This window comes from Rhinoderma darwinii, chromosome 3 (assembly GCF_050947455.1).
Source record: "Rhinoderma darwinii isolate aRhiDar2 chromosome 3, aRhiDar2.hap1, whole genome shotgun sequence".
NCBI lineage: Eukaryota > Metazoa > Chordata > Amphibia > Anura > Rhinodermatidae > Rhinoderma > Rhinoderma darwinii.
The window spans coordinates 51854920-53008352 of NC_134689.1; the positions used below are offsets into that span (position 1 = coordinate 51854920).

General features: G+C 40.3%; 1 protein-coding gene and 1 long non-coding RNA gene across 3 annotated transcripts; one reads left to right on the forward strand and one right to left on the reverse strand.

Annotated features, from left to right (window-relative positions):
• Window positions 1-21201: 21201 nt before the first annotated feature.
• On the forward strand, window positions 21202-938382 carry FSTL4 (follistatin like 4). 2 transcript variants are annotated; one of them, XM_075859960.1, is made up of 16 exons: window positions 21202-21474; window positions 44627-44765; window positions 173428-173461; window positions 388623-388871; window positions 627631-627821; window positions 644647-644767; window positions 814942-815108; window positions 845867-845987; window positions 891202-891363; window positions 892081-892215; window positions 894296-894322; window positions 901035-901153; window positions 907314-907463; window positions 907883-907990; window positions 934285-934394; window positions 936274-938382. In XM_075859960.1, exons 2-16 carry the CDS (start codon window positions 44640-44642, stop codon window positions 936974-936976), a joined length of 2523 nt encoding a protein of 840 aa, XP_075716075.1. In that variant the 5' UTR covers window positions 21202-21474; window positions 44627-44639; the 3' UTR covers window positions 936977-938382. The 2 variants fall into 2 exon arrangements, with proteins under 2 accessions (XP_075716075.1, XP_075716076.1); XM_075859961.1 differs by having other exon boundaries at window positions 44630-44765.
• Window positions 938383-1104505: 166123 nt separating this feature from the next.
• Window positions 1104506-1123902, reverse strand: LOC142750987 (uncharacterized). The gene is made up of 3 exons (XR_012882665.1): window positions 1123102-1123902; window positions 1106992-1107121; window positions 1104506-1104607 (listed from the first exon to the last, which is right to left on the reverse strand). It is a non-coding gene; the product is annotated as an uncharacterized LOC142750987 (long non-coding RNA).
• Window positions 1123903-1153433: the final 29531 nt, after the last annotated feature.

The window sequence follows — 1153433 nt, forward strand, 5'->3', positions numbered from 1 at the left end:
ATGACACAACAGCTAGGGGCGATAGCTGCTTCCGCCTCTGCTCCTGTTCCAGTTTCCCCCACTGATCCTCCTGCTACACCTCCTGTCAGCACAAGTTTTGATCCCCGGTTCTCGCTGCCACTACCGCCGCGTTTTAACAGAGATGCAAGTGCATGCAGGGGATTTCTCAACCAGTGTCATATTCACTTCACTTTGCATGCCAGAGCATTTCCCTCGGACAGCACCAGGATCGACTTCATTGTTGCCCTGCTTGCCGGCAAGGCCCTGGCGTGGGCGAACCCTATCTTGGAACAACAGGGACCTGAGACCCGTGACTTCCAGGGGTTCCTGCGGTTATTCCGCACTGTGTATGAGGAGCTTGGAGGAGTCTCGTCGGCAGCTACCTCCCTACTGAACCTTCGCCAGGAGGACACCACCGTGGGAGAGTACACCACCCAGTTCCGGACCCTGGCAGGTGAGCTGTCCTGGAACAACAAAGCGTTAGTAGCTTCCTTCTGGCATGGACTGTCATCTGAAATCAAAGACGAACTGGCTGCCTGTGATCTACCACCTACCTTGGATGACCTCATTATACTTGCTACCCAGGTTGATATGAGGCTCAGGGAAAGATCCCAAGAGATTCGTCGAGAGAGAAGACTTCCTAGGTTGGCTCCCAACTTCCAGAAACCCCTCTTGTCCTCATCTGTTGCACCATCTGAGGTACCTATGCAGGTGGATCGACTTAAACTATCTGTCCAGGAGAATCAGCGCAGGCGCACCTCCGGACTTTGTCTATATTGCGGCCTCGGTGGTCATGTCGTGCGCCTGTGTCCCCAGAAGCCAAAAAACTCCAATGCCTAGGATTGGTTGGGGAGACAACCCTGGGCGACACAGCATTTGACAGAAAACTTTCTTCCAAGCTGTCTATCCCTGTGAATATTATTGCTGGCGAGAGGACCCACCTGGCATCTGCCTATCTGGACTCTGGCTCTGCAGCCAATTTTATACACAGAGACCTAGTGGATTTCCTTCACTTGCCTACAACCCTTCTGGAGAGGCCATTGATCGTTGCCTCAGTAAATGGACTGCTGCTGCCCGACCCAATATTGTCTGTGACCAAACCGCTGAGGCTTCAAGTGGGAGCCCTTCATTCCGAGCTGATCTCCTTTTTTGTCCTGCCCAGGGCCGCCAACCCCATGCTGCTGGGTTTACCTTGGCTCCGTCTACACGCCACAGTCCTGGATTGGAACTCCGGAGAGGTCCTCCAGTGGGGCCCCAAGTGTCTCAACCGCTGCCTGGGGCATATCCATCTGGTTCAGCCTCCTCCGCATCAGTCATTGGCAGGGTTGCCCCCTTGCTACTCTCAGTTCTCGGATGTCTTCAGCAAAAAGGAGGCAGAGATGTTGCCTCCACACTGGGCATATGATTGTTCTATTGACTTAATTCCTTATTCGCCTCCTCCCCGCGGTAGAGTATAACCTCTCTCTTTACCTGAAACCCAGCCTATGTCCGCCTATATCAAGTAGAAATTAGAGTGGGGCTTCATATGCAAATCCTCATCCCCAGAGTTTTTCTTTGTTAAAAAGAAGGACGGCTCTCTCCGACCCTGCATTGACTACCGAGGCCTCAACCAGATCACAGTAAAGAACAGATACCTGTTGCCTTTGATTTCAGAACTGTTTGATCGCATACGGGGAGAATTTTTTTTTTTTTCAAACTAGACATGCGGGGAGCCTACAATCTAATCCGAATTTGTCGGGGTGACGAATGGGAGACGGCATTTAATACTCGAGATGGGCACTACGAATACCTGGTTATGCCCTTCGGCCTGTGAAACGCTCCCGCGGTCTTCCAATAGTTCGTCAATGACATCTTCCATGATCTACTCTATGTCTGTGTTGTGGTGTATCTCAATGACATTTTGATTTTTTCCCAAGATCCAGCGACTCATCAAAGACATGCTTTGCTTCGATTGAGGGAAAATCGCCTATATGCCAAGCTGGAGAAGTGCGTGTTCAAGAGAAAGTCTCTACCCTTCCTGGGCTACATCATCTTTGATCAAGATCTCAAGATGGATGCTGAGAAGGTAACGGCTGTCCTGGAATGGCCACGCCCTCAAGGCTTAAGGGGCATATAGCGCTTCTTGGGATTCCCCAACTTCTACTGGCTCATCATCCCCAACTTCTCCTCATTGACAGCTACTATCTCTACCCTCACCAAAAAGGGCATGAACGCTAAGGTGTGGACTCCAGAAGCAGAGGCCGTATTCAAGAGCCTAAAGAAGGACTTCACATCAACCTCAATCTTCCATCATCCTGATGTGTCTCTACAGTTTTCATTGGAGGTGGACGCCTCCTCTGTTGGTGCTGGCGCACTTTTGTTCCAGAGAGGCTCCAAAGGCAAGACAGTGGTATGTGGCTAATACTCTGAGCTTTTTTTCTCCCGCAGAGCGCAACTACTCGATTGGGGATCGGGAGTTACTGGCCCTCAAGCTGGCTCTGCAGGAGTGGAGACACCTATTAGAGGGCGCAGCTCATCCAATCCTAATATTCACAGACCACAAGAACCTGACCTATCTCCAGACGGCTCAGCGGCTGAACCCCCTGTCAGGCCAGGTGGTCGCTGTTATTTGCTCGGTTCCAGTTTGAGCTCCACTACCGCCCTTCTGAGAAGAATGTGAGGGCCGATGCCTTCTCCAGGTCGTTCGAGACGGAGGACACTATGGAGTCCCCACAGAATATCATTGATCCATCCTGCATCATCCCTGTCAAGCCTCTGCAAGTTAGAGACATTCCCCTGGGAAGGACTTTTGTGCGTCTGGCAGACAGAAGAAGAATCCTCCGCTGGGGACACAGTTCCAAACAGGCAGGTCACACGGGTGGCCGTAAGACCCGAGACCTGATTGGCCATCAGTTCTGGTGGCCCACTCTGACATCACAGACTTTGTCTCCTCCTGCACATTATGCGCAGCAAATAAAGTTGCCCACTGCAAACCGGCTGGCCTGCTCCAGCCACTGCCTGTGCACGATGCCCCCTGGCAACATATTGCTATGGACTTTGTCACGGACCTGCCTCCCTCTGCTGGATGCAGTACGGTTTTGGTGGTGGTGGAACGATTCTCCAAGATGGCTCATTTTGTTCCACTGGCCGGCCTACCTTCTGCTTCCCGACTGGCCAATCTCTTCATCCAACACATCTTTGGTTTGCACGGTTGGCCTCTGCATATTGTGTGGTATCGGGGGGTTCAGTTAACCTCAAAGTTCTGGAGAGCTCTCTGCGGACTCCTCGGTGTGAAGTTGGAATTTTCCTCAGCCTACCATCCCCAGTCCAATGGTCAAGTTGAGAGAATTAATCGGAATATGGAGAACTATCTACGACGCTTTATCTCCAGGCAGCATGATGACTGGGTGCAGCTGCTGCCTTGGGATGAGTTCTCTTACAACAACCACACTAGTGAGTTCACCGCCTGAAGCCCATTCTTCATTATCTATGGCCAACACCCACAAATGCCTCTCCCTGTTTCCACTACGTCCCAAATGCCTGCAGCTGACTCTACATTCCGGGACTTTCTACAAATCTGGCAGCAGACCCGATCTTCTATTCTGCTGGCGGTCGACCGCCTGAAAAGAAAGGCAGACACAAGTGGACGAGAGCCTCCCCAGTTTCTTCCAGGTACTAAGGTCTGGCTGTCCTTTAAGAATATCTGGCTGAGGGTGCCGTCTTGCAAGTTTGCTCCCAGGTTCCTTGGACCCTTTGAGACCCTGCTGCAGATCAACCATGTCTCCTACAAGCTTCGGCTGCCACCCACCCTCAATATCCCAAACTCCTTTCACGTCTCTCTGTTGAAGCCTGTGTTTCTGAACCGCTATACCAAGACTCCTAGTCCCGCAGTGTCCCCTAGTGGTTCGTCAGAGACATTCGAGGTGAAGGAGATCTTGGACACCAAGAGAGTAGGAGGAAGAACCTTTTATTTGGTGGATTGGAGGGGATTTGGTCCAGAGGAGAGGTCCTGGGAGCCAGAGGAAAACATCAATGCTCCTGCCATCGTGAAGAAGTTTCTCTCCCGCTCTGGCTTCAAGAAGAGGGAGCGTAGGAGGGGGTAACGTCTATGGCCGCGGATCATCATCCTGACTTAGCCTCAGACCCCCGCGGCCATGGACGAGTGAGTGCCGGGCAGCATCTCCCTCCTGGGAGACGCCGGCATTCACTTCCGCATCATGGTACTGGCTCCCACAGGGTGCGCACGCACGTCTTAAAGGGCCAGTTCGTGCACTTACAGAAATCTGCAAATTAGCCCAGAATGCCTCTGGACTATAAAAAGGGCTCTGCCCTTCCAGTCATTCCCTGAGCATTGTTGTGTTAACTTAGTTTGTCTTTGCAAATGGTCTCCTAGTGTTTTCCAGTTCCCATTGTTTCCCGTGCTACTGTGCCCCTGTGCCTTGAAGTGTTGGAGTAGTGTTGTGCTCTCTGCTGCATATGCTGCATTGAATCCCGCCAGGTGTCTGTCTACTGCCGGAGCCTCATCTCAGCCTGAAACCACCGCTACTGTCTATGTTGCCTCAGGTACCCTTTCCAGAACTATAGACATTGCCTATACCTGTTTGGTCAGCTATTCCGCTACCCGGTACGGCCCAGTGGGTCCACACCCCGTGCCATGACACTGACGTATGAGTAAATAAACCTTTTTTTCACTTAATTGGAGTCCTATGTAGTGCTGCCTGTTCGTTTGGAAATATCTATCTATCTATCTATCTATCTATCTATCTATCTATCTATCTATCTATCTTTCTGTCTGTCTGTCTATCTATCGCTGGTGTAAAATACAGTTTGTAGCGTCCATGGCCGCGGGCCGTCGGGTTCACTCACCTCCCGACGCCCGCAGCCATGGATCTGTGAGCGCTGGTCCCCGTCTCCCTCCTAGGAGACCCCAGCGCTCACTTCTGCTCCGTTCGGCTGTGTCCCGTAGGGCCAAGTCCTCAAGGCTTAAGGGCAATACAGCGGTTCATGGGATTCGCTAATTTCTACCGGCAGTTTATTCCTAACTTCTCTTCTCTGACGGCCCCCATCTCGTCCCTTACCAAGAAGGGTGTGAACGCCAAAGTGTGGACTCCAGAGGCAGAGTACGCATTTATTAGCCTCAAGAGAGCCTTCACTTCAGCCTCGATCCTCCATCATCCTGACGTATCTCGGCAGTTCTCTCTGGAAGTGGACGCTTCCTCTGTTGGTGCAGGTGCACTTCTGTTCCAGAGGAGCTCCAAAGGAAAGGCAGTGGTATGTGGCTACTACTCAAGACTGTTTTCTTCTGCTGAGCGCAATTACTCCATTGGAGATCGGGAGCTACTGGCCATCAAATTGGTCCAGGAGGAGTGGAGACATCTTCCAGAGGGCGCTGCTCACCCCATACTGACCTTCACCGACCACAAGAATCTCACCTACCTTCAGTCTGCACAACGACTGAATCCCCGTCAAGCCAGGTGGTCGCTGTTTTTCACCCGTTTCCAATTTCTGCTCCACTACCGTCCCGCGGACAAGAATGTGATGGCCGACGCCCTGTCCAGATCGTTTGAGACGGAAGACACGGTGGAGTCCCTTCAGACTATCATAGACCCGTCCTGCGTTGTCACTGCTTATCCTCTGCATATTAGAGACATCGCTCCTGGGAGGACGTTTGTTTGGTTGGCAGACAGGAGAAGAATTCTCCGCTGGGGACACAGTTATAAACTGGCTGGGCACGCTGGTGTCCGTAAAACCCGAGACCTGATTGCTCGTCACTTCTGGTGGCCCACGCTACCTAAAGATGTTCTGGACTTTGTCGCTGCTTGCACGGTGTGTGCCTCTAACAAAGTGACTCACTCCAAGCCTGCCGGCCTGCTTCAACCTCTGCCTGTAACCAGTACCCCCTGGCAGCACATCGCAATGGACTTCGTCACAGACCTTCCTCCCTCAGCAGGATGCAACACCATCTGGGTGGTGGTGGACCGGTTCTCTAAGATGGCACATTTTATCCTGCTGACCGGCCTACCTTCTGCTCCTCGTCTGGCGAGTCTCTTCATTCTACACATCTTTCGCTTGCATGGCCTGCCTCTTCACATCGTGTCAGATCGGGGTGTTCAGTTTACGTCAAAGTTCTGGAGAGCCCTCTGTAAACTCCTGGATGTGAGTTTGAACTTTTCCTCAGTCTTTCACCCCCAGTCCAATGAGCAAGTTGAAAGGATCAATCAAATCATGGAGAATTATCTCCGCCACTTCATCTCTTCACAGCACGATAACTGGGTACAGCTTCTTCCATGGGCCGAGTTTTCATACAACAACCACACAAATGAGTCCACCACCTCCACTCCGTTTCACATCGTGTACAGTCAACATCCCAGAGTCCCTCTTCCTGTGTCGACTTCATCTCAGGTACCCGCAGCTGACTCTGCATATGGGGACTTCCTGCAAATCTGGGAACAGACCCGGTTCTCTATTTTGCTGGCGGTAGATCGCATGAAGCGAAAGGCGGATACTAGGAGAAGAGAGCCGCCTCAGTATCTTCCAGGGACTAAAGTTTGGCTGTCCTCTCGGAACATTCGCTTGAGGGTGCCTTCATACAAGTTTGCTCCCAGGTTCCTTGGTCCTTTCGAGATCCTGCAACAGATCAACCCTGCCTCCTATAAGCTGCGGCTGCCTCCTACCCTCAGAATCCCTAACTCCTTCCATGTGTCCCTCCTGAAACCAGTGGTCCTGAACCGCTACAGCAAGACTTCTAGTTCCACAGTAGCCCCCAGCAGTCCTTCTGATGTATTCGAGGTAAAAGAGATCCTGGGCTGCAAAAGGGTAGGAGGAAGGACTTTCTATTTGGTGGACTGGAGAGGGTTTGGTCCTGAGGAGTGGTCCTGGGAGCCAGAAGAGAACCTCAGCGCTCCTGCTCTTATTAAAAAAATCCTCTCTCGCTCTGGCCCCAAGAAGAGGGGGCGTAAGAGGGGGGATACTGTAGCGTCCATGGCCGTGGGCCGTCGGGTTCACTCACCTCCCGACGCCCGCAGCCATAGATCCGTGAGCGCTGGTGCCCGTCTCCCTCCTAGGAGACGCCAGCGCTCACTTCCGCTCTGTTCGGCTGTGTCCCGTAGGGTGTGCGCGCACGCTCGCGCCCGGCCTTGAATGGCCAGCGCGCGCAAATAGGAAATCGGCATCATCATCAACTGCCACGATTTCCTGGTCTATAAGAAGGCCCCTGGCCTTCTAATCCTTGTCTGAGCGTTGTTAGTTTTCCCAGTCTGTCTTGCAAATTGTCCCTTAGTGTTTCCCATTCCAATTGTTACCCGTGCCTTGTTACCCGTTCCTGTTTCCCGTGCCGTGCCTTAGTATCGAGTCGTGCCACATCCTGTGTCATCTGCCACGTCCGGAGGAATCCGCCACGTCCTGTGTCATCTGCCACGTCCGGAGGAATCCACCACGTCCTGTGTCATCTGCCACGTCCGGAGGAATCCGCCACGTCCTGTGTCATCTGCCACGTCCGGAGGAATCCGCCACGTCCTGTGTCATCTGCCATGTCTGGAGGAATCCGCCACGTCCTGTGTCTTCTGCCACGCCCGGAGGAGTCCGCCACGTCTGCGGCCACCATCTGGACTATTCAGGTACACTTGTGCGGGACATTGTATTTCTGGTGTGTCCTGTTGTTTGGCCAGCTGCCTCCCCGCTGCGGCAGTACGGCCTAGTGGGTCCACTAACCCGCTTCGTGACACAGTTTGAGTACATATTAAATATTTTCTACTTATTTTGTTTGCTCTGATATTATTTACTCACATCAGTACCTGTCATTCATCTCAAACACCATACAGTTACGGCAGTTGTAGCCTACGCGTCCGATTTATCACGTATTCTCAGTCACCTTGGAAAGTAGCAGTGAACAACTATCGGTGAAACCTGCCATTGCTCAACAGTTTGGGCTTTATTCCCCAACAGGTGTGCTATTCTCCAATAGGTCATCAATGCTTGATACAGTAAAATGCCTTTCTGTGAATAGAATCTTATCTACATCATCCTTTACTCTTTAACCGATGACAACCTAGTATGCTCATCATGATCAGCAGACAGTGACAAGCATACACTTCATTCTGATTTCATGAGCTCTGACGATTTACTCACATGATAAAGAGCATAACAATGACCAAGATACACAGTCCCAGCCATGTTCTAACAGTGAAGACCTGAGAAACCTCTAAAACTGTTGTTTAACCCTTGTATGCCCTAAACAATGATAACAGCAGCATTCAAGACCATAAAGAGAGGGGGTGGGGCGGCATTGATTGTATCCCAGAGACTATGTGTACTGCAATAGTTGCCCATACCTTTTAATGGCAAACAGCCCATGGCCCCCACATTTCCTGTTTGTTAGGGCAATCTTAGGAATTCCCTAACAACTGCCTGCATACTATTAGTACACAGGCTAATGTACAGACATATAGATATTCACCACTACATTGTAATAAAAATATAGATTAGTATATAAATTTACCCAATTTGCATGAAAAAAAATTTAAAACAAGCGATGAAAATAAATTTTTGAATAAAATCAGTAAATAAACAGTACACAACACACATCTTTTTATGAAGTAAAAAATAATAATACTAATAATAATAAAAACTTTACTAGTGTTTCTGTTTTCTGCATTTTTCTCCTAAATAGATGTTAATATAAATTAAATGCTATTGTATATGCATGATGAAGTGACAGCTTAAGAAAGTACAACTTGTCCCCCAAAAAAACAAAGGCCTTATATAGCTAACTGGGCCTAAAACTACGATAGTTATGACAATGGAATGCAAAGGGGCAAAATCTACAAAATTTTTGCCAGGTCCTCTGGCAGATGATGCTGTGGCTATTTACAGACTTTTGTGATCTTTTTCATCTCACATCATTTTGTTTCCATACATGAACATTTTGTGAAAGACATAATCAATTTTAAAAATATGCACATATGCAATTTTCATAGTTTTTTTATTACTTTCCTGGAAAAAAAAGCTTTTATCTGTACCGTACAAAACTTGTTTATCTGTCCCATACATATAAATGGGATGTTTCTGCTGCATGTGCGTGTGATTTTTACAAACCCCGTTCCGATATACAAGGACAATCACTAACATTTCTGCCCTAAATCTTGTAGTCTTGTAAAAATTGCAGTCTTTTTTACACATGCAGTACCATAAAACACCTTTTGTCTCGGATTTCTGATGTATTAAAAATGAAACAGCTGGTTTGGTGTCACTCCCAGGAGTCAATCTAGTTACTTTGCTGCTTGTGGGGAAATGTAAACCTCTCCACCTTTCCCAATAAGTGCATATTTATGGACCAGGGTACGTTCATTGCCTTTATACACTGCCATAATGCAGACCTAGGAAAAGTAGGGACAGGATACACCATGTTTATATATGTGTTATTTTACAGTGATATGCACTGTAAAAACCTGTAGGTTTGTCCCTTTCATGTCCGAGGATTTTCTTTAGGTTCTAATGAGTTGGTTGTATAATTTTCATTCATATCCCTGCAGGAAGAAGACAGGTCAAATAATGCATTACACACTGGCCAAGTAACATTACCCTTCTGATAAATTTACTATGCACACCAGTAGGAGTAATTATCAACGGTGATTTTAATTATTTAGCCAGTATCAGTGCAACGTTTTGGTCATATCCTTGACCTTCCTCAGGCACTATAAAATTCATGAGTGAGTATATATTAAACTCCATATAACATAACATAGTGTCAATAATCAGGTAAAGTTACTTATATTGAGAATTAACATGTGAAATCATACAAAGAGCTTCACTAGAAGCAATATGCAATATTGATAGCTATGAGTAGTACAAAAATATATAATCATCACAATATACATAAAATCCAAACAATATATGTAAAGTAGCACTGATCGTATGGTCTCACTATAGATGATATCTTACTGTCATGTAAAACTGCTGGTTTCGTATTCCCTGTTGAGTCCTTTTGTATGAAGTGTCTGTAGAGTATGAATCCAATAAGCCTCTCTACATTTTAGTGTTAGTATTTTGATACCCCCTCTTCTTGGAACCGATATGTGTTAACGTAACTGTGAGATGTTATGTTTCTGTTCTATAAAGAGGGCGTGAATTAGGGAGGAGGGTATTTCCACATTGTATGGTGGATTTATGTTGCTTGATGCAATGGCCGATAAGTTGGGTTGTCTCTCCAACATATGCTAAGCCACATGGGCATCTGATGATGTATACCATGTAGTTGCTATCGCAAGTGAGAAAATCATGTATTTGGATACCTCGTCCTGTATGGGGGTGGTAAACTTTGTCTCTCTAAGCCCCTTCCCTCCGCAGCCATTTTTCGGATTTTCACTTTTGTTTTTTCCTTCCCACCATCCAAAAGCCATAACTTTTTTATTTCTCGTCAATATTGCCGTATGAGGGCTTGTCTTTTGCGGGACGAGTTGTAGATTTTCACAGCACCATTTTTTGTACCATATAATGTAGTAGGAAACGAGAAAAAATATATATGTGGGGTGGAATAGGAAAACAGAAGTGATTCCTGAATCTTTTGAGTGGTTTTGCTTTTTTGATGTTCACCGTGCGGTAAAAACTGCATGTTAGCTTTTATATACAGGTCAATACTATTACAGCAATACCAAATTTATATAGCTTTATTTATGTTTTACTACTTTTACAAGGAAAAAACTGAGTTTTGTCGCCATATGCTGAGAGCCATAACTTTTTGATTTTGCCATCGATTTAGCGGTATGGGAGCTTAGTTTTTGCGGGGTAAGCTGTAGTTTATATTGGTACCATTTTGGGGTATGTGAGACTTTTTTTATCACTTTTTATTTCATTTTTTGGGGGAGATGAAGGGACCAAAAAACAGCAATTCTGATGTTTTTGTTGTCGTTTTTTACGGCACTCACCGTGTGGACTAAATAATGATATATTGTAATAGTACAGACTTTTTTGGATGCGTCGATGCCAGTTATGTAAGCTTTTTATTTTATTTACATTGTGCTTGAGGGAAAATGGGAAAAGTGGAGTTTTTTTAACTTCAAATTTTTTTATTATTTTTTATTTATTAAAAAAACTTTATTTTACAGTTTTTAACTTTTTTTACTTGTCCCCCTAGGGAACTTTAACCGGCGATCATTAGATCGCTTGCACGATATACTGCAATACTAATGTATTGCAGTATATTGTGATTCTGACAGTCCCCTATGAAGCCCTGCCGGAAGCAGGACCTGGGGGACTTCATCAGACCCCCAGGCTGTCATGTCAACCAACGTCACCCCCGATCTCACCACGGGGGGGCCGTTGGGACATTACAGGGGGTCATTCCCCTGTTTTTAGTCATTCAAATGTCACGATCACTATTGACCGCGGCATTAAACGGGTTAAAAAAGCGGGATCGCGCTCCAACGGGATCCCGCTCATTACCCAGAAGTGTTGGCTGTAGCACACAGTCAACACACTCGCTCTATGGAGCAGGCTCAGCCCGTGAGCCCGCTTCATATTCATATTCCCCCACCCGGCATGCGCCGTATATATATATATACATACGGTGAATGTCGGGAAAGGGTTAGTTATGTGTGAACACTTTTAACACGTTAAACATGGAAATGTTCCCTTTTTGGGGGTGCTCAGGAATTGTTGTCTAGGAATTTTCTTGGCAGAGCCAATGTTGGCTCGTACCAGTTTGTCCCTTAAGTTCTGGGGCTTCCTAACGCATGACAAAAATGGCGATTTAAATTCCTTAATTGAGGGATATACTTCCTGAGGAGTGACCAATGTTTCCTGATGATGTGGTATATTTTGAAGGAACAGGGATGATATGTGTGAACAAATGTAATGTGTTTGGTTTTTTCATTCCTGATTCTATGTTTGACCCTCACCTGTGCTTGTTGTATGACTTTTTCTGCATAACCTTTATTTCTAAATTTGGTTGCCATTTCTTCCGTTCTGATTTCTCTCATGCCAGCATCATCAACTATCCTTGTAACCCTATTGAACTGTGAGTTAGGGAGGGAAGTTTTGGTAGCCTGTGAAAGGCAACTGGTGAAGTGTAACAGAATATTTCTGTCCGTTTCTTTAGTGTAGAGTTCTGTGCGAATGTTGCCTACCTTGTCCTTGATGACCATAGTGTCAAGGAAGTTAATGGATGTAAGACTATAGTTCAAAGTGAACTGTAGTTATGGCCAGATAGAGTTGATATAGAGGGAAAATTCTCGTAACGTATTGGGTGAACCATTCCACAGACAGAAAATGTTGTCTATGTACCGCTTCCAGACAAGTACATGTGTTTTGTAGAGATCATTGGTATAAATGTATCGGTCCTCAAATTAGGCCATATAGCAATTGGCACAAGGTGGTGCCAGGTTCGAACCCATTGCTGTGCCCTGTTTTTGTACATAATAGGAATCCTCAAAGAGGAAGAAGTTCTCAGTTAAAACAATGCATAATAAGTCTCTGCTTAAATCAATTATTTGAGGACCCTTTTCATTCTAGGTCATTATGTCATATACTGCTTGTATGCCTTTATCATGTCTGATAGAAGTATAAAGACTGCAAACGTCCCATGTGGCTAGAATAGTCCCTATAGTATGTATACTAGGTACGAATGGTATTAAGGAAGGCAGTGGTATCAAGCAAGAAGGATATGGGGTCCTTGATTAGGGGTGTAAGGATCTTTTCCAAAAAGATGGAAAGTGGGGAAAGTATAGAGTCAGTAGATGCCACTATAGGACGGCCTGGTTGTTTATCTAGTCTCTTGTGGATTTTGGAAAGGATGTAAAAAACTGGTGTTATGGGATATTGATTAATCAAAAAAGTGTCCGTATCCTGATCTATTATGTTTAGGCATTTGTATCTGTTAATGGTTGCCCCTATCTTTAGTGCAATCCGACTTATCGGATCATGGTCAATACGTGTGTATCTTCCTCCTCTCACATCTGTACAACAATTAACAAGTCTTTTATATATTTCACATATTTTTTTATTATACCCCTGGACCATTGGGTCTTAGTCGTATCCAATATACTATACTTTCCCTTGGTCCCTCCTGTATGGTGATACAAATATATCATCTACACCCAAGGAATTATCCAGCTGGAAATTTGCCTCCAAAGTTAATTAGCCATGTTCTAACATTATACAATAACATTATACACTCATTGAACGATACTTTGTTACGAAGATCAAAACTCCTTCTATGCAAATTAGCCATGTGCTGGCTCTAACACTCACAATATTAATCTCCGCAGTAGTGACCACTTCCAGTTCACCACTACATCCGGTTCCTCATTGCTCTATGTTCCTGTCTTCTCTCCACTCTGTATCGCTACGCCGCCGCCAGGACACACCACATACTATGCACTGACTACAGAACTGACGTTAGTGCTATCGATGTGATCCACGCCACGCTCATAGTGGTTTATAATGGAGGGTCAAGGGCCATGCTGGCAGTGCCTCCTCATGCGGCCAGCCACCATTCTAAAAGCACCATTTCATAGGATCCAGCATACTTCAGGTAGTAGACAGACAATTTATGTTTTAACTCAATATGTTTTGAAAATGCAATGCATATTAATATCTAAGTTCGATAATACTATATATATATGCATAACTTTGTACAAAGGTGCATATTCCAATGTGTTTGATTAGATCAGCCACCAAAGCTTAATGATAGCATATTTACTGATTATATAACACAATACGTACCCATCTAGTACACTCTAATCCACATAACAATGTATATATTTCCTATACATACTATCCTAGGCTGCTTCATCTACATCATATGTTTCACATATCTCTGAATACATCATCCCCTCTTTCTCTCTTCCGTAACAATTATCAGTAGATACCACTTCTTCTCATTAGAAGCTATTGTGGCCTGATAATGACTTCACACAGAATACTATCTGATATATACTATGTACTATTATGTTTGCAATTTTTTTTCTTCTGTATTATATGTAGTGCATTAAATGTATTGTATGTACCACTTTACATATATTGTTTGGACTTTATGTATATTGTGACGATTAGATCTGTTTGTACTACTCACAACTATCAATATTGCATATTGCTTTTAATGAAGCTCTTTGTATGATTTCATATGTTCATTCTTGATATAAGTAACTTCACATGATTATTGACACTATGTTATATGGAATTTAATAAATATTCATTCATGAATTTTATAGTGCCTGAGGAAGGTCAAGGATATGACTAAAATGTTGCACTGATACTGGCAAATAATTAAAATCACCTTTTATAATTAATCCTACTGGTGTGCATAGTCCCTTCTTTTATCATATCGGGTTGGGCCCCTACGTATGCACCCACACGAAAACGTATTGCGGTCTGAACACTTTCAAATTGCCCTTCTGGTATTGACATGGCATTAGCATACATGTAATTAACATTAGAGTAATACAGAACAGATAAAGAAATTAGGGACAGTTAAAGAAATATTAAAAAAAACAAGTAAACATTAATTGCCACACAGTTGCCATTTTTTCTGATTATAGCTGTTTTCTCTCCCTTTCTTCTCTATCAGACTCTGACCCTCATGAAGGCTTTTTCCAGGTAGAGTTTGCCACATGGATATTTTTGGCTCCTCTCTACCCTCTTTTGCAAATCAAACTCCATCTCTCTAGAAGTGCATAAAAACACATTATTTTAGATGCCACGGTAACTCATCCTTTGTATCTGATAACATATAATTTTATAATGATATAGTTAAAATAAGCGACGGCCAGAGTCTCAAAGCTAGGGAGGAGTGAGCAGCTGCAGAGTGAGAGAGAGACAGAGAGAGAGGCACAGACAGATACTGATGCAGCTTCTAGTTAGTGTTTTTCTAGAATCCAGCATTGGGAGAGACAGAAAAACACTTACTAGAAGCACTAGTAGCATAAAGGACATTACACAGCAGTACTGAGCAGTTTAGCTGTGAATCCAGTACTGGAGTGAGAGATAACACATACTAGAAGCAACAGCAGCGTCTCTGTGTGTTTTTTTTGTATCTCTCTTACTCTGCTTCTGCTCTTCTCCTCCTCTTCTTCCTCTCCATAAACTTCTATGGGCAGCTCTAACCTGATTTCTAAGTGAGTTGATAATCTTCCTTCATCTCACCCTCACTGAATACAGATACTGATACAGTAAATAGAGAGTGAATGATCAGTTCAGGAAGCAGGGGAAGTAGGAGACGAGTCTGATAAGTAGAGAAAAAAGGAATTTTTTTGTAAAAAGATTTACAGTATTATAAAGTTTGTTATAATCACTTGTACTATTGATTTATAGGGGGAAAAAAATTAACAACGGTTACACTTTAACCCCTTTCGAATCAAAGCCATTTATTGCTTTTTCATTTTTGTCTTTCAATCCCTGCCTTCCAAGAGCCATAACCTTTTTATTTTTTCCGTCAATGGAGTGGTGTGAGGGTTTATTTTTTGCGGGAAAAATGTTAAATTTGTACTGGCACTATTAAAATACCATATAATGTAGTGGGAAACTTAAAATAATGACTTTCACTGTGTGGTAAAAACAACAACTTAACTATATTCTGCGGCTCAATATGATTATGGTGATACCAAATTTATGTCGTTTTTTTTTCATATTTTACTACTTTCACAAAGAAAAAAATATTTGTTAAAAAAAATATTTTTTGTTTCACTACATTCTGAGAGTCATAACTTTTTTATTTTTTTTATCTATTGAGTGAAGGCTTATTTTGTGCAGGACTAGCTGTAGCTTTTATTGTTACCATTTTTTGGTGCATACAACTATTTCATCCGTTTTTATTATATATATTTTTTTAAATAAAGAGACCATACTGTAATGTTGGTGTTTTCATTTTTTTGTTACGGCATTCACTGTGCGAGTTAAATAATGTTATATTGTAATACTTTGGACTTTGACAGATGTGGTAATACTAATTTTGTTTATTTTTACATTGACTTCTTGCTATTACCTAAATGTTTTTTCAAACAAAGTAGTAATTAACGCTAGTTACTGTTTTTAAAATCCTGTTCACTTCTTTAACAACATCATTTAAAGATTCAGTCTACTGCCCTGTAAAGAAATGAAAACCAGAACATTACAGTGTGATTTCTCTCATTTAACAAACTTGTAAAAGAGATAGTAATTACTTCAGTCTTCTGTGCTAATTGCACCCAATTCAGGTTTGTCTTGTTGATATTTGTTAATATTTTGGCAAAATGTAATTTACTTTTATTACAAAAAAAAAAGGAAACTGCTAAGTTATTTGATATATCATTACAATAATCTCTCCAGTTAGTTGGGTAAGCATGCCAAATCCACTCTGGGGGACATTCAAATTCCCTGTGAATTCCCTGCCATTCTGTCAATAGAATAACCATATTTAATAAAAATGCAGGATCCAATGGGCACTGTCATAAAACAGTTAGACAAATAAATTGAGATGTAGTTAAAATGTTTAATAAGAAGCTAAAACCGTACAACACGTTTTGAAGTTGATCCAACTTCTTCCCTTAGGTACAAACACACAACAGTATCCAGGTTTATACCATGTCATAACACAGGGGATACAACGTAATGCAAGGATATGTGATTAACATTATGCATACACTATAGAATAATATAATAATGGAAAAATTAAAAAAAAAACATTCTCCATATAGCTAAATTTAGTGCATATAATAAAGTGCAGGTGCAAATATTAGTAAATATATATCATATTCTTCTTAAATAGCCACAGGATGTGTGCAATACAAAATCTAACTTTATGCTGAATTAATAAATAAAATGAACAATCTGACAACATATATAAATTAACAATATCAAATATATATATACATATATATACATATATATATATGTGTGTATATTTATAAATTAAAGAGTGTGTTCAATAGACTTATTAGGAGCCTCAGGAATTTAAATGCAAAGCTTAAAAATCCAATGTGATTCTCTGCTAATCCATGTACGATATCTATTAGATACATCAACCAGAATGTGTTCTAAAGTCGTCAATTTTAAGTCAGATGGATCCTTGTTATGTACTAAGAGGTAATGCCTAGATGAGCTGTGGTTTCTTACAGCATTACCAATATTAAAATGATGGCTATTCATGTGGCCTCGTAGTGGCTGTGTTGTTCTGCCAACATATTGCAGTCTTCTCCTGTAGTATTGGAGCACAACTGTTTACATCCATGTTGTATCATACAGCACACGCCTTACCATTACCACAGTGGTACGTACCTACCAGATTTGGAAACAGGGAATTTGTTTGCAATTTCTTCTTATTTTCAACTGGCTTTAAATGACTAGGGGCTAGTAAATGTTATATTGGTTTTTTCTGGTACAATCTCCTTTAGTATGAGGGACAGTAGATGGCTTTAAAAAAGGCTTAGATAATTTCTTAGGACAAAAAAATATTACCTCCAATATGTAGAATTTTTTACCTTCCCCTTTCCCAACCCTTGGTTGAACTTGATGGACATGTGTCTTTTTTAAACCGTACAAACTATGTAACTATGTAGCTATGTAACTAAAAACAGTTTTCTGAAGTAGGATTCACAAGACGCTAATCACAATCTGTGGAACACAAATTAAGGAGCCAATTTAAATGGGTCGTTCAGAATTAGAAAAAGGGTTTGCTGTTTTTAAGAAGAAACTGTCCCACGTCTGTCTATCGACAATGTCTGATATTGCAGCTCGTCCCCAATGAAGTGAATGGGGCGATAGCAGACATAGCACATGGACAAAGATGGCTCTGTTTCTAGAAGAAATTAACCATGCTTTTAAAATAAATCTTATACAATGTCTTAAATTCCTACCTGTGATCTCTGTCACAGGTAGGAAGATTAAGTATTGACAAATTTGTTGGCTAGTAACTGGGCCAGAAGAAACCATTGTAGAAAGACAAGGCAGGAAGTTTATACAAATGAAAAGCTTATGATGAACCTGGATTATCAGATCTTTATTGGCTTCCTTTTTTATCCACCTTTGTGAGATAATGGGTAAAGGAACATCAGTAAATCTGAGAAGTTTTGAGATTTTCCATGTCAACATTAGAGGTTAATAAAAAAAACTGGATTTTACTTCAGTGAGTTTACAAGCCCTAAACCTCACTCTCTTTGGTAAGAGAATAAGGGCATGACTAGACATGGCGGAATTGCTTTGGAATTCCGCTGCGCACAGTCCGCTGCTGAAATCCGCAGCGTACACGTTTCTCCATTGCTTTCCACATCTTTTTAGTTAGGTTTATTTACAGGTTGCGGAAAACTCCGCTGCGGACCATAGGCTGCGGTGCGGAATTTGGTGCACTGGCTGTTGCGGATGTGTAGCGGACTTGTTGCGGACTCATTGCGGAATTTCTCCATTGACTTCAATGGAGAGTCAAAATTCCGCGATGAAGTCCGCAGATGTTATGTGTGTTGCGTAGCGTATTGGTTTTACTAACATGACATTTCTTCATTCTGGCTGGACCTATGTATTTCTAGGTCTACAGCGAGACTGAGGCCCCATGCACACTAACGTAAAAACGCCCGTAATCATGGGCCGTTATTATGACACGGGCAGGCCCATAGAAGTCAATGGGGCTCCTGTAATTACGGGTGACTACGTGTGTGCACCCGTAATTACGGGAGCGTTGCTGGGCGACGTCAGGAGATAGTCACTGTCCAGGGTGCTGAAAGAGTTAAACGATCGGCAGTAACTGTTTCAGCACCCTGGACAGTGACTATCACAATATACATCAACCTGTAAAAAAATAGAAGTTCCTACTTACCGAGAACTCCCTGCTTCTTCCTCCAGTCCGGCCTCCCGGGATGACGTTTCAGTCCAAGTGACGGCTGCAGCCAATCACAGGCTGCAGCGGTCACATGGACTGCCGCGTCATCCAGGGAGGTCGGGCTGGATGTTGAAAGAGGGACGCGTCACCAAGACAACGGCCGGGTAACTATGAATTTCTTTTAATTTTACTAGGGAAAGGGTTGCCCCTTCTCTCTATCCTACACTGATAGAGAGAAGGGAAGCACTCTTCACCTGAATAAGCAACGGCTAGTCCGCATCAATTTAATGCCCATTTTAGGCAGAGCCGCAACAGAACCTGCAACGCAGATTATGTGCGGCATTGTTGCGGACAGTGGCGGAAGAAATACGCCAGGTCTGGTCATGCCCTAAACATAAAGGGGTAGAGATTGCAAATAAAATGTGCTGAGTGAAGAACACATGCCATTATGGAAGACACTTGCACCTGAATTCCACTTAGAAGGGTGCCCGCACCTTAGATCCTGGGGTCCGACATCAGCAGGACTACATGCTTTGATACCATGAAAATGTAAAGAACATTTGAGTAAACATCAGAAACCAATGATTACCAGGGCACAGACAGGCAGATTTATGATAAATTTGGGGCATCTAGCTAGATTTTCTAGACACTTTTCCCCTCCTTATACCACCATTTATTTGGCGTATTTTGTGACAGAATTGTGTGTCAGATCTTTGGCGCATTTTGACACATTCGAAGTCACGCACACTTTTCCACTAAGCCCCGCCCATTTTTCTGGAGATGTGCAAACATTTATTCTAAAATGAAACGCGGAATTGCACCCAAACTTGCCAAATTGTGGCACATTTTTCAACACACTCTAGGCTCAGACCCAATAATTAATCTGTACCAGCGTGTTCTATATAAAAAGCCTACAAGTGAAACATATAGTTCAGGTAACGGACCAAGGTGTCATCCACAGGTTCAAACCAGATCTACAAAAGTACCTTTGTAAGGAGAGTGATTAATTGTAGCCCAAGTGCATGAGATTGCAGCAACAGCCATTGTACTTGTAAAGAAATGTGTGAGTCTCCAAATCGTCATTCTTGCAGAAAATACAGCCTTTGTGTGAAAAGATTCATCTGAGGAGCTTGTTCTTGAATAACATCTTCTTCAATAATCTTTCCACGTAGGAAACTGACACACCTGCTTCTCAAGATGCAGGCGTTTAATGGAAGACTCTGATTAGCTGTACAGCTTAAATATCCATATCATTTCTTTGGAAAATTTGATGTGTTTTATGAAATAATTTGTCCAATAACTCCATAAATTGTATATAAGTACAATAAATATCACAGGCCTGGCAACTGGGGTAAATTAAATATATTATGCGACTATCCTGAACCATTTTAATCTTAAAATAAATTTTAAGCTAATCTGGGTAGAATTAAACTTTTACTGAAATGTACCATAAAGCGAAGCTTGACTTTTTGAGCTACTTATGGATTACATTAGGTAATCAGTCCCCGCAGCATAAACATTTAGTTCCAGCATAATGATTTATCATTCATGCTGGAACTATTTGCCTTTCATGGCCTTAAACAATTATATTGGGGAATGGTATAAAAAGCAAATTTCCCAAATTTGTTGTAATTATACAAGCAAAATGTGTCTAATACTAACCTATGCAGGAATTCAGATTCCTTTCACATGCACTGCAGTCCACATTAACAGAATACAGGCTGCAGAATTGAGAAATAAACAGCTTGCCTTAGTGATATTGAAAGGAATTAGAATTTTCTTGCAATCCTTGAAATTATTATTGGAAACCCCCTAATTATATAGGGAATACTTGTGATATAATAACTTTACATTCATCAATTATATGTGCATTCCCTAAAAGTGGAGCAAGCAGTGACCCCTAATCAAAGCTTCACTTTAATGTGACTGAAGTCAAATTAACATTTTGTAGCACTTGATAATGTTTACCTGCAAAAGGAAGGTATTTATAATGCACCACTTATTGTTTATTAAATAACAATAATAATAATAATAATACTAATAATAATAATAATAATAATAATAATAATAATAATAATCAAGCATAACAGACAATGATAAATGAGACTTTTGATACACAACCGAAGAATCAGGATCACTATACATACACATATATATATATATATATATATATATATATATATGTATATATATATTAGCTATAATGTCTGAATATGATAGACCAGGAACAATTCTAGCACTGTATCTTTTAAGGATTGCCTTACGAATAATAAAATGTCATTGAACCTGACACTATACAGCATTGGTCGCTTGGTACTCTACTACATGCAGTCATCTGCTCACTAGAGCCAGCAGCCTCCTTGTACTCATCCTGCATTGAACACACAGGTATCAGCTATTGGGTGGAATATGCAGATCTCACTGTGACGTGAAGGAGCTTAGATCCTGACAGCAGAAATAGGGCAGGCAACAGCAAGCAGCACTTAGAGCTCTTATGCTTTGGATTGTGACTGAGCCCTCTACTAAGATTCCTTCTTCTTGGCACACTCTGCTTCTTATCAGCTGTGAGATAAATAAATAAATAACCCACATTCGGCAGATTTTCCTTCTTTTCCCAGGAGATTGTATTTCCAACAAAGTAAATAGTTCTCCCTGCAGAGGCTTTACCATCTTTCACTCTTGCATTTCCCCTGGTCCTCTGTGGTACAGCACAGGTAAGTGCATTCTGAATATTTCTATATCTTGCATAGGAAGAAAGGGTGTTCTACTGCTAAAGTGCTATATTTGCCGCTGTACACAGCTCTAATCTTGTCATTATTGGTAGAGAATATTATACCTTGCAGGCAAAATGCATGTACTGTATATGAGATGGAGAAAATCTTAAAGTCAGCAATTGCAAGGCACAGGGTGAGCCTCTGCTAGAGCTGCTGTGAAATGCAGGGTAAGGGATATGATGAGGATGTTTGCTCACAGGCTCCCTGGCAATGCCACTTTGCTCCTTCATTAGTGGGCTGAGAGTAAATGAATGAGATCTCCAGCTGTCTTTCTCACTGGACCACAATGAAAGAATCTGCAGCGTCCAGCTGAATGCCTTATGTGGCTGCTGATAGCATTGAGCCTCTCTAGTTTGCTTCAGGTTCCAAGTGCCTTTCTATGCAGGCTACATGTAAAGCTATTGATCCTGGCAGTTTTCATCTTAAAAAATGAGATTATAGTCACCTCTATTCTAAGTTAGGACAGAGAGCCTACAGGGAGCTAAGTCTTTTCAAATTTATTGCAAAGTACTGTAGTTAAAGAAATGCTGCACATCTACATATTAGTGCAATGCTTTTCTCAATGGGTATGCAAATCTTGCATTTATGAAGAAGTAGAGGTTCGGAAGACATAACTATCTTCAACATTAGCATGATGAAATACAGTTAGAAAGAGGCTTGTGACAGAGCCCGTAGGGGGATAAAATATTTAATGATAGCAGTATGTGCATAGAGTATATACTGTAGTATGTAACGTGTACAGAGTATATACTGTAGTCTGTCAGGTGCATAGAGTATATACTGTAGTCTGTCATATGAATAGAGTATAAACTGTAGTAAGTCATGTGCATAGGGTATATACTGTAGTTTTCATGTCTACAGAGTATATACTGCAGTATGTCATGTGCAAAGAGTATATACTGTAGTATATCATGTGCATAGTGTATATACTGTAGGATGTCATATGTACAGAGTATATACTATAGTATGTCATATGTACAGAGTATATACTATAGTACGTCATGTGTACAGATTATATACTGTAGTATGTCATGTACATAGAGTATATACCTTAGTATGTTATGTGCAAAGAGTACATACTATAGTATGTCATGTGCATAGAGTATATACAGTAGTATGTCATGTGTACAGGGTACATACTGTAGTATATCATGTGTACAAAGTATATACTGTAGTGTGTTATGTGCCTAGAGTATATACTATAGTATTTCATGTGCATAGAGTATAAACTGTAGTTTCAAGTGCATAGATTATATACTGTAGTATGTCATGTGTACATAGTATATACTGTAGTATGCCATGTGTACAGGGTATATACTGTAGTATATCATGTGCATAGAGTATATACTGTAATATGTCATGTGTACAGAGTATATGCTATAGAATTTCATGTGCATAGAGTATATACTGTAGTATGTAATGTGCATAGAGTATATACTGTAATATGTCATGTGTACAGAGTATATGCTATAGAATTTCATGTGCATAGAGTATATACTGTAGTATGTCATGTGTACATAGTATATACTGTAGTATGTCATGTGTACAGAGTATATACTGTAGTATGCCATGTATACAGAGTATATACTATAGAATTTCATGTGTGTAGAGAATATACTGTAGTATGTCATGTGTATAGAGTATATACTGTAGTATATCATGTGTACAGAGTATATACTATAGTATTTCATGTGCAAAGTGTATATACTGTAATATGTCATGTGTACAGAGTATATACTGTAGTATGTCATGTGTATAGAGCATATATTATAGTATTTCATGTGCATAGAGTATATACTGTAATATGTCATGTGTACAGAGTATATACTGTAGTATGTCATGTGTATAGAGCATATATTATAGTATTTCATGTGCATAGAGTATATACTGTAATATGTCATGTGTACATAGTATATACTGTAGTATGTCATGTGCATAGAGTATATACTGTAGTATGTCATGTGTACAGGGTACATACTGTAGTATATCATGTGTACAGAGTATATACTGTAGTATGGCATGTGCATAGAGTATATACTGTAGTATGTCATGTGTACAGAGTATATGCTATAGTGTTTTATGTGCATAGAGTATAACCTGTAGTAGGTCATGATTACAGATTTTATACTGTAGTATATCATGTGTACAGAGTATATACTGTAATATGTCATGTGTACAGAGAATATACTGTAGTATGTCATATGTATAGAGTATATACTATAGTATTTAATGTGCATAGAGTATATACTGTAGTATGTCATGGGTACAGAGTATATACTGTAGTATGTCATGTGCAGAGTATATACTGTAGTTTTTATGTGCATAGAGTATAACCTGTAGTATGGCATGTGTACAGAGTATATACTGTAGTATGTCATGTGTACAGAGTATACAGTATAGAAAGCCTCAATTTATTGATAAGTGTGAATATACTCATTTTAATCTTCTAATCATGTCTGTTTTCAAAATAATGAGTATATTGAGATCTCAGGACTCAATTATTAGTGGGAATTCCATATCTAGACACTTCACAATCCACTTTCCATACATAATGCCCATGCACTGCCATTATGGCTGTTAAAATACAATTTTTGCTAAAACTTTCTGCCAATTAGTTACATTATGTTTTATTTTATATACTGTTTAATCAGACATTTATATAATATAAACTAACTGAGGGTAAATACTTCTTGAACCTTCTTAATTTTCACGTAAAAACTACCATCAAGTATTGCAAAAATATCCCCCAACATTAGGGAAGGTCAACACAAGGCAAAGTTTTTTTTTCAGTAATCTATGCTGCACCCCATCCCCCAGTCTCTCTGTTTTAAAGTAATTTACCCAAAAGCCTTATTCTGCAGTTTAATAAAATAGCACATGATGGCTGGTCAAATGCATTGATCAGCATTGATCTCTTACTTACCTTTGATGTCACATATTAGCAATGAAGCATTTCAGTAAATAAACAAGTTAACAGCCCAAGAGTGGGATTATCAAGGGAGAGTGTCAGATGAATAGTACAGCTCAGATGTTCTTTCACTGATGTACATCAGACAAGCAAATTATAACCTGGCCTTAGAAACAGATGTATTAAATATCTGGTTGTTTCATAGCACCTGCATTTACCTGTGCACAAGATGATGCTCTAAATGTAATTGTATCATTAACACTTACAAGGAGAATGATTCTGCAGTCTAGTGCACTTACTGTATACACCAGTCATTAAATTATGTTAACCCCCTATATCAACACATTACAGTGTACATTTAACATACCTGAATCAGGAGAACTGTAGTTTGGTATATTGGTACTGTCCAAGGTGCTGATGGCAATCTCATTTAGCCTGCATTATCAAAGTGACCTCTAGGTGTCGCCTCAAGTGTGATTCTAGCTTTTTACTCCTGTGCAGCTTATGTTGCCACAAATGGAACGTAAAAAAGTTCATCAAAGGCAGATACAGGACTGAAATAGTTTTAGCGTTTCTTCTACTGTCACACTTCAAGGGATCAGTGCTCTGTAGTGTTAAATAAGCATATTCACTTTACAAAAACTAGAAACGGAACAGCAGCGTACAGCTGTCAAATAGAAAGAAAAATAAATGGATAACAGCTCTAATTAAACAAGAGAATGACAGGGAGGAATGCAGAGCTTCCATGTGTCTTCATGAAAAGACTGTCATATTCATGAAACAACCAACATGTGTTAGCACACAATCTTTGTGTACTACATCTTTAAAGAAATATTGCCTTTATTATTTAGACAATAATGGGTTAATATTTTGCTAATAAACTACCTGTCTGGTAAATAATTATATATAAGTCATAAATACTAAGGATGCAAAAAATGTACTAGGATGCTCTAATAGGTCCAAGGCGCTGTATTCTTCGTGTATTCTGTACACACCTATGGGTAGAGGTCATTTTGTCAAAGGAAATGTGATCTACAAGGTCAGCAATAGTGTCAGAGCTGGTTATCTCATACAGTATATGTAGTTCTTTATGTGACTATGTAAGTGAATTCTTGAAGGTTAAACTTCAAAAGTGGGAATTATCCTAATTTGCTGCTCTCATTTATGATTCGGTCTAGTATTAATAATCTAAAAAGGGTATAGTAAATATACAGAAATCAACAAGTCAGTATAGATAAACTTTATATAACATAAACACAGTCTCTAATAGTGAAATGCTGGACTTGCCGCACAGTCCCTAAGGGTATGTTCACACGCACTGTTTTCAGACGTAATTCGGGCATTTTACGCCTCGAATTACGCCTGAAAAAACGGCTCCATTACGCCTACAAACATCTGCCCATTGCTTTCAATGGGTTTTACGATGTTCTGTTCCCACGAGGTGTTATTTTACGCGTCGCTGTCAAAAGACGGCGCATAAAAAGACGCCCGCGAAAAAGAAGTGCATGACATTTTTGGAGATGTTTTTCAATGACTCCATTCATAAAAAGCTCCAATAACATCTGTAAAATATGCAGCGAAAAACGCGAATTGCTATAAAAACATCTGAAAATCAGGAGCTGTTTTCGCCTGAAAACAGCTCCGTAATTTCAGACGTATTTTGCTAAGCCGTGTGAACATACCCTAATAGTGAAATTCTGGACTTGCCATAATATTATATGCTTTTATCAGAAAATAAATTCTATATAAGAGTTTGATTTCATTTTTCTGCAATATATTCACCAATCTCATCTATCAGACAGCACTGTCCATATTAGCCTCATGGCTTCCGATTATAATGAAGTTATAAGAGAAATGACAGATCTGTTTTGAATGAATACCAGCGAATTATGAATGATCCCTTTTGACTTTCATGGGGTGCATCAGGTTTCTGTTGGGGTTCTGGTATTTTGGACGTAAACCAACAATACACATATGAACAAAGCCTTACAGACATGTTAGAAAAGTCAACATTGCATATGGAACAGTGTATTACGTCACAAGGGTTCTTATACTTTTCATTCTTCCAATAGTGACCTCTGTGCTTGTAGCATTTATGTTCAATAGTTTATTACGTCACAAAGGTTCTTCTTCTTTCATTCTTCCAATAGTGACCTCCCTGCTAGCAGCATTTATTTTAAATAGTGAATTACATCACAAGGGTTCTTATACTTTTCATTCTTCACATACCGTGCTAGTAGCATTTATATTGACATTGTATTACGTCACAAGGGTATTATACTTTTCATTCTTCACATACCGTGCTTGTAGCATTTATATTTGACATTGTATTACGTCACAAGGGTTCTTATACTTTTCATTCTCCTCATGCTGTGCTTGTAGCATTTAAATTGGACATTGTATTACGTCACAAGGGTTCTTATACTTTTCATTCTTCTCATGCTGTGCTTGTAGCATTTATATTGGACATTGTATTACGTCACAAGGGTTCTTATACTTTTCATTCTCCTCATATTGTGCTAGTAGCATTTATATTTGACATTGTATTACGTCACAAGGGTTCTTATACTTTTCATTCTTCACATACTGTGCTAGTAGCATTTATATTGGACATTGTATTACATCACAAGGGTTCTTATACTTTTCATTCTTCTCATACCGTGCTTGTAGCATTTAAATTGGACATTGTATTACGTCACAAGGGTTCTTATACTTTTCATTCTTCACATACTGTGCTAGTAGCATTTATATTGGACATTGTATTACATCACAAGGGTTCTTATACTTTTCATTCTTCTCATACCGTGCTAGTAGCATTTATATTGGACATTGTATTACGTCACAAGGGTTCTTATACTTTTCATTCTCCTCATATTGTGCTAGTAGCATTTATATTTGACATTGTATTACGTCACAAGGGTTCTTATACTTTTCATTCTTCACATACTGTGCTAGTAGCATTTATATTGGACATTGTATTACATCACAAGGGTTCTTATACTTTTCATTCTTCTCATACCGTGCTTGTAGCATTTAAATTGGACATTGTATTACGTCACAAGGGTTCTTATACTTTTCATTCTTCACATACTGTGCTAGTAGCATTTATATTGGACATTGTATTACATCACAAGGGTTCTTATACTTTTCATTCTTCTCATACCGTGCTAGTAGCATTTATATTGGGCATTGTATTACGCCACAAGGGTTCTTATACTTTTCATTCTTCACATACTGTGCTTGTAGCATTTATATTGGACATTGTATTACGCCACAAGGGTTCTTATACTTTTCATTCTACTCATACTGTGCTTGTAGCATTTATATTGGACATTGTATTACATCACAAGGGTTCTTATACTTCTCATTCTTCTCATACCGTGCTTGTAGCATTTATATTGGACATTGTATTACATCATAAGGATTCTTATACTTTTCATTCTTCACATACTGTGCTAGTAGCATTTATATTTGACATTGTATTACGTCACAAGGGTTCTTATACTTTTCATTCTTCTCATAATGTGCTAGTAGCATTTATATTGGACATTGTATTACGTCACAAGGGTTCTTATACTTTTCATTCTTCTCATACCGTGCTTGTAGCATTTATATTGGACATTGTATTACACCACAAGGGTTCTTATACGTTTCATTCTTCTCATACTGTGCTTTTAGCATTTATATTGGACATTGTAATACGTCACAAGGTTTCTTATACTTTTCATTCTTCTCATACTGTGCTTTTAGCATTTATATTGGACATTGTATTACGCCACAAGGGTTCTTATACTCTTCATTCTTCTCATACTGTGCTTGTAGCATTTATATTGGACATTGTATTACGTCACAAGGGTTCTTATACTCTTCATTCTTCTCATACTGTGCTTGTAGCATTTATATTGGACATTGTATTACGCCACTAGGGTTATTATACTTTTCATTCTTCTCATACCGTGCCAGTAGCATTTATATTGGACATTATATTACGTCACAAGGGTTCTTATACTTTTCATTCTTCTCATACAGTGCTAGTAGCATTTATATTGGACATTGTATTACGTCACAAGGGTTCTTATACTTTTCATTCTCCTCATACTGTGCTTGTAGCATTTATATTGGACATTGTATTACGCCACAAGGGTTCTTATACTTTTCATTCTTCTCATACTGTGCTTGTAGCATTTATATTGGACATTGTATTACGTCACAAGGGTTCTTATACTTTTCATTCTTCTCATACCGTGCCAGTAGCATTTATATTGGACCTTGTATTACGTCACAAGGGTTCTTATACTTTTCATTCTTCTCATACTGTGCTTGTAGCATTTATATTGGACCTTGTATTACGTCACAAGGGTTCTTATACTTTTCATTCTTCTCATACTGTGCTTGTAGCATTTATATTGGACATTATATTACGCCACAAGGGTTCTTATACTTTTCATTCTTCTCATACCATGCTAGTAGCATTTATATTGGACATTGCATTACGTCACAAGGGTACTATACGTTTCATTCTTCTCATACCGTGCTAGTAGCATTTATGTTTGACATTGTATTACGTCACAAGGGTATTATACTTTTCATTCTTCTCATACCGTGCTAGTAGCATTTATATTGGACATTGCATTACGTCACAAGGTTTCTTATACTTTTCATTCTTCTCATACCGTGCTTGTAGCATTTATATTGGACATTGCATTACGTCACAAGGGTTCTTATACGTTTCATTTTTCTCATACTATGCTTGTAGCATTTATATTGGACATTGTATTACATCACAAGGGTTCTTATACTTCTCATTCTTCTCATACCGTGCTAGTAGCATTTATATTGGAAATTACATTACGTCACAAGGGTTCTTATACTTTTCATTCTTCTCATACTGTGCTTGTAGCATTTATGTTGGACATTGTATTACGTCACAAGGGTTCTTATACTTTTCATCCTTCTCATACTGTGCTTGTAGCATTTATGTTGGACATTGTATTACTCCACAAGGGTTCTTATACTTTTCATTCTTCTCATACCGTGCCAGTAGCATTTATATTGGACATTGTATTACGTCACAAGGGTTCTTATACTTTTCATTCTTCACATACTGTGCTAGTAGCATTTATATTGGACATTATATTACGTCACAAGGGTTCTTTTACTTTTCATTCTTCTCATACTGTGCTTGTAGCATTTATATTGGACCTTGTATTACGTCACAAGGGTTCTTATACTTTTCATTCTCCTCATGCTGTGCTTGTAGCATTTATATTGGACATTGTATTACGTCACAAGGGTTCTTATACTTTTCATTCTTCACATACTGTGCTAGTAGCATTTATATTGGACATTGCATTACGTCACAAGGGTATTATACGTTTCATTCTTCTCATACCGTGCTAGTAGCATTTATGTTTGACATTGTATTACGTCACAAGGGTATTATACTTTTCATTCTTCTCATACCGTGCTAGTAGCATTTATATTGGACATTGCATTACGTCACAAGGTTTCTTATACTTTTCATTCTTCTCATACCGTGCTTGTAGCATTTATATTGGACATTGCATTACGTCACAAGGGTTCTTATACGTTTCATTTTTCTCATACTGTGCTTGTAGCATTTATATTGGACATTGTATTACATCACAAGGGTTCTTATACTTTTCATTCTTCTCATACCGTGCTAGTAGCATTTATATTGGACATTACATTACGTCACAAGGGTTCTTATACTTTTCATTCTTCTCATACTGTGCTTGTAGCATTTATGTTGGACATTGTATTATGTCACAAGGGTTCTTATACTTTTCATTCTTCTCATACTGTGCTTGTAGCATTTATATTGGACATTGTATTACGTCACAAGGGTTCTTATACTTTTCATTCTCCTCATGCTGTGCTTGTTGCATTTATATTGGACATTGTATTACGCCACAAGGGTTCTTATACTTTTCATTCTTCTCATACAGTGCTAGTAGCATTTATATTGGACATTGTATTACGTCACAAGGGTTCTTATACTTTTCATTCTCCTCATATTGTGCTAGTAGCATTTATATTGGACATTGTATTACGTCACAAGGGTATTATACTTTTCATTCTTCTCATACCGTGCTAGTAGCATTTAGATTGGACATTGCATTACGTCACAAGGGTTCTTATACTTTTCATTCTTCTCATACAGTGCTAGTAGCATTTATATTGGACATTGTATTACGTCACAAGGGTTCTTATACTTTTCATTCTCCTCATATTGTGCTAGTAGCATTTATATTGGACATTGTATTACGTCACAAGAGTTCTTATACTTTTCATTCTTCTCATACCGTGCTAGTAGCATTTATATTGGACATTGTATTACGTCACAAGGGTTCTTATACTTTTCATTCTTCTCATACTGTGCTTGTAGCATTTATGTTGGACATTGTATTACGCCACAAGGGTTCTTATACTTTTCATTCTTCTCATACTGTGCTTGTAGCATTTATATTGGACATTGCATTACTTCACAAGGGTTCTTATACTTTTCACTCTTCTCATACTGTGCTTGTAGCATTTATGTTGGACATTGTATTACGCCACAAGGGTTCTTATACTTTTCATTCTTCTCATACTGTGCTAGTAGCATTTATATTGGACATTGTATTACGTCACAAGGGTATTATACTTTTCATTCTTCTCATACCGTGCTAGTAGCATTTAGATTGGACATTGCATTACGTCACAAGGGTTCTTATACTTTTCATTCTTCTCATACAGTGCTAGTAGCATTTATATTGGACATTGTATTACGTCACAAGGGTTCTTATACTTTTCATTCTCCTCATATTGTGCTAGTAGCATTTATATTGGACATTGTATTACATCACAAGGGTTCTTATACTTTTCATTCTCCTCATATTGTGCTAGTAGCATTTATATTGGACATTGTATTACGTCACAAGAGTTCTTATACTTTTCATTCTTCTCATACCGTGCTAGTAGCATTTATATTGGACATTGTATTACGTCACAAGGGTTCTTATACTTTTCATTCTTCTCATACTGTGCTTGTAGCATTTATGTTGGACATTGTATTACGCCACAAGGGTTCTTATACTTTTCATTCTTCTCATACTGTGCTTGTAGCATTTAGGCTATGTTCACACGGGGTCTTTTGCCGAGTTTTTTGACGCGGAAACCGCGTCGCAAAACTCGGCAGAAACGGCCCGAGAACGCCTCCCATTGATTTCAATGGGAGGCGTCGGCGTCTTTTTCCCGCGAGCAGTAAAACTGCCTCGCGGGAAAAAGAAGCGACATGCCCTATCTTCGGGCGCTTCCGCCTCCGACCTCCCATTGACTTCAATGGGAGGCAGGAGAAAGCGTGTTTTCTGCCCGCGGCGCTCAATGGCCGCGGGCGAAAAACGGCGCGATCATTGCTATTCACGCGGAGTATTTTGGGGGAGGAATATCTGCCTCAAAATTCAGTTTGGAGCTTTGAGGCAGATATTCCTCCCCCAAAATACTCCGTGTGAACATAGCCTTATATTGGACATTGCATTACTTCACAAGGGTTCTTATACTTTTCATTCTTCTCATACTGTGCTTGTAGCATTTATGTTGGACATTGTATTACGCCACAAGGGTTCTTATACTTTTCATTCTTCTCATACTGTGCTTGTAGCATTTATATTGGACATTGCATTACTTCACAAGGGTTCTTATACTTTTCATTCTTCTCATACTGTGCTTGTAGCATTTATGTTGGACATTGTATTACGCCACAAGGGTTCTTATACTTTTCATTCTTCTCATACTGTGCTTGTAGCATTTATATTGGACATTGCATTACTTCACAAGGGTTCTTATACTTTTCATTCTTCTCATACTGTGCTTGTAGCATTTATGTTGGACATTGTATTACGCCACAAGGGTTCTTATACTTTTCATTCTTCTCATACTGTGCTAGTAGCATTTATATTGGACATTGTATTACGTCACAAGGGTATTATACTTTTCATTCTTCTCATACCGTGCTAGTAGCATTTAGATTGGACATTGCATTACGTCACAAGGGTTCTTATACTTTTCATTCTTCTCATACAGTGCTAGTAGCATTTATATTGGACATTGTATTACGTCACAAGGGTTCTTATACTTTTCATTCTCCTCATATTGTGCTAGTAGCATTTATATTGGACATTGTATTACATCACAAGGGTTCTTATACTTTTCATTCTCCTCATATTGTGCTAGTAGCATTTATATTGGACATTGTATTACGTCACAAGAGTTCTTATACTTTTCATTCTTCTCATACCGTGCTAGTAGCATTTATATTGGACATTGTATTACGTCACAAGGGTTCTTATACTTTTCATTCTTCTCATACTGTGCTTGTAGCATTTATGTTGGACATTGTATTACGCCACAAGGGTTCTTATACTTTTCATTCTTCTCATACTGTGCTTGTAGCATTTAGGCTATGTTCACACGGGGTCTTTTGCCGAGTTTTTTGACGCGGAAACCGCGTCGCAAAACTCGGCAGAAACGGCCCGAGAACGCCTCCCATTGATTTCAATGGGAGGCGTCAGCGTCTTTTTCCCGCGAGCAGTAAAACTGCCTCGCGGGAAAAAGAAGCGACATGCCCTATCTTCGGGCGCTTCCGCCTCCGACCTCCCATTGACTTCAATGGGAGGCAGGAGAAAGCGTGTTTTCTGCCCGCGGCGCTCAATGGCCGCGGGTGAAAAACGGCGCGATCATTGCTATTCACGCGGAGTATTTTGGGGGAGGAATATCTGCCTCAAAATTCCGTTTGGAGCTTTGAGGCAGATATTCCTCCCCCAAAATACTCCGTGTGAACATAGCCTTATATTGGACATTGCATTACTTCACAAGGGTTCTTATACTTTTCATTCTTCTCATACTGTGCTTGTAGCATTTATGTTGGACATTGTATTACGCCACAAGGGTTCTTATACTTTTCATTCTTCTCATACTGTGCTTGTAGCATTTATATTGGACATTGCATTACTTCACAAGGGTTCTTATACTTTTCATTCTTCTCATACTGTGCTTGTAGCATTTATGTTGGACATTGTATTACGCCACAAGGGTTCTTATACTTTTCATTCTTCTCATACTGTGCTTGTAGCATTTATGTTGGACATTGTATTACGCCACAAGGGTTCTTATACTTTTCATTCTTCTCATACTGTGCTTGTAGCATTTATGTTGGACAGTGTTTCTGCATCACAATGGTTCTTATACTTTTCATTTTTGACATAATGACCTCCTTTCTTGTAGCATTTAGATTTTATTTGTTTAAGTTTAAATCAAATAAATTTATATTTAAATTAAACGTGAAAAAATACAAAAACACAGACATATTTGTATATTCTAGGGGACATGTAATTAAACATGTTGAAAGTGAATATACTTAACTGTTAGGCCCTGTTCACACTGAGTTTTTTGCTGGCAGAAAATTCTGCCTGGAAAAATCAGCTCTGTTTTTTTTTTAAGTGGCTTTCACCACACTTTTTTTACGCGTTTATTTGCCGCGTTGTTTGAGGTTTTTTTTTAGCTATTTCTTCAACAGACACAGGGAATAGCTGTGAGCGTTTTTTTGTTGAAAAAATCACGGCAAAAAAAGACGCGTCAAAAAACACGTTTTTTTTCTGTCTCCCATTGATTTCAATGGGGTTTTTGAGGCGGAAAACGCCTCAAGATAGGGCATGTCACGTCTTTTTTCCGCGAGTGTTTTATTTTGCTCACGGGAAAAAACACGCCTCCACCTCCCATTGAAATCAATAGGAGGCGATTTCGGCCGTTTTTTGCCGCGGTTTTTGCCACGGTTTCTGCGGCAAAAACCACGGCAAAAATCTCAGTGTGAACAGGGCCTTAGAGCTACATGGTTAACATCTCACCAAGCATCAACCATTAAATATAGATACAAAATATGAAATCACTGATATGCTAATCTGGCCATAGATTGTTAGATTTCTCTGCTCATATGTTTCACTATTGGAAGCTCACTGATAAATAAGTATACTTTGACAGACATTTCTGAAACAAAGAAAATTATTTCTCCATGTAGAAAACTGTTCATACTATGGCAAGTATCATATAGCCATCATGAATGGCCCCCAAAAAATTATTCCAGGTATAATAATAATCCAACCAATGAAAATTTGATTGTTTGAACACCAGATGGTTAATATTAATGTTCATCAGTAAAGATCCAATTGTTAATGATTATGGTTACATCTATGGCTAGCTTTAAGGACTGAAACCCTTCATCTTCAGATTTACTTTGTGAGACGGCATTTCATAAGGATTTAGAATTAGCAACTACTGTACCTATTACACTTTAGAGGTGATTCCACTTTTGTAGATCACATTTCATTTCTAAAAACTCTAGTTTTCCACAGATACCACATAGGCATTGACAATACACTTTTGTCACCTGATCTAGTCCATTTTGGCAGGATCAGGCAGCAGTTTTCATGTCTATTGGTTCCATCACACTGCAAATAGCGGATTAAGGGATTATATTGATAAAATGAAGACTAGCATTTTCTCCCTTTTCTCTTGCATTGTTATTGTACATGCTTATGGCAAGTTCTTTTAAATGGGAAATTAGTATTTAGACCCCCGATGTCTAACCATTTCCTAACATAGAAGCCACCACCCTTTTGTACCTTGTGAGCCCATTAAACTGGTAACATTCGTTACTGGTATTTTACCATCCAAAATGAAACAATTGGAAGTTTGGAATATATTTTTAACGTGTATGTTTTATTGTAGCCAGTGCATATTGTCATAACTCTGGCTTGCAATAAATGTATTTTACCATTCTGAAGCGTACAAAAGATATATTGAGACATGAGATGGTAACAATAATATGCATAGTTATCCATAGACCCTTTCGTTCAATACAAACTGTAGCCACCTGTCCCATTAGTATAAAGCTAGGAAATAAATCAATTGGCCTTTATATATATTTATCTTTTTGCTATTGAACCAAGTGCAGATATCCTCATGTCTGAAACAATTGGTGATATGGGATTAAATAGCTATTAATGGGAGAAACTTGTGTTTTATACAGTAGTCATTGTCTCAGCATTGCTACAGTAATTAGACACAAGGATAACAGCAGTGGAGATTGTGTCTAGCCTTGTTCACCAGATTGGAGGTAAATGTTAGTAAATCAGTCAGTGTAACTAGCAGACTGCTCTTCATTTCTCATGTAAAGATAAATGATACGTTTACAGTGACTGTTTGAGCATATCCACAAGGTAGGCATACTGTATATAGCACGTATACAGCCAATTACACCATATATACAGTATATATCTTGAATCCTCTACAAAAGACCACCTTTTTGAGAAGACCAATTTCGGTGGTCATCTCAAAGAGGTTTCACTATATACAGTAGATATAGATAGAATATGAATACATACATAAATAAAGAGAGATAGATAGATAGATAGATAGATAGATAGATAGATAGATAGATAGATAGATAGATAGATAGATAGATAGATAGATAGATAGATAGATAGATAGAATATGAATAGATACATGCATAGAGAGATAGATAGAATGAATATGAATAGATAGATAGATAGATAGATAGATAGATAGATAGATAGATAGATAGATAGATGATAGATAGATAGAAAGATAGATAGATAGATAGATAGATAGATACATACATAGATAGTCGTCCAAAGACAGGCATGCTTGAAAAAGGCTCCATACGCTGAGCCGAAACGTTGCACAAGGGCTAAATAAAAGCCATTTTTTCACTAAAACTTGGAGTGCTGCCTGTCTTTGGACGACTATACTTGGATTTGGAGCAGTGATCAAGCTCCCAGGGCGTGCACCCATCCACAACTTTGACTGGTGCTGCTGGATTGTGGACTTTCTAGATAGATAGATAGATAGATAGATAGATAGATAGATAGAGAGAGAGAGAGAGAGAGAGAGAGAGAGAGAGATAGATAGATAGATAGATAGATAGATAGATAGATAGATAGATAGATAGATAGATAGATAGATAGATAGATAGATAGATAGATAGATAGATAGAATATGAATAGATACATGCATAGAGAGATAGATAGAATGAATATGAATAGATAACAGACAGACAGAATATGAATAGATAGATAGATAGATAGATAGATAGATAGATAGATAGATAGATAGATAGATAGATAGATAGATAGATAGATAGATAGATAGATAGATAGATAGATAGATAGATAGATAGATGTGTAGATAGATAGATAGATAGAGAGAGAGAGATAGATAGATAGATAGATAGATAGATGATAGATAGATAGATAGATAGATAGATAGATAGATAGATAGATAGATAGATAGATAGATAGATAGATAGATAGATAGATAGATAGATAGATAGATAGAATATGAATAGATAGATAGATAGATAGATAGATAGATAGATAGATAGATGATAGATAGATAGATAGATAGATAGATAGATAGATAGATAGATAGATAGATAGATAGATAGATAGATAGATAGATAGATAGATAGATAGATAGATAGATAGAATATGAATAGATAGATAGATAGATAGATAGATAGATAGATAGATACAGAGGCGTAGCTAGGTTCTCCAGCACCCGGGGCAAAGATTCAGTTTGGCGCCCCCCCTGTTAGGGATCTGCCAGGTACTACGTCTAGGTATACTCCTGGGATTAATCAATCCACACCTGAGGCCAGACCTGTTCGACTGACACCATCTCCCACCAACCAGGGTGGCAGGCTCAGGAGTGGGAGAGCCTATCGCGGCCTGGTCAGTCGGAGTTAGCTCCGCCCCCTGTCCTTTATTACCTGCCGTGTTCTCTTCCTCAGTGCTTGTAATTCTTCTGGATTCCTGGCCTCACTGCTGCTTGCTCCAGCCTGCTCCTGCCGTGCTTCTGCCTTGCTGCAGTTCCGCTTAACCTGCTTTGCTTTGCCCCTGGCTTGCTTCCTTCTCCGTGCTCACTTTGGTATACTCCACTTCATCCTGGTCCTGACTACTCATTCACCGCTCCGTTTCCTCGCGGCGTTCCGTGGCTACTGCCCCTTCCCTTGCGTGTTCCCTGTTTGTTCTCCCGTGCACTTAGACAGCGTAGGGACCGCCGCCCAGTTGTACCCCGTCGCCTAGGGCGGGTCGTTGCAAGTAGGCAGGGACAGGGCAGTGGGTAGATTAGGGCTCACTTTCCCTTCACCTCCTTCCTGCCATTACACCCCCAACCTCTTTCCCAACATCTCCTTCCCCCTCGCCGTGTTTGTTTTCTCTACCAATCGACGTGTCATTTCTTTTCCACATTTCTTTTTATGTAACGCGAGCATAAAAAACATTTGTACATTTTACAAGCAATATAGTTCTCTACACAACACCAGAATAGTGCTCAGTACATAAATACAGCCCCAGAACCAAGTTCATTACATATGTACAGCACCAGCACAAATACAGCTCAATTTAGTGCAACCCCTGCTGTACAGGTTTGTACGGTGTAAAACTACAGCTCCCAGCATGGCCCGAACAATGGTAAGGATATGCTGGGAGTTGCTGTTTCACAAAAAATAAATCCTATCATAATTATATCACCCATCGACTCGCTGCAGATCATACAGTGACTACATTACTGATTAGAGGCAGAATAAACATTTACATTAAGTGACTCACCGGTGACATCTCAGATTCTAGTTCTTTTTCTCCATCCGGTCCAGACATCTATGATGACTTCTCCCGGTCACAGACCATTTCTGCAGTTTGCCGCTCAGATGTCTTCAGCTTCTCACTTTTCCAACATTTCTACACCTATAAATAAAGATAAAGTTATCATTATACCACACACTACGACTAAATATAATAGCGCCATACACTGCACTTCTAATTATAATAGCACCATACACTGTGTCCCACACACACACACTGTGCCCCCTGTAGATAGTGCCTGTCATAGAGCCCCCTGTAGATAGTGCCCCCATAGAGCCCCGTGTAGATAGTGCCCCCATAAAGCCAACCCCTGCATATAGTGCCCCACAAATAACTCCCCCTATAGTGCTCTACAGATAGCCCATCCCTGTATATAGCCCCCTGTAGATATAGCCCACCCCTGAATATAGTGCTCCACAGATAGCCCACGCCTGTATATAGCCCCCCTGTAGATATAGCTCACCCCTGTTTATAGTGCTCCACATATAGTCCACCCCTGTATATAGTGTTTCACAGATAGGCCACCCCTGTATATAGCCTCTCTGTACATATAGTCCACCCCTGTACATAGTGCTCCACTAGATAGTCCACCCCTGTATATAGTGCTCCACAGATAGCCCACCCCTGTATATACTATATATAGTGGTGGGCTATCTGTGGAGCACTATATACAGGGGTGGACTATATGTACAGGGGGGCTATATACAGGGGTGGGCTTTCTGTGGGGCACTATAGGGGTGGGCTATATCTACAGGGGGACAATATACAGGGGTGGGCGATCTATGGAGCACTATATACAGGGGTGGGCTATATCTACAGGGGGGCTATATTAAGGTGTGGGCGATCTATGGAGCACTATATACAGGGGTGGGCTATATCTACAGGGGGCTATATGCTATATAGCTCCCCTGTATATATAGCCCACCCCTATATATAGTTCTCCATAGATCGCCCACCCCTGTATATAGTGCCCCTTTAGCTATAGCCCACCCCCGTATATGGTGCTCCATAGATAGCCCACCCCAGTATATAGCCCCCCTGTAGATAGACACCTCCCCCCGTAGATAAAGCCCCCCGCGTGTAGATAAAGCCCCCCCGTAGATAAAATCCCCCCGTAGATAAAGTCCCCCTTGTAGATAAAGGCCCCCCCCGTGTAGACAAAGTCCCCCCTCCCTAAATAAAGTCCCCCTTGTAGATACAGCCACACACTTTTTTATTACAATTAAAAAAAACAAAAAAACAATTCAAACTCACCTTAATCCCGTTCCCATGCCGGCCGGCAGCAATGGAGACCTGCTCTCTTCTGCGCAGGTCTCCTGGGGGTTGAACGAAGCGTCTATGAAAGGCGCTGATTGGCTGGGCAGGATGACTTTCCCTGTCAATCAGCGCCTTTCATCGACAGAAGCTTCACTGGTACAAAAGGTACCAGTAGCTTCATTGGTGCAAAAGCGCTGAATAGCTTCTAATTGTACCTGTGTCCTATAGAGACAGGTACAATTATAGTGCAGGAGGAGGTGGCGCTGGCACCCCCCTCTAAGTTGCTAAGTTGCGCCCGGGGCACATGCCCCGCCTGCCCCCCCCCTAGCTACGCCCCTGGATAGATGGATAGATAGATAGAATATGAATAGATAGATAGATAGATAGATAGATAGATAGATAGATAGACAGACAGACAGACAGACAGACAGACAGACAGACAGACAGATAGATAGATAGATAGATAGATAGATAGATAGATAGATAGATAGATAGATAGATAGATCGATAGATCGATAGATCGATAGATAGATAGATAGATAGATAGATAGATAGATAGATAGATAGATAGATAGATAGATAGATAGATAGATAGATAGATAGATAGATAGATAGATAGATAGATAGATAGATAGACCTTAGGCTACTTAGGTCCTGGCTCCCGACTGTTGGAGAATTGTATAACGCAGACAATTCAGAGATCCCTTAAATTGCTTTATTCTAGTGTTGGCAGCAGGTACACAAAAGAAGATGGCGAATAACTGTCCAGGCACACAACATTAATGGCCCAAGACACTAAGTATATTGCACCAGCTATATTGCAGTAGTGCCAACAGAGTGATCAGTAGTAGCGGTAGTTTACAAAACTAACTATTAAAAGTAACATTCAATGCACACACATTAAAAGCCTACTTAAGGCCTAACTGCTTTAAGTGGAGTTAAACTTTAATGCCTAGTTCCACTTGAAAAAACACTTCTTTTCAGCTAATAGCAGTGAATTCCCATATATCCCTCTGTTATTTATTTACCTTCTCCGATTCCCCCTTCTTAATATCTCCTCCTCACCAGTTGATAATACTCTTGGCATCAGTGACCACACTATCTATACATGTAATAAGCACAATATCCATGGCCACTGGTAGTATTTTATTTGTTAGTTAGACTTATAGTTAGACTTTTATGTCATGTGTCTGCTTTGAATTTTACTTATTTTAAGGTTCAATGTGACTTCAATTAACCCCAATATCATTTCACACTCACGGAGGCCCAGCTAGCTGAGATATTGTTTTATTGGATTCTAACACTGGTGATCTGGTGTCGCTGTTGACTTTTTTTTTTGTTTGACTGGTAAAATAGTGACTACGCATGGTTGTGGAGTAATTTGTTTTAACCCTAAAAACCACATTTATTTTTAGGGTATGTAGAAAATCATGTGTAACCATCACCTCCAGTGTTAGTACCTGACCAAACAGCTCTTAGCATCCAGGACCTTTGGTAGTAAGACACAGGAGAAAAGTATTGTTGGGGTCATACCTGAATTTTTACATTTTAAAAACAGTTAGACTTTAAGGAAATGGAAGAAATATATCGCTTTAACTGCTCCCTGCTTTGTGACACACACATACTTCATTACTTGTGGCTACCAGTAGTGCTACAATTCTATATCTATACTCATCACCATACTATATGCATACATTAAAGCTCCTGGGGCTCTATGCAAAACTTATAACAGTGCCCCCGGCTATTATGTGTAATTTATAGCACAAGTCTAATAATATTGGGCAGAGGGAACATTTGTTCCTACAAAGGCTCCAGAGCCCCAGGGCAAGCACAACTTATGCAACCATTAATAGTTCCACCCCTGATATGTACATCTTAATGTTTCTTGATGCATGGGTTTGTTCCTACTTTATGGACATATTAGACTGCAGTGTTTAACAAAAGAGGTTTTTATCATGGAAACTTGATCACAGATCACAGAGGCTGTCAGACATATCATGCCCTGAAACCTAGAGACCCAGATAGGCTGCCGCTTCATTGCTAATTCTGGTTTCCCATTGTGATTATTCATTAGGGAATCATGTAATAATGAATAAAATAAGCCAAGCTTGCTAAATAGCTCATGGATTTTGCCGACTTCACAGCACTATGCCCAATTACCAGGTAACTGTTGATGGATCTCAATGCTCTTCTGAAGGCTCATGTGGCCCCATCTATATTATGGCATTGCTGGTACAGTGCATTGATGCATCACCAGTACTTGCCACCTTGAAAGAAGAGATGCAAGCCGTTCATACACAGCTCTAGCGGGATGAAAAAAGAAAGTTTTGGGTTATTTTCCGTATTGTTGATGAAGGAGAAGTAAAGGAAGTCTAGAAGGAGAGTCACTTTCTGTCTACCGCAGGTTTCATATAATACTTTACTACCACGATAAAAAGCATACATGGACTAAGTGCCCTTATAACCTACACAGTTCATTTATTCAGGGCTTGCCACTAAACTGCTTGTGGCAGAACAATGTTGGATTTTTTTTTTGTTTAAGCTATTTGTCTTTTAACCAAATTTCATGCAATGTCAATGTGTGTCAAAGTTCTTCATAAAAAAAAACTGTACTGAAGTATAAGACTAAAAAAATAACTGCAGAAAGACCAGTAGCAATGATGAAAAAAATTTAATTGGTGCAGTGCTAAAACGTAAAATCAACCCTATCATTAAGGGGTTAATACAGAACTGGAATGTTGTTCTTTCTACTATTATTAGAGAAGTTGTTCACCTTAGGGCATATGCACATGGCAGAGCTATGGGCATGCAGCTTACACAGCAGTGTACGGAGGCAGCACATCTCTTTAGTACGGTGCCACAAAGCCGCCATGCACTGCCGTACAGGATCCCATGGGCGCCATATGTATAGAAATATTCTCTGTACATACAGAGTTCCATGAAGCATGCCACAAAAATGTATCTTTCGGATTCAGACAGAATGCAATAGAAAAAACTGTTGTACCTCTAAGGCAGCCCTATTATGGCTCCATACAAAACGGAGACATGATGCGGCCATGCACATGAGCCCTTTTACTATTTTATTCCAGAATTTTCTATAAATAGAAAATGTCTGATATATCAAAATTATTGGAATTGCTCTCTTTTGGAAACTGAGTATTTTAATAGTATGGCAGGGAAAGGATTGTTTGCTGGTATAAAAAAAATAAAAAAAATAATATATATATATATATATATATATGCGTGTATCCAAATATATACTGTATATATATATATATATATATATATATATATATATATACAGTATATGTGTATACATATATTGGCTTACACGAGTCTGTGTCTGCTGCTCCATAGACAGAATACAGGCTGCTGTCAATTGCAGTTTGTACTCTTCTGTGTTTCACAGAGTATTTTTGTCTTTCATATGTACTTTATTATTATAATATATACCATACTACGGAACGTATGTACGTATGTTAGTCAATTGAGTAATGCATACACCCAAATGTTTTTTATGCCATATTTTCATACAGAGTCTGCAGTATGCTCCATCAACTGTAATCTCCTCATAGAAGCCAATGCATCCAGAAATCCAGATGCATCTTTTACATTCACATGACATCTATATTATCATTTCTGGAATCTGGAATAAAATAACAATGAAAATAGACATAAAATTATAAAAGAAAATACTGAAACAAGCTCAACCAATAGAATGCCGGCATTTTTACTGAACTAGATTTGACTCGCTTATTATAAGAACACTACCCCTTGTAAATGGAGCGATTCTGATGATAACAATGTTTATAGAATAATGTCTCCATAATGTAGATGATAGGAATATTAGAAGTCACAGAGGAGTTATGTGATCATTTATAAACATGAGGACTACAGACTGTGTGCATTTAAACAGGCCATGAAATTCCAAGGTGACTCACACTTAAAGGGGTTTTCCAAGTTATTAAAAAAAAAAAGAAGAAAGAACCATTGCACCCCGCTGTTCCAGTGCCGCTGCTTCCATTCCTCGCAGCTGCTGGGTATTGACATAGCTGCAGCGACGATATGCTTGTATACCCACGTGATCGCTGCAGCCAATCACTGGTCTCAGTGGGTATACGGCACAAGATCGCTAAGGCGATTGCTTGGCTGCAGCGATCACGTGGGTATACGGGGACGTCATCGCTGCAGCTATGTCAATAAACAGCGGCGGGAAGCAACGGAGCAGGGGCGCTGGAAAAGCAGGGATCTGTGAGGTAAGTAATGGCTCTTTTTTTTTTTTTGCATCCCTCCTACATTGGCCAATTTTTTAAATAACTCGGAAAACTTCTTTGAAGATTTATAATAGGGAGTACATTTTTCTCTAAAACATACGCCTGAGCTGCCCCAGAACCAGCCCCCCCCATTGATTGACTGAAATGATTCATTGTTTTGATGATGTTCTTAAACAGCTAGGACAGTCCTGTATAATACACACTGCAGGTGCAGAACCTCTTTTCTTAACAAAGAGAGGGAGCGCCACATGCCAGTCAATCAGTAGTTGGCACAGGAGAAGAAATCTGCAATAGAAGCCTGTGACGGACGGCTCTTGCAGGAAAAGATTAGTAGTGTCCTCATCTCTGCTTTATCATTGGGCACTCACATCAGTATGTGAACATTTTCATCGACATGTTTTATATTAGGGTATTGATAGCTATGTATTTCTATAAACGCTGTGAGAATCTGGGAGATTATGGATGTGACCCTGTTAATGGTTTTCTCCTGTGGATTTTTATATAACAGTTTATATGAAAACTTAAATAGAATCACCGAGCTCTTGAAATTTCTCTGATCAGAAAATAAAGAATACGGATTGTCCTATTTTCAGAGCTTTTGGCATGGGTACAAGGTCTCCAAGTCAAGAATAGAATTAGAGGGTCACATTTATTTTCTACTTATCTGTTACCCCAAGGCGTTGAAAAGTGAGTCAGAAGTCAATAGAGTCCATTAATGAAATACGAGTTTTACTTGGTTTCAGTACAATTTTCTGGGAACATGTCTTTTCAAACATACTACAGAATAAGCCATCAAGTCTATAAAAATGTATATATAGCTGCGAGGTGTTACCAATGACCCGGAGAAGAGAGCCGGATCGAGCTTACAGTGCATGATCTGTTTAGTGCACTTTTAAAATGATGAGGTCTTATGATTCTATGTTTGTTCTCAGCAGACTGCCTATAATGAAGTCAAGAAGCTTGTGGCTGTTTTTGCTGCTGCTCAGGGTCTTTCTGTCGGCCACATGGGGATGGATGGATTCAGATGGGAGCAGAAGGTTAAATTCCGCTACGGGGAGGTTGCAACTGGAGGTAAATCATCTATTGAAATGCTTTTCACCCCGGGCGCTCATATAATACGCCTTCATTAAAATAAACTTTTTTATTTTCTCATAAAAGAACTGCTGTTTTATTCTCGTTGCAGTAAACTTGACTTTTTTCAAAAAGATATTGTCAGGCAGACACTGGGTTAATTCATGTTGACAGCAGATCATGTTAGGAAGAGAATTTATGATATTTGACAAAACTTTGACAGAGAATAACGTTAGATTATTTACCAAAAGAAGAACAAGATGTATCCTATAAAAAGCACAAATATACAGCGGCAATAAATCTTACATCACAATAGATACCTGTCAATACTAATGTTCATATTATTAAGAGTATCACTTTTTGTTGCTGTGGTTGTTATTATTGTTGTTATTATTATTAGTAGCAGTATTTTTGATGTTAATCCTAATTATAATGATATGTCAGAACCAATGCTGCTTGCTTTTGCTCTTCTATAGTAATAAATTGCATATGGTTAAGCCTAAAATTAGGCTAAAGTTACTAGTTCCTGTCATTTTATGTTGTCTTACTATAAATGACAAAAACTTTAAATTAGTTAATTTCTGAATAAATTCTAGTAATAAGTGACTATCGATGTTTCCTAAAATGATCACTAATTATTGAAATAAGGCATGATTGGATAAAATAACTGTATTGGATGCAAATATGGACAGATATTTAGATTAGATAGATAGATAGATAGATAGATAGATAGATAGATAGATAGATAGATAGATAGATAGATAGATAGATAGATAGATAGATAGATAGATAGATAGATAGAAAGATAGAAGATGAATAGACAGATAGATAGACAGACGATAGATAGATAGATAGATAGATAGATAGATAGATAGATAGATAGATAGATAGATAGATAGATAGATAGATAGATAGATAGATAGATAGATAGATAGATTAATAGATAGATAGATAGATAGATAGGTAGATAGATAGATAGATAGATAGATAGATAGATAGATAGATAGATAGATAGATAGATAGATAGATAGATAGATAGATGATAGATAGATAGATTAATAAATAGATAGATGATAGATAGATAGATTGATAGATAGATAGATAGATAGATAGATAGATAGATAGATAATAGATAGATAGATAGATAGATAGATAGAAGATGAATAGACAGATAGATAGATAGACAGACAGACGATAGATAGATAGATAGATAGATAGATAGATAGATAGATAGATAGATAGATAGATAGATAGATAGATAGATAGATAGATAGATAGATAGATAGATAGATAGATAGATAGATAGATAGATTATTAAATAGATAGATGATAGATAGATGATAGATAGATAGATAGATAGATAGATAGATAGATAGATAGATAGATAGATAGATAGATAGATAGATAGATAGATAGATAGATAGATAGATAATAGATAGATAGATAGATAGATAGATAGATAGATAGATAGATAGATAGATAGATAGATGATAGATAGATAGATTAATAAATAGATAGATGATAGATAGATAGATTGATAGATAGATAGATAGATAGATAGATAGATAGATAGATAGATAGATAGATAATAGATAGATAGATAGATAGATAGATAGATAGATAGATAGATAGATAGATAGATAGATAGATAGATAGATAGATAGATAGAAGATGAATAGACAGATAGATAGATAGACAGACAGACGATAGATAGATAGATAGATAGATAGATAGATAGATAGATAGATAGATAGATAGATTATTAAATAGATAGATGATAGATAGATAGATGATAGATAGATAGATAGATAGATAGATAGATAGATAGATAGATAGATAGATAGATAGATAGATAGATAGATAGATAGATAGATAGATAGATAGATAGATAGATAGATAATAGATAGATAGATAGATAGATAGATAGATAGATAGATAGATAGATAGATAGATAGATGATAGATAAAAAGCCATAGCTTCTTTACCAGCAGGAGTTCAATAATAACTGCAGGGCTGTCAGCAAAGTCAAATTACATATGTTTTGTTCTGCAGGACCCTCCATCACAATATTACCTATCATTTATGGCAACCTGTATTCTCACAAAACACTAAAGACAAAGGTTATAACAAAACCGGCCACTAGATCAGCAGAGCCTTTACCTGCAGTGCATTGAATGCTAATTCCCAGCAATGACATTTTTTGCAGAGTAAATTCGCAATGTATGTATAGCAGAGGCAAGCTTGTCAATACAGCAGAGCTGGTCTGCTGAAAAAAACATTGTTTATGTATGTTACCTGTGATATCTTATTGCACAAAAGAAACAGTTTAATTACAAAATGAGTTGTACTTTCTCTGTATATATATATATATATATATATATATATATATATATATATATATATATATATATATATATATATATATATATATATATATGAAATGGCTTTATTTACTCTTCGTGCTCTACTTTTGATTTTACTACACTTATTCGAATGCATCTGAGCGAGTGTTTTCTTTTAATTAGATGTTCGCTCCGTTACATGGATTTTATATTCAAAATTACCTATTAAAAATTATTCTATATGAATTGCATTGAGAAATCTGGATGATTTATATGCTGACAATTTCTAATGAAGGAGCTAGGAATAAACTGCAAGGATGTGGAAAGGTCATGTCTAATCTCAATGATCCTGTTAGAATATTAACTGACGTATAAGCAAAGCTGTGATATCTTGGAAATAAACTATGTATTTGTCTATGTGTGAAATAATGTGACATACACCTTAATAACACTGGCAATGTGAAGAGGCAGCCAATTGCAATATCGGAGTTCCAGTTTACCTGTCTTCTTTATCTGCTTCGATTGCAGCTTCTGGTAATAGACATGTATAATTCAGTGCAACGGGAGCGCTTTACAATTGAGATAATATATTAGTGTGAGATGTGGGATATTATAGTTGAGGGGCATGTTATTTACCGATAAGGTAATTTTAAGACTTCAGTAAAAGTAGACATTTTTTATGGGCAGTGATTATTTTTATTATATCTCATTTATACATTGTTATTATTTGAATTCAGGGAAATTATGTAATGATGCCGTAGATGAGAAGAGTTCCTGCTTAAAAATATACTTTGAAGTGAAGGTTTAATTTTACACTCAAACCCTCTATTTTTGATAGGTTATAGAGTGCCTGTACCTTTAAAAGATGCATACTTATTTATTTTGAAATCTTGATGTGACTTTTACTTTTAACTTTTCAGGATGGCCTATGTAAATTAATAAGTAGAGCCCAGTGAGCATTTACTTTCAGTGATATGTGACTCAAACTTTCCCCTCCTCTCCCTTGCTGTGTGAGGTTGTTCTCTCCAACACTGAGGCTAAAGGCCCTTTTTACACTGGGCGATTATCGGGCAGACAAGGGTTCATAGAACGCTCGTTGACAATAATTGCCCTGTGTAAACAGGGCAGCGATCAGCAGATGAACGAGCAAACACTTCTCAGTCACTGTAGACTGCTGTGTGACAAAGAGAGAAGGTGGAGTGACAGGAAAATTCACTGGAGAGTCTAAAGATAACTTCTACCGATCCTGACTACGGAGGAGACTGTTTGTCATCAGAATCCACTAGTTAGGAACAGAACAATAGAAAATAAACCCAGGAGTAAAACAGGGCTAAAGGTGGCCTATATATTAAAGAACTGTTGGCTGAACGCCTGTTTGGCCGGCAGTTATTTCTCCCGACTCCTCCATAAACATGCACGATTGGCTCGAACGAGCGTGCATCTTTATTTCAATGAGGAGAGTGGAATAAGCTGCTGCCAGACACCTCTGGCAACCTGTTATCTCCATTGGAATAACAGATCGAGCATGTTGAAATCCAATATGCAGATCCTTCTTTCCCCTATCGGGAAATCACACCAGACAGTGAGTTTCATCTAATGGGCATGAGCACTTTAAAGAAGGCAAAATAGGTCATTAATAGCTATTGGCCCAAACTTGTCTAGAGGTGAACTTGCCCTTGAAGGTTTTGCAGGGGAAGTTTAACTAGCCTCATACAAATGTCAATCTCTCAATGTTCATTGTGGACATAAAGTTGTGATCTGAAAGGGAAGATAACGTCTTACATTATGCATAGACATCTGAGTGGTTAAACATTGCAAAAACCAAATCAATCGTTTGTACAGATGGTTTTTATGATCACAATGACTCAATCAGATGTCTGAGAATATTAGAAGTTCAACATTTGTCTTTCACTGTAAATAAAAGACTTGGCAAATTATTTAACATTATAGATTAAAAAGAAAACACATCCAATATATTTCTGAATTATTATTTTTTACTACAGACTGAAAGACTACAAGAATTAATGTTCATTGGCAGCCGTGGGAACAAATTATCTGTGCTCATATCTTCTTTAATATCTTATTCCCAATATTCATTAGTAAAGATATCCTTAGCCAAGTGCCTTACACCTCAATAAAAGCAGATAAACAAAAAAACATAAAAAAAACTATACATATTTGATATTGCTGTAATCATATTGACCAATAGAATAATGTTACATTTTTTTTATCCCACACGGTGAATGGTGCAAAATTTATAACACAAAAAAATCAATTGTGAAATTGCGTTTTTCTCATTCCTCCTTAAAGAGTTAATATAAGTCAATCCCCTTCAAAGACATTGGGGGGATTTAACAATGTTTCTACACCAGTGTTCTGGCATAGAAAAGTTGCAAACTCCTGATAAGCGTAGACTTCATTCAGTGGAGCACGGAAAGTCTAAGATGTGACAAAGTTATTAAGAGGCATTCACCTTAGGCTACATTCACATGAACGTCGGTAAACTTGGACGATAAAAACGTGACCTTATCACGTCCAAGGTGCTCCTGTGCGAGTTCCATTTTCAAGGATCCTCATAGACTTGAGTCCATGGAGGAATCCGTGTAAATGGAACAAAAAAGGACATGTTCTATTTTTCAATGGACCCTTCACATTGTCAGTTGAAACAACAGCCATGTGAACGGCCCCATTGAATTACATAGGCCCATGTGGCGGCCGTTGTTTTAACGGACGTAAAATACGCTCGTGTGAATCAGGCCTTACTCAAACTTGTTTTCTTATTAAGACTCACATATCATAGGCCAATCTTAATAAATCTTCCCTAAAGTTTTAAAAGATAACAAGCTGGCTGCCTGCAGCAACCACTAGAGGGAGCTTAAGAGCTTACTGAATACTGTCTCATTGACTTCAATATGTAACACTATGCTGTAAGATTCTAAGCTCCCGCTAGTAGTGCCTGCAGGCAACCAAAGCTTTTAACTCTATGTCTATGCAGAGGATTTGTAGCTCTGTATCAGAAAAACATAGCTCTGACTGCTATAAAGATATATTAGGAAATTAATCAGCACACAATTGTGAACTTATTTAAAAAAATGGTGTTTAAAGAGGCTCTGTCACCACATTATAAGTGCCCTATCTCCTACATGATGTGATTGGCGCTGTAATGTAGATAACAGCAGTGGTTTTTATTTAGAAAAACAATACATTTTGACCAAGTTATGACCTATTTTAGATTTATTCTAATGACTTTCTTAATACCCAAATGGGTGTTTTTTAGCTTTTGACCAAGTGGGTGTTGTGGAAAGAAGTGTATGACGCTGACCCATCAGCGTCATACACTTCTTTCCATACATGGACTTAGCACATAGTGATCTTGCGTTGTTCACGATGTGCTGTCACTTACTCATACATTACCGTTACTGAAGTATCTTGAGAGTGAATAGACATCACCTCCAGCCAGGACACAATGTCTATTTAAAGTCCTGACACTTCGGTAACGTTTGTGTGGGACTTAATGACAGCAAGCATGATCTCGAGAGATGGAGAGAAGTGTATGATGCTGATTGGTCACAACGCTCACTTGGTCAAAAGCTAAAAAACGCCCAGTTGGGCATTAGGAAAGTCATTAGCATAAATCTAAAAAAGGTCATAACTTGGTCAAAATTAATCGTTTTTTTTTTAATAAAAAAACCTGTTGTTAGCTACATTACATTACAGCGCCAATAACATTATGTAGAATATAGGTCACTTATAATGTGGTGACAGAGCCTCTTTAAAGGTGAATATTTTCTTAAAGGCTAGCAATATGGCCACTACATTAACCCCTTCCCACATTTTCACATTATGGGAAGGGTCACTTTCCCGCATTGGGACTCGCCTGTATGTGATGGTGATCGCGTGGGCACAGAAGCTGTGACGGACAATGGCTGAGATTGGAGAAACCATCAATCTCAGCCGTTTAACTCCTTAAATACTGTAGTCAATAGCGACCGTGGCATTTAAACGTTTTGACAGAAGGAGGGGAGCTCCCTCTGTCACCCATTGGCAGCCCGCAAACATCATCGCCAACTGCCAACGGGTTGCCATGGCAGCCAGGGGCCTAACAAGGGTGCCCTGGCTATATGCCTATTAGGCCATGCTAGAGGCATGGCCTAATATATTGCCTGTTATTTTACACCAACAGGCAAAAATGCTTTGGTATGCTAAGTAAACCAAAGCATTATATCTTCGATTAGAAGATTGCATGGTGAAGTACCCTAGTGGAACTAAAAAAAAGACAACTACCACTACGCTAATGTTTCCGCTAAAAAACCAGAAACATTATGGAATGGAAAACAAACGGAAAACAATTGCAACAGAAGCATTACCATTGAAAACAATGGTAATGCAAACGGAAGCTATGCTTCCCGTTTGGCCTTCCGTACATTGGTTCCTCCGATGGAAAAGTTGAACAGAACCCATGAACAGAAACCCCACACTGATGTGAACAGGCCCTTAGACAGCAGAAATAATTGAAGGGTCCCTGAACAACGCCAAAGTTCATAGCCTATATTATTTTACAGGTTTTTTTTTATTAGGATCCACATTAAATGCTGGACAATACTGATTTTTTTTGTATTCTATCTTCACTATGAATTCCTGAAATACGGTATGTTTTATGCATTTACATTTTATACGTAAACAGTAAAAGTGCTCTAAAATAAGAATTCTGATGAAATTGCTTTAAAAATTCTGGTGAATAAAAAGCTTTTAAAAAATATTCAGAGTGAGGCAAAAATAAACAATACATAAATGTTGAGTCAGTAGTTAATGCTAAAATGAAAAATGACTGCTGGCGGCTGAGTCCCTGGCTGTTGGATACAGCATTTTGCCAGCTGTATGTTTGCCCTACATATTACAGTGACTTTTGCTAGTTTTTCATCAGTAATAAAACACAGCTTGATCTTTAAACAGTCCAGTATAATTGTTAACAAATGTAGTAAACATTCCCCTTAAAACTGCATTATGAATATATTTCTCTTTTCTGTAAAGAACCCAAGGATGTGACCATTAAAGATAAAATATACTGGAAACATTTTGGAAAAGTTAATGTGAATTGCATTGATCTTTAAAAGTCCACCATAAATTAGAGACAGCATGAAGGTCCTGCACTTTTCCCTAATAAGTCAAACAGTAGCACGAGTAGCATAACCCCTTGTATCTGATCTTGTAATTGTATCACCGCGGGTGCTCTGGAATCATCAATTATTCTGTATAATGTTAATATACATCAAATAAGCAACCAATCCAGCCCACTAAGGAAGTTGTGGGGTAGAGTATGTTGTGCCTGCGAGGAGACAATTCATTGTATGTTCTAACCCTATAAATTACATAATGTATATTCCCTATATCATGGGTGGTGAACATTCAAGCTGGATGTATCACATGTGAGAATTTTGGGTGGCTGGAACAGGAGGGTTGTGAGGTGGAGAGGTTGTGTAGCTCTTGTGCCGATGAGTGACATCCAGAGCACAACTGTCTAGACTGGTCTTTTCCTGTCCCTTCCACCAGACCAACGTCACAGTGGTTACATTCTTCCAATAAGGGCCAGCACAACTCAAGGTATTTTTTCATTATCCCTGTTATGTGGGTTCTGTGGTTGTTACTGTTATGCAGGTCCTGTGGCCGGCATTGTATTTGGGGTCACTGTCGTGGTGGTCGTTGGCTCTTTGTCTTGTAGCAATCTTGATGTTCAGGAGCCTAAAAAATGGCTGTGCTCAAATAACTCAAATAATTTAGCACGAATGCAAAGTTTGAGATCACTAAGTAGATTTCAACTTTTTTTTTTAACAAGGTAACTAATTTTTAGGGTATGTAGTGCACTGCAAAAATATAACTGCTTTATCAAGAAAAATATTACCCTTATATCCAAAAAAACTTTGGATTTTCTACAAAGGTGTCAAGTACTGTTTTGAGAAAAAAAGGCAACCTGAATCTAATCCGGGTGAAAAAAAGAAAAAGACCCAGATGCAGAAATGCTTAAGACGATGAGCAGTTTAAGGGTATGTGCACACACACTAATTACGTCCGTAATTGACGGACGTATTTCGGCCGGAAGACCCGGACCGAACACAGTGCAGGGAGCCGGGCTCCTAGCATCATACTTATGTACGATGCTAGGAGTCCCTGCCTCTCTGCAGGACGACTGTCCCGTACTGAAAACATGATTACAGTACGGGACAGTTGTCCTGCAGCGAGGCAGGGACTCCTAGCATCGTACATAAGTATGATGCTAGGAGCCCGGCTCCCTGCACTGTGTTCGGTCCACTACTTGCGGCCGAAATACGTCCGTCAATCACGGACGTAATTAGTGTGTGTGCACATACCCTAAGAAACAAATGTCCTGAGTTGGGGCTTCCAAATATCACTGTCGTATGCACAATTACGACCAGGATTTGCCTGACGTACAGGCTGATTTGCAAAAGAAATGCCAAATTTAAAACCAACAAATAAACAAGAAAAATTTGAAATGGAAAAAAGGACACATTTTATTGTGGGTGAGTGGTAAAGAGTATTATGGATGGAAAAGTCTAAGCTTGAGGCTTTTGTTTCAAAAAAGAAAAGCAGATTATAAGATTACAGTATGCCAGAGGAGTGCTTGATGTCTTCTGTCCAGAATGGTGGAAGAAATTTATTGGGTTAGGGTTGCTTTGGGCTTGTAAGGTGGAAGAGCGGTTACCACTCTATTTTACCATGTTACACCATCCCTGAGTTCAGAGCTTGATTGGGGCAGATTTTATAATGCAAAAGGGCAATTAAATAAGGTGTACAAAAGATATTTGGTGTAGAAACAGGGAACTGGAGCCCTGTCTGCACAATTGTCAAATCTCACTTGTGGGATGAGCTTCAACATGAGGTCAGGGAAAAATCTCCCACCAGCCCGATGCACCTCTGGATAAGTTGCAGCTTAAAAGTAGCCCTGCAAATCTCCAAAAACTGACACCTAGAATGCCAAAAGCATGCACAGCTGTTACTGCTGCAAATAAATGATTATTTGAGGAATGTAACATCTGATAACTAGAACAGTTATATAAAATAGAAAATAAACTATGGCAATCTGTAATTCCTGATCAATTTAATCACACCTTGATAAAAAAAAAATGTATAAATCCTTTAATCCCTTAATGACCAAGCTTGTTTGGACCTTAATGACCAAGTCAGATTTGTCAAATCTGGTATGTCCGACTTTATCAGAGAATAACTCCCCAATAGTTTTACATATCCAAGTAATTTTTTTTTCGTCACATGTTGTACTTTATTTTAGTGGTAAAAGTAGACTGATACAATTTGCGTAAATTAATTAAAACATACAAAAATGTATGAAATTTTGTAAACATATTTTTTTTCTCTATTTTCAACTGCAATATGTCACATATGTACATACATACTGTATATTTTTTTAAAATTAAATATATATATTCATTTCTCTATTCCATTTACTCTATTTTGGAAGCACTTTTGAAAAAATAAAATACATTTTGAGAAATTTAGAAGACTTACAAATTTAATAATAATTTTATAAATTTTGAAGTACGTTTTGTTTTCCTGCACCAAGCCAGGTTTTTAGAGGCTCATAGGTGTCAGAAGGATGGAAACTCCCACAAATGACCCCATTTTGAAAACTACACCCCATAAAGTATTTATCTATGGGTGTAGTAAGTATTTTGAGCCCACACTTTTTTGTAAGAATTCATGCAAAGCAGGTGAAAGAAAATAAAATTCCACTTTTTTCACAAATGTGTCATTTTAATGATAGATTTCTTTCTAAAGCAAACATGAGAATGAAGAAACACACCCCAAAATTCCTCACCCTGTTTCTCCTGTTTTCAAAAATACCCGATTGGGGCCCTAATGCGTTGCCTGGACATACGGCAGGTCCAAAAAGGAAGGGGCTTTCAGGACACATATTTTGCTTGAAAATGTTTTGGGCCCCACTGCACATTCAGAGAGGCTTTGAGCTGCCAGAACGATAGAAACTCCACATTAATGACCCCATTCAGAAAACTAGACCCCTTAAGGTATTTATCTAGGGGTGTAGTGAGTATTTTAACCCCACAGTTTTTTTGCTGAATTGTATGCAAATAGGTGAAAAAAATACACTTTTTTTCACAAGTGTATCATTTTAAAGACAGAATTATTTGTAAAGTGAACATGAGAATGAAGAAACACACCCCAAAACCTAATGTGCTGCCTAGACACATGGCGGGGCCCGAAAGGAAGGGAGCACCCGGAGGCTTTCAGGACATATATTTTGTTTGAAAATGTTTTAGACCCACTGCACGTTTGGAGAGGCTTTGAGCTGCCAGAACGATAGAAACTCCCCATAAACTACCCCATTTAGAAAACTAGCCCCCTTAAGGTATTTATCTAGGATGTAGTGAGCATTTTTACCCCACAGTTTTTTGCTAAATTTAATGCAGAGCAGGTAAAAAAAAAATTACACTTTTTTTTTCACAAGTGTGTCATTTTAAAGACAGATTTCTTTGTAAAGCGAACAAGAGAATGAAGAAACACACCCCAAAATTTATCACCCTGTTTCTCCTGTGTTCAAAAATACCCCCATTGTGGCCCTAATGTGCTGCCTGGACACACGGCAGAGCCCAAAAAAAGGGAGCACCTGGTGATTTTTAGGACACATATTTTGCTTGAAAATCTTTTAGGCCCCACTGCACATTCGCAGAGACTTTGATCTGTCAGAATGATTGAAACTCCCCATAAATGAGCCCATTTAGAAAAATAGACCCCTTAAGGGAGTTATGTAGGAGTGTAGTGAGCATGCTGAAGGCAACATTTTTATAGGAGGAATTAATGGGAATTATCTCAGGCAGTGGCATCACTAGCACCGCGCATCCGGGGCCCAAGCCCCGGATTTTTGGCTCAGTGCCCGGAATCCCCAGGGACTGCCACATGTAATTGTATATGCGTCCTCAGGATGCAGATACAATTCATTTCTATGGCGGAGCAGGGAGCTATCAGCTGAGCCCACTGCTCTGAAATTCACTAGGGGCGAGGAAGCATTTGCCCCCAGGCCGATTCTATATTATTTTAGGACCGTGGGGAGATTAGCGTAGCGCAGGGGAGCGTTGGAGAGAATCCCTGCTGTGATGCTCCTGCACAGAACATGCGACCTCTGCCCGGGGGGCTGCATTATATGACATCACTTCTGATGTATAATGCAGCTGCCCCGGGTCACACTCTGCAATAAAATATGGGACCCTGCAGTTTGCTGCACTGCACAGCCCCATCTAGTTTCCAAGCAGGGAGGATGGAGGAAGAAGAAAGGGCTGGAGAGGAGCAGTGACAGACAGCTTTCCTCCCCTCCTGCCTGAAACTTCTACCAGGCAGCTGATGAAGATTCCGCTCAGTACAGGTAAGAGGGAACTGTAATGTTATGTGTGGGGGAGGGGATTCTGTGTAAAACGTTTTTTGTGGGGGAGTGAGGGCTTAACTGCAAATATGTGTGGGGGAGGGGATTATGTGTAAAATGTTTTTTTTTGTGGGGGAGGGGGGACTTTACTGTAAATATTATGTGTGGGAGGAGGGCATTCTGTGTAAAACGTTCTTGTGAGGGTGGGGTGACTTGGCTGTGAATGTTGTGTGGGGAGGGGGAACTTGACTGTAAGTGCAGTTGCACACAACCGAGTTCAGGGTGTGAAAAATGGTCCGAGTGTCAGCCGTATTTCCCGGCCCGACCACGGCACAGGTGAACAGGACTCCTGCCATCATAGACATTTTAGGAGTCTCTGCCTCCTGCTATTTCATACTGTATCATTTTGTTCAGTACGGAACAGCAGTTCCGTGGTCGGGCTGGGAACTGCACACATTTAGAGGCGATTTACAGGTATTGCAGCCTTTTCTCCAATTGAAGTGAATTGTAGAAAAGGCTTCAAAACCTGTGAATCGCCGCTGCATGTCGACGATTCACAGTGAGCAAGAAGAAATGATGGGGAAGCAGCACTCGTATGAGCGCTGCATCCCTTTCAAAACAGCTGATCGTCGGGGGTCCCGGGAGTCGGACCCTGACCCATCAGCTATTGATGGCCCATCCTGAGGATATGCCATCAATTTTTACTGCCTGGAAAACCACTTTAAACGATTGTTGGCCCTTTGTGTCTCTGACACGCAGGTTTCAGCTAATATCGATCATATCTACATTCATGAACTTAGACGTCATCGATAATAACATAATTCTTTCCAATAATTTACCTATGTAATCAGGGCAACGATCAGCTGATGAATGAACAAGCGCTCATTCATCGGCTAATCGACTTGTTTACTCGGCAAATAAAATGGTCACTACTCAGCAGCACATCTTCCTGTGTAAACAGGGAGTTGTGCTGCCGACATGATGGAAATGTATGGGGACGAGTGATCGTAGTAATGAGCGCTTGTCCACATACATAACCAATCACAGCTCCTTATGCAAAAGAGAGCAGATCGACGAGCTGTTTCGTGGATCAGCACTCATTTTCATGGCCCTTGTCGGGCCGTGTAAAAGGACCATAGAGAAATTCAAGGGGTTTCTATAGTTATTTTTATTATAAAGCTTGTCATATGATACACTTACGTTTCTGTTTCTTGGTTATTCCACCACTGTTGGTTTTCTGGGTCACCTGATGCTCCTTTATTTATAATCTGGGGTCATGTCTGTCATCTATAACAATGTCGCATCACGCTGTGGTAATGTCAGGTTGTTATGGGCGATACTCAATGGCACTAAGTTATAAACGAAAAGAAGCATCAGGGGACCCAGAAAATCATCAGGGGTGGAACAGCCAAGAATCGGCAACGTAAGTGTATGACTGACAATGTTTCTTATGTTTTCATGTTCTCTTAATATGGGCTTTAAAAAATAAAACATGATTTCAGCATGAGAACATCACCACCAGCTGCTGTCGTCTTTTGATGACAGCTGTTTTCTAAGCCCAGTTACCCTGCCACCTTTATACGGCAGGTGGAGGTAAACAGATTAAGGATAGGCCGCTACGTATGGGCCAGTTCAGTATGCTTACCCCCAGGCTAAAATTTGCCAGTCAGCCACTGCCTGCAGCCCATAAGACGCTGGCACAGGATCCCTGCAGAGGCTGACACGAATATGTCACTGAATCATGCCGGGCTATGCAAGGATCCCATCTCGGCGTGTGGCACCATCTACAAAGGGGTAATTGTGTGGCACCATCTACAGGGAGCACGGAGCAGGGAGCAGGGGGCAGGGAGCACTATCTACATTGTGCATATTTCTACATAGCACTTTCTACAGGGGGTAACTATAGGGGCCATATTTTTATATATATATCTCGGAGATATCTATATAGCCCAAAGGGGTAAAATATTTTCTGAAAATATAAACCCTACTACCTCTCCCGAAAGAATTCCTCCCCACTTGCTCGCAAACTAAAATGAAAATATAAATCAAAATTGACTTCCTAAAAAGACCCCCCTCCCCTATTTTGGAATTCCCTAAATAAAATTAATAATTGTAAACTGTGTGGTACATTTCAAAACAGGGGTAGTTGCAGAGTTCTGGTTGAGATGGGCAGATCGGGCAGTAAAATTGACTATCCCTCCCCCTTCCATGCTTAATGCAAACCCGGCACCATTTTTGGGGATACCTTTGCGTCTTGGTGGAAGGGACGGGGTGAAGAAAGTGGCGCTCTGCAAGTCTTCGCACATCCTCAGACTTGTAGGGTTGTGCAGGGGCATTGGAGTCAAATAGGAGTCGCTTAACCTCTTCCCAACATCCGTCATATATATATGGCGTTGTCGGGTAGGTGTTCCCGCAAACCGCAGTACAGTTATGTCGCAGTGATGGTGCGGGCTCAGAAGCAGAGCCGGCACCATCACCGCGGGGTGACAACTGTAGTATACAGCTGGCACAATCCTGTAACTGCCAGTACCGGAGCTATTCTCCAATCCGGCTGATTAACCCCTCAGATGCTGCGCTCATTAGAGCGCAGCATCTGATGGGTTTTGACCCGACCGGCAACTTAGCGACGCAATCGCTGGGTTGCTATGGCAATCGGAGGCCAAATAATGGCGTCTGAATCTGCCTTGTACGGGAGCCGATGAGGACCCGCCTGTGGCTGGTTCTCATAGGCTTGCTGTCAGTGAATAACTGACAGCGCTAATACACTGCACTACGTATGTAGTGCAGTGTATTAGGGAGCAGCGATCGGGGCATCAGGCCCTCAAGTCCTCTAGTGGGACAAGTCCAAAAAGTTAAAAAAAAGTTAATAAAAATTTTGTAAAATTTCAGTTATTTCTGTCCCCCTTTTCATAATATTCAGAGAATCTCTATTGACTGGTATAGTGCCAAGGGACTGGCACAGGGCAAATGTGGTGCCTATTTTCAAAAAGGGCTCTAGGTCTTCCCCGGGTAATTATAGACCAGTAAGCTTAACATCCATCATGGGGAAAATGTTTGAGGGGCTATTGAGGGACTATATACAGGATTATGTGACAATAAATAGCATTATAAGTGACAGCCAGCACGGTTTTACTAAGGACAGAAGTTGTCAAACTAACCTAATCTGTTTTTATGAAGAGGTGAGCAGAAGCCTAGACAGAGGGGCCGCTGTGGATTTAGTGTTTTTGGACTTTGCAAAGGCATTTGACACTGTCCCTCATAGACGTCTAATGGGTAAATTAAGGACTATAGGTTTAGAAAATATAGTTTGTAATTGGATTGAGAATTGGCTCAAGGACCGTATCCAGAGAGTTGTGGTCAATGATTCCTACTCTGAATGGTCCCCGGTAATAAGTGGTGTACCCCAGGGTTCAGTGCTGGGACCACTATTATTCAACTTATTTATTAATGATATAGAAGATGGGATTAATAGCACTATTTCTATTTTTGCAGATGACACCAAGCTATGTAATATAGTTCAGTCTATGGAAGATGTTCATGAATTGCAGGCAGATTTAAACAAACTAAGTGTTTGGGCGTCCACTTGGCAGATGAAGTTTAATGTAGATAAATGTAAAGTTATGCATCTGGGTACCAACAACCTGCATGCATCATATGTCCTAGGGGGAGCTACACTGGCGGATTCACTTGTTGAGAAGGATCTGGGTGTTCTTGTAAATCATAAACTCAATAACAGCATGCCGTGTCAATCAGCTGCTTCAAAGACCAGCAGGATATTGTCGTGTATTAAAAGAGGCATGGACTCACAGGACAGGGATGTAATATTGCCACTTTACAAAGCATTAGTGAGGCCTCATCTAGAATATGCAGTTCAGTTCTGGGCTCCAGGTCATAGAAAGTATGCCCTGGAGTTGGAAAAAATACAAAGAAGAGCAACAAAACTAATTAGGGGCTTGGAGAATTTAAGTTATGAGGAAAGATTGAAAGAATTAAACCTATTTAGCCTTGAAAAAAGACGACTAAGGGGGGACATGATTAACTTATATAAATATATTAATGGCACATACAAAAAATATGGTGAAATCCTGTTCCTTGTAAAACCCCCTCAAAAAACAAGGGGGCACTCCCTCCGTCTGGAGAAAAAAAGGTTCAAGCTGCAGAGGCGACAAGGCTTCTTTACCGTGAGAACTGTGAATCTATGGAATAGCCTACCGCAGGAGCTGGTCACAGCAGGGACAGTAGATGGCTTTAAAAAAGGGTTAGATAATTTCCTAGAACAAAAAAATATTAGCTCCTATGTGTAGAAATTTTTCCTTCCCTTTTCCCGTCCCTTGGTTGAACTTGATGGACATGTGTCTTCTTTCAGCCGTACTAACTATGTACTATGTAACTATGTAACATGGAACCCTTGGTGCAGGAATGGCGCCATTAGGTCCCACACAATTTTTCCCGATGTGCCAATTGTCTTTGGTCAGCCTCAGGGATTAATTTGGTGGTCTTTGCCTTCATAAATCAAAAAACCACAGGTGAAACCAGTTGTGCTCTCGCATACCTTATATAGTTTGACACCATATTTGGCACATTTGGAGGGCATGAACTGCCGGAATAAAAGACGCCCTTTGTAGCTCACCAGAGATTCATCACTGAAACAATTTTATCTGGGGTGTAGGATCTTAGAAAAGATTTTGTAGGAGGGAAATTAAAGGTCTCAATTGATTAAAACGATCGAAGCCTGGGTCATTTCTTTGGGGGACTTGGGAGTTATCTGTAAAATGCATGAAGCGCATTATGGATTCATATGGGTGTCGAGACATAACTGCTGCAAATACAGGGGTAGCATGGACACCTTTTGATGCCCAGTAGGAGCGGATAGTTGTTTTTTTTTTATCAACCCCATATTTAGAGTTAGGCCTAAAAAAAAAATTCAACTCAGGGACACTAGTGGGGGTCCATGATGAGTAGAGGGATGTGGGTTTCTGTGAAATGAATTGTCTTACATAGATATTTGTCTGTTGGACAATTAACTCCAGGACTTGGTTACTGTTAAATATGTGGAAGAAGTCCAAAGGTGTATAATTAGCAACATCCACTTTTATTCCTGTGTTTGCTGACAATTAAATTGCGGGATCCCAAAACACGGGAGGGACTGCACAACTAGGCCCTTCACCACTAGCCCCTGCAACACTAGGCCCTGCACCACTAGCCCCTGCACCTGGGGATTCGACAGCGACGACTGATTCCACCATCATAGGGCTATGTGGTCAAGAGATAGAGGTAGAACTTGAGTCGTCACTGTCTGAAAAAAGTTCTACCTCTAAAGCAGAGTCAGTGTCACCACCTGAACTGCCGGAGCACAGCAAGGTGTACGCTTGCTCTGCAGTTAACATTCTCCGGGCCATTATTTAGGCAGAACGGTAACCATTAGGCTACTAACTTTTTTTGAAGGTTTTTAAAAAAGAAAAAAATTCAAGCCAAGAAAAAAATAAAAAGATACCCTGCCTATCATTAGGTAAATAAATAAATTCCTAAACCAGCACAAAAAAAACTTACGTGAAAACGTACTGATTACTTGTGCTCACACATTGGATGAGGGGGCACAAACGGGGTGATCAGGGGGCACAGACTTGAAAAGTTTGTGTTTTTTCACTTCACTACACTTCTACAGCTCAGGATTTAGTTATAATGTCTCTCTCTCCTCTCACAGATCAACTACAGTGAGAGGAGAGGAAGACACAGCCCATGACCTGGCTGTATTTTGTAAATATACTGACATAGATCACTGTAATAGGTATATCACAGTGACCATGTCAGCAGGGACCACTCAGATTGTTCCCTGGCTGTTACTATTTGCCATATGCTGCCACATAGGAGAGAGAGAACTAACCACTGCTGTTTTGCCGGTGATCGCCGTTATTTAGCGTATAACGGCAATCACGTGACCTGGACCAGTTTAGACGGTCCCCGGTCTGTGCTCCGAGTACACAGGGTTTAAGCGCCTCCTGGGGGCGCTATCTTATGCCAAAGCGCTGCTGTGAAAAGGCAGCGCTCTGGCATATGTACCCTTAATGGCCGCCGTGAAAATTGTATGGGCGGTCATTAAGGGGTTAAAAAACAAATACATTTCGATATTCTAAACTTTTGGACACTTAAAAGAGTATTTTTATGGACACTGAGAAAACTAGGGAACAGGCAACGATGTTGCTACTAAGGGCCTAACATGAGTATTGTTCTAAAGCTAAGCATGTTCAGCATTTAAGTCTCATATCTTCACATCAACGGATTTTAGGTGGTGAGCTTTAAGCCCTATACATCTTAAAGAGTAACTGTCCCCTCTCCTGACTTGTCTATTTTAATAATTACTTGTATTCTCTATAAAATAACAATTCTGGATAATTTTTTCTTAGAACCTAGTGTTTAATTGTTTCTCTGTTATTACTTTTGGAAATGTTTTCATAAATTGACAACTGGATTTTACCATTCCTCTGGTAGGGTTTGTGTGTCTATATACAGTCTGAGACTGTGAGCACCGATTGGACAGTGTCACACTGCGTAGGGACACCCCCCCCCCCCAATAGTATCCAAGTTGTGAATTTATTAATATGTTTTTAGGTGGAACGGAACAATGTAGAGTTTTAAGAAAAGATGCTCCAGAATCTTTATTTTATGTGGAATACAATAATATATTAAAACAGATATGTCAGGACATGTGACAGATCCTTTTTTTAGCTTCAGATATTGACACTACCTTTCTTTTATACCATTATATTAACTGACAATGGGATTACTCACACTGAGGACTGAGTTTCTTTTTAATTGTTTCACAAGGGGATATTATTTTTTTTATGAGGTATTTTGTGGCTCATATATATGGTTTTATAGGGGCAACCCAGGAGATTTGGGGCAAGCTAGCTGGGATCTAAAGCAAACGCATTGGGGGCCCAGCCTATTAACATAAATGTAAATATTACTGATTGTATATTATGATTATTATATCATCTTTTTTAATGTGGAATATATCAAATACCTAAGTGGCATACTTTAAAAACAAACACATAGGATGAAACTAATACTACTCCAGCTAGCAATGTGAACCTTTTGATCTAGATAGCAGTGAAATGCTGAGCACAGCTGAGACTCCTGGAATGCTCTGATATAATTACCATCACATGAATAAAGATGTTCCTAGTGTAATACTCTGTATAAAATAATGTAGAAGACATCTGATTACTATAATTTCTAATGAATGTAGATTACTTACACAAAAAGGAGAAAACTGATGTGACTTCTATACCATATCTGTTAAGATAGAAATTATTTTTAATTTGTTTGGTTAACAAACTAAAAATACTGCTAACTAAACCTTGTTGATCCAGAGGAAGACATAAAAACGTATAAATCTTTCTTAAAGAAATTTACTGTTTTTTGTTCATGTAATCAGTTTATAGTATGGATTGTTAATGTTTCATCATTACTGAGATGTTTCATATCCCTTATCAACTACAGAATTGTGTGTATGCCCATTTTAATATAAAAGCTCACCTCCAAGGATATCTGATTAATGGTTATTATAGCCCCTAGAATCTCCTGGAATTTAATTTCTCATGTAGCTGCATAATCAGTTTGGGAAAACTTGTAATATCCTCTGCAAAGACAAACCAGTATCAATAATCTTATGTTTTATGTAAAGTATAAATTAGTTAAATAACAACAGTTGACTTTGGACCTATCAGAGTAGAAATCAAACACTGCAAATATCTAAATAAGGTGCTGGCGGTTGCCTCACAAGCATAACACCTTTTTAAAATGTAGCCAGCATGGGGATCAGCTGATCACAATGGGTCCGACTTCTCTAACCACCAGTGATCAGCTGACAGAGGGGATTTGACCTTTAAGACGTTCATATGCCTAAAAAAAAATAGGGCCAATGGACAGTGGCTGTTGTCATAAAACAAGCCCTTTAGGCCAGCTTTCAATTTAAATAAGAAAAAAAAACATATAAACCAAGGGACTTGAATTTACACTGCCTGTAAGTATTTTAGCAAAGTTAAAATCCATACTCAAAAACTACCCTTTCCACTTTGCTCTTTATATAAAAAAAGAAAAAGGCAATTTGTTTGTAAACTTTTTCTTTTAGAAATCAATTACATAATTGGTATTGCTGCATTTGTCATGACCCATACTATAAAACAAATGTGTTATTTATCCCGTATGGTGAACGCTGTAGAAACAAAACAAAAACTACAAAACAATGGGAATTGCTGTTTTTTTGTTCATCCTGCCTCCCAAAAAAATAAAAAAATAAAAAGGAATAAAGAAGTTATATTTATCCCAAAATGGTATGAATAAAAACTATAACTTGTCCAGCAAAAATCTATCCCCCATAAAATGTAGTCGATGGAAAACTAAAAATGTTATGGCTCTTGGAATGTTGTGACAAAAAAACAAACATTTTCTAAGAAAAAATGTTTTTATTGTGCAAAAGTAGTAAAACATTAAAAAAAACTATATCATTTTGCTATTGTTGTAATCATACTGACCCATAGTATAAAGTTAATAATTGATATCAATCGGTGAACGCTTTAGAAACGAAACCCTAAAATTTTCTGAATTGCTGTTTTTTTTCTATACTCACACAAAAAAAGACAAAATACATACAAGTTTTCAAATACATTACATGTACCTCAAAATTGTTCTATTAACCCCTTCCTGCTCCATGATGTACTATGATATCATGCTGAGCGCATTGTTCACGCTCAGTGACCTAATAGTACGTCATGGGGATACTGCCATTCTGCCTCCCCTCCTGTCACATCTATGAACTGTAACAGTTGCTTTCAAGTACAGCAGTTGTCACAGCTCCTTCCACAGGTACTGATCGTGGTGGTCCCTGCCGATTAACCGCTCAGGAGCTGTGTTCAATAGCGATTGTGACTTCTTAAGGGGTTAGAAGACCATCCATGGCCCCGCGATGTGATCGCGGGCTGCCACTAGTTGTTATGGAAACCGGAGGCCTAACAATGGTCTCCGGGTCTACCATCTACAAAAGCCTAGTAGGTCCTGCCAAAGGCAGAACCCACTAGGCTTGCTGGCAGTGAGTAACTGACAGCTCTAATACACTGCACTATGCAAGTAGTGCAGAGTACTAGAATAACGATCAGGGCTTCATGCCTTCCATTCCCCTAGTAGAACAAAAAAAAGTTGAAACATTTTTTAAAAAGTTGTATAAAAAATAAATAAAATGTTTTAAAGTAAGAAAAGTAAAAATCGCCCTTTTACCCTTATCAAGTCCTTCATTTTTAAATCAATGAATAAAAAAGATAAACTATACATAATTAGTATCACCACGTCTGTAGCGGCCTTAACCATAACAAAAATAATAATAAACCATATCAGAATCTCTGTTTTTTGGTCACTTCACCTCCCAAAAAATGAAATAAAAAGAGATCAAAATGTCGCATGTACCCAAAAATGGTTCTAATCAAGACTACAGTTTGTTACGCAAAAAAAAACAAGTCCTCACACAGCTTTCTTGATCGAAAAATAAAAAAAGTTATGGCTCTTAGAATATGGCAACCCAAAAAGTAAATGATTTTTTTTTTAAAGTATTTTATTGTGCAAACGCCATAAAACATAAAAAAAGATATACATTTGCATTTACATCGCCGTAATTGTATCGACCCGCACAATAAAGTGAACGCACAGTGAACGCTGTAAAAAAATTAATAAAGAACAATAATAGTACGATTTCTTTTTTTCAGTCACCACGCCTCTTAAAAATAGAATAAAAACTGATCATAAAGTTGCATATACCCCATATTGGTACCAATTAAAACGACAGATTGTCCCCCAAAAAATAAGCCCTCACACAGCTCAGTGGAAAAGATAAAAAAGTTCTGGCCCTCAGAGTATGGCGACACAAAAGGTGCAGAATGTGTTCCAAAAGGGGATTAGATCTGGCACCATTTATCAGTGCGACACTGGCCACATATCTGCAGATTATTATTTATTTACCGCATTATTATACCCTCTTACTATACCCTGATGTACTCCTCACAGCTTACATATGCAGATTATTATTTATTTACCGCATTATTATACCCTCTTACTATACCCTGATGTACTCCTCACAGTTTACATTATAAACTGAAATACCAGCAAAAACCCCAAAGAACTCCTACCAAGCTAAATATGCGCTCCAAAATCCATAGGGTGCTCCCTCCCTTATGAACCCTACAGCGTGCCCAAACAGCAATTTATGTCCACATATATGGCATTTCCATACCCGGGAGAACCCACTTAACAGTTTATAAGCTATTTGTCTTCAGTAGCGCAAGTTGGGCACAACATATTGCGAACTAAAGTGGCATATCAGTGGAAAATCCACTGCACATTATTTATTTTTATTATTAAAGAATATCTTTTGGGTCAAAATACTCATTTCACACCCTAACAAATGCCTTAACCCCTTAAGGACGCAGCCTAGTTTTGGCCTTAAGGCTCAGAGTCCATTTTTCAAATCTGACATATTTCACTTTATGTGGTAATAACGTCAGAATGCTTAAACCTATCCAAGCGATTCTGAGATTGTTTTCTCATGACACATTGGGCTTCATGGTCGTAGTAAAATTTGGTCGATATATTCAGTGTTTATTGGTGAAAAATTGCAAAATTTTGAGAAAATTTTGAAAAAATTGAATTTTTCAGAATTTAAACGCCTCTGCTTGTAAAACAGACGGTTATACCACCCAAAATAGTTACTATTTCACATTTCCCATATGTCTACTTTAGATTGGCATCGTTTTTTTAATATTCTTTTATTTTTCTTGGACGTTACAAGGCTTAGAACATACACAGCAATTTCTCATATTTTTAAGAAAATGTCAAATGCCTTTTATTTAAGGTACCTGTTCAGTTCTGAAGTGGCTTTGAGGGGACTATGTATTAGAAACCCTGATAAAACACCCCATTTAAAAAACTAGACCCCTCAAAGTATTCAAAACAGCATTTGGAAAGTTTTTTTAACCCTTCAGGCATTTCACAGGAATTAAAGCAAAGTGGAGGTGAAATTTGCAAATTTCATTTTTCTTGCTGAATTTCAATTTTATTCAATTTTCTTTCTGTAACACAGAAGGTTTTACCAGAGAAACACTACTAAATATGTATTGTCCAGATTCTGCAGTTTTTAGAAATATCCCACATGTGGCTCTACTGTGCTCGTGGATTAAAACACAAGCCCTAGAAGCAAGGAAGCACCTAGTGTATTTTGAGGCCTCTTTTTTATTAGAATATATTTTAGGCAGCATGCCAGGTTTGAAAAGGTGTTGAGGTGCCAAAACAGTAGGAATCCCCCAATAGTGACCACATTTTGGAAACTACACCCCTCAAGGAATTTATTTATGGTTGTTGTTACCATTTTGAGCGCACAGTTTTTTCACAGCACGTATTCAAATTGGGCTGTGAAATGAAAAAAATTTCATTTTTTTCCAATAAAATGTAATTTGTGATCAAAATTTCTTATTTTCACAAGGAAAAAAATACCCCATTTTGTTGCCCAATTTGTCCTTAGTGCGGCAATACCCCATTTGTGGTGATAAACTGCCGTTTGGGCCCATGGGAGGGCTCAGAAGTAAATGAGCGCTATGTGTTTGTTGGAGTCCAGATTTTGCTGGATTGGTTTTCGGGTGCCATGTCGCATTTCAGAGCCTCAGAGGTATCAAAGCAATGGAAACCCACCAGAAGTGACCCCATTTTGGAAACTACACCCCTCAAGGAATTTATTCATGGTTGTTGTTACCATTTTGACCGCACAGTTTTTTCACAGCACGTATTTGAATTGTGCTGTGAAATGAAAAAAATGTAATTTTTTTCCAATAAAATGTAATTTGTGATCAAAATTTCTTATTTTCACAGGGAACAAAAGACCCCATTTTGTTGCCCAATTTGTCCTTAGTGCGGCAATACCCCATTTGTGGTGATAAACTGCCGTTTGGGCCCATGGGAGGGCTCAGAAGGAAAGGAGCGCTATGTGTTTGTTGGAGTCCAGATTTTGCTGGATTGGTTTTCGGGTGCCATGTCGCATTTGCAGAGCCTCAGAGGTATCAAAGAAATGGAAACCCACCAGAAGTGACCCCATTTTGGAAACTACACCCCTCAAGGAATTTATTCATGGTTGTTGTTACCATTTTGACCGCACAGTTTTTTCACAGCACGTATTTGAATTGTGCTGTGAAATGAAAAAAATTTAATTTTTTCCAATAAAATGTCATTTGTGATCAAAATTTCTTATTTTCACAGGGAACAAAATACCCCATTGTGTTGCCCAATTTCTCCTGAGTGCAGCAATACCCCATTTGTGGCGATAAACTGCCGTTTGGGCCAATGGGAGGCCTCAGAAGGGAAGGAGCACTGTGTGTTCTTTGGAGTGCAGATTTTGCTGGTTTGGTTTTCGGGTGCCGTGTCGCATTTGCAGAGCCCCAGAGGTATCAAAGCAATGGAAACCCACCAGAAGTGACCCCATTTTGGAAGCTACACCCCTCAAGGAATTCATTTATGGGTAATGTGACCATTTAGAGCCCATAGTTTCTTCACAGAACGTATTTGAATTGGGCTGGGAATTAAAACAAAATTATTTTTTTCAAATAATATGTAGTTTTGGCTGAAAATTTCTTATTTTCACAAGAAACAAAATACCCCATTCTGTTGCGCAATTTGCTCTGAGTGCCGCAATACCCCCTTTGTGGTGATAAACTGCCGTTTGGGCCCATGGGAGGGCTCAGAAGGAAAGAACCACCATTTGGCCTACTGGGGATTTTCTAGTGCAAAGTCATGTATGCAGAAGCCCCTGAGGTACCAGTACAGTTGAAACCTGCAAGAAGTGACCCCGTTTTAAAAATGACACCCTTAAGGCATTCATCTAGAGGTGTAGTGAGCATTTTGACCGGAGACCTACTCCCCATAAATTGTAATGTGGGTTCTCCCGGGTATGGCAATACCCTACATGTGGCTGTTATCAGCTGCCTGGGCACACAGCAGGGCCTAGAGGGGAAAGACGAAGGGGGATAAGCTGTGCGGAGTGCATCAGGGTAAGTAAAATTGGGGTAAATTATAAACCAAGGGATGTATGATAAATTTTAAAACACTCTTTCGTACAGAGCTCCGTTTATTCGGGACACGTGTCACATAGATATATTGTGTCATCCCTTATCGCCCTCTTATAGCAGACTTTGCACCTCTTTTGACTTTTTCCCTTCTTGCCAGTTTGGGGAACTTCTCCTGGAAAGTGTTGCCGCCCTGGTACGATGCGTGTGGCCCCGCTTCCAGAAGTACTGGGTGCCTCCCCTTCTTGGTCCCTAAAGATTAGGTTCTTTATAATCACCTCTTGAAATTCCAGGAAAGTTCCCCTCTGGTCTGCACATCGATTTTGCATGTACGCATTGTACAATGCCATCTGTATGATGTGCACGGCCAGCTTCTTATGCCAGACCGCATGGCGCTGTAGGGCTTCAGGACTTGATCTGACAAGTCCATCCCTCCCATGTACCTATTGTAGTCCAGGATGCAGTCTGGTTTGCGGGTGGCCTTTCCTTCATATATCCTAAATCTGTAGGTATACCCTGATGCACTCTCGCACAGCTTATACATCTTCACACCATACCTTGCCCTCTTACCCGGCAGGTACTTGCGGAATTTAACTTTTAAAATGTACCAGGGACTCATCAATAAAAATACACTTCTCGGGGGTGTATGCTTGGGAAAACCGGGCACTGAAACGGTCTAATAGGGGTCTCCGTTTATACAAACGGTCAAAACTGGGGTCATCTCGGGGTGGGCACGGCTCATTATCAGCATAATGGAAGAAGCGAAGTATTGCCTAATTTATTTATTTTTTTAGGTTACAGTTCAGTTCTGAAGTTGCTTTGAGGTGCCCATATATTAGAAACCCCTATCAAACACCCCATTTTAGAAACTAGACCCCTCAAAGTATTCACAACAGCATTAAGAAAGTTTATGAACCCTTTAGGTGTTTCACAGAAATTTAGAGCAAAGTAGAGGTGAAATTTACATATTTTTTTTGTCAGAAAATCCTCTTTATACCATTTTTTTTATAACACAAAAGGATTTACCAGAGAAACACAACTTAATACGTATTGCCCAGATTCTGCAGTTTTGAGAAATATCCCACATGTGGCCCTAGTGCGGTAATGGACTGAAGCACCGGCCTCCGAATCAAAGGAGCACCTAGTGGATTTTGAGGCCTCTTTTTTATTAGGCACCATGTCCGGTTTGAAGAGGTCTTGTGGTGCCAAAACATTGGAAACCCCTCAAAAGTGACCCCAATTTGGAAACTAGACCCCTTAAGGAATCCATTGTAGTTTTCTTTGGGTGCATGCGGCTTTTTGATCAGTTTTTATTCTATTTTTAGGTGGCGTGGTGACTAAAAAACAGCAATTCTACTATTGTTTTTTTATTAAATTTTTTTTACAGCGTTCACCGTGCGCTATAAATGACATATTCACTTTATTCTGCGGGGCGATACGATTTCGGCGATACCATATGTTTATAGTTTTTTTATGTCTTATGGCGTTTGCACAATAAAACACGTTTTGTAAAAAATCATTCACTTTTTGTGTTACCTTATTCGATCATTACTATTTTTAGGTACATGCGACTTTTTGATCTCTTTTTATTCCATTTTTTGGGGGGTGAAGTGACCAAACAATTGTGAATCTGGTACGGTTTATTATTATTTTCTTTTACGGAGGGGGCTATATGGCGTTATCTACAGAGGGGGCTGTATGGCGTTATCAACAGGGGGGCTGTATGGCGTTATCTACAGAGGGGGCTGTATGGCATTATCTACAGGGGGATGTATGGCACTATCTACAGAGGGGTTTGTATGGTGTTATCTACAGGGGGGCTGTTTGGCGTTATCTACAGGGGGCTGTAAAAAAGGCACTATCTACAAGGGGGGGTTGTGTGACACCCAGGGGAGGGGGGCCCCAGTCAAAAGTTTGCTATGGGGCCCAGTCTTTCCTAGTTACGACCCTGGGTACAAGCTAGAGCTGTAATTGCTCACTGCCTTCACATACAACACGGATCTGCTGAGACACTGCTCTGCTGTTCTGCTGCTCACTGACTCTGCTACCCATCAAAAGAAACACTCCACGTGTCCAGTGTATGGGAAACCACTCAAGCAGGAGATAAACACCAGGATCCTGGTCATGTGATTGCCTGTGATACTGGCTTAGGCTTCATTCACATCTGCGCTAGGGCTTCCATCGGAACGGAGCCCTGACAGAAAAAATACATAGGTTTCTGTTTCCATCACCATTGATTTCATTGGTGACGGATCCGATGCCAATGGTTTCCGCTTGTCTCCGTTGTGCAAGGATTCCGTAGTTTTTGATGGAATCAATAGCGTAGTCGTGAACGAAGCCTAACAGAGACATTTCAACTATAGACAGTCCATCAGTACGTGACTATTCTTAATGCAGTTAAACTATTTGCCCTCAATTTTTAAAGTCTATGTACACCTTTGAAGACCAATTTATAAATTTTTTTAATAAAAAGGTTAGTCATTGTGATTAGTGCAACTTTCTAAATAGTTTTTTATTAAAAATTTGTTTTACTTATTGAAATACAGCTGCTCTGTATTCTCTATACAGTGCAGCTGTATCATTCGCTATGACCTGAATCCCTCAGTCTCACGGACCTGACGGGTTCAGAGTCAGCGGGTCCTGCTTGTTTCTGACACGCAGGATTCATCTGTAATATATCACATCTAAGTTATGAAGACGCATGATTGGAGCAAGATTTAATGCTACGTACAGCTGCTATGTATAGAGAATACAGAGCAGCTGTATCTCAAAAAGAAAGACATTTAGAAATTTGCACTAATCACACTGACTGACTTTTTTATTAAAAAAAAAATGCTGTTAAAAGGTTTACATACCCTTTAAATATCAGAAAACTCCTTTAATTAAGGTCTTCAGATGTATCATATGCATTATGGCCTGGTTGTTGGCAAACCAATTCTCACGGAGAAAGCTCTGGTACATTTTTTGAAGTATGAAATTTAAAGAGTGTGAAGACTTTATCATTATTTAATGTAATTGTACACCAGCTCTATTTGATGTAAGATGTTATTATAATAACATAAAGATTAATATAAAGAGGGGGCGTGGCTTGCCAGTAAACGGGGCGGATGCTCCTTCTCGAGCCAATCTCGTGCAAATCCAGGACCAGCCTCACCAGAACTGTCCCCTGTCCCCTTCCTACCCAGGGGAGTGTTTTGTGTTCATGACTCAGGCATCTGGACTTTTGCGGCCTATACCAGGCCCCAGACACGGACTCAATTTTGACCGCCCCATACACACAGCGACAAATTGTGGACCTCTGTGGATGCGTTTGTGGGTTATCCATTGTACCTGGTGGGCTCTAGTGGGTGCCTTGCCTGCCTCCCCAGTGCCCAAGGCCAAGATTTTTGGGTGGGCCAAAGCTTCAGGTCCAGGCGGCAGTCCTACAGAAGGAAACCTCAGTCTTCCCACAACCAGAAAATGGACAGGGCTCCTGACCTTTTCTGGATCTGGAACAGAGGAGATTAGCGGAAACAGAGGCACAGGACTTCACACAGCTTGAGGGACATAGCCACCCCTGAAGCCGTGAGTACAGTAAATGACCTAGGTGAGTTGGTCAGGGCTGCTTCCTGATTTGAACACCCAATTAGCATACATCATATTGTAGCGTGTGGCATACGTAGCTGACTTTGTCCTGCAAGCGATTAGACTTTGCCAGAAGTTGTATTTCTCTCATGTATCAGCCAGTTCTGCATTGCTACAATGGGTTATTCATTTATTACAACTGAACACCCCCAGGACTATGCAAGCCTGAGCAACAATTCTTCTGCTATCCTATCACATATCATTACTGACAATAGTGGACAATGGTCAAATTTGGCAAAAACACTTCCAAAGATTTGAGTGTCATCCCTAAACAAATTAACAAGAAAGGGGACTTGGACAAAAATACTTTCCAGACACCTAAAGCCTAAGATTCAACCTGTTGTGAAACTCACCCCCTCACTCTAGAGAGGAGTCCGCAGATGAGGATACCAACAATGAAAAGGGGAAACTTATAAACAATAATTTACCAATTTCCCATTCTTTCCTCCAAAGAGTACTGACAAAGGCTCTGCACTCATTTACAAAAGACGTCCAAGATATCAAACATGAAATGTGCCAAATTGGTTCCAGAGTGGAGGTTTACAAGCAGTGATTAGCGGTCATGCAGAGGTCATGGCTCAGCGCTTCCAGACATGCCAGAATTATCTTAACTCTTTGTATGACTACCTGGAGGACCAGGATAATAGAAGAATGAGAAATAACCTCAGAATAAAGGGTATTCATAAATTTGTAGCCCATGAATCAATTCCGGCAACGGGAAAACTGATCTTCTCCAGCATTTTTGGCATCAATTCTCCTGAATTGAAAGAGTGCATAGGTTACTCCGGAACCGGCCTAAAGCTTCAGAGTCCCCCAGAGATGTTATATGTCGACTGCTTGACTTCAGGGTGAATGAAGCTATATTGAGAAATTCCAGAGACACTGGTCCCCACGATTTCATCTCCTATAACACACTAACATTATCACTAAGACCCCTTATTGAAAATGTAGGTAAAAAATTACCTAAATTCTTGTTTGAGACTGTAATACTTCAGGTTAGGCCTCCCTAGAAATTGATATCTACTGTATATAAAAACTGTAATGCTCTCTCTCATATAGCCGCCTCAGAAAAATATCTGCTAATAATATTTACGCAAGCGACCATGTCCTGCATACTAACTGCTCCAAAACTTGCTTCCAGATGTATACTTATTGAGGATAATAGTTTCAAGTTTTTTTTAGATGTTATATCACCGTGTGAAAATTACATAAAATGGACAGTACTGTACTGGACCTCTGCTGCAAGTGCCAAAATGAAATAGGCATCTATTTTTAAATGGGTTGGACGTGTCCTATGGTCCAATCTTCTGTTCATAGGTTGCATATTTAATTGATAAAGTATGCAGTGTATTAATGCACCGCACCCCAGTGTTTTTCTTGTTGCACCTTATTCCCGGCGGTATTTCACCCTTTTTTTTAACCCTTAAATAGACCTCATCTGGCTACTGCCAGATTACTTCTTGCAGCGTCTTGGGAATCTAATGTTAGCCCATTAATTTCTTAATGGACTAACAAAGTGGAACAGATTTCTCAATTGGAAGCCCTTTCTTTTTGGGAGACCAGAAACAATTCCAAATACGTAAACATCTTGTCCCTTTGGATCAAATTCAGACACTTTGACGATATGCTTTAATAAGCCATTTTACTTCACTATATCTCTATTATTTGTCCCGGTGGTCGTACTTAAGAGGTGCACTTTGATGTTGCATTTTCCTTCAGTTCTCGGCTTATTGGTATTATAGCTATTTCTTCTCCCTACCTTCCCTCCTACCTTTAATTTATTTTGTTTACTGCCGATATATTAGACAGCAATGTTTATTTTATGTCTAGCATCGCCTTTTATGCTGGATGTCGTCTAAATTTACCTTGACTTTGGAAGCCTTCTCTCCACTTTCTCATGTTAAAATGTCCACTTACTTCCTCTGAAAAAATTTGCAATGGGATCAGAATTGGCTTTTAACAGGAATTAACCGTATCTGGGGCGTGCTGTTTTTCATAACTTGTATATCTCTTGCTAGACGCGTTTTGAAGCTTACATTGGATCTTTCCTCACAAGCAAGATAGTTATTTTTTTATACTACAGATATTGATTTTGTTAAAGGTGTATACACTACCGTTCAAAAGTTTAGGGTCACTTAGAAATTTCCTTATTTTTGAAAGAACAGCACAGTTTTTTTCAATGAAGATAACATTAAATTAATCAGAAATACACTCTATACATTGTTAATGTGTTAAATGACTATTCTAGCTGCAAACGTCTTGTTTTTAATGCAATATCTACATAGGTGTATAGAGGCCCATTTTCTACAACCATCACTCCAGTGTTCTAATGATACATTGTGTTTGCTAACTGTGTTAGAAGGCTAATGGATGAATAGAAAACACTTGAAAACCCTTGTGCAGTTATGTTAGCACCGCTGTAAACAGTTTTGCTGTTTAGAGGAACTAAAAAAAACTGACCTTCCTTTGAGCTAGTTGAGAATCTGGAGCATTACATTTGTGGGTTCGATTAAACTCTCCAAATGGCTAGAAAAAGAGAGCTTTCATGTGAAACTCGACCGTCTATTCTTGTTCTTAGAAATTAAGGCTATTCCATGTGAGAAATTGCCAAGAAACTGAAGATTTCCTACAACGGTGTGTACTACTCCCTTCAGAGGACAGCACACACAGGCTCTAACCAGAGTAGAAAGAGAAGTGGGAGGCCCCGCTGCACAACTGAGCAGCAAGACAAGTACATTAGAGTATCTAGTTTGAGAAATAGACGCCTCACAGGTCCTCAACTGGCAGCTTCATTAAATAGTACCCGCAAAACGCCAGTGTCAACGTCTACAGTGAAGATGCTACTCCGGGATGCTGGCCTTCAGGGCAGAGTGGCAAAGAAAAAGACATATCTAAGACTGGCTAATAAAAGGAAAAGATTAATATGGGCAAAAGCACACAGACATTGGACAGAGGAAGATTGGAAGAAAGTGTTATGGACAGACGAATCGAAGTTTGAGGTGTTTGGATCACACAGAAGAACATTTGTGAGACGCAGAACAACTGAAAAGATGCTGGAAGAGTGCCTGACGCCATCTGTCAAGCATGGTGGAGGTAATGTGATGGTCTGGGTTTGCTTTGGTGATGGTAAAGTGGGAGATTTGTACAAGGTAAAAGGGATTTTTAATAAGGAAGGCTATCACTCCATTTTGCAACGCCATGCCATACCCTGTGGACAGCACTTGATTGGAGCCAATTTCATCCTACAACAGGACAATGACCCAAAGCACACCTCCAAATTATGCAAGAACTATTTAGGGAAGAAGCAGGCAGCTGGTATTCTATCTGTAATGGAGTGGCCAGCGCAGTCACCAGATCTCAACCCCATAGAGCTGTTGTGGGAGTAGCTTGACCGTATGGTACACAAGAAGTGCCCATCAAGCCAATCCAACTTGTGGGAGGGCCTTCTGGAAGCATGGGGTGAAATTTCTCCCGATTACCTCAGCAAATTAATTGCTAGAATGCCAAAGGTCTGCAATGCTGTAATTGCTGCAAATGGAGCATTATTTGACGAAAGTAAAGTTTGAAGGAGAAAATTATTATTTCAAATAAAAATCATTATTTCTAACCTTGTCAATGTCTTGACTATATTTTCTAGTCATTTTGCAACTCATTTGATAAATATAAGTGTGAGTTTTCATGGAAAACACAAAATTGTCTGGGTGACCCCAAACTTTTGAACAGCAGTGTATATTTTCAGAAAATCCAATGCAATACAACAGCACTCAAAAATTTTAATCATAAAGAACTTTAAAAAAGTTATTCTATTAAATGTGCGCCATTTCTCAGTATAAAGTGAGGTAAACATATTTATTAATTATTTGCAATTTGCATTTTTAATGCAATGAAATTAAAATGACGCTAAATTAATTCAAAATAAATTGTGTTTTGGATAAAGAATACATGCAGTAAGATGATTATTTATATATGTAGATTGCTTCATTAAATATCTTACGCACCTGCTCAGGAAGCTCTAATGCTAATTCAGCCTTTGCTTGATAAACATAGCAGAAGCTGACAACATTTGAAAGGGTTAAAACTTATATATGTTGTCCTGTTCACAGCATATGGAAATAAAAAGCATAGACTTACATTTATGAATGATGGCGTATTTTGCACCAATGAAACGGGAGAGGACTGATAGCGAAAATTGGAGCAAAAAAAGGAATTTGAGGCAGCACAGTCAAATAAGTGAAAAAATGTTCCTGTTAATTCCACACACAACGTTTCAGTGTGAGCCTTTCTCAAGCATAACAGTGTAACAGAGTGGCCATATACAGTATGTTCAACCATGATCAATCTCATGAAAGACATATCATGTAAAAAGCGATAAAAAAGTACAACATTTCATATATAATAAAATTCAATGTGATCATATGAAAATACATATACGTATGTGAATAGGTATTGAATAAAATATAATTATATATATATATATATATATATATATATATATATATATATATACACACAGTGAAGGAAATAAGTATTTGATCCCTTGCTGATTTTGTAAGTTTGCCCACTGTCAAAGACATGAACAGTCTGGAATTTTTAGGCTAGGTTAATTTTACCAGTGAGAGATAGATTATATATAAAAAAAAAAAAAAAGAAAATCACATAGTCAAAATTAAATATATTTATTTGCATTGTGCACAGAGAAATAAGTATTTGATCCCTTTGGCAAACAAGACTTAATACTTGGTGGCAAAACCTTGTTGGCAAGCACAGCAGTCAGACGTTTTTTGTAGTTGATGATGAGGTTTGCACACATGTTAGATGGAATTTTGGCCCACTCCTCTTTGCAGATCATCTGTAAATCATTAAGATTTCGAGGCTGTCGCTTGGCAACTCGCATCTTCAGCTTCCTCCATAAGTTTTCGATGGGGTTAAGGTCTGGAGACTGGCTAGGCCACTCCATGACCTTAATGTGCTTCTTTTTGAGCCACTCCTTTGTTGCCTTGGCTGTATGTTTCGGTTAAAAAAAAAAGAAAATCACATAGTCAAAATTATATATATTTATTTGCATTGTGCACAGAGAAATAAGTATTTGATCCCCTACCAACCATTAAGAGTTCAGCCTCCTCCAGACCAGTTACACGCTCCAAATCAACTTGGTGCCTGCATTAAAGACAGCTGTCTTAAATGGTCACCTGTATAAAAGACTCCTGTCCACAGACTCAATTAATCAGTCTGACTCTAACCTCTACAACATGGGCAAGACCAAAGAGCTTTCTAAGGATGTCAGGGACAAGATCATAGACCTGCACAAGGCTGGAATGGGCTACAAAACCATAAGTAAGACGCTGGGTGAGAAGGGGACAACTGTTAGTGCAATAGTAAGAAAATGGAAGACATACAAAATGATTGTCAATCGACATCGATCTGGGGCTCCATGCAAAATCTCACCTTGTGGGGTATCCTTGATCCTGAGGAAGGTGAGAGCTCAGCCGAAAACTACACGGGGGGAACTTGTTAATGATCTCAAGGCAGCTGGGACCACAGTCACCAAGAAAACCATTGGTAACACATTACGCCGTAATGGATTCAAATCCTGCAGTGCCCGCAAGGTCCCCCTGCTCAAGAAGGCACATGTACAGGCCCGTCTGAAGTTTGCAAATGAACATCTGGATGATTCTGAGAGTGATTGGGAGAAGGTGCTGTGGTCAGATGAGACTAAAATTTAGCTCTTTGGCATTAACTCAACTCGCCGTGTTTGGAGGAAGAGAAATGCTGCCTATGACCCAAAGAACACCGTCCCCACTGTCAAGCATGGAGGTGGAAACATTATGTTTTGGGGGTGTTTCTCTGCTAAGGACTACTTCACCGCATCAATGGGAGAATGGATGGAGCCATGTACCGTCAAATCCCGAGTGACAACCTCCTTCCCTCCACCAGGACATTAAAAATGGCTCGTGGCTGGGTCTTCCAGCATGACAATGAGCCGAAACATACAGCCAAGGCAACAAAGGAGTGGCTCAAAAAGAAGCACATTAAGGTCATGGAGTGGCCTAGCCAGTCTCCAGACCTTAATCCCATCGAAAACTTATGGAGGGAGCTGAAGATCCGAGTTGCCAAGCGACAGCCTCAAAATCTTAATGATTTACAGATGATCTGCAAAGAGGAGTGGGCCAAAATTCCATCTAACATGTGTGCGAACCTCATCATCAACTACAAAAAACGTCTGACTGCTGTGCTTGCCAACAAGGGTTTTGCCACCAAGTATTAAGTCTTGTTTGCCGAAGGGATCAAATACTTATTTCTCTGTGTACAATGCAATCAAATATATATAATTTTGACTATGTGATTTTCAGTTTTTTTTTTAAATATAATCTATCTCTCACTGGTAAAATTAACCTAGCCTAAAAATTCTAGACTGTTCATGTCTTTGACAGTGGGCAAACTTACAAAATCAGCAAGGGATCAAATACTTATTTCCTTCACTGTATATATATATATATATATATATATATATATATATATATATATATATATATATATATATATATATATATATATTTATATATATATAGTGTTATCATTTTATTGTGTAAATAAAGTCCATCAATAAGTCAATAAGATCGACAACACATGTAAAGACAAACGTGAATAACTTAAAGTCAGGTGTATAAGATATACGTGATTTAAAAAGCGTTATTTCGCCATCACTGGGAGAGATGTCCGCATCCTATACTGTCTACTAAGAATGTCTATTGATTATAATATGTCTAGTATAACATCTGTGTACGTCTTGACGTAATACGTCATTACGCGCATACGTTCTTACATCCCTGGATATATTGGGTGCCATCGTAATTAAGGGCATTGCCACTGGTTTTATTATCCAACAATACAGCACAGTAGCACTCATTTTACATTTTATGAACCAAAAATACTTACAGTAACTTCTATCCCAGGCAGCCATCCGTGCAGAATACAGCAACAAGTCAACAACTGCTTCATGTGACATGGTGGCAGGACTCCACTGTACTACAGTATGGATGTGGTATTTATACCCCTAAAAAGGCAGACATCTTAGCTAATTTTAAATTAATGTTGTACTTCCATCTCCTTAATCCATTTCATATGGCAGCCAACCTAAATATATGTATATATATATATATATATATATATATATATATATATATATATACATCAACACCACAAAAGTTTGAAAAGCACATTCCAACAAAATGATATAAAATGTGTATGCAGGTGCAAGAACACCTGTGACTGCAAATATACAGCAGACAAAGAATGCGACAGCACACTGCGAACACCAATGCAACCTAAACCACTAAATATAAATAAATATGCATTACTGCTAAATCTACTTATAATAGGGAGGTTCTTAGTGCACATTTTGATCAAAAAGTGTTTGCCCACCTGCCACGACCAGGCGACCTCTGTAAGGTGGGGACGTACTCTGCACATACACCCAGAACTGGGACTAAGCCTACATATATATCTGGGGATGGTAGGAAAAATGTTTTTCTGGTTACTACCATCCCCAGATATATATGTAGTCTTAGTCCCAGTTCTGGGTGTATGTGCAGGGTAGGTCCCCACCTTACAGAGGTCGCCTTATCGTGGCAGGTGGGCAAACACTTTTTGATCAAAATGTGCACTAAGAACCTTCCTATTGTAAGTATATTTAGCAGTAATGCATATTTATTTATATTTAGTGGTTTAGGTTGCATTGGTGTTCGCAGTGTGCTGTCGCCATTCTTTGTCTGCTGTATATTTGCAGTCACAAGTGGTCTTGCACCTGCATACACATTTTATATAATTTTTTAGGAATGTGCTGTTCAAACTTTTGTGTTGTTTATGTGATTCATATATGTGGGGTTAGTGACTGCCTCCATTTTTTGTTCTTGCACTACTCCCATTCTGCCCTGGGTGATTTTAATTAGTTTAATGCTGGTTCCCACCATCCCCAGATATATATGTAGGCTTAGTCCCAGTTCTGGGTGTATGTGCAGAGTAGGTCCCGACCTTAGAGAGGTCGCCTTGTCATGGCAGGTGGGCAAACACTTTTTGATAAAAATGTGTACTAAGAACCTCCCTATTATAAGTAGATTTAGCAGTAATGCATATTTATTTATATTTAGTGGTTTTGGTTGCATTGGTGTTCGCAGTGTGCTGTCGCCATTCTTTGTCTGCTATATATATATATATTTCCTAAATACTTAGATTTTTTCAAAGTGTCCCCTTTGCCAGATGTTACTCCACTTCCAGCCTGGGTCCCCCTCTTTGTTGGTTGCTCATGGTCTAGGGTTATATCCACCTCTGCAGTCCTTCTCTTTTTCCTTTAGTGTAGGGGATGGCCGGGGTTTAGCGAGAGTTCGCCTTCAGGCGCAAGTGCCTTCACTCCCGATCCGGTCACCTCTCAGCAGCTCTATCAAAGTGTATGGATGGCTCCAGGGCATATGCAGCACACCACACTGAGCTTGCACGTTCAGGGCATCATCACATCACTGCTGCCCTGAACTACCATTTCAACTGAGGCAAGTGGTGGCAAGCAACTATGGACATGGAGTGCAGGTAAACGAGGAGATGGGAATACCCCTTTAAAACCAGCTAATAATATTAAATGGCACATATCTAAATTACTTCGTGTTCCTCTTGCTAGATAAAATGTCTGTGTAAAAACCACATCTTGTCTTCTGTCTTAAACGAATCCAAAAGAAAGTAACCAAAAAATTCTCTTCAAAACAATACTGGTGACCAGTGGCGTAACTACCACTGTAACAGCCATAGCGGCTGCTACGGGGCCCGCAGCATGAGGGGGCCCATGCCACCAGCCGGCATGGCCCCCCCATGCCCGTAGGCTCCGCTAGCAGCCGCTATGGCTGCTACAGCGGTAGAGACGCCACATTCAATAGTGTCTGCGTCCTTCGGATGCAGATACTATTAAACACTATGACAGAGCAGGGAGGTATCTCCCCGCTCTGCCGTAGACTACTGTATACAGTGGCATAGTTCTAGGGGTTGCAAAGGTCGCAATTGTGACCGGGAACTAAACCTGGGGGGCCCACAGGGCCCCTGTAGCCACACAGCGCTGTGCCCGCTTCCTGAATGCATTCACTCTGCTGTGAGTGGCTCGGCACAGGCAGGCGCGATGTAGTGACATCATTGCCTGTCTGCATCGAGTCACTCACAGCACAGACCGGAGGAGAAGGATCCACCACCCATCGTGGGAACGGGGATAGGTAAGTAATTATGTTATTATTTTTCTATTAGGCACTATACTGGGTAGGAAAGGGGGACTGATATAGTGGCAGCTATAGGAGCATTTTACTATATGGGGCGGCATTATACTGTATGGGGCATTATACTGTCGGGGCAGCTATAGGGGGCATTATACTGTGGGGACAGCTATGGGAGGCATTATACTGTGGGGACAGCTATGGGGGGCATTATATTGTGGGGGCAACTATGTGGGCTTTATACTGTGTGGGGGCAGCTATGGGGGCATTATATTGTATGGGGCATTATACTGTGAGGACAGCTATGGGGCATTATACTGTGGGGGCAGCTATGTGGGTATTATACTGTGGGGATAGCTATGGGTACATTATACTGTGGGACAGCTATGGGGGGCATTATACTGTATGGGGGCATTATACTGTGGGAACAGCTATGGGTGGCCTTATACTGTGGGGGCAGCTATGGGGGCATTATATTGTGGGGGCAACTATGGGGGGCATTACACCATGTGGGGGCAGCTATTGGGGCATTATACTGTGGGGCAGCTATGGGGTGGCATTATACTGTATGGGGGGCATTATACTGTGGAGGCAGCTATGGGAGGCATTATACTGTGTGGGGCAGCTATGGAGAGCATTATACTGTGTGGGAGCAGTATGGGGGGCATTATAATGTGTGGGGGCAGCTATTGGGGGCATGATACTGTGGGCAGAGCTATGGGGGTATTATGCTGCCTGGGGGCAGCTATGGGGCATTATGCTGTATGGGGGAATTTGTTTGGGCATTTTACTGCATGAGGGAATCTGTGTGGGCATTATACTGCATGGGGCATCTGTGTGGGCATTATATTGTATGGGTCATCTGTGTGGGCATTATATTATATGGGATATCTGTGTGGGTATTATACTGTATAGGGCATCTGTATGGGCATTATACTGTATGGGGGCATCTGTGTGGCCATTATACTGTATGGGGCATTATACTGTATGGTGACATCTATGGGGGAATTATTCTGTTTGGGCTGAACTGCGTGTGTATAAACAGGGATTGGGTGGGATTAGAGGTGTGGCTTAAAAGAAAAAAAAATCCTGCTGCGCGCCACATCGATTGTTCCTCTTTGTAATACTTGAAATTATATCACAGGCTACCGAGAGGGCTATATAGCACTGTACGGGGAGGGTGTATAGCAATGTCTACAGGGGGGCTGTATAGCCCTGTATGGGGAGGCTGAATAGCACTGTCTACAGGGGGGGCTGTATAGCACTGTATGGGGAGGCTGTAGAGCACGGTCTACAGGGGGGCTGTATAGCACTGTCTACAGGGTTGGCTGTATAGCACTGTCTACAGGAGGGGCTGTATAGCACTGTCTACAGGGTGGTTGTATAGCACTGTCTACAGGGGGGCTGTATAGCACTGTCTACAGGGGTGGCTGTATAGCACTGTCTAAAGGAGGGGGCTGTATGGCAATATTTACAGGGGGCACTATCTACAATGCCAGGCTGTGTGTGGCACCCAGGGGATGGGGACCCAGTCAAAAGTTTGCTATGGGGCACAGTTTTTCCTAGTTACGCCCCTGCTGGTGACTGAAAACAGCGAACTATACCGTAGCTTGTTGTGGGTGCATTAAGCAGTTTGCAGTTTACGTACATAATAAAAGCATAATAATAGAATAAGAAATGGTACTAGTCACACCCTTGGTATACTCCATAATATCTGACTATAGGGGGTGCTTCGCACAGCTTTCAGCATATACAGCGAGAGGATTTAGTTTTACTATTTTCAGAAATGGTGGTAACATAATTGTTTTTACTCATGTATGTTCTGTTCAAGGCTAGCTCATAGGGAGCTTTGATTTACTGTGTAACAATTTACCATTGCTTCCATGAAACAGTTAAGGACAAGAGAAGTCCTGGAAGAATTTTGATTGATGTGTCTAATTTGTAGTTTCTACATAGCAATGTGCAGCTCCTTTTAAAATCACAATTGCAGCAACATTTGTTCTGTTTTGATGTTTTTGCGATGACTGGAGAAAGGTCGCAATGGTGTCGTTAAATAGAAATGCTCCATTTTCTTGCAACAATCTTGAAATGTTTTACCAATCGGCTTAAAAACTTCAGATGTTTTATTTAATCTCAGTTTTATGTCCATACTAATCAATGAACTGAAAAGCCCAGCCGGGGTATTATTTATCTCTGTAGCCCCAGTCAGTAGACTTGTCTTACATATTCAGTGTTAGGGCATGACCAGATGTGGCGTATTTCTTCCGCCACTGTCCGCATCAATGCCGCACATAATCTGCGTTGCAGATTCTGTTGCGGCTTTGCCTAAAATGGGCATTAAATTGATGCGGACTAGCCGTTGCGTATTCAGGTGAAGAGTGCTTCCCTTCTCTCTATCAGTGCAGGATAGAGAAAAGGGACAACCCTTTCCCTAGTAAAAGTAAAAGAAATTCATAGTTACCCGGCCGTTGTCTTGGTGACGCGTCCCTCTTTCAACATCCAGCCCGACCTCCCTGGATGACGCGGCAGTCCATGTGACCGCTGCAGCCTGTGATTGGCTGCAGCCGTCACTTGGACTGAAACGTCATCCCAGGAGGCTGGACTGGAGGAAGAAGCAGGGAGTTCTCGGTAAGTAGGAACTTCTATTTTTTTTACAGGTTGATGTATATTGTGATCGGAAGTCACTGTCCAGGGTGCTGAAACAGTTACTGCCGATCGTTTAACTCTTTCAGCACTCTGGACAGTGACTATCTCCTGACGTCGCCTAGCAACGCTCCCGTAATTACGGGAGCCCCATTGACTGCTATGGGCCTGCCCGTGCCGTAATAGCGTTTTTACGTTAGTATGCATGGAGCCTCAGTCTGGCTGTAGACCTAGAAATACATAGGTCCAGCCAGAATGAAGAAATGTCATGTTCGTAAAACAAATACACTACGCAACACACATAACATTCTTCATTGCAGAATTTTAACTCTCCATTGAAGACAATGGAGAAATTCCGCAATGAGTCCGCAACAAGTCCGCTACACGTCCGCAACAGCCAGTGTATGCTGCGGACACCAAATTCCGCACCGCAGCCTATGGTCCGCACCAGAGTTTTCCGCAACATGTAAACGAAACTAGCTAAAAAGCTGTGGAAAGCAATGGAGAAATGTGTACGCTGCGGATTTCCGCAGCGGACTGTCCGCAGCGGAATTCCAGAGCAATTCCGCCATGTCTGGTCATGCCCTTAGTATATCTATTAGATGTAGTATATTTCTTCAGCTTTGTTACTTGCAAAAAAGTTACATCAAATTTAGCATTTCAGTATAATTATGTATTTTTTTGTAAGTTTTTGTCATTTAAATGAAACTATTTACTGTAGTACTTTTTGAATAAATATATGATTTTCTTTCTTACTAATTCAAAGGAAAATTCTGGTTGAAATGAAAAATTAGCCAGCAGAAGGGCCAGATTTACTAAGACTTTCTTGTCACACACCAGTCTCAGCTTTCAGCTCCGCTAGAGCAAGATGCGACAGACTTATTAAGAGGTGCACGCCTAAACTCTAAATTTGTTGCCATCTTTTAGCTGGTCGTGGCGTAATAACAGCGGTCGTGCGCCAACCATTTCTGCCCCCCCCAACCGGACATAATATAAAAAATTATCCTCATCTCATCATTTTGGGCTCCTTTTTGCTTTTCGCTTCCGGTTCCTCTCACCGTGCTGTGGCACATGCAAGGTCCTGGCGCCGAGCAGTGTCAGGGCCTAATATGCGATGCAGCACTCAATGCCTTGATAGGTTTTTGTACATGTAAACATCTACTAAGCCCCATCATCACTGGTGTCCTATTAGTATCTTGCATAGGAGTAGTCGGCATTGTGAAATGAAGTGTTTCTGTTTGGGTATATTTCCCATATTAGCTCACAAGCGGCTCAGGACAGCACTGCTCTACTGTTAAGGCTTCTGCTGCAGACTAGTAGAGCACATTAGGGGATGTGTGTAACTGCTCAATTCAGGTACATGAAACATCAGGGGTTTGTAGAGCTTTGGCCTTAGATTTCCAGAGCACAAGTTGCTGTTATTGCTAAGGTCAGCAAGGTTGAGCCCACCTAAGAAGAATCAAAAAGTAAAACTTTAGGATTGGACCAAGAAAAATCTTTAAACTGAGTATTCAAAGATATTTTGTAGCGCTGAAATGGGAGATGCACTAGCCAATTTAAAGTGTCAGAGCTGCAGTGAAAAGCATGAAGACATAACAGTTATCTTTTGCCTCTTTTACACATCGTAATGCAGCAGTTGTTTAATTTGTCGTCGCTGACTTATTTTCTTTTCTTTTATGCTACTTTATTGAATATGTCTATATTGCCCATTACTGTGTGCTAAAACAAAATAATCACAAATATAGAAAACTTTTATCACTTTCCACTTTCTGCAGCATTTACATGAATGTTAGATGTAATTATATAGACAACGTAATGTTCATATAAAGTATTCCCAGAAAATTTTTTAAAATGACATGGGTCGAACTTAATCACATCTTTCCTATAACTTGTTGGTTGATTTATTTTACATCTACTATAATTCACTGAAGATGAGCAGAAGATTGCTTTTATCTGCGCAAATCTTCTGTCAAGTGTTTAAACAATTTAGTATGTGAAATAATGAATAAGACCCTGAACTGAAAACACATAATCAGCTTTCTAACATCGAGTGGTTACAATTTGATACCGTCATGTAATGTTACTTTTTTTGTTGATCTATTTTTCTTGTAGAATTTTAAAGTGCTTTCCCTGCACTAAGAAAAACAAACCACTAAAACCACAAAACATTTTCTGTTCTTTTCTACTTCTCCTGCCGACTGCCCGCTGTATATGTATGGCGGATGGTCCAGGTTCGCACTATACTTTATTTAAGGCTCAGGTTTAAGCTTGCTGCCGAAAACAGTCTCTGACTGATGTGGGTCCTGTCTTCTCTATACTTACGTAGACAGCGCTGAAGAAGCGCAGCTGCCTCTAATGGTCCCAGTGGTCATGCGACAGGTCGGAGGCTGCTGCTGGCTCTTTCTAGACCCAGCATAGCCCTATCAATGACAATAGTTACTATAAGGGTATGTTCCCACACACAGGATATGCAGCAACACGGGCGTAGGATCTCCCAGGAGACCGCTTCAGGCTGTCATTGGCTGTGGTGGCGGTCACATGGGATGAAGCATCATCCAAGGAGGCTGGCCTTCTGACGTCACCCAGACCAGCCTCCTGGGATGACGTTTCATCCCATGTGATTGCCGCTATAGCCTGTGATTGGCTGCAGCGGTCACATGGGATGAAACGTCATCCTAGGAGGCCATGCTGGAGGGAGGAACACAGACTTCTGGGTATCAGACTTTTTTTTTACAAAGTTGTGTTTTTTGCGGCGGGATCGCTGCAAACCCGGCACACAAAACGCAACAACTAATATTGGTTGCAGGATTTAGCTCCCTTTTGAATTCAATGGGGAAAGCGCGCAACAAATTAGCAGCGTTTACACAAATACAATTGACATGCTGTGGAATAAAACTCTGCACCGCAGGTCAATTTCCGCTCAGTATTTATGCAGCGTGTGGATGAGATTTTTTTCACATCTCATCCACTTTGTTGCTACTGTGTTATGCTACGGATTTTCTGCAACAAATTCCATTGCGGAAAATCCGCAGTATTTACGCTACGTGTGAACTCGGCCAAACGCTGGTAAATCTGTCACAGAAATCTGCACCAAATAGTGCATTTTTCCTGCTCATATTGCTGCGGAGAGGCTGCGTTTTTTTCCGCAGCGGTTTTACCTGCGGATATAGTGTTATAGCAAAGTATATGCTGCGTTTCCGCTGCGTAAATGTTTTAAATACAGCAACAACATAAATCTGTTGCAGAATTTCTGCTCCCCATTGAAGTCTATGGGCCAAACACGCAGCATCTCTACACAAAACACGCAGCATAAATTGAGATTTTGCGGAATTGAAAAATGCACCACAGCACACTTTCCGCACGACTTTTGTGTGTTTATTTTCTGCAGCGTGGACATGAGATTTTCTAAATCTCATTCACTGTGCTGCCACTGTAAATGCTGCGGAACTTCCGCAGTGTTTACACTACGTGGGAACCCAGCCTAACAGTAACTGGGATTTTGTTACAGTAGAAAATTATAGTTTAAAAAAATTCCCCCTATGGTATTTTCAGACTGAAAATAAGCCGTGTGAACATACCCTAACACTATATTATAACCAGAAAGAATGAGCTAAAAATGTGGTCTTACGATGTTCTGTGCAGACGAGCTGTCATTTTACGCGTCGCTGTCAAAATACGGCGCGTAAAATGACGGCTCGTCAAAAGAAGTGCAGGACACTTCTTGGGACATTTTTGGATCCGTTTTCTCATAGACTCCAATGAAAACAGCTCAAAGAACGGCCGTAAAAAACGCAGCGAAAACACAGCGAAAAACTCCACGAAATACGCGAGTTGCTCAAAAAACGTCTGAAAATCAGGGGCTGTTTGCCCTTGAAAACAGCTCTGTATTTTGAGATGTTTTTGACTCTGCGTGTGCACATACCCTTAGTCTAAAAAAGTAAAAAATGTATGTGTATAAAAATTATAAGTAAAGAAACTTGAGGTGTTCATGAAACTTATTTTCAAAACTTGCTGACCACATTTTTTTAAAAGTTATAGCTGTTTAACTAATGTGTTCTAAAAATGGTTTAACGGTGTCTAGTCAGGAAGACATAGCCTGGAATTGAAACAGTTAATATGAGTTGGGTAGCAGAAAAAGAGTAGACTTCACAGCACATCTCAGCAGTAATTTACAAACAAATGGGAATATTCAATTAACATTTAAAATGGCTAAAACACCACAAGGAGATCACTGGTCCATACCATGGTGAAATTATTCTGCTTAATTAAAATGACAGGGGATGGCTGCGAAATGTCAAACTATATACTCTGATAGTCAAGCTTGTAATGCTTTTAGACAGAGGCAAAAGATCATTTAGAAAGGTTTCAGACGTCACAAAAATACAAATACATTTAATGGGAAGATGTAGGTTAAGACTTAATTTACAGCTGAATACATGTGTAAGTCATTGTTCTATAATGTACGCAAAAGGCAAACTGTAAGCAAACAAATCAATTATAATCTAAATTAATTTTATGAATTTTAAAGCATTGCTGTTCTAGAAAATTTTCAGATTGAAAAAAATAGGTGGTCTCTTTCTTCACAATGTCATCTAGATTGAAATCACACATTTTTTGATTCATATTATTTTTTTTTGGCCAAAGCTATGGGTATGTTCACACGCAGTGACCAAAAACGTCTGAAAATACGGATCTGTTTTCAGGCGAAAACAGCTCCTGATTTTCAGATGTTTTTGTAGCAACTCGCATTTTTCACTGCGTTTTTTACGAACGTAATTGGAGCTGTTTTTCAATGGAGTCAATGAAAAACGCCTCCAAAAACGTCCCAAGAAGTGACATGCACTTCTTTTTCGCGGGCGTCTTTTTACGCGCCGTATTTTGACAGCGATGCATAAAATTAAGCCTCATGGGAACAGAACATCGTAATTCCCATTGCAAACAATGGGCAGATGTTTGTAGGCGTAATGGAGCCGTTTTTCAGGCGTAATTCGAGGCGTAAGATGACCAAATTACGTCTGAAAACACTGCATGTGAACATATCCTATGAGGGAATACAATATTAAAGAAAGTTATATTAAAAAGACTGAGGGTATGTTCACACGCAGTGGTTTCAGATGTAATTCGGGCGTTTTACGCCTCGAATTATGCCTTAAAAAAATGGCTCCATTATGCCTACAATTAACATCTGGCCATTGCTTGCAATGGGTTTTACGGTGTTCTGTTCCCACAGGGTGTAATTTTACACGTCGCTGTCAAAATACGGCGCGTAAAAAGACGCCCTCGAAAAAGAAATGCATGTCACTTCTTGGGACGTTTTTGGAGGCGTTTTTCATTGACTCCATTAAAAAACAGCTCCAATAACGGGCGGAAAATACGCAGTGAAAAACGCGAGTTGCTACAAAAACGACTGAAAATCAGAAGCTTTTTTCGCCTGAAAACAGCTCTGTATTTTCAGACATTTTTGGTCACTGCGTGTGAACATACCCTAATACTTATCCTATGTTTTGTATCCACCACTGTAGTTGACTAAAAAAAAAACTGCATCAAAATCTGCATCAAAGACAGAATGCGTACCAGGTATAGCCACACATAATACAAAATTGCTCTAACTGGATAAACAATTAAGGCTCCCTGGAGCACCAAAGTCTCTTTAATCTGTTAATAGGTGAGGACCTCAGTGGTCAGACCCCACAGATAGGCCATCAAGTCCAATACACCCATGAGTGAGCACAAAGGAAACAGCAGATATCATAATGATGCCGATTTATGCCGCTTTCCTATGTGTCTTCCCATCCTGGAACACGAGAGACATGAGATTATATTTCCACTTCTTAAACCTTGAAAGTGAGCAAGGTCTACCTGCCTTATTTGCTAACATTGTGGTGGCTATGCAGAAGAAAAACCCAACACAAGTTTTTATTAACTATTGAAAACGGGGATGATATCAACTTGAGCTTCCCCACTAATTCTTCCATTGGCCAGAACTAGAGCTGTCCTAGGCTGGTCTCTTACAAAATATGGGACTGGGCAAAATTGAAATCAAGCCGCGTATGGTAAATCAACGTTGAGGCCATGCATTGGATTTCTGTACTGTAGCCCAGTAATTAAGTGCAATTGCAGGTTTGCTTTAGAATAATTTTACCTATGCAAAAAAGGGAGTCATACACTATCACTATATTATAAAATATTCCCAAACTTCATTTGTAATAATTAAAAAAGCCTTAACCTCTTAGAAACATCCAACTTACAGTTATGTCAGATGTGTGCTACCCCAATATAGCGCAGGTTTAGGAGCTGATTCTGAGTCATATGCGGCAGATGCTGGCTGTTTTAAACTCCGATCCCATGCATTTAACCCCTTAGAGCCAGTTCACACTGGCGCTAAGTTTTTTGACACATTTTTTTACGCGAAAAACCGTCTTGCGGGAAAAAGATGGGACATGCCCTATCTTCAGGCGTTTACGCTTCTGACCTCTCATTGACATCAATGGGAGGCAGAAAAGCATATTTTGCGGTGTTTTTTGCCCGCGGCGCTCAATGACTGCGGCCAAAAACCGCAGTGAAAATCGGCATGCAGGCAGAGCAAAATCTGGTTCAAAATTCCAAATGGAATTTTGAGGCAGATTTTCCTACCACAAAAAACTCTGTGTCAACCCAGCCTTAGATGACTCAGTCAATTGTGACCGCAGCATCTGAGTGGTTAGACAGTGTTAAAGAGGCCCTGTCACCACATTATAAGTGGCATATATTGTACATAATATAATGTAGATTACAGCAGTGTTTTTTATTTAGAAAAACGATAATTTTTGACGGAGTTATGATCTATATTAGCTTTATGCTAATGACTTTCTTAATGGACAACTGGGCGAGTTTTACTTATTGGCCAAGTGGGCGTTGTGGAGAGAAGTGTATGACGCTGGCCAATCAGTGACCAATCAGCGTCATACATTTCTCCGATTGTATTCATTTACACACCACATAGCGATATAGCTATATCGCTATGTACAGCCACATAAACACACATTAACGTTAATCAAGTGTCCTGACAATGAATAGACATTACCTCCAGCCAGGACGGGATGTGTATTCAGAATCCTGACCACTTCTGTAGCGTCTGTGTGAGACTACAGCACAGCACAGCGAGATCTCGCTGTAAATGACAGCTTACAGCGTAATCTCGCGAGACTACGCCTGCTATGCTGTAACTCACAGAGAAGTGCAGAGAAGTGTCAGAATTCTGAATACACATCACATCCTGGCTGGAGGTAATGTCTATTCATTCTCAGGACACTTGATTAACATTAATGTGTGTGTATGTGGCTGCACATCGTGTTCTAGTAAGAACACGATGCTGCTGTGTAAATGAATGGGGAGAAGTGTATGATGCTGATTGGTCACTGATTGGTCAGCGTCATACAATCCTCTGTACAACGCTCACTTGGTCAAAAAGTAAAACACACCCAGTCTTTCATTAAGAAACTCATTATCATAAAGCTAAAATAGGTAATAACTCTGTCAAAAATTATCGTTTTTCTAAATAAAAAACACTGCTGTAATCTACATTACAGCACCGATCACATTATATACAAGATAGGGCATTTATAATGTGGTGACAGAGCCTCTTTAACTCTCTAACAATTCTCTCTGATCCCAGATCGCCCCCCTCTGTTTCCCGATTGGCCCCCTGCATCAAAATCGCTGATCGATTTTCATGACAGCCATAAGCTTATTAACCCCTTCAGGACACAGCCTGTTTTGGCCTTGTGGACGAAGCCGATTTTTTCAAATCTGACATGTCACTTTATGTGGTATTAACTTAAGAATGCTTTTACCTATCCAAGAGTTTCTGAAATTGTTTTCTCGTGACATATTGTACTTTATGTTAGTGGAAAAATTTGTAAAAAACACCAAAATTTAGAGAAAATGTGCAAAAATTAGCATTTTTCTAAATTTAAATGTATCTGCTTGTAAGACAGATTGTAATACCACACAAAATAGTTTCTAATTAACATTTACCATGTGTCTACTTTATGTTGGTATCGTCTTTTGAACATCCTTTTATTTTTCCAAGACGTTACAAGACTTAGAACTTTACCAGAAATTTCTCCCATTTTCAAGAAAATTTAAAAAACCTATTTTTTTCGTGGACCAGTTCAGTTCTGAAGTGGCTTTAAGGGCCTTATATATTAGAAACCCCCATAAATCACCCAATTTTGAAAACTGCACCCCTTAAAGCTTTCAAATCAGCATTTAGAAAGTTTCTTAACCCTTTAGGTGTTTCACAGGAATAACAGCAATGTGGTGGTGAAATTCACAAATGTATTTATTTTTTTTTTAGAAAATCCATTTAATCCTTTTTTTTTCTGTAACACAAAAGGTTTTACCAGAGAAATGCAACTCAATATATATTTCCCAGATTCTGCTGTTTTTATAAATATCCCACATGTGGCCCTAGTGTCCTAATGGACTGAAAAAAAAGGCCTCAGAAGCAAAGGATCAGCTAGAGGATTTTGTGGCATCCTTTTTATTAGAATATATTTTAGGCACCATGTCTGGTATTAAGAGGTCTTGTGGTGCCAAAACAGTGCAAACCCCCAAAAACTCACCTTTTGACAAAGGAAAATACCTCAAGGAATTTATCTAGGGGTATAGTGAGCATTTTTAACCCACAGTTTTTTTGCTGAACTGGAATTAGAACGAGAATTATGAAAATATTATTTTTTTCCAATAAAACAGAAATTATAAATTTTTACAAGGCATAAAAAAGAACTAAACACCCCAACATTGGTAAAGCAATTTCTCTTAATTATGGAAATACCCTATATGTGGCAATAAACGGCTGTTTGGACACATGGCAGGATGAAAGGATGGAGAGTTATTTGGTTTTCAGAGCTCAAGAATAGTTTTCGGGTGCCATGTCACTTTTGCAAAGCACCTGAGATACCAAAACATTGGAGACGCCACCAAAAGAGACCCCATTTGGGAAACAAAAGCCTTAAAAATAATTTATCTAGGGGTATAGTGAGCATTTTGATCCCACAGGTTTTTTGCTGAATTTAGTGGAATTAGGCCGTGAAAACTTCTATTGTTTTTAATATTTTTTTTTATGGTGTTCACCGCGCGCTATAAATTACATATTTAATTTATTCTGCGGGTCAATGCGATTACGGCGATACCATATTTATATAGTTTTTTTTATGTTTTACAGTGTTTGAACGAAAAGAATCCCGGTTTTAAAGCAACTATTTTGTTTATGTGTTGCCATATTCTAAGAGCCATATTTTTTTTTTAGTACATGCGAATCTTTGATCCTTATTTATCCAATTTTTGGGGGCTGAAGTGGCTAAAAATAGCGATTCTGGTATTGTTTTTTTATTTTATTACAGCGTTTACCGTGCGGGATAAATAACATTATATTTTTATAGCCTAGGCCGTTATTTTTTTTCTAATAATAAAGGACTTTATAGGGGGAAAAAGGACGATTTTTAATTTTATTACTTGGAACTTTTACTTTTTTTATTTTTATAAAAAATAAATGTAATTAATTTTTTTTAGTCCCACTATGGACTTGAAGATCTAACTGTTGGATCGTTGTTATAATACCCTGCAATACTTATGTATTGCAGGGTATTATACCTGTCAGTTTGGCTCTGACAGGCATTGTATTGCGTCCTGCCTCTGGCAAGACCTAATTGCCTTCCGTAGATGGCAGACCCAGAGGCCTTTGTTAGGCTTCTGGTTGCCATAGCAACCATCGGCACACCACAATCTCGTAGCGGGGTGCCGATGTTGTTGTAATTTCTTAAATGCGGCGGTCGCTATTGACCGCCGCATTTGAGGGGTTAATCGGTGGGGTTCACGGCTATGTCTTCCCTCAGTACCAAGGCTGCTAGTAGCAGCCAGTACTGAAAGATCCCAGTGCAAAGAGGAATGTATGTAGCTCACAGAATATGGTGACACAAAACAATTTTTTTAAACAAATAGTTTTTTCTTTGTAAAAGTAGTAAAACATTTAAAAAAAACTATATAAATTTGGTAATTGTATTGACCAGCTGATTAAAGTTAGGTTGATGTTTTTACTGCACAGTGAAAGCCGTAAAAACGTAACCCAAAAAGCGATGGAGGAATCACAGATTTTTCCAATTCCACCCCACATAGATTTTTTTTTTCGTTTCCCAGTACATTTTATGGTACTTTAAATGGTGCCAATGAAAACTACAACTCCGCTTTCAAAAAATAAGCCTTTAAACCGCTCCATTGACATAAAAATTTAAAAAGTTATGGTTCTTGGGACGAGGGAGTGAAGAATAAAAAAATTAAAAGTAAATGCTTTGGACTTTAAGTGGTTAAGCACATTGAGTAAACATCTACAGTGCAGGGAGAAAATGTAAGTGAACCCTCAAATTTAATAACTTGTAGATCCTCCTATAACCGCAATTACCAAAGAACCGCAAGAACCAAACATTTCATGCAGTTGCAAATTAGATTTGCGCAAGGTTGAGGTGGAATTTCAGACCATTCCTACCTGCACATGTGTTTCAGTTCATAAATATTTCTTGGATTCCTTGCATGGAAGCACTCTTTAGGTAAAGCCACAGCATCTTGATAGGGTTATGGTCAGGACTCTAGATTGGCCATTTCAAAACACAAATGTTCGTCTTTTTCAACCATTCTTTAGTTGATTTACTTGTGTGCTTTGGGTCATTGTCTTGTTACATCACCCAACGTATCCTCAGCTTCTGGACATGGACTACTGCCCTTACATTCTTCTGTAAAATGTTTTAATGCACCTGAAACTATTGTTCCCTCAATGATGGAAAGGCGTCCAGACCCTAAGGCAGCAAAGCAGTCCAAAACCATGATGCTCCCTCCACCATGCTTCACAGTTTGGATGAGGTGTTGGTGTGCTGTGTTATTTTTCCTCCAAACATAGCGTTGTGCATTTGTACTAAAAAGTTTTACTTTTGTCTCATCTGTTCATAGAACATTTCACCAGAAGCATTTTGGAACATCCAGGGGGTAACAAGCAAACTTGAGACAGGTTGCAATGTTTTTGGACAGCAGCAGCTTCCTTTGTGATGTCCTTCCATGAGCACCATTCTTGTTCAGTGTTTTTCTCATAGTAGACACATGAACAGAGATTTCTGCCGTTTCAGTAGAAGACTGACTAAGGGCTGAGCATTTCATTGAATTCAGTCTTCTACTGCTTGTCTGTATGTTCATTACCCTGCACATAAACCAATCACGTTCTCCGAATATTCACAGCGCAACCAATCTGAAAGTTTACAGTGCTTGGGAATAAGTGACTGGGGCAGGAGAGGATGGAGGCGCAGCCTTATATAGTGGATCGAGCGGGTTCCCCAGCAGCATTTAAAAGAAACAGGATCCTGACCAGTCAACAGAGTTTAAGGCAGCACAGAGTATTTCAGGAGATGAGCGTGCGGTTCTTGTGCGGGGTGGTGACTTGCCAATCATGTGAAGGTGTTATTGAGGACAGGAGTGGAGGAGAGGTAACAGACTGAGAGCTACGTAATGGTAAGAGCAGAGTTCACAGCAGCACAGAGTATTTCAGGAGAGGAGCGTGCAGATGTTGAGGAGTGTATGACGCTGACTGGTCACTGATTGGTCAGTGTCATATACATAAACACGCCAAGTTAAAAACACAATACACGCCCAGTTGGACATAACGAGAAAAAAAACGCTCAGTTGTCCATTTCAAAGCTCATTTGCATATATGCACACGACCGTAAAAACTCCCGTTATTACGGGTCGTATTTACGACCCGTAATAACGGGCTCATAGACTTCTATTGGCCACGGGTACCTTCCCGTTTTCTTACGGGAAGGTGCCCGTGCCGTTGAAAAAGATAGAACATGTCCGGCACGGGCAGCCCATAGAAGTCTATGAAGCTGCCGTAATGACGGGTGGCTACATGTGTGCACCCGTCATTACGGCAGCGTTGCTAGACGACGTCAGTAAATAGTCACTGTCCAGGGTGCTGAAAGAGTTAACTGATCGGCAGTAACTGTTTCAGCACCCTGGACAGTAAATTCCGATCAGAATATAGAGTAACCTGTAAAAAAAAAAGGACGTTCATACTTACCGAGAACTTCCTGCTTCCTCCAGTCCGGTCTCCCGGCCGTTGCCTTAGTGACGCGTCCCTCTCGACATCCGGCCCGACATTCCTGGATGACAATTCAGTCCAAGTGACCGCTGCAGCCAATCACAGGCCATTCACAGGCTGCAGCCAATCACAGGCCAATTCCAGGCTGCAGCGGTCACATGGACTGCCGCGTCATCCCGGGAGGTCGGACTGGATGTCGAGAGGGAAGTGTCACCAAGGCAACGGTGACGCGTCCCTCTCTTGACATCCAGCCCGACCTCCCTGGATGTTGCGGCAGTCCATGTGACCGCATGCAGCGGTCACTTGGACTGAATCGTCATCACGGGAGGTCGGACTGGAGGAAGAAGCAGGGAGTTATCGGTAAGTAGGAACTTCTATTTTTTTTACACGTTGATGTATATTGTGATCAGAAGTCACTGTCCAGGGTGCTGAAACAGTTACTGCCGATCGTTTAACTCTTTCAGCACCCTGGACAGTGACTATCTCCGCCGGGTTCAGTCAAAACGTGTTCGGCCGAACCCGGTGAAGTTCGGATTCGCTGTGAACTGAACTTTTCCCGATGTTCGGACCGAAACCGGGTTCGGTTGTCCCGGTTCGCTCATCTCTACTTCTTATATTTCATATTGCATCTTCAATATTTATTGAGAAAATAACATATTTTCCATTAACCAGGCTATGTATGTTTTTATTTAATGGGCAAAGCACTTGTGAAACCCACACTTCCAATCTAATTTCTTAAATTGAAACACTTTGTCTGCCTGGCTAAGTTCATTAGCTAAGCCAGCCCTCTTCTCCTTCACGGCCGTCTCCATATAATTCAAAGAGGAGGAGGCTGGCTTAGGTAATGAATATGAGGAAAGTCTACACTGGCCAGGAAGCCACGTCCTCACAGAAAATTGAAAAACAGACCGGTTTCATATTGACAAATGAGTTAGACAAGGCTGCATACTATCACCATACTTATTTAACCTGTATACCGAAAACATAATGAGAGGGGCAAGACTGAAGGAAGACGGTCGAGGATTTAAGATTGGCAGAACAAACATCAACAAACTTCGATATGCCGATGACACCTCACTCATAGTTGAAGATAAGGAAGACCTAAAGACCCTTATAGGGAAATTAACTTAAAATAAGAGTTATAAGATGGGCCTGCAGCTAAGTATGAAGAAAATAAAGGTTATGTCGACAGGCAACACAGCTAACTTTATAGTTAATGGAGAATACCTAGAAGTACAGTACTAAATAGATTTTGCCCACTAGGATCAATTATTAACAAGAAGAGATCCAGCCGCCAAGAAATAAGACAGAGACTGGCCATTGCAAGAACAAGGATGAAAGGCCTAGATTAGATCCTTAAATGTAATGATGTGTCTTTAAATACGAAGATCAGTATTGTCCAGGCCATTTTATTCTCGGTGGCTCTCCATGGTTGTAAAAGACAATGAAAAAAAGGTTGGCAAAGACTTCTAAGAGTACCATAGACAGAAAAGCAAGCAAACACATGGATCATCAATAATATCAGGCCTAACCATTCACTCAAAGATCAATGGTCCAGACTAAAGTTTTCTTATTTTGGATATATAATGAGAAGACCACCTTCACTAGAAAAGATAATTATGCTTAGAAAAGTTGAAGGGAAAGAGGAGGAGGACAACCAGTAACAAGGGGATTGAATACAATAACAGGAATTATAAACAGGTCGCTAAAAAGACTCAAGACTCAAACAGAAGACATTTTTGAAAAACACTAGCCATACAGTACAGCCAGAAGTGGAAAATGACTAAACGGCACTTAATATTTTTTGTCAGTTGAAATAGAGAGGGAACAGCTATGAATACAGACCCTGAATAACTTACATGCGGGGAAGTGAAGTCTTTACACCAGACACTTTACAGTGTACTTTGACATACTTGCAGACTGTTTGCATTAGCAACCAGCAGAATTATACAGATTAAGACTATAGTGCAAGCTGTATATCAGGATCATTATAAAATAAGTAAAACTATGTACTTTTTATGCAGGTTAGGTCTATAAAATGTAAAACGAGGTTCAAATGTGAGTAAACATTTTCAATTCTTGGATATATTACAGAACATTATCTTTCACTTGTCTATCATCAATGCATAGAGTTTTAGCTTGAAGGTCCTGGGCCCCAATGCAAAATTTGTAACAAGGTCCTCAACTACCATGTGCTTTTTAGAATATTGGTGTCTTCTTATGTGTCAAAGGGGCCTTCAGGCCCATTCAGGCAGGAGGGTCCTGGTGTGACTGCTACATCAGCACCTAATTTAGCTACGCCCATGTTTATGCAGATTTTGCATGTTGCGTTAATCTGGTCATGTCTTAAAATGGTATATTATCATCTATTAACTTGAGTCAAAAAGTAAATTAGAAATATTACACTATTACAGAAACTTTGCAAGTTGTGACAATAATGACACTATTATAGAGTAATCATAATATGTAGAGGAAGAATATCATAGAGAACCCTCTCTATGCAACAGAGAAAAGCCAGAGTTTCTTTTAAAGAAAATCATTACAAATTAAAAATTGCTGTGTTATCTTCAAGTCTAGTGATTATCTGGGCTTTGATGTAAGAAAATGATCTGGGTACCAGAGAGACTGAATCAAAACAATCTTATTCATGGTTGTAGACAAATGTAAAATTATTATTTTGGCTTGTACTTATCTCGTAGCATTAATTATTGATAACACCAGCTCTACAAAAATATAAGCGACCCTAAAAATGTGTATATATTTTTACAGTTTCAAAACTGTACGACAGAAAGACAAAATAATATGACTTTGCATTGGTTTAGTCATAATTCTAGAGGAAAAGTAGCATGTCAATTTAATTAAAGTAAATTTTTTAAAATTCAATACTAATCATTTTAATATAAATGTTAAAAAGATAAAAATGTTATAAAAAAAAAGATATAAATGTAAATATATTCATAAAAAAATTAATAATAATAATTACTGCATTGGCAGTTGTAGGTGAATGTTAAATCCTGTTCAACCAGAAAATGTGTGTCTAACCTGTGTTTTGGGGTCTTTTTCCATCACTCTGTATGCTTTTTGAAAATGTCTTCTTAGTGGGAAGGCTCTTCTCGGTATAAAATTACAATGCTCTGTGCTTTGAACCAATCAGATGTCCCCTGCTCCTTTCTACCCCTCATATTTCACAAAACCATGAAAAGAAAGATAAACTGCAGCTTCATCCCCCTCCTCTCATCCCCTTTTTGTTGCGTTACTGTTAACACATTTTTTGGTGATTAACATTTACAGAGAGCCAATTAGCAGGGAAATGGGGGTTATAAGCTGTGTGAAGGTGATACATTTTTAATCATAATATATTTTAAAATACAACATAAGATGAACATTGTAAAAACTGGTATAAAAGCAGTGCCTGAATTTGATAGTGTACTGTATCTTATAAGCAAATCCACACAAGCAGATAATTAATTGTGGTAGATAACATTTTTTTTATTGTTGGTGTAGTAGAAAGTTTAGAGACATCCCTGCTCTCCAGCAGCTTAAGATAATTTTCCTTGGAACTCACTATGTGTGAGGTGCCATTGAATCTTACAATCAGTTAAATGGGAATTTTCCATTTATACTTGATTTGATCTCTACGTCAAGATGTGGTCAATGTAGAGAACTTCTGATATTTAGCTCAACTGATCCAGAGGTGCGTCTTTCCGAGCAGCCATGGCTGAGACAAAAAATGAAAAACACTTTTTCCCCTTACAAAACACTTTATTATTAAAAAAAAAAGTTAAAAAGTTACACATATTTCGTATTTCCGCGTCCGTAACAACCCCAACTATAAAGTAATTACATTATTTAAGCTGCACGGTGAACGCCGTAAAACATAAAATAAAAAAACAATGCAAAAATTGCTGTTTTCTGTGAATCTTGTCTTAAAAAAATGTGACAAAAAGTGATCAAAAAGTCGCATCCACTCCAAAATGGTATCAATAGCAACTACAAGTCGTCCCACAAAACAAAAGCCCTCATACAACTGCATCAGTGGGAAAATAAAAAAGTTATGGCTCATGAAATATGGAGACACAAAAACAAATAATTTTGAAAAAAAGTGTTTTTACTGTGTAAAAGTAGTAAAACATACAAAATCTATATAAATTTTGTATCATTGGAATCATATCAACCCGCTGATTCAATTTTTAGTGTTATTTATACCACACGGTAAATGGCGTAAATTTAGGACGGAAAAAAGTTTGGCGAAATTGCTGTTTTTTTTCTATTCCCGCCAAAAGAAAAGTTGACAAAAGTCAATCAATAAACTCTATGTAGCCCAAAATGGTGCTATTATAAAATACAAATTTTCCCGCAAAAAACAAGACCTTATACAGCTATGTTGACGGAAAAATACAAAAGTTATAGCTCTTTGAATGAGACGATGGAAAAAACGTAAAAACTTGCTTGGTCATTAAGGCCTAATATATGCTGGTCACTGAGGGGTTAAACATTGAACTATGCTGATTCCGGAAGTTAAGTAAACAGCATAGATTCTTGTGCTACGCTGCTTTCGCAACTACCAATCACCTCTATAGAAGTCCTAGAAACATCGTAGCGCAGCGAGCTTGGCTGTTTTCGTAATCCTGGCCACCGCTCCACTGATTCTCAACCTGGAATGAGATGACTGGCGGCTCTGGGAAAAGGTACGATCCACATCTATCAGACATTTATTGCATATTCTGCATACTGTAAGCTTAGGAAATAGTGAAATATGTTTTAGTAGTGTTTTAGAACAATTTTCTGCACCCTATATATAATTTATTATTAATAGGATAGAATGAAATTTTAGCTAGTACAGTAAGTTTCATGGAGCTTTCTCCAGGTAACTAGTAATAGTTTTTCTGTAGATAAAGTAGCATCAGGGTAGTACTTGACGCAGGGTCATCGGATGCTAGAAAATATCAATCATTCTATAGTAGAAGAGTCCCATGTGTTATCAAGGATACGGGGCCCCTTTTAAAGTCCGTTGCCAGAAGAATAACCATTTTTATAAGAAGGATGAAGTGTTATGTTTGTGTCACTCCCTGATTTCTGGAACCTCCAAAGAATCTTTGCCCAAGTTAGCTGAAGCAGAGCTGAACCATGGTGAGCAATTTCAACCATACCCTTCATTATTTTCTTCGATTGTTTCTAAGGTGCAAGAGCTGTACTGCGGATCAGCACCATCTTAGAAAGGCAACACATGTGTCGAGGAAAGAAATCCATGAGACTTCTCAGTACTGGTGTCGTCATATGGCACTGGGTATAAGCTGTGAGCCACTAGAAAACCCGGACATGTTAACACAAGCCCCCATAGCACACTCTCTAAGACTCCTTTAAAGAAGAGTCCTGATGAATGTTGCATGGTCACTTTTGTCCTTGCTTGTTGGTCAAAATGACTCAATGAGTCAAGAGGAGCAACCTCCTGGTATGCTCATTCAAATACATAGTACATTTTATTTTGGCAGCATTACAGGATTCTTCATGGTTACATCCCCTATAAATAATGAAAACCTTTAAGAAAGACAAAACTTTTTCAGCTATATGTCTTTAGTGTCTTTATAAAAGTCTGGAGGGTTATCAGTTACAATTTTTATGCCATGTTCCAGTGAAAAATATGAACAAATATATCTAAATATTAACCCCTCATTTAGATAATTTGATATTTGCAGTGTTTAGGAATCATTTTTCTTTATTAACTTTTTATACAGTATATTTAATTGTAAACTAGTATCAATATCAAAATCTTGCTAAAAACTTAATGTGCTTTTCACTTCAGGAGCAAAGCTTCTCTGAACTTATAAGGAGCCCCAAGAGATTGTAAGCTACATTAAACATTTTGAACCACATCAAATAGGAGTGTTAGGCAATGTAGAATACTTAGCAAACATGGATTCTAAATGTTCAAAATGAGCATTAAAAACACAATTCCCTGTGTGTTTAGTAATTTAGCATTTTGTAATTTTAAGAAAACTGACAATTTCTCAGTAAGATGTAATCCTAAAATGTCTGACAAACAAAATAAACAAAATTTTTATTTTAGGAAAACAGATGTTCCTTGCAGGGTTAATCTTGCTTTCTCTGATAGAAAAAGGGTTGAATAACCAGGGTTTATCTAAAAGTTCAGGAACATTAGAGGGTTTGTTTCATAAAGATATAACAGAGACCAAGAAAAGCACTTTCACAAATCATAGATTATTATAGTCAGCAAAAATGAAAAATGTCAGCAGTAGCTCTGTGCAAGGCTAGCCTTCGGCTAAATACCACCTCATGTGGGACTTTTTGCTGGTGCCCCCCATAGTGTATCTGTAGCATTTAATACCAAAATAATATTACAATGCAGTGCTTGGAAAAAAATGAAAATAGTTCTAGCCAGTGCCAATATTACAGTCCACATTTGAAGTGCTATATGGTACTAAAGGAGCACTGCCCAAAGACTATATTGTGAAGGGATCAAAGTAAAAATGCTATGCAATGCTTAGTGTGATTTAGCTGCATATGGAAACTTCACATGGGGACTGTGCCCACATAACAGTGTCATGCAATGCCGACAAAATGGCAGCCTATAGTTAAAAACTGGTTGAACATGGTTAGTCGGTATCAGAGTAATCTTGTTCCTCTTTCTTACCTGCCCTATAATTAAGATATATAGTCTATTTAAGTAAGTACACACAGGTTGGGAAATTAACAACTTTTCTATGCCAGTTTCCTGGAGTGGGAAAGTTGTAAACAGGTTAAAAATTACGAAACTAGCGATTTTTGGAATGTTTCCTCATTTATCAACACTTTTCTAAAAAGTGGGTGGAGCTTAGCAAAAGGGGTGGTGCCACCGACACATTTACTATAATTTACACAAGAATCTGGCACACGGATAGTCAAAGATGTGATTAATTTATTAACAGGCGTGTGCCTCTTAATAAACTTGTTGAATCTTACTCCAATTTGTTTCCTATTAAGACTGGCATAACTTAAAAGGATGTTTAAGCAGGTTGATACATTTATAGTACTCTAACTCTAGAGGATCTCAGTCTCCTAAGAATCTTATGAGTTTGAATTACCTTGCTGCAAACCGGTGCTCCATCAACTATTAGAGGCGGTGGATGTTTAGAAATTCAGTTTCCATGTTTTTGCAATGAAGAATTCTAGCTGCACCTATTGTCTGAGCGATAAGTGTTCAGTGGGCAGGCAGAAATCTTTCTAGTCCTGTTTGGTGTGCTAATGCTGGGTCTATTTTGATAGGATAGTTAAGTATCAAGGATAAGAACTTATAGAGGACCTGTCAGCTCTCCTGACCTGTCTGTTTTATTTAATAATTGCATTCCCAATGAAAAATCAATTCTGGAACATACTTTCTTATAACCCTGCATTCAGCCATTTACCTGTATATGAATAAATTGACAACTGGTTGTTTCTATTCCCCTTGTCAAAGAGGTGTGTCTCTTTAACAGTCAACCAACTGCATAGGAGAGGGGAGGGGTTGGAGCGCTAGATGCCGTACTCTTTCTGGTTTGGCGGCCACGGCGCGCGGCAGGATAAAACTTATTTTCTTTACTAATGCAAACAGTAACAGCAGGAACCCAGTTATGTGTCAGCCATTTGGTAGCGTAAACTCTACTGACAAACTCCCTTTCAGGACCAAGCGATTTTATTTTTTTAATGTTTTTATCGATGCATTTTAAGAGTAGTAACTTTTTTATTTTTCAGTCAACAAAGTTGAATGAGGGCTTGTTTTTTTGCAGGAAAAGTTTTCAATGGCACCATTTTAAAGTACATATAATTTATTTATCAATTTCCTTTTTTTGGGGGGGAAGTTTTTTCTGTTTTACTACTGTGCTAAATAAATGCTTTTTTTTATGGAAAAAAAAATTGGGGAAGCACATTGTGAAACCCATGACTTTTAAATGTTTCTGTCGGTGTAGTTGTATGGATAAATAGATTTTTGTGGGATGAGTTATATTTTATCTTGGCACCATTTTGGGATGCATATCACTTATTTTTTGTTTTAAAAAAAATGTTTATAGGGAAGGATAGGAAAAATAGCCATGCCTCTGATCATGCTTTTGTTAGGCCATTGAAATTTATTGGCACCCTGTGATCGTGTTGCAGGGTGCCAATAGACTGGCAGAGGAAGCCTCCTCTCTCTGTCAAACTCCTTAGATGCTGTGTTTGTTATTGAGTGTGACATCTTAGAAGCTAACCCAGCCAGCTTACTCCACATCACTGTATCCATACTCACGGTTGGGAGTGAGCAATATTAAATAGAGGGAGCACGTAGTGGACCCTTGTTCACATCCTAATGGAAAGCATTTTCGATTAGGACGTGAAAAGACAGCACTGTGATGGGAAATAATTACTGTCCAAAGTGAAATTTGTTAAAGTCTGTTTTCTAGAAAGAATGTGGGCATAGAGTCAGTTTGGAAGACCATCTTGACCGTCGCTGGGAAAATGGACACAATAGGGGTTGACAAATTCCAAAATATATATATAATTCTGTATTTGGTAAGCCATGGTGTGAAAGGTACAAGTATGTTACTTATACAGTATATAATTGCCCAATCTGTAGGATTCCGTGTGAAAACTAAGAGGATGAGAGGGAAACCTAAGGAGGAGTTTGATGGATTATGAAGGCATTCCAGAATCTAAAGGTGGTTTTACATGACCAGATATACGGCCAAATTACCACCTTTAAATGAGCGCCGATCGACAATACAGCTTGTCAAGTGGCGCTCGTTTGGTCCATTTACCCAGAGCAATAATCGTTAGTATGTGGATGAACGAATGTTACTACGATAGTTTGTCCCCATGCATTTGCATGATCTCCACAGCAGATCTCCCTATTAACACAGGAAGATGTGATGCTAACTAGCAATCATTTTTTTGCAGCATAAAAGATTAAAACCGTTTGCTTATTCTTTGCACCGATTTACAGAGGGCGAAGATCGTATAAACACTTGTTCACCAGATCATTGGCAGGTGTAGGAGCGCCTTTAGAGTTGCTTGCATTCTTAGTTGTCGTCTTAGGCTGCCCTGAAGAGATAAGAGTCATATCAGAGCTATTATGAGTGGTCATTTGTGATAAAAGGTCTCTATATCCACCCAATGTTTGTTTATATACAGTTTCCACTACAACTTAGCTTGATCCAGTATCACTGCTTTATAATAAGACTTAATATCTGGGGCCTTCAATCCACCATGGTACCAGGGAGGCCCTTTAAATATCGTCAAGACACGAACCTAATAAATGCCTTCTTGCAGTTTCCATGAGGCACTATTTAATTTTTTTTTAAAAATGGAATTGGGCCAGCACATTCCTTGGAGCTGTGTCCAGCAGAGATTTTGATTTTGATAGTCTATGGGACCTATTGTGAGCTCTATGTGTGTCAAGGCAGGTAATCCGGTAATAGCAAGAGAATCACTGAAAAAGTTCATGTAGTATTACGGTATCGGCGCCTGGCTGGAAAGTAAAGATGAGAAGTTGATGATAAAAGTATTTCTTTATTCATGTAGACTACATGAATATATGAATAAAGAAATACTTTTATGATCTACTTCTCATCTTTACTTACCACCCAGGTACCAGTCCCGCAACAAGGATTATTCCTTCTAGGGATCGCAGTGGGTGGCAGTCGGCAAAACCGCAACAAACGCACGGACCCACAGATGCAAGTTTTTTCTTGGTAGTGTGCCCACTACTAAAGAAAGGCATTTAATTGAGTCTATTTTACAAACTATTTATAGAAAAACAGCACCTCTGAGAAGCGCCACCTCTATATATTTTTTCTTCACCTTGGTATCTTCAAAGCAGGTAATAGGCATTTGCAAAGCTTTTGGAGGTAATCCTGCAGCTCTACTGAGATTACATCCTCAGATATTCCCCTCAATTTGATGTTATTCCTCCTAGACTTATCTTTAAGGTCTGTAAGGTCTGTGACCTTGGCCGTGAGAGCTAGCAAGATCCTCAATAAAGCCCTGAAGGTGGGATAAATTTGGCGAAAATTATTTTTGAATAGATTTATGCAGGGTTATGAGCAAATTTTTTAAGGTATTTTCAGGTACCAGTTTTTTGGTGGACTGAATTACTTGGAGCTCTACAAACCTGGGCCCATTAGCATGATTACTGTGCCGTCGCTAGGTCCCCTCTTAGGCGCCGGGCCTTTGGAATTGGATGATGCTGCAAGGGAGTTCTGAGTGTCCTGTTTGTAGGTAGATGCTTGTTATGCTTGGTGATCAGATTTTTGGTGAAAGTAAGTTGCGAAGGCCGCTGCTCTGTCTGCATGTGCCTGCTATTTGGGAGCAGGCTGTAGAAGAAGTCCCATTGCAGCCATTACGGTGATGCATGGACTGTGAAGGGCAGGAAAAAATACAACATTTTTATTTCTTAAAATATATTTAGAAACATAGAATTCCAAAGACAAAAAATGTCATTGCTTATACAGTATCATAATATTAACACAGATCATCAGTGTTTAATAGCATATAATCCCATAATATTGTGACAGGAAGTGGCTTTGGGCTACTTGTAGATTGGTGGTGCGGAGGAGCTCACAGGAAAGTAGCCATTTCAGTCAGCGACCAGACTCCACCTCCTCAATCTGTATGTATTATTGATATAACTGGTCTCTAACAGTTTTGTGCCTGTTCTCTGAATTTGTTCTTTTTGTTATAAGCAGGTTTTCATTTCTCTTTTGACCTATTTATTTGATCGTTTTATCAGCTCAACGGCTAGAGCATTTACCAAATCTCAGAGGAATAAGTAGGAATCCACTACTCCTATTACAGGTCTTAAACCTGAGATTGTGAACCAGGAATTATTCCTAAGATTAAAAAAAGATTTAATATTGCCTACCATACACTGCAGATAAAATTAATTATGTTGACAAATGTAGTGTCACACCATGTTCTCTCCCAGTCCCATGAGAACGACTCTAATTAAATTGCTATGCCAGTACAAATAGCAAAGCCTAGTGTATATAAGGAATTGTAGACATTACTCACTGCAAAAATAGTAAGCTCTTTAGGTCAGTAACCTCTTTCCTATTGCATATTCACTGAACATTCTTTAGTCCTTTGCAACGTGTCCTGCTTTGGTTTTTAGTTTAAATTACACATTTCTTGGACTCTGAACTGTGGGGAATCAGGTTTACTTTTATTAGGTTAAGGGCACTTGATGGCATACTTAAACATATAAATATTAAAATGAACACTATTTTATTCATAAATGCCATGTTATCAAAGGAAGTCAGTCACAAAAAGGTTGAAGGGAATTTGTCACCAGACAGAACCCTTTATTAAAGATCATCTCTATAAGTTGCTCTTTATAATGTGATTCAGCTGGTACTATCACACAACTTGAAAAGTGTCCAGAACTCTTATTGAATGTGCCATTCAAATGTGCAAATAATAATAATTATGGTGCCTCCTGGCCTGATTAGCCGTGAGGCACCATGTGGTCATGTCTTTTCAATACAGGTGGAGTTGTGGGATCCCGCCATATGTTGGCCAAACATATGCTAAAAGGACACGCTGTCAATATGTTAACATATACCCACAAATTTAGTCTTATCAATACATTTCAGGTTGTATGGACACATTTATTTGTGTGTGTGTGCATGTAGTGTGTGTGTGTGTGTGTGTGTGTGTGTGTGTGTGTGTATGTAGCGTGTGTGTGTGTGTGTATGCAGTGTGTGTGTGTTTATGTAGTGTGTGTGTGTGTGTGTGTGTAGCATGTGTGTGTGTGTGTGTGCTCCTAGCAGATATTAAGGGGAGTAACCACAGCATATTGCACATTTATGTATAGGACTTTTTTTTCCCTTAGACGGTTTTTTGTTGTTTTTCTTTTGCTGTACTCTGCTGATTTCATAATTTTGATGCAAGGTGTTTTCCCCCAAGTTGAATTCTTACCTTAGTGGAAGTTGATTTAATAAAGTAATTGCTTGCACATGGTAATGAGAAAAAAAGTTGTGTAGTTGTACAGGCTACGTTATCAGCAGGTAGGCTTATATGGTATAGAGTTGCTGCAGAATTGTAGAGTACAGTTAACATTCAAAAATAACATATAGTCAAACATAAAATTGTCACGCAAAGGGTGTCAGTAACCAGTCATCAGATACCAAAGATATGTCAGAGGAGAAGTCAAGTCAGGTCAAAAGGTTGCCAAAAGAGTGGTACACTCACATGCTCTAGAAGCAGTAAAAACTCCTAAAGCGACAAAAGAGAACCTACAGTATATGGAGGACCCTGAGTTCTGATTGGTTAGAATGCTACTGGAATGTGGCCAGGTAAATTTATTTGATCTATACGAAAAAACTAGAAAATATGTCTGCAGGTATGAAATCTCTACACTATTTTTTTTAGAGACTATGTACATTAATTGCAGTCATTGTAAACATTCACATTAGATATATTGCAATCACACCCCATATATTTTAGGTACCAGCAGACTCAGATTTCTGGTTTTCGGAATGATTTCTTCTACATCTTGAAATGTCTTAAACATATTAAACATATATTTAAATTGATGCCCATTAGAGAACAATTATAAGGAGAGGTTAAGGCACAGGTTAAATATGGCCTTTCCATAAAATAAATTGTGCAGCATACTCTGGCTGATCCATCTCGGTGGTATTAAGGTCAGTTCTCAGTTTGACCTTTGACAGGAAACATAAAAGTATTTGTAGAGAAGAACAAAAAATTCATATAAAGATAAATCTATCTGTAAATCTATGGCGCTGCACAGATATATTGTATCATGGCAAAAGCTCTCTCCAGTATTGAAATACAGCAGATGAAAGACGAGGGCCCAATTATTCCGCTTTTGTCCTCTGCCAAGTGCGATATATTTCTATTGTGTAGTACAGTTCAACATATACTTGCCCAATACAATAGTTATCATTCAGACACTCCTAAAAGGAAAATTGCTTGCCTTTCTATAACTTTCATCAACTCATATGGTACAGTAAAAAATTGTGTAGTACCGTGTTAGTCAGAAACAATATGCAATGTTAAATACTTTTGTGTCAAAAAAGACAAAACTATAGTAGGTATGATACCTTTATTGGCTAGCCATAAAAGTTCTATATGCGGCTTTCAGAGTGCAGAGGCCCCATCGTCAGGCAATTTACAAAAAAAGCAAATCATATGGAATTGTAACATTGCACCCGCTGTTTGCGTAGCCTGGATTTACCACATTGGGATATTTGGGTAGTGAACAATAAAGTGTCCTGGCTTATTACACATATTGCAATTACTTTTGTTATTATTACTGCTATTAGCAATATCATAAGCAGGCTGGTAAATCACAGGCTTCTTCAGTGATGTATCTACCATAGCGACGCTACTACACCAGGCTGTGACTAACTGGTATACGGCTGATAGATCATCATGCAGGAGCAGGGACATTGCAATAGTGGAGCAGAGGTAGCAGTTGCACCCAGGTCCTGGTGTCTAAGGAAGCCTTGAGGCCCTTTGCCACATGAGAAAACACCAGTGTTATAAATGACAAGGTAGGTGGGGGGACCCTGTTAAAGACTTTCCATTGGGGCCCAGGATCCACAAGATGCGGCTTTGTGTAGGAGTGTAATCAAAGATGTAGCAGGTGGCCCAAACAGCTGCAGTGAAGGCACGGTGAGGAATTATAAGCTTATTGAGAATTGTATTATTTTAGCATTTTGGCCAAATTTTAAAAAAAAAGTTTTATTCCCTTAAAACCTTTTTACCCATTCTATACAAGTATTTATGTATTCATGAGCACACAAAGCATACCTTCTAACAGTACTGTTTTTCACAGTACAATCCTGAGAATGGGACCTCAATAAGGTCATATCTATATGGGATGCAGACGTTGGAATTGCATGAGGGAGCCCAAAAGCCTTTGACCCTAGAAAGGACATGAGTATCATAAATAATGGCTTGCCCTGGGGTGTCCTGTGAGAGATTTTGTATCCGCATCCAGCAGCTTTAAGTTACATCTCTGGACCTTAAAGAGAAGAGGTTATACAGATTTGCCTAAAAGGTGTAATTTGAGGGTGTTTTGATGGTGTTTAAAGGTAAAGCAGTGGAGGGGCTTAAAATATTTGGAGGTAAGCTAAAAGTACTAGATAGAGACACTTAAGAATAACTAGATCCATAAACAGTGGAAAAATGAAAATAACAAGAAATTGAAACTATAATTAAGATATCTCACATAGAGAACATTTGCTATCTGTTGCTTATATGAAAATAAACAATTATGCCCATAGTAAAGTTAATAAAAGCCAAAAATACAACATCTTTGTAAATGCTAAATTCTGTGACTGAAAATAGTCTTTATGTACTGAGTGTGTGATTGACTTATTAGCCATGATGGTGACCCTATAAATAATTAACCGGCTTTATGGCTTTGATTATGTAAATCTACACCTAGTCATAGAGTTCTGTTTTGATGGCAATTGCATTTAATTGACAAGTAATGACAATGGCAGCTAATGAAAATAGGCAATTCCAAACAGAAAAAAAAGTGTTTTTTTTTTTTTCTGTCAATTTTACAATTTGCAGAATACAAATCTAAGTACTAAGAAAATAACATGAATACAAAAAAGAAAAGAAAAGTTTTCCATTTGACCATTGATTAGTCATGGTCCATTTCGAAAACATTCTACTGTCAATAGGTATCTATTGATTTCCTATATTAACCATTCTATTGAAAAAGTTTTCGTTGTAGGTTGCAATCACAATTAGAGGTAAAAGAATTTCCAAAATGAAAAGTGCCTCGATTGCCCTGAAAATTTGTGTTAGACTCTCTGATGTCGGGATCCTCTGATGTCTTCTAGAACTGTATTCAAGTTAAATCCAACCCCTTTCGAGCTCTTTATCACCAAGTTAGCCTAGTTCACATAATGTTAAATAGCCTATCTTTGAATTATACTCGGAGAACAGCTCCCGACATATACATTAAACTTAGACTTTGACGACCACCATAACAGTGGCATACGTCACCATTAAATCGATACGTCATGAACACGGTAAATAAGAATACATGACATATCCATGGAACAGATGCTATTATAGTTAGAGATGAGCGAATTGATTGCATACAAATCAAATTCGGTTAAAATTTCCCAAATGTTCGAATTGCCGGCAGCCGCCATTTTGCAGGTTCTGGGTGAAAGTCCATACCAAATCGTGTGCACTGGTCTCTCGTATGGATGTGTCCCTGGCTGGTGTCTCCAAACATGACGTTTTGTCGCATGTGACCCCTGCAGCCAATCTTTTAAAATTATGCATTAAGCTATGTTTTAGCTTGAATTATAAATACTCAAGAATGTGTCACTTTTGAATACAGATAAACTCATTGTCTGAGCTTCATTGTACGTTTTTTTATTTTTAACTTTTTCAATCTTTTATACTATTGTAGAGTGGATGTATTAAACTTCCTCACTACTAGAGATGAGCGAACCGGGACAACCGAACCCGGTTTCGGTCCGAACTTCCGGTAAAGTTCGGTTCGCAGCGAATCCGAACTTCACCGGGTTCGGCCGAACCCGTTTTGACCGAACCCGGTCAAAAACATTATACAAATCGGGAGCCACTTATCTCTATCAATCACTGATAGAGAAAAGAGGCTGCTGATTAAAAATAAAATAAAAAGCATTTCATACGTACCCGGTCGTTGTCTTGTTGACGAGTCCCTCTTCTTCCTCCAGTCCGACCTTTTCTGACGCGGCAGCCTGTGATTGGCTGCAGAGGCCTCTGCAGCCTGTGATTGGCTGCAGAGGCCGCGGCAGCCTGTGATTGGCTGCAGCGCTCACAAGGCTGCATCGTCATCAAGGAATGTCGGGCCGGATGTCGAGAGGGACGCGTCACCAAGGCAACGGCCAGGAGACCGGACTGGAGGAAGCAGAAAGTTCTCGGTAAGTATGAACGTCTTTTTTTTTACAGGTACTGTGATCGGTAGTCACTGTCCAGGGTACTGAAACAGTTACTGCCGATCAGTTAACTCTTTCAGCACCCTGAACAGTGACTATTTAGTGTATGTGCACACACACTAATTACGTCCGTAAATGACGGACGTATTTCGGCCGCAAGTACCGGACCGAACACAGTGCAGGGAGCCGGGCTCCTAGCATCATACTTATGTACGATGCTAGGAGTCCCTGCCTCTCTGCAGGACAACTGTCCCGTACTGTAATCATGTTTTCAGTACGGGACAGTAGTTCCACGGAGAGGCAGGGACTCCTAGCATCGTACATAAATATGATGCTAGGAGCCCGGCTCCCTGCAGGGTGTTCGGTCCGGTACTTGCGGCCGAAATACGTCCGTCAATTACGGACGTAATTAGTGTGTGTGCACATACCCTTACTGACGTCGCCTAGCAACGCTGCCGTAATGACGGGTGCACACCTGTAGCCACCCATCATTACGGGGCCTCATGCACACGACCATAAAAACACCCGTTATCACGGGTCGTAATTACGACCCGAAATAGCGGGCCCATAGACTTCTGTTAGCCACGGGTACCTTCCCGTTTTCTCACGGGAAGGTGCCCGTGCCGTTAAAAAGATAGAACATGTTCTATTTTTTTATTTTACGGGCCGTGCTCGTAATTACGACTCGTAAGTACGAGCACGGCCGGCCGGCCACGGGCAGCTGGCCGCTTTTGCGAACCGTGCTGTCATTATAATTATAGCAGCACGGCCCGTAAAATAGAACATGTTCTATTTTTTTAACGGCACGGGCACCTTCCCGTGAGAATACGGAAAGGTACCCGTGGGTAACAGAAGTCTATGAGCCCGTTATTGCGGGTCGTAATTACGACCCGCAATAACGGGTGTTTTTACGGTCGTGTGCATGATGGGAGCACGGCTCGGAAAAACGAACGGCTGCCCGTGCTCATCTCCTGAAATAATCTGTGCTGCCTTAAACTCTGTGGACAGGTCAGGATCCTGTTTCTTTTAAATGCTGCTAGGGAACCCGCTCGATCCACTATATAAGGCTACGCTACAGTGCAGCATTTAAAAGAAACAGGATCCTGACCTGTCCACAGAGTTTAAGGCAGCACAGAGTATTTCAGGAGATGAGCGTGCAGATTCAGTGCTGTTGTGAACTCTGCTCTTACCATTACGTAGCTCTCAGTCTGTTATCTCTCCTCCACTCCTGTCCTCAAGAACACCTTCACATGATTGGCAAGTCACCACGTAATGGTAAGAGCAGAGTTCACAGCAGCACAGAGTATTTCAGGAGATGAGCGTGCGGATCTTGTGCGTGGTGGTGACTTGCCAATCATGTGAACGTGTTATAGAGGACAGGAGTGGAGGAGATGTAACAGACTGAGCTACGTAATGGTAAGAACAGAGTTCACAGCAGCACAGAGTATTTCAGGAGAGGAGCGTGCAGATTCAGTGCTGCTGTGAACTCTGCTCTTACCATTACGTAGCTCAGTCTGTTACCTCTCCTCCACTCCTGTCCTCAATAACACCTTCACGTGATTGGCAAGTCACCACCCCGCACAAGATCCGCACGCTCATCTCCTGAAATACTCTGTGCTGCTGTGAACTCTGCTCTTACCATTACGTGGTGACTTGCCAATCATGTGAAGGTGTTCTGGAGGACAGGAGTGGAGGAGAGGTAACAGACTGAGAGCTACGTAATGGTAAGAGCAGAGTTCGCAGCAGCACTGAATCTGCACGCTCATCTCCTGAAATACTCTGTGCTGCCTTAAACTCTATGGACAGGTCAGGATCCTGTTTCTTTTAAATGCTGCACTGTAGCGCAGCCGTATATAGTGGATCGAGCGGGTTCCCCAGCAGCATTTAAAAGAAACCGTGTTTGTGTATGTGTGTGTTTGTGTATATATGTGTGTTTGGGTATGTGACTTTGTCTGTTTTTGTTTTTATATGTGTGTGTGTATATATGGGTGTGTTTGTGTATATGTGTTTTGTGTATATGTTTGTGTATATATGGGTGTATTTGTGTATATGTTTGTGTGTAGATGTTTGTGTGTGTTTTTGTATATGTGTATATGTGTGTATATGGGTGTGTGTTTGTGTGTATATATGGGTGTGTTTGTGTATATGTGTTTGTGTATATGGGTGTGTGTTTGTGTGTATATATGGGTGTGTTTGTGTATATGTGTTTGTGTATATGTGTGTTTGGGTATGTGTGTTTTTGTTTGTATATGTGTTCGTGTATGTGTGTATAACTGTGTGTGTGTGTGTTTGGATATGTGTGTTTTTGTTTGTATATGTGTGAGTTCGTGTATATGTGTGTGTTTGTCTGTTTATGTGTGTGTGTATATCTTGTTGTGTTTGTGTATATATGTGTGTGTCTGTGTATGGTTGTTTGTTTGTGTGTGCGTGTATATATGTGTGTAGGTGAGTAGAAGTATTGGTATTGTTCACATTGATAACTGTTTTTTTATGTTGTTGCAGATTTTGATGTACCGATTGGACTACATCTACGATTCGTTGGACTACTGCGTAGATCTGCGTTTTTTCAAATTTTAATAAAATGGTTAACGAGGGTTTTGTTGGGGATTTCTTATTTCAATAAAAAAGAATTGTCTTTGTGTTTTTTTTTTCAAACTTTATTAGTGCCTAGATAATGGCAGTTGGCTGATTGACAGCGTCCATTATTAAGGCGGTACTTAGTGTTAGCCGGTGCAGAGGCTAGCACTAACCACCCATTATTACCCCGGTACCCACCACCACCAGGGGTGCCGGGAAGAGCTTGGTACGATCCAGTACCCAACCATCTGTTGTGATGGTCGGGTACTGGGGCGGCCGTAGGCTGGTATTATGAGGCTGGGAAGGGCCAAAATCAGTGGACCTTCCCACCCTTGTAATGCTAGGCTGCTGCTGCTGTGTTGTATCGGGCTGGTTATAAAAATGGGGGGGACCCCCACGTCGTTTTTTTTTGGAATTTAACAAATTTAGCAATAGACGGGTCCCCCACATTTTTAATAACCAGCCATATACAAGGCCGCAGCAGTCTGGCATTACATGGGTGGGAAGGGCCACTGGTTTTGTCCATTCCCAGGCTAATAACACTGTGTTGTATGTGGCTGGTTATGATAAATTGGGTGGAACCCCATGTCTTTTTTAAAAAAAAAATGTAAATAAATAAATAATTTAAAAAAATGACGTGGGGTCCCCCCCCACTTTTATAACCAGCCAGATACAACACAGCAGCAGCAGCCTAGCATTACAAGGGTGGGAAGGTCCACTGTTTTTGGCCCTTCCCAGCCTCATAATACCAGCCTGCGGCCGCCCCAGGGCCCGACCATCACAACAGATGGTCGGGTACTGGATGGTACCTGGCTCTTCCCGGCACCCCTGGTGGTTTTGGGTACCGGGGTAATAATGGTGGTTAGTGTTAGCCTCTGCACCGGCTAACACTAAGCCTCGCATTAGTAATGGATGTTGTCACTCAGACAGCGGCCATTACTAAAGTGGTAATAATAAAATTTGAAAAGAAAAAGACAAAGATATAGATAAAATATTTTATTGAAATAAAGCACCCCCAACACAACCCTCATTAACCATTTTATTGTAGAAAAAAAACCGTCATCGAAGTAGTCCTCGAAACCGACGTAGTCCAAACACCAAACCTGTAAAAAAATAAAATAATGAAATAAAACATGTTGTAGGCTTAGATTCAGTTTAATGTGTGATACTGACTGTTATACCATGTATAGAAGCCTGCCGCGAAGTTGACTTAGATACAGGGCGCCAGCAGACAGTATCATACATGGCCATACAGACATATATACATGCAAACTATCATACATACATGCATACACACACACATGAAAACATACATACATACAAACAAACATGCAAAGATACATACATACATATATACAAGCATGCACAAATATACATGCAAACATAAATACATGCAAACATAATTACATACATGCACATATATAAACATACATGCAAACATACATGCAAAAATAAAAACATGCAAACATACATACATGCACATATATACATACATACATGACAACATACATACAAACATACATGACAACATACATACATGCAAACATACATACATGCAAACATACATACACACATGCAAACATATATACATGCAAATATACATACAAACATGCACATGTATACATACATGCCAACATACATGCAAACATACATGCACATATATACATACATACATGACAACATACATACATGCAAATATACATACATACACACATGCACATATATACATACCAACATACATGCACATATATACATACATGACAACATACATACATACATGACAACATACATACATATATATATATATATATACACACATGCAAATATACATACATTCATGCAAACATACATGCAAACATACATACAAATATACATACACACATGCACATATATACATACATGACTACATACATACATACATACATGACAACATACATGCAAAAATACATACATGCAAATATATACATGCAAATATACATACAAACATGCACATATATACATACATGCCAACATACATGCAAACATACATGCACAGATATACATACATACATACATGCCAACATACATACATGCCAAAAAATAATAATAATACGTTCATACTTACTTTCCTCCTGTCCGGCCTCCAGCGATGACGTTTCATTCATGTCGCCGCTGCAGCCTGTGATTGGCTGCAGAGGCGGTCACGTGGGATGAAGCGTCATCCTGACGTGCGTGACCGCCACTACAGCCTGTGATTGGCTGCAGCGGCGAAAGGGATGAAACGTCATCGCTGGAGGCCGGACAGGAGGAAAGTAAGTACGAACGTATAATTTTTATTTTTTTATTACATTTAAATGGTATTTTCCGCGCGCCGAGCATGTACTGTGAAGGTTGCTGAAAGAGTTAGTGCAGCCCATTAACTCTATCAGCACCCTGGACAGTAGCATGCTCGGCGCACGTAAGTGACAGGTTCGGTCAGAACTAGTTCGGTCCGAACCGAACTTTTTTGTGAAATTCGGCGAACTAGCCGAACCGAACTTTTGATAAGTTCGCTCATCTCTACTCACTACCTTCTATAAGAGAAATATTCACATTACTTTTTGAGGTTTTGACAGCTGAATAACTGGAAGCTCAAGGGAGCAGTCAGAAATCACACCTTGCATAGCAAATTCATAAACAAATCTGCGGCTGAATAGAGATGCTACAGATTTTAAAATCCACAGTATTCTCTGCACAACTTTGGGATTTTCTAAACCCCATTTATATATATATTGAACTGTATTTTGTTGAGGATTTTAGGTGTGGAAGTCGCACAAAAAATCAACAGCAAATATGTCACGTGTGAATGTAGCCTGCAGGGAGTTCATTTATAAAGACAGCACATATACTTTAAAATGGCATATACACACACACACACACACACACACACACACATATGAACATATATATATATATATATATATATATATATATATATAAAATTACAAAGTGTTTTTGCACATATTTGACAATACAGCTTATGCACATGATATTTAGTTAGCAATTACATTTCATGCTATCTAATCCTGTAATTGCAGTCACTACATCAGCCTGGAGTTAAAGACTTTCAATGACCAGAGCCAGAACCGACCTGAGGGAGAACATGATAAATTGAAACCCTATATATATAATGGAAACTGACGCTCACATTTCTCTGCAGGAAAACAGCTCAAAGCTCAGCCACTTGAATACAATTTAATGTTTCTCAGATAAGACAAATTATTTTCCAAGCATGCTGAATAGGAGCCACACAAGACAGCAATTTAAATAATTGTAAAAAAGAAATCTACACAAAAATGTGTAAAAATGATTAGCTGCAGAGCAATCTCAGCTTCTTCTTCTGCAAATGACATTGAAGTCTGAAGTAAACCCTAAGGGGACAAAATCTTTCTGTGGAAGACCTTTATATGACTGTTACAAATCCCTTTTTTTCATGCCCATTAAAAAAAAGGAGTGAACTGCTACTGAAACAAATATACAGTGCATTCGGAAAGTATTCAGTTTCACATTCACTTTTTTCACATTTTGTTAAGTTGAGGCCTTGTGCTAAAATTCAAAAAAATTCCCCATCATTCTGCAATCAATACCCCATAATGACAAAGTAAAAACAGAATTTTAGAAATTTTTACAAATTTAGTCAAAGTTAAAATCTCAAATTTTGCAAGGACATACATATTCAGACCCTTTGATCTTAGATGTGACGTGAACTTAGATGTGATTGAACTTGTTATGAACTTAGATGTGATGGATAACAGGAGGATCCACGCAGGACCGGCTGACACTGAACCCTTCAATCATGCGAACCTGGCAGGTACAGGATTTAGCATAAGATACAGCTGTATACAGAATACAGAGCAGCTGTATATCAAGAAGTAAAAATATTTTTTTAGTAAAAACTAATTATGAAGTTGCACAAAACACACTGATTGAACTTTTTATTAAAAACAAATTGCCTCCAAAGGTTTACATAGCCTTTAAATATTTTTAGTCTTGTAAAGAGAAAAGAGACTTCTTAGGGGGAACATGATTAACTTGTATATTAATTGCCCGTACAAAAAAATATGGTGAAAAGCTATATCGTGTTAAATCTCGTTAAAATTAAGGGGCACTCCCTCCATCTGGAGAAAAAAAGGTTCAATCTCCAAAGGCGACAAGTCTTCTTTACTGTGAGAACTGTGAATCTATGGAATAGTCACCGCAGGAGCTGGTCACAGCAGGGACAGTAGATGGCTTTAAAAAAGGCTTAGATCATTTCCTAGAACAAAAAAATATCTGCTCCTATGTCAACGTGTAGAATTCTTGTTTGAATGTTGATCCAGTCTGATCGCCACTTGGGATCAGGGGGTACATTTTTCGTTTTTAGGGCAAATTGTTTCATGTTTTACGTTTTGTTTTTTAAACTTCCTATGAATCAATATGTGTAAAAAGTTCTGTTATTGTCTTTTTTCTATGTGTCTAGTAAATTATTGTCAATCTGTTAAGATTAGAGGTAAGGATTCGGAACCTCAACATTCTTAAAGTAAGTAAAAATAATAAAAGCTACATATTTTTCCAGTACAATGATTTGTAGCTTCACAGGAGCCATGATACTAGACATAGGCATTTTATTTTTATAGAGGTATTCCATAAGATTGTGATGCCTGCAGGGTTACCATCTATTCACAGTCATCTTACAGTAAGACCACACTAACCATATTGATAAGTATAGTATACGATCAGTAAACTGATATAGAGCAAGCCTAACTACACAGAATAGCAACTCATTTACTCTAAAAATAAGGCAATGCTTAATACCTTATTCTCACAGTAAAATTATATATTTATTATTTGTTGGGGCCATTTTTACTTATCTATTAGTTTTCTAAAAGGGTTTCTGCAATCCAAGTCGCATGCTATGTCCTTCATGCAAATTATATATTGAATTATTTTTAATGTGAATAGTATATAGCCATCACTATCATTCACTATTTCCATCAATGTTTATAGCTGCTGCTCTGAAAGCAAAGCCTTAGGCTCAATGCACACAATGCGTATTACGTGTGGTTTTGCCGTGCGTATTTGCGTGCGGCAAATCCGCAGTGTAATACGGTACCTGGAAAGTAAATAAGATTTCAAGAAATCTCATGTACACACTGCGGTTCTTTTTCGGCACGTAAATTGACCTGCAGTGCATATTTTAAAATCTGCAGCATGTCAATTTATCTTGCGTTTCCGCTTGCGAATTGTATACACATACACTACCGTTCAAAAGTTTGGGGGTCACCCAGACAATTTTGTGTTTTCCATGAAAACTCACACTTATATTTATCGGTAGGAGAGAGAGCAAAAACCACGGCGCCACATAGTGCAGGTCAATAAGTTAGGCAGGTGAAGGAATGAAAAAACCATGCTCACCATTTAGCCATAGACAAAACGCAATAAGGTCCACAAGTGCTGCTGCGAGATCCGAGCCGGTTTACACAGGTAACCGCTTGGTAGGATAAATGGATGAATGAAGAAGTAGGATCTGTGATGGCGCTGCTGCGTGGTAGGAATGAGGAGAATATACGAGGAATCGGTTCTATGTCAATGGATTTTATTTGTACAAGGTGGCATGTATCATGATACCTGATGAAGACGCCAGTTCGGCGTTGAAATGCGTTGCCACCTTGTACAAATAAAATCCTTTGACATAGAACCGATTCCTCGTATATTCTCCTCATTCCTACCACGCAGCAGCGTCATCACAGATCCTACTTCTTCATTCATCCATTTATACTTATATTTATCAAATGAGTTGCAAAATGACTAGAAAATATAGTCAAGACATTGACAAGGTTAGAAATAATGATTTTTATTTGAAATAATAATTTTCTCCAGCAAACTTTGCTTTCGTCAAAGAATGCTCTATTTGCAGCAATTACAGCATTGCAGACCTTTGGCATTCTAGCTGTTAATTTCCTGAGGTAATCGGGAGAAATTTCACCCCATGCATCCAGAAGCCCCTCCCACAAGTTGGATTGGCTTGATGGGCACTTCTTGCGTACCATACGGTCAAGCTGCTCCCACAACAGCTCTATGGGGTTGAGAACTGGTGACTGCGCTGGCCACTCCATTACAGAGAGAATACCAGCTGCCTGCTTCTTCCCTAAATAGTTCTTGCATAATTTGGAGGTGTGCTTTGGGTCATTGTCCTGTTGTAGGATGAAATTGGCTCCAATCAAGAGCTGTCCACAGGGTATGGCATGGCGTTGCAAAATGGAGTGATAGCCTTCCTTATTCAAAATCCCTTTTACCTTGTACAAATCTGCCACTTTACCAGCGCCAAAGCAAGCCCAGACCATCACATTACCTCCACCATGCTTGACAGATGGCATCAGGCACTCTTTCAGCATCTTTTCAGTTGTTCTGCGTCTCACAAATGTTGTTCTGTGTGATTCAAACACCTCAAACTTCGATTCGTCTGTCCATAACACTTTTTTCCAATCTTCCTCTGTCCAATGTCTGTGTGCTTTTGCCCATATTAATCTTTTCCTTTTATTAGCCAGTCTTAGATATGGCTTTTTCTTTGCCACTCTGCCCTGAAGGTCAGCATCCCGGAGTCGCCTCTTCACTGTAGACGTTGACACTGGTGTTTTCCTATGAAGGGAGTAGTACACACCGTTGTAGGGAATCTTCAGTTTCTTGGCTATTTCTCGCATGGAATAGCCTTCATTTCTAAGAACAAGAATAGACTGTGGAGTTTCACATGAAAGCTCTCTTTTTCTAGTCATTTGGAGAGTTTAATCGAACCCACAAATGTAATGCTCCAGATTCTCAACTAGCTCAAAGGAAGGTCAGTTGTATAGCTCCTCTAAACAGCAAAACTGTTTACAGCGGTGCTAACATAATTGCACAAGGGTTTTCAAGTGTTTTCTAATTATCCATTAGCCTTCTAACACAGTTAGCAAACACAATGTACCGTTAGAACACTGGAGTGATGGTTGCTGGAAATGGGCCTCTATACACCTATGTAGATATTGCATTAAAAACCAGACGTTTGCAGCTAGAATAGTAATTTAGCACATTAACAATGTATAGAGTGTATTTCTGATTAATTTAATGTTATCTTCATTGAAAAAAAACTGTGGTTTTCTTTCAAAAATAAGGAAATTTCTACGTGACCCTAAACTTTTGAACGGTAGTGTAGTTCTAAGAAAAAACACACCAAATCCCACAGCATGAAAACCGCAAAGAAAAACGCATCGAACATAGGCAATTAGGTGGGGTTTTTACTTGCAAACTCCCTGCGTTCTCCTACAGTTTAATGCTTATTTTCCACAGCAATATGCGCAACGTGTGCATGTAGCCTTAGGGTCCTTTTACACCGGCCAATATGGGTCATAACAATGAGCGTCGACAAGGCTCGTTGATCGACGCTTTTTTGCTCCTTTCACAAAGAGCTATGATCAGTAATAACCGTGCATTTCCATCATGACGGCAGCACATCGATCTGTTTACACAGGGAGATGTGCTGCCGACAACGATAATATTTTCAGCTGCATAAACTATACAATCAGCCGATAAGCTAGTGTTTGCTCGTTCATCGGCTGATCGTTGCCTTGTTTACACAGGACAATGATCGAGAACGAGCGTTCTGTGAATGCTCATTTTCCTGATAATTGGCCCGTGTAAAAAGGTCTTTAGTCCTCAACGTTGATATATTGAGTAGCGCCCATCCTGTTACTCATTGTATTATGATTGGACCAAAGAAGAAATTTATCACAACTACCATAAAGGAAAACTTAAGGGGTTTCCAATAACAACAAATAAGGTTTCTTTTATAATTTTCCAAAAGTCTTAGGCCTAATGGAAATTGGAGGAACAGAGAGGGGCAGTATGGCCCCATTAAGTTCTATGGGTGCTGTATTATAGATCTGGACAATGCAAATGCGAACTAACGGGTTACTGTGTTAGCCGAGCACTTTTGCCCTTTAGTTCTAGCAAACTTTGAAGAAAGAAGGATCCACATATAAAAAATATATATAAATATATATTTTAAATTAAGTGTACAATTTAATCCTGCTGTGTATGATATTCCTAGAAACTTGTAAGTAAGTTATTCAGTTCTGGGCAGAGGCAAATCTCCTGTTTCACAATGAAAAATCTGCAGGGCCCACTACCAATCATGTGGCATTTATAATACCGGTATCTTCTTATGTGGCAGAGGGGCTTTCAGCTCCCCCAGGTACCAGGGCCCAGTTGTGAGTGCTACCTCTGCACCCTCTATAGCTATGCCCCTGGTTCTGGTTCTAAAGGTTTATGATTTCTAATCTCTAAAATCTCATAATATGTATGAAAGGAGGTAATAATACAAAGCACTGTAATCTATGTATCTATGCTTAGTTCTAATTGCTAACAGTGTAGATGTGGTGGCCATTGTCCAAACTTCCTAACCTTGTGCCATGTACGGTGTATAGTCAAATTTACTCTACAGTCAAAGTGTAAAGCCCATGGCCACAGACCATCGGGATTACTCACCCCCGACGGCCGCAGTCATGGATCCATAAGCGCTGGCCCGCATCTCCTCCTCAGGAGACGACAGCGCTCACTTCCACTTCGTTCTACTGTGTCCCATAGGGTGCGCGCGCTCGTGCCCGACTTTAAAGGGACAGTGCATGCACATGAAGAGAATCATTAATAAGCCCATACTCACCCTGGACTATAAGAAGGGACCTGCCCCTTTCTTCATTGTCTGAGCGTTGTTGTGTTTACCTGTGTTAGTCTTTGCAAATGGTCCCTTACTGTTTTACAGTTCCCCGTGTTCGTGTACCTGCTTCCTGTATCCCGAGCTACCTTGTTCCTGTGCCTTAGAGAGTTGGAGTCATGTTGTGCCACCGATCACGTCTGCTGTGTTACACCATGCCTGGTGTCTCCTGCCAAGGTCCCATCCGAGCCTAACCATCTCTACTGTCTGAGCTACCACAAGTACCCTTACTCGGACTATAGACATTGACTTTGTACCCTGTTTGGCCAGCTGCTATCCCGCTACGGCAGTATGGCCCACTGGCTCCACATACCCACACATTATGACACAAAGATTACAGTCCACTTCTTCTATATATTCAATGTGGTGTAAATATGTATGTATAGCTCTTTAACCCCTTCCCGACATTTGACGTATCCATACGCCAAAGTCGGGTAGGGGAAGTATGTAGCGCGCTCACGGAGTGAACTCGCTCCATACGATGCGGATGTCGGTAAGTACGATGCAAATGTAAGTAATGAGCGGCATCGCACTCGAGCGTGATCTCACTCGTTTAACTCGTTAAATGCTGCGGTCTATAGCGACCGCAGCATTTAAATCGTTAGAAAGAGGGGGCGACCCCATCTAACAGCTCATCGCGCCCCCGCAAAGCAATTGTGGGGGGCGATGGTTGCTATGGCTGCCTGGAGGCCTAATGAAGGCCCCCAGGTCCACCATCTTTGTGCACCTAAATAAGCCACTAATAAAAAAAGTAAAAATGAGTTAAATAAAGGGTTTTTTTGTGTAAAAAAATAAATAAATATATTAAAAGTTCAAAAAACCCCCCTTTTCCCATTTTCCCCCTAGAGCATAGTAAAAAAATAAATAAATAAATAAACATAATTGGTATCGCCACGTCCGTAAAAGTCTGAACGTAAAGAAAAAAAAATTTAAACGCCAGAATCTCTATTTTTGGGTCACATCATCTCCCACAAAAAATGAAATAAAAAGTGATCAAACTGTCGCATGTACACCAAAATGATATTCTTAAAAATTACAGCTTATCCCGCAAAGAATAAGCCCTCATACCACTTAATTGACGGAAAAATAAAAAAGTTATGGCTCTCGGAATTTGGCGACACAAAATAAATTTTCTTTTTTACACTTAGGTTTTTACTTGTAAAAACTATATATATTTGGTATCGCCATAATCGTATTGACCCACAGAATAAATTTAACATTGAATTCCATAAAAACGGCACGCAAAAATCATGGAGGAATCGCTGTTTTTTACATTTTCTACCCCACAAATAATTTTTTTCCTGTTTCCTAGTACATTATATGGCAAAATAAATGGTGCTACGAAAAACTACAACTCGTCCCGCAAAAATCAAGCCCCCATAGTACTATATCGATGGAAAAATAAAGACGTTATGGCTTTTGGAAGGTGGGGAGGAAAAAACTAAAATTAAAATCTGAAAAAGGGCTCCAGCGGGAAGGGGTTAAAGCAGCAGTGTGTGGATATAGTTAACCTTCTGTCTTTAGTCATCACGTCGTGTAACATAACCAACCTGATATTTTGAATACAAATATAATTGCACAATCTATTTGCTAATAGTCTTGTTCAGCTGTTTTTACTTGTCAGTCGATTGTTAGCCATTTTTCTCCAAGCAAAAAACAAAAATAAAAAGTTCAATATCAAAATGGATTGATCGTAACATCAGCACTGCTGCCTTGTATTACATTTTTTGAGTTGTTTAATATAACAAATGCTGCTTTTAGTGTTGCCTTCCTTTCATGGAAGAAAAAGTTCTTACCACAATGTATATTTCCTTTGCCTGTGAAATATATGGCTCACTAGAAAACATTGATGAGTTAAAGAATAAACTGCAATTTCCTATTGGAAATCTGACACGTTAAAATGGTTGCCAGAGATCTGACACTAATGATTCTATTCACAGTGATTTGAAGGTAATTTTACCTTATTGATGTCGGAAACCAACACGTCTCTGGGCTTTTTTCAGAAACAACCATAAAAATATACTGTATGAGAATGAAATGTAAGACTTTAGTTTTTCAAGAAACCATGTAAAGCTACAGCGCTGTGAAAGTATTTTCTCTCTTCCAAGTCTCCCCTATATTTGATTCACTTTTTGATTCACCTCTGCTGCTATTCTATGTTATCCAAACATTTTTTGCTCATAATACGAGTATATTGGGGAATTACTGATAACGCCATTCTATAATAATTTTGTTAGAGTGGCACCAAGGTTAAGCTTCACTAAAGGCCTATTACACGGGACAATTATCAGCCAAATGAGCATTCATATGAACGCTCGGTCCCGATCATTGCCGCGTGTAAACCGGGCGACGATCAGCCGAGGAATGACCAAATGCTTATTCATCGGCTGATCATATCATTTATGCAGCAGAAAATATTATTGTTGTTGGCAGCACATCTCCCTGTGTAAATAGGTAGATGTGCTGCCAACATGATGGAAATGTTTGGTGACGAGCGATTGTATTAACGAGCGATTGTAGTAACGAGCAATTGTAGTCCCCATTCATTGTTCCTTGTGAAAGGAGCAAACGAGCATTGATCAACGAGCTGTCTTGTTGATCGGCGCTCGATTACATGGCCCATGTCGGGCCGTGTAAGATGACCCTTAGTCATCTAGTCTTATCTAAATTAATCTTCGCATTTTATAATGAAAAGTTGTACAACTTTCTAATTAACTTTGTGTAACAATTCCTCAAATTTTTTCCAAATTCTGCACTTACTCTCAGTGAATGGAAACATTGCTGTTTTTATCCATAGCCTGAACACAGACCTAATGCGTCCCACAGCTGAGGTTTTGCTACAATATATCCAATATGATCAATCCTCTGTGGGCTAAATAGTCTTAATTCCAGTCTTTACCTACACTGATACTGATGTGTGTACTGTATTTCACAGAGGACTGCCTGAACTGGATATAGATGTGAGAAGTATAAGGTCTGTAGGGGTTTCAACTCTGAATATAAACAATAAATGTTTCCATTCCGTTACAGCAAGCAGGGATTTTAAAAATGGCAATGAATCTATACGTAAAGAGGTAAGTCTATCAATAGTGTCATAGATTGCATGCACTCCGTCAGCATAAAATGCTGAAACTTGTGCCAAATTGATCACAATACCACACATGGCAAGGAGGTACAAGCGGAAGGCTGCAGATGGTGCTCGATATTGTGAGAACTGCACCAAAATGTTCTCCTTTATTTTCTAAGAGCAGACAAACATTTTACAAGCATACATGACTTAAGGTGTAGTCTACATATTACAGCCTCCTGAAATGTAAATCCGGTACTGAGAATATAAAAAGTTTTAACTTCCCATTCAGAGCCATAACTTATGATTCAAGTGAGATGCTTGATTTACATATTTTACGGATTTATGGTGTAAAATACATTTTGTACGTGTTTAGGATACAGTTCGGCACAGTCCACCGCATTAGACAAGGACCTATAAAATAAAGTTTCTATACCAAATATTTACATGTTATATGTAGTAGCATATATCTGGAGCAGTGCAAAGACTGGACTTCTGAGTATATAAGAATATTGTAATTCACCAGAAAAAGCATTTACAGTTAAAAAATCGACTTAAAACTAAAAATAAAGCTTCTTTATGCACCTGCATAAAAAGCTATATAAAAGCATATGTTATAGACAATGTAAAATGTGTAGGTTAAAATTAAATCCCTCCAATAATAAATTTCTTTTAAACAACATCTTTGCCTCCAGCTATGTAACAGTCTTTAATTTTAACGCTCCACAAAGGACACACTATATTTATGTTTTATTCATAATTCATACGAACAGATTAAGCAAATATCTTGAGAGGCAACTAAACCAGTGCCACCCTAGCACCAGTTGTTCAGCGTTGATAAGAAAATTCAATTTTACATGAAAGTTTTAGATTAAAATGATGCAGTTATCTAATAGTCCATGTAGAAGGTAGTCATAAATTACGTCATGAAAATATGACAGAAGGAAAATGAACACTGTTGAACATGGCAGCACACGGAGGAAGAACCTATAAAGCCTATGTGGCACGCATTAATTCACCTTGAAAAGTTCATTTTTATCGAGGTTTCTCATTTTCCTCTGTGCTTTAATATGCATATATCAAATTATGCTTTTACTGCACTATTAAGTTCCAACAAGTTAGTCATATAAAGCCTGTCTTCAATATAGGTGTGTTTTACAGTCCAGAGCATGACCATGAATAACGCTGTTCTGCTATATACATACAAAGCTCCATCTCATACATGTATGACCTTTGTGCCGGTGAACTCATTGTACCTCTACTCTTTTATCATTTATTTTGTTCTAGACAACAGAGACGTAACTTAAAATCTCTTGGGCACCAACGCACAATCTGTAAAGAGTCCATAACTATAATGTGTTATTTATAGAACTGGACTGCTCATATCGAACAGACGGACCTTTTGGGCTCCCTCAGGCCCCAGACGAGATTGCAGTCTCTGCACCCCATATAGTTACGGCCCCACTAGGCAGTAGCCATCATGTGCTTCATTTTTTAAGAACAAATTGACAAAGCACCAGAATTCCACATCAGTGTTTTTATTGCTATGTTTAACCAGATTTTATAAGACACCAATAGCCTTATGTGCTGTCCTTATGTGATGTCTACAATACAATACAATACAATGCAATGCTAATCTGCTAAAACATCAACATAATAAACTGAAGAGGTTGTTTAGTAAAATTACACCCATTAAACGTGTCTTTGAACATTCTAAGTCTTTCCTAGTTCTACAGGGTCGGAGCAGTGACATCAGTACACCTGATACTGAGAAATCCCGTGAGAGGCTAAGCTTCACCACCACTTGAGCATCCAAGTTATCAGGGGCATGGAAAGTAATTTGCCCTACAGATAGATTCGGAATTCTGATACTGAGCTTCAAATCCCCTGCATAGATATTGAGTTAAATGATACAATTCTGATTGACTGCAGATACCACTAGTGGGTGGTCATGCACTTACTGTTCATTTATTGAACTTATTAATAACACAGTATACAGTAAGCTCCCCCTAGTGGTGACTGAAGGCATCCAAAATATTTTCCTTTAACTCTATGTCTTTGCAAGGCATTTGTATCTCTGTATTAAAAAAAATTAAAAAAAATTACTATAAAGATATTTGTTAAGAAATCAATCAGCACTGAATTCTGGACTTCAAAATAATAATGTGATAGAAGAAGACACATGTTGAAGAAACATATCTACCGTGACTATAGTAAGATTAATTAACCCCTTAATGACGCAGCCTAGTTTGGGCCTTAAAGGGGTTGGCCAGGAATACACTTTATTTTTATTTTAACCTAATGTGACATGTACAATAACTTTTCTAGTATAATGTTTGTTTGTATATGGCAGCATTATCTACTTATAATTTGTGGGCACGTGACCGCACCCAGAGTCAATTTTTATTTTCCGGTGACATTCCGTGTCCGACTGAACAAAGGCACAGCACGTCATCAACTACATGTACAGGCAGTGGGCCGGGCGGATGTTTTATGAGATCTTCAGAGCTCCTCCTCTGGTCCCACTGCCTGTAGATGTAGTTGTTGACGCGCCGTGCCTCTGTTGAGTCGGAAGTGCTAGCTGAGCAAAGACATGGAGCGTCATCAATCATAGTACACTCCCCCTCCTCCTCCTGTCTCGTCATCCACAACTCCTCCTTTACTCTTGCAGCTCCCGCACTGCCTGTAAAGGTAGTTGATGACGCGTCGTGCCTCTGTGCAGCCGGAAGTGCTGGCTGATCAAAGACACGGAGCGTCGTCTCTCCTAGTATATGCCCCCTGCTCCTTTTACTCTCTGATGTAGAAGGAGGAGGGGGCAGCATTGTTATTCCTCACTCTCCACACGCCCCATGGTTACATGAATACAGGGCTGATGGGGTTACATGACCCCATCATCCCTGTATGTGACCCCCATCATCCCTGTGTCCTACCCTCAACATCCCTGTGTATTACCCTCAACATCCCTGTCCATTACCTTCAACATCCCTGTCTATTATCCTCAATATCCCTGTCTATTACCTCCAACATCCCTGTCTATTACCCCCAACATCCCTGTCTATTACCCCCATCATTCCTGTATATAACTGCCATCATCCCAGTATATGATGATGGTGGAAATACACAGGGATGATAGGGGTTTTAGACAGGGATGTTGGGGGTAATTTACAGGGATGATGGCGGTTATATACAGGCATGTTGGGCTAATACATAGGGATGATGACAGTTATATGCAGGGATGATGGGGGTTATATACAGGGATCATAAGGTTTATATACAGGGATGATGGAGTTATATCATCCCTGTGTATTACCCCATCATCAATGCATATACCCTGAAATCCCTGTGTATTACCGCATCATCCCTGTGTTTTACCCCCAACATCCCTGTGTATTACCCCCACATTCCTGTATATAAACCCCATAACCCTGTGTGGTTATTACTGGGTGTGTGTGAGAGTTCAGGGAGCTGGGTGACTGTAATTGGAGCAGGGAATGACCTGTGAACATAAAGGGGAGTGGCAGTTTGCAAATAGCTGAGATTCTGTGGAGGGAGGAAAGGGGATGTAAGCTGTCTACTCAGATGCAGCAAGGGATCATGGGTATAATAGGTTACAAGACAGGAAACAACCAGGACCAGAAGCAAGGGATGTAAACAGATGCCCCCTCCTCCTCCTGTCTCGTCGTCCACAGAGCAACAGTGATGATGGAGATAAAACATAAACTAGTTAGAAAGTATGTAGGGGGTTTTAAGGAAGGAAAACCAAGGCTGGGGGCCACTTTTTAGAAAATATTTTTTTCCTGGCCAAGCCGTTTAAGGCTCATAGCCCATTTTTCAAATCAAGTCCCTTTGTGTGGTAATAACTTTGGAATGTCTTTATTAATCCAAGCGATTCTGAGATTATTTTCTCGTGATACATTGGGCTTTATGTTAGTGGTAAAATTTGGTCGATACATTCAGTGTTTATTTGTGAAAAATTTACAGAAATGTTTTTAAAAATTGCAGTTTTCTGAATTTAAATGTATCTGTTTATAAAGCAGATGGTTATAGCACCCAAGTTACTAATTAACATTTCCCATATGTCTACATTATGTTGGCATTTCTTGAACATTCTTTTATTTTTCTAGGATGTTACAAGGCTTAGAACAAAAGCAGCAATTTCTAATATTTTCAAGAAAATGTCAAAAGCCATTTTTTTTAGGTATCAGTTCAGTTCTGAAGTGGCTTTGAGGGGCCTATATATTATAAACCCCCATAAAATACCCCATTTGCAAATTTAATTTTTCTCACAGAAATTCAATTTTATTCCATTTTTTTTTCTGCAACACAGCAGGTATTTACCAGAGAAACACAACTAAATATTAAATGCCCGGATTCTCCAGTTTTTAGAAATGTCCCACATGTGGCCCTGGTGTGCTACTCGACTGAAAGACAGGCCTCGGAAGCAAAAGAGCACCTAGTGGATTTTGGCGCCTCTTTTTATTAGAATATATTTTAGGCACCATGTCAGGTTTGAAGAGGTTTTGTGGTACCAAAACAAAGGAAACACCCCAAAAAGAATTCATTTTGAAAACGACACCCCTCAAGGAATTAATTTATGGGTGTTGTGACCATTTTGACCCCACAGTTTTTTCTCAGAACGTAATTGAATTGGGCTTTGGAATAAAAAAAAATGAATTTCTTTTCAATAATATGTCATTTTTGCCCAAAATTTCTTATTATCACAAGAAATAAACTAGCCCATTTTGTTGTGCAATTTCTCCTGAGTGTGGCAATTCCTCATTTGTGATGATAAACTACTGATAACGTTTATATCCATGCGATGGCTCAGAAGGAAAGGAGCGCTATGTGTTCTTTGGAGTCCAAATTTTGCTGGATTGGTTTTCGGGTGCCATGTCAAATTTGCAGAGCCCCAGAGATATCAAAGCAATAGAGACCCATCAGAAGTGACCCCATTTTGGAAACTACACCCCTTATGGCATTTATTAAGGGGTGCAGTGAGTATTTTGACCCAAATGGTGTTTTTTACTAGAAAATAATGTGCAGTGGATTTTCCACTGATATGCCATTTTAGTGCACAATATGTTATACCGAGCTTGTGCCACTAAAAATAAATATCTCATAAACTGTGTTAAGGGGATTCTCCTGGGTATGGCGATGCCATATATGTGGACGTAAACTGCTGTTTGGGCCTGCTGTAGGGCTTAGAAGGGAGGGAGCGCCACTTGGCTTTTGGAGCGTAGATTTTGCTTGGTAGTTGTTCTGTTTGGGGTTTTACTGGTGTTTCAATTTATAATTTGGGGGCATATGTAATCTGTGTGGAGTTCAGCAGGCCATATGTAATCTGTGTGGAGTACATCAGGGTATATGTAATCTGTGCGGAGTACATCAGGGTATATGTAAGCTGTGTGGAGTACATCAGGGTATATGTAAGCTGTGTGGTGTACATCAGGGTATATGTAAGCTGTGTGGAGTACATCAGGGCATATGTAAACTGTGTGGAATTCATCAGGATATATGTAAGCTGTGCGGAGTACATCAGGGTATATGTAAGCTGTGCGGAGTACATCAGGGTATATGTTATCTGTGAGGAATACATCAGGGTATTTGTAAGCTGTGAGGAATACATCAGGGTATTTGTAAGCTGTGAGGAATACATCAGGGTATATGTAAACTGGGCGGAGTACATTGGTATATCTAATATGTGAGAAGTACATAAGGGTATATGTAAGCTGGGTAAAGGACATCAGGGTATATGTAAGCTGTGCAGAGTACATCAGGGTATATGTAAGCTGTGCGGAGTACATTAGGGCATAATAAGAGGGTATAATAATGTGGTAAATAAATAATAATCTGCAGATATGTGGTCAGTGTCGCACTGATAAATGGTGCCAGATCTTATCCTCTTTTGAAACACATTCTGCACATTTTGTGTCTCCATATTTTTTCCACTGGAGCTGTGTGAGGGCTTATATTTTGCAGGACAATCTGTAGTTTTCATTGGTACCAATTTGATGTACAATTTTACTTTTTGATCACTTTTTATTCTATTTTATAAGAGGCATGGTGATTAAAAAACAGCAATTTTAATATTAGTGTTTTCTACATTCTTTTTACAGCGTTCATCATGCTCTATAAATGGCATATTCACTTTATTGTACGGGTTGATACGATTTTAGCGATAACAAATGTATATCGTTTTTTTTTAGGTTTTTTGGCGGAATAAAATACTTAAAAAAAAAATATCATTTACTTTTGTGTTGCCATATTCTAAGAGCCACAACTGTTTTATTTTTCCATTAAAAAAGCCATGTGAGGGCCTGTTTTGTGAGTAACAAACTGTAGTTTTGATTAGTATCATTTTTGGGTACATGCAACTTTTTTATCTCTTTTTATTCCATTTTTGGGGAGGTGAAGTGATAAAAAAATAGCGATTCTGGTATGGTTTATTATTATTATTATTATTATTTTTACGCCGTTCACCGCGTGGGATAAATAACAAAATACTTTTTATAATTTAGGCCGTTACGGACGTGGCGATACTACTTAAGTATAGTTTATTTTTTATTTTCCCCACTAGGTGACTTGAAGGCAGGAAGCCCTGATTGCTATTCTAATACACTGCACTACAGTGCAGTGTATTACAGCTGTTGTTTACTCACTAACAGCAAATATAGTGGGTCATGTCTTTGGCAGGACCTACTAGGCTCCTGGTAGATGGCAGACCCGGAGGCCATTCTTAGGCCTCTGGTTGCCATAGCAACCATTGGCAGCCTGCATTTGCGTTGCGGGACCGCCGATGGAGTTGTAACCCCTTAGAAGCCGTGATCGCTATTGAGTGTGGCTTCTAAGGGGTTAATCAGGGGGGACCATCACGATCGTTCCCTGCACACTGAGCTGTGATAGCCTGCTGTCGCAAACAGCAGATATCACAGCTCAAACACGCCCCAGGTAGAAGTGGTGCTGTGCTAAATCAGTTCAGTACTATAACTTTGCTGAACGAACGATGCACTCAGCCCAACGTAATAGTACTGAGCTGAACGGGTTGGTGTTAATATAAAATGTAAAATAATAATAATGGGATACAAGGTAGACACTCACGTAAAAGACTTAAAATCTGAAATAAATCAAAGAGAGAAGCGCCTCATGGTGCAGAATCCCAAAACAATGTTGAATAGGAAAACAGGTGTAAAAATTATCCTCACCTGGGAAAGTTGTGCAGTATCCAGGCACAACGCTGTTAAAAGGCATTCAATGGATAAAGTTCTTGCTGCTTCCTAGCCAATGGGACCAAAAAGTTCCACCGCGTAGTAATGGATCAGTGCGAAAAAAATATTATATATGTATGAGATATATATATTTAAGGAAGTCAAAAAGCGCTACTTCTTCCGGAGGTGGAAAAGAAAATATGTTAGGTATTTGAACAGTATTTATTAAGGTAACGCATTTCAGCGCCGGACTGGCGTCTTCATCAGACCTAATACATTAAAAGCCACAAACAATGTGTTTTATCTATATAAAAAAAAACGCCAGAATGCCCCCTGAGTGACAGTTGAAATGGCCAATCAGAAGAGAACAAGGGTATACAAACAATTAACAAAAAAAAAACAATCACAAAACTTTAAAAAAAAAAACATATGACAAAGGGTACAATAGACTGGCTTATTCCTATGTTAGTGTTGATTTGCTATATTTATTTGATTAAAAAACTAATAAGGGATGTGTGTATGAGGGTATCGAGAGGAGTGGACATAGACGGAGGAACCGAGGGATCAAAGCCAGAGGGTTAGAAGTTAGGGCATAATAGATGACAAGCCGAGGCAAAGGAGTGAGGGGAGTGGAAATGCACTACATCCCCAATACAAACATATCCCCAAATTATAACACTCAGTAAACCGTGAGCGCAAGGACGAGAAGATTACAATCATTGGCGGCAGTGTGACGGGAGGCGGCCAATCAGAGTTCAGCATTCGGCCAGCCCCCAGTTATCATGGAGACCAGAGACTCCCCTGGTAGGCTGGGGAAGCAGCCAACCAGAGGAGAGAGAAGGGACGAGCCCCCAGTGGAACGAACGGCCAATGAGAGAAGGGAGCTAGGAATGAAAAAGAACAGAGAACAAGGTACAGAAGGGGGGAATAGTAGGGAAATAGATGTTCCAAGGAATAAAGAGATAGAATTGCAATAAATTAAAAAGCTACAGTTATGTATAGATACAATAGGTAGTATAGGAACATTGCTAGAGATTGTAGATAGTTGTATTTTATGGAACAATACGTAAATAAAAAAGTTAAGTAGACTCATGAGGTGAAGGCATATAATGATATGATTCATAATTTTATTGTAGAATTAATTTTAAAATGATATGATTCTTTGGTACAGATAATGTTCGGGGTCCTCTAGGTCAGATAGTTTTCACTGTGATAGAACACTTCTTTCTACGCATGTATTTCACATTGATACTATTTGCAAATGTTGAAACTCTACGGCATCTCCCGTTGTAGACATTTTTTTCATGGCTGGCGCCTTAAAATCTTAAATCTGGTACGTAATTGTGACTGAGGCATTTCATATACATAAGATATTGAGATACAGGACTAAAACATGAAACTAGGAAATTCTCTTTATAAATGTCACTATAAAACAGCATTCCATAGAGTAAAGGTGTTTTATATAAAAATATATGTTATATGGTTTTCAAATGTTATAAGTAGTACGACTAAAGACTTGTTCAAATAGATATACTGTTGTGCAGTGATCTGTTCTGAATATGACATGTAGCTAAGCAGAAAAGGAAGATCAAAATTGTACATACACAATGGACCACATAGGGACATAAAACACCTATGTCAGTTGGCTTTTGGAATGGCTGAATACATTTATATTCTTTTGTCATTGTACTAAGCATTCTTCTGAGATGAGACATTTTCAGGTGCTGAAGAGATGCTCATGCATACCGGCTCTTCCCTCACTCCATGGTGTCTTGTGTCATATCTCTAACAAGCTGCTATTGCCAGCCAGATATCAAACATGCACACAATGAGATAGACACATATGTACAGTATATTGCTGGAAATCTTAGATCTAGTTAATGTAATACATTCGGAAATGTAGAAACAACCGTGGCAGTATAGGCATGGCTTTAAATAATACATGGCCTTAGTTTATAGATACATTGTATTAAAAAGAATCGACTGTGTTGTCAGGAAATTACCTATTGTTTAAATTAAGTTCTTAAGTTAAACAAACCTAATAAGACGAGGGTGTTTTTCTAATTTTACATGTCCCTGTCTATATAAAAAAAAATGGTCTGATACTCAGCACTCGTTACATTGTCATCAGAGGACAGGATTACAAAGAAAGACCTGAAGGCAGATAACAATGGAGCACATCAATGATAATAAGTGATGGACACAGTTCTCTACACAATGTCAAAGAGCATGCGTATAACACAACGTACAAGTCAATAAGTCATACTCTGACTCAAAATCTTTAAATGGTCAGTAACTTCCTAACAAACTTTGCATAAATCAATAGTACATACGAATATAAGAAACTTTGTAATATATCTTACTAGAGAAAAATGTCTCTTTCTCCACTTAACAGGCCCCTATCCTCCCCTCCTCCTAAATATTCACTCACCCTGAATTTACTGCTAAATCTAGCTCCTCAAAATGAGACGGACTATCAGCTTATTGACGGAACAGGTTGCAGCTGCCCTCACTTTCCCCTTCGTGTTTCTTTCTCCCTCTTTTTTATTTGAGTTTAGGCTCAATTCACACCATGTATTTACAAACAATTGGCAATATTCATAAAAACAAAAACAAAACGTATCCTGATATATTTTACAGTATCCAAAAACGTTTATGGGGCTGATGCCAAAAGTGTGTTCTTTTTTTCCGCTAGGTTTATGTCTTGAGAGCTTTACTGTATTGAAAAACTTGGACCTGCAGAACTTTTCAAAACAACAGGCCACCACAAGTGCTACGTATACGTTTTTTAATGGCAGACACATAAAATTGTCAGGGTATCCATTTTCAGAAATTTTTACAGTATACATTTGATTCCGTTTGAAGATAAAAAGGACAAAACAATGTTCTGTTTTGCGATAATAAGAAATAAAGGATCTATTAAACAGAAAAGCAACTGTATACCTTTTTTTACAAATACGTTTGTTGGATATTTCCGATAGCAGAGAAATGCTTATTTTGAAGAATTACTTGACAGTATATGTTCATTTGTTTTAATTGACCAAATGTAATGTGAACCAAGCCATACGATAACTTCAACGGCCAAGTTGTGGAACGAGTCGTACCATGGTATGTGTTCAGGTTGTACACCATCGAGTACAACAAAGACATTCATGCATTTGCTCTCTCAATTAAAGTAGTTATCCATTTTTTACAATCCCTGCTTGTTAGAAGTGTAATTCAACCACCAGTGGGCAGCTTTAATCTGCGGTGTAATCTGGCAGTAAGTGTTCAATTTCCCTTCAATGCCACCACAGGGGAAATTAAAGAGGATATTTCACTAGTTTAGTAATGCCCTATCTCCTAGCTAATCTAATAGGCGCTGGCATGCTGATAATGCTAGTGAAAATTGTGTCCCAAAATGTTTATTTTAAAAGTTATGAGCTTTTTTCTAAATATGTAAATGAACCTTTATTATACAAGTGGGAGGTAACAGCAGCGTTTCTCCTGAGGTGGAGCTACCGAGCAGCCTCTGACAACATCCTATCAGCATGTAGCTGCTTCACACAGTGTGAGAGACTGAGGCTGGAGGGAAGGGAGATCACTTCAAACAGCCATATCTCACCAGGATCACAGTTCTAGCTGTGACACAACCGGAGATATCACCAGTTGAATACACAGTCGGGAATGGAAGCTGTATACTATATGATCACACTGTGTTGCTGGGCAGGTAAGGGAGAGAATTTGTTTTGGGATTGGACAGCGTCATACAGAAAACATTACACAGCCCAGAGTGAAAAGAGTAACCTCCTATTTGGTAAGTCTAGACAAATTAGCATACTTAGAAAAATGCTCATAATTTTGCAAATAATAAAAGTTTTTGAAAAAAAATGTAGTTATCAGCACTCGGCCAGCCCCCAGTTATCATGGAGACCAGAGACTCCCCTGGTAGGCTGGGGAAGCAGCCAACCAGAGGAGAGAGAAGGGATGAGCCCCCAGTGGAACGAACGGCCAATGAGAGAAGGGAGCTAGGAATGAAAAAGAACAGAGAACAAGGTACAGAAGGGGGGAATAGTAGGGAAATAGATGTTCCAAGGAATAAAGAGATAGAATTGCAATAAATTAAAAAGCTACAGTTATGTATAGATGCAATAGGTAGTTTAGGAACATTGCTAGAGATTGTAGATAGTTGTATTTTATGGAACAATACGTAAATAAAAAAGTTAAGTAGACTCATGAGGTGAAGGCATATAATGACATGATTCATAATTTTATTGTAGAATTAATTTTAAAATGATATGATTCTTTGGTACAGATAACACTGTAGTTATCAGCATCATAGCGCCTATTAGATTAGTTAGGAAATAGGTCATTAATAAACTAGTGACAGATCCTCTTTAAGCATTATGCAGTGCATATTCAAAGAATGTGTTGTCTGTGCAACGTAGAACAGGTCTTTCAGAGCAAGAGAAACTTTTTTGTAGCCGCTCTTCACTAGGGTGAAGAGATGAGGATCCTAAACAGACCCCTCTATTTTTTCCAAGTTCCCTAATAGGGTATATGTACAGATGTAGCCATCTTTATCTTGATTCTTAACACATTAAATACACCGTGGCAAGTAACTTTAACTTGACCTTTTCAGTGACTTTTTAATGACTTTTGCTGTGTTCTATCACGCTGCAGCAAGTTAACGGAGTTAAGGTAAACTTGGCTACAACTGTAAATGGGTTTTCTAAGTTGAAAAAACGCTTTCAATCATATAGTTACATGACTCCTCTGTAATATATGTTTTTTCATACTTGTGTAATATTAGACATATTTATTATTACTATTCAATGTGGTTGTTATAATATGCTCTTTTTATTTTGTTGTATTTGTAATATGTCTCGATAAAAATAATCACAAAACAAACAAACAAAAAAAAACTGATGTGGTCTGGTAGTATGTACAAGATAATTATATCCAATTAAGACAAAGTGTAAAAAAATTGTGCCATTACCATATCTATCATAAATCACAGTACAGACATTACATGAATCAAAAAGTGACTAGTGCAATAAAGTGACTGTGCAATATAAAATTTATAATATCCAAGTTACAATACATGAAAAACATATAATTAATCAGTCTATCTTACTTACATCTGTTGATATCTAAGACTCCCTATCAAGTATCCATATATCACCCATTGTATTTTATATTAAGCGCCATATTCCGTTGTCTAAACATCCCTATTGCGCATGTCCATGTAGAAACAGTCCCATTCATTCTGAAACTATGCATTGCACATGTCTAAAGGACTCGCACATGCACATTAACAAAGAAAAGTCTAATGCAGTCATAGCAAATAAGGCTAACACCTGCCTAGGAGATCAGGACTTTACTGTGCATGCTCTCGGGAGCAGCGTACGCGCACATAAGTAGGCATTGCTACGGTGGCCATGGTATAAAAGGGCAAAAAAGCCTAACTACCTTTTAAATCTAGAAATGAGGGGATAGTATTTATAAGTATATATATTTATATATCTCACAACTTTCATGGCCGAGCCCTTGGACATCTATAACAGGCTTCTGTATACAAACCTGGGGGCACCCACATCTAGTTGATCTGTCCCCTGTCACGGGAACACGGTCTCCTAGGGAACCAAAATGCTATATCAACCATGACGTGCACATAGCAGACCATGGTGAAGTAAATATATGAGGGAAGGGAAAAGAGAACAGATGTGGTCTAGACTAAATTAATTAATAAGTAACTTTTATTGATTTGCATTAAAATGAATATAAAAGTCCATTGGTGCAAACCGGTATGTGTGAGTGACCCCCAAATTCACATACCTTGGCCTGAATTGAAAATAGATATTATATTGGGAGATGCCACTACATGCAATATCAAGTGATTCCACTACCGCTGGTGCACACACAGCTTTTGTGCTGCGTTATAATAGGCAGCTATCTTGACTTGAATGGAATGAGTGTAATGTAGGTGATTTCACTGTATATGATGTTAGGTGATTTCTCTGAAATTCCATTATAATAAACACATCGCTGGACTGTGAATGATGAAATGATTTGATAGTATTAATTGTAGTGGCTCCAAATAAATTGAATTGGAGTCCGATTCCCAATTGAAGCAATATATAAGCTAAAGGAGTTTATTGTGTTGGAAAGTATTAGCTGCGCTGATGAAACAGCGAGCAGCTGTAGGGAGTTTGTTGTGCTGGGAAGTAGTGTTGATTCTAGCTGCGCTGTTAAAACAGCAAACAGTTAATATGGCTCAAAATTGACCCTACTTAATGGCCATGACCATGGTGAAGTGCATCAGGTATATTAAATGCCTAAACCAGGTGTGCTGATTTTACCACACTTATGGACTCACTTAGCCTAATCCATATTGTTTTGGCCACATATAACTGTTATTTCACATATACCACATGCGAGAATGTCAATGCCCAAAAGTGCTGTCCAGAAGAAGAATCAAACTGTTATGTCTACTAGACATATTTTGATATGAACCTATTGGATACATTTATAAACTGATAGATAGATAGATAGGTAGATAGATAGATAGATAGATAGATAGATAGATAGATAGATAGATAGATAGATAGATAGATAGATAGATAGATATCCCCAAAAAATTAATCTTGCAGCACTCCAATAGAGTAAATGAAAAACTGTGGTTTTTATTCAAGCCAACATAGAAAAAAGTGCGACGTTTCAGTCCAACATTAGGACTTTTTTCAAGCATGGTGATACATACACAATCCAAGGTTTATAAAGCATGTGCAAAAAACAGAACAATCAATCTCATTAGAATAATTTAAATAATTAAAAGAATATAAAGCATGTAGCTAAGTGTAAAATCATATTTAAGGTATCAAAACATTAAAACATTGATACAGAATTGTAAAGTGACATATTCAAAAATTAAAATGATAATAAATGTTAAAAAAAGACATAATACTGACATAATTACATGATAACCAGATATTCAGAAAGCTGGTTTTTTTTCAAATTAGCTATGTAGGACCACTACCCAATCGGAACCATGATAAGCAATTCATATGTTTAAATATTTAAATAATGCTCACTGTTCACGGCGTCCATGAACTTCAAGCGCGTACTCAGCCGGCTGGCAGAAGCTGGAAGTGACACGTATAATCAGTCGCTAGGATACCTAATGCTGGTACGAAAGCGTCACCAACCCTCAACACGCATGCGTCGAGCAGACGAGAGCCAGAAGCGGCATTAGCTGGTCGTTGCCAGGTTACAGGTAACAAATAATATATAATTAGCGTTACAAGCTTTTGTATATGTAAATTGCGAACTAGCACAATCTAATTGAACCCCCATTGGATAGAAGAGTGAAATGAGAAACCCAAATGCGGGTATATATAATATATATATGTAAATTCAAAAATGTCCTGGATCCGTATCAAAAGAAGGTAAATAAACCTATAGAATATAATGAATGTACAAGTGAGAAGCAGCAAAAGACGAGTAAAGACTACAGTCTAAATACATTAAGTTAATCTTCCTACAGAGAACAAATTTTTTTTGATATATTTTAAGTTAGTATCATGATGATTTATGGGTGGACATAAAAAGGAGTTCACACGAGGGGGAAGATTCAAGGTCACTATTATATGACCAATGACATCCAACACGAAGGTTGGTGAGACTACCATATCACACTCCCGTGTGTACCGTCTCCCACTACAACCAGCAATCGTGTATCGAAATCCAAAGGATAATTCCACAGCAGTATGTAAGCACAAGGATTGTACAGTAGTATTGGAATTTTACTGCAGCTCAATCTCACTCAATAAACAATACAATCTCGGGAATAAATACAAAAATACTCGTCACAGGACATAGTGAAATAGGGTAAGTATAGCTTCCATCTTCTATTTCATAAGGGTCGAATTGATCGTGAATGGTCTGTAGTGGTCTTGCAATCACAATATGATCTAGAAAGAGAAGAAAACTATCATGAGAAATATGCAAACGTGGACGCATCACATAACACATAGATATAAGAAGAGGAGGACATCGCTAGAAGAACGAATGAGAACTAAAAGGACGAAGTCAGAGAGTAGCTCTAGCCACATTAAACTCCACATTGAGACCCTTGGGTCTCAATGTATCAAGTAAAAAAATCCACTTCAATTCGCATTTGTTTAGCAGTGTATGTTTATTCCCACCGCTGTAAGGTGGTGGAATATGTTCCAAAGTCATGAACTTTAAGTCCTTTTCAGTATGGCCTTGTTCCAAAAAATGTTTTGCTACTGGCAAATCACGTTTCTTTTTTCAAATGAAATATCGATGATTATTTAATCTGGTTTTAAAGTCGCAAGTCGTTTCACCCACATATAATAGGTGACAAGGAAACTATAAGACATAGATGACCCAATCCGATTCACAGATAAAATGTTGTCTAATATTGTCTGTGTGTAAAAGGATGATTAAATGTACAACCCCTGTGCATAAGTGGACAATTTATAAATTTATAGCAAGGAAAATTGCCTGGCTTCAGTGATCTGAGTAAAATTTGTTTACCCCTAGATGGAGGTTTGCTCATCCTTGACTTGACCAGTTTATCACGTAAACTATGTGGTCGTCTATATGACATCAATGGCGGACTGTTAAGTTCACTAATCTGATCGTAGCTATTGCTAATAATTGCCCAATGTTTATTTAGAATTCTTGAAATATCTCTACTAAGATCGTTATAGGTGGACATAAAAGGAATCAGTTTTTTGCCTGCGCGTTTAGCACTTTTTACTAATTTTTCTCTAGGTATGCTATCAATCTTATTCCTATGTGTTAGCAACAGCAACAGCTGTTTGGGGTAACCTCTCTGTAAAAAAATAGTAATCATCATATCCAGGGATGAATCAAGTTCAATGGGATCATCAACTATACGCTTGATTCTTACCATCTGACTGTATGGTAACGATCATAACATATTCTTAGGGTGGCTACTCTCGAATCTTAAGAGTGTACTCCGGTCAGTATCTTTAGTGTACAACCCTGTAGTCAAAGAATTACCAACCAACTTCACATTAACATCAATAAATTGAATATTATCTGTTGAAAAATACATCATATGCTGTATATTCTCATAAATTGAATTAAGAAACTGATTTAAGGACTTCAAAGAATCTTCTGTATCTGTCCAGATGAGGAAGATGTCATCTATGTATCGCCACCACCCCAAGACATGGGTGAGTGGTGGGACACATAGACGAACATCTCCTCCATCATGTCCATGAAAATATTGGCATAGGTAGGGGCCATATTAGACCCCATTGCCGTGCCTTTAAGCTGGATATAATATTTGTCATCAAAGGTAAAATAATTAGATGTCAAAATAAGATCAAGTAAGGATATAATAAATTCGCAGCTATGAGCATCATAGTGCAAATTCATAAGCTTTCGTCTAACTGCCTCTATACCCTCACTATGTCCAATGGAGGTATAGAGGGACACAACATCAAAAGACACCAGCAAAGCCTGGAGGTGGGGTCAACAATTTCAATTTATGCAAGAAATCACACGTGTCCCTAATATATGACCTAGTCTCCAGGACAAAATCTCTAGGTGCTTTATCCACAAATATGGAGATGTTGCTCAATAAGGAGCCCCTCCCCGATACGATTGGACGACACGGTAGATTCACCAGGCTCTTGTGTATTTTAGGGAGTAAATACAAACTAGGGGTTTTAGGGTGAATAACAGTGAAAAACGTTTGCAATGAAGTATCTATAATATCCTCCTCAAGAGCACTAGTCAAACACGCATGAATCCTTTTCTCAATGTCAGACCTAGGATCATGATCTAAAAGTCTATAGACTTCGGTATCATAGATAGATAGATGGATGGATGGATAGATAGATAGATAGATAGATATGAGATAGAAAATTCTATATGCATTTTCATCTTTTACATATGTATATAGTTCCTTATAGTTTGTACTCTTAAATAGCCTAACTGAACAGAACAAAAACATATAGCGTTAAGGGGCTACACATAGTAAACTTGTATCTTATTTTCAAGTTTAATAGATAAGTACAATAAAGAAGAAATATATTTAAAATTTATTTATGTATATTCATTATGACTGTATCCACATATTCACTATGCAGCCTGAAGTGTTAAATGTGTTGGTCTGCTAAAAATCTTCCAGCAGACAATAATTCTGTTACAACATTTGATTCTTATCAGAGTCATTTCATGCTATTTCTCAGTGTGCTGCAAGAACATATCAAGGACCCCTAAGGCTTCTTATTTCCTTACCCTTAGGAGGACACAAGAAAGAATTATTTACAATTTAGAACTTTCTTTAGCATTGAAATCCAATCAAATGCATGGGGGTCTGAGTCAATAGAACTTGAAAATAAGATTTCACACTATGTTGGCGGACAAAACACTAGGTAAAGATACCAAATATAATTAAGATAAACATATAAATGTAATAGTGCATACCTTTAAGAGATTGGGAAGTAAAACGGTGTGCTTCAATGAAATTCAAATGACTCAATATATTAAAGGAATAGGACTTTCTTGTGCGTATTTTATCATGAAACTCCATCAGCTGATGAAAATTTCCGCCAGCCAGAGAAGGCAGCATATGATTAGCATAATCGCATCAGTAAAGGACACTTCTTGAGTCTTTTCCACAATAGAGTAAACTAAATGTAACTACAGATTTCTATTCAAGGTTTATCAATTACAGTGTGGTAAAAAGTATTTACCCCCCATTCCAGATGTTCCCTGTTGCCAGATAAGCAAAAAAATATATAATATTTAACAAAAAGTATCAGAGATATCACGTAATGCAGTATTTTAATTATTAAAATTTAAATGAATTATTATTGTACAAATTAAATGTAATTATTATTGTACAGTTTATTAAAGGAACTATTACAGTCATATTCCCTGTGTGCAAAATGAATTGCTTCCTTAACCCCTTTCCTCTTTAGCCACTTTTGACCTTCCTGACCGAGCCTCATTTTTCAAATCTGACATGTGTCACTTTATGTGGTAATAACTCCGGAATGCTTTCACCTATCCAAGCGATTCTGAGATTGTTTTCTCGTGACACATTGGACTTTAAGTTACTGGCAAAATTTGCTCGATATGTTCAGTATTTAATTGTGAAAAACACCAAAATTTAGCGAAAAATTGCAAAAATTAAAATTTTTCTCAATTTAAATGTATCTGCTTGTAAGACAGGCAGATATACCACACAAAATTGTTGCTAATTAACATCCCCCATATGTCTACTTTAGATTGGCATCGTTTTTTGAACATCCTTTTATTTTTCTAGGACGTTACAAGGCTTAGAACTTTAGCAGCAATTTCTCACATTTTCAAGAAAATTTCAAAAGGCTATTTTTGCAGGGGCCAGTTCAGTTGTGAAGTGCCTTTGAGGGGCTTATATATTAGAAACCCCCAAAAAGTCACCCCATTTTAAAAACTTCACCCCTCAAAGTATTCAAAACAACATTTAGAAAATGTCTTAACCCTTTACACATGTCACAGGAATTAAAGCAAAGTAGAGGTGAAATTTACAAATTTCATATTTTTTTGCAGAAATAAATTTTTAGTACAATTTTTTTTATAACACAGAAGGTTTTACCAGAGAAATGCAACTCAATATTTGTTGCCCAGTTTCTGCAGTTTTAGGAAATATCCCACATGTGGCCGTAGCGTGCTACTGGACTGAAGCACCGGCCTCACAAGCAAAGGAGCACCTAGAGGATTTTGGGGCCTTATTTTTGTTAGAATATATTTTAGGCATCATGTCAGGTTTGAAGGGCTCTTGCGGTGCCAAAACAGTCAAAATCCCCCAAAAGTGACCCCATTTGGGAAACGACACACTTCAAGGAAATTATCTAGGGGTATAGTGAGCATTTTGACCGCACAGGTTTTTTACAGAAATTATTGGAAGTAGGCCGTGAAAATTGAAATCAACATTTCTTCAAAGAAAATGTAGGATTAGCGATTTTTTTTCTCATTTCCACAAGGACTAAAGGAGAAAAAGCACCATAAAATTTGTAAAGCAATTTCTCCCGAGTAAAACAATACCCCACATGTGGTAATAAACGGTTGTTTGGAGACACGGCGAGGCTGAGAAGGGAAAGAGCGCTATTTGGCTTTTGGAGCTCAAGTTTAGCAGGAATGGTTTGCGGAGGCCATGTCACATTTACAAAGTCCCTGAGGAGACAAAACAGTGGAAACCCCCCACAAGTGACCCCATTTTGGAGACTACACCCATTGAGGAAATTATCTAGGGGTATAGTGAGCTCTTTGACCCCACAGGTTTTTTGCAGAAATTATTGGAAGTAGGCCCTGAAAATAAAAATCAACATTTTTTCAAAGAAAATGTAGGTTTAGCTTATTTTTACTCATTTCCACAAGGACTGAAGGAGAAAAAGCACCACAAAATTTGTAAAGCAATTTCTCCCGAGTAAAACAATGCCCCACATGTGGTAATAAACGGCTGTTTGGAGACACGGCTTGGCTTAGAAGGGAAAGAGCGCTATTTGGCTTTTGGAGATCACATTGAGCAGGAATGGTTTGCGGCGGCCATATCACATTTGCAAAGCCCCTGAGGGGAAAAAACAATGAAAACGCCCAAAAAGTGACACCATTTAGGAAACTACACCTCTTGAGGAATTCATTTAGGGGCGTAGTGAGCATTTTGACCCCACAGATGTTTCATAGAATTTATTAGAATTGGGCAGTGAAAATAAAAACAATCCTTTTTCTTCAATAAGACGTAGCTTTAGCGCAAATTTTTTCATTTTCACAACAAATAAAGGAAAAAAAAGAACCCAACATTTGTAAAGCAATTTCTACCGAGTACGGCAATACCCCATATGTGGTCATAAACTGCTGTTTGGGCACACGGCAGGGCTCAGAAGGGAAGGACCGCCATTTGGAGTGCAGATGTTGCTGGATTGGTTTCTGGGCGCCTGCGGGCCCAAAACTGTGGAAACCCCCCAGAAGTGAACAAATTTTGGAAACTACACCCCTCAATGCATTTACCTAGGGGTGTAGTGAGCATGTTAACCCTGCAGGTGTTTTGTAGAAATTAGTGTGAACTCGATGTTGCAGAGTGAAAATGGGATTTTTTTCCATAGATATGCCAATATGTGGTGCCCAGCTTGTGCCACCATAACAAGACAGCTCTCTAATTATTATGCTGGGTTTCCTGGTTTTAGAAACACCCTACATGTGGCCCTAATCTCGTGCCTGGACAGTCGACCAGGCTCAGGAGTGAAAGCGTACCATGTAAAATTGAGGCCTAATTTGGCGATTTACAAAGTATTGGTTCACAACTGCAGAGGCTCAGATGTGAAATAATAAAAATAAACCCCTGGGAAGTGACCCCATTATGGAAACTGCACCCCTCAAGGCATTTATTAAGGGGTGTAGTGAGCATTTTCACCCCACAGGTCTTTTCCATAAATGAATGCGCTGTGGATGGTGCAAATTAAAAATTTATATTTTTCCCTAGATATGCCATTCAGTGGCAAATATGTCGTGCCCAGCTTATGCCACTGGAGACACACACCCCAAAAATTGCTAAAAGGGTTCTCCCGGGTATGACGTTGCCATATATGTGGAAGGAAACTGCTGTTTGGGCACACTGTAGAGTTCAGATGGGAGGAAATGCCATTTGGCTTTTGGAGCGTGGATTTTGCTTGGTAGTAGTTTTGTTTGGAGTCTTACTGGTGTTTCCGTTTATAATGTAGGGCATATGTAAGCCGGGCGGAGTATATAAGGGGCATAGTCAGGTGGTATAATAATGGGGTAAAAAAAAACAATAAAATAATCAATAGATGTGTGTTACGCTGTGAAGCAATCCTTTCTGCACAGGCCGGTGTCGCACTGATATATGGCGTCCTTTATTATCCCCCTTTTGATCCACACTCCGCGCCTTTGTAGTTTGGGGAATTTTGCTAGGAAGTGTTCTCCTGGTATAATACGGGCACCGTCGCTTCCAGCGGATATGTTTGGGCCCTCCCTTTCCTGGTTCCCTAATTTTAGGTCCTTGATAAATCGCCTCTTCAAACAGAAGAAATGTTCCCCTCGGGCACAACTGCATATTTTTTTATTTCCTGACTTATTGGAGCCATAACTAATTTTATTTTTCATAGACGTAGCGGTATGAGGGCTGGTTTGTTGCGGGATGAGCTGTAGTTATTATTGGTACCATTTTGGGGTACATGTGACTTTTTGATCACCTTTTATCCTATTTTTTGGGATGCCAGGTAAACAAAAAAACGCAATTCTGGCACAGCTTTTTTCGTTTTTTTTATACAGCGTTCACCATGCGTTATAAATTACATGTTAACTTTATTCTGTGGGTCAGTACGATTCTGGCGATACCTAATTTATAGAACTTTTTCATGTTTTACAACTTTTTTCACAATAAAATTACTTTTGTAAAACGAATGTATTTTTTCTGTCGCCAAGTTGTGAGAACCATAACTTTTTAATTTTTTTGTCGACGGAGCTGTATGAGGGCTTGTTTTTTGCGGGACGAGCTATAGTTTTTATAGGTACCATTTTTGGATACGTGCGACTTTTTGATCACTTTTTATTCTAATATTTGTAGGGCAAAGTGACCAAAAAACAGAAACTCTGGTAAAGTTTTTTACGTTTTTTTTTTACGCTGTTGACCGCGTGCAATAAATAATATAATATTTTGATACCTCCGGTCGTTACGGTCGTGGCGATACCAAATACATATGGTTTATTATTATTTTTCAATAATAAAGGACTTGATAAGAGTAAAAGGGGGATTGTGTTTTATTTGATTACTTGAAACTTTTACTGTTTTCAAACTTTTATTTTTTGCACTTTTTTTTTACACTTTTTTATACTTTTTTTACACTTTTCTTCAAGTCCCACTAGGGGACTTGAAGGTCCAACGGTCAGATTTTTTTTTTTCTAATACATTGCACTACCTATGTAGTGCAATGTATTAGATCTGTCAGTCATTCACTGACAGCAAGCCGATTAGGCTTCGCCTCCCGGCGGGGGCCTAAATCGGCTTCCGTAATGGCAGAGCAGGAGACCATTGTGTCTCCTGTTGCCATAACAGCAGTCGCCAGTCCCGATTGCCTGTCAGGGCTGGCGATCTGCTAGTAACCGCTACGATGCAGCAATCGCTTTCGATTGCTGCATCGAAGGGGTTAATGGCAGGGATCGGAGCTAGCTCCGGTTCCTGCCATTACAGGTGGATGTCAGCTGTACAGTACAGCTGACTTCCACCGCTGATGACGCCGGATCAGCTCCTGACCCGGCGCCATCTTGCCGGCAGCTACGGAAGCCGATCAGGCTCCGCCGCCGGGCGGATCTTGACCGGCTTCGGTGCTAGGCAGACCGGGAGGCCAGTATTAGGCCTCCGGTTGCCATTGCAGCCACCGGAACCCCGGCAATTTCATTACTGGGGTTCCGATGAGCTGCAAACACCTTAAGTGCAGCGATCGCGTTTGAGCACTGCACTTAAGGGGTTAATGGCGGGGATCGAAGCTAATTTCGGTTCCCGCCGTTACAGCCGGATGTCAGCTGTAAGATACAGCTGAGATCCGGTAATGATGGCACCGGCTCAGCTTCTGAGCCGGTCCCAAACATTCGGCGTACATGTACGGCAAGATGCGGGAAGTCAATGCTTTCCATGACGTACATGTACGGCAAATGTCGGTAATGGGTTAAAGTATGGAAGTATGTCCACCAATGCTACATATTTGTTTTGCTCCTGTGCATCACAAAGAAAAAAAAATTAAGCAGTTTCATATAATCTTGCAATTTTGTGTATACAGCTCCTATGTATACCTATGTAAACAGGGAGGTGTGTTGCTGATATGATAGAAATGTATGGGGACGAGCGTTTAAACTAACGAGCACTCGTCCCCATACATAGCTCCTTGTTAAACAAGTAAATGAGCGCCGATCAACGAGCTGTCTCGTTGATCAGCGCTCATTTACACGGGCCACATCGGGCCTTGTAAAAGGACCATTAGTCAAGAAAACATGTATCATTATGTAGTAAACAATATATGTAAATTTGACCCCTCTAACTAGCATTATACACACAAAGATTTGCCAATTACCATTTAAAGAAGATTGGATACATTTTCAGACCAATGGGATTTTCTCACATCAACCCCAACTGATCAAATTGGCTAGTTACCAGTTTGTATATCTCTACATTCAAGAGCAGTAGACATGCAAGAAACAGGATGGCTTTGTTGATACTTTACTGAATATTTGTTGCAAATAGAGTGCTGACCTTAATTCTATACATATTAAATAATATAAATAAAATATGTTACTAGATATGAGAATCAATCAGGCTCTATACCATTTGTAGTTACACATAATGACCCTATGATCACAGAAGTTCAAGTTTATTAGAGAGAAATAAAAATATATTTCCTGATTAAATATTCAATAAAAATGTAGGGACATTGGGTCTGCATGTTGTATAAAACCACATGGAATTTTATATTTTTAAATTTTTATAATCTCTCTTTATGTATTACTGACTCCAAATTAGCAAATTAACAGAATTTAAAATACATATTAGACAGTGGTTTTCTTAAACTAGTGTGACCGCACACAAATATGCATTTATTTTGTATTTGCTATTTCTATGCAATAATATTTTACATACATCAAGCAAAATAACAAGAGAAGATTCATAAACAATAATGATTCTTCTTTCCATTTACCTCCTTTACCTCTTTTCCAATCACCCTATTTTTTTATTTATTATTTTCCCCATTTTTTTTCTTTTTAACATTACTGTGGATTTACAATTTAATACTATAACAAACAAATGAAGAAATAAATCTCCAAAATAACATCTCCAGAATATTTCCGACATATGTGGCTATTTACAACAAATGTGGAAAGTGATATGCCATAGTGTATGCGCAAAGTTCAGATATTTACAGTACAACTAATAAAAGGGGCAATGAGCTTGTGAAAACATGAAGTCCGCCATATATGTGAATCTTGCTATGTATTTAAATTAAAAATTAATACAAATTTGGCCAGAGTTTTATATAGCATTATATCAGTGGCATACCCCACATAGCTGGCTGCTATTATGAAATGCACTTTATTACATGGGCCATTCCTGCCGGTAAATCAATATCTGATACTGCTTGTCATAGCCAGCCTTAAAATCACTATAGTCGACTGGGCAATTAGCAGAGCCAGCCCACAAGTGCCGCAGTTCAGCCTAAAGGAAGTAGTGCCTCTTTCTTTTGGAGATTCTGACAGGCTCCGCATTGCACCTCCATATCAATCGCATCCCTCATTGCACCTCTTGCTTACCTCCAATAGAAGAATAAGTAAGAGTTTGGAACTCACTTCAGACTACAGCATAGCACAGTGAGGGGGAGCCCAATACTGAGTTTTACTATGAGGCTCCGTGATTTGTATGTACATTCCTGATTGGTATAGTATTAATAGAAGCCGATAGTAAACAAGCAGAGATACAGCCACATTTACATCGGTTCCAGTCACTATGAAACACGGGACATATGGTACTAGAATTACTGTAAGTGGCATAATTTAGTATCAAAGGCAAATAAAGAGCAGGCGCAGCCAACTAGCGCAACAGTTTAGGACTTGTGGCAATCATCAGCAATGCTTTGTTTTGAAAGACTCAAGCTTACATAATTCCCAAACATGTTTCTTTTATTATAGTTTTTGCATAATATGATGGCTTTAGGACTGAGACAGGACATCACTTGCTCTCAGTCATACCATTATTTGGAAAGGCATTGTTAAAGAAATGCTAAAATATGCTGAACAATTCAATGCAATCATCCAACCTTTCATTAAACTACTAAAAACCCAAACTTTAATTTTATGCAAGACAAACTTCACTCAATCTGCCGAAAAGAAATTGCACTCATTGGGGATACTGTGCAGCCTTAATATTCATTTTCACCAATTAACAACAGACGGCTTGCAATAAACCACAGCAACATCTGCGGACTTAAAAACGTAAAGTTAATTTAATTACATTCCAAGAACATAAGAACAGGAAGGTAGTTCTCTGCTTGGGAATGACACTAGTACTTCACTACTGATAGAGGAATCATGGATTCTGCCAGGCTCTTCACACTAGTGAAGAACTCATAATTGGATATGATTTTCATGTAAGAATAATTGATTATACTGAGATCACTATTGTTTCTGCAGAGACAAGCAGATGTTTTGAATGTTTTGAATCCTGCAACAAACCTGATCTTGGCTAAAATGACAATAATAATTATTTTAAAAAATCCTGGCAAAAAAAGATACTGTCCTTTATAGTCTACCTCTCGTGAAAAATAAAAATGTCATAGTGCTCTCAATTACAGCACCTATTTAAAAAAATGTCTTCAAAACATCTTCCTCATTCCCTAACAGGAAGTTATCATTTTATGTATTACTGATATAGTGGAGCTGCAGCCCGGTCACTGTCATTATGTCTACATGCCTGTTAGTTCACAATACAATTGCCACTCCTCTCTCCCTTCACACTGCTGTACGTGAAGTGCAAATACAAATTGTGGAGGCTGCTGTAATCACAGGACTTTAGTAACTAGCAAATTCTTTCAAAAGACACAAAGACAACCTGAAATGTTCAGTTTGGATATTCATGTAATTTTTGCTATATGCATTGACGGGCTGACATCAGAAAGAAAAAGGCCGCAGTAATCAAGTCTGCCCCTGCCTCTGCAGAAAACAACAGAATGAAGCTGCCAAATGGTACAGAGCGCTCAATGTATAGTACTAGATTAAAACTTGAATTTAAAATTTCTTCCAGAGACGTGCTAGTATACTGGATAATCTAAGAATTACAGCTGTACACTAATTGTGAGTTAATAAAGCCATTCCAATATTGTCTCCAGTTTACAGTCAACTGATTTACGAGTACTTTTCCGGTGTTGCAATGAATAGAGGTAAAGGCTTCAGTGAAATTCAATTATATTTAATTGTACACAACATTTAATCTTGCACAATTTCTAAAAAAAATAATTATGGATTTCTTTTAATTTTGGGAGTCAGCAATTGCATACAAATTTGTAATTAAGTTCTTTTATGGGCACTGAGTAGACAGCTCAGTAGACAGACTGTTGCAGGAAAGTTTATGTTATATGTTAAACATCCTCCAATTTATTATGAGGACAATTGTGAATTTTATATTCTGAAACAAAAAACATTTTGCCTGCAGTTTGGCTACAATGAGAGATCCAGATGGACAATTAACCCAGTCTGTTTTGTCTGTGAATTGTTGGTTCACATGTACAGTAGTTGATTGTTTTTGTTGAAGGCTAATGTACCCTTCATTATTCTACGAAAATTTGAACCAATTTATATGGAGCACTGATAGTTTGCAATAAACATGGAAATGATTGGTGTTTTATAACACTGATGACTGCCAACTGTTAGTACAAGGGTGGATCATGGTGCTATTAAATTGTATACCAGTTGTTTCATTTAAGAATATGAAATTTCTTTGGAAAACAACTACCATGCAAGAAAAAAACCTCAAACAATGAAAAAGTATAAAATGAGATACAGGTATTTAAAAAATATAATAATTTATGTATACTTTCCTTTCCTGACATTATTTTTCTGCCGTATCTTCTGGCAAAATACCTGAATCCCTTAGTTCCCTTCAAACAACCATAGAGCTAATTGATCAAATTCTGGCTGCCAATAATCACCACTAGGAGAACGTAGGAGCTTATTGAAAACAGATTTATTATTGGGTTCAATGGAAAACATATACCTCTATCTTCAGTAAGCTCTCTTAGTGGGGGCTGCCAGCAGCAAGAATGAACTCTATAGCTATGCAAAAGAAAGAGGTACATTTAGGGCTGTGTATCAGAACGTGGAGTTCCAGTCCCAATAAATATAAATTATGAATTAAACAGAGTATATTACATTGGCTATATTATCTGACACCTAACTAACCACAGGTCTTGAATGCTAAAATATCTTCAATCTTCCACTACTGTGTAGTGTATCACTGAAGGTCCAGAAAAGGTAAATGAGGTATAACAGAGGAAAGGAGGATGGATGTGGATTTTTAAGTATTTTTGAGGAAGAGAGTTGCAGAGGATAGGAGCAGCACATGGGAAGTCCTGAAGTCATGCATGAGAGGAAGTTATAAAAGAGTAAGACACATTTAGGTCAGAAGGAGAAATAGTGGAATATTTATGAGTGAATTCCAACAAATGGAGAAGGAGTAAAATTATTTGAAGGCAAAACATGAGGGTTTTAATATAGTTTGGTTAAAAGCCCGTACAAGTTCTGTCAGAGAGGGTCAGCAGATGAAGACTAGTAATATAGATAGATGAGTTCATAATGGAGTGTAGAAGTCAGGGTCTATTTAGTGGAGGTCTATATACAACAGTAATGCAAACTAACACTGTAACTGAAAAAGGTTTCACACACAAATAGGATGTTTGAGACTGCAGATGGGCATGAAATATGGGAGGATAGATAAAAAGATAAAACAGACAGACAGACAGATAGATAGATAGATAGATAGATAGATAGATAGATAGATAGATAGATAGATAGATAGATAGATAGATAGATAGACAGACAGCCAGCCAGACAGACAGACAGACAGACAGACAGACAGACAGACAGATAGATAGATAGATAGATAGATAGATAGATAGATAGATAGATAGATAGATAGATAGATAGATAGATCGATAGATAGATAGATAGATAGATAGATAGATAGATAGATAGATAGATAGATAGATAGATAGATAGATAGATAGATAGATAGATAGATAGATATTAGATAGATAGATAGATAGATAGATAGATAGATAGATAGATAGATAGATAGATAGATAGATAGATAGATACATAGATAGATAGATAGATAGATAGATAGATAATAGATAGATAGATTGATAGATAGATGATAGATAGATAGATAGATAGATAGATAGATAGATAGATAGATAGATAGATAGATAGATAGATAGATAGATAGATAGATAGATAGATGATAGATAGATAGATAGATAGATAGATAGATAGATAGATAGATAGATAGATAGATAGATAGATAGATAGATAGATGTTAGATAGATGTTAGATAGATAGATAGATAGATAGATAGATAGATAGATAGATAGATAGATAGATAGATAGATAGATAGATAGATGTTAGATAGATAGATATGAGATAGATAGATAGATAGATAGATAGATAGATAGATAGATAGATAGATAGATAGATAGATAGATAGATAGATAGATAGATAGATAGATAGATAGATAGATAGATAGATAGATAGATAGATAGATAGATAGATAGATAAATAGAGATAGATAGATAGATAGATAGATATTTGATAGATAGATAGATAGATAGATAGATAGATAGATAGATAGATAGATAGATAGATAGATAGATAGATAGATAGATAGATAGATAGATAGATAGATAGATAGATGATAGATAGATAGATAGATAGATAGATAGATAGATAGATAGATAGATAGATAGATAGATAGATAGATAGGCAATGCATCATTAGGTAATTTAGTATCTATGGGGACTTGAATGTATTTACAGTTTGGTCATTTTAATATTTATTTCTAAATAATAGTTGAATTTTCCTATTGCTTGTAAAACTAGTTAAGACTTTTATCATACATATGAATGTAACATGCAGGAGTGAATCTTCATTACCTTTGGAAAGTAAAAAATAAAACATGGCTGGATAAATTACATCACAAATGAATAGCTTTCTCTATTAAATCATAAAAGGCTTTTACTCCTTTTCCACTTTTATATACAGTAGTATTTTACTTGTCTTCTTCCCTTTGCTAAATGCTTCATAAAGCAGTGAGGATGATCCTGCTGTGCAGTGATGTAATGCATACATGAAGAAACACTTTTGGAGTGGAAAAAAATAAATGACTTCAATGATTTCATCAGTTTGAAATTGAATAAAATAAAGCAGACTTTATTACTATTACTTGACCTTGAATTTCTTGCACTTGCTATAAAATCATTTCTCATGTTATCGTGTAAGTTTGAGTTACATCTGTATGTGTCACTTTGTATTATAACATATGGAAATGCCAGATCTACTTTCTTCAACTCTAAATGCAAGTTGACGTTGGTAAAAGAAAACAAATACATTTCACATGATGTGGATCAAATAAAATGAGAATTTTTTTTAATATGTATGTTTAAAAATGTGTATTTGATAGCAGCTTTCCATTTGTTATCTAGATAATGCAATTAAAAAATACACCTGTGAGGTACTAGAAATTTAGGGATTGCCCCACAATAACACCTTTTTTACTTGTACGGCATAACCCAAACAGGTCATTCAAGTAAAAGTTAGGAGTTTGTCCGTCCTCTGGGACCTTATGATTTGCAATGAATTGCAACCATTGCAAATCCTCATTTCCCACTGGAAAGCAGGAGGAGCAACGTTCTTTTCCATAGAGATGACAGAGTGTAAGAACACGTTGTTTTTTTTTAATAAGAGTACCTTTTATAGACCTACACAAACATGAGGAGAACATAGAAATTGCTCTAGTCACATCTGAACAATGATCCCAGAACAGCAAGGCCGCATTTGTAAAATCGGCATCACCAAGTTGTAGAAAACTGGAAAAGAATGAGCAGCCTGGAGAAGATCATCTAATACAATGACGTTTGCATAAAAGCAGGTGTCTTCTGAGCCTTACATGTATATCGGGTAGTTGATAGCTTTAAACCTTGAAACTGCAACTGCATCCCCCTCCTCCCTGTTTTTCATTTTACTGGCTTCCATTAGGCAGGCTTTTTTTTTTTTTGGGGGGGGGGGTTGACTGAGAACATTTCTAAGGATTTGCATAGAGTTTGCAGGCAGGGAAAACGGAACTACAGGCTTGATATCTGTGAATAGGTATGAGTGAATGGCTAAATATTCTTTGCTCCAGGCGATTCAACCTATTTATTGTGAATGTTAACTTCAGTGAGTTGATTCAAACATCTTTCATGTAAATGAGTCTATAATTAGTCTATAAAATTAAGAGTGTTGAATCTAGAAAATCAATTTGCCATCACTAATTATGAGTTGACCTATTGAGACAAACTCTTTTCTAGACTTTGCTTGAATCAAAACAAATAAAAAAAAACTCTAGCTTAGGAAAACATGTATTTATAACTAATAAGAATTTGAAGAAAACAGATTTATTTTCGTTCTTATGTTAAAGAGATTGTCTCAGGTCTCCAACCCCCTATCAAAAGCAAGTTGCTCCAGCATTCAGCTTATTGCTACGAGTCTGGTCAATACTGCCAGGGGTAGGTGGGGGCGGCCACACATTTTCCCCACATTGGCCACTGCAGGGGAAAGTTAGTATGTGTTGCACCCATTCAAGGTATTATATTTTTACTTTGAGTCCGCCTATACTGAAGCTGTTTTTAAAGCAGCTTTCCTTTATGGCTAATAGATGGGAGACCCAATGCCCTAAAAGAGCCTATGAATTCTTTAAATATTGGTTATCTTATTTCTAATGTAATTACCTTCCAAATCCCTATCTGTAACAGAATGATACAGAAGCTTTTATACCCCATGAAGCCAACCATTTGCAGTCGATCGTAAATCTTTTAGAAGAGCAAGCATGCTTATAAATACAGATAAAGAGAAGATCAGAAGATCCATTTCTTTAGTTATGTCCAATCCAACTATTCATCTGCAGCTGTCAAAATAAATGGTAATGTGCTGTATAGGATATGGATGTTTTTATAAAATGTATTGAGTATTTGACCTCCTAGAGGTGAGAAATGCCGTTTTTTTCCCCCGAAAAATTAATCCTTATAGATCACTTTGAAAATTCGAAACAATTTTTCTAACATGATGAATTAAAGAACACACATTAGAGCACCTTAGCATGTCCTACGTTACTTCATCCATGATCTCTCAGCAGTTTTCTTGTATGCATTAGCATTCCCATGCCATGAATCACTGCGTGCCTTATTCTGGTCCTGTTTTTTTTTAAAGCATTTGTTTAAGGGTGATAATGTGCTAAAAAATTAAGGCAAAACATAGTGAGTCTATAATAAATTGATAACAGGCACTTTTGCATAGTTTGATCATGGTGCTAGAAATAACCTGCATAGCTGAGACCTTTGTCATTACTTAACCCCTTAACAACCACCGTATAGTGATTTTACTGCGGCCGTTCAGGGCAGTTGTTCTGAAGTGCCGCTTTTTCACGGTGGCACTTCAGAAGATGTTTCACTCAAATCGGGGCTCTCTAGTCGTGAAGCCCAGGCTGTTGCTAACAGCCTCGGGCTTCAGGGAACTGATTAGAGACCAATAGCAAATGATTGCACAGTAAAGTTCCCTAATGGGACTAAAAAAAAGATTTCAAAAGTTTAACCCCTTAAGGACACAGCCTAGTTTTGGCCTTAAGGCTCAGAGCCCATTTTTCAAATCTGACATATTTCACTTTATGTGGTAATAACGTCGGAATGCTTAAACCTACCCAAGCGATTCTGAGATTGTTTTCTTGTGACACATTGGGCTTCATGTTCGTGGTAACATTTGGTCGATATATTCAGTGTTTATTGGTGAAAAATTGCAAAATTTAGAGAAAATTTTGAAAAAATTGCATTTTTCAGAATTGATATGCATCTGCTTGTAAAACAGACAGTTATACCACCCAAACTATTTACTAGTTCACATTTCCCATATGTCTACTTTAGATTGGCATCGTTTTTTGAACATTATTTTATTTTTCTTGGACGTTACAAGGCTTAGAACATAAACAGCAATTTCTCATATTTTTAAGAAAATTTCAAAAGCCTTTTTTTTAAGGTAGCTCTTGAGTTCTGAAGTGGCTTTGTGGGGCCTATGTATTAGAAACCCTGATAAAACACCCCATTTTAAAAACTAGACCCCTCAAAGTATTCAAAACAGCATTTAGAAAGTTTTTTAACCCTTCAGGCATTTCACAGGAATTAAAGCAAAGTGGAGGTGAAATTTGCAAATTTCATTTTTCTTGCTGAATTTCAATTTTATTAATTTTTTTTCTGTAACACAGAAGGTTTTACCAGAGAAACACTACTAAATATGTATTGTCCAGATTCTGCAGTTTTTAGAAATTTCCCACATGTGGCCCTACTGCGCTCGTGGACTAAAACACAAGCCCTAGAAGCAAAGAAGCACCTAGTGCATTTTAAGTCCTCTTTTTTATTAGAATATATTTTAGGCAGCATGCCAGGTTTGAAGAGGTGTTGAGGTGCCAAAACAGTAGGAATCCCCCAATAGTGACCCCATTTTGGAAACTACACCCCTCAAGGAATTCATTTATGGTTGTTGTTACCATTTTGACCGCACAGTTTTTTCACAGCACGTATTTGAATTGGGCTGTGAAATGAAAAAAATGATATTTTTTCCAATAAAATGTAATTTGTGATCAAAATTTCTTATTTTCACAGGAAACAAAATACCCCATTTTGTTGCCCAATTTGTCCTTAGTGTGGCAATACCCCATTTGTGGTGATAAACTGCCGTTTGGGCCCATGGGAGGGCTCAGAAGGAAAGGAGCGCTATATGTTTGTTGGAGTACAGATTTTGCTGGATTGGTTTTCGGGTGCCATGTCGCATTTGCAGAGCCTCAGAGGTATCAAAGCAATGGAAACCCACCAAAAGTGACCCCATTTTGGAAACTACACCCCTCAAGGAATTCATTTATGGTTGTTGTTAGCATTTTGATTACACAGTTTTTTCACAGCACCTATTTCAATTGGGCTGTGACATTAAAAAAATGACATTTTTTCCAATAAGATGTAATTTTTTATCAAAATTTCTTATTTTCACAGGGAACAAAATACTCAATTTTGTTGCCCAATTTCTCCTGGGTGCAGCAATACCCCATTTGTGGCAATAAACTGCCGTTTGGGCCCATGGGAGGCCTCAGAAGGGAAGGAGCGCTGTGTTCTTTGGAGTACAGATTTTGCTGGTTTGGTTTTCGGGTGCCATGTCGCATTTGCAGAGCCCCAGAGGTATCAAAGCAACGGAAACCCATCAGAAGTGACCCCATTTTGGAAACTATACCCCTCAAGGAATTCATTTATGGGTAATGTGACCTTTTAGACCCCATAGTTTCTTCACAGAACTTATTTGAATTGGGCTGGGAATTTAAAAAAAAGATATTTTTTCCTATAATATGTCATTTTAGCTAAAAAATTCTTATTTTCACAAGAAATAAAATACTCCATTTTGTTGCCCAATTTGTCCTGAGTGCGGCAATACCCCATTTGTGGTGATAAACTGCCGTTTGGGCCCATGGGAGGGCTCAGAAGGAAAGGAGCGCTGTGTGTTCTTTGGAGTCCTGATTTTGCTGGATTGGTTTTCGGGTGGCATGTCGCATTTGCAGAGCCCCAGAGGTATCAAAGCAATAGAAACCAACCACAAATGACCCCATTTTGGAAACTACACCCCTCAAGGAATTCATTTATGGGTGTTGTGACCATTTTGACCCCAAAGTTTTTTCACAGAACTTATTTGAATTGGGCTGGGAATGAAAACAAAATTATTTTTTTCAAATAATATGTAGTTTTGGCTGAAAATTTCTTATTTTCACAAGAAACAAAATACCCCATTCTGTTGCGCAATTTGTTCTGAGTGCCGCAATACCCCATTTGTTGTGATAAACTGCCGTTTGGGCCCATGGGAGGGCTCAGAAGGAAAGGACCACCATTTGGCCTACTGGGGATTTTCTAGTGCGAAGTCATGTATGCAGAAGCACCTGAGGTACCAGTACAGTTGAAACCCACAAGAAGTGACCCCGTTTTAATAACTACACCCTTAAGGCATTCATCTAGAGGTGTAGTGAGCATTTTGACCAGAGACCTACACCCCATAAACTGTAATGTGGGTTCTCCCGGGTATGGCAATACCCTACATGTGGCTGTTATCAGCTGCCTGGACGCACAGCAGGGCTCAGAGGGGAAAGACGAGGGGGGATAAGCTGTGCGCAGTGCATCAGGGTAAGTAAAATTGGGGTAAATTATAAACCAAGGGATGTATGATAAATTTTAAAACTGACTTTTATACAGAGCTCTGGTTATTCGGGACACGTGTCACATTGATATATTGTGTCATCCCTTATAGCAGACTTTGCACCTCTTTTGACTTTTTCCCTTCTTGCCAGTTTGGGGAACTTCTCCTGGAAAGTGTTGCCGCCTTGGTGTGGCCCCGCTTCCAGAAGTACTGGGTGCCCCCCCTTCTTGGTCCCTAAAGATTAGGTTCTTGATAATCACCTCTTGAAATTCCAGGAAAGTTCCCGTCTGGCCTGCACATCGATGTAGCACGTACACATTGTACAATGCCATCTGTATGATGTGCCCGGCCAGCTTCTTATACCACACCGCATGGTGCTGTAGGGCTTCAGGATTTGATCTGACAAGTCCACACCTCCCATGTACCTATTGTAGTCCAGGATGCAGTCTGGTTTGGGGGTGGCCTTTCCTTCATATAGCCTAAACCTGTAGGTATACCCGGATGCACTCTCGCAGCTTATACATCTTCACGCCATACCTTGCCCTCTTACCCGGCAGGTACTCGCGGAATTTAACCCTCCCTTTAAAATGTACCAGGGACTCATCAATAGAAATACACTTCTCGGGGGTGAATGCTTGGGAAAACCGGGCACTGGAACAGTCTAATAGGGGTCTCCGTTTATACAAATGGTCAAAACTGGGGTCATCTCGGGGTGGGCACGGCTCATTATCAGTATAATGTAAGAAGCGAAGTATTGCCTCATTTATTTATTTTTTTAGGTTCCAGTTCAGTTCTGAAGTTGCTTTGAGGGGCCCATATATTAAAAACCCCTATCAAATATGCCATTTTAGAAACTAGACCCCTCAAAGTATTCACAACAGCATTTAGAAAGTTTATGAACCCTTTAGGTGTTTCACAGAAATTTAGAGCAAAGTAGAGGTGAAATTTACATTTTTTTTTTTGTCAGAAAATCCTCTTTATACCATTTTTTTTATAACACAAAAGGATTTATCACAGAAACGCAACTTAATACGTATTGCCCAGATTCTGCAGTTTTGAGAAATATCCCACATGTGGCCCTAGTGCGGTAATGGACTGAAGCACCGGCCTCCGAAGCAAAGGAGCACCTAGTGGATTTTGAGGCCTCTTTTTTATTAGGCACCATGTCCGGTTTGAAGAGGTCTTGTGGTGCCAAAACATTGGGAACCCCCCAAAAGTGACCCCAATTTGGAAACTAGACCCCTTGAGGAATGCATTGTAGTTTTCTTGGGGTGCATGCGGCTTTTTGATCAGTTTTTATTCCATGTTTAGGTGGCGTGGTGACTAAAAAACAGCAATTCTACTATTGTTTTTTTATTCTTTTTTTTTTACTGCGTGCACCGTGCACTATAAATGACATATTCACTTTATTCTGCGGGGCGATACGATTACGTCGATACCAGATGTTTATAGTTTTTTTTTATGTCTTATGGCGTTTGCACAATAAAATACGTTTTGTAAACAATCATTTACTTTTTGTGTTGCCTTAACGTTTTTATTTTTCAATCAATAAAGCCGTGGGACTTATTTTTTGCGTAACGAACTGTAGTTTCGATCAGTACCATTTTTCGGTACATGCGACATTTTGATCTCTTTTTATTCCATTTTTTGGGAGGTGAAGTGACTAAACAATTGTGATTGTGGTTCGGTTTATTATTATTTTCCTTTACGGCGTTCACCATGCAGGATAAATAACGAAATAATTTTGTAGTTCAGGCCGTTACGGACGCGGCGATACCAATTATGTACAGTTTATTTGTTTGTTTATATATTTTTATTAATAATAAATTACTGATAAGGGAAAAAGGGGGATTTTTACTTTTAAAACTTTTATTTTCTTATTTTTACACAACTTCTTTAAACTTTTTTTTTACTGTATTACTTTGTCCCACTAGGGGATTTGAGGGCAGGAGGCCCTGATCGCAATTCTAATACACTGCACTACATGCGTAGTGCAGTGTATTAGAACTGTCAGCTACTCACTGACAGCAAGCATAGTGGGTCCTGACGTTGTCAGGACCCACTAGGCTTCCGTCTATGGCATAGCCGGACGCCATTGTTTGGTGTCCGGTTGCCATAGTCACCATCGCCGGCCGCTATCGCGTAGCAGGCCGGCGATGGCAGCTTAACCCCTAAAAAGCCACGATCTCTATAGAACGCGGCTTTTAAGGGGTTAATCAGCGGGGACACAGCGATCGGTCCCCGCTGTAGGAGCTGTGACAGCTGCTGAACAAGACAGCAGCTGTCACAGCTCCTGTATGTGTCGGGAGGACGGCCGAAACGGCCGTTACTCCCGAGACGTACTATTCCATCATGGAGCGCGAACGATACAGCTGCCATGGCGTAATAGTACGTCCAGGAGCGGGAAGGGGTTAATAGACTTTATAATAAATGAAAATCACAAGTAAAAAAAATAAATGAAAAATCCACTTTTTCCCCTTACAAAATGCTTTATTATGAAAAAAAAGTAAATAAGTTACACATATTTGATATCACCACATTCGTAACGACCTCAACTCTAAAACAATTACATTATTTAACCTGCGTGGTGAACGCCGTAAAAATAAAATAAAAACCTATGCCAGAATTGCCATTTTCTGTTCACCCTGCCTTCAAAAAAATGCCATAAAAACTGATCAAAAAGTTGCATGTTCTCCAAAATGTACCAATAAAAACTGCAAGTCGTCCTGCAAAAAAAATCCCTCCTACAGCTGCATCGGTGGAAAAATAAAAAAGTTATGGCTCTTAAAATATGGCGACACAAAAACTAATAATTTTGAAAGAAAAGTGTTTATACTGTGTAAAAGTAGTAAAACATAAAAAAACTAGATGAATATGGTATCACCACAATCATAACAACCCGCTGAATAAAGTTATTATGTTATTTATACCACACGGTGAACTGCGTCAATTTAAGACGCAAAAAAATAATGCAGAAATTTCAGGTTTTTTATTTCATTACCACACCCAAAAAATTTATAAAAGTTAATTCATAAATTATAGGTACCCCAAACTGCTTCTATTAAAAAATACCTGTAAAAAACTAGACCTTATACAGGTATGTCGACGGAAAAATAAAAAAGTTATAGCTCTTTGAATGCGACGATGGAAAAACGTAAAAAATTGGTTGGTCAATGGTCAATTGCTTGCATGGTTAAAAAACATACAATGCCATAATCTATAGGAACAAAAACTCAAGATTATTTCTTAGTAAATAATGATAGAATATAGCATGTAGGTCTATAAATTATAGCAACATGTGATATTTAACAGATACAGTGTCTTCTTTTCCTTTAGACGAGACTTTCAGAGGACATTGCCATGATTTGAGCATATCACTGGTTTGATGCTTCTATGAAATTAATTACATCTTTGAGGTGAGATAGGGAAAGGACAAGGACAGGGAGTAAGAGGCAAGCCCCTGGCGGTCTATGCAGCAGACACGGTACACCAGGACATACTTATTATCAAGAGAATGGAATTTCATTATATGCTAGAGCTAGCATCACTGGACAGTGATTTTTAGATTCACTATAAAATATCTAAAAATAAAAAAATTCACAAAATCAGCACCTCATATTCACATTAGACACTTAAAGAAATTAGATTTTTTTTAATGTCGAAAAAGATGTTATTAAAGTAAATGTCCTGACAAAAAATTTAAATCCACCTATAGCCAGATCAATGAAGCTTAACATGTCCCCAAAAAATACCTTACCTGAACTCCACCATTCCAAAGATTTCATAGGACTTGTCCACACGTAACAGAATTGCTGCGTATTTTCCGTCCGGAATTGCAGACGGAAAATACGCCGCAGAATACAGTAGCATCAAAGTGGGTGCAAAATAACAAATCTTATCCACACGCCGTGTAAGATTTCCGACCAGAAATTCACCTGTGGTGCATATTTTTTGTACCGAAGCTAAAGTGGACTGAATTGCTGCGTTTATCACTATTTCCCAGCATTGAAAAAAAACGCAGCAAAATCGGCACCATGTTCTTCAGTAAAAACACAGAAAATGGTGGAGTATTTCCGCAGCGGAATTTCTGCTACTTTCTGCGGAATTGCTGTAGAAATTCACTGCAGCAATTCTGTTACATGTGGAAAAGACCTTATGGTCTTCTAATAAGCCGCAGCTAACAACTTTACTGTACAGGACAACATGGCAACTGGGCAGCACTGGCAGGAGATGTTTGGCAGGCAGCATAGGAAATATAACAACAGCCAACTGCAGTGGTAGGTTGTTGGAGTATTTCCTCTGCTACCAGCCACAGACCAGTGCTGCTCAGTTCTGTAGTTGTCAGGGCCAGCGCAGGCTTCATCTGCAGCCTAATAGAACACACTAGGATATCTTTGGATAGTTGTGGTTCAGGTAAAAAAAAATCAGAATATGTTGAGCTCCATTGGTTTGGCCTAAAGCTGGATTTTTTAATTTTGCTCAGACTTACACTTTAATGCTATTGTCCCTACTAAGGCGAAACTCAAAAAGTAAATGCTGAACAAACACACAACCTAAAATGACACCCCCCCCCCCAATGTAAGGAAAACAGTGTCCTTTTTGCATATATTTAGGCACTTTTGAACACAAAAGGAGTTAATGGGCAATGTATGAACCTAGATGGTTTATAGTTGTACACATTGGGGCCATATGTAAGTTAGGAGATTTTTCCAGCCTATCTGGTGAATGTATGCCACAAGAGAACCTAAACATCCCAGAAATATAAAAATATTGACGTGCTTTCCATGAAATATTAGGTAATATTATTATTAACAGTTTCCTAATATACTGGCATTGGCCAAAACGCTCCTTCTGAAAGCAGTAGGCACTAAGTATTTACTGTAAATTCCCATAGCTTCCACACTTTGAATTGGCTAATACCAGTGCAAAATCACCTAAAAAAAAACACAAAGCTACTCTTTGTTTACAATGCCCCACATATACCAATGTTGTCTAATAGTTAGACAGCGTAAACTTAGACCAGGCAGTCACAAAATGCACTAAATGTATTACAGTAATGCATGCTGTATGATCGTTTTAGCGGATCTTGCATGGACTGTTAGGCTGGGTTCACACGACCTATTTTCAGACGTAAACGAGGCGTATTATGCCTCGTTTTACGTCTGAAAATAGGGCTACAATACGTCGGCAAACATCTGCCCATTCATTTGAATGGGTTTGCCGACGTACTGTGCAGACGACCTGTCATTTACGCGTCGTCGTTTGACAGCTGTCAAACGACGACGCATAAAATTACTGCCTCGGCAAAGAAGTGCAAGACACTTCTTTGCAACGTAATTTGAGCCGTTCTTCATTGAAGTCAATGAAGAGCAGCTCAAGATTTACGAGCGTCAAAGACGCCTCGCATAATGCGAGGAGGAGCTTTTACGTCTGAAACGACGCAGCTGTTTTCTCCTGAAAACAGTCTGTCTTTTCAGACGTAAAAGGTAGCTAGCGTGTGTGCACATACCCTTAGACACTTTTTTCTTCCTTATACCAATGTTGCTTTGGCTTATTTTGCGGCAGAATTTTAAGCCAGTTTTTTGGCGCACATTTCTGGCACACCTGATTTTATGCACATTACACCCCTTTCCAGCTAATGCTTTTAAAAAGTGTCTAATGAGATACAAACATCAAAATTGCTCTAAACTGCATCAATTTTCTCCAAAATGTGGTGATTTTTTTTTTACACTTCCTAGACCCAGAAGTAAATCTGCCCCAATTTGAATAACTTTGCTTCTCCTTCAGCATTATGTACTAACACTACAGCAAGGATCAGATGAATCTCGTGCTATGAATAAAATAAGCCCACAGGGATGTTAGCTCACTTTAGGATTATGTCAGACGGTCATGTCATGGTGTTAGACCAATCTTATGTAAAATGAATGCAAGAAATTGTAGCATTTAACCAAGTTTAACATTATGTGAGAATAACAGAATAATAGTGGTAAGAAAACACAGCATAAACATTCCCATTTCCCGTGCTATTCATGCACTGTGTTTGCTTTTCACAAATTCAGGTCTAGATGAGGCAAGCTAGTAAATTAGTACTCCATACAATAAATAGATAAAACATTGCGAGGCAATATGGTGGGAATGAACTACTCTGCTAGTCACACCGCTGTTTCCTTGCCATTTTTATTCTGAAATGTCACCCAAATCTTTCTCCCAATGCGCCATTTATAGCTAAGGCAAAACATTTAAAAAAAAAAAAGAATTTCGTTTAGATACAAGGACAGATTTATATTATAATTTGTCATATAAGGTCTGGACCTAAGTGCCCCATACATTAAAATATTTACTAATAGTTAGCTCTAGAAAATGCGATTTTTATTGTAATTTTTTTTTAAATCAAATTTTGTTATAGGGGTTAGAGCTCTGTGTTTCCAGTATAGAGCTCCAAATCCTCTGTTTATTCTACATAGCCTGAGCTCAATGGAATCTGTAAAATGTCACTGTCTTCAGTTAGCTCCCGTGGCTTCAGGAAGATTTGTATTTAACCAAAGAGAAAGTGCAGAATGTGCAGAACGAGCTGAGTAATCAGAGCTCTATCTGAAAAAACAACAACGCTATGACCCCCTATAACAATATATTAATAATACAATGATCTATTTAATAACATTTAATGTATGTTACTAAGTTTTGGAAAGGACTTGTATATTTTATATTTATTGAATTGTTTTTACAAGTAATTGGTGGTGGCTTGAGATCTGTAGGAGGGAGAAGTAGGATTGTGAATGCTCCAGTGCAGGCAATGATTTTGCTGACAAGTCATATTTCACCTTTGCCTATTTACTTCAAACACTCGTTTACTCATTATGGTCAGTGAGCTGTAGCAATGCCATTACTCCCAATGTCCAATCAACTCTCTATGCAACTGACAGAATGATATCAGTGTAGAAAGGTTAAATGATCAGATTACTGTCAGTAATAATCTTCAGTGGATTCTACACAACATATCTAAAAATATACAACGGGGAGGGTGAGCGTGAAATGTCATTACAAGAGAATGCCATGCCCTCAATAATTCTTTAACATAGGGTGATTCATTTATGTATAGAGATGGAAACGTTACCATTTGTACTGTACAGGTTCTACCTTGTTATGCACCTCTGCTCTTCCTCTGAATGATGGGAACTTACAAGTTTACTGAGGCTTATGGATCATTATGGACATATGTTATGTTTGTGCAAGTGTAACTTTTGATGGGGCAACTGTTCCTAATCTCTGTAAAATGTGGTCATATTTGCTGCACTCATACATGAATGATGTACATACCCAAATACTCAATGGGAAAGATTTGCTAAGTTTTAGACAGTCATAAAATGTGCCAGTTTTTTTTAAAGTAAGGCATGCTGTTTGATAAATTTAATGCATCGAGTCACGCGCGACACTTTTTCCTTCCTTATATCACCTATTATTTGGCTTAGTTTATGGCAGTTTTTGCAACCAAATTTTAGCGCATTTTTAGCCCCTTTTTTGCTAGACCATGCCCTCACCCATTTAGCCACATCGCCTTGTCTAACGTGTCAAAAATCATGTCTGAAACAGTTAATAATTTCAATAATAAATCTGCCCCAATGTCTATTAATATATGTGCTCATTTAAAAAAAAAAAATGTCACGGAGCCTGAAGGCTGCCATCATGACAGTACAAGGTGGTATGTAGTCAGGGGTCAAATGCTAATAAGCTAAAAATAAGAGCACATATTCACCTGCCAGCAGCGTTCTGTAACGTCCACGGCCGCGGACCGTCAATCTGACTTACTCGATGGCCGTGGCCATGGATCTGTGAGTGCTGGCTGCATCTCCTCCCCAGGAGACACCAGCACTCACTTCCGCTGCACTCTGCAGTATCACGAATGGTGCACGCGCACATGAAAATATGGTTTTAATTACCCCTAATCACCCTAGACTATAAAAGGGCCCCTGCCCTTTTACTCCTTGCCTGAGCGTTGTTTGTATTACTCTGTTAGTCTTGCAAATGGTCCCTTAGTCGTATCCTGTTCCCTGTGTTCCCGTGTCCTGCTACCTGTATCCTGTATCCTGTGCTGTATTTGTTCCTGTGGCATCTCAAGTGTTGGAGTCATGTTGTGCCGTCTACTAGGTCTGCTGACTTGCACCACGTCTTGTGTCATCTGCCACAATTTGCATCACCTGCCGCCAAAGTTCCATCTGTGTCTAAGCCATTGCTACGGTCTGGACTATTACAGGTACCCTTGTGCTCTGACTTTATATTGACTTGGTACACTGTTGTTTGGACAGCTGCTACGGCGGTGCAGCCTAGTGGGTCCACATACCCACAGATCGTGACACACCGCATGAAATTCACACAGTTACACTTATACTAAATGGACAGGTCCCATTTAAGAGGCATTAACATGCAAACATGAGGTCAATTCATTTCCCAGGATCTAGTAATTATATTGTTCCCCTCTTAAGAGACACACCAAATGAATAGTGTGGGTCTAAAAAGGTGCTTTAAAATCAGAGAGTAGGAGACTTAATCTCTCCACAGTAGGTGTTGCCTCCTGCATCACTGTGCCCCTGTCCAATCAAAGTGGGTCTCCCGCATCACTGTGAGGCTTTCTGCTCTCATTGGACAGACTCTCAGTGATGCAGGAGGCAACACCTACTGAGGAGAGATAAGGTCTCCTCCTCTCTGTACCTTTATTCAAAATTTGCATATTAGGCGCCAAGTAGAGCAGGGGCCATAGCGGGACAACGGGAGGGCAAATTAAAAAAAATGACAGCACTATTATTCGAGAGGATGCCAGGAATAAGGGGAAGTATGTGGTTTGAAAAAAGAAAACCCATGACAGGTCCTCTTTAACTCGCTAAATGTAAATATGGGTTGCTAAATAAAGGATTGGAGACATGGACGGTATCTTAGAGGCCCTTGCCATTTGACTGTTTAAAATTGTGGCTCAGCTGAGCCCCATTGTGACATAATTGTCCATCATCTTTATCTTGCAGCAAAATCACTTTACTACATGTGCCGCTTTGTATTGACCCTTGTGTAGTACAATAGCCATATACAGTAAAAGTATACATCATGCAAAATAATAATGATTAACGTAGGCGCAATTTCATCAATACGCCTTGCCTATATGAATTACATCATACAGGTTTATAACCTGCGTCATGCTGTTCACATATGATTAAACAGCTGCACGCTGTCTCTTCACAGGTACTGCAACCGGTATACTGCTGTGCTCCTATTAGACAGCTGTAATAAGTGCTATACCCATATGATAAGCTTCAGCACTGTAAGCAATGGGCATCTGTGCTGTCTGACCACATTCTATATCTATATATCTTTCCCTTTCTGCCTCATTATCATGTTGTGAAAGGAAAAGGAAAGAAACTAACAACATTGTCCTATAGCATTCTTACCTTGTACCATTACCTTCTGTTGTATGAAGCTGAAGGTCATTTCACATAATGTCCTCTGTGCACGTGAAAAGATAATACATCATATAGAAAGTCTCTTTCTTGTACACGTGTCATGCTGTCTTATTTACAGATTTTTTTCTCTTTTTATTCATTGAAAAAAAAAGCTTAAAAAAGTAAAATTTCTGATATTTCCATACAACTAGTTTGTGTCAATAGTTGAAAATGAATACAAGAATCTAATATACCAATTTTGCTGTCAACTAACATTCATTTGAAACCATCATATTGCGTTGACCACTGTTAAAGCGGTAGCCCATTCAAGACCACTGTCCATGTGCCGAATTCAGACATATGGATATTATAGAGGTACAGGAATGCTCCTCTCACATAGGACTCTCCCGTCTATTATCCAGAGTGAAGAACCATTGCAGTGAGCAGCTTTCACTCCAGAGGTCTCAGAAGCAACATATTTCCCTGGACTTTAACAATTAGCCCTCCATTGGGGAAGATGCCTAGGGAACAGGGGTTATCCTAGATAGATATAACTGGCATGTGTATTAATGCTATGTTTTGTTTTTTACCAAATTTTTGGAACAGTCTGTTTTTGTATTATTTATCAAATACATTTATCAGTAGTGGGTAAAATACAATTCTACAACATACAATCTCAGATTAGAGGGCTGAAACATAGCATGCTATAAATACCTATCCCCTGTGTAGGTCCTCTTACCCATTCAGCAGAAATTATAAGGGTCAAGCAGTCCAGGGCAGGACTTGCTCATACCTTGCTGGTGCTTTTAGAGTGTAATTGCTCCCACTTTAAAGGAAAACTATAAAAATCCCTAATATAAAGGAGCATTGTCCTGGTCATAGGTTTGCTTTAAAGTGGCTTTTATTCAACAATTAGGAATCCAGATGCAATAGTTAGAGGTTGGAATAATGCTACAAGTCTAGGACATCAGTCCAGATCTCAAGAACCAGGAGCTAATATAGCAACAACCATTAGGGGCAGGAGAAGACCTTTGAGTTCAGGCAGGGATAAATAGGAGAACGTTTTTATTGTGGAAGACAAAAAGGACATTCTGTTCGCAGATCCTATAGTAAACATGCATAAGCTACCAGGATTTATCTGTTTTTGCAATGTGGTGCCTTTTTTTTATTATTGGGTAAATGCTAGCATTCTTTTTTTCTTCACATCCAATTCAATGAGAAATCCCAATTTTCTGTTTGTGAGTTATTTTTCCTGATAGAAAATGGATTGGTATAGGGGTTGCAAATGAACGTCAATCCTGTTCAATCCACTTATATTGACCTATGTTGAAAATAGAGCAATCATATTGAAGTAGTACAGCAAAACAGACTATTTAGTCTTAAAAAAGAGAGTGTAATGAATTGATTTAAAAAAAAAAAACACATGATAAACCTGCAGAAATGAATGGGTCTATCATTGGACTTGTGCATGAGACCTGAATCACACCATAATAGGCTGTCAAACTAGTGAGGTTATTGATCTTCTTCCGTAGCTGTCAAAACTGTGGAAAAAAATGTAGCGCATAAACTGATGGATTTCTGCTGCTAATTAACCATACGTTGACTCTCAACATAGAGGCTTTACATTAAGTGAGAACATGTCTTTACATTTAGTATTATAGTTCAAGCTTGATAAACACAGTTACTACTTGCTGAAGGCAACACAAATAATTCCTACAACTTTGACTGTGAGATCTTGCAATGAATTGTCAAAATAATGTGTCAAGGCCAAAAAAGAAAATATTTCAGCTGCATTAGCATTTTAATTCAACTGCAGATTGAAGGTTATGAGGGATTAATAATACCATTGACAACTACATCAATAGCAGCTGACAAAAGAATCAGATAGGTGATGAAATCAGATATTAAGTGACCCTGCCACAGTAAGTATGGCACAATGGTTAAATTGTCTTTATTTCATAACCTTTGGTGCATTGTGTCTATGCTTCAATAAAGCTTTTGATTTTATTGCTATGTTTATTTTATTATACATTTCTACTTCTAATCTCCAGATAAAACTGCTCATATATACTGTATGATTTTATATCATTTAAATTGTCCATATATTCTATATTGACATATGGAAAGTTTTGAGGATTGGCAAACCATATCTGAATTTCCTTTTTCTTTTTTAACCCTCCAGGCACATAGACACTTTCAACTGACACGGAGACAAGGTAGGCAATGCTGTGTACCATATGCTACAAAAAATTAAACGGTCTTCAGAAATTGATGTCTGATCTTCTAAAAGTGGCTTTAGAGGATATGTCAGCTTTGCAATTGAAAGACAGAAAAAGTGAAACATATATTGTTTGCTGTATTTTCTAGATAATTCCTCTAAAAAAAAAAAACAACCTCGTTTGAATGTAACTTCTTATCCATAAAAGCCTGTTGTGTAATCATTGTTGTTCATACGGCTTGTAAATATTGCTAGGATTGCGGCTGAAGTCTGGAAATATATATAATTTTTGTTTAAATGCTTTAATGGAACAATATTTGAGAGGTTTCTGCAAAGTATAATTTGTATTTTTGATTCAATTAACTTAGATGTTTATTATATCAGGATAAAGTAGTGATGACATCTTGCAGCAAAACTATTTGTATTTTTCCTTTTAATACCCCCTCCTAACCACTGGTTGTGATATAGAGTAAATGAACCACACAGAGCACTAGACACTTGTATTCTGGTTATTTACAGTATATAATATAATAACCGTAAACTGTAATCTAGTGGTAGAAATGTTAAGTGCAATCATTTATACAATTTTACTCTTTTAAATGGAATGTTATATGTATGTTATGTATGTTAAACATATTTTTTTTAAAATTGGGTGGTAAATAGTTAAATTTTTAGGTTACTCTCTGTATAAAATAGACTGCTCTCATTCTCCCCTCCCTGGACAGTGACCTATGCATAGGGCACAGTAAACTATCCCATAGAAGTTGATGAGTCATCTCCAGACTCCAGTTTTATGTCCATTTGGCTGCTGAAAATCTCAGCAGCACTCACAATGCAATTCCGAGATGGTCTCAGGGGCAAGCAGGTAATCCCGATCCAGGGGATATAGGATATAGCACTCCGTGTTAGTGAAAAAAATGGTGGTTTATTAAGCCAGCACAAGCTGCAACGTTTCCGTCCTGCTATAGGGCCATTATCAAGCATGCTTAATGCGGAGTGCTGTGGGACTTTCTTCAATATATACAGTATATGTTGGATGAGTAAATTCACTTTATTTGACTGCTGGTTCACATTCTCTTTTTTTGTATATATATATATATATATATATATATATATATATATATACATATATATATATATATATCCAAAAAAGAGAATGTGAAGCAGCAGTCAAATAAAGTGAATTTACTCATCCAACATGGAACCACAACGTTTCACCTCCTCTATGAAGGCATTTACAAGTGTGTATATATATATATATATATATATATATATATATATGTGTATATATATGTGTATATATATGTGTATATATATATATATATATATATATATATATATATATATATATATATGTGTGTACATGTCCAGTCAGGAAATAAAAAAAACTGATTAGAAAAAGGAATAGTTTGCTGTGTTTGGTTTTAATTAGTACAGATATAGGTCATACATTTTCTTTAACAACATGTCTCATGTGCGACAACACTGAATATAAATATATCCCAGTGCTAGCTGATAATTTGATACATGCTACATGTGTAACTATCATAGCAGAGCTTATCAATAAGGTATGCATGCAGCATATGAATATGAATATAAATATGCATCTGAATATGGCAGTAGATGTCCTGGATTGTCAATGTCATTGTATTATATGTGTTGCTATAAATTTTGGAATTGTTGTAATTATTGTAAAAATAAATATAGCAGTTTTACTACTGTAATATCCGCAGGTTATTGGCCACAAAAATCAATAAAGTGTAGAGGGAGATCCCTAAATTGGCATTTTATCCTATGGACCAAAAAGGCGCTGCTAATCCCAAGGTTCATTTAAATGAACATTGTTCATAATTTAATAATTAAATAGTACAGTCTGCTACGCGTTTTGACACCGAACAGGCGTCTTCATCAGGCCTGATGAAAACGCCTGTTCGGTGTCGAAACGCGTAGCACACTGTACTATTTAATGATAAACAATGTTCATTTAAATTAACCTTGAGATTAGCAGCGCCTTTTTGGTCCTTATTCTTTTTCCTCCTAATTATTTATTCTAATTGGCAACAATTATTGTTGTGTTGTATGGACCTGGCAGCAGCTTTATCCCGGATCTAACCGTTTTAAGGCAATTTCTCAGTGTTGTACCTGCCTGTACAACACTACAAGGTGAGCACAATCCTGTCTCTCCTATCTTTATTCCAAACTCCTTGGGTAATTTGCACTATCTGGTGTCGTGTTGTGGTTTTCCTCTTTTAGTTCATTTTATCCTATGGACCACCTCCCATGTTACAAAAATACAATCTTCCTTTATATACAAATATTTAAAACTTAGTCTTTATTATCATTTTCCTAATTTTTGTAATGCGGTTACTTTATTATATTAAATATTTACAGTGGAGGATAAAACAGTGCTTCTAAAACTATTATACACTGTCACCTGTGGCTGACATTCTTGCCATAGCAAAGGCTTTATCAGTGGTATTACAAGTGCTACAAAAAAAATGTCTGTGTCATCAATCATATGGCATTCAGGAACATGTAGGTTTCCAGCCTTTAGAATATGCTATTTTTGTGCTTTTTTTCATAGCATTTAGATTGTAAATCAGATACACTATGTTTTATGCGATTGCCAAAATTCTAAACGCTGATTAATTTACAAAGTTTGCTTATAAGATACAGAGCAGAACTCTACAAATACAGTTGAAAATACATATTTTTGAGTTTGCTGGAAGAGCAGAAAACTATTAATACCAACAAGAAAGGAAACATATTCTTCTGACATTCTCCAAATCTCCACTATGTGCGTTCTTCATAATTTTTATCAATTCAGACACGTTTCCACTAGAAATTCAAACTTTGATGAAAACTCCCTAAATTCTATCATGTATGGTTCTGTTATGTAGTCCTACTTGTAGAATAGAAGCAACACCACATTTATTTAGAACACCGTGATGGAAAGATAGACGTTCTTTGCAGCACCAATGAATGTTAGTAAGAATCTTTATTAATATGCTACAAAAGTGATCATAGATGCATTAATATGCACTAAAAATACAAGTGGCTATCACAGTTCTAAAAAATTAAGGCTATCTTTCTCTCTCTCTCTCTCTCTCTCTCTCTCTCTATGAACAGGGTCACCTCTACATGTACATTTAATTATTAATTCCGATATCTGTTTATACCTGGTGATGGGACGGATTGAATGCCTTTTTGTAAAACAAACTAATCACGTAAAGAGTGTAAATAGTAAAGTTACACAAATAAGCCTTCTTCTATCATTAGATCCCTATGATTTCTAACAAATGTAATGGATCATTTTAAACACACTGCAAGACACTTTACTATTATTTGATATTTTCTTTTTTTATTGAATGAGTAATACTTACTGTATGAATGTTAGTGCTCGAACAAAAAGAGCTAATGAATTTAATAAAATATCAAAAATATATATATATATGTATATATATGTATACATATATATATTTGTATATATATATATATATATATATCTATATCTATATCTATATCTATATCTATATATATATATATATATATATATATATATATATACAGTGAAGGAAATAAGTATTTGATCCCTTGCTGATTTTGTAAGTTTGCCCACTGTGAAACACATGAACAGTCTAGAATTTTTAGGCTAGGTTAATTTTACCAGTGAGAGATAGATTATATTTTAAAAAAAAAACAGAAAATCACATAGTCAAAATTATATATATTTATTTGCATTGTGCACAGAGAAATAAGTATTTGATCCCTTTGGCAAACAAGACTTAATACTTGGTGGCAAAACCCTTGTTGGCAAGCACATCAGTCAGACGTTTTTTGTAGTTGATGATGAGGTTTGCACACATGTTAGATGGAATTTTGGCCCACTCCTCTTTGCAGATCATCTGTAAATCATTAAGATTTCGAGGCTGTCGCTTGGCAACTCGGATCTTCAGCTCCCTCCATAAGTTTTCGATGGGATTAAGGTCAGGAGACTGGCTAGGCCACTCCATGACCTTAATGTGCTTCTTTTTGAGCCACTCCTTTGTTGCCTTGGCTGTATGTTTCGGGTCATTGTCGTGCTGGAAGGCCCAGCCACGAGCCATTTTTAATGTCCTGGTGGAGGGAAGGAGGTTGTCACTCAGGATTTGACGGTACATGGCTCCATCCATTCTCCCATTGATGCGGTGAAGTAGTCCTGTGCCCTTAGCAGAGAAACACAGCAAAACATAATGTTTCCACCTCCATGCTTAACAGTGGGGACAGTGTTCTTTGGGTCATAGGCAGCATTTCTCTTCCTCCAAACACGGCGAGTTGAGTTAATGCCAAAGAGCTCAATTTTAGTCTCATCTGACCACAGCACCTTCTTCCAATCACTCTCAGAATCATCCAGATGTTCATTTGCAAACTTCAGACGGGCCTGTACATGTGCCTTCTTGAGCAGGGGGACCTTGCGGGCACTGCAGGATTTGAATCCATTACGGCGTAATGTGTTACCAATGGTTTTCTTGGTGACCGTGGTCCCAGCTGCCTTGAGATCATTAACAAGTTCCCCCCGTGTAGTTTTCGGCTGAGCTCTCACCTTCCTCAGGATCAAGGATACCCCATGAGGTGAGATTTTGCATGGAGCCCCAGATCGATGTCGATTGACAGTCATTTTGTGTGTCTTCCATTTTCTTACTATTGCACCAACAGTTGTCTCCTTCTCACCCAGTGTCTTACTTATGGTTTTGTAGCCCATTCCAGCCTTGTGCAGGTCTATGATCTTGTCCCTGACATCCTTAGAAAGCTCTTTGGTCTTACCCATGTTGTAGAGGTTAGAGTCAGACTGATTAATTGAGTCTGTGGACAGGAGTCTTTTATACAGGTGACCATTTAAGACAGCTGTCTTTAATGCAGGCACCAAGTTGATTTGGAGCGTGTAACTGGTCTGGAGGACGCTGAACTCTTAATGGTTGGTAGGGGATCAAATACTTATTTCTCTGTGCAGAATGCAAATAAATATATATAATTTTGACTCTGTGATTTTCTAGATTTTTTTTAATATCTATCTCTCACTGGTAAAATTAACCTAGCCTAAAAATTCTAGACTCTTCATGACTTTGACAGTGGGCAAACTTACAAAATCAGCAAGGGATCAAATACTTATTTCCTTCACTGTACCTCATAACCAATTTAAAAGATTTAAAAAGAATTGTAGCTCCAATAAAATCTACCGCCATCAAGAGATTTGAAGAAAAAAAGTATCCAAAATAAATCATTAAAACAGCATACTTATCCTCCCTGACTACCACACAAAAAACCCTTTTATATAAACCCAAACAGGCAGTATGTGGCCTCACAAACGATTAAACGCAAACACAACTTCATCACCGACTTTAATAGTGGCAATAACACACTAAGGATGATTCTAGCCAAACATTGGAACATTCTACATAGGACCCTGTCTTAAAATCTATCCTACCTGTTAAACCAGGCTTTACTTACAGAAAAGGGCGCAGCATAAAAAATATGGTCACACCTAGTCGCTTAAAAGACAACAGTACAAAACCTGTAATAAGTTTTATGCCTAAAATAGTGGGCTCCTATAAATGCAACTCAGTAAGGTGTCTATGTTGTGACAGCATATGTCACAGAAAAACCACATCCACCTGCAACATTACAAAAGAAATCTTTCCAATTAAAGATTTCATGAACTGTTCCAACAGTTATGTAATATACCTTTTGGAATGCAACTGTGGGCTTCAGTACATAGGTAGAACCATACAGCCCCTAAGAACGAGAATAAATAAACATAGATCTAATACCATCAATCATTTTCTGAAACACAGTGTTTCTAGACACCTCCACTTTGAACATGAGGGAGTTTTTTCAGTAAAAGTAACACCACTAGAACACATACCCAATACCTCCAATAATAGGTTCTCCTCCCTAAAAAATCGGGAGGCGTACCGGATCTATAAATATTATAGTTTAAATCCGGAAAAATTGAATGAAACCATAGAGAATACTAATGACTTTTAAAAATCTACCCTGAAACATGTGTCATTCAAACACAACACATAGGTTTTACTGTATAGGTAAGAAGGGAAAGTATGAATATAGTACTATGATCAATATTAATATTCAATGTAAACTGTACATATGGTATACACTCCACTTGACAAGTTTTTGATATAATATACAAAACGAATATAATGAAACTGATTGAAATTGTAAAACTTATCTTATAGCAACAATTTTTTATGAGTTATTTGTATGGAGAAATTCAAACGTTTTTATACATTTTTTCTGATATGATCAAAAAACCAGTGCTTCAAGTAATACAAAAAAACGGCTTTTGACATAGGCATTTTTTCAAAAGTATTATAAACATCTTTTTATGCCATCTAATCACAAATAATGAAAATCTTAATCTCTATCCTAAAATGTTCCCCTATCAAGGGATAACTTGGTGAAAAGAGGATCACTATGGAAAGAGACACAGATGTACCGCAACTAAACAGCAGGTTGCATCCTGCAGATCATGTACAAATAAATAAAATGTCTTTATTTGTTAAAATACTTTTTGCTCACATATGTGAATGAATACAAACATCATGATACTATGGCAAAACTTTAAAGCCTTATAGTATAATAGCTCAAAAACGGCTTTGAGAAAAAGGTACATGAGAATCTATGTGAAAAACATGATGCTAGAACAGAATGTACACAATCATGAATAAATGTATAAGAACACATGTGAATATGTGTGAATAACATATATTATCTGTATAAACCATGATGTTTTAAACTTTGAAGCCACAAAGCATCTGTCATCCTGTAACGGCTCTTGCTAATTTGTATGTTAATTGAAGTGTTGTGCACCGGTGTGTTCCCGGTCTTTTTACTGCATATATATGTGCACACTACACGTGCAACTATTGTATACTGACCTGACGAAGGGACCAGTCCGGTCCAGAAACGCGTCGTCTTCTCATTAAAAGTTCTCCTAGATCCTATGCACTTGACTCCGTTTCTGATCCTCTTCAGCCTGGCGCCGATACCCGTAATTACACTGCATTTTTTTTCTCTTCACCTTCTGAATCCATTTCAGACACTGTAAAACAGATATCCATTCCTACCTTAGACGATTAAAACCCTGAGCCTATCATCCGAGTGAGAGCTCACAGATCACTCCGGTTCACGACTCAAAGTTTCCGATCCTTCCAGGGATATCATCTGGTGACTGCTTGATTTAGAGTAAAGGAAGCTATTCTAAGGGCCTCCAGAGATACTGGTCATCACAAATTTGAAGGTCACACCATTTCCATTTTCCAAGACCTTGCTCCCATTACTCTAAGAAAGAGACGTCTACTATAACCGCTAATGGATGCCTTACATTCTAGAAACTGTCCCTACAGATTACTGTTTTCCTTTGGTCTGGCGACCACTGTGAATGGCACCAGATACGTTATTTGTTCCAAAAATGATATGATGGAGCTTCTTCAGAGACTGGATTTACAATCGGATGCTATCCAGGACTGGTTTATGGTTCAAGATCTCTCTGATCTTCTAATAATAAATCCCTAAACTCCTTTGGAAACACTGTAGTCAGAGAAGAGCTTGAAGACAAAACGGAGATCTGGAAAATTTACCCGAACTGCATTCTACATGACGGTAGTTGATTTGCTCACGGGGCCCTTGTGCTGTATCCTTCATTTTTTCAGTATACTGCTTTAACACAACACTATTTAATTTATATTATTGTATTTCAAATTGCATGTTCTCTTATAAATAGCTCGGAACACAGTTGTTTTACTTAGATAGGGTAGATTATTACATGTGCTTTGACATATACCCCTGTATAATACTTATATGGATGTCCATGCTGTCTTTTTTAATACTTGCTAGTTTTTCTACCTACCTACTATCCCCCCCCCCCCCCCAACATACTCCTTCTCTAATGATAGGCCTATACTGAACATTTGTCCTTATTGGCTATATTATGTATCTAGAATGCAATTTTCTTTGTGCTCCAAAACGCTCTATGGCTGCATTTAAAATTATCTCATACAATGCGAGAGTTATTAACGTCCCTTCTAAGAGAGGACAACTTATTGGATTTCTAAAATATGGTAAAACTGCTATTTGTTTACTACAAGAAACCTATTTTAAATGTAACCATATTCTCTCAATATCAAAGGGGTATTTCTCTCAATGATTCCATGGAATATCTCCCTCCCAGGCTTCAAAGTGAGTTAATATTGGTATGAGTAAATTTACTCCCTTTATACATACGGACCAACTCATCAATCCTGAGGGTAGATATATTTTTATTAAAGGTAATTTAGCTAACCAGTTGATTACAATTGGTGATGTGTATGCTCCGAATCAAGTTTCTTGGCTACTCTCCACCCTGAAAAAATTTGCGAACTATCAAGAAGGGATACCTATACAAGGAGGTGAGTTCAACTTAGCTTTAGACACTAACCTAGATTCCTCTACAGGACGCTCACACAATTCTTCTCCTGCATTAGCTTAACTAAAAATGGTTATCCATTTAAATAATCTCAGAGATGTATGGCACTTTTTAATTCAAGTTGTAAAGATTATACCCATTATTCTGGTCCTCATAACTCATATAGAAGACTAGACTATTTTTTCACAGATACCAAGTCTCTCCAGCAATGCAGCCAAATCTACATAGACTCAGACATCTTCTCTGACCATTCACCTCTCAGTATGCTCTTTCGACTTCAGTCCTTCCCCCCGAGAAGTGCAACCTGGTGATTGAATGAAGCACTGTTTAAATCGCTGTGCAGTCTCCGACAACTTACAAACAAACTAACAGAATTTGTCACCATGAATGATGAGGGTTCTGTTTGCATGGGAATGTTATGGGAAGTACGTAAGGCAATTTTTAGGGTTAAATGTATTGCCCTCACGTGACATGTTAAAAAAGAAAGAGAGGCTACACTAACTCTGCTCCTTAATAAGATCTCTGAGAGTGAGGGCATCAGGAAGCAGTGTCTCTAGTTGATTCTCATGCTCAACCGCTTTTAGATCTTAGATCTGAGGTGAAAAATATCCTTAATTTGAAATCTGCTAAAGTTTATCTTTCATCCCAATTTAAACACTATGCCCATGGAGACAAGCCCACCAAATTCGTGATTGCCCAGGTTAAATGCAGAATGGACAAATTTTACATTCCAATTACTACTTCCCCAAACAGTCAGAGATTATATGGCACAACGTCTATTGCTGAGGAATTCTTCAAAATTTACTCTGATCTATATAATCTTAACACAGCTGATTCTTCTGAAACACTTATTCTGAAAGCTTAGTTGACTCAGACTTTTGTAGACTCCATTAACCTCCCGGCTATTTCGTCAACACAAACCAAGACTTTATGTTGCCCATTCACAGAATTAGAAATACAACAAGACCTTTATAATACCCCAAAAAATAAATGTACTGGCCCGGATGGTTTACCTCCCTTTTATTACGTAGCATTTAAATCTATCCTTTAGCCATAACGTATGAGAATCTACAACGAAGCTTTTATGGGTAACCCATTTCCGCTACAAACTTGATGGCCCACGTCTCGATTATACACAAGGAAGGGAAAGATTCCTCTCTATGTGGGAGCTATAGACCTATATCATAATTCAATTCTGGTCTAAAATTATATGCTAGGCTTTTAGCAAATAGATGAAAACTTATTTTACCAACTCTTATAGACCCTGATCAGGTAGGTTTTGTTCCACAGAGAGAGGGAAAAGAGAATACCTATAAAATTTACAATTAATCCAATATGCCCACTTAACTCATAATCCAGCTCTCCCTCTTGGCACTAATGTCTAAAAGGCATTTGACAGAATAAATAGGTCCTCTACAAAAGCTTAAACTTCTTGATAGTTTTATAGATGCTATTTTTACAATGTATCATCACTTTATCGCCAAAATTGCTGTTAATAGTATTTTTTCCTCCCATTTCCAGTTAGCAATGTAACCAGACAGGGATGCTCACTGTCTCCCTTATTATTTGTACTCACTATAGAGACGCTACTGCAAAAAAATAAGAGAAGACGTCAACATTCTGGGTTTGTTCTGTGGTGGCAGAGTGCATAAGATAGCAGCAATCACTGGCGATCTTTTAATATTTTTGACAAATCCACAAAATGCCCTGCCACTTCTACAGTCAATGGGGTTAATGGCAGGAATCGGAGCTAGCTCCAGTTCCTGCCGATAGATCGGGGTGTCCGCTGTAACATACAGCGGACACCCACTGCTGATGACGCCGGCTCAACTTCTGAGCCGGAAGCTGAGCCGGTGCCATCTTGCCGATGGTACCGGAAGCGTCCTGCGCCCCGCCGACGACGGGGCATAGGAGTATTCCGTTACTGGCAGACCGGGAGGTAAGTATCAGCCCTCCGATGACCTTTGCAGCCACTGGCAACCCAGCAATCATGTTGCTGGAGTGCCGGTGGCTATAAACTCCTCACATGCTGCGATCTCTATTGAACACAGCATGTGTGGTGTTAATTGGTCGGTACCTCAGGGTGCCAGCTGTAACATACAACTGTCACCCGGCGGTGATGTCGCTGGCTCAGCTCCTGAGCCAGCTCCATCTGTTTCACGTACAGTTACGTGGAGTTGCGGGAAAACACCATCTCCCATCACGTAACTGTACGTGAAATTGCAGGAAGGGGTTAAAGTTTTCTGTGTATTTAATGCACTGAAAGTCAAGATAAAGATGGCTACATCTGTAGTCTATGAGTATTTTATTTAAGATAAATTATTTTAATGTTTGAGGCTTATTCTATCAGTAATTTATTTGAGATTTTATTTCATTCTATTTTTGTAAGCAATATTAAAGAGTATATAAGTTTATTTTAAGGCTCTGTTCATGTATGCGTCAGAGGCTCTGTTGCAGATTCCATCAGATTCAGAGAGAAGAATAGCACTGCATGTAGTTCTATTGTTTCCCATCAACAACTTGGAGATCGTCGGACACCGCTGGTATCTGTAATACCATCAATCCGGCAATGCAGCATGGCTTTCATTGTAAATGGAAACCACCACCCGAATGTGAACATAGCCGAATAATTGCATTAATGGGTATCTTTTGTTTGTAAGTAAATACAGATTTGCTAATATTTAGAAGAAGCATTATCACAGACTAGACTGCATCTCTGTCTAATTTAACATTACTGAAGGATTACTGATACTAGGCTATAGCAATAGGCAATTTCAACTGCACAATAAAAATGCAATTTATTCTGTTTCTCTAAACTGTTTGGGTATACAGAATAATACCAGTAAATATAAAATTAAATGGTTTTCACTTTCCTAAATGCTCAGTAAATTGTTCAGTTTTAACAACTTAAGTGAACACTTTAGCAACATTCTCCTCAATGAATATAAAAAAACCTTCTCTATGGATGTCTATGGTATATTTAAGTTTACTTATTGCAGGCCTATTACTGTATATAGCAAAGGTTTTTTGTTTTGTACAACATAAGATGTGGTAAGTTTTAAACAAAAGTACTAAAGTTTAATTCCACAACAATCTCTGCTTTACTTTCAATACTTTTTTTAATTGGTAGCGGTCGGTAATAGCATTTTATGGCTGTATTCAGCTGGATCAAAGTCAGTCATTAAAAGAAGTCATTCTGTTTATCATTAATTTTGATTTTCTCGAGCAGATGTTATTTGGTGGCACATAATCCTTCTCCATTTGTCTCTTTGAGAGGCAAATTCAATTAAACAGATTAATAAATACGGTGTCCTGTTAATTATTTTAATATCTTAAGCACATTTTCGGTGAATGTGGGTAATTCTTTTATTTGTTTTTATTTTTTAGTACTATCCAAAATTATAGAAATTGGTTGTAGCAATATAGAAGTATAAGAAGTGGGCAGATTTTACCAATAAAATTAGATTCAAGTAGTAGAATATTTTTGATCAGAAGTATTGTGTTTCTATCAAAACAAAATAGATAAATAAATACATTAAAATTATATTGTCACTTTTTATTTGGGTTGAATCTATATTTTATTTACATCCATACTAGATTATGATCATAGGTGTAATTTGTTTCTGGACTTCATTGCAAAATCTATACATGGTCCTATACAATGCAATGAATGCATTCATAGCCTGATGTGGGAGAAGTGCCACCTCGGGTACCAGGACGAGGTGCTGAAAGTTTTACTAGACTTTATTCAGTCAGCTGACTTTTACCGAAACAACCATCTGAATTTATGGCCTTTCCAAACAATGGTATTTTAAAACATATTAGTGATGCTCATTGTCTGTGTGATTTGCTATTTTCTCCAACACCCAAATGTAACATCAGAGGATACTTACAGAAGTGATTATATCAATTACAAGTACAAAGGAAGATGATTATTTTTATATAGAATTTGTATGCTTTGGCTTTATACACACAGTCTATCTATCTATCTATCTATCTATCTATCTATCTATCTATCTATCTATCTATCTATCTATCTATCTATCTATCTATCTAATCTATCTATCTATCTATCTATCTATCTATCTATCTATCTATCTATCTATCTATCTATCTATCTATCTATCTATCTATCTATCTATCTATCTATCTATCTATCTATCTATCTGTCTGTCTGTCTGTCTGTCTGTCTGTCTGTCTATCTATCTATCTATCTATCTATCTATCTATCTATATTTATAAAAGAAATCCCACAGCACTCCGATGTAGCAAAAAAAGTGGTTTATCTAGGCAACACACAGGTGTTTGTTGACTGAATAAACCACAATTTTTGCTACATCTCAGTGGTTTGTGATTTCTTCTATATTTATCTACAATCCTTGGATCGGGATTACCTGCTTGCACCCATTACGATTGTGGATTTGGATATAGAGTGCTGCTTATTTCTGTTTGTGTATATATATATATATATATATATACAGGGTGGGCCATTTATATGGATACACCTAAATAAAATGGGAATGGTTGGTGATATTAACTTCCTGTTTGTGGCACATTAGTATATGGGAGGGGGGAAACTTTTCAAGCTGGGTGTTGACCATGGCGGCCATTTTGAAGTCGGCCATTTTGTATCCAACTTTAGTTTTTTCAATGGGAAGAGGGTCATATGACACATCAAACTTATCGAGAATTTCACAAGAAAAACAATGGTGTGCTTGGTTTTAACGTTACTTTATTCTTTCATGAGTTATTTACAAGTTTCTGACCACTTATAAAATGTGTTCAAAGTGCTGCCCATTGTGTTGGATTGTCAATGCAACCCTCTTCTCCCACTCTTCACACACTGATAGCAACACCGCAGAAGAAATGCTAGCACAGGCTTCCAGTATCCGTAGTTTCAGTTGCTGCACATCTCATATCTTCACAGCATAGACAATTGCCTTCAGATGACCCCAAAGATAAAATTCTAAGGGGGTCAGATCGGGAGACGTAGGGGGCCATTCAACTGGCCCACGACGACCAATCCACTTTCCAGGAAACTGTTCATCTAGGAATGCTCGGACCTGACACCCATAATGACATAAATAACTCATGAAAGAATAAAGTAACGTTAAAACCAGGCACACCATTGTTTTTCTTGTGAAATTCTCGATAAGTTTGATGTGTCACATGACCCTCTTCCCATTGAAAAAACTAAAGTTGGATACAAAATGGCCGACTTCAAAATGGCCGCCATGGTCAATACCCAGCTTGAAAAGTTTCCCCCCTCCCATATACTAATGTGCCACAAACAGGAAGTTAATATCACCAACCATTCCCATTTTATTTAGGTGTATCCATATAAATGGCACACCCTGTATTTATATATACTTATACACAAACAGAAATAAGCAGCACTCTATGTCCAAACCACAAACATGTAAATTATAAAAATTATAAACCCATTATGTAGTGTCTGCACTGTGGCACTGTAGTTCACACGGCATATGTGTAAAGCCAAAAAATGCAAGTCTGATTTTAAGAAAAAACTGCTTCTGAATCTAAGCATTTTTTGAGCTGATTTTTAAAGCGTATTCGATTTTTTTAAGCGATTTTGAAGCATGTTCAATGCATATTTTGAGGTGTATTTTTGAAGCGTTTTTGCTGTGTCAATTAAAGATCAGCTTGTAAAACGTTTAACAAAGTTACATGTCACATATTTTTAGGAAGCGTATTTGAGAGGTATTTTTTAATTCAACAGCATAAAAATACGCCTCATATGAACTACACAGCATTTTACCATTGACATCAATGGGAAGCTGTTTTCAAGCGCAACTTAAGTGTATTTTGAGGCTTAATACAAGCGTTTTACTGTTGAAATATGGCTGAAAAAAAGCCATGTGAACGTGTTCTTAAATTCTGAGTAGAGGGAGTAGAAGCCAGGTAAAAGGTTAGGCAAAGACCAGAATATATATGCCAGGAAAGAAGACTAGAACACTTGTAAGACTATAGAAAGGCAGAATTAATAGGCAAGGCACATGAACTGGATCGTAGAAGAAGAGCAAAGGTTCCGGCCTACATCAAGACAGTTTATTTTGTAATGAAGTATGGGAATCTCTCAAGAATTCTGTTAAGATTCCTCCAGCTATTTATCATCTACACCATCTGCATGAATAGCTTTTTGGTGTGACTTAATTTACGTAAAATAATTATTTTCATTTTAAAAGAACATGAATAAATATTCTGAGAAATGCACAAAAAAACAATTTTTTTCTTTTTTTTTTTTTAAAACAAAGCTAACTGCCACTTACAGAATTAAATGACCATTAAAAGACATTTCCCTGTTTGTTCAAATTCTATTAACTTTCCCTTCATACAGAGGAAGGTGAAGAGATTACCTCGGCACCAGAAATCACAGTAATTAATGCCAGCTCCGAGCTGCTAATTGAAATATGCTTTATCCTATTCATTCCACAGCAGCGCTGCATGGAGGGTGCTAATGATTGTGCTAGCTCATGACAATTTCACATTATAGAATAAAACTTTTTTTTTTTTTTTTTTTTAATGTATCTCCAAAAAATATTTTATCAAGCTTTAAAAGTCAATGTAGTATGAATTGCAAAAAGCTATGAATAAAAATGACTGCTTATTTTATTACTTCACACCATACAGTATTAGCTTTCTTTACAATGCATAATAATTGTGTCCTGCAAATTATGTTTTAATCATTATAATAAGCATGGGTAATGTTAAAATACTAATTTTATAATATATTATCCATTGTTATTCTCAAGCTGAGCTAAAGAACAAATGTTTAAATCCGAATGAAAACATAACCTAATAGCCTCACCGTGTTATTTAATTCTTGTTAATAGTGCAGATGTTCTAATACGGGGCAAATATTCTGTGGCGCTTTAGATTATTCCGATATTGTTTATACTAAAACTATATTGTACTTTTTTTTTATTATTCTAGTTATTAATAATTGCTCATTAATGCTCACTATTCTTTAGTGCATTGAGGGATGAGATTCTACATAATAGCCTTGGTGCAACCCTGAAATTGGGTTTACCAAAGCATTAAAGCCTGTCAGTGTAAATCTATTAAGCCATGCATCTGGACATATAGCCATAGCAGGCCTAGGGGAGTTTGTTAGGCAACCCATCGGGTGATAGAGGGAGCCCCCTTTGTCAAAATCCTTAAATTCCACAGCTGCAATTGACCGCATAATTTAGGGGTCAAATGGACGCAAACAGCGTTTTTTTCCATTACAGCCGTTGTAGCGTGAACCCGGCTGTCAGTTACAGTCAGTTACAGCCGAGCTCCGGCAGTGATTGTGCAGGCTCTGCTTATGTGCCCATGTGATCGCCCATGTGAATATTCCCGTAAAGTGAATGTACGTGATAATGCGTTTTGGGTTAAACACTCAATGAGTCAATGAAAAATGGCTCCAAAAACGTCTCAAAAAGTGACATGAACTTCTTTTTTGCAGCCGTTTTTTTATGCGCCCGTTTTTCAAATCAGTGGGCAGATCTTTGGAGGCGTTCTGCTTCTGATTTTTCGGCCATTTTTTGGGCGTTTACGGCCCAGAAAAAGTCCGAAAATAAGCCGTGTGAAGATACCCTTACACACTATAAAGTATTTCAATACATTTATTTATTTCCCAGTGCTTATATAGAGCCAACATATTCATCAATGCTGTACATAGATCCATTCACCACAGTCTCCATCCACAATAGGGCTCACAATCTAAGTTCCCTATTACAATCACAAACACTTGGACTCATTTCATAGAAAGCTAATTGACCTTTGGAGTGTGGAAGGAAACTGGAGTACCTGGTGCAAACATGGGAAGAACATGCAAATTTCATGCAGATGTTTCCCTTGGTTGGTTTCAAAGCAGGGACCCCAATTCAACATAATTCTATGAAATTGTTTAACATGAAGAACATTATATTTCACATGAGTAAGGGTTTATTTACACTGTGTTTTCAGTGTCTGTTTGGCATATATGCCCGGAAAGCCCCTGGCGCATACATCAAACATATTCATAGGCTCCAATTCACCCGACGGATGCCAAAAGAGTGTTCTTTTGTCATCCCTCAGCCTGGCATATGTCGGTATACCTTCTTTTTCTCTGTATGGAATTACAGAACCATCTGCACTGTTCCATACAGAGGTATCCAGTAAAAAAATATATATATACTGCGGTCTATTTTTTTTTTTTACAATGCAAGCCTGCAGGTGACGTATTCCACTGTATGCCTATACAACAGGGCCAGCGTCACCACCCGGTGAACCTGGGCAAATACCGGGGCCTACCATCCCATTGTGGGGCCCACCCGGCCCATATAAGGATCCATCTCCATATATGGACAGTGACATCAGGAGCTCCTACTTGAGCGGAATCTCTATCTAGAACTGTTCCGGGGATTCCGATCCTAGAGGGAGCCCCTGATGTCACTGTCTATACAGATGTAGCCATCTTCAACTTGACTTTTAACGAATTAAATAAACAATGGCTAGATCTCTTATCTTGACTTTTTCAATGGCTTTTGTTGTGTGATATCACGCAGCAGCAAGTTATAAGAATCAAGTTAAAGATGGCTACATCTGTATATGGACAGTGAAGTCAGGGGCTCCTCCTGGAACGGAATCCCCATCCAGAGCATTGCCGACGCCCTGACCGGGCATTCCGCTCCTGGAGAAGCCCCAGACGTCACTGTCCATATGAGGAATACCCGGCCAGAGAGTCAACAATAGACTGGCTGGGGATTCCACTCCTAGAATGGTGCTGTCTACAGGGAGGGGGTGTAGCGCTATCTACAGGGGTGTGTGTGGCGCTATCTACAAGGGGGTGTGTGGGAATTTTTTCCAAGGGGGTGTATGGTACTGTCTACAAGGGAGGGTATGTTAGGCACTATCTACAATGGAGGGTGTGTGACACTATCTACAAGGGTGTGTGTGTGTGGCACAATCTACAAGGGAGGGTGTGTGTAGAACTATCTATAAGGGAGAGTTTGGGGCACTATCTACAAGGGGGTGTGCGTGGCACTATCTACAAGGGGGTGTGTGTGCCACTATCTACAGCATGTGTGTGTGTGGCACTATCTACAGGTGGTGTATGTTTCACTATCTACAAGGGGTGAGTGTGGCACTATCTACAGAGGACTATGTGTCACTACACCGTGTTCCAAATTATTATGCACATTGGATTTAAGTGTCATAAACATTAAATTATTCGTTTTTCAATTAAATTCATGGATGGTATTGTGACTTAGGGCTCTTTGGATCATTGTAATCAATCTCAGACACCTATGATAATTAGTTTGCCAGGTGTGCCCAATCAAAGGAAAACTACTTAAGAAGGACATTCCACATTATTAAGCAGGCCACAGGTTTCAAGCAATATGGGAAAGAAAAATGATCTCTCTGCTGCCGAAAAGCGTGAAATAGTGCAATACCTTGGACAAGGTATGAAAACATTGGATATTTCAAGAAAACTTAAGCGTGATCATCGTACTGTGAAAAGATTTGTGGCTGATTCAGAGCACAGACGGGTTCGTTCAGATAAAGGCATAATGAGCAAGGTTTCTGCCAGACAAATTAATAGGATTAGGAGAGCAGCTGCTAAAATTCCATTGCAAAGCAGCAAACAGGTATTTGAAGCCGCTGGTGCCTCTGGAGTCCCACGAACCTCAAGGTGTAGGATTCTCCAGAGGTTTGCAAGTGTGCATAAAGCTATTATTCGGCCACCCCTAAACAATGCTCACAAGCAGAAACGGTTGCAGTGGGCTCAGAAATACATGAAGACTAATTTTGAAACCGTGTTGTTTACTGATGAGTGCCGTGCAACCCTGGATGGTCCAGATGGATGGAGTAGTGGATGGTTGGTGAATGGCCACCATGTCCCAACAAGGCTGCGACGTCAGCAAGGAGGTGCTGGAATCATGGGGAGAGAGCTGGTAGGCCCCTTTAGGGTCACTGACGGTGTGAAAATTACCTCTGCAAAGTACGTAGAGTTTATGACTGACCACTTTCTTCCGTGGTACAAAAAGAAGAACCGTGCCTTCCGTCGCAAAATTATCTTCATGCATGACAATGCACCATTTAATGCTGAAAAGAATACCTCTGTGTCATTGGCTGCTATGGGCATAAAAGGAGAGAAACTCATGGTGTGGCCCCCCTGTTCCCCTGACCTCAACTCTATTGAGAGAACCTTTGGAGCATCCTCAAGCAAAATATCTAAGAGGGTGGGAGGCAGTTCACATCAAAACAGAAGCTCTGGGAGGCTATTCTGACATCCTGCAAAGATATTCAAGCAGAAACTGTCCAAATACTCACAAATTCAATGGATGCAAGAATTGTGAAGGTGATATCAAAGAAGGGGTCCTATGTTAACATGTAACTTGGCCTGTTGTTTTTTTTTTTTATTGAAAGAGCTTCTGATTTCTGTAAATATGACCTCCTGATGCTGCAAATTCAACAAATTACCATTTTAGTTCTCTTTACAACCTTTAAAATGTTTTGATCTCTGTTGTGCATAATTTTTAGAAACAGTGCATTTTCAGTTTTTTATCTGTTATCAGTTGGAGATTTGTTCAATAAAATTTGCATTATACTCCAACGGTTGATGGCTTGAAGATTTTACTGACTGTCATTTGCATCGACTATTTAGGAAAATCAGCGAAAAATAACATTTGCATAATAATTTGGAACGCGGTGTCTCTACAGAGGGCACTGTGGCTTTATCTACTGGGAGTGTGTGCAGCACTATTTACAGAGGGAACTGTGGCATTATCTTCAGAGGAAACTGTGGCATTATATACAGAGGACACTGTAAATATGGGGGAACAAAGTAGGGGCCTAACTTCTATATATGGACATAGGGTGTTTAACTTTTATATGGGGGCACAAGCTAGGGGCGTAACTACTGTATGGGGGCATAAATAGGGCTTAACTTCTATACTAGCGCATAAAATGCAGTTTTCTGCCGTTTTACTGGCGCCGTGAATTCCCCCGCAAAGGGGCCCACTAAGTTTGTGACGCCCAAAGTCCAAACTAAACCATAGCGCCGACCCTGCTATACAGTAATATATGTCAGAGGCTTGCGTCACAGGTATACATCAGACATATACATGCCCTAAACATAAAAATATAGGAGACATATAAATTGTCGGCTCTTCGAAAATATTAGAATTTGACAGCAAAAAAGAATTTACAGATCCATCCAGTCTGCGCTTTTTTTGTGTATACTGTTATACATATAGGCATCAAATTTTTTTATATATAATAATGTATATCTACCATGTTTTTTTTTTTTCATGTTTAATATTATTGACAATAGCCATATGTCTTGTCAACAGCTTTCCTGAAAACTTTAACTGTATGTGTCTCCACAACACCTGTGCCATGGATTCACCCCTCTTTCTGAAAATTATTTTTCCCTTGTGTTACTTTTCAGCCTTCCTCCCTCCAATTTTAATGTGTTCTCTTTTATTCTAGAAACCATCTTATTTTTAAAAATATTGCTATCCTAAAGTGGTTACCCTGTTTAGACAACTCATTTTATATGGCAGGATTTCCTGTAGAAGTCCATCATGATTAGATTCCTCTGCTGGAAGCCCTCTTATCAGCTGTTTGTGGCAGGAAAATCTCTCTGGTAGGGCAAGGTCATGTACTGAAACTAACAGATGACAATGACAGCAATTGATTTTATTAAGTTAGTGTCCTCGCCGTTCTCAAGATCCTTGCTAAGAGATGAGGTCTGGCACAGGGGACCCAATAGTTAGTTATTTCCTAATTGGCCATAATGCATATGAAAAAGAGTTGCTTAACTACAGACATGCCTAGATCATTAAAATTAGGTTGTGCTATTTTACATCACATGTTATTTAACTGTTCGTCATCATTATCTGTAATACATACTAATGCTTTGTATATAAAATAAATTTACATTGAAACACTGGAGTTGCTTGCACCCTAGAAATACTATACAATACCTTTATATATATATATATATATATATATATATATATATATATATATATATATCTATATATATACATCTATATATATATATATACATATATATATATATACACATATATATATATATATATATATATATATGTTTATAGTTACGTACCATCTTATACCCATAAATCACAACTTTTAGAGCGTTGCCTGGTTTATCCATTTGAAAGGGCTCCGGATGATAAACTGATCATGGGGGTCCTGCTGCCTGGACCCACCTCAATCAACTTGGTAGCATGTGAAATGGAATAGTCTAATGCAGAAAATCCCTTTTTTTGTCCTATTAGGACAACCCCTGTCCAAATTATTTTTTTATGGCATATGGATGACATGGCAGGAAGTCCACTGCTCCTAACCCTTTCTATTAGCCAAAGCAGAAAGCCACTGGGATAAGCAGCACCTGCTCTGGAGGTCTCAGCAAAATCCACATTGTAATACCACATTTCTCCTGCAGAGGCTGTTGCTGGAAAAATGTGCAGCCACCAACAGATTCCCATAGAGATTAAACAGCTAATTGCTGGTGGGTTTAGCTGCCATACCTGCGTTGGGGCAGTTTTACTAATGTAATTGTGCCTAGAACTTGTCGTAAAATGCTCCAAAATGTGGCACATTTCTGGCACATAATGTTAACTTTATTATATTTATTACTTAAAGAGGCTCTGTCACCAGATTTTGCAGCCCCTATCTGCTATTGCAGCAGATAGGCGCTGCAATGTAGATTACAGTAACGTTTTTATTTTTAAAAAACGAGCATTTTTGGCCAAGTTATGACCATTTTTGTAGTTATGCAAATGAGGCTTGCAGAAGTCCAAGTGGGTGTGTTTAAAAGTAAAAGTCCAAGTGGGCGTGTATTATGTGCGTACATCGGGGCGTTTTTAATACTTTTACTAGCTGGGCGCTCTGACGAGAAGTATCATCCACTTCTCTTCAGATCGCCCAGCTTCTGGCAGTGCAGATCTGTGACGTCACTCACAGGTCCTGCATCGTGTCGGACACATCGGCACCAGAGGCTTCAGTTGATTCTGCAGCAGCATCGGCGTTAGCAGGTAAGTCGATGTAGCTACTTACCTGCAAACGCCGATGCTGCTGCAGAATCATCTGTAGCCTCTGGTGCCGATGTGTCCCCGCTCGTCTGACACGATGCAGGACCTGTGAGTGACGACACAGCGTGATCTCTCGAGAACACGCTGTGTCTGCACTGCCAGAAGCTGGGCGTTCTGAAGAGAAGTGGATGATACTTCTCATCAGAACGGCCAGCTAGTAAAAGTATTAAAAACGCCCCGATGTACGCACATAATACACGCCCGCTTGGACTTTTACTTTTAAACACACCCACTTGGACTTTTGCAAGCCTCATTTGCATAACTACAAAAATGGTCATAACTTGGCCAAAAATGCTCGTTTTTTAAAAATAAAAACGTTACTGTAATCTACATTGCAGCGCCTATCTGCTGCAATAGCAGATAGGGGTTGCAAAATCTGGTGACAGAGCCTCTTTAAGTATGAAGCAAATGTGCCAATAAGAACAGATGTTTGTGCCTCATTAGACAATTTTCAAGAGTACCTCAAAAGGGAGGGGGTAAGGCTTAGAAAAAAGGGGCATGGTTTAAAATGCGCTAAAGCATGCCAAAGTTTGCTGCCCAACATTTTTTTTAGTAAACTAAGCCAACAAAGAGGTTATATAAGTAAGATAAAAGTGTCTAACATGTCTAGCAAGAAGAGCCAAATTTACTATACAGCGTGTGCCAAATTTGTTGCATCTTTGGCCTGAGTATACGCTGTCTAAATCTTAGACAGTATTAGAAAATCTGCCCCAGTGTGTACCACTAGAGGGAGCTGTGTAGATTTGGGTCTTGATGTTCTCGATTATTTGTGTCACGGTTGTCTGTGTGTCTCTATGTTTAACTGACCAAAAGGAGGGGAACCTACCAGCCAGATACTAAACCTAACAACCTACTTAAAAAATTTTCTCCTGTTGTATACAAACTGTATGTTGAATAAAAGCAACATTTAATATTGTCTATTGTTTGCTATTGCACAACCTCCACTTAGCAACCAACAATAGGCACGCATAGTATGGGTCATGGATATTAAAACATATATGCTTTATGCAGATTTGTTGTTGTTTTTCATTTTTCTGTGCTTACACATCATTTATTTTCTTTAGGAAAGTGCATTGCTGCATTACAAAACAAAATCAATTGGCTTTGCTATCAGCAAGTAGATCCAGTGACAAAGGTGTAATGTATTTCTATGCGCATTAAACGATAAGCAGTTGTGTTTGCTTTAGATAATAGTGGAGAGAACACATAAAATCGCTTTACATTTGTATTCAATATAATGACATACAAAGGAAATATTAATTTGTTTCTGTTGCATTTCTTGTCTACTTAGCTAATCCTTCATAACATATTTCAAAATTAGAATAAGAAAAGAGATATTCTATTTGTTTTTGGAAGGAATTACAAGTATGTACTTTATCTTCTCCAAATAACCACTTAAACTATTGGCATGTGTTTGTATAAATACATTGGGGTATATTGTTCAGATGGAGTGGATTATATGAGTGCTTAGTGTAAATCATGCTCACAGCCAAACACATGATTATTTTTTGACTGACCAGACACACAGACAAAGACTAATCAGAATTTCTACCAAAAATATATAAAAAACACTGCTAAAACCTTCAGTTCTCTAATTCTATTTGGTTCCTAGAAATTCATTTCAGCTGTTGCTGGGAAATCTGAGTGGCAACAAGCATGGCTACCATTAGACTGTGTTCACATGTCGTGGTCAAATTGCGGAAATACCTCAATATTTTGCTGCGACATGATAACACAGTCTTACAGTTCCCACATCAGTTATTACTCTGCTTTCTTTAACCAGATTCCAGAATGTCAAATCTACCTAGAAATATAATGAAACTTCTCCCTTTCTTAAATCACTTATTTCATATCCTTGCATAATGAACCATTGAGAAGTCTTGAGTAGAAGCCTTAGTGGTGGCCTAAATGGTTGATACATAGATTTTCCATTTAAAAAAAACATGGCTAAAAAGCATTTTAATAAGTTGTAATAGGATTTTCTGTTTAATATTAGAAATGTTATTTACCTAGTATGAATACAGCTATCTATATCTATTTGCCATAGGTGTTCCTACATGACAAATAGGCAAGAGGACACCATATTATTTTTAGGTCCAACATCCCTTGCTGATAGATTTCTCAATATATCTTTATAGTTGTCGGAGGTTCATTCTTTTAAAACAGAGCTCCAAATCTAATGCTTAGACATACAGTTAAAGGAACAGTGTCGCCACAAATTTTTTTTTTATATCAGTTTGATGTTAGTGTTTTATTAAAAACGTTTGTATTTATTTGTGTGTTTGTGTGTTACTTTTTTTTATTTTTACACTTTTTCTTCCCTATGGGGGCTGCCATTTTTTTTTCCATTTCTGTATGTGTCGATTAACGACACATACAGACATGGAATACGGCAGCTCCAATCCCATAGGGACTGCGAACGGGGGCCCGTTCCATCCACTATGGTGTACGCCGTCTGTGTGGGAACGGCGCATGCGCCGCTCCCACACAGTCCAATTTGAAATCCGCGCCGTCCGGCGCCATTTTCCTGTGGACCAGAAGTCGCGGCCGGACAGTAAGATTACTAATTCCGGTCGCGGCTTCCGGACTTGTGCACATGGAGCAGCGGCGACGGTCCGGAGGGAGCGGCGGCGACTGGAGCAGGTAAGTGATTTCTATGTATGTTCGTGTTTTACTGTGTTTACACTAGTGTATGTTAACCTACTACACTGTGTGTTAGCTCAAAAAATGGCGACACACAGTGTAGGAGGTTAGACCGTTCAATCCCCTCGTTTCTCCCGGCACTAGCCAGGATAAAGGAGGGGGGGATTCTGAGAGCTCACTAGAGCGAGGGATTTTTTCCAAATTTTGCAGCATAAAGCTATGTGGTTGCTTTACCACATGCAATGCTGCAATTTTGGGAATTGCTCCATCTAGTGACCAGCAATGGGAAATATTATAAATTAGAATCCAATTGAATCCAATTTATAATATTTCCTGACTCGTGAAAAAAATAAAAAAAATGAGAACAATGTTTAATCACCCACACACTAATTGTTTAACTAAAAAAAAACAAAACATTTTTTGCTAACAACACATTCCCTTTAAGGGATACAATCCTGGCAGCCTGCGGTCACCACTAGAGGGAGCTCACAACCTTGCTGCATACTGATTTATTATTTAGATCAAAATAAGAACAATATGTAGTAAGCTATTAAGCTCCCACTAGTGGAGCCCAGAGGTAGCCATAAATGTACCATTTAACTTCATGTTTATGCAGTGGGGGTGCAACTACTTATAAAAAAAAGGAAGCTCTACATTAGGAAATGAACCAGTATTAGGGGGCGTGGCAAGCAGCGGGACTGGGCGGACGCATCTACAAGGAGCTCCTGATCACCGAGCCCCGTCCAGGATAATCCAAGCTTCTCCCACCTCAAACTCAGGTTTTCATCGGCGGCGCGGTCCTCCGAGCCTCCCGCTGGTCATTCTGAAACCGGTCTCAGCCGCCTCGGCCGACTCTCAGAATTGCGGCCTACCAACGAGACTGAAGCCTCAATTTGCGCTGCAGCCGCGGCCTGGATCTGTGCTGCAGTCGGACGGACAGCTGCGGGCCTGACGGGCGGCCGGAATCTTGAGGATTGCAGCGTTCCTTCCTGGTCCCCTCCTCCTGCCCTCAGCCGCGGGAGAACGTGTCCCTGTCAAGCTGAGACCCGGGAACTTGACTGAGATGGCTGGGGCTGAGACGTGACCGCCATCTTGGATGCCATCTTAGATTCCTCTCAGCCTTCACGTGCAGATGTCTTTGGGGGTTGGTGAGTAGCCTCAGGGAGGCAATTGATTTGTGCACACTTCAATTGAGACATATGCTGCACTAGCCTCACCCCACCCCAGCCCCAACCTCACCTACCATAACTGTCTGTCACACCAGCCTTCTCCGCCTGAACATTGGTGCTAGCCCGGAGTCATTGCTATTTTACATTTAAAGGGCCCTCGACCCAATTTTTTTTCTGCTGCTGATCGGTTGATCAGTACCGCCTGTACCTGCTGGAACTCGCTTAGTCCCTACCCCCTCCCCCTCTACAGAGACATTGTGGTGTCGAGGGACATTTCGATTTCTCCGGTGTCAAGTTGAGATTACCGCAGTGATACCAATCGCTTCTCCTGCACATGCTTTAAGTCCGCCTATTATTATGTAATACACTTACAACAGTGGCGAGCTTAAATAGAGAAAATACTTCCGCTGCAATATTTTCTTAGTTAATATGGTGAAAATAGGTCTGAAACAAACAGCTACGGTCTCGAGCCCACACCCACAACCTCCACAAGCAGAGATGGACAAATTTGTAAAAAAAACAAGGGGGGAAGTCGGAGCACTCCAAACCACTCTCACCCATAAAGGACACTCAAAAACGTAGAGACCCCAAGCTGGAGCAAATGAGCGACGACGACCAAAATACAGAGGATAAGGAACTTCCAGTCTCTAGGTCCTTTATGAAGCAAATATTGTCTGAAGCACTTGAACCGCTTGCCAACGATCTTTCTGATATCAAACAAGAGCTCTTACAAGTTGGTAATAGAGTTGACGCGCTGTAAAAGACGCAAACGACCTTGCTCTCCTCCTTTTCTGATCTCACAACCTGTCTACAGTCGCAAGAAGGACACATTAATAAACTGTATTCCAAACTAGAAGACCACGAAAACAGGGATAGGAGAAACAACCTGCGAATCAAGTCAATTGCCAACGAAGATATTCTTACCGCTCTGTCCGAGACGTTCCAGAAATTCCTAGACCCCGAAGATCACCCAAACCTAGTTATTGAGAGGGCTCACAGGTCACTCCGCCCAAAGCCATCCCCTTCTGATCCCCCAAGGGACATTATTTGCAGAATTTTGGATTACAGAATTAAAGATCGCATCATTCAGAAAAGCAGACTCTCAAACATTCTCTATGGAGAGTCCAAAATTGCTATCTTCCAGGATTTGGCATCCACCACTCTATACAAACGTCGGCTCCTGAAACCCTTTACGTCTGCACTGAGACAGAGGCAGATTCCATTTCGCTGGCTCTTCCCGTTTGGTCAATCCTTCTCTGTAAATGGAAAGAGATTCACAGCTAGATCCTCGTCAGACATCAGAAATATCTGCTCTGAACTTGACATATCTCTGGAGGCTTATCCCGACCTGGAAATGGTTCATGACGCAGCTCGTCTCCAACATATCCCTCAATTACCCCAATGGGAAACCGTACAGGCACCCAAAGGTCAAAGGGCACGACGCCGATCTCACAAGGCTCCAAGATCCCCTTCATTGTCGGACCCTTCTTAAATACGAAGTATTTGGAGTCTACTGCTTCAATCAACAGATCACACCCAGAAACGGGCGGTTATATCCTTTCAAAGTACTGAACTGAGTGTGAACAGAGACTAGCTATTATTTCTGTTGTTGTTATTTTGCATAGCTAGTTTAGATTGAATCTGAGTCTTAGTCTTTTTTTTTTCATATATCTCCGGGTTTCTGGACTACCTATATGTGATGCTATATTGAGATGTTTACTTGATGCAATTCATACATGTGGTGTTTATGTAATATTGATGTCGACTATGTTGCATTTTTTTTTCATATATCTCCGGGTTTCTGGACTACCTATATGTGATGCTATATTGAGATGTTTACTTGATGCAATTCATACATGTGGTGTTTATGTAATATTGATGTCGACTATGTTGCATTTTATTTCTCCTATTTGGGTTTATTTTTGAGGGGAGTATTATCATCCATAGTCAGAACATTTTTCACATAACACATAGACATCTTTATTTCACCCAGCTTGGGAGCCTCAAAAAGTCCAAGGTACACTCTGTTCAACTCTGCTCAATCAAGTGCCTATACCTGCTTAAATACCTCCACTTTGATAACATTCACCTAACATTTTCTCTATTGCTCTGCTACGTCAAATGACGATTGTTTACTTGCAACATTTGTTCATGGTGACACGATTCACCGATGATTCATTTACAGTATTGTTACAAAATGTCCTAGTTATGGTTATGTTCCTTGTTCCCCTTTCCCATTCTATAAGACACATCCTTGAGAGAGATTCCGTGCCTAACGGTTCTGATTTGCAACGTCACTATGACTAATTCTCATACAACATGGTCAATAGTTTCTTACAATGTTAGAGGCCTGAATTCTCCGGTCAAACGCTCACAAATCCTTCAATATCTAAAAAACGCAAAAGCAGACATTATACTGTTTCAAGAAACCCACTTACGGGCTCATAAATCCCCATCTTTCCATAGATCACATTACAACACATGGTTTCACTCGCATTCCCCGACCAAAAACCCCTGTGGAGTCGCAATAGCCCTCGCTAAGCATGTACCCTTTGTCTTACAAGATTCACTCTCTGACAGCGAAGGCAGATATATATTCATAAAGGGTTTCTTAGCGGGGTCCCTAGTTACGTTGAGTAATCTATATGTAACTAATACCAATCAGGCTTCATGGATCCCATCTGTACTTGACAAAGTTAGGCCCTTTATTTAAGGTATATGTTTGATGAGTGGGGACCTAAACGTGGCTCTGGAACCGGACCTTGACTCTTCTACAAAGAAATCCTCGCTGTCACACAGAGCCCTTTCACGAATTAAAAAATCACTGCAATTCTTCCCCTTAATTGATACCTGGTGATATATGCACCCAAATGCGACGGATTATACGCATTTCTCATCTCCGCATAATTCATATCAGAGACTAGACTATCTCATTCTTCCTCTTTCGTTATTGCCTAACATTGCGGAAGTACGTATTCTAACCACTATACACTCCGATCACTCTCCTCTACTGCTCCGCACCTCGCTAATACATAGACCGGCTGGACATAAGACATGGTCGCTGAACGAAAGTTTACTCAACTCTGAATCGAACAGGGATCGTGTTGCTTCATCTATACTTTCTAACTTCAAAGTTAATACCACAGAGCAATGTCCTATGCCGGTGATCTGGGAGGCCCATAAGGCAGTGATTAGAGGTGAATTCATCTCTATTGGTTCGTATCATAATAGCATTAGAAGGCGGAAACTTTTGGAGTTGTATGAGGAAATCTCTAAGCTGGAGAGACAACATAAAAATATACAAACACTGGACGTCCTTACCTCATTCACGGTCAAAAGACAGGCCCTAAAATACTTACTCAATAAGCAGTCTGCCAAATTTTATTTTAACTGGAAAAATCAAATATTCATACATGGAGATAAAGTCTCCAAACTCATGATTTTGTTGATAAAAAAAGAGGAAATCCAGGTCTTATATTCACTCCCTGAAATTGCCTAATGGATTGACAACTAGTGACACAGACCTGATTTCAGAGGCTTTTGTAAATTATTACTCCTCCCTCTATCAAATTCGGTCTCAAGAGACTGATGGCGAGCGGAGCAATAGGAAACAAACCATTAACTCATTTCTTGTGTCCCTAACTTTGCCTCAACTCTCCCCTACATAACAAACCATTCTGCAGAAATCGGTCACGGAGTCTGAGCTCCAGTCTATCCTGTCGAAGTGCCCATCGGGAAAAAGTCCAGGTCCAGACGGCCTTCCCATACACTACTATAAAGTATTTCAGAAAGAACTGCTACTTCATCTCCTTAGCTTGAGTAACTCTATACTACAAGGTTCTAGCTTTCCTAGACAGACACTAGAAGCACATATTACACTGATTCACAAAGACGGCAAGAACCCTGACCTATGTAGTAACTATAGACCTAGCTCCCTCTTAAATACTGACTTGAAAATATTCGCAAAACTTTTAGCTAATCGCTTAAGTACGATGCTACCGGACTTGATTGCTCCTGAACAAGTGGGATTTGTTTCTGCCAGGGAAGGGAAAGATAACTCTCTACGTCTTTTGCATTTATTACAGTTAGCAAAGGAGAAGAGCAGATCTATGACATTCCTGAGCACTGATGCAGAGAAGGTCTTCGACATAACAAACCTTACATTTAAAAATGCTCTTACCAAGCTGACAGTAAAATCCCTCTCTCTCTATCGACCTGCTGGTCTCCACACCGTCCCCACTGACACGTATCTAATACTTGATAGATTTATACCAAGAGGGATTGGGAAGCCACACTAGCAACCCCTCAGTCAAGTTGACTGATACTCTAGACTCCATATTAGAAGATGGGATGATTATATCCTTTCAGACTTGGTCTGAGAACCCAAACCTACCGAATCTTCATTTAATGCACTATATGTCCCTTAAACAAGCAATCCTACCATACCTTACAGCAGGGTCCTTAGAAAGACCTTTGACTATCTTTGAGTCCCTTCTGGGGCAAGTAAAATATCCACGGAAATATATTTCTCAGTTATATAAATTGTTAATCACTAGAAATGTCCCTTTTAAAAGATCGTATGTCGCGCTCTGGGAAAAGGATCTTTCCATTACCTTAAACAAAAAGGACACAAACATTCTTTACAGGAATTTTCATGGTCCCTCCCAGTGTATCAAAACACAAGAAAACTCTTATAAGATAGTGTCTCGGTGGTATACCACACCGGATAAAACCCATCTTTGGTACCCATCCATTCCAGACACATGCTAGAGATGTTTGAGGGAAACCGGTTCCTACATACATATTTGGTGGTCATGCGCTAAGCTCCAATGTTATTGGATACCTGTACAAGATCATATAGCGAAAATTTGTGACATCTCAATCCAAATACCCCCGGCTACCATTTTTCTTAATCTACCACTGGCAAAATTAAGTAAATCCACAAATCTTCTTGTTAAGCACCTCTTATCGGGGGCCAAACTTCTCATCCCCCCAAACTGGAGATCGACGCAAGTTCCCACACTCTCTCAATGGATAAACAAAGTGGAGCAAATTTACTATATAGAAGAAATAGCTGCACATTCTAACCGCTCATACATTAAATTTACAGAGATCTGGAGACCCTGGACAACGTTCCGTTTCTCAGCTCAGTTCATGGAAATAGCCTTGAGTACACATTAGCCAGATTCTTTGAGCCGCATTGCAGGAACTGCTAGTTCGCGAATAAGTTGTTTAACTGTAACTTACACTTCTTGTTTCAGATAAAATTTTCTTGTAAATCTCTCTCAATCCTTCCCTTCCTCCCTCTCCTTCTCCCCCTTGCTCCATTTTCCCCTTTCCTATCCCTTCCTGTTCTCCTTAATATTTGTGTACTTACATTATATCTTTCTAAGGTATTGTTCTAATTTTTGCATCTTAACCTGAATGTTAAGGCATAGCTGCATATGCAAGGTTACAGTATCTCTATTGACACTTCTATTCTGTTTGATTGTGCCTTCATATGCTGTAAAAAATAACTGTTCGCAATTCAGTTGTATGATTTAATTTTGTTAAAAAAAAAGAAAATTTAAAAGAAAAAGGAAATTAACCAGTATTAAATGTTATATATATGTATGTATGTATATATATACATATATATATGTGTGTATATATATATATATGTATATATATATATATATATATATAGATATATAGATATATATATATATATATATATATATATATCTATATATATATATCTATATATTAATATATATATATATATATATATAAATATATATATATATGTATGTATATATCTATATATATATATCTATATATATAGATATATATATATAAATATCTATATATATAGAGATATATATATATGTATATAGATATAGATATATATCTATATATATATATATATATATATATATATATATATATATACATACATACTCTTTTCTTTTTAGGGTCCTGTTAAGATCTTTCTCCCTAGTCACTGCCACCTAGATTTTTATTTTATTTTTTGTAACAGTTTGGATTGTGTTGTATTCAAATAAACCACTTTTATTTACTATCTACAAAAGAGCATACTGCTCAGCACATACAGTATGATAGCAACAAAATTGAGCCATCTATTCTTTGATATTTTATATAATTCAGACATTTTGTATACAGTGAGTATATAGAGAACTGAAAACGCAAATAGGAAAGATAAGGAAGAAAGAGGCAATAAATGAAAAAAATTATTTCATTTTGAAAACCAATAAATGATTATAAATGGAACCCACATTTCTCCAACACAGCTGACACTGAGGTTTCAAGTAACATAGTTTACCATTAAAGGAAAAGGAATAGGGTTGTTAGGCTCAAAAGGAAAAACATTCTACTTTAGAGACATTGGGGAACATATAAGGGTATGTTCACACGTAGTCAACAAAAACGTCTGAAAATCCAGAGCTGTTTTCAAGGGAAAACAGACCCTGCTTTTCAGACGTTTTTTTACCAACTCACATTTTTCGCGGCGTTTTCACGTCCGTTTTTGGAGCTGTTTTCACTGGAGTCTATGAGAAAACAGCTCCAAAAACGTCCAAAGAAGTGTCCTGCACTTCTTTTGACGAGGCTGTATTTTTACGCGTCGTCGTTTGACAGCTGTCAAACGACGACGTGTAAATAACAGGTCGTCTGCACAGTACGTCGGCAAACCCATTCAAATGAATGGGCAGATGTTTGCCGACGTATTTGAGACGTATTTCCAGACGTAAAACGAGGCAAAATACGCCTCGTATACGTCTGAAATTTGGCCGTGTGAACATACCCTAAATGACATGTTCATGGGTGGAATATGAGCATCTGGGCCCCTTGGGCATTAAAGGTCTTGGGCCCATTACCAACCAATATGGATTACAATACATGGATTTTATGACTACTCATCACTTGCATTTCTGTTTTGCAGAGTTGTAATTGACCAAGAGGGGGATAATTCACAAATCCCTGGGCAGGTTTTTGTCTGCAAAAAATGTTCAAAAATTACCTGATGTACTTCTATTTCCAAAAATTGTCACACAGGTGTATGTAAATTTGGTGTAATTATGATTAGCTCTTGTTTTTGGATAATGCCCACTGGATTATAAAATGCTGCACAACTATCAATATTAAATATTAAATATATGTCTCATCACTGTATATGAGGAAAACCTTTAAAAACAGGTATCCCATATATTTTAAGCATGGCAAATATATCAGCTCAATTTAGAATTTTAAATTTACACTAGAACTTTTATCTGAAAATACAGGCTCTTGTATTTTAAAATGTAAGTAATTATCTTTGCGATAAAAAAAATAACAGTTGCAAAAAAATGATGTATTTAAGAGTCCTAAGTGCTGTTCCACATATGACTAACCGGTCCGTGCCAGAAGCATTAAGGGTTTCTAAATGAAGTTCTAAATTAAGAATGTGAAACAACAGCTTTTTTAATCAACAGATGAAGTTGCACTTTTGAATTGAATCCATCGGCACTAGAAATAATGTTTGCAGCAACATTACTTTGTGCCAGCTGGCTCTATGTAAAATATAATTGACTCAATTCTTCTTTAACCCTGCTGAATATCGTAAGCAGTCATTCTTAATTTACTCACTGGCAGCGGCAGCTTGCTAATGTTTTGATACTGTATATTCCAGTAGGTATTTACAGTATTTCTATATTAAATACATATGCATGTAGATGCCGAGGACCAGACATACTTAGGGTTGTTTAAATAATGTTTAGTTAAACTTTATTTATGTACTACTCTCGTTTTATAAACAACTATATTTTTTCTAGTGAAACTGCTATGAATATTATTACTTCTGCTTTATGTTTATGATGATGATGACGATGATGATTATTATTATTATTATTATTATTATTATTATTATTATTATTATTATTATTACTATTGCGATTATCATTGCTATTGTTAGTTCTGGGCAGTAGGGACTTCTGCCCCTGATTCTAGACTCAGTACCCGAATCTAATTGTTGACTATTACTCCACAGAGCAGGTTTTTTTTTCTTGCATAATACTGGCTACTGCCAGCATAGTGTTGGTATAATGCTGGTAAGGGAATGCTGAGCTGCATGTGATTTTGATGCAAGATACAAGAAAATGTCAGGCTTCAGACCTGTGTGACCACAAAATTTGTGTGATGCTAGGATACAATACAGAAGCATTGAGGCTTTATGTGAAGGGATAGCAAGTTATATGCTTCTGCGCTTTCAGACCTGAGTGCCCAGCACACAAGTAAATTTAGTATATACTTAGAACTTTAGCACTAGGAACATATTTGCAGAAGACCACCCCCCCCCCCTCCACAAATACAGATTTGCAATTATATTATAGTCTATTTACAGTGGCCTTCTTTAAAAAGATCATTTGTTTTTCATTCTGACCAGAGACTTCCCTTTTTTTAAGAGCTTTTTTGGTTGGACCACTCTGTAAAGACCACGTGTCACTTGCTCCACACTGGTGTGTCACATGACATGTAATGCAGCATGGGACGTTATGGACCCGCGGGAGATAGGAGGGAGCCAGAGGAGTGGAGGGAGCTGCTACACTTTAAATCTCTTATTTTTCTTCTATTTTTCCCAGTGCAGAAGTATTCCCTGAATAAATTCAGTACAGGGAAGCAAGGAGCCACTTAATGAAGGGTGGCAGGGAGCCAGAGGAGGGGAATTATCAAGCTCTGTGTGCATCTGACGTTATGCTACATGTGAACAGAGTTTAACCTGTGCAATAAGCTGCAGTGCAGCCTGCCACCCCTCAAGGAAGGCGCCATCGTTTGGAGAAAAACAAGTTAGCCATGAATGATGGGTACAATGGGAACGAGAGGGGAGGCTATGCTGTGGACTCAGGGATAAACTGTAAATTGCTGTGCAGTGTTTATCAACCTGTTGCTCTCCAGCTGTTATAAAACGAAAACTGACATAATTTCATGATTTTGGTGGTTTCATTTCTGTGTTCATTCATGTACTTGACATGTTTGTTGACTGCATTGAAAATTTTTAACTAGCATTCTGTGAAGTTTTTTTCTTTGAGAGGATTCCACTCCCCAGTAAGCATTGTTTAGCTATTATATAGTGGTACTATGCAGATATTCTATATTCGTATGTTCAAAGCAATGACTGCATGTATGTGCTTTTTGGCCAGTGCATGGCATCTCTACAATTTGCATATGTGACCCATGTTCTGCTGAGTTTAGCTCTGGGTGATCACATTCATTTAGTTTCTCCTGAATATATATATTGGGCGAGGACGTGGTGTCCGAGGCACAGTTCAGTTTTTTTTACTTAGCCGCTTTTCTCTCTCTTACCTAATACAACCAAACTCTATGATACGCGCCAAACCTAATTTCACTCCTTCTTTCCAACTCCTTATTATTATTTCATTTTGATGATAGAAGCAACAACAACAGGTAAGTGTTACTGGACGTGGTGGACAATCGAGTTGAAGCGCAGTATTTTTAAGTGGGAGTGGTGGACAATCGAGTTGGAGCGTAGGATTTTCGAGTGGGAGTGGTCGAGTGGTGGATATTCGAGTAGGAGTGGTGGGAGTGGTCGTGTGGTGGATAAGAGCTGGAGGGGGGGAAAGCCCGAAGAGGCTAGTAAACGCCCAAAGAGGCTAATAAACGTACAAATAAGCTAATAAAAGCCCAAATAGGGTAATAGATTCCCAAAGAGGTGTAACCACCTTAAGTGGCGTAACTGCTCTAAGGAGCGAAACAACCTTAAAAGGCTTAATTGTTTTAAAGTTTAATTGCCTTAAAGGTTGTAATTGCACTTCCTTTTGCTAGCAAACCCGTTTTCTGTACCAGTAAGTAGTATGTTTTTCTTTATTTTTTTTTATATAATATTTGTTTTTTCTTTCAATATGTTAAATATTATATAGATTTTGTCTTAAAAAATTTGTGCTTTTAATATTACACTTGGTCTAGATATTCTCAAAATGGCTGACTAACATCTGAATTCAAAAACATTATAATTTTGCAGTCCACTACTTTACACATGGAATGTACCTTTATTCAATGAATATACAGTATATGGCATACCTGAGTACAGCTAATAAATTTAGCAATTTAACTTTACAAATAAGACAAATTTGGAGTTCCTATTTGATGTAATGTTCCAGGTTCCTGGTTTATTAGTTGCCAATGAAATATTCAGATAAAACTACAGTAACATAAACAAAATGATAAAAAGCCATTTTGAAAAAATATGTTTTTCTGGTGCTAGTTAAGGTTAACCTTAACTAGCATGTCTATTTTAGTAAATCTTTGTATTCCTCATGATATAACAATTCTGGAGCATCTTATCTCAGGACTGTGTTGTGCTGTTCCCCTATTAACCCTCTTAACAATTTATAAATAAATTACTGGGTGTCACCACTGCCCTTGTCAAACTGCTACACAGTCTGAAACTGTAAGGCTGGATTCACACGAGCATGTTAAGTCCATAATGGATGGAACGTATTTCTGCCGCAACTCCCGGACCGAACACACTGCAGGGAGCCGGGCTCCTAGCATCATAGTTATGTACGACGCTAGGAGTCCTTCCTCTCCCTGGAACTACTGTCCCGTAATGAAAACATGATTACAGTACGGGAGAGTTGTCCTACAGCGAGGCAGGGACTCCTAGCATCGTACATAACTATGATGCTAGGAGCCCGGCTCCCTGCAGTGTGTTCGGTCCGGGACTTGCGAACGAAATACGTTCCGTCCATTATGGACGTAATGTTCTCGTATGAATGCAGCCTAACCCTGATTGGACACTGTGAGTCTGTGTGGAAACCCACTCCAACTGGTTTCACCCAGTTGTTAATTTATTCATACATTTCAGGGAGAATTAACAGAGGAATGGCACAACATGGCATTTTAAGAAAATATGTTCCAGAATTGTTTTTTTTCATGGGGAATACAATTATTTACTAAAACAGACATGTCAGGAGAGGTGATAGGTCCTCTTTAAACTTAAAGATTGGTAGTCAGTGATACTTAACCCACTAAATAACTTTCAGACTTAACCTGATAACAATGGTATCATATGGGGGAGACATTTCTGGAGACTTAAGGCAGAAAATTATTTTATTGCACAAAAGAGCACATGGGTACATGAAGATTAGTAAATCACTGTTGTTAAGTAAAAAAAAACCTGTAGAAAACAGTAGAAAAGTAATAAAGAAATTCCAAAAAGATGGTCTTATGACAAGTTCCCTGAAAAGTTCATGGCATTGCTGCAAACTTTTACTCGTGATGAGCGAAAAGTGCAAAGAGAATCACCGAGCAAATGATCCAGAGCTCGAAAAAGCTGTGGCAAATCAATCTTGGGTGACTGAGCGTACTCAGTAAGACACTTCCTACATAAAAGTGGAATGCCTGCTTATCAACCACGCAAGAAGCCACTGCTAAAGCCAAAGCACAAGAAAGCACATTTAGCGTTGTTAAAGGTCAATACTCTGGTCTGATGAGACCAAATTCAATATTCTTGGATCTGATGGCATCCGAAAGGTATGGTGTCGATAGGGGCAGGAATTTGGTGAGAAGTGCATGATTCCCACAGTAACGTATGGCGGTGGTAAAGTTTTTATATGGGGATGTATGAGTGCTAGAGGTGTGAAGGAATTGTGCTATATTGATGGCATTATGAATTCCTGCATGCACTACAAAATCTTGAAGAGAAGATGCCACCCTCTCTACAGAAGAACATCATTCAGGAGTGGAACAGGATAGACGTCACAATATGTTGTAAACTCTTCTTTTTTTGCAGTCCTGGTTTAGCGTAAAGTTGCCCTGTTTTTTATTTTAAAGATATTAATGACATATCTTTCTATGTTGTTATTAATGTATATTTTTAATAAATTACAACTTTATCATCTTTGCATGACTTGTAGTCATTGTGATAATTTCGAAATATATCTTGAGTGGGGTGTACTCATTTATGCAGTGTACTGTATATATGTCGTATGATTACTTTGAACAAATAGACCTTATTTAACTATAAGCTTTGCAAGCACATGGGACAATTCATGTTATCAGTTCACACAGGTCATTTCTATACATCTTTCATTGATAGCTAAGGAATGCTGGACTCTTTAAGCAAGGAAGAACATCCATGAGGAAGTTATTACTAAAAATTTTTCGTAAAAAGTATATAAATTGTAATATTAACAGTAGATAACCAGATAACATATAGTCATATACAGTATATCGCCTGGTTTCATATGCCATTTGACAAACTGTCAGGAAAACACCTGTTCCCTTAAGGTTACCATGACAATGGCTCTGGCTTCTGGACATGTCTGTTTTACCTTGAGCCTATCCCTTTTGTCTGTATTTCTGCCTTCAGGTGTAGATTAATAATTAAACCTGCCTCCTCCACATGTCAGTGCTTGTGAATTTTCCTGTCTTCTGGTGTCTGATCAAGCTTCCTACATTCCCTGCACTCCTGACTTCTGGACCTTTTGGAAACTGACTTGTCTCATGTTAACCCCTTTTATGCTGATTTTGAATTATCAGGCGGTTTTGACCTTTGATATTCCTGATATCCGCTAGCCTTCTGATTTAGACTTTCTGTTTATACCCTGGCTGTCTGGTTTCCTGCTCAGGTTAGCCTGAATTGCAGCAAAGAAAAGGTATGATCCAGCACTTTATGAAGAAATTTCAGGACTTTATTTTATAAACATTAAAATTCTGCATCCAACGCTGAACCATGCTAAGACAGCCTGGGCCTTAATCAGCAAATTCCATCCCACCTTGCGGTCAGCTCTGGCGAACACCTTGGAGTCGCCATAGACACTGTCAATCAGAGTTGTGACGGATTCGAGGCTGCGGTTTTATGTGCTCGCGCTCCCTCCTGGCACTCTCCAGCAGCCTTTAGGGAATCGCTTAAATTGCAATTCCATAACACAAACACTATGATGACTATATTTATATAGATTTTACTCCCAAAAAAATGTTAACTTAATAAATGTTTGCCGGACCTATTAATAATTATGAGCTAGATCATAACTCATAACACTAGGTTATAACAATTCTTGCTCTCTCAGTCAGTGATGTCATAACAATTCAGAGTCTGGTTGTTGAGGACAGAGCACTCTAACAACCTAGGGGAACATTAGGACTCAGATGTGACTTCTAACTCTGGACCCACTATAGCTACACCCTGAAATTTTGACACTACAAACTTCTCCTGGCATTGTCAGCAATAGCTTAATGATCGTGGTCCCTCTGTGACCACGCCTAGGACCAGAGAGGAAGGGGGCCCACAATCGGGTATGCCTACTCCATTCAGGCTGCCACATCAGGTCCCGGCATAGGTCTGCACTGCGGCGAATACATATAACACCCTGTCGCTGCCCGTTGTCAGGACCTTTTATGCTTGATGTGGCAGCTCAAGGGCATCTGGGATGGGCCCCTTGCATGCAAGAGAAGAGAAAAAGTGAGTAAATTATTTTTTTTCTGTCCGTTTAATCGGGACAGGGAGTTCAGTTGTGGGGGTATTCGGTATCTTGTTACACTCCTGGATGAAAGTATCAGTCCAGTAGAAAATCTCCAACTGTTTGGTCCTACATGTGCAAAAGGAAAGTCAGATACTATCAGTTTATAGAAAGATGGACATCTTCCATAACGGTTTTTTGTTTTTTTTATAAAATAGGCCACATATATCAAAACTGTCATAGGAAATTTGTTGTATTATTGCTTAAAGCAACCAATTAGAGTTTAGATTTTATTTTCTAAACTACATTGAAAAAATAAATGTTTGCGTTTTGCGATAATGCTTCATTTTCATTTTATATACATGAGGTACATTTTCCCAAAATTAGTACTGATTATACAGTACACTGTTATTTTCTTTAGTTTTTTTAGACTTTACTATAGCGATACCTTTTTTTTTGTGAATTGATTGATGAGATTATTAATACCAACCTCACAGAATCTTTTCTTTGTACCAGTATATTGCTAAATACAGATTTTACATTTTGAAAATAAACTAAGCCAAACTCATGTCCAATTGTAAATAGTCGACTGGCACAATGTTTTACCTTTTAGAATAAAATCATTTTGTGTTATGACTTAATAAGCTTGGAACGGTTCTCAGGAATGCCTGCAGCACTACAATTTTCAGTTCATGCTAATGGACCTGGAATAGTTTTAGAGCTTAGTACCTGCATAACGCAATGTTTTCCATCATGTCAAATGAACATCCACAGCCAGTATAAAGCAAATGACAGTTTTAGCATGCTTACATACTTGTGCTAGGCTCCATCATATGTGTGTGCTGGAAAAAGTAATTTCTACTTTTTCATACAATTTATTGAAAAAAAATTATACCATGACAACATGCCTTTCGGTTCTTTTTTTTTTCAGAATGTGGTTCAGAAGTTGACATATGACATATCCCTAGTGATTTATGGGGTCTGCCTACTGACCCAATTATCACTATAACACTTCATTCTGCAGGTTTTCATTGCCCCCTTTCCTTTAGCTGCCAATTGCGTCCTGTATTCGTGACCACACTGTCTAGTCATGTAATAGACAAAATACTGTCTATCAGTGACAATACTGTCTACTAGTAACAATCAGTGGCGTAACTACCGCTGTAGCAGCCATAGCAGCTGCTACGGGGCCCGCAGCATGAGGGTACCCATGCCGCCCACCGGCACAGCCCACCCCATGTCAGGTGGTGCCGCTAGCAGCCGCTTAGGACACAGATACTATTAAACGCTATTACAGAGCAGGGAGCCATCTCCCTTGCCTGCCATTGGCTACAAGCCATTTGGCCTGCAGGCTATCAGGCACAGGGACGGGATCCCTGCGCAGGCCATCGTGATGAAGTCACTGAATCATGCCAGTCTACGCAAGGATCCCATCAGCATTGAGGCTTGTGTAGAAGCTCCGTTCGTGACGGGAACCGGACCTGGTTGAGTAACTTTTTTTTGAGGATGCTATCTACAGGGGGGCTGTATAGTGCTATCTACAGGGGGGCTGCATGGCACTGTCTTCAAGGGGGGCATATCCACAAGGGGGGTGTTACACTGTTTACAGGAGGGCTGTATGGCACCAAGTGGAGGGGGTCCCAGTCAAATGTGTGCTATGGGGCCCAGTCTTTCCTAGTTACGCCCCTGGTATCAATAGTTACTCTGTACAGCAGAGTGGACTGTCTATGATACAGACAGAAAGTAGCAAGATGGTGCTTATTGAGTAAACTGATATGACAGGCTTTGAAGACAGAAAATGTTAGGTAAAAAATAATGCAGATACATGGCATAGTGCTAGAGCTATTAATGTAAGTTTGGTAAAAACTATGTACTGGGGTGAAATTACAGTTGTCTGATATTCTGGCAGTAAGAGTCATCGGCATGGACATGATTCACAATTTTATTTTATTTTATTAAAATTACAGCTTCTATACAACTGGAATCTGCCATGTTACAGAAGTATAGGATGTTCTTGGACTTGTCAGCAGGAAAACCTTTGCCATTTTAATTTACTATTAAAACCTTCCAACTGCAGAAGTAATTGAACTGTGTGATTCCTAATGCAAAATGGTTTAAAACTAGGCCCAGGATGATAAACTTCAAACACTGAGACAATTTGCTTCACCAAGTTGATTTGTTTTATTTCAGCTCAAACATAACCATATTTGAACAGTTAAATGGAATATTTTATGGATTAGTAACATGAACCTTGTTTTTAAACTTAGTGAAGTTTGAAATCTGTGGAATTGTTTAGTATTTTAGAATAGTTTTAAAGTGCAAGATACAACACAACCCATAGGACTGGAGTCGTGTCGGATTAAAAGATTTTCCAGATCACTGGAAGTCTCTTAAGTAAATGTTAAAATATACATTGGACTACAGACTTAAAGATATTTACATTCATTTCAGTTTTTACAGTGTTTACACATTTAATTTATTATGTACTTTGCATATTTCTTATAAAGCTTCTAGTGACAGTCTATGAAGTCATATCAGGAACAAACATTTCAGATCAGTTTGTTTATAAGGGCCAGAAGTGCCTTATCTCCTATGCGTATAGTGAGTGCAGGCACAGGACAACATACAAATGTTGAAAAGTTCCTTTTCTAGGAATCTAAAGCCCATAAAACATTGGAAGAGCAGTAGCCCGTTTAGTCTCCAACAGTCCAACAATCACAGTGCAGCACAACACATCAATCACATTTACCAGTCTTCTCCAGCAAGCAGATGTCAGGAAAAGTCATACCCATGACCTGCACAATGCTCCCATGACCAACTTACTTCTCCAGTGCACCAATGCGCCAGTGGACGACATGAATATTTCTTGAAACAATGCACAAATTGATTCAATGATTTGGGGGCCTAAGCCTATTTTTAAATACAGACTGCTGCTGAGACTCTCTAGTTGGAATGAGGCACAGTCATGAGACAAGGTGCACTGTGGGAAGGAAGAGGAGTAGCCAATGGGGACTGGATAAATTGGAAGAGGGAGAGTCTGGGCAGCCATTTTACAGTCTGATTTCTCCCATTCCCCCCCTTTTTCTGGGGAAATGCTGGACCATTGTTTCACAACACATCATGATGGAAATTACTTGACTGACCATTTCACGAAAGCTTCATCATAGGTTAATCCCATATTTTCAGACTGGCTACATTCTACCTGCATGTCCTTCAACTATTGTGATACAACTAGTTCAATCTTCTGGCTTTACATCCTCGTATATAGAAATGATTGTGTTTTTAAGATTATTTGTCCAGTACCATTAAGGATCTTTTACACTGGCTGATTATCGAGACATAGTTGATTGGCGCTTGTTTGCTCCCGTCACACGGAGCTATGGATGGGGACGAGTGGCCGTTACACCGATCGCTCGTCCCCATACATTATTATTATGTTGGCAGCACATCTCCCTGTTTACAAAGGAAGATGTGCTGCCGACAACAATAATATTTAACGTTCTTAAAACAATAGCGTTTGCTCGTTCATCTGCTGATCACTGCCCTGTTTACGCAGGGAAATTATCGGCAAAAAGCATTTTATGAACACTCATCTGCCCGATAATTGCTCAGTGTAAAACCCCCTTTAGTTCAGTTTATTCATTGGATAGTGAGAAGGACGGATTGTTTGACTCAATGTTCAATGGTCAATGTTTTAAACTATAACTAGACACTCACTAATTTACATGATGGTTTAAGCTACTGTAAAAGTAATCAACCAACTATTGGTCCTTAATTTCTACCAATCAGCATTCGACAAAAATATTACGGTGCTGGGACTTGCATTAGATTATTTGGGAGCTTGGGTTTCTTTATGTTTATTATGCTGTGCTGAGATATTCCACTTTTGCTACCTTGTAACTAGTGTTTACTAAATCTTCAAAAACTGTATTCTCCATTGATTCTCCAAAATGCATATCACTCTGATTCGCTTCTAATCTCGAACCTAGTAAATCGATTTCTACCATCACTACTAGTAACCCTATCCTCCACATCTACCAATAGACAAAGATCTAAAGAACATAGTTTTACTGACTTAGGGTAATTTTGATGCAGGAACCTTATCTGAATCAGCAACAAAAAACTTCCAAAATTGCTCCCCATTGATTTTAGGTGTTGTTTTCCTGGGCGGCTTTTGCCCATTCCACGGTTTCTACTTTTGACCTCCTATTGAGTTTTTTGCCCGCGGTTCTTGCATTAGCTTCAATGGCCGCGGACAAAAATAAATGCAGAAAAATACGTGCAGAAAAAATCTGTGTGAACAGGGCCTTACAATCAATGTTTTATTATAATGGGAGGATTCATATAAAATTATGTCTATCATGTTTAGTGTTCTGTTGTCATTGTTCAAAGAATTCATCCGTTGGGTTTGCTTGTCTTTGGTTGAGTCTCTGCACTTTTGTTCAGCAGTGAATGGAACATCACATGACAGACAAGTCAGCTGCTGCATGCAGAAGATGCTACTAAATGATGAATTATAAGATGGCTTAACAGGGTCAGAACCCCTAATGAATATGCATGAGAAGTCATCTAGACAGACGGAATTCAGGAGGATCACAGGGTAAATTACATGAAGAAATGAGTGAAGAATATATTTAGCTGAATTGCTGGTAGAGGTCAACACCAGTTTTCTAGAATACTACAAGGGTCAACATCAGATACATTTTATATCAGCATTCCTAACATTGGTATAACTATAGCCGTATCAGCTGTTATGGAGCCCAGAGGTTGAGGTGGCCCACGCAGGTGCAAGATCATTGTTGCTATTTATGGGGAATAACGAATGGGTGGCTTTCTGCTATCGAGCTCCACAGTGTTGGTTCTCTGATATAGGGTGCTATTATCCATACCTTAAATTATTGTTGCTGTTTCAGTTTTCTTTTTCACTAGGTGGTGAGGGACCATTTCATTTTGCACTATGCATTCTATTTACGCCTCTGATCATGAAGTCTATACTTGGCCTTTTTATAGTCACTTTACCAGAGTTTTTTTGTGCCTTACGGCATACAGGAGATTATATTAAACTAGAGACACATTATTGGTAAATGTTTCTGAATTTCCACTGAATTGGTTCTTTATATATTCTGAGCATGCCAGATTATCAGAATGTCACTGTACTTGCCTCATATTATATGATACAAACTGCTCAAATATTTGTCTAGTTTTAGCTGAAATAGCTGTCAGTGCTTTTCACCTTTAACTAGGTTAAATAATAAAATAGTATTATGCTATATAACCTGTTTGAGTCTCAACATACCTTTTAACATTTCTTTTTCTTTTATTTTTTTTTAAATGATTTTTATTTATTTTACTATTTTGGTTACTTTTATAAACGGCAGACTATAGTTTTGTTGGCCATTTGATGGATGTTTCATTTTGCCTTTTTGGTTTGGGAATGTTTGTGTTAGACAGGATTAGTCTTACTTTGTAGTTTTATGTCTTGCCTTAAATACATTGCAATTGTTTGGCAGATTGTGTCTGGCTTCAGTTCAAAATGCTTCTGAAGTCTTGTAAACATTAACATATTAATTATGTGAACACTGTATTAATACTATTCAAGTAAAGTTTACAATGATCAATTTACCATGTTTACCATGTGAATTTTTTTTCTTTTTAACTTGATACGAAGGTGCACTGTGAAAAGAATTTCAAAAATTTTACTGGTAACTATTTTGCATGGCCATTACATGTGTGAATTTATAAATTTTTAGGTGATTGTAACAGTCCTGTAAGGAACTAACCATATTGCACTCCGGAAGCATGTTTAGGGATGGTTGAATCCACCGCCCTGTATTACACAGTGAATAAGGCTGGATGATTACAATAGCATGGCATTTAGCACAACCAATCATACTTTAGAAGGTAATGTCATAGTATTTAGATGCCAAAACTAGCTTTTGCCCTAGTTGGGGACTCTACCTTGGGTGACCTGATTTTCATTCTACTTGTTATTTCCCCATTCTCTCACCTACCATCTCTTTCATAAAAATGCTTCTTTGATGCCACCGCCAGCCTTGTTCATAATACTTGCTCTTTAAATTTCTACACTAACCTCCGCTGCTAACCTTGTAGCTATAGCTTGACCATACCTTTTCAAACATCTTGGTGACTCCTGATTACATCATGTTATTTGTAATTATTTATTAGAAGGATTGCAGTAAATGTGGGCTGTTTTACTAAGCATGGTAAAATATTTGTGAGCCAATCCCATTGCTATGGTTTACATGCTATAGGTAAAAGGCAACATGAACAAGTCTTGTGAAGATCAACCCTTTCATGACCAAGGGTCATCGACACCCCTGTGTCTAGGTCAAATTTTCCATTCTCTTCTTTAAACAATAATATCTTTGCAACTGCTTTGAATATCCTAACAATTTTTACTTTGTCTTTTTTACAAGACTTATGAGGCTTTCATTTTCTAGATTAGTATAATTAATTCTGTTTTTAATTTTATTATGAGCAGACAAATCACTAAAAATGTGAAAAAACACTTTTGTAACTTTTTAATATATATATCTGTTATCTATCTATCTATCTATCTATCTATCTATCTATCTATCTATCTATCTATCTATCTATCTATCTATCTATCTATCTATCTATAGAGAGAGAGAGAGAAAGACATAGAACGCAGTAACGGCACCAGGACTCCAAGATAGATGAAAACAGGGTGGATTTGGTTCAACAGGAACCTTTCTCAAGCTATGTTGAACCGAAAAGTCACTGTTTTGAGGTGAATAAATCCACCCTGTCTTCGTCTATCTTGGAATCCTGGTGGCGTTACTGCGTTCTATGTCTTCTCTATCTAAAAAAAGGGAAATTGATTCATCCCCTGGTGACGAGCACATGGCCTGATTTTCTGTATTCGTGGAGTGCTGTGTTCATTTGTATTTGGACTGTATATATATATATACTGTTGCAGCTCTGTAACAATTAGTTTTCTTCCCTCTCCTGGATCCCGTGTGAGGGGATAGTGAAAAGGCTAAGAATTAAAACAAACTTTTCTATGACCACCATGAGACAGTGACGGTGATCATCAGCTCGTCATCTGCCCAGATAACGAGCACACTGGCTCCGTTATCTCTGGGCAGAAGCCGTGGATGGTGGGAGAGGGAGGGCGGAGATACCGACACATGGGGAGAGAGCAGGGAGAGAGAGAAAAGTGCAGACTGCTTCATGGTGAGCAGCGCTGCGCTTGTAAGCTTAGTTTCATTTAAAAAAACACATGTTTGTTTTATGAAACTAAGTCAAAGAGGTGTCGGCACTTGAAGAGAGAACCGACACATAGATTAGTGCAGAGCTGCTCACGCTGAAGCAGCTCTGCACTCATTCAACCCCGATGCACACTGCACAAATCTATATACGTGACAACTGCACAGGGCATCGGCAGTTGGAATGTATATAGCCGTATGGCAGTCGTGAAGGGGTTAAGCAGTCTTCCACCATCCAGAAGAAGGGTTAAATGCTCATATTCATATGTGCTTCAGAGATGGAAAGCATAGGAAACATTGCTGCCTTTTTCCTAAGACAGCACCACACCTGTTGATGGGTTTGTGTCTCTTAATACAACTCAGCTCCATTGAAGTGAAATGGTCCTGAGCTGCAATACTACACACAACCTGTAGATAAGTGCGGCACTATTTTTGGAAAAAAGCAGCCAGGTTTTTCTAACCTTGTACAAGTCCTTTAACACAGTTTCTTATATGAAATCTAGTAGACAATGAGGCTACTTTTTAGGGTACGCTCTGGCCCCTTAGGGGCGGTACTAGTTGTGTTGGTGTCCAAGGCAGTGGTTTTAGATGGCGGCCCACCCTCAGTTCTTCAAGTTCAGCATGATTGCTGTCAATTGCTAATTTTTTATAAGGTGCCCCTAAGCCCTGGCATCTGTGGTGGCCCATATATGACACATTGTATGTGGGTTGGCCCTGTTACAGTTATTGTATTGGGGTCCATAAACTTCAAGTTGTGTTTTTGGTAGATGCTCAGACTGCACATATGATATGTCTTTGCCTGCATGGATGTATACACAGACCTCTTAAACTGCTTTTCGCAATGTAAAAATTTATTGCACTAAATGTACTGGAGTTAGAAACCCTCTTCTTCCATAAATTATTTATTAAAATATGATAAAGTAACAAGTATCTGTATACAAGCTGGGAGAAACAGTACCAATAAAAACATCATAAAAGTCAATTCTTGAATATTTTTAATTTAAAAACAAGTATAAGTTAATACATATCACTTATAATTTTAGATATAAAATAATGATTCCTGCTCATTCACCACATTTTCAAAACTATTTTAATAACCTTCAAATATTAATTGTACTGTTTTATCTACAAATTAAGCAATTACAGAATCACATTTCCAAATTCTCATTAAGCCAGGGGGCTGCGTCAATGCCTTGTACATTGAAGATGTGGCTTATTTAGCTTGATGCTTCTATAGTTATTAGTCTAAATCACTTTCAAGACAGCAGGTTGTAATATGAATAGATTGGATCGTCAGGCTAATGCAAAACTGAGCAAAGTAATAAATAAATGGATGCAGCCATTACAGTGTGTAATGATCTTTAAATATGGGGTGATGGGAGTAAAAGTGCTAGGAGATGTTTAATTATATGGGAATGGGATGCTGTAAAAGACTCGCTACGACTGTAAGAATGGAGATATGAACTTCCACTGTCTGCACATTTTTTTATGTATAAAAAATCGTACTGTATATATCTATGTCTGCCTTGATAAATGCTTCAATACCCATTGCAGGCCACTGTCAAGGACAATGTAACTTTCATTGTCTCAATACCTCCATAGTTAATAATGTCATGCATTTTATTTTCAGTATATAGAACAGAAAGATAAGTTCTTCCATTAAAATAAAATTATTCTGAATTGGAAATGGTGTGGGCAGCAGTTGCCAAAGGGAAAAAAGACTTATGTGTTTGCTTTATTTAAAATATAATTGAGAACAAGAAAAGGTGCACTAAAATTGAAAGTTTATGACAATGAGCCTCCATAAAAGTGATTGATACTATCCTTCTCCCAACATTATTTTTTATTTTATTATTAGTTCTTTTTAGATGTTGTCTTTCACCAACACATTTGTCTGCGTAACGGCCTGATCAATACTGTTTGCTAGAACAAGGAGCATTCTCGGGAAACAAAGCCTCGTGCTAAACCACATTTTCATGGGAAAACAATTTGAACAAATTTTGGCGATAAAGGATGTTTATTGGCTGTTTGTCTAACTCCATACTTATGGGAGGTTGTCACCACCTGAAAAATGTGCAATGGAAACAAAGAAGTACTAAAAAAAAATGTGTAGCTATGAATAGTTGAGCAAGATTTTATCCTTGCTTGGTTGAGACAAACCCTTATTATTATATGTCTTATGTTTAGTAGATTTAGGCCAGTTTCACACACACATCACTTAGCAGTTTTTATTGTGGCATTTTTTGTGGCAGTTTATTTGGTGTTTTTGAGGGGGACTAAAACGCTGTGGCCAGATGTGAGTAGAAAGTCTATAGTAGAATATGAAAATGTCTACATATACAGTGTTCTAGTTTGTGATGTTTTACTGACATTTTTAGGGTCAGTGGAGTTGTTCTCAAAACACAACAGTGAAGGTATTGTGTTTTTTACTCCATGGGGTTTTTAATATAACTAAAAAAAATGCCTGGAAAAATACTTGCACAAAATGTCACAAATAATAAAACATCATTGAAAACTACAAACTTAAAAACAAATATGATATAAACATATCATAAAATATTATTGAAACTACAGGCATTTTTTATATGCATATAAAAATGTCACACAAAACCCGGCCTTTGAGTTCCTCAATTAAAATCCATTCTTTTAGCAGGCATCCACAATCTGAAATCAATAGAAACCGATTAAATTCAATGAACATCAGGTCATTCTTTGTTTTACATGGAAAGCTTTTGAACAATGAGAAATAATATGGAAGCTCTTCCAGCAATATCAACAGTATCAGATGATCACAGCGCTTTCAGTAACAAGATCCCCTCCCCCAATGATTAAGGACATAAAGTATAACATGAAAAGAGGTTGTGTATACCAGATAAGCCAAAAAAACCATTTTTTCTCAAAAATGGTGAAGTAAAAAGTGAAGCCCATACACGCCAACCTTATTTGGCTTTAGTAGTGCTTTTGGCAATTTCCTTGCAAGTCCACAATAGTTTATACTATCATACTAAAACATCGTATTATTGAGCACTGTGTATATTTCACCCACCATAGTGGATTCTTCTTTGGTGTCTGAAAAAACTTTTAGTTGTTATTTTATTTGTTAATTTTCTATTGTGGTTTCATAAGCAGTAATTCATATTCTCTGGTTTATCATTTTTTGTATTGTTAGGCTGGGTTCACACGACCTATTTTCAGACGTAAACGAGGCGTATTATGCCTCGTTTTACGCCTGAAAATAGGGCTGCAATACGTCGGCAAACATCTGCCCATTCATTTGAATGGGTTTGCCGACGTATTGTGCAGACGACCTGTAATTTACGCGTCGTCGTTTGACAGCTGTCAAACGACGACGCGTAAATGGACTGCCTCAGCAAAGAAGTGCAGGGCACTTCTTTGCCACGTAATTTGAGCTGTTCTTCATTGAACTCAATGAAGTACAGCTCAAGATTTACGAGCGTCTCAGACGGCTCGCAAAATGCGAGGAGGAGCATTTACATGTGAAACGAGGCAGCTGTTTTCTCTTGAAAACAGTCTGTCTGTTCACACGTAAATGACAGCTAGCGTGTGAACATACCCTTACAATACCAAAAATCTCCCAATATGGGATCATACACACAAAAAATCTATCCATACTGCATCTCCATGTGCCTCCAATTTCATACATAGGGATATGACCATTAGCATTTAAAATGATACATATTCAATACATTAGTAAGGCACATGTTTTCCAAAACTACTGTAATACCCTTCAATTATTAATTGTGCTGTATCGATAAAAATGTTACTCATTTTTTCATGAATAAAAATATATTGAATGATTAATGATGATAAACATCAACATAAAAATATGAGCTGAGATAAATTAGAAGGAAAGAGTGGAAAATATTCTTCTGCAATCTAGATATGTCAAACAGTAAACAGCTGATTTTCCCTTTGCAGTCACCAGTACAATCTATTATTTGTACAATCTGAATACAAGAGATTAAAGCTTACTGCAAACATTAAATAACTCATACGGCCTACAGTTATTTCAGGTGACTCCCCTTTATTTTTTGGGGCGAAGTTAGGAGTTCTCTAGATAATCTCATTTGAGAGGTTACAGATTTTAGATATTTCTAGGCCATCTTTGTTCTGAAAAGTTGTATATCAGGGCAGGTCTACTTAGTGTGGGGTGCAGAAAGTACTATCCACTATACTACTTTACACTCCTGCACCTCAGTAGGTTTACATAGTTACATAGTTGATAATGTTGAAAAAAGACACAGATCCATCAAGTCCAACCTATAATTAATTTTTAATCCAGAGAAAGGCAAAACCCCCATGAAGTTGATGCCAATTGCCATAGGATAAAAATTCCTCCCTCACTCCAAAGATGGCAACCAGAATAAATCCCGGGATCAACGTCCCATCCCCAGAATTTAGTACTCATAACCTGTAATATTATACTTTTCAAGAAATAAATCAAGGCCCTTCTTGAACTTGTTCAAATAATCAACCATCACAACATCCTATGGCAGAGAGTTCTAAAGTCTTACTGATCCCACAGTAAAGAATCCCCGTCTGTGATAGTGGTAAAACTTTTTTTCCTACAGACGTAGAGGATGCCCCCTTGTCCTTGTTACAGACCTAGGTATGAAAAGATCATTAGAAAGATCTCTGTACTGTCCAGTTATATATTTGTACATTGTAATTAGATCGCCCCTAAGCTGCCTTTTTTCTAAACTGAATTAGCCTAAGTTTGATAACCTTTCTTGGTACTGAAATCCGCCCATTCCCCTAATTACCTTGGTCTCCCTTCTTTGCACACGTTCTAGTTCAGCCATGTCCTTCTTATACAAAAGTGTCACGTTGGGTACATGGACCCACTGGGCCGTACCCCCTTGACGGTATGGCAGCTGGCCAACAGGACGCAGGTCACAGCCTATAGTTCATATAGTGTACCTGTGGCAGCTCGGACAGTAGCAAGACAGGCTTGGCTGGGACTAGACAGCCGGCAGACGTCAGGTGTGGTGTAGCAGGAAAGGCGTGGTATACAGCACAGCACGACTTCTGCTCAGCGCGTCACTTAACCGGGATAGCACGGGATACATGTACAGGAACGGGGAACACTGGGAACTGGGAAAAACTAGGAGAACATTTGATAGACAAACTTTGGGTATGACAACAACGCTCAGGCATAGTAGGAAGGGGCTGGGCCCTTCTTATAGTCTAGGGTGCTCATGGGCTAATTTAGTACTAATTTCAGGTGTGGGCGCTGGCCCTTTAAGAGCGGGCACGAGCCAGGAGAAGCGAAAGTGAGGAGGAGATGGGGACCAGCGCTCACAGTTCCAAGACTGCGGGCGTCAGGAGGTGAATGACCATGGGCATGACAACAAGTACCCAAAATTGCACACAATCTTCCATATGTGGTCTGACTAGTGATTTGTATGGAAGCAAAACCATGTTCTTGTCATGAGCATCTATGCCTCTTTTGATTCACCACATGGTTTTATTTTCCATGGCAGCAGCTTCCTGGCACTGGTTGCTAAAGGTAAATGTACTGTCCACCAATATCCCCAAATCTTTTTCAGTAGTAGTTTTACCCAGTGTTTTACCATTTAATGCATAATTGTAAAAAAATTTCCTCTGACGAGTGCATAACCTTTACATTTATCCACATTAAACTGCATTTGCCATTTCTCTACCCAAACCTCCAGCTTCCACAAATCCCTCTGTACAGTAGTATAACATTATTCTCCTCTATACTGAAATTATGCTCTGTAAACCCTCTACAAGGTCATTAATAAACACATAAAAAAACAGAGGTCCCAATACTGACCCCTGTGGAACTCCACTGGTAACTGTGACCCACTCTGAGGATGTACCATTAATAACCACCCTCTGTTTTCTATCACTGAGACAGTTGTTGACCCAATTACACATATTTTCATTTTATATCCCAAACTTTTATGTGGCACAGTATCAAACACCTTTGAAAAGTCTAGATACACCAGGTCTAGCCTTACCCAGGTCTAGTCTAGAACTTACCTCCTCATAGAAGCTGATCAGATTGGTTCAGATTGGTATCTGCGTAATTATGTTGCCTAACATTGGATTTTCAAATAAATATGGTAGAGTAAAAGGCGTTTAATAGATTAGACTTTTCCTCATCCTCCTCCACTATTATACCCAGATTACTTTTGAAAGGGCCAACACTTTCAGTTTCATATTATTTATGTATTTGAAAATATTTTTAGGTTATTTCTACTTTCTTTGGCAACGAGTCTCTCTGTTTCAATCTTTGCTGCCTTTATTTGTCTTTTACACAACTTATTTTTTCTTTATAATTATTTAATGCCTTGTCACTACCATCCTGCTTTAGTAGTTTGAATGCTTTATTTTATCATTTATTTCTCCCCTTACTGTTTTATTTAACCACATTGGTTTCATCCTGTTTCTAGCTTGTTTATTCTCATAAGGTATATATTTTTTCACAGGACCTATTTAAGAGACTTTTAAAAATGGCCCATTTAGTTTGTGTATTTTTATTTTTGATTACATTGTCCCAGTTTATGCCCTTAAGTTCAACCCTTAGCCCATGAAAATTGGCCTCTCTAAAGTTTAGTGATTTTGTAGGTACTTCTCCAAACATCTTATTAAGGGATACATGAAAACGTATGATGTGTAGGTCAATATTAACTAGGAGATCCCCAAACTGTATTTTGATATCCTGTCCGGCCTGTTGGTTAAAATTAAGTCTAGAAGTGCCCCTCTCTTGTTCGGTCTGGCACCAGTTGTGAGAGTTAATGGTCTTTAATTATTGTAAAAAACTTGTTTCCCTTCAAGGACCTGCAGGTTTTTGACTCCCAGTTTATATCAGGGTAGTTAAAGTCCACCATAATAATGGCTACATTATGATTTGCTGATTCATCTATTTGCTTTATTAGTTAATTTTTTGGCTTCTTCCATTATACTTATAACAAACTCAGTAGTATGTTTGTCATTTTTCCAAAAATAAAATGTTATGACAATTTTCAAGCATAGTGACACATTTTTTTAAAAAAGTTCAAAATTAATAAACAGTGTCCTGAGACAGATATACCTGTAATGTTTCAGAAAAAAAGCATTGACAAGTCCAAATAATTTCCGCCATTATTTTTTTAAGTTGTATCTGAGGTGTGTATTAAAATTGCTAACCCATACAAATATATATAGAGAGTTTCGCCGCAATCATAATTGGTAGAGTAAAGATAAGAAATTATTTTTACCACACAGCGCATGGCTGGAATTTGTTTAAATAGGATTTCTGAAGCAAATTAGAAAGCATACTTCTAGCTAGTGGCTTGGTAGCCTATTTTGCACAAACTACTTTTCGTGCGTTTCAAAAATGCCATGCATTTTAGGCAGTTTTTGTGTTTTTTTTTTTAAGTTACATAGAGAAACCTATGGAGAAAAACGTCAGAAAAAAACGCATACACATACCATGCTGCATTTTGATAAAAACATCACTGACCCCGCCCCCCCCCCCAAAAAAAAAAGTGCAAAAACTCCAGTACACTTACTTTTGGTCTCATTTATCAAAGGCAAAGGTTAAAAGGGCATGTATGGCTGCTCATAGCAGGTGTAAAATATTTTTTTTTAGGTCATTGCTTTGTGGCTGGCTCAATTTTATGGGCAATTCTGTGTGGTCGACACAATGATAAAAGCGTTTACGTATGAATGTTCTATTAACACTGCTATTTGGCCAACACTATTATACGGATGTAGCCATCTTTATGTTGACTCTGATAACTTGCTTCAGCGTGATATCACACAACAAAAGCCATTGAAAAGTAATTGAAAAAGTTAAGAGAAAGGATCTTGCCACTGTGTATTTAAAGAGGCTCTGTCACCAGATTTTCAATCCCCTATCTCCTATTGCAGCAGATCGGCTCTGCAATGTAGATAACAGTAACGTTTTTTTTTTCTCTTCGTTACCACCCAGCTTCTGGCAGTGCACAGACACACAGCGTGTCCTCGCGAGATCACGCTGTGACATCACTCATTTCCTCCCACAGGAACTTCATCGCGTCGGATGAGCGAGGACACGCTGTGTGTCTGTGAACTGCCAGAAGCTGGGTGGTAACGAAGAGAAGTGGATGATGCTGATTCGTCAGCATCATACACTTCTATTCACAACGCCCAGCTAGTAAAACAAGTAAAATGCCCAGATGTACACACACAATACACGCCCAGTTGGACATAACTTTAAACACGCCCAGTTGTACATAAGAAAGGCTCATTTGCATAAATATAAAAATGGTCATAACTTGGCCAAAAATGCTTGTTTTTGAAAAAAAAAACTGTTACTGTTATCTACATTGCAGCGCCGATCTGCTGCAATAGGAGATAGGGGTTTGAGAATCTGGTGACAGAGCCTCTTTAATACGTTAAAAGTCAACATAAATACGGCTAAATCTGTATGGACACTGCAGTATGGAGCATCTACAAGGTGGCACCATTGCAAAGATACTATATTGCCCAAGTGTGGAGACAGTTTGCTGTGAACATTCAGGGGCTTTAGTGACGTCACTGGGTCTGAGCACTTCAGGTCAGTGTTATGTGTAATACCACTTCCATCTGAAAACATCTATGTGCTTTTATGTTTTTGTGATTGAGGATCCTTAACCCCTTAGAGACTCAGACAGTTTTGGTCTTGTGGATACAGCCTATTTTTTCAAATCTGACGTGTCAATTTATGTGGTAATAACTTGGGAATGCTTTAACTTATAAAAGCAATTCTGAGAATGTTTTCTCGTGACATATTGTACTTCATGTTAGTGAAAACATTTGATCGATAAATTCAATATTTATTTGTGAAAAACACCAAAATTTGGAGAAAATGTTGAAAAATTAGCTTTTTTAGAAATTTAAATGTATCTGCTTGTAAGACAGATAGTAATACAAAACAAAATAGTTACTAGTTAACATTTCTTATATGTCTACTGTATGTTTGCATTATTTTTCTAGGATGTTACAAGGCTTAGAACTTTAGCAGCAATTTCTCACATTATCAAGAAAATTTCAAAAGGCAATTTTTTCAGGGACCAGTTCAGTTCTGAAGTCGCTTTGAGGGCCTTATATATTAGAAATTCCCATATATTACCCCATTTTAAAAACTGCACCCCTCAAAGTATTTGAAACAGCATTTAGAAAGTGTCTTAACTTTTAGGTGTTTCACGGGAATTAAAAGGAAAGTGGAGGCGAAATTTAGAAATGTAATTTTTTATATGTAATAAATTTTTTCCTGTAACACAGAAGGTTTTACCAGAGAAACGCAACTTAGCATTTATTACCCAGATTCTGCCGTTTTTAGAAATAGCCCACATGTGGCCCTAGTGTGCTAATAGACTGAAGCACAGGCCTCCGAATCAAAGGAGCACCTAGTAGATTTTCAGGCCTCCTTTCTATTAGAAAATATTTTAGGCACCATTTCAGGTTTGAAAAGGTCTTGTGGTGCCAAAACATAAGGAAAACCATCAAAAAGACACTATTAAGCAAACTACACCCCCAAGGAATTAATGTAGGGGTATAGTGAGCATTTGATCCCATAATTTTTTGATAAATTTCTTTGAATTAAACCATAAAAAGTAAAATCTACATTTTTTCAAATAAAACATACGTTTTCATTGTTACAAGGAATAAAGGAGAAAGTGCACCCCAACATTCATAAAGCAATTTCTCCAGAGTACGGAAATACCCCATATGTGGTCATAAACTTATGTTTGAACACACGGCAGCCCTCAGAAGGGAAGGAGCGCCATTTGGCTTTTAGAGCTCAAATTTTGCTATAATGGTTTTCGGTGCCATCTCACATTTGCAAAGACCCTGAGGGATAAAAACAGTGGAAACCCCCCAAAAGTGACCCCATTTTAGGGGTATAGTGAGCATTTTTACTCCACAGATTTTTTTGTGAAACTGAAACTCTACATTTTTTCCCATAAAATATAGTTTTGACTGAGATTTTTTTATTTTAACAAGAGCTAAAGGAGAAAAAGCACGCCAATATTTGTAAAGCAATTTCTCCTGTGGACGGCAATACCCCATATGTGGACATAAATTGATTTTCGTACCCACGGCAGGGATTAGAAGAGAAGGAGCGTAATTTGGCTATTGGAGCTCAAATTTTGCTGGAATTGTTTGCGGTGCCATGTCACATTTGCAAAACCCCTGCAGGACCAAATCAGTGGATACCCCCCAAAAGTGACCACATTTGGGAAACTACACTCCAGAAGGAATTTATTAAGGGGTATAGTGAGATTTTTGAATCCACTGTTTTTTTGCTGAATTTAGTGACATTATGCTGTGAAATTCAAAATTTAATTTTTTCGGATAAAACGCGGAAATTTTCAATTTTGTACAAGGGATAAAGGAGAAAATGCACCCCAACATTTGAAAAGCAATTTCTCCCGATTACGGCAATACCCCATATGTGGTAATAAACTGCTTTTTTGAGAAACGGCAGGGCTCAAGAGGGAAGGAGCGACATTTGGCTTTTGAAGCTCAAATTTTGCTAGAATAGTTTTTGTGTGTCATGTCGCATTTGCAAAGGCCCTGAAGCACCAAAGCAGTGGAACCTCCCCCCCCCCAAGTGACCCCATTTGGAAACTAAAGCCCTCAAGGAATTTATCAAGGGGTACAATGAGCATTTAGACCCCACATGTTTTTTTGCTGAACTTAGTGGAATTAGGCCGTGAAAATGAATATCAACATTTTTTACACTAAAATGTTGAATTTTTTCATTTCCACAAGGAATAAAGGAGAAAATGTTTCCCAAGTACGGCAATACCCCACATGTGGTCATAAACCGCTGTTTGGACACACGGCAGGGCTCAGAAAGGCAGGAGAGCTGTTTGGGATGCAGATCTTGCTGATTTGATTTTTGGGCGCTATGTCGCATTTGCAAAACCCTGAGGTACCAGAGTGCAGTGGAAGCCCCAAGAAGTGACCCCATTTTATTAACTACACACCTCAAGGCATTTATCATTTGCCTGGACAAATGACAGGGCTCAGAATTGAAGAGGACCATGCACATATGGGGCCTATTTTGGTGAATTTTATAGCATTGGCCCACAATTGCAGGGCTCTAAGGTAAAATAGTAAAACAAACCCACAAGTAGTGACACCTATCTTGGAAACAGCACCCCGTAGGGCATAATAAGTCATGTAGTGAGCATTTTGACCCCACGTGTTATTTCATTAGAAATGAATGCGTAGCAAATGGTGCAAAGTAAAAATTTCAATTTTCCACTGATATGCCATTTTAGTGCACAATATGTTGTGCCCAGTTTGTGCCACTGAAGACAAATACCTCATAAAATGTTAAGCGGATTCTTCTTGGGTATCGGGATGCCATATATGTGGATGTAAACTGCTGTTTGGGCACACTGTAGGGCTCAGAAGGGATGGAGCACCATTTGGCTTTTGGAGTGCAGAGTTAGCTTGGTAGTAGTTCTGCTTGGGGTTTTGCTGGTATTTCAGTTTATAATGTGGGGGCATATGTAAGCTGTGCAGAGTACATCAGGGCATAATATGGTGGTATAAAATTGTGGTAAATAAATAATAATTCATAGATGTGTGGCCAGTGTGGCACTGATATATAGTTCCCAATCTTATTTGCTTTTGGAACACTCTGCACATTTTGCGTCGCCAAATTCTGAGCGCCAGAATTTTTTTATTTTTTCTGCACCGGAGCTGTGTGAGGGCTTATTTGTTGTGGGACAATCTGCAGTTTTCATTGGTACCATTTTGGGGTACATGCAAATTTTTTTTTATCACTTTTTATTCCAAATTGTGTCAGGCAAGGTGACCAAAAACAAGCAATTCTGACAATGTTTGTTTTTCTTTTTTTTTTTACAGTGTTCACCATGCACTATAAATGACATTTTACTCTATTTTGCAGATTGATACGATGACGGCGATACCATATGTATATAGTTTTTTTTATATTTTAAATGTTTGCACAATAAAATCGCTTTTTTCTTTAAATAATAATTTTTTTGTGTCACCATATTCTGAAAGACATAACTTTTTTATTTTTGATCCAAAAGGCTGTGTAAGGGCTTGTTTTTTTGCGGGACGGGTTGCAGTTTTTATTGGTACTCTTCTTGGGTAAATGCAACTCTTTGATAACTTTTTATTCTATGTTTTGTGAGGGGTGGTGAGCAAAAAAAAAATCGGGATTCTGGCATTGTTTTTTATTTTTTGCGGTGTTCACCGTACGGGAAAAATAAGATTATAAGGCCGTGTTTTGTTTTTTAACTTGAAACTTTTATTTTTACACTTTTATTCAACATTTTTATTAACTTTTTGTTTTGTCCCACTAGGGAACTTGAAGGCCTGCAATTCTGCAATGCATTAGAGCTGTCAGCTATTCACTGACAGAAAGCCTAATGGGCTTCCATACGTGGCAGACCAGGAGGCCATTGTTAGACCTCTGGTTGCCATAGCAACGATCGGCAACCCTGCAATCACATTGCAGAGATACCGATCGGCTTCAAACCACTAAGGTGTCGCAATCGCTTTTTATCGTGGCATCTAGGGTGTTAATTGCATGGATCGGAGCTAGCTAGCGGTGGCTGATGTAGCAGGTTTAGCTTCTGATCCTGCGCCATCTTGTTTCTGGGGATGGAAGCCTTTTAGGCCCCGCCTCCGAGCGGGACCTTACAGGCTTCTGTACTTGGCACACAGGAGGCCATTGTTAGACCTACGGTCTGCCAAAGCAGCTATCAAAACCTCCGCGATTACATCGCTGGGTTCTGAGCTGCTAGTAAAGCCCCATAGACGCAGCGCTCGCTTTTGAGCGCTGCATTTAAGGTATTAATCGGTCGGATTGGAGGCTAGCACCGGTCCTGGCCATGCAGCAGGGTGTCAGCTGTAATATACAGCTGACACCCGCTGGCGATGGTGCAGGCTCAGCTACTATTACGTTGCTATGCCTTAAGACCTTGGCGACAGAAACGTTATAGTACGTGACATGTCGCCAAGGGGTTAATGTCAACTACCAATTGTGGCTCCATAAAGGCAGCTAGCGTGCCCCGGTCTTTAGTATTAAGAAGTAAAGGTACAGAAAAAGTTTCTACAGAAAGATCTGCTATGGACTACAGCAGCTTGTTGCATGTGTCTTCTTAAAAGCGGACCCATCAGATCAGTAGACAGTGGTCTATTTGTATCTCTAGTAGATGATATGTAGTACAAAATAAATAAATAAAACATTATACTTTTAACATTCTATGCCTATTCAATTATATCTCTGCAAAGAAATTTAATTTGTCAAGCTTTAGAGGATTATATCCTTTCAAGCTTTGTGCACAGAGAGAAATCAACATGAAGTTCTTCATCAATAAGTAATTGGACATTTCATGTCTCTCAACCTTTTAAGACACTAATGAGGGTGATTTTGTGCTTTTTGTGACATTTTACTTTTGTAATGGCCTCATTCTGATATTCATTAGGAATGCTTTTGAAGTGTATAGAAGAAAATGAAGAGTATGTGGAGGTGACAGACTTCAAAACACGGGCTTACTTCACAATGAGCGAGCATACAAGTGCATTGTGAAAAAGCACTGCCTATGGTAATTAGTATAATTAAAATGATCTTAACCAAATACAGGTACCTTCTTTTTCTGTGTCAGTCATGTACTTTATGCATGTACTCAATATAGTTTCCAGCCACAATAGAAAAAAGATGATAATGAATAGCCTGAATTAAAATAAAAATTTAAAATGTTATGTATTTGGTGTTACTTTAGAATTGAGACTATACTTATCATCGTATCTTAGAGAGCCCCTTTCATCTGGGATCCACCAATGCGTTCAGCTACGGTAATTGCCCTAGGTCCAGCCCCTGAGACTCCTTGCAAACAGCTGATTTTACCTAAAGAGTGGGGAAGACTTAGTATGGTCTGACAGTAGTGGCTGCAGGGGAAGTGTAGTATAACATGGCGACCATTCAGATGAATGGTGATCTATGTAATACATGGACCACCCGAGTGGCTCTCCATTTTGGTTTATTTGTACAGTATGAAAGTACATGAAAGATTCACCCTCCATTTGGCCATACATATACTTTTTGCCATCCCTGTAAGCGAAACAATTCCAGCATCCCTCTTTTTAAAAAAAAAAAAAAAAAAAAAAAAAATTGCTGAAAACTGCTGACAGTGGCATACGTACCACAGAGGTAGGACATGCATCTGCTATTTGGCCCATAGTTAGATTTGGCCCAGCACTGAACTGCTTCCCTTATTTGACTTGTCACTGTCACAGCGGCTGCCTACCCAGGGGTATCTAACTGCATACAGGTTTATTCAGCTTCCATTGAGTACAGTACCAGCTGTATAAAACCCTATTCAGCTCAGCTTCCTCTATTGGTGGCTGAATGTAGTCTAAATTATTCAATATATGAATTCAGAAAACAATTATTCTACTAAATTATTATATTACATTATATTATTAATTAGAAAATAATTTTAGACCTAAGCATGGAATGGTGCAGTATGCAGGAGGCTTCTCAGCTCCCCCTAGTGGTAACTGCAGACAGCCCAAATTTTATCATTGAACTAATTAATGAAGGGTATTTGGAGCTCTGTATCAGAAAAACAAAGCTGCAACAACTATTAAAATATAATAAAAAATGAACCAGCACAGAATTTTTTATTAAAAGTGACATGGTGTGAAAAAAGATTTGATGCTGCACTATGCTCAGGAATACTGTATCCATTTTAAGCTAAAGACAATTTGTGCAGATAAAACTAGTTCACGTTTTTTTTATTGGGGAGAAAGGTAAAACTATAATTGGACCATTTTAAATGCTGATACAATATTTGCAAGCACTGCATTTATGTGTAATAAATATAAAGTATTGCTATTATCTTAAACTATTGTTTTACAATATGATTTTATTTCAAAGTTCTGGTAGAATTACATAGACATATTTACACAAATGTTGACCAACATAATTATAATATAATTACAAGTCCATTACCATTTAAGCAAATTGTTACCGTATTATTGGGCTTACACCATTCACCCACAAAATCCAATTTCATAAGGTTTGCTAGAGGCAGATTACTTTAGAATATACAGAGATTGCTTAAACCAATTTCCTGTTATTATGACCATCTTCAATAAATGGATAATATTACTGTCACTAAAGTTGTAACAACTGAATTTAGTAGTTTGTTTAAATTGAGATCACACTGAACTTTTAATTTACATAAGTTCTAGATGTTCATTTTTAGTAATTGCAAAGTCGTATAATATTTCTGAAAAAGTAGACCAGTTCGGAAAAAAAGGAATATTGATACAAAATAACATACATCTTTGTTTTATTCTTTTTTTAATTCTTTATTTCGAATTTTCAAAATTAACAACATAACTTTTGTTTGCGGTTCAAGTTAATCCAGTTGAATAGGCAAAATAACATAAGTGGTTGGTGTATGGTCCCTCACTACAATAACAAGGGGTCTGCAAAATCATCACAAATAGGCGGGAACTGTCAATACCACTACACAATAACAAGGTGGGGAAAATGTGAGAAACAAACCAACCAAAACATGGAGGACATACAGGACAAAACACAAGAGCGAGGGATATGAGACGGGAAATGGGGAGATAAAAAAATAAAGATGAAGGATAGGCAAGCACTATAGTAATTCCACCCATTCACAGTTAGTAGGGTCTTATACTGAAATTTGATACATAAACCACGGAGACGAGGTAGCGTGAAATATAGATTTTGCATTTGGCAGTGAGTTACTAAACTCCTCCATCTGCATGATATTGTCTGCTTTTTGTATTCAGTGTGTGTCAGAATGTCGGGGTGCTATTTAAAATATATATTTATATTGTTATTTTACTTATCTATAATTTCTTTACTAGAGTATATTTATCATTCCATATCTGTAATGAGTAAGGTTCTATTCCAAAATCTCCTGTTTCCCAATGTATGCAGCTGTATGCTATGTAGTTGCATATGTCATTCATAGATCCCTATGGCAACAAAAAAACAACATGTTGCGAAATCCACACTAATTAAAAGTGACGCATAATACTTGAATGTAAAACAAAAAGGCACCCTTTAGCCTATGGACACGTCCAGTGCATAAGTCGGGAGATTTTCCTGGTGTACATGTCTAATATACTATAGTCTTAGTGATACTCTTACTTTATGCAACTTGAACTGAACTCAAAAGTACTGTTCTCAGTCCTACTGTTATGATGGTGACCTTTGGGTCACTATCATAACAATTTCCTTTATTTTTTATTTCTCTGTCATTCAAATTAATACTTTCAATAGCAGCCATGCTCTCTGCTGCCAAACGACTGAAATGCTGAATCAGAAGACACACTTTATGCAAACTCACACACTCACACATAGGACTTATGCTACACACCAATCACACGTAAGACACACGCCACTCACACATGCTGCGTTACTGCGTACATAACACACACATAGAACACATGCTGCACACAAATCACATATACATAGGACACATTCTGTAGATGTCACATACACACCAATTAGACATCTTGTAAATGCTGCACACATGCCACTTATACATAGGATGCATGTTGTAAATAGAGTAATTCATTATTTAGTCAATTCATTCATTTCTGAGTCAGCACATAAGTCATAGTTGTCTTGTGAGCTGACTCAGATATTTCTTACCACTTCCTCTGGTAGCCCTTTCTCCATAAAATTAATTACTCTTTTCTTTAAATCGACAGTAACTTTTCAAACAACTTATGCTAATCTAATAATACTTATATATATATCTATATATATTTATATATAGATATATATACATATATGAACTTTGTATTTTACTTACTGTTAAATCATAGTTGTTTTGTTCATGCAAATTCTGTGTGAAGTTAATGCCACTAGGTGTCTCCCTTCTTGTAATCTGCTGTCCACCCCCTGTTGTCAAGCAAAATCCATCCCTAGTTACAGACAGACTGCAGAAGGTGGGGATGTGTCTCTTCACTTCCTCTCTATACAAGTCTATGGAGAGAAATGGGGGGAGCAAGAGGAAGAAGCAGAGAGAGAGAGAGACGCAGACGCTGCCCATACCAGTTTATGGAGAGGGGATGGGGAGCAGGGGCAGAGTGAGAAAGACACAGAAGGACGTGGTGCAGCTTCCTAGAAAGTGTTAGGCCTCATGCACATGACTGCAGTCTTTTGACTATGCGGTACTCGCAATTTTGCGGATAGCACACAGACCAATTCATTTCTACGGCTCCATGCACACACCGTGATGTTCACGGATCCATGTGGGGGCAACAAATCCAGGCCGCAAAAACTCAGGACAAGTCATTTTATGGTTTGGATTTGCGACTTGACAAACTGGTGACAATTTGTTTTTGTTGAGGTTCCGTGAATACTGATGACACACGGATGCACAATGGAAGTTTTTTTCACAAACTAATGGACTGCAATTGAGTTGTTGTTTTGCGGCCCGCAAAACCACTACGGTTGTGTGCATTGGGCCTTACTGTCTCACTCCAGTGCTGTATTCTCAGCTATGTTGCTCATTATTGCTGTATATTCTCTTCCATGCTGCTGCAGCTTCTATATATGTGATAGATAGATAGATAGATAGATAGATAGATAGATAGATAGATAGATAGATAGATAGATAGATAGATAGATAGATAGATAGATAGATAGATAGATAGATAGAGGAGAGCAGGGTTTCCTCTTCTCTGTGTGCAATGTATAGAAGACATGATAGCATTAGGCTCTGCACACTTTCTCAGGGAGAACTGAGAATTACAGATGGAGCCTTCAGAGGGAAAAACTGTTGATAAATGCCATATACAATTCAGAAATACTGTTATTCCCCATGTACACATACATGACAGCTTATTCTGAAAAGTCACCTGCAAAGTTAGGTATGCTTTAACATTCCTTGCAAATACCTTTGCTAATACTTTTCTTGGCCACAGAGGATATAGGAGTTCTAGCTCAATAATGATTCATCAAAGCAGAACCAGAATCTACTGCCAAAAATCAGAGGCATAACCAAAATTTTTGGATCTTCAAACACCTCTGATTCTGTGTGGCAGGCACAATTGTTTGGGCACTTCTGTTTAGGTGGTGTTGTTATTGTGCTACTACTAGCTGCTACTAGTGTACTAGTATTTAGAATATGTCACGATCTGTGAGTATGTGGACCCGCTGGGCCACACCGCCGTAGCGGGATAGCAGCTGGCCAAACAGTGTACCACGTCAATGTATAAATGTAGTCCAAGCACAAGGGTACCTGTAGTAGTTCAGACAGTAGCAACGGCCAGCCTCAGATGGGACCTTGGCAGCAGACACCAGGCGTGGTGTAACACAGCAGGCATAACCGGTGGCACAACATGACTCCAAATTTCTAAGGCACAGAAACAAGGTAGCAAGGGATACAGGATACAGGTAGAAGGTACAGGAACACTGGGAACAGAATAACACTAAGGGACCATTTGCAAGACTAACGTGGGTAAACATAACAATGCTCAGGCAAGGAGTAAAGGGGCAGGACCCTTCTTATAGTCCAGGGTGATCATGGGCTAATTGATGATTATTTTCATGTGCACCCTACGGGACACAGCAGAACAGAGCGGCAGTGAGAGCTGGCGTCTCCTAAGGAGGAGATGCCGGCCAGCATTCACAGATCCATGGCTGCGGTAATCAGGGGGTGAGTAATCCCGATGGTCCGTGGCCGTGGACACTACAGAATACACTACTACATGGACTTAACAGTCGGAAAAGCTGTAATGTAGCACCACTGTTTAGGTACTACAGTATGTGGCCTTAGTGGTGGGACAGTCTGGTGTGTGCACTGCAATGTGAAACAACATAGGGACATCAATTGTTTTACAACTCAGAGTTAAAAACATATTGAGCAGAAATAATAACTTTTCTAAGCCAGTTTTCTGGCTTAGATAAGCCGCAAAAGGCAAAAAATTCTCAATTTGTGATAAAAATTATAACATTTTGAAGAAGGTGAGTGGAGCTAATGGCTGGCGTGGATTTCTCTCACATCCGGACGGCCAGAGATGCAACTAATTTATTAAGTGGCATGCGCCTCTTAATAAATTAAGCACATTTTACTCTTATTTTCTTTATACCCCTTAACTGTCAAAGCTGCCAAGGAGGAGTACCGAGCAGGCTCACGGCCTTTCCATACTCAGTAGGGGGTTGGCTTTATGTTTTTGTTTAACTACTTAGATGCCATGATCAAAAGTGACTGTGGCAACTAATTAAGAGGGGGCAACCCACACTGTCAGCGCATAGCACCCCCACCAAACTAAAAACATTTTCCTATTTTTCCCAAAAGTAATGTAAAAAAAATTAACATAATTGGTATTACCGCAAAACTGACAGTCCAAAATGTTCTAATCTTTATTCAATGCGGAGAGTGAACACCATTAAAAAATACACCAAAATGACTGTTTTTTAGGTCACCTTAGGACCTTTAAAAAAATGTAATAAAAAAAAGAAAAGTCCATTTATCCCAAAATAATACCAATTAAAACTACAGCTCGCCCTGCAAAAAATAAGCCCACACAACACTCAATCGATAGAAAAATAAAAAAGTTATGTCTCTCAGAATAAGGCGACACAAAATAAATTTATATGACTTTGGTATCGGCGTAATTGTATCAACCCACAGAATAAAGTTAAAATGTTTTTTTATTATTACACGGTGAACACTGTAAAAAAAAAAAAAAAAGGCAATGGAAGAATCACAGTTTTTTTCTTGTTCCAACCCACACTTTTTTTTTTTCAGTTTCCCATTACATTATATGATACATTGAAACTCGTTCCACAAAAAAACAAGCCCTTATACAGCTATGTCGATAGACAAATAAAAGGTTATAGCTTTCGGAATGCGGGTAAAAAGAATTTAAATGAAAAACTGAAAAATGGCTGTGGCGCCAAGGGGTTAATACTGGCATATGAAGCGCAATCTCAATAAATTCTTCCCAATAGGACTGGTTATGGTGGTGCTTGCAGGAAAATAAGAGATAGGGCTAGTTAGGGCAGATACCAAAAAAATTGGTTTCAGCACCCGCTCTTTTGCTTTCATGTTCATATTGTGGCTACCGAAAAGCAAGCAAACGTAAGGAGCTAGCTCAATATTTTGTTTTCAAAAGGAAACTAGAAGTGTTTCATTATATTTATTTTTATATCAAAATCTATTAATTTGTGATTTCCTTAATCTTCTGCTTGCATTTTAACTATAAAAATAGTTACCAGAGATTGAATGGATAGTAGCAAACAATTTAATGAAAAAAAAAAAAAAGATTTCAAGTGAAGGCTATAAGATGAATTCAGAATGAGCAGCAGACACGGCATCCCATCAGTATACAGGATTAAAATTTCCCCTTTCGTGAAAGCTATAAATATGTTTGTTAAGGAAGAAGATAATTGAAAAAAGACAACATGCATGCATAATGCCTGGCTTAAATCTACTCATGCTTAACACATTTAGGGATGTGTTATTTCATTTACCAAATGACCTCTGCGATGCTTTCAAGGGCAACAAATCCATCAGTCGCTTCCATGTAATATAGTTTTAAAATAAATCTGTGTTGCTTATAGGTTTTGGCTTCTTTTCTCCTCCTGTTAAAGTAAATGTTGATCATAAGCCGTAGCTTGTCCACTTCTGTCCATATCACTATCAATAATAAGAATATGTTTAATGATCTTGTGGTTTGAGTAGGCGGCAGTCATTTTTATGCCACTTTTGAAAGGACAATCTAATTTTTGACATAGCAGTCTCATACCTGATATATTCTTCAGAAACGGAACAGGATTACGGTCATAAAAGGTAATGCATTTAATGGAATTAGTTTTACATTTTTATATCAAGATGTCAGTTCTAAAAACTCTGTTGCTAGAATATTTTATATTATGTAATGCTGTGAGATTCATCTAAGATCATAAAGAGACCGGCGAAATTTCCTTAGATTTCTGACATCATCTAGATATACACAGCACAGGATAAACTGTAATTTTTCTTTTCTTTCACATTATCAATTGTATTTTTAGTTTAGTTTAAGTCTGCAGCACTTTTGCTTCCGTGAAAAAAAAAAATGAAAGGAAACCTAGCGAACGGAGGCAAACTCAACGCAACTGAAACAAAAGAATTACCATTGTAATCAATGGTAATTTAAACGGAAACTATGCTTTCCCTTTAAGCTGTCGGTCCTCTCTTCCTCTGACTGAAGAGAGCTAAACGGAAGATGACGGTATTGTAAACTTAGCCTTATGTGTAAGAAAATAATATATATTTCCAGTGTTTCTAATAAAGCTGTAATACAATTCTGTATATAAGCCCTTATGGCACATTTATATTTCTTAACATAATATAAATACATTTACTTAAAGTTGGATTCCCACCATATTATATGGCCTATTGATAAGGTTGATCATAATAATTAGTGGGGATCTGACCTTTAGGCCCCCACAAATCCAGAGAAAGAACCGGTTATAGCGGTTTGCTTATAGTGATTACTGTCTCACGCCCTACTTTCTAGGTTACATACATTGTACTGCAGGCATGATGTACAGGATCTGTCGACTAGAGAGTTGAAGACCTAAAAAACTTTGCCTGATCTGACCATTCATGTGAATGATAGGGTACCAATTTGATGTAAACTATGTGAATGAATATATTTACAAATCTTGTGTCAAATGGTAAAGGGATTATATGCCAGGTGACAAGACTATAGTACATCTCAAACTGGTTCCAACAAGATGACATTGACTTCAGTGTAACCCCAATAGCCTGCAGAGTTGGCTTGTACAAGATCAATATTAGATATGAAAAAAATAAATAGAAGATAGATAGATAGATAGATAGATAGATAGATAGATAGATAGATAGATAGATAGATAGATAGATAGATAGATAGATAGATAGATGATAGATAGATAGATAGATGATAGATAGATAGATAGATAGATAGATAGATAGATAGATAGATAGATAGATAGATAGATAGATAGATAGATAGATAGATAGATAGATAGATGGGAGATAGATGATAGGGAGATAGATAGATAGATAGATAGATAGATAGATAGATAGATAGATAGATAGATAGATAGATAGATAGATAGATAGATAGGTAGATAGATAGATAGATAGATAGATAGATAGATAGATAGATAGATAGATAGATAGATAGATAGATAGATAGATAGATAGATAGATAGATAGATGATAGATAGATAGATAGATAGATAGATAGATAGATAGATAGATAGATAGATAGATAGATAGATGGGAGATAGATGATAGGGAGATAGATAGATAGATAGATAGATAGATAGATAGATAGATAGATAGATAGATAGATAGATAGATAGATGATAGATAGATAGATAGATAGATAGATAGATAGATAGATAGATAGATAGATAGATAGATAGATGATAGATAGATAGATAGATAGATAGATAGATAGATAGATAGATAGATAGATAGATAGATAGATAGATAGATAGATAGGCAGGTAGATAGATAGATAGATAGATAGATAGATAGATAGATAGATAGATAGATAGATAGATAGATGGGAGATAGATGATAGATAGAGAGATAGATAGTATCTATAAGTAGGAATACCTTTCATAATTGAGACATTACGAATACAGTTCCCTTTTTTGATGATATCCAATTTAATGTAGTAATGTACATGGGTTACATAGTGTATTGTGTATTCTCATGTAGGTGTCTGATCCATAATTGCACTGCGTTAAAAATTCTTAATATTATTTGTTAATAGATTTAGACTTGCAATGTGCCAGCGTGATGTTCTTGCTGGATTTATGGATTTAGAGGGGCAGAAATGGGAATGCGTTTAACACGGACTATGAAAAGCAATTATTGTGATATTAAAATAACGTGTTTAACATATATGCAAATGAAGCATTCATCAAGTCAAGAAGAAGCAAGAGCAGTGATTATATCATAGAATTCATTATTATCATTAGTAGCCACACTTATTATACACCGGTCCATTAAAATAATAGTTCATATAATCATACTTGGAGAATTTATTTCTACTTGTCATTACATAAATTAAGAAATAGAGCTAAACTTTACTGATAATGATGTAAATGAAATATATAATGCTAAACTCTTAGGCTGGGTTCACATTGTTCATTTCTGTTGCATTTTTAAAATACTGGACACATCCTAAAAAAGCAAACATTTTTAAATACCTGTACATTTTTACAAAGCGTTTAACCTCTTAACGCACAATCACGTACATGCACGGCAAAGAAATGCAACCATTTGTGCATTCCGCCATGCATGTACGGACTTGTGATCATATGTGATCTTATGGACAGAAGTGGACAAGCTACGGCTTGTGATCACCACGGAAGCCCGGATGTGAATAACAGTTGGGCTCCCATTGCAATGTCTAGAATTGGAGAAACCTCCAATCCCTGCGACTTTTTTACCCTTAAATGCCGCTGTCAATAGCGACTGCGGCATTTAAGTGGCTTGATAGAGGGAGGGAGCTCCTTCTGTCACCAATCGGCGGCTCGGAAAGGCCAACCGATGATGGGTTTCCATGGCAAGCGGGGGCCTAACAAAGGCCCCCAGGCCTGCAATGGCTATATGCCTATTAGGACTTCCCGAATTCATGGCCTAATATACAGTATTGCCTGTCAGTTTTGCACTGACAGGTAATAATTCTTTGGAATAGTGAGTAAACCAAAGCATTATATCTGCGATCAGAAGATCACATTGTAAAGTCCCCTAGTGGGACTAAAAAAATATAAACAGCTAAATAAAGTTTATAAAAAAAATAAATAAGATAAATGTAAAAATGTAAATAAAAATACTTTTTTCCATAAAAGGGGTTTTATTTACTAGAAGTGTAAAAAAACAAACAAACTACAAACCCATATATGGTATCGCTGTGATCGTAATGACCCGAGTAATAAAGTTAACACATTAATTAAACTGCCAGATGAGCACTGTGAAAAAAAATACACAAAAACAACGTCGAAAATGCTTTTTTTTTTCTATTCCCCCCAACAAAATTTTTTATTAAATGTAATCAATAACTTCCATGTACCCAAAAATGATACCAATAAAAACGACATCTCGTCCCACAAAAAACAAGCCCACATATGGCTGCATCGACTGAAAAAATAAAAAGTTACGACCCTACGGCTATGTTCACACAGAGTTTTTTTGCAGGCGGAAATACTGGGTCAAAATTCCGTTTGGAAGTTTGAGGCAGATTTTCCTCTCCCTGCACGCCGATTTTCACTGCGTTTTTTGCAGCGTTTTTCGCCCACGGCCATTGAGCGCCGCGGGCATAAAACGCTGCAAAATACGCTTTCTCTGCCTCCCATTGAAGTCAATGGGAGGTCAGAGGCATGAACGCTCGAAGATAGGGCATGTCCCTTCTTTCTCCCGCGAGGCGGTTTTACTGCTCGCGGGAGAAAACTGCCCCCGCCTCCCATTGAAATTAATGGGAGGCATTTTAGGGCCGTTTTTGACGAGTTTTGCGGCGCGGTTTCTGCGTCAAAAAACTCGTCAAAAAACTCTGTGTGAACATAGCCTTTGGGTATGTTCACACGCTTAACAAAAAATGTCTGAAAATACGGAGCTGATTTCAGAGAAAACAGCCTCTGATTTTCAGGCATTTTTGAAGCTGAAAATGAAATTTGGAGCTTCTTTTGAGGCTTCTTTTCAGGCGTTTTTTGAGGCGTTTTTCATAGTGTTCAATGGAAAATGAGCTCCAAAATATGCCTCAAGAAGTGACATGCTACTTCTTTTTACGGAGAGTCTTTTTATGCTCCGTTTTTTAAAACAGAGGCGTAAAAAGACGCCCCATATGAACTAAGGGTATGTGCACACGATGAGAGGCTTTTACGGCTGAAATGACAGACTGTTTTCAGGAGAAAAAAGCTGCCTTGTTTCAGCCGTAATTCCTCCTCCTCGCATTTTGCGAGGCTTCTCTGACAGCCGTAAATTTTGAGCTGTGCTTCATTGAGTTCAATGAAGAACGGCTCAAATTACGTCTGAAAGAAGTGTCCTGCACTTCTTTTGACGAGGCTGTATTTTTACGCGTCGTCGTTTGACAGCTGTCAAACGACGACGCGTAAATTACAGGTCGCCTGCACAGTACGTCGGCAAACCCATTCAAATGAATGGGCAGATGTTTGCCGACGTATTGTAGCCTATTTTCAGACGTAAAACGAGGCATAATACGCCTCGTTTACGTCTGAAAATAGGTCGTGTGAACCCAGCCTAAATGGTGTTTTTCCCTTTGGTTTCAATAGGCAGATGTTTGTAGGCATTCAGGTTCCGTTTTTTCAGGCGTTTTTCAAGGTGTAAACGCCCTGAAATACGCCTGAAAACACTGCATGTGAACATGCAATTAGGGTATGTTTACACGGCAGCGTCCATTACGGCTGAAATTACGGAGCTGTTTTCAGGAGAAAACAGCTCCTGAATTTCAGACGTAATTGCTCGTACTCGCGTTTTTCGCGGCGGCAATTACGGACATCAATGAAAAACGGCTCCATTTACGTCTCAAGAAGTGACATGCACTTCTTTGATGCGGGTGTCTTTGTACGCGCCGTCTTTTGAAATCGACGCGTAAAAAAAATGCCTGTGTGCACAGAACATCGTAACCCCATTGATTTCAATGGGCAGATGTTTTCCGGCGGTTTGCAGCCGTATTTTCGGACATAATTATAGACGTAAAACACCCTAATTACGTCCGTAAATAGGGTGTGTGAACATACCCTTAGAAAGCGGCAATGAAAAAACAAATAATTTTTGTTTAAAACTGTTTTAATTTTGCAAAAGTAGTAAAACATGAGAAACCTATACATATTTGTCATCGCTCTAATCGTACTGACCCATAGAATAAAGTTAACATGTTATTTACACCGCAGAGTGAATGGCGTCAATTTGAAACGTGAAAAACAATGCCCTGCGAACACGGCTTAATGTAGAGTCACTTATATAACAACAGATATCCAGCAAGCACATATTAAGAAAGACAATAAATAACCAGTAGCAAATAACACACTATAGGGAAATGATTACTCAGGGCACTACTGAACACCAACTCATGTCTCTAGAAGAAGGTGACTATATTGAAAAGTAGTTCCTTATTACCAATATACAGTCAAAGACCATGAGGAAACACATGGGTCAAAGGACAATGGCATACCGTAAGTACAATAAGCAGCCACTAAAAAAGACCTGTAGACTTTAAAGCCCAATGGAAAAATAGCGTTACCTAATATACGTACCTCAGCTATAAAAAAAAATAAAAAAAATAAATTAGGCCACTGTTAAAATAATAACCACAACATAGAAATCTAGAAAGGATCCCAACACTTTTTCCTTAAAAATGGTACAACAGTTTCATCAGGGTTTTAGAAATACATAATTTTTTATTCCTGTTATTTATTTAGCGCCAATATATTCTATAGGATAAATTTTATAGGAAGCGAATGAAGCTTAGCATGCTTTTAGAGTGTGGGTACATAGCATTGTAGATGAAAAACCATGAAAACATGGGAAAACCCCATCTGTAAACATGGTAAGAGCAAGCTCCATGCAGATGCTGCTCAAGTTAGACTCAAATCCGGAATGTTACTGCTGGAGGTGACAGTTCTAGGCACTGTACAATTCTAGGTACAATATTATATGGGTCTCCCCCAATCCTCAGATTTACAAATCAGTCGTAATGAGATAACCCACCCACCCCCTCAATGTGCAGGGACATGTATGATTGAATCTCTTCCTGTAGAGTATAAGAAATGGTCTCTTATCAGTGATGACGTGATGCTTAGACCATAGACCAGGGTCTTCACCCTCATCTTTAGCCTATAAGGTTACAACATTTTGCTTTTTAACAGCTAAAATAACAAAGAATATTGTGAAGTGTGATTCAATGATAAAATCAGTGAGGGAGGAAGTAACCAGCTTTTCCAGTACAAATCAATATAGCTGGAGTCAAAATGCATGAAAGGAAGGTTAATCCTGGCATTTTTGTAGCTGAACTTTATAATAACACATATTATTACTGTTGAGAGAGATATAGTAGCAATTCTTAATTTGCATGTGTAGCAACGGTAATAACATATAAATTCAAAGCTCAGAAAACATGAACAGCGTCGGCCTGGGGTTTCTTTGCACCCACCAGAGGAAAAAAAATTAGTTGGAGGGCCCATCCTCCACCCATACAGAACATGTGCACGTCCACTCTTAATCACATCAGTGCACAAACCAGACATATCATCAATAAAGTCTAATTGGTTAATGGTAACCTAACCCATAAGAAATAAAGCCTAGTGAAAAGATATTGACTCTAAAGTCAGCTTCTAATGGGGGGGGGGGTCCTTCAACTGGACCTTTGGGACCCTGTTGTATTAGAGGTCTATGATTGTATCAGAGCCTAGGCCCACCAAAGGATCCTCTGGTACTCTGATGGGCCAGCCAGATCCTGAAATGGAAGATTTATTGGTAAGCTCAGCACCTTTTTTCTTTATTTAAAAAACTATTCTGGTTTTAGCAAATAAATATTATTCATGAATAAAAAATTTCTAATAGACTTTCCTTTTTCAGTTCCTCAGAGTTCTGAAGATGCTTGCAGTCATTTAATAGGAACTTTCACTGTTTACTTCCAGGGGATTGAATTCTGTCCTGGTCATGTGATGGGCAGACAGGTGCATGGCTCAACCACAATGGAACGGTTTTCCGAACCAGATGTTCCTTAATGAGTTATTGACACATATCAATAAATCATACGAAGCAGTTACATGTTATTTGTCTACTCCTTGTTTGGTACACTGGTTTCTTCATTTGCTTTACGCCATTCAGATACCGGTCCAGCTCACTCTCTGTACGCTGTTTCCCTTCTGAAAACTAAAGTTCCCAGAAGTTCCTTGTGGTGTCTAGAGCCGCCATGCACAGTCCTGTACATTTGCCACTGGTCTGCTATTCCTACTGGAGAGTCAGTGGCAACGTGTACACTATATAAACAAAAACAGTATAACACATGCCTCAAGAATCAGAGCCATTGGCACTGAAGATACCACCTCACATGCCCATGAATTTTCAGGATGGGCAAGTGCGCACACGCGGTACTGCAAAGCTGCACTGCCCACATACAATAACCAGAACATCTCTGCTCATGCTTGTACTGTAAAATAGGGACTACAGCAGGATGTTACCAGTGGCCACTTTATCCAAACATTGGTAAGATTTAGGGGACTTGGGGGAAAGATTTATTTTGAAAGATGGAATTTAAATAATTGATGTAAATTATAGATAGTATTCATTTTTTTAAGTGCTATATTTAGGACTTGATCTTCAATGTGGGAAAATCCTTAAAAAGACAGATCTCTGATTCACATACTGTATCTCATTCCTGCACCTGTGTGTTCATCACATGACCAGGAAATATATTTAATGACTGGAAGTAAATAGTGAAGGTTCCAATTGAATGAAAGCAGAGCTCTTGAACGCATTTAGAAAAATTTTAAACATTTTCAATATAAAAAGAATACCACTTTAATAATTATAATTAGTAAGAAAATCTTTAATCCTGCTTTATGTTCATTAGAATCTCTAATTTGTACTGGTTGAGACAAGTTATTGTAATGTTGCAAACACAGTTTGAAATGTCATTAATTAAAAATGGCCTAATAAAAGACTTGTTAGGTGTAATACAAAGCAGTCAAAAATATTCGTATGTTTTTATGTAGAATGTATAAAATTAATTTGACATGTTCTGATGTGGAGAAAAAAACAAATGGACACGAGTTAATTAATTTCTACAAAAGAAACATCCAAGAAACAGACCTTGACTGCAAAAAAAAGTGCATTGATCTATATTTAGCTTTATGTTCAAGGCAATACAATATGTATAAATTACGGTGATACAGTTATTTAGCAAAGATCAATGAGGATTTATCTAAAGGACTACTTCTACAGTACTAAACAACCTGCAAAAAAACAGTTCCCACCGACACATACAGTGGGTATATCATTACACAAGTCAACCTACATGACATAAAATGAGACAAAATGTTCAAACTGCAAATATAGAAAATGCAGTACATTTTTATTTATGTATAAAAAAAGAAGGCAATAGCAAAACAGTTAAAATGTCCCCATACCCATTAAAAAAAACAAAAAAAACAGAAGATTGTGGCAAATGATCTCATACTTATGTATGAAAACTAAGAGTATACAAAACAAAAACAATTATCAGACTTGGTCACAATAAGAAGAGTACTAAAAGATTATTTCTTGATAAGAGGCATGCAATTGGAGCTTTTAGCAATCTGACTTGTAAAACTTCCTTTTCTGGAGTAATTTTACAAAAAAACTGAGATGTTTCTTGTATGATGATTGAATGTTACATGAGCTTCTGAGCTTTTTGGGTACAAAGCTCATTGAAAGTGGAACCTTTAGAACAGAATAGCCAAATGTCAGTACCAAGAAGGCGGTTGGATTCTTGCAGAAGTACCAGGAAGGATACAAAGCGGAATCAGAAGACTAAGCCAAGGTCAATATGAGGAAGTGCCAGAAAGTAAATCCAAAGGAACGTATGTGAGAACATAACAAAAGTTTGTACTTATGAAGCAGATAATACTATAGCAATTAAATAAGAATGCTGCTAACAGTAAGGCTGCCTGGTCGTATGTTCTGGCGAAGTTCCGGGCCAGGGTAAATTAAAATAGGCCACCTGTGATGACATTATTGGCTGGGAGAAGAGAGCAGAGAGATCCCGGCAGGAAGCTGGACCATGGTGAGAAGGGTAACAATAATTAAATATTTACAGCTCCTTGTTGATGTTCTTAATCTAATCTTCAGAGATTTCCTGTCGGTGTAAATGGCACTCTCGATCAATGAAATAGCTTTTTATGGGTACACTTTGCTTTGCAAAAGACCACACTGTAAAATACTTTGGTTGTAGGTGACAAAAATAACACGACCGGCTGCTCACTTTAAATATTGATCTCTGCATTACTGCTTGAAACGTAAAAAATTAAATATTGAATGTAGACTTCAGATGTTGGAAATCCCCCTTGAACCATATATATTTCATGAGCATAACTGCCAATAGCGCTGACAACAAAAGGACATCCAGAATCCGAACTGTTTTTAAACTAAGTGATTTCTGAAAATAATGGAGCAATAAATAGGTTGCTGCTTGGCACTTTTTTGTTCTATCCATACTAAGACAACATTATCAAGAACATCTGATCCTTCTACATGACTTTGACTTGACACTTCATCTGTTTATGTGACAGTGGTTACTCCTTTATGTGCATTTTCAATGTCTTCAATGTTCGTGGTGTCCTGGAGATAACAGATCTGTGGACTGTGATACAAGTAAAGTCTCCAAAGGGCCTCATAAAATGGAGGTTTAATACTGGCGTGCACATACTGTGGCTATTTCTCTCCTGATATAGCGATTGTCTAGCCAGGCGAAAGGAATACTTCACTAGTCACAAAAGAAATTAAGACACGTTTCCTGTTCTATACAACAAACTCAAAAACTTGGTTAACTTTAACCTGTACTTCCCTTTCTTACCTATTCTATAAAATAATTTTCAATGTAACGTCTAGAATTCCTTGAGTAGTGAATGTAATGGTGGATCAATTATTTATCTATATACGTTGAATAAAGCTCTTTATGGCAAGAGTGAATTATAAAGCTCTACATCTTTTTCTACAGCTGAAAAAAAACATGGTTGTCATTCCTTTAAGTTTGTGACCTTAATATAAATTCTTTATAGCAGAACATTAAATGCATTTTTGGATGTGTGCTTTTAAATTTGACAACACTTAAATATTTTAAGCGTGAATGTAAACATTTAAATGCATTTCTAAGGGTAAAAAGCAGAAGCTATCAACCAGTATAAGATGCAATCACATGCCGATATCTAGGGATGGGGAGTCATAGGCTTCATTGCAGCGTATGAAACATCTATAAGTAGATGGTGCAGAGGTGGGCTGGCATGTTGTACAATTTGGACAATGTTATTTCTCTTGACTTTCAATAATGCATGTAGATGTTGTACACTGTGATGTCACCAAAGATTGTGGTACATGAAGTGGTCATCAGTTAGTCATCCCAGGTATTTAATGCCCCACATTATTTCCTTGTTCCCGTTTCTGGCTAGTAACAGAAAGAAAACAGCAAAGAAGCGCTGAGGAAGAAACTTGAAGAATACTTAGTAATGTAAATGACATCATGGATCTCATCTGTTTCTCTAGTATCATGCTGTATTATAAAATATTATATGTAATAATAATCAACTACTTGTTGTCCTGTCATGACTATTGCGATAACATAGGAATAACTGATTTGTATATAGTTAGATTGGACCCCAAATGTGTCAAATACATTTAACATACTCCATTAACATATCTACTGTATGGCCAAAGGTATGTGGACACCCCTCCTTATTATTGATTTCAGGTGCTTCATCCACACACATAAAATCAAGCACACAGCCATGCAATCTTCATAGACACACACTGGTAGTACGGGTTGTACTGAAGAGTTCAGTGACTTTAACCGGTTAAGGACTAGGCTGTTTTACAGCTAAATGACCAGAGCAAATTTCACAATTTTGCTATGCGCTTCTTTACATGACTATAACTCAGCAGGTGAATAAAGTTCATCTTTGAATTTTACACTCTTTTTAAAGGACAGATAGGGCTTTGTTTTAGTGGCATTTGTCAGTATATATCATTTTTTTTTTTTTCACTAAAGTGGGCAAAATTGGAAAAAAATGCAAGAATTTAACAATTGCGTCGGTTTATGCTAGCATTTTTCACACACGGTATGAACCACGGCCAAAATTAATCTCCTTTCACATTCTTCCACTTCTCCCGTGCATGGGGATACCAAATATGTGAGCCTTATTCACTGTGCGGGCATGTGCCAGGGCTTGGCATAAAAGGAGGCTTTTTGGCCTTTTCGGTCCAGGAATTTTGCATTTGATTTTATAGCCGCATACTGTTTTCTGGGGGGTGTAATGCTGCTGAAACATTAGAATCACCCCATAAATGACTTCATTCGCACAAGTAGACCCCACAAGGTTTCCTTCAAGGGGTTTATCATATTTTTAGCAAGTCCAGTTTTCTTCTGAAAGTTTCTTGAATAAGATGGAACAAAATAAAATCAGCACTTTTTTAGCAAATGCGTCAGTTTAGGCTAGTATTTTTCACACACGGTATAGACCACGGCCAAAATTCATCTCCTTTCACGTTCTTCCACTTCTCCCGTGCATGGGGATACCAAATATGTGTGCCTTATTCGCTGTGCGGGCATGTGCCAGGGCTTGGCATAAAAGGAGGCTTTTTGGCATTTTCGGTCCAGGAATTTTGCATTTGATTTTAGAGCCGCATACTGTTTTCTGGGGGGCCTAATGCTGCTGAAACATTAGAAACACCCCATAAATGACTTCATTCACACAAGTAGACCCCACAAGGTTTCCTTCAAGGGGTTTATCATATTTTTAGCAAGTCCAGTTATCTTCTGAAAGTTTCTTGAATAAGATGGAACAAAATAAAATCAGCACTTTTTTAGCAAATGCGTCAGTTTAGGCTAGTATTTTTCACACACGGTATAGACCACGGACAAAATTCATCTCCTTTCACATTCTTCCACTTCTCCCGTGCATGGGGATACCAAATATGTGAGCCTTATTCACTGTGCGGGCATGTGCCAGGGCTTGGCATAAAAGGAGGCTTTTTGGCCTTTTCGGTCCAGGAATTTTGCATTTGATTTTATAGCCGCATACTGTTTTCTGGGGGGTGTAATGCTGCTGAAACATTAGAATCACCCCATAAATGACTTCATTCGCACAAGTAGACCCCACAAGGTTTCCTTCAAGGGGTTTATCATATTTTTAGCAAGTCCAGTTTTCTTCTGAAAGTTTCTTGAATAAGATGGAACAAAATAAAATCAGCACTTTTTTAGCAAATGCGTCAGTTTAGGCTAGTATTTTTCACACACGGTATAGACCACGGCCAAAATTCATCTCCTTTCACGTTCTTCCACTTCTCCCGTGCATGGGGATACCAAATATGTGTGCCTTATTCGCTGTGCGGGCATGTGCCAGGGCTTGGCATAAAAGGAGGCTTTTTGGCATTTTCGGTCCAGGAATTTTGCATTTGATTTTAGAGCCGCATACTGTTTTCTGGGGGGCCTAATGCTGCTGAAACATTAGAAACACCCCATAAATGACTTCATTCACACAAGTAGACCCCACAAGGTTTCCTTCAAGGGGTTTATCATATTTTTAGCAAGTCCAGTTATCTTCTGAAAGTTTCTTGAATAAGATGGAACAAAATAAAATCAGCACTTTTTTAGCAAATGCGTCAGTTTAGGCTAGTATTTTTCACACACGGTATAGACCACGGACAAAATTCATCTCCTTTCACGTTCTTCCACTTCTCCCGTGCATGGGGATACCAAATATGTGTGCCTTATTCACTGTGCGGGCATGTGCCAGGGCTTGGCATAAAAGGAGGCTTTTTGGCCTTTTCGGTCCAGGAATTTTGCATTTGATTTTAGAGCCGCATACTGTTTTCTGGGGGGCCTAATGCTGCTGAAACATTAGAATCACCCCATAAATGACTTCATTCACACAAGTAGACCCCACAAGGTTTCCTTCAAGGGGTTTATCATATTTTTAGCAAGTCCAGTTATCTTCTGAAAGTTTCTTGAATAAGATGGAACAAAATAAAATCAGCACTTTTTTAGCAAATGCGTCAGTTTAGGCTAGTATTTTTCACACACGGTATAGACCACGGCCAAAATTCATCTCCTTTCACGTTCTTCCACTTCTCCCGTGCATGGGGATACCAAATATGTGTGCCTTATTCGCTGTGCGGGCATGTGCCAGGGCTTGGCATAAAAGGAGGCTTTTTGGTCCAGGAATTTTGCATTTGATTTTATAGCAGCATACTGTTTTCTGGGGGGTGTAATGCTGCTGAAACATTAGAATCACCCCATAAATGACTTAATTCACACAAGTAGACCCCACAAGGTTTCCTTCAAGGGGTTTATCATATTTTTAGACAGTCCAGTTTTCTTCTGAAAGTTTCTTGAATAAGATGGAACAAAATAAAATTACCTTTTTTTTTTAACAATTGCGCCAGTTTATGCTAGCTTTTTCACACACAAAATGGACCACGGACAAAATTCATCGCATTTCACATTCTTCCACTTCTCCCGTGCATGGGGATACCAAATATGTGTGCTTTATTCACGGGCATGTGCCAGGGCTTGGCATAAAAGGAGGCTTTTTGGCCTTTTCGGTCCAGGAATTCTGCACTTGATTTTATAGCAGCATACTGTTTTCTGGGGGGCCTAATGCTGCTGAAACATTAGAAACACCCCATAAATGACTTCATTCACACAAGTAGACCCCACAAGGTTTCCTTCAAGGGGTTTATCATATTTTTAGACAGTCCCGTTTTCTTCTGAAAGTTTCTTGAATAAGATGGATCAAAATAAAATTAGCAATTTTTTAGCAAATGCGTCAGTTTATACCAGCATTTTTCACACACGGTATAGACCACGGTCAAAATTAATCTCCGTTCACATTCTGCCACTTCTCCCGTGCATGGGGATACCAAATATGTGGGCTTTATTTATCACATAGAGATGTAGGAGGGCGGACGATAGAAGAAGATTATTTCACAAATCGCTTTTTTTCAAAGCTGGTTTTACAAAACTCAACAGAGTTTCTATAACACTTCCAAAATATCTGCTCTCGAAGCAGAAATCCCAAAATATTCATCTAGGGGTATAATGGGAATTTATTTTTTGGGGTTTTCTAAAATAAGAAATTTCAGGTTAATGCAAATGGAGCTCTCCAGCAGATGAACTTTAGAAAACATCAAACATGACATCCACCCCCCACCCATTCCCTCCCTCACCCTTGGAGTAAAATCAGGGGAAAAATAAAAACGTAATGTAGGGCAAATATATTTTCAACAAATTAACTAAAATCTAATAATTCAGAACAGTGTGGTATTTTTTAAAACATGGCTCAATGCACAGGCCTGGTTGCGAGGGACATGAGGGACAGAAATATCGGGAATCTTTGCGGTGCCCGTCTTTTCTGCAGACGCGGCACTTTTTCTGGGGGTTGCTTCTGGTTGCTGTTGGGGGAATCCGACTGACGAAGTGTCTTTCAGTCAGTCGCGTGACATCCTCAGACTGGGGGCATTCTCGGGTGTCCTGAACATCAAAAATGAGGCCTTCAATAATTTTCTCCTGGAAATCCAGGTATGTGTCTCTGCCTCTGTTTTTTTTATAGAGCACAAATGAGTTGTGGATGGCCACCTGTAACAAATAAATGGCCACCTTTTTGTACCAGGTTTTAGTTTTGCGTTTTACTAAATAGGGCTGTAAAACCTGGTCGCTTAAATCCACCCCCCCCATGTACTTGTTATATTCGGACACGCTCACTGGTTTGTGCTTGTCCGATGTTGCCCCTCTTTCCCTCACTGCCACTGTTCCTGCGGTATGAATCGTGCTTAGCACATACACATCTTTGCGATCCCTGAACTTGACCGCCAGCAATTCCTCAGATGCATAAGCACAGGAGTCCCCCTTTACCATGCGCTTCCCCACTAATTGCTGTGGAAAACCAATTCTGTTTTTGCGCATGGTACCACATGCCCCAGTCCTTGCAGCATGCAAATGCCTAAACAGGGGCACACTGGAATAAAAATTATCACAGTACAGGTGGTACCCCTTGTGAAGCAGAGGCTGCATTATCTCCCACACGATCTTACTGCTGGTGGAAAGATCAGGGGGGCATCCAGGAACATTTATTGTGCGGTCCCGCCCTTCATAAATCCTGAAGGCGGTGGTATATCCTGACCCGCTTTCACACAATTTGTAGAGCTTAACGCCATATCTTGCCCTTTTTGAAGGTAGATATTGGCGAAAGCTAAGTCTGCCATGGAAGTTGAGGAGGGATTCGTCCACACTTACATTCTGCTCAGGGGTGTAGAGTTGCAGAAATAAATTATTCAGGGAATTTATTAGCGGTCTTATTTTGAACAACCGATCCCGGTTTGCATCGGTACTTGGGGGGGCCTGTGCGTTGTCATTGAAGTGGAGGAACCTCATTATTGTCTCATAACGAGACCTGGGCATTACTGCAGAATATACTGGGGTGGCTTGGGCGGGTCTTGTTGACCAGTAAGACCTAATGGAGGGCTTTTTGACAATACCCATATTTAGGGTGAGCCCCAAAAAATTTTTTAATTCCTGCAAATTGGTGGGCGTCCAATCTCTGGCATGGGTGGATGAAGGTTTCTGCCTTATATATTGCGTGGCATATAAATTTGTTTCGTGGACAATCTGATTTAGGATGTCGTCCGTTATAAATAAATGGAAGTAATCCATTTGGACAAAATTTGTATTGTCCACGGTTATGCCAGGAGTGGCCGTAAATCCGTGGATTCTAGGCCCAAAAGATGGGGCAGGTGCCCATACAAGAGCCTGGACTGGAGGGACCAGGCTGTCCCGTGCTACAGCGCTACTTGGCCCTGCACTTTCATGTTCTGCAGTTTCGACTGCATCAGGGACAACGTCCCCTGAAGATGAACCTGAAGTGACGCTGTCATCGTCACTACCTAAAACAGGTTCCATCTCGGACGCCATCTCTGATGCGGTCTCCGACTCAGACCACAGCATGGCGTATGCCTCCTCGGCGCTAAACAACTTCCTCGCCATAACGTAACTAACACTAACACTAACTAAACAAATTTTTTTTTTTTTTTTTTTTTTTTATAAAACACACAAACTAACTGCTATATATATCTACACTACCGCTAACAAAAAAATAAACCGCTATTGCTATATATATTATATATATGTGGATATATATATAATTATATACTCCCTACCTGCCTATTCTAATAGAATAAAAGAAAGAAAGGTAGATAGATAGAAAAAAAGATAGATGGATAGATAGATTGTATAGATAGATAGAAATCTATCTATACAGAGAATGTTTTAGTGTAACTGTATTTTTTTTCACTGTATTCTTCTGGCAGCAATTCTCCCGAGTCTCTTCTTCTCCTCAAACTGAAACAATGTTTGAGGAGAAGAAAAGAGGCAGGAGATTTACTGCCAGAAAAGTCAAAATAAAACAAATGTGGTCGCTGTGATAGGTTTTCACAGCGACCACATGATCAGGGACCATCAGATTGGTCCCTGATACTCTGCCCAGTGCCCAGAGCTGTTGGTAACAGCGAGGGCACAGGGCTGTGTGCACGCGATCGCGTGCACACTGTTTTCTATGCAGAAATGCATGTGATCGCTGTGATTGGTTGTCACAGCGATCACATGTTCAGGGGCCAAAAGATTGACCCCTGACATTCTGCCCAGTGCCCATGGCTGTTAGCAACAGCCAGGGCATAGAGCTGTGTGCACGCGATCGCGCGTGCACAGTCTCTGAAGTGCGGCCGTATATATACTATACGCCGGACTTTAGAGACCCTGGCCGCTGGCCGTATATTTACGGCCAGCGGTCGGGAACCTGTTAAATGTGGCACTGTCATAAAATATCACCTTTGCTACCAGTCAGTTTGTGACGTTTCTGATCTACCAGATCTGCCCGGGTTAACTGTCATTGCTATTATTGTGAAGAGTCTTGGTAAAGGCTTAGCCCTGAAGCGGTACACCACTCAAACACTCAAAGGAGAGCCACTAAGTGCTGAAGCACCTGTCACGTAAAAGGTGCCTACCCTCTGTTGCTTCACTCAATGAGTTCTATACTGCCTCTGGAAGTGTCATCATCACAAGAACTGTGCATCAAAAACTTCAATGAAATGGATTCCCATCGCCGAGTAGCTGCTCAGAAGCCTAAAATCACCATGTACAATGTCAGGCATCAACTGGAGTGGTTTAAAGCATGCCACCACTGGACTCAGCAGCAGTGAAAATGTGTTCTGTGGAGTGATAAATGCTGTTTCATTATATGGCAAGTCTGATAGTTGAATATGATTTTGGCGGATTGCAGCAGAATGCTGCCTAGTAGAACGCATACTGCCTACTGTAGAATTTAGTGGAGGAGGAATAATGGTCTGTGGATAGTGAGGCCCCTTATCTCTAATGAAGGGTAATGTTAATGCTACAACATACAAAGACATTTTAGAAATCGTAGCCAAATTATGTCGGAAAGGCTATTTAACAAAAAGTCAACGCTTGATTAATGTGAATGAAGGTCAGAACTCATGGACTTTACTACTGTAATAATCCAACATGTTGAAAGGACATGCCAAAAGACTACTTTTGGGTGGATTTTACTTATAAGTTCCCAAATGTACACTCCAAGGAAACTGAACTTTACTATAAAGGGGATTTCTGGTTTTGATAAACCCATTTAGTATAGTAATGGTCACTCAGCAAGCTGATAAAAAGTGGTATCTGTTGTTCCAAATGAGTACTCCTGAGGAGGGGGTTGACATAATTATCTGAACACACAATAAGGGCTATTACACATGACGGTATTATGTCTTAGTAAAACGTCAGAGTTGTATGGAACCATAATACATCAACTATAAGGTTCTATTATACCTCTCGATATACCGTAATCCGAAGGAGAAAAAGAAGTGTAGTATGCTCCATTGATACCGTACTTTCAATGTTTTCTCCCCTAGAAGTATTGCTTATTGAGTAGAATATCTTTGTAATACAGTGACATACAGAGGCACCATATGGCGACACACAGAGTGCCTACTGCTTTGAGATTCCATGTCGTGTTGCGTGCTTGGCACCTAAAGGTTAAAAGGCATTGTCTGAGAAATATAATCCCTTTCAGTTGAAATTTTGTTTATTTGCTCATGTTCATTATTCAATGTGCTAACAGGGAACTTCCGCTATTGTAAATACATACAGAACTTTATTATTGATTTTTCAACATTACTTTCTTTCTTTTGTAGAATTATATTTTTCTCAATGCCATTTTTCTTTCTTTATTCAAGGCAAATATCCTTTGCATCAAAAAATCAGAAGTACAACTTTGATAAAACCTTACATAATCCTAACAGATCATCTTTTTTTTCCAGAAAATGATTTGCTTGCATGAGCATCAGGGGATTATTCTTTGAAATATTCAGAGTGTGAAAAAAATAAGCTTCTAGAAAATTGCTAAAGAGCTATGTAAGAATGATAGCATGTAGGATCTACAGCTGTGATGTGAGCCTTCAATATAAATAAAAAAGATACTGTGGCTAATGTACATAGAAATTACACAGCAGGCCAAAGACCTCATCGTAGGACTAGTTCCTAAGTGAGTAACTTAATAACAAATTTTCCGATTTACATGAATATATCACTATCCTATTTGCCTTAAAAATAAGTACAATAAATTTTTCAATAGTTTTTCGGCATTTTAAGCGACAGCTCATCAAAATACATAAAAAGTCTTTCTTGTGATTGTGGCATAAAATAATTCTATGAGTAAATGCATTTTTGGAAATCAAAAAAAGCTGAAATAAATATGTCCCTTATTTATTACCTAATATGTCTGAAGATTTTTAAAGCAATTTTATAGATTAATGTTATGCAGATTAGGAAGAAAAAGCTGCTCCTCCGAACGGGCGCTCAGGTGTGGATTGTACTGATATCTTCACAAAAATCGTCAGGGTGTATTTTCAACGATTTTATTATTAAAAAAGAACAATATAAAATTCGATTGCTGCAACGCGTTTCAACCACGCACTGTGGTCTTCATCAGGCATATAAATTTGGTTACAATACATCATCTTATATACTTGTATCATATGATCATAAAATCGTTGAAAATACATCCTGACGATTTTTGTGAAGATATCAGTACAATCCACACCTGAGCGCCCGTTCAGAGGAGCAGCTTTTTCTTCCTAAACTGCATTACTTCAAAACCGCAAGGAGAGGAGTTCCTGATACGAATTCACCCTATGCGGTTATGGCTCCAGAGGCAAGCACAGTGTGATCAAGCGTGTACAAGCTACAAAGTTAACTTGTGCTGGCGACATTGCACAACTCACCAAGGTGAGCTCCATTCATTAAGTTACTCATTATCCTACAAATACCAGAACGATATCACCTTAGAGGAGCGCCGTTTTCTCTCTTTTTTATCCCCCTTTTTATCTTAAGAATAGATTAATGTTAATATCTCTTGAATAATTGAGCACCAACAGGCCCACATCTACTAAGAAAAGCCTATCTTAGGCGAGTTTTAGTAAAGGTGATTATTGGCATGGTTTGCGCTAAATGTATTAAAAAGCCTTTTAATACATTTGCGCATTTCTAACTGAACTGAGAGACATACTGCTACACCTACACATAGCAACAAAATTTGCGCCATTTTCCAGCTACTTTGCTTAGTAATTTTGACTCCTTGGAGACCATGCTCACTTTTCTCATCACTTTCCAAATTTGGCGCAAGTTGTTTTGCAAATTTATTACACGTTGCCATTTGCAAATTTATTTTGCCGCAGTTTACACTAAAACCTGGTGTAAAGGGGGCCCACAGGCCCCCGTTGCCATACCACATGCTTGTTAAATAAAACTTCTTTGCCGTGAAGCCGGCACTTTCTGGTTCCGGTCACATGGTACACTTAGTGTACCATGTGACCGTGTTGTCACGTGACACGTCTTCCAGCCAGTGCAGTGGAAGAGCCAGTGCAGAGGACTCCAGGTGAGCTGCAGAGTCTGTATTGTAATGTATTGTGTTGTGTTGTATTGTGTTGTATTGTGTTGTGTTGTATTGTGTTGTATTGTGTTGTGTTGTGTTGTTTTGTGTTGCCTTGTAATGTATTGTGTTGTATTGTGCTGTTTGCGGTGGAGAGGGGGGGCCAGTTAAATTAAAGCCCCCACTCCTCTCTCCACTGCAAACTGCACAATACAGCACAATACATTACACACTGTGGGTCGCGTTCCCCTGGGGATTCGTGTGAAGACCTCTGGGGGGTCGCGAGTCACTCACTGAGGTCCCGGTTCCATTCAATGCTGGAGCAAGGAGATGACGTTTCCTTGATCCAGCATTCACTGTGCCCTCAGCGGCTCAATGCAGGCTGGCGGGATGTAGCGTCATCATCGCGCCTGCCTGCGCTGAGTCACTCATAGCACACACCGGAGGAGGCGAAGGATCCTTCACCCGGCGTGGGAACGCGGATAGGTAAGTAATTATGCTATTTTTCTTTTATGCGCATATGGGGGCATTATACTGTATGGGGGACTGATATTACGGGGGGGGCATTATACTGCATGGGGGGGCTGATATGGCATGGGGCTGATAAGATTGGGGGGCATTATACTGCATGGGGGCTGATATGGGGGAATTATACTGTATAGGGGGCTGATATGGGGGAATTATACTGTATGGGGGGCTGATATGGGGGAATTATACTGTATGGGGGGCTGATATCGGGGGATTATACTGTATGGGGAGCTCCTATTGGGGGCATTTTACTGTATGGGGAGCTGATATGGGGGCATTATACTGTATGGGGGCTGATATGGGGGGTATTATACTGTATGGGTAGCTCATATGGGGGCATTATACTGTATGGGGAGCTCATATGGGGGCATTTTACTGTATGAGGAGCTGATATGGGGGAGCATTATAATGTATGGGAGCTCATATGGAGATGGAGGCATTATACTGTATGGGAGCTGATATGGAGGGGCATTATACTGTATGGGGAGCTGATATGGAGGGACATTATACTGTATGGTAGCTGATATGGAGGGGCATTACACTGTATGGGTAACTCATATGGGGGGCATTGTAATTACTGTATGGGGAGCTCATATGGGGGCATTATACTGTATGGGTAGCTCATATGGGGGCATTGTACTGTATGGGGAGCTGATATGGGGGGCATTTTACTGTATGGGGAGCTGATAGCGGAGCATTATACTGTATGGGGAGCTGATATGGGGGGCATTATACTGTATGGGGGCCACTATAATGTATGGGGGCAGTTATGTGAGTCATTATGCTGTGGGGGTTGATATGGGGAGCAATATACGGTATGGGGCTGTTATGTGGGGGCATTATACGTTATGGGGCATTATACTGTGTGGGGGCAGCTATGGGAGCATTATACTGTGTGGGGGCATTATACTATGGGGGCTGTTGGGCAAGGCGTCTGGGCATAGGCGCGCGCAGGGGTCTGATGATGGTGGTGCTGGGGAGGGGTAGGGGGCTCCAAGCTGAATTCTTGCACCCAGGCCCATGAGCCTTTAGCTACGCCCCTGTTCACACTTACTAATGTGCTGATCTCAGAGATTCTGCTAGAGGAGGATTTTTTTCTTTTCTAATACAGCACATGTAGCACTGTATAGCTCAGTAATTCCCAAACTTTACCATGGGGGAACAACTGAAAATGTTCTTCTCATATGTGTACTAACCCATACAGTACAACCATCCCATGCCTACTGTAAAAGTGAAAACTCTTGCTGTTACTGTGCAGAAAACCCCTAACCAGGTTCAAAGGGACCTAAAAGTTTCCATAGAACCCTGGTTGGGGAACAGAAAGGGGGGAATTTATTAAGACTAACATTTCATACATCAGTCTTAATCTGAAGAGCACTGAAGTAAGATGTGACTCAATTTCTTATAATACTGCCTTACAGCCGTTGATGAATCCCCCCCAGAGTTTATTCTCTAGGTACGACGTATCTTCAACCTGCAAAGATGATCAGTACTTTCCCTGAGAACTGAAGAGTGCTGAAAGGAGGGACCTTGGGACCACCAGAGGAAATTATTCTGAGGGTCTACTGTCATGCTATACAGAACAAGTGCATGTCTTTCTATCAGTAATAAAAAAAAAGCGATCAACCCCTTCTACTGGTGAGTAAGTTACATCATCATTTTAGACCCTTAGCCCAGAGAATGATACAGCTGTCATTTTTTTATAAGGGGTTTTAGAAGATAAAAACAGCAACCTGATTTATGTTTCATTGCTATGAGCAACTTCTCTACTTTTCCTTTGCGCTAGCTTTAAAATGTTCTAATACACAGCTGCAGCCCCGCTCTAATGGCGGAAAACAGAGACACAGAGACTTCTGTGGTTTAACCCTTTGTATGCTTTACCTGTATTCCATGATGTTAGGGCATACTTACTGTAGGTATAGCCTAACAACTGCCTGTGATGTGGGATTTAAAAAAATAAAATAAAGTAATGTTTCAAAAAAAATATTTTTTTAAATGGCTAAACTTTTATGAATATAAGTCCCAATAGATATAGACATATTGTTACAACCTGAACAATAAATGTATAATATCAAATATGATGAGCCGTGTATGGCGTAAAAAAAAATATAAAAAGTACAACTCGTCCCGCAAAGTAACAAAACCTCTACGTTGAAACAAAAAATACAAGTTAGAGGCAAAATAATAATAATAAAAAAAAGTCCATATCCTCATTTGAAATACATTAGTAAACTACACAATGTTATTTTCAGTAACTTGTAGTCTGTGAAAGAACTTTATACTGATGTAAAAGGGTTGGTAGTATTCTTATAGGCAGGAAGATGACACGATATCGCCATGTAAACTACACACTCATAGGTCACAATTACAATTGCATGGAAGCATGAAAATTGTTAATTGCGTGTCTTGTCACGCTCTATTTGGTAATTCATCTGTAGTTACTTTGTAAATTCCTCGTGTTGTAATTACAACCTTATAGTCACCTTCACCTTATAGAAGAACACATAATGCACGGTGCTTCATATTTGCTTCAGACTAAATTATTTAGGAAATGTGAATACTATAAATAAAGGTAATACATACATAGAAGATGAGCACTGGAAAACATGTAGTGGCATCTTCTGTTTAATGCTTGCCACTGTCAAATTGATTTGTACTGTGTGCTTTTCGTGGGTGAGATGCAGCGATTCTCCTGCCGAGTTCAATTCCACTCCAGAACTTCTCATCATGCTTACATATCGGGGACAAAATGAAAAGCACAAGGGACATTTCTAGTACCTGGAATCATTTCCACTGTGTACAGAATTAGGTTCGGCAAGATCACAACCTTATCACAAGTGCTAAATCTTATCTTGCTGTTCTGTGCATTGTATATTACCAGTCTCCAATGCGGTGAACTAAAATTCTTCATGCCACAGAGACTGAAGCAAGAGATTGCGATAAAAATGCTCTGCAACATTGCAAAAAAAAAAAATCATTAACATCATACAAGCAATGACCCACATTTACTAATAGTAAGAGATTATAAATTTAGACCAGGCAGGGACAAAATGAGCCAAATTTATCACAGTGGTGCATGCTGCATGATAGTTTTGGCACATTTTGCATGACCTGTTAGACACTTTTCTCCTGATTATAACACTTTTGATTTAGCTTATTTTTCGGCAGAATTTTGTGCCAGCTTCTGTGGCACATTTAAAGACATTTTTAAACACTTTTAAAACGTGTCTAGTGAGGTGCAAACATTGCGCCAAATTGCTCCAAAATTTGGTGCTTTTTTCAACACTTTCTAGACTCAGACACAGTAGTAAATCTGCCCCAATGTGTCCATACAATATCAGCCCTATTTGGGGATTCTCTTCCAGCGTAGCAAAAAGCAGCATATTGTTTTGCATAATCTGTGTTCATTGGAGTTTTAAATAAAAAAAGAGCTCAGAAGAATATCAATGAAGACATAATATGAGTACAAAATGACACACTAAGGGCACATTCAGACGTGGCGGAATTGCAGTGGAATTCTCCAGCGGCCATTTTTTACATTTGTTTCTACACATTTTGAGGCAAGTTAGTTCAGACGTTGCGGAAAACTCCGCTGCGGACCATAGGCTGCGGTGCAGAATTTTCAGTCCGCAGCATGCACTGTCTGTTGCAGAGAAGAAGCGGAATTTCATTGTGTATTTCAGCCTTTGCAATGCAAAAACTGAAATCTGTGGCAAGTCCACTGTGTTTTCTGCAACGTCTGAATTACCTGTCAAATATGCAAATGTTGGTGCAGATTCGTTGCATAATTGCTCCAAATCTGCACCAACATTTGCAGCGGAAAAACTCTGCCACTTCTGAACGTGCCCTAATAGTAGTAGTCTGGGGCATTGCTAGGGGGCTGGTTTGAAAGGGCTAGGGTAGCATTTGGCTATAGAGTAGGAATAATTTTACATGGCACACTACAACACAAGCACCCCACACATATATTTTTGCCATCCAAGTAGAGAACCTGTTGTTACAAATTTGAATCCCACCCCTGGTCTGCCCTGTGTGAGGGAAAGCCAAGATACAACTCTGGTAGTAGTAGCATTACCTTAAAAGGTTGTACCATAAAATAGAGTCAAATGTAAACTACATACGGTGTGAAGATCCGTCTCTCTCACTCTCACACACACAAACACACATATCATATATGATTTACCCGGCATTACACAAACATTGAACCCTATCTTCCTTTCCCTTCCTCTTGTTCTCCCTCACTGTCTCCTTTTACTTCTCTATTTCTCTTTGCTCACTCTCCCTCCCTTTCTTTTCACTCACTCACTTTCTTTCTTTCTTTCTTTCTTTCTTTCTTTCTTTCTTTCTTTCTTTCTTTCTTTCTTTCTTTCTTTCTTTCTTTCTTTCTTTCTTTCTTTCCCCTCTCTCTACCTCTTTGTTCTCTCACCTCTTTCTTCAGCTTTTCCTTAACCTCACTTTCTTCCCCTCTGAAAAAAAATAATTCCTTCCTCATTCTTCTACTCTTTCTCTTTTTCCTTGTCTTCCTATTCCAGGGCAAACAAAGGATTTGTGTAAGGTGGTTTCCAAGTTGGTGCCCATGACAGAGCTGGCAAAATTCTCCTCCATCTTCGATTGTACTCACTTTACAAGTTTTATTCATGTACTACATTGTACATTTTTACATGAGTGGGGATCTAAAATGGCTCAGCAGGTAATACCTGGCATTACTCGAGGTCTAGATTTGCTTAGTGGCCAGCATTTAAAATTATATGCTTAGCTCAATGTTTTCTACTGAACTGCACGAGGATTCCAGGTACTAGGAAACCTCACTCAGTTTGCCATTTTACCCTATAGTGTGAAATATACAAAAAGCAAAACACACACACACACACACACACACACACACACACACACATACTTCCAGGGGTATTGGCACTGCCAGCGTTCGGTCTCTTGTGCACAGTGGTTCATTTAGTATTATCCCTAGTGATAATGGCTGCCTGATCCCTGCTGACTAAGTCACTATACACATGTGAAAAATGCCCAATATTCTTTCTGAAAAAGCAATAACACTTCTCAAACTTTGTTGCTGTTGGAAGTGGCGTAACTACCGCTTTAGCATCCATAGCTGCTGATCCTGGGCCCGCAGTATGAGGGGGCCCATGCCACCCGCCGGCACGGCCCCTCCCCCATGGCCGGAGGTTCCGCTAGCAGCCGCTGTGGCTGCTACAGTGCGACGCCACTGAAGTGGTTGTTCCTACAAAAGACATGCATCCCCTATCCACAGGATAGTGGATACATGTGGGATCGCTGGGATGCCCAGCGATAAGGAGAACGGGGGACCGAAAGTCCCCCGAAGTTCTCCATGACAAACCTCGGACTTCCGGGGTCTGTCTGCAGCTCCATAGAAAAGACTTGCGCACCGGTCGCGCTTGTGTGCATGCGTGACCAGCGCTCCTTTAATTTTTATTGAACTGCACAGACGCCGGAAGTCCGAGGTTTTTTCATGGAGAACTTCGGGGGACTTTCGGTCCCCCGGTCTCCTTATCGCTGCCAGCGATCACACATGTATCCCCTATGGCGTTATCTACAGGGGGGGTCTGTATGGCGTTATCTACAGGGGAGTTTGTATGGTGTTATCTACAGGGGGTCTGTATGGCGTTATCTACAGGGGGGTCTGTATGGCATTATCTACAGGGGGTCTGTATGGCGTTATCTACAGGGGGTGTCTGTATGGCGTTATCTACAGGGGGGTTTGTATGGCGTTATCTACAGGGGGCTGTATGGCGTTATCTACAGGGGGGATTTGAGGCTGTAAGACGTTATCTACAGTGGGGCTGTATGGCGTTATATACAGGGGGGCTGTATGCCGTTATCTACAGGTGGGTTGTATGGCGTTATCTACAGGGGGCTGTAAGGCGTTATCTACAGGGGGATGTGTATGGCGTAATCTACAGGGGGCTGTGTATGGTGCTATCTATAGGGGGCGCTGTGTGGTGGAATCTATAGGGAGGCACTATCTACAAGGGGGGGTTGTGTGATACCCAGCGGAGAGGGGGGGGCCCAGTCAAAAGTTTGCTATGGGTCCCAGTCTTTCCTAGTTACGCCCATGGCTGTTGGTATGTGTTTATGTTCCTTACTATAAAATGCTTAGCCTGTTCAGCTCTTACATGTCTTACAGTGCAGAGGAGTTATAGTCATTCAGTAGTGAAGATGTTTAGTGTTCTATAAAATCTCTCTTCTCTTCCTTGGTTATATATCATATGTTACTCTGCTGGGCCTGCTATCACAGCCCTCTGGTGTAAGCATCAATCCCCCTTCACAGGTGTCCTGCTTTTCCCAGGTCTTGCATATATATATATATATATATATATATATATATATATATATATATATATATATATATATAAAGAAAAGTGCTGTCTTGTCTTTTGGAATTGTTGCTATATATATATATATATATATATATATCACTTCAACAAATCTTGCTTTTGCAAAAATCTTGCAGTCTGAAACCAGGGGCCTATATGCCACAGAAGTAGACCACGAAACTGCTATGGGGCCCTTGGAGAGAGGGGGACAAGTTCTGATTGGTCCCATCCCCTTTGCTAATAGTGGTGAGAACCTTTGCAGTACTCCATTCTCCAAGCAAATAAATGCGTGGGGAACTGACCCAAGTGATGGAAATGGCAGAAAGAGGGAAATAAACATTAGGTTCTCCAGTCCTAAGTGGCAAAAACCAGAACCATGATGGGTGGCCCAGCTTGAACTTTACAATGAGTCTACCTATCTTCTGTGTATGTCATTGGCTGAAGCTTCTGATGTTCCCTTTCTTCTACTTCCTTCTTCTGAATAGTGAATCCACAGTACTCCCAGGATTTATAGTCTCCCCTAAAGCAGGCAGTCTATAAAAATGTCAGCCAAAGAAATAACGTGAAGAAATATGGTAGGGTAAACTTTTGGACATGGAGCCTTGTTGACAGGTGTAACTACTGTGACTCAGAGCTACATAACAGGTTCATCCTGTGCATTTTTTGGTTGTTTCCATTCTATAGAAGGAGTCAGATAATAATAAGATATAATAATATAGTAAAACAAGTAATTGTTGATAAATATAGAAATCTAACCATAAGCCGTCCGCCAGAGACATAACTTTGCAATAAATAACTGACAATTCATTTTAAGTTGATGTTTGGACCCCCAAATAAAAGGACTTAAATGTGATTATAACCTATACCAGATGTTTTTATGCCCTGTGTATACTTTATGCATGTAAGCATGTATGTAATTTAAGGACAAACACTGGTTGCAGATTTTATTTTTATTCTATTATTTCAAGGCTTTCTATTTTACACTTTTCCTGTTAACCAGTATGAATATTTAATATTGCTTATGTCTATCTTTTATGTGCTGATAGTTCTCATTATTCATGTCAGAGTAGGTTTACTGAACCTTTGTGATTTTTATCAATAACTACTAAGCTAATTTGCAAAGCAATTACAATCATTTTAGTCTTGTAGACCCCACTAGGGAATTCAACATAAATAATTCATTAAAAATAGGACTTGTGTTGTCCAAGTTAGTTAGTGTTTATATATTGTATATACACGACGCAGAAATTCACTGTGCGCATCACCTGAAATCACTTCTCTCCGGTAAAGATTTCAATGAACACAATCACTTGTCTCCTCTACAGCCGTGATAATTGCCTAATTCTGACAGGTAATGATGAAATAGGTTACAATGTGCTCCTCTGATATAGATTTTTGTCTATAGAAAGGAAACCAATTATATGTCTTAAAACTGCAACCCTTAGGACTTATTAAAACAATTACAGGTGACCCCTCATGGAATTTGACTAAAGATAGATGCAACATCACAAGAAGCTAGATTATTATTACTTCTACAATAATGACTACAATAATCATTAAAAATGGGCTCAAGTGAAAATAACACAATTAGAAGGGATTTTTTTTAAAAAATCAATTTAGATTCTATATTATATGGGAAGTACATATGAGTCTTTCTCAGCTGAGTCTGAAACCATATGATGTATTTTGACCATGTAAGCCATGTGAGGCTTGCTAACCCATAGTAGCCATGTGAGGCTTTCTCAATGTCTAAATTTTGTTCTTCACATTCTTAATTACAATGAGTTGTTGTTTTTTATTTTTTGCTACTATTATTATCATACTATGTTGCCTTCTTAGTATTTTAATCTATGGTCAACAAAGCTTGACAGGAGATCTTTGGCATTAGAGATCCTGGACATATGCATAGACATAGACCGTCAGGAATAGTTTAGTGGTTAAAGGTGACACCCTGAGTTGTCCTATAGGCGCATATGGGACTCCAGAGCAGAGAGCCACTGGAAAAAGCAGCTGTTGCTTTAAAGGCCACAGTATGACCAGTACTATAATAAATTCAGTAATTCCACTGCCGCTCATTACTGATGGTGTCACCTGTGGGACCTACTGCAGTCAGCTGAAATGGTTGGGACAGCCCCTTACAATCGAATTCCAACCAACATCTTAAAAATCAGGTTTAAATGCAATTAATACCAGTCTTACTCTAAGTCATACTCAGATAGGTCTTCGTAGGAGTGCCTTCACTTAGGGTATGTTCACACGCACTAATTACGGACGTAATTCGGGCGTTTTTCCCCCGAATTACGTCCGAAAATAGCGCCTCAATAGCGTTGACAAACATCTGCCCATTGAAAGCAATGGGCAGACGTTTGTCTGTTCACACGAGGCGTATATTTACGCGCCACTGTCAAATGACGGCGCGTAAATAGACGCCCGCGTCAAGGAAGTGACCTGTCACTTCTTTGGCCGTAATTGGAGCCGTTATTCATTGACTCCAATGAATAGCAGCACCAATTACGTTCGTAATGGACGCGGCGTTCAAGCGCCTGCACATGCCATTACGGCTGAAATTACGGGGAAGTTTTCAGGCGGAAACATCCCCGTAATTTCAGCCGTTACGGACGCTCTTGTGTGAACATACCCTTAGATGTACTGGGCTGGAAGAAGTAATGTAAAGAAAACATAGAGGTCACTGGGAAATGTTATATAACAGTGGTTGTGTAAAAATAATTCCCGACTCTATTTCTCTACTGCCCCACTTTCCATGTGTTATTATTGCTTGCTAACTAATCCTAGGCTAGCAAATAGCTATACCTAAAGTTAATTTTTTTTTATTTGCACTGAAAAAGTCATTCAGTAGTATGGGTACTGGATAAAGAAAACAAAAGGGCAGAGTGCCTCATAGGACAGTATGCAGCAATAGTACATTGTATGCATAGGTGCAGATAGGATTATGCTCACCTATTTGTGTTGTGTAAAACACACAACATCTTATCAGGCATTTGGTATGGGTTAGAGGTGCAGCCATCATTGTTTGACCATAAAGGATCATTGGCACATCTGTGGAGGAAAATAGGAAACAAGACCTGGATAGGTGCAACCTTCAGGAGATCAAACCAGAACTGGACTCCATAGTACTCAAAATAAGGTTTCTTTATTAAAATCTCATAAATTACGCGTTTTGAGGTATACCTCTTTAATAGATAGCAAAGATGCAAGTAGTTACATGGTGTGGAGTTTAAATACAAAAAAATTATGACAAAAAAGCAGGGGTTAAAAAAAAGGAACATACATGAGTTTTTCAGTGCAAGTATTTAACATTGTACTTTGCAACATATTGTTCAGTTTATTTAAAAATTTGCAATAAATAAATAAATAATTGTCGGCATACATGACAGCCATGACAATGGGAATGACAAAACCCTAGAATGATAAAAAGTGGTAATTAAACTTTAAACAATAATTATGATGTAAGGATAGCATACCATGATAAAAAGTCAGGCTATATGAAGCACAATAAAAATAGGTACCAATAATGCAATTAAATAGTATAATAAAATAATTATTGGGTCTTTAATACTATAAGAAATAAAATGTAAAATTAAGTGTGAATTAAAATTTGTGATAGTTCCAATTCAGAACTATGGAACATGCTATATCTGTATGTTTTGGATTAAGGAGAAAAGCCTCTCACTAATAAATAGATATGGATACATAATGTTGTCATTCTATTTCCAAAATGTGATCTCATTAATGTACTTCATTATAGGTTGTGGCACAAAGAAAGTGCATGTATTAGATAAACATATCGGAAATAATTTTGACGACAATTTATTTTTGTAATTTTGCAATATTCACTAAATGGTTTTCCAAGTTCTTTAAAAATGTGGACACATACCCGCAACGCTACACATACGCGGAACGCTACAAATACCCAGCGATCATGTGGGTATATGTAAAATAACAGCGTCAGGGAGGACCGAAGCGGCTGCGATGGGATGCTGGGGGATCTGTCGGCTGAGTAATGCTTCCTTTTTTGGTTTTCTTGCATTTCCTCCTTTGGTCAGATTTTTATGAACTTGGAAAAACCCTTAAAGTGCTAAGAATAAATTGAATAAAATACTATAAATTGAATGTCTGTCAGCCAAACATCTAATCTCACAACCCTTTGGTATTATACTATATTGAAAGCAGTATCAAGTGAATTGCACTGAACTGAAATACCAGAGACAACCCGTGGACAAGAGTGGCGCTGTTTCTGGAAAAAAATAAGCAGCTATATTTTTCTGATCTCATGCAACCCCTTAGTATTTGCAATTTGATCTATGTTTCTTTTCTTTGTAACTGATGTTTTTTTTAAAAAAAAGCATTGTGAACATCTACTTCTGTAGGTGAGAAGATTAACAATCATCTTGAAAATTCCCTCTAAATAATCTTGCTGATGAATGATTGACACTTTCGCTGGAAATGATCTTATTATCATCTCCATTCCCATATTAGTTGGTAATATAATTGCAAATCTCATTTCTCTCAAGCACAATGTTAGCATAAACCACAACACTCCAGAATGAACTGCAAGAGCTGTTTCTTTAATATAAATATTTTTTGGGCCCTTCATCAACAACACCTGGCTGATTTGCTTTCTTGATGTAAAAGAAAAGAGTAAGGATATGCGTACACCTATTCCATACAAGGCATCTTTATGTTCCCGTTGTTGATTGTATCGTGTTGAGATGTGATAATTTACTGAATGACTGTGACTTAAAGGGGTATTCCCATCTTAGACATTTATAGCAAATCCGCAGGATATGTCATACATGTCTGATACATGTGGGTGACAACTGTGCTTGATATAAGTGAAGGTCCTAGAGGTGGGACCCGCTCCTATCCTGTGGATATGAGAAAATTGTCTAAGATGGGAGTACTCCTTTAAAGGAATTCTATCACATTTATTAAGATTTGCATTTAAAATGTACAAAAACAATATTCTAATTCTAATAATACTGCAATAGTGAAATCATATTTTTTTCCCTTATTACAAAAAGAGAGGATTAATATGCAAGAAGAAATTTTTCTGCAAAAGGAACATATTTTTATATATACATTATATATATATATATATATATATATATATATATATATATATATACATCTCTGAAGTACTACATTAGTGCAAAACAGTGAATCAATTGCAATATGATTTGAGAAGTAATGTACATACAAGGGGGACCCATAGCAAAGATCAACATGGGCCACTCCACTATGGTGAAGGAAACAAGGTACCAGTAAGGCAGAGCTTGGTGTTTCCACAATGTTTACTTTCCATCATCCTTTGGCCAATCTCCCATCCTCTTTATTGCTAAGGATGCCCTCCACAGGTTCTTGTCATCCAGCAATACAGGGGGTCAATTAAGTGTCCTATCTCACCACAGTGCTGGATTTTCAGCTACACCACTCATTACTGCTGTATAATGTCCTCCTTGCTGCAGATTCTATATATGCTGTATTAGTGATAAATAGCAATTGCAGAACAGGATTCTCCTGTTCTATGGGCACTGTGTATAGAAGACATGATAGCAGGTAGGCTCCGCCCACTAGTTCAGAGAAAACTGGGAATTAGAGAGAGAGAGCCTGCAGAGGGTAAAAACTGCTAAAAAGAATGCAGAATAAGTAATATAATGGTGAGCTATTGTTTTATTCCTCATGTACACACATATGACAGCTTATTCTGAAAAGTCACCTGAAAAGAATGCTTTAATAAAAACATTTGTACTTTTGTCTGTACTTTTATGTGTACTGTGATGCTGTGTTAACTAGGAAAAGTATAAATGATAAGGGTGAGAAATGCTGTAGCTGATTATGTTTAGCCTTGGCTCAAGTTAAGGATTTTGTGAGGTTCAACAGTTCACAATGAACTTTTGCAATTCGGAGATATTAATCCTCATTATGTTCTTTTTATTAGCACCTTCACATTGTGGTTTTGGAAATATCAATGATTTTGGATGCAGGTCATTGCCTCAATTGATAGCAACTGATGGCATCTACATAACTATGCAGATTGGAGACACACACTGAGGAATATTATAAAAATGTCACAAAATTAATTTTTAGGGTAAAATATAGTAGAATTCTCTAGAACCTAAGGGTGACTCTGTTCGGCTTAAAATGCATCTTATTTGCGGCTAATCACAAAGAGATATATATTTTGCTGTGTTTATATATACTTTATGCATCTTTCGTTTTTAAAACAATGTATGTATATATGTATGTATATACTGTGACACCCATGGCCGCAGACCATCGGGATTGCTCACCCCTCGACGGCCGCAGCCATGAATCAGTGAGCACTGGCCCGTATCTCCTCCTCAGGAGACGTCAGCGCTCACTTCCGCTTCACTCTGCTGTGTCCCGTAGGGCCCGGCCTTAAAGGACCAGCCTGGGCACCTGAATTATATTTCTAATTAGCCCATAATCACCCTGGAATATAAGAAGGGCCCTGCCTCTTCCTTCATTGCCTGAGCATTGTTGTGTTTACCCATGTTAGTCTTTGCAAATGGTCCCTTAGTGTTTTCCAGTGTTTCCGTACCTGCTACCTTTATCCTGTATCCCGTGCTACCTAGTTCCTGTGCCATAGAGAGTTGGAGTCATGTTGTGCCGTATACCACGCCTTCCGTGTTACACCACGCCTGGTGTCTGCCTGCTGCCAAGGTCCCATCCGAGCCTAACGCTACTGTCTGTATTGCCACAGGTACCCTTATTCGAACTATAGACATTGACTTGGTATCCTATAGGCCAGCTGCTATCCCGCTACGGCGATGCGGTCCAGTGAGTCCACATACCCACAGAGCGTGACATATATATATCTATATATATATACATATATATATATATATATATATATATATATATATATATATAAAATGTATATATGAAAGTATTATATATAGAAATAAAATATGCCAAAAAATGTAATTAGTTAGGCAGTATTATTTAAAATAAGAATTTCAAATATGTGTTCACCTATTATATTATAGAACCTAATAAACTGTAGTGAAATGAATTTGCAGCAAGAGGCATTGTATCGCCTTCTAGACAAATAATGCAGAAAACAATATAAATATTTACTGATCTTTATTTCTGGACATTGTGTGCTGCCTTTATATGTTTCTCTGGCACCCTGGAAGACCTAAAGACAATGGCCCTTCATACTGTACCACAGTAGAGCCTACAGGAAATGGAGTCACAATTCTGTCAATTAGACTACTGTACCAATAATACAGTAACATTGAAAATATATAAGGGCGTACATACCACAGAATTAAACCATGTGGATTATATTGGGCCCTGGAAGAAGGAGAACCCATCCCTGGTTTTTCCCATCCAATTAGCTTCTGGTGGCATGTACCTGTGCAGGACCACCATCTTTGGAGGAGCTGCATTGTTGGCAAGCAAGCGGGTGGAGAATTGGCACAACAGTCATGGAAAGGGTGTGAAGAGAAAAATAAACACCAGACCCTTTTTCCGAAATGACAAAAAAGGGTGGTCCATTTTATCCCACACTTCAATGTATTCCACTGAATACACTACATATGACAACAGACAAAACAGATAAAAACAAGGGGACATATATACAAAAACACAGAAAAAGGCCATACTTACAAATGGACACAGCCAGGTCAGAAACGCTGATGAAGGAGAGCAGGTGCTTTAAATAATAATAACCACTCCCACTAGTCTTGAGGGGAGTGGTGTGTGGTGCATGATATGTGAAGTAAGAAATAATAAATGAATAGTGTATGTGCAAGTGTAATAATATAAGTGAAATATAGGGGGCAGTAATGAGTAAAGTGCCTCAATAAAAATAAATGAACAATGGGGTGCAAGTGTGTGAAACATGGAGGGATAATGTGTAAGTCATGAGGCGCAACGTGTATAGCCAGGTAAAAGCCTATTTGTGACGCCTTGATAATTCATAGAGCGGGCTACCCTGCTTGCTAAGCCAAACAACAACACAAAATGCTCTCCCAGCATCAAAGACCCGGCTGTGTCCAAAAGAATCAAATATAAGTAATAATGAAAAATACCTGGGGTATTAGTGATCATTTTGGCCAAAAGGACGCAAGCTCGCAATCCACGACAAGGATCCCCAGACTTGCGAGTCCCTAACTCCCTAACTGGAACAAAAAGCTCCTGATGCACAGACAAAACAGATAAAAACAAGGGGACATATATACAAAAACACCGAAAAAGGCCATACTTACAAATGGACACAAACAGGTCAGAAACGCTGATGAAGGAGAGTGAGCAGGTGCTTTAAATAATAATAGCCACTCCCACTAGTCTTGAGGGGAGTGGCGTGTGGTGCATGGGATTTGTAGTAAGAAATAATAAATGAATAGTGTATGTGCAAGTGTAATAATATAAGTGAAATATAGGGGGCAGTAATGAGTAAAGTGCCTCAATAAAAATAAATGAACAATGTGGTGCAAGTGTGTGAAACATGGAGGGATAGTGTGTAAGTCATGAGGCGCAACGTGTATAGCTAGGTAGAAGCCTATTTGTGACGCCTTGATAATTCATAGAGCGGGCTACCCTGCTTGCTAAGCCAAACAACAACACAACATGCTCTCCCAGCATCAAAGACCCAGCTGTGTCCAAAAGAAGCAAATATAAGTAATAATGAAAAATAGCTGGGGTATTAGTAATCATTTTGGCCAAACGGACGCAAGCAGACGATGTAAACAGAAAGTATTCATGTGTAAAATCTATACAATAAAATCGGGTATAGCCTTTTAAGGAATTACTTTTCAAAAGTGTCAATTAATATAGCTCCCAGATGGACACCAGCAGCAAATTGTAGCTACATCTCCCCCATAATGTACATGCTGAAAGAAATTAGAAGGAAATCTAGATTAATTTTTGGTAAAATCAACAGCCGACTGACCTGACAATTCTCCTAATCAAAGAGGTTGTACAGAATTTGCTAAAGCAGAACCATAAGGATGGATTCACACATTTGATGAAGATTTTTGTGCAGATTTTGATTCCGTTTTTTTTTTTAACTCAAGTCAGAAGAGAATCCAGAAGGAATGAGAAGTGTAAGTTTTTCCTTCATGTTTCCAATTCCTTTCGGAACCACTTCTGGCCTTCGTTCAAAAATCTGCACCAAAATCTGCAACAATACACAATATGTGAATGCAGCCTTATAAGATGGTAATAACCCTTTTATGATCATAATGACTTGAAGGGGTTTTCCCACAAGAGACATTTATGACACATCCACAGGATATGTCATAAATGTCAGATAGATGGGGGTTCCACCTCTGGGACCCGCATCTATCTCCAGAACGGGGCTCCCTAAACCCCGTTCAGCCACTCTGTGTTGTGTTGATATATCTGGGAGGTCCAGAAATGTCTTAGTTATTCTAAAGACGTATTTCGCTCCATAGAAAATATATCTTATTGTCCTGAATCACATTAGCAATTACAATATTAGAAACAGTGCTGGACTGGAGTTTCTTGGGTCCACCAGAGAAAATGATTGTGGGGGGCTTATTTTTCATTTATACAGAACATGTGCATATCCACTTACAATTGCACCATAGACTTTGTTTTTGTCATTACACACATGACATATCATATATAAGCTTTAATAAGCTAGGTGTGAATCAACCCATAAGAAATAAGCAATATTGGCAAGTGATTGGCTCCGCATGAGGTTGTATTCTGCTGAACCTGGTGGTACTCTGGTGGACCAATCTGAACCGGATTATCAATGTAAATAAATTCCAAAGATTCTAGTAATAGACTTGGCTTCTTTCTCATGTAAATTTTTTGGTCTGACTACAAAAATTTGTATTCCTTTGACCAGAAGCAATCTTATAATAAGACATATTTCCTAAAAATGAAATCAAAGTAATGCTGCAATAAGGTTTAAGATACGCAGTTCTAATCAGATTCTCTTCTTTTTCATCTCTTGTGTTGTATAATCCCTTTTTTGTGCTAATGGGAGCTGTAATCCATTTGCTTTGAATAGAATACTGTTTTGTTCTGCAAAAATAGTTTCATGTTTTAGAGACTCATAATATCAAAATTATAAGCTAGAAAATAAATCTAATTAGGCTGCTACAGAATTTTGTTAACACCTATTAAACCTACTTACCCATTTATATTTTATGTGTGATCACAGGAGAATACAAAGTAGAATTCAGTATAATAGCAAACATTTTTCTGAAGAAAATTACCAGGCCGATAATCTCTTTTTATTGATGTATACAGCTATATAATCCAGGAATACAGAGGTTAATTATAAGCACACCATGATATATTACATCATTTAAACATTTTCAGCTTTAATTATTTTTTGTTCTATTATGTAGTTTACAAATATTAGTAAAATGATGCATCCAAATGAATTTATCTTTTGTTAGCTTTTTTAGCAATACAAATTCACTACTTTTTTACAATGCCAAATTAAATGCTGCCCACTTCTAGATGCAAAGCAATATATTTAGTTTTGCAGCTTTTGTGTAAAGGATCTGCCAGGCACAACTTCTGTGTATACTCCCATAGGTAATCAGTCTGCACCTGAGTCTATGTCTCTGAGACTGACTCCATCTTCCACCACTCAGGATGGCAGGCTTAGGAGTGGGAGAGCCTATCGCAGCCTGGCCAGACGGAGCTAGCTCCCGCCCTCTGTCTATTTATACCTGCCTTTCCTGTTCCTCCTTTGCTTGCGATTCTTCTCGTGTGGTTTCCTGGCCCAGCTACAGCTTCTAACTATTTGATCCTGCTCCATACTGACCCTGGCTTACTGACTACTCTCCTGCTCTGCGTTTGGTACCTCGTGCACTCCTGGTTTGACTCGGCTCGTTCACCACTCTTGTTGCTCACGGTGTTGCCGTGGGCAACTGCCCCTTTCCCTTTGCTTTGTGTTCCCTTGTCTGTTTGTTTCGTGCACTTACTGAGCGTAGGGACCGCCGCCCAGTTGTACCCCGTCGCCTAGGGCGGGTCGTTGCAAGTAGGCAAGGACAGAGTGGCGGGTAGATTAGGGCTCACTTGTCCGTTTCCCTACCCCCGTCATTACATTTTGAGTGTCTTTTCATTTAAATGATAGGGATTACAGTAGAAATGTAGGAAAAATAAAGTTATTTTGTGAATGACAAGACTTTTAGTTGTTTATTATTAGGTTATTAAACCATTCATTGTGTCAGCAAAACTATAATCTGTAGTAAAGTATAGTGCGCTAATATTTCCTTTATTCATTGTGCTAAAGTAAGGGGATGCTGTCCACTGAGGGGAAAACTGATCATGAGATTTTAATTTATTATTCTACAACAGCTGTTCGATTAGATTCATATTCGGTCATGGCTAGGCCAATCCAAATGGGACTTGTGTTGTCCAAAGAGTTTCAGTGGTTTCACCCCCCCCATAAATCAATTTGACCCATTATTGTGGAGTCCAGGGGCCTGCGGTTATTTAGATGTTTTTCTGTTTTTTGCAGGACTCCCTAAATGAGTTGCAAATGGTAAGCTGCACCCTTGAAATAATTTTTATAAGTCAACTACTCCGTAAAGATTCACCACTGTGGACAGTCTTTGTCAAAACAACCGCACAAATGTTCTGGCGGCACTCCATTGAAAGGAAAGGAAATGCCATATTTACTTAGCCCCAACCCTTTTTTCTAACACTTGAAAAGTATTGGAAGAAAGGGGTCAAGCTTTATAGTTACATGCACAGCGATTATTTACAAAAATATACTGCCACTTTTCGGGTTGACAAGAAACGGTCACAACCCTCAGTAGCGTGCATTGTGTTGATGAATTCAGCCCATATTGCATAGAAAATGAATAAAGTTGCACAGCTCGGTGGTACTCCAGTATTAGTAAATATGCCCCAATGTGACTTTCTGTGTATTGATGATTTATCAATTTCCACCACAATTTTTCAAATCTCTTCTGGAATTGATCTTAAGAATAGAGAATTTTCAGAATGTTTGCAGTGACTAATTCACTCTCATGCTAATGGTTAACCCTTTCCCATCGCTCCACTGGCTATTTACATCGGGAAAGGGTATTTATATATGGCGCCCATTCAGAAGCATAGCCACCAGGTATCTGCTGTGTTACACAGAAGGGACCCAGCAGCAATGCTTGTGATCAGAAATATCTCTGATCGCAAGCATTTAACCCCTCAGATGCTGGTATCAGATGTGACCTCCGGCATCAGAGGGGTTTTCACTTTCACTTTGTCGCCAGTCACCGACTCCCGCGCAGCGAGATTGCGGGAGCCGGTGTATTCCTATAGCAGCTGGGAACCTTGTGAATGCTCCCAGCCCAGCTATAAGAAGATTTACACTGAGACCTGCCTGTGGCAGGTCTCAATAGCAATACACTGATTTTGCCATGGACTGCAATACTATGATAATGCAGTCTATGGCATAAGCGATCTAATGATCGCAGGTTCAAGTCCCCTATGGGGGGGCTAAAAAATAGTAATAAAAAGAAATAAATAAGAGTTAAAAAAAAATAAAGAGAAACAAAAATTCAAATCGCCCCCCTTTCCCTAGATCACATATAAAAATAAATAGACAAAAATAAACATAAACACATTATGTATCCCCACATCCAAAAATGCCCAATCTCTAAAAATATTAAAATATTTATCCAATATGGTGAACGTCGTAGCTGGAAAAATGTCAAAATGGCCAAATCGCAGTTTTCATTGCCACAGCAGTCCCCTTAATTTTTTTTTTTTTTAATAAAAAGTGATTGAAATGCCAGACATTCTCCAAAATGGTATCAATAAAATCTACATATATACAAAGAAATAGTAAAAAGTTATGGGGTCACAATATGGCGATTCAAACTTTTTATATTTTTTAAAGGTACTAAAACATAAAAAAATCTATATAAATTAGATATCACCATGATCGTACTGACCTACAGAATAAAGGTAATGTGTCATTTTCACCATACAGTGAACACCGTAAAAACGAAAGCCATAAGAAAATGGCGGAACTGCTGTTTTTTCCAATTCCATAATATTAAATAGTACCATTAGAAAGTACAATTTGTCCCAATTTGTGTCAATGAACAAAATAAAAAAGTTATGACTTTTTTTAAGGCAGGTAGGATAAAATAAAAAGATAAAAATGAAATTAGTTTGGTCCTGAAAGGGTTAATATCGAATGAAGTTTAGAATTAACACGGATGTGAAAGACTTGGTCTTGACAACCAATAAATCTGACAACTAATAAGTGGAGATTTATTACATTTTACTTTCTTTATTATGAGTATATTTTGTTACGAAGTTGCTACAACAGTGTGTGATGGTACATAGTATATTCCCAAGATACCTTACTATGTTACTTGTTCACTATCATTATATAAGTATTAAATGACAATGTGTAATGTAGAAATGTCTTGCTATATAATAAGGCTATCATACAGGCCTTGACGGACATGGATTTGTTTAATTGACAACCAGAAGTTTTTGGGACAGCAATGTTCATTGCAAATAAATAATTGAAACATTCCCTTTGCTATATCTAATTTATTGAAGTGGTATAATATTCCCAGAATAATTTTTCATTAATTTGATCATTTTATAAAATATTACTCAGCATATGCTAGACCGGTATTCCCAGCCCCACTATATTTTTTTCGTTTTAATGATATAAATACAGTACACGCTCTGAATTCTATTAAGGCCATTAATAATGTAAAATCTCTAATGAATACCTCTGCTTTAGTTTCCAATCTTTATCTACACCACTCCATTAAATCAGGTCAGCATTTCGCAATCTAATGATAATTATAGAGCATTGCAGCTTCCCCTCTTGTAGGTTATGGTGTTATTTTAAGTGTAATAATGGTTTGTTTTACAATGTAATATCTTATTATAAAGTTCCAGTGTTGGAAGTTGTAGTAAAAAACTATTTAACTAAACGCATTAATTATATATTCTAATTTATTTTTATGTGTAGGAAAATGGAGAAACAGCATTTAAGTTCAAAAACAGGGTAAAAGGGGAACAACTGTATATTTATTTTGATATATACCATGGCTTAGTTAGGGGATCTTTGTTGGGGTTAGGACTTTGGGATATTGGGGTTTTATTTTATAGGCTAAAATTTTTCTTTTTACATTAAATTATTATGTTTAGTTTAAAATTTATATCATTTGTTGGCCAAAATGCTAGAAAATATTTTTGGCTGAGCTTATTTATTTTTTTGTACTCTGTAACTGCCATAGGGCCCGTGTGACAGGGGAAAAGAGCCGTGTTAAGTGACAATAGTTACTATAGGTTCTCTTTAGACCCACCAGCAGGGCTTAGATTAAGGGGAGGGAAGATGAGATAATCGCGCTTGAGTCTCCATCATCCCCCATTTAGAAATCATTTAAACAATGAAGGTGCATAATATTGTTGAACTCCTGGAATCCGGGGAATTGAAGAATCGGTGGCTTATGATCCTCCTCATTCTACTCTCTAAAAGTTGGGCGGATTTTAAAAGTCTTTGTGGGATCAGGGGAGGCTTTACCTTTCAGTCCGATTTGGAATAATTATAACTATAAACAGTTTTTGACCATTCCTGACTTTAATATTTAGGAAAGAGTAGGTATCACACTTGTGGGACACGTGTTTAAGGAAGGGCAGTTAATTTATTTTGAGGATTTACAATCCGCGATTGGAATAAATAATAAATTTGGTTATAGATATTATCAGTTGTGGCACACATCCACTAAAACCCAGGATGAAAATTAGTTTGGTATTTAAAAGCACTTTGAAAGTAGATAGATGTCAATATCCTGTGTCAGAGGTTTTGCATATGATATGGGAATGCCCAATTATTGATTCATACTGGACATTAATATTTCAAGAGGTGGTGATCAAGTTTGATTGTGAGATTGCTAAAATTGCACAATTAGCGCTTCTGAATTGCACCGATGATTTTACAAAGGCAGAGCTCTCACAAAGCCAAATTCTGCTTATGCGGAGAGTTCTACTGCTTGCTAAATGAGTAATTGCAAGGAAGTGGATAGCAGAGTCTTCCCCCTCTATTCTGGAATGGAATATTGTTTTTAAAATTCAAATGGATGAAAAAATAAGATCCAAAAAGATGAATTAATTGCATAAATGGACTTTGGGGTCTCTGGAACTGATGTGAAGGGGAGTGATTTTTTTGGGGATCTGGAGTTGGAGGGGGGGGTGGGATAGTAACAGACTTGGATATGTGTAGGACATTGTTTGAATTGTAATTAACCTTGCATTGTAATAGTTTTTGGTTGTAATGTAACAGTTTGTCGAATAAAAGGAAAATACTTTATAAAGACCAACAAACAATGAAAACTTTATCAATAAAAATTGTTTATTAGCTTACATATAAATGCTTCAGAAATATCTTGCTTTTACTAGTTACTAGTCACAACCTGCAAATAGCACTGATATTTTATCCTGGACTTGGGCACTCTCGCACTCTGTTAGGGACAAGCTGTAACCATGCCAACATCGCATTGGCCCTACAATAGTTTCCTTCTCTACTGTAATTTATACATATATATACAATGAATTCGGAAAGTCTTCGGACCTTTTCAATTTTATCACATTTACTTATGTTGAGACCTTGTGCTAAAGTAAAAATAAATTCTTGTTTTTCCCCCTCATTCTGCACTCAATACCCCATAATGACAAAGTGAAAACAGAATGTTAGTAATCTTTGCTAATTTATTGAAAAAAACTAAAATAGTGCATTGACATATGTATTCAGACCCTTTTCTCAGTACTTAGTTGAAGCACCTTTGGCAGTGATAACCGCCTCCAGTCTTCTTGGGTATGATGCCACAAGATTTGCACACATGGTTTTGGGATTTTCTGCCATTCTTCTCTGCAGATTCTCTCAAGCTCCGTCAGGTTGGATGGGGACAGTTGGTGACAGTTATTTTCAGGTCTTTTCACAGATGTTCGATTGGGATCAAGTCAGGGCTCTGGCGGGGCCACTCAAGGACATTCACAGAGTTGTCCCTAAGCCACTCCACTCCTGTGTTGTCTTCGCTGTGTGCTTTGGGTCATTGTCTTGTTGGAAGGTGAAAAATCTGAGGTCCCTTAATTACTTAGTTTGGTGGGGTGGCCAGCTCTAGGAAGAATCCTGGCTGTTCCAAACTTCTTCTATTTAAAAATTATGAAGGCCACTGTGCTCTTAGGAACTTTCAGTGCAGCAGAATTGTTTTTTGTACCCTTCTCCAGGTCCGTGCCTCCACACAATCCTGTCTCTGAGCTTTAAGGGCAGTTCTTTCCTCCTGATGGCTAGGTTTTTGCTCAGATATGCATTGTTAGCTGTGAAACCTTATCTGTTAGCTGTGAAACCTTATATAGACATTGGTGTGTCTTTCCAAATCATGTCCAATCAAATGAATTTACTGCAGGTGGACTCCAGTAAAGGTGTGGAAAATTTCAAGGATGATCTAATTAGGAGGCCCCTAGAGCTAAATTTCAAGTGTCATAGTGAAAGGGTCTGAAGAGCATGAGAAATAGATGTAAAAACACACAACCATATATACATATATATAGGTATATCTATCTATGTATATATATATATATATATACACAGAAGGATACGATAGGCATCCTCCTTGGTATAGGTAAAAACTTGAGGTGTAATCACACCTAAATCCAGCTCATCTTCATTTGACAACATTTTGTAATGGGTGCACGTGTTTGATTCAAATAGATACAGTCCAGCAATGGATAAACACAGCACTCCACAATGGCAGAAGATCAGACCATGTGCTCGTCACCAGGGGATGAATCAGTTCCCCTTTTTTTTTTTTATAAATAGAAGACAGCGTAGAAAGCAGTGACGGCACCAGGACTTCAAGGCAGATGCAAGCAAAGTGGATTTATTCACCTCAAAAAAGACACAGCAACGTTTCGGTTCAACAGGAACCTTTCTCAAGCCATGACAAACTAACAAAAGTGCCAAGTATATATAGGGAGGAGGTACATCAACTGGCAATCAAACAAATTGACAGTACAATTCTCATAAATTACATAAAAATGTGAACATAGCAGTGTATTATGACTTTTATACAGACAGTGCAGCAATGAGTCTTCAAAACGCTATTAATAAACGACAATATATTTGAAGACATGATTTATGTATATCATAAATAGTGAAGACTAAGTGTAATAGGATAAATTGGGAGGACAGCAGAGGCTCATTATTGATTAATTAGGTTTAATAAACTTACAGTTTGCACTCTCTCCATATGGTCAGCATGTGAATTTCGTGCGCATGCACTCAGCATGCTCCAAGATGGCGTCGAAACCGGATATCAAATCCGGTGAAGCGCATCGTGGAACGCAATCGCTACTGCGCAGGGATGGAGCTTGCGTTCCAATCCCATTGCGCAGGCGCGAGTAGCGCTAAAATAGAGATATAGAATCAGCTAAAAATGCACAGTTCAATTCTGTGAACTATCTGGAGGTGTAATATATGGCCCAATATCGGGAAAATCGGGATGTAGAGAGACCATCAATGTCAATGGCCACGAGTTTAAAAATACAGCGATTTTTTTCTCTCACATATTCCATATATGTAAACATGTGACTGTAGTCACCCATGGAATTAATAAACAGGCCATAATAGATATACATTGATGATCCCCGACACACATGTCAATTACATTAGATTTATCCAAAAAATAATATAAGGCATGTATATCATAGATAATATATTTCAATTGAAAACATGCTGAAGGATAAAAAGATGACAAACCTAAAATGCGATAAGGACCATGCTCCAGAGTAAATATAATTATCTATAATTTAAGCACGATAGATATACTACAGTGCAGAGATCAATGCTGGATATAGAGAGACATAGGTAAACAATTTATGTGGAACATCATGATCCCAAAATTAGGCCTCCGCTGCTCTCCGGAATCCTTCAAAGTGCTTGACACATCCGTGTGTTTCTACGAACATATAAAAGAAAAGAAAAACAAATTACCATATAATATTAATATGAACACAAACCCAAAATTATACTGAAAATTGACATTAAAGATTAAAAATTAAAAATGCATGCATATTAAGAGTCAAAAATAAGACTCCAAATTATGTATACACAAGGCACATACAATACCAATCGGGAATGTGAACCCATCGTATCCCCCAGATCATCAGGCAAGTTACCCCCCATTTTCTATATATATATATATATACACACTTTATATGGTTGAATACAATTTGTATGTTCTCTACAGCAGTCTCAATTAACGGGATGTCTGTGTAATGCTGGACAAGATAAGGGGATTCTGAACAGGGGAACCCTTTCTTTAGTAACTCAGAATTCCCTAATAGTTTGTTTGACACTGTGTTTTCCCCTTTAAGGCGCTAACATATTTCATTGTAATTCTCTTTTTTTTTTAAAGTGTTTATTACTGCGTTACATTATAAAAATACATATGAAAAAAATCCCATATATCAACATCACAAATCTATGAAAAAGACATTAATTAACCTAATTAACCCGCCCAGTCCACCCCTCTTCAAAACACCCCCAACCTACCTCCCTTCAAGACTCCCCAGACAGACCAGACAGAGTAAGGAACGAAGAGAGAGAGAGGGAAAAAATTAACCACTTAACCAGCCATACTAACCTATTTAATCATTTAATCTCAGAGCACATATATTCCAAGGGTACCATACACTTATACCATTAAGGTTGCTGTCTCCTCTGGCGGGAGATGTTGTAGCCATCTGTGCAATATCATATAGAATTTATTCAATGATGACTTCTTTAAAAAATGAGACTTCTCAAATAGTATGACCCTGTTCAAATTTTCCATTCTGGAAGACATTGTATAGTGTTCAAACTTCAATGACGGAGTGTAACTAGCCCGACCAGAAAAAATCAATTATAGTATCAATTTAATTTGTGTGACTCGGCATCTGTCTCTCAACATCAGGTCATATTCCAATATACATAATCAAGAATGTTTTACTGATACATTTTAATATCTCGGTCAAGTATCTTCGCAGCTTTGGACATTTCCAAAGGAGGTGGACAGGGTCTGCATCTGGCATTGAACCCTTCCAACAATTAGAGGAGTCCCTAATTCTACACTTATGTCGAAAATTGGGAGAGAGATGAAGTCAAGGATTTATCATCAGTTGAGAGAAGTGATGGGCATGATTTATAGAAATCCAGTTCACAGCTCTAAATATTATTTTCCATTCATCTTCAGTCATCTCTCCCAAGTCTCCTTCCCAATTGGCCTTACTTTTATAAAAATGTTTATTATATTTGTTGCCTCCTTAAAAGTGAATAAACAGTTGAATTTTGTTTGCATTATTTAGATCTGTCTTCAATTTTAGTGACAATATGAAACATTTCTGTAATGAAAAAAAGAAATTGGTCCCTAAGTAGTCCCTCAAATTACTTAATATTCCCATTAGCAAATAATTGACTTATTTGTGTAACGTTTATCTGTATTCAAAACTACTATCCAAAAAATGTCATGTTTAAAACATGAATGGTAGTGCTTAGCCCATAGTGGGGCGATATCTAGAGAATAATCCTCGAATCCAACAACTATTGTTCTCTACAGAATTTTAACTGTAAGGGGTTTTCAAAGAGAGACATAGGACTCTGGTTGGCATCATAGTTCATATAATATTTTAAAAGGTAATTTTTAGCATCCACTAATACATTCAGATGTTATTTGACTGATGTAATTCATATACCATTCACAAATAATATGACTCTATGCTGGCCACCATCGTGATGATTTATAAGAGTTCACTTCCGCATCTATTGTTAAAGGGAAGGTGTCATGAATTATTATTTTTTTTATATATATATAATATTGCTTTTAATATGATATTAACATAAATGTTATTTATTTGTGTTCTCATGTTCTACTTTTTATTGTGTTCTTACTTTTACTTCTCTATTGGGGCTGCCATTTTTTTTCATCTCTGTATGTGTCGATTAACGACACATACAGAGATGGAATACGGCACATACAACCCCATAGAGAATGCGAGCGGGAGCCGTTCCATTCTCTGAAGCGTACGCCATCTGTGTGGGAACGGCGCATGCGCTGCTCCCACACAGACCAAAACTAAGCTCGTTTGCAGAGCGAAATCTGGCGCCATTTTCATGTGGACCGGAAGCTGCTGCCAGACAGTAAGATCACGACTTCCGGCCGCGGCTTCAGGCCATATGTTCAAGGAAGCGAAGGTGCAAGGAATAGGAGCGGAGACGGCGGCGGCAGAAGGTAATTTATGTTCGTGTATGTGATGTGTGTATTATGTTTGTGTATGTTCGTGTTATACTGTCTGCTGAGCACTGTATCTAATCCTCCTACACTGTGCAGTCGCTCAGAAAATGGCGGCAAACAGTGTAGGAGGTTTTAAAGATTCGACCCCCTCCTTCTCCTGGCACTAGCCAGAATAAGAGAGGAGGGATTGTGTGAGGACACTAGCGAGAGTGTGTCTACCCCAAATTTGCAGCATAAAGCAATGAGGTTGCTTTACCACAATGACCATGCTGCAATTTTGGGAACTGCTCCCTCTAGTGGCCAGTGGAAATGTTATAAATTAGAATCTAATTTATAATATTTCCTGACTTGTGAAAAGATTAAAAATATTAAAACAATGTGTAATCATTTAAATAATAATTGTTTAACTAAAAAAAATTAACATTTTAGCGACACATTAGCTTTACTTGTCTGGATCTCAAGGTATATATTAAGCAATGAATAACAAAACAGAGCCAAGAATGGTAACTGGCAGAGTTTTCCTGTACTACAATCATATAGAGCTTCTTTACACATCAACAAAAGCGCCTTGCTTTCACTATTTCCTTCTATGAGGAAAGCAAAAGAAGGGAAATGTTCTCAATTATTACAGCCGTTCCAGTACTATAAATCCATCTTGATATGTAATTGCCTGTTCAGGCTGTAAAGGAGAGAACCAAAGTCAAGCAGTATTTTTGATCTCTTATAGCACATGCTAAGATTTACTACTTTTCACAGCTGCAGGAAGATATTTGCTCACCCACAATGCAGTTTTATTGTTTACTGTTACCTGAACTACTAAATACAACTATGAAATAGGAAAAGACCCAACAGATTGAGGACATTAAAGGAATAGGACAATTTACATTTTGCCTTTATGTTGCTTTGTATAAGCTTACAAGGGTTGTCCAGGATTTAAAATAAAAGTCAGTTTTTTTTCCGGAAACCAACGCCATTCTTTTCCAAGGTCTTTTTCTGGTATTGCAGCCCATCCCAATTCAAGTGTCTGGAGATGAGCTGGAATACCGGACAAACCCCACAATCAAGAGTGGCACTGTTTCTGGGAAAAAAAGCAGACCCTTCTTCTGATTTCAGACAAACCTTCCTAACAGAGTACCTATAGATCAATCCCAATTTACTTTAAATATATCAAATTTACAATTGTAAGATTAAAAAAAAAAAATGTTCAACTTACAGTATGATGTTTTCTCATATTAAGTACATTTACATGTGGTTCAAGTCTGTATTCCATTCTGAATATTGTTTTGGTCAAAATTATGAATAGTTTCCAAAAAGGAAGACGAAGGAAGTCTATAAAAACCCAAAAGTAATACAGACTTGATCATGGAAAAATAGCCAGAAAATTGTTTTGTGGCAAATGTTTGTATTTGTCTATAATACCAGTCCAGTTTTGCTTCAATACAGAAATAGATCTAGAAATGGGAGGATTGCAATAATTTGTAATTGTAAACTAAATATTTTTAAATAGTTAAGCCTCTGAAGTTGATGGAGTTAAAAGGTTAATTTAAGAAATTTAAAGAAACTCTATAAATTAATTAATCCAAAGAAAAAAACTAGCCCATGCTGTCAGTCTAAAGGATTTTCTGCATATTCCTGAAACAAATAGTCTTTTAGAAATCAGAGAACACAGTTTGTGAGGAAGAGGAGGGGGAAATAGCTGATCTCCTGGGATACATATATACAAATTCATCATATATTTCTCATTTTTCATTGCAATATGAGAAAATATAAGTTAAAAGAAAAGAAGAAGATATTGCCGGGTTTTTGTGAGTATACAGAATCAGTATTTTGATGTACTACCAATAACCACCAGTTTTCCAAAAGGTCAAGAAACCTAGCATGTTTAAACATATAAATGTTTTGTATTTTTATACTAAAAGATTGCTGGACATTCTGACCTGTTAGTGATATCAAATGTTGTGAATAATAATTGTAAAACTTTATATTTATATGTATTAAAACAAGTTTTTTTTTATAGTGGATCGATAAGGTCATGTGGATTGTTAAGAACAAATTAAATCCTTGCTTCAATGTTTCTATCTGCAACAATGTAATGTCTGGAATGGTGGAACATGTGACATTTGTGTTATGAGCATGAAATGTAGCAATTATCACTAACAAAACATTGTTTTGAGTTTTTGGGGGGGGGGGGGGTTTCTAAGCAAAAAAGTGGTGACAAGTTATTTCTAATGATTTTATCCATAAAGATATTAGAAAAACGTTTTGCCTGTAATCATGTCTATATATTCTCATTAGTATTTATGATTAAAACAAGCTGGGTATGTGCTCTTTTAAACATTGTATTAATTTTTCTTGCTTACATTGCGCTAACATACTCTTCAGCGCCGTACAGGACTTGTCCTTCCCAGCAGCTCACAATTGAAATTTTAGATTTTTATATATTTTGGTCTTGATTGTATTTAAGACCAGGACTTCAGCACTGCAAGAAAACAAACGCTAACCACTGAGCCACAATGCTTCCCAAGTGAGAGGTGGTATTCATCCATGAACTGAGACCCCCATTATTTGTTATAATGGAGGAGCTGTTCTGCTCTAGTGAGTGTTGTGCTATCAGGGCTGGCATTAGGTTGGTGTACCATATAGGGCCTAAATAGAGAAATGTTCACAGTACCCAAGTGAAATTGATCTAAGTTTCCTAAGAATGTATAGAAACAAATGTAAAAATAGACTGCCGCAGAATTCCATTGCGAATTGTCCGCAGCGGAATTCAACAGCAATTCCACCACGTCTGAACGTGGCCTTAATATATGGTTTGACATACTGTATAAGGGTATGTTCTCGTGCTCAAGTAAAGATGGCTGAAAATTATGGTGGGAAAGCTGGGTTCAGAGAAAACAGCCTCTGATTTGCAGCCGTTTTTGAATCTGATACCGTTTTATGAGGCGTTTTTTTCTAGACTTTTTGGAGCGGTTTTTCTATTGAAACAATGACACAACGGTTCATGAAACGACGTGCTCCTTCTTTTTACGCAGCGTTTTTTTAGCACCGTTTTTTAAAATGGCGCCATAAAAAGATGCCCGATGTGAACGAAACACAGTTTTTCAATTGATTTCAATAAGCAGATGTTTGTAGGTGTTTAGCTACCATTTTGTCAGGCGTATTTCGAGGCGTTTATGCCCCGAAATACGCCTAAAAACACAGCGTATGAACATACCCTTACAGTTTCAGTAGAATAGTCCTTTTTTTCTTCAAATAATTAAAATTAACCTTGGATTTGTCAAAATAAAATCATATATGACAATACAAATCCAAATATAGTGCAAAAATATAAATATTATAATTGCTTAGGACATTATTCTGTAAGTAAAGGTACACTCCGGGCAAAATAAAACTTTCCCATGTGTACGATTATGGCATTCAATGTGTCAGTCTCTCACCTGTTATTTTTCTTACTGCTTCTATCTCTATATATCAGATTGGGATGGTTGCTTAGCAACAGTGTGAATCGGGCTCGGTGACACGCTTTCTCTACTTGAGTCTATGGAGATCTATGTGTCACCCATCACAGGCTTCAGCACTTTCTGTACCACACTAGTTTTCCACAGGTGGGGGGGGACTTCTATCGTCAGCTACTACTGATATTTAGGTTTCTGTCACACAGGTATAATGTAGAAGAATATAGTGCTGCCTCCCTGGCTGTATACTTTTGGTTTCTGAGCTTATTTAGGAGAATATAGAAAGAATGATAATCACAGTGTGCCCCAGCATGCCAAAATGGTATGGTCTTTAGCTGGTCATGTAATGCTGTGCTGAAGCATCCTGGGATTGATAGCAAAGCAGAGAGGAAGAGAAAGATGGGGATATCTAAGAATCAAGATGGAGGCTTTTTCTAAGCGCAGACAGGGCAGCAGTTCAAAGTACAGTATACATAAAAGAAGTGTAGTGTGTGGGGAATGCAGACATGGAAAGTTGTGTTACCACTGGAGGTGTTCTTTAAAATTGTTTCAAAATATTTACTAACCCTAAACTGATAAACACTAATAAGACATCCAGCAAAGTAGTTGAAGTAAACGGCATAATTGATGTTATATTTAAATGAAGATAAAAAAGCATGTCAGTGTCTTTTAGATAACCATAATGATTGGACAAGCAATTTTAGAGATGAAGTAGAAGTTTAATTATGTCCGTTGATCACAGAATGACCTCCAGAAGAAATTAATGAGCATTAAAATTATGATCTGTAAAACAGTCCTTTTTGTGGAAGGTGACACATTTGCATGACAGTAAATATTATTGCCTATGGTTATAAGAGCCTTTAATTTAACCCTTTTATTGGATAGACAATTTTACAACGTTTAAGGAACAAGATGGGAAAATTATTGTTTTAAATCCTTTTATAATAAAAAATGACACAATTACATGTACAAATAGAAGATTTCCCAGCACTAAAAAGAAGTAAAATTTATATCTGTCTATATATTCTGTATTGTAAAATCATCTGTGTAACTTCAAGTTATAAGATAGATAGTTACTGTAGATTCAAAGTAGAAACATAGCTATACATTAAATCGATATAAGTATCTGCCATGGTCTTGTTTTTGTTTTGTTTTTAACCCTTTATGAATAATGTAAAGGAAAAACTGCCACCTTCTCTTTGAATATTATAAGAATAATGTTTATTTTTATTGGACATACTGTCTGTACAGCTACACAGATTGTCTCTTGCTATGGACAGGATAGACTTAGCCCACCAGAGTACCATCAAATTCAACAGTGTGTCCAGGCTTTAATACAATAATGGGCCCCAAAGGTACAGAATAATTTCCTCTGGTAGACCCAAGGAACCTCAGTCTGACAGTGGCCATGAATGACCCAGCCCTATGGAAGAGCAAATCCCCAGGTCCGATTAGATCATATCAGATGTCCGATTCAATTTGGTGCAAATATATTTGCTCAATTGACCTGAAAACTCATGTCTGGCTCTCTGATATATTCTAAGACTATCCAACACCTTTCGAGCACTTTAAAGGAAACCTGTCACAAATTTTTTCACACCTAATCTGCACTATGTGCCATTTACTACGTAGCAAAGATTGTTGTTATCTATTTATAGTATTCTTAAAGGATGCCAGGTATCTGCAGTAATTGATTGCAAAATCTTCCTGCGCTGTATGTAAATAAAGTGTAATGAGTCTGCAGAGAGTTTCAGTTTTCAGAGGTGTCCGGCATATTCATGAGATTTGTCTGCAACTCTGCCTCCCTGGTGTTGATTGACACCTACATCTCCAGGATGTGCTCATCGAAAATCCAGTGCATGTCCAGTGGAAAATTGTACTCCACCCTGACTTCATACACCTACTTTGCATGATAGTGCTCCATGCAGCAGGTATAAGAAGTTGTGATGAGAGAGAAGTAGGGCTGCATGGAGAGAAGAGGGATCATAATGTTCCGGTGATGAGTCGCTCTGTGAGCGCATCGGGAGTAAAGTGGGGCTGCCGACACCTGTACTGCAAGGCTTCGATCTGCATTGACCGGCCAATGAAAGTCACAGCTGGAAGCCTAGGTTCCAACTGAGGTCTCATACTGAACTTAGCTGTAACCCGGCTTTTCAATTGCTTCACAGCAGCAACTAATGAATGGCTGTGACTTACATTAAAACCATGATGAGTAGCAGACTCCTGCCAAGCTATGATCTGCACGCACCGGTCAATATAAGTCATGGTGGGAAAGCTGGGTTACAGCTATGGTCTCAGACTAAGCTCAGCTGTAACTCAATTTTCCCACTGCTCGGCAGCGGCAACTGATGAGTGGCTATAACTTGCATTAAAACCATAAACCTAAGAAGTGGGAAAGGAGTAGCTTGGTGAAGCCAAGCGGGCGGAACACAGCCTCTTACTGAGCAGCCAAATGATTTGTGATTTGTATGCTGCAGACCCCCAAGTTTCAGATTTCTCCGAATCTCAAAAATTTTGGAAATTTGGACTTTCTGATGTAAAACCGATTCACTCATCTCCACCCAGCACATTCATGCATTACACAGACGGCACATTATTTTTACTTGGAACTGTGTACTGCTTCATTTCCCTTGCAGTGGCTGCTGGATTTCCTCTCAGAGGACATCTACTCTCTGGGGATCCCAGCCGCAGGACACACCCTGTGATCAGGTTATTAAAAGTGATCCTTTAAAAAGAAAGAGCTTGTCCAAAACAGCCAACCCCTGTAAGACAAAGCCTGCTAGGAATGTAGTAGCCTATCAAAAGCCTGTAGTGTTAGCACTGCTGCATCTTCATCTGACAGTCACAGATGGGATAACACAAAATAACAGTAACTCATCCTGTCGGACTTACATTCTTAGATTAAGAAGTCCTCTTGTTAAAAGTAGCATTTCAAATAATTATTTAAAAAGGTTGTTCGTTTCAGAAAGTTAATGTTATTTTCTGCATAATTAAAAGTCCTAAAAATTTGAAATAAACTTTCTGTATTAATTCATCATGGTTTTTAGGATCTCTGCTTGTTGTTATTCAGTAGAAACATTCATTGTTTAGTTTCAGTGGATACATTTCTGTTCATGATCATGATCATGTGATGGACACACAAGTGCACAGTGCTTACGGTTACAGTATGTGCATCAGAGCTGTGAATTCTAACGATGCCAGCACCTGTCTGTCCATCACATAACCATGGACAGAATTTTATCCACTGGGAGAAAACAATGAATGTTCCTATTGAATGACAGCAAGCATAGATTTTGAAAACCATGAGGAATTAATACAGAAAGTATATTGGAAAATTAAATATAACTTTTAATTAAACAAAAATAAAGTCAATTTGCTGAAAACCAAGAAACCACATTAATTAACACCTTAATGTATTTATTTTTTTGAGTGAGACATTCAGTAAATAGGATAGATAGATAGATAGATAGATAGATAGACAGATAGATAGATAGATAGATAGATAGATAGATAGATAGATAGATAGATAGATAGATAGATAGATAGATAGATAGATAGATAGATAGATAGATAGATAGATAGATAGATAGAGATAGATAGATAGATAGATAGATAGATAGATAGATAGATAGATAGATAGATAGATAGATAGATAGATAGATAGATTCTATATAATGTAGCAACAGTCAATGGGTATTAAATTTACAGTATTTAAATTAGATTGTATTGAAGTTCAAGAAAAATAGGACACATGAATCATCAGATTATAGCACTAGACAAATAAACTGTTGTATCACAATGATATGAAGACTTTTGATGCTTTTTGATCTATTTCTAGGGGAGCCTACACAGCCTCTGAATTAGATGTCTATTATCTCCATTCCATTCCCTCCCACTTCTCCTTGATAGCTCTTTAATTTTTCATGTAACATCTTTCTGGTCAATTGTTTCATAAAACTTTCCCGGCTTTCCCTGACTGTTCCGGCCATTTGACTGATTGGTTTTGAAAAGCCATTGGTAAAATCTTGCATTAAGTCAGCTGTTAGTGAAGTGACTCTGACAAGTGTGATGTTTTCCTGAAGACACTGAGGTAAGGAAAGTATTACTTTGAGCAGTAATGGAGCTAATGGTATTACATTCAGGACAGCTGCGGGTACATCTGGTGTTAAACTACGGTTATTTAAACTTTATGATGCAAGAGACTGCCAACTCTCCCAAAAGCGGCATATAAATTATGTCAATTGCTCATGCACTTTTTTTAACCCTGATTTCTATTGAATTATGAATGATACACAGGGACAGGATTTGCTTTTAGTGTTCCCCTGTGCCCATCTGTGCACTGAGTGCAGTGAAGAGTCATAATCTCAGTGTGTGCAGTCAAGGGATGCATAATATAATGTAGACTATGACCATATAACTTGTATCTGAACCATTAAGGAGCTTGTGCTTCAAAGACTCCAGGCTATTTTTTGTTAAGCTTGGCTGCTCCATTGGATGTAGGACTGACAAGTTCACGCTAGATGTGCTCAACTAACTTCAAGGCCGTTATTTACAATGATATAATGCCGAGTCCTGACAGGAGCAAATAAAAGGTTATCTTCGGTAATGCATTTCTTTTGAATAACAGGGTTAGGTTGAAATTAGTCACTCAAAGAGCAATATGAAAATTGTTGGAAAATGTTCTGATCTCCATTTCTGATTAATTGCAGACAAACAAAATATACTTGTAAAAGACAACACAGTAGACAACATTATACATACTGTACTGTAATACAGTCATTAAGAATTATAATTAGGATGCTGAACTCAATATTAGAGGCAAAACTTATAGGGTCTGGTGGTGTCATCTTAAGGGTATGTTCACAAGACCTATTTTCAGCCGTTTTTCGAGCCGTAAATGCCCAGAAAAACAGCTAAAAATGCGGGGGCTGAACGCTTCCAAACATCTGCCCATTGATTTCAATGGGAAAAACAGTATTCCGCTCCCACGTAAAAAGAAGTGCATTTCACTTCATGAGCTGTTTTTAGAGGCGTTTTTCATTGACTCAATAGAAAAACAGCTCCAAAAACGGCCGTAAAAAAATTCAGCAAAAAATCCTAGTTGCTTAAAAAACGGCTGAAAATCAGAGGCTGTTTTCCCTTGAAAACAGCTCCATATTTTCAGCCGTTTATTATTAAGCGTGTTAACATAGCCTAAGGGTTGACTTTGGTGTTTTTGTCCTGTTCTGTTGGGTTGGGTTCAGTTGCTTTTTGCCAAGAATTCCATAGTCTGCAGTGCTGTTCTTGTTATTAAATATAATACAACTCAAACGGAAATCTAACTGACCCTATTATAGGTTTGTAACTATATACATTGGTTGTTGAGATGAATTTACTGACATAGATGGTTAAAAGCTTAAACACAATACACACACACACATATATATATATATATATATATATATATATATATATATATATATATATATATATATATATATATATATATATATATATATAAAATAAATCCCACAGCAGTCCAATGGTTCCAAAATAGAATGTGATTTATTCAGTCAACAGCTGCAACGTTTCCGTCCTGCTATAGGACCTTTTTCAAGCACAGGTCCTATAGCAGGACGGAAACGTTGCAGCTGTTGACTGAATAAATCACATTCTCTTTTGGAACCATTGGAGTGCTGTGGGATTTCTTTCATTTATGCCTTACAATCCACAGATCTGGATTACCTGCTTGCACCCATCACCGTGTTTGAATTTAACGCAGAGTGCTGCTTATTTCTATCTATATGTGTGTATATATATATATATATTTATATATATATATATAATATATTTTCGAAAGTTTGTTTGAAGCCCGATTTTTCATTGGTTTAAAATGGATCACGTCATCTGTAAGCCGTAACAACCAATCAGATCACTGCTTGGATTTCTAATACCTGCTTTGGAAATTATAAAAGCTTACCTAATTGGCTGCTGGTAGGGATGAAACAGCCAGAGTGATGTCACACTGCTGCTGCTGACATCATAATCTGCCTCCTGGTACATTATTCAGAGACCAGACACATATCTAATACCCCGCCTGCTGCCACCAGAGTCCACATCCACATTTCAATATCACTTTCAACATTTGAGATGGTTGCTTGGATGCGCCGGTGTGTACTGCTTGGTGTTTCAGCGGGGGTTATAGGTGTTGCATTTTATACCTGGACCAGGTGGGACACTGGCAGTGCCTGTACCTGGTCGGGCACCTGACCTTCCTGTGTTGTATTGCACTGGGTCTTCACACAGTCTTGTGCACAGACAAATCACATATCAAATATGGCCTGCTCTCAGCCCTGCGCTTGTTGCGGGGGATCTGTGGCGGCTGTCAGCTGCTCTCTGCACTAAGTCCGGCCCGGCTTCTACAGCGCCTGCGCCGATCCTTTATGCCCCGCTGTGCTCTCGCCCTGTCCTGCCTTGTTCTAAGTCCCTCAGCTGCCTTACTGCGCAGACGTGCCGTTTCTAAACTATCTCGGCACTTTTGTCTATACTATCGCGCAGCTCGCCGGCTGCCATAGGCTGCTTTATACCTGGCCTCCTATTGGCTGTTTACCCTCCCCTGCTACTCCTGCTGTCTAGCTTCGCCCGATTGGCGGCCATCCACACACCCACCTCACGTCATCCTATACTCCCATAAGAGGAACAGTTTTCTCGCGGCGCCGCCATTAGCCCCGTGTACCCCTGAGGACGCTACTAGTTAGCGAACATGTCGGGGGGGCTTTATTGATTTTTAATCCCTGCCTCAGCCGGATCTATTGCCTGTATATTAATAGAGGCACTGGTTGCCTTTGAATTGATTGTGTGTTTGCTGACACTCGGCATTCACCGTAATTATCAGATACTCTGCTGGGTTCCGTCCAGCTGTTAAATCTGACTTCGGTCTGTGGCAGTGAAATTTTAAAATTTATGTGTATGGTTTGTCCTTTGCTATACGTAGCTCAATAAAATTTGTAAACTTGAACTTAATCTCTATTATCAATTGGGTGGTCAGGAAATAGGGTTCTGTTTGCCTGCAGGCATCCCTTCTCTGACTATATATATTGTACCCGCTGACTACCCAGGGTCAAAATTTGTGTTTTTTGTCTTAGTACTGCTGGGTTAATTACCCTTTCTTCTCTGACCCTGTTCACACTGCTGAACCTCTTACACCTACCTTCCAATTACTGGACATGGCCGGTTTTTTATCCAAGAAACCTAATATAGAGACTTTGTCCGCTGAGGTGGCATATGTCTTCTCTACTGATAATATTCCTTTACATCAGTTCAATATCCATACAGCGTTTAGGGATTTGCAGAAGACCTACCAAAAATTTGTACGCTCTTGCTGGGAAATAGCCAGTCTTGAAATTTATATACAACAGAACATTATCTATAGGGGTTTGAGAATTAACATCACGCCTAATTCCCATCGTGACAACACCACATTCATAAAGGGGTGGGAGGACCTTCTTACTGAGAGCTCTCTGTGGATGCTCCAGTACTTGTTGGAATTTGAAAAACAGAGCCATAGTAAGGTTGGTGCCCAACTCGAAAAAGAAATAGTAGATATACAAGTATTTCAATCACATCCTGAATTTGGCGCTTTGGAGGCGAAATTGCAAAAAAACATTGAGAAACTACAGGGGGAAATTAAAGAACGTAAACACCGGAAATATATTCGTGACCGGAGGGACTTTGACATAGGGCAAATTTATACTTATAAGACACGCTTTGTCCCTGCTCCCAAACGCACCACTGTCTATACCGACTTTTCCGAGTCGGACACCTCGGGTACAGAACACTCTAGACCCACTGGGGACAGCCCTAGATTGGGCACTAAACGTAAGGTTAGGAACAATAAACCTGGTTTCTCAAAGAGAACACCCGCCTCACATAAACAGCCCCCTACGGATTTCTTGAGTAGAAATAGACCATGTCTACCTGCTGTCTCCAACTCGTCATCTATTTTGTCTGTACCTGTTTCTTCATATGCTCAAAATGCCACAACGATGGTGGGCAACACCCCACTATCCACTCAGGGCATTACCCTGGGCGGTGGGAATGGTACTACCAACACTACCATGGGCTCTTCTATTACGTCTCCTTTTTTAGGACCTCTCAATCTGCACTGGGGTCTCAAACAATAACCCCTAGTGCACTAGCTACTAACAATGACAACATGCAGATATTTAACCTATCCTCACACGTATTGAATTCTCATCAGTTGACTCTGTTACAAAAGGGACTCTCCTATACTCCTGCACCTCCCTTTGATGAGTTCACATGGGCAAAGGATATCAATTTATTTGCCAGAAAATTGGCCCTACACAAACATTTCAGGGGCTCTATACAGGATGATATCCGCCGTGACCGTCAGGAACAAAACACCATGAGGGATCTTGAGAGTCTCCTTCATGAGAATCAATTCGGAGTCACTGATGCGGTGGGTCCTTTTTCTTCATTACGCCCTAAGTCCAGGCTCACTCCCCCCTTTTCCCAATATGGGCATATTGATGTCTTTGTAAAAATGGTCTGTAATGACCTCAAGAAACTTAGAAGTGACAGATCTATGCCCTTTGGAAATCTTAATAGCGATGAAAAGTTGCCATTGGATGAGCTATGCGGCAATGCAGACCTAGTACTTAAACCTTCCGATAAAGGGGGCAATATCGTGATCATGGACTGTGTTGACTACACAGGTATGGTCCATAGACTACTAGACGACAAAACAACCTATGTCACCTTAAAAGGCAACCCCACCACTGGGTACCTGTTGGAATTGTATGATCTTCTTACCAATGCTAAAAGTAATAATCTCATTACCTTGGACGAATTTAAACGTCTATACAACCCTACTCCCACTCTGGCAACCTTTTATGCCTTACCAAAGGTCCATAAGAACAAACGCCCTTACCCTGGTAGGCCCATAGTTTCGGGTAATGATAACCTGACGCAGGGTATTAGCCTCTATGTGGATGAGATTCTGTCCCCTTTTGTCTCCGCTTTGTCGTCCCACCTTAGGGACACCAAGGACACCGTCACCAGGATCCAGGAGATCAATGTCACCTCTACTACCATGTTGGCGAGCATAGACGTGGAGTTGCTATATACCAATATTCAACACGATTTAGGTCTCACTGCAGTTAAATATTTTTTGAGCACAAAGGGTACCCAATTTCAGCGACACAATGATTTTGTTTTGTCACTATTACGTTTCCTTCTCACACATAATTTCTTCACTTTTGATGCCAAATATTATCATAAGATAAAAGGCACAGCAATGGGCACCGTTTGTGCACCCACCTACGCCAACCTTTTCTTGGGTTGGTTGGAAGACACTATCGTTTTTTCCGATGACCTTCTTTATTTCACGTCACCTATCTCCTTCTGGGGAAGATATATCGATGACATTCTCATCCTATGGGATGGGGATGCCAACACATTTGTGGACTTCATGTCTATGCTCAACAATAACTCTATTGGCATGAGATTTACTTATGAAATTAGCAATCGGGCGATCAACTTCCTTGATCTTAAGATCTCCCTGGACCCTGGTGGTGGTGTCCAAACTGACATATTTCGTAAAGCCACAGCTACCAATAGCTTTCTGCATTGGGATAGTCATCATCCCCCTGCCCTTAAAAGAGGGATACCCATTGGCCAATACCTGCGGGCCAGACGCAATTGCTCTGATGAGTTATCTTTTCAGAGGGAATGTGATGGTCTCTACCAAAAATTCTTGACAAGAGGATACCCGAAAAAGTGGCTACATAGGACTTATGCCAGGGCTAGGGCGTCCCTCAGATCTGATCTACTTTCTGATAGAGGTGCTAGGTCTGCACCGTCAATGACTTCCGGTGCCATCCGTTGTATTGGCACGTTCGATGTCTGTTCTTCCCAAGTTGTTGGAGTATTGAAGAAGCATTGGTCTATTCTTACCGCTGACCCTGACTTAAAAGAGGCCATCCCTGCCAACCCCGCCATTACCTACCGTAGGGGAAAAAATCTACGTGATCTTTTAGTGCATAGCCACTTCTCATCAACCTCCTCAAATGCCCCATCCACCTGGTTGAAATCACCTGTCACGGGCTTTCATCCCTGTGGCAGGTGTTCCTTCTGCCCACTGATGCCTAGAGTTAAGAGTTTTACCAACCCTCTTGACGGCAGGTCCTATGACATTAAACAATTTCTCAACTGTCAGAGTGGTGGAGTTGTATATTTGGCTAGATGTCCTTGCCCTAAACTGTATGTGGGCAAAACTCTGCAGGAATTGAGGAGAAGGGTGTCCAGACATCTTAGTACCATCAACCTTAAGGAAGACACCATTCATGCCAGACATATGCACAGGTTTCACCCTGATAATCCGAAGCTGCTCCAATTTTGGGGCATTGCACAGTTTAAATTGGGACCCAGGGCAGGTAATTTGGACCGTAGGCTTTTACAGGAGGAGGCACGGTGGATTCACCGTCTCGGTTCTATGACCCCCCAGGGGCTTAACGAGGGTTTTACATATAGTGCATTCTTGTGAGTTTTTCTGCATTTCCCTTTCCTGTTTCTGTATGTATCTATCTGTATTGTATTTTATTCGCCTTTATTGTCTCGGTTTCTTGGCCATGTGATCGGTTCCATCTCTTTATTATGGCCTTCCTGACAAGGGGGCTCTGTATACATATATATATTTACTTATTCTGATCCACTGACCTTACGTGACCTAACTGTACATGTCATGAGCTTGGCGGCTCTCTCTCTTTTTCTGTTCTATTATAATTTGAAAAGAAAGATAGATATCAATGTTACTATACTCTTTATTATTTATTATTTTTTACCATTATTTTTCAATATCACTTTCAACATTTGAGATGGTTACTTGGATGCGCCGGTGTGTACTGATTGGTGTTTCAGCGGGTTTTATAGGTGTTGCATTTTATACCTGGACCGGGGGGGACGCTGGCAGTGCCTGTACCTGGTCGGGCACCTGACCTTGCTGTGTTGTATTGCACTGGGTCTTCACACAGTCTTGTGCACAGACAAATCACATATCAAATATGGCCTGCTCTCAGCCCTGCGTTTGTTGCGGGGGATCTGTGGCGGCTGTCAGCTGCTCTCTGCACTAAGTCCGGCCCGGCTTCTACAGCGCCTGCGCCGATCCTTTATGCCCCGCTGTGCTCTCGCCCTGTCCTGCCTTGTTCTAAGTTCCTCAGCTGCCTTGCTGCGCAGACGTGCCGTTTCTAAACTATCTCGGCACTTTTGTCTATACTATCGCGCAGCTCGCCGGCTGCCATAGGCTGCTTTATACCTGGCCTCCTATTGGCTGTTTACCCTCCCCTGCTGCTCCTGCTGTCTAGCTTCGCCCGATTGGCGGCCATCCACACACCCACCTCACGTCATCCTATACTCCCATAAGAGGAGCAGTTTTCTCGCGGCGCCGCCATTAGCCCCGTGTACCCCTGAGGACGCTACTAGTTAGCGAAACATGTCGGGGGGGCTTTATTGATTTTTAATCCCTGCCTCAGCCGGATCTATTGCCTGTATATTAATAGAGGCACTGGTTGCCTTTGAATTGATTGTGTGTTTGCTGACACTCGGCATTCACCGTAATTATCATATACTCTGCTGGGTTCCGTCCAGCTGTTAAATCTGACTTCGGTCTGTGGCAGTGAAATTTTAAAATTTATGTGTATGGTTTGTCCTTTGCTATACGTAGCTCAATAAAATTTGTAAACTTGAACTTAATCTCTATTATCAATTTGGTGGTCAGGAAATAGGGTTCTGTTTGCCTGCATGCATCCCTTCTCTGTCTACACATCCAGGAGAGGATGCACAATATTCCTCACAAGACTGTACTCAATCTCCTGCTACAAATAGAAGCCATCTCTGCTGTGTTTTCTTGGGACATGATCAGAACAACTTCCTACATGTAACATGGGAGACATCACAGTCCTCCTACTATACTGGATAAAGGTTAGTATATATAGGCAGGTTGTGTATTTTGGTATATTTGCCAACAACCTCGTTTTGTGGGAGACAGTCCAGCAAGCCAGGTTAGGAAAGGTGGTGTTTATGCAAATTTGTGTTTTCAGGCAGAAAGGGGGCTTTGCTACTATGGATTTGGGTTGTTTGGTAATGATAAATAGTACGGGGGAGGGGTATGAGTGAGATTATAACCTATTTGTTCATCCACACACTAACGCTCTGTGCAGTAACGGGACGTCTCTGTAATGGAAAGGTCTTTAGATTTATTATGGACACAATCTATTATGACGTTCATTTTTATATCCATGTTACAGACAATTCTTTTGGTTATTGACATAAATTAGACTTTCAATGTTAGTGTTTACTGAAAATTACAATGTCATATATGTCTCATAATGAGAACCACTGTAGTTTATATGAGGCGAATGTGTTGTGCTGGTTACTATGGTGATAGCAGCCATCTTGGGGCTTATGTCAGAAGAATGCATTGTGCTGGTTGCGATGGTGATACCAGCAATCTTGTGCCTTATATGAGAACAATGTGTTGTGCTGGTTGCAATGGTAGACATCTTGGAACTTATGGGAGAAGATTGAACCTCATTTAACACAACCGTCTAATAGAAAAACGGGATTTGTTGACAATAGCAACCAATCACAGTGCAGCTTTCATATTTCCAGCGCAGTGGGGAAAAAAAATGAAAGTTGAGCTTTGATTGGTTGCTATGGGCCACAGGATATGTCTTTCGATTAAACAGTTTTGATAAATGCGGCTCAATGTGCTGTGCTGGTTACTATGGCGACGGCAGCCATCTTGTTACAGTTAAAGGCTGTTGGTGTGAGCAGCCTGATACTGCATAGAACTATATAAAGTTTGTTTGTTTGAAGCCCGATCAGGGAATAGCTATTTTTGTTTGGACATTGAACAAAGTTTGCCTCCTTTTGCCATTTTTGATTGGATTAAAAATTGCTTTTACTGAAAGTCACTTTTACTGAAATTTACTTTTCACTGCCATTTACTTTTCAAGTGAAGTACACACTTGCCTGATCGTGATTTTTGATTGGTTGAAAAGCTAACCAATAGCGATTTTTGATTAGTTGAAAAACAAACCAACACGATTTTTGATTGGTTGTAAAACAAATCAGTAGCGATTTTTGATTGGATTGGACATTTCACAAAGTTTGCCTCCTTTTGCAGATTTTGATTGGTTTAAAAGTCACTTTGATTGGTTGAAAAACAAACCAATAGCGATTTGTGATTGCATTGGACATCGAACAAAGTTTGCCTCCTTTTGCCACTTTTGATTGGTTTAAAAGTAACTTTTACTGAAATTAACTTTTCACTGACCATGGCTCCCAAAAGAAAAACTCCTGAACACTGAGAAGGTCGACGCTTGGCTCAAAGAATACGTCGAGCAGCAGAAATGACCAATGCTCGACTTGAAGATCAAAGATTGCGACAAGCGAGCGCAAGAGCTGAAAAAACACCTTAAGCGACTAATCGTTGGGTTCGAGCACAAGGCGCAAGAAATATTGTTTCTCGACGAACATCTTTGGATTGCATGAACAAAGCTGCTATGCAATACGACCCAACAATTGAATATGATCTGCACGACTTGGTCAATATTGGAAACATGGACACGACCTGTGAACATTGTGAAGCCCAAAAGTGGAAGTCAGAGCCACCTGACATGTGCTGCTCTGCTGGCAAGGTTCAACTACCCCCAGTTACTGCACCACCAGAACCACTCAAGTGACTGATGACTGCGAACACTCCCCAAACCAAGCACTTTCTGGGAAATTTGAGGCGCTACAACTCTTGCTTTCAGATGACTTTGTTTGGTGTGAACGAAATTTGAGAGAGAGGCTTCATGCCCACCTTAAAAATTCAAGGACAAGTTTGCCATTGACTTGGATCGCTCCCGCCATTGCCGAATGAACCACCAAAGTTTCTGCAGATTTATTTCATGGGCGATGAAAAGCTTCAAGTTCAGCAACGACAGAGCAATGTCCCCGGAACTCGGGCCGACATTTTGCTGGAACTGCAGCAGATGCTTTACGAACATCACTGTTATGTCGAGATATTCAAGAGCTCTTTGGAAATGCTGAGTTCGGATAACTACAAAGTGAAGTCATCAAGGCTGACCGAAGGCGAACAGGAGAGCATGAGCGGCGATACAACGCACCAACTGTCAATGAAGTTGCTGTCGTCATCATTAGGGAATTTGAAAATCTGGATATTGTGCTGCAGAAGCGTGATAATCAACTGCAGAGAGTTTCTGAAACCCATCGATCATATGATGCACTTCAGTACCCACTGATCTTTTGGCAAGGCGAAGACGGATACGATATTTAAATCTTCCAAACAAATCCAAGTACCGGAAATGTTACCACCGGGAAAAAAGTTTTGTGCATGGTCTTCTACGCCTATCGAATTATGATGCGGGCAAGCCATTCAAATCACCTCTTGATGTGCCAAAATCTTTTCCATCAGTTTATGGTTGATATGTATGCCAAAATCTAAACGGAGTGACTTTGCTTCATCCGTTTCAATCAGAAGGCACTTCGCGCTGAAAGCTATATCCACCTTCGAGATGCTGTCGTCAAAGATGGAAACACGAGCAATGTTGGTCACATGGTTATCTTGCCTTCCAGCTTCACAGGGAGACCGCGACATGTGCATGAATACACTCAAGACTCCATGACATATGTGCGAAAATACGGAAGGCCTGACCTGTTTATTACTTTTACGTGCAACCCAACATGGAAAGAAATTCGCCAAGAGCTTTAGAGGAAGCAGCAACCTGCCAATTACCAGCAAGCATACAAAAACCTATTTGCTGTCATACTCACGATGTGTGGACCATCCAAGCCACTTGAACTGTGGGAAAAGTACAAAGAGCACCTCTCGGAGGATGTTCTTCTGCAAGCACGACGGCAAAACCCGGGACGCCAATTGGACAGCTGTACTCCACAAATGTTAAACATGTCATTGATCCTACTTGAAGAAAAGTCCCTCATGATGGTAGGAAAGAGACTTGAGCAACTGGGACTTCCCGTGACGGAAAGGAACAACGACGAAAGACTTGGTCGGGAATTGCTTTGAGAAACAAGCTATGACATGAGTGCTCTGGAGACTTATCTTGCAATGAATAAACCTCTTTTGCTGACCAAACGACGGCATACAATCAGATCTTGGACATGGTTGTGAAAAACACTGGTGGTATTGTCTTCTTAGATGCTCCTGGCGGAACAGGAAAGACGTTTGTCATAAACCTGTTGTTGGCAAAGATCCAACAATAATCCAGGATTGCTCTGGCTGTTGCTTCCTCAGGCATTGCGGCAACATTGCTTGATGGTGGCAGAACTGCCCATTCAGCGTTCACATTACCGCTCAACTTAACTCGAGATGCGTCTCATGTTTGTAACATCAACAAAGGTACTGGTGTGGCAAATGTCCTGCAAGAATGTTTGATGATTGTCTGGGATGAATGCACGATGGCACACAAGTTGGAGCTTGAAGCTCTGGATCGAACTCTGCAGGACTTGCGTGGAAACAATACAGTCATGCGAGGTGTCGTCTTGGTGTTGGCCGGTGATTTCCGTCACACATTGTCTATTGTTCCAAAGGGAACACCAGCAGACTAATTGAAAGCTTGCTTGAAACAGTCGGTGTTGTGGAGGCATGTGAAGTAGATGAGTCTGACTACCAATATGCGAGTTCATCTGCATGGAGATGCCACAGATGGTGAGTTTGCCAGCAGATTAATCAATCTGGGGAATGGAGATGTTCAAGTTGACAATGGGACGGATCTGATCAGCTTCCATGATGATTTCGCAAATTTTCCCAAGTCGGTGGAAGAGCTTACAAACAGTGTCTTTCCCAAAATCGCCTTGAACTACAGAGATCATGAATGGTTATGTCAACAGGCAATAGTGGCTCCAAAGAATGATTCTGTCAATGCCATCAATCAGAAATTCAAATGACTCTGCCAGGTCAAGAAAATCTGTACAAATCCACTGACACAGTTATTGACCCCGATCAGGCGGTGTACTATCTGACAGAATTTCTCAACTCTCTCAAGCCGCCTGGCTTACCTGCCCATCGATTGATGTTATAGGTTGGCTCACCTATCATGCTGTTCAGAAACATTGACGCTCCGAAACTTTGCAACGGGACGAGGCTGTGTGTCAAGAAGTTGATGGATCACGTCATCGAGGCTACCATACTAACAGGATGTGCCAAGGGGAAAGTTGTCTTTATTCCTCGCAATGCCCGCGCTCCAAATGATGTTCCTTTCAAGTTCAAGCGGCAACAGTTCCCAGTACGCCTAGCCTTTGCAATGACAATTAACAAGGCTCAAGGTCAATCCCTGAAAGTGGCAGGAATACACCTTCAAAAGTCCCTGTTTTTCCCATGGGCAACTATATGTTCCTTGCTCCAGAGCCGGCACTGGAAAGAATCTCTACATCTTGGCACCGGATCAAAAGACAAAAAACATTATTTACAAGAAAGCGTTGGAATAGAAACATGCAGTCCTAAATCAACACTATATAAATCTGTAAAGAATATATTGATTCATTTAATTTCTTTTATGCTTCCAATAACATTATTTGCACTCTCTAGCAATTAAATTCATATCGAGAGGTAGCAATTAAATTCATACTGAGAGGTATTTAAATAGTGAGCTTTTATTCTATCTATACCGTAAGTCAACCTCCCGAGCAACGCCGGGTATAAAAGCTAGAATATATATATATATATTCAAAAATCTTTTCTGATTAGGTTCAAACACAATGCCAAACATATGGCATCTCATGATTAATTTATAACATGGGTGTACTGCAGATCTGCTTCCTCTTACCTTTGCTTTAATTTGGTTAAGAAATCCAATTTATTATGAAACAATCTCAATACAATATCATGACATGCTAATACAAACTTTGTAAAGCTGCAATGCACATTACAACCACTAGGTGACCACATATAGACACATATAGCGTACACATCTCATAACAGTATCGCAAAAAATATTTTTTTAAAGCTTGTATTTTCGTGCCATACATCTCAGGATATGCTGAGAAAAGATGAAAGGTAACAAAGGACACATCTGTATTATAGAGGAAGCCCATGCTCAGGCATCCCATGCAGACTTCTTGTAGAGAAGGGACCTAGTCCTGATTCATCCCATTCCTTTTGCTGATATGTGGAAAAAAAACGATGTATTGTTAGCAAACACAGGGTAACGAGAATTGTTCCAAGGGGACTTGGAAAGTGGATAGAGGAGGAAACAAATAACTCCTACCCTTCTGTCCAGTGAGGCAAAGTCAGCATCATAATGGGGAGCAGTTTGATCTTTCCTATTTTTCCCAATTCTTATATTCTAATCACATTTCCTATTAGAACTATATTCAAAATGGCACATAGTGATAAGTATAAAAAAATTAATAAAATTAGATTACTAAATGCATATATTTCACTATATCTATTCCCATACTAGTTGTATACTATTCTCATAAATATAAAATATTTTTACTGAAAGGTAAAAATACTAAAATATAGATCAGTCTATTCAAGGAAAACCCTATCCACTATCTAGCTGTTTTTTGTTTTAAATAAAATAAAAAACATTTTAGCCTTATATTTTAAATTTAGATTTTAGAAACAATTTAATGCTGATTATTAGAAATAAACAGAATCATCGTAATCCTTTAAAAATTTTATTTTTCAATTCATAACCCTAATTGAGTATGTGCTGCTATTTACAAGGTTTGTATGAGATTAGAGAAAAAGTTATTGCTCTCTTCCAGAAACAGCACCACTCTTGTACATGGGATGTGCACGGTATTGCAGCTCAGACCCATTTACTTGAATGGAGAAGGGCTGATATAGCACCTACCCACCGTGTTGCACTGTTCCCAGAAGAAGGCAGGCTTGTTCTCCTAATTTCATATACCCTGTTTAAGATCTAGCAGGTGTATTTCCCATTGCCTTCAAACTGATTTATTAAGACAATATTTATTGGTTATTTATCTGTAAGGAATCTAATTAACAAGCTTGTTACTTCTTTTGCATCTATGGATTACTATTCTGTACCTGGTCTAAGTAGAAGATTAATTTAAAGGGGTTTTCCAGCCAGTAAAAATGTATGGCCTATCCTCAGGATAGGCCCTCAATATCTGATGGGTCGTGGTCTGACTACAGGGATGCCCGCCGATCAGCTGTTTTGATGGGGGTGCAGCGCTGCTTCCCCTTTATTTCTATTTGCTCACTGTGAATCTTCAACACGCATTTAGCGGCGATTCACAGGTATTGCAGCATTGACGTGAATTGGAGAAAAGGCTGCAATACCTGTGAATCACCGCCAAATGTGTGTCGAAGATTCACAGTGAGCAAGAAGAAATGAAGGGGAAGCCATGTTCGTACGAGTGCTGCACCCCATTCAAAACAGCTTATTGGCAAGGGTCCCGGGAGTTGGACCCCAACCCATCAGCTATTCATATCCTATCCTGAGGATAGGCCATCAATTTTTCCTGGCTGGAAAACCCCTTTAACGAATAAGTAAAAATGGTAGTTGATAATTAAACATTCAGTTAACAATAGGAATTTTCTAAAAATCAAGGCAATTCGGCTGTTTTAAATGTTCTGATGATCGACACTCTTTATCAATTATTTCTTAACATTATTTAACGTTTGGATCTCCATTTTTTCCAAATATTTTCCATAAGGTCCCAATATACTGTACTGTCATTTACTGTCATTTATAAAAATGCTTCATGTCAGAAACAGAGCAACATTACAATACTGACCTGGTAGCTGAAAGATTTCAAAGTTGGCAATCATCCTTCCAATGTTTCGGCAGCCTACAGCATATTCATGAGAGTACACAGAAATCAGAGGGCCCCCGTGCAGGAATGTTCAAGTATATGTGCCCCTTCAGCTCCGTCCCTTTCACAAAATCTAATAGACAGTAGAAAGCTGCTTTTAAGGAGGCAGTTAACCCCGGTACCTGTGTAGTTGACCAGGTTGCACATGGTATGTCCATTTCTAAGCCTATTGGCCAGTAAAGCTTGCCATAACCAACTACCTGCTATTCATTGTAATGCAGTAACCCTTTATGCGAAATGAAGCATTACTTGACATTCGTGGAAGGAAATGGGTGCAACAGACATGACAGTCTGGTTTCTCTCTGTTCTGGTTAATAGAAGGGGATGAAGAACTATAAGACATAATAGGGCACAAGAAAGGAGTGTCCAAAGTGGATGAACCTTTCAAGTACTACTGCAAGGAATAGCAAGGTTTGATAGATGGACATTGTTGTCTACCTTATTACATGACATATGGTGATATCTAGAATGTTATTAGCAGATCAAAACGTTTAGAACTGACATGGTTATCAGTCATTTATCATAGGAAAGACTAAAATATCAGGGCATATGTAACAAAAAGAGAGGAAATGTTTAGCCTTTATCTGCAATCCTCACATTTAACTCTAGTTTCAATAAAGAACTAGATAGATGTGATCAACATCAGATGTAATATGTACAACTATAAAAAAACAAAAAAAATAAAAACGTAATTCCTTATCATTTTAAATCTAATTTTTCTCCTCCGGAATGTCAGGGCTATTTCTCTTCTTCTTTCTGATATTCATCGCTATCCCCGATGACATCTAATGTCAAATCGTCATAGCCACAACACAAAACTATATATCTTCATCTCTGGAGATGAATAAAAAAATTGTTCTTGAAAAATAAGATTTCGTTTTAAGCTGTTAAGTACATGTCATTGCCTGAGTAGTTTTTTATATCCCTCTATCACAGACTGAAGTGAAGCTGTGATTTTCTTCTTATTTGGCTTTTTGGAACCATTAGTTACCATAATGTATTTTTAATAGAGATGGAAAAGTGGCTTTAAAAAACTCAAGAAGCCTGTTCCTCAAGGTGTAGAATAAGAAAACAGATGAAAATTTGATGTCGGATTTGTTTTTATTTGATCATCCCACAAATTCTAATTCACTGAGCTGGTCAAAGTTTTCACTTCAGCGAATTACTATGTTTATTTTCTGAATCATAATGTTATTCATTATTAATAATAATGAAAATAATAACAACAATAATATTACTATTAATAAAGAAATGTTTTTAATTATAGTTTGTATTTCAACTAGATCAAAAAAAAAATCCTACCAAAAATTTTAAATTATTCATAAATTAGTAAATCAGATGTTTTCTAGGACAAAGCTGACTAAGTTTGGTAACTATGTTTTATTTACTTATGGAGATATTGATAATTTTCTGTTCAGTTGTGGCAGAAAATTTTGAAGTGACAAAAGGAAGTTCAGATATCTTGGTTGTCACTTTTGAATTAGAGCATGTTCAGACGTGGCGGAATTGCTGTGGAATTCCGCTGCGGACAGTCCGCAGTGGAATTCTGCAGCCGCCGTTTTCTTCATTTCTTTCTATACACTTTTAGGAAAGTTAGTTCAGATGTTGCAGAAAATTACTTTGTGGAAATTAGGGTGCGGTGCAGATTTTTCCCTCCGCAGCATGCACTTTCCATTGCGGAGAAGAAGCGGAATTTCACTGCGAATTTCAGCCTTTGCAATGCAAAAACTGAAATCTGTGGCAAGTCCGCTGTGATATCTGCAACATCTGAATTACCTGTCAAATATGCAAATGTTGGTGCAGATTCGTTGCGTAATTGCCCCAAATCTGCACCAACATTTGCAGCGGAAAAATTCCACCACGTCTGAACGTGCCCTTAAAGAGGCTCTGTCACCAGATTTTGCAACCCCTATCTGCTATTGCAGCAGATAGGCGCTGCAATGTAGATTACAGTAACGTTTTTATTTTTAAAAAACGAGCATTTTTGGCCAAGTTATGACCATTTTTGTATTTATGCAAATGAGGCTTGCAAAAGTACAACTGGGCGTGTTGAAAAGTAAAAGTAAAACTGGGCGTGTATTATGTGCGTACATCGGGGCATTTTTACTTCTTTTACTAGCTGGGCGTTCAGACGAGAAGTATCATCCACTTCTCTTCAGAACGCCCAGCTTCTGGCAGATCACGCTGTGACGTCACTTCCCCAGGTCCTGCATCGTGTCAGACGAGCGAGGACACATCGGCACCAGAGGCTACAGTTGATTCTGCAGCAGCATCAGCGTTTGCAGGTAAGTAGCTACATCGACTTACCTGCAAACGCAGATGCTGCTGCAGAATCATCTGTAGCCTCTGGTGCCGATGTGTCCTCGCTCGTCCGACACGATGCAGGACCTGTGAGTGACGTCACAGCATGATCTCTCGAGAACACGCTGTCTGCACTGCCAGAAGCTGGGCGTTCTGAAGAGAAGTGGATGATACTTCTCGTCAGAACGCCCAGCTAGTAAAAGAAGCAAAAACGCCCCCATGTACGCACATAATACACGCCCAGTTGTACTTTTACTTTTCAACACGCCCAGTTGTACTTTTGCAAGCCTCATTTGCATAAATACAAAAATGGTCATAACTTGGCCAAAAATGCTCGTTTTTTAAAAATTAAAACGTTACTGTAATCTACATTGCAGCGCCGATCTGCTGCAATAGCAGATAGGGGTTGCAAAATCTGGTGACAGAGCCTCTTTAAGTTCTCAAAAATTGTTTGTAAAACTGTCACCTTGTTATTGACAGAAAATAGTAGTCTCACAATTAGTTTCTGAGAATCTTATTCAAGAATGGCAACTAATGTGGCTGCACTTCTCGTTTGTCTCATTTGCAAAAGTGTGCACCGCAACAAAATAATAAAAGGCGATATCTCTGTATGTAAATAAAACATAATTACCAAACTTTTGTAATGCTCGAATTTTTGATTTACTAATACATAGCCATTTTACATTTTAGGTAGAACTCCTCTTTAACCCCTTACCACACCAGGACGTCCTGTAATGCAGTTCTTTAGGGCATCGGGACGTACCGGTGTGTCCTGGCTAATAACTGTCACCCTGTCATAGGACAGGGTGACAGAGATGAGCCATCAACTGTTTATGACAGTTGATTGGCACAGTAAGACGGCAGGGGACCAATCACAGCCAGCGATCACTGTGATTGGTCAGTCACAGCAGACTGACCAATCACAGCTCCTTGAGAACGTGTATGTGATGGAGATGACTCAGAAGCTGAGCCAATACCATCACTGCTGGGTGTCGGCTGTATATCACAGCCGACACCCAGCTATAATGGCCAGGACCGGAACTAGCCTCCGATCCGGCCGATTAACACCTAAGATGCAGCGATCACTGCATGTAAGTGGTATCTAGCCTGTCGGCACCCCTGATGGTTGCCATGGCCGTGGGTTTCAGCTGTTTGTCACAGCTGCCATCCTGCTCTAACGGGATTAACCCCTTAGATGCTATGATCAAAAGCTATGATCAAAAGCGATCTCTGCATCTAGCTCTAATACACCACACTATGTAGGTAGTGCAGTGTATTATAATAGTGATCAGAGCTTCATGCCTTCAAGTGGGACAAAAAAAAGTAAATAAAAATTTAAAAAAGTTAAAAAAAAGTTTAACCTTAAAAAACAATAACCGCCTTTTTTCCATAATAGGTATTTTATTATAGCAAAAAAATTGAAAACGTAAAAAAAAAGTAAACATATGTGGTATGACCGCATCCGTAACGATCCATACTATAAAAATATCATGCTATTTTACCCGCACGGTGAACACCGTAAAAAAATAAAATAAAAAACTATTCCAGAATCGCTGTTTTTTAGTCACTACCCCTCCCAAAACAGAAGAAAAAAAGTAATCAAAATGGTTCATGTACCCCAAAATTTTACCATTAAAAACTACAGTCCGTCTCACAAAAAACAAGCCCTCCCACAGCTTTTTTGACGGAAAAATAAAAAAGTTATGGCTCTCAGAATATGGCAACTCAAAAAATAAATTATTTGAAACAAAAGTAATTTTATTGTGCAGACGCTGCAAAATATAAAAAAAGGATATACATTTGGTATCGCCGTAATCGTATCGACCCGTAGTTAAAATTGTCGTTTATAGTGCACGGTGAACGCCGTAAAAAAAAAGAATTGCTGGTTTTTGGTCACCTTGCTTGCCAAGAAATGAAATAAAAAGTGATTAAAAAAATCACATGTACCCCAAAATGGTACCAATGAAAACTACAGATTGTCCTGCAACATATAAGCCCTCATAAACAGCTCTGGTGGAGAAAAAATAACAACGTTCTGGCTCTCAGAATATGGCGACGTAAAATGTGCAGAGCATTCCAAAAGCGGATATGATTTTTTATTTATCAGTGCGACACTGGCCCCACATCTGTGGATTATTATTTATTTACCGCATTATTATACCCTCTTATTATACCCTGATGTACCCCACACAAATTACATATGCCCTCACATTATAAACTGAAATACCAGCAAAACCCCAAACAAAACAACCACCAAGCAAAATCTGCGCTCCAAAAGCCAAATGTCGCTCCCTCCCTTCTGAACCCTACGGCGTGCCCAAACAGCAGTTTAAGTCCACATATATGGCATCCCCATACCCGGGAGGACCCAATTAACAGTTTGAGGTATTTGTCTCAGTGGCACGAACTGGGCACAACATATTGTGCACTAAAATGGCATATACCTGTCGAAATTTGCAATTTTCACTTTGCACCATCCACTGAGCGTTCATTTCTAATAAAAAAAATAAACTGTAGGGTCAAAATGCTCACTACACCCCTTACAAAATGCTTTAAGGGGTGCAGTTTTCAAAATGGGGGTCACTACTTGGGGTTTGTTTTACTATTTAACCCCAGAGGCCTGCATTTGTGGGCCACTGTTGCGTAAACCACCAAAATAGGCTTCACATGCGCATTTGCTCTTTCACTCCTAAGCCTTGTCATATGTCCAGGCAAATGATAAATGCATTGAGGGGTGTAGTTTACAAAATGGGGTCACTTCTCAGGGTTTTCCACTCTGCTCTGGTACCTAAAGGAACTCTGCAAATGCGACATGGCGCCTGTAGACCAGTCCAGCATAATCTGCGCTCTAAAAGCCAAATGGCGCTCCTTGCATTTTGATCTCTGCCATGTTCCCAAACAGCATTTTCGGGTCACATATGGGGTATTGTCGTACTCGGGAAAATTTAGGTAACAAATTGTGTGTTGTTTTTTTTCCTATTACCCCTTGTGAAAATAAAAAATTGGGCGCAAAACGACATTTTCACTGCCTAATTCTAATAGAATCTATGAAACACCTGTGGGATCAAAATGCTAACTAAACCCCTACAGGAATGCCCTGAGGGGTATAGTTTCCAAATGGAGTAACTTCTCAGGGGTTCCTACTGGTACCTCAGGGGCTCTGCAAATGTGATATGGCACCCAAAAACCAATCAAGTAAAATCTGCATGCCAAGTAGCACTCTTGCCATTCTGAGCCCTGCCGTGTGTCCAAAAAGCAGTTTATTAGCACACATAGGGTATTGCTGTACTTGTGAGAAATTGCTTTACAATTGTTGGGGTGCTTTTTCTCCTTTATTCATTGTGAAATTTAAAAAAATTCAACATTTTAGTGGAAAGAATGCACATTTTAATTTTCACTGCCTAATTCCAATAAATTCAGCAAAAAAGCTGTTGGGTCAAAATGCTCACTATACCGCTAGATAAATTTCATGAGGGGTGTAGTTTCCCAGCACCCGGGGCAAAGATTCAGTTTGGCGCCCCCCCCCCAACTTCTTTCCCGACATCTCCTTCCCCCTCGCCATGTTTGTTTTCTCTACCAATCAATGACGTGTCGTTTCTTTTACACATTTTTTTTTATGTAACTCGAGCATAAAAACATTTGTACATTTTACAAGCAATATAGTTCTATACACAACACCAGAACCAAGCTCAGTACATATAAACAGCACCAGCACAAATACAGCTCAATTTAGTGCAACCCCTAACGTATAGGTTTGCACTAAATTGTTTCCAGCTCCCAGCATGGGCCGAACAATGGTAAGGATATGCTGGGAGATGCTGTTTCACAAAAAATAAATCATATCATAATCATACCACCCAGCATCTCGCTGCAGATCATACAGTGACAACAGTACTGATTAGAGGCAGAATGAACATTTACATTAAGTGACTCACCGGTGACGTCTCAGATTCTAGTTCTTTTTCTCCATCCGATCCAGACATCTATGATGACTTCTCCCGGTCACAGCCCATTTCTGCAGTTTGCCGCTCAGATGTCTTCAGCGTCTCACTTTTCCAACATTTCTACACCTATAAACAAAGATAAAGTTCTCATTATACCACACACTATGCCCCTAAACATAATAGCGTACCATACACCGTGTCCCACACACACACACACACACACACACACACACACACACCGTGTCGTGTCCCCTGTAGATAGTGCCTGCCATAGAGCTGTATATAGTGTCCCACAAATAGCTCCCCATATAGTGCTCCACAAATAGCCCACCTCTGTATGTAGCACCCTGTAGATATAGCCCACCCCTGTATATAGTGCTCCACATATAATCCACCCCTGTATATAGTGCTCCACAGATAACCCACCCCTGTATATAGCCCCCTGTAGATATAGCCCACCCCTGTATATAGTGCTCCATAGATAGCCCACCCCAGTATATAGCCCCCCGTAGATAAAGCCCCCCATAGATAAAGCCCCCCTGTAGATAAAGCCATCCCCGTAGATAAAGCCGCACAAATTTTTATTACAATAAAATAACAAACTATTTAAACTCACCTTAATCCCGTCCGGCAGCAATGGAGACCTGCTCTCTTCTGTGAAGGTCTCCTGGGGTTGAACGAAGCATCTATGAAATGCGCTGATTGGCGGGGCAGAATGACTTTCCCTGTCATTCAGCGCCTTTCAATGATGCAAGCAGCGCAAAGTATCGCGCTGCTTCACTCGTGGAAAGACGCCTAATGGCCGGCCATGGAACGTACCTGGCCATTCATTGCTTATAATTGTACCTATGTCCTATAGACGCTGGTACAACTATAGTGCAGGAGGGGGTGGCGCTGGCGCCCCCTTCTAAGTTGCGCACAGGGCACATGCCCCGCCTGCCCCCCCTAGAGACGCCCCTGCCTTCCGTGTACATATGGGGTATTGGTGTGTTTAGAAAAGTATGCTTTACAAATGTTGGGGTGCTTTTTCTCCTTTATCAATTGTGAAAATGAAAAAATTAGATTTTCAATTTGACGGATAATTCTAATAAATTCTGCAAAAACCGTGTTGGGTCAAACTGCTAACTATAACCCTAGAAATATTCCTTGGGGGGGTGTAGTTTCCAAAATGGGTCACTTTTGGGGGGTTTCCACTGTTTTGGTCCCTCCAGGGCATTGCAAACACGACATGCACTAAAAACTATTCCAGCACAATCTGCTCTCCAAAATCCAAACGGTGCTCCTTCCCTTGAGAGCCCTGCCATGTGTCCAAACACCAGTTTATTACCACATATGGGGCAAAGCCGTAATCGTGAGAAGATGCTTTAAAACTACGGGTAAAACAAATATATTACATTAGAGAATTATGCACAAACAATGTGGCCTCAATGAGTTAAATAACAAACTCATCTCTACTATGTGCATATTAGTATTTTTTGAGACATTTTATGATAGCCAATCAGGTGTATACGAAAAACAGCACACAGTAAAAGAGTAATTTCTATTCACCTCATGTTTTGTATTTATGCACAGGACTGTTCTGTCCGCTGACCAGTAAAGCAGTAAAATAAACCTGATTCTTACATCTCCACAGAGAACATTTGAGGACAATGTTCACATTACCATTATATTTTGTATTCTTTGTGAGGTATATGGATAGCTATGACTATTTTATTATAGCTGTTATTACCGTCTTTCAGGTAATACAATTGACATTGCAAGTTTTACCGTTCTTTTAACTACTTGCTTAGACAAGGGGAAAAAAAAAAGGAAAATTTGCACTTGGTGCCTATTTGTTAGTCTTCTGTTATTATGGGATTATTCTTCTACACAGAAAATGATCTTATTACATTGTTTTCAGCCATGGTCATATTATTTCATACAACGTCTATTATCTGAATTTTACACATTTAGCAAGATTTATATTTATGTATATTCTCTATGAAGCTGCTCCAAGATCCTGCATTTGTTTCTCTAATGTCCTAAATATTAATATCTCTATAGATAAGGCAGAGTTTATCTCCTTCAGTGTAAAGAATGTGATAAATGTGATGATCTTCCCAGAATAAAATTCACACAAAGGGAGTCTTAAAGATGGGTATGTCTAAGGCTTCATTCACATCTGCATTGGAGGCTCCGTTATGGTCCTCCATCGCAGAGCCGGCAGGGAGTATCAGAGATTACTGGAGACAATAGCACAGCATGCTGCGCTATTGTGTCCTATAAAATCACGGACACCCCTACGGAAATCCAACAGAACCAATTAAAATCAATGGGTTTTGTTGGCTGTCGGCGGTGTCCGTTGCTTCCGTTGTTCCCTTGTTCTGCTCCTCTGACGGAGCAGAACAACAAAATGTCACAACGCAGGTGTGAACATAGCCTAAAATAAAAAATTAATACTGTCATGACCTTGCCATACAAACAGCAAGCAGTAACCTGTGTCATATAGACACATTATCTAAAGGATAGAATGGACAAATCTGTTGTGGAAAATACCTGGACCTTTGACCCATCATACTTCTTTGACTCTGAACACTGAAAACAAGGGCATGTTCATTCTCCACTTTTCTGACAAAAATTGCTGAGTGAACCATTGGGAAGAAGAAAAGGGCAGATTTTAGTTATCACATTATTTGTCATGTTTTATTACATTCTTAGCGTTATCTAGAGGGGGCCTAACAAAAAGTGAAATAGGGTCCCCCATCTGAGTATTGACAAATGCCATCACACAGCCCTTCATCGTGATTTCCAAATAGGAAGTACTGTACAGGTTCATATTGCTCATGGACAAGACGCATGGGTCCAACCTAAGTCAGGCTCGCCCTTCCTTTGAGACCACGGCAGCCTCAGGGGCTAAATAAATTGATGCCATTTGACACCATTGTTTTCAAAAGTTATAACTGCACAAAAATGTTGAGAGATACATGACTACACCATAAGTCGAGGTGCCCTTTAGATGAAAGTCATCTAAATTCCGCTCTATCAAAGGACAAAAAGTATTATTGAACTCCTATGTACCACACTCCAGTGCCAATCAACCAATGACCTGTCGTGTACCCCCAAATCATCATGATAGTTTTCTTGTTTATAATTCTAATGATGCTTTCTTTGTTTAGGTGTACTTTATATCTTGACAGTGGACTGACCCATAAAATGCTATAAACCTGCTATGATAGTATTTTATAAAGATGCTTTAACCTTAGCACAGAGTTTTTTGCAAGCAACATTTTTATTGTTCCCGTGCATCTTAAATGCTTTTTTAACATTTTGTGTCTACAGCTCTTATGCAGATTAATACAATTCTACAATTTCAGATCTCTACCCCACCCAACAGCCCTTCCCGCAGGATTGATGCTAGACCAGAAATGATAACTCCATTGTGGTCAGAAAAGGTCTGCCGATCTAGAAACAGTCCTGGAAATTGAAAAAAAGTATATTATGCAAAGTGTACTACTGTGATTACTTCAGTCGTGTCATATGACTTTTGTCCTCGGTTCAAGTTTGTGACTCTTCTACCTGAGAGTTAACAAGTTTCACTGACGTTTGCTTCTGTTTTTATTCCCTGAAAGCGGGAAACAGTTTATTTGTTTACCTATACGGGATGTTTAGGGTACTCATGTTAAGTTCTTATATTCTGTCATGTGCTCATGGTATGACTTCTGTTCATATAGGTTGTCAAAAAAAACTAAAAACTTAGACAATGGGTATTAAGCTAATATCAGTAAATGCCCATGGGCTAAATTCTCCTTTTAAGAGGTCCTTGCTCTGGATGGAAGTTACTAAGTCCCATTGTAATATTTTGTGCATTCAGGAAACTCATCTCTGTGAGAAGGATGTACACCTTCTTAAAGCTTTCAGCTTTACTCATGTCTTTTCTACATCCTTTACCAAAAAGAAGGCCGGAGTAGCAATAGCGATCAAGAATTTGGTCGCCTATAAAACTAATCTGACTAACTTTGACACAAAGGGTAGATATGTTATTCTTATCTATGAAATTAATAATATTGTATTTACTATAGTTTCTATATATGCCCCTAATTGTAGACAAATTTCCTTTATAAGAAAAGTCATAAACAAAGCTAAAGATATTTAACAGGGCGGGTTGATCATATGTGGTGATTTCAATGTGGTATCAAATTCCAGATTAGATCGCTCCATAGGGAGACATAATGTATCCTCTAACTTACATAGCCTTTTATTAGAAGAACAGTTACATAATATTTGGAGATATCAGTATGCATCCGAAAAGGATTATACTTTCTTTTCTTCCCCTCATAGAGTATATTCTAGAATAGATATGTTTTTGGTAGATAGGGAGATTCTTCATAATTTCCTTTCTTCTAATATTGGCACAATTACGTGGTCAGACCATGCTCCTATTGACCTCATTATTTCAGATAAGTATGATCTTCCTATGCGATATCCTTGGAGACTTAATACTTTCCTACTGTGGTCTCTAGATGTTCAATCATCTATTAAGTCTGATTTAAAGGAATTTTTTGAATTTAATGCCCATACGGCCTTTTCACCCAAACTTTTGTGGTGCACTCATAAGGCCTACATTAGAGGCATTTTTATACGATAAGCGGCTAGGTTCAAAAAGGCTAGATCTAAAGAAAAAAATTATCTTTTAACAGAGATAACCTTGACGGAAGACCTTATGAAGTCTCACCCCTCAATTGCTCATTGTGACAAATTAAAAGACATTAGAAATAAATTACAGTCTTTAAATTTATTCCAATATGAAAAAAACTTGAAATGTATGAAATTGAACTTTTATACACAAGGAGATAGGCCCAGTAAATTGTTGGCAAATAGGTTTAAACAACAAACGGCTAAAGCTAAAATTCCATATATAAAAACTAGTGATGGTTCGGAAATTAATGATCCACAACAGATAGTAGATTTGTTTGTGGTTTACTACAGTCAATTATATCATCTTAGAGATGACCCATCTCTTCCCATTGTTACTTCAGATGCAGGTCACTCTTTCTTGTCTAAGTTGAATCTTCCTATATTATCTGAGGCTCAACTTGAACGTTTAAATAACCCCATTTCTAACAGAATTGAGAAAACTTATTACAAACTCGAAAGAAAACAAATCCCCTGGCCCTGATGCCCTGATGGGTTCCCAAATGACTAAATGACTATTATAAGACTTTTTGGGATATTCTACTCTATATGAATAGAATGTTTAAAAGTATTGGTAAAACTCAATCTCCTCCTGAAATGCTACAAGCTATTATTGTAACGATCCCCAATTTCTTTATTAAATAGCGATATTAAATTCTACTCTAAACTATTGGCCTCCAGATTGAATGACTGCTTGGCATCATTGATAGCTTTGGACCAGGTCGGCTTTGTTAAAGGTCGCCAAGCGAGAGACGGAACTAGAAGATTTTTAGACTTGATCCATGTTGCTCATAACTCTGGAGCCCCAGTTGTAATGCCGTCTTTGGATGAAGTTTGGCTTTAAACCCTTTATAAAAATTGCAATCCTCTCAATGTACTCGATGCCTTCTGCAAAGGTTTTTTCGTCTGGGATTCTTTTCTAGATCCATACAAATTAGTAAGAGGACTAGACTGGGATGTCCGCTATCTCCCCTAATTTTCACGTTATGTATGGAATCATTTGCTGAAATAATCTGCACTTCTAACAATATTACAGGCATTACAATAGGAGACACAGAACATAAAATAGGTCTGTACGCAGATGATGTACTTATTGCATGTAATTCCCCTCTCACTTCGGTGCCTGAGATACTTAAAGTTATTCATCAATGCTCAGAAATTTCGTAATATAAATTAAATGTTTCAAAATTCTTATTAATGCCACAGTTAAAATCCTCACTAGTTAATTTTGAGTATACTTGGGCTGACTTGGGTGTATCTTACTTGGGTATTCAACTTACTCCCCAACCATCTCAAGTAGTGAAAACAAATTATTCTAATCTCCTCTTAAGGTTAAGTCAGGATTGCGCCAGAATGGATACATTTTGTTTATCATGGATTGCTAGAATTAACTTAGTAAAAATGATATTGCTTCCTAAATTTCTGTATTTATGTAGAACCTTGCCTCTTCTCATTCCTTCAACATTTCTGTCACAATTTCAGTCGTTATTTCTAACCTTCATATGGAACAAAAATAGGGGCTAGAGTAGCAAAACATATTCTATACCGCAAACTTAGAGATGGAGGACTTGGTGTAAGAAATGTGAAAGCATATAATATAGCGGCTATAATGGAATTCCCCGTCTAGTCACCTTTGGTCTCGTCTGGAAGATTCAATTATTACGAACCTTTCTCTTAAACATTTAATGATAGCAAAATACTTAGTAGCTAACTCTCCAATGTTGCCTTTACAAACCATGACGGACTCTTTGAAGGTGTGGGCTGAATATACACTACCGTTCAAAAGTTTACGGTGACTTAGAAATTTCCTTATTTTTGAAAGAAAAGCACCGTTTTTTTCAATGACGATAACATTAAATTAATCAGAAATACACATTGTTAATGTGCTAAATGACTATTCTAGCTGCAAACGTCTGGTTTTTAATGCACTATCTACATAGGTGTATAGAGGCCCATTTCCAGCAACCATCACTCCAGTGTTCTAATGGTACATTGTGTTTGCTAACTGTGTTAGAAGGCTAATGGATGATTAGAAAACACTTGAAAACCCTTGTGCAATTATGTTAGCACCGCTGTAAACAGTTTTGCTGTTTAGAGGAGCTATAAAACTGACCTTCCTTTGAGCTAGTTGAGAATCTGGAGCATTACATTTGTGGGTTCGATTAAACTCTCAAAATGGCTAGAAAAAGAGAGCTTTCATGTGAAACTCCACAGTCTATTCTTGTTCTTAGAAATGAAGGCTATTCCATGCGAAAAATTGCCAAAAAACTGAAGATTTCCTACAACGTTGTGTACTACTCCCTTCAGAGGACAGCACACACAGGCTCTAACCAGAGTAGAAAGAGAAGTGGCAGGCCCACTGCACAACTGAGCAACAAGACAAGTACATTAGAGTCTCTAGTTTGAGAAATAGACTCCTCACAGGTCCTCAACTGGCTGCTTCATTAAATAGTACCCGCAAAACACCAGTGTCAACGTCTACAGTGAAGAGGCGACTCCGGGATGCTGGCCTTCAGGGCAGAGTGGCAAAGAAAAAGCCATATCTGAGACTGGCTAATAAAAGGAAAAGATTAATATGGGCAAAAGCACACAGACATTGGACAGAGGAAGATTGGAAAAAAGTGTTATGGACAGACGAATCGAAGTTTGAGGTGTTTGGATCACACAGAAGAACATTTGTGATACGCAGAACTGAAAAGATGCTGGAAGAGTGCCTGACGCCATCTGTCAAGCATGGTTTAGGTAATGTGATGGTCTGGGGTTGCTTTGGTGCTGGTAAAGTGGGAGATTTGTACAAGGTAAAAGGGATTTTGAATAAGGAATGCTATCACTCTATTTTGCAACGCCATGCCATACCCTGTGGACAGCGCTTGATTGGAGCCAATTTCATCCTACAACAGGACAATGACCCAAAGCACACCTCCAAATTATGCAAGAACTATTTAGGGAAGAAGCAGGCAGCTGGTATTCTATCTGTAATGGAGTGGCCAGCGCAGTCACCAGATTTCAACCCCATAGAGCTGTTGTGGGAGCAGCTTGACCGTATGGTACGCAAGAAGTGCCCATCAAGCCAATCCAACTTGTGGGAGGGGCTTCTGGAAGCATGGGGTGAAATTTCTCCCGATTACCTCAGCAAATTAACAGCTAGAATGCCAAAGGTCTGCAATGCTGTAATTGCTGCAAATGGAGCATTCTTTGACGAAAGCAAAGATTGAAGGAGAAAATTATTATTTAAAATAAAATCATTATTTCTAACCTTGTCATTGTCTTGACTATATTTTCTAGTCATTTTGCAAATCATTTGATAAATATAAGTGTGAGTTTTCATGGAAAACACAAAATTGTCTGGGTGACCCCAATCTTTTGAACGGTAGTGTATATGTAAAAACAAATGGGTTCATATCTCTAGTAATTTAATTCCACTATCAGTTACAAATATATATTATTATTCTTATACCGCATATCTCACTCCAACCCTGGATATCTGCCGGTCTCACATCCTTCTCAGATTTTATGGATTCTGGACAATTTATTTCCTTTGAAAATGTAGCTAAATCTTTTCAGTTGCCTCACACTGTCTTTAACCAATACCTCCAGATTAAACACTGTATACAAGGAAAGACTCTTCCAGCTAAACCTTCCAAACTTACGTAATTTCCAGGGTTACCCAAAAGGGTTGCTTATTGGTTATGTCTAATTCTTAAGTTAGAGAAATCTGGTAAAGCCAATCATATGTTGAACTGGGAGGGGGAGTTGGGAGAAATCTTCTCGGAAGAACAATGGATTAAAGCTACTAACTGGGCGCCGAAACATTCAAAATGTGTTAACTATTGGGAGTTGATGGAAAAAAATACATCTTAGATGGTATCTAACTCCTACCAGTATTGCCCATATGTCTCCTGGCTACTCCAATTTATGTTGGCGTGGTTGCAGACAATTAGGTTCCCCTTTACATATGTGGTGGTCTTTCCCAGTAATTGCATCACTATGGGAACAAGTCTTTAAATTAATTGGAGAATTAGTTGAGGTTCCCTTACAAAAATCTCCAGCATTTTCTATACTAGATATATCTTGGGACAAAATTGTTCCTTCCGCTAGATTAATAATACAATGTATACTTATTGCTACAAGACTTGCAATAGCTCAATCTTGGAAATCTCCCATATCCCTGTCCCTTTCGGACATTATTAGAAGGGTTAATAGCCAATACTACCATGAAACCTTTTTGATGCATGATGCAATGGTCCACCGTAGAAATACGCAATTGTGGAAAGCTTGGTCTCAATCTAAATATTTTATATGATGTCATTTTGATGATATGTTTATTCACCTTATGTACCTTACCGTACTGACAGTGTTTGGTTTTTGTTATTTTCATTTTATTATTTTTGTTTTCTTTTTTTCTTTGAACTCGGATCATGATGTAATAATTGTAAAATCTTTAATAAAAAGCGAATGTTTAAAAAAATTCTACAATTTCTACAGATCCAATGTGGACCTATTTGTCTATAGTCAGTCTTCAAAGAAACCTTGTGTGTAGTCTGGTCCTTCATGTGTCATGTATTACCTCCTAGATTCTGCCTCCTCTCCTACTCTTTATATGTTAGCAACGAATGGGGGCAGATGGAAGGGAGTATGACTGTAAAATCATACTATACATTTTTTGGGTAATCTCTAACCATGGTGACACATAGATCTGCATAGGATCTGTAGCCACAAAACAAAAATGTTATTAATCAAGACTGTTTCCCAATTTTTTTTTAATGAGGATGCTTTGGAGCAATAAAGAAAAATGTTTGCATAAATGAACATAGCCTTTAAAGTATTTTAAAACAAGTAATTCTAAGAGCTAGTAGAATTTTGAAAGTAAAATAACATCTTACTTTTAGGTCATGCTTGCATTGTGAAAAGTTTGATTTTATTATATCTTTTTGAGTGAAAAAGAAAATCTATTTCTATCTATAAATTGACAATCCAATAGTTCTCATTTTAGATGCATTATCCACTAGGCTCTTGGCATTTGTCCAGACCTGTTTTAGGTTATTTGCATGCATCATAAGATATGCTATAAAATATTTTAAGGTTGAAGTAAGAGTAGAAATCCTGATACGTTATGTAGTCATGTAGACATAGCAGGAATGCATTACTGTTCACAAATTTGCTGCTTGGCTGAAAAATCCAATGGTTCTACTTTGTTATGTACTGTGATCTAATTGAGGTTTAATGCATTCTGTTTTGTCCCTTCAGTGAACCTTTATGTGTGTTCCCAGTGGGCTGTGTTCTGTACAAGTTCAGCACCGTCTTTTCTCTTTGACATATTCGGCTTCTAGAGAACAAAAAAAAAACTGTGCGGATCCCTCTTTACGTGAGATCAGCATATGATAACTTTTTGTCATATTAAAGTAAAATAAGTAAATCACAGCCTTGTTCTATTGGTATTACTGTTGATCACAAGCAATTTTATCCAACATAATGAAAATTGTATAAGAATGCGATGAACTGTACTAAATGAATAGCTCAAAGCACCAAGCTACAAAATATGTGCATAAGCATGAAGTCAGGTTTTGTAGATAGAAACTGTTATTTGCTTTTGTAAAAAAAATAAAAAAAAATATTAAAAAAATAAATACTAATTGACAAGAATTTTAATGGGGTTTGTCGGCTAGACGACTTTGAAGAATGATTATGTATAATGCCAGATTGAGGAATAGTTGCTTTAGATGCTATGATAAATAGCTCCACAAATAAAAACACAGATAAAAGAAAATCTTGAAGCTCTCTGCGTTGGTTTTGTCATGTTGTTGAGTAATCTTGTGTACTAGCCCTTTTAAATGCACACATTTGTTATATTATTTCATATCTTTTCTTGCTTGCTCTTTTTGTTTGTAGAAAACACCTAGCCGACTCAGGTTCTCTAAACCCATCAATTATATCTACCAAGTATTGCCAGAGAAAAGTATTACTTTGCTGCCTTATTTAAACCATTAATGTAGCATTGTTAAATCATTTCCAAACACTGACTGTCCAACTACAGGTCTAGTCCCAATAGATTGCCTCATACATCTGTCAATGTGTTCAACTATGTTCCTTTCTGAATTTTCGTTTTATCTGGTTAAGATATGTGCCTGCACACCCTGCTTCAATTATTAAATAAAAGCTAGTCTGTGTTGCTGCCAGTGATTTAAGGCAGATTGAGCGTATCTTGCTCTGTACCCTAATTTAAAAATAAAATAGATATATCTAATGCTGCCCAGCTTCAGAAGGATTTGTGTATGTTTTGTGCTGAACATCAAGTAAAATGAGAATTCCACTGAGCCATGGTTCTAAATTTTAAATGTGAGAGGGCAAAGAGGATGATGGATTTCCCTTAGATTAAAAAAGTGTATACATGCATTATAGGATTGAGCACATGTGGTTAATACCTTCCATTCATTCTATAATGAATGTCATAGTTATATATTTTAGTTGTTTGGAGATCTGGCAAAGCATGATTTATTATATCTCTTGCAGGAAGTTTTATAACATGGCTTCTACCAAGAACTCAGATACTGAGTCTGCTACTCTGGAACATGTGGAAAAATGGTTAACGGCTAAATACTGTGCTTATGTCCAGATGCATTACGCTCTAGTTTTACTGAAGCAGAACACAATGACCCTTTAGAGATGTAACTTACCATTAGACCATGAACAGCACAGGAAACTCCTTTTAGTGTCCAAAACAGGAAAATTGCTTTTTTTTTTTTTCATTTACACATCTTACGTCTGTCAGGCTATGGGGCGCTAGTATATGGCGTGACTGAAATCTTATTAGTTGTACTCTCCTTTGTTAAGGGTTTTTAAATATGGCAAACAATTCTAAGTAAAATATGGCAATGATAAAATTTTAACTGAATTACTTTGGATAGAAAAAAAATGGGTCAGTGGTTGGACTATATAGAAGAGTCTCATCCTGCAAAAAAATGATCCCTTATATGATTACATTGATGGAAAAATAGTTATGGCACTTGGAAAGCGGCCACATCGGTTTTTTTCTATGAAATGCACTAATTTTGAGAAAAAGTAGTAAAACATTTTTTAAAAAAACTATACATAGTTGGCTCTTGGAATATGAATATTTAGCCTCAGGTTGTGAGTTTGCATTGGGGTCACAATAGCATCGTTTACTATTGACCATGGCAGTTAATGGCTTAAACATCCAGGATCGGTGATATTGTTATTACTGCAGAACATCAGCTGTAAGCCACAGCTGACTCCCACGGGTAATGGTGTGGGCACAACTCCCGAGCCTGCTCCAGTACTGTGCCATACATTTAGAGCTCAAGTACTTCCTGCCTGTGCTATATATGTATTATATGGCGTGGAAAGGGGTTACTGAAAGCAGTTTATTCATTAACAATATAATGCTTCTGGAATATTATGCAGTAATTTTGTTGAAATGAGTAGTCATGGCCTGCAAACATCTTCACGTGTTTATCTTAATCATTCTCTACCTCTGTTATAGACAGGGTGCCACCCACACCAGTACCCCCTTACTTTTCTTCTGCACAGTGATTGAGGTCAGTGATGTCATATAGCACTGTGTCTTGTATTAGATTTAGTTATATACCACCATCAATATGTCATGAATAGGACTTATTAGAGGGCAGCTACCCATCCAATGGGATGCCCAGTGGCCTCCACCCATGTCGATTGGGCTTTGTGCATCTTATACTACATTCTGCAATATATAAAGTACAGGTTTATTTTTACAAGCAGACATGACATTCCTTTGCCTTTTTCATTCCATAATGCAGCTAAGCCCTCTTTACCCTTTGTTAATTACAGTATTATTACAATACATAATAAGCAGCAGCTGAATACACATATACTAAGGCTGAGATATTCAATTCTGTACAATACCCAGATCTCTTGGGGTATGAGGCAGTAAAAAGCAATTCAGATAGATAATATCATTCAGCAAGTGTCACCCTGACCATGTAAGTAAAGAAACTATAGATGAATGCTAGAGAGTTTGTTCTTGACCTCAAAGTCCGATGTCTCCAAGGCCTGGTGATGCACTGGTCATGTCCTCTGGGGTATGTTCTTGTTTTCTATTTACATTTTAAGGCGCATTTTTTTTACCCGAACATTGTTTTTGTGTGTGTTGATCTAAAGCACAGCAGGTTGCAGCAGTCATGTCAAATTATATCACTCTACATTACTGCCTCAATGGAATGTGACGTTTTGACTGGTATATCCAGAAACACCTAGTTTTCTCCCAGAGTCTTGTAAGAGATTATAAATATTTAATCAAAGCCCGGTGTAGCATTTCCCAGTACTAAATAGAAGTTGAGAATTTGTCTATCTACAATTCTGTATTGTAAAATCCTCTGTGTAACCTCAGAGTTTTATTTTATGTTATACTATATACTTTATATTATATAAACATATATAGTAGGTGATAGATAGATAGATAGATAGATAGATAGATAGATAGATAGATAGATAGATAGATAGATAGATAGATAGATAGATAGATGATAGATAGATAGATAGATAGATAGATAGATAGATAGATAGATAGATAGATAGATAGATAGATAGATCAGTATTTTAATCTTACCAATCATTCTCGTAAAATAACTGCTATATCCAGAAACACCTAGTTTTCTCCCAGAGTCTTCTAAGAGATTATAAATATTTTTTTTATCCCAGCCCAGTGTAGTATTTCCCAGTACTAAATAGAAGTTAAAAATTTGTCTATTTTCAATTTTGTATTGTAAAATCCTCTGTGTAACCTGAAAGTTTTATTTTATGTTGCACTATATACTTTATATTATATAAACATTTATATATAATAGATAGATAGACAGACAGACAGACAGACAGATAGATAGATAGATAGATAGATAGATAGATAGATAGATAGATAGATAGATAGATAGATAGATAGATAGATTTTCATCTAACCATTTAAAAGAACTGGTAAATTTACAAAACTGATCATAAGATATATTTCGTCCACCCTGTAAAATACAGCAACATTCAGAGAGCAGAACATTTCAGAATAATGAGTAGAAAATTGATTGAAGCGTCTCTAATTTATTACCAGTTTAAAAAAATTCTTAATAGTACAAAGTAATTCATGTCCATTTATTGACTGACCCAGTTTATTGTATTTTATGTCTTTATAGAAAGTGATGTGAGAATAAATTAATATTATTTTAACAAGAGCAACATAAAATTTATATAAACTGAAAATGTATTGAATCTATTTTATCATTGTAATTTCCAAACATAGAAAAATAGTACAGTGTAATTGGAAAATAATAGTTCAAAAGACTGGAACTTTCTGACCATAAAATAGTATTCACACAATTGCTTAAGATTTGGTTATTGATCGTAATGGGTGTGATTTAGCTTTCAAATAGATGTGAACAGCTTTCCGATCTCAGAACTCAGCACCATATTAGTGTTTATAGGTTGTTAGAATAATAATAGTTATAGTTTATTGTGAAAATGACTGAATGGACTTGAAATGTAACGACCTATCACGTAGGCAATTGGGTGTCCAATGATGAGACCTGCATACAATTTGAGACTTTGAGTCAGTGAAAGGCTGAGTCATAGACACCGGGCATATGAACTTTTAAACATAAGATAATGGTTTATTGTGAAGATTTATTCTTAAAAATGAAGTTGGACCTGTGTTGTGGGCATACCTTGATGCTCCTGAGCCCATTGCCAAATATATAACAGGGCCCACTATAGCTACTCACCAGGGCCTTCCGTGTAAAACAACTCAGAACCACACTCATACTCAGGGTTATTCAGAATCCAAATCCATTTTTCCACACATTCATATGTGCCAGAAAAAGTGGTGCAGAAGCTCCATAAGTATGATACCAATGCCAAATTGTTCTATGTATTTACTCAAGGAGCAAACTGGTCTAAATAAATTGATTAATCTGCACCAATGATTTACTTCACCATTTATAGAACCTTTATTGTTTCAGTGAAATTAATCTATTATGGTTAATTCTAGAATTATCTGAAAATAATTTGCTTGCAAATGTTCAGATAAGAGAAAGAGAATAAAATCTGCAATCTTTCCCTAACCAGTGGATAGCAGTTGTTGCACTGTATCAGATTTACTTTAATTTTGCCAATTACATTAAACGTTGTACTTATATGAATTTACATTATATAGGTATTAACAATATGGTTGGGATAATTTTCTCCCCATTACTTCAGAGCAGGGATATTGATTTTATAGAGTAGTCTTATTTTTGATGATTATCTGGTTGAAGAGTGAAAGGCGGCAGGGTTTTGTATACAACTACAGGTAGCGGGAATCATATTCAAATAAAAAAACTGAAACAAATTTAGGGGAGATATATCCAAATGACATTTATACACACACACACACACACACACACACAAATATATAGAAGTATAATTACTTGTTATATCTTACAAGTTAAAAAAAAGGTATGTAGACAAAGCGCGTGACAAATTCTTTTGGCATACATTGGGTTGACAGAAGTCTATGGACACAAAGAAAGGTATTAATCCAACATGTGGCAACTATTGTGTAGGTTATTCATGTAGGAGACCAAAATTTTCTTAAACCTCTTTGGGAAATCTCATATTCCATTTGATACATAATTTCAGAATATTTAACCAAGAGGCTTATTTTCTTCAAGCTTTATGTCCCTAACTTCAGCATCTGTGGCCATTCCCTCCAACACCAATACCACCTTTTGTTCTTTGAACTTTAAAAAGTCCCTTCAGGATGCCATCATACATTATATGGACAAAAGTATTGGGAATCATCTCATAATCATTGAATTCAGATGTTTCCTGCAGTCCCATTGCCACAGGTGATAAAATCAATCACCTAGCCATGCAGTCTGCCTTTACAAACATCGGTGAAATAATAGGTCGTTCTAAAGAGCTCACTGAATTTGAGCGTGATACTGTAATAGAATGCCACAGTTGCAACAAGTCAGTTTGTGAAAATTCTTCCCTCCTAGATATTCCACGATCAACTGTGAGTGGTATTATTGCAAAATTGAAGCATTTAGGTTGGGTGAGTTTAGTGTGGAAGAACTTGACTGGCGTGCACAGAGCCCTGACCTCAACCCCATTGAACCCCTTTGTGACGAACTATAACAGAGATTGTGAGCCAGGCCGTCTCATCCAGCATCAGTGTCTGACCTCACAAATGCTCTTATGGATGAATGGGCAAAATTCCCACAGACACACTTCAAGAAATTGTAGAAAGCCTTCCCAGAAGAGTGGAAGTTGTTTTAGCTACAAATGGAGGACCAACTCCTTATTAATACCTATGAATTTAGAATGGGATGTCATAAAAGCTCCTGTAGGTGTAATATGTAGGTGTTCATATACTTTTGTCCATACAGTAAATGTGCACATTTCAAAAAAAGGAACATATGGATACACATTTTGGCCTGCATTATCGTATATGGTGTAAATACGCTTCCTAGTCAATTTTTACTGATTTTACCTACCACTAATTATCAGTATAACAATTTGAGGGAAAAGTAAAATTTCTAAAATATTCATTTGAATTTCATATTCTCTTAATATTTTATGTGTCCTCCTTTTCTTTCACGACCCCAAATTTGTGGCAGCATGAACCAAACAAGTTTGTGCAAAATCTGATAAACCACGTTATAACAACATGATTTAGTATCTTTACAGAGAGTATCTTATGATGTAGTACAGGGGTCATGAAGCACGCGGCCCGTGGGCCGCATGCGGCCCCTGGGCCGCATGCGACCCCTGGGGCTGTCATCTGCGGCCCGCGGGACACAGAGCCGCTAGACTCTGGAATTCCCTGACATCGCTGTCCACATATGAACAGCGATGTCTGGGGCTTCCCCAGAGCCGGAGTCCCGTGCAGAGTGCTAGTATCGGCTCTGCTCCGGGACTCTGTGGAATTCCCTGACATCGCTGTCCATATATGGACAGTGTGTCAGGGTCTTCCCCATTGCGGAGTCCCGAGCAGAGCGCTAGTACAGACTCTGCTCCGGGACTCTGTGGAATTCCCTGACAGCGCTGTCCATATATGGACAGTGTGTCAGGGTCTTCCCCAGAGCGGAGTCCCGAGCAGAGCGCTAGTACAGGCTCTGCTCCGGGACTCTGTGGAATTCCCTGACATCGCTGTCCATATATGAACAGTGTGTCAGGGTCTTCCCCAGAGCGGAGTCCCGAGCAGAGCGCTAGTACAGGCTCTGCTCCGGGACTCTGTGGAATTCCCTGACATCGCTGTCCATATATGAACAGTGTGTCAGGGTCTTCCCCAGAGCGGAGTCCCGAGCAGAGCGCTAATACAGGCTCTGCTCCGGGACTCTGTGGAATTCCCTGACATCGCTGTCCATATATGGACAGTGTGTCAGGGTCTTCCCCAGAGCGGAGTCCCGAGCAGAGTGCTAGTACAGGCTCTGCTCCGGGACTCTGTGGAGTTCCCTGACATCGCTGTCCATAGATGGACAGTGTGTCAGGGTCTTCCCCAGAGCGGAGTCCCGAGCAGAGCGCTTGTACAGGCTCTGCTCCGGGACTCTGTGGAATTCTCCAGAGCAGGAGTCCCAGTGATGTCAGGACCACAGCTGGAGTCCCAGGAAGAGCCTACTAGCGCTCTGCCCGGGACTCCAGCTCTGGGGTTGCCCCTGACATATCTGTCCATATATGGACAGTGATGTCAGGAGCAGAGCTGGAATCCCAAGCAGAGTGCTAGAAGCGGCTCTGCTCCGGGACTCCAGCTCTGGGCAAGCCCCTGACATCACTGTGGCAGCATCTGCGGAGGGCACTGTGGCAGCATCTGCGGAGGGCACTGTGGCAGCATCTGCGGAGGGCACTGTGGCAGCATCTACGGAGGGCACTGTGGCAGCATCTACGGAGGGCACTATGGCAGCACCTACAGAGGGAACTGTGGCAGCATCTACAGAGGGCACTGTGGCAGCATCTACAGAAGACTCTGCGGCAGCATCTACAGAGGGCACTGCGGCAGCATCCACAGAGGGTCAATCTTCCAGTGTACGTATAAATAGTTAGAGTTGAAGTCAGGTGACTGTGGAGGGCAGTTCATGACAGTCAGGACTCCTCTCTCTTAAAGGAGTTGTCCAATTTCTCACAACTGATGACCTATCCACCTGATAGATCATCAGTATGTCATCAGTGCGGGTCCGACCCCTGGACCCCGCACCGATAAGCCGCTCCAGTGGCCTGCAGGAACCAGATGTTGTGGCACATAATGCAATGTACAGAGCCCGGAAGCAGTTGGCTCCGTACATAGCACAGCGGCCATGTTGCAAAACTGCAGGTCTGCTCCTATTCACTTGAATAGGAGCAGACCTGCAGTACTGCAGCTTGGCCGCTATTCCGTGGCTGGCGCTAACTGCTTCCGTCTTGTACGTCCAGTGCACGGAGGCACCGGACCAGCTGATCTGTGCGGGGCCCGGGTGTCGGAACCCCCACAGATCATGAACTGGTGACCTAACCACCGGATAGGTCATCAGTTGTCAGAAGCTGGAAAACCCTTTTAACCAGGGGGTATACTGTAGCCTGGAGTTGCTGCAGAATCAACTGTAGCCTCTGGTGCCGATGTGGCCGACACGATGCAGGACCTGTGAGTGACGACACAGCGTGATCTCTCGAGAACACGCTGTCTGCACTGCCAGAAGCTGGGCGTTCTGAAGAGAAGTGGATGATACTTCTCGTCAGAACGCCCAGCTAGTAAAAGTAGTAAAAACGCCCCGATGTACGCACATAATACACGCCCACTTGGACTTTTACTTTAAACACGCCCACATGGACTTTTGCATGCCTCATTTGCATAAATACAAAAATGGTCATAACTTGGCCAAAAATGCTCGTTTTTTAAAAATAAAAACGTTACTGTAATCTACATTGCAGCGCCTATCTGCTGCAATAGCAGATAGGGGTTGCAAAATCTGGTGACAGAGCCTCTTTAAACTACTTACTGATAGATAGATAGATAGATAGATAGATAGATAGATAGATAGATAGATAGATAGATAGATAGATAGATAGATAGATAGATAGATGGACGGACGGACGGACGGACGGACGGACGGACAGACAGACAGACAGACAGACAGACAGACAGACAGACAGACAGATAGATAGATAGATAGATAGATAGATAGATAGATAGATAGATAGATAGATAGACTTTACTTTACATTTGAAAAACAAAAATTCTATATTAAATGTATTAAAAGTTAAACATTCAGTTAAATTTTAGAAATAATTTTTTTTGCAGTCTCCATAAAGCAAGTATAGAGAGCAGAAGTATAAAATGACCACAAAAGATATGTTGATCTCTCCCAGATTAAAAAAATTATACAGATTTTTTTTAATACATCTTTTATGGAAACCTATATTTTAAATATTTTGACTTTTGCACAAAATAGATATTAAAATATGGTGTGTGTGTTTTTATAGCAAACAATACAGTATTATAAAATGTAATAATAACACAGTCACCTTCTCCCACTCTTTTAAGAGTACAACATAAGAAAAAATTCTGAATCTACAACAAAAGTGCTGATGTACATACGTTTCATGTCTCTGGAGATTTTAATGCTTTTGTTGAAACTGAGAAAATAAATAGGAAATGAAACATCTCCCTAATTCAATGTGAAGCGCCATCTGGAGCAGGCATATGCAAGTGTAATTGATAAGACTGGTATAAACAAAGGAGCTTGATATTAAACATATTATAGTAAATGTATTCTATGAATGACACACATGAAACACGCTATTTATTTTTTTGCTTGTTGAGGATATTGTAAAATTGCAAACTCTGCTTTGATCAGTGTGAGCGTACATTGAGACGTGGCGGAAATTGAGACAAATTTTTCGCCAAATACGCAACGAATCTTCAGCAGAATTAGCATATTTAAGGGATCATTCAGACGTGGCGGATTATGCAGCGGACTTGCCATAGATTTCAGCAGTGCCATTGCAAAGGCTAAAATCCGCAGTGAAAATTCCACTGAGCATGCTGTGGAATGTAAATTTCAGCACTGCAACCTAGTTTTCGCACAGTCGTCTTCTGCAACATCTGTACTAACAACTAAAAAGCTATAGAAACCAAAGGAAAAAAAGTCTGCTGCGGATTTGCACTACAGCCGGTCCGCAGAGGAATTCTGAAGCAAATCCGCCATGTCCTTACCAGACCTGCACAAATACAGAGAGTGACTGTAGTGGCACCAATACAATGTAAGGGGTGGCTAATGACAGCACAAATCACTTTTCATGTTGCCATGACCCGCACAGAACTAAAAAAGATCAACAAGATCAATAGTGTACTTCAGGAAAGTAAAGCTAAGGGTATATTCACGCTCTGCATATTTGCTGCACACATTTTTGCAAATAAAAATCAGTTCCTTACATTTTAATAGGGTTTTTTCTGCAGCATCTACATGCATTTCTCCAAACACTATCCAGATAAATGGGACTTTCGAAGAAATGTCTGCAACAAATCTGCTGGGTGTGAATGTACCCTAATAAAGTACTTAGCCGAGCACTTGTGCTCCGTCATTCTAGCAATTGGTAGGGGGTTTAGAAATAAACTTCTAACAATTCTATAAAGTGTATGAGATTGGTTTACTTTGCAATCTAGTATATTTATGCATGTTTTATTGTAATTAAAGGAATTGTCTCATGACCCCAAACCCTGCCCATATGTGTTATTAGGACATATAACGGTTCCCCATTTGTTACCCCTCCCTATGAGCCAGAATGAAGTGGCTCCATAGTGGTAAATCCAATGCCCATGTATTACATTGCCAACCATTTCCCCTGCAACTATCACTGTTAACACAAAATAAATGACCTTAGTAAAAAGGAGGCCGTGCATTCAAAGACTTAGAATAAGCCAAATAATAGCTGGAGCAATCAGCCAGCTTTCTAAGACTTACAATATAAGGGTCTAGTTTTGGTTATTAGTAAACAACGTAATCATTTCTGGTCCAAATGATTTGAGAAGATTAGTGGTAGAGATGTCTCTGATGTAAATACTCGTGTTCCATTTCATTTGTATTCTGGATGTAATGTCTCTAAAATTCGCCTTGATGGATTCCCAAAAAGTTCACTAAATGTACTGTAATGTAAAGAAGCACTCCATCGTGACCTCTGTGGAGTTTGCGTGTTCATTAAGGACCTCTACATATAGTGAGTGATGCTTCTGTTATTTCTTTTCCTTTTTAGAGGAAAACATTTCTCTATAAAGTGCTTATATTTCCATGTAACACTTCCCGCATAACTACTTTATAATCTTCTAAAATGGGTCATCGAGATTAAGTCATGTAATTTATGCGTTGAATCCTACTGTCTTGGACTGCTTGTTATAAATAGAGATGAGCTAATTGTTACGCCTTATTGGACAATTTACCTGGTTTACTGATTTGCAAATTCCCAAGTCCGTAGGATACAATGGAAAAATCAAATGACCTATTCATTTCTTAAATACGTCAAAAGCCGACCTCATGTCAATGCCAATGCATTCTGATGGCCAGTGAATCATTCAGCTCTTGTGGCGGGGATAATATCCAAAATTTATACTGAACTAATTTGTAAGGTAATGTGAGGCAGGGAAAATTCTATACAGAAATCAATGGTATTTACTTGTGGCCTTAAATAATAACTTACACAATTATAACCCTTTCTATAATAACTATTTCTGAAGGAATATGAAAAGCTCAATTCTCATTATTGGTGGTAGTAAGTGCTAGCACATTGGTTGAATTCTATGCATCAATGCAACACTAAATCTTTGGTTCACAAGGGAACATAACATATTATTAGATTGTTCAGCCCGTTGATCTGATGTTCATCACAGGACTCCGATATTGATTTGTAAGTAAAGAGTATGTGTAGGAAAACAGAGAGTGAAGTAAAAAAATCTGGCAAACAGCACCAATTTATATTATAATGTTACCTTTAATTCATTCAGGGTGAAATTTGGCAAGGATAGAATTGTACCCAGGAAGACCAGATAAGTAGTCTATGATAGGTATAGATCCAGTACGTAGTAAAACAAGGGCTGTTATACACCTCCATTTAAAAAAATAAAATCAATTTATTGAAATGAAAAGATATATATTTACACATGTGAGAATGCCATGATTTTCTCTTTATGTTTATGGATAGTCTTAAGGCTATGTTCACACAGAGTTTTTTTATGTGTTTTTTTACGTTGAAACCGCGCCGCAAAACTTGTCAAAAACGGCCCGAAAATGCCTCCTATTGATTTCAATGGGTGGTGGAGGCGTCTTTTTCCCTCGAGAGGTAAAACCGTCTCGCGGGAGAAAGAAGGGACATGCCCTATCTTCTGGCGTTTACGCCTCTGACCTCCCATTGACATCAATGGGAGGCAGAGAAATCGTATTTTGCGGTGTTTTATGAAAAATGCCGTGAAAGGTAGAGGGAAATCTGCCTCAAAACTTCCATACAGAATTTTGAGGCAGAAAATTCCGCCTGCAAAAACTCTGTGTGAACCGAGGCTTAAAGTGTATGAATGCCGTCTCCATAGATTTGTTTGACAACAGTCACAGAACATAAGAAAATTGGTACAATTGCTACTCCTCATGCACTTCATCATTCCAGGTAGCTAGGACAGGTGCCTGTAAAGTGTACCAATCGTTGCAAAACAAAAATCCCAATCGATCCTTGCAGCCATACATGTGTACTACAGACAGAAATGTAGTATCAAATATTGCATCATTCCTGCTAATTGAGGGGCCCATTTAGGTGCAAGAACATTGTTCAAATTTTATGGAGAATAACAAGCTGGTGGCTTTCTGCTATCTAGCACTACTATGTGGATTCTTTAATTTATGACATTATCCATACTGTTTTAACCCCTTACCGCACCAGGACGCAGCGGTACGTCTTGTATTGCAGTGCTTTAAGGCACCGGGACGTACCGGTGCGTCCTGGCTAAAAACTGTCACCCTGTCAAAGAACAGGGTGACAGAACTGTGCTATCAACTGTTTATGGCAGTTGATTGGCACAGTAAGACGGCAGGGGCCCAATCACAGCGGTCCCGGGCTGGCGATTGCTGTGATTGGTCAGTGACAGCAGACTGACCAATGACAGCTCTATGAGAAGGTGTATGTGATGGCACTGGCTCAGAAGCTGAGCCAGCGCCAACTCCGCCGGTTATCGGCTTTCCGACACCACACTGTAATGGCCAGGACCGGAGCTAGGCAACCATCCAACCGATTAACTCCTTAGATGCGACGCTCAAGGCGATTGCTGCATCGAAGTGTCTACTAGCCTGTCGGCAACCATAATGGTTGCCACGGGCACGGGTGTCAGCTGTTTGTCACAGCTGACATCGTGCTCTAACGGCCAGGACCGGAGCTAGGCTCTGATCCGGCCGATTAACCCCTTAGATGCAGATATTGCTGCATCTAAGCGATTAGATCTCACCCTATGGTTGATAATGGCAACCATCGGCATTTGCAGGGGGTTAAGATGGTTGCTATGGCAACCATAGACTAACAATCGCTTCCTAGTACAGAAGCCTATTAGACCCTGCCGGGAGGTGAAGCCTAATAGGCTTGCTGTAAGTGAATAGCTGACAGCTCTAATACACTGCACTATGTAGGTAGTGCAGTGTATTAGAATAGCGATCGGGGATTCATGCCTTCAAGTCCCCTAGTGTCACAAAAAAAAAGTTAAAACAAGTTAATAAAAATGTTGTAAAAAAAAGTTTCATGTTAAAAAAAACTAACAGCCTTTTTTCCCATAATTAGTCTTTTATTATAGGAAAAAACAGAAAAGATTAAAAAAAAAGTACACATAAGTGGTATCCGTACCGACCCAAACTATAAAAATATCACGCTATTTTACCCACGCGTTGAACACCGTAAAAAAATAAAATAAAAAATAAAAATCGATTCCAGAATCGTTGTTTGTTAGTCACCACCCCTCCCAAAACCGAATAAAAAAAGGGATCTAAAAGTTGCATGTACCCCAAAATTATACCATTAAAAACTGCAGCCCATCAAGCAAAAAACAAGCCCTCCCACACCTTTTTTGACGGAAAAATAAAAAAGTTATGGCTCCCAGAATATGGCGACGCAAAAAATAAATAATTTGAAACAAAAGTGATTTTATTGTGCAGATGCTGCAAAACATAAGAAAAACTATATACATCTAGTATCGCCGTAATCGTACCGACCCGCAGAATAAAGTAAAATTGTCATTCATAGCGCTTGGCGAACGCCGTAAAAAAAAGAATAAAAAACATCAGAATTGCTGGTTTTTGGTCACCCTGCTTGCCAAAAAATTTAATAAAAAGTGATCAAAAAATTGCATGTACCCCAAAATGGTACCAATGAAATCTACATTGTCCCACAACAAATAAGCCTTCACACAGCTCCAGTGGAGAAAAAATAAAGAAGTTCTGGCTCTCAGAATATGGCGATGCAAAATGTGCAGAGTGTCCAAACGTGGATAACATCTGGCCCCATTTATCAGTGCGACACTGGCCACATATCTATGAAATATTATTTATTTAGTCCATTATTATACCCTCTTATTATGCCCTGATATACTCCAGACAGCTTACATATGCCCCCACATTATAAACTGAAATACCAGCAAAACCCCAAACAAAACTACCACTAAGCAAAATCTGCACTCCAAAAGCAAAATGGCCCTCCCTCCCTTCTGAGCCCTGCAGCGTGCCCAAACAGCAGTTTACATCCACATATATGGCATCGCATACCCAGGAGAACCCGCTTAACAGTTTGATGTATTTGTCTTCAGTGGCACGAACTGGGCACAACATATTGTGCACTAAAATGGCATATACCTGTGGAAATTTGCAATTTTCACTTTGCACCATCCACTGAGCATTCATTTCTAATAATAATAAAAAACCTGTGTGGTCAAAATACTCACTACACCCCTTAATAAAATGCCTTCAGAGGTGCAGTTTCCAAATTGGGGGTCACTACTTGGGGATTTGTTTTACTATTTGACCCCAGAGCCCTGCCATTGTGGGCTAATGCTGTGAAAATCACCAAAATAGGCCTCACATGCGCCTTTCACTCCTAAGCTCTGTCATATGTCCAGGCAAATGATAAATGCCTTGAGGGGTGTAGTTTACAAAATGGAGTCACTTCTCAGGGTTTTACACTCTACTCTGGTACCTAAGGGACCTCTGTAAATGCGACATTGCGCCCGTACACCCGTCCAGCAAAATCTGCGCTCTAAAAGCCAAACGGCTCTCCTTCCATTTTGAACTCTGTCATGTGCCCAAACAGCAGTTTAGGGCCACACATGGGGTATTTCTGTACTCTGGAGAAATTAGGTAACAAATTGTGTGTTGTTTTTTCTCCTATTATCCCTTTTTTCTTTTCTGGAGAAAAAAAATTTAGTGAAAAACGGAATTGTGTTTTTAAAAAAAAATGTTTTTGCATTTTCACTGCCTCATTCTAATACAATCTATGAAACACCTGAGGGGTCAAAATGCTCACTACACCCCTAGATGATTACTCTGAGGGGTATAGTTTCCAAAATGGAGTCAATTCTCAGGGGTTTCCACTGTACTTGTACCTCAGGGGCTCTGCAAATGCGAAATGGCGCCCAAAAAGCAATCAACCAAAATCTACATGCCAAGTAGCACTCCTTCCATTCTGAGCCCTGCCGTGTGTCCAAACAGCAGTTTATAACCACATATGGGGTATTGCCGTACTTGGGAGAAATTGCTTTACAATTGTCGGTGCGCTTTTTCTCCTTTATATCTTCTGAAAAAGACAACAATTCAACATTTTAGTGGAAAGAATGTAGATTTTAATTTTCACTGCCTAATTCCAATAAATACAACAAAAAAAGAGTGGGGTCAAAATGCTCACTATACCGCTAGATAAATTCCTTGAGGGGTGTAGTTTTCCAAATGGGGTCACTTTTGCGGGGTTTGCACTATTTTGGCACCTCAGTGGTTTTGCAAATGTGATATGGCGCCGCAAACCATTCCAGCAAAACTTGAGCTCCAAAAGTCAAATGGTGCTCCTTCCTTTCCATACCCCGCCGTGTGTCCAAACAGCAGTATATTACCACATATGAGGTATTGCTGTGCTCAGAAGAGTTTGCTTTACAAATGTTGAGGTGCTTTTTCTCCCTTATCTATTGTAAAAATGAAAACATCTGAGCTAAAACTACATTTTATTATAAAAAAACATTTCGATTTTCAATTTCACGGCATAATTCTCATAAATTCTGCAAAAACCGGGTGGTGTAAAAATGCTAAATATACCCCTTGAAATATTCCTTGAGGTGTGTAGTTTCAAAAAATGGGTACTTTCGGGGGGTTTCCGCTGTTTTGGTCCCTCCAGGGCGTTGCAAACATGACACGGCACTGAAAACTATTCCAGCAAAATATGCTCTCCAAAATCGAAATGATGCTCCTTCCCTTGTGAGTCCTGCCGTGTGTCCAAACAGCAGTTTATTGCCACATATGTTGCATTGCCGTAATCGGAAGAATATGCTTTACAAATGTTGGGGTGCTTTTTCTCATTTATTCCTTGTTTAAATTTTTTATTTTTACAGACTAATTCCAATAAATTTAGTAAAGAAACTGTGGGGTCAAAATGCTAACTATACCCTTAGATAAATTTCTTGAGGGGTGTAGTTTCCAAAATCGGGTCACTGTTTTGGCACCACAAGACCTCTTCAAACCTGACATGGTGCCTAAAATATATTCTAAAAAAGGCGGCCCCAAAATCCACTAGGTGCTCCTTTGGTTCTGAGGACTGTGCTTCAGTCCATTAGCACACTAGGGCCACATGTGGGATATTTCTAAAAACAGCAGAATATGGGCAATAAATATTAAGTTACGTTTCTCTGGTAAAATCTTCTGTGTTAAAGATTTTTTTTTATTATCAATGAATTTTGCCCAAAAAAATGAAAATTTTAAATTTCCCCTCTACTTTGCTTTAATTCCTGTGAAACACCTAAAGAGTTAAAACACTTTTTGAATGCTGTTTTGAATGCTTTGATGGGTCTAGTTATTTAAATGGGGTGATTTATGGGGACTTTCTAATATATAAGGCCCTCAAATCCACTTCACATCTGAACTGAAAAAATGGCCTTTTGAAATTTTCTTGAAAATGTGAGAAATTGCTGCTAAAGTTCTAAGCCTTGTAACGTCCTAGAAAAATAAAAATACTTTTAAAAAACGATGCAAACATAAAGCAGACATATGGGAAATGTTAACTGGTAACTATTTTGTGTGGTATTACTATCTCTCTTACAGGCAAATACATTAAAATTTCGAAAAATGCAAATTTTTTCAAATTTTCTCTGAATTTTGTGTTTTTTCATAAATAAACACTGAATATATCGACCACATTTTACCACTAACATAAAGTACATTGTGTCACTAGAAAACAGTCTCAGAATCGCTTGGATATATAAAAGCATTCCAGAGTTATTACCACATAAATTGATACATGTCAAATTTGAAAAAATTGGCTGTGTCCTTAAGGCCAAAATAGGCTGTGTCCTTAAGGGGTTAATTGTTGCTACTTATGCTGCTGGTTCAGTTTCCTGTAGGTAGGTGGTGTTGGCCCATCTCAATTTTCTATGGGGCACTATGAAGTCTAGTTAGGCTCTTGCCACTATTCTCCCCTCTCTTTTCACTTCACACATAATACAGAGGTAGAGATTCTGCTGCAACTTCCCTTTCTCTAATATTTACTGTGTTAGACTAGACTGTTTTTTGGTGAGTGTAGAGGTTTTTAAACATTTACAGAGAGCCTGCAGGCAGGGGAAATAGAGCTACAGGCTGCTGGAAGATAAGAAATTGCTTCTTTTCTCCAATAAGTGTATTACAAAGTGTCATGAATTCACTTGTAATACTGATTTATGAAAAAAAACAAAAAACAATAGTAATGCTTAAACGGAAAGCACCATTTATATGCCCTTCATGATTAAAAGCTATGTCTTCATAAATCTTTAAAAGGGACTTTTTTTTTATTAATAAAGTATGATTTTTTACTTTTTGAGATACAGCTGCTTTGTATTCTCTATACAGAGCAACAGTATAGGTCTCTAAATCTTGTTCCCCTCAGGTCTGCAGGACTGACGGGTTCAGTGACAGCACACAGGATCGAGATATTATTGCTCACATCTAAGTTCATAAGGACAAGCAGGACCCGCTGACATTGAAGCAGTCAGGTCCGCAGGACTGACTGATTCAGGTCTAAGCGAACTCTACAGCTGCTCTGTATACAGAATACGGAGAAGCTGTATCTCAAAAAGTAAACATAATTTTTAATAAAAACTAATTATAAAGATTCACCAAGCACACTGATTGACCTTTTTATAAAAAAAGAAAGTAAATATCCCTTTCAAAGGTGTACAAAGCTTTCAAAAGCAGGTGGGCGATAGCTAACCATTAGTCATCTCCCCAAAATGACAAACAAAATCTCACTTCCTGTACTTAGTATAGGGCTACACAATGACTTTGTCCATGACACAGTAGGCATGACCAAAGACCGCTGTGTGATCACAGTGTTGAGCTGGCTGCATCGTGGTAATGAAAATTAATGTGGCCGTGTGGCGACCTGCAGGTTACTGTGATCACAACACAAGAGTCACAAGAAATCCAAACCTAAAGATTGTAATGTTCCAGTTGCAGCAACCTGCGGGATGCAACGTGGCCACATTCACTTCTATTTCTGCGATTCAGCCAGTGTGGATCTTTAATTACACAGAGATATTTGGTCCTGCGACCTTGGTCACGGACAAAGTTACCATGTAGACCTCAGCATTCTGTCAATTAAATCCACCTGTCCTAGTCACAGGCCCACTCTTATATGGGATTCCTTTTATAAATGACAAAATCCGTATATTTGAGGCTAATTTTCTGAAAAAGTGAGGAGATTTATTAAGACTGACATAATTGCATTCACACTTTTGGCCTTAAAGAAGAAATTTTGTTAAAATATTCTTCTGATATGTCATAAATACATTTAAGTAGATAACATAGGTGACATTTATGATCTTGGTCCACCACAGATTTCCAGAAAGAATAAGCCCTATACAGGGCCGGCCTTAGGATAGATGGTGCCCCGTGCAAAATTATCTTTCTGCGCCCCACACCATTATAAAAAAATGTCCCATAAAAAAGTATAATGCCCCCCACAGTATAATGCCCTATATAGTGACCACACACACACACACACACACACACACACACACACACACACACACACACACACACACACACACACAGTATAATGCCCTTTTAGTGCCCCCCATACAGTATATTAATAATATTTAATAATTTAATATATTATAACCCCTTCAAGGACACAGTATTCTATCCTCTAATTGTGCCCACACAGAATTATGTTCCCTGTAGTGCCCCTACACAGTATAATGTCCGCTTAGTGGCCTTCAAACAGTATAATGTCCCCCTCCCCTGGCTGCCACACACAGCCCCCCCTTGTAGATAGTGCCCCCCTGTAGATTGTGCCATATAGTCCCCATGTAAAAAGTGCCATAATCCCCCACCTCCTCCTTGTAGACAGTGCCGTAATCCACCACCTCCTCCTTGTAGATTGTGCCATATAGCCCACATGTAAAAAGTGTCGTAATCCCCCACCTCCCCCATGTAGACAGTGCCATACAGCCCCCACCTCCCTCATGTAGACAGTGCCCCCAAGCAAACCAAACATTTTTACTCACCTAGGCCCCGTTCCCATGACGAACTGAACTGGTCCATGACGGGGATCCTTGCGTAGGCTGGTGTGATCCTGTAGGCTAGTACAGAGTTTCCCAACCTTTTCGGACTCGAGGCACCCCTTTAAAAAATTTCCTCAGGGCACCCCTACCAAAAATTGCTTTGAGAAAGACAGAACATGGCTAAAAACAAGCACTACACTCTTAGGGTATGTTCACGCAGCATTTTTTGTAAGGCACAAAAAAATCTGGATCAAAATTCCTTCGGTTTTTTTAAACCGTTGAAGCTAATGCAAAAGACGCCGGCAAAAAAGCACCAAACGAGCGCCGCAGGTATTTTCTGCCTCCTATTAATTTCAATTGGAGGTCAGAGGTGGAAACCACTTGAAAACCACCAGCCCCCCACTCACAGTAAAATAACCATCAGCCCTCCACTAACAGTAAAATAACCATCAGCCCCCCACTCACAGTAAAATAACCATCAGCCCCCCACTAACAATAAAATAACCATTAGACCCCACTCTCACTAAAGTTACCATCAGTCCGCCACTCACAAATTCCCCCTGTAGATAGTGCCACACAGCCCCCTTGTAGGTAGTGCCACACAGCCTTCTGTAGGTAGTGCCATGCAAGCCCTTGTAGGTAGTGCCACGCAGGCTCCCTTGTAGGTAGTGCCCCGCAGCCCTCTTGTAGGTAGTGCCACTCAGCCCTCTTATAGGTAGTACCACACAGCCCCTTTGTAAGTAGTGCCATGCAACCCCCTTGTAGGTACTGCCATGCAGCCCCCTTGTAGGTAGTGCCACCCCCCCTGTAGGTAGTGTCACACCTACAGTGTCACGCCCTCTTGTAAGTAGTGCCAGACACCCCTTTGTAGGTAATGCCACACAGCCTCCTTTTTGATAGCACACCCACCCTTCATGTAGATAGCACCTCTGTACAGTGACATCAGGGGCAACTCCTGAAGCAGTATCCCCATCAACAGAGTTGCCTGCGCTGTGACTGGGGATTCCACTCCAGGTGAAGCCCCGGACGTCTCTGTCCATTTATGGACAGTGACGTCAGGGGCTTCTCCTGGAGTGGAATCCCCTGTCACAGTGTCGGGGATTGCTCTCCAGGAGAAGCCCCTGACATCTCTGTCCATTTATGGACAGTGACGTCACTGGTTTCTCCTGGAGTGGAAACCCCGGTCACAGCGTCGGCAATGCTGTGGACGGGATTCCGCTTCAGGAGTTGCCCCTGATGTCACTGTCCATATATGGACAGAGACATCAAGCGCTCCGTGCAGGAGCAGAATCCCCGGCCACATGGGGATTCCGCTTCTTCAGGGAGCTACAGTGGCACTAGTAGATAGCAGGGCAGGGATATACCTTCCTGCTATAGAATTCAATGATACTATTGAATGTGGCATTGCTACTGTTGTTGCAGCCACAGCGGCTGCTAGCAGTGCCGCTGGCCATGGGGGGGCCCGTCATCCCTGGTGTCGCCGCTACAGTGGTAGCGACACCACTGAGAGAAGAAGCTCCCGGGCTTAGTAGTAGACTACGCTATTGATTCCATCAAAACTACTGAACCCCTGCACAACTGAGACAAATGGAAACCATTGGCACCGGATCTGACCCTAGTGCAGATGTGAACGAAGCCTAACAACCAACACTCACAATTGCGTATATTAAGTGTAGGCACTCTGTCTTTATTTGTCAGTATGCCGGATCTTACTCCTGATCTCAACCAGCATTTACATCACAATGTGGGTACAGGTTAACATATTCCTCACAAGCTCTCCAAAATAACATCATTACCATAATTGTTCATTAAAGCTGCTGAAACAATTCATGACTACTAAACTTTAATTTACTTATTTGATTTCCGCCAACATACATGTTGGTCTGTTTGGATACCTCTTTCCATAAATAATGTTATTATTTCCTTATTGGCAATTTGCTAATATTTTCACTAAAGTTGCTCCAATAGTGCAACTTTGCCGTAGGTTTTAGTTCTGTACTTCTGGTTTACAGTCTGAATTTTGTTAAGTTAGTCATGATATTTGGAACCTGAACAAATGCAAAAATTATAGTTTGTTTTTTATACAGCTAGAGGGTTTGTTATTTATCTACAGTATGTACTTAAACCCTCTATGCAGATTGTATAATATAATGTACTGTAGTTTATCATTGAGTGGGTATATAAGAAAAAAGTTTTTGCTTTGTCTGGTATTGTAGCTACGTCCAATCAGAGTAAATGGGGCTAAGCTGCAATACCTGTCGTAGCCCATGGACACGAATAGCACTGTTTCTAAAAAAAAAGCAGACCTTTTTTCTATTTTTAGACAACCCCTTCAAGGTTGCTGTATATTTTTTACATTTCCAATTTATAACAAATTAACCACATTCTTTTTAGCACTTTCAGCAATAATATACTTTCAGTAAGATACAAAAAAACATAATTTGTCTCATTTAATAAATAATTGTTGTAGCCGAAAGTAAAACATGAGCAGAACAATTCATTTGAGGCTGCTGCATACATGAACATTTCAAGTCTAATTAGGCTATTAAGTTCAACAATCACTCCCCAAAACAATTTATTGCCGACTGCGACACAAATTTTGTTGATGCATAGTTTTAAAATACATTCTAGCAATGTTATGGTCGGTGCATATTTTGTGAGTTATAAAAATAATAGGCAGCAATGGGGCTTATCCAATGCTTTATTAAGCAGCCTCAAAATAGGCTTAGTCATACGGACTCAATGGTACTTGTCTAACTTCTTAAAGGGCTTATTCTCAAGGTATCTCAGAGGCTAAGTATCTAGAGGAAGATATAGCATATAAAGAAAGAAAAATGCAGCACAGATACAAGTAAACTGTCTAGCACGATGCTAATGATTTACTGAACAGACTGACAATTACTTGAAAATATATTGCACAGTAATAAAATTTACTTTCAGTTTACAAAGAGTTAATTGGCTGAAAGAGTAGGCAACGTCGATAAAGCTTACTCAAAATATTATTTATTAGCCATGGCGTTTAGAGGTTGCAGAATCTCAACTTTTATTATTTTCCAATGAAGAATACAAAAGAAAAAAGTGGGCATTGTAGAAGAAAGCACTCAACCTCTATTCATAGCAAAGACCGTAGAAATTAAAAGCATACGTAAGTCTAGGTCCATCACGATAAGAAGAACCTTCCACATATGCAATCCAATATTACTGTATGTGCAGAAAAATATAACATATATTCCTACCCAAAAGAACATCCACAGCAAATGTAGATATCACAATGAATAAAAAACATAAGCATAAAGTGCAAAAAAAAAATAATTAAAGTGCAAAGTGTTAAGTGTATTAATAGGGTAACCCCAAAAATAAAAAATAAAAATGTTCAATAACGGCATTAAAGGGAATGTGTTGCTAGAAATGTATTTTTATTTTTTTAGTTAAACAGTTAGTGTATAAGTGATTAAACAGTGTTCTAATTTTTTTTAATTTTTTCACGAGTCAGGAAATATTATAAATTAGATTCTAATTTATAACATTTCCCAGTGCTGGTCACTAGATGGAGCAATTCCCAAAATTGCAGCATTGGCATGTGGTAAAGCAACCACATTGCTTTATGCTGCAAAATTTGAGAAAACTCACTCGCTCTAGTGAGCTCACAGAATCCCCCCTCCCTTATCCTGGCTAGTGCCAGGAGAAAGGGGGGATTGAACGGTCAAACCTCCTACACTTTGTGTCGCCATTCTTTGAGCTAACACACAGTGTAGTAGGTTTACATACAGTAGTAATCACACACTAAAACACGTACATACACAGACCTAACTTACCTGCTCCTGCCGCCGCCGCTCCCTCCGGTCCATCTGCTCCCTCCGGTCCGACTGCTCCCTCCGCTCCAAGTGCACAAGTCCGGAAGCCGCGACCGGAAGTAGTAATCTTACTGTCCGGCCGCGGCTTCCGGTCCACAAGAAAATGGCGCCGGACGTCGCTCGGCCAAAGACCTTCAATTTGGACTGTGTGGGAGCGGCGCATGCGCCGTTCCCACACAGACGGCGTGCAGCATAGTGGATGGAACGGGCCCCGTTCGCATTCACTATGGGGCTGTATGTGCCGTATTCCATGTCTGTATGTGTCGTTTCACAATGGAAAAAAAATGGCAGCCCCCATAGACAAGAAAAAGTTAAAAAATAAAAAAAAGTAAAACACAAACACACAAATATTTTTTTTTAAAATAAAACACTAAAAGCAAATTGATATAAAAAAAAATGTTTTTGCGACACTCGTACTTTAAGTTACATACAATAGAAGCAATAAATAAGTTCATGAAGGATAGAGAAAAAATATCTAGAGTGTACAAATATCAAAGAAAAAAATACACAAAATCAAACTTCACTGGGAACAGTGCCAAAGAAATGGACACAAGCTTACGATGAAGTTATGAACTTAGATGTGATCGATATTTGGTGGATCTTGTGTGACAGAGATACACAGGACCCACTCTCAACTGAGCCATCAGTTTAGCTGAAATGATGGAATCGGGTAAGAGAGAGTGATACAGCTTCTATGTATACAGGATACATAAAAGCTGTATCTTAAAAAGCAAATAACTTTTTTTTATAACAATCAATTTAAAAAGTGTTTGGAATAAAAAAATACATTGATTTAAAAAAAAAAAATTTAAATGATGTTCATAGCCTTTAAGACATTTTTTTACAGAGAGTCTGCAGGCAGGGAAAGGAGTGTTACAGGCTTCAGGAAGGTAAGAAAGATGCCACTAACCATATATGACATTCATTCACATGTACTGTACTGAAGATGTGTGCAAAAACGTTATAAGAATAGACATGCTTTCAGTCAACCTTTGGTCATATACAGCTTTTTATTTTCATGCTATTGATAAACAAGAATCACTAAACTTAGATTATAAATCTATTTCCCCTTCAAATAATCTTGTTCCAAAACTGCAATGGTTTCTTCATGTGAAACCTTTGTGCTTCCTGACTTATTTTTGTGCACAGAGCACATACTTCTTTTATACACCATTACTTTGACATCATTTATGGTTTAGAAACTAAAACAAATTATTTTACATCATAAATAATTACTGAACAACCAGAATTTCACGGCATTAGAAATTATTATGTTCATTATTATATATGTATATTTTTGTTACTAATTGAACATTACTGTTCGTCAGGCCACCATACAAGTTAGTTGTACGATTAAAAACGTGTTATTTTTATTGTTGCATTAATATAAAAAATGAAAATATAACTTTTATATTATGGAGCTATAAAAGCCCCCCAAAGCCTAATTTACTTATTACCTTAAACCATTAACCCCTTCCCCCTGCTTGCATTCTGGGCCCTAATGGCCAAGCCATTTTCTACATTTATCCATTGTCACATTCGAAGAGCTATAACTTTTTTATTTTTGCGGTGTCAGTGGGAGAGAGAGGGAGCTCCCTCCCTCTCTCCAAAACCACTCAGATGCGGTGCACGCTATTGTGCACCGCATCTGAGGGGTTAAACGGGTGAGATCGATACTAATATCGATCTCACCCGGCAGAGCAGGGACGCTCCCAGCCCTCAGCTGCCTCTGGCAGCTGAGAGCAGGGAGATTTGACAGCTCCCTGCTCTGTTTAGTTTATTCAAATGCAGCGCCGTAGAATGGCTGCGCTGTAGAATAAAGCCCATTAATGACCGCCATGAAAAGGCTTATTGGCGGTCATTAAGGGCTTAAGGACGCAGCCTAGTTTGGGCCTTAAGGCTCAGAGCCCATTTTTCAAATCTGACATATTTCACTTTATGTGGTAATAACGTCTAAATGCTTAAACCTCTATCCAAGCGATTCTGAGATTATTTTCTCGTGAGACATTGGGCTTCATGTTAGTGGTAGAATTTGGTCAACATATTGAGTGTTTATTTGTGAAAAAACTCAAAATTTTGAGAAAATGTATAAAAAAATAGCATTTTTCTGAATTTAAATGCATCTGCTTGTAAAACAGATGGTTATACCACCCAAAATCGTTACTAGTTCACATTTCCCATAAGTCTACTTTAGATTGGCATAGTTTTTTTAAACACTCTTTTATTTTTCTTGAACGTTACAAGGCTTAGAACACAAGCAGCAATTTCTCATATTTTTAAGAACATTTCAAAAGCTTTTTTTTTAAGGTACCTGTTCAGTTCTGAAGTGGCTTTGAGGGGCCTATGTATTAGAAACCCCCATAAAACACCACATTTTAAAAACTAGACCCCTCAAAGTATTCAAACAGCATTTAGAAAGTTTTGTAACCCTTTAGGCATTTCACGGGAATTAAAGCAAAGTGGAGGTGAAATGTGCAAGTTTCATTTTTGTTGCTGAATTTCAATTATATTCTATTTTTTTTCTATAACACAGAAGGTATTGTCCAGATTGGTTTTCGGGTGCCATGTCGCAATTGCAGAGCCCCAGAGGTATCAAAGCAATGGAAACCCACCAGAAGTGACCCCATTTTGGAAACTACACCCCTCAACAAATTCATTTATAGTTGTTGTGACCATTTAGACCCCACAGTTTTTTCACAGAATTTATTTGAATTGGGCTGTGAATTCAATTTTTTTTTATTTTATCCAACAAGATGTCGTTTTGGCTAAAAATTTCTTCTTTTCACAAGGAATAAAATACCCCACTTTGTTGCCCAATTTATCCTGAGTGCGTCAATACCGCATTTGTGGAGATAAACTGCCATTTGGGCCCATGGGAGGTCTCAGAAGGAAAAGAGCGCTATGTGTTCTTTGGAGTCCAGATTTTGCTGGATTGGTTTTCGGGTGCCATGTCGCATTTGCAGAGCCCCAGAGGTATCAAAGCAATAGAAACCCACCAGAAGTGACCCCATTATGGAAACTACACCCCTCAAGGATTTAATTTATGGGTGTTGTGACCATTTAGACCCCATAGTTTTTTCACAGAATTTATTTGAATTGGGCTGTGAATTTAAAAAATTACATTTTTTTCCAATAAGATGTAGTTTTGGCTCAAAATTTCTTATTTTCACAGTGAATAAAATACCCCATTTTATTGCACAATTTGTCCTCAGTGTGGCAATACCCCATTTGTGGTGATAAACTGCCGTTTGGGACCATGGGAGGTCTCAGAAGGAAAGGAGCGCTATGTGTTCTTTGGAGTCCAGATTTTGCTGGATTGGTTTTCGGGTGCCATGTCGAATTTGCAGAGCCCCAGAGATATCAAAGCAATAGAAACCCCAGAAGTGACCCCATATTGGAAATGACACCCCTCAAGGAATTCATTTCTGGGTATTGTGACCTTTTAATTTAGACCCCACAGTTTTTTCACAGAATTTATTTGAATTGGGCTGTAAATGAAAAAAAATTAGTTGTTTTTTTTTTCCAATAAGATGTAGTTTTGGCTCTGAATTTCTTATTTTCACAAGGAATAAAATACCCCATTTTGTTGCCCAATTTATCCTGAGTGCGGCAATACCCCATTTGTGGTGATAAACTGCCATTTGGGCCCATGGGAGGTCTCAGAAGGAAAGGAGCGATATGTGTCCTTTGGAGTCCAGATTTTGCTGGATTGGTTTTCGGGTGCCATGTCGCATTTGCAGAGCCCCAGAGGTTTCAAAGCAATAGAAACACCCAGAAGTGACCCCATTTTGGAAACTACACCCCTTAAGGAATTCATTTATGGTTGTTGTGACCATTTAGACCCCACAGTTTTTTCACAGAATTTATTAGAATTGGGCTGTGAATTAAAAAAAACTTTTATTTTTTCCAATAAGATGTAGTTTTGTCTAAAAATTTCTTATTTTCACAAGGAATAAAATACCCCATTTTGTTGCCCAATTTATCCTGAGTGCGGCAATACCCCATTTGTGGTGATAAACTGCCATTTGGGCCCATGGGAGGTCTCAGAAGGAAAAGAGCGCTATGTGTTCTTTGGAGTCCAGATTTTGCTGGATTGGTTTTCGGGTGCCATGTCGCATTTGCAGAGCCCCAGAGGTATCAAAGCAATAGAAACCCACCAGAAGTGACCCCATTATGGAAACTACACCCCTCAAGGATTTCATTTATGGGTGTTGTGACCATTTAGACCCCACAGTTTTTTCACAGAATTTATTTGAATTGGGCTGTGAATTAAAAAAAATTAATTTTTTTCCAATAAGATGTAGTTTTGGCTCAAAATTTCTTATTTTCACAAGGAATAAAATACCCCATTTTATTGCCCAATTTGTCCTCAGTGCGGCAATACCCCATTTGTGGTGATAAACTGCCGTTTGGGACCATGGGAGGTCTCAGAAAGAAAGGAGCGCTATGTGTTCTTTGGAGTCCAGATTTTGCTGGATTGGTTTTCGGGTGCCATGTCGAATTTGCAGAGCCCCAGAGATATCAAAGCAATAGAAACCCCCAGAAGTGACCCCATTTTGGAAACTACACCCCTCAAGGAATTCATTTATGGGTGTTGTGACCATTTAGACCCCACAGATTTTTCACAGAATTTATTTGAATTGGGCTGTGAATTAAAAAAAATAATTTTTTTCCAATAAGATGTAGTTTTGGCTCAAAATTTCTTATTTTCACAAGGAATAAAATACCCCATTTTGTTGCCCAATTTATCCTGAGTGCGGCAATACCCTGTTTGTAGTGATAAACTGCCATTTGGGCCCATGGGAGGTCTCAGAAGGAAAGGAGCGCTATGTGTTCTTTGGAGTCCAGATTTTGCTGGATTGGTTTTCGGGTGCCATGTGGCATTTTCAGAACCCCAGAAGTTTCAAAGCAATAGAAACACCCAGAAGTGACCTCATTTTGGAAACTACACCCCTTAAGGAATTCATTTATGGGTGTTGTGACCTTTTAGACCCCACAGTTTTTTCACAGAATTTATTTGAATTGGGCTGTGAATTAAAAAAAAACTTTTATTATTTCCAATAAGATGTAGTTTTGGCTCAAAATTTCTTATTTTCACAAGGAATAAAATACCCCATTTTGTTGCCCAATTTATCCTGAGTGCATCAATACCCCATTTGTGGTAATAAAGTGCCGTCTGGGCCCATGGGAGGACTCAGTAGGAAAGGACCACCATTTGGTCTACTGGGGATTTTCTGGTGCTAAGTCATGTATGCAGAAGCCCCTGAGGTACCAGTACAGTTGAAACCCCCGAGAAGTTACCCCATTTTAAAAACTACACCCCTTAAGGCATTCATCTAGAGGTGTATTGAGTATTTTGACCCTGCAGGTATTGTGTAAAAGACAACGCGCAGCAGATGGTGCAGAGTGAGATTTGCCCTGGTTTTTCGGGACACGTGTCACATTGATATATTGTGTCCTAACTTATCCCCCTCTTCTAGCAGACTTTGCACTACTTTTGACATTTTCCCTTCTTGCCAGTTTGTGGAACTTCTCTTGGAAAGTGTTGCCCTGGTACGACGCGTGTGGCCTCGCTTCCAGAAGTACTGGGTGCCGCATGCCGCAGTACTTCTGGAAGTGAGGCACTTGAAGAGTGGGACGCTGGTATAAAAATTATTCAGGTAGAGGTGGTAACCCTGGTCCAGCAGTGGGTGCACCAAATCCCACACAATTTTTGTGTTAAATGCCAGTAAGGGGGGCTGAATATTGGTGTCCTTCCCTTCATAGATCCTAAATTTGTAAGTATACCCTGATGCATTCTCACACAGCATATACATATTCACGCCATACCTTGCCCTCTTACTCGGCAGGTACTGGCGGAATAGAAGCCTCCCTTTAAAACATACCAAGAACTCATCAATAGAGATACAATTCTTGGGGGTGTATGCTTTGGAAAATCGGGCACTGAAATGGTCTAATAGGGGTCTCCGTTTATACAAACGGTCAAAACTGGGGTCCTCTCGGGGTGGGCACTGCTCATTATCAGTATAATGTAAGAAGCAAACTATTGCCTCATAACGCATCCTGGACACTGCCATGCGGTACATCGGGGTGTGGTATAAGAAAAAGCCTCTTTTTTTCTTTCTTTTTTTTTTAGGTTACAGTTCTGTTCTGAAGTGGCTTTGAGGGACTTATATATTAGAAACCCCTATCATCAAACACCCCATTTTAGAAACTAGGCCCACTCAGTATTCAAAACAGCATTTAGAAAGTTTATTAACTCTTTAGGTGTTTCACAGAAATTTAAAGCAAAGTAGAGGTGAAATTTACATATTTCAGTTTTTTTGTCAGAAAATCCTTTTTATTCCATTTTTTTTCTGTAAAACAGAAGGTTTTACCCGAGAAACGCAACTCAAAACTTATTGCCCAGATTCTCCAGTTTTAATAAATATCCCACATGTGGCCCTAGTGTGGTAATGGACTGAAGCATCGGCCTCCGAACCAAAGGAGCACCTAGAGCATGGGTCTCAAACTCGGCCGGGTAAGTGGGCCACATATAGAAAAAATGGGAAGTTGACGGGCCGCATTACTTTCAAATTTGATACAATACAAAATTATTGTTAATCAATTAGTTATTTGAACTACTATAACACTATATTACTATAATAATAATAATAATACATTACTTTAATAATACCGCTAGGTTTAAAATGAGATATTTCTCCACGTGCTCATTTCAGCAATCCAGTTTTCCAGTTTAAGTGTCGCTAAATGCAGTCCGGCGGCTCTGTTAGCAGTGTTTGGCAGAGACACATGTCAAGATTGGGCAGCCCCTTTTTAGAGAGTGCCACAGTGCCCTCGGTTGATGCTGCCGCAGTGCCCTCTGTGGATGCAGCCGCAGTGCCCTCTGTAGATCATTCCACAGTGCCCTCTGTAGATAATGCAACACACCCATAGATAAGGCCACAGTGCCCTCTGTAGATAATGCCACAGTGCCCCCTGTAGATAATGCAACAGTGTCCTCTGTACATACTGCCACAGTGCCCTCTGTAGATGCTGCCACAGTGCCCTCTGTGGATGCTGCCGCAGTGCCCTCTGTGGATGCTGCCGCAGTGCCCTCTGTGGATGCTGCCACCGTGCCCTCCATAGATGTTGCCACAGAGTCCTCTGTAGATGCTGCACCGGTGCCCTCTGTAGATAATGCCACAGTGCCCTCTGTAGATAATGCAATACACCCCTAGATAATGCCACAGTGCCCTCTGTAGATAATGTCACAGTGCCCTCTATAGATAATGCAACACACCCCTAGATAATGCCACAGTGTCCTCTGTACATACTTGCCACAGTGCCCTCTGTAGATGCTGCCACAGTGCTCTCTGTAGATGCTGCCACAGTGCCCTCTGTAGATGCTGCCACAATGCTCTCCGCAGATGCTGCCACAGTACCCTCTGCAGGTAATGCCACACACACCCCAAGTAGATAGCTCCATTGGGGCTCACTCTAGGAGTGGAATCCCCAGCCAGAGCGTTGCCGACGCTTTGGCTGGGGATTCCTTTACTGTTGGAGCCCCTGACGTCACTGTCCATACACAGGGACGTCAGGGGATCATCCTGGACCGGAATGTGATATCAGGGGCAACCCCAGAGCCAGAGTCCCGGAGCAGAGCACTAGTATAGGCTCTGCGCTGGATCTCTGGGAAAGCCATTAACATCAGTGTCAATATATGGACAGTGATGTCAGGGGCTTGCCCAGAGCTGGAGTCCCGCAGCAGAGCCGCTTCTAGCACTCTGCCTGGGATTCCAGCTCTGCTCCTGACATCACTGTCCATATATGGACAGATATGTCAGGGGCAACACCAGAGCTGGAGTCGCGGGCAGAGCGCTAGTAGGCTCTTCCTGGGACTCCAGCTGTGCTCCTGACGCCACTGGGACTCCTGCTCTGGGGAAGCCCCTGACGTCATTGTCGATGTATGGACAGCGATGTCAGAGGCTTCCCCAGAGTCCCAGAGCAGAGCCTATACTAGTGCTCTGCCCGGGACTCCGGTTCTGGGGAAGCCCCAGACATCGTGTCCAAACATGGACACCGATGTCAGGGAATTCCACAGAGTCCCGGAGCAGAGCCGATACTAGCGCTCTGCCCGGGTCTCCGCTCTGGGGAAGACCCTGACACACTGTCCATATATGGTCAGTGATGTCAGGGAGTTCTACAAAGTCCCGGAGCAGAGCCTATACTAGCACTCTGCCCGGGACTCCACTCTGGGGAAGACCCTGACACACTGTCCATATATGGACAGCGATGTCAGGGAATTCCACAATCCCGGAGCAGAGGCTATATTAGCTCTCTGCCCAGGACTCCGCTCTGGGGAAGACCCTGACACACTGTCCATATATGGACAGCGATGTCAGGGAATTACACAGAGTCCCGGAGCAGAGCCGATACTAGCGCTCTGCCCTGGTCTACGCTCTGGGGAAGACCCTGACACACTGTCCATATATGTTCAGTGATGTCAGGGAATTCCACAAAGTCCCGGAGCAGAGCCTATACTAGCGCACTGCCCAGGACTCTGCTCTGGGGAAGACCCTGACACACTGTCCATATATGGACAGCGATGTCAGGGAATTCCACAGAGTCCAGGAGCAGTGCCTGTACTAGCGCTCTGCACGGGACTCTGGCTCTGGGGAAGCCCCAGAAATCGCTGTTCATATGTGGACAACGATGTCAGGGAATTCCAGAGTCTCGGAGCAGACCCTATACTAGCCGCTCTGTGTCCCGCGGGCCGCAGATGACAGCCTCAGGGCCCGCATGCGGCCTACGGGCCGCGTGCTTTAGACGGCTGACCTAGAGGATTATGAGGCCTCCTTTTTATTGGGTACCATGTCCGGTTTGAAGAGGTCTTGTGGTGCCAAAAGAGTGGAAACCCCCCAAAAGTGACCCTATTTTGGAAACTAGACCCCTTGAGGAATTCATTGTAGTTTTCATGGGGTGCATGTGACTTTTGATCAGTTTTTGTTCTATTTTTAAGAGGCATGGTGACTAAAAAACAGCAATTCTACTATTGTTCTTTATTCTAATTTTTTTACAGCATTTACTGTGCGCTATAAATGACATATTCACTTTATTCTGCATGGCGGTACAATTATGGCTATACCATATGTTTATGGTTTTTTTTATGCCTTATGGCGTTTGCACAATAAAATACTTTTTATTAGAAATCATTTATTTTTTGTGTTGCCTTATTCTAGGAGCCATAACGTGTTTTTTTTTTCCATCACAAAAGCCCTGTGTGGGCTTGTTTTTTGCGTAACGAACTGTAGTTTCGATCAGGACCATTTTTAGGTACATGCAACTTTTTGATCTCTTTTTATTCAATTTTTTGGGAAGTGAAGTGACCAAAACATTGTGATTCTAGTATGGTTTATTATTATTTTATTTTACGGCATTCACTGCGCGGGATAAATGACAAAATACTTTTGCCGTTCCGGCCGTTACAGACGCGGCGATACCAATTATGTATAGTTTATTTGTTTATTTATTTTTATTAATAATAAAGGACTGAGAAGGGAAAAAGGGGGATTTTTAGTTTTGTTACTTTTAAAACTTTTATTTTCTTATTTTTACAGAACTTTTTTTTAACTTTATTACTTCGTCCCACTAGTGCACCTGAGGGCAGGAGGCCCTGATCGCTATTCTAATACACTGCACTACATGCGTAGTGCAGTGTATAGTGCTGACAGCAAGCATAGTGGGTCCTGACTTAGTCAGGACCCACTAGGCTTCCGAAGATGGCATAGCCGGATGCCATTTTTAGGCGTCCGGTTGTCATAGCCACCATCGCCGGCCGCTAACGTGTAGCGGGCCGACGATGGTAGCTTAACCCCTAAGAAGCCGCAATAGCTATTGAACGCGGCTTCCAAGGGGTTAATCAGCGGGGACACAGCAATCGGTCCCCGCTGATGGAGCTGCGGAAACTACTGTATGAGACAGCAGCTGTCACGGCTCCTGTATGTGTCGGCAAGACGGCCGAAATGGCCGTTCCTCCCGCGACGTACTGTGTCGGCACGGAGCGCGAACGATGCACTTATAACGACGGAACAGTACGTCACTGAGCGCGAAGGGGTTAAGGGCATGTGCAGAAGTGGCGGAATTTTTCCGCTGCAAAAGTTGGTGCAGATATGGGGTAATTACGCAACGAATCTGCACCAACATTTGCATATTTGACAGGTAATTCAGACGTTGCTGATATCACAGCGTACTTGCCACAGATTTCAGTTTTTGCATTGCAAAAGCTGAAATCTGCAGTGAAATTTCGCTTCTTCTCCGCAATGGAATGAGCATGCTGCAGAGGGAAAATTCTGTACCGCAGCCTAATTTCCGCACAGTTATTTTCTGCAACGTCTGAACTAACTTTCCTAAAAATGTATAGAAATAAATAAAAATAACGGCTGCTGCAGAATTCCACTGCGGACTGTTCGCAGCGGAATTCAACCATAATTGAAGCCTGTGCTGACCATTACAACATAACAACCCAAAAATTGTGCAATTTTTGTTGGAAACTTGGAAAGTTGTAAAGGACATGCTTTAACTGTCTTTGAGATCATATGGAGCTCCATAACTCTAGTTAAAGACCCTTTTACACGTTTTCCGCGTTTTAAAACGCATGTAGTTTGAAGCGTTTTTTAATGTTGTTTTATTTAATGTCATTTTATACATACATTTTTTCTGCCATTTTTGGAGTTCTATTAAGACTATGGAGAAAATCACCAGATGAAAAACAATGGAATTTTTTAATATACTTTATGCATCAATTCCTCACACTATTAAGTCATTAAATAGGTAGCATTGCTTCATACTTACCAACATTTAAATCCAAACTTGCAGAAAAATGTTAAGCCTCAACCCTCCTTCAACCCGGGCCAGCCCCAAACTTGCACAGGGACACTTATTTAATGCAAATCATCAAAACCCTGCCAATTTTTGACCCAAGACAGTCCCACGAAAATCAGGATGTTCGGAAAGTACATTGTTTTTTTCTGGAGTATGACAACCTAACCTGTTCATGTGATCATTATTTAGGGGCACTTTGTCTTATCAGAAATGAGACGGGACTGAAGCATGTTTCAGTAGCATTCTATAGCTCTGCACCAGAAAAAACATTTAGAGACGCAGACAATCAAACAAGATTAATCCTTCTGGCAGAAAGTTGTAATAATTGCCTGGTTGCCAGTCCCAAACTGTCTTTGTATCTGACAATAATAAAAATTTATGATACCAAACTATATAAATTGTGCAACATGAAACTTTAATATACACATAGAACTCAAATCTATTCATCTATACAATGTTAAAAAAAAAGTGGTTGATGGCAAAAATCACTAACGCCTTGTTCACACAGCGTTTATTTGATGCATTTTTGCCATGTCTTAGGCGCTGAAAATGCATCAAACAACTGCACTTTGAAAAGAGCTTTGCAAAAAATGCTAGCATTTTTGACGCGTTTACACTTTGCGGTTTTTTAGCGCCGTTTGAACAAGGCCTAACAACTACAACATTTAAAAATGAGCAACTTGGAAGTAACAAGGTAATCATATTGTTTTTATTTTTTCCTGTAAACAAAAAAACAGCATAGAGAAAACATAGCACACTCAATGGCTATGTACATCAGAACAGGAATACTTTATCTCCATGCTTCAAATCCAACTCTTTCATGTTATCTTGGCAAACGTTTTAACTAGCTGCAACATCTAATATATATTTGGCAAGGACGTGGTGTCCGAAGCACAGTCTGCTCCGCCCACAGCCGACCTGCAAGAAGCCTTTGAGGAAGGAGATGTGAGTGCTCAGTCTGTATGCTGTTTGTGCCTCTATTTGTCTGTATGTCTCTATGTTTGTGTGTGTATAAGTTCTAGTATGTGTTTATGTTTATGTGTGTCTTTATGCCTATATATGTATCTGTATATGTATATATTTCTGTGTATGCATCTACTACATTATCTGTACTCAGAGTTATCACTGTGTGTTATCTGTGGTGATATCTGTGGTGTTAAAGGGAATGTGTCGCTAGAATTTTTTTTTTTTTTTCAGTTAAACAGTTAATATATAAGTGATTACACATTGTGTTAATTTTTTTTAATTTTTTCACAAGTCTGGAAATATTATAAATTAGATTCTAATTTATAACATTTCCATGTGCTGGCCACTAGAGGGAACAATTCCCAAAATTGCAGCATTGACAATGTAGTAAAGCAACCTCATTGCTTTATGCTGCAAATTTGGGGTAGACACACTCGCTCTAGTGTCCTCATACAATCTCCCCTCCCTTATCCTGGCTAGTGCCAGGAGAAGGAAGGGGGTTGAATCTTCAAACCTCCTACACTGTGTGCCGCCATTTTCTGAGCGAATGCACAGTGTAGGAGGATTAGATACAGTGGTAATCAGACAGTATAACACAAACATACACGAAAGTAAAACACACATCACATACACAAACATAACTTACCTGCTCCTGCCGCCGCTGCCGCCTCCGCTCCTATTCCTTACGTCTTCGCTGCCTTGAACATATGGCTGGAAGCTGGGACCGGAAGTCATCATCTTACTATCCGGCTGCAGCTTCTGGTCCACATGCAAATGGCGCCGGATTTCGCTCTGCCGAAGACCTTATTTTTGGTCTGTGTGGGAGCGGAGCATGCGCCGTTCCCACACAGACGGCGTACGCTATAGTGAATGGAACGACTCCCGTTCACATTCTCTATTGGAATGTATGTGCCGTATTCCATCTCTGTATGTGTCGTTAATCGACACATACAAAGATGAAAAAAAAAATGGCAGCCCCATTGAGAAGTAAAAGAAAGAATAAAGTAAAAAGTACAACACAATAACACAAATAAATCAAATTTATTTTAATATCAAACTAAGAGCAATATTATATAAAAAAAAATTGTTTTCGTGACACCTTCCCTTTAAGGTCCTATTCACACAACAGGGATTCTCGACCGTGTGAATGGCCGTCACACTGCTGCAGTAGGAACAATATACCCCAAATGTTCTCCATCATCCTGATCCTAATTAGCCATTCTTCCTCTATCAGAGTCAAAGAGGTTCTCTTCCAACAGTCCAAAGGTTAGATACACATTCCATATGGCTTCTCCTCAAAGAAGTTTTCCTCTGCTAATAAATACTATTCTTTCGGAGAACGAGAATTGTTAGCAATAAAATTTGCTCTAGAGGAATGGCAGCAGCTTTTTGAGGGCAAAAAATGTCCTGTCACTACCTTTGGTCTGCCCTAAGACTCAATTCACGCCAAGCATGCTGGGCACTCTTCTTTTCACATTTTGTTTTTATCTTGACTTATTAACATGAATTGTAGAGCGAATGCTCTTTCCAGATCCTTTGATCCGTCTGATTCCCTTCCTGAGGGCCTGGCACATATTATCGATCCAGACTGTATTATGGCTGCTCCCAATATTTCTACTGAAATCCCTCCCAGAAGACATTACTTTATACCTTTTGATCTATGCTAGAAGGTGCTATCTTGAGCTCATTCTTCATTATTGTTGGGACATCCTAGAACCAAACGTACCAGCAAATTACTCTCACCATACTATTGGTGGCTGTAATGGAGATAAAATGTTAGAGAGCCTCCTGTACTACCTGTTCTCAATTCATACCATCAAAGCAAGCACCATGGGGTATCTTCCAGTTTTTGCCCATTCCATCCTTAACCTTCGGTTGAGCTCTCCATGGACTTGCCTCCTGCTCAGGGATTCACTACTATCTGGGTAGTCGTGGATCACTTCTCTAATTTGGCCCAGTTTGTGCCACTGTCTAGTTTTCCCTCTGCTTTTCAATTGGCTCAGATATTTTTTGCCTCATGGTCGTCCAGCTCGTATTGTCTCAGACCATGGAGTACAACAGTTTGTTGCTAAATTTTGGAGGATTATTTGTAAAGCTTTAACGATTTCTCTGGACTTTTTCTTCTGGTTATCATTTTCAGAGTAATAATCAGATGGAGCGAATCAAACATGTCCTTGAGCAGTATCTCCAAAGCTATGCTAATGCTCATCAGAATAATTTCTCTGAGGTGCTACCTTGGGTTAAGTTTTCCCACGACAACCACTTCTCCGTATCGTCAGGTAAATCTCAATTTGAGACAGTCTTTAGTTGTTGTGAATATTCTTCTTACGATCACTGCACAGCCTCAGGCACATGCTTTTGTGGAACTTCTCAATAATCTTCAGGACATCTGGATGGATGTCTACAAGAATATGGAGTCTGCTGCATGCTGAGATCAAAAGTGCTCCTGATAAACACTGATGCCCAGATCCTAATTGTTTCTGGGAATACAGTCTGGTTGTCCAGGAATATATATATATATATATATATATATATATATATATATATATATATATATATATATATATATATATATATATATATATATTGCAGTTCCATCATATAAACTTGCTCTACATTTCATTTGGTCAATCCAGTTACTTAAACAGATCAACCAAGTAAGCTATCACCTGAAGCTGCCTCCTTCTCATTGGATTCCTAACAGATTGTGCGTATTTGACCTTTCATCATCAATAGGTTGTCCAATAAGGTCATTAATTTTTCTACCTCTGCTCTCTAATCCTCATCGGATTTTAATGTTGAGCAAATTCAGGACTGGTAAAAAATGTGTGGAAAACTTTATTTTCTAATTGACTGGAAGGTATATAGTCCTGAGGAGAGAATATGCTTTCTCCTCTCCTATGATGGACTCTTTCTTCCTTTAAAGAGGACGTGTCACCTCTCCTGACATGTGTTTTAGTAAATAATTACATTCTCCATGAAATAACAAATCTGGAGCATCTTTACTTAGAATTCTATGTTGTGTCCGTCCTCTGTTTTTTTCTTCTAAAAATGTATGAATAATTTGACAAATCGGTGTTACCAGTTGAGGGTGTGTCACAACTCTGTCTGACAATGCCCGATTAGTGCTGACAGTACCATAGTGTGAAGCGACACAACCATTTAACAAGGGGAATGGTAACACCCAGTTGTCAATTTATTCATAAATAACTAGGAGGAATACAATAGGAATGCCACAATGCAGACTGCTAGGAAAATATATTTTATAATGAGAGGTGACAGATCCACTTTAAATAAGACATTATCTTTGCACGCCTTTGCAACCCAATACCACCGTCCAAGCAGGAAAAGAGAGTGGTGGTCCGATCCAGCAAGGCCGCACCTCTCCTTCCCTGCTTTGATGGAATATCTTTAGAACATTAATAGCTGAACTGCAAAACTGTAAGGACTTTTAGTGGATAGAAAACTGAAACTAAAAATGGTGTCAAATCAGTGTTTTTTATTAACAATCGGTAGAATTTCATGGTTGATTAAATATTGTGTGGTTTAACCATTCAGTAACATCATCACAATATTTTTTGCTCTGAAGTACCCAGCATGCATTAGACAGATAGCCCATTGATTTCACTGAGTATTGTGAAAAGCTTAATTTATCCTGCTGGGGAATTAAACACTTGTTTAAGGCTTCTAGTAATGAGACACTCTGTGATTACCTCATCGTAGTGAGACCCTTTCATGACAATATCTATAATAATATTTAATTCCATTTATTGACAAGATCAGCTTTAAAGAGACACTCCAGCAAACGTTGTTATTGTGTTGTCCGTTTGTAAAGTACGCCCGGCAAAAGGTAGGGCAGGCCATCTTCTTACCGGACGCTCAATGTGAGTCTCATAGGAATGCATAGTAAAAGTGACTTCTGTTCCACACAGCAGATGCTGTAGGAATCGACCGGTCACAGTGCGGTCATGTGACATAATTGTATCCGGGATATTTCTGCAACAAAGCACCCGGTAAGAGAATGGCCTGCCCTATCTTTTACCAGGTGTACTGTACAAACAGGGGGCACAATGAAAAAAAATTGCTTGAGTGTTTCTTTAAGTACATTTTTAATTGTGATTACAGAATCAATTTTGTGTTTGTAGTTTTTACTTTTTAAAGTGGTTTTCTAGGATTTTACATTGATGAATTGCCATTACGATAGGCCATCAATATGTGATCAGTACAATACTGACACAGGAGTATAGTCATCCACGAGGCTTTGTCTGGTACTGCTGCTCTGCTCTTTTCACCTTAACCCCTTAACAAAGAGTGACGGATGTATCCGTCATGAGCAGGTGCTAGTTCCTGCGTCGTGATGCATATGTCCGTCATTTAGATCTTGTGGGTACTGTCACTGCACCGATGAGATCAAAGCCAGGAGCATGACTGGTATGCATAGCCCAGCTCCTGCCGCAACTGCCGGAATTCAAGAAAGCTCCGATTCCAGCAGTTTAACTCGTTAGATGCGGGGGTCAATATTGAACGTGGCATCTAAGATTTTTGACAGAGAGAGTGAGCTTTCTCTGTCACCCCATTGACACACCAGTGACGCAACTTTGTCTCATAGGTTGCCTGTCAGTTTTACACTGACAGGCAATAATGCTTTGGAATACTAAGTATTCCAAAGCATTATACACTCGATTAAGGAATCTCTGCTTTAAGTTCCCTATTGGGACAAAAAAAGTTAAATGAAGTTTAATAAATAAAAATTAAAAGTGCCCCCCCCCCAATAAATAAATAACTGAAACTCTTTTTTCATTACAAATTATTATATTTCTTTAAAAATGGGTCACTGTAAAAAAAAACAACAACTACATATTAGGTACAAAATCATAATGACCCGTAGAACAAACATAACTTATTAGTTATACATGGCGTAAAAACCAAAATTAAGTTAATCAATAAGTTATATGTACCCCAAAATGGTACAAATAAAAACTGCAACTTATACTGCAAAAAACAGACCCTCATACGGCTACATCGACAAAAAAAAAAAAAAAAAGTTATGGATCTTGAAATGCGAGGATGAAAAAATAAAAAAATAATGGTTTGGTCATTAAGGCCCAAACAGGCCTGGTCGTTAAGGGGTTAACAACATACAGGATAAGAAAAATATATAAGTACGTACTCACAGGTCAGAATCACTGGCTAGGTGCCACCAACACAATGTTGAAGCACCTCCAAAGTATATGTACAACGTAGCACACCTGCAATAAATCTTGAGCGAAAAAAATGAGGACAAGGAGTCACAGCGCCACAAATAATAGAAATAAGTACAACATTTTATTCAATACAAAATCATACATGACACAAATAGTTAAATACAATAGCGAGGATCTAAAATACCATATAAGTGTGGACCATTCAAAGATAATGATGTTGCCACGAGTATGCTGTATTAAGCACACAATTGAACATGTGTGCGCCAGGCAGTAACAAAAACACCTAAGTCAATGATGTATCATCGTAGTGTCTCACTTATGCTATAGAAGTATATAGTTCATAAAAGTAAAATGAAGTACCAAAAAGGCCCTAGTATCATCAGTAAGAAGCAAAAGAGACACTAGGAAAAAACATCACACCGAATATAAGCTACTGCCTTAAATATGTATAAATGTTCGGGTACTAATCAGTCTCAACCGGCAGGGATAATACGCTGAGTTCGTACGAAAGGAATCACACCACACAAAGTCTGGTACAAAGCTCCTCACTCAGCATCAGGAGAGGCGTCACTGCTTTATTACACACATTTGTTCTATAGCTCCTTTCTCCTGGGGGTGGGTACATGTTATCACACTTTTATAAAAGCACGTATCACTGTAAGCCTCTTGTTACTTGTGTCATCCTTGGATAGGTTCACCCTTATCTGGTCCTTTAGATATGTCTTCATAGTTCATAGTTCGTTCATACCAGGAAGTGACTTGTTATTTTATTAGTGCGTAGTCCCTGTTCAGGGGCCATCTTGCCACGTATACTTATCTAATCCTACTATTGCTTCATCACAATTATGTACACAACTCTATAGTCTATATTTTATTAAAGAAAGAAAATTATTATAAACATTAACTTCTGTCCACTCCATCCTTCACAGTCCCCCCTTTTATCATTATTTTCTTCATTTCTTAACCTAAGTGTGTCCGTGCTCTGGGAAAGGGGAGTAAAAGGATTTTTTCACCAGTTTGAGACGAGCCTCCCCTATTAGGAGACCCCCCTTTGTAGCTGGACTTAAAGAGTCGGTGCACACCCTACACTATCTATTCATCTTCAGAACAATAGTCTCGATAAAGGGTGGTTGTTTTCATGGATGGAGTTGGTAAAAGTCCTTCAATTTCTGAAGAAAACATAAAAGTGGGAGTTACTTCAGTTATAGTTTTAGTCATTAATTTCTTTATACATGGTAATACACAACAAGCAATAACTGCGAAAAGCACTAGAAAAATTAAGATTACAATCCCAATTTGGGCCAGAATTTTCTGCCATCCGGTTAACCATGAGAAATTCTGATCCCATGGGTCTGTGAAACCTGAATTTCGTTTTAATTCCTCGGATAAAGAAACAATCTGTTTGATTGCCATGGTTACTTTGCCGTTTGGTCCTGTGTTATCTGGAATAAAAGTACAACAGGTAGTACCTATCATGGCACAAACGCCTCCTTTTTCTGCTAGTATCATATCAAGGGCCATACGGTTCTGGAAAGTCATAGTAGATGTGGGTCCTAACTGGTCAGCTAGACCTTGTAAAGCGTCCCTAGTATAGTTAACAAACCGTTGCTGGTTGTAATAGATATAATTTATCCAATCTACATTTTTGTTAACTGTGATCATAGGGATTAATGATTCAAATCCAGCTGCTACCTGATCCCGGGCCTTGAATTCATCTGGGACCCCCCTTGGGACTCCTATAGCATCTATATACACATGGGGGTCAAAACTTCCTTTCAGATCTCTTTTTTCCCTTGTAAATATGTGACTATTTTGAGAGGTGGTCTCTTGGGTCTCAGAGAGTATATGAAAAGGCATGATCGCTTTCGCCAGGGTGCATTCTCCCTTCCAGTTCCCTTCGATCCGCCGAACTGTTTCTAACTGTATACCATTCAATACTCCTAATCCCGTTCCTACCCCTCCTAATAGCGGGTCATACCATTCTCTTTTTTGTCTATGACAGCTGGGGGATTCAGGGAAGGAAATATTGAAGTGTACATTCTTTTTCTGCTGTTGGGTTACAGCGCTCTTACAAGTGTGTGGGATTCTTTCCAGACTTTGTACTGTTATATGTGGCTTAAAACTATCTCTTAAAATTGTTATCAAGAATACAAAATATCTTCTATTTCTTATTTGGCTATTATTCATACATAATATCATCCCATCAGTTTCTTTTATTACAATCGTAGAGTTGAGCCTCTCCTTGTTGCATCTTTCATAAGTCTTATTTATCATTTCGTTTCTATTTTTACTGGTTGTATATTTCTGTAGATACTGTAAATCTGGTTCATAACAACAAAGCAACAGCCCCGGCGTCTCTTCTTGTATGCTAATGTTGGCTGTTTTGTCTATGTGAAGGTACACAGTCCCTCCATGTGGTCCTTTTTTCCGAGTCCCTTCGGTTGTAGTCACATTTGTAGTATAACACGGGGCATTGGCCTTACAGGTGTAGTTACCCTGCTTTCTATCACTGTGGCATTCGCCCACCCTGTCCTGAACTGTTCCAATGATTCTGTACTGATTACGTGTACAGGAGTAGCAGTTCTGCCTTTTTGTATAAGAGCACACGCAACAACCGCCGCAACAACCGCAAAGATCTTCATTCTTCTGGCTGAAGAACCTTTTTACAATGACTGGCGTGAATCCAGCTTGCCTTTCCTTCGAGCTTCACTGAGGTGCTTGTAACGAGCAAAACTTGAAAAGGACCATCAAACCGTGGCTCAAGGTTTTTCCTCACGTGTCTTTTGACAATGACCCAATCTCCTGGTTCTAGCTTATACGTCCCTTCAACTGAATCAGGACCTGGAATGGAAGCAAAGACTTGTGCATGCACCTTGGTCAATTGTTTGTTCAGCGTTGATACATAATCTGTTAGTCTACGATACTGCATTTGGAGCACCTGTGGAAAATAACATCCTAATCTGGGAGCCGATCCAAATAAGATCTCATATGGGCTGAGACCTGTTCTTTTTGTTGGAGTGTATCTTACTGAGAACAAGGCTAATGGTAGACACTCGGTCCATGGTTTCCCGGTTTCTACCATTGCTTTTTGGATTTTCAATTTGAGAGTCCCATTTAGTCTCTCAACCTTCCCACTACTCTGTGGATGGTATGGTGTATGTAGGGCTTGACTTATGCCTAGAGCTGACAACACATAGTTCATGATTTCACCCGTAAAATGAGTTCCTCTGTCGCTCTCGATCACCTCTGGAACTCCATATCTGCACACCACCTCGTTGATCAGTTTCTTTGCTGTGGCTACGGCTGTAGCTTTGGTTACTGGAAAAGCTTCTGGCCATCCTGAAAAGAGATCAATACAAACAAGCACATACTCATAGGTACCAACTTTGGGTAGTTGAATATAGTCTATCTGCAGTCTCTGGAACGGATATATAGGTCTGGGTGTGTGCTTCTGTGGTACTTTTACAGTTCTTCCAATATTATGTGTTGCACAGATCATGCATCCTTGTGTAAAACTGCTGGCCATCACACTAAACCCTGGGGCATACCACACCTTGTTTACCAAGTCCATCATTGCCGTTTTTGATTGGTGAGTCGCTCCATGTGTTATTTGGGCCATCATTGGGAACATTGTCTTAGGCAGGCACAGTTTATTCTGGCATTGCCAGAGGCCATCTTTTCGTAGCGTTGCTCCTTGGGACGTCCACTTGTCTTTTTCTTCACTTGTTGCTTGTCCTTGAAGTTTTTGCCGTAGTTCCGGGCTTACAGCTGGTCTTGTTTCCTCTGGATCTTTTATCTGACATACGGCTGCTAACACGGGTAGCCTCTGTGCTGCTTGCTTTTGCGGCTTGGTCTGCCAAAGCATTTCCTTTTGTCTCTGGTGAACTCACCTTGGTGTGAGCTTTTAATGTTTACTACTGCTACTTCGAGAGTCAGTGTATATATTTGCTGTCTTTCCTTCTGCATGTTGGCATGCTGCTGCCAGGGCCTTAAGCTCCGCTTCTTGTGCTGAGCGGGACGCTGGTAAAAAGGCTGCTTCTAGGACTACATCTTCGGTGGTTACTGCATATCCTGTAAGAAAAGATCCTTCTACAAAATACCTTGAACCATCCACAAAGAGTATTTAGGTCTGGGTTTTGGAGTGGGGTATCTTTTACATGTGCGAACCCCACTGTTTCCTGGGCCATAAGGGCCATACAATCATGTTCATCTGTTTCAGACAAAAATTGTGACCATACTTTACCTACGTCTTCTCCCCCTTGCTCCAAAGGCAGTAAGGTAGCTGGGTTCAATGTAGTACAGCGGTGTAAAGTAACCTGCTCAGAAAAAAGAAGTGCACAAATTAATCTCAAATATCTTGCTGTTGACAAGTGCTTTAGCTGTACTTGAGTAAGAATAGCAGTAATATCATGTGGTGCAAAAACTTGGACTGGAAATGCCAGAACCAAATCTGAGGCCTTGTTTAACATTGAATTTACAGCAATGATAGCTCTCACACATGATGGGGAACCTCGGGCCACAGGGTCTAGTCTAGCTGAATAATATGCTACCGGGCGCTGCTGTGGTCCATGACTTTGTGTGAGAACTGCAGTGGCATGTCCATTTTGTTCAGTACAGTACAAAGTATATGCTTGGACGTATGCTTGCGTAGAGGTACTCCATGGATTGGTGTCACAAGCCGCTACCAAACACAACTCCTCCTCATTCAGCTGATAATCCAAAATACTTTGAGAATCTCACTTTTATCAGGTTCTGCAAATACTTGATTAATACAAAAACAAATAAAAATAAAACATCCCTAAAAACTTTACATCAAATTAACAATGTCCAGACAAGTTTTGTTTTGCCTTCTCCCTCATCTAAATCCATAAAGACTCGTGTGAGTGATGTCACATCGCCTCCTGTGTAACTTTGCTGGAGGGGGATGGTCTCTTACACATAAACCAAAATTGTACCTGATCAGTTCCTTCACCCTTCCCCCCTTTGTGGACTCTGCGAGAGTGATGTAGCAGAGTTCAAAACTACATCTCAACATAACACTAATTTAACCCTCTGTCATGTACAACAGCCTGAAACAAAAATGACTTTTTCCTGACAAAATACATTTGATCTTTACAATGACATAATTTCTATATGAAATCAAAAATAGAACAATTGTAGTTAGTTATTCAATAAAACAGAAAATATTATCTCTGATCACATTAATTACTGCAAACCAATAAACTGTATATAAAAATAGGGAACGGTGGGGGCACATACATTTTCAAACCCCCGTGTCTCACAGTATCTGTAGTTTAATACATCTGAATTAACATCAAAACACATGAAATCTGATCACATCATAACACATAAATATCGGAACTTTTATAACCAACAGCGCATGCGCAAAAGAGAAGAAATGTATTTAGGTTTGTAGACATTACTGATATATATATATCTCAGCAGTGCATATTGAAATCCCTTTGTCTCATCAGCCCTGCAGACTGCACCCAGTCAGCCCCCCCTTCTCCTCCTCCCAAACACAGCACACTTTAGGGGGGAGGGAGGGAGGTCACACACTCATTTCTCACAACTTCTCACAATCTTAACACTTTCAATGCCGGCAAAACAACATACGTATCTGCAATCATTTATCACACCATTGTACAGGAATTATCTACGTTAATGTTTAACAGTACAATCTGACGGCCACCATCTCTATATTATGATTACGTGTTGTTTCATCAGTGAACTAGACTGGAACTTCTGTAAATAGAAAAAACACTACAAATGACAAAATTAACAAGGTGATTATTTCATACTGATTTGGTTGGGCCGGGCGTGGCCACATCCTCCGGAGGGGGCTTATAACATCCACCTTCTTGTGTGAGTACCGGATATAACGGAACAACAGGTTTAGGTGTACCAAGATGGCCTCCTGGGGCGGGGAGTGGTGCCGAAGGCGTGGCATATATGGGAGGATCGGGGCGTGGAAAGTGACATGATACACAATATTCAACTTGGGGCGGGTTCTGTTGACCACAACTGGGACACTCCCACGCAGTTAGAATTCCACCGTCGCCATTATAGGGCGGTGGCTGGACACGTTCTTTGTAATACACATATTTGATGATTTTACCCTTTCTGTCTCGTATTTCTTGCTCAGTAAACTTGTCTTTAGTTATGGCTATGGCTGTTCTTTGCCAAGCTAATGCTTCATCTAACTTTCCTTCGTCACTTAATCTTCCCTTGTTTTCCCTAAGAGCTGCAGCCCATTCTCCTGGTTGTAACCTTCCATCTATAAATATGCCACATATGTGCATAACTTTCTTACTATTTTCTACATTCTTCTTGCCTTCTCTTTTTTCTACTATCTCTTTTGCGGTTAATGAACCACATTCCTTTGCCTGTCTCTTTTTTTTTTTTAAACACATTAAACATACTGTTCTATATTTAACACCGTCCTGAGAATGAAACCTTATTCTCGATGTTTCTGAACACAAAACACAATTATAACTGACTGTCTGTCTCTGTCGTCTTAATGGTATCAAACTATACCCTGCGACTAATTGAATTATTACACTTATACCTGTCGTCTTAATGGTATCAAACTATACCCTGCGACTAATTAAATTATTACACTTATACCTGTCGTCTTAATGGTATCAAACTATACCCTGCGACTAATTAAATTATTACACTTATACCTGTCGTCTTAATGGTATCAAACTATACCCTGCGACTAATTAAATTATTACACTTATACCTGTCGTCTTAATGGTATCAAACTATACCCTGCGACTAATTAAATTATTACACTTATACTTATCACCTATGCCGGCGAGACGCGACTATCTATACTATGATTCTTGGAGCCACACAGCGGGTTAACTCTCTGTCGCTGAGAGTGTGGCCGGGATCGACTCCAAATACCTCGGTATCTTATCACCTGCTCACTCTCCCACACGGATAAGAGCCAATATTCATAAACATGAACTTAACCTTACCGTGTTTTATTTGAAGCTGATCAGACTTCCTGGGAGCGTGGCTGGCGATTCGATGTTGAGGCGTCTGGGGGTCGTCGATCACGGACACGGCTTATCCCTCGAGTGTGGCCCCACGCTGAGCGCCAAATGTTCGGGTACTAATCAGTCTCAACCGGCAGGGATAATACGCTGAGTTCGTACGAAAGGAATCACACCACACAAAGTCTGGTACAAAGCTCCTCACTCAGCATCAGGAGAGGCGTCACTGCTTTATTACACACATTTGTTCTATATCTCCTTTCTCCTGGGGGTGGGTACATGTTATCACACTTTTATAAAAGCACGTATCACTGTAAGCCTCTTGTCACTTGTGTCATCCTTGGATAGGTTCACCCTTATCTGGTCCTTTAGATATGTCTTCATAGTTCATAGTTCGTTCATACCAGGAAGTGACTTGTTATTTTATTAGTGCGTAGTCCCTGTTCAGGGGCCATCTTGCCACGTATACTTATCTAATCCTACTATTGCTTCATCACAATTATGTACACAACTCTATAGTCTATATTTTATTAAAGAAAGAAAATTATTATAAACATTAACTTCTGTCCACTCCATCCTTCACATAAGTCAAGGAGAGGAAATATCCTGGCATGTTCTGTGATGTAAGTCAAAAATCTGCCTGGAATAACAGATAAGAATACCCCCTGAGGAAGCTATACCAGCGAAACGCGCGTCGGGGTGCCATTACATCAGGCTATACTTTGTGGACCACTTTATCGTTTCCACCTCCATGGGTAAGACTGTTTCTTACTAAGATATCTGTTATTCCAGGCAGATTTTTGACTTACATCACAGAACATGCCAGGATATTTCCTCTCCTTGAGGCCGGATTCACACAAGCGTGTGCGTTTTGCGCACGCAAAAAACACGGCATTTTGCGTGCGCAAAAGGCACTTAACAGCTCCGTGTGGCAGCCCCGTATGATGCGGGGCTGCGTGATTTTCGTGGTGCTTTTCTGTTTACATTCATAGTTTTACTGCTGTTGCGCGAATCACGTGCGTCCCTCGGAAGTGCTTCCGTGTGGTGCGCGTGATTTTCACGCACCCATTGACTTCAATGGGTGCGTGATGTGCGAAATATGCACAAAGAATGGACATGTTGTGAGTTTTACGCAGCGGACTCACGCTGCGCAAAAATCACTGGATGTCTGCACTGCCCCATAGACTAATATAGGTCCGTGCAAGGCGCGTGAAAATCACGCGCGTTGCACGGACATATATAACGTTCGTCTGAATAAGCCCTGACTTATACATATTTAACAGGTTCCCGACCGCTTGCTGTATTTTTACGGCCAGCGGTCAGGTTCTCTGAAGTCTGCCGTATAGACTAATTACGGCGGCACTTCAGAGACTGTGCACGCGCGATCGCGTGCACACAGCTCTGTGCCCTGGCTGTTGCTAACAGCCATGGGCACTGGGCAGAATGTCAGGGGCCAATCTTTTGGCCCCTGAACATGTGATCGCTGTGACAACCAATCACAGCGATAACATGCATTTCTACGTATAATACAGTGTGCACGCGATCGCGTGCACACAGCCCTGTGCCCACGCTGTTACCAACAGCTCTGGGCACTAAGCAGAGTATCAGGGACCAATCTGATGGTCCCTGAACATGTGGTCGCTGTGAAAACATCGACCACATTTGTTTTATTTTGACTTTTCTGGCAGAAAATCTCCTGCCTCTTTTCTTCTCCTCAAACATTGTTTCAGTGTGAGGAGAAGAAGAGACTCGAGAGAATTGCTGCCAGAAGAACACAGTTACAGTTACAAAAAAAATACAGTTACACTCTATAAAACATTCTCTGTATAGATAGATTTCTATCTATCTATACAATCTATCTATCCATCTATCTTTTTTTCTATCTATCTATCTACCTTTCTTTCTTTTATTCTATTAGAATAGGCAGGTAGGGAGTATATAATTCTATATATATCCATATATATATATAATATATATAGCAATAGCGGTTTATTTTTCTGTTAGCGGTAGTGTAGATATATATACCAGTTAGTTTGTGTGTTTTATAAAAAAAAAAAAAGTTTGTTGTGTTAGTGACGTTATGGCGAGGAAGTTGTTTAGCGCCGAGATGGCGTCAGAGATGGAACCTGTTTTGGGCAGTGACGATGATAGCGTCACTTCAGGTTCATCTTCAGGGGACGTTGTCCCTGATGCAGTTGAAACTGCAGAACATGAAAGCGCAGGGCCAAGTAGCGCTGTAGCACGGGACAGCCTGGTCCCTCCAGTTCAGGCTCTTGTATGGGCACCTGCCCCATCTTTTGGGCCTAGAATCCACGGATTTACTGCCACTCCTGGCTTAACCGTGGACAATACAAATGTTGTCCAAATGGATTACTTCCATTTATTTATAACTGACGACATCCTAAATATGCTGCTCAATATATAAGGCAGAAACCTTCATCCACCCATGGCAGAGATTGGACGCCCACCAATTTGCAAGAATTAAAACAAATTTTGGGGCTCACCCTAAATATGGGTATTGTCAAAAAGCCCTCCATTAGGTCTTACTGGTCAACAAGACCCGCCCAAGCCAACCCAGTGTATTCTGCAGTAATGCCCAGGTCTCGTTATGAGACAATAATGAGGTTCCTCCACTTCAACGACAACGCACAGGCCCCCCCAAGTACCGATGCAAACCGTGATCGGTTGTTCAAAATAAGACCACTGATAAATTCCCTCAATAATTTATTCCTGCAACTCTAGACCCCTGAGCAGAATGTAAGCGTGGACGAATCCATCCTCAACTTTCATGGAAGACTTAGCTTTCGCCAATATCTACCTTCCAAAAGGGCAAGATATGGCGTTAAGCTTTATAAACTGCGCGAAAGCAGGTCAGGATATACTACCGCCTTCAGAATTTATGAAGGGCGGGACCGCTCAATAAATGTTCCTGGAAGCCCCCCTGATCTTTCCACCAGCAATAAGATCGTGTGGGAGATAATGCAGCCTCTGCTTCACAAGGGGTACCACCTGTACTGTGATAATTTTTATTCCAGTGTGCCCCTGTTTAGGCATTTGCATGCTGCAAGGACTGGGGCATGTGGTACAATGCGCAAAAACCGAATTGGTTTTCCGCAGCAATTAGTGGGGAAGCGCATGGTAAAAGGGGACTCCTGTGCTTATGCATCTGAGGAATTGCTGTCGGTCAAGTACAGGGATCGCAAAGACGTGTATCTACTAAGCACAATACATACCGCAGGAACAGTGGCAGTGAGGGAAAGGGGGGCAACATTGGACAAGCACAAACCAGTGAGCGTGTACGAATATAACAAGTACATGGTGGGGGGGTGGATTTAAGCAACCAGGTTTTACAGCCCTATTTAGTGAAGCGAAAAACAAAAACCTGGTACAAAAAAGAGGCCATTTATTTGTTACAGGTGGCCATCCACAACTCATTTGACAGAGGCAGAGACACATACCTGGATTTTCAGGAGAAAATTATTGAAGGCCTCATTTTTGATGTTCTGGACACCAGAGAATGCCCCCAGTCTGAGGATGTCACGCGACTGACTGAAAGACACTTCATCAGTCGGATTCCCCCAACACCAACCAGAAGCAACTTCCAGAAAAAGTGCCGCGTCTGCAGAAAAGACGGGCACCGCAAAGATTCCCGATATTTCTGTCCATCATGTCACTCACAACCAGGCCTGTGCATTGACCCATGTTTTAAAAAATACCACACTGTTCTGCATTATTAGATTTTAGTTAAGTAGTTGAAAATATATTTGCCCTACATTACATTTTTATTTTGCCCCTGATTTTACTCCAAGGGTGAGGGAGGGAATGGGTGGGGGGGGGGGTGGATGTCATGTTTGCATGCTTTCTAAAGTTCATCTGCTGGATAGCTCCATTTGCATAAACCTGCAATTTCTTATTTTAGAAAACCCCAAAAAAATAATTCCCATTATACCCCTAGATGAATATTTTGAGATTTCTGCTTCAAGAGCAGATATTTTGGAAGTGTTATAGAAACTCTGTTGAGTTTTGTAAAACCATCTTTGAAAAAAGACGATTTGTGAAATAAGCTTCTTTTATCGTCCGCCCTCCTACATCTCTATGTGATAATAAGGCCCACATATTTGGTATCCCCATGCTCAGGAGAAGTGGAAGAATGTGGAAGGAGATTAATTTTGTCCGTGGTCTATGCCGTATGTGAAAAATGCTGGTATAAACTGACGCATTTGCTAAAAAATTGCTAATTTTATTTTGTTCCATCTTATTCAAGAAACTTTCAGAAGAAAACTGGACTTTCAGCAGCAATAGGCCCCCCAGAAAACAGTATGCGGCTATAAAATCAAATGCAGAATTCCTGGACCGAAAAGGCCAAAAAGCCTCCTTTTATGCCAAGCCCTGGCACATGCCCGTGAATAAAGCACACATATTTGGTATCCCCATGCACGGGAGAATTGGAAGAATGTGAAATAGGATGAATTTTGTCCGTGGTCGATTCTATGTGTGAAAAATCCTAGCATAAACTGACGCATTTGCTAAAAAAAAGCTAATTTTATTTTGTTCCATTTTATTCAAGAAACTTTCAGAAGAAAACTGGACTTGATAAAAATATGATAAACCCCTTGAAGGAAACCTTGTGGGGTCTACTTGTGTGAATGAAGTCATACATAGGGTGATTCTAATGTTTCAGCAGCATTACGCCACCCAGAAAACAGTATGCGGCTATAAAATCAAATGCAGAATTCCTGGACCGAAAAGGCCAAAAAGCCTCCTTTTATGCCAAGCCCTGGCACATGCCCGCACATGGAATAAGGCACACATATTTGGTATCCCCATGCACGGGAGAAGTGGAAGAATGTGAAAAGAGATGAATTTTGTCCGTGGTAAATACTGTGTGTGAAAAATGCTGGCATAAACTGACGCAATTGCAAAATTCTTGCATTTTTTTCCAATTTTGCCCACTTTAGAGAAAAAAATAAAAATGATATATACTGACAAATGCCACTAAAACAAAGCCCTATCTGTTCTTTAAAAACAGTGTAAAATTCAAAGATGAACTTTATTCACCTGCAGAGTTATAGTCATCTAAAGAAGCGCATAGCAAAATTGTGACATTTGCTCTGGTCATTTAGCTGTAAAACAGCCTAGTCCTTAACCGGTTAAGGCAGTAGCTTATGTTCGGTGTGATGTTTTTTCCTAGTGTCTCTTTTGCTTCTTACTGATGATACTAGGGCCTTTTTGGCAATTCATTTAACTTTTATGAACTATAAACTATAGCATAAGTGAGACACTACGATGATACATCACTGACTTAGGTGTTTTTGTTACTGCCGGGCGCACACATGTTCAATTGTGTGCTTAATACAGCATACTCGTGGCAACATTATTATCTTTGAATGGTCCACACTTATATGGTATTTAAGATCCTTGCTATTGTTTTTAACTATTTGTGTCGTGTATGATTTTGTATTGAATAAAATGTTGTACTTATTTCTATTATTTGTGGCGCTGTGACTCCTTGTCCTCATTTTTTTCGCTCAGGGTAAGAAAAATGTATGATAGATGTATGTCATCAATGTAAAATCCTGGAAAAACTCTTTGTTTCACTAAAACATAAAGTACTAAAATGTAAAAAAAACTATACATATTTGGTATTGTTGCATGTGTACCGACCTGTAGAATACAGTTAACATGAAAACAATGCAAAAAAACAATGGCATAAGTGCTGTTTTTTTTTTATATTCCCTGCCCAAAAAAACTTAATGAATGCTAAATCAATAAATTATATGAACCCCAACATGGTGCCATTGAAAAATACAACTCATACCGCAAATAACAAACCCTCATACAGTTACATCAATGAAAAAATAATGTGAAATGTGAGGATGAAAAAAAATAAAAATGGTTTGGTCATTAAAGCCCAAACAGGCCTGGTCGTTAAAGGGTTAACAGCAACAGGATAAGGCTAGGACATCAATGTAAAATCCTGGAAAACCTCTTCAAGTCTTATTTATGTTTACCCTTAATACACAAAATCCTCTGTTAATATTTTTAGAATTGTACTCTAATTAAAGGACCTTTTCCAATAAGACAAATATATCGTTACCGTGATTGTTAAAGTCATTATAGCAAATAACAGGTTGTTGCCTTGTTCCGTACAATTCATTAGTACCGAAAAATGCCTTGATGATCAGTTTTTAACCTGGCTAAATGACTTCCTTTATGACTATTAAATTAAATGCATTATATCTTTTTCATGTAGTGTAGTTGGCCTCATAAATACTGCAAACGCTTAGCTGCTTTCTACACTTGATTACATCTTCCATTACAGTTTTTTTTATAATCCTTGTAGGAGTGGAGAATTCATTTAGTTTTAATAACATGAAGCAAATGTTGACAAGGGGATCGTTTAATTAGAGAGATATATCCCGGTTCTGTGTTTAATCTTGGAAGCTAAAAATGACCCAATGATTTGAATGCAGAAGCTCCTCTAAGGGTCTCGTATCCCTCACTCAACTCATTTTTACACACATTGACAAATTCTTTAAAAAAAAAGTTATCGTTGCCATAAAGTTTAAATGTTTTTTTATATTAATCATAAATGCTTACATGAAATCCAGAGATTTGGGAATACAGATTCCCAGATTAGCCAGATTTAAAAAGGCCTCAAAAGACCTTATATGTGTAAACAAAAGATGATAATCGCAAAAAATATGTCAAGGACATGTCATATGGAGTGGTGGTAATTCAAAACTGGATTTTTCTCTAAATCTTCAAGATGTTTCACCACTCATCCAAGCGGTTTCAATGACTCCGATTATTTAAGTAGTAGGAAAATGATCCCAGCATTTACGAATCAATAGCTGGGTAGGTCAATTCTATCCATATGACATAACCAGCTAACATCACCTCCTGTACTAGGTTCTTAAACCATTGGTGATTAGAATAAGATAATTGATGTACCCACAAAGTGCTGGCTTAATGCTTCTACCTCTCAAACGAACTAGAAAAACACCTTCAAGTCTATTGGCCCATATTGTACCTCTGTATGCCTTTTTCATACAAAGGCATACCAAAGCTTTATTTCTCTCAGATTGGTACAGAATTCTACAGAATTTTTTTTTTCACTTTAATGGAAGTATTCTCCCTGCATTGCTTCTAGGTGGAATACCTCCGTAATAAGATGCCATATGGAGGCACCATAAGGTGGTAAAAAGAGTGGCTACAGTTTTTGTAGTACAGAACCGTAGGCACTCCATATGCCACCAAACAGGCTTCATATACAACCTGTGTGCATAAGACCCCAAGAAGATATGGATGGATGGCAGTTATTTATGAACTAATTTGAAGAGAGAAATAGATGAGTAGTGCAAGTGTGGAACACCTGCCATCTTTATCCAAAGTCAAAGCTCAAAGTCACCAGAACACCTGTGATCTAGGCAGAAGGTAAGGCACAACAGTCTTCCCTTGAGTTATTTTATATTTCACAAAGCCAAAACCAATAGGCATAAAAATATGTTAATGGATTTAGAAGCAGTGCAGACCAATGAGCCATACACATTGTTTCTATCCCTGAGCCAAAAACTCTGCTATACTGAGCTTTGATTTCAGTTCCCCTCTGCCCCAAGTGGAACCATTTTACACTTGCTGCTTTCCTGCTGCAGGATTTTGGCGATCATTCTGTTTCAGGTATTTTTCTTGCCAGATTCATCCCTCACCTCTGTCTCTGAGATTTGTCTGCCTTGCACCTGGTTTGGCAGCATTCTTAATTTGGCTCACATCTACTAACACCAGACATTCAGAAACCTAAATCTTCTATCATTTTGCGACATTCACCTTAAAAAAATTATATCTGCAAAAAATCTAACTGGCATAGTAGGGACACCAGTATTTTTTTATGTTATGTATGTTTTATTGCATGTTTTTGATCAACTTAGATGAGATCGGCCTCAGAGTTACAATCAGTGTTAGAGGCACAAATGAGGCGCTGGCTTTCAGCGGCGTTATGCAGCTTCTATATATAGTGGATACTAAAGAAAAAATGAAACAAAAAAAACTATATTAGAAAACGTATTATTACGTATGCAAAAACACATACATTATATAAAAATAACAAAAACGGCATCAAAAGTTTTCATAGCCTTTAAGCTTAAATGGAACTTGTCATCTACATTATGCTGCTCCTGAGGACAGCATAATGTAGTGACAGTCACGCTGATTTCAGTAGTCTCTCACTTATTTGCTTAAGTAAAGCCGTTTCTGAGAACTTACATGCAGGGCCCATACAGTCCTGACGAAGATGAGTCCGGTGTATTTAAGAGCTGCCACTAGAACCTCCCACTATCTGCTATCTCCGCCGACTCTCCGCTGATTGTCAGATATAGACATTGATAGGGAGACATCTGTCAATCACTGAGAGTGGGTGGAGCTAACGGGAGTGGGCAGAGTTATCGGTATCTCATTAATACGCTGGACTTACTTCTGGCGGGGCTCGGCTATTTCTGTAACTCCCATAGAACAGAATAGAGAAATTGCAGTCCCCTCTTCATTTGTCCATCACCAGGTGAAACCAGGGTCAGGTGATCCCCGTTCTAGAAATAGTTGTGGGTCCCAGAGCTAAAACTTGTATCTATCATACATTTATGGCATATTCTGTGGATATGCCATACATGTCTAGGTTGAAAATACCCCTTTAAGACAAAAGACATTTATGGGAGACATTTATGATCCACTGTGTCCGTCCATGATGCTTGCAGACATGGGTGACTTTTTTACTTCATCACCCTGATGCTAGGTTCTAATGGGCATCAAGAGGAAAATAACCTTTAGTCTGGTCCTCATGAGTCTTATGGGTATGCAATAAATGTCTTTTATCATACCGCTTCAGAGTGGTTATCTATCTAGTATCTTGAAGAATTTCAATCTCATATTTTCTTTATAAATATTTAAAATGTATGTGACATACTAAAGATCTCTTGGACTTTGAACAGTTATCTCGCCCTGACTTCCTCTGCTGAGCGACACTCTCAAAAGGAAGAGGGAGACAAGCTGCTGCTAGATGCTTCTAGCATAACAAATTACAGCACAATTCAAACTCATTTTACCGGACATCTGAAATCTAGGGACCTTTGTTGGTCCCCCATTAACCTTAGATCTGCACATATTCTTCTAACATAAACATCTATCTGGACATAAACGACATTTTAATTTTTTTGACCTTGATAGAAAGCCAATGCTATGGTGGAATGAAAGAACCTACAAGTACTGCAATAGAGGACTGTAAGCTACAACACTACTTGCTATATACATGAGGTTTATATCTCATTTAACATATGGATAGAGCAATGGAAATCATTCTTTTTCATCATTGTATAACTATGACTACATTTAGAGCCACTGGTGCATAGCACACGCACAACATAAAATTATAGACTCGTATATTTCACCTTGCACACAGCTATTTCCGGTTTATGAGCCTTCCTTAATGCAATATATAGAAATAAATGACTACTTTGTCCTTTTTTCTCCCTGCTTATTTACCTCTCCATTTTTAATATTATATGTTGTTTCATCTTGCAATATGGTGCTATAATTTACCCTACACCTAGGGTGGCCACCTGGCTGGTAAACCACTGGCCGAACCTGTATTTACACTATGTGGCCAATAAAAGTAAAATACTTTTACCAGCAATAGCAAGTGCTGGTGTTTTTGCATAGTCAAACAGTGTGCGCGCAGTAGGTTTACTTCCTATTTGTATTGAACATGACTCCTTTGCCATGCCAAACTGGCAGGGACAATGGTAACGTCAGCACTCGGTCAAGTGTGGGATTGGCGCCAGTTGGAGATTGCAACAGGCAAAAGAGCAGAGAGTAGGAGACACTCATACTCAGCAGCCAGACATGTGCACACTGCCTGACATTGCAGGAAAAGGGTCAAGAGTTACAGTCACTGGGGGAGATTTACTAAACTAAAAGCACTAGAATTCTGGCTTAAAGGGGTTTGCCCACAAAACACATGTATCCCCTATCCACAAGATACTGAATACATGTGTGATCGCTGGGGATTCGACCTTTGGGACCCACAGCGATGAGGAGAACGGGGTACTGAAAGTCCCGCAAAGTTCTCAGTGGGAATAGAGTACTGGTGCGCAGGCTCCGCCAGCGCTCCATTCATTTCTATGGAACTTCTGTCTCTGACAGCTCCATAGAAATTAATGGGGCACTGGTCGAGCACTCATCACTGGGGGTCCCAGCGATCGGACTCCCAGCAATCACACATGTATCCCCTAACACTAACCACTTAAATTTGTGCCCAAAAATGTACTTTCATTCCTTGCGCCAAAATTTATTTCTAGTTTTAGACACTTTTTGCATCTACCGAGACAGTTTCTAAAAGTGTCTAGAAAAGGGGGAGTGGCTTAGTAAAAAATGGGTTTTGGCTCACTCCAAAGTGCACCAAAATTGGCAAAAAATTTTGAGCAAAATATTGGTCTAAAGTAAGCCAACCAAGAAAGATGTAAGAAAGATAAAATGTCGAACATGCCTGGTGAGTTTTAAGCTGTCTAACTTTAAGACAATAATAAATCTGCCCTATTGCCCGTTTGAGGTTCCCAGACCTACACTCAGTGTGAAATCACGCCGACAAATCCTACAAAATTGCAGCAAAGAAAGTCACAAACTGGTAGTCTAGTATGTTTGGGTGGAAAAGGTGAAAAATATAATGTTAATCTCAAAACATTCAATTAATGAATAATAAAAAAAATGATTGCGAGGTAATACAATGATTAGCTTAGCTTTCCTGAAGTGGTCGCAAGGGTCATGACTGTCAGGGAAGAGGGCATCATTTACTTATGTGCATCCTTATAGGCTGCTATTGTATGCATGCTATTGTATGCATGTATGCAGGTTATATAGATTTGTGTAGGTAGGGCTCTTTTCACACTACTGTTATGGCTTACATTGTTTAAAGAGCCATGACCAGCTTAATGGATCAATTTTCTAAAAGAGCCAATTATGATGGGGCTCTCAAGTTTCTGTCAGGGTTCTAGTGTTTTTGACGACAAGAATAACACTTAATATTCATACTGTCAAAAACACCAGAACGCCAATGGAATGGGATACAACACTAATGTAATCAGAGCCCAAACAAACACTGCCCCTTCTCTCAAAAGTAGCAGTCCCTGAGGTTATTGCTAGAGGACTGAATTGTTACACAAAGTACAAATAAACAGTTACAGGACATGTTAGTATAAGCCTTACTTATATACTGAAAATATATACAGAGCCCCTTTAAAGTGGACCTGTCAGCTCTCCTGATATGTCTATTTAAATAAATACTTGAATTCACCGTTAAATAATAATTCTGAAGAATCTTAGAGCTCTGTGTTGTGTTCTACCTCTGTTATTCCTCTTGGAAATGTTAGAAACAATAATAAATAATTGATAATTTGGCAACTGGGCACCAGTATTCCCCTTGTAACACTATGTTCAAATCACGTTTTTTGGCCTATATTTTATGTATACGATGGGAAACGCTTTTGATGTATGGGTTAATTGTAGACTATGACAGATGCCTAACAGTTGCATCCATCACCATAGGTTATTATGGTATTTATTTAACTGAAACGTCATGAACTTTCTTGACCGTTTTTATGAACTAGCCATTAAACGGATATTATTATTGCCTATGGTTGACGGATACCATTGTTAAGTATTTGTTTAACGCATCCGTTGCCCATTGGATATAATGACATCTGTCTCATGATGTATTCGGGTAACGGATGCCTTTGACATATGCCATAAAGTGACATCCATCACCCATAGGCTACCATGTTAAGAAAAGTATGTGTTTAACGTATGCAGTTTTTTTTTCTGGATACCGATGTATAAGAGGGAGCCAAACGGAGGCCAAAAGGACAATGGATACCTAACATACTCGCTAAACGTAGGGCCAAAACGTGATGTGAATAGGGCCTTAATAGGATGTGTTCCTTTACACTGTCCAATCAGTGCTAACAGTGTCAGAGTGTGAAGGAGTACACTCTATCGAAAAGGGGAGTGCTATCGCCCAGTTGTCAATCTATTCACACATTTCCAGGAGGAAATATCCAGGATAAAATATTATCTGCTTTTTTAACTCTCAATGTCATCAAGCTGCTTTCTGTCCAATTTGGTAGTATTCTTTTATAATATATCATAGCACAATCTTTGGAATTCTTTCAGATATATCCTCCACATATGTTTCCAATTTGAAAGCTTTGTATATTAGTTTGAAGTATGACACAATTTAACTTGAGCCTTTAAATACAGATATTAAATAAACGGCAACTCATAAGAGCCCAGATTGAGCATATTTAACTTTATTGATGAACAGATGTCTGAAGAATACCTGGATTTATTGAACTGAAGAAAATCCTGCAGGTTATTTATTGCAAAAGAGTGCTTATGACACTGTAGGGTGTCTCCTAGAAGTATATCTCCTAGATTGCCTGCTCACATATGTATGACATATAATAAATGCATTGTTTATTATTTTCATTATTATTAATTATCATAATTAGTTATATTGCAGTCATTAATGCCTCATGCAAATGACAGTGTGCGCCGGCCGTGTCCCGTCAGTGATCCATGGAAAGATAGGACACGGTTCACCCGCTAAAGTGAATGGGTCCGTGAAGACTATCAAAGCCACTCGGGTGCCGTTAATAGCTGCCCGAGTGGCACATCGGTCGTGTTAATCATACGTTCAAAACCCAATTTTTAATGGTACTATGTAGCCATAAATGCTAAGATAAATGCTTTATCCCAATGTTTATGGAAGATACTTTATTGTGGCAGAAATGTCCTTGTCACCATGTTTGCATAGACAAGATAGCAGTTTAGAGGAGTAAGACCTTGAATTATATTAATTTACCCACAACAACTATGTTAAAATTAATGCCCATTTTCAAATAACCTATTAGAGCATTCTCAGTTAATAACTGTTCAGTATCCTCATCCATTTGTAAATAATGTCTACAGAAAAGTGTCTCTCACTATGGAGAATTTGTCACTTGAATACATTACACAGATAGTCCAATAAGAGAAATGTGTAATGCTTCATGTCACCTGTGGTGGCACTGTAGGAAAATGTTACATTTTCTGCCAGGTTCTTCCCCAGTATACAGCTAATTGGTGGGGGTCAAAGCAACAAGACACCCCTCGATCAGCATATTGCCGATGGAGGATTCTAACAAAATAATATTTGTCCGGAATGAAAAACCCCTTTAAAATAATTCTTATTACCTGCTTTTTTCTGGTTAGAAAATATTTGTTAGGGCATTGTACAGCCCAATCTTTGATTATCAACATTTCTGTAATTCAGATGTTCACATGCAGCAGAGTTTGTCATTGCTATGTATACATTACAATTTTGACCCTTAAAGCGGTTGTCCAGGATTAGAAAAAACATGGCTACTTTCTTTGTGAAACAATACCACTCCTTTCCATGACTTGTGTTTAGAAAGTAAATGCGTAAGAGCTGTAATACCACCCACAACCTGTGGAGATGTGTGGCGCTATTTTTGAAAGAAAGCAACCATGTTTTTCAAATCCCGGACAACCCCATTAATAATTCACATGAACTAAAGGAGTTAATTATTTAATTGGAAATAGTTAAAGTATTTGATTGAAAAATAATCCTAGTACTCCTTATTGATCTGTTTGTTGTCATCTTACTATAAGACAAACAGACTTCAGTGGAGTATAATGATCTGAACAATTAACCAAAGGGGTTTAATTGGAAGATCTCATCTAACTTAGCTATGCAAGTATATAATAAGACATTCTATTATATAACCGAGAATGACATGGTGTGTTGAAAGCTCACATAGAGTTCCGCCCACAGCCCAACCGTCAGTTAGCTCCGCCCACAGCCAGAAGACTGATGAAGGAGATGTGAGTGATTAGTGGCGTAGCTATAATGCCCGCCCTCCCATACACAGCATAATGCCCCCATCTCCTTTCCATAAACAGTATAATGCCCCCATATGTACGAACCTAATAGAAAAATAATAACATACATACTTACCTATCCCTGTTCCCCCGCCAGGTGGATGATCCTTCTCTTCCTCTGGTCTGTGTGATGTGAGTGACTCGGTGCAGACAGACGCGATAATGTCACTACATCGCACCTGGCTTCGCCGAGTCGCTTACAGCACACTGAGCACAGTGCAGAGGAGGCAAAAGATCCTACAGCTGTCGTGGGAACGGGGATAGGTAAGTATGTATGTTATTATTTTTCTATTTGGTCCGTACATCTGGGGGCATTATACTGTGTATGGGAGGGAGGGGGCATTATACTGTGTATGGGATGGAGGGGGGCATTATGCTGTGTGGGGGCAGCTATGGGGAGCATTATGCTATGTTGGGGCAGCTATGGGGACATTGTGGGGAAAGCAGGCATTGGGAAAGAGAAGAGTTTAACAGCTAAGACTAGTTTCACAATGTGTTTGGGCACTTAATTTAGCATATATGCCAGGAAATCCTGATGTATATCTCTAGCTAACCCATAGACTTTAATTAGCCAAACAGACCCTTTATAACACCCTTTTGGAATTGTTTGGCCGGTATATATTAATACCATCAGTGTCAACTTTATGGAAAAAATATGCCTTTCAATGTAACTGTTTGCAGAAAAAAAAATATACATGTAATTTCCAATTGGAATCAATGGCATACATCTGGGGCGCACATTCGACTGCATATCTCAAACATTCTTGCAAAACGTAATGCTCGAACACAGCGTGAGCCTAACCTTAGAAAATTTTGGGCAAAATAGCTCTACAAGCATTAGGCTGACAATTGTCTTATGTCTTTAGCTAACCTTGACATAACTCTTCGCAAGCCTCTTCACATCTCAATGAATTCCTCTTTATTCTTTTTGTCAATTTTTATATGGATAAATAGTGAAGCATACTTTTTGTTGTTCTATCTGAAAATCTGTGAAAAATAATGTATAAAAAAAATTTAAAACATAAATAAATAAATAATTAAAAAAAAGTTATCATTTGCTATGCTTTCTGACTTGGACAACAATTTTCGTTATATAACTGTAGCAGTTATCTCAGAAATACCTATTAATTATAATTTTCTTTGATAAATATGTAGTATATGCTGTCTTAATTGTTTATGTTTTATTAAAAAGTAGAAATCATTATAGTAATTCTGTGTCAACATGCAGAATACTAAACTAACAAGAGAAACAATGAAAAGGGCACCACAATGTGTTGACTGTTCCCTCTTCTTATTTTTGTAGTGAATGATAAAGAAGAGAAACGTTCCTCCCCTTGTGAACTGAAATACTGTGGACAAGGAAGAAGATGCATTATTAGTCTAAAATCTGACCTTCCAGAGTGCGTGTGTGTGGAGAAATGCAAGCCTAGATATATGCCAGTCTGTGGATCTGATGGCAAGTTTTATGAAAACCATTGTGAACTTCACCGGGCTTCCTGCTTACATGGAAAGAAAATATACATTGTGCACAGTAAAGACTGTTTCTTCAAAGGTAAGACACGCATATTGATGTTAAATAGATGTTTATAAACTAAAATATAGATGTATAACTGGTTTACAAGCATCAGTAGAAACGCGACGTGGATTCAGGATTGTAAACTTGAAACTTAAATGGATACCTACTTTTCAAACAACTTATGCTGATCTAACTGTATACCTGATATAAATCATAGTTACATAGATATTAAGGTTGAAAAAGGACACAGGTCCATCAAGTCAATCTATAATCCTACCATGTTAATCCAGAGGAAGGCAAAGCCCCCATGAGGTTGATGCCAATTGTCTCATTAAGGAAAAAATTCCTCTCTGACTCAGAATAAATTCCTGGATCAACGTCCCATCTCCAGAATCTAGTACTCATAACCTGTAATATTATATTTTTCAAGAAAGGCATCAAAACCCTTCTTCAACTTGTTCAAAGAATCAACCATCACAACATCTTGTGGCAGAGTGTTCCATAGTCACACTGCTCTCACAGTAAAGAATCCCCGTCTGTGATGGTGGTGAAACATTTTTTTCCTATAGACGGAGGGGATGACCGCATGTCCTTGTTATAGGCCTAGGTGTAAAAATATTATTAGAAAGATCTCTGTACTGTCCAATAATATATTTGTAATTAGATCGCCCCTAAGCCGTCTTTTTTCTAAACTGAATAGCCCCAGGTTTGATAACCCATCTTGATGCTGCAATTCGCCTGTTCCCTTAATTACCTTGGTCGCCCTTCTTTGCACCCGTTCTTGTTCAGCCATGTCCTTCTTATACACAGGTACCCAAAATTGTACACAATCTTCCATATGTTGTCTGAGATTTGTAGAGAGGCAAAACTATGTTATTGTCGCGAGCATCTATGCCACTTTTGATGCATCCCATGGTTTTCTTTGCCGTAGCAGCAGATGCCTGGTACTGGTTGCTAAAGGTAAATGTAATGTCCACCAATATGCCCAAATCCTTTTCAGTAGTAGTTTTACTCAGTGTTTTACCATTTAATTCATAATTGTAAAATTTGTTTCCCCAGCCCAAGTGCATAACCTTTACATTTATCCACATTAAACGTCATTTTCCATTTCTCTACCCAAACCTCCAGCTTCCCCCAAATCCCTCTGTAGTATTAGGGTATGTTCACACACACACTAATTACGGACGTAATTCGGGCGTTTTTGCCCCGAATTACGTCCGAAAAATGCGGCTTGAAAGCGTTGACAAACATCTGCCCATTGAAAGCAATGGGCTGACGTTTGTCTGTTCACACGAGGCGTATATTTACGCGCCGCTGTCAAATGACGGCGCGTAAATAGACGCCCGCGTCAAAGAAGTGACCTGTCACTTCTTGGGGCGTAATTGGAGCCGTTATTCATTGACTCCAATGAAAAGCAGCGCCAATTACGTCCATAATGGCGTTCAAGCGCCTGCACATGACGTTATGGCTGAAATTACGGGGATGTTTTCTCCTGAAAACATCACCGTAATTTCAGCCGTTACGGACGCTGCCGTGTGAACATACCCTTACATTATCCTCCTCTGTGTTGTGTACTTTACAGAGCTTAGTATCATCTTCAAATACTGAATTATACTCTGTAAACCCTCTACAAGGTTATTTATAAACATATTAAAAAGAAGAGGGCCCAATACTGACCCCTGTGGAACCCCACTGCGACCCACTGAGGATGTACCGTTATTAACCACCCTCTGTTTTCTATTACTGAGCCAGTTGTTAACCCAATTACACATATTTTCCCCCAGTCCCAGCATTTTCATTTTATATACCAACCTTTTATGTGGCACAGTATCACATGAAAAAGTCTAGAAGTACCACATCCACAGCCTTACCCAGATCCAGTCTAGAACTTACCTCCTCATAGAAGCTAATATGATTGGTTTGACAGAACTGATCCCTCATAAACCCATGCTGATGCTGCATTAACAGTTTATTTGCATTGAGAATAGCATCTCTTAGAAAACCCTCAAATATTTTACCCACGACGGAGGTTAAATTTACAGGTCTATAGTTTCCGACCCTTTTATGAATATTAGCATCACATTTGCTATGTGCCAGTCCTATGGGACAGACCCAGTCATGATAGAATCCTTAAATATCAGAAATAAGGGTCTGTCTATCACGGTACTTAATTCCTGCAGAACGCCCCTCCCCCTTTCTTATTAGTACGATCATTTCTAAACAGACTGTAACCCTGCATATTAACAGATCAGTCATAGCTATCATCCAACCATGTCTCACTTATCCCCACTATGTCACAATTCTCTTCCAGCATTATCAACTCTATTTCCTCAATCTTGTTATTGAGGCTTCAGGCATTAGTATACATGCACTTTATATGTTTATCCGTACCACTTTTCTTCTTATTCCTATTAAATGTTCTAACTTATTTCTCTATTCCACCCCATGTTAATTTCTCAGCCCCAGCTCACTAGCTACACTGTCCTCACCCTCCTATAAAGTTATTGCCTTCCCCCATTCCCTAGTTTGAACACTCCTCCAACCTTCTAGCCATCTTTTCCCCCAACACAGCTGCACCCTTCTCATTTAGGTGCAGCCATCCCTACCGTAGAGTCTGTAGCCAACAGAAAAGTCATCCCAGTTCTCCAAGAACCCAAACCCCTCCTTCCTACACTAATTCTTTAGCCACTTGTTCACCTCCCTAATCTCCCGCTGTCTCTCTAGTGTCGTTCGTGGTACCAACAGTATTTCTGAAAATGCTACATTTGAGGTCCTTGCCCTGAGCTTGTTACCCAAGTCCCTGAATTCATGTTTTAGGACCTTGCACCTACCTCTAACTTTGTCATTTGTGCCAATGTGCACCATGAGCACTGGGTTTTCACCAGCCCCATCCAATAATCTGTTAACCCAATCCATGATATGCCGAACCCAAGTATCCAGAAGACAGCAAACTGTTCAGTATTCCCTGTCTTTGTAACATATTGCCCTATCTGTTCCTCTAATAATAGAGTCTCCCACTACCAGGACTTGTTTAGCTTTTCCTATGCTCCCATTCCCCTTCTTAGTGGAGCAGACATTCCCCTGGTTGCTAGAAGAGGTGTCTAGCTGCAGCAGTGCTAGCCCGGAACTGACGTCCCCCTCATTCGCCTCATTTCTTCTACTTGTTACCCAGCTAGCTGCCTCAACAGGCTGAATCTATTTGCTACCATCCTCCCTTACACCTGCCCCAGTCAGTACTTGCTCAGTGATCAGCAAACTCTTCTCCATTTTATCAATTGCCAGCAGTGTTGAAAGATGCACACTTAAATCCAGAATCTGGGCTTCCAAACGGCTGTTAAGGAGAGGATACATGGCACAGGATGTACACTGGATAGCATTGACAGCAATGTAGTTCATTGTGTCTAATGGGGATTTAACTATCAATATATCGTTGTAAGCACAAAAAATACACTAAACACCAAAGCAACAATTTCTTCTAAAGAGACTTAAAGAGGCTCTGTCACCAGATTATAAGTGCCCCATCTCCTAGATAATCTGATCGGCGCTGTAATGTAGATAACAACAGTGGTTTCTATTTTGAAAAACGATCATTTTTGAACAAGTTATGAGCAGTTTTAGATTTATGCTAATTTCTTTCTTAATGGACAACTGGGCGTGTTTTTACTTTTTACCAACTGGGCATTATACAGAAGGAGTGTATGACTCTGACCAATCAGCGTCATACACTTCTCATTGTTCCAGCCCAGCTTCTTTCACTGCACAATCACACTGTATGTGCAGTGAAACAAGCTGGGTTGGAACAATGAGAAGTGTACGACACCGATCTGTCAGCGTCATACACTTCTCTTCTCTTGGGGTGCAATCACATCAGGCTCTACTGTGTGGGCTGTTTGATCACCTTTACTCCCATTGGTAAGTTCACGTTGATACCTATCAGTTAAGGCATTTTTCTGCCTGACGAAATAGCACTATATATGCCGGGATATTTCTCGCCTTTTGTGTACTCATTTTTATATCTGCGCCAGTGTTTTTTGGTCATGCTTCCATCTAGCGTCTTTTTCTATTTCTGACACTATTGGCATTAGGACCTTCTTTTTTACTGTCTGTCCTTAAATGCTGCCACTTCTATATTATTCCACACCAGATGTACAGACGCTATGATGATGCATTACTAACACCGGCCTTTGTTTATCATTGGGGGCATATATGCTCATTTGAATTTTTCAAAACGTAGGACACTCGTGGTTAAATAACCTTTTTCAAATCAACCACACTGGTATTTTAGATCCTTATTTTTAATCTGTGTTATTTAACATTGTGTTTCTAAATTTCAATAAAGTTTTGTAATCTTCTCCATTACTTGTGGCGTTGTGACTCCTTATTCTCAGTTTTGTTGCTGGCATCTATTTATCTATAAACTTCTCTTTACAACATCCAGTTGGTAAAAAGTAAAAACACGCCTAGTTGGTCATTAAGAAAGTAATTAGCATAAATCTAAAATTGCTCATAACTTGCTAAAAAATGATCATTTTTCAAAATAAAAACCACTGTTGTTATCTACATTACAGCACCAATCAGATTATGTAGGAGATAGGGCACTTATAATCTGGTAACAGAGCCTCTTTAATCTAAAGTGACAAACTAAAGTCACTGAATCTTAAATCACACTTAAGACACTGCACACTTCAAATCAATGCATACTCCCATGCTCCCACACTCGCTCAGCTGATTGTTTTAAATAGTTTTTGCCAATTAGATGCTTTTTGGTCTCTGGCTGCAAACTGTTACATTTTTGTTTTTTATCCATGCTAATTCTGTGTGAAGTTACTATGATTAGGTGTTTCCCTTCCTGTAATCTGCTGTCCACTCCCTGTTGTCAAGCAAAATCTATCTTTCACTACAGAGCAGAGGAGACAAACTGCAGGAAGGGGGGGGGGTGGTGTCTATCAACAGCCTTCCCATAGAGAGGAGGTTGAGCAGGAGAAGGGAGCAGGAGCAGAGAGAGACACAGACATGCTGCCTTTAAAGTCTATGGAGAGAAAAGTAGGGAGCAGGACTAGGGAGCAGGGAGAGAAAGACACAGTCACGCTGCCCATAGAAGTCTATAGAGAATGGAGCAGGAGCAGGAAGAGAGAGCAGAGTGATAGAGAGGCAAGGAAACACTGTTCATAGAAGTCTTTAAAGAGGGAAGAGGCGAGCAGGGGGAGGAAGCAGAGAGAGGAGATACATAGACGCACTGCCAATAGAAGTCTATGGAGAGGGTAGGGTGAGCAGGAGGAGGGAGCAGAGAGAGAAAGAGGCATAGATACACTTCTGATAGAAGATTATGGAGACGTTAGGGCGAGCAGGAGGAAACAGTCTATGGCGGACGGAGCAGGAGGATGGTGCAGAGTGAGAGAGACACAGATGCTGCCCATTAAAGTCTATGGAGAGGAAAGGGGGGAACAGGAGGAGGGAGCAGGGAGAGACACCGGCACTGATACACTTCCCATAGAAGTTGATTGAGAAGTGAAGGGAGACCTGGAGCAGAGAGGAGACAGAGGCTGATGGTAAGAGTTATATCTCACCTCAGTGCTGGATTCACAGCTACACAGCTCATTACTGCTGTATAATGTCCTCCATGTTTCTGCTGCTTCTAGATAGATAGGTAGATAGATAGATAGAAAGATAGATAGATAGATAGATAGATAGATAGATAGATAGATAGATAGATAGATAGATAGATAGATAGATAGATAGATAGATAGATAGTCATCTGAAATGTTAGGTACACTTTAACTTCACTTAAATTTTAGCACATTAAATCTCAACCTTCAAAATACGTTGCAATATTTTTGTGCTAATTCTATTGAGAGTAAAACAATTTCTTCTGATGACAACTTGTGTATGGGATTTATCTGCAGTTTGCGCAAAGCCTAAGCACTTTTTTGAAATTGTGAAACTGTCATCTGAGTTCCCACGATGCTCAGCATTCTTTTAACAGAAAATCAGTAGTATTCAATAATGGAGATAGCAGCTTGTAACTTGTCTCGATCTAGGGGTATGTGGACCCACTAGGCCGCTCCGCTGTAGCGGAGTGGCACCTGGCCATGCCGAAGTCTATACAAAGTCTATGCAAATTTCTTAGCACAGGGGTACCTGAGAAAGTCTAGAGAGTAGCAGAGGCTTTGGCACAGATGGAACTTGACGTGGCGGGTAGCGCCAGACATGGTGGATAATACCAGGTGTGGCAGGTGACACCAGACGCAGTATGTAACAGCAGACGTAGCAGATGACACAACATGACTCCAACACTAGAAAAGGCTCAGGAACAAACAAATCACAGGATACGGGTAACAGGGCACAGGAACACTGGGAGCAGGATACAACTAAGGGACCATTTGCAATACAAACATGGGTTCTAACAATACTCAGGCAGGGAGTAGAAGGGAGGAGCCCTTCTTATAGTCTAGGGTGAGCTGGAATTAGGTTGGGGAATTTTAACATGTGCGCGCACTGGCCCTTTAAGGCCAGGACCGAGCGCGCGCACACCCCAACATCCAGTGCAGGGCCGGATGGGCACTAGGAGGGAGATGCTGGCAGGATGCCAACGGTCTGTGGTCGCGACCGTTGCGAGGTAAGGAATGGGGCGGTCCGTAAACCATGGCCATGACATAACTCAAGTCAATCCAGGATAAATAAAACAAATAATTTATAAAGGTGCTGTATCAACGCCCCACCCCCCACTCCCTTCCCTTCCCATAGTGTCCATCATCTGCTGTGTTATGTGTTGGTAAAGTTTCTCTAGCTTTCTAGGATTTTGTTCACAAACTTTTTCATTCTAACATGAACTCTCCCTTTGTCAGTTACATATTTACCAAAATATTAATTCAGGCTCTGGACCAATGGATAGTTAGGATTAGAAACTCCTAAGGATAAACTTTGGACAATCTAAGGCAAATTATTATTTAAAGCGACCCTTCGGTCATTTTAAATATGATGATGTATATGGAGAAATAATTAATATCTGATGCCCTCCAGTTGCTTCCTATGACATGGATCCCCTCTGTACTGTCCCAAAATGGCTGTAGTGCTTCTTAGACTATGAGTCTGAGACACTCCCACTGTTCTTGGATTGGCCAGAGCTGCTTACGTGAGCAGTTCTGTCCACTCTGTGAAACGAGGGAGTGTCTTAGACTGTGACCATTGTGACCATTTTGGGACAGTACAGATGGGACCCTAAAACAGCGGACCTATGACTTAGGGGGGGGGGGGGGCAACTGAAGGGCACCAAGTAATATTACTCCATGTACCCCATTACATTTATAATTTCATCCTGAGACTGGAGGGTCGCTTTGTCCACTGATGGTTGAGAAAAAGGTAGCTAATAGCTTGGTAGATGTGGCCCAATGGGTAGATCAGTATGCTAAAACATAAATGTAAGCACTATGGGCATCTGCATGGAATCAGCACCCTTATACCCATATCAGTGAACTGGCGCAAACCAATGTATCATTAATAATTTATGTGTATTTGCCATCCCACTTTAGGTATGAATATTTTATTAGGAATAACACTATAACATTTTAAAAAGTGGAGTTCTCCTTTAATATCTCAGAGCGTTTTAGTTGTAAATTACAAATGTATGACTACGTTCACATCTGCGTTCAGAATTTAGTTAGGGGTTCTGTAAAGTTTTCTGTTACTTTTGTCTGCAGGAATATCGTAGCATGCCGAGCAGGACTATTCTTGCAATCAAAATGAAAGAAACAATTTTTTTTAAATGATTATATATTACAACTATTAGCGTATAATACCAGAGACTAAGTTAAAGAAAATTTAACACTTTAGACATTTATAGCCTATTCACCGGAAACGCCATGAATATGTGATAGGTGGGCATCCCACCACTGGAGCTAAGGGGAGAGTAAATGCAGTGGCTGTACATGGCCCTCCCGATTAAAGGTTAGAGAAATTATGAGTGTGCTTGCTTATGCTCACATGTGCTTTCATCTCTTCATTCATTTTCCTCCTAGATATAGCCATTGCCTTGGATTACAGAATAGGGGTGAAGGTACCCCATCTATCAAATATGCACGGCATATCCTTTGGAAAAAAAAAACCTTCAACGTACTTGCGCACAATATTTTTTTCGCCACTGTTCATCATTACCCTTTACAGCATTAATTTCACTGCCTGAATAATTCTGACAAAGTTGATTTGGCAGTTAAAGAGGCTCTGTCACCAGATTTTGCAGCCCCTATCTGCTATTGCAGCAGATAGGCGCTGCAATGTAGATTACAGTAACGTTTTTATTTTTAAAAAACGAGCATTTTTGGCCAAGTTATGACCATTTTCGTATTTATGCAAATGAGGCTTGCAAAAGTACAACTGGGCGTGTTGAAAAGTAAAAGTACAACTGGGCGTGTATTATGTGCGTACATCGGGGCGTTTTTACTACTTTTACTAGCTGGGCTTTCTGAAGAGAAGTGTCATCCACTTCTCTTCACAACGCCCAGCTTCTGGCAGTGCAGCACTGTGACGTCACTCACAGGTCCTGCATCGTGTCGGCACCAGAGGCTACACTTGATTCTGCAGCAGCATCAGCATTTGCAGGTAAGTAGCTACATCGACTTACCTGCAAACACCGATGCTGCTGCAGAATCATCTGAAGCCTCTGGTGCCGACACGATGCAGGACCTGTGAGTGACGTCACAGTGCTGCACTGCCAGAAGCTGGGCGTTGTGAAGAGAAGTGGATGACACTTCTATACACAACGCCCAGCTAGTAAAAGTAGTAAACACGCCCCGATGTACGCACATAATACACGCCCAGTTGTACTTTTACTTTTCAACACGCCCAGTTGTACTTTTGCAAGCCTCATTTGCATAAATACGAAAATGGTCATAACTTGGCCAAAAATGCTCGTTTTTAAAAAATAAAAACGTTACTGTAATCTACATTGCAGCGCCTATCTGCTGCACTAGCAGATAGGGGTTGCACAATCTGGTGACAGAGCCTCTTTAAGTAAAAACCTGCTTTGAATGTCACATCAAACCAAAATCCATGTTTGATGAGTCCAACCCACATACAATGAGTTTAGATCAGTTCCAAGGCTTGCTGCTATGTTCATTTCAGGCATCCGCTATTGAAAGTCATTAACTGATTTAATGAAGATTGATTTAGGACGCCTTTTTGGAAACATTTGTAGTTCAATGATACTTAAGTGTGATAAATAATATGATACCAAAGGTACAGATGTTGAGTACATTGTTATTGCAGGTATAGCGCTGAGTCCTGACTCAACACTATTACTAGTTATCACATTGGTATCACTATATATGCATATTAAATGCCACTTAGAAATGTAGCAAAGTTTAACTTGACTCGTAAGGCACTAAAAAAACCTGGGGATTTTGGGATTTTTTTCCTCTGTGCATTCCAGCATTCATAACTTTTTTAGCTGTATGAGTGTAATGACCGGGGGGTAGGGAAACGGACAAGTGAGCCCTAATCTACCCGCCACTCTGTCCCTGCCTACTTGCAACGACCCGCCCTAGGCGACGGGGTACAACTGGGCGGCGGTCCCTGAGTAAGTGCACGACAAACACGACAAACATACAAGGGAATACAAGCAAGGGAAAGGGGCAGTTGCCCACGGCAACACCGTGAGCAACCAGAGTGGTGAACGAGCCGAGTCAAGCCAGGAGTGTGCGAGGTACCAAACGAAGAGCAGAAGAGTAGTCAGTAAGCCAGGGTCTGTATGGAGCAGGAACAAAATAGAAGGAGCTATAGCTGGGCCAGGAAACCACACGAAAAAGAATAACAAGCAAGGAGGAACAGGAAATGCAGGTATAAATAGACAGAGGGCGGGAGCTAGCTGAGTCTGGCCAGGCTGCGATAGGCTCTCCCACTCCTAAGCCTGCCAGCCTGAGTGGTGGAAGCTGGAGTCAGTCTCAGGGATGTAGATTCAGGTGCTGACTGATTAATTAAGGGAGTTAACCCCGAAGCTGTGCCTGGCAGATCCTTTACAGTACCCCCCTTTTATGAGGGGCCACCGGACCCTTTCTAAGTGGATCTGGCTTACTGGGGAAACGCAGGTGGAACCTCCTGACCAATACCCCAGCGTGAACATCCCGGGCGGGTACCCAAGTCCTCTCCTCGGGCCCGTAACCTCTCCAATGGACCAGGTACTGGAGGGAGCCTTGGACCATCTTGCTGTCCACAATCCTGGTCACCTCGAATTCCACCCCCTCAGGGGTGAGGATGGGAACAGGAGGTCTCCTCGAGGGAGCCAAGGACGGGGAGCAGCGTTTAAGGAGGGAGGCATGAAACACGTCGTGTATACAAAAAGACGGGGGTAACTCCAGCCGGAAGGAGACAGGATTGAGGACCTCAATGACCTTATACGGCCCAATAAACCGGGGAGCAAACTTCTTGGACGGAACCTTGAGACGCAAGTTCCTAGACGACAACCACACCAGATCCCCGACCATAAACAGGGGGTTAGCAGAACGTTTTCTATCAGCCTGAGTTTTTTGTACGCTCTGAGACGCCTCTAGGTTCTTCTGAACCTGGGCCCAGACTGTGCACAGTTCCCGATGAACGACCTCTACCTCGGGATTGTTGGAACTACCAGGTGAAACGTAGGAGAACCGTGGATTAAACCCAAAATTACAGAAAAAGGGAGAGACCCATGACGAGTTACTGACCCGGTTATTAAGGGAAAATTCAGCGAGGGGAATGAATGAGACCCAATCATATTGACAGTCAGAGACAAAACACCTTAAGTATTGTTCTAGAGATTGATTAGTCCTCTCCGTTTGACCACTGGTTTCAGGATGGAAGGCAGAGGAGAAGGACAGATCAATCCCCAACTTCATACAGAAGGCTCTCCAAAACAATGAAACAAATTGTACCCCTCTGTCCGAAACAATATTGACAGGGACCCCATGGAGACGCAGGATGTGTTTGACAAACAAGGTAGCCAACGTCTTGGCGTTGGGTAGTTTCTTGAGGGGCACAAAGTGGCACATCTTACTGAAGCGGTCTACCACCACCCACACCACCGACTTGCCTTGGGATGGAGGCAAATCGGTGATAAAATCCATGGAGATATGTGTCCAAGGTCTCTGGGGAATGGGCAACGAACGCAGTAAGCCCGCTGGTCGGGACCTGGGAGTCTTGGACCTAGCACAAACCTCACAAGCGGCGACGTAGGCCTTAACGTCTTTAGGCAACCCAGGCCACCAATAATTTCTGGTAATGAGGTGTTTGGTACCCAGGATGCCTGGATGACCAGATAGTGCGGAGTCATGATTTTCCCTAAGTACCCTTAGCCGGAATTGCAGGGGAACAAACAGCTTGTTCTCAGGAAGGTTCCCGGGAGCTGAACCTTGAGCAGCAGCAATTTCAGAGACTAAATCAGAATCGATCGAGGAAATGATTATACCTGGAGGCAAAATACAAGCAGGATCTTCCTCCGAAGGAGGGCTGGCCATGAAGCTACGCGACAGTGCATCAGCCTTAATATTTTTAGACCCAGCCCTATAGGTAACCAAAAAATTTAATCTGGTAAAAAATAACGCCCATCGAGCTTGTCTCGGGTTTAGCCTCCGGGCAGATTCTAGGAAAACCAGATTCTTGTGGTCGGTAAGGACCGTTACCTGGTGTCTAGCCCCCTCCAGGAAGTGGCGCCACTCTTCAAATGCCCATTTAATGGCTAAGAGTTTGCGGTTGCCAATATCATAGTTACTCTCAGTTGGCGAAAACTTCCTGGAGAAGTAGGCACAGGGGCGGAGATGTGTGAGGGACCTGGTACCCTGGGACAAGACAGCCCCCACTCCCACCTCAGATGCGTCAACTTCCACGATAAATGGCTCGATTTGGTTGGGCTGAACCAGCACCGGGGCCGAGATAAAGCACTTCTTAAGGACCTCAAAAGCCTGGACAGCCTCAGGAGGCCAGTGGAGGAGATCAGCACCTTTGCGAGTGAGGTCCGTAAGAGGCTTAGCGATGACCGAGAAGTTAGCAATAAATCTCCTGTAATAATTAGCGAACCCCAAAAAACACTGTAACGCCTTCAGGGAGGCAGGTTGGACCCATTCCGCCACAGCCTGAACCTTGGCGGGATCCATGCGGAATTCATGAGGAGTGAGGATTTGACCCAAAAATGGTATCTCCTGTACCCCAAACACACATTTTTCGGTTTTGGCAAACAGTTTGTTTTCCCGAAGGACCTGGAGCACCTTCCTGACATGCTTAATGTGGGAGGACCAGTCCTTGGAAAACACCAACATTACAACATTCATTACCCCATTTGGTTAGCTCCCCAGTATTCCAGTCAAACGTGGGATTATGCAACTGCAACCAGGGAAGGCCTAGAACCAAATTGTACGATAATCCCTGCATCAACAGTACAGAGCATTGCTCCAAATGCATGGAGCCAACAAGGAGTTCAAAAACAGGGGTATGCTGTGTAAAATAACCATTAGCAAGAGGAGTGGAGTCGATACCCACTACCGGGACAAGTTTAGGCAAATCAATCAGAGGCATAGCAAGAGACATAGCAAATTCCACAGACATAATATTAGTAGAGGACCCTGAATCCACGAAGGCACTGCCGGTAGCAGACCTACCACCAAAAGAGACCTGAAAGGGAAGCAAGATCTTAGTTCGTTTCCTATTTACTGGAAATACCTGTGCGCCCAAGTGACCTCCCCGATGATCACTTAGGCGCGGAAGTTCTCTAGCTGCATTCTTACGCTTAGGGCAGTTGTTCACTTGATGCTTGTCATCCCCACAGTAGAAGCAGAGACCATTCTTCCTGCGGAATTGTCTACGTTGTTGGGGGGACACGGAGGCCCCGAGTTGCATAGGTATCTCTGAGTCTTTCCTGGAGGAACAAAGCAACGGAACTTCGGGAGGCATCATGGGGGAGTCGGAGGAGAAAACACATAAACGTTCATGTTGTCGTTCCCTGAGACGTCGGTCAAGTCGTACCGCTAAAGCCATAGCCTGGTCTAGGGAGTCAGAAGAGGGATAGCTAACTAGCAGGTCTTTCAGGGCATTCGACAGACCCAACCTAAACTGGCACCTTAAGGCAGGGTCATTCCACCGAGAAGCTACGCACCACTTCCTAAAGTCAGAGCAATACTCCTCAACAGGTCTCTTACCCTGACGTAAGGTCACCAGCTGACTCTCGGCAAAGGCAGTCCTGTCAGTCTCGTCATAAATAAGTCCGAGAGCAGAAAAGAAACAATCAACGGAGGAAAGTTCAGGGGCGTCAGGAGCCAAGGAGAAGGCCCACTCTTGGGGCCCTTCCTGGAGCCGGGACATAATTATACCCACCCGCTGGCTCTCAGAACCTGAGGAATGAGGCTTTAAACGAAAGTAAAGCCTACAACTCTCCCGAAAGGAGAGAAAAGCCCTCCGGTCCCCTGAGAACCGGTCGGGCAATTTGAGGTGGGGTTCAAGAGGTGCGGTGAGGGGAGCTACCAAGGTAGCATCAGGCTGGTTGACCCTCTGAGCCAGGGCCTGGACCTGTAGGGAGAGACCCTGCATTTGCTGAGCCAGGGTCTCACAGGGGTCCATAGTGGTGTCAGGGACCAGGGTAGACTAGGTATGGGCTTGTTATTATGTAATGACCAGGGGTTAGGGAAACGGACAAGTGAGCCCTAATCTACCTGCCACTCTGTCCCTGCCTACTTGCAACGACCCGCCCTAGGCGACGGGGTACAACTGGGCGGCGGTCCCTGCACTCAGTAAGTGCACGACAAACACGACAAACATACAAGGGAATACAAGCAAGGGAAAGGAGCAGTTGCCCACGGCAACACCGTGAGCAACCAGAGTGGTGAACGAGCCGAGTCAAGCCAGGAGTGTGCGAGGTACCAAACGAAGAGCAGAAGAGTAGTCAGTAAGCCAGGGTCTGTATGGAGCAGGAACAAAATAGAAGGAGCTATAGCTGGGCCAGGAAACCACACGAAAAAGAATAACAAGCAAGGAGGAACAGGAAATGCAGGTATAAATAGACAGAGGGCGGGAGCTAGCTGAGTCTGGCCAGGCTGCGATAGGCTCTCCCACTCCTAAGCCTGCCAGCCTGAGTGGTGGAAGCTGGAGTCAGTCTCAGGGATGTAGATTCAGGTGCTGACTGATTAATTAAGGGAGTTAACCCCGAAGCTGAGCCTGGCAGATCCTTTACAATGAGACTTTGTTTTCTGTGGGACGATTTCTATATAAATAGTTATTTTGGTAAAAATGAACAAAAAACTTTGATCTGCTGCAATTTTCAATTATTTTTTTCTTACAGCAAACACCAATCATCATAAACGACACTATAAAATTGTTGTGCAGGTTGTTCCAGTTGTATCGCTACCATGTTTATTATTTTATGTTTTGGGACTTATACCTAACAAAGTTTTTTTTATTGTAAAAAATTTGTATTTGTGTGTATTTTATTTACAGATTCTTTTAAAAATTAATTTAACTTTTTTTCAATCCCATAGGCGGATTTTTATTTTTTAATTGTAATGTACTGGCATAACAACATGAAATATGTTCAGACAGCCCTGCGGTTCTTCAAATGACCCTGGACTGTCTGGCCAAAGATATTATGTTCCTCGATCGCGTCACTGGGATACCCTGTGACTTGATCAAAGGGGGTCCCCCCTTCTCATTTTTTCTTTTCCTTAATCTTCCTTTTCTCATTTTCCTTTCAATGGCGCAATCAGCTCTCAACGCGGCATTTAAGGGGTTAATGGTGGAGATCACAGGTTTCTTTGAACCATTAGAGTGGGTCTGTAGATGTATATTACAGCCTTAGCCCCGCTCCTGATCATGCTGGCGCTCCTAAAGGGGGTGAAAATTGTGCCTTGCTGGGAAGGGGTGGGGTTTAAGATATGCCAATAAACTGGCACATAAATAGTTTAGGAGCAAGAAGTAAAAAGTGGTATAAGGTAGGGAAAAGTATCTAAAAGGTCATGCAAGATGCGCCAATATTATTATATAGAATTCACCAGTGTGATAAATTTGGAACATTTTGTGTCTGACTGGTATGCTTACACTGCCTAACTATTAGGTTGCATTAGTAAATGTGGGCCTTTGTCTAATTAACGTGTTAAGAGTCAAGTTATACTTTGCTATATCTTATATCTTCCACCCTCCATAGATAATAATGCTAATAATGAACATCAGTACATGGGCCCATGTGTGAAAAAATTGCAGCATGTAGCATTGCATCCGTGTTAGAGAGCAATTTTTCCCTAGGAGCATTGCTTCTAGGGAAGAACATAGTGCCTCATGAAGGCTTCATAATGACCACTGGCCTTAGGTTGGATGCTGCCTTGTGCGGGACTCTCTATTACTGCCCTCCACAAACCAATAATTAACCACATATATAGACACGCACATACTGGAACATATATACTGTACATAGATAAAGGCAGACAGGCAAAAATATATACACACGTTCTGGAATATATACATACATAAAGGTTAATAAATATATAGACATACAGACACATACATATACACACACACGGGCACATAAATACACAGACAGGAACATATACAAATACATAAAAGGCACATATATACAAGCACAAAGACACATGCACATACAGACCCATATTTACCCACACAGGCACATATACAGTTAGGTCCAGAATTATTTCGACAGTGACACAATCTTCATGATTTGGGCTCTGCATGCCACCACATTGGATTTGAAATGAAACAACTGAGATACAATAGAAGTGTAGACTTTCAGGTTTAATTCAAGGTGTTGAACAAAAATATCCTGTGAAATGTTTACGAATTGCAACCATTTTTCTACACAGCCTCCTCATTTCAGGGGCTCAAAAGTAATTGGACAAAGTAAAATTACCATAAATAAAATAAAATGTGTTTTTTTTAATACTTTGTAGGGAATCCTTTGCAGGCAATGACTGCCTGAAGTCTAGAACCCATGAAAAATAACTAAACGCTGGGTTTCCTCCTTTGTGATGCTTTGCCAGGCCTTTACTGCAGCTGTCTTCAATTTTTGGTTGTTTGTGGGTCTTTCTGCCTGTGTTTTGTCTTAAGCAAGTGAATTGCATGCTTGATCGGGTTGACTTCTGGTGATTGACTTGGCCATTGCAGAATATTCCACTTCTTTGCATTAAAAACTCCTGGGTTGCTTTTGCAGTATGTTTTGGGTCATTGTCCATCTGTACCTTGCTGCATTTCGTTGAATCTGAGCAGAAAGTATATCCCTGAACACCTCAGAATTCATCCGGCTGCTTCTGTCTTCAGTCACATCATCAATAAACACTAGTGACACAGTGCCTTTGGCAGCCATGCATGCCCATGCCATCATACTGCCTCCACCATGTTTTACAGAGGATGTGGTGAGCTGTTCAAAGCCTTCTCCATACTTTCTTCCTCCCATCATTCTGGTTCAGGTTGATCTTAGTTCCATCTGTCCAAAGAATGCTGTTCCAGAACTGGGTTGGCTTCTTTAGATGTTGTTTGGCAAAGTCTAACCTGGTCTTTCTAATTTTGAGGCTGATTAATGGTTTGCACCTTGTGGTGAACCCTCTGTATTTGCTCTCATTAAGTCTTCTTTTTATGGTAGACTTATATACTGATACAACTACTACTAGGAGAGTGTTCTTCACTTCTGTAGATGTTGTGAAGGGTTTTTCTTCACCATGGAAAGGATTCTGTGATCATCCACCACTGTTGTAGATGTTACCTGCAGTCCTATGTAACACCACAGGTAACACACAGTGATAACTCTCTGAGTACAGATAATGTAGTAGTGCTACCTGCAGTCCTGAGTAACACCACAGATGACACACAGTGATAAATCTCTGAGCACAGATAAAGCAGTGGATGTTATCTGTAGTCCTATGTAACACCACAGATAACACAGTGATAACTCTCTGAGTACAGATAATGTAATAGGGTTACCTGCCTTCCTATGTAACACCACAGATAACACACAGTGATAACTCTCTGAGCACAGATAAAGCAGTGGATGTTATCTGAAGTTCCATGTAACACCAGGGATAACACACAGTGATAATTCTCTGAGTAAAGATTATGTAGTAGATGATGCCTGCAATCCCATGCAACACCACAGATAACACACACACACACATACACACACACACACACACACACACACACACACATACACACACACATATATATCATGCAGTGCACCTCCAAACTGGAGATACACTTTAAAAATATTACTTCCATGAATTAATTGCCATTAATTGAATGGGTTAAAGTTTTATAGATTGCTATATATGAAAATGTGGTGTTTCCCTTAAGGGACAGCATAGTATATAAGGGAAAATATAGTATATAAGGGGCAGCATAGTATATAAAAGGCAGCATAGATATCTTCATTTCATCTGTTCTACTTTAATATTGAACACACACTCACAAAGAGACATAAACACATGCAGCCACATATATAGACACATATGCATACTGGAAGATATACACATACAAACACAGAGACTTATATACACAGATAGACACTTACCATCCCTCCTTGCTCCACAGGCTTCTTGCAGGAAGGGCTGTGGGCGGAGGTTCCTCCTCTGCTCTTGCTCCTCGGTCCCTGTTTACTCCATGTGTGTAACTAAGACCAGAGGACAGAGCAGAGGCAGAGTCCAGTGGCTTCCCCTACATGCTGGGAGGGTGCAGTGCCGTGTGCACTCGCACAAGTCGCACACCTCTAAGGCTGGCCCTGATGACCACAAATACACTTTAAGGCCTCATGCACACGAACGTAAAAACGCCCATAATTACGAGCCGTAATTACGAGCCATAATTACGACCCCTAATTACGGACCCAAAGACTTCTATTGGCCACGGGTACCTTCCCGTATGCTTACGGGAAGGTGCCCGTGCCGTTGAAAAATATAGAACATGTCCTATTTCAGGCCGTAATAACGGCACGGGCAGGCCCATAGAAGTCTATGGGGCACCTGTAATTACGGGTGGCTACGTGTGTGCACCCATAATTACAGGAGCATTGCTAGGCGACGTCAGGGGATAGTCACTGTCCAGGGTGCTGAAAGAGTTAACTGATCGGCAGTAACTATTTCAGCACCCGGGACAGTGACTACCGCTGGAGTTAATAGTATTAAAAGTTAACTTACCCAGAACTCTACTTCTTCTTCTTCCTCCAGTCCAGCCTCCCGGGATGACGTTTCATCCCATGTGACCGCTGCAGCCAATCACAGGCCAATCACAGGCTGCAGCGGTCACATGGACTGCCGCGTCATCCAGGGAGGTCGGACTGGATGTCAAGCGAGGGACGCGTCACCAAGACAACGGCCGGGTAAGTATGAATTTCTTTTACTTTTACTGCGGAAAGGGCTGTCCCTTCTCTGTATCCTGCACTGATAGAGAGAAGGGCTGCCGATTAGTGCAGTTCAATTTTGCAGCGAAAACGTGCCCGTAAATACGGGTGGAATACTGGTGACACCAGACCCGTATTTACGGGCACGGGTCCTTAAATACTGGTGCAATATGGGTCGAATACGTGTGACCAAGGACCCGTATTTATGCCAGTATTTACGGGAGGAAAAAATACGTTTGTGTGCATGAGGCCTAACTCTGTGGACAGGCTCGAAGGTACAGTAAGTTAGCTGTTTTGGTGTTGTTAATGTTTTTAATATTATTACATTATACATGTTTTATCTAATGATATATTATCATTGTTATATTATTCAAATAAATGGTAGATGGTCGATCCAAGTCCACAACAGCCGGAAATGCTCTGTCCTCTAGCTCTCCACTCATAAATGGGACAACCCCTTAATGTATCTGCCTGTAAAATCTCCACTTTAATCCTTTACTGGAACTGTAAACGCACTGATTTATATGAACAGTCATACAGTATTTGCCCATAAAATTTCCCACATTTTGGTAGTGGCAACCCCTATTTGCTTTGGCAGTTTAGGTCCTTCTTTTTATGTCTTGCTTACTGTCAAATAGATAATAAGATGAACGAGCCATATAATTATTACACACTGGTGAACTCATGCATTTGTGAATTAGAACATGCAAACTTTTGTCACTTACACAGATGAGCTATCATTGTCTGGTTTCAGTCACTCTCTTATTCTTAGTCCTTATTTACCCTTTGATTTTCCTTTCTGATTTTGTATTGATAGACCTCGGATGATACGACACTGTTTAACAGCTCGGATTTTAGGATTAAGAGGTATTGATCAGTAACCGTGCTAAACACCTTAATGTAGAAAATGGACTGGAGGAGTTATTTATGCTGCATCATCTATGTCCCTCATTATTTTGCCTATGTCAGTGCTGCAGTGCTGAAGTGTAATCTGTGATGTCTTATGTGGGTTTGTACTAAGGTAGATTTAATTAATTCTACAAATGCTCTATAATGATAATTTATTCCCGTACAAACGTGTCAGTTAGATGCTGCTGTGGATGTCTTGTTTGAAGTACAATTCTGTGCAAAAATAGAATTTCAGCTTTGGTCACAGATCTATATGCCGCTAAAGTTTCACTTACCTGAACGGTGTAATTTCAGAGTTCCCCCATGTCTTTTTCTATGTTGCAGCTGTCGACAGTTGAAGTGTTTCCCATGCTGCGGCTGGTGCCTGGGCAAACCACAGTTTTCCCCAGGTAGTACCAGCCATAGTCACCACCTCAAACAGGACCTGCCACAGTGCATGTTAAAGTGCCCCTCATAACAGTGCCAGTCACAGTTACCCTCCACATTGTGCCAGTCACAATGCTTCTCCAAACTATGCAATCCGTAGTAAACTCCAAAACAGTGACTGCTACAGTAACCCCCCTGTACTGTAGTGGCAGCCACAATATCTTACTGAACAGTGAGCCACCATACTCTCAAAAAGTACCAGCAACAATGGCCCCATACAGTGCCAGCTATGATGTTACCAAACAATGCCAGCCCCAATGACCTCAGATCAGACTTAGATCAGATAAGACTCGGATCACCAAAAATTCTGTTAAGTGGGCAGCAGGGGGGCTCAGTGGTTAGCACTTTTGCCTTGCACTGGATTCTAATAATACCAAGGACAACATCTACATCAAGTTTGTATGTTCTCCCTGTGTTTGCGTAGTTTTCCTCCTTACACTCCAAAAACATACTGGGTATAATTGGGTTTCTGTGAAATTATTTTTAGTGTGTGTCTGAGAAAGGGAAATTAGATTGTGAGCCCCATTGGGGACAGAGACTTATGACATGCAAAATATGTTGGCGCTATATAAGAAACAGGAAAAGTTACTGCTCCCATTTGGTTAGCAGACCTATTAAACACAGCTTGACTTCACTGCAATTTATAACACAAGTATCAATTATACCTACTGTCTATGCACTGCCCATTTTACCACTATGAAAATTCTTGTAGGACCTTAAGATTGATAACAAAATTTTTAAGGTAATACTCTTTGCAAAGATGTGACAACAGCACCACTCTTCACAGCTAGAGGATTCTTTCTCCAAAGGAGTGATAGAAGATTAGAAAGAAAGAGTCTGCTCTTTTATCCAGAAACAGAACTGCTCTTGTCTTGTGCTTTATCTAGTATTTCAACTCAGCCCTATACATTCTTGCCTATTCCCTATTCAGTGGACAAGAGTGACACCTTCAAATACCTCCGAAATAATGTCCTCACTTATACATTAGTGAACATATTAATTACCTACAAGGTAGCCTCATTGATCTGAAATTCTCTTGCAAGATTGAAGATGTCACATAGTTTGTAAGGCTGAAAAAAAAAAGACATAAGTTCGTCCAGTTTAGCCTATTTTCCTGCAAGGAATGCAAAAACCATGATTAGGCAAAAGCCACGTTTCCTCATCCTAGAGAAAAAATTCCTTCCCGACACGAAATCTGGCCATCAGAATAAATCTCTGGAGCAACAACCCATTTTCAGAAATCTAGTAGCAATAACTTATAATATAATATAATATAAATATAATTACTTTCAAGAAAGGCATCCAGGTTCCTTTCAAACCATGTCAACTTCCTGTGGAAGAGCGTTTTATAGTCTCACTGCTTTCACTGTAAAGAATCCTTTCTATGTTAGTGTTGAAACCTTCACTCGTCTAGATGTAATAAATGCTCCGTTATTATAGTTACAGTACTGGATATAATTAGATCATGAGACAGATTTCTGTATTACATAGTTACATAGTTACATAGTTAGTACGGCTGAAAAAAGACACATGTCCATCAAGTTCAACCAAGGGAAAGGAAAAGGGAAGGAAAAATTTCTACACATAGGAGCTAATATTTTTTTGTTCTAGGAAATTATCTAACCCTTTTTTAAAGCCATCTACTGTCCCTGCTGTGACCTTCTCCTGCGGTAGGCTATTCCATAGATTCACAGTTCTCACTGTAAAGAAGCCTTGTCGCCTCTGCAGCTTGAACCTTTTTTTCTCCAGACGGAGGGAGTGCCCCCTTGTTTTTTGAGCGGGTTTTACAAGGAACAGGATATCACCATATTTTTTGTATGTGCCATTAATATATTTATATAAGTTAATCATGTCCCCCCTTAGTCGCCTTTTTTCAAGGCTAAATAGGTTTAATTCTTTCAATCTTTCCTCATAACTTAAATTCTCCATGCCCCTTATTAGCTTCGTTGCTCTTCTTTGTATTTTTTCCAACTCCAGGGCATCCTTTCTATGAACTGGAGCCCAGAACTGAACTGCATATTCTAGATGAGGCCTCACTAATGCTTTGTAAAGTGGCATTATTACATCCCTGTCCCGCGAGTCCATGCCTCTTTTAATACACGACAATATCCTGCTGGCCTTTGAAGCAGCTGATTGACACTGCATGCTGTTATTGAGTTTATGATTTACAAGTACACCCAGATCCTTCTCAACAAGTGAATCCGCCAGTGTAGCGCCCCCTAGGACATATGATGCATGCAGGTTGTTGGTACCTAGATGCATAACTTTACATTTATCTACATTAAACTTCATTTGCCAAGTGGACGCCCAAACACTTAGTTTGTTTAAATCTGCCTGTAATTCATGAACATCTTCCATAGTCTGAACTATATTACATAGCTTGGTGTCATCTGCAAAAATAGAAATAGTGCTATTAATCCCTTCCTCTATATCATTAATAAATAAGTTGAATAATAGTGGTCCCAGCACTGAACCCTGGGGTACACCACTTATAACCGGTGACCATTCAGAGAAGGAATCATTGACCACAACTCTCTGGATACGGTCCTTGAGCCAATTCTCAATCCAATTACAAACTATATTTTCTAAACCTATAGTCCTTAATTTACCCATTAGGCGTCTATGGGGTACAGTGTCAAATGCCTTTGCAAAGTCCAAAAACACTAAATCCACAGCGGCCCCTCTGTCTAGACTTCTGCTCACCTCTTCATAAAAACAGATTAGGTTAGTTTGACAACTTCTGTCCTTAGTAAAACCGTGCTGGCTGTCACTTATAATGCTATTTATTGTCACATAATCCTGTATATAGTCCCTCAATAGCCCCTCAAACATTTTCCCCACGATGGATGTTAAGCTTACTGGTCTATAATTACCCGGGGAAGACCTAGAGCCCTTTTTGAAAATAGGCACCACATTTGCCCTGCGCCAGTCCCTTGGCACTATACCAGTCACTAGAGATTCTCTGAATATTATGAAAAGGGGGACAGAAATAACTGAACTAAGCTCTTTAAGAATTCTAGGGTGTAACCCATCTGGTCCCGGAGCCTTGTGCACATTTATTTTATTTAATTTAGCTTGGACCATCTCTACATTCATCCAATTCAGTATATCAGCCGATATATTAACAGCACTGGCACCGGCTACATGAGCTGCTCTTTCTTCTGTTGTATATACAGAGCTAAAGAACCCATTTAGTAACTCTGCCTTCTCTTGATCCCCTGTGATCAACTCCCCATTACCATTATCTAGGGGTCCTACATGTTCAGACCTTGGCTTTTTTGCATTTATATGCTTGAAGATTTTTTTAGGATTTGTTTTACTATCCTTGGCCACCTGCCTTTCATTTTGTATTTTTGCTAATTTTATTACATTTTTACAGATTTTATTAAGCTCTTTATATTTTACAAAGGCTACAGCTGTACCCTCAGATTTGTATTTTTTAAATGCCCTTTTTTTGTCATGTATTGCCCCTTTCACAGAAGGTGTAAGCCATGTGGGGTTTAATTTGAGTCGTTTATACTTATTACCTGTAGGAATAAATTTTGCACTATAATAACTCAAAGTAGATTTGAAAATCTCCCATTTATCATTTGTTCCATTATTTGACATTAGTTCTTCCCAGTCTATATCCTGAATTGCAGCCCTCATCCTGGGGAAATTGGCTTTCTTAAAATTAAATGTTTTTGCCCTCCCAGCCTGCGTTTGTTTTTTACAGTATAGGTAAAATGTAACTATATTGTGATCACTGTTACCGAGGTTTTCACGAACATTGACATTCCCAACAAGATCTGCATTATTAGAAATGACCAGATCCAACAGAGCTTCACCTCTAGTCGGGTCTTCCACAAACTGGCCCATAAAATTTTCCTGCTACAGGTTGAGGAAATGTCTCCCCTTTGCAGTTGAAGCCGAACCATGACACCAATTAATATCACGGAAATTAAAATCTCCCATTATCACTACAGTACCCGCCTGTGCAGCCCGCTCCATCTGTTTATATAGCTGAACTTCCATCTCCTCAGTTATATTGGGGGGTCTATATATTACACCAAAAGTAATTTTTTCAGTGTTTACCTCCCTTTCTAGTTCCACCCACAAGGTTTCAACCTCCTCACAGTCTTCACCCACTATTGTCTCTTTCACACTCGCCTTCATATCACTTCTCACATACAGACATACACCACCACCTTTCCTATTTGTCCTGTCTTTACGAAAAAGTGTAAAACCCTGTAGATTTACAGCCCAGTCATGTGAAGAGTCCAGCCATGTTTCAGCAACACCAACTATATCTATATTTTCTTCCAGTATCAAGGCCTCCAGCTCCCCCATTTTGCTTGCTAGACTTCTGGCATTTGTGAACATACACTTTAACTTGCCTGTCAGTTTTTCGCTTTTATTATCAGAAATGTGATTTGACATTAATCGGTCCTTTTTATTTACACTGATGTTTTGTAACGAAAGGATCTCCTTATCTTGTTGTCTAGTCCTCTCCCCACATTCTGTTTCTCCCCCCACCAATATAGTCTGACCCCTCTCTAACCTGGCTACCCCTTTTTTTTCTATATTGACCTCCCTCCTCAGCCCTAGTTTAAATACTCCGCCACCCCAGCTAGAATTCTCTCCCCCAGCACAGCGGACCCCCTTCCATTTAGGTGCAAATCATCTGCAGAATACAGTTTGTACCCCAATGAATAGTCAGCCCAGTGCTCTAGGAACCCAAATCCTTCTCCTCTACACCAAGACTTCAGCCATGCATTTAACTCCCTAAGCTCCCGCTGTCTTTCCTGTGATGCGCATGGCACAGGCAGTATTCCTGAGAATACAACCTTGGAGGTCCTTCCCTTCAGCTTGTAGCCTAGTTCTTTAAAATTATTCTTAAGGCTCCTCCACCTACCATTTATTCTGTCGTTGGTACCGACATGGACCACGACAGCTGGATCATCACCAGCCCCTCCCAGCAATTTGTCCACCCGTTCCACCACATGCCGAACCCTGGCACCAGGGAGACAGCAAACCATTCGGTTGAGGTGGTCTTGGCGACAAATAATTCTATCCGTCTTCCTGATTATAGAATCCCCTACGACTATCAATTGTCTTGGCTTACCTGCATTACCATCCCGCCGACTACTAGCTGGGCTGTTCTCCCGGCTGTTAGGGAGATCAGTATCCACTAGGGCTGCCATTTCTGAGACTGACACCCTCGCATCATCACCCAACTTGGCAATTTTGCCTGGAATGTCAGAAACCGGATCGGCCTTCCTTGTCTTTGACCCCTTTCTACTGCCCCTAACTACATTAACCCAGCTACTTACCTGATCCTGCTCACCCATGTCTTCACCCTCCAGTTGTAACCCACTAACTGCATGCTCTGTGAGCAGCAAGCTCCGTTCAAAATTGTCTATCCTCCTCAGTGTTGCATTCTGCTCCTCCAGATCTCTAATACGAGCTTCCAGGTGAACAATATGCTCACATCTGCCACAGAGATATTCACCGTGGAACTCCGGCTCCAGTCGTGCATACATATGGCAAACTGTGCACTGAAGAAAACCTCCAATCTTGCTGTCCATTATCCCAGTTACAAAAAAAAAAAAAACAGCGAACAGGTGTTAATCAAAAGGATAAAGAAGTAGAAGAGCACTTACTTGGGCTTTAACTCCTCTTTTGAACTCCGGTTTTTGGAACTCCACTTAATATACAAACCACTTGCTATTCAAGCCACAGAGCAGGCTCTACAGAGTAGTGAGGCCTGATTTATACCACCTGGTAGCAGCTAAGCCCTCCCCCTTACTCAGCTACTCAGGAAACTGCAAAGGAAAAATAGTTACAAATTATGTCACTTTTGCAAACTTTGTAGCAAGCAAGCAATCAATACATATATCACATACAATGGCCCCCCCACTTTGTCACACACAACACAGTAAACACAGTAAATCAATCCGGTTTTTGGAACTCCACTTAATATACAAACCACTTGCTATTCAAGCCACAGAGTATTGACCTTTCATATATTTATACATAGTTATTAGGTCACCCCTCAACCGTCTTTTTTCGAAACTAAATAACCCTAATTTTGATAATCTTTCTGGATACTGTAGTTTAGCCATTCCATTTATTACTTTGGTTGCTCACATTTGAAGCCGCTCAAACTCTACTATGTCTTTTTGTACGGCCTTACTAGGGATTTATAAAGTGTTAGAACGATGTTCTTGTCTTGTTCATCTATGCGTCTATTGATGCACCTTATGATCTTATTTGCCTGGCACTGGTTGCTACAGAAAAGTTTATTTTCAACTAACATTTCTTTGGCCTTTTCCATGTCAGTTTTATCTAGTGTTTTCCCATTTAGTAAGTAATCTTAACATGTATTTTCCCTTCTCAAGTGCATAACCTTACATTTATCAGTGTTAAACCTTATTTGCCACGGCCCTGGTCAAGCCTCCAACTTATCAAGATCCATTTTTAACGGAAACTCTCCTCCTTTGTCTTAATTACTTTATACAGTTTAGTGTGATCTGCAGAAATTTCTATTCTACTGTGCAATCCTTCTGCAAAGAGATAACAAGATGGAAGCATATAACACAGTGACAAAAATAAAGAGCGTCTCTAATCTCAAAACAATCATCTGTACATAGAAATGTTTGCATTCTCTTTAATCAGTTGGTTGGTTTCTGGATAAACTGGGTAACTTCCAATATGGCCACCATTACAGCTCCTAAAAAAGTGATTAAGTGACATTTTCCTGTACTGTATTACGTACATAATCTATTTAGGGGTTTAGGAAAGTAGAGTGACAGCCAGGGCCAAACAAAGACTGGTCTAGGCTCCGAACAATTATTGTTACGGCCTCTTATCAACCACAATGGTGATACATTTAAAGTGGTTTCCAGTAAGAAGAAATTGATGGCCTGTCCTCAGAATAGGCCATCAATATCTGATCAGTGGTGGTCCGACTCACGGCACCCCCGCAAGTCAGCTGTTTTAAAGAAGCTCATGCAAACGCTTAAAAACAGCTGACTGGCGGGGGTGCCAAGAATTGGACCTACCGAGGACAGGCCATCAATTTCTTCTAACTGGAAAAGCCCTTTAAGCTGGGTGAGCACAAATCCTTTGAGTGTGATTTATCTCATGTATGTTTGTTTCTTTATGTTTTGTTTTGCAGACCATGCTTTTTAACTTTAAGAATGCAGGGGCTGTTGGGTCCTTCTGACCATGGGTTGTCGGACTCAACCTCTGCTGAAAACCCAGGTAGGAGCCTTAATAACTTTATCTAGAGGTTGTCACTTTTGGAAAAAGACCAAGGAAGATCAAGCTTAATAGAATGTTTGATATTTTGATAAGTGACAACTCAGGGACTTTTTGTTTAGTGGGAAATGCTATTTAAAGACTTTTATTTTTTAGGTATTAATTGTGCCTTCATATTATTTAGTATTTCCATAGGGCTTTATTTTCCTGTTAAGTTTTATAACCCTCACCCGTCTAATTTATTGCATTAAAATTCTATAATATATATTTTTGGGGCAGCTTCAAAAAAAGTTTTGTTCAATTACAGCTTGATTTTCAAATATATTTGAAAGTGATTTCAGATGCTAAGTCAGCAGTTCTTCAGCTGAGATGCCAAGAAGCAAGAACAGAGTTTTAGAAAGGAACCAAAGGGCACTGCTCTCTAAAATCTCCAGAGGAAAAAAAAATTGTGAGACAAGACTCTATTGATGCCAACATTTTTCTAAAGCTTCTAATTCTCCCAGAATCCAGATTTTAGTTTCCTATCAATATTTAAGCTTGCAGTTTGCTGCTTTCAACATAGTCAGCAATTACTATGGTTTTGCTATGTCAAGCATTTCTTGAAATCAAGTAACCACTTCTCATTTCTATACTGACATTGTCTAAAAGGTGTGCAAGGAGGGGGAGAAACATTTTCTTACTGTACCATGACACACTACTCTTAGGGTCCGCTCTGGCAATCTGTGTGGATTGACAAAGCAAGAAGCGGATTATAATTCCAATGACCTGAGCTTTAGCTGTTAGGTAACTAATTTATTTAAAGACCATATAACAAGGAAGGTACAAGACAATTATAAGGGATATTTGTCACAGTTTGAAATTTTACTGTTCAGTAGTAGTGCAGTGAAATAAATGTATCGGTGTACAGACTCAATAGAAAGTCTATGAGCCCGTACTCCGATACATCGGCTTTCCGGAAAAAGCCAAACAGACACGAAGCAGCTGAGCGCTCACACGAGCGCTTCAGCTGCTTCGTTCTAGCAATTCGTGGCTGTCTCAGTGCTCGGACCCCCACCAATCCAAACTTCTGACATGTCACTATGACATGTCAGAAGTTTGTCAAACGTTTAGCTACACTTTAACCTGCAGAGCCATTTTGCTAGTCAGTCAAAAGAAATGACTAGAGACCAATGATGTTCACCAGCATTACAGTGTGTGCACCTTTCCAAACAGGTCCCCAAATTTCAGATATCTAGACCACTAAGAGCATGATTTGGGAGTAGGGGAAACGTTATACACTGGTGTTAACTGCAGTCACATGTGAAAGTTTTCAATGAGCTGGGCTTTAATAATATTCTTAACCCTTTAGTGACCAGCCTATTTTAGGCCTTACTTGACCATGCTATTTGTTACATTTTAACATCGTCGCATTCCAAGAGCTGTAACTTTTTTATTTTTGCGTCGGCATAGCTGTATAAGGTCTTTTTTTTGCAGGACAAGTTGTATTTTTTATTAGGTACATATAATTTATTGATTAACTTTTATTAACTTTTTTTTTTGGGGGGGGGGGGGGGTTAGAAAAAAATCCAGCCATTTTGCAACTCTTTTTTGCGTCCTAAATTTACACCGTTTACCGTGTGGTATAAATAATACAATAAGTTTATTCAGCAGGTTGTTACGATGGCAACAATACCAAATTTATATAGCATACAAGACCTTGCTCCTGTATACACGTTTTGTTTCATTTTGTTGGAATGTGCTGTTCAAAATTTCTGTGTTGTTTACCAAATTTATATTGATTTTGTATGTTGTATTACTTTTACACAGTAATAGGTTTTTGTGTCTCTTTATTTGAAGAGCCATACATTTTTTATTTTTCCGCTGATGCAGTTGTATGAGGCCTTTTTTTTTTTGGCCTAACTACTTTTAGTTTTTAACGGTACCATTTTGGAGTAGATGCGACTTTTTGATCACTTTTTTTTTCTTGCAGTTTTTTTTTAAATGTTTTATGGCATTCACCAAGCGTTTTAAATAATGTAATAACTTTATAGCTGGGGTTGTTGCGGACGTGGCGATACCAAATATGTGTAACTTTTTTTATTTATTTTTTTAATAATAAAGCATTTTGTAAGGGGAAAAAGTGGGTTTTTCATTTTTTTTTCACTTATTTATTTATTATTGTCTTCATGAAACTTTTTTTTACTTTTTTACTAGTCCCACTAGGGTACTTCACTATGCAATCATCCGATCGCTTTTATAATGCACTGCAATACCTCTGTTTTGCAGTATATTACTGCCTGTCCGTGTAAAATGGACAGGCATCTGCTAGGCCTAGCAGGCATCACCTATTGGTACATTCAGGAGCAAATCTTTTTTTTGACTGAAAATCAGACCAAAAGATTTAGTATATAACCAAGTACAAACTTGGTGCATTGGCCTCTTAAATTCAAGATATAGCCTACAAAAAAGGTAAATTAACACAATTGTTTAGAAAGAATGTGAAAAAATATACTTTATTATTCACGAATCTGAGACAATACAGTTTAAAAAATGAAACACACAATGCAATATAAAGGTGTCCTACAAGGCAGGAGACACATGGGTAGAAATACAATACATATGAAGATAGGTATGGGCCACATGGGGATGATAAGTAACACATCAATAAATCTAATGTATAAGGACCCAAGTGACTATATATGTCCAGCTAAACCAATGTTAGTAGCCAATTAGAACCAAAAGGTCACTTACCCATGTTATAGCTCCCGCACTGCAGAAACACCTGCCCGACGCGCGTTTCGGCGGAATGCCTTAGTCTAGCAGGCTTTAACTAGAGGAAGACCTTGGGGCTTTTATTAGGCCCCTGGCTGCCAAAGAAGACACTGGCACCAAAATATAAGTGGATCCATTTTTTCAGTCTCCCTTGACTCCTCTGGGGTAAAATCTGCGACGACACACCACATTCAATGGAGTAATTTTATTTATTACAATGGAAAATGAATTGCATATGTATAAGTCTTATTGCAAATAGACAATGTCACATGGAGGTACCAAAACCTCCATAGAATAACATTAGACTGTGTTACGGATTTGTACACTGTACAGCTAGTATGAAACTGTAGTGTGCAAAATGCCTCTTGGTCAATATTTTTATTTGTATTTTTGTTTGTATTTTTAACTTTCCAAATATATGCTGACAAGTTCATTTGGCTCTGAGACTGAGAAATTATTTGACATGATACTACTGGGAAACTATTGGTCGCATGATTTTCTTGATTTTTCTTTCACCATTTTGATTAATTTCATTGAAATACAATGGTATTCTAAAGCAGATAGAATAATTTGAACTGGTTTGGGAGAATCAAGGTGGTAGACATATTTCTTGATGTGTTAGGAACATGGCTTCCCATTAGACAATCATCCAGTTAATAGAATTCTCTAAGCATGAACATCTGTTTTAATGATATATTTACTCACTCACGCATTTCAGCATTGTAAAATATGCAATATTCTGTCAGTTCCCAGGCTAGCCTTTTGATTAATATGTTGCTTGTGTTTCTGTGTACTGCTTTATCTAACCTTGTGTGTGTTAGGTGGTTTTGTATTCATCTTATGTCGTGAATTGCTATCGAAAATGAGTTCTAGTTTCAGGAATCAGCAGCCATGCAATAGCTGTATCATACCTAATGATACAATATCATACTTGAATAGGTTTTTGAACAAACCATGAAATAATATTAAAAGAATTCACCTCATTCACTCTGTACTATGACCATATTCAATGATTTTCTTTTTACTATACATGCTGCCGAATAATAATATTTTGATTGTAGCTTGTCTTTCACTCATACTACAAAGTCAGCAAGATATACCCTGATATAGCATTGCAAGACAAAGTAAGTTGAACCCTTTGAAAACCTAGATTTCTGCATTGCTTACTAAGAAAATGTGGTCTGATTGTTATCTAAGTCACAATTATAGACAAACACAATGTAACTACACTAATAACACACAAACAATGAAACTGTTGATGTCTTTTATTGAGCACACTGAATAAACATCCCCAGTGCAGGGAGAATAAGTAAGTGAGCCCTTGGATTTAATAACCTGTAGATCCCCCTTAAACAGCAAATGTTTCCTGTAGCTGTATGTAAGATTTGCACAATATTGAGGAGGAATTTTGGACCATTCCTCCCTGCAAATGAGTTTCCGCTCATTAAAATTTCTAGAAAACCTTGTGTGCACAGCTCTCTTCAGGACATGCCACAGCATCTCGACATGGGTTAAAGTCAGGACTCTCACTTGGCCAGTCCAGGACACAAATCTACTTTTTCAACCATTCTTTAGTTGATTTACTTGTGTGCTTTGGGTCATTGTCTTGTTACATCACCCAATGTCTCTTCTGGTTTAGGTTATGGACTGCTGTCCTTACATTCTCCTGTAAAATGTTTTGATACCCCATTGAATTAATTGTTCCCTCAATAATCGTAAGGTATCTAGACCTGAAGCTAAGCTGCCCCACACCGCGATGGCTCCCTATGCCATGCTTCACTGTTTGGATGAGGTGTTGGTGTGCAGTGTTGTTTTTCCTCTAAACATAGTATTGTGCATTTGTGCTAAAAAGTTCCACTTTTGTCTCATCTGTCCACAGAACATTTTCCCAGAAGCATTGAGGAACATCCAGTCATGGGGAAACTTAGGACATGCCTCAATGTTTTATTTTGAATAGCAGCGACTTCTCTTGTGGTGTCTATCCATAAATACCATTTTTGTTTAGTATTTTTATAAAAGTGGACATATGAAAAGAGGTTTTTCTAGTTTGTAGAGTCTTCAGTAGGTCCGTTGCTCTTACCCTTGGGATCTTTTTCTTCTCATTCAGGCTTGCCCATTGTACTCAAGGAGTGATCTTAACAGGATGTCCACTTTTAGGGAAAGTAGCAACAATCCTGATTTTTTTACATTTGTCTAACCGTGGATTAATGTATACCCAGAACTACGATGAGTTTAATGCCATAATAACTATAGCTTACCTTTCTGGGACAAAATGTAAAATTTAATTCCCATTATAAAACCCCCTCCCAAAAAAAACCGAAATATTAGAGAGAATATTCTGGCAACTTATTAAAACATTTTAATTAGCTTTTAATATTGGTTTCTTCCCTGTCTATTTTCCAGGAGCAACATCAGTAAATGAATACCGTGAGAGTCTCCCAAAGAGGTTCTGACCCTTGTTTCCAGACTCCTGAATGATAAATATGTTAAATTTTGCAATTGTATAAGAAAATACATTATATGACTACATTAGTTGGCAGGCTTACTATACAGGGATCCAATGTATCGGGTAAAATTAAATAAGGAGTAAAATACAACACTTCCTCGCAGTAAAACTCAATGTTTTATTTCTTCATTTAACATCAGTGTTTAATGTACTAGCAATGCTTAAGTGTTTTGAGACAGTTTGGCTGCATGTACTGGGCTGTACAGGAGAAGTTGCCAAAATAACACCCCATTGTCTTACATCATTCAGTGCTCGGCAGGCTCTTGGCTGAAGGTGCATTTCACAGGCTTTCTAGCTTAGCACTTATTGTCAAGTTTAAATATTCTACTAATTAAATCACAATGGGATTAGCACATATACAACATATCATACATACAATCCCATAGACATACTGTATTTAAAAGATGCATGGCAGTTGGATGAAAACTCCCTCTAAGGCCCCATGCACACGGCCATGCCCGGAATCACGGCCCACAATTACGGGGGCGGCTGGCCGCTGAAGGGCGTCCGCATTTTCTGGGCGTGCTTCCATATAAAGTAAAACACGAAAAAATGGACATGCTCCATAATTCCCGCCACAGTTCTATGGCACGGACACCCATCGATAGCGATACGGAAAGGTGCCCGTGGCCAATAGAACCGAATGGGTCCATAATTGTGGACCGTATTACGGTCCGCAATTACGGACAATTTTTATGGTCTTGTGCATGGGGACTTAACCTACATGATATCTGTGGACAACCTATACGCGAACAAAAAGGGAACATAGCACCCAGAGAATCATATGCAAAAAATTTAAAATCTTTATTAAATACAATGCACAATAACATAATACAGAGTAAAAGGATGGACCATACAAGAAGAGTTAACCAGATGGGTAAGATGTTAAATACCTAGTGGTCTACAAAAACAACCCACCATCAGTAGCCAAGAACTACTAAAATATCCTGCAGCGAACAGAACATTATCAGAAGGTAATACCAGTTATAACATGCCCACAGATAATGAGGTTAAAAAAAAATATTAAGTCTCTAAAGGTATATAAAAAATAGAAACAATATCTACTGCACATGAATTAAAAAAAATCCAAACGCATATATAGTAAATATTGAATATATAGATGTTTATGCTATTTGAAGACCGACATGAAAAGAATAATCATAAGGTAACATGCCGGAGACACAAGCTGAAAACCACAAGAGTGTTATACAAGGATACAGCACAGCAGAGATGAACACATACCCTGAGACATAGTGGGGAGTGAAACAGGCAACGTCAGGTAGTGGCAAAAGAACAATGCCTTGACACGCGTTTCGCCCTATAGACTGGCTTCATCAGGAAAATAACTGTGATTAAAAATCTATGGGGTATGCAGAGGTATAAATGATGGCTCTCACCTGTAGTGAGTGCAAATCGGCGCTCAACACACATGTTGAGGAACACCCACATACCAGGAAGTGCCACATGCCGGTGTGATGACACAATGCAACGTGATGACCTCAGACGTTAGTCACCACGGCAACACCGACGCCAAGTGGCACTCCCGGATGCAACGTCCACAGCGCATGCGCAGCAGAGCATCTGTGCGCAAATCACAGGTGAGGCATCAGAAATCAAAAGAAAAGAAAAATGCAAATGTAGAAGACAGCCAGATATGTTACTGATGTCAAATTGTAGGACTGATAAAAGAAGACCCAAAATATGTGAGGAGGAGTATCACAAAATTAATAAAATATCAAAAATGTGAACTATTCATCGATAACTAAGCTATAAATAGAAAAATAAAAATAAAAATTAAAACATTAAATGACACAGAAATATATGCATATAGCAGTACCAAAAAACAATATATATATAGGTACAAAAAAATATGAAAATAAGTGAGAAGAAACTTATATTAATAGGGTGATGGTGATAAAAAGCTTATGTTAATAGAGTGATGGTAATAAATAAAGCTACGGGCACATGATAGACCCTAAATAAACAAAAATAGTGAAACAGAAGTTTACTTTTTAAGTAGGAGCACAAAAACCTGCTTCCTAAGGCAGGTAGGGACCACGCACTGACGCAATGATAAATTGAAAATCCCACAAAACACCAGTGCCAGATCAAATGCTAAAGAAGTGTGAACTGGATATTATCCGGCCCCGAGGCCTTCTTCACTCCCACTAAAGGGCCTCGCTACTTCCGAGTTCTGTACCTGTTCGATGTCACATTCAACTGACGACTCAAATCTCAGATAGAAATCATTCAGTTGTACCACCAGGTCTACATTAGACGTAACAAGGGATTTTAAATTCCTCTTCCAATCTCTAAATTGCCTTAGTCCCTTTCAGATACCCTCAGCATTGCTGCTCAGCATATCCTGAAAATATACAGCAAATTCCCATTTCGACTTAACAATAGATTTCCTTAAATCATATTTAGCTTTCAGATCAATATCTCCCTTTACAGTTTAAACAGGAATATATCATCCATACAAAATTGTGAATGACTTAAAACATCAGCATACTCATGTAAGTTAGAAAATTCCTCAAAAAATAGTCCAGTTCTTACAAGACACACAATCCATAAATATATGCTCTGCTGCCTTAAAGGGAAGGTGTCATGATTTGTTTCTTTTATTAAATATAAACAAAAATTGTATTTATTAGTGTTGTCACATTCTAATTTTTACTGTGTTCAAACTTTTACTTCTCTATGGGGGCTGCCATTTTTTTTTTCCATCTATGTATGGGTCGATTAACGACACATACAGAGATGGAATACGGCACATACAACCCCATAGAGGATGCGAACGGGAGCCGTTCCATTCTCAGAAGCGTACGCCATCTGTGTGGGAACGGCACATGCGCAGCTCCCACACAGACCAAAATAAAGCTCGTTCGTAGAGCGAAATCCGGCGCCATTTTCATGAGGACCGGAAGCCGCTGCCGGACAGTAAGATGACGACTTCTGGTCGCGGCTTCTGGCCATATGTTCAAGCGCAAGGAATAGGAGCGTAGACCAGCGGAGGCAGTGGTGGCGGCAGGTAATTTATGTTCGTGTATGTGATGTGTGTATTATGTTCGTGTATGTGATGTGTGTATTATGTTCGTGTATGTGATGTGTGTATTATGTTCGTGTATGTGATGTGTGTATTATGTTCGTGTATGTGATGTGTGTATTATGTTCGTGTATGTGATGTGTGTATTATGTTCGTGTATGTGATGTGTGTATTATGTTCGTGTATGTGATGTGTGTATTATGTTCGTGTATGTGATGTGTGTATTATGTTCGTGTATCTGATGTGTGTATTATGTTCGTGTATGTGATGTGTGTATTATGTTCGTGTGATACTGTCTGCTGAGCCCTTTATCTAATCCTCCTACACTGTGCAGTCGCTCAGGAAATGGCGACACATAGTGTAGGAGGTTTGAAGATTCAAACCCTTCCTTCACCTGCCACTAACCAGAAGAAGGGAGGGGGGATTGTGTGAGGACACTAGGTGAGAGTGTGTCCACCCCAAATTTGCAGCATAAATTAATGAGGTTGCTTTACCACAGTGACCATGCTGCAATTTTGGAAACTGCTCCCTCTTGTGCCCAGCACATGGAAATGTTATAAATTGGAATCTAATTTATAATATTTCCTGAATTGTTAAATCACTAAAATACTAATTGTTTAATTGAAAATAAAAAAATTATAATTTCTAGCGACACGTTCCCTTTAAGGCACTTATACACAGGCCAGTGTAAACAGGGCACTGATCACCTGATAAACGCACAAATGCTCGTTCATCGGCTAATCGTATTGTTTATGCCGCACAAAATATTATCATTGTCGGCAGTAAATCTCCCTGTGTAAATAGAGAGATGTGCTGCCAACATGATGCAAATGCATGGGGATGAGCGACCGTAGTAACAAGCACTTGTCCCCATAAATTACTGATCACAGCTCCGAGTGATAGGAGCAAACGAGCGCTCCTCGTTGATCGGCGCTCGTTTTTACGGCCCATATTGGCCGGGGTAAAAGGACCCTTGCTTCATAATTGCACTTGTCATAACCACTGATGGTGCCTGGTCACTATTTGTCTGTTAAGATGGGGCATAAGCGCCACACAGTGATCTGATTTCCCAAGACCAGGTGTCTTGCACTGTGGAAGACACCCTTTATAGTGGAGCAACAGTGATCTAAAATCCTTTCTTCTCTTGTTGGTTCAGCAATATGCTGATAAATCTTTGACAACATAGCTTTCAAATGACAATGATTAAAACATGCAGTGCTTCAGGGTACATACGTTCTAGATATTTGATGTGGTCATACAAAGCCCCCAGAGCATTATTCTGATACCTGTGGATGTATGTAAATGGCCGTAATAATGACCAAGGTATAAATATAATAAGTTATGTACTCCACTGATAAAAAGGAATCTATAATGTGGTGGTATGACAGTGGTGGATGTCTTAGCTTAATAAATACTAACCTGTCCAGTTCCCTTTTATAGATTTCACTCAGAATGCTGGAACCTCATAAATAGTTAATCACACATAGAAATATTCATTGTGCAGAGGCGGAAGCCTAGAGCATACACGGGATTGATACGAATTATGAATTGGAGGACATGTTAAATGTTGCATAGGTTAGTACATAGCTGTAATGAGAAGAGTCTTCATCTGTTTTGCCAGTTTCTGAACATTGAATCTTTTGCCAGTTCAACTTATTTATGTACAAAATTGAAAATAAGAAGCTAACAACTTTTAGGAAATTACAATATAGTTCTACATTCTGGTAGCTTTCATATTATTAAAGAGGTTTCATAATTATTGCATTTAATGGGGTTGTTCAGTCTTATGTAAATAAAAAAACTATCTTTTGAACCATGTGAAACTGTCTAAGGCTCTGTTCACATCAGCGTTGCCCTTCCAATGAGGGGTTCCGTCGGAAGTTTGCATCGTGTTAACCACTCAGCGGAAAGGCAAACGGAAATCTCAGCTTCCGTTTCCCTCACCATTGAACTCAATGGTGGCGGAAACCTAGCTAATGGTTTCCGTCTGCCACCGTTATGACAGGGTTCCGTCATTTTGACGGAATCAATAGCGCAGTCGACTGCGCTGTTGGTTCCGTCAAGAACAACGGAACCCTTTCACAATGGTGACAGACGGAAACCATTAGCTAGGTTTCCGCCACCATTGATATCAATGGTGAGGGAAACAGAAGCTGAGATTTCAGTTTGCCTTTCCATTGAGGGGTCAACCCGATGGAAACCTCCCGCGGAACCCCTCATTGGAAGGGCAACGCTGATGTGAACAGGCCCTAAGCATAATCAGGATAGGCCTTCAGACTCTAAATGTAAACAATGAGCATTCAATAACAGCAAGCAGTGAATTGAAAATAGTAAGTGAATAATACACAGAGTATCATCAACATTTTTATAATGCAATTATTAAGCTTTGCATACATGACATACCAGTCAGACATGTCATTAGGTTTACACCACTAGCAGTCCAGGAGCTGAAGAATTCCTATAGGATCATTATGTATAGATGTGGGAATATCAGGACTAGACAGATTTGGGGTGTCTACAAAAATTATTTATAGACAAAATAAGGAAAATAGAAATGGCTCCTGGAGTGGTCTTACTGACCTGTAAAGTCTACAGACTTTTTTTTCCATCTCTGGAGTATACTGTATGTAAGTACAGGATGAGTGAAGTATGTGGTACATCAAGATAACGCTTTTGTTTTACATAAGCATCAGACAGATGGAATATTCTCTGAACACACAGCATGGAACTGTTAGAAAATTGAGCTATAGACAACAGCTTTACATTATAAGTCAGTAACATGCTTCTGCTGACACTTTTCTCTCATAACAACTAACAAATGTGGTAAATCCTTCCTCGACTTTAAACCATCAAACTGCAAATTTCAGAAAATTTCTGACCTTGCTATGCTGCTGTCAAACCTGAAAGCATAGCTTGCAAGGCTTAACAGCTAGTACAATATGTACAGAAAATTCTTAAAGATGTTTGAGGGGAAAAAAAGATTTCCGATTTTTTCATTTTTCCTAATTTTCAATTAACACATTCTCTTTCCATAGAAACGGGTTGTTTTATCTTATGCAAATCGCTTTCAGTATCCACAGTAACAATGTACTGTATATCGATATCTATTCCAGCTTTCTCTATCTTACAGTAGATGACAGTTTTCACCAGAGAAGTGGATCCTTACTGTTTTGCTGCTCTGTTATTGGACATTTTGCAACTTTAGTAGCAGGACAATTTTCACACTTTTGACATGTACAAATAAAAATCAAACTAAATCCCCATACCCATATGTTTTTTTAAAGAAGGCACCTGGCCCAGAAAATCAGATGTACAACACAACACAACACAACACCTCATAAAAGTAAAAGTTCATACATACCCCTTAGGCCTATATCTACATGCACTTACAGTATTTTCATAAAATTACCAGAACTGGAAAGACCAAAAATCTGGATTTAAGCTGGAAATGTAAAAAAAAAATTAAAAAAAAAATGTGTAAAATACTGGGATCACACACCTTGAAAAGTGAGTGCACTTCAAAGCCCTATATATTTTCTGAAAGCAGACTACCTGACGATTACAGTTATCTAGATGTGCTATTGATAGTCATGTCCACCTTCCTGTAACATTTTGCAAATGACACTAAACTGCGTAAAGTAATTAACACAAAGGAGGAAAGTATTATGTTACAAATGGATCTGGATAAGTTCGAGGCTTGGGCAAAGACATGGCAAATAAGGGTTAACTCTACATAGATGATAAACGAGAAAACATTGGGTAAAACTGACATCGAAAAAGACATATGCATTGTAGTTAACCCCTTCCCGCCGCAGCCCTTTTTCAGATTTAAATTTTCGTTTTTTCCTCGCCACATTCCAAAAGCCATAACTTTTTTATTTTTCCATCGAAATAGTCCTATGAGGGCTTGATTTTTGCGGGACGAGTTGTAGTTTTTCGTAGCAACATTTATTGTGCCATGTAATGTACTAGGAAATGGGTAAAAAATTATTTCTGCGGTAGAAAATGAAAAAAAACAGCGATTCCTCCATGGTTTTTTGCGCTTCATTTTTACGGAATTCCCTGTGCAACTAAAACAACATGTAAACTTTATTTTGTGGGTCAATACGATTATGGTGATACCATATATATATATATATATATATAGTTTTTTCTATATTTTACTACTTTTACAAGTAAAATCCTAAGTGTAAAAAATGTTATTAATTTTGTGTCGCCAAATTCAGAAAGCCATAACTTTTTTATCGTTTTGATCACTTTTATTTCATTTTTTCTGGGAGATGAGGTGACCTAAAAATAGAGATTCTGGCGTGTACAATTTTTTTTTATTTATGGTGTTCACCATACGGGTTAAATAATGATATATTGTGATAGTTCAGACTTTTACGGACGCGGCGATACAAATTATGTTTATTTATTTATTTCTTTACTATGCTCTAGGGGAAAATTGGACAAGGTTTTTTTTTTAATTTTAACTTTACATTTTTTTTTATTAGTGGGACTTCAACCAGCGATTGTTAGATCGCTTGCACAATATACTGCAATACTAATGTATTGCAGTATATCGTGATTCTGACAGGCATCTATTAAGCCCTGAGGCAGGGATTAATAGGTGCACAAAGATGGCGCACCTGGGGGCATTCATTAGGCACCCAGGCAGCCATAGCAACCATCGCCCCCACACCCCCACCCCGCTATTGCATTGCAGGGGGCGCCCCCCTCTTGCATTTCGCCCCCTTCTTTCTAGCGATTTAAATGCTGCGGTCGCTATTGACCGCAGCATTTAACGAGTTAAACGAGCGGGATCGCGCTCGAGCGCGATGCCCGTCGTTACTCTGAAGTGTCGGCTGTGACAAACAGCCGACACCGGCATCGTAAGGAGCGGGTTCACTCCGTGAGCCCGTTCCATACTTCCCCTACCCGACTTAGGCGTATGGATACGTCAAATGTCGAGAAGGGGTTAAAAGGAATCTGTCACCTCCAAAACCTCCACTAAAAGATTTATAGAAGTAAACAGCCTAAAAGACTCTGATTCAAAATGTGCAATTTTTATATTTCTACTCACTTGCATTCCCCCACTGTAAGCCTGCAAACAAGCTGTGCGCTGAATGCGAATGACGAGTCTTGGTAGTCCTCTCCATTATATTGCCAAGCTTAGTAGTCCTCTCTCTGCATCAGCATGCAACACATGGCCCCTTTGTCTGTTTACAGTGGAGGAACACAAATAAGTAGAGGGATAAAAATCGCAGATTCATAATCAGCGACTTTTAAGCAATTTAAGGATTACTGCAGTTTAGGGGAGTTTTTCGGAGGTGACAGCCTCTTTAACAGTAAACTTAACTGTAGGAACCAGTGTCAGGAAGCTGCTGCCAAGTCAAATGCAATCATGTGGTGCATCAAAAGGGGCATAGCTGCACATGATATGAACACAGTTCTACCACTTTATAAATCTCTAGTAAGACTGCACATGGAATATCGGCACCAGTGTGCAAGAAAGATATAGAGCTTGAGCAGGCTCAATGACGAGTAGCTAAAGTACAAATAGAATGGGTAGACTACAGTATCCAGGAAGATGATCAAAATTAGGGTTATTTAGTTTAGAAAAAAGATAGCTAAGGGAGACCTATTAACTATGTATAAATATAGCAAAGGTCAATACAGAGATGTCTCTCTTTTTATACACAGGACTGTAACTATAACAAGGGAGCATCCTCTACATCTAGAGGAAAGAAGGTTTCTGCACAAAGATAGAAGGGGATTCTTTACTGTAAGAGCAGTGAGACTATGGAACTTTCTGCCAGAGGAAGTTGTGATGGTAAATTCACTAAAAGAGTTCAAAAGGGGCCTGGATGTCTTTCTTGAGTGTACTAATATAAGATATAAGTAATAGATTACTGGAGATGGGTTGTTGATCCAGGGATTTATTCTGATGGCCATATTGGAGTCGGGAAGGTATTCTTGCCTAAGATGAGGAGAATTGGCTTTTGCCTCAAGGGGGTTTAGCTTTCCTATGTATCAACATTGCAGGTTGCATAATAAAATTTGTGTGCATTGCCTACATTGGGCAAATAAAATATTACTACTGCTGTTAATGTTGAAGCAGACCTACAGAAGGTATACATTATGCTCTCATGCAAGTCCTCCCTCTCCTCCCCTATTCAACACTACACTTAAAAACTCCTTTCAAAAATAAATATTTCCTGTTCCAGCTCTGAGGTTGACAACCATCTTCCCATGCTAAATGCGAAGTGTTGTTAACATGTAAGCAATATGCAATGCCAACAATTCTGTAATACAGAAGAGGACCATGAATCTTTAGGTGGGTATGGAAGTAAAGTGAGGTCACCTTAGGGGGTTAGGCTTGCAGCTAGGTAGCCACTTTAGCCCAGGCACTGCCTAGCAAACCCTGCAGTTTTAGAAATAATTTATTAGAGAGTACGAAGTAAATTGTAATTTTCAGTTACCTAAGTATACACTATAGCAAAACATCTTTATTGTATAGTACAACTGCAACACTGTTGTAAAAATCATTATATCTATAAAAGCAATATATAAACATAAATAGTCCAGAAGATAACTGTAATTCTAAAATAGTAGACGTAACTTGAACTGTCATGTTTGAAATATTAGAAAGGCTGCTCTTCAATATTCATTACTAGTATTTCTGACTTATTTCTATATGGCGACAACACATATATCATACATCTTTCATTCATCATACAATCTCTATTAAGCTCAGATAATGCAGAAAGAATAATGTAGAAAAAAATAACATAAATCATAGAAAATCTTATTAAAAATGTCAAAACACAATAAAAATCTGCAAATAAAATCTTAAACCAAAAAAGGGGCTCATCTCTGGTGCAAACAAATAATGCTTTACTTGCTAGTCACGACTATGTTGACCAACCCGTCTGGTTGCTTTGTGTTACACCGCTGCTAGACATGTGGTCATGTGGCTCGTGTATAGAAAGTTAATTTATTTCTAGTCACAAGGCCACTTATGGGAGAAAAAATACCAAAACATAATACTGTACAATATCTTTAACCCCTTCCCGCCCAATCACGTAATTGTACGTGACAAGGGTTAATGGGAAGTATTGAGTGCACTCACAGGCTGAGCGTGCTCCATACTCAGCGGGTGACAGCTGTGTTATACAGCCGACACCTCACTTCAACGGGCAGAAACAAAGTTCACATTGATTCCGACGGTTTAACACCTTAAAAGTTGCGGTCAACCGCTGCTTTTAAATTGTTAGAAACAGGGGGACGCCCCCCCTCCATCAAGTTATGGCCCCCCTGGATGCGATCGGGGGTGAGGATGGTTGTAATGGCAGCTTGGGGGGCCTGATGAAGGCCCCCTGTTCCGCCATATTCGTACACCTCTGGCAGGGCGTAAATGGGCAATGTCAGTATCACGATATACTGCAGTACATTGGTATTGCAGTATGTCATGCAAGTGATCCAATAATCGCTTGTTCAGGTCCCCTAGGGGAACTAATAATAAAAGTAAAAAAACAGCGAAATAAAGTTTTTTTTAATGTTCCAAAAACAAATAAATATTAAAAGTTAAAAAAAAAAACATTTACCAATTTTTCTCTAAAATAATTGTAAAAAATCTAAAAGTAAATCAAATCGGTACCGCTGCGTCTATAAAAGTCTGAACTATTACAATATAGCATTATTTAACGCGCATGGAGAACACCGTAAAAAAATAAAACATTTAGAACACCACGATGGCTGTTTTTTTGGCTAACTTAGCTCTAAATAAAATAAATTAAAAGTGATCAAAAAACTGTATGCACCAAAAAATGCTACCGATGAAAACTACATCTCGTCCCGCAGAACATAAGCCCTCACACTGCTCAATCCACAGAAAAATAAGAACGTTATGGCTCTCAGAATATGGTGAAACAAAACAATTTTTTTTTAACAAAAAGTTGTTGCTTTTTAATGTAGTAAAGCGTAAAAAAATATATATATAAAAACGTGGTATCATCGTAATCGTATTTAGCCACAGGATAAAGTTAAGTTGTCATTTTTACGGCACTGTGAAAGCCGTAAAAACTAAACCCAAAAAACAATGGAGGAATTTTCATTTTACAGTTTCCCAGCACATTACATGGTGCTTTAAATGCTACCAATATAAACTATAACTCCTCCCGCCAAAGATGAGCCCTTACACCACTCTATTGACGGAAAAATAGAAGAGTTATAGCTCTTGGAATGCGGGAAATGAAAAATTGAAAATAAAAAAATTACCTGGTCCTTAAGGGGTTAAAGTATATTCATTTGCAGCAGATTCATTGCAGAAATCTTTGTGACTGAAGAATCCATTCCATACATCTGAATGAGGCTGTTTCTGCAGCAAGCAAATTTATTTTTGCAAGCATCAATAAGCCTCCTTCTGTACATTTAACCTTCAAAAGGAAGTCCAGCAGACACATAAAATCATACCAACCAATCCCTAATCTAGTGTTCTTCCATTTAGCCAGGTCAACCACTAACTTGCTTTGTAACCCATTTTCTGTTTGCCAAAAGCCATCCAAACGTATGAATATATAGATCATTCCAAACTGCGAGCAGGATGCTGGAGAGCCACAGGTGCAGGTCTAAGGCTGGGTTCACACGACCTATTTTCAGACGTAAACGAGGCGTATTATGCCTCGTTTTACGTCTGAAAATAGGGCTACAATACGTTGGCAAACATCTGCCCATTCATTTGAATGGGTTTGCCGACGTACTGTGCAGACAACCTGTCATTTACAGCTGTCAAACGACGACGCGTAAAAATACAGCCTCGTCAAAAGAAGTGCAGGACACTTATATACATTATATGCAGGACACTTCTTTCAGACGTAATTTGAGCCGTTCTTCATTGAACTCAATGAAGCACAGCTCAAAATTTACGGCTGTCAGAGAAGCCTAGCAAAATGCGAGGAGGAGCAATTACGTCTGAAACGAGGCAGCTGTTTTCTCCTGAAAACAGTCTGTCATTTCAGACGTAAAAGCAAGCTAGCGTGTGCACATACCCTAAAGGTGGAGGCTGCCCTGTGCAGCAATGTTCATGTCAGAGGCAATGTGCAAACTCCAACCTACTGCATGGCTGGGCATCAACATTATCATTATTGGTGAGAATTCATATGGGAAACGATAGTTTTCACCAACATTTTCCCCAATTATATAATCCTTCTGTTTTTCTTTCTATTTTTTTTAGAGATAGGCGTGCTTATCTGGAATTAAGCATACATGAAAAAATAAGTCCCACAATATGAACAATTATCCCCATGAACAGGGCCGTATTTAACACTAGGCACTGGAGATCCAGTGCCCTGGGTGGCGCGTTGCAAGTGGCGGAGCCAGCTGGTAGGCAAAAAATATTATTTCTTTCAGTCCCCTCCACTGCCTCCCGTCCACCTGACTTGCTAGTAAAACCGGATTCTTTTGGGGGGGGGGTTGGTAAAACACGTGTCACACAGCAGAGAGAGAGAGAGGTAGGGAGATGAACAATGCTCCCCCATCTGCTCCGCAGTGCAAGATGAGCACTGATTGGTGGAGTAGCAGTCAGAAAGGTCTTCTGTCTGCAGCTCCAATAATCAGAGCCTGCTGCACACTGACAGAGCCGCACCGCTGAGGAAGTGCAGGAAATAATCTGCTTCTGGAGAGTCTGGCAGCGGCTAAATTTCTTCTACCCATCAAAAACCCATGCACTCTCGGCCTGGCATACATGTATGGGGGAGTCAGGATAGCTTGTGCGTGAGCACTATAAGTTACTATGGCAGCAAAAACTCTAAATACAGCCCTGCGCATGGTACACAGCCATAGCATTTAATCCTATCGACTGAAAACAGTTTTAACCCCTTCCTGACAATTGACACAACTGTACGTCATGGCCAGGAAGGGGGTATATGGAACATCTCGAATAAAGTTTTTATTAGTATACAAAAAATAAAAAATATTCAAAGTAAAAAAAATGTTTGCCATTATTTGCCCTAATGTAGTGTAAAAATGACCCCATAACCCCAATAACTAATATAATGCAAAAAAAACGCCAAAATTCCTATTTTTTTAGTCACCTTAGCTCTCTAAAATAAATTGAATATAAACTCATCAAAAAGTCTCATGTACCCCAAAATGGTACCAATGAAAACTACAGCTCCTCCCAAAAAAATAACACGTCACACAACACTCTATCAACAGAGAAGTTAAAAAATGATGGCTCTCAGATATGGCAACAATTTTTTTTATAGCAAAGTGTTTTTTCTTTGTAAAAGTATAACATCATAAAAAAAAATATAAATTTGGTATCACCATAATCGTATTGACCTGCATTGGAAAGCAAACTTGTTATTTTAACACATGGTGAATACCATAAATAAAAATCCCAAAAAACACCCGCAATGAGTTTCTATTGCAGCCTGAGGCCTAATCTATGCAAAGAGGCCTGCCATCTTATACTTCACCACTGGCAGAGTTTAAGGCCGATTTCACACTGCATTTTAGCCCTACAATTATGGTGTTGATTGGAAAAGCTTCGGACTTACACATACCGGACGTAATACATGTGTCCATAAGTCTCCATAAGTTTAACGGAGGCCAACAGAGTGTCTTTTCAGCTATACATCAGTATACCTTATTTTTTTTTAAAGGATGGAATAGCGTATTAGACGTGCACTGCACAGTATAAATATTTTTACAAAGAGGCCTTTAGATGGCATCCGTTGCAGGCCTTCGTTAGACATATGCCTCGGGAAGCTCTAGTGACGTAAATGTCCATATATAGACAGTTCTCGCTGCAGATTCCTCCGCAACCATAAGACCTTTACAAGACCATTATATATGGACAGTGATGTCAGGAACTTCCCCAGGACTGGAAACCCTGGCCAGATGTGCTTCAGATGCTCTGACCAGGTACTCTGGCGTTCTAACGCTCCTGACATCACTGTCTATATATGGAGAGTGATGTCAGGGGTTTCTCCAGGGCTGGAATCCCTGGCCAGAGCATCTCCAACGATTGGATGGGGACTCAAGCATCGCAAAGCTCCTGGTGTAAAAGTTAAATCTTTTGTGACTTTGTATTGTAGACTAATAATATTTGAATACATCATGCAAGCAATATCAAGTATAAAATATAATTTTTTATGGCATTTCCGAGTATCAAAATATTTATTAACATTTGATATATGAAGTTTGAAATATGCAAAACACCCGGATAATTCCAAGATCTGCAGGTCTGTACTTGTAAATAAGCTCCTGCATTTTGAAAACTGAACATTATTTAAGAATAGAGAAGCTGCATATTTTAAAGAGATATATCTGTGAAGCGCATGAAAAAAGACTGGATGCGCTCAAATGTGATTAAGCTGTGTGATTTATCTTAACTGAAAAGACAAATTCCCAGCAGTGTGATGGCTTCTGGGCTAAATATATGTTTAGACTGAGTGTAGTATAAATTTCACAGAGGCTTAATAGAACCATTATACTGTGTTCATTATTTTTCATAAGCATTCCACATATAATGGAAGCAATACCCACAGTGGATATTTGTCAAATAATGCAGAAACCCTTGCATGCTATTTTATAAGTGAGGTCTATTATATAACAGTGTGACAAATGACTAGTGGGGCAATTAGATTGATTTGATATTGTGTATTATATCATCTGATGTATTTGGAATTGATTAAATTATTATCTATGTGTTTACTGTAGATAGAAAGGCAATCCTTTAGTTCTTATTTGTATTATGTATGAAGAAGATAAAATATATTAACTGTAAACTCTTATAATAATACTCTAGTATTGTCATTATTTTAGTGATGTCATAGAGCAAAGCAGTTGTAATGTCCACTGCTACCCGCCACCCTGCCTTACTTACCTGCTTCCAGCATCCACCTTCTTCTGGCTGACGCTGCTCCTCTTATATGACGTGCCTCACATGCCGCCGATGCTCTACCCCGGGTTTCTAGAGCGTGCCTAGTTATCCATGAATATTTAAGGTCCTCCTTTTCCTGTGCTCTTTGCCAGAACAATTTGGTTCTTCCTAGTGATCCTTGTGTTCCTAGTGTACCTCTGCCATATCTATTGGATTACCTGTGTTTGACCTCTGCCTGTACTTTTAACCATCCTTGCCTGCCGCCTGCCCTGATCTCTTGGTAAGCGACCTGTGACTAACCTTGCCGCCTACCCTGACCTTTTGCTATTCCTGATCCCACTTACTTGCACGTCACCTGTTACGTATGCCCTCACCAAGGAAGACTACTCTGGGGTAGCGACTTAGGGATTCCCCTGCAGTGAAGCCCAGACCCCTTCATAGGGGTTAAAGGTCCCCAGTTTAGCCCTATGTCAAATCCCTTGATGATAAAGTGGGTGCACACCTTCCTCTGCTGACCCCGTGACAGAATATTCCATGGGCCCCCATGACAATGGTATTATTTTATCATAGAACAAATATCATTGAATTCTTGTACCAGGAGGGTTTTCAGATTTTTTTGTTTGTCATTTTCAATATTGGGTAAAATATGTGGTTCAATTGTCATAGGGGATTCCAGACATATTTATCTTTTAACTATAAATTACCAACTATATTCACTTTGTATAGATATCCCATATGGGGGAAATTTAATAACATTTCAATGCCAGTTTTTTGGCATATTAATGTTGCAAACACCTCAACTATCGCAGAATTTGCATCTTTTGGTCCGTCCCTGACGTTCTTGCAATTTTAAAAAGAAGTGGGTGGCGCTCAACTGAAAACAGGCAGGGCCACTAATGGCCTGACTCATTTGCTATAATTTACTCTAGAAATTAGCATAGATACCAGCTCCGGGCTGGTGTAGATTTCCCTCGGTGGCGCCTCTTGATAAATGTGTTCATATTACCCCAGCTTGTTTTCCTATTAGGACTGGCATATGAAAAGCCTTTTTAAATTCCCCCTATATTCTTAATTTATGCTGTTTTCTTCTATAGCAGTTTACTAATATAGTCATTTTTGGCACTGCTCAAAATTGTAACTGTATCATAAATTTCTGAAAAAAAATGGTTAATGAACTTGTGTAATCCATTATTTCCTCTCTCATGTTAATGGTAACAAATAAGAGAGCTTTTCTGTACAAGTGGACTAAAACTAGATTGGGCTTCTCCAAAGATTTTATGGGGTTGGTCTATTTGGAAAATATACATTTTATAATACATTTATTTGGAAAATAAATTTTTTAGAATACATTTTATCCTGGGTGGTCTATATAAGTCAAGGAGTTAATGGTAATAGCCTTTGTGATTTAGAGTAGTGAAGGGTTAACATCAGCATGCCTAGTGTTCAAAAGTAGTGAATGGCTCTGGGGTGCACATACATGAAACAGAGCCCTATACCGGAAAGCAAAAAAAGGGCAAGTTTTACAGTGCTAAGTAATGTGTTGACGTATTCTGAGAGCCATACCGTTGTTGTTTTTTTAACTGTCTCAATGGAGCTGTATGAGGGCTTATTTTTTGCAGAATGAGTTGTAGTTTCAATTGGTTCCATTTTGGGGTACTTTTCAATTACTTTTTATTGCTTTTTTTGGAGACTCAAGAACATGATTCTGCCACTGGTTTTATGGTTTTGTGTGTATCCCATGTGGGCTAAGTAACATTTTATTTTTATAGTACAGCCGCTGGCATCTAGCGACTGCCACATTCAATTTTATCTGCATTCTCAGGATGCAGATACAATTGAATACTATAGGCTGCAGGCCACTTTAGGGCTGCAACCTATAAGGCGCTGGGAAGATTCCCTGTGCAGGCCGGCGTGATGACGTCACTGAAACAAGCTGGCCTACACAAGGGTCCCGTCTCAGCGTCCCGAGGCTGTGGAGCAGCTCCATCCATCACAGGAATGGGGCTAGGGAAGTAGAATTTTTTTGTGTTTGTGGGGCTGTGTGACACTATATACAGTGGGGGCTGTGTAGCTATATATACAGTGGGGGCTGTTTAACACTATGTACAAGGGGGCTGTGTGGCACTATATAAAGTGGGGGGCTGTGTAGCACTATGTACAATGGGGGCCCGTGTGGCTCTGTCTACAGGGGGGACTGTGTTGCACTATATACAGTGGGGGGGGCTGTGTGGCACTGTCTACAGGAGAGCTGTGTGGCTCTTTCTACAGGTGGGGCTGTGTGGCACTGTTCTACTGGGTGTGTGTGGCTCTATCTACAGGGGGGTGGGACATTTTCTACAGGGGGATGTGTGTGGCGCTATCGACAGGGGGTGTGTGTGGCACTAGATAAAAGGGGTGGTGTGTGGCACTATCTATGGGAGTGTGTGGGGCGCTACCTCCAGTAGAAAGGTGGCACTTTCTACAGGGGGTGTGTGTGGCCCTATCTACAGGGGATTCCAGTCCAGGAGTAGCCCCTGACATCCCTGCCCATATATGGACAGTGACATCAGGGGCTGCCTCTAGGAGAGGAATCCCCGGCCAAAGCATCAGCAACTCTCTGGCTGGGGATTCCGCTCCTGGAGGGGTGAATGGCAGAGCAGAAAGCGGATAGTTTCCTGCTCTGCCCGAGTATTCAATCGTAACTGCGTCCTGAGGACGCAGATGCAATTAAATATGGCAGTTGCTGGGACACGTCCGGGACATCAATTTGCTGGGACTGTCTCTGTAGAATCAGGACAGTCCCGGCAAATTCGAGACTGTTGGCAACTAAGCCTCAGGTAGGGTTGCACGATGCATCGAAATAATGATAGTATTTAGATGCCGTGCACCCTAAAACGGTTCAATACCGTCAATTCATGTATTATGATACTAAGCTGTGTGGCTGCACAACTTAGTATTGTTGCACATGAATGTATTTAGAGCGTGGCTGCGGCTGTATAATACAGCCATGGCCCCGCTACTGACAAGTGTGTGCGCGTGGTCAGCATTATATGATGATTAATGTTGGCAAAGTATCATTTTGGTATCGAGATTCGTAATATTACACGAAGAATCGGTATCGAAGTCCAAATTCTGGTATCGTGACAAACCTAGCCTCAGGTATAAGCTGTCTCCCCCTACCCAGGTATAATCTTCTCCCAGGTATCCTCTCTACTTCCTCTACCACTCCCAATGTATCCGGTGATGAGGAACCCCCAGGAAAGGCGACCAAGGACATCAACTGAGGTAACTGAGGTAACCCCCAGATAAGTGATTCCCATGTGGAACTCACCCCCTGAGAATTTTGAGATTCAGATACCTAAATTCATAGGCAGCTCAGGAACTTATTTTGAGACTGAAGGCCTTACAGAAATAGATTTTTTCAATGTTTTTTCAGTGAGGATTTTATAAATTTATTGGTGTCCCAGACCAATTTATATGCCCAGCAATTTATTGCCCAGAGCACCAAGTCATTATATGATAGACCCTTCAAGTGGACCCCTGTAGATGCAGTGTAGATGCTCAAATTTTGGGGCTGCATATGGGGCCAGTAAAGAAGCCACAGATCAGGCAATACTGGAGTAAAGATATTTTGTACAACCCCCCAATTTACCACATGGAAATGCCCCAGACAGTGCCCGCCCCGTGATGACCCCACATATGACTGCCTATTCAAAATTAGACCTGTCATTAAGCATTTTTGCACCAAATTTCAAGAAGCGTATATCCCCCAAAAGAACATTGCAATAAACGAGTCTCTTGTACATTTTATGGGGAGGCTAAAATTCTGCCAATACCTGCCCGGTAAGAGGGCGATTAATGGGATAAAAATGTACAAATTGTGTGAGAGTAGCTCTGGGTACATGAACAAGCCATGTGTAAGGACGCAGTTTGCGTCTGAAATGCGTAGGCACCGCCTATATCCTCAACTACCCCTTGTACCTTGGAATACTCCCTGCCGATTTTAAATTTAATTATGGAATAAAACTTGGAAGAAGTTTCCCTTTTAATCACCACATTTGTCTCAGCGCTGGATCCACTCTCTGTCTTCCTTCCATACACCTACAGGTTTCAGGTTTATGAAAGGAAGAACTCCAGGAATGAACCTCCAGAATGTCCCCCCATCCTCGGAGTTAGTGGGAAAATAGTGTGGGATTTAATGAAACCACTGCTGGACCTGGGTTCTACACCAGCATCCCACAGCTTGGCCAACGTTTCAGAAGGGGTGAGAGCAGGGCACTATGCTGCGAGAACATGTTGCTCATCAAGTATAAGCACAAGTATCGTATAGGACAAGTATAAGGCCAAGAGGGATGTCCTTCTCTTGACCACAATACATGTATACGGCAGCACCCCTATCCCTGTATGAGGTAGCACTACAATGTACCCCAAACCAGATTGCATCATGGGCTATAATGGAAGGGGTTGATCTCTCAGATCAAATGCTGAAGCCGTATAGTTCCATTTGAAAAACAATGGTGTGGTAAAAAAAAGGTGGCCGTGCACGTGGTGCAGATGGCATAATGCTTATGTGCTATTCCAATGTGCAGGCTGGACATGGTCATTCCTTAATTTTCAAGAGATGATTATCAAGGCTCTTGTGTTTGCAAACCAGGAAGGGGAGGGCCTAAGCACGTCTACTGAAATCGAGGGTGCCCGTATTGTACCAGGGCAACACTTTCCCGGCATCGTTCCCCAAACTGCAAAGAAGGGAAGATCCAAAAAAAAGGTGCATAGTGTGTAGCAAAAGGGGGATGAGAAAGGGCACCACTTATCAATGGGACACCTGCCCCAAAAACCTGGCCTGTGCATAAAGGATTGCTTCAAGGCTTACCACACAACTATGAGTTATTAATTTTATTATTTATGTACCCTTTTCTTATACTTTGCTTTTCACAACTTACACATTCCCCCACATTATAAATTGAAATACCTGTAAATACAGCCTAATGCAAGTAAATTCAGTAAGGAAAACCTGCGAAAAAAATTTGCTAAAAATGTTCTTTTATTGGAAAAATAGTTAGATTTTCATTTTCACAACGTACTTCCAAAAACTTCTGCAAAAAATGCTCACTTTACACCTCTAGATAATTTCCTTGAGGGGTGTAGTTTTCAAAATGGGGTTAGTTGTGAGGAGTTTCCACTGTTTTGTCCCCTTAGGGGCTTTGCAAATCCGGCATGGCCTCCCAAAAATTTTTCCAGCTAAATCTGAGCTCCAAAAGTCAAATGGCGCTCCTTCCATTCTGTGCCCTGTCGTGTGTGCAAACAGCCATTTATGACCACGTATCGGGTATTGTTGTACTCGGGAAAAACTGCTCTACAAATTTTGGGGTGCTTTTTCTCATTTAGTTCTTGTGGAAATGAAAAAAAATTAGCTAAACTTCCATTTTATTGAAAAATAATTTAGATTTTAATTTTCATGGCCTATTTCCAATAATTTCTGCAAAAAAAACTGTGAGGTCAAAATGCTAACTATACTCTTAGTTAATTTCCTTGAGGGTTGTAGTTTACAGAATGGCATCACTTGTGGGGGTTCCCACTATTTTGTCCCCTCAAATATGACATCGCCTCCCCAAACTATTCCAGCTAAATTTCAGCTCCAAAAGTCAAATGGCGCTCCTGCCCTTCTGAGCCCAGCTGTGTGTCCAACAGCCGTTTATGACCACATGTGGGGTATTGTACTTGGGAGAAACTGCTCTAAAGATGTTGGGGTGCTTTTTATCATTTAGTTCTTGTGGAAATGAAAAAAAATAGCTAAACATACATTTTGTCAAAAAACCTGTTGGTTGAAAATGCTAACTATCCCCCTAGATCACTCCTTGAGGGGTGTAGTTCCCTAAATGGGGTAATGTTTGTGGTGTTTCCACTGTTTTGGTCCTTCAGGGGAATGCAAAAGGAACATGGCCTCCACAAACCATTCCAGCTAAATATGAGCTTGAAAAGCCAAATGGAGTCTTGTCGTGTGTTTAAACAGTGGTTTATGACTACATATGTGGTATTGCTGTACTGAACAGAAATTGCTTTACAAATGTTTTGGTGCTTTCTCTCTTTTAGACCTTGTAAAAAATGAAAATGTGTATGTTTTATTGGAAAAAAAGGGTGATTTTAATTTTTACGGCCTAATTCCACAGAATTCAGCAAAAATCCTGTTGGGTCAATATACTCACTATACCCCTCTATAATTTCCTTGAGGGGTGTAGTTTGCCAAATGGTATCTCTTTGGGGGTTTTGGCACCACAAAACCTCTTCAAACCTAACATGGTACCTAAAATATATTCTAATAAAAAAAGGTGCTTCCTTGCTTCTGAGGCCTGTGCTTCAGTCCATTACCACACTAGGGTTACATGTGGCATATTTCTAAAAACTGCAGATTCTGGGCAATAAATATTGATTTGAATTTTCTGGTAAAACCTTCAGTGTTACAGAGAAAAATGGATTAAAATAGTTTTTTTGCAAAAAAATTTAATTTGTAAATTTCGCTTCCACTTTGCTGTAATTCCTGTGAAGCACCTAAAGGGTTAAAAAAAACTTTCCAAATGCTTTCTTGAATATTTTGAGGAATGCAATTTTTAAAATTGGATTATTTATGTGGGGTTTCTAAAATATAGGGCCCTCAAGACCACTTCAAAAATTGCTGCTAAAGAAATTACTGCTAAAGTTCTAAGCCTTGTAACGTCCTAGAAAAATAAAAGAATGTTCATAAAGTTATGCCAACATAACGTAGACATATGGTTAATGTTAACTAGTATGTATTTTGTGTGGTGTTACTACCTGTCTTACAAGCAGATACATTTAATTTAGAAAAATGCACATTTTTGCACATTTTCCCAAATTTTTTTGTTTTTTTACAAACAAACACTGAATGTATTGACCAAATTTTAGCACTAACTTAAAGTACAATATGTCACGAGAAAACAATCTCATAATCGCTTTAATAAATAAAAGCATTCCAAAGTTATTACCACATAAAGTGACACATGTCAGATTTGAAAAAAAATTGCCTGGTCCATTAGGCGAAAACAGGTTGTGTCCCTAAGGGGTTAATGATCATCCAATCTCCTAATTGCTTCTATAATACATTGAAACACTTCTGCACTTTTATCCTGCATGGCATCATGGCTTCAGTTATAAAGAGAAGTCTTGATGCCAGTTTGAGAATAGCCCAAAGCTTAATATTCAGTTGTAATATTGAAGCCAATAAGGGTGATTTAGCCCGAAACTGCAGCTTGTAAGAGATCATAATGATATGGTAAAATGTGGAAGTTAAAAAGGAATCCTAAATATGTATTTAAAGTGTCTAATGATCAAGAGCAATCAACTAAAATGTAATTATAAATTTATGATTAGTATTAGCTCTTTAGTAGAAATATTTACTTTACATATTAATTCAGTACTTTAAAGTCATAATAGTTTTATAGAAGGCTAGGGGCATGGAATGGCTGCAACTGAGAAGTGATATATCCCAAAGTGAAATGAAATGGCAGGGAAATACAAGGACAGAATTGTTGAGAAAAGATGAAGAGACACAGGGAAAGGAGGTAAAAAGGCAGGGAGAAGTGAGGAGACGAAATGGGAACAGGTCTCCTAGAAAGCACCTATTACAGTTTTCGCTAAAAATGGTGAGGAGGTTAGAAGGGATACCCAGAGGGGAACTGTATGTCAACTATGGAAAATATATTCGTTATTTTTTTATCGGTTGTACTATATAGCCAATGTTAGTAAAAGGTGGTGTATCACTTTAACGTTACATAAAATTAGTGTCTTAGAAAATATAAAAATAATAACTGTTGAGCTACTAGTAACTAAGTGCTGTGTCAAGTATAGACTGTGTTCAAGATTCCTTCCTAAAAAGTATCTGAAATTATCCTTAATGTCAAGAACACCTGGGAAGTATGCCACTCCCTATTTGTGCAGAAGATAAATAAATACCTACTTATGACTTGGCTTTTCGATGTCCAAGATTATATTTAGGCAGGTTATTTTTATCTCTAGGGATAGATGCTTGCAGCAATTATATTATATTTCAATACATGGGTTTAGAGAGACACAAATAGAACTTTCCTGTGACGTCCTACAATGCTCAGTTCTAGTTTATATTCAACTACTCCATACTAAGAAAATGAGAGATCCCTTGATGCATTACATGTGTATATATATATATATATATATATATATATATATATATAGTACAGATATATAGATATCTTTAGATAAATATATATCTATATATATATATATATATATATATATATATATATATATATATATATATGTATATATATATATATATATATATCTTACATAGTTACACAGTTAGTACGGTTGAAAAAAGACACATGTTCATCAAGTTCAACCAAGGGATGGGAAAAGGGAAGGGATGAAACAAATTTTTACACATTGACATAGGAACTGATATTTTTTAGTTTAAGGAAATGATCTAAGCCAGGGGTCTCAAGCACGTGACCCGTGGGCCGCATGCGGCCCCTGGGGCTGTCATCTGCGGCCCGCAGGACACAGAGCAGCTAGTACATGCTCTACTCCGAGACTCTGGAATTCCCTGACATCGCTGTCCACATATGAACAGCGATGTCTGGGGCTTCCCCAGAGCCAGAGTCCTGTGCAGAATGCTAGTATAGGCTCTTTTCCAGGACTCTGTGGAATTCCCTAACATCGGTGTCCATATATGGACAGTTTTTTCAGGGTATTCCCCAGAGTGAAGTCCTGGGCAGAGCTCTAGCATGTTTGGATACACGATGTCTGGGGGCTTCCCCAGAGCCGGAGTCCCGTACAGAGCGCTAGTATCGGCTCTACTCCGAGACTCTGGAATTCCCTGACATCGCTGTCCACATATGAACAGCAATGTCTGGGGCTTCCACAGAGCCAGAGTCCTGTGCAGAATGCTAGTATAGGCTCTTCTCCAGGACTCTGTGGAATTCCCTGACATCGGTGTCCATATATGGACAGTTTTGTCAGGGTATTCCCCAGAGCGAAGTCCCGGGCAGAGCTCTAGCATGTTTGGATACACGATGTCTGGGGGCTTCCCCAGAGCCGGAGTCCCGTACAGAGCGCTAGTATCGGCTCTGCTCCGGGACTCTGTGGAATTCCCTGACATCGGTGTCCATGTTTGGTCACACGATGTCTGGGGCTTCTCCAGAGCTGGAGTCCCGGGCAGAGCGCTAGTATATTCTCTGCTCTGGGACTCTGGGGAAGCCTCTGACATCGCTGTCCATACATCGACAATGATGTCAGGGGCTTCCCCAGAGCATGAGTCCGAGTGATGTCAGGAGCACAGCTGGAGTCCCATAAAGAGCCTACTAGCGCTCTGCCCGGGACTCCAGCTCTGGGGTTGCCCCTGACATCTCTGTCCATATATGGACAGTAATGTCAGGAGCAGAGCTGGAATCCCAGGCAGAGTGTTAGAAGCGGCTCTGCTCCGGGACTACAGCTTTAGGCAAGCCGTGACATAACTGGCAGCATCTGTGAAGGGCACTGCGGCAGCATCTGCGGAGGGCACTGTGGCAGCATCTGCAGAGGGCACTGTGGCAGCATCTGCGGAGGACACTGTGGCAGCATTTGCGGAGGGCACTGTGGCAGCATCTACGGAGGGCACTGGGGCAGCATCTACAGAGGGCACTGTGGCAGCATCTACAGAGGGCACTGTAGCAGCATCTACAGAGGGAACTGTGGCAGCATCTACAGAGGACACTGGCAGCATCTACAGAAGACACTGTGGCAGCATCTACAGAGGGCACTGTGGCAGTATGTAGAGAGGACACTGTGGCATTATCTAGGGGTGTGTTGCATTATCTACAGAGGACACTGTGTCAGCATCTACAGAGGGCACTGTGGCAGTATCTACAGATGGCACTGTGGCAGCATCTACAGAGGGAACTGTGGCAGCATCTACAGAGGACACTGTGGCAGCATCTACAGAGGACACTGTGGCAGCATCTACAGAGGGCACTGTGGCATTATCTACAGAGGGCACTGTGGCATTATCTAGGGGTGTGTTGCATTATCTACAGAGAGCACTGTGTCATTATCTACAGAGGGCACTGTGGCAGCATCTACAGAGGACTCTGTGGCAGCATCTACAGAGGGCACTGTGGCAGAATCCCCAGAGGGCACTGCGGCAGCATCCACAGAGGGCACTGTGGCAGCATCCACAGAGGGCACTGCGGCAGCATCCACAGAGGGCACAGCGACAGCAACCACAGAGGGCACTGCGGCAGCATCCACCGAGGGCACTGTGGCACTAAAAAGGGGCTGCCCAATCTTGACATGTGTGTCTGCCAAGCGCTGCCAACTGAGCCGCCGGACTGCATTTAGTGACACTTAAACTGGAAAACTGTATTGTTGAAATAAGCATGTGGAGAAATATCTCAAATTTTAAATCTAGTGGTATTATTATAAGTAATGTAGTATTATTATTGTAGTAATATAGTGTTATAGTAGATCAAATAACTAATTGATTAACAATAATTATATATTGTATCAAATTTGAAAGTAATGCGGCCCGTCAACTTCCCATTTTTTCTATATGTGGCCCATTTACCCAGCCGAGTTTGAGACCCCTGATCTAAGCCTTTTTTAAAGCCGTCTACTGTAGCTACTGTGACCAGCACCTGCGGTAGTTTATTATATAGATTCACGGTTCTCACAGTAAAGAAGGCTTGTCGCCTCTGCAGTTTGAACCTTTTTTTCTTCAGACTGAGGGAATACCCCCTTGTCTTTTGAGGGGGTTTACATGGAACAGGATTTCACCATATTTTTTGTATGAGCCATTCATATATTTATACAACTTAATCATGTCCCCTCTTAGTCGTCTTTTTTCGAGGCTAAATAAGTTTAATTATTTTAATCTTTCCTCATAACTTAGATTCTCCATGCCCCTTATTCGCTTCGTTGCTCTTCTTTGTATTTTTTCCAATTCCAGGGCATCCTTTCTATGAATTGGAGCCCAGAACTGTACTGCATATTCTAGATGAGGCCGCACTAATGCTTTGTAAAGTGGTAATATTATATCCCCGTCCCGCGGGTCCATGCCTCTTTTAATACACGACAATTTCTTGCTGGCCTTAGAAGCAGCTGATTGACATCACATGCTGTTATTTCGTTTATGATTTACAAGAACACCCAGATCCTTCTCAACAAGTGACTCCCCAAGTATAGCTCCCCTAAGGACATATGATGCATGTAGATTGTTGGTACCCAGATGCATAACTTTACATTTATCTACATCATTTATCTACAACCTCATTTGCCAAGTGGATGACAAAACACTTAGTGTGTCCAAATCAGCTTGCAATTTACGAATATCTTCCATAGACTGAACTATGCTACATAGCTTGGTGTCATCTGCAAAAATAGAAATAGCGCTATTTATCCCATCCTCTATATCATTAATAAATAAGTTAAATAATAGTGGTCCCAGCACGGAACCCTGGGGTACACAATTTATAACCAGGGACCATTCAGAGTAGGAATAATTTACCATAACTCTCTGGATATAGTCCTTCAGACAATTCTCAATCCAATTACAAACTATACTTTCTAAAGCTATAGTCCTTAACTTACTCTTTAGACATCTATGAGGGACAGTGTCAAATGCCTTTGCAATGTCCAAAAACACTATAACCACAACAGCCCCTCTATCTAGGCTTCTACTCAACTCTTCATAAAAACAAATCAGTTAGTTTCACAACTTCTGTCCTTAGTAAATCCATGCTGGCTGTCACTTATAATACAATTCTTTGTCACATACGCCTGCATATAGTCCCTCAATAGCCCCTCAAACATTTTTCCCATGATTGATGTTAAGCTAACTGGTCTATAGTTACCCAGGAAATTACCCTAGAGCCCTTTTTGAAAGTAGGCACCACATTTTCCCTGTGCCAGTCCCTTGGCACTACACCAGTCGCTAGAGAATCTATAAAAATTTTGAAGAGGGGGACAGAAATAACTAAACTAAGCTCTTTAAGAACTCTAGGGTGTAACCATTTGGTCCCAGGGCCTTGTGCACATTTATTTTATTTGCTTTTAACTTGGACCATATCTACATTCATCTAATTCAGTATATTAATTGATGTATTAACAGCACTGACATCGGGTACATCAGCTGCTCTTTCTTCTGTTGTATATACAGAGCTAAAAAACTCTTTTAGTAACTCTGCGTTCTTTTGATCCGCTGTGACCAACACCCCGTTACCACTATTTAGACATGTTCAGACCTTGGCTTTTTTGCATTTATATACTTGAATCATTTTTGGGGATTTATTTTACTATCCTTGGCCACCTGTCTTTGATTTTGTATTTTTGATTATTTTATTCCTATTAAGCTCTTTATAATATACAAAGGCTGCAATTGTATCCTCAGATTTGTATTTTTCAAATGCCCTTTTTTTGTCAAATATTGCCCTTTTTACAGAAGGTGTAAGCCATGTGGGGCTTAATTTTAGTCGTTTGTACTTGTTACCTATAGGAATACATTTTGCACTATAATTACCCAAAATAGATTTTAAGATCTCCCATTTATCATTTGTACCATTATTTGACATTAGTTGTTCCCAGTATATGTCCTGAATTGCAGCCCTCATCCTGGGGAAATTGGCCTTCTTAAAATTAAGTGTTTTTGCCCTCCCAGCCTGTGTTTGTTTTTTTACAGTATAGGTAAAATATAACTATATTGTGATCACTGTTACTGAGGTTTTCACGAACATTGACATTCCCAACAAGCTCTGCATTATTAGAAATATCCAGATCCAAGAGAGCTTCACCTCTAGTCGGATCTTCCACAAACTGGCCCATAAAATTTTCCTGCAACAGGTTGAGGAAATTTCTCCCCATCGCAGTTGAAGCCGAACCATACACCAATTAATATCCCGGTAATTTAAATCTCCCTTTATCACTACAGTACTAGCATGTGCTGCCATCTGTTTTTATAGCTGACCTTCCATTTCTTCAGTTATATTGGGGGGTCTATAGATTACACCAAAAGTAATTTTTTTCAGTGTTCACCTCCCTTTTGTAATTCCACCCGCAAAGGTTTCAACCTCCTCAGACTCTTCACCCACTATTGTCTCTTTCACACTCATATTCATATCACTTCTCACATGCAGACATACACCACCGCCTTTCCTATTTGCCCTGTCTTTCCGAAACAGTGTAAAACCCTGTAGATTTACAGCCCTGTCATGTGAAGAGTCCGTCCATGTTTCAGCAACACCAACTATATCAATCTGTTCCTCCAGTACCAAGGCCTCAAATTCTCCCATTTTTCTTGCTAGACTTCTGGCATTTGTGAACATACACTTTAACTTGCATATCAAATTTCCACGTTCAGTATCAGAAATGTAATTATTTGACATTATTTGTTAATTTTTATTTTCATTGCTGTTTTGTAACAAAAGGATCTACTTATCCTGTTGTCTAGTCCTCTGCCCACAGTCTGTTTCTCCCCCCAACAATATAGTCTGACCCCTCTCTAACCTAACTACCCCTTTACTTTCTACATTGACCTCCCTCCTCAGCCCTAGTTTAAATACGCCACCACCCCAGCTAGAATTCTCCCCCCCAGCACAGTGGACTCCCTTCCATTTAGGTGCAAATCATCTGCAGAATACAGTTTGTACCCCAATGAAAAATCAGCCCAGTGCTCTAGGAATCCAAAGCCTTTTCTTCTATACCAAGACTTAAAACATGCATTTAACTCCCTGAGCTCCCGCTGTCTTTCCTGTGATGCGCATGGCACAGGCAGTGTTCCTGAGAATACAACCTTAAAGGTCCTTCCCTTCAGCTTGTAGCCTAGTTCTTTAAAATTATTCTTAAGGCTCCTCCACCTACCATGTATTCTGTCGTTGGTACCCACATGGACCACGACAGCTGGACCATCACCAGCCCCCCTTAGTAATTTATCCACCCGTTCCACCACATGCCGAACCCTGGCACCAGGGAGACAGTAAACCTTTTGGTTGAGGCAGGCTTGGCGACAAATTATTCTTATTATTATTATCTTTCTTCATGATTATAGAATCCCCTACAACTACCAGTTGTCTAGCCTTACATGCATTACCATCCTGCCGACTACTAGCTGGGCTGTTCTTTCGGCTGTTAGGGAGATCAATATCCTTTAGGGCTGCCATTTCTGAGACTGACATCCTCACATCATCACGCAACTTGCCAATTTTGTTTGGAATAACAGAAACTGGATTAGCCTCCCTTTTCTTGGACCCCTCTCTACTGCCCCTAACTACATTAACCCAGCTACTTCCCTGGTTCTGCTGACCCATGTCTTCACCCTCCAGGTCTACCCCACTAACTGCTTGCTCAGTGATAGATATATACATATATATATATATATATATATATATATATATATATATATATATATATTTATTTATTATATAAAAATGTTGTTACTTAAAGGTTACGTGAACTTTTTAAACCAATGTTTCTTACTTTGCAAATAGTCTTGATTTCTTACCATCTCTGTCTACAACTCCTTTAACGACCTAAGTTTCTCCATGGATACAGACTATAAACAAACCTTATCTAGTCTGATCCTGCAATCATACTGCCTTTCATTAGGAGCATCTGTCGCAAATCCATCAGGAATTACCAGAAACAGCAGTGCTATTGTTTCCGGCAAAATTATGGACACCCTGACGGAAAGCTGATAGAACCCATTGAAGTCAATGGGTTCCGTCGGCCGGTGGCGGTATCCGTTGAGCAATGGAATTGTTGCTTATGGTGATCCCTTGTTCTACTCCTCTGATGGAGCAGTACAGCAGAATACCCCAAAGCAGATGTGAACAGCCCCTAATTTTTGCAAAGCTACTGGCCAGTAAGTTGTTAATATCATGTGAAATGGCTGTTAAAGAGATATGAATGCACAACATTCCTTTTTCAGAATTGTTCTATACTTTGAAATAGGAAGGATATTTTGTAATAAACAATTCATTTTAGTATTATTATAACAGGTTTCCAGTCTGAGTACTTGTTAATTTTTTAATGGTTGTTTGGTGTATTTTTTTCATTATCATGAAATCCGTACCTGGATTATTCTATGCACATTGACTGGATATGTGATATAATCACCATAATGTGTTTTTCTGAGCTACTGTAAGTTTGTTAATAAGAAGTTGGCGACAGATGGAACAACTGCTGGATCAGACTACACAGGGTTTGTTTTTAGTCTGTATCCATGGAGATGCATTGGTTTACAGGTGCTGTAGACACCAAAATTTAGGATATTTTTAATCAAGACTATTTGCAAAAGTTTAATTTTTTAGATAAATTGAAGCAGTAAAACAAATTGGTTGCAAAAGTTCCCATACCTTTTTATAATTATTTTCATTTAATAATCAGGCTATATGGCCCTAACAGGGCAACCCCTGTAAATGATAAAATTCTGTATGCATGCAGCCTGTTATGAAAATGCAAGTTTGAGTGATTTTCCAAAGGCTGCTGGAGTTTGCCAGGAGAGAGCGTGTACATAAAACTGCAACCTCTAAGGCTACTCTAAGGTGTTCGTCAGAGCTGACCGCAAGGTGGGATGGTCTTTGCTGTTTAGAACCCAGATTGTCTTAGCACAGTACTGTGTAGGATTAGATGTGCAATGCAGGCAAACCTGAGCTGGAAACCAGAGTGTTAACTGAAAGTCCAAAACTAGAGCAAGGGGTAATAAGGTAAAGCAAAGGTCAGAATCAGCCAGGAGCAGATAATCAGAATCTGTAAGCAGAGGGTTAACGAGAGAAAAGCAAAGGTCAGTATTCACGAGGTTCAGAAGTCAGAAGTGCAGGAAATGTCAGGAGCTTGATCAGAACACCAGAAGATAGGAGAATCACAAGCAAGGGAGAGGTGGTAGAAGGTGGGATTAAATCCTAATCCTCACCTGACAGGCAGAAGGACAGACAAAAGAGACAGGCTGAAGGTAAAACAGACACACCCAGAAGCCAGAACTGTAGTTATGGTAATTTTAAGGGAATAGGCGTTTCCTAACACAGCCACTAGCAATAAGGGGAGTTTAGCTGTTGCATACAGATTTATTATTGAGTTCAATAGGAGCTAAATTCTACAGTATATAGCCATATATATATATATATATATATATATATATATATATATACATTACCGTTAAAAAGTTTGGGGTCACCCAGACAATTTAGTGTTTTCCATGAAAACTCACACTTATATTTATCAAATGAGTTGCAAAATGACTAGAAAATATAGTCAAGACATTGACAAGGTTAGAAATAATGATTTTTATTTGAAATAATAATTTTCTCCTTCAAACTTTGCTTTTGTCAAAGAATGCTCCATTTGCATCAATTACAGCATTGCAGACCTTTGGCATTCTAGCTTTTAATTTGCTGAGGTAATCGGGAGAAATTTCACCCCATGCTTCCAGAAGGCCCTCCCACAAGTTGGATTGGCTTGATGGGCACTTCTTGCATACCATACGGTCAAGCTGCTCCCACAACAGCTCTATGGGGTTGAGATCTAGTGACTGCACTGGCCACTCCATTACAGATAGAATACCAGCTGCGTGCCTCTTCCCTAAATAGTTCTTGCATAATTTTTAGGTGTGCTTTGGGTCATTTTTCTGTTGTAGGATGAAATTGGCTCCAATCAAGCGCTGTCCACAGGGTATGGCATGGCGTTGCAAAATGGAGTGATAGCCTTCCTTATTCAAAATCCCTTTTACCTTGTACAAATCTCCCACTTTACCAGCACCAAAGCAACCCCAGACCATCACATTACCTCCACCATGCTTGACAGATGGCGTCAGGCACTCTTCCAGCATCTTTTCAGTTGTTCTGCATCTCACAAATGTTCTTCTGTGTGATCCAAACACCTCAAACTTCGATTCGTCTGTCCATAACACTTTTTTCCAATCTTCCTCTGTCCAATGTCTGTGAGCTTTTGCCCATATTAATCTTTTCCTTTTATTAGCCATGCTCAGATATGGCTTTTTCTTTGCAACTCTGCCCTGAAGGCCAGCATCCCGGAGTCGCCTCTTCACTGTAGACGTTGACACTGGCGTTTTGCGGGTACTATTTAATGAAGCTGCCAGTTGAGGACCTGTGAGGCGTCTATTTCTCAAACTAGAGACTCTAATGTACTTGTCTTGTTGCTCAGTTGTGCAGTGGGGCCTCCCACTTCTCTTTCTACTCTGGTTAGAGCCTGTTTGTGCTGTCCTCTGAAGGGAGTAGTACACACCGTTGTAGGAAATGTTCAGTTTCTTGGCAATTTCTCGCATGGAATAGCCTTCATTTCTAAGAACAAGAATGGATTGTCGAGTTTCGCATGAAAGCTCTCTTTTTCTAGCCATTTTGAGAGTTTAATCGAACCCATAAATGTAATGCTCGAGATTCCCAACTAGCTCAAAGGAAGGTCAGTTTTATAGCTCGTCTAAACAGCAAAACTGTTTACAGCGGTGCTAACATAATTGCACAAGGGTTTTCAAGTGTTTTCTAATCATCCATTAGCCTTCTAACACAGTTAGCAAACACAATGTACCATTAGAACACTGGAGTGATGGTTGCTGGAAATGGGCCTCTATACACCTATGTAGATATTGCATTAAAAAGCAGACTTTTGCAGCTAGAATAGTCATTTAGCACATTAACAATGTATAGAGTGTATTTCTGATTAATTTAATGTTATCTTAATTTAAAAAACTGTGCTTTTCTTTCAAAAATAAGGAAATTTCTAAGTGACCTAAACTTTTGAACGGTAGTGTATATATGTATATATATATATATATATATATATATATATATACATACGTATATATGTATATATATATATATATATATATATATATATATATATAATTTGACTATTTGACACTTAAGAGAAAGAAGAGATTTAAAAAAAAATAAAACCCACCAAAAAAATTGAAAATTGCTCTAAAGATATATTATGAAATTAATTGGTGCAAAGGTTTGGACATTTTTAGATCTTAAGAAATAGAAAATAAAACAATTTCTGTGTTAAAAATAAACACAAATATGCATGTAAATATCCATAGAATGTATTTTCCATGACACAGATTTTAAAAAAAAAATAGTTATTTTTATTTTTCTTAACATCTAAATGCCTAAGGGGAAGAAAGCATTTGTTTTAAAACTAGAATGTTGATACAAGGACAATAAGTAGAGGAAACCTATTATATACTATCAAACAGCCTGTCTTATGGGAACAATTATAGCAAAATGGCAATTTTTTCACAGTCCTATGAATTTTAATTTACCCTCTGGAACCACATTTCCTTCCATAAAACTACACATCCGTATTTCATTTTTGTTGAAACCACCAGAGATGGAGAGAGATATGCTTACATATGCACACCTTATAAATGTCCTTTAAAACTTGTCAGTCTTTTGCCAGATTTTCATCGTGTCATAAATTTCCAAGTTGACTTTTACTCTCACTGCTCTTTCATTTTTTTTACATGGAAAATGTCCTATTATATTAGTTTAGTTATCTACGCAATTTGAGTGACGGAAAGATGACTCAAGTTAACGTGTTCAGTATTTCCCATTAAATGGATTTCATATTTTTTGGTCTCGACCCATTGCAATTAAAATTGAGGAAATCTTATTCGAAAAGTTATTTATTATATCATAGTCTAATTTCACGCATTAATATAGTTACCAGTATGCAGGTTCAAATATTTCTTTATGCTAAAATATAGCTTTGTTAGAATTAGGCTATGTTGACACGCACAAGTAAAGACGGCTAAAAATTACGGAGCTATTTTCTAGGGAAAACAGCCTCTGATTTTCAACTGTTTTTGAAGCAGATAAAGTTTTTTGAGGCTTTTTTTTTTCGACGTTTCTTGAGCTGCTTTTCAATTTGACCCAAAGAAAAACAGCTCCAAAAACAGCTTAAGAAGTGACATTCTCCGTCTTTCTACGCTGCGTTTTTTTTTACGGGACGTTTTTTGAAACAGTGGCATAAAAAAACGCCCCGTCTGAACTAAAAGCAGTTTTTCCCATTGATTAAAATGGGAAGATGCTTGTCGGCGTTTCAGTAGCGTTTTTCAAGGCATATTTCGAGGTGTTTACGCCCCAAAATATGACTGAGAACACTGTGTGTGAACATACCCTAAAATCTCCACCAGCAAGTCATAGTAGAATTATACATAGAAATATAGCAATTCTTTTGAATACACTATGTGAAGGAGAGCTCCTCTTTTGGAGCTATGAAAGTCATTTAAGAATGTATTGATAATGTTTTATAATTTGTATTATAATGTTCTCCAGCTTTGTGTAATCACTGCTAGAAAGTAACTCAGGGTCAACATTGTGTTTCGCATTACTTTCTTATGACAACTTTTCTATTTTTCTTCCCTGTTGGTTCATGATTTCATTTTAGTTCAATCTCACATTATTATTCATCAACAAGGGAAGCTGTATACATTCAAATAAATGGGTGAATATGTAGTACGTGGTTGCACTAAGTCCACTAACACAGGAGTCATTGTAACTTATAAAGGAGGGACCTAAGCAAGGGATGACCCTATATGCCATAACAGGGCAACTGTACAATTATGGTCGCACCATCAAATTTTACATGATATTTAGATACTGTGCGGGGCAAATAGTTCAGTATCATGAACTTATGTGTTCAATACTAAGCTGTGCAGGCATACAGCTTAGTATTGTAATACATGAATTTAGTCACTAGTACTACAGAGAACATAGCGTGCACTGCGCAGCATCCGCAATATTCTCTGTCTTTAGTGCATGCCCCAATCCATCGCGCCGCCTTCCATGACTCACATTAACTGTTTGACGACGCTTGACATCTCTGCTCGCAGGACTTTTCCGCATCATGACGAGCATACACATCATGCTGATCGCATGGACACAGCAAGTGTGCCCATGCAATCAGGAGCAAGTCGATGGCAGTAATATACAGTCTGTTAGTCACAGCCTGTTTTAATGGTGGAGATCAGAGAAACCTCTGATCTCCACAGTTAAGGGGGACAGGGAATCCAGTGATGCAATCGAGGGAAATACTTTATACAAACATACAGCCCAGGGTGCATCAAAGTACCCCAGGGCTGTCTGACTATATTTCCTATTGTAAGGGCATACTTAGTTATGCAGTAACAACTGCCTGCGTATTATCAGTATATATAGTGTACTGGCATATAGATATAGGTCAGTACATTAAAGTTATAAAATCAGAATTAAAAATCCCCCTATGGGATTTAAAAAAAGTAACATAAATAAAAAAAGGAATGTGAAATAAAAAAAATCTGTAAAACAAAATACACACAAATGCACATTTTTTACAATAAATAAACTTTGTTATATATAAGTCCCAAGACATAAAATAATATACACGTATTTAATATTGTCACGGTCGTAAACAACCTTAACAACGAATATATACCATCATTTATGATGATCGATGTGTGCTGCAAAGAAAAATGTAAAACTGCAGCGGAACTAGTTTTTTTCTGCTTTTTTGCCAATATAAAAATTTATATAAATGAATATATATAATGTAAATGAACAAAAAAAATAAAAAAGTTATGAGCGGGATGCAAAGAGGAAAAAATGAAAATATTTTTTCTGTCAAAATTGTCCGTGTCTTTAAGTGGTTAACCAAAATGTTGCCATTATGTGAGGGAAATGATGGGGTCACTTATTATTAATGTGAGGCATGTGGTGTTTTGAATTTAGTACCTCCATGTTCCTCACATTAATAGTAATTAACCCCATCATGTACCTCACACATTAAGCCAATGTTGCCCATTATGACTGTGAGGTACTTGATGGGATCACTTACTAAATTGATTATAGTAAGTGATCATATCAAGTACCTCATAGTCATATTGAGCAACATTGGCTTAATGTGTGAGGTACATGATGGGGTTAATTACTATTAATGTGAGGAACATGGAGGTACTAAATTCAAAACACCACATGCCTGACCCCTAAATATCGTTATCGAAGTCCAAATTATGGTATCGTGAGAACCTTACATATAATGCACATAGAGGCTTTTTCCACTGCAGCCATAAAACATGTGGCACTGCCGCATAGTAAAAGACTTCCTGTGCAATGTACGGCTGTCCCATACGTTGCACTTTCTGTAAGGTGCATGTCCTTGACTCAAATTTGGTTCAGTGGACACCATAGGGAGGTACGGAGGTTATTTTTTATTTATTTTTTCAAACATTGCATTGAAAAGCCCTCTTATTCTTCAAGAATAAGAAGGCTAAATAAAAAAAAACAAAATGTCCCGGAGAACCCATTTAATTACCTATTTGGACAAAAATATAATGTATAAAGGGATATAATGCAGTGTAGTCCAGTTAATAAGTAACAACAAAATAAAGATATGACTGATGTGAGTGGAAGTTTCTTTCCTCTATATTTTGTACTGTTCACTCAAGAAGATAGCATGTAAACAGGATAGCTAGTTATGTAAGTTTCACTACTTAGTAGAGGAAGATCGTAAGCTGGCAGTGGTCAAACATTTTCAGTGTTCAATCTACTTTTTGTGGAAACGGTGATCTACCAGGAGACCAGGGATAATCACGTAGTGTGTCAATGGCACTGTTGCAACTTTTTAGCTTGCCCCTTTTTTAAATGCCCTATTGCCTCCCTAATAGTGAGAGCAGCCACGTTTAAACACTTATTGCACTTGCTCCACAGCCATGCCGGTTTGATACATTAACATGCTTTGCCTCCTCTCTTCTCTGCACTGTGCTAGAGTGTCTATAAGCGGTTAGGAAGTGTGTGAGACGCTCACCAGCTACTAGCATGGCTTAAGACGCACAGGTGACAGACACACTGAAATATGAACCTTTGAGTAGGCAGCTTTCAGACTTCTGTGTAGAAAAAAAATGTGAAGGCTAGGGGTCTGCCAATCTCAAGAACAGAGGTCTGCGGTTTATAAAAATGAAAAGTGACTAGACAAGTACAGTCACTTCTCAGCCAGGAACAGAGATGGGGTTAGTGGGATCCTAGTTATTGGACACCCAACGGTTAAATTTTTGTGGTGGGGTACAAAATAAATAATGTCATTAAAGTGTAAAATAAGAAAACCCTTTAACCCCTTAATGACCGCCGATACGTCTTTTTAGGGCGGTCATTAGTGGGCTTTATTCTAGAGCGCCGCTATTCTACGTCGCTGCTGTAGAATAAAGTAAACAGAGCAGGGAGCCGTGAAATCTCCCTGCTCTCAGCTGCCAGAGGCAGCTGAGGGCTGGGGGCGTCCCTGCTCTGCCGGGTGAGATCGATATTAGTATCGATCTCACCCGTTTAACCCTTCAGATGCGGTGCACAATAGCAAGCACCGCATCTGAATGGTTTTGGAGAGAGGGAGGGAGCTCCCTCTCATCTCATTGACACCCGGCGATAAAATCGCCGAGTGTCTGTGTCTTCTATGGCAGCCGGGGGTCTAATAAAGACCCCCAGGTCTGCCTGGAGCGAATGCCTGCTAGATCATGCCGCAGGCATGACCTAGCAGATGCCTGTCCGTTTTAAACGGCCAGGCAGTAATACACTGCAATACAAAAGTATTGCAGCGTATTATAATAGCGATCGGAGGATAGTGAAGTCCCCTAGTGGGACTAGTAAAAAAGTAAAAAAAGTTTAATAAAGTTAATTTAAAAAAAAAGTGAAAAAAAAATAATGAAAAACCCAGCTTTTCCCCTTACAAAATGCTTTACTATTAAAAAAAACTACAATGAAGCAAAAAAGTTACACATATTTGGTATCGCCGCGTCCGTAACGACCCCGACTATAAAGCTGTTACATTATTTAACCCGCACTGTGAACGCCGTAAAAAATAAAATAAAAAACAATGGAAAAATTGCTGTTTTCTGTTAATCCTGACTTTAAAAAAATGTGATAAAAAGTGATCAAAAAGTCGCATCTACTCTCAAATGGTACCAATAAAAACTACAAGTCGTCCCGCAAAAAACAAGACCTTATACAGCCATGCCGACGCAAAAATAAAAAAGTTACAGCTCTTTGAATGTGACAATGTAAAAATTAAAAAAATGGCTTGGACATTAGGGCCCAGAATGCAAGCAGGGGGAAGGGGTTAATGCCAGGGGAAAAAATCTCCATTTTCCTACAGAGATCGACGTATCACTTGTGCAGTAGCAGTCTCACATAGAGAAATGACGTCATCACACGCTTTCATAAATACAGCACACTACAGATGCCTTGGATAGCAACTGGTTGGAGTCCGGAATTTGTTAAGTAAAGAGTGACTCCACTTATTTCATAAAAATAAAATAAGTTACAATGCCACTTCACAGCTCATAACATGTTTAATGTGTTTACTTTTAATACTTAATACTGGTACTTCAGTATGTGGAATTCTTATTGTACTCAAGCATAAATTATTTTGTGAAAAAAAGATTACCAAATTCCAATGTCTTTTGTCTCATACAATATATGTACAGTATACTGTATATATTGTTCACATAAATAAAATGTACACACTGCCCAACTCATTCACATGTTCTCCTCTGTCGTGCATGGTAAAGGTCTATTCTAGATTTGCAAATAGAATAATGCATCTCAATCGTGGAAAATGTTTGCGATTCCAAAATGTACAAAAAATACGGCACGCCATCTTCCTTATTTTGCTCTGCCCAACCCTCCTCATGTTAAGATGTCGTATACTACCTATGGGAGGCACTTTTTAAATGGATCTATATTTCATATCTAAATTCTCATTGTTAAAGGGTGCTCAGATTGGATTAAATGGTGGAGGATACATTGGATTAGTTTAAATGATGGGACAAATGTCATTGATTGACCAAACTATTTGACTAAACAGTGAAAGACAATCTTTTTCCAGTTTCTATTGAATTACTATTGACTTTGCCCTGAATAAATCCTACAGAATGAAACAATGTTTATTAGTTACATATTTACGTATTAGTTACAATTTGGAAAGTTTAATTAATCCCCACCTCAAAAAAAAAAGAAAGAGAAAGACATTAACATAATGAATACATTATTATAAGGCATAAAATCTTGTCTTGTCTTCCGATATCATGATGTTACGTATGCACAAACACACAAGATTATAGGAGTATTTCCTAATGTAATATTACCAATTGATTGTATTAAATGAAACGGCTTTTTTAAACAGAACAATCTTCTAACTAAAGACCAACTTTTGGTGTTTGTAAAAATCGTTATGAGTACCTGATGGACACTTCCCAGCGGGCTGCGTTATAGTTGCCTAGCGATTACTTTTGCGAGAGACATACACTAGGCAAGCATATTAACATATATGTAGCTACAGTGTAAGGCCCATTTATATTGGTGAATTATAATCACAATTCATTCGTTTCCAATGATTGTTTGGCAATTGCTCAGTGTCAATGCACTAAGAAGTATTTATTCTAAAGCTTTTATTTTCTTATTATTTTTTATATCAAAACATTAAATGACAATGCACAAATGAATATTTAACAACAATTGAATTGGTTAGTATTTCTGTTTCTGTTTACATTTTTTTATGTTATTTTTATTTTTTATAGTGGGTCAGCTTTAATGACAAACTTGTAGATCTAAAAATCTGCTACCTGCTATTGAATAGCCGGGTTTTAACTGAATGCAAACAAACACAAGCTGCACAGAAATTCACCATTTACACATTACCCACTAATAAACCTAAAGAAACAATAGCTCCATCAACCCTTCCCATGAAGGCACAACTGTCCCTAAGAGTTACCTTCATTGTGACCAATTATTTCTGCTTTTCTTTTGAACAGATTACAAACATGAAGTGGTCTTGGAGCACTTGAGTGGCTGTAGGCTGTAAATTGGTCCACTAAAATGTTTAGTAACATATAAATCAATTCAAAAATAGAATAATTTTGGGGAAAAAAACAAATACTTTCAAAAATTCACATTTATTTGTTCAAAACCAAGAGAGAAATTCATGTTTTCAACAACCAAATAAGGTATTAGTTGAGAGTGGGTGAGGATTATATGTTGGCTTGATCGATGACTGATACAAGCCTGTGTACCATATATATTGTTTTTACTAATATCATTTTAGTTGAAGAGTTGGCACCAGAATAGCTCTCATCTCTGACATAGGTAAACTTTTTATTTTTCTCTGAAAGTTGAAGAGAACATTGCAGTTACTGGAGTGCCCTTTTAACCTAATTATATACTACATTTACTGATTATATATATTTTGCAAAAGATAAAATGGTTGTTTTTTCTGAATTCATTCATGTCATATCTAAACTCAAAGAAATATTTCAAGCGGCTGGGTCATCTCTTAATTTGAAAATTCAAAAATGATTCAGACTCCTTTGTGTGATTTGACTTGACTGGCATTTTTTTTTAACCATATGATATCTTATGGCCCGGATGTTCTGTTGGACTGGCTACAGGAAACTATGGAGTTTATAGTTAAAAATCACAATGACTTTCCCCTTTCCACCCTTCTCTTTGTGACTGTGTCTTTTAGTAGGTTATCTACTCACTAAACTTATTTAATTTACAGTGATATACAGTGAAGGAAATAAGTATTTGATCCCTTGCTGATTTTGTAAGTTTGCCCACTGTCAAAGACATGAACAGTCTAGAATTTTTAGGCTAGGTTAATTTTACCAGTGAGAGATAGATTATATTTAAAAAAAAAACAGAAAATCACATTGTCAAAATTATATATATTCATTTGCATTGTGCACAGAGAAATAAGTATTTGATCCCTTTGGCAAACAAGACTTAATACTTGGTGGCAAAACCCTTGTTGGCAAGCACAGCAGTCAGACGTTTTTTGTAGTTGATGATGAGGTTTGCACACATTAAATGGAATTTTGGCCCACTCCTCTTTTCAGATCATCTGTAAATCATTAAGATTTCGAGGCTGTCGCTTGGCAACTCGGATCTTCAGCTCCCTCCATAAGTTTTCGATGGGATTAAGGTCTGGAGACTGGCTAGGCTACTCCATGACCTTAATGTGCTTCTTTTTGAGCCACTCCTTTGTTGCCTTGGCTGTATGTTTCGGGTCATTGTCGTGCTGGAAGACACAGCCACGAGATATTTATAATGTCCTGGTGGAGGGAAGGAGGTTGTCACTCAGGATTTGACGGTACATGGCTCCATCCATTCTCCCATTGATGCGGTGAAGTAATCCTGTGCCCTTAGCAGAGAAACACCCCCAAAACATAATGTTTCCACCTCCATGCTTGACAGTGGGGACGGTGTTCTTTGGGTCTTAGGCAGCATTTATCTTCCTCCAAACACGGCAAGTTGAGTTAATGCCAAAGAGCTAAATTTTAATCTGACCACAGCACATTCTCCCAATCACTCTCAGAATCATCCAGATTTTGATTTGCAAACTTCAGACGGGCCTGTACATGTGCCTTCTTGAGCAGGGGGACCTTGCGGGCACTGCAGGATTTTAATCCATTACGGCGTAATGTGTTACCAATGGTTTTCTTGGTGACTGTGGTCCCAGCTGATCACTAACAAGTTCCCCCCATGTAGTTTTAGGCTGAGATCTCACCTTCCTCAGGATCAAGGATACCCTACGAGGTGAGATTTTGCATGGAGCCCCAGATCGATGTCGATTGACAGTCATTTTGTATGTCTTCCATTTTCTTACTATTGCACCAACAGTTGTCTCCTTCTCACCCAGCGTCTTACTTATGGTTTTGTAGCCCATTCCAGCCTTGTGCAGGTGTATGATCTTGTCCCTGACATCCTTAGGAATATCTATGGTCTTGCCCATGTTGTAGAGGTTAGAGTCAGACTGATTAATTGAGTCTGTGGACAGGAGTCTTTTATACAGGTGACCATTTAAGACAGCTGTCTTTAATGCAGGCACCAAGTTGATTTGGAGCATGTAACTGGTCTGGAGGAGGCTGAACTCTTAATGGTTGGTAGGGGATCAAATACTTATTTCTCTGTGCACAATGCAAATAAATATATATAATTTTGTGATTTTCTTTTTTTTTTTATATATATAATCTATCTCTCACTGGTAAAATTAACCTAGCCTAAAAATTCTAGACTGTTCATGTCTTTGACAGTGGGCAGACTTACAAAATCAGCAAGGGATCAAATACTTATTTCCTTAAATGTAAGTTCTTGTTAGAGGTTATTTCTAATGGTGCGCCTTATATATTTTGCATATATTATTCTTACTGTTAGGGTATGTTCACACAAGCTATTTTCAGCCGTTTTTTGGGCCGTAAACATCTCGAAAAATGGCTCCAAATTCGTAAGCAGAACGCCTACAAACATAGGCCCATTGATTTCAATGAGAAATATGGCATTCTGTTCCGATGGTGCGTTATTTTACACCTCATTTTCAAATAACGGCGCGTAAAAAGACGCCCTATAAAAAGAGGTGCATGTCACTTCTTGAGCCATTTTTGGAGCCATTTTTCATTGACTCAATAAGAAAAATAGCTCCAAAAACAGCCGTAAAAACCGCTGCAAAAAAATGCTAGTTGCTTAAAAAACGGCTGAAAATCAGGAGCTGTTTTCCCTTGAAAACGGCTCCGTATTTTCAGCCGTATTTTGTTAAGCATGTGAACATATCCTCATTATCATAATTATCATCATCCATCAAGTCATTTTCAATCCCTCATGAATAATGATTTCCCAGAATGTTCTGTCTTTTTACTCATACTCATTCATATTCATTCCTCCTGTTTTTTCACATCAGCACTTTTGAACAGAATTGTGTGTGACATTTAGCTGGGTCTCCCATAAAATGCTCAACATAAGATGGTTATTGCTGGTTGTGTCTCAAATGGAACAAAATGACTAATGTGTTAGACGATCTGTTATATCCATAAAAATCCACTAACAATTGCATAGCCTTTATAATTGAGATATTTGTTTATCATTACACTTGTAGATATTATCTAAGTCCTTGCTCCTCAAAATGTTAAGGTCCTTTTACACCGGCCAATATGGGCCGTGAAAACGAGCGTCGATCAACGAGACAGCTCGTTGATCGGCGCTCGTTTGCTCCTTTCAAAAGAAGCAATGTTTGGTTATGTAAGGGGATTAGTGACCATTACTACAATCGCTTGTCTCAATGCGTTTGCATCATGTCAGCAACACATCTCCCTCTTTAGACAGGGAGATGTGCTGCCGACAAAGCTAAAATTTATTACTGCATAAAAGATGCGATAAGCCGATGAACAAGCGTTTCCCCGTTCATCGGCTGAACAGTGCCCTGGGTAATAATCAGGAACGAGCATTCATATAAACGCTAGTTTGCCCGATCATTGCCATGTGCAAAAGTTCCTTACGTTTGTGTTGCTAGATCCTTTGTTGTTAAGATTAGATCCAAACAAGTAAAATCTATCTTCTAGCTAGCTGTCCTGTTGTCCTAAAGGGGTTTTACTATCAGGGACATTTATGACATATCCACAGGATATGGCATTAATATCAGATTGATGCGGGTTCCACCTCTGGGGCCCGCACCTATCTCTAGAACGGGACCCCCTAAACACTGTTCTACCTCCTTGTGCTTCGGCTGACTTATGTACTTCTCGACCACGAAGAAGAAAATAGCGCAGCTTGCTGAGCTACGCTGTTTCCGTAAGTCCCTTAGAACTGAATGGTAGTTACGTAAATAGCATAGCTCGCATGCTACGCTGTTTTCGTAACTGCGATTCACTAATATGGGACTTACGGAAACAGTGTCGTTCAGCGAGCTACGCTGTTTTCTTCTTCATGGTCGGGAATCATAAGTGTCAGCCAGAGCACAAAGAGGGGTGCCTAAACTACCGTGTGGACCACTCTCATTCCCAACTTCAAGGGTAAGATTGCTTATACTGGTTCCCCTGGTGTTACCAAGTGGACATAGTGTTTTTTTTACCTCTAAACACTTTAGGTTATTGCCTTTTCTTTTGATCTGTGTCCAGGATCATGCAGAGGACTTTTTTCCTTTAAAAAAAAGATTGAATATGTACTTAACATCATAAGGCTATGGATGGTTACAGTTTATGTTGGTCTGTTACCTAATACCAACTAATATGGACTGTAGTTGTCATAATTATCCTATGTTCATTGAATAGTATTGAGACCTGTATTGCACAGTAATATTACCTTACCCATTTTGTATGGTTTTTTTGTGACTGTTCCACAAATAGACCTCAAGTTTTTAGAACCTTGTTGTGTTTTTTTAATATATTGTGTGCGTATATTATTGTATGTAGTAAAGAATAAAGATTTATATTTTTCTATGACTGGTGGCGTAATGACTCCTTGTTCTCAAGTGTTTTTCAGAGCACAAAGAGGTAGAATTGGGATTAGGGGGCCCCGTTCTAGAGATAGGTGCGGGTCCCAGTGGTAGGACCCACATCTATCTGACATTTATGGCATATCCTATGGATGTGCCTTAAATGCCCCCGATGAGAAAACCTCTAAAACCTTAACTTTTGTCATATGTAAATTATTTTTGTTTTTTTGTTTTTGCACTTTAAGGGTTATACAGGAATAAAAAAAACATGTCTCCCTACTTTCAAAAACAGTGCCACACATGTCCACAGGTTGTGTGTGGTATTGCAGCACAGGCGCATCCACTTCAGAGAAGCTGAGCTGTAACACCAGAAACAACCCATGAACAGGTGTGGCACTGTTTCTGGGAGAAAGCGGCCATGTTTTTCTAAAGTCGGAGAACCCCTTTAACGTTCCATATCACGGTCTTCTTTATTGTCAGCTATTAGTATTTTGTCATTATTGTATTGAGTTTATTGACATTTAAGTTATTGATATTTATTCTGCCAATATTGAATTCTCGTTTCATTTGAATTATCATGTGCTTCCAGTTCTATTCTGTAATTATATCTTCTACATGCAAGTTTAACCCCTTAAAAAATAGACCTATTGTGGGTCAACAGGATGATGCATACTTTTTCAGTTCTTTTTTGTGTTTTGAATTAAGGCTGTTCAACCTGCAGCATAAATAACATGTTATCTTTATTCTATGGGTCGATATGAATATGGAGATACCAAATATGTATTGCTTTTTTTTATGTTTTATTACTTTTGAACAATAGCAAATTTTATGGAAAACAATTGTTTTCTTGTCGCCGCATTACAAGATCAAGAACTTTTTTTTTTCTTTGTCGATGTTCGCATGGGCTTGTTTTTTTTTCCGGAAGAGTTATATTTTTAAAAGAACCATTTTGGGTACCTTTAAATTAATGATTAACTGTCATTATTTTTTTGGGAAGGGGCGATAGAAAAAAAGCAATCCCACCATAGTTTTTATGCATTTTTGTTACGCTGTTTAAAATGTGCTTAAAATACAGTTTTAACTTTTTTATATGGGTCATTATGATCACGGCAATGCCATATATGTGTATTTTTATTTTTAACACTTTCCCAAATAAAAAACACTTTTTCTGTAAATTTTTATTTTATTTTTACTGTGAACAAATGAATTAATTTTTTGAAAACTGTATATAGTATGTATTTTTGCGTGTACCTCGAGGGGACTTCACAATGCACTCTAGTTTGCTTCTATAATGCTTTAGTATACTTAGTATAGGGGGTTTAAGTTGTTTTTTTCAGGAATGTGAGCAAGTTTTTTCATGGTCCTAAAATAAAATATGTTTTCATATATACTTAAAGAGGTTTTCCCATAAATGTCAGATAATTGTGGGTCCCACCTCTGGGACCCGCACCTATCCCTAGAACGGGGCTCCATTACCCCCCGTTCTGCCGCTCTGTGTTGCGGCTGAAGCAGGTGAATTCCGACCATAAAGTAGGAAACAGCATAGCTCGCTGAGCTACGCTGTTGCCGGAAGTCCCAAAGATCTGATTAGTAGTTATGAAAACAGTGTAGCTTGCATGCTACGCTGCTTCTGTAACTGCCATTCACTACTATTGGTCTTACGGAAACAGCGTAGCTCAGCAAGCTACGCTGTTTTCGTAACTCCCGACCATGAAGTCAGGAAGTGGCCGGGAGGCAGCAAGAAGGTAGAATGGGGTTTAGGGGGCCCCGTTCTAGAGAGAGGTGCAGGTCCCAGAGGTGGGACCCACATCTATCTGACATTTATGACATATCCTGTGAATATGCCATAAATGTCACTGGTGGGAAAACCCCTTGAAGTCCTACTCCCTTCTATCTGTCCTCTACATCTTGCCAATACACACTGGGCAGGCTAGCAGAAAATAGAGGACAGATAGATGCGAGTATGGCTGCAGAATCACACTATACAGGGTTTGTTTGTTGTCTGTTAATATGCAAACTTAGGCTACATGAACATATTGTGCAATATTGTGCAGAAAATCTGCATCAAAACCACAGGTGAACGCAGGTAATTCCATAGGAAGATTCCACACTTAATAGTGCATTTTTAGGTGCGTTTTTAAATTTTGATGCGGAAATAGGTTTGGTTTTATGCTGCAGATTTTGCTGCGTTTTTTTTACAACTAATCAGATACAATATGCAAGCGGAAATGCAAGATAAATTGACATGCTGCAGATTTAAAAAATACACAACCCAGGTTAATTTCCGTGCAGAAAAAAATCTGCAACGTGTAGATGAGATTTCTTGAAATCTCATTTGTTTTGCTGGTACCGTATTATGCTGTGGATTTGCCGCATGAAAATAGGTGCGGCAAATCCGCACGTAATACGCATCAGTTGCATTTGGCCTTATAAGTCTGTATTCGAGCTGTAGACACAAGCTAATAGGACATATTTTTAAGACTATTTCCAAAGTTGCTTTATTTTTTATTTCAAATGTTTTGGAGCAATAAAACAAATTTGGTTGTAAAGGTGTTCATCGCCTTTAACTTACCAATTCTTCTCCATTCCCATGTCATGTTCCTGCACTATTCTTTGTATCACTTGGGGGTGTGGTGATGCACCAACCATAGTGACATCCCACAATGTGCAGCAACCTGCTAACATGGTCAAGTAACATGCCATCACTATGGACAATTTGTAATCACACACACAAGGAGTGTCGGGGGATGAAGACAGCCAAAACATTGTGGTATGCACCATCTCATTTCAGATTACAGAGGTAATCATTTCTTCTAGAGGAGAATATAGTGTCTCACGTAGACACAATACAGTGTGCGTAATACCAATCCATAGGGTCTCTGTGTGCCACGATGCATGTATTGCTGTGTGCATGAGCCCTACAGGAAATACCAATGATATAATCATCAGGGATACCTGAATCACATTGATATAGTGGTAAGTATGAACAGCGAATTTTCAATGTAAGCAATGTTTAGTTAGCAAAAATGATTTTGTATTTGACCAAATGCTGTTAGGTCTTCTGTACTTCTTTAGAAATAATTAAATAATGCTTTGTATGCTGTTATAAAGGTGAAGATGCACTAAACTATAATAACCAGGATAAATCTGTCAACCACTTTAAATGTAAAAATAAACTAAGCAGATAAAAAGCTTAAACTCAATGGCGTGAAACCTGTACTAGAAAATATATAAGCTTGGTTAGACTCCCTAATGCAATTCTACTCAGATGCTGAATCCTGTAGAATTAAATTACACCAGTATCCGTGTAATAGGAATTTCCGTTCTGGTGAATTTTACTTGTGATTTTGGTGGGAATCATCAAAGTGCTGTTAAAGTTTAGGATTTTCCAGTCATTGATGCATAAAGGCTTACAGTTTGTATTATACAGTGGTTCTGCTTTAGAGATAAAAGTGTCCTGTCAAGTATTTATGAGATCATTAGAGCTGGGAGAGCCAAACTAAGCCTCTCAAGACTACTGCAAGCAACTGCACCAATATACTGTAACATGTCATAGATCTTATTATTTCATGTAATTGACTATTGATCTGTTATTATTCTATATTTATAGGGATAGATAAATAATATTTAGTAAAAATGGTTAATGCACCTGACTACAGACTTCACTATACTCCAACAGCCCACCGTCCTCAGATCATCAAAGTCCACTTCAAAGTACATATATCAGGCTCCAACTAATCTTTATACAGAATAAGAAAAAATGAATACTTATGTTTCAGCAGTTTATATTGACTTTTTTCTACAAATAATTGTAAAAAAAGCTGAGAAGGTGTCTAAGGCTGGGTTCACACAACCTATTTTCAGACGTAAACGAGGCGTATTATGCCTCGTTTTACGTCTGAAAATACGGCTACAATACGTGGGCAAACATCTTCCCATTCATTTTAATAGGTTTGCCGACGTACTGTGCAGACAACCTGTCATTTACGCGTCGTCGTTTGACAGCTGTCAAACGACGACGCGTAAAATGACTGCCTCGGCAAAGAAGTGCAGGACACTTCTTTGCAACGTAATTTGAGCCGTTCTTCATTGAAGTCAATGAAGAGCAGCTCAAGATTACAGGCATCAAAGACGCCTCGCAAAATGCGAGGAGGAGCTTTTATGTCTGAAACGACGCAGCTGTTTTCTGCTGAATACAGTCTGTCTTTTCAAACGTAACAGCCACTTATCGTGTGCACATACCCTAAAAGATACATGATTTTTTTAATAAGATCAAGAATCAGCCAGCAACTAGGATAACATTTTGTATGCACCCTAGATGTAAAAAGCCTCCATACTAATATCCTTAAAAATGAGGGGATTAGGTGTAAAAGGGATAGATGCTGCACTAGTGACAAGATGATTATGTTTCTGATAACTTTGTTGGAATTTGTTTTGACAAAAAATTATTTCAGGTTCAATGTTGGCTATTACTGGCAGCTACAGAGGACGTTGATAATGGAAGTGACATCATAACACCTTTGACCAGCAAGCCAAAGCGGTAACTCTGTGGCCAATAATTGGCCTTAAAGGGGCCATAATGCAAAACTCCCAAACCACTATATAGGGAAGGATGATAGTATTTCAAATATTCCTATAGAAAAAAAAAGGTATTTTATTTCTAAAATGCCGTGTACAAATGAGCACTGGAAAGTTCTGCAACCCAAGAAGTGTACTGCATTCTTCACGATTTCTGCTTAGATTGCAGTGCTCATTTGCATGCGGTGCCTGGAGGAATAAAAGCAATTTTTCATGGTTCATGATGGACTGACTTTGACAACATAGGTATGTTTGAAAAACTATTATCCTTCCCTATACAGGTCCTTCTTATTGAATTAGAATATCATCAAAAAGTTAATTTATTTCAGTAATTCAATTCAAAAAGTGAAACTCATATATTATATAGATTCATTACACACAGAGTGATCCGTTTCCAGCATTTTTTTTTCTTTAAATGTTGAAGATTATGGTAACAGTTAGTGAAAACCCAAAATTTAGTGTCTCAGAAAATTAGAATATTAAATAAGCCCAATTTCAAAAATGATCTTTAATACCAAAATGTAGGCCTACTGAAAAGTATGTACAGTATATGCACTCAATACTTGGTCAGGGCTCCTTTTGCATGAATTACTGCATCAATGCAGCGTGGCATGGAGACCATCATCCTGTGGCACTGCTGAGGTGTTATGGAAGTCCAGGTTGCTTTGATAGCGGCCTTTAGTTTGTCTGCATTGTTGGGTCTGGTGTCTCTCATCTTCCTCTTGTCAATACCCCATAGATTCTCTATGGGGGTTTAGGTCAGGCGAGTTTGCTGGCCAATCAAGCACAGTGATACTGTGGTTATTAATACCTGGTGTATTGGTACTTTTGGCAGTGTGGGCAGGTGACAAGTCCTGCTGGAAAATGTAATCAGCATCTCCATAAAGCGTGTCATCAGAGGGAAGCATGAAGTGCTCGAAAAGTCCTGGTAGATGGCTGCGCTGACTCTGGAATTTATATAACACAGTAGACCAACACCAGCAGATGACATGGCTCCCCAAACCATCACTGACTGTGAAAACTTCCCACTGGACCACAAGCAACTTAGATTGATGCCCCTCCACTCTTCCTCCAGACTCTGGAACCTTGATTTCCAAATGAAATGTAAAATTTACTTTCATCTGAAAACAGAACTTTGGACCACTAAGCAACAAACCAGTCCTTTTTTCCTTAGCCCAGGTAAGACGCTTCTGACATTGTCTCCGGGTCATGAGTGGCTTGACACAAGGAATGGGACAGTTGTAGCCCATGTCCTGTATTTGTCTGTGTGTGCTGGCTCTTGAAGGACTGTGAACAGCCGGCTTCCTTAGCAAGTCCTTTTGTGGCTTACCCTCTATATGGAGGGTGTCAATGACTATCTTCTGGACAATTGTCAAATCAGCAGTCTTCCCCATGATTGTGTAACCTACTGAACCAGACTGTTGGACCATTTAAAGTCTTTGCAAGTGTTTCGTGTTGATTAGCCGATTAGAGTGTGACACCATATATTAATGCCACAAAGAACAAATTTGATATTATTGGCCCCCTTAAAGATGAGCATGGGAATACAATTGTAGAGGGAGGGCTGAGATATTAAACACATACTTTCCTCTGTGTTCACTGATGAGCTGCCAAACCCAGATATTCTTGGGGACAGTGATAAAGGTTCCCCACCCAATATTACCTGTTTAACACAGGAGGAAGTACAGCTGCGTCTGAGCAAATTAAATATTGACAAATCCCCTGGCCCAGACGGCATTCATCCATGAGTATTAAAGGAAATTAAGCTTAGTATTGGACAGACCATTATATTTCATCTTCTTAGCCTCGCTTGTAACAGGATCAGTGCCACAGGATTGGGAGACGGCTGATGTTGTACCAATATTTAAGAAGGGTAAACAGGTGGTTTCGAGTAACTACTGTCCAGTGAGTTTGACATCTGTGGTATTTAAAGTATTTGAGGGTATTCTAAGAGATGAACTACAAAAGTATATAGCAGAGAAAAGTCTAATTACTGATAACCAGCAAGTATTCATGAAAAACAGGTTGTGACTAACGAACATGCTCGGTTACTACGAGGAGGTACGTGCAAATCTTAATGTTGCTGTCCGTTTTTGCTAACGATACAAAACTTTGTAGGATACTTAAAACTCAGCTTGACTTTAAAATATTACAAAAAGACCTAAATAAGCTGGCTGCATAGGCATATGCAAAAACATGGCAAAAACATGGCAGATGAAATGTAATGTTGATAAATGTAAAGTAATGCACTTAGGACACAATAATAGCATTAATTCATATACATTAAATGGGGGAAAAAAACTGGGGATAATGAAACAAGGGAAGGACCTGGGTATTCTGGTAACAAATAAGCTAAGCAGCAGCACTGAATGTCAGGCAGCAGCTGCAAAATAGGATTTTAGGATGTATAAAAAGAGAGATAAAAACCTGGGATTCAAATGTAATATTGCCACTCTATAAATCCCTTGTAAGGCCACATCTAGAATATGGAATTCAGTTTTGGGCTACACATTGTAAAATGGACATGGAGAGGGTTCAATGGTGGACAACTAGATTATTATATGGGATGGGAGGTGTAGCTTACAATGAAAGGCTAGAAAACTTGGGCTTGTTCAGATTGGAAAAAAGACATCTTAAAGGGGATTTTATTAATATGTATAAGTATATGTGTGGTTAATATGGAGAACTTGCACATGATCTGTTCCTTCCAAGGACTCCACAAAGGACAATGGGACACCCATGGGACACCCATTGCGTATGGAAGAAAGACATCAATATAGAAAAGGGTTCTTTACAGTTACAGTAGTTACAGTGGTCAAGCTATGGAATGCGTTTCCCCAAGAGGTAGTGATGACAGATACTATGTCAGCATTTAAAAAAAAGGCTAGATGCCTATTTATTTATGAATGGCATTGAGGGTTATAGTTAAGCAATGAATGACGGGTAATTTATTGAGAAAGGTAGAACCTGATGAACCTATGTCTTTTTCAATCTATGTAACTATGTAACCATGAGTCTACAATCTTGGACTTTTACCCAATATTCTAAATTTCTGAGACATTAAACAAAAAAAATGCTGGAAATAGATCACTCTGTATGTAATGATTCTATATAATATCGGAGTTTCACTTTTTGAATTGAATTACTGAAATAAATAAGCTTATTTATGATATTCTAATTCATTGAGCATAACCTATATAACTGTATTAGCAGTTTGGGGTTCAAACATGTGAGGAAAGTCTCCCTTTAATCACACATATAGGTGCACATTGTGCATATTTTTTGTAAATAAACAAGATCTTGCTCATCTTAGCCAAAGTGCTCTCTTTGAAGAAAAAGTACCCCCTTATATTTACCTACCTACTTAGGCTAGTGTCACAAGCACTGCGATTATGCAACTCGAATTGACATGGCAATTGTCCTTCTGCAGGATTTAGTGGAGGGCCGCAGGCATCAACAGAACAGTTTAATACAGTAAAAAAAAATCCAGGTTGCAGGGCACCTCTGTTTAGAGCACCCTATCGTGCCCTGACTGCAAAAAAGAAGTGCCCGGTGTCACCATGGTGCGTCCTGGCACCATGATAACCCTGATGAAGACATGAGATGAAAAACTTGAATTGGGATCACCAAGTTTATGTACTGTAGATATTGGTGAAGGAAGCTAAGAATGTCTGTCTTAAAAGACTTGTTTAAAGAAAAGAAAATATGACAGGCAAACAAAGACATGCTGTATAAGACCTTGTGCTTGAACTCTAATTGGAGAAGTGAGATTGGAATGGATATTTTAAAATATGTCTTATTTTACTTAGCCAGGTCGTGCTCTGCTTGTAATATTGTTTTTGTTAACATCCTGTCTTTAAGAGTAAATCTCATGACTGTGGGTTTATGAATTATCTACCTACATATGTTCATAAAGCAGCATATATGGACAAAGTAGGTGACAAATTACCACTTTACTTGTATAGGTTGCAGTGTAGATGATCCGTGCTTATACAGCTACAGTATGTCTGGCAGAAGCAGGATCTGGAATCTGGGTCCAGGACCAGAACATAAACATATAAGGGGTCATTTACCAACCTTTCTGCACAAGTTTTCTGGTGTAAAAAAAATTGCAAAAGGGCGGAAAAGTCTCAACTTGCGGTTCAAATTGCGACTTTTGTCCTTTTTGGCCCACCCTCGCCATTTTTGTGGAAAGGGGGCATTACCGCTGGGGAAAAGGGCGTGGCCACTGTGCCCCAACAAATGTATTATAATTTACGCCAAAAAACTGGCGCAAACTATAGCGGAAATCTACGCCAGCTCCGAGCTGGCATCGATTTTTACTCTATGGAGTGCAGCATGGTGGAGGCCGGTGATGGACCCCCTACCCTGCCACCTACCGAACAGACTGCTCCCCACTTCTTCTTCCATTAGACAGTTAAATAAACAAAATAATATGTAAAAGCAAAAAAATTATACTCACTAAACTGCTCCTCTTCTCCCCTCCCATCAGCACTCTAGCGTCGCTCATACAAGGACCAAACGACAAGCAGCATCAGGACTTTGTATGCGACGCAGCACTGATCACGTCGAAGTGCTGTGTCACATATAAGGTCCTGACGTACTCGGTGTCAGGTCTTTGCATAAGCGGCACCAGAAGAATAAAGGAGACGGAGGGGAGAAGTGAAGCACTGAGGTGAGTATGTGTGGTTTTTTTTTTTGGCCGTAGGTGGGGAATTCTTGGCACATGGCGTCACAATTGTAGAGCATGGCCCTGCCGAAATATGCAACACATTTATGAAGAGTCTTTTGCCACTTAATAAATGTGTTTACTCCAACTTTTTTTATGAAGTATAAATTCCCCTCATACTGTATTATATAGCTAGAGCCCGGTCACTGATAATTTTAATATGAGTAAAATGTATAGATCCACTTTAGTCAAGTACCCTCTAGATTCCCGATCTAGTATGCTTATACATTTCTGCTACTCATCATGATCTAACCATTAGTCATTATAAACATGTGTTATACTATATAAAATCATACAGCACAATATCTTTTCAGCAGGTTCTTTAGAATAAAATGAATAGAATATTACAATTTTACAGTAGATTATTGTCGGGCCAGCTTGTCAGGAATCATCATTGATAAGTAGAAGAATAACCTTTATTTTCTTAACACCTCAAGAAAATTTGAGATGGGGGTCATGCTAAAAAAGACAATGAGTACTGAGTCTTTTTTTTAGGTTTATCTGTAGTAGTAGGAATTAATCTCAGCAATGAATCCGACTTTATAACATCTTGTGGAATTTAAAGGGGTTTCTTGCAATGCAAAGTAATTACTCCATCTATTTCAGTCATGCAGTACCAGTGGCACCTTATAGTTCTGCATCTTCAGGATTTGTCAGTCTTACAGCAGATCCTATAGCCAGCCAGCAGAGCATATAGTCAGCAGCAAGTATCCTGTAAACATGTGCAGAGCATGGAGTAAAATTCGCTCCTACTCCGGCTCTAGCAATTCTCTATTTTCGAATAGCTCAGTGCTTCGATGGAGACACAAGGTAAACACTGGCCATGTGAGAAAACAAAGCCCATAAATATGGTGGGCAATGTGGGATCATAAATCATGAGCAGTAGGACACATTTAATTATCAGTATTTAAAAATCGGAATATTTTGACATTCTAGAGTATCTGAATGTAATATCTGGAATACCCCTTCAAAAAAGTAAACTATAAAGAATTCCATAATTTAGATAATTTATATATAATTCCATAATTTGAGTAATTTATAAATAATTCCATAATTTGGGTAATGAGGCCTATGCTTTTATTACTGCATAAAAAAGAAGCTTATAACTGTTGTTTCTTCTTAGAAACCTTTGTAATTTTTAGCAAACGAATGACTCCCGGACTTGACCATGCAGAACTGCAACTTTGTATTTTTAGTGTTTTTTGTAGAATGTAGAATTTGACAAAATCCTTCTGCCTTGCAGATATAATGCGTGTGTTTGTTTGTTTCTTTGGATTTATTTTTTCTTTCTCTGTCTTGCTCTAACCTGCAGTAAAAGGCTTGGATGACACCTGGGGCTGATCCTACTGCGATCAGGCACTGACATAATAATGTTCCCTGTGATCCTTATGAAAACACTGCTGATTACTTTTCAACTACACAAAATGTGCTTTCAACCAGCAGATTCACATTTTAATCTTCAAACTCCAGCAATTCTATTTTCCCTATAGGAAGCCCGAGAACTCTATAAGAAAAAGAAATCTTATAAAGTACTTTTCTACGACATGTAGGGCACCATGCACACGACCATAGTTTTACGAATTCCATAATTATGCATGAAATTGAGGACCTATTAATGTCTATTGGCCACAGACACCTTTTCATATATTTACGGATGTGTGTCCGGGCCGTAGAAATGATCCGCAAATTATAGAATATGTCCTATTTTTGTCAGCAATTGCGGCATGGACTCGCCCATAGAAGTCGATGGGCACTTCCGAAATTGTGGACGGCTATGCATGTGCATCTGTATTGGTCGATCCGTATTTGCGGACAGTAAAAATCCTTATGGTCGTATGCATGAGGCCTAAGCCATTGACAGGTATAAAATATGAGATTCTTATCAAGTTACAATTATATTGTTTTCAGATTATGAATACATAACAGATATATATTTCAATAAGATGCCAATATGGAGTAAAAAATAAGCAGTGGCACAATGTCTTGCCATTCTACACACACTGAATGACCCTTTTATTAGACACCTGCCTTATCACGTTTAGAGCTTCCAGGTATGGAAATTATACCCAAGTCCCCGAATACCAGCATAAAATCCAGTGAGCAAGTTTTCCATGGATCATTTTTAGTGTGGATCCACATTAAAAAGGGTAAATAGAGCCATCTGAGTGACTCATCATTCTTTAGCACGGATAGGCTTTAATAGCATGCAACTAGTTTGAGAGCCAATGCTGTCTTTGTGCAAAAGAGCACAACTGTGAACAGTTCAGGCTGGTGAAGGAGGACCAACAATGTGGGGAATGTTGTCTTAGCACACCCTGTGTCCCCTGATACCTGTGGATGGACTTTGTTTAGTAGGGCTTACTTAAGCATTGTGGCCGACCATGTTCATCCCTTCATGGCAGCTGTTTACCTTATGGTAGAAGGATACTTTAGCGGCAACTTCACAAAGCTGACCTGTCCGCATGGTCCAATATTGCTGCAGAACATTTTTAACACCTAGTGGAATCTATGCCATGACAAATTGCTGCGGTTCTGAAGACCAAAGAAGGTTTAACACGCTACTAGATGGGTGTTTACAATATAGTAGCCATTTAGTATAAGTTAATAGACAGTTGAAAATCCATGACATCATTCAAATATGGTACCTTGGTTTAAAGTTTCATCAAGTTTCAAACCAGTGGCATTTCGATAAAGCAAAAGAAAGCTCCGAAAATGTGCCATTTTTGTTTGCATTTCACTTTCAACTGCAGTTTGATTACTGTTGTTTTAGCAGATACAGGATTGGAATTAAAGGGAAGGGAAATGTCAGATAACTTAATGTATGTCAACACTTATAAAAGTCAGAGATTAAGGCCCCATGCACACGAACGTGCTTTTGCGGCCGCAATTCTTCCGAAAATCCACGGGAGAATTGTGGCCCCATTCATTCCTATGGGGCCATGCACATGACCGTGGTTTCCACGGTCCGTGCAGGTCCGGGCTCATTAAAAATAATGGCCGCAGCCATGTGCACAGCCCACGATTTGCGGGCGGCTTGCGGCTGACACTCCGTGGCCGGTCGACCCAAAAATCACGGCCGTGCACATGGCTACGGTCGTGTGCATGAGGCTTAACTCAAAATAAATATTAGGATTATCTTGCAGAATTTGAAATAATTAAAAACGCACAAAAGGTAGTGATTCTTTCCGAGATCCAGCTAGTTACATAGTTACATAGTTTGTACGGTTGAAAAAAGACACATGTCTATCAAGTTCAACCAAGGGATGGGAAAGGGGAAGTGGGATGGGAAAGGGGAAGTAAAAAATTTCTACACATAGGAGCTAATATTTTTTTGTTCTAGGAAATTATCTAAGCCTTTTTTAAAGCCATCTACTGTAACCGCTGTGACCAGCTCCTGCGGTAGGCTTTTCCATAAATTCACCGTTCTCACAGTAAAGAAGGCTTGTCGCCTCTGCAGGTTGAACCTTTCTTTTTCCAGACGGAGGGAGTGCCCCCTTGTTTTTTGAGGGGGTTTTACATGGAACAGGATTTCACTATATTTTTTGTATGTGCCATTCATATATTTATATAAATTAATCATGTCCCCCCTTAGTCGTCTTTTCTCAAGGCTAAATAGGTTTAGTTCTTTTAATCTTTCCTCATAACTTAGATTCTCCGTGCCCCTTATTAGCTTCGTTGCTCTTCTTTGTATTTTTTCCAACTCCAGGGCATCCTTTCTATGAACTGGAGCCCAGAACTGGACTGCATATTCTAGATGAGGCCTCACTAATGCTTTGTAAAGTGGTAATATTACATCCCTGTCCCGCGAGTCCATGCCTCTTTTGATACACGACAATATTTTGCTGGCCTTTGAAGCAGCTGATTGACACTGCATGCTGTTATTTAGTTTATGATTTACAATTACACCCAGATCCTTCTCATCAAGTGACTCCCCCAGTGTAGCTCCCCCTAGGACATATGATGCATGCAGGTTGTTCGTACCCAGGTGCATTTACATTTATCTACATTAAACTTAATTTGCCAAGTGGACGCCCAAACACTTAGTTTGTTTAAATCTGGCTGCAATTCACAAACATCTTCCATAGTCTGAACTATATTGCATAGCTTGGTGTCATCTGCAAAAAAAGAAAAAGTGCTATTAATCCCATCCTCTATATCATTAATAAATAAGTTGAATAATAGTGGTCCCAGCACTGAACCCTGGGGTACACCACTTATAACTGGGGACCATTCAGAGTAGGAATCATTGACCACAACTCTCTGGATACGGTCCATGAGCCAATTCTCAATCCAATTACAAACTATACTTTCTAAACCTATAGTCCTTAATTTACCCATTAGACGTCTATGGGGGACAGTGTCAAATGCCTTTGCAAAGTCCAAAAACACTATATCCACAGTGGCCCCTCTGTCTAGGCTTCTGCTTACCTCTTCATAAAAACAAATCAGGTTGGTTTGACAGCTTCTGTCCTTTGTAAAACCGTGCTGGCTGTCACTTATAATACTATTTATTGTCACATAATTCTGTATATAGTCCCTCAATAGCCCCTCAAACATTTTCCCCACAATTGATGTTAAGCTTACTGGTCTATAATTACCCGGCGAAGACCTAGAGCCCTTTTTGAAAATAGGCACCACATTTGCCCTGCGCCAGTCCCTTGGCACTATACCAGTCATGAGAGACTCTCTAAATATTATGAAGAGGGGGACAGAAATAACTGAACTAAGCTCCTTAAGAACTCTAGGGTGTAACCCATCTGGTCCCGGGGCCTTGTGTACATTTATTTTATTCAATTTAGCTTGCACCATATCTACATTCATCCAATTCAGTATATCAACTGATATATTAACAGCACTGGCAGCGGCTACGTCAGCTGCTCCTTCTTCTGTTGTATATACAGAGCAGAAGAACCCATTTAGTAACTCTGCCTTCTCTTGATCCCCTGTGACCAACTCCCCATTACCACTATCTAAGGGTCCTACATGTTCAGACCTTGGCTAGTTGGGAGTGTTTAATGCAATCCTCCCTAGGAAAAGCATTGAGCTCTTTAAGGCTTCGTTCACATCTGCGTCGGGGTTCCGTTCGTGGGTTCCATCAGACCTTTCCGTCAGGACAACTCAAGAACTGAAACCAAACAGAAACCATAGCTTTCCGTTAGCATTACCATTAATTTCAATGGTAACGCTTTCGCTGCTAATGGTTTCTGTTAGTCACCGTTCCATAAGGTTTACGTTTTTTGGACGGATACAATAGTGTAGTCGACTTCTATAAAGATTCCGCCCAAAAAAATTTAACCTTACAGAACAGAGACAAACGTAAACCATTAGCAACGAAAGGGTAAGCATTGAAATCAATGGTAATGCTAATGGAAAGCTATAGTTTCCGTTTGGTTTCCGTTTGTGGGTTCCCCTGATGGAAAGGTCTAATGGAACAGATGATGGAACACTGACACAGATATGAACGAAGCCTTAGAAGTCAGACATTGATTTAATGGCTATGTACACCTTTGAGTGGATTTTTTAAAAATATATAAATATATATATATATATATATATATATATTTTATATATTTATATATATATATATATATATATATATATATAAATTAAATCAGTGTGTTTTGTGTTTTAAACCATTTTCGAATTGACTTTTATTACATTTTTTTTTTACTTTTTCATGATACAACTTCTATTTATCCTGTATACATACAAGCTATATCATTCTCTCTCAGCATATTCTGTCAGTTCAGCTGAACTGATGGATTGGCTGAAAACGGGTCCTGTGTGTCTCTGTCACACACATTCCACCTAATATCGATCACATCTATGTCCTGTTTGTCAGAGACACACAGGATCGTAAAAAGTTTTAAAAAATAATAATAATAATTTTGAAAATTGCTTAGAAATACACATTATTTGAATGAAAAAATTATAATTTCCATTCAAAGGTGGACATAACCTTTAAAGGGTAGCAACCTGTATGTGGCACTGGAGAAACAGCTTTAATCCTTCTGCAGGATAGATATTTTGCATACTTTTCTCTGGGAGCTTTGCCTTAAAGACTACCTACTAGCTGGATCTCCACAAGGAGAATTGGTACCTTATGTGAGACTGTACACACAGCATCTCACATGGCCAACAAGTTCCCTACTTTTTACTGCTGAACCATGTGCTCTACAGATGGATGTCTCTAGTTTGGCTGATTACAGGAGTCATGGTTCAGGATATTTTAAATAAATATAAAGTAATCAAAAGTTACTAAACCAAACATAGTTACAACCATGCAAGTTGTCACCAGGGCTAAGCTAATATCCTAGCTATTGTGTTAGTTAGAGGGCTAGCAGGTTCTAAACTAATCACTGGCCCCCAACTCATGTAATAGTTCTATTTTTGTTTTTTTTAAGCCATATTTGCAGGCAAGTATTCCTTATGATCCCTCTTGGTCTGCAAAATGGAAGGGAAGGCTCATGGAGGTGAAGGAAATATAATTGACATTACTGAATTACTGGACTGTAGTTTAGATGGTGCAAAAGTTTATTTTTAGGGTATCTGTGAAATAATAATGTGAAGCGCTTACTCTCACTGACTCTGTACTGACAAGAAAGGGAATCTCTTGCCTGAATAGAAACAATGAAAAAAATATCTGTAGTTTAGTTTGATTGTAAAAAATGGATAGACATTGAATACATTCAGATATAAAATATATTTTTTACTTCTATCACTTTGGTAAAATCTAAACTTTGTTAAATGATTGTATCTAATATAGAAACTGCATATTTAACTGTGCAAGTCATATCACCGGTCTACAGATGTAGAACATCTGGAATAGAAATTACATTATGTGTGATTGTGTTGAGAAGTCTCTGAATTCGTTATGTATCCTTGGTGCCTATTGACAATTTATAGCACCTGCTTCTAATGCAAAGCTGGTGTCCTCTAACATTATGTTACATCTCACTGGCAAGCTGTTATCTCAATCAATATTATATAGAGATTCTAAAAAATGCTAAACTAAATAAATCACTTACTGGAGTTAAAAAGCTCTTTTTTTTCTTTTCTTACAGTAGCCAGAGTTTTCTGTTTATGTATTTTACATATATTTCTTGTAATATTATCATATGTGAGTGTTTTCAGCCTGACGCTATATTACTAATTAGCATATTATTATTTAGGCCTCTTTCACACAGCAGTATTTGGTCAAATTTTTGCATAAGTATTTAGTAGCCAAAAACAGGAGTGGGTCCAAAGCACGTAAAGAGGTGCAAATCTTTCCACTAGTGGTTTTGGCTTCCAAATACTGCCCAAAATACTGCCGTGGGAAAGTGGCCTAAAGGGGATGTAAACTAACCTCATACTCTGCCCCCCTCCTCTGCCACCGGTAACCTAGAGCTGATAATAGCAGAAACACTTTGAGATGATGTTTAAAAGTGTGCCCTCGCTATTTTTAAAGGAACACTAAACCTGGAAATGGAATGGTTCATTCTGAAGCCTGATGGCTTATAGCCAGACACAGGTTTGTGAGACATTAATCATAAGATGCATGCACTATTGTGTAACATGTAAAGATATACAAAAAACTAACTTGATCAGGCACTTACATTTAAGTAATGCATAAGCACTTTTTTTTACAAATATAGGTAGTCTTTGAAGATCCTTGTCTTTCGTATAACTTATATATGGCGATCTTCAAATATCAAAATTAAATTCCGTATAGAGTTGGAACTGTTTTATTTTAAAATATATTATATATTGACAAAGCTCTCAACATTTCATAGGTCATCCTGCTTCATCAGGGGATACAACTGTCCATAAAGACCATTAATACTAAACACAGAGTAATTAACATGGATCACATGACAAAGGTCAAAGTGTATCTGTCACGTAGGGTACGTGGACCCACTGGGCCATACCGCCTTCACGGTATGGCAGCTGGCCAACAGGACAAAGATCAAAGTCTATAGTTCTAATAGGTGTACTTGTGGTAACTTCAGACAGTAGCAAGGCAGGCTCGGACAGGACTTTGGCAGCAGGCAGGCACCAGGCGTGGTGTAACAGAGCAGGCATAGTACTCTGCGCGACACGACTCCAACACAATACGGCACTTGGACCAGGATAACACGGGATACAGGTTACAAGTAGCAGGAACGTGAACACTGGGAACTGGAAGACACTTAAGGGACCATTTGCTGAGACAAACATAGGTAGTGACAACTAAGCTCAGGCAAGGCAGGAAGGGGCAGAGCACTTGTGACAGTCCAGGATCATGGGCTAATAAAATAACAGATTTAGGTGTATATATATATAAATCATGTGACTAAATTGTACTATTTTAATTTCACTATAGATATGTTTACTTAATCCCATCTAAAGAGTTATATTTAGAATCACACAGTATAGTTTTCTGTTCCTCTGTATCTAGAATTTTATCCAGATACCTTTCTTACCTCTCCTGGAAGTTACATAGTTACATAGTTACATAGTTAGTACGGCTGAAAAAAGACACATGTCCATCAAGTTCAACCAAGGGAAGGAAAAAGGGAAGGAAAAATTTCTACACATAGGAGCTAATATTTTTTTGTTCTAGGAAATTATATAACCCTTTTTTAAAGCCATCTACTGTCCCTGCTGTGACCAGCTCCTGCGGTAGACTATTCCATAGATTCACAGTTCTCACTGTAAAGAAGCCTTGTCGCCTCTGCAGCTTGAACCTTTTTTTCTCCAGACGGAGGGAGTGCCCCCTTGTTTTTTGAGGGGGTTTTACAAGGAACAGGATTTCACCATATTTTTTGTATGTGCCATTAATATATTTATATAAGTTAATCATGTCCCCCCTTAGTCGTCTTTTTTCAAGGCTAAATAGGTTTAATTCTTTCAATCTTTCCTCATAACTTAAATTCTCCATGCCCCTAATTAGCTTCGTTGCTCTTCTTTGTATTTTTTCCAACTCCAGGGCATCCTTTCTATGAACTGGAGCCCAGAACTGGACTGCATATTCTAGATGAGGCCTCACTAATGCTTTGTAAAGTGGTAATATTACATCCCTGTCCCGCGAGTCCATGCCTCTTTTAATACACGACAATATCCTGCTGGCCTTTGAAGCAGCTGATTGACACTGCATGCTGTTATTGAGTTTATGATTTACAAGTACACCCAGATCCTTCTCAACAAGTGAATCCGCCAGTGTAGCTCCCCCTAGGACATATGATGCATGCAGGTTGTTGGTACCCAGATGCATAACTTTACATTTATCTACATTAAACTTCATCTGCCAAGTGGACGCCCAAACACTTAGTTTGTTTAAATCTGCCTGTAATTCATGAACATCTTCCATAGTCTGAACTATATTGCATAGCTTGGTGTCATCTGCAAAAATAGAAATAGTGCTATTAATCCCATCCTCTATATCATTAATAAATAAGTTGAATAATAGGGGTCCCAGCACTGAACCCTGGGGTACACCACTTATAACCGGTGACCATTCAGAGTAGGAATCATTGACCACAACTCTCTGGATACGGTCCTTGAGCCAATTCTCAATCCAATTACAAACTATATTTTCTAAACCTATAGTCCGTAATTTACCCATTAGGCATCTATGGGGGACAGTGTCAAATGCCTTTGCAAAGTCCAAAAACACTAAATCCACAGTGGCCCCTCTGTCTAGACTTCTGCTCACCTCTTCATAAAAACAGATTAGGTTAGTTTGACAACTTCTGTCCTTAGTAAAACCGTGCTGGCTGTCACTTATAATGCTATTTATTGTCACATAATCCTGTATATAGTCCCTCAATAGCCCCTCAAACATATTCCCCACGATGGATGTTAAGCTTACTGGTCTATAATTACCCGGGGAAGACATAGAGCCCTTTTTGAAAATAGGCACCACATTTGCCCTGCGCCAGTCCCTTGGCACTATACCAGTCACTAGAGATTCTCTGAATATTATGAAAAGGGGGACAGAAATAACTGAACTAAGCTCTTTAAGAACTCTAGGGTGTAACCCATCTGGTCCCGGGGCCTTGTACACATTTATTTTATTTAGTTTAGCTTGGACCATCTCTACATTCATCCAATTCAGTATATCAACTGATATATTAACAGCACTGGCACCGGCTACATCAGCTGCTCCTTCTTCAGTTGTATATACAGAGCTAAAGAACCCATTTAGTAACTCTGCCTTCTCTTGATCCCCTGTGATCAACTCCCCATTACCATTATCTAGGGGTCCCACATGTTCAGACCTGGGCTTTTTTGCATTTATATGCTTGAAGAATTTTTGGGGATTTGTTTTACTATCCTTGGCCACCTGCCTTTCATTTTGTATTTTTGCTAATTTTATTACATTTTTACAGATTTTATTAAGCTCCTTATATTTTACAAAGGCTACAGCTGTACCCTCAGATTTGTATTTTTTAAATGCCCTTTTTTTGTCATGTATTGCCCCTTTCACAGAATGTGTAAGCCATGTGGGGTTTACTTTGAGTCGTTTATACTTGTTACCTGTAGGAATAAATTTTGCACTATAATAACTCAAAGTAGATTTGAAAATCTCCCATTTATCATTTGTTCCATTATTTGACATTAGTTCTTCCCAGTCTATATCCTGAATTGCAGCCCTCATCCTGGGGAAATTGGCTTTCTTAAAATTAAATGTTTTTGCCCTCCCAGCCTGCGTTTGTTTTTTACAGTATAGGTAAAATGTAACTATATTATGATCACTGTTACCGAGGTTTTCACGAACATTGACATTCCCAACAAGATCTGCATTATTAGAAATGACCAGATCCAACAGAGCTTCACCTCTAGTCGGGTCTTCCACAAACTGGCCCATAAAATTTTCCTGCAACAGGTTGAGGAAATGTCTCCCCTTTGCAGTTGAAGCCGAACCATGACACCAATTAATATCCCGGAAATTAAAATCTCCCATTATCACTACAGTACCCGCCTGTGCAGCCCGCTCCATCTGTTTATATAGCTGAACTTCCATCTCATCAGTTATATTGGGGGGTCTATAGATTACACCAAAAGTAATTTTTTCAGTGTTTACCTCCCTTTCTAGTTCCACCCACAAGGTTTCAACCTCCTCACAGTATTCACCCACTATTGTCTCTTTCACACTCGCCTTCATATCATTTCTCACATACAGACATACACCACCACCTTTCCTATTTGTCCTGTCTTTCCGAAAAAGTGTAAAACCCTGTAGATTTACAGCCCAGTCATGTGAAGAGTCCAGCCATGTTTCAGCAACACCAACTATATCTATATTTTCTTCCAGTATCAAGGCCTCCAGCTCCCCCATTTTGCTTGCTAGACTTCTGGCATTTGTGAACATACACTTTAACTTGCCTGTCAGTTTTTCACTTTTATTATCAGAAATGTGATTTGACATTAATCGGGCCTTTTTATTTACACTGATGTTTTGTAACGAAAGGATCTCCTTATCCTGTTGTCTAGTCCTCTCCCCACATTCTGTTTCTCCCCCCACCAATATAGTCTGACCCCTCTCTAACCTGGCTACCCCTTTTTTTTCTACATTGACCTCCCTCCTCAGCCCTAGTTTAAATACTCCGCCACCCCAGCTAGAATTCTCTCCCCCAGCACAGCGGACCCCCTTCCATTTAGGTGCAAATCATCTGCAGAATACAGTTTGTACCCCAATGAAAAGTCAGCCCAGTGCTCTAGGAACCCAAATCCTTCTCCTCTACACCAAGACTTCAGCCATGCATTTAACTCCCTGAGCTCCCGCTGTCTTTCCTGTGATGCGCATGGCACAGGCAGTATTCCTGAGAATACTACTTTGGAGGTCCTTCCCTTCAGCTTGTAGCCTAGTTCTTTAAAATTATTCTTAAGGCTCCTCCACCTACCATTTATTCTGTCGTTGGTACCGACATGGACCACGACAGCTGGATCATCACCAGCCCCTCCCAGCAATTTGTCCACCCGTTCCACCACATGCCGAACCCTGGCACCAGGGAGACAGCAAACCATTCGGTTGAGGTGGTCTTGGCGACAAATTATTCTATCCGTCTTCCTGATTATAGAATCCCCTACGACTATCAATTTTCTTGGCTTACCTGCATTACCATCCCGCCGACTACTAGCTGGGCTGTTCTCCCGGCTGTTAGGGAGATCAGTATCCACTAGGGCTGCCATTTCTGAGACTGACACCCCCGCATCATCACCCAACTTGGCAATTTTGCCTGGAATGTCAGAAACCGGATCGGCCTTCCTTGTCTTTGACCCCTTTCTACTGCCCCTAACTACATTAACCCAGCTACTTACCTGATCCTGCTCACCCATGTCTTCACCCTCCAGTTGTAACCCACTAACTGCATGCTCTGTGAGCAGCAAGCTCCGCTCAAAATTGTCTATCCTCCTCAGTGTTGCATTCTGCTCCTCCAGATCTCTAATACGAGATTCCAGGTGAACAACATGCTCACATCTGCCACAGAGATATTCACCCTGGAACTCCGGCTCCAGTCGTGCATACATATGGCAAACTGTGCACTGAAGAAAACCTCCAATCTTGCTATCCATTATCCAAGTTACAAAAAAACAGCAAACAGGTGTTAATCAAAAATAAAAAGAAGTAGAAGAGCACTTACTGGGACTTTAACTGCTCTTTTCAACTCCGGTTTTTGGAACTCCACTTGTTATCCCTCTTAGGCTCAGCAGAGAGCAGGCCTCTTTTTTCTATTTTAATTATAGTTTTAAGATCTTGGATTACCTCATTAATTGAAGGGATCGTTTGTGACAATGTCTTAGAATATTTTTCTCTGCCACTAGTAGCACCATATGGAGGGTGTGTAGGGTATATCTCCCTTTCCCTTTTTTTTTTCACATAACTATGGAGCAAGTACAAACTCAGTCAACCCCAAGCGGAGAACAAAATCTCTTACTTCCTCCCAGAATAGTTTCAACTTTTTACAACCCAAAAACAGTGCATCAGATTTGGCCTGAGTTATCCACATTTGGGGCATTCCTGTTTATAACCTGCTATATACTGCCGCAGTGGCAAGTTATACACTACATAGGCATCATAAATGTGACCTCTCTCCATAAGATTTTTCTTAACAAATGTGAATCAAGTATTATTTTACTCATTAAAAACTGCTTTCAAAAGAATATATCTAAACTGTACATGCTTTTATTAGAAGTTTATTTTACATTACGGCATTTATTAAGGTTTGATGAATAAACTCTTGATTCATGAGTTTTTATAAAAAAAAGTGGAGCAAGAAGATACTGAATAAAATCTATATGTCTTGCTGATAATGCTGTGTTGTGAATATTTCAAAGAGGATAAGCGTACTATTAACGCTGAACGGCCACATTATCAGAGACACCCATCTTGTAGTGCGTTGGACCTCCTCTGGCCTTTAGAACTACAGCTATTCATCGTGGGATAGATTACACTAGGTATTGAAATGACTTTGTCTGGAATACTGGCCCATGCTGACAGAGTAGTTTCTCCCAGTTGTTGGTAAAGTGTCCTTCAGGTATAGGGCGTACAGCTGACATGAATGTTTAAGTAATCCCTACTGTTCAAATGTCCATCCACAGATATCAGAGGACCCAGTGTGTGCAAAGGAAACATTCCCCCCACCATTACTGTAAGGGCTGATTCAGACGAACGTGCCGTTTTTGCGCACGCAAAAACCGTGGCGTTTTGCGTGCACAAAAGGCACTTGACAGCTCCGTGTGCCCTGTTCATATGGATGCGTGGCTGCGTGCTTTTCGTGCAGCCGCCATCTTTATGACACTCCGCTTGGATGTTTGCAAACAGAAAAGCATGTGGTGCTTTTCTGTTTACATTCATTCTTTTACTGTTATTGCGCGAATAACGCTTGTCCCACGGAAGTGCTTCCGTGGGGCATGCGTAATTTTTACACACCCATTGACTTCAATGGGTGCGTGATGCGCGAAAAACTCCGACACATAAAACATGTCGCGAGTTTTACGCAGCGGACTAACGCTGTGCAAAACTCACTGACTGTCAGCACTGCCCCATAGACTTCTCTAGGTCTGCGCGAGCCGCGTGAAAACCACGCGGCCGGCACGAACGCAAAACACGTTCGTCTGAATCCACCCTAACTGTTGACACCTGAAAAAAAAGGTTCATCAATTCATGCTGCTTGCGCCAAATTCTAGCCCTTTCATCAGCAAGCTGCAACAGAAATCTGGATTCATCTGACCAAGCTGTGTTTTTCCACTGCTCCTTTTGCCCACTGGAGTCTTGCCTTAAGTGTCCCTTAGACAGCATTGGCACTCGAACTGGTCGCCTGCTGTTATAACCCATCAGTGCAAAGAAATGACGAGTGCATTTGGACACATTAGTTGGAGCACCGGTGTTGTATTTGGCTGCAATTAGCTTGAATGGGCACTGCCTGTTCGTCAGAGCGATTCTTGACATCGTTCCGTGACCCCTTTCAAAGACGAGTTGTTTACGTCCCTAGGAGCCCCTTTCGTTTTTATGCTTTTCCTCAATCACACCATTCTCGGTTTACTCTCGACACCGTTACATGTGAAAACCTCACAAGATTCACTGATTATATATAGTGCATGTGCGCTGCCATGTGTATGTTCTCTCTCTTTTACGTTTATTGTCCTATGGATTATTCTGAGGGATTTCTTGATTGTACGGTGTGCATTCTTGATGCTAAAATGATCGTTTCCATGCAGTTGTCATTCTGGTGATTAAAGGCTATGTAAACCTTTGATGGGCATTTTTATTAATTTTTTAATAAACAGGTCAGTCAGTGTGTTTGGTGAAACTTTATAATTAGTCTTCATTAAAAATTAGTTTTACTTTTTTAGATAAAGCTGCTCTGTATAATCTATAGAGAACAGCTGAATGTAGCGCTAAATCCTATTCCCGTCAGGTCCGCGAGGGTGACGGGTTCAGTGACAGCGGGTCCTGCGTTTGTCTCTGACCACTCATGATCCTCCTGTATTTGATCACATCTAAGTTCATTTTGACCTGACGGATTTAAGTCAAAACGAAAGACACAGATGCTCTGTATAGAGAATAGAGAGCAGCTGCGTCTCAAAAAATAAAACTAATTTGAAAAAAAACAAATTATAAATTTACACCAAACACAGTGACTGACCTGTTTATTAATAAATAAAAAAAAACATGCCCCTCAAATGTGCGCATAGCCTTTAACCTCTTCATCGACTAAAGGGCTAAAAGGTAGGTATTGATGTTATGTTAGGTTTGTCAATTTCCCATCAGGTCTATGTTGGTGTTTAGGACTGATGGTTTGAGAGTAGCACATAAATTCATAAAAAGGTATTTTCCTATTTTTTTCTCTATTATGTAATATTTTTTTTATCAGTTCCCTGATGCACAGAGATCATGTGTTGTGCAAGAGATGTTTTTCTATTATTCTTGATATTTTTACAATGCTCTGGGAACCGGTCTTTTAGTCTCCTGGTGGATTTACCTACTGTTGTAGAAAAGATAACATATTACAAAAATAACATATAACATTGGTAGAATCACAGGTACTTTCTTGCCTAATGAGAAATTATTTGTTTGCTTTGTTTGATGTAAAATGAAGTTTATTTTCTCTCATATTTTTACATTTTTTATTTAACTCACCGCATTTGGCAAGATCCACAACTTTTGTATTTTTCCGTCAACGACATAGCTGTATATATATTTTTTTTGTTGCAGGCCAAGTTGTAGTTTTTAATGGCACCATTTAATGTACCATGTAACGTACTGAGAAATGTTAAAACATTTAGTGGGGTAGCGTTGAAAAAAAACCAGCAATATCCCCATTGCTTTTGTGTTTTGTTTTATACAGCATTCACCCTGTGGTAAAAAAGACATGTTAACTTAAATGATTCTGTGGGTCAATACTAATACGATAATACCAAATGTATTTATTGTTTTTATGTTTTACTGCTATTACTAAACAATAAAAATAAAATTGCTTTCTGTTGCCTTATTCTGAGGCCCATAACTTTTTCATTTTCACGTCAGTGGAGCCTTGTGAGGGCCTGTTTTTTGCTGGGCAAGTTGTTTTTCATGTAGCATTAATACTATTTTAGGGGGCATGCAACTTTTTAATCATATTTTATTCCTTTTCTTGGGGAGAGGCAAAGTGACCCAAACAATCTAATTCTAGATTTTTTTTTAGATGGTGTTCATTGTTTCAGATAAATAACATTATATTAGAATAGATCAGACTTTTAGGGATGCGGTGATATCAATTATGTTTATTTTTTATTATTTATATAACTTTAGAGAGAAAATATTTTCTTCTTTTCATTTGTAAAGACGTTATTTTATAATATTTTCCCTGCTAGGTGACTTGAACAAGCGAACCCTTTGACTTAATGGAAGGCTAAAGATGGCAGACTTGGGGCCCCAGTCTGCCATGACAACAATCTGTAATACACAGCTGACATCCTGCTGCAACGGTGGTGATGGCAGTTAACGCCGATAGCTGCCGTTTAACCCCTTCAATGCGGTGGTCAATGGTGTCTGCCGCATTGAAGTGGGGGGGCTCCCTCTATACCCCCCGCCCTATGAGAGATGGTTGCTATGGGAACCAGAAAGCCTAACAACGGCTTCCTGGTGGCCAGGTACGGAAGCCTATTAGGTCCTGCCTAATAGGTTAACTGTCAGATAAAAAAATGACAGTTACAATACACTGGACTACATAAGAATAAAAATTACATAAAAAAACAAGGACAGAATTTATTTTCTGGTCACCTTGTCTCAGAAAAAACTGTAATAAAAAGTGATCAAAAAGTCGCAGGTACTCTGGAAACAGTACCCACAAAATATACAGTTAGTCACACAAAAAAAACAAGCCCTCCCACAGCGATATTAACTAAAAAAATAAAAAAGTTATGGCTGTCAGAAAATCTTGACACTAAAACATGATTTTTTTTTAGAAAATAATATTTTTATTGTGGGAATGTAGTGAAACTTAAAAAAAACAATAGTAATTTTGTGTCACTGTGTGGTAACGTGGGCGCCGAGTCTGAGCTGAAGTTGGTATTCGCGCCCTTTGGTCACGGTGGCGCACTTTCTCTCTCTCACGCCTCGGGCCGCAGAACCAGTGAAATAAGTGGTGCTTGTAGGATACACTGTTCTCTATCCCCTGGGATGTTATGTGGTGTACCCCAAAATAAGGATGTTCCAGGAGACAGGGTTCAATAAACTTTCACAGTAGTTTTACTGGGCACAATATGCTTGGTGGTTACTTTTGTTACAGAGGCAATGTCTTTAAGTAGTATAAACATATCACAGGGTATTGCAAATGGTGGTACCTGCTTCACCTCCCTGACTCTGTCTGTAATTCCTCCAAGTGGGCTGTGAGCTCTGCTCCTCTTTCTTCTCTATACTGTGCTGGAAGGTGTGCTGCTGACTGTCCCCATCCAGTTGCACTATCACAGAGGAATGGTGTCCCTTGGGGATTCTAGGCTCTGTGCAAGCTCCTTGCTTTGCTCTAGGCACTCTCAGTAGTGTCCAAGCTCCTTGTCTGGCTTCTGTGCCACATGCAACACACACTGACCTGCACTCCTTTCACTTCCACATGGCTGTAGCTGATCCTCTCACATAATTCCTCTCAGTTCCACATGTCTGCTGCAGCATCTCACTGAATCCAACTTTAGACACTGACTTGTCTGCTCTCCTCTGCCTGCACGCTGCTGAACACTTCTCCTCACTTCTGCACTGCTCTGCTTCACACACTGCACTGGGTGAGGTTTGTTCCTGTGTCCCCAGCTAGCTACACCCCTCCCCTCTCTCTGGAGAATACATCTTAAAGGTGAAGCAGCCCATTTATGTTTCTGCTGAGTCATATAGGGAAGTGAATTCAGTACCAACCATGATTACAGAATAAAGCACATTAAAACCTGCATACTAAAGCTACAGTACAATTACAGTAAATAAACAGCAATTTTCCTGGGTATCACAACTGTAATCGTATTGACCCACAGAGTGAAGTTAACATGTTGTTTGCACGGCACGATGAACACCGTAAAAAGGAAGAAACAAAACAATGCTAGAATTGCTGTTTTTTTTGGTTTCCTCGTCTCCCAAAAAATAGAATAAATAGTGATAAAAAAATTGCATGTACGTCAAAATGGAACCAATAAAAATTACAGCTCGTTCCACAAAAACAAGCCCTCACACAGCTCAGTCAACGGAAAAATAACACGTTATGACTCTCAAAACTTAATGATGCAAAATTATGCTAAATAGAGGTGAGCGAACCGGGACAACCGAACCCGGTTTCGGTCCGAACATCAGGAAAAGTTCGGTTCGCAGCGAATCCGAACTTCACCGGGTTCGGCCGAACCCGTTTTGACCGAACCCGGTCAAAAATATTATACAAATCGGCAGCCACTTGTCTCTATCAATCACTGATAGAGAAAAGAGGCTGCTGATTAAAAATAAAATAAAAAGCATTTCACACGTACCCTGTCGTTGTCTTGGTCACGAGTCCCTCTTCTTCCTCCAGTCCGACCTAATTTTCTGACGCGGCAGCCTGTGATTGGCTGCAGAGGCCTCTGCAGCCTGTGATTGGCTGCAGAGGCTGTGGCAGCCTGTGATTAGCTGCAGCGGTCACATGGGCTGTATCGTCATCCAGGGCCGGATGTCGAGAGGGACGCGTCACCAAGGCAACGGCCAGGAGACCGGACTGGAGGAAGCAGAAAGTTCTCGGTAAGTATGAACGTCTTTTTTTTTTACAGGTTACTCTATGTTCTTATCGGAATTCACTGTCCAGGGTGCTGAAACAGTTACCGCCGATCAGTTAACTCTTTCAGCACCCTGGACAGTGACTATTTACTGACGTCGCCTAGCAACGCTGCCGTAATGACGGGTGCACACATGTAGCCACCCGTCATTATGGGGCCTCATGCACGCGACCGTAAAAACACCCGTTATTACGGGTCGTAATTACGACCCGAAATAGCGGGCCCATAGACTTCTGTTAGCCACGGGTACCTTCCCGTTTTCTCACGGGAAGGTGCCCGTGCCGTTAAAAAGATAGAACATGTTCTATTTTTTGATTTTATGGGCCGTGCTCCTATACTTTATGGGAGCACGGCTCAGAAAAACGACCGGCTGCCCGTGGCCGGCCGTGCTCATCTCCTGAAATACTCTGTGCTGCCTTAAACTCTGTGGACAGGTCAGGATCCTGTTTCTTTTAAATGGCCGGCCTTCTGACTTCATCCTGACGTGCGTGACCGCCACTACAGCTTGTGATTGGCTGCAGCGGCGACATGGATGAAACGTCATCGCTGGAGGAATGTAAGTATGAACGTATTTTTTATTTTTTTTTATTACATTAAAATTGTATTTTCCGCGCACCGAGCATGTACTGTCAAGGTTGCTGAAAGAGTTAGTGCAGCCCATTAACTCTATCAGCACCCTGGACAGTACCATGCTCGGCGCACGGAAATTACAGGTTCGGTCCGAACTAGTTCGGTCCGAATCAAACTTTTTCGTGAAATTCGGCGAACTAGCCGAACCAAACTTTTCATAAGTTCGCTCATCTCTAATGCTAAATGACGGCCCAGACTAATTTTTTAGGTCCAGTCGTTTTTCACTAAAAACCCCACATCAACATTTGCTAGACCCCCACAGGTGGAACCCGTAGATGCAGCGGAGATGAGGAAACTTTAGGGTGTTGTGCTGCTTATAGGGCTAGTGAAGAAGTCAAAGATTAGGCAATACTGGAGCGCAGATATTTTGTACAATACCCGAAAAACCCAGCCTGTGCATAAAGGATTGGTTCAAAGCGTACCACACCAATCCATGGATTATTCATTTTATTATTCATTCACCCCATTATTACATCATCCTATTATGCCCTGATGTACTCCGCCCAGTTTACATATACCCTGATGTACTCCGCTCAGCTTACATATACCCTGATGTACTCTGCCTAGCTTACATATGCCCTGATGTACTCCTCACAGCTTACATATACACTGATGTACTCCGCACAGCTTACATATACCCGATGTACTCACTATACCCCTTGATTCCTTGACGGGTGTAGTTTGCCAAATGTTGTCTTTTTGGGAGTGTTTCCCCACAAGACCTCTTCAAACCTGACATGGTGCCTAAAATATATTCTAATAAAAAGAAGGCCCCAAAATCCCTTAGGTGCTCCTTTGATTCTGAGGCCTGTGTTTCAGTCTATAAGCACACTAGGGCCACATGTGGGCTATTTCTAAAAACCCAGAATCTTGGCAATAAATATTGAGTTAGGTTTCTCCGGTATAACCCTATATGTTATAGAAAAAAAAAAGGATTAAATATGAATTTCTGCAAAAAAATAAAAGAAATATGTAAATTTCACCACTACTTTGCTTTAATTCTTGTAAAACTCTTAGAGTGTTAAGAAACTTTCTAGATGCTATTTTGAATACTTTGAGGGTGCAGTTTTTAAAATGGGCTGATTTATGGGGGTTTGTATTGTATGGAATTGCTGCTAAAGTTCAAAAAAAATCTCAGTATTGTTTGGATAGGTAAAAGCATTCCAAAGTTATTACCACATAAAGTGACACATGTCAGATCTGTAAAAAATCAGCTTCGTCTTTAACCCTTTCAAGACTGAGCCTGGTTTGGCCTTAATGACGAAGCCGATTTTTCAAATCAGACATGTGTCACTTTATGTGGTAATAACTTGGGAATGCTTTTTCCTATCCAAGCGATACTGAGGTTGTTTTCTCAAGACATATTGTACTTTATGTTAGTGAAAAAATTTAGTCGATGAAATTCAATATTTATTTGTAAAAAAAACAGCAAGATTTGGAGAGAATTTGCAAAAATTAGCATTTTTCTAAATTTCAATTTATGTGCTTGTAAAACAGATAGTAACACCACACAAAATAGTTACTAGTTTACATTTCCTATATGTCTACTTTATATTTGCATCGTTTTTTGGATATTCTTTTATTTTTCTAGGACGTTACAAGGCTTAGAACTTTAGCAGCAATTGCTCATATTTTCAAGAAAATTTCAAAAGGCTATTTTTTCAGGGACCAGTTCAGTTCTGAAGTGTCTTTGAGGGCCTTATAAATGAGAAAGTCCCCATAAATCACCCCATTTTGAAAACTGCACCCCTCAAAGTATTCAAATCAGCATTCAGAAAGTGTTGTAACCCTTTAGGTGTTTCAAGGGAATTAAAGCAAATTAGAGGTGAAATGTTTTTGCCAAAATTCATATGTAATAAAAAAAATTCTGTACCACAGAAGGTTTTACCCGATAAATGAAACTCAATATTTATTGCCCAGATTCTTTAGTTTTTAGGAAAGTCCCACATGTGGCCCTAGTGTGGTAATGGACAGAAACACAGGCCTCAGAAGCAAAGGATCACCTAGTTGATTTTAGGCCTCCTTTTTTAGAATATAATTTTAGGCACCATGTCAGGTTTGAAGAGGTCTTGTGGTGCCAAAACAGTGGAAAACCCTGAAATTGACCCCATTTTGCAAACTACACCCCTCAAGGAATTTATCTGGGGGTGTAGTTAGCATTTTGTAGTTAAATGAATATCTACTTTTTTTCTGAAAAAACGTAATTGTTTTTTTAATTTTTACAAGAAAAAAACACCCCAACATATGTAAAGCAATTTCTCCCGATTATAGTAATACCCCATATGTGGTAATAAACTGCTGTTTGGACCCACAGCAGGGCTCAGAAGAGAAGGAGCACCATTTGGATTTTGGATTTCTGATTTTGCTGGAATAGTTTTTAGTGCTGTGTCATGTTTGGTTTGCAATGTACTGGAGGGACCAAAACAGTGGAAACCCTCCAAAAGTGACCCCATTCTAGGGGTAAAGTTAGCATTTTGACCCCACAGTTGTTTTGCTGAATTCATTGAAATTAGTCTGTAAAGGTAAAAATCTACTTTTGTTTCTGAAAAAATGTAGACATTTTTAATTTTTACAAGGAATAAAGGAGAAAAAGCACCCCAACATTTTTAAAACAATTTCTCTCGATTACGGAAATATGCCATATGTGGTAATTAACCCTTTCCAGACTGATCCATTTTTGCTTTTTCTTTTTCGTTTTTCCCTCCCCGCTTTCCAAGAGCCATAACTTTTTTATGTTTCCGTCAATAGAGTGGTGTGAGGGCTTATTTTTTGCGAAACGAGCTGTAGTTTTTATTGGTACCATCTTTTGGCACATACAACTTTTTGAGCACTTTTTATTCCATTTTTTGGTATAGCCAAGGTGACCAAAAAACAGCGATTTTGCCATTTTAAAGTCTTTATTTTTCACGGCGTTCACCGTGTGAGTTAAATAATGGTATATTGTAATAGTTTGGACTTTTACAGACGCAGCGATACCAATTTTGTGTATTTTTTTGTATTTTTTTAGATTACGTTAGAGAAAAAATGTGAAAAGGTGTTTTTTTTTTACTTTAAATGTTTATTTAATTTTTTTCACTAATAATAATTAACTTTTGTTTTTACACTTTTTATTAGTCCCCCTAGGGGACTTGAACCAGTGATCATTAGATTACTGGTACAATACACTGCAATACTAGTGTATTGCAGTATATTGTAGTTTTTACAGGCTCCTGTAACAGCGTGATCTCTGTTCCTGTCCGTTAGTCCCGGGTGTCAGCTGTAATACACAGCTGACACCCACAGCATATGGATAGGGGTCAGCGCATGAGCCCGCTCCATACATCACCCCCCACACCACGACGTGCTATTAAGTCGTGGTACGCAAAGGGGTTAATGTGCAATGGATGGGGCGGAGTTAAAATTACAATTTTCCGCCGATATACCATTTAGTGCACTATATGTTATGCCCAGTTTGTGCCACAGAAGACAAATACCTCATAAAATATTAACTGGGTTCTCCTGGGTATGGCGATGCCATATCTGTGGACGTAAACTGCTGTTTTGGCTGTAGGGCTCAGAATCGAGGGAGCGGCATTTGGCTTTTGGAATGCAGCTTTAGCTTGGTAGTAGTTCTGTTTGGCGTTTTGCTAGTATTTCAGTTTATAATGCTGGGGGCATATGTAAGCTGTGCGGAGTACATCAGGGTATAATAATGGGGTAAATAAATAATAATCCGCAGATATGTGGCCAGTGTCACACTCACAAATGGCGCCCAATCTTATCCGCTTTTGGAATATGCCATATGTGGTAATTAACCCTTTCCAGACTGATCCATTTTTGCTTTTTCTTTTTCGTTTTTCCCTCCCCGCTTTCCAAGAGCCATAACTTTTTTATGTTTCCGTCAATAGAGTGGTGTGAGGGCTTATTTTTTGCGAAACGAGCTGTAGTTTTTATTGGTACCATCTTTTGGCACATACAACTTTTTGAGCACTTTTTATTCCATTTTTTGGTATAGCCAAGGTGACCAAAAAACAGCGATTTTGCCATTTTAAAGTCTTTTATTTTTCACGGCGTTCACCGTGTGAGTTAAATAATGGTATATTGTAATAGTTTGGACTTTTACAGACGCAGCGATACCAATTTTGTGTATTTTTTTTATTTTTTTAGATTACGTTAGAGAAAAAATGTGAAAAGGTGTTTTTTTTTAACTTTAAATGTTTATTTAATTTTTTTCACTAATAAAAATTTACTTTTGTTTTTACACTTTTTATTAGTCCCCCTAGGGGACTTGAACCAGTGATCATTAGATTACTGGTACAATACACTGCAATACTAATGTATTGCAGTATATTGTAGTTTTTACAGGCTCCTGTAACAGCGTGATCTCTCTTCCTGTCCGTTAGTCCCGGGTGTCAGCTGTAATACACAGCTGACACCCGCAGCATATGGATAGGGGTCAGCGCATGAGCCCGCTCCATACATCACCCCCCACACCACGACATGCTATTAAGTCGTGGTACGCAAAGAGGTTAATGTGCAATTGATGGGGCGGAGTTAAAATTACAATTTTCCGCCGATATACCATTTAGTTCACTATATGTTATGCCCAGTTTGTGCCACAGAAGACAAATACCTCATAAAATATTAACTGGGTTCTCCTGGGTATGGCGATGCCATATCTGTGGACGTAAACTGCTGTTTTGGCTGTAGGGCTCAGAATCGAGGGAGCGGCATTTGGCTTTTGGAATGCAGCTTTAGCTTGGTAGTAGTTCTGTTTGGCGTTTTGCTAGTATTTCAGTTTATAATGCTGGGGGCATATGTAAGCTGTGCGGAGTACATCAGGGTATAATAATGGGGTAAATAAATAATAATCCGCTGATATGTGGCCAGTGTCGCACTCACAAATGGCGCCCAATCTTATCCGCTTTTGGAACACTGAACTTTTTTATTTTTTCTCCACCGGAGCTGTGCGAGGAATTATTTGTTGCGGGACAATCTGTACTTTTCATTGATACCATTTTGGGGTACATGCCATTTTTTGATCACTTTTTATTGCATTTTTTAGCAAGCAGGGTGACTAAAAACCATCAATTCTGACAATGTTTTTATTATTATTTTTTTAAGGCGTTCACATTGGGCTATAAATAACCATTTTACTTTTTTATTCTGTGGGACGGTACGATTAGGTCGATACCATATGTATATAGTTATTTTATGTTTTGCAGCAATTGCGCAATAAAATAATTAATTTTTTGTGTCACCATATTCTGAGAGTCATAACTTTTTTCTTTTTCTGTAAAAAAAAAGCTGTGGGAGGGCTTGTTTTTTGCGGGACGGGTTGTAGTTTTTATTTGTACTATTTTACGAGGGGTGGTGACCAAAAAATAGTGATTCTAGCATTGTTTTTTTACTTTTTGTTTTTACGGTGTTCATCTTGCGGGAAAAATAATATTATAGTTTTATAGTTGTGGTCGTTACGATCGCGGTGATACCAAATATGTGTACTTTTTTAACGTCTTCATTTTTTTCCTATAATAAAAGACTTATTATAGGCAAAAAAAACATTTTTTGTTTGTGTAACTTATAACTTTTATTTTTACACTAATTTTAAAACATTTTTATTATCTTTATTTTCCTTTTTTTTACTTGTCCCACTAAGGGACATTTAGACTTGCAGCTCTGATCGCTGCTAGAACACATTACACTACCTACGTAGTGTAATGTATTCTAACTGTCATTGTGATGGGACAGTCCGTCACGCGCCATATTGAAGATCCAAATCAGGTACGGGGGGGGCTGGATTGGGGGGGGTTGATCTGGGTGTAATAGGGGGGTGCTATATTCTGTGAGAGAAGAGAGAGACCAAACCGCCGCTGTTTTTACAGCGATCGCCGTTATTCATTGAATAACGGCGATCATGAGACCGGGGACCGGACAAAACGGTCCTTGGTTTGTGCTCTGAGGCCTCAGCTACCTCCGTAGCTGAGTCCACGGAGTTTAAGCGTCTACCGGCACTCTGGCTTAAATACCCTTAATGGCCGCTGTGAAAACACGTATAGGTGGTCATTATGGGGTTAAGGCCAAAACAGGCTCAGTCCTGAAAGGGTTTTAGACTATTTAGTATTAGTTTATTGCCCTTTTAAGGATGACACATATACAGTTTAACTGGTGGCTTTTAAGGTTTAGTATTTTAATCCATACCTCAAACTTTCAATGTAAATTTCTGAGTAAAGTTATTACATTTGCAATATTCAAATAAACTTATACAAGCAGCAAAATACAACTTTGTATATGTATTAATTTACTTGACTGCCCATTTGAAGGGCATGATTCCTGTATTATCCAATTTACAACTGAGCATGCAATCTGGCAGCCCATCAGAGGATTATTTGCTCCTCTAAATACTCCACCTCCTATGTAACAGACAAATATACTGTATTCATGTCCCTGTACTCTAGTCCTCAAAGAATAATACAAATTTATATTCTCAAAAATAATAATTTCCAGTGATGCATTCAAGCCTAAAGCTGATCTTCAATGCTCAACTGTAAACTATGAATATAATGCATAAAGAAAAACAGCCGCAACAATATTTTGGATGAATATTTTATGTATTGGCTTTAATTACTGAGCTGAATAAAAATAAGACATAATGAAGAGATAGCCGTTACGTAAAGGAACACGCCAGGTAAAACTGATCCACTGTGTTACAGATGTAACAATCCTGAACTTGGCAATTAATACATTAACTACACTGTGGGAAGAAATGTTAACTTGAATTTTTCAATGGCTTTTTTGTGTTAAGTGCTAAGTTATTACGCTGCAGCAAGTTATCAGGGTCAAGTTATAGTTTGCTACATCTGTATGTATAGTGTAGCGGCAGAGGGGGGCATGACTTCTATTTTTGGTGTTCTGTGAATCCCTGAGTCTTGCACCTTCCCTCAGTACCTGCAGTTGGCACACAGTGTATCAGTTTTAACCCCTTGCTTTCGGCAATTAACCCCTTAAGTGCGGCGACGGATTGCCGTCGCCGCATTTAAGTGGTTTGAATTACATCGGCAGCCCCCACGAAGTGATCGTGGGGGCTACCGATGCTTGTCGCGGCAATCGGAGGTCAGACAATGACCTCCGGGTTGCCATGTACGGAAGCCTCGGAGGAACAGCCTCCGGCCGTTCCTCCTCGGCTTCCTGTCAGAGTGACAGTTACGTCACAATGACAGTTGGAGTACATTACACTACGTGTGTAGTTTAATGTACTCTAGCAGCGATCAAAGCTGCAAGTCTCAATGTCCCCTAGTGGGACAAGTAAAAAAAGTAAAAATAAGTAATAAATGTTTTTTTTAAAAAGTGTAAAAATGAGTTTATAAGTTCTATAAACACAAAATGCTTTTTTTCCCTATAATAAGACTTTCCCACACGATGAACACCCCAAAAAAAATCAATAAAAAACTACGACAGAATCGCAATTTTTTTGGTCACCACCGCTCCCTAGATAAAGAATAAAAAGTGATCAAAAAGTCGCATGTTCCCAAAAATAGTACCAATAAAAACTTCAATCCGTCCCGCAAAAAACAAGCCCTTACACAGATTTTTTTACTAAAAAATAAAAAAATTATGGCTCTCAGAATATGGTGACACAGAAAATTATTTTTTTTATAAATAAGTGGTTTTATTGTGCAAACGCAAAAAAAAAAGGACCAAACCTATATACATATGGTATCACCGTAACCGTACCAACTCGCAGAATAAAGTAAAAATGTCATTTATAGCGTACGGTGAACGCCGCAAAAAGAAAACCTAAAAAAACGGTGTCAGAATTCCAGGATTGCAGAAAAAATGGAATAAAAAGAGATTAAAAAAAATTGCATGTACCCCAAAATGGTACCAATGAGAACTACAGATTGTCCCGCAACAAATAAGCCCTCACGCAGCTCCGGTGGTGAAAAAATAAAAAAGTTCTGGCACTCAGAAAATGGCAATGCAAAATGTGCAGAATGTTCCAAAATCGGTTAAGATCGGGCGCCATTTATCAGTGCGACACCGGCCACATATCTATGAAATATTATTTATTTACCCCATTATTATACCCTCTTATTATGCCCTGATGTTCTCCACACAGATTACATATGCCCCCACATTATAAACTGAAATATCAGAGAAACCCCAAACAAAACTACTACCAAGCAAAATCTGCGCTCCAAAAGCCAAATGGCGCTCCCTCCCTTCTGAGACCTGCAGCGTGCCCAAGCAGCAGTTTGCGCCCACACATATGGCGTCGCCATACCCGAGAGAACCCGCTTAATGTTTTATGTGGTATTTGTCTTCTGTGGCACAAACTGGGCACAACATATTATGCACTAAAATGGCATATCAGTGGAAAATTGCAATTTTCACTTTGAACCATTCGCTGTGCACTAACCCCTTTGCACACTATGACTTAATTGCCGATCATGGTGCGGCGGTTGATGTATGGAGCCGGCTCACGTGCTGTGCCCGCTCCATACGCTGCGGGTGTCAGCTGTGTATTACAGCTGACACCCGGGACTAACGGACAGGTACAGCGATCGCGCTGTTACAGAAGCCTGTAAGAATAACAACATACTTCAATACATTAGTATTGCAGTGTATTGTACCAGTGATCCAATGATCGCTGGATCAAGTCCCCTAAGGGGATTGATTAATAAAATGTGTAGAAAAATTATAGTTATTAGTAGTGAGAATTTTTTTTTTTTTAAAGTAAAAAAAAAAACACCTTTTCCCATTTTTCTTCTAAAGTAATGTAAAAAAAATGATCAAAACTGGTATCGCTACGTCCGTAAAAGTTTGAACTATTACAATATACCATTATTTAATTTGCACAGTGAACACCTGAAAAAAATGTAATAATTGAAAAGCCGTTTTTTTTTGTCACCTTAGCTCTAAAAAAAATGTAATACAAATTTTGTATCACTTTTTATGTACCAAAAAATGGTACCAATAAAAACTGCAGCTCCTCCTCCAAGAAATAAGCCCTCACACCGCTCTATTGATGGAAAAATAAAAAAGTTATGGCTCTTGGATGCGGAGAGTGAAAATCTAAAATAAGAAAGCAAAAAATGGATCAGTCCTGAAAGGGTTAATTCATTTCCAATGAAAAAACGTATGACCACATGTGGGGTATTTCTGTACTCGGGAGAAATTGCTTTATAAAAAATGTTTGCTTTTTTTTCCGCCTTTATCCCTTGTGAAAATGAGAAAATTCAAAATTTTAGTGGAAAAAATTTTGATATTAATTTTCACACCCTAATTCGAATAAACTCTGCAAAAGACCCGTGGGGTCTAACTGCTCACTATACCCCTTGAAAAATTCCTTGAAGGTTTTTCCAAAATGGGGTCACTTTTGGTGGGTTTCCACTGTTTTGGTCCCTCCAGTGCATTGCAAATGCAACATGGCACCGAAAACCATTCCAGCAAAATCAGAAATCCAAATGGTGCTCCTTCCCTTCTAAGCCCTGCTGTGGGTCCAAACAGCAGTTTATTATCACATGGGGTATTGTCGTAATCGGGAGACATTGCTTTACAAATATTGGGGTGCATTTTCTTCGTTATTCCTTGTAAATATTAAAAATGTCGAAGTTGTTTCAGAAAAAAAGTACATTTTAATTTTTACAGACTAATTCCATTATATTTAGCAAAAAACCTGTGTGGTCAAAATGCTAACTATACCCCTAGATAAATGCCTTAAGGGGTGTAGTTTTCGAAATGGGGTCGTTTATGGGGAGTTTCTATCGTTCTGGCAGCTCAAAGCTTCTCCAAATGTACAGTGGGGCCTAAAACATTTTCAAGCAAAATATGAGTCCTGAAAGCCTCCGGGTGCTCCCTTCCTTTTGGGTCCTGCCGTGTGTCCAGGCAGCGCATTAGGGCCACAATGTGGGTATTTTTGAAAACACGAGAAACAGGGTGATAGATTTTGGGGTGTGTTTCTTCATTCTCATGTTCGCTTTACAAAGAAATCGGTCTTCAAACTGATACTTTTATGAAAAAAGTAAAACATTTTTTTTTTCACCTGTTATGCATTAAATTTAGCAAAAAACTGTGAGGTAAAAATACTTCCTATACCCCTAAATAAATACCTTATAGGGTCTAGTTTTCTAAATGGGGTCGTTTACAGGGAGTTTCTATAGTTCTGGCAGCTCAAAGCCTCTCCAAATGTACAGTGGGGCCTAAAATATTTTCAAGCAAAGTATGAGTCCTGAAAGCCTCCGGTTGCTCCCTTCATTTTGGGCCCTGCCGTGTATCCAGGCAGCGCATTAGGTCCACAATGTGGGTATGTTTGAAAACAGGAGAAACAGGGTGATAGATTTTGTGGTGTGTTTCTTCATTCTCATGGTCGCATTACAAAGAAATCGGTCTTCAAACTGACACTTTTATGAAAAAAAGTGTCATTTTTTTTCACCTGCTATGTATTAAATTTAGCAAAAAACTGTTGGGTCAAAATACTTACTATACCCCTAGATAAATACCTTAAGGGGTCTAGTTTTCTAAATGGGGTCATTTGTGGGGGTTTCCATCACTCTGAGACCTATGAGCCTCTGAAAACCTGGCTTGGTGCAGGAAAACAAAATGTACTTCAAAATTTATAAAATTATTATTCCATTTGTAAGTCCTCTAAATTGCTGAAAATTTATTTTATTTTTTCAAAAGTGCTGCCAAAATAGAGTAAAGAGATGGAAATATATATTTCATTAAAAAAATTGTACAGTGGGGGGCGTGGCTTGGCAGCCGACGGAGATGGCAGCATAATCACCGAGCTCCGGCACATAGCGACGAAATAAGCGACATACAGCCCTAAATTTTCCATCATCGGGTCGGAACACCTAACCCACTTACCTTACACCATGGTGAGGGGGAAAAAATCGTTGAAGGCGACGGGAATCAGCCTGGAATCCTATTTTGAACGGGACTGCAGCAGAGATGGCGGAGAGGCGCGTTCAGAACCCCGCTCACATGGGACTAGAGAGGAATCTGTGGAGAACCCGCCGGAACCAGATGCGGCACAGATATATTCTGAAACCGATGCCTCTTGTAGTTCTCGTGCAAAGAGTCCCCAGAACGCACCAACGGGACGGCGTGAAAAGGCGCAAATCAGAGATGAGGAGGCCAAGATGGCGGACTCCTCCCCAGACCGCATGAGAACATCGCCGCAATATTCCTCTGGCAGTCCTACCACCCAGACCTTGCGGGGGATAGAAGCCACTGATACAAGGGTGAGTTAGGTTCATCCCTCAGACCAAACGCCTGACTTGCATAAGGAGGGCACTGACTTGTTTGATACTGTACACACCTCTGACTCCCCTGCATCAGCTCACACACTAAAAGAAATGCTTCTTATTCTCAGAAACTCCATACACTCAGGCTTTACTCAGCTATTTCTACCGCTGCAGACCTCAGTTCGGGATCTGGAAAATCGTGTACAACATATTGAGACAAAGATGGGGGATTATGCCTCTTCACATAACCGCGTCATTGACGCACATAATGCGTTGGCTGATGATTTTGAGGAACTCAAAGCGAAAATGGCCGATATTGAAGACAGATCCCGTCGCAACAATGTGAAATTTAGGGGGATCCCTGAGTCTGTTACGCAAGGGGACTTATCACAATATCTCAAAGGTCTTATCAAGTCCCTCATTCCATCTTGTACTTCCACTGATTTAACTATAGACAGAGCCCATAGGCTCCCGAAGCCAAAACACCTAGCAGAGAATATCCCGAGAGATTTTATTGCTAGACTCCACTTCTTTCACATCAAGGAACAACTGATGGAGGGGGCTCGTCGATGCAAAGTGTTACCAGACCCGTTCCGCACTGTGAAATTATTTACCGACCTCTCAGCAGTTACACTAAGGCAGCGCAGACTGCTTACTCCGATAACGCTGGCATTAAGGAATGCGAAGATACTATACAGACGGGGCTTCCAGGTAAAAATCCTTATCAATAGAGAAGGCACCACTCATGTTATAAAGTCAGTGGAGGAAGGGAAGCAATTGCTGAGTCAATGGAGTGTACGAGTGGATATACAACCCCAAGATGACACACCGCCCCAACAATTACAGAAGGAATGGATGATGGCACCCTCCAGGAAAAAACCAAGACCCTGAAGGCTATACGTTTCGATGTGCTCCATCGGACACATTCAGATTTAAGTCGGCTTCAGACCGGACTTTCACCCCACTGGTAAACCAACACAATGGTGTTGGATAATTCACACATGTGCAATTTCTTTACTGAAACTGCTTGTCTACTGTTTGATATGTTTTTGTTCTTTTGTTCCTTAATTTCCTGTTTGCTCCCAGGTTATATGCTCACACAATGTGTAATTGGTGTATTGCTTTCATATTTTACAGAGTCATTATGGTATTACACTTTACCTCACTAAATGTAAAAGGACTGAATTGTCCGTAAAAACGCGCTTTCCTTTGGAAAGAAGCGCTGGCCCTGCTCTCTGATGTGCTTTGCGCCCAGGAAACACATATTATTGGGAAGGACACCCATAGATTAAAACACCGCCTATTTCCCAATATCTACCAAGCCCACGACACCCGTAAGAGAAGGGGGGTGTTGATTGCTATTCGTAACTCCATAGCGTTCCAAAGGATCTCCGAAACGGTTGACATCAAGGGAAGGTTTCTGATCCTAGTCTGCTCTCTGAATAATGTTAAGTACACAATAGTAAATCTATATGCCCCGAATTCAGGATCAGGGAGATTCCTCCATAAAATTTCTAGGATCTTAACCAAGGTGAAACAGGGGAAACTATTACTCAGCGGGGATTTTAATGATATTGTAGATGACCAATTAGATACCACTAATGTGAACAGGTCACGTTCTGCTACCCTCTCCGCTTTCATTCATAAGGAGGAGTGGTATGACGTCTGGAGAGCCCAACATGGGTCAGAGAGAGACTACACTTTCTTTTCTAATGTTCACCGCTCGTATTCCCGCATTGACATGTTTCTGTTAGACAGACACCTTCTACTTCAAGCTAAAACGTCCACAATTGAACTTATTAAATGGTTGGATCATGGGGCTATTACTCTCACTATTGAAGAGCAATTCAATGGAGACACTAATAGGCTTTGGAGAAACAACACTTACATCTTGGGGCACTCCACTTATAAGAAAGAGATTGAGAGGGAATTGAACGAATACTTCCATTTCAATGCTTCCTCAGTAGAGGATCCATATATCATGTGGAATGCACATAAGGCAGTTCTGAGGGGGGTTCTGATTAGAATAAGTCACAGAGATAGAAAACAGAGGGAGAAAAAAATATCTGAGACACTCGCAGAGATTCAAACTCTAGAAACTCTAAATAAAACTAAACCCACCCAAACCCAATCCTTAGCTCTAACTACCTTGAGGAACCGCTTGAAAGGCCATTTGATAATCGACTACGAGAAAGCAATAAAAAAAAACAAAGCTACATTTTATTCCCAAAATAACAAAGCGGGTAAGCTCTTAGCTCATAGGCTTAAAGTGCAACATAGCAAAGCTAGAATCCCCTATCTGAAAGATCCCTCCTCGTCCGCAAAAATTTTAGATCCTCGAGCGATAGCAAATAAATTTAAAGATTATTAAGCAGGCCTATACAATCTAGAAGACAACTCATCCCAGACTCAAAATTTTCCGACTCTTTTTAACGCATTCATGGAACACATCTCTTTACCTTCTCTTACATCTGAGCAATTAACGGCTCTTAACAAGCCCATCTCCGCTCAAGAGATAGCTGATATTATTACCTCCCTACCAAATGGGAAAGCGCCTGGGCCAGACGGCCTCGCAAATGACTACTTTAAACTTTATAACACAATTTTGCTTCCCCATCTAACCAGAATTTTCCAAAGAGCTATGCAAGGTCTTCCCTTTCCACCAGAAATGCTCTCAGCACTAGTTATCACCATTCCAAAACCAGACAAATCCCCGGATACCCCCCAAAATTTTAGACCTATCTCCCTATTGAATTCGGATCTGAAAATATATGCAAAACTCCTAGCGAATAGACTAGCACCTATTCTTCCAACTCCTAATTCATCCTGACCAGGTGGGATTTGTGAGGCAAAGGCAGGCCTCTGACAATACTAGAAGGGTACTAAATCTAGTGGATTATGCTGACAAGAAAATGATACCGTCCGTATTGGTCACGCTAGATGCTGAAAAGGCGTTTGACCGCATAAATTGGAGATTTGTGTTCGAAGTGTTGGAAAAGATGGGCTTTGCAGGAAACATTCTTACAGCAATTCTCAATCTGTACACAACCCCATCTGCCAGAGTATCTACCAATGGGGTTATATCAGACAGTTTCTCCATTAAAAATGGTACCAGACAAGGCTGCCCCCTGTCACCCGTGATTTTTATTTTATCCATAGAACCCTTTGCCCAGGCCCTCCGGAATAACAAAGACATACAAGGTATTACTATAGGGGGGAAGTCTCATTTAATTTCATTATATGCGGATGACATACTCCTATCTCTTACCGACCCCAGCAGATCGTTGGCAACAGCTTTTGAGGTCATACGAAGGTATGGAGATTTATCTAATTACAAAATAAATGAGAAAAAATCGCAAGCTCTCCCGATTAGACTCCTTAGCACCGATCTGGCATCTCTTAAGACCCTGTACCCCCTGGATTGGCAAGAGACCGGCATCAAATATTTGGGGACTACAATTACTAAATCCATATCATTGATTTATAAACACAATTACCTGCCGCTCCTACAAGCTCTAGAGGGGGAACCTAAAGTCTATAAGGCACAGGAGATTTTGTGGATTGGACGCATCGCGTCTTTCAAGATGATGTCTCTTCCTAAATTGCTATACATCTATAAAACCCTTCCAGTAAAACTGCCAAACACCTTCTTTAAAAGTCTTCAATCTATATTGGCTAGGTTTGTTTGGCAAGACAAACCACCGAGGGTCGCGAGGTCAACATTATCTAGATAGAGGGGAAAGGGAGGTTTGGGCCTCCCGATACTTAAAGATTACTATATTGCTACACATATATCTACATTAAAACACTGGTGGATGATGGATGAAGGGAAGAATTGGGTCCACATCGAATCATCTCTTGCTCCCAAACATAACTTGAAAGCACTTCTCATTAGCTCATTATGGGGGCTTCCGCCTCTGGAGAATTTACATCCTATTATGCGCAATTCTATGGTGCCAACTTCACGCTTCCTCGAGTAGCCAAGCTTCCACACTAACATCGTTAGCTCCTCTGGAAGCCCTGGAGCTTATAGTGAGAGATTTAGACCTACATAGATGGAAACAGGGTACTCTTAAATCGGTGTCACAGTTATATGACAAAGGGCAACTATTAGCCTTCCCTGATCTGTCCAATACATTCCATATCCCTAGGACAGAATGCTTCACGTACCTGAGAGTTAAGCACTTCCTAGACAGCCTGCAGATTTCACCTATTAGTTTAAACTGGGATCTCATCTCAATATTTAAAATACCGTCCGCAGCCTTTAAAACACTGAGGCCTATTTATGACCTGATTGGAGAGAAATCAGACTTTGTTAAGTCCCCATGCATATTGGCATGGGAGAAAGATCTGGGACAATCATTTACAAAAACAACATAGAGCAAAGCGACTGCTTACACTGCAGAACATTTTTAATGTACCTCACATTATGAAGCTGCCATGAAAACTCTCCTAAGGTGGTATTATACTCCAGACAGACTATGTAGAATATTCCCTAACACTACAGCTCTATGCTGGCGAGGCTGCGGACAGGTGGGCTCTCTGCTACACATGTTGTGGTCATGTCCTCTTGTTAAGGCCTATTGGGTCAAGGTTTATGATCTTATATCTGAAATAACAGGAATTACGCTAGTGCAATCACCTACACTCGCATTACTATTCCTGAACATACACATGATCCCTTTGAGCCAAAGAGCCTTGATAGGCCATATGTTGCTGTCAGCCAAACTAGTTCTTACAAGATATTGGAAAACCCAGACAACTCCACATATATCTGAAGTAATTGCCCTTCTTAACAACACGTATAACTGTGAGAAGACACTTTCATTCAGTGTGTTTGGGAAGAGAGTGGAGGAGAAGTGGAAATCATGGGCACTGAGTGCCAACTGTGTAAAGTACTAAATAGACCTTTTTATACCAGATGCCAATTGTGTGTGTAATGTTTTTGTTAAGTTGACTGGTTATTTCTCCCTTATTCAGAGGTTGACACAGTACCGTCCTAGAATTAAGATCACATGAAGCAACTGCAAAATACATTTAATGCCTGCATATTGTAATTTTTCTCTCCCTCTATGCAATTTGGAACTAGGATGGTTCTTGATGTATGTCAATGTATCTTATTTTATGTCTTATTAGACGAGATGTTTATGTCTATATGGTGTTATATATAAAACACAATAAAAAACCTTTGTTATAAAAAAAAATTGTACAGTATGTGTGTACATATGTGACATATTGCAGTTAAAAATAGGGAAAAATTGTAATTTTTACAAAATTTCTTCAATTTTTCTATTTTTTTATTAATTTCCGCAAATTGTATCAGTCTACTTTTAACACTAAAATAAAGTACAACATGTGACGAAAAAAACAATGTCAGAATTACTTGTATATTCAAAACTTTCACAGAGTTATTCTCTGTTAAAGTCAGACATACCAGATTTGAGAAATCTGGCTTGGTCATTAAGGTATAAACAGGCCCGGTCATTAAGGGGTTAATAGGAATGTTCCAATCCTCTACACATGCTGTAAACTATATTATGTGAAGATTATTTGACTTGCACCCATTATAACACATTAATTTCTCTAATTTAAATTTTTACGTTTTGATCTTACCAGACCCAGTTAATGCACTGAACTATAAATATGGGTAATACAGTATTACATTGTTATATTTTTCCAATAGTTCCTCCCAAGTACATAACCATTGGACTAAAAAAAAAATCAGTGCTGGACAGGCACCACAAAATTGTGCCTATAAGGGTTTCTATTATGTATTTTTAATATAATTTTTTTTACGCTATAGTACACTTTAGCTGATAAAGGTTTCTCCTGATAATTTATACTTGTGTCCAATTACTTTTACTAACTTACCATACAAGAAACTGTATCTGTAAATGGTTCTTGGTGAGTATACAGTATGTTTTCATTATTCTACCTGCCAGTCATTCTATCACACTGAACCACTCTGCGGGTTAATATTCCAATAGGCACACGTTATCATATACTTCTGATCATAGGGCTTAGTGAAGATTATACTATTGATACCGTCAATCAGAAAAATGTGAGCAACAGTAGATGTTTATGTGGGTGGGAATATTTACACACTGTCTGGTTTAGGGTGAAGGTTTCAACAAAGAGAACTTTTCTCCAAACTTATCATTTGTAAATTGATGAAAAGATGGTAAAAATATATCAATTAAAAAAAAATGAACAAGTATAAAATTATTTAACAAAAAACATAATTTTATGCATGTATTGCATACTTAAATAAGATGTTGTTTCATATTTAAAATATGTAATAAGTAATCTCTCTATAGTTATTGAAATACATGTTTCTATCTATAGATTTAACATACGTCCATTGGGATTTTAAGATAGGAATCAAAAGAAAAATCTTATTTATTTCATTATATATATATTTATAGAGGTCAAAGATAAATGTTTCAGATATTGAGCTTGATAACCATTTATAGCCCTAGAGTTCATTGGTAACAATCTTTCTAGCCATCACTAGGGATGCTTAGGAGCTGATAGCATACAGACTTATTATTGAGGTCAATGGTAGCTTTATACATCCGTATGCACAGAATTTGGAATCTAAAAAGAAAATTATGTTCAAAGTTGGACATTTATGCCTCATGCACATGACCGTAGTGGTGTGCACGGCCGTGATTTTCGGCTTGGATGGCCGCGGAGTGTCACCCGCGGGCCGCCCGCATATCGCGGGTTGTGCACATAGCCGCATTCATTTCTATGAGCCTGGACCACAAAACACGGCTGTAATTAGACATGTCCTATCTTTTTGCGGTCCAGGCTCCTGGGCAATGCACGGACCATGGAAGCCACAGTCGTGTGCATGGGCCCATAGAAATGAATGGGACCACAATTCACCGGCAGATTTGCGGGTGAATTGCGGTTGCAAAAACACGTTCATGTGCATGGGGCCTTACTCTTTACTTTTACATTTCAGTTATATAAAAGTTCAAAATTTTTTTTTTGTGGCCCTACACTTGTGTACAACCTCTCATTCAACATGGAACACATCTTTACCATGTTTTATTTACGTGCTAATATGCTTAACCCCGTAGGGTATGTGCAAACGTAAACTGCATTTACGTCTGAAATTACGGATCTGTTTTCAGGAGAAAACAGCTCCGTAATTTCAGACATAAAAGCTCCTCCTCGCATTTTGCGAGGCGTCATTGACGGCCGTAATTTAGAGCTATTCTTCATTGAATTCAATGAAAAACGGCTCAAATTACGTCCAAAGAAGTGTCCTGCACTTCTTTGACGAGGCAGTCATTTTAATGCGTCGTCGTTTGACACCTGTCAAACGACGACGCGTACATTACAGGTTGTCGTCACACCCATTCAAATGAATGGGCAGATGTTTGCCGACGTATTGGAGCCGTATTTTCAGGCGTAAATCAAGGCATAATACGCCTCGTTTATGCCTGAATATAGGTCGTGTGAACCCAGCCTCAAGGACACAACCTGTTTTGGCCTTAAGGACATAGCCAATTTTTTCAAATCTGACATGTATCACTTTATGTGGTAATAACTTTGGAATACTTTTATGTATTCAAGAGATTCTGAGATTGTTTTCTCATGACACATTATACTTTATGTTAGTGGTAAAAAGTGGTCGATATATTCAGTGTTTATTTGTGAAAAACACCAAAATTCTGAGAAAATGTGCAAAAATGTGCATTTTTATAATTTCAAACTATTTGCTTGTAAGACAGATAGTAATATCACACAAAATAGTTACTAGTTAACATTTCCCATATGTCTAATTTATGGTTGGCACCGTTTTTTAAAAGTTATTTTTTTTTTCTAGGATATTACAAGACTTATAACTTTAGCAGCAATTTCTCACATTTTCAAGAATATTTCAAAAGGCTATTTTTTCAGAGACCAGTTCAGTTCTGAAGTGGCTTTGAGGGCCTTATATATTAGAAATTTCCCATAAATCACCCCATTTTAAAAATGGCACCCCTCAAAGTATTCAAAACAAGAATCAGAAAGTTTCTTAACCCCTTAGGCGTTTCACAGGAATTAAAGCAAAGTAGAGGGGAAATGTAAAATTTTCAGTTTTTTCTTGCAGATTGATTTGTAATCATTTTTTTTCTGTAACACAGTAGATTTTTTTTACCATAGAAATGCAACTCAATATTTATTGCCCTATTTTTTGCTCAATTTATTGGAATTAGTCTGTACAAATTATAATCTACTTTTTTTCTGAAATTTTTTTTTTATTTTTACAAGGAATAAATGAGAAAAAGCAGTGCAACATTTTTAAAGCAATTTCTCCCGATTACGTCAATACTTGATATGTGGTAATAAACTGTTGTTTAAACCCACGGCAGAGCTTTTAAGGGAAGGAACGCCATTTGGATTTTGGAGCGCAGATTTTGCTGGAATTGTTTTCAGTGCCATGTCTCGAGTTTGCAAAGCCCTGGAGGGACCAAAACTGTGTAAACCCCCGAAATGTGACCCCATTTTGGAAACTACACCCCTCAAGGAATATTTCTAGGGGTACAGTTAGCATTTTGACCCACACGTTTTTGCAGAATTTATTGGAATTAGGCCGTAAAATTGAAAATCAAATTTTTTCTATTAAAATGTAGTTTTAGCTGATATTTTTTCATTTTCACAATAGATAAAGGAGAAAAAGCACCCCAACATTTGAAAAGCAACTCTTCTAGGCACAGAAATACCCCATATGTGTTAATAAACTGTTGTTTGGACCCACAGTAGGGCTTAGAAAGGAAGAAGCACTATTTGACTTTTGGAGCTCAAGTTTTGCTGGAATGGTTTGTGGCGCCATGTCACATTTGCAAAGCCCCGGAGGGGCCAAAACAGTGCAAACTCTGCAAAAGTGACCCCATTTGGGAAACTGCACCCCACAATGAATTTATCTAGTGGTATAGTGAGCATTTTTACCCCACTGGTTTATTTTTTTTTGCTGAATTTATTGGAATTAGGCAGTGAAAATGAAAATCTACATTCTTTCCACTAAAATCTTGAATTGTTTTTCATTTTCTCAAGGAATAAAGGAGAAAAAGCACCCCAACAATTGTAAAGCAATTTTTCCCGAGTACGGCAATATCTTATATGTGGTCAAAAATGCTATTTGGACACACCGCAGAGCTCAGAATGGCAGGAGTGCTACTTGGCATGCAGATTTCGCTTGATTGGTTTTTGGGCACCATGTAGCATTTGCAAAGCCCCTGAGGTACCAGTACAGTAGAAACCCCTGAGAAGTGACTCCATTTTGGAAACTATACCCCTCAGGGCATTAACCTAGGGGTATATTGGGCATTTTGATCCCACTTGGATTTTATTGGAATTAGGCAGTGAAAATGAAAAAAAAAAATTTTTGGGTCCAAAAAGATGTCGTTTTGCTCCCTTTTTTTTATTTTCACAAGGGGTAATAGGAGAAAAAACACCACAAAAATTTGTTACCCAATTTCTCCCGAGTACTATTAAACTATTAAGCGGATTCTCCCGGGAATGGCGATGCCATATATGTGGACGTAAACTGCTGTTCGGGCACGCTGTAGGGTTTAGAAGGGAGGGAGCGCCATTTGGCTTTTGGAGCGCAGATTTAGCTTGGCAGTTGTTCTGTTTGGGGTATTACTGGCATTTCAATTTATAATGTGGAGGCATATATAATCTGTGTGGAGTACATGAGGGCATAATTAGAGGGTATAAAAATGCGGTAAATAAATAATAATCTGCAGATATGTGTCACACTGATAAGTGGTGCCAGATGTTATCCGCTTTTGGAACACTCTGTACATTTTGTGTGGCCATATTCTGAGAGCAAGCACTTTTTAACTTTTTCTCCACTGAAGCTGTGTGAGAGCTTATTTGTTGCGTAACAATCTGTAGTTTTCATTAGTAGCATTTTGGGGTACACACGATTTTTTGATCACATCAAGCAAGGTGACCAAAAACCAGCAATTCTGACAATGTTTTTTTATTTTTATTTTTTTACAGCGTTCACTGCGCACCATAAATTACATATTTACTTTATTCTGCGGGTCGATACAACTACGGCGATACCATATGTATATATTTTTTATGTTTTGCAGCAATGGCACAATAAAATCACTTTTGTTTCAAATAATTTATTTTTTGTGTCGCCACATTCTGAGAACCATAACTTTTTTTATTTTTCTATCAAAAAACTGTGGGAGGTCTTGTTTTTTGCAAACAATCGTCCTGGGTTGTAGTTTTCAATGGTATAATTTTGGGGTACATGCAACGTTTAGATCACTTTTTTTGTTCTGTTTTGTGAGGGGTAGTGACCAAACAACAGTGATTCTGGAATTTTTATAGTTCAGGTCATTACAGATGCTTTGATATCAAATATGTGTACTTTCTCTAGTTTTTTTCTGTTTTTTCCTATAATGAAAGACTTATGGGGGAAAAAAGGCGGTTATTGTTATTTTAACTTGAAACTTTTTTTTTGTCCCACTATGGGCCTTAAAGACACGAAGCCCTGATCGCTATTCTAATACACTGTACTACCTACATAGTGCAATGTATTAGAGCTGTCAGCAAGCCTATTAGGCTTCGCCTCCCGGCCTCCGGTTGCCATAGCAACCATCGACACCCCCGCGGGTGCCGATCATTGCCATTAGAAACCATTGGGTGCGATCTAACCACCTAGATGCAGCGATTGCTTTGATTGCTTAATCTAAGGGGTTAATCGGCCGGATTGGAGCCTAGCTCGGGCCCTGGTCGTTACAGCAGGATGTCAGCTGTGACAAACAGCTGGCCCCCGTGGCTAATGGCGCAGGCTCGGCTTCTGTTCCTGCGCCATTTTATTGGCCCTGATAGCAAGCCTTTTGGGTCCCGCCCCGGGACATGGCCTAAGATACTTCCATACTTGGCAGACCAGGAGGCTATTGTTAGGTCTCCAATTGCCATGGCAATGATCAGCATCCCCAAGACGACGTCTCAGGGGTGCCGACAGGCTAGAAACCACCTAGATTTAGCGATTGCTTTTGATCGCTGCATCTAAGGGATCAATCGGCCGGATCAGAGGCTAGCTCCGGTCCTGGCTGTTACATCAGGGTGTCGTCTGTAATATGTGATGGTGCTGGCTCAGCTTCTGGCCATCTCCATCACGTACAGTTACATGGGGATGCGGTAACACAGTAGCGCCCTTTATGAAACTGTACGTGATTTTGTGGAAAGGGGTTAAAGTACATATAATTCTGATATATTCATATATTTAATTTTAAAGATAGCTTACAAGAAGACATTTCTCATTGCCAGCAACATATTTTATACTTGTGGCATTTATAACTTTAGGCCCTAACATTACATCTAGGACATTGTATAGATATTTCACTATACAAATAAAGACTTAATTTTGATAATGTATTGAGGTGTCTATAGGATTTATTTCATAATACCTGCAACCAAGTGACATCAGTGGTGAGTTGAGATGCATTTTGTCTTTGTCCATTGGCCATGAAGCTAGAAGCTCCTAAGCCAACCCTAGTGGCAGCTGAAGGCATAAAGAACTGTATTATTTAGTTTTAAGTTTATGCAGAAGATTTGGAGTTCTCTATATATAAAAAAAAAAATCAAAGCTCCAAGCCCTATGAAGATAAATTGTGAAATTAGTCAGCACAGAGCATTGGAACTATCTAGGTATACAAAATATTTATTAACATTCACATGAACATTCACTTTAAAGTAAGCGTTGAGTTATGGCACATGTGGCAAATGTCAGTATCGGATGACTACAATAGATGTAAAGAAGGAGGAAATGGGAATATATAGTAATAACAACTCTGTCAAATTGTTATATTCCATATCAATATTAAATCACCTTTATTTTGACAGCTAAAACCCTTAGGGGTGTCAAGGAAAGAATTAATATGATTCAAACTGAATGAACAAACTTTTACTTTAATAATATACTGCTATTCTTAGCAAGCATTGAAATACTGTACATCATGTTCTAGGCAGTGAAAATTAACTGTCTTATGTGAGACAGGTACATTGAACAGTGCTGAAAATCAACTGAACCTCATTTTCTCTTCAGTTTTATCATAATGATAATCCATTAAACTTACATCAACAAAATTACTTTATATCCAGCGACTATGGGATCTTCAGGATAAATATTGTGATATTTGGTTTCGGACTCAATGTCAATGAGTTTATTTTTAATGTGTACGTGACAAAGTGTGATAGTTTAGATGCAGTACTGTACAGTATTTCAATATAAAATTCTGAGTTGTATTGTTACTGATCTACATATTTTACTTGGATATAAAGACCATTGTCAAATAGTGCATGTACAGCATCCATCTGGAAAACCTTTTAATAGTGAAATCATTTTAGTATATATATTTTGTAGAACAGCGTCTCTCTCTGCCCTGATCTCAATTATGACAGAAGACAGGAGTCGGAGAGGTTTCTTTACAGCACAAACTGTGAAAATTTGTTGCTGCAACAATTTTTTCCTGTGAATACTATTATCGGTTGTCATAGTGTCACGTGATTGGGACCTGAACCATTAGTTGCCAATGATGTCACCAGGACCAGAGACTGTTAATAGAATCGGGACACGGTTGTTGGGGCTGCTTTGGTGGACACAAGCAGCAACAGAAGTATAGGCATAAATATAAGATCGTTTTGCTCATAGCCCAGCAAAGGTTCGTCTAAATTTACAGTGGGTGGTCCTGGAGGGGTTAACCCCTTCCTGTCTACCTCATTAAAATTTACGGACTAATGGCACAGTTCTCACTAATTTATGTGCTTCCACTGCTTCCTCATGTGCACAGTGTTGTCAACTGGTTCGGGCCGTCAAGACAGACCTAACTCTGTACTGTGACAGTGAACAGAAATATAATTTCCTGGTCTGTAAAAATCCTGGCAGGAGCACTCATATAATAATAATGTGGGCTCTGTTACACAATGTACTCAGGATTTATTTTTCGGGTAAATAATATTGATTGAACCATCTGCCTTAGAAGAGTAAATAAAATAAAATCTTCCATTTTTTTTTAAAATAAGACCTACAAAATAAAAAGATATCCACTTCAATAATGAAAAATTATAAAGCTAACAAATAATAAAAAAATAAAGCTTCTTTATAAAGCAGGATTCCAAAATGTGAAATTTTGCTCTAAGTACACCACTGGTCATGAAAGGGTAACTTGTATTGAACAGAAGAGCCACAGATGGGTCCTGAAAACAATATCCAGTGTCTGGCTCTAAGACAACTGGCAGCAGAAGGAGCTTTTCCCCCACTGCTCTGTCTGAAATGCAAAAAATGAAGGGGATTAGGATGAAATGAACCCCTGTGTTCTCTGCAGGATTTCTACAATAATTTTTTGCGAGAACATTCAGAAACCCTGTGGACTGAAAGACAGTGTGGACAAGATTTTCTCCTGCTTACTGAATGTACTGCAAGATCTGCAGCTAGAGTAACAATGTGATGCTTTTCAATTCCTCCAATGAGAAAAAATAATACTAGCCTACAGTATTAAGCTAAAACTTCTTTGCCTTTTTGAGCAAGTTTGCAAAAGGTCAATAGTTTGTGTCTGAAAGCAAGAGATGCCTTTATATAGTCCAAAATCATAAAGGGGTTTTCCCATCTTAGACATTTATGGCATATCTACAGGATATTTCATAAATGCCTGATATGCGAGTCCCACCTTTGGGACCTGAACGCCTATCTGCAGAACAGTGGTCCACCGATGACATCCTCCCTGATGAGGTGTCCGCTGGCCACATCCTGGCAGAGAATAAATGAAGAGTTGACCAGAGCTACAGACACAGCCAAGCTCTCTGTGCTATTCTGTTTCGAGCTTCGTTGTTTCCGTAACTCCAAATCACTTCTACGGGAATTACAGAAACAACAAAGCATGGCGAGCTTAGCTGTTTTCGTAACTCTGGCTACCTCTTCATAATCTGCCTGGATGTGGCAGCCAGCGGTCAAATAGGGGTCGGGCCCCCAGTTCTGAAGGTGTGGATCTAAAAGGTGGTATCCACCTACAGTATATCAGACATTTATGTAATATCCTGTGAAAATGCCATAAAAGTATTTGATGGGAATACTTCTTTAACTAGTTGAGATTTATTGTAATATGACTGAAGTTCACAGGTATATATCTCACTATAAGAAGAATTTTCACTGGCCACGTCTATGTATGGCGGCAAAAGAGTGAAAACCTAGGAATACCTTAGACTCTGGGCCCCAGATTAGCTTTCATGCCAACTCTGTTGGCAGTACAGGGGGTTTACACCATCCACTGCTGGCCTTGTGACAATATCCCTGAATATGGTGTTTAATTATGCATGTTTCTAAAAATTTAATAGACAGGGAGAGCTCGAAGAGGGAAGCAGAGGATCCTCAGGGTAACAGAAAAAGCAGCCCTATGAAAACTATTTGTAATGTCCGTGGCTGCGGGCCGTCAACTCCAACCTCCTCCTGACAGCCGCAGCCACGAGTCGGCAAGTGCTGGCCCCAGCCTCCTCAGGAGACGCCAGCGCTCGCATCCACTCACTTCAGCTGGATCCCGTAGGGTGCGCTCGCACGCTCCTGCCTGCTTTTAAAGGGGCAGTGCGCGCACCGGACCTTTGATGAACTTTGAACCCATGAGTACCCTGGACTATAAGAGGGGTCCAGCCCCCTGCTTCTATGCCTGAGCGTTGCTGATGTTTCCTAAGTTTGTCTATGTGATGGCCTCCTAGTGTGTTCCTGTTTCATGTTCCTGTGTCCTGTTCCTTGCTTTCCATACCATCCTGGTCGAGCACTGTGCTGAGCCAAAGTCGTGTCGTGCTATACCCACGTCTGACCTGCTTCACCGCGCCTCATGTCTACCTGCTGCCTAGTCCCAGCCGAGCCTGCCTTACTGCTGTCCGAGCTGCCACATGTACCTATTCGAACTATAGACATTGTACTGTGCCCTGTTGGCAAGCTGCCATACCGGCAAAGCGGTACGGTCCAGTGGGTCCAGAGACCCTTCGTGACACTATTATAACTTAATTGTAGCCGTTAGACAGTTGGCTCTGGTCTTAGTAGAGACAGGACAAGTCTGGAGAACAACTTATAAACAACATCTGTTTGGACAACCACTGTTGACATAAATAGCTCCCGATGATGTGCTGATCATAAAGGGAGGGGGTGAAACCAGGACACTTTAAACATTTCCTAATGATGGGGGAAGAGTCATTGCAGGACTTGCCAATATTACCTTTTTGAAAGGTAGTATGGTATTGCTTATATTATTTTAAGTAGTGGAGACTATGAACTTAAAGTAGTACAATTTTATATATTTTTAGGAATAATGAAGAATGTTGTATGTTAAGGACAAAACAGCCAACGCTCAGTTACTTTGGCCAATTTGGCTGTCTCTAATTGAAGTTGGTCTTTAAAAAAAAACTGTCACCGCTCCTGAAGTCTGTTCTAGTAAATTCTATCTTTCATAACATCACAATTCTGGGGCATCTTTTCTTAGAACTCTGCCTAGTACTGTTTCTGTTCCTGTTATCCTTGAATAAATTGACAACTGGGTGTTACCAGTTGGGGGTGTGTCCCCATGGAGTTTCACACTGTCCAATCAGTCCTCACAGTTTTAGACTATGTAGGGTAACACCAAGTTGTCAATTTATTCATAGATGTCTCAGAGAAATAACAGAAAAAAAAACCAATGCAACTATTACCAGTTTTAAGATCAAAAATGCTCCAGAATTGTGATTTTATGGTTAATACAAGTATTTAATAAAACAGATGTCAGGAGAGGTGATAGATCCGTTTTAAGTTATATTTCTTATTTTTGACTTGTCTCACCAAGAATAATGCAGAAGGTGGGGGATATGGGAACAGTTAGGTAGAGCACACTCTTTATCTATTTGACTATGCCAAGATTTTATGTATAATATGTCTTTATTGTATCTACTACAAGTTTGAATTAAATGTTTTTTTTTAAAAATCTCTGAGAAATAGATAAATATAGTCAATGATTTCCACAGAAATATTTACCATTTTTCACACATTAATCTTATGGCTTCTCGTTCTCATTCTATATATGTGCATTCCACACTGCTGCATGTGGTATGTAAACACACTCATACTTTAACTACTTGCTATCACTTTATATCTGTGACTTGAATAATACTCACCTTATGCATTTTTATGAATAACATATTTTGAATTAATCACACTTCTCACATAAATACAAAAAAGGAAAGAGCAGAAGAAATAGTGGTGTCCTTGTTATTAACTTTCATAACATGCACTGCATGTTTACAACTTGAAGTCCCTTAGAACATTAAAAAAATAGGCAGTTGTTGTATTTCCTTTAATTGGAACTTAAATACAAATATGCTGGCATGGTAGCATTGAATTTTTTAAAGCTGCCCTTAAAAATGGAAAAAAAAACATCCACATACAAACTAAATCTAAAAATATTCAAGTTCTTACACTGACCACTGGAGCAGTCCCAATAGGTTGAGACTTCATGTTTTCTGTGGCTCATTTGTCGGCCTGCTGTATAGACTGGGAGAGAATTAGAAGAGTCATCTTATTATCTTTAGAGGGCATGGGATTTAATGACAGCTTTAGGCTGTATTTAAACAACAGGACTGAGTGTCGGCTGATAATAACAGCCGTTTTGGTCCACCATTTTTCTCAGCTGTTTTGCATCCGTTCCTGACCGTGTTTCCGTTCTTAACAGACGATTTTGACCCGTTTTGCATTCGGTTCTTTCCCTCACCGTTTTAAAAACGTATGACTTTACTTTGTCCATTTTTTACAAATGCCACACACTGCCCTTTGAAGATAATGCCACACACTGCACTCTGTAGATAATGCCACACGCTGCCCTCTGTAGATACACAGACCCTCGCGAATGCAGCGCTACATACCTCAGCAAGTCACAATGTCATAACTCCTCCTCGTCACATGCACTCGGCACTGTGGAGAAGGAGAGAACGAGCGGCGGAAGACACGGCCGTCACTCAGGGCACATTCAAGTGGTGGCCGTGCTTTACATGGCCCCATAGACTTCTATGGGAGCTGTGTGACTGGGAGAACAGCCTAAAATAGGGCATGTTCCCATTTTTGATGGCCCAGTTTACCGGCACATGGCCGAGTAACCCATTCCTGTGAATAGGGCCTTATTGTACTGCTGGAGGCCTAGATAAGGCAAGACAGCAGCACTATATACAAATATAAGGCTCTGTATGCATCTCCCCTGCAAGTCCCTTTTCTGGGAAAGTCGGCTTCACACCATCTCTTCATACAGACTGTAATAATCTATGACATTTCACTGTCAATTATTTCCCATTCATGGAGCCGCCATAAAATACACACACAAGGTTGTACTGTCTATACAGACAAAGCTATTGCAAATCGCGAGTTGCGGCAGTGTTGTGTTTCTTCAGATATGCCATCCCTTACAATGGGTAATATTGTGGACAACTGAAGTACTACCCATACGTTTGGTTCATTTTTTTTATTTGTTGGAAGCATAAAATGTATATTCAATGTAAAAGCAAATTGTTGTTCTATTACTCTTCCAAACTACATGTATTTGGTCTTGTTTTTTTTCAGCACATTTTGGGCTTCCATATTATGTAAAAAAAATAAGTGATATATTTATCTTTTAAAAAAAATTAAAACGAAAAGAGGGAAAAAAATAAAAAATGTGAATATGTAGTTTTAGGTAATGTTTTCTTTTTTTACATCCGGTGCATACCATTGGGTAAACACACCTAAATACATATTTGACAACTTCTGCCAACTTCAGCAATACCAAATATGTGTGCAGTCCTTAAAAGCTGGGTGGAAAATGGAGGTTAAAATTAATGGTGTGCAAACTGGCTCTTGGAGAGAAAATTTACCAAAGCTGGTTTGCTGACACCATACAACCAGTGCAGATGTTGTGAAGTGTCAGAAGTTAGACCCCCCCAAGGTATTTGTTTAATGACGTATAAAAGATTTTAGCCCTCTATTGTTTTCCCGACAATTCGATGACTTTGATGGAAAAAATTGAAACTGGCTTTTTTTTTCAAAATATGTGAATTTAGGTGACCTTTTTTGACTGATTTCAGCGATACCAAATATGTGGGCATTTCTTACACGTTGGGCACGAGGCGGAGCTTACAATGAATGGTGCGCAAACTGGCTTTCGCAGAGCAAATTTTCCCGGGCTGGTTCCAAAGTGATCTTTGTATATGCGACCAGTGTCGCGGCCAAAGTCTTTGTGTAGCCCCAGCCTAAAACTGTACAATACATCAATATATATGATATGAAAGCTATAGATAGAGATAGATAGAAATAATAATAATCTTTATTTGTATGACACAAAAAAAACGCAATTTAGATAGATATATATAAAGATATTATAACCATCTATCTATTATCTGTTTATCTATCATCTATCTTATATATATATATATAGATATATATATAGATATATATATATATATATATATATATATACAGGTCCTACGGCCAAAAATCGTTTTGTCTAATAGCCTACACCATAAGTTACTGCGACCACATTCACTGTCACTACTTGCCATGTAGACTACGGAACACAGTGATCTTTGGCCGTGCCACCTATGTCGCGGCCAAAGTCCTAAAACTATACTATATATCAATATATACGATATATATAGATCGAGCTGATTTGTCCCTGGGCAGAGCTCCGTGATGTCAGCTTGCCAGGGACAGCTTTGGCACAGAGCTAAACGCCACCATAGTGCGACAAAGAGTGCTAATCTGCAGGACATTGCAGAGTTAATTGCTGACCGCTCCGGACGTTTATAGTCTATGGGTGGTCCGCAACTGGTTAATAAATAAATGAGCTATAAATGTTGAAATATCATACCAAGAACACAGTCACATTCTATTATTGCAGGAAGAACAATCAATGAAGTCAGCATTCCAAAAAATATTTTTATTGTCCCATACTACTTACACCAGCAATGTTTCGGCTCTATGTGAGATATAATCACTATAGTCACTATACAAAAAACAATAATACCAATATACAAGGCCTAAATAATACTGTCACAAAATGACCACTAGCATTACCACTCAATAATACCACCATACTATTACTGAAAAAAAAACAACTATACAAAGGCCAATATTATCACCATATAATGACCATATAGTGGTAGATACCAATTCTACATAGGTGCTTTGCAGATCATATAATTGATTACAGTACAGTTAAATCCAGTGACTCATTTGGTGGTAATGTAAAGAGATGATCCTTTTATTGTAAGCAATTGGAGATTTCCTATCTCAACTCTGTGGCTCTTCAATGATTCTAACAACTCTGCAATATCTTCTCTCAATAAACCTGGATGTTTCCTTTACAAACTTTTACTTTCCGTTTCTTTTGTTACCACTCCTTTTTATATAGAAAATCTATAAAATCGAATGCATACTCTTTTCACAATGAATTTTATATTTGATACTACTGTATTCTCAATTGATAGTTTTCATAGTGACTCAAAATTGACCTCTTCACTGATTTGAGTCATTCTCTTTTCCTGTCTTTTACATCCAGCTCAAATAGATAGTGCCCCAAAAAGAATAGTGCTACACAGACATTGTGCTCCAAAAAGTAATAGTGACACTTTTTGTGCCTCACACTGTAAGGCCTCATGCACACGACCGTAAAAACTCCCGTTATTACGGGTCGTAATTACGACCCGTAATAACGGGCACATAGACTTCTATTGGCCCCGGGTACCTTCCCGTTTTCTTACGGGAAGGTGCCCGTGCCATTGAAAAAGATAGAACATGTCCTATTTCAGGCCGTAATAACGGCACGGGCAGCCCATAGAAGTCTATGGAGCTCCCATAATGACGGGTGGCTACGTGTGTGCACCCGTCATTACGGCAGCGTTGCTAGGCGACGTCAGTAAATAGTCACTGTCCAGGGTGCTGAAAGAGTTAACTGATCGGCAGTAACTCTTTCAGCACCCTGGACTGTGAATTCCGATCACAATATAGAGCAACCTGTAAAAAAAAAGAAAAGACGTTCATACTTACCGATAACTTCCTGCTTCTTCCTCCAGTACGGCCTCCCAGCCATTGCCTTGGTGACGCGTCTCTCTCGACATCCGGTCCAATATCCCTGGATGACGTTTCAGCCCATGTGACCGCTGCAGCCAATCACAGGTCAATCACATGCTGCAGCGGTCACATGGACTGCCATTTCTGTATTTATACTAGTATTTAGCACCAAAATCCACTCCCCTTTTCTAGACCGTTTTCAAAACTGCTTAGAAAGGAACCCAAATGCATCTAAAATGCATAATAAATTTGGCACATGCCATGTATTTTTTTGGTGCAATTTACAACACAATTCTGGTGACTTTTGTCTCTATAGCAACGACACATAATTCTACTAAGTAGCAATGGGGAATCCTGGGGGGCCTGATTTTAACTGCTACCTCTGCACTTCTTATAGCTATAACCACTGAGTTAAAGGCCTCTTGTGTGAACTTCAATTTGTAAATATGGCTCTCAGGAGTAGGAGAAGGAGGAGCAGGCATAGTCTCTTATAGGCAGAAGCATAATTTTAAACTCCTGAGCACCATAGCCCCCAACCTATCATGTGCCATTTCTAATACTGGTCTCTACTTATGTGGTAGAGAGACCTTTGGAACCCTCAGGCACGAGGGCACTGACGCGTCTGCTAATTCCACCACCCCTATCGCCACACCATTGGTTAAACATAGTATATTGAGTAGGAGCCAATAGAGAAATGTCTGGAAAGACTGCATGTGTTGCTACAGACTACCAAAATGCTTTACTTGAAATTGTCATAATCACGATAGATTTTACAATTAGAGCTAAAGTATAATTGGTTGAGGTATTTCTGTCATTTTAAACATTTTATTATTTCTTTGAAGGAGCAGTTCTACAAAGTAGAATAGTAGTGTTGAGTATTTGGGGTATAGAGTGTCTGCATTTGAATTTATATTATTTTTTTATATGTATTATAATTTTAAAAAAAAATTGAATAATAAAAACATTATCAATAAAGACCCAAAATTACTGTATTTAACCTTTAAATGAAAGAGTTGAATGTTTACGTTTATTCAAGGTTGTTATCACAGTTTAACCCCTTAGTGTCCAGACTATTTTAGGCCTTAAAGACCAAGCTATTTTTAAACTTTTTCCATCGTCTCATTCAAAGAGCTATAACTTTTTTATTTTTGCGTCGACATAGCTGGATGAGGTCTTGTTTTTGGCGGGAGGGACAAGTTGTATTTTTTAACAGCACCATTTTGGTGTACATATAATTTATTGGTTAATTTTATTAACTTTTTTGGGGGGGAAATAGAAAAAAAACAGCATTTTCGCCACACTTTTTTGCGTCCTAAATTTACGCCATTTACCGTGTGGTATGAATAATGCAATAACTTTATTCAGCAGGTTATTAAAATTAAAACAATACAAAATTGATATAGATTTTATATGTTTTACTACTTTTACAAATTTATTTGTTTTTATGTTTCCATATTTCAAGAGCCATAACTTTTTTATTTTCCCGTCAATGCAGTTGTATGGGGGCTTTTGTTTTGCAGGACGACTTGTAGTTTTTTTTATACCATTTTGGAGTAGTTGCGACTTTTCAATCACTTTTTATCACATTTTTTAAGGCAGGATTCACAAAAAACAGCAATTTTTGCATTGTTTTTTTATTTTATTTTTTACGCCGTTCACCATGCGGGTTAAATAATGTAATAACTTTATAGTTGGGGACGTGGCAATACCAAATATGTGTACATTTTTTACTTTTTTTTTTAATAATAAAGCACTTTGTAAGGGAAAAAAGTGGGTTTTTCTTTATTTTTTTCACTTATTTTTTTAATTAACTTTATTAAACTTTTATTTTTACCATTTTACTAGGGGACTACAATATGTGATCATCTGATCGCTTTTATAATACACTGCAATACTTTTGTATTGCAGTGTATTATTGCCTGTCCATGTAAAACAGACAGGCATCTGCTAGGCCATGCCTCAAGCAGTGGCAGACCTGGGGGAATTTATTAGGCCCTCAGATGCCATAGAAGACACCGACACTCTGTGATCGCAAGCAGGGTGCCGGTGGGTTGAGAGAAACCACTCAGATGCGGCGCTCGCTATTGAGTGCGGCATTTGAGGGGTTAAACGGGTGAGATCGATACTGATGTCGAACTCACCCTTTAGAGCTGGGATGCTCCCCAGCCCTCAGCTCCCTATAGTATCTGAGAGCAGGGAGATTTAACGACTCGCTGCTCTATTTATTTATTCCGATGCAGCGCCGTAAAAAGGCAATTGCATCGGAATAAAGCCCGTTAGTGGCCGCCGTAAAAGCACTAATGGGCGAGCACTAACGGGTTAAAGCATAGGTATTTACTGCCTATAAATGTGGGCCTAGAACATGTGGTGGTTCCTGTGGCTGTGTCCATCCAATTTTAGTAAATTTATTCTTAATTATCCTGCAAATTGTTAAATAAATAATGATTAACTGTTGATGTCTTTATTTTTTTTAAGGGATTGTCTAGTTTAGAAAACCCAATTTATATACCCCAGGGATTTAATAGAGGGGTTTCCTCTGGTCATGATTTTTATCTCCTGGCCTGAGGGCAGAGCGGTTACGAAGAGCATCTTTTGCTCTATTGGACCAGTCCTGCATTACATGGACAACCCATTTATTTATAATAAGCAATTTGTAAAGCTTAATATCCCCTGTGGTGGCGCTGCAGGGAAATTGAACACTGACTGCTGAGTTTTCCCACAGTTTACAGTTGATCAGTGGGAGATCCAAGGAGGGCACTATGTAATCAGCTTATTGTCAGCAGAGAATCCCTTTAAGTAACATTTCTGCTGCAGAAGAAAAAAATATTTTGGAGTCACTACTAGTGTGTTTTTCTCCAGAAATAATCATTTGCCATGGTTGTGTATAAGAAAACATCTAATGGCCTACAGACACCATAAAGTTATATAATATTTTACTGACTATTGAGAGAGAACAGAATTTTTTTTTTTAAGACTGGTTTCCATTTGATTCATTCACAGAAACATATTGTTTTCCTCTGATCTACCCAAAGATTTAATCATTTTGTAGGGACAGTAATTCTTCATAAAGATTTACAAGGAGAAAATATTATGTTTTACATTTTACACACCACGCACTACATAAGTAAAGGCCTTGAAAATTCTGAAGAAATTCCATTATCATTTGTAAAAGTATTGTCAAATGACTTTCAAAGCAAAGTAAGAGGAAAGAAAACATAAAAGTTACAAAATGTCCGGCCAAATCAAATAGCTCCTTTCTTTCCAATCGAATCCACTAAACATTACGTTAAACATCATTTTAGGTCAATCTAGAAGGTATTAAAGTGCTTTGTGCTTTATCCACAGTAGAAACCTATTCCAAAGTACTACATAGAAAGCCAAGTCCATCAAAATGCATGTTAACACAGTGATTTCATGGGCTTTATTTTCCTTTTTTTTTCCTTTTATTTTTCGGAACTAGAAATTGAGAGGAGATAACAATCTTTTTGCTAAACAGCAACAATGCTTTAACTGTGCATAGGAAAGGGGAGCTGGTGAGCAAAAGATTAGATATGTTCCCTTATTGGTCTTTGATGCGTAATGTAATTGCTGTATTAAATATCTAAGAAAGCTCACTTCTAATAGAGGGAAGCACAAATCTAACATTACAATGAAACAGATATTTTAGCTTGATAAGAATATTTTACCTTCTTCTGAATCTTTGCTGAAATAGTGTCAACTTGCGCATACTATTATCAGAAAAATGAAGAAGATCCCGGACTATGCCATTAGCCCCTTCCCGCATTTTCACGTACATGCACAAGATGGGAAGGGTAACCTTCCCGCATTCGGACGTGCATATACATAATGGTGATCCCGTGGGTACAGAAGCTGTTCCTGCACAATCAACGTGAGAGCCCGGCTGTGACTGATTGGGGTAACCTTCAATATCAGCTGTTTAACCCCTTAAATGCTGCTGTCAATTGTGACCGCAGAATTTAAATATTTTGACACAAGAAGGGGGCTCCCTCTGTCACCCATCGGCGGCCCATGAACATGGTCGCCAGCCGCCAACGGGTTGCCATGGCAGCGGTGGGCCTAACAAATGCCCCCAGGCCTGCCCTGGCTATATGCCTAGTAGGCTGCATGGTGAACGGCATAAAAATTCACCAGCATGGGAAACGACATACAAAAAAACCCGCAAAAAATGCCAGCAACATATTTTTCTCTATTTTCTCTCCCCCCCCAAAAAAAAATAGAATAAAAGTTAATAAGTCCCATTTACCCCAAAATAGGGGTGATGACTACACATCGTTACGCAAGAAAACAAGCCCTGGTATGGCGAAATCAACAGAAAATAATAAAGTGATGGCTTTTGGAATGTGGAGATGCAAAAATTTATTTTTATTGTGCAAACGTAGTAAAACTTAAAAAAAAAATATACATACAGTGAAGGAAATAAGTATTTGATCCCTTGCTGATTTTGTAAGTTTGCCCACTGTCAAAGACATGAACAGTCTAGAATTTTTAGACTAGGTTGATTTTACCAGTGAGAGATAGATTATATAAAAAAAAAAAAACAGAAAATCACATTGTCAAAATTATATATATTTATTTACATTGTGCACAGAGAAATAAGTATTTGATCCCTTTGGCAAACAAAACTTAATACTTGGTGGCAAAACTCTTGTTGGCAAGCACAGCAGTCAGATGTTTTTTGTAGTTGATGATGAGGTTTGCACACATGTTAGATGGAATTTTGGCCCACTCCTCTTTGCAGATCATCTGTAAATCATTAAGATTTCGAGGCTGTCGCTTGGCAACTCGGATCTTCAGCTCCCTCCATAAGTTTTCGATGGGATTAAGGTCTGGAGACTGGCTAGGCCACTCCATGACCTTAATGTGCTTCTTTTTGAGCCACTCCTTTGTTGCCTTGGCTGTATGTTTCGGGTCATTGTCGTGCTGGAAGACCCAGCCACGAGCCATTTTTAATGTCCTGGTGGAGGGAACGAGGTTGTTACTCAGGATTTGACGGTACATGGCTCCATCCATTCTCCCATTGATGCGGTGGAGTAGTCCTGTGCCCTTAGCAGAGAAACACCCCCAAAACATAATGTTTCCACCTCCATGCTTGACAGTGGGGACGGTGTTCTTTGGGTCATAGGCAGCATTTCTCTTCCTCCAAACACGGCGAGTTGAGTTAATGCCAAAGAGCTCAATTTTAGTCTCATCTGACCACAGCACCTTCTTCCAGTCACTCTCAGAATCATCCAGATGTTCATTTGCAAACTTCAGACGGGCCTGTACATGTGCCTTCTTGAGCAGGGGGACCTTGCGGGCACTGCAGGATTTTAATCCATTACGGCGTAATGTGTTACCAATGGTTTTCTTGGTGACTGTGGTCCCAGCTGCCTTGAGATCATTAACAAGTTCCCCCTATGTAGTTTTCGGCTGAGCTCTCACCTTCCTCAGGATCAAGGATACCCCACTAGGTGAGATTTTGCATGGAGCCCCAGATCGATGTCGATTGACAGTCATTTTGTATGTCTTCCATTTTCTTACTATTGCACCAACAGTTTTCTCCTTCTCACCCAGCGTTTTACTTATGGTTTTGTAGCCCATTCCAGCCATGTGCAGGACTATGATCTTGTCCCTGACATCCTTAGAAAGCTCTTTGGTCTTGCCCATGTTGTAGAGGTTAGAGTCAGACTGATTAATTGAGTCTGTGGACAGGAGTCTTTTATACAGGTGACCATTTAAGACAGCTGTCTTTAATACAGGCATCATGTTGATTTGGAGCGTGTAACTGGTCTGGAGGAGGCTGAACTCTTAATGGTTGGTAGGGGATCAAATACTTATTTCTCTGTGCACAATGCAAATAAATATATATAATTTTGACTATGTGATTTTCTTTTTTTTTTTTTTTTATATATATATAATCTATCTCTCACTGGTAAAATTAACCTAGCCTAAAAATTCTAGACTGTTCATGACTTTGACAGTGGGCAAACTTACAAAATCAGCAAGGGATCAAATATTTCTTTCTTTCACTGTATGTGATATGATCGTAATCGTACCGACCCATAAAATAAAGGTAATATGTTATTTTTGCTGCATAGTGAATGGTGTCAATTTAAAACGCGAAAAACAATGCTGGAATAGCTATTTTATTTTTTTACTGCCCTCACGAAAAAGTTAATCAATATAATATATGCACCCAAAAATTTTGCAATTGAAAAATACAACTCTTCCTGCAAAAAAAAAGCCCTCATACAACTATGTTGGTCATTAAGGCCAAAATAGGCCTGGTCGTTAAGTGGTTAAAAGGACTAAAGCATTTATTTGGACTTCATAGGCTAATTTGGCACATTAACTCAGGTGCACGTGCTGGCCCTTTAAGAGCGGACACGAGTGTGTGTGTGTGTGTGTGTGTGTGTACCCTACGGGAACCGGCCGGGAGTAGCGGAAGTGAGCATTGGCGTCTCCTGAGGAGGAGATGGGGACCAGCGCTCACAGGTCCATTTATATGTTTTGTTTTATGTTTTACCACTTTTAATAAAAATAAAACTATTTGCTAAATTAAAAAAATCTTTTGTGTCGCAATATTCAGAGAGCCATAACTTTTTCATTTTTCCATTGATTTAGAGGTGTGAGGACAGTGTGCATCTGGAACCGGGTGGTCAGCTGTCTCCGACAGCTAACACTCCACTCTTGCCGGCCAGCGGTCCTTTGCCGCTGATTTTGGCAATTAACTCCTTAAATGCGGCATTTGGTTGCGATTGCCCCATTTTAGGGGTTTCTAGCACATCAGCAGACCCCACGATGAAATTGCGGGGTTTGCCAATAGTTGGCATGGCAACCTGAGGCCAAACAATGGCCTTTGTGTCTGCCATGGATGGAAGCCTATCAGGACTAGGTAGTATAATGTATTCTAGCAGTGATCAGAGCTGCAGGTAATAAAACAAAAAGTGTAAAAAGTTAAAAAATTATAAAAATGTTTTATAAAAGTGTAAAAATAAAAGTTATAAGTTACAAAAACAAACACTGCTTTTTTCCTATAATAAGTCTTATTATAGGAAAAAAATGAAACTTTAAAAAAGTACACATATTTGGTATCACCGCATTCGTAACAACAGAATCTATAAAACTATAATGTTATTTTTCCCGCAGAGAACACTGCAAAAAAGTCACATTTACCCCAAAATAGTACCAATAAATACGACAAACCATCCCGCAAAAAACAAGCCCTTACAAAGCTTTTTTTTCTGAAAAATAAAAAAGTCATGGCTCTCAGAATATGGCAACACAAAAAATAAAATATTTTTTAAATATGTGATTTTATTTTCCAAATGCTACAACACAAATGAAACTATATGCATATGGTATCGATGTAATCTTACCGACTTGCAGAATAAAGTAAAACATAATTTATTGCGCACGGTGAATGCTGTAAGAAATAAAGAATTTAAACCGCCAAAATCACAGTTTTTTTGGTATTTTTAGCTCTAAAAAAAACAAATGTGATAAAAAGTGATCAAGAAATTGCATGCACCATAAAATGGTACCAATAAAAGCTACAGCTCGTCCCACCAAAAATAAGCCCTCACACCGCTCAATCTACCAAAAAATAAAAAAGTTCCGGTTCTTGGTCACACAAAACAATTTTTTTTTTTTAACAAATAGTCTTTTCTCTGAAAAAGTAGTAAAATATCCAAAAACCTATATCAATTTGGTATGACTAGAATAAAGCAGAATAAAGATAAGTTGACATTTTTACGGCACGGTGAAAGACGTAAAAACAAAACCCAAAAAACAATGAAGGAATCAGTATTTTTTCAATGTCAGCCCGCAAATAATTTATTTTCCCAGTAAATGATATGGTACTTTAAATGGTGTCAATAGAAACGTCAACTCATCCCCCAAAAAATAAGCCCTCACAAAACTCTATTGATGGAAAAAGAAAAAAGTTATGGCTCTTGGAAGGCAAGGAGTGAAAAACTTGCTTTACAGATGTTTGGTGGCTTTTTCTCTTTTATCCCTTGTGAAAATTTAAAAAAATCAACATTTTAGTTGACAAAAATGTTGATAATAATTTTCACGGTCTAATTCCACTAAATTCTACAAAAAACCTGTGGGGTCAAAATGCTAACTATACCCCTAGAAATTTCCTTGAAGGGTGTAGGTTTTAAAATGAGGACACTTTGGGGGGTTTCGACTGTTTAGGCATCACAAGACCTCTTCAAATCTGACATAGTGCCTTAAATATATTCCTTAAAAAAGGAGGCCCCAAAATCCACTATGTGCGCCTTTTTCTCTGAGGCCGGTGCTTCAGTCCATTACCACACTAGGGCCACATGTGGGATATTTCTAAAAACTGCAGAATCTGGGCATTAAATATTGTGTTGCCTTTCTCTGGTAAAATCTTTTGTGTAACATGAAAAAATTTATTACAAATGAATTTTGGCAAAATAAATTTAATTTGTAAATTTCACATCTAATTTGGTTTCATTCCTGTGAAACGCCTAAGGGGTTAAAATACTTTCTGAATTCTGTTTTGAATATTTTGAGGGGTGCAGTTTTCAAAATAGGGTGATTCATGGGGACTTTCTAATATATAAGGCTCTCAAAGCCACTTCACTGGTCCCTCAAAAAATAGTCTTTTGAAATTTTCTTGAAAATGTGAGACATTTCTGCTAAAGTTTTAAGCCTTGTAACATCCTAGAAAAATAAAAGGACGTTCAAAAAACAATGCAAACATAAAGTAGACATATGTGAAATGTGTGGTATTACTATCTGTTACAAGTAGATACATATAAATTTAGAAAAAAGCAAATTTTTGCAAATTTTCTAAAAGAATTTGAGTTTTTCACAAATAAATATTGAATTTAATGACAACATTTTTTCACTAACATAAAGTACAATATGTCACGAGAAAACAATCTCAGAACCGCTTGGATAGGTAAAAGTATTCCAAAGTTATTACCGCATATAGCGACACATGTCAGATTTGAAAAATGTGTCTGCATCCACAAGGCCAAAACAGGCTGTGTCCTAAAGGGGTTAATAATTAGGAATGGTATTTACATAATTTTGGCCATATAGAGTATATAAACCACAACATGAAATGTCCAGTATACTGCTTGCAAATTATTTGGTGCTCGTATGCTTTTATGATATATTACAGATTTTAAGTTTAGTGCTTTGTCTAATAGATGGTCGGAGATTTTTTGTAATGAGCACAGCTAAGCTGTCATTTATTAACACCAAGACAGCGGATGACTAAATACCATAGTGCCTCTCACTGCTTTGTATGAATCTGAAAAACATTATTTAGATAAATGTTTATGTCCCTGGGAGGCAGTGAACATTGGTTTTTGACAAATCATTATAACGGTATGTGATGTGAAACCTAAGACACTCAGAAAAGTCAGTGGACATACGTAAACCTGTGAAGAATGAACAAAGGCCCACATCAGCAGCATTATCATAGCATTTAACTTGCCTGATGTTTCCAGGCTGTCATATAAGAGGGAAAGACATTTTATTTGCAAAATAAAATATGATGTGATAAATTGCGTTTTTTCCCAGGCTACATATCATTTGTTTATATAGTTGATAAATGTTTGCCTGTACCAATATCTCATTGCAATATATCTTCTTTCTGTCATCTTACATCATTAAGAATCCCCCTAAGCTGTCAGATAGATGCAATGTAATATTGGCCATACAGTAATTATTCTTTGTAATTCCAAATAATGATGCATGAATCACTGTGACTTCTACTTAAAGAGAAAATGTCCAAGTCAGCAGATGTTTATATATGATCAAAAGAGAGCACCTGCGATCAAGAATAGAGTATAGGCGGGCTAACTCAGACTGAAAGGGGTTTTCTCATAAAGATCATTTATCACCTATGCACAGAATAGGTGATAAATGTCTAATTGGTGGGTGTCTGACAGCTGGGACCCCACCGATCCAGAGAACATGGGTCCCGGAATTCCGTATGTGAATTGAGCGGAACTGTGCATTCTTGGCCACCGCTCCATTCCATTTCTATGGGGCTGCCAGATATAGCTGATTGCTTTCTTCTGCACACTTTGGATCAAAACTGGCGTATGAAATGCCAGTCCTAATAAATTCCATCCATGCGTTTTAAGGCTGGGTTCACACGACCTATTTTCAGGCGTAAACGAGGCGTATTATGCCTCGATTTACGCCTGAAAATACGGCTCCAATACGTCGGCAAACATCTGCCCATTCATTTGAATGGGTTTGCCGACGTACTGTGCCGACGACCTGTAATTTACGCGTCGTCGTTTGACAGCTGTCAAAAGACGACGCGTAAAATTACAGCCTCGTCAAAAGAAGTGCAGTACACTTCTTGGGACGTTTTTTGGAGCCGTTTTCTCATAGACTCCAATGAAAACAGCTCCAAAAACGGCCGAAAACAGCTCCGTATTTTCAGACGTTTTTGGCTCAGCGTGTGAACATACCCTTAGCGTTATTGATGCCCTTTTTTACATGCAGTTTTGGTGGGGCTTTTTTTTTTGCATTTTGCAAATGCATGCTTCCTGTTTTTTAAGTCCTATAGCAAAACCAATGTAAAAAAAAAAGGGACGACAAATGCCACATACCTAAATCCTGTGCCTGTAGGCTTTTTCATCATACTTTAAAGTAACATCTGGCTGCGTTGTTTTTGGTAAAAAAATAAAAATAAATGCAAAAGGATCCTGCAAAAAATGGCACTGAAAATGTGAATAAACACTTATGTGATGGCAATAAAGCGTGTTTAGGTCCCAAGTTCCCAAGAACCAGAGACTTGTCGTTTCTGTGACTCATCCTGAAGAGGATGGTGAAGACCTGTAGGTAATGGAGGCCAGAGGGCATTTACCCCTATTGCCCATAAACATGGTATCAAAGAGGAATTCCACCAGTTTTGTATCTTCACGCTTCACACACAGACAGCATTATGTATCTCAGTCACATTACAGACCCCAGGAAAGAACCAGTAGATCTTGTATCACTTCAAACAAAACTATAGTTACAACATTTATGATTCTTATTTACATGAATGTAATATTTTGTTATTCCATGTCCCCTGTCCTCCCTCTTGTCTTAAAGAGTATCTAGCATTGGGATGGATTATTGGGATGGGGGGGATTAATGATATATGATATGAATTAATCATTGATATGATTTATACTGCTCACCTATGGCAAAGATATGACTACGTATATTTGATGTAGTAAAACTAAATCTGTGCGCTACATTAATAATAGAAGCTCTTCATAGATTCTGTTTGTGAGTCATCCAGTGTAGGCCGCTCTTTTTGAAATGCCTGCTGATTTTTACAGCAATAGTGCAGTCATTTATAAGATGACAAATTTGACATGCTGTAATGCAATATCAAAGTAAGGGCAATGACTAAAGGACTCGGTATCAGCTCCTATTTAGACAGAAAAGAAATCGTATCATGTACTGAATTACACAAAGGACTACAACTTACTTTAGCATGGAGGACTTACTTTTGAACTAGATGAAAGTCCTGTTTCTTTGAAATCTGTTCACTACTTAGCAACCTCTTCGACAAGGCTACATTTTAGAGTTCAGATTACTGTATCAATATTGAGAGATCCTTTTCGGCATATTTTAACTTAATTTGTGTTCAGATGACAAGTGCATTGCTGTCTATATGAATGACACTTTGGCTTATCATTTGCTTATACGGCTATTAAGCATGACCTTGCAATTATCCTTTTTTTTTTTTGGGAGAAAATTGCCCTGCTATTCAGTGAGCAGTCATGTTATCATGAGTGTAGTGCTCTTTATTATGTTATATCCACAGGATCTGTACTATCATAAAAGAGAGTCAATTTGAAGTCACATTCCCTGCAGTCGTCTTTGACTTCCAGTGTCTAGCTGTCACTAGGGAGCACATTGGACTTCTTACATCTCATGTAAGGACCAAAGTTCATTGTATTTTAGCAAACTATTTCAGTTCCTGCTGAAGAATATCAACCAGTACTTGCAGCTGTACTAGAAAAACCTTTATAGTTTTTCGACAGAAAAAATCTTTACAATCTTTAAAACGTGCTTTTTTTTTTTGCATTTCTTGTCATTTTCCTATAGCAGTTAATGGAATGCAAAATATATCAAGAAGTATAACTCCAAATTTTGATGGCATTTCACAGAGATTAAATAGCACATTGCTGCATCATGTTAACCGCTAATTGAAGCAGGTAAATGTAACATTAAAGTAAAAAATTTTTGGTTAACTGAATAAATGCCTGTTACTACGTAGCTGTCAAAACTACAACGGTTATTTTGTCAAGTAGTGTAATACTGTATGTCTTTGAAAAATATGTTAACGGTCTGAAAAATCTAAAACTGAAGCAGTTCCTTTAGTGTCTAGGACTGGAGACATACTATAAGGGCAAACTAGGGTAAATGGTTCCCTGCTTGGCCTCCACTGTATGAGCCACAGTGGATAGCCGCAGAATATCAGCTGCTCCCAGGGAGGCAAACCCGGTCTACCGATGTATTTGAATGGCTGTCATGTAATAATGCATTTCCACTGTATAAATATAATATTTGAACACAGGAGGTTTCGGATGCCAGCTTCGTTTTGAGAAAAGGTTGTTATAACGAGACAACCCCTTTAAAATGTACATTATTCAAAGATATAAGGAAATTAAATCAATATAGGATCTCAATCATGTCAGTATCCATAGGGACCTGTGCATAAGACATCATTATTAAAGAGTACCTGTTTACTCTCCTGACATGTCTAGCTTAGTAAATACTTGTATTCCTCATAAAATAACAATTCTGAAAAATCTTTTCATAGAACTCTAAGTTGTGCTGTTCCTCTGTCATTCCTCCTAGAAATTTATGAATAAATTGATAACTGGGAGTTGCCATTCCTCTTGTCAAAGGGGTGTGTCCTTAGGGCATGGCTCCACGTGGCGTATTTCTTCCGCAACTGTCCGCATCAATGCCGCACAGAATCTGTGTTGCAGATTCTGTGGCGGATCTGCCCAAAATGTGCAGTAAATTGATGCGGACTAGCCGTTGCGTATTAAGGTGAAAGTACTTCCCTTCTCTCTATCAGTGCAGGATTGAGAGAAGGGACAGCACTTTCCCTAGTGAAAGTAAAAGAATTTCATACTTACCGGCTGTTGTCTTGGTGACGCGTCCCTCTTTCGGCATCCAGCCCGACCTCCCTGGATGACGCGGCAGTCCATGTGACCGCTGCAGCCTGTGATTGGCTGCAGCCGTCACTTAGACTGAAACGTCATCCTGGGAAGCCGGACTGGAGAAAGAAAGAAGCAGGGAGTTCTCGGTAAGTATGAACTTCTATTTTTTTTACAGGTTGATGTAGATTGTGATCGGTAGTCACTCTCCAGGGTGCAGAAACAGTTACTGCCGATCGCTTAACTCTTTCAGCACCCTAGACAGTGACTATTTACTGACGTCGCCTAGCAACGCTCCCATAATTACGGGTGCACACACGTAGTCACCCGTAATTACGGAAGCCCCATTGACTTCCTCAGTCTGGCTGTAGACCTAGAAATACATAGGTCCAGCCAGAATGAAGAAATGTCATGTTAAAAAAACAATACGCTCCGCAGCACACATAACATGTACATGACATCTGCGGTCTTCATTGCGGAATTTAGAATCTCCATTGAAGTCAATGGAGAACTTCCGCAATGAGTCCGCAACCAGTCCGCCACAGGTCCGCAACATCCATTGTAGGCTGCGGACACCAAATTCCGCACCGCAGCCTATGCTCCGCAGCGGAATTTTCCGCATCGTCTAAACGAACACTACTAAAAAGCAGTGGAAGGCAATGGAGAAACGGGTCCGCTGCGGAGTGTCCGCAGCGGAATTCCAGAGCAATTCCGCCACGTCGGGCTTTGCCCTTACACCGTTTCACTCAGTGAGCACTGATTGGACATTGTCAGTCTGTGTTAGGACACACCACCAACTGGTAATATCCAGTTGTCAATTTAATAACAGAGGAATAGCACATGAAACGATGCTCCAGAATTATTTCATGGGGAATATAATTATTTACTAAAACACACATGTCAGGAGAGGAGACAGGTCTTCTATGAACACTGACTATGCTCAGGTTCACATAGTACAGTTTGCTGCAGTTTTATCCAAAACCAGTAGTAGATTCTAAAGAAAACAGATTGCTTATATTAACCCGTTAGTGACCGCCCATTAGTGTTTTTACGGCGGCCACTAACGGGCTTTATTCCAATGCAATTGCCTTTTTATGGCGCTGCATCACAATAAATAAATAGAGCAGGGAGCAGTTAAATCTCCCTGCTCTCAGATGCTGGAGGTAGCTGACGGCTGGGAGCAGACCTGCTCGAACGGGCGAAATCAAAATAAGTATCGCTCTCGTCTGTTTAACCATCTGAGTGGTTTTGGAGGGAGGGGGCTCCTTCTCTCATCCCACTGTCACCTTGCGATAAGATTGCAGGGTGCTGGTGTCTTCTATAGCAGCCGGGGGCCTAATAAAGGCCCCCATGTCTGCCTCTAGTTAATGCCTGCTAGGCCTTGCCAGAGGAGATGCCTGTCCATTTTACATGGACAGGAAAGTAATACACTGCAAAACAGAAGTATTGCAGTGTATTATAAAAAACGAGTACTGTCCCCTAGTGGGACTAGTAAAAAAAGTGAAAAAAAAAGTTTAACAAAGTTAATAATAAATAAATAAAAATCCAAAGTGAAAAAAAATAAAAATAAAAACTTTTTTCGCTTACAAAATGCTTTATTATTAAAAACAACAATAAAAAGTAAAGTTATAAAATATTTGGTATCGCCACATCCATAACGACCCTAACTATACAGTTATTACATTATTTAACCCGCTCAGCGATAAAAAAGTTATGGCTCTTCAAATATGGAGACACAAAACCAAGTAATTTTGAAAAAAAAAGGGTTTTTACTGTGTAAAAGTAGTAAAACATACAAAATCTATATAAATTTGGTATCTTTGCAATCATAACAACCCGCTAAATAAACATATTGTGTTATTTCTACCACATGGTAAGCTGCGTAAATTTAGGACGCAAAAAAGTGACGAAATTGTTGTTTTTTTCTATTCCCCCGAAAAAAAGTTAATAAAAGTTAATTAATAAGTTATATGCACCCCAAAATGGTGCTATTAAAAATTACAACTTGTCCCGCAAAAAAACAAATGACTATATAGAGCTATGTTGAATTAAAAAAAAAAAGTTATAGCTCTTTGAATTAGACGATGGAAAACGTAAAAAATAGCTCGGTCATTAATGCTTAAAATAGTCTGGTCATTAAGGGGGTAAAGTGAAGCTCCACCTTGGAGTTATTGTAATGTTAGGGGAATACATAATTGTAATATTAGTACTTGAGGCATGCCCTTCAGTGTGAATTGTATTCCAATGATAATCCGCATTGTGCTGCTTGTCCAGCAGACTGTGAAAGAACGGCCTGAAGCCTCTTAAAGGATCTGCAAGACAAGTTCACAGAATATAAATTTTGCTCCAAGCTTGTAGGCTATTATCAGAATATAATGCCCACAAACGGAGCATTTCTGGTATTAACATTGTATTGAGGAATTGCTATTTATGCTCTTTAACCCTTTCATGCCGCAGCCATTTTTCGGATTTTCACTTTTGTTTTTTCCTCCCCACCTTCCAAAAGCCATAACTCTTTTATTTTTCCATCAATATTGCCGTATGAGGGCTTGTTTTTTGCGGGACGAGTTGTAGATTTTCACTGCACTGTTTTTTGTACCATATAATTTAGTGGGAAACGAGAAAAAAAATATATGTGGGGTGGAATAGGAAAAAAAACAGCGATTCCTCAACCTTTTGGGTGGTTTTGTTTTTACGGCGTTCACCGTACGGTAAAAACAGCATGTTCAAATTATTCTGCGGGTCAATACGATTACAGTGATACTAAATTTATATAGTTTTCTTTATGTTTCACTACTTTTACAAGGTAAAAACTGATTGTTAAAAATAAAATAAGAGTTTTGTCGCCACATTCTGAGAGCCATAACGATTTTATTTTTCTGACGATTTAGCCGTGTGAGGGCTTATTTTTTGTGGGGCGAGCTGCAGTTTATATTGGTACCATTTTGGGGTACGTGAGACTTTTTCATCACTTTTTATTTAATTTTTTTGTGGGAGAAGAAGGGACCAAAAAACTTCTGATGTTTTTAATTCTTTCTTTTTTACGTTGTTCACCGTGCGGACTAAATAATGATATCTTGTAATAGTTCAGACTTTTATGGATGTGTCGATACCAGTTACGTTAGCTTTTTTTTTTTTTGCCAAAATTTTTTTTCTTTTCAAGTTATACAAAACCATACAACAAATATGAGCACACACGCCCAAACATAATAAACAATATTACAACAATTAGTTATACAACAATCAAAGAAATTGCACATTGTTTCGTATCAAAATACATGAAATAGTAAAAAATGAAGAGACAAAGAAACATGGGGACAGAAGCCCCTCCCTCCTCCCGGGAAAAATAAAAAAATCCTAAGTGATCTTTGTAAGGATTTTAGCTGTCACACAAATGCAGACGACCCAACATACCCTTTAAAGTTTCCAACAAGTACCATGTGGTTTGCGTAAAGGGAGACACCGCCTGTTGAAGTTCCGGGTCAGATAAATGTTTCACTAGAAATGCTTTCCACTTGATCAAATTTTTTTTAGTACGTTTGGTTTTCATATGCTCTGCGTCTAACCGTTCTATGTGCAAACATTGTTTTAGTTGGTTCATTACATTTTGCATAGTTCGTATTGTTAATACCAACCAGTGTTGTAACTGTAATCGCTTAACTACCAAACAGATCAGGTGAAACAATGGAGGCAGGTGTCTCCCCCTGGCTCTGCCACCATCTGTCTCCTCCTCCCAATAATGGAAAAGGAAAAGGACAGGAGACATTGGCAAAGTCAATCCCCACAGTGAATCTATCCTGCCACGGATCTGAGACCACAAGGGCTGTACTGCGGAACAGTGCCACAAACCGTGGGATAGGTCTGTTCTAGGAATATGACATTTGGGGCAGGCAACCAGGCGATCAGGTATAGCAGGACTCGGCGGTAGATTAAAACCAAAGATCGCCCTATGCATTATACAAAACTGGGTTTCCCTCCACACCTCTCTCATCACGTGTTTCCGGACTGAACCCCATCCCATCAGGATTTTATCCCTAAGGTCATTATCACCAAGTTGTTCTTCCCATTTTGTAAAGAAGTGCTCCGGGGGAGTAACAATCAAGCTATCCCTAATTTTGCAATATATATTGGAGACAGACATCATTTCAGTATGTTGAGAAATAGCTTTATCCATGTCATTCGTGATCACTTCTCTACCAACATCCCTAAGCGCATTTCCAAAGAAGTGTTGGACCTGAGCATATTGAATACATTGAAAAGGTCTCACCCCGAATTTATCGATCAACTCTTGACCAGTAAGCCATTTCGGATCCGTGTCATGAATCAGATGTTCCACTCTGAGAATACCTCTCTCCCTCCATTCTGCAAAAAGACTACTGTCCCTACCTTGAGCAAATTCCGGATGATTCCATAGGGAAAGATACTTGGAGATTTGAAAAGATAAACCATAGCTCCGTCTCTTAGCCCTCCAAGCCATGAAAGTATCCCTACATATCGCGGATTGCTTAATGGACCTAGGCATGGCTGAGAGGGACGAGTGTAGAAGCGTGCAGAGATCCCATGGAGCACAAAAATGCGATTCAAGAGCATAATCAGAATGATAACTAGTTCGTGCAACCCAATCTCTTACATGTCGCGCTAAACATGCCAAATTGTATCCCCGTACATTAGGCAAGTTAATACCACCCCGCTCCTTAGTAGCCATAAGCTTGTCTAGACGAATGCGCGGCCTCCTCCCTTTCCATAGAATATGAGCAAAAGCTGCATGTAACCTTGATACATCCATTTGTTTCAAAAGAAGTGGTAGGGTTTGTAACGGATACAATAATTTAGAAAAGCACATCATCTTGAGAAGGTGATTTCTCCCCAACAAAGAGAGTGGTAAGCCATGCCACCTCTTCAAGTCATGCAGGATTTTCGTAAATAAAGGGAGATGATTCAAACGATAAAGGGATTCGGCGGTTCGCCCAATATGAATACCTAGGTATTTGATAGATTGTTTAGCTACAGGGATATTGTACAGATTGGTGGGCAACCCCCCCCCCCCCTTGGGTCCTTGGTTCCCAGAAACAGGGCCTCACACTTTGATACATTCAATTTGAATCCCGAAAAAAAACAAAGTTCGAAATTACCTCCAGTACCTTATGCAACTCTGATCTCAGATTAGCCATAAATAAGAGGATATCATCCGCAAAAAGGGCCAGTCTCAGTTCCGCACCTCCAATCGAAATACCCTTAAAGATCCGGTGTGTATCCAGAGACCGGGCCAAAGGCTCTAAAGCCAAATCAAATAATAAAGGGGTCAGCGAACAGCCCTGTCTCATCCCCTTTTTTCAAAGGAAAGGACGGGGAGATAAATCCAGCCGTGTGTACATTAGCCTTAGGTTGCATGTAAAGAACTCCTAGAAACCTTCTAAAAGCCCCCTGAAAACCCATAGCATCCAACACCTGGCCCAACCACCCCCATCTCAAATTGTCAAACGCTTTTTCTGCATCCAGGGTGATCAGGGCAGGTGTCTCTCCCCCTACGGAGACTCTATGGAGATTAGTCACGGCCGAACGACCTTTCACAAAACCCACCTGCGACGGGCCGATCATCGAGGGCAAGATCAGAGCCAAACGATTTGACATGAGTTTGGTCAGAATCTTGAGGTCCTGATCAATCAGCAAAATCGGCCGGTAAGAAGATTGAGAATCAAGATCTCGACCCTCTTTAGGTATCAGCTTGATGTAGGCTAAATTGGTTCGAAAAGCCCGATCTCGTCTTGACAACACATTGTTAAACAGGCTAGTTAAAACGGGTGCCACTTGCGTCCCAAGGACCTTATAAAATTCGCCTGGATATCCATCAGGGCCTGGGGATTTACCCGAAGGCAGGGCCATAATTACACTCCGCACCTCCTCCGCAGTTATCGGCGCATTGAGGGCAGTAAGTTGTTCTTCAGAAACTTGAGGTAAAGAGATATTTAGCAAAAAGGCCTCGTCCTCAGGCATCTCCCCCGGATCATCCCGATACAAAGAAGCATAATAGTCCCCCAGTAATTTATTAATGGACTTCGGGTCTCCCGTAGTATTTCCCCCAGGGGATCTCAGCCGTTGAATACAATGAAAAGGTCTCTTTCCTCTAGCCAGATTCGCTAACAATTTACCAGGTTTATCACCAAATCGTCTATAAACTACCTCCTGCTGGGTCCTAATAAAGTCCTCCCAACGCTCAGCCCATATATCGAAATCTCTCCTGGCTGAGATCCATTGTGTTTTGGAGAGTGGAGTCTGAGTCACGTGAAAGTCGGTATAGCCTGTCGCAAAGCGGCGCTCGTCTTCTCGTATTGCGACCGTACAACTTTTTTAAGTTTGCTGACATGAGCTATAATGCGCCCCCTCAAAACTGCCTTTGCTGTATTCCAAAATAACTGAGGATCAGACACATGTTCCCCATTTGTGGCCCCGTACTCAAGCCACCAACCTCTCAGAAGCGTCAGAAAACTCTCATCATTGATCAAAAAGGCAGGAAAGCACCACAGATAGGCGTCTCCTTTAGGGTATGTGTCAAGCAAGTCTAGTAAGACGGGTGCATGATCTGAAATAACTAAGAATGCAATAGAGACCTCCTTGACCTTTGGAAGTAATGTACGGCTGAGTAGTATATAGTCTATACGTGACCAAGAAGAGTGGGGGTGAGAAAAATGAGTATACTCTCGGTCACCAGGATGAACATGTCTCCAACCATCAATCAACGATGCAACCGACAAAAGACCCGCCAGGTGAGAGCTAGCGGCAGGGACCATAAGATCGGCAGCTTGTCTGAACGATCTATCTTCATGTTGCGACACTACCCCATTGAAATCCCCTCCCACCACTATATCCAGATATGAATCAAGTAGCAAGGTGGCATGGAACTTATCATAGAAAGAGTTTTGCGAGCTATTCGCCACATACACATTATATAAACTCATTGTACCCTGTGGGCTATGTAGCTGGAGGTGTATCATCCGACCTTCATCATCCGTAACTACATCAGTGATCGAATGAGGAAAGGCCTTACAAATCAGTACCAGAACCCCTGCTTTACGCTCTACTGCAGGAGAGCCATAAACCGCCCCAACCCAAAGTTTAAGCATACATGGAAAATCCTCTTTGAGAAGATGGGTCTCCTGCAGCAAAGCGATATCTACTTGGAGTCTTTTCAAATGGTGCAAGACCATCATGCGTTTTGCTGGGGACCTTAGTCCCTTAACATTCCAGGTGACGATTTTCATATCACAGGCATACTATAAATATGATCAACTAAATAGATCACTAATACGGAGGCACCAACCCCAGGCAAAGGACCAAAACGATGACAGCTAAATAGGATCTCCCGGGAGAGTAACAGCAAACAGAAAGTGCAGCAGTAGATTTCAATGAGGAGTAATGCATTAAGAGGCACAGCGGACAAAGTGAAATAGTGCATAACAACAAATAACAATTGTACATAACAATCTAAATATAGGACTCCCATAAATCTGGTATTCAACATTACACATCAACTCCCCTCCATATTGTGCAGCTAAGGACAGGAGGAACAACCAGTAAGATAGGCCCCAGAACACGACATGTTAAGAAAACATTCTCATGTCCTCCCCTCCCTCATCGTTAAAGCAACTGCTGACAATTTGGTAAGTATCGCAACACGAACCCAACTTGCTCAGGTACAGTCTTCAATCAGACAGCCGCGGTCCACCCTGACATCCCCGATGCGTAGGGCGCTGTGATTTTGGACTAGATGGTGACCCCTTTGATTCGGTCAAGGAAGTAGTGCTTCGCGGCGATTGGGCCAGTAAGTGTGACCGGCGTTTAGAAGAGGAGATGGATGGCCCAATGTCTGGAACCACCGATGTTGTAGGTGAAGACTCCGAAGCAAAGAAGCGTTCCGCTACCGCCGGATCCCTGAAAGTCTGGAAAGTTCCATCTGTATGTTTAATCCGAAGAATGGCAGGATACATGAGCTTAAAGCGAATGTTCTTCCGAAACAGCAATGAACACGTGGCACTGAAAGCTCGACGTTGTCTGGTAACATCTGCTGAGTAATCCCCGAAGAGGAGTATACGCGCACCTTGAAAGGTAAGTGGATCCTTCCAAGTACGATAAGCATGGAGGATGTCTTCCTTGTCCACAAAATACAAATATCGCATTATAACCTGTCGGGGTCGGTCATTATTACAAGCGTGGGATTCAGATTCAGGCGGCGTAGGCCGGCGTAGGCCCTGTGGCCATTTTCTACCCGTTTGAGCCCTGATAAGCCCAAGGCCTGTGGCAAGTCACACTCACACAGCTTTCTGAGGGCTTTTACTGGTATGGTCTCCGGTAAACCGACCAATCTCAAATTATTCCGGCTGGACCTGTTCTCAAGATCTTCAATTCGCTCATAGAGCAGATCACTTGTCTGGGACACCACCGCAACCAACTCATCCTCAGTATTAGAGATCCTCTGCTCAGCTTCATTTAAGCGGCCCTCATGTTGAGTAATACTCTCTTGTAAGCGATTCAGGGTGGATTGTAGGGTCGTCACCAGAGTACTGGACAGATCCGGTACAATAAGGTTGACTACGCCTTTGGCCAGTAACTGATAATCCAAAGTGTCCTGCAAGGCAAGCTGTTGTTTGGGAGGAAGCAGAGACTGCGTGTCAGCAGTGTCTCGTTGATATTCCAGCGGCGCCATCTTGGGCGGCTGTTCCTCCATAGCGTCCTCTCCCATGTCTTCAAAGTCAGGTTTTTTGCTGCTCCTCAGCAAATAGCGCTCCATATAGGTAACGCCCGTCGTTTAGAGGTCAGGTCCACTCCACCCCAGGATAAACTGGGGAGATATTTGCAAGCGGAGAGAACTTAGTAAGGTCTGGAGGAGCGGGAGCGATGTCACACACGTTTTCACATACCAGCGCCGGAACTGGAAGTCATGTTAGCTTTTTATTTTTTTTTACATTGTGCTTGAGGGAAAATGGGAAAAGGTTTTTTTTTTGAGCTTCTAATTTTTTAATTTTTTAATTTATTTGTTTTTTACTTTTTTTACTTGTTCCCCTAGGGGACTTTAACCAGCGATAGTTAGATCGCTTGTACGATATACTGCAATACTAATGTATTACAGTATATCGCGTTTCTGACAGTCTCCTATGAAGCCCTGCCGGAGGCAGAGCTTCATAGGAGTACAAAGATGGCGGACCTGGGGGTCTTCGTCAGGCCCCCAGGCAGCCGTGCCAACCAACGACTCCCCCCAATCTTGCCGTGGGGGGGCCGTTGGGATGTTACAGAGGGTTGCCCCCCTGTTTTTAGTAATTTAAATGGCGCGATCGCTATTGAAAGCAGCATTTAATGGGTTAAACAAGTGGGATCGCTCTCAAATGGGATCCCGCTCGTTACCCGGAAGTGTCGGCTGTAACACACAGCCCACACACTCGCTCTATGGAGCGGGCTCAGCCCGTGAGCCCGCTCCATATTCCCCCACCCGGCGTGCACCGTATATATATGGCGGATGTCGGGAAGGGGTTAAAGCTGCACTTTAACTTTATGCACATTTTCATTTTGTACTGGGTATAAGTTGGTTAACATAATTGATTCCTGAGCACACTACTTATATATCATATATTCTGACATGATTGTGATCAGATAATAAGATCAACTTCTATGATATAAATTGGTTTAGGGAAGTGAGTATCTAAATAAAATAGAATCTAGAACAGTGAAATACAATATGGAGTCACATGAAGCATTCAATGTTGAATCAATTTTAAAATTGTCTCCTATGACCGTCACACGTTGATGTTGATCCCTTTTACTTTCATTGCTGATTAAAGCTTCTGAATGGAACACCTGGGGCTATTGACAATTTTGGCACCATGTTGTTTTTCACATGCATTGAATGTGGACCCAGTGGTAATAGCTAAATAATGAACCAAAGAATTTGTATCCGTAGCTAATATTGCGAATCAATGATAATTCTGCATCGACTACATTTCTGCACTAGAGTTTAATATCATAAGTCTCAATTATTAATGCGTTTTGGCATCAATTAATATATTCTAAGATCAATTACAACTGCAAATAATTGCCAGGTTCGTCTATTAGGATAACGCGTAGCTTAAGTGAAGCAGCAATTTTAGCTCATTATTCTGAGTATACTGTAGGTGTTATCGCTATGAGATGTAAAGATGTGAAGCTGGCAGCTTATCTTGAATAATTAATTACTGATGACAAGGATAAACATTCTGTGATCAGCCCCTGGGCAAGCTTTACTATACAGAATAATGTTAACTGAAAATACATGCCAATGTTATATTTTGTGTATCTGCTTAGCTCAAGCAATTCAGCTCAAAGCCCTTATCACAGTGGATGGTAAAATAAGAATTATTGCCAGCTATCATAGGTTATATGAAAAGAAGAAGACCAGCAATAACACCATATGAGTTATTAGTACATAAATTTTAATGGACATCATATGTTAGGGATATTTGACAGGCTCGTTCTATGGAGCGGGCTCAGCCTGTAAGCTCGCTCTATACTCTCCCCCCCCACATGCGCCGTATATGTACGACGGTTGTCGGGAAGGGGAAGGGGTTAAGAAGGGGTCACCCTATTTTGATCCCAATCTATTAGCTATAGCCAAAATAAACATTAACCTGTAAAATACAGTTTGGTCTTCTAAAGAACCACTAGTGTCCATTATTTTTTTTCGGCAGAGGGCTGCACACCTTTATTTCCTTATTGGCTTTGCTCTGATAATTTAAACTGGACAACCCATGAAAATGAGTTTGCAGCACTTAACACTGATAACACTTCCAATGAACCATAAATGTGATGAATTTTTTAAGTTAATTTCTAAAAAGAAAAAAAAGTTTGCATTTGAATATAAATTATTAAGAAAATATTTGAAGTGCTGATACAAATTTAAGGGATAATTAAATTCTACCATGTGTACCCGACTGTAACTGTAGGGCTACCACTTTTTTTTCTTCATTGTTTGTTTAACCTCCCTCAACTTTCTACCTATGTTTAATAAATTAATATATTCATTGCGTCTTAAATTCAGACATCTTAGAATTAGACTAGATGTGCCAAAGTTATCACAGTTACTCATGTTGGATGATAAACTTGGCACATCTTTAGAAACTTCTTTCTAACCTAAGACCCCCCAATGGTTGGCATACTCTTTTGCGCCAAAACTTTGGTGCTTGATAAGCAACTCTGTCTTGTTGGATGAGTCATAAATATCTGTTTTTAGGCTCATTTAATTGATAAATTTGTTTGAAATTATTTGCGGCAAAAAAGAAGGTGCATCTTCACCTAGTGCTAAAGGCTAGTTGCACTGTTTTACTTTTAAGTGTATATTAAGATGCACACTTTCACTTTCAATAGTTTATTTTTTACGCAAAGAGGCAGATAGATAGATAGATAGATAGATAGATAGATAGATAGATAGATAGATAGATAGATAGATAATATTTCAAAGAAGTAAAACCAGCACTCAGGTGAGCTCCAGTGTGCACGCTGTCAATGGGATAGCTAATCCAACATCAATATGGTCAAGGAGGACACAGCACCACAGAGACTCTTTAGCAGTGTAAAAAAGTTGCTGTAGATTAGTGTAAAAAAGTTGCTGTTGATTTATTCAGACAGGTAGATAAAAAAAAGTGCATACAGAGGTGCAACGTTTCGGTAGGCAAACCCACCTTTGTCAAGCATGGAAGTGATTGTACATAGTGGCTTTATATACGCCACCCCCTACATCCAGCACTCACAACACATGTGCGGATGAGTCACCATTAGTATCTTACCAACTCCAGTAAACACCCCATCCACTGGTGTCTGCTTCTCCCAAGCTCCACATTTATTCATTTCTATCACATATATAATAGACAGTAGTGAATATTGGGCGTCCACAAACCTCACCGCAACCGCTGAGTGTATTGATCCATGGCCTCTAAGGATATTAAAAACATTACATATTTTATATTTTGCATCTAAACAATACCATTGCGCCTGTCCGGAATACAGAAGCCAGAAAGGCTTTAATACCTCAATAACATGGTGGCTATCAGTCCTAGTGCACCTGCGCTGGATAACCGCTCATGCGTAATAGCGACCGATTCCGCTAAAGACTCACAGATCTGGGAGTAATAGCTCCCTGGTTCAATTACCTCAATAACATGGCGGCTATCAGTCGTAGTGCGCGTGCGCCGGATAACCGTGTATGTGTAATAGCGACCGATTCAGTTAAAGGCTCACGAAGCTGGGAGTAATAGCTCCCTGGTTCAATTACCTCATGTGCGCATGCACGGGCGTACATCCGCCGCACGGTACAGCACACCAGGCATCCACCAATACAGAATACATGACGATGGTATGATAGTAACATCACAAATAATCCAAACATGGTTCAGCGCAATAATAGATAACAACACGAATATATTAAGTATACAGTCATAACAGAATAAATGTGAACAGCGGTCTATGCAGACAGTAACAAGGACATCAAATCCATATAGACAATTTTACTGTGAATATATCCAATCTCATTTTTGGATCCTTTTCAGCGGTTTTTGTAGGTTTGTCTGCGTCCTAATAGATAAGTTTCTGTAAAAAAACACAAACAATTGGTGTTATATAAGTGAACAATTAAAAACAATCAAAAAATCTAAATATGCACAAAGTGCATTTCAGCCTACAAATTGCCTTTACGTAAACGGTTTAAAACTGAAGTCAAGGTTGAGTCCCCTAGGGCTTAACGTGTCCAATTCATAAATCCATTTCAATTCCCTCTGTTTCAATAATTTCTCTCTGTCGCCGCCCCTCCGCATGGGCGGTATATGATCAATAATTCTAAAATGCAGTTGACTGACATTATGTTTACAAGCAATAAAATGTCTAGGGGCTGGCAATCCTGCTTTCCCTATTCTATTAGAGGATTTGTGATCGTTCAACCGGACTCGGCATTCGTTGATGGTCTCACCTACATATAATATGTATAACATAGATAACATAACTGGATCTACATGTATATCTGTTCTTAATCATGTACCTTTTATTCGTATGGGGATGGATAAAGCTGTCTCCTTTGATAATATTGTTACAATGACTTCACTCAAGGAAGGGAAAATTCCCATTTTTCGGTTTGTGTAAATATGTCTGTGACAATATTTTTGTACCACCAATGTCTGACCTTACTAATACGTCTTTTAAATTTCTACCCCGTTTATACGCCATCACAGGCGTGGTTTTTATCCTCGTACATTTGGTAAGAAGGTTCCAATTACCACGTAAAATGTTATTGATTCGGCCACAAAGTACATTATAAGGCCCCATGCACACAATCTTATTTTTTTCCTCCCGTAAATACTGGCGTAAATAAGGGTACTTTGTCACACGTATTCGACCCGCACTCCACCAGTATTTACGGACCCGTTTTCTCTGCACTAATCGGCAGCCCCTTCTCTCTATCAGTGCTGGATAGGGAGAAGGGGAAGCCCTTTCGGGCAGAGTTTCCGCAGCGATTGAAAGTAAAAGAAGTTCATACGTACCCCGGCCGTTGTTTCGGTGACGCATCCCTCTTTTCACATCCAGTCCGACCTCCCTGGATGACGCGGCAGTCCATGTGACCATTGCAGCCTGTGATTGGCCTTGGAGCTGTGGGTAAGTTAACATTTAATACTATTAACTACAGCGGTAGTCACTATCCCGGGTGCTGAAAGAGTTACTGCCGATAAGTTAACTATTTCAGCACCCTGGACAGTGACTATCCCCTGACGTCGCCTAGCAACGCTCCCGTAATTACGGGTGCAAACACGTAGCCACCCGTAATTACGGGAGCCCCATAGAAATGGGCCTGCCCGTGCCGTAATCACGGCCTGAAATAGAACATGTTTCATATTTTTCAACGACCCAGGCATCTTCCCGTAAGCAAACGGGAAGGTACCCGTGGCCAATAGAAGTCTATGGGCCCGTAATTACGTTCGTGTGCATGGGGCCTAAGAGGAGACAAAGGGAATACGTTCAATCTCCTCCTTAATCGTTGGGGTTAATAAAGTATCTCTTTCTATATTGGTTAATTCATTCCTATGTCAATAATAGTCTGGTTACTTAACCACCGATCTAGACTTCAGTGTCCCGCCTCTGTACCATGTGACTATGAGCACAATTTCATCGCAATATCAAAAGAATCACCATATTTATTTATTTTTATAAAGACCACCAGCAAATATTCACACAAGTAAGAATTACACATTATCAAAGTATGTAAAGTATGTTAGTATGTAAAGGCACTTTGAAGGCCATGAAAACCTTTGTTCATGAAAAATCAATATACAAGTACATACATGTTACTAAATCCCTGCAGAAAAAAAAGTTGCACTTATCTGTTTTATGCATTGAGCTTTCCTTTTTACGGCTTCAGTATCTGTCATAACCAGTTTGCAACCATTTCTCCATTCAAACTTCTTTTCTAGGACGTTCCCCAGTACTGATCACATGTTGTCTTCTCTGGGGGCGTTCCCCAGCACCAATCACATGTTCTCTTCTCTAGTGGTGTTCCCCAGCACTGATCACATGTTCTTTTTTTTTCGGGATGTTCCCCAGCACTGATCCCATGTCCTCTTCTCTAGTTGTGTTTGCCAGCACTGATCACATGTTCTGTTCTCTAGCAATGCGTATTTCTTATGCACAAGCACAGCCTTCTCTCTGCTCTCCCCTTAGCTCTCCCCCTCCCTTCTGCTGCTTCTGAGGCTGTTTTGCATATCCATGCCCACACAGTTACAAAGTGTGTTTATGAATTTTCCATCCTCCCCTCCACCTCTGAGCTTCTACTCACAATCTTCTCCCTACACTATAGCTCTCCGCTAACACATGCATGCCCAGCTGTCTGTTGATAGGAGAGATCACTGGGCATGTGCTAAAGTCCTCAGTGAAGAGGAGAAAGTGGCTACTGAATAACTGAAGGGGAACTGTAGATTTCACAGTAAATGCTCGTACATGAGTCGACAAAGGTGGAGCTGCTGAGTTTGCCGTCAGGGAGCAGACTGTTGTATCAGAGAGAGAACTGAATACAGCAATTGATCCTGCACTGAAATACACTGCAGGTACAGAAGACACATGGTAGACAATTTTTAATTAAGACCAATTAGAAATAAATGTGTTTTATTTTGCAAAAAAAACATACAGTGCAATTTTAATTTTTTTAAACAAACTGTGCAAATGTGTACATAGCCTATAAGTGACCGGGATATACCTCGATAATAAACATCCCCCATGACAGACCGTCTTTAAATCTTACAGTTTTTAAACTATTTCAGGGTAATGTTGAATGGGAATTTATGGTGCATATTGTTGTGACTGCTGCTGCAAATACAGGTCAGTTTTTTGAAAGTTTTAGAAAAACAATGTACAGTTACAGTACAATATATCTTTGCCTTAATATTACATTCTAAATGTGTAAGGGTTTATGTTCATGCTACTGACTTCTGTGTGGAATATCAATTTTAAAGATGCTCATAACTTTTGATAGCTGTAATATTTTCTTGCTTCAGACATAATGAAGTGATGTGCCAATTGTAAGAAATATTGGGGTAATAAATTTGTATTCTGATAACTAAGTAAGTAAAAACAGTCATTGAAAAAGATAGAATACATATTGTCAAGAATCCCTGGCAGGTTAAAATAATTATGTAGTTAATCAATGTAATTCTGTCTCGGAGTAACACACACCCATCATTTTAATGGAACCTAACATAAAGGCCGTTAAGTCTTCAATCATTGAGCACAGGTTTTGTGGCATTTAAGAATTTCAGTCTTAGGAGCTGCACAATCTTGGGAAATTAAAGGTAAAACATCTTTTTTTAAATGGGAATAAAAAAAGTATATATTATAGCACAGCTATAATCTCCCATGTCTGCATTATATATTCATACATACGGATATACCCTGTTGTTTAGCTCTTACACTTTTAATAGTTGCATCCTACTGAAGTCATGAATAGAAATGGCTCTAAAAGGCATTTTGCTAAATCAAAAATAAATAAAAAACCAACAAACCATATACAGAATTTCAATATTATAGACTGCAGGAAACTAGGCAAATATTTAATGAAACTAAATGTTTGAATTTGTTATCTACCTCACTGCTTTGGTCATATCCTCAGGCAGTCTAACCAATGCTGCCTCTAAACTGGGTGACAGAGACTGACAAAAGCTACCATTTTAATCTTATAAACCGTAATTATAAACTTGGTTAAAACATATGGATGGCAGTGGCAACTAGATGTGGGCCTTGTTTATCAACATATACTAAGGATGTTATATTTAGGCCTGAAGCAAGCATAGTTGGTTTGTTAACCTAATAACCAAACATGAAAAATCGAATAAGATCACAGTTATATGATCAAAATCAACAAGCATGTTTGCAGGGTCAGACTGGCCTACCAGGGCCCAAATTCTAATAATATAATAAACCCCAAAGGTCCATCAGAAGACAATCACATTTTAAATGCATTTGCCCGTCTTTTACTTCTAGAGACAATTTTTATTGCTTTCATTTGCTAATTAGAATGTATTAAGGGTTATTCCTATCATAGACATTTATGGATTTCCACAGAATATGCCATAAATGGCTGATTGGAGGACCCACAGAATGTGGGTCCCCCAATCCCCACCTAGTGAAGCGGCCACCAGCCTCCACAGCCAGACGGAGTATGAATGGTGAGGTGGCCACGCATGTATGTAGCTCTCTCCATTAATATCTATTCGAGTTATAGAAATAGCTGAGCAAGCATTCTCCAGAGCAAGCGGACCCCTCTTCTGAAGATAGGTGCAGATCTCAGAGGTGGGACCCACATCCAATCAGATGTTTATGGCATATGCTGTGGATTTGCAATAGGATTACCCCATTAATAATATTTGATCTGAGTCTGCAATGATAACATGTAGGATATAATTATAATTAATAATGGACACGAACATGTTCTATATGAGACAGTGGGCCCTCCAATTAGTTTCCTCTATTTGGCCACTGAAAGCTTATGGGGCCCATAGATATACAGAACGGAACCCTATAGTGCAGAGATCGTAACTGTCACTGGACTTTTGATCATGTATGAATTAACGGCTGTTGAAGATGTTGAATGGGGATATTTTATATATATATATATATATATATATATATACAAAGACTATCTTAAACAAATTATGTTATCTATTATGCAATGACCTTTTATATACTGTATGTACAGGTGATTTAAGAGGGTATCAAATTGATAGAGTACATTATAATGTGTAAAGTGTGTAATGGATATTGTCCTTCAAAAATGTGTTCGGGTGTAAAAACATTATTGATTAGCTGCAACACCTTGCTATTTCTCCAGACAGTCTCTTGCGTTTGACATTGAGAAACTATGCACTGTGAAACTGGAAACAGAGTTTCCTTGAAGTTCATATCAATTAATGCCTCAAGCTAAAATGTCATCAGGGAAAACAAGTAGGTCACAATAAACAGACCTCTTGGCAAGATCACCTTTTCTGGGTCTGACAAGTTCTAATGATATTTAAATGACTCAAAATAAGCCATGTTGTTATGCCTTTAAATGCACTATCGTTGCATCAGTGGACGTTCTGGATTGTGTCTCTTGCTGGATTTTTTCAATAACAGTTAACAGTGAGATAAATATGTTCTGACAAATGTAAAAGTTGCAGACATCTCATCTAATAATAACAGCAAACACTGTACAAGTGTTGGAAAATAGACTCTGAAGTAATCAAGTTCACAGGAGAAAACAGGGAGTTAGTTGTTGGCTTCCAATAATCATTTGTTAGATAAAGTAGTCGTTATTGACATATACCTGATACCATATACAATGGACTGTCTTGAAAGGTAACTTTTTCTCAAAACTGTGTACATCGGAGATAGACCCTTTTTTTTTTTTTTTTCACCTTTAGGCCAACTTTAAACATAATAGCTTGAAAAATCTCTTAAAAATATTGTTAAAAATGTTACTGAATGTCCAAAATCAATTAGATGTTTAATACTTCAATTCACTCAACAAATGCCAAAATAGTGTCCTCCTGTTCTACATTTAGGTGGTACATGAAGACATAACTTTTTTTTCACAATATTGAAAAGCGTAAAAGCTTTTCAATACAAAGAAATCCCATGAACCGTACGGGATAATTCTTTTTTTTTACATCGGAGCTTAAGGACAACATCTACAACTTAATGACATACAGTTGTATATGTCAGAGCTTTGCATATACATCGGGAGATTTTCCTAGCATATGCGTCGAACGTAAAGAAAGAATGAGGTATGAACAGAGCCCAATAAAAACAAATAAAACTCACTGTAGTGCCAAGTGTCAATGTTGTAACGACTTGCAGGTATGTGGACCCTATGGACCGCTCCACCGTAATGGAGCAGCTGCTGATCAATTGAGTCTGTGAAAGTCAGTAATTCAAAAATACTAAGAACGTCAGAAGTGGGTAAATGCCAGACAGTCAGGAGGAAGCAGGCCAATGCAGGATGATGATGTGAGGCTAGGGCTCCTGACTGGAGTAGTGCAGTCATATCAGACACAGGACTTTGCTAGGACACCGGACTAGAGTAGCACAGTTGTCTCGGACACTGGACTTGGCTAGGACACCGGACTGGAGTAGTCTCGGACACTCGGTATGGCACGGGCACCGGACACAGTTGAAGAAGTCGTCTCGGACACTCAGTGCGGCACTGGCACCGGACACAGATGGTGAATTCGTCTTGGACACTCGATTTGGCACGGGCATCGAACACAGATGGTAAACTCATCTCGGACACTCGACTTTGCACTGGAACTAAACACAATTACTGGATACAAGAAACGGGATACAGGATACGGGATACAAGATACAGGATTCAGCTGAGGAACCATTTGCAGGAGAAACATGGGTAAACACAACATTGTTTAGACAAGGAATGAATGGGCAGAGTTCCTTTTATAGTTGTATGGTATGCTGCGATAGGTTGGGGGAGGTTTCCTGGTGTGTGCTGGCCCTTTAAAAGCGGGGCAAGTGCACGCACTCTTCGGGCATCAGCAGAATTGGATAGCAGTGCGCACCGGCATCTCAGAGGGAGGAGACGCCAGCAGGAGCTCAATGGGCTGCATTCGCGGCTGCTGGTGAGTATGGGATGCCGGCAGTCTGCAACCACTGCCATTACAGTTGACTTACCTGGTGTCAATGATGCACAGTAGCAGCTGCTTATAAATAAGGAGCCACCCGCAGCCAGGGGGATCTGAGAGCCAGATGTAGTTTCCAATTTGCATACTAACGCATAGTTCACAAACAATAGAAAATTTGTATTACTAGGTTGAGCCAATAGTCATTAGAATACACATAAATATAGCTCTTGATAGACATCTAGCTTAATGACATGTTTTTGTCATTTTTGTATTTGGTATGTTGGTGTTTGGTGTATCTATGTATGCATATCTTTATAAAGTTATTTCTTACATTGATGGTATTGTGTGAAGTGGTTACTTGTGGTATAAGGAAGAGAAAAGTGCATAACAGGTCATGCAAGATGCGCCTAAATTATCATACAGCATTCACCACTGTGATAAATTTAGACTGCCTGGTTTAAGTTTACGCTGTCTAACAATTAGACAACACTAGTAAATGTGGGACAATATTTTGTTAGCTTTTGATGCAACAGACTGGCATTGCATGCTTTAATTTAGTTTATTATCAACAATTACACCCAAATCCTTCTCTTTTATAGACTCACCAAATAGTGATTAATTCAGGGTATAAATAGCTTCTATATTTTTTGCCCTAAAATGTATAACCTTACACTTGTCAACCTTATCTGCCTTTTTGCTGCCATCAGTATCTCAAGTTCACCCTGTATCTACAACTTTACAGAGCTTTGTGTCATCTGCGAATACAGAGGTGTTAGGAAGTCCAACATCTGCATTACTTCTAAACAGGTTAAACAGTAATTGTCCCATTTCAGATCCCTGGGGTACTCCATTTATAATATTTATCCAGTTTGAAAATGATCCATTAATGACTACTCTATAAATATGGTCTTTCAGTGAATTTTGTGTGCAATAACAAATTGTGATGTCTAAACCAATGGATCTTTCTTGGGCAAGCACATGGGATGGACAGTATCAATTGCTTTAGAAAGATCTAAATATATTGCATCTACAGACAGCCCCTTGTCCAGGTTCCTGCTTACTACTTCATAAAAAGAAAGTAAATTTATTTAACATGACCTCCATAACATACTGTTCAATATGATCTCTTATTAAACATTCAAGTATCTTTCAACTATAGATTTTAAACTTCCTAGCTTGTATTCTTCCACAGCATACATACATATAAATATATATCCAACGTATTCAATGGGGCAGCACTGTGAACAGGATTCTAGATCCAAATTGTGGGTGCTCCACTCATCAGGCCTTCAAACCTGGACTTATAGAGAATAATGGCACCAAAACAGAGCAACACTCCAGAAGGCATAATATAAAAATGTATTCACCCATAGTGAAAAGGCAATGTTTCGACCCTACCATAGAGTCATTTTCAAGCCAGTGAAATACATTCTCATCTTTATATTGTGGCTATTGGAGTGCCGCTCCCTTTTTTGTGCCATTTTATATACAGTTGGTGCAGAATTATTTGGACTGTGACACAAGTTTTGGCATTTTAGCTGTTTACCAAAATATATTGAATATACAGTTATATAATCAGTATGGGCTTAAAGTGCAGACTCTCAGATTTAATTTAAGGGCATTCACATCCTAATTTGAGGAAGGGTTTAGGAATTACAGCTCTTTAATATGTAGGTGCCTCTTTTTCAAGGGACTAAAGGTAATTGGACAATTATCTCAAAAGCTATTTAATGGGCTGCATGGGCTATTCCCTCGTAAATCCATCATCAATTAAGCAGGTAAAAGGTCTGGAGTTGATTCCAGGTGTGGCATTTGCCTTTGGAAACTGTTGCTGTGAACCCACAACATGAGGTCAAAGGAGTGAAACAGATCATTGTTAGGCTTCAAAAAACATTAAGAAATCCATCAGAGAGATATCACAAATGTTAGGAGTGGCCAAATCAACAGTTTGGTACATTCTTGAAAAAAAAAAGATCCCTCTGGGGTTCTCGTGAACTCCAAAAGCCCTGGAAGTCCACGGAAGACAACAGTGGTGGATAATCGCAGAATCCTTTCCATGGTGAAGAAAAACCCCTTCAAAACATCTACCCAAGAGAAGAACACTCTCCTGGAAGTAGGTGTATCAGTATCTAAGTCTACCTTAAAGAGAAGACTACATAAGCTCAAATACTGAGGGTTCACCAAAAGCTGCAAACCATTAATCAGCCTCAAAAATGGAAAGGCCAGATTAGACTTTGCCAAACAACATTTAAAGAAGCCAGTCCAGTTCTAGAACAGCATTCTTTGGGCAGATAAAACTAAGATCAACCAGTATCAGAATGATGGGAGGAAAAAGTATGGAGAAGGCTCATGATCCAAAGCACACCACATCCTCTGTAAAACATTGTGGTGGCAGTGTGATGGCATGGGCATGCATGCCTTCCAAAGGCACTGGGTCACTAGTGTTTATTGATGATGTGAGTGAAGACAGAAGCAGCCAGATGAATTCTAAAGTGTTCAGGGATATATTTTCTGCTCAGATTCAACCAAATGCGGCAAGGTTGATTGGACGTCGCTTCACAGGACAGATGGACAATGACCCAAAACATACTGCAAAAGCAACCCAGGAGTTTTTTAAGGCAAAGAAGTGGCATAGTCTGCAATGGCCAAGTCAATCACTAGATCTCAACCCAATCAAGCATGCATTTCACTTGCTTAAGACAAAAGTTAAGGCAGAAAGATGCACAAACAAGCAACAACTGAAGACAGCTGCAGTAAAGGCCTGGCAAAGCATCACAAAGGAGGAAACCCAGCGTTTGTTGATGTCTATGGGTTTGAGACTTCAGGCAGTCATTGCCTGCAAAGGATTCTCTACAAAGTATTAAAAAAAAACAACATTTTATTTATGGTGATTGGTAATATTAATTTGTCCAGTTACTTTTGAGCCCCTGAAATGAGGAGGCTGTGTAGAAATATGGTTGCAATTCCTAAACGTTTCACAGGATATTTTTGTTTAACCCCTTGAATCAAACCTTAAAGTCTACACTTCAATTGCATCACAGTTGTTCCATTTCAAATCCAATGTGGTGGCATGCAGAGCTCAAATCATGAAGATTGTGTCACTGTCCAAATAATTCAGGACCTAACTATAAATATATACAGTGAAGGAAATAAGTATTTGATCCCTTGCTGATTTTGTAAGTTTGCCCACTGTCATGAACAGTCTAGAATTTTTAGGCTAGGTTAATTTTACCAGTGAGAGATAGATTCTAAATAAAAAAAAAAAGATGTGATTTTCTTTTTTTTTTTTAATATAATCTATCTCTCACTTGTAAAATTAACCTAGACTGTTCATGACTTTGACAGTGGGCAAACTTACAAAATCAGCAAGGGATCAAATACTTATTTCCTTCACTATATATATATATATATATATATATATATATATATATATATATATATATATTAATATATACACTGTGTGTATGTATATATATATATATATATAAATATATATGTATATATATATATAAATATATATATATATATATATATATATATATATATATATATACATACATTTAGATTAAGATATAGAAAGAGAAAACTTGCAGCACTCCAATGTGAAAAAAATTGTGGTTTGTTCAGTCAAACACAAAGCGACGTTTCAGTCCTACAATAGGACCTTTATCAAGCATAGTGACACATCAAATACTGCAAATATATATAGGGCAGAGAACCATTTGCAAAATTAATCTGATTAAAATACAAATAAAGTGCATAGTGTAAAAAATCATCATCGGCAAGTGATTTAAGGTATCAGTCAAAATGTCAAATTGATACATAAAGTGCAAGTGCTTATACAGAGTATCGTGAACAACTATATAAAATACATTTGCTGCCTGATTTGTTGCTCTATATACATGGCACAATAGTCGGTTCCCTAGGGCCTGTACCCACAGATTGCCAGTGCTGCTGGACTTTTGGATTTGCTATATATATATATATATATATATATATATATATACACATATATATATAGATATATATATCTACATATATATAGATATATATATCTACATATATAGATATATATCTACATATATATATCTAGATATATATATATATATCTATATATCTATATATATATATATATATATATATACATATATATAGATATATATATAGATATATAATTTTAATGTGTATTTAGAGATAGATAAATAGATAGAGAGGCAGCGATAATGAATCAGAATTGCCATCAATATGACACTTTGGAAATCCCAAATATACAAAATTAGCAGAATTTATTGTTTTAACATATTATCATCTCTATTGTATTCATTTAATATAAATAAATTAGTAGATGGGGCCATAGCTTGAGTGGGTTGTGGCATAACAATGAAACATATTTGACCTCAGCCAAAGATGGTGCTTATTCATATATAGTAAACGTTTTAAAGATAATAATAAGCTAAAAATAAAAATAAAAATCTTTCATATTTTGAGCAGAGCTCAGATTATTCATTGCATAATTTCCCCACTGTTAAGAACTTTCACTAAACATAATATCTGTTCCCAGTAGGAAGCATCCTGAAAATTTCACTCTATGTGACACCATTTTTTAGCACTTGAATCTAATGAATGACAGACCCAGACCGGTGTTATGACAATCCATTAATGAAGTGTCTATTTTTTGTGTTCTCTATATCGTTTAAAATATCTCTCAATATAGATCTGATGTGATAAGCGAGAGGCAGAACAGCATCTTAATAAGGAAAATGGAAGTTAATGATTTCAAAAATAGCTATCTAACACCCACATCTAGGGCATGCGATCTGCTTCTAGTGAGGGCCATGGTTTATAGGAGCTGTGCTTGAAATATTTGGAATGAACTTAGTATTATGCAGTAATAAATTGTTTTAATACTTTGGATTCTGTCATTTCTAATTTCTTGAGAATGGTAACTGGTAAGGTCATTAGAATCTTAATTTATTTAGGACTGAGCATCAGCCCCAAATAATTTGCCTCATCCCAGATCTTTACATAATAGTATAAGAATATAGTCATAGTATAATAATAGTATAATAATAGTATTATGTAGTCATTATACCTGGTTATTAAAAAAACATCTATAAAAAAGTATTCCAATATAATTCCACATTCCCTATAAAAAAAATTTTTTAGATGAACTTACACCATGTAATAATTTAATAATGTAATAATTGATTCATTAATAATTGGTACCATAAATAAATATTTAGTGTACAGTGCATAAATAATACTGCCTTATAGTTAAATAATATCACTATGCAATGACTGAATACCAACATACAGTAAATAAATAATACTGTCAAACAGTGGCCCAATAACAGAGCTATAAAGTGACTGAATAATAGCACCATACATTGACTGAATAATATTGCTGTACAGCGATGAATAACAGAGCCATATAATAGCTGTATAATACCCCCATATAGTACTGAATAATGTAATTATAAAGATTATATGTGATGGGGCTACACACTGTATAGTCCACATAAAAATTCAACACACTGTCTCCAGAAAAAGTTCCTTACCATCCACAATATCAAGGAGGTTAGATGTGGTAGAATAAGTATCAGAACACACTTGATTTTCTACTGCATGGTCTCCCAGCCTTCACATAAAGTAGTTCTGCAAAGAATAGAAGCAGACAAACATAGCGCAGACTGCAGCATTAGATAAAATCTTTTGGTACTTTGGTGTCCCAGAAGAAACTGGACAAGTGAAACCCAGAGTCGGGCAGGAGAGGCTTGGCATGCAACGTGGAGATTTTGAATATTTATCAGCACTTTTTACTTTGTTACTCTGTGAGTATATGGAATAAAGTACCAAAAGATTTTACCCAACGCTGCAGTCTGTGCTATGTTTGTCTGCTTTTATCCTTTGCAGAACCACTTTATGTGAAGGCTGTGAGACCATGAGGTAGAAAAATCAAGTGTGTTCTGACACTTTATTTACCACATCTAACCTCCTTGATATTGAGGATGGTGATGAACTTTTTCTGGAGACAGTGTGTGGAATTTTTATCCGGACTATACAGTGTGTTACCCCATTGCATATAATCTTTATATATGTATATCTGAGTGGATTGCTGGACTTTATTCACTGCAATTGGGTGCGCCACCAAATACATATTAGTGCTAACCATATGTCAGTATATTATATTTTGAAGAATACAATTATACCATAAATGAAAAAAGCCCCATTTAGTGACAATTCATTGACTGAAAAACACTGCTATAAGGAGAGTGAATAATAAAATAATCATATAATAAATAAATAATACCATCTTATATTGTCAGAATAATGCTATCATACCATGAGTAAATAATACCACCATACAGCTACCAAATAATACCACCTTACTGTGACCAAATAATACCACCATACAGTGACTGAATAATATCACCATACAGTGACTGAATAATACAACCATACACTGACTGAATAATACCACCATACACTGACTGAATAATACCACCATACAGTGACTGAATAATACAACCATACAGTGACTGAATAATACCACCATACATTGACTGAATAATACCACCATACACTGACTGAATAATACCACCATACAGTGACTGAATAATACCACCATACAGTGACTGAATAATACCACCATACACTGACTGAATAATACCACCATACACTGACTGAATAATACCACCATACACAAACTGAATAACACCACCATACACTGACTGAATAATACCACCATACACTGACTGAATAATACAACCATACAGGGACTAAATAATGGCAACATTTATTGACTAAATAACACAGTCTGAATAATACCACCCATAGACTGAATGATACAGTAAGAGTGCCATCATACCTTGACTAAATATTACCACCATACAGCAACCAAGTAATATCACTATACAGTGTCTGAAGAATACCAACACATAGTGACTAAATAATAAAACAATACCATGAATGAATAATACCACAATACCATGAATGAACAATACCATCCTTCATTGACTGAATAATAACACCAGCAGTGACTGAATAATATCACCATACAGTGACTGACAAAGGTAATACAGAAATTAATGGTGTTGCAGATATTAACAAATGTAATGTTCACATTAATGTGGTTTTCTCACAAAGGAAATGTATGGCATATCCACAGGATATGTGATAAATGTCAGATAGATGTCGGTCCCACCTCTGGGACCTGCATCTATCTTTAGAACGGGGCCCCCTAATCCCTGTTCTAGCTTTTTGTGGCAAGCTGACTCCCAGCAACTTCCTGATTACACAGTCGGGACATGGTCGGGAGTTACGAAAAAAGCGTAACTCGCTAATCTATACTGTTTCCGGAACTCGCATAGTAGTGAATGGCAGTAATGAAAGCAGCGTAGAATGCAAGCTACTCTGTTTTCGTAACTACTATTCAGTTCTAAGGGAGTTACGGAAAGAGCCTAGCTCAGCGAGTTACGCTGTCTCCGTAACTCCCGACCATGTAATCAGTAAGTGGCCAAGAGACAGCGTGAGCACAAGAAGCTCGAACAAGGTTTAGGGGCCCCGTTCAGTAATCTTTCAGAAACCATTAATAATGTGACCCACTTTACTTACTATTGTATGCACTTTGTAAGAGAATTATCATTCAACTGCCTATTATTTTTATTTTTTATTTTTTTAATTTATCTATAAAATGACTTGTGGGAATCTTGTACACATTTGGAAATTACCAATAATAAAAGTTTAAATACTACAATAAGTTAAATGGGTTTTCCGAGTTAAACTTTTTATGTGTTAATGCTTTTAACTTGGGAATGTGATTATATTTGTAATGTATTTGCAGTTTTCAAATTGGCCCGGCTTCCCGATTCTGCCGTGGGGCACATGACTGGTGATGTCACTCTCTGCCCGCTGTGTATACCTGTTACGTGGTCTTATTATTCAAATTTTCTTCCTGGTATATGACATGTCACTAGTGCACTGTGCGCTACTGGCTGTATAACAGAACAGCCCATACACAGCACATCACTAGTGACATGTCATATACCAGGAAGCAGACCACATAACAGGAAAACAAATGAAAAAAACAGCGGGCAGAGAGTGACATCACCAGTCATGTGCCTCACGGCAGCATCAGGAAACGAGGCCAATTTGAAAACTCTAAATACGTTACAAATGTATTAGAAAAAGTAGCGCCAAAAATAAGTGGAAATCCGCCATACTGATGACAGCGCCTAACATCTGGATACACCAGCGACCAGTGGGAACAAGTGCCTGACGAAGGTCCCTTGACCGAAACGTTGCACGCACCAAACCCCTGGCATCTAATGCAATAAATTCAAAGAATTTAAAACCTACGATTTTGTGTGCCGAATACTTTTTCTAATACGATTGGGTTGGGACCCTATTCGTGCACCTCCTCTGGTCTAGTGCACTCTGAACCAATTTCTATGTTACAAATGTATTCACATTCCCAAGTTAAAAGTACTAACACATACAAGTTTTAGCTCAGAAAACCCTTTTAAATGGTAATACTAAGAAGAAGTCCAGTTTACTAAATGACTTACAGCAGGACTTCTTAATATTTTTCTACTGGGGCCCCACCAGCCTGCACATGGTGATGCCTGAGCTATATTTTTGGGAACCATGATCTTCTTCTTGTAGAGGGAAGAATAGTCACTTAGTCACAAATTCCCTTAAAGATCAGTGAAAGAAAAAATGGGAGCAGAGCATTAATAAAATCATAATTTCTATATTTCCTTGTATATTCCATATGTCTGTAACTGACAATTAACCCCTTAAAGACCAAACCTATTTTAGCGTTAAAGCCCAAATGGATTTTTTTACATTTAAACCACAACTTTCTTTCGAGGCAGCTTCATGAAGGCTTGTTTTTTACAGGATGAGTTGTACTTTAATGGCACTATTTTGGGATGTATATAACTTGAATTAACTTTTTGGGGATTCATGGAAAAAAGACAGTGATTCCAACATTATGTTTTGCATTTTACCTTTATTCTATGGGTCAGCATGGTTCTGGTGATACCAAATATGTATAATTTTATTTATATTATACTACTTTTGTACAATAATAGCACATTATTTTATATTATACTACTTTTGTACAATAATAGCACATTTCATGGAAATAAAATAATTTCGCCGCATTCCAAAATCCTTAATAAATTGGTTTATTTTTCCGTCAATGTAGCTGCGTGTCACCTTTTTTGCGTTATGAATCATATTTTTTAATAGAATCATTTTGAAGTACATATAAGTTGTTGATTAACTCTTATTTTTGTTGTTGGGGGAAATGGAAAAAATATAAATTCACCATTTTTTGTTACGTTATTCACCATGCAGTTTAAAAAATGTGTTAACTTTACTATATGGGTCGTTATAAATGTGGCAATATCATATATGTGTATTTTATTTTTCTGTATTTAACACTTTTACCAAATAAACCACGTTTTATTGGGAAAATGTCTTCTTTTTTTTACTTTGAACACTTTTTTTTTTAAATAATCTCTATTTTAGATTAAATTATGTTTTTAGTCCCACAAGGGAACTTCACAATGTCATTACCTGATCACTAATATATATACATTGGTATAATTAGCATGCCAAAGCATTATTGCCTATCAGTACTAAACCTGCATATATGTGATGAAGAAATGAGTAAAAGATGCAGTACCATATGCGGTAACGGCGCCAGGCTTGGAGGACCTGACGAAGGGACTGGCTTGGTCCAGAAACGCGTCATCATTCTAATAAAGAGTACCTGTAAAAATACCTTAGAGAACCTGTTCTTCTTCTCCAAAGCCTGTCGCCATAACCGCATATGATACTGCATCTTTTACTCATTTCTTCATCACACGTTTGTTCCCTGCAAGGAGGATTCATCCACCGAGGGACCGCAGTGGGTGGTAGCCGGCAAAGACATCGTTCATTCTACAAATAGACTCAGAGGAGTGCCGCTGTTTCCTCAACATTTTTTTCACAATTGGGCGTAAAGCTGGATATAGGCACATAGCAATGGCAGGCCTGGAGGCCTATGTTAGACACACAGATGGCATAGCAGCCCATCTGCTGATGAGGTGACAGACGGAGCCACAGCATCTAAGAGGTTAAATGGATGGGAACAGAGGTTTCTCTAATCCCAGTCATTACAGCAGGAGCCTGGCTGTCAATCTTAGCCGGACTCCTGCCGTTGAACCAATGGGCACAGCTCCTATGCCCATGTGAACACCTTAATGTAAATGTACTTCATAGTGGCCTTATGTAAGGCAATGCACTACATACAGTCAGTGGATTAAGGGGTTAACCCCTTGAACAGTGGAATTCTTCATATTTTCTTCCCCTCAATCTTACTTAATTTACAGTCAGGGGTGTAGCTATGGGGGGGCTGACAGGTGCTGGCTTTCAGGGGGGCTGCCAACAATCCACCGTGCCTTAGCCATGGTGTTTCGATTTAGGGCTAGTGCAAACTGAATCTTTCCCCAGATGAATAAAAGTTTTGCTACAACTCTGCTATGTCGATTATATATATATATATATATATATATATATATATATATATATATATATATATATATATATATATATATATAAACACTGAATGGCCACACTATGAGGCTGGATTCACATGAGCATGTTCGGTCCGTAAAGGACGGAACGTATTTCTGCCGCAAGTCCCGGACCGAACACACTGCAGGGCGCCGGGCTCCTAGCATCATAGTTATGTACGACGCTAGGAGTCCCTTCCTCGCAGCAGGACAACTGTCCCGTACTGTAATCATGTTTTCAGTGCGGGACAGTACTGGCACTGATCACCATGCCTCATTTGAAGTCACTCAAATCGCTCGATTTTTACATTCTAATGTATATTCACACTGAAACTGATCCATTGAAAACCTGCTCAATTGATTTTATGACGCACTCCAGGGTCACATGTTTAAGTTCCATACAGTGATGCTCCAATCGTGAAAGGTCAGGTGTGTCTAATAAAGTGGCCTTTTAGTGTATGTTTTTATACTGTATATATATTGTATCTTCATACATGTTTTGGCCTATTTATTTTTGCCTTGACATAAAAAAAGTAAAGCCTTGAAAAAAGTTTCAGCTACATTATTTTAATAAAATGCAAATGGTTTATGCAGCTAATATCACCTTAAATTTGCAAAACTTTGTGTGCTGCGTTCATGGGTCATTCTGGAGTCTAATGAAAAATGGATTAAGCTAATAAAGGAAAGCCAATGCCGCCACGATGACAGGATGATACATTAAGCTGGCTAGCAGTGGTAACATATTTCTCTGCTCTAACTTAATTTATTTGACAGCCAGATATACATGTTCAACTTGATTGACTGCATCACAAAATATGTATGCCATAAGATAAAAAGCCCCCATGCAATTGGGATAAATTAGGGTTAGAAAGTGAACCTTTTTTCGAACTGCGGCCTGTTACAGTAGTGATGAAGAAAGTTCAGAAAATCATTTTGACATACATCCTGCTTATAATTCTGTTGTAAAATTAGAGACCCATGAGCGAGCAGTTTTATGTAGTTAGGAAAACCAAGGCACTGGGAATTGCAATTAAAGTGCTGTATATAGACAAAGCAAGTTTATCTTTATGAATTGAGGGGTGAGTGGTATTGTAAAAACTAGTGCAAGAGGACAAATTGCCCATACCTATAAAAGTCGGAATATGATTGTTTGGTGTTAGCACTGTTTCCTAGTGCTAGTTTTATAAATCTCCACCTTTATGTTGTGGTCTCATACAGCATGGATAGTGTTCTTAAGATAGTGGGCTACAATTTTTTTTCTTATTTTTTTTTTCAGCTCAAATCAATTGAAATTGTCCATCCCTCTAATAAATACAAAATTACATACTTTTATCATTTACAATTGACTATCATTAAAATTAGTTTTTTGGTTTTTTTCCTAATTGGGAAAAAAAATATGTTTTTGTCTACAAAGATAAAAAAGTAGCAAATGCCACTTGCCATACAATGCAAAAAATATTTTGAAATTTAAGACATTTTTCATTGGTAACATTGGGGGAAATATATTTAAAACTGGCGCGTCAAACGGCAGTAATAAATTAATTTACTTTGGCGAAAAATGCACTAAAAATTTTAATAGTTGTACAACTCTTAATATATTTGATGTATCTTGGGTTGTCCGTGCGACAGAAATGCCAATATATGCCTGCTATGAACAAGTGTAGATTTGCTTCATAATTTATGCCAGTTTCTAGAGCAAATTATGATAAATCTCTCGCTCCGGCGAAGGCCCTGCTCACTTCGGTTAAATCCCACCCCCCCTTTTTCACCACTTTCCGTAAGTCATAAAAAGTCGCAAATTTTTGTGCAACTATGGCGTGCTCTAAAATGTGCAACTTTTTTACACCTGATGTAAACCTATTATGTTCTCAATGTGACACCTGTCTCTGCATGCTATATAATAAAACTATACGTAATAGTAGGCAGGCTGTAATTTAACATACAAGTATTGTAGCCCTATCTACACAATATGCTGTTGGTAAAAGAAGAATAACGTTGAAAACGTCTTAAAAAATCATTGCAGACTTCTTATCATTGTGGTTTCCACAATAGCAATGTGCCTTCTATGGCAGGAAGAAAGAAGATATATCCTGATATCTTATGCTCCTTTCTGGAAAGCTCATCCAATCCTGGTGATGTCTTTTTGGAAAGGAAAAAAATGCCATTTCTGTCACTTCAGAAAAGATATCACTTTTCTGTTGTATTTTATCACTCTCAAAGAACGTCTGAAATTGGATCTTGGATAAGTAGTTATCTAACACCTCACTTGAAACGGAAGTGGTATACAAGTTCTGATAGAATTCGGCAGATCTGTCATTAATCAGCCTTTGTAACCAGCATTTCATCTGTATTGCTTTTAATCTCTTATATTACATAAAGGGAATGACAAGGTAGTGGTGCACTTTTTCAATAGGTACAGCACCTGCTTTATTTTACTGTAAGAAAAGAAAATGTCTTGAAATTAAGATGTCTTAAAATACGACAGACATATATTGTAATAGTAATTTGAAAAGAAAATTGAGAGAAATAGGGATTGTAAAGAATCCAAAATTAAACATTTGAAAACATTGGTAGGAAAGTCAAAGAAGCCTGAAAGATACATGCTGCATATATTTTGTTCCAGTTTCATAGTTTAATATTACAAAACTATAGGACCATAAGGATAAATATGAATACTGTAGCACAAAAACTATTTTATTTATTCATAGTTGAAACAACTTACAGAAAATCACATATACACGTGTAAGACATGTGAATGGATGCCATGATGGCGCTGAATACCTACAAAATACTGCCTTGATGCCTAAATGCACCTGATATCGAATTTTAAATTTTTGATACAAATAAAAGTGGGACTGAGATCCTTTTTAAATCACATACCTGCAGCGCTGGATCATATTCTTTCCTAATCCATTACAGAAAATCACATATACACGTGTAAGACATTTTTAAAAATAAGGGAGTATAGGGACAGACCATGCAAATTATAACAGGGATCTACCGAAGGCATCAGTACTAGACAGTAGTTTAGCTAGTGAGGGGCAGGGGGGCGTTGGCCCCGGGCCCACTCACTGAGATGGTGGGGCCCTCCATTCTGCTCCCGACGCTTCGCTTCACTCTTCTCCCGCTGCTCCAGTCTCTCTCACATGACTGTGCACGGCCACACAGTCATTCAAGCTAGCAGACGTGCGCGCACGCTGGGCAAGTCTGCTAGTACATGCTTCTAATGCTGCCCGCCAGGAATAGAAGAAGAGGAGATGAAATTATACAGGAATAATGGCTGCTTTAAACAGGGACAATGGGGATTATTACAGGGATGATGGCTGGACTACCCATCATCCCAGTATATAACCCTCATCATTCCTGAATATACCAGCATGGCTGGTATATACAGGGATGATGGAGGTTATATATAGGACTGATGGCTGGTATATACAGGGATGATGGTTGATATATACAGGAATGATGGGGGTTATATATGGGGATGATAGCTGGAGTAGCCATCATCCATGTATATAACCCCCATCATATATGTACACAACCCCCTATCATCCCTGTATATACCAGCCATCATCTCTGTATATAACTATATAACCCCCATCATCACTGTACACAACCCCCTATCATTCCTGTATATAACTGTATATAACCCCCATCATCACTGTACAATACCCCCTATCATCCCTGTATATACCATCACTCATCCCTGTATATAACCCCCATCATCACTGTATATAACCCCCATCATTCCTGTATAAACCAGCCTGGCTGTTAGATACAGGGATGATGGAGGTTATATACAGGAATGATGGCTGGTATATGCAGGGATGATGGTTGATATAGACAGGGATGATGGGGGTTACATATGAGGATGATAGCGGGAGCAGCCATCATCCATGTATATAACGCCCATCATCTCTGTTCCCAACCACCTATCATCCCTGCATATACCAGCCATCATCCCTGTATCAGTTTGAAAAAATTGATAATATGATTATTTTTTCGTTTGAGCCAACGTGGACATCGACTCTGTTTTTTAAATGTATTTTCTATCAGTACATTAAAGTGTTTTTCTATCTGAATTATAATAGTTGCATGCTGTAGGCCTAATTGTGAATGTACTTCTAGCCGCTCACCTGCTCTGCTTCTGGGATTTGGCAGCCTCTGCTTTGTATATAAGATAAGGTTTATGTTATGGATTAGAGCCGATGTTCTCCTTACTTATATTTGGCTAGTCCACTGCTTTCAAGCATCAGGTTGGTTTGGATGTGTATCTCCATTTGATATACCGCTGACCTGGTATTATAGTCTGCTATTAAACTTCTATACATTAGGATGTGTCTCTGATATTGACACGGCTGCCGTGTCTTCTCCTGTTAATCATTCTTAATGTAATAGTCCCCTTCTTTTCTACTGTTTTGCATAATGTAGTCAATAGCATTTAAACGAGGTTATACATGTGTAATGTACTTAAGACAGCCTTTTATACTGCTCTGAAACTTGTAATTGCAGCGTATACAGTACAGCACTCCTGCTCATTTACAATGATAACCATTATGATACGCCTCTGCAGTTGTAAAAATGCATTGGGGGGCCTACTGGGCTGGGGCCCACTCAGATATGTTCCCCTCCCCCGTGTACTAAACCCCTAGCTACGCATCTGGTACTAGGTATCCACATTATAACAACATATAGCTAATGTAAATGGACATCAATAGGAAATGTCAATATAAATAATGTGTAACAATTGAAAACAATTACAGTCGAAACCAACACTGACTCAGGTTTGCCATATTGATACAGCACCTGTCTGTCCTTTACCTCACCCGTCAATGCGTGTTTCGCTATGTGCTTCCTCTGGGAGTGGTGAGGTGAGGGAGTACTGGACTAGGACTTGATACCTCTCTTAACGGGCGGTTGAGTGTTCATCATGCTCAGCTGCCCGAGGGAAACATAAGTGGAGTGTGCATATCTTCACAATCAAAGCGCCAGCGACTGTCCCCCAGCTGACCCAGATGAGCATGATGACATCAAGCGCACAGCGCCAGTGCAGCCAATTAGAAGGGCAAATAAGAGGACAGCATGTGGTCCAAATATCGGCACAGTTAGTAAACCATGTAAATAAGATACATAATATGACAGTAACATTTACAAACATTATTACTATATCATTGTATAAAGTATAAAGTGCTTTTGGAAAAACAGCAAATTAGACTTTAAGGGCACATTCACACGTGGCGGAATTGCTGTTTGAATTCCGCAGCGGACAGTCCGCAGTGGAATTCTGCAGCAGCCGTTTTTTACATTTGTTTCTATACATTTTTAGGAAAGTTAGTTCAGACGTTGCAGAAAATAACTGTGCAGAAATCAGGCTGCGGTGCAGAATTTTCTCTCTGCAACATGGTCATGACGTTGCGGAGAAGAAGCTGAATTTCACTGCGGATTACAGCATTTGTATTGCAAAAACTGACATCTGTGGCAAGTCCGCTGTGTTTTCTGCAACGTCTAAATTATCTGTCAAATATGCAAATGTTGGTGCAGATTCGTTGAGTAATTGCCCCAAATCTGCACCAACATTTGCAGCGGAAAAATTCCGCCACGTCTGAACGTGCCCTAATAATGGTGAAAGGCAAAAATTATGCAAAGCCAAAAATACAAAAACAAAAATAAAGCCATATTAATAATTATATATGAAGAAATATATGTGAAAATAATAATTACTAAAAAAAATTGTGAAAATAATGTGAATAAAATGCAAGTGCATACAAAAGAAATAATATAAAAATTCAAAATAAGTGCAAATATATATCAAAATGTCCAATTTTAAATAATATAGGCTATAAAAAATTAATATATCATTCAATATCATTGTATCTACCTAGATGCAATGCTGCCACTTAAAGAGGCTCTGTCACCAGATTATCAAATCCCTATCTCCTATTGCATGTGATCGGCGCTGCAATGTAGATAACAGTAACGTTTTGTTTTTTTTAAAACGATCATTTTTGGCAAAGTTATGAGCAATTTTATATTTATGCAAATGAGCCTTTCCAATGGACAACTGGGCGTGTTTTCTCTTATTTCCAACTGGGCGTGTATTGTGTTTGTAACATCTGGGCGTGTTTACTTGTTTTACTAGCTGGGCGTTGTGAATAGAAGGGAATGATGCTGACAAACACTTCTATTCGCAACGCCCAGCTAGTAAAACAAGTAAACACGCCCAGATGTTACAAACACAATACACGCCCAGTTGGAAATAAGAGAAAACACGCCCAGTTGTCCCTTAGAAAGGCTCATTTGCATAAATATAAAATTGCTCATAACTTAGCCAAAAATTATCGTTTAAAAAAACCCCAAAAAAACGTTACTGTTATCTACATTGCAGCGCCGATCACATGCAATAGGAGATAGGGATTTGATAATCTGGTGACAGAGCCTCTTTAAATGGACGTTAACTTTTCAAACAACTTATGCTGATCAAATAGTATATCTGATATTGATCAAATTACTATTAAAATTCAGTTGTTTTATCCATTCAAATTCTGTGACAGGTTACTGCCACTACAAGTCTCCCTTTCTGTAATCTGCTGTCCAATCCCTGTTGTCAAGCAAAATCTGTATCTAGTTACAGACGAACTGCAGGAAGTGGAGGGGTGTCTCATCACTGCCTGCCAACACAATCTATGGAGAGGGGGGGGGAGAGCAGGAGGAAGGAGCAGAGAGAGAGAGAGAGAGAGAGTGTGAGTCAGCACTCTACGCTGCCAATACAAGTCTATGGAGAGGGGAAGGGGAGCAGGAGAAGAGAAGAGTGAAAAAGACACAGACAGAAGTGCTGCAGTAGCTTTCTGGTAAGTTATATCTCACCTGAAAGCTGGATTCCCAGCTACACCGCTCATTACTGCTGTATAATGTCCTCCATACTGCTGCAGCTTCTATATATGTGATAGATAGAGATTAGAGAATAGGATTCTCCTCCTCTATGTGTGCAGTGTATAGAAGACATGATAGCAGTTAGGCTCAGCCCACTAGCTCAGAGAATACTGAAAATTAGTAATAGATTCTGCAGAGGGGGAAAACTGCTAAAAAATTCCTCATGTGCACAAACAAGACATCTTTTTTTGAAAAGTCACCTGAGAAGTTTAATTTAAAAAAAAAAAACAACCTATCCCAATTCATAAACAAGTATACATATGTAGATTTTGTCCGAGCCATGAGTAAGAGCACTTCAAGTGCTTGAAACGCGTAGGCTTTATCGTGCCAATTCCACCACCTTGTCACCCTCCTGGTGTTGTCCGCTATTTCGTTGTATTTATTGCTATTTGATTTTTCGAATAAAGTGGGAACAGAGTTTCCCCCACCTTTATCACACATCGCTGGATCATTCCTTCTTTTTGCTAGATGCATTAACAGTATGACTTTATACTAAATAGAAGTTTCTAATATGGGCATATATAATGTTAAATCCCAACTTATATCATATAGAGGGACATAAAAACTATAAAAAAAATGTCATAAATACAACAGTACAATGACAATACATGCTCAACAAAATGTATTTTGACCACAATTAAAGATTTGTTTCCAGCAAATTGATTTGATATTGAAGAGTCACGTCCCGTCTTCAATATTGATGATATCCATGGTTGCCAGATGTATTTATCAAACTTTGTAGTAGTAACTTAAAGAGAAACAAAAGGAATGAGACACCAATCACCTTTACAATTTGTGTTCATTACACACACACAAAAAATAATAATGTAGAGAAAAAAAGTTTTACAAATTCCAAAATTAAACTCATTAGTGGGGAAGTCAAAGAAGCCTTAAAGATACATGCTGCATATTTTTTTAAGGTTTTAGTGCTTTGCATTAGCTTTATGACATGACTGATCTATTTTCAGGAGTTATTATCTATTTATGAATTTTCACAAAGTAGGCTGGAATTCCCAATATGCCAGATAGGAGCCACACCTGTTTTTTTCTTATTATTTCCATTATTCTCCAGATTATGCAAAAGTAAAAAAAAAACTTATAAGAAACATTTCTAAGTATTGCCTGCATTTAATATGCCCCTTCTCAGCAATGCCCCTATAAACATTTCTTATAGGTCTGTCTTCAGGGGCAATAATATACAAAAATCTTTTCCACCTACTATACAAATTAGACTTTTAAAAACACTAGGGCAGAGAGAAGTGCACTTCTACTGGGCAAATCCCAAAGCAACTGTTTCTAATACAGTTACCGGTAAATGGGGTCTATGGAGCCATTAAGTTACAACTAAACTAATTATAACTGTCAATCAAAATGCTAAACATTGTGTTCATACTATAAACAGAATATATAGACAAAAAACTGTCGTTCTATACACAAGTCTCACCATTCTTTCTTATTTATTAACTTTTTTTTTTTTTTGTATGAATGCCTTTAACCAATTCCTTTTAACAACACACCTTAGGTAATTGGAGATGCATATTAAAAATAGGGCAGCCATAAATGTTGAATAACATTAGCTCAAAAGATCTGAGCTAATGTTTACATACTGGAGCAAGCAGTTGACCAGAGCAACCGGATAATGAAGATACAGGGTTGTCAGCAGGCAGTTACATAAGGTAATGAGTCAGAAGGTGGAATCATAGACGGAAAAAGGCAATTAGTCATCAAAATTAGATAGCAAAGTACAAAATAATTTCTACAGACTGAACGGTATCCAAGAAAAGGTCCAGCAGTAGTCATACAAGGTACTAAGGCTGAAGCAATAAAGAAGCCAAGGTAGGCCAGGTAAAAACCAAGGATCAAATACGAGAGCACACAGAACTGAAGCTAAAAATAACAAAACAGTACTATAGTTGTCACCATACTGGTACAGATTGAAAATGAATATGGTGTACTATTATTAGTTGGCAAAGTTATGCACACTGTAAATGCGTCTCCAGGCATTTTAGCCTTCTATATTCTCCATACATGTAGCTCAGATTAATGGCTGAGCCTGGGCCTAGGGTTACCCTTATTTCACTTTCACTGACAATTATTATTAAAATCTGGTCCTGCGCTGGGAGCTTAGCACTGTTAATCTACAGCCACAGTCCCCTCTCTCCCCTACTCTGATGTCTGTTATCAGTGCACGGAAGTAACAGGAGATGTAGCAGTGATAGACACATCCCTGTTCAGTTTACTGTAAGAGGAGACATCGCTGGAGCCTGGGCAGGTGAGTAAAGTACTAGACAGGTAAGATTACTCCCTTCTCCACACTAGACCACCAGGAATAATTATATTAACACCTTCCCTGCCCTAGACCACCAGGAATGCTGACATTAACCCCTTCTGCTTTAGACCGACAGGGATGATGGCACTAACTCCTTTACCACATTAGACCACCAAAGACACTTACTTTAACCATTTCCCTGACCCAGATCACCAGAGATTTTGGCAATGACCTCTTCAGTACACTAGACTACCAAGAGATAATTACAACTGGTAATGTGAAGAACTCTCCCAAAGAATAATGTCATGATTTATTTTAATATTTTTTTCTATCTATCTATCTATCTATCTATCTATCTATCTATCTATCTATCTATCTATCTATCTATCTATCTATCTATCTATCTATCTATCTATCTCTGGCGAAGTGAGTAGACCATAGGCCCTGGTCTGTTCCCAAAACTTGGGCCCCCCTTCACAACCACTCTGCCGTGCTGTGTGCTTGCATTGCTGTGCTAGTATTTAAAAATGGGTGTTATGATTTCCCTTGTCAAATGGCTGTACTCCTACATACTGACAGTCTCCAAACATAGCTGACAGCATCACATGGTTTAGAGACACATCCTCTTCACAAGGGGAATGGTAACACACATTTGTCTATTAGTCCTGGACTACACAAAGACTTTTTGTGGAATACAAGGTTTTCCTATAATGGCATGTCAGGAGAGGTGATAGATTCTCTATAAATCCAGTGACTCGCAGGAGATGTTTTCTCAGCTTCTAGTCATTCTTTTTCTCTTTTCTTCCCCATCTGGTCCAGACCTCATGATGAATTTTCCCGGCCACAACCCATTTCTGCAGATTTTGACACTCATATGGCTTCAGCTGCTCACTTTCCAACATTTAGGCACCTATAAACAAAGACAAAATTCTCCTGGTGCTACACACTATGCCCTTAAATATAATAGCACCATACACTGGGCCCCTGAAAATAATAGTACCATACACCCCACCCCTGAATATAATGGTACCATACACTGTGCCCCTGAATAGAATATTACCATACACTGTGCCCCTGAATACAATTGTGTCAAACACTGTAAAGCACCACACATAGTGCCCCCTTTCGAAAGGGACACTAACAATGCCCCCTGTAGAAAGAGCCGCTCACAGTGCCCGCTGTAGATAGTGCTCCTCTGAAGCCCCTGTAGATAGTGCCCATTGGAGCCCCCTGTAGATAGTGCCACACACCCACTGCAGATAGTGCCACACAGCCCACTGTAGATAGTGCCACACAGCCCACTGTAGATAGTGCTACACATACCCTTGTATATAGTGCCACACAGCCCCCTATAGATGGTCCCCTACACCCCCTGTAGATAGTGCCACACAGCCCCCTGTAGATAGTGCCACACAACTAGCTATCCTATCTTCAATCTATCGCTATCAATACATAGTCACAAAAGGTCACACAGCTAAACTTCTGTATCATATTGAATAACTGGTATAAGGTCTAGTTGTCCTTTGACATGTTTTGTTGTATCAATGTATTACATAAAGATATAATGTCACACAACTCCACACAGTTATCTCCACGGTGCCTATATAAGATGCTTTGCACTTATTTTGTCATTTTCTTTAAAACTTATAAAAGAAAATCTATTCAGCTGAGCACATTATTTAAGCTAACCAAGCAAGTGGTATTTTATCATGTTAAGAAATCCAAACAAGATGGTTTGATTTATTGCAAGAGTTTAGAAAGTAATTTGCCACAAAATGCAACATTATCACATTTTCTTCCACCATATATTTCTTTGCATTTTCATAGCACTTACACTGCCAGAAGAATCTAGTTCATTTGTGAAACAAATTATACCATCATTTTCAAATGAGTCTTTTGCAATAAAAGGATACAATATCAGATCGCATATTTTCATTCTATTTCTTGCACTTTTACACACTTTGATTTTGCCCTGGGGTCTTTCAATTTGGTGTTTCCAAATAGTTTTATTATTTTCCTGACATTAATTTACTCGCTGTATAATTTTTTTTACATCAAATATCTAATTAAAATAATAAAGCTCCTGAAATGTGTCGATTCTCCAAAAGGAATAAGTAAAGGCGGCCACCATATTTATGTTCTAATTGCGCGAACAAAACTGTGTAAATTATTTTGGGCTTTATTGTGATCATTACCAGACAGAAAGATGAACACTACAATATGTATAAAATGGTGAATAGCTGTTTCGGGTCTAGATTCATAAACCCTTGGAGTTCCAGCTGACTATACATTTCCCCTGCAGTTGCCATTGTAGGACAATTTTTATTACATTCAAATGAACAGCCGATTATATAATAAATGCAGTGCCTTATTATGTTATAGCTAACAGAAGAGGGTCGTGAGCAGACAACCACTTCTATGATGTCCATTTGTCCTCATAAAGCATATGAATAGGGGTTGACTTAAAGGGGTTTGCCCATCAGGGACATTTATGGTGGTGTTTAGGCGGCCCCATTCCAGAGATAGGTGCGGGACCCAGAGGTGGGACCCGCATCTATGTGACATTTATGGATGCGGGTCCCACCTCTGAGACCTGCACCTATCTCTAGAATTGGGCCCCCTAAACCCCGTTCTACCTTTCTTGGTTTACCCTGCCTCTCGGGCCACTTCCTTAAAGCATGGTCGGAAATTATGAAAACAGCGTAGCTCGCTGAGCTACGTTTTTTCTGTAACACCTATAGAAGTGAAAGGCAGTTACGGAAACAGCGCAGCACGTGAGCTACACTGTTTTCGTAACTGCCATTCACTAATATGGTAGTTACGAAAACAGCGTAGCACAGCGAGCTACGCTGTTTTTGTAATTTCCGAACATGTAATCAGGAAGTGGCCCGAGAGGCGGCGGAAACCGATAAAGGTAGAACGGGGTTTAGGGGCCCAATTCTAGAGATAGGTGCAGGTCCCAGAGGTGGGACCCGCATCCATAAATGTCACATAGATGCGGGTCCCACCTCTGGGACCCGCACCTATCTCTGTTGTGCTTAGTGAAATGGTGAAAATAAATTTTTTGCCTAAAATCAACATTGTCTCCATTATTGTCACCAGTCTCTGTCTCAGTCTCTTGTAATACCCTGACTTGAATTACTTTGACCTTTCCCCTTTACTAGATGTTCTCCTTCAGAAAAATGTATCCATTCTACATTTATTCATGGATAAACTGAATATACAATGCAGAAAAACATAATTGCATTTAGCAGACTGGATGTTATTTGCAGTTTTTCAAGGTCTAAAGAGATTGTGTCATAAGATACTCATTTATAGCGTTGGCTCAGGAGCATCAGAAAACTTAACAGTAGAGTAAATATCAGGCCGTCTGTCTATGATCTAAAACTTACAAGAGGTAATCCAACAATGAGCCAAAACACAAGGGTTGCTCAAAACATCTGCTGTTTTGACCTGCATCCTTTTTATAAGATTTTCTCTGTCAACATAAAATGATTTTCTAACTCAACTTATTATGAACGTAAAATGTTTATCCATTTCTTTTCAACACAATTTATATATGAATAACATTAAAAATAAACTAGGGAGTGGCTTAAATGATCACAAGTAGCCTATCAAATCACACCAAAATGTATTAGGTCTCATGTGCATGACCATATCCTTAATTCATATCACACGTATCTCAATAACGGTGCATTGGTCGTACATAGAGTAATAATTTGGGAAAGTATGGAATTCTTGCATGCTGTAGTCCATCACGGAGGCACCCTGTGGCCGCACACAGAAGTCCTACAGGTCTGTAATACAGATCCATAAGCACTCCATGTGTCCTCCTCCATGATCCATGTAGACCGCATTGGTAGATTGACAATCGCACAATGAAGAAAAAAATATTTTTTTACCGCTGTACATTGCTAGCATAGATTTGGCCCAGTGATTAACTGACTACATATACAGTATACAATAATACAATGTTATTTGATATCGGGGTAAGCAACCTTTGAGAGGTGAAGATCTACTGTTGTAGCCTGGGAAGGTTTTGAGATCTACTTGGTACCGAGTTGTGACAGGACCATGGAGGGATGGTTGTGAAAGTTTCTGCAGGTTGCTGTATATACAACCAAAAAAAGACCTGATGAGCAAAAAACTGTTCAAATAATGTGCTTGCCTGTTGTGATAGACACCTTTTGTATCCTTTTTTAACCCCTTTCTGACAATTAATGTACATGTACATCATAGTTGGGAAGGGGGGATATGAACCGTAATCACTACAATAATGATAAGTGGCAGCACTGTAAAACTGATGAGGGCAATCAAATTTATATAAGATTCTGTCAAGATTATACCCATGGCAAGTAACCCTAACGCTGGCTATATATATTTAATATAGTTGTTTGGCGAATGACAGCTATCTCCCCAAGCCTCCACATAGACATGCATTCTCGGCCTAGCAGGCATGTTTATTTTAATTTTCAGACACCATGGCTTAGCTCCCGACAGAATAACAGGATTTGGCATATTGAAATCCAAAGTGGCTGAAACTCATTTCCCCAGACATCTGCAATTTACGGACAATAAAGGGGTCCAATTCCCATCCACATCATTTTAAAATATATGGGCAGTCTTAGGATACCCAAACACGTGGCAGATTTGTAATGGATTATTCTGCCGCAAGATTCACCCGTACTATTTTGCTGTGGATTTCCATTGAATTTTCCATTGAAAATGAGTGAAATCTGATGTGAACATCCACAACAGAATGAGTAGGCTGTGGATCTGATAATCTGCAGTATGATGTGCTGATAATTTTTCCAAATCTCCAAATGGCTGGTACTATAATCCGCTGCTCCGGAATTTCCGCACTGAAAATCCACACAGAAAATCTAAAGTATTTTCATCCCATGCGCAGAGGGCCTTAGAGATGTTACTTAAATATTTTTTTCCATCCAGCCTTCACTCATTATCCACTAGTAAGAATAACACAGTAGTAGTATTGGGGAGAGTGGCATCACCAAAGTAATGCTTGCAGATGATCATTAATCCGGCAGATCTAGTACAATGCCTTATTGGCAGTAATAGTATACTGAGAAAATGTCTGCATTAAGCTTCTCTGTATTTCTGGTTGAAACAGTAGCAATTATCTTGTATTTCCAATCTCCGCTAAGAGTAGTGTTATTACTTTGCATTTAAATCACTGACAGTATTGAAGACACTATTAATAACATTCATTATAAAAACATAAAAATATATTTCTATCATAAAAAGGATTTAAACAGTTAGAGAAGATGCTTTTTTTTTAATATGCACAGCTAATTTTGGGTCTCCCTGTTCAATAACGTCTGCTTTGCGGCACAGACCATTTAACGTGAAATGCAGTGGTCTAATTTCATTAGTAAAACATGTCACACTATACTGATAAGGTTCCTTCCAGCAAAATACTTTCTGTAGAAAGTGCACCACCTGCAGGCTAAGCATACTCAATGTGCAGTCCTGGTCAAAGCTATCTATTATTTAGGATGTATTACTACAATACAGGCAGAGAGCTAAAAACTAGAATATCATATAGGAATTAAATAAAACCTATGTAAGGGAAACATTGGCCATCACAACTGACCTCTGTCTAATGTTAAAAATGGATTTTCCAATTTTTTACGTTATTTCATTTAGCACCAACATTTTCCACAGTGCAGCACAGTACAGAAATTGTCTCCATTCACATTAGCCCCTGTTCCTAATGACAATGACAATCTAATTTCCCTATCTCAGACACACACAAACGGTGAGAACACACAATGGTAAATGGCCACACTATTGTGCTGCTACTGGGCGTGGTTTTGGCTGTCGCTCCGTGTGTTCTCACCCTAAAAATAACTTTGTGAGAAGACAATTAACTAATCAGAATTATTTTGGAGCGTGGGGGGAAACAAACCTGGGGAGAATATACAAACCCAATGCAGATATTATCCTTTGTCCGTTTCGAACCTCAGGCCCCAGTGCTGCAAGACAACAGTCCTGGTGGCAGTGAAAAACATAATAAGGGTATGTGCAATACGTATGCCCAAAATAAAGCGATAGTTTTTTGGGGGGGTTTCTGTATAGTGTAGCAGTATATACTTTTTAGTACCATCAAACTGATAGTTTAAAGATGTAGACTTGCTAAACATATGCCAAAAGAACACACTTTTGAAATAAGTCTCCACAATTGGAGCTTATGGGTACATTATAGTATATATCTGTATACTTTTTGTGTATACAGACATTTGTGCCAGATGCAGTGACAACATATGGTGTGAACTTTTCTTATACCTTTTTTTCCCTCCCTCTGGCAGCTTCTTTACACAGTAATTAGAATAAAATAAAAAAAATCAAAGCCATAACTAATACCTCCTTGCTCTAGCATGGGACCCTCTTCTGGCAGCCACATTCTGATTCAAAGTGCAGGAATAGAAGTGCTGCTGGCACTTGAGATGCATAAATTCACACCTCCTGGGTTCCTATAACACAGCAGGACATTGCACTGGTCTCATTGGACTAAGGTCCCTGATAGTCACTTGTCGTACCTGATCCTTGGCAATCACCCAAACATCTCCTGGCATATTTAGGAAGTCTGCAGAACCTCATTGTGAAAATGTACACTGAGAACCCCTAGATCTTATATGAGTTACCACTTCATTACAATATTTTACAAGGATATCCATAGACTTTAGTGAACCTACACATATAAATTAGTGAATTGTTCTTTTATATTCTTATATTATCAGAATTTACAACTTTCCAAGCAAGGACAATTTCATCTTTAGAATCGTGTTTTTCCTAAGAAGTGATTCTGACATACATAGATGTAGGTTTTTACATTTTAAAGGATATCTTCCAAAAGTTCTGTATGGAATACTTTTAATAGAAAAGAAAACATTGAACAAAGTTTTTGAATAATTACTTTGATTCAATAATTGTACTTAAAGTGTCTATCCACATGTGGAACCAACTTTGAAGCCAGATCGGCAGTGAACATTGTCTAGAAGGGAATACTCCTTTAAGCGAGCAACTAACACCTTACAAAGAAACCTAAATAGTTGTAAAAGCTTGCATGATATATTTACTCCGTTAATGCTTGGTGGAATTGTATAGAAGATAAGGGCATTACACTACAGATTTTGAGTGGCAGCCATGTGTGTGTCACTTATCGAATGGAAAATATTGTTACTTGCATTAAGCTACCAAAAAAATAATCAAAGAATATTTTACCAATGTTATGGTAGCAGTCTTAGTTCTTGACACTGAGTAATCTTTCACGGTTCAGCTTTATTATTCAGTTGATTCTTAGAAGTAACATTGATCTGTTGCTGTAGGGAAAACATCAAGGCAAACCCATGCTGTCTTAAAGAACGTTTTTATAGCATGTACAATTTGCTAGCGCTGTTAAGTTATTCCAGATTCCAGTAGTATCCAGATTTGTTTCCACGGTATCCAAGTGAATTGATAGAAATTGTAACCTGTTTATATTTTTTGCTCTTAAAATAAGGGACTTTGGCATTACGTAAAAATAATTAAAAATTAATTTACATAGCTGCATAAATATTGGCCTGGTGCAGAAATTCCATTTTGTGATATCATTCATTAGGAGTTCTTTAACTCCTATCCTACAGATAAAGGAAAACTGAAGTCAAAAATGAAATGTGGCGCATTTCTATTGCATAATGTCACATTGGGTTTTAGATCTATTTATGAAGCAAATGCGGTAAAATGAACAGATCTTTGTGCCTCACTAGACACTTTTAAAAAGTGTCTTGAAAAGAGAATGTGGCTTAGCAAAAAAGGAGTGCCAACGTGTGCCAAATTTGCACCAAATATCTGACACAGAAGCTCATGGCGTATAAGGAAAAGTGTCTAGCATGTCTAGAAAGAAGCACACAATTTAGCAGTCTTCTGTCTGCCTGGTTTAAGGGTCCCATTACACACCCCGATATAGACCGATCAATGGGCGGAGATCAACACAACAGCTCGTTGATCAGTGCTCGTTTGCTCCTTTCACAAGGATCAGTGCTTTTTTATGTATAGGGATGAGCGACTGTTACTATTCACAGGGAGATGTGCTGCCGAAAACGATAATATTTAATGCTGCATAAACTATACAATCAGCCAATGAACAAGCTCTTGCTCATCCATTGGCTAATCGTTCCCCTGTTTACACAGGGCAAAGGTTGGGAATGAGCATTCACATGAAGTCCTGTTTGCCTGATTATTGGCCAGTGTAAAAGGGCCCTAAAGGATATGTAAACCTTTGCAGGGTATTTTTTTTTTAATAATCAGTTTAGTCAGTGTGTTTGGTGTAACTTTCTAAATAGTTTTTATTAAAAATTAGTTTTACTTTTTGAGATACAGCTGCTCTGTCTTATTCTCTATGCAGAGCAGCTGCATCTAGCACTAAAGCCTGCTCCCGTTAGGTCAGCGGGACTGACGGGTTCAGTGACAGTCAGTGCATGACACCTGTTATCCATCACATCTAAGTTCATAGCGAACGATAGAGTTCATAGCGAACGATACAGCTGCTCTAAATAGAGAATACAGAGCAGCTGTATCTCAAAAAATAAAAGTAACTTTTAATAAAATCTATTTAGAAAGTTACACCAAACACACTGACTGACCTGTTTATTAATGAAAAAATTAAAAAATGCCCTGCAAAGGTATGCATAGCTTTTACGTTTACACTGTCTAAATGTTAGTAGTAGTAGTAGTAGTAGTAGTAGTAGTAGTAGTAGTAGTAGTAGTAGTAGTAGTAGTAGTAGTAGTAGTAGTATTGGCTCTAAAGGGCTCCATTGTTTTCCCACTTGATGTATTGAAATTCAAAGTCAATTTCCTAGTTAGAGACCTCTACCCCTCCACATAACACCAGTCTGCACCTCCATTATAATTTATCTTAGGGTCTGTAATCTTATCTTTTCTACTTACAATTTTGTGCTACATTTTGATAATTTGAAGGCACTAAATTTGGATCATTATAAGAGACCGACTGTATACCCCTGACAAGTGAACATTTTCACAAGTTGCTACTTGCAGAATCAGGGTATATGCGAATGCCACTATGACATTAGTTTTATGCTGTGTAGGAGGTGTTCCTATAATTTCATGGAAAGTTTTCTTCATGCATAGGAGAATATTTTTGCAGATGCCAAATTGCTCAGAATTACAGAAAGCCAGCTGAAGTGATTTTTAGTGTATGTTCACACGAGGGCGTCCGTTACGGCTGAAATTACGGGGATATTTCAGCCTGAAAACATCCCCGTATTTTCAGCCGTACCGGCATGTGCAGGCGCTTGTACGCCGCGTCAATTACGGCCGTAATTAGCGCTGCTATTCATTGGAGTCAATGAATAACGGCTCCAATTACGGCCAAAGAAGTGACAGGTCACTTCTTTGACGCGGGCGTCTATTTACGCGCCGTCATTTGACAGCGGCGCGTAAATATACGCCTCGTGTGAACAGACAAACTTCTGCCCATTGCTTTCAATGGGCAGATGTTTGTCAGCGCTATTTAGGCGCTATTTTCAGACGTAATTCGGGGCAAAAACGCCCGAATTACGTCCGTAAATAGGCCGTGTGAACACACCCTTAGACTTTTACATTCACATCTTCATGATTGGACCTGGGTAATTTGGTGTATTAATCTTCTGTAGAATATCCTCTGTCCATAAATGTATTTAAAATTGTAGTCTAATAGTCAATCTCTTGTACATATCTATTGGTTTTATTTGAATCAATGTAATTGTTGACTTTTCATCCAGCTAAATGGTTAGTATAGTTGGAAATTTTCAAAGGACACATCAATATCACTAAAACTCCAATGCCGGAGGGCTCTAACATTTATTAAAGTTTTCAAATATTACATTTTCTACCCAGCAGTGTATGATATATATTGCCAGTCAACCAGAAAAACACTGAGCGCTGGATACCTCTCATAGGAATCTAACCAATTTTCCTTCATCTAATAGGTAGAAAATAGAGGATTGCAAATGTCATAGAGGAGATCGTAGACTAACAGCAAAAGAATCAGGGTTGCAGAGCAAACATAGCATTTCTCTAACAAAAGGTCTCCTCCACGTCTGCTCATTTAAATGACAGTACATGAGTCTTTGGTTAAACCGCTGATGAGATTTGCTCCCACAAATTAGACTGTAAATAGAAAACAACAATCAAAACACAGCTCAATAAAAAAAAAATACTTGTGCAATTTCATCTATTTGAGAGAACCAGATACGACAATCCGTGCAGATAAAGAAATTGCAAAATTACAGTATATTGTTAGATAGATCATTTCTTATTTGCTTGGCCAAAATGGATCAGCAGGTTTTCAATAGTCAGCACTTTCTTATTATTTTCTTAAGGTCACTATTATCTTTCACTGTCTGTTTGCTAGAGAATGGGAAGATTTGATGTGAAGCGAAGGAAATAGGTAACAATTGGGCTATAGCTATTAAATCACATCCTTTTACCCAACTGAAAGATTCTGTATATTAAAGTAAAAAGTAATTGAAGAATTTATTAAATTTTAAGGTTGCATTTTCCCATACATTTCACAGATAAATATTATGAACTCTTAACATATGAGAATTTCACCTACATTTATATTCATAAGCTTGGCAAACATGGTATTCCACTAATATATGGAATATTTGAAGGTATACTTGTTAAACATAGACTGCCAGCTATTCTGGTATTGGTGGATTTCTTCTTCAATGCATTCAGTACCCAGGGATTTATTAAAGGCATACTCAAAACATATCTATCTGTATATAAACACTGGATTATTTGAAAAGGCAAAGAGGAAATTGTAACTGAAATTACTTTTTTTAAATAAGGGATTCTTAAATGGCTTCTCCATCTAAATAAAAAAGTGATATAGAGGCAGTTAGATAAGCTCAGTGAAACAACTATCTTATGTCTTTGTTTTACATTTCTATCAATTTATTATTTGGATATATTATATTATTAAAGCTCTGGACCAGATATTATATTCTTGTACAGGGCTTTATCAAGATTGGTGGACGCCCATAGGCGAAACAAGAATGGGGGCCCCAATTAAAAATAGTTACATAGGTAAACACGAAGGATAATCTAACAAAGCAAATGGGGTATTATACATAAGCCCTAAAGGAGCCTTGAAACATGGCACTAGCTAAACCAACCAACCCACCACATCAGTACAGATTACATTTCTGTGTCCAACGGAGTAGCCACCTATAGGTGGTGCAAGTGAAAGTCATTTTTTTTCCTTCTCTATGAGAGCTATTCTGCATTCTATAATCAGTTTAAAATCGTGTATTGCATGAAGAAATATCTATTTTGCAGGATATTTTTTACACTATATGTCTGTAGTGAAGTACTATCAATGAACTGGAGCTTGCGTATGTACCCTGCTACACTTGTCACCAAATTATCCAATTAATTCAGTACAAACTTTCTGTTTGTTTGTGGATCTGCAGAATCCCACATTATTTTCCTTTATATACATGAAATTAAAAATAAATGTGGAAAAGCATTTGTCCTTAAGCCGCTCCCTATTTTAAGTATATCTGTGTAGAACAGATGTTATTGCACTCAGCAATGTTTTAAAGCTATCATGAAGAATAAAGTCTGTAGATTGAAAAGCACACATTAAAGATCTCCAACAGTCATCTGCTAAGAAAATAAAGAAAACCTTGGACTTAGAATGACATGTTGTTTAGCAAATGACAAGAAATTCAACTGAAGCTCCAAATTTAGAGCCAGTTTATTATATTAGGAATATACAATAAGAACACTTCCCTAAACCTTTGCTATAACAAAATAGTTTTATTATGCAAAAAATATTTGATTACTATAGATTTACGTGGGAATTTTTTAAACAGATCCAAAGAAAAATTGCTTTAAATTCAAAATAGAACAATTAAAATATCAGTTTATTTGAATTATTTAATAAAATGAGCTATCCTAGCCCTAAGTACAATATAACAGGCTCAGATGAGGTAGTCAGTAATGAGGAGAGGTGTACTGATGTGATAGTGTAGTGTAATTCCAGACACCAAGCAACACCTCACCCCTTACGATATATTCTACTAACTCCCCTCACTGACTGACAGACAATCCAACGCGTTTCAGTGCCACATACATAAGTGACACATCATCAGGGATTATCAATTCTTTCAATATAGTTATTGTTTCACTGTTTATCTGCCGGTCAGCACAATTGTGTGCTTGTTAGACCTCACGGCGCGTGTACGACTCTAATGCATTGGCCGACATTAGAGTCGTACACGCGACTCATCTGAGCCTGTTATATTGTACTTAGGGCTAGGATAGCTCATTTTATTAAATAATTCAAATAAACTGATATTTTAATCGTTCTATCTTCAGGCAGTAAATATAAATAATTAACGGAATGGAATATTCTATCATTGTGCTCATTTTGCTTTAAATTCAAAACAATCTTAAGATTGATCTATATCCATTATAAATAGGGTCCGAGACAATTTTGGCCTTAGGGACGACCTATCACCTGTAAAGGGGCATCTGTTTTATTAGAAAATCCATTAGCATCTTAAGACATTAATAGTTTTCTAAATATATTTTATCCAAAAAATGAAGATTCCAGAGTATATGGCTTACTTTTACTAGGCAAATGACCCAATTCCCAAATTTCTGGGTAGGTGTATCCTGGCATCCCCTGGATCTTTCCAAATCACCCGATTCTCCCATAGCAACATTCAAGGTAAGAACACGAGATCTCACTGGTTACCGCAAAATCTCAGTTGATTTAGTTAATTATTGAATTTTTGCGGTGCCTCTTTTTCTAAACATTAACTTTTTAAATTTATTTTTATAATTTATTTTAGTCTGATAAAAGGATACAATTAAAAAATACAATTGATTTTAAATTACATTTTTCATTTAATTTTCTTAACTATAAAAAGTTGCACCTATCTGTTTTATGCACTGAGCATTCCTTTTTATGTTCCACAGCACTGGACACATGTTCTCTTCTCTAGGGGCGTTCCCCAGCACTGTTCACATGTTCTCTTCTCTAGGAGCGTTCCCCAGCACTGGTCACATGTTCTCTTCTCTAGTGGTGTTCCCCAGCACTGGTCACATGTTCTCTTCTCTAGGGGCGTTCCCCAGCACTGTTCACATGTTCTCTTCTCTAGGAGCGTTCCCCAGCACTGGTCACATGTTCTCTTCTCTAGTGGTGTTCCCCAGCACTGATCACATGTTCTCTTCTCTAGGAGCGTTCCCCAGCACTAGTTACATGTTCTCTTCTCTAGGGGCGTTCCCCAGCACTGATCACATGTTCTCTTCTCTAGGAGCGTTTCCCAGCACGCACTGGTTACATGTTCTCTTCTCTAGGGGCGTTCCCCAGCACTGGTCACATGTTCTCTTCTCTAGTGGTGTTCTCCAGCACTGGTCACATGTTCTCTTCTCTAGGGCCGTTCCCCAGCACTGTTCACATGTTCTATTCTCTAGGGGGGTTCCCCAGCACTGGTCACATGTTCTATTCTCTAGGGGGGTTCCCCAGCACTGGTCACATGTTCTCTTCTCTAGGGGCGTTCCCCAGAACTGATCACATGTTCTCTACTCTAGTGGCGTTCCCCAGCAATGATCACATGTTCTGTTCTCTAGGGGCATTCCACAGCACTGGTCACATGTTCTCTTCTCCAGGGGCGTTCCCCAGCACTGATCACATGTTATCTTCTCTAGGGGCGTTCCCCAGCACTGATCACATGTTATCTTCTCTAGGGGCGTTCCCCAGCTTTGATCACATGTTCTCTTCTCTAGGGGCGTTTCCCAGCACTGATCACATGTTCTCTTCTCTAGGTGTGTTCCACAGCACTGGTTACATGTTCTTTTCTCTAGTGGTGTTCCCCAGTACTGGTCACATGCTATCTTCTCTAGGGGCGTTCCCCAGCACTGATGACATGTTATCTTCTCTAGGGGCGTTCCCCAGCACTGATCACATGTTCTCTACTCTAGGGGCATTCCCCAACACTGTTCACATGTTCTCTTCTCTGGCTGTGTGGATTTCTCCAAACTGACGGATCATAGAGAGAACTGAATATAGCAGCTGGCCATGTACTGAAATAAACTTCAGGTACAGAAGACAAACGGTAGACAATTTTTAATTAAGACCAATTAGAAATGTGTTCAATTTTGCAAAAAACATATGATGCAATTAAAAGAAAAACTGTGCAGAGGTGTACATAGCCTGTAAATGTGTTTAAGTTAGAGAATACATGCAAAACACATTTCTTTGGAAAGCTTGCCGAAGAACATTCTTACACTAATAAGAATTTTCGATTCCCCGAAGGAAAGCGAGTCTCTGTACGAATAAAACATTCATTTCCTTTACAAAACAAAGAATCTTCTTGTACTCACAGCAGTAGGCATATAAGATAGACAGAGCCATCATACACCAAAGTCAGTAGGTCTGGGCCCAAAGGCTGTGACTTTGCTGTCAGGGGCCAGCAAAAATCACTTTTACTATTTTACTATTTTCTCTGGATATAAGTTGGGTTGGAGATTGACAGGTTGACATGATTTTATTAAAACTCTATTGAGACCAAGTTTCAAAAAGACACAAATGAGCCAATATAAAAATAAACCTGTGCCTAGTGTGAGTGTGTCATGAACCAGACTTAAAGAGTAATGTAATGAAAATAAATATCTTATGTTATATACTACTTATTGCTTAGCAGGAACTGGATGATACATGAAGGCTAATGCGCACAGTGACTTGTGACCATGCAACATAATATTGAAATGTTAAAAGCACAACTAGTCATAGTGAATGTGGTCGCGCTGAAATCCAGCCGTTTTGGATCTCTGACGACTGTCTTGTCGCAGTATCTTTCTGGTTGCATTGCGACCACAATAAAAAAAATTCGTTTGCGAAGTAGTGCAGCCACAAGTTGTCATGTAGCCCTATACTTAGAGCTCTTGCATGTAATACTGCACCCATAGAAATCCATTGGCATATACTGTATCTTCATGTGCCATAGACTATATTGGTACAGACGAATAGAGGAGTTTTTTTTTTCGCTTTTTCGGAACCTATGAAAAACATAATACTTGTTCATTGCATGTTGTATTACAGAGGTATTAAACCCTAGAAAGTCATGCAGCGGATACTATGGTGCTTCATGGAGGCTCCATATAGTGGTACACAGAGTGTGTATTGGTCTACATTATAGAGCCATAATGGTCTAACTATGCCAACAGCCTTATTTATAATATACTCTTATATTTATTATCATATGGCTTAAAAAAAATCGGAGTAAAAAGACTTAGAGTCAACCTAAGCAAGTAAACCCCATTAACCCCTTCCCGACATCTGCCATATATTACTGCTGACACCCTCTGGTAATGGCCAGTATCTGAGGGGTTTTTACCCTACTGGCACCCCAGTGCCAAAATCGCTGTGTTGTTATGGCAACCGAAGGCCAAATAATGGTCTCCATGTCTGCCTTGTACGGAAGCTGATGAGGACCCACTGGAGCGGGTCACTAATACACTGCACTACGTATGTAATGCAGTGTATTAGAATAGCGATCGGGGCTTCAGGCCTTGAAGTTCCATAGTGGGACAAATAACAAAAGTGAAAAAAAGTTAATGTAAATGTTGTAAAAAGATACAAGTTTTAAGTAGCCAAACTGCCTTTTTTCCCATAGTAAGCCTTTTATTATTGGAAAAAAACAAACAAAACATATACATAATTTTGTATCACTGCGTTCGTAAGGACCTAATTATAAAACTATTATGTCATTTATCCCGCATGGTGAACACTTTAAAAAATGGTACCAATATAATCTACAGCTTATCTTGCAAAAATCAAGCCCACACACTGCTCCAGCAACCGAAAAATAAAAGAGTCATGGGTCTCAGAATATGGCGACACAGAAAATAATTTTTTTTTAAAAGTGCATTTATTGTGGAAAAGCTGCAATACATGAAAAATCTATGCAAATTTGGTATTGCCGTAATCGCATCGACCTGCAGAATAAAGTTAACATAAAATTTATGGCGCACGGTGAATGCCAAAAAAAATCCCAATAAAAAACTATTCCAGAATTGCTTGTTTTTGGTAATTTCCTCTTCCAAAAGAATGAGATAAAAAGTGATTAAAAAAAGTCGTATGTGTCCCACAATGGTACCAATAAAATCTACAGCTTGTCTCGCAAAAAAACTAGCCCGCACACTTCTCCAGAAAGGCAAGAAGGTTCCACCATCAAAATCTTGAACTAATTGCGGCTTTATTGAGGTTCCATAAAATCAGGGACAACACATAGAACAGAATCTGACCGGTTTCAGGCCCAAGTGGCCCTTAGTCATAGCATGGCAAATAAATCACACAGGAAGCAATATATATATATACAGTGAAGGAAATAAGTATTTGATCCCTTGCTGATTTTGTAAGTTTACCCACTGTCAAAGACATGAACAGTCTAGAATTTTTAGGCTAGGTTAATTTTACCAGTGAGAGATAAATTATAAAAAAAAAAAAAAGAAAATCACATTGTCAAAATTATATATATTTATTTGCATTGTGCACAGAGAAATTAGTATTTGATCCCTTTGGCAAACAAGACTTAATATTTGGTGGCAAAACCCTTGTTGGCAAGCACAGCAGTCAGACGTTTTTTGTAGTTGATGATGAGGTTTGCACACGTTAGATGGAATTTTGGCCCACTCCTCTTTGCAGATCATCTGTAAATCATTAAGATTTCGAGGCTGTCGCTTGGCAACTCGGATCTTCAGCTCCCTCCATAAGTTTTCGATGGGATTAAGGTCTGGAGACTGGCTAGGCCACTCCATGACCTTAATGTGCTTCTTTTTGAGCCACTCCTTTGATGCCTTAGCTGTATGTTTCGGGTCATTGTCGTGCTGGAAGACCCAGCCACGAGCCATTTAATGTCCTGCTGGAGGGAAGGAGGTTGTCACTCAGGATTTGACAGCACATGACTCCATCCATTCTCCCATTGATGCGGTGAAGTAGTCCTGTGCCCTTAGCAGAGAAACACCCCCAAAACATAATGCTTCCACCTCCATGCTTGACAGTGGGGACGGTGTTCTTTGGGTCATAGGCAGCATTTCTCTTCCTCCAAACACGGCGAGTAGAATTAATGCCAAAGAGCTCAATTTTAGTCTAATCTGACCACATCATTTTGTATGTCTTCCATTTTCTTACTATTGCACCAACAGTTGTCTCCTTGTCACCCAGCGTCTTACTTATGTTTTTTTAACCCATTCCAGCCTTGTGCAGGTCTATGATCTTGTCCCTGACATCCTTAGAAAGCTCTTTGGTCTTGCCCATGTTGTAGAGGTTAGAGTCAAACTGATTAATTGAGTCTGTGGACAGGAGTCTTTTATACAGGTGACCATTTAAGACAGCTGTCTTTACTGCAGGCACCAAGTTGATTTGGAGCGTGTAACTGGTCTGGAGGAGGCTGAACTCTTAATGGTTGGTAGGGGATCAAATACTTATTTCTCTGTGCACAATGCAAATAAATATATATAATTTTGACTATGTGATTTTCTTTTTTTTTTTAAATATAATCTATCTCTCACTGGTAAAATTAACCTAGCCTAAAAATTCTAGACTGTTCATGTCTTTGACAGTGGGCAAACTTACAAAATCAGAAAGGGATCAAATACTTATTTCTTTCACTGTGTGTATATATATATATATATATATATATATATATATATATATATGCAGCCAATCATGAACAGAGAAATAATCACATGTTCTAAAATCAGGTGTGTGTTAAAAGCAGTTGATTAGAGAAAAAGACATATATCAGTGTTACAAATTTCACAGGGAACTAACAATAAATGAGAGGGACTGTGTAAGAGAAAACAATCTTAATAGAAAACGATGAGATCTAGTCGGCGGTTTAACCCATTAGGTGCACAGGTGCCAAGTAGAAACATCCAGAAGGCCTCTCTGTTCCTGAGTTGTTTCAAATGGTCTCCACCCCTGGAAGAGCAATTAACCCTTTCTATGCCTTGTACAATAAGGGAAGATACATCTCCATTATGACATGATGCACAATGAAAAGACACCAACCGCTGAAATGTTGCGGTTCTTAATCAATGCGTCTGATAGATGGCGGCAGATGCGCGTTTTGAGACTGCAGGACGTGCTCCCAATATACTGTAGTTTATATTTAGTGCACGTGATTAAATAAACCACATGTGTCGTGTTACAGTTGATGTATTGTTTTATTTTGGATGTTTTGTTGTTGGCCGTGGATGTGAATTCAGCGAATGTTTTGATTGTATTGCAGCAGATACATTTAGTAAGATTGCATTTGAAACAACTTTTATAGTTAAGCCAAGTGGGGGTCTGTTTTTTTTTTGTGAAGAACAGACTTGGGAATAGCATAGAGCCAATCGTACGGGCCTTTTTAGGCACAAATTTAAGACCATGTTCTAAGACCCTGGAGTATAAAGGTCCTCCTGATGCAAGGTGGGAATATATTTTTTGATAATATTACACACTTCTCCATCAATCAAAAAATAAGAAAGGTATGCCACTAGTAATGCAGTGATGAAAAAACATCCCGATGTGCAGGCCGGAGGGGAACATTCCTTCAGTTTCAGGGCCATAGTATTTAGGAACTAGAAAGGGAATGGACATAGCACATCCGCTGGAAGTGTAATATACCAGGCCACAACTTTCCCAGCAAAATTTCCCAAACTACAAAGGAGAAAAAGTCCCCAATTGGTGCAGAGTGTTACAAAAGTGGGATAAGAAAGAATATCGTTTATCAGTGCAACACCGGCCTGTGCATAACGGATTGCTTCACAGCATACCACACTTCTATGCATAATTGTATTATATACCCCATTATTATACCCTCTTATTATGCCCTGATGTACTCCGCACAGATTGCATATGCCCCCACATTATTAACTGAAATACCAGTAATACTCAAACAAAACTATTACCAAGCAAAATCCATGTTCCAAATGGTGCTTCTTTTTTTCTTAGCCTTACAGTTTGCCAAAACAGCAGTTTACGTACATATGTAAGACATAACCATACCCGGGAGAACCCACTTAACAATTTATGGGGTAAGATTCTCGAGTGGCACAAGCTGGGCACAACATATTGAGCAGTGAAATGGCAGATCACTGGAAAAAATTCAATTTTCACTTTGCATCATCCACTGTGTATTCATTTCTAAAAAACATCTGTGGGGTCTACATTCTCACTACACCCCTTGATAAATGCCTTTAGGGTTGTAGTTTCTAAAATGGTATCACTTTTTTGGTACATCAGGGGTTTTGCGAATGCAACATGGCGTCTGTAAACCATTCCAGCAAAATCTACGCTCCACAAGTCAAATACCACTCCTTTTCTTCTGAACCCTCCCATATATGTAAACAGCAGTTTATGACCACATATGGGGTATTATCATATTTCGGGGAAATTGATTTACCAATGTTGGGGTGCTTTTTCTTCTTTATTCCTTGTGAAAATTAAAAATGTTGAACTGAAACCACATCTTATTGGAAAAAAAAATAGTTTTCATTTTCACGGCTGAATTTTAATTAATTCAGCAAAAAACCTTTGGGGTCAAAATTCTCACTATAACCCCAGATTATTCCTCAAGGGGTTTAGTTTCCCAAATGGAGTCACTTTTGGTGTGTTTCCACTAAACTAGTACTACAGGGGCAAATGTGACATGGTGCCCGGAAACCATTCCAAAATCCAAATGGCACTCCTTCCCTTCTGAGCCATTCCGTGTGTCCAAACAGCCGTTTATGACCACATATGGGTATTGCTTGCTCTCTTGTAGTCCATGTAGAAATGAAAAAATTAGCTAGACCTACAGTTTCTTTGAAAAATATAGATTTTCATTTTCACGGCCTACTTCCAATAATTTCTGCAAAAAACCTGTGGGGTCAAAATGCTCACTATACCCCTAGAGAAATTCCTTGAGCGGTGTACTTTCCCAAATACGGTCACTTTTGGGGGATTTTTTACACTGTTCCGGCACCAAAAGACCTCTTCAAACATGACATGGTGCCTAAAATATATTCCAATAAAAAGAAAGCTCTAAAATTCACTAGGTGCTCCTTTGCTTCGGAGGCCGGTGCTTCAGTCCATTACCACACTAGGGCCACCTGTGGGATATTTATAAAAACTGCAGAATCTGGGGAATAAATATTGAGTTGCGTTTCTCTGGTAAAACCTTAAGTGTTACAAAAAAATGGATTAAAAATGAATCTCTGCAAAAAAACAAAAAAATGAAATTTGTACATTTCACCTCTACATTGCTGTAATTCCTGTGAAACGTTTAAAGGGTTAAAAAAAACTTTCTAAATGCAGTTTTGAATACTTTGAGGGGTGCAGTTTTTAAAATGGGGTGACTTATTGGGGGTTTCTAATACATAAGGCCCTCACTTCCCAACTGAACTGGCCCCTGCAAAAACAGGCTTTTGAAATTTTTATTGAAAATGTTAGAAATTGCTGCTAAAGTTCTAAGCCTTGTAACGTCCTAGAAAAATACAGGGATGTTCAAAAAACAATGCCAATCTAATGTAGACATATGGGGGATGTTAATTAGCAACTATTTTGTGTGGTATAACTGCCTGTCTTACAAACAGACACATTTAATTTGAGACAAATTCAAATTTTTGCAATTTTTTGCAACATTTTGGTGTTTTTCACAATTAAATACTGAATGTATCATGCAAATCTTGCCAGTAACATAAATTCCAATGTGTCACGAGAAAACAATCTTAGAATTGCTTGGATATGTAAAAGCATTCCAAAGTTATTACCACGTAAATTGAAACATGTCAGATTTGAAAAATGAGGCTCTGTCAGGAAAGTCAAAAATGGCCACAGCAGAAAGGGGTTAAATATAATAAACAGTAATAACAGTTAAGTATTAGTTTTAAAAAATCATGGTGATTTGTAATGTCCTGTTGCTGGGAACATTGCAGCTGTTTTACATAAAGTGGATTTCAATGGTTTCTCAGCACATAGAGAAAAAGCTGTCAAGCAAAGAGGTCTTGGTACCTAAGGGAACACTAGGACTCACTGAGTGTGCAAGTATTCTCTTAGCCGGAGGGCTGCTTTATAGAATCATATTGTATTAGTGTTCTATAGATTTAGTATAAGTGCTGTATTTTGAACAGAGCAAAAACTGTTTCTGAACACATTCCAAAAACTGTGTTTTTAAAAAGAATGTTTTATTTTCATATAGAAGAATGTCTCTCTCAAACTCAAGAGAATTGGTTTACAGCACTTAACACTCGCTTAAGAGAGGCTCTGTCACCAGATTATCAAATCCCTATTTCCTATTGCATGTGATCGGCGCTGCAATGTAGATAACAGTAAAGTTGTTTTTTTAATTGAAAAATGATCATTTTTGGCCAAGTTAGGAGCAATTTTATATTTATGCAAATGAGCCTTTCTAATGGACAACTGGGCATGTTTTCTCTTATTTCCAACTGGGCGTGTATTGTGTTCGTAACATCTGGGCATATTTACTTGTTTTACTAGCTGGGCGTTGTGAATAGAAGGGTTTGTCAGCATCATACAGTTGCTGAGCATTACATAATATTATGGTGTACTTTGCTCATATTGAAGAGATATTTTAAGAGGTTTTTGAAGTTAAGGGGAACACTTTGCAGATAACTAAAACCTTGAGAGTATTTGTCAAGCTTCTGAAAATAGTGTGATTTCGTATGATGTTATCACAGATTAATATTTCTTGTTTTGGACACAAATTCCCACTTGAAACCCTGGAATTGTCTTTTCTCACATTTTAAAGGGAATGTTTTGCTAGAAATTTTTTTCTTTTTTTTTTTTGTTAAACAGTATATAAATGATTACACATTGTTCTAATTTTTTAAATTTTTTCACAAGTCAGGAAATATTATAAATGAGATTCTAATTGATAATATTTCCATGTGCTGGTCACTAGAGGGAGCAATTCCCAAAAATGCAGCATTGGCATGTGGTAAAGCAACCTCATTGCTTTATGCTGCAAAATTGGAGAAGACACACTCGCTCTAGTGTCCTCACACAATCCCCCCTCCTTTATCCTGGCTAGTGCCACGAGAAAGGAGGGGGTTGAATGTTCAAACCTCCTACACTGTGTGCCGCCATTTTTTGAGCGAATGCAAAGTGTAGGAGGATTAGATACAGTGGTAATCAGACAGTATAACACGAACATACACACACATCACATACACAAACATCACTAACCTGCTCCTGCTGTCGCTGCCGCTGCCTCTGCTCCTAGTCCTTGCGTCTGAAGATATATGGCCGGAAGCCGCCACCCGAAGTAGTCATCCTACTGTCCGGCCGCGGCTTCAGGTCCACATGAAAATGGCGCCGGATGTCGCTCTGCCGGAGACCTTCCTTTTGGTCTGTGTGGGAGCGGCACATTCGCCGTTCCCACACAGATGGCGTACGCTATAGTGAATGGAACGGCTCCCGTTCACATTCTCTATGGGGATGTATGTGCCGTATTCCATCTCTGTATGTGCCGTTAATCGACACATACAGAGATGATAAAAAAAATGGCAGCCCCCATAGAGAAGTAAAAGAAAGAAAAATGAAAAAAGTACAACACAAAAACACAAATAAATAAAATTTATTTTAATGACATACTAAAAGCAATAACATATATATAAAAAAAAATCATGACACCTTCCCTTTAAGGACTATATGCTACCTACCACAGGCATGTTTCAGATGGGTCCTTACAATAAGTTTTGTCAACTAGAGAAGGTTAGTGCCCAGTTCTTTTTTAAACTAGTAATGTTAATGTAACAATTGTCAACTTGACTTTCTGGTCACAAGAAATGAGCCAAATTTTACCAAACAGTGGCCAGTAGAATCTGTATATACAGTGCCTTCGGAAAGTCTTCAGACACTTTCACTTTTTACCACATTTATTTATGTTTAGGCCTTGTGCTAAAATAAAAAAAATCATGTTTTTCCCCATAATTCTGCAATCAATACCCCATAATGACAAAGCGAAAACAGAAGTTTAGAAATTTTTGCAAATTTATGTTAAGTGAAAAACCCAAATTTTGCATGGACATAAGTATAAAGACCCTTGCTATGACATTTGAAACTTAGCTCTAGGGGCCTCCCATTTTCCTAGCTCATCTTTGAAAAATGTTTTTACACCTTGATTGAAGTCCACCTGTGGGAAACTCATCTGATTGGACATGATTTGGATCCCTATTTATACAAGATCTCACAGATGAGAATGCATATCAGAGCAAAAACCAAGCCAATTAGGAGGAAAGAACTGCCTGTAGAGCTCAGAGACAGGATTGTGTGAAGGCACATATCTGGAGATGGGTAAAAAAAAAAAATCTGCGGCACTGAAAGTTCCCAAGAGCACAGTGTCCTCTATAATTCTTAAACGGAAGAAGTTTGGAACAACCAGGACTGTTCCTAGAGCTGGCCACTCCACCAAATTAAGTAATAGGGGGAGAAGGGCCTTGGTAAGAGAAATGACCAAGAACCCAATAGTCACTGTGGCTCAGCTCAAAAGATCCTGTTTGCAGATGGGAGAAGCTTTCAGAAGGTCAACCATTACTGCAGCACTCCACTAATCTGGGCTTTATGAGTGGCCAGAAAGAATTCTCTCTTCAGTAAAAGACAAATGAAAGCCCACCTGGAATTTGCAGAAAAACACCTAAAGAACTCTCAGACTGTGAGAAACAAGATTCCATGGTCTGATGAAACCAAGATTGAACTTTTTGGCCTCAATTCTTAGTGTCTGGAGGAAACCAGGCACTGCTCATCACCTGCCCAATACCATCCCTATAGGGAAGCATGGTGGTGGCAGCATCACTATGCGGGTGTGTTTTTCAGCAGCTGGAACAGAGAGACTGGTCAGGGTTGAGGGAAAGATGAATGGAGCAAAGTACAGAGATATTTTTAATGAAAACCTGATCCAGAATGCTTTGGACCTCAGACTGGGCCGAAGGTTCATGTTTCAACAAGACAATGACCCTAAGCACACAGCCAAGACAACACGGGAGTGGCTTATGGACAACTTTGTGAATGTCCTTGAGTAGCCCAGCCAGAGCCCTGACTTGATCCCAATCGAACATGTTTGGAGAGACCTGAAAATGGCTGTCCACCGACGGTCCCCATTCAACCTGACAGAGCTTGAGAGGATCTGCAGAGAAGAATGGAAGAAAATCCCCAAATCCAGGTGTGCAAACCTTGCGGCATCATACCCAAGAAGACTGGAGGCTGTTATCGCTGCCAAAGGTGCTTCAACAAAGTAAAGGGTCTGAATACTTATGTCAATGCAATATGTTAGTTTTTCCTTTTTTTAATAAATTAGCAAAGATTACTAAAACTCGGTTTTCACTTATGGGGTATTGAGCGCAAAATAATGGGGGAAAAAAACGTGATTTTTTTTTCACATTTTTGCCTCAACATCACAAAATGTGAAAAAATGTAAAGGGTCTGAAGACTTTCCGAATGCATTGTACATGGGATAGTAGTGTTCAATGACATGTGCAATGCTCTACATGCTTTTGGTATCAGCTTCACTTGAGACCTACCCTGAAATACATTAACCCCCTGTCACACTTCTGTACCTCCATGAGTAAGTTTCTGTGCTCTACACCTTATTGTCCACAATAAAATCACATGTGCTAAAAATCGGACAACTGATAACTGAACTACAAATAAAGTTGACCATTTTGCCATCTAAAATTTGATTTATAAAATAAGTGCCATTAGTTGGCTACAATATCAAATCAGTCAAATATTTCACTTGGCAAATCAAAAATCTTTATTTAGGCATGTATTCAAAGTCCAAATCTAGGAAATTATTTCTTTGACCCCTTCGTGACCAGCCTATTTTAAACTTTAATGACCAAACTATTTTTATGTTTTTTGCTAGAACTTTTTTATTTTTGCGTCGACATAGCTGTATAAGGATTTTTTTGCGGGACAAGTTGTATTTTTTAATAGCACCATTTTGGGGTACATATAATTTATTGATTAACTTTTATTAACTTATTTCGGGGGTCCTTAATTTATGCCATTTACCGTGTGATCTAAATAACATAATAAACTTATTCAGCGGGTCGATATGATTGTGACGATACCAAATGTATATAGTTTTCTTATGTTTTACAACTTTTACACAGTAAAACACAGTTTTTTCAAAATTATTTGTTTTTGTGTCTCCATATTTGAAGAGCCATAACTTTTTTATTTTTCCACCGATGCAGCTGTATGAGGGCTTTTTTTTCTTTGCGGGACGACTTGTCTTGTTTTATTGGTACCATTTTGGAGTACATGCGACTTTTTGATCACTTTTTTCGATCTGCCCGCACGAGCAGCGCTGCTCCAGGTAGCTGTGAGCAGGGAGTTTTAACTGCTTCCGGCAGTGCAGATTTATTCTGATGAAGCGCCATGAAAAAGCATATGCATCAGAATAAAGCCCATTAGTGGCCACCGTGAAAAGGCGTATTGGCGGTCACTAACGAGTTAAATATCACTCTGACCTCCTGACTGCCAAGTACGGAAGCCTATTAGGCCCCACCCAGATGAGGGACCTAATAGCTTTGCAGTCAGTGTATGACTGACAGCTCTAATACACCGCACTACGTATGTAGTGCAGTGTATTGGAATATCGATCAGGGCTTTAGTCCCTCATGTCTCCTAGTGGGACAAAAAAATCAAGTTAATAAAAATGTTGAATAATAAAAAAAAAATTAAGTTTCAAGTTACATAAACAAAAAGTGTATTTTTTCCCAGAATAAAGTTTTTATTATAGGAAAAAACTGAAAACATTCAAAAAAAGTACACATATTTGGTATTGCGGCATCTGTAACGACCCCAACTATAAAACTATAACATTACTTTTCCTGTATGGAGAAAACCGTAAATAAATTAATAAAAAACAATGCCATATCCACTGTTTTCTGGTCACCTTGCCTCCCAAAAAATGTAATAAAAACTGATCAAAGAGTCGCATTTAGCCCACCATACCAATAAAAACTACAGCTCGTCCCACAAAAAACAAGCCCCTACGCAGCCTTGTTGATGCTAAAATAAAAAAGTTATGGCTCTAGAATATGGAAACCCAAAAAATAAACGATTTAAAAAAAAAAAAAGAGTGATTTTATTGTGGCAATGCTGTAAAACATTAAAAAACTGTATACATATGGTATCGCCGTAATTGTATCAACCCACAGTCAATATGTAATTTATAGCGCTTGGAGAAAGCCGTAAAAAAAAAAGAATGAAAACTTTACCAGAATTTCTGACTTTTGGTCACCTTTCTTTGCAAAAAATGTAATAAAAAGTGATCAAAGAGTCGCATGTACCCCAAAGTGGTACCAATGAAAGCTACTGATTGTCCCACAATAAACATTGGTCTGTTGTAGAAAAAAGAAAAAAGTTCTGGTTTTCAGAATATGAAGACACAAAATGTGCAGAGCGTTCTAAAAGCGGATAAGATTGGGCACCATTTATCAGTATGACACTGGCCATACATCTGCGGATTATTATTTATTTACTGCATTATTATACCCTCTTATTATACCCTGATGTACTCCGCACAGTCTACATATGCCCCCACATTATAAACTGAAATACCAGCAAAACCCCAAACAGCCAAATGGCGCTTCCTCCCTTCTGAACCCTACAGTGTGCCCAAACATCAGTTTACGTCTGCATATATGGCATCACCATATCCGGGAGAACCTGATTAACATTTTATGAGTTATTTGACTTCAGTGGCACAAACTGGGCACAACATATTGTGCACTAAAATGGCATATCAGTGGAAAATTGCAATTTTCACTTTGCACTATCCATTGCGCATGACTTCCTTCTTGATAAATGCCTTAAGGGGAGTAGATTCCAAAATGGGTTCACTTCTTGGGGGTTTGTTTTACTATTTGACCTCAGAGCCCAGCCATTGTCGTTCAATGCTGCATAAATCGCCAAAATGACCTAAAATTCACATGTTGCATTTTCACTCCCGAACCCTGTCGTATGTCCATGCAAAATATTAGGGCAACATGTAGGTTGTATCTAAAGCCAGGTAGCATGGCATAACAATTAGAGAGCTGTCTTTTAATAGTAGCACAAGCTGGGCACCACATATTGGCCACGGAAATGACATACAGTGAAGGAAATAAGTATTTGATCCCTTGCTGATTTTGTAAGTTTGCCCACTGTCAAAGACATGAACAGTCTAGAATTTTTAGGCTAGGTTAATTTTACCAGTGAGAGATAGATTATATAAAAAAAATAAAATAAAATAACATTGTCAAAATTATATATATTTATTTGCATTGTGCACAGAGAAATAAGTATTTGATCCCTTTGGCAAACAAGACTTAATACTTGGTGGCAAAACCCTTGTTGGCACGCACAGCAGACAGACATTTTTAGTAGTTGATGATGAGGTTTGCACACATGTTAGATGGAATTTTGGCCCTCTCCTCTTTGCAGATCATCTGTAAATCATTAAGATTTCGATGCTGTCACTTGGCAACTCGGATCTTCAGCTCCCTCCATAAGTTTTCGATGGGATTAAGGTCTGGAGACTGGCTAGGCCACTCCATGACCTTAATGTGCTTCTTTTTGAGCCACTCCTTTGTTGCCTTGGCTGTATGTTTCGGGTAATTGTCGTGCTGGAAGACCCAACCACGAGCCATTTTTTATGTCCTGGTGGAGGGAAGGAGGTTGTCACTCAGGATTTGACAGTACATGGCTCCATCCATTCTTCCATTGATGCGGTGAAGTAGTCCTGTGCCCTTAGCAGAGAAACACCCCCAAAACATAATGTTTCCACCTCCATGCTTGACAGTGGGTACGGTGTTCTTTGGGTCATAGGCAGCATTTCTCTTCCTCCAAAAACGGCGAGTTGAGTTAATGCCAAAGAGCACCTTCTCCCACAGCACCTTCTCCCAATTACTCTCAGAATCATCCAGATGTTCATTTGCAAACTTCAGACGGGCCTGTACATGTGCCTTCTTGAGCATGGGGACCTTGCGGGCACTGCAGGATTTTAATCCATTACGGTGTAATGTATTACCAATGGTTTTCTTGGTGACTGTGGTCCCAGCTGCCTTGAGATCATTAACAAGTTCCCCCGTGTAATTTTTGGCTGAGCTCTCACCTTCCTCAGGATCAAGGATACCCCACGAGGTGAGATTTTGCATGGAGCCCCAGATCGATGTCGATTGACAGTCATTTTGTATGTCTTCCATTTTCTTACTATTGCACCAACAGTTGTCTCCTTCTCACCCAGCGTCTTACTTATGGTTTTGTAGCCCATTCCAGCCTTGTGCAGGTCTATGATCTTGTCCCTGACATCCTTAGAAAGCTCTTTGGTCTTGCCCATGTTGTAGAGGTTAGAGTCAGACTGATTAATTGAGTCTGTGGACAGGAGTCTTTTATACAGGTGACCATTTAAGACAGCTGTCTTTAATGCAGGCACCAAGTTGATTTGGAGCGTGTAACTGGTCTGGAGGAGGCTGAACTCTTAATGGTTGGTAGGGGATCAAATACTTATTTCTCTGTGCACAATGCAAATAAATATATATAATTTTGACAATGTGATTTTCTTATTTTTTTTTTATATAATCTATCTCTCACTGGTAAAATTAACCTAGCCTTAAAATTCTAGACTGTTCATGACTTTGACAGTGGGCAAACTTACAAAATCAGCAAGGGATCAAATACTTATTTCCTCCACTGTATCTGTGGAAGAAAAATTTTTTTGCTTTGCACCATCCGCTGTGTATTAATTTCTAATAAAATAAACACCTGTGGTGTCAAAATGCTCACTACACCAGGGCTTAGGTAGAGGGCACAACTAAGAGGGAAGGTGGGGGGGCGCCAGAGCTGCACCGTCCATGACAGCAGCCTGCTGCCTATCTCAGGGGGCGGTGGCGCCACCGAAACCAGCCGCCGCTACCCCCTCCTGCACTTTAATTGTACCTGCATCTTTCAACGACCCAAATGGCGCGATTACTTCTTTGTGCCACTTGCGTCTATGAAAGGCGCTTATTGGCAGGGCAGAATGACTTGCCCTGTCAATCAGCACCTTTCAAAGATGCAAGCGGCGCGATGACGTTGCGTCGTTCAACCCCATAAGACCTGCTCAGAAGAGAGCAGGTCTGCATTGCCACCGGACGGCGTGGGAAACGAGATTAAGGTGAGTATGTTAAATTTTTATTTTATCCTAATAAAAATGTAAGTGGCATTATCTATAGGTGGGCTCTATCTACTGGGGTCGGATCTGTCTACAGGGGGGCTATATGTGAGGCACTATATACAGCGGTGGGCTATATGTGGAGCACTATTTATAGGGGAGATATATGTAGGCACTATCTACAGGGGTTAGCTATATGTTGGACACTATATACAGGGGTGGGCTATATGTGCAGCACTACCTACAGGGGCGGGCTACATGTGGAGCACTATCTACAGTGGGAGCTATATGTGGGGCACTATATACAGGGGGTGCTATATGTGGGGCACTATATACAGGAAGGCTATATGTAGGGCACTATCTACAGGAGTGGGCTATATGTGGGGTACTATCTACAGGGGGGCTACATGTGGGCCGCTATCTACAGGGGGGCTATAGGCGGGGCATTATTTTCAGAGGGGGCTATATCTGGGCACTATCTACAGGGGTGGATATATGTGGGGCACTATCTACCGGGGGCTCTATGTGGGACACTATCTACAGGGGCCCTATGGAGGTCACCATCTACAGGGGGATCTATGTAGGGAAATATCTACAGGGGACATAGTTGCGTATGGCGCTATTATAATCAGGGACACAGTGTATTGTGCTATTATATTTAGGAACGTAGTGTGTGGCAGAACTTTATCTTCGTTTATAGGTCCAGAAATGTTTGAAAAGTGAGAAGCTGAAGACATCTGAGCGGCAAACTGCAGAAATGGGCTGTGGCTGGGAGAAGTCATCATAGAGGTCTGGACCGGATGGAGAAAAAAGGACAAAAAAAACAAATAGAATCTGATGTCACCTGTGAGTCACTTAATGTAAATGTTTATTCTGCCTTTAATCAGTACTGTAGTCACTGTATGATCTGCAGTGAGACGATAGGTGGTATGATTTTTTGGGGGGGAAATAGCATCTCTCAGCATATCCTTACCAATGTTCGGGCCATGCTAGAAGCTGTATTCAATTTAGTGCAAACCTTTTGGCCAGGGGTTGCACTAAATTGAGCTGTATTTGTGCTGGTGTTGTATTTATGTACTGATTTTGGTTCTAATGTTGTATATATGTACTGAGCTTGGTTCTGGTACTGTGTATACATATATTGAGCCTAGTTCTTGTGCTGTATTTATGTACTGAGCTCAGCTCTGGGGTTGTATATATGTACTCAGCTTGGTTCTGGTACTGTATATATATATATATATATATATATATATATATATATATATAGTGTAGCAGTTCGGGGAATGTAGATAGGCAAAGAGACACTCTCAGCACAGTATTCTTGTTTAAACAGGACTTTAGAAGCTTTATTTCTCTTTCAAGCAGGGAAATCCAATAAGCACAACGGTGGCTTGTCTCATCAGCATACACAAAGGATAGAACAGAAAGAAACGTTTCACGTAACAAAAGTCCAGGTATAACTCACACAGTCCAGCCATTTGCTGGGGTTAGCTCTCACCCCTCTGTTTATCAGGTCAGGGCAGAAGCAGAGCAGTCTCCACACTCTTGCTCTCCTCTCACACACCCTCCCAGCAGTGCTTTTCTCTTAATTAATTACCCTGCACCTGTGTGGGGGAAGATCCTGAGTTAAACTCTTAACAGGCGTCTAGGAATATATCTGCCTTGGTAGATAAACCCCCTCAACCTGTTACAATATATATATAATATGTATATATATATATATATATATATATATATATATATATTGAGCTTAGTTCTGGTGTATATATGTACTGAGTGTGGTTCTGGTGCTGCATTTATATATTGAGATTTGTTCTGGTGCTGTATATATATTTAGCTTGGTTCTGGTGCTGTATTTTTGTACTGAGCTTTGTTCTGGTGCTGTATATATGTACTGAGCTTTGTTATGGCGCTGTATATATGTAATGAGCTTGGTTCTGGTTTTATATATAGAACTATATTGCTTGTAAAATGTACAAATGGTTTTATGCTCGAGTTACACAAACAATGTGGGGAAAAAAATAACGCCTCGTTGATTGGTAGAGAAAACAAACATGGCGAGGAGGAAGGAGATGTCGGGAAAGAGGTTTGGGGGCGGCGCCAAACTGAATCTTTGCCCCAGGTGCTGGAGAACCTAGATACGCCTCTGACTACACCCCTTAAAAAATGCCTTGAGGGGTGTAGTTTCCAAAATGGTGTCACTTCTGGGGGTTTGTTTCACTATTTGACCTCGGAGCCCTGCAATCGTGGGCCAATGCTGTGAAATCACCAAAATAGGACTCAAATGCGCATGTTGCTCTCCACTTCTGAGCCCTGTCATATGTCCAGGCAAATGATAAATGCCTTGAGGGGTGTAGTTTCCAAAATGGGGTCACTTCTTGGGGGCTTCCACTGCATTCTGGTACAGCAGGGGTTTAGCTAATGCAAAATGGAGCCCAAAAACCAATCCAGCAAAATTGCGCTCCTGCCTTTCTGAGCCCTAACGTGTGTCCAAACAGCAGTTTATGACCACAAGTGGGGTATTGCCGAACTCAGGAGAAATTGCTTTACAAATGTTGGGGTGCATTTTCTCTTTTATCTCTTGTGAAAATTAAGAAATTCTACAATTTAGTGGAACAAAATGTAGATTTTAATTTTTACTGCCTAATTTCAATAAATGATGCAAAAGACCTGTGGTGTCTAAATGCTCATTGTACCGCTAGATGAATTTCTTGAGGGTTATATTTTCTCAAATGGGGTTATTTTTGGGGATTTCTACTGTTTTGGCCGCTCAAGAGCTTTGCAAATGTGACATGGCATGAGCTCCGAATGCAAAATTGTGAGCCCTGCTATGTGCCAAAACAGCAGTTTACAACCACATATAGGGTGTTTCCATACTCGGGAGATATTGAGTAACAAATTTTGGGTTGTTTTTTTTATCCTATTACCCCTTGTGAAAAATAAAAATTGGGAGCTAAATTTTTCATTTTCACTGCCTAATTATAATAAAATCTACGAAACACCTGTGGGGTCAAAATACTCACTACACCCCTAGATGAGTGCCCTGACGAGTGTAGTTTTCAAAGTTGAGTCACTTCTCAGGGGTTTCTACTGTACTCGTACCTTAGGGGTTCTGCAAATGCGACATGGTGCCTAAAAACCAATCCTGCATTATCTCCATGCAAAATAGCACTCCTGCCTTTCTGAGCCCTGCCGTGTGTCCAAACAGCAGTTTAAAACCACATATGGGGTGTTGCCGTACTTGGAAGAAATTGCTTTACAATTACTGAGGTTCTTTTTCTCCTTTATCCCTTGTAAAAATGAAAACATTCTACAATTTATTGGAAAAAAAACATTGATTTTCATGACCTAATTCCAATAAATTCTGCAAAAAACCTGTGGGTTTAAATGCTCACTGTACCCCTAGATAGATTCCTTGTAGATGTTTGGAACAACCTCCCTGCCGAGTTCCTATAAAAACTGTGTGCACGTTTACCTAGAAGAATTGATGCTGTTTTGAAGGCGAAGGGTGGCCACACAAAAAATATATTTAGATTTAGACTTCTCTTATGTCCATTCACTTGTATTTTGTTAATTGATTAAAAAAAACTAGTAACATTGTTTTTGAAAGCATTCTTACTTTGCAGCATTTTTCCACATCTGCCTGAAACTTTTGCACAGTACTGTATATACATATACAGAATGGCAGCAATACATCAGAATGGCAGCACTCCAGCAGGTTTAAAAAAGCATGAAAAAGGCTCCATTGAGCGAGCTGAAACTTTGCAAGGTGAATAAAGTCCACCTCTTTCACTGAAATCTGCTGAAGTGCTGCCATTCTTTTTGCGTTTTATATACTATTTGAATGCTAGATTGGTATTTAAGGGCTTGTGCCCAGAACATCTTTTTTATCACTGTGCTGCTTTCCTGCTGTCTAAGGGTATGTGCACACACACTATTTACGTCCGTAATTGACGGACGTATTTCGGCCGCAAGTACCGGACCGAACACAGTGCAAGGAGCCGGGCTCCTAGCATCATACTTATGTACGATGCTAGGAGTCCCTGCCTCTCCGTGGAACTACTGTCCCGTACTGAAAACATGATTACAGTACGTGACAGTTGTCCTGCAGCGAGGCAGGGACTCCTAGCATCGTACATAAGTATGATGCTAGGAGCCCGGCTCCCTGCACTGTGTTCGGTCCGGTACTTGCGGCCGAAATACGTACATCAATTACGGACGTAAATAGTGTGTGTGCACATACCCTTACAGTCCTGGCCAAAAGTTTTGAGACTTTTGGCTTTTTCAAAGTTTGCTGCTTCAGTGTTTTTATATCTTTTGGTCAGATGTTTCTATTGTATAATGAAGTACAATTATAAGCATTTCATTATTTTTTTTAAACTTGTATTTTTCAATATTTTGTTCACCGCTCAGTTATCAATTTTGCATTGTGACATGGTGATCCATCATGCTGCAAAAAGCATTCTTCATCACCAAATTGCTCCTGGATCATTGGGAGAAGTTGCTCTTGGAGGATGTTTAGATACCATTCTTTATTCATGGAACTGTTCTTAGGCAAAATTGTGAGTAAAGCCACTCCCTTGGCTGAAAAGTAACCCCACACATGAATGGTCTCAGGATACTTTACTGTTGGCATGACACAGGACTCATGGTAGCGCACACCTTTTTCTTCTCCAGACCACCATTCTTCCTGATGTACCAAACAGTCTGATCGGGACTTCATCAGAGAAAATAACTTTACCTCCAGTTCTTTGCAGTCAGATCCCTTTACTTCCTGCAGAATGGCAGTCTGTCCTTGATGTTTTTCTTGGAGAGAAGTAACTTCTTTGCTGCCCTTCTTGACACCAGGTCAGCCTCCAAAAGTCTTTGTGCGTGCAGATGCACTTACATCTGTCTGCTGCCATTCCTGGGCAAGTTTGTGAAATAGCCTTTCAATATAATAGAACCTGTGTACATTTTTTCATTTGTGGAATTCCTTAATCTGCCAGCCATCGCTGGACCTGTGCTTGTAAAATGAGCAATAATTGAATTTGCTAGATTAATCAGGTGTCATAACAATATAGCAAGATTCACCACTGACCTTTCTCACAAAAGATAGGTTTGATAGATGCTGTTCATTCTGATTGGGAAATAGAATTACAATCTATATGGCTTGGTGGAAATAAATCAATGATTTATTTTTAAAGCATGTAGATGTTCTAGGAAGAACAAACTACAATACAAGATGTAGGCTCTGATATATGGATAACATAAGTATAAATTGAAGCTCTTGGGCCCCAATGGAAAATGTGTAACGGGCCCCCATGTGCCATTTATAATTTTGGTGTCTTCAAATGTGACAGAGAGACCCCCTCAGTCACCAGGGCTTGAGTGTGACCGCTACCATCATTTGATTCCTATGATGCCAAGTGTGAAGAAAGATGGGCTGGATCTAAAAAGACCCAAATAATCTCTGACTGGAACAAACGTACAAATATCGAGTCAGATTTTCTGGATAACTGCGGCTATTTTGGTGACTCCAAATACATATACAAATACAACACCATACATAGCCCATGGACAAGAGGGGTGTGGTTTCTGAAAGAAATCTATATACGATTATAGAAAAGAAGCAAAAACAAGACAAAATTACACATTTTTGTATTTATCATAAAGATGCACACTATATAATATATATTTATAAGATAATATATATTTGCCACACCTTATGCTATTGTAGACACACTTAAGCTACCTCATAGCTGTCGAAGATGTACGCCAATATTTTCTGCAAAATAACTTATGAAATCAGTTATACAGGGTGGGCCATTTATATGGATACACCTAAATAAAATGGGAATGGTTGGTGATATTAACTTCCTGTTTGTGGCACATTAGTATATGGGAGAGGGGAAACTTTTCAAGCTGGGTGTTGACCATGGCGGCCATTTTGAAGTCGGCCATTTTGTATCTAACTTTAGTTTTTTCAATGGGAGGAGGGTCATCAAACTTATCGAGAATTTCACAAGAAAAACAATGGTGTGTTTGGTTTTAACGTTACTTTATTCTTTCATGAGTTATTTACACGTTTCTGACCACTTATAAAATGTGTTCAAAGTGCTGCCCATTGTGTTGGATTGTCAATGCAACCCTCTTCTCCCACTCTTCACACACTGATAGCAACACCGCAGAAGAAATGCTAGCACAGGCTTCCAGTATCCTTAGTTTCAGTTGCTGCACATCTCGTATCTTCACAGCATAGACAATTGCCTTCAGATGACCCCAAAGATAAAAGTCTAAGGGGGTCAGATCGGGAGACCTAGGGGGCCATTCAACTGGCCCACGACGACCAATCCACTTTCCAGGAAACTGTTCATCTAGGAGTGCTCGGACCTGACACCCATAATGTGGTGGTGCACCATCTTGCTGGAAAAACTCAGGGAACGTGCCAGCTTCAGTGCATAAAGAGGGAAACACATCATCATGTAGCAATTTCAGATATCCCGTGGCCTTGAGGTTTCCATTAATGAAGAATGGCCCCACTATCTTTGTACCCCATATACCACACCATACCATCAATTTTTGTGTTCCAACAGTCTTGGAGGGATCTATCCAATGTGGGTTAGTGTCAGACCACTAGCGGTGGTTTTGTTTGTTAACTTCACCATTCACATAAAAGTTTGCCTCATCACTGAACAAAATGTTCTGTGTAAACTGAGGGTCCTGTTCCAATTTTTGTTTTGCCCATTCTGCAAATTCAGTGCGCCGATCTGGGTCATCCTCGTTGAGATGCTGCAGCAGCTGGAGTTTGTAAGGGTGCCATTTGTGAGTAGCTAATATCCGCCGAAGGGATGTTCGACTGATGCCACTCTCCAGTGACATGCGGCGAGTGCTACGCTGTTGGCTCTTGCTGAATGAACTAGGACAGCCACTGAAGTTTCTTTATTAGTGACAGCTTTCATGCGTCCACATTTGGGCAAATCCAACACTGAACCAGTTTCACGAAACTTGGCAAGCAGTTTGCAAACTGTAGCATGGGAGATGGGTGGTCTCGTAGGGTGTCTTGCATTGAAATCTGCTGCAATGACCCGGGTACTGCGTTCACCAGACATCAACACAATTTCTATCCGCTCCTCACGTGTTAACCTCTGCGACATGTCAATGGCTGTAAACAAAGAGACGCTTCTAAATAACTCATGAAAGAATAAAGTAACGTTAAAACCAAGCACACCATTGTTTTTATTGTGAAATTCTCAATAAGTTTGATGTGTCACATGACCCTCTTCCCATTGAAAAAACTAAAGTTGGATACAAAATGGCCAACTTCAAAATGGCCGCCATGGTCAACACCCAGCTTGAAAAGTTTCCCCCCTCCCATATACTAATGTGCCACAAACAGGAAGTTAATATCACCAACCATTCCCATTTTATTTAGGTGTATCCATATAAATGGCCCACCCTGTATATTGGGCGCAACTATTGCAAGTTCACTAGCCATGCCTCCTTTCATACTGTACATCTTATAGAATTTTTTTTATAGGAAAAGATCGAAAATGGCGCACAAGTCACGTTTCTCATAAATGTAGCCCACAGTGTCTGGTATATCCATCTCAGACATATATATGGCATATCTCTATGGATGACACCTCATCATTAGAGATGAGCGAATCGATTCTCCACAAATCACGGCATCACTAAAACATGAATGGCAGTAATATGATGGTTGCTGGCCACCTTTTTACAGATTATAAAAATGATCTCTTGTCCCTGGGCCGGACTCCACATAATGTCCAAAGAATTTGGCGAATGTTTGCACCAAATCGTGTTGGATTTGGTGTAGATTTTCAACTGTATTGACGCTGCGGAGAAGAAGAGGGGATAAGAACAGGTTGCAATGGTCAAATGGAAAAAACTCCATTTCAGGAAGCCGGCTCGACAGGCACCAGCTAATGGGAGCAGGAACGTGCACCAAAGGAGGTGAGTATAGTATTTTAATTATTTCCAGGTTAAAATTTGGTGGCACTTGTTTTTCACAGAAAATTTATTTGGAATGAATTTGAATTGGACAACTTATTTGATCAAATCCGACCCAAAACAAATTTCGGGAAATCTGCTTATCTCTAATCATCATGTAAACAGAGAACAGCGGCAGTGACGGTTTAGTGAAGTATAAATGTACATATATTCCAAACTTTATTTTAGCATTTTGGGGTGAATGAAATGTTTATGTTATCCCCTCAAAACCCCTTTAAAAAAAAATCACTGGATATAATGGTGATCTAGAATCATCGAAGTCATTGAGCTCAGTAAGATCGAAATCAAAGATATGTATTACAGAAACATTTGGATCACTCTTTTGTTTTCTGTCTGCCTTGTTTTATGAGTAACATGAGCAGGCTCAAAGCTCCCATAATGCATTTTTAAGTCAGATAGTTTGTGCTACTGCAACTCATGCAAGAATTCAATGTTGTTCTAGATTGCTGAATGGAGAAAACCTCTTCATTTTTGTTACCTATTGTATTCTTCGTAATGGATATTGGATTTTAGCTATTTCTAAAGTTGCTGAAGTGTGTAAATGTCAAAAATCACACTGGCAGCTTTTCCTGCAGCTGGTGTTGCTTCCTACGGCTTGCTGTATATATTTAGATTTAACATCTCACATTAATGTCTCACATCCACAATAAGGGGACATGCTCAATTACTAAGGTCTGTATTTCAGTGATTCATCACACTGTATAGATAATTTAGCGGGATGGAACAACATATATTGATAAAAAGAAGTAGTTCCATAAGATTACAGAATGTGGAGTGTCAAACAGATGGCCTTAGTACAAGAATAATAATTATTATAATTACTATCTACCGTATATTCATATGTACTGTAAAGCTATATCGAGTATGCTCTACTTTTCATTTCCCCAGTAGGGCTCACAGTCTAATTTTCCTATCTCAGTCACACACGCTATTAAATGGAGACCAACAAACATTGAAATGTTTTCAAATTGTTCAAGAAAACCAGATCATCCAGTGCTAGACTCTGAATTCACCTAACGGACATTGGGGCACTTGTTGACCAGTGGATACGGGGGTGCCAAATGAATGTTTGTGGCATGCTACTCCGTTAACGTAGTGTGCCCATGCTATTTACGTAGCATAGCCATCCATTCACTTAGTATTGGAACGGACGTGCTGCATAAATAGTGTAGAGCAAGCGTTTGGCTTTACTCTAAATTATAGTCATATATAAACCAAATAATACCACTATATCAGAGCCAAATTTTGTTGTAGTGACTAAATAATACCTCAACAGCATGACCAAATATTACTCATGATGCCATATTATGACCGAATATTTTCACAATAACCTGATTGAATAATATCGCTATACCAAACAAATAAGTATAGTACTGATCACAGTGCCTCCATTACTGACACTAATTACCCTATTCCAGTCACAGTGCCCCCTTCGACAGCCACAAATGCCCCTACAGCATACCTCCCTACAATCCCGGATTCAGCCGGACAGTCCCGGAGTCCAGGCGATGTCCCACTGTCCCAGGTGGCGGGGGTATGTCCCGCTGTCAACTGTATCTGCGTCCTCAGGATGCAGATACAGTTGAATCCAATTCTGAAGCAGGGGAACCATCAGCCCTCTGTTTCAGAATTAGTTCAGAGCGGAGGAGCAGAGGATTCCCTGTGCACAGCTCTACTTTAAGCGCTGTGCTCGGGCAAGCCCTTGACGTCACTGTCCCTATATGGATAGTGACGTCAGTGGCTACTCCTTGAGCGGAATCCCAGTTGTCGATGATCTGGCCAGGGATTTCGCTCCTAGAAGAAACCCCTGAGCGGTGTGGGCTGAGCCGGCTGAGTATGGGCGGGGATACGGGTGGGGTTAGAGGCGTGGCTTAAAAAAAAAAAAAAAAAAAAAAATTGTCCCTCTTTGTCATACTTGAAAGTTGGGAGGTATGCCTACAGACTCACAATTTCAACCATGACTGCCACAATTCCCCTCATGACAGCACAATGCGCTGCATGTCAGACATAAATGTCCCCACATATACAGCAATATATGCTCCCCCACTTATCCAGTCACAGATGCCACCAATGATCCCAGTTTGTGCTTACCTCATGCGACATTATGTGCTGGGTTTCTTATTTGTCCGAGGTACAACACTTGCATCTGCATGTTATACACAGTAACTGATGTTAGCTCCAATATCAGTTACTTCACAGAGACAGGGAAGCAGCCTGACTTAATTGTCATGGCCAATTCTCTGCTAGATAATATTCAATTGTATCCGCATCCTGAGGATACAATTAAAAGTGGCAATTGTCAGGCCAGGACAACAGGGGGAATAGGCGAAAATGCCCAGGCCTAAATGCCACTAGAACATTCACATTACCTCAAATAGAAAAGGAAATTATTAATAGATAGAAGACTATTGAAGTTAATTCTGGAGACCACTAGAGCCGTCACTGAAGATCAGAGGAGAGGGGTTGGGGAGGGTTTACATCCTAGAAGCCATTATACGTCACTGACTGGCTGATACTTCACATCTCATTGGCATACGGCGCGTGAGCGAATCAAACGTCATCTTCCTAGTTAAGTATGATCACCAACATAGCTATGTTTAAACTTGTATCCTCTTCACGTATCTAGTGGTATGGAAAGGGGGGGTCAAAAGTGGTGACAGATTCCCCTTATTTAAATCAGAGCATATGTATTCATTTATTAATCACAGAGAATTAGATTATTGAAAAGCATTTTTGTTCCACCATTTAAACAAAAATAAATACAAGCACAACTTGTGTACAGGTTATTTTCACATAATATGTGTGTGTCTGTGTGTGTGTGTATATATATATATATATATGTATTTACATAATTTTCCACTTTTAATAGATTCAGAGGCGAACACAGACTGCAGAGAGCCCCTGTGCACAGATTGTGCCTTGGCCCCCCATAACCTAACCACGCCTAAGCGCATATAGAGCTATACAAGTCTGTATTGCACATTTTATTACTAGTTTAGAAAGTAACAAACATAAATAATGCAAATAATTTCCATATTTAACAACTGAGTATAACACAAAGCACTCATGTAACTAACTTATAATGATTTTATCTTGCTCATTGCAATGTCACTTATCAAGCAGGACTAACCTGCGATACTTCACCTATAGGAATGCAATAGTGCTGACCTGAGGAAGCGATGACAGAAAAATTAATTTTTTAAAAATAAATACTTGCAATTCCAATAACCAATACACTAGTATAAGTAAACTTATTTTATTATTGGGTTTTCTACTTTGGTTATAGTATTTTGCTGTATAAAGTAAGTGTATTTGTGGTGGTGAAGTGGGGGGTGGCACCCCATACAGTACTTGAGGAGGCCACCCCACAGTGTGGTGACCAAACAGTGAGTGAAAAAGTTTAAAGGGGTTTTCCCATCATGGACATTTATGGCATAACCACAAACTTTAAAGGATATGCCATAAATGTTTGATAGATGCGGGTCCCACCTCTGGGATCTGCACCTATCTCTAGAACCCCTAAACCCTGTTCTGCCTTTCTCGGCTCCCGCAGCTTTCCGGCCACTTCCTGATTAGATGGTCGGAAGTTACGAAAAGCAGAGCTTGCTGATCTACGCAGTTTTCCCTCCCTCAGAAGTAAATGGCAGTTACGGAAGCAGCGTAGCTGCCAGGCCGAGAAGAAGCAGCAGCCGAAAAAGGCAGAACGGAGTTTAGGGGGCCCCCGTTCTAGATATAGGCGCAGGTGCCAGAGGTGGGACACGCATCTATCGGACATTTAAGTCATATCCTGTGGATATGACACAAATGTTAAAGAGGGGAAAACCCCTTTAATTGTCCACTGAGCTCCACTCCACTCCAAACATTTTCTACAGACAGGGCAGCAGCCATTACCTCCTAGTTCTTTTTATTTTCAGTCAGTCACCTTCACGACGCTCAGCACACACACCACACAGTAAAAGCACCAGCAGGATTAGTGGGCAGAGCAAGAAGAACCCTAACACTGATTGGCTGAGAGGCTCAGCCAACCAGTATTAAGCTTACTTTCAGCAGCGCCGCTATCCTGGATCAATAACTGGTCCTAAGATAGTGATGCTGCTTGCTAGGTGTGGCGCGCTCTATCTGGTGGTCTTGGTCACCTAGTGACTACATCCTTGCACTACATCTGACAGTGACGCTGGTTACCAGGTGACGTAGACCACCAGACAAAGCAAGCCTCGCCAGACCCGTCCCCAACTAATGCAATTTCTAAGTAATACACTACCGTTCAAAAGTTTGGAGTCACCCAGACAATTTTGTGTTTTCCATGAAAACTCACACTTATATTTATCAAATGAGTTGCAAAATGACTAGAAAATATAGTCAAGACATTGACAAGGTTAGAAATAATTATTTTTATTTCAAATAATAATTTTCTCCTTCAAACTTTGCTTTCGCCATTTCCAGCAATTACAGCATTGCAGACCTTTGGCATTTTAGCTGTTAATTTGCTGAGGTAATCGGGAGAATTTTCACCCCATACTTCCAGAAGGCCCTCCCACAAGTTGGATTGGCTTGATGGGCACTTCTTGCGTACCATACGGTCAAGCTGCTCCCACAACAGCTCTATGGGGTTGGGATCTGGTGACTGCGCTGGCCTCTCCATTACAGATAGAATACCAGCTGCCTGCTTCTTCCCTAAATAGTTCTTGCATAATTTTTAGGTGTGCTTTGGGTCATTGTCCTGTTGTAGGATGAAATTGGTTCCAATCAAGCGCTGTCCACAGGGTATGGCATGGCGTTGCAAAGTGGAGTGATAGCCTTCCTTATTCAAAATCCCTTTTACCTTGTACAAATCTCCCACTTTACCAGCACCAAAGCAACCCCAGACCATCACATTACCTCCACCATGCTTGACAGATGGCGTCAGGCACTCTTCCAGCATCTTTTCAGTTGTTCTGCGTCTCACAAATGTTCTTCTGTGTGATCCAAACACCTCAAACTTCAATTCGTCTGTCCATAACACTTTTTTCCAATCTTCCTCTGTCCAATGTCTGTGTGCTTTTGCCCATATTAATCTTTTCCTTTTATTAGCCAGTCTCAGATATGGCTTTTTCTTTGCCACTCTGCCCTGAAGGCCAGCATCCCGGAGTCGCCTCTTCACTGTAGACGTTGACACTGGCGTTTTGCGGGTACTATTTAATGAAGCTGCCAGTTGAGGACCTGTGAGGCGTCTATTTCTCAAACTAGAGACTCTAATGTGCTTGTCTTGTTGCTCAGTTGTGCAGCGGGGCCTCCCACTTCTCTTTCTACTCTGGTTAGAGCCTGTTTGTGCTGTCCTCTGAAGGGAGTAGTACACACCGTTGTAGGAAATCTTCAGTTTCTTGGCAATTTCTCGCATGGAATAGCCTTAATTTCTAAGAACAAGAATAGACTGTCGAGTTTCACATGAAAGCTCTCTTTTTCTAGCCATTTTGAGAGTTTAATCGAACATACAAATGTAATGCTCCAGATTCTCAACTAGCTCAAAGGAGGGTCAGTTTTATAGCTCCTCTAAACAGCAAAACTATTTACAGCAGTGCTAACATAATTGCACAAGGCTTTTAAAGTGTTTTCTAATCATCCATTAGCCTTCTAACACAGTTAGCAAAGACAATGTACCATTAGAACACTGGAGTGATGTTTGCTAGAAATGGGCCTCTATACACCTATGTAGATATTGCATTAAAAATAAGGACATTTCTAAGTGACCCTAAACTTTTGAACGGTAGTGTAGATCTGTGCGGCAGATGGAGTGCACCCTGTGCACTTTCGGCAACTCACAGATCTGTCCCCCTTCCTTAACTGTTATTGATGGCATCAGTAACATATGTGAAGTAAGGGGCCCAATCTGTGAGCTGCCAAAAATGCACAGGGAGGAAAGGAGGCCCCCCTCGGTCTGCCGCACAGCCATGTATATTTTTGTGCCACCTATGCACACTTTGTTTAGGGCAGCTGAGCGGGACCCCACCCCTTCCGTGCCCCTGTGCAGCTGAACCGGCTGCACCGGCGATATGTCTGCCACTGAATAGACTATATTATTCCCAAATGTTTTTCAGTTTTGCAGTTAACTTTTTGAAGCTTTACTAGTATTCATCATAACCAGAGTATTATTTACTTGAAACCTTCAATACACATGAAACATTAATAGAGGCTGAATAAACGATTCACCGAACTCTTTCTAAGCAGTGTCATATATGTATATATATATATATGTATATATATGTATATATATATATATATATATACACACATATATATATATATATATATAATTGTAGTTTTTTTTTTCAAAAACTGATTGAATATGGTGCATAGTCCAGAGCAGATGAGAGATTTCCAGCTGTTATGGAGGGTTTTGCATTTAAAACTGAAATGTCTACATGTTTACTTGTATCTCTGAGCTCTGGAATAGTATCTTATCTGCCTAGAATACTTATTTATTAACTGAATACTAATTAACCCAACTACCTTAATGGGATTTCTTTGCAGTTCATGGAGAGAAGAAGGTGCAAAAATACCAGAGACAGTAGTATGAGTGAAGCAACACTTATGTCCTGTCCAGTTGCTAACTCGGTCCCTCAATAGACACTACATACAACATAGTCACCTCAGTAGCTGTGTACAGCTTTCCACACTGATTTGTATATCAATGACTTTATTTTCATGACTTGCTAATCCTTAAAGGGGTTGTCCAGTTTAGTAAAGCAATTTCCATATACCCTATTAGGGAATTCTGAGTTAATAGAGGGGGTCCTCTGTTCAGGATCCTCATGTCTAAGCCAAAGTGGAGAGTGGTTACAAAGAACATCTTTCCATCTGGAAGACCTGTCCTGTCTTGTCCTTCATTACAAAGACAACACATTGAAATGAATAGGCACTGTGTAATGCTTAATATCTCCTGTGGTGGCGCTGCAGGGAAACTGAACGTTTACTATGCCAGGTTTACCCACAGTTTTATAGCTGATACTTGGGGGTCTCAGCAGGAAGACACTTTGACCTATTGTCAAATAACGCTTCTAGCAAGTAGGGATTGTCCAAAGTGGAGAACCTCTTTAACGTAGGTTCCTGAATGAGGAAACCTCCCCTTCTTTTTTTAACTCAAAATATCGCAAATCAGACAACTCCTTTAAGCTTTTCATTCTTTATCTATATATTTTTTAATTGCTCATTATTCTTCATGTTCATATATTGTTATTGTCAGAGTACATATCACTTCAGCTAAGCGCATACAAAGGCCAAAGCGGCATAAAACCAGCGGGTGTGAGATATAGTATGAGAATAATCATCGGTCGTTTCGTACTTAAACGTGCTTCCTCAGGCCTCATGCGTAATGATATCAGTACACTTTATATGAGCACTCTATGCTCTATCTCCATTGCAACCATAAAGAATCAAATTAGTGAGATACATCAAAACCGTAATAATAACATCACACACTGAAGTCATTTTTAGCATTCAAACCTACTGGACCCATTGCATTTAAAGTATAATCCATCTTGCTTCTTTTCTTAAAGTGTGGCTAAACGTTTGACAAACTTCTGACATGTCATAGCAACATGTCAGAAGTTTGTATTGGTGGAGGTCCGAGCACTGAGACCCCCACCAATCGCTAGAACGAAGCAGCTGAAGTCCTCGTGTGAGCGCTCAGCCACTTAGTTTCTGTTCTGCTTTTTCCGGAAAGCCGATGTATCGGAGTACGGGCTCATAGACTTTCTATTGAGTCCGTACACGATACATTTATTTGCAGAAAAAGCCGAACAGTCAAGAAGCGGCTGAGCGCTCACACGAGTGCTGCAGCTGCTTCGTTCTAGCGATAGGTGGGGGTCTTAGTGCTCGCACCTCCACCAATACAAACTTTTTACATGTCACTATGACATGTCAGAAGTTTGCCAAACGTTTAGCTACACTTTAATAGCACTTTATGTCTGTCACCTCCTGTCTGCACAATCAGGACATCTTCAATTCCTGCAAACCTTAATATATTTTGGTTCCCCATATGGGCCTTTCTTATGTGTTTTATTAGGTGCGATGGACCTTTTCTGTAGAAATATATTTATATTGTTCCCTGAATTTTTTGTAAAACCATTCAATTGTCTTGCCTATATATAAATAGCCGCAAGTGCAGAATATAACGTATAGCATAAATTCTGTTTTACAGTTTATAAATTGTCTTACAACATAAGAGATACCCCCGAATGCTAAGATTGTGGCCTTTAAATTATAGTCACAAAAGGCGCATTGGCCACATTTTAAATTACTATTACCAGTATTTAGCCAAGCAGTTTTGGGCTCAGTGAACCTGCTACCTTCTAAAGCGTACTTTAATGAAGGACTCCGCCTGAACATTATCAAAGGTTTCTTATGAGCAAATTTTCAGTCATTTTTTTCCATGGGGCATTGCCTGTAAAAAAAAGTCTCCATACACGCACTGTCTTTTCAATGAGTGCCAGTACCCCCTCCCCACCCTCCCACAAGCTCTTTTAAAAATCAAAGTTTCCAATCAACATCATGAATCCCCCAAATTACTGTTCTGCTTCTCTCAACATGGTTGAATTAAATGATAATGCTATAGATGGTATTATTACTGAAATGACTTCAAATGACTGATTTGGAATTGGACATTTTTATAATGGCGTTTTGCACTGTTTTAAATGACCCATATACTATAGGTTCTGTACTCATATTAAACACATGCTCTGCTGAAACTTCTTTCATATTCATCTCCTTTGACTTTTTTTTTTTTTATACCATGACCAATGTATCCATTTACACATCATTTAAGGTGTACAGTACTGCAACTGAGATGAAATACTTACTGTCACTGTCTATGTCATGGCTCATTTAGTAAAACACTATTGACATAAATGTAATCTGCAGAGAGGGACTGCAGAGACTGGAAGCAAGCTTTTCTTTTATCAAGAATAATAATAATGGTTTGAGAGACAAAACAAATATCCGTGGCTTAGTTCTGTGATTATTCTGTAACAGTAAATAGAGAACATATGACTAGATTTTAATAAACCTATCAATATCACTATAAAACGGAAATACATTATTTTTAAATAAGTTTCTATGCAGCAAAGTACTGCTGAAATAATTTTTTTTATATTTTCCATTATCCTTAGTTTCATCTCTTTTTATAGCCAAAATAGACATTTTACATTCTATGAGTTATTTCATGTCATTTAAAAATTATGAATTTTTAACCTAATTTATAATAACACTATGCAAAATGTAAAAGAACTGTAAGTGAAAATGTAAATGAACTATATTACTATATATTACATATATTATATTAACATTATATATATAATAATAATTATATTAATTATTAAATATATTACTTGCAATAAACTCACAATGTCTTTAATTAGGAAATTAGCAAAGCTGTAAAATTCCATTAGTATGGTACTATTATGGCCCATACAAGCTGGGTTAATAGAATTTCATGGTTAAATGCCATTTTTGACATCTAATCCTAGTTATAGGGGTGCTAAGGTATAGGTCAAAATCATGGCATGAGGACTGAGGGCAGGATCGGTATTAGACAATGTGCAGCCCTGGGCAAAATTAAAGTGGGCCCCCAAAGGCTGAATTATTGTATCCACAACACAGTCAATTTAGACGTTAGTTTGCAGAGAGCTGCAGTGCTGATTTCTAGCGCATCCAGGAGTGTTGCAAACACTAACACAAAAGCAATTGATCTATATACATTTATAACTATTGCATCATATCACTATACCAGGCCAAAATATTTCCAGAATACTGTTAATGAACACAACTCACAATACAAAGACTAATAATACTATACGAGGCCCAAATAATACCGCCACACCATAACCACATAGTGACTGAATATTATTAGCATACTGGTTCTGAACATAAAACTACTGTACAAATCAATATTACCACCACAGTGGTAGATACTGGTTTCACACAGACTCTCTGCAGACCATAAAACTGAATACAGTACAGTTACATCCAGTGACTTACCGGTGACTCTCTGATTAGAGTCGTTTACTATCCCTTTTCTAATCAATCCGGCCCAGACCGCTACGACAACATTTTCCAGCCATGACTCATCTCTGCAGAATTTGAAACACCGACATGTTGATTCCAGCATCCTCCCATCCTGTCCCCCACGATCTAAAAAAAACAACTCACTAACCACAGTGACCCAGATGGTAATAATGACCCTTGGTGTCCCACATAATAAAAGAGCCCCCTCTGTAACAGTGCCACTTTGGTGCCCCACAAAGTAAAAATGCCGCATTTCTGCCCCATACAGTAAAAAGAGCCCCTTTAGTAATAGTGCCCCCTTTGTGCACCATACAATAACAATGCCACCTTTAGTGACCATTTGTTGTTCGATACATTAAAAATGCCCCCTCAGTAATAGTGCCCTTTGTACCCCTACAGTAATAATGTCCCCTTTGTTCCCCAATACAGTAACAATGCCTTATTTAGGGTCCCCATTGTGCCCCCATACAGTAAAAGTGCCTCATCAGTAATAGTGCCCCTTTTGTGCCCCTACACAATAATTATGACCCCTTTGTGCCCCACACAGTAACTGTGCCCCCTTTATGCCCCCATACAGTAAAAGTGCCCCCTCAGTAACAGTGCCCCCTTTGTGTCCCCACACAGTCTTAATGCCCCTTTTGTGCCCCCATACAGTAACAATGTCTCCTTTAGTGCCCCATTTATGCTCCCATAGAGTAATAATGCTCCCTTTGTGTCCCCATACAGTAACAATGCCTCCTTTAAGACCCCTTCTGAGTCCACATACAGTAATAATGCCTCCTTTATTGCCTCTACAGAGTAACCATGCCTCCTTTATTGCCTTCACACAACAATAATGCCTCCTTTAGTGACTCCACACAATTATAATGCCCCATTTGCTCCAAATAAATACTAAAAAAAGCCTGAACCTAACCTAAACACCATTCCCACAACAAGCATCAGGGTCCTCTTCCTGCTCTTGACTACCCGGCAGAGGTAGTGCGATCAAGAATGCAGAATATATCAGCGTAACTGCTCCTGCAAACGCTGATGCTGCTGCAGAATCAACTGTAGCCTCTGGTGCCGATGTGGCCGTCACGATGCAGGACCTGTGAGTGACGTCACAGATCTGCACTGTCAGAAGCTGGGCGTTCTGAAGAGAAGAGAATGTTACTTCTCTTCAGAGCGCCCAGCTAGTGAAAGTATTAAAAACGCCCCGATGTACGCACATAATACACGCCCACTTGGACTTTTACTTTTAAACACACCCACTTGGACTTTTGCAAGCCTCATTTGCATAACTACAAAAATGGTCATAACTTGGCCAAAAATGCTCGTTTTTAAAAATAAAAACGTTACTGTAATCTACATTGCAGCGCCTATCTGCTGCAATAGCAGATAGGGGTTGCAAAATCTGGTGACAGAGCCTCTTTAAATGCCATCTTAGTCCCCGCAAAAAGGAGGGGTATTGTCGTTTCTAAAGTTTACAGCACTGATCCAATACTTCTATGGTAGTGCGTAATTTCTACTGTAGTGGTGCTGCAGATAAACTGAACACTTGCTGCCAGGTTCTTCAACAAATTACAACTCATCATTGGGTGTCCCAGAATTTCATATTTCCAGTTGGCTACAAAAAGACATTGTAAAAAAGTGGATAACCCCTTAAAAACCTCTCTGTTGTTAGATTAATATTTAAGGTTTTTAAGCACTGTAGAGATGTCATGCAGAAATTTGTATGCTTGTTTTTTCTTAAACTTTTGTCTTATTTTCTATATATTTATGCTCGTTACATTCATACATTCTCTTTACATTTATCACTAGAGTTCACATCAATTCAAGTACATGCTAAACTACAGACAAAGGCCTGTACACTGGCAATAAAATGCTCTTTTTCTGTTTTTGTTTACTTGATAGCATTAATTGCAATGTATGCAATATATACAGTTAGGTCTAGAATTATTTGGACAGTGACACAAGTTTTGTCATTTTAGCTGTTTACCAAAACATATTGAATATACAGTTATATAATCAATATGGGCTTAAATTGCTGAGCTACGCTGTTTCCGTAAGCCCCACAGAAGTGAATGGTAGTTACGGAAACAGCCTAGCTCGCATGCTACGCTGTTTCCGTAACCACCTTTAAGCTCTTCTCATAGAAAAAACACATAGTAATCAGGATTGAATACCTGCAAATATGATTTCACTCAAGGAATTGCACTTAATTCTTAATGAAATATGGATTCCTGTTTATACATTATGTGCCCAATTTCTTTTAGGCTATGTTTGCACGATTTTGCAGCGGATTTGCAGTTTCATCTTCCACAGTTCTGCGTGGAAACTGCATCATGCAGTGACAAACTGCAGCAAAATAATCCACGCCATAGTTTATCAATAGGACGCGGTTTGTGGTGGATTTTGTCGAAAATTCTGCACAGAAATCCATGTGCAAATCCGTTGTGTGAATATACCCTAACTGTCTTGACTGGTCAAGCTCTTCTTGGTATTAAGTTATAGAGCTATGCTGTGTGCTCTGACCAATCAGATTTCTCCCTGTGCTTTTTTCCCTTCTCTTTTACATCATATGTCTCATACAAACATTGAGGAAGAGATACTTTAGCATGATTCCCCCCTCCTCCCCCCTCCTTCTCGTAGCATGTCTCACACAGACACTATGGGAGGAAAGTGCTGAAGGTAGGAAAAAGAGAAAGGGAAGGGAAAGAGAAGATGCCACTTTCCTCTTTCCATCCAAATTATCTTAAAGGCGTTATCTCACCACAAAAACTCTTGTCAATATGTCCATATGCCCTATACGTCATAGCGGTGGTTTAAATGGCATGTGGGGCTACATTGTAGCAGCTGCAGGTGACATTTGTGACTGTCCGCAGCTTCCCCTGGTGATAACAGCTGAACATCGGGGGTTAGAGAAGCCGGACCCTTGCTTCTTTAAAAAAGTAGTTGTCTTCATGAGACCAGTGCCTGCCATAACTGGGAAGCCGTAGTTAACACAGAATACAGCTAGCTCATCATAGAAGTATAGGCACATTTGATTCCCCCTACAAATGGTATAGCATTTTTAAGCTAAGAAGCTTCAGGTTAATCTGATGTTAATTATTATTAATTATTTCAGTGCTGAATATTTCTCTATTTTATTTTAGGGGATACCTGCACTATGGCTGACTACAACCGACTCAAGAACATTCTTCTTGATCTTCAAGCCAAACGGAAGAAGCAAGAAAGTAGCCCCCTGAAAAATAACATTTCTCAAAAAAGAGCACTAGTAGAAGATATGTTTAACTATTTGGATATAAACATTGATGGTCATCTAGACAGTTCTGAACTGGCTCAGGTGGGTATAAAGTTGCTTGAAAATTGAATTATGAAATGAATCGCATTTTTCATTCAATGTGTAAATTAAATATAACACAGTAGAATTCTGGTGAGAGAAACTGTTTCCAATTGCCTTTCTAAGAAGAGAAAAAAAAAAAAATCTTTATGCCTCGAATTGAGAACACGACGTTTTGAATGCTTTGGGAGTGGAAGTATTGTATCTAAGAACATGTTAAAATGCTTTGCAATCAAAAGCACATCCTTTTTTTCTCAACTATATTGATTAATATGTCTCAAAGTCTCCATGCTCTCGGAATATACATATTTAGCAAACATATTTTGCATTAAAATTATACGAGGCAATATGACCACTAACCCAACAAATCATTTTAATATTCAGGCTACAGCTAAAGAAGCTTTCTGTTTTATCTTGTTTTTGTTCTTCAATTCCCAACTCAGCAATTCAAGCTAGAGATTTCTGAAAATGTTGTAATCATAGGAGAACAGGCCTATTTTGATTTTTGTACCTGCTGTTTCTATTAAATTAATGTATGAGTATGAAAAACATGCATTTTTGGCCGGGAACATTTTGACTCTTTGATAAGCTTCACTATATATTGTGCTCTAAATTATAGCAAAGCAAAATAGATTCTTCACCTAATTTAACCATGATATTGTTAAAGGTTTCCTATAATAGCCTGCTGGTATTGCCTTATTGTGTCATACATTGTGTTGCGTTTGTCACCAATTTTAAGAGAAGTTACATGGATTTGTGGTACAATTCTTTGACATAGTTACATAGTTGATAAGGTTGAAAGAAGACACAAGTCCAACCTATAATCCTACAGTGTTGATCCAAAGGAAATGTGTATTGCCTCATATTAGGGGAACAATTCGTTCCCAATTCAAAATATGTCAGTCAGAATAAATTACTGGATCAACAACCCATCTCCAAAAATCTAGTACATATAACTTGTGATATTATATCTTTATGAAAAGCATCCAGGCCTCTCTTGAACTTGTTCAACAAATCAATCATCACCACCACATACTATGGCAAAGAGTTCCATAGTCTCACTGCTCTTAAAGCAAAAAATCCCCATTTTGTGTTTGTTATTTGGTAAAATGTTACTTCTGTTGATGGGAACTAGAAAGATGTAATGCTTTAGGAATTTTATGATTTTGATTTATGCATGCATATGCATTTAGTTATGAAATTACAAAATATTGTGCAGCAGAATAGTGTTATCAATGGAAAAGTACACATCATACAACACCATGCACATGGTGCATAGAGCTTGTAGTAACGTACATGAAGTACCAATGGAGTCGTAGGCACTCCACATACCGCTGTATGCTGCCTTTGTATGTCAACGTATTACGGAGGTATTTGCCCTAGAAGCCATGGTTTTATTCGAGAATACCTCCGTTATACAGTATTTTATGGAATATGCCACAATTCTTATCAAAATGGAGGCATTCAGCAGGGCAACATAGACTCGGAAACGTAATACTGTTGTGTGCATGAACCCTTAGAGGCAGCCCAGTTGTAGCTGTTTGATCTAAGACTAGGTTTACATGCTGTGATTTTGCACAAAATGTAATTACAGTAATTCCAATTGGGTCTAAGGATAATCGCTATGTGTAAAATCTAAATTCTCATTATCTTAATTACTGCCATAATTCATAAACACTGCCATCATAGTTTAATTAAATATGAAATTCTAATCATTTGTGACAGGCTATTTCATGGTAATGCCAACACGAGTCTTTTTCCGCCACCACCACGGTAATGACTGCAGGTCAGGTTTCAATCAATGGAAAGGAATTTTTTGAAAACAATGGGAGCCAGTAATTCTCCATTTCCTAATTTTCTTATCATGGACAAACCCCTGAAAATTCCTTCTGCTTCTGGGGAAACTTTGCCTGCTTCTAGGTTCTATGGAACTACAATAGCCTGATTGGAAAACATTGATCTAAACACTTGATAATGTTCTTTTGCAATTAGCATAATATCCTTATCAAGAGTCAAATCTCAAAATATAAACCGAGATTACTTAATACTTTGTGCAATTCAACATAACATAATCCATGGTCAGAGTGACCATGGATTATCAGATAAAGGACTCCTAATAACATGTCTCTGTTAATTATTCATATAACAATTATTACCTGCATCTACAGAACTTTAGATACATTTAATAAAGATTATTCATTATAACATGACTACATTTGTACTAATTTAGGGTTTAAAAGTGAATTCATGTGTGATACTGCTCATCTCAAATCATTTCATGGTTGCCGGAAAACAGATCAACTATTTTCATTGCATATGTGTAGTGCTTCGAAGCTTGTGAGAAGTGACATTTTCATTTCAGCCAATAGGACACGGAACATTCAGAATTTCTGTTTTGTAAAGGGACATTATAAAAAACTGGTGAATTCTGACAGCAGTAGCTACAGTTTTCAGGCTTCTTTTAAGTCGGTACTCTTTAGGCGTGGAGGGATTTTAGGATGTGTTGCAGAAGAAAGCATGACTTCTCATTAGTTTTATATGATTCCTTACACAAAAATTTGAAGTGTTCAACAATCCAAGATGTTTCTCGGGCAACACTATAGTCATTCTTTCAGATGTCCCAAAGGCAATCTGGAAAAGCAGACCTACCAATCAGAATGTTGAGAAGTGAGTTGTTTCTGATGATGGCACAGCTACTATTGAAAAGTTCACTGATGAACGCCTAAATAATTCTATAAACCCAAAATTGGCACAGCCAGTAAAAAAATAAAATACAATAAGGTTATGAAAAAAGCCAACATGAATTAAATCCCCAGTTTATTTAAACATCTATATAGTTTTCAGAAACCAATATCCTCCATAATTCAGCAAAAAAACAAAAACAATGAATTCTCGCATGGATATTAACTCAACTGTGAATTCTATTGTCTGCTCATATAATATGCAGCAGCAAGTATCTGATCTATCTAAAGCTGGCCATACACATGAGATAACTCCACAAGAAAAATAAATCAGTTGCTGAGTCAGGAACAGGTATCAGATGAGGAAGAAAGGTTAAGAAACAGACAAGCTAAAGGATGGGAGAGAGGGTCAGATGATGTATTACCATGTCAAGATATTGTCTGATGGATTTCAAAGGTTTCCTCTGCTAATGAAGTTAGCTAGACAAATTTAGATATTGCTTGCGAAATGGTAGCCAGGCAATTGTTGCTTTTACACCCATGTCCTAATATATAAAGTATAATTTTTTTAAATGGCCATACACATCAGGTGAAATAGTCAGCAGTTTTGTTCACCTGACTCATCCATAAGCATGCAAGTTGAATAAGATCAAGCAGGCATATTTTTATTCAATAGGAAGTGGTGAATATGGCTTATCGGCATGCTAAAATCCAAGAATCAAAGAGTTTTGGGGCACCCATATAAATAAGATAGTCGGTTATAGGATGTGCATGGCCAGCTCCTGCCTGTATGACCACTGATAGGGTATTATCCAATCAATCAGTAAGGACAAGAATTAAACCACAGGGTCACTAGATATTATACAATAGATCACCAAGGCCTTAATACTAGATTACCAGGTAGAAGACACTTACCAAGTTCATCATCAGTAAAAGGGTCTTGACTACCATTTTACAATAGACAAAATTCCCCTCATGTTACCTAGCAGTTGAAACTTTCCACCAGGTTCATGAGGGACTGGATTATACCCTATTTACAAGAAATAATCAGGTAAAAAGTGTAAAGTGTTTGGATAAAAACATTTTTGCAGAAAAGCGTGGTTAAAAATTTTTAATGATAGAAATAAAAAGTTATAAAAGGCATTTGATATTTTTTTTATTTTTATTATTGATCTTATGCATTACCTTTAGATAAAAAGGTTTACACTTGGTCTCCACTGGCTTTGTACATGTTTACTTTGTCACAGCTCTGTAGCTTACTGAATTCTAGTTTTAGTTGAATGAACCTAAAAAGATTTAACCAAGTTGGTTGATGCCAGCTACCATCTGTAGAAACTGGAGGAACGAGTTGAACCTACTTATGTACTCCCACTGTAAGATGTAAAGAAGAGGATAGGAATTCACTTATACAACAGGGTGATAAAGATAATGATAGTGGTGGTGGAGACGGTGATCAACATCATCATCATTATTTTTATTATTATTATTATATTTTACAACTTGCTTTAAGAATGTTTCTTTTTATTGTTAGATGTACTTGTTTATTATTTAGGATCGAATTAAATATATCTGTACATTTGTAATTTTACCGAAAGGAAGTTTCTGATTTTTGAGCAATTTAATTCATTCTAACATAAATTGTTTGTGTTAAGAAACGTGTTATGTAGAACGATACCAAATATGTCAGATCTTTCACAAAAAATCCTGTGCTGGCATCAATTCCCAAAATGTGACATAGTGTAAGGTTCCCAGCTGTGCCTCAGAGTCTTCCTGGAATTATATTTTCACATTATGCCAATGCACAGCTAGAAACAATCAAACTTTTCCATACACAAATAAAACCATAGTTTTCAAACACTAGTTAAAATAAGCAAAAGTCAATATAAATTATCCAATGACAAACAACAACCTGAAATGGTAATAATAAAATTAACGTATACATGAGGAGACTGCTAAGAATTGACAAATGTGCCGCTTACAAAATGAAGGGTTTTAGGAACTGAACGCACTTTGACTAACCATATGCTCAATAACTGTGTTGTTACAAAATACAGGTTTTATTACATCAAATAATTGGAATTTTAAACAGCTATGTTCTTTAGTAACATTTACAATGTATTTACACTATTATTATCCCTAGTTTATCTATGCACATGGTGGCAGTAATTGGTGTACAAACTCAGTGTAGCCTTTTCAACTTCCTTTTGTAAGCAATTTCCATCACACAGAAATCTTTTTAGGTGGGCTATGTGTGCTTTCAGAAAACATAATATATCACAAAACAGAAAATTAGCAAGTGACAGCAGTGAACATGTTGCATTTTACAAGTAGCCAAACAACATATGTCACATCACTGGTGGTTTGTGTTCTACACCATGATAGCAACAAATTATATTAATTTTCTAAACATAGAATTCAGCCATAATCCAGCTCCTGCAGGTGATTCAGACATCAATATAAGAAAGGGTTCTTTACAGTTAAAGTAGTGAAACTATGGAATGCCCTATATGAAGAGGTAGTAATATCAGATATTATGACAGCATTCAAAAAGGACAATATAATCTTATCTGATGACAAATGGTATTTACCAATAAATGATAGACAGTTGGTATGAAAAAGGTTGAACTTGATGGGCATGAGTACCTCCATACCTCCTACAGAATGAGATAGAAAAAAGAATTATAATAGAAACTAATAGCCTGCTCTATTAGTTGCCGTATTATGGCAATATTTTGCTCTATGGAGGTATCTTTTGGTAGCACATAGACTTCCTACAGTGCAGAGCATCCAGAACTCTGTCCATGCATACGGTTTTGCTTTTCTATGTCCATGGAATCTCAGAGAGTAAATGTGAATTCTGTGAGTGTATGCATATAGATGCGGAACAACACTAACTATTTAAGACATTTTCCTTCTGCTTTGCCTCATTTATAAACAACATGAAATATAAGAGTTGTGCAATAATCTGTAGTACTGTATTTCCATGATGAAACCTTTTTGTTAGAAATTGATCACAGAATGTCCTAGGGTTGGGGTCAACATTGATCAGCAGTTATCTGTCAGTGAACCTGGTAGCAAGTGTAACATTTCCTTCAACATCACCACAGTGGAAATAAAGTATTACACTAATTCTATTTAAATAAATGGGTTGTCCATATAATGCATGGTTGTGCCAAGCCCTCCACAGAAACAAGCTCTTTGTATCCACTTTCTGATCTGGTTAAAAGATTGGGGTCCTGAAAAGACTATTGAGAATGGCTGGTATTCGAAAACAGATAACCACTTTAAATATTATTTTTTTTTAAAAACCCTCATACAGTGATTAGATATTTGTTCATATATTAACCCCATTGTGATTTTAGATGTACTTTTCAAAATAAATAATCATAGTTTATGCTCTTGAAAAAGTAGTGACACCGTTTTCAATTGATTTAAAGAGGATCTGTCTACCCTACTGTCATGTCTGTCTTATTGAATACTTGTATTCCCCATAAAATAATAGTTATGGAGCATCTTTTCTTAGAACTCTGTGTTGTGTGGCTCCACTTTTATTCCTTCTTTTCAAAGGGGCGTGTCCCTACCCAGTCTGAGACCATGAGCATTGATTGGACAGTGTCAGACTTTGTAGAGACACACCACAAGCGGATAACACGCAGTTGTCCATTTATTAAATTTATACAATCAAAAGATTTAACCCCCTTAAGGACATAGCCAATTTTTGTTTTTTAGTATTCGTTTTTTACTCCTCGCATTCCAAAAGTCATAACTTTTTTATTTTTCCGTCAACATAGCTGAATGAGGGCTTGCTTTTTGTGGGACAAGTTGTAGTGTTTCACAGTACCATTTATTGTACCATATAATGTACTAGGTAATGGGGAAAAAATATTTGTTTGGTGAAACTGACAAAAAACAGCAATTAAGCCATTTTTAGGGGGTTTCGTTTTTACGGCGTCAAACAGGCGGTAAAAACGACATGTTCACTTTATTCTACGGATTCATATGATTACGGTGAACCTAATTAATATGTTGTTTATGTTTTACCGCTTTTATTTAAAAAAATGTTTGCTACAAAAAAAAATATTTTGTGCCGCCATATTCTGAGAGCCATAACTTTTTTTATTTTTCTGCCATTTGAGCCATGTGAGGGCAAATTGTTTTTGCAGGGCAAGCTGTAGTTTTTGTTTGTACCATTTTGGGGAACATGCAACTTTTTGATCACTTTTTATTCCATTTTTTTTGAGCAGCTAAACTAACCAAAAAATAGCAATTTGGGTTTTTTACTTTTTTTTTAATCCAAGCGGATTAAACAACATTATATTGTAATATTTCTGACTTTTACAGACGTGGCGATACCAGTTATGTTAACTTTTATTTTATTTTTTTTAAATTACTTTAGGGAAAAAATGGGAAAAGATTTTTTTTTTAAACTTTTAATAGTTTTTTTTAGACAATTAAAAAAACTTTATTTAACAGTTTTTTTTAACTTTTTTTATTAGTCCCCCTAGGGGACTTGAACCAACGCATCGTTTACATGACATACTGGATTACTAATGTTTTGCAGTATATCATGTTTCTAACAGTCTCTTATGAAACACTGCCACATGAAGGGCTTCATAGGAGTACAAATCAGTATGACCATCGGCAGCCCGTGATCTCTTTAAAGAGGGGGGTAATGGCAAGTGGGAGGGGGCCGCCCTCTGTAGTCTTACGCTTTAGCTGCCACGGTTGGGATTGACCACTGCATCTAAGAGGTTAAATGGGCTGAATCAAAGTGATCTTTGATTCTGCCCATTGCAGTGAGTTGTCGGCTGTATTACACAGCCATCACCCGCTAAGTTTGGACCGAGCTCAGCCCGTGAGCCAGCTTCATACTTCTCCTTAACAGCTGCCATGTACATGGCATGTCATTAATGGGTTAAGGAGGAATAAGATATAATTGGTACATCACAGAGTTCTAAGAAAAGATGCTCAAGAATTGTTATATTATGGGGAATTATGGGGCATTTAGTATTTACTAAAACAGACAGGTCAGGAGAGCAGAGAGGTCATCTTTAATGGGGTTGTCTTCTTAGGGGCAACCCCTTTTTATATTCTTTAATAGATCATATGTGGTGATAGCTTTGTAGTTATTCAGATGTACAATCATGCAGTTTAATATGAAGCTATATTTAAAGGTTATTTAACCTCTATATTTGATGTGTTTTTTGTTAATGATTTGGAACAATTCTTCTCCTATTCTTTGACACATGTACATACAAATCTCAGCATTCTGTTGCCACCACTACGGGGCTGGGAGATAGATTTTATTCATACTTTACAAAGTAATTATGTGCATATTCTTTTTCTATACAGAAATAGTAATTGTCTGTAACACACAATGACATCTATGAAAGGCCTCTATTTTTGCATTGCTGTTATAATTGAAGCAACATGAATTTCATCTATGCAGTTACAATTAACTTGGTATAAGACTTAGCAATACACACAGAGGCTCAGCTAGAGGGGGCAGGGGGGGGGGCACTAAGATGGTGGGACCCAGGATCAGGCTGGGCCGGTCCCCCAGCAGTGGCATGTCCCTGTCTCAACTGTATCTGCATCCTTAGGACGCAGATACAGTTAAACCCAATGCTGGAGAACAGAGCCGTAGGCACTGTGTAATGCTGGCCATGAGTGGCTCGGCGCAATCAGGCACGATGCAGTGATGTCATCGTGCCTGTCTGCTCCGAGCCACTTATAGCACAGATCGGAGGTGCAGGGGGATTTCCTCCACTCCTCGTGAGAATGGGTTTAGGAGAGTATTTTTTTTATTATGCACTATGGGGGCATTATACTTTATGGGGGCAGCTATGGGGGCATTATACTGTATGGGGGCAGGTGTGGGGGCATTATGTATGCTATGGAGACATTACACTGGCTGTAAGAGCATTATACTGGATGTGGGGAAATTATTCTGGCTGTGGGGGCATTGTACTGGATATGGAGGCAGCTATTAGGGCATTATACTGTGGGGGGCAGCTATGGGGCACTATACTGTGTGATGGGGCACTATTGGGTTATTATCCTGTGTGTGGGCAGCTGTGAGGGCATTATACTGTGTGGGGCCACTATACGGACATTATATTGTGTGGGGCAGCTATGGGGGCATTTATTTGACCATCAGGAATGTGGAAGTCAGGCTAAAACCTTAACTTGAAATGTGTTGCCTATATAGATGAAAGTTTGTGTTTTGCTTTCAACAATTTTAAAAACAAGAAATGCTGGAAAGCATGGTTTCTCCCATATCAGTGAAGAATGTAGGAAGTAGCTAGCTTCACTTCTTACTAGGGTTTTTAAATAGAAATCAATACCTAACTGGCAGCTTAGGATATAATGAGGACAGTATTCTATTAAAAATGCATCTGGAGAAGGTGGAGGCTTGGGCAGAGAAGTGGTAAATAAGGTTTAACACTGAGAAATGTAAGGTTATGTACTTGGGATAGGAAAATAAATGTGACCATTACATACTAAATAGGAAAATACTTGGCAAAATTGATAAGGAAAAGGACTTCTGAATTTTAGTTGACAATAAACGTAACCATAGCAACCAGTGTTAGGCAGCTGCTGCCAAGGCAAAGAAGATCATGGGGTGCATCAAAAGGGGCACAGATGCACATAGTTCTACCACTTTATAAATCTCTAGTAAGAACGCATATGGAATATTGTGTACAGTTTTGGGAACTAGTGTACAAGAAAGACATAGTAGAGCTTGAAGAGGTTCAAAGGCAGAAACGAAAGTAATAAATGGAATGGGCAGACTGCAATACCCAGAAAGATTATCAAAATTAGGGTTATTTGGTTTAACCCGTTAGTGACCGGCCCATCGTGTTTCTACGTCGGTCACTAACGGGCCTTATTCCGATGCCATAGACTTTTTAAGTCGCGGCATCGGAATAAGTTTACAGAGCAGGGAACTGTCAGATCTCCCTGCTCTCAACTGCTAGAGGCAGCTGAGGGCTGGGAGCGTCCCTGCTCTGCCGTGTGAGATCGATATTAGTATCGATCTCACACGTTTAACCCCTCAGATGCGGTGCTCAATAGCGAGCACCGCATCTGAGTGGTTTTGGAGAGAGGGATGGAGCTCCCTCTCTCCCCCACCGACACCCGGCGATACGATCGCCGAGTGTCTGTGTCTGTAATGGCAGCCGGGGGTCTAATAAAGGCCCCCAGGCTGCCTGGAGTGAATGCCTGCTAGATCATGTCGCAGGCATGACCTAGCAGATGCCTGTCCGTGTTAAACGGACAGGCAGTAATACAATGCAATACAAAAGTATTGCAGTGTATTATAAATGCGATCGGAGAATCGCATATTATAGTCCCCTAGTGGGACTAGTAAAAAAGTGAAAAAAAAGTTGAATAAAGTTAATTTAAAAAAAAATGTGAAAAAAATGAAAAACCCAGCTTTTCCCCTTACAAAATGCTTTACTATTAAAAAAACAAAATAAAGTTAAAAAGTTACGCATATTTGGTATCGCCGCGTCCGTAACGACCCCGACTATAAATCTATTACATTATTTAACCCGCACGGTGAACGCCGTAAAAAAAATAATGAAAAACTATGGAAAAATTGCTGTTTTCTGTGAATACTGACTTTAAAAAAATGTAATAAAAAGTGATCAAAAAGTCGCATCTACTCCAAAATGGTACCAATAAAAACTACAAGTCGTCCCGCAAAAAAAAGCCCTCATACAACCGCATCGGCGAAAAAATAAAAACGTTACGGCTCTTCAAATATGGAGACACAAAAACAAATAATTTTTTAAAAAAAGCGTTTTTACTGTGTAAAAGTAGTAAAACATACAAAAACTATACAAATTTGGTATCGTTGCAATCGTAACAACCCGCTGAATAAAGTTATTGTGTTATTTATACCACACGGTAAACGGCGTAGATTTAGGACGCAAAAAAGTGTGGCGAAATTTCAGATTTTTTTCTATTCCCCCCCAAAAAAAAGTTAATAAAAGTTAATCAATAAATAATATGTACCTAAAAATGGTGCTATTAAAAAGTGCAACTTGTCCCGCAAAAAACAAGACCTTATACAGCTATGTCGACGCAAAAATAAGAAGGTTATAGCTCTTGGAATGCGACGATTGAAAAACGTAAAAAATAGCTTGGTCATTAAGGTCCAAAATAGACCGGTCATTAAGGGGTTAAAAAAAAGACAACTGAGCTAATAACTATGTTTACAAATATCAAAGGTGAATACAGAAATCTCTCTCATGATCTATTTATACCCAGGACTGTAAATATAACAAGGAGCATCTTCTATGTCTAGAGGAAAGAAGGTTTCTACACCAACATAGAAAGGGATTCTTTACTGTAAGAGCAGTAAGACTATGGAGCTTTCTGCCAGAGGAAGTTGTGATAGTGAATTCACTAAAAGAGTTCAAAAGAGAACTGGATGTGTTTCTTGAGTGTAATAATATTACAAGTTATGGTTACTAGATTACTGTAGATGGGTTGTTGATCCAGGGATTTATTCTGATATTTGAGTCAGGAAGGTTTTTTTTCCCTAGAATTATGAAATTGGCTTTTGCCTCATGGGGGTTTTGCCTTACTCTCTATCAACATTGCAGAATGATAGGCTGAACTGGATGGACATATGACTTTTTTTTCGACCTTACAAACTATGATACTATGAAAACTGCAGGAAAAGAAAGGTTTATTTTTACGAAACACATTTAACAGTTTTTTTTATGAACCACTGTGGTCCTCCCACCCCTGTTACATCTGCCTTTACAAAGATCAGTAAATCTGAATGATTGTATGTTTAGCTCTAAAATCAAGTATTCAAGAAATATGACTGGCTTTCTGATCTAAACAGTGTTTAGAATGTAGCAATGAGACATGGCAGTGGGTGCCGGGATAATTGCCACTTTTCTACATCCAGACTTGTGTTTAACATGCTGTTTCTAGTTTTATATCTTGATAAAGGTTTCATGACATGCACCTGAGAAACACTTTCAACTGAATAGCATTTTATTCCAGTGAGACTTTTACAAAACAATGTTTTACAGCCCCAGTGACTCTGGATACATTTTGATAGCCCTATGGATTACAGAGTAGTTTAGACCTTTAACTCACAAACTTCTACTTGTATCTGAAGGAAAGTCAGTATTTATCTCTACTTCTGAAAATATTTTATCAGCCTTTGAAGCAGAGTTTTAATGTTTTTCAATGTTACAAAACTATTTTAGGCTCCATGCACACGTTTTTGGTCAGTAAATACTGTACGGATGGGCTGCGGAGTGTCATCCACGTTTGTGGACCATGCTCACAGTAATAAGTATAGGAGCATGGTCCATAAATGCAAAAAATAGGACATGTCCTATTTTTTGTGCCTGGTTTCTTCGCCCGGGACACACGCCCGTAAAAATACAGGAAGGTGTACGTGGCCAATAGAAATTAATGTGTTAGTATGTTATCCGCAATTACGGATCCGTAATTGTGGATAAAACTATGGACGAGTGCATGGGGCCTTAACCCGTTAGTGACCGGCCCATCGTGTTTTTACATCGGTCACTAACGGGCCTTATTCCGATGCCATAGACTTTTTACGTCGCGGCATCGGAATAAGTAAACAGAGCAGGGAGCTGTCAGATCACCCTGCTCTCAGCTGCCAGAGGTGGCTGGGAGCGTCCCTGCTCTGCCGGGTGAGATCGATATTAGTATCGATCTCACCTGTTTAACCCCTCAGATGCGGTGCTCAATAGCGAGCATCGCATCTGAGTGGTTTTGGAGAGAGGGAGGGAGCTCCCTCTCTCTCCCTCCGACACCCGGCGGACAGGCATAATACACTGCAATACAAAAGTATTGCAGTGTATTATAATAACGATCACAGAATCACATATTAAAGTCCCCTAGTGGGACTAGTAAAAAAGTAAAAAAAAAAGTTTAATAAAGTTAATTCAAAAAAAATGTGAAAAAAAATGAAAAACCCACTTTTCCCCTTACAAACTGCTTTACTATTAAAAAACCAAAATAAAGTAAAAAAGTTACACATATCTGGTATCGCCGCGTCCGTAACGACCCCGACTATAAAGCTATTACATTACTTAACCCGCACGGTGAACGCCGTAAAAAATTAAATAAAAAACGGCAGAAAAATTGCTGTTTTCTGTGAATCCTGACTTAAAAAAAATGTGATTAAAAAGTGATCAAAAAGTCGCATCTACTCCAAAATGGTACCAATAAAAACTACAAGTCTTCCCGCAAAAAAAAGCCCTCATACAACCGCATCGGCGAAAAAATAAAAACGTTACGGCTCTTCAAATATGGAGACACAAAAACAAATAACTTTGAAAAAAAAACGTTTTTACTGTGTAAAAGTAGTAAAACATACAAAACCTATACAAATTTGGTATCGTTGCAATCGTAACAACCCGCTGAATAAAGTTATTGTGTTATTTATACTACACGGTAAACGGCGTAGATTTAGGACGCAAAAAAGAGTGGCGAAATTTCAGATCTTTTTCTATTCCCCCCCCAAAAAAAGTTAATAAAAGTTAATCAATAAATAATATGTACCTCAAAATGGTGCTATTAAAAAATACAACTTGTCCCGCAAAAAACAAGACCTTATACAGCTATGTCGACACAAAAATAAAAGAGTTATAGCTCTTGGAATGTGACGATTGAAAAACGTAAAAAATAGCTTGGTCATTAAGGTCCAAAATAGGCTGGTCCTTAAGGGGTTAATGTGTGCTAAAAAAAACAACAACAAAAAATGATAAACTGAAAGGGTTATCTATGATACTGGGATTATCCCAAGGGGGTATGCCCCAACCTAATGACCCATACATATGTACAGAAGGTAGATGAAAAAGACTTGGATCCAGGGCCAACAAAATCAAAATAAAAAATAAGTATTACACAGTGTTCAGGAAGAATATCAAATAAGTACAGCACGATGCATAAATATGGATACAATAATGTCAGTTCTAATAATAAATGTAATTGAGGGAATTATTGATTAAATGACTGTTCGACTCAATAATTATTTACCCAAACAAGTTCCCCTTAGGCCAGCTTCACATGAGCATAATACAGGCGTATTTCTGCTCATGACCCAAACTAAAGGCATCATACAGTATTGATCCATCATAGGTCAGTTCAGGATTTGTAGCTGTAAAATGGATAAATAAATATGCCCATATAACACTCATGTGAACTTGGCATAAAGTTTTAGACTTACACACTATGGAAGAAGGTTGCTGCAGAAACCACACAAATATCGAAGTGCGAAAACTGTTGCAAAAATGTACTGGTCTTTGTTGTATATTCCGAGATCACAGCTTATTGATAGGGACAGTTCTAAGAATAATGCAAACCTGTGATAAAACCACGATAAAACCACATCATAACTGCCACCAATAAGGCACGCTTTGGTTTTAAAAAAACACAGCATGCCCTGAAAACCGTGGTTTTAAACTCTACTGTGTGAATGGAATTTTCTAAACTCCCAATCACTACTGTAGCAGCTAGAAGGCTACAAAGCTACAGCGTAACTGCTATCTTTAAATTTTACTTACATTTCCAAGACAAAAATAAGGCAGCACTATGAGGAAAATTGTATTCGAATTCAGTATTCAACCAAGTTTGTCCTATCAATAGCAAATAGGGTTTAACCCCTTTTCGGCGCAGCCCTTTTTTAGATTTTCATTTTCGTTTTTTCCTCCCCACCTTCCAAAAGCCATAACGTCTTTATTTTTCCGTCGATATAGTCCTATGAGGGCTTGATTTTTGCGGGACGAGTTGTAGTTTTTCATAGCACCATTTATTTTGCCATATAATCTACTAGGAAACGAGAAAAAAATTATTTGTGGGGTAGAAAATAAAAAAAACAGCGATTCCTCCATGGTTTTTTGCACGCCGTTTTTACAGAATTCACTGTGCAATTAAAACAACATATAACTTTATTCTGTGGGTCAATACAATTACGGTGATACCAAATATATATACTTTTTTTCTATATTTTACTACTTTTTACTTTAAATAAAAACCTAAGTGTAAAAAATACAATTTATTTTGTGTCTCCAAATTCCGAGAGCCATAACTTTTTTATTTTTCCGTCGATTAAGTGGTATGGAGGCTTATTTTTTGCGGGGTATGTTGTAGTTTTTAATAATACCATTTTAGTGTACAGGTTTGATCACTTTTTATTTCATTTTTTGTGGGAAATTAGGTGACCAAAAAAATAGAGATTCTGGAGTTTACAATTATTTTTTTTATGGCGTTCACCGTGCGGGTTAAATAATAAGATATTGTGATAGTTCAGACTTTTACGGACGCGCCGATACCAATTATGTTTATTTTTTTTTTTTTTTACTATGCTCTAGGGGGAAAATGGGAAAAGGGGGGCTTTTCGAACATTTAAATTTGTTTTATTCTTTTATTAGTCCCCCTAGGGGACTTCAACCTGCCATCGTTAGATCACTTGCACGATATACTGCAATACTGATGTATTGCAGTATATCGCGATTCTGACAGGCATCTATTAAGCCCTGCCGGAGGCAGGGCTTAATAGGTGCACAAAGATGGCGCACTTGGGGGCCTTCATTAGGGAGCCATAGCAACCATTGCCCCCCCCCCGCGATTGCGTTGCGGGGGGCGTGATGAGCTGTTAGAGGGGGTCGTCCCGCTCTTTCTAACGATTTAAATGCTGCGGTCGCTATTGACCGTAGCATTTAACGAGTTAAACTAGCGGGATCGCGCGTTACTCTGAAGTGTCGGCTGTAACAAACAGCCGACACCCGCATCGTATGGATACGTCAAATGTCGGGAAGGGGTTAAACTGACAACCATTTTTTTTTTAAACTTGTTATCATTAACCTCCAAACCCCTTAACCCCTTGGCTCTCTTAACAAGTCATAGAAAAATAGCAACTCAGCAGGCTTAGGGTCTTATTACATGACCCGATATGGGTCGTCCAAACGAGCGCCGATCAATTAGAGAGCTCGTTGATCGGTGCTCATTTGCTCCTTTCACAAGGAAGTATGATCAGTAATGTATGGGGACAAGCAATCGTTACGACAATCGTTCATCCCTATATATTTCAATAATGTTGGCAGCACATCTCCCTGTTTACACATGGAGATGTGCTGCCGACAACGATAATATTTATATTCACATGAATGCTCATTTGCCCGAGCATTTGCCTGTGTAAAAGGGCTATTACCGACTAAGCATAATAGAAAAAAACATTCTGATCCATCCTGATGCATAAGGGAAGTGACATTTCGCAGAATGTATTCATTATTTAACTTAATAATAAAGTTTACTAAACTACTGATGCCGAAGTGGATAGGTCAGATATTTATGCTGCCCTGTCAGATGGCAGCATAAAAAAGTGAAAGACATGCTGATGTCAGTTTGCTGTCACTTATTAAGTAATGTTCTTTCCCTGCCTTTCAGCCACAGATTGACACTTTCAAAATCGGAATGGCCCACCAGAGAGCTAGAGGATCCTCCGGTGGGCAAAGGCTCTGACATAATAATGGCCACTAGGGTCTATTTCATGTGGGATGATTCACAAGTTACCAATTAAAGCTTATTGATGTCCTGTGTGTGCAATGGTAACAACAAGCACTGTGATAAACTTAAAAGTGGACATGTACATGTTCTATATAGATAAATGGTAGGCCCTCAGAATCATCTTCTCTGGTTGGCCCAAGGAACCCAAGTCCGATGCTGGACACTTTTGTTCCTATTAATATGAAATGGAAATAATGTGTCAGCCAGCAGTTAGAGGGCAGGGAAGTATGAATATACTATGGTCCGCAAGTATAAATACTAAAAACTCAGAAAATACGGGACATTACAAAATAAGTGACTGACCGTTGATATCAGCGTGTCTGTCATTTCTTTATGCTCAGACAGAGCAGCATAAATATGTGACAGGTCCACTTTAATAGAGCCTGGAAACCCTCCATAAATCTAGTACAAATGTCCATGCCCAAATATTGAGCTAAGAAGGGTACTGTTCCTTCATCTGGTGTGTCCCCTATTTGCGTTCTTTAGTATTGCCTTTTATCAACAGAATAATCATAACTGTTATGTTTTAAACGTCTATTTTATTCACAGTACTTTACCTATATTATGTTCCATAGTACACAAAGAATGAAGAACTGGATGAGCATTTTTTGGACTGTAACGTGGGAGATCTGCTTCGATTCGATGATTATAATATGGATGGCTATCTGACTCTTCCAGAGCTCTACACTGCATTTCGTAAGTCTTTTGGATAACTATAAAGCACTTATGTTAAAGGATGTGATTCTTCAAATATCTATTTAACATACTGCAAATTGTGTCACTATTTCACCCTGGGTTATCTTAGTGTGTATGTCAAGCAATACATATTGACAAGCCTTCTTCCAGGCTTGTAAATGGTAGCAAAGAATAGTCAGCGAGTAAATCACAGTGAATATGGTCAACAGCACAACAGCCCTGTTTCCTGAAAGCAGTATAGAGGCGAGCAGCTTACATGGCGTGAGTATCCGCTGCTCTACTGCTGGATAATAAGTGAGGAGCTGTCTTTGTGGCTTTGGTATTAAAATCATGGGTTCGTACCAATAGAAATATTTTCCGTTAGTCAGATCATTTATTGGTCATGGTTCAAAAATAGTGAACAAAATGGAATCATGAGGGATTCAACATCTATGTACAGCTTTCTTAATCATGACATTTTTTGGGGGATAATTGAACAAAGTACATCAAATTTATAATTATGTATTGATCAAAGGAGTAAGTCAAAGCTCCTGGGCCCCAATGCAAAATTTGAAACAGCCCCCCAACTTATCGTACGCCATTTATTAAACTGGCGTCTTCTTATGTGGCAGAGGGGCTTTTAGGGATGGGATACGACTGCTACCTCTGATCTCGCCACAGCTACAACCCTAATATTGTTCCAGGGAAATTAATAGGCTGCCTCTGAGGGGTAAGGAATTACACCACAACCCCCCCCCCCCCCCCCACCAAGATCTACAACTGGCTTTAATTGCCATGGAATTTTATTTTGCATTATTATTGATAAATAAGCTAGATCTTTGATTAAATTAGATGGACATGTGTTTTCTTCAACCTGGGTAGATACTATGATGGATGATAGATAGATAGATAGATAGATAGATAGATAGATAGATAGATAGATAGATAGATAGATAGATAGATAGATAGATAGATAGATAGATAGATAGATAGATAGATATGAGATAGATAGATAGATAGATAGATAGATAGATAGATAGATAGATAGATAGATAGATAGATAGATAGATAGATAGATAGATAGATAGATATGAGATAGATAGATAGATAGATAGATAGATAGATAGATAGATAGATAGATAGATAGATAGATAGATAGATAGATAGATAGATAGATAGATAGATAGATAGATGGATGGATGGATGGATGGATGGATAGATAGATAGATAGATAGATAGATAGATAGATAGATAGATAGATAGATAGATAGATAGATAGATAGATAGATAGATAGATATGAGATAGATAGATAGATAGATAGATAGATAGATAGATAGATAGATAGATAGATAGATAGATAGATAGATAGATAGATAGATAGATAGATAGATAGATAGATAGATAGTGCTGACACTATTCATCGGTTTACACTTCAGCAACGTGTAAGCAAGTTATACTTGATTTGCAATGTTAAGAAATATTTCATATGGTATCACTGAAAATATGCGGATATTTGTACAAGGAAACTAAAATGAAACTTTAAAATATGCTGAGTTAACTCTTATACTTGTTTTTCTCTAAAACAAAGAAAGCAATAAAATATATTACTAGACAGACATCAGACATTTGGAATATTCCTGGTTTCCTAATTTCTTATGCTGAACTATGTCTTTGTGCTCATTATTCACTTAACATTTCATGCGTGCTTTACTGAGAAATGGCAGACCTCACTTTACTGCTTGCAGTATCTGAATGTTGTTGCTCAGCACCTCCTCTATATGAATGTAATGGTCTGCCTATGAGTAGCCATTGCAGGTTTTTTTTGCAATCCTAAATGTTTTCTTTTACACATTTATACATTTTAGTTATATATTCGGAGATAGAATTTAAATGTCATTGTTTTAAAAACTAAATAAAACGTATATTACACAAAACCTCAATTTTTTTAAATTGCAATAGTTTTAAAAAAAATCCTGTGTGTCTACGTACTGCTGTTACATTCTTGTTATGGTGCCCCTCAGAACGTCCACCTAATGTCTGCTGTGTCGGTGAGAAGAAGTCACTTCTTATTGACTGGCCTGCACAGTAGTAGAAATTACTTGTGTAGAAGAGAAATCTATTAGTTAGACTGAGCTTCTGGGCTTGCACGTCCAGCAGAACTAGACACAATAAATAGATATTCTGAGAGGAAATAAAAAGAACACCAGGGGGCACCATAACAAATATGTAACAGCAACCTCTAAGCACAGGAACATTTTTAAAATATTATTTAAATTGAAAAATTGTTATGGTTTGTGTGATTTAATCGGTCAGTGTTCAGGTTCTCTGTACATGAATAACTGGGAGTGCCACTATGCAGGAGAAATGCTGAGGGACCTCCGTCACTTCGTTCTGCGGAAAAGTGGGAACAGAGTTCAGACCCGCAGCAAACATAATGTTATGCCATATCCTAGCGTTAAACCATAACATTAATTTATGAAAATTCTCCTATAAATTTGGGACAACCCAAGTATTAAGGGAATCATTTTATAGTCAGGGAGGGATATATTCAGTGTGCTACTGGATGTAGTATATGGGTTTTTGAATTGCACATTTGAATATCCTCCCAACAGAACTTTCCAATTTCATATTTCTCAGTGATGATTTTATTGATCGTAGTTTCTAATAATTTCTTTCCTTGATGTAATAGATATCATAAAAACAGAAATTTACTTCCTGGTGAGCTTGTAAAGGGTTTGTGCTAATGTAAAGCAGCTAATCTGGAAAGGCAGAGCTGCAGCGTACAGTAGAACATGGGAGGGGCAAAGTAGTATTTTTACTAAAAAAAATTCTATCTAGATGTAAACACGATATACTATACCCTTCAAGAGTTTGAAAAGGTTGTCAGAAAAGTATTATCACTGAAGACTTTATACTACATAAGTTAATTAAGAGATAGCACCCACTAATAACATTGTGTGTATTTCTTTGCCAGTATTCATTAGGCACACTGTACGTTATTCTGAGTGAGTTAGGGTACATTTGAAGATTTAAAGGGTTGAAGTGTTGGATGGCAGGGATTAGTAAAATACAAAGAAGAAAGAATGAGGAGGTGATTAGTAGAGATCAAAGGCGTACGTACCATAGAGGGAGTTCATGCGGCTGCTATGGGGGACCTTGGAGTGTGGGGGACCGGCCCTGATTGGTTTTTACATAGTTACATAGTTTGTATGGTTGAAAAAAGACACCCCGATCCATCAAGTTCAACCAAGGGATGGGAAAGGGGAAGTGGGATGGGAAAGGGGAAGTAAAAAATTTCTACACATATTTTTTTGTTCTAGGAAATTATGTAAGCCTTTTTTAAAGCCATCTACTGTCCCTGCTGTGACCAGCTCCTGCGGTAGGCTATTCCATAAATTCACCGTTCTCACAGTTAAGAAGGCTTGTCGCCTCTGCAGGTTGAACCTTTCATTTTCCAGACGGAGGGAGTGCCCCCTTGTTTTTTGAGGGGGTTTTACATGGAACAGGATTTCACCATATATTTTGTATGTGCCATTCATATATTTATATAAGTTAATCATGTCCCCCCTTAGTCGTCTTTTTTCAAGGCTAAATAGGCTTAGTTCTTTTAATCTTTCCTCATAACTTAGATTTTCCATGCCCCTTATTAGCTTCGTTGCTCTTCTTTGTATTTTTTCCAACTCCAGGGCATCTCTTCTATGTACTGGAGCCCAGAACTGAACTGCATATGCTAGATGAGGCCTCACTAATGCTTTGTAAAGTGGTAATATTACATCCCTGTCCCGCGAGTCCATGCCTCTTTTGATACACGACAAAATCCTGCTGGCCTTTGAAGCAGCTGATTGAGACTGCATGCTGTTATTTAGTTTATGATTTACAAGTACACCCAGATCCTTCTCAACAAGTGACTCCCCCAGTGTAGCCCCCCCTAGGACATATGATGCATGCAGGTTGTTCGTACCCAGGTGCATAACTTTACATTTATCTACATTAAACTTCATTTGCCAAGTGGACGCCCAAACACTTAGTTTGTTTAAATCTGCCTGCAATTCACAAACATCTTCCATACTCTGAACTATATTGCATAGCTTGGTGTCATCTGCAAAAATAGAAATAGTGCTATTAATCCCATCCTCTATATCATTAATAAATAAGTTGAATAATAGTGGTCCCAGCACTGAACCCTGGGGTACACCACTTATAACCGGGGACCATTCAGAGTAGGAATCATTGACCACAACTCTCTGGATACGGTCCTTGAGCCAATTCTCAATCCAATTACAAACTATACTTTCTAAACCTATAGTCCTTAATTTACCCATTAGACGTCTATGGGGGACAGTGTCAAATGCCTTTGCAAAGTCCAAAAGCACTATATCCACAGCGGCCCCTCTGTCTAGGCTTCTGCTTACCTCTTCATAAAAACAAATCAGGTTGGTTTGACACCTTCTGTCCTTAGTAAAACCGTGCTGGCTGTCACTTATAATACTATTTATTGTCACATAATTCTGTATATAGTCCCTCAATAGCCCCTCAAACATTTTCCCCACAATTGATGTTAAGCTTACTGGTCTATAATTACCCGGCGAAGACCTAGAGCCCTTTTTGAAAATAGGCACCACATTTGCCCTGCACCAGTCCCTTGGCACTATACCAGTCATGAGAGACTCTCTAAATATTATGAAGAGGGGGACAGAAATAAATGAACTAAGCTCTTTAAGAATTCTAGGGTGTAACCCATCTGGTCCCGGGGCCGTGTGCACATTTATTTTATTTTATTTAGCTTGGACCATATCTACATTCATCCAATTCAGTATATCAACTGATATATTAACAGCACTGGCACCGGCTACATCAGATGCTCTTTCTTCTGTTGTATATACAGAGCGGAAGAACCCATTTAGTAACTCTGCCTTCTCTTGATCCCCTGTGACCAACTCCCCATTACCACTATCTAAGGGTCCTACATGTTCAGACCTTGGCTTTTTTGCATTTATATGCTTGAAGAATTTTTTATGATTTGTTTTACTATCCTTGGCCACCTGCCTTTCATTTTGTATTTTTGCTGATTTTATTATCTCTTTACAGATTTTATTAAGCTCTTTATATTTTACAAAGGCTACAGCTGTACCCTCAGATTTGTATTTTTTAAATGCCCTTTTTTTGTCACGTATTGCCCTTTTTACAGAAGGTGTAAGCCATGTGGGGTTTAATTTTAGTTGTTTATAATTTTGCACTATAATTACCCAAAGTAGATTTGAAAATCTCCCATTTATCATTTGTCCCATTATTTAACATTAGTTCTTCCCAGACTATATCCTGAATTGCAGCCCTCATCTTGGGGAAATTGGCCTTCTTAAAATTAAGTGTTTTTGCCCTCCCAGCCTGTGTTTGTTTGTTACAGTATAGGTAAAATATAACTATATTATGATCACTGTTACCGAGGTTTTCACGAACATTGACATTCCCAACAAGCTCTGCATTATTAGAAATGACCAGATAGAACAGAGCTTCACCTCTAGTCGGGTCTTCCACAAACTGGCCCATAACATTTTCCTGCAACAGGTTGAGGAAATCTCTCCCCTTTGCAGTTGACGCCGAACCATGACACCAATTAATGTCCCGGTAATGAAAATCTCCCATTATCACAACAGTACCCGCCTGTGCAGCCCGCTCCATCTGTTTATATATTTGACCTTCTATCTCTTCAGTTATATTGGGGGGTCTATAAATTACACAAAAAGTAATTTTTTTCAGTGTTTACCTCCCTTTGTAATTCCACCCACAAGGTTTCAACCTCCTCACAATCTTCACCCTCTAATGTCTCATTCACCACCTGTCCTATTTTCCCTGTCTTTCCGAAACAGTGTAAAACACTGTAGATTTACAGCCCAATCATGTGAAGAGTCAAGCCATGTTTCAGCAACACCAACTATATCTATATTTTCTTCCAGTACCAAGGCCTCCAGCTCCCCCATTTTGCTTGCTAGACTTCTTGCATTTGTGAACATACACTTTAACTTGCCTTTAAATGTTTCACTTTCAGTATCAGAAATGTGATTATTTGACATTTGGGCTTTTTTATTTTCACTGCTGTTTTGTAACGAAAGGATCTCCTTATCTTGTTGCCTAGTCCTCTCCCCACAGTCTGTTTCTCCCCCCACCAATATAGTCTGACCCCTCTCTAACCTAACTACCCCTTTATTTTGTACATTGGCCTCCCTCCTCAGCCCTAGTTTAAACACTCCGCCACCCCAGCTAGAATTCTCTCTCCCAGCACAGCGGACCCCCTTCCATTTAGGTGCAAATCATCTGCAGAATATAGTTTGTACCCCAATGAAAAGTCAGCCCAGTGCTCTAGGAACCCAAAGCCTTCTCCTCTACACCAAGACTTAAGCCATGCATTTAACTCCCTGAGCTCCCGCTGTCTTTCCTATGATGCGCATGACACAGGCAGTATTCCTGAGAATACAACCTTGGAGGTCCTTCCCTTCAGCTTGTAGCCTTGTTCTTTAAAATTATTCTAAAGGCTCCTCCACCTACCATTTATTCTGTCGTTTGTACCGACATGGACCACAACAGCTGGATCATCACCAGCCCCTCCCAGCAATTTGTCCACCCGTTCCACCACATGCCGAACCCTGGCACCAGGGAGACAGCAAACCATTCGGTTGAGGCGGTCTTGGTGACAAATTATTCTATCCGTCTTCCTGATTATAGAATCCCCTACAACTATCAATTGTCTTGGCTTACCTGCATTACCATCCCACCGACTACTAGATGGGCTGTTCTCCTGGCTGTTAGGGAGATCAGTATCCACTAGGGCTCCCATTTCTGAGACCGACACCCTCGCATCATCACCCAACTTGGCAATTTTGCTTGGAATGTCAGAAACCGGATTGGCCTTCCTTTTCTTTGACCCCTTTCTACTTCCCCTAACTACATTAACCCAGCTACTTACCTGATCCTGCTCACCCATGTCTTCACCCTCCAGTTCTAACCCACTAACTGCATGCTCCGTGAGCAGCAAGCTCAGCTCAAGATTGTCTATCCTCCTCAGTGTTGCATTCTGCTCCTCAAGATCTCTAATGCGAGCTTCCAGGTGAACAACATGCTCAGATCTGCCACATCTGCCTTTTATCTGCTTTGTTCTTGGGTGGCGAGAACCAGTGTAGGACTTCCCGCTTTAAAAAAACCTTACAGTAAGTAAACAAGGGGGTGGGGAATTTGCCCAAAGGTCATGGAAAACAGACATCATGCCATTCTATCATTGGCATCTGGTACCATAATGGGGTCCATTTTGATATTTGCTATAAGGCCACTGGTCACAAGGTAAAATGGTGGTGAGGGAAAGATCATGAACAGAGTGATGGTAGAAAAGAACTGTATTTTCAAGATATGTTATAAAAAAAGCCATTATTTTGAGGAAAGTTGTAGTATATGAATTATAAAGTTAATAAGGATATCAAAGATTGCAAACAAAGGATATCCCCAAAATATTTTTTGCATATAATATGAGCATTGTTATTTGAGACTTTTTAAAGATCAAACAGAAAAAAGAATGTCCTTAATATTAACCTTTGTCAGGCATCTGCGCAATTTCCTTAAATGAAGCCAAACAATCTGCTTAGGTATAAAAACAGGACGTAAATTTAATTACTTTGCAAAATATATTAAATATGTCTTGCAAGATTCATAACATAGAAATAATTCAAGTGAACAGTATCTCACCTCCAGGCTGAAAATCTTCGGTGGGAATAATTGTGTTGTATTCAAAGTAAAGAACATCTGCTAAGGTAGAAACCGATCACAGTTTTTCGTCTGGGGCTTTTGTTTAATGGATATTATGTACTTTGAACAAATGCACAACTTGATTTTCATTTGGGCAAAGTCACCTAAATGTAATAATCAAAGATTTTAACTAGAGGCATTCTACACTGACTGTAAGAAGATCTTTAGTATCGCTGACACAAGGAGATCATTTAGAACAAAAAGTATATATATATATATATATATATATATATATATATATATATATAAAGTATTAGCTATTGACATTTTACGCACCATGGCATGCCCTTGGCCATTTTATATCTCGGCATGTGGTCTTCTTTCATGTAGTTGTTGCTATCAGAACAAAGCAGGAAATAATTTATTAGCTTACTGCCATTGATTTCTGTCTCCTTTGAGCAATCCTGTCTTTAGACTTCAAAATGAAATACACATCCTTCGAAAAAGGGGCAACAAGTGTCCCTGTAGCTTAGAACATTTTTTAGGGATAATTATTATGACACTGCAAGTGTTTTGTCATTTTTCTAGTTTCGTTTTTTCTTCTCTTTTATTGTGATTTCCAGGTGAGTTCTTTCCCATTGGCATTTTATTTAAGTCTCTCCAGATTTTTGTGTTAGAGACAAAATTTAAGACTGCAATTTATTGTTCATAATCATTGTATTGTGAGTGCGGAACGAGAAACTTCTAGCATATTTTAGCTTTGTACTGCACTCCCTATTTAAATGGGATGGAATTTAAGCAGAAAGATAGAAAAAGAATCCCTTCACACGGGACAAAAATGCAGTGGAATATCTATGTGTAAATTCAACATGGTATTACAGTAGCATCAAAGGGGATGCAAAAAAAAAAAATCCACTGACAGAACTTGCTTGAATTGGCCTGCGTTGCGAATTCTCAATATGCAGCATGTCAATTTATCTTGTAAACAATGCAGAATTTCTGGGCTGAAATTCCGAATGAAAATTCGGCAATATTTCCATCCCGTGTGCAGGAAGTCTAAGGCTAGGTTCACACGACCTATTTTCAGGCGTAAACGAGGCGTATTATGCCTCGTTTTACGCCTGAAAATAGGGCTACAATACGTTGGCAAACATCTGCCCATTCATTTGAATGGGTTTGCCGACGTACTGTGCAGACGACCAGTAATTTACGCTTCGTCGTTTGACAGCTGTCAAACGACGACGCGTAAATTGACTGCCTCGGCAAAGAAGTGCAGGGCACTTCTTTGCAACGTAATTTGAGCCGTTCTTCATTGAACTCAATGAAGAGCAGCTCAAGATTTACGGCTGTCAGAGACGCCTCGCATAATACGAGGAGGAGCATTTACGTGTGAAACGAGGCAGCTGTTTTCTCTTGAAAACAGTCTGTCTTTTCACACGTAAATGCCTGCTACCGTGTGCACATACCCTAAAAGAGAACCTGTAAGCTGCCTCTGTTTTGGTAAATCCTTGCATTTCCCATGAAATAACAATTCTTGATCATCTTTTCTTAGAAATCTGCGTTGTTCTGTTATCTCTTCAGAAGCTGTGTGAATAAGTTGACAACAATCACCTTGTCAAAAGTCCCCACACAGTCCGACTGTCAGCACTGATTTAAAAGCTATGTAGACCTTGGAAAGCAATATTAAAAAAATAAAAAATGTCTATCAGTGTATTTGGTGCAATTTTCTAATTAGTTTTTATTAAAGATTATTTTTACCTTTTGAGATACAGCTGCTTTGTATTCTGTATACAGAGCAGATGTATCTTGCGCTGAACCCTGAATCTGTCAAGTCAGTGGGACTGACTGGTTACAGCTTGATCGTTAACTGCTAGATTTTGCAAGTCAGACGCGCAGGACCCGCTTTTACTGAACCCATCAGTCCCGCTGACCTGATGGATACAGGATTCAGCGCAAGATACATTTGCTCTGTATACAGGATACAGAGCAGCTGTATCTCAAAAAGTTAAAATAATTTTTAACGAAATGTAATTACAAAGTTGCACCAAACACACTGATACACATTTAAAACAAACAAAAAAATTGCTTTAGAAGGTGTACATATTCTTTAACTTTAGTTTTAAAGTGTATAGGGACACACCCCAATCATAAGTGAAGTTGTAACACCCAGTTATCAATTTATTCATACATTTCCAGTAGGAATAACAGAGGAATGGCACAACACAGAGTTTTAGGAAAAGATTATCCTGAACTGCTATTTTATTGGGAATGCAAGTATTTACTAAATCAGAAGAGATGACGGGTCCTCCTTAACCATGGACCTGATAGCCGGGAATTCCTGCTAATATAAAATTGGCTAAAAATAGTCTGGAACACAAGACATTCTCCACTGTTCTCTTATTTTTCTTTCCCACAAATGTAATTGAATAAATAGTGTAACTGATGTCCTAAGGAGAGGAGCATTAAGACACAAGCACAAGTCTTGAATACACAGCAGATAGTACTTAAAATGGTCAGGAAATTTAGATCAGTGCTTAATTATTGACATTTTCCTATGTATTAATGATATAATATTATGTTTTCAAGAGATTGTATCCCTGCACGTTTACTAATCATGCAGCATATACTGTATATAACTATTACTCTAGTTACAACTGACATAATATTGATTAAAATGCATGTAGAACATAACTAATTACATTCCAGAGATTGTACTTTACTCTTATTCATTGCATTTAGTAATATACAAAAGCAAAGTTAAATTGAACAAAATGAATAAACCAAATTAGATGTTTCAATTCTGCTTAATAATTACACATAATTACATGTATATAGTAATGCTGGTTTCTTAGCTATTGCTATCACTAGGGTTGTTACAATTCTGTAATTACAAAAGCAATTCTATCACATATTCCCTAATAACATTTCTTATACAATAGAATTAAGTACAAGCTTTCCTAAACAAATAATTGTTTCCCATAAGTGGTTTACAGTATTATTCATTTTAATTTACCTTTAAATCTGCATTATTAAAATATTTATACTTTGGAAATAGAGTTGAATATTAACATTTTCAGGACAAAGTCTTTTTTTTTCTATTTTTCATCCCCATGCTTGTTTTTACAGCATTTACCGTGCTTTAAAAATGCTGGGACAAAAATGTCTTTGGATTTTTATTTTTTTTTAGGCCCCTGGCTGGCATAGCAACCCATTTGCACCTCGCCATTGCTTTGCTGGGCGGGTGATGGGATGACAGAGGGAGCGTCTAACAACTTAGATACTGCAGTCGCTATTGACCGCAGTATCTAATGGGTAAACAGTACCGGTCGTTGCAGCAGGGTGTCAGCTGTATGTTATAGCTACCATCCGCTGCTAATGCTGCAGACTCAGCTCCTAAGCCTGCGCCATTGCAGCGCTGTACATATTCAGGGTATTGCACGAGAATCTTAGCACCAAGCAGTTAATTGGGTTTTCTAGTTACAGCAAGTAAAAAGCATTATCACTATATAATATACAGTTCTGAATTTTGCTAATATAGTTGGTGTATCAACTTCTTATCGTTTTCAAGATCTCTGCTTGCTGTCATTGGATGAAGGGTTTCATTGTTTATGTCCAAGAGGTTGAATATCTGTCTTGGTCATGTGATGATCACACAGATGCACTGCTCATTACAAGAAAGAGCTCTGATGCCAGTAAGGCTATGTTCAGACAGTAGAAATTTGTGCTGTGGATTCACTGCAGATTTCACCCTGTACATTGAAAGAGTGAAATCTGCAGTAAAAATCTGTGGCTTTTTTGCAACATTATGAGCATGCTGCAGATTTTCAATTTTCATGCAGAATTTTTCTACTACTCTTGGATGGGGTTTTGTAAAACCCCATACACCATTATTTGTACTGTACATTGTTTACTACCAGAGATTTTTCCTAGGTCGAGATAACACACGCAGTTTTGATGCCATTTGCGGTGCCGTCTTTGTCTGTTTTTTTCAGCCCAGGAGTGGACACAAAAGAAAGGAGATGCATCCGTCTTTTCTTTATACCTTTACTTATTTTAGGATCCACTTCTGGCTTTGACTAAAAAAACTGAGTGAAAAACTGCACCAAAAACTGTGTCAAAACTGCATGCGTGATCCTGGCCTAACACTGGATTATTGAAACCCAGCTTTAGTGTAATTAGATACAATCCGATTAAGCGCAGTTTCTTATTTGAGTGGATAGATACTACAAGTTCTATTATTACTGACAAGATGACAAATGCCTACTGATAGAACGTAAACAGACTTTAATGATATGCAATAAGTGTCAATGGAGAGGTAACGGAGATTTTTCAGGCAACATTGATTCCAAAACATATAGGCCTGGAAATGTCAATGCTTTTTACATATTAGTTTTGAAAGAGATAAAACAAACTAATTACTACGTGCTATTGAAAATCCATGTTTTGTACAAATTGCTGAGAAAACTCATTAAGTGAAATTGGGATGTTTGTTATATAATAAATCTGCTTACAAAATATCTCAAGGTAAGTGAAATTGGTATGCGTCTGTCAGTAGAGTTAGATTAATCCTTCAGAAATGTATTTAGAATTAACTGGTTGGAGGCGCTTCATGATGTGAGAGTTGTTGGGAACATTGGAAAAGAGCACAATTCCTGAAAAAGAACGCCTTATCTTTTTATGTTGCTTGTAGAGCACTAACATATTCTGAAATACTGTACAGATAATGTTATCACTCACATCAGTCCCTAATTTAATTTCCTTATATCAACCACACATGCACTATGGCAAATTTTGTAGAATCACAATAAATCACTATGATATTTGGGTTTCGGAAGAAACACAAGGAAAGCATACAGATTTGAACCCAGGACCCCAGCGGTGCATGCATCAGTGCTAAACACTAAGTCACCATGCTGTACAGAGCTTGCTAAAAATGTTAGATGTACATACTCAAAGAAAGCTTCGTCTAAATTACATAATTTTCCTAATTTTAAATTGGGTGCCATTTCCTTTTTTTGGGAGGTTCATTAAATCCTACCGTCAAGCACCAATTGAAGGGTTGTACAACCTTGTTTTGTTGTAATGGAAATATTTTAAGATTGCGATACGGATGTAGATACAGATTCTTAACCATAAAACCATCCATAGTTTAGCTCTGTCCTACATATCTTGACTCATCTCGGTCTACAAGTCTTCTCATGTCCTTTACTCTACTAGCGATCTACATTTATCATCCTCCCTTATAAAATTCCCTCACTCATATCGCAAGGATTTCTCTCCTGCTTCACCTGTACTCTGGTTTGCTCTTCCTCATTACTCTGAGGATTTATCCTCGTACGCTCTTTTACATTTCTCTTGATAACACATTCCTTTAGAATTAATTAACCTTCACCATAATATTAAGCAATGGATTTATACTATAAATTGTATTCCTTTTCATCTACAATTCAACTACTGTTCTACTCCATTTGACAGCCCCCCTATTACTATTACTATTTATCATGCCCTTAATATTTGCATGTGACTAGTCTACTGTCCAAACTAGCACTTACACCCACTGTGTCCTCATCATCACCATGAGCAAGGCCCCATTGGTTAATACTGACCACAATGTCTATTACGCTGTATTCCAATTGGAAGTTGGGGTTTCTCAACTGTAAAGCACAGCAGAATATGTTGGCACTATATAAATAAAGAATAACCGTAATAATGAGAGTGTTCAATAAAATGTCTATAAAATGTATAGGGCAGACTACAGCAAATTTTGTACTGTAGCCCTTTTTTAACAGTGACTCTATCAGCATGGCTTCACTTTGATTCATTAAACGCTTGATCTTCCCACGTTAGTCACGAGGATCAAGTTTGCAGTGATTTGGGAGAATTGGCTTCTATCTGACTTGCCAAATGGAACTATCTTATTAAATTGGTATTATGGTTTTAGCACATTAAGCTTGTTCATTGAATGATAAAAAGACCCAAGACAAGAACCCCCTAATATAGACCTGAAACCAGATTCCCCTAAATCCAGATCCCAGACACCCCGTAATATAGACCTCAGACCAGCCTCTCCCTTAATACAGACCCCAGACCCCTTTTATTAAAGAGCTCAGACCAGACTCCCTTTAATACAGACACAAAACCAAAATTTTCTAGTGAACCAAATCAATAATCAATAACTCAGATATAAATTGATAATAAACTTTATTAGTCCCCCAGAAGAGGACAAAATACCCACCTATAATTATTAGACAAACATTGTACAAGACAGTTTAAAAAACATAAGTAAAAACGGTCCCAGGTGAAGACATGCCACATCAATCACTAATGTAATATATTTATTTTGTCTTATGATTTATATATATGTTTGGGATATGTATATATATATATATATATATATATATATATATATATATATATATATATATATATATATATACACTACCGTTCAAAAGTTTAGGGTCACTCAGAAATTTCCTTATTTTTGCAAGAAAAGCACAGTTTTTTTCAATGAAGATAACATTAAATTAATCAGAAATACACTCTATACATTGTTAATGTGCTAAATGACTATTCTAGCTGCAAACGTCTGATTTTTAATGCAATATCTACATAGGTGTATAGAGGCCCATTTCCAGCAACCATCACTCCAGTGTTCTAATGGTACATTGTGTTTGCTAACTGTGTTAGAAGGCTAATGGATGATTAGAAAACACTTGAAAATCCTTGTGCAATTATGTTAGCACCGCTGTAAACAGTTTTGCTGTTTAGAGGGGCTATAAAACTGACCTTCCTTTGAGCTAGTTGAGAATCAGGAGCATTACATTTGTGGGTTCGATTAAACTCTCAAAATGGCTAGAAAAAGAGAGCTTTCATGTGAAACTCGACAGTCTATTCTTGTTCTTAGAAATTAAGGCTATTCCATGCGAGAAATTGCCAAGAAACTGAAGATTTCCTACAACGGTGTGTACCACTCCCTTCAGAGGACAGCACAAACAGGCTCTAACCAGAGTAGAAAGAGAAGTGGGAGGCCCTTCTGCACAACTGAGCAACAAGACAAGCACATTAGAGTCTCTAGTTTGAGAAATAGACGCCTCACAGGTCCTCAACTGGCAGCTTCATTAAATAGTACCCGCAAAACGCCAGTGTCAACGTCTACAGTGAAGAGGCGACTCCGGGATGCTGGCCTTCAGGGCAGAGTGGCAAAGAAAAAGCCATATCTGAGACTGGCTAATAAAAGGAATTAGATTAATATGGGCAAAAGCACACAAACATTGGACAGAGGAAGATTGGAAAAAAGTGTTATGGACAGACGAATCAAAGTTTGAGGTGTTTGGATCACACAGAAGAACATTTGTGAGATGCAGAACAACTGAAAAGATACTGGAAGAGTGCCTGACGCCATCTGTCAAGCATGGTGGAGGTAATGTTATGGTCTTGGTTTGCTTTGATGCTGGTAAAGTGGGAGATTTGTACAAGGTAAAAGGGATTTTGAATAAGGAAGGCTATCACTCCATTTTGCAACGCCATGCCATACCCTGTGGACAGCGCTTTGATTGGAGCCAATTTCATCCTACAACAGGACAATGACCCAAAGCACACCTCCAAATTATGCAAGAACTATTTAGGGAAGAAGCAGGCAGCTGGTATTCTATCTGTAATGGAGTGGCCAGTGCAGTCACCAGCTCTGAACCCCATAGAGCTGTTGTGGGAGCAGCTTGACCATATGGTACGCAAGAAGTGCCCATCAAGCCAATCCAACTTGTGGGAGGGGCTTCTGGAAGCATGGGGTGAAATTTTTCCCGATTACCTCAGCAAATTAACAGCTAGAATGCCAAAGGTCTGCAATGCTGTAATTGCTGCAAATGGAGGATCCTTTGACGAAAGCAAAGTTTGAAGGAGAAAATTATTATTTGAAATAAAAATCATTATTTCTAACCTTGTCAATGTCTTGACTATATTTTCTAGTCATTTTGCAACTCATTTGATAAATATAAGTGTGAGTTTTCATGGAAAACACAAAATTGTCTGGGTGACCCCAAATTTTTGAACGGTAGTGTATATATGTATATATATATATATATATATATATATATATATATAGGTTATACTCCCTTTAATATAGACCCATACCTCCTTTAATATAGAACTTAGACTAGACACCCCCTTAACACAGACCACAGACCAGATGTGCAAATTCCCACCTCTCCCTGTTCCTGCAGTTCTCTTCACTCTGACGTGGGGATTGCAGGAACGGGGATACGTGAGTATATTATTAAAAATACACTCTGCCTGCTCTTCTTGGAGATCCTCCCTTTTTCTGAGAGTCTCTTAGACATTCCGGGAGAGTTGTATGTTGGACACCCATCCCTTAAAACGACAAAATAAATATTTTTGTTTTTCCATTTGCATTAGCTAGATAGCAAAAGTGTGTCCTACTGTGACTCACAACCAGCCCTGATATAGCAGCTACGACATAATGACAGAACCCTGATGTTCACTAGATCTGTCCTGTAATCCATAAGATTTAGACAGGAGATGACGGTACCACATCCTGCCATGTATACACAATACTCGCTGAGCCCTGTGCATACAACTTTGTATACAAAATCTTCTGCCTCTCTGGAGAGTCCACAGGTAATTAGTATGGGAGGTCCAAAGCATCAAAAAATTAGTAACTTATAGAACCAGACTTACAGTATGTGGTTTTTATGGGACAAATGCAAATTTGGATTTTTTGGGTTTTCGGTTAAACACATTGCAGGAGACTTACTATATAATTTGCACCAGTATTCTTGGAAAAAGGTATCAAATTTTGGCGCACATCTGTTTTGTGCAAAAATGTGCAACTTTTATTTTACTTTTACGCCGCTCTACTTTTAAAAATGTAGCATGGACAAATTTATTATCATTCCAGAAATTGGTGTAAATCAAAGCGGAATTCAGTTTTCATTTAGAGTCTTACTCGAGCATGCTTCTAACAAAGACTGGCATATGAAACAAAGTCTTAGTAAATCTGTGCCCTTGTATATTAACCGTGACACAAATCCTGTTATATATATCCTCCTGTTTCTCAGTCTAATTTCGTTTCAAGGTGTAACAGTCATTTTAATGTGCAGATAGTTATATAAGTGTTGTATCTGTATATCAAAAGCTGCTTATTACAGAAAGGAAAAATGCCATGTGATATAAAAGGTATAATACAGTATATCAATTGGTTTACTCCTTAGCTTTGACAATGTCATTTCCATCACACTCTATTGTTTTCACAAGGTCATTATCTGACACGTTTAACAATTCGAGGCTAGAGTATCGTGTGTCATATTTAATAAGCTGCCATTCCACTAAGTTATTTATTTGTAAAGAAAGGGAAAGAGATTCTGTAAGGTTAAAGCATAATGATGTACTCAACCAACCGAGCTTAGGAACAATGATCCAACAGTTCATTAGCTCTTTTTTGGTGGACATGGCGTTTTATCTTCTCGTAAAATATATAACACTTTATGTTTCATGTAATGGTGCCTTTAAACTAACTTACAAATCGCAATTTCCTATGACATTCGGCAAACTACAGAGGGTAAGAAGCACTGTAGGATGACTATGACGATCAATAATGTTATTGAGACTCTAGTCGAATTATTAAGAAAAAAGTATGAACATGAAACTTGTTCAAACTTCTATAGAGGGATCTTTTCAACTTACTGTATAGAGATTAAATTCTGTGCCATATTAATGGACTGCTTGGAATAAAAACCCACTTTCTTTAATGCAAATCACCAGAACAAGCTCTGTACAGACGCAGGGCCAGAATGGACTGCTAGAAGTGAGCTCAGAAGTCTACAGAATTCTGAACGTGACCCTAGATGACAATGGACTTTAATGCTATAACTCAGGATCAATAATGCAATGTATTAAAAAAGTTTCTCAACTTTTTATGAAGCCCAGTGTTTCTCAAAATGGGCTCTAGGAAAATACAGGGTTCCACCAAGAGGTCCCAGAGGTTCTCTAATATGAAAATGGGTTATGAGGAAACATGACACTGATGCTAGTTATGGACACAGAAAGATCCATTGGTGCAGCCAATCACCTCTTCATATGATTACTTACTTCTCATGTAGACAAAAAGTCACCACTTTTAGTGGTGGACTTCTAAGAAATACTGTACAAGAGAAAATCAGTAATGGGCCTTCATATTGATATTTTGACCAAACATGTACTTCTTGTAGCCCTCAAAGTTGTTCTCCGGTTTCAGCAAATTAATGTTATCTTTTGTATAATTAAAAGTTGGAAAAATTTCTAATATACATTCTGTATTCATTTCTCATGGTTTTCAAGATCTCTGGTTATTGTTATTCAGTAGGAACATTCATTGTTTACTTTCAGTGGATAACATTCGGTCCATGGACACAGGTGCATGGCTCGTTACAGTATGTGTATCATAGCTGTGTCTTCTAACGATCCCAGCACCAGTGTGTCCATTACATGACCATGGACAGAATTTTATCCCCTGGAAGTTAAACAATGAATGTTCCTACTGAATAACAACAAGCAGAGATCTTGAAGACATCGAGGAATTAACACAGAAAATATATAAAAAAAATTGTATAATGTGTAATTCTACAAAAAAAAAATACAATTCTGAAACTGGACAACCCCTTTAAAGCAAACAACAGCACAACCTGTTTTTTTACTCCTGTCCAAATTATTAACAGGATAAGTCCAGCTGTGGGTATCATGACTTCTCAGCCCAATATTGCCCTTTCGCCCTCCAACTGTGCACGTTTTCTTCATAGAACCTTTATGGTGGGAAGGTCCAAGGGAACCAATTACCTCATCAGAAAGACAGTCTGCGATAGAACACATGTAACACCATTGTTTGCTTCCCAGTAAGCTGGATATCATTAGCAACTAATAGCTACATGACTCTGAGACATTGTAAAATTGTAAGTAAAATCCAAATTTTATTATTTTCTTACAGAATTTACTATTTCTTAATTCATCTCATGTGATGGTTCTTGTTACATCTCCTACTGGGGAACCAAGTCCTCTAGGCCGCATTCATTTTGGCGCGAATTAAACTAGGGTCTAAAGTCTAAGAAATCTTCCCATTCTTCACTCTTAACAATCGCAAGAAGATATGCACTTTTGCCCGTCAGATTTCCAAGTATAGAATAGTCACCGATTGGCAATTTGTTTACATTTTAAGAAAGTTTAAACTTCGATTAATCCCTTGGCGCAATGCACCATACATCTACAGAGATAGTATGGGAACAGGAGCAGTGTCTGTACTATTTGTAGAGGGTGTAAGCTGTAGATTGTACATGCTGTTATGGCAGGGATCGGAGATCGCTCTAATCTTGGGCGTTAAACCCTTTAGTAAGGACCGCAGTATCTAAGTGGTGAGAAAGGGGGTTCCGTCTCTAAACTCATTGGTGCCCCCATGTTTCGATTGTGGGGTGCCAATGGGTTGTCAACCGGGTTTAAAGAAGGCCTTCTGGTGTGCCATGTGTCTGCAATGTGTTAAGGGCCAGACCTAATAAGCTGCCTGTCAATTTTACACTAACAGGCATATTATTGCTTTGTATTATGTAAGCGATGAAACGATCACATGTCCAAGATTCATAGCCGGACTAAAAATAAATAAATGAAGAAACAAGTAAAATATAATGTTTAGAAAAGGAAATCAGAAGTAAAGGGAAAAAACAATATGTCAATATGTTAAAAAAAAAAAACTAATTATATCAACGCAACCGTAATGAGCTGTACTATAAAATGCAGGTGTTATTTATTCCACACAGTAAATGCTGTAAGAAAAACAATGGCAAAATTGCGATTATTTTTTTTTTGTGCAGCCCCCCTCCCAATAAATGGAATAAAAGTTGATCAATAAGTCCAATGTACTCCAAAGCGGCACCAATGAAAAAATTAGCCCCTTGAAGATCCGTCAACAATAAAAAAAATAAAAAATATTACCACTCCTAGAATGTGGTGACGCAAAAGCAAATGATTAAAAGAAATATGTTTTCATTGTGCAAAACGGAAAAAAAGACTATATAAACTTGGTATTGCTGTAATCGTAACAATCCTAAATAAAAATAGTGTATTTTTATACCCGCAGATACAATTGAATACTATGGCAGAGCAAGGAGCTATCAGCTCCCTGCTCTGCCATTCCCTAGACTACATACTTCGTTAAGCTTGCAGCATATCAGACGCTAGGACAGCATCCCTGCGCAGGCCGGCGCAATGACATCACTGGATCATGCCATACGACACAAGGGTTTTTTCTCAACGTCTCATAGGCTGCAGGACTGAGGAGACTGTGCAGCACTATTCATTGTGGAAACTGAGCTAGGTGAGCATAAGGTTTTTTTTATTTGTTCTGGTGGCAATATCGACAAGGAGGGGGTATGTGGCACTATCTACAAGAGGGGTATGTGGCACTATCTACAAGAGGGGTATGTGGCACTATCTACAAGGGGGGTGTGGCACTATCTTCAAGGGGTGGTGTGTGGAACTATCTACAGGGGACTGTGAGACACTATATAAAGGGGGTGTGGGGCACTATCTACAGGTGTCTCTGATTAGAGCTCCAAAACATAACTTCCTCAGGGCCGCAGAAATGTCAAATTTGCCCCAAGGGTAAATACAAGGATACTTACTGCTGGGGCTCTGTATCTAAGCCTATTATGTGTGATACTGTCTGCTGGGACCCTGTATCTAAGCCTATCATGTATGATAATGACTGCTGGGGCCTTGTATCTAAGCCTATCATGTGTGATACTGACTGCTGAGGCTGTGTATCTAAGCTTATTATGTGTGTTACTGTCTGCTGAGCCTATGTATCAAAGCCTATCATGCGTGCTACTGTCTGCTGAGTCAATGCATCTTATCCTATCATGTGTGATTCCATCTACAGAGTCACTGTATCTAATCCTATCATGTTGGATACTGTCTGCTGGGACATTATATCCAATTCTATCCAGTGGTGTAGCTATAGGGGACGAAGCCTTATAGATATGCTCTCTCTGATAGATATATACTGTATATATAAATATTTTTCAGGGGGTGGTAAACATATGTCTTGGGGCTTGTGCCCCTGATGGTTTAAGACCCTAACAAATCCCCTGGCTGTGTAGATGGCAACATTAAAACATTTGGGATTTTGGAACGGAGTGATGAAAAAAAAGGAAAAATCACTGTGTCAATTCTCCTGACATGTCTGTTTTAGTAAATAATAATATTCCCCACAAAATAACAGTTCTGGAGCATCTTTTCTTAGAACTCCAGGGAATGGTGACACAAAGTTGTGAATTTATTCAAGGATTTCTAGGAGGAATTACAGGGGAACGGAACAATGCAGCGTTCTAAGAGAATATGTTTCAGAATTGGTATTTCAAGGGAAATGCACGTATTTATTAAAATAGACATGTTAGAAGAGGTGACAGGTCCTTTTTAACCCCTTCCCTCTTTGGCCACTTTTGACCTTCCTGAGAGAGCCTCATTTTTCAAATCTGACATGTTTCAATTTATGTGGTAATAACTCCCGAATACTTTTACCTATCCAAGCGATTCTGAGATTGTTTTCTCGTGACACATTGGACTTTATGTTACTGGCAAAATTTGCCCGATACATTCAGTATTTAATTGTGAAAAACACAAAAATGTAGCGAAAAATTGCAAAAATTAACATTTTTCTCAATTTAAATGTATCTGCTTGTAAGACAGGCAGTTATAACACACAAAAATGTTGCTAATTAACATCATCCATATGTCTACTTTAGTTTAGCATCGTTTTTTGGATCATCATTTTTTTTTTCTAGGACGTTACAAGGCTTAGAACTTTAGCAGCAATTTCTCACATTTTCAAGAAAATGTCAAAATGCTATTTTTACAGGGGCCAGTTCAGTTCTGAAGTGGCTTTGAGGACCTTACATATTAGAAACTCCCAATAAGTCACCCCATTTTAAAAACTGCACCACTCAAAGTATTCAAAACAGCATTTAGAAAGTTTCTTAACCCTTTAGACATTGCGCAGGAATTAAGGCAAAGTAGAGGTGAAATTTACAAAGTTCATAATTTTTTTCCAGAAGTTCATTTTGAATCCATTTTTTTTGTACCACAGAAGGTTTTACCAGAGAAATTCAACTCAATATTTATTTCCCAGGTTCTTCAGTTTTAGGAAATATCCCACATGTGGCCCTAGTGTGCTACTGGACTGAAGCACCGGCCTCCGAAGCAAAAGTAGCACCTAGAGTATTTTGGGCCTCCTTTTTATTAGAATATATTTTAGGCACCATGTCAGCTTTGAAGAGGTCTTGTGGAACTCAAACAGTGGAAACCCCCCAAAAGTGACCCCATTTTGGAAACTAAACCCCTCGAGGAATTTATTTAGGGGTGTAGCAAGCATTTTGACCCCACAGGTTTTTTGCAGAAATTTTTGGAAATAGGCTGTGAAAATGAAAATCAACATTTTTTCAAATAAAATGTAGGTTTAGCTAATTTTTTTTTCATTTCCACAAGGACTAAAGGAGAAAAAGCACCATAAAATTTGTAAAGAAATTTCTCCCGAGTAAAACAGTACCCCACATGTGGTAATAAATGGCTGTTTGGACACACGGCGAGGCTGAGAAGGGAAAGAGCGCCATTTGGCTTTTGGAACTCAAATTTAGCAGGAATGATTTGTGGTGGCCATGTCGCATTTGCAAAGCCCCTGAGGGGACAAAACAGTGGAAACCCCCAACAAGAGACCCCATTTTTGAAACTACACCCCATGAGGAAATTATCTAGGGGTACAGTGAGCAGTTTAACCCCACAGGTGTTTTACAGAACTTATTGGAAGTAGGCCTTAAAAATGAAAATCTAAATTTTTTCAAAGAAAATGTAGGTTTAGGTATTTTTTTTTCATTTCCACAAGGACTGAAGGAGAAAAGGCACCACAACAGTTGTAAAGCAATTTCTCCCGAGTAAAACAATACCCCACATGTGGTCATAAACGTCTGTTTGGATACACGGTATGGCTCAGAATGGAAGGAGCACCATTTGGATTTTGTAATGGTTTCTGGGCGCCATGTCACATTTGCTGAGCCCATGCAGTACTAGTACAGTGGAAACAACCCAAAAGTGACTCAATTTGGGAAACTGCACCCCCTGAGGAATCATCTAGGGGTATAGTAAAAATTTTGATCCCAAAGGTTTTTTGCTGAATTAATTAGAATTAAGCCATGAAAATGAAAAATATATTTTTTTTCCAACAAGATGTAGATTTAGATCAACATTTTTCATTTTTACAAGGAATAGAGAAGAAAAAGCACCCCAACATTTGTAAAGAAATTTCTCCCGAATACGGTAACACCCCATACGTGGTTATAATAAGCTGTTTACATTTATGGGAGCATTGAGAAGAAAAGGAGCGGTATTTATCTTTTGGAGCGTCGATTTTGCTGGAATGGTTTGCGGACGCCATGCTGCATTTGCAAAACCCCTGATGTACCAAACAAAAGTGACCCCGTTTTTAGAAACTACACCCCTAAAGGCATTTATCAAGGGGTGTAGTGAGAATTTAGACTCCACAGGTGTTTTTCGGAAATGAATACGCAGTGGATGGTGCAAAGTGAAAATTGCAATTTTTCCACTGATCTGCCTATTCAGCGCACAATATGTTGTGCCCCTAGAGAATCTTACCCCATAAATTGTTAAGCGGGTTCTCCCGGGTATGGTAATGCCTTACTTGTGGCCATAAATTGCTGTTTGGGCACACTGTAGGGCTAAGAAGGGAAAGACCAACCATTTTGAGCATGGATTTTGCTTGGTAGTAGTTCTGTTTGGGGTTTTGCTGGTATTTCAGTTTATAATGTGGGGGCATATGTAATCTGTGCGGAGACCGTCAGGGCATAATAAGAGGGTATAATAATGGGGTAAATAATACAATTATCCATAGATGTGTGTTACGATGTGAAGCGATCCGTTATGCACAGGCCGGTGTCGCACTGACAAACAGTTTTCTTTCTTATCCCCCTTTTGTAACGATCTGCACCTTTTGGGGACTTTTTCTCCTTTGTAGTTTGGGAAATATTGCTGGGAAAGTTTTGCGCTGGTATAATACGGGCACCCTCGCTTCCAGCGGATGTGCTATGTCCCTTCCCTTTCCTAGTTCCTAAATACTATGGCCCTGAAACTGAAGGAATGTTCCCCTCCGGCCTGCGCATTGAGATGTTTTTAATCACCGTATTACTAGTGCCATAACTTTTTTATTTTTCAGTTGATTGAGTGGTGTGCGGGCTTTTTTTTTTTCGAGACGGGCTGTAGATTTTATTGGTACCATTTTAGAACACATACCACTTTTTGATCACTTTTTATTATATTTTTTGATAAAGGAAATTACCAAAAACAAGCAATTCTGGAATAGTTTTTTATTGGTTTTTTTTTCGTCATCCACAGTGCGCCCTAAATTACATGTTAGCTTTATTCTGCGGGTCGATACAATTACGGTGATACCAAATTTATATTGTTTTTTTTATGTATTGCGGCTTTTGCACAATAAAATCCCTTTTTTTATAAAATCATTTGTTTTCTGTGTCGCCATATTCTAAGACCCATAACTTTTTTATTTTTGCATGCACAAAGCGGTGTCGGGGATTATTTTTTGAGGGACGGATTGCCGTTTTTAATAGTACTATTTTGGAGCAAATGTGACTTTGATCACTTTTTATAGCATTTTTTGGAAGGAGATGTGGCATAAAAACAAAAATTCTGGCTTTGTTTTTTATGTTTTTTTTTTTACCGCGTCCACCGTGCGGGATAAATTACATAATAGTTTTGTCGTTTCTGTCGTTTCGGACGTGGCGATACCAATTATGTATAGTGTTTTTAATTTTTACGGTTTTTCCCATAATAAAAGACTTACTATGGGAAAAAGGCAGTTTAGCTTTATTTTTATTTGAAACGTGTGTGTTTTTATTGTTTTACCACATTGTTATTAACTTTTTTTTACTTTTTTGACTTGTCCCACTAGGGGACTTGAGGGCCTGATGCCCCGATCGCTACTCTAATACACTGCACTACGTACGTAGTGCAGTGTATTAGCGCTGTCAGTTATTCACTGACAGCAAGCCTATGAGGACGCGCCGCGGGCGGGTCCTCATCGGCTCCCATACAAGGCAGACTCGGATGCCATTTTCTGGCGTCCGATTGCCACAGCAACCCAGTGATTGCATCACTGGCTTGCCGGTCGGGTTAAAACCTATCAGATGCTGCGCAATATTGAGCGCAGCATTTGAGGGGTTAATCAGCCAGATTGGAGAACAGCTCCAGTCCTGGCAGTTACAGGAGGGTGCCAGCTGTATAATACAGCTGTCACCCCGCGGTGATGGTGCCGGCTCTGCTTCTGAGCCCGCACCATCACTGCGACGTAACTGTACTGCACTTTGCGGGAACACCTTCCCTGCAGCGCTGTATATATACGGCCGATGTCGGGAAGGGGTTAAGGCCCAAAATAGCGACATCCTTAAGGGAACAATAAAGCCAGTTTTACTTTGTGTCTCAGCAGGGAGCAGCTGCCGGCTGAGACTGGCATAAATACATTAATAATTTTGCCCATCGTTCTCATCCTATGAAGTCCCACAAACAGATAGTTGCAAAGAAAATTGCTAACAGAATTTTCCCATGTTACATATTTATTTATTGATCAGATTCCCACTGGACACACATTTCTGATTTATTTGATTTGCCAAAATTGTCTCAGACAAGAAAAACATTTGAAAGTTAGGTCCACTTTGAAGCTAGTATTATTCACTACATATTACCAAATGGTTTATATGACACGTTTCTAATATTGATGTAAATGTTTCATTTCAGTAAATGAACAATCTGTACTGTATGTGTAGCTGCAGGTAGTTAAAGTCCTTGCAGCTGCCCATCCAGTATTAAAGAGGATCTGTCACCAGTTTCACAATTCTCTATCTCCTATGTCATTTAACAGGCGCTTTGCTGCTGATAACTACAGTGTGATTTGTTTTTAAAAAGTTTATTATTTTAAAAGCTTTGAGCATTTTTCTAAATATACTAATGTATATTAATAACTAACTAATAGCCAAATAGGAGGTGACTTTTTTTTCACTCTCAGCGGTGTAATGTTTTCTGTATGACGCTGTCCAATCAGCATACAGCTTCTCCCTCTTCCCTGCCCAGCAACAGTGTGATCATATAGTACACAGCTTCCATTCCCAACTATGTTTTCAACTGGCGATATCTCCGGTTGTGTCACACCTAGAACTGCGATCCTTGTGCCATATGAAAGATTAGAATCTCATCTTTCATATGCCACCGCTGTTCTAGATGGTCCACAGCCCGAGATATGGCTGTTTGAAGTGATCCCCCTTCCCTCCAGCCTCAGTCTCTCACAATGTGTGAAGAAGCTTCATGCTGATAGGACAGAGTCAGAGGCTGCTCGGTAGCTCTACCCCAGGAGAATCACTGCTGTTACCTCCCACTTCTCTAATAAAGGCTCATTTACATATTTATAAAATGCTCATAAATTTTAAAATAAAAAACGCTTTCGGACACAATTTGCACTAGCATTATCAGTGTGGCAGCGCCTATTAGATTAGCTAGAAGATAGGGCATTAATAAACTAGTGACAGCTCCTCTTTAAAGTAGAGACACTGCAAAGAGTACTGGAAGATCGTTTTGTTTCTGAGATACAGGAACAAAACGATCTTCCAGTACTCTTTGCAGTGTCTCTACTTTAAAAAGGAGCTGTCACTAGTTTATTAATGCCCTATCTTTTAGCTAATCTAATTGGCGCTGCCACACTGATAATGCTAGTGCAAATTGTGTCCCAAAGCCTTTTCTCTTTTGTTGTTATTTTGTTAATTGTTTTATATTTAATATTGTGTGACATTTTTAATGTGTATAAGTGTAGCTTTCAGAGTTCTATCCTGTCACTACATGGAAAAAAAAATCTTGACATAGTAGTTTTACTAGCTTGGATCTACCATTATGTCTGTATTGCAGAGAATAGTAAAAAAAAAACAAAAAAAAACAATCCCTACAAATAAGTAGAATAATATATTCAGGGCTCACCTTATGTTGGATGATGCCCTGTGTGGTATTTTCTGTTGCCATGCCCTACCCCCCATATATTATATGAATAACAATACGATACAGTGGTTTAGTAACAATGTTCTAGTCCCACTACTACTACATACTTCTAAAATAACAGACTATACAGTGCTAAAGTTCCAGTGCCACACAAGGAATATCACCATACAGTGCTTAAATAATTGCATCGCGGGGGGTGTGATGGCATGTCGGAGGGCACTGCTCCCCTGATACTAACAATTTAAATGCTGCAGTCGAAATTGATTGCTGCATTTAAGGGGTTGAACGGGTGGAATCAAAGTGATCTTTGATTCCGTCCATTACTGTGAGGTGTCGGCTGTATTACACAGCCGTCATTCACTAAATATGGAGCGAGCTCAGCCTTTGAGTCAACTCCATACGTCCCTTTAACGGCTGATACATACATGTACGTGGCATGTTGTTGAGGGGTTATTGTTTAAATATGTAAGGGAATAAGTTTGGCTTGAGACATGGCATTCATAGTGTCTGCATCAAACTTGCAGATGGTCGTGCAACTTTTTATAAATTTGGCAAATGGCCAACAAAATGCTTAACATTTTCAAGACAAAAGTCAGACCAAGAAAAGTGTAAATGTGCCCAAATATTTTCACTGATGCAAGAATCTTACAAATGACTCATATCAAACTGATACATTTTAACGAGATATGTAATGTCTTTTGGAATTTCCATTATTGTGGCATAGAGTGTAGAAACTTTGTAGTGACTACTTAACACTCATTGTAAAATTCAACAAATGGTGAGGTCTAGAATTCATAATGTCAAAGGATACAAGATGTAAAAGAGATACAATTTTCTGAAGGGGTTTTTTTTAGGAATTTTTGCTGCTAAAAGTAAAGCAAACAAATGGATGAATATATAAATATATATATGTATTTAAGCATGTATATATTATATATATTTATTTATATATATATATATATATATATATATATATATATATATATATATATATATATATATATATATATATGTACATAGTTATCAAATCCCATGCCACTATTTACACACTAGCAGTCATACAGTATTTTTCCCCAGAATGGTAAACTTGCACTAGTTTGCTTAAATGCCAATAAATATCTTGTTTCTCAGTTCATTTCCCAATACATCGTTCATCGCATTTGGGGGAATGTAATTTCCTTGATACTGATGATTGATAAATAATGTGTTCATTTCTTCTAAGTTTGAATAAGAAAGAAATGCGTAAAAGCAGCAGGTTTAACACATCATTTTATAGTCCTCTGGAGTTCAAAGTCTGGTGGAAAAATTTCAACTAAATCAAAATACTTTGGAATTGCAGCCAAGGGCACTGCTTAAAAAGACATATAGACCCTCTCCTGCTCAGGGAAAAAACAATGTTTGCTCATTTTGTTGTTATATACTGTAAGCACAGTGTAAATAAAATGTCAGTTTCGCCTGAAGTTCAATGTGAGTTGTGGATGATTGCTCAGCAAACCATGTAGTGAAACTTCGCTGCTGTGATTGCAGAGTCGGGGAAAAAATTGTGTTTTTAAGATAAATTACTTTCTAAAGCATGGCAATAGAAGTATCTCAGGGAAGTCACAACACATTATCTGTGGAACAGTTTGCGCCCAACTAATACCACTATATAACGATCTAGAATAAAAATGGGATCATATGAATATTTTGTCTTAAATATGTTTTCCTACTTGGGTGATAGTAGGCACATTATGCCAGTCTCTACTCCCCCAAGAGAATAAATTCTGCTTACAACAGCACCTTCTTTCTGCAGATGGTGAAAGCAGAGTGGCACAAGCAGTTGATTTTGATACAGTGAAGGAAATAAGTATTTGATCCCTTGCTGATTTTGTAAGTTTGCCCACTGTCAAAGACATGAACAGTCTAGCATTTTAAGGTTAATTTTACCAGTGAGAGATAGATTATATATATAAAAAAAAAAAAAGAAAATCACATTGTCAAAATTATATACAGTGAAGTAAATAAGTATTTGATCCCTTGCTGATTTTGTGAGTTTGCCCACTGTCAAAGACATGAACAGTCTAGAATTTTTAGGCTAGGTTGATTTTACCAGTGAGAGATAGATTATATATATATAAAAAAAAAAAAAGAAAATCACATTGTCAAAATTATATATATTTGTTTGCATTGTGCACAGAGAAATAAGTATTTGATCCCTTTGGCAAACAAAACTTAATACTTGGTGGCAAAACCCTTGTTGGCAAGCACAACAGTCAGACGTTTTTTGTAGTTGATGATGAGGTTTGCACACATGTTAGATGGAATTTTGGCCCACTCCTCTTTGCAGATCATCTGTAAATCATTAAGATTTCGAGGCTGTCGCTTGGCAACTCGGATCTTCAGCTCCCTCCATAAGTTTTCGATGGGATTAAGGTCTGGAGACTGGCTAGGCCACTCCATGACCTTAATGTGCTTCTCTTTGAGCCACTCCTTTGTTGCCTTGGCTGTATGTTTCGGGTCATTGTCGTGCTGGAAGAAACAGCCACGAGCCATTTTTAATGTCCTGGTGGAGGGAAGGAGCTTGTCACTCAGGATTTGACGGTACATGGCTCCATCCATTCTCCCATTGATGCGGTGAAGTAGTCCTTTGCCCTTATCAGAGAAACACCCTCAAAACATAATGTTTCCACCTCCATGCTTGACAGTGGGGACGGTGTTCTTTGGGTCATAGGCAGCATTTCTCTTCCTCCAAACACGGCGAGTTGAGTTAATGCCAAAGAGCTAAATTTTAGTCTCATCTGACCACAGCACCTTCTCCCAATCACTCTCAGAATCATCCAGATGTTCATTTGCAAACTTCAGATGGGCCTGTACATGTGCCTTCTTGAGCAGGGGGACCTTGCGGGCACTGCAGGATTTTAATCCATTACGGCGTAAGGTGTTACCAATGGTTTTCTTGGTGACTGTGGTCCCAGCTGCCTTGAGATCATTAACAAGTTCCCCCGTGTAGTTTTCGGCTGAGCTCTCACCTTCCTCAGGATCAAGGATACCCCACGAGGTGAGATTTTGCATGGAGCCCCAGATCGATGTCGATTGACAGTCATTTTGTATGTCTTCCATTTTCTTACTATTGCACCAACAGTTGTCTCCTTCTCACCCAGCGTCTTACTTATGGTTTTGTAGCCCATTCCAGCCTTGTGCAGGTCTATGATCTTGTCCCTGACATCCTTAGAAAGCTCTTTGGTCTTGCCCATGTTGTAGAGGTTAGAGTCAGACTGATTAATTGAGTCGGTGGACAGGAGTCTTTTATACAGGTGACCATTTAAGACAGCTGTCTTTAATGCAGGCACCAAGTTGATTTGGAGCATGTAACTGGTCTGGAGGAGGCTGAACTCTTAATGGTTGGTAGGGGATCAAATACTTATTTATCTGTGCACAATGCAAATACATATATATAATTATGACTATGTGATTTTTTTTTATATATATATATATATATATATATATATATATATATATATTAACCTAGCATAAAAATTCTAGACTGTTCATGTCTTTGACAGTGGGCAAACTTACAAAATCAGCAAGGGATCAAATACTTATTTCCTTCACTGTATATACCTCTGTACACCAGAATTATAAATTGTACATAGTAGGTGGAGGAGACCTGTTACAGACTTTTCATTGGTGTCTAGGAGCTTCATGCTATGCCTCTCATTCAACATTTAGGCCAGATTCACACGAACATGGGGAAACTCGGACATGAAAAACTTGATGTTTTCACGGATCCCCATAGACTTGAGTCTTTGGAGAGAACCGTGAAAACTGAACAAAATAGGACATGTTCTATTTTTCAACGGACTCTTCACACGGTCCGTTGAAACAACAGCCGTGTGAACGGCACAAATTTAAAAAAATGTGTCCGTGTGACGGCCGTTGTTTTAACGGCCGTCACACGGACGTACTCTATGTTCGTCGGAATTCGGCCTTACAGTGATGTCTTGAAAGGATTTCACCTCAGGGAAAGATGCCCGAAGCTGCTTTTTCCTTTTATAAAAAATTGCTGCTTAGGCTGATTTGGTTACGTTTTCCTAGGTGAGGGAAACTGGCTGTGATTGAGACCTCATTATTTCATCTTAGTCTTGTGGAGTAAAATTTTAATCTATAACTTAAGGATATTGGGAATACACTAACAATAATTTTCAATAAAAGGTATAGATTGTTTATAAGTCTACATTGGTGTTATATATAGCCAAAGTATATAGAAAAGATTTACAAAGGAGATGCACCAGAATCCTTTCCTAATTGTACTAAAAAGTATATGGTGTGCACAAAATCTATTATGTGTCCATGGGCAGTGCCCTTCAGGTTAGGTGTGCTGGGGGTTAAATGCCAGGAGGGCGCCAGCAAAGCACTCTGCCTACGCCAGAGTATTTAAATACAGAGCTAGGACAGCAAATTGAATTTTTGATATACGTTTCTAGTATGCCTAGCAATTTGTGCCAAATTTATCATGCAACATGTGCCATCTCGATAAATTTTCCACAATATTCGTCGTTTTGTCACTCATAAATTCATAAATCTGTAGATTCCATTGATAAATATCCTCCATTGAGAATTATGGAATGAACACAACCTGTTTATCCCCCAGTGTTGTTAAAGAGCATTTCCATTTGAAATGAATTTATAATACAGAATACCAACATAAATACAATTTTAAAGGTGATTAAAAATATCTGCCCTATGGAACAAATTATATTAAGGAATAGTCCCTTAATTTATCAAATATTTATTAACGAGCCACACGCTCTGTACAATATTACAGATATGTCCTATAAATAAAGAAACATCATTTTCTATTGGTTTGTTAAATATTTAGCAATCACTATATCAGCCTGGAGGATTCAGTTGTACAGCCTTCTTTATATTCTTCAGAGTTCACATTCCTTAGGATATTGATTTTAGAAGCAGAATGCTGGATGGAAAAGATTACTTGTGGCATGATAATTCAAGAACTGTATGTGGAGTCTTCCACTAGACAACACAGAATGGCCTGCCCAGAACTAATACTGTTATTACGGTTTCAACTTTCTAATCTTTTGCTGTTTAGCTCAGCAACCAAATTAAATTTAATGGTGAAGGGAAGAGATTTATTTTTATTTCTTGGAGGTTCAGAAAAAGAATAGCAGTTTGATTTTCTTTGTTTGTTCAACTGTTATAAAACATTTATTTTCCGTTATATTTCTATTTTTCTACATGCTGACTACTTTTACCAACATAAGCAATGTAGAAATTTAGTATAATATGCATAATATGTAATATAATGTATAATATACAGCTTAAACTCTCTGACACAAAGGATCTGCCTAGAAATGATTACATCTGTTATTCATTTAATACATTCATTTAATGAAAAAAAATTGCTTACAAAGGTACATAGCCTTTAAATCTTATATTAGTTATTTACATTATAAGCAAAATTTATAACTATTAATTGAATATATTTAACTTTGCAACCACGAATATATTAACTGTATAGTTTCCTTTATAACCAGAAATGATTCAGGTGATAGAGAGGGCTGTTATCAATAGGAATTCCTATGTCCTAACACCATGAGTCTAATAGAAATGTAAATGTAAGCCTCTGAATTATTGCATCGGAGTAGAGAGGCTGCCACAACAACCTTCCTGCTATTACCACTTACAGAATACAGTTTGCTGTAAACAAAGCCTGTATTTTGCAGACCATACACAGCAGGGAATTTGACTTGTACAGGGCGTAATTTAGGCCTACCTACCAATATTCGATTGCCAAATTAAGATTAAACCCCGCTACTCTGAGAAATGCTCTAAAGCAGCCCAGAAAATGCCTCTTTTATACTAATTTGCACAAGGCCCATACACTTTGAGGTCCCCTTCACAGGACATTCACATGAAAAAAAAGGAATTGCCGGCAGGTATGGATTTAGATGATAGATAGATAGATAGATAGATAGATAGATAGATAGATAGATAGATAGATAGATAGATAGATAGATAGATAGATAGATAGATAGATAGATAGATAGATAGATAGATTGATAGATAGATGATAGATAGATAGGAATCCAAAAAACAGGGAGCACACCGTAGTTGAAGTGTAAAAAATGAAGGTACTTTATTGCCCCATGTGCGAGGTTTCAGCTCTATTCTCTAGAGCCTTCCTCAAGCAAAACCTTTGCTTGAGAAAGGCTCTAGAGGATAGAGTTGAAACGTCGCACATGGAGCAATAAAGTACCCTCATTTTTTACACTTCAACTACGGTGTGCTGCCTGTTTTTTGGATTCCTGTATTGATGGGAGCTTGGTCTGCTCCCTAGGGCTTGCACCCACATATTTTCCGGTGTTGCTGGACGTTCTGTTTAGATAGATAGATAGATAGATAGATAGATAGATAGATAGATAGATAGATAGATAGATAGATAGATAGATAGATAGATAGATAGATAGATAGATAGATAGATAGATAGATAGATAGATAGAAAAATGATACTTTATTTCTACTCCATTTAATACATTTTTTATTTTTTTTCTAAAATTTCAATCTTTATTAAGAATTTTATAGTTGCAAATTCAACATGTTAACCAGTGAGGCCAACATAGCCAAGCAATAGATACACAGTAAACTCTGCATCACACTGTAGACACGGTATTGTAGGATAACAGGATAATAACAGCAAACAAACAGTATTCCATGTTTGGAAACGAATCCATATGCGATTGGAAGTATTGGAGAGAAGTGAGATCGCTATTGTTAAAGGGTATAACTCCCAATATGCAAAGAAGAGATAATGCTGAAATATAACGATGAATAAGACAATCCACCGACAGGCCCATATTGTATTTGACACAGGCAGAGCTAAGCATACCTCATGAAATTAGGATTAATACATTAAATCAGCCTAAAGAGACACCTTTCACTCAGAGTGGGGCAAAACAGGAGGGGGAAATCCCGGATGCCATGTAGTCACACCAAATAGACCACCTGGCTGAGAAGTTTACAACTAAATTAAGTCGTACTGCTACCATTTTTTCCATCGTATAATCAAATTTTACCAAATTGATCAATTCCTCAATTGTTAAAAGAACAGGAGATTTCCATGACCTGGTGATCATCAATCTGGCGGCCAGGATGATATGACCAACTACATGTTGGATTGATGAGGAGATATTCGAAAGGCCAATAAAGCATAATGCTAGTGTAGGGGAGGGAGTAATCTTGGTAGATGTTATAGAACTAATAAGAGTGAACACGGCCTTCCAAAAGTGAAACACTAGTGGGACGTTCCACCACACATGCATATAGTTACCAGGGAGGCCACACTCGCGCCAACAAAGATGGGAATAAGACAGATTAATTTTAGAAATTTGGGAAGGCGTTCTATACCATCTTAATAGAATTTTATGTGCAGTTTCCCAATGGCTAGCACCCTTAGAAATCTATTTAACCCAGTGAATGGCCGTGTACCAATCTCGGATATGGATGACTTGATCCAAATCTAATTCCCATTTGAGGAAGTAACTAGGTTTCGATAGTGAAAGTGTGCAAATTAAATCGAAGTAGAACAAAGAAATTCCCCTGAGCCTCTGATTATCAGTATTAAAAAGCATATGTGCACTTGACGGAAAACATGGAGTGTCTAAAGACAGGGAGTGGAAGGTATGTTGAATTTGTAAATATTTATAAAAGCCCCTTTCCTATTTGTGAACTAAAGATTGAAACGAGTGTAATGAGGTGGAGTCATAGAGGGAACCAATGGTTCTCATCCCAGGTGTTACCCAATTACGAATGTTGAGGTCAGGCAAAACAGTGGAAATGTAACGTAGTGGTAGCAATTTCAGGGGTTTACACTCAGATGAGGGTGTAGAAGCCATAAGAGATATCTCCAGGAAGATATTGAGGCAGTAATTGAGGAAATGCTGACAGAGGCTACATGCCGTTTGGATCTGGCAATTGACAAAAAAGAAAACAAAGGGCTAGATATAGCATCCTTCTCAATCTCAACCATTCTAAGGTCGGTATGATAGTTCCACCAATGTTTAAGGTGAGACAAAATAGTGGAATGATAATATTTTTTAACATCCCATGCCCCCACAGGACCAGTGCCTTGTCATAGTGGAAAAACAAATTCTGGGTTTTCTCCCTGCCCAAATAAAGTTAGTTAGAATCTTTTGTCATTTGAGAAGGAAAGTATTGGGGACAGGAATCACAACAGTATGAAATAAGTACAGTACAATAAGTGAAACCATAATCTTCACAATAGCCACTCTACCTACCCAAGAGATCATTGGCTTAGAAAAGCCATCTAACATTTTTGAGACCTTATTTAACAACGGGACATAATTTCACTTCTAGCTGTTTGCTTCTTCCTCTTGACCTAGAGGGAAAGGAATAGCTACAGCAAGAAGTCATCGTGTGCATGTCTGCTCCTCACCAGCAGTACGAGCAGCAGTGTCCCGCAGTTGCTGAGTTCAGGAATTCTACTCCTTCTGCTCTCTGACCCCTACACCAGCTGTAAGTAAGTAGCTACTAGTAATGCAGCTATTAACCCCTTCATTGTGTGTGTGAGTGTGTGTGTGTGTGTGTGTGTGTGTGTGTGTCTGTCTGTCATGCTGAGCAGTCACCCCAGAGCTGACTGTTTAGCATAACAGAAAAAGTATAAATACATATCTATCTATCTATCTATCTATCTATCTATCTATCTATCTATCTATCTATCTAATATCTATCAACGTATTTATTTTCTATCTTTTTAAATATATATGTATACATATATAAATACATCAATATATAATGAAATACACATGCACACACACACACACACACACACACACACACACACACACACACACACACACACGTATATTAATATATATATGTACACATCATGTTCAGTGTCTACGTTCGCCATATATGCCAGGAAAATCTCCCGATCCCTACGGTGGTATACATCATCTACAGTTCCACATGTTTAAAAATATGTACACTGCGCAGTATATGCAGTGGCCAACTGTATAGAAAAACCACAACAAACTATTCATTCCTATATAGTGAAGTCAGTGGCACCTCCTGGAGGTGAATTCCCAGCCAGAGCATCGCCGACGCTCTGGCTGTGGATTCCGCTCCTGAAGAAGCCCCTGATGTCACTACCCATACATGGACAGTGACGTCGGGCTCCTCCTGGAGAGGAATCCTCAGCTAGAGCTTTGGCAATGTTCTGCCTAGGCATTCCACTCCTAGAGGGAGCCCCAACGGTGCTATCTACAAGGAGGGGGGTTGTGTGGCACCACCAAGGAGGGGAGCTGTGTAGCACTATCTGGGAGGGGGGCTTTGTGGCACTATGTAGGTGGGGGCTATGTGGCACAATCTACAGGGGGCACTGTGGCAATATCTACAGAGGGCACTAAATATATGGGGGCACAAAATGGGGACCTAACTTATATATGGGGGCATAAACAGGGCCTAACTTCTATATGGGGCACAACGTTTTCTGCCATTGTACTGCCACTGCGAGTTCCCCCGCAAAGGGGCCCACTAAGCCAGTGTCTCCCAAGGGCCCACATAAACCTGGAGGCGGCCCTGCCTCCACCCATTGGATGAGGTCAATAAACCTCTGCGTGCCATCTGGAGCCTGACGATCAGCAACAAAACCCACTTGATCGGACTTAACCAAATTCAGAATAATATGATAGAGTCTATCAGACAGAATTTTTGCATAGATCTTAATATCCGAATTTAGCAGGGAAATCGTATGAAAATTTGCCGGGTTGATGGGATCCTTCCCAGGCTTCGGGAGAGTGACAATTGTGGTAGCCAGCATTTCTGTGGGAAAGGAGCCCTCAGAGGCAGCTGTTTTAAATTCCTTGAGTAGATGCGGAGCTAATATAGGGGCATAGCATTTATAATAGTTAGTCGTGAAGCCATCAGGTCCAAGGGCTTTAAATGGTTTCAAGGAGGAGATAGCCTTGGAGATCTCAGATAGAGTAAATGGTTTGGAAAGTGCTCGCAGTTGAGACTGGGATAGCGGTAGCGACACAGAGTCCAGGAAACTATTTATATCAGAGGCAGAAGGCTGAAAGGTCGAGGCATCCTCCTTTATGTTATAAAGAGAACTATGGTATTGCCTAAACTAATCAGCAATCTGTCTGGGGTCAACTATTTTTCACCCCTAGCATCCAATAGAAAAGTTATAAGAGAACGCAAGGAAGTCTGTTTCAGTTTCTTCGCCAAGAGTGCACCAGCCCTATTATTATGGACATATGTTTGTACTTGCATACATTTAAGGAAAATATTTTGTGAAGCCAGTAATGTCTGTAATTTCAAGCGCAAGGACCTCAGCTCTGAAGCCAAAATAGAAGTGGGGGCCGACTTATTTCTGACATCTAACTCAGCAATTTTATGCGTGGTATCAGTAACCTCAGATTCACATTTCCTTTTAACCCCGGAACAGGCTTTGATAAGGAGACCACTCATGAAAGCTTTATGGGCATTCCAGAGAACACAAGGACAGGAAACGGAGTTTAGATTAATAGAAAAATAGTGAGGCAATTCTGCTCTCAAAGACTCTGCGTACTCAGGGTGATGAAGAATATAATCATTCAATTTCCATTGAGAGGGGGTGGGAGAGAAAAACCTTTCTGCCTAGGAAAGGGATACAGGGGCGTGGTCAGACCAAGTAATTTGTCCTATACTAGAAGATTGGGATTGAACTAGCGCTCTATTATCCACTAAAAATAAATAAATTCTAGAATAAGAAAGGTAAGATTGTGAAAAATATGTATAGTCCCATTCTACCCCGTGTTGGCATCTCCACACACCATACAGGCCCTCCTCCAAAAGAACCGGGCACAACGGAACAGTGTGTCTAGTACTATTCGTGGTATCCATAGTCGGATCACTGATGGAACTAAAGTCACCACCCAATACTAGAAGACCTTGAGAAAGCCTAGGTAATAGGGAGCGAAAATAATGATGTTGACGCTTATTAGGAAAGTAAACATTAACAAGTGTATAGAGCACAATATTAATATCACACACAAGGCCCAAATATCTACCCTGAGGGTCCAAGATGGGAGATTTAAGGTTAAAGGCAACTGAGGTCTTAATCGCAATCATAACACCTTTATGCTTAGCTGAACATGAAGAGGTAAAAATATGAACAAATTGCTTATTAAAAAATGTGGGTATCTTGTATTTATGAAAATGTGTTTCTTGTACCAAAAGTACATCACATTTAAAAAGCCTAGCCTCTTGCCATAAAATACTATGTTTAAAAGGACTATTAACCTCTTCCCGACATTTGACGTATCCATACGTCATAGCCGGGTAGGGGAAGTATGAAACAGAGTGAACCCGCTCCATACGATGCGGGTGTCAGCTGTATGTTACAGCCAACACTTAATAGTAACGAGAGGGACCGCGCTCGAGCACGATCCCGCTTGTTTAAGCCATTAAATGGTGCGGTCAATAGCGACCAAGGCATTTAAATCGTTATAAAGAGGGGGACGACCCTCTCTAGCAGCTCATCGCGCCCCCGGCAATGCAATCGCGGGGTGATGATGGTTGCTATGGATGCCTGGGGGCCTAATGAAGTCCCCCAGGTCCAGGTCCACCAGGTCCATCATCTTTGTGCTCCTACTAAGCCCTATTTCTGGCATGGCTTAATAGAAGCCTGTCAGAAAGATGATATACTGCAATACATTTGTATTGCAGTATATCGTGCAAGCGATCCAATCACTGTTTGAAGTCCCCTTGAGAGACTAATAAAATAAAGTTACAATTTGTAAAATAAATGTAATGACAGGGATAGGGAAACAGACAAGTGAGCCCTAATCTACCCGCCACTCAGTCCCTGCCTACTTGCAACGACCCGCCCTAGGTGACGGGGTACAACTGGGCGATGGTCCCTACACTCAATAAGTGCACGACAGACAACAGACAAGGAAACACAGAACAAAGGGAAACGGGGCAGTTTCCCACGGCAACACCGTGAGCAACAAGAGTAGTAAACGAGCCGAGTCAAACCAGGAGAGTACGAGGTGCCAAACGTAGAGCAGGAGAGTAGTGAACAAACCGAGTCAAACCAGGAGTGTACGAGGTACCAAACGCAGAGCAGAAGAGTAGTCAGTAAGCCAGGGTCAATACGAAGCAGGGACAAGTAGTTCAAGAAGCTGCAGCAGGGCCAGGAAACCAACAGAGAAGAATCACAAGCAAAGGAGGAACAGGAAAGGCAGGTATAAATAGACAGACGGCGGGAGCTAGCTCCGTCTGGCCAGGCTGTGATAGGCTCTCCCACTCCTAAGCCTGCCATCCTGAATCCTGAGTGGTGGAAGATGGAGTCAGTCTCACAGACATAGAAGCAGGTGCAGACTGATTACCTATGGGTGTGGATACAGAAACTGTGCCTGCCAGATCCTTAACAATAAAGTTGTTGTTTTTTATTAAAAGTTTAATGTTAACCCCTTGAGTACCCAGCTCATTTTGGCCTTGAGGACCAGACCCATTTTTTCAAATCTGACATGTATCACTTTATGTGGTAATAACTCCGGAATGCTTTTACCTATCCAATTGATTCTGAGATTGTTTTCTCGTGACATATTGTACTTTAGTTTAGTGCAAAAATTTGGTCGATAAATTTATTGCTTATTTGTGAAAAACACCAACATTTAGCGAAAATATGAAGAAATTATGATTTTTCCAATTTTAAATGCATCTGCTTGTAAAACAGATGGTAATACCACACAAAATAGTTACCAATTAACATCTCCCATATGTCTACTTTATGTTTGCATCGTTTTTTGAACATCCTTTTATTTTTCTAGGCTGTTACGAGGCTTAGAACTTTAGCAGCAATTTCTCATATTTTTAAGAAAATTTCAAAAAGCGATTTTTTCAGGGACGAGTTCAGTTCTGAAGTGGTTTTGAGTGCCCTATATATTAGAAACCCCCATAAAACACCCCATTTTGAAAACTGCACCCCTCAAAGTATCCAAAACAGCATTCAGAAAGTGTTTCAACCCTTTAGGCGTTTTACAGGAATTGAAGGAAAGTAGAGCTGAAATTTTTTTTCAGGACGCAGCCGGGTCTTATATGCTGGGAGGGCATGATGTGCTGGCGTTTGGTTTGGAATGCAGAGCAGCCCGCTTTAGCTAACACTAGCGGCGTTACAAATAGGCTGTTATTCGGCAAGATACGCCATGCCTGACGACCAGCACATTATCCCTCCACGTATTACACATAGTACTGACACCCCATGTACTATTCACAGCACTGACCCCTATTCATCACATTTATTTATTTATTTATTTATTTATTTTTATTACATTATTACACACTTTCATACATACATATTTATTTTTTACCATCCATTCACACCCTAGCACTACACTGACACTCATTTATCGCACACCTTTGAGCACTTAGTCCGCCACTCCCCTCAAGACTAGTGGGAGGGGCTATCACTACTTAATGCACACTCCTTCTGCAGCATTCTTTGACCCGTCTGCGTCCTGATGGGAACGGGTTTTCACCCACCCACCTACCTAGTGAGTATGGCCTTTTTTGTGGTTTTGATGATCTTTATGTCCCATTTTTTCTGTTTGTGTTTTTAAATTAGGAACGAAAAGTTCTGGTTAGGGACTCGCAAGGCACTGGGGACCCTTGACGTTGGGTTGCGAGCTTTGCGTATTTTGGCCAAAATAACAACTAATACCCCATGTTTCATGGATATTTCTTACTACGTATACTACACTTTTTTTCAGGACGCAGCCGGGTCTTATATGCTGGGAGGGCATGATGTGCTGGCGTTTGGTTTGGAATGCAGAGCAGCCCGCTTTAGCTAACACTAGCGGCGTTACAAATAGGCTGTTATTCGGCAAGATACGCCATGCCTGACGACCAGCACATTATCCCTCCACGTATTACACATAGTACTGACACCCCATGTACTATTCACAGCACTGACCCCTATTCATCACATTTATTTATTTATTTATTTATTTATTTTTATTACATTATTACACACTTTCATACATACATATTTATTTTTTACCATCCATTCACACCCTAGCACTACACTGACACTCATTTATCGCACACCTTTGAGCACTTAGTCCGCCACTCCCCTCAAGACTAGTGGGAGGGGCTATCACTACTTAATGCACACTCCTTCTGCAGCATTCTTTGACCCGTCTGCGTCCTGATGGGAACGGGTTTTCACCCACCCACCTACCTAGTGAGTATGGCCTTTTTTGTGGTTTTGATGATCTTTATGTCCCATTTTTTCTGTTAGGAATTGAAGGAAAGTAGAGCTGAAATTTTCAAATTTCATTTTTTTTTACAAAATTCATATGTAATACATTTTCTTCTGTACCACAGAAGGTTTTACCTGAGAAACGCAACTCAATATTTATTGCCCAGATTCTGCAGTTTTTAGAAATATCCCACATGTGGCCCTAGTGCGCTAATTTACTGAAACACCGGCCTCAGAAGCAAAGGAGCACCTAGTGGATTTTGGGGCCTCCTTTTTTCAGAATATATTTTAGGCACCATGTCAGGTTTGAAGAGGTCTTGTGGTGCCAAAACAGTGGAAACCCCCAAAAGTGACCCCCATTTTTTAAACTACACCCCTCAGGGAATTTATCTAGGGGTATAGTTAGCATTTTGACCCCACAGGTATTTTGCTATATTTTCTGGAGTTAGTCTGTGAAAATGAAAATCTACTTTTTTTCTGGAAAAACGTAAAAATTTCTAATTTTTGCAAGAAATAAAGGAGAGAAAGCACCCCAACATTTGTAAAGCAATTTCTCGCGATTACGTAAATACCCCATATGTGGTAATAAACTGCTGTTTGGACCCACAGCAGGGCTCAGAAGGGAAGGAGCGCCATTTAGATTTTGGAGCTCTGATTTTACTGGAATGGTTTTCAGTGCCGTGTCACGTTTGTAACGCCCTGGAGGGACCTAAACAGTGGAATCCCCCCAAAAGTGACCCCATTTTGGAAACTATACCCCTCAAGGAAATTTTCTAGTGGTATAGTTATCACTTTGACCCCAAAGGTTTTTTGCTGAATTTATTGGAATTAGTCTGTGAAGATGAAAAGAGACTTTTTTTCTGAAAAAAATACAGAATTTTCTAATTTTTATAAGGAATAAAGGAGAAAAAGCACCTCAACATTTGTAAAGCAATTTCTCCTGATTACGGAAATACCCCATTATGTAATAAACTGCTGTTTGGACCCATGGCAGGGCTCAGAAGGGACGGAGCACCATTTGGATTTTGCAGCTCAGATTTTGCTGAATTGGTTTCTGGGGGCCATGTCGCATTTGCAGAGTCCCTGAAGTACCAGTACAGTAGAAATTCCCCAGATGTGATCCCAATTTGGAGACTATACCCCTGAAAGAATTAAATTAGAGGTGTAGTGATCATTTTGAGCCCTCAGGTGTTTTATAGATTTTATTAGAATTGGTCCGTGAAAATGAAAACATTTTTTTTTTCTTATAACCTGTAGATTTAGCTCAGAATTTTTCATTTCCACAAGGAATACAGGAGAAAAGACACCCCAAAATGTGTTACACAATTTCTCCTGATTACGGAAATACCCCATATGTGGTTGTAAACTGCTATTTGGACATACGGCAAGGGTCTAAACGGAAAAAGTGCAATTTCGTTTTTGGAGTGGAGATTTTACAAAATTTGTTTTTGACGCCATGTTGCATTGCGCTGAGGTACGAGTACAGTGAAAACTCCCAAGAAGTGACCCCATTTAGGAAACTACACCCCTCAAGGAATTCATCTAGAAGTGTAGTGAGCATTTTGACCCCCAAAGGTTTTGCAGAAATTAGTGCACAGTGGATGTTTCAGATTAAAAATTGAAATTTTCCACATATATGCTATTTCAGTGCCCAATGCATTGGGCCCAGCTTGTACCACTGGAGACATACGCCCCATAAATTGTTAAGCGGTTCTCCAGAGTACGGTAATACCCCATATGTGGTCATAAACCGCTGTTTGGGCACACTGCCAGGCCCAGAAGGAGCGCCATTTGGCTTTTGGAGCGCAGATTTTGCTTGGTAGTAGTTTTGTTTAGTGTTTTACTGGAGTTTCAGTTTATAATGTGGGGGCATATGTAATCTGTGCGGAGTACATACATTTTTTGCGTGACACACTGTCGTTTTTATTGGTACCATGTTTGGCTACGCGCGACTTTTTGATCACTTTTTATTCCATTTTTTTGGAAACAACGTGACCAAAAAAGGAAATTCTGCCATTGTTTTTTATGGTATTTTTTTTACGGTATTCACCGTGCGGGATAAATAATATGATATTTTTTTAGGTCAAGTCGATACGAACGCGGCGATACCTATTATGTCTAGTTTTTGTCTTTTTTTTCATTTTTTTTCTAATTATAAAGGGCTTGATCAGGGAAACAAGGCGATTATTGTTTTTATTACGTAAAACTTGTATTTATTTATTTATCTAAAACTTTTTTTTCACTTTTTATTTTACACATACTAGGGGACTGGAAGATCTGATCTTCTGATCCCCTGCACAATACACTGCACTACTTCTGTATGTACTGATGTAGTGCAGTGTATTGTAACTGTCACTTTACAACTGACAGTTGAGCCTATTACGTCCTGCCTTGGGCAGGACCTAATAGGCTCCCGTACCTGGCAACCAGGAAGCCGTTGCTAGGCTTCCTGGTTGCCATTGCAACCATCAGAACCCCGCGATTTTTCGCAGGGGGGGGCAATGGGGTGCAGAGGGAGCCCCCTCCCTCTGTATCAATCACTTAAATGCCGCTGTCGCTATTGACAGCGGCATTTAAGGGGTTAAACTACAGCGATCGGAGAGGACAGTGATCGCTGTAGTTGCAGTGGGATGTCGGCTGTATATTACAGCCGACATCCGATGAAGATGGAGCGAGCACAGCTCCTGTGCCCGCTTCATCCTCAGGGCGTTACTATACGCCCATTTTCGGGAAGGGGTTAAAAAAAAGTTTTTTGTTTTTTTTTTACACCGCTTTCTCTGATCTCCTCACGTATATCACAGAAGTGAGGAGATCAGAGAAAGTGACAGGAGCTTTCTCCTGCAGACGACGTCACAGACGGCTGTGATTGGTCAGTCTTCAGAGACTGACCAATCACAGCAATCGCCGGCATTGGGGACTTCTAATTGGTCCCCAGGCCGGTAGCAGAGACGGTTAGCTGTCAATGACAGCTGCCGCCGCTGTTCTGTCACTATGTGATTTCACAGAGTGACAGTTTATTCCTGCGCCGTAATAGTACGTCGAAGGTACGCTGGAATAAGCGGCCAGCGACGTACTATTACGTCGAAGGTACGCAAGGGGTTAAGTTTAAGTTTGAAAAAAAAAACATTTTCCCATTTGCCACAAGAGCATAGTAAAAAAATAAATAAATAAACATAATTGGTATCACCGCATCCGTAAAAGTCTGAACTATTATACTATATCATTATTTAACCCGCACGGTGTGCGCTTTAAAAATAAATAAATAACGAAACGCCAGAATCGCTATTTTTTTTATCACCTCATCTCCCACAAAAAAAGAAATAAAATCTGATCAAAACGTTGCAGGTACTCCAAAATGGTACCATTAAAAACGACAGCTAATCCCGCAAAACATAAGCCCTCATACCACTTAATCGATGAAAAAATAAAAAAGTTATGGCTCTCAGAATTTGGCAGCACAAAATAAATTCCATTTTTTACACTTAGTTTTTTTACTTGTAAGAGTAGTAAAATATAGAAAAAACTATATGTATTTGGTATCGTCATTATTGTATTGACCCACAGAATAAAGTTAACATGTTGTTTTGATTGCACAGTAAATTCCGTAAAAATAAAGCGCAAAAAACAATGGAGGAATCACAGGTTTTTTTTCATTTTCTACCCCACAAATATTTTTTTTCCCATTTCCTAGTTCATTATATGGCACAATAAATAGCATTAAAAAAAACTACAGCTCCTCCTGCAAAAATCAAGCCCTCATAGGACTATATAGACGGAAAAATAAAAAAGTTATGACTTTTGGAAGAAAAAAGAAAATTAAAATCTGAAAGTTGTTTACGACGGGAAGGGGTTAAAGGGAATGTGTCGCTACAAATTTTTTTTGTTAAACTGTTAGTATATAAGTGATTAAACATTGTTCTAATTTTTTTAATTTTTTCACGAGTCAGGAAATATTATAAATTCGATTCTAATTTATAACATTTCCCTGTGCTGGTCACTAGAGGGAGCAATTCCCAAAATTGCAGCATTGGCATGTGGTAAAGCAACCACATTGCTTTATGCTGCAAAATTTGAGAAGACACACACGCTCTAGCGTCCTCAAACAATCCCCCCTCCTTTATCCTGGCTAGTGCCAGGAGAAAGGAGGGTATTGAATGTACAAACCTCCTACACTGTGTGTCGCCATTTTTTGAGCGAATACACAGTGTAGTAGGCTTGCATACAGTGGTAATCACACAGTAAAATATGAACAAACACAGACATAACTTACCTGCTCCTGCCGCCGCCGCTCCCTCCGGTCCATTCGCTCCATCTGCTCCCTCCGCTCCTAGTGCTTGCTTCAGAACACATGTCCGGAAGCCGCGACCGGAAGTAGTAATCTTACTGTCCGGCCGCGGCTTCCGGTCCAGAAGAAACTGGCGCCGGATGTCGCTCGGCCGAAGACCTTCCATTTGGACTGTGTGGGAGCAGCGCATGCGCCGTTCCCACACAGACGGCGTACACCATAGTGAATACGAACGGCTCCTGTTCGCATTCTCTATGGGGATGTATGTGCCGTATTCCATCTCTGTATGTGTCGTTAATCGACACATACAGAAATGAAAAAAAAAATGGCAGCCCCCATAGAGAAGAAAAAGTTAGAAAATAAAAAAAAAGTAAAACACAAACACACAAATAAATACAAATTTTTAAAATAAAACACTAAAAGCAAATTGATATAAAAAAAATGTTTTCACGACACCCTTCCTTTAAAGGAACAGTGTCACAAAAAAACATTTTTTACATCAGTTTGATTTTAGTGTTTTATTAAAAACTTTTATATTTATTTGTGTGTTTGTGTTTTACTTTTTTTTATTTTTGAACTTTTTCTTCCCTATGGGGGCTGCCATTTTTTTTTTTCATTTCTGTATGTGTCGATTAACGACACATACAGACATGGAATACGGCAGCTACAGTCCCATAGTGAATGCGAATGGGGCCCGTTCAATTCACTATGCTGTATGCCGTCTGTGTGGGAATGGCGCATGCGCCGCTCCCACAAAGTCCAAGTTGAACTGTGCGCCGTCCGGCGCCATTTTCCTGTAGACCGGAAGTCGCGGCCGGACAGTAAGATTACTACTTCCGGTCGCGGCTTGCGGACTTGTGCACTTGGAGTGGCGGTAGCAGACGGAGCGGACGGACCGGAGGGAGCGGCGGCGGCGACTGGAGCTGGTAAGTTATTTCTATGTATGTTCGTGTTTTACTGTGTGTTTACTAGTGTATGTTAACCTACTACACTGTGTGTATGCTCAAAAAATGGCGACACACAGTGTAGGAGGTTTGACCGTTCAATCCCCTCGTTTCTCCCGGCACTAGCCAGGATAAAGGAGGGGGGATTCTGAGAGCTCACTAGAGCGAGTGAGTTTTCCCAAATTTTGCAGAATAAAGCAATGTGGTTGCTTTACCACATGCAATGCTGCAATTTTGGGAATTGCTCCATCTAGTGACCAGCACTGGGAAGTGTTATAAATTAGAATCTAATTTATAATATTTCCTGACTAGTGAAAAAAAGTAAAAAATTAGAACAATGTTTAATCATTTTTACACTAACTGTTCAATTTAAAAAAAAACAAAAAAAAAACTCGCAACATATTCCCTTTAAGTCCTTTAGCATTAATAGAGGATACATGCAGTACGATAGTTAGGGAAGGTAGTTAGGTGCTGTAGAGATGTGTCGAGCTGCCCAACTAAAACATCTTTCATAATAGAAATATACTTATACCTGGAAACAGCATCATCAGCCAATAGGAATCGCTGAGCGATTATGAAGTATGTGGCATACATGGAATACAGCCAACTAAACAATAGAAAACAGTATAAAAAGTAAAAACTAATAAACGTAGCAACATAGTGCTCTTCAAGCACTGAATTCCCTGGGGGGAGAGAAAAGCCCATCATACATTGCTCAATATGAATAATTAGTGACACAAAAATGACATAGAACTAACTTAGAATAATATATCAGAGACTTAGGTCGCCGAGTCAGGTGGTCACACAAGAGGAAATAGTTCAAGTAGGATTATTACGAGAACTCGCAGTACGCCAATCTGTTAATGAGGAGACATTGGTGGCAATGTTCAATTTTTGCAGTAACAGTAAGCCTTCTTCGACTAAGGAAGCCGTAGTGGGAGGTGCCATTTCGGGTAATCAGAAGCTTGATTGGAAAGCCCCATTTACTTGATGTTGTGATCCCTTAACGGTTTTGTTACTGGTAGAAATTCCCTGCGGGCCTGCAAGGTAGCTGCTGAGAGATCCGGGAATAAAGACATAGAAGAATAAGGCGAAGGCATCACTTTAAGCTTCCTGGCTTCAAACATTATACGTTCCTTCACATGGTAGAAGTGGATCCTAAATAGCGTATCTCTCAGTGATTTTTCAGGAGCAACTTTAGATTTAGACACTCTATGAGCCCGATAGAGACTGTTCAATGGCGAGAAAAATACTTTTGAGGCATGATGGAATTTCTGATGGGGATACATCTTCAGGAATACCTCTGATTTCAATGTTATTCCATCTGGACCTGTCCTCATCATCTGTAGCTTTGTTTTTAAGCAACTTGACATACTCTTCCAGAGCATTATGCGCATCCACTAACTCATCATGTAGAAAAGTCCTCCATTTTGCGCTCTAGATGATCAGTGCGGTCTCCCAGAGCATTGACATTAGATTGAAGCTTGCGAACTAGAGAAGATACACTTTGATTAATGCCATTTTTGAGTAGGACCAGCATGTTTTTCAGGGTATCCACCATAATAGAGTCAGTGGCAGAAGGAAAATGGTGAAGATCGCATTAAGTGTCAACCATATTTGGAGATAGAATCAGACAGTCTGAGTGTAAGCTTTCTTTTGAGCCGGACCTTTACTGATAGGGGAGGCTGTAGGGGATAGTGATGATCTCCTTTTATGACCTTCTCTCTATCTACTGATGGTGCAGTGTCAGACTTGTGAGGAGAGCCCTGAGATGGAGAAACAAAAGTGGATGGGTGAGGCGGGGAAGCTTCCTGGGAGCTGCCTTGCCTTTCCGTGTAGTCATGTTGATCGTGTTATGGTTGCGTGAGAAACACGTTAGCAGGTAAGTGTGCAATGGAGTAAATTCCAGCCAGCAGCTTGAAACAGAAAGATGCACAGACCACTTCCAAATTGAGACCGCTGCCCGGAGAGTTTCATTAGGCCTCAATAGGCCTTATTGATAAGTGAGGGCCCAGTTAACGAGTCCAGATCAATCTCCGATTAATTGGGAGGTAAGTACGCATACGTGACAGGGACCACTATATGAATTGAGATCGCTGCTTATCAGGCCTCAGTAGACCACAACAGGGAGAGTGACGGAAATCAGTAGAGATGCCACAGTAAGTATGCTAGGATGGGCATCAGGGCATCCGGAGGAGTGGATAAGTGTCTGGCGAGGTGTATAGCCCCAGATGGTAAGCAATTACCTCTCAATTGCGTCTCTCACAACTCGCAGTCCCAGCTGCAAAACGCTGCCTCTTCCAGAAGCGGAAGTCTGTCGGTCATGCAGAATGTACCTGGCAAGGTACCTGAGTTATTAAGTGTGTAAAAAAGTCAGGACAAGCAGTTAGCTATGCTGTGAGCCGCTATGAGCAGATGATGTGGCGGGAGCAATGAGATCAAGCGGCCATTCGCTTCAGCGGCCACACACCGCCCCTACTCTATGTAATGTTTAAAATAATATTCCTATAATAATATTATTCTGTATTCTTGTTGGTGGTTTCACAACTCACTAAGGTGAATCTTAACTTTAATGAAGATTACTTGTTACATGCTTTGAAAGCACCTTGGGTGCTTCTTACCAAGTGTCTTCACAGGGCTGATACAATGTGTGCACTGAGTTAGAAATGTGTATATGACCCCCATAAAGATTACTGGTGTTTAAAAATACACCCAAATGTGAATTTACATGTTTTTAAAAAAATCGAAGACCAAAGAATCAAAAATAATGCAGCCATAATTACAATACTAAATGATGACAGTTCTGACAATCTATGCTCAAATTATGTTGCGATAATGAGTGCAATTATAGATCTGTCCTGTCTGTGAACTCACTGTAGACCTTTCTATAAATGGGGATCATTAATCTCAGCACAGTTTTGTTTCACGCATGAACACTCCTTCCTTTAAATTGGATGAATTAGTCATTCAAATATATTAGTTTATACTTCACCAAGAAAGGTCACAGAATATAAGTTTTTAATAAAAAATGAAAAAAATATATGTCAAGGTGAATTGGAATCACAGAAAAAAACTGAAATAAAGGAGCCTATATAAGAGGCTTATCCAAATTCCTATAAAGCAGCATCATACATAGGCCCTATATAGAGGCACGCGGAGTGCCTACAGTTCTGTAACATGTGCTGTCATTCACACTTGGTACACATGGCAGAGGCCTGAGCTGTCCCTTCCACTGCAACGGTTTTGTGGTCCCCCACCAGTCTTTGTTTACTAGAGCACAGTGTTGTACTCTGGCCACATCTGTGCTTTCATACCGATATTACCTCTAGAAACAAGGTCACATGTCGATTACTGACCATAAATAATATGGCCTACAAAAAAAACAGTGCAACCGTCGGTGCCGGAGACGAGAGAAGGGTTTAACGGTGAGTATGTGACAACTTTTTTGAAGCATGCAGCTTATATTGACGTTTTTGAAACTGTTGAAAAACCTCTTCAATTGAAGTGTCACATGTTATCAGCCCATGTCTATTACAGTCATGTCCAATACTTGTATTAGAGCTAAGAAAGGCTTACTTCTCCTTAGATCTGCTGTCCTTTGTAAATATAGGCACCGCATAAGGACAGATCCCAGATCAAGGAAGAAGGAAATATTTTTCTATAAGAAAAGTTTAGGTTTTTTTTCCCTTGTCCCTTAGACTAAAGCTTGTGGTGTAGGCAGTATAACTTAATTCATCATTGTAAATGGGAAACAAACTTTAACAAAATCTTTGGTGAGCACAAATGTTAAGATCTCCAGCTAAGTTTTATTTATTTTTGCTGAAAATAGATGTGATTGTATGAAATTAGAGAAAAAGTCTACGATTTTTACAAAGAAACATCGCCACTCTTGCCTATTACCTAAATTGGACTGGGCTGCAATTCCAGACACAGCCCATAGATAAGAGTGGCGATGCTTCTGGATTTGAAAAATTACCTTTTTCTAATTTCTTACGACACCTTTAACTAAATAACCCACTTATGATAACAATGTTCTGAGCAGTTTAAAATAAGATGAGAAAACCGGCTGAACTTCTTAACATTGTTGACAATGACTTTCAGCTTTCAGTTTATGGCCACTGCAGACTATTGTTCTAAGGCTTATTTATCTTCCTAAATGAAAAGTCTTATTTGGTGTTGAACACATAGCTAACAAAATCCTCTTCACAGTGATGTCAAAGACACCATAGACAGGGAAGTTATGTAGTTGTTAAAATTGTCTTAACTTTTGCCATAAATTTTAGTCTAGAGATTATACAGCCCTCTTTAAAGCGGATACACACCATGAAATTAAATGAGAAATAAAAAGGTAGTTTATATATAAAGGAGCATTGGCTGGAAATAAATGTTTAGGACAGTGTGGAGTTCAAGGTCACCTCTTCTTCAGTGCAGTTTACCATTTCTTTTTGCTAATTTACAACATGCGTTAGTTTTTATTAGCCAAGTAAGAAAGAAAGAAAAACATTCATGTCACTCAGCTAATTTGCTTCAAAACCATTTGTGTATTCCTTTTTAAAAGTAAAGTTCACCCACAGTGTAAGAGTTATTCCAGTGCTTCTAAAGGAAGGTATAAAACTTCCAATTTTCTCCATTTTATTGCCCTATTGGTTCCACTGATGGTTTTGAAGATGAGTTTTTCAGTGGTAAACCAAAATTTATTTTGCACCAAACAGCACCCAATTAATAATTCTTCGAGCTAAATGTCACTAAATGTAGCTTTAAGATCCAGAATTATTTCCATTCTGTTTTTCTGTTAAACTATTCACTTAAACTGAAGCTACCATTAAACTTGTGTCATACTCGTCTCTGAATAACCTTAAAGGGTAACTATACTTTCCAAAAACTTCTGACATGTCATAGTGACGTGTCAAAAGTTTTGATCAGTGAGGGTCAGAGCACTTAGACCCCCACTGATTGCTAAGCGAAGTCGCAGAAGTGCTCGGATGAGGGCTGTGCTGCCTCATTTCTGATTGGCTTTTCTCGGAAAGCAGAGCAAGTGAAAAAAAAAATAGGAAGGATATTTATAGGAAAGATAAATACGCTATCAGCATATGTCTAGATTACCATTAAAAGGAAAGCACTGTCATGCTGTTTAAATTTAATTTTTATGGTAAACATTTTTTTATGGTGTTTTATTATTTGCCATGTCACTACCTAAATTAAAATAAATCCGGAAACATTGCAGTTTTTAAACTGACCACCAGAGCTAGATTAAAAGCGCCCTCTGTAGGGAAATAATCTCATGGGGGGGCCCATCATCATTTTTTATTTTATTTAAGGTAACCATAGTTTACAAAAAAAAATCTAAATTGAAAACATAGTTGTCAATAATTTTACATTACATTGGTACATGTTCTAAACTTCATATATTGTACAATGCTGGATAGGACAACAACTGCATTCTACACAGACCTGCCACTATAGAATCTGGTACATGATACACCTTTCTTTGTAAAAATGCATGTATTGTGAACCATATATTACACAGAGCCCAGTACATGTACCGGTTTCTATAGGAACTAGTCTGTGTTTAAATGCATTTGCACACACCCTATAGATACTGGTACATGTGATAAGCTGTATACAATGTAAAATGGTGGAAAACAAATGTATTTGAGTAGCCTCTATATAAACTGCCATCTTACTAATGGTCAGATGTCATCTCATTATCATAAAAGGGATTGATAACAATGAAAGGCAACACCTTTTTTTCAAAAGCTAGAGTGAAATAATACAGGTTGAAACAATTGACAGAAGGTGACAGTGACCACTCCTCTCCCCCTCATAATTTCTCCTAACTGTACCATGACCTCTACACATGTCAAAGAGCATACCCACAACACTATAAAAGAGAAGTCAATACGTTCTGACTGTAAAGCAAATCTCTGGAACTACTGTATGGAAAATAGAATAAGAAAATAAAAACAGATTAAAAAAAAAGAATGTTTCAGTTTATATTTTTTATTAACTTTAAAAAACATTCTTTATATTTAAAGTGTTACCAAAAAATACAATTTTGAATATTTCTAACTGGCAAAAACTAGCAAGGTTAAAAAATTGTTCTCTGTGGGGTACTTCAATGCGTCTGGATACATTGGACTGGACTAATACAGTCTGCGCTGGGTAAACACACAAGCAACACAGAGGCATTCCCTCATGGTTTTTTTACACCGGCCAATATCGGCCGTAAAAATTAGCGCAGATCAACAAGACAGCTAGTTGATTGGCACTCGTTTACTCCTTTCACAAGGAGCTATGATCAGTAATGTATGGGAACGAGCAATCGTTACTACGATCGCTCATCCCCATGCATTTCCATTATGTCGGCAGCACATCTCCCTGTTTACACAGGAAGATATGCTGCCAACAACGATAATATTTTGTACTGCATAAAAGACACAATCAGCCAATGAACGAGCATTTGCATTTGCCTGTGTAAACAGGCCAACGATCAGCCGATGAACGAGCATTTGCTCGTTCATCGGCTGATCGTTGCCCTGTTTACACAGGCCAATGATCGGGAACGAGCATTCATATGGTCTATGAGGTGATATCCTCATGTACTATGTGTCAATTGTGAGATCAGTGATGCTCCCCAGGCAAGCGCCTTGATAAAAAGGTAATTTTGACTGAGGGCTCTGTAGGGTACTCTCAAGAAATGAGGTGTGTTACTTAGCAGTCACAGAGGTCTGCAGAGTGCCAATACTGGTCTCAATGCTATGTGTGTGTAAAGGCCCTTTTACATCGGCCAATAATCATCCGGTGCAGCGAGCACCGATCAACGAGACATTGTTGATCAGTGCTGGTTTGGTCCTGTCACATGGAGCTATGGATGGGTACGAGCGGATGTTACTCCGATCGCTCATCCCCACACATCATCATGTCAGCAGCGCGTCTCCCTATTTACACAGAGGGATGTTCTGCCGACAACGATAATATTTTACATTTTGCTGCTTTTTGCATTTGCTCGTTCATCTGCTGATCGCTGCCCTGTTTACACAGGGCAATAATCGGCAACAAGAGTTCTGTGAACACTCGTCTGCCTGATAATCGCCCAGTGTAAGACCCCCTTCAGTTGAGAAGTTGGTCGTTGGTGGTGTGGACAGCGTATGTGGTGGTGTTCCAGTTGCCAAGGGGACCATGCTGGTTATGGGAAGTCCAAAGCTGCATCAGCATTGTGGAGCAGCACTGTATAGCCGTGTTAAGAAGGGAAAATGAAACAACATTAATGAACTTCTGGAAGTTATCATAAATGCTATTAAAGTATGTCAATATAATGCATTGTTTATAAAGTTAGACAGTTTATTGTATTTTATCAGAGATGAAGACTGTAAATAAATAATATTCTTTTATTTTGTGTAATAGATAAGTCCAAAGTTTTACTTTTTGTATTACCTGAAAAGTAATGGAGCCTTCAGGGCTTGGAGCACAGAGTAGCTTCAATATCCCAGTGTGTTTACTGATTTTAGATTTTTCATTCGTTCAGTTTGATAAACAACCAGAGAGATACTATATCAGTCAGATGAATGTAAACTTTTACATAGATTTCCCATTTTCTCATTCATATCCTCTAATATACAGTTATGAATCAATATGCAAGGGTTGTGCACATGTTTACTAATCCTAATGGAATTTCTGTGTAGCTTGCAGCACTAGGAACTCACAATGCTACCTTACAAATGAACTGCTCTGGTCTAGAGTTTGCAGCACTCATTTTTCATTATGATCGGTTTTCTCTAGCAAGGATAAAACATTTTAACAAGCAATATTGTATTTTATATTCAAACTTCAGATGGTGATGTTTAAATCAAAATGAAATAAATCTTCTGCAGGCTTGCGCAGCGAACTTAATTGGCCTAACTATTGTCAATATTAATACATTCAGAGAAAATATATATATATATTTTTGCAAATAACAAAACTTTAAAAATAGCCATGCCAGAATAATGTTGTGCATTAAGTTTTTGAACAGAATTTTTTTCTTTCGGAGGCCCACTTTCTCCTCCCATGGAAAAATTATCAATGTCCTTGCTGAAAAAAAGCTACCAAGATATGGAAGGTGCTTATTCATTTTTATTTGTTTCAAAATGCTTAAAGATGTGTTCCCATCATACAAAGTGATGGCATATTGCTAAAATATGTCATCACTTACTGATTGATGGAGGTCTCAGATTGAAAGCGTCATAGAGATATAGAGTTATCTTGATCCCTTCATTCTCAGGATTGGCGGGGCAGCCAAGGGATCGGACCACCAGCAATCATAATTTTATGGTATGTTATGGTTATTTCAGGGCAAACTGATGTACTGTCTAATGCTTATTGCAGGGCCTAAAGGGTGGTACATGACTCACATGTTTTTTTAATCCAAAAATTATACACTGACTATATTAGTTTTTCCTGGAATTTCCAATTTTTTTTAAAAATTTGTAATTATTCCATCAGTCTGTTTTTGTTTTATTTTTTTCTGTGCACTATAAAATCCTTTATCCTTTGGCTCATTGTGTAACAGATTAGACAATGGATGTACCAAATGCATCAGCTTTTCAATTAGTTTCTCAATAATAATAATAATAATAACAAAATAATATATTTTAGCCCCAAATATTATCACTCATATCTCTAAAACTCACTAGGTTTAGCAGGATTATCTTAATCTCTGTCGTCACCTTTTCAGATGTAGCTAAAGTGACTAACTCTCATGTTCTGATCTCACCCAGAGTTTTTTCTTGGTTTCTAAGTATTATATGCAGTGAATTGAAATCTAACTTTGGGATATCATTGGTTACAGCCACTCTTCCAGACATCAGCCTTAAAAGTATACGAATCAGAAATGTTTTGTAATTTTTCCAATGTAAAAAGATGAAAAAAAAATCACTTAAATCAATAGTTCTTTCATTCGACAGCCATCCAATAAGATCAAAAGTACTTTATGAATAGCCCGAGGAGATATTTGCAATGAGCACAGTAGAGGTGAATGCTATGTCCAAGAGCAAGTTTGCTTATGAACATATATTTGACAATGTTAATGTTCTCAAGGTTCATAGACTGGATTTTGTATTTTAGAATACATTAACAGTATTACAACAGCAATACAAAAATGTAATATGCCCACTCCTACTTCAATCAAGGTTAAAGGAGTTTTCCACCTTCTGACAACTGAGGACCTATTCACCGGAGGCAGCCACTAACCCCACATATATGAAATAAATAAACCACACAAATGTTTGAACAGCACACTCCAGCAAAGTGAAACAAAACGTGTATACAGGTGCAAAGACGCCTTTGACTGCAAATTTATACAGCACACAAAAAAATTACGACAGCATACATGCATTACTGCTAAATCTACTTACAATAGTGAGGTTCTTAGAGAACATTTTGATCAAATTGTGTGAGCCCACCTGCCACGACAAGTTCATAACTTAGATTTGAACCCATCAGTCTTGTGGACCTGACAGATTCAGGTCTTAGCGCACAATACAGCTGCTCTGTATACAGAATACTCTCAAAGAGTAAAAATATTTTTTAATAAAAAGTATTTTAAAAATTGCACCAAAAACACTAACATTTTTATTTAAAAAAAAAAAAAAAAGATTTCAAAGTGTAATTAGCCTTTAAGTCTAATAAGGGCACTGTTTTCTGAAGTTCTTCTCGTAAGCCCATTTTACATACAATTGCACCACAAGACATTCAGACAATGTTTTGGGTCAACATCCATGCAACTAGTCACCACTGGATCAAGGCAGCATTCACTCTAGGGCCCTGACTTTCACAGGCTCCTACTTCACTACCCCTCCCACTGACTATCCCACTCAGTCCAGTTTAAAAAGGATCTGTCACTAGTTTAGTAATGCCCTATTAGCAGGAAACATTTTGACTTTTGTTACGTTTCCACTGCTCACACCACTTTTGTAAAAAGTGCCTAGTGGAAGTAGGTGGGGCCCAACAAATTTATTATATTTAACACGAGAAGTAGATTTGACTTTCTCGCGCATTGACAGCCAGAGATGTGCTTCATTTATTAAGAGGTGTGCGCCTCTTAATAAATTAATTGCATCCTACTCAGCAATCTTTATATTAAGATCTCCCCCAATGACTCTGGTTACTCTGGGTCTGATTTGATTGGTAATGGGTTCAGACACAGTTTACAGTGTTCAATTTAAGTATTTTCAGCCTAGAAACACCGGCTTCAGTGTAGTGTATGTAGTCACTAATACCCTAGGACTACATATAGTACTATATGACTGTTTGTAAAGGTCTATCCGATGAATTATTGACATAATACCCATGAATAATATGCAATAAAAAACATAATTGCCATGTAGGTTAGTGGGAAAACTTTATGTCTGTGACTATTTTAAATTGGCCACAGGCATTAAAGGGAACCTGTCATCAGCATTTGAGCTATTGAACTCTACTCTCCTCTCGCTGTCGGCTTTTCTAAACTCCTCCTCCGACGGTAAATAATGGTCTGCAAACATTTTGCGCCTTGGTAATAATGTGGCAGTCCTGTTCATTCCTCTTCTTATGCCCTGATTGCCGAAATCTCGTGTGAGATAGCGCACATGCGCCCATCATGTATGGTCCGATACCCTTCCCTACTTTGTCCGGGCCTCAAATCTGGTAACTGTGCATGCACCGCTATAGTGTCCCGTTGTACGCATGCACCAGAACAGGACATCGAGGAGCTGTCAATCAAAAGTAAGGAAGCGGGCTTAACTCGGAAAGGCTTGAGGAATGAACATATGTTTCTTTTCAATTGAAGATATGACTCCTTTATGCTCATTAGCATACAGTGCAGGAACACTAAAAAAACGGAATACTAAAGATACAGAGCCTACTTAGAAGATAATTATAGGTTACATAAAAAAAAATTCACCAACTTCCACCAAGTATTGCTTGTTTAATAGGTGAAATGCTGGTGACAGATTGCCTTTAAATAGCTGTCAACCAAACAGCTATCATACCCAACTACCCTTTTTTGCTAATTTACATAGTTTGTAACTATAGAGACACATAGGTCTGAATAGAAGCTGTAGACAAAAACTGTAGATGTTTTTTTTAATAAGATCATTTGCAAAGGTGCATCATTTAGTATTTTTTAATGCATTGGAACACTAAAGAATTGGTTGCAAAGGTCAATATAGCCTTTTATTAATTGTTTGATTTTTCCCTGCAATACAAACAGAATATCTTTTAAGCTTCAGATCGTTTCAGCATTCAAATAGCTACAATCAGGTGTACAACCTTGGTAAATATAAACAATCACATTTCTTATCAGCCTGAAGATGTTTGGTATTCTTACTTATCAGCGCTTATAAACTAAACAGACTCCTAATTAGCTGGGCTTGAAGAAATGTTATATTCCAGTGTGCTCACTGTCCTTTAGGAGATCGACTCATTATAATAAAATATTGTTTTATACACGGAGAGGTCCCAAATGAAATTGTATTATTTCAAAGTTACTAATTATAGTAAACCCTGTTGTCAGCAATGAACACATTGTTCTAGTAGGTTGTACATTTTACAGGTAAATTTAAGTTTTTCTGCTTTATGTTTTTTAATCTTCATTAGAATATATTTATTTTTGTATTATTCTAATTCAATTTTTCTGTTTTTTAACGTATTACATAGTTTATTGTATATTTACAGGATTAACAATATCCGTAGGACCATGAAATATTGTGATAATGTTAGAAGCACAGCTATAATTGACACCATTATACACCATTATACCAATTATATTGCATAGACCAAATTCACTATACCGTACCACCACAATACTTCAGGCTACTTAAAGAGGCTCTGTCACCAGATTTTGCAACCCCTATCTGCTATTGCAGCAGATAGGCGCTGCAATGTAGATTACAGTAACGTTTTTATTTTAAAAAAACGAGCATTTTTGGCCAAGTTATGACCATTTTTGTATTTATGCAAATGAGGCTGGCAAAAGTCCAAGTGGGCGTGTATTATGTGCGTACATCGGGGCGTTTTTACTACTTTTACTAGCTGGGCGTTCTGACGAGAAGTATCATCCACTTCTCTTCAGAACGCCCAGCTTCTGGCAGTGCAGACACACAGCGTGTTCTCGAGAGATCACGCTGTGACATCACTCACTTCCTGCCCCAGGTCCTGCATCGTGTTGGACGAGCGAGGACACATCGGCACCAGAGGCTACAGTTGATTCTGCAGCAGCATCGGCGTTTGCAGGTAAGTCGATGTAGCTACTTACCTGCAAACGCCGATGCTGCTGCAGAATCAACTGTAGCCTCTGGTGCCGATGTGGCCGACACGATGCAGGACCTGGGGCAGGAAGTGAGTGACGTCACAGCGTGATCTCTCGAGAACACGCTGTGTGTCTGCACTGCCAGAAGCTGGGCGTTCTGAAGAGAAGTGGATGATACTTCTCGTCAGAACGTCCAGCTAGTAAAACGCCCCGATGTACGCACATAATACACGCCCACTTGGACTTTTACTTTAAACACGCCCACTTGGACTTTTGCAAGCCTCATTTGCATAAATACAAAAATGGTCATAACTTGGCCAAAAATGCTCGTTTTTTAAAAATAAAAACGTTACTGTAATCTACATTGCAGCGCCTATCTGCTGCAATAGCAGATAGGGGTTGCAAAATCTGGTGACAGAGCCTCTTTAAGTAGAATAGAAAGGAATAAAGAACGTTCTAAAGAGGTTCTCTGCATTGGACAATGCATTTCTGATAAAATGGGCCCCCGACCATAAATTCCAACAGCAATTGTTACGTTTTACTGCAGCCACCACAGAGAAAATGGAGCATTACACAGTTCCTATCTAAAACAACTGGTGACATTTATCAAGAGATTTACGCTAGAAAAGGTGGTAAATTTTGGTGACTGCCGTAGTTGCATTAAAATTTGCAACTTTCTGCTATTCTCGACACTTTCCGAAAGTGGCAAAAAAAAAAGTATGGGGCTAAGCCGAAGAAGGCAGGGCTTCTACCGGAATGACAGGTTTGTCAGAACTTACGCCACAAACTGGCGCAAGTCTCCACCTGCTAATAGCCGGCATAGATTTGCATTTCTGTTGCACGGACAGCCAAAAGATGCAGTTCAGGACCAGGCACCGTTTAGCCATTTTTAGCAAGCATTAAGAGGTGTGCACCCCTCAATACATTTAGTGAATTTTCCACTGATGCATATTAGTTGTTCTTATATTTCACAGACAAGCAACAAACAATGTCCTCCATAATGAAAGACATTCTTTGTAGCCTTTCTTCATTTTGGTTAACAGATAAAGCTACTCATTCCCTGTCTATGAACTCATTCCTAAAAGTTCCTAATAGTGTACTTGAATATGGATTTCTAAACAATACAACCCTTTTAAAGTGTATATTCACCCTTAAACTTAATTTTGTTTTTATATGTAGATACTGTATGTCCAAAATTCTGTACCAGTTAATTTATTAATACATCTTTATCGGTCAGAGATCTGCTTTTTGATACAGACCTTCAAGTTCCCTGCAAAGACATATAGTTAAATGATAAAATACTGTCTGCCTGCAAAAACCTCTAGCGGTAACATAGGAGCATACTGCATACTGTTAATACATATAACTCAATAATAAAACAGTATGCAGTAAGATATTTTGCTCCCCCTAGTGGTCCCTGCAGGAAGATATAATGTTATCATATAACTGTCTATGCAGTGGATTGGAGGCTCTGTAATAGAAAAAGTTCCAACCATTAAAGGGGTTGTCTCATGAAGTCAACCCCTGTCCATATGCTGTCACGTAAAACTACCTTTTCCCTGGAGTGACCTCTGCAGTAGAAATGCCATGCTAGCCTTGACTTTCCCTGATTTTATCGGCTGTTTGGGGATGTCAGGATCCATACCTGTCAAAGAATCACTACCTGAGCAATTCCCCAGAGTGCAAGTTTATGGAATTGCTACATGAGCAATTCCCCAAAGGCAGCTGGAGACTGTCTGGATCAAGCATACAAGTAAATCAGCTACCTCAAGTTTGTCACCACTCTGGTCAGCAGAGTCTAAGGCTACTCTATGGTCTTCACCAGAGCCCACCGTAATACAGGTTGGATTTGGCTGCATAGAACCCAGGTTGCTTTTACAGAACATGGTGTTGGACAGGAGGTGCAACTGAAGTAAATACCTGAACAGACAACCAGACAAGCCACGAGGGGTAGTCAACAAGCAGAGTTCAAAACCAGGAGATACTAAAAGTCCAAATTGCAAAACAGAAGAATACCAGGAGTTGCAGCGGACAAAACCAGCCAAGAGCAGAATGTTCAAATCAGTGAGCAGAGGGTAAATCCAAAGACAAAGCTCAAGTCCAATTCAAAGAGTCCAAATAGTCAATTGAGGGTGTAACCAGGAGCTTGATCAGACACATGCATACACAAAAAAATCACAAGCCACAATGAGAAAACTGAACATATTCAAATACTCCACTCTTAGTCCTGATAGGTTGCAGACAGGGAAATGAGATTAGTTCTGCATCTCAAACTAGGGCCACCCAGAAGCTTGGCTAGTAGTCATGACAACCCTAAAGTGACGAACATTTCCTAACAATACCTGTGATGATCACAAACTGAAGAGAGCTGCCTCTGATGGATTGCATATGACATTTTAACGCAAATAATGTTTTGTGGTATTATTATTCACTTTTGAAATAACGAATGTTAACAGTACCGGTATTTTTCAAATTCTCCATAATAGACGGTGGAAGCCATAACTGATGTATAAAATGATTAGCATATTGTTTTACTGAAAACAATTGTGGCGGTGATGTAAATAGCTCTACCATGGGTATGGACTTTACTATATATGCGTAACATTATTTTCAGCCTAGTTTAAATGATTCCAGATTTTAGATGTGGTAACCTTTAGGGCTTGGAAGTTTTTTCTCTGAAAAACTTGTTTACTTGTGTCAGCAGTGTTCATGTTGTATTTATGTTATGTTATTAAATCATACACTTGATATTAGTGAAACTCTGTGTGACAAACATGTTTATGTAGTAGTACACTACATGTTTTTTTTTTTAATTTTGTGTTTTTTTTTATCTTTCATTTATTATACCATTGCTAAAAACAAAAAACAAAACATAGATTCACTTTTATCTACATTGTAAATTATGGAAACTAACTTCACTCGTCAAATATTGTTTTATCATACTTTTATTTTGCTTAAATATAGGTGAAAACATAGGGGGGAATTTATCAACTTTTTTATGGCAGTATTTGCAGTTAGAACTAAGCTGTTTAGTCACAAGTGTGCCAACAGAATGGAGCTAAACAACGGCAGCCATTAGAACGCTGACAGACTCGTAATGGGGAGGGCAATATTAAGCTCTGTTCACATCTGCATTGGACCTTCTGTCAAATTTCACGGAAACAAATGCAAAATTAGATACCAAACTGAAATAAACAGAAGGTAAACTTTCAGTTATTTAGACGGATCTGTTGACCATATAAAAAACTGGAACTTCATCTCCTGTTTGTTTCAGTTTGGCATCCGTTATACTCAGTTTTTAATGAATTAATTTTTTATTAATTCATTTATACATTTTCTTCCTTTTCTTGGATGTAGGAAGGGATGCACGTGCGCAGTAGGAAAAAATGGACTTCTTGGACCCAAAGCTATCAATAGAACAGGGTCCCCCTGACCCTTCCTCTTTCCTACCTTCTGCCACTGTTGCTGGGCACCGGCCACTGAGTTACGAGGTGGCCGGGTTCTCCGGAACTCCCAGAGAAGTAAATATGAGTTACAGAAACAGCATGGCACAGCGAGCTATGCTGTTTCCATAGCTCCCGAGTTCCAGAAACAGTGTAGCTCGATGTGCTACACTGCTTCCATAACTTATTTTTCACTTCTATGGGAGTTCCAGAAATAGCGTAGCAAAACACGCTCGGCCACCTCGTAATTCAGCTGCTAGAGCTCAGCGACAGCAAAAAAAGGTAGAAGTGGCCCTGTTCTAGAGATAGGTTCATGTCTCAGAGGTAAGACCCAAATCTATCGGATATTTATGGAAAATCCCGTAGATATGCCATCATTTAGCAAAATGGGAATACCCCTTTAAATAACTTCATCCAATTTTAAAAACAAAAAAACATTAAAAAAATATTTTTAACATTGCTTAGTTTCTGTTTAGATGTGTCCATCTTGCATATAATTTTGATGTGTCCATCAAGCATTATATAGCACAGTCAATGGATTATTGCCCTTTGAATAAGAATCTTTTGTTGAGCAAATACCAAGAAGTATATTACTGTGTCGCTATTCTGTGTATCTGCGCATGCGCTGGTGACTCGCTCCGAAAGTTGCGGTCCTAGTTAGGCTGTACGCGCTAAGTCCTTGTTCTATGTCTCTGCGCATGCGCCGCCTCCCTGCCTGTAATTGGACCATCTCATCTTGTTGTTCATTTGTCGGCTACATACAGCTGAGAGACCTCAGTGTCTCCCTCATTGCCATTGGTTATCTGGTCCGACACACCTTCAGATGCGTCATTGACGTGTCTATATCAGGATCTTTTTGATTCCGCGCCGCCATTAGCCCTGTGTACCCCTGAGGACGCTACGTAGTAGCGAAACATGTCGGGGGGGCTGCTAATATTTTAATACACTGCCGCTGATCGGACCTATTGTTGCCTACTAGTTACCTTAACAAATCTAATTGACTAGGGAAGATACTAATACTCCTACGTCAGAAACTACATTTGCCTGTTAAATCAGGTAACACATGCCTGTGTCCGTCTCTCGGCTAGTGAGAATTTTAAATTTATTCATGTGGTCTGTCTAGCTACACGTAGCTTAATAAAGTTCATTATTTTACACATCAGTGGTGGCTGGGAAATTGGGCTTGGTTGTTTGCAGGCAGCCCTTTTTTGTATAAATGTATATTGTGCCCGCCAGCCACTAGGGGTCACACTCTTGTCTGTTCTATGATGCTGCTGGGTTAATCACCCTTTCTATTTTGACCCTGTTCCCACTAGGAACGATTTATTTATCCATTTACTAATATAAATTCAACTGGCATGGCAGGTTTTTTGTCCAGAAAGCCAGACCTTGAGACTTTATCCGCTGATGCGGCATTTGTTTTTTCTGTAGGTAATATTCCCCTACACCAATTTGACGTTCAGACAGCATTTAGGGACCTCCAGAAGACTTACCAAAAATATATCAGATCTTGTTGGGAAGTTGCGAGCTTGGAAACTTACTTGCAACAGAAAATTATTTATAGGGGCTTGAGGATTAATATCACACCAAATTCCTATAGAGACAATACAGCCTTTGTTAAGGGCTGGGAAGAACTCCTCACTGACAGTTCCATGTGCATGCTCCAGTATCTACTGGAGTTTGAAAAACCAAACTATAGCACTGTCAGTGCTCAACTTGAAAAGGAGATTATTGACATACAGGCTTTTAGCTCATGCCCTGAATTTGGCACCTCTGAAATAAAATTACAGAAAAATATAGAAAAATTGCAGGGAGAAATAAAGGAACGGAAACACCGTAAATACATTCGTGATCAGAGAGATTTTGATCTTGGACAAGTTTATACCTATAAAACCAATTCTTACTCCAAACCCAAACGTAATACAGTGCTCACTGATCTCTCTGAGTCGGACACTTCGGGGACAGAGGAATTTAGAAACAGTACTGATAATCTTAGACTTGGTACTAAACGAAAGATCAAAAATAGTAGACCAAGTCTCTCCAAGAGAACTCCGACTGTATCTGTAAAGGATCTGCCAGGCACTACGTCTGGGTATACTCCCAGGATTAATCAGTCGACACCTGAGGCCAGACCTCTGAGACTGACACCTGCTCCCACCAATCAGGGTGGCAGGCTCAGGAGTGGGAGAGCCTATCGCGGCCTGGTCAGTCAGAGTTAGCTCCGCCCCCTGTCCATTTATACCTGCCGTTTTCTCTTCCTCCTTGCTTGTTATTCTTCTTGGATTCCTGGCCCCACTGCTGCCTTGCTCCAGCCTGCTTCTGCCGTGCTTCTGCCTTGCTGCAGTTCCGTTTATCCTGCGTTGCTCTGCCCCTGGCTTGCTTCTGCTCCGTGCTCCCGTTTGTATACTCCACTACTTCCTGATCCTGACTGGCTCATTCACCGCTCCGTTTCCTCGCGGCGTTCCGTGGGCTACTGTATTCCCTTGCGTGTTCCCTGTTTGTACTCCCTTGCACTTAGACAGCGTAGGGACCGCCGCCAAGTTGTACCCCGTCGCCTAGGGCGGGTCGTTGCAAGTAGGCAGGGACAGGGCGGTGGGTAGATTAGGGCTCACTTGTTCCCTTCACCTCCTTCCTGCTATTACATAATAACAAGCCCTTACCTAGTCTACCATTTCTCCTACGCTGATGCTATCATGGACCCCCTTGAGACCCTGACCCAGCAGATGCAGGGCCTCTCCCTACAGGTCCAGGCCCTGGCTCAGAGGGTCAATCAGTCTGACGCTGCCTTTGTAGTACCCCTCACCTCACCTTTAGAACCCAACCTCAAGTTACCTGACCGGTTCTCAGGGGACCGTAAGACGTTTCTCTCCTTCCGGGAGAGTTGCAGACTGTATTTCCGCCTAAAACCCCACTCCTCAGGTTCCGAGAACCAGCGGGTGGGTATCATTATATCCCGACTCCAGGAAGGGCCCCAAGAGTGGGCCTTCTCCTTGGCTCCTGACGCCCCTGAACTTTCCTCTGTTGATCGTTTTTTCTCTGCCCTCGGACTCATTTACGACGAGACTGACAGGACTGCCTTAGCCGAGAGTCAGCTGGTGACCTTACGTCAGGGTAGGAGACCTGTTGAGGAATACTGTTCTGATTTTAGAAAGTGGTGCGTAGCTTCTCGGTGGAACGACCCGGCCCTAAAGTGCCAGTTTAGGTTAGGATTATCTGACGCCCTGAAGGATCTGCTGGTTAGCTACCCCTCTTCTGACTCCCTAGACCAGGTTATGGCCCTAGCAGAACGACTTGACCGACGTCTCAGGGAACGTCAGCTTGAACGTTTCAATGTTTTCCCCTCTGACTGCCCTGCGATTCCCCCGAGGTCCCGTCTCCTCGCTCTTCCACGGAGGACTCGGAGGTACCTATGCAACTCGGGGCCTCCATGTCCCCTCGACAACGTAGAGAGTTTCGCAGGAAGAGTGGTCTCTGCTTCTATTGTGGGGACGACAAGCATCTACTGAACACCTGTCCCAGGCGCAAGAATAAGCAGCCGGAAAACTTCCGCGCCTAAGTGATCATCGGGGAGGTCACTTGGGCGCACAGGTATTTCCCGTTAATACTAAACGCAATAAAATTTTGCTTCCCTTTCAGGTCTCGTTTGCTGGCCGGTCTGCCACTGGCAGTGCCTTCGTGGATTCGGGCTCATCTGCTAATATCATGTCTGTGGAATTTGCTATGTCTCTAAAAATGCCTTTTATTGATTTACCTTATCCTATCCCGGTAGTGGGTATCGACTCAACTCCCCTTGCTATTGGTTATTTTACTCAGCATACTCATGTTTTTGAACTCTGTGTTGGCTCCATGCATTTGGAGCAGTGCTCTGTACTGGTGATGCAGGGATTATCGTCCGATCTGGTATTAGGTCTTCCCTGGTTGCAGCTGCATAATCCCACGTTTGATTGGAATACTGGGGATCTCACCAAATGGGGTAGTGATTGCCTGATGTAATGTCTTTCGGTTAACTCTATTTCTCCCCGGGAGGAGGTAAACACGCTTCCGGAGTTTGTTCAGGACTTCGCTGATGTGTTTTCTAAGGAGGCCTCCGAGGTGTTGCCCCCTCATAGAGATTACGATTGCGCCATCGATTTGGTGCCTGGTGCCGAGCTTCCTAAGGGGAGGATATTTAATCTTTCATGTCCTGAACGTAAAGCTATGAGGGAGTATATCCAAGAATGCCTGGCCAAGGGTTTCATTCGCCCCTCGACTTCTCCTGTAGGTGCTGGCTTCTTCTTCGTGGGGAAGAAGGATGGTGGTCTTAGGCCGTGCATTGATTATCGGAACTTGAATAAGGTCACAGTAAGGAACCAGTATCCCCTTCCTTTGATTCCGGATCTTTTTAATCAGGTTCAGGGGGCCCAATGGTTCTCTAAGTTCGATCTACGGGGGGCATATAACCTTATCCGCATCAAAGAGGGGGATGAGTGGAAAACTGCGTTCAACACGCCCGAAGGTCATTTCGAATACCTAGTCATGCTCTTTGGGTTGTGTAATGCCCCTGCCGTCTTCCAGAATTTTATTAATGAAATTCTGAGAGATTACCTGGGAAATTTTCTTGTAGTGTACCTTGATGACATACTGGTGTTTTCCAAGGACTGGTCCTCGCACGTGGAGCATGTCAGGAAGGTCCTCCAGGTCCTTCGGGAAAATAATCTGTTTGCGAAGACCGAAAAATGTGTGTTTGGGGTACAGGAGATACCATTTTTAGGTCAAATCCTCACTCCTCATGAATTCCGCATGGACCCTGCAAAGGTTCAGGCTGTGGCGGAATGGGTCCAACCTGCCTCCCTGAAGGCGCTACAGTGTTTTTTGGGGTTCGCTAACTATTACAGGAGATTTATTGCCAACTTCTCGGTCGTCGCTAAGCCTCTTACGGACCTCACTCGCAAGGGTGCTGATGTCCTCCATTGGCCCCCTGAGGCCGTCCAGGCTTTTGAGACCCTCAAGAAGTGCTTTATCTCGGCCCCCGTGCTGGTTCAGCCCAACCAAAGGGAGCCATTTATTGTGGAGGTTGACGCGTCCGAGGTGGGAGTGGGGGCCGTCTTGTCCCAGGGTACCAGCTCCCTCACCCATCTCCGCCCCTGTGCTTACTTCTCTAGGAAGTTTTCGCCCACGGAGTGTAACTATGATATTGGCAACCGCGAACTTTTAGCCATTAAATGGGCTTTTGAAGAGTGGCGTCACTTCTTGGAGGGGGCCAGACACCAGGTAACGGTCCTTACTGACCACAAGAATCTGGTTTTCCTAGAATCTGCCCGGAGGCTTAATCCTAGACAAGCTCGTTGGGCACTATTCTTTACCAGATTTAATTTCTTGGTTACCTATAGGGCTGGGTCCAAAAATATTAAGGCTCATGCACTGTCACGTAGTTTCATGGCTAATCCTCCTTCTGAGAAGGATCCTGCTTGTATTTTACCCCCTGGTATAATTGTTTCTTCCACTGATTCTGACTTAGCCTCTGACATTGCGGCTGATCAAGGTTCAGCTCCCGGGAACCTCCCTGGGGACAAACTGTTTGTCCCCCTGCAATACCGGCTAAGGGTACTCAGGGAAAACCATGACTCCGCTCTATCTGGTCATCCTGGCATCTTGGGTACCAAACTCCTCATTACCAGAGACTATTGGTGGCCTGGGTTGCCTAAAGACGTTAGGGCTTACGTCGCCGCTTGTGAGGTCTGTGCTAGGTCCAAGACCACTAGGTCCCGACCTGCGGGCTTACTACGTTCCTTGCCCATTCCCCAGAGACCTTGGACCCATATCTCCATGGATTTTATCACCGATTTGCCTCCATCTCAGGGCAAGTCGGTGGTGTGGGTGGTAGTAGACCGCTTCAGCAAGATGTGCCACTTTGTGCCCCTTAAGAAACTACCTAACGCCAAGATGTTAGCTTCTTTGTTTGTGAAACACATTCTGCGTCTCCATGGGGTCCCTGTCAATATTGTTTCGGACAGAGGGGTACAATTTGTTTCCATATTCTGGAGAGCTTTTTGTAAAAAGTTGGAGATTGATCTATCCTTCTCCTCCGCCTTCCATCCCGAAACTAATGGCCAAACGGAAAGGACTAACCAATTCCTGGAACAATATTTAAGGTGTTTCATTTCTGACTGTCAATTTGATTGGGTCTCATTCCTTCCCCTCGCCGAATTTTCCCTGAATAACCGGGTCAGTAACTCGTCAGGGGTCTCCCCGTTTTTCTGTAATTTCGGGTTTAATCCTAGGTTCTCCTCCGTTTCCCCTGGTTGTTCCAATAATCCCGAGGTAGAGGACGTTCATCGGGAACTGTGCACAGTCTGGGCCCAGGTTCAGAAGAACCTAGAGGCGTCCCAGAGCGTACAAAAGATTCAGGCTGATTGTAGACGTTCTGCTAACCCCCAGTTTGTCATCGGGGATCTGGTGTGGTTGTCGTCGAGGAACTTGCGCCTTAAGGTCCCGTCCAGGAAGTTTGCTCCCCGATTTATTGGACCTTATAAGGTCATTGAAGTCCTCAACCCTGTATCCTTCCGTCTGGAGCTGCCCCCATCCTTTCGCATACACGACGTCTTCCATGCCTCCGTCCTGAAACGCTGCTCACCGTCCTGGTCCCCCTCGAGGAAACCTCCTATTCCCGTTCTCACCCCTGAGGGGGTGGAATTCGAGGTGGCCAAGATTGTGGACAGTAGGATGATCCAGGGCTCCCTCCAGTACCTGGTCCATTGGAGAGGATACGGGCCGGAGGAGAGGACTTGGGTACCTGCTCGAGATGTTCACGCTGGGGTATTGATCAGGAGGTTCCACCTTCTCTTCCCCACTAAACCGGGTCCTCTTAGTAAGGGTCCGGTGGCCCCTCATAAAAGGGGGAGTACTGTAAAGGATCTGCCAGGCACTACGTCTGGGTATACTCCCAGGATTAATCAGTCGACACCTGAGGCCAGACCTCTGAGACTGACACCTGCTCCCACCAATCAGGGTGGCAGGCTCAGGAGTGGGAGAGCCTATCGCGGCCTGGTCAGTCAGAGTTAGCTCCGCCCCCTGTCCATTTATACCTGCCGTTTTCTCTTCCTCCTTGCTTGTTATTCTTCTTGGATTCCTGGCCCCACTGCTGCCTTGCTCCAGCCTGCTTCTGCCGTGCTTCTGCCTTGCTGCAGTTCCGTTTATCCTGCGTTGCTCTGCCCCTGGCTTGCTTCTGCTCCGTGCTCCCGTTTGTATACTCCACTACTTCCTGATCCTGACTGGCTCATTCACCGCTCCGTTTCCTCGCGGCGTTCCGTGGGCTACTGTATTCCCTTGCGTGTTCCCTGTTTGTACTCCCTTGCACTTAGACAGCGTAGGGACCGCCGCCAAGTTGTACCCCGTCGCCTAGGGCGGGTTGTTGCAAGTAGGCAGGGACAGGGCGGTGGGTAGATTAGGGCTCACTTGTTCCCTTCACCTCCTTCCTGCCATTACAGTATCTAGACAATTTACAACTAACGCTCCTAACCGTATCACAACATGTCCTCCCAATACATCAAGTTCCTCCTTTGTCTCAACTATGCCTGTTCCTTCATCTATGATAACCTCTGTGAACACACCGTCCACTCCTCATTCCTCCCATGCCAATTCAAGCCTATATAAAGGGGACAATACAATCAAACCATCTACTGGTCCCCTCACTACTTTTCCTTTTTTAGGCCCACCCAGTCTAAACTGGGGGATAAAACCGTAACATCTAACGTACAGGCAGTAAGGGATGATGAGATGCAAATAATAAATCTATCCTCATGTCAACTTAACTCTCATCAACTAACTCTACTTAAAAAGGGCTTGTCATACACTCCCACTCCATCTTACGATGAATTTGTATGGGTTAAGGACATCAACCTCTTTGCACGCAAACTGGCCCTTCATAAGTATTTTAAGGGGAATATATCTGATAACACCTCCCGGGATCGAGTGGAATCTAATACCTTGAGGGATCTTGAGAGTTTACTCCATGAGAGTGAATTTGGGGTTGTGGATGCTGTTGGACCACTTTCGACCTTACGTCCTAAGTCCAAGCTCACACCCCCATTTTCACAATACAGTCACATTGATACTTTTGTTAGGATGGTGTGCAATGACCTTAAAAAACTTAAAATTAAGAAATCTAGTACCTTTGGTAATCTTAATAATGATGAAAGACAAGCATTGGACACTCTATGCAGAGACGACAATTTAGTTCTTAAACCCTCTGACAAGGGGGGCAATATTGTGGTCATGAGCCATGCTGACTATGTCGGCATGGTTCATAGACTACTTGATGATAATACCACCTATGTCACTCTGGATATGAACCCTACGGTTAAATATCTCGCCGAATTATATACCCTCCTTGATGCTGCCAGGAATGAGAGTTTCATCACTACTGATGAATTTAAGTGTCTTTATAACTCTACCCCTACTTTGGCGACCTTTTATGCGTTGCCAAAGGTTCACAAAGCAACTTCTCCTCTCCCTGGCAGACCCATCGTGTCGGGTAACGACAGTCTGACACATGGCATTAGTCTTTATGTCAATGAGATGTTAATACCATTTGTCTCTTCCTTGTCCTCCTACCTTAAGGACACCAAGGACACCGTGACCAGGATCCATGAGATCAATGTAACCCCCACCACAATGATAGCGAGCATAGACGTGGAGTCACTTTACACTAATATTCAGCACGATTTAGGACTCACTGCTGTTAAACACTTCCTGAACACCAAAGGCATACAATTCCAACGTCACAACAATTTTATTTTGTCACTTTTACGTTTCTTACTTACTCACAATTATTTTATTTTTGATCATAAATATTACCATCAAATAAAAGGCACGGCCATGGGCACGGTCTGTGCACCTACTTATGCGAACCTTTTCTTAGGGTGGTGGGAAGACACTATTGTTTTTTCTGATAATTTCTCCTCCTTCACTTCACATATTTCATTCTGGGGGAGATACATTGATGACATTCTCATCCTTTGGGATGGGGATGTCAACACTTTCTGTGACTTCATGTCTATGCTCAATGCCAATTCCATTGGCATGAAATTTACGTATGCGATTCATGATCATGCTATTAATTTTCTTGATCTCAAGATATCCTTGGATCCTGGTGGCGGTGTCCAAACGGATATTTTCCGTAAGGCTACCGCGACTAATAGCCTTTTACATTGGTAGAGCCATCATCCTCCTGCCCTGAAGAAGGGCATACCCAATGGCCAGTACTTGAGAGCCACACGTAACTGCTCAAGCGAGTTGGCCTTTCAAACTGAATGTGACGGTCTTTTTGACAAGTTTACAGCACGCGGCTACCCTAAAAAATGGCTACATAGGGCATATGCCAGAGCAAGGGCTTCTGATAGGTGTGACCTATTGTCAAATAGAGGAAGTCAAGTCACTAAAACAGGGTCACCTGGAGCCATTCGGTGTATTGGCACTTTTGATGCCGGTTCCCCTCAGGTCATTCAAATCCTACGAAGACACTGGGCTATCCTTACGGCCGACCCTGACCTCAGGGATGCAGTGATGGCTAATCCGAGCGTTACTTACCGTAGGGGTAGGAACCTACGGGAATTCTTGGTGCATAGCCATTACTCTAGACAATCCAACATTCCTTCGACATGGCTTAAATCACCATTAAAGGGTTTCCACCCGTGCGGCAGATGTTCTTTCTGCCCCCTAATGCCGACCGTTAAGAACTTTTCCAATCCTGTCGACGGTAAGCTATATCGAATAGAACAATTTTTGAACTGCCAGAGCAGTGGGGTGGTCTATATCGCCAAGTGTCCCTGCCCTAAGTTATACGTGGGTAAAACCATTCAGGAGTTGAGAAGATGTGTGTCTAGACACATGAGTGCGGTGACCTGTAACGAGGATACCGCTCTTTCCAGACACATTGTGAAGTTTCATGGAGGTAACCCTAGATTGCTGAAATTCTGGGGTATTACCCAAATTAAAATGGGTCCCAGGGCGGGCAATTTGGATCGTAAACTCTTGCAAGAGGAAGCGAGGTGGATCCATAGACTTAATACTATGTCTCCCTCAGGTCTGAACGAGGGTTTTACCTTCAGTGCGTTTCTTTGACTCTACAGTTGGACATTGAGAATTTATTCTCTTTGTTGTTTGTGTCTATACTATTGGACCTCTGTAGAATTATACATATACATATAAAAACTACTGATAATTAAAATATTGTTTGTCTGCCATTTATTGAGCTCTCTACATCAACGTGGAGAATTCTCTTAAATAATATCATAACCATTCTAATCAGGAGGTTAGACTAATCTACGTACTTCTATTGTGACTTTGACCACATTTTGGCGGCGATTTACTGTCATTGACATATCATGTATATTGTTAGTGATCCTGTGTTCACCTCCAGAATTATGGTATGTCCCCAAGAGGGGACTTTTGAGGCATTCTTTAGTCGTGAGTGACCATTTTATTATAGGGAACTAATGTGTATTTACACAGGGGAGGGTGCTCCTCTGTACCTACAATATTGCGTATGTGCCTTATTGGAATTTATGTGGCTTGAAGATACAGTTCGTGACATTGATCGTGACATGAAGGCAGATTAGCCGAGTGCACATTAGGGTTACATGGGGACGGGACACATATAGGTCCCTCTCAATTGGTCTATTATCCTACCCTAGCTATATATCGGCGCTAGCTCAATTAATTAATAATGGGCTTCCATTTGCCCACTTACCCCTAATATACCGGCTAAACCCGTGGACATATGCTTGCTAAGCATCATCATTATAACGATGAAGGCAAGCAGTACCATTGCACACAGTGTAAATTACGAGCAGAGTGAAGCTCTCTGGCACTGTGTCGCTATTCTGTGTATCTGCGCATGCGCTGGTGACTCGCTCCGAAAGTTGCGGTCCTAGTTAGGCTGTACGCGCTAAGTCCTTGTTCTATGTCTCTGCGCATGCGCCGCCTCCCTGCCTGTAATTGGACCATCTCATCTTGTTGTTCATTTGTCGGCTACATACAGCTGAGAGACCTCAGTGTCTCCCTCATTGCCATTGGTTATCTGGTCCGACACACCTTCAGATGCGTCATTGACGTGTCTATATCAGGATCTTTTTCATTCCGCGCCGCCATTAGCCCCGTGTACCCCTGAGGACGCTACGTAGTAGCGAAACATGTCGGGGGGGCTGCTAATATTTTAATACACTGCCGCTGATCGGACCTATTGTTGCCTACTAGTTACCTTAACAAATCTAATTGACTAGGGAAGATACTAATACTCCTACGTCAGAAACTACATTTGCCTGTTAAATCAGGTAACACATGCCTGTGTCCGTCTCTCAGCTAGTGAGAATTTTAAATTTATTCATGTGGTCTGTCTAGCTACACGTAGCTTAATAAAGTTCATTATTTTACACATCAGTGGTGGCTGGGAAATTGGGCTTGGTTGTTTGCAGGCAGCCCTTTTTTGTATAAATGTATATTGTGCCCGCCAGCCACTAGGGGTCACACTCTTGTCTGTTCTGTCTCAGAGGTAAGACCCAAATCTATCGGATATTTATGGAAAATCCCGTAGATATGCCATCATTTAGCAAAATGGGAATACCCCTTTAAATAACTTCATCCAATTTTAAAAACAAAAAAACATTAAAAAAATATTTTTAACATTGCTTAGTTTCTGTTTAGATGTGTCCATCTTGCATATAATTTTGATGTGTCCATCAAGCATTATATAGCACAGTCAATGGATTATTGCCCTTTGAATAAGAATCTTTTGTTGAGCAAATACCAAGAAGTATATTATAAGCAGACTCTACTTGACACAACAGTCATAATAATAATCGATGCAGTAGGTATTTAACAATAATTAAATTCCAGGTATCTCGACTTACCTTGAAATACTTACTTTTGCACATTTCCATTAAAAAACAAAAAAACAAAAACAGTGTGCTTAGCTATTTATGAAGCATTAGAACATGGAATACTTTCTTCTCTTCTGTTGAGTAAGCAGGTGCATTACAAAACCTGTGAGCATTAAGCCAGGCATAGAATACAACTACAATAGCTCCCAAGCCTATTGGTAGCACATTTATATCACACTATTCAATGAGTGTCAACAGCTGCCTGCTTTGAAAGATGTGAATTGAAAGATATGCTACATATAATTCTGTCTTTATCTTTTATAAAACAAATAAATGAATCTTCAGGGAAATAGTTAATGGGTTTTTTTCTGCAAGAATCAATACAAATTATTTTAAACCAAGGTGTTTTTAAAGGATTTGAGTACAAAGCACAAATGTGTCTCTAAAGTCTTTATTGAAGAGTAAAATTATGGAGTTTTTCATATACTGACAATTTTTAGTTAAACCCTAAAACTCCTAAATAAAAATTTGCACTATTGATAATACTTTTATATAAACTGCATGTTATCTACTTTATTTTTTTTATATACTGTATAACAGTACACAGAGCTACACCCCCCCCCTTGTAGATACTGCCACACAGCTCCCCTTGTACATAAAGCTGCACAGCCCCCGTTGTAGATAAAGTCACATAGCCCCCTTGAAGATAGTGTCACACTGACCCCCTTGAAGATAGTGCCACATACACACCATCTTTTAGAAAGTGCCACACACACACACACACACACCACCTGTAGATAGCACTACCACCCCCCTTCCTCCCTGTAGAAGCACCATTGGGGCTCCCTCTAGGAGCAGAATCTCCGGCCAAAACATCTGCAACTCTCTGGCCGGTGATTCTGCTCCTAGAGGAGCCCCTGAAGTCACTCTCCATATATGGATATTGATGTCAAGAGCTTCTCCAAGAGCGGAATCCCCGGCCAGAGTGTCGGCAACGTTATAGCTTGTGATTTTGTTCCAGGAGGAGCCCCTAACGTTCCTGTCCATACATGGACAAGGACATCAGGAGCTCCCTCTAGGAGCGGAATACCCGGCCAGAGCATCGGCAACTCTCTGGTCGGGGACTCAGTTTTAGGAGGAGCCCCTGACATCACTGTCTATATATGGTCAGGGACGTCAGGGGCTCTCTCTAGGAGCGGAATAACCGGCCAGAGTGTCGGCAACTCTCTGGCCAGGGATTCTGCTCAAGGAGGAGTGAATGGCAGAGCAGGGAGTTACAAATCTATCACACAATATAAATCCAGTCCTAATAGGCTTATTCTTTTTTCATCACTAGCCTCTATTTTCTTTCTTTATGTTCCTCTTCACTATTCCTTATCAGTCTCTTTTTTTTCCATTAGATAAAGGCCCACATTTACTAATGCTGTCTAATAGTTATACAGCATAAACTTAGACCAGCAAGGCACAAAATCCGCCAAATTTATCACAGTGGTGCATTCTGCATGATAATTTTGGCACTTTTCTCTTCCTAAAACCCCTTTTTTACCACAGAATTTAGTGGTAGTTTTTTGGTACATTTAAGGCACACATTGGCACATTTCAAACCACGCTCCTATTTCGGCAAGCCATGCACCTTTGCCACTGAGCCACCCCCCTTTTCAGAACACTTTTCAAAAGTGTCTAGAGATGGTGCAAACATCAAAATTGTGCCAAACTACGCCAAATTAGCCCAACATTTGTTGTTGTTTTTTTGGATGTTTTCTAGACCCAGACACAGTAGTAAATCTGCCTCAATATATCTAAGAAGTTGTCTCACAAAGACATTCCTTTTTTCAGATTGAAGCTGTTCCCTGTGATCAGCTAATTGGTGTAGGGCAGGTTTCAGAAACCCCTGGCTATCTGCTGTTATTGATGATGCAAGCTGTAGTCAGCCATACTTATTTATTCCATGTGGCCAGTTTCTCCAGAGTGAGATCCAGTCTTTATTAGTAGAACTCCGCTCTGGCTCATAGATGGCATCCATATGTCCTGATGCGGGTACAACACTTGATGAGACAACACTTTAAATGTGATAGTAGTTAAGCATTAAATTCATGTTTTTACTTTTTCTATTACACAATTTCTTATTCAGGCCGGGTATTACAAATACACACACATGTACAGAAAGCGTTCTAAAAGTGTTCTGAACACATTTTTCATTAATTATATAATAATAATGTAAGTAAGTGAGTGGAAACAAATAGATAAATACATTACTTTGTTTTATTTATTTGTTTGGAAAAAATATGCTTTGTTACATTTGTTTTACAAAATTTCTGTCAACAAATATTTATAGAAATAAAGCATTAGGTGCAAAAAAATTAATGGGTTTTCAACTTGTGGGTCTACAACTCAGCTCCAATTGTCCATTAACTCTAATGTGTGGAGATCCAGCCAGGGGTCCAACTATAGGGGGTGCCGAAGTTGTAGTTGCTTTTGGACCCTCTTACTTGTGGGGATCTTACTATTAATCCTATATATTTAAGCTTCTTCAGTTTCAATTAAATAAACAAATGCTCTATTTAAATGAGTGGTTCTGCCTTTAACTTAAAGCCAATCCATTTAGACAGTGGTAGTAGGATACATGGAATTCTCAACACTAAGGCTGGGTTCACACGACCTATTTTCAGACGTAAACGAGGCGTATTATGCCTCGTTTTACGCCTGAAAATAGGGCTGCAATACGTCGGCAAACATCTGCCCATTCATTTGAATGGGTTTGCCGACGTACTGTGCAGACAACCTGTAATTTACGCGTCGTCGTTTGACAGCTGTCAAACGACGACGCGTAAATGGACTGCCTCGGCAAAGAAGTGCAGGGCACTTCTTTGCCATGTAATTTGAGCTGTTCTTCATTGAACTCAATGAAGCACAGCTCAAGATTTACGAGCGTCTCAGACGGCTCGCAAAATGCGAGGAGGAGCATTTAGGCTGGGTTCACACAACCTATTTTCAGGCGTAACCGAGGCGTATTATGCCTCGATTTACGCCTGAAGATACGGCTCCAATACGTCGGCAAACATCTGCCCATTCATTTGAATGGGTTTGCCGAAGTACTGTGCCAACGACCTGTAATTTACGCGTTGTCGTTTGACAGCTGTCAAAAGACGACGCGTAAAATTACAGCCTTGTCAAAAGAAGTGCAGGACACTTCTAGGGACGTTTTTGGAGCCGTTTTCTCATAGACTCTATTGAAAACAGCTCCAAAAACGGCCGAAAAAGCGGCGCGAAAACGGCCCGTAAAACGCAGCGACAAACGTGAGTTGCTCAAAAAACGTCTGAAAATCAGGTGCTGTTTTCCCTTGAAAACAGCTCCGTATTTTCAGACGTTTTTGGCTCAGCGTGTGAACATACCCTTACGTGTGAAACGAGGCAGCTGTTTTCTCTTGAAAACAGTCTGCCTTTTCACACGTAAATGACAGCTAGCGTGTGAACATACCCTTAAAATGTTCTGAAATCTGAATCTGAAAATAGAAAATCTACAAATTCTAATAACAATGCTTGCTTCTCTGTTCTGTGGTCAAGAATAATACTCTAATGATTCATTTTTCTTTGAACGATAAGTGCTTTGAATGCATTGAAAGTGATTTAGAGCACTCATGGCAGGAAAACTCAGCAGGGGACTCAAATTAAGCTAAAACTTTAATTACACTTATGTTAAGAGAAATTCATGGATACTATTAAAGAAAATGAGAAAAGGTGTGAAGCAAAGGGAAATAGGCATGAAATAATTAAAACTGAAAGTCAACTATTGTTAATAAAAGAACAAAGATAAGTCAGTTAGCACAATAACCAAGTATATATAGTGCATTACTGCTAAGAAAGTAATGTTTCGTTAAGTTAGTTATTAAAGAAGTTTGCCAGGATTTATAAATGTCTATTAGTTATACCAATATTTATTAGGCACAGAAATGATAATATCAACTAGCATCTGGCAGGAAACATACAGAAAGGTAGAATTGACATAGTTATCATAGTCACATACAACTGCCGCTGAATAGTGCCTAGAATTATCTAGATACAATAGTAAATAAATCAAACCACAGTGAATGACGGGTGGAACAACACATGCCACCCAAAGGAAGCCAAGGGTTAGACATAGACTTTTGCTTTGCAGTGAGCGATTTAATCGCTGTTTATAGAAATGCATTAGTTTAGCCTAAGGATATTTATCTCACTACAAAGCAAATTGCGGTGATATCGCTGTGATAAATCGCTGTTCATAGGAATGCATTGAGTAGCTTGAAAATCTCTTAAAAAAATCAGTCCTGTGTGTAACTCTGAAATCCCAGCATGCAGCGAATAAAAATAAAATTGATAGCAAATTACTTGTCACAAGCGATTTTGAAGAGATTTTCAAGCCACTCAATGCATTCCTATGGACAGCGATTTATCACAGCGACATCACAACAATTTTTTCGCAGTGAGATAAATAGCCCTAGCCTAATTCATTTCTATGGACAGCGATTGAATTGCTTACTACAAAAAAAAATCATTGTCTAGCCTGAGCCTAAAAAAGCAAAGATTAGGATCGGAATAAGATAGGGAAAGGAGAAGGTGCAACACAATACTCATCAAGGAACAGCAAGTACCTCTCATGTCTCGAGGTGAAAGATAAAATAGATAGTAAAGCCAGAGGGACCCTGGAACAAAAAAGGAGAGCTTCCAATTAGCCAGGAGTAATATCCAAAGGTGGCTGTAAAATTAGTCTAAGGGAGCCACTGAGCATAAAATGCATCATAGGTTGAATTTTCCATGGCTATTATGTCTATGCATATTATATTACGCAATTCACCTGCCTAATGTGTTCTAGTAGGGGTACATGTGAACTACCAAAACCTGGAGAAGTATCTGAGGACATTCTTTTTAATTACTTTAGTAGGGCTATGCTGCATAGACAGAAGGGCCATTTCTGGTTTAAGCTGGACCACTGTGGAAAATAAAGCGTTAAACAGAGCCATAATATCTCCCCATAGGTACTGAATAAATGCACAGTTTTACCATATATTCTCTATGGCTCCCCTAACTCGTAAACATCGCCAGCATATATCTGAGTGGGAAGGGAAAACTGCAGGCAATCAAACTGGGGTCTTGTTCCATCTGGTCAATACTTTATAGCATTTTTTGAGGATTCTACGTGATATACAGATGTGTTCACCATTTGCTTGAGTTTGGACAAGGACTCCAATTTCTCAGGAAACAAATTCAATACAATGACCACATGACATTCTAGCAAAACCACTGACCCGGTTGCAATTCACATCACAACCAGTGGGTGGCCACACATAGACACATATATTGTAGCATAGACATCACATAACAGAGTATCACGAAAACATGTTTTGTTTTTTTCAAAGCTGGTCATCTCGCACTATACATCTCAGGTTAAGATATGAGGAAAGATAAGGAAGGACACATCTGTAGACAGCTGATAAGAGAGAAAAAAAGACTTTGTCCCAATCTGATGAGGATAATGTTTTTCCTAGCTCTCGCTCCCATCCAGATATAAATGCCAGCAGAGTCTTCAAAGTCTTCTATCTAAAAAAAACAACCCCTTAAAGAGGCTCTGTCACCACATTATAAGTGCCCTATCTCCTATATAAGGAGATCGGCGATGTAATGTAGGTGACAGTAATGCTTTTTATTTCGAAAAACAATCTATTTGAAACCACTTTATGAGCGATTTTTAGCTTTATACTAATGAGTTTCTTAATGCCCAAGTGGGCGTGTTTTACTTTAGACCAAGTGGGCGTTGTACAGAGGAGTGTATGACGCTGACCAATCAGTGACAAATCAGCGTCATGCACTTCTCTCCATTCATTTACACTGCACTAGCGATATAGTTATATCGTTATGTGCAGCTACATATACAAACACTAACATTACTGTAGTGTCCTGATAATGAATATACTTCACTACCAGCCTGGACGTGATGTTTATTCAGAATCCTGACATGTCTGTAGCGTCTCTGTGAGATTCCAGCAAGGCAAGCATAATCTCGTTTGAAATGACAGGTTACATCGTAATCTCGCGAGTCAGGATTCTGAATAAACATCACGTCCAGGCTGGTAATGATGTATATTCATTAGCAGGACACTGCAGTAATGTTAGTGTTTGTGTATGTGGCTGCACATAATGATATAACTATATCGCTAGTGCAGTGTAAATGAATGGAGAGAAGTGCATGACGCTGATTGGTCAGCGTCATACACTCCTCTGTACAACGCCCACTTAGTCTAACGTAAAAACACGCCCACATTAGTAAATGCATTAGCATAAAGCTAAAAATAACTCATAAAGTGGTTTAAAGAGGCTCTGTCACCAGATTTTGCAACCCCTATCTGCTATTGCGCTGCAATGTAGATTACAGTAACGTTTTTATTTTAAAAAAACGAGCATTTTTGGCCAAGTTATGACCATTTTTGTATTTATGCAAATGAGGCTTGCAAAAGTCCAAGTGGGTGTGTTTACAGTAAAAGTCCAACTAGGCGTGTATTATGTGCGTACATTGGGGCGTTTTTACTACTTTTACTAGCTGGGCGTTCTGACGAGAAGTATCATCCACTTCTCTTCAGAACGCCCAGCTTCTGGCAGTGCAGACACACAGCGTGTTCTCGAGAGATCACGCTGTGACGTCACTCACAGGTCCTGCATCGTGTCGGACGAGCGAGGACACATCGGCACCAGAGGCTACAGTTGATTCTGCAGCAGCATCGGCGTTTGCAGGTAAGTCGATGTAGCTACTTACCTGCAAACGCTGATGCTGCTGCAGAATCAACTGTAGCCTCTGGTGCCGATGTGGCCGACACGATGCAGGACCTGGGGCAGGAAGTGAGTGATGTCACAGCGTGATCTCTCGAGAACACGCTGTGTGTCTGCACTGCCAGAAGCTGGGCGTTCTGAAGAGAAGTGGATGATACTTCTCGTCAGAACGCCTAGCTAGTAAAAGTAGTAAAAACGCCCCGAAGTAAGCACATAATACACGCCGAGTTGGACTTTTACTTTAAACACGCCCACTTGGACTTTTGCAAGCCTCATTTGCATAAATACAAAAATGGTCATAACTTGGCCAAAAATGCTTGTTTTTTAAAAATAAAAATGTTACTGTAATCTACATTGCAGCGCCTATCTGCTGCAATAGCAGATAGGGGTTGCAAAATCTGGTGACAGAGCCTCTTTAAAATAGATCGTTTTTTTAAAATAAAAAGCATTACTGTCACCTACATTACAGCGCCGATCTCCTTATATAGGAGATAGGGCACTTATAATGTGGTGACAGAGCCCCTTTAAGCATGGAAATGGCATGGTAAGGTTTTCTGCATGTAGACATGATAAATCCTTTCCTATATTGATGTCCGAAATGTCTTTCTTCCACACACAATGAATGTCCCATAGTCCTTTGGAAAGTCCTTGGAAAAACAAATTATGTGATAGTTCTTTGTAATGACCCCACATATACTTAAACATGTTGATAAGATCACCTCTTAAGGGCCTTTTACACTGGCCGACAATAGACCGATGCAGTGACCGCCGATCAATGAGACATCGTTGATCGGCACTCGTTTGCTCCTGTCACACGGAGCTATGAATGGCGACGATCAGTCATTACTCCGATCGCTCGTCCCCATACATTATCATCATGACGGCAGCGCGTCTCCCTGTTTATACAGGGAGATGTTCTGCCGACAATTATAATATTTACATTTTTAAAATGATGCGATCAGCAGATGATCGAGCATTTGCTTGTTCATCTGTTGATCGCTGGCCTATTCACAGGGCAATTATCTGTAACGAACGTTATATGAACGCGCGTCTGCACGATAATCACCCAGTGTAAAACCCTTTAGGCGTCTTTTTATCAAGCTGAACAAACCCAATTTTCTAGCCTTTTATTGTAAAAGACCTCTTATTCTATTTAAAAATCTAGTCGCCCACCTTTGAACCTTCTCCTTCTCTCCTACATCCTTTTTACAATCTGAAGCCCAAAACTGAATCCAGTATTCAAGATGTGGCCTTACAAGGGATTAATCGGGGTAACAATACATTTGAATTACAGGTTTTTATATCTCTTTTTATACACCCTAAAACTTTATTTGCTTGTGCAGCTCCTACTTGACACTGATTACTGCTGCTTAGCTGATTTGTTACCAGAATACACAGGTCCTTCTCGTGTTCTGTTTTATTACTTTAAATATAAAAAAATATTTAGTAATATACCTAGATGCAAGTCTAAGATTCCCAGCAAATTAAGATGATTCTCATTTTGAGAAATCAATAGAGAATAAAAGCTTAAAAAATATGATTATTTCGAACTATAATTATTTATGTAACACTAGCTGACAATATTCTTAGTGTATCATTGTGTAGGGATTTATTCATATGTATTACTGGATGCATAAATTACACAAAGTAGTTGTGTGATACCTTTTCTATTGACTAACGGAGTAGTTTACAGATGCAAGCTTTGGACACAGCTTAGATATCTTTCTCAGACGTTGAGTCTAACCGCACAATACCTAAGGAAGTGACCATAGCTTTCTTGAAAGATTACATCTGTAATCAATAAAAAAGGTATCATCAGCTACAATTCTTGTCTCTACTTATAGCTAAATTGGTAAAACACTCTACTAGTGACTGGTTAAATCCAAGCCTCTAATAATACTACTAATATTGCTATTTACCAATTGAACATGCTAAAAGTACGCATTATAAAGAGTGTTTTACTATATAAACTATAAACTACTGTACATCGCCTTTCACTTTGAGTCTGGCACAAGGCACCACCTAAAAACATGAGAGGTCGTAACATTGAAAGTAGGATCCAGCTGACAAACTGGTGATCCAGTTGATAAACTGATGTCTGTTAAAGTAGAACAGGTGGCATCTGTAACTGGAGCCTGCTACATTAATCACCAGGCTTGTGTTATCTCTCTGGCATTTAAAGTCTAAGCTAAAGTGTTTAGATCTGTGCCTAAATAAATTTAAATGCTTGTTTCACCTAATAAAATTGCTCCACAATAAAACTGCTTTCTTTTCTGTTTATGCAGTCATGACTTTAATTAATACTATGATTAATAGCTGTTTAGAGGCTTGAAACGCATAGGCGGATCCTGGTTTTTATCGTCCATGAATATTTTCAGATAACAATAAAGATGTGGATTTTATGCTGTGCCAGAACCTTCTACTGACCTTTTAATTAATGGCCTATTCTTAAGATTAGCCATCAATATATTATGTATGATCATGGGGGTCCGACCTGGAGCATCACGGCATATTTATTGTTTATTTAACAACTGTACCTACAGGTGTGGATTTGGCTGGTACTGCAGCTCTGCCCCATTCATAACATATACAGTAATTGGTATCGCCGCATCCAAAACGACCCGAACTATAAACTTATCACATTATTCAACCCACATGGTGAACCCTCTAAAAAACAATGCCAGGATTGATGTTTTTTGTTCATCCCGCCTTGCAAAAAGTTGTATGTACCCCAAAGGGTGCCAATGAAAACTTCAACTCATCTTGCAAAAAATAAGTCAGTGTTAAAGTCTATTTCAATGGAAGACAAAAATAAATATATTTTTTTTAAAACAGTTTTTGTGAAAAAGTAGTAAAACATAAAACAAAACTATATGAAGTTAATGTCGCTGTAATTGTATTGACCCAGAGAATGAAGCTGTCTTGTTATTTATACCGCACAATAGGCGCCGTAAAAACAAAACTCTAAAAACAATGGTGGAATTGCTGTTTTTTGCCACCCATCAAAAAAATTTATGAGTTAAACAATACATTGTTTGTACCCCATAATAGTGCCATAAGAAAAATTCATAACGGAAAAAAAAATGCTCTCATAAGAAAATGTTGACAGAAAAATAAGATAACATTATGGCTTTCGGAATGCAGAAATGAAAATCTAAAAAAAATTTGCTTATTATTTAAGCCCCAAAGTATCTAGGTCCTTAAGGGGTTAAACTTGTGTAAAGACTCTAGTCTGTCTCATGGACACATAGACATTTGGTTACTGATTCAATATTGTTTCTGTACTGTGAAAGGGATGGAAGTGGGAGGGTCCACTCAATCTGATTGACTGCCAGGAAGAGCTGAGAGAGGCAGCTATTTGCTGTTCCAGAAACTGAATGCATGGTAAGTCTGAAGCACAAATGGATGTGCTGACAAGAGAGGCTGCATGTAGTTACTTCACATAGGAATTCAGGATTGTGTCTGTGATTAATGTTTTTATGTGCTTTTATTCCAATATATCACATTTTATGTAATCAATAATGACCAATTTTTTGTTAACTTGCAATTGGCTGTACTGGTAGCTTTCCCAACATTCATTCATTCATTCATTCATTCATTTTGCCACAAAGCATCTTTACAATCTGCTAAATTGCAGAGCATTAAAAGGAATATTAACTGATGCAAGAAAAATATTACAATGATTGGTTGCAAATGCAGATAAATCCTTTCTAATTCAAATGATGCAGAAGTGAATAACTTTGTTAACCCCTTTAGGACACAGCCTGTTTTGGCCTTGTGGACACAGATGATTTTTTAAAATCTGACATGTGTCACTTTATGTGGTAATAACTCCGCAATGCTTTTACCTATCCAAGCGATTCTGAGATTCTTTTCTCGTGACATATTGTACTTTATGTTAGTGAAAAAATTTGGTCGATAAATTCAATATTTATTTGTGAAAAACGTCACATTTTAGGAAAAATTTGCAAAAATTAGATTTTTTCTAAATTTAAATGTATTTGCTTGTAAAACAGGTAGTAATACCACACAAAATAGTTACTAGTTAACATCCCCCATATGTCTACTTTATGTTTGCTTTTTTTTCACGTACTTTTATTTTTCTAGGATGTTACGAGGCTTAGAACTTTAGCAGCAATTTCTCATATTTTCAATAAAATTTCAATAGGCCATTTTTTCACGGACCAGTTCAGTTCTGAAGTGCCTTTGAGGGCCTTATATATTAGAAAGTGCCCATAAATCACCCCATTTTGAAAACTGTACCCCTCAAGGTATTCAAAACCACATTCAGAAAGTATTTTAACCCTTTAGGCGTTTCACAGGAATTAAGGCAAAGTAGAGGTGAAATGTACAAATTCATTTTTTTGGCCGAAATTCATTTGTAATAAAAAAAAATCTGTAACACGGAAGGTTTTACCAGAGAAACGCAACTCAATATTTATTGCCCAGATTCTGCAGATTTTAGAAATATCCAACATGTGGCCCTAGTGTCCTAGTGGACTGAAACACAGGCCGCAGAAGCAAAGGAGCACCTAGTGGATTTTGGGGCCTCCTTTTTTTAGGAATATATTTTAGGCACCATGTCAGGTTTGAGGAGGTCTTGTGGTACCTAAACAGTCGAAACCCCCAAAAAGTGACCCCATTTTGGAAACTACACCCCTCAAGGCATTTTTCTAGGGGTATAGTTAGCATTTTGACTGCACAGTTTTTTTGTAGAATTTAGTGGAGTTAGTCTGTGAAGATGAAAATCACCTATTTTTCTGTGGAAACATAGAATTTTTTCATTTTTACAAGGAATAAAGGAGAAAAAGCCACCCCAAATTTGTAAAGCAAATTCTCCCGATTACGGCAATACCCCATATGTGGTCGTAAACTGATGTTTGGACCCACAGCAGGGCTCAGAAGGGAAGGAGCGCCTTTCGAATTTTGGAGCGCAGATTTTGCTGGATTGGTTTTCAGTGCCATGTCGGGTTTGCAACGCCCCAGAGGGACCAAAACAGTGGAAACCCCCCAAAAGTGACCCTATTTTGGAATCTACACCCCTCAAGGAATTTTTATAGCGGTATAGTGAGCATTTTGGCCCCTCAGGATCTTTTTTAGAGCTAAGGTGACCAATAAACAGCGATTTTGGCGCTTTAAATTCTTTATTTATTACAGCGATCACCGTGCGCAATAAATTATGTTTTAATTTATTCTGCCGGTCGGTACGATTACTCCGATACCATATGTGTATAGTTTTTTTTAAGTTTTGCAGCGTTTGCACAATAAAATTACGTTTCTATAAAATAATTTATTTTCTGAGACACGCTATTCTGAGCCGTAACTTTTTTATTTTTTCGTCCAAAAAGCTGTGGGAGGTCTTGTTTTGCGGGACGGGTTGTAGTTTTTATTGGTACCATTTTGGGGTAAATGCGATTTTTTGATCACTTTTTATTCTATATCTTGGGAGGGGTGGTGACCAAAAAATAGCGATGCTGACAGTTTTCCGTTTATTTTGTTTGCGCCGTTCACCGTGTGGAAAAATAAACATTATAGTTTCATAGTTTGGGTCATTACGAACACGGTGATACCAAATATGTACACTTTATATTTTTGTTTATTAACTTTTTTTTTACTTTTTACACTTTATCTTTTTGACCTGCAGCTCTGATCGCTGCTAGAATACATTACACTACCGAGGTAGTGTAACGTATACCAACTGTCAGTGTGACGTCACAGTCACTCTGACAGTTGGTCTACGAGGATCAGCAAAGGCTGATCCTCATAGGCTTCCATACATGGCAGACCCGGAGGCCGTTGCCTAGCCTCTGGATGCCATTACAAGCATCAGCAGCCCCCACGATTGCATGGGGGCTGCTGATCTGGTACAAACCCTGTACATGCGGAGATCGCAATCGAGCCCCGCATGTAATGGGTAAATTGCCAAAATCAGCGGCGATGAGCCGCTGATCGGCAACACTGGAGTGTCAGCTGTCGGGGACAGCTGATCTCCAAGTTCCCGATGCACACCTTGTCGCCGACAGTGTGCATCGGGAACGACACAGTGACTTCCTGTCACTCTGACAGGAAGCCTATCAGGACCAACCGAAGGTTGGTCCTGATGGGCTTCCGTCCATGGCAGACCCGGAAGCCATTGTTTGGCTTCCGTTTGCCATACTAACTATCGGCAGACCCCGCGATTTCGGACCGGGGTCTGCCGATATGCTAGATACCCCTAAAATTCGGCGATTGCAACCGATCGCCGAATTTAAGGGGTTAATTCGCCGAAATCAGCGGCAAAGGACCGCTGGCCGGCAAGAGCGGAGTGTCAGCTGTCGCCGACAGTGTGCACCGGGAAAAACTCAGTAACTATACGTCCTCGTGCGGGAAGTAACCTCCCGCAACGACGGACAGTTACCTCCTCGTGCGGATAGGGGTTAATAAGATGTATTAATGATCTATACAATGTTTGTCTGGAGTAAGGACAAGTAGAATGTAGATATGGTACAAGCTAAGTTAAATAAAATAAATGTGCACAAGGCCCTGGGATGAGATGGGTTACACCCTAGAGTTCTTAAAGAGCTTAGTTCAGTTATTTCTGTCCCCCTCTTCATAATATTTAGAGATTCTCTAGTGACTGGTATAGTGCCAAGGGACTGGCGCAGGGCAAATGTGGTGCCTATTTTCAAAAAGGGCTCTAGGTCTTCCTTATAGACCAGTTAGCTTAACATCAATCATGGGAAAAATGTTTGAGGGGCTATTGAGGGACTATATACAGGATGATGTGTCAAAAAATAGTATTATAAGTGACACACAGCACAGTTTTACTAAGGACAGAAGTTGTCAAACCAACCTGATTTGTTTTTATGAAGAGGTGAGCAGAAACCTAGACAGAGGGGCCGCTGTGGATATAGTGTTTTTGGACTTTGCAAAGGCATTTGACACTGTCGCTCATAGACGTCTAATGGGTAAATTAAGGACTATAGGTTTCGAAAGTATAGTTTGTAATTGGATTGAGAATTGGCTCAAGGACCATATCCAGAGAGTAGTGTTCAATGATTCCTTCTCTGAATGGTCCCTGGTTATAAGTGGTGTACCCCAGGGTTCCGTGCTGGGACCACTATTATTCAACTTATTTATTAATGATAAAGAGGCTGGGATTAATAGCACTATTTCTTTTTTTGCACCAAGCTATGTAGTATTGTTCAGTCTATAGAAGATATTTGTAAATTGCAAGCGGATTTGAACACACTAAATGTTTGGGCATCCACTTGGCAAATGAGATTTAATGTAGATAAATGTAAAGTTATGCATCTGGGTACCAAAACTCTGCATGCATCATATGTCTTAGAGGGATCTACACTGGGAGAGTCACTTGTTGAGAAGGATCTGGGTGTACTTGTAAATCATAAACTAAATAACAGCATAATTTTACAAGATATGACAAAAAACTGCCTTTCTTTGGGTGCTTCCGTGTAGCAGAATTTCCGTTCACTCCAGACCCGCTTTTTGATAAAAAAAAAATATTTTATTTTCACATCACGAAAATGACAACTTGTAAAAACATAAAAGAATAAGAAGATAAAAATGGGGGGGAGGCTGCAACGCGTTTCAACGCCGGACCGGCGTCTTCGTCAGGCAGGTAACAAAGATGTGTTGTAAATGTGTGTATATATAGACATGTTTGTGATGATGTTAATTGCATTAATTGGGGTGGAGCTTTGAAGTAAGAACCGCCAAAGAACAAAGGCGGGTCAGGGTTCAAAGGTGTAAGGTGGAGACATGCGTTATATAAATAAGCACAATAGTTAGTGTAAAAGAGAAGAAAAAACACATAGGTGATCCTCTAAACATATAATTTCTTAAAAAACCTACTTCCCATGTCCATATTGGACCATTTTTTGTATACCCCTGGCAGTAAAATTTGGAACAAACTAGAAAAATTCAAAACCCATAGAGATTTCCCAAAATTAAATTCCCTAGCCAAGACCAGACTTATGAAAATGGAGAGAGACATCATAGAGAAAAAAGCATCAAAATTCAAAAGAGATAGACAAGACTATTCCAACCGTGTTTTAGACCAGTCCACAACTAATAGAAATAAAGACACGACCAATACGCATCCAAGGAGTTTTTAACCCCGTTTCCAAAATAACTATAACTCTGGACAAAATAGAGAAAGAACAGCCATAACTAAAAGATTCGAAAGGAATGTGTTTAGAAGCAGCCCAAATATACCACAGACAAGAAAACACCACACCGGAATTACAAAACAGCCTAAAGACACTACCACTAAAACACCCAGGACACTAAGCCTAACAGAACCATCTACCTCTAAAATCACATTAAAAGATAACCTCATTCCTCCCAATAGCCATTTACCTCCCTTATTCCCTGAAAATACAAAAGAACCGTCACTTTCAGATACATCCTACATCTCCAGTTCTATAGATAATACCTTCTTTACCACTCATGATTCCCCAGATGGCACCAACACAACTCTCCGTTGGATAGGGACACCATTCCATGTGGATACAATCCAAAAACTAATACATCCATCCCCTTTAGTCATCCATCTAAATGAATCGATAACAATAGGAAGCAACACATCCACCCCTACAATTTCATCCCCCAGTCCATCTCCACGTAGCACACTGTCTAACATTTCTTTTTTAGAGTTTACCCTCATTCCAGAGATAAGCCCCCAAATACACAAACCAATCATAGCCACAGTGACAGACAACCAGCTGATCACCAAATACTTTCAGACTCTTCCGAATAGGGGACATCTGTTACCATCCACAAAAAGAAAAGAAAGACCAGAGGATGTAGAGGGGGAAAACGCAGAATCAAACAAAAAAAAGCAGAGATGCTTAGCAACATCTCAAGCTGATATAAAATTGCCCCTAAATTCAGAACCCACGGGGGAGGAGAAAAAGGACAATAATATTTTCAATTTATCAAAGTATGAACTCAAAAAAGCTGAAAGAAATCTTTTACTAAAAGGACTATCTTTGTGCCCCACCCAAAAAGCAGATGATTTTCAACTTTTTCTAGATCTTAATAACTACATCAGAAACTCACACTACAACGACACTTTGCTATCGAGAACAGCAAACCAAAACAATCAGAAACTCATTCTGACACCGAGGAACAATTCATTCATCTACAAGTAAAAGGAAAATCAAACTTTTACCCACTACATCACAGAGGCAACTCTCTAGAAACTATTTACACGCTAGTTCTAAATGACATGAAAAGAATTAACAACCAAAGGTCAATTAGGAATAACCAGAATAATCTCAATAAATTAGAAAAAAGATCACTTAAAGAACTACAAAATAATAGGGATATTGTGATTAGATCAGCAGATAAAGGAGGGGGGATAATAATACAAGATAGGGAAGCCTATCTCTTAGAAGCAAATAGAATATTATCAGATAGCCAATACTACGAAATTTTGAGAAATAATCCCTCAGTGCAATATGAAAAAGAATTTCTTGAATTAATCAAAATAAATTTTGATAAAGGGATAATAAATAAGAAAGAGAAACAATTTATTGTAGTAAAAAACCCAGAAACCCCCTTCTTCTATCACTTACCAAAAATCCACAAAGATGAAAATAACCCACCGGGTAGACCGATAATATCGGGAATCAACTCCCTAACGAGTCAATTACCTCAATACATTGACCTACATTTACAGAAACTTGTAATAAAATTACCATCCTACTTAAAGGATTCCACTAGTCTCATCAGAGACCTATCACAATACAACTGGAATGACAACTACACACTAATGACAATGGATGTAACATCACTCTATTCAAATATAGATCACACACTTGGTCTTAGAGCCAGTCACCATTTTTTGGAACAAAACGGCACACTACCGAAAGAACAAAATATGTTTTTAATAGAAAGTTTATCCTTCATTTTGAACCACAACATCTTCACACATAATACTAATCTCTATAAACAGAACAAAGGAACAGCAATGGGAACCAGGGTAGCACCCAGCTATGCTAATTTATTTATGGGACATTTCGAACAACAACATATAGAAAACAATTGTTTATTTACAAAAAACATAGTATATTATCGAAGATATATCGACGACCTGTTCTTTATATGGGCTGGAACCCCAGAGGAAGCTGCTAATTTCACAAAATAATTAAACACCAATGAATGGGGAATACAATTTACCCTCAGTATATCGAAACAAGAAATCGTTTTTTTAGACTTAACAATTGGCCACATGTGCAACAAATTTGTCTCCAAAAATCATTTTAAAAATGTAGACAAAAACAACTTTTTACATTTTAAGAGTGCTCACTATAAAAAATGGACCATTAACATTCCTCACAGCCAATACATTAGAATTAGGAAAAATTGTTAATCAACACAAGTATACATAGATCAATCAAAGATTCTGAAAGAAAGATTTGAAGAAAAAGGCTACCCACAGAAACTAATCAAACATGCCTACCAAAGAAACCTGGCTACTACACAAAACGCTTGCCTTGAAATAAAAGAAAAAAACATCAAGGAAGAAAAAATATTAGACTCCAATACAGACATGGTACACAAAAAATATTCCAGCAATTTCTTAACCACATATAATTATGAACACAAAATGATCAGAAACTCTTTAAACAAACATTGGGATATACTACAGAGTGACCCAATCTTAAATAAAATCATCCCAAGAAAACCAGGAATTACCTTCCGTAGAGGAAGAACAATAAAAAAATATCATAGCACCAAGTAGACTAAGAGCCAAAACTCATAATTCTAATAGTGACTTCCTAGAAAAACCTATAGGGATTTTCAAATGTGCCCAAAAAAACTGTTTATGCTGCTAGAGCATTAGTGCAGGAAAGAAGGAAATTATGTCAAATACAACCAAAGAAATATTTCAAATCCACTCACACTTGAATTGTGATTCGGATTACGTGATCTATATGATAGAATGTGAATGTGGGCTGCAGTACATAGGGAGAACAACGCAGACACTCCGCAGCAGGCTGAATGAACACCGTTTTAATGCTAAAAAAGGTTTTCTGAAACACAGTTTATCAAGACATTTACTACAGCACCATCAATCAAATTTAAAAAATATAAAAATTTCACCCATAGAACAAATAAGTACAAGTACACACAATAGAATACAAACATTGAACAAAAGAGAATCGTTTTGGATCTTTAAATTTGAATCATTAAGCCCAAACGGACTAAATGAAAAAATAGACTCAGTATAACTCCCTGAACAACACAAAAAAAACAAAATGATAAAACTTTCTCTAGGGAGAAACGAAAAACGAATAAAACATAGACACAAGTAAAGCGGTGATCACTTGGGCAAAGAAAAAACATGATACTCCAAAAAGTATCCCCTGCCAGGGGTATACAAAAAATGGTCCAATATGGACATGGGAAGAAGGTTTTTTTAAGAAATTATATGTTTAGAGGATCACCTATGTGTTTTTTCTTCTCTTTTACACTAACTATTGTGCTTATTTATATAACGCATGTCTCCACCTTACACCTTTGAACCCTGACCCGCCTTTGTTCTTTGGCGGTTCTTACTTCAAAGCTCCACCCCAATTAATGCAATTAACATCATCACAAACATGTCTATATATACACACATTTACAACAGATCTTTGTTACCTGCCTGACGAAGACGCCGGTCCGTCGTTGAAACGCGTTGAAGCCTCCCCCCCATTTTTATCTTCTTATTCTTTTATGTTTTTACAAGTTGTCATTTTCGTGATGTGAAAATAAAATACATTTTTTTATCAAAATACGGGTCTGGAGTGAACGGAAATTCTGCTACACGGAAGCGCCCAAAGAAAGGGAGTTTTTTGTCATATCTTGAAAAATTATTTCAAAGACTACGTCGAGGAAACTCCAGGCTTGGAGGTATCCACCGTGGGTCCGCTCCTGAGGCTAGCACAGTGTACCGGAAAGTTCACCAGACGAGCAATTAAGTCAAGTTGTGCTGATTATCCTGCACAACGGAACCAGGTGAGTGGAAAACCATCTCACTGTCAAAAGATATTTCAAAGACCCAATACAATATCACCCCAGAGGAGCGCCTTTTCTTCTCTTTTTTATATACCCTTTTCCAAGCATAAATAACAGCATGCAATGTCAATCAGCTGTTTCAAAGGCCAGCAAGATATTGTCGTGTATTAAAAGAGGCATGGACTCGCGGGACAGGGATGTAATATTACCACTTTACAAAGCTTTAGTGAGGCCTCATCTAGAATATGCAGTTCAGTTCTGGGCTCCAGTTCATAGAAAGGATGCCATGGAGTTGTAAAAAATACAAAGAAGAGCAACTAAGCTAATAAGGGGCATGTGAAATCTAAGTTATGAGGAAAGATTAAAATAATTAAACCTATTTAGCCTTGAAAAGAGATGACTAAGGAGGGACATGATTAACTTCTATAAATATATGAATGGCACATACAAAAAACATGGTGAAATCCTGTTCCATGTAAAACCCCCTCAAAAAACAAGGGGGCACTCCCTCCGTCTGGAGAAAAAAAGGTTCAAACTGCAGAGGCGACAAGCTTTCTTTACTGTGTGAACTGTGAATTTATGGAATAGTCTACCGCAAGAGCTGGTCACAGCAGGGACAGTAGATGGCTTTAAAAAAGGCATCGCTAATTTCCTAAAACAAAAAAATATTAGCTCCTATGTGTAGAAAATTTTACCTTCCCCTTACCCATCCCGTGGTTGATGGACATGTTTCTTTTTCAACCATACTAACTATGCAAGTTAAAGTTTCCCTTCTAGGAATTGTAAATATGTATGGTTAGATTGGAATGACATAATTTAAAAAGCATATTTGGTAAGTGTGCGTAAGGAACACTGACAAACTGCAATTATTAAAGTTATAATTTATTATGTTTAATTTTAAAATAGTTTTTTCTGTTGACTCCACCCCTTTTTACATTCTGTCTATGCCTCGCTTACTGGGAAGGAACTGGGCTGCAATACCAAACACAGCCAAGAGTGGTGTTGTTTCTAGAAAAAAACAACTAGACGCTTTTCTCTAATCCTGAACAAATCCCTTTAATACATTTCAACAAATATTTAAGACCCTTAAGACCAGTGGATAAAATGTCAAAACCACATTAATGTGATTAAAATAATAAGAATACAATTGTCACATGTGGCATATAAAAACAGTGGTCTCACCTCGTATCTGTAACTAATTTTTAAAAAAAAAGATGCAAGTTATCTTAGAAGAGCAACTTTGGTCTCAATAACTGTTGTTGATCTGCCAATGTGAAGCTTGGCACAGTCCATGTTAAGAGGAGTGACATAATTATTGAGACAGCATATGGAGCACTGTTAAGCCTGAGGAAACACATAAAGTCTTGCAGTTAATATTCTAATTTATATTTTAAAAGTGCATATTTTAAAATGCTGCAGACTTTGCCAACTTTGTTGATAATGATTACATAGTCTATATTCATTAAATGAATTTTCAATTGACATAACAAGTCATGAAAAAACAATTAGTCTAGAGCTTATGCTAATTTGCTCGTTGCAATTTTGCAGGCAGTGGTTAGCAGTCACATCCAGCAACAGAATTATATAGACTGTGCATGACAAAAGAGGACGGAACATTTCTGGTTCCTCCTGAGGGTCATAAAATCTCTGCAAATAATTTTAATTTTAACTAAAAGCTACAGCCCTAACGGATTTCATGTGCTGTAATTGATTTACAATAAATACACAATAAAAAATTATAGTAATAAAAATATATAATTTAGCAGTTTACTAAATGCTACATATTATACTTGGAATTGTAAACAGGTTTTCTGTCCATACATTTCTTGTGTTAGCTTGTTTCTTCTATCAGCACCACTAGTTTTCGAATTGAAATTACAATTTCAACTCAAAAAATTTCTTATACATACAGTTAGGTCCAGAATTATTTGGACAGTGACACAATCTTCATCATTTTGGCTCTGCATGCCACCACATTGGATTTGAAATGAAACAACTGAGATGCAATTGAAGTTTAGACTTTCAGGTTTAATTCAAGGGGTTGAACAAAAATATATTGTGAAACATTTAGGAATTGCAACCATTTTTCTACACAGCCGCCTCATTTCAGGGGCTCAAAAGTAATTGGACAAATTAACATTACCATAACTAAAATGTTTTTTTAAATACTTTGTAGAGAATCCTTTGCAGGCAATGACTGCCTGAAGTCTGGAACCCATGGACATCACCAAACGCTGGGTTTCCTCCTTTGTGATGCTTTGCCAGGCCTTTACTGCAGCGGTCTTCAGTTGTTTCTTGTTTGTGGGTCTTTTTGCCTTAAGTTTTGTCTTAAGCAAGTGAAATGCAGCTCGATCGGGTTGAGATCTGGTGATTGACTTGGCCATTGCAGAATATTCCACTTCTTGCCTTAAAAAACTCCTGTATGTTTTGGGTCATTGTCCATCTGTACTGTGAAGCGACGTCCAATCAACCTTGCTGCATTTGGTTGAATCTGAGCAGAAAGTATATCCCTGAACAGCTCAGAATTCATCCGGCTGCTTCTGTCTTCAGTCACATCATCAATAAACACTAGAGACCCGGTGCCATGCATGCCCATGCCATCACACTGCCTTCACCATGTTTTACAGAGGGTGTGGTGTGCTTTGGATGAGATGTTACAAGCCTTCTCCATACTTTCTTCCTCCCATCGTTCTAGTACAGGTTGATCTTAGTTTCATCTGGCCAAAGAATGCTGTTCCAGAACTGGGCTGGCTTCTTTACATGTTGTTTGGCAAAGTCTAATCTGGCCTTTCTATTTTTGAGGCTGATTAATTGTTTGGACCTTGTGGTGAACCTTCTATATTTGCTCTCATGAAGTCTTCTCTTTATGGTAGACTTGGATACTGATACACCTACTTCCAGGACAGTGTTCTTCACTTGGGTAGAAGTTGTAAAGGATTCTGCAATTATCCATCACTGTTGCCTTCCATGGACGTCCAGGCCTATTGTAGTTCAACAGACCACCAGTGTGCTCTTTTTCTTCAAGAATGTAGCAAACTATTGATTTGGCCACTCCTAACATTTGTACTATCTTTTTGATGGATTTCTTCATTTTTTTCAGCCTAATGATCATCTGTTTCACTTGCATTGAGAGTTCCTTTCACCTCATGTTGTGGGTTCACAGCAACAGCTTCCAAATGAAAATGCCACACCTGGAATTAACCCCATACCTTTTACCTGCTTAATTGATGATGGATTAATGAGGGAATAGCCCATGCAACCCATTAAATAGCTTTTGAGATAATTGTCCAATTACTTTTGGTTCCTTGAAAAAGAGGCAGCCACATATTAAGGAGCTGTAATTCCTAAACCCTTCCTCAAATTAGGATGTGAATACCCTCAAATTAAAGCTGGGAGTCTGCACTTTAAGCCGATATTGATTATATACCTGTATATTCAATATGTTTTGGTAAACATCTAAAATTCCAAAACTTGTGTCACTGGCCAAATAATTCTGTACCTAACTGTATGTGTATATATACTAGCATATAGAATATATATATATATATATATATATATATATATATATGTGTGTGTGTGTGTGTGTGTGTGTGTGTGTGTGTGTGTGTATATGTGTGGCTTGCGTAGTCCTTAGTCTAATCTCCTACAAATCTAGTTGCTACTCCTACAAATCTGCTTACATAGCGCCAAAATGTTCCGTAGCACTGTACATAGATTTTACCCAACAGGGTTTAATAAGACAGCCTTAAAGAGCCCTCTGGGTCATATTTGGAGACCTGTACTGTAAGTGATGCATGATAGTTGGTGTGCACTGTTACAGATTTTACATCAGGACCCTGGAGCTATTCATTACTCCTCTGTATACAATGGAAATCTTTAGCGTCTAGTATTATGAGAGTGTAACATATATATGATGAGTCTTCTAGATTAAATTGGAAATTCCACTTTTCTCCCCACTAAATGAATCCTATTTTATATAACTTGGACATCCACTTTATGATAATGGACAGAATTTTTCTATCATCACCAGTCACCACATTAAGAAACATCCCTCAGATGTGGAGCCCGAAAATCACTTTAAAAAAAAATAAAATCAAACCAGTATGCCTTTTATGTAAATCTCATGATTCTCATTGACAGGCCATTTACCACCTAAGAAGATCATGAGAACCACAAGAACTCTCCCATGATTTCCATAGTTTCATGCAAGTTTCAGGTCAGATAACTAGTCAGAGGATTGAACGCTTCCATTACTAGTGCCTCTAGTTCTGGAGCATGAACATTGAATACAGAGACAATGCTGATGAAATAATGGAATAAGCATGCACTTGTTCTACAACTAATATGAGTTATGGATAAATTACATTACCCACAGTATAGAAGTCATGGTATAAGTATTGTACCTTTCTTATAATTACACAGTAATGGAGAAAATGTAACTTGGGGTTTGAAACAAATGCAACAGACTTCAAGAAAATAGTTGCATTTAACTGTCTGTGTCACATAGTCCTAAAGCATTATATGTAATTAGACTGAAAATCTTCATTTGACTAAGATTTGACAATTTGACTATGAAAAGTGAAGGGGCTTGAAGGATCAATTGTAAGAGATTAGATAAAAGTCATAGAGAATTATATCACATAACTTGACATGTTAACATTAAAAAAATTCTACAAAGTTCTCTGACATGAGGGAGACTCAAAATGACTGATAGGTTTCCCCTAGAGTATTAATTGATGAGAATTGACTTCTCAAGTATAAATACCAGAAGTTGGATTTTACTGGAAGAATGCACAGTTATTTTATTTTTAAATAAAACTTAAAAGCAAAGCTTGATGTGGTACACGTCTATTACAAATCACTTTCAATTGTTGTCATGTCCCAAGTGCAGCTATCACATTACACTTACTGCTGAGCTCTTACCTTTTATGACTCTTCTTTCGTCACCTACCACTTGTCACTTATCATTTGCTACATATCACCTATCTTTCACCCCCAATTATCGTATCTGTCATCCTTCATCACTAACCTTTATTTCACTCATCAGTCATCTCTGATCAACTGTTGTTCTTCTTACTGACCCTTCACAAACATTCATTTGCCATGACAAATGAAGATGACAAGCATGATTCTGATGTTCTGAGTATGACCAAGAATGATGTCTTAAAATGGACATTGTAGAAGAAGTTTCTTATAGGAAGTAGTGTGAAAAAATAGTGAGTAGAATACAACAGTGTACTCTTTGACTAAAGGCTTTAAGGTGCATATGTTAAATACAATGCCGGAGAGATGGAGACCATCCACAATCTATCCTATATAAACTATATCCCGGAACTCTGGGTGTTCTCATTAATATGCATTCATGGTTAAATGGCCACATCAATAAGCTTCCCATAGCACATCATAAATCAATTACTCAAGTAGCACATAGCTATTGTCAATTTCCATTTTATTTGGATGTCCATATTTGGAATAAAATGAAGAGTACAATTAATATCAAATGTGTTGCAGTGCCTACGGCATGATGATGAATTATAGTTTATAGATAATTGCTGGGATATTGGCTACATTTGAGATGAAAAATTGACATTATATTGTAAAAAAAAAAATGAAGCAAAGGTCTCTGAAGTACCCATTTACAGTTTGTTTATCAGATTAGAAATGTAAATTGAAGCTCTTCTCTGGAAGTACAATTCACTCAGAAGTAATAATAATAATCTTTATATAAATAGCGTCAACATTTTCCGCAGCACTTTTAATTTCAGAGAGAACATGTACAGACAATATCAGACATTACATAGTGACAAAACGAATTAATAATTCTAACAAAAGACACACTCGCAAGAGCTTACAATCTATGCGGAAATAGAGGAGACACAAAATTTAAAAAGTGCTTTTTCAGTACAATGGTCCGGCCTTCTTTTAAATAACAGGGTGGTACACATAAAACTGCATGAGCCAGTCACCAGCCAGTATCTGATTGTCCGGAGTAGCGCATTCAAGAATACTGGTGCAGTGTGAGAAAAATCGTGGAGATGGGAGGCATTGGTGTTGCGGTTAGTCAAAAAGCTCAGCCTTGCTGCTGCATTCAAGATAGATTGAAGAGGGGAAGAGTTTAGTCAGGGGAAGACTGATTAGTAATGAGTTACAGTAGTCAGGACGAGAGTGAATCAGAGCGACAATAAGAGTTTTAACTGTTTCCAGAGTAGAAAAAGGGCGAATTCTGGAGATATTTTTGAGGAGAAGATGACAGGAGCGTGCAAATGATTGAATGTGTGAAGTAAAGGAATGATCTATGTCAAAAATAACCCCAAGACAGCAGGTGTGCTGCCTAGGAGTTATGGTAGCACCATACACTGAGATGTAGATATCAGGTTTAGGTAGGTAAGTAGATGGTGGGAAAACAAGGAGCTCAGTTTTAGAAAAATTCAGTTGCAGATAGAGAGAGGATATGATGTTAGAGACCTCGGACAGACAATCACAGGCGTTTTGTATTAGAGCGGGGATGATGTCACGCAAAGAGGTATATAATTGGGTGTCACCAGCGTAGAGATGGTACTGGAATCCAAATCTGCTGATGGTTTGTCCAATAGGGGCTGTGTAGAGAGAAAAGAGGAGCAAACCTAGACGTAATAGTATTTCTAAAGAACTCTCTTTGAAGAGTTATCATCAATGTATGGCGCAAGGGAAATATCCCAAAGCAGTGGCTAGGACCATTACCAATACTAGGAGCAGCAAAGCTTATGGTCTCTATTTTTACCCCTTCAAGACCACCATACGGCTATATACGTTCTAACTGCCGATGCCCCGTGCAGTTAGCCCGTATATAGACGTTTGCAGCGTGATTAGGGTTTAATGAGTGCAGAAGCTGCTTCAGCGTAAGCAGCTCTGCACTAGTCTATGTGTTGGCTCTCTTTACAAGTGCCGACACCACTTTGACTTAGTTTCATAAAACAAACATGTATTTTTTTAATGAAACTAAAGTTACAAAAGCAGCGCTGCTCACAATGAAGCAGTCTGCACTTTTCTTTCTCCCCCGTGTGTGTCGGCACCTCCGCCCTCCTTCTCCCTTCGTAGGCTTATGACCAGAGATAACGGAGCCAGTGTGCTCGTTATCTGGGCAGATAAGGTACTAAAAGTCTTGTTTTAACTCTTTAGTCTTCTTCTCTCTCCTAGAGAGTAAAGAAGGCTAACTGTGAAAGAACTGCAATACTGCATATATATATATATATATATATATATATATATATATATATATATATATATACACACACACACACACACACACACACACACATAAATAGCATAGATAAATATATACAAAAATTGTGTTTTTTTCACATTTTTAATGTTTTGTCTGCTCATAATAAAAATTTAAAACATGGAATTTATTTAAACTAATCTAGAAAATGAAAGCCTCATAAGTCTTGTAAAAAAAAAAAGTTAATATAGTTGGGATATTCAAAGTGGTTGCAAAGATATTATCGTTTTTAAAGAACTGCACATCAGAAATGAAAAATTTGACCTGGACACAGGGGCATCAATGACCCTTGGTCATGAAAGGGTTAAATATATTTTTAAATATTTTATGGAACTCCTGTAAGAGGTGCAAATGGTTTCTTCTATTGTTGATAATAAACCTGTCTGGTGTCTGATCAGAAATTAGTTTCTTATGGGATTGAGGAAAGGAGTCTCCCTGCCCTTTATAAAGAGTCTTCAAAAGAGTCTTACTGAGCCCACTCGAACAGGGAACTCAGATTTAGGCTGGATATGATCTTCAGAAGCTCCTCATGTGATACACCTTCTTTGATATTTTTGCTTAGCCTCAGGGTTCTTGCCACTGGAACAGTAGCCAAATATACTTTATAAATGGTTGCTGAAGTGGACTACCTCTGCTCATTAATTTCGTTTTTTAGTCAACTAGTTCCACTAAGGGATGTTTATTTAAAGGGTAAGATCACTTTTTTCAAAAGTCTGGTGACCAGTAAATCCACTTTGGAAGATTCCCTCACATCTCTGATTCTTTAGGATCTAATTTATAAGATAGTTCACAAAAAAATAACATCAGGTTTTTTTTTGTCTTTGAAAAATACCACCCTTCTTCTAAGATCACCCAAATATTTGGTTAACTAAGCAGAGCTATAGCCTTGTTTTAAGACTAAGAACATGTCTGCCCTTATTGACAGCATCATTATGCTTTTCATCTGTCTCCATAATATTTTTTTAGCTTTGATGGGCATCTTAATTCTATCTCTAAGGAATTATTATAGTCCTCCAAACAATCTGTATTTGAGACATTTGACTCTAATTTTCCTTTAGAGCAAGCTTGAGGTTTGAGAGACAATCCTCTAAAGGGGAAGTTTGTCAGTGGAATCTATTCCTGCTATGATGCCTGTAATATTGATGTAAAAAATCAAGTGAATTTAATCCAGTCGTGCAGCGCTTCGGCTTTTCTCAAACACAGGACATGAGGGCTGTCTATTTTACTTTGCTTGGTGATAATGTATCGGGGTCTGTTGGATGAAACCCATATGAAAAGCTTCACTACACACTTTATAATGACTTTAGTTTTGGATACTGTCCATTTTCCTATATTTGCGCTCTGATGCCTATGAGACTTCTAATTTCCTTGAAAGATATGTGCCTTTTGTATTCCGAAAATGGCATCTAAACTAAAAACAAAACGAGAAAAAAAATCATCACTGTAGTAAATATAGGTCCTTTAAATGTATTTTTCTTTCACGTTATTATAGATTCCATTCAGCTATTTCTTAATTATATCAGATTTTTTTATCTTAGACATCTGGAATTGGCTACCATTAAAGTTATTATAGAGGTTATAACCCTGTTCTCTAGATCACTGAATGCAAATCTGCCTGATTATGCAGCAATTTCCTGATGGTGGTTTTATCACTGCATAAAAACGCATGTAAGTGTAAGTAAACACACCTGTTGGAGCTGTAATGGTGGACATTGTCTGAAGTCACTTTTTGAAAACAGAGGAGAAAGACTGAGAAGGGAAATTGTTATAACTGATAAGCAACTAAAAATGTATATCTTTACACTTTGAGTGTGACTAAACAATTTAGATTTGCTGGTGATTTTGTTTTAGTGATTTTAGGCGGAAATCTATCAGACATCACTGCCATTCTTTCTTCTTGTCCAAGTGGGATCACATTACTTGCTGAAAAACACCTTACAGTAGGTTGGTGAGGTGGTTCTTCAATCAGTATTTTATGGGCAGCATGGTGGCTCAGTGGTTATCACTGGTGTTGTGTAGCACTGGGGACCTGAATCCAGTGGCGGATTAAGTGTACCATGGGTCCTGGGCTGTTGACAAGACTTGGGCCCCCTCCTGACCCCTCAGACACAATTCAACCCCCCCCCCAACTATACCCATCAGTGCGACTGACCTGACGGATACAGGTTTTTGCACTAGATACAGCTGCTCTGTATTCAAGATATAAAGCAGCTGTGTCTCAAAAAGTAAAAATCATTTTAATAAAAAGTATTTAGAAAGTTGCACCAAACACACTGATACACTGTTTTATTAAAGAAAAAATAATAATAAAAAAATAAATAAATTTTAACACCTCTCTTTAAAGTGTAACTAAACTTTTAAAAAACTTTTGAGCTGTCATAGTGATATGTCAGAACTTTTAATCTGTGGGGGGTCCGAGCACTGAGACCACCACCGATCGCTAAAGTGAAGCGGCAGAAGCGCTCGATTGAATACTGCGCCACTTCTTTTCTGATTGGCATTCACAGTGGTGTGTGTCCGTACACCGCTTGCTCAGCTTTCCGGGAAAAGCAAATCAGAAACGAAGCAGCTCAGCGGTCACCTGAGCGCTTCTACCAGTTAGTGATCCATGGGGGTCAAAGTGCTCGGACCCCCACCGATCAAAACTTCTGACATTTCACTATGACATGTCAGAAGTTTTTTAAAAGTTTAGTTACACTTTAAATTGGTTTTCCCATGAGAGATATTTATGAGGGGACATTTTTGACATATCCTGTGGATCCTGTCAGATAGATGCGAGTCCCACCTCTGGGACCAGCACCTATCTCTAGAAATGGGCCCCCTAAACCCCATTCTACCTCTTTCTGCTCTCGCTGCCTCCCGGCCACTTCCTGACTTCATGGACTTTCCGTAACTCTCCGTAACTTTCTGTAACTCTCATAGTAGTGAATGGCAGTTACGGAAGCAGCGTAGCATGTGAGCTACCCTGTTTCCGTAACTATCATTCAGTTCTATGAGACTACAGAAACAGTGTAGCTTAGCGTGCTGCGCTATTTTCGTAACTCCCAACCATGAAGTCAGGAAGTGGCCGGGAGGCAGTGAGAGCAGAAAGAGGTAGAACGGTGTTTAGGAGGCCCCGTTCCAGAAATAGGTGTGGGTCCCAAAGGTGGGACCCACATCTATCTGACATTTATGACATATCCATATTAAGCAGTCAGACACCGCTCCCCTTGTAGTAAAATAACTACCGAGGGTTGTATGGGGGAGATTATATTGCAAGGGGAGGTTTGTCTGACTGACTGCTGAGGGCTCTATAGGGGGTTGAGTGTCTGACTCTGACGTCTCTGTGGGGGGATATCTCTCTCATAGAAACGTCGCTCAGACCCCCCTATAGAGCCCCCAGCAGTCAGTCAGACAACCTCCCCTTGCAATATGTTAGTAACTACTGAATAACTGGATTATACTGAAAGGGGGGGGGTCTAACCATATAAGTGACTGCAGAGGACTCTATGAAGGGGGAGTAATCCCCCATCCCCCATAGAGCCCTTAGTATTTATTATACAGCAGGGGGGTTGAGCATCTGACTGCTGAGTGCTCTATAGGGGGATATTATTATCCCCCGATTGAGTCCCCTGCAGTGAGTTAGATGGTCCCCCACTTGCTATATAATTAATTGCTCCCTATCATTGGTAGATCAGTTTAAAGTTGGCTGGGGCAGGAGGCGAGTACTACACTAACCTCACCGCATGACCACCGTCCTGCTTTCCTGTTCCTCTCTGGTGGTGTGTGCATTATCAGAGCGGCATGTTCTAACCTCTACCACTAGCAGACGTGCCTATTGTGATGCACATCTGCTAGCCCTATCCCGCCCCTGCAAATGCTGTCCTTCCCCCACGGCCGATTCTAGATTTTCTGCTGCCTGAGGCAAAAATTGAAATGCCCCCCCCCCCAGATTTTGATTGACATCCCCCTGGCTGTTTTACATCACTAGCAACCTCCTCCAACTCCAACTCCGTTGCCTTGTACTGGCATGCGCGGTGCAGCCAGGCAGGGTACACCTCACTGCATGGTGTGTGCCCAAGTAGTACAAGGCAATGGCGAATCCAAGAAAGTTGGAGGAGATTGGTAGTGATGTATAACAGCTAGAGGGATGTCAATCAAGCATTGAAAGGTGGGTTTTGAGGCAGCACTATGTGACTCTTCAGGATAGCAGCACCACCCTAATACCATTTAATGAGTAATTAGCATATGGTGTGCGCCGTTTTAAACGTTGATTTTATAGCTTTTGCTGCATCTGAAAAAAACATACAAGGGAAAGTTTGGAAATATTGTCAGGTCATGTATCACCGCAAGTTGGCGGTTCAAGGGGTTAAAATTACCCCTGAAACTCATTCCATCTGCCCTGCAATTTTGTTATTATAAATATATTCTACATAATTACAGCACCAGAACCAAGCTCTGACATATATGGCTCCAGAACCAAGCTCAATACATATATACATCTCCAGAACAAAGCTTATTACATATATACAGTACGAGAACCAATCTCAATACATATATACAGCTCCAGAACCAAACTCTGTACATAAATACAACACCAGAACCAAGCTCAGTACATAAACACAGCTCCAGAACCAGGCTCAGCACATAAATACAACACCAGCACAAATACAGCTCAATTTAGTGCAACCCCTGACGTATAGGTTTGTACGGATAAAACAACATCTCCCAGCACGATCCGAACAATGGTGAGGATATGCTGGGAGTTGCGGTTTCCCCAAAAATATATCATACAACCAATCATCTCGCTCCAAATCATACAGTGACTACAGTACTGATTAGAGACAGAATAAACATTTACATTAAGTGACTCACCGGTGACTTCATTTCAGATTCTAGTTATTCTTTATCTCTTTTCTTCTCCATCCGGTCCAGACCTCTCTGATGACTGCTCCTGGTCACAACCCATTACTGCAGTTTGCCACTCAGATGTCTTCAGCTTCTCACTTTTCAAACATTTCTGCATCTATAAACAAAGATAACATTCTCATGATGCCACACAATTCGACCCTAAATATAATAGTACCATATACTGCACCTCTAATTATAATAACGCCATACACTGTCCGTGATTATAATAGCACCATACACTGTGTCCCTGATTATAATAGCACCATACACTGTGTCCCCCCCCCCCCCCCCACACACACACACACACACACACACACAGTGCTCCATGTAGATAGTGCCCCCATAGAGACCACGGCAGATTGTGCCCCCATACAACCCCCTGTAGATAGTGCCCCCCATAGAGCTCCCTGTAGATAGTGCCCCCATAGAGCCCCCTGTAGATAGTGCTTCCATAGATAGTGCCCCCATAGAGCCCCCTGTAGATAGTGCCCCACATGTAGCCCCTGTTGATAGTGCTCTACATATAGCCTCCTGTAGATAGCACTCTACATATAGCGTCCCCTGTATATAGTGCCCTACATATAGTCCCCCTGTAGATTTTGTCCCACATAAAGCTTCCCCTGTATATTGTGCCCCACATACAGCCCCTGTAGATATTGCTCTACATATAGCACCCCCTGTATATAGTGCCCTACATATAGTCCCCCTGTAGATTGTGTCCCACATAAAGCCTCCCTTGTAGATTGTGCCCCCATATATAGCCCCCTGTAGATAGCACTCTACATTTAGCGCCCCCTGTATATAGTACCCTACATATAGACCCTTGTAGATCGTGTCCCACATAAAGCCTTCCCTGTAGATTGTGCCCCACATATAGCTCCCCCTCCTGTAGATAATACCACTCACACTTTTAAGTTAAAAAACAAACTTTACGTACTCACCTTGATCCCGTTTCCGTGCCGTCCTGTGCTGGGGCTGAGCGATGCAAGCGGCGCAATGATGTCATCGCACTGCTTGCGTCGTTGAAAGGCGCTGATTGGCAGGGCAGAATGACATGCACCGTCAATCAACGCCCTTTAACAACGGAAGCACCGCTAGTGTCATTTATTGGCAGGGCAGAATGACTTGCCCTGCCAATCAGCACCTTTCAATAAGTTGGAAGGCGCTGATTGGCGGGACAACTCATTCTGCCCTTTCCTCTCTCTGCTTCTGTCTGATCCACTCCTCACCTCCCGCTCCGCTCCCCTTGTCCTCGGGGTCATAACACCGTTTGCAGTATGTCTAACTTAACGATTGCCTCTCTGAATGTCCAGGGCCTGAATATACCGGAGAAAAGATCCTCATTGCTACGTCTTCTCTGGAAAAAAAAGGCGCAGGTGGTCTTCTTGCAGGAGACGCACTTCCGCTCCGACCAGCTACCGTCGCTGGACAACTCGAGATTCCCAGATGTATACCACAGCTCCTCTCCGGACTCTAAAACCAAGGGTGTGTTCATTCTTGTAGCGAATTCCGTACCTTGGCAGTACTTGGGATGTCACACAGATGACGCGGGACGATAAATATTCGTGAAAGGTAAGATTGCAGACTGCACCATGACTTTAGCCAACATTTGTCTACCTAACACGGGTCAACGGACATTGCTAGAAGAAGTCTTGACTGCCTTAGATGACTTTGCGGTTCGGACGCTGGTGTTCGGCGGTGACTTTAACATGACCCTGGATCCCAGAGTAGATACCACGACGATCCAGCCTGCTGTTGCCATGCCCTTTACTCGTCGTCTACGGCGTTTGCTCCACTCACATCAAATGGTAGACCCCTGGTGCATACTACACCCACAAGAGAGAGACTATACTTTTTTATCTCACCCGCACAATACGTACTCACGTATAGACTATTTTCTGCTGCGTCACTCCCAGCTTACACTCCTCTCCTCGGCCTCAATAGATTGCATATCATTTTCAGACCATGCCATGATCACTCTAACCATGTCCCTCCCTTCCTTACACCCGACGCCGTGGCAGTGGCGTCTGAACGATTCATTGCTTCAGGAACCTGTGATCTTGGAGGAAGTGATGTCTGAACTCCGATTTTATTTGGACGCTAATGTTACAGCTGATTCGAACCCTCTTTCAGTCTGGGAAGCCCATAAATGCGTCATTCTCATACGAATTGGCTCCAGACTTAAAAAGGAACGTGCAACGATATTCACAGATCTAGTGGGGAAAATACACGCCCTGGATCTCATTCATAAAAGGCTACTGAACCCGAGCTCGGGGGCGGAACTAATAAGGTTAAGGGATAAACTGCGCACGTTGACTCTCGCGGCAGCCAAGACCTCTCTTATTAAATGCCGTAGACATTATTTTGAATTTGGCAATAAGCCGAGCCGCACGCTAGCACGGGCATTGCGGGCCCAACGGACACGCACGTTTGTCCCCTGCATTACTACACCAGAGGGCATAAAAGGTACACTCGCCGGAACAAATAGCGGAAACCTTTTGCGCCTATTATTTAAAGTTGTACAACCTCAAAGACTCTGAAGGCATCCCGCTTTCGAGTTCTAGACGGGATGTCATCAGATCGTATCTCCAATGCTCGGGATTACAAAAGATACCGCAAGAGGAGGTGTCCAGCCTAGACACCCCGATTACGGCAGAGGTTTTTCTTGTAGCTCTCAAGAACTCACCTACCAGTAAGGCCCCAGGGCCCGATGGTCTTTCTCTGGCATATTATAAAAAACTTACTCCTCTCCTCACTAGTCCTTTTTTGGCGGTGTTTAATTCCATCACAGAAGGTAGATCGCTACCTGCAGACAAACTGAGGGCTCACATCACAGTAATCCCCAAAGAGGATAAAGATCCCTCCCAATGTAGTAGTTACCGACCCATCTCCCTGCTAAATTTAGACTTAAAACTTTTCTCAAGGATCTTGGCTACCCGAATCGCACCGTTTTTATCGACAATAATTCATGGGGATCAGACGGGCTTCCTGCCCACGAGAGAGTCTAGAGACAATACTATTCGAGCAGTCAATATCATTGAGCACATTACCGCCTCCTCGGTCCCAGCTTTTGTGCTCTCCACCGATGCCGAGAAAGCATTCGACCGGATAGACTGGTCGTTCCTCCAGGAGACTTTATCTTACATAGGTTTGGGCCGGGGAATGCTCAGCTGGATTTTGAGTCTGTACTCAACCCCCTCGGCATCGGTGAAGGTTAACGGGCATCATTCCTCTAACTTTCCCATTTCCAACGGAACCCGCCAGGGCTGTCCACTATCCCCTTTGATCTTTACGCTATGTCTGGAGCCCTTCTTATGCCATGTCCGAGCTAACCCAGATGTTGCGGGGGTACAGGTGGGGGCCACTACCCATAAAGTCGCAGCATATGCGGACGATTTATTGTTTTTCCTCTCACGGTCCCGTATTTCGGTACCGAACTTGATGGCCGAATTCCGGTCATTTGCAGCGCTGTCTAACTTTAAAATAAATTTTCAAAAATCTGAGGCTCTCAATGTCTCCCTCCTACCTCAGGAGGTGGCAGCCTTGGCGGATTCCTTCCCCTTTAAGTGGGTGACTAGTTCCATTAAATACCTCAGTATTCGGCTCACAAGTAGACCCTCACACCTGTATACTTGTAACTACCCGCGCATATTACGGACACCTCAGGGAGACCTTGAGAGATGGTCAAAAGGGACCTTCACTTGGCTGTTGTACATCTTTCAGGCTCTCCCTATCTACATACCACGTCTTTTCTTCACCTCACTCACTTCCCTAATGCTTACGTTTATCTGGTCGAACAAACCCGCAGGTATTGCACAGGCAATTCTGACCCGCACGAGAACAGACGGTGGTTTGGGCCTGCCAGACATCCACCGTTACTACCAGGCGGCACACTTGACACGTATTTTGGACTAGTGTAGACACGCCGAGTCCAAACCATGGGTCAATGGAACCATGGAACAATCCTTCATATCCCTACCTCTCACGGCTGCACCGTGGTTACTAGATCAGATCCCAACCCCTGTAAAATCGTACTCGCTTATAGGCCCCACCTTGCGTGTTGCGGCGCAGGCGTTTAAACATCCACAGATCTCCCCGTCACCATCCCCGCTATACCCAGTACTGGACAACCCCGCTTTTCGGCCGGGGTGTGAACCCGGGCCGTTCTCCCGCAAACGCGTAGTAGGGGAGAGACAGGTCCGCCACTATATCACTGATGGCTGTTGGCAGTCGGCAGCGCAATTAGTGGACAGGGCGGATCCAGGACACCTTCTGTCTTGGCCGGCCTCCCAGCTTCGCCACTTTCTGCTATCCCTCGATCCGGCGGCTGATTTCTCGCGTGCTCTTACACCATTTGAAATGCAATGCACAATGTCGGGCACGGTCAGACACGCCCTCTCTGCAAACTACAGCCTCCTAAATTCCCCAGCTTCAGACTTACACCCCTCGTACTTGGCTAAGTGGGAGACGGATCTTGGTAGGAGTTTTACCGAGGGGGATCGTACTCGACTATATGTAATGACCCACCAGTCCTCGATCTCAAGTAGAATTCAGGAGGCGGGATACAGGATTCTGACAAGGTGGTATAGTGTCCCTTCCAGGCTTAATAAATTTTACCCGGAGGTATCTCCTATGTGTTGGAGATGCGGGTGGAGGTCGGGGGTCCCTTACATACGTTCTGTGGGTGTCAACATTTAAAACATTCTGGGAGACGGTTTGGACTGTAATATCGCGATTCACGGACTACACGCTGCCCAGATCTCCGGGCATCTGTGTGACATCCCGATCTCCACATACAAAAAGTCTGTAGTACGACATCTGATCAACACGGCACGTGCGTGCATTCCGGCAATGTAGAAACAAGTGGAGGCTCCCTCGATATGCCTTTGGTTTCAGAAGATCCAAGAAGTGAAACGGATGGAGGAGCTTACGGCTTCTCTACGGGACACTCATGATAAGTTTATGCGAGTATGGTCTACGTGGGTAAGCTTTGAGAATTCTTCAGAGTATCTTTATCTAATGTCCTAATATTGTGCGTCACTGGATTTTCGTGCTCCTCGTCTGGGACGCCAGTCCATGGGATAGACCCTGAGGATAAGTTCCCCCTTACCACCCTCCCCTCCCCTCTTTTCCACACCTCTCCGGCCCCGCCCCCTTTCTTTCTTTCTTTCTTTCTTTCTTTCTTTCTTTCTTTCTTTCTTTCTTTCTTTCTTTCTTTCTTTCTTTCTTTCTTTCTTTCTTTCGTGTTTTATATGACTGTATAAATTACATGGGTGCCCACAGGTCAGGTTATGTTTTACAGAATTGTGCAATGTGTTATTTTGTTGTCATGCACCTATGATAAATAAATAAAAACAGAATTAAAAAAAAAAAAAAAATAATGAATATTTTTAATGAGAAATCTTTTGGGCTTCCTTTTTATGCTTTGTTTGTCACAGAAAGTTATTAGTTATTTTTAGTTTATAGAAACACTGTTTATCACATGGATTCAATACGAATTTGTCCATATATTGTTCTAATGTAGAAGTATGGCTGGCATTTTACATTTAAAAGCCCTGACACAAGTTCATGTTTGCTAAGAATAGTTATAGTGGCATTTAAAATAAATAACATGAATTTTCAAAGCCATTTTCACTTATCACTAACTGCAAGGAATATTGCTATCCAATTAGAGAAGGCGTAAAAAAAAATCATTCCCCCAGGCAACAAACTTCTGAAAAGATCTTGTTATCCCTATGCCTAAAATAAATACCGATTATGTCTTTTAGGAGCATGGTGTAACACGTTTAACCCCTAGATCATTCCACTTGCTGCAAATTAATTATAGTAATGCAACGGTGAATTGTTTCTTGAGCATCTTAATCTAAAGGTCCTGACCTCACTGTGTGCTTAAGACTACTTCACTGAAGCCTTGACTGAGAAGAAGGAGCCTAGATTGTATTACAACGATCAAATTTGTTTTAAGCTTAATCTTCTAGGAAATTAAGGATATTCAAAGTAGCGTTTCACCATAGTCATAGTCATATATGCTGCCTCATTACATTTCATTTAAATGTATAACATTAGCAGAAAATGTCAGAAATTTCAAAATGGAAATTAAAAATATATGGTGTGTATTAGGATTTCTCTCCCATAAATTCGGACTTATATTGAGACTATTTTTCATTTTTTAATTGGGTTAAAGTATGTTTGGTTACATTACATTAATTTTTGGGTGGACTTGGTACTAAGCAATATTAGATATGCATTACGTGGACAGCTTATTGATATCTTTATGTCACGTGCAAAGTAATATATCCCCTGTGGTGGCGCTGCAGGGGGATTGAACACTTGGAGCTAGGTTCCCCAACAGATTATATCTGATCACTGGGATATCAACGAGGAACCCTTTCACCAAAAACTGAATTGTCCAAAGTGGACAACCCCTTTAATCAAAAGTCAAATTTGTTACATCAACATAGTTGGTGGTTCTTAATTTGAATGTATTTTCTTCTAGTGAAATGTCTTTATTCACTGGAATAACATACTTAGATGTACTATTAGATTTTATTGGCAGGTATGTGACAAAGGGATCTAATCTTAATTGTTTTCAGTCTGGCAACATTTTTCCACTATTAAAAGGATAAACGTTAAACTACAGTGGGTAAAAGGATCTCCATGCAGCCACCTCTGTTTACGTCATCATATTATACCGTTAATAGTTCACTAGTGTGATATTAGTATATGTCCTCATTCAATAGTACAGATACAAAATTGAATATTTTTAGGAAAATCACCGAATATTTTTGCTTTTATTTATGATTTCTTCCATGAATAGAACCAAACTCTCGTGTTAGTGAAAAATATTGTGAGAAATTAATGATAATTCCATGTAGTGAGTTGAGGGACATGAAAGCTAGTGGTCTTTGACAGCTTAACTGATACTTAGATTGAAGCACTAGTGCAGAACAGATGGGATCTAGTAGTACATTCAAAATTCAGACCATAAATACTCTGAGATTTATGATGACTTTTTGTTGTACATGAACAATTCTTTACTTGGGCTTCAGAACATTAGCAGTGTACAAGTTTAGAAGCTGATTGAATTCGACCACATGGTTTATTATTGTACTTTTCACATCGTTTTCCTCATTATTAGATTTTTTTTTTCTAACATATGTCATACATAGGATATTATTGTACTTTTCAAGTCTTAGAATTTTTTTTACTATTCTTAGTTTTTTTGGAAATATGTCATACATAGGATAGGAAAGAAAAATTGCACAACTACCCAAACCATTTACGTGTGTTATGCAAGAGTGCCTCCAAATCGAAGACAGTAAAGTGTAGGAATCAATAGTAAATGTGCAAAAAAATCGGACCCCTGTAATCTGGAAATAGTGTCATCTGATATGAAGTTCTCACCGAGGTAATTGCCCACCTCTAACAGAGATTTTTATATATATATTGGGTCCAGAAGTATTTGGACAGTGACACAATGTGTATAATTTAGCCTCTGTACACAACCACAATGGATTTGAAATATAGAAATCAAAATGTACTTGGAGTGTAGACTTTCAGCTTTAATTCAGGGAATTTTCACAAATATTACACTAACCGTATAGGATTTACAGCCTTTATTCACATAGTCCTGCCATTGTCACAGGCTCAATTGTAATTTTACAATTGACTAATAAGCAGCATCTTTGGCGGATGTGGCCTGTTCCCTCATCATTTTGTGACAAATTAATTAATTGATAAAAGGTCTGGTTGATTTCAAGTGTTAAATTTGCATATTGTACAGTAGCTGTATATGGGAACTCCCAGTATGCGGTCCAAGGAGGTGTCAATGCAAGTGAAGGCGGCCATTATTAGGCTGAACACAGAAAACAAACCTTTGATACAGATAGCAAAAACTTCCGCAGTCGCCAAATAAACAATTTGGTACATTATTAAAAAGAAGGAATGCACTGGCGGCTCACCAAAAGGCCTGGAAGACCACAGTAGACAACTAAAGTGGATGATCGTAGAAATCTTTCCTTGGTAAAGAAAAACCCTTCACAACATCTAGCAAAGTCAAGAACACTCCCGAAGAGGTCAATGTATTATTGTCAAAGACTACAACCAAGTATACATACATATTATTGTATACATCTGAATGGGGTTTGTACAAATCCCGTGCACATATTGGTATTTCTGCAGCAGAATCAGCAATCAATTTGCCAAGTATGAACTTACTTGTAAAACAGAAGGTTTTTTCACAAATCACAATCACAATTTATCGAAAAACGCCAGCCCCAAATGGGAGACAAAATGCACCCTGTGGATGAGATATGTAAACTCTTCCTCTTACGGTTTGCTTTCAAAGAGAAGTTCAGCCTAGGAGGTAACAGTTGTACAGTATACTCTAAAACGCATGCAATTTTGAAATACATTTTAAAAAATACTTTTACTGTGAAATGATAGCTTTTATATAAAATAATTCTTCTCAGAAGTGTTTTTTTTTATTGAAAGGCCTAGGGTCATAAAGTGTATTGATCAAATATTTATGAAAACGATTACTTTGTAGGAAAATATGTTTTGCCCACAGCAAGAAATGATATTTATTTTGTTTCATTTTCTTAAAATACTAATATATACGGTCACAGTCTAATTAGGCAATATAGCCTCTCTGCAGTACGGTGTGGAAAGGTGGATATGCGTCCCCCATAGTGAAATGTTTAAAAGAGAATATAATAAAGGAAAGGTTTAGAAAAGATTAAGTTGTACTTGTGTCTAGCACTGCAGGGATTAATATATCTCACTATTTATAGCCCAAAGATATTTTTTATCAGTTTGTTTTGGTCTGTTAAGAATAAACCCGTCAGTATTTGCAATGATTTATATTAAGGTACTACTAGCATCATCATCATCATTGTCATCATCATCAACATCCTGGGCAAGATTTGGTTTATGTCGGAGTGAAAATAGCATCACAGCCCGTAAGACCTCTTCAAAAATGCTAATTTATGCGACTGAAACTTTATTTTATTTTCCCTTAATACTTTTTATATGACATTTCACAGTCCTCTGGCCTCAATAGAATTTTCTGCATCATAAAAATGGCAATCCTGGTGATTTAAAGAGATTGGTCAGTCTGAATGAGGCAGATTGAGTGCTTCAGGATTGTCAATTTACCATCCATTACATAGGGTCAACACTCATCTTCAGCATATCATTAATGCATCTTGCTAAATCATTTGGAAAATGCTCACATTGCTATGCTGTGCAGCCATGTTAAATTGCATGGATAATGAAGTGGAACTGCACATAAAATCCTCTATTGCATGAGAATATTTTATTGTTTTCTGGTTTCACTTCCATGGTACCACTAATATAACATCATAAAACCTCATTGTGCCATCCTGGAGAGTTCTGAAAGGTGATAACTTTTCTGCATTGCATCGGGGTGGGGGAATGTCAGTAAGCTTGATAACTTCTAAACATATTCCCTTGTGATCCCTGATATATAGGAATATATATGTATCCATGAAATTAATGACATATACACCATCTATGCCTAAAGGGAGTCATCAAGTATATATAAATGACTCCATGTAATTTACGCACTGGGGAAAAAGTTGTTTTTTCCATTTTTTTTCTATAAAGGTCACATAAAGTGCATGGGTCTTAGTGTAAATCCAATGTACCCCAGGGATTGAGAACAGCCCTGAAAGTCATACATACAAATGACATGATGACTATAATTTGAGATGATTTTGTTGGTCTTCAGGTCTTGTAGTGGACTTATACAATTTAAAGGTATTTTAAAGATTTCCTTTTTCCCAGAAACAGCACTACTGTCATCCATTGGCTGTATCTGATATTGCAGCTTAGCCTCATTCACTTGAGATGCAATAACAGACACACCTTATAGACAAGAGGGGTACTGTTTTTTTGGGGGAAAAAAAGCTGATTTTATTACTAATCTCATACAACTACAACCCCTTTAATTTGCTTGTGCTATAATATTATTAGATTTTTTTAAATACATAATTTTATTCACAGAGATTATGTAACAGTCCTACTTAACTTCATTTTTTAATTCTTCACCAGATTCATATTTTTTGAGTTAGTATTACATTTTTGGAATTTTAACAATAAAGTGATTTTTTTTTTTAATACCAAATTAGATCTCTATTAGTTTACATGCAAAACCAATTCTTGTGGTCTAGGTGGTTTCCTGGAATACACATTGATGAGGGATGACCTATGCTTAGGATAAACCATTAATGTGTGAAGAATTGGTGCTGTACAAAGGGGTACTGTAGGAACACACCTCCTTCTATGTTTTTCCAGGCACATCGCCACATCCATACATTTGATTTAAATATATTTATTTCATATGCAGTACATTATATATATATATATATATATATATATATATATATATATATATATATATATATAGTAGCAAAAACTGCTCCATGCCCAGACAACCCTTTTAAGTTATCCTTAGGATAGGCCATCATTGTGTGATCAAGGGGGGCTGCCTTACCATTGAGCAGAATGAAAGGATGTGCATGGTAGATATCTGAAATATATATGTATTATATATATATATATATTTCAAATATTTACCATGCACATCCTTTCATTCTGCTCAATGGTAAGGCAGCCCCCTTTGATCACACAATGATGGCCTATCCTAAGGATAACTTAAAAGGGTTGTCTGGGCATGGGGCGGTTTTTGCTTCTGAGGATATATCCACAGGATAGGTCATCATTATCTGAGCGGTGGGGGTCTGACACCTGTATAGCGGGCGTGCTACAACACTGCAGTTCTGCTCCTATTCAAGTGAATAAGAGGAGAGCTGCAGTAACCCAGCAGGGCTGCTGTACAGTGGATGTAACCATCTGCTTCCGGCACCGACCACTGCAAAACTTCTGGTGCCAGAGGCAGCCGGAGCAGAAGATCGGTGAGGGGTCAGGGTGTCGGACCCCCAAAATCATATACATATGACCTATGCTGTGGATAGCTTATCAGTATCAAAAACCGCCCCATGCACAGACAACCTCTCTAAGAACAAATACTGTATAGAATATAGTTAAAATATATGGAAGTTGTGGTTAGGTAAGTTAAAACTAAGTACTTTAAAATTATAAAACACATTTTATGAAATCATTTTTCTATTTTAATAAATAGTTCTCTAGCTTTAAGAAGCACAATACCCTCATATATATTCACAATGAAGTAACATAATTGTGTTTTATACTTTACACTTGACACAATTCTCAATAACAGGATGGGCTGGTTAATAGAATTTTGCAGGATCGACACATTTGTCTACCACAGGTAATAATGCCCACATACTTTATTATTGATTGCATTATTAATAAAAAGTCATAGCTTAATTTTTGCTGTGGGTTAACTATGCAAATATTCTCTGTTTTTGGATCATAACAATATTCTAAGGAATATATAGGTCAAGTTATACACACTCTTGTATAAATGTGTGGTGGAGTTAAAATGGCATACATATTGTATGTTGGCAGATACGGTGCAAAAATTACATCATGTGGCCCAAGTCTATTATAAAAGTAATGACTTTTTCAAAATTTTTAAATTCTGTCTCATAAAAGGGGCATCTCAGGATAGGCTATGAATAACTGATCGGTTGGGGTCTGACTCTCGGTACCACGCTAATCTTCAACTTTAAGCAGCTGCGGCACTCTGGCCAGGCTGTCTTCCCCTTCATCGCTTACACTACTCCATACGGTACATCGCCAACACATTCATAGCGGCTATCATAGTATTACAGCTTATTCCCATTCTAGTAAAAAGAAAAAAAATCTTAATTCAATTTACCAAATACAATGGGCCTGAATTAATCTGCGTATTTTAACACCAGCTCTCTTCTGTGTTCGTAATGTGAGGTATTGTCTCGCTGGTTATCATGACAATAAGGGTAAAGACAAAAACAACTATAACTCCCTCCCCACGGTTCTTTGTACAAAATTGTGCCTACTACATGATTTATTATGCTCATGTTGTTTCTACATTTTCTGATATTCAGTTGAGCTCAATCTACTTTATTTGCTGTACATTATTTGAGTGATGTTTATACCACCTTGTGTTCTTTTATGTTTGTGATGCAACATCCATACTCATGTGACTGCTGTTCTGGTTTTTAAATAAAAATACTTTGGAAGATTACAGACTTTGAGATTCGCCCCTGGATTCACACAGGGATTAAAACTCTGGATTAGTGTTTAGATAATGACATATTTTGCCAATTTGAACAACTGAAAGGTACTGTAGATATAAACTTAAAAAATAAAATAACTTCAGCTGAGAAGCCTGGTATGCAATGATGTTTGGTGCGGGGTCCAATATCTAAATCATGAGATTACTCTGAAACCCTTTCAAAACGAAAGAAAAAAAATAATATCTGTCATTGATTTATAAAGACATGATAAAAAAAGACGGGAATCTATAAAAAACATGCATGCAGAACTGGGAGAAGGACTAGAATTTTCCCTTCCCTATAGCTCCATGAAATACTTTGTGTATTAACCATATGGAAATCGCACAGAAAATCCAATTGATGTGGCACTACTTACCCATAACAGCATCATTCTTTCCAAAAAAATCTGACGTGTTTTAGGATGTGCATGCCGGAAGGGACATTATTAAATATGTAGTGGGAATGTATCTATACCAAAACTTTATGGGGGAAGTATTTCATTAAACTCTTAAATGGCTTTGAAATATGTACTACCCCAACCGGAGTTGGCTCTTTTGGATAAAGACTCTGATCAATTGCCCCTAAATATAAAATGTTGTTTTTTTCCAGAATTCTGGCCACTACACAATTACTAAGGGTATGTTCACACGGCCAAATTTCAGACGTATACGAGGCGTATTATGCCTCGTTTTACGTCTGAAAATACGGCTCCAATACGTCGGCAAACATCTGCCCATTCATTTGAATGGCTTTGCCGACGTACTGTGCAGACGACCTGTTATTTACGCGTCGTCGTTTGACAGCTGTCAAACGACGACGCGTAAAAATACAGCCTCGTCAAAAGAAGTGCAGGACACTTCTTTGGACGTTTTTGGAGCTGTTTTCTCATAGACTCCAATGAAAACAGCTCCAAAAACGGACGTAAAAAATGCCGCGAAAAAACGGCGAGTTGGTAAAAAAACGTCTGAAAAGCAGGGTCTGTTTTCCCTTGAAAACAGCTCTGGATTTTCAGACGTTTTTGTTGACTACGTGTGAACATACCCTAATTGCTAAGGCCCCATGCACACAAACGTGTTTTTGTGGCCGCAATTCACCCGCAAATCTGCGGGTGAATTGCGGTCCCATTCATTTCTATGGGCCCATGCACACAACCGTGGTTTACACAGTCCGTGCATTGCCCAGGAGTCTGGACTGCAAAAAGATAGGACATGTCTTATTACGGCCGTGTTTTGCGGTCCATTGTTTTGCGATTTGTGGGCGGCCCGCGGGTGACACTCCGCGGAGGTCCGACCCAAAAATCACAGCCGTGCACACCACTACGTTCGTGTGCATGAGGCCTAAGAATTGGAAAAGCAATAGAACTATTGATTTAACCATAATGTCACTGTAGAGTCTGATCTTCTAATGAATATTCATCAGGAGCCATTTAGATTAAGAAACCCAGATGATCACAATGAGAGCTAATTAGATCAAATAAACTCCACATAGTGCAACAATCCATTCATATTTTTATAATCCAGTTACATTATTTTTTTATTGACAGATGTGCTTCAATAATTGGCTGTTGTAATGCGCTCCCTAGCTGTAAAATATCAGCTTATTAGAAGTCAATGAAGAGTTCTGTCTCCAGAATGCTGGTTGCCCCAGGCCCATTTTATACAGGTCATGAATGTCATTACGCTACTATGGATTGAAGGGGAAAGAAAAGGTCACATGCTTCCAATTCTTGCATTATATTTATAAGAGTAATATACTGTAACTACGCATCGTGGTATATGTTACATGATAAAGCTATTTTCTTATGGCCTTGTATCCTTGGATTATTTAGAAAAGCTAAGACAAGCACCTGAAGGTATTGAGAAACTGCTTGGTATTTTTAAATGAAGAGTTCAGTGAGAGGTGAATGTGGGAATATAGCGATAATAGGTCATTTTAAAAGAGCACACCGAACTCCAGCACCAAGAGCTCTTCTAATCAGGTTTACTTATAGCGTGCAGTTCCCAACGTGAACAGAAAATACGGCTGAAACAGGCTCTGGATAAAGGGAACAATATTTGTCTTACTAAGCATAAACAATCTTCCAATTCATCCAGCCTATGATTCATTTAACCTTTCATGATCTGTTTGAACTGCAAAGCAATTCAAAGTCTGAGTCTACAGTCAACAAACAGATTGCTGTAAAGATTATATAGAGTCAGCACCGGGATCTCATTTTGTTATTATTTGTGCTATTTAAACTGTTCAGTGAAATAGTTTCCATGAGTATACTCACTACTTTTACGGCTATTTTAATTGTGAAAACAGATGTGTACGATTCACCAAATTACAGTTGGTTATAATAATACTTTATTTCATATTTATTTCGAATTTCATCCAAAATATATTGTTTATAGTTAGTTACAAAACAAATAAAATAATTTTTAATTAACTTTTAAATAAATTGAAATGTGTAATTATGGTAAATTCATAAATTAAATTTGTCTTTATTTGCATTATCTATGTTACTATTTATAATAAAAATGTATGTTTCTATAAATATAATAATATATCATTATAATTATTATAATTTATACAGTTTGATATGTGCATTTTAAGTTTGAAGAATTTCTTAACTGGCAATTTTAAATAAAAATAATAATAGTTACTTTTATTATTAGGCTTCAGTCACTTCTGCGTCAGGGCTCCATTCAAGCGTTCCGTCTGAGCTTTCCATTAGAATGGAACCCTGACTGAAACAAACGGAAACCATAGGTTTCCGTTTGCATCACCATTGATTTCAATGGTGACGGATCCGGCGCAAATGGTTTCCGTTTGTCTCTGTTGTGCAAGGGTTCAGGCGTTTTAAAGGAAGCAATACCATTGCCATGAGTGTCAATAATTCTGTTTTTTTTTGGAACCCATGACAATATTTGCCAAACATTACTATTTAATATAAAAATATATATTTATATTAATATTAGAATTTTACACTATAATTAGAGATGAGCGAACCGGAACAACTGAACCCGGTTTCGGTCCGAACATCATGAAAAGTTCGGTTCGCAGCGAATTCGAACTTCACCGGGTTCGGCCGAACACGTTTTGACCGAACCCAGCTTATGAGTCACTGATTTTCCGGTACGCGACATCAGGAGATAGTCACTGTCCAGGGTGCTGAAAGAGTTAAAGAGGCTCTGTAACCAGATTTTGCAACCCCTATCTGCTATTGCAGCAGATAGGTGCTGCAATGTAGAATACAGTAACGTTTTTATTTTTAAAAAACGAGCATTTTTGCCCAAGTTATGACCATTTTTGTAGTTATGCAAATGAGGCTTGCAAAAGTCCAAGTGGGTGTGTTTAAAAGTAAAAGTCCAAGTGGGCGTGTATTATGTGCGTACATCGGGGCGTTTTTAATACTTTTACTAGCTGGGCGTTCTGATGAGAAGTATCATGCACTTCTCTTCAGAAGGCCCAGCTTCTGCCTGATCACGCTGTGACGTCACTCACAGGTCCTGCATCGTGTCAGACGAGCGAGGACACATCGGCACCAGAGGCTTCAGTTGATTCTGCAGCAGCATCGGCGTTAGCAGGTAAGTCGATGTAGCTACTTACCTGCCCCGATGTACGCACACAATACACGCCCACTTGGACTTTTACTTTTAAACACACCCACTTGGACTTTTGCAAGCCTCATTTGCATAACTACAAAAATGGTCATAACTTGGCCAAAAATGCTCGTTTTTTAAAAATAAAAACGTTACTGTAATCTACATTGCAGCGCCGATCTGCTGCAATAGCAGATAGGGGTTGCAAAATCTGGTGACAGAGCCTCTTTAAGCGATCGACAGTAACTGTTTCAGCACCCTGGACAGTGACTTCCGATCACAATATACATCAACGTGTAAAAAAAATAGAAGTTCCAACTTACCGATAACTCCCTACTTCTTCCTCCAGTCCGGCCTCCCGGGATGACGATTCAGTCCAAGTGACCGCTGCAGCCAATCACAGGCCGATCACAGGCTGCAGCCAATCACAGGCCAATCCCAGGTTGCAGCGGTCACATGGACTGCCGCGACATCCAGGGAGGTCGGGCTGGATGCAGAAAGAGGGACGCGTCACCAAGGCAACGGTGACGCGTCCCTCTCTTGACATCCAGCCCGACATCCCTGGATGACGCGACAGTCCATGTGACCGCTGCAGCATGTGATTGGCCTGTGATTGGCTGCAGTGGTCACATTGGCTGAAACATCATCCAGAGATGTCGGGCCGGATGTCGAGAGGGACGCGTCACCAAGGCAACGGCCGGGAGGCCGGACTGGAGGAAGAAGCAGGAAGTTCTCGGTAAGTACGAACGTCTTTTTCTTTTTTTTTTTACAGTTTGCTCTATATTGTAATCGGAATTCACTGTCCAGGGTGCTGAAAGAGTTACTGCCGATCAGTTAACTCTTTCAGCACCCTGGACAGTGACTATTTACTGATGTCGCCTAGCAACGCTGCCGTAATGCCGGGTGCACACATGTAGCCACCCGTCATTACGGGAGATCCATACGTGATTTTTATGGGCTTTCTTGAATTACAGGTTCGGTCTGAACTAGTTCGGTCCGAATCAAACTTTTTCAAGAAATTCGGTGAACCAGCCGAACCGAACTTATCATAAGTTCGCTCATCTCTAACTATAATATATTATTTTATATTTTAGTAGTAGTAGTAGTAGTAGTAGTAGTAGTAGTAGTACAGTAGTAGTAGTACAGTAGTAGTAGTAGTATTAGTAGCAGTAGCAGTAGTAGCAGTAATAGTAGTAGTAGTAGTAGTAGTAGTAGTAGTAGTAGTGGTGGTGGTGGTATTTTTATATGGTATGTAATCATTTGTATATTATATTTATGTTGCATTATTAGTTCTTCTAAAGCACTCCATGACTCCATGTTGTTTTAGTATGTCACCCATCTGATTTAGTTGCTCTAACTATTTGGGATATTTTTTGTTTTTCTTTCAGTTGAACCTCAGTGTATAAAAATGGAATAGTTTGTATATCTAATATATATATATATCAACTGCGGCATCTAGATGGTTGAACAGAGGGAAGGGGCACCCTCTGCCAATTCATCAGCACCCCACAACATGTTTGTCGGAACACCAATGGGTTGCCATGGCGGCCGGAGTCTTAACAAAAGCCCCCAGACCTGCCTCGGCTGTCCACCTATTAGGTCGTGCCAGAAGCACAGTCTAATAGATTGCCTGTCAGTTTTACAGTGTCAGGCAATAATGCTTCGGTATACTTAGTATATCAAAGCATTATAGAAGCAATCAAAAGATCACTTTGTGAAGTCTCCTAGTGGAACTAAAAAAATTATGAAATAAAGTTAAATAAAGTTTGCAAAAAAAAACGTACACAGTAAAAAAAATGTTGCCATAAAAAGTTTGTTTTTTTCCTAAAGTGTTAACAAAAAATAAAAATACACACATAAGGTATTGCCGCAATCATAAAGACCCGTACAATAAGGTTAAAATGTTATTCAAACAGAATGGTGTAAGAAAAACGCAAAAATAAATAGCAGAACTGCTTTTTTCCATTCCCCACCCAGAAAAAAATTATAAATGTTAACTAATAAGTTATATGTACCCCAACATTGTTTTATTCGAAAATATGACCTGCCACGCAATAAACAAGCCAAAATACGTCTACATCGACGGAAAAATAAAAAAGTTATGGCTCTTGGAATGCGCCAACATAAAAGAGATTTTGTTTTTTTCATGAAATGTCCTTTTATGGTACAAAATTGGTAAAACATGGAAAAAACTATACACATTATCATGCAGGTCCTGCTACCAGAAGCTGGTTATGGTAGTCATGGTTAGTGACGCTGCATGAAGCCTGCCCAATAATTTCTTTTTACTAAGGGAAGTGGTTGTTATTTATTTTCAATAAGTTCATTTATGGTTCTACCCTGTCAAAAAAACAATCCCCGTTTTAGCTAATATGAAAGTATCCTAAGCAGAAGACCCATTTTTAATAACTAAAAATACTTTATTTGGCCTTTTGACAAGCGGTCATCTGAAAGCAGATGATCCTATTAAGGCTGGTTCATTTTTTAAATATGGCAGATTCATGTGCACGGAGCCTGTATAGTGGCATACGGAGTCTGTAGTGCTCTGTAATATGGAGCTATAGGCATTCCATGTGCCACCGTATGGTGTTTTTGTGGCACTGTATTAGAGAGATACTGTATTGTTCCCTATAAGTAATGCTACGGTAATTTGGTGTCAGATGGACAATGGCACATTTTTGTTTTTCTGTAAAATTCTGTATGAGTCTGTGACATTAGAGGCATATGGAGGAACATATTAGGGTTCTATACAACTCTGCACTTATATGAAGAAGGCTGTGTGCATTAGGATAAATACTGTAGAATCTTTATATGGAAACATTTTCATCAAGATGATGTTACACATTTTGAATTGTACTAGTTTTTATAATTTAATCTTGTTTGTAAGAGGTTTCATTGCAGGTTTGCATCCACTGTTTATCTGTAAAAAGTAAATCTAATTATAAATTATTCTGGGAGTAATCAATAGTTTGAACATGTTTTGGTGATGCGAAAGCAGAACTCAAATTAATTAAAATTATATATTCATTAAAAAGTACCATCAAATCTTAACAAGTTGCTTTCAAAAATGCAAGCTATCAGCAAAATCTTACTTACAGTGCAAATCATTTTTTCTTTTAATTAAAATGTTGGGCCACATTTTAATTCAAAACTAATACACAATTAAAGGGTGTGGAGATGATAATCCAAAAACAATAATCAGGTCTTTATAATCACGCTTCAGTTTACAACTTTTAATTGCATTAAGAGTCTGCAAATATCACCAAAATAAATCTGTATGAGAGTTTCTAAAACATAAAAAGCATAGTGGTGGACCACAATCGTTGGCTCACAATGTTTGAAAAGCAGTATTTGGCCATCTGGGCTGCATTCTTTTTATAGTACCTGTAAGGCCTCATGCATACTACCTCATGCACACATCAAGAAAGATAAATTATATTTTATTATCTGCTCTACGTGTTGCTGTAGATTAGTTGTGGCTATATAGGAGATTGTGATCTGCCAGTAGCCCTCAGTGCATCGACCAGCAGATCTTAAAGAGGCTCTGTCACCAGATTTTGCAGCCCCTATCTGCTATTGCAGCAGATAGGCGCTGCAATGTAGATTACAGTAACGTTTTTATTTTTAAAAAACGAGCATTTTTGGTCAAGTTATGACCGTTTTTGTAGTTATGCAAATGAGGCTTGCAAAAGTCCAAGTGGGTGTGTTTAAAAGTAAAAGTCCAAGTGGGTGTGTATTATGTGCGTACATCGGGGCGTTTTTAATACTTTTACTAGCTGGGCGTTCTGATGAGAAGTATCATCCACTTCTCTTCAGAACGCCCAGCTTCTGGCAGTGCAGACACAGCCGTGTTCTCGAGAGATCACGCTGTGACGTCACTCACAGGTCCTGCATCGTGTCAGACGAGCGAGGACACCGGCACCAGAGGCTTCAGTTGATTCTGCAGCAGCATCGGCGTTTGCAGGTAAGTCGATGTAGCTACTTACCTGCAAACGCTGATGCTGCTGCAGAATCAACTGTAGCCTCTGGTGCCGGTGTCCTCGCTCGTCTGACACGATGCAGGACCTGTGAGTGACGTCACAGCGTGATCTCTCGAGAACACGGCTGTGTCTGCACTGCCAGAAGCTGGGCGTTCTGAAGAGAAGTGGATGATACTTCTCACCAGAGCGCCCAGCTAGTAAAAGTATTAAAAATGCCCCGATGTACGCACACAATACACGCCCACTTGGACTTTTACTTTTAAACACACCCACTTGGACTTTTGCAAGCCTCATTTGCATAACTACAAAAATGGTCATAACTTGGCCAAAAATGCTCGTTTTTTAAAAATAAAAACGTTACTGTAATCTACATTGCAGCGCCTATCTGCTGCAATAGCAGATAGGGGTTGCAAAATCTGGTGACAGAGCCTCTTTAAGTCACCAGACTGTTTTGCTTGGTTCAACACATAAGTGGGAAAACTGCCTCCTCGAGTGTTCATGTTTGAGTGCACCTTTCACATTCTTTTCTTCGGGTTTACATATCAATAGATGCTATGAGTACTGGCAGCTGCTTATTGGTGTGACCTGTATGGGAATTCCAATGCTTTTCCGTTGCCTTTCTAGCAAAGAGACATTAAATGGAAACATCTTAAGGGCCTCTTTAGCCCTATCAGGTTTTCCCATCTGTTTCCATGTTGTTTATTTTTAATTTGTTTTTAGCAAAACACTTTGAAATTAATATCACATTGAATCCTGCTTTCAATATCTCCAGGATGGAAGGGATGACACATAGATTGCTGTTGTTTACAGGTAATTTTGTACATGAATGTTAAAGAGGTTTATCGGAAGAAAAACATTGATGGTCTATCTGTAGGATAGGTCATCAATGTTTGATCAGTGGTGGGTCCAACTCCAGGACTCCCGCCGATAAACAGAATGAAGGGGATGAATTAAATGAGACTGAACTGCACTAACAGTCAGAGCCGCACATATGGAAGGACGGCTGGCTTGTGAAAAAACTGAAGGGAACGCGGCATCCTCATTCTGCTGTTATGTTTATGTTTTATCCGCCAAAAATAACTTTCATGTCTGAAAAAGTAGTGAAAACCTCAGTAAAACATCTGTTTGCCCCATTTATCACAATATTTATAAATTACATCGCACTTCTTTAAGACTTTTACTGCATTAATCACATTAAATTTGGATTTTTATCGGCTCTAGAAAATTAATGAAAGGAAAATGGCAGGGTCCTGGAAAAAATGTCATGTTTACTTGACAATTTTTCACCTTCCGCTGTCCTGCTAGTATTATACTGTCCTCATTTTATGTCTAGATTTTCTTTGAATGATATGCTTGTTTTTTTCTGATTAAGGTAAACTTACTCCCTTGGATATCTTCTTTAATGTCACTAAAACACATGTAGGAGAATCAAACGCTTGGTTTCACCAATTTTATTACTGCTCCAATGCATCTTAAATGAAAAAAAAAGCATCTTTGCAAATAGATTTGATTAAAAATATCTTACTATTTTGTACATACTGCTCTGATGCTGACCTTTCTGTCTCAAGGGTTACAGACTACAAGCAAACGAGTGTGTGGTCTGATCCCGTCATGTGCTATTCTTTCATCTGCCCATTTTCAACTCTCTGTACATTAGCAAGTAGCATAGAGCAGATTGAAGGAAGTTTAACTGCAGGTTCAGACAACACAGGGTTTGTTTATAGTCAGTCACCATGGAGACACATAGGTCTATACAGGAGCTGTATTTAAAAAAACAAAGATATTTTGACTCAAGACTAATTTAAAAGTTTCTTCATTTTAAATTTTAGATGCATTAGAGCAATTAATAATTTGGTTGAAAAAGTTTATAGCCTTTAAACAAAAATGGACACATAAAGCAATATCGTTGACAGTGTTAGCATCTCCATCCGGACAGGGTTGTGAAGAAGCAGCCTCCTTACCCTTGTTAAGTAGGAGTAGCTGCAATGCACATTTATGGATAATATCATGAATTCCATTTGTGGCTGCTAGCTAAAGATGGCGCCGGAGACCTATATTGGATAGTGAATAACATTTTTTTTTCAAAGAATGTTCTATAGGAGGGGGCAACAGGGAACATTGTATTCCCTTGACAGATGGCTTATTTATATAAAGAAACAAGGTAACAATTTACACCATTCAGTAGTAGTACCGAAAATCTGTATGTGGAAAAAGTTAATGGCAAGCTTCATACATGTACACAGTACTATGGAATATGTTTGCGCTATCTAAATAATTGGAAATAAATTCATAATATATAGTAAGAATGTATCTTAAGGGCTATGCTGCTCATTGGCTGGCAAGTAAGCTTATGGTAATAGAAACCATCAGTAGATTGGTACAGTATGTCTCCAATAGGAGATGGGACATTTTAATAATAGTTTAAATTAAGTGTAGTCAGTCCTGGCCTAATAATACAGGGATCGAATTCTCTCTTAACTTCCTACTCACTAGAAGGCATGCAGGACCGATGAAGGAGCCTACCAAGAGGGGGGTAGTTGGCACTAAACTAGAAAGGGAGACTTCTAAAATGTAAATATAATGTGTACAATGTACAATGTGTGAGTATATATATATATATATATATATATATATATATATATATATATACACACATGTATATATATATATATATATATATATATATATACTCGCACATTGTATTGTATTGTTTTATATATATATATATATATATATATATATATATATATATATATTACTGTGAAAAAGTTTTAGACAGTTGTGGAAAAATGCTGAAAGTAAAAATTGCTTGAAGAATTAACTGAAGAGAAATCTGAATCAAATCAATATTTGTTGTGACCTCCCTTTGCCTTCAAAACAGCATCAATTCTTGCACAAAATCATGGATTTTGTGGGATTATATTCAGGTGTATGATTAACCAATTACAACAAACATGTGATATTGATCAATATGTAGGTTGAAACACAGTCATTAACTGCAACAGAAACAGCTGTATAGGAGGCCTAAAACTGAATCAGGAACAGCCATACTCTGCTACAAAGGTGAGGTTGTCAAACCGAGCAATGCCACAAATTGTACCAGTGGTCCCAGTGACTAATATAATAAACCAGAAAAAGAAACAAGTCACGACCAAGTACTTGCAAAATTACAAACAATCTTTATTTCAGTCAATTAGACACAGAAAAACACATAACAACTATACACAGTAAAAAGAATGAACCCTCATAAAGAGATGGAATCCGAACATAAAAGCAGCCTGGCCCCCCAGATGTTAAACTGGTCACAAGATCCCACAGAAAGCTAAAGTGCATAAATCAATGTTCTTAGGCAAGTGCTAAGCATAGTACATTTGCACAGATAGATACCTAATACAATACATGCAAAGTGCAGTCATAGGCAAATAATGAGCAGTATACCTACACCTACGCAGTGGAAAATGAGCAGGAGATCAGGACCGGGAGGGGAGACCGCTGCCAGACCCGACGCGCGTTTCGCTTGTGCTTCGTCAGGGGTTGATGTCCAAATGCCCCACGTAGCCCTAAATATACTCTCCTCACTGGTGGTTTCAGGTGGAGCAGCAGCTGTTTCCCATCAGGCGGTAAGGTGTTCGGCGGCAGTCACTAATGACAGCCGCCAATACACCCCACCCACCCACGATAGCGTCCTATCGTATGAACCCATGGTTAAAATCCCCTCCTCCCGTGTATGCCCCCAGCGGCGCAGCCCCGCCCGGCGGGCGGGGAGAGAGAAAATCCCCGCCCGCCCGTCGCGGCACCGCAGCCCAAGGCAGAGGCAGGGAGTGGAGCCGAGAATGAAATGATGCATCGGTTTATAAAATAGTATTTAGCTAGCCCTGGCCAAAGGCCGAAATGTCTCCCACAAGGTATTGGAGAGAGAACACAATAACAAGCCAGACAAGTGCCATTTAAAAACAGCAGCAGAACCCAAGCGTCCTGTTGCTAAGTAACACTCCAGCACAAGAACAGCGATCGCTGTCCAAGGTGCTGGAGAGCACAGTACAGCAGTAAAGGCAGAGGTCGCTGTCCAACGTGCTGAAGTACTCAGCACAGCCGTCCCATAGAAATAGCCAGGTATTCAGAGCTGTTGCTGTCCAGAGTGCTGAAGCTGGCTGTAAGAGCCTTCAAGCCGCTCAGAAGCGAAAACAAAGTTCCGGAATGGTGCAAAGGTGCTGTGAAAGTGAAAGTTGGTAAAAGTAACCAAAAATGAAGAATGAATAATATAAAAAAAAATAATAATATAGTAATACACTAAATAGAAGTGAGAAAAAACCATGCAAAGTGAAGAAATAAAAGAAAAAATAATAAAAAAGTGAAATAAGTGAATATTTTTTTTTTTTAAATATTAAATTAATTTTATTTTAATGATAAGACAAATAACACCATTATTAATATGCAGACAATAAACATACATACAGACAGGATATATGCACTAGGTGAATGTAGGTGTACATGGGCATTACTGAAACCACTATAGACAGATGGCCACAAGAAAAAAAAATAAAAAAAAATATATATATATATATATATATATATATATAGAGATCATAACTACATATAATAAGAATAACAAAAAATAAAAATAAAAAATCTATATATAAGGAGATACATCATGGGTTAATATATGCCCAAGTGACAAGTGATATCAGTCAAATACCGGTCATAATATCAGTAGAGGACGGCTAGGGACAGAGAGAGGTCAATAAGTGACCAAGGCGATAAGTGATAAATGGGCAAAGAACCAATAAAGTGAAGTGATAGGTGTATCAAGATAACTATAATATAAATAAATTTTGACATATACATAAACTGATATATACCAGATTTGATGGGGTGATAAAGAACACATATTAATGGTAATGCAGGTGAAATAAAGGGGGGGGGGGAGGCGCCGGGCGAGAAAAATCAACGCCAGTAGGTGAGTGGGGGAATTAATGAATAATAGACAAGGAACTAATAATATAAAGTGATGAAGAGAAAAATTATTATACCATAAATGAATTTTGACACATGTATGGCTCAATACATGCTATATAGCTCATTTATTATATCGATCTGTGTAAAGGTAGAAAAGGTGAGGTTGTGGAAGACAGTTTCATGTCACAGGTCCACCATGGCAAGACTGAGCACAGCAACAAGACACAACAGCAACAAGACACAAGGTAGTTATACCGCATCAGCAAGGTCTCTCCCAGGCAAAGATTTCAAAGCAGACTGGGGTTTCAAGATGTGCTGTTCAAGCTCTTTTAAAGAAACACAAAGAAATTGGCAATGTTGAGTACTGCAGACGCAGTGGTCAGACAAGGAAACTTAGTGAAGCAGATGAAAGCCACATCATGCTTACTTCCCTTCAATATCGGAAGGTGTCCAAGGCAGCATGAGCTCAGAACTGGCAGAAACCAGTGGGACCCAGGTACACCCATCTATTGTTCAGAGAAGTCTTGCCAGAATTGGTCTTCATCGAAGAATTGTGGCCAAAAAGCCATACCTTCGACTTAGAAAGAAGGTCAATCAACTCAACTATGCACGAAAACATAGGAACTGGAGTGCAGAAAAATGTCAGCAGGTGTTCTGGACTTATGAGTCAAAATTTGAAATATTTGGCTGTAACAGAAGGCAGTTTGTTTGCCAAAGGGCTGGAGTGCGGTACAATAATGAGTGTTTGCAGGCAACAGTGAAGCATGGTGGAGGTTGCTTGCAAGGTTGAGGCTGAATTTCAGCAAATGGAGTTGGAGATTTGGTCAGGGTTAATGATGTCCTCAATGCTGAGAAATACAGGCTTACACGTATCCATCATGCAATATCATCAGGGAATCATCTGATTGGCTCCAAATTTATTCTGAAGCAGGACAGTGACCTTAAACATACAGCCAATGTCATTAAGAACGATTTTCAGTTTAAAGAAGAACAAGGAGCCCTGGAAGTAATGATATTGCCCCTACAGAGCCCTGATCGCAACATCATCGGGTCTGTCTGGGATTACATGAAGAGACAGAAGGATTTGAGGAAGCCTACATTCACAGAAGATCTGTGGTTAGTTCTCTAAAATGTTTGGAACAACCTCCCTGACGAGTTCCTTCAAAAACTGTGTGCAAGTCTATCTAGAAGAATTTATGCTGTTTTGATGGCAAAGGGGGGTCACACCAAATATTGATTCAATTTAGATTTATCTTCTGTTAATTCACTTTGCATTTTGTTAATTGATAAGAAAAAAGCAGTAACAATGTTATTTTTGAAAGAATTCTTGACTTTGCAGCATTTTTCCACAACTGCCTAAAACTTTTGCACATTGCTATAAAAAAATAAATAATAATAAAAAAAATAAATACATATATATATATATATATATATATATATATATATATATATATATAAATCCAAGAAATTAAGCAGCACTCCAGAAACTAGAGAAATCCAAGAAATCAAGCAGCACTCCAGAAGCTATAGAAAGGCTCTATTGTAGAGCTGAAACGTTGCACTTGGCTAATTGATCAATAAAGCACTTATAACTTTTTTGCTACATCTCTGGAGTGCTGCCTGATTTCTTGGATTTATACGTTTAGGTGGCCTTGGTCGTGTCCCTGGCGGACTTGCACCTCCATCATTATCTTTTGGCTGTGCTGCTGGCATTTTTTCTATTTGTATATATATACACGTAATTCAGCCACAACATTAAAATCCCCTGCCTAATATTGTGTAGGTTTACCTCATGCCACAAAAAGAGCTCTGAACCGTGGGGTTAAGATCTGGGGAATTGGAGATCAAGTCAAAAATTTCAACTTTTTGTCAGGTTCCTCAGACCATTCCTTAACAATTTTTGCAGTTTGGCAAGGTGCATTATCCTACTAAAAATAGCTCACTGCCATTAGGGAATTCTGTTGCCATGATGGGGTGTATTTGGTCGGCAGAAATATTTAGGTAGTGTAGCAGTTTGGGAAATGTAGATAGGCAAAGAGACACTCTCAGCGCAGTATTCTTGTTTAACCAGGACTTTAGAAGCTTTATTTCTCTTTCAAGCAGGGAAATCCAATAAACACAACGGTAGCTTGTCTCATCAGCATACACAGAGGTTTAGAACAGAAAGAAATGTTTCACGTAACAAAAGACCAGGTATAACTCACACAGTCCAGCCCTTTGCAGGGGTTAGCTCTCACCCCTCTGTAAATGTCAGCTCTGTTCAACAGCAGACCAGTCTTCACCCTCCTGCTTCCCCTTCTCACTGACACACTCTCCCAGCAGCTTTTCTCTTAGTTAATTACCCTCCACCTGTGTGGAGGGAAGACCCTGTGTTAACCCCTTAATAGGCGTCTAGGGATATATCTCCCTTGGCAGATTAACCCCCTCAACCTGTTACAGTAGGTAAAGATATAATGTAAGTCCAGCTCACCACAGCACAGAAGGCATGCATGGAAGTACAGGAAATGCAAGATAAAATGCAAGAAATGCAAGATAAAAGCAGAAACAGTAGATAAACCCTGCATCTATGGACAGTAGAATCACGACTTTATTTAGGTTACCATAAAATCCAACATGACAGAGCAGCTGACGCTTATGCATTTCAGGTCAATATGGCCCTTAGTCATATCTTTAGACATACTTTAGACAGATTACGGACACAGTAAAAAGAAAATGTCAACCACAGGTTACTTGTCTGGGTGTGCGGTTTATTGATCATGTGACCAATTCTTATTTGCCCACGCGCATCAATATGCTTTGGATGTTCATAACTCTGTTGCTGGTTCACCAGTTGACATTCCTTGGACTACTTTTACACCCCACAATGCTCTGACACAGTCGTCTACCTATCACAATTTGGCACTTATCAAAGTCGCTCAGATCCTTACACTTGTCCATTTTTTCTGTTTTCAGCACTCACTCACACAAGAACTTACTGTTCACTTGCTCCATAAAATGTACTACTCCTTGACAGGCGCCATTGTGACAAAATAAGCAATGTTCTTCACCTATCAGTGGTTTGAATATTATGGCTGAATGATGTAACAGCGTCTGTGTGTGTGTGTGTGTGTGTGTGTGTGTGTGTGTGTGTATATGTGGTGTGTATTTAAATTGTTTATAGTGTGTATATGTGTATGTGCATACATAGGGCCTCATTTATTAAAACATGCAAACCGGTCTTGTTGCTTACAACAACAAGTCAAGGCTCAGCTTCCAATTTTTAAACTGAAAAAATAAAAGCTCCAATGTGATTGGTTGCTGTGGGCAATATGGTTATTTGTTCCTACTTTATGGCATAATTTTGTAGAGGTGCACAGGGAGTACTGTACCTCCATATGCCTCTGACAACATATGGAGTTTTTGGGGTGTTTGGGGATTCTACGCAAATACGATAAAGAAATTGATACATGCTCCATCTGATGTCGTAGGTAGAAGGCTATTCTCCCCTAAAAGCATTGCATTGGACAAAGCATGGAATGGAGGCACATGAAGTCCCTGCATAGTATGGAAATGCGCGGGACTCTGAATACCACCATACAACCTCCTGAACAAAGCTCTGCTACATGGGTCACAGCCTTAATAACAGTGATGTCTGTTTTGAAAAAAGTATATGTAGGCATATGTGGACATTAATCTGTCACAACATATATCAATAAATTAACCAAGCTTCAACTTAGACATTGACTAAACTGATACCACTTTTTACACATGTGGGTCAATGTGTGTATTGGTAGGCTGAGTATGAAGATAATTAGAAAGGAGGGCTTACTCTTGAAACTTTGCACTGGGCCCACCATAGGAGTGGTCCCAGAAATGAGATTATATTACAAAATTGCTATTTAAATGATGATATAACATTTTCTAAAAAAAAATCTCCAGCATCACTTTAAAGAGAACCTTTCACCTCCCGATACATGTGCAGCTGGGTGCAGCATGTAATGGGGAGGGCTGAACAAACTCTGGGGCAGTTTACATTTTTTTCTACCTCCCTCCGTTAGTTAGATATCGGTGCCGTTATATTTGCCGCCCAATATTTAAATAACCCCCTGAACAGTCAACGGGGCGTGTACTGGCAAGGGGCTGTATTACTATGGCTGTGACACTGTCCAATCAGACATGGACAGTGTTACAGCAAGAGCGAGGAGAGAGAGTGTGTGCGTGTGCGCACACGCTCTCACTCTCACTCTTCAGCTTTCAAGATTAGTCTTCTGCCGAACTGGCAAGGGGGTGTGTCACTGCTACGGACAGTGTAAGAGCTGTGGAGAGGAGAGCGCGCTCTCATCTCTTCAGCTCTTGCGAGAGATCAGTCTTCTATTGTCTGCCGAACTGGCAAGGGGCGTGTCTCTGCTACGGACAGTGTAAGCGCTCACCAGCTCTTACACTGTCCGAGGCAGTGACACGCCACCCTTGCCAGTTCGGCAGACAAAGTACAAGACTGATCTCTCGCAAGAGCTGAAGAGATGAGAGCGCGCATGCGCACTCTCCTCACCACAGCTCTGCCCATAGCAGTGACACGCCTCCTTGCCAGTTCGGGTGAAAAGACTGCAATCACACACTCTCTCTCCTTGCTCTTGCTGTGGCACTGTCCATATCTGATTGGACAGTGACACAGCCATAGTAACATGCCCCCTTGCCAGTACACTGATCTCCAGCTCAGAAGAAGCGCTACTCTTAGCATGAAACAGGCTGTAACCTGCAATCTGCTATGTCCTCCCTTGTACACTTTTATTTTTGCTAGATGCCACAATAAAATAAAGAATACGAGCCAAACAGGTGAGTGCCGTTATTTCATCCTTCTTACTGCATGTCATTCTCAGACTGTGATATTTCTCTTTGCTGAGCACCGCCCTAAGTGTTTGGCCAAGAAACTCCTGTCCTATTTTTGCATTATGTACCTGCTCCTTACCAAAGAGATTGACGAGTAGTGCCAACTTCTTTCTACTGTGCCCAGTATACACATTCACTTTCACTGTATACGGTAAAACATAATGGTTAAAAGTTGTTTGAATGGGGATTTACTATAGACATAATACATATCCTGGACTCCCATCCTTGGATTCATTAATTATGTGCTTTAAATTGAGAATATGTCTTTGGGAAGTTGAAAATCATAACACATGTAAATATCCTTAATTATTTATTAAAAGAAAACACAAAGCTGTGATTAACATTCTATCCAAAATAATTTTATTGTGAACATTGCTCTTCCCAAGAAACTTCAGCTTAGCACAATATTTCAGATGGTTATATGTTTTCAGCTAATCATATAATTGATTGTTTCCGGAAATGCTTAAGAGCAATATTTTTGCTTGACAGAAAGCAGTTCAGCATTGTCAGATATTCGCATCCTTTTTATCTTATTTTCTCATTTAAAATGTAGTAAAATATGTATGAATGTCTACATTTCAATATAAATGGAAAAGAGTAGGTTCAACATTTTATCTTGTTCTCCAACCTCCCAAATGTTTATTTTCTTTTCAGAATTTTGGAAAATAGTTTTTTACCTAACAAGTGTTTGGGTAAAATAAATTAGCTATAAGGTCCTTAGACTAATTATAATAAACCTATAATAAATTCCAATCCTAAACTGGTAATTATTATATACAATATGTGTGGAATATTTAATATTTTTCTCACTGGGGGTTTAGTAGTCTTTACTTTGTTATCAGTTTATCCATACTGTAATATAAATAATTCTATATTGCAATGACTTTCTGGTGGGCCTGTGATAGACTCATGTTTATACACAGCAGCCAATCTGAAGAGGAAGAACTGCAGTGGGGAGGGAGGGAGCAGCGTCCCGGACGAATAATGAGACAGGAGGCGGATTTCAGACTATCTTAGACTCCCTTTAAGCACTGTAGATAAACTGTAAGAACAGTTCTGCCTTAGGCACAGTACACATAGAGTTTTTTGGCGACAATTTTGACGTAGGAACCACTTCTGAATCAGCGCCAAAAAATGGCTGAAATCGCCCTCCCCACGGGAAAAAGAAGCGGCATGTCCTTTCTTGGAGCTATCCCGCCTCTAACTTCCCATTGAAATCAATGGGAGGCAGAAAAAAACCTGTGGCACTTGTTTCCGAGCATCTTTCAGGGCGTTTTTTTGCCCGTGGTCCTCAATGGCCGCGGGCGAAAAAGGCTACGAAAACCACAGCAAAAAAGTGCAGGCAAGTCAAAATCTGCCTGAGAATTCCAGAAGGAATTTTCAGGCAGATTTTTTCTGCCTGCAAAAAACTCAGTGTGAACTAGGCCTTAATGGAGCTGAGCTAGGTTTTGACTTAGGCGGGATTCACACGAGCGTGTTCGGTCCATGATATATGGTCCCAGGGCCGCCATCAGGGGGGTATTAGGGGTACTACTGTAGGGGGCCCGGCCAAACTTAATTGAAGGGGGGGCCCGGCAACTGGGGCCTGTTCTTTTCACCAAAACAATGTCGTGAGCTGCGGGCCCCCCTCTCGTAAAACACAGACGTGAGCTGCGAGCCCCCCCTCTCGTAAAACACCGCCCGCTTGCGCGCTCGCGCTCCTTCGCAAACACGCAACCGCGCGCGCTCCACTGCAAACCTGCACCCACGCGCGCTCCACCGCACAAGCGCGCGCGCTCCACCGCACAAAGGTCCGCGTGCACGAAGGTCCGCAGGCGCGCGCCCACGCGCGAAATACCGGGCGTGCCGGCGCGCAACCTGCTCGTGCCCGCACCACAAGAACATCCCTGAACATCCCCGGCGCACAGACTATTAACCTGCTGGCCCGCCTCCGCCTCCTCCTCCGCCTCCTCCTCCTCCTTCTCCACCTCCGCCTCCCTCAAGAGCGTAGCTACGTAAGGAGAGGGGGAGGAGTCCAGTTGTTGCGCGGCGGCAGGAGTTTGTCGATCAATTTTCTGGAGCCTGGAGGTGAAGGACGACATCTGGACCGAAGACATCGCCTGACGAGGACTGGAGTGGGAGCAGCTCTTCTGACACAGTGAGTAAAATGTCTCAAAAGTGCTGTTTAAGTATGGCCCTGTTCACACAGAGTATTTTGCAGGCCGAAAAAATCTGCCTCAAAATTCCTTAAAGAATTTTGAGGCAGATTTTGACCTGCCCACACTATCTTGCCGCGTTTTTTGCTGCGTTTTTTGCCCGCGGCGATTGAGGACAGCAGACAAAACACACAGCGAAAAATGCATTTTCTGCCTCCCATTGATTTCGATGGGAGGTCAGAGGCGGAACAACGGCAAGAAAGGACGTGCTGCTTTTTCTTTTTCCCGCTACTGGCTCCCATTGATTTCAGATTAAATCAATGGGAGGCGGTTTTGGAAGTTTTTTGGTGCTGATTCTGACGCAGTGTCCGAGTCAATATCAAGGCCCAAAAACTCTGTGAACTGGGCCTTATTGTTAGGGCTTATTCAGACGAAGGTGTAATACGTCCGTGCAACGTGCGTGATTGTCACGCGCCTCGCACGGACCGATATTTGTGCATTGTTCACGCATCACGCACCCATTGAAGTCAATGGGTGCGTGAAAATCATGCCCAGCACTTCCGCAGCAGTATAAACTATGAATGAAAACAGAAAAGCACCACGTGCTACAAACAGAGTGTCATAATGATGGCGGCTGCGCGAAAATCACGCAGACGCGCATCATACGCTGCTGCCACACGGAGCTGTTATGGACCTTTTGCATGCGCAAAACGCCACATTTTTTGCGCGTGCGAAAAGCACACGCTTGTGTAAATCCGGCCTTAGGGTAGGAACACACTAGGCATGAACACTGCGGATTTTATGCAACACATTTTATTGTGGAAAATCCGCAGCGTATTACAGTCGCAGCAGAGAGGATGAGATTTGAACAAATCTCATCCACACGCTGCAAAAAAAATGGACCTGCAGTGTGGCTTTTTAAGCCGCAGCATATCAATTTATTCTGTGGAATCGCCGCTCCTCTGTTGCAGAAATGCTGCGGTTCTGCCGCAAAAATCACAAATGAGAAAAAAAAAGGTACTTTTTTAATTTATAAAAAAGTTTAGACTTGCCCAGGCCATAGTCCTGGTGACGCGATCCTCTATTCTTAGCGCAGCCCGGCCTCCTGTCATGACGTTTCATCCCATGTGACTGCTGCAGCTGTCACATGGTCTACAGCGTCATCCCAGGAGGCGGGGCTACGTTCAGAAGAGAGAGATTCGTCACCTAAACTACAGCTGAGGCAAGTCTAAACTTTTTTATAAATTTAAAAAAGTGCCTTTTTTTTTTTTCTCAATTGTGATTTTTGCGGCAGAACCGCAGCATTTCCGCAACAGAGGAGCAGCGATTCTGCAGCATAAATTGACATGCTGCGGCTTGAAAAGCCACACTGCAGGTACATTTTTTTTGCAGCGTGTGAATGAGATTTGTTCAAATCTCATCCTCTCTGCTGCGACTATAATACGCTGCGGATTTTCCACAATAAAATGAGTTGCATAAAATCTGCAGTGTTCATGCCTAGTGTGTTTCTACCCTAAGGCCGGATTTACACAAGCGTGTGCTTTTTGCGCGCAAAAAAAATGTGGCGTTTTGCGCATGCAAAAGGTCCATAACAGCTCCGTGTGGCAGCAGCGTATGATGCGTGGCTGAGTGATTTTCGCGCAGCCGCCATCATTATGACACTCTGTTTGTATGTTTGTAGCACGTGGTGCTTTTCTGTTTTCATTCATAGTTTATATTGCTGCGGAAGTGCTGGGCGTGATTTTCACGCACCCATTGACTTCAATGGGTGCGTGATGCGCCAACAATGCACAAATATAGGACATGTCGTGAGTTTTACGCAGTGGACACACGGACACACGCTGCGTGAAAATCACTGACAGTCTGAACGGCCCCATAGACTAACATAGGTCCGTGCGAGGCGCATGAAAATCACGCGCGTTGCACGGACGTATTACACGATCGTCTGAATAAGCCCTAACAATAAGGCTCAGTTCACAGAGTTTTTAGGCCTTGATATTGACTCGGACACTGCGTCAGAATCGGCACCAAAAAACTTCCAAAACCGCCTCCCATTGATTTAATCTGAAATCAATAGGAGCCAGTCGCGGGAAAAAGAAAAAGCAGCACATCCTTTCTTGCCGCGGTTCTGCCTCTGACCTCCCATCGAAATCAATGGGAGGCAGAAAATGCATTTTTCGCTGCGTTTTTTGTCTGCTGTCCTCTATCGCCGCGGGCCAAAAAACGCAGCAAAAAACGCGGCAAGATAGTATGGGCAGGTCAAAATCTGCCTCAAAATTCGGTGCGCGGTTCCAGGCGGTCGCGGGTGCGCGGGCGGTCACAGGTGCGATCAGTCACATGGGCGGCGGTGTTTGACGGCCCCCATGACGACCCCCATGCTACCCAGGGCCACCATCAGGGGGGGTATTAGGGGTACTGATGTGAGAGGCCCGGCCAAACCTAATTGAAAGGGGGGCCCGCAGCTCACGACATTCTTTTGGTGAAAAAAACGGACCCCATTGCATGGGCCTGTTTTTTTTCTACCAAAGGCAAGTCGCGGCAGTTGCCGGGCCCCCCTTTCAATTAGGTTTGGCCGGGCCTCTCACATCAGTACCCCTAATACCCCCCCTGATGGCGGCCCTGGGTACCATGATATAGTGCTGGATGGAGTACCGTTAACAGGTGATGCCACGGTAGGGGGGCCCAGAAAATTTAGCTGTATGGGGCCCTGAAATTCCTGATGGCGGCCCTGTATGGTCCGCATGTCGGCCACATTTCCCGGACCGAACACAGTGCAGGGAGCCTAGCTCCTAGCATCATAGTTATCTATAACACTAGGTGTCCCTGCCTCTCCGCGGAACTACTGTCCCATACTGAAGACATGATTACAGTACGGGACAGTTGTCACGCAGCGAGGCAGTGACTCCTAGTGTCATAGATAAATATGAGGCTAGGAGACCGGCCCCCTGCAGTGTGTTCGGTTCGAGAAATACTCCCGACATACGGTGCATATATCACGGACCGAACACGCTCATGTGAATCCGGCCTTACATATTAATTTTAAGCTCAGGACTGGACATCTGCTGTAAGGGCACATTCACACGTGGCGGAATTGCTGTTGAATTCCGCTGTGGACAGTGCGCACTGGAATTCTGCAGCAGCCGTTTTTTACATTTGTTCCTATACATCTTTAGGAAAGTTAGTTCAGACGTTGCAGAAAATAACTGTGCAGAAATCAGGCTGCGGTGCAGAATTTTCCCTCCGCAGCATGCTCATGACATTGCGGAGAAGAAGCGGAATTTAGCTGCGGATTTCAGCCTTTGCAATAAAAAATCTGAAATCTGTGGCAAGTCCGCTGTGATATCTGCAACGTCTGAATTACCTGTCAAATATGCAAATGTTGGTGCAGATTCGTTGCGTAATTGCCACAAATCTGCACCTACATTTGCAGCGGAAAAATTCTGCCACGTCTGAACATGCCCTAACATGGAAATTAGATTTAAAGAAGAGGTCCTGAATTAAAAGCACATAGACAACTGAATTGGCATACTCTTCTTCCATTATGATATTCGCCCAAAAGAAAAGTGTTTGCCTTGAATGCAAGGTTATATGAATTGAATGCAAATGCAATAGAAAACTATAGTTGAATGTACATACAAATAAATGAGGATAAAACAGCATAACATAAATGAACTGTATATTTGAAAAATAAAAATCAAGCAAAAATAACTAACTAAAATAAAAACAATTCATACAAATAAAGTTTTCCCTACAGTATATACAATTTAAATGATCCAAATGTAGTAAATGTTGATCGTATTACACTGTATATTTTTTTCCAATATATTTTAATTGTGCTCCCACAACTCTTAATTCCAATTTAATTCCAATTCACTGAATGTGACTAAAGAGTAAAATTGCTTTTATTTCATAAATCGCTGAAATCAGGGATACAATCACCACCGTGAAAATAACCCACTATTCTCAAATAATATTTTAAAGAACAAGAATGTAACTCATAAGCTGATTCAGTTGTGAATTTTTATGGATGAACACACTCATCATAGTACATGGGGTTAATGTGCTTGACAATTTTTGCAGCTGATCACATCTCATACCTCTGATGCAAACAGGAGATGCCCTAAATGCCCCAAGGAAAATGCTGTATGATCTCAACAAGCTGTTACCTGCACTCATTCCTGCTCTATTAATAGAGGAAGAATGAGTGCAGGTAAGGGTATGTGCACACACACTAATTACGTCCGTAATTGACGGATGTATTTCGGCCGCAAGTCCCGGACCGAACACAATGCAGGGAGCCGGGCTCCTAGCATCACACTTATGTACGATGCTAGGAGTCCCTGCCTCTCTGCAGGACAACTGTCCCGTACTGTAATCATGTTTTCAGTACGGGACAGTAGTTCCACGGAGAGGCAGGGACTCCTAGCATTGTACATAAGTATGATGCTAGGAGCTCGGCTCCCTGCGCTGTGTTCGGTCCGGTACTTGCGGCCGAAATACGTCCGTCAATTACGGACGTAATTAGTGTGTGTGCACATACCCTAACAGCTTATTGATTGATAAATTCTGCATTTATTTTTCAAAAACATCAAAATGTAGAGAAAATTTTAAAAAATTAGCATTTTTCGAAATTTAAATGTATCTGCTTGTAAAATGGATAGTAATACCACACAAAATAGTTACTAGTTTACATTTCCCATATGTTTACTTTATGTTTGCATTGTTTTTTCAACGTCCTTTTATTTTTCTAGGACGTTACAAGGCTTAGAACTTTAGCAGAACTTTCTCACATTTTCAAGAAAATTTCAAAAGGCTATTTTTTTAGAGACTAGTTCAGTTCTAAAGTGACTTTGAGGGCTTTATATATTAGAAAGACCCCATAAATCACCCATTAAAAACCATTTAACCCCTCAAAGTATTCAAAACAGCATTCAGAAAGTTTATTAACCCTTTAGGCATTTCACAGGAATTAAAGCAAAGTAGAGGTGAAATTGTAATTTATTTTTTTTGCCGAAATTCATATGTAATCCTTTTTTTTGTAGCATAGAAGTTTTATCAGAGAAACGCAACTCAATATTTATTGCCCAGATTCTGCCGTTTTTAGAAATATCCCACATGTGGCCCTCGTGTGCTAATGGACTGAAATACAGACCTCTGAAGCAAAGCAGCACCTTGTGGAATTTGGGGCCTCCTTTTTTTAGAATATATTTTAGGCACCATGTCAGGTTTGAAGAGGTCTTATGGTGCCAAAACAGTAGAAACCACCCAAAAGTGACTCCATTTTGGAAACTACATCCCCAAGGAATTTATCTAGTGGTATAGTTAGCATCTTGACCCCGCAGTTTTTTTTCTGCTAAATTTATTGGAATAAGTCTGCAAAAATGAAAATCAATTTTTTTTTCCGAAAACATTTTGACATTATTGATTTTTACAAGGAATAAAGAATAAAAAGTACCGCAAAATTTGCAAATCAATTTCTCCCGATTACGGAAATACCCCATATGTGGTAATAAACTGCTGTTTGGACCCACGGCAGGGCTCATAAGGGAAGGAGCGCCATTTGGATTTTGGAGCGCAGATTTTTATGTAATGGTTTTCGGTGTATTTGCAACGCCCTGGAGGGACTAAAACAGTGGAAACTCCCCAAAACTTACCTCATTTTGGAAACTACACCCCTCAAGGAGTTTTTCTAGAAGTATAGTTAGCATTTTGACCACCCCGTTTTTGCTGAATTTAGTGGAATTGGGCCATGAAAATGAAAATCTACTTTTTTATTGAAAAAAACATAGAAATGTTTAATTTTTACAAGGAATAAAAGTAAAAAATCATCATTTGTAAAGCAATATCTCCCGATTACGGCAATACCACATATGTGGTCATACTCTGATGTTTGGATACAGGGCTTAAAAGGGAAGGAGCGCTATTTGGCTTTTGGAGCTCAAATATAGCTGGAATGGTTTTCGGGTGTCATGTCGCATTTACAAGGGGTTAGCTGGTCCCAGGTGGTATAAATTAGGCCTCAGTACTCTGTAGAGCCTGCTCTGTGGGCTTGTAAAACAAGTGGTTTGTATATCAAGTGGAGTTACAAAAACCGGATTGACTTAGTGTGTTGTGTGTGACAAAGTGGGGGGCCATTGTATGTGATATATGAATTGATTGCTTGCTTGCTAAAAAGTATGCAAAAGTGACACAATTTAAAACCATTTTTTCTTTGCAGCTTACTTCCTGCTGAGCAGCTGACTAGGGGGAGGGGTTAGCTGGTCCCAGGTGGAATAAATTAGGCCTCAGTACTCTGTAGAGCCTGCTCTAGTGGGGCTTATAAAACAAGTGGTTTGTATATCAAGTGGATTTACAAAAATCGGAGTTAACCCCTTCGCGCTCAGCGACGTAATAATCCGTTGCGCTAACTGTATCGTTAGCGCTCAGCGACGGATTATTACGTCGCGGGGATAACGGCCATTTTGGCCGTCCTCCCGACACATGCAGGAGCTGTGACAGCTGCTGTCTCGTACAGCAGCTGTCACAGCTCCTACAGCGGGGACCGATCGCTGTGTCCCCGCTGATTAACCCCTTAAAAGCCGTGTTCAATAGTGATCACGGCTTTTTAGGGGTTAAGCTACAATCACCAGCCTGCTACGTGATAGCGGCTGGCAATGGTGGCTATGGCAACCGGACACCAAACAATGGCGTCCGGCTCTGCCATCGACGGAAGTCTAGTGGGTCCTGACGAAGTCAGGACCCACTATGCTTGCTGTCAGTGAGTAGCTGACAGTTCTAATACACTGCACTACGCATGTAGTGCAGTGTATTAGAATAGCGACCAGGGCCTCCTGACCTCAAGTCCCCTAATGGGACAAAGTAATAAAGTTAAAAAAAAGTTAAAAAAAGATGTGTAAAAATAAGAAAATAAAAGTTTTAAAAGTATTAAAAGTAAAAATCCCCCTTTTTCCCTTATCAGTCGTTTATTATTAATAAAAATTTATAAACAAACAAATAAACTATACATAATTGGTATCACCGCGTCCGTAACGGCCTGAACTACAAAATTATTTCGTTATTTATCCCGCGCGGTGAACGCCGTAAAAGAAAATAATAATAAACCGTACCAGAAGCACAATTGTTTGGTCACTTCACCTCCCAAAAAATTTTATAAAAAGAGATCAAAAAGTCGCATGTACCTAAAAATGGTCCTGATCGAAACTACAGTTCGTTCGTCAAAAAATAAGTCCTCGCACGGCTTTATTGATGGAAAAATAAAACCGTTATGGCTCTTAGAATAAGGTAACACAAAAAGTGAATGATTTATTACAAAAAGTATTTTATTGTGCAAACGCCATAAGACATAAAAAAACCTATAAACATATGGTATCGCCGTAATCGTATCGCCACGCAGAATAAAGTGAATGTGTCATTTATAGCGCACGGTGCACGCTGTAAAAAAAATAGATTAAAAAAACAATAGTAGAATTGCTGTTTTTTAGTCACCACGCCACCTAAAAATAGAATAAAAACTGATCAAAAAGCCGCATGCACCCCAAGAAAACTACAATGGATTCCTCAAGGGGTCTAGTTTTCAAAATTGGGTCACTTTTGGGGGTTTTCCACTGTTTTGGCACCACAAGACCTCTTCAAACCGGACATGGTGCCTAATAAAAAGGAGGCCTCAAAATCCACTAGGTGCGCCTTTGCTTCGGAGGCCGGTGCTTCAGTCTATTACCGCACTAGGGACACATGTGGGATATTTCTCAAAACTGCAGAATCTGGGCAATACGTATTAAGTTGCGTTTCTCTGGTAAAACCTTTTGTGTTGTAAAAAAAATGGTATAAAGAGGATTTTCTGACAAAAAAATGTTTTCATTTCACCTCTACTTTGCTCTAAATTCCTGTGAAACACCTAAAGGGTTCATAAACTTTCTAAATGCTGTTGTGAATACTTTGAGGGGTCTAGTTTCTAAAATGGGGTGTTTGATAGGGGTTTCTAATATATAGGTCCATCAAAGCAACTTCAGAACTGAACTGTAACCTAAAAAAAAAAAAAAAAATCAGGCAATACTTGGCTTCTTACATCATACTGATAATGAGCCGTGTCCACCCCGAGATGACCCCAGTTTTGACCGTTTGTATAAACGGAGACCCCTATTAGACCATTTCAGTGCCCGGTTTTCCCAAGCATACACCCCCAAGAAGTGTATTTCTATTGATGAGTCCTTGGTGGATTTTAAAGGGAGGGTTCAATTCCGCGAGTACCTGCCAAGTAGGAAGGCAAGGTATGGCGTGAAGATGTATGAGCTGTGCGAGAGTGCATCAGGGTGTACCTACAGGTTTAGGATATATGAAGGGAAGGACACCAGTGCTCAGCCCCCAGAATGCCCGCCCTTACTGGGAGTTAATGCAAAAATTGTGTGGGATTTGGTGCACCCACTGCTGGACCAGGGTTACCACCTCTACCTGGATAATTTTTATACCGGCATCCCACTCTTCAACTGCCTCGCTTCCAGTCCTGTGGCATGCGGCACTGCTAGAAGAAATCTGAGAGGCCTCACTAAGACTCTGCAGGGCAAACAAGAAGGGGTGAGCGCAGGGCACATTCTAGCAGCAACATATTGTGTGTCAAGTACAAGGACAAGAGAGATGTCACACCAGTACCCATGTACCTGTACGAGGTACCAGTACAGAGACCCCTAAACCAGACTGCATCCTGGACTACAATAGGTACATGGGAGGGGTGGACTTGTCAGATCAAGTCCTGAAGCCCTACAGCGCCATGCGGTGTGGTATAAGAAGCTGGCCGGGCACATCATACAGATGGCATTGTACAATGTGTACGTGCTACGTCGATGTACAGGCCAGAGGGGAACTTTCCTGGAATATCAAGAGGTGATTATCAAGAACCTAATCTTTAGGGACCAAGAAAGGGGGGCACCCAGTACTTCTGGAAGCGAGGCCACACGCATCGTACCAGGGCAACACTTTCCAGGAGAAGTTCCCCAAACTGGCAAGAAGGGAAAAAGTCAAAAGAGGTGCAAAGTCTGCTATAAGAGGGGTATAAGGGAGGACACAATATACCAATGTAACGCGTGTCCCGAAAAACCAGAGCTCTGTATGAAAGAGTGTTTTAAAATTTATCATACATCCCTTGTTTTATAATTTACCCCAATTCTACTTACCCTGATGCACTCCGCACAGCTTATCCCCCCTTATCTTTCCCTTCTGAGCCCTGCTGTGTGCCCAAGCAGCTGATAACAGCCACATTGAGGGTATTGCCATACCCGGGATAACCCACATTACAGTTTATGGGGTGTATCTCTCCGGTCAAAATGCTCACTACACCTCTAGATGAATGCCTTAAGGGTGTAGTTTTTAAAACGGGGTCACTTCTTGCGAGTTTCAACTGTACTGGGGCTTCTGCACACATGACTTTGCACGAGAAAATCCCCAGTAGGCCAAATGGTGGTCCTTTCGTTCTGAGCCCTCCCATGGGCCCAAACGGCAGTTTATCACCACAAATGGGGTATTGCTGCACTCTGGACAAATTGCGCAACAGAATGGGGTATTTTATTTCTTGTGAAAATAAGAAATTTTCAGCCAAAACTACATATTATTTTAAAAAAAATTATTTGGTTTTAATTCCAAGCCCAATTCAAATAAGTTCTGTGAAAAAACTATGGGGTCAAAATGGTCACAACACCCATAAATGAATTCCTTGAGGGGTGTAGTTTCCAAAATGGGGTCACTTCTGGTGAGTTTCCATTGCTTTGATACCTCTGGGGCTCTGCAAATGCGACATGGCACCCGAAAACCAAACCAGCAAAATCTGTACTCCAACAAACACATAGCGCTCCTTTCCTTCTGAGCCCTCCCATGGGCCCAAACAGCAGTTTATCATCACAAATGGGGTATTGCCGCACTCAGGACAAATTGGGCAACAAAATGTAGTATTTTATTTCTTGTGAAAATAAGAATTTTTGAGCTAAAACGACATATTATTGGAAAAAATATTATTTGTTTTAATTCCCAGCCCAATTCAAATAAGTTCTGTGAAGAAACTATGGGGTCTAAATGGTCACAACACCCATAAATTAATTCCTTGAGGGGTGTAGTTTCCAAAATGGGGTCAGTTATGGTGGGTTTCCATTGTTTTGATGCCTCTGGGGCTCTGCAAATGCGAGATGGCACCCGAAAACCAAACCAGCAAAATCTGCACTCCAAAGAACACACAGCGCTACTTCACTTCTGAGGCCTCCCATGGGCCCAAACTGCAGTTTATCGCCACAAATGGGGTATTGCTGCACTCAGGAGAAATTGGGCAACAAAATGGGGTATTTTGTTCCCTGTGAAAATAAGAAATTTTGATAAAAAATGACATCTTATTGGAAAAAATGTAATTTTTTTCATTTCACAGCCCAATTCAAATAGGTGCTGTGAAAAAACTGTGCGGTCAAAATTGTAACAAGAACCATATTTGAATTCCTTGAGGGGTGTAGTTTCCAAAATGTGGTCACTTCTGTGGGTTTCCATTGCTTTGATACCTCTGGGGCTCTGCAAATGCAACATGGCACCCGAAAACCAATCCAGCAAAATCTGGACTCCAACAAACACATAGCGCTCCTTTCATTCTGAGCCCTCCCATGGGCCCAAACGGCAGTTTATCACCACAAATGGGGTATTGCTGCACTAAGGACAAATTGGGCAACAAAATGGGGTATTTTGTTCCCTGTGAAAATAATAAATTTTGATCACAAATGACATCTTATTGGAAAAAATGACATTTTTTTAATTTCACAGCCCAATTCAAATAGGTGCTGTGTCAAAATGGTAACAACAACCATAAATGAATTCCTTGAGGGGTGTAGTTTCCAAAATGGGTTCACTATTCAGGGATTCCTACTGTTTTGGCACCTCAACACCTCTTCAAACCTTGCATGCTGCCTAAAATATATTCTAATAAAAAAGAGGACTCAAAATGCACTAGGTGCTTCTTTGCTTCTAGGGCTTGTGTTTTAGTCCATGAGCGCAGTAGAGCCACATGTGGGACATTTCTAAAAACTGAAGAATCTGGACAATACATATTTAGTAGTGTTTCTCTGGTAAAACCTTCTGTGTTACAGAAAAAAAATGAATAAAATTGAAATTCAGCAAGAAAAATGAAATTTGCAAATTTCACCTCCACTTTGCTTTAATTCTTGTGAAATGCCTGAAGGATTAAAAAACTTTCTAAATGCTGTTTTGAATACTTTGAGGGGTCTAGTTTTTAAAATGGGGTGTTTTATCAGGGTTTCTAATACATAGGCCCCACAAAGCCACTTCAGAACTGAAGAAGTACCTTAAAAAAAAAGCTTTTGAAATTTTCTTAAAAATATGAGAAATTGCTGTTTAGGTTCTAAGCCTTGTAACGTCCAAGAAAAATAAAAGAATGTTCAAAAAAACGATGCCAATCTAAAGTAGACATATGGGAAGTGTGAACTAGTAACTATTTTGGGTGGTATAACCGTCTGTTTTACAAGCAGATGCATTAAAATTCTGAAAAATGCTATTTTTTCCAAATTTTCTCTAAATTTTGCAATTTTTCACCAATAAACACTAAATATATCGACCAAATTTTACCACGAACATGAAGCCCAATGTGTCACGAGAAAACAATCTCAGAATCGCTTGGATAGGTTTAAGCATTCCGACGTTATTACCACATAAAGTGAAATATGTCAGATTTGAAAAATGGGCTCTGAGCCTTAAGGCCAAAACTAGGCTGCGTCCTTAAGGGGTTAAAGGGAATGTGTCGCAAATGAAACCTTTTTTTTTTAAGTGTCATTACTTATTTCTATTATATTTTTTAAGTTTTTTGCTGTATTTAAATTTTTTTCCATATGGTGGAAAGTATTAAAAATGTGATAATAATTTGACATGTTTGCCTATGTTTGCTACCAGGGGGGAGCATTTCCCATAATTGCAGCAAGGTGAATAAAGCAAAGCAACCTGACTCACAGCTGCTGTAAATGTGGAAGGGAATCTCACCCCCCCCCTCCCACAAGCCAGGAAAAGGTGTCTTCAAATTGCTAAGCAGTGTCCGGCAGCCAAATAGGGTGTGATTCTGCAGCTGGCAGAAGTTATAGGACACACCAAAAGGCTAAGGGTATGTTCACACGCTTACTAAACAAAGGGAAAACAGCTCATGATTTTCAGCCATTTTTTAATCAAACTCGTGTTTTTTCACCGCCGTTCTTGGAGCTGTTTTTCTATAAAGTCAATGAAAAACGGCTCCAAAAACGTCCCAAGAAGTGATGTGCACTTCATTTTGGGCGGGCGTCTTTTTACGTGCCGTTTTTGGAAAACTACCACGTAAAAAAACGCCTTGTCGGAACAGAACGCCGTATTTCCCATTGAAACGCTTGTAGGCGTTCTGCTTCCGATTTTTCAGCTGAAAACATTGTGTGTGAACATACCATTAGGGGATGTGCACACGTTAACTGCATTTACGTCTGAAATTACGGAGCTGTTTTCAGGAGAAAACAGCTCCGTCATTTCAGACGTAATTGCTCGTACTCGCGTTTTACGAGGCGTCAATTACGGCCGTAATTTGGAGCTGCTCTTCATTGAATTCAATGAAAAACGACACCAATTACGTCCCAAGAAGTGTCCTGCACTTCTTTGCCGAGGCTGTTATTTTACGCGCCGTCTTTTGACAGTGACGCGTAAAATTACAGGTGGTCGGCACAGTACATCGGCAAACCCATTCAAATGAATGGGCAGATGTTTGCCGACGTATTGGAGCTGTCTTATCAGGTGTAAATCGAGGCGTAAAACGCCTCGTTTACGCCTGAAAATAGGTCGTGTGAACCCAGCCTTAGAATGATGGAAGTGAATGACTTTTCAGTTGACCGGTTCACACTCCGTGTATTTGACATGTTTTTTTTTTGCACATTTTACGTGCAAAAAAACACATAAAAAAACGCTTGATTACACTTGATTTTGCGTGTTTGGGGGGGATTTGTATGTGTGTGTGTGGGGGGGTGCTCGCCGCTGATTCTTCAAAACAGCTGATAAGCGGCTATGAAGTATCAGCGGCGCCCGTGCATACTCCGCTCTGCCACACACACACACACGGGAAAAGTCTTAAAGGGGTCATCCAGGAAAATATGGCGCCGCACCTTTCCTCAGGTCGTGTTTGGTATTACAGCTCTGTCCTATTCACTTCAATGGAGGTGCAATACCAGACACAACCTGAGGACAGGTGCGGCGCTGTGTCTCCAATCTGGACACCCCTTCTTTCCTGAGATGACCCGACGGGGGAGGCGGGTGTCAAAGCATCACTGCAGACAGAACCACACAACTACGGCATGAGGGCAGGGCTTGTCCTGAGTGCACTGTCTCTTGTTATGGACATATTTATAGTCACATGAACCCCGTCTGATGAACCGGTAACCTAGGTCCAATCACATGACAGAGGGGGATCACCAAAAACCCTGTGCACCCTCAGTCCATCTATCCAGCCCTTTCCTGGTTATATCTGCTTCTGGGAAAGCTGGGTGACCACCATTACCCCTCCTACTGGAGTGTGTTTGGGGATGTGACTAATGAACCTCTCACACTCCAGTAGGAGGGGGTAATGGTGGTCACCCAGCTTTCCCAGACCCCTGAACGGTAAATCTCTCTAGTTGTACTGAGACTGTTGGGAATGTGACTAATGAACCTCTCAGTCTCAGCACAACAAGAGAGATTTATCGTTCAGGGGTCTGGGAAAGCTGGGTACCACACTAACAGCGGGCATATTATCACCCAGCATTCCCAGGACAGTTACATCATGTGTCCTTTATACAGAGTCTCCTGGTGGTGGGCCTGTCGGGGGGGGGGGAGCCCGTAGGGAGGTCAGGGGGGGGGCATGCGGGGGTCACGAGAGGGAGGGTTTGTGAGATAGAGAGTGGGACAGACAGAGAAACACACATCTTACCTGCAGTGCAGCTGGTCTTCAGTATGGTGCCTGCTATCTCCCTGCAAACAGCTGATCTGCTGTGTGACTCTGACCTGTGTCTGCGCAGTACAGAGCCAGAGAGCAGAGTCAACGGAACGGCTCCCGTTTATTGACTCCTATGCACTGTAGCTGCCGTATTCCATCTCTGTATGTGTCGTTAATCGACACATACAGAGATGAAAAACAAAATGGCAGCCCCCATAGTGAAGTAAAAGTTAGAAAAAATTAAAACGTAAAACACAAACACACAAATAAATAAAATGTATTTTAATAACATACTAAAAGCAATATTATATAAAAAAAAATAATTTGCGACACTCGTCCTTTAAAGCCCCAGTAAGTACTCTTCTTTTCTTTTGCATTAACAACTGTTCGCTGTTTTTTTGTAACTGGGATAATGGCCAGCAAGATTGGAGGTTTTCTTCAGTGCACAGTTTGTCATATGTATGCACGACTGGAGCCTGAGTTCCAGGGTGAATACCTCTGTGGCAGATGTTGGTCACCTGGAAGCTCGCATTAGAGATCTGGAGGAGCAAAATGCAACACTGTGGGCGATAGACAATCTTGAGCAAAGCATGCTGCTCTCGGAGCATGCAGTTAGTGGGTTAGAACTGGAGGGTGAAGACATGGGTGAGCAGGAACAGGCAAGTAGCTGGGTTGATGTAGTTAGGGGCAGTAGAAAGGGGTCCAAGAAAAGGAAGGCCAATCCTGTTTCTGACATTCCAAGCAAAATTGCTAAGTTGGGTGACGATGCGAGGGTGTCCGTCTCAGAAATGTCAGCCCTAGTGGATACTGATCTCCCTAACAGCCGGGAGAACAGCCCAGCTAGTAGTCGGCGGGATGGTAATGCAGGTAAGCCAAGGCAATTGATAGTCATAGGGAATTCTATAATTAGGAAGACGGATAGAATAATTTGTCGACTGAAACTGAATGGTTTGCTGTCTCCCTGGTGCCAGGGTTCGGCATGTGGTGGAACGGGTGGACAAATTGCTGCGAGGGGCTGGTGATGATCCAGCATGTTGTGGTACCAACGACAGAATAAATGGTAGGTGGAGGAACCTTAAGAATAATTTTAAAGAACTAGGCTACAAGCTGAAGGGAAGGACCTTCAAGGTTGTATTCTCAGGAATACTGCCTGTGCCATGCGCATCACAGGAAAGACAGCGGGAGCTCAGGGAGTTAAATGCATGGCTTAAGTCTTGGTGTAGAGGAGAAGGCTTTGGGTTCCTAGAGCACTAGGCTGACTTTTCATTGGGGTACAAAATGTATTCTGCAGATGATTTGCACCTAAATGGAAGGGGGTCCGCTGTGCTGGGGGAGAGAATTCTAGCTGTGGTGGTGGAGTATTTAAACTAGGGCTTAGGAGGGAGGTCAATGTAGAAAAAAAGGGGTAGTCAGGTTAGAGAGGGGTCAGACTATATTGGTGGGGGGAGAAACAGAATGTGTGGAGAGGGCTAGACAACAGGATAAGGAGATCCTTTTGTTACAAAACAGCAGTGTAAATAAAAATGCCCAAATAATGTCAAATCACATTTCTGATAATAAAAGTGAAAAACTGAAAGGCAAGTTAAAGTGTATGTTCACAAATGCCAGAAGTCTAGCAAGCAAAATGGGGAAGCTGGGGGCCTTGGCACTGGAAGAAAATATAGATATAGTTGGTGTTGCTGAAACATGGCTGGACTCTTCACATGACTGGGCTGTAAATCTACAAGGTTTTACACTGTTTCGGAAAGACAGGACAAATAGGAAAGGCGGTGGTGTATGTCTGTATGTGAGAAGTGATATGAAGGCGAGTGTGAAAGAGACAATAGTAAGTGAATACTGTGAGGAGGTTGAAACCTTGTGGGTGGAACTAGAAAAGGAGGTAAACACTGAAAAAATTACTTTTGGTGTAATCTATAGACCCCCCAATATAACTGAGGAGATGGAAGGTCAGCTATATAAACAGATGGAGCGGGCTGCACAGGCGGGTACTGTAGTGATAATGGGAGATTTTAATTTCCGGGATATTAATTGGTGTCATGGTTCGGCTTCAACTGCAAAGGGGAGACATTTCCTCAACCTGTTGCAGGAAAATTTTATGGGCCAGTTTGTGGAAGACCCGACTAGAGGTGAAGCTCTGTTGGATCTGGTCATTTCTAATAATGCAGATCTTGTTGGGAATGTCAATGTTCGTGAAAACCTTGGTAACAGTGATCACAATATACAGTAGTTACATTATACCTATACTGTAAAAAACAAACGCAGGCTGGGAGGGCAAAAACATTTAATTTTAAGAAAGCCAATTTCCCCAGGATGAAGGCTGCAATTCAGGATATAGACTGGGAAGAACTAATGTTAAAAAATGGGACAAATGATAAATGGGAGATTTTCAAATCTACTTTGGGTAATTATAGTGCAAAATTTATTCCTATAGGTAAGACGTATAAACGACTAAAATTAAATCCCACATGGCTTACACCTTCTGTGAAAGGGGCAATACATCACAAAAAAAGGGCATTTAAAAAATACAAATCTGAGGGTACATCTGCAGCCTTTGTAAAATATAAAGAGCTTAATAAAATCTGTAAAAATGTAATAAAATTAGCAAAAATACAAAATGAAAGGCAGGTGGCCAAGGATAGTAAAGCAAATCCCCAAAAATTCTTCAAGTATATAAATGCTAAAAAGCCAAAGTCTGAACATGTAGGACCCCTAGATATTGGTAATGGGGAGTTGGTCACAGGAGATCAAGAGAAGGCTGAGTTACTAAATGGGTTCTTCAGCTCTGTATAAACAACAGAAGAAAGAGTGGCTGATATAGCATTTGCCAGTGCTGTTAATATATCAGTTGATATACTGAATTGGATGAATGTGGATATGGTCCAAGCTAAATTAAATAAAATAAATGTGCACAAGGCCCCGGGACCAGATGGGTTACACCCTAGAATTCTTAAAGAGCTTAGTTCAGTTATTTCTGTCCCCCTTTTCATAATATTCAGAGAATCTCTAGTGACTGGAATAGTGCCAAGGGACTGGCGCAGGGCAAATGTGGTGCCTATTATCAAAAAAGGCTCTAGGTCTTCCCCGGGTAATTATAGACCAGTATGCTTAACATCCATCATGGGGAAAATGTTTGAGGGGCTATTGAGGGACTATATACAGGATTATGTGCCCAAAAATAGTATTATAAGTGACAGCCAGCACGGTTTTACTAAGGACAGAAGTTGTCGAACTAACCTAATCTGTTTTTATGAAGAGGTGAGCAGAAGCCTAGACAGAGGGGCCGCTGTGGATATAGTGTTTTTGGACTTTGCAAAGGCATTTGACACTGTCCACCATAGACGCCTAATGGGTAAATTAACCCCTTAGTGACCACTAATACGCCTTTTTACGTCGGTCACTAATGGGCTTTAGGCTAGGCTGACGCCTTTTCACGTCAGCCTAGTCTAAGTCCTGCACGGGTCTCCCGTGCAGGCAGGAGCCGGGGCTCTGCTGTCTGATGACAGCTGAGCTCCTGCTCCAACGCCCGCGGTCGAAGTTTACTTAGATCGCGGCCGTTTAACCTGTTAAATGCCGCCGTCAATAGCGACCGCGGCATTTAACTTTGTTTACAAAGGGAGTGAGCTCCCTCTGTCACCCATCGGCGGCCCGCGAATGCAATCGCGGGTCTCCGATGGGGTGTCATGGCAGCCGGGGGCTTGATAAAAGCCTCCAGGTCTGCCCTGGACATATGCCTGTTAGGACGCACCGGAGGCACGTCCTAACAGATTGCCTGTCAGATTTACACTGACAGGCAATAATGCTCTGGTATACGAAGTATACCAAAGCATTATAGCAGCGATCTGAAGATCGCACAGTAAAGTCCCCTAGTGGGAGTAATAAAATCAGTCATCAAAGTGAAATAAAGATTATTAATAAAAAGTACAGTAAAAAAATAAATAAAATCATTTTTTTCCATAAAAAGTGGTTTTATTTAGTAAAAGTGTAAAAAAAAAAAAAAAGTACACATATGTGGTATCGCCGCGACCATAATGACTCCATTAATAAAGTTAATATGTAATTTAAACCGCAAAGTGAACACCGTAAAAAAAAACGCAAAAAACCATGGCGAAATTGCAATTTTTTTCCATTGCCCCCCAAAAAAGTCATAATAAAAATGAATCAATAAGTCCCATGCACCCCAAAACAGTACTATTCAAAACTACGTCTTGTCCCGCAGAAAACAAGCCCAAAAAATCCCTACATTGATGGAAAAATAAAAAAATTACGGCTCTTGGAAAGCGACGATGCAAAAACAAATAATTTTTGTTCAAAAGTGTTTTTATTGTGCAAAAGTCATAAAACATAAAAAAACCTCTACATATGTGGTATCGCCGTAATCGTACCGACCCATAGATTAAAGGTAACATGTTAATTACGTCGCACAGTGAACGGCGTCAATTTAAAAACTCATAGAACAATGGCGGAATTTCAGTTTTTTTTATAATCCCCCCCAAAAAGGTTAATAAAAGTTAATATAAAAATTATATGTACCCAAAAATGGTGCTATTAAAAAGCACAACTAATCCCGCAAAAAACAAGTCCTCATACAGCTATGTAGACGAAAAAATAAAAAGGTTATAGCTCTTTGAATGCGACTATAGAAAAACGAATAAAATAGCTTGGTCATTAGGGCCTAAAATGGGCTGGTCACTAAGGGGTTAAGGACTATAGGTTTAGAAAATATAGTTTGTAATTGGATTGAGAATTGGCTCAAGGACCGTATCCAGAGAGTTGTGGTCAATGATTCCTACTCTGAATGGTCCCCGGTAATAAGTGGTGTACCCCAGGGTTCAGTGCTGGGACCACTATTATTCAACTTATTTATTAATGATATAGAGGATGGGATTAATAGCACTATTTCTATTTTTGCAGATGACACCAAGCTATCTAATATAGTTCAGTTTATGGAAGATGTTCGTGAATTGCAAGCAGATTTAAACAAACTAAGTGTTTGGGCATCCAGTTGGCAAATGAAGTTTAATGTACATAAATGTAAAGTTATGCATTTGGGTACCAACAACCTGCATGCATCCTATGTCCTAGGGGGAGCTACACTGGCAGATTCACTTGTTGAGAAGGATCTGGGTGTACTTGTAAATCATAAACTAAATAACAGCATGCAGTGTCAATCAGCTGCTTCAAAGGCAAGCAGGATATTGTCGTGTATTAGAAGACAGGGATGTAATATTGCCACTTTACAAAGCATTAGTGAGGCCTCATCTAGAATATGCAGGTCAGTTCTGGGCTCCAGTTCATAGAAAGGATGCCCTGGAGTTGGAAAAAATACAAAGAAGAGCAACGAAGCTAATAAGGGGCATGGAGAATCTAAGTTATGAGGAAAGATTAAAAGAATGAAACCCATTTAGCCTTGAAAAAAGACGACTAATGGGGGACATGATTAATTTATATAAATATATTAATGGCACATACAAAAAATATGGTGAAATCCTGTTCCATGTAAAACCCCCTCAAAAAACAAGGGGGCACTCCCTCCGTCTGGAGAAAAAAAGGTTCAACCTGCAGAGGCGAAAAGCCTTCTTTACTGTAAGAACTGTGAATCTATGGAATAGCCTACCGCAGGAGCTGGTCACAGCAGGGACAGTAGATAGCTTTAAAAAAGGGTTAGATAATTTCCTAGAACTAAAAAGTATTAGCTCCTATGTGTAGAAATGTTTTCCTTCCCTTTTCCCGTCCCTTGGTTGAACTTGATGGACATGTGTCTTTTTTCAGCCGTACTAACTATGTAACAAAGCACCTGAGGGACCAAAACAGTGGAAACACTCCAAAAGTGACCCCATTTGGGAAACTACACCCTTTAAGGAATCTATCTAGGGGTATAGTGAGCATTTAGACCCCACAGGTCTTTTGAAGAATTTATTAGAATTAGGCCATGAATATGAATATCAACATTTTTTTCAATAAAATGTTCTATTTCTTAATTTTCACAAAGGATAAAGGAGAAAAAGCACTCCAACATTTGTAAAGCAATTTCTCCCGAGTACAGAAATATTCCACAAGTGTCCATAAATGTTTTTTCATTATAAATTAATTAACCCTTTCAGGACTGATCCATTTTTTGCTTTTTCATTTTCATTTTTTACTTCCTGCCTTCCAAGAGCCATAACTTTCTTATTTTTTGTCAATAGAGTGCTGTGAGGGCTTATTTTTTTGCGGGAGGAGTTGCAGTTTCTATTGACACTATTTAAAGTACCATATAATATACTGGTAAACGGAAATTTCTTTTATTTGCGGGCTGAAATTGGAAAAACTGTGATTTCTCCATTGTTTTTCCGGTTTCGACTTTCACTGTGCGGTAAAATCATCAACTTAAATTTTTTCTGCTGCTCAATAGGATTACGGTGATACCAAATTTATATGGGTTTTATTATATTTTACTTCTTTTTACAAAGAAAAATATATTGGTTAAAGTATATATATTTTTTGTTTTACCACATTCCGAGAGAAATAACTTTTTTATTTTTTGATCGATTGAGCAATGTGAGGGCTTATTTTTTTGCGGGACAAGCTGTTGTTTTTATTATTTTTGGCACATGTAACTTTTTGATCACTCTTTATGACATTTGTTGTTTAGAGCTAAGATGACCAAAAAAACAGCAATTTTGTCATTTTTAATTCTTTATTTTTTACGGTGTTCACCGTAAAAGTAAAATAATGGTATATTGTAATAGTTCGGACTTTTACAGATGCAGCGATACCAATTTTGTTTATTTTTTTACATTACTTTAGAGGAAAAGGTTTTGTTGTTAATATATTTACTTTTACTACTAATAACTTTACTTAACTTTTTTTACACATTTTATTAGTCCCCCTAGGGGACTTGAACCAGCGATCACTGTACAATACACTGCAATACTAATGTATTGCATTATATTGTCATTTTTACAGGCGCGATCACTGATCCTGTCCGTTAGTTCGTATGGAGCGGGCGTATGGAGCGGGCTCAGTGTGCGCCATACATCACTCCCCGCACCACGGCATGCTATTACATCATGGTGCATGAAGGGATTGATGCGCAGCGCATGGTGCAAAGTGAAAATTTCAATTTTCCACTGATATGCCATTTTAGTGCACAATATGTTGTGACTAGTTTGTGCCACTGAGATTTCTCCCTGGTATCGAGGTGCCATATATGTGGACAGAAACTGCTGTTTTGGCAAGCTGTAGGGCTCAATAGGGAGTTAGTGCCATTTGGAATTTGGAGTGCAGATTTTACTTGGTAGTAGTTCTGTGTGGGTTTTACTAGCATTTCAGTTTATAATGTGGGCGCATATGTAAACTGTGCGGAGTACATCAGGGCATAGTAATGGGGTAAATAAATAATAACCTGCAGATGTTTGGCCAGTGTCGCACTGGTAAATGGTGCCCAATCTTATCCGCTTTTGGAACTTTCTGCAGAGCTTTTTTATTTTTTCTCCACCGGAGCTGTGTGAGGACTTATTTGTTGTGGGACAATCTGTAATTTTAACTGGTACAATTTTGGGGATACATGCGATATTGTTATCACTTTTTATTCCATTTTTTGGCAAGCAATGTGTCCAAAAACCATCAATTCTGATAATGTTTTTTATTCTTTTAATTTTTTACAGTGTTCACCGTAGGCTATAAGTGACAATTTTACTTTTTTCTGCAGGTCGATACGATTACGGTGATACCAAATGTATATAGTTTTTTTTTTATGTTTTGCAGCGTTTGCACAATAAAATCACTTTTTTGTATTAAATAAATAATTTTTTGTATCAACATATTCTGAGAGCTATAACTTCTTTTTTTTTTCCAGTGAAAAAATGCTGTGTAAGGGCTTTTTTTTTTTTTTTGCGGCTTGGGTTGTAGTTTTTATTGGTACTTTTTGGGGTACATGCAACTTTTTGATCACTTTTTATTCTTTTTATTATTGGTAACCAAAAAATAGCGATTCTGGCATTGTTTTTTTTTTTGCGGTGTTCACCTTGTCGGAAAAATAACAAAAAAGTTTTATAGTTTGGGTCGCTATGAACGTGTTGATACCAAATATATGTACTTTTTTCTAACATTTTCATTTTTTTCCTATAATAAAAGATTTATTATAGGATAAAAAGAAGTTTTTGTTTTTGTAACATACAGCTTTTATTTTTCCACTTTTTTTAAACCTTTTTTTTTTGTCCCTCTAGGGGATTTGAACACCAGCAGCACTGATCGCTGCTAAAATACATTACACTACCTATGTAGTGTAATGTATTATAACTGTGACTGTGACGCTGACAGTCAAACTAACAGGAAGTCTATCAGGACCAGTCCTCGTAGGCTTCCATACGTGTCAGACCTGGAGGCCATTGTCTGTCCGATCACCGCTTTTAAGGTGTTAATTGCCAAAATCAGCGGAAAAGCCTGCTGGCCGGCAACACAGGGAACCGGGGCAGGCACTCTGTACAGTTAACCGCCGCTGCTGTGTAGCGCCGGGTGGCGGTTAACTGTTAAAGAGCAGTCGTAACTGCAAGTAACGGTGTTCGAAGTTACTGCTCGCCTGGACGTGCAGTCATGTCAAAGTGTGGGAAGGGGTTTAAAAGTCATGACTGGCCTAAGTTGAGTCATGCGCTATTTTACCTTTCCTTCACCTTTCCCACCCATCCACCAAATAAGGACACGTGACAACCGAGGTTGGATGTGAAATGGCCACAGCAGCCGTTTATTAATCTACATAATTTTGAAATGCAATTTAATCCGAAACATTCGGATAACTACTTTAGGAATTCGACCAGAGAATTCCTCCTATAATTCACATGACCCAACATGGATCAGAATCATAAATAACAGTCAACATTTTAACACTAAACAGAGCAGGGGAAGTCCTTGAAGCCATTGTTTACTGATTTACATTTTAAGTTAGCCATCTGCAAACCACCACCAACTATTTACCTCCAACCGTAAACCAGCTCGGAGGCACCGCTCACCTCTGCAGATTGCTCCAACCACCAGAAGACCACTTCAAAGGGATAACACCCTATGAAGTCTTCAAATGATATACCTTTTTGGGGGACGCATACCCCCGATGCGACCCCCGCACCATTTTGTACTGACCAACCTCAAGGACTCCCCCCACCACAGCGAAACAGGCCTTGACCACCTTAAGCCTGTGAGTCCCTCCAAACCACCACCGCCCTCTTAATTCCTTCTGCTAAGGCCAGGCTCCACAGATCAATTCCAACCTCGGTCAAATGTACTCCATCACTCCTCCAATAATTTCCGACTCCAGACTCCAAATCCCTGTGTCAAACACAAATGCCCCTGTTCTTGGCAACGAAACGTGACACCGCCCGGTTTACTTTGATGCAGGCTTTATTAACCCTCTCCACTGATCTTGCCAAGCGCCAAAACTTCCTTGGAACTATGTCCGACCAAACAATAACTAAGCGCAGATAAGACACCCATAAACACAACAAATCGTGTTTTATATCCCGCACTAACTCGCGAAAAGGGCGCACCCCCAGATCGTTCCCCCCCACATGTAACACCAAAACATCCGGGACCCTATCTAACTGAACTGAGAGTATGAAACTCGGTCAATACCCGGCTCCATAACATACCTCGGAATCCCAGCCAATGTAAAACCGCATCTTGCCGCGGAATGCGAATCTGACGGCCATCTGTGCGAACGTCCGCCCGCAGTGCCCCCCAGTGCACATAAGAGTGTCCTAACAGCCAAACTAAGCAGGGGCGATGATCTGAAATGAAAGACAAGCAAACGCACATATAAGCCATCAAAACACAAGTTACAAACTCACAACAAATGAGGGCGCACGTAAGTTCTAAACCTATTGGACTCCCAACGGCCAATGCGATGCACACCCTCGTCATCCAACCCCCAACGCTCAGCTTCAGTAGCCGCGCCGATACTGCACAAGTGAGACGAGTAATACCCATACCCAACTCCAACCTCAGCCAAGCATTTTTTAAATACAGCACCAAATTGATACCTGGACAAAAACGAGCCATTCTCATGACGGAGCAATGGCGACTCAGGCACCCCACCCCGTGGCTTGAAAGCAACCATACAAGCAACCGGATACATCGCCGACCCCGGGAGGGTAAACAACACTATCCGCTTACCCCGTCCCACTTGATCAGTCTTGGCCCGCTGCAAAAACAACTCGAGTCTTTCCCCATATAGACCCACATCCGCCAGTCGCAATCCCCCAGCCCTCACAGCACTAGGAGAAACCAACTCACCAATTCTGAGTGCTCCAAAAAATGCTAGGGAAAAAGCCAAATGAAACAAATCTACCTCATAAGGCGAATTACAAACAGCTCCCAGCGATGCGCCCAACGAACCAAGAAGGGAAAACTACACGGGTCGCCTCTGATCTGCTTCAGCCCTGCCGCGATGCAAACCCTTCAAAGCTTACCTTACCAAAAAATTCTTGGACACATCCTGAAAACCCTGTAATTTAAATCCAAACGCCAGACCAGCAACGAAACGATTCACATTAGCCAGAGAAAACCCCGCCTCCCAAGCGTCCCCCAACCAGTATAACAATGCCACTAACCTGTCTTGATCCGTGCTGACGTTACCCAACACTCTTACCCACTCCTCCCACTGCTGCCAACAAGCCGAATAAGCGCTCAAAGTCGCACTAATCAACGACCGTTTGATCAACCGTTCCACGGGACCGAAACCAGATCCCAGAGATGTTCCGGGCAAGCCAAACCGAACAGCTCTGCTCCCTGTGCCAACTGACGAAATCGATCCCACTGCGAGCGAGAAAGAGCATCAGCGATGCAATTGTAAACCCCTGGTACATGCACCACAACTACCCACGTGTTTAAAGACATGCACACCAAGACTAAGTGACGCAACAACTGAACCACAGGCGGAGAAGATGCCGATACGTTATTAATAACTAACACCACTCCCATGTTATCGCAGTGCAAACCAACCTTTTATCCCTGAGCCTGTCCCCCCAAATGGTCACCGCAACCACGATGGGGAACAGCTCGAGCCGGGCCAGATTCCGCGTAAGACCACTGATCACCCAGCTGTCCAGGCAGTTCCCCGCACACCATTGACCTCCTGCATACGCGCCAAAACCACCGGACACCGCCGCGTCAGTAAACAGCTCCAACTCGCTCATATCCTGCACCGGCGACATCCACAACGATATACCATTATATTGCTCGAGAAACGCGTCCCAGACCTGCAGATCCGCCCTGTGTTCCACCCCAATGCTCACGAAATGATGGGATGCCCGGATACCCGCCGTCGCTGCCGCCAATCGCCTACTAAAAACTCTACTCATTGGCATATTCCGACAGGCAAAGTTCAACTTCCCCAGCAGAGACTGGAGATCGCGCAAAGTGATCTTCTTCAATCGGCATGCACATCTCACCTGCTCACGCAATGGCAGTAACCGAATCAATTTAGATCCCTAAAAAACAGATGCTAGAGACCGGGCCGTCGCAACCTTCTGCAAGGAATACAATAAGTTACCGCAAACAGGGGAACCGCTAGGGCCGACACACTAAAAATCGTCAAGATAATGTATTAGCGAATCCACCCCAGCTACGCCCTTCGTCACCCATTTCACAAAGCTACTAAATGCCTCGAAGTATGCGCAATGAAAGGGAGCACCCCATTGGAAGACACCTATCGACATAAAATCCCCTGTTCCAGAAGCAACCCAACAGCCGTTGGCTCTCCGGATGTACCGGCAGCAAGCGAAAAGCCGCCTCAATGTCAGTTTTTGCCAACAACGCCCCAGGCCCCGCCTCACGAACGAACACCACCGCTTTGTCAAATGACGTGTAAACCACCGAGCATAAATCGTGATCTATCCCATCATTTACCGACAATCCCCTGGGAAAAGACAAATGCTGAATCAAACGGAATTTATGGGGCTCCTGCTTCGGCACAATTCCCAAGGGGGATACCACTAGATTCTCTATCGGCGGCTCGACAAAAGGCCACGCAAATGCGACACAACAAAACTTCCTTCAAAAGTTTTTCCGAAACGACCGCCGAGTGCAAATAAGCCGGCTTAAGATTGCGCCGTGTAACCGGAAACTCATACGGAGGAGGGGGAATAACAAAACCAAACAAAAACCCCTCATAAATTAACTTGGCTGCAACCCTATTCGGATATTCATTTAGATACGGGGCCATCCTTTCCACCCTCACCGGCGACAGCCCCTTGACCAACGGAGGAGGACTGAGTGCCCGACCGCTTCCCTTTTCGCATATATTTTGCAGCCCTATGCGAGGAGCCGTTGCACTCCGAACAGACATGCTTACATTTACAATTGGCCCCCGAACTTACACTGGCCATCATTGAATTGCCAGCAGAACCAGAGTTTTGACCCAGAGCCCTGTCCGGACTGACTAGACTGACCTCCTTGGCCAACGCTCCCGGGAAAGGACTGCTTAAACGGGGCCGTCACCCACAACCAAAGCGCAATATCCTTCTGATCCCACCGAATCGCCGGCCGGACCGCCTTCCGCTGGCGAAACTGCTCATCGTACCGCAACCACGCCTGCATCGAAATAACAAAACAACGCCGAGCAATTTTCAGGCGCCTTTTCCCCAATCACACTCGCCAGAATAGCAAAAGCTTGCGACCAATTGACGAACGTCTGCGGGATAAGCCTATACCGCCGACGCTCCACTTGCTCCTTCTTACTCTCATCCCACTTGCCCTTATCCAAGTTGAACTTCGCAAGCGGCAGAAGAGAAAAAATTTCCACGTACTCGTCCTTCCAAATCCGCTCACGAACCTCCTGTTTAAGGTGGGTCCCTAAAGGACCCTAAAAACAAACGTAAACCTTGCCCCGATCACGATCATCAAGCCTAATTCTATCCCCGTCCTTCTGCGCCTCGGTTTGAACAGACACTGCCACAGCTTCCTTGGGTGCCCCCGAAACCTCCCCAACCAGGGACCGCGACTGCACATCATGAGGACTTTCCCAGACCACCGCCTGGGACCCCGCCGGAACTACAGGCACCGCAGCCCTATCTAAGCGCCCGACTAACTCGCGCAAACAACCCACTAAATCCAATAAGCCATCGCAATGCCACTACCAACAGCCGATACTTCCGCGCTCGCTGCCCCACCCCCAACACCCGACATGAAAATTGCTGGATACGGCAAAGTAGGAGTTATGCGCTCACCAGGCTGCCCAGGCGCTGTGTTCCTGGCAGCCGGAAAATTCTGACCGCGCTGAGACTCGTCCAGTTCTCCATCTTCCAGATCCTCTCTTGGTGATGACTGGCACTCGCACCGACATCTCCGACACCGGGACCCCTGGCATGCTGACAGAGGGGCCGGCGACCTGCCGCCCGACCGCAGGGACCCAGACTTCCGACTGGACCTGTTGCCTCGTCGTCGTCGCTGATCTTGGCGTCCTCACCAAAGATCTCGAGGAAGCCTGCCCACTGGCCGGCACATCACCATGCGGGATGGCCATGGACTGCACCCTGGACACTGCCTCTGAAGGCGGTGGCATAACACGGAACCCGGCCTGTGACTCCCTGTGAACCGCCGAGCCCTGTCGCGGCTGGGGATTCCTGCCAGGACACACGCCCTGGGAGGAGGTGGCTGTCCCAGCAGCCTGGCCTGCAGTGTCCTTAGAAGGGCTCCCCCTGCAACGCCGGGCCCGCGGGACCACATCCAGACTCAACCGTTCAGGTGGGCTGGACTACAGGGAGCAGCGGCGTGATCGGGCCCGAGCAGCCGCCGCTCCCGACGACGCCCTCTGCTTTATTTCAGCAGGGGCAGCAACTAGCAACTCTCCCCCCACCGCCATGTCACCATCACCAGAGAGAGGGGCGACGGGAGGGTAGCGCATCCGGGCTAGCAGCCAACACAGAGCGCCGATCTCGGCGCGAAGACGGGCCCGCCTGAGGGATCCTGGCCAGCGCTGCCACCGTCTCCTCCAGCCACCCGGCTGGAGATCCCATTCAGGCAAGCAGGGCAGTGGGAGCTAACTTTTTACCTATTATTCCTCCCGCTGCTTCCGGCTCAATGCCGAAGACAGCGGGAGGAACAGGTACCGCACCCCAACTCCTCCCTTTCCATGCCTCCACTAACCCTTTCCCTCCTGATTGGCTAACCTTCCCTCCTATGGCAGTTATGGAGGCTTTCCCTTAAGCCCTCCGTGCTGCCGTCCAGCCTCGTCTATAGGTGGAATACGGATCATAGTAGATCATGATAGTTTGCTCCTATGGAAAACAAGGAAGTTGACCCAGCGCTGTTGGTGTGTTTAAAAAGGAATCATGTTCCTAATTTTATTTGATATGAAAAAGTTAAAATAGAACGAACAAACAGTCGTGATAACAAGGCAGTTTCAGGTAGTTATTCGGAGCCTACGCATTTCGAACACTTGCGGTGTTCTTAGTCATGGCTATTATTCAGCGCTGGATCAACTTCCTTTGTTTTCCATTGTTACTTACCGTGGACCGTCGCGGATATTCGGGCAAAGTTGGTGTGTCAGATGAGGGACTTGTGAGCTGGAGGTTTCCTCACCCTCTTTCTTAGTTTGCTCCTATACTAAGCACCAATACTGCAATACTCTTCCATCCCACGCAGTTACTTGTCAAAATAATATTTTGACAGTCTCCTCCTCCGCCACAAGAAGTCCACTCCATATGCTGTTGAATGCAACTACTGCTGACCTGAATAGGAGAAATATACAGCTACATAGAGATCTCAAAAGTATTTTATACATAATCTCCAATATATCCACTTTGGCAGGTCAGCAGTGAAAAACCCGTGTTGTTTGGGGGCTTTTTTGTAATTTTTTTCCAATTAAATTATTTAAAAACCATAAATAATATAGATTGTGTCACATTGGCTGTTTTCTGTTTTAGTTTTAGCATATATTTCCTTGATGGACATGCCCTTTCTTGTCAAACTGTCAAACTGTCTAGTCGTTTGCTTGTTCACGACTTACTTTGACTTATTCTTTTTTGTGGACTAGTGCCCATGACACCATCTCCAATGATTCTTGACTCTACTATTATGTGACATTAACATCATACAATTGCAGGATAAGAATCCCTGGAGATAATAAGGGGATTTATTAGCCCCTATGCTTTAGATTACTCAAATTAATTCAGCTACATACGATGAACTCCCTCATTCTATTACAGATTTGTGGAATATGCATCATGTAGAGTCTATTTTATCAGCTATTGAATTAACAAGCGAAGCTTGGTAAAGGAGTATAACCAAAAAAAAAAAAAAAAGAAGAGATAAATATATTGCACACTCTTTTAACAAGATTATCAAGGACAATGAGACATATCTCAGTGGAAAATGCACCCTAGTGTGTAAATGAAAATTCTACTGTCACTTCTATACCAATCTATCAGATAGAGCAATACATTAAATACCAGTCAAAAGGTTAATAGAGTATTGTATATGCAAGATGTGCTCTGATACTGTTCTGTTTCCAATGGATAGCAAATTTTAAAGGGATTTATATATATATATATATATATATATATATATATATATATAAATATATATATAGATATATATATAGATATAGATATATCTATATATATATAGATATATCTATATATATATCTATATATATATATATATATATATCTATATATATATATATATATATATAGATAGATATATCTATATATATATAGATATATCTCTCTATATATATATATATATATATATATATATATATATATATGGATATATAGATATCTCTCTCTCATTCTCTCTCTCTATATATGTATATATATATATATACATATATATATATATATATACATACATATACAGAGAGAGAAATAGAGAGAGAGAGAAATGTCTATCTATCTAGATATATGTGTATATATATATATATATATATATATATATATATATATATATATATATATATAGACAACACTGGTTTATGTTACTTATTGTGATACTCTCTATTTAGCTTTTGCTATTCTTATTGAAATTCAAATGTTGCTTACTTGGGAAAGAAAATGACCAATCACCACGACCACTGAACAAATATGAATATCTCAGCTTCTTAATTTGCCAGAGCAGAAATTGACTACAAAAAGTGTATTAAATTCTGAAGGACCCAACACATCACTGCATTACAGGTACATCCCATTGACTTCAATGAGAACTGTGTAAACCTTCATTTTTCCTGCGTGGCACTGACGGACAATTAAACATTTACTGCCATGTTCCCAAGAGATTATTGCTGATCACTCGGAATCATCCAGTGATAAGCTTTTTGCCCGTGGACCCGTCTGACCAAAAGGATTGTGCAAAACAAACTTCTCCTTTAAAACAAGATGAACAATTTAAGTATGGTCACACCTGAGTTTTCTTACAATCAGGCTGTGTGATTCAGTATTTGTATGACTTTAAATAATATTTAATTCATTGTCAATTTTAAGCATTTATCATGTATTTATGTATCATGGGTCAATTTGAAATATTTAAATAGTTTTTGCAGTTTTTACTGGAAATTCTGCAAGGGAGTAGACGTGGGGGCCCCTTTTTTTTATTATTTAACTGTGTGTATCCTACACATGGTTCCTTTTTAAATGTCCATCTGATTATTTGGAGGAATTCTGAACTGTGTGAGCCCTACATGTGGATTCCTTTTAAACAAGAAACTCATTATTTTATGGAATTTCAATGATATCACAGCATTAGGCATGTAGATGATATTTCATTATCAAGATTCTTCAAAAATATAATTATAGGGTAGTATCAGTTTGACAAATGAATAATTATTGAATAGTGTCCACAGAAATGCTTATATCTTACATAACAGAAATGACAGGCTTGAGAATTAGAGTATAAAGTGTTTCTGCAGAGAGAATTATTTCTAGAGTGTTCAGAATCCATGTGGTTAGATGTGTATGTACTCATTTATACCTGCTCTCTCCAATGACCTCAATTATAGATGTCTTATTGTTAAATTATGATTGCCATTGGCAGTCTGCAGATGACACTAGGAAGACGATTCCTGTGATAAATCAACACCACATGTAACACCTTGCAAGATGTGATTAGAAGAAACGTTGAGGAGGCAGCCGAACATTCATTTAGCAGAAAATAAACCTCTAGACAGGATTAAAGATGAAAAAGAAATATGTTAAGCAGATGTAAAAGTGTGAATTTACATGTCATTGAAGCAGTACAGTCCTGTCTCTGTTATTACAGCAAAATCTATTTTGTTTTAAGTGAATGTATGAGAAATTGTAACCCATTGCATGCTTTAACACATAATCGTGTCATTTATACCAAATATGTTTGTTTTATTTTCCTTATGAAAAACTTGCCTTAGGCTGAGTTCACACTACCGTGAGAGGCTCCATTGGCAGTACCGTGATATTTGAAAGGAAGACTAGCACAGCAGGCATAGCTAATCTTCCCATCAAAAAAACGGACACCACAACAGAGTCCCAACGGACCCCATTATAGTAAAAGGGAGTTGTCAGGCACCACAGCTGTCATTGTTTCTGTTGTAACGAAAACCATGACATCAGCAAGATATAGCAAGAAGCTCTGCCCTTATGCTGTAGGTATAAACTGCAAAAGTAAATATTTTATATGATAAACTTATACATCTGCACATATGTATAGAGAAAGGATGACATACATCACTAAATGGATGTGGACACCTCTTCTAATTAATGGGTTTAGCAATTTTAGCCCCACCAATTGCATACTTTCCAAAAGTGTATTTTTTTTTACAAGACTGTCCCACAAATGAGACCACAAAAATGTACAGTATATGTAGTTTTTAGGATGTTTCTGGGCATAAGGGGTGGTACTCTAAAGTGGGATTAAAAACGCCTCTTAATTTGGGATTAAAACTTTGGGAGGTATGCATATTGCTAATAGATACATAAAAAAAATATACAGCCTTCCAATAGATAAATATTAACCCCTTAACACCGAAGGTATTTTAAACCTTAATGACCAAGCAATTTTTTAAGTTTTTCCATCGTCACATTCAAAGAGATATAACTTTTTTATTTTTTCATCAACATAGCTTTAAAAGTACTTGTTTTTGGGGTACATGTTATATTTTTTAATAGCACCATTTTGGGTTTATTGTTTAACTTTTATTAACTTTTTTAATGGGGTAATTAAAAAAAACAACTTACATTTTGTCATACTTTTTTTGCATCTTAAATTTACACAGTTTACCATGTGGTATAAATAACATAATAACGTTATTCAGTGGGTCATTACAATTGCGGTGATACTAAATTTATAATGTTTTTTTTAAGTTTTAATACTTTTACACAGTGAAAACACTTTTTTTCTAAATTATTTGTTTTTGTGTCTCCATATTTTAAGAGCCATAACTTTTTTATTTTTCTGCTGACATAAGGGCTTTATTTTCTTTGCAGGACGACTTGTATTTTTTATTGGTACCATTTTAGAGTACATACGACATTTGATCACTTTTTATCACATGTTTTTGAAGGCAGGATGAACAGAAAACAGCATTTCTGGCATTGTTTTTATTTTATTTTTTACGGTGTTCTCCGTGTGGGTTAAATAATGTAATCATTTTTTCATTACAGATGCGGCAGTACCGACTATGTGTAACTTTTTTACTTGGTTTTGTTTTCATAATAAAGCATTTTGAAAGGGGAAAAAGTGTGCTTTTCCTTTTTTCTTCTTTTTTTACTTGGGATTTTTATTTATATTTTAAAAACTTTATTAAACTTTTTTTTAGCTTTTTTTTAGTCACACTAGAGGACTTTACTATGCGATCATTTGATCACTTTTATAATACCTTGCAATACTTCTGTATTACAGTGTATTATTGCCTGTCAGTGTAAAACTAACAGGCATCAACTAGTGGTAGACCTAGGGGCCTTTGTTAGCCCCCCCCCGGCGCCGATGGGGTCATTGAGGGAGCCCCCTCCCTCTAAAACCACTCAGATGTGGCGGTCGATATTGACCGCCACATCTGAGGGGTTAAACGGGCTCACATGACCGGAGACCACTGCTATTGATCTCTGATCATTGCCCTAAAGCACAAGGCCGTTAGCCTGGGCTTCAGGAGCAGAGAGCCCGATTCGGGGAAAATAACTTCTGAAGTGCCGCCGTGAAAAGGAGATGTGTATAAACTGTCAGAATACACATAAAGAATACTAATGCCTGGCCTACGGAGTTCTATCAAGTCTCTAAAGCCAACATCAACAAAAGTGAAATTTGACAGCTTTCTTATGGATTGGCTTTCCAAACCTGAGCCATATGTTACAAGCCTGATGTCACCATGTACAATGCCAAGTGTTGGCTGGAGTAAAGCTCAATACTATTGGACTCTGAAGTGTTGATGTATAATCCCACATCACTATCCCACAGTCTAACACACAAATCTGGGTTTTGGAGGAAGAGTAGTGTCTGTTATAGCAATAAAGGAAGACAACTCAATATTAATGTCCATAGTTTTGGCAGAAGTTGTTTAACAACCACTTAGGGATGTGACCTTTATGTGTTCACAACGTTTTGGCCATGTATTGCCAATCTAAGTGCAGATAACTCCTATTTGCTCCTTATTACACCTGAAATTACAGATCATCTTAGGACTTCATATTAAAATATTTTTTCAGTCTCTCTTTTTTTTTTTTTCAGAGGTTGTCCAGCTCACACTTGACCCGGAGAAGGAGATTAGCTTGTCAACTGTAACTGTCGGACTAAGTACTGTGCTGACCTGTGCAATCCATGGAACGCTACGTCCTCCCATTATTTGGAAGCGAAATGGAATAATATTAAACTTCTTAGATTTGGAAGATATAAATGTAAGTCACGATATATTTACACATATTCTTTTCAACAATTAGAATAATATGTGTGGTAAAAAAAACATGCAGGAAAATGGTACAGATTTAGGCTGCTTTCACACGGCAGTCTTTGGTCAATATTTTGCATCAGGAATTGTAAGCCAAACTAGAAGTGGGACATCAACAGAAAAATTATTGGGCTATGTTTACACGTTGCAATCAAAATAAGTTTTTAACGAAATTTCGACAAATAATGGCATCTCGACAACAACGTGAGAACACAGCCTAATGGAAAGATTTTTGGTTCTATAGTGTTTACGTTGCTCTCCTGGTTTTGGCTTACAAATACTGATGCAAAATACTGACCAAAAAACTGCCGTGTGAAAGTGGCCATAGGCTGAAATCACAAAAGCATATTTTTCCTCACCATTGCATCCATTTTTTTCTCTCCATAATACGGAACTACTTAAAATCAATTTTGCGGATTAAAAACGCCCATTGAATTCTATGGAGAGTGTTTAAAATATGGATGCATCCGTATGTGATCCGTATATCATCCGTATTGCATCAGTATTTAATCAATAGTGCATCTATCTTATGGAATTAATTTTCCAGTATAGAACACAGCCCATCAGTATAACGGATCTTTAAGGGTATGTTCACACGACTTTCTGTTCCAACGGGGCATTTCTTTTTACGTGGCCGTTTTGACAAAACGGCGCTTAAAAAGACACCCCGTAAAAAGAAGTGCATGTCACTCCTTGAGCTGTTTTTGGAGCCATTTTTCATTGACACTATAGAAAAACAGCTCCAAAAACAGCCGTAAAAAACGCAGCCGAAAAAACGAGTTTGCTTCATAAACGGCTTGAAAACAACTCCGTATTTTCAGACATTTTTTGTTAAGCATGTGAACATACCCTAATACTGATGCAATACTTATGCCATATTGATACAATGTCATCCATAATTTATCTGTATTCTGATCCCTATTACAGACATTTACCAATACGCTTGTATGAATCTGGCCTAAGGCTTTCATCTTGCTAATTGCTTGTTTAAAGGTCTAGAGCATTCCCAAGATTATTATATTCAAAATACAACATACAAAATATAGTAAAAGTATAATGATTGCTTAAATTGTAGCCATAACGCAAGCATTTAAAGACACGCTGCCGGTGGAACGCTTATTAAAACCGAAGTAAATTTGTTCATGGCTTTATTGTGGCCATTGAACTCAATGGTGATGGAAATCTAGCTAATGGTTTCCATCTGTCACTGTTGTGACAGGGTTCCGTCGTTTGGACGCAATCAATAGAGCAGTCGACCGCTCAACCCTGTCTCAAAGGTGACAGACGGAAACCATTAGCTAGGTTTCCATCACAATTGATATCAAATTGTGAGGGAAACGGAAGATTTGTTTTTCGTTTGCCTTTCCGTTGCGGGGGTTAACCTGACGGAAACCTCCGACAGAACCGCTCAACCGTACGACAACAATGATGTAAACAGGTCCTAATTAATTTCTACCAGCTTTATTATCAGTCACCCTACCTCAGAAAGGCTAACTACATGATAAATCTTATCTCAAGACTGATACTCCCAAGGTTGGGACTAGTCTGGACTTTTCTCTCATCCACAAATGTGTAGATAGAAAATAGGAGTAAATTAATATAATGAAAAGTTCTAAAGTTAGGTCAGCATAGAATAATAAGCTCAGCATTACCCAATATGCTTCTGTCTGATACAGTCTATTTCTATCTTACTCACATACAAACCTAACACAACTACAAGCTATGCTAACTCCATTTATTTCTATATTTCTTCATCATTCTCTCCACTTGCTGTAATTTCATTCACAGTGGCCTATACATTTCTATGGCTATTTACAGAGCGGTATTTAATATTAAAATTAAAGGTTTAGATTTTCATGACTTCCATTCATTCTATTACACAACACCACTGTTACCAGCCGACTGACTTAGAGCATTCACCTCTCATTAGGAATAGTTTTCTTTGGTCCTCTGTGGTGTCTAAAAACTGACAACACTGATCAGCCCACTAAAAAACATTGGCTTTTGTAGCCTGTTAATTTAATTATCTCAATTTTCGTCCTGAGGTTGCCTGAAGCGGTTACACAATTGCATTTCTACTTTGCACAACAAGGTTAGCAATTTAGTTAATTGGAAATACAAGAGAAGATTAATTGCAGAATTTAACTTCAAGGAAATGATGTTGCACATTGCCACAGCTGTCCCTGCACACAAAATGTCTGTGTTACACCTCCTCTGGGAACGAGAGAGAAGAAATCCACATTTCAAATTCCATTTTATCATTTCAGGCTGCTAAGTGATATTTTATTTGCAATTAATTAGCTTGGAATGAATGAGAAAAAAGAATGTGAAATATAAAGTTCAAAACCATTTTGTATAAGGGTATCATTTTGTATCTTATTAAGAGAGGTGTACACTCATATAAAGGCTACTACAAGTAGATTACTTTTCTATCAGATCCCATAGTCCTAATCTTATTTGTGAAGCATATATATCTACACATTCTCCTAAATATTATATCTTTCTTATTTTATCCTTTAGTAAGGATGTTGACGATTATTTATCATCATCAGTTTTTTTACCCTCTTAACCCTTTCTCACACTGCGCCTACATGTACAGCACAGATGAGAAGTAATTCCCGCACAGTACATGTAGGAGTTGGTTGTAACCCCTTATGTGTCATAGTCAATAGTGACTCTGGCATTTAATAGTGTCAATAAAGGAAGGCGCTCGGCAGCGACCACAACGCAATTGCGAGGTACCAATGAGCTCCTCTCCAAGGCACCCAGGGCTTCCATTATTAAGATTGTCGTTTTTCACTGACAGGCAATAATCTATTGTAATACAGAGTAATTCCAATGCATTAATATTTAAAAATTAAAATAATCAGTGAACTTCCAATAGAGTTCAATACATTTTGGAGAAAAAAAATTACAATGACAAAAAAAGATTAAAACATATACACATAACGTGTAAATTAAATAAAAGGGATGAAACTTCCTTTGTGTCTCTGTAATTGTAATGTACAATAGAATAGAGTTAACATGTTATTAATACCAATGGTTGAATTAGGTATTTTTGTATACCCCTACCAGACAGAAAAATATAGTAAGCATTAATTGCTACCTTAAAATGGGACCATTGGGAGTTACAACTTTTACAGCTGTGTCAATCAAAAAATAAAAAAGTTATAGCTGTCATATGTAAACAAAAAAAACAACAACAATATTTGCTGTGCAGTCAGACACCTGGAAAGTAACACAGAATAGGAAAATTATATTATAGATTTTCCTCTTTCATTTCAACAGCTCTATGTAGAAGGAAAGTTTCATGATCCAGGGATATGTGGACCCACTAGGCCACTCCGCCGTAGCGGAGATGCAGCTGGCCAAGTCACAGTCTATGCACAGTCTATATAAAAGTAAGTAGCACAAGGGTACCTGAGATAATCCAGACAGTGGAAGAGGCTCTGGCATGGATGGGGCTAGATGTGACGGGTTGCACCAGATGTGGCGGGTGATACCAAGGGGTGGCAGATGATATGTGGCGTATAACAGTAAGCGTGGCATGACACGACCCCAACACTAGATAGGCTCAGGAAGAAAACACAGCTCGGGAAACAGGATACAGGTAGCAGGGAATGGAAACACTGCGAGCAGGATAACACTAAGGGACCATTTGCAATACGAACATGGGAAAACTACAACAATGCTCAGGCAAGGATTGGAATGGTGGAGCCCATTTTATAGTCCAGTTTGATCTGGGGATAGGTTAGGGAAACTTTAGAGAGTGTGCACTAGCCCATTAAGGCCAGGGACGAGCGCACACACTCACCCTACAGCACAGTCCAGGATGGTAAGGCTGCGCCAGCTGGCATCTCAGGGGTGGGAGATGCTGTCAGACGGCCAGGAAGCTGTGGTCACGGCCGCTGGCCAAGGTGAGCAGCAGCGGTCCGTGGCTGCAGTTGTAACAGTACCCCCCCATACGCCCCCTCTTCTTGGGTCCAGAACGTAAGAGGAATTTATTAATAAGGGTAGGTGCATTAAGGTTCTCTTCTGGCTCCCAAGATCTCTCCTCAGGACCAAAGCTTTCCAGTCCACCAGATAGAAAGTCCTTCCTCCTACTTTCTTGAAGTCCAGAATCTCCTTCACCTCGCATAGATCAGAAGAACCACTAGGAGCAACTGCAGAACGAAGAGCTTTAGTGTAGCAATTCAGGACCACAGATTTAAGGAGGGACACATGGAACGATTTGGGAAGCTTGAGAGTAGGAGGCAAACGAAGTTTATAGGATACAGGGTTTATCCGTTGCAGAACCTCAAAAAGACCGAGGAACATGCGAGCGAATTTGTGAGACGGCATCTTGAGTCTAATGTTTCTTGAGGATAGCCAGATTTTGAGGAGGAACTTTTCTTTTTTTATCGGCATGCTTTTTATTGCAGTCCACCGCTTGGAGAATTATCTTCCTGTCTGTCACGAAGCGTGTTAGTGGACCCACTAGGCCGTACCGCCGCAGCGGGGAGGCAGCTGGCCAAACAACAGGACACCCCAGAAATACAATTCCCGCACAAGGGTACCTGAATAGTCCAGATGGTGGCCGCAGCTCTGGCACAGATGAGATGGGTGCAGCAGATGGCGCCAAACGTGGCGGATGACACAGGGGCCGCAAGTTGCGCCAGACGTGGCGGATTCCTCCGGACGTGGCAGATAACACAGGACGTGGCGGATTCCTCCAGACGTGGCAGATGACACAGGACGTGGCGGATTCCTCTAGACGTGGCGGATTCCTCCAGACGTGGCAGATTCCTCCAGACGTGGCAGATGACACAGGACGTGGCGGATTCCTCCGGACGTGGCAGATTCCTCTGGACGTGGCAGATTCCTCTGGATGTGGCACGACTAGATACTAGGGCAAAGCACGGAAACAGGAACGGGGAACAAGGTACGGGTAATAACAGGAACGGGAAACACTAAGGGACCATTTGCAAGACAGACTGGGAAAACTAACAACGCTCAGGCATCGAACTAGGGGGCTGGACCCCTCTTATAGCCCAGGGTACTCACGGGTCAAAGGTCGTTCAAGATGTCCGGTGCGCGCTCCGGCGAAGGTGAGTGGATGCAAGCGCTGGCGTCTCCTGAGGAGGAGGCTGGGGCATGCGCTTGCCGACTCGTGGCTGCGGCTGTCAGCGGGAGGCTGGAGCTGACAGGCCGCAGCCACGGACATTACAGTATCCCCCCTCTTCTTGGGACTGGAGCGAGAGAGAAACTTCTTTAGAAGAGTAGGGGCATTGAGGTTCTCCTCTGGCTCCCAGGACCTCTCTTCGGGACCAAACCCCCTCCAATCCACCAAATACAAGATCTTTCCTCTCACTCTCTTGGTGTCCAAGATCTCCTTTACCTCAAAGATGTCCGAGGAGCCGCTTGGAGAAACCGCAGGGCTGGGAGTCTTGGAATAGCGGTTTAGGATCACAGGCTTCAGGAGGGAGACGTGCAAGGAGTTGGGAATCCTGAGGGTAGGAGGCAGCTGAAGCTTGTAGGCGACAGGGTTGATCTGCTGCAGGACCTCGAATGGTCCAAGGAACCTGGGAGCGAACTTGTATGAAGGCACCTTCAAGCGAATGTTCCGAGAGGACAGCCAGACTTTAGTCGCCGGAAGATACTGAGGCGGCTCTTTTCTCTTAATATCTGCCTTTCGCTTCATGCGATCTACTGCCAGCAAAATAGAGGACCGGGTCTGTTGCCAGATTTGCAGGAAGTCCCCATATGCAGAGTCAGCAGCGGGAACCTGAGATGAAGTCGACACAGGGAGAGGAACTCTGGGATGTTGACAGTACACGATGTGAAACGGAGTGGAAGTGGTGGACTCACTTGTGTGGTTGTTGTAAGAAAATTCGGCCCATGGTAGAAGCTGTACCCAGTTATCGTGCTGTGAAGAGATGAAATGGCGGAGATATTTTTTCATGATCTGGTTGATCCTCTCAACTTGCCCATTGGATTGGGGGTGATAGGCAGAGGAAAAGTCCAATCTCACATCCAGGAGTTTACAGAGGGCTCTCCAGAACTTAGAGGTAAACTGAACCCCCCGGTCGGACACAATGTGAAGAGGCAAGCCATGCAAGCGGAAGATGTGCTGAATGAAGAGACTTGCCAGACGAGGAGCAGAAGGTAGGCCGGTCAGCGGGATAAAATGAGCCATCTTAGAGAACTGGTCCATCACCACCCAGACAGTGTTACATCCTGCTGAGGGGGGAAGGTCTGTGACGAAGTCCATTGCAATGTGCTGCCAGGGGGCATTGGCTACAGGCAGAGGTTGAAGCAGGCCGGCAGGCTTGGAGTGAGTCACTTTGTTAGAGGCCCACACCGTGCAAGCAGAGACAAAGTCCAGAAAATCCTTAGGTAGCGTGGACCACCAAAAGTGATGAGCAATTAGGTCTCGGGTTTTACGGACACCGGCGTGCCCAGCAAGTTTAGAACTATGTCCCCAGTGGAGAATTCTACTCCTGTCCGCCAACCGAACAAAAGTCCTCCCAGTAGGGATGTCTCTAACCTGCAAAGGATTAGCAGTGACGATGCAGGACGGGTCTATGATGGTCTGGAGGGACTCCACCGTGTCTTCCGTCTCAAACGATCTGGACAGGGTATCGGCCCTCACATTCTTGTCTGCGGGACGTTAGTGGAGCGAAAACAGAAAACGGGTGAAGAACAGCGACCACCTGGCTTGACGAGGATTAAGTCTTTGAGCGGACTGAAGGTAAGTGAGGTTCTTGTGGTCGGTTAAGATCAGGATGGGGTGAGCAGCGCCCTGCAGATGATGTCTCCACTCCTCCAGAGCCAATTTGATGGCCAGCAGCTCCCGATCTCCAATGGAGTAATTGCGCTCAGCAGAAGAAAACTGTCTAGAGTAGTAGCCACATACTACTGCCTTTCCTTTGGAGCTCCTCTGGAACAGGAGTGCACCTGCACCGACAGAGGAAGCGTCCACCTCCAGTGAGAACTGCCGAGATACGTCAGGATGATGGAGGATCGAGGCTGAAGTGAAGGCACTCTTCAGGCTATTAAATGCAGACTCTGCCTCTGGAGTCCACACTTTGGCATTCACACCCTTCTTGGTAAGGGTCGAGATGGGAGACGTCAGAGAAGAGAAGTTAGGAATAAACTGCCGGTAGAAATTGGCGAATCCCAGGAACCGCTGTATGGCCCTTAAGCCTTGGGGACGTGGCCACTCCAGGACAGCCTTCACTTTCTCAGGATCCATCTTGAGGCCTTGATCCGAGATGATGTAGCCCAGGAAGCGCAGAGAACTCTTCTCAAAGACGCACTTCTCCAGCTTGGCGTATAAATGATTCTCCCTCAATCGTAGTAGAACCTGACGAACATGCCTCCGATGAGTCGTTGGATCTGGGGAGAAAATTAAAATATCATCGAGATAAACAACAACACAGACATAGAGTAGATCTCGGAAGATGTCGTTAACGAACTCCTGAAACACTGCGGGAGCATTACACAGTCCGAAGGGCATCACCAGGTATTCGTAGTGCCCGTCCCGGGTGTTAAATGCCGTCTTCCATTCTTCACCCCGGCGAATCCGGACTAGATTGTCAGCCCCACGCAGGTCTAGCTTAGAAAAAATTTTGGCCCCTCGTATGCGATCAAATAGCTCAGAGATGAGTGGCAACGGGTATTTGTTCTTGACTGTGATCAGGTTGAGGCCCCTGTAGTCAATGTAGGGACAAAGGGATCCATCCTTCTTTTTAACGAAGAAGAATCCAACCCCGGCCGGGGAGGAAGATTTTCGTATAAAACCCCTCTCCAGATTCTTCTTTATATAGGCCGACATGGATAGAGACTCAGGCAGGGAGAGAGGGTATACCCGTCCACGGGGAAGAGAGGCATTAGGAACCAGTTCAATGGGGCAGTCATAGGTGCGATGTGGAGGCAGCGTCTCAGCCTCCTTTTTGCTGAAAACATCTGCATACTGAGCAAAATGGGGAGGCAGTCCCGACAGCGACTGAGGCAGAGAAGGCTTGACAGGATGGATCTGCAGCAGACAACGACCATGGCACTTGGAGCCCCATTGGAGAACCTCTCCAGAATTCCAGTCCAGGACTGGGGCATGTAGTCGAAGCCAAGGCAGGCCCAGCAGAACAGTATTGATGGCTTTGGGCAAAACAAGGAACAAAATAAATTCAGAATGAAGTACTCCAACCTGGAGCTTCAACGGCTTGGTTCTAGAGGTAATGGGATCAGGCAGAGCCAGTCCATTAACTGAGGCAACAGCCAAAGATGTCTCCAGGGGAACTGTGGGCAGCTGAAGATGATCCACAAGCGCTTTCTGGATGAAATTTGCAGCAGAGCCAGAGTCAAGATAGGCAGAGACTTGATGCGTCCTGTCGCCGGATACCAGGGTCACAGGAATAGTCAGTTTGGAAGCGAATCCTCTGTTAGATTCTGTTCCACCTAGTGTTGTCTCTCCAACCAATCCCAGGTAATGGGGTATCTCCGGCCTCTGGGGGCACAGACGCACAACATGGCCTCCATGGCCGCAATACAAACAAAGTCCAGAAGTGCGTCTGCGTTGTTTCTCCTGGGTAGACAATTTAACATAATTACTCTGCATCGGGTCCTCTGGTGGGACGACTGAGGAGGATTGCGGGACAGCAGAATCCAGCCTGGGAAGTTCTCTTCCCCGGAGAACCTCTTGGGAATGTTCCCGGATCCTCATGTCGACACGGGAGGCGAGTAGGATAAGATCGTCCAGGGTAGATGGCAGATCGCGAGCAGCCAGCTCGTCCTTGATCCCTGAAGACAGTCCCTGCCAGAATGTAGCCACCAAAGCCTCGTTGTTCCAGGTCAATTCAGCAGCCAGGATACGGAACTGAATGGCATACTCGCCCACGGAGAGGTCTCCCTGGTGTAGGGTCAGCAAGGATGCAGCAGCCGAAGAAACTCTCCCAGGTTCCTCAAACATCGAGTGGAAGGTCTGTAAGAAGCACTGCAAGTCCCGGGTCTCTGGTCCCTGATGTTCCCACAGAGGATTGGCCCATGCCAGGGCTTTGCCGGTAAGGAGAGAGATGAGAAAGGCGATCCTGACTTCATCCGAACAGAAGGACCTGGCATGTAGTCTGAAATGGATCAGGCACTGATTCAAAAATCCTCTGCAGGACCTCGGATCTCCATCATAGCGTGGAGGTAGCGGCAAGAAACACAGGGGGTTGGTACCGGTACAGACAGGAAGTGTAGCATGCGGAACCGCAGGAACGGGTGCAGTGATTACTGTGGACGGAGCAAGCAGCCGATGGGCCATGGCGTTCACCGACAGGAGGAGCTGGTCTTGTCGTGACTGGAGATCCTCCATCTCAGCCAGCATGGCTTGTGTAGACAACGTCGCAGGTTGACCAGCGGGGTCCATGGCCTGAGCGTACTGTCACGAAGCGGGTTAGTGGACCCACTAGGCCTTACCGCCGCAGCGGGGAGGCAGCTGGCCAAACAACAGGACACCCCAGAAATACAATGTCCCGCACAAGGGTACCTGAATAGTCCAGATGGTGGCCGCAGCTCTGGCACAGATGAGATGGGTGCAGCAGATGGCGCCAAACGTGGCGGATGACACAGGAGCCACAAGTTGCGCCAGACGTGGCGGATTCCTCCGGACGTGGCAGATAACACAGGACGTGGCGGATTCCTCCGGACGTGGCAGATGACACAGGGCGTGGCGGATTCCTCTAGACCTGGCGGATTCCTCCAGACGTGGCAGATTCCTCCAGACGTGGCAGATGACACAGGACGTGGCGGATTACTCCGGACATGGCAGATTCCTCTGGACGTGGCAGATTCCTCTGGACGTGGCACGACTAGATACTAGGGCAAAGCGCGGAAACAGGAACGGGGAACAAGGTACGGGTAACAACAGGAACGGGAAACACTAAGGGACCATTTGCAAGACAGACTGGGAAAACTAACAACGCTCAGGCATCAAGCTAGGGGGCTGGACCCCTCTTATAGCCCAGGGTACTCAGGGGTCAAAGGTCGTTCAAGATGTCCGGTGCGCGCGCTGCCCCTTTAAGAGCGGGGACGAGCGTGCGCGCGCACCCTGCGGGCTCCGGCGAAGGTGAGTGGATGCAAGCGCTGGCGTCTCCTGAGGAGGAGGCTGGGGCCAGCGCTTGCCGACTCGTGGCTGCGGCTGTCAGCGGGAGGCTGGAGCTGACAGCCCGCAGCCACGGACGTTACACTGTCAGCAAGACGGACAAAAGTCTTTCCAGGAGGAATATCTCCAATATGCAGACGGTTAGCAGTAATAATAAGAGAAGCATCTATGATGTGTTGAGGAGTCTCCTCAGAGTCATTGGTTTAGAAGGAGTGAAACAGGGCACCAGCCTTCACATTCTTGTCCGCAGGACAAAAATGAAGCAAAAACTGAAATCAGGCGAAGAACAACGACCATCTGGCTTGGCGTGGATTTAACCGCTGAGCCAACCGTTGGTATGTGAGGTTCTTGTGGTCTGTATGGATGATAATAGGATGGATAGTACCCTCCAGCAAGTGTCTCCACTCCTCTAAGGCCAACTTGATGGCCAGCACCTCCCGATCCCCGATGAAATAGTTGCGTTCTGCTGGGGAGAATAATTTTGAGAAGAAGCCGCAAGCCACCATCTTGCCTTTAGAGTTCTTTTGGCATAGTAGTGCTCCCGCACCTACGGAAGAGGCGTCCACCTCCAGAAAGAACTGCCGAGAAGCATCAGGTTGATGGAGAACAGATGCTGAGGTAAAAGCGCTCTTGAGATCAGTAAATGCAGACTCTGCCTCCGGATGGCAAACCTTGGCGTTCACCCCCTTCTTGGTGAGGGCAGAAATTGGAGCCGTGAGATAAGACGTTCGGGATGAATTGCCGATAGAAGTTTGCAAATCCCAGAAATCATTGTATGGACAGAAGACCCTTCGGTCATGGCCTTACTAAGATGGATTTAACCTTCTCTGGATCCATCTTGACACCACGGTCAGATACGATGCAGAGAGTTTCTCTCGAACAGGCATTTCTCAAATTTAGCATATAGACGATTCCTCCTTAACCGCAAGAGAACTTGGCAAACATGCCTCCGATGTGTCAACAGATCGGGTGAGTAAATCAGGATCTCGTCTAGATAGACCACTACACAGACATACAGCAGGTCTCGGGAAATGTCCTGGAACACAGCTGGAGCATTATATAATCCAAAGGGCATCACGAGGTATTCGTAATGGCCGTCTCGAGTGTTAAATGCAGTCTTCCACTCGTCACCCTTGCGCATACGGATCAAATAATAAGCTCTGCGTAGATCAAGCTTTGTGAATACCTTGGCCCCAGGAATCCTATAGAAAAGTTCTTGAGATAAGCAGCAGGAGATACTTATTCTTAACCGTAATTTGGTTCAGGCCCCCGGTAGTCGATACATGGATGAAGAGATCCGTCCCTCTTTTTCACTAAGAACAATCCGGCACCGGCCGGAAAGGATGACTTCCGGACTAACCCTCTCTCTCGAGGTTCTCCTTAAGGTAGGCAGACATGGCTAGGGTCTCTGGCAGGGAGAGAGGATAAACTCGACCTCAAAGTGGAAAGGCGTCAGGAAGTAATTAAACAGAGCAATCATAGATGTGATGAGAAGGAAGAGTCTCTGCTTGCTTCCTTCTTACTGAAGACGTCTGCAAAACTAGCGTAATGTGATGGTAGATTGGAGGGTGACTGAGGCAGTGGAGGCAAAACAGGATGAACCTGCGGCAGGCAACGGGCTAGGCATTTGGGCCCCCATTGGAGGACCTCTCAAGAACTCCAGTTGAGAACATGTAGGCGAAGTCAGGGCAGGCCCAGCAGGACAGGGTTAATAGCTTTAGTTAGAATGAGCAATGTAATCTGTTCCGAGTGGAAACCTCCAATTTGCAGTGTCAGTGGTTTAGTGATGGATACAACAAGATCAGGCAAAGGTAGTCTATTCACAGAGGCAACCGCCAGGGGTCTTTTTAGAAGAACTGTGGGTAGATGTAGGTGATCCACTAGATCCTGCTAAATAAAATGTTAAGCTGCTGCAGAGTCCAGATAGGCTGAGGAGGAATGTGATGTCTCACCAGAGATGATGGTCACAGGAATGGATAACTTGGAAGAGGTTTTGATGCTTGGCGTCGTCCCACCTAGGGTTGTCTCTCCAGCCAACTCTAGGCGCTGGAGTTTCCCGGCTTTTGTTGACATTGGCGCACAAAATGGCTTTTTAGGCCACAATACAGACACAGACCTGAAGAGCGTCTGCGCTGTTTATCCTGCTGAGACAGTTTGACTCTGTCTACCTGCATAGGTTCCTCATGTAGGGCAATAGGAGGAGGCAATAGTGGTCTCTGGTACGAGGGTGCCAGTCTGTGAAAACGTCTCTCCCGCCGAACCTCCTGAACATGTTTCTGAATTCTCATGTAGCCAACAGGATAAGAGCGTGAAGGGTAGAAGGAAGCTCGTGGGCTGCTAGCTCGTCTTGGGTGTGCGAGAACAGACCCTGCCAAAAGGTCGCCACCAGCGCTTCATTGTTCCATGCCAACTCTGCTGGCACGGTACAAAAGGACATAGCATACTCTGCTACTGTGGACCCTCCTTGCTTGAGGGTTAGCAGGGTGGCCACTGCAGAGGATGTTCGACCCGGCTCCTTGAACACAGTACAAAAAGTCTGTATACATTCCAAGATGGGAATCGCCCATGCCAGGGCCTTGCTAGCAAGATGGGAGATGATGAACGCTACCTTGGCCTCATAAGAGGGTAATAGATGAGCTCATAGCCTAAAATGAATGATACATTGATTGAGGAAATCTCTACCGGCTCTAGGGCCACCGTCATAGCGAGGAGGAAAAGGCAACGAAACTGTGGATCCGGAACAGATAGGAGGAGTGACGGGCCGTGGAATGGCAGCAGCATCCGTAAGAGAAGCAGCAGGTTGATCCAGTCGAGCAATGGTGGAGTTAACAGCCACGAGGAGTTGATCCTGGCGTGCACGCAGGTGACGCATATCTGTTTGTATCACCTGAACTGTGCTTGTAGATTGGCCAGCGGGTTCCATGGCCTGAGCGTACTTTCATGTTCTAGGGGTATGTGGAACCACTAGGTCGCTCCGCCGTAGCGGTGAAGCAGCTGGCCAAGTCACAGTCTATGCACAGTCTATACAAAACCTTGGCCTCATAAGAGGGTAAGAGATGAGCTTGTAGCTTAAAATGAATGATACATTGATTGAGGAAACCTCTACCGGCTCTAGGGCCACTGTCATAGCGAGGAGGAAAAGGCAACGAAACTGTGGATTCAGAACAGATAGGAGGAGTGACGGGTCATGGAATGGCAGCAGCATCCGTAAGAGGAGCAGCAGGTTGATCCAGTCGAGCAATGGTGGAGTTAACAGCCACGAGGAGTTGATCCTGGCATGCACGCAGGTGACGCATATCTGTTTGTATCACCTGAACTGTGTTCGTAGATTGACCAGCGGGTTCCATGGCCTGAGCGTACTTTCAAGTTCCAGGGGTATGTGGAACCACTAGGCCGCTCCGCAGAAGCAGCTGACCAAGTCACAGTCTATGCACAGTCTATACAAATTTTTTTTAGCACATGGGTACCTGAGATAGTCCAGACAGTGGAAGAGGCTCTGGCACGGATGGGGCTAGATGTGGCGGTTTGCACCAGAAGTGGCGGATGATACCAGGAGTGGCAGATGACACCAGATGTGGCGTATAACAGCAGGTGTGGCACGACACGACTCCAACACCAGACAGGCTCAGGAACAAAACACAGCACAGGATACAGGATACAGGTAGCAGGGCACGGGAACACTGGGAGCAGGATAACACTAAGGGACCATTTGCAATACGAGCATGGGAAAACGACAACAACGCTCAGGCAAGGAGTGGACGGGTGGAGCCCTTTTTATAGTCCAAGGTGATCTAGGAATAGGTCAGAGAAACGTTAGAGAGTGCGCACGTAGGCCCTTTAAGATCAGGGACGCGCGCGCGTGCACCCTACAGCACTGTTCAGGACAGGATGGCTGCGCCAGCTGGCGTCTCCTGGGCAGGAGACCCTAGCAGACGGCCAGGAGGCTGCGGCCGTTCGTGGAAGGTGAACAGCGGCGATCCGTGGCCACAGTCGTAACAGAAAGTATAATCATTTAATCCCAATACTGTTTCACAGAAGGAAGTTTTATATATTCACGTTTATAAATGACTAGTTAAATTAATCAATTTAGGTAGACACCCTAAAAAATGTAAATGTGTTATACATCAAATGACAGTGTATTCAGTTGTGATTAATATACAGCCTCTAGATAACCCACATTTATATTGACCACATTTTTTTTAAAACAAGTGTTAAGGACGCACCTAACATTTCAGCTGACTTTTCCCGAGTAATATGTCATATGTGTGTACATAAGGAAAAACACTATTTCTGGCCATTATATGACTTCTATTCTGATTTTTTTTTAGCAGTATTCCCCTTTATTGGCTCTGTCTGTAATTCTAGGTTTTCCCTGAGCTATGTGTCGAGCTAAACTGCTGACATGTTTTCCACACATAGCAAACATCGAGAAGAGAACATCCTTCTCTCTTATTTATTTTTAGCATCCCCCTCAGCAGCAGTAGCATGCCGGAGATTATACAGCAGTAAGGACTTGTGTAGCTGTGAATCCAGCTCTGGGGTGAGTTAGTAGAGCACTTACTAGAAGCTGCAGCAGTGTCTCTGTGTGTTTCTCTGCCTCCATCATTGCATTGCCTATGGCTGCAGAATGTTGTAGCCATGCCAGTTATGTGTGCCAATCGGTGTCCCAATCACACCTCCCAACCATGCTTCATTGTGAAGAGAGATTCAGACATCACTCGCTCACCTTCTATGTGACTCCCAAAAATACAGTGGTTGGAAAAAAAAATCTCAAATATTTACTCATCAAAGCAATGAAAAGATTTCCCCTGGCACGATTTCTACTGTCTATAGCAAGCAAAGCAATTCCACAAATTAGTTCAAAGGCATACATACAATGATAATTTAATAATTATGCTTCAATGTTCTACACATTTACGTTTTACTAAGGAAACAACATGTTGAAGGCATATGAAAATAAAATATTTAATTATATTACTAAGCTAATTTTGAGCATTTAAGAATAAACTTTTGGATCAAAATGTATTTTTGGCTCTGTTCATACTAACATCACGGCTTCCGCTATTATTAGAACCATGACAGTTGTGATGGGTCCATTGTGTAACAGATCCTGAAGGATTCTATTGACTTGTAATGGGACATTCAGATTATTTTTTTTACAGCAGAGAATAGTGCAGCAGACTACGCTATTCCCTTTAAAAAGCCACAAAAAACCTACAGAATTTACCCTAAACGGTAGTATGAACGGAGTATGAATAGAGCCTTGAATCATAAGGAACATGTTTTTAGTCCGGTGTGCTCAAAGAATGGGGCAGGACACAACAGGACACAATGGGGCTGTTTAACTAATACCGTCTAAATTTTAGACAGTGTAAACTTGAATTGAAGTCAGTCAGAATATGTGCCAAATTAATCAAGTGCTTTACATGCTAGGCACTTTTCTCTTTCTTAAACCATCAAAACATTTTATTTTGCGCCAAAACTTTTGTGCATATTTAGTGCACGGTATTGCATTTTAAGCCATGCCCTTTCCAGCTGCACCACACCCCATTGTCGAGCGTGTAAAATAACAACCAATTTCTCAAATAGTTGATAAACTGTGTCGCACAGAATGAATGCCAGAATTTGAATACTAAATTTGCTTCATTTTTCTCAGACAATATTTAAACAGCTCTAGAAACGTGTGTGTGTGTGTGTGTGTGTGTATATATACAGTGAAGGAAATAAGTATTTGATCCCTTGCTGATTTTGTAAGTTTGCCCACTGTCAAAGTCATGAACAGTCTAGAATTTTTAGGCTAGGTTAATTTTACCAGTGAGAGATAGATTATATAAAAAAAATAAAAAAAAATAACATTATCAGAATTATATATATTTATTTGCATTGTGCACAGAGAAATAAGTATTTGATCCCTTTGGCAAACAAGACTTAATACTTGGTGGCAAAACCCTTGTTGGCAAGCACAGCAGTCAGACATTTTTTGTAGTTGATGATGAGGTTTGCACACATGTTAGATGGAATTTTGGCCCACTCCTCTTTGCAGATCATCTGTAAATCATTAAGATTTCGAGGCTGTCGCTTGGAAACTCGGATCTTCAGCTCCCTCCATAAGTTTTCGATGGGATTAAGGTCTGGAGACTGGCTTGGCCACTCCATGACCTTAATGTGCTTCTTTTTGAGCCACTCCTTTGTTGCCTTGGCTGTATGTTTCGGGTAATTGTCGAGCTCGAAGACCCAGCCACGAGCCATTTTTAATGTCCTGGTGGAGGGAAGGAGGTTGTCACTCAGGATTTGACGGTACATGGCTCCATCCATTCTCCCATTGATGCGGTGAAGTAGTCCTGTGCCCTTAGCAGAGAAACACCCCCAAAACATAATGTTTCCACCTCCATGCTTGACAGTGGGGACGGTGTTCTTTGGGTCATAGGCAGCATTTCTCTTCCTCTTAACACGGCGAGTTGAGTTAATGCCAAAGAGCTCAATTTTAGTCTCATATGACCACAGCACCTTCTCCCAATCACTCTCAGAATCATCCAGATGTTAATTTGCAAACTTCAGAGGGGCCTGTACATGTGCCTTCTTGAGCAGGGGGACCTTGCGGGCACTGCAGGATTTTAATCCATTACGGCGTAATGTGTTACCAATGGTTTTCTTGGTGACTGTGGTCCCAGCTGCCTTGAGATCATTAACAAGTTCCCCCCGTGTAGTTTTCGGCTGAGCTCTCACCTTCCTCAGGATCAAGGATACCCCACGATGTGAGATTTTGCATGGAGCCCCAGATCGATGTCGATTGACAGTCATTTTGTATGTCTTCCATTTTCTTACTATTGCACCAACAGTTGTCTCCTTCTCACCCAGCGTCTTACTCATGGTTTTGTAGCCCATTCCAGCCTTGTGCAGGTCTATGATCTTGTCCCTGACATCCTTAGAAAGCTCTTTGGTCTTGCTCATGTAGAGGTTAGACTCAGACTGATTAATTGAGTCTGTGGACAGGAGTCTTTTATACAGGTGACCATGTAAGACAGCTGTCTTTGATGCAGTCATCAAGTTGATTTGGAGCGTGTAACTGGTCTGGAGGAGGCTGAACTCTTAATGGTTGGTAGGGGATCAAATACTTATTTCTCTGTGCACAATACAAATAGATATATATAATTTTGACAATGTGATTTTTTTTTTTTTTTTTTATATATATATATAATCTATCTCTCACTGGTAAAATTAACCTAGCCTAAAAATTCTAGACTGTTCATGACTTTGATAGTGGGCAAACTTACAAAATCAGCAAGGGATCAAATACTTATTTCCTCCACTGTATATATATATATACATAAATATATATATATATATATATATATATATATATATATATATATATAAAAATATATATATATATATATATATAATATATATATATATATATATATATATATATATATATATATATATACATACAGAGAGGGAAAAGGAGAGTAATACATATGTAATTCAGCCGTATGCTCCTGGTTCTAATATAATTTCCATGTAAATGCATGTTAATGTGTAGAGCAGTCAAGTGACCTAGTGTTCCCTATAAAATGAAGATGAAATGCTTGACACATAAGCAGGCTGATAATTTGAATATGAACATGATTGTGCAGGCTTTCACAATATTACACAGACACCTAAACATCATTGCCATCCTCCAAGTCTTACAGTCTGAATAAAGATGCAAGGAAAGGTCAATCCAGGGTCTAACTCATTGAATTGCTTCATAATCCCATACAGAGAAAGTGCTGTATAAAGTGATATGATACTTAAATATGACTTGGTTTGGAGAAACTCTGCACTTTGTAGACGCCAGTTCCAAAGCAGGTGTCAGATATGAGGGAAAGGCTCTTCATCAGGCTTCGAATTATGTTCTATCCCTGCCTCATTTCTGGATATTGCTTGAGAGTCCCGACAGTCTACATGGAAATTGTAAGTTTTCCCTAATGTATCAACATGTGTCTTTCTTCAGGAAACAACTCTTTCTTCCAAAATATATCCATATAGGTTCACTTTTGAACACCATTTAGATATCAATATAATCTACAGAAAAGTTGAGCAATACATTTGAAAAGTTACTCAACTTTTGCAGATGAGATATATACGCTGCTTATATTCTATAAAATGGTGTTCCACAGAACTCGGATTTAGATTTTACAAACTGGGATTTGTCTGGGGTTCTCTCAGTCTGATTGCATCTAGCCATTGTGTATAAACCACTGCCATGGCCGTGATTTCTCTCCCCCTCTTCACAGCGCGAAGTGCATGTGAGGAGGAGGAGATTTTTTGCAGCCCCCTTGTAGATCGCAACCCCCACCTCCGTAGATGACATTCCTCACCCCCTCCTTCCTGTACATAGAGCCACTGTAGCTCCCTGAAGGAGCGGAATGCCCCTTTGGCCGGGGATTCCGCTCCTGGATGGAGCGCTTGATGTCTCTGTCCATATATGTACAGTGACATCAGGGGCAACTCCTGAAGCGGAATCCCCGTCCACAGCATTGGCGGCGTGGTAGCCGGTGATTTGGCTCCAGGAGAAGCCCCTGACGTCACTGTTCAAAAATGGACAGAGACGTCAGGGGCTTCTCCTGGAGTGGAATCCCCGGTCACAGCGTCAGTAATGCTGTGGACAGGGATTCCGCTTTAGGAGTTGCCCCTGATGTCACTGTACATATATGGATAGAGACATCTAGCGCTCTGTTCAGTAGCGGAATCCCCGGTCACAGGGGGATTCCTCTCCTTCAATGAGCTACAGCGGTGCTATCTACATGAAGGGGTGCTATCTACAAGGGGTCTGTATGGCACTACCTACAAGGGGGCTGTGTGGCACTACCTACAAGCGGGCTGTGTGGCACTATCTACAAGGGGGCTGTGTGGCACTGCCCACAAGGGGGCTGTGTGGCACTACCTACAAGTGGCTGTGTGGCACTACCTACAAGGGGTTGTGTGGCACCAACATGTGTCTTTCTTCAGGTTACAACTGTATCTTCCAAAATATATCCATATAGGTTCACTTTTGAACACCATTTAGATATCACCCCGGGGTGCTTAGTTGTGGTCTGTGGTTTGTCTTGTTGAGGGATAAATATGCAAAATATGGGTTGGTATTTGATTTAATTTGGATCTTTGATCTTTTTTACTGTTTCATCTGTACCCCTTATCCAGTGATTATGTATTCATGTACTGGTAATTTTTGAGGTGTAATTATGTACAGTGTCTTTGAATATCTATATACTATACCGCCCTATCGCATGTATATGTAATGTGATGCATTGTGATCCCTCATACCACTACCACATTTTATTGTATGTTGTTTTATATTTTGTGTGATGGCCGATATATGTTTTTATAATATATTCTAATAAAGATATTTTTTGATATATTAGATGGTGCTATATTTGTACTATTGGTGATTTATACTATGGATCTATTGTGTCTATATATGTCCTTATAGGTATTCTAGTCATGTCCTATTATTGTCCGCAATTGCGGCACAGACTCATCCATAGAAGTTTATGTGCGCTTCTGCAATTGCGGACAACTACGAATGTGCATCTGTATTTGCAGATCTGTATTTGCGGACCATAAAAAACCTTAAAGACGTATGATGAGACCTGAGACTGCAATTAATGTGTAGTCAAATGTTAACCACTCGCATGCTATGGAAAATCTCTGCTTCTGCACATTCAATGCATAATTGTCATAATAACTGGATGACAAGTCAGATTTTCAAACAGTTGTAGCATGTACAGTAAATCTAGCCTCAGGGAGTTGTACAGAACCGTAATATGGCACCCTGGAACCCTACCATACATACATATGCCTCAAATTTCATATTTCTGTTAGAATTGTGGCATGCACCACTGGACTTGGAATTGTGGAAATATTTTCCCATAGAGGCAATATTCCAGAGGAGAATAGCTCCATAATACGGCATCACAGGGAGCAACATACAACAGCTCTGCCATGTGCATAAGGACTTATAACTGGAGAATTGCATGTCCCCCTGACTGGGCAGAACTAATGGGGGGACAGAGGTTGCAATTGCCCTCTGGCCTTAAAGCCTGAAGTAGTCCAAAAGGAGTTCAGTACTAAATGACTTATGATAATTGGGGAGCGCTGTTATAGATTTTGCACGGGGGCCCAGGAGCTTCAAGTTACACCTATGTCTGCCTGTACTAGGCAGAAGCATTGGTTAATACCTGCAGTTTCCAATGCACAATGTGGCCCTAGTTATAGAATATACAGGATGGCAGCTGGCGGGTATAAGTGTGAGCGACAGGTGATCAACTCATTTATACCTAAGATGACAATTAAGAGACAATGAAAATTAAACATGTAAGAATTCAGATTTAATCTGCTCAACCAAGAGAGAATCATTAATAGTTTACATGGAGACGGCCTGCAATGTAATTAACTATTTATTAAACTTTGATAGTTCCGCAATAAAATAACCCATCTAATTACATTTAATTGATTTAATAAAAGATTTTTTCTGACAATTATATGGGAAATACGGAGCTGTGTTATTTTTTATTTAGAGAAAAGCTTCTCTTCTCTAGGGCTTAAGTTCAGCCGTGAATTATTATAGTGAAATGCTAATGAAGATGACATCTTTCTTGTCTTTTGAAAATGAATTATTAAAACAGTTATAGGATGTGATTTAAAAGCCCGTGACTCATTTCATTTTTATTGTTCTTAAATGAATCACTCCTGGATGAATTGTAAGCAGATCCAAATTATTACATAAGAATTGAGAAATCATGTTTTACGGCAGCAGAAAACGTCTGAGTGATTCTACTATATGAGGATTGTATTTGTGGAGAATCATTTTTCATCTTATTCATCCATAACCTGGTTAGTCATTAAAGTTTCTGAAGCATATATAGAGAAAATCTACTAGCCAGTCCCTACACATGGTAGGATTGATTCACAAGAATATTGGACTCGGGCATCATGTACATGGCAGTATTATGGCTCTCTTCTCTACAGAGATATATTAGGGCACCCATCTGAGTCATGCAGAATTATTTGTCTGTCTGCATTCTCCATACGAATCTGTATGTATGGAGGGATTCTCCCCTAGAAGCTCTCCCACATACAGTGTCCACATTGTTGATATTGTCTGAATACAGAAAAGGGCATTGCAATTATATAAAGCAAATAGCATATGATTTATTGTGCATCTTACCACTTGTCTTATGTGTTTTGTTTCATATCCTTACATGTATGTCAGCATCTCTCGTGTAATTAATAGCCATTACAGGCGAGCTAGGCTTACAGCGTCAACAATTAATCATACATAATGAATATTCTTCTGTCTTGCTGACTCTATCTCATGCACTTGTCTTGGCATTTTCATATTGTGATGATAAATTAGAGTATCTTTTCAAAAGTTTTTGTACAACAATAGAAAAATCTGTATTTTTGTCTTATAATTTCCTTTGTTTTTTTTTATTTATTGCCATTCTTACTTCCTGTTAATACTATAGCGCAACACAAATAATATTATTAATCACTATGTAAATAAATACTCACTATATTAATATTATTACTCACTATGCAAATAAAGCTTAATTGCTGTAGAATGAAAACTTACATTATCACCATTTTCACAATCTCTGATGGCTGTCAGTGAATGAAAACATTATTGTTTACATCCAGAGGGGAAAAACCTGTACATACCTAGTCCTGCTCTCAGCTAGAAATGGATATAATTGTATCCTGTGTAGACAGTCCTCTATGTGCTGAACTTTAGCCTTAGCAAATGTTGTACATTGCTTGATACACTGTAGACAATTGCAAACTACTAGAGCTGGGGAGAGAGTTGCGCTGCTCATGTATTTAGCTGAAAGAAGATTGCCTAGACTGGATACATCCACTTCTCAGCTGAGGGCAGGAATAGGTCAATAGAGCTTTTCAGCCTCTAAATGTAAATGTTTTCGTCCACTGAGAGCAAACAAAGATCTGGTAAATAATGAGGAATTGGAACATTTCATATATTAGAATTGTTTTTAGAAGATTTTCCAATGACTACTCTTAAAGGGGTTATCTGAGTTATTCCAAAAAGTGGCAGGGATAGTAAGGATGCATTAAAAAAAGAGCCATTACTCACTACACAGATCCCCAACGTTCCAGCGCTCTGCTAATGATTGGCTGCAGCGATCACGTGGATATACAAGCACATTATCTCTGCAGCCTCGTCAATTAACAGCTTAAAGGTGGTTTTATATGGGCAGATATCACCCATGTTTTCTACTTATAAATCTAACGAAAATCTACAATACAGCTTGTCGATCGGCGATTGTTGCTCCCTTTAAACGGAGCAATGATAGATTATTATGGGGCTGAACTATAGTTACTACGATCGCTCGTCTCCATTGCACTTGAATTATGCCGGCAGCACATCTCCCTGTTTCCACAGGGAGATGTGCTGCCGACAAGCGAATTTTTTAGCTGCATAAAAGATGTGATCAGCCGATGAATGAGCGTTTGCTCGTTCATCGTCTGATCTTTGCCCTGTTTACGCAGGACAATAATCGGGAAAGAGCGTTCGTATGATTGCTTGTTCAGTTGATCATTGGCCCGTGTAAAAGGGCCTTTAGTTTACAATCATTATTACTGGAATAATCACTTAGTGAAAATGGGCAAAATAATTGTAGCCAATCATTATATGACCAACTATTTCATTCCCAATCACTGTCATTTTTATTATTATTATTATTATTACATTTAAAGGGTTATTTCCATCTGATAAAGTTATAGCAAATCCCTAGAATATGCCATCAGTTTATGATCAGTGGGGGGTTTAACCTCTACCCCACTGATCCTGAATATGAAGGGACCACAGTGCTGATTTATAGTGGCACATCCCTTCTAAGTTTTCTCTTCACAGCGGTGCTCCTGGCCACCTGGCTATACAGGGAACTGAAGTGCTGCTGTGCAGAGAAAAACAGTGAAGGGATGCAGCACTAAATCCACACTGTGGTCTCCAATACTTAGCATCAGTGGGGATCCCAGAGTTCAGACCCCCACTGATCATAAAATGATGGCATATCCTATCAATATCCCAGCACTTTATAAGATGAGAATACCCCTTTAAACATCAGTTTTACAAAATGTCATTAGCATAACCATTTTTTCTACAACAAGAATACATTTTCCTGTAAGAATTGTTCTCATCCAAGCAAATGATCCTTTTGCATAAATAGCCAGCTCCAACCTAATTTTGTCCTAATAATAATTTATTGGGTCCTCCATTTTATTATAGGCAAAATCTGGAAGCAGAAAACCAGCCTAAGGCGACATGCACACAGCAGAGCCACATGCAGGAGGCTGTATGGAGGCGACTGCTTCCCTATGACTGTACTATAGTGTCCGGAGCTGTAATATGTTGGATCCCTTAGTCTGGTTGTCTACAGCACTACATATTAAAAGGGGCTTTAGAGGCTGGGTAATGGGAGAATGAACTCAACTTTATCCCAGCAACAGAACATAGGAAAAGTTTGTAAAGCATAAAAATGTATTAAGATTAAATTTGATATGAAGGGCATCAGACTGTTACAAGCACTTACTGTAGGGAATGGATGGTTTCATAGTGTGACTGTAGTTCTCCTTTCATCATCCTCAGGTCAAATGACATATGTGGCTTAGTCAGCAATTATTCCAGCTATTCCTCCTAACTGAATCTCTAACAAATCAACCATTAAAGACATTTCAGGGCTGAATTTAAGAAACACCACATTAGAGTATCTTTCATGGCTGACGTTGATGTATTGCTCTGAATAGTACATATTTGCTCTTCTGCATGTTCGCAGTGAATAGACCCTCTACCGTAAATATATTTTACTTCAATGTCTAATAACTTGATGTGAATCATGATGCAGTAAGTGAATTTAGTGTATAGAATTAAAATGTTACTGGCTAGATTGTAATTTAAATGTTACTATAATGTACAATTAGCTTATAAAATACCATAGTTTAATATACAGAAATATGCTAAACCACAATTTTTGTAATGTATTAGTACATGGCAGGCGCTTTCACCAACGTTTGTTTCAAAGGAATGTAAAGTTATACGGAATGTATGTGGCTCAAGGGTCCATATTTACTAATACTGGAATATCTTAAGCCAGTTTAAAGAGGACCTGTCACTAGGTCATATAAGTTGAACTTGTTTACTTACCTAAATAGCGCTGTCTCCTTCAATTTCAAGGACTGTTTTGTTTTTGTTTTTTCTAGACGCCCCAATCCCAGAACACTGTTGTGTTCGTTACCTGCATGCTAATTTGCTATAAGTTAGCAAATGGGGTAAGCCAATGGGGTGGAGTTAGCTTCCCTGCCTCTGATGCTGACCAATCAGCACGAAGCAGCTTGAGGGTAGGTTTCACACTTTTGGGTAACTACAGCAAATTAGCATAGACATTTATTAAAAGGACACACATCGTAAAAAATGTGTGCATTTTTAACTCTCTGGCAGTCAGAAAATAAAATCCAAGACTATTTTGAGCAGGTGTAGATTTGGATCAAACTTTGCATCATTTTTACATAGCTAGCTGTAATAAATGTGGCCTAAACTACATCTCCTTGAATATCATGACCACTTTTCAGATTTGGCGAGTGACTAGAAAAGTCACAAATTTGTAGCAGGTCACCGTTTGTGGATAGATCTGCTTAGATCTGTTTAGCCAACTTCTTAAAATCCATCATTTTTGGAGCAGCAGTCAATAAAAATGATGGTAACGATTGTAACTGAACTGCTAATTTTGGTTATTTGGGTAGATCATTTTGGTAAATTAAGCTCACAAGCTCACAGATAGAGATGAACACATTTTTGTGGCATGTTTAGCAAATCCGAACCTTGCATTCACTTTACAGTGAATAAACAACTGCATTGAGGAAGGATAAATTTCTAAAATATAACTTTTATTTTTTCCCATAAAAATGGAATAACAATATTGTTGTGTGTGATAATATATTGCATATACAGCCTGCGTATTCAGCTTGATGAGTATAAGATAGATGTTCCCAGAATAAGTACAGCAGGGTAGTTTAAGATCATAGGGTTGTACAGTGGTATCCTGTCAATCCTCAGACTAAATTTCTGTCCCTCTGTTGACAGCGGTATCTGGTACTTGTTCTTACAAGAACGATCACGTTGTCTCTGAAGCAAATCCTCAGTTAGTTTCGTAACTGAGAGTGCTTATAACAGGGTTGATCGGGATCATCGGAGTATACAGTGGTATTCTACCTAGTCCACAATTCGATTCTCAGCCCTCACTGTTGACAACGATATCGGGCACTCGTTCTAAAAAGAACGACCCGTTGTCTCTGGAGCCTATCCCTATAATGATATAGTGGTTATGCTAGAGGTCATACTTCAACGCGTTTCCTCATATGTTCTGGTTCATCCGGGAGTGTGTGAGCCTCACGGCTTGATAAATCATATGGCAATGGCAGTGAGCACTTGAACGCATGCTCTTTTGTATATGTGTTGGCTCCGCCTCTTCCAGGGGCTCGGTTGTCAGACATCCAATAGGAGAGGAATGCTGTTAACTCATCACATTCTGCTCAATATCACATACTCCCTGCCTCCTAAATAGGCTGGATGCATGTTAGTGTTTAGGGAATTAGTTCAGCCATATCCCCAAAGGCTACTATACTTTCCAAGTCAAGGTTACATAAGCGTATAAGTTATTATTTAGTTTTATTTACATTGTTACCTAGATATAGATATTAGTTAAGTGTTGTGCTACAATAATTATGCGTGGATTTGACAGTCTTATATATCCTGAGCTTAGGGCCCTGATCAGACCATACAGATATTAGAGCGTTTTTTGCTGCTGTCAAATCATCCGTTAAAAAAAAATAAAAAATAAAAAAAAATTATTACAAAATATTTTTGGACATATTACATTATTACATCCAAAGTTGTTTTTTGTAACAATACATGTATGTCTAATAGCTCTCTGTTGTATTTGTTTGCATTTAAGGACTAACTTTACCATAGGTTTTTAGAAAGAGATTTTAGAGAAAGCATGCATAGTTGAGGTTTTCATTCAACCCTTCTGTAGCCACAGTTCTCATTCTGTGAATCCAGTGGCTCTTTACTTGTAAGAGGTGCCTGTCCCAGTTACCACCTCTTGGATTCGGTTCAAAGTGCCCGATATCGTTGTCAACAGTGAGGGCTGAGAATCGAATTGTGGACTAGGTAGAATACCACTGTATACTCCGATGATCCCGATCAACCCTGTTATAAGCACTCTCAGTTACGAAACTAACTGAGGATTTGCTTCAGAGACAACGTGGTCGTTCTTGTAAGAACAAGTACCAGATACCGCTGTCAACAGAGGGACAGAAATTTAGTCTGAGGATTGACAAAATACCACTGTACAACCCTATGATCTTGAGCTACCCTGCTGTACTCACTCTGGGAACATTTATCCTACACTAATCAAGCTTAACACGCAGGCTGTATATGCAATAGGAGTACGACCTCTAGCATAACTATCATATCAGTGCAGGGATAGGTTCCAGAGACAATGGGATCGTTCTTTTCAGAACGAGTGCCCGATATCGTTGTCAACAGTGAGGGTTGAGAATCAGGGGCGTAACTAGGAAAGACTGGGCCCCATAGCAAACTTTTGACTGGGGCCCCCCCTCCCCTGGGTGTCACACAACCCCCCCCTTGTAGATAGTGCCTTTTTTACAGCCCCCCCCTGTAGATAACGCCATACAACCCCCCCTCTGTAGATAGCGCCATACATCCCCCTGTAGAGAACGCCATACAGCCCCCCTGTAGAGAACACCATACAGCCCCCCCCTGTAGAGAACGCCATACAGTCCCCCCTGTAGGGAACGCCATACAGCCACCCCCCCTGTAGGGAACGCCATACAGCGTTCCCCCCCTGTAGGGAACGCCATACAGCGTCCCCTCTCCCAAAAAAATGCGACCTACAGTGTGTCCTACAAAATACATGTATCCCCTCTCCACAGGATCTCCACAGGATAGGGGATAAATGAGTGATCGCTGGCAGCGATAGGGAGAACGGAGGACTGAAAGTCCCCTGAACTTCTCCATGACAAACCTCTGACTTCCGGCGTCTGCGCAGCTCAATAAAAATGAAAGGAGCGCTGGTTCATTTCTACGGAGCTGCCGACACAGACCCCGGAAGTCCGAGGTTTGTGATGGAGAACTTCAGGGGACTTTCAGTCCCCCGTTCTCCCTATCACTGCCAGCGATCACACATGTATCCCCTATCCTGTGGAGAGCCTGTGGAGAGGGGATACATGTTTTTTGCTCTATTTTGCGCCTTCAGGACCAGACACCGTTTAGCCATTTTTAGCACGTTAGTTAAATGGCTATAACTTTTTTATTTGTTGGGCTAACGACGTGATTTTTGCAACGTTTTTTTTCCGTAGACAATGCAGGTTTCATTTTTTATCATTTTTATACACACCTTTTTTGCTATTTTAGAATTTTTATTCATAAAGTTTGAAAATAATAGTAAAAAAAATAAGCTTTTTTACATTTCAGCTATTTTTTTTTTGGTAATAACATAGTTTTACCCTAAAATAGACCTTTTATTTGTGATCGTCATTGTCTACCGTAAATTTCTATATATTACATGTTTATATTAGGGTAATTGGGTCAGCGCTAGCGTTACAACAATGATTGGTGGGGGGGGAACGTTTTTTTTTGGGGTGGGTATTTTATGTGTATTTATTATTTAAATTTTTTTTGCACTTTACTTTATTATATTTTTATTACTATGGTCTGTCCCCCAAAGGTCAAAGAAGACCTTTGGGGAACTTTATATATTTTTTTTCTTTCTTTTACACCATGTTTTTCCACTGTAACTGGAGCTGCACAGCAGCCCCAGTTACAGGGGAAATCAGCCCTCTCATAGTGACGATTGTCACTAATAGGGCTGTGCTGGGTCTAGTAAGACCCAGCAGCAGTCTGCCATTAACGGCACCCGACGATCATGTGACCCGCGATCATGTGACTCGTCACATGATCACCGGGAGGAATAGAGACAGTGCCGCTGCTGCTGTCTCTATTCCTGTACACAGCGCGCATTCAGCGCTGTGTACAAGTGATCAGAGAAGACAGAAGCAGCGAAAGCTGCTTCTATCCTCTCCTCAGGGTCCCCGGCAGTCACTGACAGCCGGAAACCCGACATTCAGCTGCCCGATCGCGCGGGCAGTAAGTTAAAACCCGAGCCGTAGAAAGTCTATGGCTCGGGTTTTAAGGACCCTGACCGCTGGCCGTAAAAATACAGCCAGCTGTCGGGAACCAGTTAATGGCAGAGCGGGGAGATACCTCCCTGCTCTGCCGTAGTGTTCAGTGGCGTCCCGCTGTAGCAGCCATAGCGGCTGCTAGCGGAGCCTCCGGCCATGGTGGGGGCCCGTGCCGGCGGGCGACACGGGCCCCCTCATTCCGCGGGCCCCGTAGCAGCCGCTAATGCTGCTACGGCGGTAGTTACGCCACTGCTGAGAATCCATTTGTGGATTAGGTAGAATACCACTGGATTCTCATGTGATCCCAATAAACCCTATAATAAGCACTCTCAGTTACGGACCTAACTGGGGATTGGCTTTAGAGACAACGTGGTCGTTCTTGTAAGAACGAGTACCAGACACCGTTGTCAACAGAGAGGGCAGAAATTTAGTCTGGGGATTGACAGGATACCACTGTACAACCCTATGATCTTAAACTACCCTGCTGTACTTATTCTGGGAACATCTATCCTATACTCATCAAGCCGAATACGCAGGCTGTATATGCAATATATTATCACACACAACGATAGTGTTATTCCATTTTTATGGGAAAAAATAAAAGTTATACTTTAGAAATTTACCCTTCCTCAATATATTTGTTACAAAGTTGGGAGGTATAACGGGAACCAGACCGTTGATTCATTACTGGGAATAAACAATGAATAAACAACTGGCAAAATGTGTACTACATACAGTATACAGTACATATTCTTCCCATACACATCAATGGAGTATAAAGATATATCCATAATAGAGATCAATAATATGTAAAAAAAAATTCCACTGCGGAATGTCCGAAGCGGAATTCCAAAGGAATTCCGCCACTTCTGAATGTGCCCTATTACGAATGGCAAATACCCACCCAATACGCATCATGTGCATTGGCCTAATGCTTCCTTCACACACGCACACACAAACACACACACACACACACACACACACAACTAAACTCAAGTTTCTTAGTAAAGTGGTACGTGTGTTTTTTTTGGGGCATTTTGGGAAGTTTTTTTGCTAATAGTGTGTTTTACTTCCTGCATTTTTTTTTCTATTACATTTTTCACATTGCAAATCATGTGATTGAAAGATCATGCAAAGAAAAGATTCCTCTCTGCAACACATGATTTATTCTGAAAAAACACCACCAAAACTGACATAAAAAATGCTGCACATATTGACATAAACCTTTTTTAAGAGGCAAAAAAAATCTATGGAGATCTATGGTACAAATGTGCCACTAAATGCTGGAGAAAACACTGAAGCCAGTCTTACAGCGATTTTGTAAATGCACTGCATTAAAAAATGCAAGCCAAAACACCACCTATATATTTCCCCATTAAGGCTGTGTTCACATCAGCGTTGGTTTCCGTTGAGGGGTTCCGTCGGAGCTTTCTGTTGGGGGAAACCCTCAACGGAAGGGCAAACAGAAACCATAGCTTCCGTTTGCATCACCATTAATCTCAACGGTGACGGATAATTTGCTAATAGTTTCCGTTTGTCACTGTTGTGAAAGGGTTCCATTTTTTGGACGCCATCAATAGCGCAGTCGACTGCGCTGTTGATTCCGTAAAAAAAAACTGAAACCTTACCCAACGGTGACAAACAGAATCCATAAGCAACAGAAGCATTACTGTTGACATCAATGGTAATACAAACGGAACCTATGGTTTCCGTTTGCCTTTCCATTGAGGGGTTCCTCTGACGGAAAGGTGAGATGGAACCCCTCAACCGAACTAGATTAGATTATTATGTGAATAGGCCATAATTTCATCAAGCTAACATCTGCCCCACAAATAACTTGGTGTTTCTCCTAAAAATGCTGCAAGCGAAGTCATCCGAAGGCTGCATTACTGCATTACTGCCAGCTTCCCGATCATTTTCCTCCCTAATTCAATGCTGTCCTAATTTGTGAATCCAAATCATCAACAATGAGCAGACACACACAAACAGACAAGTAACTAACATTATGCAAGCGAGTCAGGATGTAATCATTGATGCACATAGGGATTTGTCATGGTCATCAAAAAGTAGTGCAAGTATATTCTCTGGCCAGTATTTTCAAGCAATGAAGTAAGCTATTAACAAACAGTTTTTACATTTTTAGTGGGCACTAAAGGGCCTATTCTATATTACTTCTATTGAACAAACTCGTATAAGATGAGCTACAGTACTAATGGATGCTAATATATAAGGATTTTTGACTACATTACGTAATGGTGTCAAATGTTATTTATTAGTATTTGGAATAAACCTTGATATATTTTACTAATTTGTTTTCACAGGATTTTGGAGAAGACAATTCACTGTACATCACCAAGGTAACAACCATTCATATGGGCAATTTTACATGCCATGCTTATGGATATGACGATCTCTACCAGACACACATCCTTCAGGTGAATGGTTAGTAAATGGCACGTATGACAATTCACAAATACCGCTACTAAGATATTGCAAATGTTAGATGAAAGTTAGAATTTCTAAGCAACATAAACCGATCAGCCATAACATTAAAATCACGTGCCTAATATTGTGTAAATCTCCCTCGTGCCACCTAAATAGCTCTGACCTGTCGAAGCATAGACCTCTCAAGGTTCCTGTGGTATCTGGCACCAAGATGTCAGCAGCAGATCCATTAAGCCCTGTAAGTTGTGTGGTGTGGCTTCCATAGATCAGACTTGTTTATTTGGAATATCCCACAGATGCTCTATTGGATTAAGATCTGGGGAATTTAGAGGCCAAGTCAACTCCTTGAACTCTTTGTCATGTTCCTCAAGCCATTTCTGAACAATTTTTGCAGTCTGCCAGGGCACATTATCTTGATGAAACTGCCACTGCATTAGGAAATACTGTTGCCAGGAAGGGGTGTACTTGGTCTGCAACATTGTTTAGGAAGGTAAAAATACATGTAAAAGTAACATCCACATGAATGCCAGGACCCAAGCAGGACCTTGACTATAGCATCACACTGCCTCCGCCGGCTTGCCTTTTTTGAATGTAGCATTCTGGTGCCATCTCTTTCCCAGTTAAGTGACACACACTCACCCAGCCGTCCACATGATATAAAAGAAAATGTGATCAGACCAAGCCACCTTCTTCGATTGCTTGGTGGCCCAGTTCTGTTGCTCACATGCCCATTTTTTTGCCGCAGCAAACTAAGGTTCACTGTGCGTCCAGACATCTTTCTATCATAGTCAGCATTAGGTTTATTAGCAATATGTGCTACAGTAGCTCTTCTGTAGGATAGGTCCAGGCGTGCTAGCCTTCACTCCACATAATAATGAATAAGTTTTGAACACCCATGACCCTGTCGCCAGTTCAATGATTGTCCTTCATTCAACCACTTTTGGTATGGTAGGTACTGAACGCTGCATACTGGGCACACCCCACAAGACCTGCTGTTTTGGAGATGCTCTGACCCAGTCGTCCATCTATCACAATTTGGCCCTATTCAAACTCGCCAAGATCCTTATCCTTTTCCTGCTGCCAACAAATCTACTTCAAGAACTGACTGTTCACTCACTGCTAGGGGCGGATTAAGGGTACCATGGGTTCCGAGCACTTTTTCAAGTCTGCCCCCCCCCCCCTTAACTCTCAAGACAGAATTCTGATGACACTATACTGTATATATTTGCAGATTTCAGTTTAGGTGGCCCAGATCTGGCACGGTTTTGAATTTGCTGTAAAAGTAGAATGAGCTATAAATGAGAGAGAAAGCAGAATACTTGGAGACCCTAAAGAGCCAGGAGCTTTAAATTGTTTATGGTTTCCCAAAAAAAAATCTGCTGTGCGTGAATATAACCTTAAAGGCATGGTGTCGCCCCAAAAACATGTTTTTTTTTTTAAATTTAAACATTTAGTGTGTGGGTGATTAAACATTGTTCAAATTTTTTTTATTTTTTTCGCGAGTCAGGAAATATTATAAATTTTTTCAAATTTATAATACTACCCATTTTTGGTCACTAGATGGAGCTGTTTGGAGCTAGTTCCCAAAATTGCAGCATTGCAACATTGGGTTAAAAGCTATCGCTCTAGTGAGCTCTCAGCATCCCCCCCTCCTTTATCCTGGCTAGTGCCGGGATAAACGAGGGGTTTGAAAGGTTTAACCTCCTACACTGTGTGTCGCCATTTTTTGAGGTAACCCACAGTGTAGTAGGTTTACATGCAGTAGTAAACACACACAAACACTAACATACATTGAAATCGCTTACCTGCTCCTGCCGCCGCGGCCCGTCCGCTCCCTTTGCTGCCGCTGTTCCATGTGCACTTGTCCGGAAGCCGCGACCGGAAGTAATAATATTACTGTCCAGCCGCGACTTCCGGTCCACAGGAAAATGGCGCCGGACGGCGCCAATTTCGAATAGGACTGTGTGGGAGCGGCGCATGCGCAGTTCCCACACAGACGCCGTACACGGCAGTCAATGGGACGGGAGCCGTTCGCAGTCCCTATGGGACTGTGGCTGCCGTATTCCATGTCTGTGTGTGTCGTTAATCGACACACACAGAAATGGAACAAAAAATGGCAGCCCCCATAGGGAAGAAAAAGTGTGAAAATAAGAAACAGTAAAACACAAACACACAAATGTAAATAAATGTTTATATTAAGGCACTAACATCTTTAACATATAAATAAATTATTTGTGATGACACTGTTCCTTTAACCCCTTCCCGCTGCAGCCCTTTTTCAGATTTTCATTTTAGTTTTTTCCTCCCCACCTTCCAAAAGCCATGACGTCTTTATTTTTCCATCGATATAGTACTATGAGGGCTTGATTTTTGCGGGACGAGTTGTAGTTTTTTGTAGCACCATTTATTTTGCCATATAATGTACTAGGAAACAGGAAAAAATTATTTGTGGGGTAGAAAATGAAAAAAACAGCGATTCCGACATGTTTTTTTGCGAGCCGTTTTTACGGAATTCACTGTGCAATTAAAACAACATGTTAGCTTTATTCTGTTAGTCAATATGATTACGGCAATACCAAATATATATAGTTTTTTCTATATTTTACTACTTTTACAAGTAAAAAACCTAAGTGTAAAAAAGAAAATTTATTTTGTGTCGCCAAATTTTTACGGCGTTCACCGTGCGGGTTAAATAATAATATATTGTAATAGTTCAGACATTTACGGATGCGGCGATACCAATTCTGTTTATTTTTTATTTTTTTTACTATGCTCTATGGGGAAAATGGGAAAAGGTTTTTTTTTTAACTTTTAATATTTTTTGTTGTTTTTTACACAAAGAAACAACTTTATTTAACTCATTTTTACTTTTTTTTATTAGTCCCCCTAGGGGACTTCAACCAGCAATTGTTAGATCACTTCCACGATATACTGCAATACTAATGTATTGCAGTATATCGTGATTCTGACAGGCATCTATTAAGCCCTGCCGATTTAAATGCTGCAGTCGCTATTGACCGCAGCATTTAACGAGTAAAACGAGCGGGATCGTGCTCGAGCGCAATGTCGCTTGTTACTATGAAGTGTCGGCTGTAACAAACAGCCGACACCTGCATCGTATGGAGTGGGTTTACTCCGTGAGCACGCTCCATACTTCCCTACCCGGCTATGACGTAACTGTATGTCATATGTCGGGAAGGGGTTAAAGAACCATTCTCGGTTGTTTAACACCTTAATGTCCAAGCCATTTTTAATTTTTCACTCGCCGCCTTCCTAGAACCATAACAGTTTTTTTATTTTTACGTCAATGGAGTGGTATTTGAAGGATTATTTTTTGCGTGTGGAGTTGTAGCTTTTATTGGCACCATTTAAAGTACCATATAATGGTTGAATTGGAAAAAACTTAAAATTCCTCCATGGATTTTTGGGTTTAGTTTTTACTGTATATATATTTACCTTCTCTTAAGGTAAAAGTAGATTTAACATATATATATATACATCCCCAGAACCAAGCTCAGTACATATATACAGAACCAGAACAAAGCTCAGTACATATATACAACACCAGAACAAAGATCAGTACATATATACAGCACCAGAGCCAAGCTCAGTACATAAATACAGCACCAGAAACAAGCTCAGTAAAAATATACAGTCGCAGCACTAAGCTCAGTATATAAATACAGACCCAGAACCAAGATCAGTAAAAATATACAGCCCCAGAACAAAGCTCAGTACATATATACAACACCAGAACCAAGCTCAGTGTAGCGTCCATGGCCGCGGACCGCCGTTCCAACTCACACCTCAGCGGCCGCGGGAATGGATCTGTGAGTCCTGCAAACTGCCTGAGCTTTGTTTGTAATTCCCATGTTAGTCTTTGCAAATGGTCCCTCAGTGTTATCCTGTTCCCATGCCCTGCTACCTGTATCCTGTATCCAGTGCCATGCTTTGTTCATGAGCTTGTCTAGTGTTGGAGTCGTGTCCTGCCGCACCTACTGCCGTCCGCCACGTCTGGTGCAACCTGCCGCACCTACTGCCATCTGCCATGTCTGGTGCAACCTGCTGAACCTGCTGTCATCCTCCACGTCTGGTGCAACCTGCCACATCCAGCCCCATCCGTGCTAAAGCCTCTGCCACTGTCTGGACTATTCAGGTAACCTTGTGCCGGGCTTTGTATTGATTGGGTGCTCTGTATTGATTGGGTGCTCTGTTATTTGACCAGCTGCCTCCCCTCTACAGCGGTGAGGCCTAGAGGGTCCACATACCCACAGACTGTGACACTCATTACATATATACAACACCAGAACCAAGCTCAGTACATAAATACAGCACCAGAACAAGCTCAGTACATATATACAGCACCAGAACAAGCTCAGCACATAAATACAGACCCATAACCAAGCTCAGTAAAATTATACAGCCCCAGAACCAACGTCAACATATATACAGCACCAGAACAAAACTCAGTACATAAATACATCACCAGAACCAAGCTCAGTATATATGTACAACACCAGAACAAATCTCAGTACATACAGTGAAGGAAATAAGTATTTGATCCCTTGCTGATATTGTAAGTTTGCCCACTGTCAAAGACATGAACAGTCTAGAATTTTTAGGCTAGGTTAATTTTACCAGTGAGAGATAGATTATATATAAAAAAAAAAAAAAAGAAAATCACATAGTCAAAATTATATATATTTATCTGCATTGTGCACAGAGAAATAAGTATTTGATCCCCTACCAACCATTAAGAGTTCAGCCTCCTCCAGACCAGTTACACACTCTAAATCAACTTGGTGCCTGCATTAAAGACAGCTGTCTTAAATGGTCACCTGTATAAAAGACTCCTGTCCACAGACTCAATTAATCAGTCTGACTCTAACCTCTACAACATGGGCAAGACCAAAGAGCTTTCTAAGGATGTCAGGGACAAGATCATAGACCTGCACAAGGCTGGAATGGGCTACAAAACCATAAGTAAGACGCTGGGTGAGAAGGAGACAACTGTTGGTGCAATAGTAAGAAAATGGAAGACATACAAAATGACTGTCAATCGACATCGATCTGGGGCTCCATGCAAAATCTCACCTCGTGGGGTATCCTTGATCCTGAGGAAGGTGAGCGCTCAGCCGAAAACTACACGGGGGGAACTTGTTAATGATCTCAAGGCAGTTTGGACCACAGTCACCAAGAAAACCATTGGTAACACATTACACCGTAATGGATTAAAATCCTGCAGTGCCCGCAAGGTCCCCCTGCTCAAGAAGGCACATGTACAGGCCCGTCTGAAGTTTGCAAATGAACATCTGGATGATTCTGAGAGTGATTTGGAGAAGGTGCTGTGGTCAGATGAGACTAAAATTGAGCTCTTTGGCATTAACTCAACTCGCCGTGTTTGGAGGAAGAGAAATGCTGCCTATGACCCAAAGAACACCATCCCCACTGTCAAGCATGGAGGTGGAAACATTATGGTTTGGGGGTGTTTCTCTGCTAAGGGCACAGGACTACTTCACCGCATCAATGGGAGAATGGATGGAGCCATGTACCGTCAAATCCTGAGTGACAACCTCCTTACCTCCACCAGGACATTAAAAATGGCTCGTGGCTGGGTCTTCCAGCATGACAATGACCTGAAACATACAGCCAAGGCAACAAAAGAGTGGCTCAAAAAGAAGCACATTAAGGTCATGGAGTGGCCTAGCCAGTCTCCAGACCTTAATCCCATCGAAAACTTATGGAGGGAGCTGAAGATCCGAGTTGCCAACCGACAGCCTCGAAATCTTAATGATTTACAGATGATCTGCAAAGAGGAGTGGGCCAAAATTCCATCTAACATGTGTGCAAACCTCATCATCAACTACAAAAAACGTCTGACTGCTGTGCTTGCCAACAAGGGTTTTGTCACCAAGTATTAAGTCTTGTTTGCCAAAGGGATCAAATACTTATTTCTCTGTGCACAATGCAAATAAATATATATAATTTTGACAATGTGATTTTCAGTTTTTAAAAAAAAATATAATCTATGTCTCACTGGTAAAATTAACCTAGCCTAAAAATTCTAGACTGTTCATGTCTTTGACAGTGGGCAAACTTACAAAATCAGCAAGGGATCAAATACTTATTTCCTTCACTGTATATACAGCCTCAGAATCAAGCTCAGTATATATACAGCACCAGAACCAAGCCCAGCACATAAATACAACACCAGAACCAAGCTCAGTACATATATACAACACCAGAACCAAGCTCAGTACATAAATACAACACCAGAACCAAGCTCAGTACATATATACAGCACCAGAACCAAGCTCAGTACATATATACAGCACCACAAATACAGCTCCATACAGACATCATTTGCAAATTCAGTTTAACCCCTGCCATATAAGTGTGTACAACATAAATATACAGCTCCCAGTATAGTTAGATCAATGGTAAGGATATACTGGGAGTAGCTGTTTCACAAAAAAGAACAAAACACCCATCATCTCGCTGAAGATCATACAGTGACTACAGTACTGATCAGTCACAGGTAGAATAAACATTTAGTGACTATCTTTTATTCTCCATTCGGTCCAGACCTCTATGATAGCTTTTCTTGGCCACAGCGCATTTCTGCAGAGTTTGCCGCTCAGATGTATGTGGCTCCACTTTTCCAAAATTTCCACACCTATTATTGAAGAGCAAATTCTCATGGTGCCACACTCTGTGCCCCTGAATATAATAGTGCTACACACTGTACCCCTTAATATAATAGCAGCATACTATGTCCCCATTAATTAAATTGTGTCAAACACTGTAAAGTACAATACCACACACACTAACAATGCCCCCGTAGGTAGCGCCAGTCACATTGCCACCTGTAGATATCGCCAGTCACAATGCCACCTGTAGATAGCACCAGTCACAATGCCCTCTGTAGATAATGCCAGTCACACTGCCCTCTGTATATAATGCCAGTCACACTGCCCTCTGTAGATAATGCCAGTCACACTGCCCCCTGTAGATAGCGCGAGTCACACTGCCCTCTGTAGATACCGCCAGTCACACTACCCCCTGTATATAATGAAAGTCACACTGCCTCCTGTAGATAGCACCAATCACGCTGCTCCCTGTAGATAGAGCCAGTCACACTGCCCCTGTAGATAATGCCAGTCACAATGCCCCCTGTAGATAATACTCGTCAAAATGCCCCCTGTAGATAATACCAGTCACACTGCCCCCTGTAGATAGTGCCAGTCACACTGCTCCCTGTAGATACCGCCAGTCACACTGCCCCCTGTAGATAATGCCAGTCACACTGGCCCATGTAGATAGCGCTAGTCACACTGATTCCTGTAGATAGCACCAGTCACACTACCCCCTGTAGATAGCGCCAGTCACACTGCCCCTGTAGATAATGCCAGTCAGAATGCCCTCTGTTGATAATGCCAGTCAAAATGCCCCCTGTAGATAATGCCAGTCACACTGCCCCCTGTACATAATTCCAGTCACACTGCTCCCTGTAGATAGTGCCAGTCACACTGTCCACTGTAGATAATGCCAGTTACAATGCCCCCTGTAGAAAATGCCATTCAAAATGCCCCCTGTAGATAATACCAGTTACAATGCCCTCTGTAGATAATGCCAGTCATAATGACCTCTGTAGATAATGCCAGTCACATTGCCCCCTGTAGATATTGCCCAGTGTAGAATGTGCCCCCTGTAGATATTGCCCCAACTCTGTCCACAGAAGAAAAACAAACAAACATTCTTACTGGTCCCCATTCCCGTGCCGTCCTCCAGCAACAATACACTGGTCAGTAACCAGGCAGCATCATCCGCGGCTAACGGCACAGTCAGCGTGATGATGTCATAATTGCTAAAGCTCCTAATGGCGAGGTGGGAACTGTTAGTTCCCGTCTCGCCAGCATAATAATAATCAATTGTATTCACGTCCCGAGGATGCGGATACAGTTAGGTGAGAGGTCCTGTTCACCCCGGTTCCCTGAACCGACTGTAATTTTAACAACCGGTTTGGGAGAACTGGGGCAAACGGGGCCCCCTTCCAGCCTCGGGGCCCAGGCACATGCCCAGATTGCCCTCATGGTAATCCGCCCCTGCTTACGGCCTAAAATATCACAACCCTTGACAGGCGCCATTGTAAATAGATAAAGTGTTATTCACCTCACCAATCAGTGGTTTCAATGTTATAGCTGGTGGGTTTTTTACTATATATAAATATTTATACAGTGAAGGAAATTAGTATTTGATCCCTTGCTGATTTTGTAAGTTTGCCCACTGTCAAAGACATGAACAGTCTAGAATTTTTAGGCTAGGTTAATTTTACCAGCTAGAGATAGATTATATATATAAAAAAAAAAGAAAATCACATAGTCAAAATTATATATATTTATTTGCATTGTGCACAGAGCAATAAGTATTTGATCCCTTTGGCAAACAAGACTTAATACTTGGTGGCAAAACCCTTGTTGGCAAGCACACAGCAGTCAGACGTTTTTTGTAGTTGATGATGAGGTTTGCACACATGTTAGATGGAATTTTGGCCCACTCCTCTTTGCAGATCATCTGTAAATCATTAAGATTTCGAGGCTGTCGCTTGGCAACTCGGATCTTCAGCTCCCTCCATAAGTTTTCGATGGGATTAAGGTCTGGAGAATGGCAAGGCCACTCCATGACCTTAATGTGCTTCTTTTTGATCCACTCCTTTGTTGCCTTGGCTGTATGTTTCGGGTCATTGTCGTGCTGGAAGACCCAGCCACGAGCCATTTTTAATGTCCTGGTGGAGGGAAGGAGGTTGTCACTCAGGATTTGACGGTACATGGCTCCATCCATTCTCCCATTGATGCGGTGAAGTAGTCCTGTGCCCTTAGCAGAGAAATACCCCCAAAACATAATGTTTCCACCTCCATGCTTGACAGTGGGGACGGTGTTCTTTGGGTCATAGGCAGCATTTCTCTTCCTCCAAACACGGCGAGTTGAGCTAATGCCAAAGAGCTCAATTTTAGTCTCATCTGACTACAGCACCTTCTCCCAATCACTCTCAGAATCATACAGATGTTCATTTGCAAACTTCAGACGGGTCTGTACATGTGCCTTCTTGAGCAGGGGGACCTTGCGGGCACTGCAGGATTTTAATCCATTACGTCGTAATGTGTTACCAATGGTTTTCTTGGTGACTGTGGTCCCAGCTGCCTTGAGATCATTAACAAGTTCCCCCCGTGTAGTTTTCGGCTGAGCGCTCACCTTCCTCAGGATCAAGGATACCCCACGAGGTGAGATTTTGCATGGAGCCCCAGATCGATGTCGATTGACAGTCATTTTGTATGTCTTCCATTTTCTTACTATTGCACCAACAGTTGTCTCCTTCTCACCCAGCGTCTTACTTATGGTTTTGTAGCCCATTCCAGCCTTGTGCAGGTCTATGATCTTGTCCCTGACATCCTTAGAAAGCTCTTTGGTCTTGCCCATGTTGTAGAGGTTAGAGTCAGACTGATTAATTGAGTCTGTGGACAGGAGTCTTTTATACAGGTGACCATTTAAGACAGCTGTCTTTAATGCAGGCACCAAGTTGATTTGGAGCGTGTAACTGGTCTGGAGGAGGCTGAACTCTTAATGGTTGGTAGGGGATCAAATACTTATTTCTCTGTGCACAATGCAAATAAATATATATAATTTTGACTATGTGATTTTCTGTTTTTTTTAAAATATAATCTATCTCTCACTGGTAAAATTAACCTAGCCTAAAAATTCTAGACTGTTCATGACTTTGACAGTGAGCAAACTTACAAACTCAGCAAGGGATCAAATACTTATTTCCTTCACTGTATCTTATATTATTCATATTATATGATTAGATGCTAATTAACCGTTTTTGTCAAATGTTTACGTAAGGAGAGCCAGGCCTTTGTTTTCCATTCCTCCGCTCCGGTACGTCATGGTGCAGGGGGTGATGTTTGGAGCGCGCTCACGAGCTGAGCCTGCCCCATATGCTGCGGGAGTTGGCTGTATTTTACAGCCGACACCAGGGACTGTTCCTGGCGATCGTGCTGTTCCTGGCTGTTTAACCCCTCAAATGCTGCAGTCAATCGCGACCACAGCATCTGGCGCATTGAAAAGAGGGGCGCGGCCCCCTCCAACTGCTCATCCCCTCCCGCAACGAGATCGGGGGGTGACGATGGTTGTTATGGCAGCCCAGGGGCCAAATGAAGGCCCCCAGGTCTGCCTTCACTCTGCCTCTGTTAAGCCCTGCCAGTGGCTTAACAGAATCCTGTAAAAATGACGATATACTGCAATACATTAGTATTGCAGTATATTGTACCAGCGATCTAATGATTGGTGGTTCAAGTCCCCTAGGGGGGCTAATAAAATGTGTAAAAAGAAGTGATATAAAGTTTTTAGTAGTGCAAAAAAAACTAAAAAAATATAAAAAGTTCAAAAAACCCTTTTCCCATTTTATACTCTAAAGTAATGTAAAAAATAAAAAAGTAAACAAAATTGGGATTGCTGCGTCCGTAAAAGTCTGAACTATTACAAAAATTGTAAACCGCCACAACCACTCCCAAATTTTTTCTTATAAAATGTGATCAAAAAGTCATATGTACCAACAAATGGTGCCAATAAAATCTAAAGCTTGTCCCGCAAAAATTAAGCCCTCACACCGCTCAATGCAGGGAAAAATAAAAAGTTATGGCTCCCAGAATGTCGTGAAACAAAACTATTTTTTTTTAACAAAAAGTTTTTTGTTTTTTAAAGTAGTAAACTATAAAAAAAATCAATATTTCTATATAGATTTGATATCACCGTAATCGTATTGAGCTACAGAATAAAGTTAAGTTGTTTTTACCACATGGTGAAAGACGTAAAAACGGAACCCAAAAAATAATGGAGGAATCACAGTTTTTTTCAAAATTCAGCCCGAACATTTTTTTTTTTTTAGCTTCCGAGTACAATATATGGTATTTTAAATGCTACCAATAGAAACTACAACTCCTCCCACAAAATATAAGCCCTCACACCACTCTATTGACTGAAAAATAAAGACGTTATGGCTCTTGGAAGGCGGGAAGTAAAAAACGAAAGAAAAAAAAAATAAAATGCCTCGGACCTTAAGGGGTTAAACATTTCTGCAACATGTTTTGTAAATATTTGGGTCCTGCAAACAGGATCACTGAGGGCATGTTTTAAGCAAATTAAAAGGGATGTTTCTTGGAAGTTTTAGTGGCGATCTCGTGATTTTGGATTGAAATTATTAGTAGGTATGCCTGTACAATCGAATTCTTCCCATGACTATGATGTTATGTACTAGTTTTGGCTAATAATTTAAGAGCAGGCAACCATATCAAATTGGATTTTTAATTGTTGCCTATAGCACAATTTCATAGAAGACATAGACTTTGGTTTACAAGCTTCACAGTAATAAAATCAGTTATCCTTGCCATGATAATCATTGAACTTTAAAATGGTATTTACATAAAATCTTTCATCATGAATCATATATGTATGTCCCTTACAGCGAATTAAGTCATTTCTAAATGAGAAAGTGGCTTCTTTAATGAATGACTATAAACACGTCAACATGGATTTATATCCTGGAAGCCGGGTCTTTATCACATGTCGTTTGTGATGATAAGGCAATCCCCTTTTAGCTATGCCCTTTCCTTATAGTCTAAGAGAATTTTAAAGGCTATTGTGTTGTTTACTATAAATGTCACGAAAGTTAAAAAAAATCCTTATTAAGGGAAGGGATAAAATAGAAATAAACTATATTTAAAGTGAACCTGTACCACGTAACATGTAGGCAGCATGTTGCAGAACAGAAGGGTATAGGAAGATTTATATTGTTTTAAAGGAAAAGATTAAGTATGACTTGGAATTTATTGGTTTAAACATCTGCAAGTACTGGTGGTCTCCAAGTGCTCACATGTGCCGTCACTCTCCAGTTTAGTAAATAGGAGAAATGAAAATGGCCTAATGCAAGCCTGCAACATGCTGGGGCACATTTTTGTGTCCTTTCTTTTGAGCTGCTTTTGCTGCCTCCCCTAAGAGTGCCAGGTCAGAGGCGTAGCTAGGTTCTCCTGCACCCAGGACAAAGATTCAGTCTGGCGCCCACCCCCCAGCTTCTTTCCCGACATCTCCCTCCTCGCTATGTTTGCTTTCACTAACCAATCAATGAGGTGTAATTTTTTTTAATGTAACTCGAGCATAAAAACATTTAAACATTTTACAAGCAATATAATTACATAAGGTAGTCAACTTAACAAAAAAATTAAAAGAAAATAAATTAACCCCTTCCCTCTTTGGCCACTTTTGACCTTCCTGACAGAGCCTCCTTTTTCAAATCTTACATGTTTCACTTTATGTGGTAATAACTCCGGAATGCTGTACCTATCCAAGCGATTCTGAGATTGTTTTCTCGTGACACATTGGACTTTATGTTACTGGCAAAATTTGCCCGATACATTCGTTATTTAATTGTGAAAAACACCAAAATGTAGCGAAAAATTGCAAAAATTAGCATTTTTCTCAATTTAAATGTATCGGCTTGTAAGACAGGCAGTTATACCACACAAAATTGTTGGTAATTAACATCCCCCATATGTCTACTTTAGATTGGCATCATTTTTTGAACATCATTTTATTTTTCTAGGACGTTACAAGGCTTAGAACTTTAGCAGCAATTTCTCACATTTTCAAGAAAATTTCAAAATGCTATTTTTACAGGGGCCAGTTCAGTTGTGAAGTGGCATTGAGGTCCTTAGATATTAGAAACCCCCAATAAGTCACCCCATTTTAAAAACTGCACCCCTCAAAGTATTCAAAAAAGCATTTAGAAAGTTTCTTAACCCTTTAGACATTGCGCAGGAATTAAGGCAAAGTAGAGGTGAAATTTACAAAGTTCATTATTTTTTTCCAGAAATTCATTCTGAATCCATTTTTTTTGTACCACAGAAGGTTTTACCCAAGAAATGCAACTCAATGCTTATTGCCCAGGTTCTGCAGTTTTAGGAAATATCCCACATGTGGCTCTAGTGTGCTACTGGACTGAAGCACCGGCCTCAGAAGCAAAGGAGCACCTGGGGGATTTTGGGCCTCCTTTTTATTAGAATTTATTTTAGCTGTCATGTCAGCTTTGAACAGGTCTTGTGGAACTAAAACAGTGGAAACCCCCCAAAAGTGACTCCATTTGGGAAACTACACCCCTCGAGGAATTTATTCAGGGGTGTAGCAAGCATTTTGACCCCACAGGTTTTTTTGCAAAAATTTTGGGAACTAGGCCATGAAAATGAAAATCGACATTTTTTCAAATAAAATGTAGGTTTAGCAAATTTTTTTTCATTTCCAAAAAAACTAAAGTAGAAAAAGCACCACAACATTTCTAGAGCAATTTCTCCCGAGTAAAACAATACCCCACATGTGGTAATAAACGGTTGTTTAGACACACGGCAGGGCTTAGAAGGGAAAGAGCGCCATTTGGCTCTTGGAGCTCAAATTTAGCAGGAATGGTTTGCGGAGGCCATGTCACATTTGCAAGCCCCTGAGGTGACAAAACAGTGGAAACCCCCAACAAGTGACCCCATTTTGGAAACTATACCCCTTGAGGAAATTATCTATGGGTATAGTGAGCATTTTGACCCCACAGGTTTTTTGCAGAAATTTTTGGTAGTAGGCTGTGAAAATGAAAATCTACATTTTTTCAAATAAAATGTAGGTTCAGCTATTTTTTTTTCATTTCCACAAGGACTAAAGGAGAAAAAGCACAATAAAATTTGTAAATAAATTTCTCCCGAGTAAAACAATACCCCACATGTGGTAATAAACGGCTGTTTGGACACACGGCAGGGCTTAGAATGGAAAGAGCGCCATTTAGCTTTTGGAACTCAAATTTAGCAGGAATGGTTTGCGGAGGCCATGTCACATTTGCAAAACCCCTGAGGGGACAAAACAGTGGAAACCCCCAACAAGTGACCACATTTTGGAAACTATACCCCTTGATGAAATTATCTAGGGGTATAGTGAGCAGTTTGACCCCCCACAAGTGTTTTACAGAACTTATTGGAAGTAGGCCGTAAAAATGAAAATCTACATTTTTTCCAAAAAAATGTAGGTTTAGGTATTTTTTTTTCATTTCCACAAGGACTGAAGGAGAAAAAGCACCATAACATTTGTAAAGCAACTTCTCCCGAGTAAAACAATACCCCACATGTGGTCACAAACATCTGTTTGGACACACGGTAGGGCTCAGAATGTAACTAGCACCATTTGGATTTTGGAATGGTTTCTGGGCGCCATGTCACATTTGCTGAGCCCCTGTAGTACTAGTAGAGTGGAAACACCCCAAAAGTGACTCCATTTGGGAAACTGCACCCCCTGAGGAATCATCTAGGGGTATAGTGGAAATTTTGATCCCAAAGGTTTTTTGCTGAATTAATTAGAATTAAGCCATAAAAATGAAAAATATTTTTTTTTTCCAACAAGATGTAGTTTTAGATCAACATTTTTCATTTTTACAAGGAATAGAGAAGAAAAAGCACCACAACATTTGTACAGTAATTTCTCCCGAGTACGGTAACACCCCACATGTGGTTATAATCAGCTGTTTACGTATATGGGAGCATTCAGAAGAAAAGGAGCGGTATTTATCTTTTGGAGCGTCGATTTTGCTGGAATGGTTTGCGTACACCATGTTGCATTTGCAAAACCACTGATGTACCAAACAAAAGTGACCCCGTTTTAGAAACTACCCCCTAAAGGCATTTATCAAGGGGTGTAGTGAGAATTTAGAATCCACAGGTGTTTTTCAGAAATGAATACGCAGTTGATGGTGCAAAGTGAAAATTGCAATTTTTTTCCACTGATCTGCCTATTCACCGCACAATATGTTGTGCCCCTAGAGAATCTTACCCCATAAATTGTTAAGCGGGTTCTCCCGGGTATGGTAATGCCTTACTTGTGGACATAAATTGCTGTTTGGGCACACTGTGGGGCTAAGGAGGGAAAGACTGCCATTTTGAGCATGGATTTTGCTTGGTAATAGTTCTGTTTGGGGTTTTGCTGGTATTTCCGTTTATAATGTGGTGGCATATGTAATCTGTGCGGAGTACATCAGGGCATAATAAGAGGGTATAATAATGGGGTAAATAATACAATTATCTATAGATGTGTGTTACGATGTGAAGCGATCCGTTATGCACAGGCCGGTGTCACACTGATAAACGGTTTTCTTTCTTATCCCCCTTTTGTAACGCTCTGCACCTTTTGGAGACTTTTTCTCCTACGTAGTTTGGGAAATATTACTGGGAAATTGTTGCGCTGGTTTAATACGGGCGCCCTCGCTTCCAGCGGATGTGCTATATCCATTCCCTTTCCTAGTTCCTAAATACTATGGCCCTGAAACTGAAGGAATGTTCCCCTCCGGCCTGGGCATTGAGATGTTTTTTCATCACCGCATTACTAGTGCCATAACTTTTTTATTTTTCAGTTGATTGAGTGGTGTGCGGGCTTGTTTTTTTGTGAGACGGGCTGTAGATTTTATTGGTACCATTTTAGAACACATACGACTTTTTGATCACTTTTTATTTCTTTTTTTGGTAAAGGAAATTACCAAAAACAAGCAATTCTGGAATAGTTTTTTATTGTCTTTTTTTTCGGCATCCACAGTGCTCCCTAATTTACATGTTAGCTTTATTCTGCGGGTCGATACGATTACGGCGATACCAAATTTATATAGTTTTTTTTATGTATTGCAGCTTTTTCACAATAAAATCACTTTTTTTATAAAATCATTTGTTTTCTGTGTCGCCATATTCTAAGACCCATAACTTTTTTATTTTTGCGTGCACAAAGCGGTGTCGGGGATTATTTTTTGCGGGACAGATTGTCATTTTTTATTAGTACTATTTTGGAGTAAATGTGACTTTTTGATCACTTTTTATAGCATTTTTTGGAAGGAGATGTGACCTAAAAACAAAGATTCTGGCGTTGTTTTTCATGGTTTTTTTTTACAGCGTTCACCGTGCGGGATAAATTACATAATTGTTTCGTAGTTTGGGTCGTTATGTAAGCGGCGATACCAATTATGTATAGTTTTTTTTATGTATTGCGGCTTTTGCACAATAAAATCACTTTTTTTATAAAATCATTTTTCTGTATCGCCATATTCTAAGACCCATAACTTTTTTATTTTTGCGTGCACAAAGCGGTGTCAGGGGTTATTTTTTGCGGGACAGATTTTCGTTTTTATTAGTACTATTTTGGAGTAAATGTGACTTTTTGATCACTTTTTATAGCATTTTTTGGAAGGAGATGTGACCTAAACACAAAGATTCTGGCGTTGTTTTTCATGGTTTTTTTTTACGGCGTTCACCGTGCGCTATAAATTACATAATAGTTTTGTAGTTTGGGTCATTACGGACGCGGCGATACCAATTATGTATAATTTTTTTAATTTTTACGGTTTTTCCCATAATAAAAGACTTACTATGGGAAAAAAGTCAGTTTAGCTTTATTTTTATTCGAAATGTGTGTGTTTTTATTGTTTTACCACATTTTTATTAAAATATTGAGCGCAGCATCTGAGGGGTTAATCTGCCGGATCGGAGAAAAGCTCCGGTCCTGGCAGTTACAGGAGGGTGCCAGCTGTATAATACAGCTGTCACCCTCTCGGTGATGGTGCCGGCTCTGCTCCTGAGCCCGCACCATCACTGCGCCGTAACTGTACTGCGCTTTGCGGGAACACCTTCCCGGCAGCGCCGTATATACGGCGGATGTCGGGAAGGGGTTAAAGGGATCTGACTAAAACAGATTGCATAACTGAGGCTAATGAGATTATATAGTGACATAATGAACAACCTCCTCTTGTAGATAGTGGCACACAGCTTCTCCCCTAGTACATACTGACACACAGCCTCCCCTTGTAGGTAGTGCCACACAGCGCCTGTAGATTTTGCCACACTCCCCCCTTGTAGATACTGCCACACAGCATCCCTTGTAGATAGTGCCACATAGGCCAAATTTTAGATAACGTCTTACATACCGCCTTGAAGATAGTGCCACACAGCCCCCTGTAGATAGTGCCATACACCCCCCTTGTAGATACTGCCACACAGCCCTCCGGTAGAAATTGCCACACTCCCCCATAGTAGATAGTGCCGCTCCCCCCCTCCCTGGTAGATAGTGCAAAAAACATTCCCCTGTAGCTTTTGCCACTTCCACCCCTTGTAGATAGTGCCACACCCCTGTAGATAGTTCCACACCCACCTTTTGTAGATAAAGCCACATAGCACCCCATATATGGACATGGATGTCAGGGGCTCCCCCTAGGAGTGGAATACCCGACCAGAGCATCGGTAACTCTCTGGCCAGGGATTCTGCTCCAGGAGCAGCCCCTGATGTCACTGTCCATATATGGACAGGGACGTCAAGGGCTCCCTCTAGGAGAAGAATTCCTGGCCAGACCGTCGGCAACTCTCTGGCCGGGGATTCCGCTCCACGAGGAGTGCATGGCAGAGCAGGGAGCAGATCATTTCCTATTGTGTCATAATATTCAATTGTATCTGCGTTCTGAGGAGGCAGATACAGTTGAATGTGGCAGTTGCTGGGACATGTCTGGGACAGTAATTTGCCGAGACTATCTCTTTAAATTCGGGACCGTCCCTGCAAATTTGGGACTGTTGGCAAATATGCCCATGCCACACGACCCGGTGCCCCCCTTCATTACCTCATAGTTGTGCCCGGGGCACATGCCACCCCTGCCCTCCCAGCTATGCCCCCTGGCCATCTACAGGGCTGGGTACTTATAAAGTCACAACACCTCATACCACAACAGCTACCTGCCCCTTTATACAACATCAAAAAGCACTCCACATGAAGCTCACATACAGTACCCTCCAAGTGCAGCCAAATGCCCCATATAGAGTGTAGCCAGATGCCCACAGTAGAGCCTATTGACACATATCTACATTCCTTACCTTATGTAAAATACTTACCTTTCTCAGCCTACATTATCCTCCTCTGCATGTTCTCTGCCAGTTGCCTGCCGCTAGTCAATTGTAATTGCCATTGACTTATTGTCATTCATTCGACATGAAGAAATTATTGGCACTTATGGCTGTTTGTGTTCTAATCTACTGTACCAATAATCCCAAACAAACACTAAAGCTGACCATACACATGAGCTAGATGTCAGCCAAATACTTGTTCTGTAGACAGCTATTCAACCTGACTCGGCTAAGCCAGTGGTAAACTATCACTATGTTAAAGTGATGTATTAAAGGGGTTTTCCCACAATCATTAATTAGTACAGATCGCTGGCTCCCCAACCAATCCTTTGAATGGGGGTTCCGAACCATCAAATCTTCCTCACTGCACCCCGCGCAGTGAAGATAAGCTTGAATGGAGTGGCGGTCAAGCATGCATGCACACCGCTCCATTCACAGACTTTGAGAATGACGGAAACAGCTGAGCATACTATAGACTTTGAATGGAGTGGCAGCGCACCATGCTCGACCACCACTCCATTCAATGTCCCCCTCACTGTGAATGAGCTCAGTTCAGGACCTCCGTTCTCACGATCAATTTAGATAGGTGATAATTTATGATTATGAGAAAGCCCCTTAAATTACTACAGCTATTGAAGAAAGGTTTAAGTAAAATATTCGCCGATATGCAACAACATTGATATGATCGCGGTCAGGGCAACCATCAGGAATTTCAGGGCCCCCTACAGCTAAATTTTCTGGGCCCCCCTACCGTGGCACCGCCTGTTAACGGTACTCCGTCCAGCACTATATCATGGTACCCAGGGCCGCCATCAGGGGGGGTATTATGGGTACTGATGTGAGAGGCCCGGCCAAAACTAATTGAAAGGGGGGCCCGGCAACTGCCGCGACTTGCCTTTGGTAGAAAAAAAACAGGCCCCTGCAATGGGGCCCGTTTTTTTCACCAAAAGAATGTCGTGAGCTGCGGGCCCCCCTTTCAATTAGGTTTGGCCGGGCCTCTCACATCAGTACCCATAATACCCCCCCTGATGGCGGCCATGGGTAGCATGGGGGTCGTCATGGGGGCCGTCAAAAACTGCCGCCCGTGCGACCGATCGCGCGCACCCGCAAACTCCCGCGCATGCGCACCCACGACCGCCTGGAACCACGCACCGAATTTTGAGGCAGATTTTGACCTGCTCACACTATCTTGCCGCGTTTGTTGCCCGCGGCGATTGAGGACAGCAGACAAAAAACGCAGGGAAAAATGCATTTTCTGCCTCCCATTGATTTCGATGGCAGGTCAGAGGCAGAACCGCGGCAAGAAAGGATGTGCTGCTTTTTCTTTTTTCCGCGACTGGCTCCCATTGATTTCAGATTAAATCAATGGGAGGCGGTTTTGGAAGTTTTTTGGTGCTGATTCTGACGCAGTGTCCGAGTCAATATCAAGGGCCAAAAACTCTGTGAACTGGGCCTTATTGTTAGGGCTTATTCAGACGAACGTGTAATGCATCCGTGCAACGCGCGTGATTTTCACGCGCCTCGCACGGACCTATGTTACTCTATGGGGCCGTTCAGACTGTCAGTGATTTTCATGCAGCGTGTGTCCGCTGCGTAAAACTCACGACATGTCCGATATTTGTGCATTGTTCGCGCATCACGCACCCATTGAAGTCACTGGGTGCGTGAAAATCACACCCAGCACTTCCGCAGCAGTATAAACTATGAATGAAAACAGAAAAGCACCACGTGCTACAAACATACAAACAGAGTGTTATAATGATGGCGGCTGCGCGAAAATCACGCAGCTGCGCATCATACGCTGCTGACACACGGAGCTGTTATGGACCTTTTGCATGCGCAAAACGCCATGTTTTTGCGCACACAAAAAGCACACGCTTGTGTGAATCCGGCCTTAGGGTAGGAACACACTAGGCATGAACACTGCGGATTTTATGCAACACATTTTATTGTGGAAAATCCGCAGCGTATCACAGTCGCAGCAGAGTGGATGAGATTAGAACAAATCTCATCCACACGCTGCAAAAAAAATGGACCTGCAGTGTGGCTTTTTAAGCCGCAGCATGTCAATGTATTCTGTGGAATCGCTGCTCCTCTGTTGCGGTAATGCTGCGGTTCTGCCGCAAAAAGCACACATGAGAAATAAAAAAAGGCACTTTTTTAACCCTTTCAAGACCGAGCTCATTTTGACCTTCATGACCAGCCCCATTTTCTCAAATCTGACATGTGTCTCTTTATGTGATAATAACTCCGGAATGCTTTTGCCTATCCAAGCGATTATGAGATTGTTTTCTCGTGACATATTGTACTTTATGTTAGTGGAAAAATTTGGTCAATAAATTCATTGCTTATTTGTGAAAAACACCAAAATTTGGAGAAAATTTGCAAAAATTATGATTTTTCTCATTTTGAATGTATCTGCTTGTAAAACAGATAGTAATACCACACAAAATAGTTACTATTTTATATATTCCATATGTCTACTTTATATTTGCATAGTTTTTTGAACATTATTTTATTTTTCTAGGACGTTACAAAGTTTAGAACTTTAGCAGCAATTTCTCACATTTTCAAGAAAATTTCAAAAGGCCATTTTTACAGGGACCAGTTCAGTTCTGAAGTGGCTTTGAGGGCCTTATGTACTAGATAGACCCCATAAATCACCTCATATTAAAAACTGCAGCCCTCAAAGTATTCAAAATAGCATTCAGAAAGTTTCTTAACCCATTAGGCGCTTCACAGGAATTAAAGCAAAGTAGAGGTGAAATGTACAAATGTTATTTTTTTTGCTGAAATTCATTTGTAATACAATACGGAAGGTTTTACCCGAGAAATGCAACTCAATATTTATTGCCCAGATTCTGCAGTTTTTAGAAATATCCCACATGTGGCTCTAGCGTGATAATGGACGGAAATACCTGCCTCCGAAGCAAAGGAGCACCTAGTGGATTTTGGGGCCTCCTTTTTTTAGAATATATTTTAGGCACCATGTCAGGTTTGAAGAGGTCTTGTGGTGCCAAAACAGTGGAAATCCCCCAAAAGTGAGACGGTTTTGGAAACTACACACCTCAAGGAATTTATCTAGGGGTATAGTTAGCATCTTGACCCCACAGGTATTTTGCTATATTTATTGGAGTTTGTCTGTGAAAGTGAAAATCTACTTTTTTTCTGAAAAAATATTTAAAAAAATAATATTTGCAAGGAATCAAGATTAAAAAGCACCCCAGAACTTGTAAAGCTACTTCTCCCGATTACGTCAATACCCCATATGTGGTACTAAACTGCTGTTTGGACCCACGGCAGAGCTCAGAAGGGAAGGAGCGCCATTTGGATTTTGAAGCGCAGATTTTGCTTGATTGGTTTTCAGTTCCATGTCGCGTTTGCAACGCCCTGGAGGGACCAAAACAGTGGAAACCCCCCAAAACTGACCCTATTTTGAAGACTACACCCCTCAAGGAATTGTTCTAGGGGTATAGTTAGCATTTTGACCCCACAGTTTTTTTGCTGAATTTAGTGGAATTAGGCCGTGAAAATGAAAATCTACTTTTTTCTGAAAAAACATAGAAATGTTTAATTTTTACAATGAATAAAGGAGAAAAATTACCCCAAAATTTGTAAATAAATTTGTCCTGATTACAGCAATACGCCATATGTGGTAATAAACTGCTGTTTGGACCCACGGCAGGACTCAGGAGGGAAGGAACAATATTTGGCTTTTGGAGCTCAAATTTAGCTGGAATGGTTTTCGGGTGTCATGTCGCATATGCAAAGCCCCTGAGGTACCAAAACAGTGGAAACCTCCCAAAAGTCCCTTTAGGGGACTGGAACGAGCGATCATTAGGTTGCTGGTACAATACACTGCAATACTAATGTATTGCAGTATAATGTCATTTTACAGGCTCCTGTAACAGCGCGATCGCTGTTCCTGTCCGTTAGTCCCGGGTTTCAGCTGTAATACACAGCGGACACCTGCAGAATATGGAGCGTGCACAGCGCATGAGCCCGATCCATAAATAACCCCTCGCACCACGACATGCTATTAAGTCGTGGTGCGCCAAGGCGTTAATGCACAGCGGATGGTGCAAAGTGAAAATTAAAATTTTCCACTGATATGCCATTTTATTGCACAATATATTGTGCCCAGTTTGTGCCACTGAAGACAAATACCCCATACAATGTTGAGCGGGTTCTCCCGGATATAAAATGTCATATATGTGGACGTAAGCTGGTGCTTGGGCACGCTGTGGGGCTCAGAAGGGAGGGAACGCCATTTGGCTTTTGGAGCGCAGATTTTGCTTGGTAACTGTTCTGTTTGGGGTTTTGCTGGTATTTCAGTTTATAATGTGGGGGATATGTAGCCTGTGCGGAGTACATCAGGACATAATAAGAGGGTATAATAATGGGGTACATAAATAATAATTCGCAGATATGTGGCCGGTGTCGCACTGATAAATGGCGCCCGATCTTATCCGCTTTTGGAACACTCTGCACATTTTGCATCACCATATTCTGAGAGCCAGAACTTTTTTATTTTTTCTCCAACGGAGCTGTGCGATGACTTATTTGTTGCGGGACAATCTGTAGTTTTCATTGGTACCATTTTAGGGTACATGCGATTTTTTTAATCACTTATTAGATTTTTTTAGAAGCAAAGTGACAATGTTTTTTGTATTTTTTTTTTTTTACAGTACTCACCGTGCGGTATAAATGCCATTTTACTTTATTCTGCGGGTCGGTACGATTACGGCGATACCAGATGTATATAGTTTTTTTATGTTTTGTGGCGATTGCGCAATAAAATCACTTTGATAAAATTATTTATTTTCTGTGTCCCCGTATTCTGAGAACCATAACGTTTTTATTTTTCCGTCAAAAAAGCGGTGTAAGGGCTTGTTTTTTTGTGGGACGTGTTGTAGTTTTTATTGGTACTATTTTGGGGTACATGCGACTTATTGATCACTTTTTATTCTATATTTTGGGAGGGTTGATGACCAAAAAAAAGTGATTCTGACATTGTTTTTTAATTATTTTTTTTGCGGTGTTCACCGTGTGGGAAAAATAATATTATAGTTTTATAGTTTGGGTCGTTACGAACGCGGTGATACCAAATATGTGTACTTTTTTTTTACATTTTCATTTTTTTCCTATAATAAAAGACTTATTATAGGAAAAAAAGCACTTTTTTTTTGTAACTTTTATAACTTGTTTTTACACTTTTATAAAACTTTTTTATTACTTTATTTTTTACTTTTTACTTGAAGCCTGGCAGCACTGATCGCTGCTATAATACATTACACTACCTAGGTAGTGTAACGTATTATAAACTGTCAGTGTGACGCTGAGAGTCACACTGACAGGAAGCTTATGAGAACCAGCATCCGGCTGGTTCTCATAGGCTGCTGTGCATGGCAGACCCGGGGGCCGTTATATGGCCCCCGGTTCTGCCTTGTAACCGACTGCAGCACCAGCAATCGGTCCCCGGGTAAGTTTGTTGTAGCAACAAACTTTCCAGTTTGTTATAGCAACAAACTTTCCAGTTCGTTGCTACAACACACTTTCCCTGCGATCACATGACCGGGACCTGAACTAATCAGGTCCCGATCATATCTCCGGGACCAGAGGCAGGTGATAACAGCGCGATCCGGGTGTCAGCGCTACTCTGAGACACCCGGATCGCGCTTTTAACACCCACCGTGAATTCACGTCGGCACTGCACAGAGCCCAGCAAGTGCCGACGTGAATATACAGAGGGCGGTTGGGAAGCGGTTAAATTTATAAAAAAGTTTAGACTTGCCCCGGGCGTAGTCCTGGTGACGCGATCCTCTATTCTTAGCGCATCCCGGCCTCCTGTCATGACGTTTCATCCCATGTGACTGCTGCAGGTCACATGGTCTACAGCGTCATCACAGGAGGCGGGGCTACGTTCAGAAGAGAGAGATGCGTCACCTAAACTACGGCCGGGGCAAGTCTAAACTTTTGTTTTCCTGCAGGATTCCTGCAGCGGACACGTCTCACCAAACCTGCGCCACTATTTGGTGCGGTTTTGCTGGCGGAATTCCCTGCGGCTACCGGGGCGGATAAGCTGTGTAGTTTTACTCCGCATATCCGCCTAGTGTGTCCCTTATGATGCGCTCCTGGAGCTGCTGCCGGTCTCTAAATAGGCAGTTGGTCCAGTAGAATTTGGAATTATTTTTTTTTGTGAACCAGCTTAAAAAAATACAAAACTTTTATGTTAGGGCCTGTTCACATCACCAGGCTGCAGTGAATGATGGCTACAACTCTGCCAGGCTTTTCAAGTTTTGAATTACATTTTTGCTGTTACAAAAAAAAAAAAAAAGAACAATTAAACTCCTTTAAAATTAATGAATAAACTCTACAGATGGTCCCACTATACAATCTAAATATAAAGGTAATTTTATACCCATATAACATCTTTCAATATGTTATATATAAAGTCTAACAAATGTCCAACCAGTAGCTAACTGCTGGCATATTAAATTGAATGCCATATAAAAGTCATACTGCAATAGTAGACATATGCTGTGTAGTTAATATATGAAACATACCATGTTCACTAAGCTGTGAAATTATTCTCCTGCTGAGACAAATTATTTTTTATCATCACAATAAGGACGTTTTCCTGAAACCAATCATGAGATAACATATGGGTGTATGTAAAGATCCCCTACACAAGAACCAAGACAACTTAATCCCCTCCACAAGGACAACTTAATACTTTGTTTTACGTACGTACTACTACTACTACTAATATTATTATTATAAGGAAAGTAACTCTACTTTGGCACTTTCATGCCAGTGCCAAAGTTCTAATGCCAAAATTTTCAGGACCATGAAGATTTTTCTTGCTTTTTTTTTTTAAAGAGGACCTGTCAGCATTTAAAAATTGCCTGCATCCCCATTACAATAATTCTGAAGCATCTTTTGTAGAACTATGCACTGTGCTGTTCCTCTGTTATTCCTCCTGGAAATATATGAATAAATTAAGAACTGGGTGTTACCATTCCCTTTGTCAATGGGACATGTCCTTGCATACTCTGACACTACCCAATCAGTGCTGTCAGTGTCAGACTGTGTAGGGACACGCCCTATTGGCAGGAGAATGGTAACACCCAGTTGTCAATCACCTCATAGATTTCCAGGAGAAATACCAAAGGATTGGCACAGTGCAGAGATCTAAATGTGGCCATACACCTTAGATACCTATCGGCCGAATGCTCGTTCAGCCGACATCTATTCCTCTTGACCACCATACACATGCACACTCAACTCGACCGAGTGTACACGTCTTCTCAATCGGGGGAGAATAATAAGCTGCTGCCGGACACCTCTGGCAGTGGCTTATCTCCCGTGAGAATGAAAGATCGGGCATGTTGAAATCTAACATGCCTGATCCTTCTTTCCCCGGTCTGTAGAGGTTGGGACACCCCTATGCACATTAGATGGTCGGCTGGTCAACCTTAAGAAGAGATTCTCCAGAATAGTTTTTCTTAAAGGGAATGTAAGTATTTGCTAAAACAGACATTTCAGGAGAACTCATCCCTGCTATAGTCTGCTGTATACTTAAAGTCGCCCACACAGATTTCTAGTGTCGGGTGCCTCATGCTTTATACCTCATGCCCCATTAATTGGCATTTTTTAGCTGAGATTTAATTGATAACGCTCCGATTTTTAAGCGATCTTCAGTAATTTAAAATAAGATTCTGAAATTCACCAGGGGCTTCTTAAAACAGAAGGTTCACATGCTCCTTCCAACAAAAATCCACCCATAAGAAAATGAATCCTAATTCTGGGATAGTGGTGTAGACCAATGCTTCTAGTCATTTTTTATTTATTTTTTTATTTTATTTTTTGTTTCAACTGTATTTTTATTGAAAATTTTTCAAAATATACACATGACATTAGGACGCATGGGCAGGCCATACAATCCATTTGACATAGCAGTAAATTCCAACAGACAAAACAAGACACCGGGGAAAAGACAAAAGGGGGAAGGGGGAGGGGTAGTCAGAGATCAATCTACGGCCTAATCACGAGATATCTGTAGCCAATACTTATCCCACGGATCCCACACTATTTTGAACCTGTCCAGCTCATTGTCAAGAGAGGCCGTCATATGCTCCATAGTGCGAATTTCCCTAATTCTAGTCAGTAAGTCGATGTGAGAGGGAGGGGCAGTCTGTCTCCATTTCCAATATATCAACGTCTTAGCGGCTGTGAGAAAGTGTCGAAAAAGTCGGGCTAGTGGCTTCCCCAAGGACCTGGGAGGGACATTCAGGAGATAATGAAGAGGGTCTAGAGGAATATCCTGCTGTAACACCGCCATCGCCAACTTCCTAACCTCCAACCAAAACTGTTGGACCAGTGAGCAGTTCCAAAAAATATGGAACAGGTCTCCTCTCTGATCTCCACATCGCCAACAATCCGAAGGAATACCCGGATTGAAGCTATGCAGAAAGGCAGGGGTATGGTACCAAAACATAAGAATTTTGTATTGATTTTCTTTATATGCAATGCAGATGGAAGTTTTAGCTGCTTGTGACCAGATAATCTGCCACAATGAGAGAGGGATAGATTTATTCAACAGGGTCTCCCATTTCAACATATATCTATGCCCAGGCGGAGGGGAGTCATCCAGGGATAGCAGTATCGCATAAATAGCGGGTATAAGCCCTTTAGTGGTGGTAGTATGCCGACACAACCTTTCGAAGCTTGTAGGTGTAGTGACCCACTTGGATCCGAAAGTTTGTTGCATGTAATGTCTTATCTGAAGATAGTGGAAAAATGTAGAAGAGGGGACGTTATGATGTCGTTGGAAATATGAAAACGGGTGGAGCTCTAGCGTGTGGGGATCAACCATGTCGGCCAGATGAAATACCTCTATTCCCGTCCAGAATCGGACTACTCGGGAGGTAGTACCGCCCGGAAAATAGTGGGAGTGTAGAGTACCGAGGTCAAGGGCGGGCAACCCGACGCCAAATGAAAGCGTTTTTTACAGGTTTCCCACACCTCCCGCTGAAAGCGCATGGGACCCAACAGAGATGAAGATGGCAATACCAGCAGATCGCCCCATAACAAAGAGTTTGGGTGAACCGGAGCCATCCATAGCTTCTCTATTTCAGTCCACTTGTTGTATGCCCGTAAGGACACCCAACAGGGTAAGCGGCGGAGATGGGTCGCCCAGTAGTATTTCACCACATCCAGAACTGACAACCCTCCTGCAGATCGACCGGACAATAAAACCGATTTCGGGATTCGATGTCTGCCGGAGTGCCATATGAACCTGAGGATGGAAGACTGCATAGCCCGCAATTCCCCCATAGGTACCGCCACTGGCAGGGTCTCAAAGAAGTACAGTAATTTAGGGAGCAAGGTCATTTTGACCGCAGTTATGCGTCCAAAAAATGACATGGGAAGAGGATCCCACCTTGCCATAAGTCAACGTAGTTCCACAAACAGAGAGGGGAAATTAGCCTTGTAGACCGATGCATAAGAGGGAGTGAGCTGGACTCCCAGATAAGTCAGGGAGGTTTCCTTCCAGTTGTAGGTGTAGTTTTGTTTGAAGAGCATGAGCTCCCGGTGTGGGACATTGAGAGGGAGCGCTTCTGTTTTAGATGTATTCGTTTTATACCCTGAGAGCCGCCCATACCTACGGAGAACGGTAGTAAGGGTAGGAAGGGAGATATGAGGTTTAGTGATTGTCAAGAGGACGTCATCCGCAAATAGGGAAACCTTAAACTCTTTATCTTGTATCTTGAACCCCGCTATATCGATGCATTGCCGTATTTGAGCTGCTAGGGTTTCAATGCAGAGCACAACAGAAGTTTAATTGCCGCTGTTGGGGTGGAGTAAAGACCACGCAGCGCCGTCAAGAAAGGACCCGAAATCCCAAATGATTTTAGAGTTTCAAACATAAATGGCCATCCCAAGCGATCAAACGCCTTCTCCGCGTCCAGGCTAAGAAGGATCACTGATTCCTCTTGCTTGTGGAGGGCATCAATGAGATCAAGGGTTCTTCGTGTGTTATCTCCCCCTTGTCTAAGAGGCACAAAGCCCACCTGATCTTTATGGATCAAAGATGGGAGCCAAACATTAAGTCTATTTGCAAGAAGACGACGGGCTGGATCAGGTGGTAAGGTAGTCGGTAAATGATATAGGGATTTATAATAGTCGTGGAAGAGTGCGGCTATCGTGTCCGGATTATCCCGAAACGCCTGTGGAGTACGAGCAGTCGCCTGATCCCGCAATAGATGGGCTAGAAGCGTATGCGCCTTATTGCCTTTGTCATAATATTTCCGTTTCGTGTATAAGAGTGACTTTTCTACCCCCTTCATAGCTAAATCCTTGAGTTGTGCTCTAGCCTCTATCAATTTCCGTAATGTCGGCCGCCGGTTTAGTCCCCATTTCCCTCTCCAGCTTAGCAATTGTCCGAAGGAGAGCCACCCGCTTGGCCCTAGAGTCTCTTTTCAGCCTAGAACCCATAACAATGCATTGCCCCCTCATCACCGCCTTATGCGCCTCCCAGAGAGTGGATATGGAAGGAACCGAACCCTCATTAAGTGCATAAAATTCACGCATGTGCCCGGCCAGGCTATCCCTTAGAGCAGGAGACTTAATTAACGTTTCGTTTAGACGCCAATGACATATTCTCGTGGAAGGTTTCCCTATTTGCAAAGTCACAGAAACTGGCGTATGATCTGACCAGGAAATGGGGTCTATAACCACCATTTGAAACAAACGGAGGGCAGGGACATTACCAAAGAAGTCATCTAAGCGTGTGTGAGTGTTATGCGTATGGGAGAAGAAAGTATAGGACCTATCACCCGGATGATCCACTCGCCACAGGTCATTGAGATGATGTTCCATAATCAGTTGCCTGAAGCGAGTAGAAAGTCCTGCAAGAGTGGGGGACGGAGTAGCGTGCATAAGAGAAGCCCTGTCCTTGGTCGTGGATAACGGGATATTGAAATCTCCCCCCACCAACCATGCACCCCTAGGGAGCTTTTGGAGCTTGGAGAGGAGTCTGCGTAGGAATGGAATCTGCGCAGTAGTAGGGGAGTAGATGTTACATAACACAATGGGCTGGCCCAACAGAGTCCCCTCCAAGATAACATACCTGCCCTTCGGATCTAAATGTGAGATGTGAACCTGTATGGGACAGGCTGTGGCTATCAGAATTGCCACCCCCTCCCTCTTACGACCTGACGAGGCAGAATACACAGCAGGATACGCCCCTCGAGCAAATTGTGTTTCTTGCAGAAAAGCGACCTCCGCTCCAAGCGATTTCAGCTCCCTAAGAAGCAAGCATCACTTCACATTGGAGTTGAGGCCCTTGACATTAAGTGTGACAAATTTAACCATGATCTAAGGTGTGTGAGAGAGCAAAGAAGGATGTGGAAAGTGCGGATGTGTACAGCTCACAGTTACGTCGGGGCCGGTCCCAGTCCAGTCTCAGAGCAAGCAGTGTTCTATGATGTCCTTCCACCGTGGAGGTTCGTGGAGGACACAAAGTCGTCTCAGTTGTTATCTCGGACAAAAGTAGAAGGGAAGGGAGAGACACTGGGATAGAGACGTACCAGAGAAACAAAACACATATATGCATTAAAAACAAAGAAAAATGCATGAAATCAGTGTACTTCAAACAAAAATAGAAAGTATTACGAGGGAGAATACTATACCCTGGGGCGGGTGGCATTAAAGCAAGTAAAAGCTGGCAATACAATATTACCCTTTGCAATTCTCTCTAAAAACAGAGGGAGAAACTGCAAAAAAATATTACCCCTATCAAAAGAGGAGGTCGGGTCTCAGCAGTCAAAGAACCTGAAACAAAAGTACATATAAATACGTACAGGCCAGTAAAAAAAAAAGGAAAAGGGTGAATGAGCTAAGTGAACCCAGGTTAATCGCACCCTGCCACAATTTACTTTAACGGAATAAAGAGAAGCAATGTAAAACAAGAAATATACTCCTAAATGCATTTTAGCCTAAAACAGTGCAACTGGTGAAGAGAGCATCCGGTATAGGTGACCAGACTCTTTCACAGAAATCACAAAAGTGCTGTGTAACAGCGCAGCGTCCATCAATTCTGATCAGGTCTCGAGGAACTTCGGCTTGGCGGTCGTCTTGGGGAGTGCCTCCGCTTGTTTCTGACGGATTGCCAAACTGGGGGTGGAGAAGAAGGCGGCAATGGACTCTCCCAATTCTGCATCTTGGGCGTTGGTATACCAAGGGTGTCACAAAAGTGAGGCAAATTTCCCGGGTATCTCAGGGTTGCAGAGACGCCATCTCTTCGAGCTGTAAGGGAGAACGGGAACCCCCATCAGTAAATAATATCGTGGTCTCGCAAGGTGGCGAGTAGCGGACGAAGCAGGCGTCGTTTCTGTAACGTAATCCAGGAGAGATCCGGAAATAGCTGAATCGGAGTACCGCCATACTCCAAATTTTTACGCTGTCTGGCCTTAAGCATAATGTCCTCTTTAGTACAGAAATCTTGGACGCAGCAGATGATATCTCTAGGCTGAGACAGGATAGATTTTGGTTTCAGTGCCCGATGTGCTCTGTCAAGCGGTATCCGATTAGATGGGGGTGCACCCAGAAGGTCGTTAAAGATAGTCTCTAACGCGATGGGAAGGTTTTCTGACCCCGAGGGCTCCGGTATACCCCTTATCCGTATATTGTGACGGCGTCCCCGGTTATCCAAATCCTTCAGATGCAGTTGCATATCTATAATGGACGCCAGCGGAGAGGACACCGAGGATTGTATCACAGAAACATGGCGTCTAGTGGCATCGTGGTCGTCTTCCAGGGTCTCCACCCTAGTAGCAATTTGATGTATATGTTGAGAAACCACCACCAATTCTGAGCAGAAAGCTGCCTTCACCTCCTGTATCATACTCTTAAAGTCCTCTTTAGTGGGCAATTGTGAGAAGCATTCCCTCCACATAGGAGGCACATCTGAAGGTGGTGAAGCAGGGTCCTCCAGGTCTGAATCTGAGGCATACACAGGGGCCTGAGCATACGGGGTCAAGGATGGTGTGTCCCCCAGGTCATCTCCCATTCCCGGCTGCTGGATTGTGGACCTTTGGGGTTTAGGTGCAGGCCAAAATTGAAGGGCCGTTTGTGTGGAGGGCTGTGACAGTGATGGAACAAGCGGCAGAAGTACTGGGTCCCCTGGATGTGAGTGTGCACCACGTGGCATGGCCGCCGCCGTCCCATTCAAAGGGGGTCCAGCTCTCTGCTGTTCACAAGACGGGGCAGAGGGCAGTATGGGGGAGCTGGTAGGGTGTATTCTAGCCGTCTGGCTATTCTGCTTACCCTGCGAGTGGAGAGCTGTGCCGTCCCCCTGCAAGGACATCTCTGCTGTCTGCCGGCACGAGGCTGATAAAGATGGCCGCCGCTGGAGCTGAGGGAGCGGTGTGGCCTGCCGCCGAAGAAAATAGCAGTCCAACGTTGGTGGAGCAGGAGCGACCTGATGCGACGCTGCAGGGGTAAGTCCAGACCCTTGGGGTCTTCTTTTCCCCATATGTGGGCACCTGTTACTGCGGTAGGCTGCGAGTGATGTGTGGCAGGGCACGGAGCTCTTCTCTTATGCGACCGGCGCCATCGACTGCTGGCCACGCCCCCTCTTCTAGTAATTTTGAGGTGCCTAAAAGTGAATGGTAAGGCATTTTTAATAGAAGTGATCACATGCAGGCCTTTAGATGGCTGCACTAATCTCTGGTTTAGCAACATCACTGACTCCTTTTGTGCTCATTTTAATGTTATACTGGGTTCAGGAAACAGATGAAACAAACATTAAGAGATTTTTTTAATTGTGGCATGGACTTTGACCATTGGTGAGGACACAATATCACCATGTTCTGGTTGGTGAGGCCTTAGTAGAAAAATATTTAGAAGGCCTGGTGTAGGCAAACTTGTTCAATTCTCTATTAGAGCGTGATGAACTGAGTCCTTCTCTATTACCAAGAATTCCCTCTGTTGTCTCACTTCTAAAGACTCAGCATGTATTGTAGGGGTCGGCGGAAAGCTGTGGGTGCCGTATTATGCCCTGTAAAATTTGGAGGTTGTACAGTATTATAATATGCCCTTGTGCATGCAACCAAAGGCATCTACACCTCAGCCTTACAAGCCATATTTCAGATACTTGCTGTCTCTAAAATATATAAGGATTTGTAGTATATAATATTTGTACCAATATTAAATAGCATATATGCTATCTCCTGCCTCTTAGGAAAAAAGCTACTATTTGTTTGTTGTTTGAAATTAATGTTTTTGTCACCATAGCAACAATTTTCACAGTTCATAAAAGAAATGTCACATCCTGTCGATAAAATGTGAGTGTGTCACCGGATAATCACTACTTCTAGTCCATGCTAGTAATCAAAAATACTGTTATTAAATGGGGTCTACTCCACTGAGCCTTTTATATGTCAGTGCTAAATAAACCCTATACACTTCTACAAAGAACAGTAATTACTGTGTAAATATGTTAAGTAAGAAAAAGTGGCTAGTGCATGATATTATTAATATAGATACTTTCAAAGGTACAGGACGCAGAGGTGTGAGTTGCTGTATTGTGCCTGCAGAACTCATATGAAGGGGGATAGGTAGGCACCAGTGAATCTCTTTTTCTGCCTAGCAAAATAGTGGCTCTAAAGGGTTAAACATCAATTTACATTAACCCTGCAGATCTCTAACCACTATAAGGGCATGACCACACATGGCGGAATTCCTCCGCAACTGTCCGCATCAATGCCGCACCTAATCCGGGTTGCGGATTACGGCTGCGGATCTGCACAAAATGTGCAGAAAATTGATGCGGACTAGCTGCTGCGGACTGCGGGAAAAGTGCTTCCCTTCTCCCTATCAGTGCAGGATAGAGAGAAGGGACAGCACTTTCCCTAGTGAAAGTAAAAGAAATTCATACTTACCGCCCGTTGTCTTTATGACGCGTCCCTCCTTCGGCATCCAGCCCGACCTCCCTGGATGACGCGCCAGTCCATGTGACCGCTGCAGCCTGTGCTTGGCCTGTGATTGGCTGCAGCCGTCACTTACACTGAAACGTCATCCTGGGAGGCCGGACTGGAGACAGAAACAGGGAGTTCTCGGTAAGTACGAACTTCATTTTTTTTTACAGATACATGTATATTGGGATCGGTAGTCACTGTCCCGGGTGCAGAAACAGTTACTGCCGATCGCTTAACTCTTTCAGCACCCTGGACAGTGACTATTTACTGACGTCTCCTAGCAACGCTCCCGTCATTACGGGAGCCCCATTGACTTCCTCAGTCTGGCTGTAGACCTAGAAATACATAGGTCCAGCCAGAATGAAGAAATGTCAAGTAAAAAAAGCAAGACGCATCCGCAGCACACATGACATGTGCATGACAGCTGCGGACTTCATTGCGGAACTTTGAATCTCCATTGAAGTCAATGGAGAAATTCCGCCATGAGTCCGCCACTGCTCCGCAACAGACAGAGCATGCTGCGGACACCAAATTCCGCTCCGCAGCCTATGCTCCGCAGCGGAATTGTACGCATCGTGTAAACGAACACTGCTAAATTAAAGTGAAAGTCAATGTAGAAACGGCTCCGCTGCGGATTAACGCTGCGGAGTGTCCGCAGCGGAATTTAAGTGCAATTCCGCCATGTGTGAACCCGCCCTTAGTAAGTAAAACATAGCTGTGTTTTCAATGGGAATTAAATCAGTCTCTCTGTGCAAGAATCCTTATTCCTAGACAATGGTGGGTTTGATTTGGAGATAGGACAGTGTGTAAAATTGCTGTTTCCATTCTGTGCTTACCATCTATGAGTACAATGACGATGCCTGTATATACAAAGTTGAGCCACATTTCGATGTTGGTAGTGTGTAGCCCATGAAAGAAGTGATGTGTGGTGGGCTGGCTTGGTGGGTATATATGGTGTGCGATAGGCTGTCTGAACAAATATCACTTGTTGTTGCCATGGGTAAAAGCTGTGATTTATCAGAATTGCAAAAAGGGATGATTATTGGCTTTCGGGCCAAGGGTGGCAATATTTATCAAACAGCGCAGTTTGAACTGTTTGCGTGCTACTGTGGTGAAAGTGTATCATCAGTCGACAAATAGCACCATTTGAGATAGCCGACACGGAAACTGCAGAACACCACCTGCCATTGATCTGAGAGGTGAACGAAGATGCGTGAGGGCTGAACGACATGCTACAGTGTCTAAAACTTATTAAGCAAAAAGACATATGTCTTAAACTTATTAAGCAAAAGAGCCCGCACCATTGTGTAGTATGTAGGTTTTAAAGGTGCAGTATAGAAATGCTGCACCCACATGGGGCAAAATGTGATCCTCTATTGTTGGACCTGGGATCATCCTCCTCGTCTGTGGCCTGTAAATAGTCCTCCAGTAGTCCTTTTGCATCACAGATCGTGACGGGGTAAAATGTCAACCTTAGCAAGGTCTGTTCACTCTTCTGCCGCTCTGGTGAAGGACATGCGGGAGGAAGTGATGTCACAGCGTAACCTCTACCACAGAAACAGTAACGAAGTGCAGGGATTGTGAATAGACATCCCGTGGAATGTCTATTCACTGTCTAAACACTTCAGTATTGTTAAAGTGTTAGTATAAGACAGCACATAGCGATCTAAAAGGATCCCTATGCGCTGACTAAATGAATTGAGAGGAGTGCATGACGCTGATTGGACGCTGATTAGTCACTGATTGGTCAGCATCATACACTCCTCTGTACAACGCCCACTTGGTTTAAAGTAAAAACACGCCCACTTGGGCATTTTGCAACTCATTAGCATAAATCTAAAATCGCTAATAAAGTGGTGAAAACAGATCGTTTTTTTTTTTAAAATAAAAAGCACTTCTGTCACCTACATTATAGTGCCGATCTCCTTATGTAGGAGATAGGGCACTTGTAATGTGGTGACAGAGCCTCTTTAACTTTCTGATACATGTCCTGTGCAATGTCGATGACCAGATCAGAGGACTAAAGTTGATGTGTGTGTATACCGGTGGCAATATCCTGGAGGAATATTGCCTAGCAAATGTTGGTTTGCTTGGAGAAATTGTTAGTGTTCATTGCAATTTTTATTTATTTATTTGTTTTAGCATGCGTGTATTACTGGGTATGAAGTAAGGGGCTATTAGGTAATTAATGCTGTGGGGGTATGGTGTATGTAGTAGTTACCCTGGAGAATGAAACTGGGGAAAGGCAATATAATTTGGTTTATATTATAAATGGTCACAATTATGGAGTAAAGGCAAATGGAGGGTAGAGCTATTGAGCGATAGTGATGGGGGATGTGGCTAGGACCGTAAATTCTTACTTATTTATTTATTTTTTATTTTTTTGGTGTGACTGGTCTTGGATTAAAAACTGGGTTGTGACACAAGGTGGATGGAAGTGGTGTTTCGTTGCTATGGGAGATGGAGATTGGACTTTTGAAGATGAATGGAGAGATTGCTTTGCTTTCAGTGGTAGTTTGTTGAGATGCACTCAAATGTTATGGCTGAGTAGTGTTGCGGCGAGCTTATTCGTATCAATGTTCTGTAAGATCAATGTTCGCATTTAGACCAGTGGGTTTTAGAGTGCCCAGTTTATATATCCAGTAGGATTCGTGGGCACAGAGGTTTTTAAAACGATCTTTCCTCAATATTTTCCTCAATGATGTTGATTCCTGTCGCAGTCATTTCTTCATTTTGTCTTTGATGTTCAGTGAGCATGTGTTGAGGCAGAGGATGTTTTTTCTGGTTTTTGATGTTTTTGCAGTGCTCGGGGAATCAGTCCATCAACCTTCTAGATGTCCTACTAACATATTGTAGCCCACAGGTACAGGTGATTATTTAGACCACATATGTAGATTCACAGCTGATGCTTTGTTTAATTGTGAATTTTTCTTTTGTTATGTTGGATGAGTATTCTTTGATAGTCTTGCATATAAGAGCAAGTAATGTAGTTTATTTTATGCTTTTTGTGGCAGCCCTTATCGTTGTGTGTTTGCTTATCTGATTTAAATGCTGCGGCTGGGATTGCCCTTTATTGTATATGATACACGGTTTTTCTGGGAGTCTGTCGAGGAGGATTTGATCACTTTGTAGAATGGACCAGTTTTTCTACAATATTTTCTTGATGGTACCAGCGTGGTTACAGTATTGCGTGATGAAGGGTAGGTCACATACTTTTTATTATTATTCTAGTTTTTTGATGAATTTATTTTTCTTTTCTTTTGTCTGAAACATTCTTGGTGAATTCTTTTTGGTTTTCTCTTTCTTCTAGGATTTTCTTTTTTGCTCCTAATAGTAGTTTCCCTGGATACTGTTGTGCTTCAAAGGATTCTATCATTTTATTTATTTGGTTTATGCAGTCGTTCTTATTGGTGCAGTCAATAAAGTTAATCTGTTTTTTACTGTATTCGGTGTCAAATGTCAAATTTAGTGGATTGTTATTTAGATATTCTTTGAAGTGGGAGATCTCTGAGGCAGGTCCTTCCCATATAATAAGGATAGCGTCGATACATCTTCCAAAGTAGAGAATGTAGGAGAGAAATGAATAATTTTCTTGAATGTATATCTCTTCCCACCACCCCATGTATAGGTTAGTGACACTTGGAGCGAATTTCGTGCCCATCGCTGTCCCACACTTTTGTAGGAAGAAAGTGCCGTAGACTAAAAAATTGTGAGTGAGGGTAAATTCTATACTGTCCAGTATGAATAGTTTTTGCATGTGGAACGTGGAATTGTGTTTATGAAGAAAATTTTATACTGTTCTTATTCCTAGAGAGTATGGTAAGTTAGAGTAGAGTGCACTCACGTCACTGCTTATCAGTATTGGACTTTTCTTTATAGTGATGCTTTTTAATGTGTTGAGAAGGTGAATGGTATCTTTTATGTAGTTAGGTAGTCTTTTTGCATGTTATTTTAAGTGGTGATCGATGTATTGACTGAGATTTGTGGTTATGTTATTGATACCAGAGATGATGGGTCTACCTGGTGTGTTGTTTACATTTTTATGGATTTTTGGTAGGTGATAGTACACCAAAACTTTTGGTTTGTTTATAAAAAGAAAGACAAACTCTTGTTTTGAACTAATATTGTTAGCTTTTGCTTACTTAAGGATATTAAGTAGTTACTTGTTAATATTCCTCAGTAGGATTGTTTTTTATAGGTTCGGTAATATAATCTGTTTTCCAGTATGTGCAATGCCTCCTAGTGATAGTCGGAGGTGTTCTGAATGAAAATTCCCCCACCTTTGTCGGCCGGTTTCATGATTATTTCAGAGGCTTGTTGTAGATCTTTCATTGCTTTAATTTACTTTGCTGTTAGGTTTTTTCGTTGGTATTTCGATAGTCGCTTGTGTGTATTCTGTATGTCGTGCCACATGGTATGATGGAATGTTTCTCTAAATTTTCCTTTGTCTTCCAGTGGGTAGAAGTTGGATTTTTTTCCTGAAGGGTTTTGGTGGTGGTTGGATTCCTATAGTTTCCATATTTATATCCTCAATATTTACTGTGTTCGGACCAAGATCTTGATTTAGATGTCCCCAGAGGTATTCTCTGTTATGGTTTGGAGGGCAGTTTCCAGTCTTTTTCTTTCTAGTTCTTTAATGGCGAAGTGTCTTTTTAGTTTGAGGCTTCGTGTATATTTGTTGAGGTCGACAAATAGTTGGAACAGATACATTTTTTTAGTCGGAACATAAGATAAACCCTTTGAGACTAATTTTGTTTCTACTTCAGTTAGTATGCATGAGGATAGATTAAATAAATTTTTTACTTTGTTTGTACTATGGGGGATAGTATGCAACATTCTCTTTTTGTGCTTCCATCCTCCTCCCTTTTCTAGCTTTCTAGTGCTCTTTTCAGTGATACTCTCAGCAGTGTTGTGCCCCCATTTTCTTTCTCCACTGTGTCCCGACTGGGTGAAGTATCTGGTAGGCCTGGCCGTGATTTTTGGGTCTTGTAAAACTCTAAAAAAAAATTGCACTGATTGGGGATAGTGGATTGGGTTTAAAGAAGGAGATAATTTGTGTGTCTTTGGTTTGTATTTTGGGACGCGCTCCTTGCCTGACAAACTCAGATTTTTTTAGGGGAATGGTGTTTAGGAAGCGTCAGGAGTATGGGGGGGCGGGGCTGTTATATTTGTTCTGGATAGGCAGATTATTGATAGGGAGTGAAAGAATAGGGTGTCTGGTTATGGTAGATGTTTTGGTTGCAACAGGATCAATCATAGGCAGTGGTACATGGAGAGGTGATGGGAAGGATATGAGGTCCTGGGGAGTCTTGTGCTAGGGTTTGGTTGTGGGCTGGTCAAGCACTGATGGTTTGAAAGTAACTGTGGAATGTGTTAGTGTTTTCAGTGATGTAACTAGGGTTGCAGGCATTGGACCTGTTCTAAAGGTCTGTAAGTTGGAGTTGTGTCTAGTCCTTGGTTGTTGAAGATCTGTTTTGTTGTTGGTGTTAGTGTTGTGTCATCTAATCTGCATGAGTGTCTATTCTTGTGGTTGTATTTGAGGGATGTGTAGATGCGGGTGTTTGCAGCTTGAGTAGGAGTGTCTTTATAGGTATTACTTGCACCGGTAGCCGTAATATGGCTCTAAGTGTTGCGTGAACCGTTTTTTCTCTCATGTGAGTCACTGGTTATACTTGTATGTCTATGGTAATCATGTATGGTGTGCTGTTTGCAATCGTACATCTCTATGCCATTTTTTTTACTTATTGTTTTTGATTTTGTTTTCAAATTCCCTTATCTTAGAATCTAAGGCTATATCTTTAAGTTTGTAATTGCTTAGATGACAGTACTCTGTTAGCTCTTTGTTGATCGCACATATTTTTATGTTTAATTTGTCTATTTTTCTTTGTCTGTATGTTTTTAGAATTGACATTCTTCTGAATGATCCTTCTTCAAATGTTTTGTGTCATTCTGTGATCAAGTCTTCGTCTAAGTATACTGCGTGTTTTTTTGTATACTCTTAGACCCCTTGGTATGATTCTGTGTGTGATGTATTTGTCAAGCTGTGCATAGTCCAGGTAATGCCTGGTTTCGTCTTTCAGTTCAGTTTCTATTTTGATGAATAGATAGTTCATAAGTTCAAATATATCTAGGTTGATACACTCTTCTTGCTTCGTTTGGTTTATTTCCAAATATGCGTTCCTTCTCTCAACTCTTCTTTGCATCATGATAAGGGCCCCTGTTGAGTGCAGCGAGGGAGCAGATAGGCTTTGTGTAGATGTTATATGAGAGGTATCTTGTTGGCTGTTGTCATGTATAGTAAGATCCATCAGTGAGATGTTGTTTGGGGATCTTCTCTTTTCTCGCATGTTGCCATATCGGATACTTCCGAATTTATAGATATCATAGTTTGGTAAAGGAGTGCCGACGAGGGATTCTCTGCAGTCAGCATGGCTCGAGATACCTGAGACTACCCACCAGCACCTTATTGAGTCACTCCCAGCCCGTCTAGCTGCTGTCCGTGCTGCAAACGGCTGTTACTCTGGATATTAGGTGGTGGTCATAATAATGTGATTCGACTATATATATATATATATATATATATATATATATATATATATATATATATATATATATATATTTCACACACACTATATAGTCAAAAGTATTGGGGGAAACAACTCTTACTAATTGAATGCAAGTGTTTTATTGAGTCCCATTGCCACAGTTGTATAAAATCCAGCACCTAGCCATGCAGTTGCCTTTACAAACATTTGTGAAAGAATGGTTCGAACTTTGTCGGAACAGTTTGGGGAAGGCCCTTTCCTGTTCCAGCATGACTGTGCCCCAGTGCACAAAGCAAGGTCCATAAAGGCATGGTTCGGTGAGTTTGGTGTGGAAGAACTTTACTGGCCCACACAAAGCCCTGATCTCAACCCCATCAGCATGAACTAAAACTGAGGTTGCGAGCCAGGCCCTATCGTCCAACATCAGTGTCTAACCTCACAAATGCTCTTCTGAATGAATAGGCAAAAATTTCCACGGAAATACTACAAAAATCTTGAAGAGTGGAATCTGTTTTAGCTGCAAAGGGGGTCCAACACCATATTAATGCCTATGGATTTAGAATGTGATGTCATAAAAGCTCCTGTAGGTGTAATGTGTAGTAATGTGTCCCAATACTTTTTTCCATATAGTATATATATACATATACTGTGCAATGTAAAGGATAGCGCCACATTCTTTTTTTTCAAAGTTACCAGAATACATTCATTTGCTATTCTAAGTAAAAATATGCTGATTATACTGTATACGATACACAGTAGCATGCAGACCATGTATTTCCCAGACTTTTAATCATTTCCTGAAAAATTAACTGTTTTAGTTTCAGCAGTAGAAGATGTCTATAAATCAATTTGTTAATTTCAGGCTGCAACATAATTATTACTGTGTTTCTGCTACACTAAGCAAAATGTGAGCTCACTGTATAGTGTTTTCAAATACCTCCCAATAAATGTACTCTACTTGCGGGGCAGACACAGACAACTGAGGACCTCTATGCTAAAACGGCATGTAAGCCCCATTCTGCCACCACCTTTTATGTTCTCATATTTAAAAAGAATAATGACTGTAAAAAGAACATTTCTGGAAAATGATAGTCTACATTTTCCCTGCAGCAAAGGATAACATCTCTGATAGTCTAGGGTAGTTAAGGGGTCAATGGTAAGATCTCTTGTGATCTAATGCAGCAAAGGGGTTAATGGCAACATCTCTGGTGGTCTAGGGCAGTGAAAGGCTTAATGATAACATCCTTGGTGGTCTAGGACTGTAGAGGTGTAAATGGTAACATCTCTTGTGGGCCACAGCAGTGAAAGGGTAAAAGAGATCATCTCTGGCAGTCTATGGTAGTGAAGGGATTGATAAAAACATCCCTGGTGGTGTAGGGCAGTGAAGGGTTTAATAATAATGAAAATAAATATGAGGAAATCAGATCATAATCAGATAAGCATGAGCTCAGTACAATCGGTACGGTGCCGACCAGGGAGCAACAGTAATATAGTTACAAAAAATATGAAAGGGGAAGGAAGAGGAGGAAAGGGAAGGAAAAGGAATGGGGAGTAGGAAAAAACGCAAGGAATGGCCACTGGAAGGACAGGCACTCGGCTCAGCATAAATATAAAAGTATAAAAATGTATTAACAGAGTTAAACATGACAGGAATAGCACCAATTGCAATCCCATGTCTAAATCACAAAATAAACACAACACAGAAACCAAGAAAAGCAAACAAAATACATACATAATTGACAAACTTACACAGTTTCAGTTGCGGTTGAGAATAAGGATGGTCCGTCCTGGTATTGTCCTCTCTGTAGCTTGTTGTCATACAGACTTGATACAAATGGTGTTCTTTATAATTGCCCACTATATATAGTTATACATCACCTTATCCAGTGAGGTTTGTTCCGGACCTCTCACGCCTGCGCAGTATGCTATGCTTTGTGTGGTCGCTACGCAACAAGATACTTCCGCTATGACTACACGAGCATGTGCAGTACTATCTGGAGGACGAAAGATAGTTAGATAACACATGGTTAATACGAAAATGAAAAAATCTGGATTTACATACATGGTCTATGATTGGTGAGTGGCCTGGTAACCTCAACCCCAATACACATGGTTGCATTTTTTATTAAATGTTAATCAAGCTCTAATATGCTTGTTTTTAAATGTATGTTTATATTTAACACTTGTTTTTTTATCACTCCACGTATACTTCATAATTGTACCATATGTATTGATACAATTATTTATATCTTGTACAATATTTGACTGTTTATTTTGTTAATGATTCCTCATTATGGTAATGAGGCACACGCTTTATATACTGCATGTATTGTTGTATCACTATGCTTGAAAAAGGTCCCATAGCAGGACGGAAATGTTGCACCTGTTGACTGAAATTACACTTTTTTTGAACCATTGGAATGCTGTGGTATTTCTTCTACATACACTGCCGTTCAAAAGTTTGGGGTCACCCAGACAATTTTGTGTTTTCCATGAAAACTCACACTTATATTTATCAAATGAGTTGCAAAATGACTAGAAAATATAGTCAAGACATTGACAAGGTTAGAAATAATGATTTTTATTTGAAATAATAATTTTCTCCTTCAAACTTTGCTTTCGTCAAAGAATGCTCCATTTGCAGCAATTACAGCATTGCAGAGCTTTGGCATTCTAGCTGTTAATTTGCTGAGGTAATCGGGAGAAATTTCACCCCATGCTTCCAGAAGGCCCTCCCACAAGTTGGATTGGCTTTGTCAAAAATATTTTAATTATCTTTATATGTGTGAACCTAAAAGTGCTATAGACAGTTGTCACTGGAGCTCACAGATCTGCTGACACAAGAGCCTACATGGGGGGATGGCTATTCTATTTCAAGTCGTTTAGTTTATGGCTTTGCATTTCAGCTGTTACAAAGGCAACGTGGGAAAACGTGCTGACATTTTATTTCTTATGGCCAAAGATATATGTGGAGTTTTGGGATATTACCATATTTAGAATGCTCATGCTTTGCAAGTATGAGGTTACCACCTACTCTCATTTCTTATAAATAAAGATGGATCCGCCCTCTGTGGGCAGAGACTGTTTGAACACTGTTTGAACACTGAAGCTGCGTGTCATGGTCTCTCTCCGGCCGGCCTCTCTCAGATCCACCATTGAGAGATCATTCATTAATTTTGAGCTCATAGACAAATTCAGATAATGTCCAACGTTAATGGACAATGTAAATTCTGCAGCAACAGCTTGATGGGCACTTCTTGCGTACCATACAGTCAAGCTGCTCCCACAACAGCTCTATGGGGTTTAGATCTGGTGACTGCGCTGGCCACTCCATTACAGATAGAATACCAGCTGCCTGCTTCTTCCCTAAATAGTTCTTGCATAATTTGGAGGTGTGCTTTGGGTCATTGTCCTGTTGTAGGATGAAATTGGCTCCAATCAAGCGCTGTCCATAGGGTATGGCATGGCGTTGCAAAATGAGTGATAGCCTTGCTTATTCAAAATCCCTTTTACCTTGTACAAGTCTCCCACTTTACCAGCACCAAAGCAACCCCAGACCATCACATTACCTCCACCATGCTTGACAGATGGCGTCAGGCACTCTTCCAGCATCTTTTCAGTTGTTCTGCATCTCACAAATGTTCTTCTGTGTGATCCAAACACCTCAAACTTTGATTCGTCTGTCCATAACACTTTTTTCCAATCTTCCTCTGTCCAATGTCTGTGTGCTTTTGCCCATATTAATCTTTTCCTTTTATTACGATATGGCTTTTTCTTTGCCACTCTGCCCTGAAGGCCAGCATCCCGGAGTCGCCTCTTCACTGTAGATGTTGACACTGGCGTTTTGCGGGTACTATTTAATGAAGCTGCCAGTTGAGGACCTGTGAGGCGTCTATTTCTCAAACTAGAGACTCTAATGTACTTGTCTTGTTGCTCAGTTGTGCAGCGGGGCCTCCCACTTCTCTTTCTACTCTGGTTAGAGCCTGTTTGTGCTGTCCTCTGAAGGGAGTAGTACACACCGTTGTAGGAAATCTTCAGTTTCTTGGCAATTTCTCGCATGGAATAGCCTTCATTTCTAAGAACAAGAATAGACTGTCGAGTTTCACATGAAAGCTCTCTTTTTCTAGCCATTTTGAGAGTTTAATCGAACCCACAAATGTAATGCTCCAGATTCTCAACTAGCTCAATGGAAGGTCAGTTTTATAGCTCCTCTAAATAGCAAAACTGTTTACAGCGGTGCTAACATAATTGCACAAGGGTTTTCAAGTGTTTTCTAATCATCCATTAGCCTTCTAACACAGTTAGCAAACACTGTGTACCATTAGAACACTGGAGTGATGGTTGCTGGAAATGGGCCTCTATACACCTATGTAGATATTGCATTAAAAACTAGACGTTTGCAGCTGGAATAGTCATTTAGCACATTAACAATGTATAGAGTGTATTTGTGATTAATTTAATGTTATCTTCATTGAAAAAAACTGTGCTTTTCTTGCAAAAATAAGGACATTTCTAAGTGACCCTAAACTTTTGAACAGTAGTGTGTATATATATATATATATATATATATATATATATGTATGTATAGGCTACTTTACCACCCTTTGCCATTTATTTACTTAGAGGGAAGGTTTGCTATAGTGCCCTTGTTCCATTATTTGCCCCAATTGTTTTCATCCGGAAACAGCAGTGTTTAGTGCATTCTTCTTATGCTATTCTGTGGCAGTACAAACAGTTTAGCACAAACAGGTAGAGCTTTTGGAATAATCATGCCATGGAAGACCGACATACCTCTGTTGGCCACTATTCCAAAAAACGAGAATTACGTAGCTGACAGGAGTAAGAAGAGGTGGGGTTAGGTTGGATCTTTTGGGCAATGTTTAGTTAATCTGTTATTTATTTTGCATAAAATATGCCTTAAATTGTCACTGTCGTTTTGACAAACTTTGCATGTGTGTGTGTGTGTGTGTGTGTGTGTGTGTGTGTGTGTGTGTGTGTGTGTGTACAAATGGCATATACAAGTCATATAACAGCCAGAAATAGTGTTTATCCTTATGTACATACATTATGGGTCTGGGACATTATTGATTACATCTAGAAAAATAGATTAGTCATATTTGATTTGCATAACTGATCCTATTATTTACCCCTGAGATAAGTGTTGCCAGGAGTGTATACAGCCTCTCACTCCTGTCATGCACATTCTGCTTTGCCACAGAAACTTGTTAATGTGGTCATTAGGTTTATAACCAGTGATCGCAACAACTCTCTGTGGAACCAAACTCGGATTGAATTATTTAGTACTTAGTATGCATATTATAGTGTTACTAATCCTACTATGAGAATAACTGTCAATACATGGAAAATATGAAAATAAGTGGTTTGCTTAATATTGTTCTACTTGTTCATATTATTGTATCACAAACATTGCTATTAAAACAATGCTATATCTTTTTATATATAAGTGAAATAAATAACCAGCATTTTTATTATATATTATTTGTTATACAGTGTTCCATCGCCACATTCATTCACTATTGGCATAACATACAATTCCATTCCAATGTAAGACCTGAGTGAACTGGCATTATAAAGCGGAAGCACTGTGGTTGTAAGTACGCCTGTGGTAGTATTGTATTACCTTTGTAACATTGTATCTTTTTATTTCCTCTTTTAGTACCTCCAGTAATAAGAGTGTATCCAGAGACCCAGGCTCAGGAACCTGGAGTTTCTGCCAGCTTGAAGTGTCATGCAGAGGGTATCCCTAACCCCAAAATAACATGGCTAAAAAATGGCATTGATATAATGCCAAAATTATCCAAGCAACTCACATTAATTGGTAAGTGTTTCAACCAACTAATAAAGGTGTTATAAGTACCAAGAGCAAAATAATCTCTGAATTAACACTATGACTTTGGTTCACAGTTGGAATATACGCCGACATATATGCCGCTGTGCTCATAGACTTTAATAGTTAAAGATATGTCAAAAGGGTGTTTGCCAGTATAGATCATCTATGCTTTTCAATACAACTGTGTACGAAAAATGAAACGCATATGGCTTAGTATACATTTTATTTTTTTTAATCGAAATCAATGCCAAAAGTATGCAAATGTAAGAGTACAATTATATTAGTCTCGGGCTTACATTTGATGGGACAGTTTCAAACCAAGCATAGTGCCAAGCATAGTGTGCACCAAGCCTAAGTTCTTTATATGAGACCTCTTTTTGCAGAACGGAAGGGCTGAAGCTGGTGCAAGCAGGGTTCAGGCCAATGCCCTGTAGCTTTATTTGCACATTTAACTATTTGGTGAATCATGTTAAAATATAATCCACTATCTGGGTAAAAATATTAGTCACACTTGCTTCACAGAGTTTTAATGTTTAGCATTCTATGGTTTCAATGTTTCTGTTTTCATCTTGCCATTGTTACTAAAGATATATACTTTAGCTTTGTAATGTATCTTGCCTTCTGCTAAAATATGGTTATTCCATAAAATAATGACTATTGACTCATAAGACCATAGAGCCAACAGTTCAATTGTCTTTATTTCAGCCAACGGAAGTGAACTTCATATTTCCAGTGTCCGTTATGAAGACACTGGGGCCTATACATGCATTGCAAAAAATGAAGTTGGTGTGGATGAAGACATATCCTCGCTTTTCATTGAAGACTCGGCAAGAAAAACCCGTAAGCATTGTAGATTTTCATATCACAAGTTCATAATTGCTTTTTGAAGTTCACAATTCCTAGAATAAAACACAGTTCAAGCAGTTCATATTATTTCTCCTCCAATATGTACTTTTAAATTTTTTACAATTTACCGTGATATGATGGAAAAGTGTATTTGGCCTATAGTCACACACTATACTAACGTTCCAATCTCAAGGAAGCTTTGTTTAGGGACAGGTAAAGCATTCTATAATTCTTGCCTAGCATTATATTTTAGCTTAGATCTGTTGACTGCCATACCTACGGTAGTGAAAGGCCTTGTTACTGTGTACTGGGAAACCCCTGACCAGGTTCCAAAGAAATCTGTTTAGGAAGCGCTGCAATAAAGGCTACTCTAAAGATCACCTAAGATCACCCTATGATTTTGCCTCACTTTCTCTTTGGTATCAAATCTGAATTTCCCATCAAAATCAAAAAAACACGAGGACTAATATTAACATATTATATATAAGACCTTAGCAAGACCCACAGACTTAATTAGATTGGATTCAAATAAAGAGCTGCTGTAGATGTGTCCTCGGCTATGTGTAAGGTGGACAGTTGGACACATTTTTCACTAGCAAAAAGTAGTTGCATCCCGGCGTAGCTTGTGGTTTTAAGTGACCTTCATTGTCTAACCTGAACTAGATTGATGAAGCATAATTACTGCCTGCATAGTATAGGTCTTCATAGGCAATTTACAAGTTGTGATGGAATATTTAATCAAGTCAACTGTCCGTTAATGTTTTTGAGAGCTCGCTTAAATCAGAGTTGTCTAATAATGCACTCAATTTGTCAAGTTCATTAGCCAATTTGACCCGATGTTAGTATGTAATGGAAATCCATCAACAGATGTAATTTTAACTTTCCTAACATTATCCATTACTGCCTCCAACTTTGATGAGATGTGATACAAGGTTTGTGTTACAAAACAAATGACAGCAATGAGAGATGATGTTCAGTTGATCAGATGTTAATGATCAGGCAGGATGACAGGAGGGTGTCACCTTCGACTTAAATAGCAGAAAATCACCAATTCAATTACTTCAAAGCAGTGAGAACGATAAAGACTTGACAATTTTATGTCTTCATTAGCTTGTCAAATATAGAGTTTAAATCATTAGCCTGGCAGATACAACAAGAACAGTAATCTCTTTAACCACTTCACTTTTCTATTCCCTTTTTCCTTGCTGCAGATTTATTTTTTATTTATTTTTTTAAAAAAACAACATCCTACAAATACTGAATAAGTGATTACTAAATGTACATGATATAAAATAATGGTTTGTCACATATTTAAAGAGGTATTCCCATCTCGGGCATTTGTGTCATTTTTATACTGTCCGAGATGGGAATACCCCTTTAAATATATGTCAAATAATTATCTCTAGAACGGGGCTTCCTGACCTTGTCCTATCTTCTGCCTACGTTGATGGGCACCAGCCACAGACTTATGAGGTAGACGTTTTTTCCGAAAACAGCGGAGTGTGTTTTGCTACGTTGATTCTTAGACGCCTATAGCAGTGAATGGAAGTTACAGAAACAGTAGTGAGCAGTGAGTTACGCTGTGTTTGGAACTCGGAAGCTACGGAAACAGCATAACTCACTGTGCTACGCTGTTTCCGAAACTCCTATTCACTTTAATGGGAGTTCCAGAAACAGCGTAGTAATTCTTGCTCAGCTTTTTCTGAAAAGCCGGGCCAAGTCAGTGGCCGGAGCCCAGCTACGGCGGTAGAAGGTAGGACGGGGAACATTTGCCCCTTTCTAGAGACAGGTGCGGGTCCCAGAAGTGGGACCTGCATCTCTTGGACATTTACAGCATATCCTCTGCATATGCCATATATGTCGAAGAAGGGAATACCCCTTTAATGTTTATGTTTAAATATGTTAATGTGTGTTAAAAATTTTAATGAATTTATCTGATACTGTTTACTAAGTATTCTTTATAACACTCGTATACCCAATAAAGTATGGTACATTCTAACTGACTTCTATATTTTCTTTCCCTTGTACCTGGATTCTTTCCACACAAAAACCTCATTTATGGTCATTGATGCAGTTGCAAACATTCTGTGGAGAGAAGAAGGTAGTGTACCAACAGTGTCGTTGTATGCTTTGTATCCCAATGTAAACAGTACTATATTAAAGGAAATGCATCAACAAAAATGACATAGTATTTAAATCCGATTTTTAGTATACACATATTTATAATTTATTTGACTATCCATGCATAAAAATCTTAAAATATTAATTTTCACACTGGCCACTGAAGCACATACTGTATAACAGGAGGATATTTCTAGTTGCCTGCTGATCACTTTCCAGTGTTTTGTGTATTACAGCAGTTTTTGATTTTGGGTGATCAGGCACTGCAAAGTTAGCGGAAGTTACAGCCAGAGGGTGAGATTTAAGAGCTGACGTTGGTACATTGGCTCGTACTTCTGTCCAATAGCAACTAATATGCTGGACTCAGGGCAGTTTCTAGAGAATTTTGCTGGCAGGGAAAACATCAAAAAAGCACCCCACCCCCCTCAACCATCAAGTAAGACTGTATTCAACAAGAACTAATTGAGGTGCTGCCTGCGTTAGTTGAGCTGCACTGTCTGTATAGGTTCAAGACAGTTGGTCTGCTGCAGTGGCACACTATAGTGAGTGTGGCAGCATAGTGGTGAATCTCATATAGGGCTGGTGTGTGTTTGAACTAGGACCTTATGTACACTGCAGCGGTGCCTCAGCAAAATAACTGAGGCAGCGATGCAGGACAACCCTGCGTTGAAAAGCTGTGGTCCAAAAAGTTCTAACCTTGGCTAATGCGCTCTGACTGAATGAGCATTGCGAAGATGCGGCTAGCTCTACCCGGCTAGATGTAAAGAGCGAGACAATCTTGCAGGGATTATCCAAGAAAGTTGTCCCCTTACCAGGTGGGCTGCTGCAACGGCGTCCCAAGTTGCTAATGGGGCGGCGAAGCAGGAGAGACTGTACCATGTAGGGAACAGAGAAGCGTCCACAGGCGTGAAGCCAATGAGTGCTAAGTCTCAATCTGCTGCTAGAGCGAGGCACAGCGAGGTGGCGTACAGTTCCCACGAGACCTCGCTAGTGCACTAGAGGGTGCTTAGTACTTTTTAAACAACCTAGGTTCAATACAATAGCCTCTATATATACAGTGTAACAACCGCTTACCTGTAGCTGAATTCGTCTTACATTGAGGGCTGTTAGCTGCCCACAAAAAAATGGTCAGTCACTGTTTCTACAGAAAAGTGTCAGCCAAATTGACCCCAGAGAAGTGTCAGCCACAGTAACCCCAGGAAATTGCCAGCCCCAATGCCCCCAGAAAAAATACATCCACAGTCCCCCAATGAGATCCACAAACTCAGTTATACTTACCCTCCTGGCTCAACTTCAGCTCCAGGATGTTGTGTGTGCCACAGTACACTAGGAGCCCTTTTACACTGGCCAATTACAGGGCAATTGAGCGTTCACAGACTGCTCATTCACAATAATTGCCCTTGGTAAGCAGGGCAATGGTCAGCCGATAAACGAACAAGCTCTCGTTCATCGGTTGATTGTATCATTTTAAATGCTGAAACTATTATCGTTGTTGGCAGCACATCTCCCTGTATAAACAAGCTGTCTAGTTGACCATCACTCAGTTACATGGCCCACATCGGGCTGTGTAAAAGTACCCTAAGTCATGACACTGTATGGCATCAGGACCCAGTATGGCAGCATCCGGAGGAGCCAAGAGGGTAAGTCTATTTGAGCCATGAGTAGCAAGGGTAATCTTTATTTTTTATTTTTTTTTAGTCACCTGCAGCACATACCATTCCTTGAGAACCACTGGTCTATGGACATTTTCTGGTCCATTAACCACCATTTATTGCAGCTGCAATTTAAGCACACGCACCCTTCTGCACCATATATACAGACAATACAAGAAATTTGTCTATGTATTTAAAAAAAAAAAAATAGTTGCAACTTTTAAAAAACAATAAAGACATTATTTCTCTTCTACAAACTGTAATGTAATTACTAAAACAAAATTTAAATACATGACAGGTTCCCTTTATGCTGAGTAAGCTGGTGACACTGTAAGGCTCTCAAGCAACCTCTCTATTTCCCTCTTTGCTACATCCAATATCTTCTTTTAAAAACAGATACCAAATGCTGTGCAGGGTAGAATCGAAAAGAGAGTCTGAGTCCTTCAACTCATGAATCAGATAACTGTGCAACATGGAAGGCTGATAAAGAATACTCGGCTTTGAAGCTCCACAATCACCACATCATCTTTGTATGGCCCTTTAAGGTTTCATTATTATTGTTGGTTTATGACTAAAAAAGTAGAAAACTGGTGTTAGTAGACTAAAAATTGATCATTCGTCTAAAACAAACCGGGGGGAAAACCTGAAGACCCCCAAAAAAAATCACATTAGAGACTGTACTAGATATCCATAACAGAAAAAAATAAGCTTAGCACTAGGTATTATCTGGTCAGATTATTCTTGCATTGAAACCAAATGCAGCCGGCAGACCCAGCTATTCGGCTACATTGTGATTGATGTAGCTAAATATCAAAAACATATTTTCTATGCTATTACAATTCATTGTGCTAGACTCCCAAAGCATCATAATAGACATATCAACTACAGTTATCATGAAAAATGTGCTTGCTTAAATTTTTCCAATGAAAGGTGATATGTGTCATGCTAGATCATGTAGCTCTTATTCTTCAATCACCTGGGAAAAAAGCAAGATCTTGAAGAATTGCATTATGTTCACATTACATAAATATTCATTGTATATTGCCAGAAAAAAATACGAGGGTATAATAAAAACGCTTCCTCATTTTCCCTGGAGTTTTGAAGTACATATTTGGTTTTACTAAGGAGTAGCCATCCCCAAATCTATATCCAAACAAAACATAACAGATATTGAATTAACTAAATAACTAATATTTATGTAAAAAGAGAAAAAATGCAAACAGGCTCACCGTAATTGGAGTTGTAGTCCTTCAGGCTTGGAGTGCATGAACGAAGACTCGTGGGCTTCCAGGAGTAATCCATCTAGATAAAAAAAAATGTCATCCAGCACCTCCATATAAAAGTAATATTATTTTAGCATGATGCTCTGACTAAGAGCAATTGTGTTCGAAACGCGTAAGCATCAGGAAACCAACCTGTGCTTCATCTATATCTTTTAATGAGTTGCCAATAAAGGATTTTACTTTTATATGGAGGTGCTGGATGACATTTTTTTTTCTTATCAATGCAGAATATTACTTGTAAAAGATAATTGAAATTAAAAATTTGTATTTACAAAAAAAAATCAATATCAAAACAAAACTGTCTGTGCAGTCAGGGCCAGACAATAAAGAGGGAAAAAAGGTCAGTTGCCCAGGGACCTCCACCACTCAGTTTCATCCAGCCCCCAGACACCCCCAGCAACAAAAGACGGGAAGTTGATAAGATTTAGAAAGTAAACTTCAAGCAACATAAAATAATTTTAAAATGCAAGAGAAGGGGCACAGCATTTTTGCAGTTTTTGCTCTATTTCCCTTCCACTAGAATAAATCTGTTGGCTTAGGATGCATTTTTTAAAGCAGGGGTCTCAAACTCGGCCGAGTAAGTGGGCCGCATATAGAAAAAATGGGAAGTTGACGGGCCGCATTACTTTCAAATTTGATACATTACAAAATTATTGTTAATCAATTAGTTAATTGAACTACTATAAAACTATATTACTATAATAATAATACGACATTACTATAATAATACTACATTACTATAATAATACCGCTAGTTTTAAAATTTGAGAGATTTCTCCACGTGCTTATTTCAACAAACCAGCTTTCCAGTTTAAGTGTCGCTAAATGCAGTCCTGCGGCTCAGTTAGCACACATGTCAAGATTGGGCAGCCCCTTTTTAGATAGTGCCACAGTGCTCTCGGTGGATGCTGCCACAGAGCCCTGTGTAGATGCTGCCACAGCAGTGCCCTCTGTAGATGCTGCCACAGCAGTGCCCTCTGTAGATGCCGCCACAGCAATGCCGCCCGTAGATGCAGCCACAGCAGTGCCCCCCGTAGATGCCACCACAGCAGTGCCCCCCGTAGATGCCGCCACAGCAGTGCCCCCCCTAGATGCCGCCACAGCAGTGCCCGCCACAGCAGTGCCCCCCGTAGATGCCGCCACAGCAGTGCCCCCCGTAGATGCCGGCACAGCAGTGCCCCCCATAGATGCTGCCACAGCAGTGCCCCCTGTAGATGCTGCCACAGCAGTGCTCCCTGTAGATGCCACCACAGCAGTGCCCCTTGTAGATGCTGCCACAGCAGTGTCCCCTGTAGATGCTGCCACAGCAGTGCCCCCTGAAGACTGGGTCTCCTGCTCTGGGGAAGCCCCTGACATCATTGTCGATGTATGGACAGCGATGTCAGAGGCTTCCCCAGAGTCCCGGAGAAGAGCCGATAATAGCGCTCTGCCCGGGACTCTGCTCTGGGGAAGACCCTGACACACTGTCCATATATGGGCAGCGATGTCAGGGAATTCCACAGAGTCCAGGAGCAGAGCCGACACCAGCGCTCTGCTCGGGACTCCGGCTCTGGGGAAGCCCCAGACATCGCTGTTCATATGTGGACAGCGATGTCAGGGAATTCCACAGAGTCCCGGAGCAGAGCCGACACCAGCGCTCTGCTCGGGACTCCGGCTCTGGGGAAGCCCCAGACATCGCTGTTCATATGTGGACAGCGATGTCAAGGAATTCCACAGAGTCCAGGAGCAGAGCCGACACCAGCGCTCTGCTCCGCTCTGGGCAAGACCCACAATAAAATGTGTTGCATAAAATCCGCAGTGTTCATGCCTAGTGTGTTCCTACCCTATGGCCGGATTTACACGAGCGTGTGCATTTTGCGCGCGCAAAAACGTGGCGTTTTTTGCATGCAAAAGGTCCATAACAGCTCCGTGTGTCAGCAGCGTATGATGCGTGGCTGCGTGATTTTCGCGCAGCCGCCATCATTATGACACTCTGCTTGTATGTTTGTAGCACGTGGTGCTTTTCTGTTTTTATTCATAGTTTATACGGCTGCGGAAGTGCTGGGCGTGATTTTCACGCACCCATTGACTTCAATGGGTGCGTGATGCGCGAACAATGCACAAATATCGGACATGTCGTGAGTTTGACGCAGCGGACACACGGACACATGCTGCGTGAAAATCACTGACAGTCTCCACGGCCCCATAGAGTAACATAGGTCCGTGCGAGGCACGTGAAAATCACGCGCGTTGCACGGACGTATTACACGTTCGTCTGAATAAGCCCTAACAATAAGGCCCAGTTCACAGAGTTTTTGGGCCTTGATATTGACTCGGACACTGCGTCAGAATCAGCACCAAAAAACTTCCAAAACCGCCTCCCATTGATTTCATCTGAAATCAATGGGAGCCAGTCGCGGAAAAAAGAAAAAGCAGCACGTCCTTTCTTGCCGCGCTTCTGCCTCTGACCTGTCATCGAAATCAATGGGAGGCAGAAAATGCATTTTTCGCTGCGTTTTTTGTCTGCTGTCCTCAATCGCCGCGGGCAAAAAACGCGGCAAGATAGTGTGGGCAGGTCAAAATCTGCCTCAAAATTCGGTGCGCGGTTCCAGGCGGTCGCGGGTGCGCATGCGCGGGAGTTTGCGAGTGCGTGCGATCGGTCGCACGGGCGGCGGTGTTTGACGGCCCCCATGCTACCCAGGGCCGCCATCAGGGGGAGTATTAGGGGTACTGATGTGAGAGGCCCGGCCAAACCTAATTGAAAGGGGGGCCCGCAGCTCATGCCATTCTTTTGGTGAAAAAAAACGGGCCCCATTGCAGGGGCCTGTTTTTTTTCTACCAAAGGCAAGTTGCGGCAGTTTGCCGGACCCCCCTTTCAATTAGGTTTGGCCGGGCCTCTCACATCAGTACCCCTAATACCCCCCCTGATTGCGGCCCTGGGTACCATGATATAGTGCTGGACGGAGTACCGTTAACAGGTGGTGCCACGGTAGGGGGGCCCAGAAAATTTAGCTGTAGGGGGCCCTGAAGTTCCTGATGGCGGCCCTGAAGACACCAGTATTATAAATGTCAATGGTAGGAGGGGGGGCCTGTTACAAATTCTACATTGAGGCCCTGGGGCTTCAAGTTATGCCTCTGGAACAAATAATTGAATATTTTAAAATCCAACATGACAAACCTTGTTTCCCCCAAAAGCAGATGCTGGAAGACAGATGTGCTACCTTTGTACATTTTAGATTCCTCTAAGATACTGTTGACATTAGAAGAACTTGCTGACAATTATCTAATGTTATTGTCCAGTGTAAGTTAGCCATGCATATGATGTATACTGCTGGCCGGGTAAGCAGCAAATTTTCTGTCCAGGGGCCTCCACCAACCGTGATCCAGCATTGTGTATCATGATTATGGTAGAGAAAGCCTTATAAAACTGCAGAGTAGACAGTAAAACCAGCAAGGTCACTCACTGGCAATTTTGGAAATTGAAACTAAAACAATAAGAAAGATTAATAAAGATAATATGGAATAATATGAGTCTAAATTATATCAGTGACAAAATTTGGCCACTATTTAATCTATATCAACTGTAACATTTCCACTATCACATTGCATCGTGTTCTTGCACGTCATACACACGCTTTTTACTGGTTTAATGTTTCTCCGTTTTGAAACCAATAAATAATGTTGTACTTTCCTGCTGTGTTATTGAGCTTCTTTGGATGAAAAAAAAAAAAACTTAGATTTATAATTCTGCTCTTGTTTTCTTTTGATTTCCCTATAGGTTTGAGTGTGGGGAACATGTTTTATGTCTTCTCTGATGATGGAATCACAATAATTCAACCACGAGAATGTGAGATCCGGAGACAGATCAAGCCCAATGAGAGGATTCTTACAAGCTGTGTATGTTTCAATTAACTTTTTAAAGGTTTAGTAAAACAGTTACATAAGATTCAAGCTTGTAGACAATGTTATCGACATTCTAATACACTATGTAATGCTCAGCAATATGGTCGGTCAGTTATTTATCACAGCTGAATGGATTGGCTTGACCTTAAAGATCCTTTTATTCCTCTGCTCATCCAATTTTTTTTATTATTATTATTTTTTTGTGTAGGACCGAGAATTTAAAGTTGATGACATTTTACATTTGACCACAAACCTTCATAGAGGCTTCATTTAGCATTATTTAAGAGTTTTGTTATTCTTTACATATCCCAGTACACCATGAGTGTCCCCCTAAGACCTATAAAATTAGGCAGAGATATGATGTCAATACACTTTTTGTAGTAGGTTTAGTAAATTTTCTTAGAAGATTCTTTCAGTATAATTATACACCTCAATATCCTAATAGCCATAGAGAAGGGGAATAACATGCTAGCCAAGATCCTTATCCATCTCTATTTGGAGACGCTTAAAGGGGTTTTCCGGGCATGGGGTGGTTTTTCATACTGATGACCTATGCATAGGATAGGTCATCAGTATGTGATCCGTGGGAGTTCAACACCCGGACCCCGCACACCGATCAGCTGTATCGGCTGCCTCAGGGATCCAGATGTTATGCAGTGGCCAGTGTCAGAAGCATCTGCTTCCGGCACGGACATCCAGGGGAAAGGTCATCAGTGTGAAAAACCATCCCGTGCCCAAACAACCCCTTTAAAAAACACTCCAGGAACAACTGATATGCTGTGTTATGCCTTGTGCAAGGCCAGGAGAGGGGGTGCATGACATAGGGAGTTTCATTAAACATTTTTTTTTTTGTGTCATTTTGTACATGCATTTTCCCTGACATTTTTTATGTCCTATGGGAAAGCCTCCGAAGAAAAATAGCAGGAAAAACACCATACCTAAAGCATGCTGTGCTTTGATAGAAACACAATTTTTAGATTCTATGGAGAAGCCTATGGAGAAAGTTCCAGAAGAAATACCATACCAAGATCATACTGTGTTTTGTTGAAAATGCCACTGACCTCCAAAACTGTCCAAATAAACACTATGGGGAATGTATCAAGAAGTTTACGTCAAAGTTCCAAACTATAGCGACGTAAAAAAGTTGAAAATTTAGGCGCACACTTGTTTTGCATACATTTTTTTAGACTTTTTTCACTTTTAGGGTATGTTCACACGTAGTCAACAAAAACGTCCGAAAATCCAGAGCTGTTTTCAAGGGAAAACAGACCCTGCTTTTCAGACGTTTTTTTACCAACTCACATTTTTCGCGGCGTTTTTCGCGCCGTTTTTGCGGCGTTTTTTACGTCCGTTTTTGGAGCTGGTTTCATTGGAGTCTATGAGAAAACAGCTCCAAAAACGTCCAAAGAAGTGTCCTGTACTTCTTTTGACGAGGCTGTATTTTTATGCGTCGTCGTTTGACAGCTGTCAAACGACGACGCGTAAATAACAGGTCGTCTGCACAGTACGTCGGCAAACCCATTCAAATGAATGGGCAGATGTTTGCCGACGTATTGGAGCCGTATTTTCAGACGTAAAACGAGGCATAATACGCCTCGTATACGTCTGAAATTTGGCCGTGCGAACATACCCTTACGCCGCTGCTGCCATTTTAAAAAAAAAAGTTGGATGGAGTTCAGATGAAGTGGCTGGGCCAGATACGGCCTGACAAATTAACTATAATTTGCCGTAAATTATAGAAGAAAAAATTACGCCAGCTCGCAGCTAGTGTAGTGCAAGAGGCATGCGTCTCTTAATAAATTTGTCATATTTTACTCCAGAGTCCTCCTGTCTTTGACTGGCGTATAAAATGCCAGCCTTTAGTAAATCTGGGACATTGTATGTAGCAAATGTATCATGCCACGTGCATATGAAGGGTTGAAGGGGGTTTTCTGGGACTATAATATTGATGGTCTATCCCTAAGATAGACAATCAATATCAGATTGGTGTATGTCCAACTCCCCACTGACCAAAGGGTCTGCTGCACCTATTGTTTACCATGCTCAGTGCCGTAAATTTGATAGTGGCTGTGCCTGGTACTGCAGCTCACGGAAGGGACTGAGCTGCAATACCAGGTGCAACCACTGCCAAATGTATGGTGCTGTGTCTGGTAAACAGTGAGGGGACGTAGTGCTACTGCGGCCTCCACCGTTCTGATTTTGATCAGAATATATTGATCAATGTTATAGTCCCGAAATACACAGAAGAGATTATGTAGATAACACAAGACCCCAGAAGAGAATGATGTAGTAATCTATCTGGGACATACAAAATACATTAAAGAGAAGCTTTCACCTGCCCACACATGTGCAGCTGAGTGCAGCATGGAATAGGCAGGGCTTCACAAACACTGTCTCACTTTAAAAGAAATTCCTATCTTCCTCCGTTATTTACATATCGGTGCCATTATATTTGGCACCCGATATGTAAATAATCCCCTGAACTGTCAATGGGGCATTTATAGCTAACTAAATGGCAAGGGGGCGTGATCGCATCACTCTGGCACTGTCCAATCAGCTACGGACAGCGTCAGGGCGGCTTGTGCTGTGTTCCCTCCTGCAAGAACACACACAGACTAAAAGAGCGCTCTATGCAGGACCACCAGTCTGTGTCTGTTCTCGCAGGAGGGAACACAGCGCAAGCCGCCCTGACACTGTCCGTAGCTGATTGGAGAGCGTCAGAGCGAAGACCACGCCCCCATGCCATTTAGTTAGATAGAAACGCCCCATTGACAGTTCAGGGGCTTATTTACATATCGGGTGCCGAATATAACGGCACCGATATGTAAATAACGGAGGAAGATAGGAAAAAAATGTAAAGTGAGACAGTGTTTGTGAAGCCCTGCCTATTACATACTGAACGTGTATGGGCAGGTGAAGGCTTCTCTTTAAAGAGGCTCTGTCACCAGATTATAAGTGCCCTGTCTTCTACATAATCTGATCGGCGCTGAAATGTAGGTAACAACTGGTTTTTATTTAGAAAAATTATCATTTTTGAGAGAGTTATGAGCAATTTTAGATTTATGCTAATTAGTTTCTTAATAGAGAACTGGGTGTGTTTTTACTTTTTGCCAAGTGGGCATTGTGTAGAGGAGTGTATGACGCTGACCAATCAGTGACCAATCAGTGATCAATCAGTGTCATACACTTCCCATTGTTCCAGTGCAGCTTCTTTCACTGCACAATCGCACTAGGCTGGAACAATGAGAAGTGTATGACGCTGATTAGTCACTGATTGGTCACTGATTGGTCAGCGTCATACACTCCTCTGTACAACACCCAGTTGGTCAAAAGTAAAAACGCGCCCAGTTGTCTATTAAAGAGGCTCTGTCACCAGATTTTGCAACCCCTATCTGTTATTGCAGCAGGTAGGCGCTGCAATGTAGATTACAGTAACGTTTTTATTTTTAAAAAACGAGCATTTTTGGCCAAGTTATGGCCATTTTTGTATTTATGCAAATGAGGCTTGCAAAAGTACAACTGGGCGTGTTGAAAAGTAAAAGTACAACTGGGCGTGTATTATGTGCGTACATCGGGGCGTGTTTACTACTTTTACTAGCTGGGCGTTCTGATGAGAAGTATCATCCACTTCTCTTCAGAACGCCCAGCTTCTGGCAGTCCAGACACAGCGTGTTCTCGAGAGATCACGCTGTGTCGTCACTCACAGGTCCTGCATCGTGTCAGACGAGCCGGCACGAGAGGCTACACATGATTCTGCAGCAGCATCGGCGTTTGCAGGTAAATCGATGTAGCTACTTACCTGCAAACGCTGATGCTGCTGCAGAATCAACTGTAGCCTCTGATGCCGATGTGGCCGACACGATGCAGGACCTGTGAGTGACGTCACAGATCTGCACTGCCAGAAGCTGGGCGTTCTGAAGAGAAGTGGATGATACTTCTCATCAGAATGCCCAGCTAGTAAAAGTAGTAAACACGCCCCGATGTACGCACATAATACACGCCCAGTTGTACTTTTACTTTTCAACACGCCCAGTTGGACTTTTGCAAGCCTCATTTGCATAAATACAAAAATGGCCATAACTTGGCCAAAAATGCTCGTTTTTTAAAAATAAAAACGTTACTGTAATCTACATTGCAGCGCCTATCTGCTGCAATAGCAGATAGGGGTTTCAAAATCTGGTGACAGAGCCTCTTTAAGAAAGTAATTAGAATAAATCTAACATTGCTCATAACTTGCTCAAAAATGATTGTTTTTCAAAATAAAAACCACTGCTGTTATCTACATTACAGTGCCGATCAGATTATGTAGGAGATAGAGCACTTATAATCTGGTGACATTTGTTTTAGTTAAGATGATCTTAACAGAGGAAAAAGTTCTGTTTTTTTATTTTACTTTGAGGAAGCAAAAACATGAAAAAGGTTACAGCTGATACTTAGGAACAAAAGACAGTGGCTTATGTCATCATTGCATATCAACAAAGTCTGATCATGTCCTGTAGCCCTGCAGACCCGACACCAGACACCAGCTGTCTTACAACATTGATAGACTGGGTGGATTTGAAATGGCATTGAAAATGCCCATTAACCCTTCTTGCAATTATCAGACCAATCTCGCTGCTAATTGGAGTAATTCCAAAGATACATTATGTATGGAAGTTACAATTTATTCCGTTTTCTAATAGGAATCTCATCTAGCGTATTTATTATAATTCTATGTTGCTTTGTTTCCTGGGATGAAATGGAGATAAAAAAAATGTAATAGTAGAAGGATATGATCAAACGTAGCATATATGCTGCAGGTTTTCCGTCCAGATTTGGGGGAGCTTAGCAACTCTCGTTTACACACTGCGTAAAAAATTGCGTGTGCATAAATTTAACTGTGGTGCCGATTATAAATCTGCAGCATATCAACTTATGCTGTGGATTTGCTGCACAGAAATGTCCTATTAAGTTCAATGGGGAAGTCAAATAATGCAAAAAATGTTTGCAGAATTTGCTGCAATTACGCTGCGTATTCTGCAGGTTTAAAAAATAAATAAAGCCTATACTTACTTCTTGCAGTTCTGCCATAGCAACGTGTCCCAGCTCTTCCGGCTGCTCTGTGTCCAGGCTACCCCCTATAATGACGTTTCATCACATGTGACCCCTGCAGTCAATCACAGACTGTATTTATCACACGTGATAAAACATCATCACAGGAGGCCGTCTGGACACGGAGCAGCCAGAAAAGCAGGGGTGTGCTGCTACACCATAGTTACAACAGGTTAGTATAGGCTTTGGTCCGGATTTCTTTTCTTGTCCTGTGTCGAATACACTGCAGACCCTTATCCGAGCGTTGTGTACATAGCTGAACAGTGGGGAAAACCAGCTTTATTGTTTTTTATTTTATTTTTTTAGGCGTTCACTGTGGGGGTTAAATAATGTGATTGCTTTATAGTTCAGGTCGTTACACACGTGGCCTACATGTACTTTTTTATTTTTATTTTTAAATAAACCATTTTCAATGCGGGAAACGTTTTTGCGTTTTGTTTTTTTTTTCCTTTTATTAATAATTTGAAACATTTTCGTTCACTTTATAAAAATAAAAAATTTCAGACCCCCTAGGGGAGTAACCTATGCAATTGATTGATTGATTGACTGTATTTCAGTGTTCTATGTCTGTCAGTGGAACACTGACAGGCATCTTCCCCTAGGGCCTCCAGGGCCTAATAGGTTTACCAAGATGGCAGATTTGAGGGTCATTGTTAGGCCCCCGGCTGCCATAGCAACCGACACACCTCCATCATATAACGGGTGGCCGAAAGATCTCCCATCCTCTAAAACCAATAGTGTCCACGGCATTTAAGGGATTAAGCGTTTGGGATTGGAATGATCTCCTGGCTGTACTAGTGAGGTGTGAGCTATATAATGCAGCCGTCACCCGCTAGTAATGGCACGGGCACAAGTCTTATGCCTGCGCCATCACCTTGATGTGCTATGATGTAAATTCACTGGAACTACTCAGTTCCCATTACATAATAGTACATCATAGGGCAGGAAGGTGTTAAGCTTTCCTGCACAATGCTTTTTGTGTTAACATCTGTCAACAGGCAAAAACAAGCCACTGTGAGACAAGAACTGTTATTAACATGTCCATTATATGTTTTCTCCTCAGGAAGAGATGTGTCAACAAAATGAAGGAGACCCCAATCAATTGTGTTCATGGTCTTCAGCCATCAACGTGAGGGAAAAATATATATATGTATCCCAGCCAAATCAGCACAGGGTTTTAATCATTGACATCCAAATGCAGAAAGTTAAACAGGTACTAGTAAATAAAATAATGAATTGTGTTAATAGTTCAGGATCCGAGTAAACTTCAGGCTAACTTTTAGTGGTATAAATAGAACATATTGCATTTTCTTTGAATTATCGCATTAAGATGTACATTATACCATACAAACGCCTGTAAGGAAAATTATTTTCTTATTGTAACATGGAATTTTCATTATTGAGTAGCCTGTAACTATATTTACTTTTATTGCTCCTTCGAGATCCCATTTACTTAAGCACAATCTATTTTTTAATTCATTCATTGCCCCATTCTTTATTTCTTCACTGTATGTTGGTATTGTAAGATGTGCCCACAGCACAGGGGATTTGAGATCATATATAAATGCATCCTGGATGGAATATATTAAGTGTATTCTTGTAATTATTATTTTTGTCTTTTTTTTTTTTAAGACCATACAAGTTGACCCGTATCCAGCAAAATTACTTTATGACAAATCCCATGACCAGGTTTGGATTCTTAGCTGGGGAGATATAAATAAATCACATCCATCATTACAGGTATGTGGATTAGTATGAACATAAAATAGAAAATATTTCATATGTCATAAATTTATTACTGTATTCCAATCTTTCTAAATAGGCATTGAAATTATACACTGGCCTGTCCTCTATTCATTTCTTTCTCTTTTGTAGATGTCTTAAACCGTACTAATACATTCACTTTTCTTAGACTAGCATTATAACTTTCGTTCATAATGGCAGCTATGAGGGATTTGCTTTTTAAAGAACCAAGCGAATTCTCACAATTTCTTTGACTTATGGGCATGACCACACATGGCGGAATTCCTCCGCAACTGTCCGCATCGATGCCGCACAGAATCTGCGTTGCAGATTCTGCAGCGGATCTGCACAAAATGTGCAGTACATTGATGCGGACTAGCTGCTGCAGACTGCGGGAAAAGTGCTTCCCTTCTCTCTATTATCAGTGCAGGATAGAGAGAAGGGACAGCACTTTCCCTAGTGAAAGTAAACGATTTTCATACTTACCGGCCGTTGTCTTGGTGACGCGTCCCTCTTTCGGCATCCAGCCCGACCTCCCTGGATGACGCGCCAGTCCATGTGACCGCTGCAGCCTGTGCTTGGCCTGTGATTGGCTGCAGCCGTCACTTACACTGAAACGTCATCCTGGGAGGCCGGACTGGAGACAGACGCAGGGAGTTCTCGGTAAGTATGAACTTATATGTTTTTTTACAGATACATGTATATTGAGATCGGTAGTCACTGTCCCGGGTGCAGAAACAGTTACTGCCGATCGCTTAACTCTTTCAGCACCCTGGACAGTGACTATTTACAGACGTCTCCTAGCAACGCTCCCGTCATTACGGGAGCCCCATTGACTTCCTCAGTCTGGCTGTAGACCTAGAAATACATAGGTCCAGCCAGAATGAAGAAATGTCAAGTTAAAAAAGCAAGACGCATCCGCAGCACACATGACATGTGCATGACAGCTGCGGACTTCATTGCGGAACTTAGAATCTCCATTGAAGTCAATGGAGAAATTCCGCCATGAGTCCGCCACTGCTCCGCAACAGACAGAGCATGCTGCGGACACCAAATTCCGCTCCGCAGCCTATGCTCCGCAGCGGAATTGTACGCATCGTGTAAACGAACACTGCTAAATTAAAGTGAAAGTCAATGGAGAAACGGCTCCGCTGCGGATTAACGCTGCGGAGTGTCCGCAGCGGAATTTAAGTGCAATTCCGCCATGTGTGAACCCGCCCTCAAAGACCATGTTCACACAGAGTTTTTTGCAGGCAAAAAAATCTGCCTCAAAATTCCTTCAGGAATTTAAGGCAGATTTTGACCTGCCTGCACTTTCTTTGCTGCATTTTTTGTGCCATTTTCCACAGCGTTTTTCAGTTGGGCGTTACGGGCAAACAACGCAGCGAAAAACACTTTCTCTGCCTTTTATTGATTTCAATGGGAGGTCAGAGATGGGACCGCAGGATAAAAGAGCATGTCGCTTTTTTTCCCAGGATTGAAATCAATGGGAGGCGAGTTCGGGCATTATTTGGCTCAGTTTCCAGATCAAAAACAGTTTAAAAAACTTTGTTTGAACTAGCCCTAATGGAGACCATGAGGTATTAATCAGGGTTTTGACATTTTTGCTGGAATTGCTGATGAAAAACAAAAAAATGCCAGTATGAACAGAGGTTTAGGTAAAATAAAGCTACACTGCACCGTGCATGGTGGCACAGTGGTTAGACCTATTACATTGCAATGAAGGGGTTGTGGCTTCAAATTTAAAAAAGGATGACATATGCACAGAGTTTGTATATTCTCCCTGTGTTTGCTTGGGGCTCCTCTCAAGCTCCAAAAATCACAGACTGGGGTCCTATGGAATTTACCCAAGCATGTGTTTTTGAGATAGGGATATAAGATTGTGTAGAGGTACAAGGATCCAGCATATTCACCAAGGGCATGACCACACATGGCGGAATTCCTCCGCAACTGTCCGCATCGATGCCGCACAGAATCTGCGTTGCAGATTCTGCAGCGGATCTGCACAAAATGTGCAGTACATTGATGCGGACTAGCTGCTGCAGACTGCGGGAAAAGTGCTTCCCTTCTCCCTATCAGTGCAGGATAGAGAGAAGGGACAGCACTTTCCCTAGTGAAAGCAAACGATTTTCATACTTACCGGCCGTTGTCTTGGTGACGCGTCCCTCTTTCGGCATCCAGCCCGACCTCCCTGGATGACGCGCCAGTCCATGTGACCGCTGCAGCCTGTGCTTGGCCTGTGATTGGCTGCAGCCGTCACTTACACTGAAACGTCATCCTGGGAGGCCGGACTGGAGACAGACGAAGGGAGTTCTCGGTAAGTATGAACTTATATGTTTTTTTACAGATACATGTATATTGGGATCGGTAGTCACTGTCCCGGGTGCAGAAACAGTTACTGCCGATCGCTTAACTCTTTCAGCACCCTGGACAGTGACTATTTACAGACGTCTCCTAGCAACGCTCCCGTCATTACGGGAGCCCCATTGACTTCCTCAGTCTGGCTGTAGACCTAGAAATACCTAGGTCCAGCCAGAATGAAGAAATGTCAAGTTAAAAAAGCAAGACGCATCCGCAGCACACATGACATGTGCATGACAGCTGCGGACTTCATTGCGGAACTTAGAATCTCCATTGAAGTCAATGGAGAAATTCCGCCATGAGTCCGCCACTGCTCCGCAACAGACAGAGCATGCTGCGGACACCAAATTCCGCTCCGCAGCCTATGCTCCGCAGCGGAATTGTACGCATCGTGTAAACGAACACTGCTAAATTAAAGTGAAAGTCAATGGAGAAACGGCTCCGCTGCGGATTAACGCTGCGGAGTGTCCGCAGCGGAATTTAAGTGGAATTCCGCCATGTGTGAACCCGCCCCAACTGCGTGTGTTAAAATTTGGCTTTTATTAGGTCAGAGGAATTTATTTAATTACATGGCTACAGCATGCTATAAGTAAAGACTTAGGGTATGTTCACACGCAGTGTATTTAGGCGTATTTCGGGGGCATTTACGCCTCAAAAATGCCTGAAAAAACGTAAGCTGAACGCCTACAAACATCTTCCCATTGAAATCAATGGGAAAAACTGCATTTAGTTCATACGGGGCATCTTTTTATGCCGCTGTTTTAAAAGACGCTCTGTAAAAAGAAGTAGCATGTCACTTCTTGAGGCGTTTTTTTTGGAGCTGAATTTCCATTGAACACAATGAAAAACGCCTCACAAAACGCCTGAAAAGAAGCTTGAAAAAAAGCTCCAAATTAAAAGGAGCTTCATGTTCAGCTTCAAAAATGCCTGAAAATCAGAGGCTGCTTTCTCGGAAAACAGCTCCGTAATTTTCAGCCGTTTTTTACTCAGCCTGTGAACATACCCTTAAAGAGGCTCTGTCACCACATTATAAGTCCCCTATCTCCTATATAAGGAGATCGGCGCTGTAATGTAGGTGACAGTAATGCTTTTTATTTTAGATCTATTTTAAACCACTTTATGAGCGATTTTTAGCTTTATGCTAATGAGTTTCTTAATGCCCAAGTGGGCGTGTTTTACTTTAGATCAAGTGGGTGTTGTACAGAGGAGTGTATGACGCTGACCAATCAGTGACCAATCAGCGTCATGCACTCCTCTCCATTCATTTACACTGCACTAGCAATATAGTTATATCGTTATGTGCATCCACATACACAAATACTAACATTACTGTAGTGTCCTGATAATGAATATACATCACTACCAGCCTGGACGTGATGTTTATTCAGAATCCTGACACTTCTGAATCTTTTCTGTGAGATTCCAGCAAGGCACGCGTAATCTCGTTTGAAATGACAGGTTACGTAGTTTATTTCAGAACTTTCCAATAGTTGTAGTGTATTATGAATGTGATACATAATTCCCTAAAAACTTGGAAGAGTACGCTTTCTAACATATTTTCTCCCAATAGCAGAGAGCAATAAGGTATCAATTAAACTGGAAGAACAAATTTCCGAGTTCTCTCTTTACTGTCTGCATAATACTTTATGGACTTGGTTTCTGTATGTCTTGCCTTATTGAGTTTCTTTGAAAAGTAAAGAAGTCTTTTTTTTCCAATAAAAAAATACAGGATTTTGTGACTTTAATTAAAGTAATACACTTTGTTTTATATTTTTATATTCCACTATATATGGCCCTGTTCACACAGAGTTTTTTTTGCAGGTGGAAAAATCTGCCTCGAAATTCCTTCAGGAATTTTGAGGCAGATTTTGACCTGCTGGCAGAACACTTGCAGCGTTTTTTGTGGCGTTTTTAGCAACGCTTTAAAGCTGTGGCCACTGTGCGCCGCGGGCAAAAAAAAACAGCGAAGACCGCTTTCTCTGCCCCCCAATGATGTCAATGAAAGGGCATGACGCTTCTTTTTCTCGTGAGCATTTTCTTCCTATTGCGGGTAAAAAAAACGCCTCAGCCTCCCATTAAAATCAATGGGAGACGTTTTCGGACATTTTTTGGCGTGGTTTCCGAATCAAAAACAGCGCCCAAAAACTGTGTGAACAGGGCCTATAAATTACAATGTTTTCTATTTTTATATTCCACTATATATATTACATTGTTTTTTATTTTATATTCAAAGGGAGAATGTTGCCACATTGTACATGAGCTACAAGGTTCCCTTAAAGTCTATATACAATTGTACTTTTCTATATACCTCTTTATCAGTACTAATTGGTATTTCATGCCATATTTCTTTTTGGGTTTCTGCTTCTTGTTTCTTGGGCAACTGGTCTATAAAATGATCAGGTGTTAAGTCCATTCTTTGTGCCCTGTTGTATGGTCCAAGGATGTGGCATGGGCTCTTTTGCTTCCTGTTGTATGGGCATAGGACATTGCATTGGCTCTGTCTGAAATGAATCTTTCTAAATGGACTCCATGGGCTAACAATGGTTCTCATGAATAGAATTTATAGGGCTTTAGCTGATGACACTGCTTCAGTAAAAAAAAAAAAAAAAAAATAATTACAGTAATAACTGTGCCATGTTATTTTTGGATCATTTAAAAAAGAAATAGATCCTACAACAGTGGCAGGATAAACCCAGCCTCACATCTGCATGTTAAATGGGTTGTCCAGTTTCAGCAAGTTAATGTTATATTATGTATAATTAAAAGTTATAACATTTTCGTATATATATACTGTACTGCATCCAGCGGATAAAATTCTGTATTCTGATACACATATTGTAACTAACGATCCCAGCACCTGTGTGTCCATCACATGACCATGGACAGAATTATATTCTCTAAAATTAAACAATGAATGTACCTACTGAATAACAACAAGCAGAAATCTTACAAACCTGTGAGGAATTAGTACAGAAAGTATATTGGCAAATTATATAACTTTTAATTGTACATAAAATAACATTAAAGGGGTTTCCCCATGAGAGACATTTATGACATATCCACAGGATATGTCGTAAATGTCAGATAGATACTGGTCCCACCTCTGGGACCCACACCTACCTCTAGCTATGCTGTTTCCGTAAGTCCCATATAACTAAATAGAATGGTAGTTACGGAAACAGTGTAGCTCTCATGCTACACTGTTCCGTAACTGACATTCGCTCCTATGGGAGTTACAGAAACAGCGTAGCTCAGTGAGCTAAGCTGTTTCCGTAATTCATGGTCGGGAATCACACTCTTCAGCCACAACACAGAGCAGTAGTACAGGGTTTAGGGGGCCCTAGTTCTAGAGATAATTGCGGGTCCCGTGGATATGTCATAAATGTGTCTGATGGGGACAACCCCTTTAATTGTACCATGTTCGTAACTGTCTCATTAAAAACACAAACATTTATAAGTCTACCAGTATGATGGTAATATTAAGATTGGTCCTAATGTATTCTATAGCTAAATGTTTAACATATTATTTGTAATAAAAAAAGATAAAGTTATATCTATATTATATTGTAGTCACATTGATATCTGCTGGCCTCACACATTCTTCATCTTTGTCTCAAACACCATAAACTCTGTGTCTCTAAACAGAGAAGTGAGATGTCAGACTGTGATTTTCCATGTGAACTGCAAACATTTTATTTCATAGCCTTAAAATGTGTTATTTTGTGGATGGATTTAATTTGTTCTGAAAATCACATAAAAAACACCATATTGAAGTAAGCTGCAAATAGAAAACAAATGTGTTGCAGATTTAGAGCTTATATCATAGGACTCAAAGACAAAGGAAAAATAATTTACTCTACAAAACATTTTTGGATATCCCTTAATAGAAGTATAATAGAATGTACATGCTGTCTTCCTGGCTTCTAACACATAATTTCAAATTGTGTAACGTAGACATAAAACTCAACATCCACAGGGATTGTAGTTGGAAACAATAGCTAATTGATCAGAACATTTAGGCTGGGTTCACACGACCTATTTTCAGGCGTAAACGAGGCGTTTTATGCCTCGATTTACGCCTGAAAATAGGGCTACAATACGTCGGCAAACATCTGCCCATTCATTTGAATGGGTTTGCCGACGTACTGTGCAGACGACCTGTAATTTACGCGTCGTCGTTTGACAGCTGTCAGGGCACTTCTTTGCAACGTAATTTGAGCCGTTCTTCATTGAACTCAATGAAGAGCAGCTCAAGATTTACGAGCGTCTCAGACGCCTCGCATGATACGAGGAGGAGCTTTTACGGCTGAAACGAGGCAGCTGTTTTCTCCTGAAAACAGTCTGTCATTTCAGCCGTAAAAGCCTCTCACCGTGTGCACATACCCTTAGGCTGGTTTCACACGACCTATTTTCAGACGTAAACGAGGCGTATTATGCCTCGTTTTACGTCTGAAAATAGGGCTACAATACGTCGGCAAACATCTGCCCATTCATTTGAACGGGTTTGCCGACGTACTGTGCAGACGACCTGTCATTTACGCGTCGTCGTTTGACAGCTGTCAAACGACGACGCGTAAAAATACAGCCTCGTCGAAAGAAGTGCAGGGCACTTCTTTCAGATGTAATTTGAGCCGTCCTTTATTGAACTCAATGAAGCACAGCTCAAAATTTACGGCTCTCAGAGAAGCCTCTCAATATGCGAGGAGGAGGAATTACGGCTGAAACGAGGCAGCTGTTTTCTCCTGAAAACAGTCTGTCATTTCAGCCGTTAAAGCCTCTCATCGTGTGCACATACCCTTAAATGGGATCTGTCAGGATACTCCTTTGGCATTCGATGTGTTCATGGAGCCCTATGGATACATATGGCATCTGCGCCATGAACTTTCCCTGCGCACATGCTGAATGTACATAAAAAACGAAGTGTGAACTGATCCTAGCATTTATCACGTATGCAACGGATGGGTGATAAATGCTTTGGCTGGAATACCCCTTTAATGCTAAATGAGACCCATGTATACAAGGCTCTGTCTTTCAACCTTAGAAATAGTGTCCAAATGTTTAACTGTTTTCACTTATTCCATGTTTACTATAAAATTCAGCTATTTTTTTATTGAAAGAGTTTTTTTGCAGTAGGAAAATTCTGCATTTGGGATTTTGAGGCAGATTTTGACCTTCCTGCACGCTGTTTGCCGAATTTTTCGCGGCATTTTTTGGTCGCACCCATTGGGTGCTACGGGCAAAAAACTAAGCGAAATACGCTTTCTCTGCCTCCTATTGATGTCAATGGGAGGTCAGAGGCGTAACCGCACGAAGATAGGGCATGTCCCTTCTTTCTCCCGCGAGCGGGAGAAAACCGCCCCGCCTCCCATTGAAATCAATGGGAGGCATTTTTGGCCGGTTTTTGACGAGTTTTGCAAAGCGGTTTCTGCGTGAACTGGGCCTCAGTATAACTATATAAGAAAGTAATACTTATGAGGGCAATAATTACCCTTACTCATAATCTGCATATCACTACACTCACAATAGAAGGTTCTGAATTTTTCCAACTCTCATATACAGTGGTCCTTTAACATCCATTACCGTTGTTTTGTTTATGTTCTTTTGCTGGTATAAAAAAAAAAGCTGCACTCTCAACTTGAATGCACTTAAAATGTTGACTTAGCCCTTGGCAACAGCTTTGTGCAGGTCTTTCTGCTCTAAGATGCCCCTATGGTGCTACTAGTATTAAACCTGCTACCATTTGACTAGTGAAGTGAGAAAATATGATACGCTAATTCAAAAGGGGGTCATAAGTGGAGCATCTGACTGCTATTAAGGAGCAGTACAGCAGTTATTTTTGCCTGACCTCCAACATAGAGATGATAAGCTGTTGGGTCATACTTGCTTTCACAAACAGATGGACTGAGCTTTTCTGGGCCACCCCTGGTATCTAATGGACCAGGAACAACCAGTGAAGACCTAATCGACAGAAAAAAATTAACATTTAAGATACAATCTTTATAGATATTACACAAAATGTTCTCAATTGGCAAAGCATTTATGTTGTACAAGGTTGTCATCTACTAATTAAAGCAATCTAATCTAACTGTAATGAACCAGGAGTAATGCTTGCAGTGAAGGTTAAAATACTATGCCGCTAATGCTAGAATTCCTAGTTAAATGTTTCACAAATGTAGCAGAAGTAATGTTAATGGAGCAGACAGCAACCGTGGTGTAACACCATCATGCACACATTATATGTGGCTTAATTATACAATGCACATCTATGGGAGATGTTAATCATTATGTGTATATCCAGAATAAGCTGAGACAAATATAAGCATGCTTCATGTCTGTATACACTATTTATTATAGCTAAGCCTACTATGCTTATCAGAGTAGGAGTATGTCATTGTGCACGTTCAGTACCATGGAGCCTGAGGAATAGGCTGTAACTGGGCCAGGAGGGGGCGGAGTGAACCCACTTTGTCACCAAGGAATTTGACTTTGGGCTACTCTGGGGAGGAGAGTCTAAGGGAACCCCTGGTCTACATCCTTTAACCCCTGTACAGGGATGTGGACTTCGCTGCAGGGGAACCCCAGGTCGCTACCCCCAGAGTAGTCTCCATTGGAGACTACTGACGTTACAGGTACTGAGTGTTCTGGAGAGCTAAGGTCAGGACAGGCAGCAGAGGTTTGTAATGATAAACAAATAAAATGGTCAGAGCAGGTCGCAGTAAACGTAGCAAATAGTCAGGGCAGGCAGTAGGCGTGGATAGTCAAAAACAGGCAAAAGTTGGTACAAAATTCAATATCAAAAATAGCAAGGACAAGGAATAGGGAGCTCTGAGAGAACCAAATTGCTGTGGCAAAGAAGTAAGGAGACCTTAAATAGCCAGGGAAGCTGGGTAAGAACTTTTGGCATGTTCTGGCCCTTTAAGAACAAACACGCACACACTAGAACCCAGTGGAGTGTGTCAGTGGCTGGAGAGACCGCCAGACGCGAGCAGTGAGAAGAGGAGTGATGCCACAGAAGATGAGGGTAAGTACAGCGTGGCGGTGGAAAAGAGCAGAAGCTGCTGACAAGCAGTGAAGATGCTGAAGATGTAATTCTTCTCCTCTAACAAGCAGAAAAGATGCAGAAGATTATAGGACAGCCTGCTCACCAGCAGGAATCCCTCCGCACCACCAAAGATGAAACTGAGCAGAGAAACCAGAGGAGTAGTGAATGGCACATGTGTCTCCACCTTTGATCACTTAGTAAGGTGGATGCACTATAAGGGGAGTGCTGAAACACTAGACGGTGCTACAATAAGTTTATAAATGTGATATCTTGTCACAGAATTTTTCTTTTTAAAGGCTTTGAACTTCTTTGAAATATATTTTTTTTATATAAAAATGTTTTGTGCATATTTATAAATACTTTTTAATAAAAAAAATGTTTTATTTTTTGAAGCTATTACCAATCAACCTATCGATTACAGGTGGATCCTGCATGTAAGAGATGACACTGAACTGTCAGTGCCGCTGACCTGACGGATACAGGATTCAGCGCTAGATACAGCTGCTCTGTATACAGGATACAAAGCAGCTGTATCTCAAAGAGTAAAAATAATTTTTAATAGAAAGTATTTAGAAAGTTTCACAAAACACACTTTAAAGAGTATAAAACATGTTTAGAATAAGGTGATTTATTTAAATAAACATAATATTATTCATGGGATAACGCAGAGGCGTAGCTAGGTTCTCCAGCACCTGGGGCAAAGATTCAACCTCTTTACCTCTTTAACCTCTTTACCGACATCTCCTTCCCCCTCGCCATGTTTGTTTTCCCTACCAATCAATGGCGTGTCATTTCCTTTCCACATTTTTTTATGTAACTCGAGCATAAAAACATTTGTACATTTTACAAGCAATATAGTTCTATACACAACACCAGAACCAAGCTCATTACATATATACAGCACCAGAACACAGCTCATTACATATATACAGTACCAGAACAAAGCTAAGTACATAAATACAGCTCCAGAACCAAGCTCAGTACATATATACAGCACCAGAACAAAGCTCAGTACATAAATACAGCTCCAAAACCAAGCTCAGTACATAAATACAGCCCCAGATCCAAGATCATTACATATATACAGCACAAGAACAAAGCTCAGTACATAAATACAGCTCCAAAACCAAGCTCATTACATATATACAGCACCAGAACACAGCTCATTACATATATACAGTACCAGAACAAAGCTAAGTACATAAATACAGCTCCAGAACCAAGCTCAGTACATATATACAGCACCAGAACAAAGCTCAGTACATAAATACAGCTCCAAAACCAAGCTCAGTACATAAATACAGCCCCAGATCCAAGATCATTACATATATACAGCACAAGAACAAAGCTCAGTACATAAATACAGCTCCAAAACCAAGCTCAGTACATAAATACAGTCCCAGAACCAAGCTCAGTACATATATACAACACCAGCACAAATACACCTCAATTTAGTGCAACCCCTAACGTATAGGTTTGCACTAAATTGTTTTCCGCTCCCAGCATGGCCCGAAGAATGGTAAGGATATGCTGGGAGTTGCTGTTTCACAAAAAAATCATATCTTAATCATACCACTCATCATCTCGCTGCAGATCATACAGTGACTACAGTACTGATTAGAGGCAGAATAAACATTTACATTAAGTGACTAACCGGGGACGTCTCAGATTCTAGTTCTTTTTCTTCATCCGGTCCAGACCTCTATGATGACTTCTCTGGTGAGAGCCCATTTCTGCAGTTTGCCGCTCAGATGTCTTCAGCTTCTCACTTTTCAAACATTTCTACACCTATAAACAAAGATAAAGTTCTCATCATACCACACACTACGCTCCTAAATAACGTCATACACTGAACCTCGAATTATAATAGCACCATACACTGTGTCTCACACACACACACACACACACACCGTGCCCCCTGTAGATATTGCCTGCCATAGAGCCCCCTGTAGATAGTGCCCCCCATAGAGCCCCCTGTAGATAGTGCCCCCCATATAGCCCACCCCTGTATATAGTGTCCCAGATATAGCTCCCCCTATAGTGCTCCACAGATAGCCCACCACTGTATATAGCCCCCTGTAGATATAGCCCACCCCTGTATATAGTGCTCCACATATAGCCCACCCCTGTATATAGGGCTCCACAGATAGCCCACCCCTGTATATAGCCCCCTGTAGATATAGCCCAGCCCTTGATATAGTTCTCCACATATAGCCCACCCTTGTATATAGTGCTCCACATATAGCCAACCCCAGTATATAGCCCCCTGTAGATAGCGCCTCCCCCATATATAAAGCCCCCTATAGATAAAGCCACCCCTTGTAGATAAAGCCACCACCCCCCCCCTAGATAATGCCACACACTTTTTTATTAGAATAAAAAACAAACTATACAAACTCACCTTGATCCCGTTTCCACGCCGTCCGGCGGCAATGGAGACCTGCTCTCTTCTGCGCAGGTCTCCTGGGATTGAATGACGCAAGCAGCGCGATTACGTGATCGCGCTGCTTGCATCTATGAAAAGCACTGATTGGCAAGGCAGAATGACTTTCCCTGTCAATCAGCGTCATTCAACGCCTAGAAAGGCGCTGAATGGCCCGTCTGCACAAAACATCGTAAGACCTATTGAATTCAATGGGCAGATGTTTGCAGATGGCTTGGAGCCGTTTTTTCGGCCGTAATTCGAGGCATAAAACGCCTGAATTACCACCGTAAATAGGGCGTGTGAACATACCCTAAAGCTCATGGGTAATGAATGGGCTATTATGGGCTGCCCTGACTCAAAAGCTACTGTAATGCATAGAGAGAGGCTAGCCTAAGAGGATGTTACATATATAGACATTTTCTATAGCTTCATGCTCATAGAAAATAATTTTTTGTAATCACTTTTACAGCATATTTCTAGGCATTTGATGCAAAACAGTTTAGAGTGTGTGAACAATTACCATAATTTATTGTTTTGCTATCTAAGAAAAGACTGTAATTTAATATGCTATAAATTAAGGTGAAGGCTTTGGTATGCCGGAGGGAGAAAGTTCTTCTCAGTCTTATTGACTGCCAGGGAATTCTGACAGATCAAAGTGGGGCCCTCTATGTGGCAGGAAAGAAGCATCACTCACTGGGTAATATGGCTCAGAAATAAAGAAAGAATTTATATGCACAAATGGCTGAGTTTACAAGAGAAAGACTGACAACCACTGTCAAGTTAAAACTTACGGCTGGAGGAAGGCTTTAAAGTAGGGGGCTAACAACTTTCCTATGCCAGTTTTCTGTCGTAGAAATATCGTGAACTGCCCAAAAGTTGAAAAAATTTGGCTTTTGGGCAGTTTCTCACGCTCTCGTCACTGTAAATAAAAATGTTTGGAGCTTGGCAAAAGGGGCGTGGCCATCACGGATCAACACATTTACCATAAATAACGCTGGTTTTAATTATAGCTAAAATCTACACCAGCTTCTAGCTGGCTTAAATTTTATTCAGTGTCGCACGGTAAGCTGAAATTGTGTGTGCGTCTTAATAAGTTTGCTGCATCTTACTCTATCTTGCTATTTATTAAAATTGGCGCAGTCTTAATACCTCTACTGTACATACACTACAGAACATGTGATGTTCCAAGTCTTAATACCTCTCCGCCAAAGTGCCCTTTTTTTTATGCCAATAATGCTGAAGAAGGCACCATTGATGGTCTGGCTGCCAAGGCCACCATGAACTTATTAGTAATTATATAGCAGTATTATTTAGACATTGTATTGCACTGTTATTAGATTACTTTATGTATGGAGTTAGCATTTGGTCACTGTATGGAGGTATTTACTTAGGTAATGTGTGGTACTACTATTTAGGTACTGTACAGTGTGTCATTTTTGCTGCGCATGGTTGTGGTGGGACCCTTACTGATATTTATGTAACATACTGTACTCCGCTCCTAATTTGCCACTGTGTTATAATTAGGACCCTTATCATGAAGTTCTGACAAAGAAGCAAATTCACATTAAAGCACCAGTCGAAAACAAAATCATGACAGTGCTCCTAAATCCTTCTGTGCAGTGACCGTATGCCCAGACACCGCTGATTCTGGACATACAGGCATCTGTGACATGTCATAAGATTTTTCTGCACATTCACTTTTATGTCATGTACGATGTTAAAAGATATAAAGCTGGTACGTCAGGCACCACAATGATTGTCTTTTGCAAATTGCTTTCTATTTTAGATGGTGAAACACTTCATTTAAAATACAAGATTCACGCTGGCTTTTTTGAAATTGATAAATGCATATTCCTTATCTAGCTAAATTACTCGATTTCAGCATATCTATGAATAACAATAAAAATATAGGTCTTCTTAATTAACTGAACATACAAACAAATGTACAAGATATTGCAAAGTAGAAACTGAGTATTAAATAATTTGTATTCCTATCTAAGGGCATTACATGCTGAAATTCTTTCCATGTCAGTCATTTGCTATAATTTACACTGCTCCTCTGCTGTTATTAAACAGAAGATACATTTCTGTTATTAAATAAAGTTAATTTATTAAACTTTGAAATATGTAGCAACAGTTTTACTTTCCTTCTAAGTGAAACACATTTCCTTTGAGAATTTGTAAGGCTGCTTCACAATAGTTTGCTAAATTCCTGCATTCGGCTTCATTTTCTGCAAATTGACTATTGCCAGTGAGTGAAAACAAACTGAGAGGGTGTTGGGTGTAAAAATATCTTGCATTTTTATGTTATTTCAGACAAACAATTGAGGTGTCCAACTGTGCGAAATAATCATTTATTTTTAGAGGAACTGCTAAGTAAGGGATCAAACTGTGTGCACAGACCATGTACAGCGGTCCGTTGAGGCACAAAGACCTATAGGCACTTTGTGTGCCATCCTATGGTGCCTGAGTGAAGCACCGTATTCTCCCATAGAAGCAATGATTTTAGGTGAGAATAACTCCCTAATACGGCATGCAAGGAAATACATCTATGTGCCTCCATATAGAAATTGTAGACACATAGAGGTACAGTATATTATGAAACCATAGCAGTCCTTATTACAAATTTTTAGAACATGGATTTCTAATACAGTCATGTGCAAGAGCCCTTAAAGGGAACCTGTCACCAGCATTTCACCTGTTAAACCAGCAATACCAGGTGGTACTGGGTGATAAATCATTTCTATATATCCTATAATTGTCTTCTTAGTCAGTTGTGTAGGTTTAATATTCAGTTTTTTAGTGTTCCCATGCCGTATGCTAATGAGCATAAAAGAGTCAGATCTTCATCTGAAAAGAGTCATATCTCCATTCCTCAATCTTTCCGAGTTTCCCCCGCCTCCTTACTTTTGATTGACAGCTCATCGCCTTCCCAGAGCACACAAAATCCCGCGCTTGTGCATTGATGTCCTCTTCTGGTGTGTGCGCACAAAGGAATACCGAATTATTACGATAAAAGGCGCAAAATGTTTGCAGACCGTTATTTACAGTCGGAGGAGGAGTTTAGAAGACGGGATAACGGCAATTAACTTTTTATAGCAGCTGCCAGCAAGGGATAAGTAAAGTTCAATATGTTAAATGCTGGTGACATGTTCCCTTTAAGGACTTATTCACACAAACGGGTGTCAAATTGGCCTTTGAAAAATTCAATTTTTTCACTACCGATTTGGACCCGTGCAGAAGCTGAGTTCACAGATCCCTCATATACTTGAGTCTATTGAGGAATCCATGAAAACGGGCAAAAATAGGACTTGCCTTGTTTTTTCATGGGCCAGTCATACGGTCCGTTAAAGAAATAGCCGTGTGAATAGTCCCATAACAGTGCATTGATTTTAATGCAGCCGCATAACTGCCATTAAAAAAGCAGCCATCACACAGCCGATTATCCTGTTCATGTGAATAAGCCCTAATGCTTTTTTTCCCTAGAAAAAAAATTGTGTGCTCAGAGGAATGCTATCCTATGTAAGCAGATATGTTGCATGCAGATTATAAATTTAAAGTGTTATTTCCATTTTATAACGTGATGGCATATCCATAGGAGTTTTTCATGCACAGTAGTGCTCCCGGACACCCAGCTGTGCATTGAAACTTCAGCCTGTTAGAGATTTTGCATTGTAGCCCAAGTTACGATTCTAGCTTATTATTCTAGCTGATAGAAAGGGGTTCTGGAGCAGCGGGATACCCTGTATGATGTTTATGTTCTCAACACAGAATTTAAGTGCTCATGTCAGTTCCAGAGGTAGTTTGGAACAATTTGGAAGTTGGCATGGTCTACCGCTTCCTGGTTGAGCTGTTGATACTCCTGGATGCTTCCACCTCACAATAATATCACTTAGAGTTGAACGTGACAGATCTAGTAGATCAGAGATTTTACTAAGTGACGTGTGGTTAAAGTGGCATCCTATTACAGTGCCGCTTTTAAAGTCTCTGAACTTTAAGTTACGCCTCTAGCTTATTATTCTAGCTCGTAGAAAGGGGATCTAGAGCAGCGGAAAATGATGTATGATGGTCATATGTCTTAATAGGGCCTTTGGGCAGGGTTTGTATTCATGAGACAACCCTATTACTATATTTACAACATTTACTACCGTGTAAGTACAGACAAAATATGAAAATTTAGCTTTAAGTCGTAGAGTTCTACATGGTCCCAACGCTTTACTTTCCCCAACATTGTCATTTCAGAATGGAATAGTGCGTTCCAGGCAAATCGAGCTGTGGGAACATGTAAAGATCCATAACAAAAGATGTTTACAGGAGTTTTATTTACCATTTTTGTACAATTTCAAAATCCTTTTGGTATATTGCATATTGCTGAAAAGAATGTTCTTGAAATAAAAGGTTGAGGTATTGGACGAAAAAATTCACGTTTAATTTTTATAATTTTTCCTTGAAAAATAACTGGTTACGTTGAATTCATTGATTACTCTGCTGTTATCAGCTCACATTGATCTAATCTCTTTAAAACCAAAAAGGACATGGCCCCTGAGATGTACGCAAGCTTCATAATACCTCTTGGTAGTAGGACTCTAATCTTTTATGAGTAATAGATCATGCATGATTTTTTGGAAGACTGACAGATAATATTTTAATAACACTTGAATGCATGACCAATATCTTTTGTAGTTTTTTTTTTATAATGTAATAGAATACAGTAAAGGACATAGAATGATGTAGAATGACAACATAAAAAATACATGTTGACAAGATAAATAACTTGATAATGAATGACAATCAATGAATGACAATCAATGAATCAATAATATAATCTATTGATCTGTCCAAACGACTATATGGTAGTGCAGATACCCAACTTTTTTAGGAATGTAGAACCGCTGAAAAAATTGTATCTCTGGGAATGCCTACCAATTAAACAAGAGGAAAAAAAGTAATTTTGCATGTACTTATAAATCACTGTACCAAAAAAAAAAAAAAATAATGGTTTTATTTGTAAGCAGCATAATAAATGTCGACAAGGCCACTAAATTAATTCAGACCCTAGACCAGACCCCTAAGTTCATTCAGACCCCAAGCCAGCCCCTAAATTCCTTCAGACCTCAGATCAGACACCTAAGACCAGACCCCTAAAATGAATTCAGACACCAAACCTAAATTCATTTAGGCCCTAGCCCAGACCACTAAAATTAATTCAGAACCCAGACCCCAAAATTAGTTAAGACCCCAGGCAAGACCCCTTTTTCCAATTATCTTATATGCAACATTTTATGAAATAATATTTTTTATTTTGGTGTCCTAATAATTCATTGATATGTTGGATTCCAACTAAAATAAAGTATCAGTCACAGTGGGATTTCATGACTTAGGAATCAATTAATCGGAAGTGACTTGTGGCGCTATCTCAAAATATAAAATATAGTGTTACCGGAAGATGATGATGATGGTGATGATTACCTGGGCAGAAATTGAAATTTTTATTTTCGTCCGAAGAACTTAATAAATTCACTTCAATGCTACATCATAATGTTGCCTTCATCACATGCAAATCCAGTGTCATCCTGAACCATTCGCATAATGATTTAAAGGGATTTTCCTATCTTTTAAAAATGTGTGAATATGGTTTAACTACAGTAATATTAGTGACTTACTAATGTATTATCTGTAGATGAAATGTCTCTGTAAGCCAGTCTCACATACAGACATATGACCATGCTCCTTGTGTTTATCACCTGGTTGTGTGACATTACGTATACTGAACATGTGGTAATCTCCACTCTACCCCTTAGCTGTAATATGGGATGTTACACATCACATGCCTGTTATCTCCACTGCTCGCTGCTCTCTGGAGGGAACATGTTTCACATGCTGGGCAGCAGATAGAACTATACGGGCAGAAAGGGAGAGCTGTGTCTGAGTAGCAGACAGTCAGCATTAGGGTATGTTCACACGCAGTAGTTTTAGATGTAATTCGGGCGTATTACGCCTCAAATTACGCCTGAAAAAATGCCCCTAATACGCCTACAAACATCTGACCATTGCTTGCAATGGGAATTACGATGTTCTGTTCCCACGAGCTTTTAATTTACGCATCGCTGTCAAAATACGGCGCGTAAAATGACGGCTCATCAAAAGAAGTGCAGGACACTTCTTGGGATGTTTTTGGAGGCGTAAAAATGCAGCGAAAAACGCGAGTTGTTAAAAAAACTTCTCAAAATCAGGAGCTGTTTTCGACTGAAAACAGCTCCATAATTTCAGATGTATTTTGCTACTGCGTGTGAACATACCCTTACTGTCAAGTTCATTTGAAGTCCAATGGCTAAAAAAATCAGGCAGGAGTGTGCTAATAGCAAAAGTAGTCAAGGTACAATCTAAGTTTACCACACAGATAAGTGGCATTAAGTTGTAGCATGAGGAAGTTACGTTGTCAGGAAACAATCTAAGTACGGTACACAGATAAGCGGCAACAGGTTGTAGCATGTGTCAGGAAACAATCCAAGTTTAGTTCCCGAATGATCAGCAACACTTTGTATAGAGGCAGCAATGAACTAGACTACGGACAGGAAGCTTAAGGGCGGGTTCACACGTGGCGGAATTTCACTTAAATTCCGCTGCGGACACTCCGCAGCGTTAATCCGCAGCGGTGCCGTTTGTCCATTGACTTACACTTTAATTTAGCAGTGTTCGTTTAGACGAGGCGTAAAATTCCGCTGCGGAGCATAGGCTGCGGAGCGGAATTTGGTGTCCGCAGCATGCTCTGTCTGTTGCGGAGCAGTGGCGGACTCATGGCGGAATTTCTCCATTGACTTCAATGGAGAGTCAAAATTCCGCAATGAAGTCCGCAGATCTTATGTGTGCTGCGGAGCGTATTGTTTTTACTACCATGACATTTCTTCATTCTGGCTGGACCTATGTATTTCTAGGTCTACAGCCAGACTGAGGAAGTCAATGGGGCTCCCGTAATGACGGGAGCGTTGCTAGGAGACGTCTGTAAATAGTCACTGTCCAGGGTGCTGAAAGAGTTAAGCGATCGGCAGTAACTGTTTCTGCACCCGGGACAGTGACTACCGATCTCAATATACATGTATCTGTAAAAAACATATAAGTTCATACTTACCGAGAACTCCCTGCTTCTGTCTCCAGTCCAGCCTCCCAGGATGACGTTTCAGTCTAAGTGACGGCTGCAGCCAATCACAGGCCAAGCACAGGCTGCAGCGGTCACATGGACTGGTGCGTCATCCAGGGAGGTCGGGCTGGATGCCGAAAGAGGGACGCGTCACCAAGACAACGGCCGGTAAGTATGAAATTCTTTTACTTTCCCTAGGGAAAGTGCTGTCCCTTCTCTCTATCCTGCACTGATAGGGAGAAGGGAAGCACTTTTCCCGCAGTCCGCAGCAGCTAGTCCGCATCAATTTTCTGCACATTTTGTGCAGATCCGCAGCAGAATCTGCAACGCAGATTCTGTGCGGCATTGATGCGGACAGTTGCGGAGGAAATCCGCCACGTGTGGTCATGCCCTAATAGTTTGGTAATCAGAAAGTGCAAGGGTAAGACTTTAATAGCAAGCCAAAAGAGTGAGATTAACCCCTTCCTGTACCTTGCCGTTAATGCACGTCAAGGTGTGCAGTAACTTCGCGCACCTTGACATACAGTTATGTCTGTGCTTTGACAGTTAACCGGCGCGGGGCGCTACACTGCAGAGGCGGTTAACTGTGCAGGGTGTCTGCCCTGCACTCCCTGTTGCCGATCAGCGGCCTATCGCCGCTGATTTCTGCAGTTAACCCCTTTAAAAGCGGCGGTCAATTGCTTAGTGTTTAGCGCAGATCGGCAAACACTGCAAAACATAAAAAAACTATATACATATGGTATCGCCGTAATCGTACCGACCCACAGAATGAAGTAAAAGGTTAATTTATAGCCCCGGATGAACACCATAAAAAAGAAATAAAAACATTGTCAGAATTGATGTTTTTTTGTCACCTTGCTTGCCGAAAAATGGAATAAAAGTAATCAAAAAAAATCACATGTACCCCAAAATGATACCAGTGAAAACTACAGATTGTCCCGCAAAAATAAGCCCTCACACAGCTCTGGTGGTGAAAAAATAAAAATGTTCTGGCTCCCAGAACATGGCGATGCAAAATGTGCAGTGTTCCAAAAGCGGATAAGACACTGGCCACACATCTGCGGATGCCCCCATATTATAAACTGAAATACCAGCAAAACTCCAAACAGAGCTACTACCAAGCAAAATCTGCGCTCCCTAAAGCCAAATGCCACTCCCTCTCTTCTGAGCCCTACAGCCTGCCTAAACAGCAGTTTACATCTACCCAGGGGCGTAGCTAGAGGCTCATGGGCCCCGATGCAAAAATTCTTACTGCCCCCCCCCCCCCCCCCCGCAAACTTCTCATGGCCTAAGTGACCCAACAATGCAGCACTAGCAGCCGGGGCGTCACTAAGGCTAGGTTCACACACACTATTTACGGACGTAATTTGGGCGTTTTAGCATTGAATTACGTCCGAAAATGCGTCTCAAAAGCGTCGGCAAACATCTGCCCATTCATTTGAATGGGTCTTACGATGTTCTGTGCCGACGGTCATTTTTTTTTACGCGCCGCTGTCAAAAGGCGGCGCGTAAAAAAGTGCCTGTCACTTCTTCAGACGTAAATGGAGCCGTTTTCCATGGACTCCATGGAAAACCAGCTTCAATTACTTCCGTAATGGACGCAGCAAAAGACGCCTGCACATGCCATTACGGCTGAAATTACGGTGCTGTTTTCTCCTGAAAACAGCACAGTAATTTCAGCCGTAACAGACGCTGCCGTGTGAACATACCCTCAGGGCTTAAAATGTCCGGGAAATAGCCCCAATACATGTGTCCGCCCCAAAAAAAAGTGTGTATATGAGACAGCATAGCATATCTATAGCACTACGACCCTATAAACTATGGATAGGATTAGATACAGTGGCTGAGCAGACAGTATCACACATGATAGGATTAGATACAGTGGCTCAGAAGGCAGTATCACACATGATAGGATTAGATACACAGCTCAGCAGACAGTATCACACATGATAGGATTAGATACAGTGGCCCAGCAGACAGTATCACACATGATAGGATTAGATACAGTGGCTCAGCAGACAGTACCACACATGATAGGATTAGATACAGTGGCTCAGCAGACAGTACCACACATGATAGGATTAGATACAGTGGCTCAGCAGACAGTATCACACATGATAGGATTAGATACAGTGGCTCAGCAGACAGTATCACACATGATAGGATTAGATACAGGGCCCAGCTCGCTGACATTGCGGCTCCAGCGCTGGACCCAGGATAGGTAAGAATAATAATTTTGCTTCATTATGTGTTACTGATTATTTTTGTGTGTTTGTGTTTTTTTACAGGTTCGGTTGTTGGACTTCGGATACGAGGACTTCAATGACGGCTTTTTTTTTATTCTCAATAAAATGGTTAATGAGGGTTGTGTTTTTTTATTTCAATAAAATATTTTTTCTATGTGCTTGTATCTTTTTAAACTTTATTATCACCGCCTTAGTAATGGCCGCTGGCTGATTAACAACCTCCATTACTAAGGCGAGGCTTAATGTTAGCCGGTGCAAAGGCTACACTAACCCCCATTATTACCCCGGTACCCACCGCCACCAGGGGTACTGGGAAGAGCCGGGTACAAACCAGTACCCGACCATCTGTAGTGACGGGCAGGCACCGGGGTGGCCGCAGGCTGGTAGTATTAGGCTGGGGAAGGCCAAAAACAGTGGCCCTTCCCACCCTTGTAATGCTGCCTGCTGCTGCTGTGTTGTATCTGGCTGGTTATGAAAATTGGGGGGGACCCGACATCGTTCTTTCCAATTATTTTTTATTTTTTTAAATGACGTGGGGTCCCCCCCATTTTCATAACCAGCCAGATACAATAAAGCAGCAGTATTACCAGGATGGGAAGGGCCACTGTTTTTGGCCTTTCCCCTCCTGATAATACCAGCCTGCGGCCACCCCAGTGGCCGACCATCGCTACAGATGGTCAGGTACTGGATCGTACCCGGCTCTTCCCAGCACCCCTGGTGGCGGTGGGTACAGGGGTAATAAAGGGGGTTAGTGTTAGCCTCTGCATCCGCTAACACTAAGCCCCGCCTTAGCAATGGATGCTGTCAATCAGCCGGCGGCCATTACTAAGGCGGTAGTAATATAGTTTAAAAAAAAAACACAAAGACATAGAAAAAATATTTTATTGAAATAAAAAAAAAAAAACACACAACCCTCATTAACCATTTTATTAATAAAAAAAAAGCTGTCATCGAAGTAGTCCTGGAATCCGCCTTAGTCCAATGACCGAACCTGTAAGAAAACACACAAAAAATGATTAGTAACACATGTGTTAGGGTATGTGCACACACACTAATTACGTCCGTAATTGACGGACGTATTTCGGCCGCAAGTACCGGACCGAACACACTGCAGGGAGCCGGGCTCCTAGCATTATACTTATGTACGACGCTAGGAGTCCCTGCCTCGCTACCGGACAACTGTCCCGTACTGAAAACATGTTTACAGTATGGGACAGTTGTCCTGCAGCGAGCCAGGGACTCCTAGTATCGTACATAACTATAATGCTAGGAGCCCGGCTCCCTGCAGTGTGTTCGGTCCGGTACTTGCGGCCGAAATACGTCCGTCAATTACGGACGTAATTAGTGTCTGTGCACATACCCTAAGGCTTAGATACAGGGCCCATGTGTGATACTGTCTGTGGGACCCTGTATCTAAGCCTACCACAAGGTAGGCTTAGATACAGGGTCCAGCAGACAGTAATCTTATACAGTATAAGATTACTGTGTGCTGGGGCCCTGTATCTAAACCTACAGTGTGGTAGGCTTAGATACAGGGCCCAGCAGACAGGATCACGCATGGGCCATGTATCTAAGCCTACCATGTGATTGGCTTAGATACAGGGCCCAGCAGACAGGATCACACAATCTGTGATCCTGTCTCATGGGCCCCCTAAGCCTGATACATCGTAGGCTTAGGGGTTGTGCAGTCCCTAAACATTGATGGCCTATCCACAGGATAGGCCATCAATAGCTGATGTGTCGCCCGGGACCCGCAAATCAGCTGTTTTGAAGGGGCCGCAGCACTCGTACGAGAGCTGCTTCCCCTTCATTTCACTACTCGCTCACACTGTGAATCGCCGACGCCGATTCACAGTGTGACCGGAATGAAGTGACAGGAATGAAGGGGAGCAGCTCTCGTACGAGTGCTGAGGCCCCTTCAAAACAGCTGATTGGCGGGTCCCGGGAGTCAGACCCCGCCAGTCAGGGCTAAGCTTACCTTCCTCTTCGGCCGCGGCGGGAGTACTGTAGTCTCGATGCTGTGCGGGGCGGCATAGCGCTGTGACGTCATGCGCTGCGCACAGCGCTTGACGTCAGGACCTCCGCTGCGATCCGGAACCAGGAAGGTAAGTAAAGTATGTCACTATAGTAACAGGGGCCCGCGGCCCGAGTTACTATAGTAACTTTTTATTGATGTGGTGCGACCGCTGCGACCCCTATAGCTACGCCAGTGCATCTACCAATATGGCATCGCCATACCCGGGAAAACCTGGTTAATATTTTTTTAGGTATTTGTCTTCAGTGGCACAAACTGGGCATAACATATAGAGCACTAAAATGGCACATCAGTGGAAAATTGTAATTCTCACTCGGCACCATCCGCTGCACATTAAATAGTTCACGCACAACGACTTAATAGCATGTTGTGGTGTGTGGGGGGATGTGTGGAGTGGGCTCACGTGATGAGCCTGCTTTATACGCTGCGAATGTCAGCTGTGTATTACAGCTGACACCCGGGACTAAAGGACAGAAACAGCAATCACGTTGTTACAGGAGCCTGTAAAAATGACAATATACTGCAATACATTCGTTTTGCAGTGTATTGTACCAGCGATCTAATGATTGCTGGTTCAAGTCCCCTAGGGGGACTAATAAAATGTGTAGAAAAAAAAGTAAATAGTTATTATTAGTGGAAAAAAATTAAATATTTAATGTCCAAAAAAAAACCTTTTGGTAATATGTAAAACTCCAAACTATTACTATTACAATATACCATTATTTAACTTGCACGGTGAACGCCGTGAAATATAAAAAATTTAAAACAGCAAAATCACAATTTTTGTATCACCATGGCTCTAACAAAAATGTAATAAACAGTGCTCAAAAAGTTGTATGTACCAAAACATGGTACCAATAAAAACGACAGCTTGTCCCGCAAAAAAATAAAAAAGTTATGGCTCTCGGAAAGCAAGGAGGGAAAAACAAAAAAGAAAAAGCAAAACATGGATCAGTCTGAAAGGCTTAACTACTTTCTAATGAAAAAACATTTATGACCACATGTGGGGTATAGCCGTACTCGGGAGAAATTGCTTTACAAATTTTGGGGTGCTTTTTCCTCCTTTATCCTTTGTGAAATTGAAATAAATGCAACATTTTAGTGGAAATAATGTTGATATTAATTTTCACGGCCCAATTGTAATAAATTCTGCAAAAGACCTGTGGGGTCTAAATGCTCACTATACCCCTAGACAGATTCCTTAAGTGGTGTTTTTTTCCAAATGTGATTACTTTTGGGGGGCTTCCACTGTTTTGGTCCCTCGGCGGCTTTGCAAATTCGACATGACACCCGAAAACCATTTGAGCTTAATTTGAGCTCCAAAAGCCAAATAGCGCTCCTTCCCTTCTAAGCCCCGCTGTGGGTCCGAACAGCAGTTTATTACCACATATGGTGTATTTACGTAATCAGAAGAAATTGTTTTACAATTGTTTGGGTGCTTTTTCTCCTTTATTCCTTGTAAAAATTAAAAATGTCTACGTTTTTTCAGGAAAAAAAGGAGATTTTCATCTTCACATACTAATTCAAATAAATTTAGCAAAAAAACTGTGGGTTCAAAATGCTAACTATACCCCTAAATAAATTCCTTGAGGGGTGTAGTTTCTAAAATGGGGACAATTCACTGTTTTGGCACCACAAGACCTATTCAAACCTGACATGGTGCATAAAATATATTCTAAAAAAAGGAGGCCCCAAAATCCACTAGGTGCTCCTTTACTTCTGAGGCCGGTGTTTCAGTCCATTAGCACACTAGGGCCACATGTGGGATATGTCTAAAAACTACAGAATCTGGGCAATAAATATTGAGCTACATTTCTTGGGTAAAAACTTCTGTGGTACAGAAAAAGATGTATTACAAATGAATTTTGGCGAAAAAAAATGACATTTGTAAATTTCACCTCTACATTGCTTTAATTCCTGTGAAACGCCTAAAGGGTTAAAACCCTTTCTGAATGCTTTTTTGAATACTTTGAGGGGTGCAGTTTTCAAAATGGGGTGATTTATGGGGACTTTCTAATATATAAGACCCTCAAAGCCACTTTAGAACTGAACTGGTACCTTAAAAAATAGGCTTTTGAAATTTTCTTGAAAGTATGAGAAATTGCTGCTAAAGTTCTAAGCCTTGTAACGTCCTAGAAAAATAAAAGAATGTTCAAAAAATGATGCAAACATAAAGTAGACATATGCGAAATGTAAAAAACGACTAACTATTTTGTGTGGTATTACTACCTGTTTTCCAAGTAGATACATTTAAATGTAGAAAAATGCTATTTTTTTGCTAATTTTCTCTAAACCTTGGTGTTTTTTACAAATAAATATTACATTTATTGACCAAATTTTTTCACTAACATAAAGTACAATATGTCACAAGAAAACAATCTCAGAATCACTTGGATAGGTAAAAGAATTCCAAAGTTATTACCACATGTCAGATTTGAAAAATCGGCTTCATCCTGAAAGCTAAAACAGGCTCAGTCCTGAAGGGGTTAATAAAGGCAGTAAATCCAGAGACATAAATCAAAATAACTTGGGCAAGAGATTTAGCCAGCAATGGCACCATCTACCATTTCAGATAGCTCAATGAGAAGAGCTACTTCCTGAGAGACAGGAGTTTCTGTGTTTAAATCCTGACAACTACCTTACACCTTGTAATAGAGGGGCTTGCAGGCAGCTGTTAATACAGGCAATATCTGTGAGTGGAATTAGTTTTAACTACCACTGCACCCGTTTGATGGAGTTTATTAAGCAATTTAACTTTACACTAAGGTGTGACTTTAATTACAGTATGAACAATTAAAAGACAAACCCTATTTTAATACTTAAAACTGAATGCAGATCACCACATGAGAAACCAATAAACATTTATCAAAATCTATCGCAAGAAATGGAGAGATGTTACCTATAACAACCAACTATCTCACTGATTTCATATAAAATGTAATTGTACTTAATTGTGCACTAGTTTTCTTATTCTAACAGATTTTTTTTTTTTTTTTCATTTTTGTTACTGTTTACTTACATATGCCTTATTTTTTTTGTTTTAGGTTATAGCTGAAGCAAGTACAGGAGAAAGCCAGCATATCATCCGCACAGACTTTGAAGATGTAGATGATTTATTTATTCCTCCAACCAATCTTATCATTAACCATATTCGGTAAGGAGTGAACAGATCAAAAGCATGACATAATACATATCTATAACTAGTGTATATTTAATACATAAGGGCCTGTTCACATCACCGTTCATTTCCGTTCCGGGGTTCCGTCGGGTGAACCCTGCAACGGAAAGTGAAACTGACAGCACAGCTACCGTTTCAGTCACCATTGATCTCAATGGTGACGGAAACATCGCTAATGCTTTCCGTTCGTCACCATTTCGGCTGGTTTCCGGTTTTCCGACGGAATCAATAGCGGAGTAGTTTGTGAGGCCAGGCACTGATATTGGATCAGAGATCTTACTCACAATTGGTAATCCAATAGTGTTTCATAGGATTGAGGTCAAGGCTCTGTGCAGGCCATTTAAGATCCTCCACCCTAAACCTGTCAAACCATGCCTTTATGGACCTTGCTTTAGGCACAGGGGGACAGTCATGCTGGAATAGAAAAGAGCCTTCATCCAAACTGTTGCCGAAAAGTTGTAAACATACAATTGTCTTAAATGTTTTTGTATGCTGTGGCAATAACAATACCCTTCACTGGAAATAATGGGCCTAACCCAAACCTTCAACACACAATTTAAGTGCTCATGTCAGTTTGGAACAGTTTGGAAGTTTCATGGTCTACCGTTTCCTGGCTGAGCTGTTGTTACTCTTCGACGCCACCACTTTACAATAATAGCACTTACAGTTGACCGTGACAGATCTATCAGATCAGAGATTTTACTAACTGACTTGTGGTTAAGGTGGCATCCTATTACAGTGCCACGTTTAAAGTACCTGAGCTCTGCAATATGACCCGTAATACGAGCAGTGTTTGTCATTGGGGATTGCATAGCCGTGTGCTTTTTTTATGCACCTGTTTGCAATGGCTGTGGCTGAAACACCTAAATCCAATAATTATTAAGCAGTGTCCACATAGTGGCCATGTAGTGTAGTATAGATACCACCACATTCCAATGTGGGAAAGTCCAATGTTTATTCTCCAAGCATGCAATGTTCGGAAAAATTTTCAAGCCAATAGCTAGCACTGATATGCCCACACACGTAAAATTGCAGATATTTCAACTGACCCCATAGAAAAAAAGGCTGAATTTAAAGTTTCAACTTGAAAACCAAACGTATAATATTTTAAATGTTAAAGAGATTCAATCCCTTCAACCAATTACTATTTTTCAATATCAATGTACTGACAAATACAAAAGGAACTACTTCTGGGCATATCTTAGAAGGACCAGTCAGTTCACATTCTACCTTGTGAGCAGACATTTATTTTTCCGGACATTTATTTTAGCCCTGAATTACGTCCGAAAATACGGCTCCAAAGCGTCTGCACACATCTGCCCATTCATTTGAATGGGTTGTACGATGTTCAGTGCCGACGGTCATTTTTTTTACCGCGTCAAAGAAGTGCCTGTCACTTCTTGAGACGTAATTGGAGCCGTTTTCCATTGACTCCATGGAAAAACAGCTCCAATTACGTCCGTAATGGACACAGCGAAAAGCACCTGCACTTGCCATTACGTCTGAAATTCCTGAAAACAGCTCCGTAATTTCAGACGTAACGGAGGCTGTCGTGTGAACATACCCTTAGAGTTATATGAGCATTTCATGTGAACTGCCCATATATTACTTCTCTTGTCACGTATACCCACAGGAGAAGTTTGGTGTTTTCCAAGAGTCGGACCTGGAAACCATTTGTTTACAGACTGTCCCAGACAGCTGCATTATTCCAGTTTGTCCTTTGATCTAGTGAATGGATGAGACAGTCTTTGGGTCGGTGCTCTGTCAAGAAATTCCATTGTTTGATATAAAAGTGCACAAAAAATGCATAAAAATATATATAAATGCATGTTAATATATTATATTACTCTTTCAGATTTGGCTTTCTCTTCAATAAATCCAGACCTTCAATTCATAAAATTGACCTTGAAACTGTGACTCAAATAAAGACCATCAGCTTCAAAAACGCCAGCTGTATCCCGAAGAACATGGCTTATTCCCATCTGGGTGGTTACTATTTTGTGCAATGCAAATCGAACAGTTCCATAACTGCGTTACCTCAGGTAATAATTGATAGCGTTACAGACACAGTCATTGGCCCAAATGGTGATATAACCGGGACACCCTACATTTCCTCAGACGGACGTTATTTGGTCAGCACAGATGAAGTAAACGGCAGAATCAGAATCCAAACAATTACTTTCCAAGGTGAAATTAAATTGATTTATGACCTTCAAACAAACTTACAAATATCTGATGTGACTTTTCAATCATCTTTCACAGAGAGCAATCAGTATTATATCTATGCTGCATCACATCTACAAACTGATGTTCTCGTTTTAGAACTGTCCTCAGGAAGGGTGGACATGCTGAAGAATCTAAAAGACCCAGTAGCACAAAAAGACTGGCCCTGGAATGAGAAAAATAGAATAATAAAAGACAGTGGCCTATTTGGACAGTATATTTTAACATCAGCTAAGGATTCTCTGTTTCTAATCAATGGAAGGCAAAGTGTTCTACATTGTGAGGTCTCAGGAATCAGATGGGGAAACACAGTGGTTTGGGTAGGAGAAGTATGAAATAACAAGAAATCAAACCTCCAGGAAATGACTAGCAATCGGACCTTTATGCTGTCTATGGGAGCAGCAAACTTGTATATTTTTACACTGAAGAAAAATCCTGTATGAGCTTCATGGTGCAACACTGGTGTACAGCTTGCAAGTTTTATAGTAACTTCTAATAGGAGGATTTTTTTTAGTCTTATTTTAAAGTATTTATTTTGCCTTTTGTTGTTTTAAAAAAAATAAACTATATCACATACACAACTTTTTTGAATAATGGGTTAACACTTCTTGTAGACTTACTCTGTAGAACAGATCAATGTATTAGTTGCATTTTTCTTTGGATTATTTTAGGTTAGCCTATATCTAGAACTAAACTGAAACACATCAACTTATGCAACAAACTAATGTTCCTGTCGGTATTAAAACTGTTGTATACTGTGACAAGTACATGGATTTTCATAGAAGGAAAAATGTGGCTGGGCCTCATATATGAAAACTACTGTAGACAAAAAAAAAATGAAGGTGTTGCCCACGGCAACCAATCAAAGTCCCCCTTTCATTTTTTAACCTGCATTTAGAAAATGAAAGCTGGAATCTGATTGGTTGATATGAACAATACATCCATTTTTTGTATGCACTGTTTTTATACATGGAGTAGTGGATTGCGTTAGAAGGAACTACAATTATATTTGTCAACACACTTGTTGTCATTGATTTTCTATTACTGTACTGTATATCCATAATTCACTATTAGGCAATGCTTACAGTTATTTCCCTGTAGTCAAACAATATTGGTAATATTACGAGGAAACTGTTGTCATAAAGGAACTATATGAAACATCTTAAATGTGAAGAGAATGAGCCTCATGTAAACATTAGTGCAGATTAGTGTTGCCTATTCCGCTTTCTTTAAAAAACTTCAAGACAAGTTCTATCTGGTTGCGATGGGCAACTGGTTCAGGATAGAAAGGGCTGTAACTATCACATCACATTTTGTAGGCACATTTAATACATATATTTGTAATCGCTCATGTAACATTTGTAGCAAATAGAATGACCATATGTAAATCACAATATCACTGGAAATAGAAAGAAATGTAATTATTTTAAGTGCATCTCCAATATCAAACAAAATAAAGTTCTTACTGTAATTACTAAGAAAAAAGAGCCGCTCTGCCGCCTGTATCACTGTCACGATCTGTTCTCTCATTGGACACAGACAGTTAATAGGTGAAAAAAACAATATACATTCATCTTGAATATGAATAGAGACAGTCAGCAGACAGCATAGGAGATTTACACAGCAGTCAGCAACTAATTAATGGTGCAATGTATTAAAGATGTGGAGCACCAAAGGTTAAAAGTAAGCACTGATTTATTTTTTGTTGTTGATATAGAAGGTATTCTTTAGGGTATGTTCACACGAGGTCATTACGTCCGTAATTGACGGACGTATTTCGGCCGCAAGTACCGGACCGAACACAGTGCAGGGAGCCGGGCTCCTAGCATCATACTTATGTACGACGCTAGGAGTCCCTGCCTCGCTGCCGGACAACTGTCTCGTACTGAAAACATGATTACAGTACGGGACAGTTGTCCGACAGCGAGGCAGGGACTCCTAGCGTCGTACATAACTATGATGCTAGGAGCCCGGCTCCCTGCACTGTGTTCGGTCCGGTACTTGCGGCCGAAATACGTCCGTCAAATACGGACGTAATGACCTCGTGTGAACATACCCTTAAAGTGAAATTCCACCTTTAGAGTGAATTTAAGGCTGGATTCATAGGTCCAATAAGCTATTATACCAAATAGCACAAAAAATATTATGTAATTGCTAACTAAGGGGAATTCAGCAGACTTATGAGGGAAACGTCCCCCAAGTTCACTCTCCTCCACCACACCCCTCACCATTGACAGATTACTGCCCCAGTTTAGGAGCTTATACAGTGACTGCCATCACTTAGGAGAGAGGAGAAGGGAGAGGTAGGGGAATAGGGGACTGTCTTATTCATGAATATAGCAGGCTAATAAGCGGAAGTCCCCTGTATTCATGAGAAGAGCGGTGCCCTCATCTCCACCCACCCCCTTACCAATGACTGACGGCCATTGTATACAGTCTTATACAGTGGCTGCCGTGACTCAGGAGATACGAGGCAGGAGATACAGGGCACCGCTTTGCTCATGAATACAGCGACGACTCATTAGACGGAGTCCACTGTATTCATGAGGAGAGATGTGCTCATGCCTCTAACCACCCCTCAACAATGACTGCCGACCACCATTGTATACAGGAACAGCCATCACTCAGGAGAGAAGAGGCAGAGGGGAAGTTGAGAGCAAAAATTATAATCATATATTAGTTCTCATTCACACAGAGCAATTCTGATTCTGATAATTCATTTTCTGAGTCAAAACCAGGATTGGATCCAAAAGAAAGCAGAAGGTTTGAAAGGTTATTCCCATCACTGAAGGTGATGACATATTGCTATGAAAAGTAATAGCTCTTTGATTGATGGGGGTCCAACTGCAAGGACCTCACAGATCCTGAAATTGAAGGGGCCATAGCGCTGCTTTAGATCTGCATCCTCTTCGTAGATTTTCACTGCAAAAATGTGCTCCCGTTCACCGGCTATGCAGGGAACTGTGATCCTATTTCTGTGATGGCAATAACCCTTTAAGCTTTTCTTTCAATTACAACACCCCAAAATACAGAAAAACAAAATTATTTTTACTGTGTGTATGAGACTTAGAAAATATATTACACAACTACATAAATAGATAAATAGTCATGTTCATATAATAAAGGTACAAGGCTATACTAAATTTCAAATCCCCCTCACAGCAGCTGCCTTGAAAATTTGCCAAGAACATTCATTTATGTCAGGCAATAATTTGAGCATAGACTACAGACTGCCACAAACAGACCATGTGCTCAAAGGACAGCAAGGAAGGAATAGGATTTGAAAGTCCCTTTAGCCCTGACTCCATGTTACTGGAACAGCTAGAAGAAGTGGTTCCAATTATAAATTGATCACAATTTATTTTATTCTAAAAATATTCTTCAATATAGTTACAAAGGTGGAGCTTCATTTATATTTCATTTGAATATTTAACAATGTAATGTTTCCACGTGCTTGTTTGGGAAGATAATCATTTGTAAAATAACTCACTTCCTGTAATGGCGTTGTTTCATAATACTGGTTGGTGTCTATTTTGCCGTTCATTTACATTGCGTGATACTAGTTTACATCGCAAAATACAATTTATTGCCTTTTTAAAGGTAATGCAGAGTTTTACAGTACGTGTATGTGTGTATATATATATATATATATATATATATACATACACACACATATATATAGATTTGAGTTACTTTGTAAATACAGTATAAAGTCCATAGTCCACAAGCTTGTCAATAGAAACCTTCCTAGCAGCTTATATCTGAGCTACTATAATGCAATGGGACAGTCATTAATTCTTACATCAGATTATTGTGCAGCTTCTGGTATAAAGCTGGCCAAACACATTAGACAAGAGTTGGCCAAACCTGACAATCTAGACCAGATTGGCGGACAATCAAATGTGTATTGTGGTCTCCCGACAGCAGATATTTCAACATGTCTGATCCGTTCTATCGATTAGGTGATAACGTGAGCTAACAGCGGATTATTCCCTTCTCTGGCCAGAAATAAACATGCAAGCTTTGCCGAGCATACATGTTTATGCTGGAATCTGTGTATGGCCAGCTTAAAAACTACAATCCTAGAACAACAAACAACACAGCAAACTCTTAATATTACACCAACAGGGAATGCTAAGAGTTTTCAACTCTAAAGCCTGCAGAATAATGAATGCATCTCTGGACTATAAAACAGGTCATAACTCAAGATCAATACAGGACAAGTAATGCAATGTATTTACAGAGGCACTCATCTTCTTATGAAGATTCATTCTGTATGAAACTGTAAACTTTTGTACAAAAGTCAACATACATTTTAAGGATTTTTATTTACAGGAAACCAGTAATATACATTGGAAAAGTGTACAATCTCTACCTGTGTTTTTACTTTGCATACCTGAAAATGCTAAATATTTCCCACAGACAATAAAACTTTCTGCACTAAAGGCTGATATTTAACACAATCACATGTAAGTTACTGAATAGAGTAAAGGCAAGAAGAGATATGATTGAATGAATGATTCTGCGGGTTTTACGCCATAAATTGACTTTATATCTGCTATGATATTTTTCATATTACCAACAGTGGCACAAAAAAGTTCCACGCAGATGTAGTGATACCCCTCTCCTTGTAAAATAAGAATTGGTTTCATACATACGAGTGACTTGATTTCTAACCTCGGAGAATTTATGTCATGGAAATAACAGCCACTTCATGCCACAATGTAGAGAATAGGCAGAAACCGGAAATAGCAAACAGCACATAGGGGGGAATTTATTAACCTTTCTACATCAGTTATCCGGAGAAGAAAGTCGCAAAAGAGCCCTAAAGTCTCAATTTGTGTCGCCACTTTTGTGGAAAGGGGCATGGCTTTCTAAAAGCAGGTGGAGTCACATCGACCCAACAAATTTATTATAATTATGCCAGAAAACTGTCGTAAAATATAGTGGAAATATGCTAAGCTGGCGTAGATTTCACTCTGTGGGACGTAGCAACCTTGCTCCCCCTGATCAAACTACCTGACTCCTCAATGTTCCTCTTCTCACAGCTCCTCTTCTCACTTCTGTGTCTGCTCAGACCCTCCCAGTGTGTGGCGGTTCATACGAGGTCCTGACGTCGAACTTAGTCAGGACGTTGTATGTAACGCAGCACTGATGACGTTGAGTGCTGTGTCGCATATAAGGTCCCATCAGGACCTTTTATAAGCCGTCGCATGCTGAGGGAGCCTGAGGGGACACGGAGGGAAGAAGAGGAGCGGTGAGATGAATATACTTATTTTTATTTTATGTCTGATGAAGGGGGTGGATGGCGCACAGATGCAATCGTTTCACACCGGAACTGTGCGCCTCTTAAAAAAAACTGTCCCATCCCACTCCAGTGGAGCAGATAGCTAACATTGGCGTCTTAGTAAATCTGCCCCATAGGGACAGCAGAATTTATTTATTTTTTTCACTGGAATGTTATCTTTTAGCAAAGGGACCTGCTTCCATCAGTTTAGAATCATTCTTTAACATCCACATTAGTACATATAAGGATCTCTAGGTTCCCCCTGCATGCTTGCTCCAGATCTTGGCCCTCAGAGCAGATAGAGCTGTGTCATGATACGCTGCATCCATTGTATAAAAAAAATACTCACCCTACTGAATCCTGAATCTATCAAAATAATCATTTATATGGACAATGATAACACTCCATGCCGACAAGGAGAAACTCTGCATTACAGGACCTCAAGGTAAGATTTTGTGCGGTGGTAGTCTGATGCTAACTAGGCTTAAACTCAATTGTCAGTTTTTGCCTAGATTTACATGTCATCCTTTACAAAAACTATATGCTCACATGCTTCCTTATCTAACCTGGCCCCCCTAGCTTCTCTGATCCCTTTGTTTATACAACATATCCATAAGGTAATAATCATACATAAACTCATTTTTAGTTTATGAATAGTTCATTGTGACAGCTCCAGTCTAGTCTCTAGTTTAGGTTTCACTTGCAATTTATCCCATGCTAAAACTGCTAAAACTTCATTTACCCAAGTAATTCTGAAAATGTACAAGTCTTGAGTCGTTTTTAGAGATTCACAATATATTTGCATCATTATTTATGCAGTATACAGCGTGAAAGCAGTAAATTAGTAATAATATACAATTATAATTAATATATATTTATGATTAATAAAGCAATATTACCCCTAGAGACAAATGTCAGGATTACAGTATTTCAAATTCATGATACATATCTATCTATCTATCTATCTATCTATCTATCTATCTATCTATCTATCTATCTATCTATCTATCTATCTATCTATCTATCTATCTATCTATCTATCTCCTGTGTGCCTCTGATCAATTTAGATGTGATCGGTATTATGCTCTGTCAGATGAACACAGTAGCAACTCTAAGTTGAGCCATCACTTCACCTCACTGACAGATTTGGATTAAAGCACCGAGATGCAGCTTCTATGTAAAGTGGATGCCTAGAAGCTGCATGTTTTAGCCATAAATACATACATTTAGAGGTGTTTTCCCATCAGGGACATTTATAGCATATCCATAGGACATGCCGTAAATGTCAGATAGATGCGGGTCCCACCTCTGGTACCCACACCTATCTCTAGAAAGGAGCCCCTAAATCCCGTTCTACATTTCCGTGTTCCCACTTCCACTTATGATTTCCGACCATGTAAGTAGAAAGTAAATGGCAGTTACGGAAACAGTCTAGCTTGCATTCTTCGCTGCTTCTGTAACCGCCATTCACTTCTATGGGAATTGTGTAGCTCAGGCAGCGGGAACACAGAAAGGTAGAACGGGGCTTAAGGGTCCCCCGTTCTAGAGATAAGTGTGGGTCCCAGAGGTGGGACCCGCACCTATCTGACATTTATGACACATCCTGTGCTATAAATGTCCCTGATGGGAAACCCCATTTAATGCGCAAATGCAGACATGAAAACTTGGAATTTCCAAACTATACTTTATTAAAAGAAGAAATCAATTTTGGACTTGACAAAGAAAATCTGTTTCCTGACATGTGTTGCAAGGGCATTCTGATCATATGAGCTTTTTTTATGCATTTATAAAGAATATATGCTACGCTATAGGCTATGCCCTCTTATAACGCTCCAGCTCTACTATAACCTCCATAGACATTTACATCATATGTGTGACTGATATCAGCCGCTCTGCACCGGATGTTTGGAATGGGATGCAGTAGTTGGAGCCGGAAGCAGATGGCTCTGACACTGCATAGTGGCCGTTCGGTCGGAATGGCAGCTCTGCTCCTTTTCACTTGAATAGGAGCAGAGCTGCAATACTGCAGCTCGGCCACTATTCTTTGACCGGAGCCACCTGGCAACATCGTCCAGGGCCCGGAGGCAGCCAGAGTGCCGGATCGGTGCGGGGTCCTGGTGTCGGTGGATAGGTCATCAGTTTTCATAAAGTGGAAAACCCCTTTAAGTAAAAAATTTAAGAAGCTATTCCTGGATCATTGTCTAGAAAAACATAATCAAAAACAGCAATTTTTTTTTTTTTTCATATTGTTTTGTCAGTAGTGGAGGGTTTAATACTATTAACTACATTACTAACGCTAAATGTTGCCGGAACTTTAGAAACAGAAAGAATCTTCTCAGCTATTCAGAAGAGCAAAGAGCAGTCACATGAGAGGCTTCCTGTTTCTAAGATGTTAAGGAGTTGGGGCCTAATTCTAAACCCCTAATTGACACTTCAGGGTCCAGGTCCTTCAGCTTTGTTAGTACATTGCACATTAGACAAATGTCAGCTTATCTCAGATATTATATAAAAACTGTGTGGCACTGTAAAGGTATGTAAGATGTTTTTTGTGCTCATACCTACTAAAATGTTTTCCAAAACAGCACAATATCGACTTTATCCAGTTTAATTTTTTTTTATTCTGGATTCGTTGATAGCAATTATTTGTGACATTTTATGGAAAAAAATGCAAAGTTTTTTGTTTTTTTTAGCTTACATTTTTTTTATATTTACTTTAAGAAACATCATAAAGGGGTTATGTGGGGACTAAAAATGATTACCAGTGTACTCATTGCAGTATGTGAGTACACTCGCTAATATACATTCCGGCTCTGTATGGGGAGCGGATATGGGGGCATTATACTGTATGGGGAGCTGATATGGGGGGGGGCTTTATGATATTAGCAGTGTACTAACTGCAGTATGTGAGTACACTCGCTAATATACTTTCCGGTCCCCCATCGCGCTAATTCTGGGATTTTCATATTTTTATAGTGCTGCTGGGGGACCGGAAGTCTAGTTGCACAGCCTTCTTTGATGACAATATGACTCTTCGTCATGTGTCCGGCCCCGCTGTACCCTATGTACAAGCAGTAGCAGTAGTACATATATTACATAGATTACAGCGGGGAAGTCTAGTTGCACAGGCTTCTTTTATGACGATACAACTCTTCACTGTAATCTATGTAATCAATGTACTATTGCTAATGCTTGTACATGGAGTACAGCAGGGCCGGTCACATGACGAAGAGTCATATTGTCATCAAAGAAGGCTGTGCAACTAGACTTCTGGTCCCTCGGCAGCGCTATCAAAATCTCAGAATTAGTTCGACGGGGGACCGGAAAGTATATAAGCAAGTGTACTCACATACTGCAGTTAGTGCACTGCTAATAATCTTTGGTCCCCACATAACTCCTTTAAGGTATTTCTAAACAAGACAAGGCCTTTAAGGCCCAAATATCAATCTATGTTACATAAATGTTAGTACTGTATATTAGTTTAGAAAATTTGCCACCTTTAGTCTTTTACTTCTTCTGGGTAGCATACAGTACTATTTAGTCTCAGAACATCTGTTCTTCTATGCTCTGTATAGTGTTTCATGTGAATTGCAGTGGCAGTGTGGAATGGTCTCTTTTCCCATCAAAATATAGTTAGTAAATACAAAGCCCCAACTGATGACATTTCAGGTTTACAAAATATACCTTAAGTGCAACTCTACCCTACACAAATATACCTTAAGTGCAACTCTACCCTACACATATACAATATACACATAGATGTAAAAATATAATATTAGATGCAAAATCAGGACAAAGATGCTTTGCCTTGGATGGTCACATCTAGTCGCACAGGGTGTTTGTCCCTTTAGACCCAGAGAACATTACTGGTCAATTCCTTTGTGGTACGTGCATATATGTGTGTGCATTACCTAATCTAATTGTTAGCTTTTTTATTCAAAGTTTATTATTATTAATAATAATAAAAATAATAATAATATAAATTAAAATTACAATTAATGAATACATTAAAGGTAAATTGGACTTGGAAGTCAATCGAGCCTTTAGGTAATATCCGTATTAGTTGTATGCATTATAAATTATTATTACACATGTTAGAATTTCTCTTTTTCATAGCAGCCAAGTAATTAATTCACATGAATATCAATTATCCTGTAATTTAATATGTATGTCATCAAATATTGAATTATAATGAAATTTTACTATCATGTAGCTCCTTGTATATCTTCTCATATTCTTCCTGATATAATAGTTCAAACAATTGTAATTTTTTTTCAATAAATCATAGCTGAGCAATTTTGTAAGTCGTAATCTATAATTAGTGTATATGTATAAGAAGGCCCCTAGGGCATCTATAAGCCCATTAAATTCATTATATTACATTGCTGTCATGCAGTTATTTCCTATCTCTAATGACAGAGCCTACTGTACTTTTGGGTAAGTTGGCTGTGGGCAGTAATATACACTATAATATGCATTTAGAATACTTGATGGATGTTTTTGCTTTCTACAATTTTTCTCCTTTGCAAAAATAATGGCCTTATCCTAAAAGATTGGAAGACTTTTTTCACATTTATTTAAGTACCTTGTTAAGCCTCAGAGTAATGGTTGTTGTTTGCTTCCTCCAACCAATACTTTTGTATCCCTGCCTGTCTGCATGTCTCCTGCTTGAGCACATTCTTCTCTTTTATTATTTACATTTGAGAAGAGCACTCATGGGTGGCTGATGGGCGCAGCCTGACACAATAGTCCTACTAAATAGTTCAATTGGATGCCAGACAATATACAGCAATCAACTCGGGTTCTTTGAGCTATATAGTGGAAGCACTTATCACCCACTAGTTTAACCCTTTAAAGTGAATGGCCAGCCTAACAGTCATTTTGCACACAGTGTCAGGCCTTATTAGCTATATTCAGCCCTGACATCCTTTCTCCTGTAGGATTGCACTATCGGTTAATAGCCAGCAGTACCATTCTGGCAAAAGTCATGACGATGGAAGTCACCGTGACTTGCAGACTATCACTTTTACCACCTCTAGTGACAGTATAGGGGAAGCAGCAGTTTGAGACTGTGCTGACACCTATAATTAGACATCAGCAGGCAGGCACAGCTGGTGATGACACTTACAAGAGTCTGCTTGTCCATATCATTCTTAAACACTAGGCTGAAAAAGGAGACACAAGAAATGAAGGTTAGGTAAGTACTAAATTATTTTATTTTTTTCAATGAATGGATAGTCAGGAGACTGGACTATCACTTCAAGGGCATTTCATAACAGAGGGACTTTGAGTCAATACTCTATTCTACATGACACACAAAAAAAATATATTCTGCCATTTCCAGTACTAGTACATTGTCTGACAATTATCTGGATTATTTTCCTTTTTTATATCCAATCATAATTTAGTCAAGCTCCATTTGTATCTATGTTCTTTGGCACTGATACACAAGATACACAGGATGACAGTGGTCATCTTCTGATTGCAGCTTTAGGGTATGTTCACACGTAGTCAACAAAAACGTCTGAAAATCCAGAGCTGTTTTCAAGGGAAAACAGACCCTGCTTTTCAGACGTTTTTTTACCAACTCGCATTTTTCGCGGCGTTTTCACGCCGTTTTCGCTGCGTTTTTTACGTCCGTTTTTGGAGCTGTTTTCATTGGAGTCTATGAGAAAACAGCTCAAAAAACGTCCAAAGAAGTGTCCTGCACTTCTTTTGACGAGGCTGTATTTTTACGCGTCGTCGTTTGACAGCTGTCAAACGACAACGCGTAAATAACAGGTCGTCTGCACAGTACGTCGGCAAACCCATTCAAATGAATGGGCAGATGTTTGCCGACGTATTTGAGACGTATTTACAGACGTAAAACGAGGCAAAATACGCCTCATATACGTCTGAAATTAGGCCGTGTGAACATACCCTCAGTAATATTTACTTTGTGATGTGTCAAGCAGTTGCCCCCTACAAATGAGTCAAAGGGGTAATTATACGGGGTGAAGAGGTTATAGTTGCACCCAGGCAATGGACACTAAGGGAACCCAAAAAGGTTCTATACCCATATGAGGAGATCAGTACTATAATTAATGCATCATAGTTAGGGCTCTGTTACACATTTTGCATTGGGGCCCAGGGACATCAAAGTTCCACTTTGCAAAGAGCGTATAAGTATAAAAATGACTTCCATTTGTCCTTCACATTTTCAACAAAAAAATGTTCTACTTACTATGCAAGCTCTTTATGCAAGCTAGAATCTTACAGTTTGCAAAACAAAATTACATATTTTTCATCAATTCAGGACACTGTATGTTGCATAAGGCACTGTATGCTGATGAAATAACATATGCTTTTTATTATGGACACTGTTATGCTGTAGTCTACATTTAGAAAAATATTATCTTTTTTATAGTATTTATAAAAATGGTAAGTCAGCAAAACCTTTTCTGAACCATTTGGTAAAGTGATTTTTGCATAAAAATAAAAAATGCCCATGGGGCACACCAATGTACACCAATATACAAAACAAATAATTAAGAACTAATTAAAACTGTGGTAAGAGACCTTTATCACATCTAATGGGGAGGACATAAATAATAAGTAGGAAATGTCAAAAGTATGTACAGCTGCTAGTAAAAAAAAGATCACTATTGGCCATATGTAAAAAACACATGAAAACATAAGAAAACAACTACAAGCTTGACATTTAGAGCCTGAATGAGTTCAAACAGCTGCCTATCATAAAGCCCCACCACAAGAGGTGACTACACTGGATCTCCACACACCTGGGGAGATCAGTGTAGTCACCTATGCTACTCAAGTGTAGCACATTTTGTTGTGCCATTGGGCACCCTGTATGTTGCAGAAGAAAATGGACACCAGAACTCTCACAGAATCCACTAAAGCACTATAAACACAACTATGACTGTTCAACAAATCCCAACCAATTAAAGCTATATTATTTATAATTATATAAGAAAAAATGCACATAAAATGACACCTAAAGTTCATCTATGCAATAGCATAGACAATACTTGCCTTTCTTGATAAGGTCTCAGGGGTTACTTATTCTGACAAGCAGAGCAATCACCCTGATAAGGGCTTCCCAGCTATTAGGGACTGACCGAAAGCAATCCTATTGTTCCCAACTGTGTCTTAAGGCGTTTCCCCACAAAATGAAAAGTTTCTATAAGAACTTCAAATGAAATCCACAATATTGAGCAAAAGAGGCAAAGACCTTTGCTTACAGAAGACACAAGGATGAAATTTCCAGTAGCAGTAGTACATATATTACATAGATTACAGCGGGGCTGGGTACCGGAAGTCTAGTTGTACAGGCTTCTTTTATGACGATACGACTCTTCACTGTAATCTATGTAATCAATGTACTATTGCTAATGCTTGTACACAGTACGCGACCCACAGTTTGTAATGTATTGTGCAGTTTTCATTGGAGAGAGAAGGGGGGCTGTAATTTAATGGACCCCCCCCCCCCTTTCCACCGCAAACACAGACAGCACAATAGAACTGTCACAGTGTGTGGGTATGTGGACCCACTAGGCCCCACCGCCGTAGTAGGGAGGCAGCTGGCCAAACAACAGGTACCTCAGCAATACAACGTCCCGCACAAGGGTACATGGATAGTCCAGACAGTGGCCGCAGCTCTGGCACAGATGGAGATGGGTGCAGCTGGTAACGCCATATCTGGCGGATGACAGCAGGTTGCGCCAGACGTGGCGAATCCCTCTGGACTTGGCAGATGACACAGGACATGGCGGATGACACAGGTGCAGTAGACACGACTCCAACTAGTAGGCACAGGAACAAGAACACAGCACGGAATACAGGAACAGGTAACAGGGCACGGGTAACAACTGGAATGGGAAACACTAAGGGACCTTTTACAAGACAGACTTGGGAATTACTAACAACGCTCAGGCAAAGATCAGAAGAACGGGGCCTTCTTATAGTCCAGGAAATCATGTGTGTTGATGGTTAGAATTTCCTACATGTGCACGTGCTGGCCCTTTAGGAGTGGGCACGAGCTTGTGCGCGCACCTTACGGGACACAGCGGAATAGAGCGGAAGTGAGCACTGGCGTCTCCTAGGAAGGAGATGGGGACCAATGCTCACAGATCCATGGCTACGGGCGTCAGAAGGTGAGTAGACCCGACAGCCCGCGGCCATGGATGTTACAGTATCCCCCCTCTTACGCCCCCTCTTCTCGGGACCAGAGCGAGAGAGGAACTTCTTAATGAGAGCAGGGGCATCGAGGTTCTCCTCCGGCTCCCAGGACCTCTCCTCAGGACCAAACCCTTTCCAGTCCACCAAATAGAAAGTCCTTCCTCCTACTCTCTTGCAGTCCAGGATCTCGCTCTCCTCGATCACATCAGAAGAACCGCTGGGAGCAATTGTGGAACAGGAAGAATTGCTGTAGCTGTACAGGACCACTGGTTTCAGGAGGGACACATGAAAGGAGTAGGGGATTTTGAGGGTACGAGGCAGCTGCAGTTTATAGGAGACAGGGTTAATCTGTTGCAGAATCTCAAAAGAACAGAGGAACCTGGGAGCAAACTTGTATGAAGACACCTTCAAACAAATGTTCCGTGAGGACAGCCAGACTTTGGTACCTGGAAGATACTGAGGCGGCTCTCTTCTCTTTGTATCTGCCTTTCGCTTCATGCGATCGACTGCCAGCAAAATAGAGGATCGGGTCTGTTGCCAGATTTGCAGAAAGTCCCCAAATGCAGAGTCAGCAGCGGGTACCTGAGAGGTAGTAGACACTGGAAGAGGGACTCTAGGATGTTGACTGTATACAATGTAAAACGGAGTGGTAGTGTAAATCATCTGCCAGGCACAGCTTCGGGGTTAACTCCCTTAATTAATCAGTCAGCACCTGAATCTACATCCCTGAGACTGACTCCAGCTTCCACCACTCAGGCTGGCAGGCTGCATTTCCTGTTCCTCCTTGCTTGTTATTCTTTTTCGTGTGGTTTCCTGGCCCAGCTACAGCTCCTGACTATTTGATCCTGCTCCATACTGACCCTGGCTTACTGACTACTCTTCTGCTCTTCGTTTGGCACCTCGCACACTCCTGGCTTGACTCGGCTTGTTCACCACTCTGGTTGCTCACGGTGTTGCCGTGGGCAACTGCCCCTTTCCCTTGCTTGTATTCCCTTGTATGTTTGTCGTGTTTGTCGTGCACTTACTGAGTGCAGGGACCGCCGCCCAGTTGTACCCCGTCGCCTAGGGCGGGTCGTTGCAAGTAGGCAGGGACAGAGTGGCGGGTAGATTAGGGCTCACTTGTCAGTTTCCCTACCCCCCGGTCATTACATAATAACAAGCCCCTACCTAGTCTACCCTGGTCCCTGACACCACTATGGACCCCTGTGAGACCCTGGCTCAGCAAATGCAGGGTCTCTCCCTACAGGTCCAGGCCCTGGCTCAGAGGGTCAACCAGCCTGATGCTACCTTGGTAGTTCCCCTCACCGCACCTCTTGAACCCCACCTCAAGTTGCCCGACCGGTTCTCAGGGGACCGGAGGGCTTTTCTCTCCTTTCGGGAGAGTTGTAGGCTTTACTTTCGTTTAAAGCCTCATTCCTCAGGTTCTGAGAGCCAGCGGGTGGGTATAATTATGTCCCGGCTCCAGGAAGGGCCCCAAGAGTGGGCCTTCTCCTTGGCTCCTGACGCCCCTGAACTTTCCTCCGAAGGAGAGGTTACGGGCCCGAGGAGAGGACTTGGGTACCCGCCCGGGATGTTCACGCTGGGGTATTGGTCAGGAGGTTCCACCTGCGTTTCCCCAGTAAGCCAGGTCCACTTAGAAAGGGTCCGGTGGCCCCTCATAAAAGGGGGGGGTACTGTAAAGGATATGCCAGGCACAGCTTCGGGGTTAACTCCCTTAATTAATCAGTCAGCACCTGAATCTACATCCCTGAGACTGACTCCAGCTTCCACCACTCAGGCTGGCAGGCTTAGGAGTGGGAGAGCCTATCGCAGCCTGGCCAGACTCAGCTAGCTCCCGCCCTCTGTCTATTTATACCTGCATTTCCTGTTCCTCCTTGCTTGTTATTCTTTTTTGTGTGGTTTCCTGGCCCAGCTACAGCTCCTGACTATTTGATCCTGCTCCATACTGACCATGGCTTACTGACTACTCTTTTGCTCTTCGTTTGGTACCTCGCACACTCCTGGCTTGACTCGGCTCGTTCACCACTCTGGTTGCTCACGGTGTTGCCGTGGGCAACTGCCCCTTTCCCTTGCTTGTATTCCCTTGTATGTTTGTCGTGCACTTACTGAGTGCAGGGACCGCCGCCCAGTTGTACCCCGTCGCCTAGGGCGGGTCGTTGCAAGTAGGCAGGGACAGAGTGGCGGGTAGATTAGGGCTCACTTGTCCGTTTCCCTACCCCCCGGTCATTACAGGTAGTGGTGGACTCGCTTGTGTGGTTGTTGTACGAGAACTCGGCCCATGGAAGAAGCTGTACCCAGTTATCATGCTGTAAGGAGATGAAGTGACAGAGATAATTCTCCATGATCTGGTTGATCCTCTCGACTTGCCCATTGGACTGGGCATGATAGGCTGAGGAAAAGTCCAATCTCACATCCAGGAGTTTACAGAGAGCCGTCCAGAATTTCGAGGTAAACTGAATTCCCCGATCGGACACAATGTGAAGGGGCAAGCCATGCAAGCTGAAGATGTGCTGAATGAAGAGACTCGCCAGTTGGGGAGCAGAAGGTAGGCCGGTCAGCAAATAAAATGTGCCATCTTCGATAACAGGACCACCACCACCCAGACAGTGTTGCATCCTGCTGAGGGAGAAAGGTCAGTGACAAAGTCCATCACAATATGCTGCCTGGGGGCATTGGGTACAGGCAGAGGTTGAAGCAGGCCGACAGGCTTGGAGTGAGTAACCTTGTTAGAAGCACACACCATGCAAGAAGAGACAAAGTCCACAACATCCTTGGGCAGCATGGGCCACCAGAAGTGACGAGAAATCAGGTCTCGGGTTTTACGAACACCAGGGTGGCCAGCCAGTTTAGAACTGTGTCCCCATCGGAGACTTCCTCTCCTGTCTGCCTGTCCTCCTCGGAGGGATGTCTCTAACCCGCAAAGGATTGGCAGTGATAATGCAGGAAGGGTCCATGATACTTTGAAGGGACTCCATCGTGTCATCCGTCAAAAATGACCTGGATAGGGCATCGGTCCTCACATTCTTGTCAGCGGGATGGTAGTGGAGCACAAATTGGAAACGGGTGAAGAACAGCGACCACCTGGCTTGACGGGGATTTAGTCGTTGAGTGGACTGAAGATAGGTGAGCTTTTTGTGGTCGGTGTAGATCAGGCTGAGGTGAGCTGCGCTCTCCAGCAGATGTTTCCACTCCTCCAGAGCCAATTTGATGGCCAGTAGCTCCCGATTCCCAATAGAGTAATTGCGCTCTGCAGAAGAAAAAAGTCTTGAGTAGTAGCCACATACTACTGCCTTTCCTTTGGAGCTCCTCTGGAACAGAAGTGCACCTGCACCAACAGAAGAGGCGTCCACCTCCAAAGGGAACTGCCGAGATACGTCAGGATGATGGAGGATCGAGGCTGAAGTGAAGGCTTTTTTGAGACTATAAAGGCGGACTCTGCCTCTGGGGTCCACACCTTGGCATTCACACCCTTCTTGGTACTGGTGGAAAATTGGAGATGTCAGTGATGAGAAGTGTGGGATAAACTGCCGGTAGAATTTGGCGAATCCCAGGAAACGCTGTATGGACCTCAGGCCTTGAGGACGTGGTCACTCCAGGACAGCTCTCACTTTCTCAGGATCCATCTTGAGACCCTGATCCGAGATGATGTAGCCCAGGAAGGGCAGAGAACTCTTCTAAAAGACGCACTTCTCCAGCTTGGCGTATAAACGATTCTCCCTTAATGGTAGCTGAACTTGACGGACATGCCTCCGATGAGTCGTCGGATCTGGAGAGAAAATCTAAATATCATTGAGATAAACAACACAGACATAGAGGAGATCTCGGAAGATATCATTAACGAATTCCGGGAAGACCGCGGGAGTGTTACACAGTCCAAATGGCATCACCAGGTATTCATAGTGCCCGTCTAGAGTGTTGAACGCCGTCTTCCACTTGTCACCTTGACGGATTCTCATCAAATTATAAGCCCCACGCAAGTCTAGTTTAGGAAAATTCTGGCTCCTCGTATAGGGTCAAACAGTTCAGATATAAGTGGCAATGGGTATTTGTTCTTGACCGTGATCTGGTTGAGACCACAGTAGTCAATGTAGGGTCGAAGGGAACAACTGGAACGGGAAACACTAAGGGACCATTTGCAAGACAGACTTGGGAATTACTAATAACGCTCAAGCAGAGATCAGAAGGGCTGGGGTCTTCTTATAGTCCAGGAAATCATGTGTGTTGATGATGATGATTTCCTACATGTGCGTGCACTAGCCCTATGGGACACAGTGGACTGGAGCGGAAGTGAGCGCTGGCGTCTCCTGCGAAGGAGATAGGGACCAGCGCTCACAGATCCATGGCTGCGGGCGTCAAGAGGTGAGTAGACCCGACGGCCCGCGACCATGGACGCTATAACAATACAATACATTACAAGATAACACAATACAATACAACACCCACAAAATAAAGAGCACGGAAGCAGCACTCAGAACAAAGTGAGGAATGTAATCACCCAGCAGATGCAAAGTTTCACTTCCTCAATGGAAGCATTTTCAAGCAAATTGTGAAAACAACACACAAGTATATATAGAGAGAGCATAGTTCAATTAACAAGTGTTATAGATATTGACAATTATACAAATAATGCAAAAAAATTCACAATATGTAACAGTGTATCAAAATACAAATAAAACGTGTTAAGAGTCAAGCCATGACATATACACCGTGTTCCAAATTATTATGCACATTGGATTTAAGTGTCATAAACATTTAATTATTAGTTTTTCAAATAAACTCATGGATGGTATTGTGTCTTAGGGCTCTTTGGATCATTGTAATCAATCTCAGACACCTGTGATAATTAGTTTGCCAGGTGTGCCCAATCAAAGGAAAACTACTTAAGAAAGACGTTCCACATTATTAAGCTGGCCACAGGTTTCAAGCAATATGGGAAAGAAAAAGGATCTCTATGCTGCCGAAAAGCGTGAAATAGTGCAATACCTTGGACAAGGTATGAAAACATTGGATATTTCAAGAAAACTTAGGCGTGATCATCGTACTGTGAAAAGATTTGTGGCTGATTCAGAGCACAGACAGGTTTGTTCAGATAAAGGCATAATGAGGAAGGTTTCTGCCAGACAAATTAATAGGATTAGGAGAGCAGCTGCTAAAATGCCATTGCAAAGCAGCAAACAGGTATTTGAAGCCGCTGGTGCCTCTGGAGTCCCGCGAACCTCAAGGTGTAGGATCCTCCAGAGGTTTGCAAGTGTGCATAAAGCTATTATTTGGCCACCCCTAAACAATGCTCACAAGCAGAAACGGTTGCAGTGGGCTCAGAAATACATGAAGACTAATTTTCAAATCGTGTTGTTTACTGATGAGTGCCGTGCAACCCTGGATGGTCCAGATGGATGGAGTAGTGGATGGTTGGTGAATAGCCACCATGTCCCAACAAGGCTGCGACGTCAGCAAGGAGGTGGCGGAGTCATGTTTTGGGCTGGAATCATGGGAGAGAGAGCTGGTAGGCCCCTTTAGGGTCCCTGACGGTGTGAAAATGACCTCTGCAAAGTATGTAGAGTTTATGACTGGCCACTTTCTTCCGTGGTACAAAAAGAAGAACCGTGCCTTCCGTAGCAAAATTATCTTCATGCATGACAATGCACCATCTCATGCTGCAAAGAATACCTCTGTGTCATTGGCTGCTATGGGCATAAAAGGAGAGAATCTCATGGTGTGGCCCCCATGTTCCCCTGATCTCAACCCTATTGAGAACCTTTGGAGCATCCTCAAGCAAAATATCTATGAGGGTGGGAGGCAGTTCACATCAAAACAGAAGCTCTGGGAGTTTATTCTGACATCCTGCAAAGATATTCAAGCAGAAACTGTCCAAATACTCACAAATTCAATGGATGCAAGAATTGTGAAGGTGATATCAAAGAAGGGGTCCTATGTTAACATGTAACTTGGCCTGTTAAGTTTTTTTTGATTGAAAGAGCTTTTGATTTCTGTAAATATGACCTCCTGATGCTGCAAATTCAACAAATTACCATTTTAGTTCTCTTTACAACCTTTAAAATGTTTTGATCTCTGTTGTGCATAATAATTTTTAACAGTGCATTTTGAGTTTTTTACTTCTAAAAAAAAATCTGTTATCATTAGGAGATTTGTTCAATAAAATTAGCATTATACTCCAACGGTTGATGGCTTGAAGATTATGCTGACTGTAATTTGCATCGACTAATTAGGAAAATCAGCGAAAAATAATATTTGCATAATAATTTGTAATATGGAAAACTGTTGAAACATATTATAGCAATTGTGCATATAAATAAGTGTGGTACACTAATTAGGTTTAAACAGTGATCATTATTAAAAGCTCACACTCACAAATCTAAACATATATTATTGTACTGAACGGACTACATATGTGTCGAATACGAAATTGTCGGTGTCTCAAGCACCGAGTTGTGCATGCCCAAACACTGTCCATTGGGTAAAGCAATACACGTGTTCTATGGTTACCATGATACAGTACAATAGTGTGGCATCGGACATCACTATATTAAAATAGAGGAGTGGTCTTGCTGCGCAGGTGCTCTTAGGGTAAGTGTGCTCTACAGCACCATCTTTGACCCAGGCAATCTACCAGTACAATATAACCTATACGAGTATAAAAATATCAGTGTTATATCCAAGTCATGGATAATAAGTCTTGCATTAGTAACGGAGTATATAATGGTTATATGGTACACAACTCAAATACAGGCTTGAATATAATTAATGCCTTACGTCCCTAGAGACAAGACGTTCCCCACATCTTCATATGTGAGAACTTAGAGTCTCAGATATACACTCAACCAATGTGTAGATCTATAATCAACACAGAGGTATAAGGTGAAGACTAAACCGGGATCTATGGCTAAAGAAACAATCCCTAAATGTATTTCAACCCAAACTCCTTTATACAGGACATATATAAATGAATCAGAGGGAAAAAGGGATCATAAATCATCCCATCTTTTATTAAACATTTACAGTGCAAAAAATGCAACAAAGTTGTACAGTGTTAACACAGCGTCCCATAGAGATCACGGAAAAAACAAAAATATAAATAATAATTTTATTAAATAATAATCTTAAGGACATAAAAAAATGTCAATATATGTGTCCAGTGTTCCTTAGTTCAAATAGTGAGTGTCCAGTAGTAGTATCAAAAACCCGACATCATTCTATCTAAAAAAAAAAGAAGAGTCAATTTAGTAAAAGCTTAATCTGTTACTGTATAATTATTACTCTCAAATTCCTTAGAACACGTCCTACAAAAAGGAGATGGATGGACAATGAACAGATATCACAGGGCAAGAGAACATCCCCTGTAGACCGACAATGGCTACACCAAAGGCTGCATAAATAGAATAAAGCTTCTTAGTATAACTGGATCAACTTACCACTTCTCTATTTTAATATAGTGACGTTCGATGCCACACTGTTCTACTGTGTCATGGTAACCATGGAACACATGTATTGCTTTACCCAATGGACAGCTAGTGTTTGGGCATGCGCAACTCGGTGCTTGAGACGCCGATAATTTCATATTCGTCACATATGAAATCCGTTCGGGAGAATAATATATGTTTAGATTGGTGAGTGTCAGCTTTTTCAGATTTTAATAATGATCACTGTTTAAACCAAATTAGTTTACTACACTTATTTATATGCACATGTTTGCTATAATATGATTGTAAAGTCTATGGCCGCGGACCATCGTTCAGACTTACCCTCTGACGGCCGCGGCCATGGACATCTGTGTACTCGGCGGAATCTCCTTCCACGGAGACACCGGCCCTCACTTCCGGGTTCTGAGACTGTTTCCCGCAGGATGTGCGCGCCCGCGCTTGCTTTGCCTTAAAGGGCCACTACGCGTCCAGTTGTTAAAAATCAGTAATTAGCCCAGAATGCTGCTGGACTATAAAAAGGTCTCTGCCCACTTGATATTTGCCTGAGCGTTGTTGTACACCTAAAGTTTGTCTTGCAAATTGTCTCCTAGTGTTTTCTGTTCCCAGTGTTACCCGTTCCTACTGCCTGTACCCTGTATCCCGTGCTACCGTGCCTCTGTGCCATCTATAGTGAAAGTCAAGTCGCGTTTTGATTGTATTTTGATACACTGTTACATATTGTGATTTTTTTTTGCATTATTTGTGTCAATATCTATAGCATTTGTTAATTGAGCTATGCTCTCTCTATATATACTTGTGTGTTGTTTTCACAATTTGCTTGAAAATTCTTCCATTGAGGAAGTGAAAAGTTGCATCTGCTGGGTGATTAAATTCCTCACTTTGTTCTGAGTGCTGCTTCCGTGCTCTTTATTTTGTGGATATTCATCATAAAGGGAGAAGCCACTCCTTATTTTTGAAGCATAGCACTGACCATCTTTCGTTTTTTGTTACAGTGCTACTCCTTCCTTGGTTTATTTATACAATTCAACACAACACAATACATTACAACAACACAATACATTACATTAAAATACAGACTCTGCAGCTCACCTGGAGTCCTCCGCATTGGCTCTTCCACTGCACTGGCTGGAAGACGTGTCACGTGACGTCACAGTCACATGGTACACTAAGTGTACCATGTGACCGTAACCAGGAAATGCCGGCTTCACGGCACAGAAAATTGATTTAACCAGCATGCTGTATGGCAACGGGCTTAGGGGCCCGGTCGCAACTGTGACCGCTACGACAACTATATCTACGCCACTGATCATCAGAAAAGCACACTTGTATATCTAGGCATGTCCGTACCTGTGGCTGCGCCTGGTACTGCAGCTCAGCCCCATTCGGTAAATAAAACTGAGCTGTAGCCGCAGCAAACAACGCAGACTCCTCTTTTCTGCTGATAGGTATGGGCTCCAGGGGTGGGTCATCAATGTTTTATTTCTGGAAAACCCCTTTAAATGTTTCCTTGGTTTTTAAATCACACCATAATTTTATTATAGAGATACAATTTGACTGGTTTCTATGAGTAGTATCACTATTATTTTCTTTGCAGCTATTTCAAAATTCTTCCCATTACCTTGTTAAGACCAACTGCAGACTGCACAGAAACACATCATATCACAAAATGAAGATTTATCAGTTTGTTTTTAAAAGCAATATTCCCACATTACAGATATTCAGCATTCACCCTCCACAAACTATTCAGTGCTGTTTGTGTACCAGACAGTATTTGGTGTTGATGGGTTTCAAGTATCATTAAAATGTTTGAAGATGCTAAAAAACTGGTTTTACAAAATATCCCATACTGTAAGAACTTTGAATGCATCCCTGTGTTATTACTCTGAATTCTAGTTTAAAGCACAGGTTTATATTTATTGAATAATAAATAGCAAAATTGTATAAATAGCATTTCCCAATTATGCTAACCATATACTGGAGCATTTTTCTATCTGTTTTTATTTATTTTTTTATTGTATATGTTTTTATTTATGTACGTGATTATGGGGGTGGCCATATTGCCTGAGCTGCTGTTCTGAGCTGTGAATAGTAGTCCAGAGATTTGTTTTACACAGTCTCAGTTAGAAACTGCTCACTCGCTTCTATAGGAAAGTGTTGGGGGCATGCTCTGTGACATGTCCAGTAAGTGGAGGAGGTGAATATTGCATTCACTATCTATTGTCAATGGTGTGATGATGAGTTTTCTCTACATAGGTGTAAGGGCATGTGCACACCCAAAATTAAAAATGTCTGAAAATACGGAGCTGTTTTCAAGGGATGTTTTTTAATCAAACTCGCGTTTTCTGCTGCGTTTTTTACGGACGTTTTTGGTGCTGTTTTTCTATAGTCAATGAAAAACGGCTCCAAAAAAGGCTAAAGAAGTGACATGCACTTCTTTTTCGCGAGCGTTTTGAAAAACGGGCACGTGAAAAAACTCCCCGTTGGAACAGAACGCTGTATTTCCCATTGAAATCAATTGGCAGATGTTTGGAGGCGTTCTGCTTCCGATTCTTCAGTCATTTTTCGGGCCGTTTACGGCCCAAAAAACAGCTATTTTAAGCAATGTGAAAAGTGATCCAGGCAAAACCATTACTACAGTGTTATGCCTAGTGCAGTTCATGACTGGCATTCTCCTTGGCGTTATTTGAATCACTGTGTTATGCACCCCCTCATTAGGCTTTGCACTTGGTATAACACTATGCATCAGTTTTAGCCAGATTGCTCTTTTAAAGGGTTGTCCCCGTCCTAGACATAAATGGCACATAACAAAATATATGTCTCTCTTCAGCGTAGTTTTTGCTGTTTTATGTATGTGGTGTACGTAGGTTCATCAACTCTGAACTTTCATAGCAGGTTTTTTTTTCCATATTTCAGGCTTATTCACAAATTTGTGGGCTCTCCGCAGGAAAGAAGCAAAAAATAAAAAGGTCGTAGATTTACTTATGATAGGTTTTGGATTTTTACAAGCATTTAGTGCATGCTCAGCTGGGTCCTATCACTGCCCTTTTCATTCTTTGCTTTATATTTTGCTTTTCCTGCAAGTGAGTGAACACTAAAGCTTTAATAGTTAAAGCTTTTAACCATTTCCTTTTACTAAAGACATCTGCATGCTGAGTTTTTATATGTACCGGGAACTTGATATCTGCGCAATAACTCGGTCCGCAGTCCCATGCTTGGGTGTAATGTTGCGGCTCATTTGTAGTACTTCCGTCTTTCTTAAATATCAGGCGAATCTCAGCGTTTCCCAGTCAGATGTTCTTACTCTTATTTAAATAACTCTATCTGAAATGTTCTATTTTCTATGTGAAAAAGAAAGGAAAGGTGCTATGAAAATTTATTTTTATTATTTTATTTGTTTTTATATATTTAAATATTATAAATAAGTAATTTATTATGTTAGGTTAGTATTTATGTCCCCTAATATTTAGTTTCTTTCTTTACTACTTTAACATTTTTTTGTGGGGGCTGCCATTTTTATTAACTTCTATGTATGTGTCTCTTCACGACACATACACAGATTCTATATGGCACATACAGGGCATATGACACTAAGGGCTCATTTACACAATCGTGTTATATGTCCGTGCAGACCTATAATAGTCTATGGGGCCATGCAGACAGGTGCGCGATTTTTACGCAGTGTGAGTCCGCTGCGAAAAACTGACGACCTGTTCTATATTTGTGCGCTGTTCGCGCATCACGCACCCATTGAAGTCAATGGGTGCGTGAAAACCACGCATGTCACACGGAAGCACTTCCGTGGGACAAGCGTGAATCGCGCAACAGCACTGAAAAGGATGAATGAAAACAGAAAAGCACCGTGTGCTTTTCTGTTTACAAACATCCAAACGGAGTGTCATAATGATGGCGGCTGCGCGAAAATCACACAGCCGCACATCATACGGGGCTGACACTCGGAGCTGTTAAGTGCCTTTTGCGCACGCAAAACGCCGCGTTTTTTGCGTGCGAAAAACGCACACGCTCGTGTAAACCCGACCTAAGGCCTTATTCATACGAGCGTATTTCACGTCCGTGTTACGCGCGTTAAAACAACGGACGTCACATGAACCTACGCAATTCAATGGGGCCATTCAGTGTTTTTCACACAGCGTGTGTCCTCTGTGTGAAACTCACTGTATGTCCTATACTTGTGCGTTTTTTTCGCATCACGCACCCATTGAAGCCAATGGGTGCGTGAAAATCACGGACAGCACACGGACGCACATCCGTGTGCCATGCGTTTTTCACGCAACAGTTGCTAAAGAAATGTTGAGGAAAATAAAAACACCTCCTTCAGTTTATTTTGCTGATGTAAAAAACGCGTAACATACGGATGACATACGCGCGTAGAAAATGCAGAAACGCACTCTACATGGATGTCACATGGAGCTGCAACTCAAGAAAAACCCTGTGTTTTTTTTATGTGCGCAAAACGGACACGTTCGTGTGAATAAGGCTTTAGGACGGGATCCGACCATATCTCCTATGCTGGAGTCGTTCTAGCTGTGAACTGTGCATGCTCTGTGGCATGCGCAGTTCACAGCGACATCATAGGAGCTAGTTTCTAATGGGAAAGCCAGCGCTATTTCAATGAAGACCGGAAGCTGCCTTATGACTTATGGACGCAGCTTCCAACAACACACAGCGGAGAAGTGACTGCAGCAGAGAAGCAGAGGCGGCAGAAACACTGCAGGTAAGTTATTGGCGTAGCTGGCAGGTGAGGAGCAGCTAGATGTTTTTTGGGGGTTTTGTTTGTGTTGGCGGTTGTGTGTGGGGAGTGTTTTTATGTGTGGGGGGTTTGTTTGTGTGTGGGTGGCTTTGGGAGCGGCTATTTTTTGGGGGGTTTGTGTATGTGAGGGGTTTGTGTGTGGGAGTTTGTGTGTGTGTGGGGGTTTTGCTGAGCGGCTAAATGTTCTTGGGGGGTTTGTGTGTGGGTGGGGGTTGTGTGTTTGGAGGGTTTGTGTGAAGGGAGTTTGCATAGGGGGCTTTGTGTGTGTGAGGGGGGTTTAGAAAATGGCAGCATGTTTGGGGGGTTTGTGTGGGGGGGGTTTGGGGAGCGGCTGCATGTTTGTTGGGGGTTTATGTGTTACTAATGTTTTTTTGTGTTTGAGTTTTTTTGTAACTGTTTTTTGTTTGTGACTACTCCGGATTCAATGACGCCTTTTTTTATTTCCAATAAAATGGTTAACGAGGTTTGTGTGTTATTTTTTTTATTTCAATAAAATATTTTTTCTATGCGTCTGTGTTTTTTTTTAACTTACTATTGCCTTAGTAATGGCCACTGTCTGAATGACAGCATCCATTACGAAGGTGGGGCTTAGTATTAGCCGGTGAAAAGGCGAACACTAACCACCGCATTATTACCACCAGGGGTACGAGGAAGAGTCGGGTACGATCCAGTACCTGACCATCTGCAGTGATGGTCGTGTAGTGAGGCAGCCACAGTCTGGTACTATTAGGCTAGGAAAGCCACAAAACCATGGGCCTTCCCACACTGGTAATGCAAGCTTGCTGCTATGTTGTATCTGGCTGGTAATGAAAAATGGGTGGACCCCAAGTAGTTTTTTTAAACAAATACATTTTTGGTAAAAAACGGTGTTAGGCTATGTTCACACAGGGCGCATACGCTGCATAAAGGTACACAGCGTATCTGCCCTGCAGTCCGCAGGAAATTCTGGCTGGAAAACGGCACCAAATTGTGGCACAGTTTTTCAGCCGTAATGTCTGCTACGGAAAACAGCAGGTAAAAAAAAAGGCTATGCTTACCTGTAACCATGGCGACACATTGCTCTGACGTCCTGCAGCCCAACCACCTAGGATGACGCTTTATCCCATGGGACAGCTGCAGCCTGTGATTGGCTGCAGCAGTCACATAAGATGAATCGTCATCCCTAGGGGCCTTGCTGGATGCAGAAGCAGAGTGATCTGGGTAAAGTATAAGGGTATGTTCACACACTATAGTAAACCTACAAGAGACCTCTAAGGGCATGACCACACGTGGCGGATTTCCTCCGCAACTGTCCGCATCAATGCCGCACAGAATCTGCGTTGCAGATTATGCTGCGGATCTGCACAAAATGTGCAGTAAATTGATGCGGACTAGCTGCTGCGGACTGCGGTAAAAGTACTTCCCTTCTCCCTATCAGTGCAGGATAGAGAGAAGGGACAGCACTTTCCCTTGTGAAAGTCAAAGAATTTCATACTTACCGGCCGTTGTCTTGGTGACGCGTCCCTCCTTCGGCATCCAGCCCGACCTCCCTGGATGACGCGGCAGTCCATGTGACCGCTGCAGCCTGTTATTAGCCTGTGATTGGCTGCAGCCGTCACTTAGACTGAAACGTCATCCTGGGAGGCCGGACTGGAGACAGAAGCAGGGAGTTCTCGGTAAGTATGAACTTCATTTTTTTTTACAGGTTGCTGTATATTGGGATCGGTAGTCACTGTCCCGGGTGCAGAAACAGTTACTGCCGATCGCTTAACTCTTTCAGCACCCTGGACAGTGACTATTTACTGACGTCTCCTAGCAACGCTCCCGTCATTACGGGAGCCCCATTGACTTCCTCAGTCTGGCTGTAGACCTAGAAATACATAGGTCCAGCCAGAATGAAGAAATGTCAAGTTAAAAAAGCAAGACGGATCCGCAGCACACATAACATGTGCATGACAGCTGCGGACTTCATTGCGGAAATTAGAATCTCCATTGAAGTCAATGGATAAATTCCGCCATGAGTCCGCCACTGCTCCGCAACAGACAGAGCATGCTGCGGACACCAAATTCCGCTCCGCAGCCTATGCTCCGCAGCGGAATTTTACGCCTCGTCTAAACGAACACTGCTAAATTAAAGTGTAAGTCAATGGACAAACGGCTCCGCTGCGGATTAACGCTGCGGAGTGTCCGCAGCGGAATTTAAGTGAAATTCCGCCACGTGTGAACCCAGCCTAAAAGGGGAAGAAGCAGGGGGTCCCCCAAAGACTATAGAGACAACCTAGAAGCACTTAAGCACAGGGGACAAAACACCCCAATAAATGATGATATATATATAGTAGTCATGTATTGTAAAAGAATATATAAATCTTTATTAATAAATAACAATACATGGTATCATATGAAATACAATAAACATACAAACAAACACATGGAGAGCAGCAGCACGGTAGACTGATAAGTGTACCAAAGGGTTAGCAGACCTGACCCAGCTCAGAGTCTAACATCCAACGTCAAATAGCAAAATAATACAAAATAAATAATGCGGAAATAATAGATATGTGTTTGTAGAAATAGATATACCGAAAGACGCTACGGAGACTGCATGGTGTATATAGAACAATAATCTAAAAATGTGTAAGGAAAACTATAAAGAAAACCAAGCAAAGTAATAGCAGTCACAGCAACATCCAATGGTAGCCTAATAATGAAGGGAGCAACACATACCTAAAGACATAATGGAGGAGAAAGACAGCTGAGATGGGACACAGGAGCAAGAACGCCTCGACGCGCGTTTCCCCACGGACTGGCTTCGTCAGGAGACTGACGATATTAAAATAAGGGGGACTATATACAGGGTAGCTGGCAATAATAATAATACACACCTGTGGATGCTGCGCAGATCGACGCTCACACTGCATGTTGCGAGACTCCTCATCACCGGAAGCGCCAGAGTGTCCGCATGGTGATGACGCGTCACGTCAGATGACGCAAGGCGCACATCACCAAGGCGATGCGGACAAACAAAATTGGCACCACGGAATGAGGGAATCACAGCGCATGCGTGGAGGAGGGTACGTACACACAAACACTAGGTGAATGAGAGAGCAAATAGATATGTACCGAGCAGCTCAAGATGAAGAGAAGCTCAAATGGGGACGATATAAGCAAAATATTATATTATACGAATAACAAATACCTATTTCAATTTATGCAGGATATATAAATGTATATAGAAATAATAATAGTGAACATAAATAACCTATATACTCAATTTAGACACAATGACAAAAGAAAAATTATAATATATGTTATATACATGAAAAGATATAAATATAAATATATAAATAATATAAAAATATATAAAAAAACTATTATATAAACATTAATTAATAGTGCCTAAGATTTCATTATAGATGACACCTATATACACTCTGTCAAATAATTGTGAAAAGCCGTGAAAAGAAAAAGAGATAAAATAAAAAATAAATAAAATAAATAGTGAAAACATCTAAGTATAAAAATATATGGAGCAAAAAAGTTTAAATGCAATACAAAGTGAAGTGAAAAAATATATAATATAGATACAAAGAGATTTTATTTTCCCCTCCATATATATATATATATATGCAATAAATATAAAGTGAAAATAGATATGTATACAATATACAGCCAAAAACACAGATAATATTTAAAAAAAATATATATGTATATATACATTTTAAATAAATAGTGCAAAAATTAAATATGGGACAAGTGTTAAAAAGGAAATATGGACAGAGTCTACACAATGATATCACAATAGGCATAAACATCCAAATCACATACATGTAAAAACATATAGTTAACAAATACACACGAAAAATAATAATGTAAAATAAAAGTGAAAAATATAACTAATAAAAATAAATATAAAAATAATACAAATAATTATAATAATAAATAGAGATGATGAAAATAAAAATAATAAATGTAAACAAAATACAAAAAATATATAAAAATAATAATAAAGAATAAAAAATAATAATAATAAAAAATGAAAAAGATAATAAAAAATATAAAATAAAAAATATATAAAAAATAGAAATAATAATAAGGATAATAAATAATAAATAGAAATATAGAAAGAATATACAATAGAACAGTATATGTATAAATAAATATACAACAGAATAAATTAAAGTTGTATATTATAGCTTGATTGAAGAAATCATCCACCGATGCTCAATAATTCATGATGTATAGGATATTCATAAACTAGGTATACAGCCCAGAGGAACAGCACAATAGAATAGGCCAACAAAACTATGAACATAGAACATAAAAAGCAAAAATTAGAACAGATATACAGACAAAGTCCCCCCGAAGAACATTATTTAAATAAATGAAAATTATATAAATATATAAAGAATGGTTAAAATTCACGCAAAAAGGTGACAGTTACAGAAAGGGATTGAAGCTAGTGGCCTCATTCAGGCCAAAAGGTGTGGTGGTATTTAAAAGTGTGATCCACTTCATTTCTTTTTTCAAAAGGGCCTAACGGATGTCACCACCCCTACAGCCCAAATGAACCCTGTCAATACCCCGAACCCTTAAACCTCTGGGGTCACAAGCGTGAAATTCTCGAAAATGACGGGGAACAGGTTGAAGTTGATCAAACTCCTGGGCATTCCGGGCCAACTGGATCTTACTCGCATGTTCGAGTACACGTATCTTCAACGGTCTACTGGTCATTCCGATATAGATCAAGTCACAGGGACATGTGGCAAAATATATCACAGCTTCCGTTTTACAAGTGATGTTGAAGACTATCTTGTATTCCTTATCCCTTTTCGAATTAAAGAAGGAAGAAGCTCGCAGGATATATTTACAGGCAGCGCAGCTACCTCAGTTGAAAGAGCCCCATGGAGGACCACGACCACCAAAGGGATTACTTGGGGTCTTGGAAATGTAATGGCTAGCTGTCAGAAGATCGCATAGATTCTTAGATCTCCTCCACGTAATGGAGGGATTTTTGGGTAAACAAATAGACAGATCCTGATCCGTAAGAAGTACATTCCAATGTTTCTGTACAATTTTACGGATTTCAAACCATTGGGAATTAAAGGTGGTAATAAATCTTACGTTCTGATCCGAAAATTGTTTTGATTTAGGCTTACTTACCAGAAGTACCTCTCTTGATGCTTGCTTGGCTCTCAGATAGCCACATCTAATATTTTTATGATTATAGCCACGGTCACGAAAGCGTTTTGACATATCGGAGGCTTGGTGTTCAAAATTGCTGGAGTTAGAGCAGATACGTCGAGCCCTTAAAAACTGTCCCGTCGGTATTGATTTCTTGACTAGTGGGTAATGAAAAGAAGAGGCATGTAGAAGAGAATTTGTCGAGGTCGCTTTTCTAAAAATGTCTGTAGAAATAGCGTTATTACACTCTCTAGAAATCAGGATGTCAAGAAATTCTACACATGATTTACTGAACTTCCATGTCAATTTGATGTTCAGATCATTGACATTTAAGGCAGATAAAAAGATCTCTAGATTTTGCATAGAGCCCTGCCAGATAAACAGTATATCGTCTATGTATCGAGACCATAGGAGTACGGCGTCATGACCAGGAGTATTCAGGACTATTTCTCTCTCCCACAGCCCGAGGAACAAATTGGCATAGGAAGGGGCACAGGAGGCCCCTATAGCCGTGCCCTGGAGCTGTAAGAAGAGGCGATCCTTAAAAGTAAAAAAGTTATGAGTAAGAGAAAACTCAAGCAGAATTATAATCAACTCAATAAAATCAGGATCATAATTGGTCATCTCCAAAAAATATTTAGACGCACACAGGGCGCATACGCTGCATAAAGGTACACAGAGTATCTGCCCTGCAGTCCGCAGGAAATTCTGGCTGGAAAACGGCACCAAATTGTGGCACAGTTTTTCAGCCGTAATGTCTGCTACGGAAAACAGCAGGTAAAAAAAAAAGGCTATGCTTACCTGTAACCATGGCGACACATTGCTCTGACGTCCTGCAGCCCAACCACCTAGGATGACGCTTCATCCCATGGGACAGCTGCAGCCTGTGATTGGCTGCAGCAGTGACATAAGATGAATCGTCACCCCTAGGGGCCTTGCTGGATGCAGAAGCAGAGAGATCTGGGTAAAGTATAATGGTATGTTCACACACTAGACTAAAAACGTCTGAAAATACAGAGCTGTTTTCAAGGGAAAACAGCGCCTGATTTTCAGACGTTTTTGAAGCCACTCGGGATTTTCGCGGCGTTTTTTACGGACGTTTTTGGAGCTTTTTTCAATAGAGTCTATGAAAACAGCTCCAAAAACGTCCCAAGAAGTGTCCTGCATTTCTGTTTCACAGCCGTTATTTTACGCGGCCGTTTTTCAAAACGGCCCAACGGAACAGAACGCCGTATTTCCCATTGAAAGCCTCCAAACGGCCGAAAATAGGCCATGTTAACATACCCTAACCCTTATTTTTGTTTTGTGTTGAGATATTTGTGGCGGAATCACAGCTTTTCCAAAAATCGCAACATCTGCTATTTGTTGCGGGTTTTACCTCCCCATTTAATTCAATGGAGAAAAGCCGCAAACCAAAAATCAGTCATTCTGCAGCATAAATTGACATGCTGCGGATTTAAAAAAACGCACCGCAGGTCAATTTAGGAACGATATTTGAGCATATGTTTTGCGCCAGCATGTGGATGAGATTTGTTCAAATGTCTTCTACTCTGCTGCTACTGTATTATGCTGCAGATTTTCCACACTGAAATCCATTGCGAAACATCTGCAGTGTTTATGCTATGTGTTAACTTACCCTAAAAATACCAGTATCAGGAAAGTTACATAATGGGGAATTATTTATCCCCATCATGTAACTCTGCTACCTGTCAACGGAAAAAAAATCATCCGCCAGAGGGAAAAATGTTTCCCCATGGAGGAGTACAATGAAAGCATCACCTGGTGATTAGACATGACAGGGAAAAATAATTCCCCATCAAGTAACTCTGCTACCTGTCAACTCAAAAGTCATCCAACACAGGGAAAAATGTTTCCCTGTCATAACTAATTCCCATGTGTTTCTTTGTGGTACTTAAATATTTTTTACTCGGGCGGATGCTTTTTCTGTTGACAGGTAGCCGAGTTAGGCCTCATTTACACGAGCGTGTGCGTTTTGCGCGCGCAAAAAACGCAGCATTTTGCGTGCGCAAAAGGCACTTGACAGCTCCGTGTGTCATCCGTGTATGATGCGCGGCTGCGTGATTTTCGCGCAGCCGCCATCATAGAGATGAGGCTAGTCGACGTAAGTCACTGTCCATGGTGCTGAAAGAGTTAACTGATCGGCAGTAACTCTTTCAGCACCCTCGACAGTGCATTCCGATCACCATATCGAGTAACCTGTTTAAAAAAAAAGAGGTTCGTACTTACCGAGAACTTCCCGGCCGTTGCCTTGGTGACGTGTACTTGGTGACGCGTCCTTGGTGAGGCGCCTCTCTTGACATCTGGCCCCACCTCCCTGGATGACGCGGCAGTCCATGTGACCGCTGCAGCCTGTGCTTGGCTTGTGATTGGCTGCAGCTGTCACTTGGACTGAATTGTCATCCCGGGAGGTCAGACTGGAGGAAGAAGCCGGGAGTTATCGGAAAGTCAGAACTTTTTTTTTTTTTTACACGTTCACGTATATTGGAATCGGAAGTCACTGTCCAGGGTGCTGAACCAGTTTAACTCTTTCAGCACACTACACAGTGACTGTCTCCTGCCGGGTTCGGTCAAAACGAGTTCGGCCGAACCCGGTAAAGTTCGGTTCGCTCATGTCTATGACACTCCGTTCGGATGTTTGTAAACAGAAAAGCTTTTCTGTTTACATTCAGTTTTTGACAGCTCTTGCGCGAATCACGCAGTTCGCACGGAAGTGCTTCCGTGCGACCTTCGTGGTTTTCACGCACCCATTGACTTCAATGGGTGCGTAATGCGCGAAAAACGCAGATTTTTGAACATGTCGTGAGTTTTTTTTCAGCGCACTCACGCTGAGCAAAACTCACGGACTGTCTGCATGCCCCCATAGAGTAATATAGGTGCGTACGACACGCGTGAAAAGCACGCGCGTCGCACGCGCGTATATTACGCTCGTGTAAATGAGGCCTTACTTTGAATTATTTTTCCCTGTCATGTCTATTTAGATGATGATGCTTTCATTGTGCTTCTACATGGGGAAACATTTTTCCCTCTGGTGGATGACTTTTTCTTTGACAGGTAGCAAAGTTACATGACAGGAAAAAATAATTCCCCCAAAAACTAAAAAAATAAAGTAAAGATAAGCAACATAATAAAAAAAATTATTACATTTGCGACACAATCCTGTTAAAACTTGACTGCATGACACAGGAATTACATTTATGATCGTCTTTGAATCATGCGCAGCACCCAAAGGGCCTGTCCTGGGCATAACATAGTGTATAGGCTATGCCCAGAATATTTCTTTTAGACCGCCTTCATACAGCGTTTTTTGTAGCTTTCTATAAACGCATGTTAAAAAAAAACTATTCCTGGCTTATGAAGCGTATTTTTTGGCACAATTTCTATGTGTTTTTAGTGGCGTTATTTTAACTGCAGGAAAAAATTTACATGCCTTCAGCATGCTGCATTTTACTAAAATTGCCACTGACCTTAAAAAATGGCATTAAAGATAAGCTTTCAGCTGCCCATAGATGTGCATCTGAGTGCAGGATGTAATAGGCAGTGCCTCAGTTTAAAAAAATTATTTACATATCGGTGCAGTTATATTTGGCACCCAATATGTAAATAAGCCCCTGAACTGTCAATGTAGAGTTTCTATCTAAATAAATGGCGAGGGGGTGTGATCTCTTCTCTCTGACACAGTCCAATCAGCTATGGACAGCGTCAGTGCGGCTTGCGCGTTGTTCCCTCCAGCAAGAACACACACAGACTGAGAGAGCGTTCTCTGCAGGACCACCAGTCTGTGTCTGCTCTCGCAGGAGGGAACACAGCGCAAGCCGCCCAGACACTGTCCGTAGCTGATTGGAGAGCGTCAGAGCGAAGACATCATGCCCCCTTGCAGGGGCGTAACTAGGAAAGACTGGGCCCCATAGCAAACTTTTGACTGGGGCCCCCCCTCCCCTGGGTGTCACACAACCCCCCCTTGTAGATAGTGCCTTTTTTTTACAGCCCCCCCTGTAGATAACGCCATACAGCCCCCCAGTAGATAATGCCGTACAGCCCCCTCTGTAGATAGCGCCATACATCCCCCTGTAGATAGCGCCATACAGCCCCCCTTTAGATAACGCCATACATCCCCCTGTAGATAACGCCATACAGCCCCCCTGTAGATAACGTCATACAGCCCCCTTTGTAGAGAACGCCATACAGCCCCCCCCCCCCGGTAGATAACGCCATACAGCCCCCTTTGTAGATATCTACAGAGGGGGCTGTATGGCGTTATCTACAAAGGGGGCTGTATGGCGTTCTCTACAAAGGGGACTGTATGGCGTTATCTACAGGGGGCTGTATGGCGTTATCTACAGAGGGGGCTGTATGGAGTTATCTACAGAGGGGGCTGTATGGCGTTCTCTACAGTGGGGGCTGTATGGCGTTCTCTACAGGGGGCTGTATGGCGTTCTCTACAGAGGGGGCTGTATGACATTATCTACAGGGGGGACTCTGTATGGCATTCTCTACAGTGGGGCCTGTATGGCGTTATCTACAGAGGGGGCTGTATGGCGTTATCTACAGGGGGCTGTATGGCGTTATCTACAGAGGGGGCTGTATGGCGTTCTGTACAGGGGGGGCTGTATGGCGTTCCCTACAGGGGGGGCTGTATGGCGTTCTCTACAGGGGGGGGGGGCTGTATGGCGTTAGCGCCATACAGCCCCCTCTGTAGAGAACACCATACAGCCCCCCCTGTAGGGAACGCCATACACCGTCCCCCCTCCCCAAAAAATGCGACATCTAGTGTGTCCTACAAAAGACATGTATCCCCTATCCACAGGATAGGGGATACATGTGTGATCGCTGGCAGCGATAGGGAGAACGGGGGACCGAAAGTCCCCAGAAGTTCTCCATGACTAACCTCTGACTTCCGGCGTCTGCGCAGCTCAATAAAAAAATGAAAGGAGCGCTGGTCACGCATGCGCACAAGTGCGACCGGCGCTCCATTCATTTCTATGGAGCTGCCGACACAGACCCCGGAAGTCCGAGGTTTGTGATGGAGAACTTCAGGGGACTCCCTATCAATGCCAGCAATCACACATGTATCCCCTATCCTGTGGATAGGGATACGTCTTTTGTTTAATGGCAGAGCGGGGAGATACCTCCCTGCTCTGCCGTAGTCGTGTTCAGTGGCGTCGTGCTGTAGCAGCCATATCGGCTGCTAGTGGAGTCTCCGGCCATGATGGGGGCATGTGCCGGCGGGCAACACGGGCCCCCTCATGCTGCGGGCCCCGTAGCAGCCACTACGGCTGCTACGACGGTAGTTATGCCACTGCCCCCTTGCCATTTAGTTAGATATAAACGCCCCATTGACAGTTCAGGGGCTTATTTACATATTGGGCGCCAAATATAACGGCAGCGATATGTAAATAATGGAGGAAGATAGGAAAAAAATTTAAAGTGAGACAGTGTTTGTGAAGCCATGACTATTACATGCTGCAGATGCATGGGCAGGTGAAAGGTTCTCTTTAAGCCACTGCAAACCAAAGAACTACTAATGTAGATATTTTCACATTTTTCTCTATACTTTTTTAACCCCTTAAGGCTGGGTTCACACGACATATTTTCAGACGTAATGGAGGCATTTTACGCCTCCAATTACGTCTGAAAATACGGCTCCAATACGACGACCTGTCATTTTACGCGTTGGGGTATGTTCACACGCACTAATTACGGACGTAATTCGGGCGTTTTTGCCCCAAATTACGTCCGAGAATAGCGCCTCGATAGCGCTGACAAACATCTGCCCATTGAAAGCAATGGGCAGACGTTTGTCTGTTCACACGAGGCGTCAATTTACGCGCCGCTGTCAAATTACGGCGCGTAAATAGACGCCCGCGTCAAAGAAGTGACCTGTCACTTCTTTGGCCGTAATTCGAGCCGTTATTCATTGACTCCAATGAATAGCAGCGCCAATTACGTCCGTAATGGACGCGGCGTTCAAGCGCCTGCACATGCCGTTACGGCTGAAATTACGGGGATGTTTTCAAAAGACGGCGCGTACAAATGCAGCCTCGTCAAAAGAAGTGCAGGACACTTCTTGGGACGTAATTGGAGCCGTTTTTCATTGAGGCTGGGTTCACACGACCTATTTTCAGCCGTAAAAGAGGCGTATTATGCCTCGTTTTACGCCTGAAAATAGGGCTGCAATACGTCGGCAAACATCTGCCCATTCATTTGAATGGGTTTGCCGACGTATTGTGCAGACGACCTGTAATTTACGCGTCGTCGTTTGACTGCCACATAATTTGAGCCGTTCTTCATTGAACTCAATGAAGAGCAGCTCAAGATATATGAGCGTCACAGACGCCTCGTATATTACGAGGAGGAGCATTTACGGCTGAAACGACGCAGCTGTTTTCTTCTGAAAACAATCTGTCATTTCAGCCGTAAATGACAGCTAGCGTGTGAACATACCCTCACTCTATTGAAAACCGCTCCAAAAACACCTGAAGAGAAGCCTCAAAAGAAGCTCCAAATGTCATTTTCAGGATATGTTCACACGGCCTATTTATGGACGTAATTCGGGCGTTTTTGCCCGAATTACGTCTGAAAATAGCGCCTCAATAGCGTTGACAAACATCTGCCCATTGAAAGTTTGTCTGTTCACACGAGGCGTAATTTACGCGCCGCTGTCAAAAGACGGCTCGTAAATAGACGCCCGCGTCAAAGAAGTGACCTGTCACTTCTTTGGCCGTATTTGGAGCCGTTATTCATTGACTCCAATGAATAGCAGCGCCAATTACGTCCGTAATTGACGCGGCGTTCAAGCGCCTGCACATGCCGGTACGGCTGAAATTACGGGGATGTTTTCAGGCTGAAACATCCCCGTAATTTCAGCCGTTAAGGACGCCCTCGTGTGAACATACCCTCAGCTTCAAAAACGCCTGAAAATGAGAGGCTGTTTTCTCTGAAATCAGCTCCGTATTTAAATACGGAGCTGATTTCAGAGAAAACAGCCTCTGATTTTCAGGCGTTTGTGAAGCTAAGGCTGGGTTCACACGACCATGTTACGTCCGTAATGTACGGAACGTATTTCGGCCGGAAGACCCGGACCGAACACAGTGCAGGGAGCCGGGCTCCTAGCATCATAGTGATGTACGACGCTAGGAGTCCCTGTCTCTGCGTGGAACTACTGTCCCATACTGTAAACATGATTACAGTACGGGACAGTTGTCCTGCAACGAGGCAGGGACTCCTAGCATCGTACATAACTATGATGCTAGGAGCCCGGCTCCCTGCACTGTGTTCGGTTAGGGTCTTCCGGCCGAAATACGTTCCGTACATTACGGACGTAACATGGTCGTGTGAACCCAGCCTAAGGGTATGTGCACACGATGAGAGGCTTTTACGGCTGAAATGACAGACTGTTTTCAGGAGAAAACAGCTGCCTCGTTTCAGCCGTAATTCCTCCTCCTCGCATTTTGCGAGGCTTCTCTGACAGCCGTAAATTTTGAGCTGTGCTTCATTGAGTTCAATGAAGAACGGCTCAAATTACGTCTGAAAGAAGTGCCCTGCACTTCTTTTGACGAGGCTGTATTTTTACGCGTCGTCGTTTGACAGCTGTCAAACGACGACGCGTAAATGACAGGTCGTCTGCACAGTACGTCGGCAAACCCATTCAAATGAATGGGCAGATGTTTGCCGACGTATTGTAGCCCTATTTTCAGACGTAAAACGAGGCATAATACGCCTCGTTTACGTCTGAAAATAGGTCTGTGAACCCAGCCTGAGGATGAAATTTGGAGCTTCTTTTGAGGCTTCTTTTCAGACGTTTTTTGAGGCGTTTTTGAGGCGTTTTTCATAGTGTTCAATGGAAAATCAGCTCCAAAAAATGCCTCAAGAAGTGACATGCTACTTCTTTTTATGGAGCGTCTTTTTACGCTCCGTTTTTTGACAGTGAAGCGTAAAATAAAAGCTCGTGGGATCAGAACATCATAATTCCCATTGAAAGCAATGGGCAGATATTTGTAGGCGTATTAGGGGCGTTTTTTCAGGCGTAATTCGAGGCGTAAAACGCCTCCATTACGTCTGAAAATAGGTCGTGTGAACCCAGCCTAAGGGTATGTTCACACTACAGAGTCCGTAACAGCCGAAATTACGGGGATGTTTTCAGGAGAAAACATCCCCGACATTTCAGCCGTAACGGCATGTGCAGGCACTTGAACGCCGCGTCCATTACGGACATAATTGGCGCTGCTTTTCATTGGAGTCAATGAATAACGGCTCCAATTACGCCCCAAGAAGTGACAGGTCACTTCTTTGACGCGGGCGTCTATTTACTCGCCCTCTTTTGACAGAGGTGCGTAAATATACGCCTCGTGTGAACAGACAAACGTCCGCCCATTGCTTTCAATGGGCAGATGTTTGTCAACGCATTCAAGCCGTAATTCGGGGGTTAAAACGCCCGAATTACGTCCGTAATTTGGCCGTGTGAACATACCCTTATACTGCACATATTTTTCCACTTAAAGACCAGACACTTTTTAGCAATTATTCACTCATGCTGGTTAGGCTACATTTTGACGAATAAAAAACGGCCGTTTTTGACAGAGGAGATAAACGGCTGTTTTTCATGTCTGAATCGCACCCGTGCGGGACCCGTTTTCACAGATTCTTTATAGACTTGAGTCTATTGAGGGATCTGTAAAAACTGACAAAAATAGGACATGTCCTATTGTTTCACGGGTCCTTCACACGGTCCGTTAAAACAACCGCCATGTGAACACCTCTATAGAAATACATGCAGCTGTGTGACAGCTGTTAAAAAAAAACAGCCGTCACACGGACTACATATATATTCATCTGAATAAGCCCTTAAACAGTTATAACTTTTTTTTTTTGCTATTAAATAGATTTGTGCATCTATTTTGCATGGCTTTGTTTTTGTGTTTTTTTTTTTACTATTTTTCATCCATTAGATTTGGGTTTATTTTTTTAGAATGATTTCGGCTTTTAGGCTACTTTTACGTGGCTTACTGCAGTTCTGCAACTATTCACCTGAATAGGAGACGATTCACTTGAATAGGAGAAAAGCCGTAGTACTGCAGTACGGCCGCTATCCAATGTACGGAGGCAGCCAAAACAGTTGATCGTGCAGGGTCCAGGTGTCGGACCCTCACCGATCATATACTGATGACCTATCCTGTGGATAGGTCATCAGTATTAGAAACAGCCCCCAACCTTGACATCCCCTTTAAAGAAATTGTGTCGGGACAAGGGCTTCAGATATTAGGGGCTTTTTATAGACACAGTGGTCGGACAAGGGATCCAAAGACACATCATGCGTACTCCTCTTCAAAATCGGAAATCGGAAGATGTTCAGCAGTACTATCAGCTCAGAATTGGCAGAAACCAGTCGGAGCCAGGTACACCCATCTACTGTTCGGAGAAGAATGACCAGAAGTGGTCTTCTCGGAAGAACCATACTTTAGATGTAGAAACAAGGCCAAGTGACTCAACTATGCACGAAAACACAGGTACTGAGGTGCAGAAAAATGGCAGCAGATGCTCTGGACTGATGAGTCAAAATTTTAAATGTTTCGCTGTAACAGAATGCAGTTTGTTCGCTGAAGGGCTGGAGAGTGATGCAATATTAACATCTTAAGGTCCAAGACATTTTTTGATTTTTAATTTTACTTCCTGCCTTCCAAGAGTCATAACTCCTTTATTTTTCTGTCAATAGAGTGGTGTGGGGGCTTATCTTTTGCAGGAGGAGTTGTAGTTTCTAATGGTAGCATATAAAGTACCATATAATGTACTGGGAAACTGAAAAATTTTTTATTTGCGGGCCGAAATTGGAAAAACTGTGATTCCTCCATTGTTTTTTGGGTTTCGTTTTTATGGTTTTCACCAGGCAGTAAAAACAACAACCAACCTAAACAACAACCTCACACCAAGAGTGGCGTGGACTGGGGTCCCTTTTAATGTATAGACCTAAAAACGAACAAGAGATGGGACATGACCCTAAAGTAAGTAATGTACTCCGAAGATAAAAGTACAAAAAATCTTTATTAAATATAGTAACAATAACAAATAATGAGAAAAGAGATCTGATACAATAAACACGGAGACATAAACAACAGGGTCAGATGAAAAAGACCAGAGCCAACAGAATCAACCGTCCACTAGAGACCTAACACACGCTCAGTTATAGGTAAGTAGTTAGTAAACCCGGGGGTATGGGGAGGTTAGTCCCATACATAGTGCCAAGTAATCAGCTAGATGAACAACGTATAAAGTATGTCAGTATGCGTAGCCTGCACAGTATATGGTGCATGTAACAGTACGTGCACAATCTATACAAAATAGTAGGTAGTACGTGACAAATTGAAACTGAAGAGCATATGCAAGTGGTTTGAAGGCTCAAATAGCCAAGAGAAATATGACTGGCTGAAATAGCACAATACTGTGGAGGCTACAAAGGGCTGAAAAAACCTGTGCACATACCCAGAGACATGATGAGGAGCGTGGAGGATCAATGAAGTGGATGGGTGAATGAACGCCTCAAGTAAAAACAACAACAACATAACTTTATTCTGTGGCTCATTGTGATTATGGTGACACCAAATTTATATTGATTTTTTATATTTTACATCTTTAAAAAACAAAACCTTTTGTTAAAAATAATTGTTTTGTTTCACAACATTCTAAGAGCCATAACTTTTTTTTTTTGGCGTGGATTTAGCGGTTTGAGGGCTTAGTTTTGCGAGACGAACTGTAGGTTTTATTGGTACAAATTTTTGGCACATACAACTTTTTGATCTCTTTTTATTACATTATTTTTAGAACTAAGTTGAATAGAGATTTTGGCGTTTTTTTTATGTTGTTCATTATGTGCATTAAATAACACCATATTGCAATAGTTCAGACTTTTACAGATGCAGCGATACCAATTTAGTTTACTTTTATATTTTTGACATTACTTTAGAGACAAAATCGGAAAAGTTTTTTTTTAACTTTTAACATATTTTTTTCACTACTAAAAACTTTATTTGACTTTTATTTACACATTCTATTAGTCCCCCTAGTGATCGTTAGTACAACACACTGCAATACTAATGTGTGTGTATGTATATGTGTATATGGGACACAGCATATCTATAGCACTACGACCCTATAGCTATGGATAGGATTAGATACAGTGCACAGTAGACAGTATCACATATGATAGGATTAGATACAGTGGCTCAGCAGACAGTATCACCCATGATAGGATTAGATATAAGGCCCAGCAGACAGTATCACACATGATAGGATTAGTTATAAGGCCCAGCAGACAGTATCACACATTATAGGATTAGATACAGTGGCTCAGAAGAGTATCACACATGATAGGATTAGATATAGGACTCAGCTCGCTGACATTGCAGCTCCAGCGCTGGACCCAGGAAAGGTAAGAATAATAATTGTTTTACTTTTTTATGTGTTACTAATTATTTTTGTGTGCTTGTGTTTTTTTACAGGTTCGGTTGTTGGACTACGTCGGATTCGAGGACTACTTGGATAACGACCATTTTTTATTCTCAATAAAATGGATAACGATGGTTGTGTGTGGGATTTTTATTTCAATAAAATATTTTATCTATGTCTTGTATTTTTCTAAACTTTATTACCGCCTTAGTAATGGCGGCTGGCTGATTGACAATATCCATTACTAAGGCGAGGCTTAATGTTAGACATGAAGAGGCTAACACTAACCCCCATTATTACCCTGGTACCCGCTGCCACCATGGATACCGGGAAGAGTCGGGTACAATCCAGTACTCGACCATCTGTAGTGATGGTTGGGCACTGGCGCAGCGCAGGCCGTTATTATTAGGCTGGGAAAGGCCAAAAACTGTGGCCCTTCCCACCCTGGTAATGCTAGCCTGCTGCTGCTGCTGGTGCTGCTATGGCTGGTTAAATGTATCTGCTTGTAAAACCAATAGTAATACCACACAAAATAGTTACTAGTTAAAATTTCCCTCATGTCTTTACATCATTTTTTTAAAGTCCTTTTATTTTTCTAGGATGTTACAATGCTTAGATCTTTAGCAGCAATTTCTCACATTTTCAAAAAAATATTTTTCATGGACCAGTTGAGTTCTGAAGTGGTTTTGAGGGCCCTATATATTAGACATCCCCATAAATCACGCCATTTTAAAAACTCCACCCCTCAAAGTATTCAAAACAGCATTTAGAAAGTTTCTTAACCCTTTAGGCATTTCACAAGAATTAAAGCAAAGTAGAGTTGAAATTTACACCTTTCATTTATTTTTTGCAGAAATAATTATTTATTTATTTTTTTCTAACAGAATGTTTTACGGGAGAAATGCAACTCAATATTTATTGCCCAATATTTATCTGCTGATTTTAAAAATACCCCGCATGTGGCTCTAGTGTGCTAATGGACTGAAGCGCAGACCTCAGAAGAAAGGAGCACCTAGTGGATTTTGGGGCCTTATTTTTATTGGATTATATTTTAGGCACTATGTCAGGTTTGAAAAGGTCTTGTGATGCCAAAACAAAGGAAACACCCCACAAAAAGGCCAGGGGTGTAGTGAGTATTTTGAACACACAGGTGTTTCATAGAGTTTATATAAAAAAAAAATATTAAACAAGGAATAAAGAAGAAAAAGCCCTCCAAAGGTTTGTAAAGCAACCTCTCCAGGGTATTTCAATACCCCATATGTGGTCATGAACTGCTATTTGGGCACACGGCAGAGCTTAGAGGGGAAGGCGCACCATTTGGCTTTTGGAGCGCAGATTTTGCTAGATTGGTTTCTCTGCACCATTTCACATTTGCAAAGCCCATGAGGGACAAGTACAGTGGAAACTCCCTAAAAGTAACCCCATTTAGTAAACTACACACCTTGAGGAATTAATCTTGGGGTGTAGTGAGCATTTTGACCCTACAGGTGTTTCATAGTTTTTATTGGAATTGGGCAGTGAAAATTAAAAAATAAAAATGTTTCAATAACATGTGGCTTTAGCTCAAAATTGTTCATTTTCTCAACAAATAATGGAAAAAAGAAACCCCAAAATTGGTAAAGCAACTTCTCCAGGGTACGGAAATATCTCATATGTTGTCATAAACTGCTGTTTGGGCACACGGTAGAGCTTAGTCTGAAAGGCACACTATTTGGCTTTTGGAGTGCAGATTTTTCTGGATTGGTTTCTTGGTTCCATCTTGCTTTTGTAGAGCCCCTGTGGGACCAAAACAGTGGAAACTCCCCAAAAGTAACCCCATTTGGGAAACTACACCTCTTGAGGAATTCATCTAGGGTTGTAGTGAGCATTTTTACCTTACAGGTGTTTCATAGATTTTATTAGAATTGGGCAGTGAAAATAAAAAAATAAATTTTTTCCAATAAGGCGTAGCTTTAGCTCAAAATTGTTCATTTTCTAAACAAATAAAAGAAGAAAAAGCACCCCAACATTTGTAAAGCCATTTCTGCTGAGTACGGTAATACGTGGTCATTATCTGCTGTTTGGGCAGACAGTAGGGCTCAGGAGGAAAGGAGCGCCATTTGGCCTTTGGAGTTCAGATTTTGCTGGATTGGTTTCTGGGCGCTATGTCACATTTGCAAAGCCCCTGTGGGATGAAAACAGTGGAAACCCCCCAGAAGTGACCCCATTTTGGAAACTACATCCCTCAAGGTATTCACCTAGTGGGGAAGTAAGCATGTTAACCCCGCAGGTGTTTTACATAAATTAGAGTGCACTCGATGTTGCAGAGTCAAAATGTGAATAGATTTGCAAATATGTGGTGCCCAGCTTGTGTCACCATGAAAATACAGCTCTCTAATTATTAGGCCTCATTTACACGAGCGTATTATACGCGCGTGCGACGCGCGTGCTTTTCACGCGTGTCGTACGCACCTATAATAGTCTATGGGGCTGTTTAGACGATGCGTGAATTTTGCGCAGCGTGAGTGCGTTGCGTAAAACTCACGACATGTTCTATATTCTTGCGTTTTTCACGCAACACGCACCCATTGACTTCAATGGGTGCGTGAAAACAACGCATGCCACACTGACGGTCCTGCGTTGCATGCGCGAAAATCACGCAAGAGCTGTCAAACTCCTGAATGTAAACAGAAAAGCACCACGTGCTTTTCTGGTTACAAACATCCAAACGGAGTGTCAAATTAGAGATGAGCGCACCGAACTTCACCGGGTTCGGCCGAACTCGTTTTAACCGAACCCGGCAAAAAATGTTCGGGTACGCGACGTCAGGAGACAGTCACTGCCCACGGTGCTGAAAGACTTAAACTGTTTCAGCACCATGGACAGTGACTTTCGATCACAATATACATATACGTGTAAAAAAAAAAAAGAAGTTCTGACTTACCGATAACTCCCGGCTTCTTCCTCCAGTCCGACCTCCCGGGATGACAATTCAGGCCAAGTGACAGCTGCAGCCAATCACAGGCCAAGCACAGGCTGCAGCCAATCACAGGCTGCAGCGGTCTCATGGCCTGCCGCGTCATCCTGGGAGGTGGGGCCGGATGACAAGAGAGGGACGCGTCACCAAGGCAACGGCCGGGAGACCGGACTGGAGGAAGCAGGCAGTTCATGGTAAGTGTGAACGTCTTTTTTTATTCACAGGTTGGTGTAGATTGTGATCGGCATTCACTGTCGAGGGTGCTGAAAGAGTTACTGCCGATCAGTTAGCTCTTTCAGCACCTTGGACAGTGACGGGCGTCGACTACCTCATCTCTATGATGGCGGCTGCGCGAAAATCACGCAGCCGCGCATCATACACGGATGACACACGGAGCTGTCAATTGCCTTTTGCGCACGCAAAACGCAGCGTTTTTTTGCGTGCGCAAAACGCACACGCTCGTGTAAATGAGGCCTTATGCTGTGTTTCCCAGTTTTATAAACACCCTACTTGTGGCCCTAATCTTTTGCCTGAACGATTGACAGGGCTCAGGATTTAAAGTGTGCCATGCAAAATTGAGGCCTAATTTGGCGACTTCAAAGTATTGGTTCACAATTGCAGAGGCTTTGATGTGAAATAATAAAAGAAACCCCTGAGAAGTAACCCCATTTTGGAAACGACACCCCTCAAGGCATTTATTAAGGGGTGTAGTGAGCATTTTCATCCCACAGGTCTTTTCCATAAATGAATTTGATGTGGATGTTGCAAAGTAAAAAAAAATTTTTTTCCCTAGATATGCCAATTCAGTGGCAAATATTTTGTGCCCAGCTTGTGCCACTGGAGACACAAACCCCAAAAATTGTTAAAAGGGTTCTCCCTGGTTTGTCAATGCCATATATGTGGAAGTAAACAGCTCTTTTGGGCACGTTGTAGGGTTCAGAAGGGAGGGAGCGCCATTTTGCATTTGGAGCGTGAATTTTGCTTGGTAGTAGATTTTTTGAGTATTGCTGGTGTTTCCAATTATAATGTGGGGGTACATATAAGCTGGGCAGAGTACATCAGGGGCATAGTCAGGTGGTATAATAAGTGGGTAAAAAAATCCATAGATGTGTGTTACGCTGTGAAGCAATCCTTTATGCACAGGCCAGTGTCGCACTAATAAATGGTGTCGATTCTTATTCACCTTTTGGTCCACATTCTGCATCTTTGCAGTTTTGGGAACTTTGCTGGGTAGTGTTGTGTTGGTATAATACGGGCACGCTCGCTTCCAGCAGATATGTTTTTTGAGTCCTCCCCTTTCTGGTTCCCTAATTTTAGAACCTTGGTAAATTGCCTCTTGAAATAGAAAAACAATTCCCCTCAGGCCTGAACAACAGCATATTCTTGTTTCCTGACTTATTGGAGCCTTAACCCATATTATTTTTTCATAAATGTAGTGGTATGAGGGCTGTTTTATTGCGGGATGGAGCTGTAGTTTTTATTGGTACCATTTTGGGTTACATGCATCTTTTTGATCACTTTTTATCCTTTTTTTGGGAGGTAAGGTAACCAAAAAAACAGCAAATCTGCGGGTCAGTACGATTTCGGCGATACAAAATATATAGCACTTTTTTTATGTTTTACAAATTTTTGCACAATAAAATTACCTTTGTAAAAAGAATGTATTTTTTCTGTCGCCATGTTGTTAGAGCCATAACTTTTTAATTTTACTGTTGAAAGAGCTGTATGAGGGCTTAATTTATTGCGAGATGAGCTATAGTTTTTATAGGTACCATTTTTGGATACATGTGACTTTTTGGTCACTTTTTATGTCAATGTTTGGAAGACAAAGTGACCATATAAATAAACAGCAATTCTAGAAATGTTTTTTAGTTGTTTTTTTTACGGCGTGAATAAATAACATAATAGTTTATGCCGTTACTGTCGTGGTGATGCCAAATATGTATGGTTTATTTATTTTTTTCAAGAATAAATGACTTGATAAGGGGAAAAGGGCGATTGTGTTTTATTGTATTACTTGAAACTTTTATTGTTTTTTTTTACAACTTTTATTTAACTTTTTTTTTTACACTTTTTTTTTTACACTTTTTTTTAGTCCCACTAGGGTACTTGAAGGTCCAATTGTTTGATTGCTGTTCTAACACATTGCACTACCTATGTAGAGCAATGTATTAGAACTCCCAGTCGCTCACTGACAGCAAGCCACCGGACAGGGCCTAATCGGCTTTCGTAATGGCAGATCAAGAGGCCATTATTAGGCCTCCTGTTACCATAGTAGCAGTTGGCAGCCCTCCCATCGCATTGGAGGGCTGCTGATTTACTACAAACCACTAAGATGCAGCGATCGTTTTCGATCGCTGCATCTAAGGTGTTAATAGCAGGGATCGGAGCTAGCTCTGGTTCCTGCCATTACAGTAGGTTGTCTGCTGTAACATACAGCGGACACCCACTGCTGATGACACCGGCTGAGCTTCTGAGCCGGAAGCTGAGCCGGCGCCATCTTGCCGCTGGTACCGAAAGCCTTTTAGGCCTCTCCTACAAGTGGGGCATAGGAGGCTTCCGTAGCTGGCAGGCTGGGAGACCAGTATTAGGCCTCCGGTAGCCATTGCAGCCACCGGCTAAAACCCCTCAGATGCTGCGATCTCTATTGAACGCAGCATCTGAGGGGTTAATTGGCCAGATCGGAGGCTAGCTCCGGTTCTAGCCATTATAGCAGGGTGTCAGCTGTAACATATAACCGGCACTAGGCGGTGGTGGTGCGGGCTCAGTTCCTGAGCCCGCACTATCACTGGGACGTAACTGTACTGCGATTTGCGGCAACCCCTGCCCAACAACCCCATATATATGGCGGATGACGGGAAGGGGTTATTGTTAATTGCTTGTCATACATTTAAGAGCAATTCAAACTGTATTTTTATAAGAATTGAAACATAATTCATTTAAAAATATGTTATATAAGTGTAAAAAAAAAACTTTAAACCCGACAGTGCGTCCAGCTTTAGCAATCATCGCATGGAGAAGAAGCAGCCATGATCTCCCATGCAGCAGCCACTGTAATATTACATGCTGGCAAATTATAAACATGGTTGAACGAGGTCCACTAGAGTGAGAGCCATTATTTATTAGCAGCTTTCTGCTGCGGCTAATAGAGGGGGGCCTCTATTGTGTCCATATGCCCTAAATACAGAAAGGGATGTCTTCCTAAGACAACCCCATTAAAGTGTATCTAACTATTTAGGTGACTTTTCAGAATAAGTTGTCATATGTGAGTACATGAAGAATAACACTATTTCTGACCATTATGCGATTTGTATCTTGCATTGTTTAGCAGTTTTTCGCTTTGCAGGCTCTATCTGTAATTCTCAGTTTTCCCTGAGCTAGTGGGTGGGGCCTAACTGCTATCATGTCTTCTATACACATCACAGAGAGAATTCTGCTCTTCTATCCCTATCACATAAACAGTATATAGAACAAAGCAGCAGCATGGAGGAGATTATGCAGCAGTAATGAGCTGTGTGGCTAACAATCAAGCACTGGGGTGAGATATAACTTACCAGCAGCCTGTGTCTCCTCTCTGCTTCTGTTTTCCCCTCCCTTCCCCTCCCCTTCTTATAGACTTCTACAGGTAGTGTATCTGTGTCTTTCCCTCCCTGTTCCCTCCTCCTGTTCCCCTCTCCATAGACTTCTATGGGCAGCGTCTGTGTCTTTCTCACTCTGCTCCCTCCTCCTTCTCCCCCTGCCCTTCCCATAGACTTCTACAGGAAGCAAGTCTATGTCTTTCTATCCCTGATCCCTCCCCCTGCTTCCCCGCTCCCTCTGATTAGACATATTTAGGCAGCGTTTTTGTGTCTCTCCCTGCTCCTACTGTCTCCTCCCCCCTCTCCATAGACTTCTATAGTCAGCAGCGTCTGGGTCTCTCTCTGCTCCCTCCTCCTGCTCCCACTCTGCATAGACTTCTATTGGCAGGCAGTAAAGAGACACCCCCCACCTCCTGCAGTCCGTCTGTAACTAGAGATGGATTTTGCTTGAAAACATGGGGTTGACAGCAGATTACACAGAATTTGCATGGATAAAACAACTAAATTTGAACAATATGTAAATTACAAAGTTTATCTATATCAGTTATACTATTCGATTAGCAGAAATGTTTGAAAGTCAGTGTTCATTAACATATTTTAAAGCATCTAGTGGCCAGAGTTGGATTTTCTGCATGGGCTAGTGACAAACGCTCTGAGCAACATAGAATAACTCCCAACATGGTTGTAAATATTTCAACCTCTGGGATAGTCATCTATCCCTGGAAACTTTTTTTTTTTACATAGGAAACTGCAGTGTTGGAAAGCTTTCTAATACACACAATATCTATACATTTTAAGCTTAGATAGTGTAATTTGAACTTTACAAGGTGGTAAATGCGCTATAAGGAAAAAATGACATACAAGCTCCCAATCGATAGCATGCTGGGATAATGTAATTAGAAGCTGTAATTAATTGGGCTTTGGATAAATTCATCCCAAATTGACTGTTAAGATCTCTTCATCTAATGGGCTGGATGATCATTCAAGAACCTTCTTAACCCTTTTAATGAATTGTGAGCTTTATAAATTAACTATAGATGGGCTGGCTCTGTCACAAATACATTGAAATTTACCATCTATATGTAAAGTAATGTGGGCAATACCAATGAACAATTAGATATCTATGGTGAACTAGTACAAAGATACTCCGCAACAAGTCCACGCAAAACAGTGGCTGCAGACAACAGACGAGGGGATATATAGATAATACTTTTTATTTTAAAGTAGAATTTTTTTCCTACTTGCAATTTTTTGCTGCGAATTCTCAGCTTTTCTGCAGCAAAAATCACAACATTTGGTATTTGATGTGGATTTTAACCCCATAAGGACGCAGCCTAGTTTTGCCCCTAAAGGGTTTGTCCTGGAATACATTTTATTTATATTTTAACTTAATTGGACATATTTAAGTAAATTTATAATATAATGGCTGTTTACCTGTGGCAGCGTTAGGCTATGTTCACACATTTTCAGGAGGAATATCTGCCTCAAAATTCCGTTTGGAACTTTGAGGCAGATTTTCCTCTCCCTGCACGCCGATTTTCGCGGCGATTTTCGCGCCGTTTTTCGCCCGCAGCCATTGAGCGTCGTGGGCATAAAACACAGTGAAATACGCTTTCTCTGCCTCCCATTGAAGTCAATGGGAGGTCAGAGGCGTAAACGCCCGAAGATAGGGCATGTCGCTTCCCATTGAAATCAATGGGAGGCGTTTTCGGACCGTTTTTGCCGAGTTTTGCGCCGCGGTTTCCGCGTCAAAAAACTCGGCAAAATACTAAGTGTGAACATAGCCTAACTCTGTTCTGATCTGCAGTCACGTGACCGCACCGAGAGTACATTTTTAATTTCCTGTGACGTTCCGTGTCTTTGCTCCGCAGCACTTCTGACTGATAAAGGCACGGCACGTCATCAACTACATTTACAGGCAGTGGGCCGGGCGGATGTTTCATGAGCTCTTAAGAGCTCCGCCTCCTTTGATCCTGCCACCTGTAAACATAGTTGATGATGCAGCGTGTCTCTAAACAGCAGGAAGTACTGGCTGAGCAGAGACACGGAACGTCGTCTCTACTTGTACACGCCCCTCCTCCACCTATCTCGGGGGTCCCGCACTGCCTGCCTGTCTCCTCTCATCTCCCATTAGGTATGATGGAGTTATATCATCCCTGTGTATGACAACATCATCCCTGTTTATAACCCCATCATCCATGTGTATAACCACACATCCCTGTGTATTACCCCCAACATTCCTGTGTATTACCCCATCATCCCTGTATATAACCCCAATCCCCCTGTGTGATTATTACTGAGTGTGTGTGTGACAGTGCAGGGAGCTGGGTGACTGTAATTAGAGCAGGGAAAGACCTGTGAACATAAAGGGGCATGGCAGTATGGAAATAGCTGAGATGCTGTGGAGGAAGGAGGGTGTAAGCTGTCTCCTCAGATGCAGCAAGGGATCATGGGTATGGTGGGTTACAAGACAGGAAACAGCCAGGACCAGAAGCAAACAAACAGAAAGAGCAGCAGTGACGATTGAGATCAAAGAGCAACTGGTTAGAAAGTTAGTAGGGGTTTTAGGGAAGGCTGGATGACACATTTTAGAAAATATTTTTTTCCAGGCCAACCCCTTTAAAGCTCAGAGCCCATTTTTCAAATCTGACATATTTCACTTTATGTGGTAATAACTTCGGAATGCTTAAACCTATCCAAGCGATTCTGAGATTGTTTTCTCGTGACACATTTGGCTTTATGTTAGTCATAAAATTTGGTTGATATATTCATTGTTTATTTTAGAAAAATGGCAAAATGTAGAGAAAATTTGAAAAAAATAGCATTTTTCTAAATTTAAATGCATCTGTAATGATGGGGGTAGGGAAACAGACAAGTGAGCCCTAATCTACCCGCCACTCAGTCCCTGCCTACTTGCAACGACCAGCCCTAGGCGACGGGGTACAACTGGGCGACGGTCCCTACGCTCAGTAAGTGCACGACAGACAAACAGACAAGGGTACACAAAGCTAAGGGAAATGGGGCAGTTGCCCACGGCAACACCGTGAGCAACAAGAGTGGTGAACGAGCAGAGTCAAACCAGGAGTGTACGAGGTACCAAACGCAGAGCAGGAGAATAGTCAGTAAGCCAGGGTCAGTATGAAGCAGGGTCAAATAGTTCAGAAGCTGCAGCAGGGCCAGGAAACCAAACGAGAAGAATCACAAGCAAGGAGGAACAGGAAAGGCAGGTATAAATAGACAGAGGGCGAGAGCTAGCTCCGTCTGGCCAGGCTGTGATAGGCTCTCCCACTCCTAAGCCTGCCATCCTGAGTGGTGGAAGATGGAGTCAGTCTCACAGACATAGAAGCAGGTGCAGACTGATTACCTATGGGCGTTGACACAGAAGCTGTGCCTGGCAGATCCTTTACAGTACCCCCCTTTTATGAGGGGCCACCGGACCCTTTCTAGGTGGACCTGGTTTATTGGGGAAACGAAGGTGGAACCTCCTGACCAATACCCCAGCGTGAACATCCCGGGCAGGTACCCAAGTCCTCTCCTCAGGCCCGTATCCTCTCCAATGGACCAGGTACTGGAGGGAGCCTTAGACCATCTTGCTGTCCACAATCTTGGCCACCTCGAATTCCACCCCCCTCAGGGGTGAAAACGGGGACAGGAGGTTTCCTCGAGTGAGCCAAGGACGGGGAGCAGCGTTTAAGGAGGGAGGCATGAAACACGTCATGTACTCGAAAAGATGGGGGCAACTCCAGTCGCAAGGAGACAGGATTGAGGACTTCAATGACCTTTTACGGCCCTATAAGCCGGGGAGCAAACTTCTTGGACGGGACCTTAAGGCGCAAGTTCTTAGACGATAGCCACACCAGATCCCCGACCATAAACAAGGGGTTAGCAGAACGTCTTCTATCAGCCTGAGTTTTTTGTATGCTCTGGGACGCCTCTAGGTTCTTCTGAACCTGGGCCCAGACTGTGCACAGTTCCCGATGAACGACCTCTACCTCAGGATTGTTGGAACTACCAGGTGAAACCGAGGAGAACCGTGGATTAAACCCAAAATTGCAGAAAAAGGGGGAGACCCCTGACGAGTTACTGACCCGGTTATTAAGGGAAAATTCGGCAAGGGGAATGAATGAGACCCAATCATATTGACAGTCAGAGATAAAACACCTTAAATATTGTTCTAGAGACTGATTAGTCCTCTCGGTTTGGCCATTAGTTTCAGGATGGAAGGCAGAGGAGAAGGACAGATCAATCTCCAACTTTTTACAGAAGGCTCTCCAAAACAATGAAACAAATTGTACCCCTCTGTCCGAAACAATATTGACAGGGACCCCATGGAGACGCAGGATGTGTTTGACAAACAAGGTAGCTAACGTCTTAGCATTGGGTAGTTTCTTGAGTGGCACATCTTACTGAAGCGGTCTACTACAACCCACACCACCGACTTGCCTTGAGATGGAGGCAAATCGGTGATAAAATCCATGGAGATATGGGTCCAAGGTCTCTGGGGAATGGGCAAAGAACGTAGTAAGCCCGCTGGTCGGGACCTGGGAGTCTTGGACCTAGCACAAACCTCACAAGCGGCGATGTAGGCTTTAACGTCTTTAGGCAACCCAGGCCACCAATAGTTTTTGGCAATGCGGTGCTTGGTACCCAGGATGCCTGGATGACCAGATAGTGCGGAGTCATGATTTTCCCTAAGTACCCTTAGCCGGAATTGCAGGGGAACAAACAGCTTGTTCTCAGGAAGGTTCCCGGGAGCTGAACCTTGATCAGCCACAATTTCAGAGACTAAATCAGCATCAATAGAGGAAATGATTATACCTGGAGGCAAAATACAAGCAGGATCTTCCTCCAAAGGAGGGCTGGCCATGAAGCTACGCGACAGTGCATCAGCCTTAATATTTTTAGAACCAGCCCTATAGGTAACCAAAAAGTTGAATCTGGTAAAAAAATAACGCCCATCGAGCTTGTCTTGGGTTTAGCCTCCGGGCAGATTCTAGGAAAACCAGATTCTTGTGGTCGGTAAGGACCGTTACCTGGAGCCTAGCCCCCTCCAGGAAGTGGCGCCACTCTTCAAATGCCCATTTAATGGCTAAGAGTTCGCGGTTGCCAATATCATAGTTACTCTCAGTGGCGAAAACTTCCTGGAGAAGTAGGCACAGGGACGGAGATGGGTGAGGGACCTGGTACCCTGGGACAAGACAGCACCCACTCCCACCTCAGATGAGTCAAACTCCACGATATATATGGCTCCATTTGGTTCAGCTGAACCAGCACCGGGCCGAGATAAAGCACTTCTTAAGGACCTCAAAAGCCTGGACAGCATCAGGAGGCCAGTGGAGGAGATCAGCAGCTTTGCGAGTGAGGTCCGTAAGAGGCTTAGCGATGACCGAGAAGTTAGCAATAAATCTCCTGTAATAATTAGCAAACCCCAAGAAACACTGTAACGCCTTCAGGGAGGCAGGTTGGACCCATTCCGCCACAGCCTGGACCTTGGCGGGGCCATGCGGAATTCATGAGGAGTGAGGATTTGACCCAAAAATGGTATCTCCTGCACCCCAAACACACATTTTTCGGTCTTCGCAAACAGTTTGTTTTCCCGAAGGACCTGGAGCACCTTCCTGACATGCTCAATGTGGGAGGACCAGTCCTTGGAAAACACAAGTATGTCATCAAGGTACACTACAAGAAATACCCCCAGGTAATCTCTTAAAATCTCATTTATGAAATTCTGGAAGACCGCGGGAGCATTACACAACCCAAAGGGCATGACGAGGTATTCGAAATGACCTTCGGGCGTGTTAAACGCAGTCTTCCACTCATCCCCCTCTTTGATGCGGATAAGGTTATACGCCCCCCGTACATCAAACTTAGAGAAACATTGGGCCCCCTGAACCTGATTAAAGAGATCAGGAATCAAAGGAAGGGGATACTGGTTCCTTACAGTGACCTTATTCAAGTTACGGTAGTCAATGCATGGCCTAAGACCACCATCCTTCTTCCCTACGAAGAAGAAGCCAGCACTTACCGGAGAAGTAGAGGGGCGAATGTAACCCTTGGCCAGGCATTCCTGGATATACTCTCTCATGGCTTCACGTTCGGGACAAGAGAGATTAAATATCCTACCCTTAGGGAGCTTAGCTCCTGGTACCAAATCGATAGCGCAATCGTATTCTCTATGAGGAGGTAACACTTCGGAGGCCTCCTTAGAGAAAACATCAGCGAAGTCCTGAACAAACTCAGGTAGCGTGTTCACCTCCTCAGGGGGAGAAATAGAATTAACAGAAAAACATGACGTCAAGCATTCATTACCCCATTTGGTAAGATCCCCAGTATTCCAGTCAAACGTGGGATTATGCAACTGCAACCAGGGAAGGCCTAAAACCAAATCGGACGATAATCCCTGCATCAACAGTACAGAGCACTGCTCCAAATGCATGGAGCCAACAAGGAGTTCAAAAACAGGGGTATGCTGAGTAAAAAAAACATTAGCAAAAGGAGTGGAGTCGATACCCACTACCGGGACAGGTTTAGGCAAATCAATCAAAGGCATAGCTAGAGACATAGCAAATTCCACAGACATGATATTAGCAGAAGACCCTGAATCCACGAAGGTACTGCCGGTAGCAGACCTACCACCAAAAGAGACCTGAAAGGGAAGCAAGATTTTATTACGTTTCATATTTACGGGAAATACCTGTGCGCCCAAGTGACCTCCCCGATGATCACTTAGGCGCGGAAGTTTTCCGGCTGCTTATTCTTACGCCTAGGACAGGTGTTAACTTGATGCTTGTCATCCCCACAATAGAAGCAGAGACCATTCTTCCTGCGGAACTCTCTACGTTGTCAGGGGGACACGGAGGCCCCGAGTTGCATAGGTACCTCTGAGTCTTCCGTGGAAGAGCGAAGCAACGGAACCTCAGGAGGCATCATGGGGGAGTCAGAGGGGAAAACACAAAAACTTTCAAGTTGACGTTCCCTGAGACGTCGGTCAAGTCATACCGCTAAAGCCATAACCTGGTCTAGGGAGTCAGAAGAGGGATAGCTAACTAAGGCATGGTCATTAAGGCAGGGTCATTCCACCGAGAAGCTACGCACCACTTCCTAAAGTCAGAACAATACTCCTCAACAGGTCTCTTACCCTGACGTAAGGTCACCAGCTGACTCTCGGCAAAGGCAGTCTTGTCAGTCTCGTCATAAATGAGTCCGAGAGCAGAAAAAAAAAGATCAACAGAGGAAATTACAGGGGCGTCAGGAGCCAAGGAGAAGGCCCATTCTTGGGGCCCTTCCTGGAGCCGGGACATAATTATACCCACCCGCTGGCTCTCAGAACCTGAGGAGTGTGGCTTTAAGCGAAAATAGAGCCTACAACTCTCCCAAAAGGAGAGAAAAGTCTTCCGGTCCCCTGAGAACCGTTCAGGCAGCTTGAGGTGGGGTTCGAGAGGTAAGGTGAGGGGCACTACCATGGTAGCATCAGGCTGGTTGACCCTCTAAGCCAGGGCCTGGACCTGTAGGGAGAGACCCTGCATTTGCTGAGCCAGGGTCTCAAGGGGGTCCATAGTAGTGTGAGGGACCAGGGTAGACTAGGTATATGGGCTTGTGATTGTGTAATGATGGGGGTAGGGAAACAGACAAGTGAGCCCTAATCTACCCGCCACTCAGTCCCTGCCTACTTGCAGCGACCCGCCCTAGGCGACGGGGTAGAACTGGGCGACAGTCCCTACACTCAATAAGTGCATGACAGACAAACAGACAAGGGTACACAGAAGCTAAGGGAAATGGGGCAGTTGCCCACGGCAACACCGTGAGCAACAAGAGTGGTGAACGAGCCGAGTCAAACCAGGAGTGTACGAGGTACCAAACGCAGAGCAGGAGAGTAGTGAACAAGCCGAGTCAAACCAGGAGTGTACGAGGTATCAAACGCAGAGCAGGAGAGTAGTCAGTAAGCCAGGGTCAATATGAAGCAGGGTCAAATAGTTCAGAAGCTGCAGCAGGGCCAGGAAACCAAACGAGAAGAATCACAAGCAAGGAGGAACAGGAAAGGCAGGTATAAATAGACAGAGGGCGGGAGCTAGCTCCGTCTGGCCAGGCTGTGATAGGCTCTCCCACTCCTAAGCCTGCCATCCTGAGTGGTGGAAGATGGAGTCAGTCTCACAGACATAGAAGCAGGTGCAGACTGATTACGGGGTTATATACGGAAATTATGCGGATTATATACATTTATAATGCCTTGTCCAGCCATCATCATTGTATATAACCCCCATCCAAGGCTACACCGTCCATGAGGCGAGATGAGCATCTCGCCTCAGGCGGCGGCCTGCTTTGTCTCTGAGGGGGCGGCGGCGCCACTGAAACCAGGCGCCACCACCCTCTCCTGCACTATAATTGTAGCTGCGTCTGTCGGACGCAGATACAATTACATGCATAAGCGCTGAATGGCAGAGGACGGAACGTGCTCCGCTATACAGCACCTTTTGATGACGTAAGCGCCACTGGCGTCGTTGACTGACAGCGCAAGGCAGCCTGCCAATCACCCATTTAACAATGCAAGCAGTGCGATGACATCATCGCGCCGCTTGCTTCTTTAAAAGGCGCTTAGTGGCAGGGCAAGTCACTCTGCCTGGCCAATCAGCGCCTTTCAACGTTGCGCCTTTCATCGCGCTGCTTGCGTCGTTAAATCGTTAAATGACAGGGCAAGGCAGCTTGCCAATCAGCGCCTTTCATTAACGACGCAACCTTGAAAGGTGCTGATTGCCCTGCCACTCAGCGCCTTTTACCAACATAAGCGGTGCAATGACATCATCACACCGCTTGCGTTGTTCAGCCCCAGCAGAACTTCTCAGAAGAAAGCAGGCCTTCATTGCAAGAGGATGGCACGGTAACCGTTTAGGTGAGTATGTAAAGTTATTTTTTTCTGTTAAAAGTGTGAGGGCCTTTATATGGAGCACTACCTAGAAGGGAGGCTTTATGTGGAGCATTATCTACAAAGGGGGCTGTATGTGGGGACTATATGTGGAGCACTACCTACAGGGGGGCTTTATGTGGGGGCTATATGTGGAGCATTATCTTTGAAATTCTTTATTTTGATGACCAATGAGGTCCATTTTGTAACATATGGGGTACAAATGACAAAGTACAGAAAAATACAGAAGATACAGAAACCAACATAAATTGTAAATACAGCATACACATACATATATGTACTAATATTTATGTAAGCTATCAATACCATATAGGGAAATATTCTGAATGAAGCAGGCCTCCGCCGCGGATGTCTGGCTCGGATGTCCACACCGAAGGACAAAGAGAGGAAGAACAGACAAGTAGAGAAGAGCAAAGAGGGAGTGAGGGTCAGGAAAGTATAGGCGGGGGGGGCCTCCAAGACATCCCTCTGGACAAGAACGTTAGTCACGCTGCCTAGAGAAATGCAGCTCTTGTATAATGGCTTTGCAGGAGTCTGAGTCCTGAAAAACAATCCATGGAGACGAAGTTTGAGAAAATTTGGTGTTTGAGTCGTAAATGGCGGAGGTCAAGTCCTCCATATGCATAAGGTCGTTGACCTGTGAAACCCAGAGGGACAATGTAGGAGGAGAGGAATCTTTCCATCGCAGTGGGATACAATGACATGCTGCCATCACTAAAAAGTGAAGCAGGGAGCGCTTATATACGTTCACCGGAACGTCGCAGTGATGAAGAAGGAAGAGGGCTGCATCCAAGGTTAGATCTGTGCCTGTGACCTCAATTATCACCCGTTTGACACCTTCCCAAAAAGAGGTGAGAAGGGTGCATGACCAAAAGGTGTGGAGGAGGGTACCATTTTCCTGTGGTGTAAATGGGCTGGGGTCCTATAACAACGAGACAGCAATTTGAAGCCCGCTTCTTGATATCGTGAGCTAATCGAGGTTTTGTGGGCCAAAGTGAGAATACGTTTGCTGTGTGTGAGAGAGAAGGAGATATTCAGGTCAACCTCCCATTTAGAAAGATAGGTAGGGAGGGGTAGGTCAGGGGGATCTATGAGAAGTTTGTAAATTGTGGACAATGTGTGCCTAGCCAAGGCAGAACCAACACAGAGGTCCTCTAGAGGAGTCCTGTCCGTTTGATAGGAAGCAGGAGGTTAAATAGAAGAGCAAAAGTGGCGTAGTTGAAGGGACCGCCAATGTCCTAATGGGGGGAGGTCAGGGACCTGGGCCATAAACGCAATGGAAAGCCACGCAGTGCCGCTCAGAAACTGAACTGCTCGAAACCACCCCGAGGTCTGCCATGAACGGAAGACTGGATCAGTCATACCGGTGGGAAAAGAGGGGTTGCCCAATATGGGTTACATTAGGGAGTATAATGGGAGGAGAGTTGTTCTTATCGAAGTGAGGGAGCAGCACAGTAGTGTTGGGCCGATAGTGGGGTGATGACGGAGGTGTTTAAGTTGGCTACGGTGCAGCCAAGGGATAACCGGCAGGGGCATAGATGAGAAACTCTGCTCCAGGCCCACCCAAGGTTTAAAAAACGCATGTCTGCACCAGTCAACTACCCGAGAGAGATGATAATAAGTGGGGACATCAGGGAGTGCCAGCCCTCCTGATTCCCTAGACCGACAGAGAAGTGTGCGTGAGAGTCGAGGGGTTTTACCGCTCCAAACAAAGGTGATCTGGAGAGAATTGACCGCTTTAAAGAATTGCATAGGAATAGCTATGGGAAGGGTCTGGAAAAGATAGAGATGTCTTGGAAGCGCGTTCATTTTGAAGATGGTGCACCGGCCCATCCATGTAAAAGTGCCTTTAGACCACTTGGCGCAGTCCGCCTTAATGTCAGCAAGGAGGGGAGGAAAGTTCAGTTGAAAGAGATCCTTCAGGTCTGGTGGAATGCGGACACCAAGGTATTTCAAAGCTACCGGAGTCCACTTAAAACTAAAAGAATGTTTCAAAGTCGTGAGGAGGTGGGGGGGGGGGGTAGGGAAAAGTTCAGTGCTTCTGATTTAGAAAAATTTATCTTGAAATTGGATAAGTTGGAAAAGCGCCTAAATTTTCGCATGAGGTTGGGAAGGGAGACGGTCAGGTTAGTCAAGAAGAAGAGTAGGTTGTCAGCGTAGGCTGCTACCTTGTTAACCATATCATCCGTCTCCAAGCCCATCACGTCAGGATTAGCGCGAACATGGCCGAGAAAGGGCTCCAATGTCAGCACAAAGATCAATGGAGACAGGGGGCAACCCTGCCTGGTGCCATTATGAATAGAGAACCCCTCCGAAAGGATTCCGTTCACGCGGACTCTAGCAGATGGGCCTGAATACAGAGACATTATCCAGCCCATCATGTGGGATCTGAGGCCAAGACGGAGAAGGGTTTCTTCCATAAAAGTCCAGTTGACTCTGTCGAACGCTTTTTCAGCGTCTGTAGACAGGAGCATAAGGGACGTATTGGATATCTTGGCTTTGTGAATGAGATTGATGGCTTTAGTCGTGTTGTCCCGTGCTTCTCTGCCTACCATAAAACCAGCCTGATCCGCGTGAACAACATCTCCCAACAGCGGTGCAAGACGAACAGCCAGAATCTTAGCAAACAATTTTATGTCAGTGTTAAGGAGGGAGATTGGTCTGTAGCTGGCACATTGTGAGGGGTCTTTACCGGGCTTAGGAATCACCGCAATATGTGCCCTAAGAGTGTCAGGGGGGATGGGAGATGAGGTGGAATAGGAATTGAAGGAAGCTAGAAAATGTGGTTCCAAAGCTGCCAGGAATTTTTTATAATATAGGAGCGTAAATCCATCTGGGCCAGGGGCTTTGCCCGAGCGAGATTGTTTTAAAGCGTAGGAAAGTTCTTGCGGGGTAATCGTTTCTTCCAGATCAGTGAGACTTTCGTCCCATAGAGGGGGAGGCCGGATTCTGCGATGTAAGCTTTGATATTTGACCTGAATTCTCTGGATGATGCGGAAGGATTGGTTAAATCCACATCATATAGAGAAGCGTAGAATTCCCGAAATGTGGAGGCTATATCCAGAGGTAAATGGACAAGGGCTTGAGAGGGGGACGTAATAGAGGGTATGTAGGCCTGAGCTTGTTGAACGCGTAACGCTCTGGCAAGCGATTTACTGTTTTTGTTGCCGTATTCATAGTAGTGGCGTTTACATTTGGAAAGCGTGGCTTTGGCCTTGGACATGAGAAGGGTTCGCAGTTCCTCCCTTTTGTGGAGGAGGGCAATCCGACAATCCGGATCCCGGGAGCGTTTATGGGAGATCTCAATGAGTTCAATCTCCGATAACAAGCGGACAGTAGCTGCAGCACTTTCTCTTTTCAGACGGGCTCCATGTTTTATAAACGTACCCCTAATCACGCACTTATGGGCCTCACAAACGATACGGGGATTAGTGGTCTCCGTGGTATTAGTTGCAAAATAGTCATCTGTGGAGCGTTGAATATCTGCGATAACTACCGAATCCGTAAGAAGAGAAGGATTCAATTTCCACTGTGATTGACGGAGAAGAGGGGAATGTAGAGAGAGGGTCAGGGTGATGAGGGCGTGGTCCGAAAAGGAGATTGTATCGATGTCCGCAGATCGTAAGGAGTGGAAAGAGTTGTGTTTAGTAAAAAATAGGTAAATTCTGGAGTAAGTGTTATGAGCTGCGGAATAGAAAGAGAAGTCCTTATCCGCCGGTGAAGGAGCCGCCAGGCGTCCACCAGTTGGTGATCATGAAAGGACCTCATAATATGACGAAGATGATGTGAGATGCGGGAGGTACTGTTATGAGTGGTATATAATAAGCAACAGGTAATATCACGCCCCAAAGTCATCGTCGGATACTAAGCACGCATGTGTCGTTCTAAAAAATATAGGCAGACTAACTCGTTGCGACCATATGGTAGACCGAAGGGAGTAGTTAAATGGCTGGAGCAGCCACAGTACCTAAACAGAAAATATGGGCACTCATTGACATACGGAGTAAAACATTAGCTGTAAGAAAGCGAATAATAGAAACAGAGAGATGCATAAACAGGACAGAACATATTAAGTCCTTGTGAAGCCATGGTTGCAGGCGACACCGTAAAAAAAGGATATCAGCGCGTGTGTCCACTGTTAAGCCTCAGGTGGGACCCTGCGGGACAGATCCACTAGCGGTAGATGTGGCGCCCCCGGGAGAGACCTGCTGGAAAGAGGCTGGCTGGGTCTTCTGGGACGGCGTCTTTGAGGTTGGTCGACTCTCTCCAGTGCTAACCAGTCAGGAACTGGAAAAGGGTCAATTTGGAGAAATCGAAATAGGCCATCAAGATCCGAGAAGTGACGTAGTAAGTAGAAGCCAGAGTTATTCTTGACGACAACATGGAACGGGTGTCCCCATTCATAGGTAGCGCCTGCTGCCTTAATTTTGTCCAGTAAAGGATGAAGAAGCCTTCTCATAAAGAGTGTTTGTGGCGAGACATCTGGGTATATTGTGACCGTACTACCTTCCACGGACATAGGTCCATGTGACCATGCACCCCGGACAATTGCATCTTTGTCAGTGTAATAGTGCAGACGGCATAAAACGTCACGTGGTGTGGACGGATCAAGCGGGCCTGGGCGAGATACTCCATTAATGCGGTCTGTGAGAAAAGTCGCCTCTGGCGGCCTTTTAGTGAGCTTGTTGAAGATAATAGGGACCCTTATAGATAGCTCGTCTCGCGGGCCCAGATCTGGGAGGCCCTTCAGGCGGACGTTGTTCCTGCGTTCCCTATTTTCCTGATCATCCAACTGAAGAGCCAGGGATTGTAATTGTGTTCTAGTGCCAATGGCAGCCCGTTCCAGAGAAGCCACTCTGGAGTCAATAGTAGATACAGTTTGCTCAGTAGAAAGAGCCCTAGAGTCTATTCTGTCCACTTCCAGGCGTAGGTCTGCTATGTCTTGTTGGTGTGCTTGCTCAATCCTGGTAACCAGGGAATCAAGGTCCTGTCTAGTGGGGAGGGCTTGTATAATTTCCCTCAGCAAATGCAAGTCAGCATGTAAGCCCAGAGGCCCAGTCTGCACTTCAGGAACACGTGGGTGCGGTAAAATGGCGGGAGTTTCCCTCAGGGGAAGTGTGGTAAGGGGAGATGCAGGGCTTACCGCATTCTGGGCGCTGCAGCAGAGAGGACCAGCGTCTGGGGTCGTGTCAGGAGTTGCAAGCCGCGGCCGAGGAGGAGGAAGGAGGAGAGCGTGGAGCATTATCTTAAGGGGGCTGTATGTGAGTGCTATATATGTTGCATTATCTGTAAGGTGGGATGTATATGGGGGCTATATGTGGAGCACTATCTATGGGGGTGCCCATATGTGCGTCACTACACTGGGGGCCATATGCGGGGCACTATCTAGAAGGGCTACTAACTACAGGGGGTTCTATGTAGGGCACTATCTATGGGGGGCACTATCTACAGGGGCTCTATGTGGGCACTATCTACAGGAGGCTCTATAGGGGGCACTATGTATGTCGGGCACTGTCTACAGGGGGCTCTGTGGGGCACTGTCTACGGGGGGCTATGCCCACTTCCCCACCACTAGCTACGCCACTGCCTGGGATAAAACATCATACCAGGAGGCCGGCCTGCTAGCTGGCCGGATAAAAGCTGCAGTTTTCCGCAGCTGACAGTCTGGGCAAAAAACTGCACCATAGTTTGGTGTGGTTTTTCACCAGGAATTCCTGTGGTGCACAGGGCGGATACGCTGCATGATTTTACGCAGCATATCAGCTCCCTGTGAACTTTAAGGTTTGACCCATTGCATTAAAATTGGAGAAATCAATAGCCAGATCTGTATGTTAATCCACACATTACTATATAAAAGTTAATATGGATTGTTCAGGGTTCTACTGTGGAAAAAATTCCCAAGATCAATATAACACATGACAGAATGCCATAATAATGACCCTCGATATATACGTTTTGCAGGTCTGGTGCGTGTGAAACAACCCCCTTTGGGGGGGCTACAGAACTAATATATTACTCCACAGAAGGGCAGCCGCAGAAATTGAGAGAAATAAGGTTTAACCTACATACTTTAGTGCTTTCTCTGTGCATTTGGTCCCTTTGATGACTTCTTTTTTATAATATTCTAAGATTGTTTGTAATTGTTTAAAACATTAAAGTTCAGTTGTTTTGTATATAGGGGCAGAGTTTGGTTGATGCTCAGGCCTTGACGAAGTGAGAAAACACGCAAAACCCCCGTAGGCTTATTCCTTCCGCATCCTATGACCATTTAAAATAAAGAAGTAGAATTTGTTATAGTCCTTCTTACACATAGATATTTTCTGGTGTTTAAAACTGCATGAAAAAATGCATAATAAAATGCCAGCGTTTATTGTGAAGTTTTTAGAAGTGTTTTTTGTGGTGTTATTTAATTAGTGTCATTTTGTACTTTTTTTTATGGAGCTTTTGAAATCCTATAGAGAAGCCTTTGGGAATAACACTAGAAAAACTCAGAGAATGCTGTGTTTTGAAACTAATTAAGTTTTGGGCTCCTCATTGAAAAAAGGATATAGGAGAACTGGAGAGGGTTCAAAGGTGGGCGATTATTATATGGGATGGGAGGTGTCCCTTACAATGAAAGGCTAGAAAAATTGGGCTTGTTCAGCTTGGAATAAAGACGCCTTAGAGGTGATCTTAATAACATGTATAAATATATGTGTGGTCAATAAAAAGAACTAGCACATAATGTGTTCTTTCCAAGGACTTTACAAAGGAACATTCATTACATGTGGAAGAAAGATGTTTCAGACATCAATATAGGAAAAGTTTATTTACAGTTAGAGTAGTCAAACTATGGAATGTCCTAACCCAAGAGGTAGTAAAGGCAGATACTATGTCAGCATTTAACCCCGGGCGTGACTGTACGTCCAAATTCAAAGTGCGTTCCCGCACACGGGCGTACAGTCACGCCCTGTAGATGAAGCCGGCACAGGAGCTGTGCGCGCATTATCTTCAGCGGCTGTCAGCTGTCATACACAGCTGACATCCCGCTGCAATGGTTGTGATGGCAGTTACCGCCGATCGCAGCCATTTAACCCCTTCAATGCGGCTGTCAATGCCGTCCGCCACATTGAAGCGGTTGATAGAGGGAGGGAGCTCCCTCTGTACCCACCTGCCCCCCGTGATGGATCGCGGGTGGTGATGGTTGCTTTGGCAACCAGGAAGCCGTTGCTAGGCTTCCTGGTTGTCCAGGTACGGTAGCCTATTAGGTCCTGCCCGAGGCATGACGTAATAGGCTAACTGTGAAATGAAGAATGACACGTAAGTAGTGTAGTGTATTGTACCAGGGATCAGAAGACCAGATCATCAAGTCCCCAGGTAAGTGTAATAAAAAAAGTGAAAAAAGTAAAAAAAATGTGAAAGAAAAAGAAATAAATAAAAGTTTTAACTAATAAAAACAACAATCGCCCTGTTTTCCTCATCAACTCCTTTATTATTAGAAAAAAATGAAAACATGAAAAAAAAACTTTACATAATAGGTTTCGCCACGGTCTGATCTATAAAAATATCACATTATTTTTACCGCACGGTGAACACCGTAAATTTTTTTTATAAAAAACAATGACAGCATTTTATTTTTTGATCATCTGGTCTCAAAAAAATGTAATAAAAAGTGATCAAAAAGCTGCAAGTAATGCAAAATGATACCAATAGAAACTACAGTTCGTCACGCATAAAACAAGCCCTCCCGCAGCGATATCAACTAAAAAATAAAAAAGTTATGGCTGTCAGAACATGGTGACACTAAAACATGATTTTTTTTTTAGAAAAGAGTATTTTTATTGTGGGAACGTAGTGAAACGTAAAAAAACGAAATAAATTTGGTGTCACTGTAATCGTATCGACCCACAGAATGAAGTTAACATGTTGTTTATACTGCACGGTGAACACTGTAAAAAATAAAAAAACAAAACCGTGCTAGCATTGCTGTTTTTTGGCTTCCTGATCTCCCCAAAAATTTAATAAATAGTGATAAAAAAAAATCGCATGTACCTCAAAATGGAACCAATAAAAATTACAGCTCGTTCCACAAAATACAAGCCCTCACACAGCTCCGTCAACGGAAAAATAACAGGTTATGACTCTCAAAACGCAATTATGCAAAATGATGCTAAATGACGGCCCAGACTAATTTTTTAGGTCCAGTAGAATTTCACTAAATACCCCACATCGTCATTTGCTGGACCCCACAGGTGGACTCTGTAGATGCAGCGAAGATGAGGAAACTTTAGGGCTAGAGATGAGCGAACTTATGAAAAGTTCGGTTCCGCTAGTTCGCCGAATTTCACGAAAAAGTTTGATTCGGACCGAACTAGTTCTGACCGAACCTGTAATTTCCGTGCGCCGAGCATGGTACTGTCCAGGGTGTTGAAAGAGTTAATGGGCTGCACTAACTCTTTCAGCAACCTTGACAGTACCATGCTCGGCGCACGGAAAATACAATTTTAATGTAATAAAAAAAAAAAATACGTTCATACTTACATTCCTCCTGTCCGGCCTCCAGCGATGACGTTTCATCCATGTCGCCGCTGCAGCCAATCACAGGCTGTAGTGGCGGTCACGCACGTCAGGATGATGTCAGAAGGCCGGCCTCCAGGGATGACGCTTCATCCCACGTGACCGCCTCTGCAGCCAATCACAGGCTGCACCGGCCTCTGCAGCCAATCACACGCTCCTCTCCTGAAATACTCTGTCCTGCGCTGCCTTAAACTCTGTGTACAGGTCAGGATCCTGTTTCTTTTAAATGCTGCTGGGGAACCCGCTCGATCCACTATATAAGGCTGCGCTACAGTGCAGCATTTAAAAGAAACAGGATCCTGACCGGTCCACAGAGTTTAAGGCAGCACAGAGTATTTCAGGAGATGAGCGTGCAGATTCAGTGCTGCTGTCAACTCTGCTCTTACCATTACGTAGCTCGCAGTCTGTTACCTCTCCTCCACTCCTGTCCTCAATAACACCTTCACATGATTGGCAAGTCACCACGTAATGGTAAGAGCAGAGTTCACAGCAGCACAGAGTATTTCAGGAGATGAGCGTGCGGATCTTGTGCGGGGTGGTGACTTGCCAATCATGTGAAGGTGTTATTGAGGACAGGAGTGGAGGAGAGGTAACAGACTGAGAGCTACGTAATGGTAAGAGCAGAGTTCACAGCAGCACAGAATCTGCACGCTCATCTCCTGAAATACTCTGTGCTGCTGTGAACTCTGCTCTTACCATTACGTAGCTCAGTCTGTTACCTCTCCTCCACTCCTGTCCTCAATAACACCTTCACATGATTGGCAAGTCACCACCCCGCACAAGATCCGCACGCTCATCTCCTGAAATACTCTGTGCTGCCTTAAACTCTGTGGAGTATTTTAAATGCTGCACTGTAGCGCTGTGAACTCTGCTCTTACCATTACGTGGTGACTTGCCAATCATGTGAAGGTGTTATTGAGGACAGGAGTGGAGGAGAGGTAACAGACTGAGAGCTACGTAATGGTAAGAGCAAAGTTCACAGCCGCACTGAATCTGCACGCTCATCTCCTGAAATACTCTGTGGTGCCTTAAACTCTGTGGACAGGTCAGGATCCTGTTTCTTTTAAATGGTGCACTGTAGCGCAGCCTTATATAGTGGATCGAGCGGGTTCCCCAGCAGCATTTAAAAGAAACAGGATCCTGACCTGTCCACAGAGTTTAAGGCAGCACAGAGTATTTCAGGAGATGAGCACGGCCGGCCACGGGCAGCCGGTCGTTTTTCCGAGCCGTGCTCCCATTATAAAGTATAGGAGCACGGCCCGTAAAATAAAAAAATAGAACATGTTCTATCTTTTTAACGGCACGGGCACCTTCCCGTGAGAAAACGTGAAGGTACCCGTGGCTAACAGAAGTCTATGGGCCCGCTATTTCGGGTCATAATTACGACTCGTAATAACGTGTGTATTTACGGTCGTGTGCATGAGGCCCCGTAATGACGGGTGACTACGTGTGTGCACCCGTCACTACGGCAGCGTTGCTAGGCGACGTCAGTAAATAGTCACTGTCCAGGGTGCTGAAAGAGTTAACTGATCGGCAGTAACTGTTTCAGCACCCTGGACAGTGAATTCCGATCAGAATATAGAGTAACCTGTCAAAAAAAAAAGACGTTCATACTTACCGAGAACTTTCTGCTGCCTCCAGTCCGGTCTCCTGGCCGTTGCCTTGGTGACGCGTCCCTCTCGACATCCGGCCCGACATTCCTGGATGACGTTACAGCCCATGTGACCGCTGCAGCCAATCACAGGCTGCCGCATCAGAAAAGAAGGTCGGACTGGAGGAAGAAGAGGGACTCGTCACCAAGACAACGACCGGGTACGTATGAAATGCTTTTTATTTTATTTTTAATCAGCAGCCTCTTTTCTCTATCAGTGATTGATAGAGATAAGTGGCTGCCGATTTGTATAATATTTTTGACCGGGTTCGGTCAAAACGGGTTCGGCCGAACCCGGTGAAGTTCGGATTCGCTGTGAACCAAACTTTTCCTGATGTTCGGACCGAAACCGGGTTCGGTTGTCCCGGTTCGCTCATCTCTATTTAGGGCCTTGTGCTGCTTATAGGGCTAGTGAAGAAGTCAAAGATTAGGCAATACTGGAGTGAAGATATTTTGTATAATACCCCAAAAACCCGGCCTATGCATAAAGGATTGGTTCAAAGCGTACCACACCAATCCATGGATTATTCATTCACCCCATTATTACATCATACTATTATGCCCTGATGCACTCCGCCAAGCTTACATATACCCTGATGTACTACGCACAGTTTACATATACCCTGATGTACTACGCCCAGTTTACATATGCCCCCACATTATAAGCTAAAATACCACTAAAACAACAAGCAAAATTTGTGCTTCAAAAGCCAAATGGTGGTCCAACCGAGCCTGGCAGTGTGCCCAAATGGCAATTTATGACCACATATGGGGTATTACTGTATTCTGGAGTACCCACTTAACAATTTATGGGATGTGTGTCTACGTTGGTACAAGCTGGGCACAACACATTGGGCACTTAAATGGCATATCTGTGGAAAACGGCAATTTTCAATCTGCAACATCTATTGTTTACTCATTTTTGCAAAATACTTGTGCATTCAAAATGCTCACTACACCCCTAGATAAATTATTTGAGGGATCTAGTTTCCAAAATGGGGTAATTTTTCGGGGGTAGCACTGTACTGGTACTATAGCTCAATGCAACATGGTGTCAAAAAACGAATCTTGTAAAATCTCCACTCCAAATACTAAATAGCGCTCCTTCCCTTTAGAGCCTTGCTGCGTGTCCAAATAGCAGTTTATGACCACATGTGGGGTATTTCTCTACTCTGAAGAAGTTGCTTAACAAACGTTATGGTGCTTTTTCTCCTTTATTTGTTGAGAAAATGAAAAATTTTGAACTAATGCTACGTCTTATTGGAAAATAATGTCATTTTTCATTTTCACTGCCCATTTCTAATAAAATCTATGAGACACCTGTGGGGTCAAAATGCTCACTACCCCCCTAGATGAATTCCTCAATGGGTGTAGTTTGCCAATGGAGTCACTTTTTGGTAGTTTCCACTGTACTGCTACCTAAGGGGCTTTGCAAACGCGACATGGTGGAGAAAAAACAATCGAGCAAAATCTGCTCTCCAAAAGTCAAACGACGCTCCTTTCCTTCTGAGCCCTGATGTGTATTCATACAGTGGTTTATTACCACATATGGGGTATTTACGTACTCTGGAGAAGTTGCTTTACAAATGTTATGGTGCTTTTTCTACTTTATTTGAAGAGAAAATGCTCACTACACCCCTAGTTAAATTCCTATAGGGGTGTAGTTTCTAAAATGGAGTCCCCTTTTGGGGGTTTCCACTGTACTGGTAACTTAGGAGCTTTACAAATGAGACATGGTGCCGAGAAATCAAACAGCAAAATCTGTACTCCAAAAGCTAAATGGCGTGCCTTCCCTTCTGAGTCCTGCCGCTTGTCCAAACAGCAGTTTAAGACCACATGTTGTGTATTTCCGTACTCAGGAGAACTTGCTTTACAAATGTTGGGTACTTTTCCTCATTTATTTGTTGAAAAAATTAAAAATTCTGAGGTAAAGCTACATCTTATTGGAAAATAATTACATTTTTCATTTTCACTGCCCAATTCTAATGAAATCTATGAAATACCTGTGTGGTAAAAATGCTCACTACACCCCTAGATGAATTCCTCTAGGGGTGTAGTTTGCCAAATTGAGTCACTTTTGGGGGTTTCCTTTGTTTTTGCACCACAAGACTTATTCTAACCTGACATAGTGCCTGAAATATAATTTAAAAAAAGGAAAGCCGAAAAATTCTCTAGGTGCTCCTTTGCTACTGGGGCCTTTGTTTCAGGCCCGTAGCACACTAGGGCCACATGTGGGATATTTCTAAAAACTGAAGAATCAGGGCAATAAATATTCAGTTGTGTTTCTCTGGTAAAAACTTTCAGTATTACAGGGAAAAATGGATTAAAATTGAATTTCTGCAAAAAAAAAATGAAATTTGCAAATTTCTCTTCCACTTTGCTTTAATTCCTGTGAAACACATAAAGGGTTAAGAAACTTTCTAAATGCTATTTTGAATAAAAATAGTGTGTAGGAAAGGCAGATCCAGCACTCAAATGATAAAAAATTCAATTTTATTAGGTCATGTTAAAAAAGGGATAAAACCACAATCCCGGGACCACGCTTATGCGTTTCAGACCGCTAGGGTCCTTAATCATAGCTTGCTCTAAGCAGATAAAATTCACAAATATATAGTCAAGAAAATCTATCATGTGATTAGTTTGGGCTGGGTTTGAACATTTTAACCCTGTCCAGTCAGTACCAAAACTTGTGTCGTAGTTTTCTCTTGGTGTTTGAAATCACAGAATTATACTATTGGAGTAGTGTAAATTTTCACAGACAGCGCATGAATAAATGACTGTCACAAAAGAAGGAAAAAATACATACATCAAGCGAGTGTATATACATCTCTTAGTTACATTTCCTTGACAAAAGCCTGGTATATTAGTGGACTAATTAATTAGATATCAGGTGTGCATTGACGTCAAACATGATTGTAGGGTGTTTTACTTATAAGCGGTTACAAGAATGTAGATATATGTTCGTAAATGACAAACTGTTACCATACTATTATACTGTTAAGAATGAAAAAACACCAAACATCAAGAACAATTAACAATCATTATTGGTATGGAGTTAACTTTATATAAAAAATGTTATTCTGAATGAATGAACCTCCTAGTTTTTCAAAAGCGAAGAAGCAAAATTAACGCACCTCCGTTTTGTCTTGATCATTATTTACAGTAATAGATACATGATATCTGCTGAATAAATGAGTGTAATACAAATAGAAAAAATGTTAGTATAAAAATGGAATAACTACCGCAGACAGTGGAATTAACCAAGGTGTCGTACATGTGTGTATATGTCCTATTTGTGTGAACTCCGTGGTGCTGAATGAACAGCTCCAATTATTCTATTTAAATGTATTTATAAAAGTACTGTTTTTGAAATGGAAAATAAGAGATGGATTTTATTTTAATAGATATGTATAGACATCCTCTTATATGATTTGCTTAAAATGTGATGTAATTGAGAAATGTAGAAATGGCTTTTCTAAATAATAAACAATCATTTTAACTGTGTCGAAGGTGCATTATTACGATTACAACAGAAGTATGTCATGCAACAGTAACAATTTACAACTATTAGTGATCAATATAATACAATTTACAACCATTAGTGATCAATATAATATAAATTTACTAGTGTACCAAGGAACAGAGATTTTTCTCATATTTCGATCAATGGAAATGTATATATAACAATTATTTAGCATTATTGAACAGAACACTAATTAGGTGTATTCTAAATGCTGAGACATATTTATGATCTGAAATTAAATTGATTTAAACATATTAATTTATTATTGTTAGAGCAATTAGTTCGAGTATTATACATGTTTTTGAATTGCCTGTCACTGATGTCTCCGTGGTGCTGAAAGGACAGCTCCCCTGTGAGCTTATTAACAGAGGTGCTGACAATAGACGAAAAAACAGGGTGTACTCTAATAAAAAGTTTGTAGATATTTTTCAACATAATATAGTTTAACTAGAGTGAAGTATTGAGTCCATGATGTTAAAAAGAGAGTTTCACTTAATAATTCTTTTGAAACTATCTTTTATAAAAAAAGAAAACTGAAACAGTTTTTGTTATGATACATTTTTTGTACGTTGGTGTTTAATAGTATACTTTAGTTTGACTTGGATATAATATTGATCTAGATAATAAGTTGATAGTGACACTGTTTATAATTTCATCATTGATTTAGAACTTTGGTGAATTTAAGGATATGTTTTGAGAAAGATATGTTCCGGATTGTTTTAGTAGATATACATTAAATCATTCCTATAATTCATGCCCTCGGGAAAACGAGTGTCTAGTTTCAAAATCCATAGCGCTTCTCTATTGAGCAAAAGTTTTCTCCAATTTCCCCCTCTTTTTGGACAGTATACTCTTTCCAAGCCACAAACTTTAAATGCACTAATATTACCTTGATGTGTCTCTCGGAAATGTTTTGCCGCTCCTGAAATATTGATTTTATTTAAGTTCTTGATGTCTGCTATATGTTCAGCTATTCTCCTTTTTAAGGGTCTTATAGTGCATCCTACATATTGCGTATTGCAAGTATTACAAGATATGACATATACCACATAGGTAGTATTACAATTAATGAAAGATTTTATAGGAAAAGAGATTTTAGTTGAAAAGGATGTTAAATTGTTAGAAATCACCTGTGTATTTTAGCCATGTGTTTGTTTTATCAGAGGTTTTTGGAAAAATGCTAGGTGAAATTTTATTACCTATTGTGGTTGAATTTCTGGCCACAAAGTTACAACCTGTTTTTAAAATTTTCCTGAGATCCTGATCTTTGTCCAAAATAGGTAAATATCGTTTCATAATAGATATTATTTTATTGTACTCATTACTGTAAGGAGTGGAGAAAGTTAAAGATTTAGTTTGGTGATTGCTTTTTTTAGGGTTTTTCATTGTAGGACACAATAGTTCGGATCTAGATTTGGCTGTTACTTTATTTTTTGCTTTTTGCAATATTTGTTTGGAATAGCCACGTGTCATGAGTCTATTGTCAATGACATTGCATTCAGCAAGAAAATCAGAACTATGGGTGCAAATTCGTTTTGCACGTGTATATTCTCCTATTGGAAGATTGTTAATGACATGTTTTGGGTGTGCACTCGACGCATGTAAGATTGAATTACCAGAAGTAGGTTTACGGTATAAACTACTAACAATGTTAGGTTCTGAAGAGTCACCCGTTAGTGTGATATCAAGAAAGGATAAAGATGTTAAATTTTTATTGTATGTGAACTTAAGATTATCTTCATTATTGTTTATATATATTACAAAGTCCTCAATTTCTCTATATGGACCTGACCAAATGATTAATATATCATCAATAAAACGACTGTAGTAGTGTATATTATTTGCAAATAGATTAGAATTATTATAGATGTAACGTTCTTCCCACCAAGTTACATATATATTAGCTAATGAAGGGGAAAACTTAGCCCCCATAGAGCATCCCAAACTTTGTAAATAAAAGGAACTATCAAACAAAAAATAATTATGTTTTAATAGATGGAAAGTGACACTAAGAATATACTCTTTAAGATCGTCTGAATAGTTGGTGTATTTTTGTAGTTGATCACTAAGGGCTACAATGGCTTTATCGTGTGGAATGGATGAGTATAAAGCACTGATGTCACATGTAACCCAACTAAAAGTATCCGACCACTTAAGTTTATCCATTATTTGAAGGACATTCGTACTGTCTTTAATATAACTCGGCGATCTTTTGACAAGAGGTTGCAGTAGATTGTCTAACCACTCCCCCAAACGTTCATTTAATGAGTCTATACTAGAAACTATTGGTCTTAAAGGTGGTGGAAAAATTTCTTTATGAATTTTGGGGAGAGCGTGAAAGATAGGTATTACTGGAAAATTTTTATTCAGATATTTGCTCTCTTTTTCTGAGATAATACCCAAAGAAAAGCCCTCCTGAATAACTTTAGTTAATTTGCTTTTAAAAATGTTAGTGGGATCTGTATCTAGTTTCTTATATGTGTTTGTATCTTTTAATAATTCCATAACCAATTTTTTGTAGAGTTCAGAATCCATGATGACTACTGACCCTCCCTTATCTGCATTTTTTATTATTATATTTTTGTTTTCATGTAATTCCTTTAAGGCTACATTTTCCCCTTTCGAGAGATTATAAATGGGAATCTTTTTCTCTTGGTATAGAGATTTTAGAGCTTCCTCTATAGCCATTTGGAAGTCATCCATAGCATTGGATCTGCATGTTAAAGGATAAAAATCAGGGTTAGATAAAGAAATTTGGTTAGTGGGAGAAATTAATAGTTCCATGGAAGTAGAGCTTTCTTTTTCCAAGGTTTGCAGATTCATTATCGTCATCTGTTCTTTGAATGTAAAGTCGTCAAAGTCATTTGTTGATGATATATTACTTTTCATTTTCGATGGTAGAATAGTGTCTTCTTTCAAAAAATATTTTTTGACAGTTAGTAGTCGTACAAATCTATTGACATCAATTAAAGTCTGGTATAGGTCAAAACTTTTGGTAGGTACGAAGTTGAGTCCTCTTTTTAATACCTTTAATTGGTTAGGATTGAATATGAATGCTGATAAATTCACAACTGTAAAATCATTGTTGTGATGTGTAGATGTAGTAATATTCATATTTTCTCCATGCATAATGATATCTTGATTAATGTGATGAAGATTTGAGGATCTTATGTTTGTATCTGTATTTTCTTCATGTGTACTGATATCTTGATTACTGTGATGAGGAATTGGGGATCTTATGCCTTCGTTCACACTTGTCATTTGTAAATTCTCCTTTTCGGATACCTGCTGTTTCCTCTTGAAGGTTCCTCTAGATCTTCTCGTACGCGTCCGCGTCCGCCTGGCTCTAAAAAAGTGGTTGTACGTGTGTCTCCAAAATCCCGTGACTGGATCTTTGCCCTTGATGGGGGCAGAGACCCCCTCGGGGTCGCGGTCATGGTGGTTCCCGGATAACCATCTGAATCTGATGCTACATCCGTGGGGTCATGGTCGGAGGACGAGAAATTCACTCTGTTCGTTTGTTTTTTCCATTTTATGTCTTGATTTCGTTTTTTCAGAATGGATTGCAGTCCTGCGTTATGTCTGCGGAAATTTTTCCAGGTGTAAACACTGTTTTCCTTGTAATCTCTAGTGTCACGTTCAAATTTGTTACGCTTGATTCTCATTATATCTTCTTCCAAATTATATATGTTTTCCTTAATTTTTTTATTTAGATCGTCATAATTGCTAAGATGGTTCAGTTTAATTAAACTGTTACGAATTTCTTTTATGGTGGATTCAACATCATTTAATTTGTCTTTCTCATGTTTTATAATGAGATTCATGAGTTTAAGTGAAGCGTCACTGAGAATATCATCCCAATCTGAAGTGAATTGAGAATTGTAAATAGTTGTAGGGGATTTATGGATACGCAAACCTCTTGGGACCATCTTCTTGTCCACGTACGATTGCAGTGTTATACTATCCCACCATATTTTAATTTGTTGGCTGAGGTTTCTTTCCAAGTCATGCATTAATTTCGTTAGATTGTAATCAACATCATTAGTCAGCACATGTTTGTCAGAGAAAAGGGTGGCAGCCCGATTGAGTCTTTCTTGACTATTGATATCAATTAATTCAAAAGCTCTCAAGCTTGTGGATATCGGAATGTTCGTTTCCATTGTGTAATATAAAAGAAAAAACAAGTCTGTGTAGACTGTCGGATGTAAAAAACTTAGTCCGATTTGACCATATAGTAATAGATGATACAGCTGGGATTACAATTAGTTTTAGCTTACAGCATTGGTTTATCGTTTTTTTCGAATTATGAGAAAAAAATCCTAGATTAGGATTGTGGTATGGGGAGCATTAAAACTTAGGTAATGACGACCAACAAAGTGAAAAGTGAAAAAGATTGTACCTAAAGTTTTGCTCACCTCATAACCAAGTTGCGTTTTTTCAATGCGTTTTGTGTAAAGCTTGATTGATACCTAAGTAGGCATAAAAATCCAAGAAGCTGTGGGTGCTCGTAGATCCTCCTGAGCTTAATCCTGTGTCGACAGCAGGTTGTAGTAACAAAAATAGTGTGTAGGAAAGGCAGATCCAGCACTCAAATGATAAAAAATTCAATTTTATTAGGTCATGTTAAAAAAGGGATAAAACCACAATCCCGGGACCACGCTTACGCGTTTCAGACCGCTAGGGTCCTTAATCATAGCTTGCTCTAAGCAGATAAAATTCACAAATATATAGTCAAGAAAATCTATCATGTGATTAGTTTGGGCTGTGTTTGAACATTTTAACCCTGTCCAGTCAGTACCAAAACTTGTGTCGTAGTTTTCTCTTGGTGTTTGAAATCACAGAATTATACTATTGGAGTAGTGTAAATTCTCACAGACAGCGCATGAATAAATGACTGTCACAAAAGAAGGAAAAAATACATACATCAAGCGAGTGTATATACATCTCTTAGTTACATTTCCTTGACAAAAGCCTGGTATATTAGTGGACTAATTAATTAGATATCAGGTGTGCATTGACGTCAAACATGATTGTAGGGTGTTTTACTTATAAGCGGTTACAAGAATGTAGATATATGTTCGTAAATGACAAACTGTTACCATACTATTATACTGTTAAGAATGAAAAAACACCAAACATCAAGAACAATTAACAATCATTATTGGTATGGAGTTAACTTTATATAAAAAATGTTATTCTGAATGAATGAACCTCCTAGTTTTTCAAAAGCGAAGAAGCAAAATTAACGCACCTCCGTTTTGTCTCGATCATTATTTACAGTAATAGATACATGATATCTGCTGAATAAATGAGTGTAATACAAATAGAAGAAATGTTAGTATAAAAATGGAATAACTACCGCAGACAGTGGAATTAACCAAGGTGTCGTACATGTGTGTATATGTCCTATTTGTGTGAACTCCGTGGTGCTGAATGAACAGCTCCATGTATCTATTACTGTAAATAATGATCGAGAGATGTAACTAAGAGATGTATATACACTCGCTTGATTTGCTGTCGACACAGGATTAAGCTCAGGAGGATCTACGAGCACCCACAGCTTCTTGGATTTTTATGCCTACTTAGGTATCAATCAAGCTTTACACAAAACGCATTGAAAAAACGCATTGGAAAAACGCAACTTGGTTATGAGGTGAGCAAAACTTTAGGTACAATCTTTTTCACTTTTCGCTATTTTGAATACTTTAAGTGGTGAAGTTTTTAAAATGGGGTGATTTGTGGGGGTTCCTAATATATAAGGCCCTCAAAGCTACTTCAGATCTCAACTGTTCCCTAAAAAAATAGGCTTTTGAAATTTTCTTGAAAATGTGTGAAATTGCTGGTAAAACGTATAAGCCTTGTAACGTCCTAGAAAAATAAAAGGATGTTAAAAAAATTATGCAAACATAAAGTAGACATATGGGAAATGTTAACTAGTCACTATTTTGTGTGGTATAACGATCTGTCTTACAAGCTGATACATTTGAATTTAGAAAAATGCAAATTTTTGCTAATTTTCTCTACATTTTTGTGTTTTTCACAAAAATATTGAATTTATCGACCAAATTCTTTCACTAACATAAAGTACACTATGTCATGAGAAAACTTTCTCAGAATCGCTTGGATAGGTAAAAGAATTATTACCACATAAATTGACACATGTTAGATTTAAAAAATGAGGCTGTCATTTTGTCCAAAAGTGGCTGCGTCCTTAAGGGGTTAAAAAAAGGCTAGATGTTTATTTACTGTCAAATGGCATTGAGGATTCTAATTAATCAAGCAATGAATTACGGGTAATTGATTGAGAAAAGTTGAACTTGATTGACCTGTGTCTTATTTCAACTTATGTAACTGTGTAACTATTTAACCATAAAAATGCAACAAATCAAAACACTGGTGGGAGCTTTGGTCGAAACGTACATTGGGGCCAGGTGGTATGCTGTGTTAGAGAATATATTCTTTGTCATTATGTTGCTGCATTATCCCAATTCTGATATAAATCTGTACTAAGCTATGCATGTATTATTTAGCTGTTTACCTATTATCAGCAGGGGTCGTGAGGATATGTAGACATGGGAAAAAACGATCTGTTCCCTAAATACATGTATACGTTCTCATTATCCTGAATATCATCCCAGTCCTACCACCCTTCGTTAGAGTTCATTCCTTCCTTCTTTTTTTTTTTTAACTGTTTGTTTTTATTGATATACTGTATGTATGAAATAAAGCAAGTTTTGTGCTTTTCATATACATTATAATGTCCTGAGTATTTATAGGTTATATTGATGTACCACATATAAGTAAAGCCAGTGCATTGCAAATGCTATTTTTAGTTTGTTTTAATGGTCAAGTCTTGTGTTACGAAACATCTATTCCTTTATGATCACAATGACTACTAGTCTAGCTTGTGGACGGTTTCCGGTTTTACTTTTTGAGCCTATCCCACTTCTCTGGCTTTCTTCCTGTCAGGTGTAAGGCTGGCTTCCTCCCCTTTTTCTTTGCTTGTGAATTTTCCTGTCTGCATGTGTTTTGATCAGGCTACTGACTATAACCTGTACCTTTGGAAATTTTGACTTCTTGGAACTGGACCTCGGCTTGTCTCTGGATTACCCCTTGTTTGCTAATTTGGATTTTCTGCTTTCGACTTGTTCTGACCTTTGCTATTCCTGGCATCCACTTGCTTATTGATTTAAACTTTCTGTTTACCCTCTGGATTTCTTGTTACCTGTTCTGGTAAGGCCTGCATTGCATCTCTTATCCAACACTGAACTTTGTTAAAACAACCTGGGTTCTATGCAGCAAAAACCAACCTGCCTTGCGGTCGGCTCTGGCAAACACCATAGAGTAGCCTTAGACTCTGTTGATCAGAGTTGCGACGGATTTGGGGTTGTGGATTTATTTGCACACTCATTCCTTACAGTCTCCACCAGCCTTTGGGGAATTGCTCAAATAGCGATTCTATAACATCTTGCAAACAATTATATCTGAAACGTCTTCTTTATTCTGTGGCTTTCTCTTTTGCATAACTCCTGTTTCTAAATTTCTGGCTAGTATTGTGTCAAGGCAACTCAGTAAAAAAAATAAAAAATATTTGTTTGTTTTGCCTCGGATAACAGGAGAGGAAATCAGATAGGGAAGTTGAAAGCAGAACTTGAATATGAAAACGTTGTATCCATTAGCACTTGCAAGAGATTCATAGTTCTTCCCTGTGTATCTATTAAAATTAGATCAAATCCAGATGGTCCACACTTTGATTAATTATTTTAATTTGCTTTAGTGTATTTATGTATTTATCAGCTTATAATCCTTGCTAAACCACTATTTAGTGTATTGACCCTGGGAACCCATGGGATAATATCCAATCCCTGTTGATGTTTGTTTCTGCGTGTTTATAGGTTCGATATATATATGGTTTCAATTTTATGCAAAAGATCTTCATTTGCCATTTTGAGACCTGAATATTTACCATAGTTTCTTTAGATTAAGTATCTTTATGCCTCATCATTAGGCACATTAGAAAAAAAAAAACGTTTTATTGATCCAATACATCTAGAATAAATTTTTTTTCGCTTTGCAAGTAGTCTTGATTAAAAAATTATCCCACTGTTTTGTGTATTCAGCACCTATACAGACATATTGGTCTCAATGGTTTATAAACAAACCTGTGTGTAGTCTTGTCCTGCAATCAACTGTTACTCTCTTCCATCTGCCCCCTCTTGTATTGTATGTACATTAGTAACAAGGGTCAGTCTCTTCCATCTGTCTCTCTGGTATTGTATGTACATTAGTAACAGGGGTCAGGCACATAGGTCTGCATTGGAGCTGTATCAGCAAATAGTAAGCTTTGTTGTAGACTATTTACAAAGTTGATTTATTTCAAAGATCCATATAAAGTGCATATAACCTTTGAAGAAAATGTTTAATACCAGGGATCAGGGATTTTGTGGGTTTGTCCAAATAATATGTGGTTAACCACATAAGTCCTGAGTATGACTAAGTATATTTCCGCAATTGAATGTGTTTGTAAATGGACTTCTATATTGGTGAGTATCCGATTGTAGTCCTTTCTATGACTAAATCATTCAAAATTCACTAGGCACAGAATGTTTCCCTGTATCGATAAAGTAGAACTCTACTTCTTCCTCCTTTCAGCGTAGTCATTGCTTAACCCCGAACAGTCCAAACCATAATTTTATTTTGTTTTATTTTTTTTTACATTACTTCAGAAGAAAAATGCGAAAACTTTTTTTTTTTTTACCGTTTAACCCGTTAATGACCAGCCTATTTTAGACCTTAATGACAAGGCTATTTTTTACGTTTTTCCATGGTCGCATTCGAAGAGCTATAACTTTTTTATTTTTGCGTCGACATAGCTGTATAAGGTCTTGTTTTTTGCGGGATAAGTTGTATTTTTTAATAGCACCATTTTGAGGTAGATATTATTTATTGATTAACTTTTATTAACTTTTTTTTGGGGGGGGGGATAGAAAAAAATCTGAAATTTTGCCACACTTTTTTGCGTCCTAAATCTACGCCGTTTACCGTGTGGTATAAATAACACAATAACTTTATTCAGCGGGTTGTTACGATTGCAACGATACCAAATTTGTATAGTTTTTGTATGTTTTACTACTTTTACAAAGTAAAAACGCTTTTTTTCAAAATTATTTGTTTTTGTGTCTCCATATTTGAAGAGCCGTAACGTTTTAATTTTTTCGCTGATGCGGTTGTATGAGGAGTAGATGCGACTTTTTGATCACTTTTTAATCACATTTTTTTAAAGTCAGGATTCACAGAAAACAGCAATTTTTCTGTCGTTTTTTATTTCATTTTTTACGGCGTTCACCGTGCGGGTTAAATAATGTAATAGATTTATAGTCGGGGTCGTTACGGACGCGGTGATACCAAATATATGTAACTTTTTAACTTTATTTTGTTTTTTTAATAGTAAAGCAGTTTGTAAGGGGAAAAAGTGGGTTTTTCATTTTTTTTTTAAATTTTTTTTATTAACTTTATTAAACTTTTTTTTTTACTTTTTTACTAGTCCCACTAAGGGACTTTAATATGCAATTCTCCGATCGCTATTATAATGCTCTGCAATACTTTTGTATTGCAGTGTATTACTGCCTGTCCGTTTAAAACGGACAGGCATCTGCTAGGTCATGCCTGCGGCATGACCTAGCAGCCATTCATTACAGGCAGACCTGGGGGCCTTTATTAGGCCCCCGGCTGCCATGGGAGACACAGACACTCAGCGATCAAATCGCCGGGTATCGGTAGGATGAGAGGGACCTCCCTCCCTCTCTCCAAAACCACTCAGATGCGGTGCTCGCTATTGAGCACTGCATCTGAGGGGTTAAACGGGTGAGATCGATACTAATATCGATCTAACCCGGCAGAGCAGGGACGCTCCCAGCCCTCAGCTGCCTCTGGCAGCTGAGAACTGGGAGATTTGACAGCTCCCTGCTCTGTTTACTTATTCTGATGCTGCGACGTAAAAAGTCTATGGCATCGGAATAAGGCCCGTTAGTGACCGACGTAAAAACACTATGGGCCGGTCACTAACGGGTTAAAAAAAAATATGTCACTGCTAAAAACTCGATTTAACTTTTTTTTTTACACAATCTATTAGTCCCCCTAGGGGACTTGAACCAGTTATCGTTGGATAGCTGGTACAATACACTGCAATACTAACGTATTGCAGTGTATAGTAATTTTTACCAGTAATTTTTACCAGCTTATGTTAAACCCTGCCACAGGCCACAAGCAGGTCTTAATAGAGGTAAAAAATAAAAAAGTTATAGCTCCTTGAATGCGACTATAGAAAAACGAATAAAATAGCTTGCTCATCAGGGCCTAAAATGGGCTGGTCACTAAGGGGTTAACCGGTTAAGGACTAGGCTGTTTTACAGCTAAATGACCAGAGCAAATGTCACAATTTTGCTATGCGCTTCTTTAGATGACTATAACTCTGCAGGTGAATAAAGTTCATCTTTGAATTTTACACTCTTTTTAAAGGACAGATAGGGTTTTGTTTTAGTGGCATTTGTCAGTATATATCATTTTTATTTTTTTCTCTGAAGTGGGCAAAATTGGAAAAAAATGCAAGAATTTAGCAATTGCGTCAGTTTATGCCAGCATTTTTCACACACAGTATTTACCACGGACAAAATTCATCTCTTTTCACATTCTTCCACTTCTCCCGTGCATGGGGATACCAAATATCTGTGCCTTATTCACTGTGCAGGCATGTGCCAGGGCTTGGCATAAAAGGAGGCTTTTTGACCTTTTCGGTACAGGAATTTTGCATTTGATTTTATAGCAGCATACTGTTTTCTGGGGGGTGTAATGCTGCTGAAACATTAGAAACACCCCATAAATTACTTCATTCACACAAGTAGACCCCACAAAGTTTCCTTCAAGGGGTTTATCATATTTTTAGACAGTCCAGTTTTCTTCTGAAAGTTTCTTGAATAAGATGGAACAAAATAAAATTAGCTTTTTTTTAGCAAATGCGTCAGTTTATGCTAGCATTTTTCACACATAGAATGGACCATGGACAAAATTCATCCCATTTCACATTCTTCCACTTCTCCCATGCATGGGGATACCAAATATGTGTGCCTTATTCACTGTGCGGGCATGTGCCAGGGCTTGGCATAAAAGGAGGCTTTTTGGCCTTTTCGGTCCAGGAATTCTGCATTTGATTTTACAGCAGCATACTGTTTTCTTGGGGGCGTAATGCTGCTGAAACTTTGGAAACACCCCATAAATGACTTCATTCACACAAGTACACCCCACAAGGTTTCCTTCAAGGGGTTTATCATATTTTTAGCAAGTCCAGTTTTCTTCTGAAAGTTTCTTGAATAAGATGGAACAAAATAAAATCAGCGCTTTTTTAGCAAATGCGTCAGTTTAGGCTAGAATTTTTCACACACAGTATAGACCACGGACCAAATTCATCTCCTTTCACATTCTTCCACTTCTCCCGTGAATGGGGATACCAAATATGTGTGCCTTATTCACTGTGGGGCATGTGCCAGGGCTTGGCATAAAAGGAGGCTTTTTGGCCTTTTCGGTCCAGGAATTCTGCATTTGATTTTATAGCAGCATACTGTTTTCTTGGGGGCGTAATGCTGCTGAAACATTGGAAACACCCCATAAATGACTTCATTCACACAAGTAGACCCCACAAGGTTTCCTTCAAGGGGTTAATCATATTTTTAGCAAGTCCAGTTTTCTTCTGAAAGTTTCTTGAATAAGATGGAACAAAATAAAATCAGCGCTTTTTTTAGCAAATGCGTCAGTATAGGCTAGCATTTTTCACACACGGTATAGACCACGGACAAAATTAATCTCCTTTCACATTCTTCCACTTCTTCCATGAATGGGGATACCAAATATCTGTGCCTTATTCACTGTGCGGGCATGTGCCAGGGTTTGGCATAAAAGGAGGCTTTTTGGCCTTTTCGGTCCAGGAATTTTGCATTTGATTTTATAGCCTCATACTGTTTTCTGGGGGGCGTAATGCTGCTGAAACATTATAAACACCCCATAAATGACTTTATTCACACAAGTAGACCCCACAAGGTTTCCTTCAAGGGGTTTATCATATTTTTAGCAAGTCCAGTTTTCTTCTGAAAGTTTCTTAAATAAGATGGAACAAAATAAAATCAGCGCTTTTTTAGCAAATGTGTCAGTTTATGCTAGCATTTTTCACACACGGTATAGACCACGGACAAATTTCATCTCCTTTCACATTCTTCCACTTCTCCCGTGAATGGGGATACCAAATATGTGTGCCTTATTCACTGTGCGGGCATGTGCCAGGGCTTGGCATAAAAGGAGGCTTTTTGGTCCAGGAATTCTGCATTTGATTTTATAGCAGCATACTGTTTTCTTGGGGGCGTAATGCTGCTGAAACATTAGAATCACCCCATAAATGACTTCATTCACACAAGTAGACCCCACAAGGTTTCCTTCAAGGGGATTGTCATATTTTTAGCAAGTCCAGTTTTCTTCTGAAAGTTTCTTGAATAAGATGGATCAAAATAAAATTAGCAATTTTTTAGCAAATGCGTCAGTTTATACCAGCATTTTTCACACACAGTATAGACCACGGCCAAAATTAATCTCCTTTCACATTCTGCCACTTCTCCTGTGCATGGGGATACCAAATATGTGGGCCTTATTATCACATAGAGATGTAGGAGGGCGGACGATAGAAGAAGCATATTTCACAAATCGCTTTTTTTCAAAGCTGGTTTTACAAAACTCAACAGAGTTTCTATAACACTTCCAAAATATCTGCTCTTGAAGCGTAGATCCCAAAATATTCATCTAGGGGTATAATGGGAATTTATTTTTTGGGGTTTTCTAAAATAAGAAATTGTAGGTTATGCAAATAGAGCTCTCCAGCAGATGAAGTTTAGAAAACATGCAAACATGACATCCACCCCCCACCAATTCCCTCCCTCACCCTTGGAGTAAAATCAGGGGAAAAATAAAAAAGTAATGTAGGGCAAATATATTTTCAAGGAATTAACTAAAATCTAATAATCAGCATTGTGAGAAACTAGACATGGACCGCACAATCCACAGTATATACGTTGATCTGAGCCGCTAGGCATAATTTAGAAACATGAACATGAGGTTCTTTGTAAACATTTTGATCAAACTGTATAAGCCCACTTGCCACTTCACGGTGACCTCTTTAAAGTGGGTCCCTACTCTAGCGGTGGCAGCACCGCATGATGGCTACTGCCACCGCAGCACCGCTCCTGCAGAGGGAGCAACCCAGGGGCCCAAAAGCACCCATGCCTTCAGACCGTGCCAAGCCTCCTTGGCTCTGGGCCACGTCCCCCCACAAGTGCAGCACTACAGCAACAGACCCCACCATACAGCATCACAACATGTGAACAGATGGAATAAGCTCACCTTGCTATGCGCCCCCAGTGGCCAACTGAGAGCACAAGCAAGAGCAGGAACACTTATGAGGTCATTCTGGAATTAAAATCAGCTGGGTATTTTTTCAAATGCGTGGAGTGCTGGTACCAAGTAAAACAAAGGAAATGAGGAGGATAGACTATACAATATCAGCATTGTGAGAAACTAGACATGGACCGCACAATCCACAGTATATACGTTGATCTGAGCCGCTAGGCATAATTTAGAAACATGAACATGAGGTTCTTTGTAAACATTTTGATCAAACTGTATAAGCCCACTTGCCACTTCACGGCGACCTCTTTAAAGTGGGTCCCTACTCTATCGGTTGCAGCACCGCATGGCGGCTACCGCCACCGCAGCACCGCTCCCGCAGAGGGAGCAACCCAGGGGCCCAAAAGCACCCATGCCTTCAGACTGTGTCAAGCCTCCTTGGCTCTGGGCCACGTCCCCCCACAAGTGGATTGTGCGGTCCATGTCTAGTTTCTCACAATCGATCGCGTGCACACTGTTTTATGCGCAGAAATGCATGTGATCACTGTGATTGATTGTCACAGCGATCACATGTTCAGGGGCCAAAAGATTGGTCCCTGACATTCTGCCCAGTGCCCATGGCTGTTAGCAACAGCCAGGGCATAGAGCTGTGTGCACGCGATCGAGCATGCATTGTCTCTGAAGTGCCGCCGTAATTAGTCTATACGGCGGACTTCAGAGACCCTGACCGCTGGCCGTATAAATACAGCCTGTTAAGCCACCTTGACTCCTCAGCTGTAAGTTCTTCTGTGCATTCTTCTTTCATTCCAGGGGCGGTGTCTCCATAGGCGTGTCCGTCATAAACAAAGAACTTGTTATATATCAGTATATTACACAAAGAACTGAAATGTATATACATATGTGTGAGGATAATATTTTTGCAAACAATATACATGGTAATGATCCCTGACAGTCCCCCCTAAAAATATTATTACTCTATCCCTGAGTCTTGCCTAGCAACCTACCACTGACCACTCGAACCAGGCGTGTAGGGGTTTTGGATTTCTTCACCAGCTTGAGACGAGCTACTCCTTATAAGTAACCCCCCTTTGTACCTGGACTTCCAAGGTTTCGGAGTGGTCCTAACTTTCCCTATTCTCCTCAGGATACAGGATGGTTGTCTTGATATAATCTACAAGCCGCTGCTGGTTGTAATATAAATAATTAATCCAGTCTACATTTTTATTAATGGTAACAATTCTCGCACTGTCACTTACTGTCCTAATGGGACTTTTACCCCTGCAGATATAACAGGTCATGGGCAGCACAGTGACCTGCACCTCACACCTTCACATAAAACTCCTCAGATTGTAATTTGCAGCACCGTGGCATATTTACACACATTATAATTATAAAACTCAGACATTATAAACAATAGGGCCTCAACTAATAACATAATGCTATCACCAATCTCATGCTATCACCCTCAGGTTTCGGGTCCCATCAGTTCATTGCCAGTCCTGTACATCATTGTCCCCTTCTTCTCCTGTCTTCTGCTCTTCACTGACTGTCACCCTCAGGGTAATCCACACAATTGTGGAGTCAGACTACGTTGGTGTCCAGTGGGGGAGTTATTATTACCCCCTCCTAGCCACTTACTTATCAAAACACTTGATACTGCTGACGGATTCACTCAGGTCTTTGGTCTTTACTTTGATCTTTGCTGATGTCATCAGGACTTGGTTTGGTCCTCCTCATTTGTCAGACACCGTCTCTTTTAGTTTACGTCACCGGGCTGTACATAACAACTCATGCTGTGAGCCTGGGATGAGATCCCACGTAGGCGGATTAGTGGAGTTTTATTGTGACTACCACAAACCCTCCGCATCTGTCCTCTTCCTCCGGTAAGTTACTTTGTCTGGGCAGCTGCTTGGAATTGTGACACTGCCGTCAGTTCATGATAAACATGTTGTAGTGGCTCAGGCTGCGCCTGCCGCATCTCAGTGATGGAGTTCATCGTGTTAAAAGTCTTTTAGTTCATATTTACTGGCACTTGCTGGGGACCCCCAACTCTTGTCAATTGTTAAAATAAATACTGATCTGGTGATAACATCATCCGCTTTCATTATAAATGTTGTTCTAAGTACATACAATAATGTCAGGCCCTTAAACGACATCAAACACCTTTATATAAGAAAAAAACTTCTCTGTTCCAATAGACAGGGCACCTAGAAGATGTGTGATTATTGGGTACATTTCATTTGCACTTGGTGATACTTTTTCAGCAGGATTTGTACCTTGATCTCAGCTGATTGCCAAGAACATCTCCACCTCACAGAAATATACACAGATTCCACATGTTTATCTGACAAGTGTCTCAAACCAATTTTTTCTTACTCTAATCTGGTTCGTTCTACCTGGGAAGGCCTCTCAAGGTCGGTTCTCTTTGTGGGAGGAGGGTATGATAAGGTTGGCACCGGTCTGCCAGGACTGTTCTGTAGGCAAATCAAACAGCTCTAACTGAATTTAGCAGCAACAGCTGTAAAACCTGGGACATACCAATTAGATCTTACCACGTCGATCCTTGCAGTCTTGGGGCATATGTAAGGTCATACACCATCAATACAAGTGCTATCAAGATTGCATTGGGCGCTACTGGTTTACCTTCCTTTATCCGTCCACATTCTGTCAGAATCTGGTTCTCACGCCTTCCGCTCCCAGTTGGACTCTTCCTGTGAAGAACAAGCTTTTTCATTGTCTAATCAGTAATTGATCTTAATCAGATAATTAACTTGAAGAAAAACATTAACAATGACAGATTTATGTTAAACGTTCACACCGGTAAGTAACTAAAACTGATACCTACAAACTGATTCCTCTTCTCTTTATATATATCTCAGTATTTAATATTCCCACAACACTTCTTAAATACAGTTATTAAACAAACTAACCTTGGGACAACATCTAGAGAACTGCTGATATCTTATCATTGTACAAACATCAGTGTTCCCCTGTCACTTACACACAACGTCTGCAGTGGGGAAGATACCGGCCGGGCTTCAGACCCCCCTGAGAACAGGTCTTCACACACGAGCACATTGTCATACACTTCTACCTCGGGTAGTTGTATGTTCTGCAGTCGCTGGGACAGGTAATCTGGCCGGGCTGCACTTTTCACAGGTACCTTTGCTGTTTTAACTATGTCATGCCGTGCGCACATCATGCAGGCTGCTACAAACCTAGTGGTGGCATTATTGTATCCAGGGACAAGCCAATTTACTGACACCTGGCCGCACATACTCTTGTTGTCAGTTCTGTCTTCTCTTGCTCTCTCAATTGGCTTACCCGATGATCCAATAAAGTTCCTACTACCATTGGGCCCATAATTGTGGGCGATGCCAAAAGCGTACCTAGAGTCAGTGTAAATGTCGGCCTTCTTACCTTCTGCCAGGTTACAGCCTCAGCAAGCACCTCCAGCTCCGCTCCTTGAGATGAAAGAGAAGGTGAGAGTGGTTTCTGGATCATTTACCTTGTGCCTCGTATCCTGTCTTGTACATACTGTATATGATTAAGTATTTCTACATTACAAATTTACATTAAAAACCCATGTCACATATAGATAGAACATCTTAAAGGGGTGGCGTCTTCATTCTCTAAAATAAAACCAAATGCTATACACTTCTCCAAACTCATCTGATAATCCAGAACACTTTGAGAATTTCACTTTTATCAGGGTCTGTAAATACTTGATTAATACAAAAACAAATAAAAATATATTACTGAAATCTGGCATAAAATAAACAATGTTCAGACAATTTTTTTTTTGTTTTGCCTTCTCCCCCATCTAAATCTGTAAAGACCCATCTGTGAGTGACGTCACCTCTGCCTCCTGTGTAAATTTGCTGGAGGAGGATGGTCTTTTACACAATACCTCATATTGGGTGGAGACTACAGCACAGCATTCCCAGTGCCATATTCACCGTTCTGGAAAGATCTTGTACCATCTACACAGAAAACCCTCAACATTTAGGTTACTCTCATACACATTTAATCTGTATTACTCATTGTGGTCTCTTACATCTCTTTTATTTTGTAGATCTCCCGAAACCAAATTCAGTAATTCAAAACAAACCAAAATTGTACCTGATTAGTACATTCACCATTCCCCCCTTTGTGGACTCTGCGAAAGTAATGTAGCAGAGTTCAAAACTACATCTCAACATAATAAGGTTGGGCATTCTATCTGGGGGGCATTAGTTTAACCCCCTGTAATACACAACAGCCTGGAACAGAAATGACTTTCTCCTGACAAAAATAAATTTTATCTTTAAAATGACTTGCAACCATTTACCTGTAAAACATCTCACATTTTCCAAAATAACATTTAGGCCGCACTATAGCACGTGCCTCATGTGTGAAAACAAAAATAAAACAATTGGAATTAGTTATTCAATAAAACAGAAAATATTATATCGGATAACATTAATTACTGCAAACCAACGAACTGTATATAAAAATAGGGAACGGTGGGGGGGGCACATACATTTTCAAAACCCCGTGTCTCACAGTATCTATAGTTTAATACATCTGAATTAACATCAAAACACATTAAATCTGATCACATCATAACACATAAATATCGTAACTTTTATAAACAACAGCGCATGTGCAAAGATAAGAAATTTATTTAGGTTTGTAGACATTACTGATATATATATATCCAAGAAAAGAGACTGGAAGCAGCACTCAGCAAAAAAATTTGAATTTATTCACCCAACACAGCATATATATATATATATATATATATATATATATATATATATATATATATATATATATATCAGTGCAATATTGTAATCCTTTGTCTGCAGACTGCACCCAGTCAGCCCCTCCTCCTCCTCCCAAGCACAGCATACCACAGAGGGGAGGGGGGGCACATACTCACTCCTCACAGCTTCTAGTCTCACAATCTTAACCATTTCAATCCCGGCAAAACAACATACGTATCTGCAATCATTTATCACACCATTGTATAGGAATTATCTACGTTCAAAACATCAAACACATAATCTGTAACAGTCCAATCTGTTGGCCACCATCTCTATATTATGATGACGTGTTGTTTCATCAGTGAACAGCGTCCTGCACACTGGAATGGAATCTAAAATAGAAAAAAACACTGCAGCATGTGTTACCAATGACAAAATTAACAAGGCGATTACGTCATACTGATTTGGTTGGGCCGGGCGTGGCCACATCAGGGGCGGGGGGGGCAGCCTCTCCCATTGGAAACACATTGCGCAGCTGTGAGGGGGGTTTCCGCCCACAATGACAACATACTCGACATGAGGTACAGGCGCCATTACCGGGCGTCGGCTGGTCCTGTGTTTTCTAATACATATAACATACAATACCTTTCTTATTCCTAACTTCCATTCGCTTCACCAAATCATGAATAGGATCGTCCGGGTACGGGTGATCCTGATGATTTGAATATGGACCGCAAACCATCCATTCTAACAGTCTATATTATACACGTAATTTATATAACAATCTTCGGTCTATAACTCTCTGACCTGGTTAATAAATATATATTACCCACGACTTATGACACAACTTAACAGTTTTTTTTATCAGTTTATACACCCCGTGCATGTGCCTTATCGCATGACTTATCAGTGTTTTTTTTTTCAGTTTATACACCCCGCATGTGCCTTATCGCATGACTTATCAGTGTTTTTTGTTTTTTTTCAGTTTATACACCCCGCATGTGCCTTATCGCATGACTTATCAGTGTTTTTTGTTTTTTTTTCAGTTTATACACCCCGCATGTGCCTTATCGCAAGACTTATCAGTTTTTTTTTTTTCAGTTTATACACCCCGCGTATGACTTATCACACGACTTATCAGTGTTCTTGTACAAGACAGGTTATATTTGCTATCTAGTCCCTAATTACCCAGAGGATGGTTAGGCGGGCGTGACTAATTTCTCACAGGTTTTTGACCTCACAGAGGAAAATATCACCTCTGTCGACCTGAGATAATCCAGGAATTCAACAAAAGAGTTCTACAGATCGCCACAAGACTGTCCACAGACACAGATAAGACAAAGATTTATAAAATCAACTTGCTTACCGTGTTATTGTGGAGGTGATCAAATTCCTTAAAAGGGCAATCCTGGGTCCTCTGTTTCACACTGTGATTGTCGGTTGTTCGGATTCCGATATTTCCTCGAGTGAGGTCCCTGTTCGGGCGCCAAAAATGTCAGGTCCGAATTTCAGGGTAGCTTCCTTCTCCCTGTTAAATCACACCGAATAACCACCTCTGTAAATTGGAACCTGAATGCATGCATGCATGAAAGAAGAAGACCAGTCAGACAAGTTGGTAGACATCTTTCCTTCAGTGAAACAGGAAGTGAACTGCCCTTTATTTTAGAACAAAGAACACAAAGAGACACATGTCTCCTCCCTAGAGATGTGGGACGTGCTTAAGCCCCCTTGGCTCCTCAGCTGTAAGTTCTTCTGTGCATTCCTCTTTCATTCCAGGGGCGGTGTCTCCATAGGCGTGTCCGTCATGAACAAAGAACTTGTTATATATCAGTATATTACACAAAGAACTGAAATGTATATACATATGTGTGAGGCAGTGGCGTAGCTATAGGGGTCGCAGCGGTCGCACTTGCGACCGGGCCCCTAAGCCTGGGGGGGCCCACGGGCCCCCGTTGCCATACTGTATGCTTCCAAAAAAAATCTTCTGTGCCGTAAAGCCGGCACTTCCTGGTTACGGTCACATGGTACACTTAGTGTACCATGTGACCGTGTTGTCACGTGACACGTCTTCCGGACAGTGGAGTGGAAGAGTCGGTGCCGAGGACTCCAGGTGAGCTGCAGTCTGTGTTGTGTTGTAATGTATTGTGATGTAATGTGTTGTGATGCCTTGTAATGTATTGTGCTGTTTGCGGTGGAGAGGAGGGGGGCCGTTAAATCACAGCCCCCCCTCCTCTCTCCACCGCAAACTTCACAATACAACACAATACAGTATAGTACACATGACTATGAGAGCGGGGCTGCGGCTGTGTAATACAGCCATTGCCCCGCTCCTGAGTCCTGACATGTGCGCGCCGTCAGCATGATGTGATGCGGCCAGCGCTGCACTAATGATCTGCGGCACTGAAGACAGAACATGGCGGGTGCACTGCAAAACACCCCCATGTTCTGTCCTCAATGCCTGAACCGCCGCTCATTAGTGCAGCGCCGGCCGCATCACCTCAGGCTGACCGCGCGTGCACTTGTTGTCAGGAGCGGGGCAATGACTGTATTACACAGTCGCAGCCCCGCTCTATAACGGCGGAGATCAGAGAAACCTCTCATCTCCGCCGCTATTCTCCTGAATGCTGCGATCAAAGCCGACTGCAGCATTCAGGGGAAAGTGAGAAGGGGGGATGCCCCTGGATCGTGTCACAGGGAATTCCTGTGACGCGATCGAGGGCCATACCATATATGGGCAGACAGCCCTGGGGTCTATTGAAGGACCCCAGGGCTGTCTTACCATATTTCCTGTTAGGGCATACTGAGGTATGTCCTAACAACTGCCTGTGTGCTATCTGTCCACAGGTTAATGTACTGACATATATCTGATATATGCCAATACATTGAAGTTTAAAAATAAAGTAAAAACAAAGTAATGTTAAATAAAAAAAACACACATTCACCTTTTTTACTATAAACATTAAAATAGTTCTCAATACATAAAATATACACATATTGGGTATTGGCGCGGCCGTAATAACCTGCACAACGATTTTTTTTTGCATTATTTGTGATGTGTGCGCTGTAAAAAAATAAAATAAACTGCTTTCTATCACTTATTGTGAGGCACAAGGTGTGAAGAATTTAACCTCCATGTGCCTCACATTAATAGTAATTAACCCCATCATGTACCTCACACATTAACCCATTATGACTGAGAAACATGACGGGATTAATTACTATTAACGTGAGGCACATTCAAAATTCAGCATCACACCTCGTGCCTCACATTAGAAAACGAAAGAACTTTTTTTTTTTATTACTGTAAACGAAGTATCGGTATCAAAGTCCAAATTTTGGTATCGTGACATCCCTACACTGTGGGTCGCGTCCCCCTGGGGATTCGTGTGAAGACCTCCGGGGGGTCGCGAGTCACTCACCGAGGTCCCGATTCCATTCAATCCTGGAGCAAGGAGCTGACATCTCCTTGATCCAGCATTCACTGTGCCCTGAGCAGCTCGACGCAGGCAGGCGGGATGTAGCGACATCTTCGCGCCTGTCTGCTCCGAGTCACTCATAGCACAGACCGGAGGAGGCGAAGGATCCTGCACCCGGCGTGGGAACGGGCATAGGTAAGTAATTATGCTATTTCTTTTATTATGCACATATGGGGGCATTATACTGTATGGGGGGGGGTGCTGATATTGTGTGGGGGGCATTATACTGCATGGGGGCAGATATGGCATGGGGGCTGATAAGATGGGGGCATTATACTGAATGGGGGCTGATATGGGGGAATTATACTGAATGGGGGCTGATATGGGGGAATTATACTGTATGGGGGCTGATATGGGGAGCATTATACCGTATGGGGCTGTTATGGGGGGGCATTATACTGTGTGGGGGCAGCTATGGGAGCATTATACTCTGGGGGCATTATACTATGGGGGCTGTTGGGCAAAGCGTCTGGGCATAGGCACGCACAGGGGTCTGATGATAATGATGATGGTGGTGTTGGGGAGTGGTAGGGGGGCCCAAGCTGAATTCTTGCACCCGGGCCCATGAGCCTTTAGCTACGCCCCTGGTGTGAGGATAATATTTTTGCAAACAATATACATGGTAATGATCCCTGACAATATATAGAAGTATATGGGACCATGCTGTACATCCATATGCCTTTGATTTCATATAGAGGCATAGAGAGTACGTTTTTGTCGGATTCATATAGGATGAGACAGCAAAGAAAATTGGTAGTATGCTTTATCGGATGTTGTATTATGAAGGTATTGCTTCTATACGAGAATATCTACATAATATGGTTCCATGTGGAACAGTGGCATGCGGAGTGCCTATGCCTCCATAGTACTGAGCTGTAGAGACACCATGTTCCACCGTAAAGCCTTGTTCACGCAGTGCAGATGTTAGGAAAACACCTGTTACCTTAAGGCTGCTTTGACAACCTGTCTAGCTTCTGGGCGGTTCTTCTTTTGCTTTGAGCCTACCTCTCATCTCTGTCCTTCTGCCAATCTGCTGTGGGCTTGTATTTATAACTGTCTCTTCCCTTCTGTCTTTGCTTGTGAATATTCCTGTTTCCTGGTTCCTGATCAAGCTCCTGACTGCTCTTGCATTTCTGGACCTCGTGTATACTAACCTCGGCTTGTCTCTCGTTAACCCTTTACTGATTCTGACTATCCGCTCCTAACTGATTTTGACTGTGACTAGTCTGATTACCTCTACTTCATTTCTGGACTTTCAGTTAACCTTCTGGCTGTGTGGTTTCCAGCTCAGGTTTGCCTGCACTGCACCTCTTTTAAAAAACTACACTCTGCAAAGACAATCTGGGTTCTAAGCAGCAGAGTCCATCTCACCTTGCGGTCAGCTCTGGCGCACACCATAGAGTAGCCTTAGATTTTGTCGACCAGAGTATTGGAGGTTGCCGGTTTACGTGCACGCTCTCCTAGCGGACTCCAGCAGCCTTGAGGTATCGCTCCACTTGCATTTACATAACAGCAGATTTGATGCAGATTTTGCATGCATTTTTTAAACCAAAACCAGAATTGGATCCAGGAGAGGAGACACTTTAAGGCAAAACCTGCATCAAATTTACACTGCATTAACAAGGCTTTAGGCTTTAGTTACTCCTCCATTACTTGTTTTCTGTCAGGCTTTCATTGCTCTTTGACAGTCAGAATAGCGTTATCATGCTGCACTATTCCTTTCAAATAAAGGTGAACCTGATGGACTCATTATAACTTAATCGGATCCAGCAGGATCCATTACAGAATCGATCATAATGGATCAGTCAATTCTGTCATGGTTCTCCTGTAAAGACATAGACAGTTTGGGGGTTTTTTCCAGCTACTAAAACCCATTGTTATTATTATTTTTTCATCATTGCTCATAAGAAATAGAATCTAATTTATAATACGTGTTATCGAAGCCTTCCATAGGACCAGTATGAATTGTAAATATAAAAGAAAATGCAACACTTCTTCCAACCGGCCTAAAGATTATATGAGGTTATTGATTAGATGGAATTTTACAAGGTAACTAAAGAAAGAGTTTTGTGTTCTTGTTAGTGAGAGATATAGAATACATTAGATTGCTGCTTGCATTTACAGTTCTTATTAATCTAGCCCTAACAGTATGCAGAGAATAGTACTATACAACACAAACTAGTTCCTCAAATTTTCATTAAACATGTCATTGAGATAATAAATGCTCCCAACCTCATGAATAACCCTAGGAAAAGTGTTTCTATTGTATACTTCCCAGCTGCTATCCCCATGGTAAGAAAGCCAGTTGTGCTCCTTCTAAAGTCAGGACCACTGTCTAGGGACAATGTCATTGATTTATGCTTCACAGCAGGTGTGCTGTATTAGTTAATCATGTGTACTTTTTCAGAAGTAACAAATTAGATTCATTAAGAAAAAAGAAAACGGTTACAGTTCTATGATTACAAGAGAAGAAGTAAAGGTCTGGCATGGCAGCCGAGTGGAGGAAACCGCAGAGTAGCTCAGTTTTTGGAATTCATTAAATCTGTTTATTATAATTAAGGTCTCATTGACCAAACATAGACTCAATGTCCTAATTGCATATACAGTCGTTGTGTAGGAGATCTCTGTTCATTTTCTATTATACAGTCTGCTTTCATTTGGTTGATATATGTCTTATTTTAAAGGTGTATTCCCACCAAAGAAAGTGATCGCGTATCCATAGGAGGGTCCGACTGCCAGGACTCAAATCAAACCTTTAGAATATAGAAGCTCCAGTCCTAGTTAACCCCTTCCCTCCGCAGCCATTTTTCGGATTTTCCCTTCTGTTTTTTCCTCCCCACTTTCCAAAAGCCATAACTCTTTTATTTTTCAATCAATATTGCCGAATGAGGGCTTGTTTTTTGCGGGACAAGTTGTATATTTTTGCAGCACCATGATTTGTACCATATAATGTAGTGGAAAATGAGAAAGCAGCGTTCACCATACAGTAAAAATGTCATGTTTACTTTATTCTGTGGGTCTAAACGATTACAGCGATACCAAATTTATATAGTTTTCTTTATGTTTTTCTACTTTTACATGGAACAAACTGATTGTTAAAAATAAAATTTGAGTTTTGTCGCCACATTCTGAAAGCCATAGCGTTTATATTTTTCTGTCGATTTAGCCGTGTGAGGGCTTATTTTTTGCAGGGCGAGCTGCACATTGTATTGGTACTATTTTGGGGTACGTGAGACTTTTTAATCACTTTTTATTTCATTTTTTGTGGGAGAAGAAGGGACCAAAAAACAGCAATTTTGATGTTTTTTATTTTTTATTTTTTACGGCGTTCACCGTGCGGACTAAATAATTATATACTGTAATAGTTCAGACTTTTACGGACGCGTCGATACCAGTTATGTTAGCTTTTTATTTTTTTTACATTGTGCTTGAGGGAAAAGGGGGGTCTTTTGAGCTTTTAATTTTTTATTTTTTTTTATTTGTTAAAAAAACGTTATTTTACTGTTTTTTACTTTTTTTACTTGTTCCGATAGGGGACTTTAACCAGCGATCCTTAGATCGCTTGCACGGTATACTGCAATACTAATGTATTGCAATATATCGCGATTCCGACAGTCTACTATGAATCCCTGCCAGAGGCAGGGCTTCAAAGGAGTACAAAGATGGCGGACTTGGGGGACTTTGTCAGGCCCCCAGGCAGCCGCCCCTCTGTTTTTAGTAATTTAAATGCCGCGTTCGCTATTGAACGCAGCATTTAATGGGTTAAACAAGCGGGATCGCGCTCGAACGGGATCCCGTTCGTTACCTGAAAGTGTCGGCTCTAACACACAGCCGACATACTTGCTCTTTGGAGCGGTCTCAGCCCGTGAGCCCACTCCATATTCCCCCACCCGGCGTGCGCCGTATATATACGGCGGATGTCGGGAAGGGGTTAAGCACTATGGTTAGGTCTGGTTTGGACAATGACAAAATGGGAAACTGCCTAGAACCCCCATCTCCTAACAAGGCCCCTGTCACGAACCTGGCAGGGAGGAAGGGATTCAGTTTTGCCAGCTTCTAGTAGCCCTTAAAAGCACTGAGGCGCAGATACTAACAGATTCCCTGTTTTTCACCAGGGTCCGCCACAAGGCCATTTGGACTTCGCTGTGGGGAATATGCAGATCATGTCCCTTAAAAGAAATGACCTTGAACCGTGCAGGTATTACCAAGGATGCAGCACTATATCAGGATACAATAGCATGGTCAGGAATAGCCGAGGTCAGGGTCACATGCAAAGATGCAGAGGTCAGCGATACAAGCAGAAGTCATTAGACAGGGACTTAGATAAGGTATGTGTAATGATGGGGGTAGGGAAACAGACAAGTGAGCCCTAATCTACCCGCCACTCAGTCCCTGCCTACTTGCAACGACCCGCCCTAGGCAACGGGGTACAACTGGGCGACGGTCCCTACGCTCAATAAGTGCACGACAAACAAACAGACAAGGGTACACAGAAGCTGAGGGAAATGGGGCAGTTGCCCACGGCAACACCGTGGGCAACAAGAGTGGTGAACGAGCCGAGTCAAACCAGGAGTGTACGAGGTACCAAACGCAAAGCAGGAGAGTAGTGAACAAGCCGAGTCAAACCAGGAGAGTATGAAGTACCAAACGCAGAGCAGGAGAGTAGTCAGTAAGCCAGGGTCAATATGAAGCAGGGTCAAATAGTTCAGAAGCTGCAGCAGGGCCAGGAAACCAAACGAGAAGAATCACAAGCAAGGAGGAACAGGAAAGGCAGGTATAAATAGACAGAGGGCGGGAGCTAGCTCCGTCTGGCCAGGCTGTGATAAGCTCTCCCACTCCTAAGCCTGCCATCCTGAGTAGTGGAAGATGGAGTCAGTCTCACAGACATAGAAGCAGGTGCAGACTGATTACCTATGGGCGTAGACACAGAAGCTGTGCCTGGCAGATCCTTTACAGTATGGTACAATGCTGGAGCTAGGTAGAAATGACCGGATACTATGGCACCTGTTGATGCTCAGAGAGGCTTATACGGACTGTCCTATAGTTAGGCATCATGTGATGTCAGGGGGGAGTTTACCAGAATTGTAGGTAATGCCATGTACTAGCCACTAGAGGGAGTTCCAGATTGTATTTTGTATTTCAGCTACTAGATGGAGCTTGAGGATGTATCCTTGCATTCCAGCCATTGAAGGGAGCTCCTGCCTCGTTGCTGAAACCATCTGCCCAGGTAAGTACGGACTGAGCGTTATTTTGTGACACCCCCGAGCAGTGTTCTCTATAAGGTGCGCAGCTGCGTGGCCGTGCACCTTCCACGCTCACTAAAGTTTAAAGCCCTGTGATGGGCGGCGGGCGGATGCAGTGGCACCCTTGGGAGCATCGGTGCTAGCGACAGCCACATTCACTTGTATGTGCATCCTCAGGACACACATACAAATTAATACTAGAGGCTGCAGGCACGTTAAGCCTGCAGCCTATAAGGCGCTGGGAGTTGCGCAGGCCGGCGTGATGACGTCACATCACGTCGGTCTGCGCATGCGTCCCACCCGAGATGCAGTGTAGCGCTCCGTCTGTCACGGGAACGGGGCAAGGTAAGTACAACCTTTTTTTTGTAAGAAGCTGTGGGGGAGGGGGGCTGTGTAGTGCTATATACAAGGGGAGGAGTGGGGCTGTGTAACACTATATACACAAGGGGACGAGGGTGAATGTGTAACACTATATACACAAAGGGAGGAGGGGGGCTGTGTAAAACTATATACAAAAGGGGAGGAGTGGGGCTGTGTAGAGCTATATAAATGTGAGTATTGCTGTGTAGCACTATACAGAAGGAGAGGAGGTGGGCAGTGTAGCACTATATACAAGTAGAGGGGGGCTGTGTAGCACTATACACAAGGGGAAGGGGGCTGTGTAGCACTATATACACGGAGAGTGGGGCTGTGTAGCGCTATGTACAGGATGGTAGGAGGCTGTGTAGCACTACACACAAGGGAAGGGGGGGTTGTGTAGCACTATATACACAAGGGGAGGAGGCGGGCTGTGTAGCACCATTTACAAGGGGAGGAGGGGGGCTGTGTAGCACTATATACACAAGGGGAGGAGGGGGCAGTGTAGCACTATATACAAGGGGAGGGGGCTGTGTAGTGCTATATTCAAGGGGAGGGGGGCTGTGCAGCGCTATATCCAAGGGGAGGAGGGGGGTTGTCTAGCACTACATACAAGGGGAATTGCTGTGTAGCACTATATACAAGGGGAGGAGGGAGCTGTGTAACACTATATACAAGGGGAGGGGCTGTTTAGCACTATATATACAAGGGGAGGAGGGGGGTTGTGTCACAATATATACAACGGGAGAGGGGACTGTGTAGCACTATATACAAGTGGAGAGGGGGCTGTATAGCACTATATACAAGGGGAGAGGGGGCTATGTAGCACTATATGCAAGGGGAGGCGGGCTGTGTAGCGCTATATACAAGGGGAGGGGGCTGTGCAGCGCCATATACACAAGGTGAGAAGGGGGGCTGTGTAGCACAATATACAAGGGGAGAGGGGCAGTGCAGCATGATATACAAGGGGAGAGGGGACTGTATAGCACTATATACAAGGGGAAGGGCCGGCTGTGTAGCACTATATATAAGGGGCGGGGGGCTATGTAGCACTATATATACAAGGGGAGAGGGAGCTGTGTAGCACTATGTAGAGGGGGGAATTGCTGTGTAGCACTATATACAAGTGGTCTGTGTGGCACTATCTACAGGGGGGTCTGTGTGGCACTATCTACAGGGGGCTCTGTGTAGCAGTATCTACAGGGGGTCTGTGTGGCAGGATCTACAGGGGGGGTCTGTATGGCAGGATCTCCAGGGGGTCCGTGTGGCAGGATCTACAGGGGGCTGTGTGGCAGGATCAACACTTACTATTATTGTGAGGCACATAGAGGTTCAAAATTCATAATACCTCGTGCCTTACATTAACCCCTTAATGACCACCGATACGCGTTTTCACAGTGGCCATTTGAGGGAATCCAGTGGGATGCCATGGCAGCCAAGGGCCTAACAAAGGCCCCCAGGTCTGCCCTGGCTATTTCCCTTTTAGGACGTGTAAAAATAAAACAAAAACTACGCATATGGTATACCCGCAATCGTAATGAACGAAAAAATAAAGTTAGCATATTATTTAAACCGAAAGGTGAACGCAGTAAAAATAATTAAAACAAAGAACGGCAAAATTGCTAATTTTTCCCATCCCCCCAAAAAAGTAATAATAAAGGTTAATCAATAAGTCCTTTGTTTTCCAAAATGGTAGAAAGGAAGACCCGCAAAAAACAAGCCCTCATATGGTGACATTGGCAGAAAAATAAAAACGTTTTGGCTCTTGGAAAGCAGCGATGCAAAATAAAATAATTTTAGTTCAAAAGGGTTTATTATTCTGCAAAAGTAGAAAAACATAAAAAAATGATACATATTTGGTATCGCCGTAATTGTACCGACGCATAGAATAAAAGTAGCATGTTATTTACGCCGCACAGGCGTAAATGTAAAATGCATAGAACAATTGCTAAATTGCTAATTTTTTTATATCCACGCCTAAAAAAGTTAATAAAAGTTAATAAAAAAATTCTATATATCCCAAAATGGTGCCATTGAAAAATACAACTCATCCCGCAAAAAAACAAGTCCTCATACAGCCATGTCCACGTGAAAATAAAGAAGTTATAGCTCTTTGAATGTGACGATGGAAAAACTAAAAACATTGCTTGGTCATTAGGGTCCAGAATCCATGCAAGTGAAAGAAAGCCGTTTTTATTTTATTTATAACAGCGTAAACATCATAAATGACGCTATAAATTTGTTATTACGTTCGCAACGATACCAAATATGTGTATAGTTTATGTATTGAGACTTATTTTAATGTTTATTGTAAAAAATGTGTGTGTATTTTTTTTACTTTTTTATTTTTAAACTTTAATGTACAGGCATATATTTTTATGCCAGTACATTAGCCTGTGCACTAATAGTACACAGGCAGTTGTTAGGACATACCTAAGTATGCCCTAACAACAGGAAATATGGTCAGACAGCCCTGGGGTCCTTAAATGGACCCTGGGCTGTCTGCCCATATATGGTATATCCCTCGATCACTTCACAGGGATACCCTGTGACGTGATCCATAGGGCATTCCCCTTCTCATTTTCCCCTTGAATGCTGCAGTCAGCTTTGATCGCAGCATTTAGGTGAATAGTGGTGGAGATGAGGGCCATTAGAGTAGGGCTGCGGTTGTGTAATACAGCCATTTACCTGCTCCTGACAAGTGCATTGCACCAGTGCTGGCAATCATTAGTGCAGTGCTGGTCGCATCACATAATGCTGACCGCGCGTGCACGCTTGTCATGACTCAGGAGTGGGACAATAGCTGTATTACACAGCCGCAGCCCCGCTCTAACAACATTTATGTGTTACTATACTTAGCTGTGCAGCCGGACAGCTTAGTATTGAAATACATTTATTAACGGTTTTGAACCGTTTGAGGGTGCATGGCATAGAAACAGTATCAAAATGTCAATGCATTGTGCAACCCTATCATTAACTATCATGACCTTAATTAATGACGTATCCGTTTAATGGATACTATTGAATTCTATGGTGACTGATGCATCTGTCACAGCCTTTGTTTGAATGGAACCTGTCACTGGATTTTAGGGCACCAAACCACCAGCATGTCGTTATACTGCGCGGGTTTAGCATCCTAAACATGCCCCTCTCAAAATTTTCAGTTTTAGCATTTTGTTACTCTCTATTTAAATTACCAGAGAAGAGTCCTGAGAGGAGTCCAGGATCATTGGCCTAGGCTTCAGTGGAATCAACTCAATACCCTTCTCTGGTAATTTACATACAGCAAACGCTCTATTATGACTTCTGTTTGGGCAAAATGCTAAAATGGACAGTTTTGAGAAGGGAATGTTTAGGACGCTGAACCCGAGCAGTATCACGACATACTGGTGGTTTAGTGCCCTAAAATCTAGTGACAGATTCCCTTTTATGCGGCTACCTGCTGTGCAGGAAACAGCAGCTCAGCCCCATGCACTCAAAATGGAGAAGTGCTGAGGGGACCCCTGCCCTTTCTTAGAATCAGTGTGCTTCCTAGAAGTCAACCCCCCCACCTCACTGATTATAATGTTATAGAAGGTAATACAAGGGGGAGGAAACCTCCAGCTCACCAGCTCGCCTCCTGACAGTCCTGCTTCGCCCGGATCTCCGCAACGGTCCACGGTAGGCAATAGTACAAAAAGGAAGGATTTGATCCAGCGCTGCAATGATGTGATTTAAAAATTTTCTTTCTCTTTTCCAAATGTCCGTCTTTATGTCTTTCTTATGTTGAAACTGGTTGCAACTTTGGTATGTAATTGGGAATCATTCACACACAGGGACACGAGTTTAATAAAAGTTCGAATTTACTCACATTTGTACTGAATCGCCAGAGTCCCGTTCTTGATGCGGTTGTTTTTCGATCCACCTTCCTGCTGCGACTTTCTATGTTCTACACCGCAACAAGCCGTGTGTTAATAAATTACTCAAAACAGGGATTCACATGTATAAACATCATACAAAATCCCAAAAATAATTAAAAATTGAAAAATAGATAATAAATACATGGGTATTGTAATGACCCTAGGGTCTGTGCATAGTGTTTATTTATATACCTGGAAGGGTTAACTGCTGTATCTAACCACCAGAACACACACATAGGGTAACCTTGATTAACCACCTGGTAAGACTTTTCAGCTCCACCTATCTAAAACCAACTATATAAACCCATACTCTCGTGTCCCAGCGAGTGAATGAATGCCATCACTAAGAGCACCAGCCGTGCTCGAAACGCGTAGGCCCATTACACCTACCTAATACTGCCTTGACGCCAAGCCTGTTATCTAATTTTTAAACAAGTTTTTTGATACCAATAAAATTGGGAATACGTTCCTTTTTAAATCACATCATTGCAGCGCTGGATCAAATCCTTCCTTTTGTACTATAATGTTATAGCATATGCAAGCAATGCACTACAACCTTATATTCCTTTCAGGCTGTAGTTTTACTTTTTCCCCAAGTTCCTCCATAACTTAATTACAGGACAAACTAGGAATTTAAACTGAAAATCTTTTGATTTTTGGCTTAATATAGTAATTCTAGAACTGGAGCACACCGTCCCGATACAACCTTTATGCAGGCTCATCTATTTAAGTATAACATGTCCCCAAGAATCATAATTTACCTTCTGAAATCGTTGCTTTTTTCCAGAAGCCCGGCTATATATTTTTGCAATATTCTGTGCTTTTACTGCCAATCTGTTTGTTCTTTCTCTGCTCTCTAGAGGCCATAATTTCGAAATCACATGAGGACAGAGCACAGCAGATAATCAGTTGTTTTAAGAGTACATATTAAACTCTAAAAGATAAAAGGCATGACTAGACCTCCCTGACTTCAGTTGCTACATTCTTTTTAAAAGAAGCTCTCATCTTTACTGCTCTGTTCAATGTCTTTCAAGTTAGTTTTCAGTCAGATGCTGCTATTTTCAAAAGATATCAACAAAGGTCACAGAATAGCTTTCACAAGAGTGCGAAAACAAATACTAACCAGTGTCATGGTCGTGTGAATGTTTATCAGAAATGTTAATAGAAAAAGGCATAGTTATGAGGGGGAAATTGTTTGTGTCCATGTGTACCTCCAAATTTTTCTTAACAGATAACCAGAAATAGATCCTACAGATATGTCCACGTTACCTTTGCTTGAATTAGATTAAAGCGTACCTAACTTTTCAGGTGACTTTTCAGAATAACCTGTCATATCTGTGAACGTGAAGAATAACACTATTTCTGGCCATTATATGCAGGGCCACCATCAGGGCAGTACTAGTGGTACTGCCATATGGGGCCTGGATGCAAATGTAAGAAGGGGCCCAGTGGCGTAGCTATAGAGGTCGCAGCAGTCACAATTGCAACCGGGCCCCAAAACCAGGGGGCCCCCTGCACCACAACTATAAAAAGTTACAATAGTGACTGGGGCCTATGTAATAAAATACACGGGCCCCTGTTACCATAATAGTAACAATATACGTTCCCTCCTCACTCCTGAGTGCAGCGGAGGTCCTGGCGTCACTTCAGGGCATGACGTTACGACGCTGTGCACCGCACAGCACGTCGAAACTCTGGATGGTGTCAGGAACTTCACTGCGCCCGGAGCCAAAGAGGAGGGTAAGTAAATCATTACTGTATGCTGGGACCATGTGGTAGGCATAGATGCAGAGCCCATCAGACAGAATCACACATGGTGTGATCCTGTCTACTGGGCCATGTATCTAAGCCTACCTTGTGGTAGGCTTATATGTGAACTTTTTTTTTCTACCACCTTAGTAATGGCCGCTGGCTGATTGGCTGGCGAAAAGGCTACCACTAACCCCAATTATTATCCCGGTACCCACCGCCACCAGGGATCCCGGGAAGAGCCGGGTACGATCCAGTACCCGACCATCTGTAGTGATGGCAGGGCACTGGGGCAGCCGCAGGCTGGTATTATCAGGCTGGGAAAAGGCTAAAAATATTGGGACTCTTTTTTTATTTAGAAAAAAATTAAGAAACATAATATGACATAATATAACAATCATAATATAAACTTTCCTCCACCGACAAACCCAACTCCAAAGCAGAAACCAAGCCACAAGAACTGCTTTGTTTCGCACTTTTGTCACCTTTTCCAGTCCTTTTCCGAGCTCACCATTGAAGTCATGTGACTGGTCCGACCTCATTCACGCCACCACTCACTCTTCAACCATTCTCCAATCTTTCCTTATATAAAAACACCCATATAACCCCCTTGAAACCTAAACACCCCCCTCTTAACTCAACATAAAAACCTGCAACCCATCACCACAACCAACACCCAAACATAATAAAATCACCAAAACCCCAACCAACCCCGTTTTTCCCTTTTTTTTCCCTCTATACTTATCTTTAATCCACTCCCACACTACACTCTCCACCTGTGGCCCCAAAATTCTACGGAAAGTCCTCTTGAGCTAAGTCCCAAAGTTTTTCCCCAGGGTGGGGACTGAGACAGGCCAGAGGCAGAAAAAAATCCACGTGCAAATAAATTCGCAACCCCAAGTCCATCACAACTCTGATCAACAGAGTCTAAGGCTACTCTATGGTTTTTAACAGAGCCCACCGCAAGGCAGGTTCGATTTTTCTGCATAGAACCCAGGTTGCTTTAACAGCGTTTGGTGTTGGATAAGAGGTGCAATGCAGGCAATACCAGAAACAATAACAAGACAGGCAGAGGGTAAACAGAAAGTCCAAATCACAAAGCTAGTGTATAATGGGGATTGCAGAGGTCAAAACCAGCTGGGAGCAGAAAGTCCAAATCAGTATCAAAAGGTAATCCAGAGACTAGCTAAGGTCCAGTTCCAAAAAGTGGAAATAGTCAGAGGTACAGGGTATAGTCAGTAGCTTGATCAAACACATAAAACAAGGAAAATCACAAGCAAAGAAAATATAACCAACCCAGATTTAAATACTCCACTCTTCAATGTGACAGGAAGTAACAAAGAGAAGTGGGATAGGCTCAACAACCAAAACCAGAACGGCCCCTAAGCTAGAGTAGTAGTCATGGTAATCTTAAACGGACAGACATTTCCTAACAGTACCCCCCTTTCTACGAGGGGCCACCGGACCCTTAAATCCCGGTCTAGCTTTCAAAGGAAGCTTTAAATAAAAGCATGTACTGAATAGGCAGGAACCCAAGTTCATTCTTCTGGCCTATACCCCTTCCAGTGTACCAAGTACTGGAGAGCACACCTGACCCTTCTGGAATCCACAATTCTCTGAACCTCAAACTCCAAATTTCCTTCTACACGAACTGGAGGAGGAGGTTTGTTGAGTGGATTAGATGATGGAAAAAAATGTAAGGAGAGATTTGGGAAAAACACCATGATTTTAAAAGACGGAGGAAGAGCCAGACGAAAAGACACAGGTTTAATTACTTCAACAATTTCATATGGACCAATAAACATAGGAGCAAACTTACGAGATGGTACTTTCAGTCGCAGATTCTATTTTTTTTTTTTATATATATATATATATAAGTCCTTTTATTTAAAACGTTACAGATAATATCACAGCTATATGGTTATGTAAAATCTTCAGTGTACAAGTAAAGTGGTGCAATCAACATCACACAGTAGAAATTAGTACAATGTGCTAGCAACATTTCAAAGTTTACATTTCTTCCAAAGTACAAACCAATATAAACATTAACAATAAAATCTGTTGTCCAAGCCACTTACAGATAAACATGTGCAAATAAGGACTATTAAAAAGTGAGTAATGTAAGACAATGAAAGTAGTATTAGAGATGTGATGGGTGCATCAGGAGTGCTCTGCATCTAGAGTTTCAGCAGTATCCAACCACAAACCCCAAATTTTACAAAATTTGTCAGGACAGCTGCGATGTTGATAAACCAGGCTCTGATATGTTATGATAGTGTTGACTAACCTCTTCCATTGCGATAGGGATGGAGGGTCATCCCCCATCCAATGCATTGCTATTACTTTCCTGGCCAAGAATAACGTTTCTTTTAAGAACATACAAATATGATATGTCCACATTTCTTCATCTAGAAGTCCAAATAGCGCAGTTTTAGGAGAATTAGGTAGAGCATCAGGTAGAAGGGATGTAAGAAAATCCAACACTTGTGACCAATAGGTAGAGATGTAGGGACAGTCCCACATAAGGTGCCAGAAATCTGCCTCTAAACTGTAACATCTATGGCAAGCCGAAGGGGACATTCTATCCATTTTATGCAGTCTAGATAGGCCTGATGTATGAAACACATCTGAATCCTTTTATTTTTAATAGCCGGAGAAACTGTGAGGTGAGAGCTTAAAACCGCAGTTCTATCTGCAGGAGTAAGATCTGGGATCTGCAGTAACCATTTATCATACACCGGCAGCGTAGCCGAGGACACTTTGGTAGACAACAAATTAGTATACAATGCAGAGATAAGACCCTTAGGGCCCTGCGACTTCAGTATACCTATTAAAGTGTACATAGATATGGTGATAGTATTGGGTGGGAACTGAGAATGAAAGGCATGGCAAAGTTGGAAATATCTGTACCATTGCAACTGGGGGAGATGGTGGACTTCCTGCAATTGAAGGAGGGTTAGAAATGCCCCATTTTTAAACACATCCCACGTAGTCAATATCCCCAAATGTTATTTCGAAAAAAGAAGAAAATTCCTCAGCACATCCTTGGAATATATAGAATAAAATGAGCTTTATTTGATCATCTTAAAAAAATCCATAGAGGACACAGGTAAGGCGTGTCACAGCTTACGCGTTTCGAACAGGTGTTCTTAATTTTTTTAAGATGATCAAATAAAAGTCTTTTTATACTATATATTCTACGGATGTGCTGAGGAATTTTCTTTCTTTTTTCTAAGTATGAAATTTCTGGCCTGCCTGCAAGCCCCCTCTCCAATTGCAATCTATTGAGGAACTACAGATCTCAGAAAGAGGATTGGGTGAGCACACTTGTGCCTTTTGCTGCCTTTTTTTTATCCCCAATTGTTGCCAAAATGAAGGATCAGGCATAGCCTGCATGGATGACAATGCGGGATTATGATATAATGGAAACTCTGGAAGGGTATCGCTAAAATGTAACATAGTCTTGCAGATGCGCCATAGTCCTAAGGCTACCCTGTGTATGGGAAGTAGCGCGGTAGGTCTCGTGAATTGAAGATATTCTAAATAACTAATCAAGCTATTGTCAGCCACCAGGGAGGCAAGTAAATAAGTAGAGTCTAAAAAAGGTGCGTCAATAAACCCATCGCGTAATCCCCGTATCCGGCACACCAAATAATATAAGTATAGGTCCATGGCCGGCCTTAGCTACGTGGGACTGGTGCATTCGCACAGGGTGCCGGGTACCATGCTGTAATGTCTAGCCAGTGGGTAAGCATGCCTGCTCTGCGGCTACTGCTCGGGGCGCCAGTGGGTCAGGTGTCACTCAATGACCTCAATACTAGCTGCCCCGAGCTGTGGCTCCTCTCACCAGCTCACCCTCTTCGTCTTACGTCCTAAGTGATAATCAGGCATGATGACATAACTCAGGATGCAAGACAGGGAGGAGAATATCTTCTCATGCATTCCTGGTCTGGTATGAACCACTATTTCCCCAGGGCTCAGCTCCAGCAACATCAGTGGGCACAGTGCACTCTTTGTGAGAAGTCCAGCAGGTCAGTCAGACTATGAGCTTTGGTTGTATGGGGGTACTGATGGGGGCCTAAAAAGGGGCAAAAATGGCAAATGGGCAGAGGATTCAGTGCCACCTTTGTGCCCATTTGCCATTTATAGCCCATTTATTGCTCTTCTGTGACAATGGGTGCTAAAGGGGCAGTAAATGGCAAATAGGCATCAAGAGGGCGCTGAACATAAGGAAACTAAAGGGGAAATAAGTGGCAAATGGGCACCAAGATGGCGCTGAACAACACTGTTATTAAATCGAAGATGGCACATTGTTCAGTTCTTCCATACCCTGTACACATTACGTTAAAGGTTAAAAATACATTTTGTTGAAGCAGTAGAAGAGAACTTAAAATAAAAAAATAATTAAAACTTACCTCTCTCTTCCCAGACGTTCTTGCGCTGGGGGCTCCCCTCGCCTCTGTTCTATGTTTGTAGGAATGCCTGGGAAGAGCCATAGCTTTTTTTTTTTCTGTCAATGGAGTGGTGTGAGGGCTTATTTTTTAGGGAGGAGTTGTAGTTTCTATTGGCACCATTTAAAGTACCATATAATGTACTGGGAAAATGAAATAAATTATTTGTGGGCTGAAATTGGAAAAAACTGTGATTCCCCCATTGTTGTTTGGTTTCCGATTTTACGGCTTTCTTCATGCGGTAAAAACAACAATTTATCTTCATTCTGCGGCTCAATACGATTACGGTGATACCAAATTTATATAGCTTTTTTTATGTTTTACAACTTTTACAAAGAAAAAGCTATTTGTTAAAAAAAAAGTTTTGTTTCACCACATTTGGAGAGCTACAACTTTTTTTTATTTTTTGGTCGATTGAGCGGTGCGAGGGATTACTTTGTGCGGGACAAGCTGTAGCTTTTATTGGTACAATATTTTGGTACATACAACTTTTTGATGTCTTTTTATTATTATTTTTTTAGAGCTAACGTGAACAAAAACCAGCTATTTACTTTTCTTTTTACGGCCTTCACAATGTGAGTTAAATAAGAAGTGATAAAAAGTACCAATATTGCCCAAGTGGACAGCAGTTTTAATATTTTTTCTGTTAAACAAAAGACAGCCTTTGAGAAAACAGAGTAAAGGTAATTTCACATTACCACTGCCCATCTACTAAATGCGCCAGGAGCTTTTCCACCGCATATGATAAATGGACAGGTAGGACGTAATGTGAAAACAACCTTAACCCGTTAGTGACCGCACCATTGTGTTTTTACGGCGGCCACTAACGGGCTTTATTCCGATGCAATAGCCTTTTTACGGCGCTGCATCTGAATAAGTAAACAGAGCAGGGAGCCGTTAAATATCCCTGTTCTCAGCTACCAGAGGTAGCTGAGGGTTAGGGGGCATCCCTGCTCAAACGTGTGAGATCGATATTAGTATCGATCTCACCAGTTTAACCCTTCATATGCGGCGCTCAATAGCGAGCGCCACATCTGAGTGGTTTGGAGAGAGGGAGGGAGCTCCCACTCATCCCACTGACACACGGCGATAAAATCGCTGAGTATCTGTGTCTCCGATGGCAGCCGGGGGCCTAATAAAAGGCCCCCAGGTCTGTCTGTAGTAAATGCCTGCTAGGTCATGCCTCTGGCATGACCTAGCAGATGCCTGTCCGTTTTACACGGACAGGCATAATACACTGCAATACAGAAGTATTGCAGTGTATTATAAATGTGATGGGATAATCGCATAGTGAAGTCCCCTAGTGGAACTAGTAAAAACAGTAAATAAAAGTTTAATAAAAAGTGAAAAAAAAAAATGAAAAACACAATTTTCCCTCTTACAAACTGCTTTATTATTAAAAAACAAAATAAAGAAAAAAAGTTACACACATTTGGTATCGCCACGTTCATAATGACCCTGACTATAAAGTTATTACATAATTTAACCCGCAAGGTGAACGTCGTAAAAAATAAAATAAAAAAACATGAAAAATTGCTGTTTTCTTTGAATCCAGCCTTGAAAAAAATGTGATAAAAAGTGATTAAAAAGTCGCATCTACTCCAAAATGGTACTGATAAAAACTATAATTTGTCCCACAAAGAAAAAAACCCTCATACAACTGCATCGGCGAAAAAATAAAAAAGTTATGGCTCTTCAAATATGGAGACACAAAAACAAATAATTTTGAAAAAAAGTGTTTTCACAGTGTAAAAGTAGTAAAACATAGAAAAACTGTACAAATTTGGTATCGTTGCAATCGCAACAACCCACTGAATAAAGTTATTGTGTTATTTATACCACACAGTAAACGGCGTAAATTTAGAACACAAAAAAGTTAATAAAAGTTAATCAATAAATTCTATGTACCCCAAAATGGTGCTATTAAAAATTACAACTTGTCCCGCAAAAAACAAGACCTTATACAGCTATATCGATGCAAAAAGAAAAAAGTTATAGCTCTTTGAATGAGACGATGGAAAAACGTACAAAATGGCTTGGTCATTAAGGTCTAAAATAGGCAGGTCATTAAGGGGTTAACAAAACATAGGCCTTGTTCATAGAGAGCTTAAAAAACAACAACTTGTTAACATGTTAAAAACACTAGCGTTTTTGTAAAGTGCTTTTTAAACTACAGGAGGTTTTGACGTGTGTTCATTGCTTTTTTTGTCATTTAATCAGGACTCCCATTGACTATAGGAATTAGGCGCATTTTTGGTGCATTTTCGGTGCGTTTTAAGTGCCAAAGAATTGACCTGACGCTTGTTTGTTTTTTACGCGATGCGTTTTTAAACAAACGCGTTGTATGCACTTACATTTATGTCAATGGGAAGCTTAAACAAAGCATTATACATCTCGCCGTCCGAACAAGGGCCTTACAGTACAAACAAAAGCACCAAATGCCACATTACATAACAATGATAAATGGAGTGGGGGGCACCATAGGACAATTTCGCACAGGGCACTCTGTAGCCTAAGGCCGGCTCTGTATAGGTCTAATAACGCTATTCCTCCATCAATCGTGGGGCGTTGCAGGGTAGTCAATTTAAGTTTTGATCTGGAGGAGCCCTAAATTAAGATAATTAGTAGAGAATTTAGTGAACGAAAATATGATTGGAGGACGGATATCGACATATGTTGTAGTATGAACAAGCAGTTAGTTTGAATAAACATTTTAATAAGGTTAATGCGTCCCGCTACCAATAAAGGCAGTTTAGACTATAGCTTTAGTTTCAAACCTATGTGGGACAATAGTGGATCAATACTTTCAGTCTTCGTATCAGCATGATCAAGAACCATCACATTACCAAGATATGTGAATTTGGTGACCACCGCTAAGCCGCCTTGGGATACGATAGAGTCTGGGATTGGATTAATTGCCATGTACATTATAGAAGACTTCTGCCAATTAACTCTTGGTCCAGAGAACTGTGAAAAGGTATCAAGTAAGTGAATGGCGTGACCAAATGACTCATTGGGGTTATGTAGAAAAAAGCACCATATCATCCACGTAAAGTCCGATTACACTGGTTCTTCCATCCCATTGCACACCAGCTATCGAGGAAGTAGATCTCAATCTAATCGCAGTGGCCTCAATAGCAATAGCGAATAAGGCCGGGGAGAGGGGGCATCCCTGTCTTGTGCCCCTAATGAGAGAAAATGAATCAGAGGGAATGCCATTAACCATCTAGGCCCGGGGATTTATAAGGTGCCATTTCACGAATGGCAACCTGACGTTCCTCCATAGAGATGGAGGCCTCAAGTGATGCAACTTGTGTCGAGAATAGGGTGGGGAAGGTCAGGTCACTCAGATAAGTCAGAACGTCAGCTATGGTCATTAGAGGAGCTCTATAAATTAGCATAATATTCCCTAAATTTGCTGGAAATGGCATCCCCTTCTGTCAGTATATCGCCATTACAGTCCTGACTTTTCAAAATCGTGTTGTAGGTGTTAAACTGTTTGATTAAATGTAATAACAACTGGCTGGATTGGTTGCCCATCTCAACATAATATTGACCTGTGAAAAACAGTTTACATTTTGCCTTAAGGTGGAGCCAGTGTTTATATAATCGAGTTAAGTTTAACCAGTTAGCTTTATGGGCCTCTGAGGGGTCCGAGATGTATAATGATTCCGCAGAGGCCACATGGTCCTCAGCTGTCTTCTCGGAATGGGCCGTGGATTTTTTTATATAAGAAATTGTAGATCGTAAACAGCCTCAGAGATACGCCTTAAAGGTATCCCACTTTAAAGTAAGAGGGATAGGGGCATCATGTACCTGTGGGAACTGTGTAGTTTGATCTGGGATACCGTCAGAAGAACCAATAAATGTCAGCCAGAAAGGATTTAACTTCCAGCCAGGTATTAAATGTCGCCCAGGAAACTGTAATCTAACAAGTATTGCACTATGGTCTGAAATCCCCTTCCGAGAATGAGAAATCGAAGTAGCGTACAGTGACAGATTAGGAGAGCCGAAAATATAATCAATTCTGGAGAGGGTCTGCGGACCCGTGTAGTGACAGGTGTATTCCAGAGTCTGTGGATGGTGGTGTCTCCAAAGATTGATACAGCACACACCCTCTATCAGCTGACACAAGGGAGTGACGCCCTGTGATCAGCGGTCCATAGATGGGGACATCACCCGGTTAATGTCACCCATACACAAAATATAAGGCAATTGCCACCTGAAGAAAACTAGTGTTGGCCTCCGGTGGATTATAAATACATAAAATAACATAAGGTTTGGTGTCTATTTCAGCATAAGTAAACCCAAATCTGCACACAGGCTCTCTTCGTGTTTGCATGGGGTTCCAACATACAGAACGGTGTATCAACCAAAGTGAAAGTTATGAAAAGAGTGACACACACTTTCTATCCAGAGTTTTTTGAGGCCGCCAGATCTATCTCTTGTCAGGTGAGTCTCCTGCAAGCAAATTAGGTGGGGGCTGGATCGTCTAATATGAGAAAACACAGAGGCATGCCTATGCACAGTTCCCTAACCTCGCACATTCCATGATACACAGTTCAGAGACATAGCCGTAGAAACCAGAACAGATACATATCACCCAGAATCAACCACCAATATCTAGGGGCCTTCAATCGTGCTTGACGCAGTGCTGTATCTCGATTCCTATAATTTAACAATTTAACCAGGAAAGGTCTAGGGGCAGCACCCGGTAGTGTTGGTTTAGCCGGAACATGGTGAGCTCTCTCAACCACAAAACAAGTGGAGAAGGCCGATTCCCCTACATTAGTTTAGAGCCAATGTTCAATGAATACTTCAGGGGTTTGTCCCTCAGATTTCTCTGGTAAGCCAATGATACGCAAATTATTACGAAAAAGCCGATTTTCCAGATCTGTTTTTTCGACTGACAGGCATCTGCTTTACGACTGGTAGCAGCTAGAGCAGTAGCAAAAGGGCCAACTCTGTCTTCCATATGGGAGAGTCTAGTCTCCAGTTCTCCCATGCGTCCCCTTATATTTTGCATGTCCTTGCGAAGCAGACTGACGTCAATCTTTATCTCATCAATCTTGCCTGTGAGAGAGGTCATACAAGCACCAATAGCTGTCAGAAGCTGCATAGACACTTGGCGAAGCGTAAGTTCAGGCTCCGTATCTGAATCTATATCACAGTGGGGGTGAGGGTCCACCCCTCTATGTATGGTGTGTGCCGATCTCGTCTTACGAGGAGTGGAACTATCATCTTCATGATCATTACAGGAAAAATCTTTTAGCTTATTCAATGCTGACTGATTAGATTCGATTTCTGCATCTTGTATATGTAAGTTGTGATGAACAAGAGTATCAGTACTAATAATGGAAATAGGATTGTATCAGCGGGTACAATCCCTTCCACACACACGAGACAGACTGCAGTCAGCAGTGGCGTTGCTATAGGGGTCACAGCGGTCGCACTTGTGACCGGGCCCCAAAGCCATGGGGCCCGCTCGCACCACCTCTGTAAAACAATGATATGAGGCTGCTGCACAAGCAACATGAAGATTGGAGGCCGCGGAACTTGAAAGAAGTCAACTGCTTCCGTCAATTGAGCGCCACAGGCAAAGAACGCTATGAAAAACGCTTTCTCTGCCTCCTATTAATTTCAATGGGAGGTCAGAGGTGGAACCATGGCAAGAAAGAGCATGCCGCTTTTTTTACAGCGAGCAGCATGGCGTGATCCTGTCTGCTAGGGCCTGTATCTAAGCCTACCACATGGTAGGCTTAGATACAAGGCCCCAGCAAACATTAATCTTATACTGTATAAGATTACTGTCTGCTGGGCCCTGTATCTAAGTTTACTTTGTGGTAGGCTTAGATACAGGGTCCAATAGACAGTATCACACATTGGGCCTGTATCTAAGCCTATCACCTGTTTTACTAATGTTTTTTTTTGCGTGTTTGCGTTTTTTTACAGGTTCGGTTGTTGCACTACGTCGGATTTGAGGACTACTCCGATGACGTATTTTATATTTTCAATAAAATGGTTAACGAGGATTGTGTGTTTTTTTTTTATTTCCATAAAATATTTTTTATATGTCTTTGTATTTTTTTTAAACTTTATTACTACCGCCCTAGTAATGTCCGCTGGCTGATTAACAGCGTCCATTATTAAGGCGAGGCTTAGTGTTAGCTGGTGCAGAGTCTAACACTAACCCACATTATTACCCCAGTACCTACCACCACCAGGGGTGCCGGGAAGAGCCGGGTGTGATCCAGTACCCGACCATCTGTAGTCATGGTCAGGTACGGGGGGCAGCTGCATGCTGGTACTATCAGGCTGGGAAAGACCAAAAACAGTGGGGCTTCCCACCCTGGTAATGCTAGTCTGCTGCTGCTATGTTGAATCTGGCTGGTTATAAAAAATGGGGGGACACCACGTCATTTAAAAAAAATAATAATAATAACAATAATTGGAAAAAACGATGTGGGGACCCCTCCACTTTTCATAACAAGCCAGATACAACGTAGCAGCAGCAGACTAGCATTACCAGGGTGGGAAGGGCCACTGTTTTTGGCCTTTCCCAGCCTAGTAATACCAGCCAGTGGCCGCCCCAGTACCCGGACATCACTACAGATGGTCAGGTACTGGATCACACCCGTCTCCTCCTGGTACCCCTGGTGCCAGTGGGTACCGGGGTAATAATGTGGGTTAGTGTTAACCTCTGGACCGGCTAACAATAAGCCCCGCTTTAGTAATGGACGCTGTCAATCAACCAGCGGCCATTACTAAAACTGTAGTAATAAAGTTTAAAAAAATACAAGGACATAGAAAAAATATTTTGTTGAACTTAAAGCCCCCACACAACCCTCATTAACCATTTCATTGAGAATAAAAAAAACGCCTTCAACAACCGAACCTGCAAAAAACAACAACAAAAAATTGTGACACATAAAAAAGCCCAGCAATTCTTATACTTACCTTTCCTGGGTCCAGCGATGGAGCCACAATGTCAGAGAGCTGGGCCCTATATCTAATCCTACCATGTGTAATACTGTCTGCTGAGCCAATGTATCTAATCCTATTCATAGCTATAGGGTCGTAGTGCTATAGATATGCCGTCTCATATAAATATATATATGTATACACACATACACACATATACACGTACACACATTTTTTTTTGTGGAGGACATATGTATTGGGGCTTTCGTCCCTGACATTTTAAGACTTTAGCGACACATCTGGCTGCTAGTGCTGCATCGTTGGGTCACTTAGGAGACCCAGCAATACAGCTGAATGCTGCGGGCCTTCGGCCATGAGAAGAAGTTTGGGGGGGCCCAAGATGAACTTTTGCACCAGGGCCCATGAGCCTTTAGCTACGCCCCTGGCAGATAGTCAAACTTGAGTAAGGCACGACGTATAAAGCTCAGTGTGACGAGAAATTATTGCAAGTCAGCTATGCAAACAGTCTTGAATGAGACAGCAAAGAAGTGATTTAAGTCAGGGTCCCATGCAATGCATGCGTGATCTCCCAAATTGGCCTTTCAACTCACCAGCGATGCACCTCATGTAGTGCGGCAAGACCTCAAAGCTGTTGCAGGTGTCCATCCCGTTATTGTCGCCGGTTGACGCTGTATGTAAAAATGTTGGTGGCGGAGGTGGGGCAACACCCCACAAAGCCCAGATGCCGGTTGGCGATTGCAGGCTGTGGCCTCTCAGTGAGCTGCCACTAGGAGTCAGGTCTGGGCCTAATCTTGAGACTCAAGCTGGAGCGGGAGATGGCGATATGCCAGGAAGCACACAAGGAAAGTCGGTCAGCAGCTGATTACCTTCCGACAAAGCCAGGTGCCAGAGCAGTGACGTCTTCGGCCATTGAGGAGTAAGGAGAGGGATCACGTTAGAGGTAAGTAGCAACGCTGTACCAGGCCACAAACCACCACGCCTATCTACACAGCTGATGGAGTCATGATTCAGCCACACCAGATCTCTGGAGCGAGGTTTGTAATGTCCAAAGGCTATCCGTTCACTTTTTGATCATTAAGATGCCAGGATGAGTCACGATAGTGATAGGATTAAGTACGGTCCCCAGGAGCTCAGTTCAGATGCCACCGTTCATCTTGCCTGTTGGCCACGCCCCCCATCCCCTCAGTCACAGAGTCTTAGTAGAAAGAGTCACACCTTTTGACCCACGCAGCACCCACCGTACGTTTTTTGTCAGCATTTTTCTTTTGAATAACTTGGGAGTTCTTCAGGTTTAATTAAACCTGAGCACAAACTGTGTACAGTTTATTTGATTCAACTTCCACCTCAGGGTTATCACTAGAAGAGGCGGAAAATGAACCAAAACGAGGATGAAAACCATAATTACAGAAAAACTGCGAGGTATCAAGAGAAACATGATGACTGTTATTTATAGCAAACTCTGCTAGTGGGAGATACGGGACCTATTCAGCCTGATTTTCCGCAATATAAAACCGAAGATATTGTTACAAGGTTTGATTAAAGCGCTCGGTTTGACCATTAGTCTCAGGGTGAAAAGTAGTAGAGAACGATAACTTTACACCAAGTTTCTTACAGAAAGCTCTCCAGAAATAGCCTCAAATTGTACACCTCTATCTCATAAAATATTTTCTGGAATACCATGCAGACGAACTACCTGAGCAATAAATAATTTAGACAGAGTTTTGGAATCAGGAAGTTGAAGCAAAAGAATGAAATGACACATTTTACTGAAACAGTCCACCACATCCCAAATTATAGTTTTCCCTTGAGAGGGAGGCAAATCGGTGATAAAATCGATAGACAGATGAGACCAAGGTTTCTGTGGAACAGACAATGGAAGTAGTTCACCCACAGGATGAACTCGAGGAGTCTTAGCGCGGGCGCAGACATCACAAGCCGAGACATAGGATGTCAAATCACGCGACAAAGACGGACACCAGTAGAGCCACGATACTAATTCTTTAGTACCAGTTATCCCTGGATGACCACACAAAACCGAATCATGTAACTCATTGAGCAAACGAAATCTGAACTGAGGAGGGACAAATAATTTTCCAGCAGGAATGTTTTGCAGAGCGAGTTGCTAACATTTATAAATCTCAGTTACAAGATCAGGCGATATTGCATAAACCACTATCCCCTTAGATAAAATAGTTTCAGGATGAATGTCGGGGACCTGTGAGGAACAGAAATTTAGAGATAGTGCTTCGGCCCCGACATTTTTAGACCCGGGTCTGCGGGTTACAATAAAGTCAAATCTGGTAAAGAACGAGGCCCACCTAGCCTGTCTGGGATTGAGACATTTGGCTGATTCTAAAAAAAAGTCAGGTTTTTATGGTCAGTCAGTACAATAACTTGATGTCTATCCCCCTCTTCAAACGCCCACTTAATAGCAAGAAGCTCACGATTACCTATATAATAATTTTTCTCACTGTCTGAATATTTGCAGGAAAAAAAAGCACAGGGTCAATACAGAAGATCCTTCAGACAACACAGCCCCCAAACCTATTTCTAAAGCATCAACCTCAACAAAAAAGGGGCTAGAAAGCTCAGGTTGAACAGGTATAGGTGATTCTATAAAACACTGTTTTAAGGTTTCGAAGGCGGAGACTGCATTATGTTTCCAATTTACAAGGTCAGAACCCACTTTGGGATCCGTCAAAGGTTTGCAATGGAGGAAAAATTATGAATACATTTTCGGTAATAATTAACAAAACCCAAGAACCTCTGCAGAGCTTTTAGTGAAGTGTGTTGGACCCAATTCGGTTGGACACAATCAAGAACTGCCTGAACCTCAGCGGAGTTCATACGAAAATCTTGAGGAGAAAGAAAATACCGCAAGAAATGAACTTCCTGAACTCCAAAATTAAATTTTTCAAATTTCACATAAAGACAATTTCCCTCAGCACTTGATGGACAGATCTTAAAAGTTGAACATGACAGGACCAATCGGAAGAAAACACAAGAATATCGTCCAGATACACAACCACAAAGCGTCCTATAAAATTTCCGAAAATATCATTAACCAGGTTCCGAAAAGCCGCTGGAGCATTATTTAAACTGTCTTCCACTCATCCCCTCTGTGAATACCAACCAAATTGTAGGCCCCACGTAAATCCAGTTTAGAGAACCACCTGGCTCCTGAGATCTGATTAAGCAGGTCCGGGATGGATGGAAGAAGATACTGATCTTAACGGTAAAGTTATTTAATTCATGGTAGTCAATACAGGGTCTTAAACCGCCATCTTTCTTTTCAACAAAGAAAAAACCTGCACCCATCGGAGAAGTAGATGGACGAATATGACCCTTACGGAGACTGTCTTTAATATAATCTTTCATGGCCTGTCTTTCCTGAGCAGAAAGATTATAAATCCATCCCTCAGGCAGCTTAGCATTAGGGAGAAGCACAATGGGGCAGTCACACAGCCTATGAAAATTGTAAAGAAAATAAAATAAAAAAGAGGGATACTGTAGGCGCTGCTTGGTTGATAAAAGTTGGTTTATTGCATAAAGCAAGGTAAACAGATTGCTACGCGTTTCAACGTCGGACTGGCGTCTTCCTCAGGCAGAAGAAGACGCCAGTCCGGCGTTGAAATGCGTAGCAATCTGTTTACCTTGCTTTATGCAATAAACCAACTTTTATCAACCAAGCAGCGCCTACAGTATCCCTCTTTTTTATTTTATTTTCTTTACAATTTTCATCATCGCAACTCCTTTAGGTGTTTGCGTTTGGGGATCGGCAGCCGCTTGCACCTTTTTGCATTTACCTGCCAGTATTTGCAATTTGGAAAAGGAAGCACATATTTTGTTTCCCTGGAAAAACAAACCTCTTCTGGCGCCGTGTCCTTTTTTCTTTTATCTATCACACAGCCTATGAGGAGGGAAAGATTCACAACCAATTTCAGAAAAGACATCCTCAAAATATTGAATACACTCCGGCAACGATAGTGTGTTGCAAGATAAGTTAGGAGTAGACAAAGACATGGAAGAACCATAACATTTAGAATTCCACTTAATCCGATCTGCTTTTACCCAATCAATAACAGGATTATGTGTCTGCAACCATGGAATACACAATATTACCTTAGAAGGCAAATTTTCTAGGATAAAGAAAGAGATTTGTTCAGTATGCAAAGTACCCACTTCCAAAGTTACAGGCGGAGTGGAGAACTTGACCAACCCCTGAGAGAGAGGTGTATTATCAATAGCGGATACTTTGACAGCTGTACTCAGCCGAACAAGGGAGATCTTTTTGCAACCTGGAAATCCAAGAAATTAGCTGCAGAACCACAATCTGCAAAAGCTTGACCAGAAATACAAACATCATTAAACCACACATTAATCGGCAAAATTATTTTTTTAGAAAATGCGTTAAAAACCTGACTGCCCAGATGGCATTCCCGGGGACCATCTAGGCTCTGAAGCTTTCAGGAACTGGATGTTCTGGACATTTGGAACAGTTCTTGAGCATGTAACCAGCGTCCCCGCAATAGAAACACAGCCCTCTGCGTTTCCCAAAAAATTATCCGTTCTTGAGAAGACATAGTGGAGCCCAACTGCATGGGCTCTTGTGCATCAGATTAAGGGACCTCAGCGCAGGGAAGTGTAGAGGCCATTCTGAGCTTTAATTTTTGAGCTCTCGTAGTCGTCGGTCCAGACGCGCAACAACAGTAATGGCATCCTCTAAAGTCAAGGCGGAGGGTCATTTATTAAGAGATCTTTGAAGGTTTCCGAAAGGCCTCGGCAGAATTGACATCGGAGTGCAGCATTATTCCACTGCGAAGAGATGGACCACAGTCTAAATTCCGAACAATATAATCTTCGACAGGACTCTGTCGTTACCGGAGTGATAACAGATTGGCCTCAGTCACTGCAGTGATATCTGGTTCCCCATATATTAAACCTAAGGCCTCAAAGAAGATCTCCACAGAAAAAAGTTCAGGGGCATCAGCTCTCAACGAAAAATCCCAGGTTTAAGGATCTCTCTGCAAAAGTGAAATGACAACACCAACTCGCTGCTCTTTAGTTTCAGAGGAGAAAGGTCTTAGTCGAAATTACAACTAACAACTGTCACAAATATTAACTGGAACAACTGCTTGGGCCTGCACAGTTTCATGATGTTGAATCCTTATGGCCAGACCTTTTACCAGCTGAGTCAAATCATGCATCTGTTCCACCCGGGCTTGCATAGGTCCCATCGTGAATAAAGATAAAAATAAAGGGCTTGTGATTAGGTTATGTAATCACCAGTTGAGAAATTCCAGGGTGGAAGTTTAAGGAAATGCTAGGTGAGCGATTCCCCAAAGGATGGTGGAGACTGTCAGGAATGTGCATGCAAATAAATCCGCAACTCCAAATCCGTCACAACTCTGATCAGAGTCTAAGGCTACTCTATGGTTTTCGCCAGAGCCCACCGCAAGGCAGGCTGGATTTTGCTGTATAGAACCCAAGTTGCTTTAACAGAATTTGGTGTTGAATAAGAGGTGCAATGCAGGCAATACCAGAACAAATAACAATACAGCCAGAGGGTAAACAGAAAGTCCAAATCACAAAGCTAGTAGATATCAGGGATTACAGAGGTCAAAACCAGCCGGGAGCAGAACGTCCAAATCAGTAAGCAAAGGGTAATCCAGAGACAAGTCGAGGTCCAGTTCCAAAAAGAGCAAATAGTCAAAGGTACAGGGTATAGTCAATAGCTTGATCAAACACATGAAACAAGGAAAATCACAAGCAAAGAAAACAGAACCAACCCAGATTTAAATACTCCACCCTTCAATCTGATAGGAAGAAACAGAGAAGTGAGATATGCTCAACAACTAAAACCAGAACCACCCCAATGCTAGACTAGCAGTCATGGTAATCTTAAAGGGACGGACGTTTCCTAACACATACAATACAATACACATTACACAGTATCCTATACCATAACCAACACAAATTTTGTACTAAATAACGAACCCACTTTTAGCTCAGGTTCATTATCCTTAAGCCCTTCTGACACTCAAAACAAAAAGCATAGGTGAAAAAGAAAACCGCCCCTCACCAGGAAAAGTTCTCCTGACTAAGGCACCCCAAAAGTAAAGCATCTCCACATGCGAGAGGCCTTGGGTGCACCCAGTCTTTCGAATTACAAAGATCGCACCTTCACCAGGTGACCTAGGATGTTCCTACACACCTCTTCCCTCGGGAGGATTTTTTTCCTCGTCGAAACAAGGCACCGTGCATTCTAGGTGTAGAACCTTAAAACTACGCTAACTAAGAATAACGTACTGCGATCCCTGCCACCCCGTTCTCTGAATGCTCCATAAGCCCACTCAGCATAGGAAATGCCAGCCAGACCTGCCAGCCAATGGAGGCCCCAACCAGATCATATCCCCCTGTATTGTAGGGACATTCCCAATACTTCTATGGGATCCTCCTCGGATTTAAAAGCAACAAACCCACCCTTAGATCCCTACCTGGGCAATCCTTAAGGGCTAATGGACTATGGAAGTGCGAAGCAAGGACCCTTAAGTCAAGGAACTTCCTTGACAAGGTCACTTCACTCCTTTCCAGACCCCACTGGGGGATGACCTTCCGAATCAGGGCAACATAAGCCGGGAGATGCCCGTGCAACATACAAAAATCTTTCATTAGCCCTCCAGTCTTCCATTCTTGGAAGAAAGGCTGAAACCATCCCTTACAGGACACTACCCACCAAGGAGCCCTCTATTCATAAAGGTTTGACATATTAATTTTAATAAAGGTCGCACCTTTATTAACCCCTTCACGACATTTGTCGTAAGTATACGACATGGAAAGCCAGTGCTTCCCGCAAAACGTTGTATACTTACGCCAAATGTTTGGCACCGGCTCAGAAGCTGAGCCGGAGCCATCATCGCCGGATCTCAGCTGTATCTGACAGCTGACATCCGGCTGTAATGGCGGGGACCGAAATTAGCTTCGATCCCCGCCATTAACCCCTTCAATGCAGCGTTCAAACATGATCGCTACATTTAAGCTGTTTGCAGCTCATCGGAACCCCAGCAATGAAATTGCCGGGGTTCCGGTGGCTGCAATGGCAAACGGAGGCCTAATACTGGCCTCCCGGTCTGCCTAGCATGGAAGCCGGTCAAGATCCGCCCGGCAGTGGAGCTGATCGGCTTCCGTAGCCGCCGGCAAGATGGCACCGGCTCAGGAGCTGACCCGGCGTCATCAGCGGTGGAAGTCAGCTGTATGTTACAGCTGACATCCACCTGTAATGGCAGGAACCGGAGCTAGCTCCGATCCCTGCCATTAACCCCTTCGATGCAGCAATCGAAAGCGATTGCTGCATCTTAGCGGTTGCTAGCAGATCGCCAGCCCTGACTGGCAATCAGGACTGGTGACTGCTGCTATGGCAACAGGAGACACAATGGCCTCCTGCTCTGCCATTACGGAAGCCGATTAGGCCCCGCCGGCATGCGAAGCCTAATCGGCTTGCTGTCAGTGAATAACTGACAGATCTAATACATTGCACAACGTAGATAGTGCAATGTATTAGAAAAAAAATAATCTGACAGTTGGACCGTCAAGTCCCCTAGAGGAACTTGAGAAAAAGTGTAAAAAAAAAAGTATAAAAAAGTGTAAAAAAAAGTGAAGAAAATAAAAGTTTGAAAACAATAAAAGTTTCAAGTAATAAAATGAAAAACAATCGCCCTTTTTCTCTTATCAAGTCCTTTATTATTGAAAAATAATAATATACCATATCTATTTGGTATCGCCGTGACCGTAACGACCTGAGGTATCAAAATATTATATTATTTATTGCACGCAGTGTTTCTGTTTTTTGGTCACTTTGCTCTACAAATATTGGAATAAAAAGTGATCAAAAAGTCGCACGTATCCAGAAAGGGTACCTATGAAAACTATAGCTTGTCTCTCAAAAAACAAGCCCTCATACAGCTCCGTCGACAAAAAAGTTATGGTTCTCACAACTTGGCGACAGAAAATATACATTCTTTTTACAAAAGTAATTTTATTGTGCAAAAAGTTGTAAAACATAAAAAAGTGCTATAAATTAGGTATCGCCGGAATCGTACGGACCCGCAGAATAAAGTTAATATGTAATTTATAATGCATGGTGAATGCTGTATAAATAAAAACTAAAAAAAGTTGCCAGAATTGCGTTTTTTTGTTTACCTGGCCTCCCAAAAAATAGAATAAAAGATGATCAAAAAGTCGCATGTACCCCAAAATGGTACCAATAATAACTACAGCTCGTCCCGCAAAAAAAAGCCCTCATACCGCTACGTCTATGAAAAAATAAAATTAGCTAAGGCTCCAATAAGTCAGGAAATAAAAAATATGCAGTTGTGCCAGCCCGAGAGGAACATTTCTTCTGTTTCAAGAGGCGATTTATCAAGGAACTAAAATTAGAGAACCAGGAAGGGAAGGGCCCAAACATATCTGCTGGAAGCGACGGTGCTTGTATTATACCAGGACAACACTTTCCAGCAAAATTCCCCAAACTGCAAAGGTGCGGAGTGTGGACCAAAAGGGGGATAAGAAAGGACGCCACATATCAGTGCAACACTGGCCTGTGCAGAAAGGATTGCTTCACAGCGTAACACACATCTATGGATCATTTTATTGCTTTTTTACCCCATTATTATGCCACCTGGCTATGCCCCTGATGTACTCTGCCCAGCTTCAATATGCCCCCACATTATAAATGGAAACACCAGGAACAATCAAGCAAATCTACTACCAAGCAAAGCCAGCTCTCCAAAAGCCAAATGGCGCTCCCTCCACTCTGAACCCTACAATGTGCCCAAACAGCAGTTTCCTTCCACATATATGGCATCATCATACCCGGGAGAACCCTTTTATAAATTTTTGGGGTGTGCATCTCCAGTGGCATAAGCTGGGCATGACATATTTGTCACTGAAATGGCATATCTAGGGAAAAATATAAATTTTTCCTTTGCACCATTCGCAGTGCAATCATTTATGGAAAAGACCTGTGGGGTGAAAATGCTCACTACACCCCTTAATAAAAGCCTTGAGGGGTGCATTTTCCAAATTGGGTCACTTCTCAGGAGTTTCTTTTTATTATTTCACATCTGAGCCTCAATTTTACATGGTATGCTTTCACTCCTGAGCCTGGTCGAATGTCCAGACAAAAGATTAGTGCCCCATGTAGGGTGTTTCTAAAACCAGGAAACACTGCATAATAATTAGAGAGCTATTTTGTTATGGTGGCATAAGCTGGGCACCACATATTGGCATATCTATGGAAAAAATCCCATTTCACTCTGCAACATCGAATGCACACTAATTTCTACAAAACACCTGCAGGGTTAAAATGCTTACTAAACCTCTAGGTAAATGCATTGAGGGGTGTAGTTTGCAAAATTTGGTCACTTCTGGGGGGATTCCACTGTTTTGGGCCCTCATGGGCTTTGTAAATGTGACATGGCCTCCGCAAACCATTCCTGCTAAATTTGAGCTCCAAAAGCCAAATAGCTCTCTTTCCCTTCTAAGCCCTGCCGTGTGTCCAAACCACATGTGGGGTATTGTTTTACTCGGGAGAAATTGCTTTACAAATTTTATGGTGCTTTTTCTCCTTCAGTCTTTGTAGAAATGAGAAAAAATTAGCTAAACCTACATTTTCTTTGAAAAAAATTAGATTGTCATTTTCAGGGCCTAATTCCAATAATTTCTGCAAAAAACCTGTGGGGTCAAAACGCTCACTATACACCTAGATAGTTTCCTCAATGGCTGTAGTTTCCAAAATGGGGTCACTTGTGGGGGGGTTTCCACTGTTTTTCCCCCTTCAGGGGCTTTGTAAATGTGACATAGCCTCCGCAAACCATTCCAAGCTAAATTTGAGCTCCAAAAGCCAAATAGTGCTCTTTCACTTCTAAGCCCTGCCGTGTGTCCAAACAGCCGTTTATTACCACATGTGGGGTATTGTTTTACTCGAGAGAAATTGCTTTACAAATTTTGCAGTGCTTTTTCTCCTTTAGTCTTAAACCTGTGAGGTCAAAATGCTCACTATACCCCTAGATCATTTCCTTGAGGTGTGTAGTTTCCAAAATGGGGTCACTTTTGGGGGATTTTCACTCTTTTGGCACCACAAGAGCCCTTCAAACCTGACCTGGTGCCTAAAATATATTCGAATAAAAATAAGGCCCCAAAATCCTCTAGGTGCTCCTTTGCTTCTGAGGCTGGTGCTTCAGTCCAGTAGCACGATACGGCCACATGTGAGATATTTCCAAAAACTGTAGAACCTGGGCAATAAATATTGAGTTGCATTTCTCTGGTAAAACCTTCTGTGTTATAAAAAAAAATTATATTAAAAATGTATTTCTGCAAAAAAATATGAAATTTGTAAATTTCACCTCTACATTGCTTTAATTCCTGTGAAATGTCTAAAGGGTTAAGACATTTTCTAAATGCTGTTTTGAATACTTTGAGGGGTGAAGTTTTTAAAATGGGGTGACTTTTTGGGGGTTTCTAATATATAAGGCCATCAAAGCCACTTCACAACTGAACTGGCCCCTGTAAAAATAGCCTTTTGAAATTTGCTTGAAAATGTGAGAAATTGCTGCTAAAGTTCAAAGCCTTGTAACGTCCTAGAAAAATAAAAGGATGTTCAAAAAACGAAGCAAATATAAAGTACACATATGGGGGATGTTAATTAGCAACAATTTTGTGTGTTATAACTGTCTGTCTTACAAGCAGATACATTTACATTGAGAAAAATTCAAATTTTTGCAATTTTTCGCAAAATTTTGGTGTTTTTCACAATTAAATACTGAACATATCGAGAAAATGTTGCCAGTAACTTAAAGTACAATGTGTCATGAGAAAACAATCTCAGAATCACTTGGATAGGTGAAAGCTTTCTGAAGTTATTACCACATAAAGTGAAACATGTCAGATTTGAAAAATTAGGCTCTGTCAGGAAGGTCAAAAGTGGCCAAAGAGGGAAGGGGTTAAACACCACGTAGTTGACCATACCTAACCCTCTTGTCTCCGTGTGAGGTGTGTCACCTCCCTCTTGACTGGGTTTAGCCTGTTTCCCCACAACAGTTGGAAAAACAGGCTGTAGACCCGCATCCAAAAAGCCTCTGCTAATATACATATGCTGCCCAAAAATATTAACCAAGGGAGCAGGTATGTTTTTCCCAAGTTAACTCTCTCAGGGTTAAAGTCCAACCCTTCCACTGATCTACTCTCTTGCTGGCAACCTGCAGTCTACTCTCCCAATTTTTAATGAAGTAATCCCCCGGCCAAAATTGATGCCTAAAACTTTCACTGTTTCCTGAGGCACAGGGAGGGTGTCAGGGTGACAAAAATCAGGGTCCCCCACTCCCAGCCAAAGACATCCACACTTGTTCCGATTGTTCTTGGACCTGGATGCCACCAAGTAGCGGTCAACCTCTAAGGAGACAAAGGTAGTGACATCATCCGCATACGCCACCACCCTCATGGCCAGACCAGACACCCGCAGGTCACTCCCGCACCCGCCAACTATACCATAACCAACACAAATTTTGTACTAAATAACGAACCCACTTTTAGCTCAGGTTCATTATCCTTAAGCCCTTCTGACACTCAAAACAAAAAGCATAGGTGAAAAAGAAAACCGCCCCTCACCAGGAAAAGTTCTCCTGACTAAGGCACCCCAAAAGTAAAGCATCTCCACATGCGAGAGGCCTTGGGTGCACCCAGTCTTTCGAATTACAAAGATCGCACCTTCACCAGGTGACCTAGGATGTTCCTACACACCTCTTCCCTCGGGAGGATTTTTTTCCTCGTCGAAACAAGGCACCGTGCATTCTAGGTGTAGAACCTTAAAACTACGCTAACTAAGAATAACGTACTGCGATCCCTGCCACCCCGTTCTCTGAATGCTCCATAAGCCCACTCAGCATAGGAAATGCCAGCCAGACCTGCCAGCCAATGGAGGCCCCAACCAGATCATATCCCCCTGTATTGTAGGGACATTCCCAATACTTCTATGGGATCCTCCTCGGATTTAAAAGCAACAAACCCACCCTTAGATCCCTACCTGGGCAATCCTTAAGGGCTAATGGACTATGGAAGTGCGAAGCAAGGACCCTTAAGTCAAGGAACTTCCTTGACAAGGTCACTTCACTCCTTTCCAGACCCCACTGGGGGATGACCTTCCGAATCAGGGCAACATAAGCCGGGAGATGCCCGTGCAACATACAAAAATCTTTCATTAGCCCTCCAGTCTTCCATTCTTGGAAGAAAGGCTGAAACCATCCCTTACAGGACACTACCCACCAAGGAGCCCTCTATTCATAAAGGTTTGACATATTAATTTTAATAAAGGTCGCACCTTTATTAACCCCTTCACGACATTTGTCGTAAGTATACGACATGGAAAGCCAGTGCTTCCCGCAAAACGTTGTATACTTACGCCAAATGTTTGGCACCGGCTCAGAAGCTGAGCCGGAGCCATCATCGCCGGATCTCAGCTGTATCTGACAGCTGACATCCGGCTGTAATGGCGGGGACCGAAATTAGCTTCGATCCCCGCCATTAACCCCTTCAATGCAGCGTTCAAACATGATCGCTACATTTAAGCTGTTTGCAGCTCATCGGAACCCCAGCAATGAAATTGCCGGGGTTCCGGTGGCTGCAATGGCAAACGGAGGCCTAATACTGGCCTCCCGGTCTGCCTAGCATGGAAGCCGGTCAAGATCCGCCCGGCAGTGGAGCTGATCGGCTTCCGTAGCCGCCGGCAAGATGGCACCGGCTCAGGAGCTGACCCGGCGTCATCAGCGGTGGAAGTCAGCTGTATGTTACAGCTGACATCCACCTGTAATGGCAGGAACCGGAGCTAGCTCCGATCCCTGCCATTAACCCCTTCGATGCAGCAATCGAAAGCGATTGCTGCATCTTAGCGGTTGCTAGCAGATCGCCAGCCCTGACTGGCAATCAGGACTGGTGACTGCTGCTATGGCAACAGGAGACACAATGGCCTCCTGCTCTGCCATTACGGAAGCCGATTAGGCCCCGCCGGCATGCGAAGCCTAATCGGCTTGCTGTCAGTGAATAACTGACAGATCTAATACATTGCACAACGTAGATAGTGCAATGTATTAGAAAAAAAATAATCTGACAGTTGGACCGTCAAGTCCCCTAGAGGAACTTGAGAAAAAGTGTAAAAAAAAAAGTATAAAAAAGTGTAAAAAAAAGTGAAGAAAATAAAAGTTTGAAAACAATAAAAGTTTCAAGTAATAAAATGAAAAACAATCGCCCTTTTTCTCTTATCAAGTCCTTTATTATTGAAAAATAATAATATACCATATCTATTTGGTATCGCCGTGACCGTAACGACCTGAGGTATCAAAATATTATATTATTTATTGCACGCAGTGTTTCTGTTTTTTGGTCACTTTGCTCTACAAATATTGGAATAAAAAGTGATCAAAAAGTCGCACGTATCCAGAAAGGGTACCTATGAAAACTATAGCTTGTCTCTCAAAAAACAAGCCCTCATACAGCTCCGTCGACAAAAAAGTTATGGTTCTCACAACTTGGCGACAGAAAATATACATTCTTTTTACAAAAGTAATTTTATTGTGCAAAAAGTTGTAAAACATAAAAAAGTGCTATAAATTAGGTATCGCCGGAATCGTACGGACCCGCAGAATAAAGTTAATATGTAATTTATAATGCATGGTGAATGCTGTATAAATAAAAACTAAAAAAAGTTGCCAGAATTGCGTTTTTTTGTTTACCTGGCCTCCCAAAAAATAGAATAAAAGATGATCAAAAAGTCGCATGTACCCCAAAATGGTACCAATAATAACTACAGCTCGTCCCGCAAAAAAAAGCCCTCATACCGCTACGTCTATGAAAAAATAAAATTAGCTAAGGCTCCAATAAGTCAGGAAATAAAAAATATGCAGTTGTGCCAGCCCGAGAGGAACATTTCTTCTGTTTCAAGAGGCGATTTATCAAGGAACTAAAATTAGAGAACCAGGAAGGGAAGGGCCCAAACATATCTGCTGGAAGCGACGGTGCTTGTATTATACCAGGACAACACTTTCCAGCAAAATTCCCCAAACTGCAAAGGTGCGGAGTGTGGACCAAAAGGGGGATAAGAAAGGACGCCACATATCAGTGCAACACTGGCCTGTGCAGAAAGGATTGCTTCACAGCGTAACACACATCTATGGATCATTTTATTGCTTTTTTACCCCATTATTATGCCACCTGGCTATGCCCCTGATGTACTCTGCCCAGCTTCAATATGCCCCCACATTATAAATGGAAACACCAGGAACAATCAAGCAAATCTACTACCAAGCAAAGCCAGCTCTCCAAAAGCCAAATGGCGCTCCCTCCACTCTGAACCCTACAATGTGCCCAAACAGCAGTTTCCTTCCACATATATGGCATCATCATACCCGGGAGAACCCTTTTATAAATTTTTGGGGTGTGCATCTCCAGTGGCATAAGCTGGGCATGACATATTTGTCACTGAAATGGCATATCTAGGGAAAAATATAAATTTTTCCTTTGCACCATTCGCAGTGCAATCATTTATGGAAAAGACCTGTGGGGTGAAAATGCTCACTACACCCCTTAATAAAAGCCTTGAGGGGTGCATTTTCCAAATTGGGTCACTTCTCAGGAGTTTCTTTTTATTATTTCACATCTGAGCCTCAATTTTACATGGTATGCTTTCACTCCTGAGCCTGGTCGAATGTCCAGACAAAAGATTAGTGCCCCATGTAGGGTGTTTCTAAAACCAGGAAACACTGCATAATAATTAGAGAGCTATTTTGTTATGGTGGCATAAGCTGGGCACCACATATTGGCATATCTATGGAAAAAATCCCATTTCACTCTGCAACATCGAATGCACACTAATTTCTACAAAACACCTGCAGGGTTAAAATGCTTACTAAACCTCTAGGTAAATGCATTGAGGGGTGTAGTTTGCAAAATTTGGTCACTTCTGGGGGGATTCCACTGTTTTGGGCCCTCATGGGCTTTGTAAATGTGACATGGCCTCCGCAAACCATTCCTGCTAAATTTGAGCTCCAAAAGCCAAATAGCTCTCTTTCCCTTCTAAGCCCTGCCGTGTGTCCAAACCACATGTGGGGTATTGTTTTACTCGGGAGAAATTGCTTTACAAATTTTATGGTGCTTTTTCTCCTTCAGTCTTTGTAGAAATGAGAAAAAATTAGCTAAACCTACATTTTCTTTGAAAAAAATTAGATTGTCATTTTCAGGGCCTAATTCCAATAATTTCTGCAAAAAACCTGTGGGGTCAAAACGCTCACTATACACCTAGATAGTTTCCTCAATGGCTGTAGTTTCCAAAATGGGGTCACTTGTGGGGGGGTTTCCACTGTTTTTCCCCCTTCAGGGGCTTTGTAAATGTGACATAGCCTCCGCAAACCATTCCAAGCTAAATTTGAGCTCCAAAAGCCAAATAGTGCTCTTTCACTTCTAAGCCCTGCCGTGTGTCCAAACAGCCGTTTATTACCACATGTGGGGTATTGTTTTACTCGAGAGAAATTGCTTTACAAATTTTGCAGTGCTTTTTCTCCTTTAGTCTTAAACCTGTGAGGTCAAAATGCTCACTATACCCCTAGATCATTTCCTTGAGGTGTGTAGTTTCCAAAATGGGGTCACTTTTGGGGGATTTTCACTCTTTTGGCACCACAAGAGCCCTTCAAACCTGACCTGGTGCCTAAAATATATTCGAATAAAAATAAGGCCCCAAAATCCTCTAGGTGCTCCTTTGCTTCTGAGGCTGGTGCTTCAGTCCAGTAGCACGATACGGCCACATGTGAGATATTTCCAAAAACTGTAGAACCTGGGCAATAAATATTGAGTTGCATTTCTCTGGTAAAACCTTCTGTGTTATAAAAAAAAATTATATTAAAAATGTATTTCTGCAAAAAAATATGAAATTTGTAAATTTCACCTCTACATTGCTTTAATTCCTGTGAAATGTCTAAAGGGTTAAGACATTTTCTAAATGCTGTTTTGAATACTTTGAGGGGTGAAGTTTTTAAAATGGGGTGACTTTTTGGGGGTTTCTAATATATAAGGCCATCAAAGCCACTTCACAACTGAACTGGCCCCTGTAAAAATAGCCTTTTGAAATTTGCTTGAAAATGTGAGAAATTGCTGCTAAAGTTCAAAGCCTTGTAACGTCCTAGAAAAATAAAAGGATGTTCAAAAAACGAAGCAAATATAAAGTACACATATGGGGGATGTTAATTAGCAACAATTTTGTGTGTTATAACTGTCTGTCTTACAAGCAGATACATTTACATTGAGAAAAATTCAAATTTTTGCAATTTTTCGCAAAATTTTGGTGTTTTTCACAATTAAATACTGAACATATCGAGAAAATGTTGCCAGTAACTTAAAGTACAATGTGTCATGAGAAAACAATCTCAGAATCACTTGGATAGGTGAAAGCTTTCTGAAGTTATTACCACATAAAGTGAAACATGTCAGATTTGAAAAATTAGGCTCTGTCAGGAAGGTCAAAAGTGGCCAAAGAGGGAAGGGGTTAAACACCACGTAGTTGACCATACCTAACCCTCTTGTCTCCGTGTGAGGTGTGTCACCTCCCTCTTGACTGGGTTTAGCCTGTTTCCCCACAACAGTTGGAAAAACAGGCTGTAGACCCGCATCCAAAAAGCCTCTGCTAATATACATATGCTGCCCAAAAATATTAACCAAGGGAGCAGGTATGTTTTTCCCAAGTTAACTCTCTCAGGGTTAAAGTCCAACCCTTCCACTGATCTACTCTCTTGCTGGCAACCTGCAGTCTACTCTCCCAATTTTTAATGAAGTAATCCCCCGGCCAAAATTGATGCCTAAAACTTTCACTGTTTCCTGAGGCACAGGGAGGGTGTCAGGGTGACAAAAATCAGGGTCCCCCACTCCCAGCCAAAGACATCCACACTTGTTCCGATTGTTCTTGGACCTGGATGCCACCAAGTAGCGGTCAACCTCTAAGGAGACAAAGGTAGTGACATCATCCGCATACGCCACCACCCTCATGGCCAGACCAGACACCCGCAGGTCACTCCCGCACCCGCCAACTGTCCGCTATCGTCCCTCCTAAGGAAAGGGTCAATTGTGAACACATATAACAGTAGGTTCAAGGGGCAGCCCTGACGGACACCAGAACCCACCCCAAAAGTGCAGCCAACCCAACTATTTACCAGTGGAAAGGACTCAGCCCTGCATATAATGTTTGTAACCAATTTGCAAAATCCCCCGGAAGACCGTATCTCAAGAGAGTGGACCAGAGATACTCGTGGTTAACTCGGTCAAATTCTTTTGCCTGATCCAAAGACAGCAAAAACCCCTTCCAGTGACCCACCCCATCCTGCTCCACAGCCCCTGGAACACCAAGGACAACACAAAAAGTGCTATGGCCCGGAACAGTGCGGTGATGGGACCCCGAAAGGAGCTGTAGTGCAAACTCGACCAACCTGTTGAACAGTATTTTTTACATAATCGCTGTCTACATGGGGACCCCAGTTCCCAATGTGGAGCGGATCCTTACCCTTTGACAAAATTATCAAGGAAGACCTCCTCATTGACCTTGGCAAAGTGCCCGAGGATAGACACTCATTTAACACCTTGGTCAACAGGGGAGCCAAGAGGTCCTTAAAGGTCTTAAAAAACTCGGATGTTCAGCAATCCAGCCCTGGCAACTTCTTTAGGGACAACCCCTCAATCGCCCTTTTCACTTCCTTTTCCTTGATCTCTTCTGTCAAAACACCAAGAGAAGGGTTTAGGATTCAGGATTCGCATCAGCCAGGAAAGCTGACAACTTATCAGGATTTAGCTCCTTCTACCCAGGAGGTACGAGTAGTAAGTCCTGACGACCTCCAATATCCCTGATTTGGACCTGTTCAAGGGTACTGTCAACCAGGCCCACCACATATTTAGAAATCACTGACATCTCACAATTCCTGTAAAGGTCGGGTGAGCGGTACTTCCCAAAATCTCTTTCAAAGACCAAAGACGTGTGCCTATCATACTGGCACCTCCTGAGTAGTGATTTCACACAAGAGATATCCTAACGGCTACATCCAGTTGAGACAAGTTGTTTGAGATGCTGTCTATCCAGGCTCCGAGGTTTGAGAGCTGGCGGAAAAATCTCATGGTGCGGTGTTTGAACATCTCCCACCACTCCGACTTACTACTGCTAAGGCCCAACAATGGTACCTGGCTCTGCAGAAATTACTCGAAGGATTCTCTCACTTCCACCTCTTACAGGAGTACCAAATTCAGCCTCCAACAAACCTCTGCCAAACCGAGGGGTCTCTGCAATATTCAGAGAAAAAACAATTCAACAGTGATCAGAGAACTCTACCTCCACAACCGATAATGGTGAAGAGATAGCCTCCTCCTTTAAATAAAACCTATCTATTCTAGCCCTAGTCTGACTACCTTTATGATACGTGAACCCCGTGCAGTCTGGGGTGTGCCTGATGTGGACATCCACCAGATGCACCTCACTGGCTATGCTATTTAAGGCGACGATGTCATAAGACAGCCTTTCTTTGCAGCCTCCCCTATCTCCTGGTCTTATGACCGGAGTGATGTCTCCTCCAAAGATACACGACGTCTGGTAAAAAGAAAAGGCTTATTCTTCATAAAGAGGCACTTTCGGTGCCATTTACTTTTGGGACCATAGATTTTTATGAGCCTGAGTTCCTGCCCCCTTATGAAGATGTCTAAGACCAGACACCTCCCCATTTCCAACTCAATTACCCGCCGGCATTTTACCTCCGCAGTCTAAAAAAGGCCTGCCACTCCGCTATGCGGCTCCGCCGCAAGAGACTGGTCAGATGGTCAGAGCCTCCACTCCCTTCTCACCTTGTATACAGACACTATATATGTCACCCCGGTCTCTTGCAAAAATAAAATGTCAGCTTCAACATGGCCGAGAAAAATCGAAGGCCATAAATCTGTCCGTATCTGACTTAATGCTGGCAACATTAATACTTGCCGGCGTCAACAGAGTGGGTACAGCCATCATAAGTAACTGAGTTAGACAGCCTTTCTCTCACCACCCCTGGTAGGAACATCGTTTGGGGGCTATTCTTCTAAACCACGCTTTAAGCAACTTGACAAATCCATATCTGGAGATGTAAGTCCCCCCCCCCCCCCGCACTTGGGGTACACCTGCCTCACGACTACCTTAATGCAATGATGCTGATAACACCTCCTCCTCCTCTTTCGGGGATGCACTCCTCTCTTGGAGAGGGGGAAAGGCCTCCACCGACACCTTAACCCCATCCACCTCCTACTCCAAAGAGGAAGAGATATCATGGAGAGCCCGGTATTGGCTCGAGAGTACCGCCAGGGGAGATCCAGATAACCCTTCCTTTGGTATCTGGCTGGCTCTTGCACCACCCTTTTCTTTTTTTCTTGCCATCTGCCACTACCCTCGCCTGAACTTTCCTCACACTAAGTACTTTGGGAGTTGGCATCCTTTTCATTAACTAGTCTCTGGATCTCCTCCTCCAAGGCACTATCACCGGAAGCCTCTGCAGATCCTTTAGCCTCCTGGAAAGCAACAAGCTGAACCCCCTTTACAGAGGGCCCCCCCTGCTCCCTCTCCCAACAGCGACGTTCCTGTCTCCTTAGTTTGGAAGGAGACAGGGTTTTTTCTGTCCTCGGCCCTCCCCCACCTTCCCCAGCAGAGGGACCAACCCCATAGTCACCAGCAGAGCCTATCCCACCTGGGGACAGAACTAGGTTGGCAAAAGAACGTGGACAATGACTGAAGGAGTGACCTAGGTCATCACACAGGTTACAACGAATGACCCCACAAGATGCGGCAAGGTGACCCGGGCCCACAGTGCACACATCTTCTCCCTACATTGTGCACTAAAGTGTGTGGGGCTGCCGTACCTGTAACAGACCTTCGGCTGTCTTTGGTAAAAGACCAGGATCCTATCCCTCCCCAGAAAAGCTGAGCAGGGAATGTGGGTAAGTGTGTTCCCCTGGACTTTCAGCTTTACCGAAAAAGTCCAGGCACCAGACCAAATATCATGTTCATCACGGTTCTTCTGCGATATCTCCATGATCGCACCATACCTTTCTATCCACATCAACACAAGAGAGCGACTCACTGGATGTTAAAACAGTCACCCTCTTGGCATTTTGATGGGATGCCGCAGAAACCGCAAAACCCTGCGTCCGCGCTAGCTCATAGCGAGTCCAAAATAGTTAAAGTACCTCCGGCCTCACAAAGCTAACGTCAGACACCGGGGTACCGTAGAGGGGATATCCGTGGCTACAAACCCTATCCCCAGGAGCAGCACAACCACCCTCATTCAGGAGGGACATGTCTCGCTGCCAGTCTGCCGGATATGGGCCACGTTCATACGGGACACTCCGGGTCCTCTTGTTGGAAGGGAACCATGTCACCTGTCAATTCCCCTGCTCTTGGAAGGCAGCAAGTCCATGCCGCTGTATCCAGAAGGACAAATCAATCTGCTCACCCCCTACAGTGATGGTATTATCGCCCTTTCTTAGAGCCTCCGCAAGGCACTGCTGTAGCCCATTGTTCGCAACATCTGCTCCCAAAGACACATTACTAGGACCCGCGGTTGCTTCTACATAGGTCCTCACTCCACCCCCTAAGATCTCAGGAGGGGCATTGAGCGGAGGACCATCCACAGGAGAAACTCTTACCTCTTCCCCCTGTACATCCATGTCGGATGAACCCCCGGTGTCTCGTCCCCCCGAGCAGTGACCTCACCATTATCAGCATTGTCACTAGCCACATCACCACTGTCACCAGCCACATCACCTCCTCCATCCACATTCAGCTCCTCATTTATGCCCTCATTCACACCACATGCGTTTTTCCCTCTCCTCCTTGCCTTTTTTTCCCCCATTCTCCACATTCTCTGCTGCCAGACCAGCCACAAAGTTGTTTTATTCATTCATCCATTCTTTCTCTTGTTCCACCACTTTGTAAAGATTAACTTTGAAGGTAACCGCAAAGCCTTGGATGTCAAGTCATTCTTACTACTTACTACTACTCTACAACCCTACAATGACTGCCACTTAAACCGATGGCCGCTGTACCACTCTCACTTTGCCCTATATGTTCTCCCCCTTCCCTATCCCCTGTCTCACAGCCAGGAGAATTCGAGTTAGCGGCGTTAACGGTAGCGGCCCCGGGGAGGGGGACATACACATATTCGACTATTTCCTTACCCTTTTTGTCTGTGTTTTCCTTTCTTCTGACCAGGCGATCGTCCTCCACTGGGACATCCCCAAAAACGAGCTGCTCCATGTTACCCGGTGGAGACACCATATGCCTGATCTGTGCCTCACGCGACTGGTCACGATTTCCTCCACAGCCTTCACTTGCATGGTGACTCGTGCCTTGCAAGTACTCGCCCTGGGACCCCATCCCTCCTGGGAAAGGAGTGGGGACCCTAGAACCAGCACTGTTGCTGGAATCCAGCAAGTGTCTCATACAGACACACCAGCAGCACAGAGCTCACTCCAGACACGCCCGATCCATGCAAGTGCTGGAAACAGACTGCATCCAACAGTGGGCCATCCCACCCTGTTAATGTTAGTCTGCTGCTGCTATGTTGTATCTGGCTGATTATAAAAAATGGGGGTCCCCCACATAATTTAAATTTAAAAAAAAAAACTAAGTGTGGTCTCCCCCATTTTCAAAACCACCCAGATACAACATAGCAGCAGCAAGCTAGCATTGCCAGGGTGGGAAGGCCCACTGTTTTTGGACATTCCCAGCATAATAATACCAACCTGCGGCCGCCCCATAACCGGCCATAACTACAGGTGGTCTGGTACTGGATCGTATCGTGTGTTCCGGGATTATAATGGGGGTTAGTGTTAGCCTTTTCACAGGCTAACATTAAGCCCGCCTTAGTAATGAACACTGTCAATCAGCCAGTGGCCATTAATGAGGCTTCGTTTACATGTGCGTCGGGGTACCATTCATGGGTTCCGTTAGACCTTTCCATCAGGTTAACCCATGAACAAAACATAAACGGAAACCATAGCTTTCCCTTTGCATTACCATGGATTTCAATGGTAACACTTCCATTGTTAATAGTTTCCGTTTGTCTCCGTTCCGCAAGGTTTCCATTTTTTTTTTGTGGAATCAATAGCGCAGTCGACTACGCTACTTATTGATTTTGTTGAAATAACCCTAACCCCCACACAACCCTCGTTAACAATATTATTGAGAATAAAAAAAATGCCGTCATTGAAGTAGTCCTCAAATCCGAAGTAATCCTACAACCGAACCTGTAAAAAAAAACACACACACACACACAAAAAATAGTAACACATAAGAAAGCAAAGCAATTATTCTACTTACCTTTGCTGGGTCCAGCGCTGGAGTTGCATTGTCAGCGAGCTGGGCCCTATATCTAAGCGTATCATCTGTAATTCTGTCTACTGAACCACTGCATCAAGTCCAATCATGTGTGATACAGTCTGCTGAGCCACTGTATCTAATCCGATCATGTGTGATACTGTCTGCTGAGCCACTGTATCTAATCCTACCCATAGCTATAGGGTTGCAGTGCTATAGATATAAATATTGAATTATACACATATACATACACATATATTTTTTGGGAGGGGGGCATATGTATTGGGGGCAGGGGCATAACTAGGAAAGACTGGGCCCTATATGTAATGACAGGGATAGGGAAACAGAAAAGTGAGCCCTAATCTACCCGCCACTCAGTCCCTGCCTACTTGCAACGACCCGCCCTAGGTGACGGGGTACAACTGGGCGACAGTCCCTACACTCAGTAAGTGCACGATAGACAACCAGACAAGGAAACACAGAATAAAGGGAAACGGGGCAGTTGCCCACGGCAACACCGTGAGCAACAAGAGTAGTAAACGAGCCGAGTCAAACCAGGAGAGTACGAGGTACCAAACGCAGAGCAGAAGAGTAGTCAGTAAGCCAGGGTCAATACGAAGCAGGGACAAGTAGTTCAAGAAGCTGCAGCAGGGCCAGGAAACCAACAGAGAAGAATCACAAGCAAGGAGGAACAGGAAAGGCAGGTATAAATAGACAGAGGGCGGGAGCTAGCTCCGTCTGGGCAGGCTGTGATAGGCTCTCCCACTCCTAAGCCTGCCATCCTGAGTGGTGGAAGATGGAGTCAGTCTCACAGACATAGAAGACGGTGCAGACTGATTACCTATGGGCGTGGATACAGAAGCTGTGCCTGGCAGATCCTTAACAGTACCCCCCCCCCTTTTATGAGGGGCCACCGGACCCTTTCTAGATGGACCTGGTTTATTGGGGAAACGAAGGTGGAACCTCCTGACCAATACCCCAGCGTGAACATCCCGGGTGGGTACCCAAGTCCTCTCCTCAGGCCCGTATCCTCTCCAATGGACCAGGTACTGGAGGGAGCCTTGGACCATCCTGCTGTCCACAATCTTGGCCACCTCGAATTCTACCCCCTCAGGGGTGAGAACAGGGACCGTAGGTTTCCTCGAGGGAGCCAAGGACGGGGAGCAGCGTTTAAGGAGGGAGGCATGAAACACGTCGTGTACTCAAAAAGACGGAGGCAACTCCAGTCGGAAGGAGACAGGGTTGAGGACTTCAATTACCTTGTACGGCCCTATAAACCGGGGAGCAAACTTCTTGGACGGGACTTTAAGGCGAAAATTTTTGGGCGATAGTCACACCAGATCCCCGACCACAAACAAGGGGTTAGCAGAACGTCTTCTATCTGCCTGAGTATTTTGTATGCTCTGGGACGCCTCTAGGTTCTTCTGAACCTGGGCCCAGACTGTGCACAGTTCCCGATGAACGACCTCTACCTCGGGATTGTTGGAACTACCAGGTGAAACGGAGGAGAACCATGGATTAAACCCAAAATTACAGAAAAAGGGGGAGACCCCTGACGAGTTACTGACCCGGTTATTAAGGGGAAATTCGGCGAGGGGAATGAATGAGACCCAATCATATTGACAGTCAGAGATAAAACACCTTAAATATTGTTCTAGAGACTGATTAGTCCTCTCAGTTTGGCCATTAGTTTCAGGATGGAAGGTCGAGGAGAAGGACAGATCAATCTCCAACTTTTTATAGAAGGCTCTCCAAAACAATGAAACAAATTGTACCCCTCTGTCAGAAACAATATTGACAGGGACCCCATGGAGACGCAGGATGTGTTTGACAAACAAGGTAGCTAACGTCTTAGCATTGGGTAGTTTTTTGAGGGGCACAAAGTGGCACATCTTACTGAAGCGGTCTACTACAACCCACACCACCGACTTGCCTTGAGATGGAGGCAAATCGGTGATAAAATCCATGGAGATATGGGTCCAAGGTCTCTGGGGAATGGGCAAAGAACGTAGTAAGCCCGCTGGTCGGGACCTGGGAGTCTTGGACCTAGCACAAACCTCACAAGCGGCGACGTAGGCCTTAGCGTCTTTAGGCAACCCAGGCCACCAATAGTTTCTGCCAATGAGGTGCTTGGTACCCAGGATGCGTGGATGACCAGATAGTGCGGAGTCATGATTTTCCCTAAGTACCCTTAGCCGGAATTGCAGGGGAACAAACAGCTTGTTCTCAGGAATGTTCCCGGGAGATGAACCCTTATCAGCCGAAATTTCAGAGACTAAATCAGAATCAATAGAGGAAATGATTATACCTGGAGGCAAAATACAAGCAGGATCTTCCTCCAAAGGAGGGCTGGCCATGAAGCTAAGCGACAGTGCACCAGCCTTAATATTTTTAGACCCAGCCCTATAGGTAACCAAAAAATTGAATCTGGTAAAAAATAACGCCCATCGAGCTTGTCTCGGGTTTAGCCTCCGGGCCGATTCTAGGAAAACCAGATTCTTGTGGTCGGTAAGGACCGTTACCTGGTGCCTAGCCCCCTCCAGGAAGTGGCGCCACTCTTCAAATGCCCATTTAATGTCTAAGAGTTCGCGGTTGCCAATATCATAGTTACTCTCAGTGGGCAAAAACTTCCTGGAGAAGTAGACACAGGGACGGAGATGGGTGAGGAACCTGGTTTCCTGGGACAAGACAGCCACCACTCCCACCTCGGATGAGTCAACCTCCACGATAAATTGCTCCATTTGGTTGGGCTGAACCAACACCGGGGCCGAGATAAAGCACTTCTTAAGGGCCTCAAAAGCCTGGACAGCCTCAGGAGGCCAGTGGAGGAGATCAGCACCCTTGCGAGTGAGGTCCGTAAGAGGCTTAGCGATGACCGAGAAGTTAGCAATAAATCTCCTGTAATAATTAGCGAACCCCAAGAAGCACTGTAACGCCTTCAGGGAGGCAGGTTGGACCCATTCCGCCACAGCCTGGACCTTGGCGGGGTCCATGCGGAATTCATGAGGAGTGAGGATTTGACCCAAAAATGGTATCTCCTGCACCCCAAACACACATTTTTCGGTCTTCGCAAAGTTTGTTTTCCCAAAGGACCTGTAGCACCTTCCTGACATGCTCAATGTGGGAGGACCAGTACTTGGAAAACACAAGTATGTCATCAAGGTACACTACAAGAAATACCCCCAGGTAATCTCTTAAAATCTCATTTATGAAATTCTGGAAGACCGCGGGAGCATTACACAACCCAAAGGGCATGACGAGGTATTCGAAATGACCTTTGGGCGTGTTAAACGCAGTCTTCCAGTCATCCCCCTCTTTGATGCGGATAAGGTTATACGCCCCCCGTAAATCAAACTTAGAGAACCATTGGGCCCCCTGAACCTGATTAAAGAGATCAGGAAACAAAGGAAAGGGATACTGGTTCCTTACAGTGACCTTATTCAAGTTACGGTAGTCAATGCATGGCCTAAGACCACCATCCTTCTTCCCTACGAAGAAGAAGCCAGCACCTACCGGAGAAGTAGAGGGGCGAATGTAACCCTTGGCCAGGCATTCCTGGATATACTCTCTCATGGCTTCACGTTCGGGACAAGAGAGATTAAATATCCTACCCTTAGGGAGCTTAGCTCCTGGTACCAAATCGATAGCGCAATCGTATTCTCTATGAGGAGGTAACACTTCGGAGGCCTCCTTAGAGAAAACATCAGCGAAGTCCTGAACAAACTCAGGTAGCGTGTTCACTTTCTCAGGGGGAGAAATAGAATAAACAGAAAAACATGACGTCAAGCATTCATTACCCCATTTGGTAAGATCCCCAGTATTCCAGTCAAACGTGGGATTATGCAACTGCAACCAGGGAAGGCCTAAAACCAAATCGGAAGATAATCCCTGCATCAACAGTACAGAGCACTGCTCCAAATGCATGGAGCCAACAAGGAGTTCAAAAACAGGGGTATGCTGAGTAAAAAAAACATTAGCAAAAGGAGTGGAGTCGATACCCACTACCGGGACAGGTTTAGGCAAATCAATCAAAGGCATAGCTAGAGACATAGCAAATTCCACAGACATGATATTAGCAGACGACCCTGAATCCACGAAGGCACTGCGGGTAGCAGACCTACCACCAAAAGAGACCTGAAAGGGAAGCAAGATTTTATTACGTTTCATATTTACGGGAAATACCTGTGCGCCCAAGTGACCTCCCCGATGATAACTTAGGCGCGGAAGTTTTCCGGCTGCTTATTCTTACGCCTAGGACAGGTGTTCACTTGATGCTTGTCATCATCACAATAGAAGCAGAGACCATTCTTCCTGCAGAACTCTCTACGTTGTTGGGGGGACACGGAGGCCCCGAGTTGCATAGGTACCTCCGAGTCTTCCGTGGAAGAACGAACCAACGGAACCTCGGGAGGCATTATGGGGGAGTCAGAGGAGAAAACACATAAACGTTCACGTTGTCGTTCCCTGAGACGTCGGTCAAGTCGTACCGCTAAAGCCATAACCTGGTCTAGGGAGTCAGAAGAGGGATAGCTAACTAGCAGGTCTTTCAGGGCGTTCGACAGACCCAACCTAAACTGGCACCTTAAGGCAGGGTCATTCCACCGAGAAGCTACGCACCACTTCCTAAAGTCAGAGCAATACTCCTCAACAGGTCTCTTACCCTGACGTAAGGTCACCAGCTGACTCTCGGCAAAGGCAGTCCTGTCAGTCTCGTCATAAATGAGTCCGAGAGCAGAAAAGAAGAGATAAACGGAGGAAAGTTCAGGGGCGTCCGGAGCCAAGGAGAAGGCCCATTCTTGGGGCCCTTCCTGGAGCCGGGACATAATTATACCCACCCGCTGGCTCTCAGAACCTGAGGAGTGGGGCTTTAGGCGAAAATAGAGCCTACAACTCTCCCGAAAGGAAAAAAAAAAATTCCGGTCCCCTGAGAACCGGTCAGGCAACTTAAGGTGGGGTTCAAGTGGTGAGGTGAGGGGCACTACCATGGTAGCATCAGGCTGGTTGACCCTCTGAGCCAGGGCCTGGACCTGTAGGGAGAGACCCTGCATTTGCTGAGCCAGAGTCTCAAGGGGGTCCATAGTAGTGTGAGGGACCAGGATAGAGTAGGTATATAGGCTTGTGATTATGTAAAGACAGGGATAGGGAAATAGACAAATGAGCCCTAATCTACCCGCCACTCAGTCCCTGCCTACCTGCAACGACCCGCCCTAGGCGACGGGGTACAACTGGGCGACAGTCCCTACACTCAGTAAGTGCACGACAGACAACCAGACAAGGAAACACAGAACAAAGGGAAACGGGGCAGTTGCCCACGGCAACACCGTGAGCAACAAGAGTAGTAAACGAGCCGAAATGCAGAGCAGGAGAGTAGTGAACAAGCCTTGTCAAACCAGGAGTGTACGAGGTACCAAACGCAGAGCAGAAGAGTAGTCAGTAAGCCAGGGTCAATACGAAGCAGGGACAAGTAGTTCAAGAAGCTGCAGCAGGGCCAGGAAACCAACAGAGAAGAATCACAAGCAAGGAGGAACAGGAAAGGCAGGTATAAATAGCCAGAGGGCGGGAGCTAGCTCCGTCTGGCCAGGCTGTGATAGACGCTCCCACTCCTAAGCCTGCCATCCTGAGTGGTGGAAGATGGAGTCAGTCTCACAGACGTAGAAGCAGGTGCAGACTGATTACCTATGGGCGTGGATACAGAACCTGTGCCTGGCAGATCCTTAACACTATAGCAAATAGCAAAGTTTTGACTGGGCCCTCCCTCCCCTGGGTGCCACACACAGACCCCCTTGCAGATAGTGCCCCCCTGTAGATTGTGACATACAGCCCCCTATATATAATTCTACCCTTAACCCCTGTAGATAGTGCCCCCTCCCCCTTATAGACAGTGCCATACAGCACCCCTTGTAGATAGTGCCCCCTCCCCCTTATAGACAGTGCCATACAGGACCCCTTGACGATATTGCCTCCAACCTCCACCTTGTAGATAGTTCCCCCATTTCGCCCTTGTAGATAGTGCCATACAGTCCCCATGTAGATAGTGCTATACAGCCCCCCTCCCTGTAGAAAGTGGCCCCACCTTGCCCTTGTAGATAGTGCCATACAACCAGGGTCGGACTGGGACTTAAAATCAGCCCTGGCATTTAAAAAAAAAATAATTGTGTATTTTTTTATTTTTTAAAGAAAAAAGGAGGTACATAACATAATGATCCATTAAAAAAGGAACATAAGTTGTATCACAATAATACAGTGTATAATTCAAGATAACAACGGTGGTAAGTTATGACATGTTTAAATCAAATATATTGCATATTCTGCAAGGGTTCCATGCAGCAAACAGATAATGATGCAGAAACTTCCGGTGGAGAACATGGTCTGAAGGAAAAGTAGTGAACACCTGGAATATATATTACAAGACAAAGACTGGTAAAAAATGGAAAAGAGGGGGGAAGGAAGGGAGCAAAGAGATATCTTAGTCGTACATGGGTGAATAAGAGGAGGTTAGTATAGGTATTACGTAAGCTCAGGGTGGTCTAGAAGAGTCATACATATCCCATGGTGACCAAACAGTGTTGAAGCGATCTAGTTGATTGTTCATGGAGGCTGTCAGAGACTCCATTCTGCTAACCTCCCTAATTCTATTGTGTAGATCTGTCAGCGTAGGAGGGTTAGCTCTTTTTCAGTGGGCCGCTATAAGACATTTAGCAGCAGTAAGAACATGTAATAACAGTCGGGAGTGTACTTTCTTTAAGCCTTTATGTGGTACATTGCGGATAAAAGTTATAGCTGTCAGAGGGAGCCGGACATCTAGTAATCTGTGGACTAGATCACTGACCTCTCTCCAAAAGGGAGGAAGCAATCAGCAATCTCAGAACATATGAGGGAGTGTCCCCCTGTCACTGCGTCATCTCCAACACCTGATGTCTGACACTAGAGGGTAAATTCGATCAAGGAATTCCGGGGTATGATACCAGTGCATGAGAATCTTATATTGGTTCTCTTTATAAGAAGCACAATATAGAAAAAAAAGGGGGAAAAGTTACATTTGTATATGGAGGTATTGGAGCGAGTAAATTGAATACCTAAATATTTAATTGTGTCCTCCTTCCACATATAATTGAAGGAGGATTTTAGGGTTGAAGTAAACGACGGAGAAAGATTAATTGGTAGGGCTTCTGTCTTAGAATTGTTAACCTTATATCCTGAGTAAAAGCTATATTCATTTAGGACCGAGTGTAGGTTAGGTAAAGAAAGTTGTGGGTTGCGCAGAGTCAGGAGGACGTCATCAGCGAATACGGACATTTTAAATTCTCTATCCCGTACCAAAATTCCTTGAATGTCTGGATTACTCCTGACACGGGAGGCCAGTGGCTCTATACATAACACAAAAAGAAGGTGGTAAAGTTGGCAACCCTGACGAGTGCCATTGTAAATATTTAGACGCTGAGAGGTCGCGTGTGGCAGTTTAACCACTGCATCTGGAGATGAGTATAATGAGTGTATTGCAGTAAGAAAAGGGCCAGAGATGTCTATTGTTTCTAAAGTGGCAAAGGGGAAGGACCAATCCAGCCGGTCAAAGGCCTTCTCGGCATCCAAACTAAGGAGTAAGCCTGAAGAATCAGTTTTATTGAGAACATCAACCAAATCAATTGTACGTCTAGTGTTGTCGCCAGCTTGCCTATGCATGACAAAGCCAACCTGATCTTTGTGAATCAAGCCAGGGAGAAGTGAGCCAAGTCTATTGGCAAAAATCTTGGTAAATATTTTGAGATCAGCATTCAACAAGGATATTGGCTGATAGCTGGAACAGTCAGACTGTTCCTTCCCCAGTTTAGGAATGACCGTAATAAAAGAATGAAGCATAGAAGGGGGGATCGAGGCTCCTGACAGTAAAAAGTTAAAGAGAGCTAACATGTGAGGAGTTAGTGAGTCGTGAAAAACTTTATAATAGAGGTATGAAAACCCATGAAGGCCCAGGGATCTACCATTAGGAAGTTCCTTTATAGTGTCCTGTAGTTCTTCTATAGTAATAGGATCATTGAGCATAAGTGAGTCGGTAGATGTAATAGTGGGTAGAGGGCATGATTTTAAATAATCCGGGTAGTCCGTATGTCAGAATGCAAGTCCAGCATGACTGGAGCGTGATCTGACCATGTAATAGGGCCAATGTCAACAGAAGAGGACGAACGAAGGCCTGGTAGGTTGCCTAGGAATAAATTTATCCGGGTATGAGTGCTATGTGGGTGCGAATAAAAGGTATACTGCTTAAGCAAAGGGTTTTAGACTCTCCATAAATCATATTTTATATTTATGGATCAATCGACGAAATGCTGATGTATGCCTACGTAATTCTGAAGGTGGAGAAGATGTATGCAGGGATTGTCTGTCCATAGTATCAGAGGGGGAGGTTAAAGTCATCACCTATAAACAAAGTAGTAGACGGCAGACGGGAGCCAAAACTCTTTGCAAAAAGGGGCGTATACATTACACAAAGTTATCGGAACACCCTTCAAAGTCCCTGCGAGGATGACATACCGTCCTTGCGGATCAGCAATAGACCTAGTGATTTGTAATGGAGAATCCCGTGATATTAATATTGCAACACCTGCCTTTTTCATATTTTGAGTAGCTGTGTAAACAACAGGGAAATAAGGCAAATCAAATTTTAAAGACCCGGATCTGTCAAGGTGCGTCTCTTGGAGGAAGGTAATATCCGCCTTTAAATGTTTCAATTCCCTGAGCGCAAGGCACCTCTTAACATTAGAATTTAGTCCCTTAACATTCAGGGATATTATATGCGCCATGACTAATCTGCAAGCACTGAATCAAATAGCAATAAAGAACCCTGAGGGCAAACCGACCTGCTCCTAGAGTGGAATGTTGCGAAGATGTGTCGTATCACTAGCATTGGAATCCCAATCCACAGAACAGATCTCCTAATGAAAAGACAAAGTTGGAGAAAAGAGGGGGAGAGATGGGGAGACATAGACAAACGAACAAAAACAATAAAGAAAACCATATAAAGCAACTTTGCGCTACCAAGTCGGTTATGCGACTATGAATGGAAATTATATTCCATATGAAGACTAGCAAAATATAGAAATTCGTGTGATCAAACAACAATGAGTGCACTAGATGCAATATGTGCACTAGGAGGGCATAGTGTCTCCATAGGGGAGAAGAATGACTGGAAGCCAAATCTGTCAGTGACTTCAGTTACCAACCCTCGGTAAAGGGGATGTATAGATCTTATACAATCCTTAATAGTGGACCTCCCCACAGGCTATATAAAAAAGAAAACAGTTCAGAAAGAACATTCAATATATAAGCAAAAGTAACTTTCAATGCGGTCTAAGCAATTATCAATGCTAAAAAGATTATTAGCCCATAGGAACAAAATCCTTATCTCTGAGATGGCGGTTTGTTCTCCCGGTCAAATGTGGAACCCCGTAGAGTGGTGGATTTCTTCTTTGGGGATACGTTTTGCCAGATAGGAGGGGGTGGTGGCGGTGGTGGAGTAAGTTCCCAGTTGGGCAGTTTCGGGACCGGAATGTCCAGAATATCACAGAAGCCTCGGATGTCCGATGGTAATCTGAGAACAGCAGAACGGCACTCTCGTCTGGCTGTAGACTGAATGGAAATCCCCAGCGGTATAAGATATTGTTGTCTCGAAGGGTAGAGAGTAAAGGGCGTAATTGTCTACACTTATGCAAGGTGATCCAGGATATATCAGGTAACAGTTGGACGTTGGATTCTTGATATTAAATAGAACGGTGAGTTCTAGCTTTAGCCATAATGATTTATTTAAGTTCATAGTAGTGATGCAGCAAATTATGTCTCATGGTAGAGGAGAAGCGCCTTTAGGTATCAGTGCTCTGTGAGCTCTATCCAACTTTATAGTATGTTCATCAGAAACACCCATAACATTGTTAAAAATGGTCGCCAAAACTTCTTTCAGATTCTCATCATATGCAGCTTCTGGTACACCATGGACTCTAATATTATGGCGTCGACCCCTATTGTCTAGGTCTTCAAAAAGTGTTTGTGGTAGTCAGAGATAGCATTATGCTGGGCCAAAACTGTGGATTGTAGCTGGGAGACATATTGGTGAGTGGACTCATGATCGTCTTCTAACGATTCCATTCTATGGGAGATTTTCTGGATGTCTTGTCGTACTGCGGCTATGGCTGTATTGCAAGTATCTTCCACCTCAGTTATGAGTGATTTAAAGTCATCTCTGGTAGGGAGCTGTCGTAGGTATGATTGCCAATCATGTTGCTTAGGAGTGGGACTCTCAAAGTCTGATGGTTGGGAGTCTGAGGCATGACCGCATGGCCGTGGGGGTCTAGAGATGGAGAAGTTATCTAGCTCAGGTCCCCGCCCTGACCGCCCTGATTCTCTGGGGCATTTAGAAGAAAGGATGTCACCTTTTTGGGATCTTGGAGGTTTGGGTGAGAATGGAAGGTCCACAAGATTAGATGGTAAGTCACTGACCTGTGAGTCCCATGGGGAAGAGAGTGGCTCCTGAAAATCCAGTGTCTCCGATTCCGGTTGCTCAGGGTTTTGATTAGGGGCCATGACACAAGATGGCAGCAGGCCAACCCTGCTTCAGAACCCCGGAAATCAACTCGGGAGACCGCTCACGAGGCATTGCAATAATGACTGTCAGTGGCATCGACTTTGCAGTCTCCGAAGTGTGATCTCTATCCCCAGGCTCCGACGAACACCAGGAGGACTATCACGCAGTATCTTAGGAAGGCGCGGGCAATGGCACGTGTCCCGACGTTAAGTCCGAGAGCAAGAAGGCGTCCAAGGTCCCAGCAACCGTTGCTCCAGAGGATGCCAATTTGTTGTCTGGCATCTTGGCTGAGCGTCTCACCACCACGAGTATGTATTAGGAGGCTAAATCAAGTATGAACCGCTTGTTTTAGTCCGAGGAATGGAGGAGCTCTGAACTGTGAGTCTTACTCCATCGGCTTCCGGGAACCACCCCCCCCCCCCCCCAGCACCGGCATTTTTAAGCACACAGGCCCACCGCAGGCCATACACAGCTGCCAGTGTTGGGCTGGAGTACATGTGACCACCTTTCAGCTATACAAGACATGGAAAGACTTATTAAAACAGCTGTAAATGAAAAGAGAAATAGTTCTTGATAGCTCCAACTCCAACAAATCCACTGCTTTTCCACGAGAATAATGAACATGCTAATTATTCTAGAGGATTTTTTTTTGCGGAGTGGAAAACAATTCAAGAAGACTTATTTCCGTTGCATGTAAATGGGGTAAAAAAAAAGCCCATTCACTTGTAAGGGTATGTTTACACGCAAACTCAAAAACGTCTGAAAATACGGAGCTGTTTTCAAGCGAAAACAGCTCCTGATCTTCAGACGTTTTTTGAGCAACTAGCTTTTTTTGCTGCATTTTTTATGGCCGTTTTTGGATCTTTTTTTCTATAGAGTTTAAAAAACGGCCTGTCGGAACAGAACGCCGTTTTTGCCATTGAAATCAATGGGCAGATGATTGGAGCCGTTCTTCTCCCAATTTTCGGCCGTTTTTCGGCCGTTTCCGGCCCGAAAAACGGCCAAACATAGGCCGTGTGAACATACCCTAATAGTTGCAGAATGTTAGTGGATTTAAAAGGGATTTAGGTGTGGAATCAGGTACTTAGTCCTAATCAAATCCTGATTGCGTGATCATGGACTAATACTCACGTATAAAGATTGCAAATGATACAATTATACAATGCTAAAATATCACCATTCTGTACATAAATAGTATGATTTCAATTGTATATTCAGCCATATACACACACACTCACATACTGGACACATGACGCACAGATGCAACCCACAAGCTGGACACATGCTGCGTTCGTGCCACTCACACCTAGGACACATGCACATGCACACCACTCACACCTAGGATATGTGCGCACGCACACCACTCACACCTAGGACACATGTAGCGCACACAACTCACACTTATGACTCATGCACATGCACATGCACACCACTCACACTTATGACTCATGCGCACGCACACCTAAGGACACATGTGCACGCACACCACTTACACCTAGAACACATCCCCCACTCACACCTAGGACATATGCCGCACATGCACCACTCACACCTATGACACATGCACACGCACACCACTCACACCTAGGATATATCCTCCACTCTCGCCACTCACACCAAAGACATATGCTGCACGTTGTCCTCCCGCACCAAGGACAAATGTTGAACATGCACTACCCACACCTGGCACAGATGCTGCACACACCACTCACATACTAGAAACATACCACTCACACACCGGACATGTACCATACACTAGACACATACCTCACAAACTACTTACACTAGACACATACCGCACACAGACCACACAAATGCTAAACACATACCTCACATAACACTTACACACTAGAACTATACCACAGATACCACTCTCACTGAAAACAACACGCACACAAATGCCACTAATACATTAGAAGAAGACACAAAACTTACACAAATTTCATATTTTACTCATACAATTGACATACACTGTTAACACTACGTACATCAACCAGTCACAGTACAAAAATAAATCCAACACTTCACTCACATTGCTATATTTACCTGCTTTCTTTTGTAGACTGCTGATTCTTAGGCACTGGCATGCAGGATGCTGGCAGTACATAGGCATCTATACCTGAGATGTCCCCTCTACCACTAAATCCCGCCCTGTGCCCACGAAGACAAGTCCCTTTTACAAAGCTCCTCCCACCTGTGGCTCAAATTACCATAACCTGATGCTCACCCTTTTAACCAGATGGGTAACACCATAGAGTTCTTAAAGAGCTTAGTTCAGTTATTTCTGTCCCCCTCTTCATAATATTTAGAGATTCTCTAGTGACTAGTATAGTGCCAAGGGACTGGCGCAGGGTAAATGTGGTGCCTATTTTCAAAAAGGGCTCAAGGTCTTCCCTGGGTAATTATAGACCAGTAAGCATAACATCCATCATGGGGAAAATGTTTGATGGGCTATTGAGGGACTATATACAGGATTATGTGACAAAAAATAGTATTATAAGTAACAGCCAGCACGGTTTTACGAAGGACAGAAGTTGTCAAGCCAACCTGATTTGTACTTGTAGTTCATAAACGAAATAACAGCATGCAATGTCAATCAGCTGCTTCAAAGGCCAGCAAGATATTGTCGTGTATTAAAAGAGGCAAGGACTCGCAGGACAGGGATATAATATTACCACTTTACAAAGCATTAGTGAGGCCTCATTTAGAATATGCGGTTCAGTTCTGGGCTCCAGTTCATAGAAAGGATGCCCTGGAGTTGGAAAAAATACAAAGAAGAGCAACAAAGCTAATAACGGCCATGGAGAATCTAAGTTATGAGGAAAGATTAAAAGAATTAAACCTATTTAGCCTTGAACAGAGACGACTTAGGGGGGACATGATTAACTTATATAAATATATGAAGGGCTCAAACAAAAAATATGATGAAATCCTATTCTATGTAAAACCCCCTCAAGAAACAAGGGGGCACTCCCTACGTCTGGAGAAATAAAGTTCAATATGCAGAGGCAACAAGCTTTCTTTACTGTGAGAACTGTGAATCTATGGAATAGTCTACCGCAGGAGCTGGTCACAGTAGCTACAGTAGATGGCTTTAAGAAAGGCTTAGATAAATTCCTAGAACAAAAAAATATTAGCTCCTATGTGTAGAAATTTTTCCCTACCCTTTCCCATTCCTTGGTTGAACTTGATGGACAGGTGTCTTTTTTTAACCGTACTAACTATGTAACTATGTAACCCTATAGCGCTTCATTGCAGAGTACACAGCAATAAATCTCGGAAAGATGTGGTTTTAAATACCAGGAGGCAGCAGTTATTGTAATGTTGGTGCTTGTGTTCACCATTTTCCGCAGGGCCGATTCTAGCTTTTCTGCTGCCTGAGGTGAAAATTGAAATGGCGCCCCTCAGATTTTTATTGACATCCCTCTGGCTGTTCTACATCCCTAGCAGCATTCTCCAACTCTTGTGGATTCACCGTTGCCTTGTACTGGTGTGCCCAAATAGTACAATGCAAAGGCGCATCCGAGAAAGTTGGAGGAGATTGGAAGTGATGTATAACAGCTAGAGGGATGCCAATTAACCCCTTAATGACCGGCCTATTTTAAACCTTAATGACCAAGCCATTTTTAATTTTTTTCTATCGTCGCATTCCAAGAGCTATAACTTTTTTATTTTTGCGTCGACATAGCTGTATAAGGTCTTGTTTTTTGCGGGACAAGTTGTATTTTTTAATAGCACCATTTTGAGGTACATATTATTTATTGATTAACTTTTATAAACTTTTTTTTTCGTGGGGAATAGAAAAAAACCTGAAATTTCGCCACAGTTTTTCGTGTCCTAAATCTACGCCGTTTACCGTGTGGTATAAATAACACAATAACTTTATTCAGCGGGTAGATACGATTACAACGATACCAAATTTGTAAAGATTTTTTATGTTTTACTACTTTTACACAGTAAAAACGCTTTTTTTCAAAATTATTTGTTTTTGTGTCTCCATATTTGAAGAGCCATAACTTTTTTATTGTTCCGCCGATGCAGTTGTATGAGGGCTTTGTTTTTGCAGGAAGACTTTTAGTTTTTATTGGTACCAGATCACTTTTTATCAAATTTTTTTTAAGTCAGGATTCTCAGAAAACAGCAATTTTTCCATAGTTTTTTATTTATTTTTTTACGGCGTTCACCATGCGGGTTAAATAATGTAATAGATTTATAGTCGGGGTCATTACGTACGCAGCGATACCAAATATGCGTAACTTTTTTACTTTATTTTGTTTTTTTTAATAGTAAAGCAGTTTGTAAGGGGAAAAGTGGATTTTTCATTATTTTGTTTCACTTTTTTTTAAATTAACTTTATTAAACTTTTTTTCACTTTTTTACTAGTCCCACTAGTGACTTTAATATGCAATACTCCGATCGCTATTATAATACACTGCAATACTTTTGCATTGCAGTGTACTACTGCCTGTCCGTTTAAAACGGACAGGCATCTGCTAGGTCATGCCTCCGGCATGACCTAGCAGGCATTCGCTAAAGGCAGACCTGGGGGCCTTTATTAGGCCCCCGGCTGCCATCGGAGACACAGACACTCGGTGATCTTATCGCCGGGTGTCAGTGGGATGAGAGGGAGCTCCCTCCCTCTCCCCAAAACCACTCAGATGCGGAGTACCGCATCTGAGGGGTTAAACGGGTGAGATCGATACTAATATTGATCTCACACATTAGAGCAGGGACACTCCAAGCTCTCAGCTGCCTCTGGCAGCTGAGAGCAGGGAGATTTGACAGTTCCCTGCTCTGTTTACTTATTCCGATGCAGCGACGTAAAAAGTCTATTGCATCGGAATAAGGCCCGTTAGTGACCGACGTAGAAACACTATGGGCCGGTCACTAACGGGTTAAGCACTGGAATAAAGCTTAGCACCTTCGGCGAACATCCGTGACCGCACAGCCTCCTGGCCGTCTGCCAGCATCTCCCGCCCCAGAGACGCCAACTGGTGCAGCCTTTCTGTGCTGGACTGTGCTGCACGGTGCGAGCGCGCGCTCGACCCCGGCCTTAAAGGGCAGGCACGCAAACTCTAAAGTTTCCCTAACCTATCCTCAGAACACCCTGGACTATAAAAAGGACTGTCCTTTCCCTCCTTGCCTGAGCATTGTAGTTTTCCCATGTTCGTATTGCAAATGGTCCCTTAGTGTCATTCTGCTCCCATCGTTCACGTGCCAGCTACCTGTATCCTGTATCCCGTGCTGTGTTTTGTTACTGAGCCTGTCTAGTGTTGGAGTCGTGTCTCATCTGCACCTCACTGGTATCATCCGCCATATCTGATGAAACCTGCCATGCCTGCTGTCATACGTCACGTCTGGTGTCATCTGCCACTCCTGGTATCATCCCCCACGTCTGGCGCAACCTGCCACATCTAGAACCATCCGTGCCACAGCCTCTGCCACTATCTGGACTATCTCAGGTCCCCTTGTGCTACGAACTTGTTATATAGACTTTGCATAGACTGTGACTTGGCCAGCTGCCTCTCTGCTACAGCGGGGCGGCCCAGTGGGTCCACATACCCCTAGATCATGACACTCAATACATATATACAACACCAGAACAAAGCTCAGTACATATATACAACACAAAAACCAAACTCAGCACATATATACAACACCAGAACCAAGCTCAGTACATATATACAACACAAAAACCAAGCTCAGTACATATATATATACACACAACACAAAAACCAAGCTCAGTGCAAACATACAACACCAGAACAAAGCTCAGTACATATATACAACACCAGAACAAAGTTCAGTACATATATACAACACCAGAACAAATTTCAGTACATAAATACAACACCAGAACCAAGCTTAGTACATAAATACAACACCAGAACCAAGCTCAGTACATATATACAGCACCAGAACAAAGCTCAGTACATATATACAGCACCAGAACAAAGCTCAGTACATATATACTACACCAGAACAAAGCTCAGTACGTAAATACAGCTCCAGAACAAAGCTCAGTTTATAAATACAATACCAGAACAAAACTCAGTACATATGTACAGCACCAGCACAAATACAGCTCAATTTAGTGGTAGCTGACAGTGTTTGTTTGGGCGGCCAGCAGGCCCTAACTGCCAGATGGCCAGTCTGGCCCTGCATACAGCCCCCCCTGTAGATAGCACCCATCTCCCCCTTATAAATAGTCAGTCAGCCCCCCTGTTGATAGCACACCCCCAATTCCCCCTTGTAGATAGTGCCATACAACCCTCCCTGTAGATAGTGCCCCCCACCTCCCCCTTGTAAATAGCAGCTACCCCTTGTAGCTAGTAGCCCCCCTTGTAGATAGCAGCCCCCCTTGAAGATAGCAGCTCCCCCAAACAAATAAAACGTTTTACTCACCTAGGCCCCGTACCTGCGACGAACAGAGCTGTTCCAAAGAATCAACGCCGACGGGATTCTTGCGTGGGCCAACGTGGTCCAGTGACGTCATCATGCCGGCCAGCGCCGGGATTCTGACTTTGTGTCTGCTAGGCTGCAGGCCGAACGTGGCCTGTATCCTAGTAAATGGCAGAGCAGGGAGATATCTCCCTGCTCTGCCATAGGGTTCAATAATATCTGCGTCCTAATGTGGCGTCACTACCGCTGTAGCAACCATAGCGACTGATAGTGGCGACACCGGGCATAAGGGGGCACGTGCCGCCTGCCAGAACAGGCCCCCTCATGCCATGGGCCCTGTAGGAGCTGCTATGGCTGCAACAGCGGTAGTTACGCCACTATATTGCATCTGATGTTATAAGACTTTAGCGACACCCCTGGCTGCTAGTGCTGGATCATTGAGTCACTTAGGAGACCCAGCAATGCAGCTGAAAGCTGCGGGCCGTCGGCCATGAGAAAAAGTTGGGGGGGCTCAAGATGGACTTTTGCATCGGGACCCATGGACACAAGGACTTTTAGCTACTCCCCTGCCAAGAAACAGCCAGTGTCCTCCCTCATCTCCTTTTGGCTCATCCTGTCCCCTCGCCTCCTCACAGTAATGCGACAAGCGTTTCATTCCTAGAAGGAGGTAGAGCTCCATGTGTCACAGCAGCGGGAGTCTTTAGTGCCTGCTAATGTCATCACCAGCCCTCAGTAGCAGTACCAGTGAAGCTAGGTCATAAGGACAGCCTATGCAGCAGTGACAGGTATGAAAACTGTGCCTGCCTGTCACTTTGTGTCCCCCGCTGCTTTTCCATATAGTCCCTGTATCCCTTCCTCCACAGAATGCCTTCCGCCTTCTATGCACCTCTTTTCTACCACCACAAAGCCAATGCCAATTTCTGTGCCCCCACACCCTCAAAGAGCCCCTGCCAACATGTGTCCCTTACCCCAACAGACCCTAGCCAACTTCTGTCCCCCTGCCTCCCATGGAACCACCACCACATTCTGTCCTCTATCATCCACAGTACCCATTCAACCTTATTTGTCCCCCTTCCCCAACAGAGTACCTGCTACCTTTAGTCATCAATGCCCATGCCCCCCACATTGCCCCTGCCACCTTGTCTCCAGTTACATGTCCCACACAGTACCCCTACCACCTTCTGTATCCCCCTCTCCTATCAGAGCACCTGCCATCTTTTGTCTTGCATGTCCCTCACCCCCCTCACAGAGTGCCCCTGTCACCTGATTTTCACCTCTACCATAACAGAGCCCCTATCTCCTTCTGCACCCCTGCTCCTACTGAGCTCCTGTCACTTTATGCCCCTTCCACCTTCTGTGCCCTTCCTTCCCATAAAAAAGCCATTTCAACCTTTTGTCTTTCACAGAGCCCCTTCCACATGCTCTCCCTCAAACAGAACCCCTCTTTCTGTATTTTCTGTCCTCTCACAAAGCACCTGCCACTCTACCTCCCACAAAAGCTCATTCTACCTTGCATTCCTCTTAACTACTCTGTACCCCCAAAAGGGGGGCTCAAATGTCTTTGCAGTATGGGGCAAAGGAATTGCTGGTGGCAGCCCTGATTATATGACTTGTATTCTGCATTTTTTTTAACAGTTTTCTCCTATGCAGGCTCTGTCGTTAACTCTCAGTTTTCTCTGAGCTAGTGTGCGGAGCCTAACTGCTTTCATCTTCTATACACGGCACAAATAGAAGAGGATAATACTGTTCTCCTATATCCATCTATCTCAAATATAAAAGCTGCAGCAGCATATAGAGATTATACATCAATAATTAACAGTGCAGATGAGAATTCAGCACTGAGGTGAGACAGTAACACTTACCAGAAAGCTGCAGCAGTGTCTGCCTGTGTTTTTTCTCACTCTGCTCCTATTCTGCCCCTCCCCTGTCCATAGACTTGCATTAGCAGCATGTCTGTGTGTCTTCTCTCTTTCTGCTCCCTCCTCCAGTTCCCCCTTCTTTCTCCCCTCTCCATCGACTTGTAAAGGCATGCAATGAAGAGACACACCCCCACTTTCTATAGCCCGTCAATTCTGCTCAGTAAATAAATATGGATTTTGCTTGACAACAGGGGTTGGACAGCAGATTCCAGGAAGGGAGACACGTAGTGGTAGTAACTTTGTACGGAATTTTATGGATAAAACAACTACATTATAACAGTAAGTAAATTACAAAGTTGGTCTATAGCATGTATACTAGTAGATTAGCAAAAGTTGTTTGAAAAATTTGTGTCCATTTAACCCCTTTCCACTTTGGCCACATTTGACCTTTCTGACAGAGCCTCATTTTTCAAATCTTTTCAAATCTATGTGGTAATAACACTGGAATGCTTTTACCTATCCAAGTGATTCTGAGATAAATTTCTCGTGACACACTGAACTTTGTTACTGGCAAAATTTGCTCGATACATTCAGTATTTAATTGTGAAAAACACCAAAATGTAGCGAAAAATTGCAAAAATTTGCATTTTTCTAAATTTAAATGTTTCTGCTTGTAACACAGGCAGCTATACCACACAAAATTGTTGTTAATTAACATCCCCCATATGTCTACTTTAGATTGGCATCGTTTTTTGAATATCCTTTTATTTTTGTAGGATGTTACAGGGCTTAGAACTTTAGCAGCAGTTTCTCATATTTTGAAGAAAATTTCAAAAGGCGAATTCTTCAGGGACCAGTTCAGTTGTGAAGTGGCTTTTAGGGCCTTATATATTAAACCCCCAATTAGTCACCCCATTTTAAAAACTTCACCCGTCAAAGTATTAAACACAGCATTTAGAAAGTTTCTTAACCCTTTAGACATTTCACAGGAATTAAAGCAAAGTATGGGTGACATTTACAAATTTCATTTTTTTTTTGGATGAATATTTTTTAATCCATTAGGCTTAGTTCACACAGACTTTTTTGACTAGTTTTTTGACGCAGAAACCGCGCCAAAAAGCTAGTCAAAAACAGCCCAAAAATGCCTCCCGTCGATTTCAATGGGAGGCGGGGGCGGTTTTCTCCCGCGAGCGGTAAAACCGGCTCGCGGGCGAAAGAAGCGACATGCCCTATCTTCAGGCGTTTCCGCCTCTGACATCCCAGTGACTTCAATGGGAGGCAGAGAAAGAGTATTTTGCGGCGTTTTATGCCCGCAGCGCCCAATGGTCACAGGCGAAAATCGGCATGCAGGGAGAGGAAAATCTGCCACAAACTTCCAAATGGAATTTTGAAGCAGAAATTCTGCCTGCAAAATACTCCATGTTAACATAGCCTTAGGGTATGTGCACACGATATCGACAATTACGGCTGAAATTACGAAGCTGTTTTCAGGAGAAAACAGCTCCTGCATTTCAGACGTAATTGCTCGTACTCGCTTTTTGTGAACCGTCAATTACGGGCGTAATTTGGAGCTGTTCTTCATTGGATTCAATGAAAAACGGCTCAAATTACGTCCAAAGAAGTGTCCTGCACTTCTTTGCCGAGGCTGTAATTTTACGCACCGCCTTTTGACAGCGACGCGTAAAATTAAAGGTCGTCGGCACAGTACATCGGCATTGAAAGCAATGGGCAGATGTTTGCCGACGTATTGAAGCCGTCTTTTCAGGCGTAATTCGAGGCGTAAAACGCCTCGTTTACGTCTGAAAATAGGTCGTGTGAACCCAGCCTTAAAGCGCAACTCAATATTTATTGCCCAGATGTTGCAGTTTTTAGAAATATCCCACATGTGGTCCTAGTGTGCTTATGGACTGAGGCACAGGCCTCAGAAGCAAAGGGGTACCTAGTGGATTTTTGGCCTCCTTTTTATTAGAATATATTTTAGGCACCATGTCAGGTTTGAAGGGCTCTTGCGGGGCTAAAACAATGTAAATCCCCCAAACGTGACCCCATTTAGGAAACAACACCCCTCAAGGAAATTATCTAGGGGTATAGTTAGCATTTTGACCTCACAGGTTTATTGCAGAAATTATTGGAAGTAGGCCGTAAAAATTAAAATCTACATTCTTTCAAAGAAAATGTAGGTTTAGCTAATGTTTTTTTTATTTGCACAAGGACTAAAGGAGAAAAAGCACCACAACATTTGTAAATAAATTTCTCCCGAGTAAAACAATACCCCACATGTAGTCATAAATGGCTGTTTGGACACACAGCATGGCTTAGAAGGTAAAGAGCACTATTTGGCTTTTGGAGCTCAAATTTAGCAGGAATGGTTTGCGGAGGCCATGTCACATTAGCAAAGCCCCTGAAGGACCAAAACAGAGAAAATGCCCAAAACGTGACTCCATTTAGGAAACTACACCCCTTGAGGGTGTATGCACCTCATATAGGGGTGTAGTGAGCATTTTGACACAACAGGTGTTTCATACATTTTATTAGAATTGGGCAGTGAAAATAAAAACAATCCTTTTTCTTCAATAGACGTAGATTTAGCTAAAAAATTTTCATTTTCTCAACAAATAAAACGAAAAAAAGAACCCCAAGATTTGTAAATCAACTTCTTTGAAGTACGGAAATACTGCTGTTTGGGCACACAGTAGGGCTCAGAAGTGAAGCAGTGCCATTTGGCTTTTGGAGTGCAGATTGGTTTCTGGTTTCTGTGTTGTTTTTGCAAAGCCCCATGTGGGGCCAAAACAGTAGAAACCCCCCAGTAGTGACCCCATTTTGGAAACTACACCCCTCAAGGTATTCACCTAGGGGTGCAGTGAGCATGTTAACCCTGCAGGTGTTTGGCAGAAATTAGTGTGCACTTAATGTTGCAGAGTGAAAATGGGATTTTTTTCCATTGATATGCCAATATGTGGTGCCCATCTTGTGCCACCAAAACAAAATAGCTCTCTAATTATGCGGTGTTTCCCGGTTTTAGAAACACCCTACATGTGGCCCTAATCTTTTGCCTTTATATTCGACGAGGCTCAGGCGTGAAAGAGTACCATGCGAAGTTAAGGCCTAATTTGGTGACTTACACAGTATTGGTTCACAATTGCAGGGCTCCCAATTTTGGAAACTACACCCCTAAAGGCATTTATTAAGGGGTGTAGTGGGCATTTTCACCCCACAGGTTTTTTTCCATAAATGATTGGGCTGTGGCTGGTGCAAAGTAAAACATTTATTTTTTCCCTAGATATGCCATTTCAGTGGCAAATATGTCATGCCCAGCATGTTCCACTGGAGACATTCAGCCCAAAAATTATTAAAAGGGTTCTCACGGGTATAGCGATGCCATATATGTGGAAGTAAATCACTGATTGGGCACACTGTAGGGTCCAGAAGGGAGGGAGAGCCATTTGGCTTTTGGAGCGTGGATTTTGCTTAGTAGTAGTTATGTTTGAGTATTGCTGGTGTTTCCAATTATAATGTGGTGGTACATGTAAGCTGGGCAGAGTACATCAGGGGCATAGTCAGGTGGTATAATAATGGGGTAAAAAAATAAAAATAAATCAATCATCGATAGATGTTTGTTGTTCTGTGAAGCAATCCTTTCTGCACAGGCCAGTGTCGCACTGATAAAGGGTCCTTACTTATTCCCATTTTGGTCCGCACTCCGCACCTTTGCAGTTTGCGGAATTTTGCTGGGAAAGTGTTGTCCTGGCACGGGCACCCTTACTTCCAGCATATATATAAATCACCTCTTGAGACTGAAGAAATATTCCCCTCGGGCCTGCACAACTGCATATTATTTATTTCCTTCCTTATTGGAGCCTTAACTCATTTTATTCCTTTACAGACATATTGCACAAGGGCTGTTTTTTTGCAGGACAAGCTGTAGTTATTGGTACCATTTTGGGTTTTTTGAGACTTTTCAATCACTTTTTATCCTATTTTTTGGGAGGCAAGGTGACCGAAATAAAGCAATTCTGGCATAGTAATTTAGTGGGTTTTTTATACAGCGTTCACCATGTGTTATAAATGACATGTTAACTTTACTCTGCGGGTCAGTACGATTCCGGCGATACCAAATTTATAGCACTTTTTTATGTTTTACAACTTTTTGCACAATAAAAATACTTTTGTAAAAAGAATGTATATTTTCTGTTGTCATGTTGTTGAAGGAGCTGTATGAGGGCTTGTTTTTTGTGAGACAAGCTATACTTTTCATAGGTAACATTTTTGGATACATGCGACTTTTTGATCACTTTTTATTTAAATTTTTGAAAGGCAAAGTGACCAAAAAACAGAAAGTCTGGCATTGTTTTTTTACGTTTTTTTTTTTTACACTATTCACCGTGTGGAATAAATAACATAATCTTTTTATAGTTCAGGCCGTTACGGTCATGTTGATACCAAATATGTATGGTTTATTTATTTATTTTCAATAATAAAGGACTTGATAGCTAATAAAGGACAATAGTGGTTTGTTTTATTTTATTACTTGAAACGTTTGCAATATTATTTACAACTTTTTTTTTAAACTTTTTTTACACTTTTTTTGTTACACACTTTTCTGTAGTCACACTAGGGGACTTGAAGGTCCAACTGTATGATTTTGTTTCTAATACATTGCACTACCTATGTAGTGCAATGTATTAGATCTGTCAGTCATTCACTGACAGCGAGCCGATTGGGCTTCGCCTCCAGGCGGGGCCTAATCGGCTTCCATAATGGCAGAGCAGGAGGCCATTGTTAGGCCTCCTGTTGCCATATATATCCTATAGATGAGGTCAGTTTGCACAACAAAATTATGAGAAGATACAAAATATATTTTATTGTTAAACATGTACAAAAAATGAAGCATACAATGCAACATCGTGGTGTCTAGCAGGGCAGGAAACATATGGATATACAGAAAGTATATAAATGTGAACTTCCATCAAATGGCAGCAAATGCATGCAGTAAGGGCATGACCACACATGGCGGAATTCCTCCGCAACTGTCCGCATCAATGCCGCACCTAATCCGGGTTGCGGATTACGGCTGCGGATCTGCACAAAATGTGCAGAAAATTGATGCGGACTAGCTGCTGCGGACTGCGGGAAAAGTGCTTCCCTTCTCCCTATCAGTGCAGGATAGAGAGAAGGGACAGCACTTTCCCTAGTGATAGTAAAAGAAATTCATACTTACCGCCCGTTGTCTTTATGACGCGTCCCTCCTTCGGCATCCAGCCCGACCTCCCTGGATGACGCGCCAGTCCATGTGACCGCTGCAGCCTGTGCTTGGCCTGTGATTGGCTGCAGCCGTCACTTACACTGAAACGTCATCCTGGGAGGCCGGACTGGAGACAGAAACAGGGAGTTCTCGGTAAGTACGAACTTCATTTTTTTTTACAGATACATGTATATTGGGATCGGTAGTCACTGTCCCGGGTGCAGAAACAGTTACTGCCGATCGCTTAACTCTTTCAGCACCCTGGACAGTGACTATTTACTGACGTCTCCTAGCAACGCTCCCGTCATTACGGGAGCCCCATTGACTTCCTCAGTCTGGCTGTAGACCTAGAAATACATAGGTCCAGCCAGAATGAAGAAATGTCAAGTTAAAAAAGCAAGACGCATCCGCAGCACACATGACATGTGCATGACAGCTGCGGACTTCATTGCGGAACTTTGAATCTCCATTGAAGTCAATGGAGAAATTCCGCCATGAGTCCGCCACTGCTCCGCAACAGACAGAGCATGCTGCGGACACCAAATTCCGCTCCGCAGCCTCTGCTCCGCAGCGGAATTGTACGCATCGTGTAAACGAACACTGCTAAATTAAAGTGAAAGTCAATGGAGAAACGGCTCCGCTGCGGAATAACGCTGCGGAGTGTCCGCAGCGGAATTTAAGTGAAATTCCGCCATGTGTGAACCCGCCCTAAGAGTGGTGGGCAAATGTGCCCATGCATGAAAGTAGAACTGACTCAAGAGGGATTATGCCTCAGTACAAAGTATTATAAATCCTCAACAGGAAGGTAATGATGTAAACGAAGAGACAGAGCGAGACCTATATGCTTAACCCCTTCAGGACTAAGCCTGTTTTGGCCTTCAGGACGAAGCCGATTTTTCAAATCGGACATGTGTCACTTTATGTGGTAATAACTCCGGAATGCTTTTGCCTATCCAAGTGATTCTGAGATTATTTTCTCGTGACATATTGTACTTTATGTTAGGGGAAAAATTTGATCGATAAATTCAATATTTATTTGTAAAAAACACAGGGATTTAGAGAAAATTTACAAAAATTTGCATTTTTCTAAATTTAAATGTATCTACTTGTAAAACCGATAGTAATACCACACAAAATAGTTACTAGTTTATATTTCCCATATGTCTACTTTATATTTGCATCGTTTTTTGAACATTCTTTTATTTTTCTAGGACATTACAAGGCTTAGAACTTTAGCAGCAATTTCTCATATTTTCAAGAAAATTTCAAAAGCCTATTTTTTCAGGGACCAGTTCAGTTCTGAAGTGGCTTTGAGGGCCTTATATATTAGAAAGTCCCCATAAATCACCCCATTTTGAAAACTGCACCCCTCAAAGTATACAAAACAGCATTCAGAAAGTGTTTTAACCCTTTAGGTGTTTCACAGGAATGAAAGCAAAGTAGAGGTGAAATTTACAAATTTCATTTTTTTTTTCGAAAATTAATTTGTAATACATTTTTTCTCTACCACAGAAGGTTTTACCCAAGAAATGCAACTCAATATTTATTGCCCAGATTCTGCAGTTTTTAGAAATATCCCACATGTGGTCCTAGTGCGGTAATGGACTGAAACACAGGCCTCAGAAGCAAAGGGGCAGCTAGTGGATTTTGGGGCCTCCTTTTTTTAGAATATATTTTAGGCACCATGTCAGGTTTGAATAGGTCTTGTGGTACCAAAACAGTAAAGACCCCCCAAAGTGACCCCATTTTGGAAACTATACCCCTCATGGAATTTATCTATGGGTATAGATAGCATTTTGAACTCACAGTTTTTTTGCTAAATTTATTTGAATTAGTATGTGAAGATGAAAATATACTTTTTTTTGTGAAAAAACGTAAACATTTAAAATTTTTACAAGGAATAAAGTAGAAAAAACACCCCAACACATGTAAAGCAATTTCTTACGATTATAGCAATACCCCATATGTGGTAATAAACTGCTGTTTGGACCCACAGCAGGCCTCAGAAGAGAAGGAGCACCATTTGGATTTTGGATTTCTGATTTTGCTGGAATAGTTTTCAGTGTCGTGTCGCGTTTGCAATGCACTGGAGGGATGAAAACCGCGGAAAACCCCTAATAGTGACCCCATTTTGGAAACTACACTCCTCAAGGAATTTTTCTAGGGGTAAAGTTAGAATTTTGACCCCACAGTTGTTTTTCCTGAAGTCATTGGAATTAGTCTGTAAAGGTAAAAATCGACTTTTTTTCTGTAAGAACTCAGAAATGTTTAATTTTTACAAGGAATAAAGGAGAAAAAGCACCCCAGCATTTGTAAAACAATTTCTCCTGATTACGTAAATACCCCATATGTGGTAATAAACTGCTGTTTGGACCCACACTGGGGCTTAGAAGGGAAGGGGCACCATTTGGCTTTTGGAGCTCAAATTTAGCTGAAATGGTTTTTGGGTGTCATGTCGAATTTGCAAAGCCCCTGAGAGACCGAAACAGTGGAAGCCCCCCAAAAGTAACCCCATTTGGGAAACTACACCACTTAAGGAATCTATGTAGGGGTATAGTGAGCGTTTAGGCCCCACACGTCTTTTGCAGAATTTATTAGAATTAGGCCGTGAAAATTAATATCAACATTATTTCCACTAAAATGTTGAATTTTTTCAATTTCACAAAGGATAAAGGAGAAAATGCACCCCAACATTTGTAAAGCAATTTCTCCCGAGTACGGCAATACCCCACATGTGGTCATAAATGTTTTTTCATTGGAAAATAATTAACCCTTTCCGGACTGATCCATGTTTTGCTTTTTCTTTTTCGTTTTTCCTCCCCGCTTTACGAGAGCCACAACTTCTTTATTTTTCCGTCAATAGAGTGGTGTGGGGGCTTATTTTTTGCGGGACGAGCTGTGGTTTTTATTGGTACCATTTTTTGGTACATAAGACTTTTTGAGCACTTTTTATTACATTTGGTAGAGTGAAGGTGACCAAAAAACTGCGATTTTGCCATTTAAAATTCTTTATTTTTCACGGCGTTCACCGTGCGAGTTCAATAATGGCATATTGTAATAGCTTGGACTTCTACGGACGCAGCAATACCAATTTTGTATATTTTTTTTATTTTCTTACATTACTTTAGAGAAAAAATATGAAAAGGGTTTCTTTTTGGACTTTAAATATTTATTAAATTTTTTCCACTAATAATAACTATTTACTTTTGTTTTTACATGTTTTATTAGTCCCCATAGGAGACTTGAACCAGCGATCATTAGATCACTGGTAGAATACACTGCAATACTAATGTATTGCAGTATATTGTCATTTTTACATGATCCTGTAACAGCGCGATCGCTGTTTCTGTCCGTTAGTCCCGGGTATCAGCTGTAATACACAAAAAAAAGCTGTGTAAGGGCTTGTTTTTTGCGGGACGGGTTGTAGTTTGTATCGGTATAATTTTGGCGTACATGCGACTTTTTGATCACTTTTTATTGTATATTTTGGGAGGGGAGGTGACCAAAAAATAGTGATTCTCGCTTTGTTTTTCATTTTTTTTTTTTGCGGTGTTCACCGTGCGGGAAAAATAATATTATAGTTTTATAGTTTGGGTCGTTACAAACGCGGTGATGCCAGATATGTTTACTTTTTTTTACGTGTTCATTTTTTTCCTATAATAAAAGACTTATTATAGGAAAAAAAGCAGTTCATGTTTATGTCACTTATAACTTTTATTTTTACATTTCTTTTAAAAACATTTTTACTCTTTTTTTTTTGTTTTTTTCACTTGTCCCACTAGGGGACACTTAGACTTGCAGCTTTGATCGCTGCTGGAATACATTACACTACACACGTAGTGTAATGTGTTCTAACTGTCATTGTGACATAACAGTCACACTGACAGGAAGCCTACGACGACCACCCTCGGCGTGGTCCTCATAGGCTTCTGTACATGGCAACCCGGACCCGTCATTGTCTGGCGTCCGGTTGCCATGGGTACGATCGCAAGCCCCCGTGATTTCACATGGGGTTGCCGATCGGCGCTAAACACCTTAATTGTGGCGTTCAAATCGAACGCCGCAATTAAGGGGTTAACTGCCGAAATCAGCGGCGATAGGCCGCTGATCGGCAACGGGGAATGCAGGGCAGACGCCCTGCACAGTTAACCGCCGCTGCGGTGTAGCGCCGCGCGGCGGTTAACTGTTAAAGTACAGACGTAACTGCACGTCAAGGTGCGCAAACTTACTGCACACATTGACGTGCAGTTACGTCAAGGTGCGGGAAGGGGTTAATTGGTGTAAATGAAGTAACTTACCCATGGTATAGTTCCTGCGCCGTGGAGACACCAACACGAAGCGCGTTTCGGCGAAATGCATTCATCCAGGGGTGGTGTCTCTCCAGCCAGCGGAAGCTACTATTTACAGAAACGTCATCCAATCATGTAAGGCGAACAAAATGGATGTGTACCGACTAGTAATGGAAAAAAGCCTCTATAGAGCGTCGCACACCAGGTCCGGAGATGTCTAGCGATGAATTTCCGGTCTGGCGTCATCGGGAGGGGCCAGAGAGAGAGCGAGGGTGCATCACTCAGACTCCGCCCAGCCAGATGGAGACGCCAGACCGCAGATCATCACAGACACTCCCACCAAAACATGCTCGCTCTGCTTTTCCCTGGATCAATATAAGAGAGAAAGGGCCCGAAACATGACTGGATGAAATGTGAATAGGAGGAGGATATAGGAGATAATCATACAGAGCAAAGTGGACACTCAATCACCAATGTATTGTTATGGGCAGTTTGAAAGTGATAAATAATGAATAATTAAAATATTGGATGAAAATTGAAAAAATTTGTAAATGTAAATGTGAATGAATATGAAAAAATGATCAGAAGGATAAATGTGGACATATACGAAAAAGGTAAATGCATGTGTTAGTTATATGCAATGTGAATACCTGTGAAGAAATATATGCGTAAGAAAATACATATGCATATATGTGTGAAAAAAGACATGCTCTGGAATGATGTGTTGATGGGCTAAAAAAAAATGATACAACAGTGTGTATGAATGTATGATGTGAAAGTGATGATGTGTGTGTATAAGATAAAAATAGTGTTGCAAAAAGACTAAAATAAAGCTGTGGCGATATTGTGAGGTGAATGGTGAATGTGTAGGTGGGATGATAGCGTGTCATGGTGGAAAACAATTTGTAGGATGCAACAATAATGGTGCATGGGTAGTTGAAGAATGGTGAAAAAATAATAGGAAATAAAATATAATGTGAAATGAATAAATAATAATGGAATAATTACTAGATTCATTTTTAGTAATTGATGAGTAATGCAGCGAGTAAAAAATTATAACAATGTATGGAAAATAAATAAATAAAAATTAATAATAAATAATAATAATTAATAATGGAAATGAATAGTGCGTGAAAGTAATACGTAGTGCCAACGAATAGTGCTGAGAAAATAAACACAAATATACAAGAGAAACAAGACTGTTATGACGTTAATTAATGTGATTTAAGTATAAAGAGATGTTACATATATCACAAAAACCCATATATAACACTTTATGGTAGAAATATTTCCAGATGAATATGTAAAGGGAGATCAGTGTTCTTCGAAATCCGATCCTGTGCAGCAACATGGCTTCTGTTTACATCTCCATACTGAATCCGTACCTCCAGTGAGAATCATAACCTCAACTCCATCTACATACATGAAAAAAGTAGTTAAAACATATATATAATATATATGAAAACAACAATGTGGATAGGATTAGAATTAAAACGAGAAAATTAAGAAGTGGACCCGCTGGAGATCCATAGTCAGAGAAACGGAGCGAAACTATGCATGGTATTGAGAGTCCAAATCCATTTGGATTCGCATTGTGCCAATTTTTGGCGTATGTCACCCCTCCGGATATCAACCTTGATGAAGTCAATGCCCCTTACCTTCAATTTCATGGGGTTACATGCATGATGAACCTTAAAATGTCGGGCGATTGGTTTTAATGTCTCCAATGTTTTGATTTTGGCTGCTCCCAAAATATCTCGTACATGCTCTCTTGTTCGTATTCTCAGTTCCCTGGAAGTGAGACCAATGTATATTTTATGGCAGGGACATGTGGCATAATAAACAACCGCTTTTGTGGAGCAGTTTATATGATGTGTAATCTCAAAGCTTCTCTCACCTCTAGCATCCACAAAAGTGGTTGTTTTTTCAATGTTTGGACATGCTACACAATGTCCGTAGCAGCAGTTGGCAGCCATGCGATTGCAGGGCAGAGCTGCTGATCTGCTGCCAACCACTAAGATGCAGCGATTGCTTCATTTAAGGGGTTAATTGCAGGAATCGGAGCTAGCTCCGGTTCCTGCCATTATAGTCGGACGTCAGCTGTAACATACAGCTGACATCCACCGCTGATGACGCCTGCTCAGTCCCTGAGCCGGCACCAACTTGCCGACGGCTACGGAAGCCTTTTAGGACACGCCTCTGGATGGGGCCTGGAAGGTTTCCATACTAGGCAGACAGGGAGGCCCCTAATAGGCCTCCAGTTGCCATTGGAGCCACCGACACCCCAGCAATTTCATTGCTGGGGTGCTGATGAGCTGCAAACACCTTAAATGCAGCGATCGCTTTTGACTGCTGCATTTAAGGGGCTAATGGCGGGGATCTAAGCTAACTTTGGTCCCCACCATTACAGCAGGATATCAGCTGTAAAATAAGCTGGATGACATCTGAGCCATGCCATCCATTTGTCGTAAGTATACGACAATTTGCAGGAAGCACTGGCTTTCCATGACGTATACTTACGACAAATGTCAGGAAGAGGTTAAGGACACCAATCTCTCATGAAACCATTTCAATACAATATTGTGACATGCTAGCAAAACTCTTGACACGTTGCGTTTCCCATCACAACCACTAAGTGGCCACATATAGACACATATTGAATAGACATAAAAAAAATTGTATTAATTTTTTTAAACTGTTCATTTCATTACGCATATCTCAGGGTATGTTGAATTAAAAGGAAAGATACAAAAAGATACATTTGTACAAGTAATGTTTTATCAATATTTACAGGCTATGGACACTTTGTACTGAATTTTTGTTATTGTTCATTTGCCTCCTAAATGAAAAAAATTAAACAACTTTCCAAATAGTCTTAAAGGGGTTTTCCAGAACCAATTAATCCAATCCTGTTAAACTTAACATGTCAAACCAAATCTTTTTGCAATGTACTTGCGTTTGAAAAGATGTTCCGAGCGGCATATCTCATCTTCTATCATGTGATGCCTCGCTAACCCGAAATCCTAACTTCCGCCTCAGCCCCGTCCATGACCTCTAACTTCCGTTTTCCAGCAGTATGAGTGTACGGTCACGTCATAAATGACGTTTCTGTACACTGTGTTAAGGGGTTGTACCATGTTCTCTTACTCCTATTCAGATAATGCGTGGTTGATACACACTGTGTACAACTCGCATGCTCTACTCAGGGGTTCGGCAAGCTCAGGCACCCATGCCACAGCTGGCACGTAGGGCCTTGATCTCTGTCATGCTCTCCCCGTGTTCAGCGCCGTTGTATGCTGCGGCGCTGAACACAGGGAGAAACTCTGGGGAAGAGCGGATACACACATCGCCAGAGCACGGAGGCACAGTGGCAGAGCGGGTTGAGAGACAGGAGCAGAGTGGAGAGACAGTGGCAGAGCGGGGAGACACACTGGCATGCTCTCCCCGTGTTTAGTGCCGTTGTATGCTGCAGCGCTGAACACCGGGAGTGACTCAGGAGCAGAGCGGAGAGACACAGGGGCACAGCAGGGGGAGACAAAAGAACCAGTGGGGAGAAACTACTATGGGAGGAAACATCGGCGCTTTGATTCATGGGAATTGTAGCCTTTATTCACCACAGGAAATGGCCGGTCACAGCAAAATAGCGATGTAAACAAACTGGAAAATAACCTAAGGGAGCGTAGAATGAAGAGTCATAAAACAGGTGGGGATCATAGGTTGAACAGAAGTAACAGATATAAATGTTTATTAAATTTAAAAAAACTATGTCGGAAAACCTCTTTAATTAAAGATGTCCTACCTTTTTGCTGTTGTAGAGTCTGTGCAGCTCCTGTACACAGGTGGCTGTGCTGCTGCTGTTTCTGACATAGATCCAACAGCACACTGTCTGCTGTCGGCTCAGAGTTCAGGTCATCTGATCTCTCTGCAAGCTATATTAGATAGGGAAGAGAGAACCCATGGCAGAATTTGCAAGGGGACGGGGAAAAAAATCACAGAGGTTGTAGGTAGGAAGGAGAGAACCCAGACCAGAGCAAAATTTGTAGGGGGAATCACACAGGCTGTACTGTAACAGTATAGATAAGGAGGAGAGCTCAGAGGGCACAATCTGCAGGGCGAAGGGGGAGAGATCTCTCACACACAGGCAGCATCAGTATCTGTTTTCACACAGGAGAGAGAAAATCACATAAGGGCTGTATAAGTGTCTCTAGAAGGAGAAAGCAGGGCAGGAATAAAGCTGTGCTAGTACATGACAACTCATATCTATCATATATTATGGTCTATTCAAACTGCAGTGTCATTTAGCGTATACGCCAGAAAAGCTCTTGGTGCATGCATCAAATGTGTCCATAGGACCCTATTTACCTGACAGATGTCAAAAGAGTGTCTTTTGGCATCCATCTTGCCGGTATACATCGTATTAACTTTTTTTTTACTTCATGGAATAGCAAAGTCGACTGCGCTGTTCTATACAGGGAGATCCAGTAGAAATATCTATACCGCATAGTATCCTTTTTTTTTTACAATAGAATCCTATGGTCGAGATGCCATTGTATGCCTATACAGTAGCAAATATTTGAAAATCCTCTTTTCTTAACCCGTTAGTGACCGGCCCATAGTGTTTCTACGTCGGTCACTAACGGGCCTTATTCCGATGCCATAGACTTTTTACGTCGCGGCATTGGAATAAGTAAATAGAGCAGGGAGCTGTCAAATCTCCCTGCTCTCAGCTGCCAGAGGTAGCTGTGGGCTGGGGGTGTCCCTGCTCTGCCGGGTGAGATCAATATTAGTATCGATCTCACCTGTTTAACACCTCAGATGCGGTGCACAATAGCGTGCACCGCATCTGAGTGGTTTTGGAGAGTGGGAGGGAGCTCCCTCTCATCCAACTGACACCCGGCGATAAGATCGCCGAGTGTCAGTGTCTCCGATGGCAGCCGGGGGGCCTAATAAAGGCCCCCAGGTCTGCCTGTGGTGTATGCCTGCTAGGTCATGCCGGAGGCATGACCTGGCAGATGCCGGTCCGTTTTACACAGACAGGCATAATACACTGCAATACAGAAGTATTGCAGTATATTATAAATACGATCGGATTATCGCATAGTGAAGTTCCCTAGTGGGACTAGTAAAAAAGTGAAAAAAAAGTTTACGAAAAAGTGGGGAAAAAAAAGTGAAAAAAAATAAAATGAAAAACTCACTTTTTCCACCTTAAAAACTGCTTTATTATTAACAAACAAAATAAAGTAAAAAAGTTATACATATTTGGTATGGCCGCGTCCGTAACGACCCAAACTATAGACTTATTACATTATTTAACCCACAGGGTGAACATCGTAAAAAATAAAATAAAAAAAACAATCAAACATTGCTGTTTTCTTTGAATCCAGCCTTAAAAAAAATGTGATAAAAAGTGATCAAAAAGTCGCATCTACTCCAAAATGGTACCGATAAAAACTACAAGTCGTCCCTCAAAAAAAAAAAGCCCTCACACAATTGCATCTGTGAAAAAATAAAAACGTTATGGCTCTTCAAATTTAGAGACACAAAAACAAATAATTTTGAAAAAAAAAAGTGTTTTCACTGTGTAAAAGTAGTAAAACATATAAAAACGATACAAATTTGGTATAGTTGCAATCGCAACCACCCGCTGAATAAAGTTATTGTGTTATTTATACCACACGGTAAACAGCGTAAATTTAGGACGCAAAAAAGTGTGGCGAAATTGATGTTTTTTTGCTATTCCCAATCAAAAAAAGTTAATAAAAGTTAATCAATAAATTCTATGTACCCCATAATGGTGCTATTAAAAAATACAACTTGTCCCACAAAAACAAGACCTTATACAGCTATGTCGACGCAAAAATAAAAAGTGTATAGCTCTTTGAATTAGACTATGGAAAAACGTAAAAAATGTCTTGGTCATTGACGTCTAAAATAGGCTGGTCATTAAGGGGTTAAAGCTTCGATGTACAATGCGAATGCAGTTTGAATGGGCCCTTACTAGAAGGGTCATGCCCACAAGAGCAAAGTCTGAAACTAGGAGCAGGTTGCACACTGCATATCAGAGTGGTGATATGTATTTTATTTATTCTTTTCAAAGGTGTCCATGTCCTTTAACCCCTTAAGGACGCAGCCTAGTTTTGGCCTTAAAGAGGCTCTGTCACCAGATTTTGCAGCCCCTATCTGCTATTGCAGCAGATAGGCGCTGCAATGTAGATTACAGTAACGTTTTTATTTTTAAAAAACGAGCATTTTTGGCCAAGTTATGACCATTTTCGTATTTATGCAAATGAGGCTTGCAAAAGTACAACTGGGCGTGTTGAAAAGTAAAAGTACAACTGGGCGTGTATTATGTGTGTACATCGGGGCGTGTTTACTACTTTTACTAGCTGGGCTTTCTGATGAGAAGTATCATCCACTTCTCTTCAGAACGCCCAGCTTCTGGCAGTGCAGATCTGTGACGTCACTCACAGGTCCTGCATCGTGTCGGCACCAGAGGCTACAGATGATTCTGCAGCAGCATCGGCGTTTGCAGGTAAGTCCATGTAGCTACTTACCTGCAAATGCTGATGCTGCTGCAGAATCATCTGTAGCCTCTGGTGCCGACACGATGCAGGACCTGTGAGTGACGTCACAGATCTGCACTGCCAGAAGCTGGGCGTTCTGAAGAGAAGTGGATGATACTTCTCATCAGAAAGCCCAGCTAGTAAAAGTAGTAAACACGCCCCGATGTACGCACATAATACACACCCAGTTGTACTTTTACTTTTCAACACGCCCAGTTGTACTTTTGCAAGCCTCATTTGCATAAATACGAAAATGGTCATAACTTGGCCAAAAATGCTCGTTTTTTAAAAATAAAAACGTTACTGTAATCTACATTGCAGCGCCGATCTGCTGCAATAGCAGAAAGGGGTAGCAAAATCTGGTGACAGAGCCTCTTTAAGGCTCAGAGCCCATTTTTCAAATCTGACATATTTCACTTTATGTGGTAATAACGTCGGAATGCTTAAACCTATCCAAGCGATTCCGAGATTGTGTTCTCGTGACACTTTGGGCTTCATGTTCGTGGTAAAATTTGGTCGATATATTCAGTCTTTATTTGAGAAAAATTTCAAAATTTAGAGAAAATTTAGAAAAAATAGCATTTTTCAGAATTTAAATGCATCTGCTTGAAAAACAGACGGTTATACCACCCAAAATAGTTACTAGTTCACATTTCCCATATGTCTACTTTAGATTGGCATCGTTTTTTGAACATTATTTTATTTTTCTTGGATGTTACAAGGCTTAGAACATAAACAGCAATTTCTCATATTTTTAAGAACATTTCAAAAGCCTTTTTTTTAAGGTACCTGTTCAGTTCTGAAGTGGCTTTGAAGGGCCTATGTATTAGAAACCCCCATAAAGCACCCCATTTTAAAAACTAGACCCCTCAAAGTATTCAAAACAGCATTTAGAAAGTTTTTTAACCCTTCAGGCATTTCACAGGAATTAAAGCAAAGTGGAGGTGAAATTTGCAAATTTCGTTTTTCTTTCTGAATTTCAATTTGATTCTATTTTTTTCTGTAACAAAGAAGGTTTTACCAGAGAAACACAACTAAATATGTATTGTCCAGATTCTTCAGTTTTTAGAAATGTCCCACATGTGGCTCTAGTGCGCTCGTGGACTAAAACACAAGCCCCAGAAGCAAAGAAGCACCTAGTGCATTTTGGTGGTGCTTTTTTATTAGCATATATTTTAGGCAGCATGCCAGGTTTGGAGAGGTGTTGAGGTGCCAAAACAGTAGGAATCCCCCAAAACTGACCCCATTTCGGAACTGCACCCCTCAAGGAATTAATTTATGGTTATTGTTACCATTTTGACCACGTAGTTTTTTCACAGCGCGTATTTTAATTGGGCTGTGAAATTAAAAGAATGACAATTTTTTCAATAAGATGTCATTTTTGATCAGAATTTCTTATTTTCACAGGGAACAAAATGCCCCATTTTGTTGCCCAATTTGTCCTGAGTGCGGCAATACCCCATTTGTGGTGATAAACTGCTGTTTGGGCCCATGGGAGGCCTCAGAAGGAAAGGAGCGCTATGTGTTCTTAGGAGTCCAGATTTTGCTGGATTGGTTTTCGGGTGCCATGTCGCATTTGCAGAGCCTCAGAGGTATCAAAGCAATGGAAACCCACCAAAAGTGACCCCATTTTGGAAACAAAACCCCTCAAGGAATTTATTTATGGGTGTTGTGACCATTTAGACCCCACAGTTTTTTCACAGAACTTATTTGAATTGGGCTGTGAATTTAAAAAAAAAAACTTTTTGCCAATAAGATGTCGTTTTGGCTCAAAATGTCTTCTTTTCACAACGAATAAAATACCCCATTTTGTTGCCAAATTTGTCCTGAGTGCGGCAATACCCTATTTGTGGCCATAAACTGCCGTTTGGGCCCATGGGAGGTATTAGAAGGAAAGGAGCGCTATGTGTTCTTTGGAGCCCAGATTTTGCTGGATTGGTTTTCGGGTGCCATGTCGCATTTGCAGAGCCCCAAAGGTATCAAAGCAATGGAAACCCACCAGAAGTGACCCCATTTTGGAAACTACACCCCTCAAGGAATTCATTTATGGGTGTTGTGACCATTTAGACTCCACAGTTTTTTCACAGAATTTATTTGAATTGGGCTGTGAATTCAAAAAAATGTAATTTTTTCCAATAAGAGGTAGTTTTGGCTCAAAATTTCTTATTTTCACAAGGAATAAAATACCCCAATTTGTTGCCCAATTTGTCCTGAGTGCGGCAATACCCCATTTGTGGTGATAAACTGCCGTTTGGGCCCATGGGAGGCCTCAGAAGGAAAGGAGCGCTATGTGTTCTTTGGAGCCCAGATTTTGCTGGATTGGTTTTCGGGTGCCATGTCGCATTTGCAGAGCCCCAAAGGTATCAAAGCAATGGAAACCCACCAGAAGTCACCCCATTTTGGAAACTACACCCCTCAAAGAATTTATTTATGGGTGTTGTGACCATTTATACCCCACAGTTTTTTCACAGAATTTATTTGAATTGGGCTGTGAATTGAAAAAAAAATTTTTTTTTCCAATAAGAGGTAGTTTTGCCTCAAAATTTCTTATTTTCACAAGGAATAAAATACCGCATTTTGTTGCCCAATTTGTCCTGAGTGTGGCAATACCCTATTTGTGTTGATAAACTGCCGTTTGGGCCCATGGGAGGGCTCAGAAGGAAAGGACCACCATGTGGCCTACTGGGAATGTTCTGGTGCTAAGTCGTGTGTGCAGAAGCCCCTGAGGTATCAGTACAGTTGAAACCCCCGAGAAGTGACCCCGTTTTAAAAACGACACCCCTTAAGGAATTCATCTAGAGGTGTAGTGAGCATTTTGACCCCACAGGTATTGTGTAAAAGATAATGCGCAGCAGATGGTGCAGAGTGAGATTTGCAATTTTCTATATATATGCCATGTCAGTGTCCGATATATTGTGCCCAGCATGTGCCACCGGAGACATACACCCCATAAACTGTAATGTGGGCTCTCCCGGGTATGGCAATGCCCTACATGTGGCTGTTATTAGCTGCCTGGGCACACGGCAGGGCTCAGAAGGAAAGGACCACCATTTGGCCTACTGGAGCTTTTCTGGTGCTAAGTCTTGTACGCAGAAGCCCCTAAGGTACCAGTACAGTTGAAACCCCCAAGAAGTGACCCTGTTTTAAAATCTAAACCCCTTAAGGCATTCATCTAGAGGTGTAGTGAGCATTTTGACCCCACAGGTATTGTGTAAAAGATAATGTGCAGCAGTTGGTGCAGAGTGAAATTTGCAATTTTCTATACATATATGCCAATTCAGTGTCCGATATATTGTGCCCAGCATGCGCCACCGGAGATATACACCTCATAAACTGTAATGTTGGCTCTCCCGCGTACGGCAATACCCTACATGTGGCTGTTATCAGCTGCCTGGGCACACAGCAGGGCTCAGAGGGGAAAGATGAGGAGGGGTAAGCTGTGCGAAGTGGATCAGAGCGAGTAAAACTGGGGTAAATTAAAAATAAAGGGATGGATGATACATTTTAAAACACTCTTTCATACAGAGCTCTGGTTTTTCGGGACACGCATCACATTGATATATTGTGTCCTTCCTTATCCCCCTCTTATAGCAGACTCTGCACCTCTTTTGACTTTTTCCCTTCTTGCCAGTTTGGGGAACTTCTCCTAAAAAGTGTTGCCCTGGTACGATGCCTGTGGCCCCGCTTCCAGAAGTACTGTAAGGCTTCAGGACTTGATCTGACAAGTCCACCCCTCCCATGTACCTATTGTAGTCCAGGATGCAGTCTAGTTTGGGGGTCCCTGTACTGGTACCTCGTACAGGTACATGGGTACTGGTGTGGCATCTCCCTGGTCTTGTACTTGACACACAATATGTTGCTGCTAGATTGTGCCCTGCTCTCTCCCCTTCTGAGTGTTTGCCCAAGCAGAGTCTTAGGGAGGCCTCTCAGGTTTCTTCTAGCAGTGCCGCATGCCGCAGGACTTCTGGAAGTGAGGCAGTTGAAGAGTGGGACGCTGGTATAAATATTATCCAGGTAGAGGTGGTAACCCTGGTCCAGCAGTGGGTGCACCAAATCCCACACAATTTTTGTATTAACTCCCAGTAAGGGGGGGGGGGCATTCTGGGGGCTGAGTACTGGTGTCCTTCCCTTTATATATCCTAAATCTGTAGGTATACCCGGATGCACTCTCGCACAGCTTATACATCTTCACGCCATACCTTGCCCTCTTACCCGGCAGGTACTCGAGGAATTGAAGCCTCCCTTTCAAATGTACCAGGGATTCATCTATAGAAATACACTTCTCGGGGGTGAATGCTGGGAAAACCGGGCACTGAAATGGTCTAATAGGGGTCTCCGTTTATACAAACGGTCAAAACTGGGGTCATCTCGGGGTGGGCACGGCTCATTATGAGTATAATGTAAGAAGCGAAGTATTGCCTCATTTTTATTTTATTTTTTAGTTTCCAGCTCAGTTCTGAAGTTGCTTTGAGGGGCCCATATATTAGACACCCTTATCAAACACCCCATTTCAGAAACTAGACCCCTCAAAGTATTCACAACAGCATTTAAAAAGTTTATTAACCCTTTAGGTGTTTCACAGGAATTTAGAGCAAAGTAGAGGTGACATTTAATTAATGTAATTTAATTTATTAGGCACCATGTCCGGTTTGAAGAGGTCTTGTGGTGCTAAAACAGTGGAAACCCCCCAAAAGTGACCCCTTTTTGGAAACTAGAGACCTTGAGGAATCCATTGTAGTTTTCTTGGGGTGCATGCGACTTTTTGATCAGTTTTTATTCTAATTTTAGGTGGCGTGGTGACTAAAAAAACAGCAATTTTACTATTGTTTTTTATTCAATTTTTTTTACAGCGTTCACCGTGCGCTATAAATGACATATTCACTTTATTCTGTGCGGCGATACGATTACGGCGATACCAGATGTTTATAGTTTTATTTTATGTCTTATGGCGTTTGCACAATAAAATACATTTTGTAAAATATAATTTATTTTTCGTGTTACCTTATTCTAAGAGCCATAACTGTTTTATTTTTCCATCAGGAAAGTCGTGCGAGGACTAATTTTTTGCGTAACGAACTGTAGTTTCCATCAGTACCATTTTTAGGTACATGCAACTTTTTGATCTCTTTTTATTCCATTTTTTGGGAGGTGAAGTGACCAAACAATTGTGATTGTGGTACGGTTTATTATTATTTTCTCTTACGGCGTTCACCGCGCGGGATAAATAACAACATCGTTTTGTAGTTCAGGACGTTACGGACGCGGCGATACCAATTATGTATAGTTTATTTGTTTATTTATATATTTTTATTAATAATAAAGAACTTTTAAGGGAAAAAGGGGGACTTTTACTTTTATTACTTTTAAATCTTTTATTTTCTTATTTTTACACAACTTTTTTTTACTTTTTTACACTTTTTTTACTTTGTCCCACTAGGGGACATGAGGGCAGGAGGCTCTGATCGCTATTCTAATACACTGCACTACATACGTAGTGCAGTGTATTAGAGCTGTCAGCTGTTCGCTGACAGCAAGCATAGTGGGTCCTGATTTTGTCGGGACCCACTAGGCTTCCGTCGATGGCGTAGCCAGAGTCCATTGTTAGGATTCTGGTTGCCATAGTAGCCATCACGGCCCGCTATCGTGTAGCAGGCCGGCGATGGCAGCTTAACCCCTAAGAAGCCGCGATCGCTATTGAACGCGGCTTCTAAGGGGTTAACCGGCGGGGACCACCGCGATCGGTCCCTGCACACTAAGCTGTGATAGCCTGCTGTCGGAAACAGCAGGTATCACAGCTCAAACACGCGCCGGGATTAAATGGCGCCGTGTTTACTCAGGTCAGTACTATTACTGACCTGAGCGCGAACGATGTACTTAGCGCGACGTAATAGTACTGACCTGAGCGCGAAGGGGTTAAACTTCTGTTTTCTGGATCCACTCCTGTGTTTGGCTGCTCCAAAACTGCACTATGTGGACCCAGCAGAAGCCTTCTTTATGCGTTTGACTGACATAAGATCAGAAAGTCTTGTTAATTCTTATGTTTTATTTCTTGGGGAAAAAACGTAATATATTAATATGTAAAGCCATCAGCCATGTTTTTCCTCACTGAATTCTCTATTAGGAATTCCCTGTTTTGATTGGTAAATGGATTAAATATACACTACCGTTCAAAAGTTTAGGGTCACTTAGAAATGTCCTTATTTTTGAAAGAAAAGCACAGTTTTTTTCAATGAAGATAACATTAAATTAATCAGAAATACACTATACATTGTTAATGTGGTAAATGACTATTCTAGCTGCAAACGTCTGGTTTTTAATGCAATATCTTCATAGGTGTATAGAGGCCCATTTCCAGCAACCATCACTCCAGTGTTCTAATGGTACATTGTGTTTGCTAACTGTGTTAGAAGGCTAATGCATGATTAGAAAACACTTGAAAACCCTTGTGCAATTATGTTAGCACCGCTGTAAACAGTTTTGCTGTTTAGAGGAGCTACAAAACTGACCTTCCTTTGAGCTAGTTGAGAATCTGGAGCATTACATTTGTGGGTTCGATTAAACTCTCCAAATGGCTAGAAAAAGAGAGCTTTCATGTGAAACTCGACAGTCTATTCTTGTTCTTAGAAATGAAGGCTGTTCCATGCGAGAAATTGCCAAGAAACTGAAGATTTCCTACAACGTTGTGTACTACTCCCTTCAGAGGACAGCACAAACAGGCTCTAACCAGAGTAGAAAGAGAAATGGGAGGCCCCGCTGCACAACTGAGCAACAAGACAAGTACATTAGAGTCTCTAGCTTGAGAAATAGACGCCTCACAGTTCCTCAACTGGCAGTTTCATTAAATAGTACCCGCAAAACGCCAGTGTCAATGACTACAGTGAAGAGGCGACTCCAGGATGCTGGCCATCAGGGCAGAGTGGCAAAGAAAAAGCCATATCTGAGACTGGCTAATAAAAGGAAAAGATTAATATGGGCAAAAGCACACAGACATTGGACAGAGGAAGATTGGAAAAAAGTGTTATGGACAGACGAATCGAAGTTTGAGGTGTTTGGATCACACAGAAGAACATTTGTGAGACGCAGAACAACTGAAAAGATGCTGGAAAAGTGCCTGATGGCATCTGTCAAGCATGGTGGAGGTAATGTGATGGTCTGGGGTTACTTTGGTGCTGGTAAAGTGGGAGATTTGTACAAGGTAAAAGGGATTTTGAATAAGGAAGGCTATCACTCCATTTTGCAACGCCATGCCATACCCTGTGGAATGCGCTTGATTGGAGCCAATTTCTTTCTACAACAGGACAATGACCCAAACCACAAGAAGCAGGCAGCTGGTATTCTATCTGTAATGGAGTGGCCAGCGCAGTCACCAAATCTCAACCCCATAGAGCTGTTGTGGGAGCAGCTTGACCGTATGGTATGCAAGGAGTGCCCATCAAGCCAATCCAACTTGTGGGAGGGGCTTCTGGAAGCATGGGGTGAAATTTCTCCCGATTACCTCAGAAAATTAACAGCTAGAATGCCAAAGATCTGCAATGCTGTAATTGCTGCAAATGGAGCATTCTTTGCCGAAAGCAAAGTTTGAAGGAGAAAATTATTATTTCAAATATAAATCATTATTTCTAACCTTGTCAATGTCTTGACTATATTTTCTAGTAATTTTGCAACTCATTTGATAAATATAAGTGTGAGTTTTCATGGAAAACACAAAATTGTCTGGGTGACCCCAAACTTTTGAACGGTAGTGTATGAAAAAGGAAAGTAAATGGTACAATCTGTGCCTGCATCATTTATGAGAGACGGGGAGGCAGTACTATCTTTGCTTGCATCATTTACGGTGAGAAACGGGGGAAGCAGTACATTCTATGCCAACATTATTTACAATGAGAGACAAGGAGACAGCACTATCTATACCTACATGATTATAATATAGTGATATATATATATATATATATATATATATATATATATATATATTATATATATATATATATATATATATTTATATATATATATATATAAAAAAAGAAGAGTTCTTGCAGCACTCCAATGTGTGAACATTTTTTGGTTTCATTCAGTCAAAACGTTTCTGTCCAACAATAGGACCTCTATCAAGCATAGTGACACATCAATCGACAGTGATATATATATATATATATATATATATATATATATATATATACAGTGAAGGAAATAAGTATTTGATCCCTTGCTGATTTTGTACGTTTGCCCATTGTCAAAGTCATGAACAGTCTAGAATTTTTAGGCTAGGTTAATTTTACCAGTGAGAGATAGATTATATAAAATAAAAAAAACAGAAAATCACATAGTCAAAATTATATATATTTATTTGCATTGTGCACAGAGAAATAAGTATTTGATCCCCTACCAACCATTAACAGGTTCCCGACCGCTGGCGGTATTTATACGGCCAGCGGTCAGGGTCTCTGAAGTCCGCCGTATAGACTATTTACGGCGGCACTTCAGAGACTGTGCACGCGCGATCGCGTGCACACAGCTCTGTGCCCTGGCTGTTGCTAACAGCCATGGGCACTGGGCAGAATGTAAGGGGCCAATCTTTTGGCCCCTGAACATGTGATCGCTGTGACAACCAATCAGAGTGATCACATGCATTTCTGCATAGAAAACAGTGTGCACGCGATCGCGTGCACACAGCCCTGTGCCCACGCTGTTACCAACAGCTCTGGGCACTGGGCAGAGTATCAGGGACCAATCTGATGGTCCCTGAACATGTGGTCGCTGTGAAAACCTATCACAGCGACCACATTTGTTTTATTTTGACTTTTCTGGCAGTAAATCTCCTGCCTCTTTTCTTCTCCTCAAACATTGTTTCAGTTTGAGGAGAAGAAGAGACTCGGGAGAATTGCTGCCAGAAGATTACAATTACAGTTACACAAAAAATACAGTTACACTCTAAAACATTCTCTGTATAGATAGATTTCTATCTATCTATACAATCTATCTATCTATCCATCTATCTTTTTTTCTATATATCTACCTTTCTATCTTTTATTCTATTAGAATAGGCAGGTAGGGAGTATATAATTATATATATATCCACATATATATAATATATATAGCAATAGCGGTTTATTTTTTTGTTAGCGGTAGTGTACATATATATAGCAGTTAGTTTGTGTGTTTTATATAAAAAAAAAACAAAAAAAAAACAATTTGTTTAGTTAGTGTTAGTGTTAGTTACGTTATGGCGAGGAAGTTGTTTAGCGCCGAGGAGGCATACGCCATGCTGTGGTCTGAGTCGGAGACCGCATCAGAGATGGCGTCCGAGATGGAACCTGTTTTAGGTAGTGACGATGACAGCGTCACTTCAGGTTCATCTTCAGGGGACGTTGTCCCTGATGCAGTTGAAACTGCAGAACTTGAAAGCGCAGGGCCAAGTAGCGCTGTAGCACGGGACAGCCTGGTTCTTCAGTCCAGGCTCTTGTATGGGCACCTGCCCCATCTTTTGGGCCTAGAATCCACGGATTTACTGCCACTCCTGGCATAACCGTGGACAATACAAATTTTGTCCAAATGGATTACTTCCATTTATTTATAACGGACGACATCCTAAATCAGATTGTCCACGAAACAAATTTATATGCCACTCAATATATAAGGCAGAAACCTTCATCCACCCATGCCAGAGATTGGACGCCCACCAATTTGCTGGAATTAAAAAAAATTTTGGGGCTCACCCTAAATATGGGTATTGTCAAAAAGCCTTCCATTAGGTTTTACTGGTCAACAAGACCCGCCCAAGCCACCCCAGTATATTCTGCAGTAATGCCCAGGTCTCGTTATGAGACAATAATGAGGTTCCTCCACTTCAATGACAACGCACAGGCCCCCCCAAGTACCGATGCAAACCGGGATCGGTTGTTCAAAATAAGACCGCTAATAAATTCCCTGAATAATTTATTTCTGCAACTCTACACCCCTGAGCAGAATGTAAGTGTGGACGAATCCCTCCTCAACTTTCATGGCAGACTTAGCTTTCGCCAATATCTACCTTCAAAAAGGGCAAGATATGGCGTTAAGCTCTACAAATTGTGTGAAAGCGGGTCAGGATATACCACCGCCTTCAGAATTTATGAAGGGCGGGACCGCACAATAAATGTTCCTGGATGCCCCCCTGATCTTTCCACCAGCAGTAAGATCGTGTGGGAGATAATGCAGCCTCTGCTTCACAAGGGGTACCACCTGTACTGTGATAATTTTTATTCGAGTGTGCCCCTGTTTAGGCATTTGCATGCTGCAAGGACTGGGGCATGTGGTACCATGCGCAAAAACAGAATTCGTTTTCCACAGCAATTAGTGGGGAAGCGCATGGTAAAGGGGGACTCCTGTGCTTATGCATCTGAAGAATTGCTGGCGGTCAAGTTCAGGGATCGCAAAGATGTGTATGTGCTAAGCACGATTCATACCGCAGGAACAGTGGCAGTGAGGGAAAGGGGGGCAACATCGGACAAGCACAAACCAGTGAGCGTGTCCGAATATAACAAGTACATGGGGGGGGGGTGGATTTAAGCGACCAGGTTTTACAGCCCTATTTAGTAAAACGCAAAACTAAAACCTGGTACAAAAAAGTGGCCATTTATTTGTTACAGGTGGCCATACACAACTCATTTGTGCTCTACAAAAAAAACAGAGGCAGAGACACATACCTGGATTTCCAGGAAAAAATTATTGAAGGCCTCATTTTTGATGTTCAGGACACCCGAGAATGCCCCCAGTCTGAGGATGTCACGCGACTGACTGAAAGACACTTCATCAGTCGGATTCCCCCAACACCAACCAGAAGCAACCCTCAGAAAAAGTGCCGCGTCTGCAGAAAAGACGGGCACCGCAAAGATTCCCGATATTTCTGTCCCTCATGTCCCTCACAACCAGGCCTGTGCATTGAGCCATGTTTTAAAAAATACCACACTGTTCTGAATTATTAGATTTTAGTTAATTCGTTGAAAATATATTTGCCCTACATTACGTTTTTATTTTTCCCCTGATTTTACTCCAAGGGTGAGGGAGGGAATGGGTGGGTGGGGGGTGGATGTCATGTTTGCATATTCTCTAAAGTTCATCTGCTGGAGGGCTCCATTTGCATAAACCTGCAATTTCTTATTTTAGAAAACCCCCAAAAAAAAATTCCCATTATACCCCTAGATGAATATTTTGGGATTTCTGCTTCAAGAGCAGATTTTTTGGAAGTGTTATAGAAACTCTGTTGAGTTTTGTAAAACCAGCTTTGAAAAAAAGCGATTTGTGAAATAAGCTTCTTCTATCGTCCACCCTCCTACTTCTCTATGTGATAAATAAGACACACATATTTGGTATCCCCATGCTCAGGAGAAGTGGAAGAATGTGAAAGGAGATGAATTTTGGCCGTGGTCTATGCCGTGTGTGAAAAATGCTGGTATAAACTGACGCATTTGCTAAAAAATTGCTAATTTTATTTTGATCCATCTTATTCAAGAAACTTTCAGAAGAAAACTGGACTGTCTAAAAATATGATAAACCCCTTGAAGAAAACCTTGTGGGGTCTACTTGCGTGAATGAAATAATTTATGGGGTGATTCTAATCTTTCAGCAGCATTAGGCCCCCCAGAAAACAGTATGCGGCTATAAAATCAAGTGCAGAATTCCTGGACCGAAAAGGCCAAAAAGCCTCCTTTTATGCCAAGCCCTGGCACATGCCCGTGAATAAAGCACACATATTTGGTATCCCCATGCACAGGAGAAGTGGAAGAATGTGAAATGCGATGAATTTTGTCCGTGGTCCATTTTGTGTGTGAAAAAGCTAGCATAAACTGACGCATTTGTTAAAAAAAAAGGTAATTTTATTTTGTTCCATCTTATTCAAGAAACTTTCAGAAGAAAACTAGACTGTCTAAAAATATGATAAACCCCTTGAAGGAAACCTTGTGGGGTCTACTTGTGTGAATGAAGTCATTTATGGGGTGATTCTAATCTTTCAGCAGCATTACGCCCACCAGAATACAGTATGCTGCTATAAAATCAAATGCAAAATTCCTGGACCGAAAAGCCTCCTTTTATGCCAAGCCCTGGCACATGCCCGCACAGTGAATAAGACACACATATTTGGTATCCCCATGCACGGGAGAAGTGCCCTGGCACATGCCCGCACAGTGAATAAGGCACACATATTTGGTATCCCCATGCACGGGAGAAGTGGAAGAATGTGAAAGGAGATGAATTTTGTCCGTGGTCTATACCGTGTGTGAAAAATACTAGCCTAAACTGACGCATTTGCTAAAAAATAGCTGATTTTTTTTTGTTCCATCTTATTCAAGAAACTTTCAGAAGAAAACTGGACTTGCTAAAAATATGATAAACCCCTTGAAGGAAACCTTGTGGGGTCTACTTGTGCGAATGAAGTCATTTATGGGGTGATTCTAATGTTTCAGCAGCATTAGGCCCCCCAGAAAACAGTATGCGGCTATAAAATCAAATGCAGAATTCCTGGACCGAAAAGGCAGAAAAGCCTCCTTTTATGCCAAGCCCTGGCACATGCCCGCACAGTGATTAAGGCACACATATTTGGTATCCCCATGCACGGGAGAAGTGGAAGAATGTGAAAGGAGATTAATTTTGTCCGTGGTCCATACCGTGTGTGAAAAATTCTAGCATAAACTGGCGCAATTGCTAAATTCTTGCATTTTTTTCCAATTTTGCCCACTTTAGAGAAAAAAATAAAAATGATATATACTGACAAATGCCACTAAAACAAAGCCCTATCTGTCCTTTAAAAAAGTGTAAAATTCAAAGATGAACTTTATTCACCTGCTGAGTTATAGTCATCTAAAGATGCGCATAGCAAAATTGTGAAATTTGCTCTGGTCATTTAGCTGTAAAACAGCCTAGTCCTTAACCGGTTAAGAGTTCAGCCTCCTCCAGACCAGTTACACGCTCCAAATCAACTTGGTGCCTGCATTAAAGACAGCTGTCTTAAATGGTCACCTGTATAAAAGACTCCTGTCCACAGACTCAATTAATCAGTATTCTGTCCTCATACACGTTAGCACGGTGTGTAATCTGACATGTAGCTAAACCCCCTGTCTTCTTAAGAAAAAGGCTGTGAAACTGTGAAATCTTTCTCTTTATTGCTGGTAGACAGGAAAGGGTGAAACTATAGGATGAAATAACAGCAGTATTCAGAATATATCAACTGTACAGTGCATAGGATACAAATAATCTGCTATACATACACAATATAACATGAGGTAATACTGCAAGCTGACAATGTGATATCTGATACAGCAAAACATACAGTGAACCACAGGATTATAACATATAGATTTGGATCTTACCGACTATGCTTAGAACAGGCTGATGGCACTGAACTTGAGGTAGAAATGGAGAGTGGCCCCTCACACTGGCATGATGAGGAAAAATGGCTGCTACTCATACACAAACAGGAACAGGAAATAACCCACAATGCCTCAGGTGCTTTCCCATAATACATAGAGAACTACAATCTAGGAATACACAAAACCACCAGTAGATGGTGCTATAACCATACAATACAATATAGATGGGGTACAAGAATAGGCAATTGCAATATCTGTACTGGTAATCATACACAAAAAAGAGGTATTATTACGTAAATAACTGGACTAGCTGGCGAGGACAGAACACTCCCCGCTTGACGTCAGCCGACGTCACTATTGGGTTCGTTGGATGAAAACAGTAGAACGAGTTCCCCTACTGGTCTGAGGAACAATTTGGTCTCACTCTGCTTCCGTACTTTTACTTCGACCTTACGTATATTTCCGTCTTTACTCGGGAATGTCTTGGTAATAAGACCTAACGGCCACTCATTTCTTCGTGACTGGCAATCTTTCATTAGCACCACATCGCCAGGCTGGAGGTTAGGCTTGCTGATTTGCCACTTTCTCCTTGGTTGCAGAGTGGGAATGTATTGCTTTTTCCACTTGTCCCAGAAAGTATTGGAGAGACTCTGTACTTGCCTCCATCGACTTCTGTAGAGGTCTTTAGCATTAAATTCTCCAGGTGGAGTGCAAATAGTGTCAGTCTTCTGAGTAAGCAGCGTGGCAGGGGTGAGAACAGTTGGGTCATCAGGATCACTGGAAATCGGAATCAACGGTCTGGCATTTATGATGGCCAATACTTCCGCCATAAAGGTGGTCAAGCTTTCGTGAGTCAGCTTTGTAGATCCTAGTTGTAAGAAGATTGAGTCGAGGATTCTACGTGCGATGCCTATCATTCTCTCCCAAGCACCTCCCATGTGTGAAGAGTGTGGTGGGTTGAAGGTCCAAGTACATCCCTGTCCACTAAGGTATCTTTCTATGTTTTTAGCGTCCAAGTTAGAAGAGAGTTGTAGTTCCCTTGCTGCCCCAACAAAGTTTGTGCCTCTGTCAGAACGAATATGTTTGACAGGTCCTCTGATAGCAATGAAACGCCGGAGAGCATTTATGAAGCATGAAGTATCCATAGATTCGATCACTTCTATGTGGACAGCTCTGATGGACATACAAGTGAACATAACCGCCCAACGTTTTCCGTTCGCACGGCTTCCTCTGGTTTGCCGGACAACCAAAGACCAAGGACCGAACACATCTAGGCCGACATTAGAGAAGGGTGGATCTGTGCTAAGTCGATCATATGGGAGATTCGCCATCTTTGGAGTCTGTGACATACCACGAAGTTTCCGACAAGTAACACATTTAAAGATGAATCTGCACACACATCTCTTTGCTCCAACTATCCACAGTCCGGCTGATCGTAAGGCTCCTTCTGTGAACAGACGACCCTGGTGCCTTGTTTGCTCATGGTGATGTTGCACCAGCAGAGTAGCTATATGATGCTGTCCGGGAACTATCAAGGGATGTTTCTCTGCAAAATCTACCTCGGCTTCCTTAAGGCGTCCTCCTATTCTTAAGAGCCCATTTTCATCGATGACTGGGTCAAGTTTCCTCAGAACACTGTCTTTGGGTACGGGTCTCTGACCGATTACACAGTCGATTTCCTTGGCATAGATATCGTGCTGTACAGCTCGGATGATTACATTTTTTGCCTGTTCCAGATCGAGAGCCGTGTAAACATGTTTACAACGATGCCAGCCTTTACAGTCCCTTTTATTTGCTGACGAGGTTGTCTTGTACGACCGAGCCATGTGAGTCAAGCAGGTGATTGCACGGACAAGTGATCTCCATGTAGAGAATCTACTGAATCGATGAGATTTCAGGTGGCTGTCCAAAGTCTCCGTGTGCAACGCAGATACCAGAGGGCGTATCTCAACATCTGCATGTGGGTCCACTAGTTCAAACATGGCGGTTTCTGCTGTGCTGGGCATCGGTCTATACAAGAACGTAGGGCCTGTAAACCAGATTGTGTCTTTCAGACGGTTAGCGGCAACGGATCTGGTTAATTGGTCTGCAGGATTGAGATGCGTAGGTACGTAATGCCATTGTTCGGGAGAGGTAGATCTTCTAATCCTTAGCACTCTGTTGCTTACGTAGACATAGAAGCGTCTAGTTAAGTTACAGATGTATCCTAGTACTATCTTGCTGTCAGTGTAAAACTCAGCATCTTTAATCTCCATGTTCAATTCCGTAGTGATAAGTTTGGCTAACTCCACTGCTAACACCGCGGCGCAAAGTTCCAGGCGTGGTATTGTGTGTTCAAGAAGTGGCGCTAGTTTTGCTCTGCTCATGACGAACCCTACGTGGCATTGTCCGCTGGTATCTATCGTCTTTAAGTAAGCTACAGCAGCAATCGCTTTGACTGAAGCATCGCAGAAAACACAAAGTCTTTATGTCTCAACCTTGGTAGTTGGTACAGAAGCATACGGGCGTGGTATGTGAAGACCAGATAAGGCTGTGAGGGAATTTCTCCAAGCCGTCCACGTGGCTCTTTCCTTCATGGGAAGAGGAGCATCCCAGTTCGACACTTCCCTGGTGTAGTCTCTCAACATAGCTTTACCTTCGATGGTTACAGGAGCTGCAAATCCCAGTGGGTCGTATAAACTGCTTATGGCCGACAGTACTCCTCTGCGAGTGAAGGGTTTTTCTTCTCTGCTGGCCTGGAAGGTGAAGGTATCAGCTTTTACGTCCCAGAGTAGGCCAAGGCTCCGATGCATGGGAGGGGAGTCGATGCCTAGATCTAAATCCTTTAAGTCACTTGAGTGGTCATGAGTAGGAAAGGCTTCCATCACTTTCTGGCTGTTAGAAGCGATCTTGTGTAACCTCAGGTTAGATAGGGCGAGCATTTCCTGGGCTCTCTTCAGAAGACAAATTGCGGTTTCATTTGTGGGCATTGATTTCAAACAGTCGTCCACATAGAAATCCTTTTCTACGAAGCGTCTGACATCCGTTCCGTACTTCGTTTCGACCTCTTGAGCCGCACGCCTCAGCCCATAGATGGCGACTGCAGGGGAAGGACTATTACCGAAGATGTGTACCTTCATTCGATACTCTGTAACATCTTTAGAGGGATCGTTATCCTTGTACCAAAGGAATCTCAAGAAATTTCTGTGTTCTTTTTTGACGAGGAAGCAATGGAACATCTGTTGGATATCCGCCGTGAATGCAACAGAGTCTTTGCGAAAGCGTAGAAGTACTCCCAAGAGCTTGTTGTTTAGATCCGGGCCTGACATCAGGACGTCATTCAACGAGACACCTTCATACTTGGCACTTGAGTCAAATACTACTCTGATCTGACCTGATTTCTTCGGGTGATACACTCCAAACAGGGGCAGGTACCAGCGCTCTTCAGAGTCTGGAAGTATAGGTGCTAACTCTGCATGGCCGTTCTGGAATATCTTTTCCATGAAGGTAAAGAAGTGGTCTCTCATCTCTGGTTTTCTTTGCAGGCTGTGTCTGAGAGAGACGAAACGTTTGTAAACCTGTTCTCTGTTGTTAGGTAAGCGTTGTCTTTGAGGCCTAAATGGTAGAGGTGCAACCCAGCTCTTCATTTCATTCTGCACCATTCCCTGCTCCATTATGTCTAGGAACAGTCTATCTTCGAATGACATCGCCATACGATTGTCCTCCTTTGTCTGGCGGAAGACTGTGCACCCTAGGTGATCTTGGTTGCCATCCCAGATGTAGTCATCGTAGGCAGAGCCTACAAGGATACTTGATGATGAAGTGCTGTGTGGCAGTTCCTTTATGAAGAAATTATTTTCACATGGTCGGAGAAGAGATGGGCGTCCATTCACCAGTGTACTGGTAAGCATGCTGTTAACAGTTGTCGGTTTGTGTACACCTCCCAAACAGACCTCTCCTACGACGACCCATCCTAGGTCGAGTCTCTGTGCATATGGAGCGTTGTGAGGGCCATTGATCTGTTGCCTAACCTTGTGGACTCGAAGAATATCTCTCCCGAGGAGCAAGACTATCTGAGCCTCTGGATCAAGTTTCGGAATCAAGTGTTCTATACGCTTCAGGTGAGGTTGGTGCGCTGCTACTTCCGGTGTAGGTATCTCAGACCTGTTATCAGGAATTTGGTTACACTCCAGTATGGTTGGTAAGGGCAGACACACTTGGCCATTTATAGACTCGACTACATAGCCGCTTGCCCTCCTTCCAGCTGTCTCTACAGTACCGGCACAAGTTTTTAGAGAGTAGGGGGCGCCAGGGCCTCTGACGTTAAAGCTATCAAAGAAGGCAGACTTGGCTAACGACTTGTTGCTTTGATCGTCTAGAATAGCATATACTTTGATGGCTTTGTCCCGGTCGTCTGCTGGGTAAATCCTCACTAGGGAGATTTTTGAGCAGGACCTTCCTCCTATGAGGCCTCTACAAACCTCTGTGCATTTAGAAGTAACCGCTGGAGTGTCAGTACTTTTGTCCTTCAGCTCCCCGCTATGCTCTTGGTCTTGGGGCGAAGTCCACGATGGTGCTCCAGGGTGTAGAGCTGTGTTATGTTCTGTGCTACCACATTCGATACACTTTGCACGAACCTCGCAATCTCTGGCGAAGTGTGATGTTGAAGAACAGCATTTGAAGCAGATGTTGTTTTCCTTAAGGAAGGCCTTGCGGTCCTCTAATGACTTTTCCCTGAAGGCTCTGCACCTAAGTAGGGAATGTGGCTTCCTGTGTAAGGGACACTGTCTGTTCGGGTCTTTGGGTTTGTCTCCTTGACGGGAGCTGAACTCTTTATGGACTGAACCTGTGGAGGAAACGTTAATTTTGTGGACCTCCACCATTGCTCTACGAGGTTTACTAACAGGGGTGGCGGCACATGACAGCGTGAAATCAAAGCTAGGATCATTTCTAATTTTAGCTTGTTCAGAGACAAAATCTACAAACACATTAAATGGAGGAAATAGTACATTGTAAGTCTGTTTATATCTAGAACCATGCATAACCCATTTCTCTTGCAGGTTGTATGGGAGCTTCTGAACTATGGGGTTCACACCTCTTGCAGTGTCAAGGAATGTTAATCCTACCAGATCCCCTTCTGCCTTTGCTACACACAACTCCATTAACAGATCACTTAACTCCCTAAGCTTTGTATAGCCTTTGTTTGCTATTTTAGGAAAGTCCTCAATTCTCTTGAATAAGGCACTTTCTATGACTTCGGCCGAGCCATAGCACTCTTCAAGTCTGTCCCAGAACCTTTTAAGACCAACATCTGGATAATTGACATTGATATCTCTGATTCTTTTAGCGTGTTCGGCGGACTCACTTCCTAGCCACTTTACCAGGAGATCCAGTTCCTCACTACATGATAGATCTAAGTCTCTGGTGGCATTTTGGAAGGAAGCTCGCCAAGCTCTGTAGTTTTCAGCGCGATCGCTGAACTTTACAAGTCCCTTGGTGACCAGCTCACGTCGAACAAGGAATCTGGCAAAGTCCATTGTGGCTTGATTAACATTAGATCCGACTACTGGTGTGTGGTCAGAGTGCATGTGTGGTGTGTGACCATACCTGTTGGGAGTCTCTGATTTATTACAACCTGCGTAGTACCGTTCTGAAGCGAAGGGCGTCTCTCTTAGCTGGAGCGGGTTTTTGATATTCTGCTCTGAAGAGAAGTTGTTGTAGCCGGTTTCCCTTTGATGTGTCTTGTCTTGTTTGCAGTAAGGAGACTGATGGTCAACTTTCTGGTGGTCTGAATAATCAGGGTGGCTTGGCTTGTTAATAAAACCCTTTGTGTTGAGTTGGAAGTCGGTATCGTATTCTGACTTGGAATGTTGATAGACGTATTGTAAGGTACGCTGTTCTGGATCTTGGTGTTCAAGTTCCGGCTGGAGAACGTCGCGACGATTCTCTATTTCTGGAAGTTCTACTGCTTCTAGAAATTCTGCTTCTGCTATGGCAGCCGCTGTCTCTTTCTCAACAGTGAGTTTCTCTAGAGTTGCTTCAAGGCGCGCTTTCTCTAGCTTTATCTGTATTTCCTGTTCTGCGAAGCTGGCTTTCGCTTTTGCCGCTTCAGCTTTTGCGCGGGCAATGGCGGCAGCTTCTCTGATCGATGTCCTGTTAGAGCCACTTGTCAGGGACCTTGTCTTGACCGAAGATGCTCGACTTTGAGACATGATGCGACCGTTAGGAGGTTGCTGCGATATCCGTATGCAGGCTCTGCGTGGATAATGGCGGGCACCCTATGGTCTGATCTTCTGAGCTTGTTCTCAGCAGTCGTTTCACTATTCTGTCCTCATACACGTTAGCACGGTGTGTAATCTGACATGTAGCTAAACCCCCTGTCTTCTTAAGAAAAAGGCTGTGAAACTGTGAAATCTTTCTCTTTATTGCTGGTAGACAGGAAAGGGTGAAACTATAGGATGAAATAACAGCAGTATTCAGAATATATCAACTGTACAGTGCATAGGATACAAATAATCTGCTATACATACACAATATAACATGAGGTAATACTGCAAGCTGACAATGTGATATCTGATACAGCAAAACATACAGTGAACCACAGGATTATAACATATAGATTTGGATCTTACCGACTATGCTTAGAACAGGCTGATGGCACTGAACTTGAGGTAGAAATGGAGAGTGGCCCCTCACACTGGCATGATGAGGAAAAATGGCTGCTACTCATACACAAACAGGAACAGGAAATAACCCACAATGCCTCAGGTGCTTTCCCATAATACATAGAGAACTACAATCTAGGAATACACAAAACCACCAGTAGATGGTGCTATAACCATACAATACAATATAGATGGGGTACAAGAATAGGCAATTGCAATATCTGTACTTGTAATCATACACAAAAAAGAGGTATTATTACGTAAATAACTGGACTAGCTGGCGAGGACAGAACAATCAGTCTGACTCTAACCTCTACAACATGGGCAAGACCAAAGAGCTTTCTAAGGATGTCAGGGACAAGATCATAGACCTGCACAAGGCTGGAATGCGCTACAAAACCATAAGTAAGACGCTGGGTGAGAAGGAGACAACTGTTGGTGCAATAGTAAGAAAATGGAAGACATACAAAATGACTGTCAATCGACATCGATCTGGGGCTCCATGCAAAATCTCACCTCGTGGGGTATCCTTGATCCTGAGGAAGGTGAGAGCTCAGCTGAAAACTACACGGGGGGAACTTGTTAATGATCTCAAGGCAGCTGGGACCACAGTCACCAAGAAAACCATTGGTAACACATTATGTCGTAATGGATTAAAATCCTGCAGTACCCGCAAGGTCCCCCTGCTCAAGAAGGCACATGTACAGACCCGTCTGAAGTTTGCAAATGAGCATCTGGATGATTCTGAGAGTGATTGGGAGAAGGTGCTGTGGTCAGATGAGACTAAAATTGAGCTCTTTGGCATTAACTCAATTCGCCGTGTTTGGAGGAAGAGAAATGCTGCCTATGACCCAAAGAACACCGTCCTCACTGTCAAGCATGGAGGTGGAAACATTATGTTTTGGGGGTGTTTCTCTGCTAAGGGCACAGGACTACTTCACCGCATCAATGGGAGAATGGATGGAGCCATGTACCGTCAAATCCTGAGTGACAACCTCCTTCCCTCCACCAGGACATTAAAAATTGCTCGTGGCTGGGTCTTCCAGCACGACAATGACCCGAAACATCCAAGGCAACAAAGGAGTGGCTCAAAAAGAAGCACATTAAGGTCATGGAGTGGCCTAGCCAGTCTCCAGACCTTAATCCCATCGAAAACTTATGGAGGGAGCTGAAGATCCGAGTTGCCAAGCGACAGCCTTGAAATCTTAATGATTTACAGATGATCTGCAAAGAGGAGTGGGCCAAAATTCCATCTAACATGTGTGCAAACCTCATCATCAACTACAAAAAACGTCTGACTGCTGTGCTTGCCAACAAGGGTTTTGCCACCAAGTATTAAGTCTTGTTTGCCAAAGGGATCAAATACTTATTTCTCTGTGCACAATGCAAATAACTATATATAATTTTGACAATGTGATTTTCTTTTTTTTTTTTTTTTTTATATATAATCTATCTCTCACTGCTAAAATTAACCTAGCCTAAAAATTCTAGACTGTTCATGTCTTTGACAGTGGGCAAACTTACAAAATCAGCAAGGGATCAAATACTTATTTCCTTCACTGTATATATATATATATATATATATATATATATATATATATATATATATATATATATATATATATATAAATGTAAAACAAATACCCATTTACATAATTAATCTCATTAAAGTACAAATAAAGTACATCGTGCAAAAAAGATCATAACAATGTGGTTACGGTATCAAACAATATTAATATCAATTGATACATAAAGTGCCAGTGCATGTACAATATATTTCCAACAACAATATAACATAGCAGATCCATATGAAATTGTATGATTATTGCATAATCATATATACAACAGCCGTGTCAGAAGTAATCATAGAAGATCCACTCACCAATCAGAACTTCAGGCCTTTCTTGATAAATATATCAATCAGGTTATGTTTATAACGATAACTCATCCACACACGTTGTGTTCGGCGTGTACAAGTGTGTTGCGCGCATGCGTACAGCTCTGAAACCGGTAGTATCAAGTTGCCATGCAACACGGAGCTTCAGGAACGTAATGACGCCAAGGAACGTTCCACTGTGTAAACGTCACATGCAAAGAGTCCACTGTTGTTAGGCAACCGATTTAAAACAACCACGAGATGCAATCTCAATAAAAAAGGTAGGAATACTATCGCTATTGCTGTTGTATATTGGGTAGTTCCAACAAAAGAGGAAAAATATTCACAGATTAATATAAGATTCGCTCCTAGAGGTAATCCGTGGAGTATAGATGCACACATAAAAATGTCCAGAGCTTCATATCCATAGACAGGTTAATAGCACCTATGGTCCACACGCGGGTTTAAAGATCCCTGCCCACCATCACGTGGTCAAAAGGTTCCAACTCCCAGGATTTGGAGGATTACTCCTGTTACATTTTCATACACAAAGGATGTCCTACAAGATCACTAACGTGTAACGGACCTGCAAGTGCCAACTCCGTAGCGGCTCAAAATTGCAACGATGATATCAAATAAAATATGTATACAGATTATAGAATCAATATTTCCCCACTGATTATCCTCAATGGAGACTAGAAAAAAATCTCCATAAAGATAACATTACTATATTTGTTGGAACCAAACAAAACTAAACACAATACAGATTGAATATTCATCAAATAGGTGACTTTGTTAGTGGGGATGATGGAGAAATGGTCCTGATGTTCTGGTGGGATCTAAAATGATACAAAGTTCATATATTAATATCAAATACATTTATAATACAAAATACAAGGTTAATGTAATTAAAACATGTGTCACAAATAGTAACCAATGAGGGCATATACAAGAACCGGTGCAACGAAGGGAGACAAAATATCATGAAGTGATCCTCTCTACATTGAACTCTACATTGAGACTGTTAGGTGTCAAGGTGTTTAATGAGAATATCCATCTCAATTCTCTTTTATGTAGTGCCATGTGTCTGTCACCACCTTTACGTAGCGGTGGAATGTGATCCAGGATCATGAATTTTAGATCCCTTTCAGTGTGTCCTTTCTCTGAAAAATGTTTAGCAACAGGTAAATCCAGTTTTTTTCTCCTAATAGAAAATCGGTAGTTGTTGAGACGGGTCTTAAAGACACAGGTGGTTTCACCCACATATACGAGTTGACAAGGGCACCACATTGCATATACGACCCAATCAGAATCACAAGTAAAATTATATTTGATGTCGAATTTTTTCCTAGTACGGGGGTGCGTAAAAATATTTTCCCTGCACATCAGTGGCCAGTTGACACAATTGTGGCACGGGAAATTGTCAAATTTTAGTGGTTTCAATAGAGATTGTTGGGCCCTTTTACAAGATTCCTTTATTTTGGTCCCAATTAATCTATCTCGTAGTTGTTATGATCGTCTATATGACATTAATGGTTTATTATTCAATTCATCAATATGGTCATAGCTGTCCCTAATAATGGACCAATGTTTATTCATTATCTTAGATATGTCACCATTTAATTCATTGTATGTGGAGATAAAAGGGATGCGTTTTGGTCTTAGATGTTTTGAGGTTTTAACCCGTTAGTGACTGCCTCATAGTGTTTTTATGGCTGCCACTAACGGGCTTTATTCCGATGCAATAGCCTTTTTACGGCGCTGCATCGGAATAAATAAACAGAGCAGGGAGCCGTTAAATCTCCCTGCTCTCAGCTGCCAGAGGTTGCTTAGGGCTGTTGGCATCCCTGCTCAAACAGGTGGAATCGATATTAGTATCGATTTCACCCATTTAACCCCTCAGATGCGGCGCGCAATAGCGAGCGCCGTATTTGGGTGGTTTTGGAGAGAGGGAGGGAGCTCCCTCTCATCCCACTGACACCCGGCGATAAGATTGCCGAGTGTCTGTGTCTCCAATGGCAGCCAGGGGCCTAATAAAGGCCCCCATGTCTGCCTGTAGTATATGCCTGCTAGGTCATGCCTCAAGCATGACCTAGCAGATGCCTGTCCATTTTACACGGACAGGCATAATACACTGCAATACAGAAGTATTGCAGTGTATCATAAATGTGATCGGATAATCGCATAGTGAAGTCCCCTAGTCTAGGACTAGTACAAAAGTTAAAAAAAAAGTTTCATAAAAAGTGAAAAATAAAAAGTGAAAAAAAATAAAAATGAAAAACCCACTTTTCCACCTTACAAACTGCTTTATTATTAACTGTAAAGGGAAGTGTCCCTATTTATGTGTGTGTGTGTGTGTGTGTGTGTGTGTGTGTGTGTGTGTGTGTGTGTGTGTGTGTGTGTGTGTGTGTGTATATATATATATATATATATGTGTATGTATATGTATGTGTATATATAATACATATAATGTCTCATGAGCCAGGGCTGTAGAAACACAGCCCTGGGCATGAATACGGTTGGAAACAAAGCAGGACAATTAGCATTGCCCTGCTTTGTCTGGAAACCATGGAGACAGGAGATAGTTTGATATCCTGTCTCCATTTCAAATCTCCCGCGTGCACGGACGGTCTCATGAGTCGGCTGGTAATACATTATCACTATGCCGACCCATGCTAGCCAGGGGTGAGCGCCACTCGTCCCCCGCTGCGAGCGTACTGGCAGGGTTAAATAGCCCTGCGTCGTTGCGCTCAGCAGCTGAAGACCACCTCACCACTCCACCAACGAGGAGCAGCTGGGACCTGCCTGCCTCCCACACCACGAACGTCAGCTCACCTGTCCTGCGGTCTCCTGTCCTGTGGACCTGCTACAGCTCCTGCCTCTGCTCTCCTGTACCACCAAACGCTAAGTATCATAGTGTAGCCATCGCTACACTTTACCTCTCCCTTGCTGTCCCTGAAGTTAACCCATTGCTGCCCTGAGTTAACCCTTACTACCCCTTTCAGTCCCTAAGTTAACCCTTGCTGTCCCTCAGTTAACCCTTGCTTCCCCTGAGTCCCTGAGTAACCCTTGGTGCCCTTGAGTCCGTTAACCCTTGCTTCCCTGAGTCCTGTTGACCCTTGCTGCCCTGAGTTAACCCTGAGTTCCCTAAGTAACGCTTGCTGTCCTTGTGTTAACCCTTGATGCCCTGAGTAACCCTTGCTATCCCTGAGTTAACCCTTGCTGACTTGCGCATCCCCTGTTGTATCCCTGCTTTAACCCCTTGCTGGCTTGTGCATCCACTGTTGTATCCCTGGTTAACCCTTGAAACATTTAACCCTTCCCACTGTTGACCATTTTACCTGATTATCAACACTTAGTGTACAGGTACAGTTATATTAGTAGGGAGTGGGACAGAGATAGTGAGCGTATGAAAATTACAAGTAACTTATGTGTATTGTGTTGTAACGTAACTTCTATGTATGTTTAGGTATGTGGGTGGCGGTATAATTAGGATTGTTATACCGTGTTTATACTGTAATGTGATTAGTTACTGTATTTTATATATGAGAGTGATTACTGTATGTTAATAAATATCTTTATTTACTATACGGTCTTATTCCCTTGAGTAGCAGCAAAAGCAATTAGATCGACGTTAGTATAAAGAAAAGGTAGGGGAACTAGGCATAACCCTAGTGACCCTGATTATAAATGCGGTAGTAATAGTGGGTAACACTAACCAGTGAATCCCGCTATTACCCCACCACCTTTAACATTAACAAACAAAATAATGTACGCCGCGTTCAAAATTATTATGTAAATGTTATTTTTCGCTGATTTTCCTAAATAGTCGATGCAAATGACAGTCAGTATAATCTTCAAGCCATCATCCGTTGGAGTATAATGCAAATTTTATTGAACAAATCTCCTAATGATAACAGATTATTTTTTAGAAGTAAAAAATTTAAAATGCACTGTATTTATGTACTGAGCTTGGTTCTGATGTTGTATTGAGTTTTGTTCTGGTGTTGTATTTATGTACTGAGCTTGGGTCTGGTGTTTTATATATGCACTTAGCTTGGTCCTGGGGCTGTATATATGTATTGAGCTTGGTTCTGATGCTGTAATTATGTAAGATATATGTATAATAACAAAATTACAGGGCATATGGAATTATTTCAATTCATTGTATATTTAAAGGGAACCTGTCAGGTAGTTTTACCCCATTGAACCGCACCAAGCAGTAATACATGACCTGACAATATTTCCAAAGATTCCCCTGTATGTTGTTTTTTCAGATGCAGAATTTTTTTTTAAATCAACTTTTAAAACGGCGCACACTATATGCTAATTACTCATTGAAGGGTCATGGGGCAGTGCCGCTTCTCCTCCAACATTCTCGGATGCGCTATTGCCTTGTACTACTTGGGCACGCACCGTGCAGCGAGGTGTACACTGCACGGCTGCACCGTGCATGCCAGTACAAGGCAACGGCGGGTCTGCAAGAGTAGGAGGAGGGTGCTAGTTATGTAGAACAGCCAGGGGGATGTCAATCAAAATGGGGGGGGGGGGGGTATATCAATTTTCCCCTCTGGCAGCAGAAAAGCTAGAATCGGCCCTGTTTAGATGTTTCTCACTTGTCTACACCGTGTTCCAAATTATTATGCATATTGGATTTAAGTGTCAGAAACACTTAATTATTAGTTTTTCAATTAAACTCATGGATGGTATTGTGTCTTAGGGCTCTTTGGATCATTGTAATCAATCTCAGACACCTGTGATAATTAGTTTGCCAGGTGTGCCCAATCAAAGGAAAACTACTTAAGAAGGACGTTCCACATTATTAAGCAGGCCACAGGTTTCAAGCAATATCGGAAAGAAAAAGGATCTCTCTGCTGCCGAAAAGCGTGCAATACCTTGGACAAGGTATGAAAACATTGGATATTTCAAGAAAACGTAAGCGTGATCATCGTACTGTGAAAAGATTTGTGTCTGATTCAGAGCACAGACGGGTTCGTTCAGATAAAGGCATAATGAGGAAGGTTTCTGCAAGACAAATTAATAGGATTAGGAGAGCAGCTGCTAAAATGCCATTGCAAAGCAGCAAACAGGTATTTGAAGCCGCTGGTGCCTCTGGAGTCCCGCGAACCTCAAGGTGTAGGATCCTCCAGAGGTTTGCAAGTGTGCATAAAGCTATTATTCGGCCACCCCTAAACAATGCTCACAAGCAGAAACGGTTGCAGTGGGCTCAGAAATACATGAAGACTAATTTTCAAACCGTGTTGTTTACTGATGAGCGCCGTGCAACCCTGGATGGTCCAGACGGATGGAGTAGTGGATGGTTGGTGAATGGCCACCATGTCCCAACAAGGCTGCGACGTCAGCAAGGAGGTGGCGGAGTCATGTTTTGGGCTGGAATCATGAGGAGATGGTAGCTGGTAAGCCCCTTTAGGGTCCCTGATGGTGTGAAAATGACCTCTGCAAAGTACGTAGAGTTTATGACTGGCCACTTTCTTCCGTGGTACAATAAGAAGAACCGTGCCTTCCGTAGCAAAATTATCTTCATGCGTGACAATGCACCATCTCATGCTGCAAAGAATACCCCTGTGTCATTGGCTGATATGGGCATAAAAGGAGAGAAACTCATGGTGTGGCCACCATTTTCCCCTGACCTCAACCCTATTGAGAACCTTTGGAGCATCCTCAAGCAAAATATCTATGAGGGTGGGAGGCAGTTCACATCGAAACAGAAGCTCTGGGAGCTTATTCTGACATCCTGCAAAGATATTCAAGTAGAAATTGTCTAAATACTCACAAATTCAATGGATGCAAGAATTCTGAAGGTGATATCAAAGAAGGGGTCCTATGTTAACATGTAACTTGGCCTAAGTTTTTTTTGATTGAAAGAGCTTTTGATTTCTGTAAATATAACCTCCTGATGCTGCAAATTCAACAAATTACCATTTTAGTTCTCTTTACAACCTATAAAATGTTTTGATCTCTGTTGTGCATAATAATTTGAAACAGTGCATTTTTAGTTTTTTACGTCTAAAAAAAATCTGTTATCATTAGAAGATTTGTTCAATAAAATTTGCATTATACTCCAATGGTTGATGGCTTGAAGATTATACTGACTGTCATTTGCATCGACTATTTAGGAAAATCAGCGAAAAACAATATTTTCATAATAATTTGGAACGCGGTGTAGTAGGGTACAATTAGAGCATACAAATTTTACAATAATGAGGCACAGATAAGGCATAGATGGCGCAAATGAAGCACAAATAATGTTGTGCTAATACTGTATGGTCTGTTAAAATAATGCTGACATGGTTTAATATAGCAGTAATAATAGTACTTTCAGGGTGCAATACTATGGTAACACCAGTATCTCAATTAAGGCACATATGAGGCTCAAACAGAACAGTAATGAGGAAAAATAAGACACAGTAAGGGTATGTTCACACGGCTTATTGGAAGCAGAACGCCTCCAAACATCTGCCCATTGATTGCAACGGGAAAATGGCGTTCTGTTCTGATGGACAATTTTTTTACGCGGCCGTTTTTCAAAAAATGGCCGCGAAAAAGAAGTGCATGTCAGTTCTTGAGCCGTTTTTGGAGCCGTTTTTCATTGACTCTATAAAAAAAAACAGCTCCAGAAACGGCCCTAAAAAAAACAAAAAACGCAAGTTGCTAAAAGAACGGCTGAAAATCAGGAGCTGTTTTCCCTTGAAAACAGCTCCATATTTTCAGACGATTTTGGTTAAGCGTGTGAACATACTCTTAGGCACAATAAAGCACGGTGAGACACAATGAGGCACAATAAGACTCAATGAAGCACAGATGAGGTGCAGATGAGGCACAAATGAGGCACCAATGAGGCACGGATGGAGCTTAGGAGGGAAACAATTTGCAGTTCACTTTGTCCAGTATTTCAATTGAGGCACATATATAGCTCAAGCAAGGCATCTATGAGGCACAAATGAGGTACTTTTGAGGCACAGTGAAGCACAATGAGGTGCATTGATGCACAGTAAGGCAAAGATGAGACACAGCTGAGGCACAAATGAGGTACAGATGAAGTATAGATAAGGCACCGTGAAGCACAATGAGGCAAAAGTGAAGCGCACAAAGACACAGTGGGACGCAGAGAGGGCACAGATGAGGCACAGATGAGGCGCCATGAAGCACAATTGTTACGTCCATGGCCGGGGATCGCCGTTCTAACTCACCCCCTGACGATCCCGGCCATGGACATCTCGCTGCTCGACGTCCTCCTCCTGCTGGCAGACGCCGGCACTCTCTTCCGGGTCGTCGTGCTGTTTCCCGCAGGGTGCGCGCTCGTGCGTGCACGGCCTTAAAGGGCCAGTACGCGTCCAGCTGTTAAAAATCAGTTATCAGCCCAAATGGCTGCTGGACTATAAAAAGGTGCTCTGCCCACTGGTTCCTTGCCTGAGCATTATTGCATTCCCTAGTTTGTCTTGCTAAAGGTCTCCCAGTGTTTTCCAGTTTCCAGCGTTACCCGTTCCTGCTGCCTGTACCCTGTTTCCCGTGCTATCGTTACCTGCTGTGAAAGCCAAGTCGTGTCTTCCCGCTGCATCTGCAGCATTACCTGCTGTGAAAGCCAAGTCGTGTCTTCCCGCTGCATCCGCAGCATTACCTGCTGTGAAAGCCAAGTCGTGTCTCCCGCTGCATCCGCGGCGTCACCTGCTGTGAGAGCCAAGTCGTGTTCCTGCCACTGTCTACATTGCCTCTGGTACACGTTCAGAACTATAGACATTGTTTTGTACCTTGTTGGCCAGCTGCTAGCCCGCTACGCGGTACGGCCCAGTGGGTTCACACCCCGTGTCGTGACAACAATGAAGTATAAATGAAGCGCAATAAGACAGTGGGACTCAGAGAGGGCTCAGATGAGGCACAAGAGCGCCACAAATTCAATATGAGGCACAGATGAAGCCTTAATGGAGCTCAGGAAAACTGAGGGAAGCCCTGCTGCATATAGCATGCAGCATGCAGCACTCCTTCCCTCACTCACCACCGACAACCTAACACAGACCAAGCCTACAACAGTAGCAATAGCAACAGCGATATCAGGGCTTCAAGGCTCAGGGTTCCAGGCACAGAAGGTAAGGGGCTCTGGGGTACACATTTGCAGGGACGCCGTGGCTCTCTAGAGTACCATCTCTCACTACACGTGCATGCTGCTCAGCATGCAGTGATGGCAGCACATCTCCACACCTCTTCCTGCAGAGGCCTCCCTAATTACAAACAGTAGGACACAGATACAATTGAATAATATGGTGGAGCAGATCCCTGCTCTGCCATCACTAGGCTACAGGCCACGTTAGGTCTGCAGCCTGGAAAATGCTGGGACGGAGTCCCAGCGCATGCCTGTGTGATGACGTCACTGGATCACGCCGACCTACGCAAGGGTCCTGCCTCAGTGTGCAGCAGGAAACAAGGCTAGATAAGTAAAGTTTCTACAAGCGGGGGACTGTGTAGCATCATCTACAGGGGGGCTGTAATGCACCATATGCAAGGGGGGCTGTGTGGCACTATATACAAGGGGGCTATGTGGCACCATCAGCAAGGAGAGCTGTGTGGCACCATCTACAAGGTTGGTCTGTGTGAAAGGAAATGTATTTTTCAAAGTGTTTTATACCTACTGTATACTTTATATACTCATATCCTTATATGCTTGTACAAGTTAGTTATATTAGAAGGTAGATGCTCTGGGACTTTAAGGCTGCAGTGTAGTGTGCAAAACACTACGTAGCAATAATAGGTAACGAGGGAACGGCCACTCTAAGAACCAATTAAGTTGTGGAACTATATCTAAACTTTCTGACTCATTTGTTATTGTCATTTATTATTGTCTGACTACAAATATCTGCTGCTGATAAGAATAAAGTAGAAGCATTTCCATACAGTAACGTGTCTGTGTGTATTTGCTCCTCCGAGCTGCTCGTATTCATAAATTGATTTTTAACAGCTAATTTGGAGCTGGATGGAACTCAAGGCGTAGTGGGTTGCTAAATTGCGCTCACAGTCTGTGTGGAACTTTCTACAAGGAGGGACTATGTGGCACCATCTTCAAGGGGGGTTGTGTGGCACCATCTACAAGGGGTGCTCTTTGGCACCATCTACAAGAGGGGCTGTGTGTCACCATGTACAAGGGGGGCTGTGTGTCACCATCTACAAGGGGGGCTGTGTGACACCATCTACAAGGAAGGGCTGTGTGCAATATCTACAAGGGGGGCTGTGTGTGGCACTATCTACAAGGGGGGCTGTGTGTGGCACTATCTACGAGATGGGAGCTGTGTGGCGCTAACTACAAGGGGGCTGTCTGGCATTATCTACAAGAGGGGGACTGTGTGTGGCACTATTTACAAGGGGGCTGTGTGTGGCTCTATCTACAAGGGGGATGTGTGTGGTGCTATCTTCAGGGGGCTGTGTGTGGCGCAATCTACACTGGGGCTGTGTGTGTCCACTTTAATTTCTTTTCTTTTAATGTTATATAACAATATTGCTTGTAAAATGTACAAATGGTTTTATGCTCGAGTTACATAAAAAAAAATTACACCTCATTGATTGGTAGAGAAGGCAAACATGTCAACGGGAAAGGAGATATCAGGAAAGAAGTTGGGGGGTCGGGCACCAATCTGAATCTTTGCCCCGGGTGCATGAGAACCTAGCTACGCCTCTGAGTTGTCTTTTCTGCCGCTAGCAAATCCTCAATGGGCATTATATTATGTAACTCGCCAGCTCAATGTGTTTTACTCGGAGCAAAAGTAGATTTCCAAAATCTGGGGAAAGTCAAACGCATTGCCAATAATAAGCACCTGAAAACAATATTTTTAATTACTTGAATGGGGTCCTGGGAGGACTGATAAAAAGGCCATCTCTATTAGAAGATGTATCCCAGTTGAGTATAATAAATAGAGCCATTGTGTCACACCGGCGAGGTTAACTTAGTAAGCAGCTACCCCATATATGTTCCATTGTCCCCCTGTCCCTCAGCCAATGCCAGCATTGGTCCGAGGGAAATCAAAACACTGTATGCAACCATTCTGGTGTTTAGTACCACCTAGTCATTATCTTAGAGCTCTTTTCTTGCAGTTTACAAGAAAAAGACAACTTATGAGCTAGAACAAACGCTTTGTCACAATCCGCTGTTGAAAGTGTTTTCCCCAAGTTTTCTCCCTCAATCTGACACTTAAGGCAGACGAGTCTTCATTATCTCAGAGAGCAACAAGCCACATCAAGTATAAATGACATGAGAAGATTTCTCAGAACGTACACAGACACATTCAAATGAAGTCAAGGAACGAGTAAGAAGTTTGATATTTGGAAATTCAGCTATATAAATATGCCCTATGTATTTAACCCCTTAATTATCAGGCCTGAAAAGGCCTTAATGAACAGCTACATTATTTAGTTTTTGCCTCTCCACCTTTCATCAACCACAACTTCTGTATTTTTCATTGACATGACTAGATGAGGCCTTATTTTAGGCAGAAGAAATTTTATTTTATTTTTTCTGCGTGGTCTGCGGGTAGAAAGAATTTACTGTGTAAGTTATATAAAAAAAATTTGTAGTGTGAATATAGAAAAAAGCTATTTTTGCCATTCTATTTTTTTGTTTATTTCTTATCCTGATCACATTTTTACACAAAATAACCCGCTAATTTCATTATTCAGGCTATTATGGCAAGTAGATATTTAATATGTGTCGTTTTTTAGTTTTTATTGAATGTACATTACCGTTCAAAAGTTTAGGGTCACTTAGAAATTTCCTTATTTTTGAAAGAAAAGCACAGTTTTTTTCAATGAAGATAACATTAAATTAATCAGAAATACACGCTATACATTGTTAATGTGCTAAATGACTATTCTAGCTGCAAATGTCTGGTTTTTAATGCAATATCTACATAGGTGTATAGAGGCCCATTTCCAGCAACCATCACTCCAGTATTCTAATGGTACCTTGTGTTTGCTAACTGTGTTAGAAGGCTAATGGATAATTAGAAAACACTTGAAAACCCTTGTGCAATTATGTAAGCAACGCTGTAAACAGTTTTGCTGTTTAGAGGAGCTATAAAACTGACCTTCCTTTGAGCTAGTTGAGAATCTGGAGCATTACATTTGTGGGTTCGATTAAACTCTCAAAATGGCTAGAAAAAGAGAGCTTTCATGTGAAACTCGACAGTCTATTCTTGTTCTTAGAAATGAAGGCTATTCCATGCGAGAAATTGCCAAGAAACTGAAGATTTCCTACAACGGTGTGTACTACTCCCTTCAGAGGACAGCACAAACAAGCTCTAACCAGAGTAGAAAGAGAAGTGGGAGGCCCCGCTGCACAACTGAGCAACAAGACAAGTACATTAGAGTCTCTAGTTTGAGAAATAGACGCCTCACAGGTCCTCAACTGGCAGCTTCATTAAATAGTACCTGCAAAACACCAGTGTCAACATCTACAGTGAAGAGGCGACTCCGGGATGCTGGCCTTCAGGTTAGAGTGGCAAAGAAAAAGCCATATCTGAGACTGGCTAATAAAAGGAAAAGATTAATATGGGCAAAAGCACACAGACATTGGACAGAGGAAGATTTAAAAAAAGTGTTATGGACAGACGAATCGAAGTTTGAGGTGTTTGGATCACACAGAAGAACATTTGTGAGATGCAGAACAACTGAAAAGATGCTGGAAGAGTGCCTGACACCATCTGTCAATCATAGTGGAGGTAATGTGATGGTCTGGGGTTGCTTTGGTGCTGGTAATGTGGGAGATTTGTACAAGGTAGAAGGGATTTTGAATAAGGAAGGGTATTACTCAATTTTGCAACGCCATGACATACCCTGTGGACAGCGTTTGATTGGAGCCAATTTCATCCTACAACAGGACAATGACCCAAAGCACACCTCCAAATTATGCAAGAACTATTTAGGGAAGAAGCAGGCAGCTGGTAATCTATCTGTAATGGAGTGGCCAGCGCAGTCACCAGATCTCAACCCCATAGAGCTGTTGTGGGAGCAGATTAACCGTATGGTATGCAAGAAGTGCCCATCAAGCCAATCCAACTTGTGGGAGGGGCTTCTGGAAGCATGGGGTGAAATTTCTCCCGATTACCTCAGCAAATTAACAGCTAGAATGCCAAAGGTCTGCAATGCTGTAATTGCTGCAAATGGAGCATTCTTTGACGAAAGCAAAGTTTGAAGGAGAAAATTATTATTTCAAATAAAAATCATTATTTCTAACCTTGTCAATGTCTTAACTATATTTTCTAGTCATTTTGCAACTCATTTGATAAATATAAGTGTGAGTTTTCATGGAAAACACAAAATTGTCTGCGTGACCCCAAACTTTTGAACGGTAGTGTATGTTTAATAAAATATACTAAATAATGACCTTTTTTGTACTTTTTTTTTTTGTTACCTTTTCTTTTAATCCCAAGAAGGGACAACTTTATTTTATACTTAGTGTAAAGGGATATGCTAATACATTACACTGTGTCACTGTGACAAAGGCTGCTATTAGGGCAACACATAGTGTAGTGAGCAGACATACTTAAAGAGGCTCTGTCACCACATTATAAGTGCCCTATCTCTTACATAATGAGATTGGCACTGTAATGTAGGTAACAGCAGTGTTTTTTTATTTAGAAAAACAATCTATTTTCACCAAGTTATGAGCGATTTTAGCTTTATGCTAATGACTTTCTTAATGCCCAACTGGGCGTGTTTTTACTTTTGACCAAGTGGGCATTATGGAGAGAAGTGTATGACACTGACCAATCAGCGTCATACACTTCTCTCCATTAATTTATTCAGCACATAGTGATCCTGCGTTGTTCACTCTGTGCTGTCACATACACCCACATTAACGTTACTGAAGTGTATTGACAGTGAATAGACATCACCTCCAGCCAGGACGGGATGTCTATTCACAATCCCGAGACTTCGGTAACGTTTGTGTGGGACTCACAGAACAGCAAGCGTAATCTCGCGAGATCATGCTATAAATTACAGCTTATAGCGAGATCACGCTTGCTGTGCTGTAAGTCCCACACAAACGTTACCGAAGTGTTGGGATTGTGAATAGACATCCCATCCTGGCTGGCGGTGATGTATATTCACTGTCAAGACACTTCCGTAATGTTAATGTGGGTGTATGTGACAGCACATAGTTAACAACGTAGGATCACTATGTGCTGAATACATGAATGGAGAGAAGTGTATGACGCTGATTGATCAGCATCATACACTTATCTCCGCAACGCCCACTTGGTCAAAAGTAAAAACACGCCCAGTTGGGCATTAAGAAAGTCATTAGCATGAAGCTAAAATCGCTCATAACTTGGTGAAAATAGATTGTTTTTCTAAATAAAAAAACACAGCTATTACCTACATTACAGCGCCAATATCATTATGTAAGAGATAGGGCACTTATAATGTGGTTACAGAGCCTCTTTAACAGACAACCCTGGGGTCCTTTCTGGGTTTCCAGTGACGCGATCAAAGAGAGGAGTCACCTTTGATCATGCCACGATCACAGACCATAATGATCAAAGGGTTAAACATCTGCCGTCAGAATTTCTTCCGATTCCAGCTGTATTTAGCAGGCTCTCTAAGTACAGAAGCGGTTAGTTACAGCTCCTGCTTAGAGAATGAGCACTCACTGGAGCGCTCATATGCCTTTTCTACAACACCAAATAACATCGCTGTAGACTAAGGACCTGCACCGCCTGCCGTCAAAATACAGTGGGCATTCATTAGGGGTTAATAGTTGCATCAAGAGACAATATTAGTAAAATGTGAGGTTTTTTTTCTCATGTAAATTTTGAAGCTTTGTGACATCATAGAATGTACAACAGCTTCTTTGGGTAACATTTCTTCTGGTTTTGCATATATTCACAGTTATTTTGTCTGTTTACCTATGCTGGGATGTATTATTGTAAATTTGTGTTTGCAGAGCCATTCATGTTTAATGACAGCTCCCTTGATTAGCGCTCATTGCATTTTTAGGAGTCATTGAGCATCTGTCAGTGATATTTAATTCTACACTCAGCTGGAGGTCTAACATTGTATAGAGTTTTACCTTAAAGGAAAGATCAATAGTTACAATTAAAGACTCGTCTAACTTTGCCTGCAAAATACAAGGTGACTGACAAAATCCCTTTGTGTGAAAACATACATGGATTAGTAGAATAACAATGTCAAAAGGCTCAGCCTATAATGCCAATTTTTTTTAAACATTATATAAATTGGAATCCCTTTAATCTGAAACTCTTTAGTCTGGGATACTTCCTAATCTGGCACAGTAGCTGGCAGGGTGCCTGTCCTGGATGCCCACAGGCTGTCACATAAGGCCTGGCACAGAAGATCTGTGCCACTGCACATAGAAGGTCTTGACACCGGGTAGGACGTTGCACACTGCGTCACTTACAACGTCACTGACACTGCCTGCATTTCGGACCTTCTATGCGCCTTTGTACAGAACTTGTGAAGAAGGCAGGAGTAGCTGGGTCCTGAAGATGAGCGAGGGGCATTGAGTAAATCCTTTTTTTCAATATTATGTCTGATCTGGGGTTTGATTTGGGTGGTGCATACTTGGGGGTGGTGTCCATGCCGGGGGCTTCCATGCTGAGGGGGCCCCATTCGAAAGAGTACCATGGGTCCCCGCATACTCTAGTCATTCCCCTGGACACAAGTCCATAGAGTGGCAGAAATTTCCGCAGCTGTCCCACTCATCTAAATGAGCATGAACATATTCTATATCATGCAGTAATGATCAAGACAAAAGCAAAATAACAACTACGAAGTTGCCTTATCTTAAGAGGAAAAAAATATATTTCTATAGCAATCTAGTACACACAACTTAATATCTTTATATTACATTACATATTATTATTTCTTTCAAAAAAGGCATCCGGACCCCCTTTGAACCTTTGACGGACGTGGCTAAATTTGGCTTTTAGGACTCATCGAAAACCTTTCCTTTTTTGCCTCACCACATTCAGAGAGGAGCCATTTGGGGTACATATATATATTAGTGTTTAACTTATGTTATTTTTTCTGTAGCATAATGCAAAGAAAAAGTATATTCTGCCATTGATATGTTGTATTTTTTCTTTAAAGGGGTTTTCCGGAAGTAAAAAATTACTTTTAATTAAACTAAACAATAAAAAACATTTAACTTTGTAATGTACTTACGTTTGATTAGCTGGCTGTATCGTCGTATCCCCTCTTCCGTCACGTGACCGCTTGTCCATGTAAAATTTGCACTTCCTGTGCATACCCGTCCATTCGCGCCTAACTTCCGGTTTGCGGTTTCCGGTTTGCACAGTGTACGGCTACGTCATAAATGACGTAACTGTACCACGTGTTTTCCCCATCTGCTTAGAGCATGCGTGGTTGACACTACCACGCATGCTCTGTTAAATGATATGGCTGCATCTTCAGCAGCAGTGTTTCATTGCGCATGCGCAAGTCTTAACATGTGGTGTCGGTGTGCACTGTGACGGCCGTGTCTGCCGTAGCTCGCTCTCTCCTTCTCCTCCTCACAGTCCGAAGCGCATGTGAGGAGGAGGGTGTTTATTTGCTCACTGTAGGAGCGGAATCCCCAAACCCGGGATTGGGGATTCCGCTCCAGGAGAAGTCACAGACTTCACTGTGTCCATATATGGACACAGTGACTTCTGAAGCGGAATCACCGGCGAATTGGCTGGGGATTCCGCTCCAAGAGAAGTCACAGACTTCACTGTGTCCATATATGGACAGTGATGTCAGGGACTAATGAAGCGGAATCCCCGCCGATGTGGCCGGGGATTCCGCTCCAAGAGAAGTCACAGACTTCACTGTGTCCATATATGGACAGTGACGTCAGGGACTAATGAAGCGGAATCACCGGCGAATTGGCCGGGGATTCCGCTCCAGGAAAAGTCACTGACTTCAATGTGTCCATATATGGACAGTGACGTCAGGGACTTCTGAAGCGGAATCCCCGCCGATGTGGCCGGGGATTCCGCTCCAGGAGAAGTCACTGACTTTACTGTGTCCATATATGGACAGTGACGTCAGGAACTTCTGAAGCGGAATCCCCGCCGATGTGGCCGGGGATTCCGTTCCAGGAGAAGTACCTCACTTCACTGTTCATATGGACAGTGAAGTGAGGGATTTCTCCAGAGCCGTCCCCTACAGGAAAGTACGGAGGGTGGCATTGCCTACAGGGGGGGCTATGTGGCATTACCTACAGGGGGGGCTATGTGGCATTAAATACAGGGGGGGCTATGTGGCATTACCTACAGGGGGGGCTATGTGGCATTACCTACAGGGGGGGCTATGTGGCATTACCTACAGGGGGGCTATGTGGCATTACCTACAGGGGGGGCTATGTGGCATTACCTACAGGGGGGGGGCTATGTGGCATTGCCTACAGGGGGGGCTATGTGGAATTACCTACAGGGGGGGCTATGTGGCATTACCTACAGGGGGGGCTATGCGGCATTACCTACAGGGGGGCTATGTGGCATTACCTACAGGGGGGGCTATGTGGCATTACCTACAGGGGGGGCTGTGTGGCATTACTTACAGGGGGCTGTGTGGCATTACTTACAGGGGGCTGCGTGGCACTGCCTACAAGGGGGATGTGTGGCACTGCCTACAGGGGGGCTGTGTGGCATTACCTACAGGGGGGCTGTGTGGCATTACCTACAGGGGGGCTGTGTGGCATTACCTACAGGGGGCTGTGTGGCATTAACTACAGCGGGGCTGTGTGGCATTACCTACAGGGGGCTGTGTGGCATTACCTACAGGGGGGCTGTGTGGCATTACGTACAGAGGGGCTGTGTGGCATTACGTACAGGGGGGCTGTGTGGTATTACCTACAGGGGGGCTGTGTGGCATTACCTACATGGGGCTGTGTGGCATTACCTACAGGGGGGCTGTGGCAGTATCTATAGAAGTTAGTGAATGGGGCCGCAATTCTCTCGTGGATTTTCGGGGGAATTGCGCCCACAAAAGCACGTTAGTGTGTATGGGGCCTTACATACATTTATAGTAAATTATGTAAAAAAAAAAGAAACGTTTTACCATTGTTTGGAGTACTGTTTGGCGTTTGCTTCACTGTAAGGCCCTGTTCACACAGTTATTTGCAGGCAGAAAATTCTGCCTCACAATTTCGCTTGAATTTTCAGCCAGATTTTGATCTGCCTCCACGCCGTTTGCCACGATTTTCGCCCGCGGGTATTGAGCGCAACGGGCAAAAACGCTGCGAAAAACGCTTTCTCTGCCTCCCATAGATGTCAGAGGGAGGTCAGAGGAGTAAACGCCCGAAGATAGGGCATGTCGCTTCTTTTTCCCTCAATGGCCGCGGGCAAAAAACGTGGCAAACGGCGTGCAGGCAGGTCAAAATCTGCCTCCAAATTCAAGACAGAATCTTGATGCAGAATTTTCTGCCAGCAAAAAAACTCAGTGTGAACAGGGCCTAATACAGGATCTATTGGAACAGATCCAGCAGCAGGTGAGGTAAATGTGCTGACTGGATTGTGTGTACCAAGATGTTGGACTTAGGTGGAGTGGGCAGACTTAGGGCATGTTCACACGGCCTATTTTCGTCCGTTTTTCGGGCCGTAAACTCCCGAAAAATGACCGAAAAATCCGAAGCATAACGCCACCAAACATCTGCCCATTGATTTCAATGGGAAAACGGCGTTCTGTTCCGAAGGAGCGTTTTTTTATGTGTTTTTTTACACATAAAAAAACGACCGCGAAAAAGAAGTGCAGGAAACCTCTTGAGACGTTTTTGGAGCCGTTTTCCATAGACTGTAGTGAAAAAAGCTCCAAAAACGGGCGTAAAAAACGCAGAGAAAATCGCGATTTGCACAAAAAAATTCTGAAAATCAGGAGCTGTTTTCTCTTGAAAACGGCTCCGTATTTTGAGACGTCTTTGCCTGTGAACATACCCTGACATTTATCAGGCTGTGGAAGGGGAGGGAGATGGGTGCCTGGACTTAGATCAGGGATAGATGGAGGCACAAAGGATAATGATGATTATTACTGTGTAAGGGCTTATTCCGACGAACGTGTAATACGTCCGTGCAACGCGCGTGATTTTCACGCGCCTCACACGGACCTATATTCGTCTATGGGGCCGTGCAAACTGTCTGTGAGTTTCATGCAGCGTGTGTCCGCTGCGTAAAACTCACGACATTTGTGTGTTGTTCGCGCATCACGCACCCATTGAAGTCAATGGGTGCGTGAAAATCAATCGCAGCACACGGAAGCACTTCCGTGGTACGCGCGTGATTCGCGCAACAGCAGTAAAAAATATGAATGAAAACAGAAAAGCACCACGTGCTTTTCTGTTTACAAACATACAAACGGAGTGTCATAATGATGGCGGCTGCGCGAAAATCACACAGCCACGCATCATACGGGGCTGACACGCGGAGCTGTTATGTACCTTTTGCGCGCACAAAACAACGCGTTTTTTGCGCAAGCAAAAGGCACACGCTGGTGTAATCCGGCCTCAGACTGTGTGCAGGGAGGGAGCGTCTGCCTGTAATCTATAATTAGAGCAGGGAAGGACCATGTGACCATAGAGGGACGTGACAGTATGCAAATAGCTGAGGTGCTTTGGAGGAAGGGGGAGGCTGCAACTGTCTCCTCAGATGCAGCCGGGGATCATGGGTATAGTGGGTTACAAGACAGGAAACAGCCAGTAAGGGATGTAAACAAACAGCAAGGGATGTAAACAAACAGAAAAAGCAGCAGTGATGATGGAAATCAAACAGAAACTGGTTAGAAGTTTAATAGGGGGTATTAGGGAAGGCAAATCAAGGCTGGGGGACATTTTTTTGAATTATTTTTTTTCCTGGACAACCCCTTTAACATCCCTCAATGAACAATAAATAATAATTGTTATCTATACCGAATATGTATATTTATTTGTATTTTTTATTTTTTTTCGGTTTATACGTTTGATACATGAAAAGAAAATTGGGTTTTCAAATAATCACATTTATTCTTTTTTTTTCGTATGGAACTTTTTTATTTTACTTTTTAGTTTACTATTTATTTGTCCCACCAGGAAGCTTTCACTTTGATTACTATTTCTCTATTATAGTGCATTTGAATAACTACAGTACGTGTTCTAATGCATTTTAACTTGTACATAGAAAATGCACAGCCATCTGTTAGGACATACCCGAATAGTCATTGCAGACTTTTATTTAGGCCTATCGCTGTCAGTATAAATCCGTCAGCCCTGGCAACAACCACAATACCAGGAATGACATTGGGGTCACTGAGAGAATACCAGGGTCAACAGTGTATGTACATATTGTATATATTATAAACATATATATGTATATATATATATATATATATATATATATATATATATATAAAAATATATATATATACGCTATATTGTATATTTTATAATATGTTTTAGAGGTACTTGTGGGGATTATAGTCCAGTTTGGTGAATTTACACTGTTAGAAAATATTCCTCATATAGCAATACATGATTTATTCTGAGTTATGAGTCTGCTTAGAAAGCCACATCATAGTCAGGAAAGGCAACTTAAGGAGCACACTACCAGTCAAAGTCATGGGTATTTTTTATTTTCAGAAAATCGGGGTGACCTCATCTTTCTACATTGCCATCAGTGAACTTAGCCTCTGCTTGTTTTAGGAATAATGTCTTAGATAATAACTACTAAGGGATCAGTTCTCCTCGGGAAGGTCCTGCTTTTCATGAAATGCTTTTTTCTTTGTGACCTTTAACTCTAATATACCTCTTCAATGCCTTCCATTACAGCTGAACAAGACCAGCAACAAAGAGCCTGTAATTGACTATAGTGTTACTGATGTCCCTTTTTCCCTCTTTGCCATCTGAGCAGTACCAATAAGATGACAGACTGGAGAGAATGATTTTTAGCTCACATTGAAGAAAATGTTTAGCACAGTTTTTTAAGAACATGAAGCATGTATAAGACAATATTAGGGATGAAAGAGACAATTCTGCGTCCATTTACTTCACTTTTGCACTGTAACACTGAAAAATTTCCAGCAAGTTGTATTTATTTACAAATACTAATTACAATTATGTTCACAAATTAACAGCATTATTCATAGAATATTTCGTTTTTCTTTAAACCAATCGCCCATTTTAGTGCAACCAGTCACATGGGGAAAAATTATATTTTAATATTTTCATAGCGATTACCTGGACATTTTTTGCATCAAAATTGCATCGAACGTATTGTCAGAAAATGACCTATTGTTTAAATCAAGTTTTTATGTTAAACATATTGCAACTAATGGTGTTTAATAGTTAGACAGTGTAAACTGGCTAGATAGTCACATTTTGCATGACCTCTTAGACATTGCTCTCTTCCTTATACTATATACATATATATGATTTGTCTTTTTGCAATATAATTTGCAATATAATTTTGTGTCAGTATTTGACGCATTTTAAGCCAGGCCCAATCTGAAAGCCACACCCATTTCCGAGACACTTTTAAAAATTGTCTTGTGGGGTGCAAACATCAAAAGTGTGCCGAATTGCACCAAAATTTGGCAATTTTTTTTTACACACTCTAAACCCAAACACAGAAGTAAATATTTAGTACTAAAACTTTTTGGTAATGCTATTATTAAATCAGATTTTTACATTTTAATCTCCAGACAGCATAATATTTAGTTTCTTTAGCTGCATGAGGTCTTGTTTTTGTGGTACATGTTGTACATTTTTAGGGGGAATCCATGTATTCCCATGTATTCCAATGCACTTTTTTTTCTGTTGGTGAAAACACATGACTGACAAAAGCAGCACAAAATATTCCTCTCACATACCAAGAAAAATGCCAGGCAGAGTATGCAGCCCCCCCAAACTTTGGTCCTGGAAACTGTAGCAGCGGGAGTTCTTAGGAATTCTAGTCTTACCCTTTTTGGGCGTATACTTACAGTATCCTCTGACTTCTATTGGGCAGAATTATTCCGGTTGTCCTTTTGGCTCACATCTGATAAGTTTCTCTCTAGATACCTTTTTTGTATTTAAAAATGTAGGCTGCAGAACTTGACTGCAGACTGTAGACTGCTTCAGAACAGGATACCACTGAAAAACGTATATGTTAAGGTATAAGTTTTTAAAAATTGGATATCAATGGCAGGTGTATCTAAAAATAAAGGGAATATATTTGCACAGTATAGTTTGGGGTTCATCTGAAGAAAAAAAGAAAGGCAAAATGAAAACAGATCTGTTAGGCTGCGTTGTGATTTCTACTTTTCTGTTCTGTCAAAAGAACTGAAAAACAGACATAAACGTTTTAGTTGTTTTTTAAGCTCAGTTTGCTTCAGTTCGATTCCATCAGGATCAATTTCAGCGCTATTTTTTCTGTCCCACAAAAAAAACAGAAAGCTGACAGAAAGGACCATTAAGGGGCTTTTTTTACATGTAGTCAATAGATGACGGATTCAAACGGAATGTCTTCAGCTTGTATCCGTCATTCATTCCATTTGAGGGATCTGTCAAAATCTATTGCACATGTGCAGATAAAAAATCTGTGCAGAGCGTACTCTGCTGACCAGCTAGAGCATGGAAATTCCCCTCTAGCGCAGCAGGATATGTGCATAAAGAATCAGTCAAAAAATCAGAAACTTTTATTTCTGTTGCTTTCCATTTTTTATGTTTTCATTTATTATCTGTCAAATAAAATAAGGATCCATTTAAAACGGAATTCATATGCAGATGTGAACTTTGCCTTAAGCGGATGCCAACTGAATGCCACTAGATGCCAACTGTATACCCTTGATGGCCGAACCGA

Coding starts and splice junctions, on each gene's coding strand:
- FSTL4 (XM_075859960.1), top strand. CDS start 44,640: ATGAAGTCAAGAAGCTTGTGGCTGTTTTTGCTGCTGCTCAGGGTCTTT. Junction 627,822..644,646: donor ACAGTTCTGAACTGGCTCAG/GTGGGTATAAAG, acceptor TATGTTCCATAG/TACACAAAGAATGAAGAACT. Junction 644,768..814,941: donor AGAGCTCTACACTGCATTTC/GTAAGTCTTTTG, acceptor TTTTTTTTTCAG/AGGTTGTCCAGCTCACACTT.